The sequence below is a fragment of the Miniopterus natalensis genome, chromosome 15, assembly GCF_054644295.1.
Source record: "Miniopterus natalensis isolate mMinNat1 chromosome 15, mMinNat1.hap1, whole genome shotgun sequence".
Classification (NCBI taxonomy): domain Eukaryota; kingdom Metazoa; phylum Chordata; class Mammalia; order Chiroptera; family Miniopteridae; genus Miniopterus; species Miniopterus natalensis.
Window position 1 is genome coordinate 38,590,089 of NC_142095.1, and position 1,042,336 is coordinate 39,632,424.

Below are 1,042,336 nucleotides of genomic sequence, written 5' to 3' on the forward strand. Positions count from 1 at the left end.
CAACAAAGGATGAATGTGCATTAATGAGGAATTCCATTCACAGAGTTGTAAGTGGTTTATGAAACCTCTGGTTGCGACACGACATGAACAAGATTATTTACAATGTACCAAAGTATACAAAACACTGGCTTGTAGAAAATAAAAATCAATTTCTCTGAAATAATTTGCTACCACAAATCAGAGCTCGGTCGTGTTCTCTGAAGTTCCATTAAGGAGATGGAAACCTCTGGCTCCCGTGCTGGGAGGGGGGCAGGCTGGTAGTTACCTAGAGAGGGGCCCAGAAGGGACCCGAGTGCGGATGGAACAGGAGGTCGCTGACACCGACTTTAATGCTTTCTACTGACTCTTTTGAGAAATTGGTCAAGAAAAATGTTGACTATGCATTTTCTCCCCGTTTCATAAAGTGAATGCCTCAGGCAGGGAACTTAGATATATTCCTGGCTAGTGCGAGCGGGACTTTTCTTTTGGCAATCAGGTCTGTCTGTCTGTCTGCCTTTCCTCCTTCCTTCTCTCCTTCCTCAACTTCTGTACTGTGAATTACAAATAGAAATATAGCATTTAGGTATAAAGCCAAAAGTCTTCAACATAATTTGAAAGTTCTTAAAGGAGTGGATGAATAATTGTCCGATTTGTATCCAGAAAAACTTCCATTCGAGATTGATGGTCAAATAAAGACATTTTCAGGAAAATAAAAACGGAGACAATTCCCACCAGTTCACTAAAGGGACTTCCAAAGGCTATGCTTCTAGGCACTGAGGAGAATGAATTGAAATCACAGAAGGTCTACGAGACAAGATGCTGGCAAATATGTTAGAAAATCTAAACTAACATTGACTTTATAAAATAACTACAAAGTCTATAGTAAGTCAAATAAGAGCATATACCCTAGAAGGAGGAAAATTGGAATTGAAATGATCTCAGGACCTCACATTGTTTGAACAGAGAATCAAGATACTAATTCACATTAGACTTTATAAGCATAAATGTTTAGGTAACCTAGGGTACCCACTTTTTTAAAATTACACGGAAATGTGGCTTCAAAAAAAAGAAGGAAAATACAATGAGGGAGACAAAAAAGAAAAAAGAAAACATCATCCAAAGAACAAGAAAGGCAGATGAATAAGAGAAATAAAAAGTAGGACAAACACAAAACTCAAAAATATATCCATGGAACTAAACTTTTCCGTTAAAAGAGAAAGATTGTCAGACCAAAAAATCCACCTTTGGATGTTTAAAACAAACACTCAAAGCCTAAGGACTCGGAATAGTTGAATAAAAGGATTGAAAGAGATAAATACCAACCAAAAGGAGAGGACAGTAGCCATATTAATGCCAAGTCCAATAGATTTTGAGGTGCAAAACATTGTTAGAAACACTATGTAATAATAATAAGTTTCCATTTGCAAGGAAGAGATCAAGTGAGGAAATGAGTAAGATGTCATCAGTTTATTTTGCACCTTAAAGTCATTGGGGAAACACATCCATAGAAAGGGAACAGCACCCTCAAAATCAAGTGGGAGCTCACCCACTGGCGAAGCATGTATCACCTCGCTAGGAGCCCAGGATGCCTTTACCACCTGCCTCAAACAGGAAGATCTCCCCGAGCTCACCAGGGCTTCATTTCCCTTGACTGCTGGCCAAGTAGACTGACTTCTAAACTACTGTTTGGCCCAGTTCCTCAAGCGCCCCCGCCCCCCTAATGCCACATGGCTTACCCGCATGTCAGTGGTCCCTTGCTTTTCCAGCCCCAGGTCAGAAGCCTAAAGAAACACAAACGCTCTGTGTCAAATAAACATCTTTCGATTCTCCCTCTTCCCCAAGCCTCACTGTGTGAGTCTGGCTTAAATTCTTCATTCATTTCTTTAACACAGGTACACAGGAAAAACTCCAGAGAGGTCCCAGTGTGGGTCTCAGGAGCTAGCCTAGACTGTCCTGCTTCTATCACCTCCTGGGAAGGGCGGTGTGTGACACCAATTGCCAAACTGCTGAACAGTCCTCCACCCTTGGAAACTGAAACATCTCCCAGCCTCAAGTGTGAAGATAGCCCTCAGTTAGAGAACCTTTCCTACAGTTCTCACCAGAGGCAAATGCATCCATTTTTATATGTAAAAATGACCTTTAACTATTGCAAAAGAAATTCATGCACATCATAGAAAAATTAGAACATAAAAATTAATAAAATTAACTCTCTCTGCCACTTAGAGATGAGTTACTGTGAACACTTCTGTGTACTGCTGTTCAGATTTTTTTTCCATATACACACACATACATGAATAGTTTTACCCATTCACTTCCATTATGAAATGGAATATTTAGTCTGAGGGCAAAAAAGATCAGGATCCTTGGATATCAACAAGTACCCCTTAAAAATCACATGTTCCAAGGATTACCTATCAATGTTTCACTGAAAAGTTGCAAAACCAACAGGACCCTGAATAGTTAGAGAAAATGCTTTCAAATGGTTTTCCCCAACAGAAAAGAAAATATAGCTCTTTGTATTGGTTATCTATTACTGCATGACAAATGGCCTCACCACCCCATAGATGTCACAAACAGGAGATGTGTCTGAGCTCTCTGAACACTTCCTCAGAATTCTCTCCTCTTTTTTTCAGTTCTGGTAAGAACACTTAACATGAAATCGACCCTCTTAACAAACTTCAGGTGTACAATCCAGTATATTGTTAACTATAGTCACAATGTTGTGCAGCGGGTCTCTAGAATTTCTTAGTCCCGCATGACTGAAACTTTATACCCATTGAACAGCAACTCCCCGCTTCCCCCTCCCTCCAGTCCCCCAACAACCACCACTCTACTCTGTTTCTATAAGTTTGACTCATGGATTCCTCATGGCTTATTTCACTTAGCCTAAGGTCCTCCAGTGTCATCCATGTTGTCACATCTGACAAGGTCTTCTTTTTAATTTAAGGCTGAATAATATTCCCTTGTATGTATATACCACATTTACTTTATTCATCCGTTGATGAACATTCTAGGCTTTTCCCATATCTTGACTCTTGTAAACAATGCTGCAATGAACATGGGAGAACAAAGATCTCTTCCTAATCTGGATTTCAATTCTTTTGACTATATCCAGAAGTCATATTGCTGGGTCATATGGTAATTCTAGGAAACTAGACCCCAGGAGTCAGGCTTAAGCCAAGAAACTCCACTCCTCTTCCTCCCTGCTCCCCAATTGTGCTGACTCTACAATGGACAGACAGGTGTGTGAATCAGATCCTGTCCCTCTGGATCACGGCGTTCAATCTGACAGCAAGATTACCAGGAACACAGATCAGGAGAGCTGAGAGCACAGGTCGGGAACTCAGATTTCCAGATGGCTGCTTCTGTCTCACCCAAGGAGCCCAGAAACATAAGGATTCCCAGGACTCACGCCAAGCACAATGAATCTGAAAATCCGAGGGAGCCCCTAGAATCTGTACTTTATGAATATCCCAATTGATTCTACAGCTCCGTCAAATTTGGAAAGCTCATCAGAGGGCAAATTTGTGCATTTCTGACCTGAGATCCCCAGAGCCACCCTGATGGTTCCAGTCATCCTTGGATTCCAGGAGACATCGCAACATCTTCCAACGCGTTTGCGTGTGGTTTACTGCAGCTGGAGCTGGACTCTGTGACTGCAGTTAAACAGAACCTTGACTAATACGGTCCAGACCGTGGGCACAAGGAGCGCCTGCCACATTGCAGCTGTCCATTTGCATATTTTGTGATCTTTGCTGTTCTCGTGTCATACCTGCCTCTCTGTGGACAATTTTGCCACGTTTGGACATTCCACACAAGAGAAGTAGTCCACAGAAAAAGACAGCCGATCTGTGAGTTTCAAATTTAAACTCTGGGGAAAGTGCCCTAGGTAAGATATATTTCTGACTGACTTCGACCTTTTGTTGACCACGGGTGCTGTTCCAGTTAAAGGAGTGGAGGCCCCAATTTCTGTTAGATGCACATTGACCATCTAGTGGGTGCAAGCGAGGTGCTAGGCCAGAGCTTCTGGGAGAACCCCCCTCAACGTTGGAAAGTCCTGTAGCTTCGCTGTCATTTCTGATATGTGGCTAGTGCAACTGAGGAGTGGAATCCTTTATCTTATCTTAATGTCCTCAAGGTTTCAATAGTCCCACGTGGCCAGTGGCTCCTGGATTTGACAGTGCCGTTCTAGATACTTCACTAATTCGTTACGCAAGGCCAGAAACGCCAGCTCAGTTTTACAAATGGGGAAAATGACATGTCTGAGGTCCCCGAGTGAGAAGGGCCAGGATTCAAACCCATACTCAATCCGAGATGGAACTTCTTGCCGCACACACCCACCTCCCCTTCGACACATACACAGTGTGTGTAGAACATTGATAGGGGGTAAAATATTAAAAAACTGAGCTTCCCATCTCTGAGACATCGGCTCTGTTTTAGTTACAAAGCCAAAACAAAAAGGAAAGCCACGACGCAGGACGCGCACTGTCGGTTCTGCCTAACCACGTGCGCAGACGCCGGCCAGGCCTTGGCTGGCTCCTCCAGCCTCCTGGCTCAGCGCGGGCCTTGTGGTCGCGTGGCTTTTATTGCAGGCCTGAAACTGAAGGTACCTCAGCCTGCAGGAACCGAAGTGATTGCGGGGTGAAGAGGGAAGGGGCCCGGAGGCTGTGCCCCCGGTCTCCTAGGGTGGACACCACATCTTCCAACCCGTCCAGGCCTGTCTGACACCGCACCGCTGCGCTGCGGGCCCCACAGGCCCGGGGAGCGTCCCCAGCCTCCCCGGGAGACTCCGTTTCTAACAGTTACGGTCAGCCATTTAAATCACATTACCCTGTAAGTGGATATACAAATTGTCAGCCTTAATGAAATTTAGGAGGAAGCAGTGGGAGAGGTGAAAACACTTAGAACTGGTTTCTTGGTTTTCGAGACCCGAATTCAAGCGGTTTCCACTGCTCGCTGGGAACGTGCTGGGAGTGCGGTTTTCCTGCCAGCGCACGGAGGCTCCCTGGGAATTCACGGTTGTCTCCTTTCCTGCGTTGCCCCTGACTGCACTGCACAGCTGACCTCATGGAGCTCCCCAAGGCGGGAGAGCATCTTCCTCGTCACGCCACCTCGCGAAAGGCCTGGCACTCAGAGCCATTTGGGAAATGTGGGAGCGAAGAGTGAAAGCTGGCAGCCCCCACGCGCAGCCTGAATCAGGAGAGTCAGAGGGGCCCTGGGAAAGGAAATCCACCCCCCAGATGCCAGAAATCCCTCCATAAAGGACTGTTGGGGGCAGGGAGGGGCAGTAAGAATTGCCCCTTTCAGTTCTCCTCCGGAAAACACACTCATGAGACAAAGTGCTGAATGCCCTGGTGGATTAACTAATGAATTATCTGCCCCTAAATAATTTGTCAGGCCCCTCTCTCCAGGGCAGAGGGGTCCTGGCAGACACGCAGGCTTGTGGATTAGGGTAATAATATAATAGCTTCCATCTCTTGAGCAGTTGCCATGTTCTTACACTGCACACTTTCCTGTGTAATCCTCACCAAACACAGTGGACGGGGTTCGCCCCTTTTATAGATTGAGGAAATGAAAGCTCAGGAGGGTCGAGAAACTTGCCTGAGATCGTGCTGGTGTTTCTGATTCCAAAGCTCATACTCTTCCCCAAGCCCCCCTGCTGGATGGGGAACCTGGACAGGAAGTGGTGGGTGTGTGGATGTGTACAGGTCGCCCAGCAAGGAGTTTTCCTCCATCACCAAATTGCTGGCCCAAAGCAACACAGGCCGGATTTTATTTGCATTCCTTTTATCCCCAAATATCAGGACTCGAGGTCCTATTCTGCACCTCAATACAACATCCATTCCTTGGGACATGATATTGCTGGACAGGAAATCAAACTCATTCGTGTGACCTGCCTAAACCATGTGCACGTGTTCAGGATGAGGCCCAGAGAAAAGAGGGAAGGGATTTTCCCGAAATCACACAGCAAAGTGGTGGCCAAAGTAGGGCCAGAATCCAGACAGAGGGTGTCCTATTGGGCTGGTCGAAAATCCGGGTCCAAGAGTCTCCCAGCTCTGGTTCATGGCAGAGGCGAGTCTTGCCTGATACCCAACAGGGCTCTCCCATGGCAAGAGTTTGAGAACTTAGAGGAGGAGCTCTGAGGTGGCCTCGACTTGAAAACTAGGACAAGTGACTCTGGGTGGGAAATGGAATGTTAGGTTTCTGCTGTTCCCAGCCTTCCACTTTTCTCTTCCCAGCAATATGTTGGATGTCATGAGATCAAACAAAATAATATGATTTAAAGTACCTAAGAAATAAAATCTGAGTCAGGAGGAAACTGAGTCCCAAATGAAGTTTGTTTGCTTGCCCAAAAGGCACAGCTTGCAACCCAGAGGAAGCAAAGTGGGGTGACAGGTGTGCCTAGAATTCAGGAGCCCAGGGCTGCTCTTCTCAGTCTCAGAAACTTACTCCATAAAAAGGAGGTGAGTCCCCACCCTGCTGGTGTCATAGGCCTCTCCTAAGACATGGAAAGGCTTTCCACGGAGTTTCCCAGGGATGGGGGCGGCTTGGCATATCTGAGCTTAGGCTAAACCCATCCTCTGATTCCCTATCCTCTGCTTCCTTAGCCTGAACCTGACCAAGAACCTTCAGGAACCCCCCTCCCAGTGCCTCCAAGGGAGTACCCTGCAATTTGCTGAACAGGGAGGCTCATGAGTCATTGAAAGCTGGTGACAGAAATATGACTGGTTTCTCCCAGGCCAGCAATCAGCACCACCACCATCATCTACTGCTGCTTGAGTAGCTTACTCTGTGCCAGGCCCTTGACTTACATGGTTAGCAGTCCTCACCATCACCCTACAACATTATCAAATCCTCATGATAACAAAAAAATACTGAATGGGCCCAGAGAGGTAAGTAACTGGCCCAAAGACTCATAGCTAATAAGAACAGTGCTTGGAGCCAGATTTTCTTAACTCCACATTCTTTGTCCTGCCCTATGAACCATGCTGACGGTGGGTTTTGGGGAGTGGGAGCAGGGTTTCCTCCTGGAGGTACATATGTCTCAGGAGAGAGGAGAGGTGCAGACCTGTGGGATCCTGACCCATGGGAGAGGCTGTTTGCAAAAATACTGCAGCAACTTCCCCACCCTTTACAGGTCCTCTTTGCAATGTGACTGTCTTTCCTCTCATTGAGAGGTGGCCTACCTTTCTACCTCTTTGAATCTGCAGTGGGAGTGATATAGTAAAAATTCTGACTTTAGGCCTCATGAGGCCTTGAAGCTTCCAGTCTCACCTTCATGGACTGAGGAGTCCGGAAAGATAAGAGACCTCATCAAGAGAAAGTCCCAGCCAATAGCCAGAACCAATCATTGACTTTTGAATGAGGCCATGTAGGATCACCCAGCCCTAGCCTATCTACCAGGCCCCAAGTAATAGCATCAGAAGAACTCTCCGCCCACCCACTCAGCTACCTCAGCCCAAATTGTTGACCCATAGGATCAGAGCAATTACAAAAGCTATTGTTTTAAGCTGCTTGGTTTCTGTATGAGTATGGTGTGTTATTCAGCAATAGACAACTGATAAAGTAAGTGACCTAATTTCTCCCAGCCTTGGTGTCCTCATCTGGAAACAATGCTCACATTCTTGTTGATGTTTATTAGGAAGGGTAAAGGAGATGAAGCTTGTGAGTCATGGAGCAGTAGGTCTGGCATCAAGGTTCACCATTGGCAGCTCTGGTTAGGGGCTCTGAAGCAAGTGACATGAGGTGAGCCCTTCAGTGGGTTGGGGACAGCGTGTATACAATGAAGCCCTGGGACAAGAGTGTGAGGTAGAATTTAGAGCAAGTTGTGCTGGTAGAGCAGAGGTGGGCATCTAGCTAAAATTGTCTCAGCTTCAGGGACCTTAAGCTGTCCTGAGTTAGGGGGAAGCCCATGACTGTAGGGGTTTCAGCCAAAGCAAAGAAACACCAAAATGTCCTCAAGATCATGGAGGCCTTCAGGGTTTAGGAACTAAGGAATTGAGGAGGCAAGTGTCTCTACAATATCATTAAATGTTGGTCCTGAACATGTCTCACCTCTGCTGAATACATTCCCATGGCTCCCCATCCCCTTAAGGGGGGTGACTAGGCCCTTGTTGAGTGCAGCCTGGACTGCAATGCACCCCATCTCAACCCCACTATTCCGCTTCATCTTCACCTTCCAGTGGACCTCTAGACTCATGGTTCCTGGGGATGGACCACATTCTCTCCTACCTCTGGGCCTTTGCACAAGCTGTGCCCTCTTTCTTAAATGCTATTGCCCACCCTTCCACCACTTAACCTGAATAACCTCTACTTGTCTTTAAAAGTTCAGCTAAAACATCACTTTCTCTGGGGAGTATCCATGATTCCCCAAGTGCGGGTTGGGCTCTCCTCTCTAGGGTCCCCATGGCATCCCATCCATCCCCGACGCTCCATCACCGTGACTGCTGGTTACTCCAGAAGGCAGGGATCCAGTTCGCTTTGCTCACCTCTGTAACTCCAACACCTAAATCAGTGCCCAGAATACAGTAGGTGGTCATTACCTACTCTTCCTGCTATATAAAAATGGTAAATCAATAAATGAGTTGGATGGGTCCCTAGAGAAAAGGCAACCACAACAGAAAGAAAATTAGAGGCTCAGAGAGGAAGAGACTTATAAGGGACCTTCCGATCTGTTCATCCTATGCCAAGGGCCCCCCATTGTGTTGAAAACTCAGTGACCGCCCTGGGTTGACTATGGGAGCGTGGCAAGTGGACTGAAGAGCCAGGACAGGCAGTGTGTTGAGTAGGATAACTAAGTGCTGTGTCAAACTCCAAAATGTCAGTGGTTTGACCCAGTAGAAGTTCATAAGTTAGTCACACAACAGTCAGAGGAGGAGTTTCTGGTCAGCTCATGGCTTTCCTGCACGTGGGAGGTCGAGGACTCATGTTCCTTCTGTGTCATGGCTCCATCAACCCCTAACACTTCAGGGTCCTCTGCTGCCAACTGGTGAAAGGGAGAGACGCAACGGAGAACTCACCCCAGCCCCTCAGGAAGCCGAGCTCCAAAACTGACATCACTTCTGGTCACCTCCCAGTGACAGAAACTAGTCAGGGGACCATGCCTGGATGCAAGGGAGCTGGGTCAGGCAGCCTTTGGTAGGCAGTCATCTTCTAGTATGAATTCCACATTGATAAGGGGACATCCTGAATTATGGGTGGACAAATGGGCTCTTGGGTGAGGCTTATGCTCTCCAAATTTCCATTTCTTCATCTATAATAGTGAAGATAACACTATTACCTCAGAAGCTTCTTGGAAAGCTTACTCAAATGGGTGAAAGATAAAACCCTTGGCAAGTACCAGATACAGAATAAATGCTTGTCAAATATTACCTGCCTACCCCACTTTTTTTTAACTAGTAGAAATGAGATATGTCTAAAAGTGATGGTCAGAGGTCATCCAGATATTCCTCTGCCTTTAATCGTCTCTGCTCTTCACACTTTCCTCTTTTCCTCCCTACCCTTTTCTGGCTTTCCTTCCTTTCTCCCTCTTTCCCTCCGTTGTGGCATCTTTAGATCTCAGGCCTCCCCTGCTTGCCTCGGTGAGCACCTCCTTTCCCATCCCAGTCCCCCAGGCCGCAAAGTGGACTAACTGCCACTCAGGGGCAGCCCTTCATTAGCAAGAGGAGCTGGGCCAACTCTCTAGACAGGACAAGTCACCAAGGAGCACTCCGTCCCCTCTGCAGCCACAAAAGGCAAGCCAAGCAGCTCCTGACCTCAGTAGAACACATCCCCACAAACCTGCCAGAGAGAGGGGAGCTCCATGCCAGGGCTCCCCGACTTCCCCAGAGCACAGGATCAGGTGTTAAATGCCCAGGGAGTCAAAGCATTTCGACGAGCTCTGAGTTAAGCAGCAGCCTTCTTTCCTGCCCCTCTTTGACTTTAGCACGGCCAGTGCGCTGATGACCCACCCTTGTCATTTCCCAGACTGGTTTGGCAGTGAAACCCTTTCTGTTGAGCATCTCCTGGGTCTGTTGAGTGATGGGATGCTCTTTAGAAACTGCTGCTCAATAACAGTGTAAATATTCATTTAGCTATCTGGGAACAGACTAGCTAGGGAAATAGAGCCAAGAATTTATTATATTTATTTTTAATACTAATTCCTCCTCTTAAGTTGCTACTGTTGTTAGGCTTCAGAGCCCCTTTCAGGTTATATAAGATTCAAGAATGAAGGTGGGGCTGAGGGAAATGGATGTTTTTTATTCACTCGTTAAATATTTATCAAGCTCCTGTGATGTGACATTTCTTTACACCTAGAGGCTAATCTTTTTTGTTTATTTATTTGTTTTAACCTCATTGGCTAGATTGTGAATTCAGAACACTTAGTTTAGACTAATGGTTTTGAACCAGGGTGATTCTGCCCTCCAGGGGACATTCGGCAATGTCTGGAGACCTATTTCGTTGTCACAAATGGGAGGGTGCTATTGGCATCTAGTGGGTAGAAGCCTGCGCTATTGCTAAACATTCCATGATGCACATGACAGCGCCTCACAACAACAAATTATCTTGCCCAAAATGTCAATAACGGTGAGGCTACAAAACTCTGACTTAGAGGAAAATCATCTTTAATAGCCATCATAAGTGCATGAGTCTGGGGGTTAGCTTGGTGACATAAATGGCTCTCTAATCAGACATACCCGGCCCTGTCTCAAAGGGTCAATTCTGCCTAGACTGGCTGATTGTCACTACAGGGGACCCATGGTGCCATGCATCCAAGTGGCAAGCTCTTTCCAGTTTTCAAGCCAGAAACCCAAATTTGAAAGTAAAAGTCTGATCTTTTCAATGCTGGCAACGAATATGAGTATTTTTAATAATTTGCCGGTCAAACAAAATTCTTCTGGAAAGGTGATGTAGACAGGACACAAGTTTGCAACCTCCCTGAACAATCAGGGGGCCCTCCTAGCCTTGAGCTAACCACTGTTGAGTGCGTTAAACAACACTGGCCCACACTTCCTGGGTTCAGTCTTCAGACCGATTCTACCCTTTCCAGCTAACATTTAGTGAGCTCTTACTATGGACCAGAACCTCTTCTAAACACTTAAAACATGTTAACTCATTTTATCTTTACAACAACCCAGGAGGTAGGTGTCGTATTCTCTCCTGTTTTAAAGACAAATGCTCAGAGAGGCTACACAATTTTCCCAAGGTGACACAGCAGGTGGCAGTGCCAGGATTTGACCCCAGGGGGTCTGGCTCCAGGGCCCATGTTATTGATTGCTCAGCCAGCCTGCCCTGCGGAAGATGCTGCATCTCCATATCCCGCGCAGGGAAGCTTGCAAGGGCCTCCCCTGGCTTATTAGCCCACCTAGGCAGGTGACAGTCCACCACCGTGGTCAGCCTGTTCCCCAAGTGCACAGACCTCAGTCCCTCCACCCAGAGCTGCGGTTCTCAACTCTGGGCACATTCTGCAATGTCTGGAAACATTTTTGGTACTACTGGCATCTAGTGGGTAGAGACTAGCGATGCTGCTAAAAATCGCACAGGAAAAACCCCCACAACAAAGAATTACCCGCCCCAAATGTCAACAGTGCTGAGGCTAAGAAGCTCATCCTAACACCTGGCTGGCAATCGTGACAACATGGAAAGAACCACCAGCAGAATGTTCCAGGCCTGTTTATCTAAAACATTCTTTTATTTCTCCCCTAAAATCATTTTTTTCTCTTGCCCTCGAATCTAGTCATCCCGTGTCACTGTGCTAAATGCCTACACTGAATAATCATCTCCGAACACAACTCATAATAACGTTAGCAGCAGCAGAACAAGTAAGAAATGGAAAGATTAGCAATAGCCAAAAGGAAAATGAGCACTTAAATACAAATAAATCCTTGAGATTCGACCATAATTATCAACTACATGCCTGAAATGTGACTGTTCCCTTCTGGATGCCCTAAGCCATAATTGTGCGCTGTGCCCGCATGCATCAAACTCCAGGGGCACCGTCTCTGCTAAACACACACATGACTGCCGATTTCATAAAATGATTTTAATAGAAAAGTACAAGATATGAACAAAAATAAATAATCTTTATCTCATTTCTAGCCCAGCAAATTGTACACTGCATATAAAACTGGTCTGAGATGCAATTTTCCTCACCCCTTTTTAGCTTTTGAAATACTGAGACAGCATTTTAATTAAATCTTCTCCATTCAGTTTGATACATTTTTGTTTTAAAAAAAAACAAAAAAAAACCAAAGCAAGTTTTAATCATTTCTACATCCATTTTTTAAAGTTGTCTAACAAGATGATGTTTCACTAAAATAGAATCTTATCCAATCATCAGGTTGAAGTGTAAAGTTTGTACGAACAGGTACATTAGAAGATTCCTTTACTAAGTTGTAATTCCTATGTTGCTGAATGTTTCCTGTTTTAAAAACTCATTTCATCGTCTTACTTTCAAAACACGGCATCTGTTTTTCACCATTCCACAGAGAGAGGAGAGACTAAAAATGACTTTCTAAAAAAAAAATAAATATGCTTAAAGTACCGTTTACAGTGACAATGCAGTATTTCAGACCTATGCCTTGGTGTGGGTTTGCATCACATACATGCTTCAAGTTCCAAGTACCTTTTCTATCTGTCCCTCTCTACTTATATTCGAACCACTCAGCCTTCGGGGACTGTTTTTTGCTCATGATCTCTTGGAGTCGGCCAGTGCCGATCTCTCATTTGGAGCACTTATCCTGCTAGAGTGTCATATTTGATCATTCCAGTGGCTTGCCTAATGTTTTGCAAAAACACATTGAAACTTGGTATTGGCATCATCTGAGCAAAGGGTTTGGGCAGGCTACTAAACATATAGTCAGGAGTTCAGCAGCTAAGCAGATAAACTGAACTAAAACTTAAAACAGTCTTCCTTTCACTCGAATCCGTAATTACTATTTTGAACATGGCTCTGACTGCCGTTTCCTATGTATAAATTTTTTTGTTAATTTTCCTGTATTGGGAAGATCTTGAATGCATTCCAGGATGCAAAGGAAAAAATATGCTGACACTCCTAAATCAAGTATATGTTTTTGCAATAAAGAACACTGGTCAATATACAACTGAGGAAAAACTGAAACAGATGTGAGTCCTAGAACCACAAGCGTTTGAATTTGCCCAGAAATGCTATTTTAAACACCCTATATGTTGGTCTACTGTTTTTTTGTGGAATAATGCATTCTTGGCATCCTTAAAAGGTTTCAATATGTTACAAGGTTATCCAGAAAGAAAAAAAAAAGCAAAGGGCTAACGTATCAATCTGGGCAGCGCTGGCCAGATTTCGGTGTACACTTTCGGAAAGCACGAGAACCCGTATTAATTGCACTTAACACAACGAGCCTTCAGTTTCCAATGAGTTTTCATTCTCTGCAGATAGAAGCTTGCTTTTCACGAAATGACTTTCAAAGGGGAACAGAGACACTCAAGTCCACAGTAACTTCAGAGGTGCAAGAGTTGCAGTGGTAAACACACACACACTTTTTTGGGCTAAAACTCTGGTCATGGATACAAGCATGTGCCTTTTCAGTTCTTCTCTGAGATGTTACAACAGCAACACGCTCTAAAACAATTAAGTTACATGCATAATGCTGAAAAAATGCGAGCGATCCTATAACCAGCTTTGAGCCATCTGCTTGGGTTTTTAAGGAACATATATAGGAAGAGAGAATCTCCCTTTTGTTTTGTTACATATAGAAATCTTTCGAAACTTCCGAATAGTTTGGTATTTTGGTAAAAATTCTCCACTCTTCTGTTATTCTGACATGTAGTCACCCTACACTCTCCCTCACGGCTTCTCCAAAAATCTCCACATGAATTATCTGAACGACAATTGAAATCACTTACCAATATACAAGTAGCGTTTTATTTTATATTCTATCTTCCATTTGGCATAAGCCTTCTGATGTTTGTTTTTTAAACCAGTGAAATATACAAATCAGGCAAGACAGAAATATGTACATTAAAAGTACAGAATAAAGGCCATAGAAGATATACATAATATCTGAATGACAAGTAGAATATTTTACATTAAATAGTTTCTTTTTAAAACTAGGATTGTTAAACTCAACTCTCTTCATAAACATGAATCACTAAAAAGGAACAAAAATCTGATTTAGCAAATAAAAACTTACTTCATGGTTTTTGTATAATAAAAACCAAAAAAGTGACATTTTAAACTAATTAGTGCTTTTTAATTTCAAGATCTTTTGCTTGCAACTCACTGCAACTGAGGGGAAGTGAGTATCCTTGTGCAATAAATTAAGAGCCACAGATGGCTGAGGTGATGGGAAGGCCACCAAGCCTATGAAGGTTGCAGAAGGTGTGTATCTTTCCAAACTTCTAAAATCATGTAAGTCTGAGATAAGAAGATGTTTGATGGCACTTTTTGGAAAGAGGTGTCCTGTTTTAAAAAATTTAAAAACTAGCTGTCTATGTCATGAACTGGATTTTCCTTCGGGTACTACTAGATCTACCAGGCACCAGTTTCCACTCTGCACAAGGAACTAAGGAGAGAGAAGCATTGACCATGCTTCTGAGTTTTGAATCTCTCTTCATTTCCAAGTCTATTACCAACAAGTAATGCCCTCTCAGGAAAAATGTACAGAAATGGAGGCTGGAGAAAAGGGGGTGGGGTGGAAAAGATAAAAGAAATCTTCAAACCAACATGCATCTCAGGGAGGAAGACCTTCCAGATTCCTCAAAAACGAGGCTGTTTTCTGATGCTCAAGGGAGCATCACATCAGGGCCACAGCCCAAGCTCAACTCGAAAACCCTTTGGAAAAATCCCAATGGATCTCAATGAAGGACAACGCTCTAGACCAAGAAATAACCCCAGAGTAAAATGTAATTCTAGATCACTGACTGCACTGAGATATAATAATATTTATATTTATATATATATGTATATATATATATATGTTATGTACAAAAGACTTTGAGATATCAGGCACCATTCAACCACATTCCCCCCCCTTATAAATGCAACTGTTCAAGTACACTAGGAACAGTTTTAGGGTTCACCTGCAGTATAATAGGAAAAGCTTGAGTGGAGAGTCTAAACACAGGATCATATGATGAAATGCTGCAACACCTCTGTGAACTCCATTAGCCAAGTAATGTCATTAAAACATATAAAAACTACAACTCCTCAGAATAAAAGTTCTAGGGGGAAAAAATCCCTAAGTATCTGTTTTCCAAGGGGAGCTCCTAAAGGTTCATTTCCTCTCCTGCAATCAAAGGGGACCCAGTGGCCCTCCCAGTGGAGGTGGCCAGCCTCACCTCCTCAGTGGGACAGGACCAGGAGGAATCAGACAGGGTTTGGGGTCAAGCGGGAGGGCAGGTTTCACGCCTTCCCTGCAAACAGGTTTTCTGCTCCGTTGCAGAGCTGAGCTGCATGCAATTACCTTGTTGTTTGGGCGGAGGGTCTGTGAATGGAATCCATTTATTATTTCGATTATTATCATTTATTAACCAAGTATCCCTAAGAAAATTACAGTATATTTTCCTTTATATCCAAGCCAACCTCTCCCGCCCCTCTCCAAACAAAAAGTCTACAACCCAGAGTCATTCGGAGATGCTTTCCCCAATCTGATAACCTAATTCCTGTAACAGCTTCCAATCAGTCTTAATATGGTAGTTTTTACGTTTTTTTAACTTCTGAGACTTTGCTCCCTGCTCCTCAAGTTTCAGTAGCTGTTAGAGTAGGACCATCTGCACATGGAATGTTTGAGAATCACGAGACACATGAAATAACTTTCTGAGAGATACAGGATTCTCCCTCTTACATTTTAAATTACCATTTTGAAAATGTTTCAGACTGGTAGCCCCTGGAAAAGGGGGGGGAGGGGGTCTCATTTTTGTTTGTTTGTTTGTTTCTCAAGACCTTTCACCAGAGCATTTGCAATTCATTTTGGTCGCGGAGGCTGAATGGAGCATAGATTTGGACCACCCTCTTCCAGCTGGATGCTCCTGTCCTATGTGACCCCACACTGAGAAAAAGAAAACCCTCTAGATGTGCACACAACTAAGTCAGGGTCTGTGCTATTCCCCCTCATCCTATACCATCAAAAGAAGTCTTGTCTTACCTTTTCAAAGATCCACAAAATAAATATTTTCTTGGTTCCCACCCCCCATTATTGCCAAATAATAATTATAATATTAATAATAAACCACAGAGTTCTTAGATGGGAACAGAAAAAAAAAAAAAAAATGGTTCCGGCTGCAATTCTTGGGGGAAAATAAAACATTAAAAAAAAAAAAACAAAAAACAGAATCACTGTACTTTCTATAAATAAGTGGGTCCTGGGAACGGGGCTGGGTGACAGGCGGGCGGCTGGGCGCCCACTATTTGCACACGAACTGGTCCACGATCTCCGTGCACTTCTTGCACTTGACGTAGCAGCACCAGTGGAACTTGCAGTGGCAGCGCTCCGTCTGCACGGTCTTGAACTGGTCGTAGCCGCGGCCGCAGCACATGAGCTCGCAGCCGTCCATGCCCTCGGACGTCTTGTTGCACAGGCGGCCCTGCGTGCCCAGCGAGCCCGTGCTCTCGTTGCGCACGCAGTAGTCGGGGCTGGGGTCGATGTAGACCAGGTCCTGCGTGGTGGGCGAGTTGAAGCGGCTGTTGACCTGCACCAGCTTGCCGCGCCCGTTGAGCCGCATGGCCGCCGCGCTGTCGTACTTCTCCTTCAGGGCGTCGCCAACCTTGCGGAAGTCGGCCAGCTGCAGCCAGCACGTCTTCAGGCTGCACGAGCCCGACACCCCGTGGCACTTGCAGGCCACGTCGGCCAGGTTGTACACTGTCTGTGGGGAGATGGGACAGTCAGTCTGCACGCTCGTGGAGGGGCCCAGGCTCAGGCTGGGCTATGTGAGCAAAGCTCCCCTCCGCCTTCCGGAAGGAGCCCTGTTCCCCAGCTAAACCGGGGGCTGGGCTCCACGACCAAGGTCTGTGTTGCTTTCTTTAAAAAGTCTACAAAATAAATACGTTCTTAGCCCCTCATTACTACGCATCATCATAATAAACCACCACAGTGTTTGAATGGGAACAGGGGAAAAAAAATGTTCCAGTTGCTTCTGTTTTGCAGGGAAACAGCAGCAGCAACTAAGGCGGCTTGAACACTCATCGCAGAGGTTGTGCACCTTTCCTTACCTGCACCACCTGGATGAACCCTCACGACCAGCTTATGGGGGAAGTGCTGTTGTTATTCCCATTTCACAGAGAAGAAAAATGAGGCCCAGAGAGGGGAGTTACTTACCCAACTACTGGGAAGCAGGGGTACCAGGATTTGAACCCAGGCAGTTGGGCTCCAAGCTCACGTTCAGTGACTTGCCTATGGGAACCCTGCTGGTAAGTAGCAGGGCTGGAAGGGGTCCAGCTCAGGTAGGATCAGGGTTCAGATCTTTACTCACTATGGCTATTACTGCTGTGTGCCAGGCACTGTATTAAGGACCTTTACGTTCTTTTATTTCATTTAACCCTCCCGGCAGCGTTATAACATGGGCTGAACTAGATGGTGGCACGTGGCATGGTGGCACAGGGAAGGCAAGTGGCCTGCACAGGTCACACAGCTAGGATGTGGGAGAACTGGGTCTGGATCTCAGGTCTTCTCCCTCCTGCTTCCTGAACAATCCCTACGCTCTACCTCCACCGCCCTGGCTAAGAGCACCCACCCTGCACCCAGGCGGACATGGACTCCGTCCTGACTCTTTCCCTGACTTCAGGCAACTGGCTTCCCCTTTCTGAACCTCCATTCTCCATCTGTGTAGGGGACTGTGACACCAACCTCCCAGAACTGTTGGAAAGATAATTTCAATTAGAGGATGCATGGAAAGTACTTAGCACGCAGTATGTAATCAGTAAATCTGGTCTTTCTCCAGGGTGACAAGGGCATGGTGTCTGGGCCCTTCCCAATCACCTTGACCTCAGGTGTGGCCCAACAGCACTATGCCCAGCAGTCTGGGAGGTGGCGGCTGCCTATTTATAGTCCCGAGGGCCCACAGTTCCTGTACCAGTGACCCTCCAGAGTCCCAGTGCTGTTGGCAGGAACCTGGGAGGCTGGAGTGAGTTAGAAGGCTGCTTCCACCCAGAACAGCCACGTTCTTCCTTCAGGGATTCATAAGGGGCTTTCTCAAAAAGGGGGCCAAGGTGTATTTCCTTGGCATAAAGAGTTTCAGGCACTCAGCTGGTGTGAGGAAGGGTTTTGCAAACATATTTAACCTCCACTCCCCTACGAGGAAAATAAAAAGCTATGTCCTGAGGAGATGCTAATATGATTTCCTGGCACAGTGTCCAACTTCCTTCCCCACCTCCACTATCCTGGAGAAAAACTGTCTTCTATGTAACTTCATCCTCCAGGATACAAGCTCAGCTCACTGCTTGAATTATAAAACTTATGGGGCAGGGGGGCTCTCAATATTTAAAAATGCAGATGTTAAGTGAAATTATAATATTAAAGGTGATTTTCCAGCTCTGCAAAATTCCATCTCTCCGCTTGGAAATCCCTTGACCTGTTCTCCTGGCTGCTAAGCCCCTGATGACTTCTCTAAGTGAGAGAAGTGTAAGGAATCTCCAAAGATGGGTGAAAGCACCAAATATGGGCAGAATGGGGCCCAGAGCGGCAGCCACTCTGTCCTGGAGGCATGTCCGGTTTGAGGCACTGACCCACTATATGCAGAGAGTAAAGGTGTGTGCTCTGATGAGCACAGGATCAAGGACTTCTGGGCTCCCAGAGAGAGCAGAGTTGACATGCCCATCGCATGGCCTTGGGTGGGCCACTGTGGGGAGAGAGAGCCCAGCCACACTTCGGACACCACAGCAATGGGTGACCTGAGCAAGGAGAGGCCACACTCCCTCTGGAGCAATTATGAGACCCCACAGGGCAGCACAGGCAAAAATCTGCAGAGTCCAGTCCTTCCCTGACACCATCAAATGTTTGGCATCAAATCTGAGGAGATAGTTTAGCTGGGATTGTCTAGAAAATCTTTGACTTCTCTATGTCTTTTAGTTCCTAATGTTTAGTAATTATCATTTATCAAGCACTTTACTGCTACTGGCCAACACTAAACAAAGGCCTTCGATTGAACCATAGGAAACTGTTATTTTGTAGGTAAGAAATAGTCATGTATTGGTATTTCATATGGTTCAACCTACTATCTGATCCCCGTTAGTGCTCAAGATAACTTCAAGAGATAGTTAATGCCACGGCCACTTAACAGATGTGGAAATGTGGAAACTGGGGCTCAGAAACAGAAAGGTACAGACAGAACTGGATTTTAGCCTAATTCCAGAACCTACAGCCCTTCATCCCTAAACTGTGAGGCATGATGAGTTTAATTTTTTTTAGGGCGCCTGGCTTATATCTCACTCCATTAATTTTCTTCCACAGCCATGAAGTGTTTCTCTAGGCCTCAGTTTTCCAATCTTTCAAATTAGGGTGTGCAGCCAGAGGGTTCTAAGGCTCCTTTCAGTCCTGGATATTTTACTTTGTGATAATCTTCCTCTCTCCTCACCCCAAAATACAGAAGGGTGAAATCTCTGACCAGAATGTTCCTGGCACCTACCTTGGGATCTGTGAAAAAATAATGGCCCTAGTTTTCAATGCTGCCAAAGTTAAGAGAAGTTTTCACCCCTTCATTTTAAAGCAGCCATAAAGTGCCATGTGCTTAACCACAGGGGAAAGGGGGTCTTTTTAACTAGCGTGAAGCATTTCATGTCCCCATCTGGGGAAGGAAGGAGCAGAATGGGGACACTCACTGGGGACCTGCAGGGTCAGTCCCTTCTGGGCACTTCTGAGTGGCTCTCTGATCCCTCCAGAGTCACCCACCATTGGCCTGATGGTCAAACTGTGAAAAATGCTGCAGTTTTCCTGGAAATTCTAAGCTTTTTCAGAAAAGCCCTCAGCCCATCAAGCCTGCTATCTAATGACACAGGGAAGAGAAAGAAAGGTAAGTCCTGGAAGCTGGGTGAGGGTTTCTCAGCTGGGACGTACTGGGATAAAGAAGGGGCTCTCCCCAATTTAAGCCCAACCACAGCTCTGTTCCAGGGAGGAGGGTAAATGTAACATTTTTACTTCTGAGCTGGGCTGGCCAATTGCACTGGGAGTAATTAAAAAGGCAGAGAAAGATCTTTGTTAGGCTACTGCAGAAGCACCTTGGCTGGAGGGGGCCCAGGCAGGGTTCACCCCCAGGAGGCCTGGGGGGGGTGCCCCTCTCCAAAGAGGAATGTGACCCATGAGTGTGTGCGGGTGGGGGGCAGGGCTGGGGGTGGGGGCAGAAGGAGGAAGGGAGGGAGAGGGAGAGAGAGAAAAAGACAAACAGGGAGAGAGGGAAAGAGACCAGAAAAGATAGAGAGGGGCTTGGAGACAGAAAAGAGAGGAGGCTGAGACGCGCACCGAGACAAAGACAGGAGCCTAGAGAGAGAGGCGGAGGGAGGGGTGAAGAGGCCGGAGAGGTGGCTTGGTTGGGGGGGGGAGGGACAAGGAGCGGGCCCGGGGGCGACGGGGCGACGGGGCGACGGGGCACTCACCCTGCGGCCCGCCTCGTTGTTGTGCAGGTTCATGAGGATGCGCGCGCTCTCGTAGGAGCCCTTGGCGTGGATGCGCTCCCGCTCGCGCGCGTCCACGAACTCCTTGGCGAAGCGATAGCCGTAGTCGATGTTGTCGCCGCAGCCGCCCCACAGCCAGTCCCTGGGCAGGTCCTTGGGGCGCGCGGCGCGGCTGCAGCCGCAGGTGGACAGCTCGCCCTCGCGGCACGCGCGGCTCATGGCGTTGACCACCCCCGCGGCGCTCACCGCGTACGTGAAGGCCGTCTCGCGGCTGCCTGCGGGCGAGGACGCGGGTCACCGGCCGCTGCGGGGGGGCGGGGACAGCCCCGGCCCGGGACGGCGCGGGCGCAGACGGGGCGGAGAGCCCGCGCTCGCACGTGCTGCACCTGGACGAGGTCCGCGCACCGCCCGGTCCCCAACGCACACCCCTCCCTGCGCCCCCCCCCCCCCCAGGGGAAGCCAAGATGATTTCCCGCGGACATGCAGAAGCGACCCATGACAAAGGAGTGCCACATCCCTGCTGTCTCTACCCCGGCCTTTCACAGCCAAAGGCGGGAATCTAGGCCGCGCTGGGCTGATTTTCTCTACAACTCTTGAAAATACTGGAAACTTCTTATTTCCAAAAATGCACAAGAAAGAAGTCATTGAGGGGAAACTCAGAATTGGGGTAGATTTCCTTACATTTATTTTAATGTTTGTATTATTTTCCTTTTGAATTACACAGGGCAGGGGCACAGAATTTGCCAGGCTTAGAGCCTTGGAAAGTCTGAGGCCCCAGACGCTGCAGCAGCCACACTTGCGGCCACACTGGTTCTAGCTCACCTCCCCTCCTCCTCCTGCCGGCAACCTCTCCCTCCTGCATCATGCAGTGTATCTCAGGACAAGGCTCTAGACTTTCCCAGTGGACATTTCCTAAACCCATCCCTAGACAGTTATAAGTGAACCGCTTCTTTCTGAATCCCAAGCTGAACGGACTGATCTTTCTCCTTCTAGCCGAGTTGTCTACTTTTAACCAGCCTGCTGGCCTTCAAAGCCACTTCTGCAGCTCCCTGGCAGCCGTGCCTCAGTGTGAGAATGACAGCAAGGAGGCAAAAGGCACAATCTAAAGGGAAAAGACAAAAAAAGCTTCTTCCTTCCCCAGACTTATAAAGAATATACAAACCTAGGGGAAAAACAGGATTCCCCTTCCCTAAGTTACACAGGAGCCCTATTGGTAAGGAGGAAATGGAGATGATCACACATCACCTTATGGGAATACGTTTCTACACATCACAGCAGCCACTTAATAAAAATGTTGCACTATGAGAGAGAAAGGGTTAACACCAGGCCAGCTGAAGCTGGGCCTGGGGGTGCAATGAGGAGGCCTCACTTGCCTCAACTATAAAATCAGAGTATTGAACTAGATGCTTAGGGGGAAAAAGGCCCTTTCTGGCGCTAAATTTCCTGTACCAGAATCATTTTCTCCTGCACTTAAAGAGCTTGCTAACAGTCTTTTGGGGGAGTAGACAGGGGTGGAAACACAAGTACAGCTGGACAACAGAACTCAGCCCCAACCAGACAGGTCATTCTGCAGGAGGGTGACTATGCCAATGCAGGGACCCATCCTTTCCTTGGACTTCTGCTCCAACTTCAATCCACAGCCATTTCTGACCCCCCACTTCCAGGAATGGCGATGGTTCCCATTTACCACAGACCTTCCCTCCCACATTTAAAAAAAAAAAAATGAATAACTTGAGGCATGTGCTGGGGGTTGGCAGGAGGATCCAGAAAGTTCCTGTGGGGTGCGACATCTATCTTGCTGGAATTAGCGAGGCAAAGAACATGGGAGGGAGTGGAGAGAAATGACGAGGAAAGACAGATTCTAGGGAGTTACTTAAGGATTAACACATAATACAGAAAATGCTGTGGCCCTGGATGGGAGGCTTGTAGAATAAAGAGGTAGCTAGAGAAAGAGAAGATAACCCTTCAGAGATACGGGAAAATAAGACACTGTCCTGTGAGTATACAAAGCATAAAAGGTCTTTTATACAAAACACAATAATGCTGCTTGTTTCAGAAGTCTATCTTGGGCATTTCCTTTTTTGCCCCAGAATACAAACCTGGTAGAAGTCTCTAAGCTAACTGGTCGCTGCAGGGGAAATGTTCATTTGAAAAGTACTCTTGAGCTAACAGGCTGTGGACACCGTCGCCCTGGATGGAATGAGGCTGCTTGGCGTAGGCCTCCCTCCCTTTGAATCTACACCCTCTCCCATCCTCACACGCCTTAAAAATGGCACCTTCCTGACATATCTTTTCACAGCATGGAAACAAAGAAGAGACGGAGACAAAAGCTGGAAGAAAGGGGAGCACGATGAAAAATGAGAAAGTTTCCAAAATGAAGAGTGGGCCCCTTCACGAGGCGATTGTGTACAGTGCCTCCAAAGCAACTGGCACCCTAGAAAAATGAGTTGAGGAGGGGTTGGAAGGGGCAGCCCTGAGTTTCTCAGACACTGGCCCCATCACAGGGTCAGATTCTCACGAACAAGAATTGCTCTCGATGTCCCTGGTGTACTAAGTGCTTTGGAGCAGACACGCATACACCTTTCACTCTTAAAGGTGTTCTGGACTTTCCCTTAGCCCATTCTCTTCCAAGGTACAACCTTAAATAGAAAAATGAAAGCTAAGTAACTTTCCCACTATTGTGGTTGGGTCCATGTTCCTCTTCCACCAAAAGCTATTCTGGTTTTTCTTCTCTCCAAATCTATTTTAAATTAAAAAGAGAGAGAGAGAGAAGGCCCTGTCGGTGTTCCAACACAAGCCACCCCGCAGCAGCTTTCTGCCCTGAGATCCCAGGCACTTGGGGCGCTTTTGGCAAGGGAGATGCGGCACCTTCCCAGGACAGCAGCTGACTTGGTGATCACATCCAGGAGGACTCCCTCAGAGGCTGTCCCACCCACTTCCCATCAACCCAGACGGCAGTACCACACAGCCGAGGACCAGAGAGCATACTTGCAAGGGACAATTAAATATAGGTCTTTGTACCAAGGGTTCTGCTTGTTCCCTTAGGAAGCAGGCTCTTTGAATCTTGGACCACATTTTAAATAAATCTCCAGCAGAACTCAAATCCACTTAGCAAATGATAGCTTATTCTGAACATTTTGGCCCAAAACAGGCTACGAATAAAGACGAGAAGAGAATCTTAAATCAAAGCTGTGTTCCAGTGACTACACAGAAAAACAGTTCCAATTGCTGTTTTCCTTTCTGGTTACCATCAGAGGTGTATGATTTTTGCTAGCTCATATACTCGTGAAAAAGCGGCCCCATAGTTTGAGAGGAAGGCAGTTTAGGGGCACTATATAAGCAAATGTGAGGAGGGAAGGCTGACAACTTGCCATTCTGATATAACTTCTTTAAAAAGTGTTTAGTTCACTCACAATATCAAAAAGCAGGAGAATTCAGTCTCCACCACACCCCAGTTAACTACATAAGGCAGCCTATATTCAGGGAAAACTCCTGTGTTCCTGAAGCTGAACTCCGAGCTCCTGATCCAGTATATACATTAGCACATTTTAATCATTAACAGGAAGGACAAAGCCCTAGGAAACTTTGCAGGCTGAGGCTTCAGACCATTTTCCCATTCAATTAGAGGACCGGCTTCCAGTCCTGTATTATTTTAGTTTATGAAGGCGATTGGCTCAAACATCCACTGACAACTCTTTTTTGTTCTCAATGAATGCACTTTTCAGGGTTTTTTAAAAAAGCATTTTATCCATCTGTGATGGATATTAAGCCAACTTTTTATCTTCAGTCAGTATAAACAGTTAATTGCTTTGATAAATTGCTTCTTATTTTTGGAGTCACTGCAGTCATATTAATTGTAAGGGCTTGTTTGCATAAAAGTAAAGAGACCTAAAATATTCACACTAGAAAACACACACAGGACCTCATCTGTCAGATGCTATCCTAAGCTATTAAACCAAACCAGAGGCAAACTGTGTTTTCAAATTCTTTGCCTTTTGTCCAGTTTTAATGTCATCTCCTCCCTGAATGGAATAACAAGTTGCACAACACATGTAAAATAAAGAATCAGATTGTGACTGATAAAATTAAAGGTGTGTTTTTTTAAGCTTCTGGGTTGAGGTCTGAAGTATGTGCTTTTATATCAATGACCAAAATCGCAAATGTAAATTGGACCACTTCTAATTAAAATTCTTTCAGGGACTAAAAAGAAAGCTTTTAACATTATATATATTATATGTGTGTGTATATATATACACACACATATATATATACATATATAGCCTCGGGGGCTATCTATATTAGGAACATTAGAACCTGATTCACTTCCAACATGCCCAGTATTCTGAAAGATGACAATTTTTATTTTGCTGCTTGGGCCATTTGAATTGTGGCTTAAGTTAAGAAACCGCTTACAGTTAAAAGAGTTTTGAAGCTTAAAAGGATATAAATGACTCAGCTTTCCTCATCTACTTTTGAGAAACCCAAATAAGTGTGCTGCTTCTATTGTAACCAAACATTTCTTAGAAAAATTAAGTATTCAGAAAAAAAACAAGGTGTCTTATGATGCTCCCCTCCTGATTGGGTTAAAGAAGTCCAAAAGGTAAAAAAAAAAAAAAAGTGTGGGAACAGGAATTAACACAGGTAGCAATCGTGACACAAATCCCCAAGCCACCACTCTGCTGGAAGGTTCCCTGCTGATCAAGCTGGTCAGTAAACACTAAAGACTTTTTCTAGGAAAAAAGTTTATATATAGTTAAAAATAAGTTAAATGGTCTCCTACCTATCTGCATAACCCTGCCAAACACGGAGGTGTTATCCACAGTGCTGCAGTTCCATCGCCGATGTCGGAACTGATACTGGCATTCCTTGATGCCTGTCTTCGCGCCTTCTCCGATGTACTGCATGTGGTCCTGGTACAAGTGGCACAGTTTCTTCTGTCCTTGAGAAAGTCCTGCCAGTTGGCTGCAGAGAGGCTGCGCTCCTATGATATATACTTCTGACATCTGAACAGGGTTATTCATACCTAGCGACCTGAAAAGGGGTGGGGGGAGATGTGTGTTCAAGATTTACGTGAACTCTCGAGGTGGGCCCCCAGAAAGCATGTCAGCAAGACATAGCTCTAAGCACACAGATGCTTTTCTCTCCTGCTTGTCCTCATGACAAAGTATGAGAAGGGCTTCATAAAACTCCTCTGTTTCAGCTCCACTCAGAAAACGGAGGTATTGTGTAGTTCCCATCCCGCCATCTGGCCCCTCAGTTAAGAGTTTTTACTCCCTTCCTTGCCCCCCACCCCTGCTATATACCTGAACCAGTATTTCCGAAATCCACTCAGAAAAGAGGTAAACGGCGGTTTCGGAACAAGTCTCTGACCTTAGAGAAAGGGACTCACTTTGCCCCACCAATTGGAGTGATCTGCCTTGAAAAATGTATGAATGCCGAAAGCAGACACAATTAGACACGGGTGGGAGATGGCAGTTCCTTTTGGCTGATGGAAGAACAGTGGGACAAGTATACAGACTGAGGAAAATTCACCATGCTCTGGACATTTTAAAAGGGCTCCTTCTATATGATTGTGAAGGACCCAAGACAGGGTATCCAGTGAACAGAAGTCATGTTTGACAGTCAGAAAAACACTGCTCATTTACAGGGAAAAGTATCCAGAACGCCGTCAAAAATAATCCTCTGGATATATTGCAGCCTATCTGCAAGGGCCCTGCCAGAAAGAACCCCTCTCCTTCAGGGACATTTGACTACTTCAAGTTCACCTTTTCTTGACGGAATTTTGAGCCCCAACACTTCTCGACTTGGAGTTTAGCTGTCTTCCTAGAGCTCTCCCTACATTAGACCCTGAAGGTTAATAACCTCAAGTGACAGAAAAATAAAAGTTGGAACTCACTTTTACTACCTAGAGGTGGCAAAAAGTAAATTTTATAGATAGGCTTTCAAATATCAGGGAAGTGAATTTAGGTTCCCTTTTATTATATGTACTACAAGCATACATCTGAACAAGGGCCTCATAGAAAAAGGTCTAGATTTATAGGCTCTGATTCCCTATGGAGCTACAGATAAGCTTTACAATATTAGCAAATTAAAAGAAAATTCTTATTTAAAAATACATGTAAATAAAATGTATCATATGTGTATTAGACAAATGCACCCAAGCTCATGCTTCAGCTTTCAATATTGCAGCATCGTACAAATGAACCTTTTTTAAAAATAAAATATGCACATAGAATGAACTTACCACCAAGAATTGGCTTCTATTACAACCTGGGCGAAGGAGAAAAATATGGCCAAAGCCATTAGGAAGAACTTGGAAGACATTGCACTTCCAGCCGTCCCCAAAGCAACTCCTGGGCTTAATATTCCAATCGACTTCTGGAGAGGGAAGAAAGGAGCAGATGTTTATTGCCTCTCAGATAATTTTCAAGCATACAAGTTTAAACAACGGAAGCATCCGGGTCTCTTAAGTTTACTGTTGATTGACTGCGCTTCTCCTCGGTGAGTTTTTTGATGAGAAGATATAGGCAGTTTCTTTTTCCAAATTAATCCACCCACGCAACCTCACCAGGAAATCTGATTTCGCTGGGATCCTGCGCGCGGGGCACGCCAGCGATTACAAACATGTCTCAATGCTGTCGAGTCAAAGCCCCGGTGCCAGGCGCTGCCTCCTTCCTGCTCGCGCGCGTCCCGCACCCCCTCGCTCCCCGCTAGTCCACGCTGCGCTCGGTCCCTCCACGGGAATTCACTTGGGAAAACCCGCCGCCACCCTCGTCCTCTCCCCGACCTGGGCCGAGCAACAAGTGGAGCCGGAATTAATTCCAAGGGCGAGAGGAGCGCGAAGGAGAGTGGAGCGCGCCGCCGCCGGCTACAGAGGAGGCGGGGTGGCCGGCGCGGGGGTGGGGGGTGGGGGCAGGACGCGGGAGGGAAGGGCAGGGGGTGGGGGGCGAGGCCCGGGGGAGCAGCGCGCGAGAAAGTGCCCAGCTGGGAAATGCAGCTCTGAATTAACATCGTATGTTTCTTAATCAGTTTACGGGCCGCTTTGGGCGAAGCCACTTCCAGAGGGGGAAGGGCCGCCTGAGTTTCCTTAGGACGCTCTTCAGCCAGACTGGAGCGGGGGAAAGGGGATGGGGGCACTGGAGTCCACGAGGAGAGAGATCTGCTCTCCCCACCAAGGAATCCAGAAAACGGGGCGCTCCCTCGGGCTCTGAGTGCTCCAGAGAAAGGATGGCACCCCAGAGGAAAGAAGGGGCTCTGGGTCCCGCTGTACTCGGTTCCCTTCCCTGCTCTCCCCACAATCCTCCAAATTCTTTTTCACTCTCCCTCCCGCCCCGCTTGTCCCCACTCCTGGCAGCTGCCGTGGAGAAAGGGGAAAGGAAGCCAAGGGGTACTGCAGTTTCCTTTGGTCCCGGTCTGGAGTTGTCCGCCACTTCGCCGTCGCGGCACTGTGAACATGGCCTTGAAACGCGGCCACCTCACCCTCCAGCCCAATTAAGACTCGGTTCGGTCAGATCCGAACGGTGAGGGTGCAGATTACGGCCAAAGATGGTCCCAGCGAGCCCCCGACGGGGCCAGGGATGCGCTGGCTGCGGCGCCGCCGCCGAGTCCCCGGATTCCAGGGCGCAGGGGGCCGGGCGGTGATGGTTCCAGTCGTCAAGAATTTCGGGGCAGGGGCGGCCTCGGAGGCTTCCGCTGCCCTTCCTCCCCACTGGCGACTTCTCCACCTGTAGGCGGCGGCGGAGCAAAGCGGTGGCGGCTGCGGGTGGGAGGAGCAGGTTTCCAAAATCCCCTTTTACATCTCTGATAAGTGTAACCCCGACGCGCTGCGTCTCCCGCCGCTCCCAAGGGACCCCTTCCTCAGGAAAGGATAGGTGAGCCTCTTCCAGGTGGCGGAAGGACCTGGCCTAGAACCTGTGCCGTAAACGGGCCTGAAGGGACCTAGGCAGCCTTGGGAACACGAAGGGGCTCAGGAGCTTGCCACGGCTGTTCCTGGCCAGCCGCCCCTTTGGCACAGACACCTCGGGGCTTCTTCGAGAGGAAATGCTTATGTGGTCCCCAGTGCCCGCTAACCACGGCTCCGGCGCCCCTGGTCCGCTCGTCCTCGAAACGCCTCTAAGCTGGGGGCGCATCCCTGAGACTAGAAACTTGGGGTTTCCCCAGCCATGCAGAGAAGACTTCGTCTCCCTCCCCCACCCCCGCCCGAAGTGTCAAGTTTCCTCCAGGGGAGGGGGTGGGCTGCTAGGTCTGCCTTCGCGCGCGGCCCAAGCTTCAAAGTCGACTCTCCCCATAGGCGGCCGAGGCCGTGCGCTCATACACTCATGCACAAACACACTCATGCCCTTTCACACACTCACACGCGTGCACGGATACACACGCTCCGATGTGCTTCCGAGACGGCGGTGCAGATCGCCGCTGGCCGCGCGCACTTTCCGAGCTTCCCGACGGGCGGGGCGCACGGGGCGGGGCTCGGGCGGCGGAGAAATTGATAACAGATTCGGCGGATTACAGCGGATCTCTTTGTTAGAGGGGAAGCCACACAAACCGAACCCACTCTCTGCCGACGACCCCGAGGAAAGTCCACCGGTTCCCAGAGCTGGGGCCAACTGGTAGTGGGCCACTGGGTCTCTGAGACTCGGGTCTCCCCAGCTCCAGGCTGGGGGTTAGCCAAAGGTATCCCCAAGGGGATCCGCAGGAGAGCCCGGCTAGTCGCGTCTCCACTTAACCCCGCGCGCTTGCCCGGAAACACCTTGGCCCTCTTCCCGCTCCAAACCCCGCGCAACCCCGAAAAGGCCCCACGATTTAGAAATATTGAAGAAACCCGCAGTGAACTCACTAATAAATACATCGACTCTGTTGGGTAAACATCCCTTCCTTGTTTACCAAGAGATCTGATCCGAAAAGACAGTACGAAAGGAGACCTCTCCGGAGACCGGGTAAATCCAAGCTTCTAGGCAGAAGCTGAGTTTACCACGGGATGGACTAAACGTTTTCGAACGCTTTCGGGGCCCGGGAAAGCCGACCTTGGAAGGACCCTCGGAACCTGTTCCTAGTGTGGGATGGAAAGGAGGGCGCATTTGAGAGTTTCAAGCGCAAGGGAGGGTTGAAGCGAGGGGTGGGGGGGTCGGGGGCTGAACGCCGGCGCGCGCCCTGGTTTCCAGCCCGGAGCAGCTCATTGTAGTGGCTGCTTATTCTGTCTCTCCTCCAAAGCTTTCGCACCGGATTAAAGGTGTTCCTAACCCTTTTTATCTACTGGGGTGCGGGCAGGGAGGGATGAGGGCTGAGAGGGGAAACCTTCAAGCTGGTTGGAAGACGTTCGCGTGCGACCGAAGGCATCGGAACGCACGCGCAAAGCCGTGCAAGCCCTCCGCGCGCCGCCCCTGAAAAGAAATTCCACAAAGGCAGGGCGAATATCCTTGACCCTCGGCCGCTGGTCCTACCGCACTGGGTTCGGGCATCCCGTTCCACCAGGCTCTTTGCGTTCAAGCCACCCCCCCACCCCCCCACCCCGCAAGCTTCTGGGTGTGGAAATGAGGAGGGAGACCTTGGAGGAAGTGAATTTAACCCGGACTGTCGGTGTCGAAAAGGGTAGGAAACTCAGAGCATTGCAGCTCGTGGTAGGAAATAAACTTTTGTTTTTCCCACTGTGATCTCTCCCCAAAGCCAGGAAAGATGGAGAAAACTGCGGGAGGAAAACTTGGTTGCAGCCACAAGGTTGGGCCGTCCTGCCTCGGGAACGCCAAGACAAGTGGGAGGGGATGCAGAGGATGAGCTGGCCAAGGCTGATAGGAGGTCCGCTTTAGGGGCGCAGACAAGGAGCCAGCGCTCCCCCACGCCTTCAGCCTGGGTGCAGGGGGGCCGCAGCCGCCCCACGCCGCCGGGATGTAGCCACAGCGCTGTGGTGGGGTAGGGTGGGGGTAGAGAAGGTGGAGGGAGCTCCCAGAGCCCAAATCGGTGCAAGGAACGTGAGCAGCCTCAGATGGCCCCGACCGAGAACCAACAACAGGTCCAGAAACAGGGAGTCTCCAAGGGAGGAATAGAAGCGAAGTCTAGTTCTTTCTGTTCCCTGCCTTCCCCCGTCCATTCCCGGCACAAAGCTCTCCAGACCGCAATCCCTGCCCCCACGCTCACACACACAAACACACACACACCACTTGCACCTTCTCACACGAAATATCTACCTCTCTCTCTCAGCACAAGCTCTCTCAACTTTGTCCAGAGGAAGAGCAGTGTCCGGTGGAAGGAGAAAGAAAATTAAACATCAGTTCAAGCCCCCCCCCCGCTTCAGGAGCAGTTTCAACTCCATTTTTTAATAGACGAAGAAACTGAGGGCGAGAGAAAGCAACACTTGTCCTCGATTACAGATTACAGAGAAAGTGGGTGAGAGCGCCAAGACCAGACCCGAGGCCTCCTAGAGAGCGACGCTCTCGCTCCTACGCCTTGGATAAGAGGTACCAACTATTGCTCCACTCGCCCGAGCCCCATTTGCTGGGTCGGACCCTTGGCCTCTTCCGTATTGCAGTGACGGCGCAGCGCAGCTGGTCCTCTGGGGGCCTCTGAGCGTCCCTCCCCAGAGAGAGAGGGGTGCGGTGGTCCCGAGGGCTGTGCGCAGCCAGAGGTGGGAGCTAGAGGGGAACAGCTACCCACTTGCCCCAAGGAACCGAGTCCGAGGCGTCCTACCTCAAGGCAGCCAACAGGGGGCAGCCGGCACCGCACTGAAGGGAAGAAAAGACTGCGGGAAAAGCGGAGCTCCGCGCGCACCGAACTAACCCCTTGTGCTCTGGAGCGCTCCAATAACGGGAGGGAAATGGCAAAAAAAAAAAAAAGTCTCGGATCGGGCTTCCGGACGGGAGGGGGGTTCTCCTTTGTAGGGTCGTGCGGGACTAAGGCTAGTATACCCAAGACCCAAGAGCAACTAACCTTTTATTTCTCCCCCACACACGGAGGGCGCAAGTCCACACACTCGGACACACACAATTCCACCGCCTCTGCGTCGCCTGCGCGCTCTCAGCGTTACCCTCTCGGAACTCCCCTGGCAGAGGCTGTGTAGCAGCTACATCTCCGCATCTGGCTGAAGCCGCAGCGAACGTTGGCGGTAGGGCAGGGACTGAGGAGGTGCAATCGCGCCGCTGGCTACAAGTGACTTCCAAAGAGCGAGTTGTCCATTTCAAGAAAGACGAGAGGAGATGGGGCCCCAGTGCCAGACCGGGTTTAGAAAGTAAAACAAGGCCGCGGGGGTCTCCAGGTTTTTCGGGGTTTTTTAAACTTTGGAAGGGGGGGGGGCGGGTTTGTTTGCTTTTAGGAAACATCCTAATTCCAATTTCAACCTCATTTTCTAAAAAACTGAAAATGGGAGAAGTTAACAAAAATGGAAGGATAGAAGTTTGGAGAACAGAGAGAGGAAAAGTTATTTTGAAAACAGCAAGCTATATTGCTGGAAAAAATGTTAACTTTTCGTAAAAGTGAACTCTCGGTGACCCTCGGAGTGTGTGACTCGGCTTTAACATACAACTGACAATTAAAACAAACAAGAGTTCACAAACTGCCCCCCGCCCGCTCTCCCAAGGCGGAGGCCCAAATGTTTCCAAAGGACTAGTCGGATTCCTCGCAGAGGGCCTGGGCGCGATTTCCCAGCGGACAGGATTAGAGCCACCACCGCCAGCTCTCCCCGCCCCCATCACCGCTGCTAAGTGCCGGAGCTCACCCAGTGGCGGCTAATAATGCTAATAACGCGACCCTGCTCCCCGCGCCTGGGTGCGCGCTGGCCCCCCGCCAGGCACTCTTAAAGGTACAGGGCCTGCAGCACTAGGGTTCCCCGGCCACGACGAGCCTGCAACCTGGCCTCTCTGGCTGCAGAGGGCGAGGGGTGCGCTTCTCTGGGGCAGTCGGCCCCTAGTCCAGCTGCCCGGTCTCCCAACCAAGGAGTCCATGTCCTCTTTCCAAGCTCTGGCCACACACCTTCTCGGGGCCCGCGCAGTGGGCACTTGGTAAATATTTGTTGAATTCCATCATTATCCTGTTATTGAAATATACATAGTAAGTACCCTCGAGTTTCTCAGGGCCAAAGGGAAGTCTTCCGCGAACCGCACTGTTTTCTGCCTTGGCTCTTACCGACTTTTTCTCCCAAGTCGAAAAGGTTTACAGAACATTTGGTAGGACGAGAAGCGGTCTCGGGGAGGCAGAGGCAGTGCGCAGGGGGTGGGGGGCGAAGGGTAGGGGCCCCTGCCAGCCCCGCGGTAGTTTCATTCTCTCCAGGCGATAGGAGAAATGGAGGGATACGAAGAGGTATAGGGGGTGGGGGTGAGAAGGTTCAGTTAACTTCCATAAGAAAAAAAAGTAAAGGTAAAAAAAAAAAAAAAAAAAAAGTCTGCGGCGCACAGAACACCTACCTTCATGGCGAGGGGGAGGGGGCCCGAAGAGGAAGTCGCCACCAGAGCGAGGGCAGCGGAGGAATCCAAGCGGAGCGGCCGGGTTAAGCCTGGGGGGACAATCCGGCACAGAGCTGCGGGCTCCTGCTGGGCGCGTCCGGCAGGCGCTGGGACTCGGAGCCGAAGCGGTTACTGGAGCCCGAGTCTGGGGGCCCGAGGCGGAGCAGCGCTGGGATGCGCCCGGGAACCGAGGGGGCGCGGAAGCCCGCCGGCCCGCAGCAGAGACTGGGCCTGGCCGGGGCGCAACAAGGGAGCCGCGGGTCCGGCGAGGGCGCGCAGGCGACTGTTCCGCGGCGAGGCGCTCCCTCTCCAACGTCCATCAGCGACGGCGGTAATTAGGGCTTTCCAACCCCAAATGTGGGCGTGATTGTGCAAAAGACTTTACAACAAATAATAAAAAAAAAAAATTCTTCACAAGAGGGTGAAAAAAATGCCCCACTGCTCAACTATGGCCTGGGGCGAAAGGGGGGGTGATCCGTGCGCCCAGGTGCCCCCAGTTCATTCACACCACGGATTCTGCAAACTCCCGGCGGCTCACGCCCTCCTGATCTCCAGCTCCTCCTCTCCAAGTCTGTGGCCGAAACGTCTGCTTCCAGGCGCTGATCCTGCGGCCGCGAGTGTGTGGACGTCTGTGTACACACAGACACACACCCAAACACACACACACGCACGCACGCACACACACACACTCTCTGCAGCTTTGGGGCCACAGAACAATCAGGCGCGCATGGTTTTTTCTCCGGGAGATGCCGCTGAAAACGCACAAGTCGACATCCGAGCTGTAAGAGTCAGCGCCAACTTTTGTCCTTTCATTTTTAGGGTTTGGCAAAAAGGGGGCGCACGATGGGTAGTCGTCCCTGGACGTTCTGCCGTGCGGTGATTTCGGGGGGCGATTGCCCCAGGGGAGACACGGGCTCCCCCCTCCCCACCCCCTTCTTTCTCTCTTCGGGTTAATGCCCCTCTTTTCCCCGCCTTTCCAGGGCGCAGGGCGACGCGCGGCGAGGGCACCGAGTGCGCGGGGCTGGGGAGGGGCGAGGGGCTCCGCGGCGGCTCAGCTCCGGAGGTCCATGGCCGGCGGGGCTGCCGCCTCCTCGCTCGGCGCCCGGGCCCGAGGGGCGGGCGGGCGGCGGGCGGTCGAGGGCACGGCGGCGGCGGCGGGAGGCACTCGCTCGGCGGCGGCCGCGCGGAGCCGGACTCTGGAGGCGGCGGCGGCGTGGAGCTCGCAGCAGCCTTCCACGCGAGTCTGTGCCCCGCGGGCGCGCCGACCGACCGCAGCGACCGCGTCCCCCCCACCCACCCCCGGCCCTTCTGGCCAACTGCCGCTCTCTCTCCCTCCCTCTCTCCGGACTCCTCTTTCCCCTGGTGTTCTCAGAGAAGAAAAAAAAAATTTTTTTTTAAGTTGCAGAACCAAGGGCTGCTGAAAAGAGAGAGGGAAGGGGGGGAAAAAAGAAAGAAAAAAACTCCACTTTGCCTATGCGCATGCGTGATGAGGCCGGCCTATGACAAACTCCACAGGATTTTAAAGCCGTACCACGGGCTGGGGTGCAGGGGGCGGGATGCAATCCCTGCTCGAGCCCCCTTCTCTGGGCTCCCCATCCCCCCAGCATCTGCCGAAAGAGAGAGGTCCCCTCCGCAGCCGCCGCCTGCCAGCCGCAGCTCTCTTCGCTCCTTCCAAAACCAAAGACCTGCAGGAGGCTGAACCCCAACTTCCCGGGCTGGACTCTCTGGCTTGCCTGTCCCAGGCCGCTTGCACTGGGGCTGCTGCGCTGGCAAGGAACCTCTTGGAAGACCTCCTCTGCATTCTTACCCCTGGGGTCCCTAAGACTGGGGGGAGGGGGGGTGCTGGAGAATAGGGTAGGCTCACACAGCCTGCAGCACCCCGGTGTAGTAGATTTGGGTACCTGGGTGCAAGATTGAGCATCTGACTGGGACCCTGGCGCATCCAGATACAACGCGTGGTCTTGCCCAGTGGATCTTGGTGAGTGCCCTCAGGTGAGAAAGAAGCTTGCGAAGTTCAGCAAAACCCAGTTCCTGACACTGGAATGTCTTGACGCTTCCAGACACCTGTGATTGTTGGGACCCAGGCCGGGCAGGGTGGGTGGATGAGTGGCCTCCACCTTCAGGCCCCCAAACGATGCCTTACACTGGAGCACAGTTCTTGTTCTCAATCCCCCCCATTCTCCAGACATCCCTGGTGGAAGATCAGCACACACACACACACACACACACACACACACACACCCCTCAGTTTCAGTCATCCATGTGGCATGCACTTGACCTAGGGGCAAAATCCATAGCCAAGGTACTTGAGGTGGTGGCTGTTTTGTTTTTCTACTTTTCTACCCCAATCCCACCCCTGGCTGATCATCCCAGTCTATGAGGGGGAGGCTCTGGTGACTCTGTAACACCCTTCACAGGCCCTTCCTGGTCCTTACTTCTCTCAGCTGAGTGGACCCCTCCTCAGTGTGGAAATGTCAAGTGTGGGCTTTCCACAAATTCCAAGAGATGCCCTTGCTTCTGCAGGGCTGGCTTTCTTTCTCGAGGGGCACACACAGCTTTAAAGAAGGGGAGCCCAAAGTTATCAGAGATCCCCCTGGGACATCTCTCCTTCACCTCCTGAGTCCACTTTCCCTTCATGCTCTCTAAGCCTTCACCACTTAAGGATCTCATGGGAATTTTCTACTTTTCCAGCCTAGCCTGAGATCTGCCCATGGGAGACAATGATCTAAACAAGAGGGGTCTCTGTCTGGTGAAACCGTCTTCCCCCAGTTCCTCTCCCCACTCTGTTGTGCCCAGCCACTGCATGGCATTCTCCTGGCTGGGGAAGCACGGTGCCTCTGTGCGGGCAACTCAGAGGATGCCCCTCACACCTATTCCTTGGACCCAGTTCATAGGGGGAGGCACTGAGAGGTGGCAGGAAATGAGCTGGCTAAGAATGCAGCTCCCAGAGGGTGCTGAAGCCACTGGGCACCTGAGTGCCTGGAGGCAGTACACTTAGATGGTCCTGTCCCTAAGAAGGAAAGGGCCCTTAATGTGAGAATTTGCTCCATTCAAGCAAGTCATTCCAGAAGCACTGGCTACTATCAAACCACAAACTGTTTTTTAACTGCTGTGTTTTGAATTATCTGAATAATTTTCTGTTTCTTTTCAATTGCCTTTGCCTGTTTGTGTAGACACAACCCCAACAGTTTTATTTCCTGCTTTGCTGTCTTTCCTCTAGTGGAAGGTGGTGTTAGGTAGTAGTAAAGGGTATGAATGACATCTAGAGTTCCAATGCCCTCTCTGTCACTTTCTAGGTATGAAAACTTGGACAAATCATTTGGCCTCTGAGTGCCTCAGAATCCTCTTAAACATGCACACAACAACAACAAACAAACAAAAACAGAAATATAATGACACAACAGAAATGTAAAGAGAAATGTAATGACCTCCCTGATAAAGATGCAGTGAAAATGCTAAGAATGACCCTGAAAATCAGGGATGCAGGGAGAATGAACAGTAATGATCATGGCACACTTAGGGTGGGTCAGGCACTCAGTGGGCACTCAATACCTGCTCTTCTACAAAAAGCAGCTTTGAAAACAGGTTTTAAACTCCTTTGGTGGCAAAACTAGACCTCACATGACAAGGCCATTTATAGTCTTAATTTATCCCAGTTGGAGTGAATGTTCATACTGTTCACAGAAGAAATATGAACAGTGTTGGATTACTGGGTACTTCCCCAGACCTCACGGGGGCTGTTTGCAAAATAAATAATCATATGCCCTATTTTATCTTTCAAAAAAATTCCAAAATTTCCGACAAACCTATCTAACCCCAAGGACTTCAGATGAAGGAGTGAATTTTATCTGATGATATGAATAATGGGTGTACTGAGATTACACCCCGTGAGGATGCAATAACCTCTGTGACAGTGTTTTCATGGCTGTAAACCCAGTGCCTGGCACTTAATAGGTACACAATAATATTTGTTGAATGACCAAGTGAATGCATGCATGGATGAAAAGATTATTTCCAGAGAAAAATGTCAAGGGAGACCAACTGGAAACCCACTTTGACCCTTTAGTCAGGGGGTGCTGCTCTGGAAAACCAGGCTCAGTCCCAAGAGCTAGTCCCAAGATGAGTATTTAATGATTTGCATGGGCAATGAACAGTGGGAAGGAGGGGAATCCATTCCTCTCTCTTTCCATCTTCAAAGGCCCTCTTCCAAGGAACTCCAGGTTGTGGAACTCCACCTTTCCCTCTTACAAGCCACGTGTGCATTTGAATGTACGTACGCAGATTGAGTCATCTGCAGACACACTGGCAAGGCATCACCGTGCTCCACTCATTAAAAATGCTTTTGAGTCTGTGGAACAAATAAATCAATATTTTTGGCTGCTCTCCCAACAGGGTTATTTCATAAAACAGAGTGCAAGATAAGGAATTTATGAACGATCGCATCCTTGTGCGGCCATTCCCACTGGGAGAAAACAGGGCCTGGGTTGACATTCTGGGAAAATCTACCCCCCTTTTATGCCAGGCAAATAATATTTTATGGCCCTGGGTTTATGGTGGTGTTTTAATGATCCACTGTAGAAAGCGGTTTTCTCTCCAGTCACTAGAATTTGTCAAGAAGGGCTGGAGGCCATAAAAGAGGGATGGGCTCCAGGGACAAACAGGCTCCTTCTTCTGAAATAAACTAATTGACAGTCCCAAAGTGTTTACCCCTTCCCCTCAGAGTCAAGACCAGCTGGGCTGCCTGGGAGGGGCTCCCAGATGGAGCACTAAACGGGACAAAGGGGCCGGAAGGGGGTCAGGGGCTTCCTCACCACCACATGGCCACAGTCAAAGTAATATCGTCACATTGAGTTGTCACTGGCCGCTGGCCTAGGGGGGACAAAGGCTCCCTTGAGGTTAGAGGGCATTTTTGGACACTGAGCTGACTCAAGGAGGCTCGTTGAAAGTCTAAAACTCTCCTCGCACTGGGCCTAATCACAGTGACTTCCTAACTTAAAGCCCTCATTATTTTTATGGTCCAGTGCTTTTAGTGCGGCCTGCATGGATGCTTGGATTTTTTGAGCTTTAAGTGATATTAGGGTCAAAGAGACCTGAGTCTGAATCCCAGCTCAGCCTTTTACTGACTGAGTGACCCTACAGGGGTCACTTACCCTTCGGAGCCTTGATCTCCTCACCTGTGAAGTAGATTATACAGGGTGTCCTTAAAAAAATGTATACACACTTTAACAGCTGATAGCTCAATTTTGAAAATAAAATGTATTTTAATAAACGCTGCCTTTATAATTATTCAAAGTATATGTATACACTTTTGGGGCACACCCTACATTAGGGATGTTCTAACAATTGAGGTCATGCACAGAAGGTCTTGGTCCAGCATCTGCCCCTGGCAGAAGCTGCTGTGGTTATTTCAACACTAGGAATGTCTGTCCCCGGGTCTTGGGTAAAATCCTGAGACAGATGAGTTGCCTTAGGAGGGAGGAGGCAGAGGTCCTGGAAAAATGGAGAGAGATGTGGGAGGCAGTTATAAGATTATCTGCCATGGCTGCCTGACGGAATTCAATAAGGGTGAGGCCAATAAGTGCTGAGATGATAATGAATATTGCGTAATAATAATTGCTGGTAACATTTACTGAGCTCTTACTATGCGCCAGATGCCGGCCAGTGTGTGGACTCTTCATGCCATTGCTGTGTTTCATCCTTGCTGCTTCATAAGGTAAACCCGCATATTATTCACACGATGTGGAGAAAAGGAAAGGTTCAGAGAGAGCACAATTTCCATAAGCCCGAGGCGTTTTAGTGTTTAAACCCTAGAGTTGGAACCCTGCTCCTCTGACTCTAAATAACAGAGGCTTAACCCCCATACTTTATCTACCTATAAAGACAAAACTATCTTTTGAAAGGTGTTTCCCTGGTTTCCAAATGTGCCCACACTTTCCCCTTGGCCTCTCCTACGTGTGAGCTTTACCTTAAGTGGGAAGAGTCTTTCTTGAAAGCTCTGATTTACTCCACCGACACCAAACATAACTCCCACCAGAACCAGCTGCACCAGGAAAGCCGGGTTCAAGTCCGATTCAGTGGCTCTGTCAAAGATGTGTCCTTATTTCATTAACTGACTTACTACGAAGCTGTGACTTGCCTGCCTCATTCCACCACCACCATCAGGAACCGCAGCAGCCATCCTGGGCGCTCGGCCTTGAATCCTGACCTTGCCTGGGCAGTGTCCTTTGAATTCCCTGCTCTCTGAACAGGGCTGGGCTGGCACTCCTCCTGTGATGAGGACAGGGCTCTCTCTCCCCTGTGCAGCTCAGGTCACAGCATGCCTCTGCTTAATATCCTTCAGGGACTCCCCATTCACCAGGTGAAGCCTCAGCAAGTCAACCTGCCTGGACGGCTCATCACGGTGCGCCCCTGCTTCTGCTGTTCCCTCTGCCTGAAATGCTGTTCCTCTGGCCTGGGCACCCTCACTCCATCAGGTCAGTGTTTCTGTGTTCACATGACCTTAATGCAACCCCTACTTTCCCTGCCAGTGATTCTTTGTGTGGTTCCCCTCTTCCACCCTGATCTAGAATCATCTTATTTCTGCACGCATGTTTGCTTGTTGGTTTTCTTTCCCCCTCACTAGAACGCAAGCTCCAGGGGGGAAGGGGTTTCACTTTTCTTGTTCAAAACTATAACCTCCAGTGACTGGCACAGAGAAAAAGCTCAGGATAAATGAATGAATGAATGACCATGCCCATAGCCAGGCAAAGGCTAAGCAAGGGTTTGAACTTCGGTAATTTGACTCTAAAGAACAGAGGCTTAACCACCAAGCTTTATTCACCTATAAATAAAGACAGAACTTTTTAAAAAGGTGTTTCCCTGGTTCCCAAAATGCATGCACACTTTCCCCCTCACCTCTGCCGTGCAAGACTTACCTGAAGTGGACGGAATCTGAGAACAGACATAGTTTTCCTCTGAGGACAGACTGTATTCCACTACTCTCCCTCCTGTCATACTGTTTTTTTCTGAAAAGTTGTTTTCTCTTCACTGGTCTTTTCTTATAAAATGGTCAGTCTTATCTATTCCATATTTTATGTGAGCCACTGGGTATCTAGATACTGGAGTTAGAACATAGATTCACCATTTCTGGGGAACACAAGTCCCTTTACTGACATGAAAGAAAATTTATTATCTGAGAAAGAGAAGAAAATGCTGGAATTTTTATTTTTCCTATTTTATTTATTGTTTTCAATTATCAATAGGGTCTGCTTAAATCTGCGCGTATTCTCAATAATTACTCTTGTTCCCAAACAACCCATTACACAGCCATACTCCTTTGGGTACATAAGAGCAGGTTTTTGAAACTCTTTAGTTCTGTTCTGTTATTTAAAAGGAGTTTCTAGAAAACTGTAATTTTTTCCAAAATTTTGGACTTAAACATGCTGTTAATACTAAGAATACTAAGAATACTTAGTATTCTGTGGCTGGCAGAATACTACATTCTCATTAGAAAGCCATTAAATAATGCTCAGATTCGGTTCTAACTAGATTCTAATATAGATCAGATCTATCCCTTCAAGGTAAGAAGCAAGAACAGCCCCCCGTGCATGACCTGGAAAGCCAGCCAGGAGGACACATTCAAATGAGTGCTACAATGGACTTGCCCTAGGAGAAAAAGAGCATCCTGGCATCTCAAGGCTGATTAAGACTGTGAACATCTCTTCTTGTCAGTTGCAGCCGCATGACTCTGGATTTGTAATAGCAAACCAGTAAATGAGAAAAATTTTAAGAGAGATGCATAACAGCCAAATATCCAAATAAAAAGGCCAGAATTTAACTATCTAGTCAATTACTTGGTCTTCCTGACAACAAACTGCGCACCAAACATCTAAGAAGCTGATGGCATTTTTTAACTTTTCAAGAATGTTCTGACATCGTAACAATTTCACATCTTATAGAATTTTAACTGGAGTGGCTCTAATACAATATCTTACTTCTATGAAAATATTCTCAACCTATTTGAAAGGGACCACAGATAATTCTAGATAGCAGAATTAAATCCCAAGTCTTTTTAATTTTGTGTACTTTGCCCCTATAATTACCAATGCTCAGTAAAGTGACACTGTTATGATTTCCCAAACCTGTCTCAATAAATCAGTGAATTTTGGATAAAAGCTTTTTTTCTCCACCCCGTTTAATCCTTGATTCACTCTTCTGTAAGTGTCCATTAAGGTCAAGTGACAATTCATTGACTTTGAAAAACATGAGAAACACTCCCAGGGTAAAAGATCCCAATGTCGCTGAACGTATTTAAAGTAAGTGGTTTTGACTTAAGCAAAGATTTCTACTTAACCCAGAAGAAAAGCAGCCACTCCTTGGAAATACCACAGAATTCAGGAAAGTGAAATGAGTGATTGCAAAGGATTAAATTTACCTATTGCAGCCGGTACATATATCTACTGAGTATATACAGGAACACGATGGCTCCACTCACGTGTCATTTGTGGACAGCCCTCTTCTCCTCAACCCAGGAGCATGATCCTCTCAGTCATGCAGATATGTCATAACAGAGATTAGTCGGTACATAAGCGCCATCCTTTCCTTATTCTGTGTGCTCAATTCAAGGATGTTTGAATATATCTTCTTGCTATTTAAAATGGGACTCAATCAGTATGATAACCGCATCTACTTCAATATTCAACAACAGAAAATAGAAACAAATCATAAATTTCGAGAGTCCGTTGATTGGGACTGAATTATAGCTAAAGGAAATAAAGAGCAGTTTAACACACATGGAGGAAAAGCACATGAAAAGTCATAGCTGTAGGCTTGACTGAAAGGCCACCCATTCATTCATTCATTGATTCATTCATTCATTGTTTTGTCTGTTCACTCAACAAATATCCACAGATCATCTACTGTGGATCATCAACCACTCATTTAATAAGTATTTATGGTACACCCATTCATTCATTCCTAAAATTAGTATTGTATATGCCAGATCATGTCAGCTTGTCCATCTTAGTCTACAATTATTGTGCACTTACTAGGTGCTAAACCTGAACAGGCTTCATAAGAAAGTCCCAAATGCGTGGGCGAGATGGAAGCCCCCGAAACATGTTTGTAAATATATCCTGCTGCTGGGGCGAGGTCACTGGGCCTGTGGCCTCTCAGCTCAGTGGGTTTGGAACAGGGCTTAAAGGGCTTAAGAATCAAGTTCAACAATAGGGATTTCTCCTGTGCTGACTGGCCACCTTAGAATCCCCAAGGGGGTTCAGCAAGAGAAAAGGGTTGACTCCCGCCCAGTGGGTCACCATCAGAAGAGTCATTTGCGTACTGTCATATACCTAATGCAGTGGTCACATGGCCAAAATTCAATTGCTTCTTTTTATTTATTTTTTGTTTTGAACCCAGCTGTGCATTCTCATAACGGTACATTCTTCAGTTCGCTTCCAAACATCACTGTTCGTGACGGAGAGTTTTCATTTGGGCAATAAAACGGTGAACATAGTTTTGAACTGTGTCCCCGGGAGTTTGTTTCACAGGTGGTTCATCTGTTTCTACCTTTTTTAATGTTTGCCGTTCCTCGATTCCCTACTACATGCCAGGAGCTGTGCAGCAATGGAGGTGCAGAAATGAGTGAGCTGTGGCTCCTGCTCTCAAGGGCTAGCAATGGAGCAGGATATCCAGGCACATGCAGTAATGATGCGCAGTGTAATGCTTATTAACCTTACACAAGGAGGTATGTTGAGTCACAACAACAGAGGAAAAGCAGACCTGCTATTAAAGAAAGAAGAGAAAGGACTATGTCATCTCTGGAGACAGGGCACCTCATCCGGACACTCAGAGCTGTTGCCTGGCCAGCACGGTTGCCCCCTTCCTCTGGGAGGAGCACCCATTGGATTGTCCTTGGAGGATTCACCTCTGCTCTCTAACAGGCCAGGTGACTTGGCAGGGCCGGCTTCCCCCCATGATTCAAAGAATGAGCATGTGACTCAGGCCTGGGCAGTCAGAGAAGAGTCTTGTGACACTGATTAGACAATGAGAGATGGTCTCGAGATTTTGTTTTGGCAATAGTAGGACAGAGGAACCAATTTTCCTTTGAGGTTACTAACCTGGTTGACTGTAAAGGTAGAGCTTCTGGGTGAGGGATTGCCGAGGACCACATGACATAAGCAGTGTTAAAAATGAAGGCAACGTAAAAATAGGCAGAGCTCAGAAATGGAGGGGAAAAATGAGACATTGGCCTTCTGACGTTGTTGGAGCCCTTGGATGAGGCTCTTATTAACCCTTCTTGCCTGTCTTCCATGAAGTCAGTTTGGATTGGGTTTTATCATTTTCAATTCAAAGAGTTTTGACAATACACATTTGGTTGTTTTGGGAAAATTAACATTTAAGTAAAAGAAGCAAAGCCGGGTGTAGGGGTAAATGGCAGATAACTTGTTCCCTGCTGGGTTGGAGCAGCCCCCAGAGACTAACAGAGGTTTGATCTGAGACCATGCTCAGTTTCCTTGAGACAGAGCTTCTTGCCAGGTCAGCGAGAGACCAGGGGGGTGAACACTAATGTATGGGTGCTGTGCAGTAGGAGGAGAAGCCATGTGTGAATCAAGCCGGGATGTTGGGAGCACTTGGACCATAAGCCAGTGAGGTCCAAGCCAGGAAGAGAGCACGGGAGGGGTTTCTCTTGGAGACAAAACTCTTAAGCTGGGCGATGAATGATGCAGCCCATGACCTACACCTACATCTATGGGACATCTGGCTTTGACATATTGGAGACTATCAGTGGGAAAGTCAGCAACTACCTTTTAAAAGTAGATGTTGAACGCTGTGGTCTCTCAGATACTGTTTCATTGGGAAACACCATTAAATAATTTAAATATATTAAATCCATTAGGGGTTGACTTTGGATCTTAAAATCCAAATACTCAGGGGGGAGAAAAAAAGGACCTTAGATTCACTATGCCTATTAGGAAAGTAATTTTAAATAACTAGATTTCCCATGTGGATTCATCAATTTATTCCACAAAAAAATACTTCTTGCAAGCCTGTGTGCCTGGCCAGGAAGGGCTGCAGAGGTGGGCAAAACTTAGATAAAGCTCTTGCCCTGGTGATGCTAACACATCTTCCCTGCCTGAGAGATCTTTCTCTTCCCTGGCAGTGAATATATTCATTCATTTAGTCATTCATTCCATGGTTATTTATTTGCATCAACTTGTATAAATATACATATTATATATAACAAAGTAAAAGCTCACATTGTAGAATGTTCCAGGAAAAAGCTATCCTTTGAGAGTAAATTCATTGTTTGGTAAATTGAGAATGTAAAAATTAACATGTGAAACCCCTGCTACACTTCTAAAACTCCCCCTTTATTGCCATCATTAAAAATGGAAAATCGATTCGTTTCTTCTTCAGTAAAGAAAGCTGTAAACCTGATTGACACAAACTTCAAAGACTTGGGTACAGCAGTACAGTGGTCAGAGTAACACTGTCCAGTACCGTGGTCACGAGCTCACGTGGCTGTTGAGCACTCGATATGTGGCTGGTCCTAGGTAAGATGGGCCAGAAGTGCAGAATATAAACTGAACTTCAAAGCCTGAGGATGAAAAACAAAAAAGATTCTAAAATATCTCATTAATAATTTCTATATTGATTATGTTGAAATTATAGCATCTTCTGTGGGTCAGCACTGGGTTAGAACAGGGCTCTGACATCAGCGTGAAGACTGAACTCTGGCTTCTCTATTTCTTAACTGTATGGCACTGGGTACTTAGCCTCACAAACCCTGGTTCCCTGGCCTCCCTGGAAGGGGGCTACTAATAGCACCTGCCTCATTGGGTTGTTGTGACCACTAAATGAGGACATGCATTTGCAGTGCTCAGCACCACGCTTGGCACGCAGTTCCTTCTGAGTAAATGCCAGCTAATCAGAGCCACCCTGCGAGGCGCACCTGGAAAGTCAGGAGACTGGGCTAGACCAGTAACAACAGAAAACCATCCAGTAAGGATTTGCACAAATCCCTGACACTGAGTTGTTTCCTTTCAATTTGCCATTTTCCGAAATCTGAAGTGCTCACAAAATGAGGGCTTTGTTAACTGATGGCCCTAGTTAGCCAGGTTCTGGGAAAACACAAGGTCTGATGAATTAGGGGTTGGTTAGTGAAGGACTATACCCACTGTAATTCCTCAAGGTACTGGAGCACATGCAGTTACTGTTACACTATTAACAGAGGTAATGTTTCCTGAGAGCCTATGACATGCTGAGCATGTGCTAAGCATTTCACTTGAAGGTTCTGCTCCCAAAGGCCCTGAAGCCCAGGACGGTTGAGAGGTTTGCTCAGGGTCACCCAGCCAGAAATCGGCAGAGATAGAACTCAATGCAAGTTTGTTTGACCCCAAAAGTCAATCTATATTCTACTGAATCAGAAAATTCCGGGTAACATTTCATTTCCTGTGGCCACAAAATCGTGGGGCCTTCGTCAGAGGACTGTTTAGAGGAGAAAGATTGGTTTACCTTTCTTTCAGATTATTACACCAACAAAAGAGGATCCGAGATTTCACAGTCATGAAAGGGTCTGCTTACAAAAGGTTTCCATTCCTTAGTAATAAGGGAGCAAAGAACATCCATCTCAATAGTGAGCCCATTGAATGCAGCCCTTCTTTCCTACGGTTCTAAAGCGTTGCCAGCCAGAATTGCAAAAGTGGTAGAACTTTTTCCCTCTTGAGGATTTTCTAGGACCTTACAAACATGACCCCATTAATCCACTCAATACCCGGATGAGATAGGTAGTTGGAAGTTATTATTATTGCCACTTTCAAGATAGAAAACCTGAAGCCACGAGAGATTAAGCAATTAGTCCAAGGTCAAATGGTGAGCTAGAGACAGACCTGGAAATGAAACGATTATCTGGTGAAATTCGACTCAAATGCACAAACTGATTGGCCAGTTACCACCATGTGCTGCTATCCAGTTAGGTGCTGTCCCTGCAAAATGACTGGCTTTTAAATGAGATTTCCGCAGCTGCACTGGACTGAATTTGTTGGAAGTGTTTTAATACCAATGTTCAAACTGACATCAGGTTTTTCCAAACTACTGGCTGGAGGAAAATACAGGTCCTTGCTCCTAACGTGGTACCCGTTTTACCTCGCTCTTTTACATTTCATCGTACCTACGAGCACAGTTCAGGAAGATAAAGGGTGAATTGTTCTACAGAAAACCTCCTGCTTCTGCTTTCTTTTCTTCAGAGATAACCTGTGGCACATAAAGAGCTTTAGGGGCATCTTGTCATCTACTCTGAGGGTGAGACTAAGGAAAGATGACCATAAACTATATCTGAGCTGTACAAAATCTGGAATTCAATTACTCGCCTTTGAGCTTACCGTCACTCTTCAGTCAAATACCCCTGACTCCTCTTAGCTGTATGGTTTTGGCACAAGGTGAATTGTATGAACCAAAGTTGGGAAGACTTCCTGGCGCGCTGGGAGGAATCCACGCTTTGAGCTAACATTCCGAGGGCATATGCACAGAAAAATCTGTGTGTACTGGACAAAGTGCTACTAATGATTCCTCTTCTCCAATTTTGCAATGGCCCTGCCCCTCCAAACACTTGGAGCAAATTTTTATTTCTTTCTTCCCAGTCGAGTCTTTGATCATTTAAAGTCAATGACTCTGTTATTAATTTTGACCGGTTTGGGGCAACATGAGATATAAATGTTGGGAGGAAAATAAGGTCTATTTCATGAGCTTGGTAGTAGAGCATCTGCCCTTTCCGAAGTGCCATGAGCCATGCTCTGGGCTTGTCCTATAAGAATTCACAGGGGTCACTCTGGGATTTGTTGGATTTTGGTTTCTTTGACTAGTCAAATCGGACTCTTAGAGAAGTTCTCCTCCCATGACTTCCTAATTTCTGCAAGTCCAGGAGATTTGGGACTGGCCATTCTAAGAAATTCCAACTCTGTCCCCTAACACTGCTTAACCTGCTCAACCTTTTCTCAGCTGCCTGGGTCCTGTGCTGATGTGGACAGCTCCTTCCAGAAACCAGCTCAACTCAAGCCTACCACAGGAAGGTTATCTGCTAATACACAGACACTGGGGGGGGGGGGGGGGGTAAAACTTATTCATTTTCTCCTTTCCAAAAATCAGCACTTTGGGGGAAATCCAAAGGCAAGACAGTTCCTTCTCTGTAGCCCGCTTCCACCTCCTTTCTCATAAGCAGAAAACATGATGCTCAGAAACCAAAGCATCTTCAACTAGAGTGTGGAGTCCAAGTCCAACATCTTGCAAAGAACTATCTTGAGCATTTCCAAATGAAGTTATGGTGTCTTAATATTTCCCAAAGTCCTAGCTTATTGCTGTCTTGGGATATTTCCATGGAGCCCATTAAGCGCCCTGTTTGAAGGATAGTGAATAGCATGGCATCATTTGCAAACAACCATGCTGTAAAATAAACTAAGAAAGGCGACTGGCTTAGCAAAGGAACACTCAAGACCAAGACCGTGGATTTTGGCCACAGGCAAAGGCGCTGATTCCCAATGAACCCCTGGCTAATTCTAAGGCCTTAGTTCTTCTTCCAAGGGTGTGCAGCGTTGAGGACGGAAAGGGCAAAGGGTCCTGCCCAACGCAGTCTTCCCGCAGTGCCTTGCCACGCTGGCATTAGTCCTTTTGCTGTTTTCCTCACCAGGCACACATTTCTTATCACACAAGTGGAGCAGGTCTTTCCTGCATTTTAAAAACCCCGGTGCTTTATTGTCCAAAACCCTTGCTCTTGACTTGAGTGCATGTGTTTTGTGGAAGTACAAGTGGTAATTACACAAGTCTTTCCTTCCCTGTCATTGGCAACAGTCACCAGGGAAATTTACAGCCCCCAATATCCCGATCTGGAAACTGGTTATTAAACGTGGCCGAGGGAAACCCTGGCATGGCAACCGGCATCGGAACAAGCCCAGTCGGCAGCAGTTCTCGAGTCAGAAGCGACCGACCATTGGCTTTATTTCATTGAACGTTTTTACTCTTTATGACAATATTACTACTACTGGTAGTTCTCGTTTCCATTTGTTTAGAATATATTATGTGGCTGGCATTGCATTAAGTTTTTTTTGTTTTGTTTTTTTAAATAATCTCCAGGGAATGTATTATAACTTTAGGAAGAAGAAATAAACACGGGGAGGCTAAGTAGCCAGCCCAGGGTCATTTGTGTGGGATGTGGTGGAGTCAGGATTTTAACAATTCCAGAGGCTTTGAACTCAGATATGTTCCAGGGTCAGGCAGGTAACATACTAGGGTGAGGTGGCCAGGGGTGGCCTTTAGAGAACAACCAGAAGAAGGGAGAAATGGCAGGTGTACCGCACGCTTCCCAGGCTCCCAGACCCCTCGCTCATCACTACCGTCCTGCCAAAGAAGCCTGAGACATAGTGCTGGCCAGATATAGCTGAAGCCTGAATTCATCCCACAAGCCCTTATCTTCTGGCTTCTGTACTTTGAAACTTGACTAATGCTTGACATTAAAAATCTGAAGATAAACTTTTTAAATGAGCACACAAGAAAGAAAAGTCAACAAATTTTAAGAATATCACTTGATGAATTGTCCCAAACTGAACATAACCATGTAACCAACTTCCCAAGTCAAGAATCACAGTATCACCAGCATCCCAGAAACTCTGTGCCTTTACCAGTTATTAACACCCCAAAGATTAGCCACTGTCCTGACTTCTAACCCCATTGATGAGTTCTGTCTGTTTCTGAGCCTCGTATGAGTAGAATTATATAGTATTTTCTCTTGTGTCCACCTGTTTTCACCTAATATCATGGGAGGCTCATCTGTGTTGTGGCATGTGGCAACAGTTCTTATCAACAGCTTCAATTCTCAAATCTGTTGTTTGATATACTTGCCTCGATATTTTATACCTGAGCAACTAAGGAGGAAGACTTCCTTCTCTGAAGACAGGGTCTGGGAATTGAAACAAATAGGACTTTGTTACAGTTATGGAGAAATTTTTGTTGTTAAAACATTTTTTCTAAACATTTCATCCCCTCATAGCCCACGTCAGGTAGTTAGGAGACCTGCGATTCCCATCGGGCTTCGAAAGAGGGGGTGCACCCCTTATGTGATCGCATGCTACCCTAGGAGCAGGTGAGGCGGACGGTTATACAACCGAGAGCTCAGCTGAGGCGTCTTGATGGCCAGGCTGATGCTGAACACACATCCTGTGGCTCTGCTCTGGGTCAAAGTCCATTCAAAGGAAAACTAAGCCAGTCCCCAAGGTTGTGTTGCTGTGAGCACGTCCTCCTGCTGTGTGCCTTTGATGTCTGCCTTCGTAGAATTCATTTTCCTTTCTTATAAGGGGATCCACCCTCTCCCTGTGCTTGATCACAAGATTGAGGGGGGCTCCATTCTTAGGAAGGCACATGACTCCTCCCCTTGAGAGAGAAATGTGGGTTCTGGGGTCTCACGTGCAACCTTGAGGGTGCTCGGGGAAGCATTAACACAAAGGATGCAAAACCAAGAAAGAAGGGCAAGACGTCATTCCAGTTTCTGGCACAAGCCGCACCTGAAACCTACCACCTCTAAATGCGTATTGCATGAAGTGCTGGAAGTCTGTATTTATTTTTGCTCAAAGTATCTTGTGTTAGTTTCTTTTCTTCTTTGGAGGGGATACTTACAAAGAAAAATTCCTAAAAGATGCATTTATTTAAATAAACCCTCATATTTCTTCTCTCAAATTCAAAGAGTCATAGCGTCCTGTCCTGATCCAGTGAGTGGCAGTTATGTGGACATGGAGGTTTTGTCTTGAATTTATGCAAAGTTTCTCTCCAGAGTTCTCCCCAAGTGAAGTCACTATGTTGACACAGACAACATCTGTTTTTAAACCATAGAAATGCTGGCTTTGCCCTGCACTTGGGAAACGGTCTACACCACCCATATCGATCATTCCTGCCCTGGATGCTCATGTAACCTAACGGGAAGGCAAGGCTAAGCAAGGCAAAGAGATTTTCAAGTGGCAGGGAAAACGGGTCCAAACGACAGAGCTGTTGATTCAAACAACTTCTGTCCAAAGGCTTTTGGAATTTTTTCATCTGCAGCCAGTGTGTCATCTACACTGGCTGCAGAACATTCTTTCCGAGATAGAGATTTATTCATTCACCTCCGCACTTTAAAAATCCATCCCAAAGAGGGAAAACCTGACAGCACTACCTCAACCAGGCGATCAGGCCAGAAGCCATGCTGAGAGTACCGACGCTTGACGCGATGTGGTGAGAACGGTTCTTTACCTCTGTGGTCTTCCTCCCGTAAATCAACCCCCCAGTCTAACCATGAGGAAAAGATCAGACAAATCCCAGGAGATCAGCAACCTACGATAAACCTGACCCTCACTCCTCAAAACTGTCAAGGTCTTCAGAACAAGGCTGGTGAGAAACTCAGAGCCAAGAGGAGCCGAAGGAGACACGTCAGCTTGATGTGATGTGGCACCTGGATGGGACCCCCGAACAGAAAAAAGACACTAGGTGAAACTAAGGGAGCCTGAGTGAATATGGACTTTAGTTAATAACGATGTATCAATGGGACTTTAATTGGTGACAACTGTTCCCTTACTAATGAAAGATCTAAATAACAGGAAACAGTACATGCGCAGGAGGGGAGCTTATATGGGAACTCTCTGCACTACCTGCTCAATTTTTTGAAAATCTAAGACTGTTCTGAAGAAAAGAACATAATAAACTGGTGAGCACAATAGGTCCAGAGACATGGAGGCATGGAACAGACTGACAGATCTCAGATGGAAGGGTGAGGGAGAAGGGAAGAGATTGACCAAAATACTCATATACATATATGTATAAACAGTGGACACAGACAATAGTGTGGTGAAGGCCTGGGGTGGGGCAGGGGCTGGGAGGACGGGAATAAAAGGGGGGGGGGATTTGGGGAAATCTGTAATACTGTGAACAATAAAATAAAGTCTCTTAAAAATAAAGTTTACTTAAACATTTATCACAGGATTTCTGTTGCTACAGGAGGCTTTCCTAAAATTCAGCAACCAAACTGGATCCTCGAAATGATTTTAGATGGTTCACATACAAAGTCTTAAATAACCCTGGACCATGTCATTAGATGTTCCTTCATCGATCGCTTCTCAGTCCTGATTCAGTAACAAAGAGGGACTTCCAGTTTAGCCCTGGAAAACTCCTCTAACCTTTGCCAGCTTCCTTTTTTAACAAAGAAAGAGAAAGCTTCAGGCTCAGAACTTTGTTTTCATTATTTTTATTGGTCTTCTATTTGGTGATGTCTGTGTACTGAAAATGATCCGACTTTCTCATTTATGATAGTGGTATTTCTTTACTTAAAGTAAATTTATTTAAATAAAAATGCGAACCTGTTGAATTTTTTAAAATTACTTGACTACGGTGACATATTGTCTTCAGATATATCAAAACCCAGGAAAGTGATACTCTAAGGACTGAAGTTGAGAACCAGTGGCCAACAACCTTATGTCCACACCCCTCAGCATGGCACTCAGCCCTCTCCCACCTGGGACACCTGTCTAGTCTCTTGTCCCAGATGCTCCGCCCTGCAAACCCAAGGATGCCTAGGAGGCCAGAGGTGCTCCTGTCCAGGGCTCAGAAGAAATTAGAGAGACCTATGGATAGTTTAAATCCATACACAGTTTTCTCTGGACTCTCTTTTCACATGTGGCTTGATTCCATTGGGATCCATGGCCCTTCTCTCACAATACTGGTCAACTGTGGTATTGAAGCCAATGATTCCTTTTAGTCCCTGTGAGCTGTAGGTGTGTTAGGGACAAAACCTGCAACAGGGAAGCCCTGTTGGGTGAGGAGCAGTGGGATCTGAATCCCAGGTCCATATGTCCCTCCCATCTGACCTAGGTTCAGATGCGTCCCTGGAGCAGAGGAACTTGCTGAGCACTAGGTTCAAAGCCTGACTCCACCTCAGACCACTTAGGGGCCCTTGGTGAGCTATGTAAACGCACTGGACCCCCTCTTCCTAGTCTGTGAAGTGAGACTAATAATAGCTCCTGCCTCATGGGATTACTGTGAGGGTAAATGAGTGCATTCACGTAAGCATAGCACTTGGCACAACACTGGTACCAAGTGAGTGCGCTATACATGTGTTCTGTTGCTGGTCACCTCTGCAGCCCCACTTCCCTCGCTGTCAAATGTGGGTCATTGCAGTGCCCACCTCATGACACTGTTGTCAGGAATAAAGGAGCTGATGCACATTAGCACTCAGTGCTGTGGCCTGGCTCCTAGCAACTGCTCAACGCTCAATTATGTTTATCTGTATTTACTGATTCGTAGCATGATTATTAATATGGATTAGCAATTCCAAGAATCAGAATGTCTCTCTAGCCTTTTGCAATAGCAGTTCAGATAGTAGGAACAGTCAAGGAAGACTTGCAAGGTCAGAACCTCGGGTGTACCAAAGTAAGTCTGTGTCGGAGCAAAAGGCCTGGGCTACGTGTAGTAAAGTCAAGCAGGGTGGGCCAGTGCTTTTCTTACCAGAGGGACTAGTGTGGACACAGCAGCAGAGGCTCCATCTGCCAGCTGGGTTTGCAGAATCAGGCTCCTCGAAAGCAAGCAGGCTGCTTCAGGAAGCTCTATGAGGTAAGGAATTCTTGTCCAACAAAAGTTATTTTACTACAAAAAGGCAATGTAATGAAATGGGCAAACAATTTTGCAGGTCACCCCAAAATGTGCCTGACTTTAAGAGAACTTAACACCCGGTGGCTTTGAGTCCATAAAGCACAGAAACCAAATGATATTTTCCCTGAGTTGTTGGGGCCAAGTGGGGAGGGCTTTGGTCCCATCCTCTCTTCCACAGAGAGTCCTCGGGGACACATACTCCTGTTTCAGGACTCTGGGGACAGTCTTGGATTGCAGTGAACTTACCATGTATGCATAGATCAGTCACTTCTGACTGGGCCTCAGTTTCCCTACCTGTAAAATGAGGCTATAGGATTCCATGACATCTAACATACGTTCTAGCTCTGGTCATCAATTACTCTCTGATTTCAATGAAGGAAAGACTTGGTAACGCATCTCCTGCAGTATAATTTAAACCTTTAAAGACAACAGCAGCTGGCTCCCCATTGTGATCCACAGGTGGGTGAGCCCTTTTGTGGACGATTTTCAGTATTTTTCTGGATGATTTTGTGTGTGTGTGTATCCAAGTAATGGCGGGGCTGGCTATTATTTCTGCCTGCCCAGCATTCTTGTCTTCTTCTAGAAGATAGCCCATTTTCCCCCTTAGGAAACTGCCCCTCCCACACCCGCTAGGCCTGCCAATCACTGGGCCTCACCCTCCCAACTCCCTTGAATAAGGTGACTGGAAGCGTGATCCAAAATGAACCAATGAGAGTCCCTTTAGGGGGCTGATAGGGATGTTGGGGAGAGAGGGGCCCTTCTTTAAAAGCCAGGAGTCCTCAGAGCTATTGGGAGTCAACTTCGCCACCAAGCGAAGAGAACCTAGCAGAGGTTGACATCAACCCCATGGAAAGTGCAGAAGAGACAAGGAGGAAGGGAGGGATGGAGCAAGAGAGGGATGGAGGTAAAGCGATAAAGAGGGAAGCACTGAGAGAGAGAGAGAAGCAGAGAGAGAGAGAGAGAAGCAGAGGGAGGAGGGAGGGAAGGAAGAGCCGAGATGCCTCAATGAGTCAGCTTCTCAGTATGAGCCTCTAGGTCCAGCTGCGTTCGGTGAAGTTAGTCCACAACTTCCCGTTTCCATTTTTTTTTTTTTTTTTTCTTCAAATGGGGACCCATGACCCAAAAGAGATCAGAAACCACCACAGCTGGAGCATTTATTAGAGATGGAGTGGACTCGCTTCCGAAAGAAACAAAGTTTATTTGATGAATATAAATAAGGCGATCAGCACAAAGTACTTCTCATACACATGGTAACAAATTTGTGAACTGTACATACCTTGTACGTTGCACTACTAGACACGAGGTTACAATGACTGGCTAGTACATGCCCACTGGTAGTTTCTGAGGGTTCCTTAGTTTTATTTATTTATTTTTCATATCGAAATCCATAATCACATGGTCAATATCACAACCCACATGCCACTCACTTGAAGAAATATTACAAGAAGCACTATCAAACGAGGGTCTCCGGGAATTAGATACACTGACCCCTGGCAGCATTCAAAAGCCACTCGACACAAAAAACATCTCAGATAGAACTTATGTCAACACATTTGAGGTCTCGTCATAAACACTGTTTAAAAAGTAAATTGAAACCCACTTTCAAATGAAAGTTGACACGCTGTTAACGTGCATACTGGATACACAAAAATCATTAAGTACAAAATCGAGACTGTACATGGAAATCAAATCGGGCAGAAAGGACAAGCCCGCTTTTGCAAGAAGCAAGAAGACCAACTTCTCCCAAATGTTAGCCTCGACTTCTTTTTTTTTTTCCCAACTTCATTATGATTAGAGGGGGACCTGCTAAAGTTTGCACAAAGGAAACGTCTTCCCAACATCACAGTGTTTGTTGTAAACCCAGAGACTAATATGTGAAAGGGGAATTTTTTTGCAACCCCCAAATATCAGGAATATTACATGAAATGGGAAAAGATGCTATGTTACACAGAATTAAATTTTTTCAGGGACTAAACAATATGCCCCCATAAATGTAAGATCAGTAATATTTTTAATCAACAAAAGCGGGGCAAAAAAATGATCCCCCAAACAATAGCTGAGACAAAATTGGCACATACTTAGAAATAGCTAATATACATGTTTGGTTGCTTTTCTATTTCAAGGACCCTATTTTCCCTAGTGGATTTCCTACTTCCTACTTCAAGTATTCAGTTGCAGAGTTCAGGCCAGAACTTGGCTGTAAGAGGCCATGAGGACCTCCTAGGTGAAGACATCCAAACCGCTCGTGGGGGCAGGTTTGCGGCCTGGGCTTTCAGTGCAATCCTGTGTTAAAATGTGCTAAATACTCTCGCAAAGAACTCTGCTCACTTTCCCAATCAAGACTTTTGATAGTTAAAGGACAAACGTTTTAAACATGAACGTATTTGGAGTGTTTATGCAACACATAAGCTTTACAGAGCTCGCTATACTCACAAGAACAAAGCCAGAAGCAAGAGACCTGCTTGAATCTATTAGTTCTAAATGCACCGGGAGTGAACGGTGCAACTCAGACAGTTTCATCTTTCCCGACAAATAAGGTGTCTGTCTTTTGAATATCTCTACGGCTTACGGGAGAGGTCCAGCTAATTGCACCAACATTTTGAAAAGTAATAGCAATGACTAAATTCAATGCAAGATTCAGAAACATCTGTTTAGAATCCTTTCCACAGCAGCAAAGAAAGACGACTATATTTATTAAGGCCACTCATGCTTAAATTCACTGTTTGTCCTTTAAAAATGCAGATTTTTATCTCTCACTTGCATACACGTGGAAGAGTTTCTTCCATGGACGGAAACAATGGATCAATACAAGAGCTGCACATGTTTGCCAGACTTGGTCATGAGTTTTATGAAGTTATAACACTTTAATTTTTTTTTTTTTTCATCTTCAGAGGAAGCAGTAGGAGTTTAATTCTCCTTAGTACCATGTCACTGTATGTAAAAGACCTCAAAATTTGGTCTCTTTCCCTGGCATGTGCTTTAAATAAGGACTCTGTACCCACAAACATGTTGTGTAGAGCTATATACAGATACACAGCTTTTGTGATTCTTTCTCACTCGTCAATGTTTTCATGTTTGATGCTGAAAATGCTTTGGAATCCATGTTGGAGACATTTTTTTAAAAATTGAGAAATGACCCTTCGTTTACAGAAGATCTACGCTCACACTGTTTGCACAGCATTTGGACCTTGAAATGCGAATGAGTCCCAGCTTCTTCATGGAGACCTGCGCGTACGGGAACAGTAAGAGTCTGAGGCCCAGCCACACCCCAGGCGCGGGGATGCAGGGAACGCGGGGACTAGGAATATGCAGGCGCCTCAGGCTTTTGCCACTCTCCAGCACAGAAACAGGGTAGGGAAAACTATGAGTGATCAATTTAGATGTGCCACGCATTGTCAGAGACACACACTACGTTCTCATAAGGCGATTTCTTGGCAAGTATTAGTGGTTTAAAAAATTGATTTCAGTTCCAACCTGGCCCAGAGGTAACTACTGGTTACACCATCAGAATGTGGTTCTTCGAACAGCAGGTTAAAGAAACAGAGGAGGGTAAAGGCTCGCCATTTTTGGTGTTTTGGTTTCTTTGTCAAACGCTTCTCGCACAAACACTGCCAACACCACTCACTCACTCACAGAATTCACACTTTTTGATAATCTAATGCATTAGGAATGACCACGTAGACTGAACCTGCAGGAAAACTGGAGATGAAGCTCGTTGTCCAACAGAAGCTGAATCCATAGTTAAAATCCCATGGGATTCAAATGTATCCAATGAAGTTGAAGGAACATAAGTAAAATGTTATCAAATAACAACATTCAGGAGAGATGATAAAAATTTTAAATGCCCAAATTCTGACCAAAAAAAAAAACACCAAAAAACAAAGGAGGACTATCCTTTCTGTCCTGATGCACAACTTCCTTTCCAGCGTATGAGATGACATGAGACGATGGAGAAAATACCAGGTAGAACAGAATCGTGCTCATGATGGGAGTGAGACTCCTCTTCAGCCCTGATGAGCCTTCCGGGTGGTGACGGACGGTGACTTGAGCCGCGAGGCAATAGATTATCAGGATATTGCTGCAGAGCTGTGTTTTCCCTTTAGTCAGCCCTTCTGGTAGCTGCAACAAGAAAGCACGCCGTTTAGCATCCCTGGGACTGGCAGTGATGTTGGGGACAGTCCTCACGGAGGCTCCCCACCCCCCACCCGGGCCCGGCTCCCTGCCACTCTCTATGGTTGGGGTTCGTCGGGACTGGCGAAGGGAGAGGGTCGCAATGAGGAGGAAATATGCAGGAGGGATAAAGTGAACAGAAAGTTAAATTATGTCCTGCAAACACATCTGGGAAGGAGCCTCTTTCGACATATGTCACATATAGGTCTCGGATGTCTCCTGAGATGCAAAAGAAATTGAAAGGAAATATGCCAAAATGTTCCAGGGATTATTTCAATGGGATCAAATTATGTGTCGATTTCTCTCTCTCCACACTTTTCTACAATGAGTATGGTTTTTCAGCTATTTTTATTTAACTTGACTTTATAGAGATTAGAGAGTTAAAGGGTCAAGCCCAGCCAGGCGTGGCTCGGCGGTTGAGGGTCAACCTAGGATCCAGGAGACCTCGGTTCGACTCCCGGTCAGGGCACATGCCCGGGTTGCAGGCTCTGTCCCCAGGCGGGGGCGTGCAGGAGGCAGCCGATCAATGACTCTTATCATTGATGTTTCTCTCTCTTTCTCTCCCTCTCCCTTCCTCTCTCTGAAATCAATAAAGATATATTTTAAAAATAAAGAAATAAAAAACAATGCTTATGTAATAAGTAAGAATAATCCTTTAAAAAAAAATTTAAAAAGATGGTCAAGACACCAGAAAACTCACATTTGCTTACAAACCACATGCAACAATTTGAAAGAATACTGGGCCCAGTAGCTCTGCATCTAAGCATATACCCAGGAGAATGGAAAACAGGGACACGAGCAGGTACACCAATGTTCAGAGCAGCATCATTCGCAATAACCGAAAGGGAAGAACAACTTCCAAGTGTCCATCACAGACGGATGGATAAACCGAAAGTGGAATATACACGCCACCGAATACTGTTCAGCCCTAAGAGGAAGTGGAGTTCTGACACATGCTATAACACGCATGAACCTTGAAGACACGCTAGAATGAAATATGCCGGGCACCAAAGGACAAAGATTGCATGATTCTACTTTCATGAAATACCCAAAAAGTCATAGATGCAGAAAATAGATGAGAGGTCCCCAGGGGCTCCAGTGGAGGGGGAATGAGGAGTTATTGCTGAGTGGGTACAGAATTTCTCTTTGGGGTAATAAAGACACGCTGGAAATGGATAGCAGTGTTGGTTGTACAAATCTGCATATATACTTTATGCTATTGACTTGTACACTTTAAATTGGTTAAAATCGTTATTTTAATGTGTATTATCCCACAATAAAAGCATATTTTAGAAAAGAATACTGGCATCCCCCTAAATAGAGCAGAATGAAACAAAGTTGGCTTTCATCCCCCATCCGAAGGCCTGCGCATAAGCTTAAACCTAACCCTAAATGCCGCCTCCGTGCAAGTGACAGTTCATGCCCCAGGCGCAGGTACCTGGAGAGCCTCTCTTTTCTCACTGTCCCCGGGAGAGGCCCAGAGCGTGGAACACAAGTGCAGCCCGGGAGGAGACGGTGCGGGGAAGCAGAGAGGACCATCCCACATGCACCCTTCGGAGGACGGCTTTCTTCCCCGCCGATGCTCAGCTTTGTGTGCCTGCATCATTATCATTCACATATGGCCTTTGAATGCTTCGGGAGTTTCCGGGCATATGGCAATAGTGCAGCTATCTGGGGAATATGGCGGGGAGGGGAAAGATCAAACACACGCACACACTCACACACGTGTGAGCCATTTTTTATAGGCGGCCTGAGCTGTCTGATTTGCTGGTGGATGCGCAGCACTTCTCAGGCCACAAAGACTAATGAGCGCGCCAAGGATCCCGGGGTCCGCCCAGGTAGGCCGTTACCCCCAGCCATCGTTAAACGGTGCTAATGAAGTATGCGGCTTGGATGAACTCTGCTAATTCAGACTCTGAGGAGTTTGGTGTAACCCTTCTGGTTAAGAAACTTGAATCGGGGCTAAAAAAAAAAAAAAAAAAAAATGACTTTTGCAGAGCCAGAAAGGGAGGGAGTTCCTAGAGCAGATCATATTACTCATTCTGGCACATAAAGTCTCTGCAAACCCCGTATGAAAATTGTAAGTCAGAGCACGCCTTCTGCTCCGTGAGCTGTGCATAGCTCTAATTCTTTTGTGCATTAAGCATTTCTTAACTATCCTTTTAAAAGGCTGACCGATATATTAAAAGGGCACATGATTAAAAGGTAAAGGGAAACCCAAAGTAGTACTAAAATGCACTGGTCCTATTTTGCAGACAGGGAAACGAGTGAAAAATAATTACTGCAAATGTCCCATGTCCTTGATGTTTTTCCAAGATAAAGTAGCAAAGAACAATCATTTATTCAGTTGAGAGAAAGGTGTCCAGCTGGGAAACAGGTCACAAGGCAGGATGCAGCAACAACTGCAGTGCACTGTTCTGGGGTCAGGTTTGTGCTGCGGGAAAGAGAAGTCTCAAAGAGTGTTGCCGCTCCTTCCACCAGACAATCCCTTGGCCAAGAGGCCTAAACGGATTTGAGAGAAAAAGCTCCAGTGGCATCGCCAGCAGTTGGACATGCAGTTGATCCCTTGTCGAGGGGCAAACATGCATACGCTTTAGAAAAATTAAAAAAGGAATCCTGGTTTTCCACAATGAGGCGATTTGGGCAGCCACCCACCATGAGATGATCTCCGGCCAGACCTTCCTCACCTGGACAATCCCAGCAGGCCCAGCCTGTCCCCACGTATCTTCTCTTACCGCACCCAGCCAGCAGGGCTGTTTCAATAATGACACCTACTTCATCTTGCATTCCACATTTACAGCCCTCACTTACAGTCCCATGGCCCTCGGGATGAAGGACGGACTCCTGAGCAAGCGGGCCGGGCCCCACCTAGCCCCTCTCTCTCCAGCTCCACCCCTGCTGATCTTGCTCTGCGGTCCTAACTCTTCCTTTTCTCCTCACTTCACAATCTTTCCTTTCTGTCTGAGGTGCACTTACACCAACCCTCACCCAACTGAGTCTGACTTATTCGTCAGTGTCAGTCTCGGTTTAGATGTCACATCTCCCCTAGAAGCCTTTGCCAACCCTCCCGAGCTTAGGATGTGGCACAGGAAGTCTCACATACTGCACTGTCCCCTTCTAATGACTTGTCTAGACTTGTATTGTCCAATAGGACAGCCACTGGCCACATGCAGCTACTCAGCACTTGGAATCTGGCTAGTCCAAATTGAGATGTACTGTAAATGTAAAATACAAGTCAGATTTTAAAGATTTAATATGAAATAAGTTTTTATACTGATTTTGAATGAATATAAATCAATATGTCAAATTTTAGATTAGTATGAATATAATTTTTACTTGGATTTCATGTTAAAATGCCATTTTGGATGTACTGGATCAAATTAAATATATGATTATAATTAATTTTACCTCTTTCTTATTACTCTTTTTAATGTGGCTGTAGTTTTGTAGCTCAAAACTACAGCTGTGACTTGCATTATATTTCTATTGAGCAACACTGGTCTAGGGTCACATGCTCAGTTAGCATCCCCTGGGCCTTGCACAGTTCATGAAACGGAACAAATTGATTCCCTCCTTCACTCCCCAGGTATTAGAGAGCACCTAGACTAGGCAGAATCCTAAAGTCACCCTCCCCCCCGCAGATTTCCTGCTCTTATCTCTGGCATCTGGACTGTGAACATCTCATACCACAATCATGCCACCTGACACATGTAAGTAAGGCTATAATCACTTGACTAAATTATTTGAAACGCTAGAAGGACATGCTGTGCTGAGATGGAGGGAGCCACGGGGCAAGGACCAGAGCGTGTACTGTGGGGTCGGAGGGCAGCTCTCAGCTGGCAGCCAGCGAGGAAACAGCACCTCAGTCCCACCACCACAAGGAACTGAGTTCTGCCAACAGTGTGAATGAGTTTGGAGCTGGGTGCTTCCTGTAGCCTCCAGGTTAAAGTTCACCTGGCTGACACCTTGACTTTTACCTTATGAGACGACCGAGACAACCCAAGGAGCCTGACTGGTTTTCTGACCTACAGACTGTCGGATAATCAATGGGTGTTGTTTTAAGCCAACAATTTTGTGGTGATTTGTTGTGTGCGCAGCAGTAAAAACTTAACATAGCTCCTCTCTGTGTCAGGTAACGGGCATGGTGCCAGGGATATAATGGTAACAAAGAAAGACAAAATCTATGCCCTCATGGAATGAGTATTTTCAGGAAGAAGACAGACAACAAACAGATTCACAAATAAATAAAAGAACGACTAGGGATGCTTAGGATTTAGTTAATGACTACATGACAATTACAAGGTAGATACCTATTTTATTACATGGAGAGATATCCACAATTTTTTCAGTGAAAAGTGCAGATTATAATTCTACATGTGTAATTTGATCTCGTTTTTGCATCAACACACATGTAAACATAAACACTTGCAAGAGTATGTACCAGGATATTGTTAATAATTATCTCTGGGTGGTGTTTTAAAATTTTCTTTAGAATTTTGTTGTTGTTGCACCGTTTGGATATTTTAAACCAAAGAATGTGTAACTGGTGTCACAGTAAAATAGAAAGCTATTTCCATTGTGAAAGTTCTTGACTCGGTTCTCGGGAAGGGAACCCTGCAGTTGGTGTGGGGGTGGGGGGCGTGTGGGGGTGGGGGGCGAGCCGAGCACAGCAGCGAGATTCCGCCCCAGGACCAGCGCCCCCAGGAGAGCAGGCTATAAATGTGTGGTGTCTCACAAATATGCCTTCAGACTGTTTTTCTTTGGAATAAAGACACCTGCCCGATTACGGCTTTCTTCTCCTGGCCTTTCAGTAGTGATTTGCAGAAACAGGCTGGGAGAAAGGGGTCTTTGGTAAACACGGAGGGGTTAAAGGGGAAACTGTTTAATAACAGTAGTAAAACGCAGGCTATTTTTGACATCTGGGTTAATGTCCATTACGCTCCATGTGCTTTCCAAATGTGTGCAGCGTGCCCCCAGGTACAAAAACAGACACCCATTCACCACGGCTTTGGATGCCCCGACGCTGCACATGGTGCCCACATAAAAGCGAGCCCCTGATAGGCTAATTAACGGGGTCCGAAGAGGCGAGCCCTCCTTCTGGGGGCAGCGGGCCCTGTGCAGAACAACTCCACTAAGTGACTCCACTCACAGGAAAACCCAATAGAGTCGTTTCTGCTCCAAAAAAAAAAAAGAAAAAAAATTCTATAACTACATCTGTGTTATTACTTAACATCTTTTAAAACGGGCCGGAATGGGTTTCCCATTTTCCTCATGAAGATTTATTTATTATTGTTGTGATCAAAGTGGCAACAAATTATGTTAAATCATTTAATTTTCTTGATAGGAGCAACCACCTTGAAGCCATAATTCAAAAATATGAGTGGAGAGCAACATTTTACCTTGTGAGTGGCCTCCTACAGCTCCACGGGGCAATAAAATGTAACACTTCAGAGCCCAAAGGTTTGGGGGCGGGCGGCCCAGCAAAGCCAGGCTCGGAATTGCAAACTGCTGTTTGGGATGAGAGCTTGAGGGCCGGCAACTGAGCGACTCCAGGCTTCATCTTTGATTTCTGTCTGCTGGTGCAACTACCCACAGTATTTATTTTATTTATTTAAATTTTATTGATTGATTCTAGAGGGAGAGGAAGGGGGATGGGGGGAGAGAGAGAGAGAGAGAATTTGTTGTTCCCGACTGGAGATCGAACCCACAACTGGCATATTGGGACGATGCTCTAACCCACACTGCCAGAGCCACAGTATTTTAAATCAGATGGATTCAGATGTGTCCATAAATATGGCACACACTGCTGAGTGCTCTTAGGATTTATTTTTGCCATTAATACTGCGGTCAGAATTATTCATGGCTAACGTTTGGTGTATGCTCTCTGCCGCGGCGCTCAGGGTTCCCTAAGCCTTGGTCTTTTGTGTTCCATTGTCCTAATTTTAGAAGCTCTTCATAACACCTTTAATTAATATTTTTACTTAAAAAAATCTTTTCTAAAAACTGAAATTTCCCTTGTAAGAAAGATTTACTTAATACCATAATGGTGCCAGTATTTGCCGACTAGACATTCTAATAATTGCATAGCTATTGAAATGAAAGTGCTTGCCCATCTAACACCTAAAACTACCCGCTGTGGACCGGCAGCACCCTGCCAGCCCCTGGCCCTGCCTCGGAGACCGTCCCCCCTTCTCCAGCAGGCAGCGCCCGAGTCAGCTGGGCTTGCGCAGAATCCATGCTCGGGCCGCCAGCCACCACCAGCACCACCTCAGGAGACGTCTCAGGCTCAGCGATAGGGGCCAGGCTCATCTTTTCCAGGACAGACGGCACAGAAGTAAAAATCAGAAGCCTGCCACTCAACAGCAGGGTTAGGTATTCTATGCAACTTTTAAAACATTGGTTGAGATGAAATGTAGTTTTAGTTGTAATTTTTTCTTAAAATCACACCTTCTTTAGCCTGAGAGGCTGCCCATAAGCCAAAGGTCTTTGTCACTCTTCTCCTGGGTTTCTTTGTCTTGGTCTTGTGGGCATTTGGGGCTGGATAGTCTTTGCTGTGGGTGCTGTCCTGGGCATTATAGGATGGTTACCAGCATCCCTGGTCTCTGCCCATTAGATGCCCGTAGCACCACCCCCTCGCCCAATCATGACAAAAAATGCCCCCAAATATTGCCAAATATCCCCTCGGGGACAAAATCACACCCAATTGAGAGCCGTTGTTCTAATTTTTTTTTTGTGTGTATTTAATTGGTTGACTGTGCTGTTTTAAATATAATCATGTTTTAATAAGATGTATTTGCATACATGCATCTACCAACCTATACGAGATATAAATAATTTGCAGACATAAAGCTCGATTTCTCGGCTGCCATCATATTATTTCAGACACGGCTGCAGAGATTTAAACGTCCTGTGGAAATAGGTACAACCTAAGCAATAAAAATAATAAAAATGTACAACGTATCTAACATAAAATAGAAATGCCACAATCCTGAGATAGCAAGACACCTAAGACACTTGCTGAGCTAAGTGAAAAGGTAAAATCTAGTTTAAATTTATAGCATTCCTTCAGTGTCCCTCCAGGAGTTTGGCATTTTGCCAGGGTTCCTTGTTAAAAATTTGTTAAACGTGTTTGGCATTAATGCAAACACAAAGTGGTCATTTGTTACAAATTCTATTGGAATGCATTCATTTAAGGCAATGAAGTAGTTACTAGAAAAGAAAAAAAATGTTCATTAAGTACATTTTAAAAATACAATGATGTATGCAGTGTGTAACTGTGGCGCCCTCGTGGCTATATAAATCGCTGACAGAATAACCACACATTGTGTTTGGTTTGAAATTGGAATCTTTTAAACATAACTGATAGAACAAAAACTGGTTTTGTTTGTTGTCAAAACCGATGTTAGTCTTTCTTTTCTGAACTAGTTAAAATAACCAAAAGTTTGGCATACAATTTCTAACATCTCAAATCAGTGAAACGTGTAGGTTAAAATAATGCTTTGGGAATCTTTGGGGGTGCTGCGAATGACACGGGAGACAGGGCTGATTCAACAAACAGAACACCCTCGCCCCAGAGAGGGGAAAAAGCCCGAGTCATCCGGGAGAACCCCCGGAGAACCCCACCCAGGGGGGCCCTTACCTCCGCGCCCTCATCTGTTGTCTCAGGTTATTTGGTTACCTGCAGAGGGAAAACCACCTGCTTTCATCATGCAGACAATGGATCCTATGAGCCAACACCCCAAGCCCGGTGCATAGAACTTCCACCTCCTGGGCCCACCCTGAACTGTCCACACAGAGGAATTACTGCTGAGTAATGGTGACTCCTCGGCTCCCTGACCCAACGATTCCGCCCCTCTTCGGGAGAGAGGGGCTATTTGACATTCTAGGACATTTTGCCCAGCAACATAGCTTCCTATTGATGTTTAACGTGGACTGTGTCATCTCAGGGCCCCTAAATGCTTGCTAAGAGCTGATCCTCAAGGTGAGCAGAAAACTCACACTTCACAAGACTATATGGAAATTAACTCACATCTTTCTTCCTACCCCTCCCATCCAATTCAGACACACTTATTGCCCTGAGAGTGTCACAAGCCCAAATTCCCATGACCCCTGAACCTCTCTTTAGGTTGGCCTTCTTTGCCATCTGAGGTTGGTATTACCCAGGCTGCCCATGAAGGGGGTGGATCCAGGATTTCTGGGTCCCAAGCTCCTGAAACATTCTCTAGTTCAAGGGTAGAAGCATTCTCTAGTCAAACTTAGACCAAACCTAGCATCCTGCATGTGGCCTGGAGAAGTTCACCTTTCCCTTCACAAACACCAGACAGAACCAAGAAGCAAGAAGTCGAAGAACAGGGAGAAAAGACTTATCTCCAGAAGCAACATGATACAAAGGTAAGAAACGCACCTGAGTATTACAGAGCACATCTTGGTTCTATACTAAAAGCACAGTGGGTCCTCTTTTAGAAAAGTAATACACAGATAGTTGACTGTTTCAAACTTGACAAAAGCATACGACCACTTGAACACATCACTGGGTCTCTGCCCCGGTCTTGGAAAAGGTCTGTATACTTGAGGGGCTTGGAGTTTCAGCCCCATTAGCTTCATGATAAACCCTGTCTGCCTGAAATTAAAGCTGATTTTTGAGACAGCACTTTCAAGTTCAAATGAGAAAAAAGTAAAACCTTTTTTTAATTCCCTTACTGGAAACAATTCAATGTTAGGGCGAGCTTGCCAAAGGAGCAGAGACGCCTCTCTGGCCTGGGCGCTAAGAAAAGCTGTCCTGTGCAAGAAGGAGATGCCCCTCCTGGAAAAAGGAGCTGGCCAGGCATTTTGGAGAACATGAAACACGGAGGGACAATTTGATATCTCAAGCTTGCCCACCAGAAGTGACTCAGATGACAAGTGTTTACAACAGGATCTTCATAGAGCCAATAATGGCAATTAGTCCGCATGATCCGAAGGCTCCCTTCCCGCCTTGCTGGGGTGGAATGCCATTTACTCTTGGGCCAGGGACTAATTAGGGGTCTCTTTTGAAGATCAAGGTTTTGCGATCCCTGCTTCTTAATAACATGGTTTGCCTGTCGGCCACCTGGGTCCAGGCGAGACCTCCCTTTCCCCCTCCCCAAACAACAGGCACTGCCTTAGGCCAGGAGCAAGTGTGGGCAGGAAAGCACACATCCAGGCGGGTGAGCAATTTAACCCCTTCACCACCAACATCCCGAAACCCGGTGCTTGACTTGGCTGCCTAGACATGGAGGCAGTTCGCCTGGTCTCTCAGGCAGGGCTGAAGGCCTGGGAGAAATGCAAAGAAGCCACCGTCAAGGTGCAAACGCCAGGCAGCTGCTTTCTCCTAAGGGAAGAGCAGCAGGAAGCCTCCAGGCTTCCAGACCAGTGGCAAGTCAAGGGGCTCTTTGCGTTTGCTTCGCCTTGGGCCATTTCCAGAACGATCTTTAAGAGTGAGTAGCTAAAGCCCGCTGCAGGCAGAGGGGGGGACAGTCAAGTGCACCTTCCTGAGCCCTAATCTACCTGTCATCAGACCAAGAGGCTCAGGTGGCGGCCTCCGTGGACCTCGCGTCAGGGCCCCGTGGCCTTGCTGTAGGAGGCTGGGCTGGCTGCTCTGCTCTTTAAGGCATGGTGGGGGAGAGGCCAAAACAGCAGGAAAAGTAAGCTGCAAAGAATTAAAGTTGTAACAACTTGGGCAAAGTACAAACAGCCAGCGAGGTTGGTCCTTCGGTTGTTGACACACTCTGGCCTGGGTCGGTTGTGGTCACTAAACCCATTAGCGTTCCGATGTGGCAACAGCTAATGCAGCAAGTTCAATGTGTTTTTGTTTAATTTCTAAATGCTGGGTGCGCGCCGGCAATGATGGCCGCTGAAGGCAGGCAACCTCACTGCCATAAACACAGTCATCATTGTCAGCAATCTGAAAATCATTTTTTAAACTATTTATTTTTGGCAGATAGGGGCTGAATGGAGTTTTGCATTTGATTAACTGTGCTTTAATTTCAACATGCTTCAAACTTTTTTGTGTTTTCTAAGCAACCACCAAATCAGTTTCCTGCAACAGAAGGAGCTAGCCTGCTCGGAGGAGGAGACTCCTTCGGTAGATGGAAAGGTGAAAGGAAAATGTATAAATACAGGCGAGCAACCAACTCAGTGACGTCAGGTTTCTTAGAGATATTCAGGGTCTCTGAGCCCTGTGAGCCCCAATTCGCACTCACCCGAAAATAAGAAAAATGAAAAAAGCTACCTCATTTTGGTCTGTAGAGCTGGATGTGAAATGGGTTCTTAAAAGGGACACAAAGGCAAATTCAGTTTGGGGTTTATATTGTCTCAAGCTATGTTTTTGCAAACAGAATCAATCCTTCTTCCCTCCCTCCCTCCCTCCCTCTGCCCCTCCCACAATTTTTAAAGCATCTTCCAGGAACCATAATAAGTACTGGGGACGTTGTTGAATGAGACAGACACTGGCCCTGACCTCACGGAATACATGTCCAGTGAGCATGTAGGACATTACATTCAGCAAATAATTAAACTGCCCGTGTGATTAATTCATTAGAAATGTGGTAAGTACCAAGGAGAAGAAAGACCCGTCAGCATTCACTGAGCACAGGCTCTTTTGTCTCATGGCATCCAGTCCTTATACTCTGAAGAGGTTGCTATTATTAACCCATTATTCCACTCCAGAACCAGGCACAGAGAGGTCAAGTTACACACTCAGAGTCACACGGCTAGTACGTGGTAGGGCCAGGGTGTGATCCCCACACACTGAGATATCAAATCTCCAGCCCACAGTAACACATCAGGACGCTGACCTGGTCTGACAAGAGGGTTGGAAAGAGTTTCCAAGGAAGTGATATCTCTGATGGTGTACATATGCCTCCAGGAAGAGGACCTCCCCTCCCCCCATCTTCTTGCACAGTGCTAATTGAAGACTAGGTCTGAGGATTTCTGTGCATTCCTAGAGTTTCGTCCAGACTCTCTCCTTTCAAATGGATTTTGAGTCTGTGCTTTGTGTCTTTCATCATGAGCTCACCTACAGCCTTCTTCAAAAGCCTCCACTTCAGAGTATCAAGGCACATGGGTCCTCCTTCCCCTCCAAGAGTTTGCATCGTGGTCGTCCAGCTTCATGGTATTTGGGATGATTAATCACTTTTAAATATGAAAAAAATTAACATGTCTGAAGCATCTTCTCCACTGTCAAATGTTTCGCTTTAACATAGGTCCAGAATGTCTCCTTTTCCCAGTGATTCCAAAGCAATACATTTTCTGTTGAAAATTCAACTGCAGAAATCCCATCCAGAAGCCCCAAGCAATATATCTTAACATCTTAATTTCATTTAGGAGGAATGCAGTGATTGATCACATATCATTCTGAGATTGAGTGAACTATCTGGAGGATTCCAATCTATTGCTTCTCTCCAACTGATGGGATATTCACATGTCTTCTGGCTGCATGAGGCCTTTGGGGTCTAAGTTGTCATTGAAAGAGTGGGATGCTAAAAAGATTATTGGGGGGGGGATCTGCTTTTACCTGAAAAGTGTAACTCCAATGCTTGACTTGCTCAAAATCAGAGCCTCCCCCAGTGATGACCAGGATGTCTGCTGCTGAGTTACCACCCTCCCCCCCCCCCCCCCGGCTCCTTCATCCCTGCACATGGAATCTTGCAATTCTGCTCTATCCTTTCTTAGGTAACCTGGAAAGGCCTGGGGAAAAGGCTTGACATGAAATCTACTTGGCTTTTCATCTGGGAAATTTCTAATTAACCTAAAGCTGTTTTGTCAAAACGAAATTTTTACTGCAATATAAACAAAATGACACCTTTCTGGGACACCTGGGCCAGGCCATTGGCATTGTAGCTGCCATTTTGGGTTCCATAGAGGTTATCGTTATAATCTCTTCTTGTTGGGTAGGGTTGCTTGGTCAGCAGCAAAATTGGCCAGAACCCTACAGAACAAGATTGTTGGCGTGCCTACGATTCCACTGATCTTGTGATAGACAGGTGGTTGGGAGCAGGAAACAAAACATGGTCCTCAAATCCAAGTATGTGTTCCATAATGGCAGATCCCAACTAAGAACCTAGGCTGTGTTTTACATGGTTAGGTTTTAAGAAACACACACGGAACAAGATGCCTCCCATCTTCAATCAATCTCTGCAAACATGCCTAGAGATTTTCCAGGAAGCCCACTGGCCAACGAGCCACCTCAAAGGGACACAATTATGTCCCCTTCAAAGAATGAGGAGTTTGAGAAAAGCAGAGATTATTTCTGAGGGAGTCTAAGGCCAGTCACATTTGCACAGTTTACACTTAAATTCCATGCTAAAGTCTGTACTTTTAGGTCTACACGAAACACAAGGCCCCCCATTCCATCTCCAGCTCCTGCTTAGGGAGATGAGTGAACTCAGCAGTCTTCCTGGGGAATGATGGGCTCCATGTGACTGAGAGAGTAACAATGGAACTAAGACGTGACAAAGTGGACACCCAAGGCATGACATCAGTAGGTTCCGGGGGCTCCCTGGGAGCCACTTCCAAAGCCCAATTCAGGAGGACTCCCTATTTCTCTAGCAGTCCCTTTGTGACCCAGGATGCACCAGCAGTCTCCGCTTTGCTGCAAAGGACTTCCTTAGGATCCGGACCCACCTGATGTTGCAACCCCTGCAAAAGCACATGCAACTCCTGATGGGCAGCACCAATCTATGAATTCAGATTTCTCATGTGGGAGGAGGCACACAGCTGGGTCCACCTTCTGGACCTCTGAAACATGCAGTTTCTTCTTCCTGGAGCACCTTTCCCATCACCCTTTACCTGACTGCCGTCTGCTTATCCTTAGAGGTCAGCTAACATGCCACTTCTTCAGAAGGGCCTTCCTGACGATTGTTCCAGGTCAACTCCTTTGCCAACACTCCCTTAGCACTCCCTCCCACCTTCCCCCACATGCTCCTGCCTTCGAGCAAGCTGGCACCATGCATTTGTGTTAGTATTTGGTTAATGCCTGATTGCAGCCTTGGTTACCCTCGGGGGGCCAGGCAGTGCATGTCTTGCTCTAGACAGTATTTCTTATGTGCCTGTCACATAGTGGGGTCTCAATGAATATTTAAATGGATTAAGGGGAGAAGTGAGTCCATTGACGAGAACAAGCATTCATCCAATGCTTTACAGTGGTGATTTTCCACATTGGTACTACTGACATATTGGACTGTAGAATTCTTTTCTGCCCTGTGCTTTGTAGGAGGCTTAGCAGCATCCCTGGCCGGGGTACCAGCCAGATGCTAGTAGCACTCCTCACCCCCTCCCAAGTCATGACAATCAAAAGTGTCTGCAGACACTCCCAAATACCTCCTGGGACGGCAACCCCACTCCACATTCCCTGTTAAGAGCCACTGATATGCACATATTAACTCATTTAATCTCCACAATCACCCCATGAAATGGGCATATTATTTCCTCCTGTCAGAGTTAAGAAAACGGAGGCCCAGTGTGGTTAAGTAATCTGAGCAAATACACATCTGTACTAGCAGAAGTTGAACCAGGCCAGAGGCAGTTCAGTTTCTCCATTTAAAGAAGTGTTGGAATGAGAAAAGGCTGGCCCAAGTTCACCCAGTTAAGAGGAGACCAGTGTGAACTGGGACCCTGCCTTCCTTACCTTCACCCGGCAAGCTTCCCGGCCATGGCCCTGGGCTGCATTTCCAGACTCTCCCAAACCAGAGCCCTCATTGGGGCTGGGCTGGGTTTCTGGAAGAACCCCCCATGGATTGGAAGTAACTGTCTATCTTCTTTCCACTGCTTCTCTTCCCCTGGATCAGTGGCCAGTGCTGCCCACACCCTCTGGGAGCAAGGCTATCAGGAACCAGCAAGGTGAGGTCAAGGGCACCTTACTCCTAGGCATGGGGGAGGCCTGCTGGAATGTGATTAGGCAGCTGGGACTCAGACCCAGGTCTTTCTATACCTCACCATGGGGGGGAGCAAGCTCCAGCCTGCATTTCAGCGAAGCTGGGTGGCCGTCCAAGTTCAGGCACCATCTAACTTTCTGCACCTGCTCAAATGACTCCATTCGTGGACCCTCAGTCTCTCTCGCAAGGATGGACGGGAGGGAAGACGCTGCCCACCTGAGAGGGTTACCATGAGACAGGACCTAACAGGAGCTCTGCACATATGAAACACCCTTACCTGCCACTCCTCCCCTTTCTAGTTTGGGTGAGTTCAGGTAAATCATTTAACCTCTCTGAGCCTTAGTTCTGTTCATCTACACAGTGAAAATAATAATTCCAGCTTCCCCAGGAGATTGACAAGATAAAATAAAATGAACTCTGCCTATAAAGCAGAGCAGCAGGAGCACAGCGACATGTAATAGGTATTCAGTTACCAGAAGTTCTTATTGCAACTTTCTCTGTACTAGCCCAGGCAGAGCAGAGAGCTGGGCGTCAGGACCAGCTTGATCGAGGGTGCAGAAAACACCAGCCTAAGTTCTTGAGGGAGCACATCACAGGGGCCCGGAAGGAACAGATGCCGAAGGAACCCACGCCTTCCCCCAAACTGCAAATTCCATGCGTCCGACCTGCGGCACCTCCGGCAGCCACACTGGCAGCCTCCCCTTTCTCTTTGGGCCCTTCCTGTTGGCACAGCCCACCCGCTTTACAAAGCTCCACTGGGGGTTTTTCATGGCTCCAGCTGTTAGATAAACTTTCAAGGATATTTCTGTGGCAGGTACAAACCTGGACAGGAAGCCTCAGGAAGAAATCCTAAATTAATTATATGTCAACATTTAAGCCACAAGAAGGAGCAGTTGTCATAAATTTTTGGGAGGTTAGAATCCAATTTTAGTTGTAAATGTGAGCGAGCTCACTGACTCACTTGTGAACGGTGCCAGCAAAATGATATATTTTACATTCTTTCACAGCTTGTTTTGGCAAAACAATGAAAAAAGGGGGGGGGGGGATTACCGTTTTTATTCTTCAGGGGCCAAAATGTTCAATCATGCAAAAGAGCCGCAGCACCCATGTGCCAACGCAGAAGGGGCTAGCTCAGTTTACCCACTTTTTCCATTGCCATCCACCTTTACTGAGAAGAGAACTGGGGCTGAAAACCCCAAAGGAGGCCACAGGTACAACAGTCACCTTCAGCGCGGCCCAGGGCTGGACTTCCAAACAGCAAACCCAGACGGCTTCAGGCTGCCCACCTGGTTTATCTTCAGCCCTGGCCGAACCCTGGCCTGACAGCTGTTTCTCTGAGCACACTTCTCTGAGCATTGCTTTCTGGTTGAATCTGGTGGCAGGTGGTCATTGCCAGAAAAGTCTTTAATTGTCACAAAATTAGGAAGGCAGCTGAGCTGTTACTCTTTTGCTTTCTGCCTACTTTTTCTTTCATTCAATCAATTAGTCAGTTCAAGAAGCATTTGTTTTTGCTGGGACTGTAAGGGGGTGGGATGTAGACACTGATCTTGAAGTCTTGCAGCCAAGTCAGGGCCAGAGATGAGCAGAGAGACAATTGCAACACAAAGCGATGTGTGAGCTAATGCGGGCGGGTGGGGGGCAGAACAGGGAGCCCGGGGGCGCCTGATCCAGTGCCTGGGAGGCTCAGCAAAAACTCCTCACAAGAGGTGCTGTCCAGGTTGAGAAGCGAGGCATAATCAGGAGGAGTCAGCCAGGGGAAGAGGGAAGGAAGGAGCTTTCTGACTAGAGGAGCAAGGCCTGAAACCTTCAGAGCCCGAGCAAGGCCTACTCAGGGAGCTGCCAGGGGAGGGACGGCTGAATGCTGGGCTGAATGCTGGGCTGAAAGGGAAAGGCAGCCACAGGGCGATGGGGCGAGCACAGCAGGCCTGCTGGCTGCTTGGAGGAGGCGACTCTTCCCTGAGGGCAGTGGGATACCACCAAGGGAGTGATCGGGCCACTTGTGTGATTTGGGAGGGTCCTTTTGGGGAAACGTAGAGGCCGAATGGAGGCAGCTGATGAGGCTGTGGGGAGATACATAACCTCTCCTTAAGGACAAACAAGCCCATGGGTTGAATGTAGGCCGAAATGTGTCCCCTAAAAAGATATGTTCAAGCCCTAACCCCTAGTCCCTGCAAATGTGACCTTATTTGGAAATAGGGTTTTTGCAGATGTCATTAAATTAAGATGAGGTTATACTGGATTAGGGTGGGCCTTAATCTAACGACCGGTGTCCACATACTAAGAGGGACGTTTGGACACAGGGAGAAAGCCACATGACAATGGAGGCACAGATTTGGGTGACATATCTACAAGTCAAGAAACACCAGGGATTACGGGCAAGCGCTAGACGCTAGAAACAGGCAAGGAGGGTCCTCCGCTAGAGCCTTCAAACAGAGCACAGCACTGCCGATGCCTTGATTTTGGACTTCTGGACGCCAGAACTGTAAGAGAATACATTACTGTTGTTTTAAGCCCCCAGTCGATGGCACTTCGTTACAGTAACCCCAGCAAACTAACACAGGCGTCACAATGGACTGCTGTATTAATGCTCTGGACGCTCTCCCAACAATGCCAACTCCAAGCTGCCTGTTCACTGACACTGCTGGGGCCCATGGCAGACAGGGTCCTCTGAGATCTAAGGAGTATCGCCCTTTGACTCAGGCTCCTTGTGACATGGTTGAGCAACTACTGCTCAGTGGCCTGACACTGGCCTCTCCCAAGGGTGGCCATCCATGAGATTTAGTACCAAAGTCAATATTTGTCCACAGGCAACAGTTGTGTTTGCACTATGGAAGCCACAACAGGTCATTTTTATTTTCCAGAGGCTTCAATCCGTGTGGTCTTCAAGCCATGGAGTAACCTTGTCCTGAAGAGACCCTGAAAATGAGCCAGGAGGGATGAAAGTCCCAAACAGTAAGTAGGTTCTGGCAGGCACAGCTCAGGAAGTGTGAGGGGACTGGTCCCAGGGCCAGGGGCTTTGGGGGCCCCTGCAGACAATCACTCTGCTTGTGCCACCGGTGGACTGGGCTTCCTCCTGTGCTCAGCTGAGCCTCCCACCCACCCCCGTGCTGATCGGCTGTTCCCAGCTGGAAGGGCTAACATCATCCGCTTCCCAGGGACACCAGCTGACACAGCTGACGGAACTGAAGGCCAGCAGAAGCACACACGTCCCCACACCTCCTGCAGGAGGAGGAGATGCCCTGACACCCTGGTTCTGCCTGAGTGGGGGGGGATTCGGGAAGCACCTGCAGGGCCACTCAGTGCCTAGCACAGTGCCTGGCACTAGGAGGTGCTCAATAAATGAGTAAGTAAGGGAAGAACACAGGCTGTTTAATCCAGCAGAATTTGAGTTCCATCCTGGCCTGGCTCATGGGTAGCTGTGCAACCCTGAACAAGGGACTGTACTTTTCTGGGCCTCCACTGCCTCATCTGTGAGATGGAGATACTAGAAAGATAGAGCTGCCAGGAGAATTAAACAAGATCATACATATACGTGCGTAGCGGAGTGCCTGAGAGAAATCAGGGTTCAACAGATGTCACAATTATCATGATTTTTCTTCACGGAATCATGTGCCAATGTAACAGAAGTACTAGCATTTGCTTCAAGGGAGGGGCTGCGAAAGAGGAGAGAAGGTGGAGAAATCCTCATAAGAACTCACTTTGTAAACTCCCTCTATTGTCTTGACCACTATTGGCCGTCATGTCAACTCCATGACGTAGGCCAAGGCTCGTCATCTCCAGTTCCTGGAGGACAATCTGAAGTTCACAGCAATTAAGTAACTCAGGCTAATGCTTCCTAGTGATGAGACAGAACAAGACCCAAACACAGAAGTTTTCCCATTGCACCACGACAGACAGAGCACAGAAGCACTCAATGACTCTTCCCTGAATGAATGAATGAATGAATGAATGAATGAATGAATGAGTGAATGAGACCAATTTCAAAATGATCTTCAGGAACAGGCAGGGAAATGAGGGCTTAAGAAGTTAAGATGGAAGCACCTGGAGACCTGCCTGGGCACCAGTTCTTGTGTGGGTTCGAGCAAGTCAGCTCCCTTCCCTGAACCTCTGTCCCTGAATCTTGTGTGGTTCTCAAACCCTAGGAGCAGGTGATAAAGAGGAACCAGAAGTTACCGACCTGCAGTCGTTTAATTTCCGGAGCCTCAGTTTCCCCGCCTGCCCAGGGATGAGCACACAGGCTTGCCCTGTGGCTCAGACCTGATATGTGCATGAAAGGGCTCTGCTCTGCCAGTCGAGCTGCTATTAAAAGGATGAAGCGAGATATGATGGCAGATTGGAAAAGGGAATCAGAAGGAAATGGCCCAAGATAAAAATGCATTAATATTAACCAACAGGTTTCTTCAGAACAGCAAAGCAATGAAACAATAATTTTAGAGAAACAAAACCCAGCCTAGGGAGAGTCTGCCAGAGGGAGCGGAAATGAAGGCACAACCAAGTGGCCCTTGGCTTACCTATCTGGAAAACACAAGATAAAAAAGATTCTTTGTAAACCAATATTTGTAAAAGCCCCACTGGGCTTTTTGCCTGCACAGACTGCCTATTATCTTGGCAAGGGATGAAAACAAGTGAATTCTTATTTAACACAAGCATGGAGCAAATTCAGGTAAATGGTATCGCATCACTATGAGCTACCATTTACTGAATACCTACTATGTGCTGGGCACTTTGCCAGGAACTGTGCATAGATACTATATTTGGTAAATCATTTTAGCAATCTTACAGGCAAGCAAAATAGTCAATCACACATATATTCATCTATTTTTATAAGTTTGTTGAATGGCTATTTCTTGCATTTTAATTATGTGCTGGATATGGTACTATTTGGAATAAATACAGCGATGAACAAGGCCTAGTCCCTTTCTGAGGGTCAGGATTTGTCAACGTCAGCACTTCTGACTTTTGGGGCCAAAACTTCTTTGTTTGATAATACTTTGTCATGGTGAGGAGTGTGCTATGGACTGTAGGAGGTTTAGCAGTATCCCTGGCCTCTACCCACATTGATTCCAGTAGCACTCTAGTTTGACAACCAAAAATCCAAAAATGCCTCCAGACCTGACCATGCCCCGGGGGTAGGAACCGGAGGGTTGCTGTTAGCTGAGAACCACTGCCTTAAGTAAAAAGATAAGGCAAGTGAATCTCAGGGAGGCAATGTCCAAGGTTGCAGAGCTGGTTTTGGCACAGACATGACTTTGTTTCTGCATGTTGAGATTTGGAGGTGGGAGTTCCCAGGCCAGAGCCACTGTGATCCTGCCTCCTTTACTATCAGTGCACATCCACCTTTCAACTCTCTCTTTGCATTCACTGGCTTTTTCTCTCCCAATCTGCCAGATCGTATCAGTCACAAACATTTGATTCTCTGAAGTTGGAGAAAACTCTAGGTAACCTACATTCTCCAACCAAGGCATCCTTGAGTATTGCTACGAACAGAGATCAGCTCTCCAGTGGGCCCGTGGATGGCCCTTTGGAGCACAGTTCATGTTTGATTCCTTAAACAGTAACCCAGTGGGGGTGTACAGAAAGTCTCAGAGAAGTTTTAGACTTCAAAGGTGTGTCTCGGTTCCAAGAGTAGCCTAACCTCTGCAGAGGTTACTCTGCAAATATATGCAAGTTAAGCATTCCCTGGGAGAATGTCTGCCAGGATCCTAAGCCTACATTCATATCTAATTTATAATCTCCCTGGAAAAAACGGGTTCCTTTTACAAGGAGCTCACATTACCCCTGGCCTGGCATTGTGCAGAGGAGTGACAGGTGCAATTTATGTGAATATTCACTGCAATCAGCCTCACTTAAGAAGCAACCACGGACTCATCTCCAGAGAGAGGAACTGCTGAGTCATGCAGTGGACTGCTGCTCTCCAAAATGCTCCCAAGGCCACTGGTTACTACTGACCCACTTTAGAGGACACGGAAGAAGTAATACAGTCATCTATTGAGATCTAATTCCCCTGGCCTGGGAGAGTAAAATTCTAGTTTTAGCTTTGCCATGAACGCATCGTGTCACCTGCAGCAAGACTTTTCCCTTCACTGAGCCTCAATTTCCTCATGTAAAATGAGGTCATTGGACTAGCTGAGAACAAAAGATTTGTCTCGCTTTAATCCTTTAACCATTTCTCAACGATTGGCCAGAAGTGCCCTCTCCTCGGTAGTAGTCGTGGCCTAGAGCCTGGGAGTTCCTCAGGGAAAGGACTATGGAGATGATGACATTGATAATAATATCTCCCGGCCAGCACCCCTTGAATGAATGACTCAGCGAATGAGTGTGGGAGCGATTTCCCTGCAATTTAAGAACAGAGCTGCCTCCACCATTTTATTTGATCCCAACCCAAGGGTAACTTGCTCTGGGACATAAGGATTTACAGGTCTGTGAAAACCGTCGTGTGGACCAGGGGTTGGCAAGTTAGTAAAGGGTCAGAGAGTATATACTTTAGGCTTTGTGGGTCTTATGGTCTCTGTCACAACTACTCAGTTCTGCAATTGTGGCATGAAGGCAGCCCTAGACAGTAAGTAAATGAATGGGTGTGGCTGTGGTCCAATAAAACAAAAATAGGTGGCAGGCTGGGTTTGGCCGTGGGCTGTAGTCCACTGAGCCCCGTGTGTGGCCAAAGCATCTGACATGTGTCCTCTCCATCTCGCTCAGCTCTGGGAGTGGACAGCAGGGCAACCACTTCCTGAAATATCCGCAATAATAACAGCCCCATGTCGGCTTCCGCTCATCTTCCTGCACCCAGAGCCTCCCAAAATCTCCTTGCAGGAGCCCAAGGTTATTGGCACCAAAAGCCACACTGTCTCCCTGCATTAGGCTGGGGCCTCAAGAGCAGGGAAATGAGGTGGAAAGGATGGAGAGAAAAAAGGAGCACCCACGCATGGGAACTTGGCTTATCTTCCCTGGAAAATCAAATCCCAGCGTTAAAAGAGTTACGATGCCCGATTATCACAAACAGCAGTTGCAGGTGGGGGTGGGCTCTGCTCCCACCAGAGCACCTTTCCGGCTCACACACGAGCTCAGTTTGGATTCTAACAGGACCGCGGAGAAATAGTTTGATCGTGAGGTCATCGCGTGGGGCTCCAGAGCCCAAGTGACCTTTTGAAGTCTGCTCGGGGAACCTCATTATGTCGCATTTCTGAGTCGATCCCTTCTCTGATTTTTTCCAAGTCTCTTTGCCCTTGCATTCCTTTGACTAGATTTTTTGCCTCGATAGAGAGGCACCGGCGAGGGGAGGGGAGCCGTGGAAGGAACCAGGAGGAAAGGCCTGATTATAAGTGAATAATCCACCCTGGGGGCCTTGGCTTGCTACTCCTCGGGCTGGGCTTGCTGGCCAGGATGTCTTTAAGGAGCACTAATTCTCCAGAAGGCAAGACTCCCATCGCTTACCAACACAATTTGGAATTAATTGATGCAACCCTCGAGTTGCAAGCAGGAACCCCTGCCAAAGCAAGCACAATGTTTCCCATCTTGTAAAGCAGTCACTGGGAGTAGCTTCTAGGCAAAGGAAGCCGATCCCTCCACATGACAAGCCACCCCTCCCTTGCCCCTTGAACATGAATGTGTTTGCTCAGCCCACTGTCTGCCCCTGATGTGCATTTGCGTCGCTGCTGCCATTTTTCATAGTAATGACTCTCGACTTCCTGCGAGCAGAATGTCAGAGCACAGAGAGGTCCCCAAAGATTCTCGGTTCCCTTTAAAACGATGATAAAGGGTGGCTTGGCGTATAACCACACGCACAAATCACCCATGCTCATGATCTAGGCAGGAAAGGAGGTAATTCTCCCCCTGATTTCAACCTGCTGACGGGAACTCTCAGCCAGGCCCAGACTCCGGCTCGGCGATAGAAACCGCTTCCCCTGCCTGGCCGCCTTTCCTAGAAAGCCTGGCTTTCCCTGAGCCGCCACCAGCCATGATGACAGGACACAATTCCCCTCTTCTCTCTTTTCCCAGCTTCCATGTATTTGAAGAGTTTTAAGGCACAAAGCAAACCTGCAGGGCTCCTCTCGCTTGTTGAATGAGAGGCTTGGAAATTTCACAGTCATTAAACATGCTTGTAAAAAGATTGGCAAATAAAACCCGGGGACCCGTCCTGCAGGCTTCAGTTTCTGCATGCTGTGTTCCGTGTATAAAGCTGCCTGGTCCCGAGACTCCTGGGCCATGCCAGACCATTGTGTGAGCCACATCACCCCCTCCACAGCAGCTCCTGGTCAATTTGAGGTTTAAAGACAGCGACAGCAAGGGCCATTTCAAAGTAACTGTGACTTGGAGAAGCCGCCACATGAATGGAAGGACCACAGGGCTAATGTCTAATCCTTCTTGGACCTGTGTCCCTGTCCCAGCTTCAACGTGAACACACAGGATGACCTGGGTTAAACTGCTCAACTTTTTAATGTTTTTCTCAGGGCTCCTTGAGCTGTCCGGGTCTCTCCCTGAGCCCTAAGGACCAACACAATATGATTACTTTCCTTTTAACATTACAAAAGTCACCAGCTATAGGGGTTCCTATTACATCCTAGACATGAGCTAATACTGGGTTTAAAACTCAGCAAGAGTCATCCCTGCCCTCAAACAAACTTCTCTATCTAATGTCTTAAGTGTGTGATCATGATATGATACTTACTGAGCACACACCAGGCACCAAGTAGAGTTTCTATAAACTCATCACTTCTCCCCAAGTTCCTTTTAAGTACTTGCTCTTCTTTCAAAGATCGTACTATGAGCCATTAGACCAAGGACCTAACAGGTCCAGACACAGGGTCACACAGGTATTGAGTGATGGAGCCAGAACCAAACTCGGCCTGACTGTGGGTCCCTCTCAAGCTGTACTCCCTCCCAAAAGACACAGAGGTGGCCCAGGTGCCCTCCTCACCTGTGCCGGCCTCTCAGTTCACCAGTTCACCTTTTCACTTATTCCAGAACATTCACTAAACCCCTCACGGGTGCTAGGTGCTGAGATTATGGCAGCCGTGGAGAAAGACAGGGTTCCAGGCCTCACAGTGGAGCAGGAAAGACCCCACCCCCACCCCCTGAAACATTTCTTTGCTGGTAAAGACCCTTAATCCCTAGAACCTGGGCACGTGAGTTAAGAAATGTCTCCCCAGCAGATAGGACTGGGCAACCTGGTCAGTGCTGGGAGGAACTTGGAGTACATTTCTCACCTAACAGGAATTTTCTTGGTCAGCAAAAGATGTGTTCATCAGGGGACACGGTGAAGTCTGACAGGGGGGTCACAGACAGGAATGGCCAGGCTGAGACACGGCCTCCCGGGCAGGAGGCAGAGTTCACGCAGCACACTCCAGGGATTCTGCAGGCAGAGGCGATGGGCGGGGCAGAGGGAGAAGCAGGGGACTGAAGACTGTAACCAGGGGGAAGGACTCCTCGAATGTTCCCTCACCTCCATCCCCATTCTGTGTCCTTACTGACAATGGCAATATTCATGTGAATCATGTTAGGAACTGCCAATGGCCCAGTGCCTAGGCCAGACATCAGGCTGAGCACCTGCTATGTATTTGACATGTAACCCTCACCGCCACCCTATATGGTAGGTGACCATATTCCCATCCCAAGTCCGATCTCACTCTGTATGCCTATTATCAAGAGGAGGCAAAGGAGCCAAAGAAGATTGCAAAGAAGGGAACAGAAAACGAGAGGCGGTAAGACAAGTTGGCAGTGAAAACAGTTAAACATCATGGTCAGCAGAAGACATAAGGCTGAAAAGGTGCGTGTCTTCAAGGAATCCAGTGACCACAGTCTAGCCTCTGAAATGGCCTGGGGGACATGTGGTTGTAACTCACCCCCAGTGGATCCTGAATGTAGTTCTAGCATGTGTGATATTAGCACCTGAATGGGGCTGACCATACCCTCTCCAGGCCCCGTGACCTGGGAAAGGGGTGGGACCATCTCCCCCACCTCACAGCCTTTTCCATCCCTTGTTATTAAAGTCCCTAATTCCAGTCCATTGTCCCCAGTGTGGCCAGAGTGGACTTATTAAAATATAAAAGCCAGTAAGCCCCTCTCTTGTTAAGACCCTATAGTAGCTCCCCATTGTTCTGCAGATAAAGGCATCAGGCCAATCCCCCCACTTCTTTCATATCCCAGCTGACCCCCGCTCTGATCTAGCTCTCTCCTTTCCTTATCACCTGACAAACTAAAACCCACCCTTCAGATCTCATGTTAGACAGTAGCTCCTCCCCCTGAGTCCCTGGGCTGAGTCAGATGACCTCACCCCCACTCCCAAGGCCCCCGTCACCACCTACCCCTTCCTGGCACTTCTCACGTGTGTCTGCCTGGTCTTCCCAGCCCCACTGAGAGCTCCATGAAGATGGGGACCCTGCCTACACAATCCAGCACTGTGCCCTCCCTCTGTGCCCAATAAATATTTGTTGATTGACTAAGCTGACTTGATGAAGGGCTTAGGGTAAGGTCTTACAGCATCCAAATTTATCAGTCTTTGTCTAAGGAGCTGAAGTCATAAACTGACATATTGTGAAATCTAAAAACTGAAATGGGAAAAACTTCGTAGTAATGAATCCAAGCCTCCTGCCTCCTATGGAGGGGCCACACATAACACAGGGGTGTGGGCAGCCCCCTACTCTCCGACTCAGATGTCAAGAGACCCCGCTGGCAGTGGAGGCAGGCCCTAGATTGCTCTGGCAGCGAGCTGATGGCTCCCTCCCCCTCTGCCCAGTGCTCAGCCCTACCGGAAGGGACTGTGAAACCTCAAGCTTTTGCCTTGAAATTAGAGGCATCTAAACCTGTAGCTTAAGAACTTTTGCCACATGTAATTATTGACCTGAGACATCAGTCACCTTCAAAAATTCTGCGCTGACAGAGGGCAAAAGAAAAGCGTCTAGAATATCAAAAGGTAAAGAAAGGTCCAGATTAAAAAGGGAGATGCTAGGAGGGCTTTTCCCAAGCCAGAGCCTTTAATTGACTCCAGTCTCTGCCGAGCACCTTGGCCTCCTTTGTCAGCATGCTGGGAGGTGGGACTGGCTCCATGGACACGGGAAACTCGCTGCAGACCAGTGGGGCCAGCAGCCACATGTCCCCAAGGAATCTCCCCTCACTGCCATGCTGGTGCCACAAACAATCAACTTATAGAATGACAAGCCTGCTGAAAGAACAGCCTTAGAAGCTGGGACAGGTTTGGAGCATAGAGGTGGAGGATAGTTCCCTCTCGGAAGTGACAGGCTCCAGAAAAGCCTCTAGAATATCAGAGGGTGAAATGCCAGTCCTGATTCCTGACGAAGCCTGGGCCAAAGGGAGGCGCGCGCTGGCGTTTGTCAAAGGTCAGTTGAGCAAACTTTCTAGTCAGCTCATTCCTGCAGGTCCTGGCTTACCGATCTGTGACGTGGCTCTAGAAAAAAATTGGTCTCTCCCCCCCACTCCCATTTTAGAGCAGAGGCATCTTTTTAAATAAAACAAGGACCCTTCTTTTCATATAGGCTGTGCATGTAGTTGGGTAAGGCTCTGGTTCAGTACGAATGCCCCTTTGCACTAGTTCAGATATAAAGAAATCGCAGGCTGCCTGGGGAGGGAATTAGAAAGACAAACCAGAGTAATTCCCCCAGAAAGCCTTAGAAACCAAAGTCCTGCGCACTCTGAATGGAGAGCACAGAGTGTGGTGACACATACTTCACTGTTGTTATGTTTCATTGGCATTTTGCTTTTCTGCACAGGAGTCCAACAATGAACCAGTGGGCTTTAGAACCCCCCTTAAAATGTGCATGAGTCCCAACACCTTCTATTCGTCTCTGGTAGGTGTGTGGGAGGCAGTAAGGAGGAGATGCTGTGTGTGACCCGCCTGTCAAATCCTTTGGGTTCATTTAGGATAAAAACTGATATCAAAAGGAATGTCAAGCACAGAAATCTAAATACTAATTAAAGTCTGTTTAGTGACTATAGACCATCATCTCTTTCTCTTTGGGTTTCTGTCCCTAGCTTTTTTTTTTCTTCTGAATTCCCTACCAACCCGTGGGACTCTGCTGGGCAAAACCTAGCTCTCCTACGGTTGCTGGGCTGAGCTTATTAAATGTGGATGAATGTCAATGTCACCCAGCTCATTAATAATTGATTTCCAGCCCTGTCTCTATTTGCAGAGCAGAAGCCACTTACACAGTCTATTATTCCAGCTCTGTGTGTGGGTCACGGGGCCAAAGAGGTTCCACCAGGGGTAACCTTTGTTGACAGCAATCACCATGGCAACTCCACACATCTCCAGCCTCAGCTCAGATGCCCAAGAAGGTGCGGAGTCCTGCGTTACACGGGGGCCTGGGCTGGCGTTTGCTGAGCTAAACGGCGATATGAGCAACTCTGCTGGCAAAATGGGATTTTTCTGTTTTAATTTTTGGTATCTGTCAAACAGCATCGAGTTAAAAAACACTTTTGGAAACCTTCACGGAAAAGGGCATTTTCAGATTTTAAAAAACAAAACCCTGTTTTTCTTTCTGTCTCCTCAGGCAAAAAATAAAGACAAAGTAAATCCCCCTCTAGCTGCTTTTAGGTCACTTTAAGTCAATGAAACCTATATAATCCCGGAATAACCGATTGTTTCTTTTCCACCGACCAAAGGCTGCAAGCTTAGACGGAAGAATTACTGTTTTGCTTTTAACCGCCTATTAATATTTTGTCCTACCAGCCACGCTTCCTCTATCCCTCTACCTCTTCTTTGAAGATTTCCCCCACTAAATTAATGTTTAACAATTAAATGAAGCCAACGGAGAGTTTTGAAAGATCCACACAATTACGGATTGGGTGGGCGTGCAAAGCCTTTAATTTAAGTGGGAAATGTTTCCCAAATTATGGCCTGAGACCTCACAGCTAATTACATAATTTTCTGCATCTGAAAAAACATAAGCTGAGAAAACGCAAACAGAATTACACTGATAATGAGAGAGAAAAACCTGGAAGTAGGTCCATCTATTATTTTAGAAAGTAGAGCTACCAGACATATCAAGGAAGAGTTAACAGAAGAAGCGCAATGCTAGAACTCCGAGGGGCTGGGGAGATTAGCTGTCTCACGTTGGTCAAGTTGAGGCAGGACCCTTGGTTTAACAAGGCTTGCGGCCAAATGCATTTGAGAAATAGTGTGTATTTTATCTGCACTTGGAGATTTTCCAAGGCACATTTCTATATTTAAGGCTCTGGTAAGTCCTGCAATGAAATAGCATATTTTATTTCTTTCAGAATTGGCCAAATTTGTGATTTTTCTAAAAAGAATATGTATTTAAGAAATGTTTATTGAGATAAACTAAAGATACTTAAAAATACTTATTTTAAATAAATAACACTGACTGGGAATTGTTTTTAGTAGGTTTTGTTTTTTAAGTAAACTTTTTATGATTCTGTGGGACCTGTATTTCTCAGAATACACTTTAGGAAATGTTGATGGAAGCCCATACCTTATAAACAAAGATACTGAGTCCCAGAAAGGGGAAAGGGTTTGCTTAGGTCCCAAGGGCATCTTAGGGGGTCTTGGGGGAAGAGGGTGGCGCATGGCTGCCTTCCCAGCCAGTGCCCCGCGGATTAGATCTCACTGATGCCCTACCTGAGATGTGAGAATACAGCATCGAGACATAGGCTGGATGGTCTTCACGTCCATGATCAGAACAACTTAATGTGCCTTTCAGCGACACCTTTCAAAGATTACACTTTTTCAGTGAGAAGGCAGAATGCATCTGGGAAATTGGGGTGATGTGCACTTGGGAGACTGGGTGCCATCCATCAGAGGAGGTGCCCACTGAGCGCTCATGTGAACCACTGCTCACTTTTCTGCTTTGGCTGATGATAGCTTCGTGTAGTAGGAATGCTCCAGAAGAGAGCTAGGGGACTCGGCTGGTGCTATTTAAGGTTTATCCTTGCTACAAAATATGAACACTCAAGTGGCTGGGGGCTTGGGGTAAGAGGTAGCCACTGGGGAGTAGAAAATATAAAAGTTAAAGAAAGCTTGGTCTCGGACGTGCTGTTTGAGCTCAGGACGTGCCTTCTTATCTGAGGTCTTAGATTTCCCATCTGTAAAACCAGGGAGGTGAAGCCCAGTATCTTGAAGGTGCCTCCCAGCTTTAACATTCTTTATCCTGCTCTCCTGGGAGTGACACTCAAAGCCACAGTCACACAAAGGCTGTACCAATGAATAGCTGCTTTTAAAGTCAAAATCCTCTTCTCTGGGAAAGAATCCTCTTTGTTCCTTTAAAGAGCAAGGTCAGTTCAGACCAGCACCCCACAGACCTAATGCTTATGCAAAGCTTATGCTGTTTCTGGGCAGCACCTAGGGCCGTCCTGTAGGGGTTGGCTGTTCCTTACTCCCCAGGGACTGTGAGACCTTCAGATAACAGCTTCTCTTCTTATAGTCTGGCTCCCACTCCCTGTGAAGAAAGCAAGAGGTGCAGATATGCAGAAGCCAATAAATATATATATAATGATATATCTGAAGTTTTCTTTGGAAGGGAATTTCAGAAACCCAGATAAGTTAGGTCCTAAGTTTGGGTTCAGCTCAGGTCTCCCTCCCAATCAAAAGTCCCCATTCCTGAAATGCTATCTGAGAGAAAACAATTTCATTTCGGACATCAAGCAGTGAAGTCATCAACTTTTGAAAAACATCAACCTCCCAGACCACCATCTGTTAAGCAAGCTCCATGCAGTGTACAAGGTTGCTAATTTTTTTGGCCAGGACTTCAAATTCCATGCTTTTAAAAATTAAGATGACAAACAATGTACTTTTACAGGCCTTCAGCCAGCCAAAAATAGTTCGGCTCCCCCTCAGGTCCCAGCAAAACCGCAGCTTTGAGGAGAGGTCAGATTGGCGAGTCATGCCAGGTGCTGGCTGGGGTCTGGATCCCAGCGCAGCCCAGCTGACAAGAACCCTGGTGGTGGGGATTCGAAAAGATAAGTCACAACTTTGCATTGTAAATAAAGGTAGGAATGGTCATTCCCACCCTTGGCTCTTATCTGGCTTGTGCATCTGATTATCTCTAGGAAGAAACATTCACAAGACAGTTTAATGATTCATCAAGAGGAGCTTTTGCATCTTTATGGTGCCTTTTCAGCATGAAAATTGGCCATTTCTCAGCACATACCATAGACAGAATGCACGAATTGTACCGCGAAGTGTCTACACAAAATGGGTTGTCTCGAAAGCCAGACAAGGACTGTCATTAGATTCCAGATAATAATCCGAGCAGGAATGTTTCTGCCCTGATTAGTTTCACAAACATTGAAAAGAGACAAGTCAGGGTGCTGACGTGCCAAGTCACTGCTGTTTGAATCAATTCAGTCCCAAACACACCAAGTCGAGTGGGTAGACTGTAGTTTTAAAGGTTTCCTCAATTTTTGTACCAAGCTACACTTTGCTGAGCACCTACCATTTCCTAGGCACTGTGAAAAGCAACGGCACATACCGTCTAGAATCCTCACAGCAATCCTGCATAAGTCAATGTTTTAAAGCCCATTTGATAGTTGGGGAAGTTGAGAGTCAGAAAACCTAATTTATCCAAGATCGCGGGGCTCGCACATGATGAAGCCAGGATTAGAACCCAAGTGTGCAAAGCTAGGTTCTCTCCCCTAGAGCCCGCAGGAGGCATCAATCATGGTTCTTTTCAGTACAGCTAAACAGGGATCACCACTTTCTTTGCCCCTTTACTGCTAAAATCAAAGGCTATGGAAGAGTGACCAAAAAGAGGACTTTGCCCAAGATGGCAAGTGTTTCTCATCGAGAGTGCTAATTGAGAGGAGCTGGCCCTGGCTGCCTGGAGAACTCGATTCACCATGGCTCAGTGAAAAGAGCTGGGAGGTGTCAGTGACACCAGCCATGGAGAGGACAGTAATGGCATTTGTAGCATATATTTTCTGACTCCTAACTACAGGATACTGTCAGGACCAAAATTCATCTCTCTCTCTCTCATCCCTTAAAAAGGTGACACTCAGCAACTCCATGACATGCCACCAAACTTTATTTCCCCAGGGAGTTACTTTAGCAGTGACATAGCCAAGAACAGGGTGGAGATGGAGGTGGGGTGGGGAGAAGATGGTGCAGATCTCCTTTCATGGAAAAATGAAGAGCCCTGGGTGCCTCCCAAATCATTTCCTCTTTTCCCCCTTCCCATTGATAGCAGCCACGGGCCACCTTTCTCATTCAAATTTTTGTCAACTTCAAGGTGACCTACAGCTTGCCTAACAGCAGACCACATATCTCTTTCCTGACACCAAAAGGAATGTTCAAAGACTTCTCCAAGTCTTCTAATGGATTCCACTGTGGCCATTACTTGTCTTCCTTTTCCATCCTATTTCCATCCAGAAAGGCATCTGGTCCTCCTACGCAATCATATACAGTCACTCTCGGCTTCTGTCCCTGAGGGAAGGAAACCCTCTCTAGGGGTTCCTCCTGGGCTTTGGCCACTGTGTGGTATCCTAGGTCCCACATCTGCTCAAAGCTTCCATATCCCCAGTATTACTTTGCAGGCCCAAGAGTATCCCTTCTCCTGGCCTGCCTTCCAGACTTCCTGCGCCTGCTGTGTCTAATCTGTCCTTCCATCTGTCCCTGAACTTCATCAGACCTCCGTCTCTGGGAGGAACAGGGCAGCAAGGCTGAGAAAACAACAGAGGCTGTTGAGCAGTTGTTTGGGAGAAGAGAAACAGCAAAGGGCTGTCCACGCGTAAGCAGTCAAGTATCTGAACTCCGAGGGAGAGCTGCAGGGAGACAGCGTTTATATCAGCCAGTCACATCGAGGGCCAGAGCTTAGACTAATAGGAAGAAATAAAAAATGGGAATGCTTCGGCTGGACATCAAGAAAAACATCCTGATGAAAAGGGAAGGCTCCCATGTGGGGGACGTTCTCATAAAGATGAGTGAGTGGCCAGGTCACTGCTGCGCTCCCCCAACTCGGCTCCAGCGCTGTTATAAACAAGGCCTCCCTGCCTCGGCGGGTTGGAGGCTGGCCTCCTTCCAGGTCCCCTTCCCTTGGAGAAGACCACGGAAGTGGGGCATGTAGATGATGCAGCCTGAGGTCAATTTTGGTTGGAAGAGTCAAGGAGGCACTTCAGCTAAATCAAGAAAAACAGGAGTTTGGGGAAGGATGCTGTTGGTCCAGAGGGTCTGGAGAAGCATCGGGGAACTGAGGAGTTTGGGAATGGATGTTGCTGGTCCAGAGGGCCTGGAGAAGCATCGGGAACTGAGGAGTATGGGGAAGGATGCTGCTGGTTCAGAGGGCCTGGAGAAGCATTGGGAACTGACGAGTTTGGGGATGAATGCTGCTGATTTAGACGGCCTGGAGAAGCACTGGGAACTGAGAAGTATGGGGAAGGATGCTGCTGGTCCAGAGGGCCTGGAGAAGCGTCAGGAACCAGTTTAGCACGAAACCCTTCTCTACTGCTGTGTGTCTCTGTGTGCCATTTGATTCTCCCTGCTGACCCTGTTCTGGTCCCTCACACATTCTGCATTCTCATAATCTCAGCTTGCATGTCATAGCTGCCCTGGCATCTCTCACCTCACCAGGCTTGCAGCCTTACTTCTAATGGGGAATCAACTCTCTCTCTCCTCAATTCAAATTCCCAAGGAAAGAACCTGACTGGCCCATTTCATCAGTCCCCAGAAGGCCGGTTCACAGGTCACTGTCCAGGTGATAAGGTGGGCTACTGTTGGTTCAGGTGCCCAACACTCATCCAGTCAGCGATGGTTAGGGCAGGGCTGGGCGGTGGGGTCTACACATGGCTGTCTACACAGCAGGAACTATGGTTAGGGAGGTGGTTTCTCTAGCAAGTGATGTGGGCCCCTGGATACTGACCCGCTTAGGACCTTCCGTCCTGCAAGCCCCACGTTTCAGCCTCCCCATTAGATCTAGGCCCCTCCTGAGCGCAAGGTGTTCTGGCTTGGGCTGGGCTAGTGCCCAGCAGATGGAAAAAAAGGCAACCTTCCCACTCACACATCTGGTTTGGTGACTGGCTACTGGGTTTATTGGGCCTCAACGACAGCCTTTTATCAGTGACGGATGTGCCATTTGTTCCCCTCCCCCTGCTCAGTTCTACCAGTCCGCCCTTTGCTTCTCCCTGTGAAGAGGCCAGTCCTTCCCCACCTATGAGGTCCCCCTCTGCCCCCACCCCCATATCAATCCTTCTATGAATTGTCCCCTGGGGGGTTATTTGTTTTCCTTTCACGATCAGAGTCACTCAGGATACATCTGAATTCCAAAATGTTTGCCAAATGCTGGCTCCTTGAATTTGTTAAAGAAGACATTTTAAAGTCAAGGAGCCACTTTCGAGACCCTCACGGGGGCGGGGGGGGGGGGGGGGGACAATGCAATACTGGCGATCATTCAACGCAATGCACAAGTTGTCATAGTGTGCCAGCCATTGTGTTATGGTTATGCCCCGCATGGGATCCCCAAACAACTCCAAGGGACAGGACTAATTATTATCTCTATCAAGCAAATGGAGTGCGTCTCAGGACGCTGAACTCCCTCGCCCACGGCCCGTGATAATTCCAGACGTTAGCTCTGACATCCATGTTGGCCTACTGCAGGTACATACTTTTGTGGCCGTCCTAATTTAAGTGCCACGGAGCCTAGACTAGCTCCTGCTTTTATAATCTGCTGTATTGCACCTTCGTTTGTATTGCTGGTTATCATTTTTATGGCTATATGGGTGCTTTCTCCAAAAGACTCCTCTCCCACCCCACCAGTCACCAGCCCTGCTGCTTTCGCCTTCGGAAGGTCTCTGGGCAGTGGTGCCTATTTTTCACCCTCACTGTCACAGCTGCCACGTCTCTCTCCTAGGCTCCCACGTGGGTTCCTCACAGGGCTTCCTGTCCTCCAGCCTCGGCACCTTCCCCACCTACACTCCAAACTCCAGATCCCATTCTGTGACCGCTGGGGGGGACTAGAAGGAAGGAGTGGTGAGAATCAGGGAGCCCCGAGGACAGGCCCTGGGCACGGATGTCCTACTGAATTTCCGCAGAGCTGTGAGGGCTCAGGCTGCTGTTACTGGGATCAGATGTATGGGTCCCAGAGACCATCAGGCCCGAGTACCTGAGGAGCAGGACATCCTGTCAGCGGGACAGCCAAGGATAATCTTCTCCCACTGGCAGCTTTCTTCCTCCAGGAACACTCAGTGTCAGCAAATCACTGCCCTCCAGGCAAGAGCTTCTGCGTGTGTCATATGCAGCAGAAACGGTACAAAAAAAGGGGATCAAAAGGATGGGGGAACACAGGGTGGGAGCTGTGTTCAGGCCTGCAGTGCCCAGGTCTGACCCACTGGGCGGGCCCTCCTGCCATCCTTGGAAGAAGCGAGGCCCAGGGTTCTGGGCTGTGCTTCAGAGCGCGGCTGAGAAGCTGGGAGCCCCCACTGCTTCTGGAGGAATGGGGCAGGGGAGCTAGAAAGCCTATTTAGCGGGCCCTGAGTCTCCTCACCCCATTTCCGGTGCCTTCTTTAGGGTCTCTGAGCATTTACTGGCTCACAGCACACACAGCGGCCGCGTGATTCTTTCAGGAGGGAATAGAGGGAAGGAAGGTAGAGCTGGAAGCGAGGAAAGGTGGGCTGGGGCCAGGCAGCACTGGGCCTAGCCTAAGGTCTACTAGGGAAGGAGGACCAGGGAAAGCTTCAGCTGGGTGTGGGGGGTCCAGACACCTCGCTCCACTGTTAATTACTGCAATGAAAGCAAGAATAACAAAGGCTACCGGGGGCCAGGTGCTGCTCAGGGGGCTTTCCGCTGTCCTCAGTCTAGACACCCTGGCCTCAGGGCTGCTCCTTCCCAGACCAGGCTGGCTCCTCTCAGGGCCTTTGCCCTCCCTGTGTCCTCTGTCAGAAGCACTCTTTCCTCACCTCTGCCCAGTCTCCGCTCTAAATCACATTTCAATGAGACCCTCAGGATCACACTGTTAACCCCATTCCTTACCCCCCCTTCTTCTGGGCTGCATTTCTCTGTCACTTACATCGTCTTCTGACACTCAATATCATTTCCTTATTTATCATATTTATTGTCTGCCTCTTCCACAAGAATCCAGACCCCATGAGGGCAGGGATGTTGGTCTGTTTTGTTCACTGCTACATCTGGTGCACAGAAGTTTCTCGATAAACATTTGTAGGGTGAATCTTTCTTAATCATCACAATGACACTCATCAAGACCAGGAGTTGTGGCTCTTCCCATTTCCTAGATGAAACTGAGGCTCAGTGAGGGTGAGGAACCAGCTAAGCACAGCCAGCCAGTGAGTGGTGAGAGAGGACAATGTGTCTGTGCCCAGGTCCCTCTGAAACCCTAGAGCGGTGTCCTCCCCACCCCAGCTCTGTCACTTCCAGCTTTGGGCTCAAAGATCTCTGAGGTTCTCTCTCCTGAGGTCTAAAGGCCAGTTTAAGTCCATAATCATTTGAGGTGGACTCATAGGTAAGGTTTGGGGCAAACTCTCTGGAATGAGAGCTGGAGTCTGTTTTTCCCACTCAGCAATGGGACCTTGGGACATTTCTCAGCATCTCTGAGCCTCTGTTCTTTCTACTGCAAGGGGGAGTGATAACAGTGTGGGTCTATGGGAGAGTCAGGGAGATGGTTGGGATGCAGGTAAAGGGCTCTCTCAGTGCCTGGCACCAAGTGAACACCAGCTGTTATTATCACGGTCATTCTGCTGCCGCTGGGGACTCTTTCCCCACTCACTCAGCCCCACCTCTCCTGAGTGGAGGAGCACCAGGCTCTGCTACCTTCTAGATCTGCCAGGTTCAGTCTCCAAGAGGCGGGGCAGGGCCCAGCGGCTGTGTTTGCAGCCGGCAAATGTTCCTGGAGCCTTGTTTTTTGTTCCGTTGCTGGGCCATTTGTTTTTATAGCTTATCGTTTCTGCAGGGGGGCTTTGAAAGGCTGCCATTGCTCCAATGGATGTTTCCGGTTCGCCTCCATCAAGCCACATTTAATGAAAACCAGTTTAAGGTCTTCTTTCTCATAAAATGTCTCATTGTTGCCCCGGCAGCTCCTCTTTGGAAATAATGAAGATGAACTCTCCCTCCGTGGCTAGCACACAAACCCCTCAGTGGCAGGAGAGCCTTGCCCAGTCCCCAGCAACTTCTTGAGACCAAAGGAGATAAACCAGCTAGTGTAATCTCTGCCAACGAGGAGGCCAGGAGTCTGGATGCTGCAGACGCTGGGCATGGAGCTTGGGTCCTTGTCAAACCAAAGGAATTGTCAAAGTGAAGAATTTCTGCTATGGAAGGAGGTCTTCTATAAGCCCCTCAACAAACACTTGAGGCCTAGAGATGTGAAAGACCGAGGATCGCATGCAGAGATGGGTTAGTTGAGATGGAGCTGGAAATAGAAGCCAGTCCTCCTGGGTCCCCATCCAGAGCTTTCTCTTCTGGGGGGCTCTGTGAGACAAGACCAGGGGACCTCCTTCAGGCTGTCAGGCCTTGGCCAGGCTCGGGGATGCCCGATGAGGAACTGATGGATCTGCAACGGGGGCCGGCTGGGGAAGCAGCTCGTAGCCAATTTCACAGACAGCAGGAAGCCTAGTCTGAGTACAAAACCCAGGATTTCAGATGCATGTGCCCGACCACCCAGGCACTCTGGCTACCAGCTGATGTGAACACCCCTGGGGGAGACCTGGTCTTCTGCAAACAGGCCACATGGGAAGGTCCTACACAGCACAGCAATGCTCTCCTGGAGATTCAGTGATTTTCCTTTTTTCGGTTACCTTTGTAACTACTCTACCAATTGATGGCTTTGTCAATTGTTGCAGGAGAAAAAGGGGTTAAATATCCGTGGTTGATTTGGGCTCTTTGCATAAGTGTTATGGACCTTTTTCCCCTAACTGTGTCTGCACACTTACTCCTAATTTGCCCGTCACTCCATCTGCCACATTTGCTCTCATTTGGGCCCTTTTCTTCTGGGCAGAAAAACTAAGAGCAGCAAGGGAGTGGCCACGGGAGCCTTTCCTGTGGACCCGAAGGACGTGGACCAGCAAGGATGTGCTGTGGGGCCGAGCTGGGAGTGGAGGCACCAAATTCTCTCTGTGTTCCTATCCTCGCATCCAGAAGCTGTGTGTCCTTTGATATGTCCCCTGGACTCTCTGGAATCAGTGTCCCCATTTCTAAGTGAGAAAACCGGTTTAGATTAGGGGTCAAAAAGGTACAGTGTTTACTTGGGTCCTGCCAAGGGAGTGGAAAGGACAGTGGTAACCTGGGAGAGTTCCTCATCTACTAGAGGGCAAGGGTCTGTCAGGAGCTGGCCACCCAGAAAGGATTGCCAGCAGGTAGCAGCCACCTCTCTGTTCTGCCCAGTGCTGCTTCTCAGAAATGGACATTCTCAGTGGCCAGGTTGTCCGTTTCTCAAGAGAAATGAAAAGCCTCAATTTTTATATGAACAACCACATTCTTAAATCTTGGCAATAAGATCACATGTTTAAGACACAGTGCATGCAGGCAAAAAAAAAAAAATCAAAAAAAAAAAATCCATTTGTTGATCTCTAAAGTAACCCCAGGTTTAAAACTCTATGATCCATACTTATTTTGTTGCAAAACAGATCTGAATTTGGCTGCACAAGACAGGACCTGGAGTCCTGGGCTCACCACTCACTCAGAGAACCAGTCGCCTCCAGGGTTTGATCTCTGTCTACACAAAGGGACTGCAATGCCTGGCCTACCTACTGCTCAGCCAGTGTGGCCTGACGATTACGTGGGGCCCATTTTGCAGAAGGACTCAGTGAAGGGTAGGGTGTCATGCCCTGGTTATCCTCATTATCTAAAATTCTCCTTACCACTGGGGACCCCGAGGCCTAAACCTGGAACTCAGCAGTCGTCTCGGAGGCTGCGCCCCCGAAGCAGAATGCCTGACACAATATGGAAACCAGATGCGCAGCAAACACCGCCTTACCTTTTTTTTTTTCCAGTGCTTTTGTAACTTTTCAAAGTCATTCCACATTCATGAGCTCTGATATCACTAAACTCACAGCTGCCCTGCAAGGCTGCTAGGTCAGGTACTATTACATTCCAGATGGGGAAACTGAGGCTCAGAGATGAGAATGACGGGGCCGAGGTCCCAGAGAAAGTAAGTGGCATGAGGTGGAGATCATGAGGGCTGCTGCCTGCTGGCAATTCTTTCTGGGTGGCCAGCTCCTGACAGACCATGCACTTTTCTAAATACAGGCTTAATGCACAGGGCCCTGCCCTCAGCAAGCATCAGGACTGCTGAAGAATCTTGATAAATACTATTTTTGGTGCAGTAAGAACGATGAAAGAGCAACAGCTACTTGTAGCCACTATCACCCTTGCTTGGAATCACCCTTGCCTGAAGAATTCTCTCTCTCTCTCTCTCTCTCAATCTCTCTCTCTCTCTCTCTCTCTCACACACACACACACACACACACACACACACACGCACGCACGATGTTAGTAGGAAAACCTTTCCATGGCTTTTTACTGTCCTTTAAGGTCTGGACCACACTTTTCACATACTTTCAACAGGACTTCCAGCCTGGCCCAGCCTGGTCCCTGTGCACCTCTGGCCTCTGAGATCTCACTGGCCTTGTGCTCCCTCCCTTTCCCGGGCCTTCTTCCTTCCTTGTCTCTTCAGGGCCTTTGCGCCACCCATTCCCCTTCAGCTCAAGCCTTGCTGCCTCCAGGGTCCCCTCCCAGAAGACTCCGTTCTTGGTCATATTTCTTTGCTCTGAACTCTCATAGAATCATGGTCCTTAACTTCAAAGTCCTTATTCCACGTTCTGTTTGTATGTTTGGGAGTGCGATGGTCTCATTTAGTTCCATCTCCTCCGCTGAAATCTAAGCTGTTCGAGGGCAGGGGTCTCATCTTTTTGTATTCAATGTCATAACTCCAATACCAGGGATGGTATACAGTAAATATTTGTTAAATCAGTGCATAAATAAATATGTGAATTAAGTTATACTCACTGTCTCATGTAATTCTCTACAAACTCCATGAAATAGATACTATGAATTGTCCTGTGTTACAGGTGGGGAGCTTGGGAGCCTGAAAGGTCAGTCACTCCCCCAAAGTAACACATCTAGTGAGATGAGGGCAGAATTTGGCCATAGGCCTGCCTGATTTCCAAATTCTCAAACATACACTACTTAAGAAAATAATATAGTGAACCTCTCTATTAGTCAAGGCTCTCCAGAGGGGAAAAGACCAACAAGGGGTGTGTGTATGTGTGTGTGTGTGTGTGTGTGTGTGTGTATTTGTGTGTGTCTAGATATAAAGATAGGTAGGTAGTTGGACAGAAAGATGTATTTTAAAGAATTTTCTATTCTTATTTCAAACCTCTTTTATGGAGGCTTGGAATATTTAAAATCTGATGGTAGAGGCCAGTAGGCTAGAGACTCAGGGAAGTGTTGCAGTTCAAGTCCAAAGGCAGTCTGCTGGCAGAATTGCTTCTTGCTCAGGGGAGGCCAGTCTGTGTCCTGTAAAGGCCTTCAACGGATTGGATGAGGCCCACCCATGTTGTGGAGGGTAATCTGCTTTACTCAAAGTCCACTGATTTAAATGTTAATCCCATCCAAAAAAAAGAAAAAGAAAGAAAAGAAAATAACAACAATAAAAAACACCACCATCACAGAAACATCCAGAATAATGCTTGAAAGTACCTGGGCACCATGCCCCACTCAAGTCGACACATAAACTTAAGCATCACAACCTCCATGGGCCCATCACTGAGACTCCAGAGTCACCAAGCCGTCACTACATTTGCTTCCCGAGGCCCTTCCTCTCCCTCCTCCCCCTCCATCTCTTCTTCCTTCCTGGGGGTGAAGCGTTTTGAAACATACCCCGGTCCTGCATCTTTATACCCCAATCTGCCTCTGAACTCAAGCCTGCCCAGCCCGAGCGTGGCACAGTGTGCGTGGCCTTAGCAGGAATGCACAGAAGTCACCCTCCGGTGTTCCACGGCCACACCACTGTCACTCTCGTCTCTCTGTCCTGCTGCCGCCAGTCCGTTTATTGCTTTCCTCTCCCTCTTCCTCCCCCCAGCCTCTGTTTCTGGCTTGGAGGAGTCTGGACTTTTGCACACTAGAGAAAGGGACCCATTTAATCTACTGTATTTACAAGCTTTGTAAACAAGGTACAGTGAGTGAATCATGGAAAAATGCATTTTATGTGAAAAAGTTCATTATATGACTTTGTTCTATTAAAATTGGCTGGTGTAACCCCACCAGGGAATTTGGAGGGAGAGAGAAAGAGAGGCGAGGAAAGGGACCGCTGGCGACGCCTCATTGGCGTATGTCCTGTAATTGCACATCCACAGTCACGTTTTTGACCATGCAGAAACAGTTGAGTGGAGGTTTCCTCTGGGCAGGAGATACAGGGGCTTGTTCTTTGTTGCTTTCTAATAATCTGTTCCTTAAAAATTATTTTTTTTATTGTTCAAATGAATTTAGGAACTAAGATGAAAAGCCGACCGACTGAATGACATTCTTCTATGTTAGCGTCATTATGTTTGGCTTTTGTAGCTTGATAATTCTGTGTTGTTATGATTGTGGGGCTCCCAGATTTTTCTATTTTTCTTATGATGATAACAATGGCAAGTTATTAAGATGCAGTGAACACGGAGCTGAATGCCCTACATTAATAATTCTGTTTCATCCTCATGAGAGCCTGATGAGGACACGGGGGGTGTTCGGGTTAAATAGCTGGCTCCAGGTCACAGCTAGGAAATGGCGGTGCTAAGGCTCAAACCCCACAGCCACCCTCTGCATCATTTAAAGTCTGAATTTCTAAGTTAAAAAAAGAGGACAGGAGACCAGGACACACTAACCGTCATGGAATTGTCTTTTTAGGAGGTAGGAATGGGGGTGATTTTTAGTTTCTACTTTAAAGTTACTAACATTTTCTACAACAAATCATAGAATAGTGTTTTTATCACTGTTTTGTGGGGGGAATCATGTAATCCAGCCTCGTCTTTTACAGGGAAGGCTGAACGTCTTCCAAAAAGTGTCTCAATCCATCTGAGAGGAGATAACACAAAACACGCCTGACTCTGTACCGGGCTAGATGCAGCGTCCCGGGGCGCAGAGGACCTGGCTGCGCCGGCCCTCCCCTCCTCCCCCGTGATCCTCCCTTTTCCTCCTCAGTCATCTCATCTGAAAAATGGGACTGATCTTTTGAAGTGCTTCTAAGACCCTCTGGCTGTAAACTTTTTTGACCTCTTTAATTGCTTATGAAATAACTGAGATGGCCACTTTATCACCAAATATTCAAAAACACTGCTTTATGGGAGCTCGTGATACCCTTAACAAGTAGAAAGGACTTTCAGGCATTTTCCATCCTTTTATTATGGTTTTAAGACAGGAGTTCAGAGAGGGCCGAATGGGGTTAGAATGGGCCTCTCAGGGACTGTAGCAGCAGACGCAGGTTTATTTTCAGGATGACACTAAATGGATGACACCCTCTCCTGGAGTAGGAAGCGTCTCAGGCTCCTACGATGGGCTCTTTTTTCTCCTGCTCCTGCCTGGGACAGCCTTGGATCTCCATCAATGCAAAATAAAGTCACTTGCAAACTGCATGGTTGTGATTTTCCTCTGCTGCTCCCCAGGGAGCTGGGTTTCCACGCATGCGCTCATGCTGCAGGCTGCCCTTGTTTTCAACCAAGTCAGGGCTGAGCCATGGGCCCAGGGGCCTCACGTCGGGAGCCTGGGTTCTCAAGGCCGGCAAACCTCTCTCTGCCCGGGCTCCAGGGGAGGCTGCAGCTGCCCTGAGCTCACACGGGCCCTGGAAAGGAAGGAAGGGAGCCTGCGAGGCGGGGCCCCAAGCCGACCCAAAGCCTGGCTCCTGAACAGAAACTTCACCAGCGACCCTGCGGGTCCCATTCCCCACCGCCACACCCAGCCACCTTGGGCAAGTCGGTACCAGGCGCCACGGAAAAAAATCACAATGCAGGCACAAATAATAGGAATAATCCTAATAATCGGGGACCTGCCGCCCTCGCTAACAGGACCGTAAAGGGCATTTGTTTCTAATTAAACACCAAAACCCTAAACCTTTCAACTCTGCATCCACAACTACTGTAAATGTTTATGAAAAACGGGAAATTCTCCTTTAATTCAAACCATGCCAGCAATGCGTTTTCATTGTCTCGCCCGGTGCAGAAACCCTATCAGCTCCAGCTTGAGCACATCTGAGCTTTAAATTAAGAAAGAAGCAGGCCTCCGAGCAGAGGCAGGCCCTGGGCAGGGCCCGAGTGAGGAAGCTGTGTCTCCCCACCACCGCCAGGCCCTCACGCGTGTCTCAGGCAAGAGCCAGAGCATCTTCCAGAAGGAGGAATGAGCACCAGAGGTGCTAACATTTTGAGGGGAGGGTCGTGGATGCCTCAGAACCGGGTTAGGCTGATCAGCAAAATGACTGGGAGTGGAAGTTCTAGGATCAGACAACACGAGTCAACTTCTGACCACCTGGGTGACCCTGGGCCAGGTCAGTCAAGTTTCCAAGTCTCAGGTTCTTCAGGAATCAGTGTGATGACTGGGAGGAAGCCCTCAGCACAGCAGCCAGCAAACCGAGCCTGGTCCCTGCCCTCGGGAGGCAGAAAAGCTGCATGAATGGGCACTCGGGCCCAGCCCCGCGGTGCCTCCTGGCAGCCCTCGGCACCTTGTCAGGACATACCCTTAGAGTTGCCGAAGGCTCCCCCCCCCGGAGAGAGCGGGTCAGAGAAGAAAGGTCTGAGCAGGAGAGAGTAATTCCAACATGACTGTGCCTGGGAACCCTGAAACCTCAAAAGCCTCCCCCCGATCCTACTCTGGAGGGTCACAGCACCCAGAAACTGTCACATTGATACCCCAAGGGGCTGCAGAACTTCCTGAAGCAGGAAGAACCTCTGTCTCCTTAATCAGAGGACTCCAGTCCTCCCTTGGAGACAAACATTTCACTTTGACAGAGAAAGACAGAGCAAGGAAGAGCCCAAAGGACTCACTCAACAGCCCTTCCTAACTCTTCGCCAGCCTTAAAAATTGCGGGGTTTCCTTTGCAGGTCTCTGAGAGGAAGGGCTGGGACCTAAAATCTAGGGCTGAATCATCCTTTCTCTCACCCTGGACATTCCCACTCTAAGGATGTCAGCAGCGACCTTTCAAAAGCAGGGAGTCCAAAATGGGGTCACCTTACTGCCCTGTAGGCAGGTAGGGGCATGGGTTTCCACCCCGTAGCACCCAGTGACCTCACCTCCAGGAAGGTAGCCCAAATTCTCACCTCCTCACCTCTGTCCACACACTCTCCCCCAGCCCCAGCCGCAGAGCATGTGACTCAGCCTGACCAATCACAGTATCACATACCCTGGCCCACAGTGTCTCATTCAGGTCCAGTGAGGTGTTTTGAGAGGTTTGCTGGACTACTGGAAGAGAGAAGACTTCTCTTTGCCAATGGACCTGAACCTGAAAGTATGGTGACTGGTAGCCACCTTGCTGCCAGGTGGAGCCTGGGGTGGTAACCAACACATAGGAAAGTAAGGCCTAGGGTGGAGAGAAGTCAGGTCCTGACCACATCATTTGAGCCCCTGGATCCCACCAGGCCTGAAGGTGGCTCGTGATCTTCCAATTCCATATGCAAATACATTCTTTTGTTTGCATATGTGATTTTGGAGCTGTTTTTTCTTTCACTCACAACTGAGGGAGTTGAAAAGAGAAGAGCTGACTGTGTGATGGAGAGGCAAAGCCTATCAGCAACATCCAGCAGTTATTTACTGAAAGCCTACTCTGTGCCTAGCCCTGTGCCAGGCACACTGTGTGATTCCAGGATATAAACACACACACACACCTAGAGTTTACAGTCTTTTAGGAGAAATGAGACAGGAACGTGAGTGACAGAAATACAAGAAAACATGTGACAAATGCTGTGAGAGGGAGATAAAAAGTTTTGCTCACACACAAGGAGTGAGAACCTTCTTCTGGTGAAGGGCCTGAGATGGCTGCATGGAGACGGCACTGTAGCACCAATGTAAAGAAAGTTGGAATTTGACCTGCAGAATTTGGGGTGGGAAGTAACAGGTGGCGCCCCTGGTGGAGGGGACAGTGTGAGGAAAGCTGAGGGAGACACGTTCTGGAATGGCAGGAGTCCACACCTGACAAAGAAGCAGCAGGGAAAACAGCAGGTGAACAATGGATATTCTGTGGGCCCAGCCAGGGCCTGCCTCCCTCTCAGTGCATCTTTAATGTCTTTATCTCCATCCTGTAGCAATTCTGGCTAAAGCTCTGCTTTCTGAGGCAGCTGAGGGCAAAGGTTTCTACAACAGATGGCAGCCTGCAAAGCTAGCTTTCGCTTATTCTGGCCACCGCTGGAGGGAATACTTCATGCATTGAGTAGTTGCTGCTTGAGTTCTGCTATCTCTGAAAGTTAAACAGCTCACTCTGCACGCCCCAAGGGTTGCTTCCAGCATAAAGCCATGCAATGTGGGCAGGAAATCCATTTGGAAGAAGCCTGGGAAGAACACTCCAGTCAACGCCTGGCATGGTCTGGCCACTGCTAACTGCTCCCCCACCATCCTCTTTGCTTTCTGCATTCCCTATGGCCTCCAGCCACAGGGCCTTTGCACGAGCTGTTCCCTCTGCCTGGAACACTGTCTCTTTACCTAATCAACTCCAACTTATCCTTCAGATCATGACTTAATTGCTACTTCTTCAGGGAAGCCCCCCTGGACCTCCAGAGCTCAACTCCTCCTACTGTATGGGTTAATGACCAGGATTTCAGAGTTAAAATGCCTCAATTTGAATTCCAACTCCAGTGCTTACTATGTGTGTAATCCTTTGATTCACATCTGTCTTTGCCAACTGACTGAACGCCCAATGAGGCAGGGGTAATGTCTGGCTTTGCCCACTGTTACACCTCAAACACTTAGTAGACAGCCTGGCACATAGTAGGTGCTCAGTAAATATCTCAGGAATGCTGGTACGAATGAAAGAATTCAAGTGGGAAAAAAAGTGAGATCCCAACTATTCTTATCATTTGCAGAAACCCTAATTTCAAGAAGTCCCTCCAAGTAACTCAGGAGTGATGTCTTAAAGTTGCAAACATCTGTGGTTACAAAAGATGAAGAAAACAGGTTCCAGAAGATGCTCCAGCCACTGAATTCCCCTTTAGCAATTCATTTCCTCCTTAACAATGGATACAAGGCCCGGAGTAACCGTGGCCAGCCAAACAGATGCACCACTGAAGTTAGCAGAAGTCCGTCTGCTGTGCGTCAAATGGCTATAATTCCTCCGCTAGTATCCCTAACAGTTCCAGAGAAGTCTCTGTGTTTGCGACCTCTGGCCCAGATTTTAAATAATATTATGCTTTGCTCTGCAATGCTATTGTCTGAGAGTTTACATGTTTGGGGTATGTTTTTAATATGCGCCTCATACCATGGAATGGGCCAAATTCTGCTCCGAGATCCACGCTGAATCTCTGAAGTATGGAATGTGTTAGAGATAGAGGGGTAAACAGTGGTTCGCATGCCAAACTTTTGATCCATCCTTGCTCTGTGGTCCTCCAAAAGGGCGGCTCAGATCGGAATGACCAAAAGCGGGCATGGCTTGCAGGGGGGACAGGACCACCTCCCCCGCAGAGCTCCTCGCATTAGTCCCACAGCGAGGGCTGCAGAGGCAGATGCCCAGTGAGCACCCGCACATGGAGGCAGAAGGGGCGGAGGGAGGCTGGACCTCACCTCTGGATCGCCCAAGGCACGCAGCTCTGTCTGGCACGGGTTCCCCTGCAGCGGGGCTCCCGGGCCCGCTTCCCCTCGTCCCTAGAGCCTGAGCCAGCCCAGCTGTGCTCACTCCACGCAACTCTCTGTAGGTCTGAACCACAGAAATGTTTTCCTTCCTGGATTGTTCAGCCTTCTGCAAGTTTTTCTACATCTTTCTTCCTTCCCTGAAAGACACGTTTCTCCAACTCTGAGGTTCCGATTCTAGGCAGCATCCGTGGAGTATGGTTCTGAGCCACAATCCCCCCTCACAGTGGCCTCTCGCTGGGGGGACAAAGTGAAATGCATGCATACGCCCAATGCCCACACACACCTCAACCTGGGACTGAAGCCATAGCTCCGGGTGCCCGTAAAATCTGGCGCCCTCATATCTTACCAACCTGAACTCCCGCCTCTCAGGGGGGTCCTACCTCAGTAGCTCATTTTACGTCTCAATAGCTACATGTTTAGCAATGAAGTTGTTGGAAATCAATGCTAGAAATTTAAATTAGCCATGTCAGACAACACGTGCATGTGTCCCGAGAGACCTGGCTGGTGAAACAAGGCCGATGAAGATCCCTGATGGATGGGGCCCGAGCACTGGTGGGCGAGGTGCTCAGGGTGCAGCCTAGATTCCTCCCAACTCCACCCAGAGAGGCCTCAGAGGACAACACCCTCAGTCCATCCATCAATGTCCTCCTTGCCTTTGGCCTCTCTCCACTGGAGATGGCGAACAAAGAGAGAACAAGAGAGATTAATTTCTTTTTAATCCTTCCCTTCCAGCAAGGGCCTGACCCCAGGCTTTGGCCTGTTTCAGCTCCGTCCCGGGCAAGGCCATATTTCATGCTGAATCATCAGTTTCTAGGGGAACAAGACACTCACCCCATGGGGTACGGATGGCCATCCTATCTCACAGGAGCCCACGGGGGCTGCTCAGACATGATCTCATCCGTCCCCACCCTCTGGAGCAAGGTGGGGGCCAGGAGCCTTATCTCGGCTGGGCTGCTGAAGAAATGTTAGCCCAGAGGTGAGGCGCCCGCTCGAGTCATGAAGTACCAGGAGCGATGCCCACGCCATCCCTCCTCAGCTCCAGGCAAACCCTCAGCAGCCCAGCTCCTCTCGGGCAGGCGGTCAGCATGGTGGTGACAAACTCGTGCCTCCAAAGCAGCCACAGGTAAATGAATGGGCATGGCTGTGTTCCAATAAAACTTTATTTACAAAAACAGACTCTGTTTGGCTCACAGAACAGTTTGCAGCCCTCTGTCTTAGCATAAAGTATGACAGAGATAGAGTTCTGGGTCAAGTAATTAGCGTAGAATGTCAGACTGGATCTCAAACTCAGTACCACTGACATTTGGGCCCCATAATTGCTGTGCACTGTTTAACAACAACCTGGCCTCCAGCCATTAGCTGCCAATAGCTCCCTCTGGGGAGCAGAATTGCTCAGCAGTTGAGAACTACTGAGTTGGAGGGAACTTAGAGATCCTAGCATATGAGTCCTTCCAACTGTTATCCCTGCCCAGGGTTACGTAGCCTAAGTTTGCTACCTGGAGGCAGAGGGATACGTGATGCTTGACACTCTCACCGGGAACACCCACTCCATGTGGAACTGAAATACCTGAAGGGGTGCCACAGAGCCTGCTCGCGGAGCACATCCCTGGAGCTGTGCTCGGTGCTGCATGTTCTGCACGTGTCATCACACTGACCCTATGCCAAGGGCACTGCTTTCCCCCCACATCAGAGCAAAGCTAGGTGCCTCTGAGCTGCGCTCCTCCAGAGCCCACACTGGCTCTGGCCTCGCTGCAGCCTCGGGCTCCTATTCAGTGATGTAGGAATGAGATAATAGCACTGCCCTCCAAAGGCTGCTGGAGGCCCAAAGAGATGGCTATGGAAACATCAGTGCCTTTACTGTCACTGGGCTGCCAGTTTCTTTCTATTGGGCGGCCAGCCACTACTTATGGATGGCTCCCTCCCTAGCTTCCTTCTAAGTCTGTATTTTTTTATCTTGGATTCTGGGATCCCTAAGTCCTTCTCTGAGGTTCTCTTGAGACCCTTTAGAGGGTGGCAGTTAGCCAGATCTAGGTCCCCATGTGTTAGTCCCTTCACCCAGAGTTCTTCTGCACAGAGTCTCAACTTGTGAAGTCTTTTGTAAAATGGCCTCAGCTGCTATATAGAGCTAAGGACCATCACCCTAGGGCGTTGTTCTCTAAGTGTGGGCCTTGAACCAGAACATGTCATCAAGGCCCACATGGGAGATCGTCAGATATGCAGAATGTCAGGCCTCACTCCAGACCTGCTGTCTCAGAATCTGCATTTCCACAAGGTCCCCCTGAGAAGCACACGCCAGGGAAGTCGGGCAGCTCTTCTCCAGGGTCCTCTGACACAGAAATTCACATTGTTGACCCTCCTGGGAGCTCCTTCACTGGACAAGGGAAGCTGCTTCGACGAAGTCAATCCAAAACTGCAGTTACGAAATTCTTTGAAAATGCACAGGTTTCTGTAAACTGCAACAGGAGACAGTGTCCACAGTACAGCTCTGTGTGGATTGAAGTGGAGTTTGTTTGCCCCCCTTTGAACCTGCTCTGGTCTGTGTCTGCTTTGACCAGCCGAGTATGGTGAAAGTGATGTTGTGGGCCAGTCTCCACAAGGACCAGCAGCGTCTGCCTTGGTTTCCTGGTGCCCGAAGCTTCACGTAAGGACCCAGACTACCCAGAGAGAGAGCCGCAGGGGGGCTCTGCAAGGACACGGAGAAGAGGGGCCCAGCTGAGTTCAGGCTCCAGCTGGCCCCACCAAGGCACCAAGTATGCGACTGGAGTCTTCTTGGACTCTCCAGCCCAGCCACTAGCTGAATATCATTCGGTGTGACCTCAGTCCATACCACCTGGAGCTGAACTGCCCAGCTGAACCCTGATGGCATTTCTGAGCCACATAATTGTGAGATATAAGAAAATGGCTATTTAAGTCACTAAGTTTTGGGGTAGTTTGTTATGCAACGAGAGAGAATTAGAAAAATTTCAGGGGAGACTGAGAAAAAGCTATTATATGGTCAAGTCTTAGACCAACATAGGTTAGAAATATGATCAAAGGGGAACCGAATGATCAGAAACCCACTGCTGTGGCAGGTGCTTAGGTCATTGCTTTGGCAGACTGTCGGCCCTTTAAGACCTAACATCCCCTGAGTACACTGAACCTTTTCTCCCAGCAAGACACAGGGAACCAAAGGATGGAGGGCTCTTCCCTATAGCTTAGGATGCAAACTTGAAAGATTGGCTCATCAATGTATCAATGGCTAAAGGAAATATGGCTTCATCAGTTCAGGCAGATCGATTAGGTGATGTAAGCATGTTCCCAGTAGAAAGTACACCAAACTATTGCTTCTTTTCTTAGAGAGAGAGAGAGGAGAACAACTTTGGGTTAGAAATCAGACATGCTGCAGTTTAGAACCAGCTCTGTCACCTTGGAAGGTGGCAAGCTTTTGTTCTTGTGCAATTTTTTTCCATCCCTGATTTTTCATTTTTCCATGTGTCCATTATGGTTTTGTATGAGTTCACAGATTATCATACGTAGTTCTTGGAAGTTCACGGGAGACCCTCAGAGACTGGCTGTGTTTATGCGGGTCGAGAGAGGTCATAAGGAGGATTCAGCAAATTGGGTCGGGGTCCTTCAGCTTTACTTCAACCAAAAGAATTTACTGGCATTTGGCAAAATAGTTAATTTGAAAATAAAGGCTAAAAACATTCCTGAATCTCAGCAGTCTTCATGATTTGTGAGAGTCCTTCTAGAATCCCCATCCTGAAATCCTCGGTTCCTAATTTTGAGGGGCTGTGGTTGTGGCCACACTGCACCTTTCAAAAAGGGAGGCATAGAGGGCCACTCTTCTTTTTTCCTGCCAGTATCCGCCACCTTCTTCTAATAATGGTACCCCAAATTTGGGAGGGAAACCACCCATCCTCCATCCTCAGTCTATGCCCCATCTAAGAGGAATCATGGGGTCAGACATGATCAATCAAAATGCAGCATCCTCTTGGCCATGGCATATTTTTCAGCAATAGATGGACACATGTCCCAAACCAGCCCAATGAGAGTTTGCCCTGGACTTTCCCTGGAACTGTTAGTAAAGTGGCTGTCTCTTCATAGGGTTTTTGGATGTCAGCCTGACACTGATAGCAGCCATCCTGCCACCTCAGTCTCAGAAGACATTCAACCCAGAGAGAGCAGAGCAGAGCCAACAGAAAGAGAGAAACAGCATCTCGATAACCTCATATGTGCTTCTGGATCCAGCTATACTTGAAGTCAATCGGCTCCTGGGCTTTATGGTTATTTAAGATGAAAAATCCTCCCTCTCCCCCTTCTTTTTAAATGAAGCCCATTAGAATTGGGTATTTGTCTCTTAAAACCAAGAGTCTCAACTACCAGAATAACTATATACAGCTTAACTGAGCCTGTGGATGTCACATGAGAAAGGCACAAATGTTTTGCGTGCCCTGCCTGCAGAGAAAGCGGCCTCCCAGGTTGGCGATGAGAGTTTATGCAACACGGACCAACACCAAGATCACCAGCCCAGTTGCCCTTCATCTCTTTTTTCCATTTCTTTCCAGCTGCACCTTCACTTACTGAGCTCATCTTTCTCCAGCCAAGACATCCAAAATGACATGCTATTGAAAGACATTTCTGTCCATGCTAATACCTGCATTTAAAATTTTTTGTTGTGTTTAAAAAAAAAAAAAGATCGTGATGTGATAGCAAATGAATGTTGGCAAATTACCAACTGACAGGCGTAAAATTTTATGAACATGCACATTCCAAAGGAATGTGGAAATAAGCCATCTACTGTAGTCCAGTTTGGCAGAAATATTACAAAAATATAAGTTTGGCATATATTGTAATTCATTTAAAGATGCTTAAAAATCCATCCATCAACCTTGCACGGAAGGTCAAAGAAACATATGAATCCCAAATAAACAGTAACTGATGTACGAGGAAAAGGCCCGAATCTCAGTCCTGGATACCAGAGAGAATGCACACATGTGAAGGAGATGAAGTCTGTTTGGAAGGCTGAGTTTCTACAACCTTCATCAATGTTTAGAAAGAAATAATAACGACTTCTTAGCAGTAAGTAGGGTGGACTGTTTTCCCCTAAATGGCCATCTGAGTTCTGCTCGTCAGAGGGAATTTTGCTAGTGGACTGCTGAGTTGCACCCTTATAGCCTTTATATTTTTACTCCAAGGACCATGTCTGTAAAAAGAGTACAATAGATTGCTCTTGTATACCTGGTATCTGGACCCTCTCGACCTCGTATGTACCTGGAGAGGCTTATCCACTCTCTTTCCCAGCCCCAGGATGGATTCTTGACTGGGACCTGGCCAATCAGATTATTCAACCCCAGGTCATGGTGATCGGTTCTAGGGTGGCAAGTGCCCCAGCTGAGTCTTCCTCCAGGATCCAGAGCAGAAAGGACCAGGAGATGTGAGGAAATTGCTCCCTTTCCCTCAGCCTTCTGTAGAAGGAGATGAGGCCAACATGCCGAGAGAAGCAAAGAAGGGAGATAAATGCAACAGGGGTGGGATATATATCTGATAAGTGAAGAGAGAGAGAGAGGGAATCTGAGATCCAGCTGTGCAGGCACACAGAATCACCCCCACTTGGACTTCTCGGTAACGTTAGCCAATAAATATTCTTTTCAGCTTCAGCCAGTTTGAGCTGGGCTTCTGCCACTTGGAACTGAACTAATTTTGACTGATACAGTTACCCACAATATTTGCAGCATGATCAAGACCATAAAAAAGTTGGATACAGGAGAAGATGACACGGTTCTTACTTCAAAGGAACTCGCGATCTAATTGTGCTCAGCTTGGTAATGGTTTGCTAAGCATCTATTCTGTTCCAAGGCCTGTGTGAGGTGCTGGGTCATCCTAAGATGCATACGACACAGGCCTCATCCTAAAGGATCTCCCTGCCGAGCCAAGAGCTGCCTTTCTTCTCGGGGTTTTGAAGGTGGACAGACCTGTGGCTATGTGGAACCAGGAAGGCACCATTCTGCCCTTGAAGAAGGTGGGCCGAGTCTAGGGGAGGAAGGAAAGCTGGGGGGGTGGGGTGGAGTAGAGCATTTTAGGACAGTGGGAAAATACTAAGGAAGGATGCTTCCTTTATAGCTTCTAATCCTCCAACTGCATGTGGCCTATTTCCCCCCACATTTTAACCAGTTCTGAAACTGGGGTGTGTCTTATAAATCGCTTCAGTGCTTGAGTTTCAGCTTCCCCAACCGTCATGTGGGAATAACAATATCCACGTACAGGATTCTTGTGACAGAGACACTGCTAGTTGTCCACCTAGTTCGTGTTAGACATTCTTCTAAGTCATAGGATCTCTGACTCTTAGTCACGTGGCCGCTAGAGTAATGAATGTATTTCCCAGCCTCCCTTGCAGCTGTGGCACCACTGGTCTAAATTGCCACCGGTGGAATATAAGCAGACGGGTTATTTACATGCGGTGCCTAGGACGTGCCTGCTGCCTAGAGGGAGGGGAAGGGCCCTTCGTTCATCCCTCCTCACTCCAGTTGCCCAGAATGGAGCCATGAAGGGTGGGCTTGAGTGGCCATTTTTAATCCGAAGGCAAAAACCATGTCCTGGGACAGGGATCAGCAACTGTTTTCCTTTCGGGGTCAGATAGTAAGTATTTGGGGCTTTGCGGGCCATATGTTCTCTGTGGCAGCTACTCAACTCTGTTGTAGTGAGAATGCAGCCATAGACAATACGTAAATAAATGAGCATGGCCGGGTTCCAATAACACTTTATTTACAAAAACAGGCGGTGGGCTGCAGGCCAGTTTGCTGGGATGAAAGAGCAGCAAGTTAAAGAAACCAGGGTCCCTGATGACATCATGACACCCCTTACCTGGACATGCGCTGCCTCTTACCAGACTTACTTTATATGAGAAAAAAATAAATTTCACGATTGTTTTAGGATTTCTGTCATTCTAAGCCAAACCTAATTCTAACTAAAATAGTTGTTTAAGGAATGAATAAATGGTGCATGTAAAATATCCAGAATAAACATTAAAAGACAAGTGGATATTGAATAAAATGGGTATTTCATAATAATAACCAGATAGCTCTATCCCGAAGAGCTTTAACTCACCTCCAAGTCAAGGACCTTGTGGGAAGAGAGGGAACGAGTGTGGGCCACAGGCACTGTGCGGGGATTAACCCTTTCTGCCCCGGCTGTGCTCTCTTTTCTGCAGGGTCAGAGACTATGCTCTCCTCAGCTCTGTCCGCTGGTGTTCCTTCCCAGCCCGCTGAGATGCTGCCATCAGGACGACAATAAACCACTCAGACAAGAAAAAGTGCTCAACTTGATTAAACATAATAAAAAAGATGTGACTGCTTAGGCCCGTGTAAGCTCACTGGGTTAGAGCGCCCAAGCTTGGCCGTAAGTCACCCTCTGGCAACTGAAACCACATGAAGCACAGTGTTGAAAACTTGCTAAATCATTTGTCACTCAAAGGCTTTTAAAATAAAATCCTTTCAGAAATAATCATTGGATTTCAGACTCTGAACCGCGGGCTGCACTGAGCTGGATGTAAATGCTCAGTCTTTACAGGCACGTTCAATGGCAACTGAAATCGGGGCCAGTCAAAGACTGCTGTCAAGTTGCAAATCCAAAACTAGACTTCTTTCAAATTCCAAATTTCTTCTTGTTTATGCCTCAGATGAGATTATTACATCCGGTGGGGAGGCAGAGGTCTCTAAGCCTGGGGGGAAATGTCCTGGGTGTCGAGTTTTCTGGCTCTGGGTTTAAGTAGGATTGACTTTTGTTCTAGAAAATCAACTTCCTACTCTGTGTCAAGAGCATCTGCTCCATTCTGACTGTGTGAGTCCAAATCCTGGCTACACCATTTACCAACTGGGAGACTTTGGGCAAACATGTAACTTCTCATCTGCAAAATGGGTGACATGAAGAAGTAAATACATTCATTGTGAAAAACAATTTTGAGCACCTACTATGCATCAGGTACTGTTAGATGTGCCAGGAACAAAGTAGACAAATGCATGTGTGTATTATGCAAAGTAGTAAATTATTCAATTAAGGCTTGCTATTATATGCTGATCATTCATTCATATAAAAATGTGCATGTGTGTATATTAGACCACATTCTAGGTGCTAGAAATCCAGAGAGAAATGAAAAAAGTCCTTTTTCTCATAGTGCTTGTATATGTGTGGGGAAGGCAGGGAATATATAAGCACATAGCCTTGGCCAGTGTGACTCAGTTGGTTAGGCATTGTTCAGTGCTCTGAAAGGTTGCCCATTCAATTCCTGATCAGGGCACACGCCCGGGTTGTGGGCTCGATCTGTGGTAGGGGGCATGTAAGAGGCAGTCAATCTATGTTTCCTTCTCACATCGATGTTTCTCTCTCTCTCCCTCTCCCTTCTTCTCTCTCTAAAAATCAATAATAGCCCGGCCGGGCGTGGCTCAGTGGTTGAGCGTCAACCTAGGATCCAGGCGATTGGGGTTCGATTCCCGATCAGGGCACATGCCCGGGTTGTGGCCTCGATCAATGACTTTTTCATCATTGATGTTTCTATCTCTCTCTCTCTCTGAAATCAATAAAGATATATTTAAAAATAAAATAAAAAACAAAAAACAATAATAATTATATATATGTATATATATAATTATATATATGTATACATATATACATGTATGTGTGTTTACATGTATGTATATGTACACATATATATGCAAATAAACAAGATCCTTTCCTATGGTTATAATGGCCATGAAGACAACTAGTTGTGGTTATATGATGGAGAGTAATCGATGGTTTGGGCAGGGGGCTTAGGGGAAGACAGCTTGAACCATCAGGTGCACATCTGGGAGAGAGCACTCCAGGCAGTGGACTGAGCCTGTGCAAAGGCCCTGAGGCCAGAAAGGGCCTGCTGTGTGTGAGGAACAGGCAAAAGACTAATTAAGCAAAGGAAAAGTGCTTAGAAGTGCAATTTAAGAGGTGGGCAAGTCCCCCATTATGTGGGACTGTGAAGCCCTGATAAGTGTTTTGGATTTTATCCCATTAGAGGATTTTAATTTGATTTTCTCTTAAAAACATAGTCTTTATGAAGGTATAGAGACTGGGGTAGGAACAGGATGACCAGCTGGGAGGCTGCTATGGTCCAGCTGGGAGATGATGGAAATGGTGAGATGGTAAGAAATGGGCATACTGGGTGCAGGAGGTGAAAGAAAAGGAAGAGATAATGACAATTCCAAGGTTTTCCAGGAGGACCAGATCCAGAGCGAGGGTGAGAAGACACTGAGATGGAGATTGCCCAGTGGGGATGGAAACAGGGTTCTGGAGGCCTGCTATGGACTTTAGAGTCATCACCCATGGATGGAAGATGAAGCCAGGGGGATGGATGAGGTCACTCTGGTGATTAGTGGATCAACAGACAGCAGCCTGGAAACTTTCCTTCCGGCCTTTTCTCTCACAACTGTTTTATCTCTATCTGGTGAGTTCACTCTTGGTGACGGCTTCCCTCGTTGGGCCCTTCTAATAGAAGGTGGCTGTTTTCAGTGGTTTTTCATTTCTTTCTCTGGACTAATTTTATTGCTCATAGCCTTCTCTTCAGCTGCCTTGGCAGGGAGATGCTGTATATTAAAATAGTTATTATTTTATTTTATAGCCCAGTTGAATCTATATTCAGCTCATTACAAGTCTATGGGCCCCACTAGCCAAGTACATTTCATAGCGGTGAGCTCTTATTGAGAAGGAAATCTCGTGTTCTCTTGGTATCTCCCAGAAGGCTGCCCCCTAAATTGTGATGAATCTCGTGTGGGCACAAGAGACCCGCAGTTTGGGTCAGTTCTAGTTAAGCCATTGTCCTGGTTCAACTTGGCCAAGCTTATAAAGCTGGTCTCAGCTCAGAGTGTCGAGAAGGTGAGAGAAGAATCACCCAGCAACCAATGGTGAGTAAGCATCTCAAAATGGACATTTCGCAAATTTAGCTCCTGATCATCAATGCATCCCCTCCCGTAATCTTCTCTGTTCTAGATGGTGGCAACTCTACTTCTCCAGCAGCTCAGGCCAAAACTTTGGAGCCATCATGGACTTCTGTCTTTCACACTCCACATCAAATCTTTCAGCAGATACTTCACTTCTGTCTTCAAAACCCATCAAAAATCTAACCATTTCCCTTTGCCTCCACTGCCACCACTTTGGTCCAAATCCTCAACATTTTTTTTCTGGATTTTAAAAATAACCTTCCTGCCCCTGCCCTCATCCTATCTCTTCTCAAGTCAGCCAGAGAATTTCCATCAAAATGAAGTCAGATCATGACAAACAACTGCCCTAACCCTTCCAATGACTTGCCTTCTCGCTCACAGTAAAGGCAAGAGTCCTTACTGTGGCCCATGAGGACTTACACAGTCTGGCTTTCCTTCCTCTCTGATTCATCCTCCTGATAAATGCTCTGCCAGTGCTCACCATGCTCATACCGAGAGTCACGAGCATGTCAGACACACACCAATATCAGGGCCTTTGCATGCACTGTTCCCAGCAGCAACGCTCTTGCCCCGGATATAAGCAAGGCTCACTCCCTTACCTCCTTCCAGTCCTCACTCAAATTTGACATTCTTGCTGAGGCCTTCCTAAGTATCCTTATCTAAAATTGCACCCATCCTGCACTTTTCCTAGCTTCTTTTGTGGCTTTATGGCTCTATTCTTCTTCACAATATGAAACAGAAGCACTTATCATCAACAAATATTTCAGATATTTATCTTTTTCAAATGGTCCGGCTCCCTGAACTGGGATATAAGCTCACTGAGGGCATGGGTTTTTGTTTTGTTCATTGCTGTACCTCCAGGGCCTGGCATACAGTAGGTGCTCAAAACAATATTTGTTGAATAAATTGATTAATTAAAAGACTCTTTAAAAATTCAAGTTTTTTATTGGATTGTCTTTATCACTAGAAAGGGCACCAGTCACATACAAGCCAGGACATACCAAGTTGTGCTGCGGTAATAATCTGAAATCTCAGTGGCTTTACAGGGCAAAATCTATTCTTTGTTCTTGCTATGTGTCTACCGTGGGCCATCATGGGGTCCTGCTTGTGGTGGTTACTTGGGCTCTATTTTGACACATGCTCCCACAGTCAGAAGGCAGAGAGGAAAGGAGCAAGATGAATTACACGAGGCTCTAAGTTCCTGCCCAGAAGTGACACATGTTACCTCTGTTCATACTCCATTAGTCAGAGCAAGACGTAAGCTCAAGTCTGACTTCAGGAGGAGAGGAGGTGGAATCCTGCCTCATACCCAGAGTAAGATTGGGTAAGGACCCAAATGACCACCCTAGTCCAGAAGATCACAGTAAAATCCCCTTCTGCATCTACCTCCCCCATTCCCTCCAGCATTCCTAGTTCCTCCTACCTCATGCCTCAAAGCTCCTCCAACACACAACTCTCCTTTTTTCTTCAAGGACACCCTTTTCCAGCCCTAACTCTTCCCCTGGACACACACACATATCATTCCCCAGATTTTGCATCACAGAAGCCAAGGGCTGGATTCAGCAGGGCTGGTCTCCCCAGAAGGTGAGCCCGGTGAGGGTATCTCAGCTGGCAGAGCCAGTCCTTTTCGGGAGGCTGGCTGAAGGGCAGGTCTGGAAAAGTTCACAAGGTGTTAAGCTTTGTCCAGTAGCACGGGCGCATGGCATCCTGCCCACTAGCCAGAGCATAGTGCTGGCTGATTTCCACATGGCTGACACCAAGATCTTAAAGGGATCAGAGGAAGATCCAGACTTTTGGCATTCTGTGCCTTAAAATATTTGTACGTGTGTACATATATATATACATATATATATGTGGGGGGGATATTATTTTTTTAAATGCATGAAACCTGTGCTGGCTAACCAGACTATTTGGCCAGCAGAAACACCCATTTCCCCCACTATTACTTGTAATAGAGATGTTACTATGTCAATAATTTTGTGATTTCTTAAATCTCCATTCATCATTTGAACAAATTTCTATTGAGTAACAACCATGGGTCAGGTACATAGTGAGGAGGACAAGGGTCCTGCCTTCAAGGAGATGAAATTCTATCAGAGGTGACAGACAGTGAACAAGACAAGTGAGTAGGTGCTATGGTGCTGGAAGGGTTCAGTGACGTGGCCGAAGTAGAGGTGAACCAGGAAGGGGGCTCTGGCACGTGGCGGGAGGTGACCTGCTGTTCCAGGCCATGGCCAACACGAGCGTGCAGCAAGATTATGGCACACCGTAGGGTCACCTGCAGCGCGCAGAACGGAAAGCTGTGTCCCAGGGACGCTGTGGGTGGCCCTCATCACCCCCTCCCCCAGGGACCACTTCTGCATCTTATCCCCTTCTCTTTAGAGTGATGAAATTGGAATGGGTTCTCCATTTTCCTCACCTTTCACTCATCTCTCATTGGGCCCATTCCAGGAACTTCTGGGTTATGTGATTGAGGGAGAGGGGCTAAAAGTTGCCTCTGGACACACTTCAAGGAAATGCCTCCGAAACCCCAGAATTCATCTCACTTCAGTGAGCAGGTACCCTTGTCTCCAAGGAGCCAGGCAGGCAGCAACTTTCCAACCTATCTGATTAAACAAATACACAAGAAGACCACATTTGGCCTCAACAAAGGATTAAAAATCCCTCCGTGACGATGGGGCCAAATCTGAAGAAGGAATCTGCACTCATTCCAATAACCTGTTCAAGTTCAGTGGCTGAAAAATCTGCGGAACAAGTTGGGTCCCGGCGTGGAAGGGGCGGGCAAGGAGCATGCGCTCCCTCTGCCAGTGGGGAGGCAAACGTTTTAACGAGGGCAAGATAAGAGCCAGACGTGTGGAAATATTTCTCTTTGAGGATATCCTTTGTACCAATTACTCTTCAAAGATATCACGTTAGCGTTTTTGGCACAACTTGACAATTAAATTAGACGAATGGTTTTCAATGTTTTTGCATCTGATGTGCCTGAAACTCTTCTTAACACTAACATTTCCAGCCTGTCGCACACATTTGAAAAACTTTGGCAAGTCGTATAAACACTGATTTCAATTAAGTGAAAAATTTTAAAAACATTTCACTATTCATCTCATTTTCAAAATGACATGACAAGTAATTAATTGGGCTTGATTATCAGTATGTGGCGCCTGACGTTTTGGGGTAGAAAGAAACACAACCAATACGTTTCTCCTGGGTGCCTTCTAAGATGGTGTCATTACTTGCATTCATTGCCTCTCCTTCCCTCCCAAAGATTAACGGTGCCCTGAGTCACCCCCTTTCAGTTTCATGCTCCACAATGGTTCCTACCCGGTGCTCTGGGTCCCAGCTCCATCACAGGCAGAAGGCGAATGGACACTGGAAAGGAGCATGCTCACAGCGTGGTCAGAATAGGAACCCCAGCCAGAGGAAAAGCAAATTCCAGGTCTTATCTCCAGGGTTATGGTTTCCCAGTTGCTGATGTGACAATGTAACTTGACAAGATAATGATTTCCAGGCTGGTTCCAAATGGTCTGGGATTGGAAGGTGAGTGCGGATGGAGGGCCAGGTGGAGCTGCGGCAGCCAGATGACGCATGAATTGGAAGAGGTGGCTAATTCCGCAGGACATCTCTCCCAGGAGTTCAAAGAGCTCTGACGATCTTCTCTAACGCACCGCTGACAAACCCGGGCAGGAACAGATGGTCGATGGCCTGATAAGCCATCAAGGCTGGGACGTGATAAGGAAATTCAAGGGAAACTCTGAAGCCCTGCAGCTTCCCTTTTCTCCGCGGCCCTCCCCTCACGTCTGGCCTTCCCCTTGCTCAAGTCGCTCTTCCCCTTCTCCCTCCTGACCTGCTCCGGTTCTCAGTCAGCGCAGTCAGTTTTGACCAAGGCCACTAAAGAGAATAACGCTCCCGTCTCCACACCCACTGTCAGTGCAGAGGCTCTGTCAGGCCATCAGTGGTAATTGCTTGTGGAAAATCCCACAGAAGCCTCCTTTTCCCTCTTTCATCGCTCAGTGCATTTCATCATGATCAGTAATGTGATGTCTTCTTCCTCGCTAGATGGAAAATTCCATAAGGACAGGGATCAGGTCTGTTTTGTGCATCATGCCCCTCCCCCCCAGACTGAACTGTATTAAACATGACCTTTTATTCTGATGTCTTGACATTGGGTCCTTATGACCCTAGGGAGACTGCTCATCCCACAGTTAGCCGATTCTTAGGGATAGCAAATGCAGCCAATCAACCAAAGCCCAGGCCCCCCAAAGGCCTCCTTTATAGGGGCATTCACAGGGCTCTTACACTCCAAGCCTAATCGCCCCAGGGCCAGACACCAGACAACTCTGGACAGCCTCTACCCTCCCAGAGCCTGCCAAAATTATTCAAACCAGCCAGTCCTAAGCCTGTTTACCCTGCCTTTCCCTTCCTTTCCTTTCCTGTAGAAACCACAATAAAACCTCTTGCTTCCTCCCTCCCTCTACCACTCCCTTTGCCTCCTGACTGACCCTGGTGCTTCCCTGTGTGGCCCTGCGTGACAAGGCATGCCTCCTCTTCTTGGGAACTGTGAGTTGCCAATTTTTTTTTTTTTTTTTCGTAATGACAGTCCTTTCCTTATCTGTTGGCCTTGCCAGGCCTAAATAATAATAAAACTTGCTTTTTAAAACTCTAGCGCCGTACCTGACACATAGTAGGTGCTCAATTAATACTTGCAGGAGACTGACTACATAAGTAAGTAGATGACTCTTCCAGTCCTCCTTCCAAACTTTAAAGTCTACAAAAATTCCTGTCTATTGTTTCCTTGGACTTCCTTACAAGGTAATATCAACACCAGGCCACCCACCTTGGCCAAAATTCAGGAAGTCCCTCCCAACACAGGGAGTGCAGTTCTTCTGGCCATCTGCAGGCTTGTGTGGCCCAAGAAGGCAAGCCTGGTGGTGTTGCTGAAGGGAGACACTGTTGGGACACTGAAGGGCTGCTTGTCATTTTGAGACATTCCAGCCAGCAAGGAAAATAGGGACAGTGGCCAGGGAGCCTTGCCTTTTACGGCCCTATCCTGGCAGCACTTCAGGAGCAGCCAGAAAGTGGACTGGGGGCCAGGCAGTCTTTGTCACCCACTTATGTGCACCTTGGCCACTGGTCTCCAGCTAGAAAACCACTCACCACAGCAAGAGGCACGGGGATCTGAAAGTTAGAGTGTGATTGTTGAGGGGACACGACTCCCAGCAATTAGCTTTCCTTACGCTCATCCCCAGTCATCTCCCACAATTACATACCTGTGTGGCATCAGAAAGAAAGGAGTGAAGCAATTCTATGCTCAGGTAACACCAGTGACCATTTTTCACCCCCGGGGGATAGTTGGAATCTTCTACACAATAATAGGCCATCTTAATTGAGCAGTTGCTGCATGCCAGGCACCATTCTGAGCGCTTTGTATGGGTGACAGGCAAACCTCACAATAACCCCGCAAAGGGGTCTCACTATCCCCATTTTTGGATGGGAACCTGGACTTTAACTGGGGTAAAGGGACTTGCCCAAGGTCACACAGTGAGGGTCCAACTTTAAACTAGAGATATCTAACTTTAAAGTCTTTCCACTGCCCCATAAGACCTCCTTCAAACAGCCAAAGTGGGTGACTTCTCAGGGCCTCAATTTCCCTCTCTCTGCGGTTGCCCCCATGATAACACCAATAGGCTTTTTATGCTCTATTATTCTGACTTAACTAGTGGCATGTTCACACACTGCAGGGTTTCCTAGCTGAGGAAGCTGAGGGGTGTTTGAAGCCCCGTTTACAATCTGTGTGACCTTGAGCAAGTTACTTAACTTCTCTGAGACACACAAAAGGAAACAAAATAGTCCTCAAGAAGATGTGACTCCCAAACCCCAATCTCTTTCCAAGTATTCTCCACCTGTACCACCTCCCTCCTCACCAGTATTCCTATCTCAAACTATTTCTGGAATGTTAGGGAATTATAGGACATGGCACATAGAGGTGTGCGTAAGAAATGGGCTTTGATGTTGGACAGACCGAATCTTACACCCAGTACTTGCTAGGAAATATTTAGCTTTCTCTGTACCTCAATTCTCTCATCTGTAAAACAGGCACTGGTGATGGTCAGTGTTCCATAGAGTTATCTGAGAATGGCCTGAGACAATGCATTTTGCAGGGAGCTGGGCAACAGCAAGCACTCCATAAACATTAGCCATTAATATGATCTTTATGATTGGACTTCTTGATTACTCTATTCTTTGCCTCCTACGTCGAGAATGATGACGTGAAGAGCAACAAATGCAAGGGCAGGGAGCACGGCGGGGTCCACGGCAGCCATCTGCCAGTGAGCTGGAAGGCAGCGCCAAGGGTCAGTGGCATGGCTAGTTGGATGCAGGCTGTAGAAGGGAAGACTGGTAGCTAAGGTGGGTGACCCCCTGGGCTCCCCACCCACTCAGTCCCTCACAATTGTTATCACTTCTTCCTCTATTTGCTCGGCCAACATCTGTCTGTTTCTTGGTCATCTGCTTGCCAGAGTCCACTGCCTGGCCCTTCCTGAGCCCACGTGTCCCTGTCTCATCTTCACCCTCAGGCACACACTTCAGGAGCCGACAAAGCCTGCCATAGGCCACGAACCTAAGTAAAATCCATTCTGTCTACAAACTCTTTTGGAGAGAGGGGTGAGCCAGGAATTTCCATAGTCCTGAAATGCATTATTTTCCTACTTTTAAATTTCTCTGAAATGAGAATATAGTTTACATTTGATGTGTGCACTTGATGTGGGGTTTCTCCTTATTACCAAAAGTTGTTAATAAATGGGAGGGGCATTTAGAATTGAGGGAATATATTTGTCATTGCATTTTGTGCATAGATTAAATATTGTCCTGCTAGGGTTGGCAGTAGTAATAATAATTATTATTACTATTCTTAGCAGCTACTTCATGTTGAGTTCTTACAGGGGCCCAGAGCCTTGTATGTGCTACTTTTAATCCCCATAAATAGAGCTCTGAAGAGTAGGCTCTGTTATTGCATGTGACCAATGAGGAAACTGTGGTCCATAGAGGTGAAGTGGCTTACCCCTGGCTCCATAACTGTACGCACAAAGGGCCTGGATTTGAACTTAGGCCCGCTTGGCTCCCAGATTCCTCCTGTTTCACCTACACCATTTGGTAGGTACTATTTGTCTCTCAAATCCTTCAGGAAATCTTTGATAGGATCTTCCTTTGCCAAAGTTCCTTGAGGGAACATTGCAATAAAACAAGCATTTATTTCCCAAGTAATCTGACCAATGAGTGAACCTAAATAAAAGGATGCAGAGAACAAATGGGTCCATGCATGAGAAGCCCTCTGCCACTCGATAGTGTCTGAGAGGAGAAAGATGCTCCCTGATGAGATGCCAACATGCTCCTGTGGCCTTGGGTCTGTCACCCACCAGTTGTGGTTCTTGGAGTGAATCACTGGGCCTCTCTGAGCCTCCACTGGCTCTGTATTCTGCAAGTGTGCCATGAGGACAAGAGTCTCCTAGGACCATTGGAGGATTCAAGATGTTTGCAGGGTGACCCTCACAGGAGAACTCAAATGATGCTGATTCTGTTACCATGACTGTGAAGATGTGAGTTGATTTGATCGCCATGGCTGTCCCTTCAAGCTTCAAAGTTTCATAACTTCTCCTCAGAGAGTCAGAGCCCAGATTAACTATCCCCGATCTCCCCAGACACAGGTCACAGTGGGACCCCTGTTTCCCTGGGGCCAGTTTTAAGACCCTAGCTGGTCCCCACTACCACACAAGTGCCCACTTGTCCATCATAGAGAAACCACACATGACAGGAGTGGCAACTTTGGGGTCCCTCTTATGAACTACTGGCTCACAGGGTGTCTATTTCCCTATTCCTTTCCTGGTCTGGGCAGCCTAGGGTTTTTCTGGCAGACAAAGAACAGCAGACTAACTGGGGTTCTGTGCTGGGTGCAGATCTCCACTGCCTCGCTTTGACCAGCCTATGTGACCACTGGAAACCCTGTAACCTCGCAGTTACCACATCTGAAAAAGGGGTGATGGAAAGAAAACCACTCAGCAGGGCTGCTATGGGAATTCTCTGGAGACGATGTATATAAACTAAGTAGCACATGGATGTCAACATGATTCTGATGTTCGCCAACCTGGATGCCACACCTGATTCCTGACTCCAGAGGCCTCCCTCCCCAAACCATCACCATGCTTTGGCTCAAGAGCTTCTCTAGCCCCACAAGAAGCTGAATACAAGCAAGGAGAAGGAACATGGGCACCATGAGAACATTACCAGATGAAAGTCTACCCCCCAAGGCCCTTAGTTGAAAAGGTCTAGCTTTAGAGGACAATCAGAATAGCAAGAGCAGCCAAGCTCTGCAGGAACTGTGCTCAGCCCCGGGCTGTGCATTAGACATATCTGATTGCATTTAATCCTTACCATAAACACTCACACCTGTACTTATTCTGTGCCCATTTGACAGAGGAGCAAACTGAGACTCAGAGAGGCTGCTGAGTGGTCTGCTTAAGGTCACATGGCTAGTTAATAACAGCTAAAATTCAGGCCCAGATCTGTGGGAATCTGAGGGCCATACCTTTCACCTCTGTAGAGTCCTACTCCAAAGTAAAGACATTTATAGAGTCCCTGCCATGCACCAGGAACTGCTGGTTATTTATATCTGTTAGCATATTTAATGCCCCAAATGAGTGCCTTCGATGTAGCATTTTTCCTCATCGCCAAATTGCTGTTAATAAATCAAAGGGGCATTTTAAAATTGAGGGAATATACTCATTTATCTTTCAAAAATTAGTATACTTAACACCCTTCAAGGGAGATATAAATAATTTTACAGATGAGGAAACTGAGGCTCAGAGAGGTGAAGGGACTTGCCCAAGGGCAGTGATACAACAGCACCCAAACCCAAGTGTGCAAGCTTCCAAGCGCTGGCCCTGAGGCATGATGTGTGTCACCAGCCTGGGGCTTCACCCCACGTCCAGTGCAAAATCAGGAGCCGGGCTTCCCTTTCCAACTCTGAGCCAAGGTGGCAGGTAGAGAACCAGCTTCGAAGGACTCCTACAATCCTGAGGTCTTCCCACTGGCCGAGGGCCCTGTCAGCCTCTTTATAGCCTGGGCTGTGGGCCTCTTCTCAGTTCTTAGCCCTAGGCTCCTGTCCTACCAAACCATGTGGCAAACTGCAGCTCCAAAGTGGCAATAAATGTTCTCAACACAGCGTCAGGAGAGGCTCAGGGGAGCATCTCCTGGGGAGGAGGGGCGGTGATGTCACACCTTCAGGGCCCCCTGGCCTTCCCTGAGTCCTGGTCGGAGTGCTATGGCTCTGGTCTCTCTCTCCAGAGGAGGGACTTGCCACACTTGGCCCTAGACAGGTCGGTGATAAAAGATCAAAGGGGAGCTCCGGCTCCTGGCCTGCCAACAAGCTATTGTCTGCCCTCCCCAGAGCCCCTTCCAGGCCTCAGAGGCCCAGAGCGGCCCCTCTCCACCGGCCACCTTCTCTTCACAAATGATTTAAAAAATCCCCTCCTGCTCTTAATTGCATGCTGTGTGTTCAGATTTCCTGAAGTTCATGAACTGCTGTGAAATTTAAGACAAGTCTGCATTCCCACTGCATTGCTACTTTTTAATTCTAAATTCCACCCACCCTCCCTAGGAAAAAAAGAAAAAAATGTCAAGCTGAGTCAAAGAAAAATTTTGCCAGTTGAAAGGAGAAAGCCAGCCCCAAATAATTCTACCAGCCCCTAATAAAAGGGCAGTGAGAGACAGGGTAAAAATAATAAGGTTATATCTCCATAAAGCTCCGTCGTTTGTGATTCCCGAGGCATTAGGGAATGTCAGCTCATCAGGGCAGGGTCCCAACCAGAGCATCTGCTCCCAGTGGTTGCCTCCGTCGCTCAGGGTGCTCCATAAAAGCTGGATCCCATGGGCGAGGGCCTTCCAGGAGGGTTGGTGGGAAGTGTGAACTAGAGGAATTTTAAAGCAGGAAAGAGGCGCCAAAACCCGAAAGACTTCCTCAGCATCACCTGATGAGTCAGGCTGGACCTCAAGTCGAGCCCAGGCTCGCATGGCACTCCAGGCCTTGGAGAGGAACTCACTGGGCAGTGGCCACAGGCCATTCAGAGATGCTCTGTAACAACGAAGACCATGTCCTGGAGATTCACGTGGCTTCCACAGTCCTGTGTAAGAGGATGAATGCCCCTCCTAAGCCACTGGAGTGAAAGGAAAGGGAAGAGATTGGACAGCACGAGTTAGGGATCAAAAATTCTGAGAAGAGCTTTCTGAAGCAGGGGACATGGGGAGACAAAGGAGCCATGGTCCTCCTTCAGGGAGCTCTAAACAAGGACGTGTGTACTGAGTGCTGCAGCAGGTATGCAAGGGGTCCTCGGCTGAGTCGCCAGCATCTCTCATCTGACTTCTGCGGTGGGAACTAACTGGTTTCCTGCAGCCCCTCTTGCCACCACACAATAGTCAGAGAGTGAAAAAAAGTACAGTGTCCCTGGACTCTATAGAAGTCCTCCAAGACCTCTCAGCACGTGCACCAAAATTCAAACTCTTCACTGCAGCCTGCAGGCTCTGCGGAGTCTGCCCCTGCCCCTCTCCCAGACTTCTCCTACCATCCCCTCCCTAGATTATTATTCCCCAAACCCTGTCCTGGGGCCTTCACACAGGCTTTCTCTGCTCCAGGAAAACTGTTGCCTCAATTGTTCCCACAGTCGGCATCCTCTAATAGCTCAGATCTTAGTTAACCTGTCTCCTCAGAAAGGCCTTCGCTCAGCTTCTTATATAGCCTGTGCAACTCCCTCTCTATCATGTGATCCTGTTTTATCCCCTTCACGGCAGTTGTTCCTATCAGAACTATTTTCTCTCCCTGAATTTGTTCACTGACATATTGCCAGTCTTCCTGTATTAGTTAGCCACTACTGAGTAACAAACTACCCCATAGTCAGTGGTTTAAAATAGCAACAATGTATTATCTTTCATGAGTCTACAGACCAACTGGATGATTATTGGTCTTCAGTGTATGTGCGTCCATATGGGCTAGTCAGGTGGCTCTGCTGATCTTGGCTGGGCACTCTCACATGGCTGGAGGTTGGCTGGCTGTCACCTGGTCTAGGGTGTCTTGGCTGGGACAGCTCACCTTTGCTGTGCATGGCCCCTTATCTACCAGCAGGCTAGTGAAGACTTGTTTTTATGTGGCCAGAACTGAGAGGGGGGAGAGAGGGATAGAGAATGCACAGGAGTTCACAAGGCTTGGGCTCAGAACTGCCATACTGTCATTTCCACTGAATTTTGATGGCCAAAGAAACTCTCAAGACTAGTCCAAATTCCAGAGGATGTGAAACAGAATTCCACCTCCTTACAGGAGAAGCTAAAAAACCACATTGCGGAGGGTGTGGACATATGGATCCTGAAGAATTGGGACATTTTTACAGTCAATCTACCGCATTCTCCCGAAATGTCAGTTCCACAAGCGGGGAGGCCTCAGCGAGCACTTGCCATGCACCACACACGGCTTTAACCGTCTCTTACACAGTATACACAACTCACGATCCGTGTTTGGCGTGTTTGTCAATTTCTTAAAAAATGGCACGAACCCTTTTACAACACTGGATCTGGGGCGAGGCTGTGTTCCGGGTGAGACAAGTTACAACAGGCATCTGCCGTATGGAGCTGTGCTGCGCTGGGAGACGTATTTGCCCCGTGGGATATCAAAATCCACGTAATAACAGGTCATGTTATAATGAGGTTTCGCTGCACATGCTTGCTCTCAATTTAGACAGCGGGGCCTGCCAGGTCTTCCTCCAGCTGCTGGCTTCAGCCCTCTCTCTCCAGAAGGGTAAGAGCTACCTGTCAAAACGCAAAGCTCTAACAATGAAATATACAGCGCATGCTGTGGGAAAGCCCTCGGTTTCCTTCCACAGGCTGCAGCTGGTGTGCGCGGCTGAGATGATTCATTCCTCCGCCAGCAAAACAAGTCCGTTTACAGGGGCTCCCAAACAGAACACATCCTCAGCTTTTCACATGCTCTGCGTTCGGCTCATGATTTAACCTCCTCTGAGCTGCAAAGAGGCGGACTCGGCGGATCGTGCTGGAAAGGGAGGCTCCTTCCTGAAGCGCTCTCTCTTCCAAGGCAATATACTGTTACATTTCTAGGAAATCGGAATGTCTTGCAAATCCTGCTTCAAGTACCTACACATTCCACGCTAAGCTGCAATGCTTAATTTAATATCTCCACAGCAGTGCCTAGGGTTTCAAACAACAGAGCCCCCAGCCTCAGGGACAAGGGAAGGGAACTCAAAAGGCGATATAATAGTTTGGGATGGCTGTACATGAGACAGGCAAAAAGGCCTGAAAGCAAGAAGGGTTTTTGCCACAACTGTCAAAAGTGAATGTAAATGGCACTTCATAGCAACCCCGGGGTCGGCTTTTCTCCCAGGGAAGCTTGAATTGTGCAGAGTCCTGTTTCTGAGAGGCGGTGCTGCTGGAGCCCGAAGAATAGAGATATCACTAAGCTGAAAACCTGAGGCGAGAACCCTGCCTCAGCCACAGCAAGTAGCAGGGCCTTTCAGGGTCAGGGAAATCTGCAAGAAAAGACAGAGGAAGGAGACCCAAAGAGGCCAAGTTCATTTCCTTTGGAAATCACTGTCTGGATCGGGGGTCCTCGGATTGCTACCCATTCCCAGGAGAGCCTTGCACTCATTTTTCCAAATCCAAGGTGCTAATTGCTTTCATAGGGCGCTGGCTGGAGCGGAACCTGAGAGCATGCACGGCTAGTGTGACATTCTCATTTCCCTGGGCCTGAGCGGTGCTGAAGTTTTGGAAGACAAGCCTCTAGGTTGAGTACATACATACTCTGATCCCTGCGATGCTTGTCTTCCTCAAATGCACCCAGGAACATTACTGGTCCATTAATTCATTAAATACAGATCGGATCCGCCTAGTATGTTCCATGCATTGTTTTAGGCTAGCCTGCAAGGGACTTCTAAATAAAATCAATAGTGAAATACAACAGTATGTTATATGATGATCAGGGTCAAATAAACCAAGGAAGAGGGTGGGCTTTATTTTTAAATAGGGTGGTTGGGTGAGTTCTCATTGAGTAGGTGATATTTGAACAGGGGCTTGAATGCGATGAGTGGTTACCTGGGAGAGGAGACTTGTAGGCAGAGAGCGCCGGCAGTGCAAAGGCCCGTGGGAGTGGGAAGTCTGGTTTGTTTGAGGAACCTCTCTAAGGCCAGCTGTGGAGGAGAGTGATGGGATTGGAGAAGGGGACACACTGCAAACGCCCGGGGAGTTATCCTGTGGAGTTGCTTCGCCCAGAGACAGAACATAGTAAGTACTAACTAGTTATTATATTATCCCCATGGTAATTGTTATGCTACATAAACCAGAACATAATGAGACAGATATTCCTTTACTCAGAATTACCCAGAGTCTTCAGAGTCAAAGCAAAATGTCACATTCTTACCTACCAAAAGCTGACCTTTTGTCTCTTTGCATTAGTGAGTATGAATCTAGAGAATTTATATGTGAATAAGTATCTGTTAGCTACTGGCTAGTTTCCAATGCAAAAGTATGCATTCATTTGTTCATTCATTCATTCATTCATCCTGGAAAGAAGGCAAGGATGCACTGGGTGTTATCAGCATCCCTAACAATTTAGTGAGTGCAATTCTGTCAGCTACTATGCTCTGCGCTAGTGGAAGCTGGGGAACCTGCTCAGCACAGGTGACAGGACCAGCCGGGTATATGATGGGAAAGTCCTGGCTCTTCTACATATGCAAGGGCTCCTTGAATTGCTTCTCCCTTGTGGCCCTCAAAGAGCAGCAGGGGGCCTAATAAGAGTCTTTGTCAGCAAGTCCACTCCACCCCTACTCTCTAGCCTCCTATCCCAAAGTAGGCACAGGGGTTAGGAGTCCAAGTTCCCAAGACTGCCTGGGCTAGAATCTTGGCTCTTCCACATATTAGTTAAGCAATTCTGAGTAAGTCACTCAACTTCTCAAAGCCTTAGGGTTTTTTTATGTGTAAAAGAGTAATAAGCACTGTATCCACGTCAGAGGGTGACTGCAAGGAGTAAAAGAGATAATGCAGGGAAAGTGTTTCTTTAATAGTGCCAGGCCCAGGGAAAGCACTCAGTAGACAGCCATTATTATTGTTGGCAATCATGGCAGCCTCGGAGACCCCACAGTGTAGCCTACCAGCTAAGAGCTCACGCTGGAACCAGATGACCTAGGTTTGAAGCCCAGGCCTGCAGCTTCCTAGTTGTGTGCCCCCTGGAACAAGGTGTTTAACCCCTTGCAGACTCAGCTTCTCCGTCTGCAAAATGGGATCAATAGCAGGACCCACTTCCTGCAGCTCTCATGAGGACTCAGTGAGTTAACAGGCACGAAATGCTCAGAGCCATGCCTGCTTTATATCAGTGTGCACAAAAGACAGCTGCTCTTACTATTAGCTCTTCGTGCCAGGTCATCTGGGCTCAGTTCCTGGCTCTACCCCTGTGTAGCTGAGACTCAGAGGAAAAGCAATTGCCCTCATTTAGAGGAAGTTTCAAAACCACACCTCTCCTACCTTCCCACTCACTCCATTCAATGCAGAGACCTTGAGGTACAGGGTGAACTTTGTAGAGACTCTCCACTCTCTCACCCGCAGGTCACTTAAATGAGTTATTTATGACCTTGCTCTTGACTGCTGAGGAGCAGCCACAGTCCACAGCTCGGCTGCCTTTTTCAAGAGTCCCCAAAGTGGGACTAGAAGGACATGTTTGGGAAGGACAACACAGAGAGCAGAAAAACAGAGAGAGCAGCAATTCCTCACTGAACCGGGCAGGTTGACAGGGGACGCCACCTGCAGAGTGGAAGCACCCAGGCAGCACTCTGACATTCCCATCCGAAGAGGAGGGGTCCAAACAAATGGCTCCTTTCAAGCTGAGCAGGCCTCTGATTTTATCGCCAAGTCAATGGACTACGAGAAGCAGACTTGCCTGCAAACGCCCGGGGAGTTACAAATCCAAATACGGTCTTCTTTGCTGTTTCGGGAGCCTGAGGCACGTCAGTCCGTTGGCGGAGGGGCGCACAGGCAGACACGGGGCTCTTTGGAGCTGGCTGCTGCTGCTGCGGTCCCCGAGGTTCGGTTATTTGAGCTCCCCCGCTTACTGTAAAATTCAAGTGGTGTCATCTATTCAGTCCAGGCTCTCTGGCTTGTTCTAAGAAATATGGCACCCGGTATGGTCTCCGCAGCTGTTTGTGCTGAGCGGCATTTAGCAGGGTGGGGTGACAGTCTTAGGACGAAATTTCTAGAAGGAGCTTCCATCCGGTTTATTGTTTCTCCTGTGTCAGAGCTCAGGGTTTCTGCACCAGTACCTGTCCTGGTGGCCCGTTCCATGGCTAGGGTCCTGGGGCTCCATTCAGTCATGTGCTCTTCCAACAAGCAACTCGACAACTACCTCAGGTGGCTGCCAGGCCCTTAGTAACCCAACTAGGGGTGCAGTTATTAAGATATGAAGAAAATTCCCAGCATATCCCGCCCCCCCGCAACTGCCCGGGTTCTAGACTTTCACAACGAGAGCTTTGTCATGGGGTGTTGCTGGAAAAGCGTAAGCACGACTTCTACCCAAACACCCTCGTTAGAGAGCCTTTGGGGGACTTCACCCTGGAAAATAACCAAACCCCAAGTCATATCAGTATGTTTAATTGTTTTTCCCAGTCATCCAGGCCAAGGGCAGGGCTACCGAGGGGCCTCTGTGGGTTTGAGGTTTCTCTGACCCCAGTCCTTCCTTTGTGGCCATGGGAACCACCTTCTTGATTATTAAGAACACAGAGTGACCTAGAAAACTCCCCAGGTTTCATGGAAATGAAAGATCCACAAACAAACACAGCTGGCTTCAGCTTTGATGCCGATAAACAAAGCGAGGCAGAGCAGAACCGCAGAACGAAATCAAAAACCAGACTGAAAACAAGACAAGCAAATCCTTTCCCCTCGGCCTGCAGTTGTGGGAGGCAAGGCTCGAGGAAGCTTCGGAAAGAGCAGTGTCTGAGAGCAGAGCTTCCCAGAGGGGAGTCGGGGAGCCCCCGGGCTGTGTCCTGGGTCATGCAGAGGCCCCCCCACTGCTGGCCTGACATCCCGGACGCTGGTGCACCCGAGGTGACCCTGAGCCGAAGAAGAAACAGTGATTATGGGGGGTAGAGGAAGAACCCAGAGGAAACCAAGGGGGGGGGGTTGGTATTTCCCAGAAAGGGAGAGGAATGGCTGGATGGGACCGTATTCCAAAAACAGTGTGATTGTGGGAGGCGCAAGCAGGTGCCCGCAAGCTCTCCTGAGATGCAGGCGCAGGACCCTGGCGTTAAATGCCCCAGACAAGTCCTGGGAAGATGTGCAGAGTGGCTCTTGGACTGTGCGTCTCTCCCGGCATTTTCAGGGCTAATTCCAAACCATCCCCGGCCAGCACCAAGGAGGGTGCCAGCCACAGTGCTCAGAGAACGCTAGGCATAGATCCCACGCTACTCTGGGAAAGATTTTACAATTAAAGTGTGACTTCATGTTACTGTATCTGAAATGCAACTAGTACCAAAGCAAACTTATTGATATAGTTCCCCATCTGCGTTCACAGGCAGAAACACAGCCATGGTTTTTAAACTATTTTTTTTAACTCTCCTAATGCTTCAAACGTTAGTGACACAAAATGAAGTTCCTTAACCCCCTCTCCTTTTACTGTAGGAGAGAGAGAAACTCCTGAGAGGAGAAATGTTGTCTCTTCCAATAGACAACTTAATTGTATTTATTACAATTTTTACTGCGGAATATTTTAAACATGCAGAATAAAATTGAAGAAAGTATTTAAAACACTTATATCCCCACCATCCAGTGGAATAAATAAATCTTAACATTTTGCCATACTGCCTTTAAATCTTTTTTCTAGGAACAAAACATACAAATATAATTTAAGCCCCCCACAGCCTTGATTTCCTTCTCTGCCCTCCCCTAATCCCAAAGTAAACACTAAACTAGAGAGTGTTATTCCGATGCATGTTTGCTATACATTTTTTATTGAATGTTATACATTTAATACTGTTGTTCTCTACATATCCATTCATTAATAGATGTAGCATAAATCTGCAAGTTTTGAAATTTTAAGTAAATGTTATTGTACTGTATCACTACTAAACTTGCTTCATTCATTCAACATTATGTTTTTGCAATTTATCCATGTTAGTGCAGTTGGTTCAAGTGCATTTTAATGCAGAGATGTCTCCTACTGCATAGATATACCAGAACTCTTACTGTGAATATTTGGATTGTATCCAACTGTTTGCCAAAGCTTCAGCGTCACCAATTGCACATGCCCCATTGTACACAGATTCAAGCAGTTCCCTAGGGTACCTGCCTAAAAGTAGAATTGCTATGTGATGGCACACGTCTGTTTTCAGCCTGACTAGATTTTGCCCAGTTGCGCTCCAAAGTGGCTGTCAAATCCACAGCAGAGTTGGGGCCGCCCGATTCCCCTGTGGTGCATGGTAACTTGTCTGCTGAGCTGGTAATACACTGCTCGGTGGTTTCTGTGTGCCAGGCCCTGAGCTAAGCTCTTCACACATGTTATCCCATTGATTATCCCATGTAATCCTAGCAATGACCTCATAAAACAGGTCTTCTCAATCCCATTTCACAGACAGGAATCGGAGCAGGGAGCCACTCACGCAGGGTCAACATGACAGGGAGTGCTGGCTGGTAGGTAATAGCAACCAGCTGCGTCTGGCTTCAGAACTCTTACAAAGTAAATAGTATTGCCTTAAGAACTGCCAAAACTTCCTTTTTCATTGACCAGACACGTGATTCGAAGCCACAGAGAAAATAAAGTTACCCACGTGACTAGGAACATGGTATGCGTTCCTAGGCTGAACCCAGAGCTCCCGGCTCCTTGCTCCCAACTTGAGTCCAGCGCAAACATCCAGGTTGTTTCCTCGATGGTTTCCCCAAGGAACCAGCACGGAGCTCCAAGCTGAATGGTGCTAAGGGAGCCATCCTTGCTTGGGAGCCCGGCTATGATGGCATTCACAGACCCCAGCCCCTCCTCCAGGACTGGTCCTCCAGCCAGGGCCTCCCCACCATTAATCAAGGAGCCATGCAGCGCATCAGTCACGCAAACCATTTGGAGCATTTTTCCAAGAGACGGAACAACATCATAAAGCCTTGGCAATTGAGTCAGAACAAATGGATCCTAAAGACGACTTTCAATTTCGGCCCCAGTAAGCTCAGGGAATGTTAAAAAGACACATGAACTTCAGAAGTGAAAGCAGAGAGCGAGAGGGAAATCCCCTCGGCCTGATGAATCAATTCCAGAAAAACCCTTTCGCCAGGTCCGGTCCCCATCCATCAGCACCATAGTCAGAGGATGGGAAATGTTGGCTCTCCCTCTTAGCACCTCTGAGTTACTGTTACCCACACTCTGAGTGTGGTCCAAGAAAACTGGTGCTGCGACAGACAGCAGGAAACCTTGGCTCAGGAGAGTGCACAGCAAAAAGTGGGGCTTCTCCTTCCCACATGAGATCCAGAGGCTCCGGCCTCCTGGTGAGATGGCTGTGGGCAGGAGCTGGGTCCTAATGCTTCAGTATTATTTACAAAAAGGCACTCTTGGGTCATGAGGGTCAGCTGGACCTGAGTTTGAATTAAAAGCTGTGTGTCTTGAGAAAGTAATTCAGCCTCTCTGAGGCTGTTTCTTCCGTTTTAGAGAAGGAGGTAATGTCACCAACCTCAGCAGGCTATTGGAATGATTAAAAAAATGAATGTGTTTAGAGCACATAGCATGGAGCCTGGCACATCGTTAACTCTGCTGCCCACTATTCTGATGATTCTGTATAATTTTTTCTTTAAAGGCACCCTTCTTCATCTGGCAGAAATATTTCTGCAAATCTACGATGGCCATGCAGTGAACGGTGGCCTCTGAAGTTGTGCAACAGACAACTTGAAGAACCATAGCGTTGAACTTGCACGTAGTAAATACTCAACAAACAGTAACTGATTTTTATTCGTCAGAATAAAAACTATCATCACGCAAGGACTTCACGAGAAGTCTTTCAGATGGCACTACATTCCTGAAGGAGGTTATAAAGGATTCCCGGGACTCTAAGAAGTTTGCAGAGCTCATGTGGGATTTGGGAGGGGTGGTGTGGGGAAGACAACGAACGGTTGTCAGGCAATAGTCCCAGCAGGAGACGGGCAAGCAGAGGATTCAGAATTCTCAGGTCAAGCCCAAGAGGCAAGCCTCATCAGTCAGGGGCAAGTTGAAGGTCTGACAGCTAGGAGGTCATCTGGAGCTCAGCCTGCCTCCCAGGACTGCACTGAGGAGCATATGGGGGCAATAAGACATATAAAAGAAAATGCCTGTGAACCAATGGCACACTGAGGGAGTTATTACTACCTTTCACTCACCCACCTCCCCTCTAAGAAACCCTGTCTTCCCAAAAGCCTTGGGAGGTCTTGCATTCTCAAAGCACCTATTAAAAACCACTTCATTTATTGTTTTACTTATTATAAAACAAGACAATACTTTTTAAAGGCAATTTCACTCAAAAGGATACAAATGGACAATTTTTAGGACCAAAAAATGCCCAATGAACAAATGAAAATAAGTTAAATCTAAGAAAGAGAAATAAAAATAGAAACAGAGTGAGACAACTTTGCATTCATCAAACTGGGGGGGAAAATGAAGACTGATGATATCCAAAGCTGGTAATGTTATGGGAAAATGGGTGCCCCCCACCCTATTGGTGGGTGCATAGGTGCTTTCAAACGTTGTGGGAACCAGTTTGGAAGTCTCTGCTGAAATTTAAAGAGACTATATCCTCTGACTCAGGAGCCATATTTCTAGGAGGTGATTCCACAGAAGCAAAACCACCATAATATACAGCAAAGCATAAATGTACATTTGCTGCAGCCTCCTTGGTACCAACAAAAAGACCAGAAACAACCTCCTGCCCATCAAAAGGGTGTAAGCGGATAAATATGGCTTTCCCACAGCATGAAACAGGACGCTGCATTAAACACAGGAGGGAGGTCTATGTACACTGACCCGAAAGGATGAACTCAACATAGTATCAGTGAGCTGCAATGACCCAAAAATGCAAATTTCAGGTCACAATCCTGTAAAACTTATGTATATATGTATGTATACATGTCAATACGGATATGTGTTTTAAACTGGGGGAAAAATGGAAAGGACATACACCGAACTGCCAAAATGGGGGTGGGGTGCAGAAAACTGGCTTCCTGTTTTATATTTCTACATATATCTTGGAGGAGTAGAATTGTGGTTGATTTTCACTTGTGTTTTTGGCATCATGTAAACAAATTTTTAAAAACACATGCTCTTTTAGAGCCGTGTTTCATTTCACTTTGTGTTTTGTCTCTTCTCTTACTCGGGATTGCGTCCTGCCACACATGGCCTCCCGTTGCCACCTCTGCGGGACCCAGCACTGGGATCAGGAGGGGAGGTCTCAGGTGCAGAGGGTCCTCCGACATCAGGGCTGGAATGACACCCAGGACCCAGCACTGAGATCAGGAGGGAGGTCTCAGATTTGGAAAGTCTGGAGGACAGTCCTCAGACACCGGGGCTGAGTGGCACCCAGAGGTGGTTCAAATGAATCAACATCGAGCTTACACCCTTTGTTTCCCAGATACAGACCTGAGACCCGGGGCCCAGGCAGGGCCTGGAGGATGCTGTTCCTCATGCAGGCTAGAAGCTGTTTACAAAGCGAATGGCCACTCAAAACACGAGCGTGCATGTGGTTCTGATCGAAGCAGCCGCTGACTACGGCCCAAACCAAACATCCCCAGCAAGGATAAACAAGCACAGGCTGTGCCTGGGTCCTGGGGGTCTCTCCAGCCAGGTTTCCTGCTAACACTGACCTTCCCTTTGCCAGACCACCTGTCAAACACCTCATCTTCACTACCCCATCCTAACCGCAGCTGATGGCACAGGTTCAGTTTATCCCATTTTACCAACAATCAGACAAGGTTCCCCGGTTGCTTAAGGCCACACAGCACGTAAGTGACCAAGGAGGAGTTTAAGTCTAGTTGTGTCTGCCTAGTCCTCTGACTCATAGGTTCTAAAGGAAAGATGGCTTTCCTGTCTCAAAGGCCTTTCGTAAGAAATATTTGTGGAAAAGAGCAGTGCCCGAAAAGATGCCAGCCCAGAGTGGGCCTGGTGAGGGACGTCTCTTCAATCAGGCCAGGCTGACTGCCAGTGAATGCCTGGTGAGGCTTCCCTGGGCTGTTCCAGTGTGGGCAGGGCAGGAAGTTGGGATTCTAAGTGACCCAGCAAAATTGGAAGGTGGCCGGGCAGCCACAGCCTTCCCCGAGAGGGCAACTCGTTCACTGGTGAGTCCCGCACCCTCAGAAGCTGCCGCCAGAGCAAGGGGAACAAAAGCCACTCTTGCCGACTCAGCGTCTCGGGCCACTGTGGGCATGTCCCCAAGCCCGAGCACAAGCTCTGCTCGATCCATTTTTCTCATCAGTTGAAAAGCACCTGATCTGTAAGCTTTTGTTTAGAAAATAAACACCCTCTAGGATTCCCCACACTCTAGGCCAGTCCCTTTAGCCTTTATTGGTGCTTCCACGTCTCCCCTCTGCCCTCTCCTTCGGAAGACGCATTTTTCTTTTCTTCTTTTGGGATTTGGCCCACAATCGATTTCTCCACGCTGGTGGAGTTGTGGGGAAAGGTAGAGAAAGATCTTATTTAGGACGGATGGAGGGGTGGAGCGTGCAGAGTGATGAGAAGGAAGCTCTACTTCTTTATTTAGACCTATTTTCATCTCTCTCTGCCTTGCCCGGGCTGTAGCTTCCTGTCTATAATGACAGATGTAGCATCTAGAATATATTTTTAACATCGAGAATTAGAAATGACTAAATCACCTTGGGTCAGACTCCTGAAGAAGTAGGAGTTAATTTAACTGTAAGCCAAGCCAAGAGATGTAGACATTAGGTGGTTAAATCTAAGCACTTCTGTAAAGCCTTCGTGTAGCTCTGCTAAAAAGTATCTCCTTTCACCAGCCCACCACTGGCAGCTGATGTTCTACTATTAGAGAGTCATTCCTTGGAATGCTATTGTGCCTGCTAACATGCACATCAGAGTAACAGCCCCCCACATTTGCGCAGAATAACAGGGTGTTGGAAGATCTTTAATTCTCTCTCTCCATTAACCCATTCAGATAAATTCTATGAGCACCTACTGTATACCAGGCACTAGATAACAGGTTAATGACAGAATGGCAAGAAAGACAGGGCACCCTGTGCTAAAGAAGGACACGACAACAGGTTAGCCACCTAGACAGACCTGGGGCTACACTCCATACCCTGGACTCCTTATTCTGTGCTCCTTCCACCCAACTCCCTGTCACACTAATGCCTGTGTGGGATGAAACATTACATCTTTGCAATCTTCCTCACCTTGGTGCAAATCATCCATTGGTTCATTTCCATGTGATAACCATCTGAGAGCTGGGCTGGGTATGGGGAAGAGGAAAGGGGGGCCCAGGGGTGAAGTGGGAGCAGTAAAGGGCATCTGTGGGACTGCAGGGTGTTTACAGTGCACAGAAGATCTTTAGGGATAAATAGTATGGGAAGATCCAGAAACCCACACCTTCTCTCCTTCACAGGGGTGGGTCCTTGGCCAGCCTTCTATCATCACTGCTTGACTTTTTCTCCCATTTCAGACAGTGGTTCTTGTTAGAATCTCTCCCAAGCTATTTATGTCTCCAAACGTCTCTCACGATCATCAGAGACCTTGCCTTCTCTCTCTATTGTATTCTCACCCGGGGACATCTTCATTGATTTTTAGGGAGAGAGGGAGCAGCAGCAGCAAATGTCATTAAATGGTCCCCTACTATGTACTAGGTTCTGTGCTGAGCCCTTCACATATATTATTTTCCTTAATGTTCATATCAACTCTGAAAAGTTGATTTATTATTTTAATTTTAAGGATGAGAAAAACAGAGCTCAGAAAGGTTCGTTAACTCATCCACTATTACACAGTTATGTCCTAGAAGCAGAGCTCAGATGCTGATCTGTCTCACTCAGAGACTTTGCCTCCCGTGCTAGGCCGCCTCTCTTGAAATGCAAAAGTAGACAAACCTGCCAATGACATATTCAACAAGCTAGTAGAGAAGAGGAAGTTCCTTTAAAAATAAGCAAGAAGTCTTGCCATAAATTGCAAACTTGTTGATTCCAGGAAAGTTAGCATTCCCAGCCTGTTGTATTAAGACAAGTCTGTCTTTCAGCTCACACATTTTCCAGCTTGTTAAATTGAGATGACTCTGCATTTGTTCATGAAGAGTTTGGTATCTTCTGAAAAAATGTTGAAAATAAAGTGCAATAACCAGAAGATAAAAGTCCTCTCTTTTCTTATTTGCTTAGAAGGACCTAGCAGTTTAAAATGTTTTCTCTGCTAATATACACAAGAAAGTTTATTAATCCAAAATCAAGATATTTGTTTAAATGTAGACCAAAAGATTCAGGTCACAAAGACATAGATATAACTTGCTTATCTTTAACAGGATACATTGAAACTAAATAGAGGTTTAACAGCATCTTTCCAACATTTTGTCTCTTAATGGACTTTGCAGGATATTTTACATTGAAATTTTTTCTGCCCAAGACCAAAGTTCTTCAAAGACTATGCTCATCCCCTACCCTTTTGGGAGATGGCAGGGGGAAGAGAGGGGGCAGTGAAAAAAACCTCTTCAAATCCTTTTCCAAAAATCTTTGGCTGAACAAAGACTTTCCCATTTAAGAGCAGGTGACAGTAAGATCTCTCTCATAGGCAGCACATTAAGACTCTCTGCAGAAGTAAACAAATCCATTACGATGAAAGCCGGACACTCCTCAGGGCCAGGATCTAATGAAAATGTCAGTGCTTTATGCGGTTTAAAAACTGACAATTCAACAGTTTTACAGGAGTCATTTAACGTTTATCATCACTTACAAGAGCTGAAATGCAGACAAGGAAAAGGGCAACAGAAGAAACCAAGAGACTCTTTGCTAGGAAGCCACTATGGTACCCATAACCCATGAGGGTTTTACAGTTTGTCAATTATCAGAACCCTCAGGTAACAGGGCACAGGTCTTGGCAAAGGCAAGTTGGAAATCCATACTCCAAGATAGAACTGCCACAGTGACCGTGCTTTGCACTTTCATTTACACCCCTGCCCGTTAAAGTCCCAACCTCTGGGGGTTGGGACACTAGAGAAAGCCATTAAACCAACTGAAGGTGATGCATTAAGAGCCCCTGAGTGTTTTCCAAAATCAACATTAGGTAATATCCAAACAATGAAGAGGAGAGAAATAGAATATGTAACTTCCAAATAGGTAGAAGAGAAAATAAAAAGAAATAAAGAAAGCACAGTCAATTCAAACAGGGCAGTTAAAGGAGAGAAAAGGAAGGGGGGAGAAAACACCCTGGTAATAGAACATGCAAAATAAGAAGATAAAGTCTAGATAGATTAATTACAATAAATATAAACAGCTTAAATTCACTCATCAAAAGGCAGAGACACAAGATTTTTTAAAAAGCTTTATGTTATTTATAAAATGGACCAGTGACACACAAATGCTGAAAAATAAATGGAAAAAGCATGCTCACACACATTAACCAAAAAGATGTTGCTATAGCAATATTATCAGACAAAATAAAAATTATAGGTAAAATATTAATAGGGATAAAAGGGGGTATTAATTAATAAGAAGAACAACCCACCAGGAAGCTATAATAGTAGATAAAGAAATTTAATATGGTTAAGATCATAGCCTAGAAATAAATAAACAAAAATTGATAATTAAATGTCCAAATCCATCATCATCATGAGTATCTGAATGATTATGACTCAGAAACTGAGCAGTTAACAGCTAAAACATTAACAGAGATATAGAAGACCTAAGTTATATAATTTATAAGCTTCATCTAAAAAACAAAGAATAGGCAAAGAGAGAATAGACATTCTCCTCAAGTACATGGAATGTTTATAAGAAATGTAAACATGTGCTTGGACATTATAAAATCTCAACAAATCTCCTGAACTTCTCTGTTGAAAGGATAATGAAATTTTAGAACCTTATGCTTTCAGGTTATTCCACCAGTTCCTTGCCTAGAAAATTGTCCCCATTTCCAAGGCTTTTTTTCTTTTCTTTTTTTTTTTTGGTGTCACCTCCTCAGAGAAGCCTTCTCTGATTGAGGGAGAGGCTCTGGCTCAAGGGACAAGCTGGAGGGGTGGCCAGGGACCCAGGATCTTCCCATGTCCACCTGCCTCAAAGTCTGCTGGTGGGGGGGCCAAATACGATGGGTTCCTCCTATGGCAGAATGTGGCTGGCAAGGTGGATATCCCTCTGTTGTATTTTCTTCATGCAGTTAGTGGTCTCTGAAATCACCTTATTTGTCTGTTTACTGGTTTATTATCTTTCCTTGGCCCCCCAAAATGAAATTCATCTGTAATCTCCCACCCCTGGAATGCAGCCTGACACATAATAGGCACCCAATAAACATTTGCTGGTGTCAGCCTGACTTGGCAGCCTGCAGTGCTCAGAGCCCCTCAGAGAAGTACAGATCTCTCTTCTAGAACAGATCATATTACTTTAGGATTATTCGTGTGACAGTCTCAGTAAGAAACTGTCATCATAACTGCATATCTAATAGACACCAAAGAAATGGTTGTTAAATAAACTATGACCTCCCGTGTGCCATAAGTCAGAAAACTTAAGAAGCCATGTGATCAGCTAAAAGCCACATCTTGTTAATGACAGAGCCTGATTCTTGACTGGAGGATCACTCTGATCCCCTCCAAGTGACCTCTGTGTCACATCTTATCATGCACGGAGGCTACAAATGAGAAGACAACTTGGAAATACTTTTCTCATCAAACGTAGTGTTTCGGTTACTATTATATATATACTAGCCTTTGCCAAATCAATTAAAATTAACTGAAATAATCATTTTTTTATTTTTTGTTAATCTTCACGGGAGGATATTTTTCCCATTGCTTTCAGAGGGAGGGAGGGGGAGGCAGAGAGAGAGACCCGATCGGGGCAGGAAGAGAACCCACAACCCAGGTACACGCCCTTGACTGGGAATCATGCCCGTGACCCTTTGGTGCTCGGGCTGATGCTCTAACCACTGAGCAACACTGGCCAGGGCAATCATTTCTTCTAATAAATGCATCTTCCAATTAAAGAAACAAGGGATAGAGCTTAAAATAATAGCTTGTTAACTAAAATCAGCAGTGTGACTGTATTATCAGCCCAATGATTAAAGGAGGAATCACACTGTGACAAGTTGCCCGGTGAGCCTAAGCCTCGGTTATCTCTGAAACAGTCAATAAGATCTGTACTTATTTCATAGGTTGCTATAAAGACTAATTAGATTAATCCAACAAAGTACTGAATATAGAATGTGTCCCAATGAGCCTGATAAATGTCTCTAAGATTTCAGACTTGTGCAAAGCCAACTCGATTACTTTGCACTAGTTGTTTGCAAGTTTTGCTCGAGAAACTGGTTTTTGATAATCTGCCTTCCGGAGCTCTTCCGGAGATGTAACACTGTTATGGAATGAGTCTTAAAGTTCCTTTGAATCTGATTAAATCCATTCCTTGTTGTTAGAGCTGAGCTAGAAAAATCCTGGCCAATGCCAGATGTATTTGTTGAATGGTCTTTTTACTGAAGATCTCAGGAAGATGAGGCTGCTGGAGGGGCAGCCAAGATGACAGCATTGATTAACAAAAGGGGCATATTGTCTGGCACATTCTGCTCTGACCTAACCCTCCTCCTGCCTCAGAAGAAACTAGTCTAGAGTGGAAAGTTTCCACCAGAAACATCTGCGTGCCAGATCTGCCCGACACTGTAGCCACTGGTGAGAGCCATCAGGCATTAAGGATTTTCCTTTGGATTGGGAGCTACTTGACAAAGGCACAGCCGAACTGCAGATTTATCATGAATGACAGGAGCAGCACAATTTTGATGGGGACTCCTTTCAAAAGTCAAACAACTTTGCATATTCCTCCACCTAAGTAATATTGTTTCTCTTATCATTTGATTCAGAAAAAACACATGATGAAAAGCTACTAAGAATTCGGTAGTATTTTTAAACATATTATTAATTTAAAAGTCACAATACTATCTATACATGTATCAGAAATTGTCACACATGTATTTATGAGGCATTGTGTGTGTCTGTGAGGGGGAGATTCGAGATTTCCCAAGGGGTTTTAGTCCACGGGTAGAATGTAGTTCACTGATTTAAAATGTAGAATTTGTTCCCACTGAGCCAGGGTTTTTAAACATCAGCGCTACTGAAATTTGGGGCTGGATAATCTTTGTTATGGGGCTGTCCTGTGCATTGTGAGATGTTTAGCACGGTCCCTGGCCTCCACCCATCAGATGCCAGTAACACCTTCCTCACACATGACCTAGTTGTGAAAGCAACAATGTCTCCGGACTGTCCAAATATCTCTGGAGGAGGCGGGAAACTGCCCCCAACTGAAAATCACCAAGTCCCACTTTCTCGGTGGCACATTCTAGCTTGTGCCAATGAAAGCTGTTTATTGGGCAAGCTATGCTAGAAGAGGGGTGACTTTGGGGCAAGCAAGGCTCAGATGGAATATTCACACTTAATAGGTGTGAGATTTTTACTGGGTTGATAATAATGATTTTCTCTATCTAATTATTTATTTTGTACCTTAGAGTTGATCTTGCAAGTGAAGTTTTGAGGATAAAAAGGATGGCCCTGGACTGTAGAAGACCAGAGTTTCATACCTACCTCCACCAGGAGCCAACTATGCGGCCTTTGGCAAATTACTCCCTCCTCTGGGCTTCAGTTTCCCCATCGACCTAAAAGCTCATACGCAGAAGATGGAAAATGGAAGGGGACATCCACCATGCACCACCCATTAGAAATGCAGTGATGGACTCACAGTGGACATCGGGAGCAGCTAAGGGCTCAGTCACCACCACCGAAAATACCAGCCGTGACATAAAGCACACAGTTGCGAATTATCCCGGAATATAGAGATGTAATGTGTGAAGGGCAAGATGATGGATCCAGGCATTAGATAGAGAAGAACCTGAGGATAACAGATGCACCAGAAGAAAAGACTAAAACTATGAAGAGAAGCAATAAATTCATGTAGATGGGAAACATTTGTAGCAGGTTAAAAGGGCTTAGTGAACACCAGGAAAATTTAAGGGAGGCAAATACTAGATAGCGTCTGGCAAAAGTATTGACTTGTCCACATAAAGAAAAACACAATTCACGAGCATCTAGTAAGAAAATAGCAGCTGCCTGTAAGAAGCACAAGTCTGGCGGCCTCAGGAACCCGCAGATGCAAGCAGCACCTCCCACTCTGCTGCGGGAGACGCGGCAAGCGTCTTCGCCAAGCAAGTCCCACTTTTTGTTTGTATAGTTGGGATTGCAAACTAAAACATTTTTGTTTTTTGCATTATATCCCTTTAAGAGCCACTCTTGACACGCGTGTCCTTCTCTGAATCCCTGTTTATGACCGTGGTTTGTGATGTTCAAGACCAATTCGGCAAGAGGATGTGGCCAAGAAGAGTGCCGATGCCAGCAGGACACCTGTCCCGAGGTCAGGTGAGCTGGGCACAAGCCACTGAAGGCTTTCTGAAGCACAGGAGGCCCACCCCGGAGCAACTGAGTCTGAATCCCTGAGGTGGGGTCCGGGTGGGTGCCCACTTGGTACTCATGAGAAGCTTGAGTTGGGTGGAGACCAGTTGACACTGACCCCTCAGGCCCTGGCATGTGGCATCTGGACGGGCACCTGGGGAGGCAAACCTAGACCTCATGCATGCTGTTGACCACAGCCAGCCCACCACCAGGCCCCCTTCTGCGGGTCCCAATCAGGGTTGCACACTGCGCTGCCTGGACCAGGGCGGAAACATGAGGGCATCAGCCTGGCATAAGCAAGGTAGACATTAGTGACCTGTAGACTGGAGCGGGCAGGCTGGGACGAAGGGGATTGCTGCGGGACTCTCTGGGAATATGGCCTTGTGTAGCTGGATCACCTAATTTCCCCCCCAAATCCAGAAAGCTGCAATTAATGGGATATTTGCAGGATTCAGGGATCCTTTGTGGGCCAGCCAAACTGGCACCTGGGCACAATTGACTCGTAGGTTCTGTTTTATATCACAGGCTCAAAATTTTCGGGTCTGCAGAAATGGTCCATTTGCTTTAATCAAAGAAATCCTCTGTCTTCTCAGAAACAGCAAGTAGGAACCTAGAAGCTCCAAATGACTATGGTCATTAATTTGTTAATCTTTCCGAGAGCCAGTCGGAACACCCTGAGGCTGAACTACTCCCTGCAGTGGAGTCCACCCCAGCCAGCCAGCAAGTGGTCCTTGGGAAACTCAGAGCTCACACCACCCCTTCCCTCCTACAGAAGAGCTGCGCCTCTCTGAGAGGAAGCAGACACACTCAGGGCCTGGTGCCCTGGACTGTCACTTCTGAATGGCAGGAGAGGGAGGACCAGCTGGGGCCCCAGAAAAACTCAGTGGGACTAGAACATGAGGGATTTAGAAGCCAGAGCTGCTTTCTCGCTTCCTCTACGATCGCTTGGGAACTTACCATGCGCCAGGCATGGCTCTTCAGCTGCACAGTTAAACGTCAGCGCTCAGGAACGGCCTTCGCATGGGCGGATGGATAGATAAATGAATCGGCGTCGATTCTATTTCCCATTCCTGAAATCAAGCCTCTGCATTGCGAGGGCATTTGGATTTGCAGAATCTCTTCTTTCATTTGTCGATTATTTCTGAGTGTCAGATTTGTGCACAGTCAGTGTGCCAGGCACCAAGAACAGATAGAGCACCTTCCCTCAAACTGTTTTCTGGCTCGGACAGATTCGACGTGTAGTGATGACTGCGGGTCAAGGAGGCAATGGGCAGAAGCAGTTCCTCCCTCCTAGGAGCTGCTGGCCACACCCAGGAGGGTTCTCTGAAGATGCCCAAATGCCATGTAAGAATCCTCCAGGGAATAATAAATGACCCCCATAGTAAGCTTTGTTCTCAAGAAGGAGACTAGCAGAGGCTGCCCCCAAAAGGAGGGATCTCAGAGAGGGACCAACAAAAGGAAGACAAATACATGCCCAGGGGCTGATGTCACACTCGGGCACGGTGCACCTGCTGCTAGCGGACATGGGGAAACCTGGGTCTCTGTGGAGAAGGGCCCTTCCCTGGGGCTCATTCTGCAGGGGGACTCTGGGTGTTTTCACTCCAGACTTTCTGCTGTGGAAGCTTCTATGGGCAGAGTCCAGCTAGTAAGGGAGGAGGTGCCAACTCCCTGGGGAAATTCTCCCATACCCCCCACTATGCCACCAACCTAGACACATACCCAAATGAACACCTGGTCATCCTCCAGTTCTCAACCTTGAATCCACAGAGAGAGCCTGACAGCCCTAGAGAGAGCCTGCTTCCCTCTTCTCTCCTCTCCCCGATCTCTTATCCTTCAAAGTGTGAAAATGCACTTTGTAGTGGTTTGCTGAAGTCCCTGGCCTCTGGGCTGTCTTGTTCACAACCACTCAGGGCAGACCAGCTTCTCCTTCCAACAGGAAGGGCTTCCTGGCAAGTCAGGGGGCTCATGTGGTGAGGAGATTTCCCTGGTTTCCTGGAAGAATGTGACAAGGGAGGTGCAGCTGCGAGGCCACTAGGAGCCAGCTCTTCCCCAGTGCCTACCCTCCTGGATGGCTCCTCCACACGGGCCTGTCCCTCCTCTGCTGAAGAGCTCAAATGAGAGGCCTCCTAAACAGCAAATAGCACCCCAAACTGCATACACGACATTCATAAAAAAGACCGTCAGTTACTGAGAAAGCTGTGCATAGTCAAAACAAAATCCAAACCAAAACCAAAACCAAAACCATTGCCCCTGTTCTTGGCTCTACTAGTTCTAAGTCTTTAAGAACCCCTTTGCCTCTATTTCAAGTTTTGTGGTTGTTGTTTTTTTAAACAAATCATATTTTAAATATGTGTTTCCCCTTTGTGATTGTAAAGAGAATCCTTAGGGACCATTTTTTCATATTTAATAAAAAAATGTGCTTTGTTCCCAAATCACATAGCACATTTACTATCCCAAAGATCAAAACGGGCATTCATAGATAGGTTTTTATAGAGCTGAAACCTAACAAACATAGTTACTATCTTTCCTGACAGTAAGTGAAGACAGCAAGACTCATGCAGCAGCTCCATGGATGTCCTGGTGCCTCGCAGGTGGTCGCACGCTCAGCATCTTGTACCTCCAACCACCTGACTCAGTTACAGTGTGTGGCTGAGCACCACGCCTGCAGGACCAACTCTCAGAGTGACAAATCAACGCAATGGCATGATGCTAACACTGAACTAAACTCCAATGAATATTCGTTAATGACTGGGTAAGTCTTTTCAGATGGCTACACTATAAGACGAGGCCACTAATATTGATTATCACATTAATATATGATCACAATATATATATCAATATATTAATATATTAACCAATAGGGACATTGGTTTAGAAATATTGCACCGTATGAAAAAATACTTCAGTGACCAAGCCTATTATTTAACCTTTGCAATTCTCACTTTTCTTTCGCCTTCCTCCACATAGGATTCCTTCGGACACTGCAGTCAATGGGGGTGTCTGGGGATCAGAAAGAAGGCCAGTGTAGAGTGGCAGAGTGCCCTGGCAGGGAAGGAATAGCACCAGGTGAGGGGACGGAGCATGCCAGGTCTTGTAAGCCTAAACCAAGCATTTGTATTTATTCCAGTACAAAGGGAAGTGCCTGGAGGGACTTAGGAAGTGAGAGTATAAAGTAATTCACATTTAATAAAGATCACTCTGCCTAACTGATGGGTTTATGCTGCGTGCCCGTGACTGGATCACAAGCTCCTGGATGATGGGGCTATGGGTGCACTCCCGCTCCTGGCCTCGCCTCTCGCACTCGCAGAGGTAAACCAGTGGTTCCCACACTGTTGTGTGCGGCAGAATCGCCAGGAAGCTTGTTCAAACCGAGCTTGCTGGACCCCACCTGCAGAGTTTCTGCTTCAGAAGGTCTGGGTGGGGCCTGAGAATTTGCATTTCTAACAAGGTCTCGGGTGATGCTGCGAGGCAGGCTGCTGGTCCAGGCACTTAGAGAGCCAGTGTTCAAATTTGTTTGCTGAATAAATCAGTCAATGAAGGGACATGCAAGTGTTTTCTCAAACAAAACAATAGAAACAACCAGTGGTCTGAGTTGGACCTAAGATAGCAATCATTTATTCTGATTTTTCTTTTTCTTTTCTTAAATGATTCCCCTCACCAAGCGACAGGAGGACTGAGCCTGCATGCAGAAGTACTCCGAGAGGAAAGAGACTGTGATTAGACAAGATGAGATGCTTCAGACACTGATCACCAAGTTTAATTATAAATCAAATGCCATGCAAAGGTTTCTCTTCTTGTTCTTTGGCCAAAAGTATGTGATCTGTGTAGGCAGTGATCACTTGCCTCCGTCCAGAAAGGATATGAGGTGGAGAGGCATCCACTGGTGCTGTTCCAACCTGAAAATTGGACTAAACTTTGCCTGGAATTCATGGCCAAGCCCACCATGGCCCATCCTGTCTGGGTGAAAGCGCATAGAGCTGGCGAGCACGTGTGCTTTAGGAAGGGGTGTCCCATAACGTTGCTGTAACTATGGATGGCGCCAGGTGGGTACTGGAAACATCCGGGGAGCACTTTGTAAAGACTATGTTTGTCTACCCACTCTGTTGTACACCCGAAACCAAAACAAAATAATATTGAAAGTAAATTGTAATTGAAAAATAAATAAATGCCATAGAAAAATAAAAAAAGAAGGGGTTGTACAAACTCTCTTTCTTGAAGGAGCCCCCGAAGATTCCACCCTAGGTGTTTTATTAAGCCAAAGCAGAAAGGCAACTGATGACTGTAAAGTAAACAGACTCAGAACCCAGGGAGGAGGAATATGCCTCAGACCCGGGAGAGACTCTGCGAGAAGCACCCAGGACTCTGAGAGCGCCCTCTGCCCGCCACAGTGAGGCTGTGGCTGCCACCTGCACATGCCCATCACCCAGAAATGGTTATTTCGGCCCAACTGACAACGTTGGGCAGTCCAAACTTAGGGACGGTTAGGGGTTGGGGGGTTCATTAGGAAGCCCCCTTGCCTGAGGCCTAAGTGGTCCTAGGTGGGCCTCCAGAGTTGTGTAGGCTATAATTAAACACCGAGGGGTGGTCCAAAATGAAATCTCATCTATTCAGTAGTTATTCAGGATCTCAGGGTCTAAGAGGTTGACCGAGCAGGGGTTTTTTCAAAACAATCAAAAGCCAGAGAATCAAAACAAGAAACGCCATTGAAGATATTAAAGAGCAAATAACAAATATAATAGTCAAGAAACAGGAACCAATGAATGAACCGTACTCTGTCCACAAAGCAAGACATAAGCAATACAGGTTCAACATGACAATTTACCTCACGTGGGTGATGAGCCTGGATTTTTGTTCTGTGCCGGTGGGAAGCATGGAACAGTCTGACTATGAATTAAATGCAAAAACAGCGATCCCTGCACTCTAGCAAAAACTAAAGTACATGTGACCCCCGAATCCAAGGTCACGGGTAGTGTCTCTCTGGAAGCCCGCTCCCCATGGCATTTGCAGTTACCCACCTCCAAAAGGGTAAGAGTAAACATTGGACCTGCTCTGGTGTCACACTGCCACCGGATCCTCCCGCTGTCTCCCTCCTCCTCTTCTTCTTTACAGACAGGTAAAGTTGGATCTCTTGAAGGAACTGGGGGCTCCCACTCTAGGCAAAGGTTGGACAGGTGATCAATGTACAGCATGAGATTTGACTGTGCCTCCGTGCCTCCAACAGAGCTGGATCATCTGGGGCAATGAAAATTATAAGCAACAAGAAAGCGGTATTAACAGCAAGGGTAGGGAAGCGCACGCAGCACACACCACGATTCCCTACGACACCCAGCAGCCATTCCTCTCCTGACTCAGTCATTCCAAGCACACTCATCAAGCACCGTGCCAGGCTCCGGGATATAGTAGTCACAAATATAAACACGAGCCTGGGCCTCATAAAGCTTACGGGCTGTTTTGAACAATGAAACAAGCAGTAAAAGGGCAATAGGTAAAGGAACTTAGGGGATGCCATGGAGCACAAAGCAAGGGCAGCCAGCCCAGACGGGTGGCTGGTGGTCGGTGGTCAGGGAAGGCTTCTCGGAAGAAGCGACATTTAACACTGAACCCGGAGGACCCATTGAGTTAGCCAGACAAGATTGGGGTGTGCACAAGAGTCTGAGAATGTGAAAGATTCTGAGCTGAGAAAGCATGGCTAATGTGAGGGGCTGAAAGCCCTTTGTTCTCAACTGTCCCCCAGCTTGTGATCCTTCCCCCAACCAGAGCACCAGGTCTGAAGTGTGCAACTCTCAGCACAAGGTGCTCCTCCAATCCCCACAATCCAGTCGTGTTTCGACTTCTTGGGTGGGATCTCAGGAAAGGAAAGAACTTGGAAAATAGATTGTTCTATAAGAAGACAGAAAAACAACCAACAATGTGGAGCTGAACACAATACAATGGACCCAACTGCAGCAGTCTGTTTTCTGCACAGCGTCACAGGTAAGTGACATGCCATGCTCATTCAGGACAGTCGAAAGGACCTGGACTGCAACTTGGCTTCTTCCCTTTGGCTCTCACTTGGCCCTTCCCTTTCCTCCAGGGCCCTGGGAAATCACAGAGGGAGCACTTTGCCGCTCTTCCCCTTGTTGTTTTTACGTCTAAAAGGCTACCACACACACGATACCTCCCACTGGCCTGATGCAAGAAGAAAAACTAAAGAGCTTATGAAGCCAGTCTTGTCAGGGGCCTCCACGTAGAAAGACAAAACAAACAAAAAACCTGTGAAAGTCCCAGTGGCCTGCACGTTGCCCAGGGTTCTTTGCATGAATGAGACAATTGAAGGGGATGGTTTAAGACATGGCAATAAGCATGTGGTCATTCTACCAAAAGGCACAGTCCAGAGTAGCTCACCTTTACATTTTCATATTATCATATAATTCACGTCCTGCAAACAACACTCCTGACTGAACACGGGGAGAAACAAAACCCTCACTTCTGAAAAGCAGAGCAGGCAGCTATTTTAGAGACAAAGAAAGGATGTCTTTTTAACCTATGACAACACAAATTTGTTTAGGTTTTCCCTCCACTAAGTAAGTAAGCAATTAGGTTTTTTCCAATAAAAATATCCCCGTGCATGTGCAAACACCAGAGGCAATCATATAATTACCCTGCCCAATCAGATTCAATTGCTGACAGTCGAGTTCCCACTGCTCATTAACTGCAGATCGCAATGAGGTCTTTACGGAAGCCCTTTCCCGGCTCTTTACAAAGGTCCCTGTGATGCCGGGAGCAGAACCCGCACTACCTCATGCAAGATAATCATCCCAAAATGGCCAGGGCCAAGGCCAGCCCACTCTGACTTCCCTCTGCAAAAATACAAGGAGAAACTCAAAGAAAGGCTGGCTCAAACACCCTGGCTTCATTTGGGGATCTCACTTCTAAATATAATAGTAACCTTTCACCTCCACACTTTAAGTGCCGTAATTATATAATTAAAACCAATTATGTCATTTAACAGAGACTTTTTCAAGATCCACAGCAAACCAATTACCTCAGTCATTGACCTCAGAAGATTTCCCACACTGACCTGCAACAATGAGGATTGGGATAAATTTAGACACTGGCTTCCGAAGTGACACGCTGCGGACGAGCTGGGTGGGTTATAGCTGGTCTAGATTCTTCTGGACTCAGGGAGCTTAAGTGAATTCATTGGCTCCTGAACAACTACTTGGGTGCACAATGCTTCCAATATCCCAAGATACCTGCTTGATTTTCATAACCACCCTAATAGCATTACTACTTCCATGATACAAATTATAAAAAGGAGGCAGAGAGAGAGAGAGAACTGTAGAGTTATCTCAAATTATGCAACTAGTTAACAGCAAAGCCAGGGCATTAAGGAAAGACAAAGCCAGGGCAAGGACCTGAGTCTTCCATGGCAGAATCCAAAGCCTCTTAATAGCAAGTAGTGTATGGGGGGGGGGGGGGGCAGTGTCTGTGTGGTGTGTTTATTTTCCTGGGCATACAGTCCTCCTATTTTTATTATCTTACCCCAGTTTTCCTTTAAAACAACACATCTGCCCCACTTTCAGCGCACATGGGTCGCAAGAGGCTCAGGGGGGTGCTATCACCTGGGCCTCAGCCAGTGAGCTCGCGGCATCCCCCTGGCCACAGCATTGGTGCAGGGACGAGCATGCGGCCCAACCGACGCCAAGGAGAGACACTGTGACTTGGCTGAGGATCCTGGGAAAGGGCCTCCCTCTTCTCGGGGCGTGCATGTGAGAGGAGGGAAGATCTGCTGGTTGAGCAGCCACCTGGCTTCGTGTGGACAGCAGTGGCATTTAGAACATGGGTAGTTGAAGAGCACGCGACACAACAGGGACAGCACCTCCACCTACAGCCCCGTCACCCCTGCCGGCTCCAGTACCGGGGTGGGATTAACTGACTGCGCTGAGTGGCAGTCCTGCCTCCTGCTCGCTGCAGTTACGTGCCTCCTGTTTTTGAATTATTTAAAGAACATACCATTTTATGGGCAGGAGGAAGCACTTTAATCTGCAAAATGATTTTTATCACAAACTAAACATCCTTGTAACTTTTTGGTCCTCTGCTTTGGTCAAAGTTGTCTCTCCTTGGAGCGGAGACAGCTGTTGGTGCGGAGAAGGCCTTGTACTTTGCCCTGCTCAGTGGCACTCTCGTGCTCTCCAACTCCTGGATCCATGTGGGATGTAAGACCCCAGGGCACATGCACTCATCAACGTGGAGCATTTTCTTTCTTTTTTGTTTTTTCCCAGGCCTTGAAGAAACAGAAAAAAATAACAAGAAACCGTCTAATGCAGGATCTGCAACCTCGGCACTACTGAAGCTTGTCGTTGAGACTGCCTTACGCATTACAGGATGTGCAGTAGAGTCCCCTGGCCTCTACACAGCAGATGCCAGTGGCACCCCTCTTCCTAGGTTGGGACAACCAGAAATGCCTCTCAACACTGTCAAGTCTAGGGCTCCTGCCCAGATCACGTCTGGCTGAGACCCGCTGCTTTAAGGGAACATTTGAGGTATTTACTGGATTTGTCCCACAGCACTGTGGTGCCTTCCACTTAAAGTGAGGGGTGTGAGGGAGCCACACACTCACTAGAACTTTCCAAGAGCCGTGTAAGATACCCGGGGAGGAGAGCTGACGGGGTAGGAACATCCAATGCTGCGGAACTGCCTTCTACTGGGTCTTTACAATGACCCATTAAGGACCACTGTGGGGAAAATGGTACCAAATAGAAATAATTTTACCTAAAGACCAGAGAGTAGAAAAAGATGTGTGAGAGTAGAAATGAAGAACAGGCATCTCTAGGGAGAGAGTTCCAAAGCGGGTATTTGCTTTCTCACTTTCACAGGAAAGACAAGGAAACCTGAGTTTTGCTGCTGGGTTTCCTGGACTCAGGTTCAGCCAAAAAGGTGGAAGGGGCTGGCGTCAAACAGAAAGGATCCCTCCAGCAAAGACCTAAAACTCCCTCTGCGGAGAAAAAGCCAAAAATGGTAAAGCCTCACTTATTTGGACAAATGTGGGCAAAGACATTTAAAATAAGCAAAATTGAAGGATTTATAGACAATTTTTTTCAAGGAAAAGCATTTACTTTCTTTCAAAGGCCAGCAGTAACTAAGAGTGGGCGGGCAGAGCTGCTTCCTTTGAATGACAAGTTAAGATAGAACACATTTAATTAGCATATGCACTGGTAAGCCTTCAGGAAGGCCTTTGAATTGGTTTTTCCTCTCAAGTGAGCTAATTAGTTATATCATCCAAACAGCTAGCGGAGGCCAGCCAGGAATTCCACAGGAGGGGTTCTGCTGAGGCTCTGCCTCAGGGCACAGACTTCTGCACCCCTCGGAGTACTGACTTCTGATCAAGTCAGTCAGAAGAAGCAGGTTGGTTTGTCTGTGAAGACCGGTCTTAGCTGGGGCTTCCCTGGAAAATGTTTGGATTCTAGCAATTTCCCTCAGTAGGGTTTGGAGACTGGATTAGGGGAGCTGGGATTACCAGAGCTGGGTCGCTGCTGCTTCCTCGGTTCCCAGGCAGCTCCCCCTTCGGCCAGCACCCTGTCCAGCGGCCCCACCCTTCTGGCCCTCAGTCTCCAACTGCCCTCACTTCTCCTGCAACCAGTGAAATCTGGCTGCTGAGGTGTGACTATGTCTCAAATGGAGAAAGAACAAGAATAAAGGAGTCTCCTAGGAGACTTTGCTCTCTTCCCATCGTAATTTCAGGCTTATTGTTTTTTTGTTTTGGTGAAGAGGTAATGTTTAAAACTAGCAATAACAGAAAAATAGAAGCATTCGTCTGGAGGCTCTGTAGAGGTCAACAGGGACTCTAATGAGTGGAATAAAGAGCTGGCCTTTGGAGAATTTAGTAAGTGAACCTGGAAGAGCTAGTCCTCAACTCTTGATACATAAAGAATGACTTTCCCAGGGCATCTTCCTGCGGATGAGCAGCTACAGTCCACCCCCCTACACTGGCGATTCCTCTTGAGGTAAAAGAGAAAAGAAGCCAACTTTCCACTTCCAGCTGGCACTAAAGCCAGAGGGTGAGTTCTGTGCGTTTTGACTGAGGTGCCTCCTGACTGAGTCTACCCACTGGCACCCAAACGTTTTGTTTATACCAAAGACATTAGTCAAGACTGGAATATGGGTCTGCTTGGGCCGATATGTACCACTGTTTCCTAAAAAAACACAAAACTCAGGCTCCACATACACCTTAAGACAAGGACTGTCCTCCCATGTCCTTCTCAGCATGAAGTGTGGGAGAGGCAGTCTTATCAGGGTGGCAGGTGTCACCACAGGTCAGCCTCATAGTCGGTGGCTGAACAAGGCTTCCAAGAGCAGCAACTCCTTGCTTTAGCCAAGGGTAGGCCTCACCCCCAAGGTCCAGCATAGGATTTTAACAGTGTTGGAATCCCGTTAAAGTAGGAGGTGGCATCTAGAGATGACCTTCAGGAGATTCGAAATTTTATGCATAATTTGGTGCAAGCGCGTTCATGCTTTATTCTGAGTGGATTTATGGCTTTTATCATCTTCTCAAATTAGTCTGAAATTTAGAATAAAAAAATTGAGCAATCATTGTTATAAAGCTATCCCTTAATTTTTAAAAACAATTTTCTGAGCTATAATTTACATACCATCAAGTTCATTCATTTTCAGGGTAAAGCTCAACAATTTGGAGTAAATTTATAAAATTGTGTATCCACCACCACAAACCAGTTTTAGAACATTTCTAGCACCTCAGAAAGATGCTGTGCTTGTTTATAGTAAATTTCCTTTAATTTTTGCAATAAAAGTTCTAGGGTGGAAAGAAGGCTCTTTGAGTATCTGCAGAGCTGATCCACTTTTCCCTTCTCAAGAGCACTACAAAAAATTACCTGTTGACCTGAAATTCAAATAAACTAGGTGTGCTGCACTTTTATTTGTGAAATCTGGCAACCCTAATCCAAGACCACAGCAAAATTGAGCAAGCAAATTGATATTTCTATCTAGAAATAAATGCACTTTTCTGGGGCACAAGACATGCATTATTGCATCAACTTTAAGCCTTTAAGGTTCAAAGATAATTAGAACCTAGTTCCAGTTAGAATCAGGTTAGAACTAGAGCTGCAGAAACAACCTGAATGATGCAGGACCCAACTGCTGTTTTACAGCAAGCCTGAGACCTCAAGCACTCACGGGCTATGTGCTACATCTGCCTTGAAAAGTTAGAAAAGTGGGTGTAATTGTTAACCTTGAAGCTCACAATCAGAACTAGGGATGTGACTTTAGGGGCACATATGATAAGGAAACCATTCCTAACCTCCCTTTGAAGGATCACAAACCCCTTTGAGAAAATAGGATAAAAGTTAAGAACTTTCTCCACAGAATAATGCATGTATACACATTCTCAACATTTTGCATAGAAATTTAATGGGGGGGGCGGGGTGTTTGTCAAATATTCTGTGGCAATGGACCTTTCTAGGGTCTAAGAACTCCAGAAGGGCCTGGGCAAGTTGACTAAAGCCACACTGAGTCTTATGCTTTACTTTGCTTTTCCTTCCATCTGAATGGCAAAGGAGAAATCAGGGTGATGGGAAAGGAACTGGGTAAGGAAAGGCCATTTCAGACGTCAGGGGTGAGAACTGGAGCAACTCGCTGAACTCCACGGGCTCGAGGTTCATCATCTGTAAAATGAACAGGTCTGCCCTACTCTGTTTTCACAAGTTATGTCGCAGGAATCTAGTCGGCAGGTACCTGAGAAGAGCTCTTTTAGATCCTGGAGCACTGCACGAGATTTCGTATCAAAATCAGCTTCAAAACCACTGGACTCTGTGGTCATCAAAGTCATCAAGGTTCTAAGTCATCTGATTTTCTGATTGCAGGTTCTACAGAACAGAGGTCCGGAGACGCTGGGGAAGAGCTGGGAATTCTTTTTCCTGGAGTCCAAGGGGAAAAGGCATTTGGCAGGGACAGAGATCGGCACCCTGGTCCTTGCTGCTCTTCAGTTCAGTTCTTGGGTCTTTCCTCCTCTGTGCTGCTCTTCCTTCCTTCATATGGAAAACTCAAAAACTGCCCAGTGTTCCTTTGGTAAAATAAAAATCATTTTTCCAATTCCATGAACTTAATTAATTTCCATTGGGTAATAAAGATACCCAATGATCTATTATACCATTATATAATAACATAGCAGCTTCAGGAATACTCCAAATGGATAAAGGACATGGGTGCCCAGCTCTGTGCTTTAGAAATAGGATCTTTTTTGTGCCTTAGAGCACCTATAAAGTCAGTCCCAGTAGTATCATGCCCATTTTTCAGAGGAGAAAACAGGGAAAAAAGCTAGGTCACTTATACAACTCACCCAGCTAGCAATGACAAAAAGGGGTTCCAAGTCCTAATGTCCACACTCACAGCCACTCTATGTTGAAGAGATTATTTATACTATGATTTTAAAGAGACAGGCAGGTTTGACTCATTAATTTTCTCTTGAAAACAAATAATCTATCACTTTAAGCAGATCTACCATGTGGGTACTTTTCACCTCGAAGGAAAATACAGTATTTAAGCTTTGGGGTTTTATCTTATCCTCCCGTGGTCCTTGACACAAACGGCACTAGAATGCGCACGCTCTGTTCCTTGTAGTCACCAGACACCAGCGGCACGCAGGGCAAAGCATGCTGGGAAGCACTTCGCGTTAAGACTTTTCTTTTTCAAACAGAGCTTGTTAAATCGCAGGCCGAGTTGACAAATTTCATGGCTTAGTCATGGCTAACATATCAGATTTCACGGTTTGACGGAGATTAACAAGAAAATCATATTAGAGTTACAACTATTAGTAGATTCTTAGATATTTGGTAAAGAAACTCCAAGCTCTCCAAACTCCACTGCCCGCCGCGCACCAGGGTCACCTTTCCTCCCCCCGCAGAGCTCCCCTGAACCCCGGGACAGCAAATGGGAGCCTCCAGGTCCCCAGTCCCCTCCTGCCTGTCTCAGCGCCAGCCGGGGCCTGATGGGCTCCAGGGAAGGGCTAGTGGTGGGACAAAGTGAGGTTTAGCCCTTGGGACCCATTCCTAAGGGCGCAGGGAGAAAAACGCACACCCTGCTGGCCCGTGACCCCCACATTGGGCCCTAACATCCATGCACCACGGAGAGGACGAATTGTCCTAGTTGCTAAGGTATTTTAGGCAAAAATTAAGTCTTCACTTCTGCTCAGGAGGCGGTTGGGCAGAGGCCTGTTGGAAGGGGTGGCAGGGAGCAGACTTCAAAAGCCTGCTGAGGCCCAGCCATTTGGCCCGAGGGCTCTGCATAACCTCGCTGGGCCCGGGCCCCCCTGCCTGTCAACTTTGCATAAAAGACAGCCAATTTGTCAGCCATTTGCTTTAATTCCCTCTCCCAGTCTCCCCAATGATAAACCCCCTACATCTTCTGGTCTTCAATATCATATATCGGACTGGAGCAGGGAAACTCACCGGCGGCGCGGACCCGTTTCCTTCCCAGGCGACCCTCCTGGGTCTTATAGGATGTCCTTAATCAGAACCACATGACTGGGCTAGAGGAAGTCCTCACCCAGACGCTGGCAGGACACCGGGGCAAATTAGTTTCAGAACCTGGAAGGTCAGGCTGGGAATAAAAGCTGCAGTTATCTATTGTGTTTTCTTTAGTTGAGACAATTAAGGCGGGGTGCCTAGCTCTTGAGAAACAAAGATCTGGGGAAGCGGCGGCCACTTGGGAAGGAACGCCACTGAGTGCTGGAGCGCAGTGGTCAGTTGTGGAAGCTGAGACTTCCCGTTCCAGGTATTCTGGACCTGAGCGAGGATTTTCTCATTTTACCCAGAAGGTTTCTATATTTCAGTAGCTCCCTAGATTGGTGAAATGAAAGATAGCTAAGGTATTTACAAGTTTAGTCAAAAACTATAGTTGTCAACTAAGTGTGTGTGTGTGTGTGTATGTATACATATATATATAAAAACACATACACATATATATATCAATGCATATGTGTGTTAGATAAATAAAGCATATTTCAATAATAATAACAATAACAGCTACCATTTGTTATGACAGGCACTATGCTAAACACTTCCCATGCATTATTTCATTTATGCTCTCAACTGACTAGCATGGCAGAGACTATTGTTGCTCCTATTTTACATATGAAAAAACCCCTTTCGATTCGCCACAAAGTTAGCCATAAAGCCATCAGTTGGACCCAGGGGCGCTGACTCCTGAGCCGTGTTTGTGACCACTGCGGCACTCTGAGCCCTGGACATCCTCAGCAGTTCCACTGAGATGAGTGCCCAAGGTGTCTCTGAAAGATGTAAATTTCCTGGGGAGTAGGGATGACAGGCATATTACTTCACTAACACATGAGTGTGAGAGTTCTGCCTCCAAGGCTTTGCAGGGGTGAGAAAAGGGAGAAGTTGTTGCAGAAACCCAAGACCCACTTCCTTCACAATTTCGCCCAGGACTAGCCTGCCTGGGGACACTCCAAGAACCAGGGGGCTTAGTGGAAACCTGTCCCCCATCCAATTTCAGACTGACAGCCTTCCCTTCTCATGAATGGAATTGCCCTGGAGATTTGAGGCCAGAAACATTTCCAGTGTGCCTCTACCTTAACTAACACCGTGGGGGCAGCTAACAATTACAAAAGGAATGAACTTTTTCATCAAACGCCCTTCCATAAAACCATTTCCCAGGAAATGTAACACAGCATGGAGCTAGCCGACTGCAATTTTCCACCAACAATGAGCATCGTGGGGCACAGGTACTATATTTAAACGATTTTCCTCCAGCTTTTTGGCAAGACTCCCTCTCAAGGAGACTTAGGGTTGGGCTGAGGTCTCATTCCCCTCCAGCCAGCAGGATTGGAATGTTTAATACAGCCCTGTGTCTTCAACACCCATGTGTAAAACGCCAATAAACAAGCCGGCAAAGACCTGCAGGCCTAATTGCCTTTTAACTCCACCAAGATGATAAACTCCCAGAGCAAGGAAGGAAAGACTCCCAGGGATTTAACAAGTTTATCTGCCTGCCACTTGAACATTTTCTGTCTGCCTACACTTCAGTGAATTCACCAATAAAAGGATAAAAGGCCCCGAACCTCAGGCCCCTCGATGGCCCAAAAGCCCCAGATTCAAGACGTATGGCCCTCAAAAGTCAACCCACTAACCGAATTCTGCTTGCCCATTTCTAGCACCCGCCATTTCCTGTTTATTGATCACGGCTTACAAATCTTCACCTCCAATAAACGAAATTGTTCTCACAAGAAAACTGGGAAAAGCAAGTCATCCAGAAACCTCTAAAATTCAAGTCAGGGGACTTCGCTGACCAGAGAGAAGCCATATGGGTCTTGGTGGTGGAAGAATGGAATATGGTCATTGGTGGTGATGAGCATTGTGCTCACTTCTGAAGGACATTTTTCATCTCTCCCTCCCTGAACTGACTTTCATGTTCAGCATTTTAGTTGTTTTTGTTGGTTTGTATCCTACCACCCAGAAGAAAAAGCCTGAGGACTCTGTACCAATTGCAGTTAACCTGGAAAAGCAAAGTAAAACAAAACTAAAAGACTTGGGGGTAGCACAGCAAGGTGGTGCCATTCAAGACGTAAGCATGAGGGTGAATGGGCGTAACCTCTCTGGGGCCACTTCACTAAACTTATCAACATACATGTGCAGCTTCCTCTGGGGGGGTTTATTCTAAAGAAATTGTTGGTAAAGTGCATAAAGGTGTAGCCCAAGGAGCAGCAGCATTTGAACAAAAACATTTACAAAGAACTAAATGCCTCGCATTAAGGACTGGTTGAATGATGCAAAATTTTTATGCTCTGCAGTTATAAAAATGATGCTATAGATACATATCAATCAGTGTGGGAAGGTGTCCAACATACTATGTTAAGTTCAAAGAGCAAGTTATAAAGTATTTATAACATGGTTTCACTTTTATAAAGAGGCTAGATATAGGTAAAAGACTGGGAAGACACATGAACTCATCCAAATGTCAGTATTTCTAGATGGTGGACTTCTGCAAAGACTTTTGAGGTATTTAAAATTTTTAGTAATGAAAATGTATTTCCTTTAACATCAGTGAAAGCACTAAACCTAAAAAAGAAAACATCTCAACACCATCAACACCACCATCACCACCACCACCATCACCACCACCATCACCACTATCTCCATCATCACCACCACCATCACCACCACCATCACCATATCCATCATCACCATCACCACCACCATCACCACCATCACCACTATCTCCATCATCACCACCACCACCACCACCACTACCACCATCACCACTATCTCCATCATGACCACCACCATCACCACCACCACCACCACCATCACCACCATCACCACTATCTCCATCATCACCACCACCACCATTACCACCACCACCATCTCCATCACCACCACCACCACCACCACTATCTCCATCATCACCATCACCACCACCAGCACGACCACCACCATCACCACCACCACCATTTCCATCATCACCACCACCACCATCACTGCCATCACCATCACCACCAGCACCACCAGCACCATCATCACCATCTCCACCATCACTATCATCACCATCACCACCAGCTGCATCATCACCATCACCACTCTCTTGATCAACAGGAAGAGAATCACAACTAAAATAACTTATAGAAAGAAAGATCCAGCTTTCCTTTCTCAAATAACATTTAAAAATTTGGTCTTGATTTATCAGCACATATAATTGTTGTTCAAGTGTATTGTCTGATGAGATGAGAATGAATGGTAAAATTATAAGTGGGCTCAAAATCCCAAAGGTGTATTTCCCAGGTGGCCCATGTTTCTCTCTCCCCTCAAATCAGGATACAAACATCCAGAGCTCCTCTATTAAGCCAACTTGTTCCACTTAATAAAACAAGAGCAGCTCTAGAGTAGGGTGCTTGCCAAATGAAAAATCTGAAGCACTATTTTTCTATTAAAATCTCGTCCATGTTTTTCCTATTGGAACCTGGAAACTGGACAAATTCTGAAGGAATCCAAAGGAATTTCTTTAGAAAAGAATTCTGTTAACACCAAAAGCTCCCCAAGCACTACACAAAGCAAATGCTAGATTGCATTACGATGAGATGTAAAAGCAGGGGTTCAAACCCAGAATGACCCGCGAAGGCAGAGTGTGTCCTTCGCACAGGCTTAGTGCGCATTGGGGCTTATGCGTCTGTACACTTATCCCCATGCGTTTCTGCATCTCCCTTTCATAATTTCATAATCAGTTCCAGATTTTCTATTTCTCTCCCATCGCAAGGCACAGAATTCTGGATTTGGGAGATGCAAGGTTTAAGAGTATATAAGTACAATGGAAAGTATGATAAAAATAAAACAAAAATTGAAGTTTTGCATGATACCCGCTGAGAAGCAACAAATTGAATGCACACCTCGGGACCCACTGGAAACTGTGAGAATGTTGGATACATGTTAGAACATGGACACATGTGCAAGAATTTCATGTGTAAAACTGTTAGAACATGGACATGTGCAAATATTAGAACATGGACACATGCAAGAATTTCATGTGTAAAATTGTTAGAACATGGACACATGTGCAAATATTAGAACATGGACACATGTGCAAGAATTTCATGGGTAAAACCGTTAGAACATGGACACATGTGCAAATATTAGAACATGGACACATGTGCAAGAATTTCATGTGTAAAACTGTTAGGACATGGACACATGTGAATTTCATGTGTAAAACTGTCAAAGCATGGACACGTGCAAATATTAGAACATGGACATGTGCAAGAATTTCATGTGTAAAACCGTTAGAACATGGACACATATGCAAATATTAGAACATGGACACATGTGCAAGAATTTCATGTGTAAAACTGTTAGAACATGGTCATGTGCAAATATTAGAACATGGACACATGTGCAAGAATTTCATGGGTAAAACCGTTAGAACATGGACACATGTGCAAATATTAGAACATGGACACATGTGCAAGAATTTCATGTGTAAAACTGTTAGGATATGGACACATGTGCAAGAATTTCATGTGTAAAACTGTTAGAACATGGACACATGTGCAAGAATTTCATGTGTAAAGCCGTTAGGACATGGACACGTGTGAATATTAGAACCCGGACACATGTGTAAGGCTTTCTCGTGTAAGACAGCCCTTTGTTTGGGACTCCTTACCCATGAGTGGAGCTGTGGGAAGCTAAAAGCGCTCCTGCGTGCTCTGCTACATCAGTGATAGGTCTGTCTGCCAAAGCCCTATAATGCTACTCTCAAAATTCAGAACTCTGTCCCTGGTAAACAGAACACGTTAATCTAGGATAAAGCACCTCAAGAGTTCAAAGACAACTGGCCTCTCTCTGGGTTTCCACTGGAGGTTTCTTTGAAGGATTGTTCTCAAATTCAATAAAGAAACTTCTCTGACTTCACAGGCTTTGGCGTTAAATAGATAACCTGAGCTCTTCATTGCCCTGCAAAATGACCGTTCACCTTTGAAGCTCTGCAAATTGGGATTAAACTGGTTGTTTGCCTTTTACCCCAAAGATGACTCCTTCTATTGATCACTGGGTCCCGGGCAATCACCGGGTTGACCAATTATATCAAATTTATTGCTATAACGTGTCTCTTTCAAAATGCACTTCCTTTTGTGGGTCGGCTTTGTTAGCATTTTTGCTTTAGATGTAGTAGTCCCGCTTGATATTAATGCCTTCCCTCAGCAAAAGACTTCGGGAAACATACCATGTTTGAAAAACCCAATTTTAAATTTCAACTGCCTTGAGAGGTACGTGAGATTATTAGATGCATAAAATAGATGCATAAACTCCCTACTCAAAGGCCGCAGAGGCCGAGGTGTCTCATCAGGCCCTGGTCGGCTCTTCAGAGCTGCATTTACTTGCTTTTCACAATGACTCTGCACATTCCAGAGAGGCCTCGGCATATACACACACCAGCCTCAGCTTCCACCCTCTCACCCCGCCGCCTGCTTCCTGCGCACCCCGTAATCTAAAACATCTCCTCTTCACAGGTATATGGTCTTGGATTTGTCACGGTGGGCGCGAGACTTTACAAGACCAATAAAATGACAGCTGCGTAGAGGGGTCTAGGTGGCTTTTACCGGCTCTGAAACACCACTGCCTTTAACTCCCAGGGATCAGGGACTTGAAAGCACTCTGATTCACTCAGCTCTGGGTCTGCCATAAAGTTAAGGCTAATCAGATTTCCCCCAACTTGCAGCCCTACCTTAAATCCCCAAGCTTCTCCTATGCAAACTGCACTGATGGAAGATGTGATTATGCCTTCTCAGGTCGTAAATTCTCGATATTTATAACATAACTGTTGTCATTTAGGTCAATTAAGATGCTTTTACTGGCTCTGAACAACTACCTATGGGTCTTGTCCAATACTCTGACAGTGGTTTATGACCCCTAGGGTGATTTTATCTTACAGGGATATGAAAGATGGCTGCAAGCGAAAATAGTCATGAGACTCCTGGAGCAGTTTCCCCATACGATGCTCAGCTATGCCCATTTCCAGTCTGTCTATCCCTGGAAGCTCAGACCCCTTACTTATCCATAAAAAATGCTGCTTGACTCTAAAAATTTCCCTTAGACTTGGTTTCTTTGATCACCTTTTCTCCTCCAGAAACCCAAGAGGGGAGATAACACCTCCTGAGACTCCAAGATAAAATTCCCCAGTGGCGGGCTGGCCAAATACCCAGCTGGGAAACGCCAGACCTTCCCAAGTGCATATGTCCCCTGAGACAAGTGGGTTTTACTTTCACCTGGGGCAAACTGGTCCCTCATGACAAGCAGAATAGGGGGACAACAAAGAAAGATGGAATACATTTGGGGATTTCAAATAGACAGGTTGCAGCTTCTTTTCCCTTGAGGAATATCACTTATTTACCACAGTTTTCCTCAAGCTGTTTCTTTTAACAAGGCCCCTGGACACCCTCTATAGTCCAGGCACCGTGCTAGGTGGGGATACAGAGATCAAGGAATTCTCAGGCTGTCTGTAGACACAGGGACACATGAATAATTAAAATCCAAAGTGTTAATAAGCAACAGGAGAGTCCTGCATAGCAAATTCTGAAAGCCCCGAGAAGTGGCATTGCTACATTTAGATGGGAGGGAGGTGGTAACGGAAGGTCCCTTGGGAAAAGGATTCCTAGTCTGAGTTCCATGCATGAGACAGCTGGGCCCACTGGGAGGAGAAGCATTGCCAGCAAGGAGAGCAAGAGCAAAGGCGTGGGCCTGAGGGGGGCATGGGACGCGTGGGAATGCAAGCAGGGGGTGTTCTGGAGCATCACGTGCCGGATGGGCCAGGGTGAGAGCCGAAGCTGGAATGGAAAACCAGGGCTAGACTGGTAGGACTTTGCATTCGTGTTACATAAGCTATTACCTTTCTTATTCAAAGGAGACCTAATATAATGGCACCCTTTTCACAAAACCAACTGGAGGTAGTTGAGTAGGAACTTTTATTTTTTTTCTCACCCAAACCTACTTGCTCCATGCCTCCATTAACAGCTAGCACTGTAAAATCCACCAGTCTAACTCGACAAACATAACTCTTTGAACCTCCAGTCACACCTCCCTTGATAGAGGACACTTTGCTTTTGATGACCAAACCAGCACTCTTTGCAGAAGCCAGGTAAAACATCTCAAATTCTACCTGGCAAACATTTACTAAGTGCTGACTCCATACAAGGCGCTGTGGTCAGATGAGTCAGAAATGTGGTGGAGGAAGCATGACCTCAGCATGCAGCGTGATTTTGAGGTGCACAGTGACACACCCTGGGTCTTAACATTTAAAGGGCTTTTTTATCAATTGGATTTTTTCTTGCATTACTGATGATGATAATCTGGTTGGATTTGGCCAAAAACACCCAAAAAATACAACATCTACTAGGCAAAAGGAGGGTACCAGTGTGAAAATTGTGCTCCAGCAATAGCATTTGAAAGTTTGCAGCTTGGAAAGTGCAAGCTACCAGCAATTTCCCGAAATTAGCTGCTAAATGTACTGCAGGGATCCAGGGTCAGAAAGTGACAGTGTTGACCCAGGCAGTCACGAGTTTCTCAAAACAATCACACTGGAGTTCATTCTCAAGAGTAGAAGTTTTTGCTGCTGCTAAAAATTTTAAAAACTTGGCTTTGCTTGTTTTTGCATATTCTACCTTGTTCCAAAAAAGGATTAAAGCACCTAATACCAAAGAGAAGAGGCTCTTATTTCTGGAGAAAGGAGGAGTGAGGGCTTGAGTCACACCCACCAAGCAAAGGTCAAGTTGGTTCCAAGTGGGACTTGGATAGTGCTGATGAAACTTGTAACGTTTTTCCAAAATAGAATATCCTGATTTAAAGCAGTTCTGCAGCTGCTAGACGACAGGGCCGAGGAGCTGAGGACCCATTGCAAGAGGAAGCCTGGGAACCACGAGCTTCATCAATTGCATAAAAATCTCAGATAAAGCCTTGGCTGGCTTGGCTCAGTGGTTGGAGTGTTGGCCTGTAGACTGAAGGGTCACGGGTTCAATTCCCAGTCAAGGGCATGTGCCTCAGTTGCAGGTTCAATCCCCAGCCCTGATCGGGGTGGGTGTGGGAGGCAACCAACCGATATGTCTCTCTTGCATTGCTGTCTCCCCCCTCCCCCCGAAAAGCAATGGAAAAAATATCCTCAGGTAAGGATTAAAAAAAAAAAGGAAAACTCAGATAAAGAATCCAAGTGTGTTCGTTAATTCTCTTTGCTCAGATGGGTATTTATCTGACCCACAGGACAGTGTCAGGCAGCACAGTGCAGTGTGGGGGCGCTGGCTTTACTGCCCGGCTGGCATTTCAGTTTCAGCATTTGGGCACGTCACCCGATCTTTCTGCACATGTAGGAATAGCAGTGTTCACATCAGGGGATTACTGTGAAGAGCACAAGAGTTAATACATGTAAACAGTGCCTGGTGCACATTAAGTGCTCAATAAATGTTAGCTCTAATGACTAATTTCGAGACCACTGCTTTGTCATAAGGAACTTATAGTCCAGCTGGAAACAAAATGGTCATAGAGGAAACCATTGTGCTCAAGAAAAGGAAATGCTGGGGTAAATTAAGTTAGGACTCTAAGAGCCTCAGGAGGTCAGGAGAGGGGGAGGTAATGACATTGTCAAAATTTTACAAGGGGCTGGATCCAATAGGCAGGATTTAGACAGAAATAGGGCATTTCAGATAATGGCAAACAATAGTCACGAAGACATGGAAAAAGAATAAACGCTATATATTTTTAGAGGGGGGAAAACATCTCATTATCTGTGAATGGTGGAAAACTCATAAAAACTGCCCAGGAAACCTTAGGGAGGAATAAAAGGACAGGGCAGAGGTACCGAACCCAACGTGGTTGAAAATAGGAGGCCCTGGCGATCTGGCCTCGGGGGAGGGACTCAGAGGAAGTGGGGTTCAGGAAGGTGAGCCCGGTGAGGCGCGCAGGTTAGGTGAGCTGGGAAAGCTCTGGGTCAGGGAAACCGCCAAGGGGCCGAAAGTGGAGGATGGAGGGCGGGAGAACCGGCTGCCTTGCTCCGTGATCAGACATCTAGCCCGGGGCAGTAAATGCACAGGATCTGGGGTTCCAGGCGAGGGGTCTGAGGCCCAGCACCGCCGCTCAGCAGGCCTGAGCTCACGGCACCCACTCAGAGTAAGCGCAGCTCCCTCCTTTGCAAAATAGAAGCAAGAGCGCTTGACGTCACATGAATGACTCCTGGCTCATCCCAAGTGGTCAAAATGTGGTAACCGTTTCTTTGGTGTTGGTATAAAGAAAGAGAAAGAAAAAAAACCAAGAAACTAGAAAACAGAGGTTCTCCTGTACCTGGTCCGTAAGCCACTGACCAAGACCCAGGCCTGGCCTTTTCCTGGGGACCTCATTAATTTTAATATCAGCCATTTAGTGCCTCAGAGACAGACAGAGGTGTCAGTGTGAATGGAGACTCATTCGTTGTTGCCCCTCCATCACATAACAAACTCACACTCACGTCCATCTCAACATGGAGACTGAGCCTTTCCAAAAATATCAGACCAAAGGAACATGGGGATAACTTCGCTTCATTTAAAAGAAATAGCTTAAGATTAAAAAAGGTAAGTACTTTGCACTTTATTTCATAAGAAGAGGGAGGAAAAGAGATGACACATTGTACCAGTGATTACCTGCCCATTTTAAGCCCTGTCAGCAACACAAAGACTTAAACCAAAGCTAAATCCAGGGCGCATTATCCCGCTAAGCCCCGGTGTTAACTCCAGGGACTGGAAGGCTTGTCTGCGTTTCTGCAGGAGGTTCGTGGTGGGTTCAGAACACTTTTAAAGAAGCGCCCTATTATCTCAGGTAGGTGTGTTCTGGAGAACCTAAACTGAATGTTCTTTTGTTTTAGCTCCTGAGAAACGTTCCTCATCTACCTGAGTTTCCCGAAGTCCGTCTTGCACAATGCAGGTCGGAGAGGTGGGTCGTGCTTGGCCTAATCGGCCTGGAATGAAAAGCCGAGGAAGAGGGTAACAGTGAGATTCTGCGTCAGCACGTGCCCTTTTGACCCTTGCAGGAGTGTTCTTGATGGCCTTGCGTCTGCCGGCTTTCGAGTCCCTGTTAAGCTGTGAGGGATTTGAAAACAGAGTATTGAGAAAAGCCACAAAATCAAAGAAGACCGGGCAAGATGACCTGCTGCTGATTAGTGCTGATCATCAGCTCTGGTGGTCACCAGTGAAAGGACTTCTGACCCTTCAAGGAACCAGCAGGAGAGAAATGATGGAGTAATGTCCCTAAATCTGCTACAGCATGTTCCCCAAGGAAGGGCCCCTCCAGTCCACAGACTCTCCTGAACTAGGGCATGCCTGAGCAATTATTTTTTCCATCCTTAATACATGCGACTGAGTAATATTATGACATAAATGAGCTTTTACAAGCCAGCCCTGCTTCCTTAATGAATATAGCTCAAGCCAGTGATTGCTTTGTTTGCAGAAGGAAATAAATGGCTTCTCAAGGTCCTCTGGGTAAGGTGGCATTGGAAAAGGAGCCTCTCAGATGCACTGTACAGACGAATTGCTACTGCTTGCCAAAGACAGAAAACCCAGAGAAATACCTTTAGCTGCCACGGAAGCTCCGCAAATACTACTCACAACATGTCATCTGTGCATAAGGTCACAGGTTGCAGGATGTCTTGGACCCGAGGTTCTGTTCAACATGTAAGACCCATGTGCCCTTGGGCAAGTAACAACATCTCTGAGTTTCAGTTCCTAGCCTTTGAAGTGGAGCCAGTATCTACTTGCCTCATGGGACATCATACAGGCCGAGCGAACTAATGCCCAGGAAGCATTTAGGTTATGCTTGATGTGAGAATCATTCTAGAACAGTAGCTATTGCTATTAATGTAAAATCCAGAAAAGCACAGCCTACTCCCTGGACAGCATTGTTATTCAGGCCTGGCAGTGAGTTCTTTCCAGTGGAGAAATCTTCCCTGAACAAGACAGGGGCAAATCAAAATTTGGCCTCAGCTCCATTATAATGTTGGGTCAACTGTTTCTCTAGAAATTTGTCTTTTCTCCAGGTCTGTTTAACAATCACCTTTAGCACAGCAGGTCAGCTAGGCCATGTAGGTGATCCAGTATTGTCACTTCAGTACTTGGAAACTATAAATGTGTAGACAAGAGTAGAGGGAAGACAACTGACTCAAAGCTAGGAACCCTGGGACCAAAGAACTGCCCAGGCCTTTGAAAACCTTTCAGTGTAACTGCTTCATATTAGAGACAACAAGAGGGAAAGTGTTTTGCCTTCGGATGCAGGTCAGGAAAGGGACAGAGGAAGGTCTAAAATCTTTCATCCAGGACTTTCTGGCCATTGCTATTTTTAATTAAGAGATCAGATGTTCCTCAGAGGTTTAGTAGGAATTGACTGAAGAATCATCTTGACTTAGTGTCATTTTTTTGGTAGAGAGGAAGATCGAGGGGTTATATTTTAGCTACTGATTCAGTTCCTTCAGTGGTTACTGATATATTCAAGTTGGCTTTCTATTTTGTTTTGAGTCAGCTTTGGAAATGTTCATCTTTTCAGAACATTGCTCACTGTATTTGGTTTTTAAAATGTATTGGCACAAAGTTATTCATAACGCCTTATATAGTAAAAAAGTCTATATTACATCCGTAGTTCTGACCTTAATTTTCTTCCTAATAAGGCATTTTGTATCTTCTCTACTTTCTCTGTTTTATTGAACCTAGAAGAAGGTTAGACTATAGAAGAGACGCCCAACAGAACTTTCTGCCACAATGGAAATCTCCCATTATCTGCTTTGTACGATATGAATAGGTCTGCACTGTCCACTGGCCATTGGCTCAATGTGATATTGAACCTTTCAAATATGACTCATGACGGAGCAACTGGATTTAAAATTTAATTTTAGTTAACTTAAATTTAAATAGTGACATGTGGTTACCATATTGGATCTTTTCAAATATTCAGCTTTTTTGTTTGGATCATTTCTTTTTATCATTGTTGTTTTCAATTTTATTTATTTATGCAATTGACTTTTACAAAAGATTTCCTTCTTTTTACTTTGTTTACTCTGTTTTTTATGAGGACCAGTCATTAGTCAAGAAACAGTCCTGTGCAGGGTTCTTTCAAGGCCTGAATTCCTTCTTCCTTGGATTTGAGTCCCAAAGGCTTGGTAGGAAAGGTCTGTGAAAAGGTGATTGAAGACAGAAGATGAAAAGCTAGAGGCCTCCCAGATGAAAGCCAAGCCAGAAACCTGGCTGTTAAGAATATTTTCTCCCTTCAGAAAAATGAATTAGTTGAATCCAATGTGACACTGAAAGGAAAATCAAAATGCTTGAAGAGCAGGTTGTGGACTTGAACTCCCATGTAACTGGATTCCTCCTTGGGACTTACGGCTCCGACACATGATCCTTTGTAGAGAGGGTCCTGCCAGCCCTGTTGAAATCTGGACACCATGGGCCTTTTTATATGGGGAATTTTTTAATATAAATGGAGTTGAGAACCAGGAACTGAGCTATCCAGGGATTTCTGCCATTTGGGACGAAGAAGTGGGGATAGAAGCAACAGGAAAAAGAAGCAGATGAACTACTGTAAACGGACAAGAAGAAATCTCCTTCTGCCTGGAGGGAGTCGGTCTCCAGGCTTGAAGATGAGAACCACCCTCCATAAAGCAAGAATTCATTACACTTCCAGTCCCCCAGGCCTCACTAGATCTTGAGCCAACATGCAATATATATTGTGAAGCTCGGTATCAGAAGGGATGCCAGGGCAGTGGGGTGACCGGGAGGCCGCGGCAACCAGAGCCCATCAGAAGCCACTGAGCGATGAACTCTGGAGGGCCGAGGCCGTTTTTGCTTTGATGCCTGGGGATGGGAGGAAGGGAGAGGCTTATTCCAAAGGGACTCTAAAATGCCAGAGATAAAGGGAAGGAACCTGAAACAATGAAACTTATGGTGACTTGGAGAGCACTTAAAGTAAAGTAGGTCCACGATTTTGAGTTTTTCTGGTGATTTTACTACAGTAATTCAAGACTTCTTAGAATATTCCTTGCCTCTTGCTGCTTTTGGATTGTACTCCAAATGGCCAAAGAATCCTAAAAACTTACATTATGTAATTATACCCAGAAAGCTACAGACTCAGGTATTAGCTGTTCCATGATAATTTATCTTATTAAACAACCAATTACAGTTCCAGGCGCTGTGCCAGGGGCTGGGCTCACAATGGTAACCCATACAGATAAAGGTACTTCTCATGAATGGATATTGTACTGAAGACAGGCAGACATGTTCGCAAATAAATAGCATAATTCACATGGTGACAAGTGCTATCAAGAGTACAAAACAGAGGCATGTGATAGGGAGGGTCTGGAGGGCAGCGGGGAACTTCAGATGGTGTGGTCAGATAGGGACACTTCCAACAGTAACATCTAAGCTGAGACCTACCTGGTGAGGCGTTAGTCTTACAAAGAGAGAGGGGGATAGGTTCCAGGCACAAGAGACAGAAGGCTCAAAAGTTCTGGGGTGGAAATAAACTTGGGATGTTGGGGGACAGAAAGAGAGACAGGGTTCCAGGAATGCAGTGAACAAGGGCACGGCCAGGAGAGGAAAAAGAAGAGATACCGAGGCCAGACCAGAGGGACTCTCAAGAGTCAGAGTAAGGGCTATGGATTAATCAGGGCTCATGAAATGTTTAAGGCCATTCTCCTAACATATACTGTTCAGCTAAGGCAGTTTTTACCCTTCCTTAGTGACTCTCAAAGCATATAATAGACCTTGATCCGGGCAAGTTTTCCTCAAAGAAAGGGCAGATCACATTGGTGCTTTTCACTCAATTAGTTGGGCAAGAAACCAAGTTCTTCCAAGAACTCCCCATGTGTCTCTGACCATCAAAGACACTACTATCGGGGCTTCACAGAGCTCAGGGGCCTCCCTGGTGGGCTCACGGTCAACTCGGGGAGGCCCAAGCCCCTTGGCAATCACCCCTGCTTCCGCCTCTGGGTTTTACACAAAGATTTTTTTCCCCCTCTGCCACTGGGAAAAGTACATAAAAATAGGTGTGCCACTTGAAAATTAAACAAAGAATAAGTCTCCAGGGCAGCTGGGCTGTGATCTAGATAACACCGGAGAATCTGAGAGTGGGAAGTCACGTAACATAAAAATAAGAAAGCAAGAAAGAATCGTGGCAGTAATGATCGGTTTGGAAAAAAAAAAAAAAAGAGAGAGAGAGAGATGGAAAGAATTTGGAAGGTAACAACTTCCAGATGGTCCTGGTGGTGAAGATAGCTATATATAGAGAAAGAGGGGCTAATTAGTTCCTGGGCCGAGGCCCCAGTTTCTGTTAAGTGAGTGATTGTCTCGTGGTGGTTTAGTTCAATACTAGGGGACACACACCACATCGCGAGTAAATTAAGTATTTGGGGTTTTTTTTCCCCAAGCAATGGGAATTGCCCAACCTTAATACAATTAATTAAGACTCAATGAATGTTTAATTTAGTTCTGGTGCTTGTACCAGGGACACAATGGGCTCTTTGTTTTGGTCAAGGCTCCTAAATATTGGAAAAAGGGAGACGGGCGGAAAGAGAGCAAGGGTTGTCAACAGCTTTTCCCCAAATGCTCAGATGCACAAGTTGGTTTCCAGACCTAACAGCCAATTCCATGAAACCCAAGAGATTGCCCTAGAAAGAGGCAGTGGACCTTCCAGGAGAAAAGGAAAAATATTGCCTCACGCCTCTGGGTTGGCACCGAAAGTTACAAGCTAGTCTTTCAAACACCTTCTCCAAAGCTCCGGCTCTGCCAGCTAAATGGACCATCTTTACAGTGCACGCTCAACTACACTCTCACTTGGTTTCTTCCCGTTTTTGAGTTAGGAGCTCTTGGCAGCAATAAGAAGGTTTGAGAAAATGTAGGCAGTAGGAAGCATAGTTGGAAGGCTCCTTCCAGGATACTGTGACCAAGTGGACCGCTTTGGGCCACTAACTATCAACTGGCAGCTGGACAACCGTGTGGGGATTTTTATCACTACTGAATCCACACTATTGGCTCCTGAGAGAATTCCACAAAGAACAACAAAAACAACATTAAAAAGCGCTCTGTTTACTGTGTATCTACTGTGCATTAGCCCCGCGGGTGCTGCTCCATGCAGATTATCTCACTTAACTTTTGCAACAAGGTTGAGAGGCCAGAGTCCTTGTCATCCCCTATGGAACACATGTGGACGCTGAAGCTTTGAGATATTAAGGCCTTTGCCCAAGATCTCGTAGTTAGTAAATGGAGGAGCTGGGATTGCAACCAAGGATGCTTGATCCTGGAGCCTGCACTAGCTCTTGCTCACGCCTGATACTGGGCTAAGTTATTCATTAAGTGAACTCCCACTGGGTGGATGAGCTAGAGGGATTGCCAAACAGCTGGCTTTCTCCATGCACACCAGCAGAGGAAGGCTTGATGTTTAAGCCAAAGAGCAAATGTGTGCTGTGTGCCCATGTACATACCAACTTGCAGAGCTGGCAAGTGGTGAGAACTACCAATGGATCCACAGAACAATGGCTTCCCATCTTAGTTAAGTTGGACAAGAAAATTACCTGGCTGGAGAAGAGAAGCATGTGAGGCTAAAGTCGTTTTTTTCCTGGAATGTAGTCCTGTTCACTCTTAATCCACTGCTGGAAGGCTGTCAGACTCTGGGAGACAGGGGGAGATGGAGTTAAGGAGGCAAGGGTTATGACCCAAATTCCCATCTCTCCTTTCTCTTAAGTCGGTTTCAGTGGCAGTCCAAGGGGTGACCCAAAGACGTCTGGTTTGGCCATGTGTTAATTATTTCCCACCATCACCCTATCCTATAGGACCTTTAGTAGCCTGAGGTGATTGCAGTCAACCTAGGACTTTCAGACTACTCAGAAGATGTAGCTCATCTAAACTATCATTACATTATACAATTTAGAGCTGGGACTCTCGGGGATAATTTAGACCAATATCTTCTTCCTCCTAATGACCACCAATCTATAGCCAAGATCCTCAATACCACTCTGTGGAAGGAAGGAATAGAAGAAGGGAAGTTGGTTAGCTACCCAAGTTCCTAAGAGGTTAAGTGACCTATGAAGGTCACCAGATTAGCGGCAAAAGCAGGACAAGAGCACCAGCATCCAAATTCCCAGTACGCGGTCTTCCCATTGTATCCTCTTGAAAATCTACAAGTTGACCATATGTCCATCTGTCTACCCAGTAAAGGAATCCTTATTGCCTTCTATCTGCTAGGCACTGGAAAGTGCAAAGATGAGTAACTCCCCTCTTTTGTGGGCTGTAAGAAAAGTAACCAATTCTTGTACTGTGCCTGGCCTAGAGAAGCCCTTGGTCAATGTTTGCTGCAGAGAAGGTGCTCCATAGCATTTGTTGAATGAATGAATCAATGAATCAATCAATTAATCAATGAACAAAAACAGAAGTGTGAGTCCAACATAATCTGTACTGCTGGGCTTTAAGGACACTAGGCAACAGGGTCTGTGGAGGAGTTATTCCCTCACATCACTTTTCCTAGGGGCTCTTGTGTTTGTTCAGGAGCAAAGATCTCAGGACTCTGGAATCAGAAGACTCATATTCGAATCCTTCTCTGCCATTTACACGCCCTATTTCCTTGGACAAGTCAGTATTTTGTTCTCTGTGACTCTTGTTCTGTAAGTGGGCAAACTGAGAGAACTTTCCTTGTTAGGCTGCTGGGAAGACTAGAACTTGGTAAAGTAAAATGCTCAAGAAATACAAGCAACTCCTGCCAGGAGTTCCTATCGGTCTCAACTAAAAGCTTCTCTATTTCATCCATCCGTCCATCCGCTCACTGGCCTATCAGCACTTCCGATTTTCCTGGCATTATCTCCACACTCTAGAAATACAAACACACTCAGTCCTCATAACAACCCTATGAGTCAGCTACTATTATCTTTCATTTTACAGACTAGGAAAACAAGGAGCAAAGAGAATAAATGGCTTGGCAAAGTCACACGGATGGAAAGTGGCCGAGCTGGGGTCCCCAGGGAAGCAAGCAGCCTGGCCCCAGAGTCCATGCACATGGTCACCATGATGTGCCACTTGCCAACAGTGGAAAGAGGCTGGCTTCCTGTCCCTGAAAACACGAACGGTCTTTTCACCACTATTCCTCCATGATTCAAAACTCAGGGACGGTAAGTTTCAAGAGATTAGTACCTTATACTTTCTTTAAGTGTGGTCTTCAAAATGTTCATGTGAGATGGCAAGGCAGAGGAGTGACAGTTCAGCAACACCAGGACCCCGGCGACCAGACGCACCACCTCCGTCCAGCTTGCGCCGAGGTGGCTTCCCAAACACGACACAGCTGGGTTGGCCTGGAGCCTTGATGTGGTGCCAGGGAAGGCACAAGATGTCCAGAAAACTCCGGTGGCATTTCTCACCTTGGAAGGCTCAGTCACTGCCTCAGGTGTCATCTTCTGAATTCTTTCCTATACATTCTAATTCTTTATCATCATAATCATATTTATAGTAATAATACAAATAATGGTCTTTAAATTTTAGCACAATAAGCCAGAAATTTCACATGTTATCTCATTTAATCTTCTAACAACCCCGTGAGTTAGGTGTTACTGCCCACATTTTAAAACTATATAGAGAGTTTCCTTTACTCTCTATCTATCCATCTGTCCAGCACTGTGACATGCCAGGACTGTGCCAGGCACTGGGGCTATGCAGACAAGCAAAACCAACCTCCTGTTTTCACGGAGGTTAATTAAGTAAATTCCACAAATAATGGTAACATGATAAAGGATATGAGGAGTAGGAAGGAGAGGCCATGGGCTATGAGAGCATAGAGTAAGGGGCCAGCCCAGGCTGGGTCCGGGGAAAATTTCCCCAGGGGAAGCAGAGGGGGGCATGGGTTGGAATGAAGTGGACCAAAGGGTGGGGGTGCAGGCGGCACTGCCTGGAATGATCCAGGCAACGGAAAGAGTGAGTACACACACAGGTTTGAGGGTAAAAAGAATTGTGAGACTTTCAAGCGAGGGCCTTGCCTGCCTTGCCCATGGTTAACCAGCGGTCCTGCGGGGAGTACAGCACACGGCCAGGTGGCCCCTTCCACTACACAGTTCTGCCTGCCCTTTGGATAGCACTCGGCCCCTTGACTCTCTCAGATAATACTTTTAGAAATTATACAATGACAAAAAAAGATCAGGAACACATTAACCTTTCAAAATTATTTCATATTTTATCAGCCATACCAAATCTACATATATTTGAAAAACAGTCTACTATATTATTTATTTATCAGTCCAGTGGACAGACTGGCACATTTGGGGATTTTATAAAATAACTCCATATCCCTTGCCCACAGGTTCTGAAAATGCAGAAACCACTGGCTGGCGTGTGTGTCTCCCTCTGCTGGGCTGTGAGCTCCTTAGGGGCTGCTCCTTACTTCAGTGCCTAGCATATAATTGGTGTTTAATTTAACATGTGTTGATGGAGCAGATACACATGTGGACACTCAGTGGCCTTTCATTCATTCAACAAATATTTATTGAGTGCCTACTCTGTGCCAAGCACTGATCTAGAACCTGAGACTGCAGCAATGGAAAAATGGGTGAAGTTTCTGCCCTTTTGGAGCTTACATTCTACTAATGCCACAAAGAATTAACACATTTCTCCTTTGACCCTTCATGCAAAAACAAAACTAAACCTTAAATGATTTTGTCCTTGATTCTTTTTAATCAAAATAAAGATGATTTAGATATGCATCTTTCCAGGGCCCTTTCCTTTCTGGCTACAGGCCTCACCATGAAATATACCATACCTGGAGTCAAGGGGCTCAGGTGGGAAAGGCCATGTGCTCTGTCTGCCTCCCGCACAGCTTGTTAGATGCTTCATTTGTGTTCTGAGACCAGGGACACTCCAAAGGAGCCCCTTCAGATGTGGTGAGTTTGTCAGCACTTATCAAGTGCAACTGGGATTTCTGCGTCAGGCCAGCTCAGCACAAAAGGGTCTGTCCCCTCCTCTTCCCAGGTAGGTGGGTTTACAGGGGACCTGAACGGGTGCTTAGGGATTCAGGTCGTGGAATGCCCCAGACATGAAGATGGTATATAAGAATCTGCTCATGCCGTAAGTAACAGGCAACAGTTGAGGTAATTTATTTTCTTTAAATATTACATTTTATGTAGCCATGTTTTTTCTCCCAGGCTATCCAATCCGCAGACTGCCTTGAAGCTACTTGGGATGTATGTACACCATCCATCCACGTTCTTACTATTTATTGGGACCAGCTTGCTCCATTTCTACAATCCTGTCTGAATCTACCTATTAAATATTGTCAGTCCCGGCTGTAACATAATCCTGGCTGAGATTCACATGCAAGATGTAATCTTGACAAGCCATTTGGAATCTCTTCTAAAAAAAAAAAAAAAAAAAGTAAAAGCCAGCATTCTTTCAGAGGAATGAATCAGTCTGATAAAAATGTCTACAGGGGAAGCCTAATCAGTTCACATGAGAACTTGTCAGTAGAACCTCTACTTAGACTGTAAGATTAAACCATCTCCATAAATTGTCATTAGCGGGAAGCGTGGTCCATTCAGCTAAGATGCTCTTCTCTTATTTCCAGTTAGAAACTCTGGTTTGCATTTCTCAGATGGGGAGGCTGGCAAAAGCCACTTCTAGAATGAGCATCAAAAACAAAATCTTACTTTTGCTCACAAATAATGGTTCATTATTAACCTGCAGGATGGCAGCTCTTCTCTCTCCCACGGCAGTTCGGAGAGTTCTGAAAAGAAAAACTGGCCTCACTTTATTATTTCCTTTTTTTTTTTTTTAAAACATCCTTTTTTTGACCTCTTATCCAGATAATCACCCACTGATTATTTTAAAGGTATGCTAATATTTAGACAAATCCTCCAAGATCTCTTTCAGGTTGGAACAGGAAATGCTTTATGTCATTTTAATGTTTATCAACATTAGCGGTGAAATCATGTCATTACAAGGGAAAACATTTTCAGATGATTTTTTGATACCGTCTAAAGCAATTAGTGTGTGAGTTCAGGGCGACGCACAATGAAGAACCATCTCAGCTGAGGCTTTGCCAAGTAAGGAGCGACTCCATGCACCCATCACATTAAATAGCAAGAGTTTCCATCCGAGATTGATAAAATAAATTGTTTTCAACATGTCTGTCTTTCTTCCCTTCTCACTGTGATCCATACTAACGGAGGGCGATAGGAACCAATGTGATTCTAGTCCTGGTTCTGCCACGTGCTGGCTGACTGACCTTGGGAAAGTCACGCAACCTCCCCACAACTTCCACTTCACCACCTGTTAAATGGGATGATGCCATCATCCACTCACACAGCTGTTACAAGGACTGGGCATAGCACCTGGGACACTTTGTGGGCTTAGCACAATGCATAGAGCACCTTAGATGCATAATTATTTGTTTCATGAATGTATCGATGAATGAATCTATTCCTACCAAAACTATAATGTTCTAAATCAGGGGCTGGCAAACTTTTCCTGCAAAGGGCCAGAGAATAAATATTTTAGGCTTTGCAGACCATATGGTCTCTGTCACAATTACCCAACTCTGGGATGTAGCATGAAACCAGCCAGAGACAATAAACAAACGGGCGTGGCTGTGTGCCAATGAAACTTGATTAGCAAAGGCAGGCAGGGGACTGGATTTGGCCTGCACGCCCCAGTTTGCAGACCCATGTTCTAAAGGCCTAGCCCGCTAATGACACACCAGACTAACTCTCAAGGTAAGGGCTCAGTCAGGACTTACAAGCCCAGTGCTAGATCGAGTCATTCAAAGGTTTCGAAACCAGGCAGCAATGAGAAGCCAACCCCTCCCAGCTTCATTCCAACAATTTTCCGGATCCTGTCACACTCTCCCTCCCCATGGTCAGGACCCTTTGGGGTCCCACAGGTATGCTGGGGTCCTTCCAACCATCTGGGGGCTCACCGTCCTGTAAACCAGCTTGTTTCACCCAGTTCCTCCTGGAGACCAGGCCTGTGGCAAGGCCCTGGCAGGTCAAAGGCCCTCCTGGAATGCACCCCTTCTTTTCGTACTCAAACCAGTGATGACCTGCTTTTGTCCAAACTCCTCAGAGCTGGAGATGGGGACTTTTTGGTTCACACCCAGGCAAAGAATTGGAATGGATGGGCCACAGAGGCAAGACGCTGAAAGAACGGCTGGAGCCTTGTTAAGGTAACATTTCTACGTGCTGAGCACCTACTGTGTTCCAGTCACTGCTGAGGGTCCCCCACCACCCACCCACTGACCCTTGGAGCTCAGAAAGCATGGAGGGATTACCCAAGGACACAGGCTGGGAGCAGGGACTGGTGCCCAAGCTGTTCTGACCCAGATTGACCAATTTAAAACCCAAGTTATGAAAAACCACTCTGCTCGCGGGCATAGTGGCAGCTCTAATCCATTCAGTTCCCACTGCAACCAGGCTTTCAAAGTTAGTGTAATTTGTAAGCATTTTACTTACTGATATCTTCACTTGTTTTTTTGCCACCTCCCCCAGTAGACTATAAATTCAAAAGAAACTGATCTGTATAATCAGCATAGTCCCTGGCACATTGTTTACTACATGTTCGTAGAATTAGTTAAGACAGAATAATAATGAGAATATTAGACAGTAGTTAATACTATTAGAATTTCATGGGAGGGATCTCAGAACCAGGCACCGGGCTAAGAATTTGACATATTAGCTCAACAAACCCTCCAAGTGCACAAGTTATTTTTCCCATTCTATTGATGAGAACATTAAGGTTCTGAAAGGTTAACCCTTCTAGCTCAAGGTCAGAAAGCTAACAAATGGCAGAAGCAATAACAACCCAGTTCTGTGGGGCTCTTAACCCAAATCCCCCTTACTCCATTCAGTTTCCCCAACACAATGATCTCCCTTGTCCCAACCCAGACAGTGAGCCCATTGGCCCAGGGCCCTGTTTCTTCCACAACAAAAAGTCATCTTTTCCCTTTCTCCTTGACCATGTTTGTTTCGAGTGTCTGGAAATTGCCCTCACCTATAAAATCAGGATAATTTTCCATTGTCAACACACATCCCGACCTCCTCCATGGGGTTTTTGTGAGAATTAACTCCACTTGCAGCTATTAATTAAGTTGTTAAAAGCGTAAGTAGCTTTTTCTCCATTTTTACATGGCTTCCCAAATGGTTAATGCTGATTTCTTTCTTGGTGCAAACACAAGGAGCTCATAACTTTTCAATGGATTATGAAAGTTGTTCCCCCAGGGGCTCAGCAAGGCAGTCATCACTGGGCATAGCTTTGGCATGATGTCAATGAGTTCAGTCCTTCCCTTGCTAATGGTGGTTCTTAATAATATTATTGGAATTATTATTACCTTCAATTAAAAGGTTGCCCATGAATGACTTACTACTTCAGAGAGATTCCCCAAAGAATCATGCTAGCTTTTGCTGTCTTTTTGCCAAAGGGCTCCATAAGAACAGGCACCAGAGTCCTAGCCCATCCCCCCCGTAAATACATTAATTAATAAATGCACAGCATTCAAATATTTTATGATTTTGGCTGGTTACCAGGTTTTAAATTGACTTCCTTAAAGGTGGATAAGGCTGGCTAATCACTACCACTTTGTTTTGAAAACTAAAAGGAAATCAGGAAAACTTTAATTTTATTTTTCATTTTTACTCACCAAACGACATGAGAGTATATTAACAGTGCAGCTGCAGCCTTCACAGAATGGCCCACCTCTCATCTTGCCGGAGACAGGGAAGCACAGGGGTTGGTTTCAAAGACAATACGATGAATGGCGCCTGGTGAAAGCACTGCCTATTGCATCTCCTTGGACACTACCCAAGGCCCGGGGAAAGGCCTCCGCAGCCAGGTGAGCTGTTCATTGGGTTCAGGATCAGTGAGTTTATCTGACTCTGCAAATGAGCTTAGAACTGGAGGTTGTTCTCAACAAAAAAGCTGGAACATGTACGTGAGGTCAAAAGAAGGCTTTGGCTGTGCCTAGAATCTGGTGCTCAGATAGCATGGACATATGTCACCCGGATCTGGGGAGACCAGGTCTAGGCGCTAGGACAGGAACGCTCCCTTTACCTTCAGTAGTGTTAGCATTCCCCCAGCCCAAATGGACAGAGAAGAGAGCCGTCTCAAGAACACGGGGATGGCCCGTCCGGGCGTGGTTCAGTGGCTGAGCACCGGCCTAGGATCCAGGAGAACGCGGTTCGATTCCCGGTCAGGGCAGATGCCCAGGTTACGGGCTCGATCTCCAGTGGGAGGCCTGCAGGAGGCAGCCGATCAATGACGACTGTCGTCGTTCATGTTTCTCTCTCTCTTCTCCCTCTCCCTTCCTCTCTCTGAAATCAATAAGGATATATTTAAATAAAAAAAGAACATGGGGACAAATATTGGGGATCCAGGTGCAGAATTTCACCCGAGGAATCTCTGTGGCGAGGAAAGATGGTAAATCATACCCAGGAGAGCAGGGAACCTTAGGGTGCCCCCCCAAAGGGGGAGGAAGCACAAGCTGGTGCCGAAAAGGAAGAAGTCGCTGGAATACAATGTCTGGTCTATAAAAAGCACATACACGTTTGTTGGACTAATGAACGAACGAATGAATGAAGGACTGGAAGAGCCCTAACATCCTGCTTGGCCTGAAAGCTCTCAACTTAAACCAGCAGGAGCCAAGAAAGATGTTCTGTGTGCAGCACTTAGGCTAATTTCAACACATTCAAGAATATTCTCCTTTGCTTTTAACCCAACCAAACCCAAGCCAAAGTGCATACATTTATGGTACTTTTGTTCCTGGGGTGGGCGCGGTGTTTAATCTTTGTTTCTAATACAATTAGGTACTTAGCCTGCTAGGCTGCTTATGAGTTCACCAGGGCAGGAAGAGGGGCTCTGGCCCTTGTGTCCCGGCTGAGAGGGCAAGGCCCAGCCACAGCAGGCGGAGCCCCGAGGACGGCTATGCCAAACCGGAGGAAGCAGCTTTGGGAGGGCTTCCCGGGAAAGCTGATGGTAAAAGATGCCAGGATTCACAGGGAAAATCCCCCGGCTGCGTTTCACCTCCCCGGGAGAAGAAGCTCATGGCTGTGATGGAGCAGCCAAGCCCCAGCCTTGATTCCCTGGCCGTGTCCTTCGTGACCAACTTAACCTCCCCGCTTCCTTCACAGCCCAGTCCTGTCCATCCGTCTTTGTCGGAAATGAGATTCCAGGTTTTCAGCAAGGCTCCCTCCCATTCCAGACATGGCCTTGCAGCCCGATTCTGCCCAAGTTTCTGCGTGTTCCTGACACACATTATTGCTTTCTCTGACATACCTTTCTAGAGAGCCTTGTATATGGAGCCCTGGAACAAGTAACCTCACCAATAGCCCCATCTGCCCTGCCTTGCTAGAGTTGACTGCACCCGGTGAGGTCTCCTGCTTTAGGCAAATCTAGAAGTCTGGCCAGTGACCTGTAGCTTGTGGCCCAGCTCTGACACTGACAAGGAGCTTGCTCCTCTAGGGACTGAGAAAGGGGGATTCCAAAAGACTGAACCAGCCCATGAAAAGGTGGTGGGGACATGCAGGCTATGGCAAGAGTATAATGAAGGCAGAGGGAGTTGGGTGATAAACAGAAGACAGACACCCTGGTTTCCCACCCCCCAGACCCCGTCCTGTGCAGCTCAGCTACACACGCGGCCTCCAACTCTCCGAAGGTGTTTAACAAATCCCCTGCAGGAGATGCTCCTTTGTGCCAGCTCATCCTTCAGTAAGGTTTATTTCTATAGCAGTATCTTGACTTTTTTCCTGCAGAGAATCAGACTTTGCCATTGTCAGGCCCCGGAAGATATGACACAGGCTCAATTAATCCAAACATCCTCCTTCTTAGCTACACAGTGATTGGTTTGTGAGTGGGAATGTGGCAAAAGTCAGTGCAATGAGTTTCACTGGGGGACTTTTGCTGAAACGATTAGGGAGCAGGCTCCCATGCTTCTGGGGTATCTATATGATTACATAAATATTTGGGGATGTCAGCAGCTGCTTTTCTATCTTATGGTGGATCTCTTGGTAGAATTCTGATAAAGAATAAAATATCTTTAGGGGAAAGCAAAGCCAAAAGATGGTGAAAGACAGGGTCCTAATAATATTTTTTAATCTCCTGGATCTAGCCATACCTGATGCCATCACACTTTGACTTTTCAGATAGAAGAGGCAATATGTTCTTCTTCTCGCCTTTAAACACTGGTTTGAGTTGATACCAGAGTCCTGGCTACATCATATTCCTCTTGGATGCAGACAGCCTAGATAGGTCACTGTTCCTGGCAGCACAGAAACCTTCCCTCTCAATCCTGTCCCCTTTTCTTTTCCTCTATGTACCTTGTCAGGAAAAAGGTGTTAAAAGAAGAGCAGACATTTCTACCTTCAGCTACCTCGGTGCCTCTGTAAGCTCCACACTCCCTATCCAGCCATCTTTTCCACCCATCTTGCTATCTCATTACGTTTCTCAGTTCGATTCAAGTAGTGTTATGTCCCTGAGAGCATGAAAGGATCACGAGGCATGTTTAGGGTGCCGAAGGAAAGTGCTGCCCATCCCCTCCGCCCAAGCCCCGCTGGCCAGAACCAGGCTGCACGCTGGAGAAACGGGGTCTTCCCTCAGCCCCGGAAGGAGGAACGGTGCTGGCCACACTGAAGCCCGCGGCCCACAGCGGGGCTCACCGCGTGGGGTGAGTGAAGAGTGCCGAGTACGTGGGGCCGGGTCTGTGGCTGGTTCCGAGCCCCCTTCCTCACCATCAGGCAGAGAGGAAAGCGCAGGGACGCCGAGAAGCCCTTTCCCACTGGCTCTCACAGGGGAGCACCTTCTCTGTCCCCAGAGGAGCCTGGCAAGCCCCATCTCTCTACCTCAGACCTTCTGCAGAGCCAAAGTTTCATAAAGTAATTTTGTTTTCTACTCCGATTTGTGCTCTGTACATAATTATATTACACCAACCCTATAACATCCCAAAGTGTGTCAGAGCCTGTCTGGCGGGGCGGGGGGGGGGGGGTATAGAAAAGAAAGGAGAGGGGAGTCTGCTTATTACATTCACATCACATATGGATTTAGGGGTGTTTGATTCTCAGGACCCAGCAGTTCAGAAATAGATGAGAGTCAATATTTTCCTTGACTGGGGGAAAAAAGATAGTTTTTACACTGAAAGTCACATACACACAGGTGCACGTTTGCCTCTATTTGCTTAAAAAGGAATCATGATGGAATCTTGTTTCCACCTGGTTTACCTGGGTTTCTATTTTCATGATAAAATATGGCATAGAAATTTACTCTTGGAAATTGTAGAGGAACTTTCCTGAGTGCTGGTCCGCCCGTGCCCGCGGGCGGGGCCCTGCACACACGTGCTGCGGACACTGTTAGGGTCGGTCAGCAAGCACATGAGCTAAGCAAGAGGTTGTTTTTGTCACAGGAACCAAGCAGGTCTGACTGACAAAGGGTTTTTTTGCTTTTCCCTCCCATCTTTAGGTGTTTTTTCGTCGAAGATTAAGCCTTTAAGCTTTTTCTTTTTATTTAATAATACTTTCTCCCTCAAAGTGAACCCTATTTTTTAAAGGATTATCTTCTTGTAAAGTTAAATTTTTAGTTTCTCCCTAAATTTTCTTTAGGTCAACACGGAGATCAAAATTATATGTCTATTGATACAATAAACTATTTTTTTCAATAGGATCAAGGTGTTTGTTTAAAGGGACATTATCAGACAACGTTTTATCAAGGTAAATCATGGGATTAGCAATCAGACTTACAATGCGACTTTTTAAACACTTGCAATAAAAAGCAGGGCTAACACGGCCCTGACTACTTCCTTGATGCTGTTATTTCCTTCATGATGGAGACAGTTTTTCAAAATCTTATCCTGCCTTGAGGTAACCATTATGAGCATCAATCATTATGTGGATTCAAAATTCTGGTAAATACAATGTTAGATAAAAGAGGGTCTCTAAAGCCTCCAAGGTACTTGCAACTATATCACCAACTTGAATTTTACTGAGCTTGGAGGACTTTGCAGATATATTCTTTATTAGTGCTACAGTCTTGGGCAAGTGACTCAACCTCTCTGTGTTTCAGCATCTTTATCTGTTAAATGCGAATAACAATAATTCCTGCCTCTCATGGTTGTTGGGAAGATTATACAAGTTAATACTCAGAAGATGCTTAATAGAGTATTTGGCACAGGGTGAACTTTATTGCTATGATTATTTTATCATTAATTTTCAACATATTGCAGGACAGGCATAGCTTTGTAGAAACGTGTGGCTCCCATTCGTTGTAAAATCAGATTTCAGTCAGCATCTAATATTGAAAATAAAATATTTAGAGAAAAATGAGTGTTAAATTTTAAATAAAATTGGACTCTGAATTAGAAATGCAAAGCAGTTTTTACTATAAATATTAGGCTCTGGGTTTCAAGATATGTGAAAATAATAATGAGAGCCAAACTCACTAATGCCCTCCAGACTCTGGGATGCTAAGGTAAGCTAAAAAGGGACTGTGGACACATAATGATAAAGGGGCCTTTGTGGACAGGATGAAGGGGGTCAAAGCCATGCCAAAAGTAGGGCGGGGTGTGAGGGGGCAGTGTGGCCCCACGCGCAGGCTCAAGGCCCAGGCCGGGCAACCCGAGATAGAGCATCAGTGGGTTGCCAGCAGGTTGGTTGATCTTGGCAAGTCATTTAAGTCACAGTACCTCCATTTACCATCTATAAAATGAGACGAGTAATAATACCTCCTCTTTCTTTAATCTAAAATGAAAAAAAATAAAGACTGGGGAGCACTGCAAAAATTAAGAGTTAACATGTATAATTGTTTTACAACAAACATGCATTTCTTGTGTAATAAGGAAAGACTTTGTAACAATTACTTATTAAGAAAAAAAAAAGTTAGTATAGTATGTGAACATATAGAGCTGACCTAATGTTACGGAAACAGTGAGGGGTTAGGCCTTGGGAAACCCCAGCGTTTGAAATGCAAGAGTAGGCACTTACTATGACCTTAAGTGAGTTTCCTAACTTTTCCCAATGCTCAGTTTTTCCATATGTTAAAATTAGGACGATATCACATACCCCATAGGATCACTATCAGCAACAAAAAAAGAAAAGATGTAAGCTGCTCTGGCACTTAGTAGGTACGTGTGTGTGTGTGCATGTGTGTGAAATAAATGATAGAATTGGGAGTCAGGGGTACACATCAAAGGTTGTTTATATCTATGATCTAGTATCTATGACCCATGCACAGACATCAAGAGGGTAGATGAACCCCTTGAAATTTATTTTGTGCCTGTGCTTTTTCTAAAGAGAGACTCCCCAGTTATCATGTTCGCAATCCAAGGGGTCTGTGACCTTGGGAAGATTCTGTATCAGCCGTGTAGACAGGAGGCAGTTGCACTGGTAGATGCTTTGTTCCCACGTTGCCTGCTCCTCCTAATCAGAATGCATGAATAGTGGTCATCTAGAGCAAGACCCTTCCCAATGCAAATGTACCAGTTTCTCCTCACTGGAGGAAAACTGGGACCTGGAAAAGCGCACCCCTTTGCCAAGGTCCAAAATATCATAGTAAATAGTGGGGGAGACATTTGGGGCTTTATCTTTAAAAATGAGACTAAGACTTTTGGAAATTCAGATATATATATGTGTGTGTGTGCATGCATGTGTGTGTGTGTTATTTTTAATAAGACGTAGGTCACAATTTCAACAAGTCATTAGTTTTTATAAAATAAGTGTTGATTTATTTGGCTTATTTTTTTCTTAACCAGGGTGTAGGAGTGCATGATACGACATCCTTCACTTTCATCGGCACGGTCATTAAGAGCATGACATTCACAAAAGCACTGGGGACGTGTACCATTTTCCCCGAGGATCTGTCATAGCTTCTAATATCCAGTCATTCACTTTGAAGCCCCATCTCTTTTTAACGGATAACAAGTTATCTTCATTTGTTAATGAATCTGCGTGTGACACAAACTCGATTTCCAACATCAACTTGATGAAAACTGCATCTTTCGAGTAATTTGCTGCTTTATTTTGGAAATAACGTCTAGTACATTTTCCCTCTATTTCTGGATGCTGGGTAATCCGGAAAAGACAGATCCACAGAGTTGACTCTCCGTACAGTGGGGGGCCCAGCATCAAGTTGGGAGGACGTCCCAGTGAGACTCGTTGGATAGGTGGTCAGTTAATTTGTGAATGTTTTAATGTTATGACAGCTTTGGCTTTCCTGCAGTCTTTGAACCGCCAGCCTCTGATAGTGAAGTTTCGGATAAGGGGAACCCTATAAAATCAGTACAGACTGGTACCGGGTCGGTACGGGGACAAGCCGCCCCCTCAATGCACTCTCCCATAGTTGCAGGTAGAGGCTGGGGAGGGGAAAGAACATAGTTCAGGCCAGTGTGTGTTAAGTACACTTGAGGATCAGACCACGAACTCTAGTTTAGTGGAAAATGAAGCCCACATTCCACACCAACTTCACAAGGCCTTTATTCTAATAACGACTCGTTTTTATGACGGGGGGGGGGGGGGGCGGGGGGGGCGGGGGCTAGGCTTCCTAAGCTGCAATTCTGCAAGAGTGAAGTTTTGCTTTTTGTGCTTCTGGGTAACAAGGTGTGCCTGTGTCTCTCTCTTGCATATCAGTTTGCAGAAAGTAATTGCCCTGCAATCCTTAATCCAACCCCTTCACGCATTCCTTTCTGTGTTGTTCCAGTTTGTCGTGTCTGAGCTGTCACCTGAGAGCCGATCTTCCTTTGCTCACGTCCATTCAAGAAGCATCTTTATACTTTGAGGTGTCTGGGGCAAAGATGGACTGTTTTGACTGATCTAGCAAAACACACACGGACCATCTTTTCCCCAAGCTCTCTCGTGTTACTTCCCAAAGAAAATAAATTTTTAAAATAAAATGGCAGAATTTAGACTCGTGACTTGGTGTTTTATTTGGGGTGTTATTATTTTATAAATATAAACTAAACATAATAATATGAATATCTGCTCTTTTTAGCCAAAATCTTATATGCCAGATAATGTGCTAGGCATTTTATATGCACAATCTATTGTAATCCTTATAATAACCCCCCACTGTGAGTTTTGTTTTCCTCCAGTAGAATGGAAATTTCATGAGGGCAGGTATTTTTGTCTTTTTACTTATTGCTGCGTCCCTGGTGCCTAGAATAGTACCTGGAAGAGAGCAGACGCCCAACCAATATCTGCTGAACAATGAATGAGAATCCCCATTTTCGGAAAGGGAAGCCGAGACACTGCAAGGCCAATTATAAGCATGTGCCTAAGGTCAAAGAGGTAATAAGTGACAAATGATATTTCAAACAAAATCTAACACCAAAACCTACAGTCTTGAAAGATAGGCTCCCTCCCATCCAAGACACACACACACACCCAGAGCAACACACGCAGAGGCCGCCCCAGCGCATCTGCTTCTGCTCAGCACTGGGCCATTGCTGCAGGACCCCCTCCCCAGCTCCCCCTTGTCCTCCAACAAAAGCCCTCCGTGCCCAGTTCTCATCCCCCATGCTACACCCCCTGCCCCCCAAAGACTTGTTAATTATAACCACCACACAGTCTACACCCACCCCGGAGAGAGGCTGTTTGGCAGCAGCTGCGAAAGCTGAACTAAGTTATTTGGGGATTAATCCGCTGCTGAATGTAGTCTTACAAGTACGGCTTTGGGAGGGAAAAAAAGATAAAAGGAGCTAATGCTGTTCGTATAAATGTGAACTTCTACACGACACAGACACGGGCACACCCACAAGTCCGCTGACTACAAGTTAAAATATGATTATCAAGGATAAGAGGGACTTACAACTGTAATGCAGAACATTAAGAAATACGTCCCGGCTTTCTGCGTTCTGCAGGGATGCAGCGCGCTCGGAGCCAAGGAGGGGGGGGAGAAAGAACAAATTGAAATATCTTTAGGTAGACTTAAACACGGCTTCGGAGATTATAATTCAGATCAAGGCTAGAGCTCCATTTCAACATTCCTTTACTGCTAGTAATATAACAAAGGCCTGCAAATTGGGAGGTACGTCTGCTTGGGAAGGGATGCTTATCTGATCTCAGCCCATCTTTCTTCATGTTTCAATCCCAGAGCAGCTGCCCTGGGCTTGGTGAGGAGCTCAGCGGTGGCACATAAAACGCAGCAGGCGGAGCGCCCAGACTCAGATCCAGCTGAGGCTGCCCCGGCCTGCGGGGCGCGAGGGGGGATGTGGGCCCCCGGGGAAGGAAGTCCCAGGGGCTGCCGGCAGGTCGCTGTGGCCCACAATTACACTGCGCCCCCTGGGACCCCGAGGGAGGGGGCGGCCCACCGAGGGAGATAATGAGGCCCTCAAAGGTGGTGGCTCAAAAGGGGCATGGCAGCTTTCCCCAGGGCCAAGCAAGCTTCTGGAAGCTGGGGGCAAGATGGGGGTTACCCTTCCTTCACACGGTCATTTGTTCAGTAATTCACTCTTCATCCATTCGTTTCAATATCAATCGGGCAATGAAGTACAGTGATCCAATGCACAGGCCTGGGGGAGAGGCTTGAGTGGGGCTTCTGGCCTCCCCAGGAACTGGCTGTGACACTTCAGGAAAGTTACTTCAGTCCCCTCGCCCGTATAGTAGGAATGACACAGAGTCCGCGCGTCAGGGCTGCTGAGGGCAGTGAGTTAGTGTAAGCCAATTTCTTTATGTGCTCCCTGGCTCATAGCAAGTGCTCAGTGAATAGGACACATTAGCGTGATGGTGACAGTCACGTGGAAGGCAGAGAGATGCATCACCCCTGCTCTTGCCTCCTAGGTCACCTTGAAAAAGTCTCTAGGGAAAGTTCCTAAGGAGAGAGAGAGAGACCACTGGACCCAGAGCTTGTCTACCAAAGAGGACATCACTGTCCCACTCCCAGGTGTCAGAGACGTGGCTGCTGTGGTCCAGGCACCAGGAAGAGGCTGGAGCACACAAAGGGCTTCAGTGGCCCGGATGCAGAGAAGCTGTTTGTCCTCATGCTCCTTCGGAAGACAGCCTTGGTGGCGGGATGGGAGCAGCACAGAGGGATGAAGTGGGGCGGGGGAGGGGACACACACAACAGAGACACTGAACGTGTGTCACTCTGTGCCATCAATGACTAAAGCAGAGCAAAGACATGAATGGAGGCTCCCCTTGGTCTCAATGTCTCAGAACCTTAGGCTTATCTCTGAGACCAGTACCCTGAGAGTGTCCTGGGGAGGATAGGCTCTGTGAGGTGTCCCCCTCAGAAGCGTTGCAGGGCTGTGTACATAAATGCATTTGTGACATGCATCAGACTGTATTTCCCTCTAGGAGTCTGGTAGTGCTCATTAGCACAGTAAAGGCTCTGAGAAGTCCTGCAGCAAATAATCTGTTCGACTTAGTTCGGTTCACGATTATTCAAAATAACTTTTTAATAATGCCTATGTCCCAATCTTCTCATTTTATACCTAAAAGAGAATAGGTTGAGTGAAGGAGGAACTTTCTCAGGGTCACAGTCAGGACACCCCCAAACTAAGTTCTAGCTCTGGTGAGCAGCTCTTTGTCTTCCTCACTTCCTCATGGAACCAGGGCACCTTGGGCACGTGCTGCTGCTCCTCGGAGTAGGTGGTGACAATACTGACACTTCTGTCAAGCAGAAGTCATTCAAGGTGACTGCCTTTTAACACACTACTAAAAACAAATCATAAAAGCCCTCTCTGAAATGCCTGATGGGGAACAGATTTGAAATCCAAGTCGTGGGAAGATATGCTTGTGGGTAAGAAGGCAGAGAAAGGAGGCAGGGGAAAAGCACAGGATTTGGAGTCCCAGCTCCTGAGTCCGGGCCCAGCCCTTCCACTGCCCAAGCTGGCCCAAGTGTTGACTCTGAGCCTCACTGTAGAAAAAAAGGATTGTGTTGTCTTTAGTTCTGCCTGTTTATCCCTGAAGAAAGGCCTGGTGGGATCCAGGTTGACTGCCTGGCATTCTGGCGGTTGATCTACCATTGTTACTCCATCCCTGCCTTGGTGATTTTTATGCTTTCCTGCCTCCTCACTCATGCAGCACGGCACTGCCCTGCTCAACATCCTTCCAAGGCTCCCTAGTTCTTCCAGGAGGACATTCAATCTGCTTACTCTGGACAACTGGCCTTGCTCAAACAGGCTGCTGCCCACCTGTCCAACCTCTCCCACCACCTCCCTCCTCCACCCGCCCTCTTTGGGCTGGCTCTTCTCAGCCCAGGGCCACATTCCCACATCAGCTTCCAGACCATTTTATCTGAGGCAGCAGCCTCACCCTTAGGCTTGTCCACCATGTCACCTCATTTGCTTCTTTGTACTTATTACTATCTAAAATCATCTGATTTCAATACTGTTTATTTTCTGATCCCTCCCAAGAAAATGTAAAAGCCCTGCGGCAGAGAATGTTTACTGCTCTAGTTTTACTGCTTGTTTACCTGCCACAAAGACAGGCAAGAAGTACATTTCAGTTGAACAAATGAATGAATGAATGCTGTGCCAAGAGAAAGCCTGCTTACCCCTTCAAGGCCCAGGTCAAAGAAAGCTCTTTGAATGATCTAGGTAGAACTGAAAAGCCACCCTCTTTATATTCCCAAACCCTTTGTCGTGCCTCTCAGAGGACATCGAATCCGACTCCGCCCTCATCGCTTTGAGGGCAGGGACCTATGCGTGCCATTCTCTAAGTCTCAGGCCCTTGCTGAAGGCTGGCCCTCTGTAGGTCCAGTGCTTGGAGAATGAATGAATTGCTCTTCTAGAACCCAAATGTCGCTTTCTATTCACATAATCAGGGATTTGCTGCCTCTCCAAAAAAGATCAGCCATGAGAGTTTTAAAGGTTACATTTAAACTATTTACATCTTTGTGTCCATGTGTGTGCCCCACGAGAAAGATCACCTGGAAGCCATGTGGTCCGTGGAAGAAGCATTTAGGGGAAGCTTTGAATCCTGGGTTCTAGTCTCAGGCCTCGCTGGGGGATCTCGAGCTGGCCCTTTCACTACCCTGGACCTTCGTTATCTCTGTATCATATGGAATGGATTTAAACATATGGAATCTGACTACCCTCCAGGCCTTACCTGTTTTGACTTTGTGACTCAGTCCTCCGTATTTTCCCTCTCACAGCCCCCACATAAATTGTGATACGTGCTATGTCTGATAAGTGTAGCCCAGCAAGTATTTGGCCAAGAAAATCTTATCCTAGGAGAAACAGGACATCATCCGTTGCACTCTAATTGGTGTTTTAATACAGACTCAATCGGCCGTGGACCAAGTGACGTGATTTTCATATCTGTTAAAGATTTAAGACTTTTCACAGATTGCAATGTCTAAATGGCAGCAGCTCCCAAACCTATTGCATTTCATTTTACCCAGCCTTGCAGATGAGCTTCAAAGCCTGCTTGGTCGGCAAACATTTCTGCTGGCCTGGAAAAGCTCTTCGGTTTTTCCCAATCAATACCTACCAGGCCTTTAAGACCACAGCTATGAGCAGCGGGGTAAGCCGTTTTCCACTCCTGTGAGCATTTCAGGGCTTGGAGCCTGCCTTCTCTCAGAGTCTGCGGGCCTTTGCTAATTTGTATGACAGCTTCAATGTAAATAGGACACATCTGCATGGGTTAAAAAAATAGTCACTGGTTGTAAAGGGCAGTGTACTGTGTTTATTTATCATCTATAGCTGGAAATCGGGTTCTGTTTCTGGTCTAGTATAGATTATGGTTTGCGACAACCTCGGAGGCATTTTGGAATAGCTTTAGTTGACTATTGACTTTAAAAATAATTTTACACTCATTTTATTTTCCATGATTCTTTCTCGACTACCTAGCTGGGAGAAGACAATGGGCATGTGTAAAGGGGGGTATTTACAGTGTGTGGATCTCATATATCCCGTAAGGTAGACACACCTGACAGATGTCAGCTGTCTGCCGGTGAGGACCCTCCTCTTTCTACCACTAGCAACCCATTTGCTGGGCACGTACTTAGTGCCAGGCAAAGGCCTCACATGTCTTCTCTCCTCAGTCCTCTCAACGACACTAGGATGCACATGTCATCATTTGCTCTGAGAAACGAGGAAACTGAGCTACAGAGAGAGTTAAGCACACGGGCTAAGACTGTAAACATCTAGGTTGGTATCTGAGCCCACAGCCTAAGTTCTTAATCATCTGCAGCAACTTGCAGGAGCCTCACACCTAGCTGCTGAGCTGGGCTGCCAGTCAAGGAATGCGCATAAGCCTAAAATTAAATCTTGGCTGGTGGGTGAAGGAATTCATTCAAGAAAAGTAACTCAGGTATAGAAGGGCATCTAGTTTTACTTAGACTGCCAGTTATCTCTCTTGAATTTTATTACACTTTACACACACACACGTTTCATATATATATATATATATATATATATATATATATCCATGCATACATATATCCTAAATCCTATATATACGCACATATATCCTAAATCATTCCTCCCATAGTCATTTTTATGACTTCCCCAATTCTCTACTTTAATTCTATTGAATTCAAGAGGTAAGATAATAACACATTACTCCTACTGGAAATAATAATAATAGCCATAAGCAGGTAACGTTTTTGTTTGCTTACCATGGGCTGGCAATTTGGGAAGTGCCTGAGAAGTCACCTTGAAAACTGTAACAAGTTATTGTAATCTGTCAAAAGAGCACCACAAAGCAATGAGAAAAATCATACTGATGCAGAAAGATGTCCAACATCCATGAAGTATGAAAAGAGGGTAATTTATATAGTCTAAGCTCATTTCTTTCTTTTTTTAAAATCCTTACCCAAGGATGCTTTTACTGGTTTTAGAGAGAGGAAGGGGGTGAGAGTGAGACAAGGAAAAAGAGAGACTTTCATGTGAGACAGGAACATCAATTCGTTGCCTCCAGCAAGCACTCCGACTTGGGGATTGAACACACAACCTAGGTATGCACCTTGCCTGGGAAATGAACACTCCAACCAGCTAGCCACCCGGCCCAGCCACAAGCTCATTTCTTGTAAAGGTGTGCACATGTGTGCGTGTGTGTGTGTATGCACATGTGCATAAGTCTAGAAGAGTCTCTGGAAGGACAAAGAGGGGTTGGGGGGGTTGAAGAAGGACCTTTCAATTTTCACATCATGCATCTCCAGTCCGTCTCTCTATGAGCATATATTTTTACTTTAAAAAGCAGTAAAGATGACTTTTAAAGGCACTCCCAGCCAGCTGACCTGGCAGCCCGTTTCCATTGGCGAGCTCTTGGTGGTGACTCCTGCCAGTGAGGCCCTATCTGCTTTCCTGGATCACCTACCCAAGCTGCAGCTCTATCCTGGAATGCAGGCTCCGTCTCGGGTCTCAGGGCTGCCTAAGCAGCTGAAACACACGGAACATCTTTCTGTGAGGTTTTAAGTCATCCATGTCTCCCTCCTTTTCCTGGCTACATATCCCCATGGCCTCAGCCTCTGCGCGCAGCAAGGACAAAGTAGCTGGGAACTGTTTGAACCCCAGACGGGGGTGCTGGACTTAGCCGTCTTGAGGAGGAAGGCTTGCTACAAGCCAGCTGGCCAAGAGGAGCGCACAGGCCTCAGCTCCTCCGCCGAGCAACCCTCCAAGCTCGCTTCTGCCTTTGCTGCTGGCCTGTCCGGCTTGCCAGCCACACTAAGCTCACAGGCTGGGATGGAAAGTTTGCATGCCTGGTTCTGCAGGGGACGCACTGCCTGGCCTAGCTGCAGGACACACGTCGGGTGCTGGGTGGCAGCACCTGCCAATCAAACGGCTTTCCGTGTGAGCCTCCTTTCCCCCCAACTTTGAGAATGTGGTTTTCAATCTGACTTTCATGTTTCAGGGCTGAAGTTTCAAGGACGCATCTGGACAAAATATGCTTTCCATATAGGCCAACAATTTATTTATTTATTGCTTATGACATTGTACTTGGCAGCTAAGGAGATATAAAACAATTTGAACCACTCTGCAGAAAACGGTTGCAGAGTTGCCACTGGAGACCCCGGTGGAAGATACTGGAGGAGAGCGGAATCTCGTAGATCTTTCCGTAATTGACAGGCAGATCCTCGAGAGGCAAGCGCGGTGAGCAGGCATTCCTGTCAGGAGCTCACATCTCTTTCCAGCCTCAACTCCTGCTTTGGCACAAGCAGGAGACCAGAGCCATGTGCTGGAAGCCTCATCTGATGGGACAAATGAAGCCAATGTGAAGGTCTTCGCCATCCGCCCCTGATCACCGGGGGAGACGGGATGTTTTGAAGGATCTCTTGAATGTTTGGTAGTGCAGTGGCCGGCACTGGCTGCTTCTTCCTGCCCCTCTCACACTGACACCCCATGTCCCACCCACCTCCAACTGCTGGCCATGGCCTGCCATTGCTTGAGGGCTTGTTGGCCTCCAAGGCCCACCCAAGGCTGTGGCAGGTGAGGAGCGTGACCGTACTGGTCCTCCTGGAGCAGCCCCAGCCAGTGACTGACAGCAGGGCGTGTATACATACCCCAGGCCCTTGCCCTCAAGCAGGTGACTCTGGGGCATGTGTCTGGCACGGGTGGCCCCCTGAAGGAGTAAGCTCCAGTCACCAGCCACACTCAGTGATGACTTGAAAACACCCCCTTTGTTGGCCTTCCCACCCCTGTCCACTCCCCACAGCTCTACTGATGTGCTCTGGGATCCCATCCCAAATAAACTGCTCATACTGCATCCTTGTGGGATCTGCTCCTAGAAGAATCCAAGCTCATCCCCCCAACCCCCAATCCTGCCCATCCTTTAAGGTAGAGATGGTAAATCAAAGCCCCAAGACAGTTCCTGTTACATGGGCTGGTTGTTTGGCCTGCAGAGGCTTTAAAAGAATTCAAATTAGTTGCTCTCATATAAAAATGGGATATTTCATAAAGAAATCTAGAGTCTTGGCTTTTCTTGAAAAAATACACAGATATAGCCAGGCTGGGTCGCATTCCCCTATGACACCTGTCTCTGGAGCTGACTTGTGATGCCTCGGTAGCCAGGCTGACTCTTCAGTCCGGTTGGTCTCACTTGGCCCATTTCCCTCATGGATAATTTTAGTCTGGACCCTGTGGCCAGCTGGGCGGCCAGCCTATCTGTAAGGCCAGGTGCTCTCTTTCTCCAAGCCTCCCCGTTTTCCTGAGGGCCCATGTCACTGTCCATGGGCTGTATAAAGAGGAACATTTGAACAGAGGGGCGTGCTCTGCCAGAGGATGCGATCACGTCAGCAGTGAGAGAGCTGCGGGCAGCTAATGAGTGCAGCCATGTCAGGTGCCTGCTAAACCTTTTCCATTCCTTTTTTTTCCTTTTTTCCATTTTAGTCTTCATAGCCACTCCGAGGTAGATCCTGCTATTATCCTCACATTTTACCTGAGGAAACTAAGACTTAGAGAGTTGGAAAACTTGTCCACACAGCTTAGTAATGGTAAAACTGAGACTCAAGTTCAAGTGCATTTAACTCCAAAGTGCATGATCTTCTGTCTGCTCGGCCCCTCTTGTCCAGGGCATAGGTGTGTGCATGGGAAAATGTGCTTCAAATGGCCATTGTCATTGTCCAGGCCTGGCCTCCCGTCTGTGCTGACCAGGCCTGAAACCCTGCTTGTCAGCACACAGTGGAAATTCATCTCCAAAGGAGGAGCTTCTGAAGGCGCCAGCTCCCGCACTCTGTGATTGTTTTACACAGGAACTCTGAGGGACGCATGGACCCAACCAACGGCGTGCCAGCTCTTGACCAGCCCCGTCTCTCAGGGGCACACTCACAAGGGAAGCCAAACCAGGCTCTGAGCGCCAGTTTGTTCATTTACAGTGACATTAGGCCGTCTCTGCAGAACCTGGAATGTCTATGTGTGGCAAGTAGTCTTCTCCCTAGAGAGAGGCAGTGGTTTAGAACAGTTAAAGAGACTAGTGAGCGTCATGATGAAGAGAGCACAGTGTCCCCAGAGCTGGGGGTGTTGGCTTGAGCGGGTATTTAAGGACATCAGGCTGAGAGGCCCAGTGTGCTAACCCACAGTGGGGAGGGCGGCTTTCATGAGAAGAGAGGCTCCGGGGTTCCGTGGCCACCACCTCCTCACTGAGCTTTCCAGAGGGATCGTCTGGCCATGGGAAAGCCCCATGGGCAGGACTCCCATGCTGAGAGTGCTGGGATGGGCATCCCAGATCTTCCTCTCCAGCCCTCTTCTTGGTTTCTGGGGTTGGCTGACTCCCTTTCTGACACACCCATTCCTTCTTGGCTGTCAATACATTCAGGAAGCTAGATCTAGTTGGTTGGCTGGGAACCATTCTGGATCTTTTGGGCACCTTGGTAAACTCTGCTCTGACCTATTCAACCTATTTCATGGGTTGTGCAATCTATTTCCCTTATTTCCAAGTCCTTGGGGATGGAAGGGAGTCACCTTCCTGCTCTGCAGTGTGGTTCCTTTATGTCTCTCTGACCATAGTGTGAGCACCAAGTTGGAAGAAGGCAAGAAAGCAGGGTGGAGAGAACACAGGCTTTGGAGCCATATAGACCACAACTCATAGCCTACCTTTTCAGTGACTCTTACTATCCTGGATATATTTCTTAACCTTTCTGGGCCTAGGTTTCCTCCTCTGTAAAATGCAAGTAATTCAAAGGTCTGCTCAAAGGATCAAATAAAGTAATATGTGTGAAGTGCTGAGGAGTGTCTGATAATGGGAAATGTCCAATAAATGGAACAATAATTATAACAATTATGGCTGTGATTATATCATGCCTTGTGCTTTCCCTGCAGCTCTGAGGCATAGCTCCCATCATAGATCTCAAATAATGGGTAAATTGACTTGAACCAGGACTCGATAATGAACGCAATTTCTATCTATCAGGCCTCAAATTGGCTTACTGAAAAAGGCACTTATTAGTTCTTGTAACTAAATTATTCGGGACTAGGCTGGCTTTAGGCACAGAACGATTCAGATCAAACAACTATCCCAGGGATCTGTCCCTGCCTCTCTCTCTCTCTCTCTCTCATCTGCTTTCCCCTTCCTTTTACTTCCTTCTCAGGCAGGCCTCTCCTCATGCTATGGCTCAGGGCACCCGAAACATCACCTTGCCAGCTCCCAATTCCACAGAACAAGCATTTCTTTCCCACATGGTCCTGAGTCTCAGAGCTGAGACTCATTGGCCTAGCTGGGTCACGTGCCCATCCCTGAACCAATTGCTGTGGCCCAAGGGATAGCTCCCTCTGAGTGATCAAGTCTGGGGCAGGGTAGAGGATTCTGATTGGCTCGCTTGAGTCAAGTGTCCATACCTGCCACAGTGCTGGGCAAACAGGTAAACTGCCCAGAACTGCAAAAACTAAAAGCAATTCACAAAAGAAAATCTGGCTACTGATATCAGAAAAGAGGAAGACAGATTTTGTGCAGAGCAAAACAGGAGATGGTAGCTGGACAGCACTATCAGGCATTGAGCGCATTTCACATATTTGCTCATGAAAATCTTCCTTGCTGCAGAGCTGTAGTGATAAGAAGATGGACGGACCATCACCACTGTGTAAGTGGATCTGAGTGGTCCTGACCTGTCAGCCTGCGTCAGGGCTCAGCCATGGGGTCATAGCAGCCACAGGTGTTCAACCAAGCAGATGCTACTAAGCCCCAGGCTCCCCAGCTCTTCTCAGAGCCCAGTCCCAGCTGACGGGCAGCCCTGACATGATATGCTAAGGTCAAGAGTCAAGACACCTGTTAAGACATCACAGAGCCTTAGGGCACATGGGGTGGGCCAATTATGGCTGCACTGACCCCTCCCTGGGCCCACAGAGCAACCTGCACCCCACCTTCAATAGGAAAGGCATTCGGCTCTGCAGAAAACAAGGGACCGGGACAGAAAGAGTGCGTTTGAAACTGCGTGTCATTTCCTGTTTTGTTAAGGGGTTGGGACTTGGTTTTCCTGAAAGCTTTTATTCTTCTGTCAGCATATTCCAAACAATCAAGAGGCGTCATCTGCTCCAAACGCCCGCCACCCATCCACACAGGCGCTCTTGGCTGCCCCAGGCAGTGGAGGAGCATGGGCTCCCTGGCTGATCCCCTACTTCTCAGAACTTCCACAAATGACAGACTTTAATCCCATCACACCTCTGCAGACCACAGCTCGGCCTGTCAGCCAGAATGATATTTGGATGATGATTCAGCCAAGGCGGCCTGGCTGTCATCCTAGACTCCCTTTTCCCTCCACCCCACCACCAAATCCCTTTGACTCTGTCCCAGAGATCCACGGACTCCAGCTGCCTTTCTCCAGCCCTAATCCCACCCTTCCTTTACACATTCCGCATTCCTAGTCTCCCAGTGGTCTCCCTCTTCCATTTATAACTCTTCCACCAGAGAGATCCTCCTAAAGCACCCACCTCTGATCATGCTCCTGCTCAGCCCCCCGCCCCCAACGCTTTCTAAGTTCACTTATAAGACAATTCAGTCCCCTTAAAATACTGGAAAGCTTTCCTGATCTCTTCAGCCTAATCCTTCGTCATTTTGCCACTTTGCTTTCTATACACCAAATAAATGCATGGACATACGTATGTTTCCAAAGCAGACCTACATTACAACATTCCCTCCACCTGGGACAGTCTCCTCTACCTCGTATTTATCTGGCTAACTCCTCCTTCTCCTTTAGGCACCAGTTTAGGGGCCACCACCTCTGGTTTCTGAATCTGGGGTTGGCATTTCTCCTACCCACGTTTTCACGGCATCCAGGACCTTCTCCACCACAGCATTTATCATGCCAGCCTGCAATTGCTTGCTTACCCATTCTTCTTTCTCTAGCCTGGAAGATTCATGAACATGGAAGTCATCTTACCCATCGCTATATCTTCAGCTTCCAATGCAAACTCTGGCCCACGAGAAGCTCAGTTCATATTTGTTTGTTTGCATGTGTGAGTGAATAAATGCAGAAAAACTTGTTGCAAGCTCAGGCTTTCCATTGGCTGAGTCTGAAGCCACATTTTCTGTACAGACAACTGAGATCAAATCAGCACATTGCCCTTCCCAGATAAATTGTCAGTTATGCACCACACTCATTCCACTTGATACTCCTTTTGGCTCCTTATGTTTATGTTCAAGGTATAAAAATGTCTCCATCACAACTTACACCTCTGGAATTGAGTGCCTGGTGCAGGGAAGAGAGAGCAATCTTTGACACGATCTAGAGCAAGTGGGATCTCCAAGGATTTGAAAAGAAATATAAGAGCGTGCACTATGCTTTGGCTTGAAGAGCCTGGGGGCAGGGAGAGGAGTCTCTTATTTCTTTGACCATCAAACTTTGATTCCCTCCCCCCCCTTCATGCTCAGCATCTGATGGGATAGGATTCCAAGAGCACTGAGACAAGGTCAAGGGCCTTTATGTGACATAGGCATTCCTGGATGCGACTGTTTAGCAAGAGTTTAAATATCAGTGATTTAGTTTCATATTTTATTGGGGGAGGAGCGGTCACAGTGGTGCCCTGTGAAATAGTGTTGATGTGCATACACTTGGGCATGTGTCCCAAAGATACAGGTTTGAGTCCCGGCCCTGCCATCTGTAAGGCATGTGACCCCTGCCCATGTACCTAACCTCTTTTAAGCTTAGTCTCTCATCTCTACAGTGTAGATGACAATAAAGTGCCAATCCTTGTGGGCTATTGTAAGAAGTAAGGAAGGGGATGCACATAAAGCACCTAGCACAGCACCTGTCACGTGGTAAGCAATTAGGAAGCATGAGCTTGTCTTCAGTAATAATATTGGTCTTACCCCACTTCAGGTGCTGGGAAGTAAGCAATGTACCAGCCTGCCCTATGGGTACATTTCTGCTGTCCAGCACATAGATGTTGGTTCACAGATGTTAGTTTTCTATTGTTGTCATGAAAAATTACCACATATTTAGCAATTAAAAAATCCATTTATGATCTCTCTGCCCTGGGTCTCTCAAGACCAAAATCAATGTGTTCGCAGGCTGCAGTCTTTTCTGGATCTCTGGGGATGAATCTACGTCCAAACTCACTGAAGCCATTGGCAGTATTCAGCTCCATGTACCTGTAGGACTTTCACTGTTGACTGTTGGCTTGGAGTCAATCTCAGCGTCTACACGTCTCTCACCTCCTCTGGCTCATGGACCCTTCCTCCACCTTCAAAAGCCTCTCCTCACATGTAGCATCCCTCTGACCTCTCCTTCCGCCTCATCGCTCATCCCTCTTTCCTATTCTTCCACAGGTCTCTGAGCCCTCTGCTCTCCTGTTCCCCTCCTAGGAGCCCAGTTCATTCCACTGGGTCTACCTGTGTAATCCAGGAGACACTCTCTAACCTTAATTCCACCTGCACAGTGTCTTCCCCCAGGCCTGGATCAATGTTTGACTAACCAGGGATGGCAGTCTTTGAAAATCTGCCCACCACACCCTGTTAGTTACCCTTTAAAAGTTGCAGCAAAATTCATGTCAACACAGCATACTCACTAGATTCTTAGTTTTGACTGTTTTGTGGATTTGGCTTACCTGGGAAGAAAAATAATGAAAAAGCTATTTTCAAAAACAACGGCCCACCTCCTTTCCTTTCACGTTCTGTTCTACATGGAAGTGTTAATCCATTTATCAGGGAAACTCCCTAGATTCTTCTCTTTTCCACGTTTTTCTCAGTGACATCCATACCATTTTAAGGCATTTAAATATAATAACTCTAAGGTTTTTATCTATGAGGCTCAACTCCAGCTTTCAAAATCTCAGCCAGCAGTGTCCAACTGTGGAAGGCTCTACGGCAATCCTGAGTTATTCTAATAGGACAGCGTGCACTGGGCTGAGAAACTTGAGACGCAGGTTGGAATGCATTGGCCAACTGGCAACGAATCCTGTTCTCATCAGTTTATCAAATCCATCTGATGCAGAAAATGAAAATTCTGAGTCTCTAGTCTACAGAAATGCTGGCACATATGCCCAAAGACATATACACAAAATTGTTTACTGCAGTCTTATTTGTCATAGCAAAAAATGGCAAAATAGCTAAATACCCACCAACTGTGAGTAGTTAAATAAACCTTGGCAGGGGAACTCCATAGGATGCTCCTCTAGCTACTGGAAAAAGGCGAGGTAGATTCATATATACTAAAATGCAAGGTTTACCAAGATACACTGTTAAGTGAAAAATGCAAAACACAGAAGCAGTGTATAATAAGATCCGATCTGCGCTACAAATGAAACTTGTAAATGCACATATATTTGTTAATGCACATGAAGGGCACATCTATACTGCTGGGGAGAAGTGAGGAGCTGGGGGCAGAGGGAAAGGGACATTTGGGTTTTAAGTTGTTTACTTCGGTAAAGCTTAATTCTTTTGCAATGAGAATTGAATCATGAATTAACTGTAGGCTAAGAAAAAATGCGTAAAATATTCCAGGTTTCACATACCACTGGGGGCCAGGGGCATGTAGTATTTCTAGAGACAGGACTTGAGAAATGGTTTTATTTGAAGCGTTTCAGAAATTAACGCCTGCCAGTGCGCTACAGTGAATAACTTGTGAACATTTCATCTGAAAATCCCACGTTTATTCACTGCCGTAGTAGAACAAAGCATGAAACAAGCTAGACAGGAGAGGGCTATTTGTCCTCTAGTTTATGGACGACTGTGGCTTTCCATAGACCTGGCACATAGTAGGCATTCGATAAATACTTGTAGAATAAAACTACTGGCACTATTTAATTTGGGGAAGTATGGTGCCTGCCTTTGATCAATTAAATCAAACATATTAAAGTCGTGGTAGATACATATATAAGATTCAACCCAGTGTGAGGAATGAATGGACAGAAAGGACGTGGTTTCCATTACAGAATACAGGCAAGGAAGATTTGGAATATAGGCAATACTGCTGTACTTTAAAATAGAACAAAACAAACAAAGAAACCCCTGAAAAAACAGATCTTAAGAACCTGATTCTAACCCTATGCAGCCCCCTGGGATAAAGCTCTTATAAGGTACAGACCAGAGTAACCAGCAAAGAAGAAAGGGTCTTGGGGGGGGGGGGTTGTTCTCCACAGCCCTACCCCTCCATCAGGGGAATTCAGGGGCTGGAATAAATGATTGCTAAGCTGCCTTCCAGCGCCAGCCTTCCGGCAATCTGTGAGTGGCTTGCTCAGGTGGCTCAGTGGCCTCAAAGGAGCTGGAACCAGTTCTTTAGCTTCAAAGGAACAGAGAGCCTTGGGCTTGCATGTCAAATGTCAGAGTAAAATTAAGCCATGGCCCCACCTCCTCTGCAGATCACCTGTCAGGGCGTGAGCTGCAAGAGTCATGGTGGCCCCTTCATTTTGAAGGGCGGGTTGGGAAGGGAGGCAGAAAGTGGCAACATGCCATCCCAAGGTCAGTATAAAACTCTGCATTGTTTTTAGCTCTTTCAGGCCCTTTTTACTCTTAAAGCCATAACTTCACTTTGGATTTGCCAATATTAAATCAGTGACTAAGCAAATAAATACATAAAGCAAACACGAGGACTCTAGGTCTGGGAATGCAGGGGACCCCATTTCCAGAGCTGCATGTTCACTGCTGCCATTGGTTTGTTCCTGCCAATAACCAAGAAACAGTTTGTAGTGTGACTATCCTGAGAACCACGAGCTTGTTTTTAAATTGTACCAGATGTGCATCCACGAACTCAGGCTTGTGTTTTCATCCAATTTTTATGTTTTGATGATGTACACTCTTGCCGCTCAAAGTGTGGTCCACACACCAGCAGCACTAACATCGCCTGGGAGCGGGCTTGCCAGATAAAACATAGGAAATTCAAAGTTAACTGGGCAATCCAGCTCTTTTCTCTCTCTCTCTCAATCTGGCAACCCTACCTGGGAGCCTGTCAGAAATGCAGAACCTCATGCTCCACCCAGACCTGAGGACTCAGAATCTGCGTTTAATAAGATTCCCGGTGGTTGTAAAATCCAAGAGGCACTAGTCTCCTGGACTCCTACGATTTTAACCTTTCACTTTGAGGCAAATTCTGATCTCACATCTCCACCAAATGCAGATGAGAAAAGTAATCCATCAACAAGGATGTTGGCTTGTGTGTCTCCCTCATCGGAGAGTTTCATAAGGTATTGTATGTGCAAACGGGTGCATTACTTAGCCTGGGCCTCCCGCTTTCCACCACTGGCCACCGGTGAGCTGGTCCTGTGAGCTGAATCCCGTCGCTGGGAGGGGACGCCAGGCTGTTAATTGCTTGCTGGGTGGTGGGCAGGAGGGGCGGGGTTACCATCTCGCCTTTGATCAGGAGGGAGAAGTAATGGTTTTACTTACATCCTGCTTTGTCTCCGCACAGGCCCAGAGCCCCAGGATCCATTTCAGGCTCGCTTTCTTCCTAGGATCTATTACTGCCTACATACTGCAGCCCGGAGCCTGGGGGGCGGGGAACCAAATGCTCTTTGTGGTACACCCACATGACAGGCTTCAAAATGGAAACAATATTTAAGCTAAACCTGAAAGATCAAGTTTGCTCAGATCTCACAACACAGGGAGCTTTTGAAAACACAGCAGCAGGTCTGTGTTTGATGGGGAGAGGTGATCAGGGATGGAGAAGCGAGGCCCTGCTAACAGCCCAAATCGCCATGTGGGAATCGACATTTCCTTTAATTCCTTATAAATAATAAGGTTAACAATAATGCACCCAGACAGAACCGCGAGAGTTTCAGTGTCTTTACAACTGCATTCTTCTTCAGTCCGCAGAACAGTTATCTTAGGTGGGGGTGAAGGTGCAGAAGGTGATCGTTATAGAGAAGATCCAACCAAGTAGACACATTTTAAAAGTAAAATAAAATCAAGACAGGTCATTGGAGTAGCACATTCCCTGACTCCTAAAACAGTGCTCTTTTCCCTGCTCATAGAGGTTCATGCATTGGTGACCCTAACCACTCAGACCTCAGTAACCCCTCATGGGACTTCAGGGATGGAAGAAACCTTAAAGAAATTCACAGAATCCTGTTATAAGTTCAATTGTGTCTCCTCAAATGTCATGTTGAGGTCCTAACCCCCATGTGAAGACGAAGGCAGAGGTTGGGGTCTTGAATCTACAAGCCAAGGAATGCCACAATTTCCAGCCAACCAACAGGTGCTGGGGAGAGGCACAGACCAGATTCTCTGTCACAGCCCAAAAAAGGGACCAAACCAACCCTCCGGGCCCCTTTTTAGCCTCGGGAGCTGTGGGACAATCAATTTCTGTTGTGTAAACCACCCCGTTGGCGGTACTTTGCTGCAGCAGCCCTAACAAACTAATACAACTCTTAAGGCGGGAAGTCCCATCCTGTCAGTAATGCTGACCCCGGGCACTTTGTGTTCCTCATCTCGTAGCCCCCTCTCTTTGAATCTGGGAGGAAGGAATGAGAAATGAGAAAGCTGAGGCTCCCAGAGGCTGAGGTGCTCAATCAAGATGACAGCTGACAGGTGGCCAAGCTGGAGTGACACTGGGGCAGTCACTCCAGATCCTGTCTTAACCACAAAACCTCACAGCCTCAGGTGAAGTGGCCAGGACAACCAACTATCATCTGCTGAGCCTTTTTGTAAATATGCCGGGCACTTTTAGGAACTCATAACACAACCATGAGGCAGAAACAAACAAACACCTATATGCTGCAAAACATATATATTCTATAGAGGAAGAAGCAGAAGCAATGAGGTTAAAAGACTGGCCCAAGGTCACACGGCCCGTTGGTGGTGGAACTGAGGTTTGAACCAGGTCTGTGAACTCTAGCAGAGTTCCGAGCTCAGATTTACAGGGTTCTCAGTGATAGGTGTGTGTCCCTTTCCAGATCAGTGTCCCCCTCTGTGTCACCATGCAGGCATTATCTTTCTGCATCTCTACCCACCACGCGTGCCCCTCTTTCCATATCCAAATGCACACACGAACATTTTCAGAAAGTTCCTTTCCTCCCTCTCTCTGCAAGAAAGCTCTGCTCCCTCCAAGTGGTGCAGAAGGTGGATTCATGCTGCAAAGCCTGTGAAATTGCTTCAGTCTGTGGGTGAAACTCTGATAATGTTCTAAGTCAGTTCCAGGAATTCTCCTGGGAAACACATTAGAGCACATCTGAGTGTAGAACACTGGTTCTCCACTGGGGGAATTTTGTCCCCCGGGGGACCTTCACAATCTCTGGAGTCATTTCTGTTTGTCACAACTGGGGTGCAGGGACACTACTGGCCTCTAGAAGGTAGAGCCTGAGATGCTACAAACACCTTGCAATGTACGTTTGCACTACACAAAAGTGTCCAGCCCCCCAAAATCAATAATGTTGAGGTTGAGAAATCCTGACACCGAGTGTGCCCAGCAGAGGCAAACTGCCCACGTACAAATTCCAGCTCTATGGCTCACTAGTTTCACAACCTGCAGCAATTTTCTTAAACTCCCCAGGGTACAGTGTTCTTATCTCCAAAATGAGACTAATAGTCCCCACACTGTGCCTGGCACAGTGTCAGCACTCAGGATAGTCACCCTTATTATTTCCAGAGCTGGGAGCTAGGCACCTGGCCACGGGTGCCAGTAGCTGCTGCTCGGTTGTACCAGTCGGCAGTTTTAGCTGAGGTGGGCATTCTCAGATTTATGAATGGCTGACTTAGGCACTTCCCTTAGGCACAAAAAGCAAGGCGCAATGTACAAGGAAACTCTTTTGTTTCAAAGTAAAATCATGCAGAAGAAATAATTTGGGCCACCCATCTCTAAAATCATTTTCAAAGTACTCAGAAATTCCTTTGGGGACCTTTCCCGAGGTCTTTACAACAGGCCAGACACTGCATGCTTTAATGGAATTAATCCTCTAAACAGCCTCGTGGGATGGGCACTGCCTTCCCTGGTCCTTTTTAAACAAAACCACTTCTCCCGAAGTATTGGGACGTAAGATCAAGCAATGCCGTTAGGTTTTCATTCACTATTACTGTTTTTCCTGTTGCGTTGCAGCGATCACCTTCCAGTGGGTTCCCCAACCCTCTTCAGGAGCAGGGTTACTTTAGCAACATGACAGGCTTTGTGGGTCAGTGGGGCACCTGATGAATGGTTTAACATGAACAATATGCATTATATAACATGCACAATACATAATCAATCAGATATATAATCACTCTTTGGTTTCCCAGCCCCGAGTCAGCTGACCCACGAATTCTTGGAACTTAACCCACTTGGGGAGGGATTCTGTATGTGGTCTAAGGGGCTGGGTCTGAAGAACCCCTTGCTACGTGGTGGCCACATGACATTAAAACAAGAGCAGGGGCGTGGTGGGGAAGGACAGAAGCAGGTTCAGCCTGGGCTCCCTACCTCCTAGCATGTGACCTCAGAGGTGTGACTTAGCCTCTTTGTAAAATGGGACACCTGAGACCCACATGCTGGGGGAGCACAAGACTAACCAGAGTTACATGAAAAAGGAGGCATTCGGTAATGGCTGCTGTCTCTAAGGAGCTCTGCTTCTTGTCATGGGCTTGGATTCCACGGCCACAGGGCATATGAGACTCCACTGGGGTCTGTGAACTGACCACGACCTCACATTTAAGTGTCACTGTGTCACTTTCCTGTCTTCTTTTAGTTCCTTCATGAGTGACCCCTCTTTGGCCCTGACCCCTGTGTTCAGGCCACATCACACACTCTCTATGTCAGCCAAGTGAATTGACCCCGCTAATCTACTGCTATCCCGAATCAATGGCAATAATGGTCATGCAATATAAAGTTGCCCTGGGCTGAAGTGCAGAGCCCTTGGATTCTTTTTATAACCTTGTATTGACAGATAATTAATATACCTTATTTGGGCAAAATGACTCAAGGAGAGCAGGGACCATTTCTGTCTAGTTTCTGTTGAATTGTACATAGTAGGTGCTCGATAAATATTTGTTGAACTAATTGCTAAACAGGTGAGCCTTAGTTAAGTGCTGCATAATGAGGTATGTGGTGTGTTTCCCCCCTAGTATCTTCTTTCATTTCTTTTCAAATAATCGAAATAATTTGTAGGCAGGAGCACGAGAGCTTAGCTTTTAATCTCATCAACAAAGAACCTTCCAAAGAGGAGACATTCCTTTGGCCTTGGTTGTTGGCATTTCAGATGTAATTACATTTTTCACCCTAAAATTTCCCAACAAGATTAAGAGTCCCACACAAAGTTCCCTTAACCCTCTACTCAAAGGTTTTCACAAGGAGCTCTGCCCACTTTTCATGGGGTTTCTGAAAGATGCCAGCTGCCGGCAACCATGAAACGTGAAACACAAAGGGCTCGTAATCTCCTGGAACAGCGCCGCCTGCACCGTTCTCTGCAAACCTCTCCAAGAATATGCCAAGGTCTGCAAGTGTCTACATGCTTTTCTGCAAGCAAAAAAGATGCAACCTTGCCTTTCTCAATAAGCTGCTTCTATCATTTCCTTTATCTATTCCAGATCAGATGAGATAAGAGTGTATAAACATGGCAGAAAAAAGGCAGGCAGCCTTAGCATTTTCTTTGTAATGCCACTTGCTTTATGGCCTCTGTGGAGTTTCTCCTGACTTCACATCATGGTGATAGTTCTGGTAGCCCCTGAGAAGTTTTAAACTTCTTCATATACCTAATTCCAGCTGGCTATTAACTGTACTAGTTTATTGAGGGCTTTTGAATGTGTAGGCATATATTTTTTGTTACTTAGGCCGTTTGCTGGCTCCTAGGAAAGCTATCTTTCCTGAAGGGGGCTTTTGGTCCAAAGCACGAAGATCCCCATAGAGAATGATTTCATTTGTGTCTTTGAGGATGTGAGTCCATGTAAAGCGGTGACAGTGGTCAGGCTGGTGCTCAGTGCTCCAACCTGGTTCAGGAGACAGCCACTGAGTAAACATTTAGATCTTTATAATGCACAGCAGATTCTTGGTAAATAGTTACAGAAGTACTGATGCTGCAAGCCTGTAAGAGGTGGTCAGTGAAGAGGCTTTGAAAGGAGGTGATGGTGGCGGGAAAATAAGACAAGGGCCAGTATTTACTGAGTGCTTGCTATGTACCTGCACTGGGCTAGCATTTTAAATCATTCTCTTTTTGAGCTTCCTAAAAGCCCCCATCTTGCAGATGAGGACACTGAGGCTTAGAGAGATTAAATAATGTGCCCAAAGTCACACAGCTACTAAGGGACAGATCTGGGAGGCAGAGCTCCCACTCCCACTCCATAAACTCCCCCACATGCCCAACCAGCTGAGCCACACCAGCCAGGGCATTTGCAATAGATTTTGATGACAAAGAACAATAACTTTGAGCCCCAATTAAATTAAATTAAATGTTTTCCCCCCGAAAAGAACGCTATCCTTCTCATTAGTAGACATGTATTGCAATAAATAAATTAAAAAAATGTACTCATATTTTTAATTTCATCAACAAAAAACATTGTGAAATGTGTTTTCTTTCTTGTTATATAAATACTTATATAATATTCTTGATTTTGTCTTTCATGCCACAAAACTTAAAATATTTACTATCTGGCTATTACAAAAAAATCTTGCTGAAACTTGATTTAGGACAGTGGCTGGCATGTGGTAGATAACACAGTAAAGGAAATGCCAGCTCTCATCTTTCCTGACATCCTAGCCCCTGCACCATTTTCCTCATGAAGGCAAGTTAGCTAAAGGTCCCAATTCTCCTTTGTATGTTTTATTAGATACTGCATATATATGCCCACAAGTTCTAGGTAAATACTGGGCAAAACATAGCTGCCCAATGTAGGAAGGGAAATGAAGCTTAATGGTGGTGCTGGGCTACGTGCCTTCTCCTTTTCAGGCCCATTCATCCCTTTTAAAGGCATAGGGCCCTGTGGGCTCCTAGTTAACTACTCCAAACAGTGGTGGTAGCTCCACCTGCTAGGGCAAATAGCCCATGTTGAAGACCAAAGAGAAGGCAGGTTGCAGCAAAGCTCTCCCCAAATATAGTCGTGGGCACTAATTCTATATGAGGGTCTGGGAGGAAACCCAGGGGCAGTAAGAGCAGCCAACCTAGCCAACCCTGTCTTTCTCTCTGAGTGTGATAGCTAGCCTGAGGACACTGGCCTACCAAAGGCTCTGAGAAGGCCTGCAATGAAGAAACCTATTTAATTCTGTTTAATCCAGTTTTGCTCAAACTTATTTGAACACAGAATGCTTTTATTATAACTTAAAAAAAAAAGGTGTCTTATCCAATACTGTTAGTTCTCTGAGGAACAACTTTAGGGAATTACTACTGCAGGGGAAGGAGCAGTTGACCAAGAGTCAGTCATTTCAAGTTCATGTCCGACCTCCCATGTTCATCTCTGCATCTTTGGAAAAATCTCAACTGTTGGAACCTCACTGGTTTTTTTTAATACTCACCTGAGGATATGTTTTTCATTGATTTTAGAGAGACGAAGGGAGAGAGAGAGAAACAGAGAGGGAGAGAGAAACATCAATGTTAGAAACATTGATCGGTTGCCTCTCTTCAGGGACCAGGGATGGAACCTGCAACCTGGGCATGTGCCCTGGCTGGGAATCAAACTCGCCACCTTTCAGTGCACAGGACGACACTCCAATCAGCTGAGCCACACGGGCCAGGGTGGAACCTCACTTTTTACTTTCTGAACAGGCATGGTGCTACCTGCCTGCCACCCTGACAGAGCTGACGGGGATCAGCTGAAAATCAGGGATGGACATGGTGTTTTCTCTACACTGGTGAGGGAGCCGTGTGCGTGAGACAGAAGTGGGAGGAGCAGCAGTCAGCCCTCAGCACTTGCAGGACATTCCCAATGACGCATGGACTGGGCTGAAGGCTCCCCCAGCTGTCCCTGCCCTCAGTGTTTGCTGGAACGGCAGTGACCAGCCGGGGGGGGGGGGGGGGTGGAGAGAGCCCATCCTTCCCTGCACCCGGTCCCTGCCCAAGGCGAGAGGCCCACCAAGGAGAGCCACTCAGGTACATAAAGCTCCCCGAGGGCCTCCAAGGGTGGGAGCCCCGCGCCTCCACCCAGGTGTCGCCCTCACCCACGAAGTCTGGAACTGGCTTAGCAGTCTGGCCTCTGCAAATGCGTTGGTGCATCCGCAATCTTCAAAATAACAACACGGAGAAAATTCCTCCGGCGCGTCTCGGCTTGCGCCCTCACCCACAGTCACCTCTTTATCTGCCACCAGCCTGCTGAGTAGGAGGGACGGAGTCTCTGCGGCTCTGAGCACTTGCTTGTTCTCCGTCTCTGCTCTCCACCTTCCCTGGGAGGCAAGGACAATTCTCTTCTGTCGCCTGTCCTCGTGAAGGCCTGCGAGGCTGAGCTGAGTGTGGAACCTGCTGGTGGAGATGCTGGTGGCCGGGCCAGTCATTCCTCTCTCAAAAGGAAAGCTTTCATTTCCCAATGTGTCACCTGTCTCCAGACAAAGGGGCGCGAAGGGTTCCCTCTAACGTGATTTCATCATATCCCCAAGCTAGTCCTGGCGCCAGGGGTTACAGTATAAACAGAAGTAAGTGGTAAATGCAACCAAGGGCAGCAAAGAGCCCTACCCGCAGCACCCAGTCAGAACCCAACACCGTGGGCAACGGGACACCCCGTTTTCAACCGTGGAGGGTTTTATGTTTTTGTACAGGAATTTATGCGGAAACTCGTTTCAAATAATGCAGTTACATCAGAGATCAAAGGGCACTGAAAGAAGAGCGATGCTGGGGATCAGCAGGCTGCTAATTCCACCGCCGCTGACTCAGGGCAGCCACAGGCATCCTGCTTCCTTGCTGACACCTGAGTGTGGAACAAAGAAGCCTCACAGCGCTGCCAAGAACAATTGCTCTGGGCAACCTTCGCCACTCCCACCCTCCCCGAGGGCTGCCCTGTGCCCACCCCAGCCTGGCGAGGCTCTCCGACGGCCTGGTGCAGAGCAGACATCAAAATTATGCACAGATGTCAATATGTCAACATGGAAAGGCAATCACGGGACACTGAGTAAATAATACAGTCTTTAAAGGCTTAAGCCAGCACGGAAGGGTGGTGGAACCCGCACCTGGCCCGGGTCTGCGCGACTCCAGGGCCTGGGTGCTCACCGCCCGCTCAGCACCAGAGACCGTGCAAAGTCTAACTCTGTCCCATCAAGTATACACTGACATGACCATCTCCGTGTAGGAAAATGGACTTTAAAGTGGCACTTTCTCCGAATGAGGATTATAAGAAATGCTTTTTCCTGATGCCTCATCAAACCCTCTAAGTTTTCTACAGTGAACAGAAAAGTAATAAATGGGGGAAATGAAGGGGCCACTGGAGGATTTCAGGTTTCCTGGAGAAAGTGGTCTTTGTGATTTTTATTTCAGAGCCTCATCCTATGTTTTCCTCTGCAGGGGAGAGGTACAATATACACGGAGGGCTCTTCAGCCGCACATGGGCTTTCGCCTTTTCATTCTGGGTCTAACAGGCTTCACTGAGAAATGATCTCCTCTCAAAGAGACGATAAACTTTCTTCTGTATCACCCAGAAGTTCTGCTTCCACCGCCTTGCACCTGCACAGCGACAAGGCGCTAAGGACACGCTTGGAGATGGACAGGATTCTCAGCTGCCCAAGCCCTGAGAGTACAGACACAGACATCACAGGAGGAGCTGAACCTACTAGGGCACACAGTGGGGTCACAAAGGAGCCTGGCTGACCCTCAGGCTCTGGAAAGCTCCTGGAGACTGAAAGAAACAACAGGCAGGATGCAGAGAAACATCCCAGAGATTCCATCACCATGGGAGCAGCCCTGTGAGCTCCAAGGCAAGTGTGACCCACAGTAGGATCTGCATGGGACAGATGAGGGGGCGTAGGGAAGGACTCCGCAGGACAGTTGTTCTCGGTTGTATGCTGGGATTCCCAGCATTTGCATTCTATTTTCTGAAAAACCTAGCTAGAAGGTACACATAGGAGTGTACATTCCTATCCTAGAGTCTCTGACAGGCATGTTCCTGGAAAAGGTCCCCGTGGCCACCCAGGGAAAATGGAGATTATAGCACCTATTTCACGGGATCATCTGGTAGCAAGTGGGCAGCAGTCTCCCTGCAGAGCTCATGTCACTCTGGGAAGGCCTTTGTGGGAAAGGCCCGAGATAGAGTTAAGACACATCTGGGCGTAACAAGTGGCCTCCAGCCAGTCGACGCCTCAGTGGCAGAGAGGAATATAGCCATTCTAGCTGGTGGTGGCCATAAATATACACTCTTATTTTGGACGTTGTTGCCTGGTTTTCCATTTTGTTGGGACCATGGAGATGGTTGGAAAGAGAGAGAGCTGGACTTCCTCACTCTGAAACACCAGGAAAGTTCTGGCTCAACTTGTTAACATTGCCCACCAATGGGTGGCTTCCCAAAGCCAGCCTTGAGGAGTGTCTACTCTTGGCCTACCGATTTAGGAAGAACTCTGCGCCTTCTCCAATCCACATTCACCCACAAGAGGAACCTCTCAACTCCCTGGAAGTGCCGTTCTGGCCATATGTTTAATGCTCACTTACAGGAGTAGGCAAAAGTAGGTTTACAGCTTTTCATATGGAAATAATACAATAGTTAATAAATAATACAAGAATAAATACACTCTGTGTTTCATGTACTCACAGCTGTAAACCTACTTTTGCCCACCCCTGTATTAGGAGTCGTGAATCAACATCTGACACTGAATGGTGTCCTCACATCACTGAGTGGTTGTGTTCTTTAAAAACCCTTCCATCTTCCTGGTAACCTGGGTGACCCTCTGGAAATGAGAGTGTATAACATCGTGATGTCCCAGGCGTAAGACAGTTTATGAGCAGGATTGTCACAAAGGGCGATGCACGTCTCTCTGGCACCTGTTAGCACGCGGACAGAGCTACCTGCCATCGGCGCTCTCTTCTCCCTGCTCTCACCCGTGGCTGGATGTCCCGAAGTCCACTCAGCTTATTATTTTTCTTTCAGAGTTCAGTTTTCCATATTCCTCCCACCCATTGATATCTGATTAATTCTCACCAGATGTGAGCGTCTGGCCTTCTCCAAGATTTGTTATTTCCCCTCCATGTTCCTAACCTTCTTCGGGCCACTTGTGTGATTTTTCTGACCTCTCTAGTGTTTCCAGCGCCTCCCAAATTAGTGTCATCTGCGACTTTCTTTCACATGTTCTTTTCTCCCCTTTACAGATCATTAATAAAGAGGCTAAACAGGACCAGGCCAGCGCCACAGTCCAGAGCAAATGACAAAGGGGTGGGAGAGGCTGGCCTCCCCCGAGCGCCAGCGCCGGCACAGGGAATGTGCAATGTAATGCGACAACGCCCATGCTCATGTCTCACCGCTGTTTGTTTATGAGTTCACGGCCAGATCGAGGGGCCTGGGAGTGTGGGCATATCCAAGCCAACGAGCCTTGCTTTGCCAGGTAACTCACAAGCTCCAGAAAAAATCCACCAGAACTTATTTACTGCCCTTTATTCAGCTTAAAAGCTTCTGCCCCAGCGCCTGAGTCAGTCATATTCCAGAGCAGAAAGCAGTGGATTAAGACATCATTAATATTACTCTTTTCCCCAGCTGGTGTGGCTCAGAGGCTGAGCATCGACCTAGGATCCAGGAGATAGTGGCTCGATTCCCGGCTGGGACACATGCCCGGGTTGCGGGCTCGATCCCCAGTTGGGGGCACGCAGGAGGCAGCCGATCAATGGCTCTCTCATCATTGAGTTTCTATCTCTCTCTCTCCCTTTCCTTTCATCTCTAAAATCAATAAAAATATATTTTAAAAAATATATTATTCTTTTCTCTCTTCCAATTCACCAGTTCACAATTGTTTATTAAAAATTCATTGGCTTTTCACATTACTCACTAGATTTTTCTTTCGGCAGAAAGAAACCCTCTGCTAGAAACACAGACTGATCCAAGGTCTCCAGCCATCAAACCTGCCTTTGCTATTCCCAGGTATCATTAAAATGAAGGTGACTGAAGAGGGTGTGCTTTTAGGGCACACATGGTTTAAGACTTGCTAGAAATTGTGTAGCCGGCTTGTGTGGCTATGGTCATAGGAATAAATTTCCCCTTTTGATTTTTCTTCCTTTTGTCTTTTCTTTTACCACCCCGAATCCCAAATTCACCCGCTCCAGAGTTATCAACCACTTTCTTCAGTTACCGTATACAGTCAGCTCTTCCAAGCCCAGTAGTAACAACAATAATGATATTCTATTGAGTCCCTCACCCTGCAGCAGGCTCACCTCACCTCATTTCATCATCTCATCTCATCTCATCTCATCTCATCTCATCTCATCTCATCTCATCTCATCTCATCTCATCTCATCATCTCATCCTCACCATGTCCCTGGGAGGTGTGCACAACCTTCCACAGATGAGAAAATGGAGAAGCACATTGGGGACACTCACACAAGGCCACCCAGCCATACAGTGCTCAGAATTTCAAGACGGGTCATCATTCATTGGTAAGCAGCCGAAATCTCATGAGGTCACCCCTCAGATGACAGAATTCTTGATTCTTAGAGCGTTCAGGGGTGCAAGAGCCAATGGCACCTTCCTTCTCTCTCTGGGTCCTTTTCAATGTTCTATGATTTCAGGAACAGGATTTTTTTCTAGAACACTATGCCCCACACATCTCTGTGATCTATGGCTGCTGATTTTTCTTTGCAATCTTTGATATTCAAGTTCTCTCCTTTTCTTTGAGAGTCAGAGGAAGTCTAACTCTTGAAGTTAGACTTCAACTATGCTCATGTCACTGCAGTGAGAGGCCAGAGACGCCCCCGTTGGTTGGTATACAGGCAAATGCAAAACAGGGCGAGTCAAAGTCTGCCCCTCCCTTGGCCAGTCCAACCAGACACAGAGAGGAAACAGGCCTCTAAATTCCTCTCCAGGTCCCCTCCCTCCAGCAATGGCCTGCCCCGGCTGTGACACACAGGGAAGAAACCTAGAGGCATGTTCAATTTAGTCTTTCTCTTACCTCCCCACCCGAGTCCTCCTGGCTTCACTTCCTAGCCTCATCTCCAGTTTGTCCATTTGTCCGTATTCCCCACCACTGATACCCAGGTCAGCACCATCAGTTCTCTCACAAATGATGGAGCGGCCCCTACATCTGCTCTTCCTGCCATGGCAATTCATCTTCTCCAAAGCGGCCAGGTTTGTTCTGCAACATAAATCAAATCATGTCATGTCCCTACTTAAAAGCCAATGATTTTCTTTTAATTTTTTAATTTTTCTTAGGCTAAAACCCAAACTCTCTACCTTGGTCGACATGATCCGACCCCTTCCCACTTCTTCCTCTTCCTCTAAAGTCTTATTCTTTACCCAGAGTTGTGGTCTTCAAGCTCCCTCAGCCCATAACGCCCTTTCCCACCTCCAGCCCTTTGCACACCTGCCTGGGACCACCTCCCGGGTGGTCCACATCCTGGCATAGATACCTCCTGACTCTCCTCCTTTCAAGGCTGGGTCTAACACTCATTTCCTTGGAAAGATGCTCAATGAACATCCATTTGGAAGTAGGTTCTTTTTATTAATCTCAATATCTTCCTGTTTTCCATCAAAGCAATGATCAAAATACATAAGGTTTCCATTCATATTTTTAATTCTATATGATATGTTTTCCTCAACTAGATGGTAAGATTCATGGAGTAGCAATCACAACTTACTCAGCATTGTTTCTTCAGCATCTAACCAAGAATTTAACCACCTGAGGAAAGCATGGATGAGTCAGTAAAAGCAATCAAATGAATGGGTAAGTAAATGAAAGAGAAGTCTCTGTAGGCAACGGCACGCAGAGCTGATGCATCAGGTCCTCAGCCACGGGAAATTTAGACTGAACTAAAAACCCTCCTTGGCAGCTCATTCAGGGGGTATAAAAGCAAACCTCCGCTTTGCAGAGAAACCAGGACTTCGGTTGAGAAACCAGGGCTTCCTTCCCAGCCACAGGACCCTTCCTGCCGCAGGGCAAGCGCAGGCTGGTGGCTGGGCCCTGTCTACGAGGAGAAGGCAAAGGAGGGTAAACTCTCTGCCACAGCCAAGAACACTCTGTCCCCACTCTGCCTGAGGGGAGGCGGGAGAGTCCCTCAGCCTCAGGCTCTGCTTCTAGTGTGACAAACCCTTCCTGGGGCCCAGTGCTTGGTGCCGCGCTCTCACTCTGCAACGTGGTCCCTGCGCTGGTGGCGCAGAGCTACGGTTTTTCATTTTGAACAGGATGCATCTGCTGGCATCACAGCCCCCTGCCAAAGCTGGTTAATGCCCACATCTGTATTCTTATGAATCAGGTCCGAAAAATTTGCATGTGTTTTCAATCTAATAAGACGTATTCTTTTCTAGTGGTTTAAGAAATAAAAATGATCTTGTGCTCTATGTCTGCCCAACTAGGAGAGTTCACAGGAAAAGCTGGAGCATTCAAGCGTCAAGGCCGACGTGGCACTAGGTCTCACACGGTGGCTCGATTTGGTCCCTCACTGCCCCACCTCATTAAATGTTCACATCCACAGCGCCTCTTGGGGGTCCAAGGAAAGCCCCTCCATTCAATGGAAATGAAGTTATTTGCTGACACGAATGATTGCCACATCCAGTGGGTTTTCCCAAAAGAAAATGATGGTGAATTAAGTAGCTGCTTTCCTGTATCTTGGAAAGCAAGACAGAAAATGCAGTTAGGGTTCCAGGAGGACATTTTCACGTTGGAAAGTGGGGGGCAGAGGACAGTGTTTGAATATGCATCTCAGGGAGGCCCATGAGGGCAACAACATGCTGGAAACATGACCCCATGGACCCTCTTCAGGAAAATCGTGACAGTGGGCAGGACAAAGGGGAGTTCTAGCCTTGAGAAAACAGGAGTAAGGATGAGCCAATAGGGAGGGGAACAGAGAGAATCTGGGAGCAGGGTATATGGTGCATCCAGGCAGCACCGCCTACGTAATTTGCAGTGCCCAGTGCAAGATGAACTTGTGGGCCCCCTTGTTCAAAAATTACTAAGAAATTCATATCGGTGACAGCAAGCAGCGCATTAAACCGAGAGTGGCGCCTCTAGGCTCAGGGTCCTGTGACTATACGGGTCACACACGGATCATGTTGGGCTGGGGCGTGAGGCCTGGCTTGGGGAGGAAGGCTAGCTCTGGGGGCTGTCAAAGCTCTTTAGAAAAGCAAACTTTCCCCGGCCCACTTTGCTCTCGGAAAGCACCACCCTTGAATGGTCACAGTGAGAGAAATAAATTGTGCCTGGGCCAGAAGTGGCGAAAAAGGGAGGAGCTGTCAGGGTTGTTACGCGAATCCCAATTCTTTGTCATTTTTGGAACAACTTTTCCCAAATTATGATTCATTTTAGCACCAAAAACACCAGATTCGAGCCAGGGCCTTTAGATACTCTTATACACGTATTGCCGATGCTGAGTAAAGTAACTTCTTGTAATGTTTCTTTTATAAGGGTAATAAATCACAATATTCAAAACAGTTAATTTTTAACGTGCCACTATTATCCATCCTCAGTTATAAATTTAACGTCTCCTTGGGCCCCACAGATTGTAATGTGACGCAGAACATGCAGCGGCTGTTCAAAATAGAAGGTTCCCCAGCATCTCATTATTTAAGTCCCTAAGATACGGTTTTAAAAGCCTGAAGATATCTGAGTAAACTTGTTTAAAGGAGTCATAAAGAAAGATAAGTAGTTTTCCTCAGAAGCCTATAAAGTTTATTACAACATATTAAAGTGGAATTATATATTGACTAATTTTCAGGAGACATTTGTTTTTGGGGGTACATGGCGTTTGGGGAAATTCATGAGCAAAGCAAGGTCTTCTGTGGGCTCTGGCACCAGTTCCATCCTGAGGACGATAGCACGGTTCCTATCTCGGGGGATGGCAGGGTGGATGTCATGAATCTTACGAAAGAGCAATAAAAATCTTTATGGTTCAGGAAGAGACAGAAATGCAGCCTCACACCCTAACCTTCATGATACAGATGCAGCAGCTTCGTAGAAAAGCCCCAAATAGGACCACACTTCTCAGGACAACCCCCAAACTATCAGAGCCTTCCTCCATGCATGTGGTAGGCAGATTGGACACGTTTGCTTTTTAACATTATGAAACCTTTTCTTCTCATTGAATAGCGTTTTAGGTCAATTTATTCTTTTATTAGCTTTTCTAGGTGAGTAAATGTGATATTTCTCTTAAAGTTTTCCCTAGACACAGGGACAGTCTTTCAGACAGAACCTAAAGAATTGACCTGCTTTCCCCACATCCTCATCCTGACAAGCTCCCCTTTGGAGCCACTTCACTTCTGGAAGACACAATTCCAGTGCCATTCCCCCCTTTACCCAGGAAAGACAGAAGGGAGGAGATGCTCTGATGTGACCAGGAACAAGGTTCTATTGGCAGCCTACGGATCCAGGAGGTGTTACGACTTTACTACACAGAAAGAAATTGTACCTGAAAATTACCCCCTGGGTAATACCTGCAGGACCAGAGGAAGCAATCTGACTCATTGGTGGGACTACGACAGATTCAAACCAAGCAATGAAACACACCAATGGAACTGTCACCCATCGGGATAATGTACTAGTGATTGTTTTAAAATTCACCCAAAGCCCCACTGCCATGAAATATGAAGGCGAGGCTTGAGGATGGCACACCTGTTAAGCTATCCCAGAAAACTGCCTCTCTAATCACAGACCTGGTGATTCTGCAGTCCTGTGACATCTCATGTTTGTCCCAGAAAAAGAACTATATATACAGTACTTTTTGACCATAAAAAATCACCATGGCACACAATCTACCACATTCCTACCTCATTCCATGTCACCATAGGTACATTCAACGCCAGGGAGCTGTGACCTGGTGTCAAACAGCCTGCAGTATCCTGGAGAGATGTGAGTCCCAGCAGCAAAAGTCTCTAGAGTCCAACGTTCCGTTTATAACTGTGGCAACTGCATGCACCGCTATTCCATTATAATGCACATAGGGCAGAAATAACGGGTGGGTTCTTCAAAGCTAAAAACCAACCTTTAGAAGAGCAAAACATTCTAAAAAATGCAATGCATGACATTTATAGTGCAAAGCTCCGTAGAAGCGCAACTGTAAAAAATGCAACAGATATGGCCGCTGGTGAGACCTGCCAATATTAAGATTTCTATTCTAATTCATTAGAGAGGCACAGTTATCCATTCTCCACCACTCTGCCTTGATCCTTGTGTTTTCTTCAGAACTGCCATAGAAGAGGTAGTCCAATCCATTAAATGGGCTTCTTAGAGATGACAATTCCAGCTCCATAAAAATCTACAGTTTTATTCTCCTTATTTCTTGCCAAACATTTGACACAACCAGGGAGATGCGAGAGTCACATCGCACTAGCATATCTGGCAAAAGCAAACAGTGGGCTGGAAACCACGACTGGAGAATTGTGACAGTGTCTGAGTCCACAGCCATGCCTTTAAACTGTGTGTAAATTCCAGCAAGGGCACAGTTTACATCTTAAATAACACAGAAACTTCTGAATCGTGCTCTCCCCAGGCCCAACAAGGCAGAGCAATAATACAGTTTCAGGGTGGCAGGGGAGTGGCGGGGGGGTGGGTAGGAAGGAGAGGGCTCTCGGGGATGGCCACAGAACACAGAAGCGAACACGGGGCACAGTCACAACCATCAGCAAACACGATCGATCACGCACACGACACAACACAGCAGCAGAATGCAATCTTTTCAAGAAAAGTGATATAAAAGATGGTTTCTCACCCCTCGAAACAAAACTGGAACTTTGGTTTCCAGGCCCGGCTATGCCCATATGCCTTCTTCGTCATCCTGTGGCCGCCCGGAGAGGTGCACGGAGGGGGGGGGGACACGGAATGAAAGAACAGAAGGTTAGTGACACCGCGACGCACCGCACGGCCACACTGATCTTCACTTTGCTTGGAATCTTCAAGCGCTAGAAGAAGAATCCATAGTAACTTCAGTTCCACATCACCGACTTGTCAAATACATAACTGAGTTTCTTCTCTATGGCAACCCGCACGCAAAAACATTCCGCCCACCCGGCTCTGACTCTGTGTCAAAATTGGATTAGAAGATTAAAATTAGTCTACATTAGCAGACGATTATTTTTTTGGAAGGCGTGCAATCGGAATTGCATATGCCTAAGGAGTAGATTAAACCTTTTAAGTAAGCAGCGAAGTAATTATAGTAATCAAATACCCTTAATTTCTCTTAAGCTTAAAGTATCAATAAAGGCTGAAGAAGAATTAAAAAAAAAAAGGAAAAAAAAAGCTCTGCTTGGGTGGAACAAACTTCAGTAACTTCAGTAACTTCACCCTGGTTATTTCACAAAGGCTCAAACAGGCTGGGATCCCCAGTTGTCAGGTTCTGTTTTGCTCTCAGGCCAAGAGAGGATGTGCATGCCCTGGAATGATTATACATTTGCATGGAATGATTATACATTTGCAATCAAATAAGTTTCAAAGGAGAGAGTAAACTTTCAATTCAGTAGAATGCTTGTAGAAAGGAAATTTTGTTTAACTTAAAATTGTATTCAACTGTGGGTAAACTGAAACGTATTTGGTCTGAATTCTTGTTGCTGAAAACATTTCCAGAATGGCTCTGGCCATTTTCCCCACTTAGTGAAGCGGCAGATAGGCAGGGGAATTCAATATTTGAAGACAGACGTGTCTTCAAAAGAAGACCACCATCACGAGGCCTATTCTGAACAAGAATTCTCGCTGTTTACTGCGAGGATAGACAAAGTGTAGAAGACTGAGGGGTTCAACTCGTGGCCTCACACGTAATTTGGGGGCTGTGTCTTTTAATAGATCCCCAATGAAACCAGGTTTTGCCTTGACATGCTTCTTTGTTTTCAAAACCAGGGCTAGGAAAAAAACAACAAAAATCTTGGAACATTTTCTCACTATTTGGATCCTTACTGCTTAAGTTGTTGCAATATCAGGTTGAATCATATGAAAACGCCAATATGTGATCATTTTTGATCTTTAAAAACAGCAGTTTCAGAGAGTTCATTCTAATTTTGCCAATAGGCAAAGGTAATTTCCATCTGCTCAAAGGTTTAGATCTGTGGTCTTGAACTGAATTTTCATATAATTTGTTTCCTTTCTATCTCTTCATATTTTATATTTTGCATTTAAAAATGTTATTTGGAGAAGAGGTTCAGAGAGTTCACCAGACTGCCAAAATGGCCATGGACCACAAAGGGTTAAGAATCCCCAACTGATAGGATTCCATTAGGAGACTTGCACGCAGTCTGAACTGTACAACTTGTTGTGACTATGCACTGGACAGTTTAGATAGGAATATACTGGCAAAAATAAATACAGAAATAAGGTACAGTGATCATTTTGGCTGGGTCTTCTCATGTAAAACTGACCTGTGTTTGTCACTGCGCAGTCTAGCAATTGCTCTTGACCAAAAAAAACCCACTTCTTTTCCTCTATAACTTGCGAAACATTTATTTTTACATTCATTAAACTTCCTTTCAGTTTCTGGAGAAAAGCAAAGTTGGTGTCCCTTTTTATGCTAATAAGGAAAAGTCTACAGCATGGGACCCTGGGCACCCACAAATGGGTTACAAGGGTCTAGCCACCCCTTGAAATTCAACGCAGAACCTTTGGGGGGGGGTGTAAGTGTGTTTCTCTGGATGGAGGCTTTCATCATAAGGTTCCTGACCCCCAAGTTACTGCTGCAGGGAAACTCCGGGCACAGAGAGATGCTAAGGTTTGCCACAGTCACAAAACAAAACAATGCTTTTCCTACCATGCAGCCTGCAGCCCCTCCTGACCGCTTCTGAAAGACTATAAAATCACCCTCCTTGCAGAGCAGTTTATTTCATTTTGCATTTAAAAGCCAAGAGCATGTATACATTCAGTTTGTTTCAAATCCATTCCCACGGGGTTTTAAATTTTAAATAAGAAGAAAGAAAGAAAAGAGGAAAGCCACTGCCACCAAAATCCACTGCTATTTTCTTAACAGTGAAATGTGGTCTAATGCAAATCTCTTTTAGCAAATTAAATACATTAAAAAGCGGTAATTAATTATGATTGAATGAGACAGGAGTTGTAGCTTGAAAATATACACTGCCAATATCACTACTGTGCCTCGTCCACCATAGGGATAAAAAGGAGCTCCCAGATGTCGAGGGTTATTAAAAACCAGATGTTGAGATCGACGTCTTGTATGCCGGTGAATAAAGTAAAGAAATATGACAGTCCAATATAAACTTTGCTAACATTTAACATGGCAGAAATGTGGATAAATTCCTCTAGTGAACTTGTAATATTATGCATTTTTTTTCAAGTTTTTAGTTTCTAAAGTTTAAAGTTTTCTTAAAAGAAAATAGAAAGGGAAGTGGTGGCCATTTCTGCTCTCTCTCATCTTCAAAGCCTCAACGTGAATTGACCCTAATCACCAAGTGATCTGGGTCAGCGTGAGTGTCTGCTTGGGGAATGAAAAACAAAAATGCAGGGGCTAATCAGAGAGGGAGCTCCGAGCAGTGCCAAACGTTCGCAGCTGTTCCACTCCTGCACTGCCTGCATCTCGGATGCAGATATTAATTTATTCAGCAATCTTACCACACAGAAATGTAAATTCGGGGACCAAAAATAAGAAACAGATAGATATTGCTTGATCACTAGCTTTATGCCACGTTATTTAGAAATATTTGGAGTTTTAAAGTGTATCTATCAGGCAGGGGAGAGTCTGTTTCCAAATCCACTTTGCACTGGCTGTTCCGGATGCTGCCTGAGTCGGCTCCCTCGTGTGTCCTTCGTGAGTGATGGCTATGCCAGGAGCTGCCAAAATAGCCGGATGGAAAGAGAACCTCTAGTCCATCAGTCATCCAAGGGCTTTCGTCCACAGCATCTGGGGATGGGAGCATCCAAGGTGGGCTGAAGCCCAGAGCGCCGTGACCACAACACACAGCAAATTCTGAAGACAGAGGAGCCTAAACTCTCAAATAAGCTCAGGATGTATCTATGGCTCGAGAGATGATATGAGGCCATGATGGCAATCCTGCATCCCAGATGCTGGGCCCTAATGGGATTCTCTAAATTCTGAGATAAAACAAAATTCCTCACCAGATGGGCCACTAACGGGGCCATGCTGATGACAAGATCTAAGGGCAAAGGACTGAGTCATCGCTGCAGGACTGGAGACTCACCGTGTGGGGGGCATTTATTGGCCCCGGCACAAAAGCTCTGGGCAGGAACTCTGTAATCTGACTTGATGAATGGCCGGTGTAAACCTTTAATTGGCCTCTATTTTGCAGCTTTAGGTACAACCAGCAGGCAAGCCCTAGCCCATCACTGGATATTTTTAAAAAACATTCAAAACCCCAAAACAAAACCTGGCAATTCTCTTTGATTTGATGGCCAGCTTTTTTTTTTCTTGAACTCAGAGGATGAGGTCCCTGATGGGGACCTTATTGTCATGTCTGTCCTACCTGGGAATGAGTGACATTATAGAAGTGTCATCCTCACATCAGCCCACTGCCTCTGTGAGAAGTTAGCCACTACCTCTTTCAGGAGGAGATGGAAAGAGATGCAAGGAGAGTGTCCTGGTTATAACAGGGACCTTCACCAGACCCAGCCCTGCCCCACCTTTAGTTCAGGGCTTCTCTGACACTTTCTGAAAACTTCGAACCCCAGGACTGTGGGATTTATAATGAGCCCTGCACCTGGGTGGGACCTACCCCTCTTGGCATATCCAACTGAAGGTTTGGCCAGAGCTGGGGAGACAGGTGCTTGTTAGAGAAAAACAGTGGGTGTGAGCCTGGGAAGCAGGGGCCCTGTGCCTCTTCAGGGCCAAGTCCAAACCTGCCCTGTAAAGACCTCCCATTCATGTCTTTCACCTCTCCTGCCTCCTGGAATGCTCAGCCCTTGGATGGATGTCTCTGTTCAGGTGATGAGGTCAGGAATGGCCATGAACTCTTACAGGATTTGTATTTATTGCAGCCTGTGGGGCCCATTTGCAGACAAGTTTCCCCAAATAATAGGAAAGTCCTGTCCAGGTTCGAATACCCAGTGTGCTCCTGTTTAAATATTAATGTTAGCTTATTTCTTATCTGGGCTAGAAGTGAGCCAGGAGGTATTAGCACCTGTCCCAGGTTAGAGACAGTGTGACAGCTTTCTGGTCCTTCAACAAGTGTCATCACAGCCCCATGACTCAGGTGTCTGCAGGCGCTCCTTGTAGATGTGGAAAGGAAGGCTCAGGCAGAAAGTTCTGGTAGCTTGCCACAGGACACCTGGCCGGTAGTGTGGAGCCAGGGTCATATTCCAGTGTGTCTGACCACAAAAGCCTACCCTCTCTGATACAGGAGCTGTGAAGCCCCAGCAAGAAGAGCTCATTTTGACCTCAGAAGGCATTTGTTGGTTCTGCTGAGCTCAGCTCTGAAGCACTTTGGACTCCGCAGGCCTCTCTCCAAGCTGCTGAAGGTTCTGGTAGGAGCTGGGTGGTACAACTTAGGGTGGGTCCCCTTGACTCTTAGAAAAAAGAGTATGTGTCCCTTAAATGGGCATGTCATCAGCACCCAAGCAAATCTCAAGGTCCCTGAGGAAAAAGACAGCACCTGCCATCCCTGCCCACTGCCTCGGAATGTCTCAGGTCTGGGGACTTAACAAAACTTTCCCAGTGAGGGACAATATAGGCCCGACTCTTGCCTTCCATCTGACTCCACTTCTCCGAAGGAATGCTGCCTGGATCCCAGAGCCTCAGGACTGCCAAGACTGTGTCTCCTCGTTTCTCCCCAGAACGGCTCCTTCTCCTTGTCACTGCGGTAGCCACATGCCTGGTTTAGCCTTCTAAGTCCAGTCTTGCTGCCGAGCCACCGAGAGCACCAGAGAGGCTCGGGGGCTTTCTACTCCAAGGCCACAAGCGAAGCATCGTTGGGTGCCTTCTCGATTTTTGGACCATCACTGTGGGGAGACTTATAGAAATGAGTTTTCTATTTCCTTCAAGCAAAGTAATTCTGACAAACCAGTGTTTGGTGCACGGTGCCAGCTCCCCCAGCTGAAAGATATAAGACACCCAGCTGAGGGTGGAAATGCTGGGCGGCTCTCCGTTGGCCAACGATGCTGTCTCGGAGCCCAAAGTCAACATCTGCTGAACGCTGAGCCATTGCCAGGTAGCCATGAAGAGGGGGTAGTGGCGGAGACAGGCTTTATTTTCCCTCCCTCGTTCATCAGTCATTAACACTTGGCTTGTTTAAACACAGTGAAAATTGTGTTTCCAACGTGAATCTGGTTCCACCATTTCCTGGCCAGTGGGCAACCAAATCCTCAGGCCCTTGAGCTCTTTACTCCCTCGGTGGCCTCAAAAAGAACACTGAATCGCATCCTGACCCTGATGGGTCATAAGGCTGCCGCAGGAATTGAACCGCGGACTGTAAATTAAACCACCCTGTAGATGTTACAAGCGCATACGAAAATGAATGGACACACCACCCCTGTTGGTACCATCTGATAGCTTGTTACTATCATAACAAATTATTTGACTTTGCACTACGTTCAACAGCAAAGGGGTGTGTGCGGAGACTCCAGTACTGTCTAAAACCATCCTGAGGCATTTTAGCATCTCTGGGCTGTTCAGAGCTACGGGGTGTTTGGAGCCTTATTTAGAAACTGAAGCAATTTTTAGACCGCAGTTTGTTGTCTATGAGTAGGGCAGTTCTCCAAAGCTGAGTACGTGTGGTGCACATCGAAGGATGTTGCCAGCTCTCCTTCCTCTGCTGTTCCGTGGTCTTCGGAGGGGGCGAGTGCCTGGAGCGTGAGTCAAACGTGATCCTTATTACATCGGTTCCAGAAAAGAGAGGCAACGGTGTTTAGCGATAGAAAAGGCATTTCCCTGCTTTGCGGTGTTTCAGGGCTGGCCGCCCCCTTGCAGTGGGGAGCCACAGGGCTGCCTCGAGGACAGATGCGAGTGGATTAGAGCGGCAGGTTGACAGGGAATCGAGCCTCCACTGTTTCCAAGACGACTTACATCAACAAGCCAGGGAGCGCAGGCCGTGCCTGCAAACCCGCTGACTCAAAAGATACGGCAACAAATCTCTTAATGAGACCCTACTGCTGCAAGCAAAGTTGGAAACTAACAGGAATCAGTAAAAGGGGGGAAAATTTTACCCCAAATAGAGTAAGTCTGGAATTTTCAACAGGCTCAAATCTCCTTTAAGGGAAAATCCTTTATTAACAGGAGGATCCTGTGCATTAAGCAGCTCTGCCTTTCTCCCATCCATGACGACCCTACCTGGCAGGGTTTACTGAATCCTGCCCGCCTGTGCTTACATGTAAGGAATTAACATCACACCCAGATTAAAGGGCTTTGGCAATAGCCTGCTCCTCGGCACGGCCAGCCTCCCAAAGTCTGTCACCCCACCCTCGGCTGTGGCTTGTAATGGTTGGGTGAGCATGTAAGTGCTGCAGAGGAAGGAGCAGTTAAGTACCTCCCACAGCAGGTCAGACATTTGTCCCGTTTCCTGCTTTACCTGTGGCCTCACAGAGAGCCAGGCAGGCTCATTCCAGAGATCCTGCCTTAAACACAAGCAAACAAGTGACTGCCACCTCTGTTTCCCAGGGCTCAGAAATCACCTGTGCCTTCCGGCGCGTGTTTGAGTAGCTTTGGGGATTTTTAGCAGTCTTTAAGGGATAAAGAAAAAAGTAACGTTTGAGTTATCTATTTCAAGGACTTAAGGTCTGTTGAGTTTGAAATACAGCATCCAATCAACTCCACGATAAAAGAAGCATCAGAAAAGAGGCAAGTAACACACACACCAAAAAATAATTTGTAACAGTGTGTGGTGATGGATGTTAATTAAACTTACTCTGGGGATCATTTCACAGTATATACATATATCAAATCAAAATAGATCCAGAGACATAGAAGCATGGAACAGACTGATGAATCTCAGAGGGAAGGTGGGGATGGGTGGGTGGGGAGAGATTAACCAAAGAATTTATATGCATCTATGCATAACCCATGGACACAGACAATAGGGTGGTGAAGGCCTGGGGTGGGGGGTGCAAGGTAGAAGGGATCAATGGGGGAAAAAGTTGTAATACTTTCAACAATAAAGATAAATTAAAAACAAACAAACCTGAAACCAATTAAATGCTAAATGCCAATTATACTTAGATTTTTAAAAATGAATTAATTGATTTTTAAAAAAGGAAAGAAAACAGGCAAGTGGCTCACGAGATTTATTTCAAAATGTACCCCAGCATATCTTGGGCTCTGATTGTGACAGGACTTGCCCAAGAGTGGGAAAGGTTGACATCTCTGAACCCTTCTCCTGTCCAATGAACATCAGCTCAACAAGAGGTTCCTTCATGGGTTTGGGGATTTGAAGGCTTCATTCTCACAGGAAGCTAAAACCCAAGGCTTCTTCCAAGAGTGGGTCAGGAAATTAGATTTGCAATGCAAACCCCCCCTAAAACTCTGCTGTCTCTGATTCGGGCAAGTTTCGGACACACTAGCTTGGATGGGAAACGTATATTAAAAGCCCAACACACGTAATTTTTCTTATCAGGTGGCTGGAGAGCTAAAATTCTCCGTTTTTTTCAGTTGTTCTGTAACGGTACTTTAGTAAGCTCTGATACGTGGTAAGTTTTCTTTTATGCAGGAAACGTGAAAATGTATTTACACACACACACATATATATGTATATATAATGTATATTCAAACATGCACTCAGGGGAAGTTAGGGAGAGAAATTTCTAGTTAAACACGATCTTGAGAAATTCTTCCATATGTGGAAAAGCCCTCAGTTCATCTGACATATAGCGATACATACATATATACACTCAGGACACTGTGTATACATTTATCCCACGTTCATTTAACCTCAAAACATAAAATAAATTTTTTTTCCTCCCTAAGCAAAAGCTAGGAATAACAACTCTATATACAGAATCCATCTTCTGGGGGCAATGGAGCAAGTGAAACCCCTCGTCTGTTTGTTAGAATTCAAAGGGCTGCACTTTGGCTAATCTGCTGGTGGACGTGCATGGAAAGCAGGGCATCCATCAAAGCCCCGCCCAGCACTCCGCAGAGGGGCCGAGGGTGGGCTCGAACCCCAGGGCCTGGAGCCCGCTTACAGGGCAGGAAGAAGTAAAGGGGCATGGGGAGGGGCTGCTGTGACTCTTTCCCTCTCCAGGCGGACAGCAGGCTCCACCAACTCTTTGTTGACCAAACATAAAATGCAGGCCCCTGGGAGGGGGAGGAACAAAGCAGGGAGGTGGTTTACCACACTGGCCTGGGCCAAAAAATACCTGTGGCTCACTGATACTGTCACCCGCCTCCAGCTACCAGCTCACGGAGCCTTGATTGCGGGACGGCTGGAAATCCCCCTCCTATGGGAAAGCTCTGCAGGACACTGACCGTTCCACCCGAGAGCAGGGACCAAGCTCAGGTGTGTGCAGTGCCTACAAGGGTGGGAGGCAGGGACAGCAAGAACCTCGTGTTTATTTTCTGAGCTAACTCTACCCGATGGCTCCTTTGCCTGTAGGAAGAAGGGAGAGGGGACATGTCTCAAGACCAAGGCAGAGAGAGATGGGGCCTCTCTGAAGCGAGCATAGGTGCAGTCAGCAGGAGTGGGCTCGCTGGGATCTTAAAATAAAATCTGCAAATTTGGCCCGTGTTCTCCAGCTTGGAAGGAAGGCCAGATCTAGACCTGAGTTCCGCAGTGACCAACTTATTTGATGGGCTTATGGCAAAATGACATGAATCCCAAGCAGAATTCTATGGGAACTTTCAACTGAAAATGGCAGTGGACATTCGGGGCTCTGAAAGCTGTCCAGGGCACAAACTCACGGCTCAGCTGAAAGCCAACGTGTGCCGGGACCCACAGCAGCTGGGAGCAGCAGGGAAGGGACCACAGACCGCTATTCACATCCACAGCCAGGTTTGGGAAATTGCCAGGTGGAGTGGGTAATATTGAGAACTAGGGCAATCGATTTTCTGGGAATAAAAGAGCAGCACGGACATCCTAAAGTGAAGGGTTCAAAATGGAATACCCAGTTTCTGCAGCAGGAAGGGCATTGCCTGGAAGCGCTCCCAAAGGCCTAGCCGACCTGAGGGCAGCTCCAGGTCGAGGGCAGTGCCCTGTATTCTGCTCGGGGCGCTGGCTTCTCCCTGGCCCTGTGTGTGCAGAAGCTCAAGGGTGAGTGAACCAAGGCACGTGGGTCCCTCTGAAACCCAGAGCAAGCCCTCTGCCTCTGTGCCATGTTCCCCACTCTGGTGATGACGTGGCAGTGGGAGGCGTGCGGGAAGCCACGTCGTGTTTGGCACAAAGAAAATAGGAACAGAGACGAATAAAGGGGAACAGGGGAAGTGGGGTGAGCATGAGAGGAAAAAAGTCACAACACAGAAGAACAGGAATAAAGAGAATGAAAGCTGAGGCACATGGAAAGAGAACCGAGGAAGTAACATTTTAATTCAACTTTGAAAAAACCCCACCAAAGGGGATAAAATTTACTACGATTTGGTGGGAAAGGGAACAGCACGTTTGCGTTAGAGTAGACTTGTCATCATAGCCACGCAGCCATGCCCAATACATTTGGCTGCACAAACACATTCATGCTAACACCCAGGGGGCTTGGCCACCAGCGAGTGGCCCTTGGAGGCTCAGGTCCTCATCAGGGGCCTTTGCTTTTCAGGGTGTGACTCTGGATCATTAACCACCTCTCTGAGCTCCAGCTTCTTTAGCTGGAGATCATCTTCTTTACCATGGAGATACCTCCATCTGCCCTTCCTACCTCCCAGAGGTGCTATGGGAACAACTCGCTCAACAGACACTTACGGGCCTGTTACAGGCCGGACGGGTGTGAATGTGTTTTGCAATATGAAAGAGAGAGTATCGATAACATATAAACTTCGACCAAATTTTTCCATTTTCAATTTAATAAATGCTATGCCTCCATGCTCCTGGAGTTCTTCTTCAGAAGCAGGATTTCTATAAGTAAAGTGGGATCCCAAAGTCTTCAAGGTAGTGAAAATGTCACGAGCTTCCCAACTCCCGTGAGGGAGCATTTCATTCAAAGGAAGGAGGTAAGGGGAGAGGTGAGCTCTGGGCTTGGGAAGTGGCCACGTATTTATTCTGGGGCACCCAGCCAAAAATGTTTAGGTTCTTTGCCACTTAGGCCTCTACACACTAGAATCAGGGTGGCAGATGCTTTAATAAATGGAAGTGAGTTTTTCACACACACAAAAAGCACTGAAATCCAGGCCCTTAAAGGCCTAACACCCTACGTCAGACCCAGGCAGAGAAATGTTGAGTCCTGGACACCAACAGCAGCTGAACAGGGCCTGGCACTGTGAGCTGGCTGGAGTGTGGGCTCACTCTGAGGGTTTGCTTTTTTATCCGTGGGTGAGTTCAAATCTGGGAGCCACTGGAAGGAGATTAATAAAATATGACTTCTTCTGGAACAATAAAAATCATATGATGCTTGGAAAAAGGAAAGATGTCTTGACATCATAAGGCAAGGAAAGATACTACTTCAAAGAAATAACAGATGATACTGATGAAGACAGGTACACAGGCGTTTAGGAGAAGTTGAGCTTCCACTTAGCTTTTCTAAAATCAGCCTTGGTGACTTCACTAAGAATAACACTGCTAATGTGTCCCCAGCAAGCCCCATTGATTCTTTGTTTCTCAAAGCTCACCAGCAGCTTGTCATGGGAAATATCTGTTGTCTGCCCTTGTGCTCCCTTCTTGGTTTGAAGGATTTCCTACAGGCACTACTGGGATTTGCCTGATGTTCTACTTGGGCAGATTCAATGGCTATGGCCATCCCGAGGTCCCAGGGCACCAATGGTTCTTCCTAGGCCGCTGGACTGCCACATCCCCCGAATCCGCTCTTCCTCTCATCCCACTCATCTCCAGTCCCTGAGAGGCTGCATATTGACGATTTTCCTTGCCTTCCTGGGTCCTCACCTTCCTAATGGCCCCCTTAGTTCAGACCTATTAGGTTTTGGGTGGGATAACGCATTCTCAGATGTTATACCTTTTAAAAAGGTATCCCAGGAAATAAATGAAAGGGGCACTCTCATCTTCTGCCATGCAAAGCATAGGGGGACTTGCTTCAAAACTCCACGTCAAGATGAAAAACACGACTGGAAACTAGATCAGCCCTGTTTTAAACTGGATAGTCTCCTTCACCTGATACTCTGAGAACAGTACTTCTCAGAGCACAGATGTTACCAGAAAAGAAAAGAAAAAAAAGATTCTATGATCAAATAAATCTGGGAAATGCTGGATTAAATAAAATTGGAGAGCTTTCTTTCTTATATGACTTTTTCAATCCTTTGATCTGCTAATTGCACCAAGACTCTCCAAGATTGAGTTATAATATGCAGCACTTTCCCAAAATTCTCTGCCCACTGAATCTCTGCTTCAAGGCTTTCCTCGGGGGACTAATGTTCCAAAAGTTACTTTGGGAAATGCTAGTCTAGACTTATAACCCTTGGATTCAGTTTCTCCTGAGGAGAAAGCAAAATCATAGTGAAGGAGAGAGGGACAGGGGAGAAATGGAAAAAGAATCTAATTCTGTAAACCTGGCAACACTTAAATTGAATTTCACAAGGTAAAATGAGTTTCTCTGGAAAAGTAGCAAAGTGACTGACTTTTTATATTTCTTCATTTTCATGTTCTGATCTCTCTATAAATCTCAGAAGAAAATGTCAGTGTTTGAAAGCCCTCTTCCAAAAGACACTGCTGGTCAACCCTCAGGGCACAGGGAAGTCGGGGCTGCAAGACTGACGGGAAGGGAATCGGGAATCCTGGCAGCGACGTCTCCCCTTTGAGGCGCTTCAGTTAACATGGGTACTTTATGGATATTTAGTTCAAATCCCATTCAGATCATCCATTATTTAGACTCCAGTGTTGTCACACACTGACATAAGGATGTCACTTTCTCCTGAGAAGTAACTCTACTCCTTACATATTAGTATCTATGCTTACACAAGTATGTGTAGAGTTTGTAATCAATTGGGAGAGACTTCCCAGCCTTGCAAGACTGTTAAACTCTGGGACTTGGATTTATAACAATGCATATATTGATGCATAACAATTGATATATGAGTTGTTGATGATTATGAGTCTCAAATCCCCAGTACAGGGACAGCCTCATTTCCTTAGACCTAGGACAGCTAATGAAAAAGGCATCACTATCGCTGGAGTCAGCGTCCTCATACCAGGTCCTTGCTTAACTCTCCTCTAACAGAAAGAGCTTAACAAAGGAGCCTTATAGCTTTGCTGACTCCAATTTGCAACCACAGAATTATCCTTCTGGCCACAGGTATGTCACTTCCATGGTGAATCCACTGCAGAGTAACTTCCTAAGTTATGGGCCCCTAATTAAGTTATAACTACCTTTTATCTGTCCTGTTCTGATTAACATGATCCAGACAAGAATTAAATGAGATATCGGATGACCTGAATTTTTGCCCTAGGACTAGACAGCAAACTCCTTGAAGACAGGGGTTCTGTCTTGTCCATCTTGAACTTCCCCAAGCCCAGCACAACAGCTGGAATGGGACATGTGCTCCAAGTATTAGCTGAATGAGCAAACAACCAGTAGCAGGACTCCCATCAGGTTCATCCTCTCCTCTCAGGGCCTGGATTTCTCATCTCTAGAGGGTGGGACTGTCTGCCTGTGTCCATGGGTTGCTTGGAGTGGTCACTGACACGAAAGGTGCGAAAGTGGAAGAGTGCCTCCATCCCCCTAACAGTAGCGAGGGGAAAGGTGTACCCGAGGTCCTGCTGACATATCTTAGCCACACACTCCTCAAGCAATGCTAACTCTTCTGGAGAAGGCACCACCCCTGAGCCATGATTTCTACCCTGTGACAACCTGTCGTGTCAGGGCACAAACATAAGAGGGTGAACTAAGCGGGCAAGTACTCTACTTTATGATTAAAGGCCTCTGGAAAAGTAGCAAGAGATAAGCTTTTGTAAGAAATATCATTCGCAAGGCAGATAAATCTGCTCTGGTGCCCTGCAGGGAACAGGACATACTAGCATATGTGTCTCTGTGATGAAACAAGCCTGTTTGCTGTCTCAGCAGGTCCTGTGCGATCCACTCCCCCAGTCTGGCTCCAAATCCTTCCTTCTGCCTCTACGGCGCTCTCTGTTCCTGTCTCTCTGAGGGGAAGCCCAGGGTGGCCTTCTAGTACCAATAAAACCTCACGCTCATCCCCATGGGAGAAGGTGGAGGCGCCGAGGGTAGGGACCAAGGGTGACAATGAAGAGACCTGGTTAGCAGGATTCCAGTTACACTGGGGCAGGTGACGGGGGCAGGGGGTCGGGGTGGGGGGTGGGGGCAGCTGTGAGGGATTAGAATTTAATGAGTAAAACTAAATCAAACTAAAACTACAGTCATAAAAGATAATGACATAGAAATAGAATCTCTCTCCACTTTGCTGATCTCCAAACTGAGAGCCAGTTTTAGCGAATGACATGCACTGGGGCCTTTCTGTACTTGGCCTCAGAAACTGCCGTGTCCTGTGCGTGAACACCTTCTGCAGCGCTGAGGTGTCTGAGGGCAAATGTTTCCCAGCACTGGGTGGGGCCAAGCTGGGGCTGGGGGCAGGGGCCTCCTGCTTGGAGCCACCTCCTGCAAGCTCCAGGGGCCCTTTTTATGTTGTATACGATACATATGGCTCCCCCTGGAGTGGTACGCCCAGTAAAACGTCTCGGAGACCTGGAATCTTAACTTCTCCTTCGGGATGCTAGTGATATGAAGTGAGAAGGAAACAGAGCCATCTGAAAAAAAAAGCTTTAGCAGCATAGTAAGCACCCCTTCCTCCAACAAACAAGTAAAACCCTCTCCACACAGATCACTCCAGCAAGTCCCCCTCCTGGCATAGTCACAAGTGCATAACAAAGGCATTTACACTTATCCAGATGATTCTGTGATGCCCCATCCCTCTCGAAATGCACTAAGTTACACCAGGATCATAAAGGAAAGGTCACAGCACAATCAAGGCCCCAATACTGCTAATATTGACAATATCACGCTGCTAGTTAGCATTGAACTTAATAATTTCCATGAAACTCACCTTTGAGAGTTTTAATACTAAATGCTGTAAGGAGTTTTTGCATTTGGCGAACGAACGCAAAACAGCTAAACGTCACAAGAGAATTTTGTTTCCGTCAGTCCATCTTCTCACTTGCTTTACTTAGTCAAGGGAAAAGACAGGGCCCAAATCAAAGAAACCAGACCCCTTGACTTCACTGGGTGACAAGCAAGCAAAACAGATGTCTCTTCAGGTTGTTTGACCCTCCTGTTAGTTTGCATCACTAAGGGATTTTCTAGGAAAGTGCTCAGCAAACTCAAGGCCTCTCTGGTTGCCAAGCTCATGGAAGCAAAGTGCCTTCTCTTAAAACTCTGAAAAAGGCATTCCAAAGTAACCCACCATGAGATACCGAGCCAGCAATGGCTCACGTATCTGCGAAAGGAAGAAAGGAGGGGAGGAAAGAAAGTGCATAACATAAACAAGAACAGACAAAACCTTAAAGGGGAAGGAGAAAGGAAAACATTTAGATTCCTTGAGTGATGGAAATAAATACCAAAGCTATTAGTTTCAGTTCAAAGAACGTATCACTTTATGCTGTTTATTATTTCTCGAGGATTATTTATTTTATCTTAAAATATCCAGAGGGTAAAAGGGGTCCTGGAGGTAAGCGGCGATGGAACTGACCTGGTCGGGAGAGGGCCTGTGATTGGAATGCTGCGACCTCCCAGGAGATCGGTGGTGGTGGTGGTGGTGGTGGTGGTGGTGGTAGTGGTGGTCCTCATCGTAGTTGTCCGCCATCAGCTTCATTCTGTTCTGGGTCTGTGCAGAACAAAAGCCAGGGAAGGTTCCATCAGGAGCTAGAGGACCAGCCAGAGACACTCAGGGCATCATTATAGCACCTAGAGGGCTCCCTTTGTTCCTAATCCACAAGTTTTCATGTTTAGTCAGGTTGAAATTTAAAAAGGAATGCACCTTGCTCTGGGCTTCACCACACCCTTGAAGCTGCCTTGTCTCTGGATGTGGATTTGTAGATGTAAGTGTACTTCTCCCACGTGATTTAAAAGGGGGGAAGAGTGGACACGTCCGAAGGTGCTTTGTTTTACGTTATCAAGCAATCACAGAGATCCAGAGTAAGCTTGCCATCACAGACTGCCGACAGTCACATCCTACACTCTAGAGCAAGCAAGAGAAGGAAGCCCTGGGTGAAAAGATGGGAGAGGACTGGGTGGAGACACAGAGCCACAGACAAACAATGGTCTTGCGAGACAAGGCAGAGAAGTCCACTTGAGAGGTACCAAACGGAAAAATACTCCTAAAGATGGCTCATTGTTATGATGACTTCTGGCGAGAGAGCACTCTATGGACATTTTAACTGATAGAGTTTTGGGGGGGAAATTCAGCAAAAGGAGCAGAGGCGATGGAGAAGAGCTGCCACTCTAATTTACTCCCCACTATATGAGTCACAGGAGGCAACCAGGTGTCCTTGTTAAACCCCCAGGGCCATAGAATTGTTTTATTGTATTGTTTTACTATGCAGGGCAATAACATACCAGCCATGAACTGACCTAACAGGGTCACAGGATCTAGAAAAATGCCTGAAGTCCTTGGAAAAGGCAGATAAAAATACCCAGCACAGAAGCCTAGAAAGGTGAGTTTAGAGATAAGAATGACTGGATTCAAGTCCTGCTCCACCTCTTGGCTAGTTATTTGAATCAACTATTTCTAAGCATCAATTTCCTCAACTCTAAAATGGGAGTAATAGTGCCTCCCTGCCTCTGATGAACCTAGCACATAACAGGCTCTCAATAAAAGTCAAATGTTATTATTACTATTACTGTTGTTTCCTGTAAGACACTTCTTTTTTTAATTAAGATTTTTTAAAATTGATTTTTAGAGAGAGAGGAAGGAAGAGGGAGAGAGAGAGAAACATAGATGTGGAAGGGAAACATCGATCGGCTGCCTCCCGCACGCCCCCTTACCAGGGATTGAGCCCATAACCTGGGCATGTGCCCCGACTGGGAATCGAACCAGTGGCCTTTGGGTGCATGGGACCATGCTCCAACCAACTGAGCCACACTGGCCAGGGCACCACTTCTTCTTGACCCTAGTTTCCGTTGTCTGAGACGCCTCCCCCCGTCGCCTTCCCTCACCTCTAACTTGGGAGTCTGCCTAGCTCACAGCCTTTTCCAGGCCCCACGCTTGAGGCCAGGTGCTGTGTGCCTCCGACTTACCGCCACTCTGTAACCACGGATTTATCTGTCCCTCTCTGGGTAGACTCGGGGTGTTTCTTTCACCCGCCTCTCCCCAGAATCCAGCTCAGGGCCTACCCAATGTAGATATGCTATGCGTGTTTCTACGATGAGGGGCTGAAGGAAAGAAGGGGCGGCGATCCTGAGGGATGCTGGCCTTCTAGAGGCGAGCTGCATGTGTGTTTTCAGCCAGAGAAGGTCACTGAGAGTTGAGGCTCTCTCGTGAATCGCCATAACAATCTCCCTGGTAGCCTGAGATGACAACGAGCCATCAGCACTTTGAGAGAGCTGCAAGTCAGAGGCTGGCAGAACCTCCAACCAGTCGGAATTTTATTATGTGATATAAATAATACTCTGATAATAATTCTGGACCTCACACAGTGTATTCTTGTAGTTATTTTTCAAGCACAACCTAACTCACCCTCAAAACTTTCCCGGGACGAATCATTACTGTCTCCATTTGCGGCTAGAAAATCAAGGCATAGATTTCAGTCCCCAGAGCCTCTTTCTTGACATGGAACATGGAGGTTTTCTGGGTCTCCCAGTTTTTAATCAGCAGGCCTTTCTCTTTGCCATGCTGCTAGCCAAAATGGCAAACAGCTGGACAGGTAGAAACAGCTTTCCCATAAATGCTTTGATTCTGCTAAGTTTTGGAAACACCTCACATCCCAATTCTACCTGCCAAAGAATGTCTCATGATCCACTCATTTCATTTTTTAAAATGTGTACAATATTTGAACGGCCCCAGAGTAGATGTAAAAAAATGCATTATGTGGATGAAATCAATAAAATTAGAGGGAAAGATCCACCTAACAATTAAATTAAAAATCCCAGGCAACCTTTGGCAGCTGATAGCATTTCTATCCTTCGCTCGTCCGCTTAAACTATCAGAAGACCCCATGGACAAGTTACATCTTGTGAGAAACAGAAGGTCAGTGGGGCTATTGCTGACCAAGCCCTGAGATCTCCCTTATTTGGCCTACCTTTGTACAGGAGATTCTGAAATTCAGAATCTCACACCTAAAATTCCAGTATTGCCAGGAGCCTGTACTTTTGAACTTGTGAACTAATAAATCTGGAATTGTGTCTTCTAATAGAATTCTGAGGGCCTAAAGGGAGCTGTAAGATCTGTTATGGTCAATAAGGAAAGGACTTGTCCAAGAATGAACGATGGAGCCTAAATGAACAAATAATAACGGCTATTGTAAATATCATAATGTTCTTATCCTTTGGGGAAGCTCCTGTGATTTTATGGGATTATTTTCTTACCAGTGACAAGCCTAAAGTTCCCTACCTTTGAACTGTATCCCATAAAAGAATGTACAAGCTAAACAAGATGCTATACGCAGTCCTAAATGTGTCTGCTGAAATGAGGTGTTGGAGAGTAGGCATGTCATGGGATAAAGACTGTAAATGAATGATGTCATCTTTCCAATTTGGTGCTGAAATATAAATAAACCACGTTGTTCATGTGAATACCAGATCTGGGGGAAATGTACACAGAGCAATTGTGAGCGGAAGAGGCTTCTTTTGATTAGTCTGGGCTGGAAGGGAAGAGTGTGAAACAGGGATGAGAAATGAGAGTTTGGCCTGATACTCGAGACTACTTTTATTTATCTTGCTTGTAACATATCCCCTAAACTGTGACCGATTTCTTACAGGCTGGTTGCTAGTTTTCCCTTCTGTAAGAAAGTTTGGCCAATCCTGCTTGCCTAATTGTCAGATCAAAAATGAATCTCCGTTAATTTTTTTGTTTTAATCTACATTACCTAGCCTCATCACTACACAACTGTACTGGTTTCCTAACACACCAAGAACGGTTGGGGAAGATAGGAAGCCACGAATAAGATTCCCTAAAGGTGGATGGAAAAGAAAAACATCGCAGAAAATTGTAACAAGCTTTGGACCAAGGATACCACTTGTTCAAATAACTTCAGACACATTTACCGGTTGATTCCATGCACAATAGTTCATATCCCTGTAGCCATCGGATAACACGAGGCGCCTCCCACAAAGCCTTAAACAGCAAACCTGGGCGGTCATAACCGGATCCCCAGGAAAACTAACATAGCATCGGACAGGGATCGCTCCCCGCTGCCCTGCGCTGGGGAGCTAACTCATGGGCTCATTTAGCAATTCACCGAAGCCCGTTTTTATTTCCTTTTCAGTGTCTACCGAATGGCCCACCTGACACTTTCGCTTTTGGCTGTGTTTTATTAGTTTTACTATATTATGTCATGACTGCTGAGACAAATCTAATCAGAGTTCATTTTCTACTTCCTTTTTCTTCCAGGCGCCACCTTATTTCTCCAGGGCAATGGGATCCTAAGAGCTCTGCTGCTCTCTCGCCTTCCATTGAACACAGTCTGCGGCCAGTGACATCAGACCCAGTCACTCTCTGGCTTCAGGTTCCTCAGAGGCTCCCCACGGCCCTCAAGAAAAGAGCCCCAGCTCCTCCACAGCTTAGGATGCTCTCGGGAGGTAACTGCTGTTCACTTCCCAGCCGCACCCCTCACCCCCCACCCTCCCTGACCCTGAGACAAGCTGTCTCTGTGCCTGTCATTCTCCTCATTTTCTGTCTCCACCCGAGTTAGGCCCATTAGTTCTCCTGGTCTTAGCTTCGGCACCATCACTCCCACAAGGCCTTCCCTGAGCAGCCTCAGAGGGGAGGAGTGCTCTCCCACCGCCTTCCCTGGAACCCCGTGCCCGCCTCCAGCCCCCCATCACAGCACTTGCCTCAACAAATGGCAAATAATCATGCGCTTTCTTGGCTTCCCCCACGGCTAGTTTGAAAATCTCTTGAGGGAAACACTATGTCACATCCCAGCACAGAGGCAGGTGACCGAGAAGTAATAAATGTGTGTGGACTATACGTAGGAATGTATGAAGGAGTGAATGGAAAGGGTATAGGCTACTTTGGAACAAATGGAAGGGAAAATACACGATTAGCGTCTATGATGGGCCGTTTGAGTAACTCTCCACGTGATAGTCTAAGTTTCCCTGCTGTATATTTGTTTTTGGCTGTTGTAATACTTGAAAGTGGGAAAGCAGGATAAGTGTATAGCTTTGGTATGCTGGAAAAGTAAAATTGGTCTTCTTCAAGAAATAGTCCATTCTTTAGTAAAATGGATCCAGTGAGACGCTCCATCATGTCCCCAGTCACTTGCCTCGTTAGTAATGAAGGGTATTGGGGTGTTAAGGGGTTCATTTCCTTACTACCCCCTAGCCTTTGGAAGAGCAGTGGCCTTTAGAATGCATCTGTTAGCACCAAAAGTCAACCATGGAAAACGGAAACTTTCTCCATTAACTAAAATCCCTGATGAACTCCATCTGTGAAAAGGTGTCATATATTCCATCTCTCTTGACATTTCTGAAGAGTTTATCCAAGGAGCTCTTGAAACAAAATGAAAATCCTTGATTGACTAGTAATGGAGTCAATAGCTTAATGGCAATATGTAGCTATAAAAGTGTAATATTAAAACTGCTTTTAAAAATATTTTAGCAAGGTGGCAATAACAAACTATGCTTTGATCAGTCATCTGGATCAAGTTAACAGTAAAACCTTCATGAATATGGTTTAAATAAGAAAAAAAACTATAATAAGATTTGTTGCTAAGGGATATGGAGATAATACCATACAATAGCAATTACGCTTTATTCTATCAGGTTTTCTTTTCTCCCTGTTTCCTTCCAGGAAAATCCAAAATAGTCCAGAACTATTCTTCTGATCTTATTTTTGCTAAATCAGAGCAAGGTCAACAGTTCTTGTCTCTGAGTAAAAGATGGAGAAACCAGATCACAAGCGACAGTGAGGAAGGGAGGGATTTCCTGAGCATCCACCCGTCGCACAGGGCAATGAATCATAACGGAACGGGTCTGGGTTCCAATGCTCGGGTGACTCTTGGAGGACACAATGAAGCGGGAAGATAAAGAAGCTATTAGGAGAATATGCTGCACTTGGGAACTTTATGGGAGCAAGTAAGAACCAGTGATGGAAAGGTTTCTCCTGCAGACACTGCACAGAAATTCATTCATCACTCACTGAACTTCTGCAATCACAAAGACAAGTAGGATGGGTGCCAGGCTGTGTGCTTGACCAGTATGCTTTCATCGAAGCCTTGCTTTTGAGGTAGCCATTCTCCTGAGGAAACCAAGCCCATGAATGCCCAGCTAGAGAGTTAAAAAACAGGACTTAAACCCAGGTTTCTGACTCCACAGTCCTAGAGTGTGACGTGAATGGTATGGTCCCAGGCTAGATGCTAGGGGACAAAGCAAAGACCAATAAAACATGAATATTCAGAGGACTGACTATAACACATTATGGGAAGGAAAGCAAGAGAGAATAAATTGGTTTATATAAATCCAGAGGCAGGAGAAACCCCCTCTAGCTGAAGGCAGGGGCATCAAATAAGGCTCCATGGGTCACATGCCCCTTGAGCTAAGATTTGAAAGTTGGGGTGGATATGGGTATAAGGAAAAGTGGGATGAGGAGAATCCATGGTAAACTCACCCTCTAAGCACCTTGAGAGGAAACATAGGTCAATGTGGGGAACTGAAACCCAAGATGTGAGGGGTGTGTGTGTGTGTGTGTGCGTGTGTGCTACTTTCTTCATTGCTTTATTGGATGTGGAAAGACCAGAAAACATATTTGAGATAATTTACTTGTCAACTTGGGTCATTTTGGAAGGGATTTAAGACAGCCATAGCCATATACTCATACTTGTCAAGCTATGACATTTCTGGGAAAGTGTGCCAGTCTCTTGACATTTATGTTTTCACCGATATCTACACAATCCACTGCTTTTGCATCAGTCCTGCCTCGAAAACTCATCTGACCTCTCCCAACTCATTCAGCTGATCAGCCCTGCAGCCAAACAGAACATTGATGAAACTCTGCCGCCCAACGTTGTTGAAGGCCCCTCCCTTAGCCCTTATTTATAGACAGAAAATTAGTAGGTCACCATGGAGGGTTCGGCTGCTATTTTTGTACCTACTCTTTAAGTAGCCTTATTTTATTTAATTGTTACAGAGAATGTCAGGGCCTCTCCATATCCTCTTGTTCCACCCTGGAGGCCCTCTGCAGCTTGAATGGAGAATCTTAGACATGCTGCTATCTTCCCACCTCGAGACCCTGCATCTCTCCCTGTCCAAGGTCTTCCTCTGGCCAAGGTGCAGGCTTGGCCAGGGAACAGGGCAGACCAGAGATGCTGGGGAGGTCATGCCCTCAGAACAACTCGCAATAGATGAGGGAGGGAGGTAAGGAATAAATACCCAGCATCCTCGTGCCTAGAGGGACAACACTATGGTGTGTTCCAGAATGTCCCAGTAGGTCTTCAGGAGGGTGCAGCCCTGTTGACTGTAACAGAAAACTGCCCATAATGTTCCTTTATTCACCTCTTCCCTCTCCTGTCTCACTTCTCCATTTTTTCACCAGGCTTCTTGGGCTCATATCCCAAATAAATCACCTGCTCCAAATCATTGCCTCCAGGTCTGTTTTTGTGGGAATTCCAGCTCAGACCTTTGTTGAATGGTTTGACTTCTGCGTAGGACTAACATTCCCGTGACTACCAGGCCTTTCCAGCTCAGCTCCTGAGATTTCCCATCAGGGAGGTAGGTCTCCCGCCTTCCTTGGGGAAATAACACAGGCCTGGCACCAATTCTCTTTCTCCCAAATATTCACTCTGAGACTCAGAATGAACCGCTTTTCCTTGAGCCTGGAACAGAGGTAAGCGGGAGAGGTGGGGCAGAGTGTCTTCAGCATGAACCGAACTCCACATGGATAGATGCCGGTCTACTATCTTATTCTTTATTTCACATTTTGTGCAGTTTTTCTTTCTTTTTCTGCTGATAAAGTCAGGGGAGAGGAATTATTCTGCCACTTTAGAAACTGAGGAAGTCCACAGAGGGTTTTGGACAACGACTGTCCCCAGGAGCATCGCATCATCACTTCTGCTGTGCTACCAGCCAGTGCAAACCGTGGGAGGAGAATTATTTACAGAGAGAGTCTATGTACTCTGCTGATTAGTGTGGGGATTAGGATCCCGAATGGTGGCAGAAAAAGACTGGCACTGTGAGGGGGAGCGACCTGCAAACGTCAATGATAATAACCAGTGCTCCCCTAGCTCTCACTGTGTGCCAAGGGCAGCATTTTGCCCTGTCATCTCACTGAGTGAGTCCCACCAACTCTGCGAAATAGGCTGGAGAGAGTGTATTCAAAATCCTTAATAGCTGCTATGACAGGAGCAGAAACTCCTAAGAACCAAGAGTGACTCGAATATATGACCTGAATATCAGCCCTGGCAGAGGCTGTTATTACCCCCACTGTAGAGATGAAGAAACTAAGGCTTGGAAAGACTGGGAAACTTACTAAAGATCACACTACTAGCAGATTTGGGACTATCATTCCAAAGCTTCCTACACAACTGCTGCACCCTAATGCTCAGATCTATGAAAACTGACCCCTTTATTAAAAATAAAATCAAGCTGCGCTGGTGTGGCTCAGTGGTTGAGTGTCAACCCATGCACCAAGAGGTTGCTGGTTTGATTCTCGGTCAGGGAACAAGCCCAGGTTGTGGGCTCAGTCCCCTAGTAGGGGATTTGTAGGAGGCCGCCGATCGATGTTTCTCTCTCATTGGTGTTTCTAGCTCTCCCTCTCCCTTCCTCTGTCTAAATATCAATAAAAACATACTTTAACAAAAAATAAGATTGATCTAGAAATGGACCCCAAATCTCTAGACATTGACCCCAATCAGAGCTAAGAAGAGAAGCAGCTCACTTTGATTTTGAGGTTCTATGTGAAAAAGGTAGAACTCAGACACATTATAAGGTCTTGATCAAGCCCCGAGGGAGTCGATGCTGGTGACCTATCCTGATATAAACTCAAAAGTCATTATCCACCATCCACATTAACTTTTAATGCTTCAACCAATGAGACAGCTCTGAACCTAGGCTAACACATTAGCAACTACAGACAACCAGGGATTTCTAACTTCCTGAGCACCTCTCTTGGAGGTGGTAGGGTCTGGGGGAAGGGGAAGGCCCAATAAATTCCCACCACAAAGTTACTCAGTTAAGCACAGGTCTGTTTAATTAAGTAGTGGGCAGCGCATGCTATACTTAGCTTTTAAACACTTGTAAAGTCCTCTTCATTCATTTATCTTACTTGTCACTGACAAGCTCTTCAAGGACTGTAACAGTATGCAGAGCATGAAGAGCCTGGGTAAACAACACATATTTTATGTGGAGTCTAAACTGTTTCAACTCGGAGAGTCAATAGAGGGTCTCTGAAAAAATCCCGGACTCTCCTAATAACTGAGGGTGCATTCTGAGCATGGTTTATGATGAGCTGCTTTAGAAAGTGAGCTTCAAAATCAAATCCTAATTTTTTAACTGAAAGCAAAAAGGGGAGGCCAAGAAAATAGGAAGGGAGGGGGAGAAGAAGGGAGGGAGGGAGGGAGGGAAAAAAAGAGAAAAGAAGAGAGAGGAGGTATGAAAGAAAAATCGAAGGCTATTTGTAGGCATTGCAATTTAGGCTCTAAAACTGCCCTTGCTGACAAGGGAAATAAAGTTCCTTATTCATTCCATCCATACATTCAACAAATATTTATTACCATCGGCCTAAGCAGAGCTGGCATCACCACACCATCTCCTCAACTAATAAATTAAAAACAAAACAAAAACAAAACCCACCCCAGGGTATGGCCTAACAGCACGGGCCAATATACTGGAAACTGACGGGGTGGATGACTCTTCTAAGGAGAACTCAAGTGGTTGGTAACCCAGCAGCACCTCGGAAAGGAACAGAGAGTCCTGCACAGCCAGGGCTAGGAAGGGAAGTGCCCGCGCCCCCGGGATGCACAAGGTGATTCACAGGGAGTGAAGGACTGTGAATAGTCACGGATTGACTCTGCAATGTATTTGAGTAAATTAGAATGAGAATTCGTAGAAAGCATGTCGAAGGGCATGGAAAGCTTTGTGAAGGTGGTTCTCAGAATGACGGCAGGAAAGAGCTAAGCAACTGAGAGTGAACTGCCTTGCAAACGGCAAGGAAACAGCTAAGGAAAGAGCTAAGCAACTGCCTTGCAAACAGCAGAGACCAGGGATTCAGGGCAGCCCAGAGGGGATGAATGCGGCCCCAAGAACTGTGAGGGGACAGGAGGACGCTCTCCCCTCTCCCTGGGGCCTTTGAGCTCCGCACAGAAATGGGAGCCAATGAAATCTGGGCCTGCTCCCAGTTCTGAAGCTGAGTGGAAGGGCAGACACCCAAGGCCTCCTCTGCACCTCACCTCCTTCAAAACAAAACAAATGACAACAAAGGGGGGAGAGAAAGGAGGGTGTGAGCAATGCAAAACATGTGGTGGGGCTGCGGGCTGCCGAGCACAGGAACCCCAGGGAGCCGGGTGGTGAGACAATGAGGAGAGGTTTGGCCGGTGCAGGGGCCTGGCAGCTGGGGGAGTGAGCGGCAGACAGGAGAGACGGCGAGGGCCTTGGACAGAGAACAAGCCCCTCTCCCAGCTGCTTTCACACTTGGGTAAAACAACTGGAGAAAATGTAAACAACCTCATTAGTAGTTTTCCAATCAGTTGAAAAACAAATGGAAGGGAGAAATGGCAGTGGAGTGTCCCAAATACCAAATCTATGAAACATTCCCCCCAGCTTTTCTTTGCTCATTGGGCTTGCTGGCTGTTCTCCCTCTGTTTGGACCTCTGTGCCCTTACCAGCTTTACCTGGGACAATCTGAACCCACCCACCTAGGACCACTTTAGTTCTACAGGGCAGGAGGGTCTGAGTCACATATTCCACTCTGGATAGAGGTCTCCATGGAGTCTCCCAGAGACACACAAACAAGACAGACATATCATTTACCTCTTCTCCTGTAAAAACTCACCCCCAAAGAAGAGGCAAAGCAGAACTTCTGGGTTTGGGGATCTGACAGAAATCTAATTGTCAAAAGGAGGTAATCACATTCTAATTTCACCTGGAAAGGCCGGGTGTGTTGATTCACACTGCCTTTTTTTCCCTTCTCAACACATCAGATTAAATTCACCCATGGATATATACTGAAAATCAACTTCTCTTGGCTTCCTATTTAAGGTAGAATCCAAAAAGCCTCATTTTCTATGACCCTTCAGATGAAACAGCATTAAGTACAAAACATCCAAATGTATTTAAATGTGAATCTACTCAAAAACAGATATGAAAGTATATAAGGTTTCTTCACAGCACCGGGAGAAGCTGAGATGATTTTCTCAAGACTCCCAAGAATTTCAGGGGCTATCTCAGATCTCTCTCCTACAAATGAGGATTGGACAGAATGACCCGGATTCATGTAATGCTAGTTCTAGGCCACACCTTCCATCAATGAATCCAAGCTCACTATTTTACAGAAAGAGAGACTGGGGCTCCAAGGGGCTAAAGGTTAGTCACAAACCCACGAGAAAGCCCCAGAATACCTGACTGCCAGTGAGGCCAGGCCCTCCCCTGCCCCGCTGTCTTCCCACATGATTGGCATGTGCAGACAAGTCCACCTGCCCACGACCAGGAACAGCACAGCCCACCTCATGTCTTTCGTGTTGCATTCCAAAGCACTGTGGTATTAATTTCCATTCTTGCAGTCTGAACAGCACCTAATCATTTTGGTCTCAATGCCTACAGATAGGTTATGGAATTTTCCATTTTCTTTGAGATAGGAACCTTAGTTCTCTAGCAGAACTACTGATTTAGCTTTATGTTTCTTTTTTTTTTATAACACCTATACGTTTTTTATTATATAAAGCACACATGCTAGCTATGAAATATTAAATAGTACAAAAGACTTTATAAAAAGAAAAGTAATATTCCCTTTCCCCTACCCCAATATCCACTCCGACTGTTAAGGTTTTCTGCCAGTCTTTCCAGAAAATTTTTATGCATAATGCAAGCACAGACTCATGCACATACCCTTTAAAAATGAAGTCTAATATGTCTTGGCCATCTTTCCATGTCAAGATCATGTTTGGCTACCTCACTCTTAACGGATACATATCATTCCATTCTATGAATATACTCTCTTTATTTACAAGTCTTCTGATATACTAAAATAGTAGGCAGAAATCTTTATTTTTTTTATTTGTTGACTTGAGAAAGAGAGAGGAAGGGGGAGAGAGAGAGAAAGACATCGATTTGTTGTTCCACTTATTTATGCATTCATTGGTTGATTCTTGTATGTGCTTTGACCAGAGATAGAACCCGCAACCTTGGCATATAGATACGATGCTCTGACTTCTAACCAGCTGAGCTACCCAGCCAGGGCCTCTTTACTTATTTTGTTCAAAGATGTATCCCAAGCACATAAAACATTGTCTGGCACATAGTTTATGTCTGCTGAATGAAAGAGTGAATAAATGACGGACACTTAGGTCATTTCCAATTTTTCATTATTCCAACAATGCTTCAAAGAACACTTTTCCAAAGGAACAGCTTTGCCTGTCCTCATGTACAGCACTTGTTTTCAACAAGGATGGATGCTTAAACATATATAGTTGTTTCTATAATAGTTGTTTCTAAAATAAAGAGATTTGGGAGAGATCCCTGGAATAGAGTATACATATTTTAAACTTTGAAAGATATCACCAAATTTCCTTTAAAAAATGTTGGCCAACTTCCAGTCCATGCTTCGTTCCTTAAACTGTGCCAACACAGAGTCTATTCAAATTCTCTAATCTTCAAAAATCCAATACACGCACAACCACATCCCATTCACATTTCCCCAGTTACAATTTGAGGCTGAGCATCTTTTCATTCATTTATTGGCCATTTCTATTCCACTATCTGTGAGTCTCCTTTTACGTCCTTCCGCCCACTCCGGGAGGGAGAAGGTTTGGGGAATGTTCTTCTTACGGTTTGTGAGATTAATTGTATATATGAAGAGAGTAGTGGGAGCTGCTTTCAGGAAGAGAAGAACCTAAGTACAAGTGGGAAGAAAGCAAGTAAAAGCAGGCTGTGTGGGGACGGGGAAACTTGCACAGACAGGACAGATCTGAGGGGGCCGCGATCAATGGAACACATTAACATGTGAAATGTTCACCTGAGGGGGAGAGGGTGGGGAAGCAGGAGCTAGTGGGTGTGCTGGGGTGCACACAGAGCCAGCCCCTTCCTTTTGTGTCACGGCCTTAGCAGGTGGTGCTTGCAGGTGAACCATTAGCAGGACTCTTAGTGTTAGCAGTTAACATGATGCTTGACTTCCCTGCAAAAGATTTTCAGGTTTTTTCTAAGTCTGGACCATCCAGGAGATGTGTTGGACATGTAAATACCACTCATCACGCATGTGTTGGTGGAAAAAATCTAGTACAACTTTCTCACCCGAACAAGAATTCCTGTGCAGCTGTCCTGACATCATCACTGGAGGTGGGAAACTCGATCGCTTAGGAGACAATGCATTAAATGGCTTAAATGGGTGGCCCCCTGCCTGGCATGTTTTGAGCTTTTGGCTGCAGTTTCAGTCTACTTGTCTCAATTCTGCCTTTTTGGAGGGCGCCCAGGTTTTTAGACATTAAAACACAGTCATGCCCATGATGTCTAGCTTATCTAGCCTAAGCTGTCTGTGTGTCCCCTTCACTGGCCATTCTCCGCTTCTCCTAGTCCCCTCTCTGTACCCATCACATACGGGGTCATGGCAAAATGTCAGGGCTTCTCTTCGAGAATAATTCCCTGAAGAGGGTCTGAATGCAATTCTTTACATGTGTCCTTGCCTGCACTAAACATTATTTTAAAATAATTAATACACTCCTACATCACATTGATTTCTTAGCATCTGCTGTGCCATGATGATTTTCAGTTAATTAAACACATATCTAGTGGCCAGTTTCCCAGTCATTCTCTTTCTCCCTCTCACACACACACATACCAGAATTTTAATTTTAAGGATAAGCTTCATTCTTTTCCTTACTGAATATTTGCTTTAGACTTAACTAAATTTGGGTCTATAGTTCCATCCTGCTGAGAGAGTTCTCAGTTCTAATTATGTCTTCCATTGTTTTATAACTTTCTCAGCTTTGAAGCATCACACTTTCAAAAAGTGTGCTTTCAAAGGCTGTATATACAATTGACCTTTGAACATGGGTTTGCACTGCATGAGTTCACTTATATGCTAGTTTTTTTCAATAAATACATAGGCATTCCTCTATATCCCCGGGTTTTGAATCCATGGATTCAACCAGCTGAGAATCGAAAACAGTATTTTGCTCCTGGCTGGGAATGTCAGCATGCAGAGGGTTGGCTTCAGCATCCTCGGGCCTTGGTATATGTGGGGGTTCCTAGAACCAATTTTCTGTGGATACTGAGGGACAATTGTGGCTAAGTTTTTTGGGAGCCAAACATTCCACACAAATTTTTGACTGCCCTGGGGTCGGCACCCCTAAGCACTGCGTTGTCTAACTGTGAATACGTCTGTGCTTATTCTGGAAGGGCAGAGCACAGCTCTTCTGGCAACCTCCCTGTAGAGGCGTGACAGGATTCCCTAATCAACCTGCCTAGGATAGAGGTGTTCAATCAACTATAAATCCATCTTCAGTCCTAAGTTCTCTATCTGGTAAAACCAACAAAAAAAAGGAATTAAAAATAAGTGTGTGTGAATTTGTTGTGTCCGATGCCTAGCTGAAACCCCAGTGCCCTGTGTCTATGCCACTCCCTGCCATGCCCTACATTAATCTTATCAAAAATAAAAGTGAGTTCAGCATTACTTCATTTTAGTGAACAAATAAAGAATCTTGGTAATTACTGGTATTATTGCAAACTTCATAAATGCATTTGTCTTTTAGACATTTAGAGGTAAAGTTCCGGAGGCAGGTAAAATTCAGTAAAGCTAAGAAAATGGAAAGTTAATTTCCCTATTCTTTAGGTGCTTTCATCCTGTTGGCAGGATTAAATTTTAATTCATCCTGTTGGCAGGATTAAAGCTGGAATAAATTTTCTCAAGGGCAATTTGGCACTATGTACTAAAATTCAAACTATGCATGCCCTGGGGTCCAACAATCTCCTCCTGAAAAGAAAGCCGGACAGGTGCATAGGGTGAAAAAGATAAAAGATATTCACTGGGATGCCCATCACAGTCGCAATTAATGAGAAGTAAATAAAAGTCCATATGTCTGGATTTTGTTTAACAAGTTACTAAATATCCATTATTCATATAACAGAATCCTCAGAAGCCATTCGAGAGTGATGGATATTCTGTCCTTGCCAGTGTGGCTCAGGTGGTTGGGGTTCGTCCCATGTCCCATGTGCTGAAAGGCTGCTGGTGTGATTCGGGGTCAGGGCACATGCCCGGGTTGTGAGCTAGATCCCCAGGAGGAGGTGTGCTGGAGGCAGCCGATGGATCAATGTTTCACTCCAACATCGATGTTTCTCTCTCTCTCCCCCACCCTCTCTAAAAAAAGAAATAAAAAGAAAATCAGTATAAAAATCTTTAAAAATAAAAAGACTGATAGATAATCATATTTATTAGAAGGAAAGAGTATATCATACATGTAGGTGAATTCTTGGAAGTAGCAGATGATAGTAAAACAATATGTTCATATAAAATAACATAAATATCTACATATAAACATATATATGTATGTGTGTATAAATATGTGTGGATACACACATACATGTATACATACATACATGAATATATGAGAAAGGTCCAGAAAGATAAACACAAAAAGTTGATGGTTATTGCTGGGTGCTTGGATTACATGGAGTTTTTGTTCTCATTTATTCCTTTCCGTATTTCTTGAATAGTCAATAAAAGAAAATAATAACAAAACCATAAAAATGTTCTTGGCTCCATATACAAAAATGCTGAGATACAGATTATTTCTCAAATTAGAAGGAAATGGTGTTGAAATCATTTTAGTTCAGGGAAGAGACTCCTGAGACTGACCTTGGGGTACTTGGACTCCTGCTGCCTTTCATTTTGAACTTCAGCAGGCCAGGATTCAATGAAGCCCTGTCTTACTGGCCACAGCTCTTCTCCTTTCAGCTTGATCCTTTAAAATTCTGATTACTCTTAACAATCAGCATCAACAACGTCCCTCTAGTCTAGCAAGCTAAGGCAGTAGCTTCTTCCTCCAGGAGAGGCAGTTAACAAACCCGGCTCCTTTCAAATACTGACAAAAAAATGCAAGTGCTTCGCAGCCGCAACGAGAGCCATGGCCCTGGCTGTGCGCTACAGCTGGATGCAGAAGGAAAGGCTCCCAAGTCCCTGTCAGGCTCTGAACCAATGCTCAAGTGCCAAATTCCAGTCCTCCCCCAGGAGCCCCGGGGCCCTCGGCTGGATCAAGTCACTGTCCATCGGAGTTTTGTATCATGGGCCAAAGACTGGGAGTATCTCTTTGCTGGGTCTTTTCAAGTTGAGAGAGTTAATAGTACAGCTTCAAGTTCAGGAAATATCTTGTAATAATACAGCGTTTGCAGTAATGTATAGGCTCAAGTCATGCAAAAAATATTTGTCTCATTCCCACACACTGAACTTGGTAATTATATAGGAGTTTGGACATTAAGGACCCAGACATAAAGGAGTGGGTTAAAAAGCATAATTATGGCTCAGAAACAGCATGTGCCTGGGGACATTTCAGGCCTACTCTACAAAATAAGAAAATAGAAAATAGCACCCAAAATGAAATGGTAATCTGCTCTCTCGCTCGCTCTCTCTCTCTCGCTCTCTCCCTCTCATTTTGGGAAATAACCCATTAAAGGAATAATGCACCATAATGATTATTTAGGAATAGACATGAGTTGGAAACTGGTAGCAAATAAGGCCTTTAGTTCTGGGATTTTAATGTTAATGGCCCAAGGACTTCTCGGGTCTTGAAGCTTTAGAGGATACTATTTGAAGTTTAGGCTAAGAGGAAAAACGTCAAATTTCCATGTCTCATAGACTGTATAATTGAAGGAAGCTGTTATTTTATCCTTGGTATGGCAGGGGTAGGGGTGCATTAATGAAAGACCCAAATCATTCGTGACCAGCTAACTACTCAAGTATGCAGAAAACAAGGACATGCCTTGGGAGGTGCTCATGATTCAGCCAACCCAGGGCAAGCTCCATGGGCAGAAATGACCTAGCCATCTAATCTCAGAAGCCATTTTATCATTCATAAAACATGCTGGTTCCAACTTGTTTAGTGTAGACAGTTTTCATATCATACTCTCCCTAAATTCACAGTGGCTCCCTATCATACTGTGCATTAGAAACAGTTCAGTCACCAGGCAAGGCTAACCTCTCCCTTTCCTTTTAAACGATCTACCTCCTTCCAGCTTCCTCTATAAAAATTCTCCCTGAACAGGGTCTGTCTGTAATCCCATGTACACACAGATTCATCTCTATCGTTGCCGGAAATGATCCCTCCCTACAAAACCAGGTCCTACAGCCCCCATCAGAGCTGGGCTCAAAATGCACTCCCTCAAGATAATTTCCATACCTGAAAGTGTCCTGGAGAGTGAAGAAAACTAGAAGTGGGATCAGAGGGCCTGGGTCAAATGGTCAAAGCTAGGCCACTCAATAGCTGTTTAACTACCAGCAAAAAGTTATTCAACCTCTGTTCTGTGCAAAGGGCATCAGCAGACTGTTGGCTATCAAGGGAGATGCTCCAGGTACCTGAGCACAGTCTGTGGCTTCTGATTCCTTTTTATAGCCCTGGAATGTCTGGACCAGGGCTCAGATCCTCTTTGTGACACTTACCACTGTGTGCCCTGTGCCGACAGGTTTATCTCTACTCCCCACCCTCACTCCTGCTATATGGTCCTGTGCCAGCCCCCAGTTACACCTCTTCTGGTCACAATTGCAGCCCAAAGCCATCCCAAATCTTGCTATTTATTTTAAGTTTACGGTCCCTGCATTTGCAAGGCTGTCTGCACGGAGAGAACAGGCATTCTGGGACACAAGATTTCCACCTGTGGGGGTTGCTCACCTCCTTCATCAGATCAGTGCCTCCAGAATTCTGGTCTGTCAATCAGATCCATCGACTTTTGGCATCTCTCCCCTGAATATGCAGCTGGGAAGGCTGGCCGTGGAGTTGGTGTTTAAGGAAGGTCAGGAAGAAGCTCACCAGGCCGTTCATTCAAAACAGAGCCAGGCCTAGCTGCAGTTAATGTAACTGTTTTGGAAATTAAGGCGGGTGTAAATTGTGTGGGAGAATTTTGCCTTAAGATAGCCAGAAATATTACAGAGAACTGGAAGTTAAAACAATAATCTCTCTCGTTTTTCTAATTCTTCCTTTATTTTCCCCTCTACTTTGTGACCTCCCTTCTTCACCTATGAATGGACGGGGCACAGCCCCAAGCCTTCTGAGTTCCGAGCTGGGGATCAGGAGCGCTTAGGAAAGGGCGAGTGTTTCTCACCTCCCACCGCTGCAGGCCCATCAGGACAGGACTCCTTCCCCCTTTCCATGTTTTCTCACTTCCCCTTAGCACCGGGCACCTTTCATGCCCAGTAAAGATCCTGGCATTGCTGGGTGTGGAACCAGCATGAGCAGATGCCAGCTCTGCCCCGGTCGAGGGTGCCAAAGGTGCCATCTGGGGTTGGTTTGTTCCCAAAGCTCTTCCTCTGCCTGAGACTTCAGCAGGGTGGAAGGTCTGAGAAACACCCTCATGCCCTGGCAAACGACTGGGGGGGGGGGGACGGGACGGGACACTGCTTTACCAGAACTTTCCTTCGTATTCTCTGAGATAGACTGAGAACAAAATACAATAATTTTAAAAAAACCTAACAAATGAAATCAACAAACAAACATCAGGAGTTACGCCCAAGACTAGCTTCAGTTGGTTCAAGGTAAGAATAATCTATAAATCAATCAACAGGCTGAGCGGGGGCGGGGCGGGGGGGGGGGGAGAGATGTTGTGCTGTTTCCTTGATCCCTATCTGGATTCCCAGAGTTCCACGGAACATTCCAAAAGTAATTTGGCTTTTGTGTGCGGTGCCCAGGGACTAACATTTTTCAACAGAATTTCATAAGGAGATGTGGGGGTAATTTTGGGTCCCGCTCTCAGCAGGAGCTGAGCATTGGGTGTGGCTAAGAGGGTAGAACTGGGCTGTTTTATGTGACCACTCTTCTGAAAAACCACCCAGGAGATGAAAAATCGCCTGCCCTAACCTCACTGAGAAGTAGTGGTGGATCTGCCCAAGAGGATTCCGGCTCATAAAACTGCAAAACAGACCTGTTAACGCAGACCTGCAATTACGAACAGAACAAGAATCTCACTTAAATAATTGTGTGGCTATAATACCAACTGATGAGTAACCCCCTAACCTGATCGGACTTGTCAAACTTGACAAGACTCGGGTGCCCTAAAGGTGACTCCTGAGCATGCGTGACTGACAACCCAACTGTGTGGGATGCTGAGGAAAGAATGACCGGGACAGGAGCTTTCAACCCAAGCAATTTAAAATACTTGACCACGGTCTTCAACATAAAACTGGCAGCAAGAAGGGAGAATGTCAAGTATATTTTTGGACCAAGTTCCAGAAATGGAAGTAAACTGGCAGGATGTGCCAAGGCCATGGCATGCGGGTGACCTGGTAAAGGAATGGGGAGTGCCTGCTGCCTTCCAGCCAACACCTCGCTCCTTCCGCTCGGAGGAAGGACCAAGATTGAGAGCGATGCTCTGCGACTCCCTGGGGCTGCACCCGCGTCCTCACAGGCTCTTTCATGCTCAGCGGAGTTATTATTAAACTAAAGCATCGCACGTCACTCTAAAATTCTCCTCAGAGAGAAATTCTAGCTTTCGACTTCCTCAGTCCTCTTGGTTTTGTTCAGAACATTAATAATTTGTTGGACAGCCTGTTTTTTTTTAACTGGGAAGATATTTCCAAAATCAAATATTCTGGTTTGTTTCAAAGACCATGTTCTCAGCTCAAGTCTGCTGCTTTCTTCCCCTGGGGGTGAGCCACAGTTGGCCGCGATTCACCAAAGTTTCCACCTCAGCTAACAATAAAAAATGATGTCCCATTCTCAAGAAATAAAAGAAAAATTACAGTAAAGTTGTGCATTTCCGTTCCGGTCCCCAAAGACAATCTGAAGAACTGGCTAGACATGCCAAATTAAGCCATGCGAATTTATCCATATCTAATAGGGATTAGCAAACGTTACAACACTGAACATGGCCTTGACATTATTTATATCCAACTCCTAAGGTGCTGGGTCCAGCGTGGTCTCATTCCAGCCCTGACATAGTGGGAGATGTAGAGCAGTGGCCCTGTGGTGTCCTCAGAGAGTCCAGATCATGTGTGTGACAAGCAGGAGGGCTCATCTCCTGACAAAAGAAGGTTTTTGGATATAGTAACAGCACTGTCACAACCAGAATGTGGTACCAGCTTAAAGAACTGCGCAGGGGAGACACAGGCGTTTCTCCCCTCCAGCCCAGGATAAGTTTTCTGGAAGCAGAAGACCTGGTGATGGAAGCCGCTTTGCCTCTGGCCAAAGCTGGGTGTCCACCTGCAACTTGAAAAATTTTGGAAACAAGTCTACATTACATATTTGGAGTGAAGAAGATTAAGACTCCTGAACTTTGGGCTGGCCAGCTCTGATTGGGTCTCCTCCACTCCATTTCTCATCCATTCTTGCCAAAAGCACAAAGAGGCAACTGGGACTTCTGCTCATAGTATCTGCTATTAAGATAAATCAGCAACACTTAAGTGTCTTTGGTTCATAAAAAATAGTCCCCTGGAGATGGCTCTTCCCCCTCCAAAATATCAGCTTTTCGTTCCCCTGCCTCACCAAGGATTGCATCACGAGAAAGCTCAGGAACACAGAGCTTTCCCTGGAAGCCCGGCCTCATCTGGGAAGCCTCAGAAGACCCTGGCCCCAGCAGACCCCCCAGGAGTCTGGACAAGCAAGACTGGGGCTGGGAGGTCTGGACGCTCCTTCCCTGGAAGGAAGGTTTCTGAGCCCACTCTGAACCTGGGCTCTTTCAAGGCAATGTTTGTACCTTCTACACTATTTATTTTCTCCGAGGATAAATCAGGGCCTGGCTCCCAGAGCAGCAGCAGAGGGGGCCTGTTTATGAACATTGCCACTCAAGTGCTTTCTTCTTTGGTCAGGGCAACAAGTCATGTGCAGCAGGTTTGTGTCAATGGATTGTCACCAGAGACAGTTTGGGACCATCACTCCTCAGAGCACAGTGCTACCCTGTGGGGAAGGACGAGACAGCCCTGTCTTTGCACCTCAGAACTGAGATCTGCATCCTGCACATTTGTGCAGCCCTCGGGCTACATGCTTCATGATAATGCTCCTCTATGAGTTAGTAGGAAACAACATACCCGTTTCACAGGAAGGTATGTTGGCTCCCTCACCATCATATACTAATAAGTGGAGATGAGTCAGGATTCATTAGTTAAGCCAAGTGAGCACACTTCAGAGCCTCCCTTCTTCCCTGTCACCTTTGAAATCTAAAATTCACCCCAGGGTGGGAAAGATGGCAACTCCATTGCAATGGCAAAACAAAGGCGCTCAGAGTGCGACCCCTACAGGCAGATTCACTGAGCATCTTTCTTGACCACTCACCATCTCTGGGACTTGGTTTTCCTGTCTGTAAAGTGGGGATAATAATAGCACTATTCAAGTTTTTGTGAGGATTGTAATAAAACAATAAAATTACAAAACTGTGCCTAGAATATCATTTCTTCAAGAAATGATAGCTGTGCTGATGTCCTATTGAATGCACCCCCCATGAGAGGGGATGCAGGCCCAATTTGCCTAAGCACACTCAAAGTCCTTAGGGTAGAGCAAGTACTCAACATACTAAGTGTGAATGTGCTGGGATAGTCTGTGACTATGACAACTACAGGAGCTTAGAGGTGTCTTTGTTCACTTCCTTCACTTTACAAATAGGGAAACTGAGCCTGTGAGAGAGAAACAAAATGAGGCGCCCAAGGTTTCTCAGTGTGTTGGGGTCAGGGCTGAGCTAGAACTCTGATCCCCAGATCCATTCTCAGGTCCTGCACCCTCTACTACCTGCCAGGGCTTCCCTGGTGAGGTGGGCTGCCTTGTTTTCTTTAAACATTTAACATCCTACTTTTTACATGGCTGCCTGCATCAGGCATCTCAGAGACAACTGACAACAGAAACTCTGCCCGGCCTGGTGACCCACACACCTACTTCCTACCCTAGCACCCCAAGGGGCTTTGGCACACCCAATGCAGCCCAAAGCAGTAGGGCGTCTGGTTAGCTTCTGAGCTGTGTTTGTAATTTTACGAGTCCTGGACCAGGAGAGAGGAAATAAACCAGCCTCGAGACAATCAGCGAATCAGAGGCTTCTGGGCAGAAGAACCACCCTGGATTGAAACCTTCTGAGTTGCCATTCTTGTTCTTTCGATTTTCATTGTTTTCTGAAATGACAGCCTCTCTGTCCAATCTGCACTTATAACCTCTTTGCACAATTCTGTTCCCAGACTGTCAAAGATCATCTGAATATAGATTTGCTAGCTGTGTCCAACAGGCATTTCCCAACAGCCTATCAGGGCAGAGATAAGAGAGTGGGATTTTGGTCGTTGTGTGTGTATTTTTTAAAAAAATAATCTCATCTAAACATTGGTGTTGTGGGGTTCTGGCTCCCCCACCTTGTCAACTCAGCAACTGCACTTGGGACTGGGACCTGAGAAGAACAGATTCCAACTCTCCTTCCTGGCTATAGTTTGTCCCCACCAAGGACTCCCTCCCTGCACAGTGCTCTACAAGGCTCACACTCCACCCCCTTGCAAGTCTTTCTGAGGGAGGTGTCCCAGCAAGCCCCTACTCCAAATCACCTCCCAGACACCTCCCAGATCACCTTTATTTTCCCCCATACAATTGACTGCCATCCATTACGCCATGTACTTGAAGTCTCTGTTTCTCACTTGTCCCTCATAGAACACAAGCTCCCTTGGGGCAGGGATTTTTGTGTTTGGTTCACTGCAGTGTCCCCAGAGTACAGACAGGATGTGGCACATAGTACATGCTCAATAAAGATTTGCAGCATGGACTGCCCATTTTTGCCCATGCTTACTCCCCTAAGAAGTTTTAAAAAGCTCCCTCTGCCTCTGGCTCTCTCAGCTTCCTGACCATTCGCATCACCTACAGTAATACTCTGCCCCAAATCTGAGTGGCATGTTATCAGACGGCAGCTTTGACAAACTTAACACAAACAGATGGCGTTTAGGTAAAAACTTACAAATGTCAAGTACTTTGTAGGAGAGAGCTATTTTTTAGGTTCTCTGAAATCCTTAAAATGCCCATAACTCCAATATTTCAACTCTGGGGCATTAATCCTAAGAAAAATAATGGGGAAAAAAATAATATTTATGTACTGAGACGTTCATCAAGTGTGATTATAAAAGTGGAAACCTAGAAACAAACTGAAGTCACAACAACAGAAGATGATAAAATTAATTATGGCAACGACGGACATCACACAACCAAGATATATATTTTTAAGGCTTTTGAGGACATGGGAAAATGCACACCACATTAAATGTTTATAGGGCTAAAAAGACTTTATTATGTAGTATGTCATGTCTTTGTGCAAATATGTATATAGACAACGGAATGTAGGAGCCCATAAATCTTAGTGACAGTTATTTCTGAGTGGCGGGAATATGGGTGATTTTAGGTTTTTATTTATGTTTTTCTAAGTTTCTTTAATGAACATGTATTATTTTTATGATAAAGCATTACTTATATGCTTTCAACTATGAAAAAGTATCATTTACATAATAAGGATGCTAGTTAAAATTAAGTTTTTCTTACTTTTTAATATAGTTCATTGTGATGGGTTAAATTTTAAAAAACACAGTAAACATGGGAGATTCTGGAACTTTCTGCCATTAGCGTGTCTCAGGGAACGAAAAAAGAAAGCAGCATCTTCCCAAAAAGAGAATGGAGCTGAGTAAGAGTAAAGACAAACTGCTGGAAATGTTAAATTCTGTGTTTGAGAACTGTTCCCCTGTAATCATGAGAAAGGAGGATGAGAAATCTTTTTCCTGTTAAAATATTACTTGAGAGAGAGCGAGAGGGAGGGAGAGAGGGAATCGCGAAGCCGGAAAGGGCCAATCTGCTGATCAACGACAAAATCAGTCTGATTGAACACAGCTATTTAAGGGGCAGCATGAAGCGAAAAGGGAGGGAAAAGGCCTTTTCTTTCATTTTGAAATTCAGCATCAGGAAGACACAAGGGCAGGAAGTTGGATCTTTTTTCAATTCATTTGAAATGATAAGGTGAAGACAGCCTGAAAGGACTTTTAATTATATGATGAGAGGAAGGAAAAGAGGGAGAGAGAGAAAGGGACCACGAGAAACCTGTTTTTTACCTGTTTTTATGATGAAGAGGAAGATGGAAAACTAAGGGAAAGTGGCTTTTAAACAGATATCTCAAGAATAAAATACAAAGGCTCCAAGGGGCAAGTGCGAGCATTTCACTCGGGCAGACAGGAAATGCAGCAGGCTGACCGGCCCCAGCCCTTGTCCCCTTGGCAGCCTGGTGCCTGGCGATGCAGGAAAAGATAAGTCTCTCTCCCCAGCTTGCACATGTGACCTCAGGTCATGGCAGGGGCCCCGGGGCCCTGGGGGGGGGGGGGCTGGGAGTGGCGCTCGGGGTCACAGAACAAAGCCTTCTTCTTATGCTACCTTTTGGCCCCATGTCATGGGGACTGTGGCCTGAACAAGGTATTGCCCCAACTTGGGGGCATCTGCTGGGAAGAGCATGGAAGAGCTTTGGAGTGAGACCCTTCAGTGGCTGTGGCATCTTTACCCAGTTCCTGGGCCTCAGCTTTCTCATCTCTGAAATGGGATTAATAACACCTGGTTCTCAGAGTTGTGAGGATTGAGATAATATATTCAAAATCCCTACCTGTGGTCAGGTATGCAGCAAGAGTCCAAAAATTGTTAGTTCCTCCCACTTTAAAATGTGAGCAGTTTCCATGTAACAAAATAGGTGTAGAGACATGGAAGCGTGGAACAGGCTGGTGACTCTCAGAGGGAAGGGGGCAGGCGGGTGGGGAGAGATCAACCAAAGAATTTACATGCATATGTGCGTAGCCCACGGACACAGACAATACTGCGGTGAAGGCCTGGGGCGGGGCGGATGCAGGGTGGAGGGGGTCAATGGGGAAAAAAGAGGGACATCTGTAATATTTACACAATAAAGATAAATTTAAAAATAAAATTAAATAAATAAAATGTGATTAGCTAAACTATCACGAAGAGCAAAAACAATGGGCACACTACACCCACACTTGTCCTTGTGAAGTGATGTCAATCTAAGATCCCCCCAATCTACCCCATGCAGCAGGGGGTCCCTCTCTTCCCAAAGGAGGACCGACGGCTCTGGTGGCGGAAACCTTGGGAACCTCCCCCATATACATTCTCTGCTTTGGTGGTGGATCCGAATGTTCTTGGAGGCAGTCACGAACAGGTTAAAGTCGAGGGGATTTCAAACATGTCTAATCCAATAAGAGGCTTGGTAAAACATGCGTTATCACTTAAAGAATAAATGTTTAAAAATAGAGCACAGATGTGAAATTTGAATAAAAAAAAGAGAGAGAGAGACAGCGCGTGAGAGAGATCCTCTTGGCACTTGTACGCTCGTCTCTGTTTTGGTCACCTTCAGCTCGGCCTGCTGGTCTGATGTGCTCTGCCAACTGCTGGACACCGGGGGGGCGCTTCGAATCAGTGAAGCCAAGTTGGCAACTTGTGCTGTAACTTAAAAGTCAGACCCAGCTCTCCTTTTCTTGTAGCTCTAAAAGCGGGACAACACAGTGGCAAAGTTGGTCTTTTCATTTTTTCCCTTAAAATGGTATACCTGGAAAGCAAATAGTAAGCTATTCCAGAACTAGCACTCTTTATACTAGGGTTCCTGAACACTTAAGAGAAAGTATCATGGTTCAACAGGCATTTGTCACAAAAGACAGGCTATCGATTGTCAATCATAAAATGCATAAGAATACCCACCTCTGTAGGAAGTATTCCCGGGCCTCTGCAATGCAAAGATTTTTGAACGTTGGTAACACCTCTGCCTCCCCAAATAGCAGTCTGCCCTGCTACCTGTTTCGTGAAACTGTCTTTTACTGGCGGAAGAAATTATAAAAACCCAAGGCTCGAAAACAAAGTCAATACCTCCTTCTATAGCCCAAGAGCGCCCAACACAGTCCCACCAAAGGTTCTCCAAAAATGTTTAGGAAAGGGAAAGAAAGCAGTTTTTAAAACATGGCTTCGTTCAAATGAAAGAGTCAGAAAGTAGCCCATCAAGGTCAGCTTGATGCTTTGGGGAGATGCACTCCTAAAGGGACTTGAGAAACATGCGATCGCAGAGAAAATACTCTGCCTCCGCAATCTCTGAGTATGATTTTGTGTAGCAACTGGCCGACAGAATGGATTCCCTGAGTAATGGGGTTGAGGCAGGAGCAGCCTATAGGAGGGGATGTCTCCAGGCTAAGAGAGCAGACAAGTGTCTTGATCAATGACGTAGACACTAAGAGGACACTGTTTTCAGTAGCACAGAGCATGTTTACCTCCATGAGAATGCCCTGCCCCAGGCCTGTCGAGGAGAGATCTGAGAATTTCTGTTTTCAAAGGGGGCTCTCTACAACATACTGTAAATATCCCTGGCATTGAAGTCAATGATAAATAGAGATGTGGCTAGATTCTACCAGTGGGACATGAAAAGCTTAACCCAAAGTGAGTCTGCAGTGAAAACCAATGCATTTGCATTTCAGCAATTCGATCTGGGCAAGTCTGTGATGCATTACAATGCTGGGATCAAATCAAACTTTTCTGGAGCTCATCCAACCACAACATGAGGCTATGGGAACCCTACTGCACAGAGTTCTTCCACTGCTGTTTAATTGTGCTCACCTCCTGAACCATAGAGGGAAATTCAAAGTCATCTGCATACAATGCGATGGACCTGTAAATAGGAAGCATGACCTAGTGTGGCCTCCAGGAGAGGGGGAAAGAAATGCCTGACCAACAATCCCACTCGGGAGCTTCCCACTTTCCCTCACAGGATGGTTCTACATCTGCCAAGATCCAATTTTGACTAGGATCCCATCCTTAGCAAACAGCTCTCCCAAACACTCTCAGGGTCAGCTCTGCCTTCTCCCATTCTTGGCCACACCTGTCTGGGTACTTCTTGGAGACAGTCCTATGACCTCTGGACAACACAGGGGAGGGAGACTCTACCCACATAGATTACACTATGCAGAACTGGGTTAGCCTCCAGAATGTTGACCTGGGCATAGGACTTTTCTTTGCAAACTCTGGGAAAAACACAGAGAACCAGTGGACTAGTCTCCTGGTCTTAACACATTCCTGCTACCAACTGACCATTGTGTTTCCTGGTAGCCAAAAGCAATCCCCAGAACTGGCAGGAAAGGGGAAAGAAAACCAAGCACAATTTATCTCTGATCACAAAAGTATTCTAACCAGTTCTGAGAAATAAGCTGGTTCTAATTTGAACTAAACAATAGTGTCTGGCCCTCATTTTAAAAAGGCATTTTCATCAAGGATGTGCATATCACTCCTTCCACACACAGGGGAGCATTTGGGAATAAGGCTTAGGGGGTAAGACTTAGTTTTAAGCTTTCTTCAAAAACCCTTTAGCAGCAGGAAAATGCAATGATTTCAGAATTAATTATTTTGATGTCAGTCCTTTCTTCAAGGGTGGAGGAAGAGTTGGAGGGATTGGATCCAAGACACAAAAGAAGGAAAGATGGTAATTTTTAATAATATTTTTAGAACTACTCTTCCTAGAGAAAGAACAAAAACAAACAAAAAAACTTAACTCACTCCCAGTTGAGACCCTCTCCCAAAACTGCAAAAATCTGGAAGCCAGATTTTTAAAGGAAAAGGTAGAGTAAAAGCATCAGAGGTGTGTGCTTGTGAAGGAGTGGAATTGGGAGGAATACAAGAGCTGGACAGGCTTATCTGTCTACTACCAAACTATGATTAATGCTTTATCTTTTTAATGCAACACATAACAGAAAGTTCATCTGTATGCTCTCTCACCTTCCCACTGTGCTCAGCCTACAACCAAGGTTGGCGTCAACACCTGAAGAGTGTCATAAAGATTCTTTTGTTGTTGAGCATAGTTGGAATTTCTGAACTCATTTCATATCACCTTCTCCGGCTCTCCTGACAGATGTTTAAGTGAGTTGAAGTATTTCTAGGCAAATTGATTTATGAGACGCTCAGTTTTCAGGGATAAGATGAAGGGCTCCCTTCTCGACAAGAAACCTCTGTCACATCCGGAAACTCATGGGCATTTTAGTCGAGACTAACCCCCCAAACTGGAGGGGATCTGAACTAGAATATGATGAAGAAATTCAGAGAAAGGTTCGAAATGGTCACAATGCAAATAATTCAAGTATGAGAGAAGGAGCTGCAGTAAAATGTCTTGCGACATGGCAAGAAAGGACACGCACCATTTTGTGGTCATCATTGGGCAAACAGGTCTCATTTCTCCTACGACTCCTATAGGTTGGTGGTGTCTGCCTGGAATACTGGGGCAAGAAGAAGGATGAGGTTAACCCTTGATTAAAGTCATAATTGATCAATAATGTCTCCTTTTAAAAAATAAGCTACCTTGGAAATTCATTCATTCATTCATTCATTCATTCATTCATTCATTCATTCGCTTATACATTTAACAAATACTTGCTGAATGCCCACTGTCTGCTAGCAATTGTGCTTGGCCTGCAGATAAATGGTCAGCAGAGAAAGTCATGAAGCCACATTCTCAGTCCTCACGAAATTCATAAACTAGTAGGGCAGATAGTTACTATTTAAGAATCACAAAAACAAATGCCAATTGTATCTGTTACGGTGTAATTAAGCAATGTACACATGCTACAGGAGTGCCAAGTTGGGGATTTGACCCAACTGAGAAAGTCCCAGAAGGCTTCCCTGAAAAAGTGGTTGAGCTGAGATTGAGAGGATGAGCAGGTATTAACTAGGTGAGGAAACGTGTTCCAGGTAGAGGGAATCACATGTACCAACCAGAGAGCACACTGGTCTGAATCTGTCTTTATCCCAACAGTGAGGCAAGCCCAGGAAGGTTTTTCAGAAGGGAGGGCTAGAAAGTGATGAGCATTATAACATTTATCTTTAGAAAAGATCGTTCTTCTGTCCAGTGAGGCCTGAGAACCTCCGGCTCGTCCTGGAGGCCGGTTGCATTTCTCCAAGGCAGACGAATGGCATGGTGGAGGCACTACAGCCCACCTGCCTGCCTCCTTACCGCATGCGGAGCGCGGGCTTGCGGACTCCAGTGGTATGTTGTTGAGACTGCCAGAAAGTCAGGGAGGGAGTTTTACCTTGGGGCCCTGTTCCTACTCCATTTGAAAACCTCATGAGTGTGACAAGCAAACTCTGGCCTTAGTTCTCCGTGCCTCCAACGAAAGTGGCAATGCTTTTTATTATATTTAATTTATCATTATTCTCATCATTATTATTATTACTTAATCCCCACCCGAGGATATGCCTTTTTTATTGATTTGAGAGAGAGAAAGGGAGAGGGAGAGAGAGAAACACTGACCGGCTGCCTTCTGCATGCACTCTGACCTGGGATCAAGCCCGTGACCTGGATATGTGCCCTGATCAGAAACTGACTCCACTACCTTTCGGTGGTGGGATGGTGCTCCAACCAACTGAGCCACGCCAGCTGGGGTGTGGCAATGCTTTTTAAAATGTAAGCTAACCACTGGGGTTCCTTGGAGGTCGGAGCCAGGGGATTTGGAGAGTGGGTTCAGTTGGACAGCATTAAACAGGGTGCTCTGAGTGGCAGTCAAGGGAGACTTCCTTGTTCTAAGGCTGCAAATGCCTGCTCCAAAATATACCACTCTCAGAAGATTTTGCACTGGCTGTTCCCTTTGCCAGAACACTCTTCCCCTAGATATCCACAGGGCTCTCTCACCCCCTTCAAGTCTTTGCTCAAATGTCTCCTTCTCAAGGAGACCCATGCTTCCTACCCTATTTTACAGTGTCACAAGCCCATGGTCCTGTCCTGGCACAGCTGTTCTCCCTTATACTGGTGTATACCTTTCTTTTTTTATCATATAATTTACTTATTAATTATGTTCATAATTTATTGCTTCCCCCTCAATTAAAAAGTAAACTCCATGAGAAAGGGGACTTTATCTATTTTGTCACTGATGTATTCCAAAAATGCTTAGCATTCTAACACAGAAAAATCCCTTAATGAACAGCTGTTGAGCCCAAGTCCAATGTGGCATGTGGTCTCGCCAAGCTACCCACCTCTTCTCATCCTCATGCCCCTGGGCAGCTTGGGGGCCACAGGCTGATGCATTGGAACTGGGCTCCTCTGATGATTTCTGTGAGGGGGCTAATCCGTGGCTCACAGTGTTGCCTTAAGGAGGTAGTGTTAGTCCAGCTAAGGGCAAAGTGCCGGCACTCCTACAGCAAAGGGGTGCAACCCTGCCCTGCCAGGTGAGTGGCATGATGGTAGTTGAGTCATCTGGTCTCTCAGAGCCTTGGTTTGATCAACTCAAAGGTGAGGATGAGGCAGGTAAAATATCTTTGGGGATGAATCCCCAGCAGCTGGCACCGAGCCTGCCACATAGTAGGTATGAAATACTGACTATGAAAATGTGATATAATGTTTGTAAACTTATGTATACAAAGCACTTGGCATAGAGCCTGGCATGTGGGAATCATGCATTCATCCATGCAGCAACATTTATTGAGTGCCTACTATGTGCTTGGCAAAGGGCAATAACTGTGGGGATTGTTGTATGAGCCATTCATGTTCAGTCACTGGGAAGGCCATGGCAGTGGAGAGACCTTCCGCATGAGGTGAAACAAGCTCAAAAGGCAGTCTAAAGGGGGTGGCACCTCTCATGACCCAGTCTGCCTCAGCATCCTTGCAGAACATCAGACAGAAAAATACCGAGACCCATGGCCTTTCTCTCCCACTGGCCTGCGTGCCTAAAACAGCTCTGCTCTCCCAAGTCAGCCATGCAGGCGATGATAACTGAGGTCCGGGACTTGCCCTCCCCGGGACATCCTCTCTTATTGCCGTCTATGTGGGCTGGATACACAAACCAAGTGCATTTAATAATCAACCTGTTCATTGCAGGCTGGGAGCTGAGGTCTAGAGTTCCTGACATGTCTGCTCACTGCTCCCCAAGTGCCTCGATTTTAGGGTAAGGAGGACATCTGTCTGCTCTTTTTCCCACAGTTCAACAGTGTATTCTCCTAACTGTGCTCAATGAGTTGTGACTCCCAGGCCTGTAAAAACCAGCAATGATGAAATCAAATTCAAACTGTCTCTGAGAGTTGGTCACTACCAATTATTATTGGTATTATTAGTATAGCAACCTCACATATATTCAGTACCTGTTATGTGCTAGTCACACACAAAACACTTCTGCATTGGGTTACATCTCACAAAAGCCCACTGAATTAAGTCATTAGCTCATTTTACAGATGAGAAAACTGAGGCTCAGGGAGGTTTAGTATCTTGCCCTGATTGCTCAGGTAACAAGAGAGCTAGAAGCAAGATTCACCCTAAGCAGTCCAACTCCAGATGGTATCCGCAAGATCCTTTTATGGTTGTGCGGCAAAGGGTTTTTTCAAGTATCATGGTGCGTCCAGTGGTGAAGCCTAAGGAAGGCACCCACACTCTCTGAACGTCTGGTTCCTTCTCTATAAGAGCATCAGTCCTCCAGTCATGCTGGGAGTTCATGAGTTTATATACGTAAAGCCCTCAGACCCATACCTGGCACATGGTGAGAACCAGAAGTATTAGGAGTTGCTGAAGTGATTAAAGGGCCTAAGTCTAAGAGCTCAGGCAGAATTCACTCTGTGAATGGCTGGAGAACATTCTTAAATGGGGATCTGGGCACCTAAGCTTCAGGTTTACAAAGGTAAGGGGACCTCACACTTTCTGGAAAACCCTTCTGCTCGTCACTCTGAATTCTTTCCTGAACCTGGTGGTGCATGTGTGGACTCAGGTGGGCTACCCCAAACCCAAGCTCTACTGCTCACAAGCTGTGTGTCTTGGGCTGGTTCTTCCACACTGAGTCTCAGTTATGTCCCTAGAAAAGGGAGGTGACCCTGGTACCCACATCACAGGGCCACTGTGAGGGACTGTAGGACAAAATCCTCCAGATACTGGATACACCTCCTGGCAGAGAGTAAACACTCAACAAAAAGAGGGTGCTTTTATAAGCAAATCAATCGTTATTCTTAGGTCATCATCACTTACGAGAAGAATACATGCATCGATGTGCTCTCCCTGCTCTGACGAGTAGGGCGTGGGAAGGATCGCAAACCTAGGCACCGAGGGGCACGCCCTCTTCCTTCGCTGCCTCTTTTCCCGCAGCAGTCCTTCAGACCCCGCCTCAGTCCAGGCAGGAGCCTACTTCTGCGTGGCTGGAGTTCCCAAATATGCCCGACACCTCAAACCAAACCTGCCATGAATAATGCAGGCTTTTTGCGGTCTCCCGGCAGCACGTTGAAGGGCTACGCTCAACCCTCCCTGGAATCCAGGAGTGCATTTCCATGATATCGAGCAAGAAAAAGAGCGGCCTTAAAAATTCCTTATTGGGGAAAGTATGGGGATCTGTGGGGAGCAAAGTACCTAAGAGACAGGAAGGAAAGTATCACCCGCTATGCCGGACAGTGGCCTTTGGCCGCCTTGGCTCTCAGCAGCGCCAGGCCATTTCAGAAGAGCCGGCCCTACGGGTGGCCACCAAGTCCGAACCCTTGGCAACTATATAATAAATGAAATTACATTGCAAATCAAAATATAATGCTATCACTTGTGGTCCCAGACTTTATGGCTACCAAGTCCTGGACGTCATCAGAAGAGGTGAAGGTAAGATAGGATGTAGCTCTTATGCACCCCCACCCCCCATGGTGGGGGCAAGTGTCTCCTGAGCAGCTGACTGACCTGAGACCTTTGGATCATGTGTGCATCGTAGCTGGACCCGTGGTACTTGGCCGTAATATCTGGGCTGTAGCAAGCATCACAAGTGCATGGTATATTCGAGCTCAGGGGCTGTTTCCTAGGCCTATAAACCTGTGGGAGAAAGCTACAATGGTTAGGTGCAGGAGGGGAGGGCGCAGGGCGCACGCGGAAAGAATCAGGAGAAATTAAAGAAGGCGGCTCTTCTTGACTTTCTGTGGCCAAGTGGGTGAAAACCCCAGTGTAGAAGATGCACAGCCCAAGACAAGAGGTCAGATGGAAGCGGCCCCGAGCCCCGGGGCCAGCGCTAGCAAGGCATGCCGCTCTGTGGGATGACCCCCATGTCTGGCAGTGGCTGGGGCCCTGCCGCTGCAGGAGAAGGCGCCCAGGCATGGTGGTGGCCTCTCTCTCAGCAAGGCAGCCCCGTGAGGAAGGGACCCTGGTGCGGGGCCAAGGGATGCCTTTCCCTTCCTGAGAGGAAGGGCCAGCCCACTAGTGAGGAGAAGGGGCTTATGCCTTTGGGCTTCCCTCCCACTCGCCTGGCACCCTGTGCTCAGCCCAGATCAGCCTGGCAGCCAGCGGTCCAGTCCTGGGGGCCGAAATCAATGTGGACACACTCCGCATGGTGCCATGTGGCATCCAGAGAGTTTCAGAGCCACATGGGGCCCGGGCTAAGATGTGGCAGCCACCTTGTGAGCCCACAGAGCATTGAGCCATAATATTTGCCGGGTTTCATAATGAAGCTAGAATCTGAGTGAACATCTTTAACCATTACTTCCAAAAGCCCCTGAGTTCTACACAGAGGAGAAATAATGTCTGAAGATCTTAGGGATGATTTGATAGTATGCTTCAGGTACAATTATTTCCATTTAAGTCACTTCCAGAAAACCCTCCAGAAAGCAAAGAACTTTCTGTGCAAATTAGGACTTTGTCCCTCCTTCCCTTTCCCTGAGAAGAAACACAGTGGCCTAGTGAGGAGGAAAATACAGGACAGTGGGGAAAACAGGTGATAAAAAATACTGGCGGGGGAGGTCTCCAAGCACAGTCTGGCGGCGCCAGGGGCTGGGAGATGTTCCTCGGCCAAAAGGTCCAGGAGGAAATAGTTAAAGAGCCAAAGCTGGAAGTACGGTGAGAAAGAAATGTAAAGAACTGGATGAGGGCAGCTATTTACAGGGCCCAGAGAGAGAGCAAGACAGAAGATACCCAGTCCAGCGGGAGAGAATGCGCCCAGGATTTCATTAGTAGTTTCTAGGACTTGGTCAGAGTCACACAAAGTCCACTGGAAGGAAGAGAGCGGAGAGCTAGTTCGGGGAAGATGATGCTAACACAAAAGAAAGGAAAACAGCGCTGGCTGCAAACCACACAAGCCCAGGCACATGCACGTCCACACGGAGAAGCAGGGAAATGGAGCTCTAGTGACATCTCGGCGTTTCGCTCCTACCTGCGGTCAGCCGCTTGAGCCTGCGGGATGGACATGGGAACATGAAGGGTCGCGACACCCAGAGGAAGCACGCGGGGACCCAAACCCAGCAAAACACACCTTCCGCAGGAGGCCCCACCTGCTGCTTTAACTGGTGCACCAGCCGGTCCTTCTCCCGCTTGAGGGCCATGACTTCTTCCTGCGTCTTTTTCTTCTTCGAGGCGGACAGCTCCAGCAGGGCAATGTTGGCATCCTTCTCGCTGATGGCCGCCAGCAGCGCCTCCTGTCTGGTAAGAGAAAGGTCACGGCGATGATTTCCATAATGTGGGGGAGAACACCACATCCAGCATGGACCATTGAAACGAGCCAGGAGCACCGTCTCAATGGAAGGGGTTAGGGACAATGTTTAAGGCAAACTACCTCCTCGATTCTCAGAGTGGACAAAGCCGTGTGGGTCAGAATCCCTGAGACCCACGCAGAGGCCTCTAAGCGGCGCATCTTTCGATGGCTTCACAGATATAGCTGCCCATGAGAAATGGAGGGAGTCCTTGTGAACATTCACTTCTAAAACACTTTCATCCATCTACCCATCTATCCATCCAGTCATTCATACATATGCCCATCCATCCTTCCTTCCACCCATCCTTCCTTCCACCCATCTTTCCTTCCTTCCTTCCTTCCATCCATCTCTCCTTCCTTCCTTCCTTCCTTCCTTCCTTCCTTCCTTCCTTCCTTCCTTCCTTCCTTCCTTCCTTCCTTCCTTCCTTCCATTCCATTCATCCATCTCTCCATCCATCCATCCATCCATCCATCCATCCATCCACACCCACCCACCCATCCATCCACCCATCCATCCTTCCATCCATCCATCCATCCATCCATCCATCCATCCATCCATCCATCTCTCCTTCCCTTCCTTCCTTCCTTCCTTCCTTCCTTCCTTCCTTCCTTCCTTCCTTCCTTCCTTCCTTCCTTCCTTCCTTCCTTCCTTCCTTCCATCTCTCCATCCACCCATCCACCCATCCATCCATCCATCCATCCATCCATCCATCCATCCATCCATCCATTTGCCATGGAAGGTTCTATGTACTCCAAGACAACCCGACAAAATTGGGCAGCAACTTCAATATCAAGTATAATTTTTTCCTGCAAGATTTCCTTTTGAAGGCAGGCAGAGATATTTACTAGGGTTCCCTTTTCACTTTCAATGCAATTAGTGATGCTTGCTTGCCATTCCACCAAGAATCATTCCTTCCTCAGTATTCCATATCGGAAACTACAGCACCATCCACCAAGTAGCCTCAGCCCCAAAACTTAATGCCGTCCTTGATTCCTTCCCTTTCCTTCTCCACCCAGAGCCAGTCAACAATGTCAGGAGCTTTTACTCCAAAATACATCCCTTATCTAAACTAATCTACTACTAGGAAATGTTTCCCAACCGCCAGCATCTACTCACAGAGCTCACTCCCTGGTCTCCCTGGTCTCCCTGGTCTCCCTGGTACAGAGCCCAGAGTAATCTTTAAAAACATTGTAAGTCCAGATTCCACCGCCCTGTTGCATGAAAAATCCATTGCATCACTCATTAGACTTCAAATCCAGACCCTTTCCTGATGCCTGCAACTCGTTATACCAACTGGCCCTAACCACCTCTGTGAGGTCATCTTTTTCCATTCTTCCCTCCTCAATCATTAGACTCCAGCACATTTTGTCCCTCTTTTCTAGTCCTTGAAAACGTTACACTTGTTCTCACCTCATAAGCTTTGTCCTGCCATCCCCTCTGGCTGGAATGGCTTCACCTCCCAGCGCCTTATCCTTCAGGCCCCAGCTCCAACATACCCACCTCAGAAAAGCCATCTCCAGCTGCTCTCCCTGGCACTGTCTCTCCACCGGGCACCTTGTGCCAAGCCACTGGCCTGCTACATTACACCGTTTTATTTTTTTCAAACAAGTCTTCACTATTTGAAAGGGCCTTAGATATTCATGATTTTTCTCTCCTTGATGCTTCGTGAAATTAGAAGCTCATTTGTCTTGTGCACCAATCCCCCAGCTTCTGGAGGAACACTGAGCACATAGCGGGTGTCAAAAATGTTTGCTCAAGGAACACAGAAGTTCACTTCATACTCTTCAAGAACTTTGAAGACACCACTGTAAAACTCTCCTTCTCGCTTAAAAAAATTACAATGCTTTGACTTCTGACTACCCTCTGATCACTGCTTACTCAGAGAAGTGTTAAAGTTGCCTCCTCCCATTTTACGGTCCAATTTTCTGGCAACACCTGTTGCATATTTTAATCTGGAACTTTCTGGGGCCATTATTAACTATGAAATGGCTCTCCTGGTCCTGGTGTGTTTCATTTAGCCCTTCTTTCCACTGAGGGAAGTCTTGTCCCATTTTTCACTTCAGCAATAGTCTAGATCATTGAGAAGACCCCACAGTCCCAGGAAAGCCTCAGTATTGGGTACATTTTTTGCACACAAGTCCCAGAACAAAAACCTAGTCATGATCCTGTTTTGCCTTTCTTTAATCCCCACCCCCCACCCAGGCCAGCCCCTCTCCAGATGTTTGGACAATATGGTCATTATTTGGATCTCAGATTTTTCCCCTTTCACTGCAGGGATTTGTATGGACTTTTCTGGGCCCTGCGAATGCCAGGTAGTAGAAGCTGCTGACTGAAGCCCAGTCAGACGTGTGAGCAGCAGAAATGTCAGGAAATATCTCCACTTTCCAGAAGAAAACCAGTGCAGGCTGGACTCGCAACTATAGCATTAATATCCAGCTCCACAGAGCTGGTCTCTTTCTGGATAACATCCTGAGACAATAGGCATGCTTGTTGTTCATAGCCAATGCATGTTTGTACATAAGGCCAAGCTGAAGAGGCTGCATGGACTTCAATCTTTATTCAAACTTAGCTACAACACACCCAAGGTGATGGCAATATTTTACCCCACTCTGCCCCAAATTAAAATGTCCAAGTGAAATTTTTCAATGGAAAGAACCTAAAACATCATTATTAGGAAAACTGGGAGTTGATAGTAAATTATGCTACATCCTTATGGTTCACTTTTTACAGCCACATGCAACTATGTAAAATGCTGATGAAAAATAACTTAATAATATGTGAAAACAGTTATGTTTGTTGAGAGACAATTATTCATGAATCTTGTATTTTTGCATACTCTTTTTGAGCATAAGCACTATCTTCTTTTCTCAGAATTTTTCAAGGATGTTTGTTTAATAAATAGCCTTGGAAGATAGAGGTAGTGTTTCCCTTAGGATCAAAGAATAGTCATGCTTACTGCCCTGTATAACAGTGTCTACGTCCAGAGCAAAAGGCAAGCGTGTTACTGCCCATTATAAAACATTTGGGCTCCCTAAGCTCAGGGTTGCAATACTTTAATGCTACCCACTGCAGGCATAGCTATCTATCTGGCCCATCTGCCTTGCTTTTATGGAACTTGGAAAAAGGAGAATTGACATAACTATGCTGATGCTGCTGTCTGCACCTTGAGCAATAAAGTCCTTTGTCTCTGACCTAAAAGTCTCTGGTCTGATATCTGCATCCATGACACTAACTCAGGTTAACCTGTTAGCAGGCCATAGGGAGAATCTCACAGTTCCTGACATGCAAATGTATATACAATAAGATCCCAACACATAAAATTATATTCCTATAAAAAACAAAAACAGGAAGGAAATACACCAAAATGCTAATAGTCATTAATTATCTCATCGTGGTAGAACAGATAGGCTAGTTTTTTTTTTTTTCTGCATATACGTTTCTGCATTATTGTTTTCTTCCACAAAGTATCATAAGAGTAAAGACAAAAAAAAAAAAACTGTAAATGAAACTTTTCAGCCACCAAATAAACTACAGGAATATGCTTCAAACACTTGGTACACGTGGAATTTACTTTGGTTCCCATCAAGGTATTTATGTTCTCTCTGCCCCTCTCGTGCTTTATGCACAGATAAGTGCCCACACACATACTTTCATACACACACGTCTCGTACAGTCTCTATTATCTCCCACTGAGACAATTGCAATAATCTCTTAGCTAGGCTCCCTATGTCTACTTTTATATTCCTATGTCCTATGGCCCCTTTTTAACCCTTTTTCCTCTGTCAGGTCAAAGTTCAGAATTGTATAACTTAAATAATAGTTAAAATGATCACCAACCTGAAGAGTGACCTTTCTAAACTCCTTTTCCCCTATAATTCTATAATTTAGTCCTTCAGAATTTAACAAGTATTTCCCCTGCTATAATACCATCAGAAGTCCCAATACATTAATTTCTAATATCAGTTTTCTGTTGATCATAGAAAAACATATATCAATTCCTAATTCTTTATCACTAAATACAGCCTCAGATCTAATTACATTTAAATAATTTTTATAAAAGTACACTTAAAAACACTCATCAATATTAACATAAATACAAAATAACCAATTTTGTTCTTCATAACCTTTGCCTCATTATATTTTTTGTTTTGTGTTATTTTATCTGCTTTGGACTAACACATCTATTTTATACGAACCAGTATTATAGAATTATAGGACTTTGAATAAAATTAGTATAAGAAGGTTTATATATGTATTTTGAATCCCTCACTTAAATACTGACCATAATTAATGGTAATTTCTCCTAAAATACCTTGAGCGAAAGCTACGTTCAATAATTTCAGTCTATTTAAATCAAAGAGTAACTGCCAGAAGATAATAAAAGTATATAAAACTAGAAAGAGATGAACATTTCCCATTTTAAGATACTTAGAAAGATGTTCTGAATATTTTAAGGCTATAACCAGCCATTACCTATTTGGAATTGCAGGTAAAGGAGATTCTTCATTCTAGGAAGGCAGAATCATTACATTATTTTTTTTTAAGCAATAGGCTTTATAAAATGAATTTTAAATATCTATTTAGCTGATACATTTTAAATAACAATTTCAATCACTGTGAGCTTATTCTGCAGTTATGGGCTTTCACTCTCTGCTTTAAAAGTCAGGGTCTTTCTGAACATAAGATTCTACATCAGATTCTACCCCTTTAAAAGTCCCATAAGCCAATTTTTAAAATTTTTATCCAGTCTTTCAAATACTGGGAAAACTAAAATATTTGCAGTCCCGATGCCCCCTTATATCTACATCTTTTTAAAAAGGCAAAGAGTATACCAGTGACAAGACACTTGGATATCAATTGGAAATACAAAGATAAATCTTCATAATTTTCCCCATCAAGGGAATCACCTTCTAGATCTGAGGCCAGATTTCCATTGCTTCAGAAATGGTCACTGTCCCGTCAACCTGAAGAAAGTTTCCATAAGCCTGAAATCACTTTCAGCACTTAATCTGCCCCTTTGCTGACTCACAGGCAGTATGAACAGAACATACATACTCATCTCTGGACAGTGGGGTTAAGTATATGCCAAAGGCTTGCAAAATTCTCTTCAGAAACTGCAATGCTCCAATGTAAAATTACTAAGGTGATCTGTCTGTGCCCCCAAGGCAGCTTAAAATATAAAAAGGAAGCCCAAATATGCTAGGAAAGAAGATAAGATACTGCAAAGAGAAATAAATCTGTAACCGCCTGCTGAATGCCAAGAGGAGAAAGTGGCCCGTAAGCAGCATTTTATCAAAGTGCAGCCTAAACAAATGTCAAGGGGAATAATTTCTTTAACAAATATGGGCAACAATGGAGTAAAACAGGGGGCAATTCTGTGCCCTGGCATGCATTTAGTCAGGGTTAACAATGGGTGGGTAAAACTGTGCAAGAACACATTTAATAGCCCTAAACTGTCATTCAGTTTGTAGGAGGTAGTCAAGATACAGCTCATAAAACACCAAAAAAAATGGTTTTAGCCACCCTGAAAAAAAATGCTCTATGGAATAAAACTAAAGAGGGCTGAAGGGCGTCTCCCACCAAGATAAATGCTTTCTTTTGAGTGTTGCCTGTGGCTAACCTTCACAAAGGGAACTCCGGAATCAACCCCTGGTAATACATCGCTACTTCACTTATCACAGTCAGTTTAAAAGGGAGCTTTATAAACATTTCTATTTCACTCCCTGTTGCTGTCTTCCTGTTAATGATGACTTGAGTTTTAGGGGGGGCGGGGTTTTCTAAAATTAATTTTCAGAGTTGTAAATGAGGCAGGCCAATTAGGACCTGTTAAAAAATTGGTCGAGGGGAGAAGCCTTAGTGCACTTTTTTCTGGTGGGATTTTGTTTTAGTTAGCTGACTCATCTTTAGGAACACATTCAATTACAAAAGCAGATGCTTAAAAAAGTGCATTCCATTAAGAAATGTTTGGATAATGACATGCAAGGGAGAACCTACATTATGTATGGTGCTCAGCCCACAGTCATGTTCTAATCATACTGTGGGGAAAAAAAATTCCGCTCAATCAACTTTGCCAGTTAATTACTGTTTTCTTTCCCTCGTGACCCTGAATCTTCAACCGTAAGTTCAGTAGGAGGTGACTTGAGACAGCCGGTGACGAAAGATCCTGTTCAAAACAGCCTCTGTCTCACCCCTGGGGTGAGGGTAGGTGAAGGTTCGCTGGGATCGACCCTGGAGAAAGATGCTCATTTGCTTACATTTTCAAAGCTGGGTTTTCAAATGGCATCACGAGAACCAAAAGGCTTTTGATATCAATTAATATCAACCCTCCCCACCAGTAAAATGATGTATTGTGCATGCAGAAGGGGCCATGCAGAAAGCGAGGTAGCTGGCCCAAGGTGGGGCCCACAGGGTGAGATCTACTTGAACAACCGTGAGCTTCAGCAAGGACAAAGAACAGACCAGATTTGTAAAGGCCGCGCTTTGGCAGCCCAGACTCCTTAATGCGGCTTGCTCTCTGTCGCCCACCTAAAACTGACCTCAAGAAATAGTTTACTCCAATTACCCAGAATTTTGTCTTTGAAACCTAATAGCACATGACTGGAATTTCCTCACACAGGGGCCACGGAGTCCTGTGGAAGTTCTCTGCTCCTTGCACTGGCTTCTGCTCCACCACTCACCCAGGGTGTGACTCAGGGAAGCAGCTGGCCCACCCTCGGTTCCTCTAAGTGCAACTGGACCAGGAAGCTTGAAAAGGCAGGGATGCTTCAAGGCACGAAGATGCAAAGGCTGGCACCACTTGGCATTCTGCTACAAAGGGCTGTTGGTGACAGTGAGGCCCATATGGAAAGGCCCAAGGCCAGAGGAGGACCAGTGCCAGGAAAAGCTACTGCCCCATTCTAAAGTGCTCTCTCTATCCCCATTCTTTGGGTGACCTGATAAGAAAGCAATGAGGGATGAAAGGGACCTCTGTCCAGGTCCTGGCAGAGGACATATGCCAGGCAGTACTGTTACTGTGTGCCTGAGCACCAAGAAAAATTACTAATTTTAGAAATAGAGAAAGATAAAATACTTCTTTAGATTACTTTAGTCTATTATGACTTTTGTTTAAATTAACCACACAAATAAAATATCACTCAAATTCTTAAGAGGAAAAGGTCCTGGTTTAGTGTCTCAGCTTTGGACTTGAATATACTTGGGCTTGCATCTCCCCAATACCTTTTGTTTCTAAGAACCTCAGCGAGTTCCTTAATGTCTCTGAAACATAGATTTGCTCTTAAATGGACTAAGAATAATAATAGTAAACTCTCTCTCAGATTGTTGTGAGATTTAAATGTGCTACTGCATGCAAAGATTTGGTTCAGTGCCTGGCATCACTCTACTAAGGTTAGCAATTGCTGTTTCATAACATGGGCACCACCAAATATAAAGATTCAAATGTTTTGCACTATTTTCTGCAGGGCTTCCCTCTGTAAATGTCCATGTGCCAGTGGGTCCCTTATTTTCACGACAGACTCTCAGAGAAGCCTCTGAAATTGGTTTCTGTTGAGCTGCTCATTTGACTTCCATACGCTGATGTCTGTTCTGCACACAAACTTATGGAGAAAGCAGAGTTTGAGTGTGAAGACGAATCCGTTCATCATGAAAGAATCTGTGAGCAGCCAGGCCCATGCTGGTCAAAAACTGTTCAATGTCACTCCATCCAAACTGTTAAGAAAGGCCACACAGAAGTGGGCAAGGCATGACTTCACGCAGTATGAGAAATGGAACCGTGTCCTAAAAAGTGACCTTTTAAAAGTTAAGGTCAAGTGCAAAATCTAACCAAAGTCAAACAACTTAAAAACAAAAATTCTTCCATTAAAAACAAAAACTTTTTTAAAAAAACTGGCGGGTTTGGAAGGCAGGGAGGGCAAGTGAAGTGAAGGGACTTCGCAACGCGCCAGCACCCCGGCTGCGGAGTGTGATGCGGGATGCGAGCTCATTCCTGTCAATTCCTGTTCAGTGACAAGAGGGCTGCTCTGTTGACCATTTAACTCTGCCAAGGTAGCTGTCTACGCAAAACCCACCGAGCCAGACTGCCTGGGAGGGTAACTGATGACTGATAATAAGAGGCCAAGTACATCTGTGCTTCCCTGAGAGCCAGAGCCTTGCCCAGCATTCCCCTCACTAAACCTACTGTCCATGGATGACCAGTTAGGATCAAGACACTTGCATCACATTAAATTTTTCATTGGAAACAAACAGCTCTCAGAAAATAGGTCACCGACCTCAAGGTTTAGCCCACAAGGCATCTGATCAATTTTTTTCCCCTCATTGGTGAGATGTATGTGTATGTATGTGTGTGTGCGTGTGTGTGTGTTTAAGTTTCCAAAAGATAGTATATTTTCATTCCCCTTCTACTATATATTGAGGCTACTAAGATTTGCTAGCAAGTCTTTGCACAGAACAGCAAATTGCCCTCCTGTATCTTGAACTAAATATTCCCCTTCTTAATTTGAAATTTTTGTGCTAAATCAAACCTCCCTTTGTTTATGTTTACATGAAATAGAATATTGCCATAGGCTAAATTATAATGAAAAACAAAACAGATTGTCATGTCATTGCTGTGAGAGGCTACGGAGCAGAAGGGGGCACATTCCAGGATTTTGTTGAGGCAACATTTGAAGAAAATCAAATTAGGGTTCTGTGAAGCAGATCTCTGTAGAAAGAAATAATAAAAATAAAAAAACACGAGTTTGTTGGAGCAGCTCCTCTGAGAGACTTCCTATTCACGGGAAGGGAGAAGGTGGCTGTGCCCCTGCCCTGGGGAGAGTGGCGTGTCTGCATGTTCTGCTGGTGACCGTGGTGAGCAGGCAAAAGGCAGGCTTCTAGGAGGGGCAGGAAAGCATGATGCCACCAACCAGATTCCCATCAGCTCGAAGCTGTTCTTCCTCGCTGTGCCTGCCACAGAGCTGAGCAACAGCTCAGGGAATCCGATAGGAGTCTTCCTTTGGGAAGCTGGTGGCTTTTAGAGAATCCTCAGCCATGTAATTCCTCACATCACTGTCTTAGCTACTTTGAGAAATCTAGATTTTAGGTCTGCCATCTCGTGGCCATTGCCATAAATACTGCCCTTTGCTATTTTTTCCAAAGTAGTTACACCTCTATAATCTATATTCTAAAAAGGTACCACAAAGGGTGCTTATTTTAAAAATGGGCTTTGGCCACAGGAGAGCTCTACAAGGCAGAGAGAGCTAGGGCATTTCACATTCCAACCGCCCTTCTGCTCACATTTTCCATTCCTTGATGAGAGCCTCGGTTCAAATGATCATTTATCAAATTACCAAATAATCCTTTGGTACAGGGTTGGGCCAGCTAAGAAATCGGTTAAGAGGTAATAGGCATGATGTAGGTGCCTATTTTTTTTAAAGGGGCAATTTAGTGGACACATAGCTGTCTCCAAATGAGTGAAAGTCTCTGTATTTTTGTGCTCACCATAGACTTGCTAAGAGAATGTGCAGAATAAAACAGGTGGTAAATGCAAAGGGGTTCACTGCCTAAAAACTGGGAGGGTATGTTTTCCTGGAAATAACTTTAAGTCCAAAAGACAGAGGTTAGAAATACATTCTTCAACATTGTGAGGAAAACAAGCAAGACCAATTTTTTCACAGATCTATATTAGAAAGAAATTGCTAAAATGCCCCCAGAAAATTACACCGAGCCTGTCTAAAGCACACCCGGCAACCACTTATTGAATGTCAACTGCATGTGGCCATCTTCTCAGCAAGGCTTCGCAATGTATCATAACCCCTAGGTTAACAGGAGGTGCTCGAGCAGATTTAATGACCACAAATTAATTTCAGGTCCCAGGTTACAGAAGTATAGAACTATGCACTTACACACATACACACACTTAAAATACTGCATTGCTAAGCAACTGATTCAAAAGACATATAGCTGCAAAAATCAACTACTGAATCCAGAAATAACAAGTTATATCTGTTAGTTATCTGAAATTTCTGGACCCGTGAAGACAGTTTGTGGGACACTACCAGCGTGTTCCTTCTCAGAGGGTGAGGGAACGTGAAACCAGACAGCGGATGCGGAATGAAAGAGTCTGGTAAACTACCTGAAAGCACTCCACATCTGGAAAGAATCGTGGGGGAACCAGCCCAAGACACAATGGTATAGAAAGCAGTCTCAGATTTACAGTATGGGTGGCCTTGTGGCTCATGGAAGTGTAATTTCCATTCTGGGAGGAGCAATCGCTAGAACATTTCTGGAGTGAAATTATAAAGTCCAACCTGAACCGACTGAACTGAACGTGTTCCTTTGGGTGCCTGTTTACTGGCCATACAAGCAAATCAACCAGATGAGCAGAGTCCGGATCTTCAATTCCTTCAACACAGATTTGCTAAGTGTCCACTGTGTACCAGGTACCAGGGACAAAAGCACAAACCAGGCAGGCACAACTCTTGCTTCTAAGGAGCTTATCACAGAGCAGACTCCAGGGCCTCTCCACAGTCATGAGCTGGGCTGACCCTGCAATGATGCCACACACACACACACACACACACACACACACACACACACGAAATGCCCTTCTATTTCCACCGGGAACAAATATTAGATCATCAGCAATAGCATGTAAAGAAGATCTTCATGAATCCCATTTACCAATCCAAAGGCTTGGCATAAGAATCCACATGGCATTCCCACTGACATGTGTCAAATACTGGGATAACCAATTCGCAAGCTCCCTCCCATCCAGTCTTCTTTCTTCTGAACGTCCAGCTGCAACCCAGAAGCTCAAAAACCAACAAACACACGGAAACATGAAACCTCATATTCACAGCTATTAGGCTGAAGGATAAGTGCACCTTTTTTGTGGATCAGAAGCAGCTGAATATCAGTGATTTCATATAGTTTAACCTTCCGTAATAATAGCAGCTTTATTGGTTTCTTTGCTTGTTTATAATATATGCCCATAGATTATTTTAATTATTTATCACTTCTACCCACAAAGATTTAACAGGTTGAGGCAATTTCCTCTCCACAATATCCAACTATTATCCCCCACGCACCCAAGACTAATCACTAGAGGCAATTAACCCAGCCTGTAGGAGAGAGCCTGCTACACAAATCAAAGGAGAAGAAGGGGGGGGGGGGGTACTAGAAGCCCAGAGAGGTAGCAGAGCTCATTCCCTTAGCAGGGGCCCCCAGTCCTGGAAAAGCACTTAGTGAGAAACTTCCTGGTGACCAGACTCCAACCTGACACTGATTACCACTCCCCAAGATACTGACCTGTTGACTGATTGCTTTGAGATCAGATCATCTATCTCCCAGGACAGCCTTGAGGCTGCCCAGCCCCACTGAGCAGCAATAGAGCACCTTCCTTTAGATTTGAACTTCAAGTCACAGGACATAAGGCAGAAGTCAAAGAATGGGGCTGCAGAACTCTTAAAGGGTTTTTTCCAAAGTCTCATGATGAGAGGCCCAATAAAAAGCACCCTTGAGGATGGCGACACACTCATAGGGCAGCCTAAAAGAGCAGTCTAATGCCAACCTGTGTCTTAATAGCCACCCATATCTAAATAGAATTTACTACGGACAAAATGCTATGCTAGGAGTTATGAGGGATAACAAACTTTTCTGGTAAAGAAACAAATGTGTATGGAAACTTTAATCACAAAACAAAAATAATTGTTGATTAATGACTCCATTGTTAGAATGGAGGACAATTATTAATAGTTATTCTTTGCTTGTTTTATGCATATGTGAGGCGTGAGGAAAGCACACTGTTTCCTTCAGTCCTCTCAAATTAGCCTCTAAGGAGAAAGCTGTTACTACTCCTGCTGTGGAGTTGAGTAAACTGAAGCTATGAGACTTAAGCACATTGACCAAAGTCACCGTGCTCTTAAATGGCAGAACTGGAATTCAGATCCAAGTCTGTGTGGATTGGTAATTTCACTAACATGCTGGGTTGGAGAAAGGAAGAGACATCAGTTTGGTCTGTGATGACAGGGGTGGGCTTCACAGAGGACAGAGTGATGGCTGGGTGGGAGGCAGGGCTGGATAGGTAGGGTTCTGGAAGGAAGAGGGGGACTTCCAGATGCGGGTAAGAGTGTGAGGAAAAGCTAAGAAGATTAGGTCATTTAAAATTACTTATCTCTTCCTTACACACACCTATTTCCAGCTGGCTGGATTAGTTAAGAGCACCACCAAGGAAAAAGTGTGGCCCAATTAAGTAATTGCGAAGTGCCAACCCGAAGGCTGGTACCGGCTTGTGCCGAAGTCTTTATACACTCACCCATGTCCTCATGCACATACACACTCATTTACACATGCACATACATGAAGACATGGACAAATATTGTGGGACTAAGATTGCCAACACTCTTTCTAGGTAATAGTAATTAAATAGCCTTATTTAATTTAATAGCTTAGGTTATCAAGCTTTCTGTTTTTTTCAGAACTATTTTTTCCCCTATTATTGGACCATTATATCCAAAGTCTAGAAAGCACTCATTTGACTGACAAATATTATTGTAATTAAGGTGTGTTTGAGGAACATCTGGGGCATTGCCTTTGGTCCCCCTTTACTCTGCTTAGATGGGGACTTGTCTTTTATTTTGAAAAGCGCTTGATATTTCCCTAAATACTGCGGAGGCTCCCAGGCAGTCTGCCTTACAAGTGTCATGCTAAACCCCAGATGTTCTTGGGAAGTGACCATTCCTTTGGTATCTGTATGAGATATCATATATCCTTAGGATATAGGCGGAGAGCAATCTTTAATTTCACAAACAGGCCTTGTTAGGTCTTTCTGGGGGCCTTTGGTGACCAGAGAAGGAAAGAAAGCTGAGTTGGTAAACATGCATCCTTAGGAAAACCACATCTAATGGTGACCAGAGGGTCCAGTGTGAAATATGACATGCTCTGCTCTCCTTCCATTGTCCCTTCTGTTGGGTTTTTAACGCAATATTTATATGGATAGAACCTATGAATGTGGGAATAATCAGTATTTGGGAAAACTTGGGGACATGGTAGTTACTTCTTTAACTATGTGCTAGAGTGAATATAGATGAGATTTGAACTAGGACCTAAGGATGGAAGTCACAGGTAGACATAAGGCAAATGCCAGTTCGATCACAGGAAGAACATTAGCTAAGTCACAGCTGTCGGTCAATAGAATGGGCTGCCTTGTTCCCATCTCTGAAGGTATTGGTGCAGACAACAGAGGGCCATGTCAAGCAATTCCCAGAAAAAGAATTCTAACAATAGGTGATGCAACTAAACTCGTGTTTTGGTTAGGTTTCTTTGAACTGTAAGTAACAGAAACGGATTCTGGCTAACTTAGCAAAGAGAGGAAGTATTAGAAGGATACTTGGATAGATCAGAGGGAAAAAAGAGCTAACAAGTGAACTTTAGGAAGGTCAGTAAGTAAGTTGCTCCAGGACCCTCAGAGCAGGAAATCCCACATCTTTCATGGGAAGACATACCATTTATGTAATAACGGCTACAACCTTCAGGCTTAATGTAAAAAGAATGATGTCTGACCTTCCTGGAAAGAAACAGATTGGTCCAATCCAGGTCACTCAGCTATGGCCTGGGGTCCCCATCACTGGGAATCCACCCTAAATAATGAGGTCACATTTAAAGAAAAGGGGATAGCTATGATTTGAGAGACATCCTAAGTGGCAATTACTCTAATGGTGTTATAGCCTGAAGGGTCTGTTTCAGTGGTGTGCTGGAATTGGTTTTTACTGGCTAGTGAAAGTCAATTATATGGATCTCTTTCCAACTCCAGGGCAGTCTGTACCTTGGCCATTGTAGAAGTATTTATACCATAGAAATTGGCAAACACTGCCAATCAGGTTTTTTTTTTTCCATTGACCTGGTTTATCAGCACACCACTGGCCTATTTCAAAATTGGACAGTCTTTCCAAGACTGTTATACACCCCAGAGGACATGCCACAGATCCCACAATAGGGAATATATAGCTAACACTCACCAGCAATTTTCTATGCCAAACACTAGGCTATTCTATAGCACTATAGTGTTATAACACTATACTATACACTATACTGCTCTAACTCCTTTATGTGTGTTAACTCATTCAGTCTGCACAAAAATCGAAAGAGGTCGGTGCTATTATTTCCTCACTTGACAGATAAGGAAATAGAGGCACAATGGAGTAAATTGACTTGAAGTAGAGGTTTGAACCCAGGCAAAAAAATAAAATAGACAATGTGTAGCTATTGTTCTGAGTTGTGATGCCTATGACACAGGAAAATACAAACAATTCAAGCACTTTGAGCCCAGGGAGGACTCGGATGGATTCCAATAAGAAGATCATCCCTCAGTCCCAATGCTGATGTCAGTGAGAGCAGCCGGGGATAGCTCTACAATCAGTGCTCGGATGTTCACTCCTTTCATTACCTGGGATGCTGATAGCCTGTATCCAAATCCAAAAGCTACTACAAATCCACAGGGGAGGAAGTGGTTCATGGTGTACAGAGCTAGAATGCCTCATGTGAGTGACGGCAGCATTTCAGGGCTCGGTAGGAAATGCATAGCCCATCAGGGTTCCCGAGTGGGCCGTGGTGCCGCCACTCCGGTGAGAAAGGGCAGAAAAGGCTGAACTTTCAACCTGCCTCTCCCACTAGTCCTGCTGGGAGGTAAACATGGAGAACAGCAAGCAGGGGCCTAATAGAAAGACCATCACTTGCACGAGTCCCTTGACTTTATGCAACTTAGCTGTGGGACTTGTAAAATGAAAACTATGTTACCTACCCCTAAGGTCACTGAGAGGTTCAAATGAGAAGAAGCACCTGGTAAACTGCACGATCTCACAAAAGTGGTGAGCATTACCGTCAGCAGGACCCTTACTCATGTGGCAGTGGGCCCCAAAGCCCAGACTGCGACAGTGCAATTTCCTTCCTCTCAAATGGTATCTGATATGAATCCAACGCAAGCTAGGCACTGCTTCCATCAGTTAAGCCAAGCTACTCAAGCTGATGTCAAGTCATCTGTCCAAACGGCTGATGGGCGTTTCAGCCGGGACACAGGTAAGTTCCTGAAGGGAAAATGCCTATCTGAAGGGTACACAAACAGCTTTCCTTGCCCAGCGATTCCTTGACAAGAGTGACCATAACCCATTGATGGGAAAGACAATCGCTGTTTCTAAATAGGCTTTAAAATTATTAATTCTTATTCCTATAAAATGAGCATATTCACTAAAGAGTCACTGAATATTCACTGAGTGAGTGGATGTGCTTCCGCAGCACTATCAGCTATGCGATTCTGAGAAGTCAGGCGTCTCTGTGAATCTAGTTTCATCATCCATAAAATGAGAATAATAACCCTCACTCTCATGGGCAATTATATGAGATAAAATATGTAAACCACTTAATACATTTAGTTGGATACAGCAGTTATTATTATAAATGCAAGCTGTAGTTATTATTACTATTATTATTCATTTACTTCATTAATTTACTATTATTATTAGCTACAAGATAAATATGTTCAAATCACCAATTGCCAAGGGAGTAATATGAGTATTCCCAGCTGCTAGAGACAAGAAGAGAAAGCTTTTTTTTTTTTTTCCCAAAAAAAAAAGGAATGTTGAGTAACGATAGTCTCAGTTTTCTGTATTTGTATCTAAAGATTCAATACGTCCCTAGTGTTTACCAGGGTCTCACAATTCCACTTCCACACACTTAAGCAAATGTAAATTGGAAAGTGGAAATGAATTGTTCTGATAAGTGCAAGAAAAAGAGCTGCGTTCTAAAATGGACAGTGTGCTCCAGACAACATTTCCACTCTACATTCTGGCTCCCTTTTTTTAATCACTTCGCAAGGCTCTTTAGAATATCCAAATCCAATATTTCAATGGCTCTCCAGAGCCAAAAAGCTTTCTGCAAAGGATTAAAGGAGTAGCAAAGTGTCATGAAGAACATGAATTTGATTCCCTTGAAGGAAAAATAAAAGTTGTGGCTATGACAGTTCCCAGTTTTTATGTAAAGAATTTTTTTAAACCCACAAAATTATAACAGGGAAAATATTAACAAACTGCTATAGTCAAATAAACGAAAGCCCCATCCATTTATTTGCAGTTTCTCTTTGAACCTCAGATAGACACAGGTGCTAAATGTCTCTCTCTGTCCTGTAAAAGAAGCCTGAAATTCTTAGGCTTTTCTATCCTAAACCACTCAACCTAAGCCACGACAATTCTTTGCCCAAGTCAAATTAATTTAACTGCTAGCTTAAAATATATGTAAAGTGTCTATAGCCCACAAATTGTAATATTATAGCCAAATAATTGTTGTATTTTTAAGTGATAACTGCATTCTTCAAGTCATTCCTTAGCTTTAGAAGGGAGGGTGAAGGAGACACAGCAATTGTTCTGCTACGAAGACAAAACTCCATCTCCACTTTGATACTTTAAAAAACTAATTAAGAATAAAATGCTCAGCTAATAATTGGCTATTAATCTTTTTTTTTTCCCCGACTTAACTATTTCCTCAAAGATCAGTCTGCACTTCATTTATTTATTTCCACCTAAAGACGGCTTATAATTCGCTTAACCCAAATTTCAAATCCTGGTTTGTCTGTAAATATGGAAGCGCCCAGAAGAAGGCCCGGTAATTGGTGCTTTTAGGCGCCCACTTCATCTTGCTTAAATTACCAGCGTTCACAATGAGGAATGAGCGAGGGGCGCAGGCTGAGAAGCCACCAGGATGGCAAATGCAGGAGACGAGGCGAATAAAGATCATCGGCAGGACCCCGAGCGTTACTGCAAATCACGGTAACCAGCGAGTCACAAATTAAGAGCACTTGCTAACTAGAAGCAAGGTGACGGCCAACTGCGGTAGTTAAGATATTATTGCTTCTGTAAACGCTAAACTCAAGTATAAAGTAGACATGTAATCTTCAACTCCCCAAACACCCCAATTTGGCCACTAAAGATGCTGTTTTACATTTCCAAACATTTTCCCCTGTCACTACTTTTTATACTTCAGTTCTCAGGTTGTAAGTATTTGTTACTTGCAAAGCAGCCCCCTTTGAACACTGAATCACGGGAGGCATTTGTAAGGAACCGCCAATGCCGCCTGCCAAACAAAAACTCCCCGCTGGTGACATGACCACCTAGTGACCTCTAAAAATGTTGTAACAATGTGAAAAATAGCTCCCTCTTGTAGGAAACAGCAATTTTTTAAATTAAACGTACATCGAACGTTCGCTTATATACAGATAAATGGTGTTCAGAGTCACCTTCTCTGTTTCCAATTTCAATCTTTTGAAACCCAGCCCAAACCTAAATAAATAAACGTTGATACTAAGAAGAAACTAAGAGCTCAGGAGCCTTGTGATTTTGCAAACAGCTTTTTTCCATTTTCGAAAATCTAAACTCTGGGCCAGACACAGAACAGGTAATGAAAAGGAACAGCTTGGCAGTCCCTCTGTGGTTCTAAGCTGAAAAATACGTCAGGCAGAAATAAGTGGCTATAATTTGGCAGGCTTAATGTCTTTAAAAGTTTGCAGCTTGCTAGAGAAAAAAAATTTTTTTTTTATAAAACAGTTATAACATTTACAAATTGAAACACAATCACTAAGCTAAAAAGCCACCTTGACATAATTTCATTACCCTCAGACTTTTAAACATGCTTTTTATCACCATCTTCAAGTGTTTTTTCGCCTATATAATAGCAGGCACTGATAATTATTAAAACTGGGGCAGCGGGAGGCCTTTTGATGCTAACATAATCTTAGGTGACTGTAATATTGGTGAATTCAGTTTATGCCGTTTGACATCAAAATATTCAAGGCTAGCCTCGCCTGAAAGGTGGAGCAGCGCTTCCCAACGCGTCCGATGGGACACGAGGAATGGGAAATTGGACTTGACAGTAAGGATTTTTGAGGCTGTGGATCACTGTTTTTCCGGTTAGCTTATCTTTCTAAAATTTCAAAATTAAAAGTCTCAAAGCACCAGGGGTACGACATGTCAAAGGCTGTTTGACTTTAATGTGTCTGTTGTTCATCCTGACATCTCCTTCTGATGAATTATTTCCAAACACTGGCCCAGGCCACGAAAAATCAGATCAGCTTGAAAACAAAGTGGCACCAGCAACTGTTTGTTTCCAAGCCATTAAAACGCCTGGGAGATCACTCATCTTAGAAAGGGTCCAGTCCTGTCGCCTCCTTGAATCTCTCTTGCCCAGCACCACACTGCACCCCGCTGCTCCCTCAGTTCCGAACCCCGCTCAAGGCAAGTGTACCTACTTTTAACTATGATTGTTTTTAAAATAAGACACAAAGAAGACAGAAAAAAATGCATACTCAAATCTATGTTAAAACGTGCTTCTACCTTTTCAAATTTTAGCTTAAACCCACTTTGTTTATATGTGAACATACCAAATTTAATACTCTTTGGGTGACGTGTTCCACTCTGTACTAAAATGACTCCCCTTGCAACGAAAGGGAATCTTGGCAATTGGGAAACAGCATCGAATGATATTAGTGTACAGCATGCTGAATTATTGCCATTTCCAGCAGAAGGGCTTCTCTTTATTTTGTGACACTTTCCCCAGCTTTAATTATTGCAATTCTATCATATGCAAGTTGCTCTAGAGAACTTATTCTACAAAAGAGAACTGCGATGTTACTGAGCACAAAGCAAATTGGATTTTTAAAGAAATTCAAGAGGTACCAGAGGACCTGCCTTGCAGACTGAGCTCTATCCCAGGCTCTGAGGTGAGGCAGTTCATACCAGCAGTGTGATTAGAGGAGTGATAAATCCAAGTTTGTGGGCTAATTACAATTATGGATATGAGATTAGTATAATAAAATTATATTAGGTGGATCTACATAAAATTCCTAGTGTCCTGGTATGTTCACCCCAAAAAAATGACACTATCAAAGGATTATTCAACCTAATAACCAAGTGCCTTACTTTCTTTACCTGTGAAATGAGTCTAATAATAATGATCTCACAGAATGGATGTGGGAAGTCAATGAACACTGTAAACCAAGGACTTAACACAGTGCCTGGCACACGGTACACATTCAGTAAATGAAAGTAAGAGTAGGAGGAGGAATTATAAACTATAAATAGTCTTCATTGTAAGCATTCTAATAGTTTTAGGCTATTGCCCCTTACATAAGCAAGAGCTTCTTATAAAATAGTTACAATTTAAGAAATGTAACCACTCCTCTTAGTCAATATTAACTAAGTGTTTTTAGTTAGTCTAATATCTTTAAAAGTCAACTTTATTTTAAGTTCAAGTAACATTTCTTTTTTGTAAAAGACAATTCTATTAAATCAAGGTAAATATATCTACATCTACATTATATTTATTTATTTATATATATCACTTTATGTCGTTTTTTATTTTCTGTAGTCAGATAAAAATAGGGACCATTTTTTTTCATCTAGAGAGAATTACATTGAATCACTATCAGAGTGGCTAAAATATTAACTCTTTTCCAATTTCTTGGCTAGCCAATATTCCCCAACAAGTCCCTGAACTGTGCCAGGTGACTGTAGTCACCTGCTATTCTGCCCCAAACTAACATGGATTGTTCTAAATTCACGAAGAAGAGACAGAGCTCCGTATGTTAACTTTCATCTTCAACCTGCCACGCACAAAACTACATCTCACTGAAACTACATCGCACTTCTGAAAAATGAAGGGATTGGAACCTATGGCTGAGACTAGGACTAGGGCTCTGAAACGGGTTGAGCCAGATCACGTGAATTGGACTCCCCAGTTCCAAACTACATACACCACAGCCACTCCATCACACCCAGGAAAGTCACAGAAACCTCTGTCCTCTCATTTCATGCTTCTCCGAGGGATCCAGCATTCTGGAAACCACCTCTTCTTTGATTGGTCTCGAGACAGGTGAGGGCCAACTAATGCGGAGGGCTTCCTGCCGCTGTTCAGAACCCTTCAGTGGCGAAATGACCTTTAGGAATCCTTGGGCTTTTAAGATCCCTGCCCCCATCTGACAACCTTCTGAGTTCGATTCCCTTGTCTCCCAGGACATCGCCAGCTGCCCTCTGCGGGCTGGCACTTAGACAAGGTGGGCCATGTCCTTTGCCAAAAGAAATCCCGCCATTTAATCTAAGAAATTGTGGATATTGGACCTTTCTACTCTTCGTATTATACATTAAAAGGCAAACCAACTCCCTTGCAAAGAGCTCAAACTACATAACATTTTCCAAGAAGGTTACAGTGGGTTTATGTCAATGAAGGTGAATGGATGAAATATATTCTTCAGTAGGGTTGCTACCAACAAATAGGTTTATATATATTAAAGAGAGTCCATTTTGGAAACTGAAAACACTCGGCTTGCCAAGGCGAGGGCTAACCACCAAATTCCACCAGATAAGGTGGTTTTATATTTTTCTTTTTAGATTATAGACTCTGACTAATTCTTGATATTTTTAGTTCTTTGCAGTGGAATTTCAATTTGGAATCCGATTTTACTCCCTAACAATTAAGCCAAACCTTAAAAGCAACTCTGTTTTACGACACTTCAGGCTCCCCCAGTTACCTATCTGTGGAATTCCTCCTTTTATACCAATCCAACAAAGCATAAATTAAAGCAAATTGTGAGCAGTAGTCTAAAAGAAACAGTCCCCTAGCTGGTGCACTGTTGTGCCATTTCTCCTCATTTTGAGAATTAGGATCATGCTACAATTTTAAAAAACAGCTTTCTAAACTTCTTCATGAATGCAAGACGCCTCCTTCCGCAGGTCTCCCAGGTCACCCAGGGCCCACTCTGCCTTCTGGACATTCCCACAGGAAACAGGTTCGCCACCGTCTCCTCCCCGCACAGGGAGTCGGACCAGCTGGGACATTTTAAGTCTCTTTCATTAAAAAAAAGAAGGCGAAGGTCAAAATAAGTATGATAAACACGGTAGTTTCTATTCTCAATACTCAAGGAAGAAAGACTAAACAACCAAAAAATTGTAACATTAAAATTCACTAAGTGTGTGACGAAGATTGTTTTTTCTTCCCTTGCAACGGCATCGTGAAGGGAGAGAGGGTTTGGGAAAACAGCAGGCTTCACCTTCAGTAAATCTCGTCTTTTAAATGACTCCAATAGTTAATTTTACAGCCCACATTCCTTAAATTTATGTTTCCAATTATCTGAGTGACTGACACTTTCAAGTTTTACAGTTGGTTCTGAAGAGCAGTGCACTTAAACTTACATAAAGAATATTTTTACACACACGAATAGAAGAGTAAGGAAATGGTGCTTTACTTTAATGAGTTCATCTCTGAAGTTTTAGCATTTCGGTGGAAGGTTCTTGAAAAGTTAGTAAATTCCCACACGGTGACTTTCCACAGTGCAGACTTCGCTGTTGGCCTCAGCTTCTTTACTGACAGTGTCAGCACCCTTCCCTGACATCAGTCCCTACCAAACAGTAGTCTAGTGTCAAGGTTATCACATGAAAACAGACCGTGGGCTTCAGTCTCATCGTTTTCTGATGGCTGATAAAGGCAAATTCACAGGACCACAGAGTCACACACTGACCTCAGAGGGCCTGTGATATCACAGGGGAACGGATGGATGTGCCTCCCACTGCCCGGAGTCAAAGAGCAGACTGGACTCTTCAGAAACACATTCTAAAGCCGTTTTATCTTCCAATCACCTTCTTCCCTGAAGGCAATAGTCTACTGTCTGTAATGTAAGCAAATACCTCAGGTTGTAAAAAATTGATTTCGGGGCACTTTGGAGACCCCAGCCCAGTGTTTTTAATAATAGTTACAAGAATCAGCTCTTTGAGAATTCTGCATATAGCTGCAGAAATACTGACTTTCTTTACTTTTAAGAAAACATTTAGTCTTTCACTTAGCTCAGAAACACTTGACACAGACTGAGTAGCAAAACTTAGCTGCTATTCAATACATTATTAAAGTATTTTCACATATATGTCTGGAAGATAAGTGAGTGAGCTGTGATGCACAACTAATACACTGCTTCGCAGCTAGGGGACTGGATCACAATAGCAGATAAGGTTGGGGAGACTGCCCTGAGAACACCCTCACTAAATGCTCGTTCGCACCAAACCCGGCTTCACAGAGTGTCCCTGCTGGTCTGCACGGACGAGGTGCTTCAGTGCGTGAAAATGTGCCATGTAAGAACAGCTCTCAGATAAAACAGTCCAGAAATAACACCACAATGATCTCACACATGTAATAAGCAAATGGCATCAGTTAACCGAGGAATGAAGTATAGCCAATGATAGTGGTTTGGGGGTGCCTCGACTTCTTTCTGGAAGAGCAGAGCCTAGAGGGGGATGTGAGTCTGTGGGAGAACAATGATAACACACAAACCTGCCCTCGGAAAAAAGGAGGTAGGCCCAGGGCGGACCGGGACGTGCCAAGGAGGAGACAGGTGGTCCAGAGGCTCTGCCAGCACTAAGGCAGGTGCTGTGAGGGTCACACAGATAGCGCCCCGGTGCTGACGATGCCAATAAGAGGCCTTGCTGCTGTTATCATTGCTCTTGTTCTTATTCCAGCTATTCCTTTGTTCTCATTACTGTTACTACTATAGCTGAGGGGTCAGCAAACTTATTCCGTAAAGCTTAGTAAATGTTTTAGGTTTTACAAGTAGGAGTGTCAGGTTTGGCAAATAAAAACACCAGAGTCAGTTAAATTTTAATTTCAGATAAACAGTAAATACTTTTTTAGAATAAGCATGTCTCCTGTGATATCTGAGACATGCTTCTACCAAAAATGTATTCACAGTTTATCTGATTTTTAAATTTAACTGAGGCTTCTTATTTTACCCGGCAACCTTATTTACAGGCCACAGGTTCTCCGCTGCAACTTCTGGGTTCTGCTGCTGTGGTGTGAAAGCAGCCATGACAATACATAAACAAATGGGTGTGGCTGGGTTCTAATAAAACTTTATTTACAAAAGCAGATGGCCCATGAGAAATAATTTGCCAACCTATATCACAGCTCAAAATTGAACCTACACTTAGTGAAATAATCAAATTTAATAAAAGGAGGGTCTAGTCTAAACATGGTGAATGGAACTTATTTTTATTTGTATAAACAGTATAAGCCTTTGCCACCGCCTGGATACAATTTCCAGGTCTCTCCATCTGCTACTTTGCCCGGGAAAACATTTCTAACATTGCAATGCACCTGAGGACACAACTATTGAAAACCAATGTTTGACACACATACATGGTCCAACATCTATCAACTATAATAGATACATGAATGAATGAGACCTTGTTCCTGACTTCAAGGGTCTCTTGCCCAGATCATGAGAACCCATTCTTTTTAAAAAAAGTAACATTAAAGATAATAAATATTGTAAGCTAGTTGGGTCAAGCAACCCTTGGCCAAGGTTGTTAGGAGGAGCTGACGAAGGGACCTCAGCTGGCTCAAACCTGAGAAGGCAATGTGGCCTGGTATTGGTGACAGATGGCATGCACTCAGGTCGTTCACCTAAGTGTGGCAGAAAAATATAATCAAACTGGGATGTTTAGTCAAAGAAGAAAAGGCTACAATAAAGAGAAACTGGGAAGAGTGGCTGAATATTTAAAAGGCTATTGTGTGGGGGAGAGACCCAGTTTATTCCATATAGGTTCCAAGGTACTTGAATTATTTCGTGTAGCTTGAGATGGCAGAGCCAGAGGCCAGCCAGTTCGGCTCGACATAATAATTCTCTACTGAACACATACGAAGTCACCCAGCTGGGACCTGGCGACAAGTAGGTTGCAGTCTATCTAGAAGATAGAGGTCAATACATAATTAAACAGGGCATCAGAGAAGGGATTGCTGAGAAAATGGCAATATCAGGGATTTCAGAAATGACCAGGATTTGACCAGAAGAAAGAGGTGGGAGGCAGTCTGCAGGCAGATGGGAAAGCACTGGCATGTGCTAAAGGCACAGAGGCAACTTGGCATATAGAAGGAACAAGCAGTTCAGTGTGTCTAGGGAGTGGGGTGGGGGACCAGTTGGAGAATTAACTGTCTCCCAGGGATGCTGATGAGACACTGAAGAGTTTAATTAGCGGGTAAGTATTCATGTTACAGAGGTGGAATGTGGGTCAACTTAAGAAAGGGACAGTTACCATTGATGGAAGGCTGCCCACCCATCGAATTCTCCGAGAAAGGGGAGAGTAGACCTCTTGACAGAGACTGGGGAGAGAGCTCCTGCTCCGGGCTGGGGACCGCACTCATGATGAAGATATATTGGGTGTGTCTGGCAATAAACAAACCAGATTCACGTTGGACTCTGCCTCCTACCAAATGGATGACCCTGGGCTTCAGTTCTGCCATTTTTAAAGGGGGGTGGTTTTACTGTCCCTGCCGGGATGTTGTGAAATTTAGAAGTGATGGATACTCAGTACCAAGCATAACTGTCTGACACATAGAAGGTGGTTTGTCAGTAATATAGATTTTCTGAATGTAAATTATGGACATTTTCAAACATTCAGAAAAGGAGTAAAGTGTAATAAACACAAGCCCATCACCAAGACTTAATAGATATGCCGTATTTTCTTATCTTTTATTTCTGAAATATTTTAAACTTGGATATCAAGACATTTCACACTTAAGTACGTCAGTATGTGTTTCTAAAAAATAAGAACGTTTTCCTATATAACAGCATTTAATAAAATAAAGAATAATATTACAGTTATTTTAAACCTTTCTTTTGAAATGTGGGATTTCTCATGATACAATTTTATGAAAATTATTTTAGTGAGTTCCCTAACTTACCCATGAGACCTGCCCCTTTCAATCATTGAGCCATCAAAACAAGTTCTAAATGTTAACCTTCTCAGAAACACTGTCCTGAGTCCTTTATCCTATTTAGTTCAGAATATGGTTTTGTGAATCTTACTTTTGAGCCCTGCACTACTCCTCAAATTTAGAAAAAGTGTTTACCTCTCTGAAGACAGTTTTAACTGAAATGGTGTCTCAGCAACAGCCTCACAACAGAACAGGAATCACACTTATAATTCCTGGCCTCATTTGCAAGCAATTTCCTTTTCTTCTTGGCAGGTCTCACTTCCAGGTGAGCACAGACCACTTCCTGCCTCCACCAGGCCTTAGGAGAGCCCTGACCTCTGCCGGGCTGCTGTGACCTTGCATTGAGTTTGCATGTTCCTGGACTCCTCTGCCCTGGACTGTGTCCACAAGGCCTGTGCTCACAGCCTCCAATATCTAGCCCAGGACCTGGCAGACGCTAAACCCACAACAAGTGCTGGCCGAATGACTACAGGAATGAATGGATGCCTCACAGCTCTAGTCATGCTGTTATTTTGCTCATTAAAGTTTCCTAGACAGAGCGAAGGCAAAGTTCTGCTCAGGTCAAAGGATCTGAACGTCTGAATTAGTGGATTCTAAACTAATAAGCTTTTCTGATAGTGTCTCGAGCGCCCCTAAGACTTTCTGGCAGCTGTTGAATGAATCCCCACTTGTATTTGTTCACGTATCTCCAGAGGATTCATCTGCAGACCACTAACACCCAATAAAAACTAGAGATGTGGGGCCTCCTTTCCCCGTCTCTCACGCGAAGGGAGCAGTTACGTAGCTGAATGTGACTATGAGCAACGGAACACAAGCCAGCCGGGCCCATTTTTGGTGGGCCTTTTCTCCTTTTTGGCAACACGTAGGGTTAGGACGTGCCTGCCAAATTCTAGAGCCCTTCAACTCTGTGCCAAACTGTCAATTTCAAGAATTACCGATCAGAGCAATTTCTAGGAGATGGGTTTTAATCCAACTCAAAATAGCTTCTTAGAAGTTGTCAACGTACTACTGGTTCTTCCAGTGGCCGTAAAAGCAAGTCATAATCAAGTCTCCCTGCAGGGCCACATGATCTATTTCTTTCTCTTTTTTTTTTGACCGAATGAGCTGAAATCCCTAAGATAGAAAATTCAGACCAGGGCACACATGTGACTGGAGTAGCCTCACAAATCAAATTATGCAAAACACGTGCAATTGCCCACATTACCTGCTTGAATAGAAAAGGACTTTTTTTTTTCCTCCCAAGACACAAGAACGATCTGAAATCTACTTTTCTTGGCACATTAAGTCGCCCATCCATCTCCAGCCATTGGTACTTGTTCCAGCTGGTGTAATGGTTCTGCAAAGGCTGATCCCAAAAGGTCCCAGATTCATATTTAATCTAGAGATAAACGCAGTAATCAATCTTTCACAGGATCTAAGAGAGCTATTGTAGTCTCCTCCATGACGTAGCACGTGCAGCTATTGTTGTGGCTCTCTGCCCTAATGACTCAAAATGAACATTTTTAGACAATCTACTGGCAGAGGCATCCTCAACAGAGGGAACACGCATCAGCGAGCGGGTTGTTCCTTGAGGTTTTTCCCGAGGTTTAGGGAGCAGCTGTCACTGGCACTGTTACCTCATGCAGATAGTGTATTAATGCAAAACACTGCACACGCTCGCTCATAGAGGGGGCGGCGGTCTAGGCCCAAAGCCTCAGGAAATCTTGCCCACGCCAGTACAGCTGCTATTTCTTGCCTGCTCAAGTGAGTTTGGTTTTAGTGTATTTTGCTAAATAAAATGATTGAGTGACCCCACTGTCTCTGTTTTATTTTTCATTAACCTCAGATTTTTTTTTTTTTTTCATAGAATGAGTGAGATGGCAGTAGAGTCGGATGCGGTCTTTGAATAACTCCAAGCTGGGGGAGGAATCTGCTCAGGGGCTCAGGCCCCACAGGGTGTGCCCAGGTTCTGCATCCCTGAACACGAAGGGGACTATGGGAAATACTGCCCATGGCTGTCAGGGGGACAGGCTGACTTCCAAGTCCAGTCCATTCACAGCAGCACTGAACCCCAGCTGGTCACCAAGATCCCTGCTGTCGCCGAAGGCCAGCAACAGCAAAGCTATGGGATTGGAGAAGGGCATCTGCTCCACTTAAAGTCAGAACATGCCTCCTGGCTCTCTCCACAAGGAAGGGGAACAAAGACCCAAACAAAATACAAGAGGAATGGATGTAGTGTTTGGGTGGATGACTTTAATTGAATCAACAACAGTATGAGAGCTCTCCCTGTTTGGCCTTGGAAGTAACCCAAGGCGGCCGGGTAGGGCTGGCATTTCAAGTGGATGTGGAGGGAAGCAGACCGATGCTCACCCAGGAACAATGAGGGGAGAGGGCAATGAGCAGAGCTTGGTGCAAAGGCTGACCGCCCTGAAGGGAGGGTATCACTCTCTGGCCCCACCTCTTATGTCTGGCACAGGATGGGAAGGCTTAATGATCCTCTTGGGGACCCCAGGCATGCTGGGATTTGGTTTTGTGCAGAACTCTGGGACTATAATCAGAACTCACCTTCTCTGAAAGCCCAACATATAGGGAGAAAGGGCTGCCAAAAAGCACACTGCATTCCTCCTTTGCCTTCCCACCACCACTTCCTAGACCAGGAGACCTGTGCATAGGTCACCTGTCTGACCCCCACGTCTCAGCCCCGTTTACCTGCTCCTCCTACCATGCTCTTCTCAACATCTATGTTCCCTCCATAGTCATATCCGCTTGGGGGTTAGAAAGGCTTCATTTATTCCCTCATTCATTCAGGCAGCAAATATTTACTGAGCACCCACTGCGCCAGGACTCTGCTGGGCATCAGGGATAAAGTAGTGAGAAAACCAGGCCAGGGTCCTGCTGCATTCAGGGAGTGATGATTTAATGAGGGGCATTCACAAGTGGGGAAGTGCTAATGAAATAGTCATATAAATAAAACGTTGAACTTTGGAGCTCCAGCGGCATAATCAATTAGCATGCGGTGTTTATGAAATGTAAATTGCTCAGAGGGCTTTGGTTTTTGGCCAGGGGCGCTAGCTTCCAATTCACTGGCAGCTTCTTCCATTGCTCACTTCATCTGCCAGCTCCAGAGTGGCTGGCTCCAGGGGCTGTCAAAGGCCCCGAGGCTTCCGCAAGGCAGTCTGTTCAGTTTTTGCTGGCTGCCCTGCACTTCAGGCACAAGTGCGAGGGAAGTAAAACAGAAAACTCCCTGTGTGACAGGTGCCCGGCTCCACTCAAAGTTACCCGCCCCACCCCCCCAGCCCAGCTTTCCTTATGATGCTTTAAGCTCCCAGGAGACAAGGTGGTCCTTCATGGGTTAGACCTCTAAGGAGCCTGCCTAATCAGACATGCCCGGATCCACGAAGACGTGGCTTAAACCAGGGGTGGCAAGTAGTCCTGCTCTGATCTGTGGGTGATGCCCACCAGGAATACTAGGTCAAACAGGGTTTCTAAGCTGAGCAAGAAAGGGTTGCTTTGAGTGATTAAGGATGTACGCTGTAGACGTGAAAATGAAATGTCCTCCCTGTGACAGTCAGCCTATGAACACCCTCAGCGTTCATTCAGCAGATACCTGTGTGCCTACTATGTACCACATGCAGAAGAATGGCCAAGAAAAAAAAGCTGATTTACAAATGGGAACACCGCTCCTGGAGAGAAGCAGCACCTGGGTTCCATAAGCCAGCCTCTTCACCCTACTCCTTCCCTCACTCCCTCACTCTCTCACTCATTCATTCACTCATTCATTCAGTCAGTGAACGGTCACCAATTCTGTAACAGGCAGACACACTGCTGGGGACACAGTGGTGAATACAAAGGGCTGGGTTCTGCTTTCCTGAAATTCAAAGTCTGTAGGAGAGAAGAAAACTGAACAAGTAAGCAAATAAATATAATTTCAGGTAAAGATACTGTAAAAGAATAGTGATAAAGAGTTACAGGGGAGAAGGCAGGCGTTAGCCAGGCTAACTTGGTCACTGTTACCCTCCCTGGAGCCCTGCCTAGGGCCAGGCGCACAGAGACGGTCAGTAAATATATACTGAACTAGTACCCGCTTTCCACGTACATAAGACCTGTCCTCTTGCCATGGAAGGAGGTCACCGGCGCTGCTGACAAGGTCAAGTCATTCAACATTTACTTGGGGCTGGGTTGGGGGACTGAGAGTCAGCCTGGCTTGAGTTAGGAGCTCTGTGGGACACGAGGCTCCTCTCTAGTATTTTTTATCTTTAGGAGTGGCCTCCTTTCCCTCCTTCATGATCCTATTCCTGAGCTCATTTTAGGGGCAAAACCACAGAGTCTCTGCCCCCCCCCCCCAGGGGGCGGGCAATGCAGAAAGTGGAGAAGGTACATACACGCAGAGAGAGCAGCAAGAACAAAGGTCTGCAGGCGGAAATTACAGGATAGTGTTAGAGAATGTTGGAGAGCCCAGCTTTCAGCTTGCAGAGGATAGGAAGTGACAAACATGCTGGGCTGAAGGAGGTGAAATCATCATTTTTCAGATTAAAAATTAACTATCAGCATTTTCAGTCAGTTCAGCCTAATGTATAGGACCCAAATTATAGACAGCCTGAGTGCCAAGTTGAAAAACTAGGTGTTCATCCCACAAGCCACAAAGAATATACTTGGTTCTAAGGAAATCTTTATACATTCTGATCTGGATTTAGATGATAACTGGCAACAACTGAACAAAACTGGAAAAGCAAGTGAATGGAAGGGGGATGACCGGGCAGAAGGTTCTTATTTTACCATTCTCTACAATGGTAGATTATTTTACCATTTCTTATTATTTGCTCCCCACTTCCCTGTAAGAGCAGTCAGCATCCCTTCCCGTTGGCAGGTGATTGGCAGGGCCTTCCTGTAGGAAGACTGCCCTCCCCGCCCTCACTGTCAGGCTTGGCCATGTGATCTGTTGGCCAATAAGATGCAAGAGGAAGTGGCACATGTCAGTTCTAAGCAGATGCTCTGTGAGTCCTTATGTGCTTCCTGCAACTCTCTTCTCTCTACCATGAGAATAGCATGACCCAAACAGAGGCTGCTGCTTCCTCCTGGATCCTCAAGTGAAGGTGACAGAGCATAACCCCTGCTGACCCATGACTGACATGCAACTACTGAGCTGTGGGGGGGTCATTTGTTACAGAGCAAAGCTGACTAATACAGTTTATATACTAACAGCCTGCAGGCCCACCTGACCCACAGGAACATTTTGTTTGATTTGCATGGAATTGAAACTGTTTCTTTAATTAGTTGTCATTATATGAAAATCCCAATGTGGGTCTTTCTTTAACAACTGAAAGAATTAGTAGCACCAAGGCTGAGTTCCTGCATGACAGAAATCACACGGAACTGAGCAGTGACTGTCTCCTCCGTGGGACGGACGCTCTCCAGTCCTCACCATTCCCTAGTGTCTCTCTAATTTTGAATCACTGAGTAGGTTGCCATTTATCACAACCATTCAACTGTGTGTGTTTTTCTTATACTCAGCCCAATATGGATTACCCAGATTGCAATTAATCTTGATTATTTGCCTTAAAGATGAAATGAAGAATGACATTAGTGACACCCATCCTGCTAGGTACTTTCCATGGATAATCTCACTGAGTCTTCATATCAAGCCTGCTTCTACTGTACAGATGTGGAAACTGAGGCTTGAAAAGACTGACAGCTGCTAAGAGTTAGACAATCAGTAGAAAGGGAGGCTAGGACTTGAACCCAGTTCTGTCTCCGAATCCTGTGCCCGTAACTTCCCTTATTACTTGTTCATGGTAGAAAAGTTGAAAGATGAAAATAAGTGAAAAGAATGACAGAAAAAACACTCACAACCTACCAGAAAGTTATGATGTGTTTTTTCCTAGAGTCTAATACCCGCGTGTGCTTTTTCCCCCACTTAACGACCTTTCCTAAAATTTAAATGTGCCTTTGTGTCCTCAACAATTCACGTGATGTGACACCCTTATCCTGAGTGTTGCTATTAACTGGGGGTGGCTGTAGGAATGACTGGAGCAAATTCTAAGAAAATAATCGATTCATTGAGATGACTTGATCACCAGTCCCTGCCACTGGATCCTACTCAGCTGGTGTCTGGACAGCAGACCTTTGTCCCCAGGTGCCCGTCTTCACCCCCCTGGATGCTGGGGCACAGCCCTCCTGGGCTGGCTGTGTGAGCAGGTACAGAGCTTGAGCAATGTAATCAAAGTGGGCTTCCAGTTAACCACGGTCCTCTCCCGGGACCCTGTGCAGGCAGCAATGTTTCTCACTGCCACCGGGCTGGGCTAGATGATTAACCCGCACATCTGATGAGACTGTGTCTTCTGCAGTTCCCACCCAGCTCCACTTCATGCCCTATAAGGCAGGATCTGCACCTGCTGTGGGAATTCACCCTTGAGCAGAGCCCCTAGCATGTCCATAGTTACCGATTTTCTCAGACGTCCCAATCATATCTAGTCTTTTGATCTTACCCAGTGGTGAGCCTCACAAATAGCCACTCACTTTAAGGGGTGAAATAATCCATAAGCAACTCAGGAGCAATTCAGAAAGGCTTTGGACTCCAAGTCCTCATGTCTGTGGGCTTCTCCCCCATTAAGGGGCTGCCATGCTTATTAGATAAGAAAATTCATGCCCAAGGGTTAGCAAGGTGCTCCAGGTGCACTGTACAGGGTCAATGCCGATTCTGAGAATTATCATTTATTTTTATTATTGAAAAGGCTACTTAAGACTATTTCCCTTCCTTTCTCCCACCTATGCATCTCCACTCATCAAAACTGAGCCCAGCCCACTGGAATTGTAAAATCTGCCAAGATGGAAAGTTCCTTGGCCTGAACCAGCTCTTGCTCCAGTCACTTTCATTCTTGTTACAAGCAACCCCATTCTCTCCCCCCGATCAGCCCCTAAACCATAGTGTCTACTTTAATACCCTTCCTCTCTCATACCCAACTTCTGACGCTTCAGCATTTCTGTTGGCTCTACTCTCTGAATAAATCCAGAAGCGGACCCCCATGTAACCCCCGCTGCCATCACCTGGTCTGGCTCCCCATTATCTCTTGCTCAGATTATTGTGATGGCTACTGATTGCCCCCCTCCTTCTGCTCTTGCACCTGCAGCCTTTGCTCAACCCACTAGCCAGAATCCTCTTGCTATATTATGCTGGAGCAAGTCATCCCTCTGTTCAAACTCTTCACAAAGGGTCCCCTTTCACTCGGAGTCAAGCTGAAGCCATCTTGAAGTTTCTACTCACCCTTCACCCACTAACTCTATTTTTACCATGCAGGCCTCCTTGCTGGTTCTACCTCAGGGCCTTTGTGTATACTGTTCATTCTTCCTGGAATTTTCTTTCTCCCAGATATGCATTTGGCTGGCCCCTTACCCTCTTCAACCTTTGCTCAAATCTTACCTCCTCTGTGAAGGCTTTCCTTAACTAGAAATCCCTAACATCAACATTTCATATTCCCGTTCTTAATTTAATTTTTTTTCTCCCTAGCACATACCACCATCAAAATACCATATAAGTCCAACATTATGAAATTGCTAATTCTTAAAGTTTTTGATCTATACAAATGGCAACATCACATGGGTCAAGCTAATGTTTAGCTTACTTATCTTGTTGATTGTTTCTCTCCCTCTCCAGAACACCAGCTCCATGAGAGCAGGGATGTTTTGCTCACTATATCCCCAGAACCTTAGAGGAATGCTTAGCACACAGTTGGCCCCAGTCAACATTCACTATAAACAGTATGGCTTGGTGCTTCAGTTTCAGTAAAAAAAATAAAAATTAAAAAAAAAAAAATCAGACTGCTGACAGGTGTTTTGGGAGAGGCAATTTTGGTTAAAAGAATCCTGGGCTTCTTGAAAGCGCACCGGGAAAAGCTCTGAGGGTATTTTTTGGTTCGCTAAACACTCAGGATACACTGCAAGGAACAGAGATTACAGAGGGGAAGAAGGCGGCCTTTGGATATATACTTATCCAATTTGAGATTCTTGTCATTTTATTCTCTTCTCCCCCAAATTTGGGCTGCTACCCCTGCCTGATGCCCAAAGGACTCTAACCAGAAGCCCCATAATCATAATCTTTTTAAAAAACATCCTTCTGGCTGCCCTGCTTCAGTTCAAAGCAGCAATTAACCCCACAGCCTTCTGAGGCATGGAGCACCCTCTCTTAACACACTTTTAATAGGATACATGCAGTCTCAAACCAGGCTGCGTGAAGCGTGGTCCTTACTTTAAGGAAAGAGGAGACAATGGGACATAACCACAAAGTCCCCAGTAATCCAAGAACCACCTAGACGGGCTGGGAAGAGACCTCATGCAGGGAGGCTTATGTCAACATCGGTTCTTCTAGCAAGTTCATGTGAATTCCACAACCCAAGCTCAGGGCCAAGTGTGCACTTAGACACTGAGGAAGTGAAATTCCGGAGCTGTGGCCTGGAGCAGGACAACCAAGCGTTCGGGGTCTTTTGTCAAAACACCATGGTCTTTTGTCAGTTTTATGATGCTGTGGTACCCCCCTGTCCTTGGCTCTCCTGCTCCTGTGTTAGTTGTCGCAGTCCTGCTCCCTAGGTGCCCCAGGGGTTTCTCGCAGACTTGGTTGACAGATGGTGACGTCGGTCCTCCCTCTGCAGGCTTGGCTTTGCCAGGCCAGGCCTTGGGAGGCGCTCATCTCCCCCGGACCCTCCACCTTCAGCCTGGGTAGCTGCCACCAGGTAGACAGCATGGTCTGGCTCAGCCAGGAGGAACATAATATGTTTTTCCAGTCAATATGCTTTATTTTCCATTTTAAAAGAAAGACCTTCATCAAAACATCAAGACATTAATATTAACTAATTACTAATATTTATTTTAACGTGGTTAAGAGAATGGCATGTTTCATAAGTTTTAGAGACATAAAACACAAGCTCAACTTGGTTCTCGCCTCATTAAATTTAAAATTGTTATAGGTCACTGCTTAGCACCAACACTAATTCTAACTCCCTGCTTTAACAGAGAAAATATTTTAATTCAGTGAACATTTTAGGAAAGTCACCATCCTTGAGGGGCCTTTACACAGCTGAAGCAGGAGTTCGTCTTGTCTCAACAGTTCCCACATTTGTCCTCTGCTTTTAATCTCATTACACAGCTTTCAATCTACCAAACTTCAGGGGACATATCTTCTCTGTCTTTAATTTACTATTTCCTCCCTCCCTCCCTCCCTTCCTCCCTCCCTCCCTCCCTCCCTCCCTCCCTCCCTCCCTCCCTCCCTCCCTCCTTCCCTCCTTCCTTCCTTCCTTCCTTCCTTCCTTCTTTCCTTCCTGTCTTCTTTCCTCTCACTGATGATAAAGTTGAGAGAAAGAGAGAGACAGAGAAAGAGAGAGAGAAATATAAATCAGTGGAGAGGACGAGACAGAGAGAGAAAATACAGGGTGTCTCAAAAAAATGCATACACACTTTTTTCCTGATAGCTCAATTGATGTTTCTTTCTTTTCAGATTTAACCCTTTGGAAGTAATAATCATTCAAAGTGCGTATACATTTTTTTGGGACACCCTATATAATGGGAATGCCCTCCTCAAGCTTGACTAGAAACATCTGATCAGATAAACACTTTCCCTTCTTGACCTTCTGATCATCATAGTAGCAGAATATTAGTTACAAGCCCAAACTAACATTTTTCTGACAATCTTTGCCAGTTTCCAGATAATTCGCTTTGTTCTGTGTGACGTAGGGGCAATCCCAGTTGGCTCCCTCAGGGGAAGCCTGTGTCATTGATTCAGATAATCCATCTGCCTTTCAGTTTTAAAGGACTGAGGACACATGAGCCTGTGCACCAGAGGGGAAAAGGGCTAGGAAGGCAGCTTGGTGGTGACTCCAGCCCAGTCTCACTGAGCTGGGACAGGCCTTGTTCTACCCTGAGACTGGGCAAGAGGGTCCCCTGGCCCAGGCTCCTCCTCTGAGGACCTGCATATATTCTAAGATCGACACTCCCCACCCCACCCCCGCGATTTATTTTTCTTTTCTGGCTCTTAAGAAAGTTTTTTGTTGTTGCAAGTTGAGTAGCTGACTGAGGAAACTGAAATTACAAAGAAGGAGACATAAGCCCAACTGGGTCTCCAATTGTCCTCCTGTCTTAGGCCCTGGATATGTCAGAAGCAGCCCTGTCTGTGCCCCATGGAGAGAGGACAGAGTGGAAATCAAAGGAGAGTTTGTCACGAAGAGGCCTAAAGATATGAACATACTGTTGCTTTAATTCCTCAGGCATAAAATGTGACTGAGGGGACCGGGTCCAAGTGGGAGAGGAGGCAGACACCTTCTCAGCGATGGAGGAGGGATGCGTCTGAGAGGCTATAACAGGATCCAAGAGCAGATGGTCCAGGAACTCACCGGGCACATCAGCTTGGGATTCTTGAAACCCAGGCCCGAGGAACCTGGAGCAAACGGTCAAGTCCTACACAGAGAAATGGCGTGAATCCCTGCTGCACGTCCTGGGGGGACAGGAGGGGCCGGTTAAGGGGCAAGCTGTGAGCCAGCCAGACCTGAGTGTGAATGCTGGCTCCAAAGCATTCCAGGAGAAATGAGCTGGGGCTAGTGGCCCAGACGTCCCGCCCAGACCTCTCCAACCCTTGGTTCCTCCTCGTAAATGGTGCCCATCCCACAGGGGTGCTGGGAGAAGGAAATGAGAAAGCACATGCAGGGCAGTAACACCGTACCTGCCACAGAGCGAATATACACAAATAAGCACCAGCACCACGGTTAGAATTACCATCAGTATCCGTGTTAGTATTACTGTTAATAGTAGCTTTTCTGATCGACATGATTCCATTTGGCGACTGGGTCAGGAAGAAACACTGCAGACATCTATAACTCCCCAGTCACATCTTTTCTGAAATCTCTTGCAAAGATTTACCTCTTGTTTACAGACCTAAGTGCCTTCCTTCCCTCCTTTCCCCTCTCACTACAAAAAATGTGATTTCTCCCCCAAAACAAATGGCCTTGCCAGGCAGAAGCACGTGGCAGTCTGTGGTTCACATCTGGCGTCAGTGTTCCAGTGCCGGGGCATGGGTTTTGGGGGGCATCTGAAGGCCCGTGCATCACCAGGCTCGGGGGAAATACCCTGCAGGAAGGCAGGACTGCACCCAGCTGGAGCAGTGAGGGTTTCGGGGGGCATCTGAAGGCCCATGCATCACCAGGCTCGGGGGAGATACCCTGCAGGAAGGCAGGACTGCACCCAGCTGGAGCAGTGAACAGCTGCAGCTTTGTTCCAGTGAGAATGAAATTCCCTGTGGTGAGCTACTGACAGGGCTAAACGTGGGTGTCCTTAACCTCCACCCAAGGACACACCCTGCAGGCCACCTCTGGGTGGAAGTCCAGCAACAGGATCAGGCAAGGATACCCCCCCACTCCCCAGAACGGCAGAAAGAAGAGGAAACAAAGCTTTGTGTCTAATCTGAATTTATTTATGACAGGCTTCCAGCTCCACTGGAAATGTGGCTCATTACCCAGAAAGCCAAATGTGTGCAAGTGAATTTACAACTCGAAGACGTAATGTTATGGAGTAATCTAGATGTTGATTTATAGTAAATTTCCTACTGGCATGAATTTTTATACACCAGGCTTAGCTGATCCCCCTAACCGACAAATAATGCTCAGCAATTATACACTATCAGGCAAACATGCTGTAACATACACTTCTACTCTTAATCCTGTATATAAATTTTACTTCTCGCACTGTGTGCTTCTCTTCTACATGTGAATTTCAGAATACTGCGCCCATTTAGTGTACTGTTTATCATGGTGAAATGCGACATAATTGACTATTTCCTATTTGAGGAGATTTTTGAAAAATCAGCTTTGTGGGGTTTCTTTATATTTTTTGAAAGAAACAAAAATTTCAGGACATTGGAAATTTCCTTGATGATGTTTTACAGCCCATTAGGTAAGATTATTAATGCTCACTAATGGCCAATGTGACCCTTTTTCAATGGAATAAATAAATCCAAATACCGATGAGGACAAATATGTTTTATAATTTTTAAAAAGGGGTCTTGGTACACTACACTCACGTGTAAACACACATGTGCTTATGCAAAACTAACTGCCTACATGAAGCATGTATATATGTACGTGCACAGAGGACGAAACAAGTGCAGCTGTTCCTTCAGTGCTGCTGCTGGTGGTAACTGAGGAGAAAATCAGGTCCTCTGGAAGCGTGGTTTGGTCTGGCTGGCTGTTGCTAAAACTCCACTTTGGCACTTTTACTCTCCATTCAGGGTGATGTGATGAGCAGGAGGAAAAAGATGATGACAGGAAGGCTGAGGAAGAGCATTTGTTGAGAGTCTACTGTGTGTCATGTACCTAGCCCAACATATTGCCCAGTTATTTTACTTCCCAATTTTATTTTCAAAATCTTGGCATTGGGAGCACTTTTAAAAAGGCATGAAATCCAGACACTATAAAAAGAAGACTGAAATTCATATATTTATAAAAGTTCTGTGGAGCAAAAAATGAAACACCACAGCAAGAACCCAAAACAAATAGCAGCAAAAGACCTCAACAAGCAAAGGCGTAAGATAAATGACAATTAGAAGAGTATATTTCAGATGAAGAATCTGTATTCACAATATGACTAAGGAACAGGTCCAATAAATATCCCAGCAGAAATATGGACAAAGAATAGACAAATCACTGAAGAGAGACAAGCAAGTGACTTGTCGATGAAAGGATGCTCACACACACCAATAATTAGGAAAACAAAAAATAAAAACAACAAGAGACCTCCTTCTTGGAAAGGCTAATCACGAAAAAAGGGGGGAGAGACAAATAAATAATTATAGAATGAACAAAAGATAAGAGAATATAACAGATAAAGAAGGGATTGAGAAAAGGGCAATGGAGATATATGTGAATAAAAGTGATAATACAGTGGTAAAGTAAAAATAGTAAAATGTATTGGGAAAAGGGAAGATAATCTAAATGGACTAACACCCTAAAAAAATTCACAAAATAAATGGAAAATGTTGTCAAATAATCATCTCTAATAATAGCCCTGGGTTTGGGTCACTTAACAGAATAATTTTATGCTTTCCAGAACAAACCAATTTTTTGACTGCTTACAGAGCTCTGGAAATATAGATTGCTTCACAATTTAATTTTCAAAGCTGCCATAGCTTAGATAAGTAACAGAAGAAACTATGGGCCAATTCCATTTGTGACTATGATGTAAAAACCATAAGTCATAATACTTGCAAAGAAAACCCAGCAGCACATTAAAAGAATAATATAAACATGGCCACGTGGAGTAAATTCAAGAAAAGCAAGGATGGTCTAATCTTAGAAGTTCTATAACATAAGTCATCACATTAATAAGTCAAGAGAGACAAATATATATGTAATCATCCGAATCAATGCTTCTTAATCAGTGGTATACCTCAGAATCATGGGTCTGATTTTAACCATGGCAAATTATCCTTCAGTATATTTGGAGCAAGTCCTGGTCTTTTAATTTTTTTTAAATGCTCTCTGGAAATTCTTATATATCTTTTGAGAACCACTGATTTAGAAAAATGCTTCAGGCATGTGATAAAAATGGAACAATTCCTAATATAAAATCATAGGAAACTAAGAATAACAGTACATCTCTTCATAAGAATGATGTCATCTGAAGAGTAAACATAATAATGGTGAACTACTGGCAGCAGTCACATGAAAACCAGTTACAAGACAAGGATGTGCACTATAGTCACTAATACTTAGTACTGATTGTTCCAGATAGTCTAACTAAGCAATAAGACAAGAAAAGGATATTAAAATGTAGGTATTATAAAAGAGAAATCCAATTGTGGTCATTTAGAGTCCATATGATTATCTATTCAGAAAGTGCCAGAGTCGTATAAAAGACTACTTGAACTAATAAAATAATTCAGAAAGCCAACAGGCTAAAAAATTCACTAAGCTCTCCTATAACTTGAAATGCCAGTTGAAAAAGACATTGGGAATAGTTTCCATTCATTATAGCCAATAGCTATGCAAAACACCAATAAATAAACCAAAAAAATCAATTAATATCACAATTAAAGTGATATTTTTAAAGTGACTTAAAAATATCAAAACAGAATTTTTTTTTCATCCTAGAATTAAACCCTTACAATAAGTGAATAAAAATAACATAACAAAACATTTAAGAAAATTTCAATCATAACAACTACTACTTATTGAATATGTAATATGTGACAGTAATTGTGTAGTAATAAGTGTTTTACATGCATTATTTCATTTCTGGCTCAGAATTCATTCTTAGTTGGGACATGCCAATAGTATACTAATTTTACCATTGCACCTTTTGCCCAAATCACAAAGCTAGTAGGTGGCAAAGCCAGCCAAATCTACCATGCTCCTGACTATAAGCTCTATGGCAAATATCTCCTCCCAAGGGATTGGGAGCATCTTGTTCAGTACTCCTGGGTTGCGTGTTTATAAATGATATGCAAGAAGAGCTCATAAGAGTCAAAATCTTTCCACATCACTATTTAATAAAACTTCCTAAGTGCGGAATAGCAGTAAAGGGCTTTGAAGGAAACTATTGGTGGAGTATAGGGACTCGGCTTATGGTATGTCACCCAAATACATATGGACACTCTGTCATGACTGTTGTTTTGGGCTCTTGACCAAGATTTTGTTTAAGACTTTAGACAAGGAAGTTTGCCTTTGCTAAGCTGAGTACTTTGTCAACATTCAAAATAAAACTGAGACAGCTATAGCACAGCCCAGGAAGGGATGTCCAGAGCTGGGGCATTTTGTGGAGGACATGCCATATTCATCACTGCATTTCGAGTTCTTCCTGCCTTTAGGACCTCTTCCAGAGTCCTTCATGTGAGACTGAAAGCAACACTTGAACTGCTGGCAGGAAAAGCACTGGGAAGGGAGTGACATCCTATATCCCTAAAACCACAGGCCCTCATGCTCTCCAGGGTAGGTATAGAAAAAATTCCCAGACTTCTTCATATGATCATAATGGAGGCCTGGGAAAGTCATTGTTATCTGTAAATTTTCAGTTCAGATAATGCATTCATTGAATTTTTTAAATACCTTTTGTCATGCCTCAGCTCCTGGCTCCCTTATCTTCTCTCAAAAAGTCTGAGGAGAGAATTAGCCCTTATATATATATATATATATATATTTTTTTTTAAATGAAGAGATGTAGAAAGGGTAAAAGACTGTACTGGTAATGCAGCCTGTGGGTACCTTCCTTCATTCCAGTTACTTCTCTGTAAAATGGGAATGGTTGAGCTATAAGGAAAAGGGACTTGAGGGGACATCTCACTGCTCCTCTTCGCTCAGGCTCCTACACAGATATCCCTGGACTCTCAGGCAGGGGCATCCTATATTGGCTCCCACTGTGTATCTGAGACAGTCTTATAATTTTAAGGCTTTCTCACACCTCAACTGGAATTCCTTTTCTTCCCACCTCTCCAGGAGAGATAGCTCACTGAGAAAATTCTATCAAAGACCACGGGAGTCTTAGCTAAGGAGTAATGCCAGCATTTTTCTGGGTGCCTTGGTCGCTCAGTCCCACTGGTTTTTCTGCCTGTCCCCAAATCTTACATCCTTACCACTTCCCACTGCATCTTTTGGCATTTCAGCAAAAGGCACCATCATCTGGATGTTTAATCAGACCAGGTATCCTTGTCCTCTCTTTCTTACTACCAGGTTCACTCCATTTACTCATCCTGAATCAGTACTTTTCTCTCCATTTCCATAGAGGAGACTGACACCATGTCACATGTCACAACCCCAATAAGCTCCTTACTGACTGTCCCGCTTTTATCCATTTATTCAACAAATGTTGAGTCTCTACTATGTTCCAGAAACTATTCTAGGTCCTGAGAACACAGCAGTAGAAAAACAAAAACAAACCCAGCAGAACGAAACGATCAGGGGACATGGGGCGGGAGTGAGGAATACTGCATTACTGTTAACACGGTACGCCTCCCGGTAAGATGGCATAGAGGCTCTCCGCGCCCACCTCTACCAGACCCTCCCCCCCTCCCCCCACCCCAGCCAGAACCATCTTTTCAGGATGCAAATCACTGAGTCACCTTTCTACTTGGAAACACCCCCTGACATTTGGAATAATGTCCATCACCCCATCCCACCCCCCATCATTTTTTAGCACTGTAAGTAAGAGGCATCAAATGAGTACTTGACAAATAAATAGTTTTACCATCACGGTGAATATTTACTCTGTGCCTAGTGCATGCTTGGCACTCCCTCTGCTACCTCGATTGCAAAAAACTGAAGGAATCTGTAAGGCACACTTCTCTCTTCCAGGGCCTACAATCCAGTTACTGAAGCAACTATTTCTTAAGCACTCACTGTGCACCAGGAGCCTGCTGGCAAAACACAAGCAAGGCCACTTTACTCTTGACTTCTGCCTTCCCGCAAGCTCTCTTTCAGGCTTCAAATCTTCCCGCAGCTATTCTTGTGCTGTTTTATATACAGCGGGTACTCAATAAACATAATGAGCGGACTAACGTGTGTGTTAGCTTGACAGGATGTTTGCTGCCGAGGCAGGTAAAATATCCCATATTTATATCATTATGACAACGATACCAACAACGATAAATACTACCATTTACTGAGCACTGAATTAGCTGTTTTCTTCATGTTTTCTCATTTAATCGGTACTGATTCACTCCACCCTATGAGGTGGTGGCTGTTTTGTTCCCATTTTACTAAAAAGTAAACTGAGGTTCAACGGACAGTAAATGGCAGAACCAGAAAACCCGCATGTCAGACTCCATGGCCAGAAACAGCTAGTGTGGCCGTCACAGCAGAGGCCACAAAACAGGGCGCTTTCCAGCTGTACCCTGAAGTGTCCCACATAGAGGGCCACAGCTTTCACTTACATCAGTGCTCACCCAGTAGCACTGACAGGGATGCAGTGAATACTTGCCAAAGTCTGGAATGAAGGATTTATGTTTTTACAAATACCTGCACTTCACTTTACAAACATCTGCCCAATAGCAAGGAGCAACGGTTCTGCATGAGTTCAAATGCCAGGGTGGCCACTCCCTGGCTGGGTAACCAGTCTGGGCTTTAGTTTCCCCACAGTTGAAAAAGAGTAACTATTTCTGGCACCAATAGGTACCTTAGCATGGTGCCTTAATTAACTGTTATTTTAAAAACTATTTTATAAATAAATGTCTCCTTCTTTCTTTCTTCTTTCTTTCTTTTCAATATGTTTTTATTGATTTTAGAGAGAAGAAGGGAGAGGGAGAGAGACAGAAACATTGATGAGAGGGAAACATCGATCAACTGCCTCCTGCAAGCCCCCTTCTGGGGATGGAGCCCACAACCAGGGCATCGAATCGGCCACCTCATGGTTCATGGGTCGATGCTCAACCACTGAGCCACAAGGGCCAGGCACAAATGCCACTTTCTTAATCCAACAGTCCCCCTATCACTGTTACATTTACTAGCGCAGAACTGATTCAATCTCAAGTAAGGAGAAATGTAACTCCTACCTTTTGAAATATTTTTTATCTTTCCCCTCGAATGTCAACCCTAAAGAAAAATATTTCTGCTGACTCCATTTAAAAATATTAGTAGTGTCGGCAAGCTAAATTCAGAGGTAGATTGATAGCATACTGTCAATGTGCCTGTCACTTAGGGTTACCAAGGTTGAGCATGCCCATCCTTCAGAATACAGGAAAAGTAGCAATCTGCCTTGGGTGACAAAGCATCACAGCTTGCCCCTACAGGTGATAACATGAAGGTCACCAAACACACAGTCCCAAGGCAGAGTCCCAACAGTGCAAGCCACAGATGACCATTAGAACATAGGATAATAGCCTTGGCTGGTGTTGCTCAGTGGTTAGAGTGTCGGCTTGTGCACCGAAAGGTCATGGGTTTGATTTCTTGTCAAGGGCACATAGTTGGGTTGCAGGCTCGATCCCAGGTCCTGGTCAGGGCAGGTGCAGGAGGCAACTGGTCGATTTGTTTCTCTCACATTGATCTCTCTCTCTCTCTCTCTCTCTCTCTCCTTCCCTTTCCCTCCCTTCTACTCTCTCTAAAAATCAATGGAAAAAATATCCTCGGGTGAAGATTAACAATAACAAAAGGGAACATAGGTTAATAATGAGGAAACTAGGGTTATCTATCAAATATCCAAAGTGGTTTGGCTTCCATGAAATCTCTATCATTTTCACCCCGACCACTATAGGTTACCACATTTCATATCTTTAAATACAAAGATTTTTTAAAAAATTAATTTCATGGGATTAAGATATTATCTTAAACTGAACATTTTCATTCCAGAGGGGGAAAGTATTGGTTATAGCAGATAAAATTCATTTTGAACAGACAAAAAAGGAGCCTGGCCTTTTGGGAGTAATTTCTCATAGGTTATGGAAAAGAGGCCAAACCCTTTGTCTTCTGGACTCCTGTGTACGTTCTGCTTTAAGGAACTCAGATTTGTCTCTCTGTCTTTGTGATTTTCCCTTTATCTTCAAACAGGAATGCAATGACGGTTGAGAGGAAACTGTGATTCGTTTTACAGGAGATTTAAAATTTATAGATATGTCACAGAAGTTCATCATTTTCATCTTTGCTGAAAAACAAAGAGTTTCAAGAGAGTTTCTATAGAGCTTGTCAAGATTCTTCATTTCGGTTACCAATTTATGGAACTGTGTAAAAAAGGCTGCCTGGTGAGGTCATAGGGCCCAAACCAGTCATATCAACAACAGGACTCGGCGAGACTCTGAAATCCTTCATAGGAACTCATAAATTACGTCCAGAGGTAAAGCCTCCCATGGTCTGTTCACTGTTTCAAGTCCTTCTTCTCACATGGATGCATGATTTGGAGAGATTCCTTCACCCCTTTTACATTTTACCATGCTACTACCCCCTTTCCCTCCCACGTTCTTTGAGGTTTTATAGATTCTACTCAAAGTAAGTCTATACAAATCACAATAACGGGGGTGAGGTCTTCCTTGATTTTCAAATTATGCTTCAGTCATCATCCACATGAAGCCAACTGGAAAACATCCCTTTGTCTTCGGTATTTATCAGGAGTTAGTTCTTTGTATGTGGCTGGGGGAGAGTTGCTGCCAACAAAGGAAAGAGTTGCTCACATAAGCTTTCATTATATATTACTGAGCATTTAATACATATGGATAACTCTGGATTAGAAGGATATTCTAGATAGGGCAAAAGTTCTATGCCAGAGGCATCGCAAGGTGGGGAATCAGAGTGCCACGCTAGGAGGGGTTCAGAAAGGGGAAAGGTTTCATCCCGCTTCAGGAAGGACCTCTTGGAAAAGGTGTCATTTGATCGAGACCTTGAAGGGAAGGTAGGATTGCTACACAGGAATAGAAAAAAGGGCATTTGGCCTAAACAGAATGAGGGCAAGAACTGCCTGGAGGCGGGATCATTCAGGGTACACGTGGAGAACCTTAAAATAAGTCCTGATCAGAAGACTTTCTAAAATTTCTGCGTAGCCTTTGAGTGTTTAGAAGACAGAGAGGGGCTTCCTAAATTAACCACCACCATCCTTTGCCTTCTCACCAAGTCTCACTGCAAATCATTCTAAAAAAGAGATGCTACCAAACTTGTAAAGTTTTAAGGTTTCAGACACCACTTTTTCTGTTTCTTCTTTTAGCTCACTTGCGTCCCTTTGCTGTAATCCTGGGCCTGTGTCTTCTTCCTGTCTCCATGGGCAGTTGTGACTTTCCGTGGTCTTTACAGCAACAGCCCTTCCTCCCGTCCCAAGTCCCTAATGCCCGGCATTCCTCAACCTCAGCTGCGTCCTACCCTGTGGACCTCAGGCATTGAAGGCCGCTCTGCCTTGTTTCAGTGTGAAGGCGGTGAGACCTGTGCAGTCCACATCTTCTTATTTATGTTGCCTAGAAATGCTCCTGACTCTCGGCAACGCCTCTGCCTGGGGTTGGTTCCTTTGACTGGGTCTACACAAAGCCAGCTCCGCACCACCTTCCGCTCACAGCTTGTTCTCCTCCCGCCCTCCTGAGTTCAGCCTGATTGTTTCTGATCACGTCTTTAATGTATCAAGGACACAAGGAATTCTAATCCTTTCCTCCAAGGTGCCAGCTACTTCTGAGTGGGTTGCGTTCCAACTCAGTGGTTACAGGGACTTTGAAATCAGCCATGTGTTTAAAATATTGAACAAAGACTTAGATCTTGAAACGTGCATTTATCCTTTCACTTATTTTCTTAATTCATGAATTGACTACCACTTATGGATCCTGCTGTACATCTGTTTTAAATGTGGGAATTTTTTTAAATTCCTTCATCATTTGAGTTAAACTCTCCATAGCATGTCACACACGGCTTGCAATATGCCAATATACAGTGGAACAATTATCTTTTCTTTTGCAAATCTGATGGAAAAGGAGCCAAGTCCTGTCCTCCTGTGGAATGTGTATGAATAGGTAGTAGGGTGGAGGGGTAAGGGAGGTCTTTGGAGAAAGCCAAAGTCTGGTTTACCAAATATTTTGGAAGGGATTACAGAGCCCTCCACACACTGAATCTAAAGCCATCGTAATTATTCAGATGCCCTCTGGGTGCCAGGGCCCATGCCCACTGAGTTCATTCCAGAGGGACAAGAGAGTCTAGCCTCTGGCTTTGCATGTTAGAATCAGGCCTCACACTTAATTCCATGTATGAGGTTGTGAATGTGGGTGTGTGCATGAGGCTCTCCTGTTGACATTGCTGATTATATATAACCATATCCACAATTTTTGATACCATGAGCCAGGCACTATGTCAAGTATTTCGTGTAAACGTCTCATTTCACCTTCCCAGTAAGTCAGTTATATTGGATAAGTACTATTATTATCCTCAGTTTACAGATGAATAAACTGAGGCTTGGAAAGGTAAATATCACGTGAACCAAATTCTATCCACTCCAAAGTTTGGGTTCTTAACCAATACCTGCATTGCACTTCTGAATGTATGTAGCTAAGTCAAGTTTTGACTGTGGCTGGAATAGAGGGCCAGTTGAATGAATCCTACCCAAGGACAATGGTAGGATCTCCCTGAAGACTGTGAATAATGAAAAATGCCCCTGGCCCATATCCAAAAGGAAATGTCGACTCAGCTAATGCCCCAGTCCTTAGAAATGCCGCTCCCAGGATGGAATACATATGGATGCAACATGCATCCTGGGGTTAGATAAAACCTGGTTTTAATATAAACTCCCCCAATTACTATCTTTAGGACCTTAGGTGAGGTACTTAGTGTCCGTGAGCATCAATTTCCTTATCTGTAAAATGGGGATATGAATAGTATGTGTCTATTAATACCTAGTAGTTGTTAGGAGAAATCTGTTAGATAAAACCCAATGCCTGATTGCTAAGAAATTATTTCTATTTTTATTGTTGTTAGCGATGCTCAACCATCCAACAGAGGGCTTGATTTGGCATCTTAATTATTTCTTATGTGGCAAAATATTTCACTATTAACTTTTAATGCATTTTACCTCATATAAGATCTTTTAGTTACTAATATTTAATTTTATTTTAAATGGAAAATAGGAACAAGGGAAATAAGAAGCATTAATCTCTCCAGTAAGTCTACAAAGACCCAAAACATCTACATTCATCATAAGAACTCAGTGGAGAAAATTTACCTCTCCACATCTGACAATACTACCTCTGAAGCTCAAAAGAGTCTTGAGGCCAAATATTCAAGTTACCAGAGCTCAAGCCCAAAGAAGTCTCATGGAAGTTTCTAAAACACAGAGGCTTCTTAGTTATGGACATTTTGTACCTATGAAAAGAAATCCATGTCCGGGACACATCTCTCCGACCTTGAGATTTTTGACGTGCACCCAGGCCCCAGTCCCGAGTATTACTGACTAAGAAGCAAGACCACATCCATTCTTGCAATCCTTTCATTATGTGAACCACATAAAATGACCTAGTGCTTCTAGAACCTTCCACATTAGACTTACTAGAAGAAGAGAGAGGAGAGGGTTCTTAGCTAATCCTTCATAACCCAGTGAAACCCACTTACCTCAAATATTATTTAGGCCAAGTTCCACAAGTTGCCTTCTCTCATCTGAAAGCCAAGGAGAAAGTACCAGGGGTTGGACCAACTCTAGGGATGAAGAGCCATGTGTCTGCCTTAAAATACGGTCCAGAATCTCCCCTCACAATCTCAGAGTTCCTTAAACACCAGGCAGCAGAAGCCACTCCTCAAACAGTACCTTGAGTCCTGGCCATGTGCTGGGTGAAGGCTCATGAAATTTCTGGTTTTCCCCAGCAGGATCATTAGCTACAATGGGAGGACAGGAGGCAATTCAAAACAACAACGAAAGCAACACAAAAGTACCCTGATCCTCTTGTCTTATGGATTTTTGTCTTAGAAATTATTTTCCTTAAGAATTCAAGCTTGTTCCTCAATTCTTCTCTGGATGCACTGAGTCTATCATGTAATTAGGATGATATACAGAGACAGGAGAGGATTCCTTTGGGTGTCACATCAATTCTGGAGCTGGGTAGATGTCTGGAGACCTCGAACACTCCCTACCTCATCCCTGCCTTGTCAACATATACAGGCTGGAGTGGATGGCCTAGGGTTAGCTCTGTTCAGTTCTGAGAGCTAAAGTTTCCATTCTAATTTTTGTTTTATTGTCAAATAAATTTATTTATTGAATAATAACATGCACACAGGAAATTCCACACGTCAAAAATGTACAGCTCCACATATTTCACAAAATGATCGTACGTGTGCAATAGTGCCCACCTCCAGAAAGAGAACACAGCCAGCACCTAAGCCTTCTTGTGCTCTCTCTGTCCCTCCCAACAGGGGTAACCACTGATGTGAGTTCTAGCACCATAGTTTGCTCATTTGGACTTTATGGGCTTTTTCACTCTGTTTTCCTTTGTGCCTGCTGTCTTTCACCCAACATGCCGGTGAGATTCATCCTTGTTGTGGAAGTGTATCACAGTAGCTCAGTGTCATTGCTCTACAGTATTCCATGCAAGAATAATACCAGCAGCAGAAGGTTTAGCATCTGTGGTTACTACTAGATGCCCCAATTTTGTCCTAACTCACAACCTTCTGTGATTATCCTGCGACCAGGATCAGGAAAGCAGAGGAACCAGCTTGGAACATCCCATGACCACTCTTGGGGCCATGGGTGCTGTGTTCCTTCTAGGTCCTCAGGGGCCTATGCCCAGAGAAGCTTAAAGCAAAGTGTCAACAGCACCAGACTTATCAGAGCAGCACCTTTTGTACTTGCTACTATCCCATGAGACTTATACAGACAAAACCCCAGACCCCTTAGGCTAAAACGTTTCCAAGCTAAAAAGACAACACTGATGCACAGAGAGATTATGGACACAGACAGGAAACCCGATACACAATCTAGTTTAGGGAAAACACTTTCAGTATAAATGGAAGAAAATAATTTATGTGCAAGAATAAAGATAGAGGCATTTTGTGGGGTTATAAGAGGTAAAAAAATTGCTATTGTTTTTCCAAACAATTAATCTGAGAAGAACGCACAAGGAACACGAAGAAAAGGCACCGTGTTGTTGTAATCTGGGGAAAATGAACTGGATAGAGTTTAAAAAATTAGCCACGTTTTTGAAAAAGGAAATAAAAGCCTTCCCATTTAATCAAATGATCAAACATAAAGGGTAGTGATCTTACTGGCGATGCTGAAAGGCTAGAGAAGTTCCAGAGCCATCATCCACGCCCTCTGACAAGGCCAGGAGACCTTGGCATCGGTATGATTTCATTTGGCAGCCAGCGCTGACACTGTTGGGACGCGTCAGCCTGAAGGGAGGCTGTTCTATTAGCCAGATTTAAGGCAATGACTTAACCTCTCAGGCCTGGATTATTGCAGCATAATCTTAATGGGGCTTCTAGTCTCCAACTGTGACTCCTTCACTGCATCCTCTGAACTGAAGCCTCAAGGATGGTCCCCAAGCACAAGCCTAATCATGCTACGCCTCCATTTAAGATCCTTCCATGATTCTCTATTGAACACAGGACAAAGTCCAAATTCCCCACTGGATTTCAGTGCTCTCGGGATTTCACCTCCGCCTACTTGCCTTGCTCACCTCTCATCGACACTCCAGCCCTATGAACTCCTTATAGTCCCCTGGGCCAGGACTCTTTCCCCTCCTTCGCCGGGCTAATTGTGCTGCCGCACAGGTCTCGGGGAGCTCTCAGTTTCTCATGATGGCCCCTCAATGCCCCTGCAGCCTCCACAGCACCCTGATCACAGGCCGCTGCCCGGCTGGCTCCCTGCTGAAGCCACCCTGGCCAGCTCGGCACCCTCACCCCTCAGCACTCACAGGACTTGCCAAAAGAGCCAGTCCTACTGTGGGCACCTGCAACTCCACCTGCGGCTCTCTGCACATACAGGCCGGGAGCGCCAGCAGGTAACACTTCTGGGCACACCCTCAGCTAATGGTATGTGAAGGTGGAGGTTATCTCAGGTGTCTCCCCCTCCAGATAAGCTGCTTGTACTCAACTCCTGTCCCAAAGGCTGATTCTGGGGAAACCCAACAGGTCCATCACCCAGTCAGACTGAGAGCTCAGGAAAACGGGGGACAGGAGTATCTCAGATATCAGTGAGCATCACCAGCGCCGACCACATGCCTGGCACAGAGTAAATCAATGTTTATGGAAAAAGGGGTGTGACACTCAATGAACATGTATTTTATTGTTGACTTTCTATTTAAAGGCAATATGGAGCCCAGCAAAAAGCACCAACTCTGGAGTCAAAAGGCCTGGGATCGATTTTTAAAAATGAACTCCTTCGCTTCTGATTGGTGTGACCTTGGGCAGGGCGGCATGGGGGTTAAGACTCCTGAGCCTTAGTATCGTCTTCTGTCCAAACGGGGGTCTTTACAGGACTCAAGGAGAGCTGTATAAAAGTGAAGGGAGTTACACAAGTGCAAATAGTCCTTATTTTAGGCGTTCATGTAATTCTTTGTGACTGAATATGGAAGAAGTGATACCATCCTAGTGCCATCACACTTGCGTGGGGAGAGAAAGCTGATAAAGGTGGGGCTGGGCAAACAGCTCATTTCATTTGGAGAGTCTGTAGAGGCTTACACTACTTTTTGGAAAAAGATCATTTCAATTCCAAAAAATGGATTAACATAAGACAGTAAAATAGGCTTTAAAAAGTCTAGAAATAATTGCGAAATATTAATGGGCATAAAAGGTATGTCTATATCTCTCTCTTTCATATATATGACAGCAGACTTGTAATGAACCATGTTAAATATGAACAATCTCAGTGTCTTTTCTTGAATCACTGTTGACATATAATATTATATTAGTTTCAGATGTACAGCATAGTGACTAGGCATTTATATAACTTAGGAAGTGATCACCCTGATAAAGTCTAGTACCCAACTGACGCCACAGTTATGACAATATTATTGACTCTACTCTCTAGACTGTACTTTACATCCCAGTGACCAGTTTTTATTATGGGCAATTTGTACACCTTAATCCCTTCCCCCTTTTCACTTTGTTTTCCCTCCTTCAACACCTTCAAAATTCCAAAACACAGACACATACACGCTGAGAATTTCCCAGCTCAAGCTAAAACTCAAGTGTCATCTCCATACGTCATATCAAGTATCTTCATAATACTGCTTTTATTTTTAGAAATTTGCCAAAACCTATATTAACCCACCAAACCATATATAGGACTAAATAAAATATGGGACTAAATAAAAGAATAAGAGTGAAAGATTAGAATCTAGTCTAAAACAGTGAAGTTCTTAGTTGTGGCCAATACTGAACATTAATATGAAATTAATTAAAAATTCTTGGACATCTTTTTTAATTTAAGGACCAACTTTTTAAAAAGAACCAAAATTTAGAAGGTAAAGTAAAATCATTTTCCTTCCCTTTGTTTAATGACTGTCCTGGGGATGGGAGAAAAGTGGAAAACTCTGATCTATCATCATATTGATTAACACTCTATAAGAGTGAAATGTATGTGAAAACTTTTACCCCAAAGTTCTCAAAGTTAGTGTTTCCAGAGCTGGGCTTTCTCCCCAGACCCTCACCCACGACTGTGTATCTTATGTGTCCATGCACATGGAGGACATAAAATGCATGTCAAACAAAATAAAGCAAGTTATTAAGTACAACGAAACCCTAAATCTTGGTGGAAGTCAACAGATAAACAGACTATAACAGTAGAATAGTCTAAATACACAATGCATAATTCATGGCTAACTCAAGGCTGGGCGTGTGCAATATTTCACCAGCCTCCCCTTGCAGCCTTTGAGGTTAAGGCTGGGTAAGCTGCACTGCCTTCGCTAACTCAGCAAAACTCTAAACAATCAAAAGAGAAACCCATCTTTTCCAATACGGGGAGTAGGCAAGAAGGCAGAGGGTGGAGAGGGTGTTATTTAGCTCTTGAAGTGAGCCATTTAAAAAGGTGCTGTGTACAAGGCTACCTTATTAGTAGGTCATTTTACTGTTGACAAATGTCTCTACCTTCTTCAGGCTACTGTGCTACTAAAATGAAGAGTGCTGACCCACCTCCTTCCCCACACCCCACTGCCCACCCCTGCTCAGGTCACAGTAGGTGCCCAAGAAACAGTCCCTGAAGGAAGTTCCTTTTGCTCTCCACTTGTCTACTGGATGCAGCAATGACGTGCACACGTGAATATACGATGCCCAATACCAATAGTAACAAAAACCTGAATAAAATTCAACCCCTTCGTACAGATCGGAATCGTAGACAATATTTTATATTTATAATTTCCCAAATTGTAGGATGAGCTAACATGAGTGTACATGACTTTCTCAAAGCTGACAAGGCAAAACCAAGTTCTTGGCAGCTGCCCAGTGGCCACAAATGAGGCTCTGTGCCACTAATAAGCACCATATCTTCCAGAGACTAGGAAGCTGAGTGGGTTGTGGGATACAGTGTAGACTGCAGTGTCTTTTTTTTTTTTTTTTTTTGGCAACTAAGAACTAAGAGAGAGAAGACAAATGTCAAGTCATCACCAGCAGAAAGTTCACTTGCTTCTGGATACATGGGACAAGCTGCCTGGTGGTGCTACAAGCCTGGGCCTTGGATCTGTCCAAACAGTCGTATTGGTGCTGAGTTAACTGTGGATGAAATTTAATTCCTTCAGGGAACTCTGCAAATATTTATAATAATGGAGTTTAAAAGAACGTTGAGAACAAAAAAAGGTGAGAACTACTCGTTGAGCCTCTCTGAGCTAATAGATTCAACCAATTGTCAGCATCTTCTTTTGAGTATGTTGTGGTTGGTTGCTGATCAGAAACCCAGGTGAACATTCCAATTACAGAATGTCTGTGGCAGGCAGTGTCTGCAGGACTGTTTTTACCTCAGAGAGCTGACCAACCTCCTTCCCTGCACTGCATCACCCTTCCTGCGCTCAGTCCACACACAGTAGGCGTCCAGAGAGCAGAAAAGACACTGGGCCTGCTAAGAGTTTATTCAGTCCCGTGAGGGGGCTCCTCCACAGCTGAAATGTTTCAAGGGGTGGCAGAAGACAAAAAAATGTATTTTGATTATTACGCAAGTCATGTTAGTTTGATATATGGACTATATAAACACAATAATAATAAAATAATATAAACATTAATATTAAAAACAAGTAGAAAAACCTCAATGAAGCAGAAGTAATTCATACTGACCCTTTTTAAAGGGATAACATTATCCCTCCTATGAATGAGCATGTAATTCAGCACATCTGTCTACACTTAACCAAATTACCGAAAACCTTACTACCTTGTTAATGAATAAAGAGAGAGGCAGACCAATAGGAAAACTTGAGTGTTAGCTCAGAACTTTCAAAACATTTAGAAGATGGTGGTGAGTGAAACTTTTTTAATGTGTGATATATGCATTTTCCCTTGGAAAATGTCTAGATGTAGAAACAGTGCCAGATCTCTGCAACACAGGCACACAAATTAGAATTTTTCTTTGGACCTTTAAAATATGTATTGAAAGCAAAACCATGTACCTTTCACAATATGAAAAAAAATCCAGTACTCTCACAAAATGTGCCCTCTCTAAGCTGCACTCAGTGTTACGGCACCAGCTTTTATTGGGGGTTGTTACAGGAGACAGCTCTGTAAAAACCACATCTGCATTCGCTGGAAAGGGCTGTGGAGGGCATTATCCATTATGTGGTTCAATATTCCTATAGAAAATCACACACAAGAAACTCCTTTTAATATCTGGTGCCAGGAAAATCTCTATCTCCAGGAACTAGTCTGTTTCCTCCTTTCTAATAACAAAAATGGTACAATTTATCCTGTTTCCCTTTTTGCCCTGGCTGCCAGGGAGTTCAGGGCCAAACTTGATGATCAATCATAGTAATTAAAACGGATTCTGTGGTTAGCAGAGTTACTTCCTCCAGGTTTTCAAGGCTTTATTTTCAATTTTTGTTTTTATTAATCACGGTGTGTGTGTGTGTGTGTGCGTGTTTATGTGCGTGTGTGTGTGTGCCCGTGCGTGTGCGTGTTTATGTGCGTATGCATGTGCGTATGCGTGTGTGTGTGTGTGTGTGTGTGTGTAGATTTGCAAACATAGCCTTTATTGTACTTCAATTCCTCTTTGGAAAACTACGGATTATGTTTACTGCATAGAAGTAAAAGATCCAGAAAGGTCAAAATGTGCTTTTCTTGGTACAAATAGTTTTCACACACAAGTATGTGAGAGTATATATCTTGTCTTTCTCACAGGGAATAACCGCCTTACTACAAGTTAAGTGTGAGTCAGTGTTATTATACTCAGACAAGTTTTATCCTGTTTATGGATTATTTCTTTGACAAAATAATATATCTTTATGTATAGTTGATGCCTTTCAGAAAATTAACACCGTAATTCTGCAAAACTTTGTTAAGCTCACGGTTTTCATGAAGCCCTTAACGTTGGCTCTGCTGGTTTGGCTGAACCTACAGAATCACTGCAGAGAATTCATTTATGTTGCATTCACCAAATGTCTGAAACGGCCCATCATGTCATTTCCCCTTTTCTTCAACGTTTCCTTTTTTCTTCAGTAATACATATAAAATTAATGGCTGACTTGCTTCAAATGGTCTATTTTCCTGCCCTGAGCCTGTTCTATTAGCCAGCTTACATTTAAACATATTTTAGTCATAGATTTTCCACTAATAAGCCAAACACTGCTTTCCAAAATCCTAAGAAAAAGTACATTAACTTTCTTTCAAATTGTTGTTAAAAAAAAAAAAAAAGTTCCCCATTGAATTCCTAAGCTTGGGACAAACCGGAAAGATCCCATGAGTTTTAAAACCATGTTCATTTCCCTGAGCGTGGGGGCTCTGCCTCCTGGATGGTACAGTGCACTCAGTCCTCCTGTCAGTAAGAATTTAGGAAGTCATTTCTCTTTAATGGTTGCCAGACCTCCTGGATAAGCTGGGGCACTTGGCTTTGCCCCGGATCTCCATTGAGAATGGAGCCTTCCTACTTACTTTCCCCTTCACCACCGTAAGAGCACTGGAATCCCGCTGGCAAAAAACTGTTTTGACCCCTGAATCATAAAGCTGTACCTTAACAGTGGGATTGTTTGCAATTAAGTAACTGATCCCTTTCCTATTTAACTTGAGTCAGTTCATTTGATACTAACACCATGCTTCTGTAACCCCACCTCTCCACCCCCTACCTCTCACTCCCTTGACAGGTCTCCAAGAATAGTTGGTGGCTTTGTTCTTCAACTCTGCACACAACCAAGAAACTGAGAGGCCACAGAGGGGCTGAATATCAGCACAGGGTCTGGAATCAGACAGACCCACCTCAGATTCAATCTGGGTCTGCTACTTACTAGCTATACAACTTTGGGTAAGTTACTTAATTCTGTGGAACCTCAGACTCCTCATCTGGAAAAGATGGATACGAATAATAGTACCTGCCTCCTAGAGTTGCTTCACTCATTAGTCAAACAATTATTCAGAGTACCTACTATTGGCCAGGAACTGTGTTAAGCTCTCAGTACAGTCAGAATACACATGGATCCTGCCCTCATGGAACTTTCAGTCTAATTGAGGAGTTAGGTACTAAATAAACAAATGATACTTTGTTAAGACTTTGATAAGTGCTCAAAATGAAATGACAGAACTCTTTGGCAAGTAACAATGAGAAGTTACTTGTGGAGGGAAAGGCTTTTATGAAGGGAAATCAGGGGAGGCATCTGAAGTGGAAAGTATTTAGGTTATGATCTGAAGGCTACAGTTGAAGAATAAGACACAGAATATGTGGAAGGGCATTCCAGGAAGAGGAACAGAATGTGCAAAAACTCTAAGAAGGCAAAGCCTAGTTTTTTGAGAAAGAGTCTTTCTTCAGTAGATTGTGTGAGGAGGGATAACAATGTAGATTCAACATGCAAAAAAAAAAAAAAAAAAAGATCTAGAGTTTAGAATAGATCAGGTGTCAGGAAACTACACCTCATGGGTCCACTGCCTATTTCTGCGTAAAAGTTTTATTGAAACACAGCCACATTCGTTTGTGTACTGTCTATGGCTACTTTCACACTACACAGCAGAACTGAGTAGCTGCAACAGACCTGAAAATCTAAAATATTTACTACCTGGATCTTTAAGAAAAAGTTTGACAACTCTGAAACAGAGCAACTCTCCATAAATGTTTAAATAAAACAACCTAAAATGTAATCTAATACTGTATGATTCCACCTATATGACATTCTGGAAAAGGGAAAACTATGGAGACTAAAAAGATCAGTGGTGCCAGAGTTTGGATGAAAAAGGAATAAAAAAGATGAGCACATAATTTTTAAGTCCATGAAACTATTCTGTATGATACTACAATGGTGGATACGTGTCATTACAAATTTGTCCAAATCCAAAGTGTGTACACCAAAAATGAGCCCTAATGTAAACTATGGACTCAGGGTGATAATAATGTGTCAATGTAGAGTCATCAATTGTAGTAACTTGACCACTCTGGTGGGGGATGTTGATAGTAGGGTAGGCCATGCATGTGAGGGCAGGGAGTATATGGAAAACCTCTGTACCATCCACTCAATTTTGCTGTGAACCTAAAACTACTCTAAAAAATAAAATCTATCTTCTTAAAACAAAAGTAGTGCTTAATTGCAGCTTAAAATTGGTGGGTGAACCTGGCCGGGCACGGCTCACTGGTTGAACATCAACCTATGATCCAGGAGATGGAGGTTCGGTTCCCAGTCAGGGCACGTGCCCAGGTTGAGGGCTCGATCCCCAGTTGGGGGCGTGCAGGAGGCAGCCAATCAATGACTCTCATTGATGTTTCTATCTCTCTCTCTCTCTCTCTCTCTCTCTCTCTCTCTCTCCCTTCCTCTCTATGAAATCAATAAAGATACATTTAAAAAGAAAAAAAAATTGGTGGGTGGGGAGGGTAGGTGGAGAATTGAGGTAAACTTCTCTGTAATTCAGGCCCCAGACCTGCTTTTGCCTGGATTCCACATAAAATACAGCAACTCAAACTGAAGTCTCCCCTAGATTTCAAGATACCTGTGTTCTTAACAAAATTGGGATAAAAGTAATTTTTAAGTTAAAAAAAGGTAAACCATCTTCTATATCCATAGGAATCATTAGTAAGGGATGGGATTTAACTTGAAAATTTTTGCATGATGGGTTAAACTGAAAATGCTGGATAATTTAGAATGCAGGGATATGGTAAAATTAAAATGTACAAACTTAAAATACTTAAAGATTTTTCAGGAATTACTTCTATTAATACATTGAGCATATGAAATAAAACACACACACACACACACACACACAAACCAAACTTCTGCTCCCAGCATCATGGCTGACTCGATGACATAGAGGGCTCTTTCAAAAGTAATTTCTGTTGCATTGTTGGGCTCATGGGAACTATGATAAACCTCTAAAGGAACAAAATAAGCAAACAAAACTCCAGAAATGAGCTTAAAACAGAATAGTGTGCTGAAAGCCCACATAAATAGAAGAAGTTGCTCTGAGAGCAAATACCAAGGTAATTTGTACAACTGGGAGATTAAGTCAGTGGCAAGCTGAAGGAGCTTAATGTGGATGCCCTGATTAAACCAGGATTCTTGAAAAAACTAAGTGGTGCTAGCTTAGCAGTAGCCCCTTGCTACCAGAAGAAGCAAAAATAAATCCTCTCTGGAGAAAAGCACCTCTATTTTAGTCACTCAGGGTTCCCATTAAGAAATGCCAAATATAAATTCCCAAAGATTACCAAGCATTTAAGGAGACCAATCGTCAATGACAGAAAGACAATAGAATAAACAAAAATAAGTGCAGGTTTATTATACATCCCCAGCGTGTTCAGATATTGGAATTATTAACTACAGAATATAAAATAAATATTAAAGAAACGCTTAAAGAGATAATTGAAATAATTAAGTAAAAATGACTATGCAATGAGAGACTATCAAAGATGCCTAGAAAGATTTGAAAAATCCAAATTAAACTTTGGAGGATGAAAAAATATGGTTGTTAATCTAAAAAACTCAATGAATGACTTTAGCTATAGGTTAGAGAGAGTTGAAGAGAGAATGAGTGAACTGGACAATATAGAGAAATTACCCAGAATGCAGCTCAGAGAGCCCAAGAGAAAAAAAATTAGAATGAGATGTTAAGTAATATCGAGGACAGAAAGGGAACATCTAACTCACATGTAGTTGGAGTCCCATAAAGTGAAACAAGAGACACAGAGGGAGGTGATATTTGAAGAGCTAATGGCTAAGAATTATACAGAAGTGGTGAAAGATATGAATTCATACATATAGGAAGCAGAATAAGTAAATAAAACTCACACCTATGCACTGGAGTAAGACTACAGATTAAGGGGGAAAAATATTTAAAACAGTCACAGAGGAAAGCTAGTCAGTTATAATTAGCCATACAACAGACTTTTCCACAGCAACTATGAAAGGAAGAAGTTAGTGGAATAATGTGTTGCTGACAGACAATAACTATCAATCTAAAACTGGGTGATTCAAGAATGAAGGCAAAATAAATACACGTTTAGAGAAACAAAATTTTAACAAGTTTATCACCAATAGATCTACACCAGAGAAGTTGTAAGAGCATTAAAGATTATAAATTGAGAAGGAAAGTTTGAGCTGTAAGGAGAAATGGTAGCCAAAGGACATTATTTTAAAAAAATAATTTTATATACAAGGTTGTTTAGAATTGCCTAAAATAATGTCTAATTTGTTGATCAAAAAAAATAATTAAAATACTGGACAAAAACATGTATGTAGGAGGGTGATGAAGAGATTTAACATGTTTTATCATCTTTATATTGTCTAGAAAAGAGAATTCATTGGCCACACTGGCAAGGATAGGGGCCATGCACAGCTCAGTCACACAGCCTTCTTCTCACCAAGGCTACCACCACAGCCAAGTACCAAATCTTCCCACAGTAAAGGCCAATACTAAGACCTAGGTATTAGCTACCTAGGGACAGACTGAAGACAATGGACTTCTCTGACTTTGACGGGGTCAGTGTCTTGATTTAAAATAACAGAAACTTTCTATTTATGGATTTTCCTTCTCTTCTTCAGCACTTCTGCCAGGATCACAATTCTTGGACATACAAAAATGCCTTATCTTTCACGATATCCTACCCAACATCATCTCCAACCATGGGCCACATTTCACCGCAAAAAAAGTATATCTATGGGCCTAATACCTAGAATTTCTGTTCCAGTACCAGCCGAGGGATAACGCCTAAAGAGGTTGTGATACTGTCTTATAAAAGTGCAGTATATATCTTAAGTCACAGGCCAACATATAATGCCATCTCCCACACAGTAAGGATACACAGATCAGGAATCTGAAAGGAGAAGACAGGAGTCTCCCCTCTCATTAAAACACCTAATAACTCACTAGAAGAACATTTGCTTCCACAAAAGAACATTATCATGATGTGATGAATTAGAAGCTGAGATCATCCCTTGGCTATTTTAGGCTCCTAATTCCATTGAGCCAACAGTCAGGGGAAGGGTTCCCCATTACAGGTATGCAAAGGGTATAAGAAAGGAGATATGTGGAACCCAAAGATTCACTGGGTTTCCCTTATATGAAAGTATAAAACTGTGACAACTCAATAAAGTCAAGGTCATAAAGGACTTAGGTCTTATAGGAATGAAGGTGTGGATCACCCTATCGAGTGAAGAACCCTATCCAGTTGAAGTGCCAGCAGAGGTAAGAGGATCATAGAAGAGGTGATGGGAGAAGGAAATCATGGCCAGCTATAGAGATGGGAACTACTTTTACTATTTCTTTTTAACACCTTACCCTCTGCTACCTTACAAGACTGGTGGTAGCTCAAGTTTTAGATAGAATATGACTAAACTGATATTGCCTCACAGTGATACAGGAGATGTGGTGACTTCACACCTCTCCTGTTTTGGGGACATTAACTTTACACTAGAAGAAAGGATGAGAGTAGATGCTATAAGGCGAATGGAGTAAACCATGCTAGATTTTGTCCAGCTGTCCCTCTAGATCCATCTCTACTCTTCTCCCTTTGCTTTCTTCCCCACAGGCTCATGCATACAGGTCATATCAATGTGCTCTGTGCCCTCAGGCTTCCAGCAGAATTAAGCTAGTTGCAAGAAATGGATGTAAAAAGCACATTTATCCCTTTGGTTCCCACCCTGTGAGTTCACTTCAGACTGGCTGTGTCCCCTGACAGAAGGTTACTACCCTCTCAAAGCAGCTTTATCCAACACTCTCTTCTTCCAGATTCTGGGAACCTCTCCTTCTCTTGTCCATTTGGTCCTAGAAGTGGTGATATCCTTGCTACTTTAGCCCTGGGTTCCTGTACAAACCCTAAAGGTTCCTCTACACCATATCCACACCTTTGGAATTAATCCCTTATAAAATAAATGTTGTTTGAATTTATCTTAATTTGAAATATCTGTTTCTATTGGGGCTCTGATTGACGCACTCACTGTGATTCTGTTATACAACACAATGTCTGTGCACCAACCCCCACATGAAGAGATTTTCTCAAGACACCCATGAACCCAGAGTCCTTGGTAATTCACTGTGGAAACAAAACTGGTAAACTGTTTGGCAGCAACTTACAGGCTCAGAAAAAGTTGCTGTAATAACAGCTTCTGGGTAACCAGGAAGAAGGTAGTTCAAAATGAACATGGAAACTTGGGAGCACTCTACTTCTGTCTGTAACTATTGGGCAACTGCTACGCAAAGCCAGGAAAGAGCAAAAAGTTCTTTCTAAAACCCAGGTTACTAAGTTAAGAAAAATAATAGCACAACTTAGTACTAATTTCTCTCAAGACCAATTTCCTTAGAGCAATTTTAATAGGCTTTAATTTATAATCAAATGAACAACTACAAGATACCAGATACCTGAATGTTTCTCAAAGACACAGATTCTCAAACTCTGTGTGTGTATTACCTTGAATCGGGCCTGGATATAACCTGGGAGTGTTCAGGGCAAAATGAAAATGTGGGCCTGTTGCCAAGAAATTCTTAAGAATTCCAAGAGAGTAATAGCAGAACCACTGAACCAAGCACCGGGCTCTTCTAAATGCAGAATCTGGTGGGACGGCACACATCACATGGCCATGAAGCTGGCAGTGCTTGGAAAGCTTGTCACAACATAGACAGAGCTTCTGATTCAGTAGGTCTGGAGTAAGGCCCAAGAATTGTATTCCTAACAAGGTTCGGGGTAATGCTGATCCTGCTGGTCCAGGGACCACACTCTGAGAACCGCTACCCCAGAGAATATGAAAGGGAAAAGAAGTCTCCGAGTGAAATGAACACATAACCAATATAACTTGAGCCCAAACTGAGTCTAAACGAGTTTTGTATTGGATATCATAGTATATGTCTACAATGTACTAAAAGGTAAATTTACTCACTTCTTAATTTATAGATACAAATTTAATATCACAACTAATATAAACTGCCTACAAATTTAAATATTCCTTTTCTCAACAAATGCTTTCTCAACAAATTCTTGACAAATGCAATAGTGCCAACTGTATGCCAGGATGCTATGCTTGCTCATGAGTTATTTATGAATAGATCCTAAATAAGTGAGGATATTATTTAGAATAGTGATCTCAAGGGTGGGGGAGGGGAGACCAGAGTTGGGATGAGTGAGATCCCCCAGGTAGGAAAATTAGAATGTGGGAAACCTGTATCATTTTTATAAGTATACATATTATATGCTCATTGAGAAAATACAGCTTATCAAAATCATCTTGGTTTTGATACACTTAATACATGATATAGAAAAAGCATCATAGCTGAGTGATTTTTTAAAAGTAGAGAATGTCTCATTTCATGTAAGATTAAGATATTAGCTTTTCGTGGTGACCTATAAAAGTTTACTAAGAAGTATACATCTTATCTTATGTTGAAATACCCCAGTCTATAAACAAAACTTTTAGAAATTTTTAAATACTTCACTTGGAAAAAACAAGCTATTAGTTGAAAAAATCAGTGAGTCTAGAATGAATTTTTTCCTGACAAATTAACAAAATGTCAGACACCTTCTACGAAGAAGATTAACCTCGCCATTGTCACAGTCTCACAAAGCCACAGACAATTTATTTTCACAAACATCCCCTGCATCATAGCCTGTAGGAGCCCACATCAGCTTCAGGGTTCTGGTTTCTCCTCCTGGACATACCGTGTGGCTGGCTGTTCACTATTCATCACTATGATTTCAAAGGATGAAGAGTCTGCCCATGTGGAATGTAGGTATTCTTGACCTCTGAACTCCATTGTTCTGGAGCCAGGGGAAAATATGAGAACTCTGGCGATACTAAACAAATCTGATAAGGTCATGTCTGGCTTCAAAGAAGGATCAGCAACCGACTGCACAATAGTCTACAATTTCCAGTGTATTCTCTCTAGGCCTGAAGCTCTGATAATTAACTGCCTATTATTCTAAGCTGAATTAACTGCCTTTCTATTGTAATTTTAGTAAAATTAAATAATTTTTGTAAAAAATTTTTAATGACAATGAGAAAATAAAGTAAGTGATCCCCCCCCCCCAATTTTCCCATCTCCCACTGAAACATAAAGATTAAAATTTATGCTCCACATTTCAAGTTCACCAGGAAGGAAGTTAATAAAGAATGCTAAGAAAACTTTATGCTGACTTCCAAAACATAATAATAAATATGGGAAACTCCAGTTTTCAATAAAAATCCTCAAATCAAAGCATTTTCAACAATGAATATGTACTGTGAGATCCTGGTAATGTTTTTTGCAAGGGCATCATTTTTTTTTTAAGCACAGAGCAAAGAATATTTTGTATCTGGTCCCCTGTTGATTTATATCTGTTTAACTGCCAATATTTTTTAATTCACAATGAAACTGCACAGAGCTCAATTTATAAATATTTATCTATACAGTTAACAACTGTGAACTGTAGTGGTGTGTCAAACTGTAAACACAGTCATGGAATATTGGTTCATTCTGAGAACAGATGTTGGGCCATCACCATGATGGGGCTGATTGAAGGAGACACAGTAATGATTTAGTCTCTTTCTCTCTAGCAACTTTTAAAACACACAAGTAAATCTAGGGAAAGCAAAACTTGAACTTGCCCTACTCCCCATTTCTGCCACAGGGGCAGGCATTATTAAACGCTCCTAGAACTCTTCGGCGCTCAGACTAGCCTTGGCACAGCTCTCCGATAAGTAACACAAGATCAAACTATTTTCTCCAGGGTTTAATTGTCGTATTCTGCCACTGTTCTCAAATATTTTTATGTGTAGCATATTTTCAAATATTAGAAAGTTAGTACACACTCAAAGAGATTAAAAGATTGAAACAACTATAAATAAGTTTCAACAACAATAATCTAACCTGTCCCTGCCTCACGGTGTCTAGAGAAGCAGCCACCATTACCCAGTTATTCACTTTGTACCCAGGTTACCCTTTGAGGGTAACTGTCCACAGCTTCGGTTCTACTCCTAGAGTAAAGCTCTCCGCACCCACTAAATGTGTCATGTTCTTTGAGGCCCCCCTGGAACTCTACTTGGAAGAACAAACTCTGCTATCAAGACAATGGGGTGTGATGCTATCCATTAGCCTTTACCCAAGAGGCAGAGAGAATGGATAGGAGTCTACTGGGTTTGCCAGGTGAACACAGATAGTCTACCTGGTTTATTTGTCTCCTCTCCTTCAATCCTCTCAGCATCCCAGGAGGAAACTGAGGCTCAGGATTAGCTCCTTGCCCCACAACCCAGAGCAAAGAACTGACAAAGGCCCACCCCAGCCAGGAGATTGGCTGACTTCCGAGTCTGTGGCTTAGCTTCTCTACCACCCTGCCTTCTAGTGACTAACAGAATCCAGCCACCTTCTGCAGCAGGAGCGGATCTTAAATATCAACAGCAGCACCTGGCAGCATGCAGCAGCCGCCGTCCTTCTTTCCACTGCATCAGTCAGTCTGTTCTGTGCGGGCCCAGGGTCTGGAAGCATCATTTCCTCCTGCCTCCTCCGGGAGGTCTTCCCCCTGTCGTGTGATAACTTGGTGGAAATTAGGTGGATGCTAGAGCTTCCCGAATGCTAAAGGCCACAGTGCTACACAATGGGACTTAGTATCAGGATTGCTTACATTTAACCCCCACCTCACACAAGAGCAATATTTTTATTCTCAGGTGAAAGAATTCAGGAAAGAAAAGAAGGACCCTACAAACCTTAATTAAGCACTTGCACGTCAATGCTATTCTAGACGGTGACATACATGAGCCCATTTAATCTTCACAACAGATACCAATATATGTATTTTAATTCTCGGGGGTAATTTTTATTACCATGCCATCTACTATATATTTAACATATTTAATTTGCCTTTTATCTTTGTCATGCCCACCCGGTTAGATTCTCCAAACCTTAAGGGAGTCAGACTTCGGTCTGTTTCATTTACGGCTACGTCCACAATAGCACAAGGCACACAGCAGATGTGCAATAAATATTGGCTGAGTAACCGAATGGAGGCTCAGCAAGATTCAGGAACTTGTCTGAGGCCACACAGCTTGGAACTGAGCCCTGTCACCTGTACCCAGGCACCACACGAACACCCGCAGCCCTAGGCTCCGGGCTAGTAGAACAATTGAAGAGGCTCCGCAGCAGGCAAAGGGCTGGGGGTCATACAGTAAGGGTCGCTCGGGGGTGCATTTCACAGGGAATGACGGCACCCTCTGACCAGGGGGGTCCTGAAATGATTGCTTCTTCACGGGAGGGAGGGAGGGAGAGAGGAAGGGAAAGAGAAAGAGAGAGAGAGACAGAGAGAGAGAGGGAGAGAGAAGGAGAGGGAGAGGGAGGAAGACAGAACGAACCAGGGAGGGAAGGAGGACAGAAGGAAGGAAGTTTTAGTCCAGGGATGGCAGCTTTATCCCCAGGTTCAGGAAACCCTAACACAAGTGGTCCTGATGGGGTTACACCGGCAGGAGGCTCTACCCACAGCTCCCCTGCGCCACTTCCCTCCTAGTCTCCAGCCCCTGGCTGGGCCGATGGCTGCTATTCAACTCAGCAAACGCTGCCTGAGGGCTGCCCCGTATCACCCACCGGCCGTAACTGGGGAAGACGCGTCCCTGTTCCTAAGTAACTCAGAGTCTAGGAGGAGAAAGGCAGTGACACGCCTAGGTTTAATATGAAGCATCAGGACAGTGATAAAAGCAGCACACGTAGGAGTATACACAGAAGGAGAGGCTGGCCATCTGAAGGCTGCCCCAAGGACGGCTTCAAGGAGTAGGGAGCATGTGACCTGGCCTGAGAAGAGGGTCACTACCCCAAGGAAAGAAGAATCCCACAGTCATTGCCAAGCTGAAGCAGAGGGAACACGGATTCCTGGAGCACTGACCCAAACTGAGAGGCAGTAGAACCCAGCCCAGTGGTTTCCATCTGGCCTAAATAAGGGGTAAGTTTGGCCCACAGGGGACATTTGACAAATGTCTACAGACATTTGTTACAACTAGGGGGATGCTACTGACATTCAGTGGGTAGAAGCCAGGGAGGCTATAAACATATTGCAACGCACAGTACAGCGCCCCTCCCCCCCCAACAAAGAATTCTCCAGTCTAAAATGCCAACAGTGGCAAGACTGAGAAAGCTTGGCTTCGAGTAAAGAGCATGAGCTCAGAGGCAAGCAGACAGGGGCTCTGCTCCAAGTAGCCAAATGACAAATGGCTACTTAGTAGCCAAGAGGTAAATGACTTATCCTCCCTGGGCCTCAGTGTGTTCATCTGTTAAATGGGAAATGCCTGGAGTACTTACCTCACAACAGCTGCTCCTTCATTCAGCAGATATGTCTAGAGGTAAATGTGCATTTCAATTTTTAAATCAATTTTTATAATCAAATCACAAACTCCTATGAAACTTAGAGTTAATAAAATTTCCAGAATTTTGACTGATTTCTTAAATTTATTCCGTTTTCTAGAGAAAAAGTGGTATGTGGAAGATTTTTACACGTTCCTGTCAAATAATGGCAGCTGTGTCCCTTAATATGGCCTTTTCTCTACTGGATTCTGTGGCTTTGGGAAATAAGATGTGGGGAGGGGACTGCTAATTATGTCTGAATTGAGATGCTAACAGGGCATCCTGAGCAAAATTCACCTTTCTGTTCACAATTTCCCTGTATGTTTGTGTACGTTCTTCTCTGTTTTAGGAAGCATCTCACTCCACATCCTAAATTTAGAAAGATAAACATTGCAACACAGCTCCACATGGCAGGGTCCCTGGACTAGGTTCCCATTCATGGAGTTGTAAGTCTCGGGAGCAGTTATTCCCTGTCTTCCATAGAGTGGCACAGACACTCAGGAAGTCAGGAAGACCCTGGCTCCTAAATTCAATAAGCCATCATGTATCTCAAAAGAGAGAACTAGCCATAAAAATGTTTAGAACATGAGGACCATGCTGCTGACATATACTTAAGCCAGATGTTTTATAGTACTTAGTCAACTATGTATAAAAGTTAAATTCGGGAGCCTGGTATTCCAAAAATCTGGTTGACTGTGAGGTTCTGGGGTAGCAATCCAATACCTGGGAGCTCACACCAGGACCATTTGTCTCTCGACACAACCAAAGCATGAAAGTCCCCACTCAGCTATCCTACAAGTTGGTTGGCATCCATGCCTCAAATCACAGGGGTTTTGTGGTAAGATATTAGCTGGAACTACTGCTGGCCAAATTTTTGATCCCCCAAACTTCAGGGGAAATGTGCCTACAAACCTTTTCAACACAATTTCAGATACACCAAATATGCTCCAACTGAGGGCATCTCAGGTAGAGATCACTTTTGCCGGTTTTCAAGGCCAGTGCCAAAGGGACTGGGAAGGTTTCTAGAGCAGAGGTGGTTTTCGCACTGAATAATCCATGATGACAAGACGGTAAGGAGACAAATCCATGTCCTCACAAAATACGTGTAACTCACTCGCATGTCTGCAAATCATAAGGCAACAGCGGTAGGTTTGGGAAATCTGTCCTCACAGTCTGTTCGCGCATCCAGTTTCATATTCTGACATGTGCAAGCATTTCTGCTTCTTTTTCTTTCTTGTTTCATTACACACACAGTTCACATCCTAAAAAAACTCAAAAGGAAAACAGCAAACTATGATCCCATCAACTGCAAGTCAACAATTTTCAGACCCTTGTAAATAATCCTCCAAATATTTGTTTCTCTCACGCACTCTTTTCCCGTCCCCTCTCCTCCACAAATACAACATACGGCCACACACATCCTAAAATGAACATACACTATACACACTGACCTGGCTTTTTAGCTCAGTGACATGTGAACGATATGTCTTAATGAAAATAAATGCATATCTGTATTACCCCTTTGAATGGCTCTATGGTATTCCATTAGGGGTATGTGTAACATATGCATGAGCACAGCACCCCACTACCGGACAAATGGAATGTCTCCCTTCCCTCCCTCATCTTTAGAAAGGATTCTTTAATAGATGTGGGCGTCCATGTACTCAGATCCCTGTGTATTTGTCCAATTGTTTCCATAGGCTGAATTTCTAAAAGAATGGTCACACCAAAAAAAATATAAATATTTTAAGTCTTCAGAAGCCCACAATTCCTGCATTCGAGTAAGTGTTGCTCACAGCAGTTCAACAGAGCTCTGTGATGTAGAGAAGCGGTTCTGGATCTGTACTATCTGATGCAGTAGCCTCTCGCCACATGCGGCTACTGAGCATTTGAAATGTGACAAGGGCAACTGAGGAACCGGTTCTCATTTTCTTAAATTTTAAGTTAAACCACCACCCTACTGACTGCACAGATGTTAGATCAACTTAATAATACTTAAACTTTTCAAAGGGAATTTGCCATATCAATCATGTCTCTTCTAAAGGAATCCCATATACCATCTTGACATTAAAGAACAAACCTTTCCTTTCACAGAGCTTATATGTTCAACCTCTCAAGTGATCTTCACAATATCTTCTGAGAGAAAAAAGGGGCAAGCATTATTTTTTCCCTATTTCATACATGATATAAACTGAACTTGAGGGAGGTAAAATGATTCACCCACAGGAAGTTAAGAGAGGAAAATGGGGCCCGAATTCATGTTTTCCACTCTTCTTCCAGTGTTCTTTGCTTATAGAATTGGCTGGTGTCACCTGAACCTCACACACACGGAGTTCTGCCAAACCACAGCCTTTGCCTGTGCTGTTTGCATTGCCTGGGACTCTGGTCTAGTTCTTTCCTCTGCGTCTACCTACCTACATTTAGTCTTGCAGAAATCAGCTCAGCTGAGATCACCACATTTCCTCCAGGAACCCTTCCCTGCATGCATCCCGAGGCCTGGGTTATGTGCCCCATTCCTCAGCTCCTACAGTATTCTTTCCTCACCCCAGGCATAACACTTTTTTTCCATATAGTGATCCTATTTTCCCAACTATTGCAAAATGGCTGGCTGTCTTCTCTCCACTGCTTTGTGATGTCACCATCAAATATCAGGTTCCCAAATACCTATAAGTTCTGTAACCTCTCTGAATTCTTTACCCATAAAATGGAAATAAAATGGATATCTCCTGGGATTATTGTGAGGATTTAGGAGAATACAAAACGTGTAGAACCTGGGGTCCAGATCTGGTGGGCATCTGTGCCTTAGAAGCTCACCACTTATTTGGCCTCATGAAATCAACACAGGAAGCAAAGATAAAGGTGGGAGGGTGTTCTGTGCTCTCCAGGTGCAGACAGACTCCAGGAGGCAAACTCATGAGGCTGGAGTCACCAGAGGGGGCAATGCGGGCCACTGGGTGAGACCAAGAAGGGAGCCGGGCTCACTTCTCATCCTAGCCAGCATCATTGCTTCCGCTCTCACTCGCGCTCACCCCCTTCCCCTCAACCCCTTCTCTCTTCTTTCCCCTCACCCTTTGCCCTTGGCCTCCACAGTCCCCCATGGGTATTGTCAGTTTGGTTCAGGATGTTCCTGGCCCAGCGACAGTAAACAATATTTCCTCCATGCTTCCTCCCTGCAGCCCTGCCCCATGCCCACCAACCATGCTATGTATTTGGGTGTTTCCTTCATCTGCATCTTCACAGGTGCCTCCCTGGAGGCTGAGATCCTGTCTTCCTCCTTGACTCCCTCTGAGCAACATTAGCCCTCTGTTCCCACAGGCCACCTCCACTATGGGGACAGGAAGTGCCTCTTTATCACCCGGTCTTCAGACCAAGGGGTATAGTAATTGATATGGCACATTTTAAAAAATGAAGGCCACACTTGTTGTTATAGACACAAAAGGATGCCTTTCTCATCATGGGCTTGCCTCAGTCTGTCTTGGCTTCAGGTCTCACCTTCCCAACTATGTATTACAGGCAAATACCTTTCTAAAATATTAAATCCTACAGTTTTTACCTTGCCTACCTCCTCCAAACTTCTTATAGAGACTAGGAAACAGATCCACAGAGGCCAAAAACAGTTAAAAGATTAAAATAAATAAACATGAGAATGATGATAATATTTATGAGTCAGTACACATACCAGGCACAAAGCAAATATTTGCATTATTGAATGAATATCATCTGCAACCCCTTTAACTGACAAAGCATTAGTATCAAGAATACAGAAGATCTCCTATATATAAGTCAGTAAGAAACAGACAAACACCCTGATAGAAAAATGGGCAAAAGGTATGAACAGGCTTTCATAGAAATGGAAATGTGCACGGCCAATTAACAGATGAAGAGATGCTCAACCTCAGATCAGGAAAATAAGATACCATGTTGCACGATTCTAACTGGACAAATTAAGAAGCTGTACCACTCCAAATGTTGACAACTACCTGAACCTCTACAGGACCTCACAAATGGTTGGGGGGAGTATAAACTGTTGCAGTGACTTCTAAAAACAACTGAGAATTTGTCATATGCCCTGTGATTCAGTGACCACACTAAGCACAGAACCAAGGGAAATTCGTGTACATGTATGTGAGGAGACAAATATGAGAATGTTATTAGGGGGGAAAAACTGGAAGTGGCCTTAAAGGCTATTGACAGGATAATGGGGGAAAAACTATAGTCAGCTCACATAATAAAATGTTATACAGCAGCAACATTAATAAACTAATGCTGTATATAATAAAATAAATGGTTTTGAGCAATGCCATATTGGGTGGGGAAAATCAAGTCCCAGAAGACTGAACACAGCATCCTATCCTTCTCATAATATTAAACAAACAAATCCAAATTACACACAGCTTAAGTATTCATATATATATGATTGTTTTTTATAAAAAGGATGGTAATGGTAAACACAAAATCCAGGGTCATGGGTACACATTAGGTCAAGGCCACAGGTTAAGAAGGAAGAAAACCCATGCAAAAGTGAAGTTATAATTACTGATCTGATTTTCAGTGTAAGTGATAAGTGGGTGCATGTTTGTGTGTGTGGTTTTGTGTGTGTGTTGCATGCTGCATGGACCAATGACAATAGAATGTCATAAACCAAGTATCATGTTAAATCAATTCTATAATCTGAAGTCCAAAAATGAATGACTGCCAGGTACCACATTAAGCACCTTACAATTTTTCATTTCAATTCTCACAAAAGCCCAATGAGGTAAGTACTCTCTCTATCCCCATTCAACAGATTAAGAAACTAAGGCATAGACAAAACAAGTACCTTGCCAAGACCCTTTGGCAAGCGTCAGGATTTGCACCAAGGCAGTTTGACTCTGGAGTCACAACCTTCTAAATCATCATGCCATACCCTTCTTAGGCTACCCTGGTTATCTGCATGGTTTCTACTAGCCACATATAGCTGTTTAAATCAAAATGAAATAGAATTTGAAATTCAGTTTCTCAGTTACAGTAGCCACATTTGAAGCACTCAGGAGCACACAGAGCTAGTGGCTACCATCCTGGAGTGTGCAGTTGGAGAAATCATCATCCCAGGCTGTGCTATCGGACAGCCTGCCTTAGATGGCTGCAGAACCAGGAGCACAGCTCAAGTTGCTTTATCCTCTGGTTCCGTCCCACTAGTCCACACTGCTTCCAGGACACAGGCCCCTGGGGCCGAAGCCCCTTACAGAATCTCAGCAGCTCAGAAGGTCCTTTGACACTGCCTTGCACTGAGCTGAAAGGGCACCAGCGACCTAGGTCCGTCTGACCACCTGGCCAGCTTTCGATGCTGGTATTTTGCTCTACACCGACCATTTTTCTTAACAAATGAGAAATGAAAACTTGTGGGACACAGAAATATTCAGCATGTGTAAATAGTTACATAAGAGAAAATAAAAACTTGCTACAACACCTTCAAAGAACTGGCCCTATAAATGCCAAATTTTTCTCATTCCTTCAAAATCATTTCCCCTATTAGATGCGAGTGCCTCCATCAAAGCCACGTTTGCTCGTTTAGTCAACGGCTCTCCTACCCTTGGGCAGCACACGCTTTTCCACTTCTCATGTAACCCTCTTGGCTACTGTGAACCTACAAAACCCACTTCAAAGCAGGCGAGAGGCAGGAACAGGATCTACAAGGCCGGGAAGCAAAGATCCCAGGGATGGGATAAGATAAGAATTTTGGAGAAGATAAAAGCGTACTTAGGACATCTCTGCAAATGCATGAGCACCAACAAATTGAAGATGAAAAAGAATTTTTAAAAAACCACAAAAATAAAATTGCATCCCTGGCATCCCAATCAAATGTGCTTTCCCGGAACCTATCTATTCAAGTGTCCTAAATTTCACAAAGACCTAAGTTGGAAAAATGCTCACAGGTTGTTAGACATACATAATCCAACCTCAAGATCACTTCATATTCATTTTCTCATTTTGATTCTCTTGACAGCCCTGCAAAGAACACAAAACTAGTACTAGTATGCTCATCTCTCAGGTAAAAAAAACTATGACAGGTCAAGCTTGCAAATCGCCAGAGCTATATATCAAACCAAGGTTTCCTGCTACGGATGCTGAAGTTTTCGCTGTATAAGGCTGCATTCTGCTTTACTGTTGCATGCTGAAGCATGAGTCAGATTCTCTGCCCTCCCCTTTCAACCTAAACCGACAGTGGCCAGGTTTCAGGAGGGAAAGTCTTCAAAATCTACAGCTTGGGCACGAAATAACTAAGAAAATAGAAAAACTGGCTGATGTGGTCCATTGTTCTATCAAAGTACTTCCGTAGCGGATGGCAAGCCCTAAGACACACATGGCCAGTAGAGGTGGGCCACTTCCCCACGAGCCTGCGTGAGAGCCGGGGGAATATTCAGCTCTACTCACCTTTCTCCGAGTCCCCACATGACAGCACTTCTCCTGGCCCTCTCCTTCCCGTCAAACTCACAAACATAGTCATGCTGGAGCTCAATGGACCCTATGGCAGCAAGCCATCTAAAATAGGGGAGCTGCTTGCCAAGAGGGCTGCTCTGTCCTTTGCTCCTTTGTCTGGTTAAATCCTTCTTGTCTTTTAGGTCTACGTTCGGTCAGGAGGTGCTATCCATCCGGAAGCCTTGCTTAACTCCTCAGCACTCCTGACTCTTTCCATAGGAGCTGTCGGTTCCATCTCACTGGGAGGGTCCTCTCTGTCCTAATCTCCTGTGTATTCTGTCTTTGCCACCAGACTATGAGCTCCTGGCAGGCAGATCCTTCAAATACCAGACGAGGATCTAACATAGAGTAGTCACCAGTAATGTGTGTTGAACAACTATTAGTCCAAGTAATATTTGTTTGTTCACGTATCTGTGACATGAACAAATACTCGAACAAGGGGTCTGAGCTCCAATTAGGGCTACAATATAAGGGAGATGTTCACTTAGGTATTTGCTTAGATACCTGTTCTTTAAGTGGGGTGTGGTAAACAGAATTTTGGCTCCTATCACCTTTGCTCCCTGGTGTCACACCATGTGTATTTATATTACCTGGTAAAAAGACCATATTTATATTACTGGTGAAGAGACCATAAAATAGTCAGAGCATCCTAGGATACTGAGGTGGGACCAATGTAATCATCTGGGTCCTTAAAAGCAGTAAAGGAAGTCAGAAAAGGAAGTCAGAGAGTAAAAACATAAGAACTCGGCCTGCCATTGCAGGTATGAAGATGAAGGGGCCACATGAAAAGCATGCAAAGGAAGTTAATTCTGATAAAACCCAGTGAGCTGGGAGGAGGGGCCTGAGCCCTGGGTAAGAACTGCAACTTGGACCAATACCTTGATTTTAGCTTGGTGCCACCCTGAACAGAGAATTCAGCGATGCTGTGCCAGAGTCCTAACCTATAGAAACCAAGATAATAAAGCTGTGATGCTTTGAGCTGCCACATTTGTGGAATTTGTTATGTTAACAACAGAAAACTAATACAGGGACTTTCTCCAGAAGCAGCAGAGCCTGAGACAGAGTTTTATTCAAAGCTTCTAACTGGGGAAGTAATCCCCAGGAACTGGTGAAACAAGGAGGGAGGGAGCCAATAAGAAAAGAAAGTCAATAGAAAATGCACTACCTGGGCAGGTTACCACTGTGGGGAATGGAGGCTCAATCCCTCTGCGGACCCCTGGGAAACCTAGAGAACTTGCCTCGGTTGTCGTCCCTGAAGGTAGAATGTGAGGGCACTGATCCGCCTGCTCACACTTGGCATTGGTGGGGCTCGCTCCCAGGGGCATCCCCTGTCCAGCCCTTGCAGTCAGTCTCTCCTCTGGGAAAGGAAAGCGATCTGATAAATTAATCCCTTGGAAAGCAGCAGACTAAAATATTACTCCTTGGGTTGGCTATGCACTTAAAACATGACTTACAAGGTATGGGAAATGTTTAACCTTTTCAACAGCAAACCTCAAATGGAGAAATTTAGGATTATCCTGATGGAAGAGGCTTCCCCAGCCTCCCTGCTGCCTCATCTCCATCTCTGTGCCCTTGTACATCTGCTCCAAGACTTGACCTGAGCCCTTTCTGCAAGTGAGCCTTTCCCAGTGACAGCCTTGTGTGGACAGGTGTGAGTCCTACCCACACTGTACTCTGGGTGGCCTCTCTCCACACCGCTGTGAGCATCTTCAGCCACTCGGGGCTTCCCAAATGAAAGCCACATTATAAATAAAAAGCATTACTCTTGTTCACCAGTAATGATGATAATAAATCTAAAGGACAGGACCGAAACCTACTGTTTGGGGACATTCTGAGGCTGTGGGAGACCCACGGATACAATCTCATTCCCACACAATTCCATTGTCTCAAGACAATTCAGATCTCACCATTCCTCTGATAAGGGTAAGGTTGCAAAACAGGAGGCTTTTACAGTGAGAATAAACTGAATTGTTCTACAGAACATACCGTATGTGGAAACAGTGCGCGGGGCAAGCAGAGAAGACCTAGGGGAGACATGTGCTACGTTGCCGCAGGCAAGCAGAGCTGGCCAGGTGAAAATTCCTCATGCAAACTGTGAAAGGGACCTGAAAACGTTTTCTGGTGTCTAGTGTGTGTGGCAGTGCAAAGAAAGTCCTGGGTGACACACCGCTTCTCAGATATGGCAGGATTCCTCAGAATATTAATATTGGGGCTAAAGTCTCATATACCACTTGGCATATGCTTCCAGTCCTACTTCTCAGAGATAAGTTTTGCAGGACATGAGGGGTTTCCAGCCAGTTCCCACCCATGCCCAGTACATGCGTGTTTTTTTCTATTTTCTAGAGCCTGGGCTAGGCATCCTCCAGGTAATACTCATAACCGTCTTCTGCTCTTATTATTAAGCCCATTTTACATATGAGGAGAGTAAAGCTTCAAGAGATTAGGTCACTTGCCTAACTAAGGTCACACAGAGCTAAGATTTGTACCCATGTCTGCCCCGCTACTCTGATCCCTGCTTCAAACGTCCTCCAGCTTCCAGTGTTCACATGCAACATGCACGGTACCAAGTGACGCAGCCTGTCTGGCCGTGAGGTGACCAGTCCTCCCCATCACACCAGCCCTCACTGAGCCACAGCATCCACACCTCCACACTTCCGGAGCTCACCCTAGGAATGGGCAGCCCTCAGCTTATCAAATCTAACCTCACCCTTTTCATTTAAGAAAGCACTTCAGTTGACAAATAAGAGAGACTTATGTTCCTTGAATCCAATCTCATATATTTAGAGAAAAGTCAACTATTCCCGAACCTTCGTTGAGGCACTATTGTGTAGAGGTTAAGTCCTTGGGCTTGGAAGCCAAAAACCCTTCTGAGTTCACCTACTCGATTCCACCAATTACCAGCCAAGTGGCTTGCAGGGCAAAGCAATTAAGTTCTGAGTCTCAGTTTCCCCATTTGTCAAGTGGTCCAATGTGTACAGCATGTGCTCATGGGGCTGTTGTGAGGATCTAATGAAATCGTGCATGTAAAAAGCTTTGCACTCTGCCTGGAACATACCCAGCCCTCAATAAATGTTAGTCTCATAATCACCGTTGTCAACTTATTGTTTTCCAGTTCTCTGTTATTAGTGGCAAACCTCCAGACTATGAGGACACAGCAACTCCAGGGAAGTCACGAGAACTGCCCTCCAGTTTTCTAAATGGACAAAGCCCCAGGCCTGGCCTCTCCTTGCTGACATTACAATCCTTCCATGGATTGCTTGTTACCGCCTCTTTCCTGGGACACCACACTTCTGGGGGATCATAAATAAAATTTTAAATCTGCCCGATGGGACTGTTGAGTGGAATTCTTTTTTCTTTTGGCAAAACTGCCAAGACCTTGCGGACCTGCTCTGGAAGGAGACCATAGGCTGAATGTTTCAATTCATTACAGTGATATTCGTGAAATGCACACTCTGTGTGCCCAGCTCCACACTCATCGCTGGGGGCCCCCAGACGAATCAACCTGGTCCGTGCCCTGGAGGAAAGCATGGTGAAGTGCCTTTCATCCCGCCAGGGTAGAGCAGGACCTCTACAGAGCAAACAAACCCTCAAAACCAGAATTAAAAAACAGCGCTATCAACTTTCATGTCTAGATGAATGCTGTCAGCATAAGTCTCCTTCTGGATTAAATATTGACCAATTGTCAAGTGTTATTACACTGATAAGATTTCTATAAAACACACAGTACAACAGCATAATAACCGTTCTTCTTTCAAAGAAAAAGACAGAAACACAGAAGCTGATCTTTGGCTCAGATAGATCCAGGTTTAAACGCTGCCTGGCTACCTAATGTGCTAGCAGGTGACCTAATCATTCTCCCCATCTGCAAGGCGACAATGTCAAGATCACCCACCTCAGAGGGCTGCTGTCTGTGTGAAGTATGATAAGGCAGTTAAAACGGTTAGCACAGCACCTGATATTCAAAAATTATTGGAAATGCGTCTTCTTATTAAAGGGCCTCAAAATTCGTTACACAGATTCACCTGCAAACATTCAGCAAAGAAACTACTAATGGGGTTAGAAAAGGAATAATAGGTTTATACTTTCTAATGTAAAGCATTTCAAAGTTAAAGCATGTAATTGTCTCTGCAAGTCCGTAAGTGTCCCCAGGTATACGCGGGCACCTGGGGAGGGGTCCATTTCCGCAGGGCCCAGGGCATACTTCAAGGCTGTCACTGGTGCCGGCTAATGTGGGTCGCCCCATGCAAGCTCCGTTTTCCGCCTTAGCTTTCAGTGGTCCTCGGCTGGGCATTTGCGGCTGTGGTCTGATGTACTTGCATTCAACTAAACATCTTTTGGTGCCAGGACTGCCCTGGGCACATACTTTTCCTCCGATAGTCCCGGGAAGTGGTTTGTTAAACTATTGTTCTCGATTAAAAACTCATGTGTTTTTTCAGTCCAATACGGGTCACCGCTTTGAGTGAAAGATCCCCTTGACACGGCAAAACCTCTACTTGTGACAAGCCAGTGCCAAGTGTGTCTTAACCAGATGCAGCCACTGAATTCCTTGTAAAATCAGATAATGATGGTTTTTCCTCTCCCTGCTGAGCAAATATCCTCGGCTTTTAATCAAGTCTCTATATGAAAAACCTCTATGTAAATAACTCCACGCAGCACAATGGTTTCAAAACTATGGTTCATCTCAACTTTCCTGACCTCTGACTGTTTAATCTGAGAAGGACCTGTGCAATACCAACTACAAATAAAGGGACTACAATATTTATTTTGGCAGATATCATGTAGATATAATAGAGGGACACGCGGTGAGTGGAAATTCTCCGCCACACACGGAGAGAGGAGAAAGGGGAGGCTCTGGAGCCCATTTTTGTTTTGCCACTTGTGGGGAAGCATCTATTGGATAATGATGATAGTCGGGCTGCATAGACACGTGCCGCTCTGGAACGCTGCTCCAGCCTCCGGACCCGCACAGAGAGCTCCTTCTCTGCCCCTCTGATGCTGAAAGGGTCCCACTGCAACACTGGGAAACACAAGCCTTTTCAGAGGAGCTGGAGCCTCCACTTGGGCTTCATTTCCTTTCTGGTGGGCACAATTTGGGCGTCTGCAGTTAATTATTTGCAGATGCATTTCTGCTGCATGCAGTGGACTGAGTTCCCAATTAGGCTCTTGCAGGTGTAATTAGCAATTTCCCCCTCACCTTGAGGGGGCAAGTGGATAATTGTGCCCATGAGGTGGTAACGGTCCCTGACCAGGTTGAGCAGAACGCTCCACTGCTGGCTGCCAGCGGAGTGCCCAGCTCCGTGAGAGGGTTCGCTGGGCACCGAGGAGCAGGCGGTGGGTGTGCACCTGGGGGTCAGAAGCAGAGCGGAGAGGCTGCGTGGAGGGCAGGTTAGGGGTGCTCTGGTTCCTCACGTCCATGAGAGGACATGGAGCCACAAACAGCATAAGGAACAAGGACCACAGGTAGGTTCTCTGAGGCACATGGAAGTAAAAGCTCTGGGCTGACGACATTCTGTGGTCCTTAAAAAAAACCAGCTCCGAGAGAGGAGTGGACCAGAACTACAGAATTAACCTTTCAAAGAAATAGAAAAGTAACTCTGCAAGAAAAAGAAGTCTCTATTCACTTTGCAGTAAACTTTACGCTTAAAGTGTTTTCACATAAATCATCTCATGTGAGCTCATATAAAGTTCAAATATTCAAAATTTTAAAGTAATAGAGTGCTTACTGCGTGAGATGTCATACTAAGAGTGTGTTTGTGTGTGTGTGTGTGTATACTCAAGTAATGCTCTTCGCAGACCACTTTAAAAATTATTATACCCATTTTACAGAAGATAAATTGAGGCACAGGGAGATGAAGTGACAGGCCCAAGGTCACAAGGCTAGTAAAGACTAGAACCAGATTTTAAAGCCAGGCAGGCTGGCTCCAGGACGCCAGCTCACTTGCCATTAAAGATGAAAAATCTTTCGAATGAGAAGATGGAATTAGGTAGTTAAGGATTTACTCTGCAGGATACAAGATCATTCATTTATTCATTCATTCATTCATTCATTCATTCATTCATTCGTCCATTTATTCGTCCATTTAACAATTCAAGGGACACTTAGTGAGTGCTGTGGTCCAGCCACTCTGCGAGGCACCAATGTCTGAGGGAGGGAATCAGCCTTCTTGACACAAATGTCAGGTAAACAAATGTCTTATCATCTAGAAGTTTCCCTGGCTGCTTGTTTAATGTGGGGAAGAACAACTGGGAGAGAGTAAGAAAGAAAAAAGGAAATCAAATGAGCAAAGGAGGGAGAGAGGAAGGAAGAGAGAGAGAAGGAGGGCAAGAGCTAGAGGGAATGGAGAAAGGGGAGAAAGGAATCTTTTGAATTAATTTGTCTTCTGAAAATGAATCCCTTCATGTGGGAGGGAGAGAAGCCACATTAACCAACCAGTGCGACTGTACTGGAGGACGTTGAAGAGACACCCTGCCGGACCTCCAGATGCGTATTTCTCGTTTAACTGCCGGAGCAGGTGTTCTACGGGGCTGCCAAAAATTACCCCCCCACCGAAACCGGGGCGCCGAGACGGGCCCAGGCTCCCCGGCCTGTGGGCTGTGGAAGGGGTTAACCCTGAGTGTCTGCGTGCTGGGCGGCTGACCCAACGCATGGCAAGGAGCTTGAAGAATCTCCAGACGTGATGGGGCCAAGTGCTGCTGAGCCCAGTTCCACTGACCCAGTCCCTCATTGATGGACCAACTGTACTCGGCCGTCTTTATGGAAGCACATTTTAACAGCACAGTTACATGTTAACCTATTGTTGGGGTGAGTCTCTTAGACTGAAACAGGTCAGCAGCGTTCCCTAAAGGGTGACCAGCACTTGACGGAGCCCCAGAACCAGCAGAGACCTAACCATGGTCTCCTGAGGAGGCTGATGGTCACAGCAAGGGCTGACCCCAGGCACATGCTAAATTCTTCCTCTGGGACCATCGTTCAATCCTCATGACAAAAGCAGGAACAGCTATGAATCTATAAACCTCCTAACAGCTAATATATACTGCGAGCTCCCCTGTGCCCTGCACCGTGCAAAGCTCTTTACGGAGACTATCGGACGATGGAGCATTTCACACTAATCCTCTGAGTCAATGCCGTCAGCTGGGGCGTAAGGAAGCACAGCGCCTCGCCAAGGTCACAGGGCCGGCGGGGGACAGAGAGCGAGTCGTGCGCTCAGATGCGTTCACTTTGCTGCGAGCATGCACAGGGAGGTGGTTTGAAAATGATCTTTCCTTTCATGTTTTTAGGGCCTAACTTCAAACTTCCAACATATTTTCTTTTTTTCTGAGACGTGGTTAAGGACATTTCCACTGTAAAATTCCATTTTGCTTTCCTGGTTTCCTTACATAGCTGGACATTTATCCCAGTGGCTTTCTATAAAGCCAAGCAAGAGTATAGTTTATCCGTCCTTTCTAAATTGCCCTGAGATTTAAACTTGGTATAGTACAGTCCCTCAGGAGATTTTGATCTTGGCATGGTGATAGTCATCTAAAATAATTTCCTTTAAGATCCTCACTTATTCCACAAAGAATTTAAAAACAACTAACACGTGGGGCCTGTTCCTGAAATCTATGCTGTTACAACATGATCTTCAAGTCACTCCATTAGGGTCAAGACCTATCACATCCCTTTAGTTCAATTAGCCTGTCTTACTATGAAGTGCACAGCAACAGGGACAGGGAGAGCCTCTCAGGCAGCCTGTTGGATTGTTTTCCTCTCCTCATCACTGACTCTGTCACCACCAGACTCTTCTTGACTCGCAGGAACTGTTAATAGCGCTGCCCAGAGTCTGCGTGGTAAACCCCTCCCTTCATTCACCAATCAGACATGGCTTTGCCAGCACGCTCTCGGCCAAACTGCTGAGGTTAGGTGCTGTGTAGTTCTTTCATTTCCATTTTTAAAAATGTGAAGAACTCACTTGGCCTCTTTGTGCTGAGTTAGCAGACCCAAACTGGGTCCATTCTAATGAGACATTTTATGCCCATTGTAACAGAGCTGTACTCAGAAAGCTGGTCTTGGGCAGTCACCCATCTGAGTGATTGGAAGTGACCCTGGAGAATTCACCTGTCCCAGAGCCTTCATTTCCCGTCATTCAAGTGGACCACATGTGATGCTCTTTGAAAATGGCCAATATACTCCCAGAGGAAGCACAGGCTGACCTCCTAGTGGACAACTCTTGTCTTTGTTGGCCCAGCACCCTTCCCAGTTTGGCGGACAGCCTCCTTGTCATGCCCTGTTGTCCTGGTGAGTATCTCAAGCACGGGTCCTACCCCTTCCCACTGGTATTTTACCCAGTCTTGGCCACAGTGCATGTCCCGGCTCCTCACCCCCACAGCAAAGGATAGGTTCAGAGGTTTGTCTGAAATCCAGTGGGGCCCAACAGAGATGAAGGGACCTGGAGACTCTTGTCATCTGAGACTCTTGTCATCTGTTACATGCAGAAAAGCCAGCCCTAACAGGAAAGAAGAAGGCTGCCATATAGGGAGGAGATGGCTGAGGTCCATCAGCAGGGACAGGGCCCTGATGACTACGTGTGAGCTCTGCATCTCTCCAGTTGTGCTCAGTTATGAGGACCAACTAATAGCTTTCTGGCTTAAGTGACTTTTCATTGAGTTTCTGTCAATGGCAGTGTGTTAACTAGTAAAATGCTTCATAACTACTTTGGAATGGATTTTATTTAAAGTTAAAATGGACTCAAGTGAATGCAAACAGGCAAATGTTGACAAGGGAGGCACTTGGCAGGCCTACATGGGGCTCTCCCAGGCTAGTCGACAGATTCAGGTCTCGAGGACAGAAAGGGGAGAGTACAACCACTTTGAAAAATTGTTTTGCAATACCTGCTAAAGCTGAAAATAAATATATCTATAACCAAGCAATCCCCAAGAGAAATATACATATATGCTCACAAAGGAAACATTACAAATAGCAGCACTATTTGTTATTGCCTCATACTGGAAACAGCCTCAATGCCCATCAAGAAAAGAATAAATAAATGAGTTATAATATAGTCATGCCATGAAATACTGCACAACAATAAGAATAAATAAACCATTAAACTGGATACACACAACATGAATGAATCTCAAATATACAGTGGAACCTTGGTTCTCAAACTTAATTCTTTCCGAGGGCTGTTTGAGAAGCTACTTGTTCGAAAACCGAATCATTTTTTCCCCGTTAGAAATAATGTAAATGGAATTAATCCGTTCCAGACCCCCAAAAGATTCTCTGTTTTAAACTTTCTTATGTACTGTTTAATCTACAAGTAAACATTTCTTTTCTTAAATTTATCGAACCACGCCCTACTAGCCTTAAAGGAATTTTTCATATATCACTGACTCCAAAATGCTATCACCTGCTAACCGCTTTTCCTTTATCCAAAACAACAGCTTTTCTACCTAAAAAACTGCCTGTGATTGTTGTTTTGTGAGCTCTTTCACTCCCTTAGAAACATAGCATTCTTGATGGCCTCTTTATGTTTTAAAATTGTGCTAATCATAGACTTTGCTAGCAACAAAAAGCATTCTCTCCTTTGTTTGTTGCCTGAGAAGTGTTTTTTGTCATGCTAAGATATCAGCTTGAAAGGGTTGTCAGGTAGAAAACTGTAATTTTGGTCAACAACCTAGACATTTTTTCTGTGCACAAGTTGGCCAAGAATCGAATTGTTCCAGGTGGGACGCTTTTGAGAAACAAACTTTGACTGTAATGTTGAGTCAAAGAAATAGACACAAAGCAGTACAGACTGTATGATCCCATTTATGTAAAGTTCAATATGTGAAACTAAACCGTGGGAGTGAAAGTCTGGATAGGGGTTACCCTTGGCAGTGTAGTGACTGGAAGAGTAGAAGAGGCTGCTGCAGTGATAATCTGGTATTTCACGATCTTGATGCTGGTTTCATGGGTAAGTTGAGTTTGTGTAAAATTCTTCATGCTGTACACTTAAGATGTGTATTATTTTTGCACGTATGTTCAACTTAAATTAAAAACCAGAAAAACTCCCTTACTTCACAATGTTGCAGCTAATGGACTTGCTAGTAAAACAATCCTTCCAGTTGGGGTTTTGGACAGTGTAAATGGGTGCTACTCTTGGCCTTCTCGGTTCCATCTGTCTTGCTCTCTTCTTTTTGCCTTTCCTCACTTCCAACAACCAGGCATTGAATGCTTCAGGTACGTCAGGTTGAGGGCATATGAGCCAGAATAAGTCTTCCCATTGTCTTTGCTGTTACCCATCCACTCAGCTCCCACAAAGGAGGAGCTTTATTAGGGCTAGAGAAGGGAGCTGATAATGTGGTCTACTGGAATTAATAAGCTTTCTTGAGTCCCACAGATGTGTAGTCCAAATGCAAAAGATGAGGCAAAAGGTATGGCAGACACTGTTTACGGAATTCATTTTATCTTCTCCCTGGCACATTGCCAGGTTGCACTTCCCAGACCCCACTGCACTTAGGGAGCCATCTGACTAACTTCTAGTTAATGAACTATGAGTGAAAATCACGTGAAAATATTAGTTTGCTAGGGTTGCCATAACAAAATACTCAAAAAAAAATACCACAGCCTGTGGGGTTTAAACAACAGAAATTTATTTGCTTATAGTTCTGGAGGCTAGAAGTCCAAGATCAAGATGTTGGCAGGTTTAGTTTCTCCAAAGACCTCTCTCCTTGGCACATTCTTTTTTTTTTCTTCTTTTTTTAAAATATATTTTTATTGAGTTCAAAAAAGAAAAAGGGAGAAGGAGAGAGAGAGAAACATCACTGATGAGAGAGTCATTGATTGGCTGCCTCCTACAGGCCTCCCGCTGGGGATAGAGCCTGCAACCCGGGCATGTGCCCTGACCGGGAATTGAACTTCGATCCGGGAATCGAACCTCGATCTCTTGGATCACAGGTTGATGCTTAACTGCTGAGCCACACCGGCCAGGCTCCTTGGCACATTCTTGCTGTGCTCTCAGATGGTCTTTTCTCTGTGCACACACATACCTAATGTCTCTCTGTGCATCCAAAGTTCCTATTCTTTTAAAGGCACCAGTACCAGTATGTTGGATTAGGGCCCACCCTAAGGGCCTCATTTTAATTTAATAACCTCTTTAAAGGCCCTATCTCCAAACAGGTCATATTCTGAGGTACTGGTGGTTAGAGCTTCAATATTGAAGTGGGGGTAGAGGGAGGTACACAATTCAGCCCATAACACTATTCATGATTCTCCAGGCTCTCTCACCTTCCACCAGCTGGCTGTCAGCATCCAAATGATGTTAGAAGCCTTAAGGTGAAGTTGGCCACCCTCCATCTTCCTGGGTCCCATAATGATTATGTTGGAGAAGGACCCTGTTAATTTGGACTCAACTTGAACTATTTACATGAGTTAAAAAACACACCCAAAAAAACCCTTCTGCATAAGCAAGAAACAAACTCCTATATGTTTGAGGATTTATATGTTCAGTCCATGTGTTAAAGTATTAGCTGGTTACAATAATATAAAAGGCAATGCATTTTTTGACATTTTGCCAAAAATCAGCCAGAGTGGAACGATTATTTATGTTGAGCGTTCTGAGGGCTCCCACAATACTTTATCATTTCTAGCATTATCACATGGTTTACTTCAGTGTTTCTCAACATGTTGTAAAAGTATAGTATCCTGGGCCTCAACCCACACCTGCTAATCAAAATCTCAGTGCATCTGGGAGCCCTGCATTTTAATAAACCTATATGTCACTCCAATGAACATTAAAATTTGGGAAGCAATGCCTTACCTGGTGGGCTTCTTCTAATTTTAAATGAACATTGAGTGGGTATAGGAAAGCTGATTTTGCCTAAATGTGGTTAGATTTTGAGATAAGGTTTTAGGTTTTCTCCATGGAATTATCAAATATGTTCATTTCTATTTCTTCTCTGTTCTAGGTAAAACAAATAATTCTTTCTTCCTTTTAATCAACACTACTTTATGATGATTTATCACTGGATTGAAGCTGCGGCTAGAACTACCATTTGTTTATTATTACGACTTATCTTAGTAACTTTCCATTGAAGTTACATTTACAGTCTGCAATGAACTTCACCCAAGAGTTCTTCCTTATGTCCTGATTTCAAGCTGTGAGCAGGGCTGCTTAACTCTCAACATCAGTTTCATCCTGAGTCAGAGAAGAAATGAGTCACCCTGAAAGATATTCTTACTCCATTTTATACATGTGAGCTTTAGGATGGCATTTCCCAAAGTGTGACAACAGTTCTTCGGGATTTTAACAGTTGTTAGCAAATAAAATGGCTCCATGGTCAAAGATATTAGGAAATGGAACATAAAAATTTATCACATTTCTTTATTTAATGATTATATTCTGAACCTTTCAGTGCCCAAGAGGAGTGCCCTGGCCAGTTTGGCTCAATGGTTAGAGCATAGGCCTGGGGACTGAAGGGTCCCGGGTTTGACTCCGGCCAAGGGCATGTGCTTCAGTTGCAGGCTCCTCTCTGGCCCTGGTTGAGGTGCATTTGGGATGCAACCAATTAATGTGTCTCTCTCACATCGATGTTCCTCTCTCTCTTTCCCTCTCCCTCTCTCCCTTCCACTCTCTCTGAAGAGCAATGGAAAAAATATCCTTGAGTGAGGATTAAAATATAAATAAATAAACAAACAAATAAATAAATAATAAATGTCTAAGAGTAGGATATACTCTAGAAATTTCCCAGACTTGATTTGCCACCAAGTGTTTGTGTATCTGTGCAACAACTTACAATATGACTGTTCTTCAGAGCACAAACATCCACCTCAGAAATCCCTAATAATTATTATCTGAGGTTATATCATGCTGATTGTTTGACTCACATAGTTACTTCTAAATTTTTTTATATTAAGAACAGTCACAGGACTGTTCTTTCAGTCCTGTGATAATTTAGGCCATCTCTCAAAGGATATTTTAAAGAGAAGAGCTCACCTCTAGAAAACTAATATGTGTCTGTGGTGATATGACAAAGTCTTAAAATGAATGTAAAATGATGTGAACTGGAAAACGGCTATATCTGCTAGGGTTAGTATCATTAACTGCTGTGTCCAGTGTTTCTGTTGAAAGGGCCCTCGGTAGCCACCTGGTGTGGATGGCAAGCACCGGGCAGATGTGCCTTCGTGTTGCCCTCCCGTGCCAAGGCAGGCGTGGATAACCAACCGGGCACTGTGCTAGTGCACTTAGCCAGTTGGGCCTCAAAATGACTATGAACACAGGGCTCCAGGACGCCACTGCAAAGCAAGCAGAGCATGGCTCCAGTTGACCTCTACTACTGAGTAGTTATAATTTTCAAGAGTCTACCAGAGTCTAGAGTCAGAATGCATTAATTTTAAGACTATCTATTTGACTTTGGCAAGTCAAATAAAACTTCCCTAAGCCTCAGTTCCCTCACCTGGGAAAAGAAAATATTAACAGTATGTATATTAGAGTTGCTATGAAATTAAGTGAGATAGTCCTTGTAGTGCCCACAAAGAAAAGCCTGACAACTACCATTATTTAATAATTTTATTTTATTTTTTAAAGAATAGTTTATTGATTTCTTAGGGAGAGGGGAAGAGAAAGGGAGAGAGAGAGAAACATCAATGTGAGAGTGCAACACTGATCGGCTGCCTCCTACACGGCCCCTACAGGGCATCGAGCCTGCAACCTGGGCATGTGCCCTTGACCAGGAATTGAATTGGCAAACTCCTGGTGGACCCAACCAACTAAGCCACACCAGCCAGGGCTATTTAATAATTTTCATTAGTTGTTTGCTCTATTAATAAACATTCCTCCCCCATTATACAAAAGGCTGAAACTGAGGCCCACAGAGTGTCTTAGACTGTGTCAAGTTAATAAGCCCAGGATTCTTGATTTCCATTTTGGTTGTCTCTCTCTGTGTTCATTATGTAGAAAGATTATATTAAACTTATTTGTCTATTAGTAATGTATATCTTCCTATTCTATCTCTAACTTCTTAGATAGTTTCAAAAAGATTTAAAATAGCTTTCCAATGGAAGGGTTGGTAAGGTATATTCTGGCCTGGGAAGGGTTCCAACTCTTCTGCCCGATTTTCCTTGGCGCCAGTGGCTATCATGGAAGACCTGGCTGTAGTGAGAGGTCACAGAGAAAAGCACAGCCTGTTTCATTTTAACAACAGCCTCACTTTACTTGTTACTGACAATGCCCTCCTTTACATTAGCGGTGACCCCAGATGACTGCCTTAACAAAAGGAAGTAACACGGTCTAATTGTTCTGGATTGCTCTGCAACAATTCCCTCTTGGGTAAGGAGCATTCCTGGCCTTATTCCAATATATTTATTTATTCCCTCGGTGTGTTAAAAAAAGAAAGCAAGAAATGATAAAGGCACATGGTCATAATTAACCCCTAAGCTGCTTCCGCCAATGCTATGTCTGATAATTCATAAGAGCCAATGCACATGGGGGTAAAGACAGGGACTGCACAATCACTACACACATTTAATCAGTCAATCTGCTATGGAAAAATCGTGAGCATAATATAAATCCAGTTGTTCTTTTAATACATCCATATCCATAAAATGAGCAGAAACCGCCTCTGAAAACACAATCCTACCCCTCCCATGGTACATGGGTCCCTATAAATTCTATATGTCTTCACCCCATACTGATAAAACCTGGGCTGAAGACTGTGGGAAATGCCAGGAATCCCTGGGAGCTATAGCATCACGGACCAAGAATAAAAACTCTCACTAGCAGAAAGCTCCAGAATCCATGATAAATGCTGAGCCCCCCGTGACAAAGCGTCATGTGTGAGGTTTACAAACCTGTTCCACGCAGGGGCAGTGGTGGGAGCCACGCAACGTGGCCCACGCTCGGCGCATCCATCACTGTGGCCGAGGCGATTGGAACCAGCTGGAGAGCTGTGAGCATTTTAAACACTCAGCTTGGATTACAGTTGCGCTACCAACTGTGACTATTTAGAAAAATCACTTAAGCACTAAGAGGCATGAAGGAATAAATTCCGAACTTAACTTTTAAAGAACATGGGAGAACACTGAATAATGGCAGGCAAAATTTAACCCTTTGAGTGATGCCCCGAAACTTCTGCCACCCCGATGGAGCAGCCACCACAGCACCTCTCTCACCGATGGCAGCTGACCCCTGGACAAAACATAATGCAACTTCCTGAAGAGCCCCAAAGCGATGCTCAATAGCGGCCTACGCAACTGTGACTCCAAGAGAAATCCTGTCTTTCCCCCCCAGAATTGGGGAAAAAGATCAGAGTGCAGGAGAAATCCCCATCCCCCCCCCTTTTTTTTCTCTCCCAGTTTTGCCCCAAGGTGGATGCTCATTGCAGAGCTGGGCTGCAACAGCCGGGGCAGTGGACAAGGGGAGGCACCAGGAGAAATACCATCCTTCTAACCAGCAGGCTGAGAAATGGGGCCCTCCCTGTACACTGCCGAATGCGAAGGGAATCTGGAGAGGAGAGAGCTGGAGAAAACCTTGTAATTCTGTGTGTGAATCAGGAAAAGTACCCGGCCTGTCCCCAAGCTATGCATGTGTCTCGTAGATCTACAGGTTTTGACAAGTGAACTGGCATTGGAACCACCGTTCACAGAAGATAAAATAGAACCTGCAGTGTGAACCTGACTAGGTTGACTGCCTGCTAAGCAAAAAAGACCTCAATATTCTCCAGAGCATTTTAGCAGGACCCAAAGTCGGAACTACATAAAATTTAAAATGTTCAGGATAGTTGACATACAAAAAACAGGAAAATGTGACCAATTTGTAAAGAAAAAGATAATCAATTTTGCCAACACCAACATGATCGAGATTATCAGACAAAAACTTTGAAGCAAATATTATAACCATGCTCCATAAGATCAAGGGTAATATACTTAAAATGAGTAGAAAAAATAGAAATTCTCAGCACATATACAAACTACAAAAACAAAATATCTGAAATTAGGAAGCATTAAATGGCCTGGCCAGAGCGGTTCAGTGATTGAGCATCGACCTATGATCCAGGAGATTCCCGGTCAGGGCACATGCCTGGGTTTGGGGCTCGATCCCCAGCAGGGGGGTTGCAGGAGGCAGCCGATCAATGACCCTCTTATCATTGATGTTTCTATCTCTCTCTCTCTCTCCCTCTCTCTAAAATCAATAAAGATATATATATATATATTTAAAAGCATTAAATGTCTCAATGGCAGAATAAAAGTAACCAAGAAAAAAGTCAGGAAACTTGAAGATAAAGCAATAGAAATCATCCAATCTAAAAAAAGGGGAGGAAAAAAATTTAACAAAATATAAACAGAGGGTCTGTGGAAATGATATCAAATTGTGTTAAGTTTGTAACAGTGGAGTCCAAGGAGAAGAGATAGAGTCCAATGCTGGAAAAAAAAATTTTTTTTTTTAAATGGCAGAAACTTCTGAAATTTGGTAGAATATATAAATTTACCACTTCAAGAAGCACAGCAAACTTCAAACATATTAACTCAAAGACAAACCACGAACAGCTACATCAAAACCAACCACTAAAAACCAGACTTTTTAATTCCTGAAAAGAGCTAGAGAAAAATCACGTGGTGCATGTACAAGAACAATGAATGGACTGACTGTGTGTCTCTCATTAGAAGTCATGGAGGCCAGGAGACAGTGGCAGGAGTTCTTTAAAGTCCTGACAGGAAAATAACACGATCACTTCAGTAGACACAGGAAGCGTCCAAATCACGAACAAGACAAAGAGGTCTGCACTGAGCACTTCAACACGACACTGTAGGTTTTAGTCAGTACAAAGGGGAAAAAAAAATTTTAAAACATCTAAATTTAAAGGAAGAAGTGAAATAATCAGTTTCGCAGACAACATGATCATTTCCATTAAAAATCCTAGAGAACGTAAAAAAAAAAGCTACTAGGACTTCAGTGAGTTTAGCAAGTATACAGAGAGAAGGTCAATATATAAAACATACAAAAACAACGTGCATTTATATGTAAATTTTTGTAAAAAAATTTATAACAAAGTGAAATAGGGATAAATCTAACAAAGAAATGTACAATACCTTATAACGAAAAATATAAAATGTTGCTAAAAGAAATCAAAGATCTAAATGGATTGTGAAGTAGACTGTGTTTATGGATCAAAGGCTCAATATTACAAAGATGTCAATTCTCCCCAAATTGATCTCTAGGTTCAACCCAATCCCAATAAAAATTCTGAGAGATATATTTGTAGAAATTGATAAGTTGGTTTTAAATTTTTTAAAATATGTTTTTATTGATTTTTAGAGAGAGAGCAAGGGGGAGGGATATAGAGATAGAAACATGGATGAGAGAGAAACATCAATTGATTGGCTGCTTCTTGTACACCCCCACTGGGGACTGAGCCTTCAGTCCAGGCATGTGCCCTGACCAGGAATCGAACCAACGACTGATTGGTTCCTGGATCGATGCTCAACTACTGAGCTACACCGACTGGGCTTGATAAGTTGGTTTAAAAATTCATAGGATAATACAAAGGACCAAGAATAGACAAACAACTTTGAAAAAGATGGAGAACTTATACTATCTGATTTCAACAGTTAACTAAAAGTTATAGTAACTGAGACAGTGTGGTACTGGTATCAACACAGACAAGCAGCTCAATGGAAAAGAAGAGAACACAGGGACCCAAACAGATCTACACATTTATGGTCAATTGATATTCAACAAGTGCAAAGGCAATTCAGTGGAGAAAGGATAATCTTTTCAAAAAGTAGTCCTGGAAGAATTTGATATATATATATATGCAAAGAAAAAACGCCCTAATTTTTTATCCACACCTCACACCATATACAGAATTATCCCAAAATGAATACTAGGCCCATATGTGAAACCTAAAACTATAAAATTTCTAGAAGAAAATTTAGGGGGGAAAAAATCTGTGTGTACTCAAATTGGGCAACAATTTCTTAGCCATACTGCAATTAATAAAAGAAAAAAATTAATAATTAGACTTCTTAAAAATTGAGAATATCTGCATTTCAAAAGACAGTTAAGAAAATAAAAAGACAATACCCACACCAGAAGAAAATATTTGTAAATATTTTCTCCATACCTGTAGCAAAGCATTCAAATACAGAATAAATAAAGAACTCTCAAAACTCAAAAACAAAGAAACAAACAACCTAATACAAAACGGGCAAAATGTCTATTAAGAACACTTCACCAAAGAATCTACACCGGTGACAAATAAGCACAAGGAAAGACGCTTATATGTTCATTATCTTCGCTGTTTACATGCGTCCCTACATGACAAATCTATCAAGTTTTACACACTAAATACATGCGGTTTATTGTAAGCCAATCATACCTAAATAAAGCTGTTAAAATTTCAACTAATAAATTCTTAAATAAAATTTAAAAAAAAAACACCTGGCAGCAACCAAAACAATATAGCAGCTATATTTTACTGGGCACTTACTATGTTCCAGGTGCTATACTAAATGCTTTTAATAGGTTACATCACCTAATTCTTTTGGAAACCCTAAGGCATATACTATTAAAGGGAGTCAGAGATACAGAGAGAATATATTTGCCTAAGGTCACATAGTTAGAAAGGAGTACAGCTGGGATTTGTTCCAAAGTCAATAATCTTAGCGATAACACTATGAGGAAATTGAGACCCAGAGCAGACCACATAGAGCTGGGGATCCTTCCTAGATCTGTGTGACTTCAGAGCCCAAGCTATTCATTGCTTCATTATACTATACTCCTTGTTGGAAACATCCTGACAGAGACATAAGAGTCACCCTAGACTGACCAAACTTATACTAATGAAAAGTGTGCTTTCTGGCCTCCATAGTCAGCATAGATGGGACCCACATTCATCCTCTCTCAGTGTTCATATAACTAACAACTCTTGCATGAATGAAGGCTTACTAGCAAAATTTTCTCATGTTATAAACTGGAAGAAACTGAAGCTCGGAAGGTGGGAAACTCGCCGAAAGCCGCACAACAAAAAAGTAATGGTAAAACTAGAAGTCAAACTCAGGTTGGCTAACTCCAGAGCTAGATGGCTTCTGACTCTCTGAAAGAGATGCTAAAAATCCACCCACCAGAAAATTACAGCCTCTAAGACAACCACAAGTGACTCAGAGGTGTTGAAGGGCTGCAGATGAGCTGAGACAAGCTTACAAAGGAATGTGGCTGTCCTGTCCCAGGGACACACAATGAATGCTGGCTCTTCTGGTCTCTGAAGACAATGCATTCCAAGCTCCGAGTGGAGGGGCTCTACTATTCAGCTGTCCAGCACCCCTATTATCTCAAGGTTAACTAATTATTTTCCTTTATAATTCACTGGAGACTGATAACTATTATTTCCCTGTCTAACACATACTTACAAGTGCTCTGGTTAAATATACGTTGCTAGGTATAGGAATCGACTATTTTTTTTTTTAGCTCAACTTTACCAAGGGCATTTGGACTCAGGGTTCTAGAACTATCCCAATTACCTCAGAGAAGTTAACATGTGAACTGAGTAATACAAAGAAAAATTTCTGTTTTCTCAGATTAAGGTCTGGGAAAGGACAGGTAGGATCACAGGATTTGCTGTCCTTTTTCCTGATTAACAGGGACCTTCCAGAGGTCAGAAGTGAGTTGAGGAGCTTAAAGAGATGAGTTCTATGCAAAAAGAAAAAACAAGCATGAAAGACAAGGAGTGAGAGAGAGAAGAAGAGATCAGAGTCCATGAAAAAAATATATATGACACATAAAATTGATAGTTGTTTCCACTATCCATTACCCCTTTCTATAGCTATGGCATTTTAGCTGGCCTGTAGCCCTCAGTTAAGGACTACATTTTCCAGCCTCCCTACCACTGGATGTGGCCATGGGACTAAGTTTTGGCCAAAGGATGAGCGTGACCAGTGATGTACGTACACAGCATCTAGACTGTGCCCTTAAAGAAAAGGAGTATGCTGTTCCCCTGTCATTTATTACTCCTTTGGTGGTTTAGAGCACTGACTGTATAGAGGGAGCTAGAGCAGCCATCCTGAACCATGAGCTGGGAACTGTCATGTGTTGAGGATGGCAGAGCAACACAATCGAAGGGGCCTGGGTCCCTTTCACTGTCAATCCACCAAGACAATCCTGGGTGAGCTACACAGATTGATTTCAGGAAGAAGTAAACTTCTCTTATATAAGTCACTGCATTTGGGGATCCTTTTGTCATAGCAGCCTAATCTGGTTCCTAACTAATATATCAGATCATTCAAGAATGATAGGATAATGATATCAAATTATTTTGATGGAAATAATGATTTAATTTCATTGCAATGAACTCTTCTGGACACACATTCTCCAACTCCCAGAGGGTATAAGTTCAAGAAGAGATCAAAAGTGTGGTTTATGGTCATGGACTTAGAGTCTAGAAAGTGTAGTCAAGTTGTAAAGCCAGCTCAATTTTCCCTTGCAGCTTCTTTCCAAAGGCTTGGAATATTACCCTTTCAATGTGGATTGTTGGGGGAGGACTCTATGATGCTGAAAAGCACAATTCTTCTGTCCCCTTAATCCCACTGCAGAAATGTGTGGCCCCAATGCTTTATGTCAGACCTGTTGGCTCCTTCCTTTGCAAAGACTCTAGTTGTTACCTTAAAATCACACTGGATCATATTAGTTCTCTCCTCCCAATTTCCTTTTCTTAAAACTCGAAGCCTCATCATATCACAATGAAGTATTGTAAAAATATAGGGTAACAAATGTTTTCCTCTGGGCTTGGTAAATTGGAATGGGGCAAGGATTGTGCATTTACACCCAATTTACTTCAGACCATATTACCTATAGAATAACTTGTGAGTTCTCAGATAAAAGCAAATAATGGAAACCATGCCAAAGTAAATGAACATTTTTCAGTTCCTTTCAAATATTAAATACTGATATTTTCCTCCAGAAATATAAAAATTCATAGCAGCATAGTCCACTTCCATGCAAAATGCAGTATGCACTCTTACCACCACTTTGGAAAGGCTGAACATAGGCAACTGGTATTTGCTTCCTACCCGAATTTCTACCCAAGTATATATAAACAACAGAAATGTGTGCGAATGCCCACTAAAACACAATCAGTAGAATGCCACAGCAGCACTATTCACGGTAGTCTCCACGTGAAAACAGCCCACACATCCATGAATAAAAAAAAAAAAAATAGTATACTTGAGCAAGGGCATACTCAGCTGGAATGAGAATGAATTGACTACAAGTGCACAGACTCTATGGGTGAATTTCACAAATAAAATGTGACACAAAAGAATCCAGGAAGAAAAGGCAGAAACCATACATTATAAGTCCAAAAACATACGTTCATAACCAAGCAAAATTAACCTACAGTGTTAGAAATCAGAATAACTTCTAACTCTTGGGAGGAATGACTGGGAGGGGTACGGAAGACTTCTAGAGCGCACAGATTTTCTGTTTCCCAACTGGGTGCTGGATACATGCATGTGTCCACGTGGTGAAAATTTACCAAATCATGCGATTTGTGCACTTTCATGCATGCATGCTATATATCAACTTTAAAAAGATGTAAAAAGGAGTAGCTGAATCCAAAATATCAGATTTGTTATAATACCAAAAGCAAAGGAAAGTGATAAGATTGTTGCTACCCTCCATCTAAAACAGTATTCACTAAAGAATACTGTGAGCATAGCTATTAAAAATGGATGTTACATCAAAGGACAAAAAAAACAAACCACAACATTTTAGAGAATAGGCAAAAATGGGAAAGCAGAAAGGACAGCCTCGTAGGAAAATCTGCTAACACACTGGGTGTTAATGTTAACAATATATAACGTCAACACCAATTGTTTTTCTTACTAGTAGCAATAGCAGCATACCTCAACATTTGAATTATTAAGAATCTATCTTTTGCAATGGAGATCAAAGGATCACGTTATAATTTTTAAATCTAGACTATCCATGGAAAACCGGAGTCTACTGAACTTATAATGCCCAGAACATTGGATTCAAGAAGGTTGGTTGTGTGTACAGAAGTGAACATAACTCAGTTCCCAGGAACCCAACTTAATTTTTCAATATAGCAGCCACCTGCACTAAAAGGTGTGCAAGTAGAGCAAGCAGCTGGTGAAGTTCAGGCTGCCTTTGTGATGTCTAATGCGAATAAATTTGGCAAAGAAATGTCAGCCAACACCAACCACCTTTGTGGATAGAAAGGACTGAGGGAATGCCTCAGGAAGAAGGGTAGCCTCTGAACTGCAAATGATTTTTGTACAGATTTAGCTATCTGTCTATCTACCTACCTATCTGATTGTGATTTGGGGTTATGTTTGTATGACGTGTTTTGTTAGGAGGGATTTCAGAGAGATGGCAGGCTTCCATTTTTCCAAGACAGTCGGAGCTCACAATGACATCTTTGCCTGACCTGCCACTGGGAAACTCAGCACAAAGCTCGTGCAGTTTGTGGGGTAAATGCACAGCAACTAAGCAAGTGCCAGACCCACTGATTCCGACATCTATCTACCCTTTGCGGAGGTAATAGAAGCCCTTTTTAAGCATGAGCTAAAGACCAGAAACCATGAAGAAACAACTGGCAGACGTGAAAACATGAGTGTTTAAATGGCAAACACACACAAACACGGGCACAATTAGAGGGAGTACACTGTAAAAAGGCACACAACACATTCCAAGGAAGTAACAAGGCTTCCCTGGGTTTTGTGCACAACCCACAAACTTGAGGCTCACCAGAGTTCTATTTAGTTTGGCTCAGGCTGTCATTACGTGAGGCATGTCAATAACTGGACTCCAGAGCTTTAGTTTTCGATGCTTGTCTCTTATCTCTCTTGTCCAGAGGTTTAAAAATAGCTTTTATAATAGTGTTTTTTGCTTTTCCTGCCCACCTAACTTTTTAAAATTCTAGGTAAGCCACCCGCTCTCACTGGAGTGGACCACAGCAAAACTGCATTTTAAAAAATGACTCCATGGGATCACACAGGTGAGTCTGACCTACTAAAGAGAGGACATGAGAGCAAAAAGAGTCCAGGGTCTCAGGCCCCTTGCAGAGGACGTGGAATCTGTACTGGCAATCAGCCTCAGGCCTAACTTACTCATTCATTACAAAAGCAATGTTTGGTTTTTCCTTAAAAAATAAGTGATGGAGCAGGATGTGCTTTAAAATAATTACAGCATAAGAAAGGTCATTTGCTAAGAATTTTCTGTTTTACTCATGCCCAAGACATGGATTGTTCATGGTAATTCAATTCCTTCATTTTACAGAGGAGGGAAAGAAAGCCCAGGGAGATCATCAGAACTGTTAAATGTCACACAACTACTTAGTAACAGAACAGGGATGAGAGCTAGGTCTCCTAGCTCCAGCTCTGTCCCTCATGACCTCTGTGTAGCCACCCAAGGCCACTACCAGGTGATCTGCACAGAGATGTAGAAAGCTCTAAAAGAACCGATGGCAGAATGAACGAAGAGAAAAGCAAACAGATGCTTTTGAATCCCCCCCTTTCATGACTGAAGTCGCTCCATGAAGACAGGAACTCGGTCTGCATTTGTTTGTATTGAAGCCCCAATATTTCATGTTTCACTAAAATAGCAATAAATGGGTGACAGTGTAGAAATTTATTTCAAAATTACTCAATAAAATATGTCTTGCATTTTTCTCCAGATTTTTTTTCATAGGTGACTGGCAAATTCATTAACTCTTGACTAGATTTCTCATACTTGGCACTTTGACATTTGGGCCAGATAATTCTTAATCGTGGGGCTTCCCTGGGCACTGTAGGATGTTTAGAAGCATGCCTGCCTGGGCTCTAGAGATGCCAGCACCATACCCTCCTCCCCCACCCTGCCTCAGTGTGAGAAGCAAAAATAATGCCTCTAGTTATTATCAAATGTTCCCTGGGGTGCCCAGCAGCCCCTGGCTGTGGACAACTGATCTATGGAGACAGCAGACCCCCACACATTCATAGGAAACAACAGCTTGATGACTCAACCAGCTGCACATTAGAAAACACACATAGGAAGTACTCAGGCGATGCAAACTGGCTTGATATACTTTAATCTACTTGTATAAAACTTCATCACCCTTGGAGACACTCTGCTGAGTGAAATAAGCCCATCACAAAAGGACAAACACTGTATGGGTCCACTTATATGAGGTACCTAGAGTATTCAAATTCATAGAGACGGAGAGCAGAATGGTGCTTGCAGGGCTGGGGGAGGAGGGAAATGGGGAGTATCATTTAATTACAGAGTTTCAGTTCGGGAAGATGAAGGATTTCTAAAGATGGGTGGTGGTGATGGGTACAAGACAATGCGAATGTACTTCATGCCACAGACTGTACACTTAAAATGCTTACAACGATAAATTTTATGTTACGGATATATCTTACTACGATTTTTTTAAATGTTTATTTATTTTTTGTCATTACAAGCAAGGCCTAATTCCACAAAGCGAAAGTACCTACATGTGCTTTAAAACTCCCATACAAAGAACCTGGGGTTTTTGTTGCTGTTTCATTTATTTATTTTTCGGTTTGTTCTGTTTTGAAAATAAACTCCATAGCTAAGGAATCCAAAGACTAGGAAAATCTCCCTGCTAATTCCCGGCCGGGCCTTTGTGGCCAGCAGCAGCAGCGAGCAGAGCTGCGGTGCCTCTGCAGAGCGCAGGCACGCACCAGGGTGCAGGCCCTCAGGGGGGCCCCCTGATTTAAGAGTCTTCCCCGTGTGAAACACAGCGAGTCCAGATCCCCTCAGGACCCGGCCTGTGGGCCGCGTCAGCCCAGAGCCCTTCCAATTGCCAGGATGCTCTTGACAAAAGACGGTCTGGCACTAAGCGGCAAGGCCATTATTTTCATTTAAACCATACATGTCATGTCCTGTTTGTGAGAAACACGTTAAACAACTCAGAAACACATTCACCATGGGCTCCGAAGTAGGATTCACATTCCTATGGGCTGGCGTACTGTAAACTGCAGGGGGAGGCTGGTGCGGTGGTGGGCTGGCTCTCGCACCCTTGTTTTAACAGAGGGCCCCCCTCCGAAGCTCAGCCGACAATGGGGCCTTCTCTTCCTTGTTTGATGTGGGTCTCACTGTTTTCTTCAAGTGCCCAAACAAGAGCCACATTATCCATGAGAGCCCAGAACCTTGAATTCCTTTAAGATTCTCTCTTAATAACTTTTATTTCCATTTTTTAAAAAAAAAGTGTAAGAATTCAGCCAAGGAAATACCCACGAGGAAGACAACTGCCCCGTTTCCACCAAATTGCAACAGCAGATGAACTGTCCACCATGACTGAAAGGCATCTCAGAACATAAACTACTCCCAATAAAACCAGAATCTACTGTCCTGAGCCACCCTATCGCAGACCATGGATGGAAATGCACTTACCTATAACACACAAGCTGAGAAAGGCATTCACTGATCAAAGAAATAACTACCAAACGTGATGAAAACAATTAAGTTAAGTATAATTGCAACTTGCCCTGCTGCCCACTTATTCAGCAAACAGATATATTTATATGAAAACCTTCAAGAAAAGTACATCCTAGAATATTAAAACTAGAACCCAAATCTAGGCCTTTGGCCAAGTCAAATAATAAACAGTGTGACAGCTATGTCTGCTTTCGTGCTGTGACATTTCTTTAGGGGAGAAAGATTTATCATTTAAACTGTACATATCACATCCTGTAGAAGTTTTTAAAAAATGGAACTATTTCCTCCAAATCCTAAAGGCAGATTAACTATAAAAAAAATACGAATCAAGCAGAATGAAAGTTCTGTAGAATCCATGAAGAATATTTCGAAAGGAAACATGTAGATAATTAGAACAAAAATGAAGCCAGCAGAATTCCTAAAAGCCAGAATAATACCTACCAGGATTCATCGGGGATTTGAAGGCAAATGATAAAACACCTTCTTTCCCTTCCCCTGGGACTGACACTTTCCTTGTTAAAATATACAAAAGTTCTGCAGTCATTTAAATTTTGCTTTGGCTTTGTGTGAAGAGATACCTCTGGCCCCTTAAATACAACTGGTGACTAATAATATACTAGGCCACTACCCCCCAGACTGCAATGTCCTGTTCTTTCCTCTCTGGCATGTCTGTCAAAGAACAGACGAACATCCTGCCTCTGAGAATGATGGAGACCATGCTCTTCTTGGCATGATCTGTATCTTTGCTAAACAAGAACTGTATCTTTGCTTTTATTACAAAGCCCAGAGGATGTCTGTCACAGGCAGAACTGATTCTCCAGATACTGGTTATTGCCATCAAAACTAACCTTGGGGCTGTGATTGGTTCAGACAACCCAGTTTTGTGGCTTCGGACGTCCCTGGCATGCTGCAGGCTGGTTGGGTCTACCAACGCCACTGTGGCAGGGAGTGATGGCTCTCTTTTTGGAGTGATCCTCTCCGCCATAGTCCTCCAAAAAGATGGCTTAAAAGAAAGCCCAAAGGACACACTCTGGGGCTCAGGAAGAATTTTGAGGCTCATCCAGTACAGAACACCATTCATTCTTCACCCCCTAATTCATTCCATTGGCACTGTTCTCAGCGTTGGAGAGACAGCAAAGACTAAGATAAAATCTAGGCTCTCCCAGAGATTACAGTTTAAAGTGGGGACTACGGACAATGAATAAGTAAACTAAACACACACACACACACACACACTGGTGCTGAGTGCTACAAAAAAAATCTATACCCAAGAGAAATGTAAATCTATATCCACATAAAAACTTGTACACAAATATTTATAGCAGCACTATTCACAATAGCCAAAGAATGGAAATAGCCCAAATACCTTTTAACTGATGAATGGATAAACAAAATGTGGTATATCAACTCAATGGAATATTATTTGGCGATAAAAAGAAATGCACCCTGGCTGGTGTTGGTGGTTAGAGCATTGGCCTGCACACCGAAAGGTCATGGGTTCGATTCCTGGTCAAGAGCATATACCTGGGTTGCAGGTTTGATCCACGGCCCCTGTGAGGGAGTGTGTGGAGGTAACCAGTCTCTCTCTCTCTCCCCCTTCCCCCATATCATCACAGCTGCCCAAATCATCATCATCATCTTTTTATTATGACAAAATTGGTCATTTTAACCATTTTTATTTACAATATTGTATTCCAAAACTATTCCAAAACTATTTCATTCCATCTATTCCAAAACTTTTTCATTCTTTAAACAGAAAACTTCTATCCCTCTTTTAATGCTACAATTAGGTCATTAATACAGAAAACAAAACAAGAAAAAAATGACAATTTATAAGAGAAGAGGCGAGTGGGGAGCGTACTTATATCGCTCTTATGTTCTCTCTTGTTCAGTAAAAGGCTGAGGGTGACAATGGCCATGATTGTGTTACACAGGCTGCTTGGCCTCTGTGCTGAGAGACAGTAAGGAGGGGAGGGAGGGAGAAAGAGGAGTCTGGCAAGATTAGCCTTTTAGTGAGAAAAGTTCCTTCCCTCATCATGAAACATTTGTTTTTTAAATAGTTTTTGACTCCTGGGGAGAGTGTGAAACACTAGGCACCTCCCCACATCCACGTACTCTACAGACTGGACAGCTATCCAACCAAATCCGGGTCTAAAAATCCCAATTTCTGGTCCCTGAACAGTACAAAACTTCAAAACATATAACAGAAGTATTTTTCCACATCTTGGCATCAAACCTTAATAATTCACAGAAAGAGCAGTGCTTTTTTCACTCTGACTTGTAATATATGTACGTGTGTAGACACACACATGGTAACTGAATCTCTGCTTTAAAAAGAAAACGTACACCACTTAAAGACAGAGAAATGTAAAGGTGACTAAAATTTTATCGGTTTGAAATAATAAGAGTTGGTTCCTGTTAAACACAGCATTCTCAGCTTTATTTTCTCATAATGTCATTCTGATTCTGGCTACAACCTGGTTTATATATGACATGTCTTTGGTATTTGTAAGAAAGACTTTAAATTTACAATTCTGGCAAGAGAAATAGATTTATACACTCTAAAATATAAGCCTTTATTCAACATACTTAAACATACTTAAAACACTACTGATAGTAAGCTGCCATGAGGCAAATGTGTGACCTAAACAACTCCTTGAACACAAATACTGAAAGGAGGCTCCGACGCCGGTCGTAAAAGCACGCCGATGCTCACAGTGCAACGGAAGCGAGGTGTCCCGGCCCTGCTGAAAAGCACCCCAGCTCCAGCAGTAGGCGTGTCCAATCTGAGAGCACTCTGATTCCAAAGTGAGAAGGAACTTTTTGATTTAACACACAAGTCTCCATGATATGCAGCAAGACAAAAATCCTCCACAATACAACTGGGCTGAAAATACCGAAAATGCAATTCCTGCATGTTCTCGCTGAAACCAACATCAGATAGCTGACGGGCCAGGGAGAAGCTAGGCCACCACTCTGGGCTTCAGAGCTGGGAGGCTGGGTCCTGTTCCCCTGGGATGCGGGACCTACGCTTGCAATCTACCCGCTTGGCTTGCTGAGGTCCACACAGCCAGCCTCCCACTGCCCTTGATCGCCTCTGCCCAGCCCAGCTCCCCTCCGACCGCAGCACCGCATGGCTACTCTCAAGGCACTGGCCCGCTCCCCTAGCAGCTCCAGGTGCCCTCAGTGACTCGCATGACGCTCGGCAGCTCTCTGAGCTGGCATGGCCAAGCCCGTGCTCAGCAGCCCTCAGACACTGACCACTCTCCAGCAACCGCGGGCTCCTCACACAGCCTCTCTCCCGACCGTCCCTTTCTTTCTTTGGGGGTGTACTCCCTGGGCTGCTGGAGGCGGTCTGTGAGACCTCTCGGCTGTGGGCACACTATGCTTAGCTCCTTGGAATCACTTTGCCCGTGAAATCATTCCTTTTTTTCTTTTTTTCCCCCTCTTCTGGTTTTTTCCACCCCACCCCTCTCCCACCCTCGGAGTGACTCTAAACTCTTCCGAACACCTTCATTCCTGCAGGGCTGCAAACGGGGGCTGCTAGAGCTGTCTTCGCTGCTGTCCCTGCCACTGGGGCAGGGGTGTAGAATGACCTGAAGTCTCCAGGCTCCCTACCACGCCAGCCCAGCCAGGCGGCTCCTAATGAATAACAAATGGGCCTTCCCGATGCATTTGCTCAGGACAAGCTGCCATTACAAGCCGTTTTGTTTTCTTAGCCTTGTGGTAATGTATCATCTTGCTTAGCTGGATGTCATCTCTGAGAAGGTCACCAAAGGTATGTGCGCCCTTCCCCTAGGCTCCCCCCCAGCCGCCCACACCCCCATCACCACCCCTCCTTTAGAGGAAGGTATAGCAAACACGGATAAAGCACTCAACACCTTCGTTTAGAAAATCGAGGACCCCACTCCTGCTTATCAGCTAAACATGCCCCCCCGTTCTGTAAGAGAAGTTCTGCACAAGATGCCACATCTCTAGCATGGTGAGCAGACAAGGCACAGGGCTACAGGGGATGGCACTGTGCTTTCAACATTGATTTAGGGGTGGGGTGGGGGAGGGGAAGGCCCTTTATCATAGAACCAAAAGCTCAGATCTTGATTCACGGAGAAGAAAAGGTCTTTTTCCAAGCCTCCTACTATTCATCTTCATTTCACAGATATTTAAAGCATGTATTATGTTGCTATGGACAATTAGCCTTTTATCCAATTTTACTTGAGAATTTAATTCTCCCACCCGAAGGTTTTAATTATACCTCAGCCCCGTACTTAGGCCCCGGTTCCTGCAGCTGGAAATCTGCCCCAGTGATGTTATAACCTTGTTAATGTAACAAAAGAGGAGTTTACTTAAAACTGGACTGACTATGGACTTAAGCCAAATTTACTTGAAAGAGGAAAGAGTCTGTCAAAAATCCTATAGTAAACACGGCAAAGCAGTTCTTTCATAGCCTTCCCTTAATTCATAGCGACAAGCAATTTACATGTAAGTGGATTCATATGCTCCACCAAGGGGCCGCCTCTCTCCAAACTGGGGTGGCGCGCTCGCCCCCACCCCCACTGCCACCCGCCCCCCCTTTTTCTTTCCTTCCTCCCTTTTCGTTTTTTTTTTTCTCTCTCTTGGTATGTGGAGTAGGCCGTTCTCCTTACTGAAGCAGCATAAATCCACAGTGTTTTAATCACCCCAAAGCGTAATTAGGGCCCTCTAAACATTTACCAAGCCAGTCGCTCTGAATAAAGGCAGCTGAGGTTTCCGAAAGCCACTCTCAGACCTGACTGTTGTCCTGTCAAGTCCACATTTTCTACCCGGTTGAAGCCTGCTTGGGAAGGGCAGAAAACTCCCGGGCTAAGGGGCAGGGGTGGCGAGCCCTAAGCAGGAGTCGTTGATCAAATACCAGAGCCCACGTTTTCCTGTTGCCAAAATCCTGCAGGGCTTCTTACCTTCTACTGTTAATTAGATTACCTTTCTTCATCCACACACTAACAAAAAACATACATTAGACTAAACAAGATATGACAACAAGGAAGGGCTGAAGAGAGAGCCTTCTGAGAAAACATTAAAGAGAAACATCACTCTTAATATCACCGTAAAAAGGGTGAAAAGAGGCTGCAGGTAATTTCAGCCTGCGAAAGGGGAAATCCCTACCATTTTAGAAGCAAAAACCAAAAAATTAACTCCCCCCAAGTAGAAAGCCAGGCAGGGGTTTGCTTTAGTTACATTATTTTCAATTATGCTCTTTGACAAAATCCATCCATAGCAAACAACTGGCTAGCACTCAAGTTTCTTTCATGCGCATTGAAAATTTAATTAGTTCTAACTAGATCAAAAGTTGTTTTTCCCCCTTTTGGCATGTATCTGTATCATTTCTGTGCTCTTTGGAAGCTGCTAGACATCAAAGGCAGATCCATCATTCTTGGGGAACCTCCATTCCTTAGAGGCAATTCCCATCCACCTCTCCTTCCACGCTACCGGCCTCGCGCAGCCAGGGCCACTCTGGCGGGGGGGCTGCATCCAGGGCGCACACAGCGCCGCTCACTCCCCCGGAGCAGCCCCAGCACAGAGGCCTGGCTGTCCTGAGACACCCCTAGACAGCCCCAAATAAACCATTCCCACGTGGAATCACGCACAGTCCCCCGGACCTGGGAGCCCATGAATACACGGTGGGGCCAAAGGAGGTTTACAGTTGTTCATGTGGAAAATAATACAATAATTAATAAGTCATAATACAAGAACAAACTCTGTGTTTTGCAGACTCAAAACTGTAAACCTCCTCTTGCCCCACCCTGTATATTCTAAGATTGAGAGATTCCAGAATTTAGCATCCTTTAGGCCTTTAACAGTCTAGGATATGGAGACCTATTTCAATCGCTCCAAAGTTAGCCTAACTTTTTTGGCCCTTTTTAATGCACTCTGAGGTCGTTGGTTCTAGACTTTGAGCTGGGTTAGCAAATTACTAGGCAAACCAACTCTCCATGGCGAGCCTTCTACTCATAGGAGAGCTTAGAGGTCACAAAGGCACAGGCAGAAAGCAAGGGTTAGCACCCCAGGCCTCCTCCACATTGGCTGTGTACCTCAGGCGAGTGCTCTCGGCCTGTTTCATCTCTGCAGCCTGCGAGGGACAGCTCCCCCATCAGGAGCAGGATGGAGGCGCAGAGCCTGCGGCCCTGTCCCACAGGCTGATGGTGCCCGAAGGGCACTGAGGAGTGCTAGACGCTCCTCTAACCAAAGGAACCACCCGCGCTTCTAGAGGACACAGTTGTAGTGTTGCCTGGGCTGACCTTTTATGTACAAAGGTAAAATTTTTAAGATTTTTTTTAACACTAGGTGCCAAGAACTGAACTAGGAGCTGTTTACATAGCGCATATTTTCCTTCCTCAGAGTGGCAAGCTCTATGGGCTCCATATTCCAGCCAATCCTTCACCTACTCAGAGTCCCGGGCATGCGTGTGGGAGAAGTCATGTCACCCACATCAGGCAAAAGAGACGGCAAAAGTCCTTGGAAGAAGTTGTCCCTTCCCAAATCAAAAAGGATGGCCTAGCCCTGGCTGGGGAGCTCAGCTGGTAGCTTAGTTGGTTAGAGCTAGAGTGTGGACCAGATACCCCAAGGTTGCAGGTTCAATCCCCGGCCAGGGCACACATAAGAATCAACCAATAAATGCAGAAATAAGTGGAGCAACAAATCAGTCAGTCAATCGAGCTCTCACATATAAAAAACTTAAAAGAGATGTCCTTTCCCTCAGGTAAAGTTGTTTGGGGTTTACCCTTCCTTCTGCTGGAACTCAGATGTGATGGCTGAAAACTGCAGCAGCAATTTTGCAAAATAAAGACAAGAGCCGGCCAGGACAAAGGATGAAATAGGGTGGCAAGAGTAAAATACCCTACACGCTAGCACTGTCCGCCTGCAGACTTGCTGTTGTGTGAGAAAACATATTATTCAGTGTGGGGGTTTTCTGTTGGGGCTGGCAAATACGTCCCTAACTGATACCTACGCGGATTCCACTTTCACTTAGAGGAGATGGCTACAGGGAAAAGAGCATTTCTGGACACGCTGCAGGTCTGCCTGGGCCTATTCAGGGAAGGATTAGATGGCAACTTGAGACGCAGAATGTCTGCTGCCCAAACCCATCACACTTCCCCTCTGGCAGCCCCACCACATGCTGCAGGATCACACAGCACAATTACTAAATCGTGGTTTTATCACTGTCTGTGATATTTTGGCTTCCCCTGGGTTCCAAAATATTATGTTTAAAAATCTCCATACTTGCCCTTGGTCATGGTCCAAAAAGAAAAGACATTACTGGCGAGCGTGTGCCTTCCTAAGAAGCACTGACAAGAGTACATCTTGAAGTGAGCACATTAATGGGTGTCCTTTAAACCCTCCACTTCCCATTTTCCCATTAGAGCCTCCTTAATTTAGCACCCCAGGATTCTACTTAAATTACCTTCTTAGTTGGGATTAGGGGAGCAAAAGGAGACCACAGGGCCCTGACCCTGACAGTTCAAATTGTCAGCGCCAGGAGACTGACACTTCTCCCCACTAATCCCGCGCTGCGTGGCATGGTCTCAATTTCGAAGAAATCCAAATGCTTATGCACTTAGCCAATCCCCAAGTGCTTCAGATAAACTCAGTGCTGAATAAGTGAGGCATTTATGTATCTTGAATATCTCTACTTGCTTGATGCCAGGGCCTCAATATTTTGATAAAGTGATGACAAGAAGAACACAGAGAACAAAAAGTAAAAGCAACGAAAATACTATAAGTACATGGAAAAGCTATGAGCCGCTAGAATTTATTTTGTATATTAGAGAGCAAATAATATGTCCATAACGCAATTTTCAAAATGTAGATTTTGGAAGCCAGATTGGCTTTCCTTCCTGAAGCAGATTTGGGTTCAGAATATTCAAGGGCAATTTCTAAAAGCCACTTTGAATTGTCTTCCTCCTAAATCTGCCAAAAAGTACACCGAAAAGGACTTTAAGACCCTGCCTGCAGCAATGCTGTCACATAGGAACATAATATAAGCTAAATTTTCTAGTGGCCACATTAAAAATATAAAAAGAAACAGGCAAAATTAATGTTTTTATTTAACCCAATATATCCAAAATACTATTTTAACACATAGTTAATATAAAAATTATTTTACTGTTTATATATGTATTTTTCATACAAGATAATTTATATTCTTTTTTTATACTAAGGTTTTGAAATCAGGCATATGTTTTTACACTCACAGCTCACCTCTATTTGGACTAGCCCCAATTCTAATGCTCAATAGCCCATAAGGTTCATGGCTACTGCACAGCACAGCACTGGTCTATAGCACTGTACCTAGCCTGTACACACACACACACACACACACACAAGAGTCAATGGCATAAAGGCTGTCAATAGTGGAATAACATGTATCTTTTTTTTTTTTTTTGACCCCTTCTACCCATCCCATACACTTAGTGAAGGTGTGTGTTCATAAATCAGCATCAGGTATTTTATAGCTTAATCTAGATAAAATTGCTGACAGTCAACTATTTTTCACCTACAAAAATGGTAATTTCATGTGCCTCAACCTAATATTTTACCTTAAGTTTTTATGAGAGGGCTCATGGCAAGATCCAGAACTTGGGCCCACAGTAGTAGGTCTCCAAAAAAATCACTGACGTGAGTGGTTGCTGATCGCAAGAGTATGGGCCACTATAGTTCAGGTCCAAGTGCAGCAATTCATTAACTGCTAAAGTGTCTGTCTCCTCTTTTATAGGCCAATACACAGTTTCTACAAGCCTGGCTGAAGGGTAGAATTTGATGAAAAGGCAAGGCAGTGGCCAATGACAGGTGCTCCAGGCCTCTGTTCGGGCTCCACAGCCCAAGGCCTATGGCTGCAGATGCCTGAAAGCACAGCACTTAGAAGCCTCAGAAGCTCCTCAGACTCAATCTTTGCAAATCCATCACCTCCAAAACCACCACCTCCAAAACCACCATTACCACCATCGTTATTGTTATTATCACCATCATTGGTGCCATCATTGCATTGAACATGAGAAACGTCTTTACCATGACCATCATCATTGGGTCATCACCACCACCACCTTTAGCATCATCACTATTGTCAGCATCATCACCCATCATCACTACCAACACCGTTATCACCATCATCACCACACCTCCTATTGAGGAAGTTCTTACTTAGTTTCTTTTACCCAAGTCCCTAAGACATTTCACTCTTTCATCCACTGAGCTCCCATTCAATCTTTAAGACCTAGTTTAAATATCACCTCTCAAAGTTCTTCCCACTTCACAGACCAAATAAACGGCTATCTCACATCTGTGGAACCACCATAACGGTCCTTTCTACATGTCTAGGTCATAGCAATGACCCAATTATGCAATCTTCTCTCCCTACTTTCAGCTCCTAGCACTCGGATAGGCACCTATTGTAGGACTCAAAATAAATATCAATTAGTTGAATTCAAATGACTGGGTTTCATTTCAAGTGCATTCACTGGGTATACATTCCTTGGATGCTGAGCTAAAAAGTGATCTTGAGGCTATCTGATTGTTCTAATCATTTTTATATATTGTGCCTTCAAACAGATTGTAAATAAATACAAACATGGACCACAACTTGTGTATCTTTGTAGATTACACAGCACTGTGCAGAGCCTCCCTTTTAATAGCTTTATAGAGATATAATTCACATATCATACAATTCACCCATTTAAAGTGTACAATTAAATGGGGGTTTGTATGTTCAGTTGTAAAACCATCACCACAATTGAATTTTAGAAAATTATAATTACCCCAACAAAACCCCATACCACCAGTCACCTTTCCCCACTTTCTCCCCCTAGCCCTAGGCAACCACTAATCTATTTTCTGTCTCTGTATATTTGCCTATTTGCATATAAGCTGGGTCCTACAATATGTGGTCTTTTATGACTGGCCTCTTCGACTTAGCATGATGTTTCCAAGGTTTTCCATGTTGAACCATCTATCAGTACTTCATTTCTCTTTAATGTCGAATAACATTTCATGTATGAATAGATCTCATTTTATGTATCCATTCATCATCGACTGAGCCATCTGGGTTGTTCCCACTCTGGGCTATTAATCATAATGTATCTGTGAACATTCATGTATAAACTTTTAGGTAGATACACGTTTTCATTTCTTTTGGGTATGTACCTAGGAGTAGAATTGCTATATCGTATGGGAGCTCTGTGCTTTACATTTTGAGGAACTACCAAACTGTTTGCCAAAGTCGCTGTACCACATTATATTCCCATCAGCAGCGTATGAAAGTTCCAGTTTCTCACCCTGTCACTGTCTGTCTGTCTGATTACAGCCATCCTCGGAGGTGTGAAGTGGTATCTCATTGCGGTTTTGATTTATATTTCTCTAAAGACTGCTGATGCTAAACACATTTTCATGCACTTATTGGCCATTTATATATCTTCTTTGGAGAAATGTCTATTCAAATAGTTTGTCTTTTTATAATTGGGTTTTTGAATTTTTGTTATTATGCTATAAGATTTCTTTATATATTCCGGGTGCTTATCAGATATGACTGCAAATATTTTCTCCCATTTTGTGGGTTGCCTTTTCTTGATGGTGTCTTCTGAAGCCAAAAGTTTTTAACTTTGATGAAATCCAACTTTTTTCTTTAGTTGCTTGTGCTTTTGGTTTTATATCTAAAAAGGCTTTATCCAACCTTTGTTTTACTGTCTGAGTGTCATAGTTTTAAGTCTCACATTTAGGCCTGTGATCCATTTTGATTTAACTCTTGTATATAGTGCGAGAGAGTCCTTTACATAGCTGAGGGTTTTCAGAAATAAACAGCCCACAGGTTTTTGTGTGACTCATGTCACATTGCCAACAGCTTCGTCTTCAGTGGCAGCAGTGCTCCCGCGCCTGCTCCTGAGCGCCTCGGGGAGGGCCCGGCATCGGAAAAAATCCTCACGAGGTGACTTTATATTATTCTGTGAAATCTTTCACTGCCTTACATGCTGTCTGTATTCTGAACATTGAAAATTCAGTAAGTATTGATGGTGGCTTAGGTTTTGGTGTCCTTTCTTCTTCCCCCTCTCTATCCCTCCACCAGCCCCCCTTCCTCCTTCCCTCCCTTTCTTCCTAAGCTCCCTCCTTCCTTTCCTTCCTCCCTTCCTTGCTTCTTCAATTCTTTCCTCAGCTCTCCTTCTAACTAAAGTGTGACTGGCTGAAAGCCTCTGCTGGTCTGGATACTGGGAGGCTGCCGCCCACTGCTCCGCCGCACACAGCACCTGGGATGGGCCCGGGAGGTGGGGGGGCAGCAAGCGTCTCGGGGTTCACTGCGGATCGTCACCCTCTGTCCTCGAGCCCCAGCCTAAGCTCTAAGGATTCCCTCCTCCCACGGTGACTGCATATGCACTATTCCATCCATAGTCAATCAAAAACACTTATTGGATAGTAACTGGAAAACAAACTCCATATAGATGAAAAATATCAAGAGAAAAAATAGCAACAGTGCAACCACAAGGTGCCATGTATGGGGGAAAAGACTAGAAAAAAGAATTCAAAGTGCCAAGTCTTTTTCTTGGGTAAACGCTTTCTTCTTTCCCATAAAAATATGACTTACTACTCTTATTCTGGACAGCAATAACACAATGAATCAATAGCATCCAGTCCATTATACTATTAAAATATCTAGCACTCAGAAATTCTGATCACATAATGCAGGTAACTGTCTATATCCACTTGGCCCTGTCATGATGATAACACAGCCCTCATGTGTCAGTACATGTTAAAGATCCATTCCTACATATTAAAGATGAATTGACTGGTTCCTTAATCTTTAAGTGAAGTAACCTCTACACCTCTGGGGTCATCAGGAAGCACATGAGTGTGTGTGCGCCGGGGGCAGGGGGCGGGGGCAGATGCACAAACACAGTCACAGGTAAGCCCGCACCTCCACCAGGCAGGCTTCGCTCCTGCAGGTGGGGCAAGCTGGTCAGAACATCACCTGTGTCTAAGAGGCAGGAACATCTGCCGGATTCCTGTAATCTCCAATCAGTCGGTTGGCTGGATATAAGAACCCTGGAGCATGTAGTTGATCAGTTCTGCTCTGGGTGCCAGGCCCAAGAGAATGATGCTGAGAGAGTTTCAGGAGACAAGGGCATAATTCAGTCAGCTTATAAAAAAGGGCGGGGATCCATCCCTGGCAACAGAATTCCGCTCTTCTCTCCCGGTTGATTTTGGAGAGCCCTTGTTCTGCGGACTTCAACATCAGAGGCCAAGGCTCTCCTGCTCTTCCACTGGCTGCTGCTCAATAAAAACACCATCCTGTTCCATCATTTTCATCATTATTATTTCCTCAGTTAATAAAACTTAAAGAAAGCATGTTTTCAAGAGATGCTAAGGGGCAGAGGCCCATTCTGGCTGAGGTCAGCCTTGGCAGGAGTCAACACTTTTTTTCCTGAGGTTTTATATTCTTTTGGTAAAATTGTTGTATTATTTTAAAAATTAAAATAATAAAACATTAGGTTATGCAATGGAAAGTGGTTCAAGTTTGCTGCCACAGGTTTTCATAGGCATACTTTTAGTTGCATTAAAAAGCTAAACTCCAAGCTGGAGTTTTACATATTTTCCAAGCTCAATATCTCCTTGAATAATTCCAGACCAGTTCTGGGAGCCTCTTTCATTGTGTATCTTACTTTTTAAAAAAAAAAAAATTCTTTCTTAAAATAAGCACATAAATTATTTCTAATACCATCATGAAGGAAAGGTAATGCTGAACATTTCATATCCAATTACAGTTGACCAATGTGAATGTAAACAGTGTTACTAGATGCTGTGGAGATAGCATCTCTAATGGGAAGAAGGACTTGGGTTAGTCACTGACTTTCAATGGCCACATGTCAAGAAGAACATGAGAATGGAGTAAAAGGGGGTTCTAGCCCTGCTTGGAGGACAATTATTTGTTTTAAGGCAAAGATAAGGTTAGGAGCCAAGGATGTTGTGGTAGAAGGTTAGCTATTATTGGATAATTATGAGGGTGACATACTTTAACCCCTCCCCCAAATAAATGGCCACTTTTCAGCAGAATCTTCCAGACCTGTTTTAGCATTTTAGCAGGACCCAATTTGTTATTCAATCATTGAATTCTTTTATGGGCCATCTGAATTTTGTATTTGATTGTGAGTCCCGTATAAAACACTACCCCTTCCCCCCTTCTGTACCTGGCCCACTTCTCTCACCCCTTCGGTCTCACAGCAGCCGCCTCTTCCTCCTGGAAGCGCCCCTCAACTGGGAGGCTTCTTTCCATTCTGGATCAGATGTCCTAATACCCCGAGGACTTCGCTTATCAGAGCTCTTACCCCTTATTAGTGCCTCATTAGTGCCTGAGCTCCACTAGGCAGACACCGTGTCACCAGGGCCAGACTCAGTGCCCCGACCATCGAAATGCCCAGCGACTGTTTGTGCAGAAAAAGAAAACACAAATACCCAAAGGAGATGGGCTGAAATAGTGAGAGTCTTCTAAACCTGTCACAAGAAGAAAAGAAAGAAGTGGGCTCTTTCAAATGAAGATGAGGGGGTTTTGCAGTGGGGGGGGTACAGGGGAGAAGACAGGAGAGCGGTCTTAAATACTCAAGGGTTCTAAAAGACGGCCAAATGCTTCAGGAGCCTCAAAAAAGCAAAACTGAAAAGAACCAAAGGCTGAGAGGGTGAAGTGATAAAGAAAAGTGTGATAGTAATAACGAAAGGAAAATACGTTAAGAGAGGGTTCTCTGAAAATGAGCTCCCCCAGAATGCTGATGAGTGAATTTATGAAGACTTACTAAGCAGCAGATCAGGGCTAAGTGCTTTATATGTATTAACTCATTTAATCCTCAGAAGGATCTCCACAGGGAAGGTAACATCATGTACACTCTTGGTCAAGGTCACAGCACAAGTAGAATAAGTGGTAGGACCGATATTCAAACCCAAGTCGCCTGACCCCTCAGAGCCCAGGTGCTTGACCCTGGTGCTAATGTGCTTTCTTTCACCCTCCGTGCCAGGCAGAGGCTAGGGGACCCTTCCCCAGAGATGCCATCAGGGAGTTAGGAGCACCACCAAAGGAGAGCGCAGGCTAGACGATATGAAAAACTTAGTTTCCATTGTGACCCTTAATTGTCACTACTCAGTCTTGCTTGGCCCAGGGCAACTGTCAACTGAAATATAACGGACATGAAGTCCACTTTGGTGTGGGACTCTAGCCTTCATATTCCCCCACCCGCTGAGATATCTTCTCTCCCCACCTTCTACTGCAGTCAGGGCTAGGACGCTGCCCCCAGTCCTGGCCCAGCTGTCACAGCTTCTTGAGTCTTTGCCTTTTAGAGCACCTAGATTTGAAAGCCAAACCCAAGGCAATAACTTGGCTCAACCCAACTAATTCCATGGTTACCTAGTTGAGGGAGAGAAGGGCACAGAGGATATTTGGATATGAAAACCATCCCACTGCTCCCCCAAATCACCAAGTTTGGATGTACACCGGACAATCAAAACATCAAGACTAGAGTGAGCTTGGGGAAAGCCGGAACTATGTCTGAGCCATGACTGTATCAGCATCTAGGGCAATGGGAGGTCCCCAGCTTTGGATCAACAAACAGTGGCTGAATTAATCAAGGGGCAAATGCTCTAAAGCAACCCTGCACCAATTAATTTTATTTTCCCAATGAAATGGGTGTTTCTGGAACAGCAGATGTGATCATTAACAAAAACAGCACAAGAAGCTAAATGAGCCCAGCCAGGTGTGGCTCAGCGGTTGAGCGTCAGCCTAGGACCCAGGCAATCAGGGTTCGATTCCCAGTCAGGGCACATGCCTGGGTTGGGGGGTCGATCCCCAGTCAGGGGCGTGCAGGAGGCAGCCAATCAACGACTCTCTCATCATTGATGTTTTTATCTCTCTCTCTCCCTCTCCTGTTCTCTCTCTGAAATCAATAAAGATATATTTAAAAAAAAAAAAAAAGCTGAATGGATATGTTCAGGCTTCACAGAGATTCAGGAGACTAATCTCATTACAAAGAGAGCTTAATCTCAGCTTCATTCTGTGCAGAAAAGCTACGCGTAATCAAGTTCCCAAACCCTTAGGTGTAGAGGATTTGACTGGCTCACCAGTTCAAGATCACAGTTTGAAAGTGGTTGTTTGTTTTATTTCTTCAAAATCCAAAAGAGTTACTGTTCGGTCAAGAAGTAGAAAAGAAACCCATCAAGAAAAGGCCTTCCCTTCCAGGTATGTGTAGAAATGTCAACGGTCACAGAGAGGTAATGAAAACTCTACCCAAGATGCAACTACGTCAGTCCCGGGGACATTGAGACTTAAGTGTAAGCCAGGGGGAAGCGAGCTGAAGATCAGCTAAGGAATGTGTCTAGTGGTGTGCATCCTTCTGACTGCCTTGTATAATATCACTAAATGCTCCATTTTGCTGTTTTATAACAAGATTTTTTTTTTAATCAAAATCTAAGCCTCTCCCAGGGAGTTTTGACTTTATGGGGAAAGGCCTTCCTTAGAATTCTCCTCCGCCTTAAAGTGTTTGTAATTTGCTGTCAAAATGTTTATCTGGAAAAAAAATGTTTATATTGAAGTATCTGAGGATGAAATGATATAATGTCTGGGATTTGCTTCAGATTAATCTGGGAATAGGAATAGGGGCGGGGTGTAGAAAGGAAACAAGATTGGCAATGAGTTGAATAATTACTGAAGTTGGGTGAAGGGTATGTGGGAGTTCATTTCACTTTTGTATATAACTGACATAAAGTTTTTAAAAAAAGATTCCACTGTAATTTATCCAGTCCCACTGGGGCACCAGTTAGGAAAGAGATGATTCTCATAGGAATCTTCTCTCTGTTCCATGGAGGCACCCGCGCTTTTGAAAGAAGAGAAACCACCACTCATCAATACCAGACTTGCAGTCATATCTCATTTGGGTGCATGTGCGTTTCTCCCCAGATATCTGCATGGATCCCACAATTAAAGGGCCAGCTTCTCAAGGTAATTTATAAAAAATATGACTCAGTAGGGAATTTTCAATTGGCCAAAATTCTTTAAAATTATCCTCTCCTCTTAATATAGGCATTTGATAAATTCACCTTTAAAATATTCTTCACTGAAAGGCCTTCTAAATCAATAAAGGTCAGCGTATAGAAAAACTCTGGAGTTGTTTATAAAATAGTTGTTCCAGAAACATGAGACACAGGAAATGCTCAAACATAAGAGTAGATTTCAGAAAGTTCACATTGAAATCAGTTGGATAGAAATTAAGTGTCCATGCCACCCCACTGAAGACTGTTACATGGCTGACATTACTGAATGTGGAAGAGGCTTCTTTCTAAGCTTTCTGAATGGACCTGCCGCCTGACTGAAGGCCTATGAGCTAGGCATTCGCCAGTGTGAAATCTCTACTGGTGCCACTAACACGCTGGCTCAGACCCATAGCGTTCCAGGAAGGAGCTGGGCTGCTGGTGCAAGGTGGGAAATCACAAACACAGGCTAGGTGTAGCCCAGCCCTCTACAATCAGGGGTGAGTTTGCCTTCTAGGGGACATCTGGCAATATCTGGAGGCATTTTTTATGGTTAGAACTGGAGGAGGGGATTGCTACTGGCATCTAGTAGATAAAGGGCAAGAATGCAACTGAACCTAGAATAGTCCCCCCAACAAAGAATTGTCCACCCCAGTGTTAGCAGGGTCGCTATTGAAAACCCCAGACTGGAGCAATAGTTTCCACAACAATTTCCTCACAGCCCCCATGCATGAAAGTGCTAAGGAGAGCAAAACCAGAGCTGGCAAGAAGGGAAAGGGAGGGGCGCCCATCTCTACCACTCCCATGGCCAATCTAATCCCAGTCCTGTAAATTCAACTTCCTACGGGTCTCGAAATCTTCCACTGCTTTCCATCTCCGCTGTGAAAATCCCAGCACAAGCTGTACCTGGAAGACGGCAGCAGCTTTCTAAGTAGTATGCCCACATCCGACTATCCTCTGCACAAAAGCCAGAGGCCGTATGGTACAGTGGTCAGGCATGTGGCCAGACTACATGACAGTCCAGTGGTTCAAATCTCACCCTGGCTATGTAACCTTGGGCTAGTAACTTAACCCCTTTTTACCCCTGTTTCCTCAAATGTAAAATGGAAATTATAACAATACTCAGAGGATTGTGAAGATTCAGTAAGTCAATGTTTACAAAGCACTTTAAAAGTTTCTTGCACAGGATATGTACACTGCAACTGCTTTTTATTATTTTCAAATCATAATCCCATCATGTCACTCCCTTTCAGTGGGTTTCTGTTCTTCTTAGAATAAATATCAACAATCTGACCATGGGCCCCAAGGTCCTGGGTGGTCTGTCCACCTCTCCAGCCTCAACCAATCCCTTTTATCTCTGTGCTCCAGCTACACAGGTCTCCTGTGAGCCAATGGAAGGCATGTAATTCCCTTCTGCCACAGGACCTTTGCACAGGCAGCCCCCGTCCTCTTGAAATATGGCCCCTAACTAGCCCCACTCACCAGCCCCACCTCTTCACCTAATGAACTTCCACTCACCCAACACATCATGGCTCACAGCCACATCCCCAGAGAGCCCTTCTACCACCTTCATGATGTTCCCATTGCTCCTCAAGCCTTTATTTTGGGCACACTTATCCCAGCTGTAATTCTGCATTCAGATTTCTAATCCTTTAATTGGACATCAGATTGTTCACCCATTCTCTAATAAATAGCTTTGACTGCCCAGAATGATTTGTTTGATGAGTGAATGAGTCAGTGACTGAACCGATGACTGAATTGATGAGGACTGCTTAGCCTGCACCTCAGTCTAGAATGCTGCTCAGGAGCAGCTGCTGCTCAAAGCTGCAATGCCTTTAGCTTTATGGGAACCCCCAATGCTCAGGGCTTGGCTGAAAGGATGCTCCACAGCCTGGTGACAGCTGACTTGTATACTCCAGCCAGGGCCCCTAAAAACGCTCTTTTCTTCCATCTCAAGAATGACTTCCTTGCTCAGTCAAACCAACTTCCCCAGCCTGAAGACAGGGAGGGATTTTTTCCCTCGTAGGTGGCGGGGGCAGGAGGCTGTCTTCACTAATCCTAATCCTAAAGCTGAGGCTCATTCTAGGAACATTAGCCGCACAACTTTCTGGGGTCGGGCCGCAGCAGTCATTCATGTTGAAGGGTCATTTGGAAGCCAACTGTTTTTAGAAAACCACAGAATGGCAGTTTTGTGTTAGTGTTTTGGCTTTAGCATCAAGCAATCTGCTTATTTTTCCAAAATTACTTAATATGGGAAATGTAAACACTCTCTAACAACACTTGCTCAAATAATCCTATTAACTTTCAGGCACGTGACCCTGGCACCACGGCCTCCCCACTCTTCTGGTCTGAGGCTGGCAAGGAGCAGAGTCCAGCACAGAGGCCGGGTGAGGAGAGGTCAGTGAAGGCACCGCACGGGCGGGGCGGGCAGGGCTCACGAAGCAAACAAGACAGGTGGAGGGGCCTAGGAGTGGAAACAGCGGGCATTTGCTACGGCACCTCAGGCCCAAGGCGCAGAAGGGAACAGGAGTTAATGTCAGCGCCACGGGAGCATGGGTAGGGCACCGTGGAGGAGCCGTGGCCATGGAGAGGAGTCCCTACTGCCCCAAAGCAAGAATGGACCGGGAGGAAATTCTCTAACCTTTTTCTCATCACAGCCTCCTACCTCCTACGGTGCCTCCTACTGGCCCTGGGCTCGACTCGGAGTCAGCCACTGAGGGAACACCAGGAATGCAGCCCATGGGGGCAGTTTCCAGGGCAGGGTCTCACCTCCCCAAGAATGGCTGAGGGTAGGAGGGAGCAGAAAATAGCCGCTGGGCCTTCCCAACCCCACCCTGCCTTAGAATAAAGCCTTAGCTGACAGGAGTCTTAGAAATACATTAAAGGGAGATTGTTTTCCAAGAAAACTTCCAGAGATAGAGCCAGGAGGAGAAAGAAGCTCCAAGCCCAGGGCTAATGAAGTGAACACACAATCACCACTTTCAAAACCCAACCGAGAGACAGCAGTTTCACTTCATCCTGACTGCACGCTGGAACCAGCCTCGGGGCTCTCTGCAAATCTCTTCAAGTAAGCAAAGCATCAGGGGTGAGAAATCACAGATTCTCAGTGTTGGCCACAGCTTCCTGCGGGTTCAAATTAAGATCCCAGGGATATCGACTTAACCCAAAGATAGAGTCAAATGCTGCATTTCAATTTTCACAACCTGTCGGTTCCCAAATTCCCGTGACTGGAAAACAAGACTTTGGCCATACCTGGCTGGCGGCTTGGCTTCCGATGATAGTTCACAATCACTTTGCTCCCGGGGAGCTGAGGGGGCTCCCCTTCAACACCTCATTCTCCAGGCAAGAGCCAGAGCCATGCACCCAAACACATGAAACACATGAGCACAGGCGTGTGCACGCACACACACACACACACACACACACTCCTTCCCAGGTGCTAGGTTTGCCTCCTGCCCAATACTCAAAATTAGAATCTAGCAAAACCATTATGTTGAGAAAATACAGAAAATATTTGGAATCCCAGTGGCATGCGGGCAGGAAAAGAAGGTTAAAGAGGGAGGGGGGCAAAGTAAAGGAAGGGGGGGGGGTTGGAGGGGAGAGAGGATGGGGGGAAGAAGGCAGGGGGAGGGGAAAAGAGGCAGTAGCAAGGGCCAGAGCATCCTTTTCATCAGCATTCATTCTCTCCTTCCATGAACTTTGATTAAATCCTTCCCCGGGAGCCGGAGCATCCAGAGCCCTCCCCACGCCGACGCTATGCCTCACCCTGTAGCCCTAGAAGTCTAACCGACCTGGAGACCTGCGTGATGCCCCCTTCCAGTGAGGACGCAGACCGTGGTGTTTACCTACCCTCTGCACTCTCAGGTGTCCCCTGATAATATCTGGACTATATTTTACCTAAGCAAAGAAGATACTACAGGGAGACCGGGATTTGCCCCAAGTCCCGCCCTTCGCAGTTCCGGCAGGCAGCTGGCATCTGGGCACAGCCTGTTTCCCACTCGTGCCCCTGGCCCCTGCTCCCACCTCTCCAATGTCTTCAGTTTTCTTCTATCCTTTCTGCTTTAACCAATCATTGCAAAAAGTGGTTCCCTAAGTAAACACTGAGCTCCCCACAGGGATGTGGTGAAGGAAGGAACATACGGGAGGGAGGGACAAAGTGGAGAGAGAGTAAAATGTATAGGGCTGGCTAGAGGACTGGCCAGCTGAGGACTATCCCAGTTTCATTCCCTTAATTTACAGTTGTGCAAACTGAGGACCACAGAGAAGCACAGGTTAATGAACAATGGAATATTGGAACTGGAGAGGGGTGCGTGGTCTGTTAAGCAGTAGGCATTAATGGGTCAGATCTTCTGAATCTTCGCCAGAATTTACATCTTATTTGGAGTACAGCCTCCTGGAAATTTGGATCTGAGACCTGTGTCAATTCCACTGGGGAGCTACATGGTGAGCTGGACAATAGTCCCAAGAAAGCAAGCCAGAGTCAAGAGGTCAAAATCATCTACACAAAATGCAAGTCCCAGGCCACGACACCCTCTGGGATCAGATCCTGAATGTGAAAAACATATCCAGTGTGAAAGTCCTCTCTGAAAATAGGTCAAGTTACATTAGAGATGAGATCCAACAAAGCTTTTCTCTCTTCCCCAGTTAAATAAGCACAACACTTTAAAGAGGAAGGCTAGTTATGGGCTTTTCAACCCTGACACTATTGGCATTTGGGGCTGTTGGTTGTTGGGGAGGGCTGTCTTGTGCATTGTAGGGTGCTTAGCAGCATTCCTGGCCTCTATCCCTAGATGCCAGTGGCATCTCCCCTCCAGTATGACAACCAAAAATATCTCCAGACTTTGCCAAATGTCCCTAGGAGGCAAAATCCACCTCACCTCTCTGGGGTAAGAACCGCTGCGTTAGAGAATCATAGACTATTAACATGGTCATCTGAGTCCAGAGCCCTGTTCACAATTAGAAATTCCAGGTCAGGCTGGCCTCGGCTCACTCAACTATAACTGCCAGATTCAGGCTGTGAACTCGAGTCCCGAGGGCCCTGCTCACTGCACCAGAGAATTTCTGTTCCAGGACTTGATGGATGACCCTGGTTATGCTGTCTGCTCCTTGGTTTCTCTTTGTGTGATGTAGCTGCCCCATTCCTTGCCTCCTGGGGCTAAACCTGACAGCACCCCCACAGCGTAAGAGCAAGTACTTGACGAAATTCCTCAAGAGGATGTTGCTCTTGGATTAGAAGAAAGGACCGCAACTGCCCCCTTTGCCTTTCTCCGTGTTAGGAGGTTGGAAGGCCATACATTTCTCTTTCTCTTTTTTAGTGGTTGACCTTCCCTACTCCTATGGAGCTGCTGTGAGGGTGGAGATAACATGAAGTATGGTGCTTGGAATTATTTAAGCTTTATGATTCACAGGCATTTAGATTATTTAACTACTGATCATGATTATTTAAGCTGAAAGATTATACTGCTCTAGCTCAGAAAATGTTTGTATTTCCATTAAAAACCACCAAGCCAAGGGCCCTTTTGACTGACACTTTCCACTATTAAAACTATACATACAGTGCATGTTTTTGGCCAAAAGACAGTGTGTCCCTTATTTTGTTTTAAGATAAGAAAGCGGACTTCAAAGGCCGCCTCCAGCTAACTCTCTTCCTGCCCCCTCCCTCCTACCCCCACCCCAGCCCATTGTCCTGATCCCAGAGGCAAATTGGAAGAACCACCTATGGGCCTACTGCCTTGAAGTATTTAATCAAAACTGGCTCTGCTGTTCCCAAGACTTAAAATCTTACAATGACATCTGAGTTCTTCACAAAGACAGTGTACTCAGTGGTTAAGATCACCAACTATCGTGTCAAACAGACATGTTTTTGAGTTCTAGGTATCTGAGCCTCAGTTTCTGCATCTATGCAGTGGGGGTAACAATACTTTCCATTCACAGCAGGTGGCAGCGATATGCGGGTGAAGGACTTAGCCCCTGTCTGACAAGTAATAAACATTAGGAAATGTTCACTGATAATATTAACCCCATCATCCAAATCCCCATGCATTGAATAGCATATATGCCTGGGCTAGCTTAATTCTCTGCAGGCATTTTCATCAGAGAGAGTGTATTCCTTAAGGCAGAGAGAGTGAAGGGCCTTTGATTCTACCTGACATGAAATGTAACCACTGATTCCCTATCATTTTGTGAAACACATCTCTGCATGGCTCATACAAACTCTTTACATCTAATGAGTTTTGTGAAAAACAAATGCAATGTGCAAGATAGAGAGAAATTTTATTTGATCCTATTAGAGAGGGCACAGTACTAGGCCAAGCGTCATTTTTGGCTTTTGGAAAAAGTTTCTGATTTCAAATAGCAGTCCTCAAGGGCAAGGAAAAGAAGATTCCAACATCTTCTAAATATCACCCATGTTTCAGGTCATTTATTTAGTGGAATAATGAATAAAATCCCACATTGGAGGGAATTGTGAAGACCACCCTGCCACCTCCTCCCCAGATATGCGAATTCCCTCTATAGCACCCAGAAGAGGAGATCTTCTCTCCCACAGGATCTGCTGACAAACTTCAGGAGCTACCTCGAAAGGCTACAGAGTTCCACAAAGCTTTGAAGGGCGGTCTTCCCCTCTTAAATCCTAGACCCCGGCTCTCGCATAATCTTCCAAAACAGCATAAATCAAGTCCACTTCTTTTCTTACATGTCAGCCCTTTAATAGTTGATGGAAGCATCAGCCTCTGCCTTCTGTAGACCTGACACCTCTCACCCATCAGCTGTCCCACGCATGGCGAGGTGTTCCGCCTGTTCACTCACCACATGACTTGCCCATAGCTGGCCAACCCTGGTACCCAGAAATGAACTCAATATATACTGAACACACATGCGTATGAGTAGATGTCTGTTAGAAATATTATCTCTAAAGGTGTCGTTTGCAGAGTTGTTTTTAAATGCTCAGTGAGATATCGTATCAGTTGGCACATATTTTTTCATACTTTATTTCAGCAAAGACTGCTAATTGCTCCCAATACCCTTTTGTCCCTTCTATTCCTCGGTACTGGGTTCCCTGAATGTTAACTGGACACAGAGTCACCCAGTTAAAGGCTGCATTTCCCTGCTTGTCTTGCAGCCAAGTGGGACTTTGTGACTTAAATGATGGCCAAAGAGCCCCTTTCCCTGCCCTGGTTCTTACACCTACTTAGAATGTAAGCTCCAGGAATAAAGGGCTTTCTGTCCTTTCTGTGCACTTAGGACAGTGCTTAGATCAGTGCCCAAGGCGTGGATGCTCAACAACTATCTAATGAGTGAACAGTTCGATGACGCCGATGTCAATGGATAGGACATGCCACCTAAAGGACACAGAGGTTCCTTTCTTCTCTCCCCTTTCTTCGGGCTGGAACTTGGGCAGGATGGCTGACTCGGAGGCAAAGCCTCAGGACAGGAGCGTGGGTTCCTGATGACTAAACAGCTGTGTACTTGAGCTTCCAGAATGTAGGGTTTTCTGTTCTCGGCATTTGAAGCTCATTAGACCATTCCACTACTTTAAAGTGTTGTTCTTGTAGTAAAGTTCGACTTACCCACTATAAGGTTTGTGTAAAGTAAGTCTTTTCTCTCCCACTAAAGGCTCTAAACCACCAACTTCAGGGTTACAAGAGAGAAACAAAAATCATGAGTGGTAAGCAGCCATGCATGTGTGTGACCCTGCAGCTCAAACCACACAGATGTTGGATGAGCAGCTCTTCATGTCCTTTTTTCCCTTTCTCTCTGCCACTTGTCCTCCCTCACTGCGGGTAACTGAGAAAGCTGCAACAAGCTTCATCAGGGTTCTGGCTGACTCAACTCACTTTCAGAGCTGAGCAGGTGGTACATAGTCACAGACACACTGGGACATCCTAGGACACATTGCCATAATATTTAATATTTTTTTAAATTGGACATGCTGAAGTTTTTCTAAACAAACCATTGATTAGAAGAAAAAAACTGCATCATAGAAAAAAAAAATTGTGGAAAGCATAGGCCAATCAGAATTTGAAGACAGAATCAGTGTACGCTAACTGTGTTGGATTTGCCTAACATATATTAACATGTAGCATAAATATATATATATAGTTTTACTACTTACAAATAACTTTCTCATAAATGTATAATTTCATTCAGTCCCCATTACATCTCTGTAAGTTGGTATATTCCTCTAGAACTGAGTTTATCAATGTTAAGTAACAAATGCATTCAGAACTCTTCTCCCAGGCTCCATTTATCCTGTCTAAATTGCCAGGCACTTAGAATTCCTCCCTGAAGAAATGTGATTTGTCTTTTCTCATGTTGGCATGAAGTAAAGAATAAATTGATTATATCACTTTCTGTACCCGGCCTCTCCTTTGAAGGGGACTTACCTAATGAGTGGGTCTCTCGAAAAGAGCCTTAGATCAAAGAGGCCAACAGGATAATGCTTTAGAATAAGTTGCTGACTTACCTAACTATAAACTTCTTAAAATAGCTCAATGTATACAAAGGCTTTTGAGGCTATCTGGAGAAGACGTCGGAAATGCAACAATACCCAGTAAATTAAGATGAATCTCACAACATCATCAGATGAGTTAAAAATGTAGAGGTTCCCTTAAAATCTTTACACAACGTAAACACAAGAAACCACCAAAAAAAATCTAAAATACACACTTTGAATTATGTAACTATTAACCATCTCTCAAAACCCTTATTCATTCAGTATTCAACAGTAAATGGAACATATCAGTTAGCCTGCCTGTCTGCCTATTAAATTACTGTGCAAGTTTAAACTGTCCGAGCAAATGCACACAGATTTTAAGTACTGTATCTCATGGCCTTCAGTTCCTTTTAGTTCCAGATATCAAATTCACCTGCCAGAAATTAAATAATTGAGCTTTGGTTACTGGAATGTAAGCTTATTAACTGGCATTAATAAAACCAAACATATAGAATGATGTTCTTAATATTATTTTAATAAAATCTTTTTTCAGTAGGAGCAAATGTAACAAAGAGGAATCATTATGAAATGTTTTAGCAAGAGGTTTTAGATATTTTTTAAGTAAAAGAATAATCTTATACACAAGGGAAAGCAAATAATTATGTAGGTTTTGGATATTTTTTAAGTAAAAGAATAATCTTATACATAAGGGAAAGCGAATGTTATGTTCTTCTATGAAAACATGTGGTTGGGAACGGTTGGTCCCTCCAGTGTGGGAACATGGCTGGCAGTTAGAATACCAGCGGGTAAAGATGACAGGGAAGAGAGGGGTGCTGGGGGCCGGATCCTTCAGGAAACACAGTCAGAGGCCCTCCCTGTCTTCAGCTCCTAGGAGGGTTCCCAGGCCATCGGAGGGCACCTGCCTTTCCTCTTTCCCCCAAACAGCCACGAGGGTCCTTACCTTCGGAAAGAGCTTTCTAAGCGGGATTCCAAACTCCTTTGGTTACACGAGAAACTACTTCACTCCTCTATCTACTCATTTGTTTTCTTATTTACTTGTCCGTTCACTTCCTTCACTCATTTTACTAAAATGCAAACCAGCTGAGGTCAGGGGCTTTTGGTTTTGTTCCCCTAAACAGTGCCTACCACAGGCAGGAGCTTGATGAATATTTATGAGTTTTTGAACTACTTTGTCCTTTTATTCCTCAAATATTTATTCAGTGCTTACCACATAACGAGTTCTAGAGGTCGATATTAAAGAGAAATTCCACTGTAAATAAAATAAAACCAACTCATGAGAAATCTTTAAGTTAAAGTCGTATCTTCTCACTTGACGTTCAGCCTAAATTTAAACTAAGAGGTTAATTCCCTGCCCTGCCAAAGAAGAATGGCAGGGAAATGTACACTATATGGCACTTGTCCCAGAATGATATAATACAAAACCAAACTCTGGGTAAAAGGGAAACAGCTGGTTGTGGGTGTAGCTATCGGAAGGTGGCACGAGGGGTCTTTGTAATGACGGGCAGTGTTGTATCGTGACTGCGATGGTGGTTACACAAATCCACACACGTGTCGACATGGATATGGCTAAGCGCACACACACACTCGCACAGAAATGAGTGCACGTAAACCCAAATAAATCTGAATTAAAGCTGATGAACTGTATCAATACCAATTTCCTGGTGTGACACTGTGCCATGACTATGCAGGAGGCCGGCGCTGAGGGAAACGAGAGGAGCATGCGGGAGGCCTCTCTCTCCTGTTTCTTGTAACTGCATATCAACCTATAATAATTTTTTAAAAGTTACCAGAGTTAAATAGCAGGATGCTTATCAAAAAATTCTGTGTATTAGCAAAACATTGGCACCAAGATAGATATCCAATAAAGGAGTTGAACCTATACGACAATATATTGCGTAATAACAAATAATGTAATTATGTTTGTGACATGGAAGGTATCCCCCATTCAGCAAACAAAAGAAGCAGGATTTACAAAATACGGTCTAATTTTGTTAAAAAGTCAAGAGCATTTGTAAAGTTATATACCAAAATGCCAGCAGCGTCTATCTTAATTTTGCTTCTTCATAGATCTTTTTATTTCCTAAAATAAACACTATTACTCAAGCAAATATCTAAAAGGCTTTCTGTCCTCTGAGTGGGGCTCAGGTAAAGTCTGTGTAGCTCTGGGACAGAAACCAAGACAGCCGGGAAGATGGCATGGAAAGCCGCGTTAGCTCCTCGTCAGGACGGAGGAGCTACCTGCAGGGGCCGTGGGCACGAACCTCACCTCACGAGCCCAGGCTGCCAGTGCGAAGCCGCTCCCGGGACCGGGGGACCCCTTATCAGTAATTGTGTGATGGGAGCCTGGGATGCAGTCGGGGACGGTGGCCCAGCTGCTTTCCAATTCTAAAGCTCTCTGCCGTTTGAGTTTGCAATGCATTTAACAGACACCACCTTTCATTCCAAAAGCCGCTCCCTTTACATTTCAAAGCATTTTCACATATGCTGGTTTATATTAATTTCAGTTTAGTACTTTTAAAACAGCTTTCCTACGACAATTCTATGGAGTAGGCAGGGCAAGTATTATCACCTCCATGTTACTGAAGAGAAAATAGAGGCAACCTGACGGTGATCTGTTAAGGCTGAATGAGATCACATCTCCTGAGTCTGACTTAGGGCTCTAGCCCCCTCCTCTAACACCACATCGCCTCTCCCTTCCCACCGGGGATTGGAAACTGGGTAGACTTGGCCGAAAGTTGCTTGCGCGTTGCCTGCCAGTTGGAAAAAAATCAACAATGCTTTGCACAGAGTGATAGTAAGTACTGCCAATGACATACCCATCTGACTGTCCCCACGTACTTACATTGGCTGGGTTAATGTCAAGTAACCAATATGTCAACTCATCTTAAAAATCAAGATCAATCAAACCAGCTGGATGACTTGAACAGCCCAGGAGGCTGATGAATCTAGTTGGTGATCTCAGTCAGGATAACTGCCCCATACTTGTGTCCCCATAGTCCCAAGAAGGAGTCATAAGTGGGGCTTCTGGGCCAGTTAAATAGTGAATGGGGTTCATATTGGGCTTGATGAAGCGGGGCTTTGTTCCTTTTACCAAAGGAATTAACAGAGGAATTTTGTATTTATTTTGTGGTGGTAGCAGATTAAGCACTTCAGCAATAATGTGGCAATTCACCAAAAGAGGTCTTAGTTAGGTGCTATCTGAAATCATGAAATTAAGTGGGGAAACATACACATGGAAAAGGTTTATATGTTTTAGAAAAATAAATCCAAATTTTAGATAAATGATACTCTTCTCAAAGTATACTAAACAAATGATATATTTTCATTGGCTGATGGCGCCATTTACACTCATATATTACTTTCCACGTGCCAAGCCCTCCTCTGAGGACCTCTGCTCAGAACCACCCCAGGAAAGTCGTGATAGGAGGGAACTGGAGGGTCAGCAACAGTCAGGTCATTTCCCTCAAGCCACCCAACCACCGAGTAGAAGCAAGAGGATTTCAACCCAGGTCTGATGACTCCCAAACCAGCATGCTTCACCGTTATTCTCTCAAAACGTCAAAAGAATATGCTCTTTTTATGAAAAGGAAGGAATGAACATTTCCTTAAAATGGCATAATAAATCTCTCCAGGAGACAGAGGGTTAACTTGGAAACACTGAGAGAAACTAGGCTGCACCTGACATACAACAGCACACCAGGAGGCAGGAGCGGAACAGGGGGGCCGAAAAGAATAAAGGCTGATTAAATCAATGTGCCGCTATTGTAAATAGATTATTATTGATCAAGGCGACAATGTGAAAAATGCTTGAAATGCCTAGCTTCGTAGTTACATGAAACCCAGTCTCCACACTGAATCTACTCCCTTATTCAACAAACAATTCTGGATCACCGACCATATGCCAGGCGCTGTTCTAGGCAGTATGGTCACCACACTGGCTCAACAGGCGTTCCGGGCTTGGGGGCGCTCACGGGGCCTTCTCGAGAAAATGACGTCACAGAAAGGGAGCTTGAGGTAGAGGATTTGGGTTTTAATCCTGGCCAGATGGCCTTAAGCAAATTACTTGAAATCTTTCTGAGTCTCGGTTCCTCCACCTCTAAACTGAGGATAAAAATATGTTTTTATTATATCATCTTTTATTAGGAAAAATTTGAGTTTATATGTGAAAAGAAAACTACTTATTCTTTGGTCTTAGAGAAACTGAGGTAGTTGAAGAGAAATAAAAGTTTTGTTCTCATTATTAAATCTTTCAAAATATTTCATTCCATATTTTCCATGATCTAAGCTCTCTGGGTTTAATGTTAACCATGTGTAAGACTTGCGGGGTCAGGGGAAGGTCACTCTTCCATACTTAGCCACCAATTTCCAAGTCTATGTTACAGGCTTAAGATGACAAAGTTATGTGCATTTCCCCTTACTTTGGAAGGAAGTTGGATTGAAATTATATCTTAGTGCTTATTTCATTTTAAAGCTTATACAGAGAGATGTCTATCTCTTTAGAAACAGGTCCATAGCAATCGATTATTTCTAAAATCTCTGAGTAATTCTCTTTGCTATCCATAATGATAATGATATTATTTCATTGTGAGAGCGAAACAAGACCTAGGTGGAGGTGGGTGTGTCCCAGGCCCACAGGAATGACCACTGCCCACCATGTGGCCGCACTTTATTGATGAAATCAAAGAGATTGGATCAAGTCTCCCGGTTTACCTGCCCTTCCCCAGGAAGGGGAGGGGGTGGGAGCATTTCCAAGGCTGTTTTTATCAGCTCAGCAAATCAGAGTCCTGCTTTCTAAACAAAGAGGTGCCAACCTTGAGACCCTGTGAAAGCCAGCACAAGCCAGGCATTGTACACAAGTGAAAAGGATATAATTAGCAAAGTTATAGTCACAATTAGAAAATACCTCCACAGAAAAGTTTCCACGTAACTCGGAGCAGTGTTCAAATTACCATTGTGCTTAACGAGGCCTCTGTCTCTGGGCCCGTCCAGACCTCGCGACAGACCTCAGAATGCCAGCGCCATCCACAAAACACAGACATACAAAATCTAACGCTGGATGTTCTTTTTAATATCGGATCTGAAAATGTGCAAATGGGAACATGGAAGCTATAATTTAAAAAATAAAAAAAAATAAAAAAAGCAGGGTAGTCCCAGAAATGACAAGTCAGGTGTTAGCGAAATTATTCTTTCTCCAAGCCCCTTGTTCATCTCCTCTAGCCTTCCCTTCCCCATCCCTAAAGAGAGGCCAGACAAGAGAGACTAGGAAACAAAAACGGGGACTCACTTCATCTCCAGGATCTCCTCCAGCTGCTTCCTCCTTTCCATGCGGAGGTTGGCCAGGTGCGCCTCCTTCTCCGCCAGGGACTGCTGCGTGGACGCCAGGCGCGCCTTGGTGGCGTCCAGCTCCTGTCGGGTCTTCTCCAGCGCGCTCATCAGCTCCTCTATCTGAAAGGCACATGCAACGCGGTTAGGTCCCTCGTTCAGGCGCGAGGCCTTGCTTGTCAGCCGGGGCTCTCAAGCAGACACAGGCATCAGAGCCATCCTTGAACCGGGCACTGTATCCCCAAGTCCATTTTGCCTTTGTCCCTCGTGAAAAACAAATGTTCCAAACACAGGAAATGTCCAAATTTCTCCAAGATCCTCATTCAACTGCATTGTCAAATAACCTTCGTAGGAACTATTTGATATATTTATTAGAGGTGGAGGGTGAGTGACTTGACCCGATTTCAACTGTGTTTGGCAAAAATCTAAGCTATTGCCTCCCGGTTGGTGGAAGGCGACATTCAAAATGCACTTTGCCCAGCACAATATACTTTTGTGTGCAGCCCCAGGGTATCCCGACAGGAAGTTAATCTACGTGTTTCAGATGTATTCACGTTTTAACCTATCAAAGCCTTGTTTGGCAGAAGTGATTTGATGTCCAAGGGGCCTCGGGAGCCCCCTTTCACCTCACCTCCCAGCCTCCGTCAGGAAGGGAGATTTGGCCAAAGGTAAACAGAATCCCAGCCACAAAAGATTCAAGTTTGGTTTGCCCCTGAAGTCTGAGAGGGTTCTAAACTTGAAATAAATGACATGTAACTTTTATAGGGTGCTAATACACCATAGAAATAAGCCAGACTATCAGATATCCAGGGTTTTCAGCCAGGTCCCAAAAAATTGGACCAAGAAGCCCCAAGGCAAGGCCTTGTCCTCCCCAAACCACTGGGGGCTTTTAAAAAACCAACACACAACAAAGAGGGCTGGTGCTCGTAGTTCTGTTCCAGAGACTTCCGTGGAGCGAGCTGGTGGCACGCCATCCCCTCGCGCAGATGCAGGCTGCGTCCACCCTGCTGATTTAAAACTATGGAAGTTCCAGGAAGTTTCTAGATTCCAGCGTTGATGTTTGGGTTTCTAAGCCACCCCTTTCAGCTAAACTTGGCAGAATGGGATCATCCATCACCAGAGGCAAAGGAACACACTTCAAAATGTGTCAGTGACATGTTAAGTTCCAATTCATAAAGACTTTCTACACAATTTCTGCAGCTTTGCGTGGAATTTACTCAGAATAAGCCTTATAGTTCACATCCAAGGTAAATTACAGGCTTTTAAGATTCATAAAACCCTCCATTCTGCCCTGATAAAAAGAGGAAACTCGATGACCATGTAATGTGACTCAAAGCCAAAGCCAAAAACAGTTTAAAAAGCAAAGAATACGAAAGTTAACCTATGAAAGTCACAGAACCACACCTGCTTAATTGGAGAATAAATAGTATTATTCTTTAACTTTACAAATATACAAAAATTAAAATAGAGTCACAAACTCTTTAGTTTCTCACACAAGTTCATAGACTATCATAAATACGACATTTCCAGAAGCCCTTCTACAAAGCAATACTTGGTGAGGCTGAAGCAGAGATTTTATTCTTCCTCCTTTGCCCCTGCTTTTGATACACTCAATAGCATGTAAAGAGATCGGGAGGGGTCCAAATAATGCACAGGAAGGCCCTGAACTCACCTCCTCCCACAAATACAGACAGAGCAATTCCACCTGAAGAAGAACTGAGGGCCGACCGAGCAGCTTCTGCACAAGAAATGACAGAGAGGCCGCACAGAAACGGGCAGGAGAGATGGAGTCGAGGTTCTGTGGGGAACCCTCCTCCCACAAGTGGGCCTGCAGTAGGGGTGGAGCACTGAGGAGCCTGGTGCAGACACACCAGCCCTGGGGTTCAGCACAAAGGCAGTCATTTAAAGGGCACCTACACTAAATGGGAAATAAATCAACTGTCTGACTCTAGAGCACCTGCCAAATTGGGGTTGAGGGGAACTCTCTGGAACTGGAGGCTCCGGAGAGCGTCATTTGTCGTGTTGCTCCACCACCTTGAGTGCACAGGCAGGAGGTCAACCAAGGAGCTCTAGCTTGCTGACCAAGCCATCCTAGTGCACCCCAGTCTGGAGGCCCCAGCTCCGAGGCCCGCACCAGCTCCACCACTTGCCCTAGGACTCCAAGCAGCTTGCACCTGCTCCAGCCATAGCTCCTGGCGCCACCCAGAGCCCCTGCCAGCTTCAGCTACAGCTCCTGGCCAGTGCTGCTTACCCTCAGGACTCCACGGAGCCTGTTCCAACTATAGCTTCCACCTCAACCTGCCAAGATCGTCTCTGGTGTCACTTACCCCGGGACTCCTTGTGGCTCACACCTGTTCCAACTATAGTTTCAGGCCCTGGGGCAGTTTTGTCCCAGGAACTGCTGTTGGCGTGAGCTCCTTCAGCTACAGTTACAGCCCAACCACAGCTTGCCCCTGGACACATGGCCCATGCCCACACCAGCTATGGAGCCAGCCAAAGGGGAAGCTCCTACACAAGGCCACTCCTTCAAGACCAAGAAAGGCTGCTATTTTCACCTAATTCATAGATTAAAACTCAGAGAAATAACCAAAATGAGGAGACATAGGAATATGTTTCTAACACAAGAACAGAACAAAATCTCAGAAAAAAAATAAAACACTAAATGAGAGGCAAGTATCTACCAGATAACAAATTCAAAACATTGATTATAAAGATGTTAAACAAACTCAGGAGAAGAATAAATGAACTTAGTGAGAATGTCAAGAAAAGAACAGAAAGTATAAAAAAGAACCAATCACGCCCTGGCCGGTGTGGCTCAGTTGGTTGGGCTTCATCCCATGCACCAAAAGGTTGCTGGTTGGATTCCAGGTCAGGGCACATGCCCAGAGTTGTGGGCCTAATTCCAGGTAGGGGATATGCAGGAGGCAGATGATTGATGTTTTCCGCTCTCACATTGATGTTTCTCTCTCTTTCCCTTTCCCTTCCTCTCTCTCTCTAAAAATAATCAACAAAAATATAAATACATATAAAACAAAGAACGCATCAGAACTGATGAATACAATAACTAAAATGAAAAATATATTAGATTAAATCAACAGAAGATTAGATGATACAGAAGGCTGAATCACTAACCTGAAAGACAAGTAGTGGAAATCACAGAATGGTAGCAACAAAAAGAAAAAAAAATGAGAATAGTTTAAGGAACCTCTGAGAAAACACTAAACATACCAACATATGTATTGCAGTGGTCTCAGAAGGAGAAGAGAGAAAAGGGCAGAGATCCTATTTGAAGAAATAATGTTTGAAAACTTCCCTAACCTGGTGAAGGAAACAGACATCCAGTTCCAGGAGGCACAGAGTTCCATATGTGATAAACCCAAAGAGGCCCACACGGAGACACATCGTAATGAAAATATCAAAAGTTTCCCTCACAGGGTAACTTAGTTGGTTAGAACATAGTCCTGACACACCAAGGTTGCAGGTTCGATCTCTGGTCAGGGCACATATACAAGAAGCAACCAATGAATGCATAAACAAGCGGAACAACAATTTGATGTATACTCCCCTCTCTAAAAAGAATCAATAAATAAAATTTTTTAAAATGCCAAAAGTTAAAGAGAAAATCTTAAAAGTGGCAAGAGAAAATCAGTTTGTTACACATAGGGAAAACCCTGAAGACTATCTGCTAAATTTTCAGCAGAAACTTTTCAGAACAGAAGGGAATGGCACAATATATTCACAGGAATGAAAGGAAAAACCTAAAACCAAAAATGCTCTTCCCAGAAAAGCTATGTTTCAAAACTGAAGGCAAAATTGTTTCCCAGACAAGCAAAGCTAAAAGGGTTCATCACCACTAAACTGACACTAAGAAATGCTAAAGGGACTTCTTTAAGTGGGGAAAAAAAAAAAAAAAGCTAAAACTAAAAGTAAGAAAATATAAGAAAAAAAATCTCACTCATTAAGGCAAACATTTACTAAAAGTAGTAGATGAACCAATTATGAAGCTGCTATTAAAGTTAAAAGGCAAAAGTAATAAGATCATGTGTAACTACAATAATAAATTAAAGGATACACACACAAACACATGGTGTGAAATATAATGCCAAAAAACGTAAATGTGGGGGGTGAGTAAAAAATGTAGTACTTTTAGAATGCTTTTGATCTCAGTGACCATCAACTTAAAATAGACTGCCATAAACACAGCTTGTTATATATGAATCTCATGGTAACCACCAACCAAAAACCTATAATAGATATACAAAAAAATAAAGGGGAAGAAACTCAAATTATTAAATAAAGTCATCAAGTTACAAGAGAAGAGAGCAAGAAAAAAAAGAAAGGAACAGAAAAGAACTACAAAACAATTAATAAAATTGCAATAACTGCATACCTATCAATGAACACTTTAAATATAAATGGACTAAATATTACAATCATAGATATAGGGTGGCTGAATGAATTAAAAAAACAAAAGAACAAAACCCTTGCATATACTGCCTACAAGAGACTCACTTCACGTTGAAAGACACACAGACTGAAAGTAAAGATTAGAAAAAGATATTTCATGAAAATTGAAATGAAAAGAAATCTGGGGTGGCTATACTTATTTCAGACAAAATAAACATTAAAAAAAAAAAGACTGAGACAAAAAAAATAGACATTAAAAAACAAAGAAGTGCATTACATATTGAAAAAGGGATCAATCCAACAAGAGGATATAACCCTTGTAAACATCTATGCACCACAGGGAGGGGAACCTAAAGAAAGAAAGAAATAATAACAGAAATAATGGAGCGATCGGAAGCACTACAGTGATAGCAGGCAACGCCAACACTCCACTCACACCAATGGACAGATCTTCCAGACAGAAAATCAACCAGGAAACAATGACCTTGAATTAATGACACATTTGATCAAAAGGCCTTGATAGATATTTACAGAACATTTCACCCCAAAACAGCAGAATGCACATTTCTTTTTCAAGTGCACATTCTCCAGGATAGACCTCAGTAGGTGACAAAACAAATCTCAGTACATTTAAGAGGGTTGAAATCACATCAGGCATCTTCTGTAGTCACAGTGGTATGAAACTAGAAATCAATTACCAAAAAACCCTAAAATGCACAAACATAGGGGAGGCTTAAACAACATGCTACCAAACAATAAATGGTTAATGAAGAAATCAAGCAGGAAATAAATAAATTATTGAGACGAATGAAAATATAACGACATAAAATCTACGGGACACGGCAGAAGCAGCTCTAACTCACAGCCATACGGGCCTACCTCAAGAAACCAGAACAATCCAGGCGGCCTAACGTTACACCTAACGGAATAACAAAAAGAACAAGCAAAGCCCAACGTGAGTGAAAGAAAACAAACAATAAAGATTAGAGCAGAAATAAATGAAACAGAGACACAAGTGTGTATAAAATATCAATGAAACTAACAGCTGTTTCTTCATAAAGAATCAAAATGGATAAAACTTTAGGCAGACTCATCAAGAAAGAAAAGAGAGGGCCCAGATAAACCCAACCAGAAATGAAGAGGAGAGATGGCAACTGATACCACAGAAACACAGAGACTATAGAAAATACTATGAAAAATTATACACCAACAGACTGGAAAACCCAGAAGACATGGATCAATTCCTAGAAACATATAATCTTCCAAGACTTAATCAGGAAGAAACTGAAAATCGGAACAGACCAATCACTAGGAACAAAATTGAATCAGTAATCAAAAACTCCCCAAAAACAAAAATCCAGGACCAGACGGCTTCACAGGTGAATTCTACGGAACATTCATGAAGAATTAAAACCTATTCTTCTGAAACTATTCCAAAAAATTGAAGAGGAGGGGAAGTTTCCAAACTCATTCCACAAGGCCAGCGTTACCCTGATACTGAAACCCGACAAAGACGCTGCCGTAACACTTATTAATTATAGAACCTCGCGGAAATGTCTTAGTCTCCTCATCTGTAACAACAGTACTTCTCATAACAAGTACACAATTACATGCAAGTGTTAAAAGAAGCAGAAGCAGTGAAAGCAAAGCTCTTAGTGCAAGGCCTGGCAAATACGAAAACACCCAATACCTTTTCAAAAGAGTAGCGCAGCACAGTGGTTGGAAACGAAACTCAGGAGCTATTGTACTGCGTGCTGGCTGGGTCACCCTCAGTGAGTTATCAAAGCTTTCTGAGCCTCAGGCACCTCACTTGTGAAGTGGAGGTAAAAGCAGAACTTAGTTCAAAGGGTACTTGTGACGATACAATGGGTTAACATGTGTGATCCCCTGAGAACAATGCCTCGTACTTGGTGCCTAGTACTTGGTGTCAGCTCTTACTAATACAGCGCCTGGTACGTATTCAACCATTTTACATTTGTTTATTACTGAATTCAAGATTTTGTGCTTGCTGTCACCTACTCTAAGCCAACCACAGACACATGCAGACACACCCCTGGCCTGCCCTATGCTGACCCCATCTGTCAAGGCTGTCTCAGAGCCCTGGCCTCTTTCACAGGGTGCGGTGATTAAAAGTAGATATCTCTGAAAGTAGATAGACCTGGGTCAAGTTTTGGCTCCTTCAAGAAAATCTCTGTGACCTTAAGCCAATCTTAAGCCAATGCTTCCTAAACTTTGTTGCACATTAGAATCCTTTGGGGAGCTTTTAAAAATCCTGATGCCATGGTCACACCAATGAAATAAAAATGTGTGAGAGTGGGAGTTAGGCATCAGCGTTTTATTTAAAAAAAAACTGATGATTCCAGTGTCATTGCAAAGTACAGCCACGTCTGGGAACCCTGGACGGTACTGACCTCTCTCAAAGCCTGCAGGTTCTCCCTCTAAAATGGGGAGGAAACAGAAGCTATAGCACAGGATTGGCAAAAGCATAAAGGGAGATAATAGACATAAAGCATCCAGCCCTCTCTGCAGGACACCCTGGAAGTGTCTAGCATGTGGCAGTTACCATTATCCCTCGTATGCGTTTCTAGACAGGCTACCTCCACCCAACCCACGTGCCGTCAGTTCTTACTGTCTGCACCCGACTTGCTACCACCTAATCAAATTCCACCCCCCGTTTCTGCACAACTGTTTCATGTGCGTGCTTAGTTGCTACGACTGGATTGTAACCCCCTGGAGGGCAAGGGCCACAGCTCTGTCTCTTTGGAAGCCCCACCAGCACCTGACACAGCACCAGTGTCCACACTCAGTAAATACCTGTGGAATGGCAGGAAGAGGGATGCGAAATCGTGATTCCAAAACACCCTCCTTGACCCACTTAGCGCCCTGACGGATGAAGTGTCGCCTGAACTCCATACTTTCCTACCCTGTAAGTCAGTGGCCCCCTTGCCGTCCTTACCAAGCATCCTACTGGTTCTTGCTCTCTGTCTGCCTCGGGTGCCTTCTTGTTTCTGCGGAGGCGAGGGGGCTCGGGTACTCAGTCCTGGACGGGTGGGGGGCCTAGGCCCAGCGCCACGCCAGCAGCTGCCAAGCGTACCCAGGAGCCTGCGAGTTCCAGGTTGACGCAGTGTAAAGGTTCCAGTTGAGCTGGAGCAGAATCTGCAAGTAGCTTTTAGTCCTGCTCTGCATTCCGCACGGCCTCTGGGGCCTGGGAGGGGTACCTTCCTTCCCCCTTGCCCCCGCCACCTCAATGGGTGTTTCCTATGTGCCCGACACTAGTGACAGACCTGTCCTCAGAAGCTGTCAGGTTTGGCAGGCGAGCTTAAATCAAACAACTATTTAATCACAGCTGAGATTTTAAGAATGATTAAAGGTCTGAGTGGCCAGCAAGAGTGGAACAGGAGCCAGTCCTGCCCTAGGCCTCAGGCCGCCTCCGGGAGCAGGCAAGCGGCAGTGGCCTGCTGAGGAGGAAGGTGAGAAACACCAGCGAGTGACCCAGACGCGGAGGCCAGGGCCGAGGTCCTGCTCACTGGGGAGCTGCTGCTGGGGGATCACCATGATCACGAGCCCACAGAGGCTTCCGAGACGTCACGTCCAGCAGCAAAGCAACCCGTTTGTGTGGATTTGACACAGCATTTGCTTCTTTTAGAAGCACATCTATTGCTAATTCACCAGACAATAGTCCCTGTGCGAAAAAAAAAACCTGTAGAATGGCTGTTTCATTCCTAAAACACCGTCCTCGATGAAAACGGAAGAATTCACAGCAACCTCGGAAGACTTCTATATACCCGAGATGTTCCATTTTAAATAATTCCCTAATAATAACAATAATAATTTCCTAAAAGGGCCCAGATATGACAAGACTAGTATATTAGAATAATCCTATGTCTATAAAGCTAAGATTACATTGTAAAATATATTGGCTTGGTGTTACATATCTAGAACATAATAATTAAAGGCTTCTTCGAGCTAGATGTCTATTTAGTTTCACCGACTAAAAAAAGAAAGCAACCCTTTGAATAACTGTGTGTCATTCTATGTGGCAGATCATAAAGTTCTCGTATAAAATGGTTAAGCTCCCAGGACTATTCAGTTGTATCTGAATAACGCATAACTCTGTACTCTAGGAATCAGGAGGCCATCAAATGAACTTCTAAAGAGTCTAGTGCTTCTCTCCGGCTCTGCAGAAACTGTCGGAACTTTTAAAGTGAGCGGCGGAGCCTTAAAACAATAAAATAAAAAACCTGTTTAAGACCTTAAATCATTAACATGTGTCGACTTAAACTTACGCACACATTTGTGTTGTTTAACCAAATATTTGAAAACCAGCTTCTCTCTCAGTTATCTGCCAAGAGCCACGCTCCGGGTTCTGTGTGTCTCTTCCTGGCACGTGGCGACGGCCAGGGCTTTTCAGGAGGCTCGCTTGGCAGGAGCTGATCTTCAAATATTTGGATAAAATAAATTTATTTTTCTTAAATTATATGTCAGTATTGAGTTAGTATCTATTTTGTGTTAATAATTTGGACTTTTTAAACAGCTTTTAAAACTCTATTTTAAAAACAGATGGGCTCTTCCACCTCAGCCTTCACCATCCACCCTGGTTTTGGGGCTTCGCTCCACCCCGAGTGCTAGAGGATGGCAGCCAGTGTGCACCAGAGCACAGAGCCAATGCGATCCCTGCACCCCAGGTTACAGCCCAACCGGAATGTGAATTGGCCCCGTGGGAGTAGCTGGGATTTGGCTCTCTGCTCTGGGCACAGAGGAGGTCACCCGAGATCAGAAGGTGAAGGTAAACGCTGAAACCCTCCCTCCTGGATAGCACCAACTTCTCGGGCAGAGCTGCTGTGGGCCGAGGATCTGTGAAAACAAGGACCACTAATCTTATTTTTCCAATTACTCTTATCTGACTTTTCTATCTCCACCTCCTTCCCACCTCCCCATGGCTGCCTTAGAGTGACACCTTTTGGAAAAGGTTGAAACTGAAAATGCCCAGACTGCTTTTTGCCTGGACCTGACTACCATCCTCAAGACTGTGTTTGGGATTTGTTTTCCCCTCACTAAGGTTTAAGCATCTAGGAGTGTCGCTTAAATGTGTCACCTCCAGTCCTTCCACTGCAAATACCCACATCAAGTGTTTGAGCTCAAGCTCTTAGATTCTGACTACTTTTTTTTTTTTGCACTGTTTAAGGAATTTTTGTTAAAGCAAGAATTTTTTAATCCAAATTACGTTTCCTTGCTCAGTTATCAATTCTGTTTATTTAAAACAGAAGTGACATTCTGCGCTGTTCCACAGTGAAGAATTACAAAACTAAAGAAAGGAATGCTTTAAATTTTTGTACTTTGCTGAAAATTCTTTTTCCCAGGATCTATAAAACATTCATTTGTTTTTATATTTTACTTTTTTGTTTTTGTTTTTGTTTTTAAATCAATAAGTAATCTAGGACTAGCATTATGTTTGCTAGACCTGGCATTAGCTCGGTACATAAGGTCCCAAGTTTCCTTTCCTTTTTTTAATTTATCCTGACTACATTTTAAAATTCCCCCTTTCCCCCTTCTCTTCCCAGGCTCATTAACAAAACTTCACGCCGAAATAAAAGACGGATGGAGAAGAAATGTGGGAAATGTGTGCGTCTGATGTAACAGGCTCGGTTGAATGAAGCAGCGTCGGATGGGGGAGCAGCAGGGGCAGTGTCCGCAGAGCGCCTGGCGCGGGCTGGCTCCAGCGCAGCGCAGCGAGCGGAGAGCCCCGTGCAGCCGCCCGAGCGGGCCGTGCGGGGACGCTTCTGGGCGTGCTTGCCCAAGGCACTCCGCGAGCAACTGGGAGGTCCTCGACTTCTGTGTGCACAGTCTGCCGCATGGCAGAGCTGGTCTTTCCTCTGGCAGAGTCTCAGACATTCTTGAAAAGCAGAACAGGGGGTGGCGGGTTGAGAATGGGGACCCTGAGGCCAGGGGGCGTAGGTCCCAACCGGGATTAGGCACCTGCTGCCTGTCACCCTCGGAGAGACTTGCCCTCTGTGAACATCAGTGTCTTTCTCTGTAAAATGTGGGAGGTATCTGTACTCCTCACAGCCTCGTGACGTGACACTAGTTACACTAGTTGTGTGCTTGGCAGGTAGTAAGCACGCAGGAACCCGCAATCATTACCCACAGTGATGGTCTAAACACCGGCGTTTCGTTTTCAGTCCATTAGAGGTGAGCAAGCAGGACAATGGGTAGCATTTTCTTACATTTTCAGAACGATACGGCATTTTTCATCTAAAATGGAACGGTGAAATTTTTTACTACGAAATCTATTTATAACAAACCAAATTAATCACTTGCAAAATATGGGTTCATATTTTAGTCTTACTAAGCTAAATTCCAAACACAACCATGCAGGGACTCATGAAGATACGAGAGCTGTAATGTCCCACAGAGCCTCCTGCAGTGATAGCAGGTTCTCATGTGAGCTGCACAATACACGTGCCATTAACTTCCTGCGGCTGGTCACAGAGCACTGGAAATGTGACTGGCGCTACCGAGGAACTGATTTTTAATTTTATTTCATTTTAATGAACTAAAATTTAAATGTAAATAGACTTATGTCTAGGGGTTACTATATTGGAAAAAGCCAGAGCATTCAAGTTTTACAACTTTATTGTCCAATGGTGATGTTTAGAAATTATTTCAATCTTTGTGGAAAGTTTACCTTTTTTGAACATATAAGATAAACTTTTAAATTCAGTATAACTCATGAATTATCCTAGTGTCCACTTTAAGAATTAATTCTATGAACATAATAAGGGATGGACCCAGAGGAATTTATTCTAAGGATATAATAAATATGTTCATTACAGTTTATATTTTATTTCTTGTAAAAATCAGAATAAAAATTAAGTATGTTTGTACATGTGCGTGTGTATATGTGTGTGAAGAAACTGGATACTAAATCACAGACATCCAGTTGTTGACATGTTGGTCAGACACTAAACACTAAGTAGAAAGATTTAATGTAAAGGAAAGATGTTCACAAAATCCTAAGTGAGAAAAGCAGTTAAGTAAACAATAAACACAATACAATCCAAAAATGTGTGAATTTTTAAATGAACATTCATAGGAAAAAAGACTAGAAGGAAATGTGCCAAAATATTCATGGCAGGTTTATCTCTAGGCTTAGAGATTTCAGGCAATCTTTTATATTCTTCTTGGTACTTACTGCTGCAAATATGAATCATTAATGTATAAAAGTAATTTTTTAAAGATTGCGACCAAGGAAAATCTGCATAGAAAGTACTTCTGCTCCGGTGAAAAAAATTAGTTGCTGGTAAACCATAGCTTCCAAAGCAGAACTGGACAGCAGGGCGGGGCCCCCTGGTGGCAGTTATGGTGGCAGCTACCCTCAGCCAAAATGACCTCAAGACAAGCCACACTTTCAGGCATGGCTGCTTTGGCCCTGACAGTCACTTAGATTTATGCTGATTATAATCTGGGTTCAGCAGGGAGTGCCTGAGTGTTAGTGACTCCAGAGCTGTCAACAGCCGTTCCTGCCACCTGCACCCTGCCCCACAATGTGCTTGAACGTTGCTCATTTCACCTGGTTCCCTGCTGAAGTTCCTAGGGGTTTGGAAGTTCAAGTACAGTTGTTTGCTTGTTTTGTGCTTGTTCAGTATTTTCCGATTTTGTTGTTATGATCATTTTGTTTCTGAAGCACACAAAATAAGTTGTCAGGCCCTAGAAAATCAAAACTATTTGTCTATGCCACATGGCCACCTCTATTAGGAAGGTCTATTCGTTTTCATTCAACAAATCAGGTGCGTTGTCAAACACACCTATGTTTTTGCAATGCGGAGGTCAGTTCTGAGGCAATTCCAAGGGGGAATGACACAAGGGGGTTTCTTTTACTCTGCATTCTCCTGCTGGCTTGGCTCTGCAGGAGATACCTGCTGATGATGAAAAATGTCAGTCAGCCCAAATCAAACCTGGCTCCAAACCTTTCCTGATCCCCTCAGGATCCCTGCATCACAGTTCTCTCCACCTTAAGCAGCAGGTAGTGGCCTCCCGGATGTCATCCTGCTCCTTGAGTATATGAAGCCTAATGCACTTTTGTATCTTTCCACCGGGCCCAGCATCTCAAACACGCAGTAGATGGTCCATAGATAATAGTGGAGGGGTGAGGAGGGAGAAAAGATGAGAAGGAGCTATACCGTGGAAAGGTAATCTTACCTCTGATTTAAATAATATGGTTTCCTATATCCCATTTGACCTTCATATATTCCTAAAGAAACAGGGCGTTTAATTGATGGGTAACTCAAGGTCAGAAAGGGTAAGGTATTTACCCAAGAATTGCAGATGGCCTACTCTTAAGGAGGATGTGAGTCTGATTGTTGAGTACAAATATAATGAAACAATTGCTAGAGGGGACTATACTGAGAGAACCTGGGAGGAAACTCTGGAATGTGATTCCCTCCACAGCAATGAAAGACTTTGGCTCACTCTCCAGTGTCCCCGGCCCTGCACAAAACATCTAACATACAACCAGCACTCACAAATGCATGGATGAACATAATGTAGTGAATGGGCCTTGGGTCCCATTTGAGTCACTGGAGTAGGATATTCGCTATGTGCTTTGACTCCAGCAATGTTCCAAGCTATCTTAGTTGACTTTTCTATTTTCTATTATTTTCTATTACTATGTAACAAATTCCCATAAACTTGGCAGCTCACAGTTCTGTAGGTCAAAAGACTGGGCAGGAAGCGCAATATGACTAGGTTTCTCACAAGCTGAAATCAAGATATTGGCAGACTTCATTCTCACCTGGAGCTCAAGGGTCCTCTTCTAAAAAGCTTATGTGACTGGAGTAGAATTCAGTTCCTTGCAGGCACAAGTCTGAGGTCCCTGTTTCCTTGCCACGCCTAGCTCCTGGAGACCATTTGCATTCTTGTTACATGGCTCCCTTGGATCTTTAAAGCCGGCAATGACAAGTATCCCTTGCATCAGATCTTCCCCATGCTTTAACTCCCTTTCTTCAGAAACAGCCCACTGATTAGATCAGGCCCACCAAGGATAGTCTACCATTCTTAAAGTGAACTGTGCCATAAAACTTACCTAATCATGTGTGTGATGTCCCATCATATCCACAGTCCTGGGTATTATACATACAGCTATCATATCCAGTCTTGGGGATGATGGGATCATGCTCATAATCATGTGAGTGATATCAAATATCTAGGGATTATACAAGGCATGTACTCTATTGACAGGGAATCTTGATGACTGTCTTATAATTCTGCCAACCACAGCCTTCTTTACATTATTGGTCACAGAAACCAAAATGGATAGGATCACAAGATACTTTTCACTGTTTAGTTCCATTTTACTTTAAAGATATAAAATTGCATTTCAAAATGCATATGCCAAATATAGGGGAACTTCCTTAACTTGATAAAGAGCATTTACACACAAACACACCCACACCACCCAAAAAAATTTACAGATATCAATGGTGAAAGTCTGAATGCTTTTCCTCTAAGATCAGGAGCAAGGACAGCATGTCTGCTCTCACTCTCTTTACTCAGCAATGCTTGGAGTTCTAGCTACTGTAATAAGGCAAGAAAAATAAACAAAAGGCATAAATATGGAAAGGAAATAATAAAACCGCTCCTATTTGCAGATGATATAATTTTCTTCTATATACCAGGTGTCCCAAAAAAATGTATACACACTTTAACAGCTGATATTTCAATTGATGTTTCTTTCTCTTCAGGTTTAATCCATTGGAATTAATAATGGAAGCCAAAGTGTGTATACATTTTTGGGACAATTAACATGTGAAAACCAAAATTAAAAATGTACCTGTCTGAGTAGCTAAAATTAAAAGTAATGACAATAACAAATGCAAATGAAGTTGCAGGAAAACTAGATCTCACAAACATTGCTGGTGGGAGTGTTAAATGGTACAACCACTGTGGAAAACAATATGAGAGTTTCTTGTAAAACTTAGCATGCACTACCATCTAACCCAGCAATTGTACACTTTTTATCATTTATCTCTGAGGAAAAACTTAGGTTCACACAAAAACCTGTACATGAATGTTCATAGCAGCTTTATTAGTAACAGAAAGACAATGGGAATGACCTGGATGTCCTTTAACTCATGAATGGTTTAACAAACTGTGCTATATCCATACCAAGGAACACTACTCAGCAACCAAAAGGAAGGAAGCATTGATGCAGACAAACTTGGAGGAATTGTCAGTGAATTATACTAACTGAAAAAAGCCAATCTGTAAAGGTTGCATCCTATAATGTTCTTGAAATGACAAAATGGTTGCATCCATTTATATAATTTTCTTGAAATGACAAAACTGTAGAAATGAAGAACAAATTAGTGGTTGCCAGGAGTAAGGGATGGGCATGGGGGAGGGGTTGGGTGCAGTTAAAAAAGGGCAACATGAGGGATCCCTGTGGTGATGGGATGCTCTGCATCTTGACCGTATTAATGTCAATATTCTGGTTGTGATCCTGTAATTCAATTTTTCAACATGTTACCATTGCGGGAAACTGGGTAAAGGATATATAAGATCGCTCTCTTTTATTTCTTAAAACTGCATAAAAGCGACAATTATCTAAAAATAAGGGTTTTAATTTAAAAAAAAAAAAAAGCACATGCACATGTATTTTCTGCAAGGGAAAGAAGAGCCAGGGCAAGTGCCGTGGGAGAAGACGGCAGATACTCGCGTAAGGTCAATGAGGCCATTCCCATCCTCTTGACGAGGAACCCTCCCCAAAATGTCATAGCTAGGGGGATTTCAGCAGAGGAGTTTCATGTTGTAATGCCTTCCATTCCCAAGGACAACTACGTCCCCATGCAATACCTTCAGCATTCAAATCAACGGCTATTAAATCAGAATGAGCCATCCTAATTAGTGATAAAAGAGTAAAGTGATAAAAACGTCGTAACTGTGGTCCCCTTTTTATAAAACAAAAAAAACCACCGCGCACACAAACAATGACACATTTTTAAGCGCCATGTTCAACAACAGACACTAGTGCATCATAAGTTCACCCATGAAGGCCACCAGCAGGTACTGGTTTCCGTATCATTATAATCCAGGTAAGTAAGAAAATCACAGTAAAGCTTCAGTACCGTCAAACTAAACGCACCCCTTAGACTGCTGGCTTGTTAGCTCCTCGGTGGGAGAAAAGCAAAAACCAGAGAAGGAAGAAATTCTTTAATTTCTCCTGTATTTAAAATATTTTCTAGGGCTTTAATGTTGACCCTGTGGCTTCAGGAGAAAGAAATCCTCCTAAATGCACCCCAGGGCACAGGACACACACACACACACACACACACACACACCCTCCAGTGACTTGGCTCCCTCCTCTCAGGAGACTACTGTCACATAGGAAAAACAATGCTTGCCCGGCCGGCGTGGCTCAGCGGTTGAGCGTCGACCTAGGATCCAGGCGATCGGGATTCGATTCCCGGTCAGGGCACATGCCGGGGTTGCGGGCTCCATCAATGACTCTCTCATCATTGATGTTTCTGTCTCTCTCCCCCTCTCCTTTCCTCTCTCTGAAATCAATAAAGGTATATGAAAAAAAGAAAAAACAATGCTTCATTGGTTAACTTGAGAAAGTCGCTTCATAGAAACTCAGAACAAAGCCGCCGGTGAGGAGCATGAGGCGCCTCAGAAGCGAGGGGACAGGCGGAACCTGGGGCCCCGTCCAGCTGAGCAGAGGGTTAGCCGGCGCCCCCCCACCCCGAATGGAATAAGCAGCACTCAGCGACACTGCTCCCGGCAGCGACCTGCTGGGCTCTGCCTCCCTCCCAAGCCTGAGCCGCGTGCTGCTCAGCACCCTCCTTGTACTGCAGGGAACGAGGCCGCGCCGAGCAAGGGCTTATGACACCGGCTCCCGGGACCAGCTACCCTGCGCTCGCCCGCCTCTGCCCAGGACGTGGTCCCCCGACTGCCGCAGGGGGCGCAACAGTGGTCCTTAAAGGAGCCTGGCGGACAGGGGGTGGGTGACAGGGTCAAACCCAGCCCACTTCTATAAAAACAAACCAGTACACATCCCACCCAGCATCATTTTCATGCTTAAAAACAACTTTTCAATTTTTATTTCCCCCCATCACCCTAACACACGGAAGCATTCACTGTTAATCTGAACAGACACAAAAACCACTCAAACCTCATATTTTAATGTGCTATACTTTGTTCTTCAAAACGCCACAATTGTGATGAAAAGTACTCTGTCAGATGATGTAAATTACTCACACATTAAATGTGAGGCTTCACCAAATACTTGTATCAAATACTTGTATCATGATTTAGAAGTACATGTCTATGTGTTCCCCAAAGGACATTTTCTACAATTTATGCCTTTGAACTCTTTTGAAAGTGACTTTTTTTCCATATATATATATATATGTATATATATATGTATGTATGTGTGTGTGTGTATATATATAGTCTTCATTACCAATATGAGATTATAGTCTAGTCCCAGATAAAGTGATTAAACATAATCTGAATCAAATATAACCCTCGTTGTCAAATAGTCTCAAGACAAACATCAGTGAACACACTGGATTTCTGGCTTTAATGCCAACTACTCAGTTAAAGATCTGATTTCTCCAGTTGGGGTTTTTTTCCTCCCTTTTACGACTTCTCAAATCTTTAAATCACTTTGTTTAAAGATACTTCTCATTATTTCTCCCCTCTTTTCTTCAAGAATTAATACTGCTATAAGCAGCTATAAGGAAATCATGGTAGCCAAACCTCAACAGGAGAAGCAGCCTTGATATTTAACATAACTAACAGCTCTACATATATGGAAATGAATACCCCATTCTGATGGGTCCCACTCAGTAACCTTAGAGGCGCCTCTATCTGGGCAATAGTTCCTTTTGGACGGAAAACAATTAGGCTGTGTAATGTGCTGAATCCCTTCAGATAAACTGAGCGCACACAGCCAGGCCACTCTCGCGCTGGCTTGAAGGCCGGGGCTGTCAGGACCACTTCTCTGGTTAATGTCAGTAGCACTATGTATAAAAGGTGACTCCAGTGTGTACAAATGTTGATCTTTGGAGAAGTCATGCCTAGACTCACACACACATCCACTCTTTCGTCCACTGGGTCACCGGCAGGAACAGAGGGCGACCCCGAAAGGGGCTTGCCAAGCGCAGAGTCTTACTTGTCAGGTTACGCTGCCCCCAGGGACTTCCCTGCCTGAGATTAATTCATAATCCTGTTTTGTGTTTAAAAAATTCAGGTTCTAAAAGCCTTGCCTTTGAGACAGTTTCAGAGGCGACAGGGAAATGTTCTAATATACGGTAACAAATTAAGTGCCAATGCAAGTAAGCCCTGAAAAGAAAGGAACTGTGTGGAGGAGGTGGCACGAAATGTTTGCCCTTGTCCAAAATCATTTCTTTAAGGTTCCAAAATAGATACTAAAAACATATTTTAATAGCCGGAGGACCTACAGGTTAAAAAAAACAACACCAAAGTTGAAAATATCTATGATTTTTCTGCTTGCTGCACAAGCTAAGAGAAACAGAGATGCCCCCTGATCGAAAACACAGCAGAGGTTGGGAAGAAATATAATATTGGCTGATGTGACTTCCAAGCTAAATTTCATCTGAGTATCAAACAGTAAGAAAGCGCTCCTCTCTCAGCTCTGAACAATCTTATTTTTATTACATCAAAATTGTTTCTTCCCTTGCCAACCTCATTCTCCCCCTTTTTGTCACAAAGTTAATGTCCAGAAAGCTTCCTTTTACAACTCTAGCAGACCCGACCGAAAAAAAAAAAAAGGCAGGAATTCCCAATGCTGTAGAAACCATCATGAGCATATTCTCATCTGAATGATTCTAGCAAGTACAACTCACCCCACCTTACGGGGGAGAAAGAGATCGTTGGGGCGGGGACACAGTTCTGAACAAGAGGGCCCCGTGAGCCTGACACGCGTGGCCACCGTGGTGGGGACAGGGACAGCCGGCCCACCGGCACCTTCTGCTCCGGTTCAGAGAGAGAGAAAAGCATAACAGCTAATAATGCAAGTTTCTGTTTAGTCTGTGATTCCGTCTGGGTTTACAGTGATTCTGGCTAAGATTTAACTCACATCTGGTGACATCCTGACCTCTTCAAAGGCAAAGGTGAGCATGGAGAGAGCATTTCCACCCAGGTACACTCTGTCTAACAACCCAGCTCTAGTGACCAATCGTGAAAGAAGGTGGCGAATCACCAACCTCACCACTCAGAGTTTGAAGCAGCACGTGGGGTGCATGTGTGTGTGTGTGTGTTTTGTGTGTGTGTGTACAGCATCCCTTCTGCCCCTCCCACCTGCCCCCACACACATGCTCCTACTCCCCGTGATAACTGAGGGTGAATTAGTGTTTCTTTTTTTTTGTACTCTGGGCGGAAGGAGCCAAAACCCTACAACTGAGCAGACTTAGAACTTTTCACACCTATAAGCACTGACTTACAAAACCAAAGCGTAGTTTTAAAGGAGGTAGTATGGTTCTTACTGCCTTGAAAATAAAAGCCCGACTCCTTTCCACGGCCGACATGAGCCCCGCATTCCCGGCCCTGCTTGCCTCCTCAGCTGCATCCCACGCCACACCGCTCTTCCCCTGGGCCTCGAAGGACCTGTTCTTTCTCCTTTACCCGGCCCTGTTTCTCAGTCACCCTTCCAAACTCTAAGCAATAAGGATCTTCTCACCTGTCAGGCCTCAGCATAAATGCCACCACCTCCAAAAGGCCCTTCTGAAACCTCTTAAAGTAGCTGCCTGCCTCCACCACTCCCTGGTATTCTTCATCTCAGCTCCAAGCTTGTTTCCTTAGCATGTATCACAATTTTAAATTACTTTACCTAACAATTTCTTTGTATTGACTTCTTATTTCCTTCACTGGGCCCTTTCCTCCATGTCCAACTTACCCCTCCAGTTATCTGTAATTCCCAGCTGGGGCCTGGCACACGGCTGACAGTAAATACTCACCTAACTCACAACTAGAATCAACCAAACAATGAATGTACCTGCTCAGCATCGATTCTCCTGCCCCCAAGCCTCCACCTCTTGAGTGAGAAACTCAGGGGGTCCGGCCCAGTGAGCTCTATTTTAACAACCCTTCAGGTTGCCTCTGATGCATGTTCAAGTTTGAGAACTACTGGTTCACACAATATTGACCACTTTCCAAAGGGCATTCAAGCACAGGTGCCATCGACCTGCCTCTATTTGGGAAAGGAAGAGCGAGCACTTTCTCATAGGGGATTCATCTTTGCAAGCAAAGGAACTGTGACCATTCAGCCCAGAAAAGACCCTCAATTCCCAGATATGCCTGTGTCTGGAGAAAGGAAATGTATGCACAGCATATCCTGGCTCATTTCTGCTCCCGCGGGCAGAGCGGTCAGGCTGGTTTGGACTTGCTGCAGCCAGACCATTGACGGGGGACTCCTGCCCCATCCACAGGAATGGCCCAGAAAGGAACCCGGGTTGATAGGGACCTTGCCTCCACATTCCTACCTTGATGGTAAGGTTTGTCAGGACATGGACCTTGTGCCATCTTTTCACCCTGGCCTGGACCAAAACCTGCACAAAGCAGTCACTCAGAATGTGTCTGCAGAACCATTGGCTGAGGTAGCCATCATGTTCCAGGTACAGCTGGGGAGAGACAAGCAAGGGGGCTTTGTTTGCCGGGTATATTAAGAGGCTTTAATATGAGAAAAGGGCATCAAAACAGGAGAGAGCTGCTGGTGCACAGGACATAGTCAAGAGGATCCAGGTTCAGATCCTGACTGCTTGCAGATACGAGTCTTTGGCCAAGGTACCCGACCTCATTGAGCCTCGATTCCTCAACTCGACACGGAATTAACATGCCCTGCCACACATGGCAGTTGTGGGGATTGCATGAGGCTGCAGGGCAACCTGCAGGTAAATGTGCAGCACAGAACAGGCACGTGGTGAGTGCTCAAGACACTGTCACAACTACTGTAATTATCACTTAATTGTTTAACTGGGGAAAATGGATCAGAGTTCTGTGCCTCCGATAGAGTGTATATTCTGGAAACATTTAATGTGAGAAAGTTAGAGACTTATATTCCTGCCCATCCCACAGCTTTCAATGGGATGGGAAAGTATAAAACAGAAGGAAACACAGGCGCTGACGTTACGTAGTTGATGGCTCGAGCTCCTTCTCCGCCACTTACCAGCTGTGTGACCTTGAGGGAGCCACTTACACTCTCTGGGCTTCTGCATTTGTAGACTGGAGATAATAATACACTTCACACCAGGTCGCAGAGAGGCCTGGAGATTAAACTGTCTATGAAACATTCAGCCCTGTGCCCTGCACTTAGTGAGCACTTGATAGACCATAAGTATTATTGGCTAAAAGCAACAATAAGCAGGACAGAATTCCCTCTCTGCCGCAGAAGAGGCACAGGGAGGGTTAGAGGCATAAACAAAGAGGAGGTGGTACATTCGAAAAGCAAGACAAGGGGAGGGGAAGCTGCTCAGAAGTGACAGCATTGAAACAATGTCTTAAAATAGGGGTCACAAACCCAAACCTTGGCAGGACGAAGTAGGTATCATCAAGGAGTGAGGCTGGCCAAGCAGAGAAAGTGCTCCTTACTTGCCACTAATTTCTACCAGGCCAAAATGCAGGTCACAGGTGGGCAGATCCTCTTATCAAAAGAAGAAAAAAGATCTGAATTTTTCCTGTGAAATCTGATTTTTTTTAAAAAATGATGCCTTAATTAAAAAGAAAAAAAACCTGAATTTATAAAACTCATTTGTGGGCCAACATTTGAGTCACTGGCTCCCAGTTTTGACAGGTAGAATTTTGTCAAGCAGAGCTGGTGGGGAGAGCATTCTAGCAAAGAAACTGTATGGGCTAAGGCCACGGTGGGGGCAGGAAAGGCCAGGAAATAGCAAGCAGCTGGAGAAGGCTTTTGGGGAGAGGCTCAGGCTGGGGTGACTCGTAGGTCTAGGAATGCTGACCTGGAGAAGGAAAGGCTTAGAAATGCCCGAGGAACAGCAGGCCTACCAGGTCACTCTCCCCCTCCTTGGGCCTCTGTTTTTCCTTCTGTAAAGTGAACTCTGGAACTAGATGAGCTCTAAGCTCCCTCCCAGCCCCTTCTGCACCACTCAGGGCACCACAGTCATTTCCTCACCCGAGGACATCATATACAGCTTCTGTGCTCGAGTCTGTGGGGATGTGACTCTAGCTCACCCTTCAGAGGGAAAGAAGCCAAATTCTGTCCCGAGGGACACCTTTACCAGTCACAGAGGACAAGCCAACCTGAGTAATATACGGGAACTGGAGGCCTTACGAGTAGATTAGATCCCTCGATGAAGCAGCAGCTGAAATAATAACAATCACCTTCACTGAATACCTGCTTTGGGCCTGACTCTGGTCTATTTACTGGACAGAATTATTGCATCGAATGAGGCAGGTCCTCCCATTCAGGACCAGGCACAGAACAGGCCCAAAGGCAAACAGCTAGAAACTGCAGGACCGCAGTCAGGCCAGGTTTTCATTCTGATCCAGCACCTCGATCCCAGCCACTCTGTCAAACTGCCTCCTGTCCAGTGTCTTTCAAATCTGTGTTTTGGTTCTCTGTTCCTTTCACAGTGCTGCCAAAATTATGTGGCAGGACAACCCAACAGGGAACATCCTTTGGCCATGCATCTGAGAAAGGCTAAGGACTGGGGTTCCCTCTCCTGCTCCAGAGGGTGGCCCAGGGGTTGAGTTCTGGGGAGTTTTGTACTCCTCTTGACATACATAGAGGAGAGGTAAAAGGCCTTTTTGTCCAAAAACCTGGATTTTTAGTCTGAAGGGTCAAATTGTTAGAATGAGTCTGGATGAGTGGGGAATGGCTGGTCGTAAGAGATTTGGATCCTACCTGGGTGGCTGAAGAGGTGGTGGATTTCATGAGTGTCAGGGTCCTGCATCCCACACCCAGCAGCTCCCTAGAGAGTGAGGAGACAAGGAACCCAGCACCCAGAGCTAAGGGCAAGGGTTCAGGCAGCAATGGGAAGAAGTGTGTTAGTAACTACGTTTGGCATGGACCCCAAGCATCCCAGAGGTAGCCACCTGGACCAAAGACCAGAGGTATTGTCTCAAGCACTCTGGTTGAATAAGCCTTGGGGTTCTTATAAAAACCCCGAAAGAGAGAGAGAGAGAGAGAGAGAGAGAGAGAGAGAGAGAGAGAGAGAGAGAGAAAAGGACCCTCATAATGTCTGAGATTTGTTTTTCTGCCATACGTGGCTGATGTGGAGAAGGGTGTGATCTAACATTTAATTTGACTTAGATAAAGTAAAACATTCTGTTTTGGCACCCAAATATTATGGAGTTAATTTAACCAATTATAGTTATTTGCATGGAAAAATATCTATATTGAGAAGGCTTCATATATTTGAGGAATTTCATCCATCTGATTATGGAAAACCTTCTCTCTCTTATGTAGATGTGCACTAAGTATTCTAATTGTTTTCTCTTTAAATTCTCTATTTTTATGTTGAATCAATGATTGGTCTGCAAGTTAAATATAAAACTAAAAATTAATGCACATATCTATATGTAGACACATAAAATATCTGTATCTATCCGCACTTGAAATGAGAGACAAGGCACCATTTAAGGGTTTTCCTAAGCTCTACTATCAACACATATTAATTAAGTAATAAGTATTAATACTAATTAACAATTATATGGCATTTACTGTGTGCCAGCCATTGATCTGAGTGTGAATAATTGTTACAGTCCCTTTTATTTCTTACAACACTCTTTGGAGTTATCATTCCCATTTTATAGATGGGGAAAGGTTAACTAATTTGCCCACAGTCACACAGCTAGTAAGGGGCAGAGGTGGGATCTGAACCCAGGCTGTGAGGCTCCAGCCTTTGATGACCACTAGCATACTTCACTTCCTAGCACCTGCTGTAAGGATTGAAGGTGGCACATTTAGCATGTTTCAACGCTTTCTGTAAATTTATTCATTAATTCAACAAAATTTATTGTAGCACTATGCCAGGTATGCGGGATTCTGTCAGTCCCTGCACTCACGGTACTCACCATCTAGCAAGGAACTTGCTCTTAATTCCCTCCTTCCTCTCTCACTCTTTCTCTCACTCCCTGTCTCCCAAGGAAATTACTCAGGTGGACAGAATTCATTTCACAACTTCATCCAAAGCTCACTTGCACATACCTTGGTGGTGTAGGTAAGTCCAATACACGACAGGTATAAAAAATATATAATTTTTTAAAAGTTAAATTTAAAGTATTTTTAAATGCAAATCACAAATATTGATCTCACTACCCAAAGATAGCAGGACATAGTCCAATTAGAAATAACCCCAAATTGCCAAGACATGTAAGCATGGAAATCTAGAAGGCTTGGAAAATGACATTTGCCACTATTAAGAGATTTCTTTTGTGTTCATAGTTGAAGAGTTGAATGTGGCTCATAAACATCCTGGGGATGGAGGCCCATTTAAATGTAATATCCTTGTACGTAAGGAAAAGAGTGTTGACTTCATCGCAAGGCAGGCCCTGCTGATGGCAGAGAGGACTGGAATATGCAGATAATTATCTCTAAGGCCAGTCAACGGCTATACGTCTCCTATAATATCACCTTTAAGATCAAGCCAAGACATTCCAGTCTGAATCAAGGTTTATTTATGAAAGGATTTAACACTTTTAGATCCCATATTGCTTGGAGGACCACCAATTTCATTCCAAAATATCCAATTTCTTCAATTTCACAGCACATGAATGAGATTTCAGGTTCCCATATGTGGAGGGGAAAATTTAAGACACTAAAATTCCTTTTCTTCAATGAGGTGAATGTCTTTGCTAACACCTCCACAAAATAAAATCACCAGTAGGAACTGAAAGCAGAAAATGCCCTAAGTCATAATGCCACATTCATGTAGATACAACCCAATTTTCAGGTAATTCTAGCTGAATGGGCTGCCTTGTTCCCCTCAAACATGAAAGGTCAAAGGAGCAATTTGATTGTGGGTGCTCTATATAGGCCATGGACAGAGAAAGAATGGCCCTTCTACCAGCAAGGACACAGGATTTAAAGAGACACACAGATATTCAAAGAAAGCAATAGAGTCCAAATGGACCCCCATATATGGGAATGACCTACTGGAGAAACCAGTTAATCTGGAAGATTGTATAAGGTCCTTCACAGGCACATATATACAGCGGGATATTACTCAGCCATAAAAAAAGAATGAAATCTTGCCATTTGCCAAGTGTATATTATTTTTATATGAGAACCCAACACTCTTGATGGTCATATTTATCATTCTAAATTAATAAAGAGACATTCTGGTTTTCTAAAACAAAATAATATTAACACATATAAATGTTTATACACACAGCAAAGAAGGTTGTTTAGAATGAAACATATCAGGGAACTAAAAGTGATTTTCCTTAGTTGTGAATCATGAGCTTTTTTCCTAGCTCTCATTATCCGAACCCAAAATAACGTTACTGATACCTTGATCCCAATTGTAAAAATAATACACGCTTACATATTTTTGATTCTGAAAATACGGGAAAGTATGCGGGAGAGAAAGAAACACAAATGAAAACCCAAGCCCAGGACCCAGAGAACCACCTTTGACCATTCGTATAGCCTTCCAGACTCCCTTCCATCCATGCCCACTGCTCTCACGGGTCCCTCACACTACACACACTGCTCGTGGCCTTCCTCTTAACTTAACAGAGCCCCATTGACGATTGATGCCTTCCCTGTCAATAAACATTGATCTTGTTCATTCTTTAATGGGCAGAGTGTAATCTATAATAATCCTCTCCCAACAGTCCTTGCGGTTGTTTCTAAGTTTTCAAATTTTATAAATAACTGTACAAAAATGATCTCTGAACATTTTCTCTGCTCACGATCCAGTTATTACTTAAGCTAAGATCCTGGAAAGGCAGTTTCCAGGTCAAAGGACACGCGTATCTTTAAGGTATAGAGCACATATCAACAAACAGGGCTCCTGAAGGGTGATACAAATCCAGAGCGAGGGGCACAGCTTATGTTCTTCTTCTGGTTTCTTCGTATTTGCCGGGCATATTTTCTCTAACTTACTTTTTGCTTAAAAATTGCTTATGTAAATGAAAAACTTATAGGTAGTTTATAGGGAAAGAAAAAGAACAACTGGAGGGGGAATTTTCCTGATAGAGGATTCTAATCTATGGAACAGGTCTTGCCCGGAAAGCAGATGGGGACACATGAAACTCGCTCAGTCACTCCCCTTGCTCATGGCCATCGCGCTCCCTTCCCACACCTGGTCACCTACAGGTGGAGAACGCAGCGATCAGCAGGCTTGGGCAGCCAGTCCTTTCAACACAGTCACAAGGACACAGTCACTTGTGTATCAACTAAGACCGCGATGCTGTTGTTGGCTTACAAAAAACATTCTCACAGAACAGACAGAAAGGATCATTTATCTGATTTCAAAGAAAAGGCCTGAATGCGGTACACAAAGGCCATTGCCGAGGTATGTAGGATATAAAATCCAACACACAAAAAAGAACCACTTATATTTATTTATAACATGCCTTGGTTTCAGGAAATAAATTGCTGTGTTTTTAATATTTTAGGCCTTTTGATAAAAGTCTGCCATTCGACAATTGTAATTTTGATTGTGAGAAAAGCTGAGACGGTTTGGATTCATAAGAGACACCTAATGTTTGAGCCAACAGGGCTGTGCAATAAGATCCCATTGTTCTTACTGATGTCAATAGATCTCTTTACAAGTAATATCTTTCCTGTCTCCTGATTGGCTGAGGGGCTGGAAGCAAGATAACCACCCTCATTAGAAATATGTGTAAACAGAAAGACAATAGGCTGCAATGAAGTTATTGGGGAGAACAGATGTTTTATTTATTGGGCCTGTCCAGAGGCTTGGGGTTTACTTTACTCATTTCTGTAAATGAATACTAGATAAGTAAGGTCCTAAAAAGGTAAGAGTTATAGATTACTTCAAAAATTATTTGACTATTTAAAAATATCATGACATTTTTAGATTGTAAGACAGAAATAAAGTGTCACTAAAACTGTTCCAGGTAGTTTATAGTTTATGTCTTCCAAATAGGATATACATATCCACAGTATTTGTGTAAGAGCAACCCAACCCGCACAAAGCCTCCGCTGACCCGGAGCATGGACTTCACCTTGAGGTGAAGCCAGGTGATTCTGAAAAGAGGGTTAAATCCTCTGGCCACCGCCACCCCCTCCGACTCACAGTAGGAACAGCGTGATGAGCATGTCGGTCGCCGGGACCTGAAAGAATGGGCGTCCCTCACAAAGCGCCCAATTTATTCCCATGAAATGCTTGCCATGCCCGTTGACTTTGGGCTCAGTTTACACAAAAATCCAGGTTTTTCAAAAGATTTGCTCTAGGGTTTCCAAATGTTGATAGCCTCGCTGGCAGGTTTTTAGATCAATACATGTAACAGGTAGTTTCTCCCACCACAAGGAACCCAAAACGTGACTCCGGAACACTGAGCAAAAAGGGTCTCTAAGGCTCCAGGTGATACAAAATCACACAAGTTCTAGACACCGTGCAAGCGAAGTAAAGACAGTTCTCACATTAATGATCATAATGTGAGATAGTATATATATAGCATCATCGAAAGTTATACGTCCCTCCTCCCGCTCACCCTCACTGTATCAGGCTCACGCCTACTGCTATTTTCTGTTCCTCAGACACTGAGCTTGTTCCTGCCTCCGCGGACTCACACTTGTTGTTCCTGACACATGCAGTCCATTCATCCCAGGGCTTTGCGAAGTTGGCTCCTGCTCATCCATCGTTCAGCTTTAAAAGGAGCCCTCCTGCCTCTCTGAGCCACATGGTATATAAGGTGGCCGGGCAATTTCCTTCAAAGCACATATTGCAGTCTCTAATTATCTTGTTCATATTTTAAATGTATTTCTTGTTACTGAGGCTGGGCCTGTCTTTCTTGGTCACAGTTGCATCCCTAGTGCCTGGAACAATAGCTAGGACACAGAAGGAACTCAGTACTGTATGCTAAATAAGTAAGTAAAAATTTTAATTAATCCAAGGTCCTGGGATTCCGCATTAAACTATTGTGCAAAGATACTAGGTATGACTTGCCTTGTATTCCAATTACTCCATTACTATAAAAACAAGGTATGTTCCAGATGAGACATATTAAGATCAGGTTCATGATCTACAGAATCAAAGGGATTCTATTAACTTACTACTTCCCAAAATTCCATGTTGAAGATACCCTGTTGTATTTTTTTTCTTCCATGATGCCAATGTTTTAAAATAGTTTGCTTTTTAAATTGGCAAGATACCCTTATGCACTTTCTATTTTAAAAAATATATTTTTATTGATTTCAGAGAGAGAGAAAGGGAGAAGGAGAGGGAGATAGAAAACATCAATGATGAGAGAGTCATTGATCAGCTGCGTCCTGCACGGCCCCTGCTAGGGATGGAGTCCCCAACCAGGCCATGTGCCCTGACCAGGAATTGAACCGGGATCTCCTGGATCACAGGCCAATGCTCAACTGCTGAATCAGGCTGGTAAGGCCCCTTATGCACTCTCTATCAGGATTTTTTATTTTTATTTATTTAATTTTTTAAATATATCTTTATTGATTTCAGAGAGAGGAAAGGAGAGGGAGAGAGAGAGAGAGCGATAGAAACATCAATGATGAGAGAGTCATTGATCGAGCCTGCAACCTGGGCATGTGCCCTGACCGGGAATCGAACCCCGATCGCCCGGATCCCAGGTCAACACTCACCCGCTGAGCCACACCCGGCTGGGCTCTATCAGGATTTTTGAAAGATAAAAAATGGCATGTGGGGAAAAAGTGTACATCAAATGTTCACAGCAGTATTACTCATGATAGCCTGCAAGCGGAAACAATCCAAATGGCATCACCTAATAAATGGATAAATAAAATGTGGCATATCCAAATATCCATACAATGGAATATCATCCATTCATAAAAACAAAAAAGTACTGAGACGTGTTATAACATGAGGGAGGCTTGGAAACAATATCCTAAATAAAAGAAGCCAGGCACAAAAGGCCACGTATTCTATAACTCCAGTTATATAAAATGTACAGACGAGGCTAATCCTCATAGATAGAAAGCAGATTACTGGTTACCAGTGGCTAGGAATTGAGGCAGCAGAGGGTCAAGCAGAAATGGGGAGTAACTGCCTAATGGGTACAGAGTTTCCTTTGGGGGTGAGGAAAATGTTCTAAAATCGATTGCAGTGATGGAGTCTCAGCTATATAAATACACTAAAAAAGCAGTGAATGGTACACTTTAAATGGGTGAATTGGGTGGTACATGAGTTATATCACAATAAAACTGTCATGTACATATATTTTTGAATGGCATGCAGATATCAATTATATCTTTGGAGATTAAACTGGATGATTAATTCTCATCTAAACCTAAAGTTTACAAATAAAAACAGTATCTGTTCATCCAGGGTTACACTGTTTTCAGAAAATGTCAGCTGCTCTAACAGATAAACTCTGGAATCTTAATGGTTTATTATAAGTTTATTTCTAGCTCAGATAAATTCCAATCAACAGCATGATTGTGTGTGTGTGTGGGGGGGTGATGTTCACTCTGAACAGTCCTTTCCGTTCTTCCCGTCTAATGGTTCCACCGTTCTTTAGTCTGAGCCTCCCAGTTCCAGGGGATCTTCTGTATTTGGCCAGTAGACAGGGACAAGAGAGTTAAGTAAATTACACTTTGGTACTACATTACCAAGGTAATTTATATGCCAAGTCAAAAATGGCAAAAATCACTTCCATTGACCAAAACTCAGACCCTAACTACAACAGAATCTGGGAAATATACTCTGCTTGTGGGAAGGACGACGAATTGGGTTTTGTTAAATATACAGCAGAGACTTAGCAGGGTTTGCTGCCTAAAGGAAAGACAGATTCAGAAGGGACCCATGAGCATCTATTTGTCACACACACAGTTGCTCCAAAGACAGTCCCTCTGAACAAGTAGTTGGTACCAACTGGAGAATAAGTTGGTAAAACTAGTTTTTACAGATTAATTTGGCAGCAGCTAATAAAGTTGAAGATATGGTAGGTTAGAAAACCTGGCCACGGTATTTTGCAGTTTCTCTTATCCCTTCGATCTGGGCTGGCCTTGTGACTTGTTTGAGCGATCAAATACGGAGGAGGTGATGCCATGTGAATTTCGGAGCCCAGGCCTTAACAGACCTTGCAGCTTTGGCTTGAAATGATGCCTCAAGAACGTCAGGCTGTGAGGAAGTGTATCTATGGTATAGGAACATGAGAAGCCATACGGAAAAGATCTGAGGTACCCCAGACAGTCGACGGTCCCAGTGGTCAGACATGTAAGTGAGGCCACACTGGCTGCTCCAAGCGCACTGCCCACCATGGCGCTGTGTACCTCACCACCGTAGGCCAGGAAGCCCGCGGCGTGACACAGCAGCAGATGACTGGGACAGGGATCTGACCTCTGAGTATGCACACAGGAAAACTCAGACTTCAGCCCAAAGAGAACATCTCTTTGTACAAGGAAAAACATGAAAAACTAAGCTAATACGTCAACCATTACAATAAAAATGGATATTTCATGTATGATTTAGAGAGCCAATGGAACACTATACAGCAGTGAAAAATTAAACAAAGCTACAGGGCCCTAGCCCATGTGACTCAGTGGTTAGAGTGTTGGCCCACACACAGAAGGTTGTGGGTTTGATGCTGGCCACGGGCACGTCCCTGGGTTGCAGGTTTGATCCCTGGTCCCAGTCAGGGCATGTGTGGGAGGCAGCTGATCAATGTGTCTCTTTCACATCAATGTTTCTCTCTCCCTCTCTTCCCCTCCCTCTTTTCCGCTGTCTCTCAAAATCAATGGAAAAAATATCCTCGGGTGAGAATTAACAAACAAACACACAAAAGCTACAGGTTTCAACTTTCAACTTCAAAAGCATACTCTTAAGAAAAGAAAGTGAATTTCCCAATGATACACAATCAGTCATCAGATATTTATTGAACACGAGTAGGTGTCTGGGAGAAAGCATTTATGAAAACAGACCACAGAAAGAAAAGCAAACAGACCAAAGCCGGGTCCTCACTGAACCTGCATTCGGTGGCAGGGGAAAGAACGGAGTCAGGGTTCAGTCGCCTGGACGGTGAGAATCACTAGCAGAATAAAGAAGGGGAAGGAGGGAAAGGGGTGGGGGGACTTGCGGTTTCAGGTGGGGCAGCCCAGGGAGGCCCAGGCAGAGTCTTTTAAATAGAGGCTGGAGGAAAGGAGGAAGCTAGCCATGTGGGTATCAGGGGCAGAACATTCTAGGCAAAGGGACCTGCAAGTGCAAAGTGCCCTGAATCGGAAGGGCTGCTGGTGTTTTCAAGGAACAGGGAGGAGGCCAAGGAGCAGCTGGCTAAGTATGAAAGCATGCCCTGTGCATCTAAGAATGTACAGACGAATAGAACCCATTATTTATGAATTCATAAATATCTAGTAAAATTATTTTTAAACGCTCATATTGGTTAAGAATGCATACAACATGTCAAATAAGTATAAAAATAAGCATGGAATGGTACACATTAATTTCAGGATGGGATTCCCATTGGGGAAAATGGAGGTAATGGGATCGAGATGGCATATAATAGTTTATCTCTTTAAAAAGTATCAAGCAAATATGGCAAATTTTATTTATTTACTTATTTAATATTCTCTGTATTTTTTAGCACTTTTGAAACATTTCATAACTGGTTTTAAAAGGGAATAAAGTAGTAAATAGTTAATCAATAGTCAGCAATTGTTTAAATGAGGAGACGTACAGTTGGAACACACACAGACACACACAGAGTGAGAAGGGTGTTTACTAATTGTCCAAAAACTCAACAGGCATCTGGGTCGCGCCACATTAAGAAGGGCACCATCTCTCACAAGAAGTGACAGCCACCACATTTCACACATCGTATTATGTAGGCTTTAGTCCATAGATAGTTAGCATAATTCTATTTTGATGAAGGCAGACATCGTTATCGGTTGTACTTTAACCCTTTAGTGTCTCTCTGCTTCTAATATAATTTCAAAACAATGTTTGTATGTAAAATTACAATGAAAATAGGAGAGTGTGTGCTTCTGTAAAACTGGACAGGAAGGGAGTTCATTATAATGATGATAATGACAATAATAGCACTGACATTTATTGAGAGCTCAGTGTTTGCCAGTCCCTTTTCCAGGTTCCCATTTTGTATGTTAGGTCATTTGATCTTCCTAACAGTACTATGAGGTAGGCACTGTCCTTACCCACACTGGACCAATGAAGGACAGAGGCTCAGAGAGGTGAGTCACCTGCCCGAGTTCACACCGCTGGGAAGTGCCTGGTCAGCCTTCAATCCCAGCAACCTGTCTGATGGCAGAAGCTGGCTGAACTTAAACCACTAAGTTCTGCCGGGAACGCAGAAACCTCTGAGCACACCCTGCACTGCTCCCAGAGTTCATCACTCGCATGCTAAAGTTAAAACCAACTGTGAGCATGTTTGTGTGACTGGGCAATAAATAATTAGCTATATGGTTCCTGTTTGCATCAGCTCATGGGATTATAGGCTTCAGTTGAGTCAATGTGAACCTTCATTGCCCACCAACATAAATTTGAAATTTTGCTGACTTTTATAAATAAAAATATAGAAATAAAATTGCATCCAAAATAATTAAAACTCTTTAAGTTCTCTTTTTAATGTTTTATTATTTTTTTGCATATTATTTTACTTATTTATTATTTTTGAAAAAACTTACTGAATTTATTGGAGTGACACTGGTTAATAAAATGATAGAGGTTTCAAGTTTACAATTTTCTATAACACATCATTTGTATATTGTATGGTGTGTTTGCCACCCAAAGTCAACTCTTATAAACACGATCATCCTTAAGATGGTATTGGTATTTGGAGAAAGGGAGCGAGGGCCAATTTAGCTCCGAGAAATGCCTCCTGATTCTCACTGAAACCATACTCCTCTCCCTAAAGGCTATATTCCCCCATGCATCAGTCCCACAGAGTCATACAAAGCAAAGTTTGGGGGCTGCTTCCCACCTGGGCAGTCTCATCACGGCAGGCCAAAATTCACTCCCCTCACAAACGAAATGATCGAAACTAAATATGGCTCTAAGGAAAGAGAGGTCTTAAGACCAAATGAATGCAATGCAAAGGCATCTGAGGTCACCAAAAACCAAAGCTAAAAAATGTAAATAATCTTATCTCACCTTTAGCCACAAAAATGAAAAAGAACTAGCGTATCACCTTTCTCCCAGCTTTTGTTTAATAACAGGAGATTAAATAGGTATGCAATCCATGTAAGGAGAAAACTAATCCTTAAAACTGAAAAGTCATGTTTGCTAGGAATTAGGTGCAGTAATGAACATCAAAAAGTCTGCCGTGGCCCATCTAAAAAACAAATTCACTGTTAATTAATCACTTCTTTCAGATAATCTCTATTGCTAATATACTTAATTTTCCCCCTCATTTAAGCACAGGTTTGTTAAATAAGATCAGAGACATGCATCTCTCTCTATCTCTGATAGATTCTAGCACTTGTATCAATCCAGAGATGCTATCTCATCCTACACAGTAGCTCATACAGAGAACATTTAATCAGAAGTCTTCCCAAACATACCTCCTGCAGTCATTTATTCTTTAAAATAAGAGGGCTAGAATCTTCTGACAACTGCCCCAGAATGTTTCTGATCCATAGAGTTCAAATGAGTGACTTTAAGTAGATTAAAGCTTAATTTAAATTATTTCTATTACCGGAGTCAAAGTAAATTCAATGCTCCCCGAGTGATGTTTCTAACAAAACCAACTCAAACTTGCTTCACTAAAATATAGCCAACAGAGGGGAAAAACACCATAAACATAGTAATTATGGTAAAGTAATCAAAGGCCTCTATACTCAGAAAAAAAAAATGTCCTAAAAATGTCACTTGTGGGTTCTGAGGGTTGGGAGCCTTGAAAGGGACCTATTTTAAACAGAAGTCAAGAGGAAGCGGTACACTCCGGGTCTCTCTGTCTCTCCTCCCCTTTCTCTCACTCTCGGGAAGAAGACACAAGCTGAGAACCCAAGCAGCACTTCTCCCCGACCCCTTCTGTCTGTTGTCTTCGCTTCTGTAGATTTCCCTGGCTTGTAATTACAATCAAAGGGAGCGTCTCCAAGACCATCTCTGAGAACTTTCCCCGCACAGGGAAATTCCTGGCTGGAACTAACCCTGTTTCATTCCCTTTAAAGAAACTTGCAGCGTGAACTACTAGAAGAGTTGATTCCGTTTTGACAGACATTTCTCCAAAGGAGATATACATAGGTGCATGGACAGATGCTCATCACTAGCCATTTAGGAAAATGTAAATCAAAACTACAATGCGATGCCACTTCCCACAGATGGACATGAAGAACCGCGGGGACCAAGGCCCAGGGAGGGACAGTGTGTGTAAGGCGTGGCTCTGCTCAGTGTTACCAGACTCTAAAGCTGGAGGCGGGTTCTGGTGCAAAATGAGGCTGAGGGTTAGGCCAGGGCAGGACAATGGAAGAAGGCCTTAAATGTCCCAAGAAAGACCACAGAGTTTCTGCTGCCTGATGGCAGAGATGTTGAAGGTATTAGATGGGGCAGTGATGAGGAAATGTAGAGTTAAACAGAACAGAATCAAGCTGGAAGCAGAGGGGCCAGTCAAGAAGCCAAGGTCTAATGCCAGCAAAAAAAGATCAGAATAAAGGCAGGTGACAAAAGGGATGGAGAGGAGGGTGTTGATCCAAGAACTATTTATAGGCTGAAGTCAGCAGGGCCTGCTGAGCCATTAGATGAGGGGTAGAGGGATTCAAGGGACAGGAAGGGGCTAAGGGTGACTCCGATTTCTGGCCTGGACAGCTGGGCAAATGGCCAGGCTGTATCCCTGGGAGACCAGACAAGCCCACACCCCAATATAATCTTTACAACTACAGAGAGATTCACTCTCCCAGAGTGACTGGGAAAAGTTCCCAAGATGGGAAGATGCAAAGACAAAACCAAGTTTGGAAATATCCCAGGAACAAGTACTGAAAATCATAATTACACATGTATAAATAAAAGGCCAGCCGAGATGAACAGCTATAAGCCGCTACTATTAAAACAGTTTTCACTCGGCGAGGTAGTATTTCTACAACGTTTCAATGTCTCCCCTACAAAATACACAAAGCTATAAAATGTATATCCCATGTATGTCTGGGTGTTTTACAGCCACCCATGCCTCAGATGAACACTTTCTGACCTGTAGTATTTCATTAGAACATTTTTAAACAATGGAGGAAATTTTAGTAAGTATATATTTCAAATTATTCACCCAGAAAAAAAGATTTGAGTGGGTGGGCATCCGCTTACTATTTAGGTTTATCAATTATTGTTATTCCTACAACTTTTTAAATATTTTCAAGTTGCCTTAAACAGTGTACACATCATTAAGCAGATGTCAAATTCTTACAGGAAAATGATACGGAATTGCTGGACACTGGAAGCACCTCAAGTCTTGGGTAACTAAATTCAGAAAGGTCTCCTAAGGTAAGATAAAATGAGCAATGGCAGTTTCAGGGGCTCAAAACCAAGATGCAGGATTCTGGTTTCTACATTCCAACTGCTGACCTAATGGAACCTTTTATAAAAACTACGATTGAAAAGGCCCTACAAGTTGAAGGACACCCAAGGATCTCATGTAATTTATCAAGGATTAAAATAAGTTAGTCTCACAAACAGACTCTGATCTCCCAGTTTTACCCTGTGAAACATGCCGGTGCCCCACTGACCGTAGGTTAGACGAGATCCCCGCGGGCCTTGCCGGGCAGGCCTCCAGCTGCGTGCGGCGAGTCCCCGCACTTCTCCGTGGCGCTCAGCAAGCCTAAGGCGAGCTCCCTGGTGATCCCCGGTCTTCCCGCCCGGGGGCAGCTCTGGGGGGGTCCCGTCACCTGGGTGATTTCTGTACACCCAGCCCTTAGCGCAGAAGCTCAGTAAATAGTTTCAAGCAGTAAACTGCCTCCAGGGAAGTTCCCAATGCCTTTTTTTTTTTTTTTTTAATGTCTAAATTGAGGTATAATGGACATATAACGTGTTAGTTTCGGGTGTATAAAACTTTTTTGATGTGGTTACTAACAATGTCGGAATTGAAACCTGGATCTCCCAATACGCCCCCAGGGACTGGAGGGCCACTCAGCTCCAAGTCGGATCCCTGTCCCTCCCTCCTCTGCTGTCAGGTCGCTGGGGATCCCGCACCAGAGCTTTCCCAGCCACTCGGTCCTCCCCCAGGCCCTGGAGAGCCACGCTCCCTAACTGTTCCCCAGAGAGTCCTGCTTCTTCTAAAGGGAAACAAAAACATTTAGATTTGCCTCAGGTTTTACCTTGATAACTATAAAGAGACTGAGCATGGTTTTTTTAAAAATAGGGAAGTTAAAAAGGTAAGTATGATCTCCAAAGTAACTTCTTAGAATGAAGCTTTGTCTCACCCGGTTCCTTTCCCTTCTTAAAGGTCAGAGGGAATGACCCACCCCAGGGAGCTCCTCCACCCCTCTGTCCTGGGGGAGACTCAGCCTCGGGCTTCCTCCCCACCCGGAGGCTCCCCTCGCTCACTACACTCGGGCCTGAGGATCCACATCCACGGATTCAACAAACTGTGCACCAGAAGATTCATAAAGAAGAAATGTTACGTTTTGCTGACACGTAGTTAGTAGCTAAGCCTACTATAGCTGCATCTGTTCTGAATACAGACAATTTTTTCCTGTCATTTTTCCCTAAACAATATACTGTAACATCTCTTACACAGCATTTGCCTTGTATTGCAAATTATAAGTAATCTAGAGACGCTATAAAGTACACAGGAGGCAGGAGGCTGTGTGCGGGTTGCTGGCAGACACTACTCCATTTTACATAAGGACATCAACATCCTGGAATTCTGGTATCCCGGGGGGCCCTGGAACCAATCCCCCAGGACACGAGACACTGAGGAAGGGCAGTATTTCTCTCCACTGGCTGTTGATCTCCCTCCCCTTAGCCTTGGGCCCTGGGGAAACGCTTGTGGCTTCTTCAAAGGAACCCCAGGCTCCTGTAAACAAGCAAGTCACTCTAAAACCCCGGGCTCAGGGCTGCCGCCCTGCTGTGCCCAGGCTTGGTGGCCTCCGAGGCAGGAGGGACCCTCCTGCAAAGGGACCAGGGGCCAGCCACGCCCCTCCCAGGCCCCTCCCCTCCCTCAATTTCTTCTAGAATCTACCTCTTGCCACTAACCCAGGCTGAGGTCAGGTTTTACGCATTACTTTTCTGTAGACTTTTGCCTACATGGCACTTTCACGTCATTCCAGTTCCTCCTTGGGAAAGCTCAAACAGAAAGCCCAAAAGGTAGACAGAGCTAATATATATCATTTGAAGAGTAAGAACATTTACAGAGGGAAGGATGACAGGGATGACCGCAGACGTCAGGGAAGCTGTTACTTTGCGGGGAAGGACAGGAGGCGGTTCCAGCAGATCCCTCGGAGAGCTCCTGAGGTAACTGGAGAGTTCTAGGCCCTTGAATGGGCGGCACATTCAAAGATGTCATAAATTCATTAACTGTACATGTGTTTTAGCTGTTTTCTGTATTTATATTATACTTAACAATATATATTTTTTATTTTTTTAAGCTCTCGTCCTCTGACTCTACAATTTAACTAAGAAATAACAGTCAACTGGATTTCTGTAAACAGAGAAACAAGTTTCTTCTCATGTTTCTGCAAGCTCTCATCACTGCAATAAATATTTCATATCCAACTTGCATTTGCTTGTCTCCTTTCATGAATCAAAGCAGATCTGTTGGAAGACGGAACGTACGTGTAAGGGAAGCTAGACCCGAGAAAACTCTGGGTGATGGACAACCTGAGGGATAAAAAGCCTGAGCAGTCACTAAAGATATCCTACCCCTTTCCTTTTACGTCTGTTAAAGTGCTTTTAAGAATGACCGTGTTCAGGGAAGAACTTTAAAGCAGATGGAAGCAATAATGATGTTACTATGACATCTCGTCACCCTGGGCCTGTGACTAAGTATTGAATGGGCTTTATCACATTTAATCTTTACAGCAACCATAGGATATATTAATACTTCTACACGCTGTGCATTGTTACTCCTCAGACAAGCCAATCCTGCTCTCACCCTGGACCTTTGCACGCTCTGTGCCTCTACCTGCAGTGCTCTTTCCCCCAACCCTGTGTGCCTGGCCCCTGCTTCTCCTGCAGGCCGCAGCTTACATGTCACGCACCCCTCACTCCCAGTTAGCCTCCTTTCCCATTCTGGTACCCATCACGATACATTCCCAGCACTCCCAGCACTCAGAAGAGCAACTGTCCAGTTCCTCATTCCCTGCTCACGACTGTGGTGAAATCTTCCCGAAGGAACAGGCCATCCTAATGGCAGAGCCGCCCTGGAGCTCTTTCCAATACATATCCGCTGGATTGAGGCCATGCATCTTGAGACACACATACCTTTTGACAGAGCCATGAGAAAGCAAGCCGGTAAGAGCATGGGCCTAGCCAGCAAAAACGTTCTTGTTAATTACTATTCAGAATAAAATCACCATCACCAGTCTTCAGGCCGGGAAGGAAGAAAACCTGCCCTCTTTACAAAGATAAAGCCAAGGAAAAGAATCTTAATTTCTCAGCAAAATAGTTATGCATGGGTTTGGTTAGGTCAAATTTTAATTGCAGACTTCCAGCAACAATCAAGATGGCAAACAAAATCCTTCAGCCATTAGAAGAACGAATAATAATAGCCGCATGCTCTTCATCCAATAGGGGAGTACACAGGGTGTTTCTAAAATTTACTTCGTAGCTAAAATTTATGTTTAGCTTGGTTTTGTGGCTGCCTCTGCAGGGGTCCTGTCTCCCTCCCACACCCTGTAGCATCAATCAAATTAACCAAGTAGCCTTTTGGAGGGGGCTCTGTGGCCCAAACCAACGGTAGGCAAACCGCTTGGCCACAGGAGCCCCGCCATTTCCTCCCCAGTCTCCTCGATCCTGTGGCCTCCAGCCCGGAGACGGTGTCCAGTCCCCCAGTTTACGGGAACCCCCTGCCCACCGCCTGCGCGTGGCTACACAGGACCATATTTAGCTCAACCAACTCATACTTCACTTCGCCAGACCAGGTGAAGCCAGACACCAAGTGAGCACAGAGAAGAAAAGGCTTCTGTGTCAAGTGTCTGTCTGTGTGAAGCCAGTGGCTTTTTCAAGGCTGCCACTTTGGTGCCTACGGACCAAATGCTTTAGGTGTTTAATTTAGAGACAGAAAATATAGTCATCTAATGCCAGCAAGCAAATAAGGAAGCTATGATGTTTCAAGGCAAGAAAATAAAACAATTTGGGAATGGATATACATATGTGTGCATATACATGTATATACATCCATATATACATGTGTGTGTATATATATCCATATATACCAAATGTGCATGTATGTACATCCATATATACCATATATGCATGTATGTACAGCCATATATACCGTATGTGTATGTATGCTCAAACCGTGAGGGGATGGCTTGCTGCCAAACATTAAAAAAAGCTCTAAAAATTTACAATGCTGGGAAAAAGTATACAAAGACGTAAATCTTAGATTTTTCTCCCAATCATTGTTAAAGTATCAGAACAGGTATGCAAATCTTTAAAATAGTATAACCCCCCAAATTGAGAGTTTACCCTAAAATTGAGAGAAAACCTAAAATTGACAATGGCCTCAACCATCATATGAGAAAATGACTGATTATTTGGTCAATGCCAACTACAGTATTGGCGATGATGGCAGAGTAATTGTGTCCATTGTTTCCTTAGCATATCCATGCCCAAAGCACCGTGTGATGCCTTGACATTGAGGCATCAATGATTCATACAAACCTATGAGGTAGGGAGTCTTCTTATCCCCATTTCAAAAATGAGAAAACTGAGGCACGCCAAGATTAAGAAATCTCAACATCAAGCAGCTGTAAACTGGAAGGAGAGGGAATGGACTCCAGGCCTATGCAACTCTAGATTAAAGAATTAAAAGTGACAACCATTGATAAGCAGCCTCCCCTAGGAAATGGGAAATGGGAAATAAACCAAACCAAATCTAGATAAAGAAAGAAAATTATGAAAAACTCAGGGAATTTTCTGGATAACTTAGGCCTCCAAGGAGTCAATGTCATCCATGAAGTCAACATAATTTTGGCAATGTAACGTTTTGTGTGGCTATAAATGAGTCTGAGTCTCTCATGCTATAGAGGCAGTCATTTGAAAAGTTGGAAACCCAATCAGTGCATCATTTATATGAAGCCTAAAATCTGGTGTGCTTCATTTCAAAATGAAATAGTACGTTCTGAAGGAAAATAAATAAATTTATAAAATACGCCATAGCATTCCCACCACTGTGCACATCGCCCTCATTCTAAGCAGTCACCTTGGAGGCTGTTACTCATTTCAAAGAGGCAGCCTTTCCTCCAAGGCATCCTTGGAAGCCCGCCTCTGGAACCGTCTCCAGAGCCTGGCACATTTTTGTGACACAGCATCATGCCAGCAGCATGATCTTACAGTCACATGTATTCTAGAACCGAGTCTGGGCAGAAGGCTGCTGATCAAAATAGGGAGCTCTGGTTTTAGGAAAGAACATGCTGTGATGACAAGAGTAAGGTCTTTTGTGTGGCTTCGTGGGGCCAGGGGAGTGCCAGGAAGTTGAGTGACAGTCGCCAAGCTGGGAAACGTGCACACGGCCCCTGGGCGATGGATAAGAAGGAAAATACTCGTTTGGAAATATGAGTGTCAAACGCTAGACTGTTTTGAGACGTCGGCAGCTACCGAGTCATCGTGCTCACCAGGCTTGGTGCTCCTGCCCGGTGCCCGCACACGGCGCACAGCAGGTGCCCACTGCACGGCTGTAAGTGACTCCATGAGTCCACCCATCTGCCAATTAAGCAAACAGGCTCTTTGCTAATAAGGAAATTCTCTGCTCATACAACAGTTACCAGGTCAGAGACCTAAACACGCATAGAAGCATGGCCTTGACGGAGAACTGAAATAGGAAGAAAACCCTGCCCTGAGGGTCTGCCACTCATTTTGCCACCTCTCTCCAGACGTTTCCAGTCTGCGGACCGTGTTTCCTAGATGTGTGCACACACGGTGCCTGCCACACAAGGCGGTCACTTCGAGGGCAGGTGGGAATGAAGTCTCCTCTGCCCCTTATATGGGGCCCCTCCCCGCTCTCCTGACAGCCACTGCAGGCAGCTGCCAGTGAGGACAGTGCCCCTGCAGCTCAAACAAGACAGGAAAAGCAACCAGGGCAGACCCCTAGAGATGGCCATCTTCAAGTGCCTTGCAGGAAAACCCTGTTCAAACAAACCTCGTGACAAAATCTAGATGGTGTTCCTCTACTTATGGTTAGTCTATCGGATTATTCAGCCACTCATCTATTCCTACATTTGGTAATAATAAATTATTATCTTATTGCCTATTGGCAGTGAAATGACAGAGTTGAGTAAGACACAGGCCCTCACTTCCAAGGAGGTTGCCATGGAGTGTCAGTCAGAACACCCCCCACTGCTCTCCCCTGGCCCCAGGTCACCCTGCACACACCCCACTGCTCCTCCTGGCCCCGGGTCACCCTGCACACACCCCACTGCTCCTCCTGGCCCCGGGTCACCCTGCACACACCCCACTGCTCCTCCTGGCCCCAGGTCACCCTGCACACACCCCACTGCTCCTCCTGGCCCCAGGTCACCCTGCACACACCCCACTGCTCCTCCTGGCCCCAGGTCACCCTGCACACCACCCCCCCCCGCTCTCTCCTGGCCCCAGCGGCCCTGCTGCCCAGCATAAGCCCTCTTTCCTTCCCTCTCCTCCAGGACACAGCTGCCGGTTCTTCCCCACGCTGTGCCAGGCTGCTGCTCCCAATCCACAGAAGTGCTATGAGAGCTTGTTTTCCATTCTGCTTACTTATAATAATTTATTTATTCAGTTAGTCAAAAATATTTACTGAACGCCTACCACAGGCCAAGCCTGTTCCGGATACAAGGGAGAGTCCTCCATGGTGGACAAGTCCCATGTGCTCAAGGGAACGACAGCTGGGAAACAGGCACAGGTACCTGCGCATTATTATTATTTTTAGGCTGGATATGCAGGACAAAGAAAGATAAAGTAAGGTTGGGACATGAAAAATGACAAGAATAATTAATTAGAGCTCTCAGAGAAAGATTTGAGCATAGATCTGCACAAAGTGAGGGAGTCAGTTACACATGTATCTGAAGAAAGCACGTTCCAGTCAAGGGAAGAGCAAGCTGCAGGATCCGAGGGCAGGACAGGCTTGGAGGCTGCTGTGCCGGAGCAGTCCATAGTGGGGACAGTGGGAGGAGAGGGGCTTCTCGAAGAAAATCAGGGCCAGTCACACAGGGTGCCGCAGGCTCTGGGCAGGTCTCTGAGGAACCTCACAGGTACTAATGTTAAACAACAACCCGACATCATCAACACCCTCATCAGCACCATCCCCGCACCAGCCAACACTTGCTCAGTGCCGGATGCTGTTTTCTGAATGAACACAGCACTAGGAGGTGGGTACTAGCATCCCCTGAGTTCCAGGAACTTAACAACCTGTCACACGTCACACAGCTAGCAAGTACCAACATCAGGGGTCAACCCAGGAGCCTGTGATCCTAACTAGTGTGGTAGAAACACACCTTACAAAAAGCAGTTACAACTATGCATAATTAAGAGAGAAAAAATATTTGCAGCCCCCCAAAAATTCTAAAACAAGCCCTTTTCATATTGTGTGAATGGATGTCAGGGGCGTAGTGTAAGACTCCAGTGAGTGGCTTACACAGAGATTCCAAAAATACTGGCCTCAACCCACTCAGAGGTGAAGGCAACTAGACTGGGAAGATTGCACCCGATGATGGGAAAGGCCCTCTGGGGGAGGGGGGGGTCCCTGACTCTCAGGTAGGGGGTGCCTGTGGAGAGTCTGACTGAGCTTGTACCAATAAATATAAGAGTGGCAAAAAAGTAATGTGATCTTAGATGTAACTAAATTGACAAACATTGTAAGTAGACATCTTGACTACTTTATCTGTACCCTTAGTAAGATTATATATTGAAACTTAAAGTGTTGAAATGTCTCTGAGAAATAGCAGGTGGCTTTAGAATCAAGGTAGCTTATAGTTGGGTATATACAATGGTATTTGCAAACTCATAAACGATGGGAGAAAGCGCTCATCGGAACCAGAGATGGGCCCGGCCTCACCCTGGGAACATTTACAAGAAACCCCGACAGACAAAGCTGCAGGAGCCGCCTGGGTGGAAAAGCCAGGCTGCCTTTTCTTAGACGGTCCATCTTCTGAACTTACAACCTACAAAATTTTCTTTTCTTTGGTCCGCACTCCCCCATCTCCTACTATGTCTTATATATGATTACGTCTCGTGGTTTGGTCTGTCCATCAGAAAGGGTGCAGAGAAGCAAGGATTTCGTCTCAGAAACCCAAGAGGTCAGTGCAGAGCCCGACACGAATGGCCGGGGAACGAATGAATATATATTTCATAAGCATTTAAAGTATAGAGATGTGACCTTATGTTTCCATGGGGGGAAAAATAAACCTTAAGCACTGAAACGTCACAGAAACTGTTGAAACTGAAAAGGGCTCCCCACCACCTGTAATGTACCCCCAGGACTCACAGTCCCCGGGGATGGAATTTACCCACTACCCTGGTCTCGAACGGTGGGCTCTAGTGCACATGCGGTAGCTCCTGTGAAGTGACACTTTATCCGGGTGGACCAAGCCGCAGTCTCGTATGGCCTTAATCGCCCATTGAGAGGAAGGGGGAAAACAGCCTTGTAAGATGAATAAGAGGGTAAAGCCATCATTGAGCCAGGTTAAGAGAGGCGCAGTTCATTCAGAAATTACAGGCCCTTTTATGATCAGACTCAGGCATCCAGGAGACATACATTCAAGGTTTTATTGTTTAACTGTTAACATTTTCAAATTTGCGGTTTTCTAATTTCTCATAAAGATCCTTTCACGGCCAAAAAAGTACAACCAAAATAAAAACAAGCCTGCTGGTAATGACACAGGGACGCTCTGTACTTCATTTTCAGCCCGTAGAATTGGTTCTGACAGCCAACCAGGACCCTAGAGCACTATATTCTACCCTGCCAATGGGCTGCTTCAGCAGGAAGGGGTCCCAACTGCACCCCACTGAGAATTAACAATGGGTACCTTAAAAAAGTCAAATTTTATATTTTAAGCCTGGAATAATTTCCACATCTTCCTCCTAAACATTCATCATCCAGTTGGATCCGGGGCATAGCATAATGTGAGCTTATAATCAGAAGTCGATGCGGATCCAGAGGCAGGAGTGATAGATGGAAATATCACGATGCCTGTCACAAACATTTTTCAACTTTGCTTCACATGAAGTCTTTTTAATGAGGTGCAGTTTTTAAGAAGGATATCGTAAGGAGAATTTTCTTGGCCATCGTTCCCACAGAACTGTTTTTTTAATCAAGTGGCAGGCACAAAGCCATCGCAAGATGCCCAGGTGAATTCTGATTCAGCAACGATAATATGATGCTTCGTCAAAAGCATCACTGCAGAGTTTGTTAGACCTCAAGCTATAATCAAAGAGCTGGCTGCACATCTCAGTTATCAGCACCGTGACTTGCTTAGATCAACATTAACCCGAGTTCCATAAAACACGAATTCTCTGCAATGTTACTAGATGGTTCAGAGAAGAAGAAAGAAAGAGGGAGGGAGGGAGGGAGGGAGGGAGGGAGGGAGGGAGGGAGGGAGGGAGGGAGGGAGGGAAAGAAAGAGAAGAAAGAAAGAAAGAAGAAAGAAAGAAAGAAAGAAAGAAAGAAAGAAAGAAAGAAAGAAAGAAAGAAAGAAAGAAAGAAAGAAAGAAAGAAAGAAAGAAAGAGAAAGAAAAAGACTTTTTTTGTCAAATAATTTGGAGAAATTTGGATTAAAGGATATTAAACAGTTCTCTTGACTGCAGGACTTCTCAGTGTCTTTAACATGCTAATAATATGCATGGTGATTCTCTAAGAGAAGAACAGAGTATGTATTGTTTTCCAAAGGCATTTGACAAATGGAACCCTTTTTCCTAATAGTATTTTACAGGACTTCACTTCGATAAACATGCTTTGGGAAATGGAGCCTAGATAATATCAACCCGGTTTTTGTCAAATTAGTCTCTTTTCTATTTTCCCACAGCTCACTATGACCCACAGAGTCCTGGGGCGAAAAATAGCTCCTATTGACATAGTGGCTTATCAAAACAAGAGTCTTCATCACAAACAATTACATTTGAAAGCCACACAGCTCCTGCGCTTGAGAAAAAAGTCTGGAACCCAGGTGGTTCAATTCTGAGGAGCTCCTGTATTGTATATATACCTTGTGTCCAGACTGCCACAGTTCTAATCGTTATCTTATACCAAAAACATAACAATTGGTGGATGTATTATTATAACCGACTAAAGAAAGAAAATACAATGTTTTAGCGCACAGTGCAAACTTCTCAAAATGGTAGACTTTGCACTTTAAATGGAGAACAGAAAGAGTTCCTAGAATATATTATATTTTAAGCCAGATAACATATTACAGGGCTGGTCCTTAAGGAGAACAGCTTCTCCCGGTTTCCTGGGTTCCCAGCTAGAGGACATCCCCACCACTAATATGAATGCCCTATTTGGGCTGCAGCATCCCCAACTGGCCCATTAGCTGCCCTCTCAGGTGCTTTTTACTTTATTATTATTATTTTTTAATCTTCACCCAAGAATATTTTTTCCATTGCTTTTCAGAGAGAGAGTGGAAGAGAGAGAGAAACGTTGATGTGAGAGATAAATCAATTGGTTGCCTCCTGCACGTGCCCCGACCAGGGCCAGGGATCGAGCCTGCAACCGAGGTGCATGCCCTTGGCCAGAATCAAACCGGAGACCCTCCAGTCCTCAAGCCAACGCTCTAACCACTGAGCAAGACTGGCTAGGGCTCAGATGCTTTTTAAAAATCATCACACAGGTGCATCCTTCAGTGAGTCCCAGGACCCCAGGAACTGAGAGTTATAAGGAGCCTTACCCCATCCGAGCCCACCACTTTGTATGTAAGAAAACAGGCTCAAAGAGAAAAAAAAATCACTCAAAGTCACACAGCTAATCAGTGACTGAGCCTAACATAGAACCCAGATAGAGCCTAAACTAGAACCCAGATCCCCAAGTCCCTGGGTGCCCTTATCCCTCACCCACTCAGATACTTTTAGCTCTACAGTAGAGCTGTGGTTTTCAGGAGGCCTTCTGGAAGCTTCTGCTCTGGCTCACTGGGGCCAAGGCTCCAGCTGCAGACACATCTCCTTGTGACCTCAAAGGGCTTCACCCCAGAGCCAGCAGCAGCCCAGGACAGCACGTTCCAGTTAACTTACAGAAGCTGTTGCATAGCAGATGCCTGGGGAGGGCACCTTAGTCAGAAAGAAAGACCCTGAGATATTCGAGGGTAAAGAATCTTGTCTTACTGATTGTAAGCCCCAGCAGATAGCACAGTGTCCAGCACACAGGGGTCCTCAAAAAACCTCAGTGAGACTATTTGCTGAACTGAAGACAGAACCTTACAAGCCTTTAAGAAGCATTTCATTCTATCCCATTAGTAAAAAGAAGCTTATCGGCTACCCCACAAGACCCACACAAAGCCTCCTTGCCCAGGTTTACGCCATCTAATGTTTCTGTTTGTTTTTGAAGTGGCCTGACCATGATCTTCACTGTTGCCATAGTAACTGTGGGCCATCTAAAGTACATAAAGAAACAGTTCTGCACGGGAGAGAAAGGAGTGTCCCACTCGTGACTGAGATCTGACAAGAATTCCGGCTCTTTTTCCTGTCTAACATCACCAAGTCTCAGTCTTCTCATTTATGAAATGGTTTCAGAGACAGTAGCAACCTCATCAGTTTGTTGGGAAGATTAAACAAGTCCATGTGTGTACAGAGCAACTTGGCCAACCAGGATTGGTTTCTTAATAGCCGCTTGTATTGAAAAGAAATTTGAAGGTGGATGGGCTAGAGTCCTGAGATTAGCTGTGTGTGTCTGCCGTGGGTTTCAAAGGGGATAATGCAACACATTGGGTGCTTGCTGTGGACACGGTGGTGCACTGCCCAGATCCCTCTCCTGGACTGAGACACTCATTCTCAGATGCCAGGAATGTGCCTTCCTTGAGAGCTGCCCTGCCCAAGGTTACACCCTCCCCAGGGGTTGCCCACATCCACTGACTTATTCATGGGGGGCTACAGAGGCCTAGCCCTCACGTGTCATTTGGGGTCAACTCCTTCCAAATGGTCACCCCCAACTCCAGAGCAACTGATGGGAACTGCTGAGGCCTTTGTTGGAACATCACAGTTCAGCTTCTCCCAGGCCCCATCCTGCATCTCTCCCTTCCTGAGAGCACTCCCAATAACCTCCTGCATGTTAATCCTAGACTCTCAGTTTCCCTGGGAACTCAACCAAAGACATTATCCTTGGCCTAGTTCATTGCCCAGTAAAAAGTAGCAACTATGATTCTTATTGTTGAATTATCTAAGCAATCCATACTTGTTTTCCATGACAAGAGACTTCCTGCATCTCTTTATGGGTGACATCCCTTTATGGATGAGAAAGAGTGGAAAAGTTATAAATAACTTAAACCAATTTTTATTTGTCATCTAAAAAGTCCTCAACTCCATAGTCTGTTCTCACAGCAATTTTCTCCACCACTAATTTGCCACTTCTTTAGTTACACTAATTTTAAAAAGAGATATAGGAGATAACATAATATAATGTTTATAAAATATGCATAAAGCTTAGCTTATTGTGAAGGCACAATTCTATGTCTTCTTAAAGGGTCAATTTAATATCCAGCCCTGAGGAGCACACACTCAACTTCTAGGCTCAAAGGTTCAAGGTTCAAATCTTCCTGAAGGCAGACACATCTTTTGGAACCAGTGGGCTGCACACACAGCACTGAGCAAGGCTGTGAAAGGCCCAGGACCTGGTCTTCCCTCTGCCAGTAGCTCTCTCTGGACCTTGGGCAGGTTATTTGCCTTTGTCAGGCCCTACTTTCCTCATCAGCAAAACAAGGGGCTTATATTAAATAAAGTCTAAGGTCTTTTCTAATAAGAAAAACGTATGATTGCTTAACCTTGCAGAGTTTTTCCAGGCAATATAAAGAAGTAAAATGCAGAGGGAAAGTGTAATAGCAGAGAAGAAATTAAAAGTATCATAAATTCAGATTACCAACTTCCCAAGTGTGTATTACAGAAGAGATTGCTAAGTGACTAGAAACAGATTTCATAGTTGTATTTTCCTTTCACAAGATTGCTATCTAAATCATTGCCCATGTCATTGATTGTCATTTCCTTAAATCTGGAGTGTCTGAATCCACAGCTTAGCAATGCTTTGGACAAGCCATAAGTCAAAGTGAACATTTTTAAAAATTAACCATGCCCAGGTCTCCGCGTTGGCAGCAATGTGCTGAAACACCAGCATCTATGATGTCAGGGTGACAGGCACTGTGATTTGCAGGTGGCCCCCAACTAACCTCCAGTAGCCATATCTCAGGGTAAACCTGCTGTGATCACCGTGGCCAGAAACAGCCGATGTAAGTGGACTGGCTCTTTTGATGCATGTGGAACACAACTGCCCCCTAGGGATTACTGAGTCTCATGTGTGCGAGTTATTAGGTAAATTCTACCTTTGAAAAACTTATAAGGTGTGCTGTCAGAAATGTTTTCTCCTTTCAGTCTGCTTGCCTTCAACGTGTGGGTCCTTCAGTAATGCCTTTATTGTATCCACTCTGAAGATTATACTGCACGTGCTATGGATTCAAGGAGAATGCAAGAGCATATAGATGCTCCCAAGCACACACCTCCAAGGTCTCATTCCTCGGTGGCGTTCAAACAATGACACCGAGTCCAGAAACTTTTAAAGCCTGGGGAAGCCTTTTCCTCAGGGTCCGAAAGCTGACTGAGCCTTAGTCTGACCTTCGTAAGAAAACCTCTTAGGCCGCGGTGCCTCCTCGGAGCTGCGCCTTTAATGAGACCCATGACTGTAGATGAGTCGCTGAACAACTCTGAGGCTATTTCCTCACCTATAAATGAAGATATACAAACTTAACCACCCAACCCTCAAGGTCAACGGGGGGATCCTGCAGGAAGCTCCCCCCCCCCCCCCCCACCAGGCACTTTGTGGAGCACACAGGGCTCTGGCTGAGATGTGCTATTATTGTTACCATTGACTAAATTGACCATCAGCGGTGATTTTAATACACATGTAAAAATGATGTTTCCAGATTATAGCCCAAAGCTCCCTCAAAATAAGCCCAGAAGTCAGAGTTAAAGGTAAACTGAGGAAAAACAGACGCTACAAAGCAAGCCCTCCCTCCTCCCTCCCCAGAGCCGCAGCCCACCCTTTCCTGTAGCAGACGGCTGACTGCTTCTGGGTCCCAGTGGAGATCACAGGAGGACGCATGCTGCCTCCCCTTATCAACTGACATTACAGGGGCCAACGGGCACAAAGCGGGCTAACATTTGGAAAAGAGTCCCATCTCCGTAGTCACCTCTCTCAAAATGAATCCGAGATCACCATCATTCTACCAAGGCTTCTTTTCCAGCCCCCAGCCCCTCAGGCTCTGTCATTCCAGAGCATTTACAACTCTACTCCCATAATAACAGTGATTTCATTTGATAAATATGTTGCATTTCATCCTGCAGGGTCTTCAGCCTTTGACAAACAAACACTCACTTTGCTGAGGGCTGCTGAAGAGCCACTAATGGAGTGAAACCTGAAAACCCTTCAGAAAAGAAGAGTGAGACCCGCTCTGTCTCCAGGGGGTAATTTAGTAGGTAGATTAGGCAACACTTGATTAAGGGTAAAGCTCTCTTTTCCATAGAAATATATTGTGTTTGTACAGAGGGGCTGTATGAAGTGGAGGATTAGTCACAAATCCTAAGGAAAAAGCAGAAGACTTTTCTCAGAAGAAATATGCAAGTTACTGCCCATTTGGAAAAACAAGCAATGCTGTATTGAGAGAAAAGGAGAAAAACTCCACATACAACGGTTCTATTTACCTGATTTTACCAGGCTTCTTGGAACATTTCGAAGAAATGGTTAGTTCCCAAATACAGTGCACAGATGCCTTCTCGTCCCTGGCAGTCCATGAGTTACTACAAACGGTAAGGACGCCAACCCGAGGCTACTAGAAGCTGATTGTCAAATAAGATTTTCTGGGACTGCCTATAGAGACCTGCTGCAACCAAAGTCATTTTGGGCTCATGGGGGATGATAGTGTGAAAGAAAAGCAAATGTGAAAATAAACCCCCAAGGATAGAAAGCCCTTCTGTATCAACCCTCAGTCCAACTCACCAGTGTCTTGGCGGGCTCTGCAGACTTGCAAATACTCGAGTATTTTTTGTCATCTGAAACTATGAACAGAGTCTGGACATATCGGATGCTTCTCAGTCCACGTTTCAACACCATCATGGAATTTATCCACAGCTTAATGGAAGGTCCCAATCTCTACCCAGCGAGGCAGAAAAATCACAAGACAAGCGAAACCAACTTACTGTGTTAAAAAGATCCCACTGAATTAGAATGAAAATTTAAACAAATGTGGATTTTTCTTTTAAACTGGTGTTAAGACAGCTTTTCTCATCTTTCCATATGTGAATGAGATGGCTGAAGTGGAGCCTCCCTAAATCACTCCACACTGTGCCTACTGAACAGCCATGAAGACTCAGAACTAAGTAAACGTGTTTTGACAATGATGAATCCCCTGCCTCTGCTGGTCGGGTTTCCTCTAATGGCACTCCTCAGAAGTGCACCATGACACACGAGCATAGATCACCGCTAGAGAAACCGTTTTAAGCTCAGGGAATTGGAAGAGAAATGAACTCAGTGACTTGGAGAAATGAACATACAGATATTAAGGCTTAAAAATTGCTACTTAAAACATCAGTGTCCCCTCTGCAAAAAACAACTTAGCAAACCCCATAACGTTTTGCCCAAGGCTACATATTTGTAAGGTTTATGTTGCTTGTTATATTTCCTCTGCTAGCTGACTCCAACCCTAATTGGAGGGGCAGAGGAAAGGGAGCCCCCTTGGAAAAAAGATACGGATGTCCAGAGTTGCACAAACTGAAAAATAAAATTGTCTTTTTAGCTTTTATCTTTTTTTAGAACATTACTAAAAGGACAAGAATAAATGGGAACATTCATTTGCTTTTTAAACCGATCACACTTGGGTTTAACCACTAGCAGGGAAGAAACTTTACAGTTCCCTGGGAACCTATAATTTGGAAACGGAAGCACACAAGAACAGACTTTAGTTTTCAGGCAATAAATTGAAGAGAATTCTGCAGACATACAACAGAAAAGGAGCATAAAATATTGGCTTGTGCACTTCTTAGAATGTTAGTTCATTAACTTGATAAGCTGCACAGGGAAAAATGCAGCCAAAATCTACAAAGATGTCCATTGGGATTTCACATTGGCATATTTACTCAGCAAGAAATAGCTAGAGGTTGGAGGGGGAAATATGCATCCCGTTCTGGTAACGACGATTTAGTGTGAATCTCCGGAAAGACACCTTGTTGAAAAATCTCCATGTGGACTCTAAGGGTACACACAGAAGCCCAAAGCCCCAAGGACAGATGTAAATATCACACTCCATCATCCCTGTCCTGGGGAAGGGTTCTACAAAATTACACAAGAAAATCAGCCTTTCACATCTACTTTCACACATAATTCAACATAAACTGGAAAAATGTTTTAATTTTTCCTGCTTATTGCCCAAAATGTTTTTTAATACTTTATTGGAAACTTTCATTTACTGGTGTGTGCTCTAAATCTGTATTACTCATCAGTATAAAATCATTACAACATATTTGTTGGGCAATACTTCCAATGGACTCTGTCTTCTATGTTTAGAAGTTCATTAGCAGTCTTTTTGGGAGAAAACTCTAGTAACTGAACCCCATGTAGGTCAGGTACTGTGCTAGGCTCTTTCATATACTTCATCTTATTTGACCCACCCAGGAAGGTACAAATCATAATCCCCACTGACAGATGAAAAAGGTGAGGGTCAGAGAGGTTCCCTGCCTTGCTCAAGTAATTAATCCTGAATTAACAATAACAAGGGCCAGTATTTGAACTCTGGACAGTTCAGCTCTACGGCTGTTTATCTTTCCCTTCCTGCTCTCCTTGCCAGTTCTCCAAAAAATGATTTAAGTTAAACCAAGAACATTCTCTATTCCTATAGATTGTGGGTATTTCCTTTGAAAAACATAATTCAAGGTATTTCAGACAAAAAAAGAACTCAGGACACAGGCACTAAATTGCCATCTCTCTCCGATGGGTGAAGTTGAGCTAGCTGGGGTGCATTCTTAGGCTCTTTGTTTACAGCATGTGAACCCAGTAGGAACAGAGGTCAGGCTGTGCAACAGAGGCTACAAACCAGTGGTCAATTCACCTGCACATGTGCTTCACTGGACCCACAGAGTGTTTAAAACCATTGAACCAGCTTTCCAAAATCCACAGATTTCACATAAAGAGATTCACATGTTACGGCAATCAGAAGATCTCTTGACCGAGGCCCACCTTTAAGGCAACAGTCATCCAACATTTGGTGGTCCCTACACCTTTTGATGAGGCATGGACTCTTGATTCCCCGTGATCCCCACCACTCTCTATTACATTCATACATTCAGGCCACTGCAGTTGTGAATTTCATTATGTTTATGTTACTGTTTTTCTTATAAAAGAGAACCATTTCTTCAAACCTTGTCCCTTTTGACAGGCTGAATGACTGCACTGCCCCTTTACTATGTTCTCTCTGTGAGTAGAGTGCATTTCCCTAATCCTTTGTCTCCATTTCTCAAACCAACTGGTTGAATCTCTTCAATCTCTCTTGGAAGATTATCCAAAAGCCATTACTATTTCAGGCAACACTCAACCTTAGAGTTTTCTGGATGTAATGCCTATTTGGTTGTTTGGAATCATGAAGCCAGGGCATCCAACCATTACAAAACACTGATGTAGAGAAAAATAAATTTTGTAAGAGCCAGTCGTATAACCACCAACTAATCAACCAATCAACCAACCAACCAACTAAACCAGATCCCAGGTGACTGAAACTTAAAGGGCTTAACAGGCTAACTTATAAACAGGAAGCACTTAAAACAACAGCAGCATAAAAAACCAACTGCCCCCAGAAAGGAAAGTTCTGCCTTCAGAGGCAGTAATTGCTGCATCCGAGTCCATCTGCTTAACAATGCAGGAAAGGGGGAGTTTCACTCTCTATTAACCTTAACCAGAGACATTTTCATCAAAATTAATCGTGATTACTTTTTATTGCATTTCAAATGCTATCCATTATTTGGGGTGGTCAGGAATGCAACTAAGCAATTCCAGACCATGCTATCTTTTATGAATAGGTCTATGAGGTAGTTACCAAGGCCCCTTATGAAAATATTGCTATACAAAAGTTCAGGGGTCAAAACAAGACATTAATTTCCATAACTGGATGTGTTCTTAGAAAGGAAAAAAAATGACTATATATAGAAAAGACAGAAACTTTGATGTTCATTGCATATCAGAGAACTGTATAAATACTCATGTGTATCATGGACAATTTTTTAAATGTTTCTTTTACCTTTTCCTTATTATTATAATAACAATTAATCATCAACACTTACTTTGAGCATAGCTTGTATCAAGTACAATCTTAAATTTTTTATATGCATTGGCACTTTATTTTTACTTATTATTTATTTTTTTTAAACCTTACCCAAGGATATGCTCATCTAATGGTTGCCTTTCACATGTGCCCCGACCGGGGATCAAACCAGCAACCTACGTATGTGCCCTGACCGGGAATCGAACCTGCAACCTTTCAGTGTACGGGAGGATGCTCCAACCAACTGAGCCACACTGGCCTGGGCTGCACTGACACTTTAATCCTCACAACAACTCTGGAGTAGATGCAATTATTATTCCCATTTTATAGACTTAGGGAAGTTGAGTAACCTGACCAAAGACATTCGGCCAGTAAATTTTGAAACTTGGAACAAATCCTAGGCATTCTACCTCCACAATCGGTTAAAGAAATATAGTAATAATACTTACCTCATTGTCACAATGATCGGTTGGCCTGTTATGTTTTGTGCACCGACTGTATCTTGCTCTGTACAACCTCAGTACCTTTGGTGATAGTCCTCCTGCCTGGAGGGCCTTCCCTACTGCTCTCTCCCTCCCATGTCAAACTCATTCAGCTCCAAACCCACTTGTTCCATGAAGACTCTGCCACCCAAAGTTTTCTTGCCTCCCCCCTCTTAATTCTCCAGAACTCTCACCATATCCATAATCTTCCCCATATGACACTGTTGTGGAAAAAAAACCAACCAGAGGTAGTTTTACCTGCTCAGCACCCTTCTGGTAACAGAACTCTCTTTCTTATAGGAAATCACCTGTCCCCACTCTCAGCCCATGGGCTTTGGGTAAGGTTAAATAAACCCTGTCTTCGAGGTTCCAGGTAATCACATGACCTGAACCTGGCCTGGCCAGTTCATGCATTCTATCAGGCTTTGACCTTTGTCTAGAACTACTAAGAAAGGCCTTTTCTCCTTCCCCAGGGCTGACTGCGCTCACGGACTCTACGTTGGCTGCTGGTGGCCATTACTGGCATCATTGTGGACAGCCTTCCTGAAAATCGAGGCAACAAAGAGGAAAGCACACTGTTGAGTAGAATAAAGACAGATGCCTGCTGCCATAGTTGGCATATCTAAATGTAGTCATGTCTGAAGACCACCTCTACCCTTTTCATTTACCTGAGCCAACAGGTTGCCTTTTTTGCTTAGTTCACATTGAGTTGTGTTCCTGTCACTTGCAACTATGAGTCTGACTAACCTAGTTGACATAAGAATTAAATACCTGCTATAAAGTAAACAGCATAATACCCAGCATATGGAAAAGTTTAATAAATGATACCTACCACTGTTACTACTTCTTTACATTAGTTTCTTGAAAGTGGAAGACCTGGAGTCAGGTTTATCTCTACCCCATACTAGGATGTCCTTTCATTGAGTTTCTGAAACTAGTTTTACTATATGTAAAATCACCAACATTTTTGTAAGGAATAAATGAGAATATATGCCTAGCAAGGCAATTAAATGTTCTACAAATTTAAGTGAACCTCAGTCTATAGGCTTCAATCTGACATCTTATGTTACTCATGGGGAAACTAAGACCCCAAACCCTGCAGTGTAATTTGCCAAGAACATTGGGGAAGCTGTTGATTCAAACAAGCTACCAGTCCATGCTGACCAAGGTAGTCCCAGGACTGAGCGGAGGAGCTGATTCTAATACTGTGCTATCTAAATCAGGCATCAGTGCAGAGAGGCCTGACTGCCAAGGCTAAGGCACCTCCAGGACATGGAGAAAAGAGAAACTACTACTAAGTAAGCTCCATGTGCCATGCTCTGTGCAAGGCATGTCCTACCCTGGGATAATTTATTTCTCTTTGGTTCAATTAAAAAGATGAACTATGAGTACATATTGAAATTATCTAACTTCTTCTATCTCCAAGGAGGAAACCTAATATATAACTGGAGAAAGACACTAATTAATAAGCAAAATTTAAAATGAACTCCAGCCAACTTGAACTTGAACTGCTCTGCTTAAAGACACACTGGAATAAATAAAAGAACTTCAAAGCAAACACCCTGTTTCAGCTTGAATGTTTTATTGAGCACATGGAGAGAGCTCCTTTGCCAAAAATAGGAATGGTTAATGAGGAAAAACTGGTGTTTTCAGTTGGTCCACTGGTTTCTGAGAGCCATCCATCCAGAGATAACTGTGCTCCACAGAGTAGACAGAATAATGATCTGTCTCAGAGCCTCAGAGTTTTAAGCAAAACAAAACCAGTTTTGTAAACTGAGATCAACCTAACGCATCCTTTCCCAAATACCTGTGATGATATGCACACATTTCCCTCCTACTAAAACCAAAACACATCCGTAATTCTAAAAGGAAGACATTTCTATGGTTTAAGCTTCTTGCCAACTATGTAAGTGCAGCCCTTGGCTTTCGAGGTTAGGCACAGGGACAGGAGGATGTGGGGCGCATCGGCAGGCTCCCCCAGAGCCAGCTTTCCTCGGACAGCATTTTGCAACGACCCTCCTCGCTACGAAGCCCCGGGTGCCCCGGGCGCAGGCGGTTAGGGCCGGATGCAGAGCGAAGGCCTGCCCCCTGTTTCTGCGCCCGTTTCCCCACAGGGGTCACCCGCACCAGCGACAGGGAGTGGCCGGCTGTTCGGGAACGGAGGGGCCCGGGCTCACCTGCAGGTGCTGGGAGGCGTCGGCCAGGCTATCTTCTCGCCTGCGGACTTCCTCCAGGAGCTGGGCGTTCTTCTTCTTCTCCAGCTGCTGATTGTGCTTGAGGTTGGCCACCTTCTTACTCTGATCCTTCATGTGCCTGAGGAAAGTCAGCAGAGCTGGTTACACTCAGCCAGCGGAGGCCACGCGCTATCACAGTGCCCCGGGGTGCTAAGTGCGGCTGTGCTGCTACGAGGCGGGAAAGTTGGGGCTTCGGAACACTGTTCACCCAGCCGCACACGTGTGCTGGGCACCTACTTCCCGCCAGGGACCAGGATGGCACTGGGGCTGCGGTGGCGAATAAGGCAGGGACAGTCTCCACCCTCCGCGTGGAGCTTGGAGTCCAGCAGAGACAGACAAGCACCAAGAGGGCCCAGCTTAGGCCCCCCAATGTTAAGGAGACGAGCAGATGCTGTGAGAGGCGATGTGCTGTGCAGCGAGTGTGGACGGGCCACGGGGTGGAGCAGCTGACTTCACTCACTGTGTCCAGGGGCAACTCCCTAAGGAAACAAGACTGTGGGTGACGGAAGAACCAGCCAAGGAAAACACCAGCGAAGGAGCCTCCAGGTAGGGAGGACAGCAAATATAATTCCCAAGGCAGGAAAGAACCGAGCTACTTCTGGGAACTGGAAGGCTGCAGTGACGCTACCCCAAAGGGAGGGGCAGGGTGGGCTAGGGTAGGAGGTGGAACTGCAAAGGTCGGCAGGACTCAGGATGCACAGGGCCCTGTGGTCTGTGACTGTGACGGGACGTTTTATTTTCTTCTAAGTGCTTGCTATTCTAATTATTACTATTCTTTTGGATCCTGTTCTATTCTGAGATCATAATCCATTACTTTGATTTTAAAATAACAATTACAAGGCTCCAATCAAATACATTGTCATCACTTAGCTCAAACAGAATAATGCTTTGGCTAATGATCATGTTAAATAAAGCCCCAATGCTTGAGCTAAAAGTTCTTAATGAATCTATGGGATGTCAAAGTGCAAAATCATAAAGTGATCGAGTAGGTAAAAGACTAAGGATGAAGCACAGGTTAAAGCAGAGCAGGGGAGGGGGAGGCACTGGCCTCACGTGGAATAGTTCACCAGCAGCATTTAGCAAAACATTCCACAGATTTAGGCGACCGTGTCCACGGCAGCTGCTATAAATCTAATCCAACACGTGGGGAGGCAGGAGGGCAGTACCGAGGGCTCAGGAGCAGTGATTCCAAGAGCGGAGGGCCACGGAGCAGAATCATCTGGGGTCCTTTCTATCACTTCGCCCACTCTCCCCAGCATTGCAAAGTCCGCCACTGTTACTGAGCCCTGAGCCCCGGCCCCAAACAAGCATATTGAGAATCACTGCTCTCATGAAAGTATGAATGAGGTGAGACCTGGGTGATAGACAACAAACATGCCAAAATGAAACAACCGAGAACCAAATGGAAGCATTCTCAACAAGAAACTCTTATTTCTAGTGCTCATTAATTTATATACGTGTCTTCTCCCTCCCATTCCAAGAAAAAGGTCAAGAGAATTGTTTATTGAGCTGAAAACCTTCTGTTAGGAACCCTTCTAATGAAAATATCCTGAACCAACTGAATATTTGGTTCAGTTGGTTCAGAATATTTATAGAACCAACTGATGCAGCGATTTAAATATTCCTGGTGACACTCATTAAGAGGATATAAGGTAAGAAGACTAACCATCCCCTTAATCGTTATTGAGTTTGATTATTTCGGTCTGATATTTCCTTGCTTTTACCAGATACAGTAATGCACATGTATGAAACTACCAGCAAAGGCTACGTGCTAATCTACTTTTAGGAAAGCATCTTTTGGTTACTACAAAGATGTTAAGAATGACCTCTTGCTTCTTAATTGAACAGAGGTACAGTAGTTCCAAAGCTCACACTAACCCAGGGCAAGCACATGTTCTAGGTCCTGGAAGATAAGGTCAGTGCACAGGAATAGGAGGTGATGGAGTGTCCAGTGTTACTAGGGAGATTGTTTAATTAGAAGACATGATTTATAAAGAAATACTTTTTTATTACTTTGAAGCATACCCTTAAATAGAACTAACTGCTAAATGTTTTCCCCCCAAGTACCAGTGATAAATAGAACAGATTATAATTGCAATCGTTTGTACAGTTAAAGAACTCCCACAAAGTTCCTGAGCAGACCTTACTCTCTGGGATACTGCAGGGTTTTTTCGATCTAAAAAGCAAAATCAAACTCCAAATCTGTGCATCCCTTAAAACTTTCCTGACTTAAGAGTAAGCAGCAATCAACTCATGCTATAGAGTTTAATATAAGAAAATACATGATTTTAGATGAACAGTTCAATGAGGTTTTTTGCCTGTGTAATTACCACTATAATCAAGATACAGAGCCTTTACTTTCCCCAGGAGTTCTCTTGTGCCCTTTTTACAATTAATCCCCTGCCTCCACCCCAGGCTTGGCAACCACTGATCTGCTCTGTTACTATAGATTAATGGAATCACACAGTATGTACCATTTTGTGTCTGCTTTCTTTCATTATTATTGTTTTCATTATTATCGATTAACAATGCAGTAACCATTCATATGTTGATCAATATTTGGGGTTTTTCCAGGTTTATAGCTATTAAACTAAAACTGCTATGAATATTTTTTTTTAAATAAAAGAATGAAAAATGGAAAACTGAAGTTCAGATGCTGTGATGGAGGCATAACTTGCTGGTAAGAGCTCATCAGGCTTTGAGGCCTCTAGAGTCACATGGCCCCAAGTACAGGCCAGGAGATGCCTATGTTTCTCCAAGGGCTTATGTATATTTGTATATAAAAGAGAAAACAAAACTTTCTCTTCCTTTAAAATCTCAGCAGAAACAAGATGCCATTCTTTACCCATCTGCTCTCAAAAACTTAAAAAGATGGAAAAATCCATTGTTAGAGAGGAAGCAGGAATCCAGCGCTCTCATATGTGGCCGGGAGGAGTGTCATTGACAAAGGCATTTTTGGAAACCAATTTGGCAGAATCCACCAAAGTGCACATACATCTTGCCCAAGCGAACCCATTTCTAGGAAAGCAGCCTACAAAAATTCTTGCACAAATATATATGTACAAAAATCTTCATTACAGTGCTGCAAAAGTGAAAATTTGAAAACTGCCTCATCACACACAAGGCAAATGGCTGAGACCAAGTCCATGTGCATTCGGGTCCCTAAGCCAGCTAACAGGATTAAGGCAAAACCAAAGTATGGAGATGGAGAAACCTTCAAGACATACTGCTAATTGAAAAAGAAAGCAGGTAGCAGAATGATATATGTAGTCGGATCTTGTTTATCGTAACATATAAAAGCCTGTTTGGATGGATATATACAAGCATGCATGGAAACGGAAACTCCTAGAAACCCCACACCGGCCTGTAAACGATGGCTGCCCGTGAGGAAGGGAACGGGTTTGGGCAAAAAGGAGAAGCTTACTCGTGTGTGTGTGTGCGTGGGGGGGGGGGGGGGGGGTATAATCACACAAAAGAAAATGCGTAGATATCAAGTGTACAAGTCAATGATTTTTGATCAGTTGAAATACAGAGCATTGCCGTCACCCAGCCTAGTGTCCCCTCCCCCTGCCCAGAAGTGACTGCTGTTCTAACGTTTATTTCTGTGAATTCTTTTTGACTGCTCTTGCCCTGTGTATACAGGGAAGCAGACTGCGTGTGCTCTTGCCGGTCTGACTCCCCTGACTCGGGGCAAGGTTTCTGAGATCCGTCTGTGTCATCGTGTGTCAGGTCCGTCTTACCGCTGAGCGGCATTCCACCCTAGGAAAATGCTACCGTCGGGTTAGCTATTCCCTTTCTAAATGGATATTTGGGTTGTTTCCAAGTTGTTAAGAATAAAGTTACACTGAACATTCTTGTACCAGTTTTGTTTTGGTTTTTTTTGTGTGTGTGTGTGTGTGTACACATGTTTTCTTCTCTCTCGGATACATAACTAGATGGAGGTTTAACCAGCAGTGTTAAATGGTACAACCTCCGTGGAAGACAATTTCTGGGTTGCATGAGCCTTCCAGGAGCAGCAGCTGCAGCAGGAGCTGGTAGTATAAGCTGTGGGGCCAAGCTGCCGGGCTCCCATCAGAAACCACCTCCTTCGAGCTGTGCAACCATGGGCAGGTTTCCTAGCCTCTGTGTTCCTCAGCTTCACAAATAAAATGGGAATAGTAATAACCTCCTAGGGTTATTATGAAGAGTTGATGAGCTAGTACAAGTAAAATGCTTAGGACAGACTCCAGCACGGCCCCTCTGTTTCACGTTAGCTCACAGCATGCATGTAATCGTGTCTTGCGCAATGTTGCAAACACATATTTAGCGTCTTGCTTCCCACACCGGAACAGCAGGTATTCTAAATGCCTCAAACAATGAGCTTTGGAATGCATTATTAAGCGCTTTTTGTCAGACATTTCACTTCCACTTGTACTTTTCTTAATAATAAGATGAGTTGCATTCCTGGAAGGTTATCCTAATGGAAGTGTTGCCGGAAGGTCACGACAAGCGTGGTAAGTGAGCTGGGATCCTGAGGCGACTGCACAAGTAGACGGGCCACACACACACAATGGGAGCTGACAATGAGTATTGCATGCAGAATTTCCAATAATAAAAGCTCTTACTTTTAACCACTGAGATGATCCCAGTTTTGTAAAGCTTGTAAATACCATTCAGTACTCCAGCATAGCTATAAATTTCAGCAAGCTATCATAAATATTCTAAAGGTATTTTTACAGCACATACAAATGTGCTAAATGTCAGGAGCATGATATTCCTTCCTGGGAGAGGAAGTATCTGGCCACTGTGGCTACTTGAATCCAGCCCTCCTCCCACAAAGAGTCATAAGTCAGGCCAAGGTCTCCGGACTAGCTCCAGAATGAACCAGACCTCTTGGACTTTGCATTTGCCACAGCCTCTCAAGCAGCCACCTGTTTGGCTCCCAGCACTGATGACTGCCTAAGTCCTTGTCAAAACCCTTGAGCAGGTGCCCACTTATCTCCCCAAGCTTTCCATCTTGGCTTTCCTCCTCGGTGGATTCCTCCTCCCCTCCTTACCTATGGTCCTTGGTCCTCTCACTCCCTGGAGGTGATACTCTCCCATCTCCTGTCTCCTCTATTCCTACCTCCTCTATGGTGTGTGAGGCTACACAAGAACCCAGAGACAGGGCCACCCTCGGTTAAAGCACACAATGACAACACACCTCAAAAAGATACCATTTATCATCCCAGACATATATTTATCTGGGATGGCCAGCAGAGCATCCCAGAACCTTTTAACATAGCTAAAGAAAGAAGGTGTTAAAGGGGAGGGAGTGTTCAGATAAAAAAAAAAAAAATTGAGAAATGAGCTTCTAGGAGGCAAAGAGAGGCTCAGCCTTCCACCTCAGGTTCCAACAACAGAAGTCTCTTTAGGGGCAATGATTCCACCAGGCTGTCCCCCACTCAGCCTAATAAAATGGTTAAGTCATTTGAGACCAAGAGGGGAATTTGTTGCTAGATTGGCCACCTTGTCATCGCAGAAGCATCCCTTACAAAGTGTGTGACCCTGGGCAAGTTATCTCCTGGAAGGGGGTGGGGGAATGAAATGATTTAATAAACCTAAGGCTCTGAAAACCATAACCGGCACACAGTGAGTGCTTTCTACATGGCAGCCTGCTCCCGCTGCCCCAAACTCTCTTCTGGAGGGCATGTCTAGTCTCCCTCCCCCGCCGTTGACCTCTCACTCAAGTAGCAAAACCCAGGGAGCAGTCACACAGCAGAAGGTCGGCACAATTCACAAGAGAAGGCCTTGCTTTTCTCGTAGATTTTCCACTCTGGAAGGTTCTGAAGGGCTGACTTCCTTCCTCCCTCGTTCTGGCCCCAAAGAACCTCCTCTTCGCAGATATTAGTGCAGTGCCATCCCAAATGTGAAGGGACCCAATGATCGGAAGCCTACGCTAAGGAGAGCAAATGGCAGGGCCTGGTAGGAGGACCCCAGGGCTAGAAAGCAGAGAGAGCCAGGCCCTTCCTCACGAGGCTCCCCCTCCTCCAGACGCACCTGGCAGGCCTGGCAGCACCCACAGGGCACTCGCAGGGGAGAGGTAAGCCTGTGCGCACCCTCCTCCGGACTCAGTGATCAATCCAGGGCCATCTAATAATAAGGTCCCCCTCTTGGCAAGCAGCCAGGACCAACTGACAGGCCTGGCCCTGCTTACTAGTCACCAAATGGGTTTATCGCCTCCCAGGTGAGCGGGTGACCCAGACAGCACGGGCTGGTCCTGTGCACCTGAGAATGGCAGCCCTGCAGTGATTATGTTTCTCGTTCAAACAGTAAACGTGCCGCCATGTTCTACACCCTCTCAGCATAGACTGGGCTACAAATTCAGGCTCCTTGGTCTGTGTGCTCAGTGGGCTTCCCCCAGGAAAGCCCAAGCAGAGCTCCCGCCACCTTCACCGGCCCGCACCTACCCTCCGCTTCCTCCCGTCGCCGCCCCACGCGGCCCGCAGGCCTCGCTGCCCTGCTGAGGGAGCAGCGGGCGGGCAGGCGCCTTCTCTCCCTCACCCCTGCTGCCACCACAGCTCCCGTCGCCGTCACCTCCTGCCTGGACCACGGCACTCTCCTCACTGGTCTCCCCGATTCCACTCTGGGGCCCCTGTTAATTCATTCTCCAGCCAGCAGCAAGGGTGAGCATCTCAAAGCAAGTCCGATCACTCACTTGTTGGCATGCGATCCTCCAAGGGTTCCCAATTTCCCGAAGAATAAAGTCGCACGCCTTGGACCTCACCAGCCTCGCCCCACCCCATCCTCACCTTCCCCCCGCCCCAGGGCCCTGTCTTCCTTCGGCGCCCAGCGCGCCAGCTCTGCCCCCTCCTCTCCGGCGGTGCGTCCCTTCCCTCCACAGCCGCGCTCCTCACGGCTGACTCCACCCTTCGGGGCCTTTTCTGGGCACCAAATCTAAGAATGCCCCCTCTCCTCACCGAAAATGTCTAAGACTGCGCTTCTTTCATTGCACACACCATCATTTGTAGTTACTCATTTATTTGTATTTTAATTGATTATTGACTATTCCACCACCAGAGGCATTAGTGTCAGAACCGGGGTCTAGACAAGTTGTAACGCTGCCGTGTAGCGGCGAGCATCACATCACATCACATGATGCGCTCTAGTGTTTTACAGCTAATAACCCATTAGCTTGCTCAGTCCGCACAGCAACCCTGATGACTCCTCGTACGGATGAGGAACCTGCCCAAAGGCACTGAGCAAGCGAGTGGCGGAGGCGGGATTCTCAGTGGGTCTGGCACCAGAGGCCACCCCATCCCTTACCCTCTGTGCTGTGGAAGAAGGCTGCCGAGTTCCTTACACCCATCACCCTTGCTCCTTTCCCACGCAGCCCAGAAAGTTCTAGAGTCGGAACAGCAGACCTCAGGACGCAGTCTCTGCTCCACAGCCCAGCCGTGTTCAGGTGCACGGCTCCAAACTTCACAGGGCACCCTGACTGTTTGTGAGCTAGACGCCAGCGAGGAGGCTACCCAAGAACATTAGCACCTGCCGGAGTCTGGAAGGGAAGACGGCAGCTTAAGGGCTTCAGCCTTCGCGGTGGCAGCACTCACCGAAATGAAGGCCCAGCTACAGAGCAGTTTCCCCATGAACTTCATTCTCTGAGCCCGTTAACCTCGATAGGACACCTTTCGAACAAACCACTAGGTTCTATGGATGAATCTGCCACCGTGCGTAGACGCGTTTGGTGGATTTCGGACCCTGAACCGGGAATGCATCTTAATGAATTTGGTCTTCCCGTACAAACAGGGTTCATCAGAGATAGGGCGTCTGAAGATGATACAATAAGTGAAGATAAAAGTCGGAGCTCAGCAAAGCTGGGGAAGTTAGAGATAAACAAAGGACAATAGCAGATAACAGGCCACAGAACCTAGCATAGGACTCCTGGGACCCCGGGGGCAAAGCCAAGACAGAGCCGAGACGTAGGATTCAAGCTCCTGCCCTGCTCCCACCTCATATCTCCTCCCTGCACATCATTTACTTCTTTTCAAATAAAAATTTTTTTAAAAAAAAGGAACCCGAGCACTTTAAAAACCAAACATTTGTGTAATTGCCACAATTCCACGGAGTATTGTATTATCCTGAAAGCCTACGACGCGCTGTTAGACACGGGCACATTAGGGCCAATTTGGTAGGGTGTCGGTTGTATTTACAGTTTGGGGTAATATAAAAACAGATGGAAACTGTGAAAATTGACCCCTGGGGGGCTAATGTTGGAGGAAACCAACATTCCACAGTCTGGCCAGAGGTTGGGGGCGATTTGCCCAGACAATATACAGCCACAGCAGCCTCTGAGCACAGGGGCACTTCGTACATGCAAGACCTATTTTTATGGCATCCAATCTGGAATTAGGCTGCAGCAGCCCGGACATAAAATAAAGCAGAGGCAAAAGAAGATAAAAATCTTATATGCTGATTTTCCAAATTAGAGTACAGAAAGAATGTCAGAGTTTATATTACTTCCTACCAGAAATCAATGCTAAAATGTTGCTAAATAATAAAAAACACCCTCTGTTTTTGGATGTCATATTATGTGTCAGGCACTGCGCTAAGCACTGTGAAAATATAATCTCAGGTAAACAAAACAACATCCTTACATAGAGAGTATTTTATCCCTATTTTACAGATAAAGAAACTGAGGCTTAGAGAGGTTAAGTAATTTGCCAACATCCTATGGTTATTAAGTAGTGGATCCAGAATTTAAACCATCGTTTCTATGATGTCAAGGCTCATGGTGTTATCTATTGCGCTATATAAAAATAATAAAATATTACCATACATTATTATGAGCTCTTTGCCACAAAAATGAATGAAACATTCTAGCCGGGCCTGGACATTCCTTTTTGAGAGTTACAGTCTCTCTTCTCTAAGAGGGAGGCAAAGCACTAGCTTCAGTAAGCAAGTTACACTCATTCAGGGGCTGGTCCACCTGAGGTATGGCTTACCAGAGCATCCCAGAGAGAGACCAACACTGAATCCCTTTTCCACTGCTGCATAACAAATTACCACAAATTTAGCAGCCCCAAACGGCACTCATTTATTATCTCACACTTTCTGTGAGTCAGAAGTCCAGGCACAGCTGGCTGGTCCCTCTGCTCCCGGGTTACCAGGCAGAAATCAAGATGTCCGTGGACTGCATTTCTCATGTGCAGGCTTAACCAGGGGAGAATGAACTTCCAGGCTCACTAGGGTTGTTAGAAGGCTTCCTTCCTCGCAGCTGTGTGGATGAGGTTCTGTTTCTCACTGGCTGTGGGCTGAAGTGGAGGCTGCCCCACGTCGCTCAGGAGGCCTTGCTTTGGGGCCCCCCCACAGGCAGTCCACTCGAGGCCAGCAGGAGAGCCTCTCTCCGGTCTGCTAAGACAGCGTCTTGGATAATGCAAAGTAGTCATGGGAGTGACTCCCAACGCCCTTGCCATGTTCTATTAGCTGGATACAAATCACGGGTCCTGCCCACACTCAAGTGGAGGGGGTTATGCAAGGGTGTGAGAAGAGGGGGCCGTGCTGGACTTCTGTCCATCACATGTGCCGTCCAACAGAACTTGCTGCAGTGGCCACGCTCCACTTCTGTGCTGCCCAATACAGCAGCCACCGGCTGCTTGGGGCTCCTGAGCATCTGATGCGCAGCTAGTGCAACTGTGGGCCATCGTTTTCGATATTACTTAATCTTAGTCAATTTAAATTTCAATAGTTACATGCGGCTAGCGGCTACCTTATTGAACAGGGTGTGGACTTTAACCAAAATCCAAATTATATACTAATTAGGTTTTAAAACTTTTTAAACTTTTATTTTATTTTGTGTCAATCTTTCAAAATATTTCACAATCATCTTACTGTCAATTTCAAACATTTCTTGGGGAATATTCACTTCAGTATCTACCTACCAGACTTCATTTTTCCATTTTCCAAACTTCTTCCAAACCATTTGCACCAATGCAACCTCAGGCACCTGGAACTTATGGCCAGTGAGGGGTTATGGAAATGTACGCATCCTTACCCTTCCCCAAGTCCTCATCTCCATGGCAACGCACCCAAAAATAAAGGCCTGTCCTTTCCACTCTTTTCATAACTCAGACCTCTTCTAACTCGTAGTCTAATGTCAATGAGTAAAACAGAATCAGTGGTGGGTGGTTGACAAAATGAAAATCAATGAAGGAAAACAAAATTGCAGAATTATCGGCAGAAAGCGCATAAACCACTTCCCCCAATTACATGAGGGGACAGAGCCAACCACTTCCCACACGGCTGCCTCAGTGCAGCGACCCCTTCCCAGCCCCAGCGCTGGACCACCTGCTCCAGTTTCACTGGACGACGGTTTTCTTAACCCGGCGGTTTACAAACAGTGACCTGGCAGCGCTAGCTCCGGGGATACAATCACTGTTACCAAAACAAAAAGAAGGGTCAGGCTCAAATAAGTTCTGAGAGCACAGGAAAAATAAATGTGAACAGGTTGCTTACACTGCAGGAGTTTTCCGAGCCTTTACTATTGCAAAGTACACTGTGAGTCTCCAAAAAGGCACAAGGTAGAGGGTGCTTATTGGACTGATGTGACCCAAATCCCTTTCCCCCCAGCACCATCCTACTGAATCACTGCTCTGATGGATAAAGTCTGAGGAATAATAGCGTTAATCCGGGTTTCCCAATCTTTAGGCATCAGTGTATCATCGCAATGGTTTTTGTGACACCATAACTACCTGTGCTACTTGACATTTTTCTTTAAATATTTTCACCTCACATATCTTTTAGTCTTAGATTCTTTCCACGCAAGAATTAGTGAAATCATATGTTTGCCCTGCAAGTTATGGATGTTCCAGTACAAAAAGGCATAGCTAATGAAATGCATAAATGTTCTTCTGTACCAGCTAAAGGTGTCCTAATTTTTAAACACGTGTAACTAATGTCAACAGAGATTCCCGGGTACCACTGAGGCCAGGGCTAGAAACGATGGAGACAGCATTTAAGAACGCGGGGGAGCAGGAGATGAGCTCCCACCTTCCACATACGGCTGATGAGATGATTGCTCAGAGCACTCACTTGGTTGACAGTGAGACCCTCAGCATCCCTGGGAATTGTCAAGTGAGCTGTAAGGTACAAACAGTTATCTCTGGTTTCTACTGAGCTGGTCCCGAGGTTTCCCCAGTTCGAGTCGTCAAATCTCCTTTTCATTTGGCACTGAGTAAGTGACCCTCTCAGCGTCTTCATTATTCCAAAGCAGGTGGAGACTGCTGACCTGCACTCTCCCCTTAAGACATTCTAGCCCTGACTGGCCTGAGGATTCTGCTTAGAAACAGAACAACACCTTTTCTTTGCTTTTCAAAAGCAACACCACTGGGCCATCCAGGCTGAATCAGGGGGACCCTGGATCAACTCTAGTAACTTCAGACTAGAGACAGGTCAAAAGTGACAATGGGACAGGGTGAGCTTGAGAGCTGTGACTTGGAGCCTGATTGCATGGGTTCAAATCTCAGATCAACCATTTCTTCTCTGAAGAGCCTGGGACAGGTGAATTAATTTTCTTATAACAGTTTCATCATCTTTAAAACCATATTTGAACAGTAAAATAATACTCAAAGGAGAAATAAATGAAAGAATGCAGGAAGAGTGCCTGGCATACAGTAAGGGATCTATAATGCCACCTAACAATAATTTCAATAATAAAGAGAAGAAGAATAATGACAGTGGCTTCTTCCCCCCATGCATCCAGGCTGGCTTACTGTGAGGGCCAGACAGCTACCCTGCTCAGTGACACCTGTTACAGGACACTGTGCTGGACTGAGCTATTGGAAAGAAGACTCCCATGCCCTCAACCCCACCCACTGGGACGCCCCAAGCACCGTGAAGATGGCACCTATCTGGAGTGCTGGCTTATCTCACCTCCACAGTTAAAAGCTCGGATCTCAGTAGGCAGTGTGACAGGGCTATTGGGTGCTCTGGACACGGTGTCTGGGTCACATGTCTGCCTCTGCCTTTGTTGGTTGTGTGGCCTCAAGTCTGGGGTCTGATCTAATTCACTTTAAAATCAATAAAAACATAAATTTGTGGCATTTCCTATCCCCCTTATTTTGTGGAGCAGGATTCAGCTCTGCTATATAAGTTATGACAATTCCCAGATACTTCCAAGCCATAAATATACTTGGGCAGCTCTTATTTCATCTGTCCTTCCTGGGATCAGTGCACTCCTGTTCTCTCAACTGCCCCTATAGAAAAGTTTTCTACTTGACAATGGTTACTCAAACCACAACGATCAGAGAATGCCAAGAGCCAGCCTAGACCTGTGTCTACATCAGGAATATTCTAAAAAACACAGTGACCTCTCAGGCTTCCTCCAGAGCCTATCCGCAGATCCCTGACCCCAAGAACATTAACGGTCCCTTTCATGCTCACCTCTTCCTGACCCAGTCTATTTCCTCAAGAGGCACAATCCTCCACCCTAGAGTCATGATAGGATCTTTACCTGGAAGAATATAGGAAAACCCTGAGCATCCACAGTTTTTCACATCCTTTCTAGTTTCCACCTGGAAGGCAATGCTTCTGGAGCTCCCAGGTCCAGAGTGGTCCAACTTTTAGGAATGTCGTTCCACCTAAAATTAACAGAGTGGCAACCAGGACTCAGGTTCATAAGCATGCATGCTACAGAAGGTAGAGCTCGATCAGCATGTCTCTGGACGAGGCAATGCACAGGTTAAATCCTTGGGACCACTTTGGGATGGAGATACTGTTATCCCCACTACAGACCAGGTGAGCAGGGAAGCAACTTGCTTAGAAGGCTCTTCCAGTTAGGACAGAGGGCTGGGTTCCCTTCCAATCTGCTCGACTCCAAATCTCACGTCATTTTCCTAACCGCTCATTGCTATTCTTGGATTTACCTCACTTGCTAATTTCCTATCAGAGCTAACCAGAATAATCCTTCCGCTAAAAACCCACCATTACCTGGCTGTAAGACTGTTTTCCCAAAGCTGTGCCACCACCACTCCCCATCAGCAGTTCCAAGCACCATCTCATTCCCACCACAGAAAACTCAGCAGAATATTCTTACATCAGGAGATGTGCGCACACACACACACACACACACACACACACACACACATACACACACACACACTAGTTCACACACACTTACTATTATATTTATCTCACACAAACATACACACATATATTTACATCTCTCTCCCTCCCTCCCTCCCTCCCTCCGACACACACATATACCTGAGCTGTGCCTGGGAGGGCATCTCTCTTTTAGGCAAAGGCTCTATCCATTATATAAAACAGACACCACGGGAGACTGAAAACCATCTGAGACTCTGTGAAGACAGATGGACAGACAGGAGGAAGCCTGCTCTAAATTCCTCATACAGCATCCAAGGAAACCATTTACCCAATGAATAGCTGATGTTTGGGGAATAACTGAAGTTTTACAAAATTCCTATGGAATAATGATGAATGAGTCTATTAAATGTAGCTGTAGCATAATTTAGAAATGAGAAATAACTTAAAGTCACATTGTATAGACTGATTTTTCTATACCAGTAGGTAATAAGTCATATTAATTTTTTTTACTTCTATGAGAAAAACATCATCAATATTAATTAGGTGAATATGGAAAATATTTAAGATTCAAGATAAAGCAGAAAAAAAGGAATTCACTTGCAAAAAAGTGGGTGTTTTGCTCTGCTAAGTGTCTCAACCTCATATTTTTTACCCTATCCAGTGATTCTTATTATTATGAAACCCATTTGCTGGTAAAAATCCTAAATTCTTTCTTGTTACAGCTTGTAAGATCAGAATTATTCTTCTACCAAAGAAGACATCAGAAGCAAGAAAGATTTTCCCCTTTCCAACTGAAGAAACTTAAAACCTCTATAAATTTAACACAGCCAAAGTCCAGCCCATGAAAAAAGCAACATTCTATTAAAAATAATGTGTCCAGTTAATACTAAATTTTTCTGCCATAGTGAATTCAAGTCCTATGTTGCTTATATTTTTAATTAATTGATATTCTTTCCATTCGATCTTCCTTTTCTTTAAAAAAAAAATAATACATTTAATTTGGATCTTCAAGAAAACTAGCCATTTGTTTACATCCTAAATGTAGATGTGAAATATAAAGGAGCTGTAGCTTCCCTAGCTGTTGGCATTTACTTTCTACAGGTGAAAATTGATTAAAGGAAAAAATCCTGGCAACACCTGAACACGTGATGGTTAAAAAATCAGAAGTTTCTCACTGACTGAATTGTTGGGAATGGAGTATTTTATGATACAGATTTGCAAATTTCTATGAACTGGAAACATTTCCTGGGCAATTAATCAAGGGGAACTTTTATGTAGAAACACATCTCCATTGAGCTATTCAGAAACGATCCCGCAGGCTGCAATGACTAATTATAAGTCTCAGACCCGGGCAGTTTGCTGAAATGCTTTTCTTCAGGCCATTAAAAATACCATGACAACATACAAATGCAGCAAGAAGAATAAACTAACTACAGGAAGTCACAATTACAGAAAGGAATCATTCAATGCGTGTGACCTTTGCACAAAAATGATGCACATTTACTTGACACTACAGGCCCTCCTCTCCCTTCCCCTTTGATGGGCCCGTGTACTTCCCACTAACATTAATGAGAGGTATGTGCTAAAAATGAAAAGCTGCTAACTCCAGCCATCTGTGCATTCCTGGTACGAATAAAATTGAATGTCATCACTACCCTATTGGATTTCTCGGTAATGCTCTTTGCTGATAAGAACTTTGAAAAAATACCAATGGCTTTTTTTGTGTTTTTTTTCTTACTCATACAAAGCATGCCGGTTCCCCTTGCTACATAAAGGAGTCTATTCTGCTCTGACTCCAGGCAGCCACTGAGAGGTGGGGTGAGATAAATCCCTGCTTATCAAGATAACTGTTTCCCACTCAGTATAAATGGAGACAAAGTATACCCAGACCCGAATGATTAAAACGGCCAGATTCTTAGCAGGTTAACTCATTACTTTTAGGCCTTCCCCTGCCAGCCCTGAAAGCTAAGTAGCTGTCTTAACAGCCTGCAGCGATCACTTCCAAACTACTCTCTTGCCCTACAGCTATACTAAAATGGAGTTAATTCATCTTTCCTTTATGAATTACTGGCTGTCAAGAATTTGAGAAGGTCCCAGGCTTTAATGGAGACCTTTGGAAAGAGAGACCATGTGCTGGAGAACCCAAGGTATGCCGGGGAGCCAGGAAATCTGGAAGACTGGAAAGCCACTGGTCAGGAATGAGACCTCTACCTATAAATAGTGGAAGAGGCTCGTGTGACATCTCCAGTCACAGCTAAGTGTCTCCTCGATGAGAACTGGGCACATACAGCACATAGGGCCATGCAGTTATAACTCCCTGAGCCCCAGTCAGCCCATCCCCAGCAAGCCAAACCCTTTTCAATGGGCCCTTCACCTGCCCTTCTCGGGATGTACGCTGAATTTCGCCTCTAGGAACCCAAGGCTGTAATGATCAGGTGGGTCATTTCTTCCTCTCGAGCTGCATAGAAGGCCGTGGTGCTTGGGATCCTCTCTTAGATTTGATCATTAGATCTAGTTTTATGTGACATATGATGACAGAGCTGCTAAGAATATTTATTAGCTTGGCTAACAACTAAAGAAAAATGGTAATCGCAGCTCTCTGGAGAGCCTTTTTAAATTTCATTTTATGGCACTATAAAATGAGGCCATGCCCTGAGCATGTAAATGGGCAAATTATTTGGTTGGAAGGGGCTCAAATTTGGAAATTGAGTCATATCAATAGACAAAAGCTAAGTGAATATTCAAGGTAAAGTCCATTTCATAGGTAGCTAAGACAGCACCAAAACAGGGTAAGTATCTATTTAATATAAGTGACCACGTATGTGTTTGGGGTCAGAATTACATTTTGAAAAAGTTCTTAATATTTGCTAAACTGTTCTTAATCCTACTCACAGCACCCTCAAAACAGCAGTGCCAGTATAAAACTTTTATCTGGTAATTTATTGGTAAGCAACATATTTAATTATAAATATAATAGTATAAATGCACCTACTTTCCCTAAGGGCATCATTTTTTAAAGCTATCACCCTTTCAACTTACTTTAAAAATGTTAATTATTGCGTATTAGATAGCATTTTTAAAACGGAACACAACAAATATAAGTGTAAAATTACTAGCACAAAAGAGAATATAAGAAGTCATATATCTAATAAGTGTCTAGTATCCAGAATATACAAATAACTCATACAACTCGACAATAAAAAAACAACACAATAAAAAGTGGCAACGGATCTAAATAGAAATTTCTCCAAAGAAGATATATAGATGGCCAACAATCACGTGAAAAGATGCTCAACATTACTAGTTACTAAGGAAATGCAAATCAAACCCCCAAAAACATACCACTTCATGCTACTAGGATCGCTATGCTCAAAAGGAAAAACAATAAAAAGTGTTTTGGTGAGAATGTAAAGAATTAGAGCAAATATATGATGCTGGTGGAAATGTAAAATAGCACAGTCACAGTGGACAACAACTGGCACTTCCTCAAGAAGTTAAACATAGAGTTACCACATGATACAATTCCACTCCTAGGTATATACTGAAGAAAAATTAAAACTTATGTTTAAGCAACAACTGGCACATGAATTTTCATATAAGCATTATTTATAATAGCTCAGAAGTAGAAAGAGCCCAAAAGTTGACCAGCTAATGAATAGGTAAGCAAAGTGTGGTACGCCCATGCAACGGAATATCATGCAGCACAGACAGGAATGAAGTACAGACACAAGCTCCAGTGTGAATGAACCCAGCACATCACACTAAACGAAAGAGGCCAGTCACAAAACACGTTATACTAACCAATTTATATGAAATATTGCAAACCTGCAAATCCATAGAGACAGAAAGTAGATTAGGGGCTGACAGAAAGAGAGAAATGACTGCAAAAATGAGTGTGATAGGGTGTCTTTCTGGGTGATAAAATTTAATCCTGGAATTAGATAGTGGTGGTGGTTACACAACTCTGTGAACATACCTGGAATCACTGAATTCTAAGGGTGAATTTTATGGTATTTAAATTATATCTTAATAAAAAATTGTATGTGCTAATAATAAAAAATTAAGTGATACGAAAAGGTTATAAAAAGAAGTTATACTTCCCTTCCACCTCCCCCAATAACCACTCCCACTGTTACAGTTTTTTTGTCAACCTTCCCAGGAATTTTTACTCGTAATGCATAAACAGACACAACACATCCCTCTGAAAACACAATGGAAAATGCTATACATTTTATAACATGTCTTGGACGTCCTTCCATGTCGGGAACATGTAACTGGAGTGTGGATAAAGGGGCTGGCGAGGGACGTGCAGCCGTCGGAGGGGAGGCCAAGCGGAGCCTGAACTCCCGCTCCAGGCGAGCGAGGCCCTGCAAGTCTCTAATCTGCAAATATCTACTGAGCAACTCCGCCCGAATGTCCCACGTACGGCTCAATATGTCCAAAACTAATTTCTCAGCTGTCTCCTCTCCAGGGCAAGGATCACCTGCTGCACTGCAGCCCCTTCTCTAGCAAAGCCACCCGAGATGGGGAGCCAGGGAGAAGGTCCTTCCTCCCAACACTTCTGCACACCGAGGGGCCACCACGAGCCACCGCTGAAACTGAATTTAAAATAGCTACGAATACAGTTACCTTTCTATTCTTCTTGCTGCCATCTTGGCGCAGGCCTTTGTCTTCTTTGTCCAGACACTGACATAGCTTCTGTCTGGTCCCTCTGCTGCCGATCTAGCCGATCCTTGTGAGGATCAGGAAGGAAACCAGTGCACCTCGGTGGCCTGCACGGAAGCTGGCCCACGGAACGCGCTTCACGCATAGGAGCAAAGTTTTCAAAGAAAGGCGCTTAGGATTACTTTCCCCCACAGTGATGCTAAAAATATAGGGTCTTTTGAAAGATCCTGTGTGCTTTTAAACGTCACAAAACTTAGTTGATGGTATTATATTTCAAAAAACACCTACAAATTAATACTTAAAATGTGAAAAAGCTGAAGAAACATCTTCATTTTAGAGGACTGGACAAAAGTAAAATATCTATGGGAGATGAGAAGGGAAACCAAACAAACTGATAAACAAACAGAAAAGAAACCCCACTCTGTTCAGCAGCTACGAGAGCTGGGAAACCAACTCCGATCCTTCCTATCAGGCATTCGGACGAACTCACTGAAGCTTAAACGTTGAAAGTTTAAAAGTTAAGGGGAAAAAAGCTCTGTAGGAGGAAGACCCTGCATTTTGATGGCATGATCCCTGCGCTTTGCCCTAACGTGATGATGGCAAAGGGCCGACGGGGCCGTGTGGCTGCTGCCTGCATGGGGCACTAGCACGCGGCTGGCTTCTCGGCCTGTTACTGCTGCCAGCCCTCCCCGCATTCGTCTCAGGCAAGATCAAGGACATGAGGATATTATGCTGCAGGGAAGATCATCTCTCTATCAGTCCGTTGTTTTGTTTGCGGCTGGGTTTTTTGGTTTTTTTTTCAAAAGGCAAATCATCATATATCACAACAAAGACCTTCTTTCTTTTCAACTTTTATGCTGCTGGAATTCTCTGATCACACTGTGTGGGGCCATGAGGAGCAGTCCCAAGAATGATTCCTGGAAGAAGTAGAAAAACCCTCCTGGAAATACATCTTTTCTCTTGGCTACTTCCCCAGAATTCCCCATTGGGAGCTGTGTCAGGCAGGCAGGAGGATGGATGGCCTGAGGTCTTCCCCCATCTCTGCCGTCGATGTTTCTTGAAGCCTGTCCAGAGCTGATGACTGTCTCCAGTCTACAAAGCCACTGCTGCGTCCGCAGGGGCCCACTCACGGGCCCACTCCAACTCTCTTTGCAAAGAGAAACTCCACAGTCCCAGTCAAGAGAGGGCGCAGGCTCAGACCAGCAGCTCAGAAAAGGCTGCTGGAACTGCCAACACAAACAGCTTCTCAACTTCCATTATAAGAGGTTTTCATCAACACTTGGAATCCTTTGTATTATAGAAATAGCTTCCCACCCCAAGAGAAGTACATTAAAGAGTGGTCCCTATGGTATCAGGAGTTCTTGGGCCAAACCAATTTATCCTAGCACAGAAATTCTCGCTGTGCAATAGGATACAGTGGTTGATTCTGGGTTCTGGAGTCAGAGCAGCTCGGTTTGAATCCTGGCTCCATTAATTAATAGCTGTGTGATAGTGGGAAAGTTCCTTAACTTCTCTGACCCTTGCTGTCCTCATCTCACAAATGAGACTAATCATAGCATCTACTTGGAGTTACTACAAAGAAAATCTGAGATAACCCTTGAAGAATGTACAGCACCATGCCTAGCAGCAAGTCAGACCTCAGCTAAGTCTTGTCTTGTTTCTGCTGCTATAAATAACAGCAATAGTAACAACTACAGAGGACCTGAGCAAATGATCTGTCGCCATACCTCTATTTTCTTCCTGCTATTATAGTCGCTAGGTTTTATTTCTGCGTTTTTTTCTGTCTTGCTGGCTCTTGTTAAAACATGGTCCTTTAGTTTCAAACTAAAGGATACATAATACAGGGTGCTGATTTTTGTGTTTTGTCTGTTTGCTTGTTAATTATCCTTGTGTCTCTTCACCTCTACTGACACTACCTGATTTCAGCACCACTGTTCCTTCTAGCTTGCGCTGCTCTCAACCCCTCCAGCTACATAGTTAAATCTTCTAGACAGCACTCCTGACTGTGCTCTTCCCAGACTCAAAAACTTCCAAACCTTTAGCTAAGCACTCGAGACCTTCCCTGTCCAGGGCAAACCCTTAGTGCTCACTCTTCCCCCTACGCCAGAGCCTAAGCTGCAGGTCCCCGCCCTCTCTTCCGAGCATGCCTTGTACCTTCCCACCTCTATTGCCTTTGCTCATGATCCCCACCTCGTTCTACATCTGATAAAATCTTTCCCATTTTTTTCTGCTGCACTGGAAATACCATCACATTCACAGAAACTGCCCCAACCCCTCCCTCCTCTGAATGCCCATGGCATTCATACAGAGTTTGTCACGCTCTGCCATGGATAATGCCTCTTTGTCCAGTTCCAGATTTTCATTCCAATCTGCCTACTAGACAGGGGCACCTGGTTATCCCAAAACATCCCAAACAGCCTGGACAAAACCTCTCTCTTCTGAGCTCCTACCTTGTCTTCCACACCCCTTCCTACATCCTGCAACAGGTAGGCAGGAATCTCAATTGTGTAGGTAGGAGTCACTGAACCCGGGGAAAGCTGAGACATTAGGCTTCCCAAGAAAAAACAAAAATGAGATTCCTACTGGGTCTCTGGATGGGAAAGCTATCAAGAGGAACAAGGGACTCTAGGCGCAGGGTTGTTCTATTGTCCTGTATAGCAATAGCTGGCGAATCTTTCACCATGTCCACCCAGTTGACTTGGTTCCTCCCATGTGAGCCTCAGTGGCTCACATTCCACTCTGCATGCCTTTTCCATAGCTTCTGGTTACTCATAATTTCTACTGCCTCATAACTTCAGTTCTTTAGAATTCACGTCATTAATTCATTCTATAAATGTTAAGTGTCTACTATTTTACAGGCACTGGGGGGGATAGGACAGGTCCTTTCCAGATGGAAGTCCCACTCTAGGCCAAAAGACAGATGTTGAACAAGAATTAAGATGGTGCTTCATGTTCTAGTGGGAAATTATGTGAATTTATAACAGACAGACCTAATCTGGGCTGGGCTAGCTCCAGTGAAAGGCAAATGAAGGAAGTGACATTTAAACTTCACTTGACCTAGAAAAAAATAAAGTTATATCCATACTTCATACCTTACAGATAAATTCCAGATGGTTCAAAGACTAAATGCAGAAAATCAAACCATAAAAATGCAAAAAATAAATCCCAGGACAATTGTTCTCATACTCTTGTAGAATAGAGAGGTTTCTAACTATGACACAAAATTCAGAAGACACGAAAGACTGAATACGATTGACTACATAAAAATAATTTTTAAAAATTACTGTATATCAACAACAAAAAAGACAACCTGGCAGGGGGAGTATTTCAAACTAAAATCAAAGACAAATGGGTAATTTTCCTAATATATAAAGAGCCTCTGCAAATAAATAAGAAAAATATCAACAAAATATATGATAAATTATATATGTACTTAAAGATGCCCATCTTCACTTAAAATAAGATAAAAGCAAATGAAAACTACACTTAAATGCCATTCCTCACTTTTCATATTGACAAAGATCATACTGCATTGACAGAGTTAATAAGAAAAAAGACACTTTTCCATACTGCTGATAGGACTGTAAATGGTTTAGTCTCTGTAGGAGGCAACTAGGAAACTCTAGCAAAATTAGAAATGCATTGTTCTAGCAACTCCATATCTAGAAATTTATCCTACAGACATAATCACATACATATACAAAGTTGAAAGACATGAAACAACATAAACCTCCTTCAGGGGAATACTGGCAAGCGGAAGAGTATGCAGAGGTAAAAAGGAATGGGAAGCTTTCATGTATGGATATGGAAGAATCCCAAAGACATTTTATTTTAAAAAAGAAAATCAAGGTGCAGAACAGTGTGTGTTACATTATACCACTCGCATAAATACCATACTATAAATCCTATTGTTTGGCTTTCATCTCTCTAGAAGCTGCTTCTGGGGATAGTTCTAGTTACATCACAGCGCCTACTACAGGGCAGACATACAACTACTATTTGGTGAAAGTAAATACATTGATGAATAAAGGAAATAAATGGATGAAGGAACACACTTGGCCTGTCCTCTAAGCTCCATATCAAGTCGTTTTATGCATGGATACAAAAGGGCTGTGGCTGAATCCTGGCTCTTTAGTTCCAAAAACATCTAAAATATGTCTTTATATAAGACAGCCTTGTATTAAAGGGATTAGATTACAGACTAATTTTCAATATACATACTATGAATTTTCTAGGCTCACTTATTCATATTGCTCAGAAGAGAAAAAAGCATTCAGAAGAGTGATGTTATTTTCAACCTTCCCCTCAAAATCTCTCCATGGCTTCAGGGAAAGATATCTAAAGTCTTGATTCTAGCCACTGAGTTTTCTGCAACAAGGAAAACAAAGGAGGCTGCCTTGACAGATCACCTCCTACTTCCCTTTTGCATGAAATCCCTACTCACCTGTTACTCTTGGCATGAAAACCTTCATCACAACCATCACCATGACAACCACAACCATCACCACTCAGTGAACATCTACTATGTGCCAGATTGTGCTCCACACTCAACATGCATTCTGGTCACAAGTTCATGAGAAATGAGCTATAACACAATTGTCTCCATTTTATGAATACAGGGATAGGCTTAAAGATGTGTGGGATTGTGACCAACATGCCGCAGCTATGATGACACTGTTTCTTAGGATGGAGTTTATTTCATTTTCCACATATAACGTTCTGACAGTAGACAGCTGTTTGCATAACCTGGATTACAAGTGAAATACTAATTAAAAGTAGTAACAGATCTAGGATAGATGACACATGCAAAATCCAAGAGCAGTGCCTCTTTATCTGCTCAGGAATCCCTAAAAAGCCCCTGCTTCACATGTCGAGGTGGCAGAAGAGCACCCACACTCACCAAAGTGATAGGACACCTATGTGCCAATTGCCCAGTGAGTGTTTCTCACCACGGCCCACTCATCGCAGGTTATCAGAAGATTCCCGGCTATTCATTATTATAACCAACTCATTCTCTCCACGGCAATTATCTGTGAGCAACATATCCTGCTGTCCTTGGAACCATCAAACTGACATATGATTAAATAACAGAGGGCCCTGAAGTTAAATTTAAAACCACTCTCTTACACTTCAACTCACACATCACATCAAGATCTGTCCAGCCATGGGAATATTCCAGTCGATCAACACCGAAGGCCAGGGAGAGGCTACTCCATGACCTCACCTTCCGGTCGGAGAAAGGTGCTGGTTATGGTCTCAAAACTTTCTAAAGACGTTTTGCCAGGAACTGAAGTAAAATTTTGCAAAACAATTCCCTGTATGAAGTTCTGCCCTCACACCACATTAAAATATCTTAAGTGCTGCTTATGTTCTTTATCTTCACAATTATGTGAGTGGCCTCACGAGAAATAGGGTATTTGTTCAACACACTGAGACTCACACTTTCATTGAAGAAGTTACAGTGAAGCATAAGTTGCTGTACACTCAGCTCCGTGTGTACCCGCAAGAAGAATGCTTACGTGAGCAATGTCCCCAATTAGAAGACAAGGGCAATGGGAAGCTGCAGTTAACATACGAGTCGCTGCTCTTGGACGCAAGGAGGAGCAAGAAGAGGTTCTTCAAGGGGAAACTTGTTTTCATTCCCCACCTACTCTATAGCTCTGGAATTAAAGATTTTCTACAAAAATAATTCTGCACGACCTCCTTTGTTTTTGCAGAAGCTATAACTTAGGAAAAACAACATTTGCATCCCCAACAAAATAGTTGCACCCAAAGCAAAACCAGTCATTTTCTGCCTTAGTACTTTATTCTGTTTTTCATCCATTAGTATTCACTGAGTCTCGAGTACATTAAGAAAGGGTGGCAAATCTTAAAATCATCAGGATTACTTACAAAGAAAATCTCCAAAGCCTTTATTAGGTATACTAACAACACAGCCTTTTCTTTAAAGACACTCACAGAGTACCCACCATTTTTAAGTAGGTCCCCAAAATGTAGGCTTTGCAAAAATGCGACGTTTCGCAGTGTGAAAATTCTGCACCCCTTTACCCAACAGGGAAGAAAGTCCCAGTCACGAGATGGATAGGTTTCCCTACAACTTGAGCTGGTATTGTGGATAATGAAGTGATAGAATTCACATTTCATAAGAAAAGCCATATAAAGGAAATAAGATATTATTTTTCTAGAAAGTGATTTATAATAATACTGAGAAACTATTTTTTTAAATTCCTTCCCCTTCTCAACATTTACAGAAAAGGCTAACAAATCTTGAGAGATTTACTATTTGCTGATATTCATCCATATGGTAGTACCAACCAAAAGTCAGGCGTAGAGAAGGTAAAGGGGGAGGGAGGTGAAAAACTACAAATGAATAGTTCATTCTACCAACCTTGTATCTCTTACGTGGGAGCTGGGACTCATGAGGCCAACCTGCAACTATCTCTTGACTGTGCCGCTGTCACCCTTACGGTTGTCATCATTTTAACAGATTTGCAGGTTGACAATGGTTTTACTCATCTCTAAGGAACCTCCGAAACATACTGCACCACAAACCATTTCAACTACAATGTAAATTGTGTTCCTTCCATCTTCCTCGCCCTCCTAGAGGGTGCAGATAGAGCTCCAGAGCAGCAACCCAAGCAAAGACTACAAAGTAAAAATAATACAAAGCATAAAGCCCTAGTTCTACAAACTGGAGCTGCCTCAGCAAAACGTTAGCCATGGCAAGTCCCACCACGGCCAGGTCGGAAAGGTGCAAGAACCAACCCCTGGCTACACCTCAAAGGTTCAAAACCATTTCTAAATATAGAACCTACTTTATGTTTGCAGGAGCTGTAAATCAGGGAAAACAACTTTTTTTCCATCCCCAATAAAATATTTGCACCCAAAGCAAAATCAACTGATTTCTGGCTTTCTACCAGTTCTGCTTGGGCATAAAATTTTCTGACACTTCACCAGAAATGTCAGCATTAGTATAAGGCAGCTTTAAAGGGGGAAATGGTTGTCTGACCTGTGGATAACCCCTCAACCCCAACAGGAAAAGGAGTTTTCAGAAACACCTGAAACCCAGTTTTTCCAGTTATTAGTATAAATGGAAAGACTGTTTTTCTTAGTGGCCAAATCCTTCCTTATAGGAAGTGTTGGTCTTTGAATTCAGTGAGGGGAGAGCCCGTGTCTTTTTCCTGCGATATTCCCAGCACCCAGCACAGGCCCTGGCATGGAGAAGCATTTCAAAGCACAGTCAAGAAAGGAGGGAAGGGGTGGGAGGGAGAGACGGAGGGAAAGAAGAAGGGAGCAAAGGGGGAAGGGGGGAGTAAGCAGGGAAGCGGGAAGGGGAGAGGAAAGGCGGAGGGAAGGAAGGGGGGGGCGCAGTAGGGAGAAAGGAGGCAACTTCAGGAAGAGGTCTTTTGTCCTTTCCTTTTATCTGTGTTGTTATTTTTCTTGAATTTTCAAGCATCCAGTATGATAGAAAACCAATCCTATCTTTACTTAAGGCTACCCACATGGAGCTAGATAAGATATCCGGTGGAGTCAACTCAGTCCCCAGAAAGAGCCCACCGACAAATCTCGGGGGGATAGTGGCTGGGGGAGAGGAGCTAACGCAGGCACCTTTCTTCAGTAGTCATTCATTCACAGCATTCAGGAGTATGGCTGGCACCTCTGTGCGTGGCACACACTGCATGAAGTGAGAGACCCGTCCAAACTCGAGGAGGTGGCCGTCCGCTAGACCTGGCACACTAACTACCTCCGTTTGAGGGAGTGGAGGACACCCAGGAAAAGGGGTCAGAGAGAGCGCTGAAGATGCTGAAGAAAGGAGAGACTGCTTCTGCCCTAGGGCTTCAGAGGAGGCATGGGATCCAAGTGACACCTGAGGTGGCCCTGGAGGGGCAGGATCTGTGTACAAGAGACCAGCTCAGGCTGGGAAGCGGGGCAGGGACAGGCATGAATCTCACGGTATCTCTTCAAAGTGCTTCATGGAATCTATTCTATGAGCATCATACTGGAGAAACCCAGACTGGCCACAGATGCACAGGCCTTGTCAGAGTCTTTACTATGCAACTGGCGCTGAAATAGCAAGAGATTTCATGTGGCCCTGGCTGGTGTGGCTCAGCTGGTTGGGCATCGGCACCTAAAGATTACTGGTTTGACTCCTGGCCAAGGTACACGGCCAGGTTGAGGGCTCATGCAGGAGGCAGCCCATCAATGTTGCACTCTCACATCGATGTTTCTCTCTCTCTCTCTCTCTTTCTAAAAATCAATAAAAATATATTTTTTAAAAGATTCAATCTGTAAATCAGGAAGGATTGGCTTTGGGGGGAAAACCTTCACTTACACACTGTACTAACTTGAACAAAATATTTCACTTTTATGAACTCCAGCTTCCTCTTCTCTAACGTGGAAGAAATGACATCCCAACCTCATACAGCTGTCATGAGAAGCAAATGCTACATAAAAAGTGAGGAATTCAGTGCTGGCCCTCAGCTAGCGCTCACTGTAATGACTGCGGCTGCTACTTCTGCTATTTCTATTAGCAGTAGCATCCGCGGGTGCCGTAAATACAAAAGGGGATGTAATATGCAGCATTTCTCCAACAGTTTGATCAGTTTTTCATCAGCTAGTTTTTGGAAATGGCAGGCCAGCAGGTAGCGCTCAGCCTAGCACACAGTAGGTGCTCACTACGTATTTGTGGGGCAAATGGGGCCAAGAACAGGCCGTATAGAGAGCATATTGCAGGACAGCAAGGGGGCGTTCTGATCAAGATGTTTTTCATTACTTCTTCGGGCAGCAGGCCTCTGAGGTCCGGGAGGAGTGACTTCATCTTTTGCTAGAAGAATGAGGGATTGAGAGCGCAGGGCTCAGCTTTAAGGAAGCATCACAAAGAGTTTATTTTGGTAGAAGTGTTTGAAGTGACTCTGTAACAATGAGCTCATGCCTGCTGCCAGGTGCCAGCCGTCAGCCGGAGCCTGCTCGCCGGGGGCATGGGCCAGGCCCGTCACCAATCCCCCTCCCACCCCCCATCAGACATGTGCAGAGCGGACCCCAGAAGGCCTTCTCCAGAGACAGCTCCTTCCTCTCCAAGAGGGGATACTGAGGCACAAACGAGGAAGCAGCTGACCCAGGATCCAAAGCACACTGAAGGATGAGAGAGCCCGGGAGAGGCCCGAGCCTTCTGGTTTTACTTGGTTGATTCTCTGACAGCATTTTGAACTGATTCCCAAAGGATACTTTTTCTTTTTTTGGTCAAGTGCTGCACACATTTATCTAGATAACTTCATTTGTCATAAGCCACACACTAATCTCACAAAGAGTTCCTAGAAATGAGCACATTTCACATGCAGCCTCCCCTGAGTGCAGTGCAGGGATCCGGTTCCTCTCTCTGGTTTCCCGCCCGCTCAGTGTGCAAAGATTCTGGACCGAAGTGTAGTTTTCCGCAGTGAGACCCCGAACAGGTTTAGAAAATGACATTTGCATCTCACCAAGCCCAATACTTAATATCTGTCCACCCTCATTTAAGTGTGATAGTCTACATAGAATTTGAAAAGGAAACGAGGCCACTTAAAAAGCAGAGTTGGAGGGGAGTTTCCCATGGAGTCCACTGCACATAGAAAAGACCCAAGAGTTAGTGAAGTTTTCAAACTCCAGATTGGGCGACAGGGAGGCAAGGGCAGACTACAGACCTCTACCGTAAGAAAGATCAGACATTATGTTTAAATACATGATGAATGTATACACACATATACATATATACACAGACATATCTGTAGGTATGAACACACAAATACATGGATCTCAGTTGTGAGCCACGTAAAGAAAGCACAGGGGCTAGAGATCCTGCACTCATCCATTGTTACACTTCGTTTTATTTTAACTGGTAAACCTGGAAGTGGTTGGAAAGAAAGCACAGCTAACTCTGGAAACTTGTCAAAGCTCAAGAAAGCTTCCAAGACTCCACAGACCTTTTATTTCCAGGAGAGGGGGACTGTTCAACTCTCCCTACACTAAAAATAAAACTAGAGACTGTTTACAAGGACTGTACATTTTCTCCACCGTGTTCATTTGGGGGCAGGAGGTTAAATGATATTGAAATTATCTGGATCTTGATTTGACCACAGTCACCCAATGAGGCTTGGCATGAACGTCTTACCAAACCCACTCAGCACACCAGCCCCTTGTCCAGAGACTTCCCTGTAACCTACAACCTCTCCCCTCCCTAACCCTGCATCCTGTCTTCTGAGAGTCAGAGTTCATTCACAATGAAATAAGAAAAAGCTAAATACCACACAATATAGTTGTTGGGCACGAAAACCAAAACACACAGCGGAGTGCCTGTGGACAGCATCTGAAGGCCCAGGCAGGAAGCCTGATATGTTAGAGCAAAAGGGGTCCCTGGTCTCAAGGGCTTCGGTACCAACAGGTGCAGGTTAGGGGTAGCAAAGGGAGTGCAAACGAGAAAGAAAACAAAAAAGGCAGGCAAGGAGAAAAGCTTAAAGTTTCATTAAATGAGCGGATCCAAAGCTTGGAGGAAAGGTTTGGATGCCACGTGGCCAGGCCCCTCCTCCCCCACCCACATTTGAAGTCTGTTTCTGCACAGAGAGGCACCAGAAAGTGAACTAATAGTCATTAGGTTCTGGGTGAGAGCAGCTCTGCAGGGCTGTGCTTTTAGCCTCTGTTTAGATCTCTGTTTGGGGCACTATGGAGAACGGGCTTCCTTCAGTGTGAGGAAGTTCAAGGCAATTTCTGTGACCCACCCCATGTGGTCTGCAGGAAAAGCAGAGGAGGGGTTTCATTCGCCAGAACTACGAGGGACAGGGTTGGGGGCAGGCAGTGGGACAAAATTGGTGTGTGGGCAGGAGGCTTCATTTGGAAATTGTTTGCTGCTGGTGTAAATGCATTGGTCTGGCAGCTTTGGTGATGAGCAGTGGACAGGATACAGAGGTGCAGACCGTGAGGAAAGCGAAGGAAGTAATGCAGCTTGCCTCTCAAAAGAGCAGCTACAGTGGCTGCCAATTTAATGTGAGTCTTTTAAGTCTAGGTAGCCCAAATCATACAATGAGTATCTTTTCGTAAACTCATTAACTCAATAATAAAGAAACCACTAGACTTTTCGATAATATATTATCGAAAAGAGAAGTCTTGCTTCGCTTAAAGGAGAATCAGTTACTGACTTGGACCCTCTGTCTTAGAGGAATCAAACCTGGGATGTGTTTTCAAACAAAAGGCCCACTTTGCTGCTTAATATTGGGGTGCACACAGTCCACCCTGAATCTAGTTTTACATTTGGGTCCATATGCTATTCCCTAGATAATTAAAGTATGTCTTATGGCTAATAAAAATAAAGTTAAAAAGTTAAAAACCAAAACAATGACAGGAAATAACATGTGTGTACAAGATGTTACTAGCACACTGATAATTTTCAAAAGTGACTTTTTAAAAAAGTATTATAAATCTTTCAAAACACAGTGATTTATTAAGCGAGAAGCCTAATGGTTTGCACTATTAAATTTAGCTTTTAAGTTGCTGTGTCTCGGGCAGATCTTCCATTCCTCTAGGTTTAATTTAGCATCCTGCGTTTTGTTTTTTCCACTGCTCCACGTTTTATCACCACACAGTCAATTTTGCACTAGGGAGTTTTCCCAATGATTTCTCATCGATTTTATAATCCAGGAACAGAATGTATCAAATAGCCCAACAGTGATTTATTTCCATCTTCTTCTTTGCTTTTTCCCACTTATGTAGCGGTCTCATAAAATAAGCCTTCCCTAGGCATGGGATGAAATTTAAAAAAAAAAAGTGGTGGCCAGAAGTAAATCATTTCAGAAATGTGTTTGTTAAACAAGTGCAAGCAACAAATTGAGCTTAGGAGGGAATGGCGGTTACAAGAAACACTGAAAATACTAACCTGAAAGTCAAGCTGATTGGAGCAGGGGTGCAAGCAGCAGTTTGGAGGGTAAGCAGAAAGAAAAGGGGTAGCAAAAGGGAATAAAAGGAAGGAAACGCATTAGTTTTCAACATACAGCCAACAAATGTTATATTAGCAGGTTTTATAACTAAATGAAGGACGAGATAGCAACTTTTTTCAGATATTACCCAAAAAAAAAGTCCTGGGCATGCACCATAAGCTGTTGTATTAAATATTGTACATAAAACCCTGGTACCTGCTCTCACACCCACAGTCACAACAGGCACTGCTGTGGACCACAGGTAGGCTTTGGCAACCCATAAGCAGAATTTGCCCCTTTCTGGAGAAATATTTATAAAGTTCCTATCTGTGTGCACATAAAATTTTATTATTTAATAAAATGAAATGGAAATGACTGAGGCATTAGAGCTGGCGGTAAGCACTGATGTCAGAAAGATTTTATTTGAACCAGTAAGTTGGATGGTTATATCCTATGAGATATTTTTCCTTCTTCCCTGAAAACCAAAAGGAGCCGAGCAATTTGGCTTTCTGTTCAAAGGTTTCCATTTGAGATGCTCAGAGAGCACTGCACCTCGAAATGATCAAAGACGCCATGGGCAGGGCTTCTGGTGAGGGGCCGCCTGCCCGTCAGCCTCCCGAGAAGGGACAGAGTCACTTACTTCCAAAGCTGAAAGTAATTTTTTTCAGTTGTGAAAATGAGAATTGTACTTCATCACTGAAAATATATATTCAGACACCTGATAATTTATTTGTACAAAAATATTTAACAAGCCCTTCTAATTGGCCAAAACAACAAAATCTCTAAAGCCAAGCAAAAATTAAAAGAAAAACCATCATGATCCCCTTCGGGCTACCTTAAGAGCACACAGTGGGCATTCGTTTTGTTAACCTATAACATACCATTGGCAAAAAACAAAGTGGATAAACAAATGCTTTACCAGCTATCCACTCAGTGGGACCCCACCATTCTATACTATTAAGAAATGGCTTTAAGTATTTCACATGGGAAGGAAAGACAAAACAAATCCTCAGAAGAAAGCCTAAACAAGAACTTTCTAATGAAAACAGCACTGATCGTGGGAAAAAACAAAGAAAAAATTCAAGATTAAGCACATGGTGAAAGCATTGATCCAATAAGGCCTGTAACTGAAATCCCCCTGCAGAGCGTTTTGTAATTATGAACACACAACGGATCAAAAATAAGAGTTGGGTAGGGCCATGGTCACTGGGGACGCTGGGGACGCTGGCCCCAGCTGCTGCGTCAAGTCCTTCTGGATCGGAGGTGCATCGAGCTGAGATTCATGGCCACGCTTTAGGGAATGCTAAACTGAAACAGCAAGCAAACATTTAAGATTTCGTTTCTTTTCTGAGGGCTCCTAGTTTTCATCAAAGGATCCATGACATCCACGACCTTCCACGAAGGTTGCTAGGGATGGTGTAAAACCACCTGCCACTTATTTTAAAGACATTCCTTCAAATATATTAACAAACATAAATGGAAATTACTTAGCAAGATGACTTCATATCAAAACAAATAGAACTGGTATCAAGTTTCTTCCACGTACCATGAGACTTCTAGAACACACTATCACAGTTTAAAAAAAAATAAAGCCTAAGTTTACACTTTGTAAAAATTGTTCTGAGAGGCATCAAAGAAATGATGTCATCATGTTAGTAAACAAATTCAGAAGAAAAAATAATAGCCTGCTTCTCAACCTTAGGTAAGGCACTTGCAGGCATCTAAACTGATTCCTCGATGTCCACGTCTGGTGGCATTAGTGGCCACCCAGGTAATGCAGCACTGCCTCGTGTTTTGTTCGGATGTTATGCCGCAGAAGCAGCCCAAAGGAGCCGCCCTCCTCCCCACCGTGGGGAGGGATGGGATTGAGGGCTTGAGTGGGGCATTTCCTGTCCTTCAGACAAATGCCTACAAACCTCCTAACATATTTAAGATACTTACATGGAAGGTCACCTGCCTGATACCTTCCCATGGGTTACATGCCAGAAGTCACCTGGCTGCATCCCTGTTTGACAGACTATTCACCTCACTCTTTCCCGAGGCACCAAAAGATTCATCTAAAACTCTAAGCAAAACTCAGAGACCTGGACGGGCACTGATACAGAAAGACGGCATATTTCACTCTCTAATGTTCAATTAGCTACTTGATTGTGTAGCCTACGTCATCTCCAGCACTGATGATTGCATAAGGACCTCAGCTTGGTTTGGACCAATTCTCAGGAGCTTGCTCAAGGCCCCCCCACCCGCCTTGGTCACACTCCCCCAGAGCGGCCTGCAGTCCCAGGCAGAGGCTCCCCGCCCCGCCAGGATCAAGTGCCCGGGTTTAAGGCAGGACTGCATGCGGGGACCACACTGGAGCAGCATACACTTTGAAAAGCAGAATCTCTAATGGCTGATGAAAAACATCATTCACATGGAATTTAAGAGGTGAATGCATCCATGTAAGTGCAGGGCATGTGCTATTTGGAATGTATACATTATGGAGAAAATAAAAAATGAGAAGATTAAGGGACTAGAAAGCAAACACGGTTTGCCCTCGGAGAGAGAAGCAGGCCAGTGTCACAGGCGCTGAGTTATTCCTAACCCCATGCCTCTTGTTGCACACGACTGCAGTTCTGGGATATTTTAGAATACTGGCTGCTTTGAAAAAGAGGTCTTTTCACTCTGGTAGGTCACATTACAGACCAGAGACCACAAATTTATTTCAAGTTCAATTTTGGGGTTTTCAAAATCACAAACTTAATTGCAAACACTCCTCCGTGACTCCAAAATGGAGATATATGTCACATTGCTAAGAAATCTTTAGTTCCCAACATTATGAGGTATGAATTTTGCAGTGTAAGCCAGCAAATGGAGATACTGCCCAATTTGAAAAGGGCTGCCTGACGAGTCAAGGAAGATGCTTGGTCAGAATATACATGGAGTCCAGCAGATAAGGCTTCAGAAAGGCAGGCCAAGACTGTGCTCTCCTTTTCCCAAGAAATTTCCCCTCTTGATTTCTACCCCCAACTCCTTAGGGGCCAGGGCTGGGGCTGGGGCTCAGACATTTCCCAGACTGTGCTCTGCTGCTGGACCCAAGACACAGGCAGGCAGAAAGCTGGGACAGAGTCAAGTCCCAGCACACGTTTTATGAATTACAGTGCCTGGGAGGCATCAGCTTTAAGGAGAGGCAAAGGCAGAGATAAAGAAAATGTGCAGAAAGTACATAAAGATAAATGCCTGTAAAATCACTGTTGTTTTAATGCATTCCATATTGAGGAAATAAAAATGTGAATATTCCTGATGATTTAATGGCAAAAGCGTCCAGTTAAGACCTGTCTGTCCAACTATACAATTATGCTTTTTTATGCAAATATTTATAGTAGCTGATCCTGATTTTCAATTACAGTTCTAGAGAGCTAGTTTGGTGCAGAAAAATACTTTCTAAATGTGGGGCACATCACTTTCCCCCTTGAAAGCTAATAAAGATGAGGCAGACCTCCCGGGTCCCAGCTGCAGCGCCTCTCTGCTGGCTAAGTGACTATTTGGTGTTGTACACAGTGGCTCGTGTGTCAGACCTGGGTTCAAATCCAGACTCTGATTCTCATAAACTCTGCCATTTGAGGAAGTTACTTCATTTGTATAAAGTTTTCTCATCTGGTAAATGGGGATGCATTGTGGTAAGATTAAATGGTATACAGTATTACAGGCCAAGTGCTTAGCAGAGTAGCAGACACACTATTAGCATAAGCTACACATAAGTTATTATAGTGATTTTAATTACTATTATTAATATCATCAGTATTGCTATCTAAGGTATCTTCTCAATGGCTCACTGCTTCACAGAGCAGTGGACTAGGAGTCAGGAAACCTACATTACAATTTTGTCTCTCTCTGACCACAGGGCCAATCCAGAAGGCTGGTCAACCTTTCAGGATCTCGGTTTTTTCACCAATAAAAGAGCCATGACCATAACTTCTCTGTGATCTCATACTAACTTCTTAGGGAAAATTTTGGTCCTAAAATATAGTTCCAAAATAGCCATGTAGATTTATCTAAAATTAACAGTGTCTTTAAGAACTGGTAGACTGGCAGAACATTCCCATATTTTAAAATTAAAATGAAGCCCTTAAAAATGTTTAACTTGTGCCCTGGCGAGTGTGGCTCAGTTGGTTGAGTGTTATCCTGAGCACCGAAATGTTGCTGGTTCCATTCCCCATCAGGACACATGCCCAGGTTGCAGGCTCAACTGCATGTGAGAGGAAGTCAATTGATGTTTCTCTCACATAGATGTTTCTCTCTCTCCCTCTCCCTTCCTCTCTCTCTAAAAATCAATAAAAATATTTTTAAAATTGTTTTCAATTTGTACACTTAACTCAGGAAAAAAGTATTGGTTTAATTGCTAAAATTTGCCACACGCAATAAAAATCAGATTATTATCCAAATAATGCTAAGATTTTTAAATGGTTATTAATTGATCTGGAGTTTGACTATATTAAATACTATATTTGAAAATATCAAAATTTTATTGAGAACTAATCTATCCATTTAATATAGAGCCACTTAATATTGAGAATTTGTTTTAACATTCAACTTTTCACAATGATATAACCATCCCTCCTTACCCTGGGAATTGGTACCAGCAAAGTATGATACATTTTAATAGGTTGTTAGAGATTCACTCCTAACAAGATTCACGTTCACACAGCTGGCATGAAGCAGGGGCAAAACCAGAATGCAGGTCATTCTGATCTTTCCACAGCACCTTGGAGAGCTATTCTGCATGTATCCTGAAGTCCTTTAGGCCCTCACAACTGTCTTGGTCAGAGCTGGCAAACATTCACTGATTTATTCAAAATTGGCTGATCTCTTCCATATGCACTGAATCTAGGAAAGACAAATTCTTCCTTATTACTGAACCAATAAGGAATCCTGAAAGGTTACGGAGTTACGTAAAATTATTCAGAAATTCTTTCCTTATATGAAATACAGGAGAAAGCACTGATAGAAAGCTTATTTTTAGAGTCCTTACTGTACGTAAGTACAATATGGATGTGATTTATCTAAAAATCTAAGTGGTCTGGAGCCCCGATATAACCTCCTTTGTTTTTAGACAGAATTTGCTATCAGGTAGGCCTGCCTTAAACCCTGTTCAAACATATTTATTTACCAAATGCCATAAGGTCTTCTTAAAAGATAAATCCCAAGGTGGATTTATTGTGATGTGCCAAGAAACACTGGAAAGATATGAACTCCTTTTCTTTCCCCCAATCTTGAATAAATTCCCAACTACTATAATCTTTCATATTCTGTGCTTGTGACAAACCTAAACCATACATGTTTGTCTTCCATGGGAAAAAACTGGGGTTTCAGGTCGTCCAAGTCTTAATTTCTTACACACTTCGCTGGTACCAATGCCAAACCACTATTTTCTTAAACACTTAAAAAGAATATAAGCTGCCCCGCCGGCATGGTTCAGCGGTTGAGCATCGACCTAGAATCCAGGAGATCACGGTCCGATTCCCGGTCAGGGCACATGCCCGGGTAACAGCTCTATCTCTAGTCGGGGGTGTGCAGGAGGCGGCGGATCAATGACTCTCATCATTGATGTTTCTCTCTCTCTCCCTCTCCCTCTCCCTTCCTCTCTCTAAAATCAATAAAGACTTATTAAAAAAAAAAAAGTACATAAGCCATCAAAAGAGAGGCCAGTTGCCTCTTGAGTGTCCACAGGAGCACAGCATCATCGCCAACAGGCCATGTTCCTCGTGCGTAACTTGCTTGCAACTTGAAATAGGGACGCGTGTCCCCAGCCCACTGGGCCCTGAGACGGGAAAGAGGCAGGCGGCTGCCCTCGCCGTGGCCACTCCCCGCACGGCTGCACAATTTACCTCTCGAGCTCTGCGATCTTCTTGTCCTTGTCGTTCTTTTCGGTCTCCACCTCCTTGAGGATTTCCAGCAGCCGGTCAACCTCCGCCTGGGCCTTGCCACACTCGTCGCGGTAGTAAGACGCCTCCTTATCAAGCTGCTTTATGCGGTCTGCAAACTCGGGGTTCATCCTGGAGTCATCTTCAATATTATGCGCCTTCAACATTATATTTTTAAAGAATGTAGTTAAGACAATAATTTAGAACAAGGAATAGTGCAGTCACCAATGGCCCAGAAATTAACTTTGGAGGGGAAAAAAAAAAATAACAGTCACCAAGAATTATGGGTATGCTGTCAGTTAAAAGGTAAACCGGAAAAATCGCACCCGCATTTCAGCTACCTTAGAGCAATGCTGATATTAAATTAAATTCTATTACAGTTTCACTGGAGAGTTTCTTTTATTGTTGATATTTTGTTCCATTAAATATTTCTCCTGTTTGCTTTTTTCCCCACCAACAACACAGGGATAGTGGGGGTAGAGACTCTGATGTCTACCTGGTCATTTGTCAAGTGAACTAAGACAAATCATCTCACAGTTCAGGGTGATTCATGCCAACAGCTTCCTTTTCCAATACAGAGGAACCGGGAGAAACAATATTAAATTATTTTTCCAAGGACCATCAGGAGCATACGTCAAGCCAGGGAACTTAGAAGAGGCTGGCTGACCGGTCGCTGAACATTTCATCCCACTGAGAAGTTTCAGCAGAAGATGCGGTTGAAAGGAAGACTTGGGAACGAGGCAGGGCTTCCTAGCGAACAGCCATACCCATAAATTCTTGCTCTATTGATTAAGCTTAACCTGAACCAGGAGCAGGAGGAGCTCGCTCATGAACAAGCACGGGGGTGAGAATCTGTAAACACATGCATGGGGGGGTGGCAGCTTTACACACGAGAGCAGACACGGGCAACGACACAGCAACAACACTGCAGAATCATTTGCAGCCAAAGTATTTGTGGTTTTGTGTGTGTGAGAGACTGTGTTATGGCTTTTTTTTTCCCAAAATAAACTTTTGGCTGAAATATTCCCGGACAGATGGAAATAACACTGCACTGCAATGTTTTGCCTACCCCTTGTTTCCCATTACTCCTAATTGGCTTCTTCAAAGAGCAGGCAGGGAGAAAGCAAGTAGTTTAACAACAGTGCACATTCAACATAGAAAGTTCAGAGAAGTCATCTGTGTATGTATCTCCAGCATCCACGTGTGAAATAAAATGTTAACAATTTATTAGGACTAAAGTTGTTCTGCTGTCTTGCTATGGAGAGCAAATGCTCATTTCTTTTTTTGTACAGCTTTTTTTTTTTTTTTTTCTTTTTGGTTTTAATTTCAGGGAAAAAACAAGGCAAGCAAGCTAAAACTACCGTGGGGTCAAATGAATCATGCATGGTTAGAAAAATTAATACTAAAACTACTGTTAAAGGGTTCACAGTCTTTGCAATGATTTAGTAGAAAAAAATTCAAAAATTAAATAAAAATAAATTTCTTATTTATGACAAAATAATCAATTTTAGAATAATATTCTGCATGTAACATATTATTTAAGCATGAGGATAGAAGGGGAATAATTTGTTTTCACTTGCTGCAAGATTTCCTTATTCAAGAAAAAACTCAACTATGCAAAAGATCTTGGGAAAATATAACAATTCAACATATTATCAGATACTAGTTTACCCCCTTTTACTAACATTTCTCAGAAAACGTTTATTTTTTTTTATTTTTTTAGTATGTACACTGAGTTTCTTTATAATAGATGAGTAAACAGTTTCAATATAATTAAAATAATCTGAAAAATGATACTAAGCTAATATGTCTTTAGGAGTTTATTCATCTCATAATTTTATTTTAAATTGAAGTAATGAATATTTTCACTTGTTAATCTCCCCATTAAAATGCAGAGTAGATAGTCTATTTTAAAAGAAAATACTCCAATAACTACTTCATTTGTGATAACAAGAATAAACTCATTAATCTTGTAACAAAAAAAGTTAATACCATTTTTAAATTGCTAAAAAAAGTGATGTTAATTCCCTTCCACTTGTACACTATCTTACCATTATTTTATGGCAGTTAAAAACCATTTTGTGACATTTTTCTCAAACTACCAAAATGATAACATTAAGATCTTTTAAAAATTATTAATAAACTGAGTAATGAGCAGCTAGAAACACTCAAATAAATGAATAAATATGTTTTGATTGCTTACTTCTGACAAGTTAAAATTCCTTTCTTGACTCAGATTTTAAAGATTCACAAAGAGCTAGAAGTCAGCCACTGTGGTTTATTTTAGTTGTTTTTATTCGTAAGATTATTATTATCACAATTTTTAATAAGTGGGTACAGGATTACTAGTTGCAAGACCTAGATTCTAAATCTGGCCCTGTGTCGTATGACTGTAGGCCAGTGAATTAGCCTCTCTCAGGACAGGACAGCAAAAACTACTAAATGACAAACGTGGGGAAGGCATTATTCATTTGTCCTTATTATGATGATTATTTTATGATATGTATCCCATCAATGGGGCTTGTTATACAGCTAGATTAGTAGGTTTACTTAATTTACATAAGCCTTAGAGAAGCCTCCCTGCCAGGTTTACAGAGAAAGCTGCTGGTAATAGGCATATGAGCACATTCCTTATTTTAGCAACTTGAAGAAGAGAAAATAATCCAAGGCTAGCTTTCAACATGGGAGTGAAATTAGATGGGTTGGTGGTCTTTTCAACCCAAAAAGTGGGTATTGTTAAAGGACTCATGGGATGTCTAGAAGTACAGAAAGCCGAGGGAAAAACATCCCTAAATCTAGACCGCTGTTGACCATGTGGTGCTAAAGTTAGATCATGTTATTAAAATGAAGACCATTGCCAATATATTTGAGTTAAATATATCTATCCATCTCTGTATCAATATCTACTGATTTCTGGGCAAAAGAATTTATGTTAAACCACCTTCAATACTGGTGCCAGAATTTTGGGACGGGTTATTAAAAAATGGTGTAAACAGAGAGCATTAAAAATTATTTAAGTCAGTAGAAAGTTGTAAGTAAGACTCCTATAGAGATGGGAGAGGAACTGGGTCATCACCTGCTCCAGGTCCATGTAACGACAAAAGGGAAGAGAGAGCTTCACGTGACTGAAGGCTGGTGAGTCCCCGATCCACCCCAAGTGTTGGAGCCAAAAGTCTCCATGGAATTTATAAAAGCTACTGCAGATCATCAGCTCTACTCAGCCTGAATCAGTTTCTTAGAGCATGGGCTGGGATTGTTAACCAGAATAGCACGAGTATGTTATGCTGTGATCTACAGACATGGGGGTGATATTATACTAAATAAATACAGGAGGAAACTGAGTTTATAAAGCCAATGATCCCTTCAAAGTTGTAGGGCCAGAGGCTTCACCTAAAAATGGAGTGAAGAAAGCAGTTTATTTGCATTTAGGTAATACTCTTGCCTTTTCAAATTATAGCATGGGTTGTTTAATCTGGACTGGCAGCTCCTGGTGGGGATCTAGAGTAGATACCAGATTTGGACCTAATGTACTTTAGACACTTCAGGGGGAAAAAAAAAAAAAATATATATATATATATATATATATATATATATATATTTGAATAAAGCATTACCTGAACAATTCCTACCATGGCACTCTGACCCATTCAAAGGTTTAGACTGAAAATGTACAGTAATTATTTCCCTTATGAGCCTGTTGGTTTGAGATTAGCTCCCCCAAAAGGTCAGGAAACTATTGCCCATTCCACTCTTCTAAGGTGTATTAACTTTGTCTATTAGTCAGGAATCTAGCTCTTGAAAATGCAGATTTGTGTGGCTTTTCCTTTCATGACTTCAGAACTTACTTATCATAAATATAACCAAGCACACTGGCACTTTCAAAGATATCTGACAGTCATTAAAACCAAAGGAATATTACCCGGCCAGGGAGGCACAGTGGTTGAGGTCAACCCATGATCCAGGAGATCATGGTTCGATTCCCGGTCAGGATACAGGCGGGGGTTGCGGGCTCGATCCCCAGTCGGGGGTGTGCAGGAGGCAGCCGATCAGTGACTCTCTCATCACTGATGTTTCCCTCTCTCTCTCCCCTTTCCTTCCTCTCTTTGAAATCAATAAAAACATATTTTTTAAAAAAAACAAAGGGCCCGGCCGGGCGTGGCTCAGCGCTTGAGTGTCGACCTAGGATCCAGGTATCGGGGTTCAATTCCTGGTTAGAGCACATGCCCGGGTTGCGGGTTCGATCAATGACTCTCTCATCATTGATGTTTCTATCTCTCTCTCTCCCTCTCCTTTCCTCTCTCTGAAATCAATAAAGATATATATTTAAAAAAACAAACAAACAAAAAAAACCCACAAAGAAATATCAGTGAGCATTCTTTTCTAACTGTAGAGATTTAATTTTGCTGAAGACACAGTTCAGGTTAAGAGCAAATCCAAGTGCCTGGTTCTGCTTCAGAATATTTCTGATACCTGGGAAAAGAACACTTGAGAAATGTCTATATAACATATTAGAGCCGTAAGCTGCGAGGGTCCCCCAATTATGTTTCTGGAATTTCCACATGTAAGGAAATTCCCCATAAATGGGAATAATCAAAATAAAGTCTGGAGTGTCAAGGGTAGGGACAAGCCCTGGCATTTTGATGTGAGCTGATCCTGAAAGTTTGAATTGAGCACAAAGGAGAAATCTGGTCATGACTTAGAACAAGTGGTACATAACCAGTGGTTATTTTCATGAAAGAATTTAGAATTATTTCAGGAAATAAGGCAAATTTCAGGTAAATACTGTATCTAAATCAAAGTTAAGAGCAAAAAGTGGCTAAAGCCAAGCCGAGGATTGATAGTATCAATACTACAAATTGCAAGTTTATTTACACTCCTCATGTGAAGGCTGGTCATTGATTGTTTTCAATAAGATGGTAGTTCATCATTCCAAGTGCTTGGAGAAGAAAGCATTCACTTTGGTCCAGAAACCTGCTTTGAAACTAGGCAGGGGATATTCAATTATAATATTATATGACAGTCTCTCTTTGAAATGAGCCCTAACAATTTTCATAAAAAATTGTTTCTCTCAAACAAATGATTAGTCCTGACCATGAAGTACAAGCAGAACATTAACTAGTGAATCTGATGACTAGCCTTCCCTGTGGCTTATGGGTTTTAGCAATAATTTACTAAACATATGCACTGTGAAAATAAGATTCTCCACTGCGGCACCTACAGGGGTTAGTGTCTGGAACTGCACTTTAACACTCCGGTCATCTCTTAACAGTGGATCAGAGCATATAAACTACTTCAAACATATTGGATTTCAATATTCTAAAAGAAGTTATAATCATCACATAATTCTGAGGTATGAACAGAATATTACTTTTTTTAAATAAAGTTTTTAAAGGTTATTATACAACTCTAACATATTATCAATTTTAAATTTTTTAAATCCAATTAGTTAATAGCAAATAGCTGAGACTAAATAATACATTTGGAAAGTAATAGCTATGAGTCTTTGATCTTACACTGTCTACTTCTGTAGGAAAGTGTTCTTTCATAAATCCAGCTAACTACATCCAGCAGGTTCACAATTTGCATGCTATAACTATTCCTAAAAAATTTCTTGTTACAGATGGAACAAATAGGATATGTATAAACAAACAAACAAATGTTCAAAGTAGTTTTTCTAATGTCACAATCACAAAATAAAAAGAATCTACTGTATGCTTAACACTTTCTAAGACCCTTCAAACAAACAAAAATAAGTATTATGGTAATACCTTTTAACTATGGAATCACTTAAAATTAGCAATATAGAGAACTGAGGTCATTACCTAGATATTCTGAAACAAAATATGTAACTTGAAATCTTAAGTGTCATTTCAAATATTACTTGAGTTCTTTAGATGCTGAATGCCCGGACCAAGTGTGAAGTGTGTGTGCGTGTGTCTGTGTGTACATGCTATGTGTATGTCCTGAATTATCTCTTAAATAGTTGTGACTTGCCAGTCTATGAGTAAATCAACTAAATTTAAAAAATAGGCTAAAAAGTCATGAAAAGCAACCGCTGTATCTAGACAAAGACGGTGAAAGTATATGTAATTCAGCCCATCATGTTCCTGGGGTGACAGAGTCCTGTAATGACATAAAAATCAGAAAGACCTCAATGAACACTAACAAGATTTTCCTCCTGCTGGATTGGAAAAATGCTTGACCTTTTTCTTGTAAATCCTTATGTAAAATGGGAGCCGTGCAAAAGATAGATTTGCAGAAGGGATAGGACTTCAATGGATAGTGACCGGGTGGGGGACTCATATGTGTGTGGGAACATCAGAGGCATCTCAAGTGTGCCCTGGCCAGTGGCAAGGTCGCCCCAGTGTCTCCAGATCGGCCATTTGCCTTGTAGCAACAAGGGTATTACACAAGCACTAAACTTAGGACTGAGAGGCCTAAAGATCTATTAAAAAAGTATAAGAGAACTCTGGATACCATCTCTGGGCACAATAGCCTCTAGGACTACAGCAAAGAAGGTATTTGAGTGATTAAAAAAAAACAAAAAACATATTATTTGTCTAGAATTAAGAACTAAGTGAAGAAAATAACTCAACTGAAGATAACCTGCGGTGTTTATAATGACAAGACAAAACTCCTCAGGAGTAGAGACTGCTAGTTAAGCCACAGAAAGGTTATCATTATAAGAAATAATGATACAAAGGCAAAATTTTAGGTTCCTAAGAAGTGGCATTAGTGTATCACTTGGTACAAAGGTTTTTAAATGTAGGTTTATTGCTACTCTAAGAAAACATTACCCCCAGGAGGACTTCAAAGCTTATTTACTCTGATTTAGTTTAGATTGATGGACATAGGACTGGCTGTAAAATTAGTCCTTTAACAAAAACAACCAAGTTATAATTCACCAAATTTTGTAGGTGGCCGTATTCAAAACAAACATACAAGGATAAAATAAATTCTATTGGTACCAATAACTGGTTAGAAAATAAAAAGAAAAATATAGCATTAAGAAAGTAACTTAAAAAATTACACATATAGAAATGCTTAGGACTAAACTTACAAAGAAATGTCACAGGCCTATAGTAGAAAAATATCAGAAGGGTACTGTAAAAGATCACCCAAATACACAAAAGTTGTATCAAGTTCATGAAGGGGAGAGATAATATTGGAAAGATACCCAGTGCTCTAAAGTCTTTTCATAGGTGGAGTAGCACTCAAATGAAAATCGCCAACACTGGTGCATTTTAATTGACAGGGTGACCCTGCAGTCTGCTTGGAACACTAGCAAACTTAAAGCTGCGGATATTAGAACAAAACAAGGCAGAACGCAAGGCAGAAAGGATTAAGGTGGAATTTGTTTCACTAAATGTTTAAAAATATTATAAAGACACAGTAATTAAAACTCTGACCCAATAAGCAATGGACATTGATGAAAATGAGCAGGAGCTCAGAAACTAAGATCTTTGTCCATATGAAAACTTACTATGCAATAAAATAGGGTCACGGTCAGTAGATGAAGGAAGAATTTTGTTGTTGAAGGGCACTGAGATAATTAGTTGAGCCACTGAGAAAAATATAAAGTTGAAACCGCACCACTCAACATGTATCAAAATAAAATAAAGGTAGGTAAAGTGGTTAAACTGATGTAAAAAATAATGTAAAAATATTATAAATATAACTGAGTATCAATTCATGAAATCAGAAATTTCTTCTAAGTATAAAGGCAATGAGGAAATAAATCTAAAAGGGAAACACAGGTCAAGAACCTAAAAATAGTTCTCTGTAAAAACGTTTAAGTCAAATGAAACTTTGCCACAAATCTGACAAAGGTTCTATCCAAACCATAGGATAACTCAGACAAAAAATGAACAAAACGGTGAACTCAAAAACAAGTGCTTCAATCATTTAAAGAAACGGTTTACAGAAAAAAATACAAACAGCTACTAAATGTGTAAAAAACCTCAACCACACTAGTAATTTTAAAACGGAAAGTAATAATGAAAAAGAAATGCACATATGCATTTGTGAGTTGTGTGCTGTGTGCTGGGCCTTCGGGTGGAGGGTGGCGGGAGGGGCGGAGGGCCACCTCCTGGGCTCTGGGGAAGCACCCTGGGAGCGCCTCTGAAGCGCAACTAGCGGGGCTACTGGGAGCCTTTTAAAATCACTAGCCAGGAACTTGGTCTACGAAAAAACGGAAATGTGGAAAAATTAATGTGGAAAGGTGTTCTTCAGGACATTGTTTCTACTGGCAAACACACACACGAAAGAGGGAAGAAATGAGCAATGTTGGCAAATGAGGAAACAGAGTGGAATAGCCATTAAAAGTGTTTTGGAGGAAGAGTTAATTATATGAGAAAATTCTGATATGATATTTTAAAATAGATACAAACTCCATAAATGCTATGAGACAATTTCATGAAATCGAGCATTCGATTTAAAAAGAGATGAAAGGATAGAGGGAAGGAGGAAGGGGAGGAAGGAAGAGGGGAGGAAGGAAGGAGGAAGGGAAGGAGGGGGAAGGGAGGGGGAGAGAGGGGAAGGGAGAGGGGAGGGAAGGGAGGAGAGAGAAGGAGAGGGAGAGGGGAGGGGAGGGGAAGGGAGGAGAGAGAGGGAGAGGGGGAGGGGGAGGGAGGGGGAGGGAGGGGGAGGGAGGGGGAAGGGGGAGGGGAAGGGAAGGGGAGGGAGGGGAAGGGGGGAGGGGAGAACCATAACAAGGAAAGGCTGTCCGTGTTGAGAACACACCAAACGTTCCTTGAGAGTATCTCTGTGGGCGAGATGTCTTCTTATTTTTCTTTCCCCCCTAGGTCCTTCCATACTTGTGCAAATTCTCCACTGTGACCATATATTATTTTTATAACCAGAAAAACATAGTCATTTTTTAAAAGACTATTAAGGATAGAAAATCCATCATGCTGCATCCCTATCAGTCTAAAAAACAACTGGACCCCAAGAATATGTGCAGACAGGGAGTTAAAAATAATGAGAGTTTGGCTATATTCCCAGGATGCCAAAACATCGGGCCAGCTTAATTAACTCCGAGAGAAACGGCAGTCAATGACTTTTCAATTAGTCACCTCAAGGACTGAGAAGTTCGCTTTTGCATCCTGGAGGCCCATCACTGGGCCGAAATAAAGGCCAAGTCCAGTGAGTGCCATGTCATCGACATTCCCAGAAATGCCTCAAAGGTAACAGAGCTACTTCTTTGGCACCCCCATCCTGACGGGGACGGTGAACTCCTACCCTGGTCCTGGTAAACCTGGGCTCCTTCGGAGAGAAAGTCCTCCCCACGTGTCCTGCACACCCAAAAGGTGATATATGTAGGCTTTCTTCCTGTCCTTAACCAGCAAGCATGAAACAAGGTCAGTGGGATTACCTTATACCTTTCTTATATGATCTAAAAAACCACTCATTTTCCCCAGGGTCAGTCTTCAGGCTGGAAGATATTCCAATCTTACTTTTCCTTCTTTGCCCGCCCCCGCCCCCCCCCCAATGTCTTCAGCCTGCTCATTAACACTTCCATTCAAATGTTGGGGGAAAGAAAATTTGGATGATTTTTGCTGCCCTGCTAACAATCACATTTGCGGAAAGAGGTCAATAAAGATGCTCCAAAAGGGCGTGAGGAATTCAGTTTGCAAAACTAAAAGAGTGGAGGGTGGAGCCTGAATTTAATTAGATACGACACCCCCGACCCCAGCCCCAGCATCCTAAGTTTCTGGCTGTAGTTCCTGGCGCAGCAACTTAACAAAAAGTGGTGGGCTGAGGGGTCTCCTTTATCCATGCTACTCCTTTTCCCTGCGATGGGAATTCATACACAGGAGGTCATTAGAATGCATGGTGGCACAGGTCACACCTGCCAAATGACAGAGCCCGGTCACCTTTAGGTGATATTTCTCCCAGTAAGCAACTTGAGTTGGCAAAGCAAAAAAGTCCTTCAATATGTTAAAGAAACAAACTGCTTCACATAAATGCATGCCTGTCATTAGGATTAAAACATCAGCGATGGTATCTTGACCATTTTATCCATATTTTTACTAGTTACCTGGTTTTGGTACCACTAAGCTATAATCAGAACTGTTACTATCTGTTGTTATTAGGAAGCTATATTTTAGTTTGTCTTCAGCCAAATGACATGTTTTTAACTCTTATAAAGCCCACAATCATGTTAGGCATTTACCAATCTCAGAGAGCATATCCCTACGTTTAAATCTAAACCTATTTTAACTTCTGCCATTTGAACGGAGCGTACACTGAGTTGTTTGCTAGGTGAGGATGCATTTAAGGGTCTAAGAAAGGAGTCCATGAGCCTAGGTCTGCACCTCACCTCCGCTCGGCTGTAGCCTTAGACCTGACGTTGAGAAGGAGGTAATATTAAAACTGGCAATATTGCCCTAAGTTCTCAGTTTTTATATTTCACATTCAGAAGAAATGGCAGTGGGCTAGGCACAGGTCATTTCTTCTGACAAAACGGAAATGGGGAAGAGACTCATAAATGTTTTGGAAGCCTCCTCGGTATGGCATATTGTGACATGTGATCAGTGATCCTCATGCTTTGATATGTTACAGCGGGAACTTTTAGAAATGACTTACTGGGTTGTACATCTGATTGAACAACTGCTCAGCTTGCTACATTGCAAAGGTGGGGAGGCATTGAAGCACAGACAGGGAAAGAAGGAAAGATCCAGAAAAACAGCATTAGCTCAACAAATCCAGTGCATTTGCACAGACGAACTGGTCGTTAAAAAAGAAGAAATTTCAGTTTCTAAACATTCCACAGTGAAAGTGAGAGGCTCTGGGGAAATAGAAATGTTGACTTTGGCTCCTAGAAAAGAATAGCTGGAATAAGAAATTTAAGGTTTGTGTTACTTTCCCTTTCTCAAGTTAAATAACCCATGAAATAAAGAAAGCTGTCCACTTTTGATGATACATGAAGTGCTGGCCTCTAGCAATGAATCAGAAGAAGTACTTTTGGCCAAGCTTGCAATTTATTACCTGAACTTCAAAGATGGTAATAATAAAAGATTAATTAAATCTTATCATTGAATTTATAGCTCTTCTTTTATATTAACACAAGCCTGAATTTTCTATTCAGTCTAACTTTAGAAAAACATAGATCAGCAAACAGCAGGTTAGCAATAGCAAAGTATCAGTAAGCAAGACATTACAGGATTAACAGTAAATGGGAGAAGTAAAAATTTAAGTCAGCAGGAAGAACAAAAGGAATGAAAATACAGTATTATCCATCACTCATTACCAGTTTCTACTGCTAATTCATAATAAAAAATACTATTTTTAGTGACCATCCTACTATGTTCTAAGTGCTTAAGAATCTGCAACGCTCTCCTGTCTGTTGTGTAGAAAGTTAAATGTTTGGGGATTTAAATGTTCTAAACATTATTTTAAATAGCACTATCAAGTTATATTTCCCAAATACTTGTACCATTAACTTGGGGCTCAACAGCAAGGTGCAGAAGGTAAAATACTGTAGGAAATTTTTACTTTGCTTTATGCTAAGACATGTGCATTTGAAGACCCTGAATTTTTTTGTTTCTTCAAATTTAATGAAGTAAATGATAATTTTATTATGATTTTAAAATATCTCTCCTCCAAGATAATATTAATTGGAAATCAACAAAGAGCATAAATCATAACATTTCACATTGCTGTTGCTTCTCAATTGATTTCTAGTCATATAAGGTATATTTACTTCCACATATTGAACACCAAGTATTCTTCTGAAAGACAAATCGATCCATGTATCACTGATCAGTTCTTCTCAATCCCTAGGTGTCTATTTAAGATGAATGAATGCACTAATTTACAAAGCACACGCAGAACTAGTAGCTATGCATTATTTGGTTTGTACCATTTTATCAACCTATCAGTAAAGATTTCCTCACAGGTGAGCATTTGATCACATTGTTTTTAAGAGGTGGGATGGAATGTGTAAGAAGCAGTTCCTTTTCTGCCTATAACCATTTTCCATCACAAAGTATTTAGAAATGTCTTAAATTAACACAGTATAGTAAAGGGTTAAAAGCAACTATGTATGTGGAATGTTTTCCACAAACTTTTATACAATCACTCACCTTACCAATTTCAAGAATTGTTTACAAGACAAAAAACAAATTTAAATCACCATTTGGATTCCATTGTCACTGGCAGACAAGGTTTCTGTTCAGCTAAACACATCTACATTGTGTAGATTTTATGGCAAAAATACCTGGACGCTCACAAATCGTGAGCAAAATTCCATTGGGAATTCATGGTTTATTTATGACATAATAAAACTATTATGTTTTCAGCTTTCATTTAGTAACCCTTTATATTTTATTCACAAGTCACATACCCTTTTATTTAAAGGGAGGCCCAGACACTCCTTAAGCTTTTATAGCTGCTTACTTTTCCATGAGTAAATGATGTGTTTATATGTATATTCACATACTGTTGGCTTATATTTTCAAATATTTCATGTAGATCTCAATTCTTTTTAAGGTGATGGGTACTTGAGGTTTTTACGGAACTATTTATTAGCAGAAATTAAAGACTACTAGAAAAAGTATTTTAAACTTTTGAATTTAGTTGATGCTAGAGAGCCAAAAATAACAAAATAGCATCTGCAGGTGAGGTATGAAAATATTTAAATTATAATTACCTTATTTAATCTCACTGTACTATGCATTCAGGAGATAGTATAAGCAAAGATTATTTATATACTTAGAAATAAGTTATCTTTTCATAAATTAAATAGGTCCTTTACAGCAAGACAAGCATATTTGTTACTTTAATTCTAGTGATGTGGCAGAATATTAAAATGTTGTCAGGAATAATGCTAAAATGTTTACAGAATTTGATTTGTGAATTTCAGTACATGGCGTCTACCTGTGGGTTAAAGGAAACCACACGCTCGAAATGATTTCTCAGCCGAATCATAGCTATGTTGAAAGAAACTAAATTGAATTGCACAGATGTTGATTTATTAAACTAGTCAAGTCATATACATGGAAACCATGAGCATCAATATATGAACCTCTTCCTTCTAATTACTAAAGGATTTCAAATCCCATAGATGGCTTACACTAAAAAGGAGGGTGTCTAGAAAAATAATCTGCAGAAGTAATATAGGGAGCGCCTCATCTCCATAAAGCCTCCTGAGAGTCGACGAAGGGAACCTTCCATGCCCAGGTCTGTTTGAGGCCTCCTTCCTCAGGGCTCAGCACAATACAGCAGGGGTGAGATAACAAAAAGGACCACCAAAGGGAGCCAAGGGCGTCCCCTCTTTCACAGAGTTACCTTAGAGCCTGCTTCGTGATCGCAGAACTGTTTGGTAAATAAAAATCCCATCTCTTGATATGCGTGTGCATGTATAGCCTATTGCAGAACGCATTTACATATGTGTCAAGAATGTATATCTACACCCACTGCATAAATAGCCAAGTCAATCTCCGTTTAAACACCCTCAAATGGGCAATTTAAATTCTTCTATTTATTGTTCAAGATTTCTGCTTAACTAGATATTACCCGAAAAGAGTGAGATGTTGAGTAGATTGGGAAATAGATTTTGCAATATAGAGATTTTCTTGCTGTTTTGTTGCAAAGGGATTTGATCTGTATATTTATCTTTTCTATATTGGTAAGGAGACTTTATGAGTGTGGAATTTCTCACAACAATTTCCTACAATCCCATGGTAAAGTGAACACAGTACAATCATATTTCTGTTATATAGTGCATCCTACAAAGTAGTCTATTAAATTTTAAGATATCCAGAATACTTTATCTGCAGCTATATAATGCTTTCACATCCTTATCATTCATATTGTATATTTTCATAACTTTAGCAAATAAATCCCCATTCCAGTGTGCTCGGAATTATACATAGTCAATTTGCATTGCATGCTTTGTTTCATTGTTTAGATTCTTATCATCTCCTTTGAATAAGTTTATAAGTTGTCAAAGGGAAACGAAATGCTTAAACTCATAGTGTTATGAGTTTTATGTGAACGATGAATGCAGACGCACCGAACAACACAGGGAAGGAGTCAAAGGAATGATGCAGGACTGGGAATGTACCCACAGAAACGCCAGCTCCGAGAAAACACGCCAATGCTGCAGCACCAAGGCCCTGCCTTCCCTTCCAAAGCCCTCCGCATGAAACAGGCTTTCTTAGAAATTAGGGCCGTTCTGGGTCAAACATAAACAGTCATCCCACAGATATTCCGGGGGCTTGTGTATTTAGGGGAACTTCTAGAAATTTTATGTTGTCAGGTAAACTCTGCAAAGTTTCACTAGAAAACCTGATCTATTTCCCCGGCCCCGGGATTCTTGGATTTGTTGCAAATATTTCCATGTATCTCTCTTGATAGTTGAGATTTGCCCAGGGAGTAATGGCTGGCTTTTATATTTTTTTTACCTCCACTACTATTTTCATATATTTTTCAAACTTTTGTGTGTGTGTGTTTGTTTTTTTTTCAGACAGGAAACCTAAGATAATTTTTCAGGTTCACAGACAGATTTGATGCAGACTTTCTTAGGAATAACGTTAAGCGTGTTTAATTAAATCTTTTATCAGCAGACAGCTGAAGATAAGGGGTTGGTTTCTTTTCCTTTCCCATTTTATAAATTCACTACAACATGAACGTGGTTTTTCTTAGGCGTCACTTACCTTTTTTAACTGTGCTTCCAGTTTGCTACATTCTTCTTTCTTTTGCTCGATGGCTATTTCTAGAGACTTTAACTTAGAGTCCCTTTTCAGGCCTGCCGAGGCTAGTGACGACGCGTGCTCCTTGAGGTCGATCAAACTAGACTGGAAGGAAAGGAAGGCGGGTCAGGAAAACAGTGCCACTCGTGCCGGTGACGTCCTCCGCTGAGCGCCGAGCCCACGGCAGGAGTCACATGGTCTTCCCGAGGTGACAATAGCCAGCCAGCCCGGAAATTAAAGCTGGCCAGCTCACAGCCCCGAGCAGGGTCTAATTGCAGCGGAGTCAATGCGACCAAACGGCGTGGTCAGTAAACGCATGTTTCACGTCTCGAGGTCCTGCTAATGATGTAAGTCCCCAGGCGGTCTTTACGTGTCATGGTAAAACAGACACCCTGAACCTCCATTTACATTTATTGCTCTCAGGTCGTGCAGACGCTAAGACAAATATGAAGGAAAATACTGACTTTAATGCTTTCCCACCCTCTTTCTCAGGGAAAATCAAGTATAAAAGAAACACCCTATTAAGCTTTGATAACGTTCCATTTCTTTAGCAGAAAAATGGCCCATGGTTTTTCAAACATCTTCTGTATAATCGAAGATAAAATGATTTAAAATTTTAGAGTAGACGTTCTGTTCCAGTCCTTTGTAAATCCAGATTTAGCAGATATAATGAATCTCCCCAAGTCAGACGCGGGGTCACCTAAATCGTTCCATTCATCATTCCTCATTCACCCGGAAACCAAGGGCTGCCCTGTACAGTCTGAATTCTAAAAACTGAAGAAAAAAATATTTGCCTATATCACAGAACATAATGTTGCTAGCTAGGAGCGCAATGTCCATCGCTAAACATGAAATCATGAGCAACATCTCACTAGGTGACTAAAATGCTCAGGTTTCACCCCAAATCAGACACTGTGCATTTCCTACACATCCATTTGCAGCGCATAGGAAGACATTAAGCACACGGCGCCCTCTCATTAATGGCGTTGCCCAACACTGTACTTCTGGGCTGCTTCCCGGGCACTGAAATAACCCTGTTGATGAAGATACTACAGCACCATCCCCTGGCAAACAGCCCAGCTCCAAATAACCCTCATGGTGCAGATTATTATCACCCCATCTAAATTATACGCTCCCCGCTGACAACAATTATATGTTGTTTCCCTGATAACTTTTAAACTGCTGGCCGTGTTAGCTTTGCGTGTCAACTTGCCTAGACGGTTGTCCTCAGTTATTCAATCAGACACCAATCTGGGTGTTGCTGTGAAGGGCTTTTGTGGATATGACTAACATCTACAGTCAGTTGACTTTAAGTAAAGGATATTCTCCATCATCTGGGTGGGTCTGATCCTATCAGTGGATCTCAGGCCTATGAGCAGAACTGAGGTTTCCCTGCGAAAGAAGGAATTCCACCTGTGGCCTGCAGCGTGAGCCACCATCTGCAGTCCCCAGCCTGCCTTTCCCAATGGCCCGCCCTGTGACTTCTGGACTTGCCTAGCCAGCCCCTTAACTATGTAAGCCAATTCCCTGCAATAAATTTCTTAATATGGTTATATTTCTTAATACAGTTCTGTTTCTCTGGTGCAAGCTTGACTGGCACACCCGGCCCGGTGGCAGGCATATTATTATACAGGAACAATAAATGTTTGCTGAAATGCCTGTCTGAAATCCGTACAGTGTGGGCATTGTTTACAAAATTATTTTCATTTAGCACTCATGCTCTGCCATGTCATCAAGATCTCCTTTCAATGAGGGTTGTGCGTGCATGTGTGTGTGCTTCAAGGTGTAAACCCATGAAGAACACTTGTTATCAGCGAAGAATGCTACAAATGGGTCAAAGCTCTGTGCCTCTGTCACATGTCAACTACAGTAATTGCAGATCCCCGAGTTGGATTATCAGGGAAACAGTAGGAAGAAGACTTACATTCTTTATTTTCATATTGAAACAGTAATCTGTTCTCTAAACACTTAAATTCTAATTTTAGGGAGTATAAATTTTGCTTCTGAGTTTCCTCAAAACTTCTATTACTCGTCCATTTATTCTTCCCATCTTAAATTCCTAATTTAGACTGTACTTTAATGCATATAGAATTATCAAAGCCCATTGGTTGAGGTAACACTTTGCAGCTGGGAAATGGATGGCTCAACAGTGACACAGCCCAGCAGAGTGCAAGAATCTGGGACAGCCCTAAAGGAGATAGGCATTTCCTGCCGAAAAAGATAAGGGTGAAGGGACCAGTTGTAGACAATGGCACATATCTCAGAGTTTTGGAGATTGAATAAAATAATGTGCATTGCTGCTTTTCAAACCTCCTCACCAAAGCGTCCTAAGTGACTAAAGGGTTATAGGTGTCCCTCAGAGTATAGGGCTATAGCCCAAGGCATTCTCTCCATAACCCCCAAGAAGAAATTTCCTTAAAAGTATATTGTTTTAATATAAAAATGTAGGTGAGATCTGTTTTCTGTTTCCATGTTTGCTCTAACATGAAAATATCGTTTTAAATTATTAACCATAATCTGAAAATGATGTCCTAGAAGAGCATTCACGTTGAACCTATGCCTTTGTGTCCAGCCCAGCACCACATCTCTTAACCTGGGGTATTGAGTGATCCAGCTGAGAATCAAAGATGAACGTAAATCACCCAACCCAGAGACAAGCACATAAAAGGACTTCAATAAAGTGGAGCTGTTATTATTACTATTAATGCTTTTGTTGTTATCTCAAACCAAAAATCATGGGACATTGAGAAAAGATAGAATCCTCTAGGCCAGTCAAATGTGATAAGACATCGAGAAGAGTTTCAGGGAGTGACATCATATGCAGTTAGCAGAGAAGATCTGCGTTGAGCATCACCGAGGAAGAGGGTTACGGTAAATATTTTCCTTTGAATTCAGACACCTTAGCAAAAGAAGGGTAACTATGTTCCCCAGGCCTTCACACAGGCCCTCCAACTAAGACTCTGGTCTCTTGGGGCTGCCATGAATATGGGTTCGTTTGTTTCTCCAGACTCACCTCTTTTTCAGTCAGCTCAGCTTGTAAAGCATTGACCTTCTCTTTCAGGTCTTTGTTCTCTTTTCGGAAAGATTCTATTTCTTCTAGTCTTTCCCGATCATCTCTCTCCCGCTGTTCTTTCAAACGCTCAATTATTCTTTCCTGCGAGGCAATTGTCAAAAAAAAAGAAGAGGTGAGAACCCATCGATATATATGCCAAGGCATGCTACAGAAAGAAAGGAGACAGTACATGTAAGAAATCCTCTACAGAATCAATACACAGGATGAAAAATTGGTTTGTGAAGAGAGACGTAACAGATGATCGATACGGCTTTTAGCTTGTCAATAAAAGTTAGCGTCATAGTGTCTCAAGGGATATTCGCGGTCAAGCTCGGAGGCTGTTTTTGGTTCGCGGTGGTGCTTAGAAAACTTCAAGAGCAATTCCAGGAGAGGGAAACTCGGGCGCCAAGACTCTGGACCTGCCGAGGCCTTGTCGAGGCGGCAAAGGAAGCAGAAGCACCCTTGAGGCTCAGCCCTCTTTGCTCGGCTTTCCCACCTCACGTCAAAGAGCTTTCCTTGGTTTCTGAAGAATTCTTCTCTGACGAGAAAGTGGGTGGAAGTGGGGCAGGACTTAGGACTGGCTCACAGTGAGAACTTGAAACAAAGAACAAGCTAATTGTGTAAGTGATTTTCCAATGAGTCTGGAGACGTTTATTTACTTCCAGGTTTTTTCAGTGACTTACTGGCAATCCGCAGAGACTCTGACACTGCTCAAGCTTGAACCAAGTTCCCATCACAGCTTCCCTTTGCCGAGAACTTACTGTGTGTGGCACTGGGACGGGCCCCAGCCCTCATCCAGCCAGTGAGGTCTGAACCACCGCCACTGGGCCCGGGGGAGGTGAGGAAACCCAGGCCCAGAAAGGCCAGCCGACTCATCCAAGGCAACCCAGCTCACAACCAGAAGGCCCAGGCTGTCACCCAGTGCTCTCTTAGTCTTAGCCGAACCCATGAGACCACACTGACATCACCATACGCCTGGAGCCACTCAACGAGATCGGAAGACCTGTCTGCCCATGACTTTCATACTGAAATAAAAATACTACTCTGGTAGAAACATTTCCCAAACTGTGCAACCTTAAGTGATATCAAAATAAGAGCTTTCTTTTTCTTTTAAGGAAAATTCCACTTGGGACAAGTCTGAGTTAGATTTCTAAAATTTGTTTCAAATTACCCAACACATATCTGAACTTCCTTTTCAATAGCATCGTTAAAACATATTAGTGCAGCAATGACGCTTAAATATCCTGATGTTATCTTTTCTGTTCTAATAAGAACATAGTACAAGACAATTCCTGATACATAAGACAACTGTAAAATAGTGTTTAATGCAGAGGGAAGTTGGTTGGAACACTTAGTCTGTGATTTAAGATCCCCCAGGGAAGCAACGGTTCTACCTCAATGACAATAATTTATGTATCTAATGCTTTCAAGGGGGAAAAAAGTACCATTATTGTTTTGCAATTATTTAAAAATACTTTAAAATGAAGTATATTGTTACAACAGTGGGGGTGGAAATAGAACAAATGAGTCATTAATCGCCTGTATTCCTTTCTTCTCAATTCCGGTTTCAGGGCTATTTTACTCTGTCTGTGACACTGGTGAGGGGATGATTATGTGATCTACAGAAGAAGGAAATGGCCTCAGAGCATGGTAAGTCTCTCAAGGGCTTATAACGACTTCAGCAACCGAGCCCTCACTGCCTTTAGCCTACACTTACCACAAAAGCCTCAGAGCTGGTCACCTGGCCACCAGGCCCTCTCCATCTCATCACTTCCACCGCATGGCTGTTGGAGTGACATTTTTAAAGCCCCAAACTGACTGTGTCACCTCACTATTTGGAAACCTTCCCGAGAATCACTCTGGCCCGATCATGTGGCATTTATTCCCACTCAGCATCCTTCACGTGGCTGGCTGCATGCCCATCCTCCCAGGCCAGCCTTTCAAAGGGCAGCGCTCAGATCCAAAGGGCTGGGCAAACTGTCTGGCATACAACAGGCAATTAAAAAGGCTGACGGAAGAAATAAGAAATCAAGTTAGGGATCATCTTGTCTTCAAAGGAAGGGAAATAAAACTAAGTATGTGTGTTAACATCCGGAAGGTGTCCGAGGCGTTTGGAGAGTAGGTTGATTTGCCCTAAGCACTTGTACTATTGACTGGGCATTGATGACAAAAAAAATCAGCAAGCAGTATAACGTTTTTAAGTGTTATTGATGATTCAATCCTCCAAAATATTTCTCCGTCAATCACAAAACTAATTTAACTGTCAGCCGCACAGGGCCAGATGTCAAAAACATGTGTTAAAAAGCCCTAATATGCCATGATCTACTTGATTAACAGCTAACTTGTAGAAATTCCAACAATGTGTTCTTGTTTTAGTCTTATTTGCATTGGCAAGTGTTCCTTGTGCACTCATCTGGCTCTGCGCGGTCTAATCTATTTGTGCTTTATCACTGGGTGGAACTGAACTACAGTGGCCTCCGGCTCCGCTATCTGGCTTTCTCCACTGCTTATCTGCCATGTGGCTACAGCAAGGCTTGGGAGACCAGCTCTATAAACACCAGGGGTTCTGTCTGCTGGGCTTCTGTGTGTCAATCCTAGGACTAAGTCATACTCAATCTTAACTTGTTAAGTGGCATTATTTTTTGCACACTCTGAATATTTGAGTAAGTTCCTGGAAGTTAAAAGGAATCACACACTCCCTGGGATATGATGATCCAAGTGAAATGGTGAGTATGCCTAACAGGTTCTAGTCACTAGCCAAAAGGCAGCAAACAGTTCAATGGTCTTATAACTCCATAATTTTCAATCAATCATTTTCTTTTCTGCACCATGTCTTGTTCCAGAGGATCTACTCAGTTCTATGTGGATAAAATTAGAACTCGTGAGGGAAAGGCCATTAAGGACACGGTGATGTCAAAAGCACAAAGATCAGAAGGTTTGAGAGTCAGTCCTATTCCATCACCTGTGAGCTGGGCAGCCTTAGCATAACACGGGGTAGGGAACAAAGACCCGGCCACAAAGTCCCAACCAAGGGCCCACTTAGAGCCTAAGGGACCTCCCAGAGTGCTAGGTGAGAAGGTAGCTTGTGCCACAGCCGATTAATGATCTGCCCAGGGCTCAGAAAGGGCAAATGGTGTTGCACATGTCCAAAATCTTTATTTCTGGGCAAGTCATTTTACCTCACTGAGCCCTCTGCCAATCTTTAAGATGAAAAAGCATAGATTTTGTGTTTCTCAAAGTGTGGTCTCCTGACCACATGCATCAGAATCACTGGGCATGCTTGTTAAAAACCACAGGTTCCCGGGCCCCACAGCATGGCAACTGAGCCAGAATCACCAGGAAATGGAACCCAGGAAACTATATTTTAAGAACCTCCATAAAGGATAAGATTATCTGGATGCACACAGAAGTTTGATACCCATTGGAATAAATACTTAAATCTAGTATTCTTTGTCCCATGATAGAAGACCTTGCCTTTTCCTACCCAGTGTTTTTGCCTGTGCTCTTCAGATACTCTAGCATTGTGGTTATGGCACCATTTGCAAACTTCCTCTAAATAAATTGCTCTGTTTGCTTTCACTCTTCATTACTGTGAAAGGCAAAAAAGTAGATGCAAATAGGGTTGGCAAGCGAGCAGCTCACAGGTCAAAGCTGGCCCGCAGAGCTATTTTGTTTGGCTTGAGCATCATAATTTTTAAAAATCTGAACTTGAATGTTTTGAGACAGGTCAAGGACTCTCCAGCTCGCCAAGGTCGCCAACAGTCTCTGATGCATCACAGCAAACCCACTTCCCTCCCGCTTGCTCCCTGCCGGGCCCTTTGAGGCACCTGAGCTCTCAGCTCATCTATGGTCCAATTCAGAGTTCATGGGCCTGAGCCTGAGGATCCGCAGACTGAACAATTACGGTCAAGGCAGTTCCAAAGAAGAGTGGAACTCAGAGATCAGCTCGTTGAAACATGCATTTTGAACACAAGGTACTGAGAGATGCCGACCGAGGAAGCCGGCCCACTTAATGCTATTATCAAGTAGTGGAGGCAGCTTGAGGGGCCAGCCTCCACAGACCTCAGCTTCCTTCCCAGTTACCCCCTCGGCCTCAGAGGAAGTGCTGGAGGAAGGGAGTAGTTTCAGATTTGGGAATTCTTTGGGATTTAAACTAGCATAAATCAAACCGTAATAGGGCCGGGGGAAAACAGGATAAGATCCTGCCAAGAATGCACGATATGGAAAATCAGAGGGTGTAGGTTCACTTCTGTAAACTTGGAGAAAGAAAACAAATAGGCTGATATCCTATCACTCAAAAATTGCAAAAAGGATACATAATTACTAATAGTTTTGAACCAACATTCCCTCATTCAGATTTTACAAACAAAATCACTGCAGAGAGCATTGGTAGTAGAATCTTGAAAACTAAAACCAGAAGGATATCTTTCACTGAAAAATCATTCTATTTACTCTTCTTATAAATCTTCAACTAAAATTGTTTATCTTATCATTTAATCCTAAAGTTATAATCTTATAACTTTTAATAGGAACATGAAGACTATCTAACCATAGAATATGACTCTTTTTTTATCTCCTATATTATTTAGCTCCTTTTTTTTTTTAATTTAAAAACACACACACAAATATGGGTATACTTCTTGGGTTTGGAGTCTAGCAGAGATGACCAACTCATTACATAAAAACAGACAAAAGCACATTTAAGATTGCGACGTGAGCTCTGGGAAGTTCACACATTCATGGGAATGTAATGAAGGATTTTACCTAAGAGGCTTCCCTGAGAAGATGACCAGTAAAATAATAACAATAATAGCAACAGCTATAATTTATTTATACCTATTTTTCTAAACAAGAACTGAGGAAGAAACTGAGTCAGTAAAAGGTAAAGTAACTTGTCCGAGGTAGTGAATGTCCCGCCTGGGATCTGAAGCCAGGCAGTGTGACTCCAATGTCCACATTCTTAACTACTGGGCAAGAGAGCTTCTCAGGAAACTGAGCTCTCAGAAGAGGAGGAATTAAGTCTGCAGAGAGCAAAGAACACCCTAGGTTCAGGAATAGCATGTGCAAAGGGCCTGAGGCAGGATGGAGCACGGTACACTTGAGCATCTAGAAGGCCAATGTAGCTAGCACACAGAGAACAAGGGAGGAGAGATGGGGGGAGGCTAGAAAGGAAGGCGAGAAGGAAGACAGAAGGAAGGAGGGGAGGGAGTGGGCAAGAATTAGAGGGAGGAGGGAAGGGGAGGAGGGTGGTAGAGAAAGTGGAGTAAGACGAGCAGAGAGGTGGCTGGTCAGATAAGAGCCAGCTCAGATGAAGGGATGGACCCTATGGGCCGGGTTAAGGGTTTTCCTTTTTATCGCCCTAAGAACAGTGATGAGCGAGCGAAGGTTTTTAAGCAGGGCCAAGGGTGAGGTGCTCGGGTTTGCATTTCCAAACGACACCCTGGGCGTCGGTGTGCCAAGGCTGCTGAAGAGGGCTCGCGCGGGGGTGGGCAGCCCGCGGGCACCGAGGGCGGTGTGAGTGCCTGGAGGAAAGCAGGCCCCTTTAAGTGCATCGGGAGCATCTCCTCCCAGCCACGGTTCCCTACACCCTGGCGCCCGCTCTTCAGTCCACGCTCACCTTCTCCGACAAAGCCTCCTCGAGCGTCGCCAGGGCAGTGTCTGTGTTACTGGAGTCTGTCTGCAGGGACTTCACTCTGTCCTTCAGGTTGGTCAGTTGCTTGTCTTTATCCCTAAGTTGCTCTTGCAAGTTTTCGATCTGAAAGTAAAGATCACCAGATTTAATGCACATGTTATCACATATCCTAGGGCCAAGATCCCTGAAGTGAACTTGTTAAAAAAAAAAAAAAATAGATTTGAGGTTACGGAAGCTGTCAGCGTTAGGAGGTTACATGCTGCCACACAATTCAAACCTGCCTGTAAACGGTACTACAGGTGAGCAGAGCATCTACCTCCACATGCATCAAGCCCTTCGACATGTAAGCACTGCCATTTCCTTCTGTTTCTGTCCCTTTCACCAGCCCTGCAAGTCCCAGGTCCACAGACCTCCCGTGGCGCAGTGAGTCGGGGCCACGCACCCAGGATGTAGTCTCTCGGGGCGCACGGAGCGCCCTCGGGCCACAGCAGAGCCCGTGTCGTCACTCACTCGCTCCTGTGCTCAGTGTGCAACTTTGCGAGACGCCAAATGTTGTCAAGTGGCTGTTTCAAAGTAACCACATGAAAAGCCAAGTAGGTTATCACCAGTAGACTGTTAATGGGAAGAACTTGTGATATAAATCAAATGTAACAAGTACTAAACACTCCATTTGGCAAGTAAGTCATGCGCTGGCAACCCACCAGGCACTTTCATCCCCTATCTGCGGCCTGAAATAAACACGCCGAGTAGCCGATTATAACGCCTGCCCGGGAGCAGCAGCCAGGACCTTCCAGCGGGCACTGCGCACTATCATTCATGTTTTTATTCTCGGCTTTCAAACCCCGTATTTCTTATCTAAGGATTAAAAAAAAAGCTCCACTGTACAAACAATTTATTCGTATTAAGGGTTTTAAAATGACAGGGAAAAATAGCAGTACAACTCTAAGATAAGTCCATTCAAAATATTTGTATTCTGCACCCAGGCTTTCTCAGGAAATCATTCCAGAGGCATGTTTCACAATGTGTGACTCAAACAAATTTTTGGATTACTCGATTCATTTAGCATGAATCTGGGGTGGCACTACAAATAATGACAGGAGTCGCAGCGATAATGAGGAGGAGAGGGTGACCGCCAAGGTGGCAGCAGTAGCAGCATGAAGAGTTCTGAATAGACAGTGACGCTGCTGACCCTCAGGCTGCAGGGTGAGACTTGGCGAATTTTTCCAGAGGCCGTGGGAGAGCAGAGATGAACTTTGTCTCCTTCCTTCCTTCCTTCCTTCCTTCCTTCCTTCCTTCCTTCCTTCCTTCCTTCCTTCCTTCCTTCCTTCCTTCCCTCCTTCCTTCCTTTCTGCCTCTTTCTTCCCTTCCCTTTTTCCCCCCCAGTGTATCTTTTTGATAAGACCTGTTTCCTGCCTTGAGGCACACATTCTGCCTTGGAACTCAGGTTACAGATCAAATAATTGACCTTCTCCCGCATCCAAATGCAGTGAGTTCCTCTCCAGCCAGCACCGTGAGAATCCAGTCCCTCGGTGGAAAACGGGAAAAACACAAGCATCTGCAGCCAAAGCAAAGGCTTCCCCCGCTCCAGACAAGTGTTCATAGTTATTCGAAATTACACAGCACCGTAAGCAAATATATGAGGGAGCAAGAATATGGACGGTTACGCATCAAAATGATGGTTGTTGTATAGAAGAAGCCAACAACCAAGAGGACTGACTTCACACAGGGCATGTTATTGTTGCGAGTACACCCACACCCACAGACACATTTGCATGCGCATCTGTCTGCAAATCCATCCTGGTTCCAAGCAAACCGATTAGACACACCTCGTCCAACCTGGAAGACGGTGACCTGGGCAGGGAAGAGGGGACCTTCTCTCAGGTATCTGTCCTGGAGCAGTGGTAGGCACAGATTTCAAGGGACTTCGGCTCTGGAAATAGAGGCTAAAGAAGTCTGGCTGTGAGCCTGTGTGAGAACTCTGGGGCCTCCCCCAAATTACCAGGAAGACCAAGGAGGTTGAGGGTTAGAGGTCCTATAAGTATGTAGGTAGGAGCTAAGAACTGAAAAAAATGTGGGCTGGTGAGACCCAGGGACATGCAAGTGACATATCTATTATCTCACATCTAAGAACCCAGCAGAGGAGCGATGATATCGCAGGCAGGACTGAGTAACAGATCCGGAATTGGAGACACATTTACAGAGCAAGGGATGCACCGTTTTAAGAAATGCTGCCCAAAGTTGTCCAAGAAAGATTCTTAATAGAGAAACACAAGGTGCAGGACAGCGTGGGAAATAGTGTCTCTCGTGTAAATAAAAAATAAATCTGTAAGTGTGCACAGTTATGTAGCTACTGAAATTAAAACATTTTCTGGGGAAAAACACAAGAAATTTTTACAGTGCTTAACTTTGGGGGAAAAGATCTAAGGTGCAGAAGGTAGAAAGGAGCTTCTGTTTTTCATTTTTGTAAATTTCTGTAGTTTTTCGGCTTCAATTTTCTAACCATGTGGATTTTATTAATAATTTAATGCCAACCCGGATTACATGGTGAGATTATGGGTCATTTTTAGTTTATATTTGTATATAAAAATAATATTATGTACATAAGTAAATAATAAATAATTCTATAAATAAACAAATGCCTACTTAAGACTAAATTGTCCAAGTCGCTAACAATTACAGATCGTTGGTACATTTAACCCATTATGCAAATATTTAAAATCATGTTTGCATACAATTGCCACTAAACGGAAATAGTAGAATGTGAAGGGGGGAAAAAAAGAATGTAAAATAATGTTTGTTAAAAAATGTATTTACATAGAACAAAAATATTTATAAAAGAAACCCACTAAAACATTATTTCTTGGCAATGGTGTGACTAGTGATTTTACTTTTCTTCCTTAAACTTTTCTACATCTGCCAACTTGTTTTCCTTGAACATAACAAGCAGAAGGCTGGGGAACCAGGGTGAGGGAAAAATAGCCCGGAAAGATGCCCAAAGTTTTGATGCAAATGGTAGTGCAGACAATGTTGCCCTGGCTGCTGGATACTGGAAACTGAGCACAAACCCAGCTGTAACTGACCGCTGGGCCCCACCAGGAGCCCTGCAGTCATGCGGCCCCCTAGCCTTGACCTTGCCGTCGCTGCAGCAGAGAGAGTCCCTCACACTCCCAGCATCCCAAGGTCTCTGGGGCAGATGGATGTGAGAGTAGAATGGAGGTAAGGCACCCAGCCCACCTGCAAAGGAACCTGAGAGGCCAAGTGCTGACACTTTCCCCTTGCAGCATGAGAGCTCCTCCAGGAGCTCAGCAGAAAATCAGATTACGGGCAGCCAATAAAGGATACGCACCCACAACACCAATGAAGGGTCCTGGTGTTAGCTCCTGAAGCCACAAACGACACCGCCCTGCCACACTTATTCTAAGCTACCTTTGTGTGAAGTTCTTACAGGGCTATACATCGAAGCTTTGATTCAGACACTTGTCCAAATGTGGTTCATGCAACTCCTTGTTACCCGTCTGTGATAAGAAAACTACAGGCATGGAGAGTGTCTGTGCATCACTGCAACATTCAAGAACATGACTGATGGACTTCTCACCTTGAGCAGTAAATAGACAAGGCCAGAACCACACAGTGATCCATCATACACAGTAGGACCACATATTGTTACACGACGGGTTGGAAATTTTAAAAAAGAAAGAGGTTGCTTGATAAGCACAAATTTATAGACCTGCTAATTTCTCAATGCTTCAGAAATACCTTTCTTATCCTGGCTGGTTTGGCTCAGTGGTTAGAGCATCAGCCCGCGGACTGAAGGGTTCCAGGTTTGATGAAGGGTCTCAGGTTTGATGAAGGGCCCCAGGTATGATGAAGGGCCCCAGGTTTGACAGAGGGCCCCAGGTTTGATTCCCGCCAAGGGCAAGTACCTCACTCAGTTGCAGGCTTGATCTCTGGCCCCAGTTGGGGCACGTGCAGGAGGCAACCAATCGATGTATCTCTCTCATATCGATGTTTCTCTCTCTCTCTCTCTCTGTCTCTTCTTTCCACTCTCTCTGAAAAGCAATGAAAAAAATATCCTCAAGCGAGGATTAAAAAGAATAAAAGAGCCCGGCTGGGCGTGGTTCAGAAGTTGAGCATATCGACCCAGGATCCAGGAGATTGCAATTTGATTCCTGGTCAGGGCACATGCCCGGGTTGTGGGCTCGATCCCCAGTTGGGGGCGCGTGCAGGAGGCCAATCAATGACAATCAATGACAACTCTCTCATCACTGATGTCTCTATTTCTCTCTCTCCCTCTCCCTTCCTCTCTCTGAAATCAATAAAGATTTTTTTTTTTAAAGAAATACCTTTCTTTTCCTTTTTTTAATTATGGTGAAATACACATAACAAAATTCACCATTTTGACAATTTTAAATGCACAGGTCAGTAATATTAAACACCTTCATGTTGTGCAACCATCACCACCATCCATCTCCATGTGTCTGCATTTGGTCCTACACAATTGTATCCCATGAGTAGATTCAAGTGACCACAACCAAAGTCAAGCTACAGGACACTCCATCACCACAGAGATCCCTGTTGCCCTTTATAACTGTGCCCACCCATCTCCTACCTCTGCTCCTGTCCCTAACCCTTAGCAAGCATGAATCTGCTCTCCATTTCTATAATGTTGTTATCCCACAAACGTTGCATAAAGATAGCCATACACTGTATAACCTTCGTAACTGGCTTTTTTTCACTCAGCATGATTCTCTGGAGATCCATCCAAGCTGCTATGTTTGCCAATAATTTGTTCCTTTCTATGGCTAAGTAGTATTCCATGACATGGACATACCAGCTTGTTGAAGGATTCACCTAGTCAAGGATATTGGGTTGTTTCCAGTTTGGGGCTATTACAAATAGGCTGCTATGAACATTCACATACAAGTGTTTTCTATGAACCTAAGCCTTCATTTCTCTGGGATAAGTGCTGCCTGAGTGCCACTGCCAGGCCATGTGGGATTTGAGCAAGTTTAGTTGTATGAGAAACTGCCAGATTTCTCCAGAGTAGCTGCCCCCTTTTCCGTCCCCACTCGCCGTGTGTGAATGCGCTGGTCTCCCTACGTTCTCGCCAGCTTCTGGTGTTGTCACCACTTTTTATTCCAGTGACTCTCAGAGGCATGCCGTGACATCTCACTGTAGTTTTCTTGCACTTCTCTAATGATGAATCATTATGAGCATCTTTTCATACACTTAGTTGCCATCTGTAAATTCTCTTCAGTCAATGTGTTCACGTCTTTTGTGCATTTTAATTGGATGTTTTTACTGCTGACTTTTGACAGTTCTTTATATATTCCAGATACCAACTCCTTGTCAGATATATGACTGGCAATTATTTTCTGTATTATTTCCCAGTCTGCAGCTTGTCTTTTCATCCTTCTAACATGATCCTTCACAGCGCAGAAAGTCCAGTGTATCGCCCGGCCGGGGGTGGCTCAGCAGTTAAGCATCGGCCTAGGATCCAGGCGATCGGGGTTCAATTCCAGGTCGGGGCACATGCCCGGGTTGCGGGCTCGATCCCCAGTCGGGAGCGTGCAGGAGGCAGCCGATCAATGACTCTCTCATCACTGATGTTTCTATCTCTCTCCCTTCCTCTCTCTGAAATCAATAAAGATATATTTTTTTTTAAAAAAAGGAAGTCCAGTGTATCATCCTTTCCTTTCAGGGACCATCATGCTTTCAATGTCGATTCTGTGAAATCATTATCAAGCCCTAGGTTCTGAAGCTGTTATCTTATGGTTTTTACACCAAATGTATAGTTTTCCGTTTGATATTTAAGTCCAGGATCTACTTTTGAGTTAATTTGCATAAGGTGTGAGGTTTAGGCCAATATTCATTTTTGTTGCCTATGGATGTCCAAACGACTCAGTGCCATTTATTTCCTCCAGTGAAATGTTTTTGCACTTTTGTAAAATAATCAGTTAGACATGTTTGCACGGATGTGTTCCCATAGTCTCTGTTTTGTTCTCTTGATCTCTGTTTCTGTCTTTCCAACCATACCACACTGTCTTGCTTATGGTAGAAATATATAGTAAAGGTTAATACGAGTAGAGTGGTACTCCCCACTTTATTTTCCTGGTTTTAAAGATTGTTTTAGTTAATCTAGGGTCTGTGCCTTTCAAAAAAAAAAAAATTATAGTAAGCTTGTCTATGTCAATAAAAACCCTTGGTGAAATTTTTACTGGAATTTCATCAAGCCTATTCAATTTCTGGAGAATTGACACGTTTACTATGTTGCGTCTTCCAAACCATGAGTACAGTACATCTCGATTTGCTTAAGTCTTTTCTGATTTCTTCCATTAACATTTTGTACATCTCAGAATAAAGATCCTGTACGTGTTTTGGTAAGTTCACGTCTAAGCATTTCATTTTCTTTGGCGTTCTTATAAATGATATTATATTTTTAATTTTAGCCTCAACATATTCACTGTAGAAATATAATTAACTTGCATGGGTTGATTTTATGTCCTGAGACTTTACTGAACTCACTTAGTAGTAGTAGGAGGTGTCTGGGTTTTTTTTTTTCTTTTCAATGATACCTTGGGATTGTCAATGTAGACAATCATGTCATCTGCAAAAACGGAGAGAACTTTGGAGTACTGTGCTGCATAAAAGGGATGGAGTAGACATCTTTGCCTTTGTCCTAAATTTAGGGGGAGCCCGGCCGGGCATGCCTCAGCGGTTGAGCGTCAACCTAGGATCCAGGCGATCAGGGTTCGATTCCCGGTCAGGGCACATGCCTGGGTTGTGGGCTCGATCAGTGACTCTCTCATCATTGATGTTTCTATCTCTCTCTCTCCCTCTCCTTTCCTCTCTCAACAAAGATATATTTTTAAAAATAATAAATAAATAAATAAATAAATAAATAAATAAATAAATAAATATAGGGGGAACATATTTAGTCTTAATGATAAAAGGTAGATATTAGCTGCATGTTTTTTGCAGATATCCTTTATCAAGTTGATGTGGTTTCCCTCTGTTCCTAACTTGCTAAGAGTTTTTATCATGAATAGGTGTCGAATTTTGTGAAACGCTTTTTCTATGTTAGTTAATATGACCATGTATTTTTTCTTTAGCCTGTTCATATGTTGGATTACAATGATTGATTTTTGAATGTTGCACCATCCTTGCATACCTGGGGTAAATCTCACTTGATCATAGTATATATTATTCTTCTTAAAAATGTTTGCCTTGATTTTGAAATACTTTGTTGAGAATTTCTGCATCCCAGTTCCTGAGAGAGAGTGGTCAGTACTTTCGGGTTTGGGGGCTTCATGGGTTGTTGGTTTTTTGTGCTCTCTCTTTCTGTTTTGAGTGTTGAGGTAATCCTGGCCTCAAAAATTAGTTGGAAAATATTCCCTCTTCCCTTTTCAGTATAAGATTGAGTAAAATTAGTGTTAATTCTCTGTTTGGTAATAATCTCCAGTTAAGCTATCTGGGTCTAGGTATTTCTTTTTCATAAACCTTTAAATTACAAATTCAATTCATTTAATGAGTATTAAATGAATACTTGATTGAATTTTTATAGTGTGATTTCTGAGAAATTAGCCCATTTCTACTAAGCTGTCAAATTTATGAGTATAAAGTTGTCTATAATATTCTCCTACTTTTTAATGACTACAAAATCATAATATCTCTTATTTAACTTCTGATATTAGTGACTTGTATCTTCTTTTTTTAATCGTTGTCAGTGTTGCTGGAGGTTTATCAATTTTACTGATTTTTTTTTCCCAAAAAGCCACTTTTGATTTTATTGAGTTTCTCTATTGTTTCTGTTTTCAATTTTATTGATTTCTGCTCTATTTTTATTATTTCCTTCCTTATACTTGCTTTGGATTTATTTTGTTCTTCATTTTGTGGTTTATTTAGGTAAGAACTTTGATTATTCATCTGTGATCTTTCCTCTTTCCTAATGTAAACTATTAATGCTACAAAATTTCCTGTCACCACTGCTATAGCTGCATCCCACAAATTTCGATACATCGTATTTTCATTTTCATTCCGTTACATGTATATTTTTCCTTTAAGACTGCATGTTTAAAACAAGGATTATTATTTATTTAGCTTCCTTGAACCATGGGTTATTTGTAGGTTTCTTTTGTCTTTCTATTATTGATTTCTAGTTTGATTCCATTATGGTCATAGGACATATTCTATGAATTCAATTCTTTTAAATATGTTGAGGTTTGTTTTACATCCCATAGTATGATCTATCTTGGTAAATAAATGTTACATGTGCACTTGGAAAGAATGTATAGTCTACAGTTGTTAGGTGCAACAGTCTATGAAGGTCAATTAGCTCTTAGTTGATAAGACTTCAGTTCTTCTATATTTTTGCTAATTTTCTGTAATTAGTTATATCAATCGTTGATTGTGGGGTGGTGAAGTCCTCAACTATAATTGTTTGTCTATTTCTCCTTTCCGTTCTATCAATTTTTACTTCATATATTTTGAAGCTCTTTTATTGGCTGCATACACACTTAGGATTGCTATGTTTTCCTGGTGGATTCCGTCCTTTATGATATAATTATGTCACCCATTGTCTCTAGTAATTTTCTTTGCTATGAAGTCTACCTTATTTGATATTCATATAACCATTCCTCCTTTTTTAAATTAATGTAAACATGATATGTCTTTTTATTCTTTTACTTTCAACCTATGTCATTGTGTTTGAAGTGAACTTCGTATAGACCTCATATAGCCGTGTCACGTGCTTTAAAAAAACTCCACTCTGACAATGTTTGTAATTTACTTAGTATATTTTGACCATTGATGTGTCGAGGCTTAACTCTGCTATTTTATTTTATTGTTTTCTGTTCATTTCCTCTGTTGTTCATTCCTCCATTTCTCTTAAATTCCTGAGGGTTACATAAAATATTTTTAGGATTTCATCGTCACTTATTTATTGAGTTTTGCATATTTTCTTAGCAATTGCTGTATGTGATACAATTTACATATGCAACATGTCACAGCCTGCTGATATAAATGTCTTACCAATCCACATGGCGTATCGAAATGGAACTCCCTTCAAGGTCCTCCTACCTTTCCCCCTTTTTCAATACAAGTGCCCAGCATTTCCTCTACAAGCACTGAGCACCACAACACACACTGTTACGGTTTTTGCCTTAGTCACCAACTACGATTTTTAAAACTTCCAAGAATAAGGGTAGACTATTATTAGAGTGACCCCTATCTTTTCCCATCCGCTCTTCTTTCTTTCCTGGAGTTCCCATTCTTCTTCTGCTATAATTTCCTTTCTGTTTAGAGAACTTCCTTTAGTCCTTCCTTAAGGGTAGACCTCCTTGTGACAAATACTCTTGGTTTCCCTTTGTCTGAAAATGTCTTTATTTTCCTCTTAATTCCTGAGGGACAGTTTCACCAGATAACTTGCGGCTGACAGTTGTTTTTGTTGTTTTTTTCTGCATTTGAAAAATGTGCCAGATCTTTCCAGCCGCCATGGTTTCAGATGAACAATCCACTGTTCTCTGAACTGGTGTTCATTCTTCTATAAACGCTGAGGCATTTTTCTCTCGTTGCCTTCAGATTTTATTTTCGTTTTTTGTTTCTAGAGGTTTGATTATGATGTGTCTTGGCAGAGATTTCTTCGGGTTTATCCTAGCTGGGACTCACTCATCCTTTTGAATCTGCAGCTTTGTATCGCTTGCCAATTTGGGAAGTTTACAGCCATTACCTCTTCAAATACTTTTCAGCCCTTTCTTCTTGCGCCTCTCCTTCTGGAACTCTGATGATACGTTAGGTATTTTGTTATTGTCCCACAGGCCCTTGAACTCTGCTCGTTTATTTTCCAGTCTACTTTCCCTCTGCTGCTCAGGCTGAGTAAGTTCTATTGATCTGTCCTCAGTTCACTGATTCTATCTTCTGTCCTTTCCACCCTACTACTGAATTCTTCCAGTGAGGTTTCCTATTTTTTCAAGGGAACTTGTAATTTCTTGTTCAATCAATTTTATAATAACCGCTTTAAACTTTTTTGCCAGAAGACTCATATCTGATTCCTCTTGGTATGGGCATTAGTTGTCTTTTCTCATTCAAATTGTGATTTTTCTGGTTCATGGTATGACAAGTGTTTCCAATTACGTCCCGGACACTTGGGATGTACGTTAGAAGGCTGTTTCCTTTTGTTTTCTCATTTATATCTCTATCTATTTCGGCAGGCAGTCGCCCTGCTGCAGCGCGTTGTGCGAGTCCTGGCTGAGGTCCCTGGCCTGTGGACAGAGCTGCGGGGAGGACAGAGCCCGGGGAGGACAGAGCCGCAGGGAGGACAGAGCCCAGGGAGGACAGAGCCCGGGGAGGACAGGGCCAGGGGAGGACAGAGCCCAGGGAGGACAGAGCCCAGGGAGGACAGAGCCGCAGGGAGGACAGAGCCCGGGGAGGACAGAGCCCGGGGAGGACAGAGCCGCGGGGCGCAGCAGGCTGGCTACTCCAGGGCCCGGGGCTGCCGAGGGGCGGGTGGCCCTGGCCCTGGCCCTGCTGCTGACGGCTGTGGGTCCTGGGCCCTCGCTGCTGGAGGGTGTTGTGGGGATGGGTTGTCTAAAGGACCTCTGCCAGCAATTCTGTCCTGAGCAGACTGGGCCACGTCTAAGTCCTCGCGGGCCTTTCCCCTTGCCCAGTCCTCAGCAGGCATCTCTTCTTTCCTCCCCCCTTTGTCTCCTGACTCCCTTCTTTCCTCCCCCCTTTGTCTCCCGACTCCCTTCTTTCCTCCCCCCTTTGTCTCCCGACTCCCTTCTTTCCTCCCCCCTTTGTCTCCCCTTTCTCTCCCTTCTTTCCTTTTTCTGCCCATCTCTGCGGGCAGCTCAGGGCCGCGGAGCTCCCCAGCCCCAATCATGGGTCCCGGAGATACGAAGAACACCCAGGAGGCTCACCCTGGAGCTCAATTCCCGAGGCCCTCGGGAGCCCTCTTTCCTCCTTCCCACCCTCCGGAGTCCTCTTATGATCATCTGTTGAGTTCGCTCTAGAAAATCTGAATTAAACTGCAGCATTTAGAGAGGAGCAAGGACAAGTGGAGGGTATTTGGGGACCACTTAATGCTTCTTAGAAATGGCTTGTTTACTTTGTTTTCAAAATCGCATGCTGACTTAAAATGAAAAGAATCAAAGTAACTTTTTTAAAAGTGACCCCGACAACTAGTGGTGAAGGGAGGGTTCAGCGTCAGAGACCCCAGCCCCGCACTTCGGCCTGCCCCCCGCTACCCAGGAGCCCCCCTGCACCCACACACCCGGGGACCTGTTCCCACCAGGTGATGGAGGGAAGAGAACCGGGGTCTAGCCGGCGGGTTGAGTAGCTTCCAAGCCAAACTCCTCCATGGGAGAGTCACACCCGAGTGGCCTGAAGCTACATGGCAAACAAATTCTAACAAACTCGAGCAAACCCTGCGTTGGTAAATATGGTCTCCACCCAAAGGCCGAAGGCAAAATAGACAGGACTTGCACGGCACCACTAAGCCCTACATTTCCTGTCATGAAGCCGGCACCCAGTAGGCCTTCACTAAGTATTCCTTGACTGTAACCAAAATGAAATAACCCTTTGAAATACTGCAGGAGCCCTGGCTCAAATTACATTCCACCAGGACGGTCTTCCAGGGAACAAACAACCACATCGTGACACCCTGTGGAGTATCTGAGCCACTGCACCCTGCAAGTCACACCAAAGCCCGAATTCAAACGGACGGGGGAAGGCAGGAAACAAAACAGCCCCCAAAGTGCATAATCAATACTTAAAAGTCTAGAATGCTCTTTTATCATCAGCAGTCTGACCCCATGGATAAGCACTCTGAAATAAAAGGGCCTGCTTCCCAAGCGTGGCGCTTATCTGAATTCCAGAACATTTATATGATTTCCTTTCCTTTAAAACTAATTTTAAATTGTGATCCAAGCCCTAACCAAGACGGCATGTTCCCAAATAGTATGGAATTTTGTGTAACTTTTCCTTTAGACATAAAATGAACAGGCAGCAAACTTAAAACATCCCCAAATTGTTATAAAATGGAATATCCTGAAAACGTCCAGTGATGACATGACAGGCGAGATCCAAGGGAGCTCCTAGGGTTCTCGTGATGCAGAAACATTAATAAGTGATTGCTGCAGACAAGATCTTCATGGTTTGCTAACTACGGATAAACACACAGACAGGATGGCAGGGTGGTTAAGAGATCTAGAACCTCCTAAGAAGGAATAACTCCTGACATCATACAAACCCACTTCTGCTGACTGTGACGATGGTCAGAAAGATGATTTTACTTTTATTTTCCACATAAAAAAACTGAAAACCCATCAAATATGTAAATGCAAAACATTCTAATTTTTCATATTTTGAGCTCCCCAAAAGGCAGCTTATAAGCAAGGAAATCCCTATATGCGGCAAATGTACACTTCTGCACACACTGAACAGAAAATAATTAAGAATTTTTTATGACGCTAATTTTATCTGAAAGTCATAGCTTTCAGATATCAGATACATTACATAGCTTTTGTATCAAGTTGCAACCACGCAGGGGTTGGGGGGCTGAGTGAAAAAGGTGAAGGGATTAAGCAAAAACAAAACAAAACAAAAATTACAGACCCAGACCACAGGATGGTGATTTCCAGAGGGACGGGGACGGGAAGGGGGGGGGGGTAGGCGAGGGTAAGGGGGGGTAAATGGTGAAGGAAGGAGACTTGACTCGGGGTGGTGAGCACACAATACAATACACAGATGATGTATTATAGAACTGTACACCTGAAACCAATATAATTTTATGAACCAATGTCACCCCAATAAATTCAATAAAAAATTTCAAGCATGCATACACCTTTCATTATTATAGACTTCTTTACTTATTCAAATAGTATCTGACATCAGAAAAATTGGTTTGCTTATTAGAACACAGAAAACACTATAGAAAAGAATTTAAAAAGAAATGATAAGACAAATAGAAAAATCTTATAACAACTTCAAAATCTCATGAAAATCACATAAAGATGTTTCTGAATCTCAGATACAATTGGTCTTCTGCAGATTTTTGTTTATGTGTTTTCTTTTAATATTTATACATTTATTTTCCACTCCCTGACTCTATTCTAAACTTGAAATTTAGTTAGCAAGATACTACCTGCCTTTCATGCTTGCTTTGTTGCTATTTAATTCATAAACTGCAATTCAATTGCAACTAACATAAAATTTTAAGTATATCAACTAATCTTTGACCATTTAAATAATGTATATTTTAGAAATTAAAAAACTGTCATTAAGATCACTAAAAAAAAAAAAAAAAATCATTAAACTCTTCTGGATAAAAGCCTTTTCTTATCCACACACTGTCAATAAACAAAGCGCTAATCTTGTCAGTTTTTTGACCACTGTCTCAGGAATGCTTCTTAAGTACTCAAAGGATTAAATTAAATCTCACCTGCAGACAGGCTTTACAATTCCGCCAAAAACCTAGTTCTCAGAGGAAAATTACTTTCATTATCTTCAGCTCAATCCAAAGATGCTGTCCTCTGGAATTTGCAGGGAAATAGCAGCATCAAAGAAACAATTCACTTCGAGAGCGTTTATTCCTCAAGACCCTGTCTAAAGGACTTCTTTAGGAGAGGATCTTTCTGGGAAATATTTTCTCAAGGTCATTCTGAGACAGCCATAAAACTGTGCCATTTAATTACTTCAAGTTGATGTCTTTTCACAATTTCGACTGTCTTCTTGAGGTTTTAAGAGGGGTTTTTTTAAAGAATTATTTATCATCTTTGTTTTGAATTATATATTTGGCTTCTGCTGTTTTGGTTTTCTAAGAGATTATATCATTTTATGAACTAAATGTTTAAAACTCGTGGAGGGAATAAAAATTTAAAATTTATTTCTCTTGAGTTCAAAAGAGAAATAATTTAAGAAACTGAATGTGAGATTAAAAGTGTGTATGCAATTTTCAAATGACAGCACTTTAACTAGTATTCAATTAACTATTTTCCACCGAGTTGTAAAAGAAAGAAAGAAAAGAAACTATTTTCCAACTTAGAGTATTCTGCCTATGCTCTTTAATTTAATTTAAGAAATACTTAATAGGATAAAATACTCACATTGCAGAAAATTTCCTCCTAAGAAGAGATAGCATTTCAATAAGGTCCCCCACCGTGTTGTTATAAGAGCCACTGGGGGCAGGATTAGGACGTGGTTCATTTTTAGACTCTTGCATCTACTTCCTAAATAAACAAATCCTGGCCCTTTCTCCCCAAATCAAATACAAACCCAGAGGAAGGCCAGGGAGATGAACTACTAGACTGAAAAACAGAAACAGTATGTCAAAGAACCCTACATCATTATTTGCAGACAATTTATTTTGTTATTGGTTAGTATCCTTCATGCTAAATGTTCTGTCCCCTGCAGCAAATGTTCCATTTCAAAAACATAGTAACATGTGCTGGAAGCAGAAACCACCCAAGCAACAGTTCTGGTGACTATAGAATGTATTCGTGGTAGATTTTTAAACGCACATGATTCCTGAAGCTCAGGAGGTATGAATTTCACCATCAGTATCATTGGGAAATAACAAAGTTAAATGCTGTATATCAGAATTCTCTTTCAGCTGGGATAAGAAAGCTCGGTGAAACTGAGCTTAAAGTGTATTTTACTGCCGTCAGGCTGTGTATAATAAATAGGAGGCTCTGCTACATGTAAGTGTTAAAGGCAATATTTGCAAATGCACCTTTTATTTTCATCTTAGAAACAAGAAGTGTGAATAAACTGTAGCATTTCTTCATTTAGGTACATTAGCATAACCTGTTGGAAGATCATTCCATAACTTAGTGTTTTTCCCTTTAATGTTTACACTGGATTCTTCAAACAATATGCTTTGTCTATACTTAGCAAGACTTGCCCCAGTCCGAACCTTCCAGAGCCCAGTCCAGAATGGCTCTGACAGGACCTCAAAGACAGACCCTACCTGTGCCCCAACTCCTCTTCTCTTCAGATGGGCTTCCTTAGGGACATCTAATCTCAGTGTCATTCTAACTAAAGCCATGGTGTCGTGTCTGAGCTTCACAGATGTTATACAGTAATTCTGAGCGTATTTAACGTTTCTCTAAATATTTTGGAAACTAAGCATGAAAGGATCTCTGGATATGAAGAGTTTTTATGAGGTTAGGGCCGAATCCCTTCTCAAGAGTTTTTGTGACACAATGAGTTACGTTCTTCATTGGAACAAAGGGGCAAGTAGGCAAAAAGCCCACAAGAATGTCATTCAGCAACTCTGAGAGACTCTAGCATCCAAATGATTTGCACAACTAACTACAGTCAGAGACCCCACAGGGATCATCTACTTCTATCACTCACTGTGCTGTGATGAATCACACATCTGCAATATATTCAATTATTAAAATATGAAAATTATCCAAAATCGTGTGGCTTCCAACTTGACCACATAGAAGAATTATCTGGGTACCTAATAATGCAGGTTCCTGGGCCCCAGGACCGCAGGCTCTGGCTCATTAGGTCCAGGGGCAGGTTTGGTAATCTGCAAATTTAACAAGTGCTACAGGTGATTTTGATATAATGATCCATGAATCAGTTCAAAACAAAACAAAACACTGGAATAGAAACATTTTTACATCAACCTGAGTCTGGAAAATAATAGTGACTACCCATGTTTCCCTCAGTCATCATCTTCCAGAAAAGTCAGCAGTATTCTTCCTTAGTCTCTCACAACTAAAGTCATTTTTCAAAGGTCTGAGAATTCAAAGAGCACCCCCAGAACATGGATGCAGGCCGAGGCCAGGCCAGCCGGTTCCTCGCCCCTGCACCGTCAGTCTCACAAACAGCATGCACAGCAGGGGGTTCGCGCTCGGCAGGAGCCTCTTCTAGGGGAAAGCAAGGGCCGGCCCGAGAAGGTCCGATCTCCCCGAAAAGCTCTGCTGGAGGCAGTCACCAGTTACTTAGGACAAATCCTGTATCCATAGCCGAAACCGTCAGAGGCCTAAGATACAACAAAGAGGCTGAAGGTAGAACACGAAGGAAAAGAGCAGGACCTGACAAACCCAGAGGATAGAGCTGCAACATAAATGAAACAGATTTTCTATATTCCCTGCCTCTCAAGCTCCCAGTAAAAGAACTTCATGGAATCGTATATGGACCGGAAGAAAAGCAGCACAAAAAAGATTACAGCCCGGCCGGTGTGGCTCAGCGGTTGAGCATTGACCTAGGATCCAGGAGGTTGCGGTTCGATTCCCGGTCAGGGCACATGCCCGGGTTGCGGGCTCGATCCCCACTAGGGGGCGTGCGGGAGGCAGCGATCAGTGACCCTCATCATTGATGTTTCTGTCTCTCCCTCCCTCTTTCTGAGATCAATAAAGATATATTTTAAAAAGAAATAAAATAAAATAAAGATTACGAACAGCAAGCCCGCAGGCCTCTGATGTAAACCCTGGGGCTGGCCAGATGAGCTGAAATAGTTAAACAGGCCTTTCATTTTCTCCCGCTCACAGTTTAACATCGTTCATTCCTTCCAGTGGGAACCATCTGCCTTTGAGAGGTCTGATTACAGCACACGCAGAATTTACAAAATGAAATGAGAACACAGTCTCCAGATTCACTCGGCTAATGGGAAGGAGTCTGTCTTCTGCAAAGTGTCAAAAATTCAATCTCGTCTGTTAGCCCGACGCTGAAGAAAACAGAAACCTGCTTTTCCCCCCCAATTAAATTCCTTAGGCTTTCCTGGGAGGCTAGTCTCGCTCTGAAATCGGGTATTTAAAGACGCGGTCTGCTTTTGTTTATGCACTTTTGTTTCCTATTAAGATCTAGAATGTGTCCTGTGCTTTTATTGCCCAAAGCAGCTTCCCTACCTGTGATTTCTGAATCTCATGGGTCGATGTTTCAATGTGGCCATCAACTTCTATCCTTTGTCAATGCACTCTGGTCCCCTAATAGGCGCTAGATGAAAGAGTGGGACTTGAACCCAGGTCTATCAGATTTCGAAACACTAAGCTTTTTTTAAAAAAAAACACACTATTTAATATTTATTTTGTAATATTTAATATGGATTGAACACAGAATGACTGAGAACAGTTCTTCTACAAGCATTTACTTTAGTCTGGTCTGACTGCACACTGTTAACACGCCCCTTTGCCCCTCGGTCTCAGTAAAGAGCAAACAGTTACAAGACAGTGCACCGCAAATTGCTCATTAATAAGAAAATCAAGGCATCTTTTTCCCCAATTTGTTGAATATATATATATGTGTGTGTGTGTGTGTATATATATATATTCAATATTGAGCTAAGATTTGAATGTCAGCTATCTTTGAAGACCTGCAGAAGCCAGACAAGCTCCTGGTCCCCATGCAGCTTATGTATATTAGGGGACAAAGTTAATAAACAAGTCAACAACTGTTCATAAAACATAGTAACTTTAGACAGTGATAAGTACAAAGTCTACGAAGAAAATAAATCAGGGAATAGAGAATGATGGAGTTGGAACAGAGTTATGTCAGATGGGGTGCTCAAGAGGACTTCTTGGAGGCGATGACATCTGAGCAGAGACAGGGATGCTATGAAGAACCAGCCGGGGAGCGTGGTAATGCAAAGTCCCTGGGGTAAAAGGAAATGGGGGCTTTCAGAACAGCAAGAGGGCTTCAAACACACGGGCCGACAGACAACATCCTATCACCTGGTAACAAAGCTTTTCATCTCCAAAGAGATGAGAGTGATTTCTCTGCAAAAGCAGAGGCAGCCACTCATTGTTATTTACTTGTTCACTCATTAATTTAAAAGATCGTTGTCGAAAATCTACCATGTGAGGGCTGTCTATTTAGGTGATTTACAGAGATATGTTCCCTATGGTGGGACTCCTAACCTAAGGGTCAGTTCACCCCAGAGACAGGACAGGAGCAAATTCTGATGCCTGGAGACCTACATGGAACCCCTGCTGAAATCTAGAGCGCCCCAAAGTGAGCTCAGGTTAGACCGGCAACCCCCCAAGGCCAAGCAGACTGAGTGGTGCTCCGTCTCAGATCTCCTGGGTGGGAGGCAGGGATACATGCTTGATCTCCAAGAAGCTAGAATTCTATTTCGAGGGGCCTATTTCAGTCAAGGTTGTAAGAGGGAAAGAACATGTAACACCAAGATATTTTGTGAAGCAGAAACTGGGTGAGGCTCCTGACACTCCAGTGTCATGTCACGGATGACAGACACGAAGGCCCATAAGAAGCGGGAATGCTCCCAGCGAGCTGAGCAGCACAAAGCAACTCTCTGGAAGGCCCCGGCTCTCACCTGTGTAACTGGAATGATAATAATGTTTCCCCATCAGTCATTTACTCAATGGATACTAGCTGAGCACTGGGCACCCACTAGGCACTGGGACATAGCAGTGAGCACACAGCTCCCGTCCTGCAGGACCTTCAAGTCTAAGGGGAGAGGACCCAGAAATAAACAGGGAATTATAATAGGCACAGAGTTTTTGTGGCATCTGGAAAAAGAACCAACCTCATTCTGTAGGGCCAAGGAAGATGTACAGGAAAAAGGTGACAACCAAGCTGACAGCCAAGGGACAAGTAGGAGTTAGCAAGGTGGGAAATGAGGGAGCGGGAGCGGAGAATGTCCTAGTCTGAGGGAGCAACATGTGCAAAAGGTCAGAGCAGAAAAGAGCAATGATTTGTTCTGGGGTCTGGAAGTCGTTCCAAATGGCTGGAGGAGAGAGTGGGCGGGGGCACAGATGAGACCCAGATTATGAAGGGTGTCGTGAGGGTGCCGAGGACCTTTATCCTCAGGGCAACAGGAATCTTTAAAGTTCAGAGCATGGAGATGGCATGACTCCACTTGTGTTTGGTGCTGGTGCGCCTGCTGGCGTGGCTCAGTGGTTGAGAGTTGACCCATGAACCAAGAGGTCACAGTTCGATTCCCAATCAGGGCACAAGCCCAGGGTTTCGGGCTCAGTTCCCAGTAGGGAGCATGCAGGGGGCAGCCAATCAATGACTCTCTCATCATTGATGTTTCTCTCTCTCTCCCTCTCCCTTCCTCTCTCTGAAACCAATAAAATTTAAAAAATTAAAAGATCGATAAAAATATATGTATTTTTTTAAAAGATAGTGCTGGTTGCTGTGGGGAATAGATGGGGGGACAGACGGGAAGAAGGGCAGGCAGCCCCACAGCCATGAGGACAGGATTCCTATAAAGGGGACCCTGCGGCAGTGAGGGGACAACTTCACAGGCGAGTGGACCAACAACTGCGGTTCATCCGCGCAATGGAATCCTACTCGGCAATAAAAGGAATAGATGACTGATCCCCGCAACTGCGTGGGTGACGCTCAAACGCATTATGTCAAGTGAAAGAAGCCGGACCCAAGGTCTACGAATGTATGAGTCCCCCGACGCAATGTTCCGCGCAGGACAAAGACAGGACGGAACAGACCAGTGGCTGCCAAAGGTAAGCTCGCTCGCTGCAAAGGGTGTGCAGGAAAATCTGCAGAATGATGAAACTGTAGTTTATTTTTAAGACGCTTTTTAGAGAAGTTTTCGGTTCACAGCAGAATTGAGAGGAGGTACAGAGGTTTCCCATGTACTGTCTGCCCTCACACAGGCACAGCCTCCCCAAGTATCAACACCAGTACGTTTGTTACAACTGAACCTGCACGGGTCATCAGAAGCACCCGAAGTCCAGACTGCACACCACGGCTCACTCTTGGTGGTGTGCACAGCATGACTTTGGCCAAATGTGTGAGATCTACCGTTGCAGTAACATACATAGTGTTTTCCTGCCCTGAACATCTCCTGTGCTCTGCCTGTTCATCTTGGCAGCCTCTGGTCTTCTCATTTTTCACTGGATGCATTTTTTAAAAATACATAATTGTAAACCACAGAGGGCGGATTTTACTGTATATAAACCATATCTCATATTTTTTAAGTGACTGGACTGGTAAAAGGGCTTATAGGGCTGAGGGTTGTACCACTGAGACTCAAGGGAGAGAAATAGCCTATGGGCTCCAGGAGCTGTTCCTACACCACTCCCCCAGCCTGGAACACTCAACAGTAGGGTTGGGAATCTTCAGAGAGCTTGAGTGGGTTGTTGGTGAATTGTCTCAGCTTCACATGAAAAAAGAGGAGGGAGTGTCGGGGTCCAGTATGAAATCCCTGCATGCTTACAGGACTCCCCACCAAACTGGCCCTTCTAAAGTCCCCAGCCTCTCTCAGCCCTGCCCCATACTGAAGTCCTTGAAATGCTAAACTCCCCCAACTCCACCTTCTCTGGCTTCTCAAACACCTTGTCTTTCCCACTTTCCCCGAAATGCCACAGGTCTCCCCAAGACCTTCAGGTCCTGACAAGGGAGGGAGCCCTCTGCCCTCTCTGCTCTCAGCACTTACTTCTTCAAAACACGCCCTGCAATTAGTCAGGTCATTAGCTCCATAATCACAATTGTAGCTTGACTTTTGTCTTTAATCTTTATTGTTGAAAGTATTATAGATACCCCCTCCCTTTTTTCCCCCTGACGATTGCCCCCCTCCACCCAGATCCCTCCCCACCCCAGGCCTTCACCACCCTGTCTGTGTGGCCTGACTTTTGTTTCAACTGTTATTTTCCAGTGAGGATCCCAGGGGGGCAGGAACTCCTTCTGTCTCATCTCCTGCTGTTTTCCAGCCCCTAGCACATAGTAGGCCCTCATAGACATATACATATGCATTAAATGAATTTCAACAAGTTGCTCATTAAAAATATTAGGTCTGTAAACGCTCTGAAAAATCTTCTTGAATCTAGTAAATTAGTAGTTCTGGGGGAAAGCAGGTAAAAAACTCTTACAAAGCTTTTGCAGGGAGAAGAAACCCCCTTCCCCACTCATTTCCCTGCAGCCTGCCCCTAAAGTACTCAAGATAAGACTTACCAGCCAGGACCTATTTAGAGTTCAGAATGGGACCCTCCCTAGGCTTAAGGCTTCATGAGAACTTTGCTCTCCTTGTTCTAGAATGAATGCAATTCGTGATTCATAGATTCAATAAGAGACCTGGGAATCTTTTTCCAAGGCCTCTTGGAACTCAGATAAGTGCTAGAATAAAAACATTTACCAACGGATTAAGGTGGTTTCAACATTTCCATTATAAGCCCCTATTTTCAGAGAATTATATGATAAGCCAGCCGTAAAACTTAATTCTAAACTGAGGCTTGTCAACTAATGATGGACTATCTTCATGAATTTTTTTTATTTTTTAGAGAGAAAGAGGGAGAGAGATCCAACTTTGGCCATTTGTAAGTTACTGGATTGTCAAAAGAGAGAAACTGAAAAGCCGTTTTCAGTGTTTCTTTAAATAAACCTTGTAGAGGGAAAATATCTTTGTTTTCACAAACACTAATCTTGAGAACCAGTGATAGGGAAGAGACCAGTGCACAAATGTGAGATCTGTGTTCATGGGAAAGTTGACTTAGGCAAAACAGGGTAGCTGCCATCAGCATGGCACACCGGGTAGCCATTAAAAAACCCACAAATTTAACTTGGTCACATTTATTTGTCAGAGTTAGTGTCCCAAGATGTAGGAAGCAGCAACTCCTGCTGTTCTCTAGACACAATAAATTGAGCATAAACTATGCTGTCTTAGGTCCCTTATAGCCCCAGAGAGAAAACGAGACTTTGAGAAATGCTGGCAGCGCACTCACTGTCCATTTTGCTTAAAAGAAAGTATAAATAACAGTCACACAATCCCAACAACGTGCCCTTGGCCCAGACTGTAAAACCCCAGCGTGTCTCCAGCCAAGTTCAGAGGCAGCGCCATCAGGCCTGCCCTGTGGGTAGTTTAACAGTCATTACACACTCGTTTGCTCTGTGCAAAGCTACAGATCGCTTTCAGCAAGAAAAAGAGGAGTCTGAAATGATGTGGCCACGTGGATTCTGCTCTCAATCCACGTTAGGCTTTAAATTAGAGACATTAAATAGAGAGCCAGCAATATGGGAAGAGGCAGCCACGCCAAGTGCAAGGTCGGCAAACTCTGGCCCATGGTCCAGTTTCTAGCCCACCCCGTTTTTGTAAACAGAATTGACGGAGACCCAGCCATGTCCACCTGTGTACACCTGATTTAGTGCTACAAGTGGCGGAGTTGAGGACTGCCATAGAGACCATCTGGCCCTTTAAAAGGCTATTTGGTGATTTCTGGTGCAGTGGATATGAAGAGATCAGACCTCTGTGTGACCTTAGGCAGGCTAGCGAATCTCTTTGAGCCTCCGGTTCATCAATAAAATGGGATCTAAATATAATAATACCTATCCCGTGGGGTAATTGTGGTGGCTACAGGAGTTAATACATCTGCAGAAAGCTAGGGGGAAATGGGATTTTAAAAGCTGGCACCTGAATTTCATTTGGGAATAAAATTGCCCTTGCTTGGGGAAATATGAAATGCTGCATAGCCCTTTTCACGTGGAAGGATGAGGGCTGGGGTGTGGTCTGCAGGAGGCAGGGGAGCGTACAGAGACCTGAAGTCCATTATACTCAGGCGGGGTAGGGCTGCGGGGCGAAGGCAGACAGGTGGGCTAGGGGGAGAAGCAGGCAAGAGACGGGGCTGAGCAGCTTGGCCAGCTGCTGACGCGAGCAGATGTGGGTGACCCAAGAGAAGCTCCACATGGGGAGGCAGCACAAGCCTCGTAAAGAGGCAGGTATCCTGAGGCTCCCCACTCTCAGGTCTGCCCTAGCGTGACCCCATCTCCCCATCAACGTTTCAGGAGGGGCTCCTCGCCCCCACATGCCTGTGTGAGTGGCAAGAGTGGGCAGGAAGGGAATGGGGCTGTTTGTGACTGGGTAAGTAGAACCACCAGACCCGCTGGGGGAAGGAGGTGTAGACAAGCTCAACAGAGTGGCAGGAGTGGACATTCACAACTGAAGGGCATCTGAGGACAGGCTCTGAGGGCGGTGAGGGCCCCTGGGAAGGGGTGGGCTTCTTATTGGATGTGGAATAGGATGAGCAGGCTGTATTTACTCATCTCCAAGGACAGGTGACCTCACTGGCACTTAGTTACATGCATCAGGAACCTAGCTTGGAATCTGACACAACACTGCCCTGATCTTTCATATGGACTTGCCATTATAATTATTATTATTTGCTGGGAGTCAGAAAACTTGATTCCCATTGCTTTTCTATCTCGTGATCTCAATAAAACCATTTAACCACTTCTGGACCCCAGCTTCCTCATCTCTAAAAATGGGAATCACAACAGCTGCCCTGCTGACCCCACAGGTTATGGAGAGAATCAGATGGCACAGCCTGTGCCCTATGAAAATGGCAGAGCCCCATGCCAACGTCACGTTGCATCATTAAGGAATAGTTGACTTTTCTGGTAAAACATTAACCAGTCTAACCCCTTAAAACCAACACTTCAAAGATCTTGAAGCGGACTGCATTTTCCCCTCGTAATTCCAGGCAATAAAACTGGTAACCTCTTCAAAGTTGCGCTAGGAGATAACAGAGCGGAGACCGGCCGTTTGCAGCACACGGTCTCCTCTTGGATAGGCTGAGACCATTTATTCAAAAGTGCACCTTTGAACCATCTGCAGACTCCTCCTTCCAGTTCCTACTGAGTTAAACTTTGCTCACAGCGTTCAATTGTATGGCAATCATTATATCCACTTGGTTTTAGGATTAAGGCCATACCCCTGGGAAAACAGATGAGAACAATATAAAGCATCCTTTTAATAAACTGTGTACCATACCTGCATCCTGACCGAGGGCTATAAACAGGGCTGTTTCTTTAGGGGATGTCAGGTGGTGCTTAAAGAGAAAGAGCAGGACTGTGCCCACACATGGCCCGGGGGATGCATCTGCTCTGAACTGGAATGGGGAAAAGCAAACACCGCCGAGCCGAGGGAAGCAGGGTCAGGGGTTTCAGACTGAAAACTCTGGAGAAACTCCATTTCAAACCACTACAGCCAATTTTACTGCGAGATAACATAGGAGTGAAGCGTGGGCATGGAACACAATGGGTGCACAACATTGCTGAGTAAATGACTGAACAAATGCCATTTGTATAAGTAATAGTAGATATAAATATGATCAGCTACATATTCAATGTTGATTATGTCCATGTGCTTTGCGGGGCACTTTGAACATCCATCACCCCATTTCACTCTCACAACTATCCTATGGCAAAGACATTCTGTGATCTTGTTTTATTGATGAGGAAACTGAGGGTTCAAGGGGGTAAAATAACTTGACTAAGTCCACACAGTTAGTAGGTCACTCAAGATACTGTTTTTTGATAAAAACACAGGTCACCTCTTTATTTATTTTTTTAAAGAATAGTTTATTGATTTTTTTTTTTTTAGAGCGAGAGAGAGGAAGGGAGAGCAAGAGAGAAACATCGATGTGAGAGCAAAACATGGATCGGCTGCCTCTTGCACACCCCCCACTGTGGATCAAGCCCACAACATGGGCATGTGCCCTGACTGGGAATTGAACCAGCAACCCTTCAGTGCACAGGTCGATGCCCAACCAACTGAGCCACACCAGCCAGGGCACGGGTCACCTCTTTTAAAACAATGGTTAAAATCAAGTGGTTTTGCCAATACTCAAGCAAAAGCAAGTTGGAAAACCTGGAGCAGTAACATAATCAAAAACTTGTTTTCAAAATGCTTCAATTTTTATTAAGCCATTCAAAATTGCCTTCATGTTCAGTATGTGTACTTTTATATCAAAAAGCAATTAAGATCTGACATAGGCCAAATGTTGGCCTTCCGAGGGTCACGGCCTCCATGGCAGTGAGATGTAATCCAATATCCCAACACAGGGGCTCCAAAAGACAATGCTAGTGTTGGGTTGCAGCCCTGGTGACGTCAGGCAAGACACAGGTCCGCTGTGTATAAGCTATCAAAGCCCCACTAAACTTGAACTGAAATGCCGAACACTGCGACCTGGGCCCCTTTAATCAACATCTGCTCAACAGTTTGCCTCTTTCCACCAGCCAGCAGAAAGAATGTGATACAGTCTTCCTGCTATAAAGCCTGGGTAGGCCCAGGGAACTACCTGGGCGGGTGCATTTTGGATGGGAGGGCAGTGCTCCCTGATGGGGAGGGCAGACTTGGGGAGGAAAGACAGGCATCGGTTGCCTTCAAGTTTCAGGGATTTTCTCTCCCAGCAGAATAGCAAATGAAGCAAGTCATTTCCCTCCCTTCCAAGGGATGATATCACTTTTTTCAGACAATAAAATTCATGGAAAGTGAAATGATTTGATTGTCTTTAGCACCAGTAAATTTTATTGTAATCCATGGCCAAATATATTTATGTCTGGTTCTGATATACAACCTTAGCATCTATTGTTCAGAGGAAATTTGACTTAAAAGACATTAGTCATCAAGTCTGCCCCGAAGAGTTCAAGCAGTACTTTTTCTACTAGACTGTCCTGTATACGAGGCTAGACAAATAGACTGCAGAGAATGGAGGCTGGCTTCCAGATCGGCCGCTCTCCCAAGACCCATCAGCCCCACCATTAGCACAACTCGGCTACAGAGACTTTTCTTATTTTCAGTGAATTCCTTCCATCTCCACCTCTTGGTCTAACCCCCGCTGAGTCTCTCCTCTTCGTACCTGCACTTGTCCTGTGTTGAGTTGCCATGTTGTGACTAGTGCCGTCTGAACATATTTCAACAATAACAACAGTAGTGGATCCAGATTTTGCTGAGTTTGAATTGGGGGTGAGTGAGTGGGGGAGGTTCTTTTAAAAATACAGATATATATTAATTTTGCAAAATTTACAAAGACACATAAACATGAGAACACGCCGCCAGGGCTTCGGAAGAGCACATGGGAGGGGCATAAACTTGAGCATCATTAGCTTCCCAGTAAACTCGTCTTGGATCAGTAATAATGAGTGCTCATTAAGCAATGTCCAGAAAATCCTCAGATATCCTGCCTTGCCAGGCCAAGGCCTTCACCATTTGCCATGTGACAAACCTTCCTTCACCTGGAGACAAATACTTCTGAAAACTTGTCCTTAGAGGACACAAGATTTGGTCTTTTCTATTCCTAAGAGATAATTCACATCGGTCCCCACAATGGAAGGGAAGGAAGACATGTAATGTCATTGGGTCTTCATAGCTTTCTCAATGTCAAAAGATGTTCACACACTTGCTATGACTTTGTGATGTTCCTCTTGGGAAACAGGAGACACCTACCTCTTAAAGCCCCAAATAAGAAAGGAAGAGTAACAACTCAGCGGCCCCACTGTCAACGCTCATATAGAAAAGAAAGATGCAAATCAGCCACACTGACTGGCCATGTCCTTGAAGCCAGCCTGGAATAAATGTGCTTCTAGTCTGGGACTCGTCAGAGGGTTAAGCTCCACAAGCAATGCCTAGACATAGGAAGACCTCACACAGCAAGGCCTCAACTTTCAAGAGCTGAGCAATCAGTGTTGGTCACCCCTGCTCATTATTTAACGTCATCTGAGTCGAAAATAAAGGACCAGGTGGAAAGCACTTTCTGGCGTTGGTTTTGAGAGCTCTCAATCCTGCACTCACTGCCTCACTAAAAGAATCAATAAATATAGTAAAAGTTTGGCAAGAATAAAAGTGTCTCCCCTGATTGTTTGATTAGGGGCTCTCCTAACAGAAGGGTTCCCCAGGAGCCGGGCGCTGTGGTGCGCCCCCATCACTCATTCACTCGTGAACCATCACAACTTCTCTACAAGGCTGGGACTATAACCCTGTTCATTGCTGAGACTGGGGAAACCGAGGCTGAGAGAGGCTTCAGAAGTGATCTAAGCCACAGAGTCAGAAAAGCCAGAAGCCAAGATGCAACCCCAGGTGCTTGTTGCTTCCCATTGCCCCAATAAAAATATTTTCACTTCCCACCTTCCCCTGCTTCCTTCTCACATATACACACCATAAAAAATGGCTAATAACTCTTAACAGTTATTTATTTATAAACCTTTATGTTTTAATTTTAATTGTGATAAAACATACGTAACAAAATTTATACCCTTAACCATTTTTAGGTGAACGGTGCTGTGACATTAAGGACATTCACGATGTTGTGTGATCGTCACCATGACCCATCCCTAGTACTCCTCTCATCTTGCAAAACTAAAGTTCTGTGCCTACTAAAGAATAATTCCCCATCTTTTTCCCTTTTATTTGTCAGCCTCGTGCGGCCCGCTCCGTGGGCGCTCCTGGGCTTCGCCTGCGCCTGTGGGACCCGCAGCGCTGCGGGGTCCTGAGCCGCAAGCCCAGCCGGGCCCCGCTGGTGGGGGGCTCTGGCTCAGCTGCGGTTCCTCAGCCTGAGATGTGCCTGCGATGCAGCGCCAAAGGAACTTCCAAAACCTTGGTTTCTTCTGTTCGGCTGGGATAAGTACAGGACATACCTAACTGCCTGCAGGTGTCATGAGGATCAAGTGAGCTGCTCAGCCAATATTCCTCACATCTTTATTCAGCTCCTATGACATGGCAAAGGCTGATCTGTGCACAAAACAGACAATAATCCCTGCCGCTGTGAACCTTAGATTCCAGCAAAGGGAGGCAGGTGAAAGACAATAAGCACAATAAGGAAAGGACAGAGTGTGCTGAAAGGTAAAATATTATGGGGAGAAGAACAAACAGCAAGGTAAGAAGAATAAAGACTGCTGGGGTAGAGGCAAGCAGGCTGCAGACTGCGTGACAGTCAGGGTCGGGGGTCAGGGGAGGCTCACTGAGAAGGTGACAGCAGAGGACAGACCTAGAGTTGGGGAGGAAGTTACCCTAAAATCATGTAAAGTGCCTGAAATAGCATGTGGCGCGCAGGAACTGCTCAGTAAATACTAGCTGCTATTATAAAATAAAATAATAATTACAATGATGACAGCAATCGTAAATACCCTCTGGATCTCGCCCTCAGGAGGTCCGATAAAGCTACAGGAGGGAGCTACTCTTCACTGAGTCTCCATCCTGCTGCTTCCTCCACTGGATGTTGGACTCCTTACAGTGAATCTCCTCATACACATACACACACATAGAAGCACACATATGCACACACATGTACACACACAAACATACAAACACGCACATGCATTGTATACTTCATGTATTTATGGAAAAGCGGAAAATTCCAAGGCTTCTTTGGCTAAAGAAGTAAGCAACTTTGGGCAACTTCCTTCAGCTCTGAAGGCCTCAGATCCCCCCTCTGAGAAATCAGAGGCCTTTGGGCTCCCCTTTGCCTAGAAGTCCTCTCTGAACACTTTAGGAGCACTGGACTTATTCTCTGTATGTACATCTTTTGTCCCAAATCATACCCTATTGTGTTACATCACAATTCTCTCTTTTGTCTTGTAGGAAAAAGCTGTGCTTCAGTAGAAAACTATTATTTAATCACACTCTTTCAGGTCATCGCAGTCTAGTCTTTCATTGCCTTTGAGCTATTTTACAACTAGGTAAATTGCAGATAACTCATAGTAATAAAAATAATTCTTGTCTATAAACATACAAATTCTGATGTGTTCAGTGGAGGTTATACTGACTCCTCTCTGCTCTTGGGGGAAAAAAAAAAAACAGTTTTGCTGCAATTTGCACATGCAATATTCCGACGTATAAAAGTTTCTCTATAGGTTGTCTATCCAATTCTAACACCTGCCTGGTTCCTTCATGAAATTAATGAGTTAACTAAAATCTTTAACTCATGTTTATTTTATGTGTATCGGAGTCGTGACTTTGCCATTTTATGAAAGTTACCTTTAATAGCTCTGTTTCCTCTGCCATCCAAGGAACATCTCAAGATGTTTGTATATTTACAAACAATGAACAAATGAATGAACCAGCTAACAAATGAACAAGCTCTCTCTCCATGAGCACATAGGGATACTGTGCACAGAGAGGTTAGAGTAAAAATCAGACTACCTCAGTTCATAAATAACCTATCGCTGCTACTTGCCAGCAGTGTTATGCACAGTAATTCCCTTTTCCTCACATTTCCCATCTGAAAAGTGGACATAAAAACCCCCCTCAAGTGGGGTCAATAGGATTATAAGAAATGATCCATGAAAAAGGTTAAGCACCATGCATGCAGCCCTGAAAGTATTCAATAAATTGTACCTATTATCATCATTTAAAACATGCTGACCATTTGGGCAATCATACATATTCTACTCTTCTTCAAGCATCCCCCAGAGTGGCCCGTACCCAACAGGTGCTTTATAAAGGCTAATGACAGTGGTGGTGACCACAACAGTACCAAACGTCCTGGCCTGCCAAGCTTAATAAAGTGTGTCATCCATTCTTCCAGACCACTGCCGGAGATGTTACAGCCTGACCTTCTATTGATCCCAACATCGTCCCAACGGACCTTGTTCCATTGTAATTTATTACAAGAGCCAAATTGAATCCACATGACAGTGCTCAGGGCCAATTCTCATTGAGGTTCTCCCCATCCCCCGCCCCACCCCCACTGCCCCCAAAGATTTGTGGAGACACTGAATTAGATGATTTACTCAATTCCAGATATTACAGCTATTGAATTCCTTTCTTTAATCTTGCACGTCCACCTAGAAAACAATAAAGATGGCCTGGCATGATTTGTTCTGTACTCTCGTAAATTTATTATTAATGTGGAGTCCGTAACCTTCACTTGCCTGCTCAGTTCTTCCCAGCCATGGTCTTTATCTTGAGGAATTCAAGTTGCTTGTTGCTACTGACATCTCCTATATTCCTCAAGCCTTTACTCTCAGTTCGAAAGAGGCAAGCCCAGAAAGATGGCTCTCTGGCTGCAGGCATCGCTGCACATAAATAACAACAGGCCTGGGGGGAGCCCACATGCAGGTTTGCCAAGAGACGTCGGAGCAAATCAGCGCCTCCCGCGCACTCGAGGCAACTCAATAGCTACAACTGACGCTCTTGACTTTTCCTTCAATTCGACGCGGGGCCGGTGTCTCCGGGCCTCTCCCTTGTCACAGCTCATTGCTTTTGTAAGCATTTTGGACATTATTTTCCAGCTTCCCCTTCCCTCCGCGGGCGAGGCTGAGCGCGCCGACACCGCAGCTGGGAGGCTTATCCAGCCGAGCGGGCGTGAGGCTGCCAGGGCGCTCAGCACAGCCTCCGCTTGGTCCCAGGCCCCCGCGGCATCCCACGGAGGCAGCAAGGGGGCGCGAGGGGCGGATTACTCAAAGAAAACACCTTTTAGCTTAAGACTGTAGGTAAAGGTCATGCGGCACTGACGTCAAAAACATATAAACCGCACAGAAATGTACAACAATATAGGAACTATAAATGGAAATGAAATACCAAACCAAAGGTGAGATTGGAGCTCCTCAAGTCCCGTAAGAACTGTCTGAGAGTTTAGATTTGAACATGGCAAGTAACATGTTTCCTTATGGCAATTGCCATGCTTATCAGAGATTTAAGTTAGTTATTATAAACAGTAATATGAAAATTACCTGGGATGCTTAACTAAGGCTGTATCTAAGACATTTAGTCAACTCGATATAAAAATATTTTAAAAGGGGACTTTGAAATAGGCAGAGGAAGCTGAGCTGATACACACAAGGGTATAAACATGCATCACTGTGACCAACTTAAATGAGTGAACAAATGTCTCATGTTAGTTATAGCAGGTTTTATTTTCATATCATAAACCATAAGTCTGAACTGTCCTTAAGGTTAAATATCTATTTTGTTGATTATATTATATAATAAAAATGGATAAATATTCCAATATAAGAGATTCCATTTTTAAAATCCTAATTTGATTTTTAAAAAAGAAAAAGCTATTTTATTATTTCTTTTTTAAAAAGAAGATAAAATATGGTGCTCACATGTAAACTAATTATTTTAAAATAAAGTAGTACTATGCCTTTAGAAGTAAAAGATAAACACAATAAATAATAAACAATGAAAGGACACTTACTAATTCAGGCTTCAGAGCGAGGTTACACACCGCTGTGTGCCTCAGAGTCTGCCATGAGCTCTGCTGTGGGGAAGCTGGTGCACATGGGACCAACCTGACATGTCTAAAAGGCTTGTCCAGTTACCATATACCTGCTCCAGGGGCAAAAGCAACATCCAGGATACCTGCTGGCCACTCTCCAAACCAGCACTCACTATGAATGCTAGGAAATGATGGTAGATTTATATAAACTGATCCCTATTGCAAAATAATAATAATGATGATAGAAGGTCCTTTCTGCTCATTCTAAACACAAAGTTCTGGTTTGTTATCTTTCTAAAAATAATTTAATGTCATCATTTTAACACATCACACACACACACACACCACGCTCTCCCTGCCCTCAGGGACTTTCCCGCTGGTCCATCACCAGAATGCTTCACCCTATCTGACTTCCAGTGTGACCTTGAGGCTAGTGTAGCATCAAGGCTGTGGATTCTGGTTTCAACTCCGACTTGAGCTCACCTGGGGTAATGCATTTGATTCCTGGCTCTGAAACCCCTCACCTTCTCCACAGGCTGAGTTAAACGAGGCTTTTCTCAAAGCTTCTTCAGCACTAACGCTCTACACTGTAACAACTCTGGCTTCATCACAACTTCAAGGGTAAAAGAACCGTGTGGTTATGATAGGGAACATTTCATATATCAGGAGTTATCTTTAAAAGTATTATCTTCAGAATGAACTATTGATAAAGACTGTAACATGGATGAATTTCAAATGCGTTATGCTAAGTGAAAGAAGCCAGATGCAAAGACTATATATTGTATAATTCCATTTCCGTGACATTCTGGAAAAGGCAAAACCATAGGGAAGGGAAACAAATAGGTGGTTGCCAGGAGTGGGGGCTGGGGCGAGGGACTGACCACACAGGAGGCAGTAAGGGGGCGCTGGATCTGTCCTGTGTCATGACTGTGGAGCCAGTTACACAGTCTATGCTCCTGTCAAAACCCGCAGAACTGTACAACACAAAGACTGAACTTTACTGCATATAAATTTAAAAATCAATTTCAAATGTTCTTTGCAAAGTAATTCCATTTTCTTTCCAAGTTCTTTGAGCCAACAGGTCTAGTACATAAAAATTGATTTTTAATATAATTTGTTATGCACCAACAGTGATGGACACTTTGCTCATTCAACAAAGACTTCTTGAATCTTGAACACCTATGACGTTGAGAAGAATTGAGGCTGAAAGTGAGATGTGAGCTTATCCTCAGTCTAAAGGTAGAGAAAATGAGGCAGGAAAAATGTAGGGAACTTGCCTACGGGTAAAAGCCCATAATGTGAGATTCAAAGCCAGGCCTGCCACAGCCCCTATTCTTAAGAAACTAATTATACTGATACAAGCATACAGGGATGTACATGTGTGTTTGCATATGCTCTTTGAAACCAAAAGAGGGTCAGGCTATGGTGGTGAGAGTGTGAGAAACGCATCCCCTGACTATTTTCTGTACATACAGATTATAAAGAGTTTATTTCAATGAATGAAATAATATGAATGCCTTTCTGTCATTCAATATTCTTCTATAACATAATTTCCATTGGCTGAATTTCCACGGAGGAACAGGCTGGGACTGAATCTATGCCTACGAACCTAATTGTTTCTTAGGATGAGTTCCTTGATGAACAGTCGGTAGACAAAGCAGCTTTGGTTGACAGCCCCCACTTGTCTTCCACCCAGCTACCTGACATTTTATACCTCCCATCTATCCCTCTTAAAGTACGCTCCCGTTCGAGGCCTAATGAGGCGCTGTTTACACGGTCTGTGCCTCTAGCTGTTCACGAGTTCACAAACGTTCATAACTTGGAGAGGCCTCAGAATACGTATGCTACCCTTCATACGGTTTTATAAGTCAAAGCATCATCTATGACCTAAAGAATTTAACTTCATATTTCAATACTAAGGAAAGTAATATCTGCACCCCAAGTCAATCGGTGCTATTTATTGGAGCATTTCCTGTTTGCTTAGTTTTGCTCCATTCAGACTTTATTCCCAAGAAAGCTACAGAATGCAACAGAAACTTGGGAACACCTCACCCATGGGAGAAAGTGACTTACTTCCCATGACACCAGGAGAAATGCCTGAGGCAAACAGTAAATACAGCACAGGCCGCCTCAAAAGAAGTACACCAGGTTCAACTCTATCAAATAATTGGAGTACATAAAAAATCTCAAACTTTCCATGAAGGTTATTATATGTTATATATTATATATTACATGTTATATAATATTTCACATTATATATGAAAGCGGGAGCCACTTTCAGCCCCCTGGGCTGCCCGAATTCCTTGCCATGCGGCCCTCTCCCTCTTCAAGTCAACAGTGGAGAATTTCTCATGCAGCAAACCCTCCAATGTTTCTTCCCTGTTTCTGACCTTAGGATTCAGATTTAAAGGAATCATGTGATTAGGTCAAAGCAACAGAGATGGTCTCCCTTTCTTAAAGTCAGCTGTGCCATAGGCATAATCTAATCATGGGTGTTAAGCACATCACAGTCACAGTCCTGGGCCTTATTCAGGGAACGCATACCAGAGAAGTGGGAAATCTTGGACCTACCATAACATTTTTGTTAGAATTGTAAATTACTTTTATAAACTATAATTATGTATCCAAGGGCTGATGACATGTGGGTGCTATTGCTGGTGCTCAAAAATCAGCAGTCTGAAAAGGAGGCAAGTGTGATAAAATGCTACAATACAGGCACTCTATACTCTGTACCAATGATTTAGAGCTTGGCTTCTATGAAAATAGCTGTTTAAAGCAATGACATCTTTTACTTTGCAAAGGGTATGGTTTAATCAGGTGAGTATAAAGGGGGAAATGGCAATGAGATCGCAGTATTGAAACATTATGAAGGGGCCCCTTAGCCACAGTACCTGTGGGTTATACGCCCCAATAGCATATTACCCCTAATTCACACTTATTCTTATGGGAAACTTAGACACATATTATCAAAGTTTTGAATTGTGGACTTCTCTGTACAATACAACATGATAAATGCTAATACAGATTAAATGTAAACGCTGATGTTGCCAAACACAGGGTAAGTAAAAAAGACAGAAAAGTTTCCTTCCCACATAAATAAGGTTGATTTAAATCAAATAGCCTGGGGAGTATGTGGGAATGAAAATGGATCGTCTCAGGACTGAAATATGTGAAGGCTCAACCACCTCTAATCCCGTATCACAAAACAACACCCTCTGGCAGCTGGGACTGACAGGTGTGTCAAGATGCCTGTGCCCATTAGGGTAGCAGCTATGGCCAGTGCACTCTGGCCATTTATATTTTAAATCTTCAAGGGATTTGCAGGTAATTATAAACAAACCTTTTTAAAAATCCATCATGCTGAAATTGAGTACAGAATCAAAGATCTTAACCCAGAAGCAACTACTTATTTAAAAGAGATTTTGCCTCCCCTGGCTTGGAATCAGTTGCCTCTGAACGAGAATCATTTCTCAGAAGGACGCAGCCCTGAACTGTATTCTGAAATAACACAGATAGTCACCACTGCCCCTGGCAAGCCACAAGGGGCTGGAAGAGAGTATTCATAATATGGGAGTCAAAATGGCTCTCAAATCTTAATTATAAAACACAGCTGGTTGCTAGAATACATAAAGAACACAAAAACTTCTAACTGCAAAATTTATTTCCTAAACGGGGCAGGGGAGCATGGTCCACCCATATGAAATTACTTCTAAATCCACCAAATGCACTGTGCTGCCTTTTCCAGCCAAACCTTTGCAAATGCTATTCTCACTGCTTTGTCCCAGTCCCTGAGATCTTGGTTTAGTCATCAGCTTTTCCAGAAGTCCCACTCTCCATAGGTGAGATGCCCCTCCTACGTGCACCACGAGCCTGGCTGGCATAGCACACACCACACACTGCCCTGTAATTGCCTGTTTAGTGCTTTCTTCCATGAGCATGAGCCCCCAGAGGGCAGAAGCTATACCCTCCTCAATGGCCTATGTATCCCCTAGTGCCCAAAGAGCGCCCAGATCATTACAGATGCTTGAGATGTGCGGTTGGGTGACTGGGTGGGAGAAAGAAAGGATGAAAGTCGTGCTGACCAGAGTAGGGAAATGGTGCTCCAGGCCTCAGATGCCACAGGGGCAGGGAGAGAAGAGAAAGGAAAAGTATAGTCAGAGCCCATGTTCTGTCACTAATCATCTTTGTGGCTCTAAACAAGTCATTTCACCTCTGTGTCCCGAGTGGGGAAAACGAAAACGTTGGAGTAAGAGGGTCCATCAAGTCTCCTCTGGGTACACTGTTCTCTCATATCTTTCTGTCTTCAGAGCTGTCCATGCTTCATCAGCACACCCAATTTAACATGTCTTTTAAAGTCAAGTAATATTGGGTGGCATTCAACAGCGCCAAGGGGTTGAAGGAAGCAGCTGGCTGAAGACAGTGCCTGAGGATGCTGAATGAATGCATGAACGAACAGGCTTTCCCGAACCTCTTTCACTGCTCTGTCAGGAGGGGAATTTTTTAGCTTTGATTCTTGGGATAATAAAATTTCATTTCTTCAATGCCATCTCTGAAAGAAAGCCAACTTCAAATACCGTGAAAGAAAAGCAGTATACACAAAGGAGGATGGTGAATTCACTGCCTTACAAAGAAACTTAAGTTTGCCAAGGAAGCCACAACCTCTCCTCAAGAGACACAAAGTGACCTCCTTCGAAATACCACTTTAATGGTGCAAAATGGACTTCTGGCCAATAGGATCAACTGGTGAAATCACCAAGCTGTTTTTCCCTGAGGCTATTACTAGCCTTGGGCAAATAATTCCAGCCAAGAGCAATCATTCCAGGCTTGGTGATTATTTGTCCTGTGGAAGTTAATTAGCACTAGAACGCTTGGCATCAACTTCATGTCATCATAAAGACAAAAGGTATTAACCCTTTGCGGTCGCATTAAATTTGGACATGGGTGTCGTACTCTTCGGAATTAAGAGCTTTCAGAGAAATTATGAACTGATACATGAATGAATAGAGTTAAGATTCGTACGGTTCCTTGCTGTGGTGGCTGAGAGCAGACATACGACCGGAATGGTAAAAAAGCTTTGGTGGCTGAGAGTAGACAAACGACTGCAAAGAGTTAAATGATGCCAGAGCAAAGACCCATTGGCTTAGACTGATGACATACTGCTACCTGAAATACGTATAGAGGACTTATTAGATAATATAGTAAGTGAGCTTTTAGATAGTATTTTCAGAGATACTATCTAAAGGCAGGGAGCAGAAAGAGCCGAGATGAGTGGGGCAGTCCATACATGGGAACAAAGGACTCCTTCAGACAAGGTTTCAGTCTGGATAATTATTTGCTTGGGGAGGGGGGGGTCTCTTGTACATTGTAGGCTGTTTAGCAGCGCCCCTGCAGTCTACCCACCGGGTGCTTGTAGCAATCCTCAGCTGTGACGATTAAAACTACAGACATTGTCCAATGTTCCTGGGAGGAGGTGGTGGGTTGTAAAGTGTCCCCTGGTGGAGGACCCACAGCTACCCTGCTTGTGCTCCAGCCCCCAGGTGCCGTTCCAGGTCCTGCCTTCAGGTGCAGAGGGAGCGGCCCCACCGAGTCAGACCCCAGGCGGCCAGCCCGCTGCACCGCGGAGCAGCTGCCCAGGCGAGGTGAGGAGTCTCCCGAATCGAAGCTCATCTGCTACTAGTGCAGAAAAGCTACTTAGATTTCTCAGCTCATCTTCTGAGGTCTCCATCCTTTAAGCCAACAATCAAAACAAGCCGAAACGGCTATGACGACAAAAATGGCGCAATCCTTTGAAAACAAGGCAGCAAACCAATCGAACGGCTTAGGAAAGTACAGGCCGCACGTCGTGGGGGGGAATAAACAAGCTGAAGGTCACCATGACCTTTATTTTTTCTAAATACGGCTCTACATATGTTCTTTAGGGTTCAGACCTGATGTACTTTATCAATTTAACTGCTTTCCTATTGTTTTTTATCACATTATTTAGCAAAGGCATCTCGGCTTGCTTGGTATTAAAAACAGGCAGCCTTTATATCAACCTCAGGTATGTTGCTCAAATTATAGTTTAGTTAATCCCTAAAAGCTAATGACCCCACTTGTCTCCTGAGGGAGGCAGGGTCATAAAGTACAAAAACACCGGAACAGTGCATGGTTCAGAAGAGCTCCATCCAGTCGTCCCTGCCTTGTGACTCTGGGCAAGTTCCTCTCTAAATCACAGCCTCCAATTTGAAAAACAGAAATCAGGATAGTACCTACGTGCCCCACAGTTTGTTATAAGGACCCATAGCCTACGGCTGCAAAGCCCTGAGCACAGAGTCTGGTACACAGTAGGGGCTCACTCAACAGTAGATAATCCTTTTGTTATAAAAATTATCATTTGCTCGTTCGTATTGGCCGTGCGTAATCTGCAATTTCCGTGCATCACTCTTAGAAGTGAGAACCGGAGGAGGAAGCATTCTCTTTGCAGAACAAGACAGTGTTCTCAATAAATGCTACATTGACTTTTTATTAAAAAGGAAAATGAAGGGAGAGTGGCCACTGCCCTCGCTCAAGGCTTCATCTCTTTTGACCTGCCCAGTGTAATGGAAAGGGGGCTGGTACAGATGTGGGTAGAGCAACAGTCATTTCCTCATCTGGGTTTTATTACTCATTGGATGGTTCCCTCTTGCAACCTACACAGAACATACTGTCCTGGGAACAAGAAGTCGATTTGACGTTTCACTGGGGCAAATGGCTCTTCTCCTAGCTAACAATATTCTTGGGCCAAAAGTGGATCTCAAAGTGATTTCCCTTCTTCCAAGTTCTCTTTCATTCAGAATTTGCTGATATAATTTATTCACCCAATGCAAATTGGTTGAGGACCATCACCTGCCAAGAATTTTGCAAGGAGCTGGAGGTATCTTGAGGATCACAGTTGGGGCACTCGAGGAACTTAGCCCTGGGAGGGAAGCCAACATTCGCAAAAGGGATGAATAATTTCAAACTGAGCCAGGAAGTGGTTCTCAAGAGTGTAAAGCCTCTCTCGGCCTGAAGTGTCCGCAAAGACTTCCCTGAATAAGTGGCACAAGAACTGAGTGGAAAGCTCAGGCCGGAAGCTTGGAACCACATTTCCCAGATTCTTTTTAGAAAGGGGCTGGTTAGATCCTGTGTTGTTTTTAATGTTTTTATTAATTTTAGAGAGGGAAAGGGAGAGGGAGAGGGAGAGAGAGATAGAAACATCAATGATGAGTCATTCACCGGTTGCTTCCTGCACATCCCCTCCTGGGGAATGAGGCCACCACCCGGGCATGTGCCCTGACTGGGAATGGAACCGTGACCTCCTGGTTCATAGGTCAACACTCAACCACAGACCCACGCAGACCAGGCTGTCCTGGTTCCTGATCATCCTCCTAATGTGGGGCTCTGGATATTCTTGCAATAAATTCCCTTTTGCTTCAGGGAGCCAGAATTAGCGTCTGCTGTTTGCATCCATCAGGTTGTTTGCTTCTGGTTACATGCCACATTGCTCTCCACCGCACTTACATTTAGGATTATGCATGGCTACCTCTCCAACCAGACTGTCAGCTTCTTGAGGACTGGACAATGTCTTCCTTCTCTTTGAACCTCCAGGATCCAGAGAAGTGACTGACTGACACATAGGAAACACTCAGCAAATGGGAAATGGATATGATATTGCACATGTTCAGAAAATTAGGATGTTTGCCAATAATAAATGAAAAAGCTCAACTGGATGTTTAAACACTGAGAAAGAGCTAGGCTAAGTCAAAAAGTCCTCCATACCTTACACATCGATTTCACACTAACGTGGAAATCTTTTATGTTCTGTAGTCATCTTCTCACATATTACTTTTTTTTAAAAATTCATAAAGAAACCCAGTATGCTAATAACTATGTTCCTATAGCATCCTTGCCTCTGAATTTACTGTCATTCAGAATTTCTACCACCACAATTCCAAATGAGTAGATAAAGCTCCTGAAATGGGCAGGTTCATAACACCACTCCCAGGAGCCAACTCCACTCACCTCTCCCTGCTTTTTCCAACCCTCAGAGTAATCCATGAAGCCCAGTAGACAGCTAGTGAACTTGGCTTCCAGAGAAATCACCATCTGTTTTTCTACCCCTAATAAATAAAGTGCCTCTGCTCCATAAATTCACAGTCCTTGTGGAACTGTGACCTAGAATGAAAATGGAGATAGAATTTTTGTCCAGTTTAATGGCTCTTTAAAAAATATCTTGGGTAGTAAGTTTATGCTGCAAGAATCTACGGGCCGCATAACAGAATTTTATCTGGTTCAAATAATACTACCATGTCCTAAAACCCTGGGCATTATACACTTTCCAAATGTACAATGTCGTCAAAGTTTTATGACATTTCCTACAAAAACGACTCAATAGTCAGGTAGCACTTCATCAGCTGCAGTTTGCATTCAGGTATCGGAACAGAATGCAGCAGGAAAACTGTGCCGCTCCCCTGACTTCAGTATCTCAGCCACAAGGGGATATTCCACTACAATTTTCATCCGTGAGCATTTCTGTCCCCTCATAAAAGAATTCCATATCTTGGATTACAGAGTAAAGCCAAAAATATGGTGGTAGGACCAAAAATCCATTCTCGATGACTTCTGTTTTCCTACAAAAGCTTAATTAGAGACATTCTGCCATGTGGGGAAGGGGACTCTCTATCTATCTTTTTTTTAAGCCTCACCAGAGGATGTTTTTTCCATTGCTTTTTTAGAGAGAGTGGAAGGGAGAGAGACAGAGATAGAAAGAGAGAAAGAGAGAGAGACATTGATGTGAGACACATCGATTGGTTGCCTCCCAAACGTGCCCCTTCCAGGGCCGAGGATTGAGCCTGCAACCAAGGTTCGTGCCCTTGGCTGGGATTGAACCTGGGACCCTTCAGTCCATGGGCTGATGCTCTAATCACTGAGCGAAACCAGCTAGGGCTCTGTATCTTTACTTCCTTCTTCCAGTAGCAAAATGGTTAGAGCATTGGGTCCTGTATGCTGCCCAAACATGTGACTTGTCCACGTGCTCATGCAGTACACAAGGCTTCTAAGACCCAGGGCTCTAAAGACAAAGCTGACAGATAGGAGGTGCAAGTCCAGCCTCACCGGATTCAACATGGCTATGAAAGGAGCATACCCAATTCTACTGGCATCGAAACACAGTACTGGTTGCCAAAGAGTCTATGAGAAAGAAATATTAAGTAATACTCCACCTCTGACGTTGACATGAGTTTATTAATCTTCCCTGCCAACCCACCCCAATTCAAAGCGTATGCTGTTCCAACCCAGGCCTGCCCTGAAACAGCCAATTATGCTGAATTTGGTCAAACCATTAAGGAGTATTCAGTCCCAAAGACAATGTTTCATAGGCCCAGTAGCTTCGATATCACTTCCCCATTCTGAGTTGGGTTCTGAACTGTGTGTATCACTTTGGGGATTGTTTCTCTCTCGCATCACAGGTATAGTACAACTCCTGCCCCTTCGCTATGTTGCCAGTCATTTTATTTCCTCCCCAAGTGTACTGGTAACCATTCAGTGAAAAACACTCGAAGCGGAACGACTTCTCCAAATATACGCGAGATATTTCCATGTTCATTATCTATATGGTTTAAATAAGTAGAATTGTGATCATGTTGCCCAAAGGAGCCATGGTATATAACTGGCTTTGTTCTAGAACTTTCAAACTGGCTCCCAAACCTTCGAGTCTGCCTATAAAGAAAAGTTTAAAATTTTACAAAATATGCACATCAGCAGATGTAGTCATTTATCACTTAGGCATGAAAAGTGCCTTCCCAAAATCTTTACTGAGATTATTTTTGCCACCTACTTCTCAAGCATGAGAGTGCTTATCTCACCTCCTGTTAAAACAAACAACTGTGATTGTTCATCCTGGATTCGCTCCCACACATGGTGTCATCTTCAGAAAACTACAGAAATGAGGCTTATTCTCTTAATTTGCAATAACCATTTTATTCTATTTTCCCAAAGACAATAAAACTTGTATCTAGATTGTATTACCTTGGGCAAGCCTACCCTAAGTCTCAGTATCCCTCAGTTTTTCAGGGTTAATAATTGTACCTGCCTCACAGGGTCATGGTCAAGACTAAGTGAATCATGCATGTGACACATAGCAGAGTGTACAGCATAAAGCATTCAACATAAGTGCAATAAATGTCAGTTTTGTCCGCATTCTCTGCTTGGTATTTTTAATGAAAAGACTTCTTTTGAATCCTCAGTACATGTTCCAAGAACTTTCATTTAAACTGTTTCTCTATTAGTCCTGCCTGCCCTAGACAGCCCCTTTGATTCAAGGGTCCTCGGTGGTCTCTTGCTGGCTCTCTCCTAGTTATCAGCATGGGTATGTTACAACTAGTTGGAACTTCCAAGGAGAGATCCAATGACCAGGGCCTCGTCTGCAAAGATCTTGTAGAAATGAATTAATAATATGATCCACCTGATCACCAACACCCTGAGAGTAAGGATGGAAGCCGCTGGGGATGGGGACAGCTTCGTGGGCATGCGACTTGTGAGGCCGCACAGGGCCCCACACTAAGTAGGGCCCCTTCCTTGGTTTAAGGATCTACTATTACCCCATCCAGAAATTCACAATAAAGTTTTAAAAGGGGGTGTCCCACATTTTCATTTTGCATGGGTCCCAAAAATCATGTAGCTGGCTGTGACTGGAGAGTTTTGATTAGAGAGGTGTGAAAGGTTTTATGTTAAAAGGATGGCTCTAGCTTCTGTTTTAAGAATGGGCTGTAGGAAAGGTAAGGGTATGTTACAAGTTTATACTTCCTAACATAAAATGCTTTAAAAATAATTTCTTCTTTTCGACATGCTCAAAAATGTCTCTGAGGTGACAAAGCGCGGATGAGGCCAGCTCCCAGCCGGAAGGGCTCTGCCAGCTACTCACCTTCTTCTGAAGAACATTGATTTTTCTTTCCTTCACTTCTAACATATCCTTCATGTCTCGGATCTCTCCCGCCAGTGTCCCCTTCTCTTCCGTAAGGTCCTGCAGCTGTTTGGTTTTTTTATTGAGGAAAGATTCTTTCTCTTCCAGACGTAATCTCAGTGCATCTACCTGAAATCAGGAAGAAGAAAGAAGGCGCTGGTTTGATACCCAGGTCACCAGTGGCCATCAGTCAAGCCCCAGGAGGGGGAGAGGGGGCCGCAGGAGGCCTCCTGAGCACAGAGTGATCGCACCACTGCTCAGGGGCACCTGGGCGCCACGCATCTGAACAGCCTGCCTCTACCTTAAAGTCCCACTGCGGGTGTATCTGAACAGTGATTCATTTTTTCATGTAGGTTTTTTATGAAACGGTGGTGTGTCTACGCTGGGAAACGAGAGCACCGATCCTCGTGCCTCCGATGCCAAGGGAGGCACCACGCTCGCTCCGCAGCATCCTCCAGGAACACAGAGAACACGGTGAGCCAGCCACAGGCACCTGGAAGGAAAGGTTGACATGGAGAGAGACACTCCTAAGCTAGAGAAAGACCTGTTGCCAAGGGGAAGACAGTGCTGCTAGAGCAAGAACATGTGGAAATGATGCCCACTCGCCAGCGTTATTAAAGGCTGCTTTCCCAAGAACAAGGTAAACAAAGACAAGGCATACGAAAAATGCCTATTTCTACCTTAACCCCAAAATTAGATTGTACAATTCCTGCTTTTCAAATGTCAGCAATAAAATGAGGACACGTAAGCTCTATTTTTTTTTTTCCAAAGACCACATGTAAAAGGAATTACATGGGTGACGTGGGGCTGGGGCGATGGAAGACCAATCCTCAGCCTCCATCCCAGGAATTCGATAGGTGGCGGCGACATTGATAATCAGGAAGCAACGATACGAACATCTTATTTAGAGATAGAATCAAAATAACCAGGCAAAAAGAGGGCACGGTTTGTCTCTGGGAAGGAGAAATGGGACAGAGATAACAGGGGCTGCTGCAACTCACAGCAAAGTGCGCTCATTATACTAAGAGCAAGTAAAAGTTAATGAAAAGGGTGGGGGGAGAAAGAAATTATAAAGAAGGAAGCAGGAATGCCACAATAAATGGATACGCAAGTACTATGAGGGCACAGAGGCAGAGGCTTAGCCTGGAGCAGCGAGAAGAGAGCATGAGGCCCTAGGCTGGGTTCTCTGCGCTCCAGCTGAGGCTCAGGATGAGCAGCTCACTTCCCCGCCCAGGCTTTGGGCCCCAGCCTCAGTTTCTTCCATCGTAAAACGAAGAGGGTGGGACAGAGGGCCTGAGGTTTTATGGTTTTAAAGACAGGAATCAGTCATAGGTAGACTACACAGTGCAGAGGATAATATGAGAGATACTACAGTTATTGGGGATGAATCTCCTTCTCTTACAAAGCTGTGTTTCTAAAGGTGAGAGGTGCTGAGGAGGTGGGTGAGTAGAGTTTTCCCCGTTTCTGTCCCCGAGAGGAAGATGAAGCTGGGAGGTCCCAGCAAGGGAAGGGGTGACAGCAAGTGCTTGAAGCCCAGGTGGCCGAATGACCCTGGCTGCATTACGGGAGAGGGTGGGCACCCGTGCCTGCAGACGGTGGGGCCTGCAGACTCTAAACATCTGCTGCCTGGGCCTCTTCTCGCATAGTGACTGTGGAGATGGAGGCGCTGGGAAGGCGGAGGGGATGCTTGTGCCTGGGGATCTTCCCTCCCCTAAATGAAAATTGATTCCAGTTGCACTAAAGTTTAAACATAGAGATTCTCAAGTGGCCTATCTTTGTTTAGTTATCTCCATCTACCAATCTGGAACCCCATCAATACTTGTCTTTGGATTGTCATCGTATCAGGGAAAAAAGAACTATCTTTGTTTATACACAAAGAATGGCATTTGTGGGTTCCTTGTACATGGGCAGGACATGCTGAGCACTCCAAATTAGAGAAGTGATTACAAAGGGTTCCACTCGAGTGTGAAGATTTGCACATAAGCTGACCAGGACTCTGTGAACCTGAGAGGAAATTGTGGTCCCTTTAGCCCCACATTCCCGCTATCAAAGATGGATGGTCTCTATCTGAACTAAAAGAAATATCCAGTATCCAAAACTGTGATATAAATAAACTATATTATGGGAGGTAGTGAGTGGTGCTAAAGAGGGTTTAGAAAACAAGATGGTATTGATGAAGAATAGAGTTAATATTTGCAGTGCCTTCTAGCCATGCTCGATCTATCAGGGCCCAGCTGCATCTCCCTGAGCCCAGAGAGATAAAAAGCAACCCCAGCTGTAAGAATACTTCCCCAGGAATAAAACAGAGCAAGGATGGCCGTGATCAACACCTACTCGTAACACCCAAATTCTACATGGCAGGAGGAGTCTGTGCCAGCTGAGGTCTTCTGCTTAGGAGTTTCTTTTCCATGCGCCCACAAGCATGTACTTAGCTTCAAAGAAATCTGAGCCGTGCCCTTCAATCACCTTCCCTCTATCTTTACAGCTTTGCACGGTCTCCTACAATCAAGAAGCAAAGCTTAAGGGCCTTTTTTTTTAAAAAAAAAAAAAAGACAAAACTTTGACCTGAACTGCATCCAATTCTCAACCAACATTAGCCCAGTTTGCAGTAAGCAAGTATGACATCATTTCTAAAGTCAAATTTTAACTTCCAGATGGTGCAAAACCACAAGCAGGCGCACAGGCCTTCTGATGCACAGAAGTTTAAACGCAGGGAAGATCAAGCAAGAAAGGACAGAGTCTATTAAAAATTAGAATGTGTAGTTTCAAACTGGGTGTCAATGGATAGGATTAAAGTTCCCCTCACTAATATTTGGACTTCACTCAACAGTGTATATCAGTCAAAAGAGAATCAGAAAAGCCTTGAAGTTTAGACTATAGTCCAACATCAGGTAGAGACATAAAAGTTAAAATGTTTGAGAATATGAAATACTTTTCTTTGCCTCTTCACTCAACACCAAATAATTTTAAGGGCCCTTGACTCTCTCTCTTAAACTTTGGCAGTTGACTCAATAATAAAACTTGGCAAAGCAAAAAGCACCATCATTTCCCAGAAAAACAAAAGAAAATTAGAACTATATGATATAGTCGGTGCATAAAGACCCATAGGTTGAGTTTCCAACTTTTACATATGACTCAACCACATGGGAATTAGTCACCTAATGTTAAAATTAGGACAATCCTTTCATTTTAGGAGAATTACTCATTTCCTTCTGATTAGGGTATGTGTGTATTTTTGTGTGCATGTGTGTGTGTGTGTGTGTGTGTTTAAGAGCATCTAACACATGAAAATTTAACCTTTTATCTGGCAGTATAAAGCACGAAACATTTGTTACCACTTCAGTTCCAGGTAATAACTTGAAAGAAAAGGACCATGGCAATGAAATTGGCAAAAATTGCCAAAATCGGAGTTAAACATTATTAATCTTCATGTCAGCACCCAGGAATTATAACCAGCTCCAATGCTGAGGTATGTTTGTAGAAGTCCTATACATCAGCCCCCCGACCTTGCTGCCATATTTTACACGGGCTTCAGAAGCGCCTTTAATGTTGTGACAAAACACTAAGTGCTACTCGATGTGCCATAAATAAGTTTCTGAAATCAAACGGTTCATTTCAATGTTAAAATGACTACAGCAACACTTGAGAAAGAAAAGAAACGCTTGAGAGAGAAAAAGGGGCCACTTGAAATTTTTCGCAGATTAAATACTACTTACTTGACAACGCCTGGGGAATTGAACAAACATGGTATCGCAAAGAACAACGTTAAAGGCAAATGAAACTGGAGCGCTCACCAAAGCTCCCAGTATGGTTTTATTTCACATTCAAAGCTCTCCGTGTTTGTTTTTCCTAGTAGGAGACTTGGGTTCAGGGTATATTTGAATTTGATTTCACTTGCAGTCGCTCAAACGGGAGACGGTTTCAGAGCTGGGAGTACACGCTCCGTGTACACAGCCGCCCAAGTCACACAGGCGAAAAATCCCCTGAACTGTAACACTTGCTGCGGTGGCAACCAGGCCTTCTCCGCATACGCAAGTCTCCTTTCCCTCCTGGACGCGGGGAAGATCTCCCTTGAAGGAAGAGGGGGCCATCTGTTTTATTCATGAAATATACACAGAAGCGACATGTGTCACTTCTCCACGCCACTCCCCTCCCCGCTCTTCCCCTTCCTCGGAGATCTTGGGGCTACATTTTCATGATGGTGGAGCTATAAGATGGCAGAACCTCCGTAAAGCTGGATCCTCAAGGGGTCACAAGAAGTAGCATCCCCTACCTCCCGCCCGCCCTCCGATCCCCAACTCCTGACCTGGGTTGGACTTGCAGTATGATGTATTAAGCTACTCAGAACTTTAATTATAATAATGTCCCCTGTTTTTGCTAAGATGTTGGCACCTTAAAACTGGATTCATTTTTCTTTGAGATTACCACAAACCTGAAAGAAATGGGGCCATTGTACCTCCCTCTACTCCTTCTATGTGTAGGATCTCAATGCCTCTTTTCTCCTATATTTTCACCCCAAATCCAAAGAGCGGAAATGGCATGGAGCCAAGGGTAGAGCTAACAGGAACAGGTAGCAGAACCCTGGGGAACGGACTCAGAGGTTAAAGATGAAGACCTTGGGGAGAAGAGGGAAAGAGACCGAGGAGGAAGAGTCCACTGAAACTCATCGGCTTAACCTGCAGCTTGTGTGGGCAAGTGGCTCACGTGGACAGCTCTGTTTTGCAAAAGGCTGTGCATTGCAAATCCATGTGTTCAAGTAACTCATGGCAATGACCATGGACTTACCACAGGCCTTCCAAATGTTGGGAACAAAACTAAGGTGTTATAAGCGAAATGAGGATCATAACAATACCTCCTTCATCAAGTTATTTTGGGGATTAAATTGAATAACATGTAATGCACTTAACACAGTGCCTGGCACCCAGAAACACTCAATAAATTTTTGCTATTGTTATTATATTTTATTATTCCACTTTCCACAGCCTCCACGCCAGTGATTTATATACTGTAGGAATGCAATAAAGGCTGCTAATCAACAGCCCTCAGGAAAAGTGGAGAACCAGCAAATAAGGTTTTGTGCTCTAACATGTAGCAGGGTGTTATACTGTCTGTCATTTGCTTTAAATTATTTCAGCATACCCTATATGATATGTATGTCTGTGTGGAGTGGTGTCTGGGTGGGTGGGTGCATTTCCCAACAGGGGATAAGTCCTCCAGGGCAGTTAATTAGCTTATGAAAGACTTTAATTAAAAGCTGACATGCCAGAGTCAGCTACCAAAAGTGCCTCGATATGCTTTATATTGATGAACACCTGAAATTTGGTCAATTAACGTAATTGATGTGAGGAGTGATTTTTCCTTGGTGCAGCGAGTGGTGTTTGAGATGTGTGGCTTGCTTAGAAATGTTGCACAGGAGCTCCCACTCTTCCAGGAACCAGATTTCAGATGGTGTGTCCAATGGAAATATGATGTGAGCCACATCCGCAATTTTAAATTTTCTAAAGGCCATGTTAGAAAAGTTAAAACAAGGTGAAATTAATTTTAATAATATATTTAATTTAAACTACTATATCCAATAGGTTAAGATGTAATGAACATGAAAAAATTAATGACATATTTAATTTTGTATTGTCTTCAAAATCCAGCATTTATTTTACACTTTCAGCTATCTCAATTAGAACTAATCACAGTTCAGATACTCAACGGCCACATGTGGCTCATGGCTTCCATGTTAGACAGTGCAGGTCCATTGCTAGAAAGCTCAAAAGTTTGAATCCTTAGATTTCTATCTCCTCTGCATATAAATGCTCAACATTATCTGAGCCCTGCCACAGGAAATGTCATTACACTGGCCTAATGTGAACCTTGTGTGGCCTCAAAAGGACAGAGAGCTGGAGCTTCAAGGACCACAGCTGAACAACTGTGGTGTAATACTTGGAGGTGAGGTCATGGGGCAGGAGTCCCATAGCCTCCCCCTCTCTAACCATCACAGGCTACTGATCTCTACCAAAGAAAACCATATAAGTGTCAATGACCTAATTAGCTTGATGATTCAGCTAGCATGGTCTTTCTGGAAAGAATAATTCAGGACAATCATTGCTTTCTAAAAGTTCTTTCACACTAATCTCTAATTACAGCAAAAGTTGCCTTTCAGGGGAAAAAAAAATGTCCTTCAGTAGCCATACCACCAAAAACTGCTATATAGATGAGGGTGTTTCCATCCTTTATCTTATGCTTGGGTTATGTCCTGTTCTTTGGCATCTGCAGCTGTTTTGATTTCAGATTTCTCTTTTCTGTAGGTATTCTTATCTCCAGTAACTAGAATTATTTACTTATTCATTCAACAAATACAAAGAATTGATTTTGTGTCAGGCATTGTTCCAGGTTAGAGATACAGCCTTTTAACAGGACCGTCAGGTCTATGATTTATTGAACCTCACATTTGTGAAGTTGAGGGTGGTGTACAGCAAATTATTATTATGTCAGTATCTTTGCTAAACAAGATTTTTAGGATAAGATGGAAGTAATACAAATATGAAATCTAAGAACTTAGGTAAAATCCTTGTAAAAATCTGGACAAAAGGCTAATTTGTGGATATCTGTGCTTATTAGTGAAAACGTATATGTATATGTTTGTGTGCATATAAAATAATAAAACTCACGACTTAACAAATATCTATCAGCTATTATAAATTTAACCTGGGCCAAGACTTTGGTATCCAACAAAATGTTTTATGTAACTGATGGGTGCTCTTTACTGTGTGATCTTGGAATAGTAAATGTCTTTATTGATCTTTATAAGTGTGCTTTATACCTGCTCCACTGCATTCAATATAATTTTGGATTTTAATACCGTTGGGTCTTTAAAAAGAGCCTTGTAATACTAATAAGTATAAATACATGATGTATTTTCTCTTTTAAAAAATTATTTTCTAGTGACGCCCATTTAAAAGGCTTAGAAAAAAGTGAATAGTAGAAATGAGCACCCATGCCAAACACCAAATTTTAGGTCTGTGGCAAGAAACATAGAAATGAGTATAGAATATCTCATCGAACCAGAAAGCAAGGAGATATTAAGGACCAAGTCTTAGTGGCCAAGGACCAGAGAATTTGGTGCTGTTCTATGAACACGGGGGGCAGGAAACAGGCTGGGACAGGCAGTGAGCTACTACAGCCAACCAAAGGGGAGGCCACAACTAGGGTGCAGGTGGCGCAGAGGGAGAACATGGCTATGTCTGAGACACATCTTGAGGTACAGTCAGGAGGCAGGTGGCAGGACAGAGAGTTTGTATGTACGGGGGTAACAGGACGGGAGGAATCAAAGGTGACTCCTGGGTTACTGGCTGCAGCAGCTCCACAGGTAGGGGCATTATTGCCTGTGCTGGGGAAGAGCAGGGCGACTCAGACTTGGTGGCAGGAAATCAAGAGTTCAGTGTCAGGTACATACAGTTTGAGATGCTGGGAAACATCCAAAGGGTAAACTGCTACGTGACTTGGAATCTCCTGAGACAACAGAACCTGGGCTAGAGACTAACCTACGTGTGAATGAGCAGTCCTGTAATCATATCAGGACATCTCCACATTTACAGACTGATTCCCACGCAGATGCAGCCGTCTGAGATCAAGTTAACAAACGCTTGTAAGCAGAGGAAATCTATGAGAGTTGAATATGAAGAGAAATCCCTTTCCTAAAAGGGTCCCTGATTTTCAGTCTTTAGTTATAAGGTCTCTCCCCTCACAGACCTGAGAAACAAGAGGGCTGGTGAGTTCAATCACTCCCTTAAGCTCTTCAAGGCAGCTAGTGAATGTCAGCTATGTGTTTACCCTCCTGGGGATCGGGGCAGTCAGGATAGCGATACTGACTGGGGAGAAATAGGACTATGTGATCCCACCTCTGGGCATTGGCTTTCATCTAGCAACCAAAAGCTTATACATTTGACCAGGGGAAAAACCTAAATTATATTTTTAATATATAAAATTTAGATAGCACAAATAGAAACAATAATGCCTGTATTATAGAGTGATTCCTAATTTACAATATACCTTTCTGTTAAATTATAAATCTGTTCTCTTAAACAATTTCAATTCAAAAAGTAAGTCACGGATATTTAGTATTGTATAGCCACACGCTGTGCTTATAAAAGTTACGTTACAATCACCAGCTTGTTAATAACACAGTTGAGATTTTCAGGTTGTAAAGATTCATTTTGTCTTACCTACCTGTCAAAAAACTATACCCATGTCCCACATGCCACCTACTTGAAGAAAACAATGCTGGGTTAAGAGTGCTTCATATCACCTACATGGAAGAATTCATATCATATGTGGGTTAATAATCCAGCCAACTTTATAAAGCCTGTTTTCATACTTAAGTTTTTGGCTACTTCTTACACTAAAATTAGGTGGTTTTAAGTGACTAGTCCAAAGTTCAAAATTTAATGTTCAGTTCAGTTCCAGCAAATTTCTGAAAACACATGGGAATTGTAACTCATGTGTTAATACTTAAAGTTTTTGTTAATAAAACTTCCAACACTAACCTTACCTCATTGAACTTACCTCACTGGTTTTTATGCTTACTATAAAACTATAGCTGTCATAATATTTTTGAGTTACTACAAAAGGAAGTAAGCCATTCCAAAGTCAATGTTATTTTGCAACATGATGATAGTTATAAATTCAAAATACTTAAAACCAATTTGCAAAGCTATCAATCTTAGTACCTCCTAACATTGAAAAGCCCATCTTCAAGACATTTACTATTACCAAAAAAAAACAAGTTTAAGAAAACACTATGTATCATTCATATTGCACTTTCACTTCAAGTAAGTACATTAAGTTTAAACATGAAAACTCATTTTAACATAAAAGTTTAAAATATTGGTCCTGGTTAGATATGAACTTTTTAAACTATCACTGAGGGCCAAAGGGCTTAAATCACTGATAATTTAGTACCCAGATTAAGTAATAATCTTGTGATCTCAAGGTCAGTGTTTTTAGTAAATCCAAATAAGTGACCTCTATCCAGGTATGCTTGACATATGTGTAAATGACTAACAAGTTAGGAACTCTAGTCATTTTATTTAAAAGAGAATTAAACCCATATTTTAAAGTCATGTCTCTCAAATCAGGGCCGGTACTCCTGGAGGATAGGGGCCAGTGTTCAAGGATCTTGTCTGCTACAAGCACTGTGTTATGTTGTCTTTACTGTTTGAGGATGACCCCAAAATTAAAATGAACTTATCCTGGATGATGTAAATAACTCCTTAGAACCAAAGGTTGTTAAGAGATTTCAATATCCACCTTTGTGTTTGCACTTATGATTCCTTTCGGGTGAAATGGGGAAAGCACAGAAGGACTTTTTATTTCTCAGATATATTCCCTCCAAATATTGGCCATGGGACATCATGGTGACCATGCAAACCAGGGGTTCAACAGCACCGTGGAAACCGCAGTCAGTGAGGAGACCAGGTTACCACACAGCACTGTGCAGGCCTCCTGAACAGGGCCTGAGCGCAGCAGTTGGCACCATAGTCATATCAAGCGTAAATTTACATTCAGCAAACACAGTCCTTTTCCATATAAAGTTAATATCACTAATTTAAATTTTATAGGCTTTGACATTATATTTTCATTTAGTGTGTAATTTTTATTTGGTTTCATGGTTCTGTAAGAGCTATAAGCATGCCTCGTCTTATCTTTGTACCTAATTAAGTAACGCAAGTAGCAATTATTACATAAAGCAATACTGGGCGTCTACAATGTTCTTTTTATTTTTTTCTTCTAAAAGGAATTTCTTCCCAAGTGTGAGACATACTGCCCTAAAATAACCAGTATTTGTTTTTTGAAATCCTCCTTAGTGTTGTGCAAAAGTGAAATGAGAGGGTGAAGGTGTGTCCCGTGATCAAGCCGACTTGGGAAATGCAGTTTGCTCTCCTGATTTACGGTAGACATTAACCTACTAAAGCAAAGATCTTACTCAACTTGATTCAACTCACCTTTTCCCACATCTATTTAACCACAGACTCCACATTTTTAAGAACACATAATAATATCCTTCAGAGGTTCTTATGAAAGATCGTTCTCAAGTATCTTTTAGTCATCAGATGTGTAAGGCATAGCGGAGAGATGGAATGTTTGAGCACGGCGCGATGCGGACACACCACCGGCTTCGACTCAGAAGTCCTTGGCTCAAAGTAAACTACATCTATGCAAGCTGTCCTCTGTGGCCAACAGCGTGGTAGGCGTTGTGCCAGTGTGTCTTGTGAATTTCTCAGGGCCACCAGTGAGGTAGGTATTGTTTACAAGTAAAAACATTAAAGCTCTGAGGGTTTACCGGGCTAATGTGGTAGACTGTGCTAAAGCTACATCTTCTATCTAGTTCAAGATCCACTCCACCAGCCTACATCCCAGGTCACTCGTGACTCTGTCGATACCTAGGGTTGAGACCTTAGGGGAAGTCACTTGCTTCATAGGAACTCAGCTATCTCCTCTATAAACCAACAAAATTTTGTTCATCAACCTCTAAAGTCATCACCTACTCCAAACTTTCATGATGTCAGGAGGTCAGTGATCCAGATATTAAACCATATTTTTAAAGCTTTGATAATTAAAACAGTTTGGTATCAATGCAGAAAGAAAAAGACAGTGGAGTCCAAAATAGATTCACATACTTATGGAAATTTAGTGTGTGATAAAAATGGCATTTAGATTCAGTAGAGAAAATATGAATTATTCAATTAATAATGGCTGAACACTGACTACCCATTTAGAAAATAATAAAAGTAAAACCTTACTTAATTCCTTATGACAAAAGTAAGTTCCTTATAAAGAAATGTAAAAAAAGTTAAACCTAATTGTAAAAGAAAATAGGGAGTCCTTTTTATTTTTGAAACACAGAATCCTTCCTGACCAAGAGAAATGGCTTGGAAACCATAAAGGAAAAGAGAGACAAATAAAATTAAATATAAATTGAAATAATCTTCATGAAAAAAAGACAAAAGCAAATTGCAGAAAATTTTTGCAAAAGCCAAATGTAAAATGTAATGTATGTTCCACTATGTATAATATGTTTCTAATTGGGAATAAGAAAAGAACTATTGGCCTGTGTGTGCAAAGAATATTTCTGGAAAAACACAACAAATAGGCAAGTAAATGAGTTTATTAAATGCCCACTACATGCTCAGTTGATAAGTGATAAAAACAAGAATTAAATTAACACTCTTGAGTCAATTTCCACTTGTAAGCTACCTAAGGCATCACAACAACTGCTATGGGAAGCCAAGAGCAAGATAAATCCAGTCAGACCCAGCGTTCCCAGAAAATGAATTGATTACCTGCCATACTGTTTTCCACACTGACTGCCCCAGTCTGCATTCTCACCAATTAGTGCTCCCTTTCTCCACATGCTCACCAGCACTTGTTTGTTGATTTACTGACAGTAACCATTCTGATAGCTGTGAGGTGATAAGTCATTGTGGTTTTGATTTGCATCTCCCTGATGATTAGTGACGTTGAGCATTCTTCCGTAAGTCTATTGGCCATCTGAATGTCCTCTTTGGAGAAGTGTCTGTCCAGGTCTTTTGCCCATTTTTTGATTGGATTGTCTTCCTGGTGTTGAGTTGTATGATTTCTTTATATGTTTTGCAGATTAACCCATTATCAAGTAACTAAACGGCAAATATGTGCTCCCATACAGTGGGTTCCGTTTTCACTTTGTTGATGGTTTCTTTTGCTGTGTAGAAGCTTTTTAGTTTGATGTAGTCCCATTTCTTTATTTTTCCCTGTGTTTCCCTTGCCTTCAGAGACATATCGGCAAAAATATTGCTTTGAGAGCTGTCTGAGATTTTACTGCCTATGTTTTCTTCTAGGATTTTATCCATTTTGAGTTTCTTCTTCTGTATGGTGTAATTTGGTGGTCTAGTTGCATTTTTTTCATGTACCTGTCAATTTTCCCAGCACCATTTATTGAATAGACTGTTATTACTCCATTGTAGGCTGTTGCCTCCTTTGTCACATATTAACTGACCATAAAGGAAGGGGTTGATTTCTAAGCTCTCTGTTCCGTTCCATTGATCTATATGTCTATTTTTACCCCCATTGTATGCTCTTGCCTCCTTTGTCAAATATTAATTGCCCATAAAAGTGTGAGTTTATTTCTGGGCTCTCTATTCTGTTCCACTGATATGTATGCCTGTTCTTATGCCAGTACCACGCTGTTTAGACTACTATGGCCTTGTAGTATAGTTTGATATCAGGGAGTGTGATAGCTCCAATTTTGTTCTTCATTCTCCAGATTGCTGAGGCTATTTGGGATCTCTTTTGGTTCCATATAAATTTCTGGAATATTTGTTCTACATCTGTGAAATATGCCATTGGTATTTCAATAGGAATTGCATTGAATCTATAGATTGCTCTGGGTAGTATAGACATTCTAATGATGTTAATTCTTCCAATCCATGAACATAGTATATGCTTCCACCTGTTTGCATCTTCCTCTATTTAATTATTCAGTGCCTTATAGCTTTCCAAGTACAGGTCTTTTACCTCCTTGGTTAAGTTTATTCCTAGGTATCATTATTTTTGTTGCAATCAGAAATGGGATTGTTTTTTCAGTTTCTCTTTCTGAGAATTTATTATTGGTGTATAAAAGTGCCACCAACTTCCAGATATTAATTTTGTATCCTGCTGCTTTGCCAGATATAAAATTATTTTGCAAATTTATTAGATCTAGTAGTTTTTTGTGGAATCTTTTGGGTGTTCTATGATCAATATCATGTCATCTGCGAATAATGACAGCTTTACTTCCTCCTTTCCTATTTGGATGCCTTATGTCTCTTCTTGTCTGATGTCAGTCATTACTTTGTCTCCTTCTCTCCTGACGTTATTTAATTGGGTCCTCTCTCTGTTTGTTGATGAGTCTGGCTAATGGTTCATCAATCTTGTTTAACTTTTCAAAGAATCAACTCTTGGTTTCATTGATCTTTTGTATCGTTTTTTTAGACTCTATGTCATTTATTTCCTCTGTGATCTTTATTATATCCTTACTTCTGCTTATTCTGGGCTTTTCTTGTTTTTATTTTTCTAGTTCTTTTACGTGTTAGGTTAGATTATTGATTTGAGATTTTTCGTGCTTCTTGAGGCATACCTGTAATGCTATGAACATCCCTCTCAGGCCTGCTGTCACTATGTCCCATAGATTCTATGTTGTGTGTTCATCTTCATTTATTTCCAGGTAATATCTGATTTCTTCCTTGATTTCCTTGGTTACCCGTTCATTGTTTTTGTAACATCCTGTTTAGCCTCCATATCATTGAATGCTATTGAGGTTTTTTTAATTGTTGTTTATTTCTATTTCTAGTTTCAGGCCTTTGTGATCCAAGAAGATGCTTGACATGATTTCAATCTTCCTGAATTTGTTAAGACTTATTTTCTGTCCTAACATATGAGCTGTCTTTGAGAATGTTCCTTGTGCACTTGAGAAGAATGCAGATTCTGCTGCTTTAGGGTGAAATGTTGTGTAAATATCAATTAAATCCATCTGATCTAGTGTGTTGTTTAAGGTCGCTGTTTCCTTGTTGATTATTTTGTCTAGATCTATCCAGTGATGTAGTGGGGTGCTAAAGTCTCCTACTATGAATGTATTGCTGTTGATCTCTCCCTTAAAGTCCACCAAGAGTTTCTCTAATATATTTAGGTGCTCCTATATCAGGTGCATATATGTTTGCAAGGGTTATGTCTTCTTGTTAGATAAATCCCTTTAGTATTACATAGTGACCTTCTTTGTCTCTTTTATGGCCTTTGTTTTGAAGTCTATTTTGTCAGATATGAGCACTCCTACCCCAGCTCTTTTTTTCATTTCCACTTGCAGCATGGAATATTTTTTTCCATCCATACACTTTCAGTCTTTGTGAATCTTTTGTTCTGAGATGGGTCTCTTGTAGACGGCATATGAATGGGTCATGTTCTCTTATCCATTCACCTATGCTATGTCTTTTGATTGGAGCATTTAATACATTTACATAAAGGTTATTGATCGGTACTTATTTATTGCCTTTTCTTTTTAAAATATTTTTTATTGATCTTCAGAGACTAAAGGAGGGGGTGAGAGAGAGGGAGAAACATTTATCTGAGAGCAGAACATCGATCAGCTACCTCCTGTGTGCCCTCCACCAGGAATTGAGCATACTACCCAGGCATGTTCCCTGACTGGGATGGAACCAGCAACCTTACAGTGCACACACAGAATGACACCCAACCGAGCCACACCGGCCAGGGCTGCCATTTGTTTTCTTTATACCTATGTTCCTCTCCCTATATATTTTTTTTCTTCTTCAAGAGTCCTTTAAATATTTCTTGCAATGACGTTTTGGTGGTAATGAACTCCACTGGTCTTTTGATTGTCTCGGAAATTCTTTATTTCACCTCAAGTTTGAATGATAGCCTTGCTAGCTAGAGCAGTCTTGGTTTCAGGTCCTTGCTTTTCAATACTTTGAATACTTCATGCCAATCCCTTCTGGTATGAGGTGTTTCTGTTGAAAAATCAACTTACAGCATTATGGGAACTCCTTTGTAGGTAACCAACGATTTTTCTCTTGCTGCCTTTGAAATTATCTCTTTGTCTTTAAACTCTGCCTTTTTAATTATGATGTGTCTTGGTGTGGATCTCTTAGGGTTCGTCTTGATTGTGACTCTCTATGCTTCCAGAACTTGTATAACTTTTTCCTTTACCAGGGTAGGGAGAGCAGGATTTCAGAGGGTCGGGTGAGTGGGACTCTACAGAGTGGGGCAAACTGCATCTTAGAGGGGGGGTAATTGCCTTTCCCCAGGCTGCTGATGCTGGGAGGAGCTTGCGCCTCTCAGGAAAAACGGCTGCTGTGGTATGGGGGCCGGAGGGGGGATGACCAACCACAGGAATCCTGGCAGCCACTCTCCCAACTCTCTCTCCAATGCCTCCCACCCCAGACTCTTCTCAGGCAACTACAGTCTGCACCAGCCTCCCTCCACCGAAGCTCAGGGTAAGTGGCTGTGAAAGAAAATCCTGTGCTCTGGCCCTTTAAAAAAAAAAGTGGCTTTGGCTCTGTCAGGCTCTGTCTCTCCGGGGCAGACAGAAGCCCCACTGCCTTTCACTGCTGGATGCGACACGGGTGGCTGATCCCGGCTCTGGCCCTCTGGGCTGGGAAGCCCAGCCTCTGGTCCAGGCCTCACTCCTCTCAGGGGGAATACCCACCCCCTTCGGCAGAGATATCCCTCTGCAACCTCGGCCTGCCACCCGTGGGAGTGGAAGTGGAGCCAAGCCCTCTCATGACCCCGCCCATCCTACCAGTCTGGAAGTGGTTTTTGCATTTCCTTGTTTAAAAGTCTCCTCTTCAGCTAGTCTTCAGTTGGTAATTCAGAATGAATGTTTCCCAATTTAGTTTTATTTCCAGTTTGGTTCTGGGAGGAGGTGCAAGAAAGATCCACCTACTCTGCCACCATCTTGATACTCTCCTTAATAACACTGTCTTTTCGCGAGCTTTATTGTAATAATACAGTATATAATACATGTAACATACAAAATATGTGTTAACTGGTTGTTTGTTATTGGTAAGGCTTCTGATTAATAGTAGGCTACTAAGTTAAGTTTTTGAGCCCAGCCGGGCGTGGCTCAGTGGTTGAGCATCAACCTAGGATCCAGGCGATCGGGGTTCGATTCCCGGTCAGGGCACATGCCTGGGTTGCGGGCTAGGCAGCTGATCAATGACTCTCTCATCATTGATGTTTCTATCTCTCTCTCTCGCTCTCCTTTCCTTTCTCTGAAATCAATAAAGATTTTTTTTTTTTTTTAAAGTTTTTGAGGAGCCAAAAGCTACACGCAGATTTTCAACTTCACAGGGAGTCAGTGCCCCTCATGGAGTCAACCATCTGTAATATGTGACCGCAAATATTAGCTCTATTCTCCATCCATGTCTAAAATCCCCTGAACAAAAAGTTATTAACGAGAACATCCTGCAGAATTCTGCCTCCAGGTATGTACCATTCCCTCTCTATAGTCTTACACTGTGATGTTTCAAAATCTTTGGCCAAGTATTTACTAATCAAATGGTTTTTACAGATTTGATTTTAAAAACAATGAAAAATACTCCTCCTCCTATCCTAAGATATTCAGAAACATCTTTTACACATACAAGTAGCTGAAGGAAAGAAAGGTTTGCTACTGAAGTTCCACTGTAACACATCCCACTAGCGTTTGTGTTGGATTTAGGAACACGCTTTTGGTTTTAAGCCAAGTTGAGTCTTCACATCACTGGCTTTTAGGAAGAGCATAAGTGATTCTGAAAGGGGTGGTAACACCAAACCCCGTGCAAATGTGCCTTGGCCAAAGCAAGCGATTGTTTCTCTTGTTGGGACTTGATACAGACCCTTCCAACTTGGAAGCATTTTGTCACTGAAGGAACAAACATGGAGCTGAAAATAAACTAAGTTCCAGGAGTGAAAACCAAATAAGCTAAAAGCAAGAGCTGCTATAAAGTTTAAAATATTAAACTAATGCTACATACATTCTTTGGTCCTATTTTTTTGCCTTAAAGAAAAATGAACAGTCATCCCTTTCTGGTTCACCATCATTGCTCCTGACAATATTTACTGTGATCACAGAACTGTTATGGCACAGAACATTTTGGTATGGAAAATCTGTTTCATCTTGCAAATTGTGTGTAAGCAATGAGTCAACGATATTCTTATGTGTTATTCCTGCAGCAGTGATTTCTTTGTTTGGAGTCCTACAATTTTATGAGAGAAATCACAAGTGAGCTGCTCAAAGAGTAACAACTGGTGATTGAGAGTTCCCACTGTTTTCACATCTGTAAAATGAACAGGTTGAATTCACTGATCCAGTTCCAGCTCTGACATTCTGTGACTTTATGATTTCATTTTTTTACTTCATATTCTACAACACTGAACCCATCAAGCCACCTGCAATCTAAGGGACTGTTGTTTCTGAGAAGCCTGATATCCTAAAAGGAACCCTGGTCACTACGCATTTACCCATTTAAATAGTAAGCATTTTCAGTACAATCCAAGGGTAGACACAGACGGCACTTTGCAACCCATTTAGTCTTACAAACCTGGTGTCTTGGATAGAAAATAACTAGAAATCATAGCCCCACCTTTTCCAATTACCAATTTTACAGAGAAGGGGGAAATGTGCTGACAGCGTCCTATCTAGCTGAAACACAAGAAATACCCAGAAATGAGAGAAGTAATCAAAAAGGAAGTACTGTCTGAGCGAGAGGGGGAAAATATGTCTAGAGACTACAACACTGTGATGATGAAGAAACCAAATGCACCAAGCAAGCCCTACTGGGGATGCTTATGAGTGTGTTGTCACTCTATTGCATTTCAAATACAGCAAGTTTTCACAAAAGACAAGATGAGTAAGGATGGTGGCAGGACAAACATTGCCAGACTCCTTTATGGCCGCATTTGAGTCTGTTAGAAGCTGTCATATCGGCCAGAGTTGTCCCAATATCTTCTGTTGATTTAGAAGTGGAGCCTGAGGAGGGCATTTCTTCCCTCCCGAGGTCGGCTTCTGGAGCTGCTCTGTGCCAACTCCCCACTCCCTGCCCTTCCCCGGCTGCCCTGCTGCACCCTTTACTTCGCTGTCGGACTTGCTCTCCTTTCCTCCGCCCCCTTCTCTCTCTCTCTCCTACACCGCCTCCACCGCAGCTCCCTACTGACCTAGGGGACAGTCAAAATGAAAAAACCAAACCAGGATAGACTAGGGGAAAAATCCAGAAATTCTGGTAGCTTCCTCTGGAGGAAAGCTGGTCTCAGGTAGAGAGGAACCAGTAATCGTATATGTTCCTTGGAGAGAACAAATAAGGAATCTATGTAAAGATTTCCCCGACTTTCTCCAGGACCCTGTCGGGTTAGCAAAGGGATTGAATTTAACTGTTAAAATGTGTGACCCTGGCTATTTTAACCTATTCCAATTAATATACCTACTGGTTTCTGGGAGCAAAACAACAGAATTATGAACTAGGGTTGGCTGGGAGACTCCTATAGAGGCGCCTGTTTCTGTTGTAGAAAACCAGGTCACCTTAATTAATAAGGGTTATACGAAACTAAAATGGGATTTAGGAAGAGAAGAGAAACAGTAACAAGCATAGGGTTGCTCTGTGGACAATGAGAGGGAATTTCCCCTTCTCCTTACTAATACTTTAGGAGAAACTGAAATTATCATAAACGGGGAAATTAAGCCCTAGCAGGTTTGGCGCAGGGGTTAGAGCATCGGTCTGCAGACTGAAGTAACTCGGGCTCAGTTTAGGTCAAGGGCATGTACCAGTCTAGGGCAACCAACCGACGTCTCTCTCACATCGATGCTTCTCTCTCCCTGTCTCTTCCCCTCCCTTACACTCTCTCTAAAGAAAAAGAAAAAAATCAATGGAAAAAATATCCTCAGGTGAGGATTAACCAAAAACAGAGGTGGGGGGATTACTAAGGCCCTAGGAGGTACTAGGGCTACCTTATCTGCTCCTAACCACACCAAACTAAGGCGCCTTCTCCCTTGGGGTGAAGCTTCTGCACAAGTGGTAGGGGTGTCTAATCAACCAATGTCTGCTGATTTTTTTAAAAATTTTTGATCCTCACCCAAGGATATGTTTTTATTGATTTGAGAGAGAGAGACAGAGACAGAGACAGAGAGACAGAGATAGAGAAAGACAGAGAGACAGAAAGAGAGAGGGAGAGAGACAGAGACAGAGAGACAGAGACAGAGAGACAGAGAAAGACAGAGAGACAGAGAAAGACAGAGAGACAGAGAGAGAGAGAGGCAGAGACAGAGAGAGAGACAGAGAGACAGAGACAGAGACAGACAAAGACTGACAGAGAGAGGGAGAGAAACACTGATCGGTTGCCTCCCATACAGTCCCTGAGTCCCCAACTGGGCACTGAAACTGCAGCCTAGATACATACCCAGGCTGGGAATGGAACCCACATCCCTTCGGTGCGTGGGACAGTGCTCCAACCAACTGAGCCACACCGGCCAGGGCCAATGTCTGTTTTTATATCAGCACCTGTTCCCTTCCAGCTAGGGAATGTTACAGGGCAATACATATTTTTGCTAATCAAATCTGTCCCAATTCACCTGATAGGGTAAGATCTTGAAACCAATGACACCCACATATCCCTTTTCTAGAAGGGTGAAATTTATTTATAACTAAATAAGTCAGATACTGAACTAACTGATTTTAAAGGAACCTCTCCAAGGGGAAACCAATTGAGACTGACTGAATGTTTGTTACAGGACATTCCAACGCACTTCTGGTTTTTTTCCAGTCACCAATATCCTTTATGCATGAACTGGAATTAAGCCCCTATACTAGATTACTTTAAAAGGGGGCTTATAATTCCATGTACAAGTCCCTGTAATTCTCCTAACTTTCCAGTAAAGAAACCCAATGGGTAAGGATGGAGATTTCTACAGAATCTCATAGCTATAAATAAAATAGTTATTCCCAGACATCCTGTGGTTCCAAATCCACATAACCTATTATCAGCTATTCCTGTGGACTGCCAATGTTTTTCAGTGATAGATTTATGTAGTGCCTTTTTCAGCATTCCTGTAAAAAAAAAAAAAAAAAAGACAGAAATGCCTCTTTGCTTTCCCCTGGGAAGATCACAAGTTTACTTGGACAGTGATGCCCCAGGGATATATAGATAGTCCCACCTATTCCTCTTAGATACTAAAAGCTGATTTGAATGGTGTTAAATTTTCCAGAGATTTCACTCCAATCCAATAAATAAGTGCTTTATTTTTATGCTCTAGAACATATTAGACTCCCAAGAGGACACGATTAACCTATGACAACAGCCAGCCAGATGGGATATCAAAAGAGAAGCTTCTATTCTGTTTATCCCAGCTAAAATACCTTGGTTATCTAATATCTAAAGATGGGTTACTAATTAACCCTGGAAGACTAAAATAAATAATATCCTTTCCTTTTCTAAAAACAAACAAAAACCAGCTTTAGAGGGTTCCTGGGTCTAACTGGTTACTGTCACAATTGGATTCCAAATATTTATTAATGGCCCATCCTCTATATGCCTTATTAAAATCAAACTGACCTGATCCAATCCACTGGAACCCAGAAGGGAAGCAAGCTGTAAAAACTCTAAAGAAAGAACTACCTAAAGCTCCCGCTCTGAGACACCTTAATAATAAACTTTCTAAGTTTTTATACATGAAAATAAAGAAAATACTTCAAAAGTTTAACTCAAAAACATAGAGATCATCATAGGCCTATAGGATTTTTTGTTATATAAGAGGACATTTATTTGGTTAATCACAGAGGTAGAAAAAAGTAGTTCCTAGAAGAAATGGGCTTAGGAAACAAGTTATAAAGGCAAAGAAAGAGTCCTTGGAGCTTAGGAGCTAGGAAGCTAATGCTAACGTGCCTGGGGAGGGAGGGGAAGGGGGAAAAGGAAAGGGGAAGGCGCAGGAGCGCACTGGGTCCTCCATCCTAAAGGTTTTAAGGGAGGAGATTTTAGGGGAGTCCCAAGGGAAGATCTTAATAGAATATTCAGCAGTTTTCCAGGTGTGTCCTTTCAGGGCTGTGATCTCCACTAATTGACTGGGTTGGCACCACGATGGGGTGTCATTATCCATGCAGCTGGTCCTAAGGTCAGCCATGGGTGATTTTGTTGCTCTTCTGGGCCTGGAGCTGAAATATAACTGAGGCCTAGATGTTAAAGGTCAGAGGCTCCAAAACACATGACCAGTGATATGCTGCTAGGGGAGGAAAAGCCACCCTGGAGGCAAGGTCCCACCCTACAGTTGTCCCTAGCTAGGCATCTAAGGCTTTGCACCTGGGGTTTTCCACCCTGATGACCTTGCTCTGCTCATGTCTGTCTAACTGCCTATCACATGCCCCCATCAAGGATCTTGGCTCTGAATTATTTCAGAGAAAAGGGGCGCAGGGTCTCTTCTATAGCTGCTTCTTGCCGAAAGGGGGTGCTGCTTTCCTTCAGAGCTAAGAGATCCTGTCGGAGGTGCGATGAGGCCTGGGCCCAGAAGGAAGTGGTGATGGTGTCTAGAGGTGGTGGTATTCCTTGCGTGTGAGTAAGGCTTGTAACCTGGTGGAGACAAATTGTGTTATAAATTTTAGTATTATTGGGGCAAAAGTTAGAACAGCAAAAATTATGACAAATGGTCCAATGGAAGGAAAAACATTTTAGTTCACATTAACTTCAAGGCAAAGGATGAGATAAAAATGAAGCATTCGTCTGTCAATCCACAGAGAGAGAGAGAGAGAGAGAACCCCGTGGCCAGAGGGAAAGATGCAGGGAAGACAGAGAAGAGCTAGTCCTGTCCTTCAAGCCCAGGTGGCCAGGACAACTGGCTCACCAGCGATGGAACAACTGTAGTTACAATCCGAGTGACGGCACCATTATGTTGTTGGCGGAGGGAACGCCACCGGGGGTTAGACCCATGGGTTCACACTGGACCTGGGTTCAACAACCTCGGTACTTGGGTTCTGGCTAGGAAAGAATTCAGAGCCAAGTCCCAGACTATAAGAAAACGTTTATTTGGTTAATCACAGAGGTAGAAAAAGTAATTCCTAGAAGAAATGGGCTTAGAAAACAAGTCATAGAGGCAAAGGAAGGGCCTTGGAGCTTGGGAGTGAGGGAGATAATGCTAATACTAATGCTAATGCTAATGCTAACAGGCCTGGGGAGGGCAGGGGAAGGGGAAGGGGAGGGCAAGGGGGAGGGGGGGAGGGGAGGGGAAGACTCCGGCAGATTCCCAGGAGGGAGAGCCAGGCCTATAGGCTATTACACTCAGCATTTAGTTTCTGAAGCCAAAGGGCTCCCTCCCAGCATGACAGCCATCTGTGCTACAGACATGTTCTGCAAACAAACAGAAAAGATAGTTGTGGGCTCTCCTTTGTCTCTGCTCCTCTGTTGAATCTCCACTGAATTCTCATCACACTCTTAACTCAGCAACTTTGTACCTTCTTTGCAGGATGAAGACACCCATGATTCCATTTGGCCTACTGACCACCTTCATGCTCCTAGGGACGGTGTACAGAAAACTGTTACAATGCTGGCTTCATTTGGTTCACAGACGGATCTTCGGAAGGTGAACAGGAATGTTACGGAGCTGGATATGCAGTAACTTCCACGGAGGACACAATCGAAGGTCCTTATCTACCCGAATGAGATCTGCCCGACATGCTGAATTCATTTTTCTAACTCGGGCTTGTCAACTGACCAAAAATCAAATAAGCCAATATTGGCACTAATAGTAGCTATGCCTGTGGTGTAGCTCACAACTTTAGGGTGTTGCGGAAGCCGTGAGGCTTCTTCACTTTCTCAGGGCAGCCCATAAAGAACAGAATACAGGTTGCAGAATTATTAGATGTCAAACAAAAATGGAAACAATGGGGAATCATCAGAATTTCAGAACATGCTAAAGCTGCCACCATGAAAACAAAAGGAAGTCATATAACCGATGCTGCAGCTAGACAGGCAGCATTAAACAGCCAAATTATCCAGACCCAAGAATGCCCCTTGCTTCCTATTAAATTTATGGAAGACTCTTTCCCAGTTCCAACAGACAGCTGCAGAAGAAGGAAAGAAGGCACAGCAACAAAAGGGGGGAACCTCTGACCCAGACAAACAGGTATGATTTGGACCCAATCAGAAACCAATCTTACCTATAGGGGCTCAGTTACCTAGACTTTAACATGTACATGAGCTAACATATTAGGGGTCCTAAAAAGATGATTTCATGGAGTAACAATATTACTGGTGCTAAAGCTCTTCTCCTGCTGTAGCTCTTAAAGTGTATAGCAGATGTTCTATCTGTCCAAAATATTACCCTGGAAAATCACTTCACAGGTCCCAAAGATATTTCACACTTCCTTTAGATTCATTTGAGGTATAGTAATTGGATTTTATCCAAATGCCACCATCTCAAGAATGCAAATATGTGTTAGTCATGATTTGTACGGGTTGAAGCATTCCTTTGCAGGAGAGCAACAGCCTTGATGGTGGGTAAATCATTACTGGAAAAAATTAATTTCCAATTAGGGAATTCCCTCTGAGTTCCAGTGACTTAGGGACTCATTTCACTGGGCAAATAACACAATCCATTCGTAATATTTGGTCTATTTTACCGCATTTTCATTGTGCCTATCAGTCCTCTGGATTGATGAAACATACAAATGGTACAAATTAAAACTCAACTAGGTAAATTCTCAGAAGCTTTTAATCTCCCTTGGCCAAACAATCTCCCTATAGTGCTCCTCAACCGGAAATCGACTTCTTTTGATAAACACATAGCTTTCCTCTGCATTAAATACTCACTGGTCACCCTATGCATCTGGATATACATCAACCAACCTCAGTAAAAGGAGACATTCTGCATTATTATCAGGGACTTATTAACCAGCTTAAATAAATAGTTAAATTAGCTGATTCATTTCACAATGTGCTCCCGGGAGAGGAAGACTTCAAAGACCACAACTTACAACCAGGAGATTGTGTCAACTGGAAAAGACATTAATTAAAGACTCTCGCCAACACTGTTGGAAGGAACCTTATCAGGTGCCTAACCGTGAATGGACATCTGCCATTGTCTCTGGCACTCACCTCTGCCTACAACAAAGACTTTTCGAGGATGAGAGGCTGCAGACATCAGAAATAGACAGCTACGCAAAAACATCGACAAGGCCTGTATACCTACAAATTGATGATGAACTTAAAAAAACATTTGTTTGGTTGTCTTTACCTGTCTGCTGATAATATTAGTCATAATAATAATTATACTTGTTCTTTGGGCTTTTCTCAAACCCTGTGTATATAGCCCACCTGTTAATCAGCGCTGAAGGTGGATAACTTTTATATCATCAATTATACTCTTTTTATTATTTCTCTATTGAAATTTAGAAGGAAGGTTATTGCAAAAGGAAGGGGATGCCTGTGATGCTTTAAATTTTATTTTATTTATTTGTTTTTGTTTTTAGGGATATGTGTGTTTTTAAGAGAGGTTGAAAGTAAATAGCTTGTCCCAATAAGTTGATTGTTTCTGAATGGGCAAAAAGAGACAAACTAAGAAGAACAAGGGAAGTTATAGGAGATTAAGTGGGGAAAACATATTGAGAAAGAAATTTTATGTATAAATGCTAGATCCTCATTATGGGAATGTGCTTACCCCCTAACCCAACAAGGACTACTAACTGTATTACTTCAGATGGAAGGGGCAGTGGCTATAAAGATAGGACCCTCTAGAACTACTGCTGAGGCACAGGACATCTACTTATGAATCCTTACTGTCCTCCTGGCCTTGGAATTTTAGATGGTAACTGTCATTTACAACAACACTGTGCTCTTACAGCCTTGTCCCTGAATAAACCCTAAGGTTACAGCATCCAATTACACAACTAGCGGGACTCGGGTTAATAATGAATGGCACTGGAGTACTTCCAATGGGAAGCAGATGAGCCATAATAAATGGGAACCCATCTCATGGTCAGATGGTGAAAAGTAAAGAGGTGTATCGTGTGCTCTCAAACTATAAGTAAATGCTATACGAGATGCAAAATAGAAAGAAGTGAGAGACAGACAGCAAAACTTGGATCATAATCGCTTATAGGTTAGAAATAATACAGTGTTTTTCTTAAGGAAGGCCTGTAAGACCTGGCTGCCTCCCAGTCACCTGCTTTTCACTTTTGAGAAAAAATTCAGCCTTGACTTCTGTCCAAGGTTATGGTCTTACCCCATCCTCAGTGGTCCATCTTTCCAGCAAGAAAAATGCTGACACTAAGACTTCTTAGGAATGAGCCTTCCTAGCACCATGGGACCACGTTTTCAAAGCAAAGGTTGGTCATCAATGCATCCTTCCGGATTCACTGATGACCAAAAGGGGGAAGGGTGGATGAAAAGGGGCCACACACTATACCTGACAAGCTCAGATGAGGACGGCATGGTGGCCTTACAAGCTCAGAGACCAAAGTAACCACATAGGATGGTCTGAAATTAAAATTTCCTACCTAAAAGCAAATCATGGCAGGTAGTCACGTCCTAGGCCAATATCTTCCCCAACAAATGTCAGTCTTTACCTTAACTGAGCCTTTCTATTGTCTTTTTTGCAGCTAAGATAACACGCCTTTGGAATGCCTGAGTGATCCCTTTTTTCCAGGCCCCTCAGGGCACAATCTCCCACCGGAGCTCCAGACCCGGGAAACCTTCAATGCCATCTTCTCCCCAAACCTCGGAATACCGTCTTATGTGCTGTAAATGTTCATTGCTAACTATCCTGAACCCACCAACATAAAAGAAGTATGTGTCCCTGCATTTTAGTTTTTATCCAACCCCAGAGATTTCCCTGCTTCGCTCTCTCCGCCCCCCTAATTTATCACCAGTGAATCCCGCGTAGCCCGCCTTACGCCTCCTCCTCGGATTGTAATGTATAAACAAGGTGCAAGACTGCCAGGCTCTGGAGCATTGTCTCGATCCGTTGAGATTTTGGTTCCCGGCAATTGTTGTCAGTTTGGCTCAAATAAACTCATAAGGATTCTTACAGGTCTAGTCGTTTCTTATGCCAACAGTGTCCTCGCCCCCAGAAGCTTATCTGGCTACACGTGGTGCAGTATGATTTCATTCTACACTCGACAAAATGGCCACATACAAAAAAATGGAGATTTTTTCATTTTGATTGCTAACAATTCTAAGTATTATTTACGCCAGTGATTTTTAAATTTTTTCATCTCATGACACACATAAACTAATTACTAAACTTCTGCAGCACATCAAAAAATATATTTTTTGCAGATCTGACCAAAAAAAAAAAAAAATAGGTATAATTGTGATTCATTCACTCCATACAGCTATTGTTGTGTTGGCTGTTGTCACTGTTTTTATTTGACAATCTAAGGGAAAATAGTCAATTCTTGTGGCACGCCCGTGTGCCATGGCACACTGGTTGGAAATCACTGGTTTATGCAAAGGAGCAAAATATCTAAAAAAATTTTACCTTTTTCAAATGCCAAATTTTGCCACACTCATAAGCATCCCCATAAACTTGGCAGAAACAAAAGCATTTAATGAAATACCATCCCTCAGAAGATCAGGGATAAGGTATACTTCCATGCCATTCCTTTCCAGTTCATCACTAGTTATTTTATTAACATGAAGTTACAATATATTTATGGTTGTACCACAGTACAGTAAAAGCTATAAAAATAAACTCTTGCTTATTTCATGACTACACATGCTATAAAAATTACAAGGAAGATGGAATTACAAGGAAAGGAGCCTAAAAACTCATTCTCTTACCTCTGACAACTGTCCTCAACACAGAAATTTCAGGGTAAATCAAATTAAGATGAAAAAAAAAAAATGCTTTCTCTCTCTGTTTTTCTCTTCTTGGTTACAGTTCTAAATGCAAAGTTATTTTCCAGGCAAAGAGGAAAGAAATTCTGCTCTTTCTAATGTCTGTGAAGACTCTGAAAGTAAAGATCCATTTCATCGGAGAGGATGAGGCCTGCTCTGAAAAGCAGCCTAATCTGACATGACCGAGACGAGTGGGCAGGACCTGCTCTCCGAGCTGCGGGCACGTGGGCCTGTGGGCCTCCAGCCTGAGCCTCCATAATCCCCTCCACACCTTAGGACACAGACACACGGAGCTGCTGACATCAATGACAGTAAGAGCACTTCCAAGGTGGACGGCAACGACATTATAACTGTAAAAAGAGACACTCTTTTCCTTCAAGAGTTCACGTTATTCATACACATGCCTTCACTATTCCTATATGTTTTTTGAGGGGCTTTATTGTTGTCTCTGTTTAAAAACAACATTGTAATTAATAATAATAAAACCTACTGCTATTGAGTGAATGCTTGAAGTACCGCATGCCAGCCTTAGGTTTATGATGATATAGTAGCGAGAATGTTTCCTCCTGTTTTCAGAGAAGGAAGGTGAGCGTGAGGAGGATGAAGAACTTAGCCCATGAACCCACATCCACTAAAAGTCAGGACTGAGCCTCATCTGCCCATCAGAATAGCCTGGGCACAGGGGACCTGAAGATATAGGTGACAGACAAACGAGATCCAACCACTCAGCTTTTCTGCCTCCCAAATCAAAGCCCAGAGAAGCCATTACAGTTTTAGTGTCCCAATAATGTAAGAGAGGAAGTCATTCATTAGAGAAGAAAATGTACTGGGACAGAAACACTGCACCCAGCCAGAGGAAATGGGGTTGCTTCAGCCTCAGAAGAGAGACTGGAAGTGTGCATGCTCAGACCTGCTGTTCTGAGGAAGGAAGGCTATAGGTGTCTGGTCCAAGAAGCATCACAGTTTCCCCTCATCCTCTGCAACCTGGGTGGGTGTTGGGAGCATAACAGTGGATTTTGATTGAGGTGTTTTGTGTGGTTGTTTTTTGTTTTTGTTTTTTCAGAATTAAATTTTAAGTCCAGTAAAACAGGGCACTTTCTATAACAATTGTTACTGGATCCCTGTCACCTGGATGTTCTTACACTCATATTTTATTCAGATGTTCCCAGACTAACCTTTCCCTTCCTTAACTTCATTTACAAAGCGGACTGAACACTGGAGTCACAAATTAAGTGCCAAGGAGGTCAGGCCAGTGACAATAAAGAGTAACTCTGGCTGGGTGGGGACTGGGCAACCTGGGGGCACGCATGTCATCCCACTTGGCAGCCAGCCACACCCTCCCCCACCCAAGGTTGCCAGAGGAAACCATGGCAGCCCTACAGGCCTTCACCTACTCAAGTTAGAAATCTACATTATTATGTGACACGTTGTGATTTTTTTCATTTCTAGCAACATTTTTTTTTTATTTAAGAAAAAAATTAGGCCCAAACAAAAAATTGGGTGAGCACAGAAGACTAAGTCTGTGGACTGGATTCACCTTGCGGGTTTCCAGCTTGTGAAACTTCTCCTAAACATAAGACAGTTAAAGAATACAGAGTAAGTTAAGATAACTTCATTTAAAAGAACAGCAGATAGAGCTTCTTAATAGTTTTATATTTTCCTAAGAAAGGATTTTCTTTGAATTTACAATAAGGCAGAAGAAATACGCAATTCTGTGTCCTTTCTATTGACATTTTGATATTCTGAAATTAAAAGGTTGAGGGGGTAAAGATAAGTTGACTGTCTTCCAATTACCCATTCATACTGATAAGTAGTAGGTATTTTTGGAAGGAGGGTATCAGGGGGAGAATTTTGAAAAACTGTCGAAAAACATATGCATTATTCACCAAATTGGTACATTAACACTATTTTCAGAATTTTATTTTACTGTGTGTGTATGTCACTATTGACCAAGTTCCAGGCTTTGTGCTGAGTTCTGAGGAAACAGTGAGTGCCATAATCCTGTCTTTCTCACTGGACTGATAACCTAGCAAGAAAGGCAGGCAATGGAAGAAGCAATGCCAGTGAGGCCTGGCTACCTGCTACGACAAGGAAGGTAGAGAGTGCGGCGGGACGCCTGGGTTAGTCCAGGACGAACTAGGGAGAACTGCCTGGAGGAGAACATACTGAAACTAAGATGGAAGAGACAGAGTTCAGTGCAAGAGAGAATACTTAGGACCTCAATTCTGGAGGCGAGAGACAGTGCTCTGTAGGGAACCGACAGTCCGATGCACCTGCAGACTTCAATTGACAGGGTCGGGTGGGCGGCAATGGAGAAATGAGAAGGAGTTTGTGAATTCTGGGTTTTATCCTGATGGCAATGGGAAGTGACGTGATCAGATGTGCCCTTGAGAAGGACGTGCTGAGGCCAGAAGTGTCACTAAATCACAGACACACCCTTCCGTTTCAGAGAGAGAATTTCTCACTTGCTGGGTCAGCTCTCAGGCTCCTCTTTGTTGTACAAAATCCAAGCAATGGGCTACGCTAGTGGTTCTCAACCAGGGCGATCTTGCCACCCAGGGTGACATATGACAACATCTGGAGACATTTTGGATGGTCACAACTGGTACACAAGGGGGTACGACTGAGATAGAGTAGGATCCAGAGAAGTAGATAGAATCCAGAGAAGGCCCCTTCCAACAATAAAGGTTATCCAGCCCAAGGTTTAGAAACCCTAAAATAAGCTAAGAAAAACTAAAAGCCACTCTATATATTTTTTAAAGGGAGCAGGAGAGGAAAGGGGGAGAGATTCCAAAAAGCTGCCAGAATTTGGGATTAAAAAGAGCTTGAAGGGATTTAAGAGATGAGATGATGTACAGTAACTGAGTGTTAAAGAAGGAACCTGAGCTAAAAGGAAAGAATGGTTGACAGGAAGCTCTTCTGCAAGATCAGCCTGGTGTCGATTCACTGCAGAAAACCAATAAGCATTTTTCAGATGAATGAATGAACTGGATCTCCTTCAGTGAGTCACAAGTAAAGAACTGAGAATTGAGACCATCTTTGTGACTATGACTTCAATGTAACTGTTTACCCCCCAGGCAACCTCTTAGTTCTCTGTTCCAGGAAATCTTTGCCCAGAAAAACACAAGGCTGTAAACCAATAAATAAATTTACTATTAGCTTCAGGAAATTCTCATTGATTGCTTTATTGGTGACAATAATCTATTCATCTGGTCAAACCATTCACTTATCAACCAGTTATTTATCATGACTTTCTTCAAGACCCTCTCTTTGCTGTGTCTGCCAAGCCTAAATTATTGTATCACAAACTCTGGCCAGTTCCAACTAGTTCTGTGTGAAAGGCCCATCTTAAACCACGTGAGCCCAAACCTCAAAGCCCTATAAATATTCCACTTCTCATTTCACCTTCTGAGAAACTGGGAAGGATTTGTCAAGGTAGTGCGTTCCCTCAGAAAAATAAGTTGTGATAAATTTAGCTGGTGATATTTTGGGAAGTTCAACAGAATGGAGCTACTTTTTAATTACTTTAGTTATTCGGCTATGTGTCTTTGAATGTGACAAGACTGTACATGAGATCCTAGATTTTTTTGAGTTATATTTTAGGATCTGTCTGGGATTTTGAACTAAAGTTAAAAGTACCTTATGCACAATATCTTAAAATATCCCCACAGAACTTCGATTATTTTAAAATATTCATAGGGTACCTACCGTGTTCTACTCTTTTCTGTATCTTAGGAATATCAGTGAATGAAACAGCTTTCTGTCTAATAGGAGGGGAGGGGACAAAGATCTCAGGCCTCGCTGAGAAGGTAAAGGGGGTGAAGAGAGTTAACAATGCAGCAAGCCAGAGGAAAAGTGTTCCTGGTAGAGAGAACTGGTACAAAGAACCAAGGGTAGGCACATGCCTGGCACATTGGAACAACAGCCAGGAGGCCAGTGTGGTTGGAGTGAGCCAAGGGGACAAGGGTCAGGAAGCAAAGTCATGAGGTAATGGGGTGAGGGTAGGGGTGATGAGACCATATCAGCCTGATGTCACTGTGAGGACTTTGGCTGAAATGAGGAGTCCCTGGAGTATTTTGAACAGAGGAGAGACAGGACTGGACTTGTATGTTAACAAGCTCACTGTGGGGAGGCATTGGGAAAAGCAGGGAGACTAGTTAGGAAGCAACTACAACAATCCAGACAGGAGATGACAGCGCCTGCAGTCCTTAGTGACTGAGGAACAGTGGGCCAATACCGAGGAGCCAAGAGGATGCTCTGACAGGTTGACTGAGAGATGTACTTGCAAAACAGCCATCCAGACCCAAGCTCAGCAGGCATTTTGACATGACTGCCAGACCGTCAGGGTCAGCCAGACGCATGCAGTCCTTGTTCTTAAAATACAACCTCAAAGTACAAGAGAAATGGGGAAATGATCCAAAGCCAGCATGTGATTTTAGAAAGAATGCACAACTCAGAACTGGGTGTTTATGATAAAGAAACGTACAAGGCATGATTTCAGTTCACTAAGAGAATTTTTCAAAATTCTTTTATGAAATTCCAAACTATATATTAATTTTTACTACAATCTCTATGCACATTTAGTTTCTTAAGCAAGTAGGGTCTCTTTTGCACTAGGAGAGAGTGGGACCCGTGAGAAGGGCCTGTTCTCGAGATGGAAGGTCCCTAAGGAGGAATCACAATGAACACAGCCGAGCTCAGCCTGGCAACACCTCCCGATGCACAGGAAAATTACACTGGCCCCTGAAAAGAAGAGAAAAGGCCAGGAAGTTGAAGAGTTGAAGAGAAAAATGAAAAAAGTGCAATGATAATGTTTGAGTCCTAGATTCAGCTATGCCTAAAGTCAATGCAAGCCTGCTACTTTGCCAAATTCATTTATTAAATCTAGGAGATTTTGATTGAGTCTTTAGGGTTCTCTATGTACAATATCCTGTCATCTTCGAATAATAGCAATTTTACGCTCTCCTTTCCAATTTGGATGCCTTTTATTTTTACTTCTTGTCTGACTGCTGTTAGTTTCATTGATCTGTTAAATTGGGGGGTTTTTTTAGTATCTATATCATTTATTTCTGCTCTGATATTTATTATTTCCTTCCTTCTACTTCCTCTGGGCTTTTCTTGTTGTTTTCTTTCTAATTCTTTTAGCTGTGCAGTTATTTTATTTGAGCTTTCCCTTGTTTCTTCAGGTAGACCTGTAAAGCTATGAATTTCCCTCTTAGGGCTGCCTTCACTATGTCCCATAGATTTTGCATTGTTGTGTGTTCCCTTTCATTTGTTGTCATGAAGGTTTTTTTTCTTTCTTTCTCGATCTCATTTGTACCCAATTAAATTGTTTAATAACATACTATTTAGCCTCCATGTGTTGGAAGGTTTTGAGGGGTTTTTTTATTGTAGTTGATTTCTAGCTTCATGACATTGTGATCTGAGAAGATGCTTTCAGTCTTCTTGAACTTGTAGACACTTGTTTTGTGTCCTAACGTGGTCTATCTTTAAAAATGTTCCATGTGCAAATTAAGAAGAATGTATATTCGGCAGCTTTGGGCTGAAATGTTCTGTAAATATGAATTAAAACCTTCTCACCTAGTGTGTGGTTTAAGGTCATTTTCTTGTTGAATTTCTGTCTGGAACATCTATCCAGTGATGTCAGTGGGGTGTTAAAGTCTCATACTATAATGACGTTGCTGTCTATCTCTCCCTTAAAGTCCTTCAGGAGTTTTGAAATATATCCAGTTGCTCCTATATTGGGTGCACATGTTTTCTAGCATTATATCCTCTTATTGGAATGACCTTTTAGAATTATGTAGTGACCTTCTTTGTCTCTTTTATAGCTTTGTTTTGAAGTCTATTTTGTCAGATATAAGTATTGCTATCCCCACTTTCTTTTTGTTTCCATTTGCTTGAAAAATTTTTTTCCATCCCTTCACTTTCAGTCTGTGTGGGTCTTTTGTTCTGAGGAGGGTCTCTTGTAAACAGCATATATATGGGTCATGTTTTCTTATCCATTCAGCTACCCCATGTCTTCTTATTGGAACATTTAATCCATTTTCTTTTAAAGTTATTATTGATAGGTACTTATTGCCATTTTTTTCTTTATGCCTATGTTCCTGTCCTTCTCTCTATTTCTTCTTCTTCTTATAACCATTCCTTTAGCATTTCTTGCAATGCTGGTTTGGTGGGGATAAACTCCTTTAGCCTTTATTTGTCTGGGAAGCTCTTTATTTCACCTCAATTTTGAATGACAGCCTTGCTGGATAGAGTAGTCTAGGTTTCAGATCCTTGATTTTCATTAAGTTGAATACTAACTACATGCCAATCACTTCTGGGCTGTAGTGTTTCTATTGAGAAAGTGTATGACAGCCTTATGGGAGTTCCCTTGTAGGTAACTGACTGTCTCTCTCTTACTGCCCTTAAGATTCTCTCTTTGTCTTTAACATTTGCCATTTTAATTATGATGTGCCTTGGTGTGGGTCTCTTTGTGTTCCCCTTGCTTGAAACTCTCTGTGCTTCCTGAACTTGTGTGACTTTTTCCTTCAACAGGTTAGGGAAGTTTTCTGTCATCATTTCTTCAGTTTTCTCTATCCCTTGCTCACTTTCTTCCCTCTCTGGCATTCCTATGATGTGATGTTGTTCCATTTCATGTTGTCCCAGAGTTCCCTTAAAGTCTCTTCATGTTTTTTAAGTGATTTTCTTTTTGCTGCTCCAAATGAATGTTTTTTTCTACCTTGTCTTCCAAATCACTGATTTGATTCTCAGAGTCAGAAAGCCTGTTTTTAATTCCTTCCAGTGTATTCTTGATGTCAAATATAGTATTCTTCATTTCTGCCTGGTTCTTATTCATAGTTTCTATGTCCTTTTTAATGCTGATGTAGTTCTCACTAAGTTTCTTGTAGTTCCCATTAAGTTCCTTTAAGTTCTCACTAAGTTCCATGAGCATCTTTATAACTATTACTCTGAACTCTATATCATATAAATTGCTTACCTCCATCTCATTTAGGTCTTTTTCTGGAGATTCCTTCTTTTCTTTAATTTAGGGGCCGTTTCTTTGTCTCCCCATTTTAGTTGTCTCTTTGTGTTTGTTTCTATGTATTAGATATACCTGCTATGACTCCCAATCTTTGTGGGGTGGCCTTTTGTAGTAAATGTCCTGTGGGACCCAGTAGTGTGGTTGCCTTGAACTCCTGAGCTGGATTCTCTAGGGGTGACCCTTTTGTGGGTTATTTGGGCACCCTATTGTAAGTGGGTCTTGACTGTTGTTGTCCCATTCATGGGTGTGATCTCCTCTCAGGCTGGCTAACTGTGAATGTCAGCCCCAAGCAGGTCATGAAAGGTGCTGACAGGGCAAAACAAGCAGGAAACAAACAAAAACATAAAAAAGATCCTGACAACAACAGCAGAAACAACCACAAAAGAAAAGAGAATTACAAAAGAGAAAATAGAACAATAATAATAACCAAAAAAAAAGAAAAAGATAATAATACTAGTAAAAAAAATTAAAGGACTATTAGAAGAGAAAAAGGGTAGAAAAAAGACTCTTAAAGGAAAGAAGGGAGAGAATAAAATAAGAGTAAAGAGTAGGAAAAGGAAGTGGTAAAAAAAAAAAAAAACACAGGAAGAAATAGGAAAAAATTATGAGAGGTAAAAAGATAAAGCAAAAGAAAGAATTTTTTAAAATAGAGTAAAAAATGGAAGGAGGCAAATAAGAGATATGAAAAAAACAAGAGAGAAAAAAGAAAATATTGGGGAAAAAACACCAAAAAAAAACAATCAACCAAATGAAGTTTGTCTCAGCATATTTTAGTGCCTGCTAGGATTTCCTTTTGGATCTTGCTCTTATGTTTTCTGAGTCTAACTGCTTTGTATGCTGCTTAAGGGCCTCCTGGGAGGTACTTTTGTGCCAGCCAATGTCAGAAGCTGTCCAAGTTTGGCTCTTGGTGTCCTGTTTGAAGCTTTAAGTGATTCACTGCTTGCAGCTGCTTTCCCTGGGCTTGTCTGCCCACAGGATGGGCCAAGATGAGCTTCTAGGTTGGCTTTTTAGCAGCACAGGGCCCTCAGGCAGGTGGAGGGTGTGTACCCTGACTATTTCCCTGTGCTCCTCCTGGCAGAGTCCCTCTTAGGTGGGCAGGTTGGTTCTGCTGGAAGCCAGAAGTTTCTATCAGCTCTCCCACGAGAGGGAAGTGCCAGCCAGGTTCCCAGGAATATGGGGGGGGGGGGGGGGGGGAGTGTCTCTGCCCCATAGCCAGCCACTGACACTCCCTGAGACTGCTCTTCCCTGAGGCTCCTGTCTCTTCAGATGGGTTTGTGGTCCAGGGTGGGGAGAGCTATTTTCCAGAGGGTGGGGGGAGCAGGATTCTTTAGGGTGGGGCAAGCTGGATCCCAGGTCCCAGGAGGTGGGGTATTGGCCTTTCACCAGGCTTCAGCTGTTGGGAGGGGCTAGTGTCTCTCAGGAAAATTGGCCACTGCAAAATCCAGGTGGTGGTGGTAGGGGTTGGGGTAAAGGGTGGGGGAGCAACTCAACACAGGTCCTGGTAGCCATCCTCCCCGCCACTCTTCCCAAATCCTTCCACCTCTGACTCTCTTCAGAGGACTCCAGTCCCCACTGCCCGCCCTCCCTGGAAACCTAGAGTGAGTGTCTGGGAATGAAAATCCTGTGCACTAGTCAGTCCTTCAAAAAAGTGGCTTTGCCTCCAGGCGGCTCGGCTCTCTGGCTGCTAGAGGCTGCTGCTGGTTGCTGCACGGGCAGCGGTTGCCAACTCTGGCTGTCCCAGGCGGGTGCCCTGGCCGGGATCCGGCCTCCCCCCCGCTGCATCCCTCCTCACCCGTGGCCTGTGGCTCCTAAGAGCTCATCCAGCACATCCCAGCCCTTCCTACCATCTTGAGGTGGTTTCTGTCCTTCCTTGTTTAAAAGTCTCCTCTTCAGCTGGCATTTCAGGGAGAATATTCCCCAGTTTAGTTCTAACTCCAGTTAGATTCTGGGAGGAGGCGGGAGAAAGATCCACTTACTCCGCCGCCATCTCCCCCTCCACTTCTCTTTCAGGATATATTATTTATTTAATTGAATTATTTCTTTTAAATTAACAGATTCTCCCCAAGTTAATGTGCAGATCAAACGTACCCACAGGTAATTATTTTTAGAAATGAATAAAAGAAAAAGGATTCTAGAAAGAAACTGAGGAATAATCAGATAAGCATATCAAATATGATTCTGGAAAAAGAAATGTCGGGTTGAAGGAAGCAGTCTACCTTCCTATCTAGAGGCACCGAGCAGGAAAGCCTGATGCAGGTACAGCATGAATATTTGATTGTTTTGACTGACAAAAGAGAGCGCCCCAAACAGCCGATTATTTATAGGAAATGGATAAAGACTGATTCAAAAACAAGGAAGAAAAACAATTAAATAGCCAAGCCAGGCATGGCTCAGTGGTTGAGCATCGACCTAGGATCCAGGAGATCGAGGTTCGATTCCCGGTCAGGGCACATGCCCGGGTTGTGGGCTTGACCCCCAGGAGGGGGCGTGCAGGAGGCAGCCGATCAATGACTCTCTCATCATTGATGTTTCTGTCTCTCTCTTCCTCTCTCTGAAATCAATAAAGATATATTAAAAAGAAAGAAAAACAATTAAATAAATTGCATTAGGATAAGTTAGTCAAGTGGAAAGATTTAACTTGGATTTATACTTGGCAACATATGCTAAAAACAGACTCTGGATAGATGCTAAAGCGTAAGGTCTCTCAAATAAAATGTAGCTGGCTATGTAATTATGCTCCACGCACCTAGTGGAACACAATGCAGGAGTGGCGGCACAAGTCAGCTATCTCTTTTGGGTGGAATGAGACCTGAGGCATACTGCTAACTAAAAAACATGAAGGGACATAACCATGGACATGGGACGCTTAAACTTCAATGTTTAAATTATTTTAACCTTGGACGTGTATCATGTTTTCAAAAAGAACAAACGAATTATAAACAAACATACCGGATGCGGTAAAAGTAGGTTTACAGTTGTGAGTACTCGAAACGCAGAGTTTGTTGTTGTATTATTACTTATTAATTATTGTATTATTTTCCATATAAACAACTGTAAATCTACTTTTGCCTCACCCTGTATTTAAAACTGGTCAAATATCAAGGCATAGGACAACAAGCTGAAGTTAGAGCAGTGTACTTCTCTGACATTTGGAAGAACCGAAAAAGTGAAGACAGATCCAGCTACATTTATAGCCAAAAACTTAATGAAAACCTACAAAACCAAAATTCAAAGGGCAAACAATAATATGGGGTAAATATTTGCATCAACTAAGACAAAGAGTTAATATCTCTAATGTACAATTATACTATGTAAGAATCCACCACATAGGTAAATCAAGGAGAAAATACACACAGTAAACACAGCATGAAAATATATTTAATCCTGTAAAATAATTAAAGTAGTAACAAAGCACAATAATGTTATGCTAAACATTTTATCATGAAAAGACCCAGCGCTAGCAAGACTATGGGGATTTTGGTATCAGTCTTTGGCTGAGGCATTATATTTGGTATATGAGTATGTTTAAAAAAGCAATTTAGAAATATGATTATATTATTTGATCCAGTGATCCACATGTTCAAACACATCTACATTAAATTTTGTCTACATCAAGGAAAATTTGTAGAAGCAACTGCAACAACCAAAAGTAGGAAGGTGGCTAAGGAAATCACCCAATTAAGAATAAAAGTCAGGATGCTTATAACCAAATGAGCACACTTTTAATGACAATATGTTAAATTAAAAATCTCAAAACCCTAAATTGTAGGTACATTATAAAAGTAATTATGTCAAAATAATGTCAACACAGCGTAACGAAGATGAGAAGGAAATATGGAAACAATTTTGAAAATTCTGTCACAATGTTAAAATTGTGATTGATTTAAACATTAATAATGTCATTAGAGCACATTAATAATACATTAAAAGTGGGAAGAATGAGGATTTTTGAAACGTGGCCTGTAGGCAGCATGAAACAGGTTAGCATGCAGAATGATTGACATCAAATGCAGCCTTATTTGATTCTACAAATCTAAATGGATAATCAGAGACTTATCCAGAATTTAAAGCTATGGAAAGCCTTTGAACTCATTAATCTCCTACGTGCCAAGGTCACCTCTGGAGTCCAGGACACACATCTGCTCTTATTAGGGTCCCCACCTGTTCATGTGGAATACCCCTGCCTCTTTTGATTACTGAGCTGATCGCTCCCCACCAGATGCGTTCACAGAGGTGGGGGGCAGCCCACAGCCTGACGGTGACTCAAGGACTCCAACTCGCTGTCCAGTTGAGGGCACAGGGACCTTTACCTCCTCATTAGAGACCCAGGAGCATAACCCTTCACACCCTTTAAAGACGGAGAAAAATCAGCAGAGTGAAGGTAGCCAGGTGCCATTCTAACACAGAGACACTTCAAAATGCCCAAAGAAGAAATGTTGGTACTCCATTTGAAAAACATGTTTAAAGGGAAAATCTGTTTCTCCAGCAACAATTGCAACCCAGAGCTTATGCTGAAGGAACTTGCCCCTGGGGGTCGGCAAGGCGAGGTTCTGTTGTATGAACCGGAGTCTTGTGCTTCAGTTCTGGTGTCTGCAGGAGATTCACTGTCTATCCGCCTAGACCAGTAGGTGGTTTTGACAAAAACAAGAACACAAGCAACCAGCTCACTCTCTTTTTCTCCCCCCCCCCATCTCTCATCAACTCCGAAAATGTGCCTTTTGTTTTGGTGCTCATGATGTCCGAGAAAAAACCAAAGGGCAAAATCTGCCAAATAAGGGGAAATCAAAAAAACAGTGCTTGTTCAGAAAGAGAACCCGAGTGCTTTACCGATCTGACCACTACCCGCACAAGAAGGCATGTAGTTAGTCGTCCATACTCATGGTTAAACTATGTAAGCCAGGGAGAAAACGAAGACGACGGTCTGAAATCCATTCACAGGATTTCAAGACAAAGCGGTTTTACCTAACTTTACAACAGCCAGATTCCACTGAACCAGGTCCCGGCTCCACAAGAAAGGCCAAATGGCTCATTATGTGAAAAGTTCCGACGACTGTTTTTTAATGTTTAGCAGCGGTTTGCTTGGCTCGGCCACTGCAACAAATATTGCTGAACTGTTTAACTTAACGAGAGACATTTAAAAGCTAAAAAGCCCAAATTCTAAATATGTAATTCATAAAACAGCATATTTTCTTTAATTCATTTTCTCAAAGTTTACAATATCTGTACTAATTCTCTGTAACTAGATATGTTCTGGATACATTCTCAGAGAATCTGTGCAGAATAAAAATTTGAAACATCTTAAAACTAACTAAAAACATCTTTCGAGTATGCTGCAAGGCAAATGCTTTTTAGATGTTTTGCATTTTTATGCTAAACAGTGCAGCTGTGATTGATAAAAAGCAATCAAGCTAATTTAAGTCAATCAATGCCAGGAGGTTCTCATCACTTGGATAGAAATGCTCTCTCACTCCTTAGAAAATAAATAAAGATTTAACAGAGTGAATGCATTTCCCTGACTCTGCTTTCTCGCCATTCCGAAAGCAGCTATAGCCAAGAAATCATGCTAAGCAATTTCTGTCACTAGGTTACAGCATAAGGCAAAATTTTAAGTCATGTTTAATTAAGTAATCCTGGCCAACAGCGTGTTGGTAGAGAGTAATAAGCCTTGAATGAGAGTATAACACACACACACGCGCGCACACACACACACACGCACACACACAGTACAAAACTGCTGTTCGAGAGGCTATCAATTTCTCTTTAATCTCTAAGGGGAGTATCATGTTAAACAATTTAGTTCTGGCTGGCTGTCATTATTAAAAGATAATCTGGAGCTTTAAAATCACAATTTAAAATATGTAAGTTCAGGGATAAACTGAAAAGTAGAGTTCGTGCGTTTAGCCAACTTCATACATTATGAGAAAACCGGTAGGAATGGTTACAAAGTACCTTACCATGATGAAGATAATACATGTTTAACATGTGCGGTGGGGAGGGGAGGAGAGAGCCTAAATTTACCATTTCCACTGCCAGGTCAACACCCCATTCCCCCTGACTGCAGAATTCCAAGAAGCCTGAAAACGTGACCGAACAATTAAACCTGAGCAGTATCTTATAAAAACCCATCAGCAGAGATATTAGCTACCTGGGCAGGAAAAATAGGCAAACCATTCCGTTTTTCAGGGAAGTGGTCCCCAAGAGGCACTATGGAAAATCAGTAAAAGCGTCTCTGCCTCTCTTGGTATAAAACCCGGGGCCAGTTATGAAGCAACTCCAAGTACACACTTCATCTTATAGATGGGGGCGCTAATATCCGTTTTGAGATTAAACGATAGTACTTGACAGGGCCCAGCATTCAAGCTCTATTAATAGCTGAGACTTCACAGTGTTCTGTATGCGAGGGGCACTGTGCTCAATGTTTTGCCTGCATTCTATGACCGAATGCTGATGCTAACCTTGGAGGCAGGTATTTATTCCTATCATCCATGATTCCCAGTCGAGAAAACTAAGGTTATGAAAAGCCAGGCAAATTGACAAAGATCACATTAGTCTAGTGACAGAGCCTGGAGTAGAACCCGCATCCCTCACGCAAAGCCTGTGCTCTTAATAGGGGGTGATGCCTCTTCCTGGGCAGGGGACTGCCTCGGAAGGAAAGATTGCCTCAGGCGTTTGCCCTCACTGTGCTCAGCTCAGTGCTTGCTCACAGTAGATAGTGGGTGCTTCAAGTGGTTAAACTGAATTAATAATTCTGGTTCTGTTTGAAAATTATAAATTGCAACTGTTCATCCATTGTGTTTTGTGGCTTATTTGGTAGCTGGGTCGTTGCCTGGATTCTCCATGTCAATGGGAATTTGATATAATCCTTAGAATGAAACCCTCGGTCTCCATTCCATTTAAGTAGCTGCTAAGGCAAAGACAGTTGGCCCCATGGACATCTTTGCCCTTAATGGATGTCCTGCACTTCACACCCACTATACCCTCCCTAGTCCAGTGACCTTGGCCAGCCTCAGTTTCTGCATCTGAAAATCAGGATCATAAGAGGATCCTTTCAAAGGGGTCCTGTGAAAATGGCAAGATGCATGTGGCATAAGGCCAGCTGCATATAAAGTGCTCAGCAAGATATTCAAAAGGAAGGGGGAAGAAGTCACAGTTGCAGCTCACTAAATACACAGGAAAAAGCACACTAAATGAGTGTCTGCCCTGTGCAAGGAGCTCATCCTAGTCTACACCGTACTGTCATTCAGCATCCAAAGGCTCAACGCAGGCTGGGGCAGGTCGTCATGGCAATGAGAACCAGCTTCTCTAAGATACAGAGGTTTAGAGGCAATCAGATTTTAAACAGTGGGAAGGAAAAGTCAAGACTGCCCTGAGCAGAAAAAAATGCAACAGAGATGCTGTCCCCGGAAAAAGAAATGGGCTAGTCTGACTGCCGGGGTGGCTGAAGCAGTCCCTTTACCCGCTTGACCTGGATTACCCATGGGACATGGTGTGGCACAGTGGTGGAAAGCATGCACAAGGGCTCTGTTGTTAGAAAGGCTGAAGTTAGAATCTCAGCTCTACCACTTCAGAGCGTGGGCCCAGAGCAAGTTACTCACCTCTCTTGGTCTCAGCTTCCTGGCCTATAAAATGAAATCTTTTTATAAGGACCTATTACTTAGGTGAGCCCCATGCTTGGGCAAAGAGTATATGCTGTAAATGCTCAGCCAATGGAATGGCAGCGGTTGTTATAATATGAGCAGGGCCTATCAGATGGGGATACGTCTACTTCCAAGGACAGCTGTAAGTGTTCAAGGAGATTACACACAAAGCTCCCAGCATAGTGTCTAAAGCACCATAGGTAAGCAACAAATGCAAAGCATCATTGTTAGTAGCGGCAGTAATAATATTGATATAGCACATATATGGTTCAGCAATTAGAAAACAGGTTTCGAAGAAGAGAACGAAAAGAAAGAAGATAATACTAGGAATAATATTAAATAGCAGCAGCATATTATATGCCAGGTACCAAGCTAGGCGTTTTCCACGCACTAATTTGTTCCTTTACACAGCCCCATGTGCAGGTCATATAATTTCCAGTTTTTCACTGACGAAGCTCCTACCAATACTACTAAGCAGGGATTGGCAGATTTTTTGGTTAAGAGCCAGGTAAGTAAACAGTTTTGGCTTTGCGGGCTGTATAGTCTCTGTCACAACTAATCCATCCTGCTATTGTAATAGGAAAGCAGCCCTAGACAATATGTAAGTGAATGGGCATGGCTGTGCTCCAATAAAAATTTATTTACAAAAGCAGGCAGCAGCGGGATATGGCCTGTGGGTCAGAGTTTGCTGCCCTCTACTTGAAACCATTGAAATGTTGAGGTTGTTACCGCAGCATAATCTAGACCATACTATCTGATGTAATTGCTACTGCACTTGACAAACGAATCCTGATAGAGAGCTGCAGAGAAGCAATAGCACTTTTGTGTTTCTCTATGAGAATACAGTATTCATCACAATGGGACCATGTAAAACTGACCCGGATTCCTATCATGATTTAATCAGGTTGAATAATATCATTGTGATTTCATTGCCTCAGGAAGAAAGCATACACTGGACCTTTGGCCAGAAATGCTATTCTATCTTTTTTCTCACGGGGTTTACTCCCAATCATCTTTCAGATCTCAGGTCCTGTATTTCTTCCTCCAGGAAACCCAGCCTAGAACCACCTTTAGTTTGGGCAGAACACTTAACCTCCTTTTCTCTTTATAATTATATTACTGAGATTATTTGATTAATATCTTTCTCTCCCACTGGATGGTGAACTCCAGAAATGCCGGAGCCATGTCTGCTTTTATTAACTGTGTCATCCCCAATACTTAACCCAGTGCCTGGTATATAGTTGGTACTCAATAAATATTTGTTGTGCCATAAAGCAATTAAGACAGATCATCAGAAGTCACCTTTTACTGGTGACTAGGGCTGCAATGACTCATCCAAGGTAACAAAAGTATTACACAGCAGAGCTATAATTCAACCCAGATTTGGCAGATGCTCAAGCCTTGATCTCAAGCAGAATACCCCACCGCCTCCCAGGGATCTAGGGATAATATCTGTGGGAAATAAAAGTACCAAAGAAAAGACTGCTTGAGCCAAAAGGTAGAAAAGTATGGAGGGAGTTGAGCAATTATCTTCACAATAAGAAAGCTCTTTTTTTTTTTTTTTTATTTGGTTTACAAAGAGATTCCAAGTGATATCTAACAGATGTCTTTTGGCTGCCTCTTGTTTGGCTGCACAGTATTGCAAAATAATTTTTTAATTAGTTGCCAGCATTAAAAAAATAGAGATTCCCCCCCACCAAAAGTCTAGATTTCCTGCTTCTCTTAAAGTCAGGAGATCTGGCAACACTGGACCCCCAGTTCCTGAGGGCAAGAATCAGCCTCAGATTGAGCATCTGCTCTCCAATTACAACAGTCTCCACTCAGCCGGCTTCTCTGAGTTAAGAAACCTGCCTGGGCCTTGTCACATTGATACAGGAACCCTGCGTTCTATGGAGGCTCACTGGAGGCAATTCAGGGGAAGCAGGCTATAAGCTGAGTAGAAAGACAGGAGAGAGAGTGACTGTTTAGTTTCCTCTGGAAAGGGTATCAAAAGGAAAGACAGAAAGAATGGAGAGAGGAAAGGAGGGAGGGAGAGAGGGAGAAAGGAGAGAAATTGCAGCGTTGAAATTAGAAGCCAAAATAGAAATATTGGGGAGGTGAAAAGTTTTCGCCTTGGTCATAATTTTGTAATTGTTTAAATAAAGAACTGGGGTGGGAAGAGGAAGCAGATCCCGGAGAATGTGGCAGGGGTGGAGGGGACACCCACAGTGGTTCTTGGGAGAATGACCTGATTTCGTATCATACGCTGCAAGGGGTTCTGCATGCTTGAGGAGAGTTATCCATGTGCAAAAATCTTTAGCAGTGATTTCACCCAAACCCTCCACATCTGGGAGCTGTGTTGGAGAGCAGGGCTCAGCAGGCTGCTCAGCAAAAAGCCCACTGTTTTGCTTGCCCAGACCTCTGACAACCTTAAGAATGAACCTCCAGAATCTTAAGATTTGTTTTAGAGTCACAGTTGGCCAGTAAGTTTAATAATATTAATCATGATACTTTATCTACCATAAGGAAGGAAGGTTGTTTCAGTTCCTGGTAGTAAACGTATGAAAAATCAAAAAGGAAAACAAACATAAATGCGCCAGAATCACTCAGTTGAAAGAGCAGCGAGGACAGGCCAGCCTGAGGTTGAAATCCTGCACTGCCCCTGTGTAGCTATGTCTTCCAGATATTTACTTTACTTCTCTAGGTCTCGGTCTTCTCACCTATAAAATAGGTTTTTACAGAATTGCAGGATTGCTAATCACAGTTTCCTAAAATAAGGTTTGTCAAGTGTGTAGCACACACACGTTGCTTTTCCAGCCCTCCCGTCTCCCTGGAACAGAAAGGTTAACCATTGACATCAAGTCTTAGTGTCTTTACTCGGGGGTATTAGCAAGCGTATGGCTGTGATATGATAGGGACAGTGAGCACAACACGGATTTTCAGCAAGTGCAACGGCTTTCTCTAAAACAAAGGTGTACTACTTCGGAGATACCCGCGCCTTGCGCAAACCCACCTATAGAAAGCATGCGGATTATGAGTGCCTTTATGACTTAAGTTACTTCAGGTTTTTCTATAGGTTTTCAAAAACACAAATGCTCCAACTTTCAAAGACCAAGCGCCCAGGCATTCAGTACAGTTGAATGCTTTCCCTTCTCAAGAAATAGTTATTGCTTCTTAAGGCTGAACTTTGAAGATACTGTTTATCCCCTGCGTGGGTAATTAAAACTCTTAAATTTAACTCAGAAATTCTCATTAAACCTGTCTCTTCAGAAGATTATTTTAGGAACGTTAATATTTTCTTTTACTAGGTGTTAATATAAACAGGGTAGTTTACTTCAGGTTTTTCTAGAGGAGACCGCAACGTTCGCGGCCCCCCCTGCCCAGGGGCTCCGATTCCTCCCCGCAGCAACAGGACGCGGGGAAATTACTACCACATGTGCCCGGCCTGCAGCCCACACAGCTGCGCGGACGCCCCGCAGCTCGGCCAGCCCGGGCCGCCGCCTGCCCCGCTGCCAGGCGACCAAGGACTGCACCAGGGCTACTCTGGTTTTGCCCAAACGGGTGAAAGCCACACAGCAGCACAGCCCAGCTCTTTAAAATAAGACTGTAATAGAAACACTGGAAACAACCTAACTGTTCATCTCCAGGGGAATGACTGACTAAAGCATGGTGAGCGGAGTAACGGGTAGCTGCCGGCAGCGAGGCAGGTCTGTGTGTGCCGCCACAGAAGGATTTCTAAGAAACAATAAGCAAAAAAAGGAAGTTATTGTTTTTCATACCCAATAAGATCTCATTTATGTTTGGAAAATCCCCACAATAATATATGTATATACGTGATACGTATGCAAACACACAGAAAACAACATGAAAGGACACACACACCCCCAAATGGCAAGGGTGGTTATCCCTGGGGAGGGGACAAAACTTCAGTGTGTTCAGAGAGATAAAAGAGAAATGTGTTGTAGACTTTTAAATTTTTGTTCTAAGAATTTTATAAAAATTGGCGATACAAATGTATTCTTGCATTACTTTATAATTTAAAAACAAATAAAAATCTATTTTAACTCTGCCACTTTGCACATGTACAAGTTTTGTAAAATAAGAAAGTGCATCAGAATCAGGTAGTAACAACCTTATAGGGCTGATATGAGGATTATTTGATATAACAAATGGGCTTGGCACCAGGTAAATGTTTAATAAAATATGATGTGCCACCATTGTGTTCAGTAATGAGATATAAGACTTCTGTTGGCAAAATGTGTTAAATGGCATTGATGCCATCAGTAACTTCATTCCACTGATTTTTTTCAATTGCAAGTACCTAAGGGGGGGGGGGGGAAAGCACTTCAATTGTGTCAATCATCAGTAATAAAGTATTGGTTTGCCTAAATAAATAAATGACTATGAGCTTTAGAAATGCTCCTAACTTAAATTACAAATTTCATCTTGTAGATAATGCAATGGCCAAGATAAGGTTTTATATAATAATTTATCTCTTAAAGACTGGCATTACAGCAAAGTATGATAAAAATAAAAATAAACAAAACTACATCCACTTTCCCATAGTGGTCAATGTGGCATCATCCTGGGCTCTAAAACATTCCCAAAAGATAAATGGTGATGGAAGGAGACTTAACTCAGGGTGGTGAACACACAATACAATATACAGATGATGTATTGTACAATTGTACACCTGAATCCAATATAATTTTATGAACCAATGTCACCCCAATAAATTCAATAAAAAGAAAAAAAGATTCCTGGATATAAACCCACATTCACAGTAGCTAAAGAGAATACACTGAGCAGCACTAGACACTGCAGAAGTAGGAAGAAACATAAGACAAGATGGCTCCATCCTCAAGAAACTTACAGTCAAGTTAGAGATCAATTCTGAAAACTCAATGTTAAGTCCTACGCTGAGAGAGAGCAGAAAAATGATCGAGGCCACATGGTCCTGGGATTATGAGCACCAACGCCTACCAGGACCTAAAGATATGTGGAGAAATGAACAAAAAATATATCCAAAGCAAAGGAAGAATTGGAAATAGGCTTGCCAAAAACTTACCTATACAAGTTCTACACCTGCACAAAAGTATTTTCAAATCGCCCACACGTTAATTCTCTCTCAAAGCTCACTTAAGTTAATGAACATACCTTTCCTTTTTATGTTTGCAAATACACTCTACAGTGCATTCAGATATCTTGATAATGCCCTTAGTTCTATTGTATTTCATCCAGTATGTGGCATTACCTTGAAATTCACAGTCTAGAGAAAGACTAGAGAAAACTGGCTTACTTCTAGACCGGGCTTTAAATGAACTCAATTTACAAAACACACATTGACACATTCTAACAAGTCCACATCCAATAGGCTTCACCTTTTATGGTATTTAAGAGGCTTCAAAAAAAACAGCATGGAGGAAGAATAAAATTAACAAGATTTTACTACCTGTATTTCATCTTTTATATACTTTCTCTTTCTAAAATATGTAAGACAAATATTTAGGATTCCTTGAGTCAAACTTATGTTCTACTAATCAGAAAACACCCAGATTGTAAGATTAATAGAAGATTCCAAGCAGGCAAAATTAAGTTTCCTAAGCTTCTAGGCTGAGAGTAAAATGGAAATTAGATACTCTGATGACTGATACCAACCAATGTGGGTAAAAGAAATGATGTCAAGCGAAAATCATATGGCCGGTGTCTGTGCCTGGCAGCCCAAGCCGCTTCCAGGGAAGTTATCGAGGACCGACCCTGCCTAAGTGGAGTGAATCATCGGCACGTCCCTGACATCAGCCAGCTGCCAAGTCTTACAGTGACCGGCTGGATTGAAAAACGATTTCCCAAAGCTTCAACATAAAAAGCCCAACTGATTCAGCTTCCCTATCGGATTTCCCAGTGCTTTCTTCTAGGTCATTTATATCCAAATTACCCCCTCATAAAAACGAAGACTTAGAAAAACTACAGAAAGTTAAAACAGCACCTTTTCCTTCTGAAAAGTGTACTTTAACTGATAAAAGGTCTGAAATTATTTTCATGGTCAACCATCAAGATTAGAATAATTTAGCAGCAACAGCGTCTGCAAAAGTGAGGACATAAATTCCAAAGGTAAGGGGGAGACATCTCGTGGCATATCCTTGCTGTCACTGGTAAAGAAATGCAAAGAGCACATGCAAGCCACTGAGCCATTTACTTTTATTTCGTGTTTTATGTTTTCCTGTGTAAACATCAAATACATTTTAAAAAGTACAGAAAATAATATAATACATCTTCATGTACCCATTCCCCTTCTTCAACAAGTATCTACCTATGGCGACTCTTATCTTTTCTATGACCCCAATCACTCCCCTTTCCTGGCTCCCTAATTATTTTAAATCAAAACCCAGATATTATATCATCTCATCTATAAATATTTTAGTATGTATCTTTAAAAGATAAGGACTCTATATTAACGAGGAAAAAAATTCCATCATCACACCTTTGAAAAACTGACCAGTTTCCTTACTGTCATCAGTCCAACCTTCAAATTTCCCCAGCTGGCCCACAATTTTACTATTTCGCTTATTTGAATCGGGATCCACAGAGGGTTCATACGTTATGTTTGGTTACTATGTCTCTTTCAGTTTTTTAATTGTCAGTTTCCCTTCTACTTGTCTCTCTCTTTCCTTGATAGCCTGTGTTGTTGTTTAAAAAGAAAACAACACAGAGTCGTCTGTGCCGTACGAGTTTCCCATGGTGGGGAGCTTGCTCGCCGCACCCTTTGGAGCTGTTTGCCAGTTTTCTCTTTGTCTTCTGTTTTTCTAGTAAGATTCTGGTTTTATTTTCCTGGCAAGACTGCTTCGTTGGCAACAGAGCGTACTTCTATCTGGAGGCACGTAATATTTGATGTGACAGCCATCATAGCTCTGTCTCCAAACCCATTAAATTATTAGAAGTTACAAAATGATGAGAGTCTAGCATCCTTTCTTCATTGGTTAGCTGCGATACTTCTAAAGAGGGAAACTTCTCTTCGTCAACTCTTGACTACCCTGAGGTACAATTTATATAAAAGAGTTACAATGACTACTCATTTCTTTCCCTTGTTTATCAGTTTTAAAAGTAATGCGTTGGTTCCCTAGAATCTACAAAAGAGGTTTCTGGGTTATTTTAGTTATAATTCTGAACTTATGGGTGTAAGCACATTTTATGTGTTATTGATACGCAAATTCTTTGTACAGTGAGCACTTTTTTTTTTTTTTGCTCCTGAGTCTTTCTGAAATGCCTTATTAGTCTTTAGCTTCCCCGCTATCTGGCATGACAAGATTATATATATACACATATATATATATATATATATATATATATATATATATATATATATATATATATATATATAAAATACAGTAAAATTACTATAGTCCTGGGATGTATTCCCAGGACTATAGTAATTTTATTTAACTTCATCAGTCTTACATCAGTATGTCCTTTCTCCCAGCGCTGAAAATCCAAGCTCTTACTGACACCAATAGAAACACTCATTTGTTTTATCCCAGTCTTCACACACACTCTTCTATTATGTCTTAGAATAGTAATACACTACAACCAATAATATAAATACTGAAGAAAATTTCAGAATCTTTGCAAATTTTTTGTCCTGGATTATATCCCACTAGAAATGTACACTTTTCAAAGGACTGTGTTTTAAGGTAACTTGGAACAGAACTTCTCTGTGTGGTTATACCACCACTCAGGTACACAGATAGGTTAATTTCCCTTTTAACTTTTTAGGGTTTGCCTTTTTGGATTTAATTTTACTTTATAATCATGTAAATATTTTTGTGGTTCCAAAGTCAAATCAACAAAATACAATATTCTAAGAAGTCTAGGTCCTTCTCTCCCTGTCCATTCATTCTACTGCAAAACAAGTAACTTTTTAAAAAATATAGTTTGTCCATCAATTTTTTTAAAAATATATGCAAATCTCTTGGGTAGCATACCCTACACACTTTCACCATCTCCTCTTTTTTTTCCACTTAACAATATGCCCTAGAGGTCACTCCACATCAGTATATAGAGATATTCTTCATCTTTCACACAGCCACATATTAATCCATTTTGTGGATCACAGTGATTTATAAAGTCAGTCCCCTCCTGGTAAACATCTGGGTTGTTTCCAGTCTTTTACTATTACAGACACTGTTGCAATGAACAGTCTTGGATATTCTGTATTTCTGCCAGTGTATCTTCGGGATCTGTTCCTAGAATTGGGGTTGCTGAGTCAAAGGTAAACACATACAACCTGCCAGATGTTGCCAAATTCCCTTGTGAAAGGGGATATGCCATTTTGCATTCCTACCAGCAATGTTATTAGAGGCCTAGTTCCCCCCCCCCAGTCTTACCATTAAATAGAGTACATTTCAAATCTTTGAATTTTTGCCAATCTAATAAGTGAAAATTATTTTTCAATGTAATTTTAGTATGCATTTCTCTTATCATGTGTTAAGTTGAGCATCATAAATTAAGCACCTTTATATATATTTTTCTGTATACTACCTATATACCAGGCCCATTATTCTGTAGGGCTGTCGGCCCTTTGGTTAAAAACTATATATTGGGGATATGAACTCTATTTGCAGCAAACTTAAAGTATATCGCCCAAGTTATTTGTCTTTTACTCTGCCTATAATAATTTTTGCTATGCAAAAATTCTTGATTTTATGACATTACATTTATCAATCTTATACATTATTGCTACCAGATGTTGATTCATAGTTAGGAAAGTTTTCCCCATACCTAAGTTACAAAGGAGTTAATCCATGTATTCTCCTAATACTACTATTAAAGCATCACCTAAGACTGGCTATTTCCATTGCTACCATGATGTGATATCTCATCTAATTCTCTCACTACACCTCCAGTGATACAGGAGAGCAACAGTAGGCGCAATAGGTATTTTTGGAGTTCCTATATTGTGCTAGGCACTGCTCTCAGAGCTCATATACCCCAGTGAAAAAGCCAAAAGGTCATTTTCTTTAAGAAGCTTATATTGTGATGAAGTTTTCTCCCACATAAACATTAGGTTAAAATAAGGGTTAAAATAAATACTCAAGCACCCTACAGTAATGAAAACCCCAGTGAGACCACAATGTCCCTGGGAAATGAGATTTTATATTTTTGTGTCCCATAATAAAAGAGACTTTTCATCCAAGGAAGTTATCAAATCTCTTAAAAATTTCGGGATTTGTAAATTAAAAGAGCTCCAAGCATTTAAATAAATTGTCCTTTGGTTAGGTACTTTTATATGCTTGCTCAGAGGCCCGGTTATATACCCAAGGTCTTCATGGGGTTGCTCTGTCAAGCAACCAACAGTCTACTAGATTGAACCTTTCATGAATCAGTCCCAGTGGCAACTCAAAGATAAAAGATAAAAAGAACTACAAGCAATTCTTAAACATTTTTCAATAATCATATTACAGATGATAACGTTGGCAACATTTATCTCTTGTTTACTTCCGTATTCCTGGCACCTAGAACCATGCCTAACACACAGTATAAATTTCGTAAATAACCTACGGTAGATCCAACAAAGAAGGTTACCAAACTGATACTGTATACCTCCTGTCCATATCTTAGTGCTCTGTCTCTTCGCTCTTCACACATACACACACCCACATGCACAGACAAGTGCAAAAAGGATTACATTTTCCAAATTAAATCTTTAAAATCCATGTACATCTTTCTAAAAATGTACTTTTTTACTTTGGACGGGACTGATGTTGAAGAGATGACCAATCCTGAGCTCTAGATCTCTGGCCGTCCCGAGCAGTCCCTCTTCCTGGCTGCTCCCAGACCAGCAGCCAAGGGCGGGGGTTCACCGTGGGCAGAGCTGATCCTTCCAGCCAGCTTTGCTGGCACGAGGCTGAGGAGCTGCACTCAGGAATGAGGAGTTGGACCTTCTCTGCCCTTCGCCTTTGGCCAGATCTTAATGACACAACTTACGATCTGTCCAGTTTCAAATTAACAACTGCCAAGTAGTAGTTCAGAGGCCAAACGCCATTCTATTATAATTATAAGGATTTAAGAAATCATTTACATTTGAAAATAAAATAAATAAATAACGCAAGAAAAATTTCACACACTTCAAGATAGAAATACTTGCAAGAAAAACAAACTTGTAGGGTTAAAATGACCTTCCTCTACACAACTTATTACCTCAAGTTATATTCTCTTTTTTTAATGAAATAAGAGAGGGAAAATATATGTCTGTATGGGATAAATATCTGTATTTAATTTTAAAAGGAATAAAGTTCGATGAAAATGGCTGAAAGATTCTTGCAGAAGCCCTGCAATTTAACTTCACTCTTTAGACTCTGGTTTGGTATGTAAACAGACACATAAAGAAACCCAACCACAGCAAATGTGAGCCTTTTTCCAGACGAATGGAGGCAAGTGTTACAACTGTGGGTCCAGTGTCAGGAGAACATAATCACAATGTAAACTGGTTATTTCCAAATGGTGCCCCCCAGAAGGAGGAAAAAAATGAATGGAAGTACTTAATAAATTCTGTTTTCCATTAAATTCATACCCCCCCTCCAAAAGAAGAAAGAATGTGAGCTCTGAGGTCAGTGAGAGTTTTGTTGGCTTTCCCTCCTTCTAAATTCTGTCATCTCCCTTTTAAACTGGAAATTCAGCTTCCCACAGATATGACAGAAATACATTCTTTCTTTTCCTGCAAACCATTCGCCAGTAAGTAACACTAACCAGTGGACGTGTCCTTTCTCATGGACAGTTTGCTAATTGGATACTGTCACTCCTAGTTTCGGCTTAATGTAGTATAGACAATGCCTTTTTCAAAGAGAAGTAAAACCAAATAAAAATACTAATGATCTATTTATTTTCCATAAAGGGCTCTGAATCCATCTCCCCACACCAGAACAATGGATGCAGATTATGACGGGATTTAAAATGACGCAGTTATCTTAATTACATGTTTAGCTACACGGGTCAAATAACATCCCAAGGAGCTAAAAAAGAAGGGCCAAATTCTTTTGTTTCACTAGAAAAATAATTTGCTCAAAATAAATTGACAATAAGCTAAGGATTGGAAAGTTTTTGATTAAAAAGGGATTTTTGTTGGAACCCTTATAATGAGATTTGAGCTACAGTAACAATATAAAATTGAAAGCAGCATTACATACAAACGAGTACTGTGAAATATCATTATTTTAGTACAATGGGAAATAAGGTGTTTGTGGTTTTACTCTATAAATTCTGTGTTGTCTCCTCATATGTATTTCTTCTTGGCTGTCTTCTGAATGGCCATTCTGATTTCCCAGTCCTTCTGCACCAGCATTCATTTGGGGCGGGGGCGGGGGCCAGGGGGAACCCACACAATCAACATCTCCGAGGCTCAACTTTTCCCCTGCATTTTATTGGCTTCTCAGGACTAATTCTGGTCCACGCATCGCACTGGTGTTCAGTTACAGGGCAGACAATGAATTTTCCTAATCCATTTAGTGTGCTGACAGAGCCATGTTCACAATTTATAGAATTTCCTTTTAGACATCTACCTATTTCACAGTTCATTAAGATCCAAACCGAACACCTGTGTTTATGAAGTCAAAAGCAATTTCGTACTCAGAAGGTGTTAAAGAAGGCATTCTCCGGAGCCTGAACAACAACCGCCACCGAGAAAGGACTCGACTCCCGGCCAGCGCAACAGAACGACCCCTGTCGCTACCCGAATCCTCCTTTAAAAGGCAAAGTGTCACCATGAACCGCAGGTGACCAGCACAGCACACTTGAATCCCTCCAACCAGAAGTCTTCCATGTTTTACCTTAAAAAAGCAAGAGCATGGGCCTGCCTTGCAAAGTTCACCAGGATATCTAAAATCTGCAAAACAGCTAGAAACGTCAGGAAGTGCAACGTGGCCCCTTTAAACAATGTCTTCACCAGCTACATACAAGGACATTTTCAGCATTCTGGGGCCCACCACGCCTGACCCTGGCTCATTTTTATGTGACCCCAAAGTTTTCACATCATTAATAAAGAGAGAATCAAAACAAAGCCCAGAGACATCAGGGGAGGGGAACGTGTGTAGTTTGGCACTGCCACCATACATACCCCCAGAATGAAAGGGGAGAGAAGTAAAACGCACGTAGCAGAGGTGGTGACCCCTGTAACGACTGTGGTTCCCAGCGTTTTTTCCTCTCCTGGTAATAAACCATTCTGCAGACCTCCCGATTGTGGCCACCATGATAGTTACAGCTCGAAGGTTTATGTCTTTTTCTTGCAGTTAAGAGTGTTATCAATAAAAATTTCAAATGATGCCTTTCCCAGTCAAATAAAAACACATTAAAATGTGAAGCTGATGACGGGATTAGGATGGAAAAATACTAGTGACACCAGGATATTGTTTTGTATATTTTTCTACCAAGTCCCTTAATTTATTAATTTTAAAGACATTCCTCGCGAGTCTCAAAAGTGAGACAACGTGCTCTGATACAGCACTGGGGTGAGCTGACAGTCTGAAAAGTTGGTTTTCTCGGATGCTACTAACCTTTTAAATGCCATGATTATGAAGAGCATTAAGCAAAAGTCTATCTCAGAAAGGACATTTAACATATTCTTCTTCTTCTTCTTTTTTTTTTTTAATATATCTTTATTGATTTCAGGGAGAGGAAGAGAGAGGGAGAGAGAGGGATAGAAACATCAATGATGATAGAGTCATTGATCGGCTGCTGCCCACAACCCGGGCCTGTGCCCTGACCGGGAATCGAACCCCGATCTCCTGGATCCTAGGTCGATGCTCAACCACTGAGCCACGCCCGGCCGGGCTAACATATTATTTTTTGAAGGCTGGGCCAAAGTGATTGAAAATGACTTTACTGCTTGGACAGTGTGGCTCAATGGTTGAGTGTTGACCTCTGAACTAGGAGGTCACGGTTAGATTCCCCGTCAGGGCACCTGCCCGGGTTTCGGGCTCAATCTCCAGTAGGGGGCGTGCAGGAGGCATCCGATCAATGTCTTTCATCACTGATGTTTCTCTCTCTCCCTCTCCCTTCCTCTCTCTGAAATCAATAAAAACATTTTAAAAAATGTTTTAATAATAAATAAAAATGACTTTACTGCTTACTAGTCAACCAAGGCAGGAGGTAAACAGGAAAACTGAACTGACTGAGTAAAAGTAAAGGGGCATTCCTTGTAAATCCCACCTTACATATTGTGGCAAATATTATTTCCATTCATTTAAAAAAAAACCTTTTGCTCAAAACATGTGAATTCAGAAGAGAAGCTACTTAGTATCTGGAATAGTTTGCAAAGCCCTGTCTGAATGCATCTAGCCCAGTGGTCCCAGGAGACCACAGCATTCAGACTCCTTGTCACGGTGACCTTTACGCCCCAGAGTCCAGCCTCACCATAAAGTGAGGCTGAGGGCTCATCTCAATATGAGTGAACCAGGGCACAAGGACTCATAACACTTATTTTCTCCATATAATAACAACATTGCCATTGTCAAAAGCTTGGTTTTTATGATTCAGCTTCAAAACTGACGGTTCAAGTCTGCTCTCTGGCAGTGTTTTCACACTGAATTATCCATGACTCAGAGACCAAAATTTGCTGCCACCACCTCGTGCACCAGCACCTTGCACAACTTCCCTCAAGAAATGATCATCACCACTTCTGTTAAAAACGCACTTAAATTTTTACATCACAGTTGTATAATGTGTGTATAATAGACAACTTAAAGATCGCCTCAGTCTCCAACACAAGGACAAAACATGGTAAGATACCATTTTCCATTCTTTTACTTTTTTTTACTAAGTGTGCATGCATGTGTGAATATGTGTGTGTGTGTGTCTAAAATCATAAACATCTTAAAAGAAATAACAACTAAATAGTATACAATGAATTCTTCTTAATGTACTAGGATTCTAGACTTCATGAAAAAGGTTAACCTCTCTAGAGTTTGGCCAATATCCTTCAATATTATGGGCACAGTGTTAATGTCATTAGAACCATATGTTACCATGAGGACTCAAATCCCAAAGTTATTCACTTCTCCCTCTTCATAGCCAGTACAGGGCTATACCTACTAAGCATCCTTGCAATCCCAATGAACTAACCTATTAAGACATAATTATAAAACTTACGATAAACTTTGCCATGAAAATTAAATGTGATAATGTATGTCAGTTCCTTGACACAAAGGAAGCCCTCAATCCACTGGGACATGTGGAAGGCCCTAGATTTAAGGTTACGAGTTCAGCGTTTGGGAACCCAGGCCCTGTAACCTTGAGCAAGTTACACATCCTCTCTGAACTTCTATTTTCTCATCTTAAAAAAGGGGTAAACAATACCAACTTCACAAGTTGTAAGTCAAATTTAAAATAAAGCACTGTATGGAAAATACTTAGCCACAGTTTCTGGAACTCAGTATGGCAGCCACAAGACATTCGGTAGACATTTGGGAAATACAATTAAATTAAAAAGTCTAAGACCAATAGCTCCTGAGATTATGGGTCCCACCTCATTCAGCACCATGCTCAATAAAATATTATCAAATGATACCTCACTCATTTAGACAAGAAGAGGGAAGGCTCTTCCTGAAGCACAGCCTACTGAAGCATTTTTAAGTAGATGAGCTAACTCCTGAAATAATCAAGCCAGCATAGTGTCTGCAAACCCATAAATAGCATCTCCTTCCTCAGAGAGAGCCAAGTTGCTTGAATGTGGACTCAGAAAAGATCGGCTCTGATCAAAACACAAAAACAACATCAGAGTAACCACCTTAGCAATATGAGGCTTCCAGTATAAGAGATATGAATGGCTATTTCATGCAACTTGCATACTTTGGTTTTCACAGGAGCTAAACATTTGTATCTTTTTATTTTCTCTCTTTCTTTTACTTACTGACTTTTAAACAACAGAAGAAAGAGCATATCATTAAGATTTTGTGTGAAATTATTAATAACCAGAAATTACTGAACATTTATGGTACTATAAATCTGTTCTCTATCATATATCCATATAGCCAATAGAACGGTGGCTGGATGAGGGCAGGAACCATATCTGGTACACAGCAGTAATTCAGAAACTATGTGTTAATGAAAAAATGTATGACATCTATAGGGCGGGAATCTTTAATGTGAGATTCTTGGAAATGCTTCAGGGCATCTATAACCTGCCTGAAATTATATACATTATTGCATGCGAATATGAGTGTGTATTTGCTGAGGTGAATGTTCTAGGGAGTAAGCCTATAAACTGCACAATATTCTCTTCTATCTGGATTTCATCTAAAAAACAAAAGCAAAAAATGTTATGGACCCTTGTTTTGGAGCTGCCACTAACCTAACCTTGTTGCTCTTGCCTTTTGAACATGAACCCCCTACATTCTGTCCCACTTAGCAGGTTCTCTAGTGTTCAGCCTCAGACAAGTAGAACTCTTCCCTGACCTACTGCAACAGCAATGAAGATAAAAGCAAGCATTACATGCCACAGTCATATAACACATCTTTCAGCAAACATGGCAATGAGTTGTCACATCTGGCCATTTAAAAATCATGCTGGGCTGGGGAAAAGTATACTTGCCAGACAACCAAAAGAAATCTCTTAATTTGGGTATAGAACCAAATACATGGCACTGGCATAGCATCCTCATAAAAAGTGACTCCACTGAACTATAAAAGTCTGAGCTTGGTAAATGCGGACACCAAACACTCAAAGGAGACCCACAAAGGCAGAACGCACAGAATGGATGATGCAGGAGGAATGAGGCAGAGTATTCCCCAAACAGCCCTGATGTACAATAAAAATAATAATAACAGCAAGGATGATTCAACACAATTTATAGGCCAAAACCCTCTACCAGAGTTAAAGCGCTTCCATGTAGATGTGTCAGGCTGGCTCGATGACATGGGGGCTCAGGGAAGTTCCTGTCTTCTTCATGCCACAGCTAGTCAGTGAGGAGGCAGAGGAGATGTGCGCACACCTCCCACCCCTGAATGCTGTGTTCTTCACACAGCATCTTACTTCAGACCATGGAATACTGTCTAGGCCTCTCTTCTTAATTTCTGGATATGTTGGTAATTATTTGGTGAAATCCAGAAAAATAAAGGTGCTCAAGAAAGCTAATGTATTATCTCTGCTGCCACGTAATTAATGTGTTGGTAGGTGGGGATAAGTCGGTACATAAAAAAATATCAAGGAAAGTAGCAAAATAAGAAACTTGGCCTTGGAGTCCTTTGAAGCTATTTTAAAAAATAAAATATTATGTTAAGAGCTATGTGGTATATCCCTGTGTGTGTGTAATTATTATTCCACTGATTTATTGCACACATGTCAAAGAGTGTCTGGGCATTTATACAAGTTAAAACAAACCAACCCGAGAGCCAAGCCACATAGCCACAAACCCAGACAACTTGCCTCCCACCCCTTGTCCACCCCCCAAACGCAAATTCCCTGATAGCAAGAATCCTCCTGGCAGAGATGAACTGTTAAGCCAGTGACATCTGTCACTTACTCCAAATTCTAAAGAGTGGCTAAGACCAGTTAATAGCACAGATTTTCCAGAGAAACCAGCAAGTTTCTTCTAACTCTAGAGAGAGACCTCTTCTGTTTTGGCAAAAGCTTTTAAGGAATGACTCAGAAATCAAATTGGAAGGAACTATCACAAGGAACTTCCTCCAAGGATGAGTGGCCTATCTTCTTATGAATTTAAACTTGGGTCTTTATTGCCAGGAATAACCAAACATAACATATCTCACCTACTAAAGACTTACCCACTAAGGTAGGGAGTTAGAGGTGGGAGAATCACTTTAATACATTTTACCCTGTTGCCAAAAATCCTTTGCCTGTGATCCAACAATTAGAGCAAATACCCGAAACTGCTTCCTCAAAGAGATGGACATCATTGGGTAACTGTCTCCATTTTCACTTACAAAGATCTTAAAAGAAGAAAAAAGGCCAAAAGAAAATTCCTCGGATGTATCCAGCTGATAAAATCATTAATCACACACTCCCAACTTCAAAGCAGAAGACTAGAAAATCACCTCACTTTCCCTGCACATGGAAAATAATTTTTTCTACTTCAAAGCACCCGTCTTTTTATTGGGTCATTTTAATTATTGAAAGTGGGATGGAAGCTATTCGCACAATGTCACCACTGCCTTTTTCATGAAATATACATAGGTCTAATTTGGACTCCACTAACTCGAGAGAGCGAAGGCACAAAAGAGGGACTAAGAGAAGGGAAACGGGCGGGGAGGCCAGCGTCGCCAGCGTCGCCAGCACAGGCAGTAAGAGAAAGGAGGCTAGCCTTTCGGAGCAGACTTTCTCATTCCTTCCTTTTGGAGAGAAACCATCAAGGAGCTGCCTAAATACTCTCAACAACCAAAAAAAAGCAGCAGCAGCTGGCTGCCTATTTGGGCAATACCTCAACTGACCGCCTTGCTTCTCAGATTTCCTCCTACCCAACACACAGCAACGCAACCACACTCACTTTATCAGTAATGCTGGCATTGTTGCCAGCTTAAGGCAACTGTGGGTTGCTTTGTGAGTAACTGGTGTGAAGAAAAACTTGTGCTCTAGAGCGAGGGTCAGCAAACTGTCTGGCCCTGTTCAGAGAGAGACTGCTAGAGAGAGGTCAAGCCAGGCTTTCCAAGTCCCACTAGGCCCTCTTCCCACAAAGTCACAAGGCCGTGAGTCGGCAAACGTTTTCTATAAAGGGGCAAAGAGTAAATATGTTCAGCTTTGCGGGCCGTACAATCTCCATTGCTACTAAATTCTGCAGTTATAGCGAAAAACAACACATAGATGAATGAGTGTGGCTGTGTTCTAATAAAACTTTATTTACAAAAACAGGCAGAGGGTGGGATTTGTCCCACAAGCCAAAGTTCTCAACCCTTATTCTAGACTAGAGGTAGATGGTAGAAACGTTCTATAGCTGTGCTATATCCAATACAGCAGTCATTAGCCACAAGTGACCATTAATTGCTTGCCATGTGACTAGTGTGACTAAGGAACTGCATTTTAAATGTTACTGATTTAACATTGACTAGACACGGGCTAGTGGCTACAGTAGTAGATAGCACAGCTGTACATACCATCCAGTGCTCCTTTTCAAAGGAGATACAAACCACCTTCCAACGTACGGCATAGCGCATTTTTGCCTTAACAGAGAAAATATCCATGCTCCCACATTCAGAATGGAACTGTATAGAACTGAAAATTATATTTCTTAAATGTGGAATATCACGTCATGGACGCCAACATGATCATTTGGTTTGAATCAACAGAATAATTGCCTATTAGCCAATGTCAAGTGCATGGGGGCTAAGTCAGGTCCCTGCCAAGACTTATCCAGTCTGGAACCTGTTTCTTTTCTCCTCTCAACACTGTCCTGACCGCCGCTGAGGGCACAGACCTACTGAACGGCCCCATTAACTCCTAAGGAAAGTTCAAATCTCCCCAAAGACCCAAAAATATATACGTTCAAAGGCAGGGCCCAAAGAGCACAGAGGGAGCGTGCGTCTCAGTCAGGCTGCCTTCTCCTCCGGTGATCACAGCATATGCCGCCTCTACACAATCGGACGTTCACCACGTCCTTCACTGCTGCCCACATGTAATCATTTATTTTCTGTCAGTTGTTTTACTTACACAATAACTAGCTTGTGTTTTGCATTCCTTAGCTGCCCCAAAGATATAATCCAATGGAAAGAAGCAAGGAAATAGGATAGTAACATATATTTGGTTTTTTTCCAAGTGTGAATAAGAAATAACACACTGCCCTGGCCTGCGTGGCTCAGTTGGCTGGGTGTCGCCCTGTGCGCCAAAAGGTGGCTGGTTGGATTCCCGGGCAGGCGCACACTGGGTTGCACCTTGATACCCAGAAGGGGGCGCGCAGGAGGCAGCCGATCTATGTTAGGCTCTCACATTGATGATTCTCTCTCTCCCTCTCTCTTTAAAAATCAACAAGAATATTTTTTTAAAAAAAGAAATAACAAACCAACATTTGCTTTAAGAAACTCACACAATACCAACTTTCTTCAATAGGTAAAAGAATATTGAAAATTGAGGATACTCCTTAGGAAATAAGAAACCTCTGGGACCACGGGTGCCAGAAGGGGAACCTATACTGATACACAACAAGGGAAGGTAAATGACATTCTGATTTTTAAAAATGATTTTTGATAAAATAAAGCCATTCCAGATCCAATTTGGTTCCCAAATCTGAAAAGCTCTGACAAATGGAAAAAAAATTCCAAGTGTGAAGCAAACTCCTTTGGTGGCACAACCTGACAGGAACTGACAGGAGGCTCCTTATGTAGTCTTTATTTGGTGATAAATTTTTTTCTGCAGGAATATCCATGTGTTTGTATGACACACCCAGCAACCCCACTGGGAGTGTTATACAGTCTACGATACAGGCAACGGCTCTTACCTTTCCAAAATCCCCCAAATAGCTGATATCCAAGACACCTCTGGCTCCAAGGGTCTGGATAAGGAATCTCCTAAAGCAAGCTATTCAGACAGGGCATTTTCTATGGACTCAGTGCCTGCTGCCCGAGTCCTGAGACAGTGCCTTACCTCAGTCTGGAGAATGGCAGCCCTCTGTTCTTTGGCAGTAAGCGACTCTTTAAGCACTTCGATGTGTTGCTTGCAATCTGAATTCTGATTGCTAAGGGTTTCAAGCTTTGTTTGTAAGGCAAGAAGTTCTGACTCCTTCTTTGAAAGTTCCTGTTTCAGCTGATCAATCTGTAAAACAACAAAATTGCAAGAAATTAGAAGCCACAGATACTACTCTAGATTTGGGAACTCCTGATTTCTATTTCCTTCTTGTGTGTGTGTATTTGTGTGTTCTTTAAATGACTTATTATTTCTTTTTTATTTTTCAATAGCCAATGATCATTATTCCAAAAAGGCAGGCCGTGAGTTTGCTGAAAAAGATGGCCCTGAGAATCACACAGTCTTTGGGATCTGGGGTGGCTCTGTCAAGGCGGCTGACAGTGCAGAAAACAGGAAAGGTAAGGTCAGCAGACTGCCTTCCACCTTCCACCGTCCACCCCACTGAGAACCAAGGTTCACAGCAGAATGAAGGCTTCCTGGCCAATCTGCTGTTCACCAAAGAAACCACAAAGCCTAGTCACCAAGATCCTCAGAAGGTAAACAGGGAGCTAAGAAAGGAACTTAACCCAAGGCATAACCTGGGCCTTCTCTACTGCCCCCCAGTGGAAATGATCGTTCAAGGGCATTATTTGACAAAAGAGAATTCCCATCTCCCCAAAATAAGTATTGGGTTATATTAAATACTGAGAAAACACAAAAGAAATAAAATATAAAGTATAAGGGAAAATAATACAAGGAATAGCCACCATTCAATTCACCAAGAAAAGATTATTAGAATTACGTGTTCCAACCCATTTCCATCTCCTTCTTTCCCCCTTCGGCAATAATTCCCACTCTACATTTTGTGCCTGTCATTTTCTTGCTTGTCTTTTAGGTTTCCCATATAATTTTTGCATCTGTAAATGACATGCCATTTCGTTTTGCATACTATTTAGGTTTTGAACTTTGTTTGCCTTTCTCTACTCAATGTATGACACATGGGTCCTGGAGATTAAATCGCGTTATTGTACATGCAGTTTGTTTGTTTTCATTTAAGAGCAGCATTCTATGGTAAGACCTCACCACAATTTATTTGTCTATTCTGCTGCGGACAGACATTTGGGTTTGTTTCCAAGGTGTGTTTTTTGTGTATGTGTCATTTTTTGCTATTACAAAAAGTGCTATTCTGAACATTCTTATACATATCACCTGGTACACATAGCAAAAATAATCTAAGAGTTAAATCGCTGGGCCACATAGTATGTACATCTTCAACTTCACTAGGTAAGCACATGTTTTCCAAAGCAGTTATATTAATTTCCATGGTCACCAGCACTGTGTAAGTGTGTTAATCACTCTGCAATCATTCCGCATCTTTGCCAATATCTCCTTGTCACCGGCATTCCACACTTTTGCCAGTCTGATAGGAGCAATGGCAGATGATCTCTAACGACAACTGCCACCCGTTTCTTCCTGTTTGTACACACATGCTGCTCCTTACACTAGGGGTGAGGTCCTTGTTCCCTCCTCTTCACCTGGCTAGGCTGACTGTGACTTGCTTCTCCCAGCTAAATGAAGAAAAAGTGTCGGGCATGCCTGTCCCGGCCCCGGCCTGCAGAGGGAATGGCAGCTCCGGCCACCGTGCTGGAAGTCGGGTCACTGTCCACCCGCTGTGCTGAGGGAGCCCAGACCAGCCACACAGAGGTTGGTGGACATGGTGACCCCTTTGTCTTGTTCCTGGTCTTCAAGGGAAGGGTTTCAGTGTTTCACCATTAACTTTCATGTTTGTTTTAGCTTTTTATAGGCACTCTTAGGTTTCAGAAAGTTCCCTTTTATTACAACTTTGGCAAGACAGGGTTTTTTTGTTTTGTTTATGTGGTTTTTTTAAATCTCATCCGAGGATATGTTTATTGACTTGAGAGAGAGAAAGGGGGTGGGAGGGAGGGAACCATCGATGTGAGAGAGAAACATGGATATTGATGAGCTGCCTCCCCTCCGAGCCCCAACTGGGAATCGAACCCACAGCCTAGGTATGTGCCCTGACCAGGAATCGACTGGCAATCTTTTGGTGTACGGTGTAAGGGGCGATGCTCCAACCAACTGAGCCACTCAGCCGGGGCAAGAGTTTCTGTGGTTTGTTTGTTTTTTAAATCATTATGGAACATTTACTATTATCCAACATTTTTCTGCATCTCATGATTTATCACATTTTTCACTTTCTATGTTATTGTAATGAGTTACATTAATGGATTTTTAAAATATTAACCTCTCCTTGCATTACCATAAAAAACTCCACTGAGTGTTCTATGCAATATGTGTTATATTTTTTATATTTCACTGGGTTCAGTTGCTAATATTTTTCAGGAACTTTTATCTATGTTTACGAGTAAGACTGGTTTATCATTTTCTTATCTTAAGCTGTCTTTGTCAGGTTTTAGCATTAATTTAGCCCTCAAGTGTTCCTTCTTTTAATGTGTTCTAAAGTGATTTTTATAAAATTGAAATTTTTTCCCATTACTGTTCATTACAAATCACCAGCAAAACCATCTAGAGTTGGCATTCTCTTTCCAAAGACCATTACTTATTTCATCCACCTTTGCTGCTGATAGAATATTCACGTTTCTAATTATTTCAGTCAATTTTGATGTTTCCCCTCCTAAGAATTTTTGCATTTTATCTAATTTACCTTTATTAGCAAGAAATTTTCATAAAGCCCATTTATCTTTGACTATAGTGTTTATGATTATGTCTTCTTTGTCATTCCTAATATTCTTTATTTTTACTCTTTTTCTTGATGAACTCAGCAGAGGCATGTCATGTTCAATTCTCCAATTTTGGCTGTCTTGGTCATCCAACATTTTTTCTATTTCATTAATGTCTGCTCTTATTTTTAAATTATTTTCTTCCTACAATTTTTTTTTGAGGGGGAGGGCAGATTTATTCTATTTTCTTTTCCTAACTTTTCTTTTTCCCTAACTTTTAGAGCTGGATGCTTATCTCACTAATGTTCAGTCTTTTTTCTTTCCTGAAAAAAGCTTGAAGACTATAAATTTCTCTATCAGTATAATTTTAACTCAAGTCCACTAGATTGATATGCAATATTGATATGATTGTCTAGTCATCAATAGTTTCTAATCTCCATTATTATTTATTCTTTAGTCCCCTGAATAATTCAGAAGTATGTGTCTTAATCTCCAAATACATGCATGTTTCCTAGTTATCTTTGTGCTTTTGATTTTTTATTTTCTTCGTGAATACAGAACATGGTATGTTTGATACTAATTTAAAATTTGGTGTACTGACACAGTATGTGGTCAGTTTTCATAAATGTACTTTGTATACTGTGTGCTTGAGAAGAATATATATCATGAATTGCTGGGTGCAATATTCTGTATATGTGTATGGCCTTTGATAATGCTTTCAATCGAGTAGTTTCACTCTTCCATATTTTGATCTTTTAATCTGTTTCATCTGTTAATTACCTAAGGGTGGGATAAAAATATCCACTTAATGGTGGGATAATAAATTCTTCCTTATAGTTCTGCCAGTTTTTTAGCTCTCAAAATGGTTTACTTGTCTTAAAGTCTACAACAAATTCATTCTTTATAGGTCATGAAATTTTCCATTAGCTGCATTTTTAATAGCTTCGTTGATTTAAAATTTACATACCATAAAATTCACCTAACTAAAGTGTGCAGTTGATAGTTGTTAGTATATTCACAATGTACAACAAAATTTTAGAACAGTCTCATCATCTCAGAATGGAACCTTGTAACCATTAGATGTCACTCTCCATTTCCCACCCTCTACCCCCAGCTGTAGACAACCACTAATCTACTTTCTCTCTCTATTTATTGGCCTATTCTGGGCATTTCATACAAATGGAATCATACAATATATGTACTTTGTGACTAGCTTGTTTCATGTAGCACAATGTTCCAAGGTTCTTCCATGTTGGAGCATATAGTACTTCATTCCTTTTTATTGCTGAATAATATTCCCCTGAATGAATATACCACATTTTGTCTACCAGTTCACCAGTTGCTGGGCACTTATGTTGTATCCATATTTTGGCTATGAAGAATGATGCTACTAAGAATATTCATGTACAAGTCTGTGTGGACATAGGTTTTCATTTCTCTTGGGTATGTGCATAGCTATAAAATTGCTAGGGCATACGGCAACTGTACATTTAGCATTTCCACCAGCAATATATGAGGGTTCTAATTTCTTCACACTCTTACCAGAACCTGTTATTATGTCTTTTTAATTATAGTCATTACAAGGGGTATAAAGTGGTATCTCACTGTGGTTTTGACTTGCATTCCTCTAATAACTAATGACATTAAGCGTATTTTCACATACTTATTAGCCATTCATGTATCTCTTTTGGACAAATGTTCTAACTGCTTCCTAAGACTTTTTAAACAAAAAGTCTTACCTCTGAGATGTTATGGCTTTATTTGACACAAATGGATAGGTTTGTTTTTACTTATCCCGTTTGGGGTGCTTTGAGCCTCCTGAATTTGTGAATTGGCACCTGTCATCAGTTTTGGAAAACTCTCAGCTTTTATTTCTTCAAATATGGCTTCTGAATAGTGACTCTACTCACCCTTCCCTCTGGAACTCTGGTTATACTTTACTTGACCTTCTTTTCCCATCTTCTATGTATCTGAACTCATCTTTCACATATTGCATCTTTTATTTAATTTCTTCTGCTCTGTTTTCTAGTTTATTTAGTTTATTTCTTCTGTGACCCTCCTCTGTGACCACTCTGTATTTATTCATTGAGCTTTGAAATTTGTGTTTATATTTTCCCATTTCTAGAAGTTTTATTTGGTTCTCTTTAAACTTGCTTGGTATTTTTATAGTTTCTTGCCTTTTATTTGTATTCCAATACCGTCTTTCACTTATTTAAACATCTTAAACATACTCATATCATAGTGTTTGTCTTAAAAGCCCAACTTCTGAAGCTCTTGCCATCTGGTTCTGCTGTTTGTTCTTTCTACTGGCTATCACTTATGGTGGCTTGTTTTCTTGAAGGTTTTGTAATTAAAATATATATATATTGTTCATGGTTTTTTGTAACTTTATCTACAGAACTACTTTTAGGCCTAAGTTAACATGAGGCCTTCCAGAGCACTTCCCTCTGCCGGTACGGTGCCTGGGACACTACCATGCAAGGACCCCTTCAAACTACATTCTCTACTTGAAGATTTTGGACCACTTCATGCTGCACATCCAAGCAAGAGCCAGTTGTAGTGTTAGACTCTCAAAGCTAGTTTTTTCATCTTCCACTTGGCTCAAAGTTTTAAAATATATAATTTTCCCTGAAGGCCCTAGCCTGAGTGGGAGGAGAGTAGAGTGGGGAGGTTCTTTTTAGTTTAACCTTGCACTAACGAGTGAAGCTGTCTGGGGTCCCAGCTTTATGTGGCACTGGTAGCAGAATTCCTATTGGACTCTTCATCTTGAGCAGGCCCAGGTTCTGTCTCTTTTTTGAAACGTCCCTGTGACTGAAAATCAGAGTCCAAGTTCACCTGTCTAGCAAGTGCTAACAGGAAAATATAATCAGTGCTGTACCTATCACTCCAGCTCCCTGCTTTGACTTAGTTTTGGCCCTTGAGAGTCTTTCTACCTTGAAAGTTCACAAGTACATTTTTAAATGTATATTTCTAAAATATATTTCACCCATCATTTTTGGTTGTTTTTGGCAACTAAAACTGGCATAAACAAGAACCAAGCTACTGACAATAACTGCTGAGCATGGACCAGAGTGAGATGCTTAAAAAGAAGTGAGACTTCCACATCCCGAAGTTTCCAAATTGCACAATTTACTAGAAAGGTTTATATGGAGGGAAATCCCATTCTCAAGGACAAGTCAGATTGATCAGGGGACAAACAGGTTTCATCTTTCTTGCCGTATCTAAAAGTTTGGTAGTGGCTGGACAAGAGGTAGTCTTGAGAACAATTCTGTGTTTGCTTACAAGTTCACTGGGAGAGAGACATGATTAATTATCAACATGCCCTGGTATGTGCAAGCAGGTGGTGGCACTGCTCTGGCATGTGCAATTCATGAAATACATTATTATTGTTATAATTTAACCATTTGTGAGCCTGTGATCATTTTTATCTGGAATAAAAGTAAGAGTTTTCTCTCTCACATACATACACACAGCAAACAGAGTGTAAATAGAGGGGAAATCAGTATTAGGATTACCTAAAATTCTAAATGAAATTAAATCTGTTGTGATCAGCACTCTTCTCGGGGGATAGGGCTCCAAGTCATATGCAGTTGTACCTGACAGCACAGCATATAGTTGATTCCACATATGAAACCGATTTTTCTGAAAATAATGTTAAAAAAAATTCAACTCCACATGCCCAAGCAAAGAAGATGTTTACTGTGAAAAAACTGATTTATGCTAACTTCTGCAAATACCGGAGTAGAAATCTACTGTGAGAGCGGGGTACTGAGAAAGAAATTTGAATGACAATAACTTGATCAACAAAATGGTATTTAATATAAAGGAAAAAGATGGCAGGTTCTACGTACACCTACTTTACTCAATAAAAATAGATTGATAATGATAAAACTCTTTCAGTCTATAAATATTAAAAAGCAGTTGCTTTAAATAGCTTTCAGACTATCACTGCCATGAGATGAATTTTAAATAAATATTTCATGCAGACAATAACAAAAAATAAAGGCTTTTCTAAGGGGAATATAGTTCCCAGGTTAAAGAAAATCATATTCTTCCATAAAAATATGCCTTTGGTTTCTTTTATAGCCATAAACTCAATAAAAATGGAAAGTGATGCAATCGAACATACATGAGAACTGGGGCCAGGGGAGGGTCTGTCTCCGTGATGGCAAGAAGAAAAGCCGACTGGAATGACATCACATGCTTTCTATGAAGTCCATGTGGACATCAGGCACACTTCATCTCGTCTGAAAGCTCTTCCACCATTTAATGTCTGTGACACACCAACACCCTGAAAAAATGACCCTGCCAAGGAGCACAGCTTCTCTTGCACTGCAGATAGGGCCTCATGTGCAGCAAAAGATACGTGTATTATCATGCAGGTTGGGTCATGAGGATTGTAATCCGTCAGAGATCAATAAGAAAATGTGCTACAAATTCAGAATAAAGGGGGAGATCGAAGACAGCAGAGTGGCGTCTTTGGCCAACTCTGAAGACAGAGGGAGTGGCCAACACAGAAGTACTGGGATCATCGGTGGATGAAAAATGTGTCAGATGAGGAACAAAGCCTCCTACAGAACAGCAGATGCCATCATTCTTTCCCTACCACAAAAACAATTATTTATAATGTTACATTCCACTCTTAAAGGCTTAACGGTGCTCCTGAAAGTAATTCCTGCTTTTCACAGCCTCTTCATTCTGCTCTCACAGTCTGATCCCTCTAAGCCCTCTGAGTTGGGGTAGAAATTGCAGTTTGGAGCAGGGGAGCATCGCACGGCCCAGGAGGGCTCCCGGAGCCTCGGCACTCAGGGGAACGTGCACGTGCGAAGGGCTTGCAAGGCGCCGGGGCTTCCCCCAGGCCGACTGTCTAGCATCCCTGCAGAAGCTGAGACACTGAGCTCTGCTTTTACATTTCTGCTCTTCACCTTCCAGCTTCCCAAAACTGCTGCATCATAGTTTTTCTATGATGTCATGTTTATGAAAGCAATTTAGGTCTTCACTGCTACATAGTTTAATCACATAGCTTTCAGGAGTCCCCACCAGTCCCAGCCAGCTGCTCAGCATCCAAATGGAGGTGCCCTTTCCAAAGCTGTTAAAAATACTTCCTTTCCCTCCAACCTACATGCTTTACCCACCTTAGTCATTAATGCTAGCAGCAATTTCTTGTCATACCATAGCACTGATACATTCTTTCTGTCACATTTTCACTGAAAATGTATGTATTTCAAGATACTTCTATATCTGAAAATGAGTTTGTACATAAGAATTGTCCTTAGCTGCCTTTACTATCTACTTGGAGCAAATCATTACAGATTCAGATGGAGACTGATTTGAGATGATGAACTGTTAACGAAGAGGGGTCAAATGTTGAGTCGATTTTATCACCAATGGATCATAAAAACAATTTTCAGCTAAATAAATATTTGAAAAATATAAGCAAATGAGAACATGGATATGTAAACAATTTTAGGGGCTACTGTTTCATAATTTGGTTGTTTTTATCTTACCATTCTTACCTAAAAAATAGTAAACTTCCAAGTAAACATGATAAAACATGCTTTGACCTCTGTTAAAGAAATACTCAGGTCAAGCAGCGCCTCTGAACCTAGTCTTTGCACACCGTGGTCATTCCGAGGTGCCTCTCCAAAAGCCACTGGGGAAGGAGAAGCTTCCTGGGCCACTTTTGAAAGTTTCCATATTCATTACAAACAGCAAATGAGAAGTAACAATGTTTAGCTGTAATTTTAGGCTTGGTTTCCAATAAAGTTCAACTCCCCTCCTTATGCATCATTTCATAAAAATTTCTGACTCTTGGGGTCTTTATAAGCCACTAAAACGAAAGTTTGTAGTGTCGACTCTCCAGCCTCAAATCTAGCATTTTTTGTTAGTTGGGATCCAGTCTTTTTATGATTTCCGTTTCAATCACTGCCTCAGTAAACCAATGACTTTAACAATCACTTTTCCATTTCCCAAGTGAGTTTCAGAGTCTCTAGGTTTTTGCAGTTTAAATCTAATATCCCTTTTCTTTTTGCGGGGGGAAATGTGTCGTTTCACATCGACTTGAGCTTGTCCTGCTTCCTTGCCTGTGTGAAGCTGGGGTGGGTGGGTATTTTTACTTATCCTTCTAGGATTGCTCTGGCATCGATCTGAGTTTGCCTTCATCACCAGACCTGTCACTGCTGCTGGACCAATCTGAATATTTAGACCAAAAAAAAAAGAAATACCACCACCTCGAAACCTAAGACCTGCATTGCTCCAACTGGAAGTGAACTCTCCTCCCAGCAAATTTCAGGGTAGTTTTGTGAGTATATTTCTTACATTCCCAACTAAGTGGTCAGTATGAGGGAATGGAAAATACTTTGAGCATGCACTATTTTTAGTGTCCCTCAGTAGCCAGCCAGCTCAGTGCCATGTGCTAGAAGCAACGTTTAGCGGGTCTATGGGGGGCTGCATTACTCAAACTCCAGCAATGGCAGCTTTATCCATTAACTCTGCAAGATTAAAGAGTTCAAGAGATCCCAATGGTGACTCTAGATTGTTCTGTCAATGTGTGTAACCAACTGTTGCAAAAATTAACTCCTCGCATATCTGTGATGATTTGACAAGCAATATAGTCATGTAAACTTTGTGAAAAAATTTTCAAATAGGCGACAATGAACCATGAAATATGTTAGTGATCCAATTTTAGAGGGTATCAGTCCATGCCTCTACAATTTAGCAAGTTCCATGATAAATGCTTTACCCACTGGAATCAGTTCACACAGCCTAAGGGATCCCAACAAAGCACAAGACACAAGCACTCAGGACTAAATGCTTAGCAATAGCCGTCCTAACAGACCTGCTCAGCCATTCCTAGGCTTAAACAAGGAATCAAACACCCTTCTCAAAGCAACTGAAGTAATGATACAAAGCATGAGCAATAAATGTCATGCTTCCATCCAATAAAAACAGCCTTGCAATTGAGGAAATATAAAAAGGTAAGGGATATGATAAGAACTCATTTTTATTTTATTTCTTAGAAGTCCATTTCCCCATTAGTCATATTAAATACAACTTTATTATTATTAGTGTTTGGTTATACTTCAGTGAAAACAGGTATAATTATTAACTATGTGAAAATAAACAAAAACCTCATTTAAAATGGAATCAGGAGAGTGGAAGAAAGAACTCTCATGTGCTGTAGACCAACTGACCCCAACAAGAGGAGACACACCTTGCATCTCGGACAGGCAGTGACACCTCATCGCCACCATAGAGGGAGGAAGAAAAGATCCCTCATGATCTGCAGGCCACTCTACTACTGTGCTTGCTGCACCTCGACTGAACCCCCTGGGAAGGAAGGGCTACGAAAACGAAACCAGGAGGCAGGGCTGAGCAGAAAAACCCATGCTGCACTTTGTGGCAGTCCCTGAAAGGAAGGGTTAGATTCTAATCCAGCGGGCATTCTCCTTCTCATAGCTCCACAACTTCATCCAAATTTTTAATTCATAATCTCAATGTCAGCTTACAGATGAGAAGTTGGCAGAAGTAAGTACAGTTTTTGGGTTTTTTCCAGGGGAAAAAAACACACATATGTATGCACATATACATATGGGGTGAAGCAGATGCTAGATGTTATTATTTCCTCTGTATAATTTGCAAATTTTCTGCAATGAATATGCAATTATTTTACAACTTATAAAAATCATAACCATCATCTAAATATTTTTTCTCCCTACTCCCACTGCTTTCTCACAGAAATCTGCATTGCTGTTAAGTCTGCTGCATTTTGTAAGACAATAAACAAGAGTAAAATCAATAACAAGAATGGGAGTATTTAAGAGCAAGTAGTAGAAAAAAATTCTTTAATTTGTATGGTTATTTTCAGAAGCAAAATGATTTAAAGACAAGAATAGATAAAAGCACCTCAAAGTCTCATAAGACCTATTTGGGATATTCATAAATTCAATAATTATGCTTACGTAAAATAGTAGATATTTGGGTGCATGGTCCATTTGTAGCCCAGTTCAATTTTGAAAAATATAAGACAAATTCTTCAAAACTGGCAATAAGAAATTAATGAAACACGTTACTATAATATCATATAAATATTCCATAGCAACAGATAACAATAATAATAATAATCACTGTCAACAACAATGCCTGACATTTATTGACTGCTTTGTAGGGATTAGGCCAGGGACTAAGTGATTTAAATGCATAATCCCTTGGTATTGTCAAAGAATCCAATGATAGAGGTACTTTTCTTTTTCTTGTCCCTATTTCATGGATGAGAAAACTGAGGCTTAGAGAAGTTGAATAATCTGTACAAATAGCAGCACTGGGATTCAAAATCACTTTTTTCTTAACCACTATGCTCAAATCCAAGTATCTTCCTATCATTCAAATCAATTAAATTGGCTTCTAAGATCATTACCTTTTGAGAAAATCATCTAGAGATGGACCCAAAATGTGGCAATGACGGAAACTTTAAAAAAAAAAAAAAATAGCAAACATGAAAACTCAGAAAATTTGGAAGTGAAGGGACTATTAAAAGTAAATGTTAATTCACAAGACAGAGCGACACCAAACGAACTCATTAGAAAACCCTGAACCCCTTTGTAAGTAGAAATTTTACCAAACGTTTTCCCTCATTTCTTTTTGGAATCTAAGCATCTGAACTAAAATCTTTGCATTCCTCTTTACTGTCCATATACTTCATGATATCATATAAAGCAGATTATGTGGGTATTTGGGGAAAGTATGTATGTAAACTGTAACTTTCCAGTCACACCATGAGTATAAAAGTTTATAACTCTGGACTGCACCTTGGTTTTCATGAACTTGGAGTGACTTTTGTAAACCTCTATTTGTTTCATCTCTTCCTCACGGTCCTCGGTGTTCAGCACGCCACTGGCTTTTAACATCTGGATCTCATCCTCAAGATCCCTTATGTTCCGCTCCAGCGAAGCAATTTTTGTGTCCTGTTGGTTAAATAAAAAAAGGAAAGAGAAAGAAAATTGTTTTCAGTATCGTCAAAACAGAATTTCAGAGAGGAATTCTGGTAGTAATACATTAACTATGACATAGACATACCCCAGAATTCAGACCATTTTTTTTATTTCTGAGGATCGTTTAGGAGATTATTTTTTAAGCTCCCAATAAAGGTCATGTCTCAATACAATACAGAGTTACCTAGATATGTTTGTCTAATTCCTGGGAATCAAATTACCAAAGCAATAGTGATAAAAGTGATCAAAAGTGTTAAAAAATAAAACACCATTTAGTGGGAAAATTTCTAATTTAAGATATAGTTTACCACTGTATTTTCTTGAGTCTACTTGTAAACACAAAAATGTGTATATTCTGTGGCTGGTTTTATAAGGCATGCTTGGAATTTGACTGTGAGAGGAAAGGAAATTAAAATCTACTAATGGGAAAAAGGATTCTCATCTAAAATGCAGACATAAGTGAAATTAAATAACTGAAACTTGACTTAGTATGACTGATACACTAAATATTAAAAATTTATAGCAACTGGAAATAATATATCACAACATCATGATTTATTTGGCAAGCAGTCAGCTCCCTGTGTGACAAAAACATTACTACCTTAAAGGATATTTCTAACCTATTGATTCACAGTCAAAAAACTAGAATGTGAGATTAACTGAGAAAAAACAACCATAAAGAATTCTTTTAAGGAAATTATAGACTCTATACACAGATAGAGCATAATAACAAATGATGCATTAGAAAGTAGAGAAGAGAGAGCTCTTATAGGGGAAAGAAGACATTCCCCAAAGTTGATTATTAGACTCAAATCAATCTTGTGAATGAAATATGTGAAAAGTTTCGCTTTTTCTCACTATCACCATCTACCTGCCATTTAATTGTACAGATTCCAGGAGCTTGTATACATTTATAACTGAATATTAATTTAAAACAAACCACCAGATCATTTTTTAACAATTCATTTTTCTAAAATCTAAAAAACTAAGAGTTCCAAAAGTAAAGAAAATGAATAAGCTATTCAATTCATAACTAATTCATTAAAAATACTTAGTCCCAAATGTGTCCATCCTAACTTTGTGACTATTTTCTATTTTATTTCCCTATATTACATGCCTGAAACATGTCTCATGTGGCAATATAGTAATTATTACTATCGTTAAAATTGTCATCGTAGTGAAAGGAAAACAAGGAACAGCCACAGCTACTTATTGAGCTCCACTATGCATGCGCCAAGATCCAAGTGCTCGAAATGCTGGAGAAACTTTTATTAATTCTCAGAAAAAAATCAAGAAGATGAAACAAAGAGATTCTGAAATTTGCAAGATTATGACAGGATGGTACACTCTGCAGTATTCCATTTTCCTTTAAAACAGTATTTACCACATTTTTTTCCAGCTATAAAGGTACTACACTCTAAACTGATTGAAAATGAAGAAAATCCCTCCTAATCCCACCATCCAAAGGTAACCATCATTAATGTCTTTATGTACAGCCTTCCAGGCTGTTTGTATTTTAGATGCAATTTCTGGAAGTGTAGTGTACTTCCAGTTTGAGTGAGGGGAGTGTTATGGGCTGATGGTTTGTGTGCCTCCAAACCTCATGTTAAAACCCTACCCCCTAATATGATGGTATTTGGAAGGTAATCAAGGTTAGATGGGGTCATTAGAATGAGGCCCTTATGATGGGATTAATGTCCTCAGAACAAGACACACTAAAAAGCTTGTGCTCTCGCTCTCTCTGCCCTGGGAGAACACAGCAAGAATGTGGCCGTCGGCCAGCAGGGAAGTGAGCTCTCACCAGAATCCTACTGTGCTGGCACCTTGGTCTTAGACTTTCCACCTCCAGAACTCTTGAGAAAATAAATTTCTAAAGCTTCCAGTCAAGAAGCTGGGATAGGAAAATGTGTTACTGACATCCTCCCATGAGCACATCAAAATTACAACTAAACTACAGAACAGCCGTCAATGAGAACTGCTTGATATCTGACAGAAAAAAAGTCCTGTAACTAAGGATACGCAGAAGAAGCCACGCTGAACTGGTAGGAGGGTCAGAGAGGCAGAATGGGCTGGTCCCACACCCAAGTGTGACAGTAAAACTCAAGAGGGATGCCTGGCAGGGTGGCTCCGTTGGCTGGAGCACCATCCCATACACCACAGGGTTGCAGGGTAGATTCCTGGTAAGAGCACATACCTGAGTTGTGGGTTTGATCCCTAGACAGGGCTGAATATGGGAAGCAACCAATTGATGTTTTTTTTCTCTCTCTTTCTCTCTCCTTCCCTCCCTCCCTCCTTACTCCCAAAAGTCAATAAACATATCCTCCGGTGATGATAAAAAATCAGGGATAGCTCAGAGGTGGAGTTCCCCCCTCAGGAGTAAGGGGTCCTGGCCCCACAATAGGCTCCGCTGCCCAGAGTTACAGTACTGGAAAGAGAGGTCCCCATAACTTCTGGCTGTGAAAGAAAGCAGATTGTGGCTGAGTGAGACGGAGGGCTTCTAGAGTCCCAGTGTTCCTCCTGAAGGGCCCACTCATGGACTTACTTGCTGATGGACTCACTCACGCTGAGCTCCAGCACTAGGCCAAAGCTCAAAAGGCAGCAGGGACATAAGGGGAGGAACTGAATTGTCCTGCTTCAAGTTGAGGGCTGGAGGGGCAGCTTTCTTCCAGGCGGAAGTGCTGGCAAGAACTATTGATGCTTTGCTGAACCCACCCCCTTCAGGTGCAGGTGGGAGCCATATCTGAGTCCCATCAACCTGGCTCACACTATTTGCCCCACCCTGGTGATTCCCTCAGACCCCCACCCCACTCAACTTACAGGCCCACCCAAGCCACTTCAATGGCTTTTCCATGCAAATTATCTGTCTTGGTTCAGCCTGCAGACTTTCCTATAACCTCTCAAGGATTCACAAAACCCAAACAAGCAGCATCTGGCCTCAGTGTGCCCCACACATCTTGCTCAGAAGCCCCAGGCTTGGCACTAGTGGCAGCTGGACTTGGCCCACACCTTGACCTTTCCTGGGCACCTCCAAACCCAGCACAAGTAGCAGCCTACTTTGTAAGTTATATAAATGTCTAATCATTGGATTGTACACCTGAAACTAATATAATATTATACATCAACTACAACTTTAAAATTATTTTTTTTTAATTTATGGTTTAATGCCACCAGTCTGTGGTATTTTGTTGTAGCAGTCCAAGCTGACAAAGGCAGGCAGTCATCTTTGGTGCTCACTTGAGCTCTGAGCTATGAGAACTCCATATAGAAAAAGAGCAGCAATAATAAAAAGGCCATTAAGAAAGAACTTCTGAAAGTTCAGAGTCATTTTAAATCAATATTTTTATAGCTATAAAACTGAGACATGCTCATTATAAAAAACTCAAAAAGCTAGACAATTATGATTGTCCACAATCAAATCATCCAGATATACCCAGTAACCTTTTTACTTATACCCATGAAAGCATTCAGATCATATTTTTACTTTAAAACACAGAAAAAATATATATTAACATGATATAGATGTCTTCCCCTTATGAGATGTAAGTTGACTACTGATGAGACTTATAAATATATAAGTAGAATATTTATGAGTTTACTATAAGTTAAGTGTTGAAAGAAAGGATCAGCATCTCTGCTTTTCATATATAAAATCTCCTAGAAATTCAGACCCAAGTCTAAAGTGACCATATTTATATGCATGTATAAATGTGTATGTGTGTGCGTGTTTGTGCGTGTGTGTGTACTACAATACACTTTGTATTCCTCACATCTTATACCTTACTTTTTGGAAAGCACATGGTAGAATTTCAGGTCTCGATCAGATCGTGTAGGCAATGGAAGAAGAACCCCTCAGCTTCCTCTGTGTCAACACCTGAGGCTTTAATCAGCAAGGACCACAACTGCCAGTTTCTAAGTGAGTTAGAAGAAGCTTTTTGCCGGACTTTAAAAAATCACACACTGCTAAGGAAAGATCAGAACTGAGTTAAGATAGAAAATATCTTAACATAGAAAATCCTATTGGCCTATCAACATCCAAGTTAAGTTTTCATCAAATGGTGAATCACATTTTGAAAATACTATCTTTCACTGTTACTAATTTTCTTGTTACCCAACGATTTTCCTTTTCTTCACAAACTTCTTTTCCCCTTTAACCACAGGTGTCCCCAAAACAGGAGGAGCATGGGTCGGGGGGAAGGGAAGGGAAGGAAACAGAACAGAGAAATGGGTATGGCAGAAGTCACTTTAATAGGGTCTACTTTTTTTCCTGTTCTGATTAATATTTCTGTTCTTACATAGGAAGTCAATTTCCAGGGCGACAGAACTCACACCTGAAGTCATGAGGCACAGAAAAGGAGATAGGAACACGTCATTAAGATCTAGAGAGGAAGACAGATACGAGATGCACAGATATATCCGACTGCGTAGTGCTTGTGCCCAAGACCATGTTCAAAAGGCCGAACCAGAGAGAGATGTGAGGTGCTACAAGCATGAAAAATAGAAGCAAAGGAAATGTCAGCTTTTCGACTGACTCCCTTTGAGGAATTCAGGGAGCGGCATTTTTTTTCTTTTTTTAAAAAAATCTCTAAAACTAGATAAATGACTAAAAACGTATCTATATTTAAGTAGGACTATGAAAGGTTGAAACTGCTTCACAAGTTCCGATGGGCCAATGTGGCACATGAGTGGGGCCCTCCTTTCAGAACAGACCCCACGTGCACATGCTCAACAACTCTCCCGCTGATCTAGAAGAGAGAGAAAGTAAAGAAATAGGGGTAAGTGCTGCAGCATCCTGAGGAGTGCGTGCTGGAGGCAGAGCAACACTGCACTCCCAGTTACCAGAGATTTTGTCCTCTGAGCACCTTTAAATATTATTTGTAGCTGATATTTTAAAATAATATGTGTAGTGATTTTCCAACACTCATCTTGACTATGTTTCACAAATAGGCAAGCCCTCCAAGCAGCTAACTGTGGGCTTCCTCAGAAATGGGGAAAGTGGAACACAACACAGAACAGCTTTTCTGCCACAAAACCCAAATGCTCTGTGAAAAGGGGTGGAGAGGATCAGCCAAGTTTGAGAAATGCTTGCTGAGGGTTCCCAGCGCACATCGGCATGAAAGGCTCTGGGAAGTCCTGCAGCAAAGTACTCTATTTAATTTTTCCTGGGATTATTCCTACAGAAGTCAATTCTTTAGGGAAAATATGAGGGCGTTAAGCTCACGGTCACATACAAAAGTGAAGCGTCAAAACAATAATTTGGATTCTTCAAGGGAAAACAAGCCATGATTACACCCAATTTAAAATAACTGGGGGGTTAAATATGCAGATCACCTTGTCAGCTCCTGTCACTCAAAAGTGGTTTCCTGCGCCCTGCCCTGAGCCCGAGCAGTGAGGGACCACTCGGACTCGCAAGCTCCTGGAACTCGCCGCTTCGCTTCCTGTCTCCGGTGGCATTTTTCTAATAGTCCTGAGAGAGGACAACCATGAAATTGTTTTGCTCTTGTACTATTTTATGGTTAAAGACTGTAAGAATGTGGGGAGAAAAGTTTAAGGAGAAAAACAAAACAAAAACAGCTGAAATGTGTTTGCTTCATTCCCCATTAGTTAGAAGAAAATATCTGAACTGAATGTCTCTTTCAAGTAATTTCTTCCCACATATTCATCAAATAATACCTGTAAGAATTTGGTACACAAATTGCAGATCATAACTCCTACTTAAAGATACATACCCAGGACTATTTTACATCTATCATTCAAAAGATGAAAACTAGGTATTTGATGGAAAACTAATAAACTACTGGAGCCCTGGCAGTTTTGCTCAGTGGTTAGAGCATCGGCCCAAGGACTAAAGGGTCCCGGGTTTGATTCTGGCCAAGGGAATGTACCTCGGTTGCAGGCTCGATCCCTGGCCCTGGTCGGGGTGCACTGGGGAGGCAACCAGTCAAGGTGTCTCTCTGACATCGATGTCTCTCTCTCTCCCTCCCCCCCTTCGACTCTCTCTGAAAAGCAATGGAAAAAATATCCTTGGGTAAGGGTTTAAAAAAATAAATAAACTACTGGAACTGAACCCCTAGTAGCAAACTACCCAATGGGCCCACACTGCTGATTCTTAAACCAGCCATGAATATTAGCACCAGCCCATAAGTGCAGGATCTATAACAGTGAGGATGAAAGTCAGGAGGAAAAGCTGAAATAAGTTTCTCTCCACTTTATCTTTTCAAAAATAATCTCTGGATTTCTCTAGGACACGTCTGCTAGAGTTGATAGTAAACTTAAACACAGGGAGTTCTCTCTTTAATTCACAAATATATATTAAGAATCTACTGGGTACCAGTCATTTTGCCAGGTGTATGAGTTACCTGGTAGATCTCAGTGAGATTCATGGGCACCCCTCTCTCTCTAACATGGAATTCAGTCCAGATCCTTGTTACTCAGTGTTATCCACAGGCCAGCACCACTGACATCACCTGAGAGATTTTGAGAAATGCAGAATATCAGGCCTCAATAAAGAAATGCTTACTATATAAATCTGTATTTTCACCAGGTCCTCAGGTGAACAGGGTATTCTAAATGACTGCAGGTGTCCAGCATATCCAAGGGACAAGACAGACCAAAGCAGAAGAGACCAGGACAACTTTACTGCCCAAGTATATTTAGAAAAATATGAACCTACTCTCAAAAGCTATCCCACTTGGCATAAGTGTATAGAAATCCTGGGAGTAAACTTTCTGGAGCATCTTTGCCAGTCAGGATGCCTGTATTTGTCAAACATCATGTTCTGCTTAAACAGCAAGAAACAGATTGCAATTCCTCTCTAGGAACTGTGAACACTGAAAGGGTAAGTAGGTGGAACATCAAAAAAGCAACATCATTTAGTCACAAAAAGTAATTATGTTATTGCTGAGTGTCACAATGTGCTTTCCTTTCAAATACAGTAAGAATTACTGGTTTCACTTTAATATCAGGCCAAAAAAGAAAATACAAGCAGTTTTTACAAAGCATGGAACTCACCGTGATCACATATCAGTCTATGGACATTGTTCAACAAACTTAGGGCCAATCTGGTTTAAAGAAGACGTGATCTAATGCTCAGGAAACGTCCCTACATAATTATATTACACTTTATTTAGAATAAAGTTCTAGACTATTATTACTGGATACCACAGAGGCTCTTGAAGGCTTAAGTTTTAAAAATCATCTACTTGTAGTTGCAAACATAGCTGAACAGCCCTTGGTCTTAGGCTATCTGAGTAATGCCCTCCCTTTGGAAGGATTTACTGTGTGGGATTAACCACGGTTATGTGAGCCCACGTTAAGCACTCCAGAAAAAAGAAAAGAAAGAAAAAGTCGACTTGGGCCTCAGCCATGTTAGGAGAAAAAACAAAAAAATCAAAAACTTGTCTTCTTGGGTCTTACCAAACTGTGAAAAGATGACAACGTACATTAGAGAATGACAGGGGACATGCTGCTTGGTGGCGGTGGTGCTTTTTGTGTTTGTTTGTTCTGATGGTAGCTAATTCTTTATAGCAAAATATTCAAGCACAGTATCAGGATGGACTAATTCAAATGAAAAGCAATTAGGGTGCTTTGATGTCTTTTCATGGTCTGGTTTTCCTCCTGCTGACTCATACTCAGGAGTCCATGCCCTGGGGGCATCCTTCCTGTCTGCTGTCTCTGTGAACATTACCAAGGACCCAGGGGCAGAGGATGTGTCTCTAGTGATTCTTCCTGGACAGGACGTGAACTCTGAGGTTTCAGTCTCCACCTACAAATTTCTTCTTGTTGTTAGTGGACTCAAATCTAACAAAAAGAGCTAGAGATAAAACAATCCTGCCAACCCTTAGAGGCGCAAACCTGGACACAAATCCTGGTTCAGGCTTTTACGTCTTAGGGAGAAAGACACTATGCCTCTCTGAAATAGGACCAAGCTCACAGGCATGTTAATAGAGTTATGTCAATAGAGTTACAAGTGAAATATAATGCATGAAAAGGACCTGTCATGAAGCCTCCCCTGGAGGGGGAAGGGTTACCACTGTCATCACAAGCACATCCGCCAGTTCTGTGAGGTACACATGTAGAAAACAGCAGCCACTAGCTTTAGTCCACCCTGTTTAACTCTGTGAACATGTTCCTAACCTTGCTAATCCTATAACCTGAGGTCGTTACGAGAATTAAGTGAGTGACATGTAAACCTTCTGGAATCAGAGTGAACACACAGTAGTTGCTCTCTAAAGATTACCTTTCTTCCTAGTTCCCACAGTAGCATGTACCTATTACTTCTCTGTAAGTCTGCTCAGCTTCTTTTCCTGTTGAGAACTACATTTCCCCAATTCCCTGTGGTTTCCATGGGGTTTTGATATGTGACTCTGCCCTGTGGTGAGTTCTGCGGACCCTCTGGACACAATGACAGATCCAGGAATGAGCGCATGATGCCATCAGGCCAATAAAGAGTCTGATTAAGGGACTGACATAAATGAGGGGCCTCTCCTTTTCTAAGTTTATGCTTTTCCTTTCCCGAGATTACAAACGATAAGGAAAATACAGGCCTGGGGCTGGTTGTGAACTTCGTTGATTTATGAATTAAGAATCCACCTGAATTATTGGGCCCTTAAAACGTCATGTGAATAGCTAGATACAGCTACGTCTGAATCATCCAGTTCCCAGCATACAAAATACAATAGCAGGGTCATTTGTAACCAGAAGAATATAATACACAAGTGATAGTGTAAAAGATAAAAAAGCAACATATAGTTAGATATAATATTCTGTAAGCCTACAGATAGAGACGTCCAAAAGGGGTTAAGACCACCACAGTAGAGTCAAGAAATCTAGAGAAAGCACAGAAGCCTACGATGGGGTTTGGAGATGGGTAAGGCTAAGACTGTAATAGAGAAGATGAAATTCTTTCCAGCTGGAAGTAATAGTACAAATTCAGGCGCACTTAGCATGATGTCCAGCACACACTATTTAATGAATATACTTGGAAAGAATAAGAGAAAAGATTAGAGTGTGTATCAAGGAGGGGTAAGACGACAACGCGGATTAAAAGGTAGGGGTCACTTTGGGGTGCAGAGTTGGAAATGAAAGAAAGGTAAGGCTGAATGGGAACCAGTCTTCAGAATGGAGCCAGGAGTTTGTACTTGGGTCCGACTGGGAGTCCTTTATAACTGGTAAAAGGGGGGGAGAAAGAAGGCAATAGGGTGGCCTTTGGGAAGTTAATAATAAAAACAGAAGCCAAAACGGAAGTTGAGACAACAGAGATGATGGATCACCAGCCTAGAGGTGAAAGAGTTCCTAGACACGGTTGAGAATCACGGACAGAGAAATCAACGCAGGGGTCACCAAAACAAACGGGCTAAATCTAATGGAAATCATGAAAGAGTCACAGAAAACAAGAGACTGGAGTTTCAAGAAGGAAGAGAAGTCGAAGAAATGTTTGTAGAGACTAAAGACTAAGGAAAAAAACAGGATATCACTTGGTGACGTGAGGGCAGTTTCGATGGAGTTGTGTTATCGTAATTGGAAACTGAGCCCCAGTGTGGGAGGTGACTGCCGAGTCTTTCAACAATCGGTGCAGCACAGGGTAAGAACCAACAGGGTCGGACACCACCTGGAGCCCTGGAACCAGGTCTGGGAAGTCCCTGCAGGGCCAGGGTTTAACTGGTTGGTTGCTGGGTTTGGGGAATCCACGATAAAGACTCCAGTGAGGACGTGCTCTGGGGTGACCGGAGAAGTACATCAATATTTTAACAACCAATGTAGCTGTACCTGTGCCTCTAGGCTGGTATCAGCCCTACATCGAAAGCTGCTTCAATGAGTACTGCCAGCTTTCTTCATCCCCGGTGCATGAAAGGAGCACTGACTAATTCAAATCATTTCCATTTCCACGTGCCTGTGACCCACACGGACGCAGAGGCTTGCCGGGGCCAGTGTGCACGCCGGGTAGACCAGAGTCACCTAGGGAGGGAGTGAAGACTAGTGATGACTTGGTCCCACCCCACAATATTCCATTCCAGGGGTGAGGGGTGGCACAAAAACCTGTATTTACTTGTAAGTTCCTCAGGTTGGAAAAATAAAAAATAAAAAATTTTCTTTTTATATATCTTTCCTGTTTATGTTAATAATATAAATAAATTTGCACCGCATGGGACAGGAGCAAACAATGGTTCTCCATTCAGTATTAAAAATACAGTTAAAACAACAGCTAATGGGTATTGATTACTTATGCAAGCACTATGCTAGAAAAATCTCATTAATCTTCCCCCTAACCCTATGAATTAAGTACTTGTTTTACCCATTTTAAGATCAGGAGATCTACGGAAGGTTAGGTAACTTGCCTAGGGTTTTCCCTTTGTTGAAATGACCTCCTAGGCCCAAGATGAAGCTGCTCCCACTCAGGATGCCACAGCAGCAAACCGAAACTTCGATCAGGTCCCTGCAAACGCCCCGTTGTATCCAGCCACCAAGCCCCACGTGCCAAGCTGGCCCGGGGCTCTGCACCTATTTCCTTGTCCCTTCTCACCCCCAACGAGCTTGACTGTGGCCCCAGCCAAGACATTTTCCTTTTTTCTCTTTTTTCTCTTTATCCTAGAAAACTTCCTGCCGTTGGCCCAATTTTGCAGTTCTCCAAATGGAGACTGCCCGCTTCATGACGCATTAAATAAAATTTGTTGGTATCACCTAAGCTGTCGTCTTTCCTCATTTTTCACACCTTTAATAACCTGGGACGGTTCCCTTGAACAGGAGAGAGGAGGCCACGTACCGGACCCTGCTGTCCGTCTGTCCCCAGGCCAGCCTCAGGAGAGACCGGCTGCGGCGACTGTGCACACCTAGAGGCTGGGCCATTTGGGTCCTTTCTTCCACACAGTACTTTTAGCCCTTAAAGATCACAGAGCCAGGTCGAAAGAAAATAGTGAAGAGCCTGGGGCCAGAGGAGAGGGAGGAAGAAATTTCAGAAACTGCTTCCAGATGAGCGCAGTGCTCAGGGTGGGCAGCCCCGCCCTCCCTCGGGCTGGATGGACATCGCATCCACATTTATCTGAACACAGCGAGGGTTGGATTCCCACAGGTTCGGGAGTCATAAAAAGATGGTCATCCGACCGCTCGATTCTCTCCCAGTGCTCTTGAGGAAAAGACGGGTGAAGGAGCTCTCCCTCCTGGCCGCCCGGCAACCTGAACTTGCTCTCCCCATTCCTTTGAACCTACTGCCCCAAAGTCCCCAACTGCCCTGGTTTGGGGCCTCATTCTCAGGATTTCAAAAACATACCGCAAATCCTTCTACATTCAACCAGTTTGTCTCATGGAAAAAGCAACAGGCGGCAGAGGAATTCAGGCCACCCCAAGTCACCAGTGCGGCCTGATGGATGTGGAAACTGGACCATGCCTCAGGGATGAGACATGTGACAGCCGGCACACTGTCATTACTGAGACTTGAAAGGGGAAGTTCACTTGAGGCCTGTGGTAGACTCTAAACCATGCTGGCGGGGGCGCACGCCAACGAGGAAATTGCAATCCCTAAATAAACAATAGGCTGGGAACCCGAGCACCAGCGGGAGGGAGGGTCTGGGCTGCTGGTCTGAGCTGGGCTGGCCAAGCTGGAGCAAACAAAGCAAAGATTTAAACTCTGCACGAATGTCATGTCAATTTGGACACCCTAGACAGGTCCTTTGGGAGTCCAAACAGTCAGTCACCAAGCCTCCAGACTTGGAAGAATTTTGAAAGCAAGACACTAAGTCCAATCCCTTCATATGCCAAATGAGAACAGTGAGAGCCAGAGGGGACAAGTGACTTGCCAAAAGCCCAACAGCCAGAAAGCTTAGTCCCTGGGCCATTTATTACGCCACAAGCCCACTGGGGGCTGCTATGTTTTTTCCACTGCTTTCTCCTTTCAAAGATGCTTTTAAAGTCTTTCCACAAGCAAACTGTATGTGTGTTCAGAGCTAAGACTCTGCCTGAAGTAAGTTTGTGAAATTCCTTCTCTCCGGTGGTCCTTGCTCAAATGTATTACCTCTTTGTTACAGGTAAAACTCAAGTTCAGGCTGAAAGGGAAGGGATGAGAAGGATTCCTTGAGCATCTATTATGTGCCAGGGTTTTCCTATGCCTAAATCCATTTCAATCCCCACCACAGCCCTATGCAAGCTGGTATCATGGTCCCATTTCACGGATGGGAATGCTGGAGCTGAGAGAAGCAGTTAAGCAACAGAGCCAATTCTAGTTTTCTCAGATAATTTAACTTTCTCCCTTTTGGAGACTTCTCAATTCAACAAAAGAAAACAACAATAGAAGAAATTGTACATCTTTAAGTTTTTTAAAAATGATTTTTCTTCTAACCAACTAATCGTTGTTTTTCCTAAATAATAACTCCTAATCTTTCCTATACAATGAATGCCCATTATTGAAAACATAAAACTTTAGATGGAAAAAGAAAAGGGAAAAAATCCTTTATTATCTCCCCATCCAGAATCAGTGCCAACATTTTAGTATATTTTTCCAAGTTTTTATTCTACATTGATAAATATATTCTCTTTATATATTGAGAATATTAAGTCTCCAACTACTATAAATGTTGATATACATCTCTTAGTTGCTATTTTATAGTTCTATTTTTATTTTTTAACTTTTAAGTAATCAAAGTTATTATCCTTTCCTTAGTAATATCTTTATTTTTACTAACAGCTTTATCGATATATAATACTCATACCAGAAAATTCACCCTTTTAAAGTGTAGAATTCAGTGGCCTGTGCAACCATCACCACTGTCTAATTCCAGAATATTTTCATCACCCCAAACCCCTGTACCCCTTAGCAGTCACTGCCTTTTCTACCCTCCCACTAGTTTCTAGAAACCACTAATCTGTCTCCATGGATATGCCTTTATTAGACATTTCATATAAATGGAATTAAATACTACGGCGTCTTTCACAGCTGGCTTCTTTCACTTAGCATAATGTTTTCAAGGTCTATCCACTTCATTTCTTTTGACTGCTGAGTAATATTCCGCTGTAAAATGTGGACATACCATATTTTGTTTATTCATACAAGATAATGAACTTCTGGGTTGTTTTAGCTTTGGGGCTATTATTAATAAGGGTGATATGAGCATTTGTGTATAGGTTTTTATTTGTACATATGTTTTCAATTCAAGTAAGGTGTACACCTAAGAGTAGAATTGCTGGGTCACATGGTAACTCCGCTTAACATTTTGAGGAGTGGCCAAATAGTTTTCCAAAATGGACTGAACCATTTCACATTCCCAACATCAACATATGAGGTTTTTCCACATCTTCCCCAACATTTGTTGTCTTTTTTACATTAGCCATCCTAGTTGGGTTTAAACTGTATCTAAATGTGGTTTTGAATTTGCATTTCCCTAATGAGAAATCATGCTGGATATCCTTTTGTGTCCTTATTGGCCACTTGTATGTTTTCTTTGGGAGACGTGTCTATTCAAATCCTTTGCCCAATTTTAAGAGGATTATTTGTCTTTTTATTGTGGAGTTGTCCTTTCTTTATTTTTAAATGAACCTTTAAATTAAAGTATATTATACACAAGAAGGTGGCCAAGTCATAGATTTTCAGCATGATGAATTATGACGAAGCGACAACATCTGGGAACGTGCAACCAGATCATGAAACATACTATTATTACTTGTACTCCAGAAGCTTTCTTCATGCCCCCTCTCAACCTCCACAACCTCTCTCCTCCAGATTAGCCGCTATCCACATATCTAACCATTGATTACTTTTGTCTGTTTTTGAAACACATATAAACACTATCATATTATATAGGTTTCTGTTTGGTTTACTTCAACACTGTTTTGGGGCTAGTCAATCATGTTATTACATGGAGCAATAGCTCGGTCCTTCTGATTGCCATATAATAGCATTTCATTGTATGAATATCCACTGTTTTTCCACTTACTTGTTAATAGCTATTTCATCTGTTTCGAGATTTTGTTTAGTCTGTATATAATTATGTTTTCTATCTTCTTTTTAAATTAGGTCTTGTACCACCATTGCTAGATTTGCTCCTAGATATTTTAGGGTTTTTAATGAGATCGGAAATGATACTGTTTTCTAAATTTCACTTTGTAATTGTTACTAGTATGCAGACATATGATTCATTTAAAAATACTGACAACCTATCTGGCTAAGTTCATTTATTAATCTAATAGTTTATACACGGATTCATTGAGACTTTTTACACACAAATTATGGTGCCTGTGAATAACAGTGGTTTTATTTATTTATTTCTAATTCTTATACCATGACGTCCAGAATATTGTTGAATAGAATTGATAGCAATAGGCATTCTTGTCTTGTTCCTCATATCACAGGAAAAGCTTTCAACATTTAATAATTAAATATATTGTCTGTAGCTTTCTTGTAGCTATCTCTTATTAGATTAAAAAAATCCTCTCTCTCTAATCTGAGTTTGCTAAAAGCTTCTTTTTTTTTTTTGGCATGGATGAATGTTGCATTTATCAAATGCTTTCTCTGCACTTATTGAAATTATATTAATTTTACTCCTTTATCCCATTAAATAACATTTGATATTTGGTAAACAGCATTAATTGATATCCAAAAGTTAGTCCTTGTATTCCTGTAATAAGCATAATTTAGTCATGTGATTTAATTGTCACTGAAGTCAGTTCACCAGGATATTTTACAACAGGTTTGAAAATGATTGCTTGTAAATCTCCTTTCTTGTAATCGCTTTGTTGGGTATTAATATCAAGGTTGTATTGGCCTCATAAATAAGATAGGAGGTGCTCCCCTTTTTCTATTCCCTAGAATAGCTTCTGTATGATTGATGTAATTTTTTTCTTCAGATGTTTTGCAAAATTCACTGAAGAAGCCATCTGGGCCTGCATTTATTTTGTTTGGTTTGCTTTTTGAATTATCAGGGGCTTTTGTTGGTTGTGGTAAGATTTTAAACTCTAGAATCATTTTTAATACAGGTATATGCAAATATTCAGATATTCTATTTCTTCACATGCAGTTTTGACAAGTTGTGTTTTTAAAGAATTTATTTAAGATTTCAACTTTATTATCATAATGTTGTTAATAAAATCCTCTCAGATTTTTAATGTCAATAAGATTGATAGCAATGCCCCCCTTTCAGTGCTATCTCTCTTTTTTTTTATTCTAACCAGAATTTGCATTTTTGTTAACCTCTTTTAAAAAGCAGCATTTGGTTTAGTTGTTCTCCTCTAGTATATGTTTGGTTTTTATTTCATTAACTTCAGCTTTTATCTTTATTTCTTGTTTTGAATATTTCAACCACAGTTGACATTCAATATTATTTTATAATAGTGTCAGGTGTAAAACATAGTGATTGGACATCTATACAATTCACAAAGTGATCCCCCTTGTAAGTCTAGTACCCACTTGGCACCACATAAAGTTATTATAATATTATTGACTATATTCCCTAGGCTGTACTTTACCTCCTCATGACTATTTTGTAACTGCCAATTGGTTCTTCTTAATCCCTTCACCTTTTTCACTCAGGCCCCCAAATTCCCTCCCATCTAGCAACCCTCAGTTTGTTTTCTGTATCTATGAGTCTGTTTCTGTTGTTTGTTCATTTATTTTGTTCTTTAGATTCCACACATAAATGAAATAATATTGTATTTGTCTTTCTCTGTCCAAATTATTTCACTTAGAATAATAACCTCTAGATCCACCCATGCTATTGCAAATGGTAAGATTTTCATTCTTTTTTATGGCCGGGTAATATTCCAAAGCATATATGTACCACATCAACAAAACAAAAAGATAACCTAAGGAAAGGAAGAAGATATTTGCCAAAGATACATTGAATAGGACGTTAATATCCAAAATGTATAAAGAACTCATACAACTTAACACCAAAACAAACAATCCAATTAAAAATGGGCAAAGGACCTGACACTTCTCCAAAGAGGACATACAGATGGCCAAGAGACATATGAAAAGATGCTCAACGTCACTAATCATCAGAGAAATGCAAGTTAAAACCACAATGAGTTATCAACTCACACCTTTCAGGACGGCTACCAATAAATCAACAAACTGCAAGTGCTGGCGAGGGTGTGGAGAAAAGGGAGACCTCGTGCACTGTTGGTAGGATTGCAAATTGGTGCGGCCACTATGGAAAGTAGTACGGAGCTTCCTCACAAAACCAAAAACAGAACTACCTTATTACTCAGCAATTTCACTTGTGGGTATTTACCCGAAGAAATCGAAGACACTAATTCAAAAAGATATATGTACCCTTATGTTCACTGTAGCTTTATTTATAATAGTCAAGATACGGAAACAAACCAAAATGCCCATCAATAGATGACTGGATATCTTTATTATTTCTTATTTCTTTTTCTCTCACTTTCTTATGGCTTAATTTGATCTTCCATTGTTTTTTTAAATTTAAAAAGTCTTCTCTCAACCAAACTGAATCACTTGCTCTTCCCCAGACACTCCTCACAGTTTCCAGCCTCCTTGCCTTTGCTCACATACCTCCCACTGTTAATAAACCATTCCTCCACTCTATATCAAGATCATGCCAATCTTTCAAGGCCTTCCTCAAGGGCTACGTCCTTCAAGAAGTACCCCCTGCCCCTCTCTCATTTTTATCCTTTGTGCCCCTGAAGCCCATTTTGCCATTTATAGGTCATTGTTTAGACCCTGGTTTATGTAGTTCCTTCCATTAGTGCCTTAAAGTCTGAGCACTCAATTTTTCTGAAAGGCTTTTCCATGGTGCTATGCACAAAATAGATGCTCAACAAACACTGGCATCTGTGACTCAACTTCAGGAGTTAAATTCACACCGACCAAACCTGTTTATTGCAGAAATCATCAACTGGCAACTCATTTAGACTCAAACACATCGTAAAAAGCATTTGGGCAAAGAAGAAAAGAAGTCTCATTTTTTTAAAGTCCTCTTTGCCTCTAAATGACAACTATATATCATACAGAGCTAACATTTAACTTGACATTTTGCTTTTCCTGGCTATCACTTAAAACCCACATTTTCCCCCTTATTTAAAGAAAATAGTTAAATAAGACAAAGTTGGGGTTTTTTAAGTTGAAAGATGAGAAGATGAAGAAATTTCTCAAGGAAAAAAAATAAGCTAAAGGATAATTTTTGGTATTTGTAAATGGATAGTGCACATCAAAAACACAGGGCTTTCCGAGTTTGAATGAGTTATACTCCACACTGTTATAAAGACTTAAGGGCAAGACTTAAAGCCCAGGGAGAGAAAACAGGGCATACGTTGGCTGTAGGGTACACATTTGGAGCCTATTTGGAGGGCTGATAACATATATGTATAAAAGGGTGAACCTTGCTTTATAGCACAAAATACAACACGGGGCCTTTTCAAAAATACCAAATAGGCCTCTCCAGTTCTCATGAGCTGCCTCAACCTGTTCTATGATGCAAACCTTAGCACACAATTTTCAAAGTAAGTGTCAAAAGGAAAAACAGTTGAACGCATGGGCCATCTTCGTTAAAAGCAGACTGGAGCATTACCGAGTGTGAGAACTTTGGAGGAGAAACCTGTGTTCAATAGACTAGCTGTAGAGCCTTGAGCAGGTTGCTTATACTCTCTCAACCATGGCTCTCTCATCTGCAAAATTGCTAAATATGCCTATTCACAAGTTTTTATATGTCAGGTACCCTGTGCCTGGTTACCCATGTGTGGTCAGTGGTGATCGAGCTGTGGGCTGTCATTGGTGGTGCAGGTGGTATCGTTGTTATTATTGCTATTATTTTTTTTTATAGCCACAAAAGGACCCAGGGCATATTTTGAAGCCTAAAAGTCATCATAATGGCTTGACTAGAAAAACTAGGCTTGACACAAATTTTATATGAACACATCATCCTAAGAGAAGAAATAATTCTAAGTAGAGTTCAGTGTTTAGACTCAGATAAGTAACAGTTCAAAAGATGGATGAAATAAACCTACAGCCAAAAAAAACCAAAAAACCATTTCAGCCAGCACAAGGTTTTCCTGATTAGATCCTAGGATGTGAATTAAGTTCACACTGGAAATTGGGATGCATTCAGCAGCCTAGGTTTGGATTGGAAATCTCTCCCTTCCTAGCTTGTGTGACCTTGGGAGAAGCTGGCAAGTAGTAGCTCTTGCCTTCTCCATGTTCCAGCACATGCCCAGTAGAACTGAATTGGCTGAATCTGACCAAATACCAAGATATCTTTCAGTGGAAACTTAACCCAACTGCAGGTCAGCTCAGCCTCATGGAGAAGAAAGATAATCACCTGCCTGAGCACAAAGACAGGCAGAAAGAGGCTGTCTGAAAATAGAGCTCACATGAAGGAAGCCAAAATAAGACATGGAATGAGAGAAAATGGGATCTGTCAATATCTTTTGAGTCCCTGGATCAAGCTGTGCTTGAAGTAATACTTCTGTTTTGTGTGGGTTGTTGTTGTATTTTTCCATTTATATGAGCCAATAAATTTTCTTTTGGCTTAAGTCACTTTGAATTAGATTTTCATTCATTAGAATTTCTGACTAACAAAGAAAAAAATTTTGAGATTATCTGACAAGTTCTGTCATTACTGTAATTCATTTCCCTTAAAAAACACACACACACAAAAAAAACACACACACACACTGGATACAGCTTAAGGAATGAACCCAAGAAAGTGCAACTTTTGGACATCATGTTTATGCCATGTCAAATTTATAATAAAAGTAGATTAAAAACACATTCTTTCAAAGGACTTAGCATTAAAGAAAGAAAAAAGAGGGTAAAAGCCTTTTAACTGCCGTTTTTATTGACAGTTCTCCATAAGAGCAGAAAGAGGAGCTTAGTAAAGAATTCTTAGACCCAAAGGCAAGAAAGAGAAAAGCACTGCAATATCCACAAGAAAACTAATTTTTCTGAGAAGCACACACAGTGTTCTAACAGTGCAAACTTGGAACATACCTGCCAGACCAAATCAGGGTCAAAATTAAAACTTGGAGCTCCCTGCAAGAAGATAAATCACAAATAACTTCAGTTCACTTTGCTTCCCTTCGTTTTCCTTCAGGTGGCTTCCGCTCCCCTGGCTCAGCTGGCTGGCAGTAGATGTGATGGTGACAAACGCCCCTCCCCAAGGCCTGCCCCACTGGGATATATCTTCACAGCTCCAAAAGTGCTGAAGGGTACAGAGAGTCACTACAAGTATGAGATCGTGGTACTAAAGCGCTTGAGTTTGGGCAGGATTTCACAGATTTTTCAAAATAAATACCTTTCTCAAGTTGGTGCCAAGTACGTGTGTGGAGAAAATGAAGGTTCAAAAGGTCACCCTCAGATTCACTAAGAAGCCAGGGATAAGTAGGGGTAACTTCTAAGCCCTTAATTCATGTCATCTCCCTGAAACTACAGATCCAATTTACTCCAGGAAAGCTCCCTTCACCTCCAGATTCTGCCAAGGCGCTTCAGATGACACCGACGTTCACCCAAAGGTGTTTGAGGTAAAAACAGCAGGGTCTCAAATTCTACCCACCAGGATTAAAGGTCAATTCTATTTGGTAGTCAACCCTACGGCTTGGAAAATATTGGTTTCCAATATTCCCTCCAACTTAAAAGGGATGTAATATACAAAATCAGATGAGATCACAGCCTCTATCACAAGCTACACACATGGCTGGGTAAATGACCCTCTGCCAGCTGCCTCAGTAATTCAATTTATGTATGTTGAGTAGATGCTAATGGGACCCAGAGTTTTCCACTGACAAGACAGAAGGCAGTGCTTTGTAAATAAGCAGGTATCCAAAGGACAACAGAAAAACTCCAGGTTCAATTCTCTGACAATACCTTGATCATCAGTTGTTGTAAAAATGTGCTCTACAGATCAGCACCATTGGCATCATAGAGGAAAACTCCAGACTCAATTTACAGGTGATACATGGCTGTAAATTTGCCGTAAAAATTATGTTTTTATGACTATCCACGTAGATAGCCTAAATGAGTGTTTTTATTTATTGTTTTCTAACAAAACATACGATGCTAAAAACAGTAGGTTAGAATCCAATAGATTTTCTACTTATGAAAGTCACAAGTAAGTACTAACTGTCTTTATAGTGATATCTACTAGGAAAATGCCCACAGCACTGGGAGAGATGTCATTCCTGGTTTCTCCAAAGGTTTTTAGAACATACTCATTCTTTAACACACACACAAACACACACACACACACACACCCTCTTTTCCATCACTAATTGTGAGGATGTATGTGTGGAGGTGGGTAGAAAGGGGACTGAATGACTGTTTGCAAAAAAAATTTTAAAAAAACTTTAAAATAAATGTTTTTGTCTCTTTTTTCTTTTCCTTCCTTCCTTCCTTCCTTTTAAGCCTCAACTAAGTTTCAAGTTTGGTTCTGATGTGAAGAAAGGATGAAATCCCAGTTACGAACCACTCCCCCTCAGGTGCAGAATAAAGTTTCTTTTCATAATAAGCTAAAACTACATAAATTCAAAACAAATTGATGAGCCAAAATTAGCAATTATTTTTTAATCTTCCTGGCAGTTGGTCCCTTTGAGCATAATTTTCAAACCAATGTGCTGCAAATGCATTACGAGTGCCTTGATTCACTTAACCTTCAGGAGGCATACAGTTTGAAAGCAAATGTTCTACATTATTTCCACAAAAATCTACTTGGATGAAGCAATTTCTGTCATTTACTAGAAAAAAAAATCCCAAGTCAGAATCATACATGCCAAGAACTCAAGAGTTCATATTAATTTATTTTTCCCCAGGACATGGGGATTTTTTGGCAGACAGTTCAAAATCATGTGCTATAAGACAGAAAGAAAAACCATTATCCTATCAGCAAGCCTCACAATTCTCCTGTAGGCTGATGGTGACCAGCAAACTCTTGAGTGTTAAACTCAAGTGTGAAATTACTGAATTTCAAACATCATTGTTATGGATTATTCTTTTTATTCATGGAGCAATTTAAATCAAGAATTATTTATTCTTAAGACAAATACTCTACTGCTTGTTTCCTTCTGGCTAAAATCGGAAGTAACAAGACTTCGGATGTCTAGATACTGACAGAACAAATGGTTTTCATTTAGATCTATTTCTTAATCCCAGATCATGACTTAGGCATCATCATTTACTTCATTATTCTTTAACTGCCCTAAATCCATCCAGGAGGATCTTTGATTCTTTGAAATAGCATATCTCTGGGCTTCCACAGCTAAAGAGGATACCTGGGGAGTATTTTAAAAATCACTACTTTCCAGGCTTCGTTAGGAGAAAATACTGGAGTCGAGAGAAGGTATTACTCTTTGATAAGTAAATTTTGCTAATAGCATCATTTAAATTATTTAATGACTCCGCTGCATATAAAACACCTTCCCTTTGCCAAATCTTAGTTTCTTGAGGTGTCTTTTCATGGTAATGTGAGTGGGAGGAAAACAGAATTTTTCCAGGTTCGGAAATTTAAAGCCCACACAAAACCTCTCTTTAAGGGTGAAAGCACTGGCCATGCTCCGAAGGGAAGCCAGCTCCTTTCATCCAAGGGCTACCTGAGCCCTTTCTCCCTTTGCTCGGAGAAGGAATCCTAATTAAAGGGCCCAGAAATTAAATGCACCCGGGAAGGCAAAAGGATCCAGAATAAAAGCAGTCGCCAGGGTGCCTGGAGAAAAACACAACATCCATTTCACGTGTCTGTTAGGCACCATCAAGTTAGAACAAACTCCGGAGTCACACACAAGCTGTTTCTGACAAATGTGAACAGCCCCTACCTTCATCTCAATGACAGTCTGGAGAGCCTTCGTCTTGGCTGGCTCCGGCTGAAGTTGGCTCCTCCGGTGCAATTCCTGGGGAGGAACACGATAGAAATAAGCCCGCCGGTTCATCTTCCTGCCACACCATGGCCGTCACACGGTGCCACCCCACCCACCGGGCGCAGGGCCGCTGCGCACAGGCACAACCGCGCCAGCCACAGGTGCCACCCCCCCTCAGCATCCCTCCTGCCTGGAGCCCGAGCTCCGGGGAGAGGCTCCTGGCACGCGCGCTATTTCTGAGACTTCCATCAATAATTAATGTCAACTGTGACAAAGCCAGCAAGTAATTATAGTCCAAATACTGTTCAACACTGGGGCTGTTGCCCAGCCATCAGATCATAATTTACTCAATTACATTGCTCTGCGCTCCCGACACAAACACAGCAAGGAGACGGCAGAAAGAAAATGACTAACGTGTTTGCAAATCTGGTGCGCGCATGGCATTTTGCTACTGAGGTAAGTTTGAAATGAGCAATTTAAAACCTTTTCAGTACAACTGTGTCACTTTTTGGAGTGAAATGATCTGATGAAACCCTGTGAATCTCTTGCTTCCTAATTTACAGTTTCAGTACTTGTTCAAAATCACACGTGTGTGTGATGTGTTTACGCACCCGTGATGCCAAGAAATTAAAATCGGCATTAATATCAACAGTGCTAGAGGGGAGGCAGAAATGGTTAAAGCCAGATGTAGACTCAAGAACTTCCGGAATTGCAATTTACCATTGCATTAGGTAAAGAGCAAACAATATAATTGCAATTGTAAGCTTGAAGGCTCACTTTTTGCACACCTCTTCTCAAAAGGACAATTCTATTAAGACTTTAAAAGATTGTCTTGGCAGAAGAGATAGCAAGGTTTTTTCAGTTCGTGCTTTGATTTTCTTAATAATTATCAACAGTTTTGTGAAAGGAGCCAATGACAGGAGTAACCAAAAGTGCCCACACATGGTTATGCTGCTGATACAAGTTATCTAAGAAGTAAATTCCATTAAGAAGTATTTGACTTGTAAGTCACCTGTGGAGTAATTCCATAAGACTTATCTTCTTCCAGAAAAATCATTTAAAGTCAACATGGAGCAGTTTTAGGCCTTTATATTCCATTGGACCACAAACATTAAAAAAAAGAAACAGCAACCACAAAAAAACTTGGACATTGAAGAAAGAAGATCAGCATAATTTCTAGCTTTTTATAAGTACAAACATTGAAATTAACTCTACCTGCACCGCTACCATCTATTACCATTGTCATTTCATAAAGATAGAATAGATTGATGTAAAAATTGTCAGAAGAACCGAATTCCACAATAAAAGATAGTCGTTCCCAGGATAAGAAAACGGGTGACCTTTCGCCCATATCCTATGACACTGTTCTTAGTTGCCAGGGGCCCAAGAAGACCTGGTTATGGACCATCGTGCACGTGTCCGGGGACCAGAGCTGCGGAATCACAGTTATGGCTCTGAACTATAGCCGTGGGGGGAAGGGGGGGGCACATTTTCTTCTCAAAGTCATCACTAGCACAAATTAGCAAACCTGTGCAGAACTACTTCTCAACCTCCAATCTGAGAAGAATTGGAATAGAATTCGTCTTTCTTAATGATTCAAAATGGTCTCACATCAATTAGGACATTTTTTCCTCTAACATATCCCTGAAAGAGATGGATGAAGTATTACTGAATCCATTTTATGAACAGATAAACAGAAAGATTCTGTATCCTTTTGGAGTCCCTGGACTGCAATGATCTGGTAGCACAGGTCATTTTTAGGCTCCATGGTGATGGCTGAGATTTTCTGAAGGAATGGCCTTAAAAGCCGCAGTCCTTTATTGTGCATCTACAATGTCCCTGGCAATACTTGTCTCCTTCAAGCCTCAACACTACCGTATTAGGAATATAGCCTGTGTGGTGAGTCCTGTCGGCTGCTGGTAAACATTTAACAAACAGCACCCACCAGGGCCAGCTTCAAGCGACCCAAGTGGTGTCATTGAATGCAGAGTTTGAAGGAGTGGTGCTATAACACCCCATTGCATAGTATTTCCAGCATATGGACACAATAGATATAAGAACCTCAAGAGCATAAATAATAGTAAAATATAACAAAAATTAAGAAAATGTGAGTACTTAATACAAGTCCTTTATTCATGAGTTTAGATATTTAATTTGTAGCATAGGTTGTTAAAACAAGTTTCTAATATTCAGCTGTCATGGGCTAGTACAATCCAGTTCCAGCACACCACTGGGTGAATCAATAGTGCTTCAAACCTCCAGAAAAAGCTACCTAGCCCTAAACATTAATTCCAAGATAGCAAGAGATCACTAGACCAATAAAATCTCATAGATGAGAAAACAGAAAGTAAATCACTTGTGAGAATTGTTCCATAGTAAAGTGGTAGAAGAAATATATTTCACCAGTCACCAGTTCTGATACTGCTGTGAGTGGGGAGCTCTCCATGCCCCCCACTGAATGCCAGTGGAAGTGGGCTTCTTGCACTGTCACGAGAAAAGGAATGTTCTGAGACTCATATGGGAGAATGAGTGGCATTTATTGGCTTAAGTTTCCAAGGTCCCATGTCCCTGCATCCCACCAAGGAAAAAGTCCCATTTTGCTTTCAGCAGAGCTAGGATTAAAGCTGTTGCCCAGAGTTTCTGTTCCACATTTTCATGGTCCAATCCAGCATCAGGCTAATTTAGTATTCCCAGCTGCAGTCCATCAGTCCATTGCCTATGGGGTCCGCAGGCCCACATAGCTACAGAGAGAACACAGGCAGAAGCAAAGCCAGAGGAACAAGAGTGCCAAGAAAGCAAGCTCCTTCATCTGGAGATTATGTGTTCCCAAATTTTCATGAGCTTGCAGTGGCCCCACCCCCTTTGAACAATGATCTCTGTTCTAGGTTAGACTGACAGGCACCCTCCCGACATCATCCCAACTTTACAGCACATGCATCCATCTCCCCTTTGTCGGACCCCTTCCCCCAATGATTTTCAGAGGCTGGAACAGTGGTTCCCTGAGGAGTGTGAAGTTGCAGCTTCCTGGTGAAGATGCCCAGATGGTCATGCTTATAATGTCTGGCCTCCCTTTTGCTCATTTCCTATTATTAATAATTAGCTAATTACAATGGTAACAATACCATGTGGTACCAAAAGCATCTTAACAAAAAAAGATGAAAATGAAATTCATGATAATTTCATACCCTAGCCAATCCCAGTTCCAAAATAAAAATCGTAAGATAATTTGAGGAGAGGTTAAGCTTGTATAAAACAAATAAAAATAACCAAGAAGCAACAAAGCAACACAAAGAAAATAAAGCCCATCGGGTAAAAGCATGTGCTGTTATAATTTCTGCCAAGCACAAAAACATCTTTAAGGGCAAATATGCACTAACAAAGCTAAACTTGTAGCAACAGTTTTGTAAAAATGGAAACAGAATTCTCTTTGCTATAATTACACAAGTTCTGCTGTAATATAAACCAGCTCAGAATCCAGATTGGGCCCTTAGCCTCTGTGCCACTCCATAAAAAAATAAAATAACATCTCCAATTGCCAATGAATTATAATTTCTTTCTCAACCACACTACTTTTCAGTCAGTCCTAATTCCAAAGATGTCAGGTAAACGAAGACTGTAATCCACATGCAGACTTCATGTGCTGTCTGAAATTCCCACCTCAGACATCTCACCCATCTCTGAGATTTGGAAACCTTAAAATGCTCACTCTGACTGTAGCTGAGAGGACCAACTGTCCAAGGAAGATTTATGTCCCTCTTCATTAATGTAGAGCAACAATTTTCAACCTTTTCCATCTAATGGCACTCATAAACTAATTATAAAATTCTGCGGCACACCAAAAAATATATTTGTTGCCAATCTGACAAAAAAAATTGGTATAACTCTGATTCATTCACACTGGAAGGCTATTGTTGAGTTGGCTGTTGTCATTTTTTATGTGACAATCTAAGGGAAAGGAGGTCCATGCCCCTGACTAAATAGTCAGGTATTGCATGTTTTAAATATTTCTGAAGCACACCGGATGAAAATCGCTGGTGTAGAGTGGATGTTAGGAAGCTTCATCACCACCACCCTTGTATGGAGATGGGCCATGTGACTTACTCTGGCCAGTAGAAGGTGAGTAGAAATGAGAAACCCAATTTCCATAAAACCTCAAAGCCTGTCTTCAACTCACCCATTTTCCTGTCTGCTGGCTAGAAGTAAAGGACTCAAGACCCAAGAAGTTGGCAGAGCCCCAAGATAAAGGAGCCTGGGTTCCTGAAACGCCATCTGAAAAAGCTGCTGAGCACCCACATTGGATGATGGTACATGAAAAATAAACTTCAATTAAGTTTGCCTCTGCATTTACACAATTTATCTGCAGAGATCCCAGCTTCTCTCCCTTAACTACTGCAATAGCTACAAAGGGAAATAATGCCTAATTAGCCCTCCATTTTGTATTGCTTTTGAATCACAAATTGATTTTAATATGTGAGTGCTGGCCAAATTTTTCTAAAGAAACAGTAAGATAGTTGGTGCTCCAACTATCCCTAACCATCTGAAAGATGCACCCATTATGTACTGATCTTAAACAACTAAATAATTTTTCCAGGGCATCTGGTGGAGGTATGAGGTATGTACAACATTTAACTTACTCTGGTAGTTTTTAAATGACACTATTAAATCATCAAGAGCGGTGGTACTTATGGTTTTCTGGGTCACTGGTCTCTGTAAGAATCAGATGGAAGGTGTGGATTCTCTCCGGTAATGGGCACAAAAGCAGACACAAACAAAATGGTGTTCACCATTTTAGCTGGTCCACAGGGCCTGGTCTAGCACTTGAGAAATTGGTCTTTGAACCAGACTGCAGGCTAAAAACCACTTATTGAGAGGAAAGAGCACTGTACAGAGAGCTGGAAATCAGGACTCCACGGTTCCAGACTGAGACTTTGGGCACACACACCCCTCTCTGATCTGCAGAAGAAGGAACTTTATGAGTGGGTGCTATGGTCCTTCCAGCTCTGAGAACATCCAGATTTTTAACAGGCAGCTGATTCTGAAACGCTGATCTCCGGCTGGTATTTTTAGTCACACCCATTCTCAGTTTTAAAAGCAAAGTAAAAATAAAAGAAGAAAATTGGCAGCATCACAAGATTTAATATCTCACTCTAACCCTGATCCCCAGTTTATATATTTTCCTATAATTTCATGACGAGGTTGGCCTCAGCTGGTCTAAAACTGCCAGCTCCTCCAGGTGATCAACATGGAAATATACCCAGGACCCAGAATTTTGAGCGTGAAATCTCAGGTGGTTCCTCGGATGACATTTCTTGGCAGTTAATGGCATCTAGAGTCTAGTGAGTTGATGTGGATGGACGCTCACTTCCAAGATGAGCCCTGGCAGAATAATGTTCGCAGCATGCCATACAGAGGTGGGCCAACGTAGATTTACAGTTATAATACAAATAAATAACACAATAATTAATAAATAATAATACAAGAATACACTGTTTTGTGTAATCTCAACTGTAAACCTACATTTGCCCACCCTGTACACTTTCTTCAGTAGACCAAAAAAAATATCAAAATTTAACTTTCTGTCCAAAGGTAATTTACTATTTGTATCTGGCCTTTCCCTCTTACTTTTCTGGTAATCTGCTACCATGTAACAAACCACCCCCAAATGTAGAGGTGTCAAACCACCTCCATTTTATTAAGCTCATGAATTCGGGGTCAGGAATGGTTTGTCTCTACAGCGTGCTGTCAGGAGGCTGGAATACCTAGGACTTGTGGATCCACTTCCAAGATGGTTTCTTCACTCATTTGTTGGGTGCCTTGGCTGGAAAATGGCTTGAAGGCTTGGATTAGCTAGAATTGTCAACATGAGCATCTAAATATGGCTCTCCTGGTGGTCTGGGCTGTCTCACAGCATGGCAGGCTAGGGATAATCCAACGGCTTACATTTAGATATACAGACTCCAAAAGCAAGTGTTCCAGAAAATAAGCCAGAGACTGCGTGGCCTTTTATGACCCAACCTCAGAAGTCCCGTGACATCGCTTCTGCAGTGCTCTGTGGGTTGAAGCAGCCATCATCAGCCTGCTCAGATTCCAGGGAAGAGTGGCAAACAACTTGAAGCCATATATTAAAATTGCCACTGCTAAGGAACAAAACCAGTTGGAGAAACCAACAAGAAAGGAACACTATAATCCCAGACATTAACTCACATCGGTTTTAAGATATGGCAGATTCACATATTCAGATAATAATTTGATGCAGGGGTACAGGAAATATAGCCGTGAACCAGAAAAATATCCCAGCCCTCCTGGGTTTTTATTTCAAATTCCAATGGGAGAAAGGCACAATACTTTTAAAAAGGAGACCAAACTGGCTTGTCATTGTATTATAAAGAAAAATAAGCCAAGAAGATGGAACAGGACATGTTGGGGGGGTGGGGGGGTGATAATTTGGAATTTTTAAATAGGGTGATTAGCGAAAGCTTCAGAGGAAGGTGAGCAAGGAGCTAAAGGAAATGAGGGAACAGCAAATGCTTAAGTGCCTGCCTAGAACTGCATAAGGGGTGGGAAAGGAGTAAGTCAGAGACGTGCAGCGGTGGGGAGTGGTGGGAGGAGGGTTCCTACACTTGGAGTCCATTGTAAGAACGCTGGTTTTACCCTGAGAAAAATGGGAAGCCACTGGAAGGTTGTGAGCAACAAAAAAATGATAGGATACACTTTCTTAAATGATCCTTCCAGCTGCTGGACTGCAATGTGGTTTGGGGTGGGGGTGGGCTGGGTGGGAGAAGGAGAGAGGTGGTAAAGGCAGAACCACAGGGACTAGGGGGAAGCAACTGGAATAGCCCCAGCAAGGTATGATAGAACCTTGGACCAGGGTGACAGTGGAGGCAATGAGAAGGAGGTGAGTTTGGATATGTGTTGAAGGTGACACTGGCTTGACTTCCTACAAATTGCCCCACCCCCAAACCACATTGCAATCCAGCAACTAGAATGATCTTTTAAGAAAGTGTATCATATCACGTTTTTTGTTGCTCACAACCTTCCCGTGGCTTCCCATTTTTCTCAGGGTGAAACCAGTGTTCTTACAATGGATTCCAAGTGTAGGACCCTTCCTACAGATTGCCTACAGACTAAAGAAAGAGAAAAGCAAAGACTTCAAGGCTTCTAGTATAAACAGGAAGAATGGAGGTGGAATATAAAGACAGGAAAGACTGCGGAGGAGACGTAGGAGTTGTGGAAACCAGGAGTTTGGTTTTGCCTGTGTTAAGTTTGTGAGGCTATTAGACATCCAAGTGGAGCTGTTGAGTAGGAGGTTGAATAGGTGAATGTCTATTGAGGGAAGAAGAGGTGCAATTACAAATCTGACATCAGTGAATAGATAGCACTTAAAGCAGAGGGTCTAGATAAGATCAACTGGGGACTGAGCATAAAGAGAAGTCACAGGACTGAGCCCGGGCAAGCCAACATGAGGGGTAGGAAAAGTGGGGAGGGAGCAGCAAAGGAGACTGAAAAGGAATGGCCACTGAGGTAGGAGGAGAGCCAGGATTGTGGCGTCATGGAAATCAGGTGATGACAATGAGTCCAGGATCCACGAGTGACCACCTGATCAATTGCTGCTGAGAGGTTATAGGACAGAGCCAAAGGATTGACCACAGGACTTAGCAACATGCAGGTCATTAGTAACCTCAATAGTAACCCTGACTACAGTTTTGATGGACAGTATGAGTGAAAGCCTGACTGGAATGTGCTGTGGGAGAGGGGAGGAGAGAAGAGCCTCAGGCTACCATATTTCTGAAGATTTCACTGATTATTTCTTTTATCAAAACTCTGTAAGATTTGTATACCCACGTTCATAGCATTATCACAATAGCCAAAAGATGGAAGCCACTGAAATGTCCACCAACAGATGGGTGGGTAAACAAAATGTGGTATATAAATACAAAAGAACATTAGCCTTAAAAAGGAAGGAAATCCAAACACCTGCTACAATGTGAATGCACTTTGAGGGCATTATGCTTAGTGAAATAAAGCAGTTTCACAAAACACACTTAGTGTATAATCTCACTTATGTGAGGTATATTGAGTAGGCAAACTCATAGAAACAGAAAGTAGGATGGTGATTGCCAGGGACTGAGGCTTAGGGGGAGATGGCAAGTTATTTAATGGGCACAGAGTTTCATTTAGCAAGATGAAAAAGTTCTAGAGATTGGTTACACAACAATGTGAATATATGTGACATTACTGAGCTGCTGCATTTAAAAATGGTTAAGCTGGCAACTGTTATATTGTGTGTATTTTACCACAATTTAATTTTTTTAAAAAAACTGTAAACCTAACAGAAAGTGTTCAAGTTCCACAACTTTTTTCATCACCATTCTGTTAGAGAGAAACCATCCTCTTAAAGTTGGTGTCATTCCTCATGCATGTTTTTGTGCTCTTTTTACATATGTATGTCCTCGTAAATGGTATAAATCTAACAATAGAGTGCATTGTTTTTTACTTTACATAACTGCCAGGGGCCCATATTGCACTAAGCTTTTGCATTTTGGTTTTTACCTCAACAACATTTATGTTTTTAGAATTTATCTGTGTAAATAAGTGTTTCCTACTCTTCGTACTTCCACTACAAGCCATGTTACAATAAACCTCTCAGACACGGAAAAACACACACTCTGCTTTAGATATCTTTATACTTTTAAATTCACAAGAATTCTACTCTTTTTAGAAGAATCTGTTTCTTCTGTTTGGAACAACCCTCTACCCTCTTACCCTCTTTTGTCTACAGAGGTCAGTAAACTAAGCTCACAGGCCAGATCCAGCTACCATCTGTTTTGGTAAATACAGTTTTATTGAAATACTGCTTGCCCATTCATTTACTTGTCTATGGCTGCTTTCCTGCCACAATGGCAGAGTTGAATAATCTGACGGAGACCATGTCTTCGCATATGATCTTTTACAGAAAAAGCCGTCAGCCGTGGTAGAGACTGCCTCCAATACTCACCCTCGTTATCTCAGAGAAAGCACCAGTTCCTAATGCGGTAGTCAGAACTTTGTCCACACATTCTTTGACATTCCCTTTACAAGGTGAAGCCTAAATATCTTCTCCTTAACTGCGGCCTGGACTTAGTAACTTACTCCTAATAAACAGAATATGGTTGAAGTGACATGTGTGACCTCTGAGGCTTGGCCATGAAGAACATTATGGCTTCCTTCTTGGTCACATCCTTGGATTACTTGCTCTGGGGATTACTTGTGGGAAGCCGGCTGCCACACCATGAGGACACTCAGGCTGCCCTCTGGAGAGGCCCAACGGCGTGCAATTGAGGCTTCCCATGAACGGCCATGTGAATGAGCCATCGGGGAAGTGGATCTTCCAGACCCAGCCAAGCCTTCAGGTACCTGCAGCCCTGCCCAGCAGCTTCCCTGCAACCTCATGAGGGACTCTGGTCCAGAACCATCCAGATTAGTGACTCCCTCTTTCCTTACCCATGGAATCTATGCAATAATAAGCTATGAAGTATTTGTGGTACTTGGTTATGAAGCAGTAGGTTATAAATATGTCACAGAAAGGCTATGTTGACCCCCCAGACTAATCTACATGCCACACCCTCATATATGCTCATAGCATTGTGTATTCTCCTTCCTATTGTTGGGTCTGGCTGTAATTTTACAATGATTTATAAAATTAACGGATTCATGTCCATATTTACCATTGAGTGGTAAACTTCATGAGCACAGGGACTCTGTATGTCCATTATATTCCCAGTAACCAACATAGTACCTGCCAAGAATAAGTGCTCAATAAATATTGACTAATTGAATGATACAGTACAAATGACATTGTAATTATAATCCTGAAACTTCTATACCTTTTGACCAAAAGGAGTCTGATATGAAGGGTGATAATAGCTAAGGGTTACTTATACATTGCTAGGTTGTGGTAAGCACTCTTCTAAACACTTAATAAATATTAAATATAAATAGCATAATGAAGCTAGTAACTTGCCCAATCTACTGAATTACACTGCTGGGGATTATCCCAAGCAGTCTGGTTCCAAGGTCTCTGCTCCCAACCACCATGCTATACTGCCCATTTTCACCACTTGACTACCCAAAGGCACACCTCCATCAAGATCACAGGTGTGAGTCACTGGGAACAGCAACTAGAGCCACTGGAAGGTGGGCTTACCGGCCCCGTAGTGAGAAGCCAGGGGGTCTGAGCCAGGCAAAATTAGCATCTGCTAGAGTTCACAATTCAGGGTTTGTACACAGAACTCCTGGTTTGGTCTGAACAGCCCTGGAGTGGGCTGGGTTGGATTCCATTTCCCTTATTCTAGATAAGTGGCTTTAAAACTTCTATTTTAGCAGAAGTCTGTTTCATTCCCAAACAAAATTCTACATCACATACACACACATACACACACACACACTTACTTGATAAAATTAACTGAACATCTACTATGTCTCAGACGTGTAATAGGTCCTTTAGAGCAGGAGGAAATAAGACAGATTGGTCCCTGCCATCATAGGCTATCTGGTAGGAGAGGATCAGGAATATGTAAAAAAAGAAATTAAAAATTTCAAGTGTATACATATGATAAATGCTGTACAAACCACAGCAATAAATGGATGCTGAATGCTGAGGTGGAGGCAATGGGGAGGGGCAAGGACAGCCTGCTGAGCATGTGGGCAAACGCCTAATTCTCCCGTTCTGAACTGCAGTATCAATTAAGGGACTTTATTTTTTCCTGTTATCATCCCCTTAACTTTATTTTTTATTAAAGTATATTTGACATACAATATTATATTAGTTTCAGATGTAAAACATAGTGATCTGACATTTATATTCCTTAAAATGTGATCACCACAATAAGTCTAGTAACCATCTGTCACCATACAGGGTTATTACAAAAATATTGACTATTTTCCCTATGCTGTACATTACGTCCCAGTGACTTGTTTTTTATTATTATAACTGGAGGTTTGTACCTCTCATTCCCCTTCAGACAGGGAAGGAGCTTTCACTATCCCCACCCCCCTCCCCTCTGGCAGCCCTCAGTTTGTTCTCTGTATCTATGAGTCTGGTTCTGTTTCTGTTCTATTTGTTCGTTTTGTTTTTCTAGGTTCCCCATATAAGTGAAATCAGACAGTATCTGTCTTTCTCTGACTTATTTCACTTAACCCTTTAACTTTAATCTAGTGGTTGGGGAAGGCCTCCCAGAGAGTATGACATTCAAGCCAAGGTCCAAATAATGAGGCGGAGCTGGCCATACCAACAACGGCAGAGAGAGGGGTCCAGGGAGATGGAACAAAGAAGTGGGAAAGCATGGATCTGGTAAGATTAATGGGGGAGGAGGGGGAGGGAAGGCCTGGAGACCAACCACTCAGCCCACTGCAGAGACCCCTGAAGTACCTCCAGGGTCCTCAGAAAACCATATGAGAACCATCTTTCTGGGAGTCATACAGAGTTACAGACTCTAAAGCCGGATTAAAGAAAGTGACTGGATTTTCTTCCCCAGCTGCCCTCAAGGGCCACTCAACCATCATTCCATGTTCCTGGATCTTTACACACTTTTCCTCACGACCCTTTCTCTCTCGAAGCCTTGGAGAAGGTGTGGGAACGAAAGGGCATCGCAATCTCACAGCTCCAGCCAGAGGGCCCACTTTGAAGGTGCCAGCAGGGGGTGGCATATGAATCAGCAGCGTGTTCCTAGCACACCCCCATGGCCAGATGGCTGCACATCACAGCAGCAGAGGGCGGCTCCTACGCAGACGACTTCCCTGGCTGAAGACACACCACACTTTAGACCATGAGGGAACAAACACTCGGTAGTGTGGTGACATTTTTACCGAAAAGGGCACGGTCTTTCTTTTGCTGTCTTTTACCATCTGCAGTAAAACCTCGGAGAGTAAAATACTGAGGGTTCAGAGAAGGGGAGAGCTCCACAGGGATAAGCTGGTGCAGCATCTCACTCACAGCAGAAACTCCTCCATATCCCTGATGTGGGCACAGAGCTGAAGCTTGAACAAGTTCAGATCTGGAGGGTCACACCTCCACGAAGCAAAGCTGAGAGTTGGAAAGTTCTCCCCTTGACTCAAAATCTGCTCCCTCTAACTCTCCTCCAGTTGGTCTGCTGTTTCATTACCCAGAATTAAATAAGAACACTCACACTGGCCATTCATTGAAGCCTTGCTATGTCCTAAAAACATTGTGCTAAGTACTTGACATGAAATATCTCATCTAATCCTCACCCCAAACTTGGGAGGCAAGCACAAATCTTATCTCCACTTGTCATGAAGAAACCTAAACCCCAGGTCCCAGTGTAGAAGCAAGAGTAGTGGAATCTGAAGCCAGGTACTAGACCTGGAGGGGCTGTCTGAGTTGCTATTAGCCCCGCAGCACACGGCACACCCTCCAGCACAAGGCTGAAACAAGAGCGCCTAATACCCACTGCCAAGTACCTCTCTATGCCCGAGCCAGTTTAGGACCTCTCATGGGCTCTCTCACAGCCCTCATTCACAACGTCCTGAGGTCCTAGGGTTATCCTCATTTTACAGATGAGGAGACTGAGGTACAGTGAAGTGAAATGATTATGTGAAATGGATGGATGGATGGATGGATGGATGGATGGATGGATGGATGGATGGATGGATGGAATAAGTTGACATCATGGTCTCAAACTGAAGGCAGAACCCATTTCCTAAGAAGAAGCTGCATATCACCCTCCAATCTTTCCCCCACCAGAACTTCCCCAATGCCCCCCACTGCGGTCATACTCATCCATCCACACTCCCCAACAGTCCCAAGGCTGTCCCTTCTGGTACATTCCCTTCATTCACTGCAGTCTCTCAATGGCCCAGTTCAAATTCCATCTGCTGCAGAAGGCTGCACACAGGCACAGGCATACATGCACATGCACACACCCTTCTTCTCCTCCTACTCTTTGCCTTTATTTCCATTAGAATGCTGATAACAATCGCCAGCATTTTAGAGTAGTGTCCGTGTGCCAGGTACTATGCTAAATTATACATGTCTGTGTCCTTCAATCTTCACAGTTCTCTCCATTTCACAGGCAAGGAAACTGAGGAACTAAGTGGCCTAAGATAATACAGTTCAGATTTAATCGCTAGCCTGTGTGCTTAGCGATTATTACCCAGCTCTTTCCAATTTTATTCATGCAGGTCTATGTGTACATTTTCCATGGGGGCCCTTGGAGGGTGGGGCAGGATGTGGCATCCAATCCCTAACATATTCCACAGTGCCTGCCCACTGTTGACACTCTCCACCACTTGCTAAGCCTGCTTGACTTCCTTAAATTCCATCTGAGTTTAAAATGAGGTTAATATTTGTAATAGGACCTGGCACATGGTGAGTATGAAATAATATGCCTAAATAAATATATAAACAAACAAACAAACTTGTGAGAGATGCTGCACATAATCTCACTTATCTTCTGTCCCTTTCTGTCTACTCAGTGTTGTTCCAGGAGATTTAAGGCAATGTTTTACCCTATACTAACGCTCTGAGGGGCATATTATTATGCCCATTTAACAACTGAGAAAGCTTAGGATCAGGGAATTCATGAACCTTTGCTCAAGTCAACGAGCTAGGGAGCAGCTGAGACTATTTGAACTAAGGCCTCTCTGAATGCAAGAGACCATGCTTTTCTATTACATGGGGTTCAGGCTTGGGACCAGGCAGGAGTGGAGATCACTTCAAGGTGGACTTGATACTGTGTTACCTGAATCAGGTGCATTCCCTCCAATGAAAGGGGACATGGGGTCTTAACTTGGGGTAAAGCTGAGCCTGAAGAAGGTGACGCATTGGCCTCAGCAATGGCCCAGTGGGCAGTAAGAAAGCTCTGGAGGCTGTGATACAGGAAGACCCTAAACTTATACTCCAAGAAACACACCGGTTTGAGATTGAGTGTCAGATGGTGTTCTATAAGGTCTCCCCACTAAGCAGTACAGCCAAGGCCAGCAGCCACCTCCCAACAGAAGGGGCCCCAAGGGCAGGAGCATCCTTTGAGCTGCCTCTGCTTATTTATAAAACTACCCCATTTTGATTCTTCTCTGTGGATAATTGTTTACTTAATTTACAAAACTAGTATGTGATAAATTGGCACTCTAGATTAATGATGTCGAGGAAGAAATTCACTAATGTAGGGAAATAGTTACAATTACAAAGGTGTTTACATAGCAGTTTTAATTTTAAAAAATTATACACTATATGGAAAAAATATGATTGAAAAAATATATGTCAAAATGCTACCAGAGATTAGTTACAGGCAAGATCATGAGTAATTTTCATGTTTCTTTCTTGGGAATCTACACTTTCTAAATTGCCTAAAGGGAGCATGCATTAATCATAAAAATGCACACAGACTTGTCTTTTCTTTAAACTGCTAATGCATGAGCTCATTTTAATTGCAACAAGAACCCAGTGAGGTACTATTATTACCCCCATCGTGTAGTTTAGGAAACTGACGCTCAGACAGGATAAGTCACTTGCCCCAGGTCTCAAAACCTTGTGATGGTGCCGTCAGAATTTGAGCCAAACCCTGCAAACTCTGGGGCTCAGAAGGACAGCATGAAGAGAGTCATGGTAATAAAATAGCTGGGTCAAGGACAATTCCATACCTATGGTCTTACTGGACCTTCATAATTTTCTTGTGAATTAGACAGAGCCATGACCTTTATGCCAACTATGTAAACGAATAAACTGAGACTCAGGGAACTTAACTAGCTTGAGAAGATCACCCAACAAGGTAGCTATCCATTCTGGTAAAATTATTCATTGCCTAGGGTCTACAAGGCCCATAAGGTCCCTAAGAGCAAGTGAAGCATCTGTTTTGGTCATTGTAGCATGTAGCTACTCAACAAAGAGCAGGCACTCAAAAAAAAAGGATTTGTTTGAAGAACGAAAGAATAAATTTCAAAAAATATAGCATGTAGTAGGTGAAATGGTGTCCATTCCCCCTCAAAAAAGGTATGTCTCCTCAGGAGCTGCAAATGTCACTTTGTGTGGAAAAGGAGTCCTTGAAGATGTAATAAAATTAAGGATCTTGAGGGGACATCATTCTGGATTATTCAGCTGGATCCTAAATCCAATGTAAAGTGTTCTTGTAAGAGAAAGACAGGAGATTTGAGACAGACAGAAGAGGGGCAGACAGACACACAGAGACGGTGATGCAGAGATGCTGGCAGAGACTGCAAGGCATGCCACCAAAGCCAAGGAAGCAAAGAACAAATTCTCCCCTAAGGCCCCCGGAGGGAGTACGGTCCTGCCGATACCTTAATTGCAGACTTCTGACCTCCAGAACCACGAGAGAATAAATTTCTGTTCTTTTAAGCCCTCAAGTTTGTGAGAATTTGTTACAACAGTCCCAGGAAACTAATACACAGCACTACTAAGAGTTACACAAGTGTGGACCGCACTTTACAGTTTATAGCGCTTTCCTCAACATTTCTTTACCTGACCTCAGGGGAATGCAAGGTGACTTGACCCACATTTTCAGATCAGCACAATGAACAAGTAACTGGATTTCCCCAGGAACAGAGATAAATGTTGGGGCACAGTGGAGGTAAAGGGGTGGCCAATTCTCATGAGCTTTAAATGCTGGACTGAGTCACTTGAGCTTAGTTTCTGGGCCTCAGGAATCACAAAATCAGAAATACACTCATTGAAGATGAATCAGAAGGCAACCTGGAGGCTGGGGAGTTCAGGCAAGGCAGATCATCGGGCACTATTTCAATAACTGAGGACATGGGGGTTGCAGAGAAGGGAGGCCATGACCACGAGGAGGAGAGGGGCCACTTGAAGGATGACCAGGCCACACTGACGTGTCCAGAAAAATAACAACAGCTGCTGTTTAATGAACCCCTACGCTCAGCCAGGCCCCTCGCCATCCGCTGAAGGTCATTACTATGCTGTACTTCTAATCCTCACAAGGTAACCATTGTTCCCATTTTACAGTGTGAATCTGGAGATTAAGGAGCTCACCTGAGGCCACCCAGCTTGGAGCAGAGGAGGCCGGACTTGAACTGACACCTGACTTGGGTGCCCATGTGTCCCACTGCAAGGTGTGGCTACAGAGACAGTAGTTGGTAAGCAGTTTTGGGTGGAAGGGTCATACATTTTAAAAAATGCTCATCAAAGGAAACACCACTAAAAATGGCAGGCGGTTTTTATTCTTTTTTTTAAATAGTGCTTGTAAAAAAGTGAAATTTATCTGTAATCCCTGTATCAGAGACAACTGCTGTCAGCAATCTGGCATAAACATGCTTTCCAGATCTTTTCCCCATGTCTTTGTGCACATGCGTATATGGGGGGGTATATGTGTACATGTGTGTTCTCTTTAATTAAGACAATGCTATACATACTGCTGTATGCACTTAACATGAAATCATAATAATCTGGTCCTGTATGTGAACTTGATCAGCTGGGTGATGGTGGGTGAAGGAGTCCAAGGGGAGCAGTAAGAGGGTCCATCCCATGGGGAGGAGAATTTTATCACTAGGATTGTTTAGAAAAGGAGAGTATTGTGAATAAAAGTGCACCGATTTTTGTCTAGCTTATTGTTTCTAAACAATCCATACTGTTGTCATCTGTGCCTGGAGAATGTCACATCTACTGTCCTGCCTGCTTTGGCAAGCAATGGCACTAGGGAAATGGTGCTTGGGTGGGTGGGGGCAGAAGATGGGGGCGGGTCTCAGAGACATGGACAGCTCACTGGCTGGGCGACACAATGGAAGTTTCACACCATGATCGTGTTAGAGAAATAAGAAAACCGTCCCTGCTTCCTCCTCACAGAGATCTTGAGAAAACATACGAGGCAATACCCACCACATCTCCTGTGATCTTAAAAGGAAAAGTACCAGAAAAGGTAAATTTTAAGTATCTGAAAAATATAGCCCCATCTTCAATAGAGTCCAGACAACCATACCCATAGTCGGGCGGTTCCCCTCTAAACTCACTGCTCAGTAACAGGGCAGATGACTTCCTTTTCTTTTCTTTTCTTTCTTTTTTTTTAAAAAAACATATCAAAGACCAAAATTTCTTGAGATGAGTTATTAAGAAGATATAAGGGAAATTAAATAAAGTGCTCTCAAAACAATCAAGCTGTCCACAAAGATACGATTGGAGCTCAGCTTCTGAAAACTGTAACGGTATAATTTTCCTGTTGGCCATTCCCTTGAAATAATAATTGAACTGGCAAGTCCATTCCTCATAAACACTTTCATCATCTGGGCTTGACAAGGCCTAGCTGCTGAGCCACAGATAAAAGTTTCTTCAAGATAGTAAATCATGAGCCATATGTCAGAAATTACCCTTGCTCCCCTCTGAGTTGGGACTGTACCCCGCTTTGTCCTTTCCAAAACAGTGGAAGGGTTTTTGGCAGCCAGACTCCCATTAGAATCCCTGGAATAACACTGCTAATCCCCAACATGACACTTTGAAGGCTTCGGAGTCATGTTTCACAACAGTATTTTCATAGTGTCCATAGAGACCATGTTTATAAAAACAGATTCAAAACAATAAAAAAAAATAAAAAAAAAAAACTGAAAACTGAGCTCCAACCACTTCAGGTGTGAGGAAAGCCCTAGGTGTTGGCTATGCCTGTGCCTGAGACAGGCATGGTCATGAGAGACAGTAAAATGTCACTATGGAGAGCCATTCTCCACACTCCATAGTCCTCTGTGTACACACATGCAGCCCAACCACCAGGGGGCGCTGATCAAAGCCACGTGTTTCAGTGGCTACAACAGGCTACACCCTCAGCAGAAACCCAGATTATTTGTGACCTCTTTAAAAACCACTAAGACAATATTTAACCAAAGTACATACATTTTGCTATCAGCAAAGATATAAGGTTAAGAATATGCTCTATTCACAATATATTAGTTCTCATAGAACAATTTCTTCTTTACACCACTGGGAACACAAAGTCTTAGTATGTTTCTACAGAATTCCTCCTTTCTTCAGAAGCCTGTTCTCTGGACCACTTTCAGAAAAGATGCTTTATTAAGATGCTTGACTCCTTGAGTAACAAATGTTGCCATTAACTCAGAGTCAAACTGCAGAAACATAACTTCTTCCAATGCCTGGATCAAAATAGTTATCAGAACGTTGGTTTGGCCAGCTTTGTATTCCACCATTAGGCAGAATACCACAGGCCATCTGAGTGGGGCAGAGGGTCTTTAGCCTGCTGGCAATATCCGACGTTGGCAGTCACTATTCCTAACAACCACATGTAACAAAGAACATCCTAGGGCAAAAACCCCATTTGTACTTTGAAAGCCTCAAGTTACCTTATCCGTGAATTGCAGAGAATTTTAGGGGCATAAAAATGACTCATATTGAGGATGAAAACTGGTTTCTCTTAATTATCCAAAACACATTAAATATACAAAATCAGATTATGATTTTGTGTCTGTATAAAGCCTCCTGAAATGTCCTAATTGAGGAACTTGCATGAAATTGCAGTGATCTAGAGCAAAGGACAGTTGGTAACCATAAATACAGACTCCTGAGTCTCCAAACTCAAGCTCTTAAGAGACAATCAAGTCTATGCTATTAATTGTTTTTGAAAAACAAATTGCATTCCACAACCACTGACATTGAAATCACATATCCTTGGTCCAAAGAACCTTGAGTCTTCGAGCTAAGACAGATTTTGGGTAAAAGACAAATTGGTATTGCACCTGGGCTCATATTTCCTGGAAGACAGTGTAGAAGTTTCTTTGTGCAGGTGAAACCTAAACCTTTTAGGGGAAACATTTCTGCCCATTACCAGCTGATCAGAGCCCATCAAGAATGGGATCATCCAGCATCTCCTTCTTGGCTTGATTAAACTATAATTAAGTACCTGAGAGAAAGACAGAGGCCTGCCAGCCTCTGACCCTAAAGTAACTCTAAGAGTCATCTGTGGAAGCTGGAAAGAGACAGCTTTTTCTGGTCACTTTTGTAGTTTTTGACCTCTGGCTGAAAAGGAGTACAATTAAGTCCTACCCATCCTAATTATGACAAAAGGGAAAATTATTTCTTACTTGAGAAACACCCAATTATCAAGCTATAGTATACTAATTAAATATAATTTTACATTATTTTCTTTAAAATCTGCATCAAGCCTTTTTTAAATGACTTAATAAAGTATCAACCGCAAATGTTCCAGATCTGATGAAAAGGCACATTCCCCTACCTATATTGTGCATATGACAGATCATGGATTGAGCACTCCCTGAATCATCCCAATTACTTCTTGACTATTCTTCCTAAAAGAAGTATATTAAAACCACAAAACACAGAGGACAAACTGAAACCTTGGGAACAGGAGTTATAATACTTACAGTGAGCTTGGGAAGTGCTAAGTAATTGCCATCTCCTAATAAGCTCATAGACTAACCCAAAGAACAAGCTTGTGTAAATGACCCAATGGGAGATATTTTTAATGCCCCGGTGAAACACAATACAGCCTTGAGTGTGCTAATCAGATTGCTCCAAGTCCCATGAGGACGGGGTGGTTTGCCTTGCTCACACCACTTACCCCACCTCCCAGCATGGGCCTGGCAGAGAGTAGGTACTCAAAACGTATTTGTGGACTGGATGCATGATTTAATTTTCCTTTTGCTCTGCTATCTCTATTTAAGTTCTCATTTTTTTAAGAGACACACACAGGCCCTGGCTGGGTAGCTCAGGTGGTTAGAGCATTGTCCTGATAAGCCACGGTTTTGAGTTTGATCCCCAGTCAGGGCACATACCAGAAGCAACCAACGAATGCATGAATAACTGGAACAACGAATCTATGAGGCAGTCTCTCTGTCTCCCTCTCTCTCTAAAATCAATACATTAACTAAAAAAGATACACACAAACATTTGAAATTAGTTTCCCTGAAGTTTTTTATGTGACATATATATTTAATTAGATACATATTTAGAAAGCATTGAAAAATCTTCCTTTCACATCAATAAAGACATAACATTGCCCCCAACAGAGTCACTTATACTCAGCATGAAAGGGTTTTCTGAAGAATGCTGTGTGTGTGTGTGTGTTTCATTATGAAGCCACAAAGTTGGATTCAGGTTGTCTTTGAATTCTGTTTCTTCAAAAGTATTTTCACATAAACCCTTTTAACACTCCATAAAACTCTGCCCTTTCTTAACAGAGCTGCATGTCCTATGTAGAATCGCCATTTCTTTGAAAGAAACACAAAAATGCCCAGACCCATCCTTAGAATCTACCACCTATGCATCAACATCTCCTTCACCAAAGGAATTAGCAGAGAACGTGCCAGCCAGGTTTTGTCTGCCCTCCGGTTTTATTTTCCAGGCCACAGACAACTGCATATTTGATTAGAGCATGCAGGAGTCTGTACTCGCAATTGTGGGTGACAATACCTAAGACTGCCACAGAAATGGTCCTCATAAAGCCCATCTCCAAATTGTTGTCCCCAAGTCCAAGATACTCCCTTAGGAAAGGCGAGTATCTTTTTATAATTTGAGTCACTGGGGTACATTGCATTCTGACAGGACCCCAACTACTCCAGCATTTGATTAATGTCTGTCCAAACTCTTGACCAGTAGCAAGACCCTTGGTAACCCAGCTAACCACCTAACAATTCACATCATCAAGGCCCATTATCTTTTATAATGTTGATTCTTGGTATCCAAGGGCTGTGGCTTAGACAGACTATTTAAAGGCATTAAAAGAACAACAGCTTTGCCAGTTGTGGGCATGGTCACCAAAACTACCATCAGGTCACAAGGCCAGATGCATCAGATGCCAGGAACAAAATTAAGAGCGAGGGAACACCCAATGAAGAAAACAAATCCACTGGTGTGCCCGACGGAGAACAGCAAATCCCATGGGCATGGAGAATCTATAGCTGGTAATACAGATGGTGGTACCCCAAGTTCTTTGCCTAACTCTATTTATAATTGATCTCTTAAATTTCATCTCCTTTCTTGTCAAATTTTATCTTGAAAAAGGTTTAAAATTTTTAAATCTTAGACAAATTTTATCTCCTTTTTTTCCAGCCATACGACTCAACTCTACAGAAATCACATATGGAGTTTCTTAAAGCAACTGCCACTCACTGCTGTTCTTTTAACTTAACCTGTGACTATAAGCTCATTCTGGAATAGGCATCACTGTTGAGCTCTCTCTACTTGTCAGGCACTGCTAAGGATTTTGCCTATATTATTTAATCTTGTAACAATAATTTCTGTTTTACAAATGGGGAACAGGGTCAAGAAACACTAAATAACTCTCTAAAAGTCACACAGCCAGAAAGAGGGAGATCAGTGTTGAAACCCAAGTCTCTCTGTCACCAAGATTCAGGTTTTCAACCAGGACACTATACCACCCCCAAAGCTTTGGTTCTTAGAATTTATACCAGATGTTCTCAACTAGAAGTTTTCAACTTTTCCAAGGATTAAGAGACCTCTCCAAAGATAAAACAACATTCATAAGTTAACACATAATGAGGAACTTAGCACAGAGTCTGATACATACTAAACACCCAAGAAATATTAGATGTGTTATCATCATTAGCACTGTTATGAAGAACCTCAGGATAGTAACTATACTTTGAGGATACAGCAATGATGATGCTAATGAATGCATTCATTTCCTATCCATTATAACAGCATCCACATTCATTTGAAAAAAAAGTACTGTAATATATACAGGGTGTCGCAAAAAATGTATACATTCTTTAAAAGTTGATAGCTCAATTGATGGTTCTTTCTTTTCAGATTTAACTCATTGGAATTAATAATGGAAGCCAAAGTATGTATACATTTTTTTGGGACACCCTGTATAAATATGATATGATTTACTGAGTATAAGAAAATACTTAATAGCACATACAGGGTGTGGCAAAAGTAGGTTTACACTGTTTATATGGAAAATAATACAATAATTAATAAATACTAATACAAGATCAAACTGTTTCACCTACTCACAAATGTAAACCTACTTTTGCCCCACCCCGTATATATATGCAGATCGTGTAACACAAAAAAATGTACATATGCACAGGTACACACACACACACACCAGACTCAGAACTCCTCTTGAGGTCTCAACTTTTCACTGAGTGGTATACCTGAATCCTCTAGTGTTCCTCTTCCTCCCATTCATGGAGGTATTCTTTACCTCCAAAGACTCCCTAAATGGACTTTCATATCATGATGTCTTTACTTAATTTCACCACTTTTAACATATCTTATTGTTTGCCTAGGCTGGATGCAAGTAGATGCAATGTAGCTAGATAAGTCAGCCTATAAAGCCTTAAATATAATAATTTCTCTCCTATACCAATAGTAACTCAATTGAACAATCAGAAAAGTTGGATGGAGATAAACAAAATGAAGGGTAGCTTCAAGGAGGGAAGTAAAGCATTTAGATGGTGAGAAATAGCAAATAGGATTATCATCAGCTGCTGCTCTCCAGATTACCAGAAAACCTTGAATTGTTTGGTATGGGCATCTCTATGACAATAAAATGTATATTACACTCAACACTAGGGATTATTTTAATAAGATTTCCCTAATTATAAGAGTAATATATGTTATTTTTGAAAATAAAAAGAGTACATAGTAGTTTAGAAAAAAGGTAATCACTATATCTCTATCCACACATAATAACTATTAACATTTTTCTGTACTTCCACCAACCTCTTATCTATGTATTTATTTATTTTCAAACTATTTATACGTCTGTTTATATTTCTGTAGTTATTCATAAAGTAAAGCTGAATTATAAGCTAATATTATATTCTGTCTTTTTCATTTAGCATTATTCCCTAAGGTATCTCCCATTAACTATTCTTTGAAAACATTATATGTAATGGCATTAGAATATTCCATCTCGGCCTGGCCAGTGTGGCTCAGGGGTTGAGTGTCAACCCATGAACCAAGAGGTCACCAGTTCAATTCCCAGTGAGGGCACATGCCCAGGTTTCAGGCTCGATCCCCAGTAGGGGGTGTGCAGGAGGCAGCCAATCAATGTTTCTATTTCTCTATTCCTCTCCCTTCCTCCCTCCAAAAAAATCAATTAAAACATATTAAAAAATATTCCACCTCATAGGCTTAAAAGGATGTTAAAGATCACAAATACCTTTGACTTACATTTAGAAATTTGAACATAGGGTTGGGAGAAGGTAAATTTTTTCAAAGCAAAAAAGCTTTTAAAAATTATTTTTATGGGGTTCAGTTACTTGGTAAACAGCAAACAAAAGGATACATCACAACCCAGGCACCATGAGACTTAGGGACATATCTGTCTTATCCACACCATATCTTCAGGGCCTAAAAGAGTCCCTGACACAATAAGTATTTATTTCAAGGGAGGGGATGGGCATTCGAGTTTGGGGTTTCTAGAACACTCAGTTCCTCAGTGACTGTGAGGCTCCTCCAGATGCCATGGAGATGAAGAAGTGAAGGGCTTGCACACATAATTGTATTTTATTGTCTCGTAGATGGCATTTTTACCAAGTGTAAACTGCTTCCATTTTGCAAGCATGCAAACTAGCTGACAACACAGCCAAGTCAATTGCGGTAATTTCATCCCCAAAATGCACAAGGGTTTATGCGATCCCACTATGTGGGAATAAACTGACGCATCTTCAGGCACATCACTTTTGAGCAGGGTAGAATTTCCATGATTCATCCTATCAAATCATAAAGATGTCAGGGAAACTGCCACAAATGGATCATTAATTGTTGCCAGGAATACTAAGTTCATTCTTTTTGACTGAAAAGACAGTAATTCCAAAATTCATAGAGAGATTCTGAACAAGTATTTTAAAATGAGACTTTTGCCCATGATTTAAACAAAGATAATTCTACCAAGTCCTGTTTCAGTCAACAGGTCAGGAATTCAGGACGTCTCCTCATTTTACCCACACTTGTCTTCAACTGTAGTTTTAAAGCACTGCTGCACTATAGTTTATCATGTTTTAGATGTAACAACAAGCTGTGCTAGGATGTTATAAATCCCCAACGCTCAGAGCAGCTCACAAGAAACAGCAACCAACGCCCCAGGAAGGCGCATTTGTGTTCTTCATACTTAATTTCTGTCTTGTCCCTAGGCTGTGGCCAGGGCCTAGACAACTTTTCAGAATTTGACTCAGTGACAAAGGATGCCTTAGTGCCTCATCAGAATGGGCAGACAATAGTAGATTCTAAGCTCACCAGCAGGAAAGAGAGTGTGAGGTGTAGGAAAGTGTAGCTGGGCTAGGGGTATGGAGTGAGGGGCTGCTCTACAGGTAACGTGCACATCCATCAGATAAAACAAAGAACTTGGATGTTAAAAACACAATGGGCCCCTCTGCAAAACTGAAGCTGCCAGGGAAGCCAGGGGTAAGAACAGGCACGCAAGAAAACTGCAGGGTGGCCACTGCCTTAGGAATTCGGGCACAGAAAATGGGGAGCATGGTGATGGATCTGAGTCCCAGAGTCCACTCTCACCCTCCATCCAGTTTCCACAGAGCAGCCATGGGGTCGAATCTCATCACTCCTGCTCCAGCTGGTTTTGCTCAGTGGTTAGAGAGTCAGCCCACGAACTAAAGGTCCCAGATTTGATTCTGGCCAAGGGCAGGTACCTCGGTTGCAGGCCCACGCAGGAGACAACCAATTGGTGTGTCTCTCTCACATCGATGTTTCTCTCTCTCTCTCCCTTATACTCTCTCTGAAAAGCAATGGAAAAAATATCCTCGAGTGAGGATTTAAAAAACATAAATAAATAAAATCTGATCACTCCTTTCCTCTGCTTAAACCCCTCATTGCCTAATGGGTCAAATTCAAGCACCTTAAGGCAGCATTCCAGGCCTTCTGCCTTACTGCCCAGCCTCCCTCCCTCACCAGCTTCAGAACTCAACTGAGTTCGGCTCCTGGAGATCAGCTTTCACCCCCTTCCCTGTCTCCAGTCTTCACCCCTGCTTGGCATCCCTCCTATGCACTTCCCTCTGCCTGGCCTGCTTCTGGGCTCTATTCACGTCCCCAAGATGCCTTGCTTAACCTCCCAGACTGGTTGTGGTCTCCTCATATACAGTGCACTTCTCCTCTCTTTCACTCCTCACTCTGGAAATTTCCTTTGAGGTGCCTTTTAGACAGTCAATTCCATGAAGGCGTAGAACACTTCTGCCGATTCATCGCTCTATTTCCAGTTCCTAGCAGAGTATGCCACACATAATCAGCACTCAGTAAATACTCATCAAAAAGGTGAACAAATAAACTTTCAAAGGGACTCAGAAGGAAGACTGCTGCGCCTTGCCTGGTGCAGGAGCCCCAAAGTCCTCTAATAGGCAGAGACAAAATGAGGGTTTATCTGGGGGCCCAGGCCCATCTTGGCTGCTGACTCTTACTGTAACTGAATGGTGTCAATAATCCCATGTATTTTCTCCCTCATTTTTAACCTATACACAACCACCAGTTCTAGACGTCAGAGAATTCTCAAGAAAGCTGACCATGAAAAATGCAACTGACATTTCCATAAAGGAACGGCATTAGGTACATTCAGACAGAGCAGCACTGAGCTGAAGGGGAATATACTTCCCTTCTTACTTCACTCTGGACAACATACTACAGCATTAAAAATATATACTTTAAACACAAATAAATCCCAAGGACTAACTTTAAGAGTACTTTTACAATCAACAGACATTTTCCCAATATTATCAGTGGGACATCTGTAAACACTACTGTAGTAAATTAAATTGCAAATAAAGTTCCTGATCTTGTATCTTTCTCCTAATTACCTGACAATGGTTTTCTTTTGTGCAAGAGTGAACTGCCTGGGGCCTGATAAATCAGACATATAAGAAGAGAGCTTGGCAAGGGATTCTAGTCAGTTGCCATGGAGATGTGCAATTGTGGTGTTTCCTTTAATAAAAGTTATTATCCATGGGAAAAATAATTTGTTGAGTCTATCTAATTGAAAGGAAGGGAACATGCCAAAAATGGTACATTTTAATATTTATGATTCAAAATCTGTTTTTAAGCCTGGAAAATGCATATATAATAAGGCTCAATGGTTTTTACATGATTTAATTACTGCCTCATGGCACATTCGTGAGGGATGCTGCAGAGGTGTGCTTCGTGCTAAGTATCACGTTCTATGCTCTAAAATGAAGAATCCATCCACACTGTGGGTGTGGGCCTTACCTTGAGCTTCAGTTACACTATCAGGCATTCCTTAGGAAATTTCACATCTGAAGACTCAAAACTGAATTAAACTAAATAAACTGTCAAGGCCAGAGATCTCCATTAATGAAGAAATCTTGGATAACCCTCTGTGCCTTTTCAGTAAATGGTGTTTTGTTTATAGCTAATCTTTCAGATTTGCATGTTATAAAAACTGTAACATCAACATGCAAATTATTTGGCCAACTTAAGTCATCCTTGATATTAAATTAGCATCTAATGGAAGACATCTTGTACCCATATTTGGGCATCTAAAATACAAGAACTTTACATACTGATGCTTTCATCTCACAGCAGCCCTAAGAATTAGGCATTCCTAGCTCCATCTTACAGCAGTTGGAACTGAAACACCAAAAGTTTAACCTATGTATTCTCAACAGGCCGGAATCATCACCAAAGGGGAAATTGATTCTGATGTGATAAGAAAACCTTAGATACTACAATGGTTGGTAGTCCTTCAAAGCCCAACCCTACCCCTATAAAATTGTATTGCCTAGAATTTAATTTCTCCTATTAGAGGAAACTTAAATTAAATTTTTCTTCTTAGGTGAGGTAATAATAAATAAGGTTGAGAAAAACTGGCCTAACCTCTAGTACAGGATGGATCCATTTACTTATTTACTGATATTTAGGGGATGTCTATGGGCTAGGCATTGTGTAGGGGCTAGGTAAACAGTGGTGAACAAAACAGACATGGACACTGAGGTTCCCAACACTTACAGCCCTAAGGGAGATACACATATACCAGGGAGCCACACATATACCAGGGAGCCACACATATACCATTTATATCTCCCATTCCAAACCGTGGAGAGTGCTCTGATAGAAAAATGGGGCGCTGTGAACATGAAAGGTCAAAAACTATCTCTTTACAGAAGTGACTTCAGGCTGGACCTAAAGGGCAAGAAAGCTCAAGTGCAGCAAAGAACAGCAAGAAACAGCGCTGGGCTTAGAGAACCAGCCAGAAAGACCATGATGCCTTGAGAACACGGAGGTAAAAGAGGCTGTGCTTCCTGATCTGAGGCACTTAAATAGCTCAGTGGTGTCAAAGAGTGTGGGCTCCAGGTTCGAATCAGAACTTCACTGCTGGAAATCTTGGGCAACTCATTTTACCATTTTTGCCTCCATTCTGGCCATTGAAAAATAAGGATACCATTGCCCACACATGAGGATTAAAATGAAAAGTGCCTGACATAAGCTAAAAGCATAAAATATTGGCTGTTTATTATGATTATTTATTATTAATATAACAAATAAAGGCAGACTCCTCTGGAGGGCACAAAGAACAAAACTGTGCCTGGCCTCAGTGTGCAGGTACTAGAGGTTACTTACATCCTACTTCCTGCAGTACCTTAATTGTGATTATGCAACTTTCTGCAGAGAAGACTAGCTACAAACACACACAGGGACTTTCTAATCATGGTCATTTCCTTAATTAGGCACTCTCCCCAGGTCTTACTATATCATGCCATTCTGTATTTTCCAACATAGTAATTCCATGAAATGTGCTATGAAAAACAGGTTGCCTGGACAAATAGGTTTGGAGACAGTGTCTACAATGTAGGAGAGTGGAGTTGGGTTGCAAGCCAGAAATTGCCTGATTGAGGGGGAAACATATTAAGAAGTCAGAGGTCATATCACAGGATCACTGGGAGGGTTGAAGAACCAGGCTGGGAAGCCTCAAAGCTAGGATCACAACCCAAAGCACCAACACTGCACTTGGCATGGCTGCCCCAACCATCACTACTGCACACTGACCACTGCAATTGCCCCTAGAGCCTGGACCTTCAGACTTCACCACTGTCACAGATCACATCACTAGCTCCTGTTCAAATTCTAGACTAATGCATCTGACTGGCTGAGTCAAGGTTGCATGCTGGAGGGATGGTTGCATGGGAATTTGGAAAGTAAGTGTCTGATATTTTCCATTTCTTTGAAGGAGTCAAGTTCTGCTTCCTATCAAGACTCCTAAGGTAAAGAATTCCCTCCACTTAATATAGAAAGGATTATGATGCTAAGAGCAAGGAAAAAAAAGATGAATATCTACTATAACAACATGCTCTAAACGTTTTTTTATCAGGACTCTTATCAACAAAAGTAATTGAGCATGCACTCTTAATATATCTACATGGATTTATAAATTAAGTACATGTAATATTCTAATACTATGCTAGATGGAGCAACCTGTTGGAAGTCATCCACATAAATATCTGTTAGAGACACACAGTGAAGAAAGAAACTTCAAATTTCATAATTTAATTTGACGATTTGGCAGCTGTCACTAAGATTCTCTTCTGTTCTCTAATTTTTGTCAGACTAACATTAGGTGCTGACTAAGCATTCGCAAGTAAATGTCAGTAACACAGAGCCACCCACTTCTGCAGAACTGGAAAGTGAATTCTAAAAATGTTATACTGCTGGCTTTGGTTACAGAAGTCAAGGGATGTCATTTCAGAGCCCAACAAAAATGTTATCAGCTCATCAAAAAACAACAATGATGACTCTTATTTACTGAGGACCTACTGTGCAGCATACCCTGGAAAACAGTGAGTGCTTTGAATGGAGTTCTGCTCAGCTGTTTTGCAACCTCCTACAGAAGAGAAAACCAAGGGCCATATAGGTAAAGTCTTGTCCAAAGCCACACTCAATTCCAAGGCATGCTACCTACTTCCACGGAAAAATCCTGCCATTTTTGCACAAAATCTAAGAAGCAATTCAAAATTCCTAAAACAATCTGTACAACAGGACAATGAGAAGCTCTAACACAAGAAGTTATGATGAATCATGGAGAAGGTTTAGACAAATTACTCACTGGTTTAAGGAGAGATGCCATTTGACTGTCATTTACTGTTAAGAGTATATTAAAATGTTTTTAGTAATCAAAGATGATGTTACTAACAACCCATCATGGGACTCCAGAGGCTAAAAAGATATGAAGGGTGCTGAAAAAAAATTCTGTGCTGGGAATGGTAGATAATACAAAAGGTATCCTAGGGCATAGCAGATTATGGTCATAGGTTATATTCTCTGTTTTCATATGTGTGAGAAATGGTCACAATATATAGTTTGAATCCAGGGACCTGAGCTCTCTTAGCACCAGCCATATCACATTTTTCTCTTTCCCTGACTTTTTGCAGATGATGCCACTCTGCATGGAACAACACGAATATGCTATCAGCAGTGGCACCACCTGATCCCTCTACCATCCATTGGCCAACTGCAGTTCTCCCTCAATTCTCAGCTGCAACAACTGTTTAAAAGAAGGTTACGTACTTCTTATAACACTCCCCATATGCTCTCTCCCTCCCTTTTCTGAACCATCACAACACTTTTAGCTACTTACCTAGTTTTTGGGTCCCTTGGAACAGGTCAGAGGACAGGCATCATGCCAAACTTCTTCAACAATGAATTCTCTACACCTAACTCATAGTAAAGACTCAACAATATTTAAGAGATAAATGACTGACTGACTGACTGACTGACTGACTGACTGAATGAATGAATGAATGAATGAATGAATGAATGAATGAATAGCTGCTATTGCTAGATACAAAATGCATCAGTCACATTATTTCTATGGTTCAAATAACCATACAAAAGCCCCCGGTCATAACATGTCAAATGGGAGGGAAAAATAACAGACCTATATACAGACTCATTCAAGCCCAACCAAGCTTCAGGCAATGCCCAGACCTTTCCTCAGTCTTGGGAATTGGTTCCCAGAACAAGTTGGCTTCTGATGGAGACTATCGAACTTTTCCTCTCTCTAAATCTTCCCAGTGCACACCCATCTCCCAGATGGGTGCCTTCTGTCATGCCAGGAGTGAGGACACACACTGCACCATCACAGACTGAGCTGAGAGAAAGGAATTTAACCAGTTCCCTCCCACATCGAAGGCAGCAGTCTATGTCCATCGACAAACGGGGCTCTGTGGGATCTGGACTGTCCTCACCTCTTCATTTTTCAAAAAAATCTGTGTGTCTAAAATGAAAATTTTGGACACCAGAACTAGCGCATCTGAGTAGGTCAACATGAACGATCCCACTGGAGGAGATTCATTTGCTGGGAGTGTGAGACTTGTCAGCACTGTGGTGGGACCCCTATTAACCACTGTGCCCATTTCACACAACACCAAGTGAATTATGCTTCTTATTTGGAAAAGCATTTTCCCAAAAACCAAGACGGCATACAAATTGAAGGCAACATATGCTAGGAACTGGCAACCATGTTTGTCAAATAGAGAGGGGACAAATTAATAGAGGAACAACAGACTCAAGGGCTACCAAAGAAAAGTACCTGAAGAACGACAACCAACAGTTGACTTGGCAGGATAATCACACTATTTCTGCTGACATTTTAGCCCTGCAATTTATGTAACTCTCCCCTTTTTCAATTCACTGCTTCTCGGCACCTGCACCTTAGCTACTGAAGCTCTCTTTGGTATCTCTCCATAGTAACTAATCATGTGCCAGCCCTGGTGGTCAACCAGAGGGTGGACACTTTTCCAAAGGGTCCTTACTCCTTGAGTGACCATTTCCATGTTAAAATGCATTTGCAATTTCCTCTCCACCAAATACGTTTTTTTAAGTATTCTACAGCACATCATCTCTGACAGTTAAAAGCTGCCAACTATACATGTTATTTCACTCACATCTTTCTGTTATATTGTTAGATAACTTTAAATCAATAATATGTAAAGAGATGTCCGTAGCCACTTAGAACATGAAGAACAGAAAGTGCTACATAGATTTAAAGTTTTTGTAGGATCACTCTGTCAATTAGATTTACTAAGTAATATATACACATGTGCACACAGAGTTGGCCATAAGCAGAAGCTTATCTTTAGATTCAGATCAGCAGACATGCTCAGGTTCAGCACAGCCAAGGCTGGCCAGAGTTGGGGAGAACCAGCCCTCTCAAACGCTATCAATGATTCTGAACAGCACAGCCATTTATCAGGTCATGTGGCAAAATGTTAACTGACTGGCCCACCAATCCTACTGCTTGGGACTCACCAATGAATTGATTCTAAGGCAGCTCTATTTATGACCAAGAGGAAGAGGGGGGGAAAAAGCACCCAAATGTCCAAATCTAGAATCAAGAGGAAACAAGAAGGATTAAAAGTATCAGAAATTCTTGGAGGCGCAGCCTGGCTGGGGCGAGGGGTTGCTAACGGCAGTGGGCTCAGCCAGCGGGGCGGGAGAAACACAGGGCGGCGGGGAGTGCGCTAGTTTATTATTATGAGGAAGTACTGCCATGGTCGGTTCAGCCTTCTTCACGGTCTTTGGGAAATTTAACACAGACCTTTGAGCTACTTTGAAATGATTGTTGTGGGTGCTGGACAGAGACACCACGTAAACACTGGACCATGTGGGTCCAGGTTCTCTCAAAAGACACATATACCCACAACCACACACAGGTTTTAATATGCAAGCACACCCAAGGCTGCAAGAGCTTTTCACTCCACAAGCACACGCATTCTACACGTGAACAATGGGGAACGCACTCACACGCCTTTCTCTTCCACTCCCTGGGACACCCAGAGATATGAATAAAAGTAAGAGGCTCTGTGCACCCACTAGGAGCCAGGCACATGCTGAGGGCTTTGCATGGCAATGACTGGCAGCCGCACAGGGAATTAACTCTCTCGCTCAGCAGGTACCACCAAGCATCACTTCATTTCTTGGTCTCTGGTGGGAGGATCCGCTCCCCCTCCTTTCATTTTCGCTGCCTGTCCTTTGTTTATCCTGTTACTCTCCCCTCAGGGACCCCCTTCCTCATGAACCAGCATCTTCCACAGTCTTCTAGCCTCACTTCAGCCTTCCACCCTCTACCCAGGTTCTTTATTTAGTAAATCTCTCTCTTCAAAAATTTTCTTTAAAAATTTTCTCACATAAGATTTGGTCTCCTCTGTCTTCACGCCTCCTCTTTTCTCCCATTTGTTAACTGCTCCAAGAGGAAGCAGAAACTGTCAGCACACTCATCATAGAGGGAAAGGTACTTTCTGACACCCAGAAGCTGGCCTGGCATCGCTGCGAGATCATGTTCACCTGCTGGACATAAATGACCTCACAGGATACCAACTTCAGACATGGTTACTCTGAGACCACGGCAAAGTGAGACAAGACAAGACCACATCATAATTTCATCTAAGCACAGACAATAATAGAGTCACTGTGCCATCAACAAAACACCAAAGACCCCCTTCTCCTGGCTAAAATGAGTGACTGCTGCTTATTTACCATTGACGATTCTATCTTTGCTCTGGTCTGGCCTCCCTATAGGTAAGATTTCTCAGCTATTCAGTCACAGAATTGCACCCACTTTCTCACGGCATCCAATTTAGAGCAAAACCCCCTTCCCTGAATCGGCCAACCCAACCCCAAATCCTATAAGAGGTTTTGTTATAACACCCTCTTTACTGAGGTACCTCAAGTTTCTCCATAGTGTGTGTCCTCTCTCACTGCAACAAGTAATAAATGCAACATGTACAACAAGTGCATTTTTGGTGGTCACTGATGGACACTAATGTCAAGGGAAATGAAGCTCTATGTTCTGAAGGAAAATGGGATGTCAACCTATTGATGCTTCCAGCCCATCAATACCCAGGCGGACAGCTACTCACCCCCAACTCACAGGGCCCTGGCCAGAACCTCACCTCCTCAGGTCTAGCCACCTGCCTGCCCAAGCACTAGCATAAGCAATTTTTCTGAGGCAATGGGTAGTAAGAATACAGCAATAAATGTACAGCCTCCAACAGGAAAGAAAGGAAATAGCTCTCAGCTTAACTGAAGCCATTTCAGCTCCATTTAAAAAAAATTTTTTTTAAACCTCCTGCATCGGGGCTCCCTCCCCAGAGTCACATCCCAGCCTTACCTGGCTCTTGGGTGTGGCAAGGTGCACTTCTCCCGGTGCCCTCCTTAACAAAAGCCCCACTCGGCTCTATTTCCACCTGTACCACCTCAGCCCCCAAACACTAGCCGTTCCATCCCACTCCTTTTTGTGCTTTTTCACTGTTTTCTGAGACCAACAACACCAAGGGCTGATGTGGAGATAGCTCAATTGGAACACTCATACAATGTTAGTGTAAGTGTAAATCAGCACAACCACTTTGGAAAAGTGTTTGGAAGTATCCACTAAGCTCCCTTGTGACCCAGGAACTCCACCCAAGTTAAATGAATGGGGGCGTCTACCAAAAGACAGTCACAAGAGTGTTCACAGCAGCTTTGCTCATAACACCTGTTCTTCTCAACGCATTCCAAAAAACTCAAGAGCAAGGAAAACTCTCCAGCTCACTTCACAAGGCCATCATTGCCTTGATTCCAAAGCCAGACAACATTACCAAAAAATAGAAAATTATAGGCCAATATCCCTGATGAACACAGATGCAAAGTCCTCAGATAAATATTAGCAAACCAAATTCAGTAATACTTCAAAAAGATCATGCACCATGACCAAGGATGACTTATTCCTGGATACAAGATTGGTTCAATATCCACAAATCAATTAATGTGATACACCACATAAACAAAATGAAAGATAAAAATCATATGGCCATACGAATAAATGCAAAAGAGAATCAGTTGAAAAAATCCAGCATCCATTTATGATAAAAACCCACTTATTCTGTTGAGGTACTTTCTGTCTATTCCCACTTTATAAATTATTTATGCCATAATTATGTATGTCGGAATATATTACCTTCTTTATAGGACTAAATAGAATTAATATTTGTGTTTTTTAAACATTTTATTGTACAGTAGGGAAAAAGGCAAACTAAAGACTGTGTCATAAAATTAAAATAGTACCAATGGCATTCAAATGTCCTTTCCCACTTCTCCCAGCATCTGTCATGCGCTGCTTCTCACACAGATCGTTGCAATAGCTTTTATTTCAGCTAAGGGATAACAAAATTAAGATAACAACATGTCAGGTGCTGACTAGGACAAAGTGCAGTGAGTGGCTCGTGCTTTATTTTCTCTTAATCCTCACAACAACCCTAAGGGGAAGGAACTATTCTTACTCCCATTTTATAAAGGTAGAAACTGAGGCTTACACACACTTAAGTTATTTGGAATTCAAACCAGGACAGTCTGATTCCAGGGCTCCAGCCTTTCAGCATCATTCTATATTCAAACCTCAGCTTCTGTTCTGAATTCAAATTAAGCTCCCTAAAGCATGGTGCTCCAATACCTTGAGTGGCTCCTTCTGTATTAAGAAAAAATTATTTCGCTCAGCGTTCAAAGTTGTTCGTGCCCTTTTAAGACCTGTCCCTTACACTCTAATCACTGAACAGACTGCCCAGACCCTTCACCTGTATGCCTACTCCCACCAATTCATCCCTTCCAGTCAAAAACCAACCCATTACCCGAGACCTGGCTCAGAACCACCAGCTTTGGAGCATTCCCCAAGCAGCTGTGCACATGGCACAGCATCTTCGACTGGCTGCCTTGTGCTTGAACATTCCAATCAGAGCTCCCTGAGAGTCCGTGACATAACTGTCAATGCGCTATAAATTAAAGTGCTCGATTATGCAAGGGTTGCAGTTATGACACATTTATCTGCACTAAACATATTTCTCTATCTTCTCCAGCCACAGCAAAACAGGTCAGGCCCGACAGGCGGAATTTTAGCATTCAATCACTGCCATTAGCTGTTCTCCTCAAGAACAGCATCATTCAAATTGTCAACAGTGACTTCAGTAACAGACGCATGGCCTAGTTACCGCCTATCAGACCATTTCCTCATAGAATGTTTAAATAAGAAAAGAAAATCATTCCAAATAAATCATCTCTTCAGTTGCTCTAAAAATACCCTTTGGCCACACAAAATAAACATTACACAATTTACACTAAAAGAAATTTCTTTATAAAATATAAGATCCAGACATATTTCTTAATTGTAAAGCAAAACAACCCAAAACAACAAACAAAAATCTTCTCTGACTTAGATACAGAACATTAAAAAGACTAGTTTTCGGATAGACTCCCAAGCCAAACAGGGTCTCTCTCTGTCCCAGAGGGCTTTCTCCTAACAATCTAGAATTTCCTCCCTTCTAAATCTTTCAGAAAACATCCTCCCATGTCCAGTGATCTCCATTCCTGAAGAGCCCCGGGCAATTATGGCCTGTATTAATGTTTGTGACTCACCCTTGTGTAACAGTCACAACCCCCGTGGGCACAAGCAGAGATAATGTGCTCACCCAGCAACCCAAAGAGAAAACTGGAGTGGCCAGGCCACAGGTGACTGCTGTCTCTATCACATATCATGAGGGAAACCCCTACCTGTCCGGAATGAGTGGTGCCTGCAACTGGAGAACCAGAAAACATGTGGGACAGACACCTGCAAAATCAGAAAGGGAAGGAAGCATTTGGGATAAAGTTTACCCTGCAGAGTAAAACTGGAGTTTATCGATGAACTTGGAAAGAAGGGAAAGAAACAAACCTAGCTTGGCAACGCTCCTGCCTGACAATGAGAGATGGTTACCCGAAGAAAGACAAACCACGACAGAGTAATCCCTCGTGACTGTGAATGCTGCTTCTCTGAAATGTAATGTTTACAGGCCTGACATTGGCAGCAGTCTCGAGTTTGAAACCTGGATTACCAGCTATGTGACCTTGGGAAACTTACTCTCCTTGGCCTTCAAATCCCACATCTAAAAAATAAAAACAGTACCTGCCTCAGGGGCCTGGGGATTGAGAGAACACTTAGTAAGCAGACACCACAGTGCCTGCCACATAGCAAATGCCAATAGATTATAGTTGCTGCTATTATCACTTGATTTTTATTATCTGAAGGCATTAAACAAAGACTTGTTGTCTAAAGCCGTGCTGCCAATACCACACTTTGTGACGATGGAAATGTTTCTAGCTGCGTTGTCCACTATGGTAGTTACCAGCCACACATGGCCATCAGGCACGAGAAATATGGCTCATCCAATGGAAGAACTGGTTTTTTTAAATTTTTACTTTAATTAATTTAAATGTAAACAGCTACATGTGGTTAGTGGCTACTATATTGGATTGCATGCGTTTAAAAGAACTAAAATACCACTCTCCTTTGAAGGAGGAATGACCTAGCCCAATGGCTCTACAATCCATTGGTACCAGTGCCAATCTGCCATCACATTTTCATTAGTCCCCAGCAAAACAAACCAAAATGTTCACTTTTATGAGTTTTTCATAAAGCTGAACCAATTCCATTTAAAGCACTATTGCTCCTTCTGAGATTGGATCTAAATTTTCATGAAATGTATTCATTCATTCAACAAATGTCTATTATAAGTCCTCTCTCTTTGCCAGGCATTCTTCTATGGATATGGAGTAATTAAACCATTTTCCTGCTTCATGGAGCTTACATTCTAGTGGAGGGAGAAAGACAATAAACAAACACACACACATCTACAAAAAAAAAAATCAGGATAAGGCAATAGAGGGGAAGGGAAGGGGTTAAGGAAGCCCTCTCCCATACTGTGGCACTGGAGCAAATGTCTGAAGGAGGTGAAGTGAAAGAGCTAGCCCTGCACTGAAGAAAGAGCACTCATGGCAGAAGACACAGCAGGTACAAAGGCCTGGAAACAAAAACAGGCTTGGCACATCCAAGAGTTTACTGTGGCTAAGGCACATGAGTTACAGAAGATAAGGTTAGAGCACTTATCAGAGCCAGATCACGTAATGCCTGGTAGGCCACTGTAAGAACTTTGGCTGTTTTAAAAGATAAAATTGTGTTTTTTGAATAGTTTTAGATTTGTAGAACACTTCCAAACCCATAACCTTGGGCTCTGAGACAATTTCTCAGTCCTTAACTGTCAAGCTTCTACACTTTTAAAGAGTACTGACCAGGTATTTTGCAGACTGTCCCTCAATACAGATTCTCTGATGTCTTCCTCCTGTTCAGCCCAGGGTTATGGGTTTGGGGGAGAATACCACAGAGCTGATGTGCCCTTGTCATCACATTCTACCAGGTGATAATATGATATCCATGTGATTTATTACCAGTGAAGGGCTCTGGCTTTTATTCTGAAGGGGTGGGAGCCATGGGAGAATTTTGAGCAGAGCAGAGACATGGCCTCAACTTTTAAAAGGATCATTCTGAAAACAGTCTGTAGGAGGCAAGAAGCATGGAGAGCGATCAGGAGGTTATTGAATGATTCAGAGGAAAGAGGGTCATGCTGGCTTAGGCTAGGATAGTGGCAGCTGAGGTGGTAAAAAAGGGGTTGAATTCCAGGTATACGCTGAAAATAGAACCAACAAGATTTGCTCATGAATTGGCTATGAGATGTGACAGAAAGAGAGGCCAAAAGATAACAGTAAGATTTTGGTCCTGAGCATCAGATGGGAAACACTGAAAAAAGAGCAAGAGAATGGGGGCGGGGGATTGAGAATCTAGGTTGGATTGTTGGATTCATTGCATTTGCAATGTCTATTAGGCATACAAGCAGAGAGGTGGAATAGCAATTGAACAGATGATTCTAAAATACAAAGGTGAGGTTGAGGCCAAAGATATAAATTTAAGAATCATCAATAAACAGATGGTATCTGAGGCCATAAAATGGATGAGATCACCCAGAGACTAAGTGTTGAGAAGAGAAAAAGTCTGAGATTGAAAATGATGAAGGTAGTTGATGATAGCTCTGATTTTTTTTCCAACTTCCTAATTTGGAAAAATTAAAAGCTGGCAACCCTATAGCAATCTTCGAAGGTTTAGTGTTATGCATATAAATAAATACACATATACTTACTATTTTACTGTATCTTGTTTTGTGTGGGTTTTTTTTTTACTCCAAAGTTCTGAGAACCATAAATAATATCTACAGCTCCCTTTGCTATCTTTAGTAGTTTTTCAAAGGCTTTTCTGAAAGGCATTCTTTTTTTGGACTGGAAGCTTATACTTTGGAGAGGAAGAAGAGGTACAAGTTTAAGGGCTTTGAGAGCTTGGATCTCCAGGCTGCAGAAAGGCGCAGAGAGCAGCGATTAGTTGGTGCTGTCTTGTGGCCCAATGACACTGGTGAGGCAGTATTTGGTGGTGGTTAAAGGCAGAGATTTTGGAAGGGGGCCTGGGCATGCCCCAGCTCAGCCACTTATTAGCTACAAGACCATAAATGAGCATCTTACCTCCATGAGCCTCTGCCTGCTTCTCAGCACAGCAGGGTCCTTCTAATGCACTGAAGCCCTAAACTGTCCTGCCCAAAATCTTTGACCAGCTGCAGTTTTGCTGCAATGTTGTCCAAGACAGAACAAAAATGAAGCTTCTAATAAGCAATCCTCTTCCAGTCAGGGATGGAGGCGTTAGAGAATTAATTAATGTCACAAGCAACCATTTATAACAATGTGTTCAAATGCCTGAACCTCTACCAGCTGCCTTCCTAATAAAAAATAACATCCTCTCAGATGTAGCATTGAGGTTTGCAATTTTCAGATTCACAACCAATAAATTAACACAATCCCAGGACGATGACCTTCTTAGAGCAAGCTCAAGAAAGGAGCTAAAAAGAAAATCAAGGTTTATTCCAGATCTTACATATCAAGTAAATGCAGAAAGTAGGGCGATTGCAAATAGTATGTCCCCCTGTCTTTGTACACACTGGTTATCAAGCTTTGGTGTGAATCCGAATCACCTGGAGGGCTCGTTAAAACGTATGTTGCTGGACCCAACCTCAGAGTTTCTGATTCAGTAGGCCTGGGATGGGTCCCGAAACTTTGGACTTCGAACAAGTTCTCAAGTGATGCTGAGGCCGCTTGTCTGAGGACCACGCTTTGATAACCATTGCTCTAAAAAATTCCCAATATGTCAAAGCCACAGCTAAGAAGATTTGACTGGACACTAATCTCTTTTATTTACTTCCAGCAGGGTAATGATTGATGGACAATGATGCCTGCAAGATTTTACCATATGATTTGCAAATCCAGCCCTAGATAGTTACTGTATGAATCATTTCCCAGCCATGCAGAACTTCCAGGAATTCGTGGACACCAAACCACACACTTTTGAAAGCCTTCCCTAAAAGGAAAGCTTATGAGAAGCCCAGAGGATATGAAGTAAAGACACTCAAAAATAAATTCAACAATTACTTCATAGCAACACTGTCAAACTTTGACATAACCAAAGGCCATATGAAATATACTAGAAACTAGCTACACAGCAAAACCTAAGTAATTCAAAAAAAGCAAGATGGCCTAGCCAAACTGTGGAAAAAAATTTTTTTAAATAAATAAATCTTAGTACGTCTTTAAAAAACTTTACCACAATTGATGACAAATAAGAAAAAGGAGGAAAATTCAGTTAACTTGCTCTACATTATAAAACGCAAATAAAAATTCAGAATTATGACGCCTACTCAACCAGATTTGCATTCCTAATGCAATGAAGTAAATATTTATTAAAAGCAAACTCTGGGCAAGGCACTGTTCAATGAAATGCACTCCTCCCCTCATCCCCTACTCAAGAGTGTCCATGGCATGAGCTGATGAGTGTCCTAACAGGAAAACAAATATACTGAACACAGAAGGAAACAGACCATTACCCTGGGGAAATCAGTCCTGAGACAAAGCTGTAAGAATGGAAGGGCATCCCAGGTGGGAGCACAGCAAATACCAACTAATAAAAACAGATGCAGTTCAGGGCATGTTGGGGGAAGGCTATGAAATGTGACCAAAGTGGAAAATGCCCTTGGAAGTATAGTGAAGGGTCAGGCTATTAAAGTGGGATTGTGTAAGACCCCAAAGACAGCCTATCCGAGTTTGGCCTTGCATCACATTTAACAGGCAGCAAGTGAAGAAAGGTACACCCTGTACAGAAACAAGAGTACCCCTGTGAGAACGCAGAATTCAGGCATAAATATAGTAGTAGCAATACTAGATGCCAAGTATGAAAACTTTCTTGAGGTCCACACAAAATGGTAGAAAAGGAAGTGGCAGAGATCAAGGGTTTGACTGCACACATTCTCACTTTCCCCATAATCAGGTACCAGGCAGGAGTGCGGGATGATCCCCAGTCGAGGCACCACAAGGGATTCTAATACAGCGCCATCTATTGGAAATCATTTCTCAATCCAGCAAACTGTATTCACCGTTCTCTAATATCAGTAGAAATGGCAATGAAAACTTAAGCAAAGAAATTGCAGCTGAAACGCAGACAAACCAGGGTGTTGAGTTCCATGACATGTGCTTTTGTTCTCACTTGTGAAACCTGCTTGTCCGTGGTATCTCTTCAGAGGAAAGACCCACGGATTCCGTGGCAGCAGGACAAAGGAGACAGGGGTGGTGGAAACCACCAAGCCTTTTTGTAGAGGCCAATGTACAAAGTAACTGGACCTGTCTGAAATTATTTATCTACAGATATCATTCTAGTATTAAAATGAGTATAAAGAGCCAAGGGGGGGGGGGGGGGAGTGTACTCTAATGAAGTTCTCCTAAAGGGGCACCTTCATGGTCACCACATGGCCCAGGCCACTGCTATTCTTGCTCACCTTAGGATTACAATAACCTCCAAGTGGCCAGTTTGCTTGGGACAGATCCAGTTCTGTTGTCCCAGCACCCTCTTTCAGTCTCAGAAATGCCCCAATATGGACGACGTATAGTCACTCTACTTCTCATTTATTCTCACCTCACTTTAATACTTTCTCCACATCATAGGAAAATTATACTTATTACATTAATACAGTCCCTGATTCCTTCCCAGCTTAAAATCTTTCCTTGACTTCCACTGTGTTGGCACCAAAGGCCTACCCTGCTAGGCCATTCTTGCACCTTTCCTTCTATCCATACCAGAATTCTTTAGTTCCTCAAAGACACCAGAGATTTCTGCCCTGGGCCCTCACACATGCTGTTCCTGCTACGAGGAATGCTCTTCCCCATCATCTGTCCCTGCTAATTCCCACTCAGCATTTGAAACTCAGTCCACAAATCACTTGCTCAGGAGAGCCCTCCTTGAGCACCTCCTCAGACTATGCATATGCACTTCTATTTATACCACAAGTGTGACTAAATGCTTGTGTGTCTCGTAGTTTAATGTCTACGTCCATGGAACACAGCTCTCTGAGGACAGAGATTATGATGGGGTTTATTCACCATTGAATCCCCAGTGTCTAGAACAGTGTCCTCCACATAGTAGGTGCTCAATTAGTATTACTGAATAAATTAATTCACTTAGATCACATGTTACAATTTTTTGGTGTAAAAAAATAAAGTCAACATTTGATAAAAGACTTTATTTCATTCACTGGTGTAGAAATTTCCCGTTGCTGCTGTTACAAATTACCACAAACTTAATGGCTTAAAATAACACAAATTTTCTGTCTTATACTTCTAGAGACAAAAAGTCCGAAATGAATCTCTCATATTATAAGCAAGGTGTCAGCAGGACCATGTTCTGAAGGCTCTAGGGAGAATCCTTTGCTTTTTCCAGCTTCTACAGGCTGCCCAAATTCCTTGGCTTGTGGGCACATTCATCTCCAAAGCCAGCAATTGCATTACCTGGACATCTTCGATCACCACATATGCTCTGACTCTCCTGCCTTCCCTTTTCACTCACAAAAATCCTTGTGATTAGATTACATTGGGCTCACCCAGATCATCCACGGTAATCATCCATCTCAAGATCCTTAATTTAATCACATCTGCAAAACCTTTTGCCATGTACTTTAACATAATCACAGGTTTCAGGGATTAGGATATCCACATCTTTGTGGGAAGGGGCATATTAAAAACCTAATTTGCTTTTAATGCACCTATCCCCTTACATAAATACTAACAACAATAACAGGGATGAGAATCTACTATAATTCTATCTCTTAGAGAATCACTACGAAAACACGTTTATAGACAAGGCAAAGAGTAGCAGCATGAAAATAAACACAATTCACTCTCTTCTTGGGACAATTTCTCAGGTACCAGACACCTCAGATGATTTTCTCAGTTCAAAGTAACTGCTTTAATAGCCAATGTGGAGTCGTTGAAAAACGGCATATACAACTGAAGAGAATACCTTTCCGTTGAGTGAACCCCTTTTTATTTTTATAAGCTCAACTGGGTATTTGGAGAACAAAGAATTTAACTCCATTAAAATCTGTGTTTTATACCAACACCCCAAAAATGCAATTCCATGAGCCAGACTATTACTAATGTCAAAAGTTTTGACTCGCCTGGCTGGCATGGCTCAGTGGTTGAGCATTGACCTATGATCCAGGAGATCGTGGTTCAATTCCCGGTCAGGGCATATGCCCAGGTTTCGGGCTCGATCCCCAGTGGGGGTTGTGCAGGAGGCAGACAATCAATGACTCTCTCATCATTGATGTTTCTGTCTCTCTCTCCCTCTCTCTTCCTCTCTCTGAAATCAATAAAGATATTTTTTTTAAAAAAAAGGTTTGACTCACAGTTCTTAACAATTTTGGGACCATGGAATTTCTAGGATATTCAGGTGATTTGGAGTATTTTAACAGAAAGGTTTCAGTTGGGATGAAGACACTGTGACAAGTAGCTGCAATATTTTTCTTTATAGGCTTGAAACGATTCATTCTCCCTGGTTTCCTTTAGTTTACGCCTTTCACAAAGAGCCTCCCCTGCCCAGAATCCTTTGATCTATGTCATCTCTTTCCCTTCTCAGGGAACAAGGTGTGCTCAAGGCCACATACTACATTCATCTAAAACCTGGTATCTTCCCTTAAACCCACCACCATATACTGAGTTCTATCCAGAAGAGTTTGTCCCTTCCAGGTAACTGCTTATCTATGCAGAAAAGCAAGTTGGGTTTTATCCAAAGACCACATTTTCTGTCTCGTATTTCTTAGGTTTGGCTTTTCTTCTCCCTCTTTTAATTTATTTTTACCTTATACATCCAACAATCATTCTACAAATATCACTGAATACCTGCTCAGTACCAAGCTGAATACTGAGCTGTAATAGTGAACCAGACAGGGGGGAGGCAGAAAAGGGTAAAGGGGGGATTAAAAAATTAGTGAAGAAGACAGATATGGCCCCTGTCCACATGGAGCTTGCATTCTATTGGGAAGACAAAACTAAATAAATAATTATACCAGCAAGTGTCACAGTGATACTGGCCATGCTAAGTTGTAGTATAAGTCACAAAATGGCTGCACATGGGTAAAACCTGGCCAAGAATTTTAAATAGGTGCTGATATTTTTTAAATAAGAAAATTTTACAATAAAGTAAGGAGGCCCGGCCGGGGGTGGCTCAGCGGTTGAGCATCAACCTAGGATCCAGGCGATCGGGGTTCAATTCCCAGTCAGGGCACATGCCCGGGTTGTGGGCTCGATCAATGACTCTCTCATCATTGATGTTTCTATCTCTCTCTCTCCCTCTCCTTTCCTCTCTCTGAAATCAATAAAGATATATTTAAAAATAATAATAATAATAAAATAAAATAAGGAATTTCTGCTCCTCTTTTTTAAAAAAATGACTAGAATTGAATAATAGCTGTCCGTTTCAGATAGGACACACGACTTCTGATTCCACAGTCCTCAGCACTCCGTCTCCCTGACACTGAGCCACAGTTCAACCACTCGTCATCATATTTATGACACTGTTTTTCCTACAGGCCTGTGCTATCGAAGAGAGTAGCCGCCAGCTACATGAGACTATTTAAATTTAAGTTTTAATTAAGGAAAAGTTCAGGTCCTCAGTTTCACTAGCCACAGTAACTCAATAGCTACCATGATGGACCAGGCCGAGACAGACCATGTCCATCATCACAGAAGGTTTTGCTATCAACAGTCCATTTCATTCTCTACATCACACACTTGGCTCCCATGGGCATACCAGTTTGCAAGCCCTGCTATGGGATGATATGAAATTGTTTAAAGAGGAAAACCAAATTGGGTCTGGAAGTTCAAGGAAGGCCCCCTGTGGAAGTGACCGTGGAGCAGGGATATGAAAGACATGCCAATGTTTGTCGGTTGAAGGTAGTGGGAGGAAAAGGGATCCAGGCAGAGGGAACAAGGTATAAGGAGATCTAATGTGGGGATTTATACTCATAGAAATCTTTCCTGATTATCTTAGCCCACTTCATATCTCCTTACTAAAACACATCCTTGTTTAGCGCATATCCAAGCAGTAGAAAGCTACGTAGAAATTCAGATCTTTAGATAACACTGCCCAGATTTTTCCCCCCAAGTTTCACTTGAAAAGCCATCTCCATTCAAAGGGCACAGACTTTTCTTCCTCCCCAATTTAGGATAGTTTCCACTCCTGAGGCTATCAGGGCCCTAAACATGAAGGCCATCTACCAAGCAGGCCATTTCCTGGGGGCCAATGCTCCTCTTGAGTGAGTTCCACTCAATATTTTTCCTTTCTAAAGGACAGCGGCTGCTCTGTGGAGGAAGACAATTTTCTTTTTCTTGTGTTTTTATTTTTAAGAATTTGCATCCTCTGTGAAAATGATGTGCTTTGGGGGTTGTTTCAGAGCTGATGCTGCTGAAAGCCACATTTTTGCGAATAGCTTCTCAAGTGCTGAGGCCTATTTATTATTTGATGCATTTTTTTGGACCCTCAGTAGTAAAAATATGGAAGCAGTTCTGATCTTTCCACTAAGGAGACCTTGCTTTTCCGGTCTAGGCAACCAAATGACAACTATTTCTGAAAGCGTCATTAGTTCTGTTGGGAACAGAGAGGAAAACAGACGACCTAAAACGCTCACAGCTCAGGGGTAAAGCAAGACATGTAATCCCTACAATCAATGCAAAAATAGCCATATGTTACAGGTATTAAATGAACAACCAACACACGTGTTGGTAAAAACATCAAGGGAGTCAACATATGCAGACTACAGGGAGGGGAGCCATCTCTCAGGCAGGTATCCCACTGACCTCTCAAAGGAAATCCAGGGGCAGCATTTGAGGCAAATACAAACCCAACTTGTCACTTCCCAGCCTAAGCCCTTCTGCCCACTTTCCTCTCACAGATCCTTGAGACCAACAAGACTTAAGATTTTATTCCCACAACAGACTCCCAAATCCACAAATATCTGCCCATACCTAAAGCTAAATGTTATGCTTCATTAGCCTGGAACTTCTCCAGCGTCAGTGGGGATCTCCATCACGCCACCAGGTGACGGCATCACCCTTCCTGGACTCCACATGTGTTTACTGCAAGAAGAAATATAAAATCCTCCACACTCAAGCCCTTCCAGTTGGCCTGTCTACTAGTTGCTTGTACTTTCATCTTGACTGTGAGGCAACCTTGTTAAAAATTTTATTTTTCAGGTGCCACCACAGATAAATCAGCCTTTTGATCAGGGAAAAGACCTAGTGAAATTAAGAAAGGACACATTTTCCTTTTTCTGGGAAGGTTTTGGGGATGTCAGTCACTGTAAAAATCTCTTCTCGGGAATGCTGTCCACATCTGCAAACTGTTGCTGTAGGGCCTAAGCAGAAATTCACTTAAGAACAGAGCTCTGCTCCCTGATAAGCAGTGTTTCCTGGAAAACACCAGCCCAGCCTCCTCGGCTGAACTAGAAAGTCACGTCGCGTTTCTTTTTTCCTACGATGGGACAGAAGGAAGTGATTCACACACCTGAATTCCCCAAGAAATGGAAAATTCCCCGCTGGAGAATGTTTTGATAGTTTTTCTTTCTTTCAAAGTCACAACGTCCGTGTGAGTTTAAGAGTTCCTTAGCCAACAAAGAAAGAAAACCTAAGATGGGTTCATGATAATGTGAATAATACGTTACTTAAATGAGTTCTGTCTTTTCATTTCTTTGCTCTTTTTGCATTTTATCAGTAGCAAGCATGTTTGTAAATTACAATGTAGATGGAACCAGTGTATAGTTTCTGAAGGAGATAGTATCATGCTTGCACACCTAGTTAGTTGTGTAATGTCCAAGCCCCAGGACCTCTCTTAGACCTGGACCAGAGGGGCCATGTCCTGGGCCACGCACGTGACAAACCTCAAAATGCAATTGTTCTTTTCAATCTTTAAGGTGAAGTTTTGTTTTTATTTGATAATCTCCTGAGCCAGTGGGAGGGACTCCTTAGCTGAACTTGGCCCCCAGGGCAGAGGGTGCTGAGCTGAGAGCCCCTGAGAAGATGGACCACAGCCTCTGCCCTTACCAAGGACAAAACCGGTTGTAGGTGTCCAGATTCCCCAGGGAACCCTGCCCCCCCCCCCCCCCCCCCCCCCCAGCTCAGAGGAGGTATCTGAGAGGAACTAAGAACCCTCTGGAAAGCCTGTGTCAGACATGTATGGCCTAGAGGCAGAGAACCTACGTAACCTACCTCTCTGGGAAGCTGGGTAGGTCATGCCCATTTTGGATTGGGGGGCTCAGGGATCTGGGCTTGGGTCGGCTCCCAGCCTGCCCTGTTCCAGTAGAACCATGCTGCCAAGCAGGCTCACAGGCCACACGCCGGTGCTAAAGAGACCAAGGCTCCTTCAGCTCCAGACACTGGCTGCAGCCCCAGGAGAGAAGGCAGGCAAAGCTTGATCACACAGGCCTTTAGCATATTAAGGTATTTGGTCTGTGGGTCTCCATTAGCACTTGCGCTGGCCCCAGAAATGGGAGGGGCATCCTGCCTCTGGTTCCTTGTCTAAAATGTCATTATACTTTTTGCTTAAGTACCTTAAGGTAAAGAGAGGTAAAAATTACAATTCAAGATGTCAGGGAAAAAATAAATAAAATAAAATTTATTTTTCCAGAGTTATTCCAAGAAGAAATCTTTGAGTGAATTGCAGCTTCTGGCTTGCCCTTTCCTACCTCTCAGGTTGCATGCCCTATAAAAAGAACGTCATTAAGTAAAACTATGGTTTGCAATGCTTAGGGACACACACACAAAATACCGCAAATACCACACTGTAAAATTCTCCATGTGGCATAAGAATCACAGTTTATCACTCTCTAGTGATCAATTGGCAATTAATATTCAACCACCGCCTTGCACTGAAGACCTCTTCTAAAATACACAAGAGGCAAAAACTATTTCAAGACTCAGCATTCAAATGATAACTTTAAAGAGAACAAATAAAGCCATGCCAAAAGGAGCCCAAAACTACACACATTGAGGAGAATCTACTATTATTACTTAGAAGCATCAACTTAAAAAATACCTAGAGATGTGAAATCTGAATTTTCATTTTTTTAATTTTTTTATACTAATTACAAAGACAGATGTGCTTACTATTCACCATGCTTAAGCCATAAGCACAGTATAAGAAACAGTTTTCCCCTTCCAATCGGAAGCATAAATAACGCTTCTATATTATGTCGTATTCCCATACATCATGGAAATGGTTGGAACGTATCTCTGGCTACTGTAAATCATAAATACAGTTAAGCAGAACCTCCTTCTTGAATGAAGAAAACAAGCACATAGCAATGAAATCTGGAGTCATACACGATTTGAGTGTGAGTTTCTCCATAGCCCATTTTAATTGATTTATATAGACAGGAAAAAGGGGGAACATTAAACCTTTTTACAAACCTTCCCAAGCTCTCCTAATTAGGCCAGTCTTGCATAAAGAACTTCATAGTTTCAGAAAATCTGAGAGCAATGAAATTAAAATGAGATAAATTGGGGAAAACACACATATTCCAACACCTGTTCTCAAATTCTGTGCTTCTAACAAAGGGAAAGTTATAGGTAATAGACACAGAGGGCTGTGACCAGGTTCCTCACTGGGCCACAAAATGGTATTTCTGCAATTTCTGTCCATAATTTACCTTTATGAAGAAAATCTGTGAAACAAGCCAAAAGCATCAAAGAGCACAGAAAAGGCCATGCTTGACATGAGAAGTTTATTTAACAGAACATTAACTGAGACGTGTAAAGTAACCAATCTCTGTCAGGATTTAAGGTATTAGTTTTTTAAAAAAAGCGTTTGAATCTTTATTTAAAATGTTCTCAGAATCTTTCTGTCTAGCAAGTTGCTGAGTAAATATAAATGTAAAAACTAAAGTATCTAAAGTAAATGACACTGTTCTAGAAAATACAGAAGGCGGTACTAAAACATCTACCATAGCCCTTCAGAATCTAAGCCACCATTGATTGCAAGGCACATCTTCATTTATATCCATAGAGAAAGAAAAATCTTGTAATAATAACACTATCAAGTGTGAGGTGCATCCCAATTTCAGAGATGCTGAGATGTGTAAAGTAAGTCATTAAAATAGGAAAAACACATCCAACTGTGAGACTTGAAAAAGCCAGAATGAACTTTTGTGTATAATGGCCACTTAGCAAATACTTGTAGAATAAGTGAAAAAATGAACGACTTTATAAACAACTAAAGTCTTGGTACAAAAATGGACTGAATACGATTTCTGTAAGTGGTCATAGGGACAGATCGTTCTCCATCAGCAAGCCTCTCCCTTGCTATTCTGGCCCAGCTTTCTCTCCTAATCAGAGTTTCTACGATGTTGCAGTAAAAAGCAGCAACTCCAACACTGGTTTTAAATACATATCCACATATAGACACACTCAGCCTCATTCTAGAGCAGGGGTCAACAAACTACGATGAGCACTAAACCCTGCTGCCAATGTTATAAATAAAGTTTCGCTTGAACAGAGCCATGTTTTATGTATTGTCTACGGCCGCTTCTATCATGCTACAATGGCAGAACCGAGTAACTGCAAGAGACGAAATGGCCAGAAAGCTTGATATATTTATTATCTCGCCCTTTAAGAAAAAGTTTGCCAAACCATGCACTAGAGCATAAGGCCCTAAAGGGCAGGGACCGCATTAGAAACTGGACTCACTCTGCCAGCAGTAATGGCGCCAAGTAAAAAGCAAATTAATGTGTGCTTGGGGTAGATTTTAGTACACTAAGAGCACCACACCTCTGAGTAAAGTTGAAAGGTCTCCTGACACACATACCTTTTCACACATATCTTTATTAAGGCTAATTTCCATTTCCAGAGGAATCTCTTTGCCCTCCATTTTACCTTTCCTTTTATATATTAAGATTTAGTATGTAAATCGTCCCACCCTAGCTGTATGACTAACGCAGAGACTAACTCCATCTATCTTCCTGATTAAGTGCACTGAATACATATTTTAAAAAACAGATTTTTATGAGTTAAATGCCGAAATCAATAAAGAATTCATATGTTCAGACATTTATTTTTTACATCACTCACTGAATAGATGCTTTGAGGATCATCAATTGTCCTTCACACAATAAACAATACATACAAAGAAGCATTAGCCACCTGAGAGTAAGTGAAGGCATCAATCATTTCCTAGTTAGGCAGGTTCTTTGCGCTACTCTAGATGAGGAGCTACCAAAGAGAATTAGACACAGCCCCCACCCTCACTAAGACTTAGTCTCCTTAGACTCACTTTAAAGTAAATAGCATGATAGTAAACAAAACCTCAAACTGATGACAAGGGGAAGATACACTAAGTTATTCAGTAGGGATAATTGGGTACTTACACTGTGCAAAGTTCCTGGGGCAGATGGAAGGATGTACAGTCATGGCTCCTTACCTTGAGCTGCATACGATTCAGGGACAAGGGTATTGGTGTGACCAGCTCTAACAAAAGGCAAACCAAAGAAGAACACAGGTCTTTCGGCTCCTGAAGAGGAGGGATTAATTTTGAAAGGACTGGACGTTTAAGGAGGAAAAAGAAGATCTCATGAAGATCTTCTTGAGGTTTTGGGGTGCATTTTAAAAGAGAAGAAGAAAACCTTTCTGAGTGAGGGAGCAATAAAGGCACAAAGGTGGGGAGGCACAGTGCCTGGTGCATCTGTACGTGCTCAACAGGGGAAGCTATTATTATACATTCACCAAAGGTGCCTATTCTGTGCCAGGCGATATATCTGGGAGTAAGACAAGTTCTCCTAAAAGACAGAAAAACTGCCTCTAACCTTGACTTCATATTGTAATCACTGGTCTAAGGAGAGCACTGTGTGGGTGAGAAATATGGTGGGAGACAAGGCTCAACACACAGGTTGGGATCTAACTGTGAAGTGCCAGGCCAGAGAGGTTAGATTCTATTCTAAAGAATATTTGTAATTTTTTAAATATCTATATGATAAATTAAATGTGTATATATTTAATATATTGAAAGTTCTGCTCACATTTGGGGGCACTGGAGATCATTCTAATACCAGTTGGTTTTATAGCAAAGCACAGGGCAAAACATGAATTGAACTCACTATGAAAAGTACCACTACTCATTCTCAAGTGCATAAACTTGATCTTTTGAGCAACAGAAGGGACCCAGTGTACATCAGTACAGCAGCCAATGTGCCACTAGCTGTGGATTAGAGGTTATTTCCAAATGACTCTCACTTTATACATGCTCTACACAGTTGGCCAGACCTGTATTTGTGTGTTAATGAAAACACACCTTTAGTTTTATTTAAAAAGCAACAAAAGTTCCTCTACTACCTGAATGCTTCTTTATAAGGTAGCTTCAAAAGAAGCACGACAAACATGACTTGTAGCAACTTAATTCCCAAACAGCAGCCCCATGGCTTTCTCAAGCATGTTCCACCAGGTGATGGCCTAGGTGGGCTATTTTTCAGAAGTCAGCTTCCTTTGCCTTTCCTCAGTGATACTTCTTTCCTAGTGATCACAGTAAGTCTACTCCCCAGGTGAAATACTTATCTTCATATCTTGCCTTTCCATGACATACTACAGCAATTTAATATTTAAACATTATTTAAATATTTTACAAAACAAAAATAAAAATATTTTCATGGCTGATTTATCTTCACTTACATGTGCTTATAAGGCTCTAAACCGGGGCTTCTCAACCTTGACACACTGACATTAGAGATCAAATAATTCTTTGTTGCGGGGGCTGTCCTGTGCTTTGTATGATTAGCAGCATCCCTGGCCCCTTACCTGCTAAATGCCAATAGTACCTACAACACACCACACTGTGGCAACCAAAATTGTCTCTAGTCATTGCCAAATGTCCCCTGGGAGGTAGAATCATCCCCCCTTAATAACCACTGATCTAAACTCATTTGTTCCCCTTTATGGTAATTGTAAAAGGTAGCAGGCATTGAGTTTTACTATTCGCCATCCACTATTCCAATCATGTTAATAAGTTAACTCATTTAATCCTCACAATACCCCATTTTAAACATGAAAAAATACTCAGAGAAAATAAGTGTCTTGTCTGAGACAGAACCATTTATTGAATCTGAGTCCACTGATGTCAGAACCTTGGCTCTTAACTACTGCACCCTTTTGCGTTTCTGGAAAGGCATAAAATTGACAGCAGTAGACCAGGTACAGTACCTCCCTGTCTTCCCTATTTTGTGAACCAACACACATTTAAGGACATATCATCATTCGCACAGCAGGAGCTCTTACATCTTTCCAGGAGTAAAATTCAACTATTTAACAACTGGTGTAGCTCGGGCACGGACCAAACCATGGTCATAAACAACACATATGAGTATGCCCAGCCATTTCATGCCGCAGGCTAAAGGTGATCTGCATTTTCCTCAACTGAAGTTTTGTTTTGCCCAAGCAGGCACTGCCTTGGTCAAAAGCATACATTCATAGAGCACCTACAAGGCACAGAGCACCAAAAATGGACATGGATACTAAAAAAAAGTAAGAGATGAGATCCTTGCTTTTAAGAAATTTGAAATCTCATGGGGCCAAAGCACCCAGTTATCAAATGACTGAAGAACCTTTGGGCACCCTCCATTCACACTACAGGCTCCTGCACCCCAGAATCAATCTGGTCTCCTACCAGCTCCTACTCCATAACCTTAGGCAGGCGACTTCTCTCTCCTCTTTGGCTTCTTGATCTGTAAAATGAAGACATTCAGTGGAGTAAATGAGGAAAGTCATGCAAAGCTTAGCATACTGATAAAAGTGTTCTGTATATTTCAGTAATTACTACAGGCTTTCCAGAAGAGATGACTTTTGAGTTGAGTCTTGGTCTTGATGGCAAAAATAAACCCATGTGCCTCTGTCTAATACTTTTTCATTCTACCAATTAATTTCTTTTTTAAAAAGTGGGGAGTCACACAATTCAATGATACGCTGTGTGGACTTCCTGTTTATAACTGACATGCAACTTAAAGAACAAGCTGCCTTTGCCTGTCAGGCATCCAGAATCCAACTGATTGATGTGCTATTCTTTGCCACTTGAATCTTTGAGGTCCCTGAACTATTTCTAACAGCCCTCCTACCCTTTTCAACAATTACACAAACGTTTGCACCAGCCTCAACTGCTAAAGCGAAAATATGTTTTCATCTACATGCTTCCTTGCAATAACTAATCCTGCAAACACAATAAAGTAAATTCCAGGCGGAGCTGAATTTTTTACAGTATTAGTTATAAACCCCTAAAATAATTTATAATGGAAATTCTGAGATGTCCTTCACTATGAAGGATATTGGTCCTGGGCCCTGCGACAGAACATGTGTTCACAGGCACACACAACTGTATGTATGCAATACGCATACACAGAAAAGGGTTCCTTTCACTTAACTCAAATTTATTCAGAACAGTTTTATGTTATTTATTTTCATAAGTTTTAGACAAGATCTTTTTTAGCACATTACAGAGGCCTGGAGGGGCTTTCTGCATAAAAGACAAAGCCAAGCACTGTTAATGCAAAGTATAGTAACTCAGTGTTTTGAGAAATACGGCCAAACAGATTTGAATATGAAGCCATCAGGCCAAGAAACCTTGGTGTCTAGAGCTGAGAGCAGAATTGGCAGTTGAGTTCTCATTATCAGGAGATTTCTTGCTACCTTGTGGCCTCTTGGCCTAGCCTGATTCAACCTTACAAAGATTCAATGCATGCTCCACAAAACATCTAGGATGGAATATTTCAAATCGCTCGCGTAGTGATAAAACATAAGTCATGAAAGACTGGATCTGCAGTCTGTGCTGGGCCTCTATGTGATATTACTTAACTTTAATCCTTCTAACACTCAGTTTGTTCATCTGAAAATGCCATAGAAATAGCATCTTCCTCTTGCTTCCTCTTGGAAACATGCCCACGTCTTTCCCACCCCCCACCCCCAAGTTACTGTTGCCTTTCTCTCTCTCTCTCTCTCCCCTAAGCTCCAAGGGCCCTTCTTTTGCCTCTGTAACTTGTTTCCTGAACCCATTTCTTCTACAGCTCACTTTTTCTACCTCTGTGACTTTCTAAATAAACTTTTGCTTATAGTTTAGGGGGGAAAGAAAAGGAAAAGAAAAAGAAAGAAATAGCATCTATCGCCAACAGACTGATGTGAAGGTTAAATGAGCTAATACATGTAAAATGCTTGGAAAACTAAGTGCTCAATACATATTAACTATGGTGATTATTCTCTGTTTTATCTGACATTTCCATTATAAACCACACACACAAAATCTACATCAAATTTCTCAAACAGACATTCTAATGCAAATTGTTTTACACTCTACCGTGCTAAAACTCTAATGCCCCGAGATGAACTAAAAACTAGGGCCCATGCCATGCTGAATGTTATAGAGAGAAAGCTGAAAGAAAACACACAAGCACAAGTAAAGCAAGAGAGAGCAGCAGATCTGATAGTCATGCTAAGAAAATCACAATTCAGACAACCTACCTTTAAGGAGTATGAGAATTTTAATGTCCATGGGCTGCTAGTGGAGGTTCAGAAAGGATCTTTTACTGGAATAGTACTTAAGAGGCCTTCCAATGATTTTACCTTCAAAAGATGGCATTGAACGAGCAAGATGAGACACCAGCCACAGAGTTTACACACACACACGCACACACACACACACATACTTCAGGTAATTCAGGAAGCTGTTCAGGAAGCCTCCTCATTATATTTTTAAACGCTCCCTTTCCATCATTAAAAAGGCACACATTCCTAATAGGTAAACATCCTTCAGTTGAACAAACTCGAAGCACGACTATTCCTAAGTGAAGTTGCCTTTATTTTCCAAAACTCCTGGGCACACTTAAACCAATGTGTGAAATTCCATGAACTCCAGGCAGGAGGTAAGGGGGTGCTAAAGTGCTTAGGCTCAGGACAGCGAGACCCAGTGAAGGACAGACTAACTGACTAAGCCACAAAACAGCAAAGTCTTAATGCGTAATAGCAAATTATTTTTAATAAAGAGCCAATCAGAAGTTTACTAGAACATGAAGGAGAGTTTAAGAGACCACTTTACACAGCCTGCTGGAAAGGGAGACCTTCTGAAGCTGTAACAATATTTCAGCGATCCCTAACAAACTTATGCACATGCTGATGGCCAAAGATACTCCTTACCCATCACAGAAACTAAAGAAGGTTCCCAAGCATCACCAGCTTCTCTCAAAGTCTCACAGTTCGACATTTCAAGTTGATCAATAGAACAACCCAAATGTCTAATTAAATTTTGTATGGCTAACATCTCATGTAAAACATTTTCTAAAAAGATACACTGGTATTTTTCAAATAGTGTTTTTTAAAGTTAGCTCTTGTGAGAAAAAATTAATATACTATTTCAATCTTGGCTGATATTTATCCCTATAGTTGACACAACTGTTTTATTTTTAAATGGCTTATAAAATGTTACCAGGATGGCCTTAAAATCAATTTAATAACTGATCTGCACTCTCCCAGTGCATGGAAAATGCAATGTCCAAAAATGTCCCAAAAGAAACCAATCAAAAATAAAAAGTAAATCTCATTCAAGGGTGCCATCTAGTGGGAAAATCGGGTGGCTGTAATGTTGCTAAGCAACATTTGGATGGTATGTTTAAAACCCCAGAATCTTGGACTTGGAAAAAACTTAGTTCAGTGTTTCCCAAAATATGTTCCTTGCTAACAGGATTCTGTCATCAAATACACTTAAGACATGCTGGGTGAAACACTGCGGAAAATACATCTTTACTACAGAATATCTCACAGCCTAGAATATGCTCACACACATTGGGAATCTCCAAAGAGGGATTCGGCATTTCTCATGTGTATTTGATCAGCGCAACTCTTTACTTGTGGACGCCTCTGAACTCCTCAAAGAGCACTGGAGCTTCTCCAAACAATGTTTAGGAAATGCTGATCTAATCCAGCTCCTGCCTCCACATTTACCCAGGAGGTCTCCAGCAGTGTAAGTAACTTGCCGTGGTTTGCAGGACTGTCAAACCCCACTGACGGGCTGTCTTGTAACCTGAGGGTGAGTGGAGGTGACCTGAGGAAGGTCCTCTACAGGACGCTCTCCTTTGTCCCTCTTCTGTAGCACTAAAATTGTATTGTGCTTGTAAACTAGAAGGACATCCTATTGCACTTAGATTAAATATTGATTTTAAACTAAAGATAATATTCCTCTTTCAATGTTCTGATGATTATTATTGTTTTAAACTGGCTACAAATTGAACTCAATGTTACATTTCAACATGGGTGGCAGTCCACCTCTACAAAATGTGTTAATTTTAAAGTTATATTTTTGCAGAAACACCATTTAAGTGTGTGAAAGTTATGCCTGATGCCTCCCACACATGTCCCATTTGAGTGTTAGCAAAAGGACAACCACAATACCTAATAGTGATTATACAAGTCAAAAATCAAAGAGGCAAGCACTAAAATGATAAGCTTGAAGAAAGGCGGGTCTCACATACCTCCCCTACCTACTCCAACTACAGGAAATATTCCATAGGATACTAGCAGTGGAATTACAAAAGCAGCCTCCAAAGCTATTGCTACAAGTTATCCTGAAAAACTAAAATATACTTTCATTTGGTTGTGTTTACGAGCATCCCGAGGAACCTATGAAGTGCCAGCCACACAGTTCCTTTGGGAGAACTTAGTTCGGGTGGTGATGGCTAAGTCGCCCCAGGCTCCACATCTTCTAGGGGCAGCCTGGCCGTAGCCAAGTCTCCTGGCACCTGATTCATTGTTTGTCACTGCTGTACCTTTTGAGCTGGCTCCATAGCCTACTCCCTTCTCTTAACACTGAAAAATTGGATAATAATAATTTTAATGAAGATTAAAGAATAAATGCAAGTAATAAAGTACCTTGTTACTTTTTTAATTGTTTTGATGGTTATATAATATTCTGTCACTGCTGGTTTAGAAATATTTAAGTTTTATCTTATTTAAAAGAGTTTCCCTTATTTTAAAAAAAACTTAAGTTTTATCTTATTTAAAAATGGGGGGAAATGCTTCTCAGTATCTTTGGACACAAAACTTTTTCTGTAGTAAGAATTATCTCCAAAGAATAGATTCCAATAGTATTACAGAATCAAAGGTTAAGACTCATTTATACCCAATTTACACCAAATGTAAGATTTCTTGTCTCTCAGTCTAAAAGGGAGGCTTCAGAGACACCTGTAGGTGTGCAGACCAGGCTCGGTGTGGTCCAGGTCAGACATGCACAGCAACTGAGAGACTCGAGACGCTCAGGTGTTCGCACCCACATTCAGACTTGAATGTCAAGAACTGGCTCCCACATGTGAGATGCAAATTTTAGAGATTCCCCAAACTCTAAAACCATAAGTTTTCAAAAGGGCTTGTGCTCCTGATAGGTGAAAAAGAAAAAGAAAAAGAAAAAGAAAAAGAAAAAGAAAAAGAAAAAGAAGAAAAGCTCTTAATTAGGACCCTAAACCTAAAAGTGCTAACAAGAGAATTAACACATGTAGGATTCGTATTTTAATCAGATTAACAGAGATCCAAGTAAAAATGGAAACCAGACAAAAGTATTGTGGGTGAGGTTGGACGGGGTAGGAGGAGGCTGGTGTCCAAGTTTAAGGCTGGCACTGCTTTGTACCGGAGAGCTGGATTTCTTTACATCTGCCCTGGAAGGTGCCCACTTGTTCTGCTCATGGATTCCAGCAACATGACAGAATGTTGCAAAGTGACTCTAAGAGGCCTGAACTGATCTGAAAGACTTTCTTGGTCCCTCCCACATCCCTCACTCCCACTATACTCAGCCCAAGAGTTAACTTTCCTCAGGAGTCCCTAAACCACACAATGTGTGTGTGTTTTTCACTTCTAAAACTCTTTTGCTTTCTGAGTATTTTCTGACAGGACCCACAAATGTTTTCAAAGGCTTGGCTCTGAGTTAGATGCACAGCACGTTGGGGACAGCTAATTCACTGAGAGGAGGCTCAGCTCTGGTTTATTTTTCTTTCCTTACCTTGCTCAGAACAGGATTCCCAACATACCAAGTGGTCAGCTCACACCGCCACACAATTGAGCAGTGATTCACTCATTCCAATATTCACTGTGCTCTTATTATGTGACAGGTTGCATGCCAGGTTCTGAGAATCCAAAATGGATGTTAAATTGATAACTCCAGCCTCACTCATTTACCAGTTGTGTGACCGTGGCCAAGTACGCTCATTTCTCTGAACCTGTTTCCTCAACTGTGACATGTGGGATAATAATGATACCTGCCTTAAAATATTAAATAATTATACACACCTCTCAAATTAATAAGTGAAATAATATACATAATAAGCATGGTTTCTAACACCTGTTATATATTTTAAAAGTGTAGCTTAGTCACTAATATGAATAAAATTAGAAGCACAATTAATTTAGCTGCTTCTGGTTAAAAATTATCAAAGCAATTATTAATACAGAATGTGAAAAGTATAACTTTATATTTGAGTACAAATATAGAATGTTATATCTCTATAACTGAGCATCGACGTAGCCTACAAATTCCTAATTCCGACCCCTAGTGGAGATTAGAGGTACAGGTGACTGAACTTTGGCAATTGGAAGTACGTAACTCAGTGACTAGTAGTTAAACATCAGTCTTTTAAGATTCTTATTTTCCCCATCTTCTCATCTACCCCTGACTTCCTGACACTGGGAGAGCAGCCTCTGGGGCATGCTTGCCATCCACAGGTAGTATCAGAGAGCTGATGATTTGGATGTTGACTTCTGGCATCAACTACTGATGAAGTAGCCCCACTATGGACTACAACAAGGTCCACTGAGTCCTTCTGCTGCCATCCCAGATCTCCCCAGTTTTCCAACCCTCTCAGCATCCGCCGGAGCTCCCCTCGAGGACTCAGGACCACTCGGCTGCCGTTCCTGTCCCACAGTGGAGTTTGGGTCCTATATGGCTGTCCTCAGCTGACACCACTGCGCAGAGGCCAGCTGAATGTGCATCATCTGGTCTCCCTGGGCTGCTCTGGGGAGCAAGCTCAGTTCCCCCGCTGCTCTAGGTTCCTCCTGAATTATCTTGGGAGATTCCTGGATCTGAGAAGATCATATCTAATTCTGATTCTCTCTTCCCTCATGTGAAATGGGGCAGGGTGCAGAAGGTCTCTTCCCAGGTACCTACCTACTTGTTTCCAACTCCAACCACATTGCCTTCGGGGAAAAAAGGGGCCAATATGCTTAAGTACTTATTGGTTGTGACCTTTTAAAGCGCTTAATTAACCAGTTTCTTTATCTGCATAATAGGGATAATAATTATCCACCTCAGAGGGACACTATGAGGATTAAATGAGATAACATATGTAAAACCTCTAGAATGAAGCAAGTGCTACCCAACCCCACCCCTTCTGGTTCACCCTTCCCGATGACTCAGTCACTGCATTCATATGTATAAAGTGTGCTTGTTCCAATAATAAATTCCAGCCTCCTTGATCTAACACCCTGGACATTCATTTGCAAACAGGTGTCCCAAGTTTCTGCCCACAAAAGTTGGCAAAACCTCACAATTCTTTTGGCACATAATATACCTTAATGCATCATGGTTCAAAGTCTCCATCGAGCATGGCAAGCCTGACAACCATCTGCAGTTCAGGTGACTTAACCTAAATAGCCTCACACTTATCGCCCAACCCCAAGGCTTTACTTCCCACCCTGGGTTACTTTTGCAACTCACGTTTAAATTTTCACTTAAGTTACAAAAATCAAAAACATTGAGGAAACTGGGTAAGAGGCCATTTTCCATGGCATCAAGTTCAAGGGCAAATGAATGTGTTGACGCTTTAAGAATTAGGACAGGCCAGCCAGGCGTGGCTCAGCGGTTGAGCATTGACCTAGGATCCAGGAGATCGGAGTTTGATTCCCTGTCAGGGCACATGCCTGGGTTGAGGGCTGCAGCCAATCAATGACTCTCTCATCACTGATGTTTCTATTTCTCTCTCTCCCTCTCCCTTCCTCTCTCTGAAATCAATAAAGGTATATTTAAAACAAAAAAAAAAAAGAATTAGGAGAAACAGAGAATTTGCCACATATTATTTTTCAGTCATTATCTTGTGAGTGTGAACTTCACCCCTTCAGCAACTCTGGTCACATCTTCCTGAAATCAATAAAGATTTTTTTTTTTTAATAGTATTAAATCTGATTGCACCACAGAAAGAAATTTAGCATCTTTGCCTACAAAAAGAAAAAATAGGCTTCCAGAGACCTAAAAGCAACTTCCAGTAAGTCAGCAATCACTGAGGTCCAGCTCAGCTTTCAAATTCCCACTGAGGATTTCTTTTTTTAAGTTGGAGACTTTGTGTCAAGGTAACACTCACTTCAGCTCACAATGAAGATGCGTAACTTAGACATCCTTGGAGAGATCCTCTCTATTCTGAATGCCTTCCTGAGCTTCAGATGAGTAGCTCTGACAGCACTTTTCAAATAGCACAATCCTTTCATTCTTCTTTTCCAGTCATATCCAGAAGCCCAGCAGAGCAAATAGGGCAGCCAAACCACTCTGGATGAAATAGAACTAGGGGCTCAAATGCCTTGACTCGCCCTGCCAGCTCTCATCCCATGGCTGCCGCACAGAACTCAAGGGTCCCTCAGCACTGCCTCGGATGATCTAAACCAGGGGTCAGCAAACTTTTTCCGTAAAGAGCCAGATAATATGCATTTTCAGCTTTGCAGGCCATATGGTCTCTGCTGCAACTACTCAGCTCTGCTGTTGCAACATGAAAGTAGCCAGAGACAATATGTAAAGGAGTGTTTGTGCCAGTCCCCCAATAAAACTTTATCTAATAAAACAAGTAACCAGCTAGGCTTGGTCCATGGACTGTAGTTCGCTGGCCCTGAATTAACTAGGTGGCATTTCCTTTTACTGTCTCTTGGTTCACAATACTCGAGATGGGGAAGCAGAACATCATAGTAAGCTCCAGAAACTCTACTCTGTACATCCCGAACTTTGATTTATTTTCATTTTACCCATAATATTTACCAATGTTGTTAAAACATGAAAATTACACCTCATTCATTCACCAGGTGGTTGTTTAGGACCTTAAAACTATATTTTACTCTATAAATCATGATTATGCCAAACGTAATCTTTCACACACATGATTTTTAATTCTTTTTTTTTTTTAATATATATTTTTATTGACTTCAGAGAGAGGAAAGGAGAGGGAGAGAGAGATAGAAACATCAATGATGAGAGAGTCATTGATCGGCTGCCTCCTGCACGCCCCCAACTGGGGATCGAGCCCTCAACCCAGGCATGTGCCCTGACCAGGAATCGAACCCCAATCACTTGGATCCTAGGTCGACGCTCAACCGCTGAGCCACGCCCGGCTGGGCTGATTTTTAACTCTTGGTAGATGCATGTTCACTGTAATTCTACAGATTGAACCCCTCCTTCCAAAAAACTGTTTTTCATAAGTATCACATAAAATTAGGTTTGCCCTTCCCCTCTTGTGTGTAAATCGCTGATACTATGAAACACGGGGCGGAGTCAAAAGAGTGTCATTATAATAAGCTTTGTATCAGCATAGCTGGGGATACAACATGTATGGGGGAGAAATCTGGGGTTTAGAGTGTCTTTTTATATAATATCCTAGACACTGCTTAGTATATTCTATTCTATTTATATATTTACATTATGCATTTGTGATTGATATGATGACATATGATTGATATGATATATGATATGATACACCATTCTAGCAACAACCAGGCATAACCCCTGCCCTATGGGGTCATGGAACAGGGGGCCCCAAAGCTATATTTGATCCATGAGGTCATTCCCAGCAAGGAGGCCTAGCTGGAGCAAGGATGAGAGCTGACCCAAGCTAGGCCTCCCCCAGGTTCCAGATGGATCTATAAAAGGGAAATTCAAGAGCTTTGGGTTGGCTGATTTTATCACATGGACCGAGATGCCCCACAGGAAAAGCCTGAGCTCAGAAAAGCTGGAACATTCTGGCAGCCCCAGGGTTCCCACCTCCAACCCTTCCTCAAGGCCAGCAGCATCCAGCACTTGGATTCCACAAGCTGCCCTTTCAGTAAAGACTCCTTTTCTAATTGGGCTAGCTAGTGTTTCCTGCAACCAGAGTCTTAACTTCCACATACACTGCTCTGCTCCAATTCTCATTTCCCCTCCTACCCATGGCTCTCAGTCTTCTCCAGAGAGAAAGCAAATTTGTTCCATCCATCTGTTTGGTCTGCGACTGGGGAAAATGAGTTCTATGAGAATGTTGGGGGGGACCCTCAGGAAACCGCTCCTCTCCCATAAGTCCTGGGACTCTGTGCCACTGCCAAACACTTTCTTATGGGAAGCAGATGAGAATAACAGACTTTCCATAAAAGTTTAGTGAAAAGCTTACCAAATAAGGTAAAAGATGATTGAATGAGATGTCACCAATGGCCCTTAATTTCTGCACCAAGTGAAACAATAAACAGGGGAACACTGCCCCCATGCCCCACCCCAGAAGGACAGCCTGCAGTGGCTCTCAGAGGCCTGGCTGCAACCTCGAGCAGCACTCTGCCACGGCCCTGCAGCTGTGTGAGCCAGGCCAGAGCTGGGCCCAGCACTGCTCAGAGTCGAAGCATCCTCTCCATGGGCAAACAGAAGATGGCAGGCCCAGAATTTCGCTTTGGCCATCAGACTCCTGAGCCTGCATCATTAGCCGGTAGAGTCTACCTCTTCTACCTCTGATCTCTTCACCTCCCTCCAGCCCTGTCCAGTCCATCCCACACCCCACTCAAGGCCACTCTGCCTTAGGGACAGCTTTATTACTACCACTTTCTTACTCAAATAGCAGCAGCAGCCTATTCCCAGGCCAACTGCAGAATGCCATTTTAATTATGTCCCACTCCTTCATAAAACTCTTTAGTGGCTTCCTAAAGCTCTAGAATAAAGTCTTGACTGCTCACCAAGGTCTGCCAAATCTCATAAAGTATCTCTCCAACGCTCCTCTTCGGCCTCATGAAAACCTCTCTGCCTGTTGTCTACTCTGTTACAGCTACACTAGACCTGTGCTGTCCAGTATGGTAGCCATCAGCCAGGTGTGGCTACTTAATTCAGTCTCTTGTTTGCATCAGCCACATTTAAGTTCTCAAAGTCCCATGTGACTATGGCCACCACATGGGACAGCACAACTCTACACCTTCCTTGGTTCTTACTATGGACCCGGCCCTTTATTGCCTCCAGCCTCTGCCTCCACTGTGTCCCCACCCTTCCCTTCCCAGGCCTCTCCTTGAATTTCTTTTGATCCTTCAAGTCTCAGCTTACACACCACTGATCCAGGAAGCCTTTTTTGTCCCCTGTGATTAAGTTAAGTAACTCCGTTAAACACTCCAAGGTATATTTAATAATTAAAATGATTTAACTCTATACAATCTGTTGTTTCCCATAAGAACCAGCCCTATTCTATGAACAGCTTTATCTACAGTGCCTGGTGGGTGGTTGATAAGACTTCTTAAAATCTGCCCCCTTTCAAATGCCACTTCCTCCAGGGCTTCCAACACTTAATGTAAATTGTTCATTCTTTGCACCTTTCATAGACTAGTTTGACAATCCCACCCTTCACGTGTCTCTTCCTCCTACCCCTGCTGTATGCCTGGAAGAGCAGGGGCCACGTCACCCCAGCACCTGGCCCCGTGTCTGGCACACGTCTTGCACTCAAGGACGGTGAGTTGGTGGAGAAGCACTGAAATCTCAGAGCCATCAACAAGTGACCAGCTATTGAGTTGGGATAATTAACGAGGATGGGATGATGGCAGGACAGGAACTTCAAAAGGAAATTATCTGAATAACAACAGATTAACGAGGCTGCTGGGAAACCTGAAGAAGCTCTCCAGCAGATTTCTGGCAAAATGACACTTTTTAAGAAATGGTAGTGCAAAGGTCAGACATTGAGTGGCATCCCAGCTGTCAATTCTATCAGGAACATTTTGCCCAAATGAAAATTGATATTTGAGTTTCATTCTGCATTCTTTTTAAAAATTAGCAAGTAGTTATACTTCTCACCTACATTTTGTTAAATGTGAGATTTGAAAACTTATTTCATGCCATTTAATTTCATTCTCAAGATGAACATCCAATCCAAACTTACTAACTTTACTCTCATTTTCTACACAAATTTTGGTCCCCAATTATGGTCCTAATTTGATCCCAATATGAATACCCTCACTTAAGGAAGGCTTCCTGCATGGATGATAGTTTAATTCCCTCTAACAAATTAACATTGCAAAGACTGTCACTTCTATGGTCTCACATTTGTCCTCCAGAAGTTATAACCTTCGCTCTAATAGCCACTAAGTCCCCTAAAACAGAATTATCCTCTTACACATGAAGACTGACCAGAGAAGGCATTTTCAGAACAAGAGGCTACACAGTAGCAACAAGAGAGACACAACAATACTAGCCCATTTCCATTCATTTTATGCCCTTTTAGGTAGAAGAGGCTGAAAGGACAGAAAGAGCCCTTCATTCTCAGGTTACATAATTCACAAGGTTGTAACCAAACCAGTTCAAAGTGATTTTTATTTTTAGTCTATTCAATCAGCTTTTGATTGGCTCACAAATACAATAAGAGATTTCTAATATACATATTTGTTCTAGCCCCCTGCACACTCATAGAAAGTAAAAGTTTGAGAAATTTTCAGTAGGCAAGAATAATACAGAATTCTTAGTTTGTAACACACAAACTTTCAACTGGTCATAATATATTAATCCTAACTAGTGTAAGTAACTTAACTTTCCCACTTAATCCAAAAGCAAGTCCAATTACTTTTGAATTTCAATCAAACACTGAAAGACCAGAAAAGACAGGCGGGCAGTTTTTAGCAAACTTTACTCTCACGGTCTAATAACACAGGCTGAGGGAAACATGTTGCTTCCACAGTTCTAATTTTTCACCTGCCTTCTCCCAGGCTTCCCCCACTGTGCTCAGCTGACATCCTCAAGTATCAAGGAATATGAATTTAACCTGCTGTGTGGCTTCTCTAACTTCGGTTACTTAATGTGATGCCTTTCCTGTTTTCTAGTTACACAGGGCTTGGCTGAGGTTAAAGACATAAACAGGAGGCTAAATAATAAACGACTTTTAAAATTTCAGAATCCATCATTAGGAAAAAAAGAAAGGAAATGTCATAAATACTAGTACTTTGGCTCACATTATAAACAGACAAGATCCCAACAGCTTAAATAAAGGGTATCTGAAAAGAATGGAGAGTTCCCAGCACCATCTTGACTAAAAAGAAGCAAAGACAATAACATTCTGAGACATGAGACCCTTCCTGTTCCTGATCTCAAACCCTTACAAGCTTTACTTCACCAAAGGAGACATCTCAACTCGCTCCAATGATCTAGAAGGCCTACCCTAGATAACCCAGGTTCTGCACAGTAAGACACACTCAGTTTACTCACAGATGAGTCTGCTCAGAACCTAGTTAATTCTAAGGAGATTGGCAACCTGAGGCCCAGGCTACAGCAAATTAGCAGTAAAAGGTTGAAATTTGAGAGAAGTACTAGAGACACCAATTTGGTCAACAGTGATAGGTGGTCTCTAGCATCACAGGACAAACATAAACAAAACAAACAAAAAAACCCACCAAAGGTAGACATCAGAGGAGACCATCTGAGACTACTCTGGACTGAGAGAGGCTACTAAGCTTGCTTTCCCGAGACCATCCAAAGGCACCCACCCCTACACTGGAAAAAATAACAGCCACTTCTAATCTTGAACCTGAGCTATGAAGAAAGGATTCCAATCTGCTCAGGACACAGTCTGTGTAGGAAAGCCAGGAAGTATTCAAAATGCTGTAATTTATAAAGACTTTCCTCAAAGTGGTTAATCATTTTGCAAGTGCTGACATGTAAAGAGCAAGGCTCTGGTCACTTGGGGAGTTGTCTTATGAGGAAAGCTCCTTTCTCCCACACCATCAGCTGATGAAGCTCTGAACACGGACAGTCCACACAGGAAGCTGTTCCAAGGACAGCATTCCAAAGTCAGCTATCACAACAAACAGCAGATGTCCTGAAAAGGCGCAGATATCTCCTCCCCACACCCAAAGTGTTTGAGAAGGAAAAACAAAAAAAACAAAAAAAACAAAAAAAAAATGTGTGACCAGATAGGCAAATGATTTGAAAAAATAAATTTCTAAGTTTCCAAAGAGTACAAAAGAGCCACCTAAAAAAAAAATTAAAAACTCTTTTTTTAAAGACAAATCATTCTCATTTTTACAAAAAAAGTAATCAAATAAATGTCCCCTTGTATAACTGCCAGGCCCACAGGCAGGTCTTCCAACATGAGATAATCAAAATGAAAGCATTTCCTTGAGGGATTAGACGCTTCCAAGTAGCAAATTTCCATTTTAAAATAAGTGTATTTATTGCTATTTTCTTCAGCACAATAGTGTGGACAGTTGTTCAGTATTAAATTCTAGTTTCTCAACTCCTGTAATGCATGAAAACAGTCCACGTTTCAGGGTGGGGTCGTGTGAGGGTAGGAACCCCCACCCCACTGGCAGTGAATTACTAAAATGCATCCCCTTAGAGAGAGACAGGACTAAGGCATCTGGCTGAAATGCAACCAACGTGGTCAAGCCAGTGTGTTCCCACCACGATGGCCGGCTAGTTATGTCTTTATTGATAACTGCTTCGCCTGCTTCTGCTTCTAGAAAGACCCTAAGGGTCCTACCTGGTGAGTTGCCTCAAAGACCTGCCCAGTATTTTCTTCACACATTTGCTTTATATCCTAAAAGGGTTTAATGAAAACTCATTCAAACTGTCCAGAGTACGCATAACAATACAAGAGGAAGAAGCCATCCAGGGGTTCCCACCTTATCCTCCCTTACCTTGTCCCTACCACAGCATGCAGCAGTTGGATGGCAAACTCCTCCGATCTGCCCGGCACTTTTCCAGTTTTTAAACTGAAAGCCCTATATCCTGGGACTCCCTTACTGCCAGACAACTGGGACAGTCGGACATCCTACGCAGAACAGTGACATTCACACCTTGTGGACAGTGCCCAGAGATGTGGTTATGCACAGCCCCTTGTCTTGTTAGCTCGTGGAAACATAACTGTGAGTGGAAATCTGTTAGTCAGACTTGGGTTCAAATCCCATTCCCCTCACTTCCCAGCAGAATAACGTTCAGCTCTCTAAGCCTCAGTTTCTACATCTACGAGATAAAAATAACAACAGAACCTTCCTTGGGACATTATATCAGAATTAGGTGAGATCATGGACCCAAACTAAGCTTTCTATTATAAAAGCTATCTAATTTTGCACCCATCATTTCTATCATCATTATATTATAATCATTTAATTCAGTTTTAACACACTATTTGCAAATTTCATGACTTTACTATTAAAAACAAATTGTTTCACCCACATCTCATAACTTAGTCTTGTAGTTGAGAATCCTTGCACCCCTTTTATGAAGGATTTTTTTTCCATATTCATCAAATGGAAATTAAACAAACTGTACCAAATCGTGGCTCTTGGCCACATTCTGACTTCAAGGATAGTGATCTGTACTGTTTTCATACCAGAGTAGAAGCTCCCAAAGAAAGGAAAGATGGTGGGGCTACAACTGGCCCAGGCGGTGTCCTTGTGCAAATTAGAAAAGGAAGCCCCTTCCTCAAGACTCTTTACCTCCATCTGCCAGAAAACTATTACTATATAGTGATTTTGTTAGAACACGGGATAGTGTTGCTACCTTCTAACAAACTGCCATAACATGTATGTAAATCTGTGATGTGCACGATGCACACAGTGGCCCCAGGGGTGCTCAGCACCCAATCGACACAACTGAATGTTGGTTCTGGACAATGTCCCTTCATCTCCGTAGCATCACAACACTTTAGATAAACTACTTGTGATTTGCCAAAAAATTGTCATCACAAGTCAGATTCATATACTGCTTGTGTGAGTGTGTGATTGCATGTGTGCGCATACCCATTTATACAGTATTTTTTAAATGAACTTTGCAAAAAAAAAAAAGAGAACTGTCTATGTCGTGTTAGATTACTGGCACAAAGCCATAAAGCCATGAGAGCAGCTACTCTTGATATGTCAGGATGAAAAATTTAAAAATATATGCTTTTATTCGGGGGCAATGTCGTGGAGGGAGAAAGAGAAAAGGGGGGCATTCTGGAGTCCTGGGACAAGGCAAAAACTTCCTTATCTTGCATAATCAGAAATTTTAGCAACAGTCATAAATATAATTGCCCCATTTCAAAATCCACTTGCTATAGGACAGAAATAAAGTTTACCAGTGTGAACTTCCTTAAATAGTTTTATATTTAGCTGCTGTCAATTTCAACCTTCCCACCTTCAGAATCTGGCCTCTAAATGAGACCATTAAGAGTTCACAAGGATAATGGGTTTTCCAGAAAGGGGATCCCAGTTTCCCAAGCAATGGGAAGGCCAGACCACAAGAGCCACAGCTCAAAGAAAGTAGATAATTCAAAAATAAAAATTCGTAAACAAGCAGATTTTTCATGGCCCTCTGTACTTGCGGAGCACTGACTCAGACACATTGTTTTTCCTCGACCTCTTATATCATCACTACAAATAACTGTGAGTGCAGCGGGGCCAAGTAAAACAGCTTTCCAAAGAGAGGAAAGCAAACCAGCCCATTTGAGATTCTAATAAGGGCCAGGTGTCCTTTTCGCTGCTTCAGCTGGATTCCCCTCTCTTTTAATCTCACAACACAGAAGGTTTACTTGGTCCCATTTTACAGAGGAGGAAGCTGAGTCTCAGAGACGTTGAACAACTTGCTGAGGTCGCACAGCTATTAGTGGTAAGCCCTGTTTGGCTCCAAAGCTCTTGCCCTTCTGCCACAGCACACTGCCCTGGGCAGAGCTTTAGGTCAGTATTTCTCTAACTTTTATCTGCCCACAGGTTGTCTGCAGGTCTTGTTACAGTAAAGATTCTGGTTCCGGCTTTTCACCAGTGGTTCTCAAATAGGGAGAATTTTCCCCCCCAGGGGCATCTGGCAATGCCCGCAGCCTTTTTTAAAGTATGTTTTTTATTGATTTTTTTTAGAGAGAGAGGGAGGGAGAGGGAAAGACAGAGAGAGAAACATCGATGTAAGAGAAATATCTAGTGGTTGCCTCCTGTACGCACCTTGACTAGGGATGGAATCCACAACCTGGGTATGTGCCCTAACTGGGAATCGAACCGGTGACTTTTGGGGCATGGGACAATGCTCAACCATTGAACCACACTGGCCAGGGCTGGAGACATTTTTTATTGCCACAACTACAGGTGGAGATGCTACTGGATGTTGTAGGCCGAGGTCAGTGATGTTGCTAAACATCCTACAACTCACAAGGCAGGCCCCCAACCCGAATAAACAATTATCCAGTCCAGAATGTCAACAGTGATGCAGTAAAAAAACCTGGCTTTGAAGGTCCCAAGTTCGTGTAAACTTCCAAAGCTGCTGTAATTTTGCAAACTTGCACTGGGATCAAAGGTAGTTCTAGTCTCCTAAAAGTCCAATAGAAAACGTGATGCCATGCAACCAATGGCTAGATTGTGATAAAATTTAATTTCCTCACAAATACTCTGCCATTATACTGGAGAAAATCAAATCAGCTGATCACAAAGAAGGGTTTCACAAACTGCCCGAGTTTCTATAAGGTCTTTGTTTCTTCACACTGGAGGTCACAATTGAAAAGGCAAAGGATGAGATTATTTTTAGATGCAAATTTTATAATTTCCTGTTTTGGCAGCTCAGACATTTACCCCATTGACATGGATCACATGAAACCATCTTTTATTACTCAGCATTGGCTATTGCCAGCCACCATCAATATCATGCTGGGCCCAGCCAATGTGGCTCAGCAGCTAGCATCAACCTGTGGTCCAGGAGATCACTGTTCAATTCCCAGTCTGGGCACACGCCCAGGTTGTGGGCTCAATCCCCAGTAGGGGACGTGTAGGAGGAAGCCGATCAATGACTCTCTCATCACTGATGTTTCTATCTCCCGCTCCCTTCCTCTCTCTGAAATCAATCAATAAATATATATATCATGCTGGGAAATTACAGGGCTCGCACCAGCATCCACTCAGTTCCTAAAACTCAGTAAAGAAACCAGTCATTCATCTGAGTCTTTAGTGTCCACAGGACCAAAAACACTAGTTCAAATGTAATATTTTTCACTGAAGTAACCATGCATTACAGCATTAATAGAATCTTCAGGTGTCATATTGTTTGATTGTAGCACAGGCTTTAGGAAGACTAATTTGAATATAATTTGGGTGGTAAATGAAGGTTTGGTTAAAATTAGATAGCTTTTGGGAGGGTCTAAAAAAAATAATATGTGCTCATGTATCAGACCCCCAGGCTATACATGTCCTTCTGTCTTTCCTACCTTATCTATCAATGGACTTCTCATCCCTAAAGACCCAGCCCAAAGGTCCCACCTTAACACAGCACCCATGACAGAGTCTTTGACATCTCGGTGTCCCCCTCAGAACATAGTTTAGATTTGAAGGATCCCCATAAAATGACAGTGAATGAATGAATGAATGAATGAATGAATGAATGAACTCTCTTGCCCTTGATCACTAAGCTTTCTGGAGTCTCCCTCCTCTCTGGATATTTCCTTCTCAATTTTTTTCACTGCTTCCCTTCCTCCTCTTTGTCCTAAACACAGATATACCCCAGCTCTCACTTCGGTCCCTTCTCCCTTGGGGGACTAAACCATATCCTTGACAAACAATTCCCAACCCTCCAGCTCTAGCCCAGTTTTCTGCCCTGAAATGCAAACCTGTATTTTCCAATGTTAAATTCATCTTCCCCTCCTAAACCCTGCCTCCCTCATAACTATCATAGGCACTATCAATGGCCCTGTCCCCCAAGCTGAACACTGCAGCTTCTTCCGATATCTCCCTCCTCATCTTTTACATTCTTAGCTGCCATACGACATGATTCCTGTTTCAAGGCACCCTCTTCTATTCCTTCCCCAGTCTGTTCCCACTGTCATACCTCAATTCCACCACATGAATGGTCTCCTAGGCTTCAACATTAGCCCCTAATTGATGGGTACAGGATTAAGGAAATCAGCATGGGAGCTGGTTGTAGAGAGAGTATATGTTGTAACTACCCCATGAGAAGCCCTCAAGACCCCAAATGCCGCTCTAGACCCACCCCAGCTCTCTCCCACATGCAAAAAAGGTAATGGAGCCTGATGGTTAGGACACAGGCCCTGAGGCCACCCGGACTGTGACTCCCTGTAAGGCTTTGGACAGTGTAATCTACTTCCCTGTGACCCAGATTCTTCATCTGTAACAGAGGGAGATTCATCCACTTTATAATGTTCTGAAGAAATTAAAGTGAAACTGGGGTGATGGAGAGGTCACTCTTGAGTTTACCTGAGTACAAACGCCTGTGCCCCAACAAGTGACCTGTGCAATGCCACCAGGAGAGGTTTGATTCTGAAGGGAGAAATCAATGGTTTGTAGAGGAAACATGGACTTGCCTTACAAGGAGACCCACTGACGTGAAGGTAACCACTGTTTACCACTTCCTCACCTTCCTTCAAAAGAAACATCAGTGACATTTGCTGAGCCAGGCCCTGTGCAAAGTGCTATGCATAGGTCGTTTCATTTGAGACCAAAGAGTAAACTCATGCAGGTGAACGAAAAGGTTTTGTAGGAGGCAAAGAAAACTGCTGATTAAAATGATACTGGGCCAGAAGTCCCCTATAAATTTCACTAGCATTCTTACGTTTCTTGCAAAACCTCAGAAATGCCATTTGGAACACAGCAACAAACACAATTAACCTCATTAAACAATGCAGATGAAAACATCAGGGTAGGAAAATGCATGAGGTTCAAAATAAAAGAGAAAAGAATCGACGTATCAGGAGGAAGAAGATTTTAAATAAAGCCCTAATATAAACCAGATGAGACAGCTAAACAGAAAAGGAAAGATTCGAAGAAAACAAATCAGGGAGGAGAGGAACTGGGTGGGGGGAAATGGCTAGAAGTTATTTTGACTTTCTACAGAACAGCAGATGATACAATGGCTCTCATCACACTGAGGGCAGGTCCCCTGTGTGGTCTTAGGCAAGTTCCTGAGCCGCTGTGATTAAGTAATGGGACAGCGTCAGCACTACACCTCACACAGTTGCTCTTAGGGGCATCTGAGTACAGCACTCAGCTCCGAGCCTGCACCAGAGCCTTCCACGTTAACAGCAGTGGCGAGGACAGTGATGATTTAAGCTAAAAGCAGCACCCTGCCAGGACCTCCCAAGCTGCGGTTCCATGAACCTTCCTCTATCCGTGCGATAACCCTCAGACAGACCTTGCCACACAGAGTGCTGGGGAGGCTGCTGTGGTTTCAGGAAATGTGGTCATTTTGGACCATTCTCCTTGAGTCCTCTGGGCAAGAAGGAGCACATTTGTGTCTGGAAAGCAACAGAGCAAGGGGCCAGCAGGCAAAGATAACCCCAGCCCAGAAAAGGGGGACGAGATAATGAGGTCTTCAAAAAGATTCCACATCCTCCAGAGAATCCTGTGTCATCGCGTGTCAGAAGTCTCCACGCAGCACAAGCATCCTCAAGACCCCACTAAACTCCCACGACCTCTCCACCTGTAACAGCTGCTCAAGCGGCATCCTCAGGATACCCACTGAGGTTTGCACCTGGCAGGTTTTTGAGGTGCATGAAGTTCCCAGTGTGGAACTGGCAAGCACAGCATTCTGTTCTGTCTTTTAAAGCGACTAGAGCTTGAGCGTTAAAATCGTCTAAATCCTGGCACGCATCGTAAAGGTAGTACAACAGAGACCTCTGGCAGGAGCGCCGCTGGGTGTCACGAAGGTCAGTGGAATATCTACATGAAGCGTGATTTCTACTGTCTGAGGAGCAATCAGGTTTGCCTCCTCCTTCCTGTCTGAACTCTGCCAGGACAAAGACCTCCCCGGCCCTTTCAAAGAAAATCACCTTGCAGTGCATTCCTGCTGGATGTGGATGGGAAAAGCAACGCTTTAAAGAAGGTCGTTTGTCTAAATCAAGATTACTTCCAGCACACTGAAACATGCACGTAGGTGGCGAGGGAGCTCTTGATTCCAGGATCAAGCGACTAAGTTTAAAGAGGTGGGGTTTTTTTAGCAACTATTTAGAAAAATATGTTTAAGTCTGGCCAAGAAACATAAAAAGAGAGTAGCACTAATAAACCCCAAAGAAATTAAGGTTAGAGTGGCAGCTGATCTCCATCAGTAGGTTTCTGAGTGGGGATATGCTGAGCGATGATAAAGTGGGTGCTGGGTATAGGACCACGGGCCCCAGTGTGCGGTGCTGGAGGACGCAGAGACGCGGCCGCCCATCTGTGGATTCTTTGAGAGAGGAGAACTTTCCTCTATTAGTAACTTTTAAAAATGTGAACTAACTCATGCTGGCAGTTCAGATCCTCCCATCAAATTTCATTAGGTGATCAGGTTGAATTCAAAGATTTATGCAGGGTAGAAAGAGAAAGTCAAGTCCAGGGGAAATTTGGGGAAGGGGGAAGAAAAGTGAACAAAATCCTATGGTCTGAACTTAAAGTTTTAGAGTCTAGAAAACAGGGTAAAACTAGAGGACTTGGTTAAGTGGGTCAAAAAATAAAGGTTTCAGTTGCATAAAAAGCCAAATGGTGAGTTCAGATTTTCAGTGTGATATGCTAAATACTTGCTGCTATTTATACGCACAAATATTTGCCTTTACTTGAGATGTAGTGGGACTCTGCCTGAGGCAGGATTTTTTAATAGTAATAATAAAATATTTAATAGTACTTAGAGCAAAGCATGTGTGGTCATGATGTTTTAAAGGGGAGAAAGAAAAGGCAGTTCAGAACATCTGTACCACATTTCCACATGATAAAACCACCACTCCAAAATTATTCTGAAGTTTGGTGGTGCTGCAGGGTGGGGCATAGTGTAGCAGTTCACGTAGAGAAATGTTTATTTGTAAAAAAAACAGAAAGGGAGGCTCAAAGGCCGTTTTGGAAAAGCAGGGGCAACAACCTTTGCTGTAAAATAAAACAGCCAATTAATAGCGAGAGTCCGGTAGTCAAAAAGTGAGGTTTATGTGTCTACTTGGATCCATAATTATTGCCTCCATAAATACTCCTGAGAATGAAGTCTTTTATTTTCACAGAATCTCAACCTTCCCAAGTGGTATCTCAGGTCAAAACACTACCCCCTAGCCCCTCCCTTAGGTTTCTTTTCCAGGGCTTTCCTCCTGGCCAGGCCTACGTTTTCTGAGAGGAAAGGAGGAAGGGAGGGGGTAGTTGAAGGCAGCTTCTGTCTGTCTTTCTCGGTCCCACCCCCTCTCCGTTTCTCTCCGTCCCTCTCACGTGTACACACACACACTCCCCACTTGTTTTCTTTTCAGGCTCAAAGCCCCACCTCTCCTCAGCACGTCTGTTTCCTAGCTCAGTCGCCTGCAGTCAGCCTTGGGTGAGGGAGCACTGTGGTCCGGGCTGCCCTTCCTCAGTAGGACAAAGCTTCACGCACGTGGGGCTGGGAATCACTCTATTCGCCACAGTCACGGAAAGGACGTGTCACTCACTCTACACCAGCAGCTCACAACCTAGGCCCATTTTGTCCCCCAGGGGATACTGTGCAATATCTAGAGACATTTGTGGGGGAAGGAAAAAGGTGCTACTTGCTTCTAGTGGCTAGAGGCCCATAATAGGAGATTATCAGATATCTCTTTTTGACCCACCAATATAGCAGGGCAAAGTTCTATTTATTAAACATCTGCTCTTATCCTTCTGCAATGACCCTTCAAAGCCCCCCAGACACCTTACCTCATCCCTAGCTCAGGATGTCTAATATAACCATGTTTCATTTTATCTCTGAACCTCTCCTGCATGTGGGATCTCTGACTTTCTCATGTATGCGAGGTTCTCGTATATATGTATGTATTAAATTTGGTTATTTTCTCTTACAAAAAAAAAAGAAAATAGAAATCACTGGCAGTATCAAGGAGTGGTGAGGAACAGGTGCCTGGAACCAACAGATCCAAATTTGAACGCCAGATCCATGACTACTTACCCTGAGAACCTGTATCAGAAACATCACCCCTCTGGGCCTCAGCATCCTCACCTAAAGGGCAGAAAACCACTTCCCCCCACAGAGTATCATTGGAAGAATTAATGGCACTCCAAGGAAAATGATTAGCAATGATGTTCCACAGTACCCAATAAATGTTACATGTCATTACTGCTTAATTCCCCTCACAGGTTATGGGCAGCATCAGAGGAAATCATTTAAGTGGAATGTGTTCTGCAAAATACAAAGCCTCCTCCATATGTAAGGTATTAATGAATGTTCCCACCCGAGACACCAGGGTCTTGACATAACTGAGCCTGTCTCAAGTTCCCGTTGCTGCAGCCTATGAAACACACTGAAGAATCCACAGTACTGGTGCTGCAGGACTTCTCACTGCTGAGGTTTTTTGTTTTCTTTTTGTTGGTGGTGCACTGTTTTAGCAAACGATGATGATAATAAATTAGGTCAGCTAACAAAAGAATATTTTTCAAAGAGAAGTCAAACCCAAGGCAGAGCAGCAGGACAGGGCAATGAAGACAGTGATCAGTCTCTCCCTGCCTAACCTCCCGCTATTCTCCCCTCCCCTTCTGCCCTGCCACTTTATTTTTCGCAGCAGGTTCCCAAATGCCTTGTGCCTAATGGCTCCCTGGGGCTCCACCAGCCTCTGTTACAGTAAAAAGCAACCAATTACACTCATTAAAATCAATAAGGGGTAAAACCTGAACCATTTCAAATTAGCATAGAGTGTTCAAACTTTAAAGAATGTATTAAAATTTAAGTGATGCTAAATGAAAATGAATATATTCCTTATGTCATCAGAAATGTGAGAGTAAAAGTTATGAAATCCTGCTTTGGAAGGCGTGGTTAAATCAGGGTGCAGAGAGTGTTCTTCTGATGAGATGATGCATTGGCATCCACCCTGCACAGAGCACCTGGGGAAAATGAAACTCTCTGAGAACAAAGGGAATCTGTACCAAGTCGGCATCAGTGAATGAAAATGCCATGTAATCTCAAAAGATATATCATATTCAAAATTAAATGCTTACTCAAAAAGAGGCATGAAGGAGAAGTAGGCAGTTCCTTGGGTCTTGTCTGAAGTAACAGTTGGAGTAAGTGACAAGGCAGCCTTTAGAAGGATCACACAAACTGGGGGCTTGGTGGTCACAAATTTTCGTGTGTGTGTGTGTGTGTGTGTGTGAAAACAACAATAGACAGGTGACCAATAGTCAGAAATGCCTTATGCACTTGGGCACAACTTCATGATCATTTCCTCAGCCAATATTCTCAGCCTGGCTGGACAGCTCCACCAGTATTTCATCAAACTCGACACATCCAATCCCAGCACCTCCTGCTGATGACTCACCTGCCCACTGTCCTGCCATCAACCCACATCCAGGCCCACACAGTTGTCTGCACAGTACAGCTCCTAGCACTCAGGTCCTGCCTGCAGGTGGAGATGACCTTTCCCTTCAACTTTTTCAGCCACCAACCAGATTCGGATTCTTGGTCACCTGAACAACCACAGTATCCCTCTAACTTATCTCCATGCCTTTAGTCCCTTCCTAGCCAACCCATTATCAATTAGCACTAAGAGTCTTTTCTGATCATGCCATTCTCCAAGGAAAATTCCTTCACAAGCTGTCCAGAGCCTATCTAATAAAGGCCGATCCACTGTGTCCCATGGTCAGAGCCCTCAGTGACCTGACCTCAAACCACCAGCTCACCTTTACTTCCTTTTCTCCTAACAGGTGGAGTTGCACCTGCTCCAAACTCACTGTGCCCCAAACCCACCACAGTCCCCCATCTCAGGCGTGGCTCAGCCATCGCTTCTCCAATCGTACTTCCCTACCACCCATGTGTGATGAAATTCTTTCTGCCTTTGAGGACCAGCTCTGTCATCTCAGCTCTCGTATTCTAAGCTGTATAGCATTTCAGTGCCATCTGAGGCCCTCTGGGTGCCCACGCTGAGAAGCAGTAGCATGCAGTGTGTCAAGTGTATTCTCTGGAGACAGACTTCCGAGGTCCCACTCTTGGTTCCAGCACCTGCTGTATATAACTGGGAACAATTACTTACCTCTTTGTGCCTCAGTTTCCTTATCTGTGTATGAGGATGACTACGGCAATATTTACTTAGTACAGTAACCTGGTATAGAATAAGCCACAATAAGTGTCAGCTGTTTCTCTGTTGCCCACCTGAATCCCTAAGCAAGACCATAAACTTGTCAAGGGTGCTCCCACACATCCTGCACATGGACATTCAGCATGTGCCCAATGCTGTCCAACACACTTCAAAAAAAAATGAAGGAAAATTTCCAATTAAGGTTACCCTCATAGTTACTGTTCTACTCCCAACATAGAGCAATGATAGGGAAAACAGAAAAGAACATGGCACTTATACAATCATTATAAACTTTTCCAATACTGCCAAGATACACCACAGAGCAATTCTCAAGGTATTGTTTAACTATTTTTTCACTCTTTCAAATATTTATTGAGCACCTGCAGGCAATACTGAGGTCCAGAAATATTGATGGAATGTACTGATCAGGTAAGAAACTGCCTTTATTAAAATACGGAGAAATTGTTAGGTTTTATAATGTACTTATAGGAAACAACTCTTGGAAAAAAAAGTGTGTAAAATGTTACATTTAGGTAGTCACTTGTGTTTGGGAATGTTTTCCGTGATAAGCTTTGTTGGTAGAAATAGAATATATCGAATCTGTGGAGTCAGAATTAGAAATGCCTGCATGGGCAAAATCATGGCTCACCCAGCAAAACTGGAGACAAGTGTGTATTAAAGAGAAGAAGCCATATGGCTTTGAGAAAGGAGAGATGAGGGTGGAGTTTAGAAGTTTGGACAAAGATTTTGTGGGTGAGTTTTGAGCTATCCCTAAAAGGTTTATGAGCTCAAGAACTTCTAGGTCACAAACTTTCCTTGGTGGGTCTCCCACTGGCCTGGGGACAATCTGGATAAATAAAGCAGAAGATCAAGAATTCATATTGCCTGGCCCTCCGCCTCCCTGCTTCCCACCCGTCCCCACCCCCCACCCCCCCCACCCCCCTCCCACACACACACACAACCTGGAGGGAAGCCCAGGCCCAGTCTCCTGGGGATTTTACTTGTGCTAGGTCAACAGCAATTGTGGCCACTGATGACTTGAGGGCTTTTCTGCCCCTGCTACTAAAGAAAGGCCAGCTGCCCAAGGAGATTAGCACAGGAGATCCACAGGCATGGCAGCAGAACATATATCCCTTCCTTTCAAACATTTTACAGTGCAGTGAGTCCAAAGACTCCTAGCTCTCCTCTAAGGACCAGCCAAGAATATATTAAGGAGAGTGAATACAGGAGGATCCTGGTATATAAACCCACTTTTTCTTTAATGAGATCAGTAGTATTTTGGGCACTTGATTACTAAAACCTTTACATGGAACAATATGTTCTTTGCAGAAAAAGCTAGAGAGCAAGGTAAACTATTACTACATCAAACAATGTCTTATCAAATCAACCTGTATCCAAAAGCATCAGACAGCCCTAGTGAGTAATGTTGTGTTTCGGCCAGCACTTCAGCTCACATTAGCACATCCGTCGTAGTTCTTGGGCAACCGTTCTGGTCTTCCAAATAAGTTGAGGTCATAATCTTTCTGTTGTTGTTTCCTGCCAGGCATAGACGTGGTTTCACCCTCAGCCTTTTTTCCAGACCACCGAAACGCAAGACACTAAAGCAATCTGACTCTCCCCATGTGCAACTCCTGCCAACTTGGAATCTCCCGAAACAACTGACTAAGCAAGGCCAGGACTCCAGGAGATGGGGTTTATACGAGGGCCAACACCTCTACCTAAGAATGAACCATAAAACCACCAGCTCTCTACTCCCCAGCATTACGCCATCTAGCCCCAACAGGGTGGAACCGTGCAAAAGAAAAATCAGGAACACACTGAAATTAAAACTGCAAGTATATTTTAAATCCTGTTTCAGATTCATTTAAATTAACTGAGGTCAGGAAACTTCTTTATTCGAGCTGGGTTGTTCTTACTGGTTTAATATCAAAATCAGCCACATTTTTCCACTAAAAAAAAAAAAAATCAATCCCTGACAGAAGAAGGTTCTAAAACTCAGAAGAGAATATGGAAAGAGCTTGCAATAAGCTTTGCCTTTTAGAATAACTAGTGGAGAAAATTATTAGAATAACTAATGGAGAAAATTATTCAGTGACTGGGCCATGGGAAACAACTGTTTGTATATTATTACATATCTTGCAGGTCACAAGTTAAGAGCACAGTTTTTATTTTCTAACACAGCATTTTTCCAAAGTGCTGCACAAAGAACACCAACGCAGCAAGAGAAAAGCAGCCAGATAGTGAGTGTGAGGAGCTCTGCCCTCCCCAGCCCCCTCCTTGGAAACGACAGATGCATATCTGCAGTCAACTCTATGAAGCTGGCTTTTTCCCAAGTCTGTTTCGCCCTGCTGTCCTTTTTATCTCATAACACATACCAACATCCCACAAAATGGCTTCTGTTCTGCAGGGCACGCTTTGAGAAAGATTCCTTTAGAAAAGGGATATAATAAAATGATCCAACAGCTGAGACCCTGGAGCCTGCCGGATCGGAATACCAGCGTAACCCCTGGTTAGCTGTGGGGCATCGGGCAAGCTTCTTAATGTCGCTTCTCCCTCAGTTTCCCCAGGTAACATGGGCAAAATAATAGCACCTACCTCTTAGGCATGGGTGTTCCCATATGACTGCAATAGTCTTCTGAGAGCCTTATGTGGCTGGTTCCCTTTCGTCACCCAGATCTCACTTCACAGTGCCACCCCCTCCAAGAGGTCTTCCCTGACTGCCGATACGAAGTTGGCCCCACCCAGGTCACTAGTTCTTCATCCCCTACTTTTCTTCCTGATACTTCCCTGTTTGACTGTTAAATAGATATCTGTATTCTAGTTTACCCCAATAGAACACAAGCACCACGAAGTCAAATTTTATCAGGAATCACTGGCTAGCCCAAACTAAATCACCAGTAAGTAGTCATTCAACGGCTGCATGAATGAATGAGTGAGGTAGCTGTGAGAATTAAACATGAATCACATAAAGCATTCTTTATAATGTCTGACACATAAGCATCAGTCCAGATGCTGTTCTGGAAGCTTCTGGTGAATGATGTGGGTAATGGACTCATAATTCTGACACTCTGTAACTTGCCTCTTCTTGCTGTATTGTGTGCAAACATTTTGTGGCATTTACTTGGAGGTGTGTGGGTAAATAGGCTTCCAAAAATAGGGCAGGTCGGGGGAGCACAGGTAGGCCCTGAGAATAGCATTTTACTGATTTCCATGGTGTAAATATTCCCACCATGACCAGTTTCAAGCTATCAATGATTAAAAAGCAAGTTCTAGAAATTCCTGAAAATATAACAAATGGCTCTCACAAGACAGTACAATTCTTCTCTTGGGAAGGGTCCTTTCACGCCTCCAACTCTTGTTTGTTGAGTTCAAGTTTAAAATAAGATTTTTATCTAGAGACACTTTTTCCACATTCTCCCCTCTTGGCTATCCAAGGAGTGGTCTGATGCTCAAGGAAACTAGTTGGATGTGTTGGGCTGCATTTCCTGTACCACTCTCTGTGGGGTCTCGGGCTGAAGTTTAAGGCTCTAAATATGATCTGTATCCACACCAGACCATTGTGAGGACCAACTAATCTCATAATTGTGTTTAGAATCATTTAAATGGAGGCATCCACACAACAGAATCAAGGCATCATCTATTAAGTGCCACCAATGAGCAGAATCTAATAATGGAATAAAAGTGACTCTTTCCTGACCACAAGATTCCAATGTAGAGTGAAAGTCAATACTGCAGATGGAGGTTTCTCTGGCACCACAGGCTTGTCGTACATGCAACATGACCCCTTGGCACCCAAAGCAAAGCATCAGCTTTTTTCAAGTTCAGCAATCTACCAACCCAAATTTTGAGATAACACAACCAAAATTCAAAATCCACAGTCATTCTGCATGCAAGTGATAACATGCCAGTAATTGCTGCTTCTCTTCTGTAAAGTAAATGGAAAGTCTATGGAATAAGGCAGAAAGAGATTAGTTTCTGATTCACTGTACCAGCTATCTATTGCTATGTAACAAATTACCCCAAAATTCAGCAGCTTAAAACAACACACATTTATTATCTCACAGTCTCTGTGGATCAGGAAGCCAGGCATAGCTTAGCTGGGTACTCTGTTCCACAGTTTCTCACAAAGCTGCAATTGAGGTGCCAGCCCAGGGCCTATGATCTCATCTGAAGGCTCAATTGGAGAAGGATCTGCTTCCAGCTCATTAAGTGATTGTTGGCAGTTTTCAGTTCTTTGTGGCTGTGTGAGTGAGGGTCTTGGTTCCTCACTGGGTGTATGCTGAAGGCTGCCCTCAGTTCCTCACCACATGGGCATCTCCCACATGGCAGCTTGCTTCATAAAAGCATGCAAGTTGACAAGGCAATAGAGTCTGCTAACAAGACCGAAGTAACAGTCTTATGTAACCTAATCATGGCAGTGTCATTGGCATCCCATTACCTATGCCATATTTCATTGTTTAAAAGCAAGTGACTAGGTTCAGCTTATACTTAAGGGGAGGGGATTATACAAGGGCATGAATTCCAAGAGGTAGGGATCATTGGGGCCGTCTTAGAAGTCTGCCCACCACAATCACCCTCTTGGAATATGAATAGGAAGACCAGGCCCAACAAAACACCCCTTTAAGCTTCTCAATATGAAACCAAGCCATGTGGTTTCCCAAGCATATTTCTGAGGTCTCATACTTAGCAAACTAAGGTCTTATTCTTTAGTCCACTAAATACAAAACAAAACAAGGGAGCACCAAAGACATGAAGTCTGAAAACACAAAATTCTGTTCAAATGTTCTAAGCAAATACAATCTACATCAGAGAAAACCCCTGGGAGCATCTGTATTAGAAAGTCCCAACATGGAAGCCATTTTTCTGAACAACAAAACGAGTGATTCACAGGAAAGGCTGCCCATCTGAGCAGGTAGAGAATGCCAGGAAATCTAGTTTGGTCTGGAAGCAAATATCTTTTGGAATTTTTATGTATTGCTGTAGCGTATTTTGAAAATATACTTCATGCCATTTTATTGCTTACTATTTTCTGTGAAGTCTGTGTCTCCCATAGTACACTGATTACATGGTACTTTTGAGATCCAGACCCACCATAGTGGCAAAAAACTGCTGTAAAAACTTCAGTCCTTGGCTGTCACCTACCTTCTATCTAAGCTCTATCCAACCACATAGTCTCAGATATATGAGCATCCCAACATTCAATGGTGGTGGCAGGCCAGAGAGGCAGCCTCTGAAAGACTTCGAATAATTTAATCCACTAAGTGCAAAACACATAGAAAACCTAGAACACTGTGTCCTACATGAATGTAAATGCAAACAAAGATTATCTTAAATCTAAAATGTTCAAAGGTGCTCTGCACATTTTACCACACTTTCCAGAACTACCCATACAATTTACTTTCTGCAAATTCTGCCTCAATTCAACTATAAAAAATACTTAAGTTTATTGGTTTGATGATCACCTATTCATTTTGCTCATTTTGCATAGAGATATTTGATAGACATCTAAAACTTACGCAGTACCATACTCAAAAGGCCCTGAAACAATGACCATCTGTGGGAAAGCAGTTGTAAACCACCTGAGAGCTGACATGTGCTACACACGCCAGGATCCTGAATACGTGTTGAATAATAATGGAACATATGTGTGGTGAGCAGAGAAAAAAAATCTAATGCAAAATTCCATGTTAAAGGTGATAAGCAGACAGGAAGGTTATAAAGCAGGTGACAAAGGGAATTTTAAGGCTGTAGATGTCTTCCAAGCTGTGAAAATAACTTGGTAACATATTTCACTTGTAAAATATGTCTTTGGGGCAATAAAGTGAATGTCCTTACCTCTCTCAGATGTATGTTTTCCTTCTCTTTCTGGTCTAAAATCACCTCCAAGTGGCTGACTTGAGACTCAGCCTCTGCCACCCGCCGCGTCCGTTCACTGTCATCCTCCAGACTTTTGGACGGCAAACCTTTACTTTGTAACATCTCGAGCAGCTTTTTAATGGACTCGTCTCGGGCATTGAGGGTCTGTTTCTGCGTTTCGATTCTCAGCTCCATCTCCTCCAAGGTCTTCCTCAACAGGAACAGCTCCTTGGCCTGCCGGTCATGCTCGGCTTGCAGCCGCCGGAAGTTCTCCTCGGTCAGCTCGATGGTGAAGTGCTCGGCGCCTCGGTTGCCGCTCTCTTGCTGCAGGAGGTGGTTGAGGTCTCTCTGGGTTCGCAGCTCATCCTGAAGAGCCTGGATTGTCAGCTGCAGGTGCTGTGATGAGAAAGACAGCAGGAGAGGAGAAAAGAGGAAAAAAGTCAATGGAAACGCCAAGTGCTGTTTGCTGGTGCCACACCATGAAGATGGAATGTTAATCATGAGGCCCACAGGGCCAGGGTGAGGTCCTCCAGGGTGACTTCAGAAGTGTGGGACAGCACATGGAGAGGGGAAGTTAATTCAATGATGCTTTCTCAATGTCTTAGGAGAAGAGAAATGTACACATACACAGAAACAGTATATTAGTGTCAGTCACAAGGGAAATTACAGATCTACGGTTTTAATTTAGGAAGTGGAAAGGGTTGGAGGGAAACTCACAAACACACCTTCTTTATGCCCACAGTGCTCCAGACCCAGTATTCCTTGTTTCCTAAAGAAGTTCTTTACTCTGCTATCCATTATTTTCCATGATAAATGCATGTCCATTTAAAAATGAAAATAATAGCATCCACTACAGGCAGACACAAACAAGGACTTTATTTTTACAAATAAAGCTGTGAACAGGTTTAGTAAACAGGATTACTGCATCTGCAAGCAAAAGGGAGCAAACGCAGAGACAGACACTCAAACACATGAGGAGGTAAGGCTGTGCAGAGCAAAACGAGCGGGCTGCAAAGAGTGGACAAACCTTGGTTCTTCTGGCATCCAGTAACTGAACAGCATGGGAAATGAAAAAAATGAAGCAAAAAATCAACACAAAGAAAAGTCCAGTGCAAGCAAAGGATATTTAACAGAAAGAACTTAATCAACATAAAATACCTTCACAGAGAAGAGAAAAAGAAAAAAAACATAATTTATATTACAGCAAAGACCCATAAGCTGCACAGAATCTATAGTATTGACTCTTGATAGACGTAATTTTTTTAAGTGCAGTTTATTCCACCTTTTGTTTTCTTAAATCTCCCTGACGCAGGGAGAAAAGCACAATACTCCAGACACACTCGCTTATTATTGCAGGTCATCATTTTAACCAAAATCACAGGGAAAGCACCAGAGAAACAAAATAGTTGCCAGTTGTGAGAAAAGAACCCCTTGCATGAAGACAGTTGGTGAATTCAGCAACGGTTCCCCACAGGGTCAAGCCCCAGGCTGTTCAGGAGAGGCAGCCACAAGCCTGAAGGCATTTTTTGTCATAGCAACAAATCAGGAGATTTCCAAAACAGCACTTAGGCATTCAATCACCAAACACATTCTCCTGCCTGTGAGAGGACCAGACACAACACTAAGCAAGGGAACCCAGAAAAACATAAGGCATAGCTCCTGCCCACAGGGGACTCACTGTATTATAAGGAATGGATAATACCGTGTCTAATTCACATAAATATTGGAGCAGTCAGCATTTTAAAATCTTTCTGAAGACCTATAGCTAATGCCCAGAGATGCTGAGATCTTTCTGAGTGTGACCTATACCCAGAAATTAGCACTGAGCGATGCATCATCTTGATAAAACTATGGATGCCCACTTCATCTGTACATTTTCATTGAAATTCCTAGAGCACAGGGATCAGATGTTCTCTTTCTCACTCATGAGCCATAATGCCTCACAGGGTTCTGACAGGGAGTTAGCAATTGACATGTATTTAATGATGGTCACTATGAATTATTTTTTAAAAATATAATGCACCCCTTCCCTGGCCAGATGGCTCAGTTAGTTGGAGTGTTGTCCCATACACCAAAAGGTGTTCAATTCTGGGTCAGGGTACATACCTAGGTTGCAGGTTCAATCCCCAGGGGCACATACAGGAGGCAATCAAGTGGTGTTTCTCTCACACATCTCTGTCATTCATTCTCTCTCTCTCTCTCTCTCTCTCTCTCTCTCTCTCTCTCTCTCTCTCTCAAAATCAGTAAACATATCCTTGGGTGAGGAGAGAGAGATGATAGATAGATAGATAGATGATAGATGATAGATAGATAGATAGATAGATAGATAGATAGATAGATAGATAGATAGATAGATAGATAGATAGATGATAGATAGATATAGATAGATGATAGATAGATAGATAGATAGATAGATAGATAGATAGATAGATAGATAGATAGATAGATAGATAGATAGATAGATAGATAGATAGATGATAGATGATAGATAGATGATAGATGATAGATAGATAGATAGATAGATAGATAGATAGATAGATAGATAGATAGATAGATAGATATAGATAGAGGCACCCCTATAAAGTATAAAATTCAGTAGTTTTTTAGTATATTCCCAAGGTTGTACAACCATCAACACAATAAACTTTAGAGCATCTTCATCATCCAGAGCAGAAGTTCTATACAGTTCAGCAGTAACTCTCCATCCCTGTCCCTATCCCCAGGCCCTGGCAACCACTAATTTATTTTCTGTCTCCATGTATCTGCCTCTTCTGGACATTTAATATCAATGGAATCATGCAATCAACTGTTTCTTTCACTTGGCACCTTTCACTCATGTTGCAGCACGTATCAGTAGTACATTCTTTTATAGATGAATATTATTCCATTACAGGGACATATCACATTGTACTTATCCATCCATAAGCTGATTCGTAACAAATATTAACAGCAGCATTATTCCTAGTAGACAAAAAGTGGAAACAGCCTATGTGTCAATCAACTTATAAATGAGTAAATAAAATGTGGTATATCCATACAATGGAATATGAGTTAGCCATACAAAGCAGTAAAGTACTAATACACACCGCAATGTGGATGAACCTTGAAAACATTATGCCATGTGAAGAGAGCCAGTCACAAAAGACCATGTGTTATATGATTCCACTGATACAAAATATCCAGAATCAGCAAATCCACAGGCAGAAAGTAAATTGATGGTTGCCAGGAGTGTCGAAATGAGGGGAATGGAGGGTAATTACTAAAGGGCACAGGGTTTCCTCTTGGGGTGATGCAAATGCTCGGGAATTAGATGGTGGTGTTAGTTGCACAACTTTTTGAATATACTAAAAACCACTAAATTTTACATGTTAGATGAATGAATTGTATGGTACATAAATAACATCTCAATAAAGCTGTTGCAAAGAACACGAAATGGGTTGATAAAATAAATTGACCTTCCTCCACCAGCCCCAGAGCCCTAAATCACATCCAGAAAAAGTCTGCAGGAGTATCAGTAGCTTTCAGCCCCGTAATGTGGCCACTGCCAAGCCTCTAGGGAGTGGAGAGTGCATGTTCAAGTCACTTCAATATTCTGAAAGATGGCAAGTCTTTGTCCTTGGGAAGTGGCTTGGATTTCTAATAAGATCCAATTTTATTTGAATTTCATATATGATGAATGAGGATGTTCAGGCTGGAAATCATCTTTTCTGAGAGTGACCAAAAATAAGATTGATTTTCTTACATGGTTCAGACAGCCAGAAGGGAATTCCAAAGAAAAAATGCCAAAATTCTTTCAGCAGAGAGAGCAACACTGGATGACAAGTCTGTAAAGGGGCTGCCCCTTTGGATGGGCAAGTTGCCTGCTGCCCTGATCCTTTGTTTCCATGCCTGCGAGATGGGAATAATCATATGCCTACCCCACAGAGTTCCTGTGGAGAACAACTAAGATGCTGCATCCAGCGCCAGGCTTAAAAGCAAAGGGAGGGAGGAAGTTCGGTAGAAAGAAAGGTAGAAAAGAAGGCAGGAAAGCAGGAAACAACAATGATGGGGAGAGATGGAGGAACAAAGGAAGGGAAGGAGGGAGGGAGGAAGGTGGTCTATTTATCAATTCAATATACATTTACCCAATATCTCCCTCATACTCCTCAAAAATATTAAAAAAGAAAGGAAAACAAATGTTCCATGCTCAGAGTCCATGTGGACAAGTAAACTGATCGTAGAAACACTATGTTATGAGGGTTCTGACGGAAGTCCTCCATAGGTGGATGAAGGCACAGAGAGAATGCAACAGGGCAAGAGACATGTGGGGAAACACCCCCAAAACGAGAGCCACCACTGAGCTGCATCTTGCAGAGCAAATGAGAGTTAGCCCTGTGAAAAACGATGGAGAGAGAAGAGAAAGTAAAAAAGCCCAAAGGCAAAGACAGACCAGGCCTGGTAAGGAGCAGAAATCTCGGCAGCGCTCACCACACGACACACATAGTTCTAAGCTCTTTCAGTCCTCACAAGCACCCTGTGAGGGAGCCACTGGCACCATCTCCATTTAATGGATGAGAAAATGGAGATGCAAAGCGGTAAAGTAACTTGCTTCAGGCCACCCAGCTAGATAAGGGGCAGAGCCAGATGTTTCTCCAGACAGTCTGACCCCAACACCCCACACTATACCATCTAGCTTCTGAGTTGGCACAAATACTTCAGGATGGCTGGGGGGGGGGGGGGGGGGGTGCAGGAGTGGTGCTGAGAACAGGCAGGCAGGCAATAATGACAGTTACAGCAATTTTTAAAATTCAAAATTAGCCATCCTAATCAGGCTGTTCCTCATTCAGAGGATGTTTCCAGATTGTACACTTGTTAATACGCAAAATCTGTGTTCCAGGTAGCCATTTTATTAGTCACTAAATGACTCCAGCATGACCAAACGCAATCTGATAACCAACTAAAATTTAATGTTCAAAAATTTCTCAAGTCCATGTCATTTAGTTCTCACATTCTTTTAAGATATTTAAAATTAAGCAGGAATCTTCTTATTCTTAAAAAGGGATTCCTGAGCAAAATGCATGTACCTTATAGAGTCCTGACCACCTTTCTGCATCATATACTAGAGGATGGGGAGGGAATTGGAAGCAATCTCTCTCCCTCTGTCCATCCCTCCATCACTCTCTCTCTTCCCTCAATGTTCTACTTTTAAGAGATTCAATTCAATCATGTCTCAAAATTCACTTATCAGATAGCCATCTCTAGTTAGATATTTAACACAATTTCAATATTAAAATATAAAAACAGCACTTTTAATAAATAATCCACTGAAAAGAATATCCTCTCTGTGTCTGTGTCTCAGTTTCCTCATTTGTGAAAGGGAAAGAGTGACAATTCCTACCACATAGAATTGATGTGAGAGTTAAATGAGTAACACAGTACATATAAAGCTGTAGAAAGTGCCAAGTACAGAGTAATCATGCATACTGTATCAGTCAGGATAGGGTAGAATATGCTGCTGGTGACAACTGCAATAGAAACCCGCATTCTGAAAGACATAATCCACCCGGCACACTGAGGGCATGGAATCAGAATTTGTAGAGCTCAAAAAGACCTTAAAGATTCAGATGTTGACTTCATTTTACAAATCAGAAAATCAGATCGCATGGGTTAAATGTCAGGCCCAAGGGCACACAAACACTGCCAAAGCCAGAATCTCGGTTTCTGGGGTCCTGGACTCCATCCTGGTGTGTATTCCAATAACCTTAAGAGTAGACAAAAAGGAGGTGGTTTTCTACTTTAATGACTTAGAAAATAGCCATCGTGTTAGAGGCAGAATGAGCAATCACCTAAATAGTTTCCCTTACACATCACTGGGTCCTATCCAATAGTTAAATAGCATGGGACACAACAGGGACAATTTATTGAGACCTCCTTTCTAAGTCCTTGGACTTAGACTGTTAGCTAATTAGAATTAGCTATTAGAAGACAAGCACAATAAAAGCTGCCTCTAAAAGATCAGTATACAATACAAGTGAAATCTCAAGCAAAGCCAAAGCACCTTTTCTAAGGGTCAAAAATTAAAAAAAAAAACAAAAAACGATGCACAGTTTTTAATTCCCTCTTCCCAGATTATCCAATTCCTTCAGACTGAATCACTTCCCCCTTCTCAACTGTGAAAGCATATTTCTTTGAAGGCAGTCACCCAAAGCCCACTGGATCAATAATTGAGAGTATTCATTTCAGCTTGTTACCTACATCAGGTACCTACCTACAAACCAGCAATCTGCAAGACTGTGTTCTAGGGGTCTCTTGGGAATCTCCCAGTCATCACCATGGTCTCAGCTTCCCAAAGCCTCAATCACTCTTTCTGTGGCTTCCATTCCACTGCACTAGAGACAGAAGCCCTTTCAATGTCCACCTACATGTGGATAGGACATCACTACATGATCCGACCTCATACCTCGGTCCCAGTCAAATTACTGTCAACTTAGCACTCAAGGCATAGGTGAAACAGGTGGCAAAAACAGCTAATTCTCTTCAAGTACAAAGGTGGGTCTGTGCTTGGATGAGTATTCAGAAAGCTTTTTACTCCCTACCCTGATTCTGGGAACATTCTCCAGTGGCGCTCAAAGAATCAAAGCTCAGAAAGCAAGCCCCCTGCTCCACGGCCTGCCACTGAGGACACCACAGAGGGAAGCAAAGCAGGTATGACAAGAGGCATCCAGGCTACTCCTTACAGTCACTCTGCTAGGAATACAAACAGAATGCATCACATTTATCATGATGCCTAACCTTCGGCCCAGTTCTTTTTAACCTTTCTCCCCCCACACTTATTCACATGCTTTCAACTCTGTCCTGGATAGTAAAGACTAGCCCCTCTCCAGTCCACAGAAGGAAAAAAGGTTAAAATCATTGGTCTGTCCTTTAAGCATAAGTAAACAGGATGGGAGTTGGAAAGATTAGTCTGTCCAATTGATTCCAAGTCTTAGACGGTACAGGAGGCCATAACCACTTCTCTTTCTGGTATTACAGCAGGCTACATTTTCCAGTAGGCCCTCCCAGCATACAACAGCTAGGTAACAGCAAATATATCTTTCAAAGCATTGCTCTGCTTACCAAAAAAAAGTAATCTCCTAGAAAGAGAGAGAAAGTGAGCTTCTCAAGGGCAGGTTCTGGGCCAAAATTGGATTATACCCCCAAATCTAGCACATAATAGGTATTCGATAAATAGTGAGTGAAATATGGGCAGAAAGATGAAAGGACCAAAAGGGGAATTGTCTCACCAGACAGCTGGCACAGGGGAACAGTGTGAGAGAGGATGGGCTTCCATTCCTCTCTGCTTTGTTGTAGTTAGTTTGGGGGTGGGAAAATGGTGGGGAGGGGGAGCTTGTCCTTGGCCTCAGATTACTCTGCCCTGTTCTCTCCTCCAAAACTCAAAATGCCTCCCATCCACCAGCTCGCTCGTCTGACAATACTGCCCCAAAGCTGCCAGCACTATGTCCACTTCACAAGAGGATGAATTGGGCTGGCTTCAGGGATTTGACTAAATCACATCATTCACTGATACGGGCCAGTGTCTACAATTGAGGTTTCCTCCAGTCAATTCTAAGAACTTCATTTTGCACAATTCTTATAAGCTCCCATAGTCCCTTAATTTTGAGAAAAGGAAAATAATGAAAGTACAAGAAACTAAGCCACAGTTGAGTTTATATGAAAAAGGGGGTGTGGAGAATATACTCTGTCTTAGCCAACATTTCGGAGAGTGACTTCCAATTGCTACTAGAGACAGAATCTAATCCAGATTTCAGAATGTCTAAAGCACAAAAAGGTAAACAGAATGAAAATATAATTATACATGTATATGTGTATGTATATATCTATACACACACACACACACACATACACACATATATATGATGTGCATGGAACACACAATTATTTGAATAGGAACTAGCCAGATGTTTAGACTCTACTGTGTCTTATCCCCAAACATGGAAAATATGAGTTCCTGGCAGATTTTTTAAAAAATCTGTGACCTTAAGCTCTTTTCCACACTACAGGGGAAAAACAATGATAAAGTTTTGTACTATAAAGCAGTTTAGGGTTTCATTGCTATGAAAATCGTCTCTGAGCTATATAAAAATATGAATTGGCTTATACCCAAAAGTCTTGAACTTTTTTTTAATAAATCCATACAGCTTCTCAAGCAAGGGCCTAACATAACTCTTTCAAAGAAAACGGAACCTCTCTGCAGACAACTTGGCAGGCTCTGCTTCTTCTGTGACTTTATTTTCCTATTTGTCATTTTCCAGTTTGTCTCTAATCAAATTTTAAGGGCAGGTTTTCTGATCCCTTTTTCCATAACCCCGTGTGCAGGATGTTCAGGACTCCTCATGGCTCCAAATCTTCATGTGTGTGAAAAGACGAACAGCAGATGTCGGCCAAAAACATGTGGCCCCTGTGGAAGAGTTGCTCTACTGAGAAAGGTATAAAAGATTAATATTTAGACATATGGCCATAGGTGTTCTCCTTTAGAATAGAATAAGGACACTAGGTGATTTTTAAAAGCACCAAAGGCAGGGACCCTGGGTTCCTCAGGCAGACGCGCTGTCAGCGATAACTGTGGAACCTACTTGGGTTGATAATATATGACATTTTGCCAAGATTCATAACACTAAGAACAGCATACATGGGAAAGCCCTCTTGGCAGCTGCTTTCATAAGCAAGGAGGAGTTCTGGTTTTCATTACAGACCAATACCATAAGGTGGCACAGTATCAGAATATTGCACTGAACTGAGAGTTAAGGACTTAAGTTCTAATTCCAGCTTTGCTACTAACCAATTATGCGATCTGGGGAAAATCACTGAAGTTCTCTGGGATTCCAAGAACAGTGGGGAAGAGATGGGTTTTGAGTCTTACATCTACCTGTGACAGTCTACATCACGTTGGAGAAATCACTTAAGTACTTTGAATGTCAAATTATTCATCCTTAAACAGGAAATAATAACATAACTAATTTACAGGGTTCACACAAAGACCACATGAGATGCTCATCAAGTAACTGAACAAGCTCCCATAAAGCACAAAACACAGGGCCTGGCACATACTGAGTGCTCAATAAATGTCCACCATAATTACCACTGTTGAGACAGAAGTGGTGGCTAGAGGCCCAGAATTAAAATGTCTCTCCTATTTGAGCATGAAAACCAAATTAACATAAATTTTTGATCATCAAATAAATGCAATGGTGGGAAACTGAATGGTAAGCACTTTGGCATTTTTTAAATAAGGGAAAACAAGAAACAGTTGTTTGAAGACCAACTCAAAGATGGATAAATTGATTTCTCATTAACTGGTCTATAAATAACCCTATAAGGGGCTGTGAGAATACCAAACATTTCCATTTGGAAAGTCAGGATTCTTTCCCTGCTATTAGTCAGTAATGCAGAAACAACTAAGGGATAGCGGCCTCTCCTTCTGTCGACCTGCTAAACCTAGTACAGGTAAAGACAAAAAATTCAGAAGTATTGATATTTTAAAATGTGTTCACAGAAACAACCCAAAACATTTAATCACAGAAAATATGGTTAAAATAGGAACTTTCCCATTATTAACAATCACAAGCAGTTGTTAAGAAGCGGCTCCTTTATTTGAATTGCTTGTCAAATCTTTAAATGATATTTTAAAACCTTTACTGCAATTTCCTTCCCTGTCACTTCCTCTTCCCTCTCCAACATGGTCATTAAACAAAACTGCTAATAATCTAAGTATTTTTAAAACAGGTATGAGGCTCTACCTAAACTAGTATCACTTCAAATAGCTAGGTGGCAGGCATTGAACTACTAATTTTTCCTAGCTCTGAGATACATGGTTTCCTTAGCCAAATTCTAGTCCTTGCCATTCAAAGTTTTCATAAGGGTAGTTTTTCCCAAGTACTCTCCTGTTTCTCTCTGCTTTGTGGATCACATCCTCCCCCCCTGAGAAGAGAGGATAACTGACCTCCATTCTACTCAGAGCATGGTCACTGGACCAGCAGCATCAGTATCCACCTAAGAAAGGTGGAATCTCCAGTCTCACCTCAGACCTGCAGGATCAGATAATGCATTTTAATAAGACCACCAGGTAAAGTGTAGGCACATGAAGGTTTGAGAGGCACTTTTCTAGACATCAAAGAGAGTTTCACTACAAATTCAATGCAATCCCTATCAAGATACTAATGGAATTTTTCACAGAACTAGAACAAATAATACTAAAACTTATATGGAAACACCTGAATAGCCAAAGAAATCTTGAGAAAAAAGAACAAAGTTGGAGGTATCATGCTCCCTGATTTCAAACTATACTATAAAGTATAGAAATCAAAACAGCATGGTACTGGCACAAAAACAGACTCAAAGATCAACGGAAAAGAATAGAGAGTCCAGAAATAAACACATACTTATATGGTCAATTAATCTATGACAAAGGAGGAAAGAATACACAATGGGGAAAAGATGGTTTCTTCAATACACAGTGTTGGGAAAACTGGACAGATACAAGCAAAAAAAAAAAAAAAAAAACTAGATAACTTTTTCATACCATATACAAAAATAAACTCAAACTGGATAAAAGACTTAAGTGTAAGACCTGAAACCATAAAACTCCTAGATGCAAACATAGGCAGTAAGCTCTTTGACATTAGTCTTAGCGATATTTTTTTGGATATGCCTCTTCAGGCAAAGGCAACAAAAACAAAAATAAACAAATGGGACTACATCAAACACAAATGCTTTTGCACAGTAAAGGAAACCATCAACAAAACAAAAAGGCAACCTACTATATGGGAGAAAATATTCGTAAATGATGTATCTGATAAAGGGTTAATATACAAAACATACAAAAAACTCATACAACTCAACATTTAAAAAATTCAATTTAAAAAATGGGCAGAGGACCTAAACAGACATTTCTCCAAAGAAGAAATACAGATGGCCAACAGACACATGAAAAGATGCCCAAAATCACTAATCATCAAGAAAATGCTAATCAAAACCACAATGAGATACTACCACACACCAGTCAGAATGGGCTGTTATCAAAAAGCCAACCAAGCCCCACCAGTGTGGTTCAGTTAATTGAGTGTCATCCCATGCACCAAGAGGTCGCTGGCTCGATTCCTGGTCAGGGCACATGCCCAGCGTGCAGCTGATCAATGTTTCTATCTCTCTCTTCCTTTCCCTTCCTCTCTCTCTAAAAAAAAAATCAATAAAAACATATAAAAAATATTTTTTTAAAAAAGCCAAACGAAAACAAGTGTTGGCAAGTATAAAAGGGAACCCTCGTGTACTGTTGGTGGGATTGTAAACTAGTGCAGCCACTATGGAAAACAGCATGAAGATTCCTTTAGAAATTAAAAACAGAACTACCATACAAGCAAGCAATTGCACTTATGGGTATATACCCAAAGAAAACAAAAACACTAATTTAAAAAGATTCATGCACCCTATCTATGTTCATTGCAAAACTGTTCACAATAAAGAAAGATATGGAAGCAACCTAGGTGTCTATCAATAGATGAATGGATAAAGAAGATGTGTGTGTGTGTGTGTGTGTGTGTGTGTATCTATATATATATACACACACACATATACATATATGTATATGTATACATATGTATGTATATGTGTGTGTGTATATATATATGTGCATATATATACACACACATACACAAAACAAAATATTGGAATATTACTCAGCCATGAAAAACAGTGAATAAATCTTCCCATCTGTGACATGAATGGACCTAGAGAGAATATTATGTTAAGTGAAATAAGTCAGACAGAGAAAGACAAATACTATACAGTTTCACTTACATGCGGAATCTAAACAAAACAGAAGAAATAAACAAATAAAATGAAACAGAAACAAACTGGTATATACAGAGAACAAATTTATGGTTGGGGGGGGCACAAAAAAGGAAGTGGATTAAGAAGTACAAACTTCCAGTTATGAAATAAGTCAGGGGGACATAATGTGCAGCATAGGGAATGCACTTAATAAGATCATAACAACTGAATATGATGGCAGATGGTTAGTAGGCTTATCGTGGTAATCACTTCATAAGGTACATAAATGTTGTACACTTAAAACTAGGGTAATATTGTATGTCAATACAATTAAAAATTGTTTTTTAAAAGCCTCAGGCTTGCTATTGGTTTAAGAAATGATTATTTGGTCAATGAAAGTTGGGGAAGGAAAACATCATGAAAATAGTACTATCCTATAGTCCTAGGGAGCACACTGAAAAGTTGGTTTACAGGATAAGAAAATCTGGGTAAACTATGAGTAGTACCTCTCAATACAAGATACTACTAGATAAAGCAGACAGAGGGTCATTTGTTCATTAGTTCAACAATTACTGAGCTGTGTGCTATTTCACAGACATGTATACCAAGTTTCCTCTCCAAGTCAAAAACAAATCTTGACAGGTTAAATATAAATAAACAAATTTCATTACATGTAAAATATATTATTATTATAAATAATATTGTAAATTATATATTATCATATATGCTGTTTATTTTTAAGGGATACATAATATCTAAATTTGAATTCCTAACTGTTATTGAATATTACCATTATTTAAAAGACAGTCTGAGGGAGCCCTGAATAGGTAGCTTAGTTGGTTAGAGCAACATCCTGATACTCCAAGGTTGCAGGTCTGTCCCCGGTCAGGGCACATACAAGAATCAACCAATGAATGTATAAACCAGTGGAACAACAAACTAATGTTTCCCTCTCTCTCTATCTATCTCTCTCTCTCCCTCCTTCTCTCTCTCTCTCTCTAGAACATCATTCAATAAAAATTATTTTTAAAAAAAGACAGTCTGAGGAAACCTTTAAAAAGTCATCCATAATGTCAGTACTAGGCTTTATAGTCAACTGTTTTACTCATTTCTACGGTTAAGCACCATTTCTGTAAGCATGCCTGTGCTCCCGGTGGAATTTTAAGTGACTGAGAAAACCATGAGGATAGTCTGAGATGAAACTTCTTTTACAAATTATAACTTGAATAGTGTATAGGGAAAACTTGAATATACTGGTCCCTAAGGTGCCCAGTCATTCAAATTCTCTGCTTATGCATTTTATTCATAAACTAGAATCGGCCTTCTCTGCTGAGAAGCGAGGATACCTATTACTATATCCACACAAGGGTACAGTCTTTATATTTATAAATACATATATATATGTATATATATATGTGTGTGTGTGTATACACACACACACACACAGAGGGGGAGATAAAACATACCACACAAACAAAAATATGGCTATCAGCCCATAGGAAAGGAAAGGAATGCAAATAAACTAGAAAAATACATTAAGATGATAATTACTGGGAGAGTGGGGAATGGAAAATGATAAGGGTATGGGGCTTTGGAGGAAGTGATGAAAATGTTTGAAAATTAAATAGTCACGATGGTTGTACAACTCTGTGAATATAAGAAAAATTGCTGAATTTTACGGTACATGAGTTATATCTCTATAGAGCTATTAAACATGATGGGAGGTAGGAGCATTATGGATGCCTTCCTTTCTATTTCCCATTTTCTTTCAAATATTTTTTCCAAGAATAATGTTTGAATGTCTACTGCTATAGACTGAATATTTATGTCCCCCCAAAATTCATATGTTAAAACCTAATCCCTAATGTGATGGTGTTTGGAGGTTGGGCCTTTGAGGGGTGATTAGATCGTGAGAGTGGAGACCTCATGAAAGGGATTGGTGCCCTTATAAAAGAGGCCCTAGAGGGCTCCCTCGCCCCTTGCTCCGTGTGACAACATAGTGAGAAAACGGCCCTCTAACCAAGAAGTATGCCTCCATTAGATACTGAATCTGCCAGCACCTGAATCTCCCAGCCTCCAGAACTGTGAGAAATAAATGTTTGTTGTTTATAAGCCAGCCAGGAAATGGTATTTTGTTATTGCAGCCTAAATGCACTGAGACACCTGCCACATACTCATCACGGCTAGATTAATTAAGATTCTTTGCAAGCAACAAAAATCAACTTGGCCTAACTTAAGCCAAAGAAGGCAATGTGTGGAAAAATATCAGAGTTTCTCCCTGAATCAAAGCAACAAGTGTGAAAACAAAACCCAGGGAAAGAAGGAGGCTGGAAACAGCAGGAATCACTGAGAGAAGCTTGTGATTTGGTTTCAACAACTCCTTGCTCCACACTGTAAATACCCAGGACAGAAGATGGAATTGTCCTGGCGTGGGCCCTGCATCCACCGTGAACCAATCAGCTGACCCTGATCACCTGGAGATACAAGGGGAAGGAGATTCATTTAAAGGTGGGCAGAGACCCCAAGAAGAAACTGATACAACTGCTGTTATAATTAAAGAGTTTTTTAAAATATGAATAATAAAATAGCGCTATGGTTATGCTTATTCAGGAAAAGGAATGCCTAAAGGACAATACACACAAGACTCAGGGGATCTTGATGGCAGAGACATAACCCAGCCAGCTCAGGCTTCTGACATCCGGCAACAGACATGATTAAGTTAAGAGAACACGGAAAACTTAAAGAGGATTACAGACTTCCAGGAGGAAATAAAGGAATAATTAATTTGACAGTGAGAGTCCTACAGATTTGATTGAGAATAATACCTCCAATTAGAACCCTGTCTTTGACGCCAGACAGCCTTGGGTTGAGCTCCAACTTGGTGACTCACTAGCTATGGGTCAATCTGATCACTCACTAGCTGCAGAGTCCCACAGGCTCAGGTGGGCTGTCGTGACACTAACAGGTATTTCTATTTGCTAATTTCAGTTTCCAACTCTTTTTAAAGCTGCTAATAGTACAAACATCTCACAAAACTGTTATAAGTTTCAACAGGTAACACATATCAGATACTAAGCAAACACCACTCCAGCCCATTGGAACCTATCATTTTTAAAAGCCTCTATTATTAGTAGACAAACCTTCCCAAAATGCAATGGAAAAGATGAAAGTAGAGTGAGGGGAAATGTAAAATTAAGTTTGGCTGTGTCATGTACAAATAAAACCTTTAACCCAGAAGAACTTTCTGGCTCAGCCACTTCTGATGCTAACCTTTCCATAGCAAATAAAATACTTTGAGAGAATAGTCCTGGGTTTTGCTATAAGCTGGTATATGCATTTTAAAGAGATGGCAAATATTTAACAACAATATCACTGAATATCAGTGAAGACAGGGATCAAGAGGATAATCATCTCTGCTTCTTTTTGGAAGGGTATACACTGAGGCCCAAGTCCCTGAAGTCACAGCAGAGATGGCAAGACCACTAGTTACAAAGCCCAGGGCACTGGTCTTTCCCTCCTAGCTCCATGCACCAGTCTGATTTGTCACCGGACTGCAAAAGGATCCCGTTACCACCTAATTAGCATCAGGGCAAGTGCAACAGCTGCCACGAGCCAGATTTCCACACCAGAGTCAAACATCTAGGGCCCAGACACATCCCTTCCACCACGTCCCCCAGACAGTGCAGCGGCTGTAACCACGCTCAGTGTGCCAGCAGCTTCAAGGCTTCAGAAGCTAGAGCAGATGCTCAGTTCCCACCAGCAGGAAGGGACTCCTCTCAGGGAGGACTTCTTAAAGAGCACCTGTAAGGACTCTTGAAAGGTTTTTCCACCTGAGAGCTTAAAGACTTTGAAAAGGGTTTAGAGGGTCTTTCCCCAACAAAAATATGTGGGATAAATGTCAAAAATGAAGGGACCACTTAGGAGCCCAGAAAAGATAATGGCGAGTCACAGGATATCCATGCTATTGTTGGATAAGCCAAAGCAAAGCAAAAAAAAAAAAAAAGGACTGGTTCTTTCACCGATCATATCACTGAAAGAATATGTTATATCATTGAGAAATAAGATCCCTCAATACCACTCTTAAATGATATTAATTTGAGGTTATTTTTATTTTATCTGGATAATTTTGTGTGTGTTTTTTCCTAATCCTCACCTGAGGATATTTTTCCATTGCTTTTCAGAGAAAGTGGAAGGGAGAAAGAGAGAAACACTGATGTGGGAGAGACATATTGATTGGTTGCCTCCCTCACAAGCCCCAACCAGGGTGGGGGATGGAGCCTGCAGCCGAGGCACATGCCCTTGGCTGGAATTGAACCCAGAGCCTTCAGTCTGAAGGCCGACGCTCTAACCACTGAGCCAAACCGGCTAAAGCTGTGTGCATTATTTATAACAAAAGTTTTCCTTAGCAAAGATTCAGAAATCCATGTACACATTCATGAGCATAAACAATACATTTCATGTGCTTTAGGATTCTTTTTCAAATCTTAAACCAGTGAAAGAAAATAGAATTTTCCCCAAAAGGATGGCAAAAAGTATTTTTAAACAAGGACCTGCAAAGTGCTTTTCTCATCCTTGGATATTTATTTTGTTTTATAATTCATTCGAGGCTTTTAAAGTTGGGAAAGGAGGGGGAAAAATGGCTTTCAAACTGAGTCTGGAACAGAGCTAACCAATCAAGTCCAACAGGGATATAAAGAGAGTATCTAGCAGCACAGACACTGCCGGTGCCCGGAACAAAAGCAGTATTGAACAGAAGAAGAATTTAAGTTGAAGCAAGCCTTAATGTAATACCTTACTAACTCCAGGTCCTACTGCCATTTTTCTAACTAAGATGAACTATTAGCCCTGGTTACATAAATTTCAACATACCAGAGCCCTCAGCAAGCTACACGGAGGCCAACGGCAGCATGAATACATTCACCTGCGCACTATTTAAAATGCATGACTATCCCTCTAGTCATCATGTGCATCCATCCTTGACTGTGGACTAGGAGAAGTTTATAAAACCAGTGCAGACAAGGGCTTGCAAATTGATCTTTTGCTGCATCTCTGAAAGTTTCGTTTATTTAGTTTAAAAATGCAAAGGGAATACGAGTGGAAAGAATTGTAGGCTTTGTGGTTTTTAAGGTGGAAAAAACATAGAATGAGTTTACAGTTTACAGTGTCTGCAAAAGGACTCCTCACTTATTTCTTTGAATAAGCTTTGAAATCACCTTTTGAAAGGGCAAAGAAAACTCTATTATTATAGGAATAACTGAAATCCAGTGTAGGAAATAAGTTAAGAGCCTGAGTCCTGACTCAAGCAAGAGCTGGTTCTATTGTTTATATCTATACTACTTCATCTCTGCAAAGTTATTTGCCCTCAATTTCTTCCACTGTAAAATGAAAATGATACAGTTGTAGTGATGAGCAAATTTATTTATATGTAAATTTATATATATATATGTATATATATAAACACAGAGTGTCCCCAAAAATGTATAAGCACTTTGAATTATTATAAAGTCAGTGTTTATTAACATACAGTTTTCTTTCAAAATTTAGAAGAATCTACAGAAATGGATAATTGTTTCTGTCAATGCCTGTTTTCAAACTGATGACCGTTCTGGCCCAGGCACTGCTGATAATGTGAAGCAATGGGATCGCAAACATCAAGAATCATTTCGTTCTTTCGGTATCTGTGTGCCCTCAGTTCGTCGACTGTTGCTGGTTTTGTACCATAAACTTTATCTTTCACATATGCCCATAAAAAATATCTAGTTGCACTTTAGGATAAATCTCCCTTGTTCAAAGTTTAGTCTGGCTTCACTCATTATTTCAAATCAGTTAAACATGAAAAGGAGTGAAAATTAAGTGAGTTCTCAGCTGTTAAAGTGTGCATACATTTTTGGGAACACCCTATACATAGCTTAGTACAGTCTATGAATAGAATAAACAACTTCTCTTAATGTCACAATTAGTATTAATAGTGAAAACCACACTTATGCTGGAAAATATCTTTAAATGTTGCTTAACTTATTCAATGAACTCCAGGCAGGGTAACATTTACTTACTTCATCAGATAGAAGGCTTTTTTTATTTCCTGGAAAGAATTTTTTTAAGGATATGACAGAATCTTCCTTCAAGCCCTCTATCTAACAACCATTCTGCTACAAAGACACTTTACAACCTCCCCTTTCATTTTCTTGAGACTTCTATCTCCAGCCAAGATGGAGTTACAGAGATGGAATAACCTTCTTGCCTAAAACAACTCAAAAACTGGAAAACATATATGAAACAATGGTTTCAAGAACAGTAATCCCTGAGCGATGGGAATCAAATGAGGTGCGCGCTATAACTGGCCCAGCCTAGTGCATGGAGACAGTGTCCAGGCTGCAGCACCACAAGGAGAAACCCAGGAAAAGACCTATGGTCTTTCTGATTTGAGAGAAACCTGGAAATATCAAGTCAACTAGAGTTTGCACCAAAGAAGCTGCACAGGGTCCCCCTTGAGCAATTAATCTTCACATGAGTGTGAAGAAACTGCCTGAGGCCAGGAAAAGAATCACAAAAGGGCAGAGGAAATCATACCTGCAGTTTGTACTTTAGCCTACTTGATGTGAAAAAGCCCAGCCTATCCTATTTGAGGATAAGAGACCATAAGAAGAGAGACCCAGCCAAAAGCCAACACCAACCACAAGACATGTGACAGGCCATCTTAAGCCAAACAAAATCTATGATTTTTTTTTTAATCTTTATTGATTTGAGAGAGAGGAAAGGAGAGGGAGAGAGAGAGAAATATCAATGATGAGAGAGTCACTGATTGGCTGCCTCCTGCACACCTCCTACTGGGGATCGAGCCTGCAACCCAGGCACGTGCCCTGCCCAGGAATCAAACCATGATCTCCTGGATCATAGGTCGATGCTCCAACTCTGAGCCATGCAGGCTGGGCCAGAATCTATGAACTTACCAGATGACTACAACCTGATGAATGACGGACCCTTGAAGAGATCAGCAACAGAACCACCCAGCTGAGCCCAGCCATGCCCAGCCAAAACTAATGACCCTCAGAACTTTGGACAAATAAAAGAGTTGTTTTAAGTCTCCAAGCTTGGGGCTGATTTATTACACTGCGATAGAGAACTGATACACAAGATGTCTAAAGCAATGTTGCATATACAAAAAAATGAGACATAAATGTCCAGTAAATGGCCCATCTCTGCTACCCATCAGCATAAACCAATACCTAAGGGCAGCCAGCCCCACTGCAGCAAGAGCAACAGCCTTGTTCACTTGCAAGAAGTTAAAACCATTCTGGAAACACGTTTTGAATCAAAGAAACCTGAAATATCAGAGCTCTAGTGTCACATCCACGGTGAAGCACTCCCAAGATTCTGCCGATAGAAATACCTACTTTTTCCTCTTGTTTCCATGGAGCCTTGAGGACAGCCCTGCCTTGGCACCTGTGTCAGCATATTCTGTGAACCTCCTATCCCCAGCAGCAGTTGATGCGGGGTACATCTAAGTAGTTCACCTCTTACTTGTGGTGAGTCACTCAGCACAGTTCCTGTCCCCAAACAATAACCACCCTGGATACAGCTAGCTGGGCTATTTCAATCCTAGAGAAAGAGGTCAGAACAGAGACAGGATTAAAGGCTGGCTAAGGAAACAGCTCTGTGATAGTGATGACAGAAGGAGCTTGCTTTAAATTTTTCAGGAACCCCCCCAATCCCAATGACTCAGCCTACCCTGGTGGGGAGAAATACTAAGTAGTCTCAATAGCCAATAGTCCACAAATAGTTTAAAACTCGAATGAACCTCTGTGCATCTCACGAAGTCCATCTGCTTCAAAATGGGCATCTGTTGGCTGTCCTTGGTCACTGAAAGGCTAGGAGTTCATGCCAATCTGAAAAGCCCAGAATCTGTAGGAAGGTTAAAAATTAAAATTACTTCCAGCCCCTGGCTACGTCTGAGACCTCATTTCCAACTCTTCTCACCTTCACTCACTAAGGCTCCAGTGATCCCAGCCTCCTTATTGTATCTTGAGCACGCCAAGCATATACCTGCCTCAGGGCTGTTGCCTTTGCTCTTCCTGCTGCCTAAAATGCTCTTGCACCACATGCTATTTAGTTTTCTGCTCAACTGTCAGTTCCTTAAGGAGGTCATCCTGGTCTACTCCATCTAAATAGGCCCCCCACATACGCCCTGGCAGTCTCTATTCCCTTGCCCTGCTTTTTTTTCGTCATAGCACACAGCATCGACAGTATCTATTTATCTATCTATCTATCATCTGTAGTGTGTGTCTACCGTCTAAGTATAATGGGAGCTTCATGAGGGCAGGGACTTGACTATTTGCTTAAAACTGTAGACTCAGTGCTGACAACAGTGCCACACACCTAGTAGATGGAAAATAAATATTTGTTCAGTGAATTAATTTACTAACTATAAGACAGCTTCTATACATTGTAAATGCATCACCACTAGTGCTCTAAGGGAGTGGCTCATGAAAATTATTTCCTTCTTAGACCACATGCTCTATAAAGACAGGTGCTATCTTTGTATTAATGACTTATAGACTGTATATAAAAATAACTAACATGTATAAAATGCTTACTCTGCACTGAGCCCTATGCTAAGCTTTTTATATGCATTTTCTCACATCTTCTAACAACTTTATGAAGTAAGTACGATTAGCATCCCCTTTTTATAGATGAGGAAAGTAAGGCTCAGGGACAGGAAGTCACTTGCTAAGGCCACAGCCAAGATTTGAGTCTGATTCTGGAACCCAAGCTCTTAACCCAGTGTTATGCTGTCAGGTAGGAAATGGGATGAATGGATGACTGGTTATGAACTAGAGATATCCATCATGAGTTGCTCTAGTCATGGCCTATTCCAAATAATTCTGTCCATCCACAGCCAAGCTCCATATCACATGGCCCTGCTCCTGGCTCTTCCTATTACAGTAGCTAAATGGACCAAGGATTGGGCCTCTCACCCATAGCCTGACTGGGCCATCCGATACCTAAGAAAATTAGAATTGGAAACTGAGAGCATGAGCCAGTCAGTAGAGGAAGTGGAGTTATAAAGAATTCCCCTGGAAGATATGGGGCCTTGGCAAACCAAAACCCCAGAGAAGCCCAAGTTATAAGGATGCAAAATGGACACAGAGAAGGCTATGAAAGGTAGAGGTGATGTGGGCAGAACAGAGCCGGAAAGCCATAGAAATGCCCAAGAGAGCAACAGACTTAGATCCCGATAGTGATTCAGCTTCTGTTCCAGTGAATCCCTGGCTCCATTTTCTTGAGGTAGCTAACAGTGTCAACCCACCTATTCAACCATATTGCAATACATTGGTCACACTAAACCAAAGTATAGGATGAGAGGTGACATGCTTGTCCAATAGGACCTTCTCTGGAACTGTCCTGCAGAACTACCTTGAATTACATACTAATCCTAGACATGTAAGAGTGAGAGTGGGGATACTTTCAGATTTCAGATTTTCTCTCTCTACCATTGTGACCTTCTCAAGGTCACCAACTTCTGCTGCTCTTAGCCCCTTCTGGCCAGAAGGAGAGCTCCTGTAGCCCCACATGGCCAAGTTGTTCAAAAGGAGGCTCAGCAAAGCTGATGGACCCCTAGTGACTCACTCATTCCTCTATCTTTATGCCACAGCCCTCTCATTCCTGGGAACAGCAGGCCAGAGGCTGCATGAGGCCCTGGTTAGGCACCTGCTCCACCAGTCCTCTGCTCTCTTGCTCTGTGTGAACTCTCCTTACTCGCAATGATTTCTTTTCTCTAGGGTCCTACCATCTCTATCCCTGCTTTCTTTGGGGATCCTCAGTCTATCAAGCTTGGGCTACACATGTCTAGATTACACTTAGGTTAAGAGATCAAATTATTTCTTTTTTCAGAAATGTCCCAGGATACCTAGGAGGCATAGGAGTATACAAAGTGGGTGCTGCTGCCTAACTCTACCTGCTGAACAGTTTCAACTCAGTCCCAGTCAAAATATCCCCTTAGAAGACCACTGAAAGACAGTGAACCCATATTTACATATCACTACTATACGCATCCACTCATGCTGCTATCCATGCAACACTTACCTCCCACCAGATTTCCTCAAGGGAGTCACAGAAACCCTAACCAGAGGAACCCCAATTCAATCCTTCCGATTTGCACATGGTAACTGAGTTATAGCAAGGCAAACAGGAACCTCAGGCCCAACTGAGCCAAGCGTAAGAAAGGAGAATTCCTCTTTAGGATCTCCCCTCCTCAAAGCACAATGTGGTTTATCAGAACTAACTGAAGATCAGTGTGAGCAGGGTTATGCAGGAAGCTGTGACCATTAAAAGACCAGTAAGGTCTAGTCTCCCTTTTCAAGGTGTTTGTAACTCAGTGGGAGAGAGACAGACCCACATACTTATAAGTAGGCATTTGCACATGCTATATTTGAGACAGAAATAAAGTGCTACGAATAGCTAAACCAGGGTCATAAACGAGTAAATGTGACTGGGAAGAGCTCCGAGGAAAAGATAGAATTCGGCTGATCCTTGAAGGCCCTATTCATGCTCCCAGTCTCCGCTGAGTGCTCCCTTGTCGCAGAGGCTCCCATGACCCCACAGTCTGGGTCTGTGCCTGGGCTGTACACCTACACAGCACCTTGGTCTTTCTTTTACATTCATAACTGACCCATTATCTCCCACATTTTTCTCATTAGGTGTGAATTCCATAAAAGCTCATCCTCAGTGTCTACCAGAGTGCTTTCCACACTACAGGTGCTCAGTAAATGTGTGTGTGTGTGTGTGTGTGTGTGTGTGTGTGTGTGTGTGTGTGTGTGAGAGAGAGAGAGAGAGAGAGAGAGAGAGAGAGAGAGAGAGAGAGAGAAATGAACTGGGCTGGAAATGAGTGGGATACCTACACCCATGCTAGAGAAGGAGAGTGCGAAGGCACAGGAGAGAGAAAAGAGCAGAAGAGAGAAGTGGCAAAGATAGACGGTAACATAATAATAGCATCAGCCAGCATCTACCAGCTCCTTACAGTGAGCTCCGTACGTGGGTTCTCCCATCTAGTCCCACCAACCACTCACAGAAGGAGGCAAATATTATTACTCCTGTTAGACAGACAATGTAACTGGAGTAGAAGCAGGTCTAGTACTCACTCAAGTTCATACATACCCAAGGTCACACATACCCAAGGTCATACACTGAAGAGTACAAGTGAGACTGGAACCTAGTGACTCTGATCTCAGAAGCTAAGCTTCATCGCCACGTGCCACCAAATTTGGAAAAGAAAAGTAGACTTTGTGAGGAGACAGAAAGAAGCTTAGCCTTGGTGTCTGGAAAAGTATAGAAGCATCTCCTCTTCAGAGCTGGCTTCCTGAAGGATGCAGCCCATCCTAAAGTAATTCAAGTACAAGGCGGGAGAGCAGAGCAAGGAGCAAGTCCACAGACACAGAAGTGTGGATGTTTCCCTGTTTCCCTCACTGTGCCTCACCTCCGTGGTCTCCTTCTTTTATTTCTAATAAAAGGACACTTGTGGATCCTGAAAAATAATTAAAAGCAAAATCTCTTTGCAAATTACAAAACGGAAAGTAGACTTCTGATATTTAATAGATTTTGTTATAAACAAACTAAAGTATAAGTTCTGTTTTGGGGGAAGGTTAAGAATTTAACTTTTCTTTTACTCTTTAACCTAACAGAGATCAGAAGAAATCCAGTTATACAAAATGGCCAACAATTAAAATCACTCAGCACAGTGGTACTTTTTAAAAATAGTTCAAAGGGCCTTCAAAAGCAATGACTGCTGAAATAATTGTCTGATAGCAAAATAAGCCAATGACTTCCATGACTGTCTAGCTCTCGTTGATTCTGAAGATGCAGCATATTGTAGGGGACACAATTCACCTGGTTTGCTCCACAGGAACCGAAGTCGGGAGGCTTATACTTTTCACCTACTACTCTTTTCTTTCAAACCACACACGTGTGTTACACGAATCTGGTTGTAACCACAAAAGAGTTATACTTTTGCTGCCAGCTATTAGTATTATTATTCTAAATAAGTTCCTTAAATGGTTGCTAACCCTCTTCCTATGTCCAATCTATAGGCTGATGGGAATGGAGCAAGAAAAAGATGCTATTTTACTCCTTCATTTTTAAAGAAGCAACATCATAAAACCCCCAGGGAGCCCAGCCCTGGCAAGCTCAAAGACGTTCATGGGTTTTCCCTCCAGGAGGCCTACCAGGTGCTTACAGTCAAGATGAGGGAAAATCCCTTGTTCCTTCCCTCAGGGGGCTTGGGAAAGGAGTCATTCTGAAACACTTCCAGAGCGTTCTGTTCTTCTTAACAGGTCTTCCCTCAAAGGAAACCGTTTTAAAGGGACCTAACTGACTGAGGAAAGGAAAATACCCGACTCCACCTCCCTCTCGCCTTCCTCTCTCTCCTGAGGGGGAAGAAAAAACAAAACTGAGAAGTACTAGTAAAGGCCTCAGCCCAGGGGCAAAGGCTCACTAACAGGCTGATTATTAAGAAACAACTTTAACAAATTTTGATTAGGTGCTAAATAGAGTCCTTTCTAGTTTTCCAAGTATGTTCATGTCTATTTTCTCACTTCCTGCCAACCTGTGGGACAGGCAGGAAAGAGGAGGTAGGGCCTTTGGGACACGACTAGGCCACGAGGGCGGACTAACCACTAATGGGATTAGTGCCCTGATAAAAGAGACCCCAGAGAGCTTTCTCGAGCTCTCTCTTCGACATGAGGCCACAAGAGGAAAACGGCCATCTGCAACCTGGAAGACAGCTGTCCCTAGAACGTGACCACGCTGACACCCAGATCTTGGATTTCCAGCCTCCGTAACTGTGAGAAATAATTTTCTATTGTTTATAAATAAAGACCCAGGCTACGGTATCCTGTTATAGCAGCCTGAACTGACCAAGATACCCTTTGATACTATAATTACACTCCTAGGAATCATAACCAAGAGAATAATTAAAGAGCCTTTTTTATTTTGAGAGATAGGAGTTAGGGGGAGTAAGAAGAGGAAAAGAAATAAAATTTTAAAAATACCAATATGGACATTGCGTCATTGCATTTTCCATTTACTTGACCTTAACAGTAACAATATGGCATTTTTGAACCAAGAAATGAATCCTTTGGAGAAAGTCCTGTGTTCATTTCTCACTGAAAAGTTAAAATTTTTAGTTCATGCTGCCAGATCTTTTTCCAGTACCCAACACATGGTCCCACTTGGTTCACACATAGTAGCCCCTCACAGATAAGAAAAAATCAGTTAGCTGGACATGAGCTAATTATCAGTGACGGTTCGTTAAATTCTTATGCTCTGTCTCCTTTATTGCTGGTGAGAATGTAAACTGAAACAACCCCTCAAAGGGCAGAATGGCCATCTGGATCCAGAGACTTAAATGTGTGTCTTCCCTTTGATCTCCTAGGAATGGAACCCAAGGAAATCATCTGAAAGGTAGACCAGGATTTAGGTGTCAGTACATTCTTTGCATGTCCCATGTTAACAAAGTTTAGCAAACAACTTTAATACGCAATGCTGGAGGAATGGTCGACTCTGAAGCAGAGGATAATAAAAAATCCTACCTCTAACATATATTTCTTTGCAAGGAAAAATGCTCATGATAAAACACTAAATAAAAAGCCAGATTCAAAACTATGTGGACAGTATTAAACCAACTTGTCTAAATATAATAATTATAGAAATTATTTTATCTTTACGTATATGCATACAAAGACTATAAAGATATACTCCAAAATGCTAACTGGCCAAGATGCTACCTCTGGCTGTTAAAATTATTTTTTGTTTTCTTCTTTATGCCCTATCACTTCCAAATGAACATATATTTTTTCATCAGAAGAAAAGCAATTTTTTCAATGAATGAATTTTAAAAATCTATATTCACCTTATAGGAGATTGATTTGTAATATCTATAATATTTAAATCATCCCAGGGAAGTGACAATTCATTAAAACACAACAAAATTCTAAAGATGAAGTACATTCCAAAATAGAACTCCAGTGGCTTTCAGGAGGCTTTTCTTTGCATTTAACCCATTCCCTCCCACTGTAATTTATGCCCATTTAACTTGCTTTGTAATCTTGTATTTGTCTTTAAATCCCTAGGGTGTAGCATGGTGTCTGCAACAGGAATCACTCAGCACAGGTTTATTTAATCTCAAGAGAAACTGTCCAGCAGAGTATGGAAGCCACGGTTTCATTACACCCTCAAATGTCCCTGTCCCCCATCTTCTAGCAACAGTCCCCCTTTGCTTTGGCTATCTCATGTTCCATCCTCATGGCTCAGCTGGGGCTTTGGTCATGCACAGGCCCCCGACCAGAGGGACTATTCAGGGAGAGGGGATACGTGCCAAGCAGGGTCAAGGTCCTTCCCTAAAATTCAGTTCGGGGATACTGGGGGAAGAAGTACTTCCTCTGACTGCACCACAGAAGCCAAGTGTGAGAAGGTGCACAGAGCATCTGGAGACCATTTTCTCCAGCCACACAGAGGAACCCATGTCTGCAGGATGACAAAAGGAAACCAACAGGAAAAGGGAAGGAGGGCGTGAATGAAGAGAGACAAGGCAAGGGCTAGAGAATGATGCCGCAGCCCAAGAGGAGCATAGACCAATGAAGGCAGAGAGAGTCCGTAAGCCTTGAGACCCCAGTTCCAGCCCTGGTGACCAGTTTCATTCCTGCCATTTAGCTTCCATTCTGTTCGTCCCAGCTATAGTGAGCCAAAAAATTCCCATTTATCCTAGGCTGATTTGGTTTGGGTGTCTATATTTGTAACTAAAAGTACCCTGACTTCTTGGTGTCTCTAATAACTATAAACATGTGATATATGTCTGATAAACTTATTTATTAGAATTAGCTGACAGCATTTGAAAAGTTGCAAAGCTGATTTATACTGATGAAGTTGACCAAAAAATCTTTCATAAAAAACTTGAAAGTGAGGCAAAGTTTATAGGACTGTAATATAAAAAATGTGTATATTTATTGAAGGGTGACTTCTAAAAGGTGGTAGATTCTCTATTCAATTAGATAATGTAAGAAGACTATTTAGCATGCTCCCAATTAAAGAACCAACTCAAAGGTCATTTCATCTTAGGGTCCCACCTTCTCTCAAGTTAGCATATAAAGGGCCCATATGGAGCACATAGATGTCAGACCCAATTTTCCCATGATTTCACCTAAAAGAGGTCACGATTTTCACAGATACATGACTAAAAGGACTGTTTTGAATCAACTGAGAAAGCTGTAATTAAAAAAGGAAAGTGGGGAAATATTCTGATAGGCAGCCCCTCCAGCATGCCCTGAACATAGATTGAAACATTTTGCCTAAGCATTATTGATGGCCCATAAATCATAAGATGAAATGCAATACCATGAGCAGGACACCTTAAGCTAATGGAGCCTTGTAAATTAGAAGGCAGCAGCTCACAGAAAGCAGATTGAGAACTAAAAATACATATTAAAAATGCAGATCAATAGGGCACCCGACCAAAAAAGCCATTTAAATGATAATTAGAAGCTGAGTTCATTTAAGTTCAGGCTTACTTGAAAGCTATATCTGGGGACAGAAAAACAACTGTGTAACTGTACTCCACTGTGAGCCGTGCTTACATTCATTCATTCACCAAATGAACAAATACATAAAGTATGCAGCTGTGTGCCGAGCATGGAAGACCTGGGAATAAACAGGGTGGGTGGGCCTGACCTCATGCAGCTTCCAGTCTACAGGGGAAAGTGAAACAGTCCACAAGCAATTTTCTTTAAAAACGTAACAGAAGTATCTACTTCAGCTGGTAGGCAGTTCAAGAAGTGCATTGAAGCTGGTTCTGAGGGGGAAGAAATGCTAATTGGATGAGGAAAAGTGAGAGAAGAGCCTCCCAGACAGAAGGAACCCCAAGTGCAAAACCCCTGAGGAGAGGAGGAAAGTGTGTTACAGGTACTTGGAGAGGCCTAGGAAGGAGAGACAGCACATGCTGGGGGAAGCATGGGCTCTGGAGCCAGTGAAACTGGGTTTGAATCCCAGCTCAGCCTGACATTTCCTAGCTGTGTAGCCCTGAACAAATTACTGAACCTCTCTGTGCTCCCTATTTAAAATAGGAATAGTGCCTGCCATGTGGCAGTGTTTATTGAGTACTGCAGTTGGAACACAGAGATAAGAGGAGAGTAACCAGCATGAGGCTGGGCGAGGGTAGCCGGGGCCAAATCACTCAGGGCCTTGGTGAGAAGACATACAAGCAGGCCTTTTTAAAAGGCCTTTTTAAAAGATCCCATTGGCTGTAGTAATGACAACTGTTGGGGATGTGGTGATGAATGTAGATGTACCAGCTGCTCGTGAGAAAACTTCTGTGGCATGTGGCTGAAAGAAAAGGTCCGTGTAAACAGTACTGAGGCTACGGAAAATGTTCATCTGGCATCATTACTCTATATATTTAAAATTTCGATTTTATCACTAATAAAAACAACTTAAAAAGAAAAGCCAAATACTGACTCATTGATCATTCATTACTCTGATTCCTATGAGAAGAACAGAAGGATATTCTATAACCTCGGAATTTTGGTGGAGGCGTAGGAGACAGTATAGTCAAGGCATAGTCTTGTGACACTTTGAAAGAAACAAACTCGAATGGATGAATACTTCAGGCAAAGTCTCAGCGCCAGGACCAGCTAAGCCTGGCCTTAACGGTGCATAAACCAAAGGACACAAAAGAGATGCTTCAATCTCCCAAACAACCCATTTTCTTCATGTTTTTTTCCCTTCTGGAAAACAGAATCTTTCTTTAAATGAATGGCTGCCAAAAGGCTTGACCCACATCAGCAGGCCAAACCACATTCCCCCATTGACAACCAGGTAAACCCCAGCCGCTCAGCATAGAGGTAAGAGCTCAGGTTTTGGAGTCAAGGGGCTCAGACCCAGGTGTAGGTCCTGGCTCTAGCACATGCTGGTTATGTGACCCCGAGTAGGTTACTGAACCTCTCTCTACTCTTCAGCACCCACATCTGAAAAAGGGGCAAAGCGACTAAACCTGTCTCCACGGGCTGGTGCGAGCATGACCTGATATACTATTTATAAAGCACTTTGCACAGGTTCTCACACAGGGTAAGCACGTAATAAGCAGCTGTGAGTATTATCCATCTTTCATTCCTGCGACACCACCAAAGCCGGGGTTTAGTAGAGTCAGAGAAAGAAAACACAGCTGGTAAACTGGTCACCTGTTTTGGAAAACTGACATATCGACTTATAGTGGAGGAACGCCAACTCTGTGCCCTAGAATTTCTACTCCTAAGTGTCCACCCACCTGAAGTGCATCCCAGGTGCGCCAGAGACAAGGGGAAAGCTCAGAGGAATATCACGCAGAACAGCAAAAACCTGGAAATAACCCAAACATCCATCAACAGTGGGACGGAAAACTAAAAGATAAAATGATGGTATATTTATATAATAAAATAGCACATGGTGCCAAAAATGAAGAAATCATGGCTACACTCAACAAAAGGGATAGCTCTCAAGCCCAACGCTGAATGAAAGAAGCCAGACACAAAAGAATATACTAGATGATTCCATTTGCATAAAGTTCTAAAGCAGGCAAATTAGCTCTCACGTTTAAGAATGCATATTTAGGTGGTAACAGAATGAAGGAAAGAAAGAGATTACCATTAAATCAGGGTAATGATCGGCCTGGGGGGAAGAGTGGGGTTGTGACTGGGATGGAGACCACGGGCTTCTGCCTCTTGACCTAGACGATGGTCACATGTGTATTGTGTAGATTCATTAAGCTGTACACTTAGGTTTTGTATGCTTCCTGGATGTATGCAATAATCTATGAGAGTTGAAAAACTAATCATTCTGCGTGCTCCAGCTAATCCGTGCTTTTTAGGAGTGTCAGAGGCGTGGGGAATGTGGTCTGTGCAGCTCGCACCTTTCTGAACCCCTGTCTGCTCGAGCTAAAATCCTAGGAGGTTGACAGGCAGAGAGGATGCAGGAGAGGAGAGGAGGTAGACTCACCACCTAGAACTGTCTTGACAGAACTGTCTAACCTTTCTATCCCAGTCTCCAGGGATACTCCAGGGGTCAGCCCTTGTCTTGTATTATATCACTTCTGAGACATGAAAAAGAAGGAAAGTGCCTGGCCAGGCGTGGCTCAGCGGTTGAGCGTCGGACCTAGGATCCAGGCGATCGGGGTTCGATTCCCGGTCAGGGCACATGCCCGGGTTGCGGGCTCGATCCCCGGTCGGGGGCGTGCAGGAGGCAGCCGATCAATGACTCTCTCATCATTGATGTTTCTCTCTCTCTTTCTCCCTCTCCTTTCCTCTCTCTGAAATCAATAAAGATATATTTTTAAAAAAAGAAAAGAAAAGAAAAAGAAAAAGAGGGAAAGTGAATGAAGAAGAGGCACCAGAGAGAAATAAAGAGCACAGAGAAAAATGCCACATGGACTATTCATTCAACACATACAGAGTGCCAGGCCACAGCGACTGTTCCAGGGATGGACACATGACCCAAGCAGGGCCAAAGTCCTTCCCTAAAATCTATGTAGGGACAGTGGGGGAGAGAAGCCCTTTCCCCTGAGGCTGCCAAGCTGCAGAAATTACTCAGGAGCTTCTGGACGCCCCCTTCCCCAGCCATGTGGAGTAAGTCACATCTGCAAGTGGACAAAACAAGGCTGACAGAAAAGGGAGAAAGAACTGAAAATTGCAGAGACATAAGGGAAGGAGCTGAGAATGCCAAGAGGAACAGAGGCCAGCTGAGGCAGAGAGAAGGCTGGCAAACCTTGAGCGCCCATCCCACCACTGATGCCCTGATTTCTGCAACCTAACCTCAATTCCATCCGTTCCAACTATGGTGAGACAATATGGGTCAGATTTTGTGCTCAGTTCTAATAACAAAGAGGTAAATAATATGCAGAACTTCCTCTTAAGGATATCACAGTCTAATTAGGAAAACAGACATATCAACAGATAGTCAAACAGCATTATGAGAGTATACGGAGGTAGCGCATCTTGACCAGACTAGAGAAGGAGAGGGAAGGGCTGGGGAAAGATTTTATAGGAAGTAAGCTCACGGTGAGCCCTATAGAATGCTTTGACTTCATCAGGAAAAAGTGAGGAGGAAGGGTGGGCAAGGCAATGGGGGGTGGGAGGGCTAGAACAAAGGTGGGGAGTAAGGAAAGAAAAGGAATGTGTAGGACGCTAAGAGCATGTTGGTACTGCTGTGAGGTATGGCTGGCAGAAGGAACCAGGAAGGTGGATCATAAAGGAGCTCAGAGCCAATTAATGGAGTCTGGACTTCGTCATGCAGGGAAAGGAAGCCGCCTTTGAAAAGCTTTAATCAGGGAAAACAGGATCCAATTTCCCTGTTAGAAAGATCAAGGAGATGTTTCCATTGTCTCACAGAAGAAAGGCATTCTCTCTCTCTCCTCTCCTCTGACTCCAACAGCCTAAATCTCCAAAAACTCGAATCAGCCTAAAAGTTTATTTTCTGCATTTGGCACCCTTTATAATGTAAACAATAGGGGCAGCTAATGACAAGAGCAGCAGGCCAGCTGCCCTGGAGCTGGGCTCTAATACTGCCCTACCACTACTAGGCCTTGTGAGCTGGGACAAGCCACCCGTGTCTTTGGCACTATCTTCTCTCTGGGCAAAGTGAGGATTAACAGTATCAGCTCTCCATGCCACAAAGGGCTGTTGTGAGAATGACAATGTGGGTCCAAAATCACATCTCCAGAATCTTTGAATCTGCTGAAGGACTTTGGTAAAAGTAGCATCCTGATGTCAAATAGCATTACAGAGCATACTTCATACATTCTCTTATTAATCAAAACCATATTAATCCTACCATTTGGTAAATATCTAAGTTTTATTTCAAGTAAATTAACAAGGATTTCTCATACCTGTACATGTCCAGTATTATATTTGGGATAATCCATTGTGTATTTTTAGGGTAATCTATTTTGAATTTGTTATTTTCTCTCTAATACGGACAATATTAAATACTACCACTAAGAAGATATGTATTGATAGATACCTAACGTGTAGCTCAAAATGAAAGAAAGAAAAACACTAAAATATGTTGAAAACACAAAACTTAATAAAAGAACACAGATACCCAGAAAAAGTTTTCTGCAGGTAATAAAGCACTGGTACCTCAGCAGGGTATCAAAATCCTGTAGAAAGAATAAAATATTTCCTGAAATTAGGTAGCAATATTGCTTCTAAGATAAGGCTACACAAACCTAGTGGAAGAACCACTGAGGTTTTAGGATTTTTTAATCTAACTAATTTACAGAGCTTTTTTTTTTTCTAACAGAGCATATTTTTTGAGCATTTTAATTGCCTTTGTGCAAGTTTTCTCCTACTGGCATGCATAATAGTCTGACAACTGCCCACAAGGTGGCACCAAACTCATGCCAACAGAAGACAACTAAGGGAATTTTTTTAAATCCTAAAGCAGGCGGTCCAAATACTCACCAGACAGCTTCCTTTATAGCTTACCCTCAACAATGAGCCAGATTTATAGATATTAGCTTCCCTTCTCCTTATATGATACAAAAGTTAAAACCTATTGCCGCCTACAAGAAAACTTTTAAAGTAGACATACCTCCTCTCAAGATAGAACTGTTCTACTTCTGTGCAAAGTTTTCAACAGAAAAAAGAAAGTATGTAAGTCCTAAAAATAAATGTCCCATTTCTTGGGGGGAAAGACTCCCGAAACTAATTTAACACACTGAATCACATCCAGAAGTTGGTCCTTCTTTCCTTGTTTTAAATTTTATTTAATTGAGCTTAGAGGAGCCCATGTAAATCTTTAAAGAACTGAATGTTATTTAAAAATTGAAATAGATTTGCAATTAATACTTAATGTAACAGGTCATGGTTATTTTAAAAGGAAGAGATCTATTATTGGAGACCTTCTCCTTCCTACCACCCTCCACTCTCTTCCATCTTACAAAGGCTGTTTCTAAGGTGAACTGGTCTAGCCTGGCATAGAGCTCTGGGAACCGATAATGAAAGGTATTCTGGGAACAGACACAAAGCATCGCTGTTGGGTTAGGGGATATTTCTGCCAATTAAAAACAGAGTGTGCCGGCCCAAGCCCCTAGGAGCCAAGCCTTCCATTTTGAAAAGGCAGAGGTTCTGCAGAGCAACAGATTATTCTCAAAAGGCCCAGCTTCGTGTCAGCATGAAGAGATAGCTAGCTACCTGTTAAGACGAGAAGTTTATTTGTTCCCATTTTCGACACCCACCGGAGATAAGAGTGACCATCTGTGAAGGGCTTATGTCATGAGCTCATCAACCTCTTCGGTAGATGAATCCCATTCGGAGACCACCAAGCTACCTATTACCAAGCATCATCCCACTGGACATCTCTGAGAAGGTTCCCTAATCCTATTAGCAACCCTGAGTCACTTGTTCAGCTTCCAGATCGTTGCTCCACTGAGGACATCCCCTTAATTGCAACCCCTTGGCTTCTATATATTTGTGATTCCTAAAAATATAAGGTAAACTTCCTGTTCACTTATTTCTGTTTCCTAAGCAAGGCATCACACCTCCCAAGACCACGTGTGCAAGTGGTTTGTGATCTCAGGGACAAGACATTCTGGGAGGCTTGTAAAGGTGCTTCGGGTAGCCCATGCTGCTCAGCAGGGCAGACACTCCCACAGGCTGTCTGGGGAGGCAAGGATGTGGTTGCATGACCAATGCTCTTAGAGCCCACTCACTTGTCACTCTGCATTCTGCAAACCTGCAGTGCAGCCCCTGCCGCCCAGCCTCTTCCTCCAGGTGAGGAATACAGAACTCCAGCTTCTCAAAATGCAACTCTCCTCCAGACGTCTAAGCTTGGGCAGCCTAGCAGACACTTCACCTCAAATGTCCCAGACATCTAAAAAATGCTACAGAAGTCCTTTCTTACCCTGATTTGTAGACCAAAAATACTACTTATTGACATCACAGAACTGAAAACAAATTCATACAATAAAATACTGCAATCACAAAAGCAGGTATCATTTCTCTTCATTCACTAAGCAATGTAAGAAGTGTGAGGCAGTAACAGGGGAATGGATGGAGCTTCAGCATTGAAATCCATAATGATAAATACCCCTAGTGATGCAGACTTTGATAAAAATAGGTAGGAAACTACCATTCACTAGGCCAGTGAGTTTCAGCCTTTTTCATCTCATGGCACACATAAACTAACTCCTAAAATTCTGTAGCACACCAAAAAATATATTTTTTGCCAATCTGACAAAAAAAAAAAATTGGTATAATTTTGATTCTTTCAGACCAGAAGGCTACTGTTATGTTGGCCGTTGTCATTTTTTATTTGACAGTCTAAGGGAAAAGCGGTCAGTGTCCCTGACTAAATAGTCAAGTGCTCCATGTTTTAAAAAATCCTTGTGGCACACCAGTTAAAAATCACTGCACTAGACATTTTCTGTGTGCCAGCTACTGTGCTAAGCATGTGTCAGCTTCCATTTAAAAATTTATTTCATAATTGCAAACATCCAAAGGACCTACGGCAAATCCATGAATGTGACCTCCTGTAGCATTCAACATACCCTTACCACCAGGCAGCGACAAGCATCATTACGGGCACAGAGATGAGGGGCCAGGTCCCTGCTCTCAGAGGACTTACACCCTGGGAGGGGAGGGGAGCCATAGAGGGCACCTTCGAGGTATGTACCAGGTGCCACCAAGAAGGGAGCAAGGACTTGCCCGTGGATTCTAGACCCCACCGTTATTAGAACAATCCTTAACTGAAGAAGAATAAATGAAATCCAAGGTTGAATAGAGTGGCATAGAGAGACGTCGGGAGGAATCTGAGAAATGCTCATCTGTGCGAAGAGGAAATGCTCTCTCATCAGGATTCTCATTAGCTCACCAAGGAAAAGTAAGTTCTCTAAGAAAAGAGTGTTCATTCTGACGAAGTTCAAGCCCCTCAGCCTGTCTTTGCCCCAATCAGGCCCAGGGCTGATTCCACCCCCTCCTGTTGAACTTGACCACAGCTAAGCCCTTGCCAGGCCATGCCAATCTTCTCCCCTTCATACTATATGTTCTTTCTCCCCACACCAGGCTCATTCTGATTGTCCTTAAAGAACTACCTCCTTTGCACAGCCCTCAGATCTCCCCCTTCTCTCTCTCTCTCTCTCTCTCTCTCGCTCTCGCTCTCGCTCTCGCTCTCGCTCTCGCTCTCGCTCTCGCTCTCGCTCTCTCACACACACACACACACACACACACACACACACACACACACACACACACACACACCAGGCTGTTACTTAGAAGCTCCACAGCCAACGTTTCCCCATTAGGCAGGGACTTTGTCCTGCTAATCATTGTGTCCCCAATGCCTGAAACACAATAAGCACTTGATAAATGTCAAGTTATAGAATTTTAAATTTTAGATAACTTGACTTTCTTCCCCACAAGACTTTAAGCTCATAGAAGATCAAAAGTGTCTGGAGTCCAGAAATGTTCACTGGATAAATAAACAGCAAACATTAGGCCACAAGAGAGACTTTTATGAATGAAATTATTGTTCCTTATTGTAAAGTTGGGTTTTTTAATCACAAGTTTCCTTCCTTCACAAAGACCTGTCCTCCTTGTTAGCTTTGCAAATTCTGTTGTTTGCATTCAAGAGCCACAATATAATGCCAGACTAAAGAATTCAATAACAACAGAGAATTACTTATTTAAATAACCTTATCTGTTCACATTTAACATTCTTTTCCCCCTGAGAATACACTACAAGATCCCTGCTCCTAACCCGGCTACGCCTGTGTTACTAGGACTTATCAGATTAAACAGGCAGAGATAGGCAGATGGATATTTCAAATATCACGTAAAACAAAACATCCTTTTACATTCGTAAAATAAATATGATTTCATTGCTCATATCTCCCGGATCAAGTGGCAAAAAGAAAAAGCAAAGAAAACAAACATAATAAAATGACCCAGGGCCTCTCAGAATGTCTAATAACCTAGGTCAGCGATTTTCAACCAGTGTAGGCTACTCTGGCCACTTGAGCCCTGGAGCACAATCAGGGCTCCACTGCCCAGACAAGAGCCCTTCCCTTCCCTTCCCGCCTCCTTCCCACCCTCTTCATCATCATCATCTCCACCCTCCCCATTAGCACACTGAGAGAGCCTGACAGCAACCGGCCTTTGTGTGATCTGTTGAGCACAAAGCTCACAGTTACTCTAACCAAGCGCCCTAAGGCCTGCCTCCAATAAATGCCTGCCCCACAGCTGGGAATGGAGAGCCACGGGCTGCTCCCCGCTGCCCTCTCCACCTCACCCCTCCACACCAAACCTCAAGAGGTGACAAGGGAAAAATAGCATCCTCTAATGAAATATGCAATATGCAGTGCATTTACTATGAAAATGGATTTAAGTTATCCCCTCAGTAGTTTTTTTTTTTTTCTGTTATCAAGCCACCTCACCACACCATTAACTCCAAACAAAAATAAAACAAAAAGCAGCAAACAAACCAGACAAACTCCTAGATCCAACAGTACAGTGGTTGCCGGAGGGGAGGGAGGCTGGGAGGAAGAGGAGGGTGAAGGAGATCAAATATATGAAGGGAAGGAGACTAGGCTTAGGGTGTGAACACTCAGTGGACTTTACAGACCTTGTACTATAAAGTGATACACCTGGAACTTATATAATGTTATTGGCCAATGTCACCCCAATAAATTTAATTTAAAAATAAAAGAAAGTCAGACTGGAGCATTTTCACGAATGGCACATCAGTTGATTCAGTCGTGCCCTGGTGATGATGGGTCACTCACTCAACAACAACTGAGGGCCTACTAGGTGCCGAAAGTTGGTGCACTTTACCTTCCTGTTAGGTATTTTAATGATGGGAATCTATATCCCAGTTCTAAGCACAGTGCCTGTTACACAAAAAGGAACAAGATGTACAACCAATGCTTGTGGGATGTGTCAATGGAACCTAATGGGACATGTGAATGAAAAGCTAGGTACCAGGTCCCGATGTGCATGTCCATTCTCACCAAGGCCACTTACAGCACCAAGTCACACTAAAGATCCGGTTTACATTCTCCAAAAACAATGAAGTTTGAATACAGGTTTGCCTCTAATGTGTTTTGTCCAATCATTTATTCATAAATTTTACTGAACATCTACTCTATGCCAGCCCCTAGAGACACCAACAGTAAAGAAAGCAAGGCACGGCCCAATTCAGCCAAATATCACCCATAAAAGTTGCAGGGGCTATCAAAGTAAAACACAAGTGCTCTGGTTCAACAAAGGCAGAAAAATGGAAACAACTGGTTTATGGAAAAAAATATCATTAGATATTTTGGCACGGGGGAGCTGCAGAGGTGAGAGAGGCTTGTCTAGCTCAAAGCAATGTGACACACGAAGAGGAAGACAGGAATGGAGAGTGAAAGAGAGCAATGATAATAGTACAGAAAATTGTTCAGAAACCAGCAGCAAGGCTCAGCTGGAAGGTTCTGCCGCGAGCTCATGTGTGAGAGTGGTACAGAGGGCTTCAGAGCAGTACTAAGACTCCCACTGTCTTAGATACCCTGCTCCCATATGCATGCCCACATTCAGGAGTCTTATAAGATATTTGAGCAAACACAGGCGTGTGATGTATAAGAATATAACATGGAGTGGAGGGTATATTAGGTGTGTGAGGCCCTGAGTGGCCTCTGGGAAGCTGGACACCCTTCCTACCCTGTCTGGTGCCTGTGCCAGGCCAAGGGGAGAAAGTGACCTCACACAGCTTTCTCTATATTATTTGGAGACCCACCCCTCACCCCATACAGAGAGGCCAAAACCACCCAAAGAGACATCATCCCAGAGAAGGAATCACTGGGTTATATGAATATTCTTGAGGCTTTTGATACATTTTGTCCATTTCATTTTTAAAAATCTCTGTGGAACACAATTCAGTGGAACGCTTTGAGTGAAAATGATTTACTGTGTATATTTAAAAAGCTGCCCTTTCTGAATTTGCTAACATTTTTTTAGAGATGAAAATGTGGTCTCCATGGGCTGTGTCAGTCTTTTTTAAACTTCTGCTTGCTAACTGGAACATTTTAAAAACTGATGTTTACCAATTTAATGTGATTTTTTAAATAATATCACTTACTTTATAAGACCATGACCAAAAAAAAATAACAACTTTTCACTGATACTGATTGAAGAGTATTTTAGTCACCTAGACCTTTTTTGAAATATATAAGGTCTTTTGATTCTTAAGATGCAGGCCAACCTCCCCTCAAAAAGAATAACTATAGTCTTTAGTGGTTTTTGTTATTGAACTTAAATTGTTTTTGTCATATCTTTGTTTTTTAAAACATTTATTCCTCATTTAAAGTAACAGTAAATCATTCATTCAACAATTATAATTACCTATGTGCTATATATTTTGCTAATTACTTGGGCCAAAGGGGAAACAAAATTCAGAACCTGCCCTCAAGATGACAATCTAGTAAGAGAACCAGTCATGCAAGCAATTATATTTAATATGTTAATAAATGTAAAGATGTGTGTGCAAAGAACAAAGTACATTTGGGAAATTCAGGAAGGGCTTCATAAAGGAGGTAACTCTTGAGCTGAAACTTGAAGACATAGAGAGATAGACAGACAGACAGAAAGGTCCTTCTTGGCAGAGGGCACTAAAGGTGGTGCAGAAGGACAGCACACACAGAGAGCATAGCAGGAGACTGAGCAGATCACAGGGAGGTTTGCCCCACCACGCGGAGGAGTTGGACCTTCTCTCAGGGACGGCATGAAACCCATGAAGACTTATGAGAAATGAAGGACATGGTCCAATTTAGGCTTCCTATAGAAAATGAGGTAGACTGGGATGGGATTATAAAAGAGTGGTTAGGAAATAATAGTCCAGGTGAGAGATTATATACACCCTGAAATAAGACAATAGTCGTGAGAATTAAAAGAGACGTATAATACAAGTGGTATTAGGAAAACTGAAGCTAAGGGATCTGATCAGTGGCTGGATATTGAAAGCCAGAGAGGATATAAAAGAAAAAGACAATTCCCAGGTTCCTGGCAAGTAAATTCGTAGTTGTGCCATCCTATGACGTAAGGAGTAAAGAGGCTGCAGACGTGGGGAGGGAGATAAGAAGTTCTGGTTGGACAGTGTATGGGTCAGATTAGATTAGGATAAACTATGGTTTCTAAGCCATCCCCACATCTCAGTGGTGTAACAAAGATTGATTTCTCACTCGTGCTGTATCTATTGGGCTTCAGCAGGCCTCCCTCTGGCGCCCTGGCTGATGGAGGGCCTATCACCTGGAACACTGCTGAATGCAAAAGCAGGAGAAAGGAGGGCTAAAGAGCCACACCCTGACCATTCAGTACTTCAGCGCAGAAGTGGCACACATCACTGCTGCTCACAATCTACTGGCCAGAAACAGACATGATTGTGTCTAACTGCAAGGGGGCAGGGAAGCTGCAATCCTCTTAGAAGTAACCCAAAAATAGCCCAGAGAGGAGAGCTAAACATCAGTGGTCAGCAATCACGTCCATCAAAGGCATGTGAGGTCTGACGTTCCTGTAGGAAACCAAAGTGGGCCATCGAGAAGACCGTCTTATGGGCTGCCTAGAGCTCACGGAAGGTAGGGTAGAAGGTACAGACTGAGGAGCTTCCAGGCTAAATGTGAAAATTCTAGTCCTCGGTGCATCTATGTGAAATGCATTTGAGGTTCCCTGACTGTCCACAGTCACAGAGCAGCATGGAGGTGGTGAGGCCAGGCCTCTGGGAGTCTGACTCCAAACTCGGCATTCTTCCTGCTCTCCTGCAGATGCCTCTAGAGCAGCGATTTTCAACCTTTTGCATCTCACAGCACATAATTACTAAAATTCTGTGGCACACCAAAAAATATATTTTTTGACGATCGGTCAAAAAAAAATGGGTATAATTTTGATTCATTCACACTGGATGGCTATTGTTGTGCTGGCCGTTGACATTGTTTTTTAATCTGGAAATTTAAAAGAGGGCAGCACTCCTGACTAAATAGTCAGGTATTGCATGTTTTAAAAACTCCTGCAGCACACCAGTTTAAAATCACTGCTCTAGTGGAATGTCTTATTTGGACAGATTCTGTTCAAACAGCTATTATCTGTTCAAGGAAGATGGAATAATTTTATTCTATCAGCAAGTAAAAAATATTTCCCATATTTTCCCATTGTCTCAGAAAGCCAAGGTAAATTTTCATGGTACTCACTCACATTTGGACAATGCCTTTATTTTTTCAAATAAAGATCTGTCCTGTGTATTTGGATTTTATTGGTTACTTTTCTAAACTTACATGCACAGTCCTCTGTTTTAAAATCAGAATTGGAGAAAAAGTGAAATTTACACTCTAGTGAAGTCTGCAAATATTTTCTAGTAAACAAATGGGCATGACTATATTCCACTAAAATTTAATGAATAAAAACCGACAAGCAACCACATCTGGCACACAGGTTGTAGTTTGTCAACCTCTTCACCAAAGAACAAAATCAAGTAATAACAATACAGTAACTTCGGGGAATATTATAAAGAGATCACGTTGTAAACTAGTGTTGTACAAGATGGAAACGTAGAGATCACAAGAATAGAGGTGGAACCTATTTCTTCTCATGGCTTCCTGCTCCTGTGGGCATAGCCCAGCCATGCTGCTACCCATAGCAGCATTTCTTTCCTGTAGCAGCTATTGAATCCAAGCTACAGTTTTTCTGGACCAGCCTCTTTGTGCCTCCTCAGAGACCACAGTCCCAGCCTGCCTACCTTCTCAGGTCTGGGTCCCAGCCTCGTTGCCCTCACTTGAGCTCAGAGACGCCTACACTGACCACAACACTAGCCAGGCGGTACTACCTCTCAGAGTTCTGGGCTGAGCTCAAAGGCCTCAGCACCAGCCATCATTTTGGAAATGTGAGTTCCAGCCCCACAGGGCTCGTCTTCCAACCCTCTAAATTTTAATAATCCCAATAGTAGGAATGGAAATGCCTTCTGTGCTTGCTACTTCCATGATACATTAGTGTTCTTTTATTGCCTTTTCAGTTTTTCAATATCAAGTTGATAATTTTTAATATTAAGTTCTCTCTGTTAAAATAATTGGTGTAGCTTCTGTCTCCTGACTCAACCCAGACTGAAACAAACACAGTCCAGCAATTTCAAAATAAGTCATTTCCAAAAAACCTCGTTTGTGTTTCTTGAGCACTATGAAGTGAACACACAATTCTGTATTTTACTTCAAATCCATCTGCTGCTCTCAAGTACTCCAGCTGCTCCCAAGCCTGACTCTTCAAGAGTCTCCTCTTCCCCTGAAATTCCTTCTACCCTTTGCTTCTCCTCTGGTTGCTGTCATCCTCCCCAACCCCTTTTCTCCTAATTCTCCATCACAAAATCCCCAGGATCAGTCTGCCAAAAAGGATAAGCCTCAGAGAGTGGCACAGCCGAATCCAGAATCCAGGGCACTTGGGCTCCCTTCCTCCCGCCAGAGGTTATAAACTGAAATGCCCACCCAAACTTAAATGAGAAACACAGGAGAGAAGTTGTCCAGGCATGAGACTCTGGGACTCCAATGTCACCATACTCAAAGAGGGGTGTTGCAACTACACTCAGCCTCAGAGAGAAATAGGGAGTTGTGGGGACTGCAAAGTGAGTGTCCATCTAGATGTCAGAGCTTCAGCTTTTCAGGGAAGGCCAAAAAAAAAAAATCAATATTGTTATGTGAAATTTCCAGGTTTTTAAACATTGGCTCGATCTTCTTTAATATTCTGTGCAGGTTAAATGAAATTTGCCCAATCCCACCTATATGCCTTGTTTGCCACTAATGCCCTAAATCCATTCAATGTATTCCATTTTATTGACAAAGATGTGATTATCAAAGCTATTTTTCACCCTGACCAGGTAACTCAGTTGGGGCAGGGCACATACAAGAATCAACCAATGAATGCATAAATAAGTGGAACAACAAATCGATGTTTCTCTCTCCCTTCCTCTCTCTCTAAAATCAATAAATATTCAAAATAAAAGGGGTTTTTTTAAAAAACTTTATATTTTTCAATAGTTACCTACAGGGCTCTAAACTATAGCAGCAAACCAAAACCAGGATTCTTTTCCTGCCACTTTTCCAAGTACCACCAAAAGGAAAGAGAGCAAGAAAGAGTTGAATAACAGAAGATACTACTTAATTTAAGCCTTTAGAAAATCTGGGGTTCAGCTTTTAAAATATTAACAGAAGAAAATAGCTCTCTAAAGCAACACTTTTAGTTTATTTTAGAAGAAGGTGGTTGTGCACCATAATTTTTAAAGCAATATTTACAGAACAGTTTGTTCCAGAGTTCTAAATGACACAAATAGAGTAGGCCTGGTATACACACACCAAAATAGTGACAATGAAATTAGGGCTTGATCCGGTGGTAAATTACCCTCTGCTCATCTCACCAACACCTAAGGCTCTGAAATGAAGAAGGCATCATATGAATAAGTAGACCATTTGGGTACACATAAGGGCACACACCCACTTACCTCCCAAACCCCCCAATCTGTAAGAGAAAGACACACACTAACTCTATAATTACCAGATGTGAACTTAAAAGCCCTTTTAAAAGCTAAGCTACACTTCCCAGCCACACTTTATCAGCCTCAGAGCAAACTCCAGAGCAGTATGATGACTGCTGCCTAGAATGTCTAGTAACACAGAACAATGTGAAATCCACTGGCTAGGGGACAAAGCAAGGTCAGTAATGCTCAAGTCGGGGGTAGGTGTGGAAAGAAGGGATTAATTTCTGCTTCCTTCTTTCAAAATGCCCCTGTGTATTAATACAGAAGAAAAAAATTACAATTTCCCACGGCCACCTCCACAAGTCCTTATTGTCCAACTATAATGAGAACCAGCCTACCTAAAACCCACAACCTCACTCTCCAAGGGCCAGCAAGGAGTCATAAAAGGCCTCTGCAGAGTTTATACAGTTGGCACAGAGGCCATGCCTTGAAGACTCTTCAGAGACCTACTGTATCTTCAGTCCATTGACTCTTACTTTTGATTTCAAAGTTGACAGATCAGACTCAGGAAATTTCAAAGGCACTTTGAAAAGAAAAGGACATTATATTTCGTGAAATGCCAACGCCCACGGTGGAGACACCACATGTTGAGGAGAAGGAGATGTGTTAAAGGAATGAAGAGGAATGTATGAGCCCGTTGCTCGAAGCGGGCCTTAAAGAGACTTGTTAAAAGGTGGGAAGAGACCGAAGCCAAGTAAAGAAGGGTAGGACAGAAACAGGCATCAATAGGAAAAGAACCCATTTGAAATACCCAAAGGGGCAAAAATATCATGATTCTCAGAGCTGTTGAAGCAGCATCTGATGTTTATAATGAACTTACGCATGCAGACTCAATGCCAAGTGAGATGCTTCACCAGATTTCTGCCTATTCAATCCTCTCAACATCCCTGTAAGGTGGGTATTATTTCCAACTTATAAATGAAGCTACAGAGGCTTAGAGAGTTCAAGCCCAAGGTCACCTGGCCGGGAAAGGGCATAGCCAGAATTGAATTTCAGGTCTGCCTAGCTCCAAAGCCTGCCCTGGGGAGGAGAAGTGGGAGAGGCAAAGGGAGAAAAGAAAGAGCAAGATGCTACTCAATGATGCAAAGTACCACCCACCATGCCCCTGGCTCTGTACTTCGCATCCAAGATCTCTGAGGGCAGGGACCACGCCTCTCTCGCGCAGCATCTGGTACAGAGCCTGTGCTCTCTCTGTCTGATGACTGAGTACCTGATTCTTTCCATAGGGCGATCCTATAATGTAGGTATTGATATCCCCACTTAACAGTTGAATTAACAGAGCAATTTTTTAAAGCAGTCTAAGAGAGAAAAAAAAACAAAAAAACACTTTCCTGGTGAAAGATAAAACCAAAGGTTGTTTTAACAGGCCAAATGACTGCCCTTGTCAAACAAGTGACAGAATACAGGGAAGGAAAATGAGGCAGAACTACTAGGGGATATAAAGTAAGACACCTGGTACTATTCCTTTTTCTTTGATATGTGAGATAACATAACTTGCAATAACATCCGCAAAGAAAACAGCTCTCTTTGCAACAAAATTTCATTTGTAGGCCATACCCTTGAAAAGTTTACCCATGACAATGATGCAGGGCATCATCACTTGAAATAAAGGGGGGGGGGGGGAGAGAGGGAGAGAGAGAGAAAACTAACAACCCAGAAAACTAGGCAGCTCATCCCATGTTCTCTTCCAAATTCTGCAGAATCACACTTGAAGTGACAGATGTGAAGAGGAAGAAGGTTCACACCCAGAAGGCAGGAGAACTATTTTGGTGAGGTTTGTTAAAGGAGGTGGCAGAGTGCCTGGAGAAGTAGTGCAGAGACGTAGCTCCAGCACGTGTATTCATTCATTCATTCATTCATTCATTCATTGGTGCGTGCATACATGTGTGCAGGCACCAGCACCAAACATTTACCAAGCCTCTACTATGAGCCTGGCTCATCAACAGAAGCTGGTGATACTTTGGGGTACCAGACATAGTTCCTGCCCTTAAGAAGCTCACAATCTGCTAGAAAATTTCAGGCAAGAAATAAGTCAATACTATCCATAATGGGGCATATCCCACGGACTCTAGGAACTCAGCCTGGGGGAGGAGAGGTTCAAAAGTGACAAAGGAAAGAAGTGGAAGGAAGGTTGGAGAGGTTATCAGAGATAGGGCTTTGCATGCTAAATCAAGAGTTTTATATTTTATCCTGAAGGGAATGGAAAGCCATTCAATGGTTCATTATCAGGGGGATTACATACTTTGCTTGGCATTAAAAAATAAAAATCAGGAGACAATGTGGATAACAGATTAGAAAGAAGTGTAGCCTGGAGACAAGAAGGTGGTAAGTCAAAAGACTACTGCAATTGTTCAGGCTAGAACTACTGAAACCTAAACAAAGGTAAGGATGGGAGAATGATAAAAATCAATAGGAATTTGGGACCAATGTGGATAGGGGTTATGAAGAGGAAAAGTGAGTCAATCATGGCCTCAAATTTGTGGTTTGGTTGTGGTGGGGTTGGGATACTGGAAACATTCCCTAAGAAAGAGACACAGGATAAGACTGGGAGACAGTAGAAAGTTCATACCTGCACACACTGAGTTTAAAGTGCCTTTGCCTCATGAGAGCTCCTAGTCATGAGTCTCTACATCACACTCGCTGTTTTAGTTATCAATTGCTATAAAACAGTATTAGCACAAATTTAGCAGCTTCAAGCAACACACGTTTATCTTATAGTTTCTGAGGGTCAGGAGTCCAGGTATGACTAAGCCGGTTCTTCTGCAAGGCTGCAATCAACGGGTCAACCAGAGCTGGGTTCTCATCTGAAGCTCAGCTGGGAAAGACTCCACTTCTCTTTCTTAGCTCATGTGATTACTGGCAGCATTCAGTTTATTGCAGACTGCCAGCTTGAGGGCATCGGTTTCTTACGGGCTGTTGATTGGAGTCCGCCCTAGGCTCCTTGTCAGGTAGCCCTTTCCATAGGTAACTGACAAAATTGCAGAGCTCTTCCTTAAAGCTACCAAGAATGAGCATCTCTTTGCAAGACACGCATTACAATCTTACGTAATATAATCACATACAAACAATTATATACACACCATCGCCTTTGCTGTATTTATGGTTAGAAGCAAGCAACAGATTCCCACCCCCCACCTTAATCAAGGGCAGGGGATCACACAAAGGCATGACCCCAGGAAGTAGCAATCTGGGGACACCTTAGAGTCTATCCACCACACTCATGTTCATTTGGTCTCCAAAGGTTGAAAACCCTTAGACCCACTTTCTTACCTTCTGTGGCCCCATAGCCTAAGCAACTAGATACTGAGTGGTATGCAAATATAGAGCCACAACCTATCTATCTCTCTCAATTCAATCTCTTTCATGAAACCTTCCCAAGTAGGCTCTCCTTTCCCCCTCCCCCATTCTGGTCTCATAGCACTTAAAATCTAAACTAATGGTTTCTAGAACTTGAGGATCAAAAAAATTACATAAACCCCTAAAGAAATCATTATACCATTTATTAAATGCTCACTATATCTCACTCACTACACTGGAAACCATCTAGGCAATATTTCATTTAGTCCTCACATTGATACTACATTAAATGTAATATTATTCCTATTTTACAGATGGAAAAATTCAGACACAGAGAGACTAAGATACTTACCTAAAGTCAAATAGCTAATTAAGTGGTGGGTACTGGGCAGTCTGATTCCAGAGCCCACACTCGAAGCCAGTTCAGGCACTTAAACATCATCAGTTGCATTTTTAGAATCTTCTGAATGAGAAATTACAAAAATAGCCAAAAGGTACTTTGAGTTCAGTAACAGTTTTATATACTTTTATAGTCTTTTCCCCACAACAGAATCTACAAGTATTTGCAAAATATAGTCCATACACGTGCAAACACATACGTGTGCAAACACATGTGCAAACACATACATGTGCAAACACTCCAAAAACAGTCAAGATTGGCAACCACTTGCAGAGTCTCCCAGCCCTCCCCATATGGCTCCTCAGCTGGGGACCAGGGGCCCTGTCATGTTCTTTTGGTACTTAGGTTACAGTCTAAGCATGTGCAGTTCTCAACCAGGGGTGGTTTTGCCCTCCAGGGGACATTGGGCAATGTCTGGAGACATGTTTGATTGTCATGACTAGGGAGGCGGTGCTACTGGCATCTAGTAGGTAAAGGCCCGGGGTGCTGTTAAACCACTTACAATGCAAAGCGCAGCCCCAACAAGGAATTGTCCAGCCCAAACTGTCAATAGTGTCGATCTTGAGAAACACACCTGTATGTGAATATAAAATTCTCTAATCGTTTCATACATATTTGTCCTAACTCTCCGAGATAAACCTGCCTGCAGTCAGAGCAGGGACGTCCTGAGTTCCTCATCACCCCACCTTTCCTAACCTATGCCTGAGTTCCAAACATGGTGAGTGTCTAAGAGGTACTTTGGAATTGAAATTTATTTCAAACATACAGTAGGTTTTATTTCTACAAAAGTTATTTATTCAATGATTAACACAGTCCCTCCAAATTAAGAACTTCTACATTGAATTTACTGAAGACTAATTTACTTCTGGAGTTAATACAGCCCTACCCTGGGCAGCCTCTGGCACCTGTATAGCAGAATTAGCAAACAAATCCCGGTTTAGAAAAACAGATAAATGAAACAATATGCAAGACTGAGACAAATAGAGAGACCCAGAAACATCATCAAATGCCAAGGACTGGAAAGTGTTTATTTCCTTACGCAACCACTCACCCCTTAAGAAAGCCAAGGACATGCAAGTAGACTAAGTTCCAAGAATTATCCTTTCATTTTTGTAATCACAAATCATTGCAAGGGAAGAGGAGGAAGAGAACATTGTTCTAAAGCACGTCAGATGTGTATGCTGAAATGATAAATGAGCCCCACCATTTGTTAGCACAAGTACGCATTGTGTATATATTAAGACAAGAACACCTTATAATTCTAGGGAGAAGAAGGAGCTATTAGTCCACTTTTCAACATAAAGAAATCTAGACTGTGTGCCAGACAATGAGTCAGATGACTAACCCAACCAATTTTCTACCAAGTAGGGAAAAATCTGTTGTGGATTCCCGTGCCCCTGTGACCAGCTCTCAGGGTACAGTCTGGTTCCTCATTCCCTCGCAGGTAAACAAAAAACAAATCCACTGAATCCCAAAACAACCTAAAACCTTTGGGACCACGCCCGCAGTGCTGAGAACCTCCAGCATCGTCTGTCTGCTCCATCACTGTCCTTTCCAAGGGAAGCTGATGAATCAGACTGCACAGGACGGGGCGGTTTCTAAAGGTCCTTGGGAGCATCATGATTACACCCAATTATCGAGGCTATACACAGAAGCCCAATGATTCAGACAGCCTCAAAACCCAGCACAGGCAGCAGGGCTGCAAAACCAAGGCCATTAGCTCCCGCTGTGTCCCACCTCTCAAAGAATCAAATCCAAGCTGGCTGCTAAAAGACAATGGCCGCTTTGTACAATCAATCGCAGATTATTTTTAATGGGAGCATGAGAGATTCAAAGCAGTGGGGAACCCCCAAATCACTAATAGTCACATTTGGAATTCTCTGGAGGTTGTCCTTTGAAACAACAGATCTAACCCTCAAATACAATTTTCCTAGGCTAATGTGAACATTTTCTCTGAGCTCCCTGAGCACATGCCAGACAGCATCAGGAAACAACACAGGTATATACCAGGGCCTAGGATAAAGTAATATTTCTAAAGCAACTGGCCTAAACACTAATCCTACCCTCTGCTCTTTCCTCTTAGGTGAGGATTTTATTTTTAAACCACACGAAATAGAATAACTGTCATAGTGTCTGTTGTTTTACTTCTATACACGTTATTTTAAACTTCCAAATAGTTATTAGCATTCGGTAAAAGAGACACTGTGATACATTTAAATTGAAATTATCTAAAGTGATGGTCTTCCTAGACTTTTTTTAGGTCCACAGTGAAGTGTAAAAATTAGTTAATAGATCAAAACCATACTTCAATCCAGTTACACCCACGATGCAGGTAACATAATACTACTAATACCTAACTGGCCAAACATAGTTTGGTTTACAAAAGGCAACTACATCCAAAATGTGCAGTAGACACCCACTCAGGCTGGTGGCTTAGGCCATAAGAACTACAGCCAGGCTCCTTGGTTCACATCTCAACTCTGACATTTAGTAGCTGCAGACACTGGCAAATCCTTAGCCTTCCTGAGACTTGTTATCCTCACCTACAGTATGGAATGACCATGCCTGCCACGTGAGCTTGTTATGACAGTGAAATGAGAAAATCCATGTAAATGCATATTAAATCCATACTAAGTGTAAAGCAATTAATATGCTGCCTCACTCCTTGTAAGGATTCAATACCCGTAGGTTATGATTATTAGTATTTTATTAATGCTGGCTTATTACTCTCATTGAGGAGATTCTATGGAAAATGTAGCTCTGAAAGAAGAGCTGAGAGAGGATGCTGAGCAATAAAATTACCGGGAAGGGCGGATGATCTAAGGTGACACCTTGACAAGAAATTTATTTCAACATGTGTGCATGTGTGCGTGGATTTGAAAAGATGTGTATATGTGCAAATCCTGGCATATTTGCTAAAAACTCCACCACATTATCATCATGCCTCATGTATCTAACCAGACTGGGGAGTCTATCACAGAACAACTGTCAAGTTAAAATTGGATCATCGCTGTCCAAATGAAGATACTTTCTCAACTTCTTTTTTTCTCTCTCTACTTCTTGACACCCTCCCACAAATGAACCTGCTTACCCATGCCAAGAATATACAACTCAGAATTGAGATCAGGAAAAAAATTAAAAGAGAAAGACCTAGGAGAGCAAGGATGTCAGAGAAAGTAATCAAAGAGCAACACCATTTGATCAGTCACACAGTAAGCACTGTGAGTGCCCTGCACAGACACTATGAACTGTTGTGTTGTTGTCTCTAACCCTTATAACCAACATGCAAAGCACAGGTGCCCCTGAACAATGCGGGGGTGAGGGGCACTGACGACCCTGTGCAGTCAAAATTCTGTGTATAACTTTTTTTAAATTAATTTGAGGAGAGAGATATTGACTTGTTTTCCACTTATTTGTGCATTCATTGGTTGCTTCTTGTATGTGCCCTGACTGAAGATCAAACCCACAACCTTGGCATATCAGGATGACACTCTAACCAACTGAGCTACCCGGCCAGGCCTGTGTATAACTTTTGACTCCCCCAAAACTTAATTACAGTCATCCCTCAGTATCTAAGGGGGACTGATTTAAGGACCTTGCAGATACCAAAATCTATGGATGCTCAAGTCCCTTACATAAAATGGCAAAGAAAAATGCATACAGTCAGCCCTCCTCATTAGGAATCCCCAACCATGGCATCAAAAATACCATTTTCAATCTGTGGTTGGTTGAATCCACAGATAGGAAACTCAGGGATATGGTGAGCCAACTGCATATTTATTGAAAAAAATCCACGTGTAAGTGGATCTGCACAGTTCAAAACCATGTCGTTCAGGGGTCCACTGTACATATTCCTATTCCCATTTCATAGATCAGGACATCAAGGCTTCTAAAGGAGAAGTGACTTGCTCAAGGCCACACAGCTGGTAAGTGGTGAGTCAGGACTTGAACCTTACCCTCTCTGGTAACAAAAACTCTTCCAAATAGCCCCTGACACTTTTCCAAGTTCTGTGACAGGTGTGGGCCCTGTATAAAAAAACTTAGGTTACCTCTTGCCCTCAGGAGCATGTAGTTTAATGGGAAGGAAAGACAGAAGCAAAAAATGATGATACAATGCAAAATACATGCTCACCAGGGCTAAAAATAATGTGTTATGGGAACTCCAGGGGGAAGGAACTCAATCCAGAGTGAAGTGGTAATGTAAGAGCTGGGCATTCAAGGATGAGTAACAGCTTGCCAGCCAGAACAGAGGGAAATCGGCGAACGGCTTGGGATAATCATGCAAATGGTAGCGCAGAGATAGGGAGGTCCTTGCATGTTGGAGGTAGTAAGACGAGAGGTGTATGACTGAGTTATCAGAGAAACGGAGATCGGCTGAAGAAGAAGGCTAGAGGCTGACAGAGAAAAGTCTTATCGGCCATGCTCTAGAGTGTGGAGTGGATTCTGCTGACAAATTGCAGGCAGAAAAAGACCAGCAAGACAGCTGGTGCACCACGACAAAGTACAGAAGATGAAACACAACGGTGAGAACTGAAGGCAAATTCATGGGGTACAGATGTCCTGGGAGGCACGGATATCAAAGGTTGGCGTTAAACACAAAGAAGAAAAGATGATGCCTTCTCACAGGGGGTCCAAGCAGGCAAAACAACCCACAAAAGAAATAAAGGAAGTATTGGATCCTTGATATTTAAGACACAAAATTGAAAACAGAACAAGCCAATAGCATATTTCATTTAGACCAGTAAGAAATAAGGAAAGAAAGTCCCGAACGTGAAAGTGATGGAGATTAGCACAAGGTTTCCAACAGAAACCAACAAGAACTCAAAATGTTGAAGGTAAGACTCAATGTTCTGTTTTAAGAGGAACTTAATTAAAAGAAATAAGAAATTGAAAGCAACCAAATTATAAAAAAATAAAAATAAACACAATAAGTTTGATTTGGAGATGAGACCACTGGACTGTGGCATACTCACAACGACATCAAGAAGTGAACCAGTGGAAAAGGTGATGGGATTTAGCAGAAGAGGGTAAAGGGGGAATAAATGGTGATGGAGGGAGACTTAACTTGTTGTGGTGAACACACAAAGCAATATGCAGATGATGTGTTATAGGGTTGTACACCTGAAACCTATATAATTTTATTAACCAATATCACCCCAATCAATTCAATAAATAGGAGAAAAGAAAACAGTGAACCAGCACCAAGAACCATCAGAGCGGAGCTTAACAGGCCTGAGTGGTAGAGATGGTACAGACTGCTATAGGGGCTGGGATCTGCATTTTCCCTTAAGAGAAAAGCATACAGAGAAGAGGGGTGTGGGTGCAGGGTACAACCCAGGAAACACAGAGAGCTGAAATGACAGTACAACTTCCTTCTCATCCTCAATATTGCTCCCATGATGCTGGCTGCAACTCATGACTCACACTCAGGAATTAAAGGTTCTCCTGAAAAAGCTGTTTCAATTACACACACTACTTCTACAGAAGGAAGGTGATATATTTCTACCGATGCAGGCAGAACTTTAAAGCCCAGCCAATCCTCCACCTGGAGGATTCAAGAGTTCCCAATAAGACAAGAAAAAGACCAGACACTGTATGTCTTGCCAAATGAAAGGAAGGACACTGGTCGACCAAAACAGGAAGAAAGGTCCATAGACCAAGCTGCCAGCAAATCAAGGAGGAATTTTAAGTGTTAGAAATACCAAGTTCCTTGGAGACTATCTTGTCCAACTTCCTGCTTTATAGATTTGGAAAATAAAGACCAAAATAAGAAAGACACTCCAGCCTCATATAGCACATTGAGAGGAGAGAGATGGAGAGAAAGGGAGAAAGAAGGTGAGAGGAGAGAAACCAGGGCTTCTCATACCTTCCATTCCAAGGTGCTGCTTTTCCCAGGATCCAGAACCTAAGAGGTCAAAAAAAGCAGTCACTTGCCCCACCAGTGGGCTCAAAACCCTCTTGGGGAATAAAAGAGAGACCACAGGTAAACCAGTCACACCCTGGTTCTGGAGCCCTCTGAATCACTGGTTTCGGTGATGGGTGGCTGGTCTCTTTCAGTTCCACTCAACCTGTTCCTGTATTGTGAGCATCTCCAGTGTGCCTCAAATTACTTTTTTTTCTATGAAAATGCAGAAACAATGGCATATGAGCCTATTCAGAAGGGACAATTCGTGGGGGTTTTTTACATCTGCAAGGGGGTGAGAGTGGACTCTTCCTGACTGGTGCCGTTCTCATCCCAGGAGAATGCTTGTCCCATTGGATCAGAGGGACCCTGCTCTGGAAGCCCTGTCCACCAGCTCGGAGGAAGCTCCTCCTTGCTCACAGCGTAGCCTGTCTTGAAGTTTTCGAGCTTCCTAGATGTCTTGAAAATCTGCCCAGCAATTGTCAGGCCTGTCTAATAGAGGATGTTGTCTCCTCATAGCCAGGCCTCCTTTGAGAGAAGTAAACAGGATAGTTACAAGTAGTTTTTAGGACAGTCGGATGCAGAAACAAACAGTAGTCCATCTATATGGCAGTCTAATGAACATAATTTCTTCATGATACTTTTATGAGACAGAGGCAAATAAAGAATTGAATCTGTGGATGGCAAGACATTAAAGAACAGACTAACAATAGAGCAGAATAGAAAAGACTATCATAAGAAAGATTAAATGTGTAATCAAACCTTAGGAATAAACTCCTGAAGAATAAAAATGGCCATAATTTAAAAACAAAAATAGATTTGCTGAATTTCAATTTGAAGAAGCCATCCACAGCATAAAAAATAAACATACAATATTTCAACCTTAGAATTTAAGCCCCTGTTTTCAAATCAATTAATCAAGTACTCATGACTGCTGACTCTGGCCCCAAATACCATGGGACATTGAGGGGAAAGGTACAGCGGGCTTCTTATCCAAGGTAGCTGGAGACCTAAGCTGGTGCAAGCACAGATAAGCTGAAAAATAACTTTCAACAACATTCAGGAGTTAAAGAAGGTGCATATCTAACAGCAGCTCTTTAATCTTGGCCAAAGGTACTCCCACTAGCCCTTGTGCCCATGTGGTCCCCTCCCTTGGGAACACATTAGTATTCCCCTGTGAATGAGTAACTGAAAGGCCTATATGTTTAGGGATTTCACTTCAAATGCTAGATTCTGTTCTGCTGCACATAGGCATGGCATAACACTGCAAAGGACTCAGGTACTATGCCCACCCCTGTCACCAACAAGTTAAGGCCTCTTCATGATCTTCTGGATATTTGTCAATTGATAGAAACATCAGAGAAAAACTGTTCTTGAACCTTGTTGTAAGAGACATTATCAAGTACTCTTAACAACAAACAACGGTGAAGCTCCAAGCAGTCAGTTCCAGTGTTCATGTGTCACATTTAGAGAAGCAGAATTCCACAGAACTGGAAGGCTACTCCAATATGGGGACCTCAAATGAAGGATTCTCTGAGATCCTCTAGAAGTAGTCAATTTTCAGAAGTAGACAGCTGACCCAAGACCTCTGGAACAAGCTGATGACCTCAGATAAGGGACAGTTTCCACTCAAGGCATTGGGCCAAGTCTCCTATCTAATTCCTGTTTGGTTTTCATCTGCATCCTTATAATCATTCTCATTTTCCATAGACCCCTGATTGTTGTCCATCCACAGTAATCCTTTTTCTCTTTTCTTTCCTCTTATAATGGTTAGGTCAGAAAATATTCATTCTTATATTATCCCAAACAGTAGCCATTACTTCAGTCTTACTGATTGCTGTATATCCCATCCATCACTGGATATCCATGATATAGTCCTCCAGGCAATTCCAGTCTTACCAAATGAGACCATAAGGAATTAGTCAATGGCATTTCCACTTACATCTATGTGGCCAAATGATCTTAAATAAGTCAATCTGTGACTTTGCTAGTGACCTTCTCTCCCAGGAAAAAAGAACTAATTACTACAATATGTTGCTCATATCCTAGATAATTTCACATTTGAATTCAACAAATTTCCTAGAGTAATGGCCTAAATATTTGCCACCTGAAGAGACTTAGAGATTCAAATATGTAACCCAGATAATTTGAGGCTTTGATTCTGATCTCATGTTATAAACAACTCCTTTTGTCCTGTATCTCCATGAGCACATACTGGATACTACTCATTCTGTGGTCAAAATGCCTGATTCTGTTCGTCTCAGACTAATACCTCATGCACTTTACAGATAATAGTCCAAGACCTGCCCATGCACAGACACTCTTAATTCCATAAATCACCAAGCCTAGGCATGGGCTCCAAAATGAGGCCACCCTTGATTATTCAGGCACCCTACTTGGGGACATGACTGACTCGCTGTTCATGCCAAGCATCAGAGCAATGTTCCCAGTCTTACAAAGAGAAACATCTATAAGAAATTAATGGCCAACTGTGGAAAAAGTTATTAAAAATACCACTTCTGCCCTAGATGAATTCAGATCAGACTCAGCTCTTAGCAGGAGCAGTGATGGACCACTGCATTGCTCTAGATTTCTGGCTGGCTAGTCATGGTGGTGTCTGTGGCATTGCTAATACTGCTTGCTGTGTTTGGATCAATGAGACAGGAAAGGCAGAACAGGCTAAACATTGCCCTAAAGAAACAGTTACTTGGCTTTTCTATGGTTAATCCTCATGGACTATAGAATTTGTTCTCTTGGCCTGGGTTGAACAATTGGTGTTCCTGCTTCTGAAATAACTTCTAGAGACTATTCATTTTCTCATTTTTGTCCTAGTGGCCAAATGACTGACCTGATAATACCAAAAAAAAAAAAAAAAATCAAGAGAATCTTGTAATATACTTGACTATGGAGACAACTGGATAATCTGTTATTATCCAGGTGAAGGTCTGGATCTCCGGCCTTTCCTGAATTGGTCAACCACTCACAAGTGAAAGAATGATGAAGAGACAGGACTGACAGACTGAATATGCAACAGACATGGCTAAGAGAACTCTGACCCAAAACCTCTGTTTCAACCAGCCTGCAACAGTCAGGATTTGGTCAATGAACACAATGTTCCCTATTTTTTGTCCCTGCTTCTAACTCAGGGTCAACCAGAGGAGCCAAATAATCTCCCCAAAACCAATCACATAAGATGCCTTGCTTCTAGTTAACCTGCCTCTAGTTTCCCCATGCCAATACCCCCCAATCAAATCACATATAACTGAAGGCTCCACCTTTTCACTGTAGAGTTTTCCCACTCAACCAACTGCCTCTAAGAGTCTCTGTCAAATGCAAGTGATGGCGGCTGCCTTCCTTGTTATATAGCAAGCTCTGAATAAATAGCATCAGTTTGTTCTCATTTGGAGGATCTTTATTTCCATACCACATATAACTGCGTGCGCGCACACACACACACACACACACACACACACACGGCAGGGCCATGTGTTTGACCTAGAAATCTCAGCAGGCATATAAGGAGGGTTACTCTTCAATGTAGGAGCACATTCTCACCTCCACCCTACCCACCAAGAGCTCAGGTGCAATTGCCACCACCTACAAATATGCCACTCCCAGGTAGGCAAATTTGGCTTCTTTGGGTAGCCTGACATTCTGCCACTGCACCCAGACTCTGCTCAGAGATGGAGCTGTTTAACTATATACCATGGCACAACCAAAAATGGGTCACTAGCATGCTGAGAAGTCATTGGCTCCCATACCACCACATGAGTCAGGCATCTCCAGCCATAGGCAACTACATCTGCTCACTCTAGAGTGGCATGGAAACATTACCATTTTCTGTGTGTGCTGTGGCTTGAGAAAACTGGAAAGGCACTAAGGAGTTCCCATGCCACCTGACCCTTGGATCTCTCATGCTGTGTGCCAGCCTTTGCCCTGGGGAGGAATTCGTATGGGCCTATGGGGCTTTGGCATGATATCCCAAACGAGAAGAACATGAATATGATACTTTTGATGGGTAAGAGAGGCACCCCCAAGGAAACGAGCTGAAAAGTTCTGGCTAGGGGGTGTTCCATGCTTTCAAATTCTGAGAACTACACAAGCTACAAGCTGCAGCATGGCTCCAAACAGATGGGGCCCATAATACTCTCACATCCCACCGATGGCAGGACATTAAATTATATTGATTCACATGAAATAATATTGCTAAAGCTAATTATATCATAGCAATATATCTAACACTCAATAAGCTTTCACTATATTCCAGGCACTATTACCAGGAATCTCACATGTTTTTTCTCAGGCCTCACAAGAGCTTGGTGATACATGAGATGTATCTCATGAGGTTCTACTAATGAACATTGTGTAGAGATAAGGACACTTAGGCTAAGAAAATTGGAGCAAGGTCACAGAGCAGAACAGGAGCTAGAGCCTAGCTACAATCTGTTAGACTTCACACCCTGAGATATTAACCTCGAATTTATGGAGCTACATACATCCCATCCTTGACTGAGCACGTGTTAGCAGCTCAAGCGTGATAACTTAATATGAAGAAAAACAAATGTATACAAGGAAGAAAAAGAATTGTCATTACTCAGCAACTAAAAATGAAATTCTAATTTATATCAATTCAGCTATTAATAGTATGACAATTCCAATTAGATATTTGTATAGCACTTCTGACAAATATGGAATATAAATTTCTTGTAGTGTTTCATTTTATCGTGGTTTTAAAATTGACTTCGTGTTAGCAATTGTCTTCCAAATTATTTGAGATGATAACAACTGAGGTAATTTCATGTAATGTATGTAACAGTCTATTTTATACATCAGGCCAGCATTTCATCAGCATTTCAGTCTAATTTTAATGGAAATTTAATATATTTTAAGAGTAATGATCTCGTAAAATTACATGGAAGGCAGGCAATTAACCAATTTATAGATCATACTAATATTTGTGTTATTTCAAAAACAGTAAATTCAGTAACTTACTATATTTATATAGAGTCAATTTCTATAAACTAAAAAGAGAAGGGAATTTGAAAGTCATTTAGTTTATTCAACCTCAGGATGTGTTACTTCCTAAATTTGAGTATAGAATATAAATAATCTGGGGCATCGCCGTATCATGAAAGCATACTTAAGACTCAACAGGGGATTAGCTGCAGAGCTTTTGGTTTTCCCATCTCACTACCCCCCTCCCCACTTTATGCTGGAAATAGACAGCTGCATATTGGTCTAAAGTAGCAATTTTCAACCTTTTTCATCTCATGCACAAATAAACTAATTACTAAAATTCTGCAGCACACCAAGAAATATTTTATACTTTTTTGCAGATCTGACCAAAAAAAAATAGGTATAATTTTGACTCATTCACATCGAATGGCTATTGTGTTGGCTGTTGTCAGTTTTTTATTTGACAATCTAAGGGAAAAGAAGTCTGTGCCCCTCACTGGATAATCAGATACTGCATGTTTCAAAAATTCCTGTGGCACACCAGTGCACCATGGCACACCAGTTGAAAATCATGGGTTGTAAAAAGCAAGGGCAAATTTCTTTAAAGGGCTAGATAGTCTTTGCTGACCAGATAGTCTCTGTCACAACTACCCAATGCTAGTACTGTAGCACAAAAGCAGCTGGAGACAAGGCTTAAATGAATGAGTTTGGTTAGTGTATGAACTTTATTTTATTTATAAATAAATAATTTTGCATTTATAAATTGTATCCTTTTAATTTACTTTATAAACTTTATTTATGAACATGAACATCTGTTTTTCCTGTGCTCTGAAATATTATTCTTTGGATTTTTTTCAACCATTTAAAAATGAAAATGCACTCTTGCTCGTGGGTTACCCAAAAACAGGAGTGGAATGGACTTGGCCCTGGGGTCCTAGTTTGCTGACCTGTGGTCTAAAGCAGAGTTGCCCAGTTTGTTTTTTATAATCACATCCTCAGTCAAGTTCACATCCTGCATTCCCACCTCCATGCAAAGATGTCACCCAGTATTTGTTTTCAAGCAATAAATACAGCTAACACTTACTAAGTGCTTACTGTATGCCAGGCCATATATGAAGTGCTTTGGTTATATCATTTCATTTATTCCTCACCTTAACCTTAAAAGTTGGTTCCACCATTATCTCCATTTCACAGATGAGGAAACTGAGAGAGAGGCTAAGTCATGAAACTGGAAAGTGGTAGAGCTAAGCAGACCAAGTCCACAGTCCCTGTCATTAGTATCTCCCTATTATGTGTCTTCCTCAAAAGGCTTTTGTGGGGCAGGGGGCAGGAGAGAAAAGTTAAAGTCACCCAGGAAGTCTAATATGAAGAATAACCTCGACAAAGCAAAACTCACAAGCACCAACACAGTAAGAAAAGTTCCCATTTCTAATTCCCTTTGAAAATGAATAGTCATGGTTATCTTCTTTATTTAATGCTGAGCTCTGTGAGCTTCAATGTAATAATATTTACCACTGAGTGTGAAAAACTGGCATCTCCCCAAATCTAACTGGGCATCATCTATTCAGTGTCCAGGAGGGTCACCTTCATATTTCACCTTTTCTGGAATGGATGAAACCAGCCAGCCCTGTAAGTTCTTCCTCGGTACCTGCATCAAGGGAGAAGACCCAGGATGCCCCCAGGGTGTACAGGTTGTACCTGCCCATAACAAAGAAGAGTTGCATAGTAATCTCCCACCCAAATTTCTCCCTCTGGGAAAAAGACTCCAAACACCTCCTGGAATGAGAAGGCCATACCCTGGAGGCAGAGCGAGGTAAGGGAGGGGGCAGAAAAGGGAATGGAGGCAAGGGGAAGTGAGCTCTGGTGCCAAAGAGGCTCCCTAAGTATGGGGTCTAGCAGGGTGGGAAGAGGCAAGAATTAGGTCTAAGGTAAGGGTCCTTGGTTGGGGTCAGGCAAACAGAGTGGGTCCAGGAGACCCAGCAGGAGGAAGAACTTGGCAACAAGTATGTACTGAACATCACTTTATGTCACAGATCTAAGCCTTAGGGACACAGCTGTGATAAGACAGTCATGTTTCCTGCCCTCACTGGGTTTACAGGCTATTGTAGGAAGGCAATCCAGTGATGACAATAAAGGTAGAGGAACTTACAATGAGGAAATCCTGAATCCTATGGGAATACCAGTTGGGACAGAACCATTAAGGAAGCTATGATAGGCAGCCTTCTGAACGGTTCCCAGTGATCCCCACCTCCTAATATACATGCCCTTGTGTAATCTTCCCCCCACCCCTTGAGTGTAGGATGGACCTAGCCACTTGCTTCTATTGAATAAAGTATAGCAAAAGGGATAGGATGTCACTTCTGAAATTAGACAGCAGCTTCTGCCTTGTTTGCGCCCTCTCTCTTTTTTGCTCTCTCTTACACATTCACTCTGAGGGAAGCCAGCTGCCATGTGTGAACTGCCCTATGGCGAAGCCCAAGTGGCAAGGAACAGAGGACAGCCTCCAACAACAGCCCATGAGGAACTGAGGCCCTCAGTCCCAATCCTGCAAGGAAAGGAATCCTGCCAACAACTCATAGATGAGCTTGGAAATATATTCTCCTCCCCAAGGTCAAGCCTTCAGATGACACTGCAGCTCCAGTTGGCACATTGATTACCACTTGTTAGAGACCCTGAGCCAGAGGAATCAGCTAAGTTGCCTCCAGACCTAACCCACAGAAACTATGAGAAAATAAATATCATTCTTTAAAGCCACTAAGTTTGGGGAAAAATTGTTAGGTAGCAATAGATAAACTAATTGATAAACCAAACCAATATGTTCAGAAAATACCTGCCTACTTCTTTTTTTCAAGCTTGTCTTATTTCCCATAAAAGAAACAGATCATAGGGTATCCACTGCCAAAGCCCAGAAGCTCTGATAGGGTAACATTAATATAACAACTGGAAACCATCCCTCCCAATGGGTGAGACTGATCTGGTTCCTACTATTTGATAGAGAATCTCACTGGCTCCCAGGAAGGAAATGATGTGAAAGAAAAAAGTCCCTCTTTTTCCCTGTGCTGGATATAAGAGTAGGGCAGAGCAGGGGGATTCTAGTAGAACCAGAATGGCACAAAAGGTCAGTAAATAAAGAGGTCACCATAAACAGGAGGCTGTTTCTAAAATATCATTCAGGAGGCAGTAGGTCAACTCGCTTCCCATTGGTTTACTTGTTCAAGGGTAAGATGCACACATGGTTATAAGGGTTCCTTATACAGGGCTCCACAGCACCCTGTTTCCCCCGCATCAAATCATTTAAGATGGTGAACTGCAAATGAACAGATAAATGTCTAGTTTCTCCCATTAGGGTGGCAGGATGATGTTGGTCTCAGTCACCACTGTGTGCTCAGTGTCTAGTACAGTGCCTGACCCATGGTAAGAATTTGCCAAATGAGCAAAACATGATCCCGCTTCTGTGACAGGGAATATGCATAGAAAGAAGAGTAGAAAGTAATGCATCAAAACATCGATGATGATGACCACTAAATGGAAGAGTATAATCCTTTTTTTATTCGATTAATTTGTCTGTATTTTCCAGAATGTCTTTGATACAGAAATACCAGCGACTACCGTAAGACAGACTTCTGGGCCCTGTGTAGCTTATTTTTACAACTTGATAATCTTGAGATTACTACCATAACTTTCCAAATTCAAAGATTTATTTATAATAGAGTATCATCTCACTTGTCAATTTTGAACCTGACAACTAAATTCTTAAGCGCCATGTGGAAACTTTCAAATATAAATTAAGAGATCAACACCTGCAGAGCAATATTATGCAAACAGCTACCATTCACTTTCATCTTTAAATAGAATAAACCATTTCACACCTTAGGCCCCAAAAAAGATATCAAGTAAGAGAACATATTGCATTAAAAATAACCACATGAGGATCTTTGGATTGTGCTGTACGTTAACTCCAACCAGTCTTTAAAATGCACTGGAGCATCCAACCTACAAAAGAAGATTACCCCCAAGTGCATTCAATTAAGTGGAAAGAGATTTTGTATGCATGTGTGTAAACTTCACATTTTTATCATGAATCACTGGACTACATCACAAAAGCAGCAGAAAACGGCAACTCTCCCAAAAGCTCAATACCTCCTATTTTGGGGGAAAAAGGGCAGCCACCTGAAACTATTCTCCAATTGTACTCTAGATTTATAGAGACAGAAAGCATTTCTTCCATATAATTCCAAGTTCCAAAAAGTTCAGTATCATCCACATGTCCCAAGTTTAGAACTTCACCAAGCAAGCCAGATGAATTGGGCTCAGAGACAGGCTGCCATGCCTGCTAGTCATGACTATGCCCACGGTGTGCCAGTAATAGTGATGGGGCGTGTCCACTGCAACAAAGCCCTCTGGTTCTGGCAGAACACTTCCAGTCGAGAAGCCTTGACTCTTAGGTCAGCCCTGCACAGCCCAATGGAAATATAATACAAGTTATATGTGTAATTTTACATTGTCCAGTAGCCACATTTTAAAAATGTAAAAACAAACAGGTAAAATTAATTTCAATAATACATTTCACTTAACCCAACGTACAAATAAGATGATTTCAACCTGTAATAAATATTAAAAACTGCTGAGATACTTGACAATTTTTTTTGGTAATCACTCATTTAAATTTCATGTGTATGTCACACTTTAAACACATCTCAATTCGGACAGCCCACATTTCAAATGCTCAACAACCAGATGTGGCTCCTGGCTACTGTGTTGTATTGGAGACGTACAGGATTAATGTACCTACCTGATTACTCAGTAGAGGCCTTTTTGTGCTCTTTACTACTTATCAAGATAGCCCATTGCTCATGACTTTCAACTAAAGCCCAACCACATAGAGATGAAAAGCAAAACAACCTGATGCAGCTTCTATTTACCATGAAATAATATATTCTGAGCACCTTCTGTGTACTAGGCATTGAATGACGAGCTTTTAACATCTTATTTCATGTAATGCTTACAACAACCTTATGAGAAGATACAACGTAATTCCCATTTTATAGATAAGAAAACTGAGATACAGAAATTAATAAACCTGCCTAATACACACTTCTAGCAGGTTGTAGTGCTTGGATTTCAACCCAAGCAGGCTGATTCTAAAACATACACTCTTGCTCACCGCACTTACTCAAAGTAAGAACAGGAAATAAATAGTTAAGAAATCTTAGTCTGATGTGAGTGTGCAAATCAGAAAAGATTCAGGGAAGTATGTGAATAAATTCAACTACAAAGTAAGTAAGGGAAGAGAGCAAGAAACACGCTCAAGGGGAAAAAAGGAATTGTCAACCAACTGAACATTTTTGTGTCAACAACTGATGATGACAATAATGGTGGTGATGATGATAAGAACTTACATTTTTGGAGCCTTTGCTCTAGGCCAGGCATTGAACTAAAGTCAGGGTTTCTCAACCCTAGTATTGTTGACATTTGGGACCAAATAATGGTTCTAGGGGTTGTTCTGTGCATCATAGGACCTTTAGCAGCATCCGTGGCCTCTACCCAGTAGAAGACAGTGACACACCAGGTGTGCAAATCAAAAATGCCTTTAGACATTGCAATATGTTCCCCTGGGAGGGAAAATTTTTCATAATTGAGAACCCCTGTACTAAGTGCTCACATTATCTCATGTATTCTTCACAGCAGCCCTACAGGGAAGCAACTGTATTGCCCTCGTTTTACAGGTGAGAAAACTGAGGGCCTGCTTGGGCAGCTGACCTGAGGTCCCACCACTAATAAATGAAAGAGCTAGGACCAGAATACAGGTTTGTCTGATTCTAAAGCGTTTTGTGTGTTTTTTTAAATATATCTTTATTGATTTCAGAGAGAGGAAAGGAGAGGGAGAGAGAGAGATAGAAACATCAATGATGAGAGAGTCATTGATCGAACCTGCAACCCGGGCACGTGTCCTGACCGGGAATCGAACCCCAATAGCCTGGATCCCAGGTCGACACCCAAACGCTGAGCCACGCCCGGCCAGGCAAGTGTATTTTTACTGCTGGTCAATACGAGTTTCCCTCTCATCTCAGAGTCACGCACAAATTTGCACGCTTTCCCCACATCTTCTGATCCCAAAGAAGAACCAAAACAAAACATCAGCTACAGAGCTCACTGATGAGAAGTCCTCCTCCTACCAAAACCATCTTTAGCTTCCCCTTTAGCCTTGTGCTCTTTTAGCTCTGGTTGTACCCATATTTTCATGGTTCATCACCTTTCCAGAAATCAGCATTGTATGAATGAACAAGTAAATGTTTAAAGCATGAATACATACTTAGAGTGTGTGTCCTCATGTTCTTAATACAAACATCTAATCAACTGCAATTAAAAGCCACAAATATGTTTTTATAAGGAAATTAATCTATCAGCGTATCGCCTTTGATATCAAGTGAGATGTGACTAAAAATGTAAATTTCACAAATGGAGCTAAAGTTTAAACTGCTACAAGTGTGAATTTGTTCTTGAAATATTAAACACATGGGAAACAGAAGCTAATTATTTTGTTCTATTTCAGTATGTGAAAATTACTTATAATCTTCCAGTTAAACAATTGAAAATTATTTTAAATGATAATTGACTATCAAACTAGGCCAATTTACACCTACAATCCCTCTGAAATCTGGGAAAGCAGCAGAAGAAAAACACTTCCATGTGTGTCAATTTCTTTCTTTTGCTTAACCATCATTCCCCAAGGCTAAAAAAGAGAGAAAGTCAGAAAAGCTTAACACAATTGATTAATAAGGAAGCACTTTTCAAGCACTGAAAGTTTTACATTATTTGATTAGACTGTGCCAAGGAAAATTCTATGACTCTCACTCTTAAAACAAGCCATTATTCCAATGGGAAATTGTATTTTTTTAAAGGAAAAAAGGAGGGGTCTCTCTCTAACCACCTCACTGTCAATCTTTTAAAAATTATATGCTCCATTTAATGCCTTCTGCCCCATTCCAAAGAAGGAAAGAGCATCTGTAGTCATACTAATTTTTTTATGTTTTGCTCAATTACAGAAAATAGATTGAATAGCAGATTCTTCTTAGTGTCCAGAAAGGCCAAGCTGGGCAAGGGAGAGAAGTGGTAAAAAAAAAAAAAAAAAAAGGAGGGCAGTAGAGGGGAGGGGAGAGAAAAGGGAAAAAATTAAAAGTACAGAAAAGGAGGAAACAAAATAACCCGCCAAAGTGATTTTCTTGTGGCTTATGTAAGACTGATCTCCCCACAGCTCTATATACTCCCTCAGTTGAATATGTCTCCCTTCTCAAACTCTCAGAATTCCTTCACGGTGCATTCTGGAATCCAGGGTCCTCAAGGGCAAAGAGCACTTACACCCTCGGCCTCTTCCAGAGCAATACTCCCCTATCCTGACTTAATGTGCTCACCTTTCCATTCTACGTGGCAAATACTTCGTACCTTCTCCTTCTTCAAGATTCCAGCAAGTCCCTCTGGCATCCACTCTTGCAGCTGATGGCCTTCCTACCCATTTCGCCTGGAAAATGGAGGCTGCAGAGAGAACTTCCTTGACCTACTGCACCCTCAAAAACCCTATGGACTTGCAACTATGCCCATGTTCTCTACCATCTCTCCTGTAACTCTGGATGCCCCTCCTGTTATGTACCAGGTACCATTCCCTTTCTCCCACTCAAGGACACCCTCTAGCAGTGCCCTCTGTACAACATCATATCCATCAACAGGCAAATGTATTATCAGGTCTCTCATCTCAGAAACGCCTTCTCTTGACCCCTCCTTCCTCCCCCACCTACTGTCCCATTTCTCTCCTTTCAGCAAAACTTCTTGGAAAAGCTGTCTAGTCTATGGCCTCCAATTAGAATCAAGTTTTCCTCCACCCCACCATTTCCCCCAAAAAGTTCTTAACCATACTGAAGTCATCAGTGACCTTTATAGTCCAATGGTCAATTTTCAGTTCTCATATTACCTGATCGATCTGAAGCATATGAAACAACTGAACATGCCCTGCCTGTGAATATTTTTTTTCACTTGACCTCAAGGATGTCATACTCTCTGGCTTCATTCCACCTCATCTACTTGACCTCTTAATGGTAGAATATCCCAGGATTCAGTCCTTGGCCAGTATCTCTTCTCTACTTATACTATATACTTTATAGTATACTTACCCTCTTGATGATCTGACCCAGTCTGCTGACCAGTCCCAAATTTAAATCTTTAGTCTCCATGTCTCTCCCCTAAATTCCAAACTTGCAGGGCCAACTCAGTAATCATCTCCACTTTGATATCTAACAGATATCCCAAGTTTCAGATGGCCAAAACCAAATCCGTGATATTACCTTCCAAACTTGCTCCCCTAAAACATTCACCTCAGTTAATGACAACTCCATTCTACCAACTGCCCAGGCCCCAAACCTTAAAGTCATTCTTAATTCTTTTTCTTTCCCATCCCCATCCAATCTATTGGCAAATCCACTCAGTTTAAACATCAAATACATCCAGAATCTGACCAAAAATGTGAAAGGACAGGATTCTACCAGTAGGGATGGTAGATATGTATCGCATATGCCACAATCCCCCAACCCTTGCCCAGGGCAGATATCACTAACAAATCACAGCACCCTTTCTCCTAAATTCAGTTACATTATCAGTCTCCTTGACAAGGAAGTCTAGGCACTCCCTAGCAGGCAGTCAGAGTTAGCACACAAGTTGAAACCTGACACCATCTAGCTAGAGCATATCTAAGGTCCTTAACTATATAGTTATCCATGACTGCAAAACACAGCCTAAATCCTTCTACACAACACCCGAAGTCCACCTAGCATTAGTGAAGGATAATTTCCCAGCCATCACATGTACCTAAATGTATCATATCTGAGCAACCAGTGGGTAAAAAATCAACATAATGCGCACTTTATGAAGGCTTCACAGGTCGCATGCGCAATCATTTCTGCAATATTGAACTCTCTACAAAAACTCTCCACATGTCTGAATACCTCCTCCATTGATGGGAAACTCAGTGCTTTCAAGGAATTATAATCCATTTTTTTAAAGCTTTGGCTCTTAGGAAAATCCATACACATACATATTATTTTTAAATGGTTTGCTTTCTCCAGCAATGTTTGTTACATTCAGTTGGGTCCCTTTAAGAAGGATCTCTAAAGGTGCCAAGGCCAGTGAACTACCCGCCATGAAGGAGACCACTATAAAAGAAATAAGAGCTTTATTTGCAGCTAAATGGCCTGAGCTGCAGATTAGAGTATGATAACTTGCCTCCTGGGGCATCCACTATAAACTTGGATCTTTACTGAAGGGAAACCATCACGAACTAATGATAGATATATGGCCTCAAAGCTGTCTCAATTTTGGACAAGCAAAGAGAGAACTAAAAGGTTATTTATTAAGAATAAACAAATGACTCCAAACTACCTCTCAGGAGTGAACAGAGCTCCATAAAAATTAGAGATCCTGTGGCAATGATTAGAAAAACACTTAAACAAAGGCTTATATCTTTAGCCTGAAGCCCCAGATCACTTAGTAGGGGAGTGCCTAAAGATAGAAAATCAAGAGAGACTCAAAACTCAGTAGCAGCAAAAAACAAGACGTCAACTTCAGGATATTCTGGATGAAATTAAATACTAAAGATAACAGTTAAGTCGAAGTGAAACACCATAGGTCAAACACCATAGGTTTTATTAACTCTTGTTCCTGATACAGTGCTTATCAGGATCAGCTCTGATTACACTTTTTCTCCTAGTTTATTTTGATAGAAAGAACTGGATCATGGAATTATCCCCAAAGCTTTCCAACCCAGGAAATCCTCCAAACCTCAGGAGAGCTTTTAAAAATACAGGGTCCACCCGAGACACTATAAATCAGAATCTCTACAGTTAGGATTTGTTACCTGGTTTTTGTGGTTATTTTGAAATTTTCCTCCAGGTGATTCTGATAAGCAGGGCTTGGGACCTTTGGTTCAGACCCTCACTCTACTGGTTTCCATGAGGGAGATACAGCATTTAATTGTCTCTGCCAATGAACAAAGTACCACTATCACTGGGAGACAGCTACTGCTATTAAAGATGATGAATTGCTAGACCACCTAGACATGTAGAGACATGCATAAAATATAATGCTAATTATAGAGCAAATACCAAATATAACACTGTATGTAATTTAAGATTTTGGCCAGGTAAAATAATAGGTACAACAGAAGCACTTTCCTCCAACATGAATAGCATAGCACAGAAAGGTGCTTGCGACAGAACCTAAACCTTTTGTTGACAGTGAGGAGTTGCCTACAACCACCTGTTAGAGTGATTCAGGTGGCTTTCAAGTGTTCTCCTGTCATAGATAACCCTTAGACAAAGAGATGATTTGCCATAAACATTCTCCCCTCACTACACCATCTCCACTTCAATTCACTAGCAACAGAAATCCAAAGGCAGTGATCAAAACCAAAAGGTCTTTGTTTTTCTTTCTAAAATAAGAAGTCTGGAGTTAGGTGGTTTCTGGCATCAGTTGTACCACTTAATGATGCCATCCAAGTCCATGGGTTACATGGTACATGACCACCCCTAACTACAAGGGTTGCTAGGAAATTAAAAATCTATCAAAGGAGATAGGATTATCTTGATCAGACCAGTTTATATCAATCATGGTTCATCTTCTGGGCCTCGATATACAGCTGATCCAAATAAAATCAGTTTCTGTTAACAAGAAAGAAAGTGAATAATAGTTGTTGGATATGAATAGTGTCTACCACAACTTTTCTGCCTCAATTTATAAATGTAACAGGAACAAAAGAAATGACATGACTTGCTTTCATTTAATCCCATAATTTTTGAAGAACTATGATGGGCCGACCATTATACTGGTCACATCAGGGGCTAGAACTGGAGCAGAAAATGGCTCTGTCTGGAACCTACCCAATTGCAACTTATATCAACCCAGGAGATAAGGCTTGACTACAGACAACCAGAATTGAGGCATGTTAAAATGTACAAATATACACTATTAAAAAGATACCAAAAATGTGTTGTACTGAAATAGCATCTGTTTATAGCATCTATTACTAACCTATAAGAATTTAAAACATATTAAAATTAAAGTATGTTCAAATTTTAGCTAAATTATAAATGGAATGCAGACATTAAGGAATGGCAAATCGACTTTGAAAATGCAAAAATGACACGAATTGAAATCCTTTTCAATTACTGTGAACATATTTAACAATTTGCTATTATTACTATAGAGCCCCATACACACACACAAAATCCTTTAGGAAATTCAACAGTTTGACCTTCACCGAATTTTGCCTAAGCCTCTAGGATTCTCATCACACCGCGGGTGTTCTTGGTTTCTCTTTAACCTGCGTGATGCAAAGTGATTTTTAAATCCTCTAAAATGAATATGCCAATAAAATGGGCAGTGGACCGTGCGAAAGATTACCGCCCTGCTGCTCCTCCCGTGTTTATCTGGCTATTGAGAGGCTGCCATTTTGCATCTGTGAAACCTGGGATTAGGTCGGCGGGCGCGGGCTAATGTTCTCTCACCATGACAACACCATTGCCTCTGCTAATGCGCCCAGGCCATCGAGAATGACAAGGAGATTTTATAACCTCTCTAGTTGGGCTCTTTCTACCGCCTGAACAGAGGAGAGGCTAATCAAATTCCATTTCAAAGAAGATTATTGCCCTTCTGTCACCTCTTTCTTTTCCAAAAGTGTCCTCCTAAGAAGTGTATGACCCAGCCATCAATGCTAAAGAGGCGTGATTGGATAAGGGGACAGAGAAGTCTCACACTCCTATCTCTAGCTCTCATTTTCAACATAGGCTCTCTGCCTGCGTCTAGAATAATTTGGTGTGTAGGAAAAGCTGGAATTTTCCTACACATTTGTAGACAGATATGATTCTCACAGAAGATTCCTGTTTTCATTTTCCATTCTATTCCTCTACATGATCATTCCTTTCCTTTAGGCTTTTTAATGTTATATTTACATATCCAAATCCCAACTAATCATTTTCATAATAAATATTTATGGAGCACATACTGTGGGCTAAGAACTATGCTCAGCCCTGGGTATTCAATGGTATCCAAGAGAATCCACAGACTTGCCTTCCTAGAACTGCAAGTCTAGCCTTCCCATGGCTATTTTAATGCCACCTCCTCCAGAAGGCCTTCCATGATTCCTTTCTTTATTGTACATGCTCACAGTACTCTACCCTCCCTGTACTTCTGGTCTGCATTACTTTCCACTTTGTATGGCAATTGTGTACATATATCATCTCCCCTGTCCATTCATTTTTGAATCCCAATAGCACCTCACCCAATACCTTGCTTATAGGTGGCACTCCCCCAAAATTAGAAACTGAATAAAAAACACAAGGGAGAAATAAATGTGTCGACCTTTAAAATTAGCACTAATTACATTTCCAGAGTCTAAGGAGGAAGAGAAATTTATGAAAATTATGGGGCAGTAGAACATTCACAGCATTAGAAAACAAAGAGTACAAAAATTATAGTGCACATATTATAGAACTCTTTTTGTATGGAGGAACAGGTACTAGCCCACTTTCTAGACTGACCGCACTCGAAATAAATGGGAAAATGAAAAAATATAAGCCAGTTAAGTAATAGCTGTTAGGTGGAAAGCACTGGTCACAGGGGAAAACTATTACATGGGAAAAGGGAAATACATCAAGGAGTTCAGTTAATAAATGTAGGAGAAACCATGGAGAAATAGAGCAAAATGCAGAGAAAAAGCAGGTCTCACCGTGGAATGAGCTGCATCCTTTTAACCAGAAGAGTAAGACACACAGAAGCAAGTTGACTGAGCAGTGCTCATGATCTCCACAGTTACCTACAGAATATTCAGTTACCCTGACAGGGTTACTCCAGTCTATGACAATGGCATGAAAATGAGAGAAGCCACCTCCACATGAAATGAAAACATCTCACCTACAATGGTAGGTGAGGTCCACACCGGGTCTTGTTAGTGCTACCTCAGGGATTGTGCCAAGAAAGAACAATGTCCCAGAAAGGAAGACCAGACATTAAGAGGAGCCCGTGTTCTCAAGGGAGCTGACCTGTTGCTTCTCCAGCTCACTTCGGCTACAGTCAGCAGAAGTAATAAATCATGTCATTGTCTGGTCCCATTACCTCACACCGTCTACCCTTTGATTCTGCTGCTTAGAAGGAAGTCCCAGAAATCAAGAAGCCCAAACAGAGAACCCACAGATCTCACTCAGAGCATTCAAGAAACCTGCAGGAATCTGTCATTCCTTGACCTAAAAGGCCGAGACCCATCACAAGGGGGCCAAGAACAGGAAGTTAACAACTAACAACAGCTCTAAAAATCCAGCTAAATTTTAGTGGTTAAATCTACAGCTGACTCTGAAAGGGAGCCTAAAATAGCCTGAAATTTTAACAATAAGAAATCATCTCAGTTAATAATTCCCTTTTGCATTCTAAACCAGTGACAGTCAAGAAAATAAATGACCATGTTGAACTCAGAAATGGAATAAAGTATTCTTACAATGAAAAAAATAATTCTTTTCTCAAAACCTCTCTCAACAGGACAAAATGCCCTGATTAGTAACTATTTGTTAATTAGCTTTTCCATCAGCTTTCCAATCAAGTATATTTTACCCTCCACAAAAGATCTATCGCTCAACTTCTTGGAAATCTTCCCACTGAGTTTCAAGGAAAATAATTACAACGAACTCTACAACGAGTTTCTAACAATGTTCTTATTCCTACAACAAAAATAGAATTTCATGACTTTCTTCACACAGCTTGCCTTTCCAACTAAACTAACGCTAGGTCATTTCACCCTGCCCCTAAGTGATTAAGTAATGATACTGTTATAAACTACATTAACAGTGAAAAGCAACCCAGGACATCAAACAGCAGTGGCTGGTTGCCTGGTGCATTGGGTTTAGACAGATTCTAAAGCCAAAACTAGCTTTAGCGGGAAAGTCTCATGGTTGATTCTTGATTTCTGCCACTGGATGTAAGCTACTGCTTTGGGGCTAGGGTTCCATCAGGATTTACAGGAAGCACTGTTCATAAGGACCCCTCTCAGGTCAGAGAAGACCACCCACTTAAGGCTGGATTCTGACAGCCTAATAGAGCTGTGAACAAAGTGTTGTGAAGGAAAACCAATGAACTTAGAGCACCGGCTTGAGCTTCTAAATGTGATTCACACTATGTCAGACTGACCCCGGGCTTTACTTTCAACATCAGTTAAATGGGAATAATGGCTCTTGCATTCAGCTCAAAGGATGGTGAGGGGTTAAAATGGGAAACTAAGTAAAGCATTCAGACTACAACATACCTGAACACCGTTCAATCTCATACATAGCAGACATTCCAAAATTAAAGCTAATTTGGGTTCCCAAATACCAGCATTGCAAATCATTCTCCATTGAAGATTGCCATAAGAACCAGGAGGCTGAGTTCCCTGCTGACACCTGGCTTGAGGCTACAGTGTCACGCCACCTAAGTCTCCTGGTCACAGCTTTCAGTGTGCACCACTGATTACACCCCCCTCACCAGAGAGGGGAAGAGAACAACATAATGTCAGTGATTAACTTCTGTCTAGAACTTCAGAGTTTGTCAATTACTGACCACGAGAAGATGCTCATATCAACTAGAGGTAATAGCATCATTCCCATTTTAGGAATCAGGAGAAAGAGAAAGAGAAAGAGAAAAAGTGAAGGGATGGGAAGTGGAGAACTGGGAGAAGGCTGCAGCACTGATTCTAAATACCGTGCCATGTCTAGGGCTTAAGGTAAGTACTATCAACTTGAGTAAGCAGGTAAAGTATGACAGCTAAATGATGACCCTAGATTCTCAGTTACCACATAGGAAGGGAGCGAAGGAAATGAGCTTCAATTATAGAGGCAGAAATTAAGATTTCATATAAGGGAGAGGGTACTGATAAGGCAACCATGTACACTAATGAGATTTGTGTAGAACATCTCTCCAGGGAGGAGAAAAATGTGCCTGCCATCAGATATTATTTTTTTATTTGCCAAATTAAAATAGGCCTATGGGCTTTAGGAAAAAATATTAAAAATAACCTTCCCTGTCCCCTGGGCATCATAATATCCCAAATCATTATCTGATGAAAGATTAATTTTTCCATTCCATGGGTACTATTCAATTTTAAGTCAAATCAAATACTTACCAGTTGCCTACTGTGTACAAATCACGGTATAGCAGATGACATGCTGTGCAATGTATTCAATAAACATATTAGAATCCTGTAGTGAAAATAATAGCAAAGATACTATCCTCTGCTAGATAAAGGCAAAGAGGCACTTCAAAGAGACAGACTATTTTTTAAATTCTTTAAATGTTTCAAACATAAAATCATCAAGATGCAAGTGGATTTATCCAAGCAAAGGTATGTATATATGTATGTACAGATGAATGTCCATATAACATTTAATGCCTCCACAACAGTTTTATTTCCTTTACAATATTTTTTGGCCCTTAGCTGTAAAAATATCTCACATCTTTGGCTCTCCATCCTGAATCAAGTTAACTTCAGGGAATGATTATTTCATCATGATACTTGCTACCAACAAAAGCATCCTCTATCTATCTTCGTGAGGCTTGTACTAGGACAATCTGAAAGTAGTGGGCATGTGCACAGTGACTCAAAAATTCTTATTTCTCTCGGGAGATGAAAAGGAGTCACATCGACTCCCCTACTGAGATTCATTTTGCCCAAAGGTACTGGCACTCATTAACTTCTGTCTATTCCCCTTCTTTGACCATTATAGTAGGGTTCATCACAGCATAAAGTCCTCTTTCAGGACAAACCATCAGAATGGGGAAGCTTAACTAGCTTTCCATCACAGTAAAAAGGGGGGGAAATCCTTGAATATTTATCTTAAAGTGTCACTTGGAAAAAGGACTTTTATACAGGTAACATAGAAAGTGGTTTCCAGTAAAGATGATGGTGGTTATAATCAAAGGGTCTCAGTGAACAACCTGAGCTATTTCTAACCTTCTTCTACATTCTCCTCATGGGCCACTCGCTGTGGCAAAGTCCAAACAAGTTGCCACAGCCTAGGAAGTCCTACCTGACACAGCAACCACCAGTTCCATAACCTCACCTGAAACTGCTCTCCCTTCAGCTCTTCCTTGGCAACAATTCTCATAGTAGTTCCCACTTGACACTTCCCCCTTAAAGGTCTTCACACCTGCCATTCCCTTAGCCTGGAATGTTCTGTATTTCCACCCTCCCCCAGTCATCCTTCATATCATAGCTAAAATGTCAATCCATCAAGGAAGCCTTTTCTGTTCTACACAGGTGAGGTCTCAGTTATGACCCCCAGTGATGTGTTCTTTCTATGACACTTAACACAATCTATTGTTTGTATAACTGTCTATTTAGGATATATCATGCTAGACTATTAGCTCCTGAAACCATGAATTACATCTGTCTTTTTCACCCCTATATCTCTAATAGTTAAGACAGTTTCTGGCATATAGTGGGAGCTCAATATATTTATGGAATAAATGAATGTATGAATTGAATTGAATTATAAAGCTCTCTAACCAAAACTTTCCCCTTTAATTATTTTCCCAAATCAAACGGGCCAGATCACTGAAAGCCAGGATCAGCAAACCATCAGCTACACTACCGTAAACCTCTGTAAAGACTGCAAAAGCTGGCTTGGCTCAGTGGTTGAGCATTGACCTATGATCCAGGAGGTCATGGTCCAATTCCCAGTCAGGGCATATGCCCAGTTTTGGGGCTCAATCCCCAGTAGGGGCCGTGCAGGAGGCAGCTGATCAATGGGTCTCATCATAGATGTTTCTATCTCTCTCTGAAATCAATAAAGACATATTTAAAAAATAAAAAAATTAAAAGACTGCAAAAGCATCACAGTACAAAGTTTAGTGAGCCATCAATTGGAGTTTCTTTTTCAGGTAATAAAATGTTCTAAAATTGACTGTGGTGATGGTTGCTCAACTCTCTGAATACACTAGAAATTATGGAATTGTACACTTTAAATGGGTGAATTGTATGGTATGTGAGTTATATCTTATTAAAGCTGTTATTTTAAAATTTTCATACTCAAAGATACAAAAATCAAAGCCCTGAGGTCTTAAAGTACTTTATTTCAAACTTTAAATTCTTTGAGCTCTTTGGATTTGGTCTTTATTGTTAAAAGAGAAACAAGTTTTTTGTGGCTTAAGAAATTATCAAAATGGAAACTGCTATATTTTGAGTGAGATGTTTGGGAAAGAATACTTTTCACCAGTGAGTTGGGATCTCTCCTTTCACATGAACAGACAGCTCACCAAAGAGGAATTCCAAAGGGGTGCTACACTAAGATGCTGAAAAAGAGTTATAGAAATGCAAATTAAAATGAGATTTCATATTTTTCGCTTATACTACTGATAAAAAGCTCAGGATTGGAAAATGTGTCATTAAAGAGGAATTCATACTCAACTGCTGGTGGGAGTAGAAATTTGCACAAGCATTTGTAGGGCAATTTGGCATTAGCTATTGAAATTTTACATGTTCATGTCAGTCTCTCCTAGTAGTTAATTCTTCAGAAGCACTTGCTGTGGTGGGCAATTATCTGTAATACTGAAAAACTAGATATAGTCTGTCCACTCAATACAATATTTAACAATTGTTTAAAAAAGTGAGGTGGTTTGCCCTGGCCTGGGAACTCATTTGGTCAGAGCATCAGCCCAATACGCCAAGGTTGGGGGTTCAATTACCAGTCAGGGCACATGTAAGAATCAACCAAAGAATGCCTAAAATCAATTTTAAAAATTTACTGTTAATATATGCATAGGAAAAATATAAAGGAATATACTCTGTATTTAATAGTAGTTATCATAGAGTGATGGGATTTTCATTTTTTATGTTAAATATTTCTTTCATGTTTGAATTTTTTACAATTCAAGTTTGAAATGCATTGCTTTTGCAAGCAAAAAAAAAAATGAAAGATTTTTAATTTTTTAAAATACATCTTTATTAATTTCAGAGAGAAGAAGGAAGAGAGAGAGAGAAACATCAGTGATGAGAGTCATTGATCGGCTGCCTCCTGCATGCCCCCTACTGGGGATCGAGCCTGAAAACCAGGCATGTGCCCTAACTGGGAACTGAACCGCAATCTCTTGGATCCTAGGTCAATGATCAACCACTGAACCACGCAGGCCAGGTAAAAGATTTTTAAATTGTTCCCTTTCCTCTGGCTCACTGAAGAATGGGGGAGAGGGGTCACTGAAAGAGGTGGCAATTACTGAAAGCCAATCAATCCTTTAGGCTCCCATTGGAGCACAAGTTCCTAGAAGACAAAGGACTCAATTCAACTCACCTCTAGGCCCTCCAGGGTACTAAGACCAATGCTTTGTACACAGGGTTCAGGAGAGCTTCAGCAAGCAGGTCAGAACTTCTAAAATATTATATTCATTTTTTAAATTTTTTAAATGGTTTTGGTTGTTCAATTCAAATAGGACAAAAAGGTAAAAATGTCTTCCTTTCAGTCTGGCTTCTCATTCCCCGGTGCCTGACAATGACTGTTACCAGGGTCTTCTCTATTCTCAGACAGTCTACACATGTGCATGTGTTCCTATAGCCCCTTTTCCTTACACAAATGGTAACGTACGCTCTGTTCTGTAGCTTGCATTTTTCACTTATATAATTATGCAAATGTTTCATATTGGTACCTATAGATCTAATTAATTATACCTTCTTTATCTTGTTAAAGGCTTCCCAATATTGCATTTTATGGCCATCCCATAACTAGTTTGGCCACTCTCTCCCTGACATATTTAGTTTGTGTATTATTTAGGAGAAGGTCTAGCTGTACTCACAGAACAATGTCTCTCTTTATTACAAAAGCATGTAAGTAGATAGTACAGGGCTGCTCTGGTCCCCTGCAATGTCAGACACCCATGTCCTCATTCCAAGTTCACTTCGTGGTCCAAGACAGCTGCTCCCACCCTGGCTATAATGTGCATATTCCAGCCAACAAAGAGGCGAAAAGGAGAAAAGCATGCCCCTTGCTTTAAGTGCACTTCCAAGAAGGTGCACATGCTACCTACACTTACAACTTAGTGACCTGGTCATACTTTGTTACAAGGAAGGCTGGGAAATGTAGCCTTTACTCCGGGCAGCCATGTGCCCATCATAATTTAAGAATACTTTTACAGTAATATATGGGAAGAAACAAAGGGTTGAAAATAATACCATCTCTAGCACAGATTTCTTCCAATCTTTTGCAAGTCCAAAAAGAGCAGTAAAGGATATCCTTATGTATGTGCATTTGTACACTCATACAAGAGTATTTTGGGACAAATTATTATGAAAGGAATATGAGAGGTCTTAGAGATCCTACTCCAATTCCCTCATTTTACAGGTGAGGACTGACACCTAAAGAGGGTAATAACGGACCAAAAAGCACAAAACTCACTCCCAGCATAGTAAGGTTGCTAGATAAAGTACAGGACATACAATAAAATCTGAATTTCAGGTAAACAACTTTTTATTATAAGAATATCACCTGTAATATTTGGGACATATTTATAATAAATAATTATCCCTTGTTTATCTGAAATTCAAATTTAACTAAGCATCCTGTGTTTTTATTTGCTAATTCTGGCAACTCTACAGCAGAGCTAGGTTTAGAATTTGAATGCCTTGACTTTCTATCCCACAGTGTTTCCTACATACAACCTGGCCATGTCAAGTGGACACTCAGTTAATAAATGAGGTAGCACCAACAAAGCACACCAGTAATCTACAGACAAAGAAAATACCTTGCCAACAACGATTACTTTTTATAAGGGCCCAGACATCATGTTCTCCATACCATATGTTTAAATTAATTGAATTTTTCTACGTCATAGATGCATGGGTAACAAACCAACCACTCCACAGAGGTTATAATAAATGCTACAAGTCAAAAGCCAATAGAGCTCATGTGCTACTCTTCAAAATGAAATTAGCCTTAAATCAAAGCCGACTCCCAGAGCTGGAAGTGGGCAAACCATCCAGAGTTCTGGTTTATCGCACATGCAGGGAGGAACACAAGGATGCAATATAGATATGATAAAGCATTCAGAACTCCTTTGAAATTCAGTCCCTTCACCGTAGTGATGATCTAAGGATGAGGAACCAAGCTAAAAAATCTCAATTATGCCAATAAATATATTTCATTGAATGCTGTCCATATTGCTTAAACAACTGAAACCTAACAAATTAGGACCTTCTCGTGCCCTTTCTTTGTGATTACAAATAAAGAGCTCTGCAGAATTTTCACATGACAAGATTTTATAGGTACACACATTTTATCAAAGAAATTAAAAACCTTAGTTCTAAGCAAGTTTTTCATTCTAAGTAATGAACATCATTCCCCTAAAAGAGAACTACCTTAATTAAGCCTTAACTTTCTAAAATTTAGCACACTAAGCCAAAAAAAAAAAAAAAAAAAAAGAACCTGATTATAATCCAGTCTCTGGATTCAGCTACCAATTTCCAGGAAACAGAAAGAACAGAATAACATTTTAAACTCTGCAGGACCGTAATCAACAGAATCTAGGCTGCAGGGAGTTCTATAGGACAAACTATCTGGTCTCTTTAATAACTAAATAGTAAAGGGGAAAAAGTAAACGAGATTTTAAAAACATTGACCAATCATAATGTGTGGTCCTTATTCAAATCCTGATTCAAACAAATGGCTATAAAACAAAAAACAACAACAAAAACTATTGCACTCATGAGACAGTTGGAAATTTGAGCCCTGCCTGAATATTTGATGATATTTTAAAAGTATAGCTAATTTTTCAGTGCATGAGATAATATTATTATATTTAGAACTTTTTAAAAGTTCCTTATCTTTTAGAGATAGAGACTAAAATATTTACGGATGAACTGATAGGCTGCCTGGGCTCTGCCTCAAAATAACAGAGGAGGAGGAGGTGGGTGGGGTGTAGATAGGGTAGGAGTGGTCACAGGTTGATTGATTGGGAAAGATCATGGGAAGACAGGGAGGTATTACACTACTTTCTGTTTACATTTCTGCGTGTTTGAAATTCTCCACAATTTTTTAAATTTCTAGTACATGCCAAAAAAATAAAAATAAAATAAAGCCTATAGTATAGTTATAAATATCTGAAATACGGTAATATTCCATCAGAAAAAAATAACTTAGACAACCCCATTATTTCTGATCCTATTATGAGCAATGCATTAATTTAGGTAAAATACTTTGTCTCAAATTTTTTAGAGAGAAAGATTTTACTTCCTGGTTATGAATCAAAATGAGGAAAACACGACATGCTAAGGTTATTAAAAAACATTTCATTTTCCTACAAGCCAGCAATATCAAGACCTCTGTCTTAAAAGCCAATTACTATTTTCCACCAACAAATTATAAACAAAATCCTAATGAATGATTTTGCTAATACCTATCTTTACTATGTTCATTACTCTGTGGTCCAGTTTTCAGTCTGATTATAATTGAAACATCAATCAAATACCAAAAGAGAAGGATAATTTAGTCTAATTTTAATAGAAGCAAAGAAATCTATGCTCCAAACTTTTTTTAAAAAACTGGCTACTAATAAGAAACCTAAAAACCCCTACTATGAAACAATTTTGATCAGCTGCCCTACTCTTTGCAAGTAAAGCATCAGTTCAGTCTAGGCATCTTGTGAAGTGAACAAATTGCTCAAATGAAGAAACTGAGGCTCTGAATTAACAGATTTGTCAAATGAGACAGTCAAGGATTAGCTGACTTGAACTCAAGTCCCCCAACAACTACTCCCAATAGTCACACATCCCCACAATGTAAATACATGCTCACATGCACAACTATTTTTCAACCTAAATTACTATTCTGTAACCTGATCAATATTTATTTCTCTCATCAACATTCCTCCACATATCAAGGCCCACCTTATCATGCAAATGGCTGCAGAATTCCATGGCAGAAATGTACCATAATTTACTTAGCTAATCCTTTAAATTGGCTATTAAGGTTTTCTCCAATCTTTGCCTTAGTAAAAAATGAGAAAAAAATGGATGGACCCAGACAGGGGCAGTGGCCCTGAGCAAAGTTAATGTCCACACAATTAAAAAAAAAAAAAAAAAAAGCCTGTTTAACATCTAATATCAAGGCTGACTGAAGCAAAATATCAGTGATTATTTATAATGTATAACATATGATATAGTAATTTCATCGTCATTAAATATTCTTCAGTTTTTAAATGTCTGGATGGTATTCATCATATGATAATATAAATATCCTACACTATTGGATATTTAGGTTTGTTTCCATGTTTTGTCAATACTTAAAATAAAATAACTATGCTGAACATCATTTTACTTTGTGTGCATATAATTCCTAGAAGAGGAATTATTAGATCAAAGGAAAGAATATTTTAAGTCTTGACACATATTAACCAATTTCATTCCTGGAAACAGGTACCCATTTAAACCTCCAAAAGCAGTATATGGTTTTGCTCATTATATTTGGGTGGCTGTGTCCATTCCACCAAAAGAATGTGGGCTTGTGAACACTCTAACTCCTCTCCCAATGATGTGAGGAGCCAGGTCAGAGAGGAGAGAGTCTACTGCCCTAGGGAAATGCAAAAAGGGCCCACGGGAGAGTCTATTTCACCCTCTCCACGAAACTGGCTCCTCGCTGGGCATCCCAGTATCTCACATCTTGGTTGCCTTCATGGTTGTGACCTATGTAGCTTCATAGAGCCCCAGGCTAAGAAAAGCCCCATGCTTGCCTCAATGTCTGTCATCAATAATTTCTGAGCAAGGGTCCTGCATTTTCATTTTGCACTGAGCCCCAGAAATTCTGTAGACAGTCTTGCTCACACCCCACAGTAACTAGGAGAGTGTGATTCACATAAAACACATTCAGAACTTCCCCCAAATAGAACAATATTATTGTACTTATAGGAAAGGGGGAGAAGAAAATCAAACTAAATCCACATTAAATGAATTTTAAAGAGTATGCATTTTTTCAATAAAGTCATCATCAAATTACTGCTTAATTTTGTTAGTTACACAGATCAAGGGGACAATTAAGTTAAATCAAAGTCACAAAGATTCAAAGAAGTCATGCAAAGAAAAAAGCAAAGTTTTTTAAAACCTAGAAAGACAATAATTCAGATAAACACTAAGTTCAAAGTCAATAAGAATTTGGCTTTTTCCAAGACTATATCATCTTCCCAGTGGGTTCTTGAACTGAATAAATGTGATTTCTGCTTGGAAATTTTCCTGAGGGCCATCTGGAAAATTAAGACAGACAGGATAAGTGTCTTTTTATTATTCTGAGCCACATAATACAATTGGTCTCAGAAGCCAATAAAAACTATTCCAGAGGAACACAGACCGCTAATCTTGCTACCCCCAACCACTCACCAACCCTAAAATTTAATAGACTATTAGTAGTCCTAGTGTGAACATTGCTCTTTTCTCAAGTTTTAGTTAAAGCTTAGAAGATAAAAGAGTATTAGAATTCTGCAGATGGATTCTCAGGGGAGGCCCTAGACTTCATCAGACCAAAATCATTTTCAGTCAAGTCCAAGTCCATATCCTTCTCACATTCCATACTGACATGGTTGAGAATGTTTTCTTAAATCTGGTCTCGGATAAATTGCTTCAGAACTACATAAACTATTTCTTAAGAATGGTGATTTCTGGGCCCCATGCTGGACCTCTGAATCAATAGTTCTGGATAAAATTTCTAAGGACTCAGAAATCTATTCTTTTGACCAACATTTGGTGAACCAACGCAAAAACCAGAGTTTCTCACACTTCACTGTGCATACTCATCAACTGGGGATCTGTCAGAATGCATGTTCTGAGTCACTACGTTTAGGTGGGGGTTTAAGAGTGGACATTTCTAACAAGATGAGAGCAGTAGTTCCCACCCCAGCTACAAACTAGTCACATGGGGAGCTTTTCAAATATTTTTTTTTTTTTTGATTTCCAGAAAGAGAGGAAGGGAGGCAACTGATCAATGTCTCTCTCTCATATCAATGTCTCTCTCTCTCTCTCTCCTCTCCCTCTCCCTTCCTCTCTTTAAAGTTTATTTTTAAAAATACATAAAAATTGAAGAGAAAAAAATTCAATGAAAACCAACAAGTCAAAAAGAAAGAGATCAAGAGAAATAAGGAAGAGAGAACCACCACCACCACCAAAAAATAATTAACCAAATGGTAATAAGCACATACCTATCAAAAATTATTTCAAATGTAAATAGGCTAAATGCGCCAATGAAAAGACATAGGGGGTGGAATGGACTAAAAAAAAAAAAAAATCACCCATCTATATGTGGCTTACAGGAGACTGGCTTTAGATCAAAAGACACACACTAAAAATGAAGGGATAAAAAAAGATATTCTATGCAAGCAGAAACAAAAAGAAAGCTGGCATAGCAAAACCCCTATCAGACAAAATAGACTTTAAAACAAAAAATGTAAAAGAAGACATTACATCACTTTAAAGGGGCCAGTCTAACAAAAGGATATAACAGCTGTAAATAACTGCACCCAGCATTGAGCACCCAAGTGTATGAAGCAAATATAAATGGGCATAAAGGCAGAAATTAACAGTGATATTATCATAGTTGGAGACCTTAATACTCCATTTGCCTCAATGGATAGATCATCCAGACAGAAAATTAAAAAGGAAATAATGGCCTTAAATGCCACATTAGAGCAGTTTGACTTAATAGACATCTATAGAACATTTCATCCCAAAACTGCAGATTACACATTTTTCTCAAATGCACATGGAACAGTTTCCAGGATAGATCACATTCTAGGCCACAAAATAAGCCTCGATAAATCAAGAACAATGAAATTGTATCAAGCATATTTTCTGGCCACAATGGCATAAACTAGAAATCAACTACAGGGGAAAAAACACTGGAAAGAAAAACACAAATACGTAAAGATTAAACAACATGCTTCTAAACAACCAATTGACCACAGAGAAAATCAAACAGAAAAGCAAAAACTACCTTAACACGAATGAAAATGAAAACACAACCTTACAAAAATTATGAGATGCAGCAAAAGCAGTTTTAAGAGGAAAGTTTGTAGCTATATAGGCCTACCTAAGAAGCAGGAAAAATCCTAAATAAACAATCTAAATTTACAGCTAAGAGAACTAGAAAAAGGAACAAACAAAACCCAAAGTAGAAGAAAGGAAATGATAAAGATCAGAGCAGAAATAAATGAAATAGAAACTAGAAAAACAATAGAAAAGACTGATGAAACTAAGAGCTGGCTCTTTGAAAGGGAAAACTGAGCATCTCTAAAAACCTCTCATAAAAAGTATCTGTAAATAATGAGAATGATGTTGAAATATTAACGCCTCCTCCATGAGCACATCAAAATGCTCCCTCAGCCACCTTCCATCTGCTTGCCCGCCTCTTCCAACATGAGCACAGCCTCGCACTGTTTTCAGCTTATTTGATGTCTAAAAAGATTATGCCAAAAATTGTTTCAGCGTGCTGCAAAGTATAATCCTCACATTTCAGACACATTTGGACACCCTAATTTAAAATATGATAGAAAAATAGCATATTTGTGGGCTGCTTCTTGCCATATTTTAAATGTATCCTTCACAAAATTCATTTCTCTATCAAAATCATATGCATGAATTTAACTTCTAAGTGAAGTAACAACAACAGCTAACACTAACATACATTGTTCTAAGCACTTTAGACAGCCATTCATTTACTCATCCTGCAATGTTACTATTACCAACTCCATTTCACAGATGAGAAAACTGAGGCCCAGAGGCATTCAGCGACTTTTTCAAGGTCACAGGACTGATGGTAACAGAGCCAATGCTTGAAACCAGGACTCTGGCTCCAGATTCTATGTTTTCAGCCATTATCCCAAACAGCCCAAGAGGTTTTAGCCACTACCTAGCTTTAGTCCTTTATTTTCCAATACCTGTGGTCATTTTCATATTACAGCATAAAAAAAGCTGGAGGGTGAGTGTAGTGGGTTGAATAGTGGACTCAAAAAAGATACGTGTAAATTCTAACTCCCTGAACCTGTAAATGTGACCATATTTGGAAAAAGAGTCTTTGCATATGTAAATAAAGATCTCAAGACGACAAATGTCCCCATAAGAGAAAAGCAGAGAGAGATTTAAGACATAGAGACGTACGAAGGAAAAAGTGATCTGAAGACAGAGGCAGAGCCAAGGATGCCAAGTGTTGCTGGCAGCCAGCCACCAGAAGCCAGGAGAAAGGCGTGGCATGTACTCTCCCTCAGAGCTTCCAGAAGGAACCAACCCTGCAGACACCTTGATTTCAGACTTCCAGCTTCCACCACTGTGAGAGAATAAATTTCTGTTGTTTTAAGCCACCAAGTTAGTGTTATTTATGATGGTAGCCCCAGGAAGCTACTACAGTGAGTCACACAGTGGGCCCAAGACCTTGGACAGAAATCACATCCTCATTTACAGATAAGGAAACTAAGGCTCAGGGTAAGGAATTCATCAATGTGCTATCAGTCGCACAACAGGTTTGTGGCAAAGCCAAGCCAGACTCCAGGCTACATACTACGGTCTCCCAACCCTAGGCCAGCCTCTTGTTTGGTATCTCTTATCCACCTCTTCGAGAGACAGAATCATACATGCACTTTAAAACCTGACCACCAAGGTTGGTGTCCTGATTCCATCATTTGCCAGCTGTGAACTTCCATTTTCCCATCTGTAAAATGGGAACAGAAAGGACACCTACTGTACAGTGTTATTTTAAGGAGCAAATGAATCGACATATAAGCCTGATATATGACCTCTCAACAAATGTTAGCTCTTCTATTATTTTACTCCAATATGTATTTAGCTATTGATAAAAGGTTGTTTTAAGCCACCAAGTTAGTGTTATTTATCACAGTGCCTAGGGGGAAAAACTGATAGACATATTAGGAGCATTTATCTTTATGTGTGGAAATCTATGAGAAACCTTATTCCCCATTTTACTATGAGGGGATCGGATATCAAGATGTAATGCCCATTACCCTAGACATGCATCTCTCTGACAGTCTTTAATGGCCCTGCCCCCAAAAAGGAAGGCCTAATATGATTGGCCAGTGACCAGGACACTGAATGGAAGGTGTCATGCTAGTGGACACAATCACTGTAATGCAAAAGAAGCACAATGCCCCACATCCTCTCTCCCACTTGTACAGCCCCAACAGGGCAAGCTGGCCCTGAGCTTCCCATCTTTTTCTTGCTCCCCATGATGACCATCCTTGGAAACACTGCTTTCTCAAGCAGCTCTGCCATCCTCCCAGCTTCCCAGCCCTGGGGACCAGTAAGGTAGGCAGGGCCTTTCCCTGCCTTACAGGACCGAACCCTGCTCACCCTCTTTACTCTTTCACTCTGGGTAGTCGTGTGGTAAACACACCAGAGCCTTCTCTTGCTAATCCTGATTTTCCCCAGAGCTTGGTGGCTACATGGGGTCAGCAGGCAGCAGGCAGCAGGCATGGCCATCTTGAGATCTGGTGGGGAGAGAACAGCAAGTTCTGTCCCTAATCATAGAGTCCCTGCATGGAGGGATACTGAGCTCATCCTCAGGGATTAATAAAGGCATACTCTGGTCCCCTTTGGACTGCTGGACTTCGGATGTATAACCCCCTTGGTCAGACCCTAGAGACAGGCAGAAAGAATACTAGCCTCAAACACCAAAACCCCACCCAGATTCCTAACAGATCCATATTATTTTCTGATGGTAAATGTGTGCAATAAGCAATGTTGCTATCTCAAAGAATAATGCTCATTATAAAGTGTCCTCTGATGTACTGAACTTCCTATTAGTCATCTGAGTGATAGTACAGGCTTGAAGGATACCAAAAAATTGAAACACTTGGGGAAATGAAAGCCATTTCTCCCCAAACCAAATAACCATCAATCTGCTGCAACGGTTATCCTGCTCTAATTACAGCACTGGATCTACACATATACACACATATATACACACCACACCCCTTGTCATATCTCTCCCAATATCAAATCCAAGCCAGCTGCTGGAATTAAGCTAAATACTATTGAAATTAACAGTGTCCTTAGGAAATGTGGGTCTGGGATGCTGATTTCATCACAAACATAGTTTCTCTGTTTGCCAGTACTTTTCCCAGGCAGTTCAAGAACCATGAGCAGCTGTAGAAATCCAAGTCATCAGAAAACTCAAACAAAGGATCTCCTTTCCAGCAAAGCAAAATGCCCTAAAAAGACCTCAGCATCTGCCTTCTTAGCATCAGAGGCCCCGCACCTTAATCTAAGGTGATTTTTTAATAGTTCTCTCTTCCCTTTTGTTCCACTCATTTGTGAAACATGATCCCTTTAACTCCAGGCCAAGCACCATACTTCTAGCATCACCCATAATCATGTCAATTGTTTTTGACTTTCAAGAATTAACCAGTGCCTGATATACCTTACCCATTTCTCTTTCCCCAAATACCCAAAAGGAGGTCCTTTCCCATTTCCAATCCTGTGTGAGTGGCTCATAAATTTCTTGAAGCCAAGAGGATTATTAAGATGACACCAAAACCCTCTCCCACCAGTAGAGTCAGAATTCTCACCCAAGACTTTGGGGCCAAAAAATGCACATATTTTTCTAGCCATCTGGAATTTGAAATTGTTCCCCTTTGTTAACCTTCAAACTAAGAATGAACATCTGTCAACTGAGGGGTTGACTAGAGCAACCCAGAGAGACAATGTCCCACCTAAGACAAGCAGCAACTGCTTAGCTCTAGATCACTGGGTTCAGGGCTACCAGATCTGCCTGGTGTTTGAGAAAATTCAGAAATCCAGGTTTCTACATGAAGTCCCCCAATTTTTCAATGTTGGTAACTAATTTCCAAGGTCATACAGCCAACTTGTGGCAGAGCGAGAATTAGATCTAGGTCTCCTGGCCTCACGAACCCCAAGAGGCCTTGGCTTTATACGTACTTGTGCATTTCATTTGATAAGTATTTACCAAACAACTGCTATATTCAGGGATATAATTTTAATAAGTGGATAGATGGATGGATGGACAGATGGACAGCCAGATATTAAGTAACTAAGGGAGAAAGCAAGACGTAATTCCCAAATTTACAAAATACCTTGAAAAAACTGAGATACAACATTAAATCCATAACTATCATCTTCCTTCTTAAAATAATTTTATTTTCAACTGACATTGAATAGAGAATAGATTACACCATCTGAAAACTAAATGTAAGGCAAACACAGGCATTCTACTTAAGCCAGAGCATCTTCCACTGAGAAAGCCATGACTACGGAAGCACTGTAGTTCTGTGACCCACAGGTAAAACCCATTCTTGGATTACTTAAGAACCTCTTCCCCCTCTGCACTCTTGGGAGCATGGAATGTATTTCTGCAGTATTTCTATCAGGATGGTAATTAGTACATCTGAGGAATGCCATCAACAGCAAAAGTAAAATTAGCTTTTACTTGTAAAATTTCTCCCGGGATATGCTGGTGGCTTCTGTCTCCACCAAACAGAATAATGGGCTTACTGTGTCACCCCACAGCAAGCAAATCACCCCATCTACAGCACCTGAATAAAACCCCAGCACATCAAAACGGCAGCAGCCAACCTCTGCCTGCTCCAGCCACACCTGCCTCATGCTCACCCACCCCCCCATCAAATCGCACTCACGAGTCATACCACAGCACCGGCACTTTTTGCCATCAGGGCACTCTTAATTTCCTAAAATTGTTTTAGGAGCTTAGAGTTGTGGCATGTTTCAGCCAACAGAAGACTTTGAGACAATTTTATTCGGTATAGCAATGCAGCAGGGAAAATTGAGGTCCAGGGAAATGAGGTAATTTGGCCAAAATCACATCCTGTTTTGCATCAAAGTCAGGTCTACATTAATTCCTAGTCTGGGATTTTTCCTTTTGTTAAACTGAACAGTCTCCCTAGGTTAAAAGTTACTTCTTTTACTCCACAGCTAGGAAAGTGTCTTTATCTGGACCTTTTCTGTCCACCTCCTCCCTGGGTCTGAGGAAGAAAATCTTCCCCCTATCCCCAAGGCTGACTTATCTTCTCCTTCCTCTTTGACTTTGTTCCACCAATAACTCCTCTCTCTACCAATCCATTCCCTATGAGTTAAAAATGTGACCAAGTACATCACACATTGGTGGCAGGAGATTCCCCAAACTCCACATCTCCTCCAGTTACCACTCTTTCAAGTTAAGCTCCTTGCAGGAAGAGTATAAAAGTCAACATTACCATTTCTAATCCACTGCAGCCTAATATCTACCCTTACCACTCAACAATAAGGTTTGGCAGAGGCCATGAGAAAGCCAATTCCACCAAACCCACATCCCTACTTTGCATCACCACCCAGATCAATGAGGCTGTGCAACAAAACATGGTCAAAGAACCAAACTTCTGATCAACCCCTTCCTAAGTCTCCCCAGTGGCTCAAACCCAAATCCATTGATTCCTTTTGTTTCCCACACTGAAATGGAAGCTCCAGGAATTTTGTCTATTACTATACCCTCAGCACCTAGCCCAGCGCAGAGAAGTTCAATGTTTGTTAACTTAATCCATTTCAGCTATTTAGTCATTATCTTGTTTAAATCTCTTGGGGAGCACCACTGATGTCTCCTGTGGAAAGTGGGAGGTACATCTAAAGGCAAGTGGAGAGACTGGAGTCAGAGGACTTGATTTGGGAGACCATTCTTTTGGTAAAAACTACTAAAGTGTCATTATAAGAGTTTTAGCTAGACAGAGATGATGCAGGAGATTAATTCCATAGACAGAGATGAGCAAAGGAGCCCAAAGTTTACACAAATCAATCAATCACTTCCTCTGAGTACTCAGGATACTAGCTGGTAGGGTCAGTCTATTTAGACCTGGAAGCCATGTGATCTTCTTTGGGCAACCAGAGACTTTGCCTTTCCTGAAGGATCAGACGATAATGTTTACTGGAAAATCACCCTCATCTTTTTTCTCTATTACTCCCTATAGAGACACAAAAATTTACAGTTTTCACCTCATGCCACAGAAAATGTTTTAATGCTGCCTACCTGAAAATGCAACATGAGTCTTCCCCTTTTTTTAGCATGAGAAAGGTCTGGCTATGGTTCAAAGTTCTCCAGAGCAACCATTTGCGAAACAACATGAACTGGCTTAGATTCAACTAAGGCAGTCCATAGTTCAGTCAAGAAAACTCTCCTAGCCACCACTAAGAAACTCATCTAAATTTGGTTTCAAGAGCAGGATATTCTAACTCCACTGGCTCTGAAAAGGAGAGAGAACAAAAAGACAAGGAAAACTGTTCCCAAGATTGTGATATGGCACCCCCTTGGAAGATCACAAAAATACTTGTGTATCCAAGATGACAATTTGGAGATGACATCTCCCTCTCTCTCTCTCTCTCCCCCCCCCCCCTTTCACGCACACATTAATAACAGAAAAGGCACATCAAAGAATTAAGCCAAGGGAAACTAGGCTGCTCTCAACTCAACAGAACAAGAGTTTCTATTGAGTTCACAATAACCTTTCCCTTTGACCTCAGCATATTGACAGAGGAGCTTTTAAACTCATCCTTCTGCTGTTAACATGACAGTCCCAGGGGAGTTCACAGAGCCAGGAGCACATAGGAAAAATCATAGAAGCAAAATACAGTTTGTCACAATAGATGCCTCCATATAAATTTAGAACTATACTAACTTCTCTTTTTCTATTGCAGAATAGTTGGCATAAATATCGTATTACATTCATAGTGATTTGATATTAATACACATTACAAAATGATCACCACAATAAGTCCAGTTACCATTTGTCATCATACAAAATTATTCCAATATTATTGACTGTATTCCCTATGCTGTACATTATATCTCACAACTTACTTATTTTATACTGGAATTTTTTATCTCTGTCCTCTTTACCTATTTCATCGACCTTCTAATCCCCTCCTCCCTCTTGTAACCACCAGTTTGTTTCCTTTATCTGTGAGTGTTTTGTTTACTTTTTTAGTCTCCACAAGAAAGTAAAATCATAATGGTATTTATCTATCTCTGATTTCCTTCACTTAGCACAATGCCCTCTAGGTCCATCCATGTTGTCACAAATGGCAACATTTCATTCTTTTTACGGCTCAGTAATATTCCAGTGTGTATGTGTGTAGGCATATTTACACCACTTCTTTGTTATCCATTCACCTATCAATGGACACTTACATCACTTTCACATCTTGGCTATTGTAATAATGCTACAATGAACATAGGGGAGCATATATCTCTCTGAATTAGTGTTTTCATTTTCTTCAAATAAATACTCAGAAGTAGAATTTCTGGATCATATGGCAGTTCTATTTTTAATTTTTTGAGGAACCTCCATACTGTTTTCCATAGTGACTGCACCAATTTACATTCCCAACAACAGTGCAGGACGGTTTCCTTTCTCCACAGCCTCGCCAACACTCATCTTTTGTCTTTTGACAACAGCCATCCTGCGAGGTGTGAGGTGATATGTCGTAGTGTAACTTCTCTTGACTCAGGGAGGAAGGGGAATGACCTCCATGGAGCAACTTCTCTTTCTTCTCTTTAAACATAAATACAGTACTTGGACCACTAAGTTTGCCCTGCCTTCAACTATGCTTCATGAAATAAGTCTCCAGGCAACTATTTTCTCTTGGTCACTCTCTTTATTGAGAACCTGTACTCCCCACCACCCACCCCTGCTCCCACCTTCCATACATTTAAATACTTAGGGACTGCATCCAATGCTACCTTCCTTATGTGAAGTCTCCCTTCATCTCATCCGTCTCTGTGCTCCTAAAGCATTTTAATTGTATCTTTAATTATGGGTACAACTTTCTTCCCCTTTTTATGGGTTGTTTTTCTATGGGTTTTTATGGGTACAGCATCTTCCCTGCTAAAATAGATTCTTATGGCAGGAACTGGGACCTACTCATATTTGTAACTGCAAAGCTTCTAAACAGAGAGCCCTGACTATTAATCAGTCAAGATGCACTGGGTTATTGCTAACAAAACCTCAACTCAAATTGGCTTACACAGGGACACTCCATACTATAGTCAACCCTGACTTTGAAGACCAGCTTTGGAGTTAGTCTGTCTGAGTTCAACCCCAGCTGTGCCACTTGCTAACTGTAACCTTGGACAAGTGACTTTCCCTCGCCTTGCCTTGTTTGCATATAAAACAGTGATATTACTAACAGAATCTACTTTGCACGGTCATCATGTGGATTAAATGAGATACCATATACAAGCCCTTCAGCACAGTATTTGAAAGATCATTATTTTATTTAGAGTATATGTAGGAAGTTCTTCATGAGCTATACTGACCATTTTTATTCTTATCAAGGGAAATACTGTAGTGACATGGTGTGGGGAAAGCCTCACATGCTTACCTGAGAAAGGCAGGAGCCCTGACCTTCTCCAATCCCTTCCAGAAGCCCTACCCTGGCTGGGTGTTGGGAGGATGGTTTATCCACTCTCCTGGACTCTAGCTAGGCTTCTACAGAAGAGAAAACTCACATCAAGGGCTATTCTCAGAAAGGTAAGTAAATTTGGGAAGCTCAAACTTCATGCTCATGTAAAGTTTCAAGGTAGAGTCAATTGTCCATCAAAAACTAGGTATATCACTGCTGTGCCCCTTATTCACATTCTGTATGGATAAAAGAAATGGGTCTCTAATTATTGCCACTGGACAGTAAGGGGACCAAAAGGGCCCCTTACACTTCTTTAGAATCTTCTTCAGCCCTTATCATAAAAATGGGAACACAGTAGGTAGCCAATTAACCCTTACTTGATAACTCCCCAAAATATTTTGTTCCTTGCTCTATCACAAATGCCTACAGCATAATTTAATTTGCAGTATCAGATTTTATTTGCAATTACAAAGAAGCAAAATAGAATTATCAGAGGTGAATTGGGAATTTAAGGGTCCAAGACAAACATAATGAACTAGAAATCCTTAATGATGATATTTAAACATGAACTTTACTACGACACCCAACACTATGCAGACTCTTTTAAGGTAACTTATTCTGGAGGTGGACTAACATCTACCACCTCTAGTATATTCCACCTGAGTACATTTAGTGAATGTGGTATGGTCCTTCCACAAGTTTCTACTCTGCTGATGTACACACCTTTTAACCATCCCCAAATCCTGGCACATGTCCCCTACTTCTCAGCACAAATTGAATAGCAGTGAGCTGAAGACATGTCTCACATTACCAAAAGCTCATTCATTTCATTAAGTACTAGGAACTACTCATTCCTAACACATGTGCAATATTAATGCAGTACCTAAATATTCTTAGATGTCCGTGGGGTTCGGAGCAGGGGGTAAGGAAGTGAAATGACAATTCAGCTATGCACATTTTTCTACGGAAAATTACAAAGTTTTCATTGGCTTCTCAAAGACCACATGACTCCCACAGACAGAGGTTTTTTAAATTTGGTAAAGCAAATTTCATGTATTATTTGCTGCATTTCTAAATGTGAACAATTTCTAAACTTGGTCATCATGTGCATTATTCAACTTTCCACCTCACATTTTTACTTATTCCTATTGGTTTCAGTATTCCTTGAGGTCTTTTATATATTTTATGTGAATATTTCAGAAACATGCCTAGTTCTAAAAGTTGCAAATCCTAACTAGCACCATAATATCATCCATTCTGGAGACCCAAGTCTAAGGGAGTTTATAAAAAGTGGAGATTTTTAGAGTTTTATGGAGGATACAATCTGACATTATATAAAGAAGCCACATGGGCCCACTAAGATGAGATAGCATGAATTGATCCTGGTGTCAGTCAATACCACTTTTAGAATTTCTCCGGTGGGCACAGAGGTTGGAGTTGACAAGGTGGGTGTGAAGATCAAGAGACTCTAGAAGGCTACTGAAGTCGCTGTTGAAATAGTTAGGTATAGACAGATGAGAGTGAATAACTTTCTTTGATTGATCTTGGTCTTCCTAATAACTGAAACAAGGCAAGCTCCCAATTACTTGTTACAGAAACCTATTTCCTAGCAATGGCTGTCCTTTCCTCCTACCCACCTACCTACAAGCTCCATTGCTATAGAATCTACCCATCCTGCCTCTTTTTCAGAGTCTCTTTCCATAGCTCTGCTGGGGAGTATGGATCCCATGACTCCCTTGGCCACAGCTAACTAGACCTAAAATAGAGTCAGGATTCAAGCTGGCCAGTCGGATTCTTGCTTCTCTGAATTTGAATCTGAAACAGCAGCTCTAGGCGGACTCCAATGAGCACTGGAATAGAGAAGACATGTATACTTTCCTTTAGGGGCCATTTTTTTACAAACCGCATATAAAAACATAGCAAAAGAGAAAACACAGTGAGGAACTGACTTTGTCATTATTACTGATTACTTTCCAAATAATTTTATTCCAGTCCCCCAAAACACCTGGCTGCCCCAACTACCCTTATGCTCTGGGAGGAAGTCCTCTACGTTCCTAATAAATCCCCTTTTTTCCCTTCAACATGCTTGAGTGGATTTTTGCTACGTGCAGTTACATTCTCTCTTAAACAAGAAGTGATTGAATGAATCAGTAAATAAATGAGTTGGATTCTCAAAGAGGACAAAGAGGTTTCATAGGGAACTTGCTAGGAGAGAAAGAAATCAGGAACCCTGGCACCCAAGAGGGGAAGATCTGACTTTGAGACACAAGATTTGGAACAACCCTAAAGACAAATTCTGAATAGGTGTGACATAAAGAGGAAGCTGAGAGGGGCAGTTGAGGGACTCCTAGGCCAGGAGGCAACTTATGTACCCTGGAGTTCCTGTAGATGGAGGCAAGGTCAGGAAGAATTCTAACTGCATTAATGAGACCCTCAGTGGAGTCTAATAATCCATAATAAAGAGCTTCCCCATCCCTAAAGCTCTGCTCTGTGGATCCAGTGAATCTGTCAAAGTCATGACTACCTGAAAGAATCTGCTGGATCTTTAATGAAGCATCCTGAGCAATAATCGCTCTCATTTCTCTGCCGTGGTTTTAATTCTCCAGCCAGTCATGAAGTTGCTTCTCCCATCCAAGACAGGAGTGTTCCTTTGGCATTCTCTGCTCATTGACTTGACAAGAACACATTCGCCCCTTCCTGCTTGCCCTCTCTCCTCTGCTGCTCCCAACCATGTGCTCCCTTCCTCATTTTTGCTTTCTACCCTTTCTGTACGCCTCTTCAACAGCATCTAAGATACTGTCAGCAGCACTGCTACTTCCACTCTATACGAGGCTTCCACTTCAGCACCAAAGTCTCTGGTTTTCAAGCAAATGTGTTGTGTTCCCCTTCAAGACAGTGGAAAGAACACAATTTTGGAGCTAAGCATACCTGAGATTCAAATGCCAACTACACCTAATGGTGAGACCTCAGGCAGGCCACTTAATCTCTCTGTGCCTTGTGTCTCATCGATAAATAGGGATGCCATGTGTCTTGCATGGCTGTTGAGCTCTCACAGAAAGCAACTCGTAAATCCCTGGTACATAGCAGAAGCTCAAAAATGTGAATTCTCTTCGAGGAAAAAAAAAATACCAGACAACTGTATGGCAACTACCAGATGGAAAGGGGAGTGGGGAGGTAGAAGAGGGTATGGGGAGGGCAAACAGTGATGGAAGGAGACTTGACTTGGGGTGGTGAACACAATATAATATACAGATGATGTGTTATACAATTGTACCCGGGAACCTATATAATTTTATTAACCAATGTCACCCCAATAAATTCAATAAATAAAAATAAAATAAGATAAAATAAAATGCTTATTCTCCCTCCCTTTCAAGATCAACATCAGACATGGACAAAAAACACCATAAAAAGTAAGTGAAAGTATAAAGAAATGGCAGGTTTAAAAGCAGGTTTCATTTCCTTAAAGTGTTGTTCATTTCCTTATAATATTGATCTCCATTTACCAAATGTCCACTTCTATAAGAATTCAAGGTATTTGAAGATTCATGCATAATAGTCCAGGCCAAGATTTATTTATTTTTTAAAAGACATTCACAATTAATTCTTTCCCTCAAAATGATAAATCAAGTTTTATCTTTTATGTCATTATTTTTAAATAAATAAATAAATGTTTAATAATTTTTATTTTTCAATTACTGTTGACATACAATATTATATTAATTTCAGGTGTATAACCTAGTGATTGGACATTATATAATTTACTAAGTGATAACCCTGATAAATCTAGTACCCATCTGACCGTACATAGTTATTACAATATTATGGACTATATTCCTATGCTGTACTTTACATTCCCGTGACTATTTTGTAACTGCGAATTTGTACTTCTTAATCCCTTCACCTTTTTCACCTAGCCCCCAAACCCCTCTCCCATCTTTCAAAACCCCAGTCCCCCAACCCACCATATATATAATTTTGATAATCACTTTACAAAGTGAAAGAACTGAGTGTAGGCAAATTATCAAGAAAATGAAGATATAGTTATCATTCAAGTAACTCAAAATGTCTCAGTCTTCTACCATCCTAGTCCAACAGTGTGGAGGGCTGTTCCGCAGCATCCCCGGCTTCTACCCACTAGATGCTGGGAGCATATTCCGCCCAGTTTCAACAACCAAAACTGTCTCCAGACATTGCCAAATGGCTCTTGGGTCTTGGGAGGCAAAACTGTCCCAGTTGAGAACCACTAAGTTAACTTGATCAATATACAGATAGTCAAACCAGACAGTACAAGCGCAACCATGGGCTTATAACATAGGAAGTAGCTGCCTCAGTTGTTACTTCTTGTCTCCAGAATGTTCCTAATAAAAAATAAAATGGCTGTGTACCGCTGGCTTCTCAGAGAAACGGGGAAAATGGCATGTGCCAGAATTCTGTTTGTCAAGCTGCCCCAGCTCTTGGCTGCATGCCCACATTCTGCCTAAAGCCCACTTCCCAAACTTTTCAAAAGGCTTTCCACAGCTTTCAGAACCTGACCTTTGGAGCAGCTTTATGTGTGTGTGTGTGAAATAGATTTACAATTTTCTGTATTCCTGCAAAGCCAAACCACTTATTGAGTCCAAATGCCAACTGGGGATGGTGGGAATTTGTGCACAGATGTCAGTGGACTCCAAAACAACAACACAAGAGCTCCACCTGCAACTAATTATAGAAACTGAAATTGCACTCTGGCCAGAAGAGGCCAGTTCAGAACCCACCCCATCTGCTCTGGCCGATAAAATCACTCTGTTACTTTTTCTCCTGTCAACATAGACTTGCTTCTTAAAATCCTCTGAGGATGCTGTCTGTAGGGAATTGTATCAGGCAGTGAATGCTTTGGGGGTGACCACTCCCTCTGCCTTCCCCTCCCGGAGCTTGGTTTCAATAAGTGTCTTTGGCACAAGTGAGACTAAAACCTCACTGAAATATTCCAAAATGTTTTCTTTGGTTGTGAGCTGTTGCTCTTCCATAGCCAAAATAAAGTGATCCAGAGAGAAAATGGAACATGGAAGTCATTTAGCTCTCCCAAGGTCCAACATACAAGAATGTTTATTTTCCTCCCATTAGCCAAGTCTTTCATAAGAAAACCTGGGAATAAAAATCTCTAAGGCTACTAATACAATGCACATGGCTGATCCTAGGGCTGACTGCAAGAGATTACTGAAGCAAAAACCAGCTGACATCTGTGACAAAGATGTATAGTTCACTTCAAGTCATTCTCCTACACGCTGGCAGACAAAGAAATCAACTGCTGGCTCAGTGCCATCTCATCTATCTTCAGAACTAAAGGAAGTTTCTACCTACCCATGAAAGGCATTAAAATTGTGGTTTCGGTCTAAGTAGATCATTGCCTAAATCTGGACCAAAGTTTTTCCACCTTTCTGGAAAGACAGACAAAAGCTACGGTTCTCAGAAAAACTGAGGAAGGCTGCTATTTCAAGATGAGGAAGATGGACACTTTTTTTTTTTGGTCCATCTAAGATACAACATTTCAAGTTATGTTATGGTGCTAAACCAGTTCATATTATCCAGTACTAAACCCATGTGCCTATGCAACACTGGGGAAAATACACACAGACACACACATTTCAAGTCAGAGTTAAAATGAAAACCATATATACAGATATGACATATGATTGACTTCTTATTTCTCAGGTCTCTTGATAGGACTTATAAGCCCTAAAACATTTGGAGAAAGAGAGTGATCAAGGATAGCTCAAGTCAGTGCAGAAGACATCTGTTTTTGTCCTAGAGCAACCTTCATTTCAGTAACTTTGAAAACTGCTCCTCTCCCAATGACTTCTGTCCTAGTTCTAATATGGTCACCAGTCACAGTAACCCGTTTTCACATACCTGTCCCCACCACTGCCACATACCCTCACCAAATCTGGAGGCAGGACATAATTAAGGCAGGCCCAAATCCTTCCATAAATTTTCCAAGTGGGAAGTGAAGACATAGGTATCTCTTAAGCCTTCGGCTGCAGTACTGACAGCCAACACAGTCTACCACATGAAGGAGAAATGAGGCTTGCACATAGAGGCCGATACAGAGAACCAGGGATGAAGCAATGGGGAGACACATAGCCCTGGGTCCAGTCAACCCCAAGCTCCAGATTTGAGCCTTCCTGTAATTTAGTTACAAGAACTAATAAATTCCTTTCATTGCTTATTCAGGCTTTGAGTAGCATTTGTGTCACTACTCTGGAGGATTGCCAAATACAATCAGTAAGTAGATTTCTTCATTCTAATGTGTAAAGTCCTTTAAGATCTCATTTCACCTCTTGAAATGCACCTATTTTTATGGTTCTCACGTCCAGTAATTATTATGAATAGCAGTTATTAATGATTTTCTTTGTTTTATCAGTTAGGAAGGTATTGAGCTACAAGTAATAGAATATCCTAAGTAGGGGTTATTTTCTCATGTGACTAGGCGTCTGGAGGCAGGTAACTGCTGGTGGTGGCACAACTGCTCAGAGGTAGCAGGGCACATGTATCTGTGCTCGTCTTGGTCTTTCTTCCACAGATATCACAGGGATGCCACAGCTCCCAGCAGGAAGTAGATTTCCCTAACCTCACTGACTCTGGCCTTGGCCACATAACATGCTTTAGGCAATAGAATGTTAGTGGATATAGTGCAAACAGAGGCCTTAAATGTGTTTGTGGGGTTTGGTTGGACACTTGATGTCTGCAATCCACCATAAGAACATGAAACCCTAAGTAGCTGCTGTTGTGAGAAGAATGTGGAGATATGACATGTGTTATAACTGAACCCAACTTGCAGACTAGAGCCTGGTGCCCGGAATCTAGACCTACCCAGCTATGTTGCAGCCAACTTACAAATATGTGAGGGAGAGATAAATGCTTGTCTTTCTGAGCCAACTAATTTTGGGATAGCAGGTTACACAGCATTACTGCAGCAATAGCTGCCTAATACACAGGTGCTCAGTTTCAGATAAAGTTTCATAGTTAAGTAAGTTTGGGAAATTACTGAATTGAAAAAAATTTAATAAATATTTTTTAACTGCAAGAGTTAGAGCATTTCACATGCTGATGTGATATATTCATTTTGCCATAAAGAAGTACCACAAACTGGGTGGCTTAAACAACAAAAATTTACTGTCTAGGTTCCAGAGGCTAGAAGTTCAAGATCAAGATGTCAGCAGGGTTGATTCCTTCTGAGGACTGAGGGAAGGTTCTGTTCTAGGCCTCTCTCCTTGGCTTGCAGATGACTGTCTTCAACCTGTCTCTTCACACAGTCTTCCCTCTGCGCATGTCTATGTTTGTGTCCTAATTCCCCTAATAAGAACAACGGGCATATTGAATTAGGGCCCACCTTAATGACTTCATTTTAACTTGGTTACTTCTGTAAAGACCCTATCTCTAACTAAAGTCACATTCTGAGTTACTGGGGGTTAAGACTCCAACATCTCTTTTTTGGGGGACATAATTCAACCCATAACATATGCATTATGACTTTCCAGGATAGGAGTATCTAGCATGTTGTGTCTCAAGTCTATTTGGCCAGAGAATACCCTTTGGAAAATGTTATTTCCTCAGAAACACTTTGAAAATACTGGCTTTGAGGGATCCATGGATCTCAGACAGAGTAGCAGAACTGGAGCCTGGAAGAAGGCACAGGAATGAGACAGGTCTATTTGAGTAGTAAATGTACTTAAGTCCTACCTACAAAGATGAAGGGACCTGACACTCCAGGGCTGAGCTCCAGGGTTGATTCCACAAACATTCAGTGCTTAAGGTGACTTGCAGCTGCATTTAACTATCGGTGGGCCCTTCACAATACAGCTGCGTCAACCACCTCCTCAAGGGGAGATAGAATGGATTCTATCGACCACTTGCAATTGGGTCAACTCTTCATATCTGGAAACTCACAATGAAATAAGTATTTTAAAACAGAGTGGAATCACCCCTATTGAAATAACCCTGCAGTTATACCAATAAAAGAGAAAAAAATAATAAAGGAAACACAGAAATGTGATCTATCTTGACCTTTTCAAGTTACAAGCTCAAAATGAGAATCAAATCACATATTGCAAGTAACTCAAAAACTCATCAAAAACCCATATTAATATTGATTTAGAGAAGATTATTCCCTATTGTGTTAAGCCAGAAATAGAAATTATCACATAACCATTGCTTAAAAGCCGTAGCATTCCCCAGACGGGTTTACTTACACTTCTTAGGTTACGTTTCCCAATGACCTTGTCCCACTTCTGCACACATGAGATGGGTAAATATTAAATCTAGTACAATCTCCCAGTGTTTGATGCTATTTATATTCATGCAGATCCTTGGCTAGCCATGTACAACTTAGGAAAATGTTTAAAAATTGTTTTAGATACACCTAATTTGGAAAAAATAATCCATTAAAAATACAAAGTTAATAATTGCACAAAATATCCAGGAATATGAAAAGCCAATAACTTATATGTAGCAAGCTGTAAGGTATAGGTCCCTATGAACTTTCTGTAAATTTATTCTCTACCATGTTTTCTCTCTCTGATCTCCATCAAACAAGTAAACAGAATAGAGCTGTCAAGAAAACATAACCTTTTAGGAAAATTAGGTCACTTTACATCCATGTAGTTAAATTCTTCTACCCCCGATATCCACCCCAACACCACACAGGCCATTAAAATAATAAGGGGGCTGCCTCAAGTGTCAGTCACACATCTATTTTAAATCTTTTCTTCTCACTGCTCCCCAAATCAACTTACCAGAGTGACACTGAGAGCATAAACTATGTGTTCATGCCATTCCAAAGAATTAGCTGCCATAATACTCCACTCCACCCCACTCTTCTTCCATGCAGGAAAGTACATCGTGAAGGAGAAAGCTCAAGTGGCAGCGTAAGGATAACTCTGCATCCATGTGCTCTGCTTTATGCAAACAAGCCAATGATTCCAAGTGGCAGTACTGTAACTCTTAACAGTCACAAATGTATTTCTATTCATGCAGATTGGTATGGGTGAGAAGTAGGGCCTTGGAGAGAGCCTGGGATGGGAGGCAGTCTGGGGTATAATATTCATCCAGGAACCTGAGTAGTATCACCCCTCGGCACAGGAGACATTTGGCCATGCTACCCACTGGCTTCAAGGTACAAATAGTTCTGTACTCCTTGTAACACAGGAAGGGTATTCAACATCCTCCCTTAGATCTGGAGTTGGGTTCAGCTCCCTCGGACAGAACCACTAGGACTTCAGAATCTATTGCAAAAGAATTGATGAGTGGGAGCCCTCTACAACACTGCACATAAGGGTAAAAGGTCTATGCTAATGAGCATTAAATTCACAGAAGTATGAATATCATAAACATGAGCACTCTAGCTTTCTCACCTTCACTCTGTAATGGACCTGCCTCCCATTTCTGTTTACATAGTACAATTCAAATTGTCTTAGATCATCTGAATTTAGGTTAGTGAAATTCTAATTACCCAAATACCCTCTGGTAGAACTACATTTGTAGATGCAGTCTCTGGTCGATATGATTAAGAAGCCATTATCAAATGTCCCCTATCTCTTTTACATTCTTTTCTTCCGTAGAGAAAATGTTTCCATGATTTTTCCTATAAAGGAAATTACAGTAAATGGTAGAAACCCTAAACAGCACAAAAACCATTTCTAGGAAAAAGAAATAAATTCCTAATTAAGAATAAAAGTACTAAGTAAACTAAATCACATTCTTAATCATTCTATCAAAACTACACATGCCCCTCAACTTACAATGGGGTTACATCCCAATAAACCCACCATAAGTTGAAAATATCATAAGCTGAAAATGCATCTAATATACCTAACCTACCAAATATCATAGCTTAGCCCAGGCTATCTTAAACATGCCCAGAACACTTACAGTTGAGCAAAATCATCTAGCACATTGTGCACACTGTAAGGTATCAGTTGTGATTGTATGGCTGACTGGGAGCTGCGGCACGCTGCCACCGCCCAGAATCATGACAGAGTATAATACCTCACATTGCTTGCCCAAGAAAAGATCAAAATTCAAAGTACAGCTTCTACTGAATGCATATCGCTTTTGCTCCATCATACAGTCAAAAAAACGTAAGTTGAACCACTGTAAGTCAGGGATACGCTACAGTCATTTTTTTATATCTAACATATATAAAGCATGATCTTCCTGTTATACTAAGATTCTATGCACAGCTCATTGATTCTATAAGAAAGTAGTGAACAAAGTTAAGATTTAGACATTGACACAAAAGAAACCAAAGCTTGAAATTCCAGCTATGTCAGTTACCAGCTGTATGAACTTGGGCAAACTGCTTATTTTCTCTACATTTATTTTTCATCTGTAAAATGAGACAAAGTCTAGCACTACCTCAGATGATTGATGGAAATACTAAATAAGATAAGGTACACAAAGCTGTATGCACAATGCCTAACACAATGCCCCCAGTAGACGTCCACTAGTAGCAGCATCAGTGATAATAGAAACAGGAGCAACACCAGAAGTCTGCATTGCTCCCCATACTTTATTTCATCTAACTCTACTTTTTGACAAAAATTAAAACCCCACTAGTAGAAATTTCTAGTGCTCCCTCACATCTAAGTCTACTCTCCTTCCTGGCAAGAGGAGAAGACTATACACCTCCCAGCCCCTTGCAATTGTGTCTCTTCCAATCCAAGGAATTGAGGAGCCAATGTGCCATCTCTAGGCACTCTCGCTCTTTTGTAGCCATGTACCAAGATGCAGAAAGCCTGGATCCTGAGTTACTGCCTGGAGGAGAGCTAGCCTAGAGAGTCACTTGACCTGCTTCATACTTCAGATGAAAACAAAATAAATCTCTGACGTGTTAAGCCACTGAGATGTGAGGTATGTTTATTACTGCATCAGGATCTACCCTATCTTGACCAAGAGGTATTCATAAACCCCTAAAAGGGATTCTGACATACTTCCAAGAGGGGAAGAAGGGGCACTTCCTTTTTTAAAAAAAATAAACTTGCTTTTTGTCAATCTAAATATTCTTTACTTTGTAATATTACTTCATATTGCAAGTAAATTGACTTTTCAAACGCTCCATGCTTTTTCTTCCTTTTATATTTTTAACCTAAAAAAAATTACATTTTACTTATATTTAATATACAGAATACTATTATATTTAATACTGGGGCTTTCACTGGCTCCTATGTTACACAGTCATATGTCACCCACATTACCCAAGGAAGTCTACAATCATAGTAGGTTCCAGAACAAGGAAGGGGTAATGGAAGCACCCTCAACTCTTCACTTGCTTCCAGCTTAAGGAGATATGGGACAGTTAAGTAGAATTATGGATGTTACCTAGTTTAAACTGAACTAACCCTCATGAAATGAACAAAGGGTTTTAAATGTTTTTACTAGGAGTCAAATGGTTTTGTGTATCATTAAAATTTACCTCAATACACTATTTATTTTACTTTGTCTCTTCCATATTTAATGTCATAGAAGACATAATATATTGACACAGTAGCACACCATGTAATGTATAAACAAGTATACATGTGTAAGTGTATATTTAAGTGGGAAATCTAAGCTCAAAAAACATTTAATGATTGAAGCATAAGATAAAATTAATTTTGGAGCTGACAGTTTAGAGAATAGCTTTCAACTTTCTCACTACTTGCATTACTCCTAAACTGCTGTAACCATTTCCCAAAACAACGAACAAAGGAAGAAAACCAGTATAGGACTGGAAAACACACATAGCTGTAAGAGGTTCACAGGATTTCATGAACCAGCAAAGTCAGGAAAAACCATAAGTGACAGTGAAGAGCATTAATTTGATTTAGGAGTAAAGGACAAGGCTTCCTGTTCAAACTAAAAATCACATTTCCACATCTGAAAACCAGCACAGGTTCTGTCAGATAACCAGAGGGATAAGGTGAGTGCTTTCCACACTTAGAACAAACAGCAGATTCTCCTACAGACCAGAAATGCTTCCACGGGTGCTTGGACTCCACAGGGGTGGCAGCCAGAGGAACAGACGAGAGGGTTATCAAATGACCCTAAGAAAGGCAGACAACTTCATTAGGTCAAGATAAAGATCAGTTATTGGAGAATCACTGCTTTAGCCAAGTTTAAATGATCTCAAATATCTGGTAATTTTTTTAGCCAGATGGCATAGCACCCTCTACTCCCCATCTCTGAGCACTTATCTTATTACGAGTAAGAGGTGAAGCTGGGATTTAAGCCCAGGAATGTCTGACTCCAAAGCCCCTGTGAAAATAGCATCATATAAATGAGCCTCACAGAACAGGTAGAATGTAAAAATCAAGACTGGCTGGGATTAAAAGGGAAGGGGCAGGGAGAGGAGGTGCTGTGAAGTCCTCAAGTAGAAGATCCTGGAAAGAGTAAAGGTATGGAGATGGAAACCCTGAGTATGTACAGGAATTACCAAGTGGTGGTTCTGGTAGCATAGGAGATGTGGAGGGAGGTGGTGCAAGATAATGCTGGAAAGGCTGATTCAGGCTTTCCAGTAGAAGGCTCAGCCACAGAAGTAGACATCATTCTGGAGGCAATGAGTAATTACTGAGGGCTTTAAAGCAGGGGAAAGGCATAACTGCAGGTAGACTCTGGGAAAACTAATCTTGTTATGACATGGAAGATGGGTCAAAGAAAAGTAAGAAGGTGTCTTGCACATAGTATGTAGTAAATATTGAATGGATGAGGCAGAAATGTATTGTTTCTCTAGCATGATATCAAGCCCATTCCATCCCACACCACTTAATATTGTTCAGTTTGCTATTTAGAAAACAAACTCCACTCATTCTAGAAAGAAATAATGCTTCTGGTACTTCGGAAAAATCCATTCACTGGTCAAATGTGGCCCTCTAAATGCTGCTGTTAAAACGTCTACTCTTGCAAAAATTACCATTTTCCTCTTCTATTCAAAGGGAAGTACATCTGAGTTGCTGTTGTGACTGCTGAAAAAGAAAACAAAATTAACCAAGTGTAAAAGTTAGGCAATGAAAAGTGATCCTCCCTCTTCTGCAACAATGTGAAAAGGTCATTAGAAAATCAGGAGATCACAGGCTATAATCCCATATTTCCTATGCCCTCTTGCAGTCTCCAAGTCAAATGCATACTAAGTCTGAGCTTGTTGGATGATGCCAAACTTCCTTCAGCACAGGTCATGGTACCATTTGCAAAGCTTCAACTACTCAATGAGAAGCCAAGGTTGAAAAACACTGGATGACTCACAACCTACCTGATTTTCTTCATGGGAAACCCTCATCTGCTCCTTGAGGACAGACATTCGAGCTGCTTCTTCTTTCCTCAAGACTCTCTCCTTCTTGAGCTCAGGACTCCAGAAGGTCTTGATACTGTTCATGGAAGATCCTAACTTGCTGTCCTTGATGTCTAGCTCTTTCCGAAGGAAGTCATTCTCTCTCTGAAGTTCCTTGAGCTGGGCTTGAAGGTCTAACATTGTGCTATCCCTCACCTGCCTCAACATGGAGGGGACCTGATGGTGGTGATGATGGGATGAGCTGGTCAGACCACCATGTTGATCCGTGTATGAAAGGACGTCTGTGTGGGAAAGTCCAGCAGAAGCAATATTGGGACTACTCCCCATGGCTGTGACACGACCTCCATATACGGCTCTATTTGTTGCCCTTCCCAGAGTCATGGTGCCCTTTGGGTAAGTTGTCGAAGCCACCCCCTCATGGTCACTCAGATACATGGGTCCAGATGTAGCATAGGCAGCATTAAGGGACTGGATATTCTCCATGGACAGAGTCTTGCCGGTCCCTCCACCTCCCCCACTACTTGTTCTTCGGTGGCCCAAACGAGGAGACCTTGGCAGACGAGGAGATCTGGAAGGGCTCCCTTCCAGATTGGTGATCGTTCTTGCACTTCCATACATTTTTCTTCTATTATGAGGTGCAACTGAAGAGAAGGAATGCTATACTAAGCTGAAGATTCAGCCAGTATTTTCACTGTTGGCCAGAATTTTCACTGCTTTCTACTCATAATCAGTACCAGAAAATGACTCCAATCAGAGATCTGAAAAATGAGAAAAAGGATAATCAAAAACAAACTCCTTCAGAACTCTCACTATAACTGCATCATATTTTTAAATATATAGATAGACAACTAAGATGTCCTCCAGTAGGTGAATGGATAAACAAACTGTGGTGCATTCAGACAATAAAATATTATTCAATGCTAAAAAGAAATGAGCTATCAAATCAAGGCAAGACATGGAGGAGATTTAAATGCATATGGCTAAGTGAAAGAAGCCAATATGAAAAGCCTACATAATGTATGATTCCACCAAAATGACATTCTGGAAAAGGCAAAACTATAGAGACAGTCAAAGAATCAGTGGTTGCTAGGGATTGAGTGACTGCTGGGAGAGGGATGAATAGCTGGAACACAGGATTTTTAAGGCAGTGAAACCACTCTGTTTGATACCATCGTGGTGGATATATGTCTTTATACATTTGTCTAAATCCATAGAATGTACAACACCAAGAGTGAAACCTAATGTAAAACATGGGCTTTGGATGATTATGATGTATCAATGTAGGTTCATTGTTTGTGATCAAATGTACCACTCTGGTGCAAGATATTGATGACAGGGGAGACTGTGTATATGTGGAGGCAGGGGCTCAATGGGAACTATGTTCAATTTTGCTATGAACCTTAAACTGCTCTAAAAAATAGTCTATTAAATAGATAGATGATACATGATAGATACATAATAGATAGATGACAGACAGACAGATAGATGGATGACAGATAATCAGTGGTGATGATAGACAGGTGAACAATAGATAAATAGATGATAGATAGATAGATGATGATGATAGATAGATAGATAGATAGATAGATAGATAGATGATAGATAGATAGATAGATAGATAGATAGATAGATAGATAGATAGATAGATGATAGATAGATAGATAGATAGATAGATAGATGATAGAAAGATGATAGATGATAGATAGATGATAGATGATAGATAGATAGATAGATAGATAGATAGATAGATAGATAGATAGATAGATAGATGATAGAAAGATGATAGATGATAGATAGATGATAGATGATAGATAGATAGATAGATAGATAGATAGATAGATAGATAGATAGATAGACAGATAGACAGATAGATAGATGACAGATAGATGACAGATAGATAGATAGATAGATAGATAGATAATGATAGATAGATAGATAGATAGATAGATAGATAGATAGATAGATAGATAGATAGATAGATAGATAGATAGATAGATATGGATAGATGATAGATAGATGATAGATAGACCCATGTTTATTTTTTTTTAAAAAGTGACCCCAAAACTTTACTTACTACATCTAAACATTTTGTAAATTCCCCCCACCCTGCTCCCAAGCAAGGTCAAAATTTCTCAGAGCAAAAAGACATTCCTTTTTCCTTAGGAAAATGAGCTCTGCATTTTGGGTTGTGTTAAGTGACAGTTGGAAACTCCAGAAAATTTACCCTAGGATTCCTCATCACAGAGACCTTAGTTATAAAATACTCCATCCTGGGGGCATCACCCCCATGCACAAGTGGCTTGACAGTAACTCTGAGAAGCTGTTGCTTCCTAAGATGTCAAATAATAGTCAATCATGTTACCTCCCACTCCTGTACCCACTACAGACATCACTAATCCATCACAGACATCACTAATCCATCACAGTCATCTTTTCCAGTAGGTTCAGAACTCTTCTCAACACAGCACTCTAGATGGTTTACCATCAGTCAACTGTCATTGACACATGAGTTAGAATGGATTGGCCATCTTGGAGCTAAAAGAAAAAGAAGTGGTTCAACCAATGAGACTCCCTACATGTAGCCGGATACTAAATGCCATCATCAGAGAAGATGACAATCCTGTCTCTTTTCCCTTTCATGTACATCTTTCAAGCTGGCATTTTGGGACCTCTTCTCCATTTCTGCTCACCTAAATAATTCATATTAACCACTCCACACGTGTACAGAAAACCCACAGGACAGCAGTGCACCAAGTTAGAGTCCCTGCTCTCATAACCCCTAGAGAAAAGTAGTAGAAGTTCCCTGTCATGATTACAAAAGTACATTGGTACAGATTTCATGCAGCCAGGGCTACAGAACTGTGATTATCCTATCAATGATAGTATCCAAATGGGGCACATCATGGCCTCCTGCTCTTCCTCTTAGGGTGTGTTTGGTGTACTCTCTTTTTCTTCAGCTATAAGATAGTAAGAGCACAGATTCTGGAAAGGGCCAAACTGAGGTTCAACTCTCCACTCTAATAACTCACTAGCTGAGTGACTTTAGGCAAACTATTTAACTGTTATGAGCTTCCCTCCTCCAATCAATAAAATGTGGGTAATACCACCTAACTCATATTATCCTAAGGAAAAAGATGATGTTTATAAAACACCTAGTTTGGTGCCTAGCAATAATTTTTGTTGGTAATGTCAATAAGTACATTAATAGCATTATACTGAGCACCTTTTATTTTTACCTATCATTTATTTCCACCACTACCACCACCACCACCACCACCACCACCCCACACACACACAGTTTCTAATAACTATTAATATTTTCCTTCAAGAAATTGTACCCAACCCTCTACTCACAGCCATTAGGTTAGGTAAGGCTGATTCCTTCTACTCCATCCTGGATGGTGTTGGGGGTGAGAATATAACCCAGGCCTGGCCAGTGGTCATAGTCCACCTCCCAAACAAGGCAGCTGGTTTAGGATGGACATGTGACCCATAGCAGTCCACAAAACTCCGTATCATGACTTTAGATGAAACAACTAGGAAAGATAAGCTCTTTTTCAGCTGGAATTACTTGCTTTCAAGATGGAGCTTCTGAGTAGTACCATATAAAAAGGGCCTCCCTGAGAATGAAGCTAATGCAAAAGAAACCAGAGCCAAACTTTTAACAGTATGAAATCAAACTAGGTGCCATCACTTGATACCCTGGATCCAGCAGTCACTGAAGCTACATCTATCCCTAGGCCATTTTAGGTACATATGCCAAGTAGAATGACTGCATTAATGGCCCCAATCCTTTACCCCTTCCTGTCTCTGCTCCTTGGCAGTGTCCTCACAATCTGACCCTGGGTTCTGTTATGGGACTTATTTGGCCAATAAGGAGATAACAAATGTGAAGCAAGCGGAGGCCAGGAATAGCACCCGTGTATTTACTCTTCTGCTCATTTTCTTCTACCGTAGGAATTAGAACATGCCCAGTCTAGCCTGCTGGAAAATAAGAACATAAAACAGAGTCAGGGTGTCCTAGCCAATAGCCAACCCCAGGACCTCTGAGCAAGCCCAGCTAACATCAGCAGAGGTGCCAAGCCAACCAGCAGCTGACCGCAGACGCATGAGCAAATCCAGCTGAGGGCCGCTGAACTCCATACGCTCCTGAACTAAACACACTTCTTAGTAGTCACTGATGTTTTGTGGTTGTCTGTTTTGCAACATTACTGGGCAACAGGTAACTGATATATTCACCCATAAATTTCCTTTTTTCTGACATTCAATTCCAGTTGGGATATCTGTCACTTGTATCCAAAAAGTCCTACCACAGAGTATGAAAAAATATTTTCCATAAAGGCTTCTCCTTTTGCTAGAAAGTCCCTACAAAGAATTATATACCTGTCTCCCAACTAAGGAACTTAGTTTCAAATGTTTATATTGCTCAGAGCTTAATTTTGTTTTACTTGATAATACACAAAAATCATTTTATATCCAAGATTTTTGCATGAATAACCTGTTTTATAAAAAAAGGTAAATCAATAGTTCTAACCACTGGAAATCAGTTTACATAAATGATGAGAGAGACAGACAGTGAAATAATGTGACCATTACATGAATACTTAATGAGATGAAAAGATGTTCATGGCATACTAGTAGTGGAGGGTGGGGGCAGACAACAGACTACAAAACATCTCTATGGTTACTCACACTTTTGTAAGACACATGCACACACACTAACTTCCAGAAGACTGAAACACACAGCAAAATGTTAACAGTGGTGGGAGTCCAAGTGACTTTCATTTTTTTCTTTTGTCTATTTACGTGTTCTAAATTTTCTATAATACATATAGATCTTTTCTATTGTCTTTTACCCTCTATTTCATTTACTGTTGCTCCAAACTTTGTTATTTTCTTCCTTCTACTAACTTTGGGTTTAGTTTGTTCTTCTTTCCCTTCTTCCTTGAGGTATAAAGTTAGATTGTTTATTTGAAATCTTTCTTTTTTCTTAATGTAGGTGATTATCACTATGAACTTTAAAAGACTGATTTCTACTTTTTTTTCTTTTATGATTCTAACCGTCAAATGAATTTGTTTTGTGCTTAGACTCTAAGAATCTAGGTCCCAGCTGGGCCACCACTTATAAAGTTGTCTTCTTATCTAAGAAGACAGAGAAGACTGGAAGCCAGCTGGCAAACGTTTTGGAGAACTGCAACAACCAACAAATAAAAAGTGGATTTGCTCCTTTTGGAAACACACATACATACAACACACATATGACATATGATACACATAGATACATTAGCTTGTTTGAAATATATTTCTTTATTTAAAGAACAATACATGTTGACGATGGCCCACAGTTCCCTTGGGTTCTCCTTTTCTACGTTTAATATCAGGTTTATGGATTGAGAAGTTTTCAATTTTTCACATGTTCTGGAACAGTGGGCATAATACGAGACTTCTCTGTTCGTGAAATGTTTGGTAGGACACAGCCATAAACTGAATGGGCTTAGTTGTTGATTATCTCTTTGTTTTTTACCTTGTTTACTAATCTAGTCAGGCTTGCTACCTATTTGTGTTAATGATCACAAAAACGTTTCTTCAGAAACAGTCCGTTCCATCTAGATTTTTCAGTGTTATCAGTATTGCTTTGTATAACTTTTCCTTAAATTTTTTGTTGTTATTAATCCTCACCTGAGGATATTTTTTCCATTGCTTTTCAGAAAGAGTGAAAGGGAAGGAGGGAAGGGGACAGAGAGAGACATCGACTGGTTGCCTAGCAAACCCACAACCCAAGTATGTACCCTTGACCAGGAATCGAACCCACTACCCTTCGGTATGCAGGCTGCTCTAACCACTGAGCAACACCGGCCAGGGCCTTAAAATTTTTTAAATCACCTCCAGTTATATCCTCATCACTATTACTTTATCCTTGATAATAATTTGTACTTCATTTGTGTTTACTTTTGCATTAAATGCTCACTTATCTTCAATAATATTATCTGATTAATATGTGTAAGACTATACACATTGGTTGAATATCCCAGGATTCAACATATAGAACTCTTGCCATTTGTAAATGATTCTTTTTCTTTTGAAAATTTTTTCTATCACAGGAATTATTCAAATGGATATATTTAAATGTCAATAGAAGTTTTTGGCTAAAACTTTGTGGTTTTGATTGTATGGCATTGGGATCATAGAATATAACATATATCTTCTAAGTTTTGAAATTTATCAAGACTCTCTAATTGACCTAATAAATGATCAGTTTTCTTAATTGTTAAAACAACTAATAGAGTGTTCTCCTTCCTGGGAGCATGCCGGCACCCTTCCCTTCCCCCTTTTCTTCTCCCTCAGGCATGCATCTCCTAAACTCTAAGGGACCCCAGGGGACTTGCAACCAGGGGAGCAATGGGCATTGGCAGCTCATCCTGGACTAACACCCTGAACCTGTCTCCAAGGCCCCTTTTTCTCTGACTTTCCAGTGAGCTGACAGCAGCCCCGCCTTGGCTCACTTCTTTCACTGTGACCATTACTTCTCAGTGAGTCTACACAGCCCTGCCTAGGCTCTCCTGTTGCTTCTTCTGTCCTAAGCCCTTCCTTGTTTCACTGTCCCCAGCTTTAATAAACGTACTCTCAAAAAAAATTTAAAAACAACACCTAAAAGGTGATTATAGAAAAAATTTTAAACACAGATATAAATACAGAAAAAAATGAAAACACTCTCAATCCTGTCACTCATAGACAACCTCTGTTAACAAGTTGATGTTGTTGCTTCCAATTCCTTTTAAGTGTGTGTGTGTGGGTGGGTATGTATATATTTACATATGTATGTAATTTTTTGTAACCCTAACCTGAGGATATATTTTTATTGGTTCTAGAGAGAGAAAAGGGGAGAGAGAGAAAGAGAAAGAGAAAGAGAAAGAGAAAGAGAAAGAGAAAGAGAAAGAGAAAGAGAAAGAGAAAGAGAAAGAGAAAGAGAAAGAGAAAGAGAAAGAGAAAGAGAAAGAGAAAGAGAAAGAGAAAGAGAAAGAGAAAGAGAAAGAGAAAGAGAAAGAAACATCCCCATGTGAGAGAGAAACATTGATCATTTGCCTCCCATGCTACCCCAGACAAAGGGTCAAACCTACAGCCTAGGCATGTGCCCTAATTGGAAATCGAACTTGCAACCATTTTGTGTGCGGGAGGACGCTCCAACCGAGCAACCTGGCCAGGGACAATATATACAATTCTAAATTATATTATATTAGTCTTATATTCTATATGTCATGTACTCTCCTTTTTCCTCAATGGTTTTATTCTTAACATCACCTCCTTCTTCCACTTAACATTAATATATTTTTAAACAACATGATTTTAATAGCCACCATGAGTCTCCAAAGGTAGCCATCAAAATTCCTTCCCTTCCTGTACACACTGTCTCTCCTTCCATCAAGAAATGGATTATATTTCCCTTCTACTTCAATGTGGGCTAGGCTCATGGCTGCCTTGCCTAACAGGTGCTGCAGAAGTGACACTGTTTCGCTCTAGGCCTAGCCCTAAGGAAGCACAGCAGCTTCTGTTTCTGTCCTCTTAAAACCCAGAAATGTAAGATCCAAGCTATTCTACTAGAAAGAGAGGCCACACAGAAAGGCCCGAGAAGAAGACACAGCACATGAAAAGAGAGGACATGAGCAGGAGAATCAAAGTATCCCAGCCAACACCCAGCACCAAGACACAGAGGTTATTACGGGACACTTAGGTTATTTTTAATGGAAATATCATAATTAATATTCTGATTGATAATACTCTATATACATCTCTTATTACTTCTCTAGGGTAAAGTTCTAGAAGTGGGACAAGCCAACTTGGAGTGTCTAACTGAAAACAGCTGCCTGAGGGACAGCCACCACTGTGTGTAACTGAAGGACTGCTCAATCAACCCACAGAGTAATGGGAAAGAATAAATTACTGCTTAAAGCCTCCTGAGTTAGGGGCTTTTTGCTTATTGTTGTTAGAACTGAAATAGTCACTTAATGTTTCATTAAATGGTTATCTAATCATTTATTGACAAATCACCTATTACAGGACACTTAGGTTATTTTTAATGGAAATATCATAATTAATATTCTGATTGATAATACTCTATATGCATCTCTTATTACTTCTCTAGGGTAAAGTTCTAGAAGTAGAATTATAAAATGTAAATTTAAAGGTTCTTGATACCCACTATCAAAATTCCCCCCAGAAATGTTGAAATAATTTACACTCACACCCTTACCATTGGCTATTTTTCCTCCACTGCCTTTACTCATTACTTTCAACAAATCCTGGAAGCCACCAGCTTCTTCTGAAGCTACTAAAAGTCCCTGAATGACCCAACTCAGGATCACAGCTCTGCATACTCAATAAATACACCTTAACGAGGAGTACCAATACTGTGCAACACCAGCTCTGCTTTGGGCCAGTGTTTCCTCAATAGTTTGGCCAATGTTCAGATAAACAAGGCTAACAGGTTTTTGACTTTACACCAAGATGTTTCAGGGACTTTAAGACACTAATGTGTACTGTGATTATTCCAAAATTGAGTATACAATGTAGCTTTTTCCAAATTTACTTAACAAAAGAACGCTTTTCCCTTCAGAATACCCAATAACGTTTCACTAAACATTTGGGCTTCTTTATTTAATAAATATTTTTTTTAATCATCAGCTTAATTCCCAGTGTTGAATGCTGAGAATAAAGCAGTGATTGAGACAGACACAGTTTCTGCCTATGGGAAGTTTACCCATGAGAATAGACTTTCTCAGGGTTTTCTTCATCTCAGATCTAACATGGTGTGAAGGGAAGGTGGTCACAGGAACTAGGCATTGTTTTAAGGGCAGGGACATAAAATTGACCCAAAAAATCAGAATTGAGCTCTAAGAGAGAAATAGAGAAGACCAAAATGATGACTGGTTAGAATTTTGGCCCTACTAAGAAATAAATATAATTTTGTCTTTATTTTTCGAACATCCCATAAAGAAGCCAGAATGTCATAAGGAACACAAGTGAGTCATTGGCAGTCTGTGTGTCTGGGAAATGAGGAGACAGGTTGATGTCACTTAGTCCAGCATACCACCAGACAAGAGGTACTATGTACAATTCCACAGAATTTTTTAATCGAGTAAGAACTTAAGAGAACATTAAAACAATAAAATAATTTCTTCACCACTCTACATGTGCTTCTTAACAGTAAATTTTAATTAGCAACCCGAGCCCAACACTATGCATTAGAGGTAGTCTCTTCTACCAGATTTACAAAGAGCAGGGATGGTTTACTGGGACAATTTCACCCATAAAGCACGTAGAGTGATATGGTTTTCACAGATGAGGTAAAGGCCAGTTGACAAGATAAAGACAAAGGCAAGTTCCCATGGATGCCATGTCCCAAGTCTCAGGATCCCTACTTGTTCTACTGAGTCATATACAGCCTCCCCAAGCCCCGCCCCCCCCCAGCTGATTTTAGTCGCCTGGTATATTTTTAGGTACTTGTTTTGACACTCAGGCTTTTTTTGGTTGTCATCTCCTAATTCTCCTCTAGCCTGATTTTTTTTGTTAGTTCTGTAAAACGAATCCCTGAGAAAGATCAAAAAGATCAACTTTATTCAGCAATCAATAATGCAATAATGTCTTCTATTTCCCTTTACTGACTTCAAGAAAACCATTTCTGAGCTTTTCCCACCTGCACTACAGGAAATAAGGTAGCAGTTAAGATCTTATTGCTTTAAATATTGTTATGAAGCCAAGATAAGCTCAATCATTGAGCTTTCTTGTAAACTCTTAAAAATGCCTGCTTTTTTATGTAGTTGTGATGTACAATCCTAATAAGGATAAATTATAAGACCAAACTCTACACAGAAAATGAAATGTGCTCTAGCCGGTTTGGCTCAGTGGTTAGGGATGCATGAGAGAGGCAACCAATAGATGTATCTCTCTCACATCAATGTTTCTCTCTCTCTCTCCCTTCCACTCTGAAAAGCAATGGAAAAAATATCATCAGGATTAAAAAAAAGAAAAAGAAAAGAAACAGAAATGTGTTGCTGAGTATGACACCAAAGAAATTAAATTGCACCGCCCCTTTCGCTTTAAAAGCACCTCATGAATAAAATTCGAAATCCAAGAATAAGTTCCATTTAAGGCTCAAATGCAAAATGAAATCAAAGATCGTTCTACGAACCTATAAGAATACTTTCTCTAATTGAATATGAATTCATAAATAAAATATACACTCATCCACTCATTCTCTTAAAAGGTTTAAGGACTCAAACTGTAAGCTTAGGGGGAAGGAAGGTAGAGAGAGACTTGATTCCTGTCTACCTCAAACATCTCAGACTATCATGGTCTAGAATGGTCTATTTTAAGACAAAAGCATTTCCTGCTATCTGCTCTAAATTAGGTTAAGTTTATTTCCACATATCTCAGCCTCAGCCCATCACCTGAGCCCTGCTGACAGGCCATGTGAGCTGAGATCATCAGTATCTCCCAAGATTTAGCCCAACTTAAAATATCCTCTTTTTTTTTTCTCCTTATTGGCATCCCTCACTTTTTAAAAATTTTGGGTCACAGACTCCAGTTAATTCTAAAACTTTTCTAGAGGAAGACATGGTATTGCACAGACCTCAAACAAGAAGTGGCTGACCAGGAGCCAGATGCTGCCAGATGTGTTGTATATGACTAGCCCAGTGCTCTTTAGAATTTTGACCTAGTTGCCAACATAGAGAGATACACATATTTCACATTAAAATCCAGATTCTGGCTCTGAAGAGCCTGAAAGTCTGACAATGTCAGGCCCACTTCCCTACATGGCAATGACTGGTGAGCGCCAATCACCAGCCTGGACTTCAACATAAGAGGAAGTCTAAGTTGGTGACTGGGATGTATTTTAGGGAGGTTTCTGCTGTGTGAAATTGGGCTCAGTCCTGCTGGAGGAGCTCTGAGAGACAGTGTAAAGCCTGCCTCAGAGTTACACCTCCATTCATCACCGGCAGAGGACTGCTCCTGGCACCTCCAGCCTGTGCTGGAGAGGGCCAGGAGAAAGCCCTCATGTTCCGATAAAGAGATGTGAGTGGGGCATTGTGGTATGTGCTACACCACGGCACACCTGTGGCTGAGCCTGGTCACTGACAGACTGGGTGGGCCTTCCCTTGCAGGACCACACAGTGGTGCCTACGAAGGGCACCTGCATCTTCCAGTCTGAGGAAGACCAGCCTTAACAGTGACACCTTGTGGCAGAAAGACGCAATCATGTGGCAGACTGGTGGATCCCCTCACTAGGAGCAATGTAATTTGAGGGTAGAGGATGGGGGAGGAGACGGGGAGAGGTGGAGAGAGGTGGGAAGGAGCCCTAGTGAAAAGAATTGGACTTCCAGCTAAGTGGGAAGGCAGGTTCCAGCATTCTTGATTTAATTTAGATGAATAAAACTGGGAGCCAGGTTTTTTAATAGTAATTCATGTATGCCCCAAAAGCCCTTCCACATGTTATAATTTGATATTAATTTGTGTCATCATTGCTTGAGGTCTCTCTTCCCTCCTACTTTAACTCCTACTCTGCACTCCAGGGTTTAACATTCATTCTAACATTTGTGGGGCCCTGGCAAGAATACAAATGGAGGCCCCAATAACATCTGTCTATACATTTTAAAGTTATAAATCAGGCTAACAAACTGGTAGATAAAATACATTCTATCCTTCTACCTTGAAAAATATAAAGATGTGGATATTGAGGTTTGAATTTTGAATTTAGAATTTTTGAACTCCTCAGAGTTCTGGCCAAAACATGGTAGCAAGAGGGAGGCCTGCCCCAGCCAACATCCTTCTCTCCCCACCCTGGCTCAACATTGCAAACTCTGCAACCTGCACACTAGGCTAGCTCCATCTACGCCAGGGACCAGCAAGCTTTTTCTACAAAGACCAGATAGCAAATACTTTAGGCTTTGTGAGCCATTTGGTCTCTATCACAACTACTCAACTCTGCCATTTTAGCACAAAAGCAGTCACACACAATTTGTAACCGAATGAGTGTGCCTGTATTTCAAGAAAACTTTATTTTAAAAAACAGCCATGGCCCGGCTGGGCGTGGCTCAGGGGTTGAGCGTTGACCTAGGATCCAGGCGATCAAGGTTCAGATTCCTGGTCAGGGCACATGCCCCGGTTGCGGGCTCCATCCCCAGTCCGGGGCATGCAGGAAGCAGCCGATCAGTGACTCTCTCATCATTGATGTTTCTATCTCTCTCTCCCTCTCCTTTTCTCTCTCTGAAATCAATAAAGATATCTTTTTTAAAATAAAAATAAAAATAAATAAAACAGCCATGGATTCAGCCCCAGGCAGTAGTTTGCTGGCATCTGGTCCATACTTTCATAAATAGGTACCCCAAAGCATTCTAGGCTTACAGGTGTGCACACTGGCAGCAGGTTTGTCCTCAGGGGAACTGACCTGGTAAAGAAACCCAAGCAGGCCCTGGAAGACAATTCAGGGTCATTTAAATAGGGAGGTCCCAAGCCTGTGGGTACCCAAAGTGGACCCTGGAATGCCAGGCACAGGTTCCAGGTGGGCACCTCCACTTGGCCCTATGCAATCAAATGAGGCCCTCTAGATTCAGCCCTCTAAAGTCTGAGGCCCTGGGCAAGGGCTCCTCCTGCCCAGATCTAAGGGAACACAGGAGGTACACAAGAGTTTTTGAATATTTGAAAACACATATTTAATATTATAACACTTTCATCATAACATTGAAATCATGGCAGTGAATGCAGCAATTTTGTAATTGTAGCCAGAGAGGTGAGACATAGTATTTTTATAAAAGGAAAGAGGGGACCTCAAAATCAGATCTGGTTGGAGTAATATCTCTAATTTCTTGATGTGTAGCCTTGAGCAAATGACTTCATTTCTCTGATCCTCACTTTGCTCATCTATAAAATGGGGATAATAGCAATATTTTCATAGGGATTGGGAATGATTAAATAAAATGATAGAAGAAAAGTAATTAGCACAACACCCAGCACACAGCTAAAGCTCAATAAAAGCTAACTTTGATCATTCCAACGCTACCAGAACAGGGTGCAGTGGTTTTGAATCTGCAAATTGTCTTAGAATTCCCTCACTCCACTAACTTGCCTTGTCCAACACTCCTGAGTCAAACTCAGCCTACTATTCAAAAATGCTCAATATATCCACCATTTTTTAAAAACTGGAAAGAAAAATGAACATCTTCCCATCACCTGCAGGTTACAATATTATGCAGCTATAGGAAGTGAAAGTCCCAATAATAAGCCATTTCTTCTTTAAATGCCTCCATGATATGATTTGGGGGAGGGGTGGAGGAAGTCCAACTTGACATAGCAGAGATTTTTTTTTTAATGCTTTCCCATCATTCTCCAAGAAGCTGTCTGCAACTTAAACACACTCATCCACACACCACTACTCTCTCCTTCAGTTCCTCCAAACTCATTTTATAATTACTGTTTTCCATGTGCAAATCTCGGGTGATTACATGTTCAGCTGCATTGGCTGTATTTTACAGTAAGGTACTTGAGTGAAGAGGCTGACTGTATTCCACACTACAAGGTAAGGACTCTGTATACCCAAGTATTAGTTAACTGCACCTTCCATTAGCTACTTCCATTGTTTTAATTTCAAACTCTAACAATTTCTACTAAAGGATTACATTTAAATTCTAAAACACCTAAAAATGTTTGTTAAAGGAGCAGACCACTATCTAGTACACAGCTAAACATGAGTTAAAAATATATACAGCAAAACCCCAAACAATAAACAGTAAAAATAAAAAATAATTTGAGACGCTAAATTAACTTATAAAATATTATAATTTATATAAAACGCTGATTATAACATTATTCATTGGCTCATGGTTTCATAAATAAATTAAGCTGGTTACACTAAAGAAATAAATAAGGTTTTTAGATTCATTTTTAAAACAACTGTGCATTTCCTTTAATCTGCAAATGTAAAATGTCAATTGGCAAAGCTTTTAGTTATAGTGTACTTAGAAAAAAAATTCAGGAATTATTGGGTCTTGCACAAAAAATCCTCAATCTGTCAACTAACAGATGTTTCAGAGAAAATTATAAAAAGGTAGGAGAAAAACAACCTCTTATCCCTAAAATACAATTGCACAAAATTTTTCTTCCTTTAAAATCAACATGTAAGGATTATATCTAAATAGCCTTTTACTAGAAAAGAATATATACATAACCACATACAGAAGAAAAAATTTTAGCAAAGATTATAACCTATTCCAAAAGGGGGAAAAAACAATCAATAACAAGGAATGGGAAATGGCTTAAATGTGCAAATTTCAGAGACAAGCATTTAGCTATATATTCTGGAAAGAACATAAAGAATAAATGCTATATCCTCACTCTGGGGTCTCTTAAAGATGACTGATCACCATGGAGGAATCACATGAACCTTTAGCAAAGGCCATGTTCAGGGTGCTGAATGGTAGTAACCCCTCTAAAAACTGCAATTATAGTTAATGAGAGTCAATAAGTGCATTAAGTCATCAAGTAACTGAGTTAAATCTTTTAGACAGTGTACGGAAGAGGGTAAGTTTAACTAAGACAAAAATATATTAGAAGAGAAATTATGGGACAGGATCCAAATCTATTCAACAAATATTTCTCAAGAATGAATCAGTAATATGGTTTCTGACCTTCCAGAGGCCCAAATCCCTCCATTTCAAAAGGGAACCGTAGCCCCCTTATTCAGGTTTACATGAGCAACTCTAGTGACTGTGCAAGGCTTCTGGGAATGTGCACACTGGAAACAGATGAGAGCTCTTCTGGGAGTGTAGAGTGTGGTCTCAGATGGAGAGAGTCCTGTGTACCAGAGAGAGAAAATCCAGTGTTTCAACCTAGGCAAGAACCAAAGAAGACAGGAGAGATCCATAGTTGTGTATATTAAAGAATTTACAAATATTGTGAGCAGTTAAGGTTGCTTTTATTTCAATAATCTGAAAACAAATAATGTAAGGATGCTCTTGATCAACACAGTAGCCATGTGCATTGAGTTTGCGCAATAAATCATACCCTAAAGAATCACCATGGGTCAATGAGAAGGGAAAAATGTGAACTTGGGAATCTAAATAATGTGTTCTCATCAGTTGAAAGGGAAGGAAATCAAGTTCCTCAGCATGAATAAAAGTTTTTCAGAAGTAGAATACTGTGAATATGATGAGAGCATTGAGTCATCACACAGCAGGGTAGACCAGTTGACTGCCACAGAACCTGCCCAGAATAGTCAGCAACATATTTCAGTTATAAGTAGCAATTTAGTTAATATGGCTAAATTAATGTTATTAATTTGAATTAGTAATATTAAGTGTACTTAATTTCTAAATTGATTTAGGTTTTATAAAGCTGTAGGAGTGCCCTGGCTGGGTAGCTAAATTGGTTAGAGCATAGTCCTGATGCACCAAGTTTGCTGGTTCAATCCCTGGTCAGGGCACATATAAAAATCAACCAATGAATGCATAAATAAGTGGAACAGCAAGTCAATGTTTCTCTCTCTCTCCCTCTCTCTCTCTCTCCCTCTCCCTCTCTCTAAGACTCAATAAATAAATAAATTTTTAAAAGGTGTAGGAGCTAAAAAAAAAAAAAAAAACTTCACCAGCTTTATGTTTATACAATTAAAAGTATTCATTAAAATAATAATTTAAGTCAGCCCTGGGGTTCCATAAGAAATTATTTTCTTTAAAAGGGATTTCATCCAACTTTGAAAATCCTTGCTTAAGTGATTAAACATATACTGGGTTTGAGTCCTGAATCTCACATTTATTTTCTGTTTAGCCTTGAGAAAGTTAACAAACCTCTCCCAGGCTGGTAAGTAACTCAGTAAGTAACAATGGACTCAAGAATAGCATTGGATACTGCACAAAAATAAGGTGAGTCATGATTAAATCAGAGAAAGCCTAAGTGTTTAGTACAGTGCTTGAGGCTTAGTAAATAAATAACTCAGTGCAACAACTCTCATCATCATCAATATTAACTACAAACACCTGTGTTGTTTTCTTAACAGGTGATCAACCGGTTGTTAATAATTCGTTCTTTGTTCTCTAATTTCACATGACTATGAAAGCCATTCAACTCTGAGCCCTAATGTTCCCTTCAATCTCAATGATCAATTCTTGAAAGACAGTACAATTGATTGAATTATTAGAAAAATAATACTAGCTATGTGGTTGATTTTACATGGATCCCAGGAAGACAACTAGGCCCTTACATACAATATGTCTCTTCCTATGAGTTAAAGCAGCATAACAATATTAAACATGCTGCAAAGGTTACCTGGTTTAAAAAATTTGCTAAGCAATTTGCACATGAGAGTAAAATTTTAGCCAGTGCATTAAATTGCATCATTTGTTCAAATTATTCACTGTCCTCTCTAGTTGGCTCATTCCCTACAATCTCCCTCCCATAGGACAAGAACCCTTCCTGCCCCACTGATATCAGGCTTGGCCATGTGACTTGTTTTGTCAAATGTAACATGAGTTGAAGTGACATGCCATATTCAAACAGATTTTATAAGGGCCATCTTATGAGTAAACCATTGGGGGTTCTTCTCTATCCTGAGAATGGCCCATCCAAGAAAAGGACTACTCCTTCAGCCTGAGTCCAGAATAAAGATAAAGTAGAGCAGAACCATGAACAACCCATGAGTTAGAAAGCCACTGAGACTTGGAGGTTATCTCAGCATAACCTAGCAATATCTGACTGATACACCCAGCTCACATGGATGCAGTACTAAAACAAAATATTTAACACTTAGGTAAAAATATAGGGCAGAATTTTCTCACTGATTTATCTCATTTCTTTCCTCCTTTGCCACAAATCCAGTCTAGGCAATGTCATCCTTTCAGGAACGAAATATCTCATTTTAGGTCTCTAGGTAAATGCAAATCACTTATAAATGATTCTTTTCAGGCACAGAAACACATAACCAACCATTTTAACTGCCTCCAAATGTATATTTTCTTTATTATTCCTGGGCCCTGATTTCTTTCCTAACAAACAGCTGTTCCTGATGCTTGGACTTCAAGATGAAGGCAGTCATTGGAAAGGCTCCAAGAAGGATAAATCCTGCTGATAATATAGTTGTGCAAACAGTCCAAGTGAACCACCAGAGGCAACAATGAGTGGGGGCTGGAACTCATGACTCCAATGATCAGCACAGCCCCATGAAGCATGCAGTTGTGCCTGGCCCAAGCATGCCTCACCACAGGTTGTCAAGAGAAGAGGGGACCCATACACCTATGATCCCATCTTATAGAGGCTCCATGAGTTCCAGATTGCACCAGGGATGCCACTGTATTTCCTTGAGCTTTCTGCAAGACAGATGATCCAACCCTGATAGGTCCCTGAAGGCAATATAACCATGTCTCGTTCACATTTGCATCTCACTACCATTACACTTATAATTAAAGGCAGCTCAGTGTAGAACAGTAAAAAACATGGGCTTTGAGACAAGAGTCCAAGATTCAAATATCAATTTCTCCACTTACTTGGGTAAGGACCTTGTGAGAAGATGCTATTAAGTCCCCTACTTATGTCCCTCTGACTTGAACATTTTAGAGTTCCCCAAAGAATTTCCCATGTCAATATCAGCATTTCTGCTGAGGACTTCTTTTGAATCTTGGGAAACTACTCTGCTCTTGCAGGAGGCAAGATAGAAGTGCCAGGGAATAGAAAGAATTTCAGAGGGAAGGTAGGGAGAGGAGGTGGGAAGAGATTAACCAAAGAACTTATGTGCTTATATGCATAACCCATGGGCACAGACAATAGTGCATGAAGGCTTGGGCGGGGAGGGGGGAGCAGAGTGGAGGGGGTCAATGGGGAAAAAGGAGACATCTGTAATACTTTCAAAATAAAGATAAATTTTAAAAAAGAAAAGAAAAAACAACTGAAAGAGATATATATTTATACACCAATGATCACAGAAGCACAGTTCACAACAGTCAAAAGGTAGAAACAAACCAAATGTCAATTGACAGATGATTGGATAAACAAAGTATGGTATATAAATACAATGAAATAGTATTCATCCTTAAAAAGAAATGAAATTCTAATTCATGCTACATCATGGACGAACCTTGAAAATATTATGCTAAATGAAGTAAGCCAGGCATAAAAGGTCAGATATAATATGATTCTATTTAATATGAGGTAACTAAAATAGCAAATTCATAAAGACAGAAAGTAAAATAGTGGTAGCCAAGGGCTGGGGCAAGAGGGATTGGGGAGTCATTGTTTAATGGGTACAGAGTTTCAGTTTTGGGTGATGCAAAAATTCTGGACATGAAGACTGGTAATGGTTGCACATTGTGAATGTACTCAATACCACAGAATTGTACACTGAAAATAGTTAAGTGTTATGTATATTTTACCATAATAAAAAATAAACATAATAAAAAATAAATTTTAAAAAAGCAAAGAAAAAAACAACCAACAGGAGCTGCTTCCTCATCCTTCATGTGAGATCATCCTAAGGCAGGTGTTTTATCTGCCTCCACAGTTTCCTTGTGAGATTAAACTCTACTCGCTACTGCAGTAACTTACTGAATAATGTCCCATCTATTGGCTGCCTTCTCCTCTCTGTCTCATATTCCTTGTTCACCTACTAGTGTTCCCTGTATGCCCCAAGTAATTACTTGTACTGTAATACTTGTCTTGGGGTCTGCATCTGGGAGACACTAACCTAAGACACAAGTTTCTTACCTTCTCTAAATAGCTCCATGGATCATAGAGTTATTTTTAAGATTAAATGAGATAATTCTTGATGTGCTTAGCACAATGCCTGACACATAGTAGGGACTTAATATGAGTTTCTTGAGCTTCTGGTCCAATACTTATCTGCCTTTTTGATAGAAGCTAAACTATGTCTCTCAGTTTCAGTAAGAGATCTGAAATCCAAGAGCTATTGTTTACCATCTTCTACCTGATTAACATCTCCTATGATTTAACATTCGCCATTTAACCACAAGGGGCATCAAAAGGAACTGGAATTTTGCATCAAGCTCAATCCTTTCCTTAGAAGTGGGCTGAGCCCACCAAGGATGTTAGCCAAGTTCCCATATATCAACCAGATCCTCCAAGGCAGATAGATCCCCACCACAGCCTCCTGACCTGGGGAATTAGAGGGCTGTGGGATTGACTGTACACAAGCCTCTTCCTTTCCTATTCCACAGAGCAACAAATGAAACCATGGAATCATAAAAATCCATTCAGGTGTACCCTTTGTGAAGGACCATTTTACTTCCTTGGGTTTCTCTTTACTTGTTTGCCAAAATACACAGATAATTTTGTTAGCACAATGATCACCTATGCCAATTAGCAAACCAAAGGAACAGGTTACTGACTCTGGTGGACTTTCCTAGATAAGGCTGATGAGAAATCCAATTTCTATTCCCTACTTTTACAGAAAAGACCTTTCTAAATATGTGTTTTTTCAAAAGTTGAAAAAACAAAAGTTGACTAGACTTAGATGTTAAAAAGAAAGCTCTGCCCTGGCTGGCGTGGCTCAGTGGTTAGAGTGTCAGCCCACACACTGACGGGTCTCAGATTTGATTCTCAGTCAAGGGCACATGCCTGGGTCCAGGTTCAATTCCCAGCCCCAGTCGGAGGCAACCAATCGATGTGTCTCACACCGGTGTTTCTTCTCTCTTTTTCTCTCTCTTTTTTGCTCTCTCTCTCCAACTCCCTCCCTTCTTTACACTCTCTCTAAAAACCAGTGGGGGGGAAATATCCTCAGGTAAGGATTAACAAAAATCAAAAAATATTTTTTTAAAAAAAAGGAAAGCTCTCTTCCCCAAAACAAATGAATGACAAAATCCTAAATTACATCTTGCCCTTTATCATAATCTCCAAAGCTTTTTCCCAACATTTCATACATCCACAGCCTTTAACTTGGTTATTATCCCTACAACTATATACAGTTGGCCAACTTAAGTCCCAAGCATGCCCATATTGGGCATGTCTAATGGTTTCCATCTTTGCCTTAATTACATTACATTTACGAGGCTCATACTTCTCTCAATATCACTGCCTGCATTTTTCCATTTTCCACTTACATTTCATAAAATAATCACAAGATTCAAGAAATATTCAAATGATCACACACACTCTGATATATAAATATGGTGACTCTAATGAAATGAAACTACTTGTAAGATAAGGTCATGATACAGTAATTCAAAACAAGTTAATTCACAGAAGTCAAGATTAAAGTATGAAAGTCAGTGTAGCAATGTTATCAACTAATGTCCAGAAAGAAGTGTCAGTCATACAAAAGTAAAGTCAGAGGCACCTAGTATGCATGGGGCATTGAATCCAGTTCCAGTACATAACTCCCAATCTTGCACATTTCGGGGAATAATTAAACCATTTCCATTCATGAACTTTTTCACACCAGTTTCAGAAGTTATACACTATGAATTACTCCAAGTATTTCCAATTCTATTAGTCTAACAAAGTCAGTTTAATTACATCCATTAACTGCAAACATTTGCAAAGATTTTAAAATAAGATCCACACTCCTTGTGCTCTGCTCAAAACTCACTAAAAAGAACTTGGTCCAGATAACAGTCAGAGAGTCTCAAAACCAACAAGCAGTGTGGAGTCCCACTACAGTCCCACTACTCTTTTATCAGGAGTATATTCACTTGGAAAATGGTCTTTTAAGGTCATTAAAGCTGAATAAATTGTGTTTGGTTAATGAAATCAGAATGGGCACTGTGAGGATCCCCAAGGCCATATTCACAATCTATTGTTTTCCATGTCATCCTACCACTCCCTCACCCCAGTTTCAAACCCCATGTTCTACCAACACCAAAAGCAGGTAGTTATTGCCATGAAAGAGGAATGAAAGGAGAATAAAGAGAATTCAGCATCTCTGGCAGTGTCAGTCCCCTACTGAAGCCCTTTGATGGTGAAGCTTGAATCTCATCTCCTCAGTGGATCACAGGGTCTTCATGCCTGTCACTCTCGCGCCATCCCCCGTCCCCAGCCAAGCTAATCTTCAGTTCCACAGGTCTCCTTTCACCTTCCCAGACCCCAAAACTCCTATTCTCTTGCTCACCTTTGGACCTGGACTGTTCCCTCTGTTATTTGCACCATCAAAATCAAGTTCACCCCCCAGCTAACTCCACTTAGCGTTCCACCTCACCTTAGCTGTCATCTTCTTCAAGGAGCCTCCTTTCATCCCTCCTAAGACCTCCATGATAGCCTGGGTGCGCCCCCCAAGAGCTCCCATTGCAGTAGCCTTCTGATCTGTCTGGCTACAATCCCCAAGCCTTCCAGAACCACCTGCTCTGTTTATAGTTGCATCCCCTACGCCCAGTGTGAAGCAGGCACACGCACAAACAGTAAATATGTGATATAAAGGCTTAAGTCTTTGTCAATAAAATCCATGATGAAAGCACACCAGCCATTCTTGTTTTCCGGGATAAAACAGCTAACAACATGACACTTAGCTGATTCTTCGCATGAAAAATATTGTTGTAAAAAATATATCATTTTATATCTGGAAAAGGGCCATATGATTTTGAAACATATCAAGAAACAAAGAGGGGGGAGAACAAAGATGGCGGCATAAGTAGCAGCTGCCGCCTCCCGCAACCACATCAAAATTACAACTAAAATACAGAACCACCAGCACTCAGAGCCTCCTGGGATCTGGCTGAACAGAAGCCCCACAACCAGGGAACTAAAGAAGCACCGAGAGCAGTGGGGGGGGGGAGACGCGGGCGGATCGGGGCCGAAACAGGGAGACGCCGCCGCGGGCCCACACCCGGTGCCGTGGTTGAAACCTGGGAGGGACATTTCGGTGGGGGAGGTTTCCCAGAGGAGTGACGGGTCCCAGCCCCACAGCAGGCCCCCCGCCCAGGGCTCCAGGGCCAGGAAGAGACGTCCCCACAACTCCGGGCTGTGACACCAGCGGGGACTGTCCCTGAGGGTCGCGGAGGCGGCGGGAGCCCCAGGCTTTCCTCTTAAAGGGCCCGGCACGGACTCACTCGGACGCTCCCTCTGAGCCCAGCGCCGGGCAGCAGCTTGAGAGGAACCTGGGACACTGGGGAGGAACTAACCTGCCTGAGATTGGGGCGAGAGCTGGTGGGGCGGCTTCCTCCCAGGCAGAAGAGCTGGCAGAGGCCATGGCTCCTGTGGCGAGCCCTCCCCACACACAGCCGGCAGGCGGGCGCCATATTTGCCTTTCTGGCACCTGACTCACACCTTTGGCCCCGCCCCGTGATTCCCGGAGGCCTCACCCCTCCCTACTTGCAGGCTCATCCAAGCCTTTCCAGTGGCTTTTCTGTGTAAGTGGCCTCTCAAGCCTCATGCTTAGGACTTTCCTAAAATCTCTCAAATAAGCAGCAGGCCCCATACAGCTTGATAAGCGGCCCCAAGCCTGGCACTAGCGGCAGCCTGCACTGGTTCATGGCTTGGCCTCTCCTGGACACCTCCAAGCCCAGCACAAGTAACAGCCAACTACAGTTTGCTGTGTAGCTCATGCTGGGTGGCCCTGGGCAAGGCACTGGCACAGGTTGATTTTGCTCCTCCCGGGAGGCCCCAGAGACAGTGAACCTGGTGGTTAGATTAGACCATGCTGGATTACAACCCTACCACATCCACAAGTGGCACACTCAAGGGGTGCACTTGGTGAACACCAAAGCTCCACTGAAGTAAATCCTGTTCCATAGGGGTGTCTCCAGCACAGCAGCTCTTTGGCTGTAGTTGCAGCTGGTCCTCACAGCTGATTGGCCTGGAGGTCAATTCCTCCCAGTGACACCAACAGCAACCAAGGGTCAACTACAACAGGACAGTGCACACAGCCCACACTGGGGAGCACCTAGAAGGCCCAGCTCAGGTGACTAGGGAGGTTGAGCCACTGGACCCTACAGGACACCTACTACACAAAGCCACTCTACAAATTCCAGGACACATAGCAGCTCTACCTAATACACAGAAACAAACACCTGGAAGCAGACAAAATGTGGAGGCAAAGAAACATGTCACAAAGGAAAGAACAGAAGAAATCTCCAGAAAAGGAACTAAATGAAATAGAACCAAGCAAGCTACTAGATACAGAGTTCAGAATTATGGTTATAAGGATGCTCAAGGATATTAGGAAGACTATTAAGAAAACAAGTGAGGCAATTGATGACATAATAAAGTACCAATCAGAAATGAAGCCTACATGAACTGAAATGAAGAATAATTTACAGGGAATCAACAGTAGAGTAGAGGACGCTGAGAATCAAATCAGCAATCTGGAACATGAGGAAACAAAAAACATCCAACCAGAAGAGCAAAAAGAAAAAAGAACCTAGAAATATGAAGATAGTATAAGGAGCCTCTGGGACAACTTCAAGGCCCAACATTCATATTATTGGGGTGCCAGAAAGGGAAGAAAGAGAGCAAGAAATTGAAACCTATTTGAAAAAATAATTACAGAAAACTTCCCCTACTTGGGGAAAGAAATAGACTTACAAGTTGAGGAAGCACAGAGGGTCCCAAACAAGAGAAACCCAAAGAGGCCCACAGCAAGACACATCATAATTAAAATGCCAGAGGTTAAAGACAAAGAGAGAATCTTAAAAGCAGCAAGAGAAAAGCAATTAGTTACCTACAAGGGAGCACCCATATGACTGTCAGCTGATTTCTCAACAGAAACCTTGCAGCCAGAAGGGAGTGGCAAGAAATATTCAAAGTGATGAAAAACATGGAACTACAACCAAGATTGCTCTACCCAGCAAAGCTATCATTTAGAATTGAAGGTCAGATAAAGAGCTTCACAGATAAGAAAAAGCTAAAGGAGTTCATCACTACCAGGCCAGCACTACAGGAAATGTGGAAGGGTCTTCTTTAAGAAGAAGCTAATGAACAAAAGAATCTGACAAACTAAATAGATCCAGAGACATTGACACATGCAACAGACGATCATATTTCAGAGGAAAGGGGAAAGGGGAGTGGAGGGTAGGAAGAGATTAACCAAAGAAGTTATATGCATATATGCATAACCCATGGACACAGTCAATAACGGGGTGAAGGCCTGGGGAGGGGGTGGGAGCGAAGAGGAGGGGGTCAATTGGCACGGAAAAATGGGACACCTGTAATACTCTCAACAATAAAGATAAATTTAAAAAAAGAAAAAAAGAAACAAAGGTCCTCCGATTAAGGAGAAAGCTAGTAGCAAAGCCAGAAATGGAACTTAGGTCTCGACTCGCAGGGCAGTGCTCACATCTCTATATCCAAAAGAACCAGTGCTGAAGCTATTCTAAGCAACTATTTATGTTGCTGAATTCCAGGTGGCCCCTGCCAATGTATTCGAAGCCTGTGTATGAAAAACAGTTATTTCTCAGACTAAACAAAAAAGGGAAAAATTTCCCTTGTGTATCCTGGTGAAGTGCTCCATGCTCACGGCCTGATGAACAGCAGTCACTGAAACTCAGTGGCCTTTGTATCCACCCCGCATCACACAGGACCTATTTTCAACAAGCTCCAAATAGTGCCAAGCTATCACCCCATTCCCTACCCTTCCTCTCACTTCTCCCCATGGAGACATTTCAGGAATCAGATGGCTAATGACTCAAAATGTGAGACAAAGAAGGGGTAGGAGGAAATTTTACCTTAAAGAAAAAACACATCACCAGAAGGAAAGAAAACGCATCAAGAGCCCTCTCTTGAAAGCCCAAGGTGAGAGTCAGAAACTCGGCTACCCTAGGACCCTGACCTCTAAACCAGTCTTGCTCCCACCAAGTGATGACATTAGCTTGAAGCTGGCTAGCAGGAAGGCAGTATGACTAATCTGCCTTAAACGAGGCACAAGAAAGCCATCTTGTGTCACCAAGAAGATAACCAAGGATCATGGTACCAGCCCAACTTCATATCTTTCAAAGCCTCTCAAGCTTCTACCTTCAGAGCAGAGTTCTCCACCCCCAGGAGCAGCTCCCAGACCCCAAACCCACCTTCACCCACAGAGGATGAACTTCCTATCCCAACCACACCCACCTTGTTTTAGAGAAATCCACTACCTAAGAACTAGTAACTACAGTGCACAACTAAATTCAATTTCTCATATAAATCCCTGCCCTTGCTTGCTATAATTAGCCATACTGTTCTAGTGGCAAGTCTCTCACAGTTTGCATAAGGATCTGAGAGTATTCTGAAAGAGCAGTCGCATTACTCAATTCCCATTCAAGTTCTTGTTTTCTAAGCCACTAGGAAGTTGCCTTGAATTAATAGTTCGCCTTTAATACACTTACGGGGAATGCACTGTGCTGCCAGCAATTCATTCATACTCTGAAATCACAGAATGACAACTACCTTTAGAGGTGGAAGGCTGTAAGGCAGGAAAAGAGAAGGAAAACTATCAGACACTCCCACATATACCACACACTTATAAGAGAATTAAGTGAGCAAAATGTAAAATCTGAAGAACAAACCATGACAAAGTCAAGTTTCTGTTATAAGGTATCTATGAACACTGCCGCTGGCCTTCCCCCTGCATGTGTATCCCACATTTGCCCTCTCACCCAACCCACAGTCCTCGTCGCTGGAACAACAATCTCACTATTGACTTCCAGGAAAAGGTAATCACTTAGTTAATTCCTGGAAGCTCTGGCTGCCTTTCCTTCTCATTCTCTCTTTTTTTTTTTTTTTTAATTTTGTTAAGTGCCTGATATGTGCCAGCAACTAGAGATTTCCTGGAACTTCAAAGCAACAAATCAAGAAGATGCAAGTGGGGCCCTAGCTGATTTGGCTTATTGGTTAGAGCGTCAACCAGCAGAGTGAAGGGTCTCAGGTTCAATTCAATTCTGGCCAAGGGCACATACCTGGGTCACAGGCTCGATCCCACAGGGACACGTGGGAGGCAACCAATTGGTGTGTCTCTCTCCAATTGATGTTTCTCTCTCTCCCCCACAACCACCCCCTGCCTTCCACTTTCTCTGAAAAGCAATGGAAAAAATGTCCTCAGGTGAGGATTAAAAAAAAAAAAACAGAAGATGCAAGTGGAGAAGGAATGCCCAAAAGGTTAAAAGCAGAACTTGAGGCACAGCCCTGGAAAACAGGGCCACCCAAGTGCTAGGAAATGCAGTTAGGACAGAATTTGAACTGGCCAAGAGAGGCTGACCAATTATATCGGCAACTAAGTCAGTGAGGTAATGGCCTTGAGTAGTCAAGCACACAGAGAAGTAGGCCCTAGTTGTGAAAGAGAGACAGTGGCTTTGTCATCGACACTCGTAGGGCTCAGCTGTTGCTTCTGTTGTAATCATAGGGCCATACACTGTTCCTACTATGTCCAGTGATAATTTAGCAGAGTTGAAGTCAGTCAGGACTCAAATTCTGGCTCTGCTATGGCATTAAGTTTCAGCACATTCTTCTGTTCATTCATTCAACAAATATTTATTGAGCATCTATTATGTGTCAAACACTCTTCTGGACACTGGGGATTCAGCAAAAGGCAAAAGCTCTTGCCTTCATAGAGCTTATCAAATTCTTTGAGCTTTAGTTTCCTTATCTATAAACTGTGGATAATACACCTACCTTTATAGACAGTATGAAATAAGGGACATAAAGCACCTAGCACATAGTAAATGCTCAATGAATGGTGTCCTTCATAGAACAGAGCAAACCTATCCATGACCCCCAACTAGAGTGTAAGCTACAAGTAAGGAACTATCTATAATTCACTTCTATACCCCCAGTGCCTATAGTAGATGCTCAATAAATATTTCACAAATCGATAAATAAGTATTCAATCAATAGTAGCCATTATTATGGTAACTGATCATCATTATTTCTCCCCAAGCCGCTGAGGTTCTATTACCTAAAAAGGCAACAAGGCATTACAGACTTTTTTTTTCAATTTTTATTTTTAATATATCTTTATTGATTTCAGAGAGAGGAAGGGAGAGGGAGAGGAAGAGATAAAAACATCAATGAGAGAGTCATTGATTGGCTGCCTCCTGCACGCCCCCAACTGGGGATGGAGCCCACAATCCAGACATGTGCCCTGAACGGGAATGGAACCGTGATCTCCTGGATCTTAGGTTGATGCTCAACCACTGAGCCATGCCCAGCCGGGCCAGACTTTTTTTTTTAAAGAAAAGCAAGATGTGCCTTGGCTGGGTAGCTCAGTTACAGCATCATCCCCAAATGCCAAGGTTGTGGGTTCGATCCCCAGTCAAGGGACATACAAGAAGCAACCAATAAATGCATAAATAAGTGGAATAACAGATTGATGTTTCTATCTCTCTCTCCCCCTCCCTCCCTTCCTCACTCTCTCTAAAAGCAATAAATAAAAAGAAAAGCAAGACGCACTACACAATATATCTTCAGACTTTTTAAACATGAAAGCAAATGTTATTGAGCATAAGTATTCCAATTCAGAGACTCTATCAGTACAAAAATCTGCATGGATAGCTATTGTAGATGCCTGCCTACTTCTTTCCTAAGCACAAAGTAAGGACCATTTGGCTTGGCTTCAGGTTGATCCCAAAGACACTTAAAAAGTAAGTTAAATACAGTTTAGCAGATATGCCAAAAGATGATCTATCAGTAAGGATAAGCTAAAGAAAAGTGCTGCATAAACAATCATAAAATTTCAACGGCTTCAAACAACAGAAGTTTATTTCTCAGTCACATTACATGTCCAATGCCAGCTGACTGAAAGCTTTGCTCACTTAGTGATTCAAGGACCCAGGCAGATGGAGGCTCCATTTTCAACAAGGGCTTCCATGATCATCACAGCAGTAGAAGAGAGTGCTGGATGATCTCACTCTGAAAATTGAGTGTCCTGGCATAGAAGTGGCACAAGTCACGTCCAACATATGCCTGGAAAGAGAGGAAAAGTGGCTATGGGGAACATTAACAGTCCTACCACCGATACTAAGACACAACAATCTGTGGAATAACAAGGGGATTTGTTGCAGAGAATGCTCAAATAAAACATCTGGACAGCTCTAAGGTTCACATAATCTCGGACCTGGGAGGGTGTGTTGGGATCATTTTAGAGCAGTGGCCTCAACATAAAGACATCTCAGACAACATCAATCTGGACCTTGAGTTTTGAGAGCAACTCTCTTTTTTCTATAAATACACTGAGGGTCCAGATAAGCTTTCATTCAGGGAACAAAAAAAGCTTCTACAGCTGAAAAACATTTGAAAACCACGAATATAAACCAAATCCTTTATTTTACAGATTAAAAAAGTAGAGAAGGGAAAAAAGGGAAACCCAGGAAGTTCAAGTGACCCCACCTTACCCCCAAGAAAGCTCCAGAATGCTTACCAGATGTAGAAGTAAGTCCACGGACAGAATTTGTTGTACCGTTGCACCACCCTCTGGCCTTACCCTTTATCTCAGCTACTTTGAACTGGCACAACAGAGCCAGACCTAGACCAAAATCATGTCATAGAGGTTCATCAGGGGTTCAATATACGGAAAGGGTGATAAGTACAAATCCCCATCCTACTGCACTAAATAATGATTCACATGCCATTAGCAGTTTCTACAGTACTCATTCCCTACTTCCCGGCAAATGTGAAGCCATTAGTAGAAGTTAGTACTAACTTTCAGGAGACTTTCATTTTGTTCTCAGATCACAGGTTAACAGCCAACTATGATACGTGTTCACTCAATTCCATTTCCTTACGTTCCCAGCCTTGCTTTGTACCCAGCTTTTCCTCCACCCTTCTCCACACGAAAGCACTGGGTGCCACATACTTAAGCTTCAACAGTCTCCCAATCTCGGGTCTCTGTCATTTTCAAATCATCTTGTACTTGCTAGCCCATGAAATAAAACATAAACTTTTCAACCTGGAATTCAGTTGTATCCTCAGTTTTCCCCCAGCCTACATTTGCAACATTAGCTCTGCTGTGGTACTTATCCTGTCCCACCAAAGACAGGACGATGGGCCTGAAAGTCAAAATGATATATCAATGCCCAGCTGGAGTGGCTCAATTGGTTGAGTGTCATCCTGTGCACCAAAAGGCTGTGGCTCGATCCCCGGTCAGGGCACATACGGAAGGCATCCAATTGATGTTCCTCTCTTACATCAATGTTTCTCTCTTTCTATCTAAGCATGTCCTAGAATGAAGATTAAAAACACATAGCAATGAATCCTAGATCTTGTGTAAGTTCCTTAATCTGAGTTTTTATGTTCTCACCTGTAAAATCGGTATAAGGGCATCTACTTTGATAGGCTCTTGAGAAGGTGTGTATCAGTGAGGATTATGTTTGACTACAAGTAACAAAGAATAGTTTACAAGTAAGGAATTTATTTGTTTTAGGCAATAAGTACAGGGGAAGGCAGTCTAGGCTGGTACTATGGCTCAACAATGTCATCAAGACCAAGATCCTTCCAGGTTCCAGCTTTCTTTTTTAATACATAGTTTCATCTTTGTTGTTGTTGTTGGCTGCTGTCCCTCCAGGCATGGCACCTATGCTCCCAGCAGCAAGAAGCAAAAAGGGGCCAAAAGCTGTTGGTGTTCACCAGGCAAGTGTGTCCTCACTAAGCTCCCATTCAATAGCATCCACTTACATTACTGTAAGACCTGAGCCTCATGGCCACTCTAGGCTATAAGGGAGTCTAGAAAAGTGAGATGGATATATTCCCATCTCAAACAAAACTGGGGTTCTTTTAGCTAGAAAGAACAGAATAAATGTTGACTAGCCAATCAGCAATGTCTACCTCAATATTAAATTAGACATTTTATGTAAAGTGTTAAGCACAGTAACCTTGCACATAGTTAACTGTTCAATAAAAATTAAACTATAATTACTGCTACTATTATAATTATTATTGTTGTTATTATCATTCACCCATCTTACCCTCTGGCCAAATGGAATAACTTATTATATCCAGATGTGTTCCTTACATGCCTATTATATCTGCTGCTCTATCTATATATCCAACACTATCCCTGCTTCAAGGTCCAGGAGAATGCCATTTCATCCAAGAAGTCTTTCCTGACCCCTACTCCTAATAAGAGGTCCTGTGGTGACAGGACCCACATCAGACAAAAACGCCTATGTTCACCACTCCATTGAGCATAATCCCTTGGAACACAGTAGGTTCTAATAAATAGTGCCTTGATAATTTAAGTAATTCATATACATACTCATACCTGCTTTTAGTCAGTCCTCTAGAATCAAGCATGGTATAGTGCTGAAATGCAAAAGTTAAACACTAGGTTCATAAAGCTAGGGGTGGGACTGAGGGGATAAAGACTGTATTCCCCAAGAATGAGAAGAAAACAATTATCAAATTCTCTAATAACACCATATCTTTTGCACACTGTGGGAGTTCAGATTATAGTTCATCAAATATTCCCTCTCTACAATGGGCAGAAACTACTTTTACTCATCCATATTGGGGCTTCCCCATGTGACTTACTATGTCCAAGAAGGTTGTTAATGGAAATGACATTTGCATGTGCAATTTGGCTTGCCTCTTGAATTCAGTGATCTGCCATGAGAAGACCATGCCCCAAGTGGCTGCTACCCCTTCAGCCTGGGCCCCAGAACACATGTGGAGCAGACTGGAACCCAGCCTGCAGCCTGCAGCAGAGCCACCCCAAGGAGTCCAGCCTCGATCAGCCAAGTCACATTCAACTGAAGGACTTACGAGTGTCGGAATAAATGTACCTGTTGCTGTAAGTCAGGGGATTTTGTTATCCCCAAACATTGACTAACATATCCTTTACCATTTGATGTACTTTAGCACTTGGTACATATTCATTCATTCCGTTCTTTTTCTTCACATAAGAAAGAAGAGGCTGAAGGATCTCTGCCTTTGGTACACCCAATGATTTCTATCTTTGGATCAACTGTTTTAAATTTATGAGAACAACATTATCATTAAGAGGGTGCTTTTTTGCTTTCCATTTGTTCTACTAGCTTTCGGAGGGAAAGGAAAATTACAATAAAGCACTGAGGAATAAAATAAACATTGCTAAAACTAAACTGTTGGCTGGCAAGTAGGTCTCTCGTATGGACAGCCACAATGTTAACTTCTTAGCTGACAAAAGGGGTTAAAGGATGCCCTAGTAAAACAAACAAAAGAAAATATAGTTTGTACAAAGTCATCATCACCAAAGTCAAAGACTATTGAGGTAAATCTGTGGACTCCAGCACCATTCATCTAAGCATGTTTTTCAGGATACCTGTTTTGGCAAATCATAACCACTGAATTTCACCAGCAGGAAGACACTAATAAGGCTTAAGTCTTGTGACTTTTCCAACATAGTAAAACAAGATGGCCATATAATTTTAATAGAATAATTGTAAATACAATTTTATTTAATTACTAATAAAAAACAGTCTCTTTGTAAGTGAAAGAGAAAATAAAATTCCAATCCCTTAGGAGAAAGAGAAAAAAGAGCCAGTTGAATGATGTTAAGAGCAAGTATTCGGCCAAGACCTATTAAAAATTCCAATTGGCCCAGCGTGGCTCAGCAGTTGAGCACTGACATATGATCGTGGTTTGAGTCCCGATCAGGGCACATGATGGGGTTGCAGGCTCCATCCCTAATATGGAGTATGCAGGAGGCAGCCGATCAATGACTCTCTCATTATTGATGATTCTATCTCTCTCTCTCTCCCTCTCCCTTCTTCTCTCTGAAATCAATAAAGACATATTTAAAAATAAAATGAAATGAAATAAAAATTCCAATTGGAAATTTAAGGTATCAAGAAAAATGGAAAAGTATAGATTTTGTTTTGTTTTATCTTCTTTTAAGTCATCATTAACTTGGGAACCAAATTTCCATTGGGCCAAAGCTGACCTACTAGAAATATACAAATCACAAAGTTATTAAATTTTCCTGTTAGTGGAAGCAACGGCCTTCGAAGTGGCATGGCAAAGAGGACAGTACAAAGACTATCAACATCGGAGTGGACCCTTCACAGAATAGGCTGTATGTATGCTGAGAGAGTTCACACTTCAGACTGGACACATGCAGATCACACAGCCAAAATTCGAATTCAAGGCCATGGCCAAGGTCATAGGCTTCAGGTCAGAGAAACCTGGTCTCAAGTTCTTACTCTCACACTAATCTGTAGCAAGATACTTAATTCCTTTAGTTTCTTCTATCTATAATTTGGGGATAATAATAGTACCTACCTCATAGAGGCTCTGCCAGATTTTTAAAAGATAATGCATATAAAGTACTCAACAAAGTGCTAGCACATGCAATAACAATAATAACAATAATAGTAATAACACTACCTTGACAAACCTGGCTCCTACATGAAGGCTGTCCTAATCAGTGTACTCTAGCTCATAATCTACTCACGAAATGCTGAATGCACAGTTTTGTATCAACATCCAAGGACAGCTTCTATGAGGTGACAGCTCTGGATCAACCAGTAATTTTACTACTGAATTCAGGAAGAAGAATGTTGCAAAATAAGCTTTTCACTAATAGAAAATTGAGAAGGATCTGGTCCTCCCGCCCACAATCCATCCACGCATGAAAAGTCTTACTGGTGAAAGCCATGTTTCCATCATTACCCACACACCACCCCTCCAAGCTGTGCAAGGCTTTTATGAAAGCACAGGAGCACACTGACAAGATGGCTCACCTTAGAAGCAAACTCACCTCAAGGCAAACTCTTCTACCCTCCAGAAAGGATCTGGCTTGACCCCACTGCCACCTCCAAACTGACATTCAAACTGGAACTGAAGAAGGCAGCCCTCACTTCCAGAAGTTGAGTTACACTGTCAAAAACTAAAAGAACCCCTTCTGTTCATGGTAATCCTAATAAAGCATGCTCATCTGCTTCAAAAATATCTTATAAATGCATCCAACAGAGCCAAGAGCCAAATGCTGTATACTGAGAAACAATGTGACTTTACAAGGACAAGAGAGACCATAGGAGACAAAGTGCCACACCCTTTTCCAGAGAGATCAAACGGTAAACGGTGCCTCGTATAAAGGAGCCCACAATTCTGCATGGGTGGAAAATTCTAACCCCCATAACCCTTCCCCCGCCCCCGTTTCATTCTTTACACAGATCCATTTTATTTCCATTTTTAAATCAATGGCCTGAGCATCCCCAACTACTACAACTAATAAAGGGAGGGGGGAAAGAGACAAACACAAGTCAGACATACTTGCTCCTAAGCCCATTTTGGAAGAGTTTTCTTCCCTGTCGTCTGCCTCTCGCAGCTGGAGCCTCATACCTGGTGGACACCAATGGTTAAGGAAAACCACTGATTTTAAAAAGCCAACCAGGAAACTAACCATGACAAGTGGGAACTGCCCTCCTCTCCCGAGCATTGATTGGCTCTTGGGGTTCCACCGGTCCCTGTTCGGCCCACATAAATGGCAGGTGTGGCTGTCAATCACTCGGGGAACTGACAATTCACCGCTCCGGGAGTAAATTGCCTTTCATCCAGCGAAGGCAGGTAGCCGCCTAAAATCGATCCTCACACCGAGCGGACCCTCCCCCTCCGGCAAGGAGAACACAGACCCTCAAGTACAAAATAAATAAGGCAGGGCCGTCAGAGAGTTTACGAGCGCCGGTGTATTATCCCGCACCAGAGGAGCCCTTAATCTTCACTGTCCTAAGATGATCTTTCAAAGGCTTGGACAGTAATTTTTTTTTAAAAAAAAGGGTGGGGAAAAAAGGGGGACACAACCCTCTAAGTACCCCTTTTCTTGTATAATTCGAAGAAGGTGAGGGGGAGGGAAGGAATGTCGTCCTGCTTAATTTCACATCGTGTCCGTTTTCATACACCACCACCCCCTACCCTTCCCCAATTAATCCAGCTTATGTTCCCTGACACGGATTTTTTTTCTTTCTTTCTTTCTTTTGAACACGCTCCCCTCGGAGTCCATCGAGGCAGCCTGGGACCCCACCCCCCTGGGCTGGGGCTCCACCTTTCTCCACTTTGTTCTGCTGGAGGTTCCCCGAGACCCTCGTCCCCGCCAACACCCCACCCCTCGAAGCAAGAGGGGGAAAGGCAGGCGAAAGAGTGGGAGCTGGGGGGAAGGAAGGCGACGGCAGTGAGGGCGGCTGCCGGAGGGACTGCGGGAGGCGGCCGGGCCGCCGGGACGAGCGAGCGGCGCCCGCGCGCCCGAGGAAGCCGTGCACTTGTTCCAGTCAATCCGGGGGCTTCTACATGACGGCAAATCCGCCTTTAGGCCGCCCCATCCTTTCCCCCGCCCCAGAAAGCCCCGGGGGAGGAGGATGGTTCGCCCCTCGGCTCCCCCCGATAACGCATTGCAGCTCCCCACGAGTGAGGGGCACCCAGCACGGGAGATGCCGGGTGCCCAGCACCGGCGCCCCGAGGGAGCCGGGCGCCCCGCGGCCCCGGCCCGCGCGCCGACGTCTCACCTTTCCGATGCTCGCCCCGGAGCTGTCCCACATGGATTTTTACAACCTCACGTCGCCTCGGCCCCGGGCGGCCGGGAGGAGCCGGAGCCGGAGCCGGAGTCGGAGTCGGAGCCGGAGCCGGAGCCGGCGCCGGAGCGCGAGCGATCGGGAGCGGGAGGAGGAGGAGGAGAGGGAGGAGGAGCCGGGCGGGCCGGGAGGGAGGGGAGGAGGGAGGGCGCCGCGCCGGGGGCCGCGGCCCGCGCGGGGCCGGGCGGGGCTGACGGCCGAGGGGCGGACCCTCCGCAGTCCCGAGACGCGCGCTGGCGCGACTCCGCCCGGGCCGCGCTCCGCCGGCCGCCCGCCCGCCGCTCGGCCGCTCGCTCGCGGCCTGACTCGCATTCCCAGCATTCCCGGGAGCCGCTGGGGGGCGGGCCGGCGCGCGGGCGCCTCCGCGGGGGGCGGCGGGGGCGCGGGGGGCGCCGCGCCGGGCGTGGTGCGCGCCGCGGGGTCTTCGCGGAGCCTCGCCCTGGAGGCCGGCGTCTGGAAGCGCCCGGTCCCCGTCTCCCGTGCGCGACGCCCCTCCGCGGGCACCCCACTCCGGAGCTGCCATGCGCTCGCGGACTAGCTAGCGGGCTTTGGCGACTGGGGCACGGATGGCACTTGGTGGAGGGAATGCAACTTATCTTTCAGCTTAAGCTTTCGAGCCGGGGGTCGAGGCTTCCATACCCTGGCACCCTCCCCTGGGCTTAATCTCCTTTAGGACGGTGCAGGGATTTTATCGGACTGGACTCGCTTGGTCCCCCAAGGAGAGGAGAGAATGGAAGATGAGGGAAGGGAGCAAGAAAGAAAAAATACCACCCGCGTTGCCATCGTTCATTGACTGCCTCCTCTCTGCCCTGCAATGTGTGTTCTCCCATTTAAGGTAGAAAGGTGGTATCTGAGTTCATTCACACACACACACAGCCTCAAGGTGAAGTGCAGGAGCCGCTGGACACGTTTTTCATTGGAAAAAGCTTCCACCCCACAAGTCTGGGGCCCCACTGGTTTTGTATCAGGGGATTGGGAACGTCGTATCTCCAGATTTGGTCTCTCCCCTAGAGTCCCTTTGCAGGACTAGGGCAGTCATTTCCTTCCATTCCTGATGAGCCTGCTTCCAGCAATTTCAGTGGCCAGATAGAAATATCTCCTGCTGGGAACTCAAGACAAATGAAGCAAATTGAGCCCTGGGGCGTCTGGGCGAGCAGAGGTATGGAATCGGCGCGGTGACTAGGGTTGGCTCCTCTTTTCTCCCCCATGGAATTCAAATATTAAATGAAGGAAGTGGGTGCTGGAAGAGGAGGATGCCTTCCTGTGCCAGCCCAAATGCCCTGTTCCTTAAGCCTGCCTTTTACGTTCCTGGTATTTAAGGTTTTTCACTGATTCGTGGTCCCAGACGTCTCTGCCCTCACCCTCTTCTTTCTCTCCGTCACCAAGAAATTGGCACTCATTCTGTTGGCCTGGATGCTCCCTGGGCAAAACCAAGCTACACTTGTTGTGTTTAGTTTCCCATGTACATCCTTGACAGCCTCGGCTGAAAAGCCTTCTTATATATTAAAGCCTAGTCGAGGGTCCTTTGAGCAGTCCTGAAATCTCAGATCTTTTGAAATGTGACCAGTGTTTATTGAGTACCTCTTCTGTGCAGCACTTACATTTCTCAACGACGCTCACAAAAACTCTATAAGATGCTTACTATCTTTCAGAAAAGTCAGGTAACATACCCAGCCGAAAATGTATATAAACCTATGCCTAAGGTCCACTATTTTTAGCCGCCCATTCTCTTAACCTTTTTGATCTGTGGATTCTAAACAGGAATCCTTGTACTTCATGGTAATAATTTCTTGTTTATATGCCTATATACATTTTCCCTCAGAGAGGAGATCTATGGTTCTCAACAGATTTCTTTCACATTGGGTTCTTGAAAAAGTTAAGAATAATCGCTTTAAACAAAAAGAAACTTTATGTAGAACAAGGGTTAGAAAATTTAGTGCTGTTAAGTCATCTTTACCCTCTCTAGGACTTAGTTTTCTCATCTGAAAAATTAAAAAGCTGAACTAAAGGATCTTAAGATCTCTTCCAGAGCCAACATTCTCTAACTTTAAGTGTGTGTGTGTGTGTGTGTGTGTGTGTGTGTACGTGTACATATGCACAGAGCTCAAAATGCTTACAGGTAGCTACTGCAGGATCTCACCCCTGAGGACAGAAAATCGTAAAACATGTCATGTTTTATAAAACCTGTTTACTTTGTTTTTCACATCTTTCTCCATCATGGCAATCCCTTCTCCAGCAAGTCAGAGGAAGCACACTTTTGTGGTAGATATTTTTTTTCTCATATATTTATTTATTCATTCACTCAACAAATACTTACTGAGCATCTACTCTGTGCCAGTCCTACAGGTTCAGAGCCCTTACCCTCAATGACTGTACAGTACAGGAAAAGAAAGAGACAAGAAAACGGGCCATTACAATAACCTCTTATGAAGGGACAAAGAAAGCTCTGGGAACGCTAGGAGCACACAGGAAGAACAGCCAGTCTTTTCCCTGAGGTTCAGAAAATGCTTCCTGAGGAAATGTCATCAAATTTGCTTGCCACATCCAACTTTCCTGCCCTACCTGTATTCAGCCCAGAGCAGCAAGCACCCTGCATTCTCTGTGAATCCAACCATAGGAGATTGGATATTTCGTGTACACCTGCCCCTAGGTGGGCTATCACAGGCTCTCTCCATAGTATTTGAGAATGGGCCATGAGAATGAGTCAGCCAGTGGGTACTGAAAGGTGAGCTTGTAGACTATGGTGGCCCAAATCAGAACTATGGCACCCAAAACCATGATGCCAAAGTGATCTAAGACTTCTGCCAAGGAAGCTGGTCTGCAGAGAGAATAGACAGCCGTGTAGATAGAAACTGAGATTCCTAAAAGCCTAAAAGACTTAGATATCTAACTGCTTACTTGGTATGCCCAAAGTGGGCATCCAACTTGCATCTCAAACTTGAGCTGTCCTACAGGACTCTGGATTTTTACATACCAAGTCACTTCTCTCCCAGGGTCGCCCATCAAATTAATGACACCACCATCGATCCAGTTCTTCAGGTGTAAACGTAGGAGCAACTCTGATTCCTCCTTTTGCTTATATCACACATCCATCCCATCAGCCAGTTCTGTCAGCTCTACCAAGTGCTATATCAGGGCCTGGAGAAAAAAGAAAACTGTGCACTCATATACATATTTGAACCAAGCAGAACAAATAGTGAAAGCTCTACAAAACACAACTATATATAAAATAACTATATATAAAGCCCCATGTTGCCCAATTAATTTCCTCACCACTGTTAACCCTCATAAACTTGCCCAGTGGGTTGACATAATTGCCAAGTGGCCTTGTAACTGAGCACTGGTTGGAAACAACTGTTTTTGTTGGACAATGATGCAGGGTCATAAAAGAGACAGCAACAACAACCTGTCTTGCTTTTTCTCTTTCTTTTTTTATATTTTGTTAGTTATGGGTATTTTTTATTCATCTCTGATCCAGTAATTGCAAAGAAAAATATTTATATAGCCCATACTAGTGCCAGTCCCTGTTCTAAGCATTTTGTATGTATTACCTCACTTATTCCTCACAATCACCCTTTGAGATACCATTATTATTTCTATTTTACAGATGAAGACCATGGTGCACAGGGAAGTAAAGAAATTTAACTAGGCTACACAGCTAGAAAGTTGCAGGACAGATTCAAACCAAGGTAAGGAGTTGGTTCGCAAACTGGCCCCCTTCCATGGAGGGACTGAAAAAAGAGGCAGACCCCTCCAGATTGGTAGGTGGCAGGTTTAACAAGCAAGGAACTTACATACGAGGCTTGTCTTGGGTGACCGAAAGACAAGTAGATCTCCACATCAGCCCGCAAGAATCTAAAAAGTTTATGTAGAGGCCTGATTCTCTCAATGTTATGTCCATGGACAGAACACACATTCCAAGGACAGAGAAGGGAGTGAAGAGCCCTCAGTTTCCCAAGTCTAGCTCCTGGGTAACTGGCAGTCACTGTCCTCTCATTTACCTTCTCCAACACCAGGCAGTCTGGCTCCATAATCAACGGGGCAAAATTAACTGGACATGGTGAGTGCTTGGATGTGGGACATGAGGGAGGAGCCAAGAATGCTCCTAGGATTTGGGCACCTGGATGGATAATGCATCATTCACCAATACTGGAAATAAAAGTGGGGGCAGAAGGTGCAGGTTTATGGAAAATTTATAAACGACTTATGGGTTCAGTTGGATGGTTATAAATTTGAGATGCCAGGAATCTCATGATGAAGATATCCAGAAGGTGATTCTCTCATTGTGCTTTGAGGTCAGATGAGAGAGATATGATGAAGACAGTGTATGGGAGTCATCACATTTGGCAATTAGAACCATGGGCATGGCTGAGTAACCCAGAGCAGCTATTAGCCATGAAAAGAATACAGTTAGATGAGAAGCAAAATCCCTAAACAACTCTCTTCTTCTTAGGCATGAGGTCATTTGTACATGTCTCTTAACAGGGTAGATTTTAGTTCAAGAGAAACATCATTGGGCTGCCACAAAAGAAAAAAGGCCCAAATAACTGGCCCACAGGCACCACCACCCCCTCCCCCACAGAAATAATCACCTTACACTTAGGAAACCAACCTATTTGGTTAATTAAACCAATTCTCTTTGCCAGGAATATTTTAAGACCTTTGTATCCCTAAGCATCATAGCAAGCACGTCAAATTCAGCATCATCAAAATATATATCTTCTTTTCTGTGGAAATTTTAGAAAGTTTTTTAACATTCCCTTTAAATTATTTAATTCATTTTATTCACTTGTGGCTACGATTTGTTCATAATCATTAAGCATACTCAAGAATTATTGTGAGAAGAGAATTCAACCCTCAGTTGTTTTCAAATGGGATAAAATGTATATAAATATGAAAAACCTTAGTATCATATTTTGCAGACATTGACAATTAAACATTTATTAATTCCCCAGTTACAGTTTTCTATAAATCTGTAATCTTAAGACATGCAAGTCTTTCGTGGGCATGCAAAAATGTTGATTAAATGTTTATACAACCTAAAATTACGTCAATTTCTTTAGTTCCTTGGTTTCTAATAATTTCCTATTTCTGTGATTCTGGCCACTTATGAAATCTGGCCGCTCTTGCTGTCCTTGGGTTCCATGAGAGGCCCCGGTGTGTCCTTCCAATAGATACATACCTTTCTTTTTTCTGCCTTGGGTAGCTTGAGTGAGTTTCTCTTCCTTACAGCCATAAGCACTCCAGGAATTGGAAAAGCGACTTCCTTATGTTTGGACAAAGCCCTTCACTTCAGTCTACTAGAATCCAGTGGCTGAATCTGGCCCAGTGACCAGATCCCCCAAAGAGGAAAAAAATAACCTGGGGGGGGGGACTTCATCAGTAGGTATCGTTGCAGTCACTGGGGATTCCTCGCTCTGCTCCTGGGAAGATGCGGCAGATGGCCGTGCTGCGCCGAGCCTGGGCTGTGTTGATGTGGTATTTTCCATGAGCTACTGCCCATCCCTAGGGTCTCCTCTTTCTTCCAGTTTCCTGGCTTGGCTGTTTAAAGGTAGTTCATTATCACATTTTAAATTGTGCTAAAAGCTGTAAAATTAAAAGGACTTTTTACCAGGCCAATTTTTCAAGAACAACTTCAAGGCAGAAAAGGCCCCTTGGAAGCCCTCGTGGAGAGGAAAACTACAGGTGCAGGTTTTAAAAACATCAAAATTTTGCAGGTTCCCGTATTTTTTTGGCCTCACCCAGATCCTGCCTCCTTTAGACTGGTGCTTTTTGCTACTAAAGCAGTTACATTCTAACACCGCCATGTTTTCCCTCTAAAAAGCTAAAGGCATTGGGGAGTTAGGCTCTTCTAGAAACCTATGAAGAGCTCTTACTTTGAATCCATCCACATTTCACTCCATGCAGATGGTGAAAGGACCTAGCAAAACTTTTCAGCGAGCTAATAATGGGACTCATTACCTGAGAGAAAAATTAAATTGGGAAGAAGATGTCGAAACTTGAAAAATGTTTGAAATATCATTAACATAGCACAACTGATCTTTTTCCAGTTTTCCTCTGGTGGCAAAAGTTTGCCACTTGATAATTGTGTGTCTTCAGACAGTTTCCTTATCTAGAAAATAAGAGCAGTTCGCAGTTTCTTCTTAATGTGGTTGTGATAAGAATAAAATAAAACCATGGAGGTATAATCCTTAGATCACTCAAGGAATGGTGGCTTCTGTGCCCAAAATGCTGATTATGCTAAGGAAAAGAGGAAAATTTACATGTAACATTGTCAGGAGTTTTCAGGGAATCCAATGAAACTCTGTGCAAAATTGCCAGGACTGGGGTTAGGCAGGTAAGACACTAAACTTGGGTGCAAAATTTAAGAAGGAACCAAAATCTCAGTAATCATATCTTAGTATAATAGTTTTGAAAAACAAATCAGCAGACCACAGCCCATAGGATAGCTGCTTATTTTTGTAAATAAAGTTGTATAGGAGCTCCTGAGGAACAAAGGAAACAAATTGAAAAAGAGCTGGAGCTTCAACAGGGACTTTACACCCTGAAGTTCCAAACAAGACTTTGTATGTCAGGGCTGCTTACTGGCAGCCAGCTTCCTGATGATGCGCTGGAAGCTGCTGAGAATGCCCCGCTCATCTATTATCTTTTTACAGCCTGGAGTCTCTCCGGGCAGGAGAGCACCTGCCCATAGGGTGGGTTCCTGTTGTGAGAGAAAGGGGAACAAGCCACCTGGAAATGTTTCCTGGAACCCAAATGGACTTGCTTACCCAACTTAACCAAGGACCCAAGGTCCACAAAATACCAGCTTTAGGCAACATATTTGAAAAATCACTCAGATAAATGTCTGAATACTCTCTGAGTACTCCATAAATATGAGCCATTTTTTTAATAATAGGAGAATTGTTAATGTAATTTGAAGAGTGGAATCTGCAGTTGTACTGGAAAGATATAAGTGATGGGCCCATTAATCAGCCTGTCCGAGTACAAGGGCCAATGCTAGATAAAGGTAGAATGGGGCATGGGAAAGCAGGAGAGGGTGCTGGTTTTCTTTTCAAGCTTAGGTATTTATCCTACCACTTACAAAAGTGGCTCAGATGAAGGATCCACCTTCAAGCAATTCTTAGAGACAGTACAAAGCTTCATAACTTATGTTGCCAAAAATTTATCCATTTCTTGAAATGGGCTTTGGATCAGATCTGAGAAACAGTTTTCCCCCCCCAAAACCACAGCCTTAACTACACAATTAAATGAAAAGAAATTAACTTGCTCAAAGGAGAATAATGAAAGAAAACAAGTTATTTTAAATGATAAAAAATATGTACCGAGTTGGCAACAGCTTTACAATGATTGCTCCTGGGTTTGATTAATGAGATACATTATCAACTGAACAAACAAAGAGCGTATTGGGGTTAGGCCCTTTTTTCACTTCACCTTTTAATAAAAATTTTTTTTTTTTAATTTTGCTTACAAAAATATGAGGAGTGGGTTGTAAAATAAAATTCAAATATTCCAGAAAAAAAAAGTTAAACTCTACCCTCAGAGACAACAAATCACTTTCAACAGCCTGGTGTGTATATTCCCTTGGATATTTTGAATGTATATTTTTAACAAAAATAGGGACCAATTATGGTGGTTGACTTTATTATACCTTATCTTCTCCTTCCAGCTTTAGACCTGCCCCTCAGGCTTCAGAAATTGTCACATTGCCTTCTCTCCTTGGCCACAGTGATTGCTCCAAGGGCTAGACACACGACCACAGCCAGGCCAATCAGAATCCTTCCTGGAATTTTCAGCTGGAGCTCGATTCTCCTCTAGTCCAGGAGCCCAAAAAATGCAATAACAGAGTTGGCGATTTCCATGACTCACTCTCATGGAAAAGTTGCAAACACTGAAAAACAGAGATAAGAGGGAAAGAATCTTGGCCCTGAGAACATTCAGGTTCCTGATTCCATTGCTGAGAACCCTGATGTTCGTCATTCCCAAAGCTGTTTTGTGCAGCACTGTCTTCAGTTCTCTGAGCCACTCCAGCATCCTTCTAGTGGGGATGACTTTGAGACCCATAGTAAGTTTTCTTTTTCAATGAAGCTATTCGCCATAGTTTTCTGCCCCTTGCAGCCAATAAAGCCCTAATATACACACTTTTCTGCTATTTGATTTTATTCAGCTAAACTTGTGTACATTGTGGACAGTTTCCATGTCAATGCACATCTCCCTCTCCTTTTCCATGATGAAATAATAGTCCATTGTATGCATGAATGTTTATACCATTTTCCAGAGCCAGGAACAGTAGGAGGTTTTAAAGAGATAAACACAGGAAGTTATATTCAGATTGAAGAGCTGCAGCCACACAGGAGTGGTGATAATTGTCATGTAAATGAGAGGCCAAAGCTGATGAAGTTTCAGAAGCACTTACTTCCCAACCACCCAGGCAGTTCTAATCATAGCTGCCTTAGAGAGAGTAATTTGTGGCATATATTATCACCCCTACTAGGCGACTAAGGACAATGCCTTATGTACCCCAGTTTCTGCACCAGATGTAGTAGTACTAAGCTTAAGGTGATCCCTTCATTCAAAGGGTCTTTAAACCTCTGTTTGTCAGAGGAATATTTTGAGTGAAATCAAGAGGAACACTACATTTGCAATAGTAGTTAAGGCCTGGAACCATAAGAACAATTACTACTGAGTCTGAATCTGTCTATAGATCTGATATCCAATGCTTCTATCATGCAGTTTCCAAGACATGAAGCAGCCATAGTAAAGAGTTTGTACTTGGGCTTTGTGGTCACACATCAGTGGAGTCAAGTCCCAGTCCCTCCGTTTATGAGCTGTGTGGTCTTGGGCAATTCATTTAACCCTCTGATACCATTGTAATTAGCTAGTTAATAATAGGAAAAGAGCAACGGGAAGGCCAAACATTATAGGCATGTTCCCTACAAAACACTGGGGGAGGGATCCAACAAAGGGAAGATAGACACATGCCCAGTAAAGTTGGGATGACATAGGAAAGGTATTTGCTGTCAGTCACACCTGGGAATAGAAGTCATTCACCAGAATGGACATGGCCACTGCAAGGGTGCTAACATTTGGGAATATATAATCACCTAAACAAAGTTTGCTCTCTTGACTGTAGCACTTAACTCCCGGCTTGTAGGCCCCTTTGCTCCTGCTTCCTTACATTCTCCCTTGTGACCCACAGCCATGCAGACCCCCACACACAACAGACCAAAGGGCTAATGGACTTCAACTAGCCTGACACTGTACTGGACCCTCCTCCAACACGAAACAGAAACCGGACCCTGGCTCTGATTTTAGTTCTACTGAAACCCCAGCTACACTTCTATGACTGGACTAAGGGAAATAGGACTTTGGAAACCCAGGGATGTAATTCCATGAAAATAAAGCTTTTTACCATATCTCATCCTCCCAGGGGGGCCTCGAGAAATGCTTATTCCAGTGGTACCCCAAGAACCCCACTCCACTAGCAACAGGGGAGATGAGGAGCACTCCCCTCTCGTATCACTTCTAAGCCTATTTCCTCATCAGAAAAAAAATGGGAGTGATTAGCAGTAATTGCCACATAGATAATTTGAGAGAATTAAATAAGAAATTGAATAAAAATTTCCTAAGACTGTCCTGGGGCCATAGTAAACGCTCAATAAATGGAGGCTAACTAATATCATCTTCTTCATGATATACAGTAAATTCAGTTGTCAGCGCTGTATGCTGTTTCCATTTCCCAAGTTTCCCAACTACCAGTGTGACTTTCAAAAACTGTTCTTTCTAAAGTTTCAGAGCACACATAAGAAGCTGGGTGCCAAGACACATTTGAAAGCAAAACAGTTCTAAAATAAGAAAGGGATGCATGACTTTTCAAATGTTGGATGTCTCTTTAAGAGCAAAATTATACTGTGAATAAAGATAAAAATTCATTCTTTTGTGACCTTGTTTAATAATAAAGGCTATTGGAGCATGATGCATGTCAGATGTTGTTTAGAGTGGCATATGCCCTTCTCGGGACATACTGAACATATGCTGCACGTCTGGATTTTTTTTCTAGCAGGTGTTTCGGGCTGAAGAGGGAAGAGGGTCCTATGTTTGAATGCACCATTCACAGCTCTCGGGCTTGCCCTGGATCATATTCTGTAAAGTACAAACAGGTAGAAAAGGGGTAATTTCCTAGATCCTTAAGGCAAATAGTTTGTGAAATAGAATTCGAGGGCCTTTGAGGCCTCAGGAATTCAGACTAATATTCATAGAAAATCCACAGGGGGAAATATTGCAACTTTCCAAGAAATGAGCTCCTTGCCATTTCTGCTGCTCCCCCACCTCTCCACCTAGCTAACTTCTATTAGCTTCAGCCTTAGCTCAGATGGCATTTCCTCCAGAAGCTCTCCCTGAGCCTTCTGTTAGGTGCACACACTATCGAATCTCATTGCCTCCTGCACTTCCTTCATGTCTCTTGATGTTGCTGCTAGAAATGAGGTTCTTTCATGGAGTTGCAAAGAAAGCATTCTGGGGACCCACATATGGGAAAATAAGGAATAGTGTTAAGATATAGTTTAGGAGCAAAATCAAAGGACTGTCCCGGTTCAGCTTTGTCCTGCTGTGAAAAAAGCCCAGCCTTATCTTCTTCAGGCCAAGAACAAAAGCCAAGATCCAGAAATTCTGTGCCATTGGTTCAGTCCATATTAAAGCTTAGCCCAGTCCAGTCTTTGTCTCCATCACGCTAACTTAATCTCTGTTTCCAGCTGCACTCCAGCAGGCGCTGGGCCCAAGCTCATGCTTGGAGCCCTAGGAGCCTGCCACAGACGCAAGGGGGCTGCTAGGGCCGCATGGTTGCTGTGGAGAGAGGACACGGGAATGAACGCAGCAAGCACATGTTACCTGGTGAGAGAAGGGGAGGGAGAGAGAGGACCCCTTCGTTTGGTTTATTTTACTATCTTGGGCTTGGGAAGGACCAGGTGCCCTTTCAAACCAACCAATCAACTTCTCAGTCCTTCACGGGCTTCTGATGGGTTCTTTCCCTAACCAACCCATTTCTCAGATCTTACAGGGTTTTGTGTCCCTTATCCAATCTGATCCTATTTCCAGGTGAGACTTCTGGGCCCCTATGGTTGCCATCTTAGTTTCTACTGAGCATGCCTCATAGTAGAAGCACCTCGCTTTGTGCCATATTGGTTTCTAGTGCACCCAGCAGAGGAATCCTCCTCCCCATAATCCGTATGAGGCAGTTGTCTGAAGAGATTGGAAAGCTGGTCCTTTCTTCCTACGTGGGGGAAGGAGGGGTGTTAATCCCCTTGACGGGGCAATGTTGCAATCCCCTGGGGAGTGTGTGAAGCTGTAACTTCCTAGTCGATTAGGCTTCTTAATGTCTGATTCCCTTTTCTCCCTTCCTTTATTAATATCTAGCCACCTACACTAACGTTATCATAACTACAATGGGATAACTGTTTGACTCATAGTCTCAGTGCTTTCCACTCACCTGTATGCTCCAGTTCCATTAGGAATAAGACCACTTCTATTATGTTGACCCCACTGTCAGGCCCACTGTTATGATGTAATAAATATCTGTTTAAAATTTTGAGAAAAGGTTTTATTCTATGAATTTTAACTCAAAGAGTAGAAACTCTAAGAGTAGCTAATTTGCTAATAAGCAGCTTTCCCTATGAAGGTCAGAAGAATATCTTTAATTCATGTAACAAAAAAAGCCATGTGATGTCATATCATCTATATCCTATGAAATTAACTAGTTATTGGTTTCAGGAAAGAAAGTGATAATTACAACAATTAGCACTAGTTGGATATATAACTGGCTAGATCCATAAAGGAATTGAAAGAGACTGAGGTAAAAAGAGGTTTGCCTCCCTCACAGGCACACTTGAAAGTGAGGGTTCGGTGATGCTGGCCTTCTCAAAGCACCTGCAACATCAGGTTTTAACACCACATTGAATAGAAGAAAATTCTGAGGCAGCTTCCCCTTCCCAGAGCCAGCAAAGCCTCTGCTTAGATCCTCTCTGTGAGAGAGGACTCACTTATACCACAAGGCAGTCCCTTCTATTTTCAAATGGTTAAAAGGGTTAGGTAGTTTCTTCCTAACACATTAAGACCAAAGCAGATCTAATTCTAATCCTACTCATCCAAACCAGAAGGAATGGTTGTGTGAGTAAATTAATATTTACTAATTCTGAAGCCAAAATGAGGCTTACTGCTCTACTTTAAAATATGGCAAACCTTTAAGTTCTCCATTCTGTGTGTAAGTTGTGAGCAAGCACGTGTAAGTGTCTGTGTAAGTGTGTGTATGTAAATATAATTGTGTTTTGTCACATCAACATATGGCAATGGGTTTACACCATTCCGGGTTATTTTTATAACCCTTGTGGTTAATTCTCAAAGCCATTAAAAATCAACACACTTAAATAAAGTAAAGTTAATTATAGACTAAGCCCATAGATAATTTTTAATATAAGACAAGAGATGAAAAGGAGGTAAATGTTTTGTCTTTTTTGCCAAAGCTCAAAACCCTTCTTCTTTGAGCAAGGAAATACACCATAAGGAGTAATTCTTTAATTGCTTCTAATTAGAATAAATGTCCAGTGTGTCCTGGGTCTCTGGGAACATGACTAGCACTTGCCTCACCTTGCGATCATTGCAGATGACGTGTGGGTGAAGGTGTGAAGATGGTGGGTATCGTCTCCACACCACCTCCTCCTCTTCCCTTACAGTTGAAATCAGGCGCCCACTAACATCTGTGGCCCTGGAGGCTCTTTCCAACAAGTGTGTGAGAATATTAGAGAAGCTCAGATAGTGAGTCATTCTTGAAACAGATTTTGGGCACAAGTAGCATGGCATTTAGGAGACTTTGGGTTTGGAGACCAAGAGACACCCCTCCCCCCCCCGAATTCCATGCAGGTTCTACCTCTAACTCAGCCAGATGACCCTGGGCGGCTTACTTAGCCACCCAGTAGAATGGGGATAACACCCCTTGTGGTTGTTATGAGAATTCCATGAACTAATTCATAGAAAGCCCTTAGCACAGTGCCTGGCACAGGGTAAATACTCAAAAGTGTTAGCTACATATATATCCAAGACCACCCCACAAGCTGATTTAATCCTCAACAGTGTTTATATGTTCCAGAAACCCCCCACCATGTGTAGTCAACAAGGGGAACCCCTAATTCAGTGCTTTTAAAATATTTTTTATTAATTTCAGAGAGAGGAAGGGAAAGGAAGAGAGAGCTAGAAACATAAATGATGAGAGTCATTGATCAGCTGCCTCCTGCATGCTCCCCAACTGGGGATGGTGCCCACAACCCAGACATGTGCCCTGATGGGAATTGAACTGTGACCTCCTGGTTCATAGTTTGATGCTCAACCACTGAGCCATGCAAGCTGGGCTAATTCACTTTTGATCCAAACACTGACCAAGATTGAGAGAGGACACCTGCTATGTGAGACTAAGCTCTAGTAACAAATCAATTGCATGCTTCAGAAGGAGGAAGAATGAATTTTACCTAAGGAACTTCCTGATTTGCATGACAGTTTGGAGGTATTTGATGGGTGGTTGTTGAGAAGAGGAAGGGGGTTACACTAGTCTTGGGAAAAGACTGAGATGGGTGAGGACAGCTTGGAGTCTCTTTCAGATACTGGGCGTAGTCCCCACCCTCTGGCCCAGGAAGTCATGCTGAGGGAGCCTCTAAGCCAGAAGTGATGGAACCACTTCCACTGGGTAAAGGCCTATGAGACCAGGGAGCACAAGCAGAGCTGATTCAAGGTCTAAATAACAAGGGACAACACTCACAATAATAATGCTAACAAAAGCCACCATTAATATACATACTCATGCCTAGCAATTTACATGCATCAGTAACAATAGCTGATATCCACTGAGTGCTTACTACCTACCAGACACTAGCCTAAGTGCTTTGCAGGCTTAATTTAATTTAACCTTCAGAGCAGCCCTCTGAAATAGCTACCATTCCAGCCACACTATAAGAGAAAAGGGAAGCTCAGGGAGGTGAGGTGACTTGCCTAAACTCACAGAGCTAGTAAGGTCAGGCCCTGAGTCATCTGCCTCCCAAGCCCAAGCTCCTGACCAACCACAGGACGACTGAGACTCTCCTCATCTGACACATTTGAGAAGGCTCCAGAATGTCTATCTCAGCCTTCAAATAAGCAACTGCCTCTTCAGAGGGTGCTGCCGCAGGATATAAATTTGGACCAGCCTCCTCAAAGTGGGCTGTGGTTGGGTGTTCCAATTTTAATTGTCAAAAGCAGTGCCCAAGTAGTTCTGGCCATTCAATCCACTTTGTCTGAGAAAACGCAGCTGGCAGCCTGTCAAAGCAAACGCTGCAAAACACTTAAAGCAGGGGTTGGGGAGCAGGTATAGTCTCCAGTGGGCACGAAGATTAAAAAACACATTTCTTCCCTGAGACCCCTCCTAGAACACAAAATGACAAATGAACCTCTACTCTTGGACACTGGAAACTTTTCCCAGGTTATCAACAATGATTGCAACATGTTGATATTTGCAGTATCTTGATGGTTCTTCTTTGTCTCGATCTATTGAGTTGAGAAAATGCATAAACATCACCCTTCCCAGCACCTTCACCTCGAGGGACTGAAGGACTTCCAGGTCAGGAGTCAACCAGAGGGTACAGTGAAGTTTCTGGCTCATCTACGCCTTCAAGACTTGCCTTTTGACCTGTGACCTTAGGTAAGTAATTGTACCACGGGGAGTTCATTAGAGGAATCAGAAAACAGAATAACTGACTGGCTCACAGTGGTCACCCACAGAGGAAGATCCAAAGATAAACAAAGAAGGCTTTATTCTGTCACTGGGTTTCATTATGGTCTGAGGGTGCTCCCTGTGGTAGAACATATCCTTTGTGTCATTTACAACCCACTAGAAGTTGACACTAATGGCTACTGGTAGCACATTTTAGCTTTCTATTTGTTGGATTTATCATCCTCCTAACAACTATTCGAGGAACAGAGAGCTGATTTTTATCCCCATTGACAAATAAGGAGACTGAGGCATGGGGCTTGCCTTACATGACTGGGACTAGAATTATGACCTTTGACCTCTCCAATAAATTCATAGCCAACCACGCTTGTACAGAGATTGACTTAGGGCTTCTGTCTTGAACAGTCTTTGAAAGTAGGAGTAATAAATGAAGATGCAGCTATGGAGTCCAGGATGGCAAAGATTAAACATGGGAGAACTCTAGAGCTAAACTTGAAGGGCTCACTCAACTGTAATAGATCCAGCCACTATTCATTGAACACTTGCTGTGTGCCAGGCACTGGGCCAAGAGCTTTACGTACATATATTTCCTCATTCAGCACTCACCACAGTCCCGGGAGATGGGATGCAGTATTCCTAATTTGCAAGATGAGATACCATATCCCACAAAGTAACTCTCCCCAAATCTGGGCATTTCTCACACCAAAGCTATTACTGCTCACTAAAACACCATGCTCCCCCCTGTAATTAAGGGATGGGGAGGGGAAGGAAAGGCATTTCTTAAATGTAATTCAGTGGTTTAAACTATAAAAGATATAAGCTTAAGATTTTGCATGCCAAAAAGAAAAGTCAGGCAAGTGTTTAAGGACATTGCAATCATTTCTGCACTTGTCATTGCTATATGTAGCATGGTGAGGTGATGCTATATGTAGCATGGTGAGCTTAGCAAGGTTTTCCTGCTTCAAGGCTGGCCTTGAAGCAGGAAAACCTTGCTAAGCTTCAGTTTCCTCACCAGAAAAATGGGGATAATATTATACCACCACATAGAGCAGTTGTAAGAATTCAATGATTATAATATATAAAACACTTAGCACAGCTCTTGTTAAATAGTGGGCACTCAATGAAAGACGGCTGCTGTAACATCATGGTAATATAGTGATATGGTTCATAATACATAAGAAAGATGTAATTGTAACAAGCAAAATATTCTGACTTCAGATCATAACTTTTTATTTTCTTCTTTGCTAATAACCCTTTCTCATGGATGGGTGCTTTGCTGGTGTGTTTTTTTCTGGAAGCTTATATTTGTGACTTTGGTGCGAAGGGTTTTGGAGTCATTATACAGTGATGATTGCTTCTGCTTGGAAAACAAAAAGCCAGAACAGCAGCAACAGCAGGTGGAAAGATGTGATTTATTAGCTCTTCTCCTGCTGCAAAACCAGCAATGCAGATGCACCAGGTGAGGACCATGCAGGAGACGAAAATGATATTGGAACATCCACCAACTGGTATCCAGTTATGTGTGGGGGATGGCCTTTCTTGTTTAAGGTGAACAATATCAGTAATGGGCAGCAGCCCAAGTGTCTGAGTACACTCACTATGTGGGGAAAACAGCAACAACTCCAGCTGACTGGCTCCTTGTCAGTGCCATTGGAAGTGTCCTGAACCCCCGGAGCTTACTGATACTCTTCAAAAAGCCAGGGAGAAAAATCCTGCATGCCTACATCCCAGAACATCCATATTTTTTGAATGTTAACTTCCCCGTAGTCATATATCTTGTATGGGTTCGAGATCCCATTTTCACACCCATTATCTGCATGACCTTGGCAAGTTCTTGCCCTTTCTGAGCCTGGATTTTCTCATCTGTAAGTTGGTTATAGTAACAGAAAACCCAGATTTAGTTTAGAAATAACATATCTTTGGAAATAACACTGCAATAAGGTTCTACAACAAACTAATTGGCACAATGTCCCACAACACTGTGACTTAGACCTAAAAGTTCTTTGGGGCCTGGATCAGCTATAAAATTCTTTTTTAAATAGATAATTCTCTATTGTAATTTTTTGCCAGTTTATACACTCTGCTTCCAATTTAGAGCAATGTTTCCCCCAAGAGTTAACATGCATACAGTGGAATGCTAGTCCCATGAGATGCTCCCAGGAGAGGAACTGGACACCAGAAACCTCTCTCAGAGATTCCCAATACAAACTGGCAAATTAAAGGTTCTGAGCAAATTAAGTACTGCAGTATAGAAATGTACCTGGATTTAACTAGGTGTTTCCCAGTTTTTGGTCTAAGGAATCCTCTTGTCCTTTAAATGCTTGTTTAAATCTCATGAAGCTAGTGTTCCAAGGAATATACTTTGGAACAATGGTTCTCAAACTTCCGTGTTCATTACAATCCCTTGGAGAGCTTGATAAGACAGATTTCTCAGCCAGAACGCCAGAGTTTCTGATCCAGTAAGTCTGGAGTGGGACCCAAGAATTTGCATTTCTAACTAGTTCTTGGTGCTGCTGATGTTGCTGATTTGGGAACAGTACTTTGAAAACCACTACTTTGAGATCTATAGAATTAGACTCATTTTTTACTAACTTTCAGGCTGTTTTGGTAATAATTCTGGGCTATCAAAATCCATATCTTCAGCCCTGCCCAGGTGGCTAAGCTGGTTGGAGTGTCCTCCCATCACCAAAAAGTTGCTGGTTTAATTCCTGGTCAGGGCACATACCTAGGTTGCTGTTCAGTCCCCAGTCGGGGAGCTGTGGGAGGCAACTGATCAATGTTTCTCTCTCTCTCTCTCTCTTTCTCTCTCTTTCCCTCCCCCTTTCTCTAAAATCAATAAACATATCCTCTGGTGAGGATTTAAAGAATCCATATCGGTCATAGAATGTTAGATCTAAATCAGAACTTGCATTCATTTACTCAACCAGTATTTATTGAGCACCAACTATTTGCAAGGCACCGAGGTAGGAAGTCTGGATAAGTGGAACAACACTACAAGGGCATCTGTGCTTTCAGAGCTCACAATATAGAGGAGAGAAAAAGAAAAGACAAAGATAATTGTACATTGTGGGAAAGCAGGGCACGGATGGGGAGAGATTAGCATGGGTACTGAGCGTAGGCTGGTCTGACAGATGAAATATGGCCTCTGAGTCACGTAGCTCTTCCCAACAATAGAGTCTACTTTCCTACCCTATGAATCTGAGCTGCCGTGTGCCTGGCTTTGTCCAGTAGAATGTGGCAGAAGTGGTATTATGCATGTTCCAGAGCCTAGGCATCAAGAGGCCTTCAGCTTCCATTCGCACTCTCTTGGAACCCTGAAACCACCCTGCTACGAAGAAACTGGGGTGAAAACCATGCGGGGGGAGAGAGACCCGCTATCCCCACTATCCCTCAAGTCAACCTGCAGTGACTGCCCCCACCTGAGTGAGCCCAGGCAAGGCTAGAACCATTCAGCCAACCCCAGACTTAGGAGAAATGGTGAAATACTTGTTTTAAGCCACTGAGTTTTGTGTTGCTTTGATGCAAAGCAAAAGCAATAGGGGATCATGCAAGAGATCTGGGAGAAAGGTGATTGAGGCTGATAAATGAGTAGGCGTTGGGAAGGCAAAAGGCAGGGTAGGGAGAGAATTCCAGGCCGAGAACGATAATCCTGGCTCAGGGTGGGAAATGCTCAGCTTCTCCAATGGCTGAAGGGAGGGCCCTGCAGGAGGCAGTCGACTGGAGCTCGTTGTGGGTGCTGTGACAAGCCACCCAGATACTGCCCCCTCCGAGAGTGAGGCACTGAACCCCCTGGCTTGTGCTGGCAGTGATGACTGACAACATCAGCCAGTCCCTCTCTGGGAATTCACTTCGGCTGAAGGGAGCTGCCTAGCCCAAGGTCAGGGGCCTCCCTTGGGGGCAACTGCCTTCCAGTAACAGGCCTTCATGCCAAATGGGAGGGGGGGTGTGGGGCTAAGTAAAAAAGGTAAAGAGACGAAGAAGTGCGAATGGTAGTTGCAAATGGTGGCAGGGATGCAAAGTACAGCATAGGGAATATAGTCAATAATATTGTAACAGCTATGTATAGCGCCAGGTGGGTGCTCGACTTACGGGGAGATCAGTTCATAAATTATATAAATGCCTACCACTCTGCTGTATACCTGAAATGAATATAATATTGAATGTCAACTGTAATTGGAAAAAATAAATCAAATAATAATTAAAAAGTCTACCTGTGTATGTGGGAGGAGAGGCAAGTGTTGGTATAATGACCCAGTTCCTTGCCACAGCGATTCGGGATAACTCCAGAACTTTCTGTGGGATCAGCTGATGTGACTGATCACAGTTTCACTTCTCTATACGCCCAATCCTGCTTTCCTCAGTCCCCCTCTGTATGGATCCCAAGAACATGCCAACAAATTGCTCACATGCAAATCTCCATCTCAGAGTGAGCTTCCTGGAAAACCCGAGCACAGGGGAAGGACACTAGGGGGTGGTGGGGTCAGAGGGCTAGGGGAGGGCGACTATGTCAGCAGCACGAGTGAAGGGAGAGTGAAAGGAGGTAGCTGAGACCAGCATAGCCGCTTTGGGGATGGAGATAAACAGACGAATTTGGGATTAGGAGTTAAAGCTTGGAGAATAGGTGGTTATTTGAAAGGTAAGGAAACAAATAAGACAAGATCACTAAATAATGCCATGGAGAGCCAAACTGGAGCCTGAGGCAAAAGGACTAATACTGATCTGTCTTTATTTTAAATCTTGGCATTTTACTCATCAAGGATTTTTTTTTTTTTTTTGCATTAGTTTTTATTTTTTAAATATTATTTATTTTTGTTGCTGAGTTTTTTGGAACCCCTTTGACTTTTGCACCGAAGGCCTATACTTCACTCAACACAAATATTTGTTGTTTTAAGACACAACTTTTTGGAATAATTTGTTATACAGCAATAGATAACTAGTGTGTTAGTTATCAGTCCTTTGTGTACAATTTGCAGGTGAAAGTATTTCCCTCAATCCCAGTTGTGCCTTCGGTTGCTCACATCACCTTTCCATGGCCCACAGCAAAAATCATATCTGAGTGTGCTCACCCAAACTAATCTGGGTGTTTCACCCCTTAGGAGTGAGCCATTTCAAGGGTTTCTCTATTCATAATATGAACTGTAGGCGGATGCTAAGTCAGCACGCTGAGTCTTACTGGTATCCCCGCTTCTGCATGAATAACAGCGCGTGCTGAGTAAGAGCTTTGGCGATGCTTTAATTCCCTCCCTGTGGCTTTCGCCTCAAGAATTGGCTTACTCCACTGCTGTGGCCTGATATGCCAGCACTACACAGCAGCCTTCTTGGGTTGCAGAACTCTAATTTTCTCGGTACCTTATGGTCTCTTTTGCCCTTGAACTACAGATATCGACTTTTCACTTTAATGCACATTACCTCGGCATTAGTTCAAGGCCAAAGAAAAACATTCTACCAGACCTGCCTCTGTAGGAATTAGAATTGACTAGGAAATGGCAGAGATTGTATGAGGGCCATATTTGTTCCCAGGAGTCCAGAGGCCTGAGAATCACTGAACAGTTCCCTGCACAGCTGGAGGGCTTATCTTAGGGAGACTCACCATGCTTAGAAACATCTGAATTTTTTACTTAAAAAAAAATCTGATGTTTGACATCCAGGAGGCATGGTATTACATTTTTACTCTTTATAGTTACTAAAATAAGAAATGTTTTAGGAAAGGGGATGGTTGTTGTTAGTGTAGATAACTTAGTATTTGCTAAGTCCATGTCAGATTGCTAAGCACCTGTCATATATCTTGTGTTCCAATGTTACAAGAAGTTTAAAATCAGATCCAATTGAAAATGGGTGCCTCTCTAAAGAAGGTATAAATGTACTAATCTAAGAAAACAATACCCTTGACCTTCTGGGTTATAGAAATCCTAGAAAGTGATAGAAGCATATGTACCACACTATCTGAATAAAAGGGGGAAGGGAATTCCTTATTCATGCACATTGAGGACCAATTTAGCCTCACCAGTTCATTCCTCATTCTCCAGCGTGTTTATCAAGCACTCTCTGGGAAAGGTCCCTGCCAGCTGGAGAATTCTCTGAGCTAGCATTCATAAAAACTTACACGTGAACAGGCTTTTTGAGGTCAACTCATTAAACACTTTCTTAGTGCAGAGCTTCCTCCCTGACATTCCTGACAGATGGTTTGCAGATGCAGAACTAACTCTAGAACTATCTCCCTTAGCAAGCTCCCCTGACCTTGGTCAGAATTCACTGCTACCCCAACAACGCTTTATACCTCACAATTGCTATCACTGTAATGAACATAATAATAATTGCAACTTACTGAGCACCTACCATGCACCAGGCACTGCAGTATCTAATATAACAGATATGATCATTCCCATATTTCAGATAGGAAATGGGATAAACTTACTCTTCAGTAACTTGTTCAAGGTCACAAAGCTAGAAAGTGTGAAAGTCATGTCAAGTATTAGGGGTCTCAAGCCTATACTCCCACTGCCCTCTCCATGTCACCTCTCTATTATACGGCAGCTAACAAGTCATATTGGAATTACTCTGTACTCATTTGTTTCCTCTCCATTGATAGTAAACTTCTTGAAGACCAATATGGTGCCACTCGTCTTCTGATCTCCAGTTTCTACCAATGTGCCCAGCACATACAGTGTCTCCATAAGCATTACTTGCTGAGTAGGTCATTTCCCTGTACCTCTGCTCCTCCAAAGCCTTAAACCCTGATTCTAGATCACTTCCTTTGGCCCTCTAGTGTCACACTGATGGGAGCTAATAATCAGGAAACAAAGTATATTAATGTAGATTAAAATTCTTTAATCAAGTGATATTGATGAAAACTCAGACTTGAAAGAGGTTCTGTATGCAGAAAGGTGTGATTAGATAAACAGGCATGTTTAGAAATGTTTTTATGTTTATTGGTAGAAATAGAATACATTAAGTCAATAAAAGCAGATAAATATGAGAATTCAGCCCAGCCAAGGAAGAGGCATGATGAATAAAGAGTATTTTTTTTAAATAATCTTGGGACTACAGGAAAAAGGAGGCACTGATAATAGAGTTTCAAGCAGAGGATGTGGGCTGACTTTATGTGGAAAAGATTTGGGGCTGGGAATAAAAGGGGGAGAAGATGTGCCCATCGAGAACTTTGGGGTATATCTCCTGTATCCTTGGCATTAGCATCTCTGCATGAAGATCCCTGGATGTGGCTGAAACAACAGAGCTTCCTAGTGATGCCACCTGTTGCCTTGATTGCTCTCTTCTCTCTTGCATCCCCTGAAGGTGTGACTCAAAGTAGGTAAGAAGGAGATTACATTCACCCCAAAAGGAAGCTACTACTATTTCATCATAGATAGGTTCTTTCTGTCTTCTGATCTGCACTTCAAACTCTCACTAGCTCTTTACTTGTTTCATCGCCCATTCCCTAAATGCCTTCTTCATTATTGTCTCTGTCCATACCTCATTGATCTGTCATAGCCCTCTTCTGCTATAAAGACTTTACCAACTGCACCAGTTCACACTGACATGGTAATGGACTGAATTGTGTTGCCCTTAAAATTCATATGTTGACCCTCTAACCTCTAATGTGACTGTATTTGGAGACAGGACCTTTACAGAGTTAAATGAGATCATAAGGATGGGGCCCTAATTCAACAGGACCAGTGTCCTTTTAAGAAGAAGAAACACCAGGAGTATGGTGCACAGAGAAAAGGCCACGTAAGGACACAGAGAGAAGATATCTATCTATAAGCCAAGAAGAGAGGTCTCAGGAGAAGCCAGCACCTTGATCGTGGACTCCCAGACTCTGGAACTGTGAGAAAACAAATTTCTGTTGTTTAAGTTACCCAATCTTTTGAATTTTGTTGTAGCAACCTAAGCAGACTAAGACACTTCCCTCTAGAGTTCTTTGGCCTTCTACTTACTTAGCCTGCCTCTTCGGTAGTTTACACTGTGTTGTTCTCAGTCTTTGTGTCAGATTTAAGTCTATTCTATTTAATGCTCCCTTCTTCATACAATGCTTCATCAATATGTGACATCTCCCAAAGCACAGTATCAACTAGGAAAAGTTAGTTCATGCAAGCGTCTTTTATTCTGAAGTGCCTGGAAGGAAGGTGTAGACGCTGGACATTCAATAAATCTAAACAGCTTAAATAAGCTACTCTTGCGTTACCAGTTGTATAACTTTGGATAAATTAATCCTCAGTTTTCACATCTGTAAAAGGGGGAAAGATTTTATCTCCTAAATAAAATTTATTTTAGTTTATCGTGAGGATTAAATGAGATAAAACTGTTTGGCACACTGTAAGTGCTCCAACAGAAGAGAACTTTTATCATTATTATTTTGTTCTGAAGCCACATCTGCTAAAAGGGACATAATCTCACCCAGAAGGCACAAAATCACTGCAGATTCAGCTTTCTAGTGGACAAAGAAATATATATAACTTGTCTTTCATTTGTTCTTGTTTTGAGATGAGCCAGACAGAATTTTGCTGGTTGGCGGAGATAAATGACAGAATCTGCTTCTCCCTCCCCACTGGCCTCCAGGATGGAATGCTGCCTGGCTCGGGAACGTTTTCCAGCCCTATTAGTTGTTACATTTCAGTTTAAATAACAATTTGATGCAGCCAACAAGGCTTGCATAACAATGTGCTCTATTTACTAACGTATAAAGCCTAAGGGTAAAGAAATGTTGAAAGTTGGACTACCAGTCCCATGGCTGTGAAAGCCCTGGGTTTCACTTTAACTTTTTAAAAAATGTCGATGTTGCAAACATGATTCTGAACAGATTCTACAGAAAGACAATTTAAGCATATTAACATCTTATTAGAAAGCTTCTAATTCCCCACATGTAGAGGGGATGGGGCCTATCACAGGATTTCAGCCTTTGTGAGATTCACACACACCCCCTCCCCCCGCACACACACATACACTGACAGATCAGAGGAATTATCCCATAGTTTCACAATTTGCAAACACTGACGAATCTGGCACCTTAGGTGATTTTTAAAGGAATCTGTTGCAATAGTCACCCTTTAATTTAAACTCCTTACAAAGGATCCCTTCTGTGGCTGGTTCAGGATTCTTTCCCATGTTAAACAGACTTCCCACTCCCTAAAACTTCACTTCTCCTGAAGTCAATAGTTTAATCAATACTAATTGAACTTGGAGTAAGGAAATTTTAAAACAACGACTCATAAATTAGCACAGGCGCAATCCATGGTTTCTCAGATCCTTGGATTCAGCAGAGCAGCACCTGAAACCTCACAGCTAAAAAACCTTAGCGAGCATCGTATATTTCCTCAGCTGTCTTTTACCAAAACTTTTGCAGAATGAACAGGTGAGCTGATCTATTCAGTTGCCAAGGAACTTTTGTGATTTGATTCTAGGGTAATACCCATCTCACCTTTTAAAAAGGCTTCTCATAAAGCCCCTTGCTGGAGACCAAATGGAAAAAAAATAAAGAAAATCAAATTTCCTAGTGCTATTAATTATTTAACAGAAAAGAATAAAATTTTTTAAAGGATTCAGACAAGGAATAGTAATACATATTACCTCAATATTTTAGTTTACATAATTCCATTTTACTTTTTTAAAAGCATAAAATGGCACGTGATCATTGTATGTATAAATAATAATACAAAAGTGTATCAAACAGCGAGTAAAAAGTCCCTCACCTCTCCTGTGGCACCCTACTCTCTGAATAAAACCTCCTATTAATATTTTAGTGTTTGGCCTCCTAGATTCTTCTACCCAAACATATGCAAATTTCTTTACCTTGGTAGATTATACTATGCATACTGTTCTCTACCCTGTGTTTTTTTAATCCAACAAAATGGTATGGATTTCTTTCCTTGCCTATTTATAAAAATCAACCTTCTTACTGTCTGCATATTAATTGCTGAACCACAATTTAACCCACCTACTGACAGCAATATTTAGGTGGGTTCCAGCTTTTCACCACAACAAACAATCATATGATATCTGCATGATTGCAATAAAAAAAGATACTTCATACTTATTAATATTTCTCTAGGTTAAATTCTTAATGTGGAATTACTGGGCCAAAAAGAATACTTATTGATACTTTGGTAGATTCTGCCAAATTTCCCTCTAAAGGGTTGTGACCATATAAACTCTCAGAAACAGGCCCAGCCGGCATGGTTCAGTGGTTGAGCATTGATCTAGGATCCAGGAGATCGAGGTTCAATTCCTGGGCAGGGCACATGCCCGAGTTGTGGGCTCAATCCCCAGTCGGGGGCATGCAGGAGGCAGCCGATCAATGATGACTCTCTCATCATTGATGTTTCTCTCTCTCCCTCTCCCTTCCTCTCTCTGAAATCAATAAAAATATATTTAAAATAAATAAATAAACTCTTAGTAACAGTATACACCCATACTTATTTTTTAAATCCTTAACCAACTTTGAACACTGTAGACAGTTTTCATTTTTACAAAGTTCTTATTTCCACATCTGCATTTACAGTCTCATAAAATAGTAAAGTGAGGGGCCTGGCCATTGTTTACAAACTCTGTTACAAAGGAGTTTAAAGTTTGGCTTCTTTAAGTCAATTCAAGGCAATAAAATATATATTTTTAAAATATCTTATCTTCCTAGACCATATTCTCCCCCAGTTATTTAAGAATGAGGTAGAAATTTCTGGTCTCTGTTGTTAGATGAAGCCTCCACCCCAAGTTTCCAAGTTGCCAATATTACCAAGATTCCTAATGGCAAAATGCTCTCTCTGTTCTTGGGTAAGGAGCCTAATGAAATCCCCTCACTTGCCTACCCTTCCCTGACATGCTAGAGCTGATTCATGCTGGGATAACAGAGAGGATGAAAGAATTCAGCTCAGTCTCATACTTCAAATGATTCATCTACAAGTCTTGGCAGTGGAAGCTCCAAGAGGCTTTCCGGGTCCCCCAGTGAGCTCCCCGCCCTGCACACTTCAGCACTGGACAGCTCCCAGGGCACCAACTCCAGGGGGAGACGGTGGTGAGCAGCTGTTGAGCCCTCTAGTGGTAGCTTTAGTTGTGGCACAACTGTCTTTTAATCACTTGGGCAATACCTAAATACATTATTGTTATAAAAGACCCAAGTATTTTAAGATTATAAATGGTAAATATGAAAGTCTCCATTACCTTCTCCACTCCCACTCCTCAGAAGTAAGCGCTGATAATACACAGCACACATATATGTACTTATCAACATCTTTTGTTTTGTGAACAGATTCGTTCTAGGCCCATTTTGCTTTTATTTTCCGCTAATAAAATTCTTAGGAGTTTTTTTTAATCCGAGCACAGTTATATCCTAAGTCTAAGAAGACAGTGTGGAGGAGTGGCTGAAAGTGTGTGTGCTAGCAACGGTTAGGTTGTGAGTCCTAACTCTGCCACTTCCTCATTGTCTGACCTTGGCCAAATCACTCAACCTCTATTTGCCTCTCAGTTCACTTATCTGTGAGGTAGGCGGTAGGGATAATAAAATTTCATACCTCAGAGGGTTTTTAGGGTGAATGAATAATAAAATATAGATAATTCAATAGCTCTTAGCTGTTCTTATTACTATTAATTACACAGTAACTGGTACATAGAATTCCATAGTATAGATGTATTGTGGCTCCATTATCGATGGACATTTCTGTTGATTTCTGGCTTTCCTCTATTGCAAACAATGCTATAATGAATACTCTAGTATATATGTCTTTATGTCTATGTAAAAGTAATTCTTTAAAATGCATTCCCAGTAAGAGAGTGAGAAACTTTTCAGTTAAATTCAAAAGTTTCCTAGACTTCACATCATTGGTAGACTTACACAGTGCTGCTGAGAGAGAGAGGGAGGGAGGGAGAGAGAGAGAGAGAGAGAGAGAGACTCCTTTCTAGAGATTCATGTCAGTGTAGGGACAAGTGCTATGAAAAAAAACAAAGCAGTGAGAGTGCGTAGAGAGACTGGGGAATAATAGGTAGAGCACCCTACTTTAGATGGGGTAGTTAGCAAAGACTACTCCCTCTAAAGAGGATGAAATTAGCAAAAGGGGCCTGAATGAAATAAAAGACTGAACATAGCAAATGGTTTGTAAATATGTGGGACTGGAAACAATCTTGACTTTCTGGTCTTTTCCTCCCCTCCTCCTATGAAAGCAAAGCCTGTACCCATATATGGCCTACCGTTCCTACTTACCCATATATGGCCTTTATTTTCTAGGAGTTTTTACTCTCTGTCTTAACTTTCCATGAACTTAATCATTTTGCAGGCAGGACCTACTTCCTGATGATTCAGAGCCGCCCCAGCTTCCCACCAGAACAGGGGCCTGGGCTGTGCATTTCATGGACACTCTATTAGCTGGCTGGGATGGGACTACTGTTCCAGTTAAGTAGTCCTTTGAGGTTGCTATGCAACACAGGCCTGGGCCGTTTGTACTCACTCTATTCAGTGACGTGGGAACATGAAAGGGAAGGCATTCAAATGTATACTCTATGGGTGTCGATATTCTGAACAAAATGCGTCCTTCACTAGGACCTTGGGCTGTAGCCAAAGGAAAGCTACTTTGTGCTGGATCAGCCTATTAGATGTAGGAGTTCATGCTTTTAGGTACAGACATAAAGGTATCTAAAGGTTTATAGAACCTATTTTGCTCTAACGTGTTTTGTTCTAGGTTTCCATTGTGCCAGTTAGGACGCTTTTGGCTGCAAGTAAGAGAAAACCAAACTTTGACTGCCTTAAAAATAAACTGTGTAATCTCATTAAACAAGTCTAGAGGGGGTTGACTCCAGGATGATTTATTTGGCAGTTAAAAAGCACTATTAAGGATCCATATTCTTTCTATTTTTCTGTTTTTCTATCAAGGCGGAATGGTTCCTCACATTAGTTTCTCTCACAATCCCAAAACGGCTGCCACAGTGCTAGTTATCATTGCAGATATGACAATATCCAGCCAAAGTATAAGCCAAGCAGGGAACTGTGTCTTGGGGTGTGTCTCACCATCTAGGAAACTTGGAAACCCTCCAGACTTTTCACTTCTGATTGACCAGAACTGAGTCACCTGTGCCTGTCTAAATCAACAACTGGTGAGGGAATGGACCTATCACTGTTTGCATGGGCATGAGAAAGGTGGACACCTAAACCAAATTGGGGTTCTATTAGAGAAGAGGAAGGGAGTGATGATTGTTGGGGGTTGGGTACTAGGTTATTTTGTTAGGGCTGCCATAACAAATTACCACAGACTGGGTGGCTTAAACAACACAAATTTATTTTCTCACAGTCCTGGAAGCTATAAGTCCAAGATCAGGGTGTCTTCAGGGTGACTTTCTTCTGAGGCCTCTCTCCTTGGCTTGTAGATGGCCATCTGTTCCCTATGTCATCACATGCTCTTCCCTCTGTATATGTCTGTGTTCACGTTTCCTCTTCTTATAAGGACACCAGTCCTGTGGGATAAAAGCCCAACCCTACCAACCTCGTTTTAACTTAATTATCTTTTTAAAGACCCCTATCTCCAAATGAAATTACATTCTGAGGCACTGGGAATTAGAACTTCAACAGAATTTTGGGTGGGACACAATTCAGTTCGTAACAGGTCCCAACAACGACTTCCACTAGTTATTTATAGACCATACAGAGAATCAAAAAGAAAGAAATCCAAATTACACATAATCACACTATCCTCAGGGACCCACTCTATATCTTCTTCCAGTAATTTATTATGCATATGCACCTAACATGGAGATATTTTCTTTTTATTAAGGTGGCATTGTGCTGTGCCTACTGCTTTGCAGTGTGCTTTTTCTGTCTTACCATATCTTGAAAACCTTTCCATGTATTAACAGCTACAGAGTATTACGCTGTATGGATTTACCACTGTTTACTTACTGAATCTTGTGCTGTTGTTTATGTACTTAGAGGGTTTCCACTTTTCATTATAAATAACACTACGGTGAACATCTTTATTGCTAGGTTGTGTTGCATCCCTATCATTATTAAGGACAGTATGAACAATTTACAAGTAATTATGTTACATTTACATATCGCTATTAATAATTAATATAATTGTTAGTACAGTTATTGTTAGTAATTATAATTTTTAACTTTTCATAATCTTAAAGAATGTTAAAGATCAATTCCTAGTAATGGAATTTCCCAGTTAATCTTTCCTAAAATGCTGAGTCAGGAAGCCCTGGGCCTTACAGCTGTCCTGTCACCAGAAGTCACCTTTCTCAGGGAAGTACAGAAACAGCCCAGAGAAGGCCGAGAAGGCCCAGGGAGCCACTTCTCCGCTCCACAGGATTCTGTTCGCTCCCAGAAAATGAATGCTCTGTCATTAATTCTTTCACTCCATGTTTTTCGTTATAATCAATTTGGGGAAACATATACAAAGATGTACATTTTAAAGGTCAGGAAGCAAAGGGTTTCATGTTACTCAGATTGGTCATAAAATTCCCCCAATAGTTATGAGCAACAAACACAAATGTTTTGGAAATCTCCATCTATCACTCTGAAAACTGAAAATTGCAGAGAGAGAGTGCATTACTTCATCACCGTGCTTTTGTAAGTTGGTTTCTAAGTCAAAATAGAAAATGAAATATGCACGGGTCCCCTCTGAACGTCCCCCAGGCCCAGGATGTAACGTGAGCAGCAGGGTGGGGTAGAAAGTCCATAGGTCAGGGCATGGGGTAATGTAAGCCTCTGGCCCTGGCTCTGCGGTGCTGTGCACAGGTTCCCTCGGGTGTCACTGCCAAACCCACAGACTGTATTCAATTGTCACAATAATAAAAATGATATTTGATATAAGAGGTTTCCTACAAGGTTAAGACTTTACACCCATATCAGACTTATTTCCAAGCATTGAAAATGACCATAGAATACCATTTGTTAATTTTTCAAGTCTCTTATTTGAATTTGGTCAGTAATTTTTCCAACATGACTTTTACCTTCACATAATCAAAATGTCCCTTCCTCACTATCTACCACACTCAAAATGATCAAAGCGAGACTGTAAGCTCCTTCAGCATAGAGATGCTTGATGAATAGTTGTGGAGAGAAAAAAATAATGATTGAGTAGCTAATATTTACTGTGCAGCTGACATGTGCCGGACACTGTGCTAAGAGCTGTATAAACATTCTCTCATCGCAGCCCTGTAAGGAAGATGCCATTTTACAGATAAAGAAATTGAGGCTTAGAGAGGTTTTAAATTTTTGCCTGAGTCAAACGGCTAGTATGCAGCAACTTGGAATTAAATCATGGCCTGAAACCTAAACTTGTGTTCTTCTCTATGACCTTATGGAGAAGAAATTCAAACTACTGACAATATTCAGCACCTTAACCGAGGATGATCCCAAAGAGAGGCCGTAGCACTGGATCTTTTAAGTGCCATGGTTTCCATCTGTATTTCCAAGAGGACCATGACACGCGTCATTCTCACTGATTATTGGAGCATTCCGTCATTTCACCGTTTCAACAGAGCAGCAACTGACTGGTGGTGTACATTGATTTTAAAAGTAATGGAGGTGATAAGCTTAATGCTTCTGAAATTCATGTGAAATGAATAGAAGGTTGAGGAAACAGGTTGTGTGGACAGGCTGTAAGTACAGTAGCGATGCTGTAATTGGCACGCTTGTACAGTAGCATTTTCCCCATGCAGCCAATATCTACGGGGCATCTACAAAGGATCTGTCCTTGGAGGGACAGAAGAGAAGCTGAACACTTAATATCTTTCTTCTTTCTTTGAATGGTTAAGACAAACACACATGAAACAATTAAAAAGTCACAAAGTAGCATATAGACTCAGACACCCAATGAGGTCTACAAAATGTAATTTAACCCTCTCGACCACCCAGCAAGGTGAAGACTGTTGTCCCCGTTATATTAATGAGGACACTAGGCCCAGAGAGGCTAAGCTATTGGCTCAAGTCACACAGCTTTTATGTGGGAGCATCACAGCTGTCCCCACATTCATGTGATTCTGAAGCCCATCCGGTGAACCACTAGAGTTCACTGTCTCCAAAGAAGAACATAGTTGAGGTCAAAGTCAGGAAATGTTATGTGAAGAAATGGGACTTAAGCGCAAACAGGAGTTGGACGGGCAGAAAGGAACAGATCAGACGCCATAAGATGCAGGCAAGGACCGTGCAAAAGCCCAGCGGAGAGAATCTTCCTGACTGATGGGAAGACCTGAGAAATGAGCAGGACCTTGAAACTGAATAGGGGTGGGAAAGGGGGAGGGGAGGGTTTGACAGTCAAGTGGGAGGCTATTTGAGCATGGAAATGGTATCAAACACCACAGCTAGGACGGGGGTTCTCAACCAGGATGATTTTGCCCCCCAGGGGGTAGGTGGCAAAGCCCAGAGCCATTTTTGGTTGCCATAGCTGGGGAAGCTGCGGCTGTCATCTAGTGGGTAGAGGCCAGGATGCTGCTAAACATTTAAAATACAAAGGACAGCACCAACCTCCCCCATTACAAAGAAATATTCAGCCCAAAACATCAGTAACGCTGGAGCCGAGAAAGCCCGGGTTAGGAAGACAGTCTGGCGGTAGCTGGCGAGAGGAAACCGGGGAGAGGACAGAAGCCAAGGGCCAGGGAAGACGCCCATTCCCCGGGGTAAGACTGAGGCCAGGCAGGGCCATGAGCAGGGGCCGGCGAGCTCGCCACCAGTTCAAGGCAAAGGACTGCAGCTGTAATCCCTCCTACAGGAAGCTTTTCTACGAAATGTGAGAAAACGAAGCCTAGCTTTTTAACGTTTTAATCTTTTTTTTTTTTTTTTTTAAGTCACCTAAGGGCACCTTATTTCTATTCCGAAGAATTGTAAATGGTGTATAACATTAAGAAAATTTCCACCTTGAGGGTGTACGGCACAGAGCTGCAACGATAGCAGTAACGTTTTATTTCTATTCTAAAGCAAAATCCGAAGCACATTTGGTAAAATGTTAACATCTGTTAATTTTGGAGGGTAGATCCTTGGGTGCCTGCTATATTATTTTCTGTTCTTTAGGTATGCTTGAAATTTTTCACGATTAATACAAAAACAGAGTGGGAAAGAGAAAGCCTTGGAGTTGACACCTTTCGTCAGCATTTTCATTGCTATTTACAAATGTCTTTTTTTTTTTCTTTTCTTGTTTTAATCTTTAGCGTAGGACGAGTTTTCATTGATTTTAGAGAGAGAGAGGAAGAGAGAGGGAGGGGGAGAGAGAGAGGGAGAGAAACATCGATGTGAGAGAGAAATATCGACCAGTTGCCTCCAGTGGGCTGTGTCCCGATGGGAATCAAACCTGCAACCGGCACGTGTGCCCTGACAGGGAATCAGACCCGTGGCCCTTTGGTGCACATGCTCTAACCAACCAACCAACCAACCAACCAAGCCACGCCTGCCAGGGCTGTGGTTTTCCGTGTGTTTTTTTAATTTTAGAAGTTACATGTGAACATGAGCTCATTGTAAAAACTGTCCAACAGTACAAAAAAATAAAAGTAGAAATTCCTCTTTTATTCTTCTGCTATCCTTAGTTAATTAATACTAAATGTTAATGTGTCCTATACACCCAGATCTTCCTCTGTGCACATACAGAGAGGGAGGGAGGGAGGGAGGGAGGGAGGGAGGGAGGGAGGGAGGGAGGGAGGGAGGGAGGGAGGGAGAGAGGGAGGGAGGGAGGGAGATATGTGATACCTGGATCTAAAGATCTATCCTATCCATCTGTCCTGTGTGGGACCACACCACTCATGCAACATGCTTTTCTTTTTCTTTTCTTTTTTTTTACTTTAAAATATATCTTTATTGATTTCAGAGAGAGGAAAGGAGAGGGAGAGAGAGAGAAACATCAATGATGAGAGAGTCATTGATCGGCTGTACTCCCCCGACTGGGGACCGAGCCCGCAACCTGGGCATGTGCCCTGACCGGGAATCGAACTGCGATCTCCTGGATCCTAAGTCGATGCTCAACTGTTGAGCCATGCCCAGCAGGGCTAACATGCTTTTCTTATTAATACATCTTTCCACGTCAATTCATAAAGATCTACCTCTTTTTACCTATCCATAATATGTCATAGTGTGGATATACCATGCTTTTTTTTTTTTTTTTTTTTTTAACCAAGAATGCTCTATATTTAAGTTGATTCCAATGTTTTTCCATTTAAAACAATGCTGGAACATACAATTTTATGTTTATTTGTAAGGATTCCTATAAGGGAGATTCTTAGAAATATAATTTCTAAGTCAAAGATATGCAGATTTCTAATTTTGATATACAGCAAGAGCGCTCCCCAAAACAGCGTCTGAGGTGCCCATTTCCTCGGACCCTCACCGATGCTCTGTGCAATCAGCCCTTAGGAGTTTTGCTATAATCTAGGAATCTCCTCCGCAGACGTACCCACACATACGTGAAGTGATGCATTACAGTGCAGTGTTAATGGGAAAATACTGAAAAAATATTTCCACTGATAGGGAAGCATTAAAATAGACTGTGATGTGTCCGCACAATGGAATTCTATGTAGCTATAAAGAACAGTGAGGGGGCCCCCTCGTACTCGCGGGGAGGCTCCTGGAGGTAGGAGCGAGCCAGGCGGTGCGCAGCGCCCACGGCCTGTGCATAAAGCGGCGGCGGTAACGTGCACATTCCCTGTGTGTGCGCCCAGTGTCTCTGGAAAATTGCAGAAGGTACTGATAACATTGGCTGCACGGGGGAAAAGAGCCTGGAGATCTGAAAAAGACGAGGGAAAGGGAGCTTTCCTGGTATGTTTTTAGAGCCGTTTTCCTTTTTATCTTTGAACCCTTAAAATGTGCTACCTACTCAAATAATTCATACAATTTGAACTAAAATAGAAAATATTTTCCGAATGGCAGATGAAAAATGCTCTTGTTGCTACCTTAGAGTGCCATTTCCTAACTGCTGGTGAAATCGAGCTTATTTTTATCTTTATTGGCCAGCCATCCTTATTTTTCTGTGAATCTTCTACTTATACCTCTTTCACATTTTGCTAACGTGAGTTGTTGTTTTTTCCAATTGTTTTGTAGTTCTTTGTGTATCAGGTATTTTTTTTTTCAGTTTTATGAAAATATATTTTATATCATAAAATTCATCCATTGTAATGTATAATTCAATGATTTTTACCAAATTTATAAAGTTGTATCACCATATGTCAAGAGTATTCATTCATTGCTCTAGAGTTCTTTGATGTCTCTTGATTACATAACCCTTTATAACATAAATACTAGAGGAAATGTTTCCCAATCTGATCATTGTCTTTTAGGTTAGACTGATACAGATATTTCAAAATTTACCTAGTTAAATGTAAACACAGAAAGACAGATGTGACAAAAACAAGGGACAAATACTAGTCTCCTATGAATATCAAGAAAAATAGAACAGCTTCACTATCTAAACAGATCATATGAAGTATTATTTGACTTTTTCATGAATTTCATTTACAAAAGATAAATATGAACTGTCAGTGTCTGAGTATATGCATCACTATTAAAGCAATTAATGTATTAAAATGTAGTACATGAATAAAAGATGTCCCTTTGAAAAGTTATAAAAAATACATATAAGGCCATATGTAACTTATACAGTTTAAGAAGAATAAAACAATACCTGTATTCCTCAAACAGTACCTTGAAGTTACCTGTGAAAAAGGAACTTTCAATCAGAAGGATGACATGTCCCCCCCACACCCTCCCACCCCACCCCACCCCACCCCACCCCGCTCCAATGCAGGAGCCACCTGGGAACTGTTGATATTTCTGCCTAGTGACAGCTCTGGGTCTCCTGTCAATGGCTCCAGTCTCGGAATTTTAAAAATAACCAAGGGGAACATAACTCACCCTTCTTTTTTTTGTACCAAGCCCGGTACCTAGCACTTTATAAATAGTGTCTCACTTAATTCTCACAGCAGCAGTGAGGTGGTGGGAGCATTATCATGGATTTACACTTGGTGAACCTGAGACACGGAGCGTGAACTACCTTCTCCAAGGTCACACAGCTGGGAGGTCGCGAGGATTTGTACCCAGGTCTGTTGCCTGCAGAATCCAACTTTGTAACCACTGAGCTCCACTGCCTCCCACGCCTGCTAATGCTATTAAATGATTCTTGGAGTTTTTAAATCTTACTTTTGTAGGTAACTTTCTTTTCCCAGATGTACGTGTACGCCATTTCTCATCGATCAGTGGTGTGCGTGTGTGTTTTCTTACTTTCTCCGTAATAAATCTTTTTAGGTTTTTCTAAATAACTCAAAATACAACAGGCCTGTTCTGTCTTTTAGATCTTTCTGTATCCAAATGGATTTTTGAAAAAGAAGTTTATACTTTTTGGGTCCTGCTGGAATTTTTTTATATTTTAAAACTATGGGCAAATGATAAAAGTTTCACCTGCTGCCCAACCTTCCCTCTTCATGTTAGTCAGAGGCAGGTATAGTGACTGCCTTTCTACAGGTGAGTAAATACAGATGAAATCTCTTTGCAGACATTCCATTTTGATAATGATCATTTTCTACCTGAATTTTCATCTTTGAAATTCAAAAGGGAGCTAGAAAACTGTTCCATTCAATAAACAATGTTTGCACACTTCTCCTTGTTAAGACTTCTCCGGAGATAAGTCTAAGCCTAAATTGGATTTATAAAAGCAACTCCCACTTAGAGAGATCTGTTTCTAAGAGTAGCCAAAATTGTAGGAGTCATGTGAAAGAGTTCTGAAAACATCATTTTCCCTTGAATCCAGAGTTACACGTCTATTCTGAGTTATACATCTATTCTGAGTACTTTCTTCTGCTCTGTGTACTCTACTCCTACGGCAGCTAAAGAGGTGGTAAACTTGAGATTTAACTGGGTGGTGCAAGCATCAATGGGCAGCTTGTGTCAAGTATACAGGATAAAAATAAGCAGATTCAGATTGACTGGTAATTTATCTTAACTCCAGCCTACATAGGGTTGCCAGGTAAAATGTGTGCCAGCTATTGCATGGGAGTTGTGTTGCTTTACTCAGATATTCATAAAGCAATCAATAGCTGACACACTCATTGATCATTTGGAATAGAAACTTCCCCAGAAGCACACTTGCAACAAACATGTTAAAGTAGTTTAAAGGACAATTTTCTAAGAAATTGAGCAATTTACACATCTGTGACCCCCCTAAAAAGGCTATTGTCTGAGCTGTTCTCTGTGACAGGCCCTTTTTATATACATACCTATCACCTGCAGAGCAAATATTATTACCCATTTGTTAGTAATGAGAATACAGTCCCAGAGAAAGAGGCTGCCTTGCCCAAAGACACACAGCTGACGACTAGCTCCCACACTGGCTATTTGCCACCACTTCCTGGGCTCTTTTTACCCCCAGGAAGTTTATTAACCTTTTTTCTAGGTTCAGCAGCCTCATCAGTGATGTCTTAGACTTCACAACTTTGAGTTTATTTAGGTCTTCATCTTTCTAGCAAGGAACAGGACTCCCTCGATAATTTCATTTCAGGCCATTTGCCATCAAGATAACAAATGACTCCCTTTCAAAATGAAATGATGTTGATGTATTTACTAATCCTTCCCCTGGTTGGCAGACCTTGGCTGCATTCAGTCTGTAGCCACAGAAGAGGTCATTCTGATCTTGCATTATAGTTTATGGAACAAAAATGGAAATTATATGGGACATGTGCTACCCCCCTGCCTCTATCAGCTGAGGAAGACATTGGTAAACACATGTGGTAGCCTCCCCGACAGGGTTCAGGGCTGGCCTCAATCCTTCTCAAGCTGACATTTCAGGCAAACTAATCAATTAAAACTGGCAAGAGATGAAATTCACTTGCCATCATCGATATAGGACCACCTCCTTTAAGCTTATTAGATGCAGAAACCTTTCTTAATTAGTAAAATGTCTGAAGTAACAAAAATTATCCGAAAAACAATAACTTCCAAGTATACACATCTGAAATTCAAATTGTCTTATGTAAGTCAAAATGTAACTCATAATCAAGAATTTGTAAGTAAATCCGAGCACTGGCCAAATAGGCATTGATGTTTATTTTCAATGTAATCATAGAAGCGCCTGGTGCTACTTCCCAGAAAACAGATCTCTGGACACCCAAAGTCCTTGACTGCTTTTATTGGGCCTTGGGGACCTTAGCATTTCAAGTGCAATTCCGAGTCAATCAATCAAAGGAGCTGTAAAAATAATCTGATTAGAAATGCAAGGGGATTAAATTTCCTCTTCTCACATTCAAAGAATCTTTTTCGTGCATTTTTTCATTCGCATATCACATATTTCCTGAGGGCCCACTCTGCCAGAGGCCTGGCTCAGTGCTGGGATGCAAATGAGAGCGAGGCTGGGGGAGCTGCCCTCCTGGTTGTGCTCCCCGGCAGCAGCTACACCCGTGGGCAGTTCAGGGGGCCGGGGCACTGGGAAGGGAGGAGGCCTACTAGTCGCCGATCTCGCTTGTCATAACTCCAGAAGCTTCCTGATACCTCTTTTTGAAACACATGGAGCATTTAACAGCCAACATATCCTCAAGAAAAACAAAAACAAAACCCTAAGCCCAAATACGGTTTTTCAAGTATTGGGGAAACTGCCTTTTTTCATGGAGAATGCCAGTGCATTCCTTGAAGAAATTATTCACTGCAACTTGAGGATAACAGACCCATATCCAAGTGTTTGAAGACTCTTTTCTTAATTTCTCCATTTTATTTTAAAGAGAAATAAATGAAGTCATGGGAAATGGGCATACAAGTTTAAGGTAGAAAAAAGGGAACTAAATACTGTATATTAATCCCCAAATGTGAAATACGAATTTTGGGCTCTCCTGTGGACTTCTGCATAGTTAGTTTTGTGACTTGGACCTTTGAAATAGTTGAATAGTCAAGCTATACACTTTCCTCTAAGGTAACCTAACACTAGAATGTGATCCGCACTAGAGTGCACACTTCACACGGACAGGGATTGTCCCCATCCTCAGCACCCAGCACTCAGCTCTACACTTGGCACAAAGTAGAGACTTGATAAATAATTAAGGAATAAATAAATGAGTAAGCAGACAACCAATCAGGAGACTGGTGGATTATAATTACTAGAGTCTACTTTCTATACTTACCATTTCCTTTTTACCTCTGCATCTGATTTGAAAATCACATTGCTCCAGTGCTTTCTCTAATACATCGTGTGCATAACCGTTTCTCTGGGCACTACTGAGCTTAGGTGATTTCCTCCCTGACATATTCTACTGCTTTGAACTACAAATTAATAATAATAATGATAATAATAATAATAAACAAAGAAAGAGAGAAAGAAAGAAATAAAGCTGCAGCTTTGGAGTGTGCTGTAACTGTGAAAATAAATGTCAATATATTGGTTTTACATTTCAGGCCTACTGCAAATAAAAGACAAAATGTGGCATGATCTAGAAGAATGTGATGAGCAGGGTATTTTGGCCAAGCCATGGGCTCCAGCCATGAAGACAGATGGATTCTGGCCACTCCTGGTCCCACACGCTGGTCTTCAGAGCAAAAAGCTACTGAGGCCCAACTGGACCAAATCCTTTGACTTGCTCATCCTTAACTCAGGACCTCCTGGGAAGAAAGAAACCATGTGGACCTCTGGTGTTGCTGCCTGATGAGCATTCTTGCTCTGTAAGGTAGCAGCACTCTGGTTTTCCTTTGAATGTGCAGAACCCACTGAAGGCAGGCTTGGTAGACAGTCAACCACAGCCCCACCTCGCCCAGGTATGGTCAAGTGACTCAGACAAGCACAGTTCCATGATCTTTTTAGAATCTGAAGCATAAACTGAAAAACAGGACAGAAAAAAGCTGAAGCATAATCATTTCTACAGCTCCCCCTAATGTTCACTGGTTCCTAATCCCTAGATTCCATCCTGGGACCTGTCTAGTTTCCTTTCCTTCAAGCCCCCTGGTATCTTTCCACTAAGTCCTGGTTTGTTTCGTTGTGTACTTTGCTTAGGTTGGCCAGAATCAGTTGTATTGCTACTTGGAACCCCAAAATCCTGGCACTAAGACCCCTACCCTTTTGAGTTCAAAGTTATTGAAACTTATCTGATAGACTAGGGTTAAAAGAGGGCATGGTTAGACCTACTATGGGCCCACTGGCACAATAAGAAATAAGACAGAGAAGTATATAATTGATACAAAAGTGATTTCCTTATACAAGGTAAGGAGAAAGTAGGTTTACAAGTTGTTCATATGGAAAATAATACAGTAATTAATAAATAATAATCCAAGAATAAATTCTGTGTTTTGTGTACTCACAACTGTAAACTACTTTTGCCCCACTCTGTATGGTAAGGGTGGACGTTTCAGAGCTGACATGACCCCATTCTGAGCCCAATGATAAAAGATAGTGAACCCAGATCTTAGGGTCCTTCCCACCACAGACTTCTCACTCTGTGCAAAAAGTTAAGACCCCCACTTTTAAGGGGCACCTCCTATGAGATGAAGAAGCATTGGGAAGCTCTGTCCACTCACTGGGTCTTGCATATGTGTCCTTTGCACTGAGCACTTGTTGGCTCAGTGGTACAACAAAGAGAAGACAATTTTAAACCAAATTTCTGTCACTCTTCTCTCCAGGATCCAAGTTCAGGACACATTTTATGGCCTGGCCTAGGACAGGGATAGCCCTGATCAAGGCCATAGAGATAAGAAGATGGGACAACAACACTCAAAAGAGGAAATATCATGAAGATGGGAAGAACCATGTGTGCTGACCTCTGCACCAGGAATCAGGTGGACAGAAACCTTTAAGGTAGGTAGGTCTAAGAGGCAGCCCAACCAGAATCTGCCCCATTATAGATCTCTCTTAGTGGTGGAATGCCAGTGTGAGAGAATCTATAGAGCTATAACCCTGCTCCCCAAATGGAAAACATGTCCTCTTTTGAGGAGATTTTGAGGCCTGGGTTAGGATCTGCAGCAGCAGCAGCAGCACCCAAAGCCAATAGGGCCAGCAGCTCTTTTCAAGCCATGTCTCTTCCAATTGGAGAGAGCCTTATCAAGTGTTGGCTTTGGTGGTAGTAGTATGAGTAAGCATGTCATAAAGAGCACGTGTATGTGGCCACTCAGGTGTATCTTTTCCAACTGTACAGATCTTATCAGGAGATGATTCCAGGTCTCCAGTTCTGAAAGGAACAGCAAATTCTGGGGCAAACAGCATCCTGGGCAGTGGCTTGGGATAGTCCTCAAGCCTCCAAAAGGCACACCTGAATTCCACACATGAGGGGAGAACCCTCAGAACCAACACTAAAGATCTCGGACCTAAAGATCTATTAGGAGAAGAAATCCTAGACAGAGGAAAGAGAGTTGTGAGGGGAGGATGATGCATTTGTTTGGTGCACTGCTGAATCTGCAGTGGCTACAGGATGTAGAGACAGCTATCTACTTGAAAGGTGCTTAATAGGTTGGTGTTCCAGAGGAATATTAAAGCTGAAGACATGGTATAGGGAGGTGTAGAATCCATGGAAATGGATGGTGTGCCTTGGAGAGAATGCATGAGGAGAGCAAGCAAAAAGACTAAGGAGGGAAACCTGGGCAATTCCAAAATTTAAGGGGTGATTAGAAGAAAAGGTCCCATGAAGGAGACAGAAAGAATGGTCAAGGATCAAGATCTCTGCACTTCAGCACAACAGACATTTGGGGCCCAGTCATTCATTGTCACAGGGGGCTGTCGTATGCATTTGTTTAACAACATCCTTGGCCTCTACCTACTACCTTCCAGTAGCACCCTCATCCCCTTGTGACAGTCAAAAATGTCTCCAAATATTCCCCAAATGTCCTTGCAGGAAAAGACTAACACTGATCAAAGATGTAGAAGGAAAACTGGAAGCAAATTGTGTCACAGAAGCCAAAGTTGTCATAGTAATTAACAACTAGAAATGCCCAAGAGGTGTTGATTAAAATGAAAGTCATTGGTGAACTAACTGAGAGCAGTTTTAATGGAACAATTGAAGATGACAACAGTCTAGCTGAATATGCATATGACAAACAAATGGTAAAGGAAATTCAAGAGTTAAAACGGTATTTTGTTTAACTGAGTGATCCTTTTCAGGTTCATTGCAACCCTGAAACTGTGTGGTTCCAGATGACGTCCAAGGAAGATCTTTCGAGATCCCTCAAGCCCTGACCTGCTGGTGGATATCCATTTTGTTTTCATGTAGAACCAATCATGCCTCTGCTTGCCCTACTCATGTCACATGAAATAAAAATCCAAGGGACTACCCATTGCTATGTGGTCTGGACCCAATGCATGATGAAAACTAAATACGGCTTTTTTTATGTCATCACATAACCAACAGTTAAGCAATAACAATTTGCCAGACTTTAAAGGAAGTTGTGGTTTAGAAAGAGGCTGAGTTCATAAGTGAATCTGAAGGTGTCAGGTTTAAGGTTGGTCTGAGAAGAAAAGAGTGGAGCTAAAGTCACCCCAGGGCCTGTTAGAAACGTTGTGCATCTTCCAACCACTTCAGGCTTCATCCCAGGGGCTGGCTCAGATGAGTAGAGTCCTGTCCACAGGACAAACCAATGGAGGCTGACATGCCCTGGGAGGGCCATGGGAAGCTGGCATGGCAAACAGCCTATACAATTGCCAGTATTCTTTTCTGGTTTTTGAACAATGAAACTAACCTAGAGAAAAAAAAATTGCAAGCAAAGATCAGGTTTTCCAACTCAGTCAGAAAGAAAGTACAGCAGAGACTTTTTAAATGCTGATTTGAGAAATAAGAAAAAAGAGTTTTAGTCCTGGTTTAGTTACTAGTAAAAAGTGAATTACTTGCCTTCTCTGCACTCAGTGTCTATGCCTGTAAAATAGGGGGTGTGAACTAGATGACAAGCAAAATGGCTTCTGCTCCCCTAGTGGAGTAGGGTGTTCCTGACATGTGTTTCCACCATGGAGGTTCTTAGTACACTTTATAGTTACAGTATGGCTTGTTTAATTGGCTGTCAGTTCCCCCAGAGAAGGAAAAACCTCTCTTGTCCACCACTAAGTACCCAGCACCCTGCAGTAATTGATAAATATCTGCTAGAGGAATGGACACCAAGTGAATGCCAGCGCCAATGTCTGGAAAAGACAGCTGGGTATAAAAGGTGACTGGGTGTAAATCTTTAAGAAGTGAGCCAAGATCAGAATATCCCCCTTCACTTTGCCTCTAAGTTTTGATAAAAGCCCAGCAATTGTACTTAATAAGTGGCAACATCTTAAAACATTTCCCGCACCTCTGACACAGATAGCACTGACACATCCCCTCCTAAGACTGCCAGATAAACCAAAATTGGAAATTGCATCACAAGTCAGTTATTTTCTTTAAAAAATCCAACACTACTAATCCTGTTACTTATGTTTCTGGCATGCTCTGAAGACACTACTAATCCTGTTACATATGTTTCTGGCATGCTCTGAAGAGGTTAACATGCCTTGGGAAACTAAGAGGATGAACAAAAGAACAAAAAATAAAATACCTTGAGATAAAATATTTTGTTTGTCAATTTTCCTGAAGGATAGATCACTAGGAATGGGATTTCTAGACACTGAGAACCTCTATAAGTTCCCAGAGTTACTCCCAAGGACTGTTCACTTTAAACTGATTAATTTTATGTTATGTGAATTTTATCTCAAAAATATTATTGTTTTATTGATTGATTTTATTTTATTTTTTTTAAAAATATATCTTTATTGATTTCAGAGAGAGGAAGGGAGAGGGAGAGAGAGAGATAGGAACATCAATGATGAGATAATTGTCATTGATTGGCTGCCTCCTGCACTCCCACAGCTGGAGATCGAACCTGTAACCCAGGCATGTGCCCTGACAGGGAATTGAACCACGATCTCCTGGATCCTAGGCTGATGCTCAACCGCTGAGCCATACCCGGCCAGGCTTGATTGACTGATTTTAGAGACAGAGAAAGGAAGGGAGAGAGAGAGAGAAACATTGACTTGTTCCACTTATTTATGCATTCATTGGTTGATTATTGTATGTGCCCTGACCAGGGATCGAACCTGCAACCTCAGCATATGAGGACAATGCTTTAACCAACTGAGCTACCCAGCCAGGGCCAATAAATTATTCTTTTAAAAAGATAGCCTCTCAAATATATTTTTCCTGTGAATGTGCTGTTTTAAAAAAACAACACTTTATTAAGCAATTATCTGAATACAAAAATTAATTCCAAATTAAATAATTCTTTTTGGAGAAAGGCCCAGGAAAAGGATATAGAGCTGTTTATAACTCATTGTTAACTTGCAAATGCTGCTGCATAATGTGGTTCAGTCAAGTGTTTGGTAATGAGCAGTTCATTTGGAGCCATTTTTCCAAAATAGAGGGTGCTATTTATGAAATGATTCTTTGGGTATTTATAGTTAAGTGCTAATCTTTGTTTTTTAGTTTATGGGAAGACTCCTTTTTAAAAGCCCCAAGTTGTGACTTGAGTAACTAAAGGAGCCTAAGGATGTTTCTCATTGATGATTGATACTTCCTCCTCCTCAGATCCTAAGTTTTTAGGCCAATGTAATACTTTGCTAGGGTGACCGTAACAGAACACAACAGAAATTAATTTTCTCACAGTTCTGGAGGCTAGAAGTCTAAGATCAAGGTGCCAGCAGGTTTGGTTTCCCTTGATGCCTTTCTCCTTGGCTTGCAGATGGCACCTTCTCATTGTGTCCATATGATCTTTTTCCTGTGTTCACACATCCCCGGTGTCTCTCTGTTTGTCCAAATTTCCTTTTCTTATAAGGACACCAGTCACACTGGATTAGGGACCACCCCAACAGCCTCATATTAACTTATTCACCTCTCCAAAGGCCCTGTCTCCAAATATAGTAGTCACATACTGAGGTACTGGGGATTAAGTCTTCAACCTATGACTTTGGGAGGAATACAGTTCAGCTCATAACAGGCAGTGCCTAAACTGACCCAAGAGATTACAAAAATTTCAAATAATAGTGCAATATTAAAGTAGATTCAACTTTACCATTGGCAACGACAGGCCATTTCATGGTATTTTTTTTCACTTTGCTTCTGTAGCCAAAAGAAAGAAAATAATTATTTTAAATAGCATAAAGATGCTTTTACTTTCCAAGAACCTAATTTTTTGCTAGGCCAGGCCTCGTTATCAATTAAGTAATCCTAATCAAGTTCTGGATAACTTTAATACCACTTTAAAGTACGTGGTGAGTTACAGATTTAACTAAACAAATACTAGACTTAGAGACTCGTTCCCATTGGGGAATATATGATTTTTCTGAGCCTGATTCCCAATTTGTAAAATAGGAGTGACACCCATTTTGTCTATATCAGTAGATAGTATTGGGAAAAATTAGGAATAATATATAAATAACAACAGTAGTTCTAATCTATGAAATGGAACACTGAAATTATTCATAATGCCATCCGGCGTAACAAATGGTGGGTGATGTGATAGGTTAAACAAAGAACTTTCATGACTGAAAGCTTTTCTTAAAGAAAGGGTTTATTGATCCAAATGCTAGCCAAAAAAGGACCAGGTTCTGGAGCATGCAGTGTGTACCACCAGTAGCAGGGCTAGGTGAAAAAACCAACAGGTCCGCGCCCCCATAGTTGACAGGCACCTTTACACACTATGTTTTGTGAAAGAAAGATGTAAGTTGTTTGAAAAGAATTTGCATTGGCTATAGATAAGAAGGGTGGGAAAAAGTGAAGCCAGGGATATTCTATGATAATGCTCAGTCTGTAAGTAAAGAAATATTTACTACTTTTGATTGGTTACAGGCAATTGTCCTGCAAGTTCATGCAAATGCAGGAAGTGGTGGTGTCTGTGGTGGCTACAGAAGTTCATTCAAAGCTGTAACATACATTCAGAAATGTGAGCTGTCTATTGTTAGTTGGCCCACAGGTATTAACTGGTTAAATACTTGTATCTCTCATCATAATTTAATTTAGGACATCTCAGAATTTCTCTTCTGCCAAATTAAATAAGAAATCTGTGACAAAACTTCTCGATTAATTTTTATGTGGTCTTCACTTTTTTTTTTAACTGATTTCAGAGACAGGAAGGGAGAGGGAGAGAGAGATAGAAACATCAATGGTGAGAGAGTCGTCATTGATCAACTGCCTCCTGCACGCCCCCGACGGGGGATCGAGCCCGCAACCCGGGCATGTGCCCTGACCGGGAATCAAACCACGATCTCCTGGATCCTAGGTCGACACTCAACCTCTGAGCCACACCGGCTGGGCTGGCCTTTCCTTTTTCACCTTAGTTTTACATCAAGAATTACTGAATGAGTTTAGAAGGAGTAGTGAGAGATATTTTTTGCCATTAAGCAAGCTGCTTTTTCCATTAACTAAGAAAAGAATCTGGGGGAGGGGGGGTTAGAAAGGGAAGGATCTCAGCCAGATTCTAATTTCGTTTCCCTCTATGTATGCATTTTTTGGGCATAAATTTGTTTGAACTCAATCAGTACTTCCTTTGTGACAGAAATGTGTGAAGTGAAGGGGATTTGAGAATTGGTCCAGTGTCTATGGCAACACATCATTCTAAGGAAGGCAGTGCTCTGCAATATGTGCTACCTGGGGGCAAAGTGAGGAGCTAGATGTGTATCTGGGGGAAGGTAGCAATCAGCTTCAATTTGTCTTCTGTAAATAAGGATTCCCTTTCTTTCAGTGGAAGTTCAAAGCTTTTCTTTTTTGTCTTTCCTATCTACATAAATGCTCATCAAGGAAGTATCAGGCTTAGAGAAGATTCTCACAATTGGCAATTGGTTTCTCTTTTCTCCCTTGTTAGCTACATGTTGTGAATATTGTACCAAGGCTAAGTTGTTAACACTAATTATTTCAATCCTGATTTATTATTCAACTTTGCAAATGTCATTCTTCATATATCTCTGTTTCTACACTGAACTCTGAAGTTATAGGTAACATAAAGATACATATATTAAAATGTTCAGTGAACAAATAATTCCAAAATTGCATAAATTCTCCCAGAGAATTAAAAAAGAACAAAGAATAACTTAAACTTAATATAACTCTGCTATCAAAACAAAATAAGGAATATACAAGAAAATAACATTCCATGCCAATTATATTCATATACATCAAAACAAGAATCCTGAAAATATTGGTAAACTGAATTATACACTATTGAAAGGTTAAGGTTGGTGGTGCATGGGCAGGCTAAACAGCCATCTCAGACGGGGAAGAAAGGAAAATTGAATTTATTTAAGGAAAGGGGGCTGAGGGGTGGAATATCCAAAGGGAAGGGCTACATAGCACTGAGTCAAAGGGTATTTGGTCCATGATGGCAGCAAAAATATACTTGGGACAGTGAAACAAGGAAGAGCATAGAAGAGGCAACAGGAGAGCCTGGGCTGGGCTGCTTTGGCTCACTGAGAAGTCAGAGAAAACAGGGCCTTGGAGACAGGTTCAGGGGGCTAGCCCAGGATGAGCTGCCGCTGTCCATTGCTCCCCTGGTTGCAAGTCTCGTGGGGTCCCCTTAGAGGAAAGAAGGGGAATGGAGATGGCCCTGGAGTGCTCCCCTGATGGAGAGTGCGCCCTAGGTCCTTTGTTCTGAGCATACTTATTTCTTTCTTGCAGGTGGAAACCTCAGGGGAGGGTCTCAACAGAATATTCATCAGCATTCCAGGTGTGGTCTTTCAGGGTCATGGTCTCCACTGATTGGTTGGTGCCTGGGTGGGGAAAGGGGGATCAGAAATGTAAGGTTGGCCTAACGTTAGAAAAAAAATTTAGTGTACTTACTGACATGTATAGATTAAAGGAGAAAAAATCATAAATAAGATCAACTCAATAGGTCCAGAAAAAAGTATGTGATAAAATTTAATACACACAGCAAAAGTTCTCATGAGCCTCAGAATGAAAGTAAGCTTCCTCAACCTGTAAAAAGATAATTACAAAATATCTACAGCAAATTTCTTCATAAAGGCAAAATCTTAAATATTTTTGTTGAAAACAAGAACAGGCAAGTCTACTCACCAGCACCAATCCTATTTAGCATCGTTCCAAAGATCCTAACCAGAAGAGGAAGAGTGAAAAGAAATGAAAAGAAATAAATTTTGCTGAAATTGGAAAGGAAAAAAAATAAATTGTGTTTATTTGAAAATGATATCACTGTTTACATAGAAGAGTAAAAAAAAAATCTATAGATTACTGAATTAATAAAGTTATGAGATATAACTTATAAGTTTAAGAAACATGAGTAATAAACACTCAATATTGTTTTTAAAAAGACACTACTTACAGAAGCAAAAGCAACTATAAAGATACCATTTGCAAAGCCAAAAACTATGAGGTACTTTAAAGTAAATCTAGCAAAAAAATTTTAGGACTTCTTTGAAGAGAATTATAAAATTTTTTGAAAGACATTTAAAAATAACTCAAATGGCCCCGGCCAGTTTGGCTCAGTGGCTAGAGCATCGGCTCTCAGACTGAAGGGTCCCAGGTTCGATTCCATCCCGTTAGGGCTCATGAGGGAGGCAACCAGTCGGTGTGTCTCTGTCACATTGATGTTTCTCTCTCTCTCCCCCTTCCACTCTCTCTTAAAAAACAATGGGGAAAATATTAAAAATAAATAATTAAATAAATATAACTCAAATGAAAAGATATGCCCTGTTTGTGGATGGGAAGCCTCTATATCATAAATATTCCAGTTCTTCCTAAACTGACCTATAGGTTCAATGAGGTTCCAAGCAAGGAACTGAACAAGCTAATATTAAAATATACATGTGTAAGAGAAAAGGCCTTCCGAGATGAAAATCAAAGTGGAAATATTTGCCATACTGCAAATCAAGATTTATTTTAAAAGCTTTAGTCATTACGACAATGAGGTATTATCACAGGATAAGCAAATATACTGATGGAGGTGGACCCAAAAAGGCACGCACACATCTGGAACCTTGATGTGACAGAAGTGGCATTATAGAAAGGTGGAGGGAGGATCTCGAAATCATCTCACACACACAGAATCAATTACAGGTGGGTCAAAGACTTTAATGCAAAAAACACACAACTTGGAGGGCAAGGAGAGATTAATAGGTGGAGCACAGAGGATTTTTAGGTCAGTGAAAATACTCTGTATGATACTATAACCATAGCTAAATGTCATTATACGTTTGACTAAACCCATAGAATGTACAACACCAAGAGTGAAACCTAATGTAAGCGATGGACTTTCGGTGATAATGACGTGTGAATGTAACTTCATCCATTGTGAGAAATGTGTCACTCTGGTGGGATATGATGATAGTGGGGGAGGCTTTGCATGTGTGGGGACAGGGTGTATGTGGGAAATCTCTATACCTTCCTCTCAATTTTGCTGTAAACCTAAAACTACTCTAAAAAATTATCTTTAGGCCTGGCCAGTGTTGCTCAGTGGCAGCCCACGCACCGAAGGGTCTTGGGTTCGATTCCCAATCAAGGGCTCGTACCTGTGTTTCAGGTTCCCTGCCCCCAGTCTGGTCTCATGCAGGAGGCAACCAATCGATGTGTCTCTTTCATATCAATGTTTCTCTCTCTCTCCTCCTTCCCTCCCTCCCTTCCACTCTTTCTCTGAAAAGCAATGGAGGAAATATCTTCCAGTGGGAATTAACATCAACAAAAAATTATCTTTAAATTTTAAAAACACACAACTTGGGAACTTTCTGTGGTAGGAAAATTTTTCTTACATAAGAGACAATGTATGTAAATAATAAAGAAAATATTTACATATTTTACTACATTAAGATTAAGAATTTTTGTTAACAAATACACCATGAAGAAAGTGAAAAGACAGGTAACAAACTGAGAACATATTCGTGCAATCCATGTAAGCCACAAAGGATTAGTATTCAGAATATGTATAAGAATATCTCAGTAAGAAAAAGACAACCCCAATATAAGGAGTAGCAGTAAGAGGAGAATGCATATCTAATACAGAACAGAGCAAAATATAAATGACTTTTCACAGAAGAGCATATGCAAATAATTAATGAACATAGAAATATATTAAATACCTCATTAATAATTAGGAAAATGCCAATTAAAACCAACGAGATACCATTACCTATCTTGCAGATTGGAAAAAATTAACACATCTGAAATACCAAATGTTGATGAGGATTTGGAACGGCAGGAATGCCGGTGCAGTGCTGGTGGGAGAATAACTGGAAACAATTTAAAAACACTTAGGCCCTCTCTGGCAAAGTTGACTTTGCATGAGCAGAAACAGGTATAAAATTACTTATAGCAGCATTGCTTATGAGAGAAAAAACCAAAAACTAACAAACTGACAAAAAATCAGGTAAACAATCTAATTGTCCATTAATAGATAAATGGATTCTAAGTGGCATATTCAAGTAATTATGTTCTATAGAGCAATGCAAGAGTGAACATCAATATGGATGGATCTTAGAAAAAGGAAATAGAGTGAAAAAAGCAAGTCGCAGAAGACTACTTGGAGTATGAATCTATTTTCACAAAATCCAAGAACAAATCAAACTAAACAATGTACTGTTAAGGATACCATAATAATTGGTTAGGACCACTATAAAAAAGCACCACAGACTGGGTGGATTAAATAACAGGAATTTATTTTCTTATAATTCTGGAAGCTAGAAGTCCAAGATAAAAGTATAAGCTGGGGTGGATTCTTTTGAGGCTTCTCCGCTTGGCTTGCAGATGGCTGCCTTCTCCCTATGTCTTTACATGTTCTTACCCATGTACATGACTGTTCCCACATTTCCTCTTCTAATAAGGAGACCAGTCGTATTGGATTTAAGGGCCACCCTAATGACCTCATTCTACTTAATTACCTTTAAGTAGATACAAATACAATCATATTCTGAGGTACAGGGGGTTAGGACTTCAACCGATGAATCTTGAGGGAACACAATTTAGCTATAAAGCTATAATTAAAAGCAAAAATTAAAAAAATGACTAAAATCAAAATAGTGGGTCTTCTTGGGAGCTGGGTGAGGGATGAGCCCAAGAAAGAGCACACAGGAGACTCCAATGGACTTTGCGATGCTCTACTTAAGTGAGTACCCTGATGTTCATTTATTGTATCCATTACGCATGTTCTTTTGTGTGCTTGAAAACTTCATAATAATAAACTTCTTTTTAAAAAAAGAAAATAGAAGGTACTTATATCAGGACAGTTTGGGGAGCATGCAACAGGAACCTAACCAAATTAGCTTAGAAAATGTGTTGGCTCAATACCTGAGAATATTGGAAATCAAGACAATAGTGTGGAGAAGACCCGGGGGGAGGGGCAAGGGGATGCCTGGTGGAGGGGTTCAATGGGGGGATAAAGGGGGGGATATCTGTAACACCTTCAATAATAAAGAAAAATAAATAAAATTTTAAAAAATGGGTGGATCCTAGGCCTCAAATGTCATCAGACGCCTCACTTGCTCACACTCTGCTCTCAGGCTTTCTTCCTCCCATGGATAGAAAGAGAAGTTCCTTTGGGTTTGAGAACAACATTTGCTGGGTTTTCCTGAAGACTTTTCCTTGTTAAATTGTCATTCATATTTAAATTATTTGGATTGTTTTACAATGAAATAGTAAATTAGTATCCTGGATGAATTTGTATACCTTGTCAGTGTTTTTAAATCTATAAATAAAGAACTTTTCAGGTTAAAGCTATGGTTTTCCTATTTCCATAGCTAATTTGTTTCAGACAATATATCTGAAAAGAAAATGGTGAATAATAGTAGGTCCTCAAGTTCATAGTCTTATAGTTTTGGAATATGTAGCTACATCTATAAAAGATGCAGAGTGAATTCCTGAACATGTATTAATTGTGAAAGTTCCATATTAGCTCATCTTCTAAAAATTTGTACTGTACTATAATTAGATAACAAATTCTAATATTCACATTTGTTACTTTCAAAGCATCCATAACTCAGGAAAAAAAGTAATTATGTGTAAATAACTAGATTAAATGTTTTCTTTTGAATTGGAAACCCAATCACTCTTGAAAATCCAATCTCAAAAATAAAGAGCATCAAATTCTTACACTCAGAAAAAAATTATCAAGATAAGAGAAATAAGGACATTTATATGATGAAAGGAAATGACTTTTGATTGTTGTTGCAATAGTAAACCCAAATGGGCCAATGTGAACTTGAAGAGATAATGTCAGGACTTTCATACTTTGTAAGGTGATGGTATTTATACCTTCAGAAAGGGACAGTAGATAAAGTGACAATTACAGAGGGCTGTTTGACAATGGGAACATGCAAGATTTGAACAGAGCACCTAGAAGGATAGAACTGGATCGTATTTCTCTTCTTTGTAACTCCTGAGGATATATTATTCTGCACACTGGTACAAGAAGGAAAGAAATATTAAAAAATAATTACAATCATTCAGCAGACATTTATACATGGGTATGTACCAGGGACTCCATTTAGTGAGCTCTTATTATGTGCCATGGACTACATATTAAACTACAGCATATGCAATTTCTCCCACATTTTTCTCTGGCTCAATTGAATTTAACTAGGTCAAAAATGTCCGTGAAGGGACAAAAAGTAGATCAGTGGTTGCCTGGGGGCAGAGGAGGGAGTGTGAATTGGATGTCATTTATTTTTGAAATTGGATTTTTTTAGATTGATGGGCTTGCCTAATCAACAACAAACATTTTATAGTCTAGTCATTTACATATAATTGCTCTTTCTTTTCAGGCTATGGTTGTTTCAAAGGAAAAACATAAATTTAAGAGAGAACTTTTTGGAGTCATGGTAGTGTTCTAAAACTGGATGGTGGCAATGAATGACTTTTTAAAAGGTTTCCCCCGAAATCCTATAAATTTAAAAATAGGGCCCAATGCTATTGAAACTTTATGGTAATATTAAAAATACTTCTGTGTAACAACGTTTCTGTGAAATAGGTATTTATGCATGAGAAATGTTTCTAAAGAACAATTACAAAATTTTATCTATGTTTTTGTGACTATTTTATCTTACAGTTAATAATATATTGCTAGAATTTTTAAAACTCAAGCAAAATAATGAAGTCTATGATAAACATTTAATTCTATTTAGTAGATGCATTTTAAGGTGTCATATTTGATTAATAATTATAAGCACAGATATGAAAACATCTCTTTTGGCTCTTGTAGTTTACGCAAATTTTATATAATTACTCTGCAGAGAACAGCTCATTTAAAATAAAATTCTTTTTTTTTTTGTACTTTTATTTGCATTGATTTTATGCTGAATTTATTCCTAGGTCATAGTCTTTGTTCCTTCAGTTTCTTGGGGATATCTTTTTCTTCTGTGCCTCCTCTCCTGGTTTAGGAACCATCTGCTCTTTTTCAGTGGGATCATCTCAGTGTTGCAGGGGGAGCTCGTGCACGGGTTAATCCACCCACGAGCTCTGTAAATTCTGTGCCGCAGCTTGGCGGCTTTGGTCACCCTATGTGCTCAATATCCAGAGATGCTACATCAAAACCCTTAAATTCAGCATTACTCTCTGCATTTTTAAGCATGTGCATTAAAAAATCATCACTCTTTTTGGGCCACTGACCCTGCCTCCAGCCCCAATTTTTGGCTTGGGCACACCTACCAACTCCACCGTTGTAATGATTGAATGGCGCACATTGCTTCTGTTAAAGTGACATCCTTCAAATACTTGGTAGCTTTTGGGATATGCACACCCCTGATGGACTAGACAGTTTCACCGGTGTTCTTAAAGTGAACACGAAGATTTAAACCTCTTGATTTGGGCTTTTTTCTGGGTTAAGTGAATAGCGAACCAGCAGGCCACTTATAGGAAAATAAAATTCTTAAACTTGCTTTAACTCTGGCTGGGTAGCTCAGTGGGTCAGGGTGTTGTCCTGATACACCAATGTTTCATGTTTGATCCCTGGTCAGGGCACATACAAGAATCAACCAGTGGATGCATAAATAAATGGAACAACACATCTTTCTCTCTCTCTCTCTTTCTCTCTCTCTCTCACCCTTCCTCTCTTAAAAAAACAAAAACTTTCTTTAAATTATGTGTTTTCCTTATTGTGAATTATATAACATGATCCTTAATATGATACCATAGAAAGCTACAACTTGATAAAATTTGACTTAATTTTTACTGCAAAATTTATATTCAACCTCTAGGTATGTATCAGCTAAAATACAATGAAAAGGTAATTATTTGTGTGCTCAGAAAAGTAGGCGACCTCATTAATCCACATTTAAAATTTTCTTTTTTTAATTGAGGTACACTGATATCACAAATAGGAACAGGTGGAGTCACCTGTAAACCTGTGTTTATGTCAAACTTGCCAGATGCTAAGAGAGAAGTCCCATTTTCAGGATGACTTGCTATTAGGGTATAACACAGGCTCCCTCCAGCCACAGGCCCTTTGCACACACTGTTTGTACTGTTAGCCATGCTTTTCATTCATCCTTCAGATCTCAGTTCTGGCATCTCTTCCTATAGAAAGTCTTTCCTCAGCTCCCAAGTCAGATCAAACTCCTTTGTTGCACACTCTCCTCAAGGCATTAATTTCCTTCAGAGCATTTCTTTGGTTTGCAATTGTATAATCTTGAAGTTAAATGATTATACAATTGGAAACCACAGGCCTACCCTCCAGGAGAGCAGAGCCTGTGTCTGGTTTTCTGGGTCAAGTGAATAGTAAATCATTTTCAGAGGTCATCTCAAGCCTACCCTCAGCCCTACCCTCCAGGGAAGCAGAGCCCGTATCTGGTTTTGCTCTTTATTGACTATATCTCTGTCTCCTAAGAAGCGCCTGGCACAGAGCAGACACATAAAGTACTCACTGAGGAAGGAGAGAAGAAAAAGAAAACACACTAGATTATTTTCCTAGAGCCATCCGTCTTCAGGTCCAGCCAACTTTACTGAAAGCCAATGGGGGTGATGAAAGTCACACATTCAGTACACTCGGGCACTCTAGACTTGCAGAAAAAGCTACTCCAGAGGAAGCTGAGGCATGGCTGCTCGAGAGTCATCGGTTCCACGTGCAATTTTCCTCTGATAGTTCCAGGGTACTGTTGCCACGGTGATAATGACTGTCCCATGTCATTATCTATCTACCAACAGTAAGAGAAGCTTTGCAATCGAGATAGTGCTTAACAGATGGAATGGTTTCTGTTGGACACAAGTAAGGCTACAAATTTAAAAATAAATTAATTGATAAATTAATAAATAAATTAAAAGTTACATATTCAGAAAGCCACCTGATTTTGACCATGTCCCTCAAGGCAAGTCAATCAGACCTGCTCTGGAATTTAAATCTTCAGGGATTACACTGGAGGTCAGTCCCTTGGAGGTGTCGTCATCATCTGGAAGGTCTAAGGCCCTGCGGAGATGTGCTGTCAGCTTTTGTTCCATTGGGCCCTGGATCTGCTTTTGGGTCTATGCTCTCTGAGATAAGTGTCTCCAACTTTCCTTTAAATCCTGTGAGCTACTCCAAACATTTTGATTTTTGCTTAATTTAGCCCAAATTCATTTCTTTGTCCATCACCAAAGAACCCCAACTGTTACATTTTTCCACTTCTTTTACTATAATTAGATGCAAAGGCTTCTACATTGCAGTACTTCTCAAGACTTGGGATTAATGCTATAAGTGTGAGAATAGCAGCTAAGGAATATACTACATTTAACCAACACAAATGCTCAAACTAAATGGTTGCTTCCTCCTATTGTTTTGAACTGACCCAGGCCATGCCCTTTTCTAGCCATCCCCCTAGTGCATCTCTAGCTCACCTTCCCGAATCCTCCTTTATTTTCCATGTCTGATCTGTGATGTGTGGTTCTTTTTACATCCAATGACACTTGATCAAAATTCAAACAGCTTTTTAAGCCTCGCATTCCTAAAATATAAAATCCCAGTCCATGAACTCCCTCGTTTCTCTCGAGCTTACCAATCTCCACCTCACCCTTCCTCCCACCCTCCTGTCTCTTAGAACAACAGACACCTTTTTCATCAAAGCCACATGCCACCTCCCACCTGTCTGTTCTCTCATGGTCCCATCCTTCTGGTTGTCACAGCTAACATTTTCAGTGAGCCAGGGACAGTTCCAAACACTTGGTATGAATTACCTCTTTAAATCCTGACAACAGCCCTGTGAGGTAGGGAGTATTGTTGCAAATCAGGGAAATAAGGCTTCGAGGAGTTAATGAACTTGAGTAAGTTCAAAAAACATTTGGCCAACACAATTTAACTCCTGAGCATGTGCTCTGAAACACCTATATTTTTCTGCCTCAGTATTTTTAAAATTTCTCGATATTGTTCAAATTAGCAGCCCCCAACCCCAAACAAAATTTTTTCTTTATCCTGCATCTTCCTGTGGCCTTTCTTCTTTACTTTCCAGTCTTCACTGACTCCACTGTAGTCTAGCTTCCATCCTTCTTGTCCTTGCTATTCTGATCAGGCCCAGGGTACCTCATAACCCTTCATTGAACTCATTCAACCATCCATCCAGATGGTTTTAAGCACCCACTCTGCTCCAGAAACTGTGAAATAGGCACTGGGTATACAGCAGTGAAATCACCTCCTACCTGCCAGGTCCAGGGGCCACTTTGGCTACTTCTCAGCTTTCCTCCTACCTAATCTCTGCTGTACTAGTTATGCCAACCATTTCCACCTTAAAATCTGGGGCTGTCTTAGTTTCCATGAAGCCACTTGCACCTGCTCTTTCTCTCCTTCCAGAACCACATCTTCTCAATGATTCTGATAAGTTCCTTTTTTTTCTATCGACCCCTTAAACATTGGAATTCCTCAGAACTTTATCATGGGGTACCTCAGAGTCAATGAGCCCTAAACTCACCCCACATCCCATTCACATCTTTCTGCCCATATTCCTTATTCTCACTGAAGCTGCGTATATCAACCAACCTCCCTCTCCCTTTCTGCCCCCACACTCTCACCCAATGGTCAAAAAGTTCTGACAGGATTTTTCCTTTGTAGAAGTTTAATGTGAGTGGTTTTTTTTTAAGTTTTTGATTTTAGAGAGGAAGGAAGGAAGAGAGAGAGAGAGAGAGAGAGAGACACTGATGTGAGAGAGAAACACCAATTGGTTGCCTCCCATACACACCCCAACCCGGACTAAACCTGCACCTGGGTATGTGCCCCGATTGGGAATCGAACCAGCGACCTTTCGGTGCACAGGACCACTCTCGACCAACTGAACATCAGCCAGGGCTGGGTCTTTTTTTTATATCTTCTGTATCTCTACTTCACTTTTTAAATATATGCAATAGTTATAATAACTGTTTTAATGCCATTCTCTACTCATGCTAACATCTGTGTGGGTTCCCAGTCAGGTTCAATGGACTGTTCCTCTTATTGTGGACCGTGGCTTCCTACTTCTTTGTATGCCTGGCGATCTTTAATTGGATGCCAGACGCTGTAAATTTTACCTGTTGCATACTGAATATTTTTATATTTCTATAAATCTTCTTGAGCTTTGTTCTGGCGTGCAGTTAGGTAACACGGAAACAGTTTTATTCTTTCAGGTATAGCTTTTTTGATTAGTTAGGCAGGTCCCGAGCAGTGTTCAGTCCAGGGATAATTACTCCCAGTACTGAGACAAAGCCTTCCTGTTTGATCTGCCCAATGCCGTAAATTACTGGTCTTTCTAGTCCCGCTGGTGGGAATAGGTACTGCTCCTGGCTCTGCAAGAGCCTCATGTACAGTTCTCTCTACAGGACCTGGCCTCACACATGTGCTGATCTGTACTCTGCTGAATGCTGGAGGGGGAGTTTCTGCAGATCTCCAGGATCTGCCTCTGTTAGCTTTCTCCTCTCTGTCCTATGAACTCCACTGTCCCAATCTCCCCAGACTCTTAGACTCTTAGCTCTGTCTCCTCAATCAGGGAAACCACCGAGCCCAACCTGGTTTCCCCTCCCTGCAGCACAGTCTGGAAACTTTCCGAAGACAGTAAGCTGGGGCGATCAATCATAGGGCTCATCTCATTTGTTTCCTGTTTCACAGGGATCTCTGTCCTTTGTTGCCCGAAGTCCAGTGTTTTGCAAGCCATTATTTTATATACCTATTGTTGGTGGTTGTTTCAGGTGGGAGGGTAAAGCCAGACTTGTTATCCCACACTGACCAGAAAAGGACAGCTTGCAGTGAAATCTAATGAATCAGCTCATCTCAGCCTTTTGCAATCCATTCGACTCACTTCACCAGAGCCTTATTTTTTCCCTAAAATATTAATCTCTTGTTATTCCCCTGCTTCAAGCCCTTTTACAGCACCCCAACTGTTTTAAGAATAAAGCTGGAGCTGCTTAGCATGGCATATTTCATGCCTTCGTGATGAGCCCCTTTCCCACCCTCTGACGCCCCCACCCCTGCCCTTTCCCCATATGTTCCCTTGGCTCTCACCAGACCCAGGTATTTATAGTCTTCTCCATCCCCGCTACTCAGCACTTACCAGCACCTGCCACCCGGGCTTTGAACACACTGTTTCTTCTGCCTGGAATATTCTTTCTCACCTTCCACCTGGTGAATTCTCCTTTAACCTAGAAGATCTCTGTAAGCGTGTGTAAACTTTTGCCACCACGTGGAATTGCTCCCCTGCCTTACTGTACCGCTATGAACTCAATGCTGTGTATGTCCCATTTATAGCACTTACCACTCTTTATTATATATATTTGCTTGTGTCTGTTTCCACTAATATGTAGAACATTCTAAGAGGGGAAAGCATGTACTTTCTTTACATGCCCAGTGTTAAACGTATCCAACTGATAACTATTTACTGGGCTCTTTTACCATGCCCGGGCGCCCTTCTATGTCCTGGAGATACAACATTGGACAAGCCAGGGGCCTTGTCCTATGGATTTTACATGGGGATGGAAGAGGCAGTTAATAAATGTAGACAAGTATAGTACATTTATTTTTTTATTTTTTATTTTTTTTTAAATACATCTTTATTGATTTCAGAGAGAGGAGAGGAAGAGAGAGAGATAGAAACATCAGTGATGAGAGAGTCATTGATCGGCTGCAGCCCACAACCCGGGCATGTGCCCTGACTGGGAATTGAACCCTGATCGCCTGGATCCTAGGTCGATGCTCAACCGCTGAGCCACGCCCGGCCGGGCAGTATAGTCCATTTAAAGAACAGAGGTTAGAAGGCTGTTAGAGTCGCCCGAGGAGAGAGGTGGCATCAGCTTGGAGTAGGGTGAGGGAGAAGGGGAGGGACTGGGTCCTCCGAGACACATTTCTGAGATAAGGTCAGTGGGGTTGTGCGTGGATTTCTTGGGTGTGAGACGGATAAAGGAGAAAAGGGTGACTTTTATATGATAGATGCCTAATAAATTCATGTGTGAATAAGCTCCTTGATGGTTGAAAACGAGTTTTAAGAAGATGAACCGATGGATTTGGTTCAGAAGCTGACTGGCCGATTTTACCAGGAACATTTGCCTTATACAGACTAGTGACCAGAAGATAGTCAACATTGAGCAAAATGGGTGAAGGTGGTCAACATGTACAAGCTTCCAGTTACAAAATAAATAGGTCCTGGGGATGCAATATGTGGCATAGTGATTATAGTTAACAATACTGTATTGCATATTTGGAAGTTGCCAGAAGAGTAGATCTTAAAGTTACTCATTAAAAAAGTTATAACTATGTGTGGTGATGGACATGGACTAGATTTATTGTGCTGATCACTTTACAATATATACATACATAGAACCATTATGTTGTAAACCCAAAACGAATATAATTTTATACATCAATTACATCTCAATAATAAAAAAGAATAATAATATTAAGGTTATACTCCAGAGTCAGACTAATTTGGCTTTACCTTTATTTCGTCTCTGAACTTACTTGAGTCGTGTAATTTCTCTAAGCCTCAGTTTTATCATCTGTAAGATGGAGGTAATTCTAATATCTACAGTTGAATTTTTTTTTTTTAAGAAGAAATTGAGGTAATGCTCTTAAGGTACTTAGTATTATGTCTAATATATAGTAAGTATTCAATAAATGGGAGCTTATTTCAATGTATCACTACTGATACAATCAGTCAATTTGTTATTTTGTTGTTCTGTGTTCAAGAAGAATATCATGATTAAAACTTTAGTTCATGTCCAGTGATTCTCTGTAATTCCTGCTGTGATCCATGGTTTGTGTTCTGGAAAAAAATAATGAAGCCTTCAAAAATATATACAAAATAAAATACAAAATTAAACTATGACAAAAATCTCTTCAACAGAATGAAAATTCTACAATGACTTAATACCTCCAAGTATCTTTCCGAAGTGGCCCATTTTCAAATATTTGTAACACTGGGAGAAAAGCCCATCTGGTTAGTCTTCTAGCTGAAGTGGGCAGCTCTCAGTCCTCCGGAGCCGCTCCTGGAGAAGGGTGGGTGGACCCGAAGAGAAGTCTGTGTCCCCGGCAGGGAAGGAGTAAACAAGGTCTGTCACCAATTTCTTTGGAAATTGGGAGCAAATGAAGATGAACACTGGTGAGCAAAATCAGAGAGAGGAGTGGAGTTTCAGAATAGGAGAGAGAATGGTAAGAAGGACAGAAAAACAGCCGGGGCCTAGTGAAGGGCAGCAGATGGGAGACTTATGGCTCCAAAGGCGGGGAAGGAACACTGTCTGGTGAGGGTGGTTTTACACATTCTGTAGAAAGGGGAGGGGAGACGAAGGACAGTCTATACAGGAGGGTAACAGTGAGCGCGGATGGAGCCTGGCAATCCTCAAGAACACCCGTCTGTGCTAATATTGTGTACATATTGTCACAATAACCCTAAATGCTACATTCTATAAGGAAAGAAACTGAGACCCAGGGAGGCCAGTTAACTTCCTCGCTGGCAGTGAGCAGCAGCAAAGCAGGAATTTGCATCTGATTGTGTTTAGTCAGATCTCACACTCCTCCATCTGGCTGCACCGCCTCCCTCTCTAGTTCTTGCTGATGGGAGGAAAGCAGCAGAGTCAAAAGAATCTGGGAAATGGGGGAGATGCAAACAAAATGTACTGGCAAAATTTCATATCTGCAGTTCTTAAACAAAAATCGATTTAATCTGACTCTCTTTGTGTTTAACTTTTTAAAAAAGGGCTTGCAGAAAATGTAATCTTACACCATGGTAACAAAACATGAAGGTTCTTAAGTACTTTTATGTAACGGGGCTGTTTGCCAAAGTCATCGTGGAAGTACTAGTTCAGACAGTCACTCAAATCTTGTGAGAATGAGGGTTGCTCAGTGTGTCTCAGGAGGTGATGATACCCATTTCTGCTTACAAAGTAGCTTTTACTTTATTAATAAGTATTTTTAATGAGTTTAATATAATTAGAAAATATGTCTCTAAATCCCCAAGAAGTCATGACACTATAATTTTATATTGTCTATGTTAACCCTTTAAAAATCACAATTTTTCAGCTAAAATAAGTTTTATCTGTGAACGTGTCTGTATATTATTATTGCATAAGAAACTGGACCTACACTGCCATCTGCTGTGTCAAAATTAGGTGAAAAATTACCCACATAAACTGGGCTTGAGGAATGCAAAATATGCATATGAAAAGCCTGTATAGCTTTGCCTTATGGACCATTAATGCAGGGGAAAATATATGCTTGCAGTTATAGATTTCAAATAGTATTGGAAGCATGAGAGGAGGGATTGTGTGTGTGTGTGTTTCACATGACGTGAAAAAAATAAGAGAATAATGTAACAAAACTTGTGTCCCTACCACCTATATTTTAAAAAATGAATACATTTTTAAACATATCCTTGAAGAATCTGTTCCAAAACCCTCAGTGGATGGCAGATATTGTGGTATATATTGAACCTTATATACACTACATATAATTATGTTTTTTCCTACACATATATACCTATGATAAAGTTTAATTTACCAATTAGCCACAGTAAGAGATTAGCAACAATAACTAACTGTAAAATAGAACAGTCGGTCTGATAACAGGAGTGGCTACTAACTAGCTAACAAGAAAGGGGGGGAAGGGGGAGGGGAATGTATACAGTGTGTGTTCAGTGTGGATACACTGCACCAAGGGATGATTCACGTCTGGGGAGGAATGGAACTGGACGAAATGAGATTTCATCGTGTTACTCAGAATGGTGCACAACTTAAAACTTGTGAATGGTTTATCTCGAATTTCCCACTTTATATTTTTGGACTGCAGATGACCACGTGTAACAGAAACCGTGAAAAGCAAAACTAAGGATAAAGGGGGGACTACTGCATTATCAATGCCAATGATGCTCCCTGTTAGTCCCCCAGTCCCGCTCTCTACCCCTCTCATGGCCATCCCAAGGAAATGAGTCTCCAATGTCGTGTTTATCCCTGGGGAAGGTTTTAACAGGCATATGCGTACACTTAACAGGTAAGTGTGTTCACCTGCTTCTTCTGTGTGCTTTATCAAGATTTACCAGTGAGGATCTCTCCGTGCTAACAACGCTTCGTCCTGGGGAATTCGTGGAGAGAGCTCTATTCTTATGTTCCTGTTCCCAAAAGTATTTCCCCCAAATTTATGACTCAGAGCTGCCCCAGTAACTTCTTGATTGTTTCTGTCTTATACAATCATGGTGCTTCCCTTTCCTTGGTACGTCTAAGATAATATATAAATTATGAACTTCGGTTATCCCATTACAGTTCATGTTGGGAGAAAGGCATTCTAGGTAGAGGGAGAGCTAAAGAATAGACAGAGATAAGAGAGGGGAAAAAAGCATATTGGGGGAAAACAAATACTGCCACAGCTGGAGCATAAGGAGATCAGGGAAATAAAAGGGACCTAACCTACCACTGGCGCACCAAGTACCAGAGGCTGGGAAAGCCAGCGTATCCTTAACAAAAAGAAGGGCAACTGGGCCACCAAGAGTCACATTGGGGAAAGGGGACATGCAGTGCAGCCCCTTTTACATTCAGGGTGATTCCCCACAGCCAGGAAAGAACTGGCAGCCGCAACCGGGGATTCTGTAGTCAAGGAGAGAAGTAGAAACTGGCGGTTTCAGGGCCGCCCTTACAGAGGTGAGAGTGTGCAAAAGGTGAGAGAGAGGGGACAGTCAAAGGATCTAGGAGAGGAGCAGGGCCACAGGAGCTAGAAAATAAAACTGGAGGGGTCAGTAAGGAAATACCGCAGGACACCATAATACGGATAAAAATACTCCTGCAATTCTTCCCAGCACCTACCACTGTCGCTGGCCATAACTGAAGCCTCTTTTTTTTGGCTTATAAATGTCCTTCTTCTAACGAACCTGAATAGAGGCAATCCCAGGAAGAAAGATATCGGCCCTGAGACATCACACCATCTGCAATCCCCCCCCCCCCCCCCCGCCTCCTTCAACACTTCTATGTAAAAACAAGCTCATTTAGATGAATATCAGGCTGCCTAGAAGGAACACTGAAGCCACCACCCAAGAGGAGCTGTGGTGTCTAGGTTACAAGAAGGAGAAACTCATCTCTTTAGATGCTATTGCTAAAGAGGGATCTGAGACATATTTGTGGCAGGCCACATCTTTCTGAGTATATAGTTTCTGCTCGGGGTGATGAAAAAGTTTTGGAAACTGATACTGGTGATGGCTGCACAACATTGTGCTACTGAATTGTACACTTGAAAACGGTTTAAATGGAAAATTTTGTTATAGATATTTCTATAGTAAACAATAAAAGATGTAAAGATTAACCATTTATTACTAAATATGTTTTTCTGTAGAGAGAGAGAAAGGATCCTTAACAGTCAAACACCACGTGTAATCCTTGATTGGCTCTTGCTTTCTAAGTAAAAAGCTGTAAGATATTCTTAGGACAAGTGGGAACGTTAAATAGGGATGGAACATAAATAGGAACAGAACATTGGATGTTATCATGAAATTGCTAACTTTCTTTGGTGTAATAATAATAATACTACGGTAATATAGGAGGTCTTATTCTTAGGAGATACATGCTGCTTTACTGTTTAAGGATGAAGTGTTATAACGTCTGCAACTTACTTGCAAATAGTGATGCAAAACAAAGTGTGTGTGTGTGTGGGGGGGGAGATGGGTGTGTCTGCTGCTCCTGTGGAGAGAGAGGGGTTGAGAGAGAAAGCAAATGTAGCAAAACATTAACACCTGTCAAATCTAAGCAGGGGATATACCGGTGTTCATTGTACTATCCTGTCACTCTTTATTTAAACATTTTCATAACAATGAGTTAGAAACAAAATTAAAAAATTAAAGTCACACCACTCTACCTCCCAGAAATACTCCTGTTAACATGTTGCTTTAAATCCTTTTAACCTTTTTGCTATGCATAGATAAGTATTCCTTCAAGAAAACCCAAAAACAACCAACCAAACAAAAACAAATACCACCTCCCAACATGGGATCAAACCTACACTGGTACCTTTTCATTCAGTCAAGTAACTTAACAAATGATTCCTTAAGTATATCTTCCACAGGCCGGGTACACAGTGAACATTAAAAGGCCTCTTTGAATTTTCACTGAATGTAACAAGAGAATACAATGTGCCTCATTTATCACAGCTGCAGTTTGTAAAAAAAATCACAGAAGAGAAGAGAGATGGAAAAGCTGTGAACTTTTAGTAACTGCATTTGTCATCTAGGGGCATCCTCATCAGGAAATAGAATTCAGCCGAATTTCATAGGGTTGTTGGCATTTTTTTTATTTTTGCCGTTCGTTCTTTTAAGAAGTATTTACCGTCTCTGCTGCTCGGCGCCAGGTGCGGCGGCGATGCAGGTGAAGGGCACCCACTGCCCGCCCCCCGGAGCTGAAATGTATTAGGACCCGGATGCACAGGGCGGCGAGCGCGGCTCCGAGCGCGGCTCCCGAGCAGCTGGAACAGATCCGGGGGCTGAGCGGGAGCCAGACTCATACCACGCTGGGTTGGACCGTGGGCGCTGGGGTTAAGTGGCTTGATAGTCGGTGACCTTGGACAAATTGCTTAACCTCTCTGTGCCTCCAGGAGAATGTTGCAAGGCTTAAATCATAGACCTAAAGCGCTTAGACCCAAGTCTGGCACGTAAGAGCTAAATGTACTGAGCACTTGTCATTGTCGCCGCTGTTTAAAAAGAGCTACAATGTGCTAGGCTTCGTGCTGGGATCACAGCGAGAAACTAGACAAGCCCTGTAACCGCCCTAGTAGTTTCCTCCCAGGACCCCGCTAACTTATTTTATGCTAAAATAAGCCTCTTTTCCGAATATAAAACAGAAAATGTTCATTTCCTAAAAGAAGATTATGCTTTTTGTATCTCTGTTTTTGCCAACTCCACCTGGGCGGAGCACTTCTCCGAGGGATTGAACTCGGGGGTGTGGGGGTGGGGGGTACAATTCCGAGCAACAAAGGCCTCTGCCATCCACGTGTCCGGACCCCAGAAGGACCGCGCCTGGCGAAGGAAGCCTGCCATCCCGCAGTCTCGCCCCGAGACCCAACTCACCAGCAAACCCAACTCTGATTGGTTCTCTCTCCCAGTTCGCCGGCATCTCTGTATCCAATCGGCGTAAAGCTTGTTGATCCGCGGCGGCAACCGACGTACACAAGGGTCCCGGGCGTCCTGTGGAGAGAGCGCGAGGTCGGGCCATGAACTTGGGGTAAGCTGGGGCGAGAAAGGTGGGCGTCACTGGGGAGGGCGTAAGGCTGGGTCGGCGCGGAGAACCTCCCGGGGCTGCGGCGTCCGAAGTGGCCCCGGCTCCCTGAGGTGAATTGGGCGGGGGTCCGGTGGGCCTTCACGATCCCGCACAGCCCTAGCTTCTCTTCCTAACGCGAGTTCACGCCGTCCGGCCCTCCCCTCCGGCCCCTCACTGACCTCGGCCTGGAGGAGGAGAGGCGTGGAGGAGTGGAGATGAGCGGGGCGGGCAGGTGGGGAGACAAAGCTTAGCGGTCCCCCGGGGGGAAAGCCTGGCGCAGGCCCCGGGTCTCTGCACCCTGCCCGTGCGGTTTGCGGATTATCCGAGCGCCCGGGGGAGTTGAACGCCCGCCGCGCGGGGAACCGAGGCCCCTCGGAGCCCCGGTGTTTCCAGCGCCAGGCACATGAGAAATCCTCTTCAGTAGGGGTTGAGTCAATAAAAAGGACTGTTGCCTGGTTTTCATTACTGAGAAGTTGAATATTTTAAGAAGGTGAAAAGTCATCGAACTCAGACTACTGCACATCGTTTAGCAAATTTTATGCTCTAGAATTTAGGGTTGGAAAAATAGGGCAGTCGGCCCCTGAAGGAGTGCACCGTGCTGTACTGCTAAACAGACATGCTTGCTGTTTCAAAGTCTTTTTGTTTGTTTGTTTCATCGGCGTAAACACGAACTCTTCGTATACCTGCAACAGGGAAGTCATTAAAACCAATTTTTTTTTTTTTCCAGTGTTTTATCTCAAACACGTTTAGGTAATTTGATTTCTCCTACGTTAGCAATACCTTGTATTTCGTGTTCCTAATCAGACCTTTCCCAACTTCTCTCTTCTTTGGCCCGCTGGATTTTTAATTTTCTCTTGGAGGTCACTTTTGTCCCACTTTTTTTTTTTTTTTTTTAACTAAAACTAAATTAACTTTGCGGATTGCTATTTTTGTTTTCAGTGGTTTTTATTAGGACCTTAACAGATGTACATGTTTATTGGCAGTGTCTACTGATACTTTGTGCTCTTCGATTTGACATGCACAAATTAATAGTAGCCGGCCCTGGCCGGTGTGGCTCAGTTGGTTGGGCGTCGTCCAGCCTCGTGCACCGAAGGGTTGCCGGTTCTGTTCCGGGTCAGGGCACGTGCCCCGGTTGCGGGCTCCATTTCCCTCCATCTCACGTGTGGGGGCGGGGGGGGGTGGTGTTGGAGGCAGCCGCTCTCACATTGTTTCTCTCTGTGCCTCTCCCTTCCTCTCTCGCTAAAAAAAAATCAATCTTTAAAAAAAAAAAGGACAGCAGCCACAGTTTATTATACAGGGTGGGGCAAAAGTAGGGTTACAGTTGTGAGTACGAGAAATAGTTTATTGTTGTATTATTATTTATTAATCTCTTATTTTCCTCATGAACAACTGCAACCCTACTTTTGCCCCACGCTGTAGAATTATTGTTGTGATAACAACAAACGAGTCAATAAATGTGAATATGTATTAGTTGAAATATTCAAAATAGAATGGAACTCTATGCTCAGTGAATAACCTTGGTGGCAGTGTTACACCTCATTTTCAAGTTTCAGGTTAAAGATAAATTCTTTATTAGAAAGTTTCAAGAATGTGGATCTCCCTGTTGTTTTCAGTTTTATCTTGGATTGAAAAATGTTTTTAATTAAAAGAATGGTTTAGTATTTATAAGATTCCTGTATCATTTCAAAAGAACAGATTTACTTTCTACGTTCAAATGAGCATTTCTGGTTATTTAAAATGTTGCTGTTTCTTACAACTTTCTTTTATTTTGCAGAGATGGTTTAAAGCTTGAAACTGAATTATTGGATGGAAAACCCAAGCTAATATTGTCTCCATATGGTATGCTGTGTGACTGGAATCTGAAAATGTTAACTTTTTAAATTTCTACATATTTATACGTTTAAGAGACTTTTTGCTTGTGATAGAGTGATATTTAAATGACACTTTGAAAAAAAATCTTTACCTTAACTTCCTCAGATTTATTTTTAGCCAAGTCAGATTACATCACTGCTTACCACTGTCAGTATTCATGAAATTTAATGATCCAATATAGTTCATGTGTTATATATTTCTTCATTATGTTTGCATATAGCAAACATTCTTGTTGGCTAATGAATAATCTAGGTGAAAATGTACTTATGTTCTGTGCATGTAAAGAACGTAATTGAGAAAATTAAGTTTATAGTAAGACCACAGTTGCTAAAGTCATTTTTCATATTAGTTTTAAAACTCAGAGTATACTTTGGTAGTCTTCTCATTCACATTATTTACTTTTTGCCTGACCTGTTTATAGTTTTACCTCGGAAAATAAAAATGAAATAGAAATGCTTGAACCACACTGTAAAACAACACTCAGGACCTAAAGTTAATGCTTTTGGGGTTAATATTTCAGCTTAATATCTTAATGCTAAAATTTTTAAAAAATTTTGTAACTGCCTTAGTATGTTTTTAGTTGATAGTTTAGTAATTTGTTTTTTTCTTTTGTAGAATGTAAATCAAAAATTTCTATAAAGGTAAGCCAAACAAATGACTTTCACCTGACCTGTTTTCAAATGTAAAATGCAGTTTTCTTTACAGTGGTTTGAAAATAAAGTGTGTCAAAATATTATAAGGGGTTAGTAATGATGGAAGTTATTATTCCCTTGCCTTCAGGCTGGTCCTTTCACAGAAATGAAATCATAACTTTTCTCTTGTAAAAGTCTTTAGAACCCTTTTCTCTCAAAGCTTTCTATAATGATGGAAATGTTCTAAAATTAGTGTTTCCAGTATGGTAGCCAGCCACTAGTCTTATGTAGTTATTGAGCACTAAAAATGTGGCTAGTGTGACAAAGGAAGTGAATTTTTTATTTTATTTAATTTTAAATTTAATAGCTACTGTACTGGACAGTACAGTTCCCAAGATGTTTAAAAATAGGTATTCATACTTGAAAACAAAAATACTTTTCATACTCATTCCATTTTATTTTTCAATTACATTTGACATTCAGTATTTTATATTAGTTTCAGGTGTACGGCATAGTGATTAGACAGTCATAAACTTTACAAAGTGTAGACACCTGGCACCATACACAGACGATACAATATTATTGACTAATACAACGTTATTAACTATGTTCCCTATGCTGTACTTTATATCTCCAAAATGATGCCATTTTTCCACACTGAAAGGTTGTATTTGATTCACAAATTCTTGTATGCATTTAGCTTTCTTTTTTGAGAAGTCACACTTGAGCTTAATGATAATTTTTCTTCTAAATTGTTTTTCTTTATCAGGAACCCGTAGTGCCTTTTTCTATAAAATTACATTACCACTATAAAAAAAATGTTTGATACCATTACTTTTCTTGTACCCTCCTTTTTTTTTTTTCAGTTTTAGATTAACATCAGCAGAAATTTCTACTCTGCTCTTCCTTAATTTACTGTAGTCCCTTTTCTTTTATCTTTGCAGTATCTTAAAGATTTTCTTTCATGTCTGTGAATAGAGCCCATTGTGGATGATGTGGCACTTTTCAGCTCTGAGCCCTTGATGTTTTTGCTATTTCTTCCAGATTTAATCAAGGGGGAGAGGTTTCTTAAGTACCCCGAATATCAATGACTTGATAAATGGGTGGTGATGATCAGTTAATTTCACAAGCTATCAATAAAAATTATTTCTGTATGTGGTATATAGTTATATACCTTGTGTGTTCCTTAATGATAGGCCACAGATTATATATTCTTTCCTGGCCCTGCCCTGTTAAAATATTGCAACTATTTTTGAGTCACATTTAACAAGGATAGTGCCCCTTTTTAAGCTCCTAGACAAAAAGCTACTTGTAACAATTGATTTCAACCTTCCCCTCTTTCACATATTCCTTTTTCATTGATGTCCTTAATGGACTTGCTAACTACACCACTTTTGTGAAGACATTTAATTGTCTTTTAAACCAATTTAGAACATCTGGAGATACCCTTTCATGCCTATAAAACAAAGTTACTAGTCATAGACTTTTGGTAGGGTCATTATAAAATTCTATCAGTGGTCTAGAGATATTTTATTCTAGCATTTTTCCCCCAGAGTAAATATGTCTCAGATGATGTTGATTTTAAATTATTTACTGTCTTAAAGGAAATTGTTTGGATTTATCCCTTTTGCTTTTGGGACTTGAAAGTACTGATAAATGGTAACCATGATGTGATGGGTATGTTAATTAACTTGATTATTTCACACTATAGACTTACCGAGTCATCAAGTTGTATACCTTAAATATGTACAATTTTTAAACTGTCAATTATAGCTCAGTAAAGCTGGAAAAAGAAATACTGATGCAGCCTAAGTCTTCCTGCTATATTGGTTTTATTTCAGGAAGCTTCTCTTATTTACAGAGCTTACTGAGATCCTCATTTCTTTGAAGAAGATAAAATCCCAAACAGTAGTATTTGTTTTCCTTTTTTTGTTTTAATCAGTTTTTAACCTCTCAAATTTCACAATTCTGCAGCTGTATGTTGAATTCTTTTGTTTTTAAAAAAATATATAACTTATTCATGAATTCTCTCTTCCTAGTGCTTCTCTTTTTCCCCAGTGGGATTCGCTTCTACAATACCTATCTACAGTTGTTTTGCCCCTTCCTCACAGGTTGAGTTATTGTCATCTTCATGGTATGCTTTTTAAACACAACTGAAATCTGTCTCATCATCAAGTTTAACACATGTGGTCAGAGTACTTGCTTAATTCTATTCAAAATCTCTCCTGCATTTTTAATCTGTGTTAATGAATATGAAGTGAAGATGGTTACCAACCTTATTTCTTAAGTTTATAGAATGAGAAATGAAAGAAATATTAATGATTTAATGTCATGAGTAACTTATGAATTCTAAATTCTTAAAATTATCTCACAGATTTGAAATATAAAACATTAAATTTTTCTTACAGGTATTTCTACACATGAGAATCAATAGTGACACACTAAAGAATATATACAATACTAATACTAGGTAGCGCATTTTATATTTTTTCCATTGATTTTTAGAGAGTGGAAGGGAGGGAGAAGGGGAGAGCAAGAGTGAGAAAGAGAGAAAGAGAAGCATCAATGTGACAGAGACATATTGATTGGTTGCCTCCCACAAGCACCTGAAGGGGGTTGGGGATCAGACCTGTAACCCAGGTACGGGCCCTTGATCAGGAATGGAACCTGAGACCCTCCAGTGTGTAGGCCAGTGCTCTAACCACTGAGCAATACTGGCCAGGGCAGCACATTTTATTTTTTAAAATTTTTTATTTTTAAAAAAATTTTAAAAAATACGTATCTTTATTGATTTCAGAGAGAGGAAGGGAGAGGGAGAGAGAGAGATGGAAACATCAGTGATGAGTCATTGGTCATCTGCAGCTCACAAACTGGGCATGTGCCCTGACTGGGAATTGAACCCCGATCTCCTGGATCCTAGGTCGAAGCTCAATCACTGAGCCACGCCTGGCTGAGCGCATTTTATATTTTAAAATGTTACTTTTCTCTGATTCTTTCTGGCCTTCAGATCCTGGCCTCATAAATTGTGGAATCAGCCAATATTAAACAGCTGCATTGGACACTGTCTGTATATTAGGAAAAATACTGGTAGACTTAAAACTAGGTAAAAGAGCAACATGCTACATAAAATATTTATGACCTAAAGACCCTCCTCGTTGAGCTGTTCATCTTGAGCTATTCATCTTATCCTGTAAACACTGGGGAAATGATTTCGGCTCGATTTTTTTTTTTTCTTATTAAGTAACTTGAATATAATTGAATTGAATATTTATTTGGTAGTTTACAATTTTTTGCTGCCTGTTTTCTCCGTTCTTTGGTGTTAAGCTACAAAAAGTATTCAGAGTTGAGTTGAATGTATAGTGACCTTGTGCCAGGTAATTTGCCACTCCCCACCCCCTTTATTAAATAAGTATTTTTGAAGATCTTTTCTGTATATTTCTTTTTTTTTTTGCATTTGTTGTTTTGTTTCTTCTTTCTTTTTTTGAGTGTATAGTATTTCTGATGTAATTGGAATGTGGCAGAATAATTCTAGTTAAATTAGAGCTCCAATTAGTAAGTTTCTGTTTAACAAGGATTTACTGCACTATAAAATTCCAATGTATGTGTGTGTTCTGTAACTTGGGAGTGGGGAGAAAAGAGTAAAACCTAGTCTGTGTTTCCTGGAAGTGGGGGTATCAGTCAGGTAAACTATATAATACAAGAAGGATAAACTGGGTGTATATTAGGGTTATAGAAAGGAGAAAACATTTGGAAGAGCAGCTCTTTGTGGTTTGAAAAGACCAGGGAGTACCTCATAAATGAGGTGACATTTTAATTAGAACTTAAAAGATGAGGAAGATATTTATAGTCAAAGAAATAGAGAGGTGTATTCTAAGCTCATAGAAAATGGTGGAAAAATACCTAGATACAAAGCATAATTTGCATTTGGGGAATAGTGTGTACCTCGGAGAAATGGAGAACATAAAGCTTGAAGGGGTGGGGTTATAGTCATGAAGAGTTTAAATGAATACTCAGTTTGAATTTATTTGATTTTTGTGTAGGGAACATTAAATAATTTTTGAAAAGCGAGCTAGATATGATTTAATCTTTGTTGTAGGGCTTCTGGCGACTCTGTGAAGGACAGGTTATCATAACAGGGAAATCATTGTAGTAGTCCAGGGAGAGTCTTTTGAGGCCCTGTACTTGTATGGTGGCTAGTGGAATGGAAAGAAGGGGACAGAAGTGAAAGATTTTCAAGTTATGTTAAGGGAATGCATCACATTTCTTAGCAGTTGGAGTGAGGCACTAATTAGAGAAGTAGAATGCTCAACTACTAATGACTCAAAATAAGGCCAGAATAAATCAAAGAAGGGTGAGATTAGTAGGAGCTGTAAGCTATGTGCAGTCTGCTGATAATCTGCTTAATCTACAGGGTGGTTTTCAAAATCTAGAATGAGTTGCCAATGTCTAAAAATTGGAAAATTTAAAGTAAAATCTGGCATTCTTCGTTCTCTTGAAATACTGGATAATCTAATAAATGGACTCATTTCTTTTTTGCAGCGTAGTTTGGTTCTTAGCAGTGTCTTTCTCCTGTAGGTGGAAAAGTGCTCTTCAGTTTATACTAGTTCCCACCCAGCCTACAATACAGTAGGTATTTGAGTTTGAGTTTATAGAATTAGTTATAGTAAAATAGCCACAGGGATGGGAGGGTAAAAAGGCATTTTAGATTGTGATATTGGTATCAAAAGCCTAAAGCCCAAAACAAATAGGGTGTAAGTGAGGTGATTAGGGTAATAAATGAATTTTGTGGGTGATTCTACAGGTATGTTTTGAGAAGTAGGGCAAAATGGGGTTGGTGAATTGGTCAAAGTGGTTGTGTATTTTGTAATTTATTGAAAGACAAGGAAAGTTGGGATATGATAAGCTCGATGAAAGCCATGTGGCATCCACTTCACTCCTTGATGGCAAGAATATTGTCTTATTCAACTTTACACCTCCAACACTTTTCCCATAGTGGTGAGCACATAAAAAGCAACAATTAATGGTGATTAAATGACTGTTGAGTTATTTTAGATTAGTTGGGTTTGCAGAAATGTACGGTGGATTAAATGGGATATATTTGAGATAGGCACTCTGTGAACTAGTAATGAAATGAATTTAGGCTTGTTGCTGTGTAAATGGTGAGAATAAGATTTGGAAGGAAGAAACGACCAATACTTGCTGGTAAGCTAAAGAAGACTATAAAAGAGAATAAAGACTCAAAAGATGTCTCCATAGTTACTGTTCTGAGAGATAACTCCAGAGCCAAAGAAATGGGATATTTTGGAAAGGGGAGCTAATTTGGGGGAGAGCTGAGAGAAAGAATTCAGTCTTTAAAATGGCATAGTTGAGGATAGTCATTCAATAAAAATTTATTGAATACCTGCTGGGAAAAGGGAGCTAGGGAGATGGGAGTGAAAGTAGAGCAGGAAACCTACAGTTTTAAATAGGGTGGTCAGAGAAGACCTCACTATGCTGGTGATATTGGAGCACATATTTGAAAGAGGTGAGTGATTGAGGTGTGCAGAATCTGAAGGAAGAATGTCCCAGCTAGAGGGACTGACTAGCGCTAAAGCACTAAGACTGGAGGTTCTTGTTGAATATAAGGAATAACCAAGAAGCCCAGGTAGCTGGAGGCTAAGAGATAGAAAAAGAGATTAGAAGTGATATCATGGGGACATATGGGAGTGTGCCCCATCATTATGTCTTTTTTGGTAAGAGTGAGAAGTTCAGCTTTTCTTCCAAGTGACATGGGAAGCCATTGGAGGCTTTTGAAGAAAGTGACATGCTCTGACAGAACATATTAAGGTAATCACTGGCTGCTGTGTTGAGAGTAGACTGTGGAGCAGGAACACCAGTTAGAAGGCTTTTCAGTAATTTAGACAAGAGGTGTAGTGGCTTAGAGTGGAGGGGTGGCAAGAGATGTTCAAGAGTAGTGTCAGATTCAGGATATATTTTGGAGATGGAGCAGAACAAGGTTTGATGACAAGTTGCATGAGGTATATGAGAGAAGATTCAAGGATAATTCCAAAATTTTTGGCATGAGTAACTGACATGGGAAAGACTGAGGGGAGGAAGTTATTTAGAGGCAAGAGGGAGATCAGGGGTTTAGTTTTGGACATGCTCAGTTTGAAGTGTCTATTAGAAACCCAATGAAAGTATTGGATAGGCAGATGGAACTTGAATTTAGGGGAGAGACCCATCCTGTAGACAATAAATTTGGGAGTCACCATCATATGGATAATATGTAGAGCCACAAGACTTAAATGAAATTACCAAGTGAAAGAATTTAAAGAAGAGATCTTGGGACTGAGCCCTAGGCATTCCAACTTTAAGAGGACTGGGAGAAAAGGAGGAGCCACTGAAAACTGAGAAGGAGCAGCAAGAAGAACCAGGATTGTTGAGTCCTGTAAGTGAAGTTGAGATTATGGGGGATCGCAGTTATGAGTGGTTACAGAGTCAGTATAAGATAACACTATGGGAATGAGTAAGGGAGGTAGCACGAAGGACAAGAGTACAGGAGCAGATTTCAAGGAAATGAGAGACCAGGATATTGGGGGAATGCTCTCTGTGAATATGAAAGCACTGATCATTGAGGCAGGAGTTATGTTAGAGGGATGATGACCCATGGGCTAAGTTATTAAAGGAATAAGGGCTAGTAATCTGTGTCTCTAATTGCCTTTAAAGATGAGAGGTAGTGTGGGTGATGTAATCATGACATGAGATTCAGTGCTGAAGTAGAGTGGAGATGTCCTTTAACAACTAGATTAAAAGTTCTGTATTCTTCAGTATCTTGAATAAAATAATTTCCAGTTGTTGATAAAGCTTTCAGGTGAAGATCTGCAAAGGTTAAATGTTAGTTTCTTTTGGATATAAGCAAAATGGGAAAAAGTTAAGAGGCCTGATTTATCACAGATTATATAAAGGTAATTACTGATTTTTCATGGGCTGTTATAAATTTTTGGTGTCTTAACAGATGGGAAATAAGACCAAGATTGGCAAATGTCCTTTAAGAACAAAACAAACCGGATACATTCTAAAATCAACACAAAATACTTGTATCAGGAGTGAAAAACTTTTGGAAAAAGAGAGAATTGGTTCAGAAACTTCACTGGCAAAAGGTGAAAAAAATAGTATGGCTAAGGATTTATGCAAGCAGTATGCTGATAAAGACTGTCTTCATATCCAGAAGAAGATTTCACCTGCAACCCCTACTATACAGAAGACTAGAAACATCAGAAATCCACCTGTAGTAGCTAAACAGAAGCCTGGCAAAAAAAACATCACAGGTGAAAATACGAAGAGTAGTTTGGTGTGTCTAACACAAGACCAACTACAACAGATTTTGATGACTGTAAACCAAGGAAAGGAGGAAGAAACAAGTAAGACTTTCTGAAGTTTTAATTAATATTAATTTTATTGATATATCAAGTGTTTTAGAATTTCAGGTTCATTGGATTTTACGTAATTGTGCCTCTTAAGTTCTATTTTAACGTAAGAATTTTTAAAAAATTCATATACAGAAATACTTTTATAGTATGCTATATTTTAAGATTAATGCCCAGAATATTACTTTCATGTACCATAGCCTTAAGAAATCCTGTTTTCTGTGGACTCTAGAAAAGATGTTAATACAAAACATTATTGTACTTATTATAGAATGTAGGAGACTTCACTTCTATTAAAAATAATTATATTAAATGTTCTAAAAAAACTATACGTCTAGTGAAAATTGAGGAAACCCTACTAAGAAGATTTGACTTGCTCTCTGAAAATGTTGATTTTCTTGACCACCACATTTTGCTTTTCCTAACTCTCAATCCATGCTAAGGATTGGCAGCACTATATATATATATATATTTTTTTTTTAATATATCTTTATTGATTTCAGAGAGAGGAAAGGAGAGGGAGAGAGAGAGATAGAAACATCAATGATGAGAGAGTCATTGATCGAGCCCACAACCTGGGCATGTGCCCTGACCGGGAATTTGAACCCTGATCGCCTGGATCCCAGATCGACGCTCAACCGCTGAGCCACACCCGGCTGGGCAGCACTATATTCTTAAAACACAGACTTGGAAGGAGCAGTAGAATGTTACATGCCTTCTGTAATTGTATTATGTTTTTAAAGGCATTCTTGTTTCAGCTTTGAGCTAAGGAGTTGTGAATATGAGTAGCAGTATCATTAACATTTTGTGAGGCAATAGTGAAATAAATAAAAAAATAAAATTAACTGTCACTAGGAAGAGGCTCCACAACTGGTTTGGAGACTACGTAGCTTATATATACTCCCAAGGTGCTGAGATGGAGTCATTTACCTTCTCTTGGTCTAGATTATTCTTTGTAAAATGAGGGAGCTAGATTTTGTCTTTAAGATTAGAATTCTAGCTCAGAGAACAAAAAATAATAACTTATTAAAGATAATGAGAGAGAATATCAACAAAGTTAAATGCAGAATTTGCCTAGTCTTATAATGACCTCCATATTAGATATGCTTTTTTCTTCACTAGGAGAACTAGCACATTAAGGAGCAATTAGAATAATTTTTGAGCCAAGCATATGAGCCCTGTATACAATATTTGGAATAGATATAGCTGGGGCATAGAGACAGTGGCTCATGGTAAAGTTTTTCACTGATTTCCCAGCTAAATGAGAAAAATTAGGACAAGATAGTTTTTCATAAAGCTATTTGCTTTTATTTTCAATAAAGTTGTGAATTGTGTTTTCATTTGTATTATTTGTAAAAGCGTTGTTGGCAGGAGTAAATGTAGGCTTATTTTTGTTGTTGCTCATTATTTGATACAGGAATTTGTATGGCTATGGCCATACCTCTGGGCCATTTAACCTCTGGGGCTCAGTTTCCTTTTTGGACTAAAAGGGAGTCATAATACCCACTGAAAGGATTGCTGTGAGAAGTGATTAATTAGGCAATGTGTAAGGCATTGTTTTTTAAACTGTATAGCAGTATCCAAATAAGGTATTGTTATAGACGTAATTTTAGTGTTAATTTTAAAGCATGCATTTTACCTCCTAGGTCAGTACAGTCTACATTTAAACAGTATTCCTAATCAACCAAAGGATGAGAACATTATGGGACTACTCCATAAAGCTGAGGCTGTTTCATATGTCCAGGATGAAAATAAATCTGTTTTAAATAAAAATCAGGAGACATCTAAGCAGTCTGAGCAGAAAACTGCCACGTATGTAACACATATCTTGCGAATATGGTTTTTCTTTTCCTTGACTTTTTGTGAAATATTAACTCTGAAGACTAAGAGCTAGTTAAAAGTTTATTACTTAATATTTGTGGAGTATGTTGTATAGAAATGTATAATAAGGTTTCTATTATTTTTTGTGTTTGTCTCAGAGAGAATGTATGGAAACCAGCTGACATGTTCAGTACTCTGGGGGAAAGAGAACGTGATAGAAGTTTGTTGGAAGCAAAAAAAGCCCAGTGGAGGAAAGAGCTTGGTAGGTAATTCTTAAATACTTTTTATTGTAGTTTGGTTGGCTTACGGAATATATATTAAGGATGAAATATATCTTTCAGTATAATGTTATTGAAAGTCTTGTTTTATAACATTTGCCATTTAGAGTAATTCTCTGTAAATGTGTAAGAAGATTGTGGTTTCAACACTCGCTTAGGTTGTAACTTTTTTTTGGCACTCTGCGGTGTGTACCAAAATCCAGAGGTTAGCATTAATGTCACCAGTATCATTCTGGAGCTCCTGGATCTCAAAGATTCCTAAACTTTTCTCATTTCTTGAGAATCCATTATCATACTTTTCCATTACAGAAATCCTATGGGTGTAAAGATGGTTTTACCTAAAAATTATTGAGTTGTTTTTAAAAATATATTTTTATTGATTTCAGAGAGAGGAAGGGAGAGGGAGAGAGAAAAACATCAATGATGAGAGTCATTGATCGGCTGCCTCCTGCACGGCCCCTATCGGGATTGAGCCCTCAACCTGGGCATGTGCCCTGACCGGCAATCAAACTGTGATCTCTTGGATCATAGGTCATTGCTCAACTGCTGAGCCACACCAGCTGAGCAAGTTTACTTTTTTAAATAATTAAAATGTCCTAATGAAGAATTACTAATATGATATCAATTAGTATATTCCATACAAAAACAAGCTTATTGCTTTTTGTCAGCCTGTAGATACCATATTACAGAAAAAATTTTAATTTCTGTTAGGGTCTTAAAATATTGATGATAACTATGAAACTGCTGTTAATTCTTGGACTAGACTTGGAGTCCAGAGTTTCGAAAATACATGAAGTAACAGTTGTACTTTTTAGGAATAGCTGTACTAAGAGCATGAAGATGGGCTTCACCCTCCTGTGAGGCAGTCACGCTTGGGGCAGGACATGAGATTTAGAAAAAGAGATAAGCAGAACAAATAGGGAATGAATTGATATTGGAAGTGAAGGTAACAGAAGAATGAAGTAATTAAATGTATGGTAGCAGAGTCAGAAGATTTGGAGATCTGATATGTGTTTATAGCATAATTACAGCTTTAAGTATTTTCTTTCAATAAAATTTAGCTTATCAAAGTACAATACAAAACTTGTGAAGTAATACTGGGAAGTAACTGAAGCATTTTATGCTTTAATTATTATCTTAAAAACCACAGTTTACTTTCTTTTACTTGATACTGCTAGAAAAGGACATCTTTGCTAAAGCTATGCTTTCATTAATTTTCTTGGAATTTAAATTTTTATATCTGAAGTTTTAAGAACTATTGATTTGGGACCTTGTTTGTTTATATTGGTCTGTTAGACATAAGATTTTATATTTTTTACTTTTCCATAGTTATGAATAATAATGGATGGCATTTATTAAATATTTATTCTGTGCTAGGCCCTGTACTGAAATAGGCACTATTATCACTCTGTTCTTACAGAACAAACATGTTTAGAGAGGTGAACAGCAGTTTGGCCATAGTCACATAGCTGGAAAGTAGTTGAACTTGGATTTGACCCCCATGGTTCTCTGAATCCAGAGTTCTTTTAAGTCTCTTAGTAATAATTGAATGAACATTACAGGAAAGTAGAACCTCAGAATAATTAGCATAATATAAAATATGTTGTTCTGAAAAAAATTTCTCTTTATTGATAATTGTAATAAAACAAACATTATACATTCATTTGTGCCATACTTACAATTGGTTCTGATTAAATATTTTATTCCATATCCCTTAAAATTCTTCTGTGTCTTGTGAGTTAATTTCCTCCCTACAAAACAATTTTAATTTGTGTTGGAATCTGCACTCTTTAAGAAGGTCATGATTTGTTTACATGATTTTTTTTTACAGTTATTGTACATTTTTTTAAAAAGGACATTATTTACAGATGAACAGGTTGCTTTAAAGAAGAAAGAAAAAGAAGCTCCTAAAAAATGGAATAATACTTGGGAAAAATCTGAAAGTGATAAAATAGTATGGGAAAAACTTCAAATTTTTGACCAGTCTAAGGTAAGAGTATCAAAATCAAGCATTTATGGACTATAAAACATCTCAATTGCAGTTTTTTTAATGCTAAGCCATATTCATATCATACAGCTTATTTTTAAAGCACATTTATTTATATTTACTGAAGGTATACTTTATTTCTTTTTTACTTTATTTTTATTGTTTACACTATTAAAGATGTCCCCATTTTGCACCCCTTGCCTCTGGCCATCACCATACCACTATCTGTGTCCATGAGCTATGCATATATGTTCTTTGGCTAATCCCTTTGCCCCCTTTCATCCAGTTCCTCCCGACATACTTATTTAAAATAAATATTTATATTAAATATTTTAAAAAGCATATTTTTTTAAAAACTTACTTTTCACATGATATTTGAAAAGTGTTATTTTGAATTTAATTGTGATCTCTACTAGTCTCTGTTTGCATTCTGTAAATTGTCTTGCTCTGTTAGTAAGTGAGGGTAGCAGCCCCAGGCACCATCTTTAGGCTTCTGTAAAAGAACTCTGCAATTTTTTGTGTAACTACAAAATTCTACCACTGACCAGGGGGTATCCACTATAAGGTTATGAAATCAAACATAGGTATGTACCAGGTGTCCCTCACGTATTGCTTTGGTAATCTTTAAATTTTGCCTGTGTTTTATATAAGACAAAGAAAATGTACCCTTGTTTTTCTAATTGTTTTTAGACTTCTGCCACTGTTTCCAGCATTCTGCCACAGTCTCCCAGTCAGGGAGCAGTGGTCCAAACTGAATGTCACTCACCATCTAGACCTAGTCAGATTTTAGAGGTAAGTCCTAAGTGTCATTCCTTTGAATATATATGCTTTTTAGTACTTGATCACTGTGTAACCTGTTTTCCTTGAAGGGATGAATCTAAATATTCTTATTTTTCATTACCAGTTAATATTTACTGAGTACATGCGCTCCTTAAATTTAAAAAATGATTCCGAAGTGTTGAGTTCAGTTCAGGGCAGCTTCCCTGTTCTGTTATTTAAACTTTGGGACATTGAAGCACAGGATAGGGGAGATGATTGGATAGAAAGCTGCTCTATTCATTTACTTCCCAGCCTACAAAAATGAATGAATGAATAAATGAATAAATAAAATAAAATGGCATCGCATAGCATAAGGGAAATGGTAAAGTTCATGCTAATAATTAAACTTTTTTTTGTACCGTGAAAAAAAATTTTTTTGAAATGTTACTGTTTCTCTTTTAGACATATAATCCCTTCTTCCTAGTGGACATTTACATTTTAACAAATGTATTCTGAAAATAATACAGTAACCTAAATGGATGATTCTGGTGGTAGACATTTTCATTCAGCACTGTAGTTTTTTGTTTTTCTTCTTTTTTTTTAAAAAAATATATTTTTATTGATTTCAGAGAGAGGAAAGGAGAGGGAGAGAGAGAGATAGAAACATCAATGATGAGAGAGTCATTGATCAGCTGCCTCCTGCACGCCCCTGACTGGAGATTGAGCCCTTAACCCGGGCATGTGCCCTGACCAGGAATCGAACCCCGATCACCTGGATCCTAGGTCGACGCTCAACCACTGAGCCACGCCTAGCCGGGCACACTGTAGATTTTTATTTATTTTTTAAAAAAATACGTTTTTAAAATTGATTTTAGAGAGAGGAAGGGAGAGGGATAGAGAGCTGGAAACATCTATGAGAGAGAAACATCAGTTGGCTGCCTCCTGCATGCCCCGTGCTGGGGATTAAGCCAGCAACCTGAGCATGTGCCCTGACCAGGAGTCGAACCAGGGACCTCTTGGTTCATGGGTCAACACCCAACCACTGAGCCACACCAGTCAGGCAATGCTGTAGATTTTTTATTTTATTTTTATTCATTTATTTTTTTAAATATATCTTTATTGATTTCAGAGGAAAGGAGAGGGAGAGAGAGAGGTAGAAACATCAATGATGAGAGAGAGGGTCGTCATTGATCGGCTGCTTCCTGCACACTCCCGACTGGGGATTGAGCCCGCAACCTGGATATGTGCCCTAACTGGGAATTGAACTGGCGACCTTCCAGTGCATGGGATGACACTCAACCAACTGAGCCACATCAGTGAGGGCTCAATGTATTTTTTCTTATTGAAACGTCATAGATTGTGATAGGGCTATAGTAGCAGAAATGGAAAAGAAGAAGGGTATCCTAGAAAGTGACATTATTATTCAGTAGAGAAAGTTGGTCTCTTATCTTCCTGGCTCTGAGTCCAAAGGCAATATTTTTTGTATTTTGAAGCCAAATGTAAAACAGTATTCATCTATTTTAAATTATCACTATAACTCCTTTCCAAATCTAAATGAGACTATTTTAGGATAGAATTTTGGAAATCCTATCATCGTTTTGGAGAAAGAATTTTCTATTTTTCATTAGAAAATTTCCTTTCCTTATATAGGGTGGGGCAAAAGTAAGTTTACAGTTCATATGGAAAATAATACAATAATTAATAATACAAGAATAACTCTGTGTACTCACAACTGTAGGCCTACTTTCACTCTACCCTGTATTTATCTTATATCCTTTTAGTATATGTTATAAATATGATTCTGAAAACCAGCATATCTACTTAATTCTTGTATACTAGAGTTTTTTGTTTAAAATTATTTCTGCTCTTAGAAATAAATATCTTACTGTATTAAATCTGTAACTTTTGGCAAGATTTGTAGATGTAAAGTGGTTAGAAAAAGACAACTGTACTTTAAATGGTATTGATGACTTAATTAGGAAGCAGTACTGTCAGAGCACCCTTTCAGTGCTGTGAAACAAGAATAGCAGAGAAAATGGATTGAAGAGTTGAACAAACAAATAGAAGATGATAGGCAAAGAAAAACAGAAAAAAAAATTATGTCTTCAAAGGTAGCTTAAAAATTGTATGAATATAAAAGGAAAAAATAATTTCAAAATTTAAAAAAAATTAATTTTTTTCAATTACAGTTGACATTCAATATTACATTAGTTTCAGACATTTATATAACTCACAAAGTGATTCTTCCCCACTGTACTTTACATCCCTGTGACTATTTTGTAACTGTCAGTTTGTGCTTATTAATCCCTTTACCTTTTTCACCCAACCCCCCCTCCCATCTGGCAATGGTCAATTCTCTGTATCTGTGAGTCCATTTCTATTTTGTTTTTTAGATTCCACATGTAAGTGAGTCTGACTTATTTTACTTAGCATAATCCTCTAGGTTCATCTACATTGTTGCAAATGATAAGATTTCATTTTTTTACGGCCGAGTAATATCCCATTGTAGATATGTACCACATCTTTATCCAGTTGTCTGTTGATGGACATTTAGGTTGTTTGCATGTTTTGCCTATTTTGTAAATAATGCAGCAATGAACATAGGGGTGCATGTGTCTTTTCAAATTAGTGGTTTGGATTTCATCGGATAAATACCCAGAAGTGGAATTGCAGGGTCATCAGGTAGTTCTGTTTTTAATTTTTTGAGTAACATCCATACTTTTCCATAGTTTCGGCACCAATTTACATTCCCACCAACAGTACACAAGGGTTCTCTTTTCCCCATATCCTCACTAACATTTGTTGTTTGTTGATTTATTGATGCTAGCTATTCTGACAGGTGTGAATTTCAAAGTTTTTAATCCTAAAGGTATTCTGAAACTATTTGACAAGACTAGAGAATACCAGTTATTCCACATTTACTCCTATGAACCTCTCATTGAATGCATTTAATAAGTGTGATTCTGTGTAGTTTCTTGTAACGTTTAGAAATTTCCCAATTCTTTGAATTTCTTTTATTCTCCAAGCTCGTTACATAAATGTATATATGGAATCAATACAGGATGCAGTTTTGTTCATTCTTATGATGCTTATTCTGCTGTATGGTGACTTAGAAATCATGTTTGATTGTCATTTAAAATTTTATATGTGAGAACAATTAGAAAATTCTTAGCAATTCTTATTTGTCATGATTAGGGTGAGGAACATGACAGATGGGCAGTGCATTTTGATTCATTAAAGAGCTGTCCTGGTTCTCAGTCTCAGCTGTCCTCTCGATCAACATACAAACAACCAGAGTACTTCTGTGTCTCTCCGGACACTCAGGAGCTGGCTGATATCAGCAGTGTTTATACGCCTACAACTGGAAGCCAGATTGAACCTTTAGAAGAGGACCATATAGCAAAACCTGTTAGAGGTGTGGCAATGCCAAACAGTCAAAAAACAAAGTAAGTTTATACTTTAGTATTTATTGATGTTTAAAAATGTCTGTGTGCTTTTTTAGGAATGTTACTATATTTATAGTGTATCTTAATTGATTTCAGGTTTGATATTTTTCTTTAAAGTAGAAATAATTAGTAGATATATCCCAAACAAAAACGATTTAGCATCTTGTTAAACACATATTTTGGTGGTTTTAAATAGCTCATGTATCTATCTTGCCAGCTTTCTCCGTTCTATGACTGCTCTCTTGGACCCAGCTCAGATTGAGGAACGAGAAAGGTGGCGACAAAAACAGTTAGAACATCAGGTATTGCATTGTAAAGTATTGTTCTTTGCCTTATTTATGGCCAGTAGATACCTAAGTAAATGGAAAGTAAAATTTCATTATAAACTTAGAACATCGTCCTTGCCAAATTGCTTGATGAATCTAATCCCTACTCCAACTGGCATTATATTAGGGTTATACTAATGCTGAGAATCAGACAGTATCATATAGTATAGCTACCCACCTTCCAGAAGAGAAGATTTTTAAAAAAAAAATGTTTTTATTGATTTTAGAGAGAAGGGAGAGAGAGAGAAAGAGAGAGATAGAGAGAGATAGAAACATCCACTGGAGAGAAACATTGATTGGCTGCTTTCTGTACACCCTCTACTGGGGATTGAGCCTGAAACCCGGGCATGTGCCCTGACCAGGAATCAAACTGGTGACCTCTTGGTACATGGGACAATGCTCAACCAACTGAGCCACAGTGGCCAGGCAGAAGAAGAGATTTTTAATATATAGACTGTATATGTGAAATGGCACTAAATCTTAAGTTAGCATTGGGTTTTTTTTTCATTAGTTCTCTTGAAATCTGTCAGGATGAGAATTACTATCTGTATACTGATAAACTTATTTTAGAAACACTAAAACAAATGCATCATGTTTTTTTTTTAATTTGTGACTATGATTTATGTGATTGTTTATATCTAGAAAGCCATCACTGCCCAGGTAGAAGAGAAGCGTAGGAAGAAGCAGCTGCAAGAAGAGCAAAGAAAGAAGGAAGAGCAAGAAGAGGAGCTTCGCTTAGCATGGGAACGAGAAAAGATGCAGAAACAGTATGAAGAAGACATACTTAAGCAAAAACAAAAGGAAGTAGGTATTTATATTCTAACTGTAGTATTTTAGAGTAAAAATGGATGTGTTCTTAAAGTAAAAATAACCAACAGTTAAACATTTTCATGTATTTTGATATTGTGAATCTCTATGTGTAAATACTAAAACTTTGCATAAAGAAGGTTATGAAAGTTAAGGAGGAATCTAGAAAAGGTTCTATTTCAAATGATTAGTTCGCAAATGCTATATTGCTTGGGTTTTTTTCTCTGATAAGAAGGAAGTCAAGATGAGTTATTACATCACAAAACAAAAATTATCCATGTGCTTGATTTTGAAATGTTTTCTAAGCAGTTATTAATATATTAATAAATGTTCCAGAAATGTTAAGAAAAATGATTGGCCATTCTGACTATATCCTCTTATATATAGGAGCATATATCTGTGGAGTGATTGGCTGGGACTGATAATACAGTTTGTTGCTATGTTAGAGGTCTCTTCTGTGCTAAATAAGGGTCTTTTAAAAAGTAGATATCCAAATAAATAAATAAATAAATATGTAAAGAGTAGATATCTGGTTGGCTAGAAGAATCCTTATATTAAGTGGTACAGACAGTATAGGTATCAGTAATGTCAAGCTGAACTGACAAAGAGCAACTCATAATATTGACATCAGTTGCCAAAGATTCTTGAGGTTTACAAAGTAGAACATAGAGCACTTCCCTTAGAGTTGAGAGGTGGGGTTGAGAGCCTGCATTTTCTTGCCTTTTGCACTTGTAACCTTCACTCCAAATTAGCTGATGAAGGGACACATGGTCGCGGTTCTGATTCCACTATGTTGAATAGGCTAAGTCAACTACTCCTATGAAATAACTTATATACATGAAAAAAAATCAAAGTATCATTTGCTTGATTTGCAATAAATGGGCATAAACCTTGCATTTTACCTCTTTGTAATCTATTTTTAATCTTAATAGAATTCTGATGGAATTGACCATTCGTTTAGAAACTTTGAAAGCTTCATTAATATAAACTTGAATGTAAAAGAGTTTTTATATTTGTGGTCTAACAAAGCTGGAGAAAAAGATTAGACTTCTGGTCAAGATGTTGGAGTAGGTAAATACTGTGTTCCTTTCCTCCCACGATAACATCCAAATTACAAATAAGCAGAACAAGCAGAACAACCATCATTGATAACCACCTCAAGTCTAGCTGGACAGAAGTCCTATAACTAAAGGATGTACAGAAGCAGCCAGGTGGAGACTGGTAGGAAGTACAGAGATGTAGAACTGGCTGCTTCCACAACCATGTGTGGTAGTTAAAAATTGGGAGGGATATCTTGGCTGCAGAGGTTCCCCTTGAGGAACGAGGAGTCCCATTCTCATGCCAGGCTCCCTTGCCCAGGGTTCCATTGCTGAGAAGTCCCCATAACTTAACCAGCAGAGATTGTGGTCTGAGATGGAGCAAGATGGAGGTCTGCAGGAATCCCGGGGCCCATGCCTACTTACTTGCTAACAGTCACTTGCTCTGATCTCCATCACGGGGGCAGCAGCTTGAAAAGCGCCTGAGACGTATGGGGTACAACTGAATTGTCTGGCTTCAGGACAAAGGCTTCAATGGCAGCTTTCTCCCCTATAGAAGTGCGGGCAGAAGCCATTGTTCCTTTGTTGTGCCCATCCCACACCCAGCCTACAAGGCTTAAGTGGATACCAGATCTGAATATCCATCCACCTGGCTAACAGCATTCACCCGGCCTGGTGATTCCCTGAGACCCTGCCTCACCCAACTTTTGGGCTCAACCAAGTTGCTTCCAGTGGCTTTTCCATATAAATGGCCTGTCTTAGCTCATGCTGCAGACTTTCCTAAAATCTCAATGGTTCACAAACTCCAGACAAGTAGCATTGGGCCTCAATGTGTTCTGTATCTCTTGCTGGGCAGTCCCAAGCCTGGCACTAATGGTAGTATGCGTCAGTTCTCAGTTTAGCTTCTTCCCCACACCGCCAAGCCCAACACAAATGGCAGCCATATTCAGATCATTTTGCATCTTATACCAAGTTTCCTTGGTCAGGGCATAGGCAGTAGCTGACCTTGGCTGCACCAGAGCACCTCCCAGGAGGCTCCAGAACCAACACACCCAGTGGCCAGCTTCACACACCAGAGCACCACCTAACCACTTCCAAAAATGGCACAGCCAAAGGGCAGACTCTGCAGGCACCAGAGCCCCCACTAAAGTCAACCCTCCATAGGGTCAGCCCCTGCACAACAGTTCCTCTGCTATAGACAAGGCCAGCCCTCACAACTAATCAGCCTGAGGGTTAGTCCCACCAATTGATGAGCTAACCAACGATAAAGGCTCAACTACACCAAGAGGGCACACAAAACCCACACAAGGGACATACCTCTAGCACCTGGTTCAGGTAATCAGGTAGATTGAGTCACAGACCCATAGGACACTTACTACACAAGGCCACTCTACCAAGACTGGGAGATGTAGCAGCTCTGAGTAATACATAGAAACAAACAGAGAGGTAAGCAAAATGAAGAGACTAAGAAACATGTCCCAGCCCAGCCATGGCTCAGCGGTTAAGCATTGATCTAGGATCCAGGAGATTGAGGTTCGATTCCTGGTCAGGGCACATGCCCAGGTTGTGGGCTCAATCCCCAGCCAGGGGCGTGCAGGAGGCAGCCGATCAATGATGACAACATCATTGATGTTTCTATTTCTCTCCCTCTCCCTTCCTTTCTCTCCCTCTCTCTTCCTCTCTCTGAAATCAATATACAGTTAAAAAAGAAAAAAAAAACATGTCCCAAATGAAAGAACAGAACAAAACTCTAGAAAAAAGAACTAAACAAAATGGAGGCATGCAGTCTACCAGATGCAGAGTTCAAAACACTGGTTATAAGGATGCTCAGTGAAATTAAGGAAGAATAGGTGATGTCAGTGAGAACTTCCAGAAGGAGATAGGAAACATAAAAATGGAGATAGAAAATATAAAAAATAACCAGTCAGATGTAAAGAATGCACTGACTACCTACAAGAGACCCACTTCAGATAGAAAGACACAGACCGAAAGTAAAGGGATGAAAAAAGATATTTCATGCACTGGAAACAGCAAAAAATGCTAGGGTAGCAATACTTATATCAAACAAAATAGACCATAAAACAAAGGCTATACCAAGAGACAAAGGACCCAACAGTTCCAATTCTGGGTATTTATCTGAAGAAACCCCAAACACTAATTCAAAAAGAGATATGCATCCTTAAGTTCACTGCAGTATTATTTACAACAGCCAGGATATGAAAGTAAACTAAGTGTTTATTGATAGACGCGGTACATGTGTACAATGGAATACTACTAAAAAGGAGGTGGTACGTGTATGCAATGGAATATTACTAAGCCACAAATAAAGAATGGAATCTTGTCATCTGCAACAACATAGATAGATCCTAGAGGGAATTGTGCTAAATGAGTGAGTCAAAAGAAGACAAATACCATATGATTTCACTTACATATGGAATCTAAAAACCAAAATAAATGAACAACACATAAATAGACTTATACATACAGAGAACATTTTGATGGTTTGTCAGATGGAGGGGAGGGTTGATTGAAAATGGGGAAGGGATTAAGATGTGCAAATTACCAATTATAAAATGAGTCATGGGATGTAAAGTACAGCATAGGGAATAGAGTCAATAATATTGTAATAACTATGTATGGTGTCAGATGGGTACTAGACTTACTGGGATGATCACTTTGTAAGATATAAATGTCTAATCACTATGTTGTGCACCTGAAACTAATATAATATTGTGTGTCAACTCTAATTGAAAAATAAAAAAATTATTTAAAAAATTAAAATCCTGCCCAGCCGGGCGTGGCTCAGTGGTTGAGCGTCGACCTAGGATCCAGGCGATCAGGGTTCGAGTCCTGGTCAGGGCACATGCCCGGGTTGCAGGCCCGGTCCCCAGTTGGGGGTGTGCAGGAGGCTGCAGATCAATGACTCTCTCATCATTGATCTATCATTCTCTCTCTCTCTCCCTCTCCTTTCCTCTCTCTGAAATCAATAAAGATGTATTTTAAAAAATAAATAAATAAAAAATTAAAATCCTGTAAATCAACAGCAAAAAGACAGAAACCCAACAAAAGAATGAGCAAAAAGACTGGAACAGGTACTATACAACTTTACAAAAGAACAACAGCCAGTGAGTATTTAAAAAGCAGTTCAATCTCATTAGTTATCAGTGAAATGTAAATTAGAACCACAATGAAATGCCATTTTATATCCACTAGAGTGGCTAAAATTAAAAAGACTGACACTGCTTTAAAAAACAAAAAAGATACTAAAAATGTAAGCTTCCAAAGAGAAAAAATTTGCCCTGTTGACTCTTCTACTCCCAGTATTTTGAATACAGCCTGGCACTTAGTAGGAGCTTAGAAATACCTACTAAGAGAATAGTCAAGTTTGTATGTGTTTGATAATTTATTTAATAAATTTTTGCACTTTAATATTGATAGGAAATTATAACTCTCAAGACAAATGAACTGTTCCAAACGATGCAGAGAGCACAGGAGCTGGCACAGAGACTAAAACAAGAAAAGAGAATCCGAGAATTGGCTCAAAAGGGACATGACACTTCTAGATTGATTAAAAATCTTGGTGGTAAGCACTTAACTAGAATTTAATTTATAATATTTTGTTTGAAGTTGATTTTGAAATAATTGACTATTTTTAATACCTTTAACACACCTATTAACTATTTTTAAAGGAATTTAAAGGAATTATATATAATATACCTTTATAATATGGATTTTTTGGGAAATGTCTTAAGAGTACAACTAAGGAATGTTACGCTTTTCAGTATCGTTTCACATATATTTTCTTATTTATATCACAGTAGGTAAAATGAATATTCTGTACCCATTTTTATGGAGAAATCTATTAAGTGGTCTCCCTATATTCAATAAGGGATAAGAATACAGATAACTTTTTGTAAGAAACGTTAGGCTAGCCCTTCTAAATTATTTTGCATTTTTAATATTGATTAAACAGTCTTGTGCATATTTAGTTGTTGCTACTCATAATTTAATATTCCTGAACTATCATTTTATCAGATAATTTATTTCTCTTGCCAGTTGATACAATACAAGTGGAGTTTAGTGAATCTACTAACAACATTTCAAACTCAAGACATGGCTTGGATGAAGTTAGTAAAATGAACACCTGTATCAATTCTATGAACTCTCCTAAGAAGGATACTGGTGTGCAAACAGGTATTTGTTTAGAAATTGTTATTTGGTTTAAAATTTACTTAAAATTAAAGTCACAATTGGAATTAAGTTCAATTAATTTAAAGTTTTAAAATTTAAGGAATTCAAGGTTTTCAGTAAGTTAAAAAGTAAAGGGAGAGAGTCAACAAAATGGCGGCGTAGGTAACTGCTGTACCTGCCGCCTCCTACAACTACATCAGAATTACAACTAAAATACAGAGCAACCATCACTCAGAACCTCCTGAAATCTAGCTGAACAGAAGCCCTACAACAAGGGATCTGAAGAAGCATCGAGACTGGTAGGAGGGGCGGAGACGTGGGCTGATCTGGGCTAATCTCGGAGATTCACCTGAGAGCCTACACCTGGTGCCATGGTTTAAACCCGGGAGGGACATCTCGGTGGTGGAGGTTTCCCGGAGGAGTGAGGGGTCCCAGCCCCACAATAGGCTCCCAGCCCAGGGTTCCAGGGCCGGGAAGAGAAGTCCCCACAACTTCGGGCTGTAAAAACCAGCAGAAATTGAGGCTGAGGGACTTGGAGGCTGCGGGAATCCCAGGCAGCTCCTCTTAAAGGGCCCGAGCACGGACTCAAATGTGCTCCCTCTGAGCTCCAGTGCTGGGCAGCAGCTTGAAAGGAACCTGGGACATTCGGGGAGGAACTGACTTGCCTGAGATTGGGGTGAGAGGTGGAGGGGCAGCTTTCTCCCAGAGAGAAGAGCTGGTAGAGGCCGTTGCTCCTTTGGCGAGCCCTCCCCCCACAGAGCATGCAGGCAGGATATTAGTAAGACTATTAAGAAAACAAGTGAGACAATTGATGACATAATAAAGTACCAATCAGAAATGAAGCCTACACGAACTAACATGAATAATTTACATGGAATCACCAGTAAAGTAGAGGATGCTGAGAATCAAATCAGCAATTTGGAACATGAGGAAGCAAAAAACACTCAACCAGAAGAGCAAAAAGAAAAGAGTCCAGAAATATGAAGATAATGTAAGGAGTCTCTGGAACAACTTCAAGAGGCCCAACATTTGTATTACTGGGATGCCAGGTGGAGAAGAAAGAGAGCAAGAAATTGAAAACCTATTTGAAAGAAATGATGACAGAAAACTTCCCCTACCTGGGGAAAGAAATAGACTTACAAGTCCAGGAAACAGAGGGTCCCAAACAAGAGAAACCCAAAGAGGCCCACAGCAAGACACATCTTAATTAAAATGCCAATTTACATTCCCACCAACAGTGAACAAGGGTTCTCTTTTTTCCACGTCCTTTTCAACACTTATTTCTTGTCTTTTTGATAATAGATATTCTAAGAGGTTTGTGGTGATATCTCATTGTGGTGTTTATTTGCACTTCCCTGATGATTAGTGATGTTAAACATCTTTTTATGTACCTATTTGCTATCTGTATGTCATCTTTGGAAAATTGTTTGAATTTTCTGCCCATTTTTTCATCGGATTCTTTGTGGATTTTTTTTTGCCATGTGTTGTATGAAGTCTTTACATATTTTGGATATTAACCCTTATCACATATGATTTGCAAATATTCCACTCAGTAGGATGCCTTTTCATTTTCTTGTTGGTTTTCTTTGCTGTGCAGAAACTTTCTAGTTTGATGAAATCCCACTTGTTTACTTTACTTTTGTTGCTTTTGCTTTTGGTATTAGATCCAAAAAATGATCACCACAACTGATGTCAAGGAGTGTACTACCTATGCTTTAGGAGTTTTATGTTTCTAGGTCTTAATAATCGAGCCTTTAATCCAGAGTTAATTTTTGTGTATAAAATATTGGTCCAATTTCATTCTTTTGCATTTGGCTCTCTGGTTTTTCAGCACCAGTTATTGAAGAAACTGTATAATCTTGGTTCCTTTGTTATAAATCAATTGACCATATATGTGTGGGTTTATTTGTGGGCTCTCTTATTCTGTTTTATTGATCTGTGTTTTTGTTTTTATGTTATTACCATATTGTTTGATTGTGATTGCTTTGAAGTATAGGTTGAAATCAGGGAGTGTGTTGCCTCCAGCTTTGTTATTCTTTCTCAAGATTGCCTTGGCTTTTTAGGGTCTTTTGTGGCTCCATACAAATTTTAGGATTATTTCTTCTATTTCTGTGAAAAATGCCACTGGGATTTTTATTTATTTATTTAAATATATCTTTATTGATTTCCGAGAGAGGAAGAGAGAGGGAGAGAGAGAGATAGAAACATCAATGATGAAAGGGAGTCGTTGATTGACTGCCTCCTGCACGCCCCCAACTGGGGGTTGAGACTGCAACCTGGGCATGTTCCCTGACAGGGAATTGAACCATGATCGCATGGATCCTAGGTGGATGCTCAACCCTGAGCCATGCCCATCTGGGCACCACTGGGATTTTAATAGGAATTTCATTGAATCTGTGGTTTTCTGGGTAGTGTGAATATTTTAACACCATTAATTCTTTCAATCTGTGAACATGAAGTAGTTTTTCATTCATTTGTGTCTTCTTGAACTTTCACTAATGTCTTACAGATTTCAGTGTACAGGTCTTTCATCTCCTTGGTTAAATTTATTCCTAAATATTCTTTTTGGTACATTTGTAAATGGGATTATTTTCTTCTCCTTCTGATAGTTTCTTATTGGTGTCTAGAACTGCAACAGTTTTGTATATTAACTTTGTATCCTGCAACTTCACTAAATTTGTTTGTTCTAAGAAGTCTTAGTGACAGTTTCACTTTTTCCTTGCTAATTTGGATGCTTTTTATTTCTTTTTCTTGCCTAATTGCTCTGGCTAGGACTTCCATTACTGTTTTGAATAAAAGCGGTGAGAGTGGGCATCCTTTGTTTTGTTCCTAAAGCTTTCAACTTTTCACCTTTGAGTATGTTAGCTGTGGGCTTGTCGTATGTGGCCTTTATTATGTTGAGGTTTGTTCCCTCTATACCCCCTGTTTGGGAGTTTTTATCATAAATGGGTGTTTCAGTTTTGTCAAATGATTTTCTGCATCTATTGAGATGATCATATGATCTGTATTCTTTATTAATGTGGTGTCTCTCATTGATTGATTTGTGTGTATTGAACCATCCTTTCATCCCTGAAATAAATCCAACTTGCTCATGGTGTGTAATCTTTTTTAACATATTGTTCAATTCATTGTGTTAATATTTTGTTGTGGATTCTTACATGTGTGTTCATCAGGGATATTGAGTTGTGATTTTACTTTCTTGTGGCATACTCATCTAGGTTTGGTATCAGTGTAATGCTGGTCTCATAAAATTAGTATAGAAGCATTCCCTTCTCTTCTAATTTTTTTGTAAAAGGATTGGTAATAATTCTTTCAATGTTTGGTAGAATTTACTAGTGAAGCCATCTGGTTCTAGACTTTTGTTTGTTGGGAGGCTTTTAATTACTCATTCTCCTTACTGATAATAGGTCTGCATTTGAGTCCTTTCTCTTTTTTCCTTGGTGAATCTAGCTGAAGGTTGGTCAGTCAATTTTGTTTATCTTTTCAAAGAACCGGCTCTTAGTTTCATTGATCTTTTCTGTTGTTTTTTAAGTCTCTATTTTGTTTATTTCCACTGCTTTTTTTATTTCTTAACTTCTACAAACTTTGGTTTTTATTTATTCTCCTTTTTCTAGCTCCTTGAGGTGTACTTAGGTTATTTGAGATTTTTCTTGTTTCTTGATGTAGGCATTTATTGTGATGAACTTTTCTCTTGGAACTGCTGTCACTGCATCTGATAAGTTTCAGTATGTTGTATTTCCATTTTAATTTGTCTTAGGGTATTTTTTGAAATTCTTTTGATTTCTTCTTTGACCCATTGGTTATTGAGTAGCATATCCACATATTTGTGAATTTTTTAGTTTTCTTGTAATTTTTTTTTTTTTATAATATATTTTATTTCAGATTGGGGGGAGAGAGAGAAACATCAATGATGAGAGAGTCATTGATCTGCTGCCTCCTGCATGCCCCCTACTGGGGATCAAGCCTGCACCCTGGGCATGTGCCCTAACGAGGAATCGAACCATGATCTCCTGTATGATAGGTCAGTGCTCAACCACTGAACCGTGCTCTCCGTGCTTCTTGTAATTTATTTTTAGTTACATACCATTGTGGTTGGAAAGTGTTTGGTATGATTTCAGTCTTCATAAATTTATTAAGATTTGTTTTATGGCCTTACACACGATGTATCCTGGATAATGTTCTGTGTGCACTTGAGAAAAATGTGCATTCTGTTGCTTTTGGATGGAATGTTTTGTATATATCTAAATTATATCTGGTCTAACATTTCATTTAAGGTCAATGCTTTCTTACTGATTTTCTGATGTAAATGGGATATTAACATCTATTATTATATTGCTATTTCTTTGTCTATTAATACTTGCTTTATATATTTAGGCATTCCTATGTTGGGTGCATAAATATTTACACATGTTATATCCTCTTATTGGATTGACCTCTTTATCATTATATAATGCCCTTCTTTAACATCCCTTCACTTTTAGTTTGTGTGTGTCCTTACATCTGAAGTGAGTCTCTTATAGCCCTCCCTTATGCACAGATTCACTTTATGTGGTTTCAGTTAACTTCAATTGACTGGTTCAAAAATTTTAAAGGGAAAATTCCGGAAAGAAACAAATTTTAAGTCACATGCCATTCCGAGTGGTGTGATGAAATCTTGTGCTGTCTCACCTAGGACACGAATCATTCTTTTGTCCAGAAAATCCACTCTGTATGTGCTACCTTCCCATCAGTCACTTTGTTATCAGATCAACTGTCATAGCAACACAGTGCTTGTGCTCAGGTAATCCTCATTTTACTTAATAATGGCCACAAAACACAAGAATAGTGATGCTCACAGTTGGGATGTGTCATAGAGAAGCCATAAAGTGCATGTATGTATAGGAAAAAACATACATAGGGTTCAGTACTATCTGTGGTTTCAGTTATCCACTGGGGATCTTAGAACATATCCCTCACAGGTAATGGAGGACTACTGTAGATGGGTCTTAATCTTTATATCCATTTAGCCACTCTATGTATTTTGCTTAGAGAATTTAGTCTGTTTATTTTAAACTGTTGGTAGGTATGTACTTACTGCCATTTTATTAATTTTCTGGCTGTTTTGTAGTTTATCTCGTTCCTTTCTTACTCTCTTCCTTTGTGTTTTTATGTTTTCTTTAGCGGTGTACTTAGAATCTTTTTCTCTTTTGTGTTTTTGCTTTGTGGTTACCATGAGACCTATATATAACAACTGATATTTATTGATTTTTTTTTTTTGAAAGAGAAAGAAAGGGAGAGGGAAAGAAACAGAGAAACATTGATGTGAGAATGAAACATTGATTGGCTGTCTCCCACATGCCCCCTACGAGGGATTGACGGCACAGTCTGGGCATGTGCCCTGACTGGAAATCAAACCAGCAACCCTTTGGTGCACAGGACGTTGCCCAACCAACTGAGCCACACCAGGCAGGGCAACAACTGATATTTATAACTGTTGATTTTAAGTTGGTAACAACTTGAGTTTGAATGGATTCTAAAGTGCTTCATTTTTACTCTCTGGCCCCCACATTTTATGTTTATTTTTAAATAAAATTTTATTCTGAAATACAAAGTTCTTTTTGATTAAAGTATAGTTGACATACTCTATTATATTAGTTTCAGTTGTACAACATAGTGATTTATTTACCTGCCTTACAAAGTGATCATCATGAGAAATCTAGTAAGTATCTATCACCATATAAAGTCATTACGTGATTATTGCCTGTATTCCCTATGCTGTATGTTACGTCCCTGTGACTTTTTTTAGTATGTTTTTATTGATTTGAGAGAAAAACATCGATGAATTGCCTCCCACACACACCTTGACTGGGAATCCAACTGGCTACCTTTCATTGCATGGGAATACACTCAACTAGCTGAGCCACATCAGCCAGGGCCATCCCTGTGACTTATTTTATAACTATAAGTTTTACCTCTAATCCCCTTCACCTTTATGCCCATCCCCCATTACCCAACCATCTGGCAACTGTCAATTTGTACTCCATGTGAGTCTGTTTTGTTTTGTTTGTTCATGTGTTTAGTGTTTTAGATTCCACTTATCAGTGAAATTATACCATATTTGTTTTTCTCTAACTTATTTTGTTTAGCATAATGCCCTCTATGCCCATCCATGTTGTCACAGGTGTCAAGATTTCATTCTTTTCTATGGCTGAGTAATATTACATTGTATATAAATACTGCATCTTTTTTATTCCTTTATCTGTGCATGGACACCTAGTCTCTTTCATATCATTGCTATTGTAAATAATGCTGCAGGGAACATAGGGGTACGTATATCTTTTCAAATTAGTGTTTTTGTTTTCTTCAGGTAAATGCCCAAAACTGAATTGCTGAATTATAGTAGTTCTACTTTTAATTTTTTGTGGAACCTCTATACTGTTTGTTTTCCATAGTGGCTGTGCCAGTTTATAGTCCCATCACCAGTGCCCAAGGGTTCCCTTTCCTCCACATCCTCACCAACACTGTTGTTTCTTGTCTTTTTGATAACAGCCATTCTGACAGGTGTGAGATGATATTTCATTGTCATTTTTGCTTGCATTTCCCTGATGGTTAGTGATGTTGAGCATCTTTTGTGTTTTGCCATCTGTATTTTTTCAGTGGGGAGATGTGTCTTCAGGTTTTCTGTCCATGTTTTAATTGGATTATTTGTTTTTTTTATTGAGTTTTATAAGTTCTTTATATATTTTGGTATCAACTCCTTGTCAGTAGGTTGCCTTTCTGTTCTGTTGGTGGTTTCCCTCACTGTGCAATGTGATCCCATTTGCTAATTTTTACTTTGTTGCCCTTGCCCAAGGAGATATGTCAGAAAAAAAATATTGCCATGAGAAATGTCACATAGTTTATTGCCTCTGTTTTCTTCTAGGAGTTTTATGGTTTCAGGTCTGATATTTATTTCTGAGCACTTTATTCTGTTCCATTGTCCTATGTGTCTGCTTTTGTACCAGTACCATACTATTTTGATTACTGTGTAGCTTTGTAGTATAGTTTGAAATCAGGGAGACTGAGGTTCCAACTTCAGTTTCATTTACCTCTGCTTTGGTCTTTATTCCTTCTAATTAATTTTGGGCTTTGTTTATTTTTCTACTTCTTTTAGGCGTAAGTGTAGATTATTTGAAATTTCTTTGGTTCTTGAGGTAGGCCTGTATTATTATAACTTCCCCCCTTAGAATAACTTTTGCTGTGTCCCATAGGTTTTGTATTATTGTTTCCATTTTCATTTGTCTCGGTATTTTTTTTCATTTCCTCTTTGATTTCTTCATTGACTCATTGATTGCTTGGTAGCATGTTGTTTGGCCTCCACGTGTATTCTTTCCAGTTTCCCTCTTATAATTATTTTCTAGTTTCACACCATGTGGTTCCAAAAGATGCCTGCCATAATTTTAATCTGAAACTTAATGACTTATTTTGTGGCTTAACATGTGACCTATTCTGGAAAATGTGTGCACTTAAAAATAATGTGCAGTCTACTGTTTGGAGATGGCATGTTCTGTGCATATCTACTAAGTCTATCTAGTCTGATGTGTCACTTGTCACTTAAGGCCAATATTTCCTTGTTGATTTTGTGTGGATTATCTCTCCATTTACTTAAGTGGGGTATTTAAGTCCCCTGCTATTATTGTATTAATGTCAGTCGCTCCCTTTATGTCTGTTAATATTTGCTGTGTTTTGCTGGTCCTAAGTTGGTTGCACAGATGTTTACAAGTGTTATATTCTCTTGTTAGATGGATCCCTTTATTATGATGTCATACCATTCTGCCACCATATGTCTTTTGAATGGAGCACTTAGTCCATTAACACTTAAAGTAATTATTGCTAGGTATGTACTTATTGTCATTTTAATTGTTTTCATACCAACTTTATAAGTGGTTGGTCTACTACCATTACTATATGTTTGCTTTTACTAGGGAGATCTGGGTTTTTTTGTGTTTTTTTTTTAACATTTTCTTATTTCTAGTTTTGGTCTTTTCTCTTCCACTTAAAGAATTCCCTTTAACATTTCTTATGATGTCAGTTTAGTGGCAATGTACTCCTTTAACTTTTGCTTTTCTGGGGAACTCTTTATCTCTCCTTTAATTCTGAATGATTACCTTGTCAACCAGAGTGTTCTTGGTTGTAGATTTTTTCCCTTTCATCACACTGAATATATTGGGTTCCTCCCTTCTGGCCTGCAAAGTTTCTGTTGAAAAATCAGCTGAGTCTTATGGGCATTTCCTTGTATGTAACAAGTTGTTTTCTCTTGCTATTTTAAAGATTTTTCTCCTAGTCTTTAACTTCTGACATTTTAATTATAATGTATCTTGGTGTGGTCTATTTGGGTTCATCTTATTTGGAACTCTCTGGGCTTTTCGGATCTGGAGTCAGTTTCTTTCCCCAGGTTAGGGACATATTCAGCCATTATTTCTTTAAATAATAATTCTGCCTTTTTTTCCTTCTGCTCTGGGCCCCTTATAATGTGTTGGTCTGCTTGATGTCTTCCATAAGTCTCTTAAGCTATCTTCACCTTTTTTTGTGTGTTCTTTTTTCTTTTTCCTGCTCTGATTGATTGAGTTCCTCTGCCCTGTCTTCAGGTTCACTGATCCTTCCTTCTGATTCTTATAGTCTGCTCTTGAACCCGTCTAGTATATTTTTTACTTCAGTTATTGCATTTTTCAGTTCTGTGACTTCTGTTTAGTACTTTCTTATATTTCCTCTTCATGGAACTTCTCGTTATGTTCACCCATTCTTCTTCTCAGTTTGGAGTATCTTTATGACCAGTACTTTGAACTGTTTATCAGGTAAACTGCTTATTTCCAGTTCATTAAGGCTCTTTTCCTTTATCTTGTTCTTTCCTTTGGAACATATTCCTCTATTTCTTCATTTTGCTGGACTTTGTGTTAGTTTTTGTGCATTAAATTTAACAGCCACTTCTCTGAGTCTTGGTGTAGCCTTAGGACATGAACCTTATCATTCAACCCTACCCTTGCTCTTGGTTCTCTCTCAAACCTGTGTGATTGTACAAGCAGCCTACTTTATTTTTAATAGCTCCCAGTCGTTGAGAGTATGCAAAAACATGTCATTGTCCCAGAATGGAAGTTCTCAGTCAGCACCTAGATTCAGGCTGATTGGAAATCAGACCCCCTAAAGCAACAGCTTGTACAGTATGCAGATATATACAGTGCTATTTGACCAGAAGCATTAGCCTTATTGGCCATAAGAGCTCGGTAATCTGTACGTGTCCCGTGCATTGTCATTGCAAAAATCGGCTCCAGATGAGTGTATAAGGCCCTCTGGTGGAAAAGACTGAGCAGCAGAAGAAAGCAGTCATCATCTCTGCTGAGGGTGATTCCAAAGCCACCGAGCTGATCGCCAACTCACTTCATACTGCAGGCGATGGCCTCATTGGGCTGCACAAGCTGGAAGCCACAGCAGACATCGTGTACCGGGTCTCTCACTCTCGGAACACTGCCTACCTGCTGGCCAGGCAGATGGTGCTATTCCAGCTAACCCAGGGAGGCCTGCCCTGCCTGCACCTCCTTGGGCCATGTGGACCACAACCCTGAGGATTCTTAGCATTGCCTGACTTCTTCCCCCACCCCAGAATCACTGAAATTTCATGACTGACATAAGGTGAAGGAAATAAAAGTGAAATCACTACAGATCTCTAAAAAAAGAAAGCCAACTAGTTCTAGCAAGGCAGAGGAAGAACATGAAGATTGCATATAATGGCTTGTGTTTGCAAACTAGAAGCCTGCCAAACCTGGACAAGCAAATAGGAATCTTAGAAAATCTGGTGGTATGTTTTAGTCTGCTGTGCATGCAGTTCCCTGGGGGTGGTAGCCTGCCAAGAACGGTCTCTCCAATTGTTATAGTCCCACAGGACCCAGGAATGCAAGCCCTCATGGCCTCCAGAGCCGGGACATAAAGGGGCATTCTCCTGGCAGCAGTCACAAAAAGTGGGACCCCAGATGCGTGTTACAGTTTACCTCCAGGAGATACTGGTGCTCTGGAATGGGTCACAGAGAGTATGAAGATGTCACATGTCAGCTGGAACGAGGCAGAGGGGGTGCTCAATTTTGGCACGTGCCTGGTGTGGTGGGGACCCATCTAGTTAAAGTCACCTGCTAGCCACAGTCCTCTGGAGGGTATCCCAGAAGGCCCCTAGATGTGTGTTGTTAGGTGCCTGCCTCTCTGGCCAATGTTTGAATAAAAGTTAACGATCCTCTTTCACATAAAGTCTGGACACATTTGGCTGCCTATGCATTGGGCCCTGGGGCAAGTGAATTCGTGTGTGAGCCCTTGTGGTTTCATGTTTGCAAGTCCTGTTGATTTTCAAAGCTAGATGTTTTGGGTGTTCATCTCTCAAGTGCAGGTTTTAAAAGTATGATGTGGGGTTCAAACCCTTTGCTCCTCAGGGAACTCAAAGCTCTGTGTTTTGAGTTCCCTCCTGACTGGTGGATTGCCATGCTGGAGGTAGGGTTTTGGCTTGATTGTGTCTCAGCCTCTCCTAGTGGCCTCAGTGTGGTCTTTCTCACTTGCCTGATGTGTAGGAGTCAGTGGGCCAGTTTTTAGGGTTTTTCCGAAGGAAATTGTCCATATGTAGCTGTAGACTCAGTGTGTCCATGAGAGGAAGTGAATTTAGGATCTTACTAGGTCACCATCTTGAACTGGAAAGCTTCAATTAAAAAAAAAATTAAAAAAAAATATCTTTATTCAGAGGGAGAGGGAGAGAGAAAAATATCAATGATGAGAGAGTTGTCATTGATCGGCTGCCTCCTGCACGCCCTGACTGGGGATCGAGCCTGCAACCCGGGCATGTGCCCTGACTGAGAATTGAACCGTGATCTCCTGGATCCTAGGTCGATGCTCAACCTCTGAGCCAAGCACTACCAGGCAAGCTTCACTTTTTAAATTCATTACCAATGCAGCTTCCTATCAGTATTTGTGGTTTTGGGGATCTCGTCTTTTCTTAAAAAGTACTAAAATCAATTTGACTGGTCGTAAGTTAGGAAATTATATTCCTTTAGAAATATCAAAAAGCCACTCTGGAGTTGCGTAATATAGAATCCAAACCCCAAAATGTCTCAAAGACGTCTATGCCCTAAAATAGCACTATTTTCTGTCAGTTAATTTTAGACCTACCTTTAAAACACTACCAAATTAAAGGAACTTTAAAAAGGAAAGTAGGGTAAAGCAGTTTGCCAGTGCAGCCTGCTCATTTGAAATTATTCTGCTTTGAGCTCGTTTTTATTGTTTTTTAATCCTCAACCTGAGTATATGTTCATTGATTTTAGAGAGGGAAGGAGGAAGGGGGGCAAGGGGGAGAGAGAGAAACTTCGATGTGAGAGAGAAACATCGATCGGTTGCCTCCGATATGTGCCCTGACCAGAAATTGAACCCACCACCTTTTGGGTGAACAGACGATGCTCCAACCAACTGAGCTACCTCACTGGGGCAGCTCTTGGTGTTTTTTGATAGTTGGCTCCTAAACTTGAAGAATCTGGTTTAGTCCCTTCCCCATGTTCACATAAATTCTCACCAGTTAAAGCAAAGTGAAACTAGGTCGTTAAGACTGTAAAGTTGTGTATGTAACACTGAGCAGCTCTAAGTAAGAATTTAATCAGTTGGGGTCCCAAAACTGAGTAATTCAAGATGGTTGATTTAGAAAGGGACCCTTACTAAAGGGACAGAGTCAGCCTGAGATGAAGTCACAGGGAATGTGCCAATGGAATAAATATTTTGACCTCAGTCTTTTCCCTCCCTTTTATCTGCCTGTGAACCCTCTTGACAGAAGCAGAAGCCAGAGGACCCAGGAACCTGTTGATATGGTTCATACCAGTCAGCCTGCCAGGGCAGAGGGCAGGATAGAGAAAGGTGTGTTGAGTGCAACTAGAGTGGAAAAAGATACCCGTTATGAGAAGGATGCAGGCTGGGCAGCCTCGCTAGGGATGAGTCCTGGGGCAGCTCTAGCTTGGAATAACACACCTAATAAGTATCCAAGATAACACAGCAGTAATGAGGCTGGGTTTTTTTTAATTTTTGATTTTGGGGGGGGGAGGGAAAGAGAAACAAACATCGATGTGAGAAACATTGATCGATTGCCTCAGGCATGCACCCCTACTGGGGATGGAGCCCGAAACCCAGGCATGTGCCCTGACCAGGAATAAAACCAGCGACCTTCCGGTGCACAGGATGATGCTCAATCAACTGAGCCACACTGGCCAGGGCTGTTCGTTGTTTCTTTTAATGTGCAGCCCAGACTTCCTCCTTTCGTTAGTTAGTTGTAAATTTAAAATTTTAACCACAAGTGAAAGTCTTTGCAAGCCATTGTTCAGCTGGTTACACAGCTGTGCTAGCTGAGCACATCACTGAACATTATATATGTAGTAAGGAAATTTCGGGTATCTTTTTTCTTGAGTGGTGAAACTTTTCCTGTTTTTTAGAATGGAGAAAAGTGAAAGGCAGTATGTGATTCATCAGGGGTGATCTGCAGGCAAACCTTAATGGTTATGTCAGCTATGAGAAAAAAACGTGAAATGCAGCCTGACTTTATATCAGCAGCAACATTTCCCTGAAATTTTGGGTCCAAAAGAGGAGATATAAAAGACATTTCCCAGTGCCTCTGGAATGAAAACAACTAAAGGACATTTATCAGATCCTTTTTATATTTATGTACTTTGTTAATTTCAAACAGAAAACTTCACATCTGACAGATTTTTTACATTGCTTATGACGAAAAGTTTGTCATTTACCATTGATAGGAAAAATGTAAATTAGACTTTCTTACAAGTAAACTTATATACACAAAATGGTTATTACATATGGTGCTTATATATTCAAGTGAAAGCCAAGACAACCCTGTGGGAAGTTTTGTTTAAAAAATGGCCTATATTGATGCTACAAATGAATCATCTGAAGTTCTGATATGTACTACATGGCATGGGCGACCCACTTGTGTGAGGGATCTAGCTCACACAATTTCAGATGGTGAACAATTTCAGAGGTGAAAGAAAGTAAAGGAGGTTGCTGGGGTCGGCATAGTGTGGAATGGGGCATGCTGCTTAGTGGGTGCCTGGTTTCTGAATGGGTCGAGAATTGCGTGGCGTTCTGCTTGAGGCCACTGAACTGCACACAAGTGGTTTCAGGGAGGGTTTAGAGAAACTAGAGCCCTGTGCACTACAGGCGGGAATGTAAGTGGTGCAGCCACTACAGAAAACAGTGGTCACCATGTGCTCTAGGAATTCTGGGCATATACTTTAAAGAACTGGAAGGATCCTGAACCGATATTTGGACATCCATATTTATAGCATTAACAAAGCCCAAAGATGAAGCAATCCATGTGTCCCCTGACAGATGGATGAACAGATGTGGTGTATACATACAATGGTGTATTAGTGAGCCTTAAAAAGGGAAGAAATTCTGATACATTCTACAACACGAATGAACTTTGAGGACATTATGCTAAGTGAAAATAGCCAGTCACAAAAAGACAAATAATGTGTGACTACTTACATGAGGCAACTTAGTCAAATTCATAGAAACAAAGTAGAATAGTGGTTGCCAGGGGCTCTGGGGGAGGGAGGAATGGGGAGATATTTAAGGGTATAGAATGTGTTTTGAAAATTTTAAGGAAAAAAGTTTTACAGCACAGTAACTAATAAAACGACTATCTTTGAAAAATGGTAAATTTTATGTTAGGTATATTTTAACCACAATTTTAAGAATCATCTGAAACTTTTTTTTTTTTTTAGATGACTTAAATACTGCAGTATTCACCAATGCAGAATCACATTGTGGATCAGTAATAGAGAGGGAAATTATAAATTGTTCGTCTCCTGAGATTCCTGCAGAATTTAATGAACAGTTTAACACTAAGAGAAACAAACAACTAAGAAGTCAGGACAAAGGAGCCAACTTAGAAGAAAACAGTTGGTATAATGAGCAGTGTAATCAGTTCACAAGAACAGAGAAACAAACAAAACACATGAAGAAATGTTCTAAAAGACCTGAATGGAATATAAATAAGCCACTCAAAGGATATATTCCAGCATCAGAAAAGTACCCTAAACAGCTGCAAAAGCAGAGAGAAGAAAAAAAAGTAAGAAGGCAAATGGAACTGCTTCATTTGGTAGAAAGAAATAATCCTGGAAACCTCTCTCAAAATAGAGGCACTTCACCAGTTTTTCATTTACCTCATCAAGACATGGAGCCAAAGTTCAGGTGGCATCTAGTCAAAAAGGTAAAGCTCTTCTGTCTTAAATATATATATTAAAGCATATATTGATCTTTTTAGATTGAAAACAGTTCCCCACATGCATGTTTTCACAAGGTGGCTGTTCGGTGTTTGAAGAGTAGTTCTAGAAATTCGCTTTACACTAGGGGATGGCAAACTATGGCCATGGACAAATCCGTCCTACTGCTTGCTTTTGTAAAAGTTTTGTAAGTACACAGCTATGTGCATTCCTTTTTGTATGATCTTTGGCTGGCTACACAACAGCTGCTGAGTTTATCGTGGCAGCAGAGACCACATGGCCCACAAAGCCCAATGTTTACAAATAATCTTGTCGTTTATAGAAAAAGTTTACCCTTAAACTTTGTATAGATAAATGCTATTCTTTATTCAAATACCCACCTAGAACTTGTTTATGATTCATATAGATAGAGGAGAATTTATAAGATAAGGAATTAATGGACTGGTTCTGACCCTGGAAAAATACAAACTCTATCCCATTATCTAGTATCTTTTACTCAAACATTATCCTCACATTTTTTCCAACAAACACTAAAAGTGTTGTGGGAACATATGCACATACTATTACTCCTTTCTGCATTTATCCATTTTTTAGGAAGAAGAACCTCTGAAAATTAATTCTTTCAGCAAAGAAAGGTATGTTATGGATAGATTGATTCCATAGCTACTTAGTGCTTTGTGTGTGGTATAAAAGAGGTAACAAAATATTTGCTCAAAATGTAGGTGGTGAAGCATGTATGTGTATAAAGACAGAATCAGGAAAGTGTGTGATTTCCAGGTGAGGAATAGAGGTTTAAGGGAAGGGATGGTTGGCATTTAAAATTACCTAGATTTTGAAGGCTGAGTTGAACTGGGCTTAGGTATTAGTCTAGGCAGGAATGTGGGTGATACTTTCTGTTATCTCCAGACTTAAACAATTTTGATTTTCCAGGTATGTCAACAGTGTCAATCCAAAGCATTCTGCTTGGATTTTGTAAGGGGAGGGGAGAATCATGACTGGTACAGATAATGAAAAATTCAATTAACCAATTAGATTTAGAACTTTTTATTTATGTCTTTGTGTAAGAAGTAGCTGGTTCAGAGTTGTCTCAGAATGTGGCTCTAACAGCAAGTTTAGGTGAGATGGTAAATACATTACTTTATGATGAATTGATGATGAATTGAGAAACATTAGAATTAAATAACCTATCTAGCATTGATCCTCAGGATCTAGTAGTTTAATCTCCACCACCAATAGAGTATATGTATCTTTAGCGAGTACACTAATAAAAACTCAAATTAATCCCATTCTGTTCTAAAGGTGTTACAAGTACATTTAAGATAAACTGAAATGTGATTAATCTAAAATACACAATTTTACATTAGTCCTTATTTGCTTTTTTGAAAAATACAGGTCTCAGTCACCACCAGTTCCTGTGGTGAAAAACAGAACGCAACAAACTCAGACACTAAAAAAGAGTAATTATGAAAGAGAGAATCTGATCTCAGGAGGCAGTGAAACAGAGTTATCACCCAGGATTTCTGAACCATCTCATTTTATTCCCTATGTTCGAACCAATGAAATCTATTACCTTGATCCAGATGCACCATTGTCTAGGCCTCTAACCCAGGATCCTCAGTACCAAAATCCACATAGTAAGTAAATATAGGTATTCTCCCCTCTAACTGTAAATTCAAAATTGGTATTCCTGTCCTAGTTCTAGAAAACAAGGTTTGCCCGTTTTTTGAAGTCCATTATTAAATTTTTAATTGAATGTTACTTCAGTATTGCTCAGTGCTTTCCTAGGATGTAAGTTTATTAATGAATCCTTAGAATATACTGTAGCATAGTGCTGTATCATTAGGAATGTTTTTGATTTTTGCCATTTTCTTTGGGCTTTAGATTGTGACCAAGAACGACAGCTATTTGACTCTGACTATGTCAGGGACCCACTTCTAAATCCTAACTTGGTGAAAAACAGGGATCGACAGCAAGCAATCCTAAAGGGATTATCAGAACTGAGACAGGTATGAACCTATTTTTATGACGTGTGGATGTGACTTTTTGTATATGGCTGTGTTGGAATGGCTGTTTTACTAAATGCCTGGTTGGTTACATGATTTATGTAACTTGACTGCATCCCAATTTAAAAAAATCAGTATTTACAGGGTGGGGGGAAAAGTAGGTTTACAGTTGTGAGTTTATTCTTGTATTACTTTCCATAAGAACTGTAAATCTTTAGCCCCACCCTGTGTATGTTGTTACTGAATGGAAATAAAACAGGACTTTCACCTTGCTATCTTTAAGAATTTCCAGCATGCAGTCATGAGACAGTTCAAATATTAAGACAGTTTTATTGAGTGAAAAATGCATACATTTGAATGGTAAAACATGACCAGCAAGGCCCTAAAACCAAAGGCAGAAAATATACAATTATGCTGTAATAGATCCTTAGTGATGCAGTTCACCCTTTTTAAAAATGTGTTGGCAGTGTTTGGAACCAAACATTGTTGACCCAAGTCCCAAATAATAATATAATTGAATATGAAATTGTATGTATAACCTTACCAGACTTTTTATCCCAGACCAATTATTGTGAATTCTCATCTTTCTTAGATAAAAATAAAATTCACTACTTAAAAATAAAACTTTTCTCCATCAGCTGCCTTAAAAAAAAAAAAAGTGACTTGCAAAATTTTTTCTGCAGTTTTGATTCACAGTGTACTTTTTGTATTTGGGGAAAATACACTGTCATTTTAGGAATGTCTTTTCCATGTTCAGTCATTTACCAACAATGCCTCTTGCATCGCAAATTGGTGATGCAAGTGTGGCTTACCATTTCTTTCTGTAGACCTAGAAAGTCATCCTCACTAACACAGGATTATGAAGAAAAGTGTCCAGTTTTTTTAAATGGTATGTTCGGTTTCATATAGATTGAATGATGTTACTCAAGCCTGGTGTAATTCACACATTAAAGATTTTTTTTTTTAACCTAAAACTTCTTTGTGGCAACAAGGTCGAGGAAGGAATATGATGTACACATTCATCCACGTATTATTTCAGCAGGGCCTTGTATTAACTACTAATGTAATGCAGGCAAGATAAACAGTAAAGCATTTGGCAGATGGGGGAATCTCAGCCCCATAATTATGTTGTAAGAAAAGTCATCCCTATTGGTTTCTGTGCTAAAAATATAATCTTACAAATATTGTAATAGCTATACAAATATCCAACTGTGAAAGTCTAGTGGGAAAATTACTGAAGGGTTTTTTTGAGTGATTAAAATTTACCATGACAAAGCTTAAACTGTAGCCAAATATCTGAGCTTATAGGTTTTCAAAGTAAATACAATTCCGGATTAACAGGATAAAAATGTAAAATAGGAATAATTTCCAAGTCTGCTGCACACCTTACTAATGTATCAATGTGATTTCAGGGCCTTCTCCAGAAGCAAAGGGAGTTGGAAACTAATCTCATGCCTTTAGCTGCCAATCAAGAAGAGAATTTTAGTTCTTCATTTTAAGTGTAGAAAATCAAATCTTTCACATTTGTCTTCCAAATTATAAAATGTCCTTGTTAATTGTAATTTTTCAAATAGCCTAATTTATTTTTTAAATGCTTATTTAAAACTTGTACATTATGTAGTAAAATGCTGTATATGTATAATTTTTTAACAATAAAACATACTTTTGTAAAAGTTTAGTGGTAAAAAAACTTTTTGCTCTATCACAATCTGGGTGTTTAAATCCTATAAAAACACATTCCTACTTACCTTAATACAGTCTGGAGTTTCTAATCCGTTAACAATGTTCCCTGTTTTTTATATATAGCTTACTAAATTGAAATACCACTTAGGTATTTTTCTCTATAAAAAGATTTAAAACGGTAGAAACTCTTTCAAGTTCTTTTGAGGTGTCAAAGGAAAAGTCTGGTTTAATACAATCCAACGTTTACTAAAATAACTGAGATTCAATCAGTTTAGGCTTACATGGTAATTTTTCTTTTCTCCAAATCCTGTTTTTTTGTAGGAACTGGAGTTTCTTCTCAAAAACATTTACAAGTTTGCATTAGTAATGGAGAGGCAGTTACTGGCAATAGATGTCTGAATTTATTTTAGTCTAGCATTTAAGTACTTACCATCTCAGAAAGATACTTCTTTTCTAAGACTGCCAGTTTAAAAATTTATAGCAAAGGGTTTGTTCCAAATTGTCCAATGCCTTTAACAAACCTATCTTTTGAAATATGAAATTGAAGTTGGTTAAGTCAAGGGCCACACAAGCACTGAAAATTATAATTATCAAGTCCTCTAAAATAAAAGTTTGACCAGAATTTTAGCGACATGCCTGAAGATAAAAAAATAATGCTGCCTGGTATTAAGGCCTAAGTTCTGTGTACATAGTTTATTATCTAAATGAAACTGAATTGTTAGATAAATCTTGAGGTACTGAGCCAAAATCCTGTGTTTATTATCATCACTGGCTTATACCTGTGTAAAAACACTATACAAAAGCTTAAATGAAAATAAATACAATAGTTGATACATCATTTCAGCAAAAGTAGTTGGTATCATCTAACATTAGAGGAAGAAAAGTAAAGCCATTGCTATTTACTACCCTTCTGCAACATCTAGTTTTATATATAAAACAGACTTCAATTTGAAGCCGAAGTACAGGTGACATACAAACATAAAACTTAAAAAGTGCCAACATGAGATAATTCAAGTACAATATATGTTAAAAATATATATTTATTTCAATTTTCATATGCTTTAACTGTTACAGGCCATCATGATTTAAATAAGAGGGGGGAAAAACATTTGAGAAAGGACAAATGCCTCTTGTTTAAAGAACAAAATATAAATTGTATTTCACTTTTAAGAAACAGAAAAAGTCCATTAACGACCTATGTAAAAGAAAAAAAAAGTTACTATAATTATTTCTTTTGAATATGGCCTGGAAAATCATTTTTCCCCCAAGCTTTCAGAATAAGCAGATAAAAAGTAATTTTCACTTTCTTGAGACTGACTTGATGAAAGGGCATATGGTGTTCCCAAAAATGTCTGGTGAGTGAGAACATTAAAATGACTACACTGATGGGACATATTTAACTGACTTTGATAAACCTGAAAGTTGCTATATGAATCTTGTTCAGCGGAATTGCTGTTCTGTCCTTCAGAGCTTACATCAATAAAAGCTCTCTCTTCAGAATCAATTTCATAAGTCTTGTCTTCTAATAAACTTTTTTGCACGTCAAGAGACGATTGCAACTCAATTTGAATATTCTTTTTTTGATCTGTTCCACGTGATCCTTTGGTCTCTTTCGCCAATAGTTCTGAATGAAAACTGCTGTATACTTCTATTTGTGAGATTTCATCCCCTGAATCCAGAGACATATCCTCTTCATCCTTTTCATCGTTTTCTAAAAGAGCTACATTTAAAAAACAAAAAGTCCTCCTCTATTGAAATACACAATTTGTTTAAGTTTTAAAATTATACACTACTCACACAATATAATGCGTCAGGGTCTGCAAGTCCACAATCCCTTAAAGCTTGGTCTTCTGCCACAAGTTCACTTATTCACAACACTCACACTAGGTGTGAATGTCCAGATAATCCGATGCTAAAAGCTTCTGCGAAATGTGTTCACGTTTAATGTTGGGAAATCCCAACTCCCAGCTCCAAAGGGGTTAATGTCAAAACAGCATCTAAAGTTATACGGTAATTCAGTATTTGACAAGACAAATACAAAATAAAAATCCTGACATCTAGCTTCACTGAACTACTACTAAACTGGTTAGCTGTATCAAATATTTGACCTCTGCTTTTCATCAAAATCAAAAGTACATCTTTTATGTAAAACCTGGAACCAAAGCAGAGGTCATCGCACAAAAGACTAAAGCTATGGATATCCCTGTTACTTGGTATTAAATTACTTTGTACATCCGGGGAGATTTAGTACCCCAATGCCAAATCCCCGTATCTGGTGTCCTTTTTAAAAACATAACCCCTTTGCTGACAACGGCAGCCAATAAAGCTGTAATACCCTCAAAGAGAAAATGCCTACTCTATAGTATGCAGTTCCCAGAAACTAGCAGCTTTTATTGACTACTGTATAATAAATGAGCAGATTTTATGTATGCTAAGTATAAGAATGATAAATTCCTTAACACACTTTCCCTGAAGCTGTTTACACCGAGGTGAGTGGTTTCGAAATAGGCATTTCACTATATGAAAACAGTGAAACCATTCCTCTTTTTCTGACTGCCTTAAAGAAAATGAAAACTACTAAAACATTACCTGACTGCGACTCAAGATTCTCATTAGCACCAAGCAGTGGAAGGTTTTCTTCTGCGACTGAGTTGTGATAGCCCACAAGATTTTTGAAGTTTTGCATAAAGGCTTCAGCAGATGCAACTACTATTCCATTATCTGTATAACTGGAGAGCATGTGGATATTCTTTTCTAAATTAAAAAGAAAATGCTTCAAGAGTAAAATACTTGAAAATATACATGGACAAATGATGGCGCCTGCTCCCAGCCCTCATAGAATTCTTTCCGCCACTTTTTCAGAATCATAGTTTAACAGTCAATACCCACTACAGCCCCACAAAATCCTTCCATTCACATTCCAATGTTAAAAGTAGAAAGCTGAAGACCACTGCTTACCTGTTAAAAAGACTATGTGTCGTTGTTGTATGTTCTGAGCCTGAAGCCTGATAAGGCAATCCAATTCTGGAGCATTTCGAGTTTGTGAATCACAATTATGGTAAGACAAAATCTCAACCAGATGTTTCTTCTGATAGACATTCAGAAGCGTCAACAGACTTAGAGCTTTAGCATTCAATCTGTGAAATTAAGTAGTTCAGTATGTGGATCTGCATTTCTCAAATTTACTATGGAAGTATTTGCTTCAAATTAAAACCATAATTTCTAACTTGAGGCAACTAATGACAACTGCGATGCTTAGCCCACTGCCTGATATAGGGGTACTTCTTAGGAGAGAGGGTTAGCAGGAATTGTGCAACCCATATGTAAGGGCCGGGGGCTTTTCTAGAGGCAAAGCTTGAGGGCCAGCTATTCAGTGTAGACTAAAATCTCAACTAGTATTTACTTACTAATTAACAAATTACAATTCTCTCTAGTTCCAATTTAGAACTTTAATGAAGAGCTTAAATGGACAAAAGAATATAAACCCTTCCTTCAAATAATACATGGCTCTAAACTATTTCTATATACCTCCAGGCACTAGGCAACAAGGGGTACAAATAATTTGTCAGGAAGACGATGGTATTAACTTTGTACAGTCAGACCTTTGGAACTCAGTGCTATTATCTGTTTTAAGACAGTGAATTACTGGGGTGGTTCCGTTGCTTGGAGCGTCGTCTCCTACACCAAAAAGGTTGTGGGTTGAATTTCTGTTCAAGACACATGCCCAGGATGAGGGTTCAAATCCCTGGTCAGAGCACATACAGGAGGCAACTGCTCCATACTTCTCTCTCTCCCCCCCCCACCTTCCTCTCTCTCTAAAAATCAATAAACATATCCTCGGATGAGGAGTAAAAGAAAAAATAAGATTAAATTAAAAAGTGAATTACTACCAAAGTTAAATACTTCAAAATTATTTAAGCATGAATTTTCCTAAGTGTGTACTATAGAATGTCAATAAAGTATTAGAAGAAATATTTTTGGTCTAAGTTTAAGAAATGCTGGTTGACAAAATATAAAACAAAAAATATATATGTTTATTGATTTTTAGAGAAAGAGGGAGAGGGAGAGGGACAGAAACATCAATGGTGAGAGTCATTGATCAGCTGCTTCCTGCACGCCCCCTACTGGCGATTGAGCCTGAAGCCCTGACCAGGAATCAACCGTGGCCACTTGGTCAGGACACTCAACCACTGAGCCACCCTGGCTGGGCTAAAACAGAATTCTTAACTACAGAGTTTCTCAGATTCTTAAATGTGTGAATACATAACTGTTTGTGGAGCCTCTCAAAGTGATTACTGCTCCAAGATTCACACTTTGAGAAGTGACTTCTGGGCATGTCAGAAATCACCTATTTACATAAATGAATGTCCTAATCACAAATCCCCGTATAAGGCTGAGATTAATCCTGTCTCAGTAAGTGTGATGGTATTCAATTAGCTGCCAAAGACAGTCCTCAAATGGGAGGGAGCCTGATCTAGTTGACATACACAGTTCATAAAAATATAAAGAATATTGATTATTCCACTTTATTATTCAAAATCCCCAAGTAGCAAAGAGTAAACCAATTTTACGTATATACCTATCTAGAACTTCAGCAAACTTCTACCTAAACAATATCACTTGCAAATAGGCTGGAATAATTCAGTATCACATCCCCTTATGGCTGGCTAAGGACATCTGTGAAAACTGAACAGCATCCATAATCTAGAAACACAGAAATCCAGAAAGAAATTTTGTGCATACACACACGAAAATGTTAAATTAACAACCATTATATAGTTATTTTTGAACTCTTACCTGCCCAGTTCCTTTAGTTTTTTCTGAAATTTACAGTGGACTTTCCATTGCCATTTTCCTTCTGGAGTACTAAGTTCTTCGAGGAATGTCAAAAAATTTTTAAGGTTCTCTGTTAGAGATAATGAAGTTCATTTTAAATTCAATAAATAACAATCACCCAAACTTAATTATGGGAGAAGTGTATTGTGATATTGTGTAGAAACACCTACATTCCTATGTAGTATTTTCTTTCTCTCCCTGCCCAAATGAGACAAATCTATATATTCTCTTTTAGATCTAAGAATACCTACACATTATAAAAAAGAACATGTGGATAACAATAAACCAGAAGTAATCTAAGAGCAGTAGGTGTACAGAGCCTTGCTTTATATCAAATTTAGAGGAAATTATTTGTAAAGACTAAGAATGGGAAATCTGAGGTAAAAAGCTCAAGAAAATGATGGAAATGTACTAATTATCTGTGATTGGCTGAACAGACAATACGTTAAAAAGTATGAATCAAGATTGAGAAAAACCTAGGACATTACATGCTCAAAAGAATGCATAAATCTTACCAATTGTGATAACTTCTGGATTTAGAATGGATTCATCAGACACAATAAAACCTCCAGATACAAATAATTCATTGTATGTATGATTTTTAACATCATCCAGACTATCGACACCCGCAAAACTAACACAGGGGAGCTTCTTTAAAGTCACCAAGCCAGGTACCTATTTAAATACCAAAATAAAAGCAGAAATAAGAACAGATAAGGGTATGAACTGACTCTAGTGTGAAGTAACCTACAAGAAAAGTCTAACAAAATGCACTGTGGCTAACCTGAGCCAACCACAAAATAATATTTCCAATTTTAAAACCAACATTTATGTAATGGGCACCTACCATGAATAGAGAGCACTCTAAGGAAATAAAGGCACAATAGACCTGGAAACACAGAATTAAAAATGCTAACCTGTCTGGCCCTGTGAGTACAGTCAGAATTCAAATGATGGCAAGAACCTATGTACTGAACAGACAGGAAAGGCTTCAAAGGGCAATAGGACTTGAGAGAGGCTCCTAAGACTAGATGGGGTACCTCCAAATCCAAGGGAGAGTGGGACCGATTTGGCAAAGGGGGTAAAAGTTGGTTTTACCTGGGACATACAAATGAAGATGACAGCAATATAAACAGAGTCAGTAGACCCATTGACATTCAAAGAGTCAGTATTCTTAGTCTTGACTATTTGAGTGATGTGGATGATCTGTGACGTGCTGCCATTTAAATTTTGCAGGGTATAAACCTGAATCTCACAAGCTGATTCACAGTAGGGTCATTTAGGTCTCAAACCCTAAACATCCAAATCTCGAAGTTTTATCGCTTTTAAAGCTTATGAGGATATTTTAAAAACAAACAGCTTTAGTCTCAAAGACAAAGATTTTACAAATAAGAGTGTTTTTATAACCAAAATAAGTAATAAATTTGACTTAATAGTCTACCTTGTGAATGAAACCGGCAATGTCTTCATTTTGAATAATAATTAATAGTTTATCTAATTTTGATCTTCTTTCCAAAAACTGTTCTGGATGACATTCTGTATTGCCTAATTTGATAAGGTATTCCTGTTAAAAAAAAAAAACACTAACATTAAAAAGCTTTTTTGCAAACATCCATTTAACATTAGAAATGCAAGATAAACTGATAAACATTAGCTTAAACTAGACCTAGAGACCTCAGGGATCATCAAGTCTTCTCTTCCGACTGAATCTAAAGCTGAGAGCTTGAATGGTCAGTCACAGTGTTACAATGCTATGCAATCAAAGCCAAGTAAATGCCAGTGTGGGGTTAAAAGAACCATAAGAACAATGGATTAGCCCAGGTTCTCAGCCCAGCTCCACTGCTTATTCTCGTCAACCTAGACCAGAGTCATTAAGAAATTTCCTTTTCTTTCAAAGCAGGCTCATGGTTATTTGCAGCAATGTTACTAGTATACTCCTTCAGAATTACAAACCACTCTTCCAAACACTGTAGCTCATTTAATTCACAACAGCCCCAGACCCATTCATTAGGAGCTTCGGGATGTTCAGTGGTATTCACATACTATAATTAGCCACGCTTGTCCAGTTTACACCTTCAAGCAAAAGAGACTCCCATCTAATACCTCCTTCCAGGCTGATGACATGGTTCTACCTATCAAAGGACACAAGGTGGTAGTCCAGGCAAAGTTCCCTTTGCTTGCTGGTGGAATCCTGAACTCTGAAGCAAACTGCAGGATCCTGGAGGTCACAATCCTCATTTCACAGACACAGGAGCAAATTATTTTTCTCAAGGTTGGCAGGCTAGTTAGATACGCGTAAATCTAAACCCAGCTTACCATCACAACCATCTACTGATCTTTGTGTCACACCCAAAGAGGATGTTTCTGTGGAGCCCCAAACTAAAGCAGCATTTACTACATTGTTTGATTTTAATCTAACCTGTAAAGCTTCTGGGCAGGTCTCAGTGCAGCTTATAGTCAGATAAAGAAAAGATAAATTACTGTCAGGCCTACTTACAATTTTTGGTCTATCATTTTACGTTAAGAACTTTAAATGAGAGTTCATTTTAGATAAGACAGTTCAATGCATACAGTAAACCCTCGATTTCACGGAACTTAATTTAATGGACTTTGGATTTAATGAACAAAATTTCCATTCTGTATGTCCTATGTGAAAATTAACACCCTATTAATTTTAAAATGCTTTTAACCAAGATTCGTTCATAATTAAATTAACAGGTTTTTATTATTATTAATTCACTTTTATTTTTAACAGATTTTAGCAAATAGGCCATATGTTGGCAGAACACACTGCAGTAAGTTGGCAGAACACATTGTAGTAATTTTGCTGACACAAATATTACATATCTACAACTATGGTCTACATATTTAAATCCATGAATCACTGTTCATAAACAATGTTCAGCAAATGATCTGTTGTCACATGCCGTGACCTTCTGCGGCAGTTTTAACGCACGCAGGCCGATGTTCCCACATGCACTAAACCATGCCACAATCATGTGCATTTGTTTACTCTTGGTGACTGGTGAATGCACGTACTCACTAGACCAATATAAATTTAAAACTACTGTAATACATATAAAAAACTTATGTGAAATTAAACTTTTCATACATACTTAATTTTAATTACACAAACGTGTTTATGTAAGTAAAAATAGGTAACCTAATTTGTCAATTTTTTAACATATGCATTCAGAAAACCTTTATTATATAATGGACTTTTGGCTTTAATGGACACCCTCCTGCCCGAATTAGTCCGTTATATCAAGGTTTTACTGTACAATAACAAATCAGTTTGACTCCAGAAATATTTAGAAAGCTTAAAATTTTATTCACAGTTTTCTTTGTAACATTTTTGCTGGAAATTTTCCAATGGGTATTGATTAAAATAATTAAAGTTCCGATCTGATTTCCTATCAGATTTGTAAAACAGAGCATTATTTTTTTTCCTAAACAACAGAAATGTGATTTATTCTATGCCAGAATGAATTAAAAGCACTATTCATAACTAAGTACATTTCCTGTGTGTTACAATCAGTTTAAAATGGGGTAGGAGGAGATGGAGTAATGCTGAGTTCACTAGGACCTGTGCCCAACCTATTTTCTCATTTAGCCCCATACCAATATGCAGTTATGCCTCAAAGAGTACCATGCTTGGGCACATGTTGCTGGGGGTGGAAAAAAGCCGAGAAGCTCTACGTTTAATCACACAAGGCAAAATGTAACCAAGGAATTCCTAGTAAGTCTGATTCCATCTTCCCAAGAAACAATGGAATCAGAAGACACACTGAGCACTCTTGCCTCCTTCATTCCCATGCTCTTCTGTTCTCATGGGCGTAAAACATGAAACATGTTCACATCAGTAAGAGATCCACAAAATGACAAAGGCTCAGGACATATCAGTAGCATGGTTTCCGAGCCACTCTAGGCCTACGAGCCACTTATTTAAAGCTTCTTCTGTTTCCTCTCACAAAACAATCAGAAACTCATAAAGTAAATTCCATAAATGGGAGAGGGCATTTATTTTAAAACCTAAGGCCCTTAAGAAATTAAAATCCTATAGTTTATTGAATACTAACTAGTTAATATTAAACCCATGTATTACAATTTACATACCTTTTATTACAAATGTTACAGATCTAGGTCTAACCCTATATATCCACACAAATACATGTATTTTTTTAAACCAAAGATGCTCATCTAATCTGTAGCTTCAGTAGAAAAAAATATATCTTGCAGTGAAGAATATTTCATGACTGGGGAGTCTTTCAGGATCATAGTATTTTTTGATCAATAAAGGCTGCAGGGATCCCAGACATGACCAGGTACTAAGAAACACCAAAATATATTACCATTAGGTTATGCCTGGATAGTTTCATTTTTCTGTTTGATTGATAAACTACATGAGGGAAACACTGACAGCTTCCTTTACCCTTCTGTATCTTTCCCTCTCCTTCATTAAAAACCCAAGTATGAAACATTTAAAATCTTTGAATGAACAGTTTAAAGGTATTTGCTGTATGTAACAATGGTCTTTAAAATAACACTATAAAACAAGATTCTAAAATCTAAGATATTTACATCACAGGTTTTTAGTTTAGTTGAACTTAAGTCTTTTATTCCACTCTGCATTAAATTATGAAAATATATTTAAAAAAAACAAAAGAAAATTTTTTATAGAAGTCAGACCCAGCACAGCAACTTCACATGGCATGACTATAAACTTCTCTTTTAGTTACCTTTATTTCTTTACAGAGCACGCTCTCTTCTTCTTCATGAATATAAAATTTCACAGTATTTTTCTGGACATCTTTCATGATTTTAACCAAACTGTTAAATACTTCAGGTTCTAACTTGCTTATAAAATTTGAAAGAGCTGGTTGGGCAGAAATGTTTACATCACTGGGTGATTTTGTTGTGTCTTTTTCTTCTGGTTCCTGAGCAATATCATCAGGTACAGTATGATCGGAAGTCACCATTAGCTCCATGGCACAGTGTGGCTGGTTTACTTCTTCAGTTAAACCCAAAGTTGAGGAGGAATGCTGCTCATTAGAGTTGGTGTCTTTCAAAATATCACTACAAAGTGGCTCAAGGAGGTGTTTATTGTTGAAGTCACTTGAGGAAATTGGTATGGCACGTCTTCCTAGAGGAGTCAATGCTATTTTAGTACCAGAACCATTAAGGCTGACTGGTGGCAAATTCCCACCCTTGGCTGATGCTTGGATAATAACAGTATTTAGTTTCTCATGCAAGCCATCTACAAACTCCTGTACGCCAGCTTCGGAAGTCTTAGAATATATGAACTCAGAAAGTCGTTTCATCTTCTCTTGTGTTGAAAAGATAGGTGTGGAAATTCTACTGACATATGAAACATTCTTTTGCTTCAAAATCTCTTCTATCTTCCTAGAAAAGAGATTGTATTCTCCTAACACTGTCCTCTCTGTGGTTTCACTCACTGCAGGCGGCTCTGCTGCTGGCACACACTGCTCCTCCATAGTCACCACCTGACCTGTCAACACGTCATCCTCAGTGGTGCCCTTTAGTGTGTCTGTAAATGGAGAGGATGGAAACTGGTAATCAGAACTTCTCTGTCTACTTATTACCCGGGGGTCGTTAGGAAAGGCCTCCTGCGGTGGCAGATACACCAGTTGTTCTTCTGGTGATTTCATACCTATATAGGAAGAGTTTATTATTATAAGAGCAATTTTTAAAAATCATTTGAAAAAAACAAACTTATAAATGAGAAAAAATGTCAGGTCATTAGAGTTAATCAAGCATTGGAAGGTAGAATAAAAGATCTCAAATAATGGTGTGAATAAAGCCAATTTGGCATCAATACAAGTTAAGTCATTTGCTTATTTCTGCTCTCCTACTTTTGACTTTAATAGACATGTTTTAACCAGGATGGTCAGTTGCAACAGCTTGCTCAGCCCCTATATTCTTTACCAAGTAATGTCTACTGCAGTAATATAGTCTTGATATGAAAATTGGAGGGTAAGGCAACTGAAAGAATGGCAAACTGAAATGATGTGGGAATAACTTTCAATTAAGAGTTGCATTCACAATATAGGATAATTAATTTTGTTTTCAGATTTACTCTCACATATCGGATTGCTTATTTCCTACAATGTTGGGAACTTCAATATATCGGGGAAAAATGCTCAATAATATAGGAAGATAATATATTTCAAAGCTGCATTAAGAGTAACATTTTTGATAGCGCTTTCCTAAGTATTTTTGTTTCAAAATAATTTCAAGAGAAATCACAACAGCTAAAACCCCATTTGAGATAAAGAGGTCATTCAGCTAGTTGATGCAAATAGAGCTATTTAACTTTTTAAAAAAATATATGTTTTTATTGATTTCAGAGAGAGAGGAAAGGAGAGGGAGAGAGAGAAATATCAGTGATGAGAGTCACTGATCAGCTTGCCTCCAGCATGCCCCCTACTGGGGATTCAGCCTGAAGCCGGAGCATATGCCCTGACCAGGAATCAAACCATGACCTCCTGGTTCATGGGTCGACGCTCAACCATTGTGCCATGCCACTGGGCTATTTAACTTTTGACTCTTGGCAACTAGCTCAATCCATAAGGTCTTAATTCCCTCCCTGCCCACAAATTCTAAATTCAAACACAGGTATGTTTTTGAAATTATATTTCAAAACAGGTACCCTAAATCCCTTTTTAAAAAACAAGGGGGAAATATCTTTAACAACCATTTAATATATTTTAGAAAAAGAAAAAATTTGTGATCTTTGCCTAGAAGATCAATATTACACCATTTTATTTTTTAAAAAATTACTAATTTTTCTTAAATTTTAGCCAACATTCCATAACAAATTGCTATTATTCTAGTACATGAAATGGAAAGTCCATTTCAGAAAGTCCAGATACTAGTTTTCAAAACTACAGTTAAAGATCTGATGAATTCCCTACTTACCCAGGTGTAGCAGCATACCCTCTTTATACAAAATTCAGTTTTAATTTTCCCTACAATCACACTTTTCTAAAGATTTAAACAACCTTAGCAGAGTCAGCTTGTGACACTTCTCTGTCAACTCTAGCGGTTACCATGAACCACTGTAACCATTAACTGCTGCAAAAGTACCAGTCAGCAGGGTAAGAAGACCATAGCAGGTTTTTAGGTAGAAGAAGAGAAGGGAAGCAAAATATCCAATACCATGGTAAGAATTATAAATGTATGAACTAATAAACCAGAAAATGCAAGTTCAGAAAATAACTCAGTAATACTGAATAGTCTTCTTAAATTTCAATACGGGGTGTCTAGTGCCATATAAAATGTTTGGGCTAGGAGTAGAAGACTTACTTTTTGAAGTATTTTTTTGTACTTCTTGAATTATGTACCATGTCAAATGTCTGATTTGTTTAAATAAAAATTTTTAAATTGTATTGCATAAAGCAAATGGGTTGAGTAGGACCACCTGTAATTTAAAAACTTCTGCGTCACTTACTATCTTAAGTGAAATACTTGCTCCCAAAATTTATAGCTATAGTTCAGACCAATAAACTTATTCTTGAAGGGTTATCAATAAAGAGACTTTTTAAAAGATGAAATAAAACTTAAATCTACTTGGGGAACTCTCCATATTAAAAAACTCTAAACCAAATCCATTTAAAAAATGCAAATGATCACGACCTAATTTTATTTTGCACAAATTTCCCCTATGATTTTAATTAGTAGGTTGACCTTTTTTTAAAATGTCATCAATGAGTGATTTAAAAGAAACATGTCAATATCCATAATAATGCATGTTTTCTACTGTTATTCAAGCATTTCAATACTTGAAGTGAAAAGGGTTAAGTAAGTTCGCGTCAGATAATTATACTTTCAATCACAAAATATGAAGATGGCATGCCAAATAACAGTGTGGATACTAATGGAGCATTTTTAAGTACAAACAAGATGCCTCCTGCTCCTAATGAGAAAGAATTACTGAGACACAAAACACAGGTGAATCCCAGACATAATCTTGAGTGAAAGACCCAAAAACAAGAGGATGTGTAGGTTCCATTTATCTTAAATTCAAGAACAGGTAAAACTAACTTATGGTGAAAGAAGTCAGATTTAGTGGTTACTATTAGGGGCAGGGAGAGTACTGACTAGGAAGATGCAGAAGACTGCCTCAGGTGCTGCAAGTGTTCTACACATTGCTCTGGGTGGAATATGTAAGTGTATATGTATGTAAAATACTAAAGATTTGTGCACTTTTCTCTATGTCATATATTCACTGCTCCTGTTTTGTTTTGTTTTTTAAATCAGCTTTTCCTAGGAAACATTAATACCTTTTTTCAAGATGATCTTTAACTAAAAGTCTTTTTAATTTCCAAAAGAGAGGAATAACCTTAAAGACCTACTCAAAAATCATTTAGCTTTCCTCCGCTCCCCCAATAAAACCATTTCAGGTTTTAGAAAGAGTAAGATCAACAAAATGAAAACAAATAAAAAAGACCCACCACCAAACTCTAATCAAGAAAACAATGCTTATGACCACACAGGGATGGTGAAATGACTGAGCTCAGACAGAAGACTCTTTTAGGCACCCACTGAAACTATCTAATCATTACTATCTGTAAATGTTTCTGGAATCCAAAAGTTTCCTAATTTCTGATTTAAATTATCTTCAGAAGTTAGCTTTACAATTAGAAGAGGAAGAATTAGGTAAAAAAAATAATCAAGATTAGGAATAATGTACCTAAAAGATAAATGGCCTCACCTCCAGATATTTTTTTATATTTAAGTTAAAGACTACTTCTCATAGAATATCCTACAGAAACGGATTAAAAAAAAATTCTGGTCTTCCCAGATCATCATCTCAGATAGAACTAACTGTAAGTAAAGAAAATGTAATCTCTATGAAGACTTCTTTGAACATATTCTTTATATAAGAATATTTGATACACATTAATGATGTAAGTATAAATGATAATATCCAAATTTCCTGTAATTAACAGAACTTAAATTGACACCCTATTGATGGAAAACCAAAAATGCAAGTAGCAAGTCTGAAGAAGGGCACAGTGGGAGGAAAAGCAAACCGAGCCTTCTCACCTGGTGTTTGTTTTTCACCATGTTTCCCCAGCTGGTCTTCTGGGCTTCTTGCATTCCCTCCTGACAGAAAGCATCCATTAGATTTGTAGATTCTCTTCAGATATTGGTGATACCTATTAAGCACCTTTGAGATAACCTAGATGCTAACAAATCCAAGTATTCCTTCTTTTGCCTAAAATAATCCTGAAGGGTCACTCAGAAATGGGAAGTTGCTTCCCTTTCTATTCAGGTGATGACGGATTATCAACACCTAGGTGTTGTGCCTTCAAATAGCTCTAAACATTAACTGTAATGGTGTCTAAAAGAGGAATGATTAGGATAATCATCTTGTACCCATTACTTCCTTACCCTGTTTCTCCGACTCAAGCTGATACCTCCAGCTCCTAAGTGAGAAGCAGTTGCCTCTCTACCATCACATCTACGCCTCTTGCCCTCTTTGGTAAGGTACTAGAGAATGGTGTTGAAGCCCATGGAAATTCATCAGTTTTAGAAATCCTTCCTTGGAGGCATCAGTAGCTTCTGGGTCACAAGTCAGTCTACTTTTTTAGCAAAAAGCTGTTTTTTTTCTTTTTAAAGGTTAAATAAAGGTCTAGGAATGGAAATGATGTGTCCTGGAAATATTTCAAAAAATGCACAGCTAGCAAAGATGAATAAGAACTTAGAATATTAGAGTATGTATATGTGTGTGTGTGTATGTGTTTGCACCAAGAAATTAGAATACTGCAAAATGATCTTTCAACATTTGCTAAACTATTCTTACCCCACACTTCATTAAGCTTTCTAGGATATTAGCATTTGACCCTTTCAGGACATTCTCCACTATGATCCAATTACTCTAAGATAATCCAATATTAAGAAATCAAATTTCTTTTAAATAGATGAACCTCAATATGACCACTTCTTTGATGATAGCTTGTTACAGTGAAGCTTATAATTTGAGCAGATAGCATTTACTGGTTGTTCAAAGGCCATCATGTCATCTTTGTAACTACCTCACCTTATTAGAAACTCAATTTCTGCCAACAATTTGCATGCTAAACTCCATACGGAGAATAATATGTTTTAAATCCCTATTTCCAATAGGGTTTTTTGCAGATACTTGCTGACGCTGACCAAGAACAGCAACACTCAATGAGCATTATGTTGCTCAAAATAAGACACTGAAGATGTCAGAGCCAAGTAAGATGAAGCACCCAAGAATGGAATCTAGAAAAGATGAAACCCTTCAGCAAACTGGTCCCTAAGTAAAACCAAATGAACCTAATTCCCAATATACTTGTTCTTACCTGTAATTGGAATGAGTTTCCAATGTATTTCAGTCTCTTCAACATTATTTGACTTAGACTGTTTATGGAATCCATGTTCCATGGGAATGGTGGGACACAGACTGCAATCTTCAAAACTATTCATGCTGATTAAATTTGGATCCTAAAAATTAGAGGACATATTCAATAGCTTTCTTTTCAATTAATTTTAATGTCAAGAATAAACAAGCATTTTTTTCACAGCAAATTCACAACCTTCAATCTGAACACTGACAAATTAGTCAAGTCAACATGGTAAGTTTATAATACTCTAGCCTCAAATTAAAACACATTTTCCTTCAAAACATAATTTGATGTTGATTTAGGACTGAGGTTGGTAAACTTTTTCGGTAAAGCACCAAGTATTCTAGGTTCTGTGGGCCATATACTCAAGATACTCAGCTCTGCCATTATAATGCAAAAGCAGCCACAGACAATACCTAAACAAATGGGCATGGCTGTGTTCCAATAGAACTTTAGTTACAAACATAGGCAGTGGGCTGGGTTTGGCCTATGCCCCCATCAACCCAATTTAGAGTATTAAATATGTTAGAAAATGTTAACAACATAAGCTAGTTTCTCAGTGCCTACTTTACACATCTCCCTAAGTGAGCCTCCTGCAATCACCGCCCCCTAAAATAAATATCCAAAAACTATATGGACAAAGCCTGGGGACATGCATGACTTTTACTCAAAGGCAGGGAAGAGAAAATGAAGGAAAGAGTACATTAGAAATAAGCCCTTAGGAATATGATGCCATCCTACTATTGTTCCCTAGTGATGCAGCCACTTCTTGGGGGAAGATAAGGCTACTTCTCAGAGAACAGTACTCTAAACACATATCATAAATAAACTGGACACCCTGTTAAGCAAGGCTGAGTCTCACACTTCAGTGGTAATCCTGAAGGCCACTCACTTTCCATTCTTGTTTGTATAAGAAATAAAAAGTACCTAACCTTGCTTGTAACACTAGCATACTGACTTTAGTCAGCTCATCTCCTTCACCTATGGGTTATGGTACTTCTAGCAGGAAGTCAATGTTTTGAGAATTCGATTTTATTATGAAACAATATGGAATCAACTCCTAATAAGCCATGTCTGAAAAACAGTCTAGCTTTAACTTTATCACAATAGGTAAATCTTGGACTATACATAAACCTATATGCAGGGAAGGAAAACAACTACTTCTGCACTTACCTATTTGTAAAAATGAGTAACTTATAAATACTATCCTGGGCACTTTTATTGAAATGTGTATTTTATTTCTTTTTAAAAGGGGAAAAAAGCTCATTGAAGCACATTATCTCTTTCACACATACATTCACAAAAGCAAACAGTAGAAAGATATATGCTTACTTCTTTCAAATGTAGTTTATGGTCAGTGCCTACTTCACTGGTAGAAACAGCAATAGGATACTTTACAGGTGATATATCGGCTTCTAGCAATGGGCTCTGAGTATCCTTAAAATGTGCATTTTCAATTTTTGCACAAGTAAGCTGCTCATATTCTTTCTTATCTGGGTTAGAATTCAACTCATATTCATGCTTTTGCCTCATCTCTTCATAGGCACCATCAGCGCTCAATCCTAAGGCTTTGTTGACTGTGTCTGTCAGGGATGCATCAGAATGGCGTGCATTTGCTAGTGTTTCTGATAGCCAATTAAACAGCCTATGGATGTCAGCAACCCCAGAGTTAGAGGTATCCTGCTGCTGCAGTCTCAAGTCAGCATCATGAGCAAGTGAGCCAACAGGCTGTGGAGACTCTGAGGGAAAAGAGAAAGAAAAGTCATCCCTTAAAGTTGAGTTTGGAAGGATAGCATAAAAATTTTTTAATTGAATATACCTAAAAGTTAATTATCATAGACATTTATTGGAAGGAACTCAATCAAACCACTGTTTTAGATTTTACATTTACATCTATCCCTTACTTTACAAATATGACTGGTTCTAAACTTTTACACATAGGTCAAAATGCCCATTAAGTAAAAATTTATTTACATAATTTGAAAAATCTATTTATGGAGAAATGAGCTCAAACATCAAGTTGGTAACATGGATAATATATATATAGTAACTGTACTCTAGTTACCTTAAAATCTATTACCAAAATCCCTAAGTTAACCAGGTGCTTGACAACTGATAAAAGTATTTGTTGCTATTTTGCAAACTATTAGGAAGATATGCAGATTACACTAAAATCTACTAAAAAGAAAAAAGGACTCATGATTTCATTTGAGTTCTATCTCCTTTACAGCTATTACGTTTTGTCCATAAAATACCATCTGATGTTCTTATCATCTAAGCCTTATTTCAACTGACTAGATTACCTAAAGAAATCTACACTAACCTTGCACTAAGAACAGAAAGCAATGTAAGAGAAAACACATTAAGACATGGCTCAAAGCAGGTATAAATCTGGGTAATCTGCACAATAACATACTTAAAAACTTGCAAAGGGCGTAGGCATTCAGAAAGTCACGTGCTTTTAATGCTGAAAGAAGGTAAAACCTGGGTAGATGTGAGGATTTCCAATTTGGTTAGGGTATAATGTACCACAGCAAAAACAAAAACATCAAAGAATGGAATACATACTATATGATTCTAATTACATGTACTTATAGAGCAGACAACACTAATCAGCAGACAGAAAGCAGATCACTGGTGGGTAAGATTAGCTACAAAGGAGTACAAGGCAGTGTAATAAAAATGTTTTATGTATTGGAGTGGTGGTAACATAGCTATAAAAACTCATGACTGTGTAATTAAAATGGGTACACTGTATATAAATCATATCTCAAAAAAAATGATATTAAAGGAGGCAGGGAAGAAAATTACCTCTTATAAAACGAGTGGGTTCACCACCAAATCAAAATCAGAGTATTTTAGGTGTCAGAATACAATCTTTAAATCTCTACTTTTCTAAAAGTGTGCAAAATGGCCCAGCCGGGCGTGGCTCAGCAGTTGAGCATTGACCTAGGATCCAGGAGATCAGGGTTCGATTCCTGGTCAGGGCACATGCCCAGGTTGCGGGCTCGATCCCCAATGACTCTCTCATCATTGGTGTTTCTATCTCTCTCTCCCTCTGCTGCCCTCTCTCTGAAGTCAATATAGATATATAAAAAATTAAAAAAAAAAAAAAAAGTGTGCAAAATGACTACAAAGAAACACAAGTGAGGAACACCTAGAAATGCAAGTCTTATAGTTTAACCTATTGACCCCTTCTCCATTTCTTCTTTGGTCTATTATAATTAGCATGGCTTCCCCATCACTTTAATTATTAATAAAGCCTGATTTTCAACAACTAATACTTTTTCAAATGTAATTTCATAAAATTAGTCAATTATCAGCTAAAATGGTACCAAAATTTAATTATCTTGCCTATTATGTGTTCAGTGCTAGGAAATACAGCCAAGTTTAAGAGCAATGCTGTAGAGTCCATCAGAACTGAGTTCAATCATGGATTAGTGAACTACATAACTTTAACTTCTCTGATGATTTTACTGACGACAGTTATTTAATATCTCTAATATTTTACAGATAACTTTCTCATCTGTGAAATAAGGATAACATTGTCTAGCATTCAAGAACTAAATGAGTATATATATGTAAAGCACCTAGTACATAGGAAGTACTTAAGTCTCAAGATACATGCCAACAGTATAAGACAGTATGGATCAGACAGTCAACAGGTTCAGCACACAGCAGAAATGCAGCATAACCTAAAGGAGATGAAGACCATCAAGGAACAGAACAGCCAGAAATCTATTCTGGGGGGATCTGAACTGCAAAGATAAGATGCCTGAGAAATTAAAGATGCTTCAAGAAAAAAGAAAGAGAAGTAAAGGGCTAATCATGACATATTCTGAGAGAGATGAGCCTTAACCAAGGAGCACGTGAAGGAAGAAAGGGAAACATGGCTACTCAGGATGGACAAGGCCAGCCTATAAAAGAGCCCTGAGAGATGAATACAGAAGCTGAGACTGGTAGCAAATTAGCAAAGCAATGTTGAGAGGAACATGACAGTGAAGTGAGTGCTAGGAGGCAGGAAGGCCACCCAGGTGATAAGAACACACACAAAGATGAAATGTTGGAAAGAAAAAGCACTAAAAATTACTGAAAATAGCACCGTCAAATAAAACTTTCTGCAATGATGCAAGTGTTTTCTATCTGTGCTATTCAATATAGTGGTGTAGCTGGTGACATAGGAAGTGAATTTTTGTTTTATTTTATTAATTTAAACTTCTTGTGCTATCCAATCAGGCAGCCACTAGCCACAGGTTATTTAAGATACGCCTAATTAATAAGAAGAGTAACAGCAGCACAAAATGTAGACTGTTACCTCAAAGGTCCCTGAACATAAAGAAACATTTCATGCTTATGGACCAGCAGTGTGAAGATCTTAAAAATCTAGATGAAAAAATATTTTTAAGTACTTGCAATATTTAAACACAAACTTAAGACAAAGGCCTCCCATTTCTTTTTATCTCAACTAAAACAAAAAAAGCAAAGAAAACTAGAGGAAAAAAAGGGCAAGCATATTACTGGACTCCTAGGGTGAAAAAAAAGTACATGCATCTAAGAAATTTTATTTGAAAGCTAAGATTCCTTTCATTAAACAACATCCCCAAACTCCCCAATATTCTATTTGTACTTTTCCATTTCTAAAATTAAAGGACTATAAAAGGACAGGAGGTCCAATTAACAGAATAAAAGCTGAGCATACTTTATTTTTTCACATTAGTCTAAGCTACACAATTCAGAAATCCCATGTGTTAGAGCAGGAGTTGGCAAATATTTTCTGTGAAGGACCAGGTAGTAAATATTTTAGGCTTCATGGGCCATAGAGTCTCTGTTCCAACTCTGCCATCATGGTGTGAAAGCTGCTACCTAGACACATAAGTGAATAGACATGGCTATATTCCAGTACAACTTTCTTTACAAAAACAGAAAGCAGGCTGGACTGGTTTTCAGGTTGTAATCTGCAGGTCCCCATGCGAGAAGAACAGAACTACTTTACTATATTTTTGGTTATTACTTTTATACTATATAAGAGCAATCTGATATTTTACCTTCATACAGATGGCAATTTTCAGATAAATTACTGGTTTTGGCGAGCTTTCTCATATTTTCAGGTAGATCCTCAAGCTTCCTCTTCAAGACAGTTTTGCTTCTCATATCTTCTGTGTCTGAGTCCCCACCCACATTTTTTTTCCTACACTGAATCAAATTAATCAATTCTTTGACTCTATCCTTATCATAATCCAAAGAGTGAGATGACTTCTGCTTTCCAGGTTTAATAGTCTCACCCCTTGAGTTATTTCGTTTCCCAAATTTCTTTTTTGTACCATTCATTTCTTCATGGCCGTCATAATCTGAAAGTTGACCGAACTGTTGAAGTTTTCTATTGTCTTCAAATAGCTCTCTTAATTTACAAATAGGTAACTGATACATTTCAGGCCGAAAAATATAGGTACGCAAACAATCGTCAATATGGGATTTATTTTTTGGAGCTGGGTATAAGAATTTTTTATCATCTAATCGTGAATCATATGGAAACATAATAAACTCTCGTTTACCTGAACCAAAACCTCGCTTAAAAAATTCACTTACATACTTTTCAACACCAGAATGAAAATTTATAGTATTTATATTTTTGAATTCCTTTCGACACCGAATCAAAGCAAATTGTAAAAATTGAGTTATTTTTAATACATCTGGCATGCTCTCATGTCTCTCCTGTGGTGCTACATTGGTTGAACTTTTTTGTGCTGTAAACAAACAAAAAGAGTAAACCATGTTAGCAATCAAGAAATTAATCAAATACAGATCTACCTATTGTCAAAGAAATGTTAACAACATTCATACATTAATGGTGAACCAAATGAGTATGTACCCTGCTACATATGTGTAATACAGAAATATATGAATCACATATTTCTAAGTCCAAAGGACTAAAATAAGCCAGTAAGAAACTAAAACAAGGGAAATTATAGAACATACTTTTAAAAGGGAAAACACCCACTTATGGAAGATCTCATTTCCTTTTCTAACTAGGCCTTTCACCTTGTGGCAGCAAAATAAAAGGGGAAATAAAGAAGCAGGGCAAGATATAAGGCTCCTAGCAAGATAGTTCTACCAAGGATAGCAATGGCATTCCTTCCTGTTATAACAACTTCACATGAACTCTCTATGCCCATAAGGAGATGTGCAGACACTAATTGCTACAATTGAGAATCTCATTCTTAATCTAACAGTGAAATCCATTAGTGGGAACTCTGCCTTAATATAGCATTAAAGTTAGTTCTTAGAAATGGTGAATAGCAAATTTTCTCTAATATTGGTGTGAAAATTCTTATTAGTTTTGAATGGCCCAATATTTAAACCAGCACATAATGCTTTGATAGTTGCTAAAATCTGAATGCAGAAGTGAACTAAGCTAAAACACAGTATTTATAAAACCCTGAAAAATGAAACCATTATAACAATTACAATCAACATTATTTAGTGAGAACACTTGATTAAAACCCAAATAATTTTTCATGGTAAAAAAACCAAAATCAAGTCATGTAATTTGTGTTTTATATCACTAATAGCTCTTAATACCCTGTGTATTTCCTAAAACATGATGTAAGAAAGACAAAATGCTTAGGGAGTTATGTGGAAATTTTCAATGTAGGAATCTATAAGATTGGATTTAGATAGTCCAAGAACTTACAAGTAACTATGCCTCTAGGTTCTTGAAATAGAAATAAAGCATGTAGAATTCGAGACCTGGCCGTTTGATGTTCTAAAAAAACAGAAGCCAAATTCATTAGCAATGTGTTTTAACTAAAAAGTTAAAAAAGAATTATAAAAATTAAAGACACTACCTACCATATGGAGAAACCATTTGATAAGGAGAGAGAAGAAAAAGGTATCCTCGGTCTCCCAAAGGTTTAACAAGAACCTGCAGTTTTAGAAGAGGGAAAAAGTTTAATCTGCTTTATTATTGCTAACGATAAGGCAGACACAGAAGTATCTGCTAATTATAAAGAAAATAAAAAGTTTTTGATCTTTAGAAAAAATATTAATCCTTTACTGTTACTTTTCCAACTCTGCTAATTAACAGAATTCCAATAAAATACAGAATTCCTTAGTTTTCATAACTTAAATGAGAAAATTCCCCTAATTTACTGTGAAACCAACTTGCTGATTTTTCCTTAAAGCTAAAATACAAGGACCAAACTAAAGACTTCAAATATTTTCCTCAGCAATTCAAAAGACACACTGCCCGGCTGGGCGTGGCTCAACAGTTGAGCGTAGACCTGGGATCCAGGAGATTGGGGTTTGATTCCAGGTCAGGGCACATGCCCGGGTTGCGGGCTCGATCAGTGACTCTCTCATCATTAATGTTTCTATCTCTCTCTCTCCCTCTCCTTTCTTCTCTCTGAAATCAATAAAGATACATATATTAAAAAAAAAAAGACATTAATTGAGAAGGCAATGTGCTGGATATTGGAAATATAAAACAATTATGACACAAATGCTGCCTTTAAGAGTTCGGACTAATCTAAAATGCAATGTGTTGCAATAATGTAATTCTTCACATAGAGGAGTTTATAATTCGGTGGACAGAGCAACACAGGAAATACCAATAATTAGATTAAGACAGATAAATTCTCAAAAATATTTACAAGGCGACATGAAGGGGAAAAATACAGTTCGTTTATGATCAGAAAAGATACTGAAAGTGTACTGGAGGTGTATTTTAAAGAATGGGAACAGTGTCAAGAGCCTGAGTTTGTGGGAAGGACATTTCAATAAAGGCAACGTCATGAGCAAAGGCAGAGTTTTAATATGATAGACAGTTTGCAAGCAACAGAATACTTATGACTGGCAAAAGAGTGAGGACAAACTAGGATAAATGTGTAAGACAAGTCTACAAAGAAAGATCTTGGGATAGATTATAGAGAGACAAGAATGCCAGGTTAGCCAGGAATGCACTGAAGAGTAACCCTTTTGAACTGGAAAAATTCCCTTAAAAAAAAAAAAATCTTGACAACACTATGAGAAGGGGTAAAGAAATCAATGTAGTAAGAACTCAAACTCAGTTCAGGGGCTACTACCACAATTGCAATAGTTCACAGCATTTCTTTTGATTAATGAAGGGTAAATAAAGGAAGAACTGAGAATAGCAGTTGAACACAAAAGGCTGTCTGGGTTGTGAAAGAAAACTTGTGCTACAAATCCCTATTAAATAATTCCAATAAACAAAGTTTATATAAGAACCCATAATCTAAAGGCCAAAAAGCAACTGTGTTACCAATTTACATTTAATAAAAACATTGTTTGAACACTCAAAAGGTAGACAATGTACTGGAAAAATTCTGTTTCAGACCTAAACACTTTTATTTAAAATGTTTCATATGTCATATCCTTTCTAACATTTTGCCCAACTCCTGGCTGTCAAAACAGAAAGTTGGAAAACAAAAATAAAATTTTCATGTTTTATGGTCACTGAGGAAAAACAATTAGATTCTTTTAATTTTTCACCTACTCCAAATAGTAGGCTTTTAAAATTCCACTGGCTTAGTGGCCTTTATAAAAACCACTGTCCTCGGGGCATAAACACCCAAAAAACACTGAGGTAAACAGAGGCCTTAGCAGTAATATTGGTGGCTTTAACTCAAAGAAGCAGTTTTAGTCCTCAGAAGAGGAAACAAACATCTGTGAACTCCGTGCTCCTGCTGCCCTGCTGCTATTTATTACATGTCACTGTTTCCTTCCTCCTTAGAAGAGAGTATTAACCCAGTCTGTGAATTTTTATTACTTGATTCTACTATTTTGACTTTTCAATAACAAAACAGGTAATTAATATGGTACAAAAATACATTCAAATATAAAATATTTTAGCTCACAACCTTAAGTGACCAAGTTTAGGAGGAAATGAGCTTAGCGAGATTTAGCAGAAACAACAGATTCAAACACCCAAGGGCTCAAACTGGAATTATCAGATGCAATATATAAAACAACATATATGAAATGTTCAAGAAATAAACAAAATAACTGGCATAATAGAAAACATGTTCACACAAAAACTGGTATACAAATATTCAGAGCAGCAATATTCTTAATAGCTGAAGCATGGAAATAGCTGATGAATGGACAAAATGTGGCATTATCCATACAATGAAATATGACTCAGCCATAAAAAGCAATGAAGTATTGATACATGCTACAACATGGATGACCCTTAAAAGTGTTGTGCTAAGTGAAAGCAACCAAGCACTACACTACAGGCCACATAACGCATGATTCCACTCATATAAGATGTCCAGAGTAGACAAATCCATAAAGACAGAGGTAGATTAATGGTTGCCAGGGACTAGAGAGAGGAAGGAATGCAGAGTAAATACTTAATGGGTATGTGATTTCTTTCTGGGGTGAAAATACTCTGGAATTAGTGGTGATGGTTGCACAACACTGTGAATCTACTAAAAATCACTGACTTGTACACTTTAAAATGGTTAAAATGGAGGGGGCAAAGAGGTGGAGAGGGGCATCTGTAATATTCTCAACAATAAATTTTTAAAAAATGACTAAAATGATGAATCTTATTTCAATAAAAGCAATAGCAAGAGATATCAGAATATAATCTCCACCTCCTAGAACAGTGCCTAGCACATAATAGTTACTCAGTAAGTATTTCTGAAAGAATTAACAAGAATCTGTTGAAAAAAGTGAGGCAGATCTCCAAAAGGAATCAAATATAACTTTTAGAAATAAAAATATTCTCCATGAAATTAGAAACTATGAATGGATAAACAGCAAATTAGACACAGCTAGGCAGAATGTGTAAACTAGAAGACAGCTATGATGAAATTATTCAGAATGCAACACAGAGAAATAAGTAGATGAAAAACACGGGAAGTTAACAGACATGAAGAACAGAATGAAAAGGTCTGACATATGATGGTTCAGAGTCTTAGAAAGACTGTCTAAAGGAATGAAGGGGACATATAATCAGAGATAATGACTAATATTCCAAAAATAAAGATAAGTCAACAGATACGGAAGACGATACACCAAACTGGATAAATAAGAAATCTACACCTAGATATATTTAATGTTAACTGCAAAACAGCAAAGAGAAAGCAACTGGGAAAAAAAGTTCTGCAAAGGAAAAATAATTACACTAAGAGTTGACTTCTCAATAAAAATAGAAGCCAGAAGATACTGTAGTATATAATCAAAGTCCTAAGAATACAGCTGTCAACCCTGAATTGTGTACCCAGGTCCCAACAATGAAAGAATATGCATTTTTCTCAAATACAAGGGCATGTACAAAAACTGACCACAGAGCAGGTTTTAAATCAAATCTCAATAAATTTCAACTAATCATCATCACCTGTTCTGATTACAATGGAGTTATATTAGGAAAAAACAAAAAGACAGCTATGTATCCTCGTAATTTGGAAATTTAAAAACGTGCCCATATATCACGTGTCAAATCATAATAAAAACTAAGAAATACTTAGAACTGAATAATGAAAATACTACATATTAAAACGTGGAATGCTCCCCCCGTCAAAAACACACACACACTATTGGGATTTTTTAAAATTGGAATTGCATTAAATCTGTAGATCAAGTTTTGAGAGAATTAACATCTTTATCATGCTGTCTTCATGAACAAGATTATCTCTTTACTTCTATAAGGTATTCTTGGAAGATAATTTTACGGTTTTCTGGATACAAGTCTTGCTTATTTTTTTGTTAGATTTATCTATCACCAGGCATCTTATATTTTTTGATCCTATTGTAAACAGTATTTTTCATTTCAGTATATAGAAATGTAATTGATATCTATATATTGATTTTATGTCAGATGTATATATGAAATTGGAATGATTTGTTTATTCTTGTACATTCTTTGGGACTGCTATATAGATTTTATTATCTAGGAACAAGTGTTTTGGTATTTCCTCTGTAGTCTTCATGCTTTTTTTCCCCCTTGTGTTACTATGCAATCTAGCATCTGTAGCACGATGTTGAATAAAAGTGGTGATTACAGGTATTCCTGTATTTTTTTTTTTTTTTAAACATCTGGTTTAGTTTATTTTTAAATATATCTTTACTGATTTCAAAGAGAGGAAGGGAGAGGGGGAGAGAGAGAGAAACATCAATGATGAGAGTGTCTTCATTGATCGGCTGCCTCCTGCACGGCCCCTGCTGGGGATCGAGCCCGCAACCTGGGCATGTGCCCTGACCGGGAATCGAACCTTGATCTCCTGGATCCTAGGTCTATGCTCAACCACTGAGCCATGTCTGGCCGGGCTATTCCTGTCTTCTTGATTTTCAAATGAACACTTGTAACATTACCCATTAAGTAGAAAGTTTGCAGTAGGTTTTTCATAGATACCTTTATCAGTTCAAAATTTTTTCTTTAATTTTTTAACCATAAGTGGGTTTTGAATTTTAGTTAATGCCTTTTTTTTTTTTTTTTGCATGTACGAAATAGCCACATGGTGTCCTTTCTTCTATAACGGTGGTCTGCAGATTATAACCTGAAAACCAATCCAGCCTGCTTTCTGTTTTTCTAAAGAAAGTTGTACTGGAATATAGTCATGACTATTCATTTACGTGTATAGATAGCTGCTTTCACACCATAAAGGCAGAGTTGGAACAGAGACTCTATGGCCCATGAAGCCTAAAATATTTACTACCTGGTCCTTCACAGAAAATATCTGCCAACTCCTGCTCTAACACATGGGATTTCCGAATTGTGTAGCTTAGACTAATGTGTGAAAATAAATATGCTCAGCTTTTATCCTATTAATTGGACTGCCTGTCCTTTTACATTCCTTTGATTTTATAATTGGAAAAGTACAACACAGAAATATTGGGGGGGCTTGGGGGATGTTGCTTAATGAAAGAAAGTTTCTTAGCTTTGAAATAAAATTTCTTAAGATACATACACATTTTTTTCCATCCTAGCAGTCCAGTAATATGTTTGGCTTTTTCTTTTTTTCCTATACTATGTGTGATGGTTAATTCTATGTGTCAACTTGACTGGGCCACAGGGTGTCAAGATGTGGTCAAACTTTGCTCTGGATGTTTCTGAGGGTGTTTTTGGATGAGTTTAACATATACATCAATAGACTGAGTAAAGCAGATTGCCCTCCTAAATGTGGGTGAGTCTCATCTAATCAACTGAAGGTTAAATAGTAAAAAAGACTGACCCTTCCTGGAGTAAGGGGAAATTCCTCCTACCTACCAGCCTGCCTCTGAGTTAGGATATCAGGTTCTTTCCCCCATGTCTTTGGACTCAAACTGAAATATCAGCTCTCCTGGATCTCTGACACTCAGACTCAGATTGGAACTACACCATCAACTCTCCTGGGTCTCCAACTTGCCAAATGCAAATTTTGGGACTTTTCAGCTTCCATAACTGTGTGAGACAATTCTTTATAATAAATTGCTCTCTTTCTCTCTCTATATATATATCCCATTGATTCAGTTTCTCTAGAAACCCCAGACTATTACATCATGTAACTATCTTGATGATAAATGCAAAAAAAAAGAAAGAGAAGCATTAAATTCAAAACCCACTTATGGGTAAAAAATAAAGAAAAAATTTTAAAGTGATAAAGGTATCTATGAAGAATATTCACATCAGAAACAATATTCAAACCAAAAGAGAGCTTAATATAATTTTACTTATTTTATAAATCTCTCTGTGGGAAAATAAAACTTCCCCAGACTTCTCAGTGCTCCTGCAAAAAGCCCTCGCCTTCTGATATGCTGAAATGTATATTAAAGATAGGGAACGTTTGCTTTCATTTTCCCCAGAAATATTTTGCTCTTTATATACCTTAAGAATTAGATCTATAGTCAATTATCTAGTTAACTGCTCTGATCCAAAGGATAATTAAATTTCTTCTTCCCCTGAGAGTGCCAACTCAACTGGGTACACAAGAAGGCAGAGGTGACAGCACAGATTAGTTCCTAGTTTAAGTCCCAAGGTGCGGGGAAGACAGAGAGCTATCTCCTGTCTACATTTTAAGCAGAAATGACCCTAGGAACTTGGAGATGTCATTAGAACCAAGAGAGCTAACTGGCTCCTGTAAAGATTTTATTTACTTACCAAAGGGTTGGAGTAATATTCATTAACATTTTCAGAGGCCTTTTCAGGAGGGGAGGGAGATAGCTGCCTCCTTCTCTTAATAAGCAAAGAAAAATATTTTTTTTTCTCATCCCTTATCTATGAGATAGCTACTCCATAAGATAACTGACCTGTCTCTTGTTGCATTGCCCTAACAGTAATGACTAGGGCAAAGGAGGGCCAATACATTTATTACTTACTGTAAGGTATTCACTAAACTTGTCTCTGATCCAGAACACCTCGTGTGTTATTCAAGATAAAATTATTAACAACCCAACAGTCCCAATGCATCTCTCATTATATGAGAAATACGAAGAAAGTAACTATAATTAGGATAATTCCCAATGAGGTTTGCAGGAAAAGGAATGCTACACAAAATACCTAGGAGTCCATTAGATTCAGGTAGTGTATCCCTATGGAATGTCCAGCCCTCTAAGATCTAGGATCTTACTTTACTTCTTGATTCTAGAAAGAACCAGTCCTCCACATACCTTGCTCAGATCAAGAACAAAATGTCAGTATCCTTCCTATTCTGACTCTCACTATTAGGAACTGAACAGATACTATAATTTTCTAATAAACTCTTCACTATCCAGACTCTCAATACTCATTCCTCTGAAATGTAAAAACTATATGATTTGGATAACTACCACATCCAAACTTACTATCTAAACTCTCACTTTCTGAACTCAGTAACTGAAAAGATTTTGATCATGAGGAACACTTGTATTATAGACAGGCTTTCCGAGGAAAACAAGAAAGGTAAATAAAAAAGTATGATGATATGTACTGAAAATGCATGTATGTGCACGTGTATGTGTATAAGTGTTCTAAGACGCCTAGTCCAAAGGTTTCTAACCTTTTTGGTCAAGGAGTTATTGCTGGGTGTCCATCAATTCATAAGTATACAAATTCTGCCTATAAGTCTGCATATAATTTGACATTCCCATCTATAAACAATGGATTTGTTAAGCAAATCTATAGGCATACAATGAAAATTCTATGTAAACAATAAAAATGAAGTTGTGGGTTCTGAAAATCAGAGACACAAATTTCCATTTGAGGGCTCAATAAAGTGAAGAGTAAAAAGAAGTCAACTGCTGAATAACCTGTATTAAATGGCATACCTGAGCAAAAAACCTTCTCTTCCTCTCTATTGGAACATCTGATCAGCATTTAAATATGAGCTTCCCTGTATCTCATGTTAACAGAAACTTTGGAATAGCCACTATCCTTCTCTGTAGCCACCTACTTACCTTCAGCTAAAGCATACATACCGACATCACAAATTCATTTTCCATTCAATCCTGAAACCATCACAATCTGATGCCTGAACTAATCTCTCTACCTAAACTCCATATATTCAATATGTATTAACCTGGATACGACCTACTAAATATTTCTTAAATCAGTCTTTCTTCTTCTTTTTTTCTAAATTAAAAAAAAAAAATGTTTTTATTTATTTCAGGGAGAGGGAGGGAGAGGGAGAGATAGAAACATCAGTGATGAGAGAGTCAGTGACTGCTGCTTCCTGCATGCCCCCTACTGGGGATCACGCCCCACAACCTGGGCATGTGCCCTGACTGGGAATCGAACCTTGACCTCCTGGTTCATAGGTTGATGTTCAACCACTGAGCCACACCAGCTGGTAAAAATCAGGCTCTTCTTACATCATCATTCTTACCTTTTTCATCCAACCCTTCATCACCCTCCAATGTAAGTTTCCTACCTCATCTTCCCCGGCCTCAATTCATTCTCTACATAGTAACCAAGGTAAGTGCAAAACATAGATCTGACCATGCTGCATACAGAATCAAAACCTCATCCAACTCCCTTTAAAAACCATTACTCTTAGGATCAAGTCCAAACTTCCAAACGCTTGAACATTGCCTGCATGATGCTGCAGGACATAGCCTCCTACACATTTGTCCAGCATCATGTTCTACCACTTTCTCCCAACTACTATAGTATTCGTTTATTTCTTCAACCTCACAAAGGACCTTCTTTTTGAATCTTCAAATATGGAAACTGTCTCTACTGGAACCACATCTATCTGAGTAATTCCATTTATCACTCTGTGTAGTCCAGGAAAACAGAGTCTCTTTCCCTCATTTTTTACTGAACTATATACCTTACATAAATAAGTAATATTCAAGAAGTATTTTTTGAATATCAGAATCACGATCACAAAATACAACAAAGCTACTTCCTGGAAAGACTTGTCTGTAGAAAGTGTAAGTGTCATAGCTATATAGGAGAGTACCAAAGGCCATAATAAAATGCTGTTAACTAAATGGTAGCAACTAAGACAGCTGTGGTACTTTCAGAGGTAATAAACTGAAATACTAATATGATCACTTACTAATATGCAAGTTTCTAAGGGAGAAAGAACATTTTAAATTTAACTCACAAGTTTTTCTTTCTCTAGTTTTTGCAGTAAACTCTCCATGTTACTTCCAATTCTTGTCTTTTCTACAACTTCATAAAGACTGCAATACATTCCATTCTTCAAAACTGATATAGGAAAAAATACATAGTAAATATTCAAATTCAAGTCTGCTTCTTATATTTCAGTAAAATTAAAAATTACTTTACCTTCATTTGAACTGAAGTATGCTTCCTTGTAAAACAGTGCTGGAGGTATTTTCTGTTTCAGATGATCAATACTCATAACTGTTTCAACATCTAACTTCTCAGGACTGAAAGAAAATTGAAAAAAGGGATTTCTTTACCTGTATTTATTTCTTTACCTGTATTTTTAATTCCAGCAATGGTATCTTTCTCTCTTTTACAAGCGTGCATATGCACGTGTATACGCGTGCGCACACACACACACAGACAGAGCTTACTGGAAAACAAAGAGCATGTTTATCAATACTGTATTTAAAGAAGATTTGATATAGGCAGTTCAGATGTACAGGTAAATAGATAGCCTGGCAATATTACCAACCTTCCAACTTTAAGGAAGAAGCTACTTCTATATGCCAATATTACTAATGACAAAGGATATAAGGTTGTCATTTTATTAAACACAATTCAAGTATATACTGCTAACGTAATCTTCAAACATTTATGAAGGCTTATAATGTTTCCTGTGGTGGTAGCAAAAGATCATTTTATTTTTTTAATTTATTTTTAAAGAGAGGAAGAGAGGGGCAGAGAGAGAGAAGGAGGGGGGAGGGAGACAGAGAAACATTAATGTGAGAGGAAAATATCGATTGGCTGCCTCCCACACACCCTCCTACCAGGGATCGAGCCTGCAACCTGGCATGTGCCCTGACTGGAAATGAAACAGGCAACCTTTTGGTGCATGGGATAAAGCCCAACCAACTAAGCCATATCAGCCAGGGCAGCATAAGATCATTTTAGACCTTTCTATTCCAGCATGTTCACAAGACTGAAAACAGCCTATAAATTTTAACTTACCACAGCAAAGCTGTTTCCAATAAATAACTGATAAATTTTAAGACTATCATGTTCAAATTGCTAATGGAAAATATATCTAATTGGGATAAAAAATTTTTTTACTGACTTTAGAGAGAAGAAAGGGGAGGAGAAAGAAAAAGAAAGAGAGAAACACTGATGTGAGAAACATGGATCGGTTGCCTCCTGAACACATCCTGACCAGGGATCAAACTTGCAACCTGGGTATGTGCCCTGACCTGGGTATGTACCCTGACTGAAAATTTAACCTGCCACCTTTCGGTGTATGGGATGAAACTCCAACCAACTGCACCACACTGGCAGGGCTAGGATAAAACTTTTAAAAATCACTTTTAAGATTTACTCACGCCTAGCCAGGCATGGCTCAGCAGCTGAGCGTTGACCTAGGATCCAGGCAATCAGGATTCGATTCCCAGTCAGGGTACATGCTCAGGTTGCGGGCTCAATCCCCAGTCGGGGACGTGCAGGAGGCAGCCGATCAATGACTCTCTCATCATTGATGTTTCTATCTCTTTCTCTCTCTCCCTCTCCTTTCCTCTCTCTGAAATCAATAAAGAAATATTAAAAAAAAAAAAAAGATTTAAATTCACTAAGAAAAAGTTTTATGCCATAAATGCGTATGACTTTTTAGCCCATCCTGAAATCAAGACAGAAAAGCAGAAGGCTCATTTTGCCATTTAAGTTTCTAAAGATATTAAATCAATCTTTTTATTTTTTTATTTTATTTTTATTTTTTTTTAATATATCTTTATTGATTTCAGAGAGAAGAAAGGAGAGGGGGAGAGAGAGACAGAAACATCAATGATGAGAGAGTCATTGATCGGGCCCACAACCCGGGCATGTGCCCTGACCAGGAATCGAACCCCGATCGCCTGGATCCCAGGTCGACGCTCAACTGCTGAGCCACATCTGGCCGGGCTAAATCAATCTTTTTATTTTTATTCTATTTTTTTAAATATATCTTTATTGATTTCAGAGAGAGGAAAGGAGAGGGAGAGAGAGAGACAGAAACATCAATGATGACAGAGTCATTGATCGGCTGCAGCCCGCAACCCGGGCATGTGCCCTGACCGGGAATCGAACCCTGATTGCCTGGATCCTAGGTCGATGCTTAACCGCTGAGCCACACCCGGCCGGGCTAAATCAATCTTTTTAAAAACAAACCAATGTTTATCTAAGTTCTTACAAACAGAAGCACCAAAGTAAAACTTAAATATAAGAAAAAAGTAACAAAACAGTAAATTGCTATTTTCTTGTAATATAGCATACTTACAGTTTTATAGGCAAAAAAGCACGAGTGGCCGACCTCAGAGAAATATAGCACAAAAGCTTTCCTTTATTTAAAAGCTGTCCTTTCCACAAGGTATAGTAAAATTTATCTGAAAGAAAAAAAAAAACAGACAATTTTTGGCAGCCAGAAGCAAATACATGTTTCCTAGAAAAAAAGGGAAAAACATCTAGAAACAAGGTTTTGTAGAACAAAAGCAAAATACTTGACATTTCTATTTACAGGAGAGTTTGAACACTAGGATTTTTTGTTTAAGCTACTGTTTCTCCTACAAAATTATTCCAGCTGCAAAGAATTAACCATTTTATTTGTCTAAATGTCTTCATATCAGAAAGCTGAGGAGCAAAGACAATATAGTTACCGCTCTCTTATTTCCCCCAAAGGAGACTATGTTAAATCTGGTTAACTACATAAATCCCTACAATGTCCCATATCTTCTACTCAATCTCTTTTCATTGTGGAGAAACCTGACCTAAACCTCTGATAAATTTAGTACTTTTAAAAGGCTGAATTGTGAAATTTGTTTTATTTTTTACTATTATCAAAGTGCTAAAACCTTTTGGTCTATTTACAGCAGAACTAGCTTCTCAAAGGAGACTTTATGCTTAGATGACCAAATGTTGATGCTACATCATAAAATGGCCTCACCCTCCTTTTCATACTTTGTAGACTCTAATTCATTATAAAAATAAAACAAAGCACTTAACATTATTTTTTACTATGCGCACTTACTCTTTCAATTTAGAAAACTAAAGGAAAGAATCTTACCTGTGTTTCTATCTGCATTAAAGCTGTTAGATCTACAAATAAATTTAAAAAAAAATTACTAATTGTTAATACAAAAGTTAACACGCACGATCTTGAATAAGTGCTATTTCTAACGGCATACTACACAAGAGAACTAAGTCCTCCCTCCAGGTAGGAGGGAGCAGTTACTTACTTACTATAACGTTTACTAATTCCAAGTCCACTTGGTGAAAATAATTACTTACTTGACTTTAATTACCATATTTGCCCAAAATTAAGGGACTCTTTTCCCAAAAAATATCCATCAGGAGGAAATGAAGTCCATTTTAAAGTCTCTGTCAATTACTTTATTTGGGTGATAAAATTCAAAGAAATGGCCTCAGTATATATTTAAATGTATTTATTCATCATTCAACAAATATTTACTAATATTCTAAGTAACAGGGTTATAGGGATGAACAAGTCCCCCTGCCTTCATAGAGATTATAATCTCTTGAGGCAGACAGACAACAATCAGAAAGGTAAGTCTATAATTTACCAGAGGATAATGGTTTTAAGTTCTAAGGAGTAAAAAGGAAAAGACACTAAGAGTACACACGGTGAAAAAAAAGATCACAGCCCAGCCGGTGTGCTCAGTGGTTGAGAATCAATGTATGATCCAGGAGATCGAGGTTTGATTCCAGGTGAGGGCACATGCCTGGGTTGCAGGCTTGATCCCCAGTGAGGGGGCATGTAGGAGGCAGCCAATCAATGACTCTCATCATTAATGTTTCTATCTCTCATTTCTCTCTCCCTCTTCCTTCCTCTCTCTGAAATCAATAAAGACATATTTTTTTAAAAAATCACAGAAGACCTTATCAATAAGGTCACCTTTAAAGAGAGATCTAAAAGAAGTGTAGGTGTAAATTATGCAGCTAACTAGGGAAAGAGAGGGAACAGCAAATGCAGAGGCCCTGCGGCAGGAGCACTAATGACGGTATTCAAGGTACAACAAGAATGTTCAATCAATGCTTGTTTTAAATGGTATGAAGGTCAAAAGATGAAATCAAACAGGAGGCAAAGAAAATTAATGGACAGTCGTTATTCCTGGGAGTATGACCTCATAATTATTAAGTGCTGAGTACCTTCTGAAGATCACTGCTGAAAGGCACTATAATAAATATATCATGGAGATCATAAATACACACACACACAGAAAAACAAAACTATCTGGATATTATGTGAAGCTGTACTTGTGGCTGTGGATGGTTTCCAGGACCACTGATACAAAAAAAGTGTTGGATCTCAAACAACTAAAATGAAGACAAGACGATCTGATCTGGAAACTGATAAAGAGGTCAACCTCAAAAATGTCTAGTATGTTTTAAGAATGTGGCTTTTAAAAACAGCAGTACTTCTAAATTAATATATATCATTCATGATTTTGAATATGGGTACTCAAAGTAAAAATAAGTAGACATTTGACCATTTCACCTATATCCAAAACATATTCTGGAATAACCACATGGGAACAAAAAAGGGAAAACTGCTTTGTATTTGGTTACCTCATATTAGAGCTTATAAGAAATCATCAATGGTACTCAACTCTGACTAAAAATCACAATCATCTGGAGGCTTTTAAAAACTACCAGTGCCTAAGCTACTTAAGTATTTGGTTTAACTGTTTTGAGGTGAGGCTGGTGCATCTTTAGTAGCTCCCCATTTTAGTAGAAGCTCCCACAAAATTTCACTTTTAAAAACTACATTTATTCAACTACAAAAATTTTCAGTATCAACAAAAAAGAGGTTAACTAGTGAGGTTCAAGTAAACTTTAGTTTGTATTTCCACATAGTTTAAATATCTGTCCTTTACATTTTAAATCACCATGAACATTTATGTATCTAACTAATTTTAAGAAAAAAAATGGGAACAAAACAAAGTGTTTCTTCTAATGAGGCAGTCTAGGACATGTAATTTAAGATCATTCTGGATGATGTCCAAAACTCCTAAACCTTACCTTGATGAAGGTACAAACTTCAGAGGCTGTATATCATCTTTGTAAGTAAAAGATACGACTGCATATGGACACACGTGTCTTGGTCTTCCCCTTAGCTCATCAAAGCCATACTCATAAAAATAATACTAAAAATAAGAAAATGCAAAATTAACTTCTTTAAGAAGGCAAAAAGTACAGAGTGGAATTCTTGCATTTATCTGCCTGGTTTTTGAGAAAAATAACATTTAAATGTGCCTCTACCAAGAAATATCTTTAAGCACTGCTTGTTAACTACAATAATTTGTACTTTATATTCATTTTATGATATAAAATCATCTATATATATATATTAGATGCCAGGATGCTAACAGGTATTCCAAAAGCTTACTTCTGAAGAGTTGACCACTGGAAATGTGGTCAACAAATTTCCTCATTAAAATGTTACAAATGGGGCTCCCACATCAGCCTAGAAAAGCCAATTTGATACAAAAAGTAAAATACTAAAGACACAACTTCAATCAAACCTACCATGTTGTTCATCATGTCAAAAGAAAAATATTCTTGGCTTTAACTGAAGACAAAGCAGCAAAAGGGAGGCAAGAGGGATCACAAACATAGGTAACAAAGGTAGCTGACCCTCTTCCTACTACCCATCTGCATTTCCCCTTCACCTATTCACAACCTTTATTAGATCAGGGTTTTGTGACTTGCAGACTAGTAGTTTTCATTAAAAAAAAAAGAGTGCCCCAGTTTATAGACAAGGCATTTGTCTGTCAAAAGTCCATTCCCTTGGGATAATATTGATTTCAATAATGTTATTGCTCTGAAAATACCTGAAAATGTTTTTGAAATATCAAGCCAGTTTACAAGTTCTGCTGGAAAAGCCAATAATTACTATAAAGTATATCTCATATCTACCAATACTACTACTGTCCAGAAGGTAATCAAATGAGTCAGTCCCGATGACTTCGTTTAATATAATTTTTGCTAAAAGCCCCCAACAACAGATCTTGCCCACTGAGATTCTTCAAAAAGAAAGAACAATAAATTGTATTTTATGTAACTAAAGAAAGAAATTAAAAAAAAAAAGACATTTCCAGGGAGTTAGCATTACCACTTTTCACATATAATCCATTTGGATACATATTTTTTTTATACATTTGTTAAAAACAGTAACATTACTTTGTAGTCAACATCATATAAAATACAGTGACTAAAGTTCATCAAATACAACACTTTTAAGTATGTGTAGTTTACTGTGTATCAGTTACATCTGAATAATGCTTAAAAATTCTAAATTTGCATCTTAAAAAATGTTAATAAAAGTAGAAAATGTCTATCAAATCAATAGTACAAAATAAAATGAATTAAGGTATTTCAAGGGGCTTCAACTCTACCTTAAAGGATGAGTAGTATTTTATTAGGCAAGAGATCTTTCTAGGCCAGGAAAAGTCAGGGCTTCAAAATGAAATGAGGCCTGTTGAAGGCAGAGCTCATACAAAAAAACCAAGATGGAAGTAACAGTCTACAAACAAGCAGGGTGAGCTAGCCTAAGGAATCTGAATATTATCATCTTTAAGTCTATGTTTCTGAGTTGTCTTGGAAACACTGAACAAATAGCAGTGAGAGACACTGGAGTCTGGCAGTAATATATAGAAACCAGAGTCTAGATGGGTGTGGTGGTAGAGGGAACAGAAAGTGAGACATTTTAAAGAATTTGGTGACAAATAGATATCAGGTCATAACACTAAAATGAATTCAGGTACCTACCTGAGTAAGCTCATAGGCTCGGTAAGCCAAAAGTGATGTAACTCTATTGGCATTCTTCGACACGTGACATTCATGCTTTGGTGTTGGGTCCAAAGCACTTTTATTTAACATAGATTCCAAACTTTTTACACCCATGGGGTCGTATATACTTTTTATTTTACCCTAAAATAGAAAAAAACTTTTAAGTCCACCCAAATCTAATTATTGACTATATAAAACTAATATTATAGAATACTTCTTTGAATACAGATCACCTATAACAACAGTTTTTTTCCTTTAATATCTGGTAATAAAGTAACATCCAACACATTTTGCCAATATTGAAGAAGAAAAAGTTAACCATGAAAAAAAAAAGTTGTTTGAATTTGTTTCATAACAAAGAAAAAATTTTATTTACAACACTCTTCACTAGCCTAAATGACATTACCAACATATTACCCTCCTTTCTTCATTCTATTCTTTGAAAGGAAAAGAAATCTCTAAAATACAGCAAACTTACATCAAAGATGGCAAACCACTCTCAAAAGTTTCTTTATATACCAACACAAGGAAGCAGTTTTTTAATTTAAATTCCTAAAAATAGGGTCAACTAAAATCCAAATCAAATGTTGTCTTTGATATATGAAACATAGAAGTTGAAATTACCTTCATTATTTTAAAAATAACAACATCACCCACTGTTCCAGTTTCCAAAGGATTAGCTTGTAATAAATCAGCATACCTAGAAAGATAGATACCTAATAAAGAAGAAAAATTTTTTTAATTAAGGACATGAATACAAAAAAATCTAAATATTTAATCTAATGATGAGATAAACAATCTGATTGACACCTTTAAAAAAAATGTAGTGACAGTAAAGATATTTAGCCAAAGCAAAAATAAAACCAAAATAAACATGAAACTAATAAAATTTTTCAAAATCACTAGTACTCAACTAAGGCCAAAAATGATAATATATTTTTAAATCAATTTGAAGCATGCAAAGATCAGAAACAAAGAATAAAACTGGCTTTATATCACAGAACCTAAAATTAGTCTCCTTTTCTGGGAACATGACAACATACACATAAATTTAATTATAAGGACTGCAGCAAAATTAGATAATATATTTTTAAGTGGCAACTTAATAGTACATAAATGAAAAAAAGAAAAAAAGATTACCCATGGAAGGACTGCCAAGAATTGTTATTTTGGACTGGCCCACCTGTAATCCTTTTTCACATATGCTTTGAACCTAAATAAACAAAACACTTAATCTTGCAATCATAATACATTAAAAGTGTGAAAAGATATTTTATAAACTTGTTTTAAATAAAACCTAAGCTTCTGAACTATGTAAATTCAACATTATAGAAATTTTATATATATGCCAGTTTATGACTACATATCAATGTAAAACTGGCTTACACTTCCAACATAACCATAGCTGGAATCCATATTTGTTTATGCTAGGTGTGACAGATACTCAGAATTCATGTAACTCATATATAAGCATCCCATTTTAGAGTGAATTAGAACTAGCAAAATGTTTGAAGTAATTCCTCCTAAAAATCTTCAATTAAAATGAAAAAATATTTCCTAGCACATACAATACAGAAGATAATCTATTTTAATAAAGGGAAAATTATTCATTATCAAGCACATTCTAGGGAAAGGAAATAGGTTTCATCAGGAAAAAAATGAGCACATTTGAAAAACAAATCACAAAACAATGAAATAGCTTTCCCTCACTAAATCATTTCTTCTACTGGTACATCAAGAAAATGTTATTTATAATTATCAAGTACACTGCTGAAACTGCAAAATTAGTAACTCACAGTGGGAACATCCTCAAATTGCTTTTTATAAAATTGGATCACTCACCTGGTAACGATCAACCATCAGAAATGCATAGGATTCTGAAAGTTCTTTATCCGAACGGCCATCAAACTTCAGTTCTCTTCGCTTTTCTGTAAACTAAATGGAATTAAACCTATAACAACTCAGTAGCATGTAATTGCGTATTTCAAACTAAGAGTTTCAGGAATTTTACTTCTAAAAAATTCCAAACCTACCAAAGTAGAAATTATCTTTTCTCTCCCTATAATTTCTGTGCTCCCATTTTTTCCTGTTTTAATTGGTTCTTTACCTTTACAAATAGTCAAATAAGCATCTAGTATCTATCAATTTTAATTTCTATTAAAATTTTACCACTCCAACTCTCCCATATTTTTTTAAAATTTTTTGTTTAAAATATTACAGATGTCCCTTTTTCTCCCCAATGACCCGTCCCTCCCCCCACCATTAAGTTCATGTTTTAGTTATCTTTTGATCTCTCATTTAACATGGTGTACTGCAAAGAGTAAGTGGTTTAATAAATCTGTTGAATGACCCCACTTCTAAACTATAAACTCATTTAGGATAAGAAAAAATGTTTCATTTCTTTTTAAGTGTATTCTCAATGCTAAGTACATAAAATGTGTTCCACACATATTTCCAGGGAAAAAGAGTGACTTGGTCTAAATACATCTGAATTCTAAGTCACCCCAAACTGTTGGCTTTTGCTTGTATCTAAAGATACAAAAAGATAGATATACATTCAAATTATGGAGCCCATATGTAATTTTTTATATGTAGTATGCAGGCCATTATTGAGCTTCAATAATATAATCAGGGAATCTACAGGCTAAATTTTTATATAACATTAACAAATCATTTCTATCATAAAATGAAGCCACATCAGACTACTGTTTTCATTTTCTCCAGGAGCCAGTAACATAAGGATCCTTTCAAAGTTAAATTCTGGTAGCACTGGGTTAACCAACTTATAAAAATTAATAGTATTTCATGTAGCCCGACCAGGGGGCTCAGCAATTGAGCATTGACCTATGATCCAGGAGATCAAATTTCGATTCCCGGTCAGGGCACATGCCCAGGTTGCCAGCTCAATCTCCAGTAGGGGGCGTGCAGGAGGCAGCCAATCAATGACTTTCATCATTGAAGTTTCTCTCTCTCTCTCCCCCTCTCCCTTCCTTTCTCTGAAATCAATAAAGATATTAAAAAAAAAAAAAGTATTTCATGTACATTAGAAAGCAAAAAATGCATCAAACGTTTCTAAACACCTCATTTGTATTACTTCAGAATTACACATTGGCTTTTCCTAAATCAAAACTCCAAGAATATTTTGATACATACATGAAATGTAATTGCACAAACATGCTTAACTGTTTCCCCCAGTTGTACTTTTTCACTAAGAATTTCAACTAATAAGATAATTCAGCTATCAGTCAACAACTGGGGAAAATATTAAGCATATCCTAAAAGAAAAATACACACTTGATTTTATTATGTTCCAATTTAGACAAAATATATGATTAGAGATTCCATTTAATTAACATGTACTTTAAAGAGCAAAAAGCCTTGTTATGAATTTACAATTAAACCCTTATCAGTAAGCTATCCCTATGCTTAAGATTCATTTTTTGTAAAAGAAGTTACTTTACATAATCACGTATTAACAGATCAACGCAGCAATATATCAAAAATGTTCAGGGGGAAAAAAGATGTCATTTAAAACTTGTTTTCCCCTTCCATAATTTGGCTTCCCTAAAAACTTTATTTTAAAAATCTTCACCTGAGGACATGCTTAGACAGAGGAAGGCAGAGAGAGAAAAACATCGATGTGAGAGAGGAACATTAATAGGCTGCCTTCTTACATGCCCCAACTGGGGACTGGACCCGCAACCCAAGCATGTGCCTGACCAGTAATAGAACGGCGGGCAACCTTTTGGTGCACAGGATGACGCTCAACCAACTGAGCCACTCAGGCAGGGGAAAAACTTTAGCATACTTAAAGAAAAATAAAATAAATTCTAGGCTACTATTTGATTCTGTAGAATCTGAAAATTACAATTTAAAACATACCTCCTTTTCCAAAAGCTCATTATGTACCAAGCAAGCACGTTTGTAGTTAAAATTTGTTACTGAGGTTGGTTCAAGGTAAGATGAATGGAGAATATTTAAAACATCTTCAAATTCACGAGATCCTGGAGTTAATGGCTGAAAAAGTGCTAAAATAAAAAATATTATTAACTTAAAAATTATTCCACCTTAAATGTAGTTTCTTATATTTTGTGGGCTTTTAAATAAATTTTTAAAAGGTTTCAAGATTATCTTACTTTGTGATATGCAGAAGAGATACTTATTGATTTCACTGGAGAAAAATTAAAACCGGTTGCCCAAACTGACTAGTTCCTTCAGCAAGGATCACCTCACAATAAACACGCAACCAATGTTACAACTTTGCAAACCTTAGGGATGCTACATTAGGCAACCTAAATTGCTTAAAGACTATCATAAGAACTTGCCCATATACTTAACCTTTTTCAGCTCCTACTTTATGTTATACTGAAATAGTGGACCGTTTATTTCACCTTAAACTAACTGCTGACACCTTAAATGATATAGCATAAAAACACTGAAGACTCTTAGGTGTCGATAAAATAAAATGATTCTATTTGGTGTTTAGTACTCAAGTTAGATACGCTGCAACCACTGGCACCTTGTATTACCAATAAGTGACAGGACATTTATTATAAAAAATTAGTGAAAAGATGTGAAGTTTTAGAGTCAAACCTGAACACAAATATCCTACTTAGCATTTTCTGGCTTTATGGAGACCCTGGGTAAATCAATTACTAAACCAAACATAAGCTCAATTCTCTCACCTGTAGAAGAGACATTTAGCTATCCTAGTATAACCACTATATGCCACACGCCACACGAGACGACACACGGAAAAAGCTCTAAGCACAGCATTTGGCGCAAAGAAAATAAAGATTTTCATTCCCCACTCCTCCAACTATTCCACACGCCATTTAATTTCTAAAATACTTAAGTCAAATATCATTTTTCGATCAGTGGATTACTGGTTTAATAACCTCAAATTTCTTTTACTTATAAATTTCAAATATCAAGTATATATGCATATAAATTTTCCCCAAACCAAAAAGGAACCATTTATTTTTCACTGTAGATAATTTGTTATACTTTATTACCATTCTTTCAATATACTACTTATAAAGAGTCCATAAATATCACAAATACTTACGAAAACAGTGTTTTCTTATATACATATTCTTAAAGGTACTAGACAGTAGCAGCTAATAAGCTATTTTTACTGTATTTTCTATACATAGTTATTAAGGACATGTCAAATGATATATCCATTCATCTATTCATTTACCAAGCCATATATATTTTTACAAAAGTTTGTAAAAATGTAGCTTTCAATTACAGAATGAGTATCAAACAAATAGTTACCACTACTGTGGGACCACACACTAAAAAATTTTTTTAAAAGAGTGACACCAACATAGTTATAATGCAATAAAGACACTGACTAGTAGTAGTAGGGGTAAAAAAAGAAAACCACCCTAATTGGTACTACATGAATAATCGATTGATTATAAGCTCCGTGAGAGAAGTAACTGTATCTACCTTGTTCATTACTCTATCTGTACCATGGCAGTAGTCAGAACTGTAAGCACTGGCCCTAAGTAAGTTGAATGGCTAAGTGACTAAAGGAAATGAGAACTTTGTCTATTTTTTAACATAAAAAATGACTGTCATTTTAAACTAGGTCTCACAAATTCAACAATTCACTAATATACAAAACAAAAAGCTCAAAAGAGAGGGAGAAATACATTCTCTAAATTCAAATCTGTACTATAGAATATGGTAGGAAAAAAGTTTTTCTTTGTGACTGTCCCAACTAGAGAGAAAAACTTGGCAAGGAAAACAGCATGTGGACTAGTCTTTACAGGCTTTCACATCCCAAATGGACGAAGCATGACTTAAAACTACCATATGATTTCATTTGTATGAGGAATCTAATGAACAAAACAAAAAAATAAAACAAAATAAAAACAGACTATAGATATTGAGAACAGACTGTCAGTTGTCAGAAAGGAGAGGTGTTGGGGAGCTGGGTGAAAAAGTGAAGGGATTAAGCAAAAGACAAAACTCCTAGACATAAACAACAAACAGTATGGTGATTACCAGAGAGAAAGGGGGAATAAATGGTGATTGAAGGAGACTTGACTTGGGGTAGTAAACACACAACACAATATACTGATGATATATTATAGAATTGTACCACCAGACGTCTATGTAATTTTATTAACCAATGTCACCCCAATAAATTCAATAAAAATTAAAAAAAAAAAACACCAGCCTTGGGTTTAGGCATGATTGGTTTGTATGTTTCTAAACCAACAAAATGACTTCTGATATCTAAAGTATGCCAAAAAGTATCATATGGCTTCAAATTTCTAGGAAATTTTGTATGTCTACATGAAATTATTTTCTTAGTTAAGCTGCCCCCACACTACTTCCACCATCAATCTAATCACAAGTGAAAAATTAAGAGTTAAATCATGTCAATTTATATAGTAATTAACATTCAAGTTATTCTCAAAAAAGTATTTAACATTTCTGTTTCATCCCAAAGTATTGTTTCTGTTTCATCCCTAAAGATTCAAATGTATTTAAGTAGACTGCCAATGAAAAAAAATATTGTGAATGAAAATACAGAAAAAGGTGCAAGATTTTAAATCTAAGAGTAAACCATGTCCTGGGTATTTTACATTTCAAATGCCTCAGTTCAACTAGAGATGTAATTTCTACATTTCCTTCCCAGTTATAACTTCTACCAAAATAAAATTATGCTGTATCTACTTTTAAGGATTTAGGTCAATGTGCTGGTAATGGTAGTTTAGAAATGTAACTGTTCTGTTGTGAATGTGCATTCCCTGGTGGTCTGTATTTTGTCCTTAATAATACTCTCAATACTAGACACACCCTCATCAACATATCCTGTCACTTCTTTTACAAAAAACATATATACATTGTAATCTTAATTATGGGCCACTTTTTGAGGCAATAATAAAAACCCTGTGACTAAAGGGGAACAGAAAATTTTATGTATTAATCATTCGTTTCACTTAAGAAGTCAGTATCCAATATATCGTTCTCTGCATTCTGACAATTATTGAGTCTAATAATTAGTGGGTCACTACTACTTCTCAGACTTTACTAAGAGCTTTACATGCATTATCTCATCTAATTATCAAAACCACCCTATTTAGTTCATTATGCCCATTTCACAAATGAAACTGAGACAGCTAAAGTTAACTTGTCCAAGGTTACACAGTTAATGAATAGGACAGCTGGGATTCAAACTCCAAATCTTAAAAAGTGTGTATAACAGCTCAAACTGATAGTTCCAAGATATATATATATGTATCCCCCCCCCCATTTTAGAACAGGAAATCATGTAGAACACTTAAGACATAGGAAATTAGCTGTAAAATAAAAAGAATTCAATGCCTATGATTATGCTATTTCTACCCTCTCATGTTTTTTCTCTGAAATCTTTCTCATTTTAATGCAATTATCAGGGCCAAAACCGATGCACCCTTTTTTGGTTTATAAAGGTTAACAGCAGCAACAGTTATTCCACACATTAAGAAACATACAATTTTACTTATTTACATGACTTTTCATCAAATGCATGTCAGAATGATGACTAATGGATTTCTGATCATAATTCACAAGGTTTCCCTATTGACAAAACTGATTATAAATGTGTTTCATAGGATTGAAGGACAGATTTGCAAAGGCACTAGGAGATTTATAATCCAGATGAGGAAACATTGTATCTCAGAATCAGAATTAGAATCCAGGTCTCCTGACTCCTGGTCCATATTATCACTAAGTATTTTTCATTACTGGTAGCATATAAAACATACTCAAGAATTTAATGTTATATTTAAGCTGTTGGAAAAAGACATAAAATTTAGGTCATCAAATAGTTCGTTAGTCAAAGGAACATTTTTCCTCAATTACCTTTACCAATTTATTTAGTGTCAATGCTGATCTCTGTGTATTAAGATTGTATATATGTAAAAAAAAATTATTATATACATATACATAAAAACAAGCTAAACTTTTAAAAGATGGACCACTTATCAAAACACGTAAGTGGATAATATGAAATATACATTCCAATTTAAAGTGATTAATTCATGGAAGGAAAGGAAATAAAGAGGCTGGGGATCACATGTGGTCTGCAGTTCTCTCTGAATCCACCTCTCTGAAGTCTACTAGTATTAATAATTAAAACACAATAAATATTACTTTGTTCCTTATAATAACTGTTGCTTTAAAAATCACTTTTCTTCAGTCTAATAAAATTGCTACGGATGTAATACTTTAGGAATGGTGTTTCATCTCTAACTCAAGGCTGAACATACTGCAGAATTAGCAATGAATATGCTGGCAGAGATCTACAAAGACAAGTACAAATATGACATTTGACTTTTTTTTGGACGAGGGACTAGGTCAAAGAAAATTTTACTTCCATTATCTTCCACTATTTACATGCACCTATCAAACACTTTATGTGGATGACCAGATTTTGCCTACACCTTCGTTCTCAGGTTTACTCCTATGTAGGGAAATCTACGGTACTTAGAACCCAGCTATTCACATGTAACCACTGAAACACCATGCACATTTCCTTAAGAAGGAGACTTTGCTCCAAAGTCTTCAAAAAGACAACTACAAAGTTTGTGGGAAAGATAAGAGTTGGGGAGAATTAGCCACAGACTAGACCAGTATGGATGAAGGTGCATGATGACACACATGTATGAGAAACAGGTATATGAACAGTTAATCTTGTGCCCTATAGAAAAGATTACCCAAAACACATTTTACAGAAAGTGACTTCCCAAGAACTCTGGAGGGAAAAACTATATCAAATACAATTACCATTTTAACTTACTTTTGATGACTTACAGTATTAGATGTTAGAGTGAAAGGCAACAGTAAAACATCTACTGAAAAAGCAATTCTACAATTTAGTTAAATGTAGACCAGTGCCTCTTTACATTACTATAGAAAATAGCAGAAAATAGCCCAGCCAATAAAGAACACAGCAAACATTAGAGTAAAATTTTACTCTTCCAGTCAATATTTAGGTCACTTAGTCCGGCTGGAGTGGCTCAGCAGTTGAGCATCATCCTATGATCCAGGAGATAGCAGTTCAATCCCTGGTCAGGGAACATGCCTGCCAGGTTGGGAACTTGATCCCCAGCAGGTGTGATGGAGGCGGCCGATCAATGACTCGCTCTCATCATTGATGTTTCTATCTCTCTCCCTTCCTCTCTCTGAAATCAATAAAAATATATTTTAAAAAAAGTAGGACACTTAGTCTGTCAGTACTAAATGTACTAATTTTATAATGAATGTAATCTCAATTCCCCAGGGATGAAGACACGCTAAACATTTCTAAATTTAGGTTAAAAAACACTTTTTTAGCCCGGCCGGGCGTGGCTCAGCGGTTGAGCATCGACCTAGGATCCAGGCGATCAGGGTTCGATTCCCGGTCAGGGCACATGCCTGGTTGTGGGATCGATCAATGACTCTCTCATCATTGATGTTTCTATCTCTCTCTCTCCCTCCTTTCCTCTCTCTGAAATCAATAAAGATATATATAAAAACAAAACAAAACCCAAAACACTTTTTTAAATAGAGCAAAAACTAAATAAACCTCTTATAAAAAAAAAAAAAAAAAGTCTTGCTACAGTTTGAGTAGTGACAGGTACTCTAAACCTAGGTTAAAATTCCAACTCCACCATTTACTTGCTGTGTGACCTTGGGCAAGTTATCTAACCTCTCAGTACTTCTCTTTCCTCATCTATAAAATGGGAATAGTACCTACCACAAAGTACTGTTGAGATTTAGTTAACACATATAAACTGCTTAGAATAATGCCTACAATTTATTAAACATTATAAAGTACTTGCCACTATTACTTAATAAGAATGGCAGTATTTTGGATGTTACCTTATTGCCAAGACAAAGAACCAAGTCACATAGTATTATACTCACATAGTATTTACCTTTAAGGTACCAAAAACATTTAAGTCCTAATCTCAAATTTCACTGGAAAAGCATAGCCACAAGAAAATGTTTTCCCTATTAAAATACGAATACAACAGAACCTTTGATATTAAAAAGTTCAAGCAGAGGTATCTACCATTCATGATTAGTAGACTTAGATGTCCACAACTAAGACTTAGCCAAATCTTCTATCTTTCAAGACTTCCAAGAGATGATTTTGAAATGAATTGTGAAACTGGCTGTACCTGCTGAACTGTTTCTGATAAAGCATTTTTTTAAAAAAGAATGAAAAGTTGAATTTTTCTACTAAATTCTATCACCAAGAACTAACTGCTCTCAGCTTGGACAGGATAAAGTCCATGGTGGTAAAATAGCTGTTTATTTAATTTTTAAAGGCTCTATTTAAATCGTTATTGCACTATTTGAATAGCGGCTGCTCAGTGTATAAATATTTAGACAAGTTAAAAATTACTCATTTCCACTACACATGAAAAAAGTCCATTGTGTTATGTTTTCTTCATCCACAACCTCCCTGACAAGAAAAAGGTAACCACCTTTTGCCTCTAAGTGAAAATGGTAAATATAAATTTTCCCCAAGGGACATCAGACTCAGGAGAGAAAACAAGTTTCATATTTCCTAATTCCTCAGTAATTCCCCTTTTGTGTGTTGAAATACAGCAGCCTCACAATTTATCTTATTAAAACAGTCCCTCTCACATATTCTAGTGCCTTCCCTCATTTCAAACCAAACTGTGAGTCTCTAGGCCAATTTTCTGACCTTCTCAAAAGGTAAAAAGGTGGTAGGAACATCATGGTTTATGATGTACCATAAACCATATTAACCAGGGCCCATCTGAATTTACTTCCAACCTACTACTAACTGATAATTTAGGCTGGGCATCTAACTTTCCACATATGGACTATACTATACATCTAAACCAAAAGAATTGACAACCTTGACCTTTACAAGCATCCTCTTGAAACCTACAATATATATTCTCATTTAAAAGATATTTCTAGAAACATTTCTCATGCTGGTGGACAAAAGGTAACTTCACCTTTGTCACGATTGTTTCTCACAAGGATCTCCTTGGCTTTGTTATCCAAACAAATTAACGGTTTGACTTTATGTGTATCTAACTGATAAAAGGCTCTAACAATTTCAGTTGTGCAAATAGAGCTGGTTATTCACAGAAAGAAGCACATGCTTCATTCCAGATCCTAAATCTTTACTAAGATTCAAATTACAAGTAAGTTTTCTGTAAATAAAAAAAATGTCCATTATTTTCCAAAGTAAATCATGACAAATTGAACCACGCAATAAATCAAAAAGATGCTTTAAATTGACTAAATCCAGAACATCCCAAATCACTGGATAGTCAAAAATAGTGCTATAATAGAAAACAGTAATACTTCTGCTCTCCATCAAAAGGTGTCACAAATATGGCATTTTTAAAAAAGGTAAACGTAGTTCACGTAACTGTTCCCATATTGCCTCCAAAAATCAGACTAGGTTTTTTTTAAATCTGAAGTTCTCATAGGCAATATCAAACTGGTGACTCTTGGGCATAAGCTAAGCTCTCCCTATTTTTTTCCAGAGGGAAGTTACTGCACCAAGAACCTACCTTCCCATTCTTCTCAAATACAATTTTAAAATACACTAAAGTTTGGATTTAAAAAGAGAGAGACCTATTTAAGTAAAGGCTTCAAAAACAAGAAAAAAATCTACATGGAAATGAAGTGTGATGGAAAATAGCAGTGTGCATGGATCACATCTAATGGAGATTTCTAGACAGGGGAAGACGCTGACATCCAGCAAATTTCAAGTAGACACATATAGCTGAAGAATTTCCACAGGGAGAAGCACTTGTGATCCTCTGGACAATGGCCTTGGAGAAAGCTCCAGAATCCATGGCCACGGGCTATTTCCACAGTGAGACTTCTCAGAAGCATCCTTAGGAGGACACATCAGCTTCTCTGCCTTCGGGGGTTGGGAGGGAGGGGCGCCGAGCACCATCTTTCCTCTCTGGGAGCTGCAGCCTTACGGACAAGCTTCAAACCTGAGCTACTTCCAACTTCCACGGGGAGAGGGGGAGCAGGGGAGCGTGGTTCCACCGCTTTCCTCTCGCACCAAGCGCAGCAGCTGGGCGGCCGTGGCAGTGAGGGGAGAGGCGGCTGGCGCTGCATGCGTGTTTACGTGTCTCGGATGGGTGTGGGAAGAGGAGACAGAGAGATTCTAATGAAAAGATGGAAGGGGAGAGAGAAAGAGGGGTTGGGGAAGAGGGGGAAGCACCACCTTTCTTTTCTCTGCTCTTCCTGGGGATCTGAAAAATCCTCCTAACGGGTCTTTCGGGCTCTTCGGGGCCTTTGAGGAGAGCGGCCGTGCCCGCCTCAGTGGAGTCCTGAGGCTGCTCTTGGCTGACGCTCGCGGTGGCCTCGGCAGCCGCGGTCTCCTCAGGCGCGGCGCCGCCGCCGGGCTCCGCGATGCTGAGGCCGCCGCCACCGCCGCCGCCGCCGCCGCCATTTTGTGTGGAAGATTCAAGCTCCGGAAGCGCCTGCTTCATCTCGCCGCCGCCGCCGCCGCCGCCACTTTCGCAGCTCGAGTCCGTCGGCGGAGAGGCTTCCGTCTCCGTAGCAGTAGCCATCGCGCCGGCGTGAGGAGCCCCGGGAAGCTTCTGCCAACAAGGTCGATGGGGGTGGGGGGAAGGGGCGGCGGGCCAGCCTCGCTGCCTAGCTGCTCTCAGCCCACCCACACCCTCCCCCCCGTGGCCGTGGGCCGCGCTCCCGACCCAGGAGCCTCTCGAGGGCCCCAAAGCGGGCACCCCAACCGTGGCGCCCGGCCCCAAGAGCCGCTCCTCTTTCGTGCAGTTCTTCGGCCGGCCCCCCGCCACTCAACGTGCTCGCGTCTGAGCCGGGAGGAGGCGGGGCCATCAGGGACCGCTCCGCCAATGGGGGCTTGGCGCCCACCTCCGCGGGTGCGGATACGACGGCGCCGGGGGGCGGAGCCTCGGGGTGCTCGAGCCCGCCAAAAGGGGCGAAGGCAGCGCCCCGCGAGTACCTCGACGCCGCGGCCCGGTCCGGTCGCCTGGGTCTCAAGGCGAGCTGCCAGTTCCGAGATCACGCCCGCCAGCTCTGCGGGCCAGGGAGGCGCGCCCGGCCAGGGCCGGGAAGAGCAGGCGTCCCCTAATTCGGAGCAAGGTTACCTTCCCTGTGTGCGCACGACTTACCCCCGCCAGACCAGGACTGGAGCAGCGGGTGCGGGATGATCCCGGCCGTGTGGAGTACTCGCCTGGAGAGGAGATAAGAGAAGGCGCTGCAGCGCAAGAGCCTGAAAGCCTCCCGCAAAGCCTCCCTGGACTTCCTCCAGGTGCCATTCCCACTGGATCGTGCATCTTTACAATAGATGACTCCCACCGCCCCCCCTCTTTTATGTTCAAGAGTTAGAGCCGGTGGTGCGCTGCCCCGCAAGCAGTCGGTATCTGGGGTCCTTCGATATGACTCGACAGCCTGGTGTTTACAGGACTTGGTTCTGGTGAGCTTGAGGGGAGGGGGCTGCTGACTGCAATTTTTTCTCTTTGGTTCCCTAGAGTGAGTGGATACTGAAGAAAAATAAATTCGTTTGCAGCCACATTAAAAAATATACAGCAATTGGTACTTGAAAATAGTCAAATGGAAGGCCTTTTGCCTAGTGTATGCTGACTAGGTTGAAACCACTATCACGGTTATCATGAGCACAGACAGTATTTGCTGGGTGCTTTCTATATGCCAGGCCCTGGACAACACGAGTTACATGCATCCTCTCCATTTAATCGTCACAACTACTATCGGGGAGATACCACAGGTATACCTTGTTTTATTGTGCTTCGCTTGATTGAGCTTCACAGATGTTTTTTTTTTTTACAAATTGAAGGCCAGACCCTCCACCTGCAAAAAGATTACAGCTGGCTTTATTGGGGTAGTCTGGAACCGACCCTGCAGTGTCTCTGAGCTATGCCTGTATTATGCACAAATTAAAATAAGTATTAAAGCCTGGCCAGAAGTGGCTCAGCGGTTAAGCATCAAGCCAGGATCCAGGTCAGGGCACATGCCCAGGTTGCAGGCTCGATCCCCAGTGGGGGGGTGTGCAGGAGGCAGCTGATCAATGATGACTCATCGTTTCTATCTCTCTCCCTTTCCCTGCCTCCCTCTGAAATCAATAGAAACATTTTTTAAAATAGTATTTCAAGACCTTGAACAAATGAAGTTGTGAAAATCAGAATTTGAACTCAGGTCTATTTAACTCCATCAGAAAGTACTTACACTTGACTACTTCTCCAAGACCTAATCTGCACAGAAGCCCTGAAACTTTATGCATTGTGGATGAAGCAATGAAGATTGACACCGAGTTCAGTCTCCTGGCAGCAGATCAGGATTGGAACTCAAATCTGTATTCTCAAACTCCAGCTGTCTCCCAAGGAGTTGACTGATCAAACCTATTAATTACAACAAAACTCTAGGCCTTGCCATGTGGCTACTAATTAACAAACATCCCCAAGGGCAAGATGATAGTTGGATTCCTATGTCCTGTGATCAATATCCCTGTTTAACAGCCTATATGGAAAAGCTAATCATGGTTTGCCCAACCTATTTAAATCAGCTGAGTAAATGGAAGGACAATGAGTGTAAAATAATTATTCCTTTTAGTGAATAGTTCATGTAAAAACATTTTAAAATACTGATGAAAACATTACGTGGGCTATATTGAAACAAAATGCTCGTTATTTTAAGTTAAAAGGAACTTTTTAAATTTGGAGGAAGAGGCGCTTTACTTGATATGAAAGAAACTACCAAAGATAAACAAATGTCGAGGTCTCCAAAAGGTAACTTTCATTTTTGTTGGTTTATTAAAAGCATCCCTAAAGGCTAATTTTATCAGATTAAAAGATAATTAGGAGCTAATTGCACACTGGTGCCATTACTCAACTAAGGCCATCCTCATTTGTTTATCAACAGCCAACTTTACTTGGAAGGTAGAAATCTTAGGCTATGTGTAAGGCAAACACACCAGTTGGTGGTAAATACCTAAAACTAAGGCCAGAGAACCATTAGTCTTCCGCAGAGACTGAATCTTAAATTTTGTGAGGAAAGAATATTTACACTCCAAATCATTTATTGAAAAAATTTTTTTTAGTGAATCAGTATTATACCTTATAAGAAAATTGAGAAGCTCTAACATATAATTTTAACTATATAGTCAATTATTGTAGATAGCAAAAAATTTCAGGTTCAACTGGGTATTACTAATTACTAATATTCAATATTATAATTTTTTTAGTTTATTAGGTGCTAACCATTGCTCTGTGCTGAGGGTGTACCTCTGAAGCAAGTAGGCATGGTTTACCTCCTTTGACTTTATGGTTCAGTGGGGAATTTATCTAAAACTAGGATCAATGGTGATGGCTAAGTGGAGACCTACAGGTTAAGTGAAGAGTCAGCTACAGGAGAGGGACAGAGAGGGGGCATAAATTTGGTAAATCCTCTGTTATCTCGGGAAAATGAGCACAATGAGATATACAGGATATACATATGTGCTTATAGATGTATGCATATAGATATCCAGCATATATGGGGGAGGGGTGTGCAAGGGGAAGAGCTACCACAGAGGTACATGGATCTGGGGCATGGCTACCAAAGGTTAGAGGTATAAAACCTATGTTGTACCTTACCCTCAACAACACAAGGAACATTAGAAAACAATATGAGACAGTATATAATTAAATACCCTTTTATTTTGTCAACAAACTGGGATGAAGTACACTAATGGTTGATGTCTGGAAGTCTTTCCATGCAATGAAGAGAAGGCAGAAAAGGAATCCTCAGTTGAAAATAAGAATATAGTTAGGGATGAGCAAGTATGCAAGTATCCCTTTAACTACACAGCTGATTCTGATAACCACAAACTAAATCCAGTAGTCAAGAGCTGTGGCTAAGGTTTAAATTTCTGTTTCATTTTTGAGTCAAACCCTTCTAAGACTTCTGTTACATGTAATACCATGGATGAATCTCACAGGCATAATGTTAAATGAAATAAGCCAGACACAAGAGTCTATACTGTATGATTCCATTCCTGTGAATTCAAGGACAGACAGAAATAATCTATGGTATTAAAAGAATAGTGGTTCCCTGAAGGCCGACATTCTAACCACTGAGCCAAACTGGCTAGGGCTACAGGTATATCTTGCTTTAAGGAAACTGGCTTCATTATATGGGAATTTGGATTTACAGAAAATATAAATTAGGGTGTGTCTATCAACTCCCTTTAAATGATTTATACAGATTCAAAGTGCCTTTTACTGCATTTGAGAAGACAGGTGAATTTCATTCACTGAATCCAAGGTTTGCTGAAATCAAAAGGATTTAACAATTGGAAGTGATTATTATGTTATATCAGCTGGCTGACCAGTATACCTAGTTACAAGATCATTTACACCACTGCCATTTCCACCTGAAGACAGACTCAGGTTTATATGAACTTTACATTGTTGTTTGTGGAGTTTTCTAAGAAGGAGGATGGTGCACAAAGAGGAAAAACAATGCTCAAGAGGAAGTGGTACACTACAAAAGGGCAAACGATGGTAAAAATGTGTGAAAAAAATCAAATTAAAAGTGTCTTTGGTTTTGTGTTTTTATAATAAAGGAGGGCAAAAGAAAGTTGTATAGGAATTCATGTTTTCAGAAGAATAACATGTCTCACCACTCAATTGGGAAGAATGAATAAATCGGAGGAAAAGGAGTAATAATACAGAGAACATTTGAGTACCGCCTTACAATTTACCACATGCTTTATGTATTCTTTCAACAAATATTTCCTGGGACTCTCTCTGCTACCTGGCCCCAGGCTGGGCTTCTGGGGAATCAACTGAAAACAGATTCATCCTGCCCCTGGGGTTATAGTCTGGTGCTTCCCATTAGCTGATTTAATCTTCACAGCAGTTACCAAAGAAATATTGCCACTTATAGCAAAAGAGGAAATGGTGGCTTAGCTGTTTTGCTGAAAGAAACACCAGTAAGTGATGGAGCAGGACTCAAGTTTACATCTCCTTACTCCAATTTCAGCTCTTGTAACTACATGAAATTCTATTTGCTTCTAGGCCTCTGGGATCTCTAGTTTGTTAATCAAGACTCTCAAGAGAAATAAAGATACATTATGAAGTTACAGCACTATGCATTTCAATCACTCCTCTATGTATCGTGTCTCCCGTTTTGCCCCTCTGTTCTTGGTGAATAGGAAACTTCCCACCAACAACCTTATATCCACAGGTTTCATTTTTACTTCCCACAAAACAACCTTATATCCACAGGTTTCATTTTTACTTTTTCCTAATGGCACCTAATGATTTGTACATGATTTTTGGACAGGCAGAAACATAAGTCATCCAGCCTCCTTGACTGACTGACAACTAGACTGAGAATCTGCTTCCCCTTCTACATCACATGACTCAGGTTATTGCTTTATTATTTGGTGCTTCATAGTACCAGAAAGGTATACTCAGACTTTAACTTTGGACATTTTCTCCCCAATGCATAAAAGCCCAATAATAAAAGATATATTTGACATGACCTTTTGCCACATAGTAAACACTGATTTTAAAGGGACATTAATTAGCCCAGGTATCTCAGTTAATTACAGCATCCTCCCAATACACAAAGATTGTGGGTTTGATCTCCAGTCAGGGCACATACAGGAAGCAACCAATGAATGCATAAATAAGTGGAACAACAAATTAATGTTTCTCTCTCTAAAATCAATAAAAAATAAAACAAAAGGACATTAATTAGCAAATGTCTCATCAAATGGATGAATATTATTTGGCCACACAAAGGAATAAAGTACAACATGGACGAACCTCGAAAATGATCCTAAGTGAAAGAAACCAGTACAAACAGCCAAATATGATACAATTTAATTTATACGAAATGTCTGGAATAGGGAAATCTATAGAGACTGAAAGTAGTGGCTGTAAAGGCCTGGAGGAATGGGTGGATTCAGGGTGAAAGCTCAAAGATACAGGTTTCTTTTTAGGGTGATGAAAATGTTCTAAAATTAATTGTGGTGATTGTTGCACAACTCTGGTAATACTAAAGACCACTGACTCACATCCTTTAATATTTGTGTGGTACGTGAATTATATCAATAAGACTGTTTTTCAAAAATGGAAATTGAGCTCAGCCAATTTGGCTCAGTGGTTGAGCATCAGACTATGAACCAGGACATCAGGGTTCGATTCCCGGTCAGGGCACATGCCCAGACTGGGGTGTGCAGGAGGCAACCAATCAATGACTCCCTCTCATCACTGATGTTCTATCTCTCCCTTCCTCTCTCTGAAATAAATAAAAATATAGTTTTTAAAAAAGAAAAGAAGGAAATTGGTACAATGTTCCACTAATAACTCGGGGGAAGTAGTTTTTGAGGCATATGATGCAGAAAGTTATTTGCCCTGAAACCAGTACTTAAATTTGTGTTGAACGTGTAGAGGTAACTGAATAAATACTTTTTTATGTTTTTTTCTTCAAAAAAGAAAAAGAAAACTCTGGATTCTACAAATACAGCAGCAGTGTAATACAAATATAGCTGACATGTAACCTGGGTCAGTTAAGGCAGCAGCAATTGACATCTACACCCTATACATGTTTATGTTCAGCCATTACAAAATATGAATAGGTAAGTAGCCAAAGTGCTCACTGTGTCTTTTCTTGATTTTTATATTTTAAAGATTTTTTATCAAAGTTAACTAAAAACAACTCCCTTTTAAAAAGAACATTAAACAGAATTTCTAACAAATTATTAATATAAAATATTCCAATTTTTTGCCCTGGCTGGGTAGCTCAGTTGGTTAGAGCATCATCTGGATATGCCAAGGTTGCTGGTTTGATCCTCAGGAAACATACAAGAAACAACCAATGAATGCATAAGTAAGTGGAACAACAAATCCATGTCTCTGTCTCTCTAAGAAAGGTGTTTCCTGAATCCATTTCTTCTATGACTCACTTCTACCTGTGACTTTTCTAAATAAACTTTCTCCTATATAAATATATGTGTGTGTGTGTGTGTGTGTGTATTCCAAAGTCTTTTCCAAAAACATTACATTTTAATTATTTAAAATAAAAATTAGATTACTGTTTGGCTTTAAATACCTATTTCAAATGTCCTTTACTACAATATTCCCATGCACACAAAAAAAACATGTTTTCCCCAATTATCTTTCCACTTAATGTAAAAATATTCCTGACTAGGAGAGAGATGCAAAAATAGGTCCTTACAAAAATTACAGCCTAGAGTTTAGTATCCCCTGCCCCCACCAGTGGCTCTGAAAAGATAGGCAGCTAATTATTATTTTAAGTTTTCTTCTAAGAAGTCTTTGGGGAACCAGCCAAGTTTAAATAGGGTAATTGGTAGGTCTATGGTTGCAATTTACGTACATTATAGAAACATAACACCAGACATGTATCTAATTGAAGAAAATACGGTGTTCAGTTACGTATCTAGAGGAATTCTACATGTGGTCTGCGCCATTCTCTTGAGAATCATTCTCTGGGGGCAGAATATGCTGATGTTCAAAAATTCAGTTTTGCTTTACTTCTGAAAACCTCAAAACATATAATAAATATAAAATCCTATTCCTCTGTATTTCTTTAATGGAAATAGTATTAAAATAATATAACTCCATAATCCTTTAGAAGATATTTATCGGCATCCCTAACAGAGATGTTGGTTAGTTACACTCACCATATGTGCTGCTTCTTTCTTTAAATGCGAATGAATGGTTCGCTCTCCTAATCAGTCTGCAGTCAGAGGTCCTACGACCCTTAGTTGAGTTTGTTTCCTGTAAATATAAGAAGCAATGTAAGACATTTAATGTCATACAGTAAATTGTCATTGACAGTAAATTAATACTGTCAATTCCTTCCAAGTATTTCATACTCTAAGTATGAAGATGTTATTTCTATTGAAAAGCGTATTAGAACTTAGATTCTTGCAGAATTGCACATAAGAGAAGTTCCAAATATTTAAGCTTCAGAAATTATTCAAGCAGAATTCCACATGCCTATTTCCTACCTAAAGGGGTCTGAAATAGAGTCAAATTGCAAGTTTTAGGTGTTTTTTAAAAAACGTAACACACAAGTTTGTCTCAATGCCTCAAGCAACCTGAGGAGAATGCTTCATGACCTCAAGGGGGACACTGGTAACTTGGAGATTACCACACCAATATTACTGGTACTCATTTACTCAACTTGATTATTTAGCAATTAGTTACTGATCAATTTGTGCTTGCCCAGAACAGTGTCTGAAGCAGAGGATTAAACATAGGCATTTACTGCTTGAAAAGACCATTAAGCAAAGGACACCATCCAGTAGAGACTCGAGTTAGCAAAAGCCAGAGACAGGAAGCTGAAGTGGCAGGGAGCATGATAGGAATCTAGGCAGAGAAGACAGTGAGGGATAAAAGAAAGATGCCATTGTGATTTAGGCAGCAGGGAAGCACAGCTGGTCCTCGTGGAATACAGGGTGAGGCAGGAAGTTGCGAGGCAGGCTGGACTGCATCACAGACCCTCATGGCCCACGATAAGGGACTTAGACCTCTTCCTGAAGGCAAAAGATAAGAATTTAAAGACTTTCGGTAGAGTTCTTTTTTTTTTTTTTTAAACAAAAATATTAAGTTTTTTTTTTCCTTCTGCCCTATAATCTACCTTTAAGTTTAATTTTCAAGTGGGGACCTATACAGCTGGAATTAGATAAAGGCACAATGTGTAGATGGATTTAGAAGATGGGAGGAAGCTTGTTCAAATATGTACAAGTTGATACTTTCATTCAAGTATATTAATGTAGAGATTTCTAAATGGGTCACCAACTTAAAACATCACCTTTAAAACAGTGAGAAATAAATTGCTATTATCTTGTGCTTTTTTTCTCCAAGAACCGTTTAAATGGTCAGGGCTCCACCTCCATTGCAGGCAGCTAGTTTTTACCAGACATGCGTTTGCAGCCAGCCAGCCATTCAGTCCATCTCATTTCTAAGTTTCTCACACAGGTGAATAGGTTCTGGTTAGTAGAACTCACTGCTGTGTGAAAGACTTCACAGCGCAAGGATGGCATGTGATCAGCCACCTTTTTGGCCAACAGCATGGTCAGTGTACATGAGCATGGTCCTCTCCTCCTCCATGTCTTCAGGATAAGTCTGCTCCTGCGCAGCAGCGAGGCACTCCCTTCAGTCTGTTGATTAAATTGCAAGCTTGGGGCACAGTCTTACAGCAGTGTCCTGGGTGAGGAGTGAAAGGATCAGAGAAGGAATGCACAGACCCCTTACAGACAAAAATTCCTCACAGAAGAGGGAACGTCTTAATACTAAGGAAGCAACGGTCTTCCTGTTTAAAAACCAGATGACACAGGAGGTTCTGGAACGAAGTTCTGTACTCACACAATGGGAAAATCAGGCCTCAAAACATGTCTGACTTTTTTCAACATATTTCCTTTTATGAGAGTCAAGGAAAACCACAGGCAAGTAAAAGGCATGGATGTGATTTAAGGGCCCATGTCACCCAGTTTCCAAAATCAGGTAACTAAAGGTACCTTTTGTCTTTCTAAGAAGTCAAGGTTTTAATAAAAATTTTAAGGTGGTAAAGTACATTTCATTGGGAATGTCTGCCAATAATCTTATATTTTCATTTTCCAACCATACCCCTAAGTCCATCCATGCCTAAGAGGATGCATCAGGAGAAAACAGGTTTTTCTAGGCATAAAAGATGAAAAAACAGACTTAAAAATTCAACAGGTGAGTGGTTGCCTTTTCTAGGGACACAGAATACAAGTAGTAACAGAATCAAATCTCTTGGGTAGTGCTCAAATAAACCAGGGAGCGCCCATACTTAGAAACAGTGCCACACGTCTGTTGTTCCCAGCAAGGGTTTCCTAGGGTTCTGTTTACACATATGATGGTGGATGTTGGGTCCATATCACACATATTACCTTTACAGTAACTCTTGTTACTGTGAACATGACACTCTGGAGAAACATATGAACAAAAGTAATGAAGTACTAATAAATATTTTCTTGTTACCAAAGCAAAAATAAAGACTTGAGGTAGAGGCAGACTCAATCAGATGTGCATTTTAGACAGATCATTCTGGTTTCTGTTGTAGAAGGTGGCTTTCAGGGATGTAACATGGAAACAAGAAGACCAGTTAGGAGACTGTCGCAAAAATCTAGGCAAGAGATGGCTTGGGACTTCACTATTCTTGGTCATTGTCAGCCTAGATATACACCAAGGCTGTGTCACAGCATGAGAGAATTCCAAAGGGAAGGAAAGAGATGGAAGAAATCTGTAACAGCTACTGGCGAAAGCTACTGCTGTCCTTACCACCACATTCCTGTTTTCAATGTGTCAGTAATTTAGAATTCTCTGAAAGGAACAAGTAGTAAACCATGAAATGATGTTGCCAGGTGTTTTAAAATAAACCATATAAAGAATGGAAACACTTCCAACTCATGATTCAGATGCGGAAGACTTAACAATAGTTCACAATTTTCAAGCTCGCAATATAATCCCCTGTAAGGCATTATATTTTTCCTATTGGGATGATTTAACAGAGGACCACAGGGTTTGAAATGCAGTGATGCAGCACAAAGTATAAGAGCAGAGAATGAGAAGATGGAGTGGCTTTGGATTTCTTTCTTTTTTAAATTATTAGTTGATGAATTGAGTAATAACAGGCCGAGTCACAATGAAATAAATTACTTGCATTTGAATATATAAGCAGTTTATTGTGTAAAAATATCCCATTTAGCAAAGATGTATGAACTCAGTATATTCTGAGAGTATATTGCCTTTAGCAGGTATTGCCAGCTTAGCACTATAATATAGAAAATTCACTTATTAGGAAAAAAAAGATATACATAACAAAACTTAATCTTCTCCTCATAACTTCACCCAATCACCAACTTTCCTTCTGATTTGGCTCTTGCTTTTGTGGCATTAACCAGGCAGATTCCAAATTTCATAGTCACTTCTGACCGTTTCCACTTTGTGATTTCTTATATCCAGGAAGTCCCCAGGGAATTCCTATAAAGCACATTGAAATCCATCACTTCCTGCCTGCTATCACAGCGAATGGCTTAAGGTTTTCTTTTTCCGTTCCAAGACTAGTTTCAGGTAGTATCTGGTGTGTCAAAATTGGCTGTGTAACATTTAAACGCACAATATTGTTTTTATTGTAAAAAGTAATATAAATGTGTTTAGAAGATAAAATTTGAATCAGACACATGCAGAATATGTAAGACACCTCCTTGAAACTTAAGGTTCTGAGATGAGAATCTTACACTGGATTAATGAATACTAAATTTGACACTTTATAATCTTTTTTTTTGGTTTGCAAAAGACCAGACCCTAGGCAAATATACAAAAACAGTCCAGCAGAGGGCAGCAAAAACTCACCAGTTTTTAAACCTATGCAGCTTTTCTATATTGCCTAACAACATTTTATGTTTTTAAATTAAAGTTGATCTACAATATTATATAAGTTTCAGGTGTACAACATAGTAACTAGACATTTATATACCTTACAAAGCGATCACCACAATAAGCCTAGTCCCAACCTGGCACCATATATAGTTATTACAGTATTATTCAGCAGAAGAGTTATGTGAACATATTTGCTTAAAGATACATGTTCACATATATGTATATGGATTAGCGTGTCTTATAGTAATCATAAAATTGCAGCACTTATGTTTAGGCAGAACAGAATCCTGAGACTGCTGAAGGCTCTTGGATGAACAGAACCTGAGACAATAGCAAGAGGAAACAAAGGTGGGCCACAGTGTCCTAATGTCTTAATGGGGTTGTCTGCTGGTGGTTTTCCAGCTCTTTTACAAAGAATTGTGATTTAAGGTACAAAGGGATTCTTTTAAAAAATATGTTTTAACTATGTGCCTGAGTTTCCTCATCTGAAAAATGAAGGTAATTGTAGCTAAACCACAAGGGGTTGTTGGGCAGATTAAACGTAAAATGAGTGGAACACTAAGTGTTCACTGTTTTGTTTTTTTAAATTAATGCAAAAATACATAAAAAATTTACCATCTTAATTATTTTTAAGTGTATAGTTCAGTAGAGCTAAGAACATTCACATTATATGTAACCAATCCTCAGAACTCTTTTCATCTTGTACAACTGCAACTCTATATATTAAACAAAAATTCCCCTCCTCTCTGCCAGTCATTAGCAACCACCATTCTACTTTCTGTCTCCAATTTTGCTTATTCTAGGTACCTCATATTAGTGGAATCACACAGTATGTCTTTTTGTGGTTGCCTTACTTGCTTAGAATAATGTCCTCGAGGTTTATCCGTGTTGTAGCATGTATCAGAATTTCCTTCCTTTTTAAGGCTGACTAATATTACATGATATGTATATATACCTGGTGTATTCTAAAACAGGAAGTTAAAAAATAATTTTGGGACTACTGCTTTCAGTCATCGTGGAATAACAAAGCTCAGACTTATCCTCCCACTATAAACAACTAGAGAACTGGCCAAAACATATAAACACAGTCGTAGTCAGACATTAGACAACAGGCAGCATGGATCATAATTCCTGAGAGAAGGAAACAAAACATAAGCTTTACAACTACCCCAGATTTTTGCCTGGAGGCAATTCCCAGGCTGTGGACGCAGGAAGAGTGATGGAAGCAGAGCCCAGCAACCTGTCTGAATTGAGAATCTGGGGAGGCCAAAGTTGTCAAGCAGAATTCTAGAAAATAGGGAGCTATGCAGAAAGAGAGAGCCAGATATTTGAATAGGAGGTCTCCTTGACCATGAATGTGTACGTGACCCTTCTTGAGGCAGGGCAAAGAAAGGCTGGGTGGCGGTAAACTGAATAATACTCAGAGCTCATATTGGCTGACAAGACGTGGGAACTTCAATTAGCCAAAGTCCTCAACAGTCAATGGAAAGAACACAGTAATCAACTGAGCCACACAACAGATACTGAGAAGGGTCATGACTTAGTAGTAAGACTGAACAATCCCCCAAATAAAGGCTAATTTACATCTATTGTAGCAAAAATTAAAACAGGCCTTGAAAGGATCAAATTGATCTGTATAATTGGCTTACTTGCCTACCAGAACGAAGCCTAACATTCTTTAAAGTAAAACAATATTTAGACACTCCCAATGGCCGGTATCCAAAAAATATTACTAAACATGTCAAGGATCAGGAAAATGTTGGCTCATACCCAGGAGAAAAAAACCAACCCATAAAAACAGACATAGAAATTATAGGACTGATGGAACTGATAGATAAGAATAATAATAAAACAGCTATTATTACAATGTAAACATATTTAAATGAAAATATGAACATAGTGAGGAAAGAATTGAACGATACAAAACAGGACCAAGTAAAACATCCAGAGATGAAAAATATAGTATCAGAAATGAAAGTTTCTCTGGTGGCACTAGTAAGATTAGACAGTGATAAAAAATTAGTGAGCTTGAAGATCTAGCAATAGAATCTATAAAACATGAAGCACATGGAAAAAAAAAAAAAGAGCCACTGTGACCTATGGGGAAATATAGTCTAACATGTGTGATGGAATCCCAAAAGGAGGGGAGTACAACAAACTATTTGAAGAAATCATAATGGTCTATAGTTTTGTGAAAATTATAAACTCAGAAATTCAAGAAACTCGGTGAAGCCCAAGTAAGGTAAACATATTCAATATACAAACCATATCAACTGTCAAAAACTAATGATGAAGATACAATCTCAAATGCAACAAACAAACAACACCGCCCTACCCCACTAGCAGACCCAAAACACATATTACTCCAGGCTTCTTGTCGGAAACTTCAGGGTGGGCCAAAAGTGGGTTTGCAGTTGGGAATATGTGAAACAGAGCTTATTCTTGTATTATTTATTAATTATTGTATTATTTTCCATACAAACTATAAACCTACTTTTGTCTCACTCTGTACATGGACCGGAAGATAATGTAATTACATCTTTAAAGTACTGAAATTAAAAAAATCATCAGACTACAATTCTATATCCAATAAAAATATCCTTGAAAAATTAAGGCAAGCCCTGGCCAGTGTGGCTCAGTTGGAGCACCATCCCATATACTGAAAAGGTTGCTGGTTCGATTCCCGGGCAGGGCACATACTAGGTTTCGAGTTCGATCTCCCGGTCAGGGCACACATAGGAGACAACCAATGAATGCATAAATAAGTGGAACAGCAAATCACTCTCTCTCTCAAAAGAAAAGAAAAGAAAAGAAAAAAAGAAAAAAGAAAAGAAAAGAAAAGAAAAGAAAAGAAAAGAAAAGAAAAGAAAAAGATACTATAACCCTAAATGTATTTATACCTAATATCAAAGCTTCAAAATACATACACAAAAACTGGTAAAACTGAAAGGTAGACAGGAAATCAATAGCAATATAGAAGATTTAAACAGCACTATAAACCAGCTTTGCCTAACTGACATCCTACAGAACAATACCAGAATACACATTCATTTCAAATGCACATAAAACATTCACCAGAACAAACCATGTGCTGAGATATAAAACAAATCTCAATAGTTTTAAAAGGATTAAAAAAGGTACTGTAAGATCAAGTAATATATATCTTAGGAATGCAAAGTTGGTTTAGTATTAGAAAATTAATATAATTCAGCATATTTATAAAAGGGGGGAAAACCATATGATCATATTTAAAAATGTTTTAGAAAATTCAGCATCCATTCAGGATAAAAATAAAAAACCTCTCAGCAAATGATGAGTAGATAAAGAACTCACTTGGCCTGATAAAGGATAAATGTATGGAGAAAAATACCATGTCCATTAATTATTATTATTATTATTATTAAATATATTTTTATTGATTTCAGAGAGAGGAAAGGAGAGGGAGAGAGAGAGATAGAAACATCAATGATGAGAGAGGCATTGATCGGCTGCAGCCCGCAACCCGGGCATGTGCCCTGACCGGGAATCGAACCCTGATTGCCTGGATCCTAGGTGGATGCTGAACCACTGAGCCACGCCCAGCTGGGCACCATGCCCATTAATTAAAAGACACTATTTACACTATTATTAAAATGTCAATTAACCCCAAGTTGATATATGTAATACAATACCAGTTAAAATATCAGCAGGCTTTTTGTAAAAATTGACTAGCTTACTCTAAAATTTATTTAGAAAAAGCAGAGGACTTTGAATAGCTAAAATAATCATGGGGGAGAAAAAAGAGTAAACTCTTATTTCAAGAAGTGCTATGAAGCTACACTAAGCAAGACCGTGCAGTATTGGAGTGAGGACAGACATGTAGAGCAATGAGACAAAACAGAAGGTCCAGAAACAGAATATCAAGTGATCCAGTAGTCATTTGATTTTCAAGGTGCTGCACTGGTGGGGAGGGGACAGGCTTTTGAACAAATGGTCCTATAAAGCTGCATATCCATATGGAAAAAAATGAACCTTGACCCTTACTACAAATATGACTTACACAAAAATCTTCATCACCTTAGGGGTAGGCAAAGATTTCTTATACAGGATACGAAAAGCTTGACACATTAAAGAAATGAGTTAGACTTCAAAATTAAAAACTTCGCTTTCAAAGGCACTGTTGAGAAAATAAAAAGACACAGAATGGGAGAAAATATTTGCAAAGCTAAAACTGGATAAAGGGCTTGCATCTAGAATATATAAAGAGCTCTTAGAACTCAATAATGAGAAAGTAAACAACCCCACAAAAATGGGCAAAATATTTGAACAGACACATTGCAAAAGTAGATATGGGATGGCCGATAAGGTACATAAAAAAATCTCATCATTTGTAATCAGGGAAGTAGAGTTAAACCTCTATGAGATATGATTACACATCCACCAAAATCATGGGACAGAGACAGAGAGAGTGATAGAGAGGGAGGGAGGGAGGGAGGGAGAGGGAGGGAGGGAGCCATGTCCATGGCTAACTGATGCTCTTTTCATTTTAAAAAATTCTTTTCTCTGTTTAATTTCAAGTAGTTTATTGTTATGTCTCGTTCATCTTCTGCAATGTCCAATCTGCTGCTAATCCTACCCAGTGTAGCTTTTATCTCACACATGATAGTTTTTACCTCTAGAAGTTAGATTTGGGTGTTTTCCATATTTTTCATTTCTTCACTTAACATTAAAAATATGGAACACAGTCCAGCCGGTGTGGCTCAGCGGTCGAGCACCTAACCCATGAACAAGGAGGTCACAGTTCGATTCCTGATCGGGGCACATGCCCGAGTTTCAGGCTCAATGCCCAGTAGGGGGCGTGCTGGAGGCAGCCAATTGATGACTCTCTCTCATTATTGATGTTTCTATCTTCCTCTCCTTTCCTCTAAAATCAATAAAAACATTTTTAAAAACCATGGAAGAGTTATAGTAACATTTAATGCCCTTGTCTGCTAATTCTCACATCTGTGTCAGTTCTGGGTTGGCTTCAATTGTTTTTTATATTTTTCTCCTCACTATGGGTTGTATTCCTGCTTCTTTGCATGCGTTGTATTCTTTGACCGGATGGCAGGCACTGTGGATTTTACCGTTATGTGCTGGATACTTTTTTATTCCTATAAATATTCTTGAGCTTTGTTATGGGATGCAGTTAAGTTACATGGAAACAGTTTGATCCTTTTTGGCCTTTCTTTTAAGACTTGTGAGATGGAACCACAGTACTGTTTCCTAGAGAGCTAATTATTCCCTGCTACCGAAAGTAGGCCCTTCTGAGTACTTTATGCAATTGTGATGTTCTTCCAGTGTGGTTTGTGGGAACAGGCACTATTCCCAGCACCGTGGGTTTCCTCGTGTCCTTCTGGATAGTCCCCACCCTTGGATAGTTTCTCACATGTGTGCAGTCATCAGTATGAGGACCTGAGGGAGCTGTCTCCGCAGATTCAAGGTTCTCTCCAGGCGCACTCTCCTGTCTGTCCTCTAGGTTGTAGCTGCCTTGGTCTCTCTCAGCTCTCAGCTACCTCTCTTCTACTCAGGGAGTTCACTGGACTCTACCAGGTTTCCCCTCCCTGCACTGCTGCCTGAAAACCCTGTCAAGGCTATAAAACGGAGCAATCACAGGGCTTTCCTCTCAGGGTCACTGTCCTTCATTGCCTGGTGTCCAGTGTCTTCAAAACCATAGTTTCATGCCTGTTGTCTTTTTTTGGTTGTTTCAGGTAGAGGGTAAATCCTTGTTACTCCAAGCCAGTTAGAACTCAATACTTTTATTTAAAATTTTTAAAAAAATGTATTGGTTTTAGAGAGAGCAAAGGGAGAGTGAGTGTGCGCCCGCAAGTGAGCGAGAGAAACATCAATTTGTTGTTCCACCCATTTATGCATTCATTGGCTGATTCTTGTATGTGTCTGACCAGGGATCAAACACGCAGCCTTGGTGTATTGGGATGATGCTCTAACCAACTGAGCTACCTGGCCAGGGCTAGAACTCAGTATTTTTAAAGAGATTTAAATAATAAAAGTCTTTCCTATTTTTCTACATAGTTGCATTTTAATGCTCTTCACTCTGTTGTGTGGATTCATACTTCCATCTGCTGTCATTTTCTTTCTATCAAAAGAAGGTCCTTCAACATTTCTTATAGTATCGGTCTTCTGGTGATTAACTCTTTCAGCTTTTTTATGCCTGAAAAAGTCTTTATTTTGCCTTTGTCTTGAAAGGTATTTTCATGTCTTTTCTCAAAAAGTAATCCATCACAAGAAGAAATAGAAACACAAAATCCATCTTGGATGATTCCAAAAGATCTTTATATCCTTAAACTATAACAGAGAAAAATAGAAAGCAGATGGTAGAGTGATACCAGTGATATGGTGATGATGATGATCGCACATGTATATAATGCTTATTACACCCAGTTCCAATATCTATCAGAGGCTCAGCAGCATTCAAATTAGTTTAACTCAAGGAGAATTTATTAACTTCATACAAAGTTGTAGGGAGGCTATAGGGACAATGCAGTATCCTGGGGCTAGTGACAGTAGGGCTGTTCCCATCCTAGGCTGGTCTGATTACTGGACTTCAGAGTGGAGCTGTGACTTCATGTCAAGAGATCTGCCAGCTCAAGGCAATTCTTCGGCAGAGAACTGGGGGAATAAATACTCCAACCTCTCTCTTTTCCTTCTCTCTGATCCCATGTGATGATTCCCATTTGGCCAAACAAAACCAGAAACTTCATCAAGAGAGCCCACTGATGAAGTACATACAAATCACACGGGCACATAAAAGGATGGAGCAGGGTAGTGAGTAGATTTGGAGAGGTAAACAAAAATATCTGGCATGGCCCCTTTGGAAAAATTAGATATATCATCTCCTTTAATCTTCCTAACAATCCCATAAGTTACTATTATCCCCAGATAGACCGACAATGCAAGAAGAGGAAAAATGCAATAAACTATGATATCCTGAGTTTAGAGAAGATATTGCCTTCACTAATAAGAACAGTGATGCTCAAATAGGAGTAATGATAGAAAAAAAGAAAAGCTTTTAGCAGTAAAAACTGATAGTAAATCATCTCCACAAATTAATAGAAGGGTTAGAAGGTAAAGGTGAGGATACATCGTCTAGGGCAAGAGAAATAAAAGAAAAAATAAACCAAAATAAAAATCTACATCAAAATAAAAATCTTCTACACAGCAAAAGAAATCAGCATCAAAATGAAAAGGAAGTCTACTGTATGGGAGAACAAATTTGCCAATGACACATCTGATAAGGGATTAATTCCCAGAATATATAAAGTACTCATACCACTCAACAAAAGGAAGGCAATCCAATTAAAAAAGGGACAGAGGACCTGAATAGACACTTCTCCAAAGAGGATATACAGATGGCATATGAAAAAATTCTCAACATTACTAATCATCAGAGAGATGCAAATTAAAATAATTAGGTACCACCTCACACCTGTCAGAATGGCTGCCATCCATAAATCAACAAACAAGTGTTAGCTGGTGGGAATGCAGACTGGTGCAGCCACTATGGAAAACAGTGTGGAGTTTCCTCAAAAAATTAATAATGGAATTGCCATTTGACCCAGTGATCTCACTTCTAGGAATATATCCTAAGAAACCCAAAACACCAATCAGAAAGAATATATGCACCCCTATGTTCATAGCAGTGTTATCTACCATAGCTAAGATCTAGAAACAGCCCCAAGTGCCCATCAGTATATGAGTGGATAAAAAGCTGCAGGACATTTACACTATGGAATACTACACAGCTGTAAAGAAGGAACTCTTACCCTTTGCGACAGCATGGATGGACCTAGAGATTATTATGCTAAGTGAAATAAGCCAGTCAAAGACAAATACCATATGATCTCAGTAATATGTGAAATCTAATGAACAAGATAAACTGATGAGTAAAGTAGAACCAGGGGCTTGGATACATGGAACAGACTGACGAATCTCAGAGGGAAGGGGGGAGGGGGATGGGAAGAGAGTAATCAAAGAACTTACATGCATATATGCATTGCCTGTGGACACAGACAATAGTGTGGTGAAGGCCTGGAGGGGGTAATGGGGGAACAAAAGGGGGGACATCTGTAATACTCTTGACAATAAAGATAAATCTAAGTATATGCAAAACAAAAAAATAGAAGGAAAAAAAAAGGAAAAAAAGAAGATAAAGGTGAGGAAACCTCCCCAAGAAAGAATAAAATATATGGAAATAAAAAATAGGAATAAAGAGATAAGAATATCAGTAAGAAAATCAATCCAGGAGGTAAGAAGCCACATCCAGGAGCTTCAACATCTCTCTTTCTGGAGTTCCTGAAAGAGAAAACAAAGTTGTGGGAAGGAAAATACCAAAAATACAGGAAAATATTCCAGACTCTCTGAACTCAGAACCCCACTCCCTCCCAAGTATGCAGCACAATGAATGAAAACGATCCAGGCTAAAGCCATACATTTGAGAAATTTCATACCACTAAGTGCAAATTTAAAAGTAATTATTAAATTATTAAGTCCTTCCCTAGGCTGGAGGGATTACTGGAATTCAGACTGGAGCTGTGACTTCAACAGATGCAGCCAGCCCAATAAAAACTATAAGCTCTTAATAGTCCTCAAAGTGACTTCCCATACACTATTTCACTTTTTAAACTGCCCGAGGGTTTACGCTGTCCCCATTTCACAAACATGGGATAAACAGAGACACTAAATAGAAAACCTAGAATGACATTTTTCAAACCTTCACAGACAACACAGTTCACTAATATTTAGGTGTTTGTTTCTGAACATGTGTAAGTGGACAAGTTATTTGGAATGCATATCCAGTTTGCTGAACTACATGATCAGCTCTCAAAGATACAGAGCATGATTTCTCATTCTTTCCTAATCCACCACGTCATTTTTCTTTTTTAAGCTGTTTCCAATTTTTTTTTTGCAAGAAAAAAAAATTTGTGATCAATTTCTTGTCTGTTTTTTTGTTTTAATTTAAGTATGGTTGCCATAAAATATAAATGTCAAAACACTATGTTGTATACCTGAAACTAATATGATATTGTATGTTTTCCAGGTCAATTAATGAAACACTTCCTTTGGGTAGATGGAGCTGACTGATAAGATTTGCTGGCAGATGTGACCCGAAGAGCAGTGATGATTTTGCAAACTTTTTTGCATAAGTACCCTTGAGGTGTATTGAATACAGTAGCCTTTTCTCAATGTGTGTTCATGTGGGCAAGGTTTTAAATCTCCATCATCTTCAGATTCCCTCTGGAGGGTTTGGGCTTGAGGGTCGCTCTTCAAATCCCCTTCCCATACTGTAATCCTACAATTCTGCCAATAAAAAGCTAGCAGGAATGAAATGAATCCACTGCATGGGTGAGAGGGCGTGTTCAGTGGCTTTTTCTACAATGCCAGAGGGGGCCCAGAGGAGGAAACTGCCCAAGTGAAATTGTGGGGCTGGCCAGATGTTCTCCTTATCAAATCTTCCAAAGAGTCCTCAGGCTCGTGGAGAATTTGTAGGCGGATGTGGACAGATGTAAACGAAAAGTTGAATAGCTAGAGGTTGCAGTTTCCTGTAAGCACAGAGACGCTGTTAAAACAGGACTGTTACGAAGAGTTCTGCAGTCTGAGCTGCTGGGAACTGTGCTAGGAATGGAAACAAAAGCAGTCGGTGGTGGTAACCACAATCCAGAAGCTGAAACCACACTCTAATTTTGCACAAAATTGCTAGTTGTGGCTCTTTTCTTTGCTTATGACTTTTCATTTAGACTGCGAGGATTACATTTAGTTGTGTGTCAAATAAAAATCTTGAAAGTAGACTGAAGGAAACCATTTTGCCCTCGGTCATTTGTACGAAGCCACATACTGTCAGTAAAAATGTTTTCTAACATACTGGTAGAGATACACTCTCTAGTATCAAGGTCAATACAGTCGTGGGAGTGGAAGTGGAAGGAAGAGCCAAAGTGGCTCTGAAGGATGAGAAGACTGAAAGGACAGGGAAGACAGGGAGAACAAGGCCGGGGATTGGACTTAAGTTTATGCGAATATCCTGATTAATCTGGGAATTAACAGTATGTTAACGAAAATGGTGAGAGCTTATTATAAAGATAAGGCCCATTACCAGCCTTATTGGGCCAACATACTACTGAGAATTGGCTGCCAGTAGCTTAAAACTGTTCAGCCTTTTCATCTTAAAACTACTCTTTGGGGGAATGAAACGAACCATTTTGGTAAATAAACAGTGGGCTGAAATTCCAGTAAGAATTTCAAAGGGAAATTTGCCTTCCAATGTTTAGCTTCAAGTTCTCCAACAGTCACCTATACTAACAGTGAGATTCAACGCTTCTGTAACAATTCTGACTTATCACTTCACATATAGTATAGATTCAAGATAGAGCTGTTAAAAATTAATAAATGAATAAATGAATAAGTGAATGAGCAGAGAATGAGCTTAGAAACACTGAGTTCTGCAAAAGCTTTGATAGATCGAAGCAGAGCACTCATTTCAACCCGCACCCTATTGTAAAGTTTGCATTTAGGTATAAGCAAAAATTTTGGAAAGAACCTCCCAAGAAGATCATTGAAATTTGATGTTTGTAGGACACAGACTGTACACAAAGACGACAACATTTTAATGTAATTTATTTGAAATGCTCCCAGAAATATTTAAGGCCAGTATACAAAAACATTCATTTCATCAAAACATTCGTTGACTTTCTTCCCACAGGTCAGCACTTGACAGACCTCTTTTCTCCACGCACTGGCCAAAGTGGCCGATGGCTCCTCCAAAGAATGATTCATTCTTTTCCCCACCATCCAACAGCTTCTCTCTGCCTCTGTCTGCAGCAGGTTCATTCACTCAATAAATCAGCAACAACTTGAAAAACGAAGCAGTTTTAAATAAACCTGGAATAGAAAAAAAAACCTCACCATGTTCAAGATCTATAAATACAGAAATAAGTTTACAGGGTAAAATTGACCACAATATTTTTTGTTTTTGAAAAATAAGTAATATATCTTGTTTCTATATTGATAAATCTTGTCACGCAGTTTCTATGAATGCACATGATAGCTGTACGTAATAAAATGACAACATAGTATTTACTGCTTTCTTTTCTGTAAACTTGAAAGACACAGAAGATTAAAAAAACATTTTTGGCAATAACTTAGCATCATTACTACTAGTGCTGGTGTGGGTATAATTTTGCACAGGTCCTCCTTATATTTACACTCACAGGGAGCTTCTCTGCGTGTTCAGTGAACTTTTTTTCAGGTCTATGACCCATCCTGCTCTGTAAATCACAGCTGGACAAAGAGATACTAGTTTGGCTACCTGATTCTAATTAATCATAGAGTTAATTAAGTTGGCCTCTGGAGAATGTAATTATGATTGTGATCACAGCACAGAGCCAGAGACGGCAAACTCAGGACCCAAAAGTAGAGTAGGGAAACCCGAGGCTCTGGCTGTTCCCAGAGGGGTACTGGACCTTGCACGATGAAAGTACTTCTTCCCAGTTCTTCTCATGTGTTTCGACAAACACAGTCACTGACTCAGTTTCAGTCCTTTTTTCTCATCTCTTCATTCATGCTCTAAAAGACAAGCGAGCCTCGGCAGACAAAACACAGTGAAGTTGGGCTTTCTTGTTATC

General features: G+C 42.4%; 4 protein-coding genes, 1 long non-coding RNA gene and 3 other non-coding genes across 16 annotated transcripts; 4 read left to right on the forward strand and 4 right to left on the reverse strand.

Moving 5' to 3' along the window:
• Positions 1–11,986: 11,986 nt before the first annotated feature.
• Positions 11,987–33,997, reverse strand: WNT5A (Wnt family member 5A). 2 transcript variants are annotated; one of them, XM_087825034.1, is made up of 5 exons: positions 32,926–33,997; positions 26,784–26,917; positions 25,320–25,570; positions 20,522–20,814; positions 11,987–16,800 (listed from the first exon to the last, which is right to left on the reverse strand). In XM_087825034.1, exons 1-5 carry the CDS (start codon positions 32,929–32,931, stop codon positions 16,342–16,344), a joined length of 1,143 nt encoding a protein of 380 aa, XP_087681160.1. In that variant the 5' UTR covers positions 32,932–33,997; the 3' UTR covers positions 11,987–16,341. The 2 variants fall into 2 exon arrangements, with proteins under 2 accessions (XP_087681160.1, XP_087681161.1); XM_087825035.1 differs by lacking the exon at positions 32,926–33,997 and adding an exon at positions 27,327–27,392.
• A 161-nt stretch (positions 33,998–34,158) lies between these two features.
• Positions 34,159–41,107, forward strand: LOC107530634 (uncharacterized). 2 transcript variants are annotated; one of them, XR_001602550.2, is made up of 4 exons: positions 34,159–34,956; positions 38,616–38,677; positions 39,305–39,437; positions 40,524–41,107. It is a non-coding gene; the product is annotated as an uncharacterized LOC107530634 (long non-coding RNA). The 2 variants fall into 2 exon arrangements; XR_001602549.2 differs by having other exon boundaries at positions 34,160–34,942.
• Positions 41,108–230,776: 189,669 nt separating this feature from the next.
• ERC2 (ELKS/RAB6-interacting/CAST family member 2) lies at positions 230,777–843,353 on the reverse strand. Its single transcript, XM_087825036.1, has 15 exons — positions 843,157–843,353; positions 828,440–829,236; positions 724,798–725,214; positions 642,517–642,591; positions 620,593–620,748; positions 609,066–609,233; positions 548,441–548,608; positions 506,642–506,779; positions 500,986–501,126; positions 497,937–498,077; positions 483,241–483,434; positions 447,651–447,786; positions 391,823–391,983; positions 264,947–265,094; positions 230,777–231,048 (listed from the first exon to the last, which is right to left on the reverse strand). Exons 2-15 carry the CDS (start codon positions 829,094–829,096, stop codon positions 230,854–230,856), a joined length of 2,895 nt encoding a protein of 964 aa, XP_087681162.1. The 5' UTR covers positions 829,097–829,236; positions 843,157–843,353; the 3' UTR covers positions 230,777–230,853.
• LOC148091458 (small nucleolar RNA SNORD72) lies at positions 691,776–691,851 on the reverse strand. The gene has a single exon (XR_015715746.1). It is a non-coding gene; the product is annotated as a small nucleolar RNA SNORD72 (small nucleolar RNA).
• A 73,122-nt stretch (positions 843,354–916,475) lies between the features above and the next one.
• LOC148091459 (small Cajal body-specific RNA 13) lies at positions 916,476–916,720 on the forward strand. The gene has a single exon (XR_015715726.1).
• Positions 916,721–927,031: 10,311 nt separating this feature from the next.
• CCDC66 (coiled-coil domain containing 66) lies at positions 927,032–971,227 on the forward strand. 4 transcript variants are annotated; one of them, XM_016204511.2, is made up of 18 exons: positions 927,032–927,112; positions 928,923–928,987; positions 929,636–929,661; positions 936,647–937,052; positions 938,705–938,870; positions 939,038–939,141; positions 941,026–941,147; positions 941,835–941,936; positions 945,099–945,349; positions 945,567–945,651; positions 946,318–946,479; positions 950,958–951,102; positions 951,576–951,713; positions 965,477–965,964; positions 966,572–966,612; positions 967,370–967,611; positions 967,859–967,983; positions 969,393–971,227. In XM_016204511.2, exons 1-18 carry the CDS (start codon positions 927,102–927,104, stop codon positions 969,477–969,479), a joined length of 2,766 nt encoding a protein of 921 aa, XP_016059997.2. In that variant the 5' UTR covers positions 927,032–927,101; the 3' UTR covers positions 969,480–971,227. The 4 variants fall into 4 exon arrangements, with proteins under 4 accessions (XP_016059997.2, XP_016059998.2, XP_016059999.2 ...); XM_016204512.2 differs by having other exon boundaries at positions 945,162–945,349; XM_016204513.2 differs by lacking the exon at positions 929,636–929,661 and having other exon boundaries at positions 927,096–927,112.
• Positions 942,093–942,224, forward strand: LOC148091460 (small nucleolar RNA SNORA36 family). Its single transcript, XR_015715740.1, has one exon. It is a non-coding gene; the product is annotated as a small nucleolar RNA SNORA36 family (small nucleolar RNA).
• On the reverse strand, positions 968,286–1,019,846 carry TASOR (transcription activation suppressor). 4 transcript variants are annotated; one of them, XM_087825037.1, is made up of 24 exons: positions 1,019,483–1,019,846; positions 1,011,145–1,011,290; positions 1,009,105–1,009,197; positions 1,008,403–1,008,475; positions 1,007,887–1,007,978; positions 1,007,242–1,007,403; positions 1,005,493–1,005,617; positions 1,003,517–1,003,548; positions 1,002,734–1,002,839; positions 1,000,612–1,000,715; positions 1,000,427–1,000,530; positions 991,746–991,818; positions 991,588–991,659; positions 989,942–990,640; positions 986,229–986,635; positions 984,855–984,996; positions 983,569–983,628; positions 979,239–980,170; positions 975,941–976,063; positions 975,015–975,174; positions 974,461–974,569; positions 972,622–972,800; positions 972,253–972,417; positions 968,286–971,383 (listed from the first exon to the last, which is right to left on the reverse strand). In XM_087825037.1, exons 1-24 carry the CDS (start codon positions 1,019,829–1,019,831, stop codon positions 970,917–970,919), a joined length of 4,974 nt encoding a protein of 1,657 aa, XP_087681163.1. In that variant the 5' UTR covers positions 1,019,832–1,019,846; the 3' UTR covers positions 968,286–970,916. The 4 variants fall into 4 exon arrangements, with proteins under 4 accessions (XP_087681163.1, XP_087681164.1, XP_016059994.2 ...); XM_016204508.2 differs by having other exon boundaries at positions 971,319–971,660; XM_087825038.1 differs by lacking the exon at positions 983,569–983,628 and having other exon boundaries at positions 979,239–980,047.
• Positions 1,019,847–1,042,336: the final 22,490 nt, after the last annotated feature.

Bases quoted from the DNA above. Each gene is read 5' to 3' on its own strand.
- WNT5A (XM_087825034.1), bottom strand. The intron at 20,815-25,319 runs GTAGGAGACCAT...CCTCGCCCGCAG, and splicing joins TGGCAGGGTTATGCAGATAG to GCAGCCGCGAGACGGCCTTC. The intron at 16,801-20,521 runs GTGAGTGCCCCG...ATCTCCCCACAG, and splicing joins ACAACGAGGCGGGCCGCAGG to ACAGTGTACAACCTGGCCGA.
- ERC2 (XM_087825036.1), bottom strand. From the start codon at position 829,096: ATGTATGGAAGTGCAAGAACGATCACCAATCTGGAAGGGAGCCCTTCC. The intron at 642,592-724,797 runs GTAAGGACATTC...GTTCCTCCCCAG, and splicing joins AAAACATACATCTGAGAGAG to GAATTGCACCGGAGGAGCCA. The intron at 483,435-497,936 runs GTAAGTGACGCC...ATAATGTTGAAG, and splicing joins TGGAAGCACAGTTAAAAAAG to GCGCATAATATTGAAGATGA.
- CCDC66 (XM_016204511.2), top strand. The intron at 938,871-939,037 runs GTATGTAACACA...TGTTTGTCTCAG, and splicing joins TCTGAGCAGAAAACTGCCAC to AGAGAATGTATGGAAACCAG. The intron at 941,148-941,834 runs GTAAGAGTATCA...AATTGTTTTTAG, and splicing joins AAATTTTTGACCAGTCTAAG to ACTTCTGCCACTGTTTCCAG.
- TASOR (XM_087825037.1), bottom strand. From the start codon at position 1,019,831: ATGGCTACTGCTACGGAGACGGAAGCCTCTCCGCCGACGGACTCGAGC. The intron at 980,171-983,568 runs GTGAGAAGGCTC...CTTCCTATATAG, and splicing joins TGGTGAAAAACAAACACCAG to GTATGAAATCACCAGAAGAA. The intron at 972,418-972,621 runs GTAAGCAGTGGT...TTTTTAATTTAG, and splicing joins ACACATAGTCTTTTTAACAG to AAAAGAATATCCACATGCTC.